This window comes from Rhodnius prolixus, unplaced genomic scaffold (assembly GCF_049639745.1).
Source record: "Rhodnius prolixus isolate KJV_2025 unplaced genomic scaffold, Rpr scaffold_10, whole genome shotgun sequence".
NCBI classification, from domain to species: Eukaryota; Metazoa; Arthropoda; class Insecta; order Hemiptera; family Reduviidae; genus Rhodnius; species Rhodnius prolixus.
This window is the reverse complement of record NW_027411615.1, coordinates 2934072-3753185: the sequence shown is the minus strand read 5'-3', so window position 1 is coordinate 3753185 and position 819114 is coordinate 2934072. Positions and strand designations below refer to the sequence as shown.

The window sequence follows — 819114 nt, the reverse complement described above, 5'->3', positions numbered from 1 at the left end:
TAGATTGTACATGTAGAGTCGATCTATTTTCAAAAGTAAGAAGTAAAAACCCATGCTAAAGTGGAATTTGTTCCCTAATTTCACAGAAGTGATGCTGTTTCTGCATTTGATAGTTAATATTAAGGGCAATGCTAGATTGAACATGTTAGGTCGATCTATTTTGAAAAGTAAGAAGTAAAAACCGATGGAAAAAATGGAATTTGTTCCCTAATTTCACAGGAGTGATGCTGTTTCTGCATTTGATAGTTAATATTAAGGTCAATGCTAGATTGAACATGTTAGGTCGATCTATTTTGAAAAGTAAGAAGTAAAAACCGATCGAAAAAGTGGAATTTGTTCCCTAATTTCACAGGAATGATGCTGTTTCTGCATTTGATCGTTAATATTAAGGGCAATGCTAGATTGTACATGTAGAGTCGATCTATTTTCAAAAGTATGAAGTAAAAACCCATGCTAAAGTGGAATTTGTTCCCTAATTTCACAGGAGTGATGCTGTTTCTGCATTTGGTTGTTAATATTAAGGGCAATGCTAGATTGAACATGTTAGGTCGATCTATTTTGAAAAGTAAGAAGTAAAAACCGATGGAAAAAGTGGAATTTGTTTCCTAACTTCACAGGAGTGATGCTGTTTCTGCATTTGATAGTTAATATTAAGGTCAATGCTAGATTGTACATGTAGAGTCGATCTATTTTCAAAAGTATGAAGTAAAAACCCATGCTAAAGTGGAATTTGTTCCCTAATTTCACAGGAATACTACTGTTTCTGCAACTTGATAATTAATATTAAGGTCAATGCTAGATTGAACATGTTAGGTCGATCTATTTTGAAAAGTAAGAAGTAAAAACCGATGGAAAATGTGGAATTTGTTCCCTAATTTCACAGGAATGATGCTGTTTCTGCATTTGATCGTTAATATTAAGGGCAATGCTAGATTGTACATGTAGAGTCGATCTATTTTCAAAAGTATGAAGTAAAAACCCATGCTAAAGAGGAATTTGTTCCATAATTTCACAGGAGTGATGCTGTTTCTGCATTTGATCGTTAATATTAAGGGCAATGCTAGATTGTATATGTAGAGTCGATCTATTTTCAAAAGTATGAAGTAAAAACCCATGCTAAAGTGGAATTTGTTCCCTAATTTCACAGGTATGATGCTGTTTCTGCATTTGATCGTTAATATTAAGGGCAATGCTAGATTGTACATGTAGAGTCGATCTATTTTCAAAAGTAAGAAGTAAAAACCCATGCTAAAGTGGAATTTGTTCCCTAATTTCACAGAAGTGATGCTGTTTCTGCATTTGATAGTTAATATTAAGGGCAATGCTAGATTGAACATGTTAGGTCGATCTATTTTGAAAAGTAAGAAGTAAAAACCGATGGAAAAAATGGAATTTGTTCCCTAATTTCACAGGAGTGATGCTGTTTCTGCATTTGATAGTTAATATTAAGGTCAATGCTAGATTGAACATGTTAGGTCGATCTATTTTGAAAAGTAAGAAGTAAAAACCGATCGAAAAAGTGGAATTTGTTCCCTAATTTCACAGGAATGATGCTGTTTCTGCATTTGATCGTTAATATTAAGGGCAATGCGAGATTGTACATGTAGAGTCGATCTATTTTCAAAAGTATGAAGTAAAAACCCATGCTAAAGTGGAATTTGTTCCCTAATTTCACAGGAGTGATGCTGTTTCTGCATTTGGTTGTTAATATTAAGGGCAATGCTAGATTGAACATGTTAGGTCGATCTATTTTGAAAAGTAAGAAGTAAAAACCGATGGAAAAAGTGGAATTTGTTTCCTAACTTCACAGGAGTGATGCTGTTTCTGCATTTGATAGTTAATATTAAGGTCAATGCTAGATTGTACATGTAGAGTCGATCTATTTTCAAAAGTATGAAGTAAAAACCCATGCTAAAGTGGAATTTGTTCCCTAATTTCACAGGAATACTACTGTTTCTGCAACTTGATAATTAATATTAAGGTCAATGCTAGATTGAACATGTTAGGTCGATCTATTTTGAAAAGTAAGAAGTAAAAACCGATGGAAAATGTGGAATTTGTTCCCTAATTTCACAGGAATGATGCTGTTTCTGCATTTGATCGTTAATATTAAGGGCAATGCTAGATTGTACATGTAGAGTCGATCTATTTTCAAAAGTATGAAGTAAAAACCCATGCTAAAGAGGAATTTGTTCCATAATTTCACAGGAGTGATGCTGTTTCTGCATTTGATCGTTAATATTAAGGGCAATGCTAGATTGTATATGTAGGGTCGATCTATTTTCAAAAGTATGAAGTAAAAACCCATGCTAAAATGGAATTTGTTCCCTAATTTCACAGGTATGATGCTGTTTCTGCATTTGATCGTTAATATTAAGGGCAATGCTAGATTGTACATGTAGAGTCGATCTATTTTCAAAAGTAAGAAGTAAAAACCCATGCTAAAGTGGAATTTGTTCCCTAATTTCACAGGAGTGATGCTGTTTCTGCATTTGATAGTTAATATTAAGGGCAATGCTAGATTGAACATGTTAGGTCGATCTATTTTGAAAAGTAAGAAGTAAAAACCGATGGAAAAAATGGAATTTGTTCCCTAATTTCACAGGAGTGATGCTGTTTCTGCATTTGATAGTTAATATTAAGGTCAATGCTAGATTGAACATGTTAGGTCGATCTATTTTGAAAAGTAAGAAGTAAAAACCGATGGAAAAAGTGGAATTTGTTCCCTAATTTCACAGGAATGATGCTGTTTCTGCATTTGATCGTTAATATTAAGGGCAATGCTAGATTGTACATGTAGAGTCGATCTATTTTCAAAAGTATGAAGTAAAAACCCATGCTAAAGTGGAATTTGTTCCCTAATTTCACAGGAGTGATGCTGTTTCTGCATTTGATCGTTAATATTAAGGGCAATGCTAGATTGAACATGTTAGGTCGATCTATTTTGAAAAGTAAGAAGTAAAAACCGATGGAAAAAGTGGAATTTGTTTCGTAACTTCACAGGAGTGATGCTGTTTCTGCATTTGATAGTTAATATTAAGGGCAATGCTAGATTGTACATGTAGAGTCGATCTATTTTCAAAAGTAAGAAGTAAAAACCCATGCTAAAGTGGAATTTGTTCCCTAATTTCACAGGAGTGATGCTGTTTCTGCATTTGATAGTTAATATTAAGGGCAATGCTAGATTGAACATGTTAGGTCGATCTATTTTGAAAAGTAAGAAGTAAAAACCGATGGAAAAAATGGAATTTGTTCCCTAATTTCACAGGAGTGATGCTGTTTCTGCATTTGATAGTTAATATTAAGGTCAATGCTAGATTGAACATGTTAGGTCGATCTATTTTGAAAAGTAAGAAGTAAAAACCGATGGAAAAAGTGGAATTTGTTCCCTAATTTCACAGGAATGATGCTGTTTCTGCATTTGATCGTTAATATTAAGGGCAATGCTAGATTGTACATGTAGAGTCGATCTATTTTTCAAAAGTATGAAGTAAAAACCCATGCTAAAGTGGAATTTGTTCCCTAATTTCACAGGAGTGATGCTGTTTCTGCATTTGGTTGTTAATATTAAGGGCAATGCTAGATTGAACATGTTAGGTCGATCTATTTTCAAAAGTAAGAAGTAAAAACCGATGGAAAAAGTGGAATTTGTTCCCTAATTTCACAGGAATACTGCTGTTTCTGCATGTCATAGTTCATATTAAGGGCAATGCTAGATTGTACACGTTAGGTCTATCTATATTGAAAAGTAAGAAGTAAAAACCAATGGAAAAAGTGGAAATAGGCCCCTAATTTTCCTGCAATAAACGTTTTTCTATATTCGAAAAAGTGCAAATAGTCTCCTAATTTCACTGGAAAGCTGCTGTTGCTGTATTTGATAATTAATATTATTAACGCCAATGCTAGATTGTACACGTAGGGTCGATCTATTTTGAAAAGTAAGAAGTAAAAACCGATGGAAAAAGTGGAATTTGTTCCCTAATTTCACAGGAATACTGCTGTTTCTGCATGTCATAGTTCATATTAAGGGCAATGCTAGATTGCACACGTTAGGTCTATCTATATTGAAAAGTAAGAAGTAAAAACCAATGGAAAAAGTGGAAATAGGCCCCTAATTTTCCTGCAATAAACGTTTTTCTATATTCGAAAAAGTGCAAATAGTCTCCTAATTTCACTGGAAAGCTGCTGTTGCTGTATTTGATAATTAATATTATTAACGCCAATGCTAGATTGTACATGTAGGGTCGATCTATTTTGAAAAGTAAGAAGTAAAAACCGATGGAAACAGTGGAATTTGTTCCCTAATTTCACAGGAATGATGCTGTTTCTGCATGTCATAGTTCATATTAAGGGCAATGCTAGATTGTACACGTTAGGTCTATCTATTTTGAAATGTAAGAAGTAAAAACATTGGAAAAAGTGGAAATAGTCCCCTAATTTTCCTGCAATAAACGTTTTTCTATATTTGAAAAAGTGCAAATAGTCTCCTAATTTCACTGGAAAGCTGCTGTTGCTGTATTTGATAATTAATATTATTAACGCCAATGCTAGATTGTACATGTAGGGTCGATCTATTTTAAAAAGTAAGAAGTAAAAACCGATAGAAAAAGTGGAATTTGTTCCCTAATTTCACAGGAATGATGCTGTTTCTGTATTTGATAGTTAATATTAATGGCAATGCTAGATTGAACATGTTAGGTCGATCTATTTTGAAAAGTAAGAAGTAAAAACTGATAGAAAAAGTGGAATTTGTTCCCTAATTTCACAGGAATGATGCTGTTTCTGCATGTCATAGTTCATATTAAGGGCAATGCTAGATTGTACACGTTAGGTCTATCTATTTTGAAATGTAAGAAGTAAAAACATTGGAAAAAGTGGAAATAGTCCCCTAATTTTCCTGCAATAAACGTTTTTCTATATTTGAAAAAGTGCAAATAGTCTCCTAATTTCACTGGAAAGCTGCTGTTGCTGTATTTGATAATTAATATTATTAACGCCAATGCTAGATTGTACATGTAGGGTCGATCTATTTTAAAAAGTAAGAAGTAAAAACCGATTGAAACAGTGGAATTTGTTCCCTAATTTCACAGGAATGATGCTGTTTCTGTATTTGATAGTTAATATTAATGGCAATGCTAGATTGAACATGTTAGGTCGATCTATTTTGAAAAGTAAGAAGTAAAAACCGATGGAAAAAGTGGAATTTGTTCCCTAATTTCACAGGAATACTACTGTTTCTGCAACTTGATAATTAATATTAAGGTCAATGCTAGATTGTACATGTAGGGTCGATCTATTTTGAAAAGTTAAAATTAAAAACTCTTGCAAAAAGTAGAATTTGTTCCCTAATTTCACAGGAATGATGCTGTTTCTGCATTTGATAGTTAATATTAAGGGCAATGCTAGATTGAACATGTTAGGTCGATTTATTTTGAAAAGTAAGAAGTAAAAACCGATGGAAAAAGTGGAATTTGTTCCCTAATTTCACAGGAGTGATGCTGTTTCTGCATTGATAGTTAATATTAAGGTCAATGCTAGATAGGTACATGTTAGGTCGATCTATTTTGAAAAGTAAGAAGTAAAAACCGATGGAAAAAGTGGAATTTGTTCCCTAATTTCACAGGAGTGATGCTGTTTCTGCATTTGATAGTTATTATTAAGGGCAATGCTAGATTGAACATGTTAGGTCGATCTATTTTGAAAAGTAAGAAGTAAAAACCGATGGAAAAAGTGGAATTTGTTCCCTAATTTCACAGGAGTGATGCTGTTTCTGCATTGATAGTTAATATTAAGGTCAATGCTAGATTGAACATGTTAGGTCGATCTATTTTGAAAAGTAAGAAGTAAAAACCGATGGAAAAAGTGGAATTTGTTCCCTAATTTCACAGGAATGATGCTGTTTCTGCATTTGATCGTTAATATTAAGGGCAATGCTAGATTGTACATGTAGAGTCGATCTATTTTCAAAAGTATGAAGTAAAAACCCATGCTAAAGTGGAATTTGTTCCCTAATTTCACAGGAGTGATGCTGTTTCTGCATTTGGTTGTTAATATTAAGGGCAATGCTAGATTGAACATGTTAGGTCGATCTATTTTGAAAAGTAAGAAGTAAAAACCGATGGAAAAGTGGAATTTGTTTCCTAATTTCACAGGAGTGATGCTGTTTCTGCATTTGATAGTTAATATTAAGGTCAATGCTAGATTGTACATGTAGAGTCGATCTATTTTCAAAAGTAAGAAGTAAAAACCCATGCTAAAGTGGAATTTGTTCCCTAATTTCACAGGAATACTACTGTTTCTGCAACTTGATAATTAATATTAAGGTCAATGCTAGATTGTACATGTAGGGTCGATCTATTTTGAAAAGTGAAAAGTAAAAACTCTTGCAAAAAGTGGAATTTGTTCCATAATTTCATAGGAATGATGCTGTTTCTGCACTTGATAGTTAATATTAAGGGCAATGCTAGATTGAACATGTTAGGTCGATCTATTTTGGAAAGTAAGAAGTAAAAACCGATGGAAAAAGTCGAATTTGTTCCCTAATTTCACAGGAGTGATGCTGTTTCTGCATTTGATAGTTAATATTAAGGGCAATGCTAGATTGAACATGTTAGGTCGATCTATTTTGAAAAGTAAGAAGTAAAAACCGATGGAAAAAGTGGAATTTGTTCCCTAATTTCACAGGTATGATGCAGTTTCTGCATTTGATCGTTAATATTAAGCGCAATGCTAGATTGTACATGTAGAGTCGATCTATTTTCAAAAGTAAGAAGTAAAAACCGATGGAAAAAGTGGAATTAGTTCCCTAATTTCACAGGAATGATGCTGTTTCTGCATGTCATAGTTCATATTAAGGGCAATGCTAGATTGTACACGTTAGGTCTATCTATTTTGAAATGTAAGAAGTAAAAACATTGGAAAAAGTGGAAATAGTCCCCTAATTTTCCTGCAATAAACGTTTTTCTATATTTGAAAAAGTGCAAATAGTCTCCTAATTTCACTGGAAAGCTGCTGTTGCTGTATTTGATAATTAATATTATTAACGCCAATGCTAGATTGTACATGTAGGGTCGATCTATTTTAAAAAGTAAGAAGTAAAAACCGATGGAAACAGTGGAATTTGTTCCCTAATTTCACAGGAATACTGCTGTTTCTGCATTTGATAGTTAATATTAATGGCAATGCTAGATTGTACAAGTTAGGTCCATCTCTTTTGAAAAGTAAGTAGTAAAAACCCATTCAAAAAGTGGAATTTGTTCCCTAATTTCACAGGAATACTACTGTTTCTGCAACTTGATAATTAATATTAAGGTCAATGCTGGATTGTACATGTAGGGTCGATCTATTTTGAAAAGTTAAAAGTAAAAACTCTTGCAAAAAGTGGAATTTGTTCCCTAATTTCACAGGAATGATGCTGTTTCTGCACTTGATTGTTAATATTAAGGTCAATGTTAGATTGTACACGTTAAGTCTATCTATTTTGAAAAGTAAGTGGTAAAAACCGATGGAAAATTGGAATTTGTTCCCTAATTTCACAGGAGTGATGCTGTTTCTGCATTTGATAGTTAATATTAAGAGCAATGCTAGATTGTACATGTAGGTTCGATCTATTTTGAAAAGTAAGAAGTAAAAACCGATGGAAACAGTGGAATTTGTTCTCTAATTTCACAGGAATGATGCTTTTTCTGCATTTGATAGTTAATATTAAGAGCAATGCTAGATTGTACATGTAGGTTCGATCTATTTTCAAAAGTATGAAGTAATAACCCATGCTAAAAGTGGAATTTGTTCCCTAATTTCACAGGAATACTGCTGTTTCTGCATGTCATAGTTCATATTAAGGGCAATGCTAGATTGTACACGTTAGGTCTATCTATATTGAAAAGTAAGAAGTAAAAACCAATGGAAAAAGTGGAAATAGGCCCCTAATTTTCCTGCAATAAACGTTTTTCTATATTCGAAAAAGTGCAAATAGTCTCCTAATTTCACTGGAAAGCTGCTGTTGCTGTATTTGATAATTAATATTATTAACGCCAATGCTAGACTGTACTTGTAGGGTCGATCTATTTTGAAAAGTAAGAAGTAAAAACCGATGGAAACAGTGGAATTTGTTCCCTAATTTCACAGGAATACTGCTGTTTCTGCATTTGATAGTTAATATTAATGGCAATGCTAGATTGTACAAGTTAGGTCCATCTCTTTTGAAAAGTAAGAAGTAAAAACCCATTCAAAAAGTGGAATTTGTTCCCTAATTTCACAGGAATACTACTGTTTCTGCAACTTGATAATTAATATTAAGGTCAATGCTAGATTGTACATGTAGGGTCGATCTATTTTGAAAAGTTAAAAGTAAAAACTCTTGCAAAAAGTGGAATTTGTTCCCTAATTTCACAGGAATGATGCTGTTTCTGCACTTGATTGTTAATATTAAGGTCAATGTTAGATTGTACACGTTAAGTCTATCTATTTTGAAAAGTAAGTGGTAAAAACCGATGGAAAAAGTGGAATTTGTTCCCTAATTTCACAGGAGTGATGCTGTTTCTGCATTTGATAGTTAATATTAAGAGCAATGCTAGATTGTACATGTAGGTTCGATCTATTTTGAAAAGTAAGAAGTAAAAACCGATGGAAACAGTGGAATTTGTTCTCTAATTTCACAGAAATGATGCTTTTTCTGCATTTGATAGTTAATATTAAGAGCAATGCTAGATTGTACATGTAGGTTCGATCTATTTTCAAAAGTATGAAGTAATAACCCATGCTAAAAGTGGAATTTGTTCCCTAATTTCACAGGAATACTGCTGTTTCTGCATGTCATAGTTCATATTAAGGGCAATGCTAGATTGTACACGTTAGGTCTATCTATATTGAAAAGTAAGAAGTAAAAACCAATGGAAAAAGTGGAAATAGGCCCCTAATTTTCCTGCAATAAACGTTTTTCTATATTCGAAAAAGTGCAAATAGTCTCCTAATTTCACTGGAAAGCTGCTGTTGCTGTATTTGATAATTAATATTATTAACGCCAATGCTAGATTGTACATGTAGGGTCGATCTATTTTGAAAAGTAAGAAGTAAAAACCGATGGAAACAGTGGAATTTGTTCCCTAATTTCACAGGAATACTACTGTTTCTGCAACTTGATAATTAATATTAAGGTCAATGCCAGATTGAACATGATAGGTCGATCTATTTTGAAAAGTAAGTAGTAAAAATCCATGCAAAAAGTGGAATTTGTTCCCTAATTTCACAGGAATACTGCTGTCTCTGCATTTGATAGTTAATATTAATGGCAATGCTAGATTGTACAAGTTAGGTCCATCTCTTTTGAAAAGTAAGAAGTAAAAACCCATGCAAAAAGTGGAATTTGTTCCCTAATTTCACAGGAATACTGCTATCTCTGCATTTGATAGTTAATATTAATGGCAATGCTAGATTGTACAAGTTAGGTCCATCTCTTTTGAAAAGTAAGAAGTAAAAACCGATGGAAAAAGTCGAATTTGTTCCCTAATTTCACAGGAGTGATGCTGTTTCTGCATTTGATAGTTAATATTAAGGGCAATGCTAGATTGAACATGTTAGGTCGATCTATTTTGGAAAGTAAGAAGTAAAAACCGATGGAAAAAGTCGAATTTGTTCCCTAATTTCACAGGAGTGATGCTGTTTCTGCATTTGATAGTTAATATTAAGGGCAATGCTAGATTGAACATGTTAGGTCGATCTATTTTGGAAAGTAAGAAGTAAAAACCGATGGAAAAAGTCGAATTTGTTCCCTAATTTCATAGCAGTGATGCTGTTTCTGCATTTGATAGTTAATATTAAGGGCAATGCTAGATTGAACATGTTAGGTCGATCTATTTTGAAATGTAAGAAGTAAAAACATTGGAAAAAGTGGAAATAGTCCCCTAATTTTCCTGCAATAAACGTTTTTCTATATTCGAAAAAGTGCAAATAGTCTCCTAATTTCACTGGAAAGCTGCTGTTGCTGTATTTGATAATTAATATTATTAACGCCAATGCTTGATTGTACATGTAGGGTCGATCTATTTTGAAAAGTAAGAAGTAAAAACCGATGGAAAAAGTGGAATTTGTTCCCTAATTTCTCAGGAATGATGCTGTTTCTGCATTTGATCGTTAATATTAAGGGCAATGCTAGATTTTACATGTAGGGTCGCTCTATTTTGAAAAGTAAGAAGTAAAAACGATGGAAACAGTGGAATTTGTTCCCTAATTTCACAGGAATACTACTGTTTCTGCAACTTGATAATTAATATTAAGGTCAATGCTAGATTGTACATGTAGGGTCGATCTATTTTGAAAAGTTAAAATTAAAAACTCTTGCAAAAAGTAGAATTTGTTCCCTAATTTCACAGGAATGATGCTGTTTCTGCACTTGATTGTTAATATTAAGGTCAATGTTAGATTGTACACGTTAAGTCTATCTATTTTGGAAAGTAAGAAGTAAAAACCGATGGAAAAAGTCGAATTTGTTTCCTAATTTCACAGGAGTGATGCTGTTTCTGCATTTGATAGTTAATATTAAGGGCAATGCTAGATTGAACATGTTAGGTCGATCTATTTTGAAAAGTAAGAAGTAAAAACCGATGGAAAAAGTGGAATTTGTTTCCTAACTTCACAGGAGTGATGCTGTTTCTGCATTTGATAGTTAATATTAAGGTCAATGCTAGATTGTACATGTAGAGTCGATCTATTTTCAAAAGTATGAAGTAAAAACCCATGCTAAAGTGGAATTTGTTCCCTAATTTCACAGGAATACTACTGTTTCTGCAACTTGATAATTAATATTAAGGTCAATGCTAGATTGTACATGTAGGGTCGATCTATTTTGAAAAGTGAAAAGTAAAAACTCTTGCAAAAAGTGGAATTTGTTCCCTAATTTCATAGGAATGATGCTGTTTCTGCACTTGATAGTTAATATTAAGGGCAATGCTAGATTGAACATGTTAGGTCGATCTTTTTTGAAAAGTAAGAAGTAAAAACCGATGGAAAAAGTGGAATTTGTTCCCTAATTTCACAGGAATGATGCTGTTTCTGCATTTGATCGTTAATATTAAGGGCAATGCTAGATTGTACATGTAGAGTCGATCTATTTTCAAAAGTATGAAGTAAAAACCCATGCTAAAGTGGAATTTGTTCCCTATTTTCACAGGAATGATGCTGTTTCTGCATGTCATAGTTCATATTAAGGGCAATGCTAGATTGTACACGTTAGGTCTATCTATATTGAAAAGTAAGAAGTAAAAACCAATGGAAAAAGTGGAAATAGGCCCCTAATTTTCCTGCAATAAACGTTTTTCTATATTCGAAAAAGTGTAAATAGTCTCCTAATTTCACTGGAAAGCTGCTGTTGCTGTATTTGATAATTAATATTATTAACGCCAATGCTAGATTGTACATGTAGGGTCGATCTATTTTGAAAAGTAAGAAGTAAAAACCGATGGAAACAGTGGAATTTGTTCCCTAATTTCACAGGAATGATGGTGTTTCTGCAGTTGATAGTTAATATGAAGGTCAATGCTAGATTGTACATGTAGGGTCGATCTATTTTCAAAAGTATGAAGTAAAAACCCATGCTAAAAGTGGAATTTGTTCCCTAATTTCACAGGAATGATGCTGTTTCTGCATTTGATCGTTAATATTAAGGGCAATGCTAGATTGAACATGTTAGGTCGATCTATTTTGAAAAGTAAGAAGTAAAAACCATTGGAAAAAGTGGAAATAGTCCCCTAATTTTCCTGCAATAAACGTTTTTCTATATTCGAAAAAGTGCAAATAGTCTCCTAATTTCACTGGAAAGCTGCTGTTGCTGTATTTGATAATTAATATTATTAACGCCAATGCTTGATTGTACATGTAGGGTCGATCTATTTTGAAAAGTAAGAAGTAAAAACCGATGGAAAAAGTGGAATTTGTTCCCTAATTTCTCAGGAATGATGCTGTTTCTGCATTTGATCGTTAATATTAAGGGCAATGCTAGATTTTACATGTAGGGTCGCTCTATTTTGAAAAGTAAGAAGTAAAAACCGATGGAAACAGTGGAATTTGATCCCTAATTTCACAGGAATGATGCTGTTTCTGCATTTGATCGTTAATATTAAGGGCAATGCTAGATTGTACATGTAGAGTCGATCTATTTTCAAAAGTATGAAGTAAAAACCCATGCTAAAGTGGAATTTGTTCCCTATTTTCACAGGAATGATGCTGTTTCTGCATGTCATAGTTCATATTAAGGGCAATGCTAGATTGTACACGTTAGGTCTATCTATATTGAAAAGTAAGAAGTAAAAACCAATGGAAAAAGTGGAAATAGGCCCCTAATTTTCCTGCAATAAACGTTTTTCTATATTCGAAAAAGTGCAAATAGTCTCCTAATTTCACTGGAAAGCTGCTGTTGCTGTATTTGATAATTAATATTATTAACGCCAATGCTAGATTGTACATGTAGGGTCGATCTATTTTGAAAAGTAAGAAGTAAAAACCGATGGAAACAGTGGAATTTGTTCCCTAATTTCACAGGAATGATGGTGTTTCTGCAGTTGATAGTTAATATGAAGGTCAATGCTAGATTGTACATGTAGGGTCGATCTATTTTCAAAAGTATGAAGTAAAAACCCATGCTAAAAGTGGAATTTGTTCCCTAATTTCACAGGAATGATGCTGTTTCTGCATTTGATCGTTAATATTAAGGGCAATGCTAGATTGAACATGTTAGGTCGATCTATTTTGAAAAGTAAGAAGTAAAAACCGATGGAAAAAGTGGAATTTGTTCCCTAATTTCTCAGGAATGATGCTGTTTCTGCATTTGATCGTTAATATTAAGGGCAATGCAAGATTTTACATGTAGGGTCGATCTATTTTCAAAAGTATGAAGTAAAAACCCATGCTAAAGTGGAATTTGTTCCCTAATTTCACAGGAATGATGCTGTTTCTGCATGTCATAGTCTATATTAAGGGCAATGCTAGATTGTACACGTTAGGTCTATCTATTTTGAAAAGTAAGAAGTAAAAACCATTGGAAAAAGTGGAAATAGGCCCCTAATTTTCCTGCAATAAACGTTTTTCTATATTCGAAAAAGTGCAAATAGTCTCCTAATTTCACTGGAAAGCTGCTGTTGCTGTATTTGATAATTAATATTATTAACGCCAATGCTTGATTGTACATGTAGGGTCGATCTATTTTGAAAAGTAAGAAGTAAAAACCGATGGAAAAAGTGGAATTTGTTCCCTAATTTCTCAGGAATGATGCTGTTTCTGCATTTGATCGTTAATATTAAGGGCAATGCTAGATTTTACATGTAGGGTCGCTCTATTTTGAAAAGTAAGAAGTAAAAACCGATGGAAACAGTGGAATTTGTTCCCTAATTTCACAGGAATACTACTGTTTCTGCAACTTGATAATTAATATTAAGGTCAATGCTAGATTGTACATGGTTGGTCGATCTATTTGAAAAACAAGAAGTAAAAACCATTGGAAAAAGTAGAAATTGTCTAATTTTTCAAGAATACATCTTTTTCTTTTTCTGCATTTGATTGTTAATATTAAGGGAACGCTAGATAAAGGGAGTTTCCGGTAAGGAGAGGAACTATTATATACAACAACTGGGATTGACATTATTCATTTAAAACGTTGGGAAAAATTAGAAACTAGCATCTGATTGGAGCGGAAAAGGAGGTCGTTCGACAACGATCACAGCTGTTTAGGTCAAAATTCAATTTGGCTGAAGGGGCGGAACCTAATTGCAGTTGTTTATTTATTTGGCCGAAATTTGAGTGTGTAGCGAAGGAAAGCAAACGTTTAAACCAGAAAAAAGCTTTTTGTCTTTTTATAATGACCTGAGTGGCTACTTGTGCCATCTTCAACTACTACAACCAAAGAAGGCTCTTTTCATTTCACACATTCCGGAAATTGTAAGGAACGAAGGAATTATCAGGAAGTATAAAGAGAAAAAGACAACCTTTATGTAAACCAGTAGTATATTTTAGAACAGTTCACCTTTTACGAAAAACTAGGAAATATTAGGGAAAATCCGCTAGTTTTAACATGAAATAGTGTGCTTTGTGGCAGAAACAACACCTATTTAGGGCAACACTAAATATTGCAACATGGGTTGTCCTTTTTCGTTTCATTCATTGCGAAAAACGAAGGAATTTAAATCAAGCACGTTTCACATATATTTAACATCTAAGCATTTATTAATTGAATCATAAATTTTCTTTTACCGTTAGAATAAGCACGATAAGTCTTAAATATACTCTTAAGTTGTTTTCATTTAAACATTCAGATTTCTTAACATTAGTTAATATTAACACCGATCTATGCGTAATAACATTTTTGTCGAATTTAAAGAAACGCCAAAGAAAAAGCTAGCTCATGAAAATCATTTACGAAAATTTGCTGTTTTTCGCGATATATCTTTGATATTACTTGCAATAAAAGAAAGATATAAATGAGTTTAAGGATTTTATGGGAATTTCCAAGGATGGGGTCTACAATCTGGCTACATTCAGTCGAATGATAGTCGAAGGAGAAGATCTGCTCTTGTTTAATTAGTTGACGACATGATCTCTATAACACCTTGACAAACCTTTGGACTAGTATCAGATCCAAAGGCTGCAATAACACTTAGAAAATCTGAGAAGATTTAGAAACTGGCTCTGTTAGCCTGCTCAGAGGAGCAGTTTCCCGGGGGGCACCACGTGGAGGTAGAGCTCAGAATTTGGCCCCCCAAAATAATACCATTCTTGCCTTTTATAAAACCGTATTCCAGCCAGTTTTGACCCCCCTATAAAGCAGGCTTATTAGCAAATGCCAATATTATTATTGGCATCCATCACCTGCGAAGGTATGAGGGTGAAAACCAGTGATTTTGGAATACGGTTAGCCGCGGAAAAAATTTTGCATGAATGGCGGAAAATAGATTATTCGCGTTTTGGGGGAAACAAAAGAAGAAGAACAAGAAAAACCAACAAAACAACCAAAAACAACAACAAACAACTGAAAATCGAAAAACGAGAGGAATGAAACAACAAAACAATTGAAACAAAACCAACCAACAAAATACAATATAAAAACCTGAAAATACATAGTAAAAATACATAATTTATATAAATACACAATATATAAATAATATAAATATCAATAAATATTTAAAATAATCATGTAGAGAAAGAAAGCATGCTTAGTAACAAAAGAAACAAACCTTTGCTGCTCTACTTGGACTTGAAGTTCCGAAGAAGGATATTAGTAGTGGCCATATAAATGAATAATTATGATTCCATTTATTTATAAAATGACTAGTGTTATTTTGTCATGCACTAATAGTATATCATGCACGAAAGGTTGGCTGGTTGATGTGTAGCTGAAATCCCTAACTAAAAAGCAAAGTCTAAACTTTAATTTTGTAATTATTTAATCTAACTAATATATTGTATTGGTCCACCTGAAAACCCTAACTAAAAAGCAAATCCTAAACTTTAATTTTGTAATTACTTTAACTATCTAATCTGTTGTTCCTTTCCAAAGTAGGTAGCTGGTTGATGTGTAGCTGAAAACCTTAACTAAAAAGCAAACTCTTAACTGTAATTTTGAAATTACTTTAACTATCTAATATATTGTATTGGTCCACCTGAAAACCTTAACTAAAAAGTAAATTCTAAACTTTAATTTTGAAATTGCTTTAACTATCTAATGTGTTATGTCATCCTTCTTCTTGAAGTTCCTAACATGCCCTAATAAATGGAATCATAATTATAAATAAATCCGAAGTATTTATCGTTGACGGAAAAGATGGTTCGCAAATAAAATTTGGCCAAGTATAATAAAAAATAAAATTTTGATAAGCAGATTATAGAGTGCCACTGGCTGCAGGCGAGCCTAGAGCGAGTGACACGCTACTAATCGCGCCCGAACGTCATCGATATAACCACTATAATTCCCCAGTCTACCTTTTTTTGCTGTAGGTTGGGATATGTAACAATATCTTGCAGTTACATATCCATCGATGTTGCTTCTTCTTCTTCTGCACCGCATCAGAGTAACGCAAAAATATAACGCCAAACATTATAGCGCATTACATGGCGGAATTTAGAAAAACATGACAAAACAAAATAAAATAATAAGGAAAAAAAAGGAAGAATTTAATAAAGATGAAAGCAATTTCCGGTAAAAACACTCCCGGAATTTTAACACTCCCGGAATTTTAACACTCCCGGAACTTTAACACTCCCGAGCTGAAACAGAGAAAACAAAAAAAAAACTGCCTCTCTTTGGAGGAGGCAAGTGGTTTGTGTCATGTCTGCAAGTGTTATATTACTTTTGTTATAAAGAGTGCATGGTATTTTGAGCTGGGGTAACCGTGGGGTCGCTACTCCCCAGGTAGCTGCATGCATCAGCTACCCCTTGCGGCATTTATTGGCAATGTTACCGGAACCACCAATAAACTGCCGGAAGGTGCTAATAGTCAATCCTAATTTCTGGATAAAAGAAAAACTAGTCGCAAATGAAGAATAAAGGTTATTTTTAATCTACTATTTTACCGAAGAACAAATAGTAATCTTTTGCAACGAATATTAAAGGAAGTCTATTCTACTATTTCCGGTCTGCAATAGTTGGTTTAAAACAGAATAGTGGACAATATGGACCTGGAAAGCTGGAGTGAAGTATATCCTTTATCTATTCACAGCTCTTCTGTTGGCAGTCCAGGTTGAAATTCCCGGAGCAGGACTTCAGGACTGTACCGGGTTTAAAAAAATATAGACCAGTCCATTAACCCATCTCACCAAAACCACCTAATTCAGATCATCTACCCATTTAGTAATGTAAATCTATTTATGATCTTACAACAGAACTCTTCGCTTTGAAAATCACAAAATACTAACAATGAAATTCCCAACAAGTTAAGTATCAATGAAATAATAATAGAATATTTTTTTTTAATTTGAAAAGTAATTAAAATTACTAATGTAATTTTTTGTTTATAACACCTTCTAAATTATACATTTACTTTTAACTGCAAATTTAGGGTACCGGCCGAACAATAATGGGTTCAACCACCACATGTTTAATCTTAGTTTGAATTGTGAAAATTCTAAAAGCCGTTTGATACCAAAACATGTCTTTAAAGAATGAAATAAAATATTGACTTGATAGAATTGGATAGAATTCAGCTTCGTCTAGAGTAAGTTCAAAAGAATAAAAGAGACATCAATTACAAAATAAATAGATGTACCATTTTTGTACTGCTACAAACAAAACGATACTCTGAACGATTATTCCTACCCAATCTAATCCAGTTCCTATATCCCATCAAATCCAGTTCATATATCCCATCAAATCCAGTTCATATATCCCATCTAATCCAGCTCATTTATCCCGTTTAATCCAGTTCATCTACATATACCATCTAATCCAGCTTCTCTCTCCCATCTAATCCAGTACATCTAAACCATCTAAACCAGCTCATCTATCCCATCTAATCCAGCTTCTCTATTCCATCTAATCCAGTACATCTATCCCCTCTAATCCAGTACAATTATCCCATCTAATCCAGTTCATCTATCCCATCTAACCCACTTCATATATCCCACTTAATTCTTCACCTATCCTACAAATCGGATACATCTATGCGATCTAACCCAATACTTCTATCCCATCTAATCCAGTTTATCTATATCTACATAATCTCCAATCTCTAGTCATTGTATACTTCAAAATAAAATTTACCAGACGTGAAAAATGATTATTCCAAATTACTTGCTTCTTAAATTTAATATTTAACCTATTAGGATGCAAATCTTCAGCCTTAAATGTGTGCACTAATCAAGCTTTCTTTGTACAAGGCAAGCATGATTAGGTTAAGCACAATTAGGCCAAGCTTTTCAAAAATAATGAAGGTAAAATTAAATGAACTCAAATTCCAAACTAGAAAGCAATTTCGTAAATTATATGACTATCAGAAAACCAAAAATAGTATATTTATTTTTACCATATTTGTAGTTATATATCCTATAGTTATAGTATATTTCTGGTACTGTTTGTCTGTGTGTTACACAGTTTTCTGTTTGAATGTGAAAAAATTAATAACGTCTGAATTTGAAGGACAATTTTTGCATAAATATTGGACGTGATCTTTTATTTCATATTTAAACCAAAATTTATTATTGCTACCAGATTGAAACTTGTATTTATTCTTTTAAATAAAAAACTTTATAGAATTTTCCTAATATGCCTTCTTATTAGGCCGGGTCTATAAGAACAAGAACTATCGCGATCAATTCAGTAGGGGACGGAAGAAAGCAGAACGGCGTATAACGGTAGCATGCTACCCTAGAAGAATTACGAAATCAATAAAGCGACTAGATACGTGTAAATCGACCGGCCCCTCTTCACGAGCGACGCGTTTTTGTCCGACGAGCTAAAAGCCGAAGCGATTTAAATTCGTCGTTCTTTTAAAAGTATCGCCGCGCGCAACAAATCACAAAGTACGCGCCGTATCTCGTCGAACGATAGACCCAGCTTTAAGTTTACAGAGATTTCTCAATTTCATTATCTTTGAATTCGATCTCAGCAAATAAGATTCTCAGAGTCATATTAGAACTTACAGAACGGTTAAATCAGATTATATGTGAAGTTTTAAGACATAGTTTTTCTAATAGTTATTATTGCTGTTCTTGCTTAGTGATTTCCACCCACTTTTGTGAAAAACCTGTAGTAAAAAGTGCGTAAAGGGTTCATCAATTCAGGACCACATTTTTAAAGGAACGCAGCTTATGAACAAGATGATACAAAGCACAATTTTATCTCTTAACCATTTTCCCACTTAGAGCTTAAAAAAATTATCCATTTATTTTTACTCGCAACAGGAGTAACAAACAGCTAGCGAGGAAATCAGTTTCTGGAGAAAAGTTAATTAATTTTCCGAATAGAAAAACCTTTTTGAGCGAACTTTCAGCCCAAGAAGTAAAGCTGATTGAAAATTACCATAGATACGGTTGCTACACTATTGTAGTTAATAACTATTATTCTCTAAATTATTCCTTCCTATACTCGATTCAAGACAGGAATAAGATTAAATTCACCAAGATTCTAATAATAATAATAGCTTTTCGAAGAACGGCAATTCTTGTAGATTGACTTTAAGATTACAATAAAATGATCTTGAATTTATTGAAAAGTAAAATAATATTCAATAAAAAGTAATAAGAAAAATGAAATTTAGCATCATTGCAAGAAGAATTTGCTTATAAGCAAATTAAGATAATATAATAAAGCATTTTGAGATAAAAATCGAACTTAAATTCAGTCAAGTTTCACGACATATAAAACAGAAAAGTAAATGACAGTAATTAGCATTAAATGAATTTTAATAAAATAAATTGAGCTCATTTCATTGACATAAAACTTAAAATACAAGATTAAATCAATAATTGCATTTTATCAAGACGAGCTTTGTTAGCAGTAAGTGGTCATAGCTTAATCATAGCAAATAATGGATGGATTTTACAAAAAGTGAAGGTGCAAGCATGAGCGATATTATTCCGGTAGAATGTTAAATGTCTGGCTCTTTGTTGTGTATTATTTTAGATCCAGTCGAGTAAATTCTGCTGAATATGTCCCAATGACTTGTTTAGTTTTTTTGTTAAGTATTTACTATTTGGATAAATTGTTAACCATTGTTTTATTGCGTAGTCTTGAGTTCATTCAGGTTATTTTAAATCACAAATTTTGTGTTTGAATATTCTAATTTTTAAATGTTGTTACATCTTACCAACGTATACTGTGAACAATTATCAGAACCTTTTATTCAACAATCCTGATCAACTCAATCGCACTGCTTTGATTTCATGTTACTAAAGTCAAATATAATAAATATTCCTTATTTCTAAGCTCCTAACAACAAACATCACCACAATCTGTCTTTTAGCTAACAATATCCATAATTCACTTTCTTTTTTTTTAACAAAACATCTTGAACCTCGTATCTGAGATGACTCAGGACTGGCTGCAGTCCAGCTTCTGCAGTTACCTCGATACAGGTCTTTTGTTTTGTTACCAGTTGAAAAAAGTGTTATTATATTTTTATAGCCTAGACTATAATTTGTGATGCTTGCTGTTTAAGTTAAGTTAAAGAAATTTCTTATTAAGTAACATGAAATAAAGAAGTCCAATAGAGTGATGAAGTTAAAATTCTATGTCCTGATTGTTCTAGAATATACAAAGGTTACAAATAATATCTAGTATTTAAAAATAGAATATGTAGTCACAAAAATTGTCTTATAAATAAATAAACCTTCTGTGAAAGCCACAACTTACTTTTCCTTAAATCACTACCTTAATGAACTCAAAACTAGGATATAGATAATAAAGCAATGGTGAACAATAATTAAACAGAAACACATACAAAACAAGACAAAGACAATCATCTTAGCAGAATGTTTTCATCGACTAATTCCCATTTAAATAATACAAAACATACACCCACACATTCCAATTTATATAATCTCTCGTTGCTTGCACTTCCTTTTTTCAAAACCCCGAAATACTCCAGTATTAATTTTGCTCAAGTGAAGATTAAGCAAAAACCTTTAGCAGTTCTCTTTAAAATGTAATTTTTGTAATTTTAATTTAGTATTTATAGTTTCTACCCAATTTAAATAACCTCTTCTTTTCTTCAATTTTATTTTATAAAAATTTAACTATGTTGTTGCGTCATTTACTTCAATGTAGTTTTGTAATTTAACTATTTTATCTCAAAACATTTTTACATATTTTATCTTAATTTCTCTCAGCATATTTTTCTTTCATGCTAAATACATTAGTTTATTGAATGTAAATAAATATCTACTTGACATAAATATAAGATCATCTAATTTAAATCTACTACCAACGCAGAAGAATTGACAATCTGTATTTAGAAGTCTATAGCTGTGTAGTTCGCAGCAATAATCTGAAGTAATAAACTTTTACGTTTAAAAAAAGTTGTGTTTAAGTTAACAACGTTGATTTCAAAATAAATAGTTCAAAAAATTTATCATTGCCTCAGCATTCACTGTACCGCCGAATAAAGCACTAAATAATGTAGGAAGTAATATAACGGAAACTAAACATTAGTGAAAATAATCAAAGACTTGTTCTATATCAATCAAGTATAGGATAGGAATAGAATAACGCTAGAAAACTAATAGTAATACCGCAGTGTATCAGCTGAAAACTATGCTATATTTTATAATCAGTATTATTTGAAAATTTCTGGCAAGCTTAACTATGGAAACCAAATTCTAATCATTTGGGCAAAAATAGGAATTGAAAGTGCCGCTTTTTGTTCAAGAAATACTATTTTGTATCAATAAAACTAGTGAATATAAAGCTGTTTGTTACGTTTAGAACCAAACTAAATACAAAGTTCTAAATGTGAAATGTTGAGAGACGAAATTATTCATCTCACTTCACTGAGCTGGTTTCAAAATTGTTAGACCTCTGATAGGGCCTCTATGTCATAGAAATGGGTTTATGAATTGAGGAAATCGATTATACACTTTAAATACCGTAGAAATGGAAACTACTAAACTAAGATCAGAAATAAATTTAATCTTTAAGTCTGGATGAAAAACCCCCCCCAAATAATCTGATTTACCGTTCTGTTAGTTCACGTAAGTCTGTGAACCTTTCTACGATTAAAAATATAGTGAAATTAAGATTTCTTCCTGCAACTTAAGAAGACAAATAGAAATTCTGTAAAGTTTATTATTTACAACTGAAGTTTCAGTCTCTAAACGATTTTAAAGTTTGGTTTATTGCTGAAAAAGATCACATACTAAATATGCAGTAAGGCCTACTCACAACTTAGAAATTTTAACACATAAAAATAGAACATCTCATGCAAAACCAGACCAGCTGATTTAGATAGTAGTAACGGAACTCTAACTGACAAGTTGAACCAGTTGTTTGTTACAGTACATTTTTACTTAGTTTGTAAGAACAGAAGCGCAAGGTTTGAAATTTTAGTCAGTGTTCAACTTTTTTTTATTCCTGTGAAGCCATTTAGTTATTTATTAAGTAAGTTTGTTAAAAGTTCTATTCAAAGGAAATAATATTGTTCAAATCAGAGAATGAAGGTTGCATTCCTAATTGGTTAAATATAAATTTAAAACTTACCCCAGATTTGGAATAGTCCTTTAAAATTTACCAATTTGCCACTCGTACTAAAGAAAACTTCACTTGAAACTTGTTGATTCGGGGGTCCCAAAATGGCATTGAAATTGATTGAAGAAGTTGGGTTAAGGAAGAATGGATCTTCTAGGGATGTTGTTAATGATAGAGGCAAGTTGTGGTACAGCCATTTGGATCTTGCTTTCTTGATCACTTCAAAATTGGTAAGGAAGATTATGGCCCCGACATTAATCCTCCCTGATTGAAGAAGTAGGCTTGAAGATAGTTGGATCGTGAAATGGATGTTATTAATGAACTGAGAAAGGTTGCAGTACAGTCATTTGAGTATTGCTTTCTTGAATTCTTCAAAATTTAGGAAAGATTACTGCTAAAAAATGAAAGTTCTCTGACAGAGGAAATAAGCTTCAGAAAAGATGAATCTTGACGGGATGACCTTAATTTGTTGAGTGGGGTGCGGATAAATAATAGAATAAAATTGCATGAAAAAAGTGTTTCTCAGAAATCTGTTTTAAAAAGTGTCGAACAATTGGAAAGAATTCAGTTCCGACAAGAGCTGAGCTCAAAAGAAAGCAAAGATATCAACTCGAAATGGAGTAAAAGTACCTTTTTGTACTACGTCGAACAAATGTTAGTCTAAACGATTATTACCATCCCATCTAATCTACTACATCTATCCCATTTAATCCAGTACCTGTATCCCATCTTATCCAGAACACCTATCCCATCTAATACAGAACAGCTATCCCACCTAATCCAGTTTATCTCTTCTATCTTACCCAACTCATCTATCCCTTCTTGCCCAATCCATCTATCCTTTCTACATCACTTCGTCTACCCCATCTACTCCAGTTCATCTATCCCATCAATCCAGTATAACTATTCCCGTCTTATCCAATTCAGCTAGCCCATCTTGTCCAATTCATCTGTCCCTTGTACTTCTGATCGTCTGTCCCATCTTATCCAATTCATCTATCCCATCTTATCCAATTTAGCTATCCCAACTTATCCAATTCATCTATCCCATCTTATCTAATTTAGCTATCCTATCTTGTCCAATTCATCTATTCCTTGTACTTCTGTTCTCTGTCCCATCTTATCCAATTCATCTATCCCATCTTGTCCAATTTAGCTATCCCATCTTGCCCAATTCATCTATCCCTTGTACTCCTGTTCTTCTTTCCCATCTTATCCGATTCAGTTATCTCATCTAGTCCGATTCATCTATCCTTTCTACATCACTTCGCCTACCACATCTGCTCCAGTTCATCTATCCCATCAATCCTGTATAACTATCCCTGACTTATCCAATTCATCTACCCCTAGTACTCCTGTTTGTCTTTACCATCTTATCCAATTCATCTATCCCTTGTACTCCTGGCCGTCTCTCCCATCTTGTCCAATTCATCTAACCCTTGTACTCCTGTTCGTCTTTCCCATCTTGTCCAATTCATCTATCTCTTGTACTCTAGTTCTTCTTTCCCATCTTATCCAATTCATCTATCCCATCTTATTCAATTCAGCTATCCCATCTTGTCCAATTCATCTGTCCCTTGTACTCCTGTTCGTCTCACCCATCTTGTCCAATTCATCTATCCCTTGTACTCCTGTTCGTCTTTCCCATCTTGTACAATTCATCTATCTCTTGCTCTCTTGTTCTTCATTCCCATCTTATCCAATTCATCTATCCCATCTTATTCAATTCAGCTATCCCATCTTGTCCAATTCATCTGTCCTTTATACATCAGTTCGTCTACCCCATCTTATCCAGAACATCTATCCTATTTAATCCAGTACATCTATCCTACTTAATCCAGTACATCTATCCCATCTTATCCAGAACATCTATCCCATCTAATCCAGAACATCTATCCCATCTTACCCAACTCATCTATCTCATATTATCCAAATCAGCTATCCCATCTTGTCCAATTCATCTATTCCATCTTGTCCAATTCATCTATCCCTTGTACTCCTGTTCGTCTTTCCCATCTTGTACAATTCATCTATCTCTTGCTCTCTTGTTCTTCATTCCCATCTTATCCAATTCATCTATCCCATCTTATTCAATTCAGCTATCCCATCTTGTCCAATTTATCTGTCCTTTATACATCAGTTCGTCTACCCCATCTTATCCAGAACATCTATCCTATTTAATCCAGTACATCTATCCTACTTAATCCAGTACATCTATCCCATCTTATCCAGAACATCTATCCCATCTAATCCAGAACATCTATCCCATCTTACCCAACTCATCTATCTCATATTATCCAAATCAGCTATCCCATCTTGTCCAATTCATCTATTCCATCTTGTCCAATTCATCTATCCCTTGTACTCCTGTTCGTCTTTCCCATCTTGTACAATTCATCTATCTTTTGCTCTCTTGTTCTTCATTCCCATCTTATCCAATTCATCTATCCCATCTTATTCAATTCAGCTATCTCATATTATCCAAATCAGCTATCCCATCTTGTCCAATTCATCTATCCCATTTTGTCCAATTCATCTGTCCTTTATACATCAGTTCGTCTACCCCATCTAGTCTAGTTCATCTATTCCATACAATCCAGTACATCTATCCTATCAGTCCAGTATAACTACCCCATCTTATCCAATTCATCTATCCCTTTTATTCCTGTTCGTCTATCCCATCTTATCCTGTTCATATATCCCATTCTAATCCAGTTCATCTAACCCATCTTATCCAATTCATCCTTCTCAAGTAATCCTATTCATCAATACCCACTAACCTAACATCTAAACATTATATACTATAAAAGAGGATTTACCATTTAAATAAGATACAATTATTCATAACTACTCGCAGTTATATGTAATTTTTAGCCTACTTGGATGTAAATCAAAGAGTGCATTAACAAAGCTCCTTTGTACAAAAGAAAACATGAACTTTAGCAACTGATTCTCGCTGCATAATAATAATAAAGATAGAATTCAAAGAACTCAAATTCCAAACTAGAACTCATATTCTTGTATCATGTGAAGTTCAGAGAAACCTAAGTACTAATTACATTGCTACAGTTAGTCTGGGGTGTTTGGGGCATTTTTGTTCGAATGTCTAAAATTTTCTACTGACTGAAAATGTAGGGCAATGTTCACATAAATATTGGACGTGATCTTCATATTTAAACCAAAGTTTATGATTGGTACTAGACTGAAACTTCTTAAGTAAAAACATTATAGAATTTTTCTAATATGCCTACTTATTAGGCTGGGCCTATAAGAACTCGAACTAACGCGATCAGTTGAGAACAGAACGGACGATCGCAGAACAGCGTATAACGGTAGCATGCTACCTTAGAAGAATTACGAGACGAGCAAAGCGACTGGTACGTGAAAATCTACCGCCCCCTTTACCACGAGCGACGCGGTTTACTTTGATATAATAAAAGCCGACGCGAATTGAATTCGTCGTTGTTTTAAAGGTATCGCCGCCCGCCGCAAATCACAAAACACCCGCCGTATATCGTCGAACGATAGACCCAGCCATAAGTTTACAGAGATCTCATAATTTCATTATCTTTCCACTCAATCTCAGAAAACAATATTCTCTGAGTCTAATGAGAACATATAGAACGGTTAAATCAGATCATATGTGAAGATCTAAGTCTTGGTTTTTCTAAATTTATAACTTTGTTCATGATTCAGTGATGTCCAGCCCACCTTTAAGAGAAACCTAGCTGAATAATACCTTTCTCAATTCAAAGCATTTTCAAAGTAACATAGTTTAGGATCAACATGATGAAAGCACAACTTTGTCTCTCATCGATTTTCCCATTTAGAGCTTGAAAAAATTATTCATTTATCATTTCTCGCAACCTGGAGTAACAAACAGCTCGCGAGTAAATACAAATCTGTTTCTGGAGAAAACTGAATTGATTTCTCGGATAGAAAACTCTTTACTGACATTAAGACAATAAAGTGTTCTTGTATCTATTTAAAAGCAGTATACTAATGAATGCAAATTGATAAAAAAAATGAAATTTAACATCAATGAAAGACAAATTTCTTATAAACAAATAAAGATAATATATTAATATTTTGAGATAAAAATTAAGCTGAAATTAATAAAGTATAACAACAAAAACGCAGAACTATAAGACTGGACTTAATGGCGACGGCACTAACAATAAATAAATTTTAGTAAAATAAACTGAGTTCATTCCATTGACATAAAATTTAGTAAATAATTGCATTTTATCAAGGCGAGCTTTGCTTGAAATGATTATAGGTCATCAATCTTTACTGAGGAATGGATATCAGTTAGAAAAAGCGAAGGTGCAAGCCTGGAGCGATCTTGTGCAGGTAAATTTAAATGTTTGGCTTTCTGTTGTGTATTATTTTTTATTAAGTTGAGTAAATTCTGCTGAATAAGTCCATTGACTTGATTTCTGTTAAGTATCTTCTATTTGGGTTAAATGTTGGCCATTGTTCTATTGCACAGTCTTGAATTCATTGAGAATTGTTGATTTATCGGAAGTAAAATTGCGTGCCCAAAAAGTTATTTTAAATCTCAAATTTCGTGTTTAAATATTCTAATTTTTAAATGTTATTACATCTGACCAACGTATACTGTGAATAATAATCAGAACATGTATTCAAGAATCATTCTCAGCTCAGTGGTACTGTTTAGATTTCATGTTACTAAAGAACAAAGTAATACACATTTCTTTCTTCAAACTCCTGACAAACATCATCACAATCTGTCTTTTAGCTAGCAATAACCATAATCCACTTTCTTTCTAACAACTTTAGCACCTCGTATCTGAGGTGACTCAGGGCTGGCTGCAGTCCAGCTTCTGCAGTTACCTCGATACAGGTCTGTAGATTTGTTAGTTGATGTAAAAAGCGAGATTAGATTTTTGCAGCGAAGACTATGATTGTGATGCTTGTTGTTTAGTTTAGTTGAAGAAATTAAACGTTAGGTAACATGAAATAATAAAGTCCAAATGAGTGAGAAAGTTAAGATATTAAGTTCTGATTGTTCTTCTAAAATATACAGCGGTCACACATAGTGTTTAAACATAGAATATGTAATCACAAAATTTGATGTTAAAATAAATAAACCTTTTGTGAAAACCACAATTTTACTTTCCCCTGGTAATGAACTCAAAACTACACGCGAAATACAGAACAAAGCAATGCTGAACAATAACCAAACAGAAACACAAGACGAAACAAAGTCACTTGATCATCTCAGCAGATTTTCCCTTCAACGATTTCGCATTTAAATAATACATAACATACATCCACACATTTACATTTATATAATCTCTTGTTACTTGCACATTCCTTTTTCAAATACCCAAAATACCCATTTTTAATTCTGCTCTTGTAAAGAAAGATTAAACCAAAACCTTTACCTCAAACACAGTTCTCCTCTCTAAAATGTAATTTGTAATTTTAATATTGTACCTACAGCTTTTACCTAACTAAATAAACTCTATTTTTTCCAATTTTATACTGTTCAAATTTATTTTTGTTATTGCGGCCTTCAGTTCACTGGTTAGAGTTTAATATGATTTTGTAATTTAACTACATTATTTTATCTCAAAAATTTTTTATATATTATCTTAATCTTTCTCAGCAGTAACTTTAAAATTAGTATTGCGATGGGAACCTAGAAATAATTCAAACAAATTTTCTAAAAACAAATTACACGGGAGCTGTTTGTTACATTTGGAAGCGATTAGAGTAAAGCTCTAAATGTGCAATGTTGAAAGGTGAAACTGGTCACCTGACTCCATTGACCTATTTTCAAATTGTTATGCCTCCGTTAGGGCCCATTTCTAAGACTTAGAAGTGGGTTTATGAATTGAAAAAGACTATTATACAATTAAGTTTCTCCCTAACACCTTGCAGGTGGAAACGACTAAACTAAGAACAGTAATAAATTTAAACCGTAAGCCTTTATAAAAAACAAAGAATTAAACTTCACATATTTATACGATTTACGTTCTCTTAGTTCACATAGATCATTGAACCATTTTACGAATGAAAGTATAATGAACTTAAGATTTCTTCCTCCAACTTAAGACGACAAATAGAAATTCTGTAAAGTTTATTATTTACAACCGAGTTTCAGTCTCTAAACAATTTTAAAGTTTGATTTATCACTAAAAAAGATCACATACTATATATGCAATAAGGCCTACTCAGAACTTGGAAATTTAAACAGAAAATTCAAAAAGAACATCCAATGGAAAACAAGACCAGCTGACTCAGACATAGCAATGGAAGTTAACTGAGAAGTTAACAGATCTGTTTTTTTATAAATTGTTCACAAAGTTGTAAGTCTATGAGAACAAGATTTGGAATTTTGGACAATATAAGTTCCTACGTAGCCATTTGGTCATTTGAGTAAGTTCGTTAAATGTTTCCCTGGGTAAAGTTTGTCTTCCTGTCTACAATATTTAGCCCACTCCGGAGTTTTGGATTACTCATTTATAATTTAACAGTTTACTACCAACACACAGGAAACTTGATTCGAAATTTGTTGATTGGATGTAAAAAAAATTGAAATTGAAACTGATTGAAGAAGTAGTCTTGAGAAAAGTTGGATCTGGTACGGATGTTGGTTATGGGCTGAGGCAAGCTGTGGTACGGTCATTCGATTGTTGCTTTATTGATCTCTTCAAAGTTTGTATCGAAGATTGTTGAGTAGAAATGACTCCTCCCTGATTAAAGAAGTAGGCTTCAGATAAGTTGGATCTGGTACGGATGTTGGTTATGAGTTGAGGCGAGCTGTGGTTGGGTTATTCGATTAATGCTTTATTGATCTCTTCAAAGTTTGTATCGAAGGTTGTTGAGTTGAACTGAATCCTCCCTGATTGAAGAAGTAGGCTTCAGATAAGTTGGATCTGGTACGGATGTTGGTTATGAGTTGAGGCGAGCTATGGTTGGTTGTTCGATTGTTGCTTTCTTGACCTTTTCAAAGTTTGTATCGAAGGTTGTTGAGTTGAACTGAATCCTCCCTGATTGAAGAAGTAGGCTTCAGATAAGTTGGATCTGGTACGGATGGGTTATGAGTTGAGGCGAGCTGTGGTTGGTTGTTCGATTGTTGCTTTCTTGACCTTTTCAAAGTTTGTATCGAAGGTTATTGAGTTGAAATGAATCCTCCCTGATTGAAGAAGTAGACTTGAGAAAGGTTGGATCTGGTACGGATGCTGGTTATGAGTTGAAGCGAGCTCTAGTAGGGTTATTCGATTGTTACTTTATTGATCTCTTCAAAGTTTGTGTCGAAGGTTATTGAGTTGAAATGAATCCTCCCTGATTGAAGAAGTAGACTTGAGAAAGGTTGGATCTGGTACGGATGTTGGTTATGAGTTGAGGCGAGCTGTGGTTGGGTTATTCGATTGTTGCTATATTGATCTCTTCAAAGTTTGTATCGAAGGTTGTTGAGTTGAAATGAATCCTCCCTGATTGAAGAAGTAGGCTTCAGATAAGTTGGATCTGGTACGGTTGCTGGTTATGAGTTGAGGCGAGCTGTGGTTGAGTTATTCGATTGTTGCTTTCTTGACCTTTTCAAAGTTTGTATCGAAGGTTATTGAGTTGAAATGAATCCTCCCTGAAGAAGTAGACTTGAGAAAGGTTGGATCTGGTACGGTTGCTGGTTATGAGTTGAGGCGAGCTGTGGTTGAGTTATTCGATTGTTGCTTTCTTGACCTTTTCAAAGTTTGTATCGAAGGTTATTGAGTTGAAATGAATCCTCCCTGATTGAAGAAGTAGACTTGAGAAAGGTTGGATCTGGTACGGATGCTGGTTATGAGTTGAGGCGAGCTGTGGTTGGGTTATTCGATTGTTGCTATATTGATCTCTTCAAAGTTTGTATCGAAGGTTGTTGAGTTGAAATGAATCCTCCCTGATTGAAGAAGTAGACTTGAGAAAGGTTGGATCTGGTACGGATGCTGGTTATGAGTTGAGGCGAGCTGTGGTTGGGTTATTCGATTGTTGCTTTATTGATCTCTTCAAAGTTTGTATCGAAGGTTGTTGAGTTGAAATGAATCCTCCGTGATTGAAGAAGTAAACTTGAGAAATGTGGGATCTGTTACGGATGTTGGTTATGAGTTGAGGCGAGCTGTGGTTGAGTTATTCGATTGTTGCTATATTGATCTCTTCAAAGTTTGTATCGAAGATTATTGCGTACACATTAATCCTGCTTGATTGAAGACGTGGACTTCAGAAAAGTTGGATCTTGTTAATTTGGTGAAAGCGGGGCAGATAATTTTTGCGATTTAATATATGTATATAACAAGATTTAGGGAATAGAAAGACTAAGAATATAGCGGAAATCCGCTGCAGTATGGCTTGATGAAGCGTCATTGGCGATGTAAGTGATTTTTATGAAGAAGCAAGAAAACCATTGTTGGTTTACGAAGTGTGCGCCATGTATTGGTATTTGAGAGCAGGAATTGAACTAACATCCTTGGATCTCAAAATAGCTAATCCATAACTACTCCATAGATTAATGAGAAACACTTGTTGAAAATATTACTTTATCACAACTTTATGATGGCAAGATTCATTATTATCTAAGTCTTTAGACCAATTTCAAACCATGAGTAAACAACGAACACCTAAAACCTATTTGATTTCGATTTGTGGCCTAAATTTGCCAGAATTTAATCTACAATTTATAAAGCATTAATTAATAAATAAAAATACGCACAAATAACTTTCCTTCCTTTTTATTTTTAAATATTCCATTTTGAATGTAGTGATGTTAACAAATGTTACTAATTTCAATGTATGAGTATGCAGCAAAGAAATGTTACATCTGTTCACAAGTTACAAAGAATTCTCCTGAACTTCTCAAAAAAGAATTTGCGTTTCCTTGCTTTGAATTGCAACGTCGTTCTCCGATTAAGAATCAGCTGATTGGATATAAAAGAAACCATCTTTCAATACAGTGTGAAGAATTCGACATTCATCCCCGAACTAAACTGATGAGTATGTAAAATGAATCTTTCAACGTCGACTAGTTCTTCTGAAAACTAGGGTCCTGCGTTTGCTTTGCATATTGTGGATAACATCTTGCTTTGGCAGTGCAATAATTCATCGAGAACATCATCCTATCGGATTTCAGAACTGGCATAGAATTTGTTCACCTCCTAATACTTACAAAAAGTATTTCGTCTCAAACCAACTTTACAACGATTTAGAAAAAACTAGTCTTAACACAAAGAAACTAATAAAATCGCGAATGCTAAATTAATCACAATTTTATGATTTTCGTCTCTTCGCTTTACCAAACTACATGGTACATAATACTATTTCATGTATTATAAATATAGGCAGTTTTATAAACAATGCGCAACTAAAAAATGGTTACAGCCAAGAATCGAACTAAACTAAAGAATGAATCGATTGAATAGGTTCCGTGAATTAAATTTTACACAGATTTCTAGTTATCAACAAATAGTAAAAGCTAAAAATTATAGCCGGACTGTCAACTTCTGGATTTCTTCAGATATTCACAGTTTCTTCATTGGAGTGTTGTTTTGTGTGATGTTGTAATACTGTGTGCCTGTTGATATGGTGTCAGTGTATAAGTGTAGTTTGTGTAAAACACCAAAAGCCTTAGTACCTGAAAACCCTAACTAAAAAACAAATTCAAAACTTTAATGTTGAAATCACTTTAAATGTCTAACTAATATTTTCTATTGGTCCATCTGAAAACCCTAATTAAAAAGAAAATTGTAAATCTTAATTTTGAAATTACTTTAAATATCTAACTAATATATTGTCAATATCCAAAGTAGATGGTTGATGTGTAGCTGAAAACCCTAACTAAAAAGCAAGCACTAAACTTAAATTTTGAAATTACTTTAATTATCTAACTAATATATTGTCTTGGTCCACCTGAAAACCCTAACTAAAAAGCAAATTCTTAACTATAATTTTGAAATTATTTTAAATGTCTAACTAATATGTTGTTCATATCCACCTGAAAACCCTAACTAAAAAGCAAAATCTAAACTTTAATTTTGATAAAAAGCAAACTCTAAACTTAAATTTTGAAATGACTTTAAAAATCTAACTAATATATAAAAAATATATATCCTGCAAATATAAAAATAATCATGCAGAGAAAGTAAACATGCTTAGTAACATGCAGAATGGACTTACCCCTCTGCTCTACTTGGACTTGAAGTTCCGAAGAAGGATATTAGTAGTGGCCATATAAATGAATAATTATGATTCCATTTATTTATAAAATGACTAGTGTCATTTTGTCATGCACTAAATATGTATCATGCACGAAAGGTTGGGTGGTTGATGTGTAGCTGAAAACCCTAACTAAAAAGCAAAGTCTAAACTTTAATTTTGATATTACTTTAATTATCTAACTATATATGGTCCACCTGAAAACCCTAACTAAAAAGCAAATCCTAAACTTTAATTTTGTAATTACTTTAACTATCTAATGTGTTGTTCCTTTCCAAAGTAGCTGGTTGATGTGTAGCTGAAAACCTTAACCAAAAAGCAAACTCTAAACTTTAATTTTGAAATTACTTTAACTATCTAATATATTGTATTGGTCCACCTGAAAACCCTAACTAAAAAGCAAATTCTAAACTTTAATTTTAAAATTACTTTAACTATCTAATGTGTTATGTCATCCTTCTTCTTGAAGTTCCTAACATGCCCTAATAAATGGAATCATAATTATTATAAATCCGAAGTATTTATCGTTGACGGAAAAGATAGTTCGCAAAGAAGAGTAATTACTTAGTAAAATTTGGCCAAATATAAAAAAATAAATTTTGTATAAGGAGATTTTAGCGTGTCACTCGCTCTAGAGCGAGTGACACGCTACTAATCGCGCCCGAACGTCATCAATATAACCACTATAATTCCCCAGTCTACCTTTTTTTGCTGTAGGTTGGGATATGTTACAATATCTTGCAGTTACATATCCATCGATGTAGTCCTTTCCGTCTTCGTCTTGGCGGAGGGGGAGGAGCCAGAGGCCTCATCAATTGGCACTGGACACTTGACACTAATTAAAAATATATCATAAACAAATACTTCGCAGGCTTTACTTTAGCGGAATTTGGAAAAACCCGAAGCAATTACTTGTTTAATACGCACTGGTTAAATATAAATGATATTTAGTAAAGGGTAAAACAAGTTCCGAAACAAACACTCCCGGTGATTTTAACATACCCGAGCTCGGTTCCTGTAACAATAGAAAAACAAAGATTAGTGAAACATAGAGTTCATAAAATAAGATAAATGAAGTTTCATAATAACTATCTAATGTACTAAAGAAAGTAACAGGAGTCCAGAGGTTAACATGCATTGCAAGAGTTTAACTAAGAAAGGTAACAAGAGTCAAGAGGTTAACATGCATTGCAAGAGTTTAACTAAGAAAGGTAACAAGAGTCAAGAGGTTAACATGCATTGCAAAACACATATTTTGTACGAAAATTTGGTCAAAATTTTCTTAAGTTTTAATTTATAGGTTTTTAAATTATTTGATCCTGCAGCTAAAAAGGACAAATATGTCCAAAATTAATGTATAGAAGGTAAATTCATCCTTATTACAAAGTTACTCTTCTAGATGACTTAAAAAAGACATAAATATTGTATTACATTCATAAATGAATTTAACACTTATTTGAGTATCTTAATTTTACATCGTAGTAAAAAAAAAAGAATAGTCTAGATTCATTCTTACTAATTGGAATAACATAAGTCATTCAAGAATAATATTAATTCAACTGAAGCGATCTTATTCTAAATTTAATAATGATAAAAATTTAAAAAAAAGAAGAAGTAATTTTCAGTAAGTACCTACGTACAACCTAACTTAGTATTTCAAAGGAAAAAAAATCACTCAACTTTTTTTAAATTTACTCAACTTCATTGAAGATAGTTTTATTCAACAAAATCTTCTTTTACCATGCATTCAATTGAATTCAAGAAATTTTATGGCCATTCATGATTTAATTAAATCCGTAGAGTTAAATTTAAGGTAACTTGTATCAATTAAACACGTAAGTAGTAACTTTTTCCACATGCATTGCAACAAATAAATAAGTGAAATAAAGTTTGTGAGAAAAGCACTTATTAAAAAGATTCCATCAAATTCTTATTACTAAGACTAAGTTATCTTTAAAAAAAAGTGATCAGTAGATTTAAAATATTAAAAATTAAAAAACTATATGAGTATAAATCCCTAAAAGTAAGACTTTATGTCTGTTGAGACAAGTCTACATACATTAGTGTCAATTCTATTGATCCTTAATTTTGTTAAATAAATTGATGTAAAACTATAACTTTTTAATGTATTCTTCTTTCTTTCTAATTCTCTATGAATAATTATAAAAATTTGATGGAATATTTTCAATTTAAATTAAGAAAATGTACTTACTGCGCAGAAGTGATGTTACCTCTACCAGAACACGAGCTGGACTGCTCGTGAGAACAGCTGAGAGAAGGTAATAATGGCCGCTACTGACCGTTGCCTACTGCATAGTAGATACATACACTGGGCCAAAAAAGTCTGTGAACACTAACCTAAATTTTATTACTTTTATTATTATCTTATTAGAAACTTCTTTTATTTTCAAATGAAATATACTATTCGATAGAGAGAAACCAGAGTTTTTCATTTTATATTCAATCTTTTATTTTTGTTCAGCAGGAATATCACAATTAAATGTTTAACAAAACAACACCCCAAACGAATGCAAAAAAAGTCTGTGAACACTTCGCAGAAATAAATCATTCTTACACATTGTACGTGAATTATAAATTTTAAAAACTTGTAGGACCTCCTATGTTCCTAATCACTTCCAACAAACGAGCTTTCATCGATCCTAATAATTTTGTGGTCGTCAATGTTGGAATTTTATCCCACTCTTCTAAAATAGCGTTTTTTAGTTGTTCACGGTTTCTTATTCCTCGTTTATTTATTTCGCGGCTGATTTCATCCCACAAATGTTCTATTGGGTTAAGGTCTGGCAATTGTGGAGGGGTGTTTAGGCGCCAGAGTGTATTATTTAAAAGCCATTCCCGAGTTTTTAGTGCGGTATGTTTCGGGTCATTGTCTTGTTGGAAGACAAACGTTCCCTCCAACCCTAATTTTTTTGAATTTTCTTTTAAATTGCGTCTTAATATATCCACATACACATATTGGTCCATCATACCATTAATTAGATCTAACTTGCCCACTCCTTTAGCACTCATGCACCCCACACCAGAATGTTGCCTCCCCCATGCTTAAAAGTAGGCTTCATATTTTTCATTTTCATAGCTTCATTTCTTTTTCGCCACACTTTTTGTCGTCAATCAGACCCACATACATTGAATTTCGACTCATCTGAAAAGATTACGGTTTCCCAGAAACTAGAAAGCTTAGAAACATATTCTTTCGCGAAATCCAATCGGCGGTTACTATTTATTTTATTGATTAAAGGTTTTTTCCTCGGGACTCGACCGCAATAATCGTATTCATGTAATTTATTTCTAATTGTCTGTGGTGTTACGCTTACACATAACCACTTGATAATTCTTGACTGATTTTTTGAGCGCTTGTCCTGGGTTCTTCTCGAACAGACTTCAGAATTTGCAGTTTATGAAAGGAATTAAGTTTTGGTGGCCGTCCACTGCGTGGCCTACTAATCACATTTCCGTACTTTTTAATTATATTATGCACCGTTGAAGGGTTTTTTTGAACTATCTTCCCTATTTCTCGAATACTTTTTCTTTCATTTCGCAACGTCACAATAAGTTCTCGAATTGGTCTGGGAACTTCCATATTAGTGGTTAAATATGTACTAATTAGATTATTTATTCACAAAACTGACTGTAGTGGTTTCTACAATACAATAGAGAACTTTGAAACTTTATTCAATCGTTTTTCTGTTTGTTATCTTAATGTTTTTACATATTTATACAGCTGTTCACAGACTTTTTTTGCATTCGTTTGGGGTGTTGTTTTGTTAAACATTTAATTGTGATATTCCTGCTGAACAAAAATAAAAGATTGAATATAAAATGAAAAACTCTGGTTTCTCTCTATCGAATAGTATATTTCATTTGAAAATAAAAGAAGTTTCTAATAAGATAATAATAAAAGTAATAAAATTTAGGTTAGTGTTCACAGACTTTTTTGGCCCAGTGTATGTTATTTTTAATTATTATTATTAAATGTAGATTGATTTTGTTTTTTAAATTCTTGTAAATTTTAACTTAGTTTTCAATGCTTGAAATATTGTTTAAATAATTTTAACGACCACTCTATTTGGGACTACTTTATGACGTCACACAAGGATGGTTACAATTCTATATTTTTAGAATAAAGTTTTTCCAATTTATTTTTTAATAATTTAATAGAATTTTGTTCTTCTTTAAATAAAAGATTATTTTTTAGATTAATGTTTTTTTAAAAGAAATCCATCAGCTGATTTTCTCGATTTTCTTTTTTACATTTTGTAAAATTCTGCTCGATAGGATTCCTTTAAAATTAGATTTTTTTAAAAAATAATTAACAATCTTTAATATTTTATGATTAGTTTAACTGTAATTTAAGTTTAAGGGCCTGCAGGGAGGAAAGTTCGAGAGATAGAACGTCCCACAAAAACCCTTGTGAAATTAGATCACAACATTTTCATTAAAAATTATAGAATTTTTATTTAGAAACTTAGGATACAAATTTTGAAGTAAATTGTAGCAGCACTTTTTGATAAATCCATAAATAAATTAACAAATAATCCAGGTTATCACGTGAGTCGAAATTTGAGTAGGTATTTAATAATATATCATTCAAATGTTCGTTATATATTCATATTTACGAAGTTTAAACTGAAATAAACAAAAAGTATCATAGAAAATCGGTAATCAATCAATTCACCTTCAATAATCAATGTTCAGGCAATTCAATCGATATCGCTTTCCATTAAATCAAAATCAATTTGATCAAAGTTAAGCATTCTGTACTAATTAAAAAATATGTACTTATTAAACGAACTATATATTCTCTTTTTGTATAGTTACTATTTATCAGTCCTTCCAGAAGTTTTATCTCATTGGTCTATGTGCTAAAACCCATCAATTAATGATATTTATTTGTAAGTTTGTAAGTAGAATCTAGGTTTTATATTGATAAAGAATTTGAATCTGTACTTACAGTAGATGAGTGTATATGGGCGCCAAACCTCAATTTGTATTTGTTTATATTTTTGTGTACATAGTTATACAAAGTATTGTAAATGTATGTATTATCCATTCATTATAGATTCTCAGCTACAAGTATAACAGAATGGGAGAGTTCTTACACTGTTTTTAAACTGTATTAGTAAGGAATCATACTTGGGCTCCTCCTGACTTGGACCCCGACATTACTACTGATGAGTTATTTATTGATTTCTATATCCAAGTGTAAAAGTAAAAAAAGCTTCCGATTGTGATTTGATTCCAAAAGGATGTCTAAAGAATCTTATACCAGAATGGACTGATTACATTGTCAACATGTAAACTGAATGTGTACCTTCTTCCTGGGGCAAAATAAACTAAACTTTTAGGACAGATGATCCCTGAGATACAGAGGTAATTTAATTATAGAGATATAAACAAAGCAACAAAGAATCTGTATGAAAATCATTATTTAATAAAAGTTCTAGTTTCATGGTGGTAAAATCTTGTAAAATAAAAGTACTTTACAATGCATGAAATAGTGTGAGTGCAAAGTTTAAAGAAAGTCCTTTAGAACATTTTTAGTAAATATCCCAGGAACAAAGAAAGATGAAAAATAAATGAATTAAAAACAATTACTTCCGGTCTACCGAATGTTTCTTTCAAATTGAAAACACAATGCTTTTAATTGCTCTTAAATACTATCTACATGGTGAAAACTGTTCCATGAGGCGACCTTATGTGTATAACATACGCCTAGCATGAAAATACAATGTTAGAAACAGAAATTAAGGAAATTCCAGCAAAACTAAGAAAGATTTTGTATTTTTCCCTTTTTTCTGAATCTATACTTCCAAACTAGCCGACCTAATTTGTACAATATACGCCTGGCACTGAAGTACAATGTCTGAGACAAAAATTAAGGAAATTCCAGCAAAACTAAGAAAGATTTTGTATTTTTCCCTTTATTCTAATGCTCTACAAACAAAACTAGGCGACCTAATGTGTACAATGTATGCCTGGCATGAAAATACAATGTTAGATTATTTTTTTTTTATTTAACATTTACATCGAAAACTGGCCTGCTAAGGTTTGTAACGGTCCTCAGGAATAAAACTAAATTTTAATGATGAATTTTCTAAAACTAGTGAAGATTTTCTTTACATAGGGTCAGGAGAGTGGGTAGGCCTAAATTAAGATGGAATGATGGGGTAGGCGTGGATGCCAGAGACCTGCTAGGAGTTGAGGAATTGGAAGGTTGCTGCAAGGGATAGGGAGGACTGGTGGAAGCGGATTGAGAAGGCGAAGGCCCAGTAATGGGCTGTAGCGCCAATAGTCGATTTTCTAGTTTTCCCATTTTGGGTTCCACTGTACCCAAAACAAGCCGACAAGACCTTGCCAGTGATATAGAACATTATGTATGAAATAAAAGTTATTTAAGTGAAAACTTAATAAGTTTTTTACCATTTTTTCCTTTCCAAACATTGGGCCAACTATTTATGAATTTGTAGGTACAAAAAAAATGGAAAATCTTCAATATGTTTACAGAGAATTCTGCTGGGAAATTGAAAATTAAGTGATTCTGGTCAAATTTCCTTAACAATAACTTCCTGTTTTAAAAGTTAAGCATAAGAATTGGTTAAACCACAAAAACGTTCACAATTACCCAAACGAAATGTTAATTAATACTTCATTGATATCATTTAAGTAATTTCTTGTTACTCCAAATCAGTTGAGCTTTATTTTCCAATAGTTTTTGCCTTTCCACTTCCCTATTCGGCCAGCCTTCATTGTACTATTGAACTCTAGCTTAAATTATTTATTTATTTACAAGCATTTAGGCTACAAAGTGCTATTGCTGGGAGCTCGGCTTCAGTACCATCAGTTCCTTTATGAACACTGTTCATAACAAAATAATAGACACTATTTAGTTAGTCAATATTATCTTTGTCTAGAATAGAGACAACTTGGTTATTTCTACCACTCTCATCTACATATTTATTTATATACTTATTTTGGTCGTTAGATCCTTAGTTTTATTTTTATTTATTGTAAGATGGTTTTCCAGACAATATTTGAGAAGGAAATTGAACTGAAACTGAGTTTGTTGCCATATCAAAGCCAACATGGCCACAGCTTACATTAACATGCTGATATCGTTATTGTCAATATTAACTCCAACTGAACCATTAGAAACTGTATTAGAAACATCTAACAAAAATAAAAATGGGCTTAGAACTTTCCCTTTTGGGCTACACTCTCTGCTTCGAGCTATTTCTGAGGAGTTTAGGTTGCCCTGAATTATCATGAAAGAAGATAATTCTTAAAGATTCTTTACTAATGAAACTGTTCACTAATGCCTAGATCGTAAAGTTTTTGCCACAGCTGATCATGATTAATAGAATCGAATGCACTCTTCACATCAATCAATGCAACATTTAATCTTAATTCTAGATTAATAGAGGTTAAGGCAAATATACTATCCCTGCAACCCATACCTGGCCTAAATCCAAATTGCTCTCTAGGAAATAAATTGCCAAATTCCACCTAGTAATGATATCTGCAAACAACTTTGTTGTGGTGCTAACTAGAGGAATACCTCTGTATTACCTCTGGATCTCAGGGATCACCTGTCCTAAAAGTTTAGTTTATTTTGCCCCGTGAAGATGGTACTCATTCAGTTTACATGTTGACAAGGTAACCAGTCCGTTCTGGAGTAAGATTCTTTAGACATCCGTTTGGAATTGAACCACAGTCGGAAGCTTTTTTACTTTTACACTTGGATATAGAAATCAATAACTCATCAGTACTAATGTCAGGGTCCAAGTCAGGAGGAGCCCAAGTATGATTCCTTACTAATACAGTTTAAAAACAGTGAAAGAACTCTCCCATTCTTGGAGATGAGAATCTAGAATGAATGGATAATACATTTATTTACAATACTTTGTGTAAATATGTACACAAAAATAAATACAAATTGAGGTTTCAAGTTTGGCGCCCATATACACTCATCTACTGTAAGTACAGATTCAAATTCTTTATCAATATAAATCCTAGATTCTACATACAAACTTACAAATAAATATCATTAATTGATGGGTTTCAGCAGATAGACCAATGAGATACTTCTGGAAGAACTGATAAATACTAATTATACAAAAAGAAATTGAATATATAGTTCATTTAATAAGTTCATTTCTTTAATTTGTTGCTGAATATTTAACTTTGATGAAATTGAGTAGATCTAATGGACAGAGATATTGATTGAATTGCATGATCATTGATTATTGAAGGTGAATTGATTGATTCTGATTTTCTATGATACTTTTTGTTTATTTCAGTTTAAACTTCCTTAGCATACATCCATACCATTTTAAATTAAATACCAACACAAATTTGGGCTCTGGTGGCTCTGGAAAACGGGTGCAACAATTTACTTCAAACTTTATATCTTAATTTTCTAAATAATATTCTATCATTTTTTATGAAAATCCTGTGACCCTGATTTCGCAAGGGTTTTGGGGGGGGGCGCTCTATCCCTCGACCTTTCCTCTCAGTAGGCCCTTAAACTAAAACTACTGTTAAACTAATTATAATATATTAAAGATAGTTTATTATTATTATTTTAAAGGAAAGTTATCGAGCAGAATTAACAAAAAGTAAGTAAAAGTCGAGAGAATCAGCTGTTGATTTTTTTTTTTTAAATTCTAAACAATTTAAACAATAATTTTGTATTTAAAGAAGAAGAAAATACTTCGAAATTACTTAAAAATTATGGGGAACATTTTCATTCTCAAAATATCGAATTGTAACCTTCCTCGAATGGGGTCAGAAAGTAGTCCCAAATAGAGTGGCCATTAAAATTATTTAAACAATATTTTGGGCATAGAAAACTAAGTTAAAATTTACAAGAAATTAAAAAAATCAATCTTCATTTAATAAAAAAAAGTACCATATGTACTATGCAGTAGGCAATGGTCAGTAACAGCCATTATAACCTTTTCGCAGCTGATATCAGTCCAGCTCGTGTTCTGGTAGAGGTAACAATACTTCTGCGCAGTAAGTACATTTTCTTAATTTAAAATGAAATATTCCATCAGATTTTTATAATTATTAATAGAGAATTAGAAAGAAAGAAGACATGTCTCAACAGGGATGAATTTATATGTGTATAGGTTTTTAATTTTTAATCTACTGATGACTTTTTTTATAGATAGTCTTTAGTAATAAGAATTTGATGGAATCTTTTGCAATAAGTGCTTTTCTCACAAACTTTAAATCATTTATTTGTTGCAATGCATGTCGTAAAAGTTACTTCTACTTACTTCATTGATTGATACAAATTACCTTAAATGTAACTCTACCGATTTAATTAAACCATGAATGGTCATAAAATTTCTTGAATTCAATTGAATGCATGGTAAAAGAAGATTTTGTTGAATAAAAACTATCTTCTATAAGGTTGAGTAAATTTAAAAAAGTTGAGTGATTTTTATTCTTTGAAATTCTAAGAAAATAAATGTACTTTAGGGCATTAAGTACTTAATAAATTTATTGTAGTTTTTACTGAGACTTACTCTTGTTTTTTACATATTTTTATCATCATTAAATTTAGGATAAGTTTCGTTAGGTAGTTAAATTGGTAGCTTACATTCTTTCCAATCACTAAGAATGAATTTAGACTAAGTCCTTATTTTTCATCATGATTTACACTGCACAGATAATTGTTAAATTCATTTATGAAATGAACAGAATATAAATATATTTCTGATGCCCACTAGAACTAGCCTTTTGATGAGGTTTAATTATTAAACTTCTCTAAACTAATTTTGGACATATTTGTCTCTTTAGCTGAAGGAATGAATTATTTCAAATGCCTATAAACCAATTTTAAAAGTATTTTGTGAATTTACGAACAAAAATATATTAGAAGATAAATTATTAATCAAGTTAAGCTCCCAAAAGAGGGCACACTAAATTTATTGAATTTAGGTTCGGTAAGAATTTATTTTAAGTGCATTAAAATGACCTCTTCACCTAGTTTGAATGAAATTTAACTTTACTAAATTGACTTTGGAAACATAGTTCATCTAGCTGAATGATACAAAATATGATAAGAGCTTCTTTAAGTTTACTCTAGAACAAATATAAATATTTGATTATTTATTGTACTTTGGTAAAAAGAAATAGATAAATCTGTTTCAAATCTTCTATCGTTAGGCATTTATGACGCAATGGAACAAATTGTTTAGAATGGATAATTTGAAGTATGGAACTATTTTGAGTTAGTTGGAAAACATCTCAAACAATTCTTGAGTTAAAATTAAGTTCTACAAGTTTATTTTGGAGAATCAGTCCATTTAGTCCTATATTTCAGATCGATTTACTCGTACGAAAATCAGAAAGAACCATACTTTTGGTACTACACTTTTACAGCAATGCATGTTGAACTCTAGACTCCTGTTACCTTCTTTAGTTAAACTCTTGCAATGCATGTTATCCTCTGGACTCCTGTTATTTTCTTTAGTTTATTAGATAGTTATTATGTAATTTCATTTATTTTATTTTATGAACTCTATGTTTCATTAATCTTTGTTTTTCTATTGTTACAGGAACCGAGCTCGGGTATGTTAAAATCACCAGGAGTGCTTGTTTCGGGACTTTTTCTTACCCTTTATTAAATATCATTTATGTATATTTAACCAGTGAGTATTAAAAAAGTAATAGCATCGGGTTCTTCCAAATTCCGATAAAGTAAAGCCTGCGAAGTATTTGTGTGCGATATATTTTTAAATAGTGTCAAGTGTCCAGTGCCAATTGATGAGGCCTCTGGCTCCTGCTCCTCCGCCAAGACGAAGTCGCAGCGGACTATACCAATGGAAATGTAAGTGCAAGATATTGTTACATATCCCAACCTACAGCAAAACAGGTAGGAATTATAGTGGTTATTTTAATGACGTTCGTTAATGACGTTCGTGTGTATCCTTATACAAAATTTTAAAATTTGTATATTTGGCCAAATTTTTCTTATTCTTTGTTAACTATCTTTACCGTCAACGATTTATTTATAATTATGATTCCATTTATAAGGGCATGTTAGGGATTTCAGGAGGAAGGACATGAACAACTTATTAGTTAGCTAAAGTAATTTCAGAATTTAAGTTTAGAATTTGTTTTTTAGTTACACATTAACCAGTCAATCTTTAGTGCATGATATACTATTAGTGCATGACAAAAATGACCTAAGCATGTTTACTTTCTCTGCATGATTATTTACTCAAATTATTTATATATTATGTATTACGAATGTATTTTATATATTTCAAATTTTTATATTGAACATACCTTTGTTGTTGACGTCGTTGTTTGCTCTTTTTGTTGTCTTTCCAGTATATTAAACATTTTCTATTAGTTTTTCCTTTTGCACTTTCAAATACTGACATTCCTAGTTGTGTTATTTAGCCCAGACTGAGATAATAGTATTCATTTCATTCTTGTCATTGAGTTTTGAAGTGTTTTATTATCCACTATTTCTCGCGTACGATGTTACAAATTCGGTCGCTTCAAGTTGTATTATTTGCTGGAATTTCCTTAATTTCTGTTTCTAACGTTCTATTTTCACGCCAAGCGTATATTATACACATGAGGTCGGCTAGTTTTGGTTGTAGAGCGTTAGAGAAAAGGGAAAAATACAAAATCTTTCTTAGTTTTGCTCGAATTTCCTTACTTTCTGTTTCTAACATTCTATTTTCACGCCAAGCGTATATTATACACATGAGGTCGGCTAGTTTTGGTTGTAGAGCGTTAGAGAAAAGGGAAAAATACAAAATCTTTCTTAGTTTTGCTGGAATTTCCTTAATTTCTGTTTCTAACATTCTATTTTCACGCCAAGCGTATATTATACACATGAGGTCGGCTAGTTTTGGTTGTAGAGCGTTAGAGAAAAGGGAAAAATACAAAATCTTTCTTAGTTTTGCTCGAATTTCCTTAATTTCTGTTTCTAACATTCTATTTTCACGCCAAGCGTATATTATACACATGAGGTCGGCTAGTTTTGGTTGTAGAGCGTTAGAGAAAAGGGAAAAATACAAAATCTTTCTTAGTTTTGCTGGAATTTCCTTAATTTCTGTTTCTAACATTCTATTTTCACGCCAAGCGTATATTATACGCATGAGGTCGGCTAGTTTTGGTTGTAGAGCGTTAGAGAAAAGGGAAAAATACAAAATCTTTCTTAGTTTTGCTGGAATTTCCTTAATTTCTGTTTCTAACATTCTATTTTCACGCCAAGCGTATATTATACACATGAGGTCGGCTAGTTTTGGTTGTAGAGCGTTAGAGAAAAGGGAAAAATACAAAATCTTTCTTAGTTTTGCTCGAATTTCCTTAATTTCTGTTTCTAACATTCTATTTTCACGCCAAGCGTATATTATACACATGAGGTCGACTAGTTTTGGTTGTAGAGCGTTAGAAGCAATGGAAAAATACAAAATCTTTCTTAGTTTTGCTGGAATTTCCTTAATTTCTGTTTCTAACATTCTATTTTCACGCCAAGCGTATATTATACACATGAGGTCGGCTAGTTTTGGTTGTAGAGCGTTAGAGAAAAGGGAAAAATACAAAATCTTTCTTAGTTTTGCTCGAATTTCCTTAATTTCTGTTTCTAACATTCTATTTTCACGCCAAGCGTATATTATACACATGAGGTCGGCTAGTTTTGGTTGTAGAGCGTTAGAGAAAAAGGAAAAATACAAAATCTTTCTTAGTTTTGCTCGAATTTCCTTAATTTCTGTTTCTAACATTCTACTTTCATGCCAAGCGTATATTATACACATGAGGTCGGCTAGTTTTGGTTGTAGAGCCTTAGAGTAAAGGGAAAAATACAATATCTTTCTTAGTTTTGCTCGAATTTCCTTAATTTCTGTTTCTAACATTCTATTTTCACGCCAAGCGTATATTTTACACATGAGGTCGGCTAGTTTTGGTTGTAGAGCGTTAGAGAAAAGGGAAAAATACAAAATCTTTCTTAGTTTTGCTCGAATTTCCTTAATTTCTGTTTCTAACATTGTATTTTAATTCCAAGCGGACTGATTAAGTGGGCTAATTTTAGATCTACAGATTCAGCAAAAAGGAAGAAATTTAAAATCTTCATTAGCTTGCGTGGTATTTCCGGTTATTCGGTCAAGTGTATACATACTCTATTTCCTGATAGTCCATTCTAATTTTCTTTGTTTTTTACCTGTTCTTGCGTCTTCATTTTTATTGCGATTTCATTCGCCAATTTTGTCACCTCTTGTAGTTAATTCTCGCTTAAATAATAGTTTTCATTTCCAAAATATACTCTTTCTAGTATTTCCTGTCTAAATAGGTTTATTTTCCACTAGTTTATACACTTTCCATTTTCCAATTCGCTCTCCGCTAGTTGCAGTACTTACAGTTGGACAAAATTCTAAATATTGTAGGAATCATTTTGAGGGAAAATTTAGAGTAATAAAAAGTTGACCTGTTTTTCCTTGTTTTTCTTTTGTTTAAATTTTATTTTTTTGTAAAACAATTATTACAATAAAAAGGTATTTAAACTCCATTAAGATCTTTATATTTTCTTAACATCTAATGCAAAATATTATCTTACTAAATTCAATTTTCTGTTTATCTTTTATTAAATTTATTCTACATGTTTTCCTCGGTAGTAATTTGAAAATAGAGATGAATTTCAAATTCATTAGAAATAATATGGACACTATATTTACAAATAAAGCATAATGTTGCAAAAACATTAATTATTTAGCATATTCATAAACGGAACCTAAATTTAATATAAATAATACTGTAAAATATGTAACCCACAATATGTACAGTTTATTTTTATGTATTTATTTATTTTATTTTTTTGTATTTGTTCGTAAGTATTCTTCTTAAGTTAATTATTGAGAGATCATATTATTATAAATATTGATTTTTATTCCAGGCATTTTTTTTAAAGAATTTCGTGATTCTCAGAACATTACACTGTGGTAAACTGAGTAGATCTAAAAATCTCTTGATGTAGGATTATTGGTTCTGTGTGATAAAGTGGAAATCAAGAATGGGAATTGAATGTTTAACTGGGGAACCGTTTGGCTCCCTAAATTACAGAATTAGATGGGCTAATTAAGATTAATTGTAAGAAATTATAAGAGATTCACATCTTTACGATTGACTGAACTTTATTTAAGGTACGTAAACGTCAGAGGGTTATTGGAGCCCGCAGTATTAATTCAGCTGTACTACCGGCTTTCGGGCAGTGCTATCTCGTTATAGATAACCCTAGTTTTGGGTTAACTGTAACAAGGTTCTTGGAAAAAAACAAAAAACTAACTAAAGATCCGGTAGCTGGCTTTAAAACCAGGAATTTCCGCGTCCGGTATCCTGTATACGTTAACTACTGATGGTCAGCTGATCTTTTTGCTCGACATAATATACGAAGCTACCATTTTATTTAAAACAATAATGGATATTATTCGCACCTATTCGAATAAAAAGGAACAAAGAAGTTTGATGTCCTACGATGGTAAAAATTATTAAACCGTTTTAAGGCAATTAATAACCAAAACATAAAAGCTTTTCAAACCATGAAACCAAGAGGAAAAAGCAACTTATCTGAACGCCCAAAAATGTCTACTTGCCACGGTTTTTACTCTGGCGAGCTCCTGTCCTCCTGGTAACTTTATTAAGAATCCTGTTCTTTGTGCATATTTTATTCAATATAGATTCGAATTATCTATCCCATTACTGGATTTACAAACTATTTTCTTGATTCTTAAGACTATAAACTATTTAAAGAAATCAATTTTACTGGAAAAAAAATAACATTTTAATAACAAATTTCAATAATCTTTTTACATTAAATTTGATAGCGTTTTTCCGCTAAGCATTTTCGACTTTCTAAATCACAATTTGAGATAGGACCATATAAAAGTAATTTTATCAAAATCCACAGGATTCAATTTTTTGTTCTATATAAAAGGATAGGAAGGATAGGTCCTCGGCAAAGATCTTATCAACGTCTCTAATCTTTGCATTCTAGCAACGGCTGCATAATTCAATTTCTTGAGATCAGTCAGTTCTTGTGTTAACTGGAATTGTAGCCTAGCCGAACGATCCATAAAGGCGGCCATTTCACATTGTAATCCTACTAATTGTTTCTCTAGGACTACTTCCCTAGAATCGCCTGGTCTTGGAATGTCCACCCATGGACATGGTGATTTAAAAGGTTTCTGCGGTGGTAGAGGCGGCGGAGGTTGTGGAGTGGTGATTTCCTCTTTTTTCATATCTTTAGGTGGTTTTGGAGGCTGTGGTTTTCTATCCTTGCCGCAAGGTTGTCGTTTTTCCAGAGGTGGTGGTACAAACTCGGATACAAGTTCTGGAAATAATACGTGAATAATAAGTGAAAAAAAGAGAAAATGAAGGATAAATTTTAAAGGCTAAAACAATCAAAATTAATGAAACTAACAAAGAAACCAGCGTAAAATAAGGAATTAAAAATATAGTAAAACAGGAAGTTAAACTAGCAGCATATTCCATAATAAGAATGCAATAAATAATGCAATAACACGTTGAACGCTGCAATACTATTCAAGGCGGTAACAGTAAAAAAAAAAAAAAATAAAGAAAAAAGTTTCGACCTTTTATAAAATCTTACCACGAGGAAGTCTTGAATTATGTTAAATTTTTGAAAAATGTTTTTTGTGACGGAGAAATATATATTTTTCGAAAAATATATATTTCTTTATTGTTCTTCATTATTTTTGGTGACTGATTCATAGTTTCAAAAGGAAGAGAAAATAATTGCCATTTCAGTCGTGATACATTTATTCTGCCGAGCTTTCGACCTAGGTACTAGATCATCTTCAGGGCTAGTTTACATAGTAATATTTAGTGCTGCACGAGACCGAGACGAGGCGAGACTTTATGCAGTCTCGATCTAGGTCTCGGTCTCGGTCGCTCAAGTCTCGGTCTCGGTCTCGGTCTCGTCGAGATATCTCGGTCTCGGTCTCGGTTTTTTGAATTTTTGTTTAAGTATTAAAAGCGGTTTGCTATTAATAATCTTTTCAAAACATGTTATTATTTTCTAATAATTATTTTAATTTATATATTGGTAATGAAAATGTGTGTAAAAGAAGACAACTACTTACACTTCAATGCATCATATATTACTATTACTGTTATATATCTTTAAATAATTTCAAAAAGATGTTAAAAACGCGCCAAATGAAAGACCCAAATAACATATCTGCCTGCTATAACAAGTCGATTCGTGAAATAAAAAATACACCTCCCAACAAACTTCCCGCTCCATTAGTTATGGCTGTTGGTGAAGATAAAGAATCTGATGATTCACCTTTTGACGACGACGACGACTGCATCAATATTTTTGTACCATTTGCTCAAAAATCAGCAAATATCACCGAAGAATGGAAGACAGAAATAATTAATTACACCAAATTAGACCAAGCACCAGTAGACGTTGACATTTTAGAATGGTGGAAAACACTTGAGAATTCCTTCAAAAATTAGTCTAGAATGGCGAAAGATATTTTTAGTATCTGTACAACTTCAGTGCCATCGGAAAGATTATTTTCGCAAGCTGCGATGATAATGACCAATAGAAGATCTTCTCTAACTTCTGACTCAGTAAAAGCTCTTTTATGTATCAATGCTTGGGCAAAGTGTATCTTAAAAACGAAAATTTGTGGCAATATTTTTTAGGTGCATAGATAGTCTTTTTTTTCAAATTCATTAATTCTAAAATATAATTTAAATAATATCTAAGTTCAAAGTATTAGATTATTAATAGTGAAATTTATGAAATTGAATGAATGATATGAATAGTGAAATTTAGTGAATTTATGTAAAAATTAGGTAATTCGAAGGGGGCTGTCACGGTAGCCGAGCGGTGCGAGACCTGCGAAGCTAATGTGTATTGTGGTACTGGGTTCGATTCCCGGTCTTAGGCCTTGGATTTTATTTAATGGTTAATATGAGAAATTTACAGTAAAGTATGTTTGCTAGTCGCCTCCGTCCGCGACACCTAATTGGTAGTTGGACGTAAAGCCCCGCCTGAAAAAATAGTCGATTACTTTACTTTGCTTACTTTACTTATGTAATTCGAAGTCAAATAGATGTAGTAATATTGAACATATATAATAAAATCGTATCTTTTAATAATTAATTCAATACTCGTAATGATTATTTATTAATAAAGAACACAATTTTATAATTTTGTAGCTAAAAATTAATATTTGAAAAACCGAGATTTCTCGACGAGATATATATCATGTCTCGATCTCGGTCTCGGTCTCGGTTGCTCAAGTCTCGTCTCGGTCTCGGTCTCGGTCTCGGTACCGAGACCGAGACCGAGATTTGTCTCGTTTCTCGTGCAGCACTAGTAATATTTTTACATTACAGGGTTGATGTGTCTTCTGTCTTGTCTGTTCATGGACTGAATGTCAGTGCCACACTCAGTCCATGAACAGACAAGACAGAAGACACACCAACCCTTTAATGATGTAAAATATTACTTTGTAAACTAGCCCTGAAGATGACCTAGTCCCTAGGTCGAAAGCTCCGGCAGAATAAATGTATCACGACTGAAATGGCAATTATTTTTTCATCCTATATTTTATTAATTGAAATTTTCTAGGTTGAAATTATTGCAATAGTTCTATTGACAATCTCATTGAAACTATTTATTGTGGTGTTTTAAATCGATTATTTATTTATTTATTTTTTATAGATCGAGCTTTCTCATTAATCGAAGTTGTAGGTTTTTTTGAGGGGGAGAAGAGAGTAAACATTATCTTTTATTTCTTTTGTAAATTTTTAATTAGAAAACTGCTTTAATGTTCCATTCGTAGGTCTTAAACAAAAATTGGTTTTTGGTTCGTCCACCATTGATGGGATCCATCAATATTACTTTTGAATCTTGATGTTATCAACAACTTTTAGTCATCTTTTGGGTTGTCTCATTTTTGTTTTTATAAATCAGTAGCTCGGCGGTACACAACACTATGTCACATTCTTAATTTTTTTTACAGAAGAGCAAATGAAAGAGGTTTTTCGCGTTTTTTTCCTTACTTATAAGACTACGGGAGTTATTTTGCTTAAATCTTTGGTGGATAATACGTGACATAGATGCACCATAATGGTGATGGTTGGGTAATAAAAAAGAAATAATAATTTGGTAATTTTATGCCGGGCTTGGTTGATGTAAAACAACGTCAACAACAACGTCTTTCGGTTTTGGGAGGCTTTGTAGGGGCAGGATTATGGGGGGGGGGGGGTCTGAATTAAAGTAGTAATATTTCTGTAAATATAATTTATTTATTGTTCCACGATTCATGAATTCAATGCTTGACGTATTGTGGAAATAGGTGTGTTTTTGCTTGACGTATTGTGGAAATAGGTGTGTTTTTTGGTATTTGTATCCTCTTGTTTTCGTTCTTTTGTCTTCCTTCATCAGACATATATTTACCAGGATTGGTCTTATATTTCAGTAAAACAAAGTTACAAGAACTTGCTGTGGTAGTTGTATAATATTTAAGGCGTGGTCTATTTTTCACCCAGTGAGTTGTTTGCCAAGTTGTCACGTGTACCTATCTGTAGATTGTGCGCTATTTTCCTAGAAAGAACTACGATATAGCAGGCGAGTAAGATTTGACATAACCACCTTCTCTAGATACCAGTTTGAAGTTCATGGACATAAGTTCTAGTTGCAACTGGTCAGATCTACTTCAACTAGCCCGGTATTGTGCCGATAACAGCCGGGACCTACGTCTATTCGGTTCTAACATTATGGAAACGTTTGGGATGGTCTAGTTTCTCCTAAAGGGTTTTTTTTTAGGCGTTATCAGATAAATAATTGGCTCAAATTTTGAATTTATCCCTTCTGAGGTTTGAATTGGGGCCTGGAGACTTATCCTTCAATTTATCCACTTCCTGATTTCTATTATTTTGTGTCCTTGCATAATAATCTTTAACGGAACTGTGTGCTTTTCCTTATTGCTTTTGCCTTCCAATATATTTCTTTTGATTACAAAAATAAGTCAATAATAAAAATCACATAACTTCATTTAACGATAACGAATATCATTTAACGATAGTTAACATGAGTGAAACTGCCAGATAAAGATTGAATTTTAAACATTCTCGCTAAATAATGTTTTAATTTTAAATCGTAATGCTTTCTATCAGTTCCAATCCTGTCGTACAGCCTCTCGCCTTCTCTTTCATTCCTGGCAATCCTCCACTCTGACTGAATCGCCTGAAACTCCCTTGAGATCTGGAGATCATCGACATAATCGATTTCCTGTAGAGAGTGTTACCGCTGGGTAGTTTCTATCTCTCCTGTTCTTCACGCCCCATTTATATCTTCACCAATCATATTTTCTTAATGTATAATATATTTATATACTAATTGCACTCTACTAATATAATTAAAATAAGAAATAGTCCTAATTTACTCTCTTTTCCCATCAAATACGAAACTGAAGCCACACAATCTTATTTTACGGGCAGGTCAGATGTTACACTGTATAGTTTCCCTTACTTTTTCCATTTGACCTCCAAGGGTTAGCTATAAAAAAAAAAAAATAGTACAAGGGCATATCAGTGCGCCAAATAAAACTATAATATATCCCGAACATCATGGAATCGTTGGAGCACCCTAGCAACTGTTACAGGATCTGGGAAAATCTATTTTATTTCCAAGGAACTCCTATCTTTTAGCTTTACTTTCATTCAAAGGAAGATTCTTCAATTTTTTCAGTAAAACTTGTTGTTTATATAATGGGGAAAATTTTTAGCGAGCTACATTCCTGTAGTTCGTTTTTGTTTTTCTTTTTTTCATGTATTAGTTTTTTTTTCCTCTTCTTAATTAAGATAATGCGCTGTAGAGCCTGCTTCAAAGAAGAATTAGTTTTCACGACTTCATTTGATTTTCGTTTTCAAATACAACACTTTCTTGTTAAGATTACTAAAATACAAAATTTTATTTGGCCGTTTCACAGTAATCGAACTATGTACTGACATTACATTAAATTTTATATAAACTTTAATTTCCACTTATATTCAAACTAGTAAGAGAACTTCCGGTGATTTTGTTGATTTTCGATTCAAAATTTACACCGGAAATGACCATTTTGATGTTTGTTTGGAGCAGTGAAACTAAAAAAAAAACAAAAAACGAATAACCGCGGTTTGAATTTGAAATTCAGATCGGTTGCCATTTTGAGCCCCGAATGATAAGTATTTAATGCGATAAGCTTTTAGATAAGATCTATTTGCACTCATGTAGCATTATAAATCATACTTGGAAGCATTTTTCCCCAGAAAATGCTTTTTAAGGGGGTAATAGGAGGGAGAGGGTGGGAGAGATTAAGTGAAAGGATCATTTTACTAAATAAATTTAGTATTTTAGAGGTTTTCGTAGCCTAGATAATTGAAGTACATTTACTAGGTCGATGAGAACTTTATTACAGTTAGTGGTGAAAGAAAAACCACCCAAGAAAAGGGCGCTCTAAAAAAAGAAGAAGTTCAAGAACCTTAAAGGGCTGAAAAAAGCCAAAGAAAGAAGAAGTCACGTGTAAACTTATTTTTCTGGGGAAAATTTATTATTTTTTTAAATTATTCAGAAGTTGAACGTGGAGAGAAATGAACGATTATCAACTTTGATGACCAACGTTTGCCCACTAAGAGAGGGACTTGAATGAACAAGTAACCATGGAAACTTAGACTGAAAAAACATGATCGGAAGTAAAATATAAAAAAACGTCTAATTTTCATTCATCACTATCTCTTTCTCATTTTAGAACGATTTAAATTACATATCCTTAAATAAAACAAGTTTTACTTGAATGCCATAAAAAAAACACAGGTAAAAAACAATAATAATTACCTTTAAAGTATAAAACAAGTATAAAAATCAGTAGTCTCGGATAACTAGGAAAAGATAGAATCATACATTCAAATAAATAACCAGTGCAGTTCACTTGAAGGTCGACAAGAATGTAGACAAGGCTGAAATGGTACGGCAACGACTGTATAATTATTTAGCTAAAGTTATTTATAGCGTTCATTTGTACGATTTCTTTAGAAACGTTCCACGTTTCATGTTCACGTTTCTCTTAACCGGAAAATGAAAATTGTAAGGAGGGGGGATCCAAAAATCTGAAGGTTGCTTTAATTTTAGTTTTTATCACGAAGTTAGCAACAATATTCATTGATTAGATTTGCTAAAATTCAGAAGTTCAGATGAAAATTTGTGACGAAAACTGGTGAAGGAATAAAATACTAAGACTCTGATGTGACTTCTGCCTTGTCTGTTCAAGGACTGAAGACAAGACAGAAGACACATCAACCCTTTAATGATGTAAAATATTACTTTGTAAAACTAGCCCTGAAGATGACCTAGTCCCTAGGTCGAAAGCTCGGCAGAATAAATGTATCACGACTGAAATGGCAATTATTTTTTCATCCAATTGAAACTATGAATCAGTTACCAAAAATAATGAACAACAATTCATTAATTTTTGCTAGATTCGTCCAATTTTTTTAAAAAAGTTTGTTTTTAGCGAATCTTTTCTTTAGCGAATTCTTTCCAGTGAACCGAATACTCTTTTTACAGTCTCTCAATTCAATCTGGAATCTTAATTCTCTTAGCCAGCAAATGGTGCACTATCCTAGCAACCAGAATACATACATGCCGTCTCCCTTAAACGAGAATGAGGTCCAAAGAATCATCAAAAATTTTAGTATATTTTAGTAGTAGAATTGTGACGTTGTGAACATGTATAATCTCAAAATTCACTATTTTTTCCAAGAACGAATTTTAAATATTCGGTAAGAAAGAAAAAAAAAAAGTCTATGGGCGTTCCACAATAGATTTATTGTCTGACAATCATTTAAAGCGCCCCTGAGAGAAAAGAGAAACTGCTTGAGCGTAAAAAGCTTTCTTTACTTCCGTCTTTTTTGCTCGTGTCTAACAATGCACAATAGATGCCATGCAATGCACGTACCTTCCCACCTACGAAGGCTTTCAGGAAGTAAAAGCTTGCACCACCCACCACCCGACTTTACCCCATCCAACACAGACAGCGTGGGTGGAGGGAAAATGGAATCGTGAGAATGGATTCACATACACAGGAATTGTTATGTTTACTCACGTTACTTTTTATTTTAGGTACTTCCGGCTAGTGAATAGACGGGCTGCATCTTTAGTTACGAGATTAAATATAATCATCTAGGTAACCAATTATTGTGTGTAGTTGATGATGTTCTTAAAACTTTGGATGTATTTTCTAAACGTTTAACTTGGTCACAGCACTAAAATAATTACTGTATTTTGATTCTCCAATTTGACTTTTCATTAGAAATATCCATTTGAAGATCCCTGAGTCAGAAAAAGAAATTTCTACTAATAGAAAATAGCAGAAATTTCAAATTTAACGTTTAGCTCATCCAATCACATTTTGGATATTCTTAACCTTGGACATTATTTCTATGCAGCATCCTATCGGCCATATAAAAGATTTGTGTACCTGCAATTTTACATGTTTGCACAGCCATCTGAATCGAAACAACTTTTCTGAACAACATAATATTATGTTAAGTAGCATCAATTACAGCGATCATTTCCGATATTATCAAAGCCAGCTTCATTAATTGCAGCTAAATATTCAAATAAATTTATCTTCACTTCTCTGTCTGGGTACTTAAGGTTTCCATTTAAATAGGTTTCAAATTTCTGCAATCAGCACAAACTCTTTGAAACATCATTTCGTCTACGTAAGTCTTACACTCTCAGCGAGATGATTCCCATATGTTGCCTCATGGATTCAAGCATGTCACTATTTTGTGCTAATTCAAGCCAAATATTAAACTAAATTACGCTACTCATAACTTGATCCAACCTTATTCGTTACTAATAATTATTTTTTTCCAAACAGCTTTAATGATCTGCCATTATTTACTATTAAATTATTACAGCTAAACATTTGAATATGTCAAGGTTACTGTCTTTTGGGAGAGGTCTCATTTAAAGCACTTGATCTAGTTATCTTCGCTAAATCTCGTTCTCAGTATAAATACATTTATATTTTAACCTCCTAAGACTTGTTTAAAAGATTAGCGTCATATTTTGTCCGTATTTTAGTTATAGTGGTTCCTATTTCAGCACCACAACTAAAATTCTGTTCTAAAACCAATTTTCTTGACAAATTTCTCATCGTAAAGAAGGGATTAGCTGATTGGTTAGCGTATTCTGGATTCCAGCGCGTAGATCTCGGGTTCGAATGCTGCAGCTGACTCTTAGATTTTTCCTCTTCCTAGAAGCTTCTTACAGCTCACTTCTTACTGTCCGGTGATAGGCAATGTTGCCTGCAATCAAAGAACACTGTCCAAAAGCCGGTAGTGCTCTTTAAAAAAAAAGAACTCTGGTTGCCAATGATTTGAGTTGTTGACGTGCTTTAAATAAATTAATAAAAACCATCAGATCTTTGTCATCAGCTGTTTGATAAAATTACATGTGACTCAGGACAATAACAGTTCTCTTGTCAAAATTACGTGAAATTTTCTGAAAAACTAAAAGAAAACATAAAAAAAATCCATCTACCTGGCACGATCCATTCTGTCAACGGATGTCTGTACATCCTTCCCAGGTGTCTGATACTGGCTCGATACTTTAGCTTGTCACCGGATGTAAGCGATAACTCAGGCGATTCATAAATCCAGTGATTTCCTTCCGGTTTAGTGACATTTCCGCCAATCCATTCAGCGTCCTCTGTATCGTTAACACTGGTTTCAAATTCGAAATTTTCTACACCACAAGAATCTGTAAGAAAAATAAGAAAGAAAAAATTAATAATTGTTTGGGTATCCATATTAAAGAGAAAATTTGGGTACTATATGACAGTCTTCTTGAGAAAAGATACATTAAGTTGACTTACAGGTTCTTTCTTCTTTCTCTTACTAAAGGTATGGAACTGTGGCGGTAATGGTCAAATTTTTATTAGAGTTTTCATCGTGAAAATCCGTTTTGAGAACCATAGTGAGCAAGAAAACTGATTTTGGAAAATAGTAATGTATGTCTCTGTGTGAACCAGATGACTAGATAATTGTCCATTAGTGAGGGCACTGATCGGCTGAAGGCCAAAAGTACACACTGACATGACGATGGACATCCAACGATAACAGAAATATGCCATTATAGCAGGTGGTTCACGACTGCCACACTAGACAGTCGACGTTACGAACGCTGTTGGTCGTGGGACAACCGACGCTTCAAACGTCGTGGAGGATTTGTTGGGAGAATGGAGATTGAAAGGGCTTGGACTAAAGGATTCATGTGAGGGGATAGTTAGGAATGGAATTTTAGGTAACAGGATTCGGCCATGACAGTGTCGAAGGGAATTTTAAGGTCATTGAGGACTGTGTGGTTAGAGACTTAGGGTACGTTCACAACGGAGCTGTGAGCATAGATGATAGCGGAGATGATAGCAGTGATGCATCAGCGCTTATAGAATAACCTAGTACATTCTTATGTGAGCGTGCACAACGAAGCTTCGACTAGTGACACATACTCGCTGGTATAAACGAGCATAGATGATAGAATTGAATTTTTCATTTTTCTGCTAGCTGAACTCCAGTATCGGAGCTTCAAAATGGAGGTAGAAAAATTAATTAGTGCTGTCTTTACTCATTATTTTTGGTTATTATTTTATTATTTACTTTTAAACAATATTTTGTTTTTTAAATCGTGCTTACATTTATTTTCATGTGTATTTATTTGTTTTTCCTCAATATAACCTTACCTCAGAGTTATCACTAGTTTTTCTTCTATGGTTATAGGATTTCCATGACAATTTTTCCTACGTTTTCTTAATTTTGACCTTATTTTTTCTAAAATATAGTCGAATGTGGGTGGACCCATCCTCACATATTCAAAAAAACGATCCGGATAATTTCTAAGTTCCTTATATAAATAGTGAAATTCGCCCAAAGTACTTCGTTTTTTTATTTATGGTATGTACATGATATTTTCTACATCTTTTTTTTTTTAAATATACCATTTCGTTGCTGGTGAACATAAAAACTCTTCTTCACTACTCGACATGTTGCATGTATCACAGCTCCGTTGTGCACACTAATCAGCGATTATATTTTACTCTATCAGTTATCATCTCTGCTATCATCTATACTCACAGCTCCGTTGTAAACGTAACCTTAGAAGGGCTTTGAATTGAAGGGATTGGATACGATAAAGGTTCGAGTGTTTGGCTATCCCGTACAGTTCTATTCCGTATGCCCATATAGTGACTGGCAGTGAGTAGTACAGCTGTCTTTTATTACGTAACGTCAGTTTCGAACGTTTGTCTAGTAGTTTTTTCCATCTATTATTGAACTCACTTCGTTCTAGTTAAGTATGTGGATTCCAGGTTAATCGTTTGACGAGGTAAAGTCCAAGGTTACGAACTTTTGTAACGGTTGGGAGAAAAAATATCAAAAGAGAAAGCTACAGGAAGCTGAAACGCTGTACTTAGATTTGGTCTCACCAGGAGAACCGGACTTAGTGATTAAGATTCCTAAACCGGATTTAACACTTTACTAAATAGAGTTTCCCTTTTTTCTTCTAGAGGTTATTTCTCTCTAAAGCACCTTTTCAGTATACTGTACGGCTTTATGTCTAGTATTAACTGTGTTTCAGAAAACCTAAGTTAGAAAATAATTTAACAAACGGAAGTAGTACTTCACTGAAAAGATTTTTACTGTACCACATATGTACATTTAGATCTAAAACTTGTATCTAAATAATTAATCAAGGAAATTCGTATAAGGAGAGAATTAAAAATATTTTTTTGTAATTCGAAATTGTAGAGTAGACAATATTTCTAAAAATTGTCCTTGAGCCAGGACCAGTTACTAGGTCCAGTCGCCTATTTAGTAACACACGATGACGATGGATAATATATGAAAGTAGATTATACAATAAATGATAAATTTAACTTTTTAGCGATACGGCACTATTTATTTATTTTTTTTTAACGAACGATTGTGAAATTAAGGTGAAACGAAGTTAGCAATGCTTCTTACGGAGACCTTGACATGGGATTGCAAATTGCCATGAATTAAATTAACCTATTGCTCTACCTGGGAGTAGCCGTAGCTCTATAGAAGTAAGCTAATATATGTCGGGAATTAAATCTATGTAACAAATTAAACTAACAAACCTGTTTTCAAGTAAACTAAACACAGTCTGTAAACTATAACCTATAACTTGACTTCCAATTATAAGCCAGCTTTTACACATTTGACATTCTTTATGGAAATTGCTTAGTAATAGTATAACTATACCTAAATGTTACTTCTGTATTTAAGTAAATGTTAACACTCACTTTAGTATGACTTTCTATATACATATAAATCTATATAAATATATATAAAGTAAATTAATCGCCTACTTTATATGTTAGGCTGAGCTTAACATCGAACTACCCAATAGATATCTTAGACGGGGACGTAAGTTTACTCTTTACTATTAACAAGTTTTATTTTTAAACAAAAAGTAGCTACACACGACATTCTCCAATTATTATATCAGTGAATCTACAAATAGCGGATACATCAAAGCAACTCTATTTTGTTCAATTTCCTGGCAGAAATGGAAAACTGCTTTTGGACATATGAACGTTGCAATCGAGCGGTTGCGCTTTGAAATCTTTGGACTCTTTGAGACCAAAGGAGATGGTAGCGCAAAAAAGAACTCGTAGGGAAAGTCTCTCAACCTCTTTAGTAGCGGAGGTTTCGTCTACTAGATCCAAAAAAGGATCTAGATCCAAAGCTGGTACAATAAGTCTCTTGTGGCTACGTGGACGTATGTCATAGGTCCCGTCCGTCCCGCTTTTTCTATCCTATTCTTGGACAATTACAGCAAGCTTCTTCCTGAAGGAAATATTAAATATACGATTTTTTTTTTGTTTTCTTTAAATTTTCTCTGTGAAGGAGGGAGACTTTACTTAAATTATCTGTTAATTTTTCTTTTTCAACTTAATTTTTCACGAATTTTCCTTTGCACACACACATATCCATTTGGTAATGAGATTTTTTCGCGCAAATTCGTATAATTACACAACCACATCCATTTGTTCCGATTCCCTTTTCAAACACATATGAGTTTAGGAAGTTGAACTTTATGTGGACTCCTCATTGAGAACTTGACCCAATTAGCTCTTGAAAGCATTAAGAGTTTAGTGAAATTTGTAAAACATAAATTCAGGTGTAACTCTTTAGTGGTTACATTTTGAGGTAGCCTTTTAAAATAAATTAAATTGCACTTCTTTATTAGCGAACACTTTCATTTGGGCATTTCTCTCTAAAATGTCAGTGGATCACCTTCAACTTTCAAACGATAATGTTTCAATTTTACTTAGTTTTGTATTTATTTTATTTATTTATTTATTTTTTTGCACAAAATATTTTTATTTAATTTTTTTAAGCAGCATTATCAAATACAGTTTTAGAGGCCATTTATAAACAGATGTCCGATCAAGGTCCTCCATATGAAATATAGAGCAATTATATTCCGAATAACTGTAACATTGCTCATTACTTTAGTTTTTGTTTTAATTTTATCTAAATTGAATTTCATTTTATAAGATATTCTTATAAATTGCAAAAGCAGCACTACAAAAATGGCAGACAGATTACAATAATGGTGATAAATGTAGATTCTATAAAACTATGGCAGATCAGTTACCTAGACAACCATGGTTTAAGGGAACTGTCACTAATAAATGGGTTGTTACGACAATAAGCAGAATTGAGAGCGAACCACGCGGTGTGCGGATCGTATCTACACAGGATCAACAAAAGGCCCTCCTCCTCTTTGCGTAGATTGCAATGAGGAGGAGGATTTCAAACATGTAATAATGATATGTCCACGTTATGTGGTAGAAAGGAAACGAATGTTTGACGATATATACAGGTATTTAGATGCACCATTTCGCTACGAAGACATTATATTCTCCACCAACATTTATGTGCTTAAGTCGATAGCAGAGCTAGCAATGAAATATGAATGTATTTAAAAGCTATAGCCGAATTAGAATGAATGGAAGAAAATGCTTAGAGAAGGATTACGTGATTTTTAATTTTGGTTAAGCTATAAGGATGGCAGGAGCACAGAGTGCTGCTCCATCCATTAGTTGTAAGGATTATGTTGTAAATAGCAGTATATAGTAGAATGATGAATGTGTGAAGCGAATGTATTTGTAGGTAAGAATGGAGAGTGAGTGATATTCTAGTGATAAGCACCTAGACGATGCTGGCTGTATGGCGGAAGTCGATGCCAAAAAAAGAAAACAAAAGAAGATATTTTTGTCAAAATTTATAATTTTTCATTCGGTTTTCTTGGAAAAAGGAAGTATTGGGATCATATCGATTATCTTCAAATTATGTTTTCGACTGAAATGAGCCTTTTGTAGTCCTCTGAATACGGTATGTGCACGCCTATTGGTTTTAATGATATATAATAATGTACTGCGAGACATTTAAGATAATTTTGATGCTGGACAAAATCCATAAATATCGCCCTCAAATCCTCGATATCTAACTCAAAATATGAGAGGATTTTAGGGCAGATAACTTCTCAGTGTTCCTTCTAACATATAAACTGCTTCTTTGGAGGAAAATCTAGTAACTGCTCAGGTTTAAATATATATTTTTTTTTTTAAATTTGAATAAACGTTTTTCTAAATATTATTTATTATAAAGTTGCGATTTAAAAGCTCTCATTAAAACCGTCTCATTTAAAATGTAAGTTTGAACTCAGAAACAGGATAAGACTCATATACCACACTACGTATAATTAAATTAAAGTTATGATTTTGATTGTGATTTTTAAGATGTGGTAAAGTTACAAAATTTTAGGTGGACGCTAGAAAATAATTTGATTCTCAAAATGGGGCGGTAGACGAAATAAGTTTGGAGAACCTCTGGAATAGAGGTTGCCGACTGAGTCAGTGAAATTGACAGTATCAATTGCTGACTTGAACTTACATTTCTTGAATTTCACGTTTAAAGTTAACAGCCTTTAATGTTAACGAATTTAAAGTGTATATACCTAAGCTTCTATTTTTTTTTTTAAATTAATTTAAAGCATTCTTCTAAAATGAGTGTTTCTGAGTTTTGAAAAACTAACAATAATTACAAAAATTGTGCGAATGCTCTCAACGGACTTTTCTCTTTTAGCGTTTGTTTCTTCAGTTTCGACACATTTACGTCAGTCCAGTAATAATAGAAAGTGAACAATAGAAAGCATTTTAAAAAAAGAACAATTCCCCCCGATTAGAAAGAAACAGAGTACATACATCTAAACACCTCTTGATAAACACACCAAATTATATACAATCTATTCTGACAAGACTGAAATTTTGGCAAAATCACGAGCGAGTAAAGTACTGACGAGATCAGTACACACGCGATCTACTTTCACTGGACGAAGTAAAATTATATATTTAGTAGTTTAATTCAATTACATTTCAACGATCTATTCAAAAGCGTTCGCTTTCTAGCAGCAAAATCTTGTTGGATTTGACTTTTTTTGCTTTCTTCTATGTCTAAGTGGGTGGCTCTTAACTTAAGTTAAAGAAAAAACCGCAGGAGCTTTTCTAAGAGTTTGGATGTTTGCAGGAAACTCTGCTGGATCGTTCTTAGTAATCAAAATACGTCAGCCGGAAGTAGCAATGGATTTTTCACTTTTTAAAAAAACATTTCCGTCGAAAATGGATCACCCAATTTTTCTTTAAACTTTCCATATCCGTTGGTACTTATGTTCAACTACAATTTTCCAGAAAAGTTCGATCAAGGACTCAAAGAAGCGGAGAGGTAAGTTAAAAGTGCCATTTCTATGTAATGTGCAGTTTTTTAATCTGGTTTATGCAGGTTTTGAAGTTTGTACTTCTAGTCAACTTTTGCTAGGAGATCATCTTAACAGAGTTCAAAGCAAACTTTTTTAATACTTCAGTTAGCGTCAATAATTTAGAAGAATAGAATAGAATAAGTATTTATTATAATAAATATATACATAAAATAAGTACAGAAGTGTAGATGTATAATACATTTTAACCTTCTTATCTAGTGAGGAAAGAGAAAAGTTAGTTGAGGAGGATAGGAATGCAGGGAAAAAAGGAGAGGAAAAACCTGCAGCTAGTGTAGAGAGTTAGAGTAGGATATGTTTTAGTCTTCTGTGTCCTGTATGTTATAGAAGGATCTGTAGGGGAGGCTATGTCACGGCAGAGTGGATTAGGATGACAGTCTAGGATGGAAAGGAGTTTGAGCAGACGATTTTGGATATAGGAGTGTACCAGAGGATAATGGATGCAGTCTCTGTGGAGTGAGTCAATTCTAGTGCGTCGAGGAGAGTCTGTTGCGAGTCTGAGAAATTTGTTCTGGGTTATCTGAAGTTTCTTGATGTTGCTACTACAAGCCTAGGCTCCACAGAGACTACTTTGTAAAGGAGTAGTTTGTTAGTCACAGTCATTTTGGAGTCACGTGAGAGTAGAGAGGAAATAGCAGTCGTACAGCCAGTTTGCTTGCGTTTACTTTGTCCTAAACGTGTGTAGTGAAAGTTAGTTTGTTTTCCAATGTTAGGCCTAGGGTACTTAACGTGGGTAGACCACGGAATGAGAGTGTTATTATGTCTGATTTGTCGCTTAAAGGAGGGTCTACGTTTGGTGAAGAGTATAGCGTTAGTCTTATCGTGGTTTATTTTAATTCTCCCCCTTAGTGCAGAATTTGGTTAGTCTGTCTATTGCAAGTCTATTGGTGATGGTGTCCATTTTAGAAGTTTTTCTTGGCCAATTTGGTTGAATTTTATAGTATTAATATTGATTAATTATTTTAAAAAATATTCCATTTGAAATACCTCTCTTAATTGTTTTACATATGGCTTGATTATTACATTGTTTTATCCATTAAAATTGGCACAGCATCCTCAATACATAAATAACTACGGTTCAATCATTCAATCGAATGATTAATTAATATTTCAATTGAACTATTTTTAATTATTAAATAATCTTTACGCCTGACAGGAAATTCAAATCGTAGTTTCTGGTGCGTATTATCAAGTTATATGATTTTCAGTCTCGAATAATTTACAGAAGTCATTTAAAACGAACTTTTTGACCATAAGTGAGAGATTTTGTGAGAGATCATGAGGTTATATCATGCTCATCTTGACATTGAATGGCTGGAAGGTAATTGCAGGTACAACGATGGTATTTCTACCGGAAATGCTTGATTTTCAGTAAGAAAATACTATGGTTGGTTTCAATTTTTTTTTTTTAGGCGGAGCTTAACGTCCAACTACCAATTAGGTGTCATAGACGGGAAGCGGAAGCTCATACTTTACTACAAACAATTTTTTTCTAATAAAAAGTAGCGATACGCGTGATTCGAACTGGGGATCTCCTACTTACGAAATTGGGTTTTGTGTTTTCTATAAGAACTGAAAACTGATTACTAAGACACTACCTGGGGATGCAAAAAGAGGTTTTATTAAAATAGGAGGGCTAATTTACTGAACAAATTTTAAATTTTTATGTTCTGAGGAGGAGGCTTTGCCAAAAATGCTCCCAATTATTTTGTCTAATCTTTGATCATTCGAAATTTCTTATCCAGGAAATTAAGCTACATTTTATAGGGGATTTAAGTTAAACCCTTTTTTTTTAAGGGCTATTTCTGTAAATGCTTTTTTAAATTTTTTCTGAAATTTTTAGTTAGTTGCGAAAGGTGAGATTTAAATTTGGAATTTGTTGGGCCTATCTCTTTTAAATATTTATATTTTTTTTATATCATTATAATTTCAAAAAGAATGCAGTTGTCTGTTAGTTTAAAAATAATTTAGAGTCGGGGCCGTCCTGCAATTAGACCTTAAGTCTAACGGGCACTCAATATGGAAAATAGCCAGCAACAAAAGCCTTGTAACATTCAGATAGAAGCGATGCCTAAGGACTTCGACTTCCTCCCAGTGCTGCTCCAGAAATAGTTAAAAAGAGAAAGTAAAAATAATTTTACTTTACTTTACGATTGAAAGAGAAAGCGAGACAATAATAATTTGGAAAGGGGTTAGCTCAGCGTTTAGCTGGATGCTGACGAATTTTCCCGATTTCGAAACCATGGTTTCTGGCCCTTAGATTTTTCTCTTCTTAACAGCTTCTTACATCTCAGTGTCGGGCGAGGGACAACTGCCTGCAAGAACACTGTCCGGAGTCAATACTCTTTAGAAAGCTATCTGCGCCAATAACCTCAGTTGTTGAAGCGCCTTAAAATTATAAAAACTTATTTAGCAACATTTTATAAGAGAGCAATAATTCCTCTAATAGTCTATATTTAAACGAAGTTAAATAATTTAATCAGGTGGTAAAGTAAATATTTACCATAATGAGAGCAACTATGATCAAGTAATTACTCAGGCGATTTGGCTCATTGTAAGGTAAATTATCCAATTATTATACCTTGATTAATTAGTACTCAGTTTAAGGTAGTTTATTAATAGTTGCATTGTTTGCCCATTATAAATAGCATTAAGCCTGCAGCAATCTAATAATGTAATCAAACATAATGTAATCATCCACCTCCTGGTATGAGTTGGTCGTAAATAGGCAGTTCTTCATATTGTTAGACTACACTATGAAGATACCCTTGGCTATCAAATCCCTTTAAGAACATTATCTGGTTGCTGCCCTGAGAAAAAAACATCCAATGGTTCAAGAACTTGATGACTTTGGTGCACCTAAAATCACCAGCGGATCAGTTTAAAGACTCTGCACCTAATTTCCTCATAGTTCAAACAATCCATCATCATTATTTCATTTATCCTCTGCTTGACAGAGCCTACAAAAAACAAAAATCCGGCTGAAGCTGAATTTCACTTTAGGACACAGTGTTTAGTCCAGCGTTCAGGTGCCTTGAAAGACGCAGAAATAACTTACTATTAGAAGTCTGTTCGTACTTATCAGTGATTTTTTTTTTTTAGACTTGCAGCTCATTCAAAACAAAGTCGACATACATGCCTTCAGTTTGATCATGGGACCACAACGAGGCACCTTGCCCAAATCTAACTAGCTTCTCATTACATAGTGTCCTCCTCAAAATGTTCTGATATCCGGCCATGAATAACTTCGTAGAAGACGTTATGGACCCTATTTTAAGAAAATTTGTTTTGATATTAATGCAAAGAACTGTGTCTATTTCAATAGCTATCTTGTAAATGTGATTTTTCTACAAATGAAGATCAAGAAACTTTGCTATCTTTGTTGAGTTTGTTCTAAATTAATTTTAAGTTGTTGGCCTTTTGAGGGATTCTCATGATTTGTCTTAGTACACGCTGATTGATTCCATTTATATTAATTTAATTTACTCAAACCAATTAAATACCTCGATTTAAACCTCTTTATAAATTTCTTTAAATTATTATTTATTTAATAAAAAAGTAAAAAACAAAAATAGCTAAAGTGATCGCGACAGTGTACGACCATCAATCCACTAAAAAACAATCTCTTGGGTTTACATCATTTTTCACTGCATCATCAATCTTGAATCAAATATCATGGTAGCCGTGGCTGGGATTTTTTTTTTGGTTGAATAAAAAATTGAACCAATTCTTTTACTTCCTGTTATCTACCACCTGCCAATTAAATTTAGCCTTCGTCTTTTAAGTAGGCTGGAGAAATATTAAAAAAGTTAAGTTATTAATTTCGAATTAAGTTTTTTAATGAAATATAATTATATCGTTTCAATTTCATTTTTGATATTTAACAATCGTGATACGTATTATAGCTATGTATTGGTTCCTTATAACGGTCTCTGTGAAGAGCCTAGTTTAATACAAGTTCAGCTAGAAAAAAAAAAAAAATGATTGGCTCTGATAATATTAAAGTTGTGAAATTGAAATCGAAAACAAAAGAAAAAATAACTAAAATAAGTTATAGTTGCAACAATTACTTAAGAAAAATGCAACAAAGATTATCGAAATTCCAAAATAAAATTTGTAAATTTTTGTTAAGTAAATAAGTTATGTTTCTTCTCGAATCAAAGCGATTTGCTTCAATTTTAAATTGGCTCTTAAAACTATTCCCCCAATCCTACCCTTGGACTTAATATTAGTTCTTAAAGACAGAAGTAGTTGCTTTTTGGTCAAACTGGAAGCCAATTCTCTCTTTTTCCACTAAATTTTGCTTTCTGTTTCCCAAATTTAGGCAACCCTAGATGCTACATCTAGCACTGGCCTTAATATTAGTTCCTAAAGACAGAAGTAGTCGCTTTTTGGTCAAACTGGAAGCCAATTCTCTCTTTTTCCACTAAATTTTGCTTTCTGTTTCCCAAATTTAGGCAACCCTAGATGCTACATCTAGCACTGGCCTTAATATTAGTTCCTAAAGACAGAAGTAGTCGCTTTTTGGTCAAACTGGAAGCCAATTCTCTCTTTTTCCACTAAATTTTGCTTTCTGTTTCCCAAATTTAGGCAACCCTAGATGCTACATCTAGCACTGGCCTTAATATTAGTTCCTAAAGACAGAACTAGTAGCTTTTTGGTCAAACTGGAAGCCAATTCTCTCTTTTTCCACTAAATTTTGCTTTCTGTTTCCCAAATTTAGGCAACCCTAGATGTTACATCTAGCACTGGCCTTAATATTAGTTCTTAAAGACAGAAGTAGTTGCTTTTTGGTCAAACTGGAAGCCAATTCTCTCTTTTTCCACCAATTTTTGCTTTCTGCTTCCCAAATTTAGGCGACCCTAGATGTTACATCTAGCCTTGGTCTTAATATTAGTTCCTAAAGACAGAAGTAGTTGCTCTTTGGTCAAACTGGAAGCCAATTCTCTCTTTTTCTACCAATTTTTACTTTCTGCTTCCCAAATTTAGGCGACCCTAGATGTTACATCCAGCCTTGGCCTTAATATTAGTTCTTAAAGACAAAAATAGTTGCGTTTTGGTCAAACTGGAAGCCAATTCTCTCTTTTTCTACTAATTTATACTTTGACTAGAGTAGAACGCCATATTTATCAAGAACAACTTCGCAATTACCATCTGGAGGAACAAAAGAAACGGATAAATTAAGTTTATCAATTGAAAATGCTAATTAGATTGATCTTGTCTCAATGAAGCTTTTCCGACTCAAAGAAAAAACCGACCCTTGGAAAGCCTTCTATTTTTAACAACCAGTTAATTTTAGTGCGAACCAATTAGATCCTGTATCCAGTCTAATTACATAATAAGGAGTACATCTACTCAATTTTGTGGTTGCTCTTGATGAGTCCACATTGTATAATATCTAGGTCATCATAATGTCAAAGACTCCATAATGGAGCACAATATTTTGGGTCATTTTTATTAGGGATTTGAATAGGTTCATTTTTTTGTATCCCTAAGATTTCATTTTATATTTGCAAAACATATTAACAACCCAATAACAGAGATGGCCTTTTCAATTGGTTAGTTTTCAGCTTCTCTTAAAAATAGTGACGTCTAAATAATTAAAAATTTTAGACAATCTCCAATTTGGAAGATTAAAAGAAACAGTTCATAATCATATTTACAGCGTTTCCGTGGTAACAGCGTTAACTTAAATTGTATCTACGTAAGCATAAAAATCAAAATAGTTTTTTTAAATCAACTAAACGCGATCTAAACGAAACAAATACTTGACAACCTCTAAGGGATTGATCGTAAGGTGATCTACTTGCGACCTCTACTTTCACTTCTCTTCAAGTCAAAATCGCAATAAAACTGCAATTATTCATGTCGTTAAATAATTTATTGGTGTTTTTATATACTGTTGTTGATAATTGTTTTTCGAATATATACTTCCTCAGTAATTAGAGTTTTTATTACTTCTGATTGGTTGGAAGTTATGAGTTAGTTATAAACTTTATTATTACAAACTTTAGGGAGAGGCACAGTGTTGGAGTTATCGATTACCTCCACTTTATAATTTATTAATTTTTAAAGGATTCTATATCGAAAAATATTCTACCCACTTTCCAGTATTCCATCTAATGGGTATTCTGAACTGGGGAAACATTATTTAGTTGTACCATAAGTGGGACAAGACAAATCTTTGAGCAGATAGTGTCCTTACTTTCTTCCTTGAGAAAAGTCTGACCACTTCTTCAAAGAAAGGATTTCTAGCTCCTTTATTCCTATTTCTTATTATCTTAAGGACTTCCAAAAGTTCAATCTAAAATTTTTTTAGAATAGAATAGAATAAATATTTATTATAATAAATATATACATAAAATAAGTATAGAAATATAAATGTATAAAAACATTTCAACCTTCTTAACTGAGTGAAGAAAGAGAAAAGTTAGGTGAGGAGGAGTGGAATGCAGGGAAAAAAGGAGAGGAAAAACCTGCAGCTAGTGTAGAGAGTTAGAGTAGGATATGTAGGGAATAGAAGGATCTGTAGGAGGCTATGTCGCGGCAGAGTGGATTGGGATGACAGTCTAAGATGGAAAGGAGTTTGAGCAGACGATTTTTGGATATAGGAGTGTACCGGGGGATAATGGACGCAGTCTCCGTGGAGTGAGTCAATTCTAATACGTCGTTGAGAGTCTCAGAAATTTGTTGTTTTTTTTCTGTTATCTGAAGTTTTTTGATGTTGCTACTACAAGTCCAGGCTCCAATCTAAAATCTTGTTAATCGTCAGGGTTGTTTGTATTTATTTTTTTTCTTTTGAATCAACTCACGTTTTATACCATCTTTGCCCGAATTTGAGCAAAAATATGGTGAGTTTGATGCTCCTCTCTTATAAATTGGTGGTACATTTTCCTCATCACGTTTTCAAATGTTTTAGTCGGATACCTTCAGGGTGTTTCCTGGTTTCCCAATTATTTCTTGGATTGGGTCGGCTGTGATGCCAATACACCCTCAATAAAATAAATTCCTCCCGCACACTTACACACGTTCACGTAAAATTAAGAAAAGCATGTAAATTGCATCGATTACTAATTAACCATAAACAAATTTAAAAACGCCAAAAAAAAGTGGTGCATTCTATAATAGTTGTGAAACATGTTGAAACCTGTTTACCGTTCAGTCAACTTAACCTATTTAAAAGAAAGAAAAACAAAAATTTAAATTTTTCTAAACACTTTGAATTAATTTCATTTAGTATTGTGCAATTAGGTAATTTAAAATTGGCCCATCACCTGTCATGTCCCTGTAATTAGAAACGAGAGTTCAATGAACATGCAAAAGTTAAAATAAATTAGATATAGTTGTTTATTTTAATTTCATTTTAAGGTAAGACTTATTCTTCCCCAGTGAAGATAATGATCAAGGTTGTAAGTTTTAATGTATTGAACCAATCGATAATGAAATCGAGTTAATTGAACTGGTCAAGGCTATCGGAATTACGATTTCTAATCAAGATTGGTAAATACTCGATATTCGATCTGTAAAAAAGAAGAAACAAGATTCTCAAGGAAATCTAGAAAGGAAGGCTTAGAAACGGAGAGGAACAAGATGATTCAGAATTCAGAACATGTCAAAGGTTTGCTTTTTTAAGTTGCATCATTGTCCTCCATTAACCTTGGTTTTGCCACACGATTCTGACTCATAAGTTTAAACTTTATTCTTAAAGAACTCTAAATATAATGAATTATTTATTTTTAGATTAAGATTTCAGAACAAGAAATAAACAATTCTCAATGAAACGGTTCCGTTGGCGTTAAGGTATGTATATTAGACGGCGAAGTAGAGCCAATATTTGGCTCCAAAAAAGTTATTCTTGGTTCCGTAGTGGTGAGATAGAAGGGACTAAATTTTTAAAGATAAGTTTCTAGTCTGGGATGCTTGCTACTTACATTTAGGCCGATGGTTTGGTGGATAGTTAAGGATATCGTTAACTTTTAATCCAATTGCCGTATATTTAAGGTTGTGCAAATGCGGCTCTGTCAAAAGCGGTGCGTGCCGCCTTGGCGTACGAGTATGATAGCCTTTTCTAGTTAATGTGGTCCTCCCCGGGAAATCTTCGTGAATATAGGGGGTAGTGGGGGGTGTGTACAATACGAGGAAAGGTCATTCCAATCTGCTGGGTCTTCCAGCATAAAAGAGCCTTGCAAATATAATGTATGGAATAATAAGCCTTATTATTCAAGAAGATTTAGTTTGCTCACCCTGTAAGGGGTAGCCACTTCTTCAGGGATCTTGGCATCCCTGCAGGTATCCCCAGTCTAACAACACTGACAACCAAAAGATTCACACATTACACATAGAACCTGCAGAGTTAGTTGGAGACAGTTTCAAAGAGCTTGGAGGATATTTCGTGGTCTTGTACTCGTAGAAGAAGGGAATTGTGATAGTAGATATCTTAATCTGCTTACTTCCTGATATTGTGCTTCCAGGTATCTCCCTACAGAGCTTAGGGTTACCAAGTGGTTAGGGAGCTTAGGTGGTTACCAAGTAGGAGGGTTGTATATCTTCAAGAGAACGCTCCCGAAATTTTATTTTTAGGGCCAATATTAGAATATCTAGAAGGGTTTGGCTGGGAGGAGTTCCTAGCAGGGGTATGAAGGGTTTGAGGGCCTCACTTGGCACACTTAGGGACACAATAATACAATAATCTTGTAATAATTCACAGTGCAAATACCTACTCACCCAAAAAAAAATGACCTACTTTTGAGATAAATAACCCAAAATCACTTTCTTGGACCGCAGAATCCTGTAAACTTATATTTCTGGAGAAAACAAAGTTTCAAAATCCTCTCGATCGCAAAATACTGCCTCTTACTACGAATTAAAGAAATTGTTAAGCTTCGAGAATCAGAGATATCTTGTTCAATTTGCAGCAAATACTATAGAATTAGCTATTGTTGCGCTGACATCAATTCTAGGCTGACTGCTCGCTACAGCCTGATTCCTCTTTCACTTTCTTTATTATATTTATTTGTACTAGAAGTGTTCACAATGTATATAGTATATATACGTAATACATAATGCACAGCCTCTTATATAATAAAAAAAAAAAAAATAACGTAAATTTTAAAATAGCCAATAAATGTTGCATTCAATCTGGTTTTGTTTAACCTTGGCGATATATTTTGAAAACCGGAAGTAGGTAACGGTCACGGCCGGTGGTACAGTTCAAGGGACCGTCAAAAACTACTCTGCTGAATGAACAGCCGTCTTCGTCATTAATAAGTAATTGATACATTCAGTAATCTTAAACATATAATGTTATAATATCTATTTATATATTTAATGTATTTATACATACATATATTTAATCTAAAATTAAACCTTTCATAGATTATTTTACATTTGCAGAATTTAAACAATTTCACCATTAGTTGTGCTTGAATAAGGTAGGGTTAGTTTTACTTTTCTTCTAGTGGTAAATTTGGAAGTTGGGCGATTATTTTCTGGATATAACTAGTTTCGATCTCCCTTGATTTAGCAAGAAATGGTACAATGATTTACCAAATATGATAATTAAGTAGTACATAAAAGAAATCTCGCATTTTAGGAATCTCCCTTAATATAAGAAAATGATTTACGTAAAATCTATCAGCCGGAATAGGTCGGCTTACTAAGTGATTAATGATTTGCTTTTTGTCTCGATTTCATTGCATCCGGTATGAATAAGTTTGAGTAAATACGTTAGGAAGTGAAGGCTTGAGCCTTGAGACAGGATAAATTATAGTGTTAAGGAAGCTTGAATTTATCTAATCATGAATTCAAGGAATATTGAGATATTTATTGTGGGCATTATCAGAACTGAAGGTAGCAGAATATAAAAGATTCGTCTCCAGGATTTTGGATTGGAAAGACCATATTTTCTTGGCTATTTGAGGATTAAACAGATCTCCGCTGTTCTGCTCCTAGCTGTAAAACTGAATTAAAAAAAAAAGTTTTGTCGGTCTGTTCACTGTTAAGTCTAGTCAATAAAATCGTCTTAAATGGATGTTGTTACAGTGGGTATAACCTTATCCTAAATAGACGTCTACATCAAGTGTCTCTTCAAGATCTGTATGCTATTTTGGGGATGTTACCATAATTGTTTTTCCGTATTATTACGCTGGGATTTGCGCAGGATACCAAGATACGAGGAGAAATAGCACTGTGGAGAAGATGGTGCACAACTTCTTCTTTTGATCCTGGTTATATGGGATATGACTTTGGGAGGGGGCAGGGAAATAAAAAAAATAAATAACAGGATAACTGTGTGTTATTGAGAAATATATATCCACTTAAGGAAATCCCATAGTTGGAAAAAGTGGCTGTGAAGGGCTTACAGGGCTAAAACATCAGGTAGGGCTCAGAACAACAGAAGCTGCTCAAAGTAATCACAGTATTTAAGGACACTAAACCATCGCTCAGGACACTCAATCGCATCCAGACATTGCATTCACTCCCTGAGGATTCATTCTTACACTCACTTCAAGACCTTACTCTACTCGTCATTCAGTTTAGGCCAATTCTTTTAGAAATAGTTTATATTTAGTTTATCCCAGTTAGTTATTGTAATTTACACTCGTTCCTAAGTTAGAGTTATTGCTAGCCATTCTACTCTTGGCCAGTAATATTATCTTTTATTCTATTTCAACCCTTCAGCCTTCCTAATCAAACCCCAATATTCCGCTCGAGCCTATAAATTAATAGCTACTTTAATCTCCTTTTCGTGGCTGTACTCATCGACATCAACCTCATCTACAGCTAACAACAGACCCATACACAGACCAATTTTTAAAAATTACTTTTTCGTACTCTGCGGAGTTTAAAACGGGTATTTCCAGCGAATCCCTGCAGCTTTTTTCACTGTGACAATAAGAGAAAGCGGAAATTTCTGGCTTATATTATAAAATATAATTTAAAGAAAAAAAAAAAATTATTAAAACGCTACCTGGCAGATAAGCTCTGAATCCTCCTCCAATTCTAGCCTGCAGAAACGGATCCGGCACTAGATATAACTGCCCGGATACATAACCTCCTAAACAGAACAATGAAATTAACACCACCAACTGACCAGATCTAAGTTCCATGACTGTTCACGCCGTGTTGGTTAGATTATGTGTTATGTTTTAACCGATTGTAACAGTATAGTGTAAAGACTGTAGAAGACAACTCTCCCTTCCAATTACCACAGTGTATTTCTACAGTTTTTTTACAAGACAAGGTCGTCTACTAACCCTTGGTAAATCTAGAGAGGGGTTCCTCTATTTTACATATTTTATACCCTGACCTTGTTATGTTAGTTATTTTTATTTTATTTTATCTTTTTTGCCTATTTAAGATCAGATTCTGTGCAATTTCTTCAACTATTATCCCCCTATTTAAGCACAATTGAAAGGAAATTATAAATAATAACTCGCGGTAATGATCTTCTCCATCTAATAATGATGGATAATGATGGGAAATCCACAAGAAAAACCACCAGATTAAAGCTTTTGTACGAAATTATTATCATAAAAAGCTACAATAATTACCCGGATGTTCGTAATTTTATCTTAATTAGACAGATTTCTGTATGTCTAATTTTTGAATGCGCGTTCAAACCATCAATTCACGATTTGTGAGTTCGTTTCTTTTTAATAACTTTTTTTTACTTATTAATTTTTTAAATATTTTTTTCCTACGTTTTAGCAAATCATTCGGCAAAAACTTAAAACCCTTACAAGAAGTTTATTTATTTATTTTTATGAAAAGATTATATCCTGTAAACAATGGTACATACTTATTATTTCCGTTTTTTAGATAATTATTCTCTTGTAAAGTCAGAAATGTTAGTCACGGCTTGAAGAGTTAGATTTACTTATTACTTTAAATTAGCGTAATTTTAGTTCTGAGATCATGATTATGTAAGCATAAAAAATAAATGAATAAAGAAGCTGAAAATAAGAATAACGTATGCGCAAGAATTTTAGAATAAACAAAAGCCTATACAAACAGACATCTTTTGCGACATACTGGTAATTATTTAATTAAAATATTTTCTTTGTGTCGAATTTTTTTTTTTTTTAAATCTTTTATTGAAATTTGTGGCTGCAACGGTTGTTGCAACAAGCAAATGTGATAAAATATAACAATGTCGTGAATGAAGATAGGAGAAGGCACCCAGTGGCGACACTCCATTAACGTGAATAGATGCACCATACTGCTCTTATGAGGAGAGTAGATCGCGGGGGCCATCTTCTCTTCAATCTCCTTAGAGGATTACCTGGTAATGTGGAAGAAGATAAATGTTCAATTAAAGGATTAGGATGAGCTGCTGTAAAGGAGTGAAATTTTAAAAAATGAGTTTTAGTAAGGTCGTTAATGAAAGGGATTTTGAGGTCATTATGAATAGTGAGGTTAGAAATGTAGAATGGAGCGTTAAAGTAGTTTTCATAGTATTTTTGATTGTAAAGTCTGGGATGCGTAAAGAATTGAAACGTTTAGTCGATCCCCCTTACTTCGATGCCGTATGACCAAATAGGTTGCAGTAACAACAGGTATAAGTGTCCGTTTGTCTAGGTGCAGTCCAAGGTTAGCGTAATCTGTTCACAGTTGGTATAGGAGTTTGGTTCAAGATGATGGGAGGTAGGATTTTTCGTCTTAGAGTAAATACTATATATTTTGATTTCATAACGTTAAATTTGATAAGCCAGCCTGTAAGTGGTTGATGTGTGTTTGAAGAGTTCGTGTAGCGATAAGAGGATCGGAATGAGGAGATAAGATAGCAGTATCGTCAGCTTTTTCTAGGCCTCCGCACAGTGTTCTCTCGTTTCAGGCAACACTGTGTGAGGACAGTAAGCTGTAGAAAACTTCTAGGAAGAAAAAAAAAATTTTTTAGGTCCAGCAGCTGTATTTGAACCAGTGATCTTCACGTTGGAATCCCAGTATTGATTTGCTAATCACTTCCATAAATCTTGGGCCTACTGTTGTAGCAAGTAAAGTGACAGAATATTAGGATGTTGGATTACATTGGATTGGGTATTTCAAGAGTTCTGGCCACTACGTCATCCTCCACCTCAAGAGGCCACCCATCCGTACAAACGTAAGAACAGACATCCCGTTCTAGAAACCCCTAATACTAAAACCTGCTAAGTATTAGTGACAACACCACACAATAACAGAAAGAAAACTTAGATGTAGAAAGAAGTGATTTCTTGCTGATAATATGCGTCTAAATTTAACTCTATATTTAACAGAAAATCTGAATTACTAGAGTATAACCCCCCCCCTCGTTGCCATCATCCATAAAAAGACGTGAAATTTTGATTGACGTGAATACCACGAATTTATCTTAAATAAAATACAACTCTAGACTCCTGACTGCAGCATACTAACCAACACTAGCACACATCTCTTCTCAAAACTTCATTAATAGCCTCATCTTGAGCTGTGAATAATTCATGTACAACTTGTTTGAAGCTATTTTGTAATTTACATCAATTATTCATCAAGTTCTGATGTGTGAAGAAAGAAAAGGAGAAGTAAACTAACTTGTTGAAGCCGTTTTCTTACTTTTGCCAAGTATGTTTAACTTAAGTAACTTATATTTATGTTTTGTTTTAAGCCTAATAATTATCAACATTTGGTTAATTTAATTTATTAGTAGAATTTAAACAGATTTAAATGGCATGTTTTTTGTTCTAAGGAAGTCCAATAACATGATTGGTAAGTAAAAAATATATTATTAATAATATATTTTTATATATAATGTTTTATATATTATTATGTATAATAATAATGGCTATTTTTTCTGACGTGCTTTACTTCAAAGTACCAAATTAAGAGACGTGAACGAAGGCGATTAAAAGCATAGGTACTTACCCATTAAATGTCTCATATAAACTATTAAATAAGTCCAAGGACTATACCGGGCGTTGAACCCTCAATTGACCACTAGACTCCGTAGGAAATTCTTTTGATAAATTTTGACGTTAAAGAGCGTTCCTGAGAGGACAAGATTCCCTCTCAAAAGTCCTGTAACAAGTAAATCTAGTTATTACATTAAATTCCATTGGGTTGGCCAGGTAGCCTACGCCTCTGCGACCTAGAGGATCTATAAGTAAAAGTTGGCCTACCTCTTCCAGAACTAATTACAAAAAAAGTAATTGGAGAGTGGATTAGCTGAGTGGTTAGCTAATATTGGGATTCCCAAGCGGTGGTCCAGGATTCCTTTAGATTTTCTCTTCCTAGGAGCTTCTTACAGTTCACAGTATAGTTTTTAACGAGAAAACACTGTCAAGAGGCAGGCAGTACAGATGTTGACGCGTCTTAAATTTAAAAAAAAATAAAATAAATAACATCATTATTAATAAATAAATAAATAATGAACAAGATTATATTTTTACTTGAAGGCGGAATAAGAACCAACCAGGTGCTGTTACCTGGTGGAGAATTTTGTAACTAGACCTGGTTACTAGGAGGTTACTAGTTTTAGGCAGGTGCTGTTTCCTTGTGACACGGTGATAACTAACGTTTTCTTTATTTTTAATTAATTAATTTTTTTTTCAATTTCAGTGAATTGAAAAACTAAAGTAGGTAAATAATTTTTATATATACTTTTTGTTTTACCTTTTGTAAGAGTCATAAAATCTAAATGAGCTAAATCAAGCTGGGAAATTATAACTATAATCAGAAACACATACATATTTCTTGCAGACTAGTGTAAAAGGAGCCTGTGTACCCAGGCTTCTTTTTCAATTCACAACTTATAGGAAATTTTATCACAATAATTTTTCTAACTTCTGGTAAAATAATAAATAAAAATATACATTTAGGGATGCCAACTGCCCTTTTTTTTTTTTTGGAAAAGACAGCCCTTTTGTAACACCTGCCTTTTTTCCTTTTTTCAGATATTATTCACATAAATCTAATTTATTTTATTGTATTTTTTATTAAGTTCTGAGACTTCTTCATTTGGCGTGTTGTTTTTCTGTCCTAACTGAACTGAATAGGTCAACAGGTTATTGATGTATCGATGAACAAAACGCAAAACAAAATGGTACTGGATTTGATGGATTCTGATCAATTATATTCTTTTGGTAGGTGAATTCCTTTCAAAATGCTGATGCTTCTGAGGCCTATTTTTTTTTTGCAATTAATCACAGATTTCTGCATCAATTTTTTAAAATAACCACTATTCATGGTATATCTTTCGAAAGGTGATTGATTGTATGTAGATGTTTTTCATGAATAGTGCACGTTTTAAACTTATATAATATTTTTTAGAAAAATGAAGTTTTTTGGAAAAAAATTAAAAACTCGCTATTTCTTATGTTTGGGCCACAAAGTGAAATACTTGATATTATTATTTTGAAATATAAATTAGCTTATTTAAAAGGAAATTTAACCTTCTTTCTAATGAGCTGATTGATATTGCTGTAGCTTTAATAGTTTGAGAAATATAGGCAACTGTTTGCTAAAAAGTAGTAATACCTTGAAAAAACATAAAATCTATAAAACGGAGCAGAATCGGGCCATAGTTTATATAGAATTTTTTGTTGCAAATGATGCCCAGAATCGTCTCCCGACGTAACGCTGGCTTTAATGCTGAACACCCTGTGTATTCCCGGGACCCAAAATCCGGGTCGACGGCCCTGAATGTACCTAAATTTTTTTAGGGTGTCCTTTTTTGGAACTTTATATAGTTGGTAACCCTATGTACATTTTTAAAAAAATAAATAAAATTACTCGTGATGAATAATCTGCCCCGTAGGGGGAAGTGGACTAGCCATTTCTTCAGGGATCTAGACGTCCCTGTGGGTATCCCTAGTCTAACAAAACGAACAACATTCACAATCACATCATAGACCACATACTCGTACACTAAAGGCCTGCAGAGATTGTTGATGTGCGCCACTATTTTGGGTTTAGCGAACCCACCAGCTCATTATCACACAAACCCAGCCTCATTTTTTCACATTCGTATACTTTAACATGCGTACCGTAAGCCGGGTTTACTTTGGACCAGTTTTCCATTTTAAATAATTTTAAAACCGAAAAATTGTTAGTGTAAAAACAAACGGCTAACAACATGAGTTTTAAATTATTTTTAAACTTTATGTGACCATTTTTGAAAACTATGATTTTGTAAAATTTTGAACATTTTGTGCAGCCTCCTCTGGTTTTACACTTTTAATAATTTTAATTACACTTTAACTAAAAACCAAAATGTAAGAAATATTTTATTCCAAAATAATTGGTTTTCCCGATAAAATTTTGTTAAAAGAACTTAAATTAGAACTCAAAATTGAACCACTTTTGAACGCTGAAGCCTCTTATTTTGTTCCGCAATTTTGGAGAGATTATTTTACTTTTACTATCTGCCCAATCATATTCTAACTGATCATGAAACGAGCCCATAACTTCTTGAATTTGGTCTTGCTGTCCACTTTGGGAACTGACCTGTATAAGTCTCAGTCTCATATTACTAATTGGCATTTACTAGTAATAAGTTGCAATACTTTTTTTTGCATACATAAATATGCATATATTTATAAGTGTTTAGTACTTAATATATAGTGTTTTTTCTCAGAAGGTTGAAAAATATTTATTATTTCTTTTAAAACCAAACAATAGTTTGCCTAAGATGCTTTAAAGCTGTTTAAAGTTTTGCCCTCTATTATTGTTTTGGAGCAAAATTTCCAAATTATATTTTACAGACACACTTACATAAAATAGAATCCTGGGCCAAGAAGTGGCTGATTAAAATGAACCCACAGAAATGCCAGCATGCCACGTTTACTCTCGGCGGGGCTCCTGTCCACCTGCCCTCTTCAACTGCAATCCTCTTCCTTGTACAGATCTGGTGCGCTACCTTGGGCTCTACATAGACAAACGACTCACGTGGAACCCACACACTAGACTTAAAAGACAAGCAATGACGAAACGTGCGAAACTGCTTTACAGGCTACTTGGACGACGCTCCAAATTGCCCATTGAACTCAAACGTTTAATGTACAACACTATTCTCAAACCTATGTGGTCTTACGGACTAGAGCTGTGGGGTTCAGCCAAACCAACAAACCTACGGACTGTACAGGACATTTCAATCAAAACTCCTCCAACAGATAGGTGACGCTCCTTTCTACAGTGACTAACCTCACCCTTCACACCGATCTCAACATTCCCTTCGTAGACCAACTCGCCAAGACTAAATACTAGAAATTCCATACTGCTCTCTCTACTAGCTCTAATCCTCTTGTACAGTCTCTCGCCTCTTCTGACATCCCTAATAATCCTCGCCGACTGAATCGCCACTGGCCCCGCGACTTCCTTGTAGTCTGAAGGCCTAAATTATTACTCTCCGATCTCTCCTCTCTTCTCCTCATATTCTCCTCTCTCCTATAGAGAGTGCTACCGCTGGGTAGCTTCTCTCCTCATGCTCTTCCCGCTCCAGCTCATCTCATTCACCTCCTATTTACTTATTGTATATATTTATACAGTTTGTAAATTACAAAAAAAAAAAAAAATTTGGATGCTTATATAAAATATATTTTTTTCTGGCGTTGAACCAAAATAGACCTGTTTTAAGGAGCCACAATTAGCCTTTTAAGGTTGTCTATCCTTTTAAAAATCTGTAGTCTAATAAATGCTTCGTTTTCCTAGTTCTTAATGGATGTTTAATTCATCAACGATGCTATCTAACTAAGCAGTACCATTCTTCATCGGTGTGAATTCTCTATCTTTATTATAAAATAAGACTTCTTTTTTCCGACTTCAGAAGGAACTGAGAGATTCAGCAGTCTGTTAGAGAAATTCAATTATATTAAATAGAAGCCTTGTCAAAAGCAGGTATTCTATGAAGTGATACGATAGTGAGGCAGGAAAATATGAAAATTAATTTCATTAACATCAAAGAAATGGTTGGATTCCCTTTTTTTTTATATTTTTTTAATTTATTTTCTGTGTTACTGCACAAATAATTGTGGTCTACTTAAGAGGTACTAGTTAAAGAGAAATAAGGTAGGGGAGGAAATGAAGAAGGAATAGTCTTCCAAGCTTGAAGACTCTTCTAGTTTATTAGGGATGTAAAGGAAGCATGAGGTTTCCTGTACACACCCTTCTCTGGAAACAGCAGCTCGCTATTTTGTGTGCGCGCGTACGCGAGAATGAGGTCTGTGCTAAGTGGTTTGTGATGTCACCATAATGATGTGCTCTCATTTAAATGAGCACACCACGGACTTGCCATTCTCGTTGCACCACTTCTCGGCGAAGATAGACTGGGCAAACTGAGGAGATGAAGTGGCTGGTAATTGTGCCGCCAGCAGATTTCCCTCGGCTTTCCCAATCATTCCTTTTCTTTCTACTTGAATTATTCAATGTTTCTGGCAGTAGTTATTACTAATATAACCTTTAGTTTTAAACCTCCCACTGAGGAGAGAATACCTTCCTTTGTAACTATGTTTATTCTACGTTTTTCTTGCATTTTAGAGGAGGATCTATCAAAACAGTAATGTATCATTTCTCTATTCATAAATCTGAGAAGATTAATATCGGAAACGCTTTCGACAATTGTCCCAAAAATATTTGTGTTCAATTGAATAAGTCATTGTTTTTTTTTTAATGATTTCCGTATTATTTTCTGTCTAAAAACAGACACCCCTACGTAAATTGCTGCTAAACTTGAAGGGTTTACCCTTTTAAGGAAATAGGTATTATCTATGCACATGTTACTCCTTTTATTTACGGGACTGTGTTGGCGTCATGAAGAGGCAGCGGGGACTAGTGTTTAGGGTTATGTTTCTAGCTTGGGACGGCTCTTCCTTTTTAATGTACAATCTGCGAAGTAAATATGAGTGGTGATGATGTAAATGGTACGTGAAGAGCAGGAGGAGAGAAACTACCGAGTGGTAGCGCTCTCTTCAGGAAATCGATGATGTCTATGATCTGTAGTCCTCAAGAAAGTCTTGGGGCTGAAGTTTTCTGCCTCGTTCTGACATCGGCTCGTCGAAATCGGCCATTGAAGATTCAGCGAGAAAGATTTAGAAATCGGCGAGGCAAAAGAGATTTTATAAATGATTAGAGCAATTAGAGTGTGCCCAAATAGGACTTGTGATAGTTCCTTTTGGCTAATTCGTTGTACGTATGGGATGAGGAACTTCGTTGTTGGAGGGTAAGGTTTGTCAGGAAGAAAGGGATAAAAAGATCACACCCAAATCGGCCTAAATTTCTGTAGAAGGCACAAACATACGGATTGCACAGACATTTTTATCAAAACTACTCCGACAGATAGTTGACAGATTGTGGTACTGGGTTCGATTCCCGGTCTTAGGCCTTGGATTTTATTTAATGGTTAATAAAAGAAATTTCCAGTAAAGTATGTTTGCTAGACGCCTCCGTCCACGACACCTAATTTGGTAGTTGGACGTTAAGCGCCGCCTGAAAAAATAGGCGATTACTTTACTTTACTTTTTACTTATTTGACACTCCAAACCTTTCTCTTCGACAGAGACCTCAGCATCCCATTCGTACAACTAACCCACCAAGTTCCATACTGCTCTCACTTCTTGCTCAAGAGCCTCCTCTGACATTCCTGACAACCCAGCACGCCAACTGAATAGTCAGTGATCCCCGGAGAATTCCTTAAAGTAGTTTGAAGTTCCTCATTATCATCATCAATATCTTGGTAGAGAGTGCTACCGCTGAGTATTTTCTCTCCTCCTGCTCTTCACGCACCAGTTACATCATCACCATCATATTTCTTTATTGTAAATATTTATTATAAAGTTTGTTAAATTGTTAAATAAATAAAAAAAACTAAAAATATCTTAAATCTACAAATTATACATTACTTTGAATCACAGTAAAGTTTTCATGTCGTCAAGAAGTATAAAGTATAATTTTATTGTAAAATACACTTTCTATTATTACCAAGAGGTTTACTACATGTTCCTATGTTTAATTGGTTTAAATGTCTTTGTTGTTGTGAGATCGCTTCTCAGATATTCTCAGTCGATTACTTATTCTCGTGTTTACCTAGTATTTCATTGTTTATTTCTTATCCATTTGATTTTTATTTTGCCTTTGAGTCGAGCTAAATATAGGTTAACCCTAAAACTACGAGTAAAAATAATTAAACAATCTCACAGTAGCATAATTCACTATAGTTAACCATAGTTTCAAACTTTTTGATCTTGAGATCTGTTTTCATTTAAAATGTTCATACAAGATTGTTTTTTTTAGTTACTCGTACTGATAACACAAATCTGCTGGTGTTTTGCTGGAGCGAGTGTTATTATTATAATTGTAGAGGGGAGAAAGAATGTATGTTTGGCTTTTGTAAATGATCAAAGTTAGGGTTTTACTCATTAATAATTTCTAAAAATATTCTCTATTTGCAGCATAAACTCTAAACATTATGTGTTACATAGCTACTCGTAAAATATCTTTTTGTTTTGAATTCATTTACAATTTGTTAAAGGTTAATGGTTTATGTTTTCAAACTAGTAGAGTGGAGTTTTGCTGGTATATAATATATTACGATGGTTCGTACTAAATAATAAAGTTCTTAAATATACTAACTGTAAGGTAACCATTGGAATTCTACTGTTTACATTAGAAATGGAATGTAAACATGGGTCTCTCTCTATATGAGAAGGAGTTACAGTGCTACTAGAACTAACTGTTCTAACAAGTGGGTGCGCTGCTGCGCAGACTGCTTTACAACTTTACCCGAGTACTAACAACTTATTGCTAAATTTTACAACATCATGTTGTAGAATCTATTGTAAACCTAAATTAGGGCGGCCATATTGCCTTTTTTTTTCTGCAACATTCAATGTACGTAGTTATTTTCTAAAATTAATCATGATCTCATAAGAAAATAAATAAAGTTAATTCCAAAAAATGTATTTCTGTACCATGTTAATAATATATTTTCTTTCTAAAGCTTTTTAAATATATAAATAAATAAAATCCGGGAATAGTGTTTTACTTTTTTAATCATCAGACCATTAGCAACAAATTGTTGGTTATCCTTTAATAACAACATTGAAAGAATTCGTTTTTAGCAACCAATGGAAATCAATCAAACATTAAATTTTCAAAAAAACCAGCAGATGATTTGAACATGTTTAAATTTAAACCAACCAACCAATTCTCACTGATTTATTTTATTATTTTTAATTCATAGAGCTCTTAGAGGAGAACGCGTACTGAAATTAAGATAAAAATATTGTTCTAAATTGAAATTAAGTGGGAATATGGTCTAGACTTCTCCATGAATTATAAGCGCTTTTAATAGTTTTTGAATTTTTTAGCCTCATAATTTTTTTATAATGTTTTCTTTTCAATCTGTAATTAATAGTTTGATTATTATAGATTAATAGATATTACAGTCAATCTACAGTGCTACTTGAACAAATATTTTGTAGATAAAAATGGCCAGCATAAGGGTCTGTGACATCTAATAAATTCTAAAAAATGTGAAGGAAAAGTTAATGCAGCAAAATTACTTAAATTATATGAACTAAGCATGAATGAAATGTTGGATACTAGCTGATTTGTGTACCTTTTGGCGTTTAATCAACCCTTATACTTAACATTTTAAACTGTAAGTTTTTGTTAAGGAGATTAACCATAAGAGTTGAATAAGGACGTAATAGGGTTGGCGACATGAAAACTTTACTGTGATTCAAAGTAATGTATAATTTGTAGATTTAAGATATTTTTAGTTTTTTTTATTTATTTAACAATTTAACAAACTTTATAATAAATATTTACAATAAAGAAATATGATGGTGATGATGTAACTGGTGCGTGAAGAGCAGGAGGAGAGAAAATACTCAGCGGTAGCACTCTCTACCAAGATATTGATGATGATAATGAGGAACTTCAAACTACTTTAAGACAATTATGTTCTGAATCACGCGGCCTATATAATAAAAATGGAAAAAATCGATCTCTTACGAAAGTAAGAGAATCATGATAAAGTATGGTAAAGTAACACCTAATTTTTCCAGGCGTGCTTTACGTCTGATTACCTAGTCTGAGTTGTCACGGTTCGGCCGTGATTCCGTACATCGCAATGAAAGGAAACCTGTAGATATCTCTTTCCCTTTAGAAGAACCGAGAGAGAGAATAACTTATTCAAAATTAATAAATTTATTCAAAATGATTTTTTTAACCTATTAAAAATTTCATTCATATAAAAAAAAAATTTATTCACATTACTAAAGTTATAATTAAAACTTATGCTATGGCTAAATGAGGAAAAAATGTTTATTTACATTTTATAATGACAAAATACACTTGTATTACCAGAAAAAGTACAATACGTACGCCCATATTTTGTCATGTTAATTATCTAAAAACAAATTTTATTTGAACGATCCTCACTATTTTGGAGAGAATAACTCTCGCTGGAGTTTCTTACACTATTGAAGCTGGTCACGAGGCCAACAGCGTGTTTCAATCGTCGTGGAGGACGATCTGGAATCGTTGTGGAGGCAAGAGGATTTGTACAGAATGGAAGAGAGTCAAAGAATTTTCTATGTTTAGATTTAGATTCGTTAGTTACCTATGAGATTTTGTGGTCGTTACGGAGGATGGAGTTAGAGACATAAAATGGAGAATTCGTAATATGACGGAGTATTTTGGATTGGAAGGACTGGATCTTTTGTGAAGTTTTCGAGAAAGAAATTCGAGTCCGTAAGTCCAGATCGGTTTAAGTACGCTATTGTATATTAGTCTTTCATGTTCCAGTGGTAGTTTTGATTGTCTGCCAATTAGTCGTACCAGTAATTTGTTTCGTCGGTTGAGTTCAAGTCTTTTCAGTTTAGTGTGCGGATTCCACGTTAGTCTTTTGTCGATGTACATCCCAAGGTAGCGAACTAAATTAGCAGAAGGAAGGGATTGAATTGAAACTTATAGGGGAATACTTTAATAAAACTAAATGTTTTCTATTCGCAAAACGGTATTTAAAAAAAACAACAAAATACTGTAAGTTCGGTGCCATTTTTTAATGAGTAGAATATCGGACTCAATTTATCGATGCAGCAAATAATTTAACCCACAAATTTAGCTAGGACATAATGTTAGTTGATGGGGGGTCCACTATAGGCTCAAAACATAGTAATTTCGAAACGGAAACACTGTCCAAAAGCTTGTTTCCATAAATTACGCTGGTCACAACTGTGAAATAGATGTTGGTTTTCAAAATGAACTTATAGGCGATATTGCTAGAGATTTGTAAGCAATACTATGCCCTTTCGCTCTAATCTATGCATTGCAATTATAATCCTGCTTTAATTATAATTTACTGGTGAGGTGAAGCGTTAACGGGTGGAACGGAAGAGAGAGATAGAGAGAGGGAGAGTAAGGATGTGGATTATTACGCATTTGGAATAATATAGCACTCCAGCCAGGAACATCAGCGGAGAAGGTCCGGTGGGTGGGTCTCACAGGAAACGGGAAGCTTATTAGAAACAAGGCGAGGAGTCGGCTGGTGTCAATGTTTATGTATGCCGCAGTACCAAAGGGTAGGTCCTGATAATTGTCACCAGGCTCTCTCCTGGTAATATGCAATATCTATGCTCAAAGAGGTAACCTGGGAGGTGACCATCCTCACGAACAGCCGGAGTGCGGGGGTGTTGTATACTGGCCGATGGGTTTCTCTCTGGGTCCAGCTAACCCCAGCCATCCATGTTCCAGCAGGTTTCTGTCTGTGGTTTTCCACTACCAACACACAGCAGTGTTAGTATCGCCTCAGTCGCACACAAACTGGGACCCCCCCCCGTACATAGAGCCACGTTTGCCATGATGTAATTAAACTAATGACACATTAAAATTCAAGTATACGGTAATTAGGGAACAAGGGAGATTTTCGTTCACTCTTGCGTGGACCAAAAGCGCCTAACAAAACCCCTACGAGTTTGTGTTCCCCGCCTGAGCCACACATTCTGTTCATACGCTACGCTACAAGCGTACAAACAAAACAACGTGTGTTTGTGGCCGTACATACAACATTAAGCGCTTCCCTTTTTTGCTTTAAAAAAAAAACAAAAAAAACTGCATTATATGAGTAATAAATGTGTTTTTTGGGGGAAACTGCTGGTGACGACAGCCGGAGACCGAGCGAAACTTCATTCAAAATTAATCTAAGCTGGGAAAAATTAAGGGAACTGTCACTAGTAAATGGGTTGTTACGACAATAAGAAGACTGAGAGCGAACCACGCGGTGTGTGTGGATCGTATCTTTACAGGATCAACAAAAAGGTCCTCTCTTCTTTGCGTAGATTGCGGTGAAGAGGAGGATTTCAAACATATAATAATGATATGTCCACGTTATGTAGTAGAAAGCGTCTTATGCAGGTATTTAGATGCACCATTTCGCTTCGTAGACATAATATTCTCCAACAACACCTATGTGCTTAAGTCTATAGCAGAGCTAGCAATGAAATATGAATGTATTTAAAAGTTATAGCCGATTAGAATGATTGGAAGAAAATAATTAGAGAAGGATTACGGTGATTTTAATTTAGTTTAAGCTATAAGGATGGCAGGAGCACAGAGTGCTGCTCCATCCATTAGTTGTAAGTTTGTATGTAAATAGTTGTATATAGGGTGCGTCCCACTTGGCGACCACAACGACCAAAACATACTTTCAGGCGTTCCACTTGGCGACCGCGGTCGTTGTGGTCGTGGCGAAAACGTCACTAATGACGTCACTATTTTCGCCCACACAACGACCACAACGCCCCACCTTAAAAGCTGGGTCGAAGTGGGCGTTCAGAGTTGGCGCAATTTTTAAAACAAAATATGGCGACCGAAAAAATTATCTCATGTAAATGAAAGTATTATTTCATGTAAATAATAGAATGTGTTTCTCGAAAGTCTACAATAAATAAATAAATAAATAATTACTTATCCCTTTACATACTAAATCACTGAATAACAAAATCATTTACCTGAAATAACTTTTAAATTCTTCATCTGAATAAAGATCAATTACTCTGATAGCTAATAATACGTGGCCTAAGTTTTCGCTTTTTATCATTGCGATTTTGTAAAATTTCATTCCACTCTAATCGGAACTAGATAAAGAACTTTCTAAAGCATTATTAATAAATATCAAACTGTTGCCCCAAAAGACATTTTAATTTTATTTAAACGTAAATTTTATAAATACTCCACTAAAATGTAATATAAAAAATTGAATTATATATATTCTTTTAATATAAGTCAACTTTACCAATAATTAATAAAGTTTATTATAACTGCTTATAAATGGGGTTTAAATTAATAAATAACCTCTTCAAGCTTCTAACTTATTTTCGAAGCCGCCATATGTAATGTTTACATGAACGGTTAAAACGCCCACAGTCCGTTCCACTTGGGTTTTCGATCGCAACGCCCACAAGCAAGTGGAACGGCCAAAATCGCGGTCGTGGTCGTTGTGGTCGCCAAGTGGAACGCACCCATAGTAGAGGGATGAATGTGTAAAGCGAAAGTATTTATAAGTAAGAATGGAGAGTGAGTGATATTCTAGTGATAAGTATCTAGACGATGCTGGCTGTATGGCGGAAGTCAATGCCAAAAAAACAGCCCCCAAAAAAAATCTAATTTTACTGAAAATGGCCAAGTAATAATGTTTGAAAATTTTATAAAAATCAAAGGTGCATCCAAACCGCTTTAATCTTGAACGCAACACTTGTCCCCCCTGTATTTGTGAATTTTTGAATCTCACTTCTGCAATGCTAATCATTGCATCTGCGTGTCCTGGAGAAGGCAAACGTTAGCCTGGGTTCCGATTTTTTTTGGGAAAGAACTGCGAGAAAGAAAATTTTGTAAGTTCTAACCGAAAAGAACGCTCATTCTAATCTCTTGAAACCAAGTCTTGTGAAATGTTTTCAGTCCATAAATCATCGCCCAACTTGATTACAAAATTTCCCGTCTAAATACAGAAGTATAAAAGCTGGGTGCATGCGCTTAAATGCTACACAAGTTTAACCATGCCTGTAAATAATGATCCAAGATCTGGGCTCAAAATGTGTGGGATCTGTCACTAACTGGCCTCCTCTCTCTCTCTCGTTAAAAACACTTATAATTAACTTCAGCACCACACTGGGGGCCTGTTTACTTCAGGAAACTTTACCTAGAGCCCACATCTTAACCAGGCGTTTTAGATTTCTTATCAAAAACCCCACCATACTAACCTCACCACATCGTAAATGGGCCCACATGCTTGTTAGCTAAATCCCCCCCATTCGTAACAACTGCTCTGGGCACCAAGTTAAAGGTGTTTGGTGTTAAATAATGTTTTCAGCATTTTGCTTGTACTATGTTAGTAATGGGGTTAAAAAAAAAAGAAGCAAATTAGAGCTACTTCAATGACTTTACACAAAATGCTAACAATAATCACTTTCGCTATCAAGATTAACTAATTCTTTTACTCTAATTGTGCATATTTTAAATTTTGAGTTCCCTGAAACAGAAAAAGAGGGTTTTAAAACATTTATTGTGACTGTCAGTCCGAATCCACTGTAATTCTTAAACAAAATAAATAACGTTAAATTTTAAATTCCTCACCAAGTACGATATCTCGGACTACATCTTTGCAAGCGACTAACATGGAACCCTCACTCGAAACTCAAACGAACTGACCTCAATCTGAGGTATAAAATGTTGAAAAGACTACTCGACAAACGATCAAAACTGACCCTGACGAACAAACGAACACTATATACCGCTCTACTTGCCTCAATATGGACGTACGGAATACAACTCTACGGAAGCGCTAAAAAAATCGAACATCAACCGACTTCAGACCTTACAATCAAAAATTCTAAGAACAATAGTTAACGCTCCCTTCTACGTCTCCACTCTGATCTAAATATTCCTCTCGTCTCTGGAAATAGCCCCAATCCTCGATACACAAAACTCCACTCAAATCTACACAGTCATTACAACCCTCTGATCCACAACACTTCCTTCTAATCCTCAACGCAGACTAAAGCGGCGGTGGCCACGCGACCATCTCAACACAACGCCGACCTCCTAGGATGGTTGCTGTGTAAGCTTGCCAATCTGGGCGAACTAACGGCTTCCATCACTGGATGGTCGTCGTTCACTCCTATCACGCCCTTGGCGCACATGCCAAGTATTTGCAAATAGTGTATTTGTGCCATCCCTCTTTTGCCTATTGTACTGCATCCAGTTGCAAAATAAATAAACTAATAGAAATAAAATTTTAAATTGGTTGTTTCGCTTAGATGCTAATAGAGGGCTCCACAATGTATTCTTTTTGTTTACAATATTGGTCTACCCTAAATATATTTTTTTTTTTATCTTTTATTGAAATGAACGGTTGTTGCAACAAGCGAATCTGATGTAATGTAGCGTCTTGACTGAAGATTGGAGAAGGCACCCAGTGGCGACATTCCATTTACGTGATCAGATCACTATACTGCTCTTATGAGGAGAGTAGATCGCGCGGGGTCATCTTCTCTTCAATCTCCTTGGAGGATTACCTGGTATTGTGGAAGAAGATATAAGTGTTCAATTAAAGGATTAGGATGAGCTGCTTTAAAGGAATGAAATTTTAAGAAACGAGTTTTAGTAAGGTCGTTAATGAAAGGGATTTTGAAGTTTCATTATGAATGGTGAGCTTAGAAATGTAGAATGGAGCGTTAAGTAGTTTTTCGTAGTATTTTTGATTGTAAAGTCTGGGATGCGTAAAGAATTGGAACGTTTAGTCGATCCCCACATACTTCTGTGCCGTATGACCAAATAGGGTTGCAGTAATAACAGATATAGGAGTCTTTTGTTTTATAAGTTGAGCTTAGATCGTTTGTCAAGTAGTCTGGCGAGAAATTTTGTAGCGTTGGTTAGATTCTTGTCTTTTCCTGTCTAGTATGGGGGATTCCATAAATTAAATTAATTAAATAAATTAAAGTAGTAATTTTGGTTGTCCGATTTAGACCCAAAACTTTATTGTAGTATCCTCTAGTGATGCGAAAATTTGAATCTTTAGCGATGTTTTTAATTTTGAGTTGACGGTGGACAGGTCTCCATTGATTTACCCAGACACGGGAACTCTAAATTGGACTATTCCGGCGAAAAAACAAAATCGACATTCCGCAGGATTACAATATCGATTCTTACTATGGGAAAGGAAAAGAAAACGCGACAAAAAGAAGCATGATGAGATTATCTCTTCTCTGTTTCTCTCTAACCCAATCCTTTCATATTCCATTTCATTCACAGCCATTACTACAAACAATGTTTATTTTAGACAATAATTAGCATAGATCCATCCATAATTTATCACTCATAGATTATTCAAGCATGGATTTATTTCGTAATAAATAGCCTCATATCATCATCATGTCCGCCATTATGTTTGTTTAATTAAATGATGAGATTGATTTGGAAAATGAAATTTATATTTTCTAAAATTTCCCTCGGTAAAATGGTGGCCGAACAAAGAACAACAGAATTTCCCTCGGTAAAATGGTGGCCGAACAAAGAACAACAGAATCAGTCTGTGACATTGTTACCATATTGGGATAACAATGGAATTTTGAAATGAATAATCTTCATTTACGGGATAATTATCAAATTAATGAGAGGTGATCATTATAATAAAATTGATTAATTATTTTTAAAAATAAGGGAAGGGATTAGCTATGAGGTTAGCATACTGGACTCCCACGCGGAGGTCCGGGTTCGAATCCAGCAGCTGACCCTTAGATTTTCTCTTCCTAGGAACTTCTTACAGCTCCCTGTCCGGTGATGGACAGTGTTGTCTGTAACGAGAGAACACTGTCCGGAGGCCGGCAGTGCACTGGAAAAAGCTCCGGGCGCTAATAACCTCAGATGTTGATGCGCCAAAAAAAAAAAAAAAAAACTATTTTTAAAAATATAATATATACTCGTTAGTCTGATAATATGAATTTCGCTTACGCAATTTACTTAAAACAAAAAATAATAATAAAATATTTATTCAATTTTAGTCAAAAAAAGGTCCCTAAAAATCCAGGAAATTTTTAATTAATTATGTAAATTACAATCTGTATACAGTATACAATAAGTAAATATGGAGAGAGTGTTGAACTGATGCGGGAGGAGAGCAGGAGGAGAGAAACTACCCAGCGGTAGCACTCTCTATAGGAAAGAGGAGAGAGGAGAGATAGGAGAATAATGACGTTTAGGCCTTCAGACTGTAAGGAAGGAGCCACTGGCGATTCAGTCGGCGAGGAGTATTGTTAGGGATGTTAGAGGAGGCAAGAGACTGTACAAGAGGATTAGAGCTAGTCGAGAGAGTAGTATGGAATTTTTGGTATTTAGTCTTGTATTTACTATTTATTTACTCTTTATTAGTAGTACATATTTACTCTTCACACCGAAATATTTTTTAAATAACAAAATATGTATAGCCTTTATTCCAAGTACATATAAAAATATTGTATAACTTTAGATAATACAGATAAATGTTGCATAATAGCAGCGCCACAGTAGCCGAACGGGTAAAGGCGAGGCCACCTTAAGATAAAGCAGTAGTGATGGTACTTGGGGTTCGATTCCCGATCTAGGCCGTTGCATTGTAATTATTCTTTAATTTAGATAACTTTTTGCCTTCTTCTGCAGCATCCAAAAAATTAGCATAATTTGGACGTCTTATTTTTAAAATTTTCATTATTAAATAGAACAGAAATATTGTCTCTTAAATTAAACTTAGTTTTGGGCACAACAGGCCTCCTCCAATTCTTCTTGCCTATTGTTCGTCCAGAATACTTTGGGAATACTTCTTATCCCAGGTATAGACTTCTAAACAAATGACTAGACCAGTGATTCTGGTGTGCTGCGCGGTACTTTTACGCGCCGCGAAAGTTTTGAAGTGTGCCGCCAAAATTTTTAGAAATGCATACAATAAAAATTATACATATATTAAATGTAGAAGACGATATGAGAGTATTATCAATTTATACGACCAAATATAAACGAAATTATCAAGAAAAACTGTGGCTGTGTCATGGACCCGGCCGCGTGTTGTACGTGAATACGTTTACGTAATGGGTTATATTTTTTATATAAAATATTTTTATTTATGTATTTAGGATGAAATCAAGGAAACAAATCGACGATCGAGCACAATCTATGCCTATACAGTCCGCGGTCGATGTAGAAGCGATTTCATCATCCATTTGCATAATTTCAACCGCCCCAGCAGCAGATGATCCGCTCGGCCGCGTTCATTCTTTTACGTTCCCGGCACAGCTTGACTCGGTCATATGGTGTTTTATTATTACCATTCGACTGTTCTTGAGGAAGCCCTTTCCAACCGTATACGATCTCTGTATTTGGTTTTGGCTTTTCGACGCGTATAGGCCGACATTATATATTTTTGATATTTTTTTATACTAACACCTTATTATATTCACTGTTACTATTTTACACTAATGTTTTTTATACAATCGATAGATTGTGACGACAGCTAACGATTAAAACTTGAACGAACATCGAAGCTTCTCCGAGTCAAAAGTTATACTAATTGCAAATCTCGATACGCAGCAAAATGATCTCAAAATGGCGGCGCTTCCCCCTCCACCGCGCGCGATGCGTTACAGACCTCGCTTATCGTAATGAATTCTTTGATCCTTCAGCTATCCAATGGTCTAATTTAATTTTGGATGTAGACGATAGATTCGAAACTATAATGCCAAACTGTATCCCCCGATTTTGTTATGATTAGGTTTTTTGGATTGCCTCCATATGATAGCAAATTTAAAGACGTATTCACGTCAAAAAAAACATCAAGCTCAAATTTCTCATTAAAAGTATTCTTATTATTAACTTTGTAATTAATCCCTTACTAAACATATACTGTTCGTTTTTTTGCAGTACAATATTATTTTTATTTTATATTGAAAATAAACATAAACTATTTTACACAGTGTATTATGGGGATAAGTGAAATACTTTTAAACTTATCTTATTGTTAGTGTACCACTCCAAATTTTGAAATTGTCAAAAGTGTGCCGCCGCCGACAAAAATAGAAAAAAGATTGAGAATCACTGGCCTAGACCAGGGGTCGGCAACCCGCGGCTCGCGAGCCGCATGCGGCTCTTTTATCCAAATTGTGTGGCTCTTCAGCCTGTCCAAAATAAATTGTCTATTTCAATTTTATTCAAACAAATTAAAATTTCATTTATTAAAGTAAAGATTTTTTTTCAAAAAGAATTTTAAATATGATAGGTTTGAAATTGAATAGAATTATATTAAAATAAAGCATGTAATTATAAAAGACTGCCGCCATTTTCATTCAAACACAGGTTCAGTTATTATTTATTTGCTTATTTACTTTGCAATATGTGAAAATAAATGTATAAAATAGTCAAAATTGGGTGTTTTTCAACGTTACGCTTTTTCGTGCAGTTTTTGACGATCAACCCTTTTACCACTGTCTTACCGGACAGTTTTAAAGCATTTTAATGTTATTAAATATCATAAAATAATAATTTGTGAATACAAATGATCTACAGAGATTTTTACACTATCATCCTTGCGGCTCTTGGTAAGATTTATTAAAATTATTTAAGGAGTAATGGCTCTCTACTTAAAATAGGTTGCCGACCCCTGGCCTAGACTGTTACGGGACGTGATAGACCTTAACAGTTACCATATTGATAAATAACACTTAACTGACAGAATGTCTTTGTAGTGATGTTAATTTAGATGATTTAGAGTTCATTTATTTTGCCCTAGTTATATCTAACGTAAAACATTTTTTTGACTTATTTTTTTTTTATCACTGGACCGTATTTTTTTTTTATAATGTTTATGATTAATTAAAATGAGAATAGCTAAAACCCTAATAATTCGCAAAAAACATTATTCTTCTCCACCTGTTTACTTGACCTTCCCTGGATTATACTCGTATTATATAAAAAAACTTTGCTCATAAAAACATAATTTTCTTTTAGTGAGTGTGTGTGTTTATTCGTGCAATGTGGCATCTTCAGTGGTAGACATTTTAATTATTATAAAAAATACTTCCACTTCTATCTTCCCTTATTAGTATATAAAATTTATAATCATATGGAAAAAAAAGCACCATCTGCATGTTGTAATAGGGCTTGAACTGGAGCCATAGTTAGTCTAGCCGCTGCTGGAATATTTAGATTAATTTAAAAGTTGTGCGTCCGAAAGAGTTTGTGGGTTGGGGGGGGGAATGTCTGCTATGGATTTCGAAAGTTATGACGACGCACTAAACCTACCAGTAAGGTTATATTGTTTATATGAGTTAAAATTTTATTATCTTGTGAGAATAGTTAAGAAAAAGTTTAATTAAGTTAAGTAAGCTTGTAATTAGAAGGCCGTCTGTTGAACCATTCTTTGGCTGAACCATTTTCTTAATCTTTTTATTGGAGAAAATGTTAAAATATTAAAGGGTTACGATATAAAGAGGATGAGGTGACACAGTACCAAACGGAGACAGAATCCAGCTGCTGGCCTTTAGATTTCCTCTATCTAGGAGCTTCTTTCATCCCATTGTCCGGTGTTGGACACCAAAATAGTTCCGGGTACCAATGAGGAGATTTAACGGTAGACGAACTAAGAATTGTGAACCGATTGACTGCTAGAGTAATGCTTGGAACAGCAATGAATTTTGACCACCAAGGTAACGCTAGACTTAAGAAATGCAATAAATATTGTTCAGCGTAGTCCGGGGTTCTTGTAAGGTGATCTGGACATGAACATGGTGAATTCCATCAACAACTTCGGGAGTATCCTGGCAAGTTTCATGCCTATTTCAACATACTAACCATTGTTGAAGGCATGTTAATCAAGAAAAGGACAAATTTCAATGTTAACCCCATTAATCCTGTCCCATTCCTTATCCAGCACAAATCGGTTATGACGCAGAGGATCCTTTTGGTCCCACAGAGGTTTATTTAAACCCCATTAATCCTGTCCCATTTCTTATCCAACACAAATCGGTTGTGATGTAGAAGATCCTTTTGGTCCCACAGAGGTTTATTTAAACCCCATTAATCCTGTCCCATTTCTTATCCAGCACAAATCGGTTATGATGTAGAAGATCCTTTTGGTCTCACAGAGGTTTATTTAAACCCCATTAATCCTGTCCCATTTCTTATCCAGCACAAATCGGTTATGATGTAGAAGATCCTTTTGGTCCCACAGGAGGTTTATTTAAAAAAAACTACACCAATAAATGCAGCAATATCCATTTTAAGCTTTGAAAATTGAGCACGATGAGAGCGAAGAAATCGAAACATGTCACAACGCATTGCTCTACTCTCTCTCTTGGTAGCGTTGCTCTATCTTCGCATTGCTCCCCACTATGCGTGGTCCCATTCGGTTAACTTGTGTTGGTTTTCGCCGCTTTGCTCTTCGCTATCATCGCCGCTTTGCTCGCCGCTCCACTATGTTTCCAGCCTTAGTTTTTTTTAAATTTTTTAAATAATTTAAGGCTCTTCACAACATCAAAGGTTATTGGCGCTTGGAGCTTTTTCCAGTGCATTGTTGGCCTAGAGGGTGGTGTTCTCTCGTTGCAGACAACTGGCAATCAAGGACAGTGAGCTGTAAGAAGCTTACAGCTTCGGTGTTGGAATCCAGTTAGCGCTAATCTGTTTTCTTTTTGGTTTAGGTTTAGTATTTCTATTTTCAGAATTCGCAATTTGATTTTGTCTAAATAAATAAAGGCAAAGGAATAACCATTTTCTAAAAAAAAAATTAAAAGAATATTTGTTCAGTAAGAAAGTGACAGCCATTAATTAAAAAATAAATTACTATTTGAGTTGGAAGCTGCATCTGGAAGCTACTGGAATGAATTTTTCTAATAACCCTCTTGTTCTTGGCAAAAATATTTGTATTTTGTTTTAGTTTAACATCATCCTTGGGTATTCATTCATTAATGCTCAGTTCAGAAATTCATCATCAGAAATTAGCTGAAAATGTACGGCTTACAGAAGCGATTATTTAGGACTTATAAGCCACTTCTACCTCAGGTTTTTTTTTTAGAAATGAGTCTGCTTTGTTGTTTTTCCGATGCCTGTTTCGTGTATGTTAACACCGTAACTTAAAACACATTGCCGATCGCACGAGTTGCAACTGAATGTATTGCAACTGAAGGGAACTATAATATTGGAGTTGATTATAGTCATCGAAGTGCGAGAAACTCTCTCTTGCAAAGTGAGCTTACAATGCTTAGGGTATTCTCTTGATTTAATGCTCTGATTTTGATCCTTTTATAATTGTAAATAGTTAAGAGCTAAAGGTGTAAACAGTTACTCCAGACGGAAAAAAAAATGGGTATTTGTACAGATATTTGAATATGTGATGTGATAACAGAAGAAAAAAATATAATTTTTAATTATAAAAATTATAACTAGTGGTGCCAGTCAGACGCTAGTGCCGCGGTCAGTGCACGGGCAAAAAGGGACCGCCCGCCAAAGACACACCGCTTTCAAAAGGGTCATTATACGGTCAGTATACAGTGACTACCTGGCTACAGCCCTTTGACAACATCCAACACCTTTCACCGGCCTATTCAAGACTAGGCAAGAGATGTTTGTGTGTGACCCGTAATTACAAGACTTGTCAATGTGTGGTGAGGGCTATATATGGTCTCTCTACAGGAAGTGGGGGATCAGTCGATGATTATTCTTCAGATTTTTACCACCGTAACCTCAAGATTCTACCAGCAAGTTACACCGCAAGCGCGTCCCTATCTAAGTGTTTAAACATATATCTATTCAACTTCGTTATAGTTGTGCATTCTAGTTAAAATTTAAATCATTCTAAATTATTGTTAAAATATATATATTTATTTTCCGAATATCAACTCTTTATCTATCTATCAAATCTCTAACTAATTCCCGCATCCTCTTCAAGACATCAGGAACCCATTACAAATAGAATGTACTATTCAAATATAATTTGGTAGATCATTTGCACATTTACATTTGCTAGTATCTTGCGAAGACCTAAAATGACGAAGAAAAAAAATAATAAAAAATATAACCACTGTTATAGTGCAGCAACATTTGTGCTGCAACTCTAGCTACATTTCTTGACGACAAATCGTCATGAATTGTTATTCATGTTCATACAACTTAGTCGGCGACAGCTGGAACTATATTTTCTCATTAGTTTGAATAAATGCCGCTAAATATCATAGGCCTGCATGTACTTAAAACTATCAGTAAAGTATTTTTGGTAGTCGCCTCTGACCACGATACCTAATTGGTAGTTGGACGTTAAGGTCCCCCTGAAAAAAATAGGCGATTATAGGATGAAAAAATAATTTTCAGACCTGATACATTTATTCTGCCGAGCTTTCGACCTAGGGACTAGGTCATCTTTAGGGCTGTGGAACATGTAGAAATGATATACATATCTAAGACAGAAAACAGTTTTAATTTCAAAACATACACCACAAAATACTTGACAATTGGCAACACTGACTTCCACACAACCTAACACAGACCGATCACACTCAGTCCATGAACAGACAAGATAGAAGACACACCAACCCTGTATTGTAAAATATTACTTTCTAAACTAGGTAAATAATTTTTGTAACATATTCATTTTAATAGAATCATTGTTAACAAACTGTAAATATGTTCAACAGCCCTGAAGATAGCCTAGTCCCTAGGTCGAAAGCTCGGCAGAATAAATGTATCAGGTCTGAAATGGCAATTATATTTTTCATCCTATTGAAACTATGAATCAGTCACTAAAAATAATGAACAACAATAGGCAATTACTTTACTTTTACTTAAAACCATCTATTCAGTACTCAATTGCACTGCATTATCAAACGGGGAGATTTTCCCGAGTGGTCGGCAATGTGTTAAACACGGAAAAACAAATCTTTAATACGATATGCAGTTTAGGTGCTACGTGGCTGGTTAAATCGATAAGGATGGGATAAACAGTACGCTAGATTTTATCTAGGATTGTAGATATAATCGTAATCCTCATCTCCTACGTCTAAAGAGACGCTTAGATTTTAGAGCTTAGATAATGGCATCAAGAGAGGATGATAAGTGCTCCATACTTATTGTGCAACCAAATATCAAACTTACAACACTTCGCTTTCCCTAATTCAAATCCATTGTTAAAAAATCATAGTCAATTTTTAACAATAAACCCAAAATGAAAGCTTGTCTAGTTCCACTACTCCAAGGAAATCGTTTGACCTATAAAAGTGAATGAAGGACTTTTTTTCTTCTCCCCCTTCATTTTCCATTTTCCAAGGCAACGCTAACGATGTAAACATTAAGGTCAACAGAACATTTTCCCAATCATCTGTGGTATAATCATCATTAGACCCTTTAATACGTTCGTTTTTAGAAAAGATACAACTACTATAAAGAAAAAAAGAAAATGGCTCGAGGAAAATCTATTTTCCGCTTTAATAAATATTCCTCCATTTTCTAACTTTATTTATTTCCTTTATTATTAGATTAACTTATATAGTTTTATGTGCAGTCAATGGGTAAATAGTTATTTATTAACTTGAATGTTTTTGTCTAAAAATCTAATCGCTCGAATATATTATTTTCAATTGTATTTAAATTAATTCATCCTCATTTTAATTTAATTTAATATATTATCTATCCAAAGCTCGTCCTTGACACCTGTTTGTTGGATCCTAGGCTTCCCAATGAATGCGAAAACATTCGATTGAAGCTGCGTCCTGGTAGATAAGGTAAATTAGTAAATATTTTGCATCATTGAATTCTCTTGGTCCTTTCAAAAACCTTTTATATAAAAAAGTCTTTTGTGGCTCCCTCTAATCCAAGAATAACCTTCTACTTGTCGACTCTTAATTAGTTGTATTTTGCCTCCCAACTAGTGCCAGCTGGCGGGAATGTACATCTCTTCTAGGAAGCTGGTGAAGGAGAAGTGGGATTACGCAGTTAAAGGAATCTGCTCCCTGGAGCCGACTACACTCATGCCATGTCCTCCTTTGTTCCCCTGACGTTCTAAATATGGCTTCCCTCCCGTTACCAAGTTCTCCAGGAATGTTCTAGGAGGAAAAAGGGAGCTAGCAGTCAGGGTTTTATCTCTCCTGCGAAATCCTTTTCATTTCAAAACTGGTCCTAAATTATTCTACACTCCGCTTCAATTTCTGCTAACTCCAGACTCTTTATGGAAACCCCTATGATCTGTGGAGCTAGCAGATTGGGACAACCTATTCTTAAAGCCTTTTCCCTTTCTTCTACTCCAAGTGTATGCTCCTCCAACACTCGACATTTACGAAAGCTTTCTGTAAAGGTCAAATGTCATTCCAAGCCTGGAGTTAACTAAGAAAGGACACTTACCCTGAGAGAGGCCGTACCTTGGAGACTCCGTTGTCGGCACAGTCACCATTTCCATTCATCTTTTCGCACGAGTCGTAAGTCGTCTCTCAGTGTGGAATGTGCTGGAAAGAAGTTGAAGCGCAGTCTGGGATATCCTTCTTCATATCCCTTCTTTTTTCTTCAAACATTTTTTACCCCAGATGTCCTGAGTATGACTCCCTTTTTTCACTACCTGTAAGATGGAAAGAAGGTGTGAGATTTAGATTGACATTGATCCTGAATACGGGACAGGTCTTCTTCATACCCTGCTCCTAGAAGCAGAGAGACTACACGAAATAAAAAGTTAGGTTTTCGTTTTCAAAACTCTGCTGATATTGCTACTATTTTTCATTGAAAAGAAAGCTGAATAGGCTCTCACAGGAACTTTAGATGGCGTAGGACTTAGATCTCTCCAACAGATAGATAACATTGTCTATTGTTTTTCCAACCAAAACCGTAAGCACATCCAAATTTGTGTTAAGTTCGTTCTCCCTATCGCCAAGTCCCTCCTAATTGAACATAAGATCCATTGATTTGACCCAGGAAGGCTCATTCGAGACTCTCATGTATCCTGAATGAATTCTGCTGTGCTCGCACTTCCAATATCCAAGAACTTCTTTTCTTGCCCTTTCCATAAACGTGGGTTTAGCTTCTATATTAGACTCTTAATTTTCTAAGAGGTTCTCACCTCCTTCTGTTTATAATCCTTACATACCCATAAGACTTTCGAATGGTAGCTTCTCTCTCAGCAGAATTCCACCAATCCTGCACCTTACTTTTTAGTTTTAAATCAATGTGGAAGACTGCAAGTGAAGCGTATGACTTAAGCTGTGTTAGTGGAAGGCAATTTCTTTATACACTGACGAATAAACCTCTGATGATGTATAGACGCACGAAGACGGTCTGAAAAACAAACAAAACGAATAAACTCTTAAAGATTTACAGTTAAGTTTATGATTAGTGCCAACAATCTTTTGTAAGTCATTTGCAAGAAATATCTTAAATATTCTATCGCCAACTTTTATTTTTTCACAAAAACAAAATCAATCAATTCGGATCAATTTCCTATTTTCTTTTACTTCGTTGTCGGCAAAAGGAAACAAGCATATATCATCAATGATAGCTCTGCTAGATAGCGTTGACTGTACAGGAAATTGTCTACGATATGTCTAGCTGGTAAGTTTACTAAAGCTTATGGATACAGCGTCTATATATACTCGTACTATGTTCTCGTATAAGTCATGGAAGTTGTAGCATCATCTCGTAAGGATCAACCTTGAGATTATGATGATTAAGAGACCAAAGTTTGACAGTCCACCACTCCACTCTGGAAGGTAAAGTAATCTCTGTCTCACTCATATCCTCCGATCTTCTGCTTTTGCTGTTTATGATTTATGTAGTAACAGTTCTTATCTCCATCTAATTTATCAATCTGGGATACTTCCTCTGACGTCTTTTTTTACTGCTCCGACATTATAGTAGCTGCACAGTTTATTTCTTAATACTTTAGATTGTCGTCGTCAGTATTTTCTACAGTTCACTTTCTCCTTTAAAAAAAACAAAAAAAAAAAAACACTAGAGGTCTATGGACGAACTTTCTAGCAGTAAAATGCAGAAAACTCAAGACTTTAAACTCCGTTTGAGTACCTTCAACAGAACCTGAAGCTTGTTTAGCGAAAAAAATTCCTCAAAGATAAGAAAAAACGAAATGACTTCTACAGAATAAACATTTTTCTTTGCTCTTTTTTATTTTTGACATTTTCCGGAAAACTCTCCGATAGATTTTCTTAAAAACGTAGCACACTCTTTGCACCACATGCAGATTTACAAATTTTGTTTTAAACATTTTTTTTTGTAAACAAACCCCATTTTATTGTTACGTCTAAATTAAAGAGTCTTTTCTTTCTGATTCCTTATTAATTGCTAAGGGATTCTTGACCTTCGTAATCAAATATCTAAATAAATAAATAACTGAACGTATCGCAACAAAATGTATTTTGTAATAGGAAGAAAAAATCTTGAAAGATCAGAAGCTGGATTCGAATCCGGAATCTCGGCATGGGAATCTATCTACTGCTCGCTAACTGATATTACATTGTATAAAGTGTAAAGTAATACATTTAGTGATAATAAAAATGTAGTTTTCTAAGTGCCAATTCAATTTAGAAAAAAATATGACTTTTTTGAGGGGGTAATATAACTTATTTCCGTTAAAGAAGGTTTGCTCTGATTGTAGATCAACTTTTAGAAACAATGAATAAACTTAACTGGGGAAATATTCAAGTAAAAATGGGGTAATACAGATGTGGTGCAAGATTTATATGCACAAGGATAATAGTGATGCATTAGAATCAAGGAGAAGAGAATGTTTCCTTGCAACAGGATGTAGATTATTCAAAAGAAAGGTCAGAGGGTAAAACGATGCATGAAGAAGAAGAAGAAGAAGAGAGACGTTTTACTGTAGGAAGTGATGGGAAGCTGTATTGTGTTCTGAGAGAATGTTGTCAGAACCGAAGAAGTCTGGAAATGCTGCTGCTGCCATGCTATCTGTACACAATGGACCGATTTAGAAGTAAGGCAGCCATTAGCGAAACGTCTAAGTGCACCATTTTCAGCAGCTAGTTCGGAGCCAAGAAGGGCGAGGGGGTCTTACTTCACCGCCTATCTTTGTACTACCAGGTCTTTATCACCTTTTTTTCGTGCTTTTGTCTCATTCTTCCTGTGTTCAACTTCAATTCTTCCTATTTATTAGACACCAGAATGTATACAAAAGGGCATCTTTTTTTCCCTTTTATCCAAATAAAGTAATTAAATCAACTTGTACCACAAATAATTTCATTAAAATGTCAACCATTATTATTTCGTCTTATTCTTTTTAGTGAAAGAAGTTATTTCAATCATCACAAATTTTCAAAACGGAGTTTCCATTGGGAAATCAATTGTTACAGTTTTCTGAAAATTCACTCGCTCGATTTTCCTTCCGTTCAGTCCATTTTCGAGTACAGGAAATCGGTCATGTCACTTGGCTGATCGTTTACGTACAATTCTCAAAAAAGAAGATTCCTGTATGGGAAATACACCAGTCACTTTTTCAGGGAACTTAGCGTCCCTAGGGATATCCCAGTTTTATAAACCAATACCCTATGTGCAACTATTTGGGTTCAGCAAACTTTATTTTTAGAGAAACTACAGCTCTACAGTTACAAAAACCTTTATTCATTAGGTAGCCATCATAGAGATTTTAGGTGGCACTGGATTTCACTGGGTAATCTACAATCTCCCATCTTTAACACATCGTCAGATAGTTCGAGAACAGTCTAGGACTTCCTTCTTAGTGGTCACTTTGAGAACTTGTTCTTCCCTCAAAAAAAAAAACTGGCACCATTTGAAGTACTTTATTCCCTCCTGGTAAAGTACCAAGTAGCTCCAAATCTTCTTTGAATGAATCAAATAAAGTGGTATATCCAAGTGACTCACAAATGCTATCCATCAAAGCAGTTGTTTAGCGTTTTTAGACTGGACTTAGCATAGTTCAGGGATTAAGTAATCTCAGGATGAAGAACTACAAATACCCGAACTGTCAACTACGTATATTCCTCTCTTATATTCCCCCATTTCGACTATGGTTGCTTAGTGTAAGGCGGTCTTTCTGCTGATATTGAAGCTAAGCTCAAGCGTCTCATGAACTGCTTCATAAGATTTATTTTCACCATTTCCACCAGAGACTCTCGCATTTCGCACTGCTACGATGAGTTGAAGTGGCTTTTTCCTGCCTATCGCCGCCAATATCTTTTGGCTTGTTTCCTTTTTCAAGTCATCCAGTCTCAAAGGCCTCCCGATATTTTTCAACTCCTTAAGTTTAAATCCTCCATTCCTCATTCCCGTAACACTAGATCTCGCTCTTCTGATCTCTATATTCCCTCACACTGTACTTCATTCCTTCGACAAATCCTTCCTAATACGTGCTACCTCTCTCTGGAACTCCTTGCCATCATCTGTCCGCCATGCTCCTACCCTATCCATCTTTAAATCCCTTCTATTCAGTTATCTCCTTTCTATTCAGCTTCCTCCGAAATTCTAATTGTTTTAATTTATTTCCTTAATTTCTGCTGTTATTTTTATTTTCACTTTTTGTAAATACTTATTTATTTATTTTCTGTTTAATCACAGGCCAAACTGTTAAGGCCTCTATTTGTACCTGTGTTTATTCTTAGGGGACAATTGTCCCAGAATAATAAATTTATTTTCTATTCTATTCTATTCTATTTGGGCACTCATCAATTCCAATTTTTGGAAACCCTCAAAGAAGTGAATGCAAAATTTAAATAATCCGAAGAAACGATACCTGATCAGCGTCTCACAATAAAAATCGCTACCTGGCAAACTTTAGCACTCTTTTCTTTTCTTTTTTTGAATTCAGAAGTAAAAAAACCATTTACATTTTAAATTTAGAAGCCGTTCAATTGCGAACAAATCTTAGCAATTATTGCAGTATAATAAAAAATTTAAATAATGCAAATTAAAGCTGTTAAAGAATCCTTCATTAAATATTCATTAAATACTACACTCAATAAGTTATTCAATAAAAAATTATTCATAACGGGCAACGTTTAATTCCCCAGTATTACTTACAACTTCAGTTCTCCTTCATAGTACTTTTTTATATTTCCATTTCTTTACTATCTATGTACTGAAGGGTATTCAAAAGTCCAGTTTACGTAATAATTCATTCTGCGGGAAAAAAAGAGGATTCTATACAACAGACTCTTTCAGTATTTTTGAAAAATTCAATTTAAGGTCGTGTAAAAAAAGGGGGTCTTTAGAGTATTTATTTGTATGTAAGTTAAGAGCTGGAAAAACGGAAGCAAGGAGGGTTTTTTGGCTAGGGGTTTATTCCCTGAAGAACTCGAACAAAGAATCAAGAATACTTAAAGAGAATTCATTTTTAAATTATAAAGACGTTATGTAAGAATATCGTAATGTTGTATTTTAGGGGATAACCTACAGCTATATTAAAATAATAAAATAATTAATTTAATATAACATATATAAATTTAATATTTAATTTAAGTGTAGTTTACCGGAAGAGAGAGGCCTCAAGGCCTGGTGAGCTTTACCCAGGAGCCACTCTCCAGCATTAAGAATATGATTAAAAGAACAGGTCTGGAGGGTGAGCTTTAAAGTGAGGGGAGCCACAATAGATCCCTAAAGGGGTCGCATTGGCATAGGCCTTGAGGCAGCCCTAGTTTAATCTATCTATCTTACCGGAAGAGCAAATGGGACCATCCGCTCTCTCTCTGGAAACCTAAACTTCTGAACCAAAAACGAGGTCCTCGTAATCGACTTTTGTGGTTTCTTAACAACTTCTTAGGTTAGCAAGACCTTATTAAGTGCGGAATATCAAGGAAAGGCACAGTTGCTTTCAAAGCGCTTAATTTCTGTGTGTTATTAGCTCGAAGATGGACCGGTGAATGCCTTAGCAAACACAACGTACCTGCGTAGCAATAATACAATACGATTGAGGGTGCTAAGACATGTTAGCTTGATGGGAAATGAGATAGCCGACATCCTGGGCAAGGCTAGCACCATAAACTTCTTTTATCCGAACTCTTCTATGGGTTTAAAAAGCGACGAGTAGGGTGGGGTGCTACAGAGCTAGGCTCTGGTTCAACCACGCTGGCCTGACGTAGACGAAGGTCTGGGTAACTGTATAACCTGAACGGATAAGAGGCGTGCCTCGACTGAGTAAACTTAAATTCCTTAAGAATATATCGACTTACGAGGACACTTGGAGTAACTGGGTCTAAAAACGCGATGCTCCAAGCCAGATCTTGTGGGAGAGATGGATCATGGATCATCAGAGAGATGTGGGAAAGAAAATGCCATCATCCAAGGAAGATTTAAGCTTCTGCAAGGTAACTAGTTAATCTCCCTGGAGTACCTTTTAAGATCCTATGTTTTCTTGGATATCTTAGACTGCTTACTTTAAACATTCGACATCTATGGCCAGGTTACAGCAGGTCTTAGAGTGGTCTCTGAGAAAATACTTGTATCATATCCTGGAAGCAATAGTGAAACACCTAACCAGAGGACCCGCTCGATTGGTAAACTAATTCGAAGACATATTTATAAGCAAATAAAAATATAATTATAAGTAAACTAAAGTATTGTCAATTTTTTCAGGCGGGCTTTTCGTCCCTAACTACTGATTTAGGTGCCATGGTCGGAATAATTAAAAAAAAATAATTCTCATAAAATTCAATTTATATTAATTACCATCAATTAGTAGTAATAAATCGCCCGTAGGATATAAAGGAAGGCTTTATCTTCAAGAAGTACAGGAGGCGCTTCTGCTTTTTCCATCCAATTTCCTTTCTCTCCGAATCCTGAAAGGTAAGAACTGAAATTAATCCTTGGCAAAATAAGGATCAGTTTAAATATTCACTGTTTAATCTCTGGCAACGAATCTACAGGAAAAAGGCGCAGTATTTCGTTACAACGTATTATTTTTGGCCCCCTTTTAGCATTTCCGTTGAAATATAAATCAGTTTAAAGAATACACTTTGCTACCTCCTGAGATCCAGAGTGTTGTTGTTTTCCTATTTATTTTAAGAGCAGATCAAATAAAGGCAGGCCCAGCCAAGTGTTTCTCTTTAGTCGAACTCTTTAGAGACTTGTTTTAGTTAAATGAATGTTAAGTTCTCTTATTTTACATTTCGAAACCCAATAGCTTAATTTGAAAACAACATTTTTTAAACATGAAATTTAACAACTTAGAAAGAATAGTGGGGAAAGAGTGTTTTTAAGAACATTTTAAAGATTTGGAATTTTCAATCAAGGAATCATATGTTTCGCCAAAACTGTCGTTGTCGTTTCCAAAACTTAAGCTTCAACGGAAACCTAGAAGTTATGATTTTACCTAAACGATTTTTCATTTTTTCTTTAGCGTTTTTCTCGAACAATTGTCTTATCGTTTAAATAATATTATTGAGAATCAATTGAGTTGATAAGATTCAGAGTTTGAAAGAAAATAACTTCAAAGTCTTTTTGAGTTTTGTTTCGTTTGTTTCTTCAGTTTAAGAACTTATTTATCCGCTTTTCTTTGTACCTTTTCCATAAAAAATTGAATTTAACAGGGTTTCCGGGTAAGGCGTATTTTTAACATTCCTCTAAAGTACTATTTCAGGTCAAGGTACGATTCCGTTTTGTATAAAAGGATGGTGTAATAAATTTCTACAATTAATAGTTCGAAGAAAACCCTCAACTGATCGTAAATAGTTTTCACTTTTTTTTCTCCCTCCATTTTCTTGCAAATAACTGCGAAAAAATTTTCTTCAAAACTTTGTACTCACGTTGGATAAGTTTTCATTTTTTCAGTTTATTTTTCTGAAAAGTTCGATTATGGATAATTATAGAGAACTGTTAGTTTTTAGGGTTCTTTTTTAAAAAAAATAAACTCTTATGCCTCATATACATCATGAATAAGGCACAAAAATATAGCCAAAATTCCAAAATTGAAGAAAATTTCACAACTATTACCACTTTACTGCAAGAATTTTCCACATTTCCCCCCCCCCCCAAAAAAAAGATACTCCATCTACTTAAAGATTTCCACTAATCTTTGTTTGGAGATTACCCGCACATAGATAGGAATATACATTTAATTTAAATAAAGGAAAATTCCTTTGAAGTCTAATGTAGGGAATGAGTGGGAGTTTTCCTCTGTTTCTTTGTATCATTCAGTTTTTCACTCTGTACAATGGTAATAATTTTTCAAAAATTTGCAGTTTGAAAAAAATGTATAACTTAGGCCTTCGAAAAAAAAATTGTTAGTATAATACAGTTCACAGCAGAAATTTTATATTATTTTAACTAACTTCAATGTGAAACCATATTGTCGAATCTAAATTCGTTATTTCACCATAACATTAATGCATGTATATTTTAATATGGGTTTCGGCATAATATCCGCCCTTACAAATATTAATATTAGAAGCCATATTAAACCACAAGTAAATACACAAACAAACACTCATATATACATTACATGGTAATAAATATGGGAATAGTTTTGGGAAGCTTCAGTTATACTACGTCATTATTAGGAGTATATTTATAATAATATATTTGTTTTCTTGGTTGATTTATGTTGTAGAGGAAATATGCGTAAACTTAACAAGAAACCCACATTATGAAGGCTCTGGTTAGCTAGCAGATACTTGTGTATACCCAGAGATCTTGTAAGTGGTATGTTGAAATTTATGTACAAATGTATTTCACATAAGAGATTTTACTAGCACAATATTATGTCTAAAGGTATATTCATTGTATTTGTAGGGGGTGTACCATAATGAACGGTCCTATCTTCCTGAGCTAAATTAGTTACAATTTCAGATTTTATGTTATTAATATCCGATATGCCATTCAGAATACGATATATCTTGTTGTCGCAGAAATGGATGTCCTGTTGATTCCAGAGAATCAGCAGAACAACCCTTTACATTGGTACCTCCAGCTTTTATTTTAATGCCCATAGGAGCTGCAGAGATGGATATAATTGGTACAACTTGGGTTTAACTAATCCACAGACAAACTCTTAGCTAACTCATAATCTCAAATACCAACAATACCAACTCTTTTGATTCTACTAAATAACAGTAATATTAGGACAACTAACGGATCCAGTGGAATACAGAGTGACATTAGTCCAGAGAACAATAAGAATCATAACAGCCTAAAGCAGAATACCACAATAAGTTATATTTGCAGCCATATTTATCTGCCATATGGAGCAGGAAATCTTGATCCAATACCTATTATTACAGAAATGTTGTATCATGAACAGCCCACATGCAGTTCTACTACCCAGAAGGTTTAGTGGTCATCAGGGTCTCCTTTAAGATGAGAGTAGTAGTGTCCCCTGAACTCTTCTTTTTTTTCTGTGGTCTGGTAGCTACCGGGTCAGTTTCCACATCTCTTTTTTTTCTCTTCACAATGACATTTATAAGAACATATCTCCCGTTTGGGTACCGGTGTAGAATAGTCCCAAGGTATCCCCTGTCTGTAGTAAGGGTTAATTGTTAAGAGGAGGTGTAAAAGAACCATCTTATCCTGTAATGGTGTGGTAAGTCTCAGTTTACATCATTGAAAGAAGAAATCATGTTTGCATAGGTTGGCCTGTAACCATTCTACAGTGGACCTGATCTCACTCCGCAATGGTATTCAGGATGTTATTCTAACAAAGATATAATTGTGACCTTCCTGGTAAGATATTTACCTTACAGCACTTCCTACAAATTAAGACATCTGAGAATCCTGATGTAATTAAGTTCAAGGGAGAGTTAACCTATTCCAAAACCAATTTAACAACCTAGGCAATCTGAACATCCCTTGAACAACCACATTGCAATCCATACAAACGCTGTACTGGAGTATTCTCCATCTCTCACAGTAATATCATGTTCCAGAATCCTAGCTTCTTCATGTGTCCCACCTATCTAATCCACATTGCCCGAGTGAATTCTTGTCCACTATACGCACCCCATTACTGTTAGGTTAGTGGTTGCCCAAACAGAGAGATCTTCACCTATCATAATTTCATAATCCTTGAAATTTGTTCCAGAGTATAGCTCTGCGACAATCCTTTGTTCAGAACTCATTTCCAGCTACTTGTCTCTCAAAATAAGTTTACCCATTTTCTTTACCCAGATCATTAAGTTAGGCAAAACATTCCCATACCGTTTTTAGCGGATAAAATGTTTTGTTTTTTTTAGCGTTTTAAAGACATCCTGGCTAACGGAAAGGACTACCTAATCTCTTGATTTCGATATTTCTTTTCAAGGTTATAAATTTCCTTTGATACGAAGTTTTTTTATTAAGCTTTGCTTTAATTTTACGCTCATAGAGATGATTCCATTTCCAATGATGATAGACAGAAACCATCATTACTTTATACAAAATTTAAAGTTGTTTTAAATGTTGCAATTGAATTTAGTACAGCTGTTTTATTTATTTGGGAATCAGATCTGTTATGGAAAATCTTGAATCATTTAAAATTATAAAATGACCGTTTTCTCGAAAAATTGGTTATATTTTGAGTATAGTTTACAAACGTTTTTGTTTTGGTCAAAATTGAGCTGTAAAATCACTTCCTTTCTTACCGACATTTAAATTTTGTAACCCTTTTAAGGAGTAAAATTAAATCGCGAAATTTCAGTCATGAATTCCGTGAAACGTAGTTTACTCTTTATAATTAACTTTAGTAGAGATGGTTTTTGAGAGTGACGTCAAAGAGAAAATCATGTTAGAGCTTGTCCGGCTGAAAGAGGGAGGGGAGAGAGATAGAAACTAAGAGAGATTATTACGGCTTGACAAAGAAAATAGAATTGACCAAATGGTATATCGTGGAACAACAAAGATCCATGTACAACCGGAGACAATAGAAGGGTCCCCGGGTAACTGAGATTGTACTCGTGTTAGAAACAGTGCCTTGAGTTGTAGGACAAATGGAGAAAGGAAAGCAATCAGCCAAAAGCTGTATAGAGTCTTGCCGCCTTGTACGCAAGGACCAAAAGCTCTAATTACTGACTGGAAGGAATGTGCCACGCCCCAAACTAAGGATCAAAAGCTTCCTTTGAAGTGATTCTAGAATTATTATCTGGAATGAAATATACTTATATTTTATACATCAGATTTTCTTATATTTCATCCAGTATCCGCTCGGGCCGAAAAATTTTGTATTTTCTTTTGAAAGAACATTGAATTTTGTAACAATTACCTCGTGTCATATTTATTTGTATCCGGCGCTTTGTTATTCCTCTTTGTAATTATTTCACTGCTGGATCTCTCTTTTCAGAAAAGACCAAAGTAATTGCTATAATTACAAAGAAAAAGGTAATTGTGGTAATCATACGAGAAATCCGTTGTAGAGGACTCGTTGACTACAAGGATCGTAATGCCGTGGGGATCAGAAAAAGATAAAGCTCGAAAAATAGAAAATAAATCATCAAACGGACTATTTAACGAGATCATATACCTAACTAAGATCATGATTAAATCCGTAAGTCTAGTTTCCAATTTCATGCTGACACTGATGATTGAATTATATAAAATAAGTAACTTCGGCATGGTCTTCTCTAGCTCTCTGTTTTGAGTTGTTACCTTATATTAATTTATCTATAATTTGGTATGTTTGTAGCATTATATGTACGTTGTGGTTTATAAATTGAATATGTTGGGTTATGCGCAGCTATGTTTCTCTATAGAGAACTGGTTTTACGTTAATAATTCTGTTCATCTACCTGCAAGTATAATAACAGCTTGCTAAATATGTTATTATATTACACATGGATAATTTATATGAAAGTAATCTTGAAATCCATTAAAACTTGACGTAATATTTACTTAGTAAATGCGGTACCAAAATGCTAACAAACATGTTTATAAATAAATAGATAGATAATTCATTCATATTTTTTAGAATTTATTAGATGTCACAGACCCTTATGCTGGCCACTTCATTTATAATATTTTTTTGTTATAATTTTGATAAAATGTATAATATATCTTCGTTATTAAATAGGTACTTTATTTTAACTCTATTCCAAATTATTCTTCTGATTTATCTTTAATATGCCCTTTATTTTGAGTAGTCACTTATACGAGTCACACGTACATGCATGGTTATGTAGAAAAAGGCTAAGAGTCGGATACTGTTTAAATTTGAATCAATATTTTTGGATTTAAAACAATATTTCAGTCTTGAATTCGTCTTACCGAAATATTCGTGAGCACAAATAACACACAGTTAATAACAAGTAGATTATTCAACAACAATTATTCATTTCTCAATTGTAATTTAATTTAATCCCCCTAATTTTACTTATAGTAAAATACTGGAATAATTAGCTGTCCTAAAAATATACGTATCTTATTTATTTTATATTACACATGCACAACATTGAGGGAAGAACACCTAGATTTAGATAGATAATAAATAAAATTACTTAACATTTCATTTTATTTTGGTATTAAACAAATTTAAAAAAGAAATGGTCTGAAATACTCACAACTTTCGCTTAAAGAAAATCTCAAAGTTCAAACTTATAAAGTAATTGCCTACGTTTTCAGGCCGGCTTTACGTCCAACTACCAAATTAGGTGTCGTGGACGAAGGCGACTAGCAAACATACTTTACTGTAAATTTCTTTTATTAACTATTAAATAAAATCCAAAGCCTAAGACCGGGAATCGAACCCAGTACCACAATACATATTAGCTTTACTGATCTCGCCTCTATCCGCTCGGCTACCGTGGCGCCTTATGGGTCGTTTGAAAAGTCCGTGCAAAAATAAAAACTACTTAATTTTTGGGGGTAAACCTTTTTTATTTTTCAACATAGTCTCCTTTTAGGCTTATACACTTCGTCCAACGCTGCTCTAGTTTCTTGATCCCTTCCGAATAATAGGATTTGTCCAAGTCTGAAAAATAGCCATTCGTTTCTGCAATCACCTCCTCGTTTGAATAAAATCTTTTTCCCGCCAGCCATTTCTTCATATTGGGGAACAAATAGTGGTCCGAGGGAGCCAAGTCTGGAGAATAGGGGGGATGTGAAACGAGTTGGAACCTTATTTCCATTAATTTTGCGACCACAACTGCTGAGGTGTGAGCTGGTGCGTTGTCGTGATGGAAAAGGACTTTTTTGTGGGCCAATCGTGGGCGTTTTTCTTGCAGCTCGGTTTTCAAACGGTCCAATAACGATGAATAATATAACGTTCAGCGTCACTTGTGCTCATATGGCCACTCCGAAAATTTTGAAACCACTTATAAACTGTTCTAATCGAAGGTGCAGAGTCACCATAATGTTTATCAAGCTTCTCTTTAGTCTCCTGAGGCGTTTTGCCTTTCATAAAGTAGTGTTTAATCAACACACGAAATTCTTTTTCGTCCATTTTTTGAAAATCACTCGACTTCCTCGATTCAAACGAATGCCAAACACAAAGAAATAGACCGATCTGGCTGAAACTTGGTGTGTGTTCTTCCAAGAGATGCTACTAACTAAACATAACCTCGATACGCGCCAGTAGTGCTATCTCTCTGACTTTGCACGGACTTTTCAAACGACCCTCGTATTTATCAATATTGATAATAATTTGTTAACAAATTATTGAACAAAGAAATTAGTCTACAATAAATTTTAATTTTTTTAATAGCTGAACTATTTAAATTTGGCACTCTTAAGTTAAAGCAGCCTGAACTAGATGGACGTCGATCTAGTGACCCATGAACAGAAAGGGGACCAAATTTCCGCCCTACTAATTATAAAAGAGAAATCAAATCTTCCGCTTGAATCGAATCTGGCCCAGTAGGGGCAGTGTGACTAAATTATGGTTAATCTGTTTTAATTTCCTTCCCCGTTTTAGATAGATTAGTTGGCAATAGTGTTAAGTGTGATCTGCAGGGTAGACAAGATTTGTACGGTACTAGATACTGTTCTGTACTTTATAGAAGTACCACATACATTAGCCCTGAAGAGGAGCCACAAAAAATCTTTACGGCCGCCCGTAGGTTATCAACTTTATGGCTATTTCAAGCGGTTTATGTTTCAAAATGTGGGTTAGCAAAATGCTTGAAAATAACTTTGATTTTTTTCCGTCGTTATTGTATCCCTGACTGGTTTTGAACTTAATCCTTAATCCTTAAACAACCTTAATCAGCGGTAGACTGTTCAGTTTATGGCAGACTTCGTTTATGTTTCCATTTTGCACTACCTTCGCTGGCTGCAGGGATGGCGAAGTCGAAAGTTCTGCGCTCAAACTAATCTACCACCAATGTGACAGATGAACGTCCGAAATCGGTCAGCGATTCACTAAATATGCGTCCTACGACGGACGTAATTACAGAACTTAATGTTTCATTCTGGTTCAATGTGAGCTTCACTCAGATCTTCTATGCACAACTGCAGCTTGGGCCATTGTTAATTTAGTGTTAGATTAATGTCTAGTTTCCGTTACCTTCTCAGTTTTATTCATTAACCTTTTAAAACTCATAATTTTACCTCATTTCCGTTCACTTCATTAATAGTCTCGCATACTACGTTCTTGAGTTGCCTTCTTATGAGTTTTGCACGGGGATTCCATCGTCTTGAAAGTTTGATGATTCAATGACCAAACTATTGAACTGTACCTGCGCAAAAAAAGGGCAGTCTGATAAAAATCAACACCATATTTTTGAACATTAAGTTTCATGTTTTACTAACATAAATTTAAGCTTTATAATATAAAATATTTTATTACATTAACATTTATAGAATGAAGAAATTACTTTAAATGAATTATTAAGCCCAACGGGGGGTGCATACACATGTACGAGTATATATTAGACTCTACTATCTGAATTTTATCAAGAGGAAAGAAAATATATTAACAGGGTAATATATATCATATTGTTAATCTTTAGAATGAATAGTATATGCTCTTTATTTAGTTAATTATATGTATATAGTGTATATTTGTGCGAGTGTGTATGACTAAATACTGCAAAGTTAGTTTATAGGAGGATTAAATGAAAGTAAATTCTGTTATATGACCTGTTTTGTGTGGGTGAATTTGTGTTAGTGTTAGGCTAAAAGGTACAACATCATATTAAAGTGTTGGTCGGAAGGGTGTTCACTGAGGTAGGGCAAGGGTTTTTGTCCATGGTTGAACATATTCTAGGCTAAACCCCTTCCCCATTGCCACAACCTCAAGGCAAGCCCTTGGTAATCCCGCCTATGTCTGGGGGGCGTTTATTAATTTCCTTGTAACATGGGTAATAATAACAGTGTTGGTGGTGAAGTGGTTCTCTGCTCATGGGTTTGGGTTTTTAGTGGCTGGGATCAGCCAGGGGGAGAGAAGCTGATGATGAGGTAAACGGGATGAGGCGGGATTCTCCTTTGTTACTACACTGAAGAGGCCACAACTTGAGGAAGAGGAAGTGACTTAACAGTGGTCACAGAAAAAAGAAAGGAAGGTCAAAATAGCCCAACCTCTTACTAATGAAGAAGGTTGGATATCCAGCTACTCACCCATCAATAGCCAGAGATCTAGACGGTCTGATGGTAACGACATACTCGCCAGGCAGAACTTAAGAAGGGAGAAGTTGTCATCACCATCCATCTTCGGAAGTCTTGACGTCATACTCAGATCTAAACATAGAACTATATCAATATTGCTTGACATAATTTAATAAATGGTTGGAAAAGAAAAATAATGCCATTTTTAGCGAAGAAGTAATGTTATTTATAAAAACTAGAACAGCCTCCACCAGTAACTGAATGACGGCGGATATACTCCCATGATTTCCTGTTCTCGATGTTCACTTCTTCTTACACCAAATATTTGCAAAATATTTAGTTCTTCGTGTAATTCCGCCATATTTTATTCTTTCTCTAGTTTATTTGGGCTACAATCAGCGAATTGGTAGTATAAGTAACAATGATTTTCAGTGAACAGTGGAGAAGTTACCTATAATCGCACCTTACATACGGTCTCCTAATTTTACTGTAATGCTGCTGTTTCTGTATTTCATATTTCATATTAAGGGCAATGCTAGATTGTACACGTTAGGTCCATCAATTTCGAAAAGTAAGAAGTAAAAACCGATGGAAAAAGTGGAATTTGTTCCCTAATTTCACTGGAATGCTGACGTTTCTGTGTTTGAAGTTAACATTAAGGCTAATGCTAGATTGTACACGTTAGGTCCATCTATTTCGAAAAGTAAGAAGTAAAAACCGATGGAAAAAGTGGAATTTGTTCCCTAATTTCACTGGAATGCTGACGTTTCTGTGTTTGAAGTTAACATTAAGGCTAATGCTAGATTGTACATGTAGGGTCGATCTATTTTGAAAAGTTAGAAGTAAAAACCCATGCAAAAAGTGGAATTTGTTCCCTAATTTCACAGGAATGATGCTGTTTCTGCATTTCATATTTCATATTAAGGCCAATGCTAGATTGTACACGTTAGGTCCATCTATTTCGAAAAGTAAGAAGTAAAAACCGATGGAAAAAGTGGAATTTGTTCCCTAATTTCACTGGAACGCTGCTGTTTCTGTGTTTGAAGTTAATATTAAGGCCATGATAGATTGTACATGTAGGGTCGATCTATTTTGAAAAGTTAGAAGTAAAAACCCATGCAAAAAGTGGAATTTGTTCCCTAATTTCACAGGAATGATGCTGTTTCTGCACTTGATTGTTAATATTAAGGTCAATGCTAGATTGTACAAGGTAGGTCCATCTATTTCGAAAAGTAAGAAGTAAAAACCGATGGAAAAAGTGGAATTTGTTCCCTAATTTCACTGGAACGCTGCTGTTTCTGTGTTTGAAGTTAATATTAAGGCCATGATAGATTGTACATGTAGGGTCGATCTATTTTGAAAAGTTAGAAGTAAAAACCCATGCAAAAAGTGGAATTTGTTCCCTAATTTCACAGGAATGATGCTGTTTCTGCATTTCATATTTCATATTAAGGGCAATGCTAGATTGTACACGTTAGGTCCATCTATTTCGAAAAGTAAGAAGTAAAAACCGATGGAAAAAGTGGAATTTGTTCCCTAATTTCACTGGAACGCTGCTGTAAGGGTAGTGAAACCCCACCACTCATCCACTCTAGCGTAGGGGTAGTGAAACCCCACCACTCACCCACTCTAGCCAGAGAGAGAGAGACAGCCCCCTCGGCACACAGTGAAGGGAGGCTCGGCGAATGTATATAAAAACGAGAGGAAAGTCAAAAAGAAAATTCTGTTCAAAGTCTTGCACTTTAATTGTACACATCGTTTTAGCCACGTCAGTCAGTCTGTTCTGTTCTTGTAGTGTAAAGTATACAGTCCTTGGCAGTCAGTCAAATACATATATAATATCTCATACCAATACAAGGTGTTATTTATCCATCAACATCTACAACCAACATCTCAAACACCATTACACTGCTGTTTCTGTGTTTGAAGTTAATATTAAGGCCAATGCTAGATTGTACATGTAGGGTCGATCTATTTTGAAAAGTAAGAAGTAAAAACCGATGGAAAAAGTGGAATTTGTTCCCTAATTTCACTGGAATGCTGCTGTTTCTGTAATTGTCAGTTAAAATTAAGGCCATGCTAGATTGTACATCTTGGGTCTGTTATAAAATCTATAAAATCTTTTTAAGAGGTGCGAATTAATTTAAACTGTGGTGATAATTGCTTCTGTGGTACTTAAATATGATCTTTTAAAGGATCTTTACGTTCTAATATAAAATTCAAAATGTAAATTAATTTGGGGCATTAATTTGATTAAAGTTCAAAACTCATTTTTAGGGAAAATTCAAAGCTTGACAGAAAAATTGTTTATTTTAAACTCGTAATAAGTTCAGTGAAAAACAGATGTGAGTATATTTCACATCTGTTTTATCGCGTATAGTTCGCATATCGTTTGCTTCCTTCCGCTTTCTGCTCTGGACTGGACTCTTTGCAGATGAAAATAAAAAATTGAATAAAAACAAAATTTAGCATCTCGTTAAAAAAGAAAGTTTCTTTCATTTATAAGCTGAGAGCTTTTTGCGGCGCTTTCTCCCTCCCTTCCCTGCCTCTATCTCCCTCATTCCCACCCAACTTATTAAATATTTGCTAATTACCCAAATTAAAAAGTGTGGGATTAAAGTTAGCCAGCATAAAATAGTCATTAAACTGCTTTTTAATCTCTGAGCTTGCGTATTATTCTTTTTTTTTGCCAGAGAAATCTTTTTCTTTTTAATTTTGCGACTGTCTTATTAAACACAGGAAGTACTATTTACCTTTTTCCGCTTAACACAATTCGCAAAAGAAGAATTAAAACCGCTCATCGCGAACTAATTAAAAATTAATAAAAAAGAACAATTCCATTTTTTGTAAAAAGTAAAACAAAATTAAACAATTAAGAAATTAACCAAACAACAAATCGTTCTTTATTTCAACGAATCTTTCATTTTTATAATCAAGTAGTTATCCATAAACTCCATTTTCATACTTAGCATAAAAGTTTAGTGCTAAGAAAAGGGATAAAAACGAGAAAAGACGCTACTGACAATTAGTAATACTTTTTCCTGGTTTAATTCCTTTTAATCATACTTCTAAGGATCTTGAAATGGGATTCAAGGTTTCGATGTGGCTGTGAGGAGAAAGAGAGCTGTAGTTTCGTTCAGGAGATGTGAGAAGATTAGGAAGGGTGCGCTGGGCACACTGTATATATATAGGCAGGGACGCAAGGTTACCTCTTGCTCGGGACACCGAGCTTCGTTCAAGAAGGATTTTAGGATAAGATATTAGGTGAACGAAGGGATACACTTGTGTTTCTAAAGCATTTTCTGGGTGCTATATTCCATCGAAGGCTTGCTTCACATCCAGGAAGATATCCGAGCCACGCAAGTTCTCTAGGGAGAACGATATGTCTTCTACAATGTAATAGTAGTGCTGCCTCCGTTTAAGCGTTTAAGTTGAAGTTACTAAGCTTCATCTTGGGTGAAAGAAAGTAACGGCGAGTGAGTACTTCGCTTGTAGTGGAGGCAGTATTTACGGTCCCCGAAGTTACCCTGCCGACAGCCCCCTCTGCTTATACAGGGTGAACCAGTAAGTATTGTCCATAGGCCTACTGAGTGTAGTACACCAAAAGAGGAGTTCAATGATGTATTGGCCAACTTCATATTTATTTAAAAAAATCGATTACTTTTATTTTTTTCCAGCATCCGGAGGAAGATTGAGGCGGTTTGGAGAATAACTTATGCTTCGAAATGGTATCAATGTTTAGAAAATTTATCTGTCTTTCTAACCGTTTCATCAGAATCAAATTCGGACTAAAACTTTCTGAGTAATAACATTTTTATTGGAAAAAAGTAATGATTTTAGAAAAAAAAATTAAAGTGACGTCACTCAAGAACAGTGGAAAATATGAAGTTGGCCAATACGTCATTGAACTCCACTTTAGATGTACTACACACAGTAGGCCTATGGACAATACTTACTGCTTCACCCTGTATTTTGAATTAAATTTATCAAATTCGTTAAACATTGAAATTAAATTTAAATTCGAATATCATAAAATTAAATCCTGACCATAAAATTAAGGAAGAAATTTACTTGTAAACCTAATGTTTGTTAAGAGAGTAATAATTCCATATTTTCATTTTATTATCTAGGTTAGCTATAAATAATTTAATGATGACGGTCATAAAAAGTTAACCTTTATTACTTATTAGCGATTTTGAACTTTCTTTAGATTTCCCATCGCTTCACTCTCATATTTATAGCTTTCCGCCTGCGGGAGCTTGGAAGGTATTATGTGGGTGGTAAAATTGGCTAAGCTCATATCCAAGTTCTTACTTGGCACAGAGTGAGAGAGAGTGAGATAGATGTAGGCCGGTTAATTGTACCCCTAGAATAACCTATGTATCCTTGGAAATATATTGGTGAAACCTTAATGTACCCATGGGTGCAATAAAAAGGGTGTTCAAGGGGTTTTGAGAGGACAACCCATAAATTGTTCGACCAAACTATTCATTAAATATTTACAAATTGATGCTAGTTGAGCTCTAGATCATGAAGCTGCATTGCGCTAGTTCACGCTTAACTACTACCACAGGGTAACTTAATTAGCTAACTGTTGGAGCCTGAGGTTATTAATAATTAACAATAATCTGGTGCGAACTACTTTCTCCAATTCTCAAGGTTCGAGTTTTTTAATGTTACTTTGCTTGAAAACACCCAAATTATGCTTATAATCATGGTTCTATTGTAAAATTTATTCAAAAAGAATAAACAATCATGCGTTCTCAAGTTTCCAAAAGAAATTATTTAAAATCACGTTTTTTATTCTAACTAGTTGAAAACTGGATCAATTATTACGTTGTAATCAGAGCCGGATTTAGATGAAAAGAGGCCCTAGGCTATTCCACTTATGAGGCCCTTTCACCTCCCATTTTTAAGTTTGAAAAATTACATGGGAGATAATAAAATACATCACTACTATGATATACAGGGTGATCCATTTAAAACGCACCAATCGCTAATAACTTTTTAGGAAAGCGGAATTCCGAAAAAACCCACGATGTAAACTATATGTTTTTTTTTTTTTGGTCTAGGTTTCACAAGGACCACTGGTTTTAACAATGATTATAAAAACTACATAAAAAAACTGAAAAATGACGTTAATCCTGTTTCGATATCCCCAATATTAGTCGAGATATTTAAGATCAAAGTTACAATTTTATCTATTCGTGATCGGTTTTCAATATTAATTTTCCACCAGAAATACACGTTTTGGGAGGTCCTCCGACTGCAAAAAATGGTTATTTGTGACGCTAAGAACAATAATAATAATAATAATTGAAGATTTTAAAAAATGTTTTGTCATGTAATAGTTGTGGATGAATCAGGATGAACTTGTTTTATCATCAAATAAAAGCAATCATCAAATCATTTTAATGACCCACCCCGTATGCAAGACTTCTTGACCAATGATTACGGTAAGAATATCTTACCAAGGAGGGGCGGGTGTTGGTCTAGTGGTCAAGAGTGTGGCTTTGTAAGTGGGAGATCCCCAGTTCGAATCCCGCGTATGACTACACTTTATTAAAACAAAGTATTATGATTTTCTAAGTAATAAAAATGACTGCAAATAAAAATAAATTTCAATAATTATAAAAATTTATTGTATTTTATTTTTATATTACTGATTTTCTGTGTTACTGATTCTCTAAATTGTTTGTATTTGTGTATTTGTAATATCCAGGCCCTGAAGAGGACAATATATTTGTCAAAACCTATGCAAAAAGACGAGTTGTTTTTTATTTGGACCGATTCCTCGCACAATCTTGAATCCTTAGTTCAATAATTTACGGTCACGAAACCTAGATATTCATATATTACCTATTACAGTAAGAGATTGAGGTTTAAGTGAGTGTATTGCATATATTTTTACTTCTTACACCTGGATAGAAAATTATTGAGATATATTTCGTAAAATCCGGAAAATGAAACTTTTTGAGAGCTGTTTTACTTCTGAAAATTGATTATATACAATTGAGTACAGCCATTTTCAAAAATAACCCCCCCTTTTCTCCTATCACATCAGGTTTTTGTACAAATCGAGAATGAAAAATTCAATGTTAATTGCAAAAAATACACATTTCTTGTCAAATGTTGATACAGTTTTGATTAAAATGCTGGTTGTATTACTTGGAAATGCGCAATGTTGATTCACGAGAATGTTATTTGATCAATAATAACGTTTTCGTTTGCCTTCCAGTGATCTTTTCTTATGACCTGCTGCAGTCTTCTCTTTGAAGCGTCCAGCAGTAATCCGCTATCATTGATATACTCCATCGGCCTTGGTACCGTCGTTCCATCTCCCGGATGTCCTGATGGAAGCGTTCGCCTTGTTACTCGCTCACCGCCCCCAGATTCTCAGGAAATACATCCAAATGCGAAAATAGAAAGTGCACCTTAAGACTCATGTTGCATCCGAGAATTCTGAATTTCTCAAGCATGGTGGCTACTAATGTTGCGTAGTTAGGATCTTTGGTGTTTCCTAAAAACTTCTTGGTTACATCTATAAAGGCTTGCCAGGCTCCTCAGGTCAACTTCGTTACAATATTAAAAATAAAAGATAGTGTGAAGTATGCAATAACGCTACTAAGACTAAAAAATTAAGACTATGACTAAAAAAAAAATGGTGTGTGATACAAGTAAACGGGTATCATACTTGGTATCAGGACATGCATAATACTTCAAAATGACTCAAAAACTCAAAACAGGCAAAATCACTGTAGACCTGTGTTATTAATACAAAGAAGAATTTTAACTTCACGCATAGAGTTATTGTAAACCCTCAGTTACTTAGTCAGCGAATGTAGTGCGGTAGACGGTAATGTAACTGAAGCTAAAATCTCTATACACAAAACTGATCTTAGTGACATCTCTGATTATGGTTGGAAGTCCAAAATCGGTCAGGGATACAAGAAATATTTGATAAAATCAATGAAGTGTACTTAAACAATATTTATACCCCATAACCCATGGCAACAAAATATCTTATTTTAAAAAATATTGAATTCGTATAAATACGATAATTAGTGGAGAAAAGGAGAGGAAAAACCTGCAGCTAGTTGTAGAGGGTTAGTGTAGAATGTTTTAGTCTTCTATGTCTGTATGTTGTAGAAGGATCTGTAGGAGGCTATGTCGCGGCAGAGTGGATTGGGATGGCAGTCTAGGATGGAAAGGAGTTTGAGCAGACGATTTTGGATATAGGAGTGTACCAGGGATAATGGACGCAGTCTCCGTGGAGTGAGTCAGTTCTAGTACGTCGTGGAGAGTCTGGTGCGAGTCTGAGAAAATTTGTTTTGGGTTATCTGAAGTTGCTTGATGTTGCTACTACAAGTGAGGCTCCAGGCGGAGCAGGCAACATCGGCCTAATGACTACTTTGTAAAGGAGTAGTTTGTTAGTTACAGTCATTTTGGAGTCACGTGAGAGTAGAGGAAATAGCAGTCGTATAGCCAGTTTGCCTGCGTTTACTTTGTCCTGTACGTGCGTAGTGAAAGTCAGTTTGTTGTCTAAAGTTAGCCCTAAGTACTTCACGTGGGTAGGACCACGGAATGAGAGTGTTATTACATCTGATTTGTCGGTTAAGAGTGTGTCTGCGTTTGGTGAAGAGTATAGCGTTTGTCTTGTCGTGGTTAATTTTAATTTTGCTGCAGAATTTTGTAAGTCTGTCTATTGCAAGAGTAAGTCTGTTGGTGATGGTGTCCATGGGAGAAAAGGACGTTGTTCAGGTAATTCCAAATTTCTTTACTGCGTGAAAAGTCAAATTTAATCACATCCAAAACGATTCTTGTCCACGAGCAGATGAGATAATTAGAGCGGTAGCTACTTTACTTTCTTACATTTTGGATATCAACCAGTTAACTTAATTCATTAAAGGTTTTTTGATCTAAATAACGTCGCATAGTTCTAAAAGGAAAAGAAGAAGTATTGAATGGAAACGCCTGCGCATTGTGGCATTGCCGTTTCAAAAATGGAAAACCATTGTCAATAAGAATGAAATTGGCACTATTTTTCACTTCCTTGGATATGAAAGTCATCAGAAAAGATGCAGTTTACTCTAAGTCTAAATTTGCAATATTTATTTGGGCTAAAAATAAATAACGTTATAAATGAAGTAATTTGCGCCAGTAAATTACTTTTTTATTTTTTTTGAAAAGTTAGCTAAATTGGGTCGGAGTATAGTATTAATGAAAATTTGTACCGCAGCGCTCCATTTGGTTTTTAATTAAGCATCTCTCGTCCGCGGGTTGTCATATTGACGAATGGGATAGTATTGGGCTGTGGCCAACACAAAATGATATTGGACTGCAAGGTTTTTCCCCTACTACAGAGGTTTTCTCCGGGAGAGAGCGTCCACCACCCTGGTGGCCTCGGGTGCCCCAATAACAATCCTTCCAGTTTTCGCACACGCCCGAGATCTCTCTGTTCCTGTGGGTAGTGCGCTTGTGTTAGAAATATTGGGTCTATGGTTTGTGTTTATTTATTTTTTTAGTATTCTCCCCCCTCGCTCTCTCTGACCCCTCCTCTTCGGTCATCAATGTTGGCCACACTGTTCGATTATTAAACAATTTCCGCTGTTAAATTAATAACGAAATATAAAACCACAAAAGCGGATCGTATTTATTCTTGCTGAATGAAAAAAAAAAAAATGAGAGGAGGTTTAAAGGTTGTCAGGTATTCATTTGATCATTTCTGTTATATTTGTGACGTCATTCTCATTAAATAAATATAAAATTGTTAATTACTCTTTTGAAAGCTAAATATTAAAAGTGTCCAATTAAAATGCCCAAATTTACCTTCTCTTTTCGCTCTAAAAATAGAATATTTTTTAAAAAAGCAATTTACTTTTCACCAGAACGAACACCACATCACATGACTTCGGATAAATGGTTTTTCGCTAATTACACTATGACTATGTTTAAGTGGAAAGTGGAAAACTGAAAACTTAACGGTTCCAGTAACTCTGTTTTTTAACGTTGGAATTGTGATAGCTGTAGATGAGGTTGATGTTGTTGAGTACAGGCCACGAAAAGGAGATATAAGTAGCTATTAATTTATAGGCATGAGCGGAATATTGGGATTAGATTAGGAAGGCTGAAGGGCTGAATAGAATAAAAGATAATATTACTGGCTAAGAGTAGAATGGCTAGCATTAACACAAACTTAGGAACTAGGGTAAATTGCAATAACTAACGGGGTGAACTAAATATGAACTATTTCTTAAAGTACTGGCTAAACTGAATGACGAGTAGAGTAAGGTCGTGAAGAGAGTGTAAGAATGAATCCTCAGCGAGTGAATGCAATGTCTGGATGCAATTGACTTAGGAACGAGCGTAAATTGCAATAACTAACTGGGGTAAACTAAATATAAACTATTTCTAAACGAATTGGCCTAAACTGAATGACGAGTAGAGTAAGGTCGTGAAGAGAGTGTAAGAATGAATCCTCAGCGAGTGAATGCAATGTCTGGATGCAATTGACTTAGGAACGAGCGTAAATTGCAATAACTAACTGGGGTAAACTAAATATAAACTATTTCTAAACGAATTGGCCTAAACTGAATGACGAGTAGAGTAAGGTCGTGAAGAGAGTGTAAGAATGAATCCTCAGTGAGTGAATGCAATGTCTGGATGCGATTGTCTTAGGAACGAGCGTAAATTGCAATAACTAACTGGGGTAAACTAAATATAAACTATTTCTAAACGAATTGGCCTAAACTGAATGACGAGTAGTGTAAGGTCGTGAAGAGAGTGTAAGAATGAATCCTCAGTGAGTGAATGCAATGTCTGGATGCGATTGGGTGTCCCGAGCGACCTTATACTCGTATCCTCTGATCCTTGGGCAGCTTCCATTGTTCTGAGCCTACCTGAAGCTTTAACCTTCTAAAAGAATTGGCTAAACTGAATGACGAATAGAGTAAGGTCGTGAAGAGAGTGTAAGAATGAATCCTCAGTGAGTGAATGTGATTGAGTATCCCGAGCGATGGTCTAGCGTCCTAATATACTGTGAAGCTTGGGCACCTTTTCCTGTTCTGAGCTCTACCTGAAGCTTTAACCCATTAAACCCTTCTCAGCCACTTTTTCCCAACTTTTTAGCTTACTACTTCTGCAACACTACATACGTGCACAAACTGAATCTTCTAGGAGATCGTAGATCACCTCCTAGACCAGCCGCCGAGTCTTGAACACCAGTTCTGTTAGAGTATCCCTCACGAGATCACCCTTCCTCTCCACGAAGGAGGTGATATATCCCAGACTATCTATTTTCAAAAAGGAAAAACTCAGTATTTGTTTGAACTTTTTATTTTTTTTTTATCAGGGAAAAAAAGATTTATAGAATGAATCAAATTTCACAGGCGGTTTCCTTTGTTCACGTAGAATATAATGTTCTTTGTTATTTTTTCCCATGTCCTTTTTTTATTTTTATTTTTGCTTTATCTTTCAATCGTATCGTTATTTCCGGAAGAGTAATCGTTAAAAAAGAGTTTAACACCACCATTTCCTTCAGTTCTTCTGATCATTATCGATTTATGTGGCAGTTTGTTCAGTAGGGAAAATTAACGCTGTTGGACAGTAAAGAAAATCAATTTTTCTTTTTTTCTATTGCCAAAAAAAAGAAGGGAAAAGCTTGTGTGGAAATATTGGTGAATTTATGAGTGTTGGAGGGGGGGGAAGAGAGGAAGGAAGCCACATTTTTAAGGGTCGGACTTCGACTCTCTCGCTAATAACCGTTATACACTTGTCAAGCGACAACTCTATTCCTAACGATACTTTAATAACGTGTAACTGTCAATCTAAAGTTTACTACAAACGCCTCTCACGCTGTCTTTCTCTCTCTCTCTCTCTCTCACAGCCATTTTCACTATCGAGTTATCTCTCTCTTTTACACATACACACTCTTACAAACATCCTGTACGCTAAAGTTTAACGATAGAAAACCATCTCAATGTGTACTGTGCTAGTTTTTAATAACATTTCAATTTTTCTTTACTTATTTTTCAAACTTATTTTAATTTTTATGGATTTATTGAAACAGTTACTGCTCAAAATCCAGTCACCAGCAGTCCCAGTAGGTTGCTGGATTTTGTCAAATACTGTCGTCGTTGTTTCCGATTTCGTCGGGAAATACTAATTCTTTTTTCCTGATTTATTTTTCCGTTTACGCAATTTTTAAGCGAAAAAAACCAATCAGCTGATCTGTTTAAACTTGATAGCCAATTATTATTAAGTTCTATGTCACGAAGAGCCAGCAAGGATCATTATTCAGAGCTGAGATACTTCTAGTGTGCGCTGTTTGCTGCCTAAACTTTGGGAGATCTAGCATTGGGCAAAGAATATGCACCCCCGAGAACCTGGCGACTTTTCTGACGGATGAAACCCCATGAATGAATGAATGAATAATCTTTATTTAACATTTAAGTATATACATATGTACATAAGGAGTTCCAGTATAATACTATAACCTCCAAAATATCTATTGTTACAAAATAAAGTACAAAATAAAACTACAAGTAAATAATGAGGGGAAAAACGATGAAAAACCCTCAGCCTCCAAGGAAAGTTTTACTTTAGGGAGTCCCTAACTCTTCTGTGCCTGTGCACCGTGTCCAAACTATAGTCCGCTATAAGTCTGCATAGGTGTTTGTGACTTAATACGCACTTACTGAAGTAACCAGCAGCGAGGTACTTGATGTAGTGTTCTACATAGTCCATGTTGTTGGTGTTAGAGTGTAAGTCTATAATACGCGTGTAGCGGGGGGGGGGGAGTTGTCACAAGCCTGAGAAATTTATTTTGTATGATCTGCAGCGAGGCGATATTGGATCGACATGTCAAACTCCAAGAGGGACAGGCATAAAGTAACATGGGCCTGACCACTACCTTGTACAGCAGGAGTTTATTCTCTGGGGACAGTTTAGAGTCCCTGCAGAACAGCGGGAATAGTACTCGAATGGCTGATGAAACCGGATCTATTCGCTGCCCTTGTGAACTTTTTTAACAGGTGAGATAGCCACTTAGGGATAGCTTGGGTTTTTTTCTTCAAGTTCATTGCATTAGGTCAAGGCAAAACAGTACTACCGTTTTCTAGTGTCTAGCTGGTAAGTTGGACTTTAGGACTTAACACGGATTAGATCCTAATGTCCTAACCGACTTTATCTGGCCTTATACTTCTTATAATGCACCAAAGGACAGAAAACTCACCATTGGGCTTCTGCCTCTGAGGAGATTTTATTCGAAACCGGTCCAGGATGCAACAAACATGCGTACTAATACGAATAAAAAAAACGATATTTTCAACAATCCAGATTCTGTTTGTTCTTGATATCTACTTCTACTTCCCTGAAATACTGCTCTGCCATAGTTTAAATCGTGCTTTATTCTTTACAGTGAATGGCCAGGATTCACGCTGAAACGTGAGGATACTTCCATATAGTCGGTTTTATACAACGTTTGAGGGAGAAGTGTCTTGTCTAAGAAGGTTTGTCTCCAAACGCTTGTGTTTACGCTTTTAATGGCTGCCCGACGATCTAGAAACAAACGTCATCCTGGATGAATCTATTTCAAAGAAACTGTATAAATCATCGATGGCACAGTTTTAAAAATTGCTAAAGATATTCTTGTCTTTTTCATAGTAGCGTTGCTTTTTCTTCCCCTTTTTCTTTTTAAGCAAACAAAATTGCCAATTTGTGTGGATTGTTACAAAATTCTGTTTGCCAAAGTAATGAGGCGTTCTAGTGAAGTTATGAAGAGTTAGTTGATAAAATGAATGGTCCAGATGATATATGATGCAGGTCATTTTTCAAAATAAAACTTCTTTTTGAAACCGTTCTCCCTGTAAAGAGGAGCCTTTGAGTCATTTGACTTCATTACGTTCTCCCTTCTTTATCTTTTTTTTTTCAGTCTTTGTCTTTGTTTGTTCTTCGTCGCTATTCCTCGTTCCCTTTGTCCATGGTTAGCGCCCAGCTCTTACAGATGAGCACCCAGCAGTGCTCTAAGGGCAAAAAAAGAACTACCTCCTCTAGTTTTTATAAGATCTATTTATAAATAAGCACACTCTAGTCTATTTTAATCCCAATTTCAGCATGATTTTCGTTTTTTTTACCACACCTTATTTATTTATTGTTTTAATAAGTATTTCGATTTCAAGTTTTTACTTGAAAATATCCATTTTGACGTGCCTTTAGTCCGAAAAAGTGATTTTTAGACAATAATGAAGAAACTATTTAAAAAAAAAATGCAGATGCAACATCATTTTTCAATAAAAATGGACCCGTCCTTAAATTACCTAACTAAACTTCTGAACCGCAACCACTTTTTGTACTTTTTGAGTGTTTACACCGAAATTGGCTATTTACTTTTTAAAATGATGATTTTAGAATGTCAAGAATTTTAGTACAAAAAGCAGTCTTACGAGTAGAAAAAGTAAGGTAAAGTAAATGCCTGCTATTTTGTGGATAGGCTTTACCATCGATCGAACTACCACAAGTTTTGGGCCGTAGACGGAGTCGACTAGCAAACATACTTTACTGTAAATTTCTTTTATTAACCATTAAATAAAATCCAAGGCCTACAGACCGGGTATCAACCTCAGAACCAGAATATATCTTAGCTTTGCGGGTCTCTCCTTCTTAACCATTCGGCTATCTTGGTGCCTCTGTTGTATGAGTTTTAACAAAAGATTTCGTTTCCCGAACATAATTAGGGTAATCTATTACAGCCTCTTGCATAATTTGGGCAAAGAGTGGTTAAGACAACTGCCTGTCAAGCAGGAAGGAAAAAAAAAAGATACTGGTTGGATTAATAAATAATCCAGAACGTTTTACTGAAACGGAATTGTGTTCTATTATGAAAGAGCCAATAATAATGTTTTATAAATAAAAATAGTGCAAAAGACGAGAGATTTTAAAAATGTATTTCTTGTTTAGCTGGAATAGACTGACAGTCCATAGAATTTGTGTCAAATTTCTACTAGATATTCTCAACTAGGGATGAAATGGAAAAAAACCTCTTAGTGTTCCTCCAGTGAACGTATTGTTCTTGAGGGAACAGTACCAAAGCAGCCAATGTGATGCTATTTTTATAAAGAAATAACTACATATGACATTTCCAATGGTATGGAGGAAGGGAAACTGAGCAAAACACTTTCCCAAGTAGGAAAAGTCAAGTATCCATAGCAGTTTTCCTCCCCTCCTTCGTCAAGAGACCATCTCTACCACTTTATATCTGACGCAATATTTTCACCAATTTATTATTAACGTTATTACTTATGTTTGGTATACCGTTTTACGCATGCGTTGGAGATGCTGTGCTTGTACTTGTGTTCAGCAGGGACACCTTTTACTTGGTTCGGCCTACTCTTCTTTTTTTCTTTTTTTCTTTAGGATCCCTGAATTAATTATTTACTAAGGGATAAAGGTATGCCCTTGGGAAATGTCTAAGTTTGAATCTTATTTACAATTCTTTCTTTTACTTATTTTAAAAAGTAAGTTAGAATAATTAATTAGATATTTTTCATGTATATTACAATATATTTAATTATTAAAATAAGTTCTCTCTCTTAAGCCCACGGGTATACTAGACTTATCCCTACAATTGTATACTTTATGTGGCAGTTATTTCAAAAGTTGTAATTATAGGAAACGGCAATAAAGTTTTGGTAACATTTGTTAGCAGCTAAAGAACAATCAGCAATGTTTTGGCGAACTCAGTCACAAAGGGAGGAAAAAATATGCCAAAACTGTTTTTGGTGCCAGGTCAAAATAGACCTTCTTAGGAAATAAGATGGATAAAGGCTCTTACAAGACGCTTCATCCTCTTTCCTAGCACGTGAATGCCTTTGTCATGTTCAGCGATAGGCTTCTTCTTAAGGTATAGGAAGCAAGCGAAGTTAAGCCCTGGAGAAACCTCTTAGGACTTAAAGTAGACTAAGATCTACCTGGTTCAACATAACCGGGGAAAGGATCTGTGAGTCATGCCTCGGTATAAGTAAAAAAATAGGTTGGACATCTTTAAGGATTGCCTCATAAGGCATGGTTCGATTCGATGGGCCTCTAACATGATACCCCATCTGCAGTTTCTATGGGAATACGAAGATTCCAATAATGTTCAGAGAACATTCAGTTTCCTGGATAATTAACAGGTGTTGAAGGAGATTCTGGCCTTTACAGATGTCTTAGCTTGGAAGGAATGCTATTGCGAGCTAAACTCGTCAGCACTGTAACGGGCACAATAAATCTATGCAGGTTGCAGTTCACTACATCCTTGGTAAAGCTTGGTTAAGCCTTGCAGTGCACTGAAATTGCATTTTATATAGAAGCTTAGCCACTATTTTTTTTCCATCAGGGCTACAAAATAGTTGCAAATACAAATTAACAGAATTACTTGGGGGTGCATTATTATAAGGATTCATTCACATCTAGACGCTAAAGCAGCCTAACCGGTTAGAGGCAAGGCCTGCAAAACTAAGAAGTATTCTGGATTCGATTCCTGATTCTGGCCTTGGATTTTAATTAATGGTTAATATGAGAATTGGTTAATAGTAAAATTGGTTTTACTAGACTATCCTCCGTTCACAGTCACCTAATTGGGTAGTTGTACGTAAAGCCCGTCTGGAAAAAAAATAACCATTATTTTACTAATTACAATTTTTAATATAAACTTAAATTAATCTTGACAAAGTTTATGTTTAAAAACAAAATATGTTTATAACTTTGTATTTTGGGGGGCAAAATCCGATCTCTACCTCCACGTGGTGCCCCCTGGTCAACTGCTCTAAAGAGCAGGCCAACAGAGACGGTATTGAGGGTCCATTATCCTCAATCTTACTGTTACAGAAAGGTGAGCAGCAAAGGGAGTCTTCCCCAGGAAATCTGAGTAAGAGCTTTGTGGAGTGCCAAAAGTATGTTTACTAGACGGCTCCGTCTACCACATCAAATTTGGTAGTTTGACGTAAAGAGCGCCTGAAAAAAAATAGGCATTCTTCTACTCCTTTTTATTAACATCTAAGCGGAATAACTCATTTTGATTTTTGGGTTTCTTTTAGTAAGTTACGGAAAAAATATGTGTAACGATTCGATACATACTATATCAAAGCTCACTTCATTTAAAGCTCTTTCTTGTGAGTTACGAATATAAATGTATTAATAAGTTAAAAACGTTATAATTTTGCATTGAATATTGCAAATTCAATCCACGTTTTTATTAAAACTGTCCGGTATTCCTTAAATAAGTTTTTCGTTGTAAAATGAATAATAAATGTTATTCTTGGCATTTTAAATGCAAACTAAATTAAATCAATTTTACTGATGGACCAATCGTACAAATATCGTATTATTGATAAAAACTTAACAAAAAATAAGTAAAATAAAGTAAACCAAAAGTTGAAAACAAACGTTTTTTTCCTCCCGTTTATAAATTGAAATTTCCACACAATAAGCGTGTGCATTCAGTTTGGCTAAACGTTTGTTACAATAAATTTGTGGTGATGAAAGAGATGATGGGGTTTTTCCATCACCATTGGTAGCTAGGAGCGAGGAGGAAATTGAGAGCTTTGAATTTCGAAATGCTTTGTTAATAAAATTGTTCTCATTGATGTGATGCGCTTCAATCAAATTACAATTCTATAAAGCGCTTTTCGTGAGAAAATAATTTTTTTTTTTCTTTTTCTTTCTGTTAATTTTCCATTTTCTTTTTTCATTTTTTATTTTACTTTTTAATTTAGTTAGAAATTTGGTTCTTTGATGAGCCTTGGTTCGTTCTTCGTGATTCCCATCACCTACAAGTGATGAAGAAAGTAGTCTCACCATTGGCACTGTATTGTGCAAGAGAAATTAAAACTTGTAGTTTGAAGAGTTTTAAAATAAACGCTGCGAGAAATTATTTTGATGATATCCATATATTATCCTGTTGAGACGGGTATTTAGACTGACGGCCGGATATAAGCTACTGTATCTTTAGAAAAGCATTTAAACAATAGGCACCCAAGGGTTATACAACAATAGTGGATAAGACAACTCTTCTACATCGTTTACCCATCTCATAGCTGCGAAGGTGGAAGGGCTACAGGGGAACTTGCCCTACCACTTAATCTAGGAGTACTGTGTTTACTCCTACACACACACACGACGATAGCCTGTTAAACATCTCCCATAATAAGCATCTGTTAGTGAAATTGGGTATCTCAAACTGGGGTTTGTTCAGTCCCTATTTTCCATGATTGGTACATATGTCTGTTAATGTCTTATTTAATGAAATGACATTATTTCTTATTTAATGACCATTTCTCACTACTGTTGATTGACGTTCTTGACAAGGGAACATAGTATCCTTATCTTAGAAGCCCTCTTTAACTCAAAAATGAGGAGACGAGGCCTTGCTTTAGGTCAGGGATTCCCCTAGCCTTTCTTGTTTCAAAGACTCCTTAGACAGTTCAGTACGTTGTCTTGGATCCTCTTTGCAGAACAGTAATCTTTAACGAATAAAACGAAAAGTTCTGCATCCATTATTTTACTTTATCATTCCAGAAACTTATTACTCTAAGCGAAATGTTAAATTTGAATTATTGGCAATTTTTACTTCTTTAAAGTTTTGCTACAGTAGTTACTAATTCTTCGCTCCAATCTTCGTCACCAATCAAACCATACACACAGACTTAAACATTTCTTTCGTCACTCAGGTTACAGGAAATTCCATCTTAACTTACAATCTCATCTCAATCCTCTGGTACATCATCTTTCTTCCAGGACGTTTCCAGACAACACTTCTAGACAGTCTTTAAAGACAGAGTTCTCGCCATCTCCTCTCTGATGACGAAAGCCCATTGATAGCGAAATACCATAGGTTAACTTCTCCACTCTATGTTACGCCCATTGTTTATTAGCCTTGTTGCCTATGTGATTCACAATAAATGATCAGGCTATTCGACAATCGTTCTCATAACAAGAATTTCTGGTTAAATTATTAAAAATCTGTACAATTGCAACACTTACTTTTTAAACGAAATTGACAATTAAAATTGGAAGTTTTTTTAATGACAATATTTATTGATCAGTTTCTAAAGATGGTAATTAAAGATATATTTGATTGTTGTTTATTATTAATTGACAATTTGCAAATTGTCTGCATTGTCTACAGCAGGATTGTTAAGGAGTGGTAGAATTTGAGTTGCAATTTGCTCCCCGGCCACTTCCTGTTTCTGCCGCTGTTAATGGGCTTTAGAGAGACGCCATTTCCGCTGGCAGACCACTTAATCGCAGTTCTCATTCCCAGTACTATTTCCCATTGGTAGTGTGGTCGTGTTGCCGAGGTAGACAATGTCCTCTCTAACCATTTTCTTCTTCCAGCTTTGTCTATCCTGGTCTGTCCGTCCTGTCCAGATATCTCTCTCTCTTTTCATTATCCCATCCATGTCCCAAGCATTGTCCCATTTCATCGACCTGATCCAAACCTAATGTTATCAGGTCTACATTTCCTCTTCAGTATTAAGGGGGCTTTCATTAACTATTGCGCTAAACTCTAATATTACTGATTTTCAGATTCAACAAAGATTAAAGATAGTTTTTAAGTAGTTGGATTTTCTGTTTCCTGGTTGTTTGTTTTAAGGATTCCACAAGAGCTTCCTCTTTTTTAAAAAAAGAATAGTTGTCAGCACAATACACGATACATTTATTAGAGAAAATGTTTTTGAATTTAAGATCTTCAATTAATCACTTTTTGTTTAGGATATTAACAACCATAAGTCGTGACTTTATCAAGAGAGAATTTCATTCTCCAAGAGCTAAGACCAGGAAACCTACTAACCCATTCTTTATTTTAATTGGCGTTTAGTAAAGATATCGAACTGGCGATGGTGAACGTTAACTGCGGTAAAAACGAAATCGTGGGAGCGATTGCTAAAAAGGCATTCATAGTTTTTTCACTAGGCTAATTCCTGAGCTAAAGATCGCGTTCATATGTTAAAAATCTGGATATAACTAACTTTTGATTACTAATTAAATTTTTTGCGACTCCTTCTGGAAAAATGTGGATTAATATTATCCTTAAGTAACCTGAATACTATTAAACTTGATGTCACCACTCTAGATGAGCGGTTCCCAAACTTTTTTCATTAGTGTACCCCTTTACCTGATTGTTTCCTTAGTGTGTACCCCTAACACACATATATACAATATATATAATATATATAAATAAAAAAAATAAATAATCGTATTCTTGATTTTACGTATTTTAATTTTAAATTAACAGCAAAACAATCTGAATATAATGTGTCTTGTAAAGACCATATAAATATGATATGTTCCTATTAAAAAAAATCATCTATGAAAAGGTAAACATTTCCAACCAATAACTATTGCAGGGGTCGTAAATTGAAACAGCAAAGCGTTAATAAAGGAGAAGTAAATTATATGCGGGCCATGTGTAATATTAGTCAAAACTAAAGCAACAGTTTTTTCGAATTTTTACATTTTCAAGAAATCATTTTAATAATTTTTGATATACAAATATATTTACTTTTTAAAAAAATACTGCAGTATCGAATGAGTACTTAATTCTTGTCAATTTATATGTTATTCAGTTTTATTATAATAATTTTGTAATTAAGTTGTAGGAATCATTTATTATATAATTTTTTTCTCATTAATAATATATCTGTATAATTTTTATATCTTCCGCCATAATAACTTTTTTTGCGTACCCCTAAACAATCTTTCGCGTACCCCAGGTTAAGAACCGCTGCTCTAGATGATGTCATTACTGTAGAGCTACGTCACACATCATGAGCAAGCTTTTAGTATGGCCTAGTAAGTTTTTTTTTGTTAACGAGAAACATGTCACCCTTTTTTATGTTAATGTAATTTGGAAGATTCAATTAGCATTTTACGTTATAATTTTAAATGGAGGGCAAAAAGTCGTAACTTTTTAAAAATCTTGATAAAATGAGAAAAATGTTCATTAACTTCTAAGTTTTTTCCCTTCAATTGAGTGCAATGCCTTTTTACTTGTAATTGATTAACTAAGGATGAACAAGGATGAAAATCCCAGCGGGCATTCTATGGTCCTAACAATAAAAAGGATAGTTAACTTGTTCATCCTGCTTAAGATGGACATGCAGAGGTAGCTGAAATGAATCTTTGAATACAGCGTATCCACAGGCGGACTCTAGCTTACCTACATTCAATCCCACTTAAGTCTTTTCAGCTGGGATAATCAACTCATCCCAGACTACTGCTCCATCCGTACCGAATGGAAACAGAGCGATTAAACCGCTCCCACTCGCAGTAACCTTTCCTAGCGAACGCGGACAAGGGGAATGGCATGTGTCCTTTCTAATCATTCCTTAATAAAAAGTTGAGGAGAAAGATATACCCACTTTTCGGAAAAAGAGTGTTAATATATCAGGGAATGGTCATCCGAATATGCCAGCTTCTCTTTCTTCTTGAGGATACTCCACAGAGTTTGGGTATTCACTAGTTGTTAAAACTGCATATGTCCTTTCTAAAATAAATTGAAGTTGCAGTCTGGCGACAGGGTTATTTCAATCTACCGACTTTCTTGCTACTGGAATCTCTCTTTAGACAAGTCCTGCAAGATTTGCTGGGATGGAGAGATGTTTTCCTCCCTTAGAACACTTCTAACGTTAATGAGGAGCCAATTTTGGATTACGGGGGGGGGCTTACACCTCAATATCCCTCCCCTATTTTAATGAGATTTCTAGTATAAATAATATTGATTCTATTGTCGCATTTATACGGGACAAATTGATTGCCTAACAATCGATATTTGCATAAAGATAAATTTGGAAATTTTAAATAAGTACTTCCCATTTGAACAAATTGTTTAAAAGAGAGCCTGGAATATATGCTGGACAATGTCCTCCATATATCCCGGCAATAACTTCAAACTGGATACTAAATCATTCCCAATTATAAAATAGAAAGTATTGAACGCCCTTAAAATCATTTATAAATTTGGTGATGTAACAAACTCTCTACAAAATTCAACATTTTAGGGATTTTGTTATAATGAATTTGTAGCTAAACTTTCTCTTTGATTGGTTTCCGGTTCGTTGCTTGTAGTTGTAAGTATGTATAACACTCTCTGTTATTACTACGCATGTATCAGATGTACATATTTCCGTTATGACCGCCAAAATAACTAATAAAAGATTAATTTTATTAATCACAATTAATGTTATTATGTAGATGGCAAATAAATCCAAGATTCTCTCTATAATATTCGGAAATTTTACTGTTAATCTATTCTGTGGAAATTTTAGATTGAATATTTAAATCCCATGTACATTTGTTTTTAGTTAACTTTAATTATTTTCATAAATCTGTGACACAGTCAGGGCCGGATTTAGATGAAAAGAGGCCCTAGGCTATTCCACTTATGAGGCCCTTTCACCTCACATTTTTATGTTTGTAAATTACATGAGAGATAATAAAATACATCACTACTGTGATATACAGGGTAACCATGGTTACATGCTCCACCCACTTTTTTTTTAGCGGCGGGAAATTTCGAAAAAATAAAAAACACGTATTTAATCATTTTTAGTCTAGTGTATTTTCAGTGATTGACCCATTTTTTTAAACCTCTGTATCTCGAGATACAGCATCCAACTTTGTTTTTTTCAAATGGAACGTTATATTTTTTGTTGCATATTTTTATAGTATTTGAGCGCCTAAAAAAAAACACAAAAAAATTTTGAAATCGGTTAGGTTTTTCAAAAGTTATGGTAACTTAAAATATGAAAAACAAATTTCAGTTTATTGTCAAAATTACGTTATTTTTCTTAAAGAATCTGTTCAAACTGGGCACAATCAACGGATAGGCAAGCCAAAACTCTGGATCCAAAAAAAAAAAGCCAAAAGCCTGCCTAGATCTTGACTTCGCCACCATAAGTGCTGCTACAAGCAAAGACTGGGAGTCCAGAGTTTTGGCTTGCCTACCAGTTGATTGTGCCCAGTTTAAACAGATTCTTTAAGAAAAATAACGTAATTTTGAAAATAAACTGAGTATATAACTTTGGTCACCCTGTATATCAATATGTTATATGAAACATGTTATTGGTACTGTTTTTAGAATATTGTAATTTTAATTTTGCTAACAAGAACAACTGTTGTTCTTGAGGCCCTAGGCTGAATCCTTAGTTAGCCTGAAGGAAAATCCGGCCCTAGACACAGTGAAACTGATGCAACATGATACTTGAGTAGCACGAGTGGAGAATATTAAACGGTGATAAAAACACCCAAAGATGCGTTCACGTGTCTAAGTTAGGAATGCACTAAGATAGGAAATTAGTAGGATCTTGGAGCTTCAGAAATGTAGGAAACAAGAAGATCTCGGTACAAGGTATAGTTTGATCTTTAACAAAAACTTACAGTTTAAAATGTTAAGTATAAGGGTTGATTAAACGCCAAAAGGTACACAAATCAGCAAGCACCCAACATTTCATTAATTCTTCATTAATATTTAAGTAATTTTACTGCATTAATATTCATTAATATTTTTTAGAATTTATTAGATGTCACAGACCCTTATGCTGGCCATTTTCGTCTACAAAATATTTGTTCAAGTAGCACTGTAGATTGACTGTAATATCTAGTTATTTATAATAATCAAACTATTAAATACAGGTTAAAAAGAAAAACGTTATAAAAAATAAAAAAAAATTATGAGGCTAAAAAATTCAAAACTTTTTTTTATAAAAAAAAATGTAATATGTAATATAAAGTAAATAAGATATGTATATTTTTAGGACAGCTAATTATTCCAGCATTTTACTATAAGTAAAATTAGGGGAACTAAATTAAATTACAATTGAGAAATTAATAATTGTTGTTGAATAATCTACTTGTTATTAACTGTGTGTTATTTGTGCTCACGAATATTTCGGTAAGACGAATTCAAGACAGTAGCCTATTCTAACTTTGTCTTTTTCTACTTTAACATGCATGTACATATGTGTGATTTATCATAATTATAACAAAAAAATATTATAAATGAAGTGGCCAGCATAAGGGTCTGTGACATCTAATAAATTCTAAAAAATATTAATGAATATTAATGCAGTAAAATTACTTAAATATTAATGAAGAATTAATGAAATGTTGGGTGCTTGCTGATTTGTGTACCTTTTGGCGTTTAATCAACCCTTATACTTAACATTTTAAACTGTAAGTTTTTGTTAAAGAGATTTTTGTACCTTTTGGATAGATTTTCCTTTTTGTCTATTTTACAAAGTTACATATCTGCTTTACAGATTTTTTTAAATTTGGAATAAGCTATTCTATCATTATAACCTGATAAGATGGTAAGTCGGAACCGTAACTACCACTAGAGAGATCTTTTTAAAGAATGATTATCGTTAAGGTCCCCCAAACCATCCTCAGTAACAACTTTTTTGAAAAAGCGTTTTGAATAACATAGGAAGGTATTTGTGCGTAAATAGCAAAATTAAACTGCGATTTCATTACTTCCTTTTAAGAGGAGTAAGAAAAATAAACTGCGATTGCAGTACTTCTAGGCAAAGAGGCAAAGATTTTTTAATCGAACGACAATTCATTGATTTAAATCGGTTCACTCATTGATAATTTAAACGATTGCAGTACTTCCTCTTAGTAGGTGCAAGAGCATCAGCAATGTAGAGGAGCTTTAACCACTTATACGAGCTGAAGTTTATCAAAATCGGACAAAGCGTTATAGAAATATTGGTAATAATAGTTTTAGAAAGGGCCTTTTTTGGGTTGGGCAAACTCCCCTCCTTATGAGGCAAGGCGTCGAGACTTTTAAAGTGCAAATCTGTACAAAATTTCGATTCGAATGACACTTCATTCATGAAAATCGGTTCACGTGTCGATAATTTGAAACGATTCCTATACTTCCCCTTAACAAGTGTAAGAGCTGATCGCCGCTTTAATGTTACGTAGGGGAGCCCTAACCCTATCATCCTACCAAATTTTATCAAAATCGGGCCAAGATTTACAGAGTAATTAGTAATAATAATTTTGGAGGGGGCCTTACATAAAGGGGGCTAACTCCTCTCCCATTCGATGTACAGGGTCGAGACCCCCAAAAGGCACATCTACATAAAATTCCGAATCGAATGACACCTCATTCATGAAAATCGGTTCGCGCGTTTAGGCTGTACGTTGTTTACAAAAAAGGTAACAAGAACAACAACAACAACAACAACAACAACAACAACAAGAAGAAGAACAAGAACAAGAACATTTTTTGAAAAAGCCGTTTTTGCTCATTTTCGGCAACTTTTTTCTCGAAACCTATTAGATCTGAGTTGTTGCAAAAAAATTACAGATATAAAGGAGGGTTTGCCCTTTAATTTAAAGAAAATTTGGGAATTTTATCTTTTGTAGAAAAAGAGAAAAAAATTGTCAAAGTTGGGTGTTTTTCAACGTTACGCTTTTTCGTGCACTTTTTGACGATCAACCCTTATACAACTGTCCTACCGGACAGTTTTAATACAAAGTAAGTAGTCTTAGCGATTCTACCGGAGTGTTTTTGGCTGGAAGGATTGGATTTTATAGATATTGGAAGCTTTGGCTTAGCCCTAAAGTTCCATTCCATAAGTCCAGGCAGGTTTGCGTATCATTGCGTAGAGACGATTCTCAAATACTTGAAAAATTCTTCTAAAATGAATCCTGATTTGGTTTTTGCTTGAGTGCCCCAGAAAATCACGGAAATTTCAGTTTTGATTAACTAGTTTACGTATTCAGCTCAAGACTGGCAATAAGTTCAATAAAATAAGGCCAATTGCTTTTATGAGCAGCTCTCGGGCATCATAATCCACTCTTTCCTCCTGGACCTCTATTTCCTTTCTTTCCTGCGTCTCTAAATCTTAGATTTTCTTAGTTGTACTTCCGTTTTTCACTATTTTAATATCTCCATTTAATCTGAATTTATTTCTTCACCTTCTGCAACTAATTATTTGATTTTTTTTTCTATCTTTTATATCTTTATTTCTTTCCTTTTGATGCTGTACTGCAGTAAATTTATCACGGTAGAAGTCCTTTATCTTAAAACTTTATTCATGTTCTAAGTTGCGGCGGTATTTGAAACCCCAAAAGTGCAGACGATCCATTTTTTTTTTTGGTACTTTGTAAAATTTTGATGCATTTGTAACAGAAATTGCGTTATTTGAGTTTATAATCCTTTTTAGGACGTTTTTAGGCTGCTTGGATGATTTGTATAACCGGCTATTTTATCTCCGCAGCTTCTTACTCAGCTGATCTGTTTAGATATACCTTCTATAAAACCTTTTTTTTTCTTTCCTACGAGGAGTGGCTATTAAATAACCAGACTGATGCTGTAAAACATTTTATTTTAAATTTATACATAATTAGTTATTATTACCTTCAATATGCACCCCTCCTATATCCCTAAAACGCTCCATGCGAATTTACCATTGTTCTGAAACAGTGCTGGAAGTCTTTTTCTGTAGGAGCTCCTGCATGACGCGTGCCGCTTTTTCTTTCACAGCTTCAACGGACTGGCAAATCGTGTTCCTTTTAATGCAGATTTGACTTTGGGGGGAACAGATAAAAGTCACATGGGGCCAAGGTCAGGGCGAATAAGGCGGATGGCAGATTGCGTCAGACAATGCAGTGTGAGCCGGCGCGTTGTCTTGATGGAGAGAACCCCGTGACTTGTTCTTCCACAAATCGGGGGACGTGTTTTTTCCTTACTCATTCACCAGAGTTGAGCAAAACACCTCACCGGTAGTAATGTTGATCAATTATAATCGATATTTTCATCCGTTTTGGACGTGGAAGGGCGACCCGGGGCGGTCATCATCTCCGACGTCTTCTCGGCCATCTTGGAAACGCTTGAACCACTCAAAAACTCGCGCACGTGATACAACATTCATCGCCATAACTTCTTTTAATAAAAGATAAGTTTCAGTAGCGGTTTTACCAAGTATCATGTGAAATTTCACGACAATTCGTTGCTCTACTACATGTGTAGTATCATGTTTTCGGCAAAACGAAACTAACACCTCTTACGTACACAAACGACGGTTCCGGTCAGACAGATTTCTGTACAAAACACGTGGAAGAGAAGGCTTTACTCTGCACATCTGTCGGTCGTTAGGATTTGGCGCATGCATAGTTCTTCTGTAGCAGCATCAGTCTCGTTATTTAATAGCCACACCTCGTACAATCCACTATGATTTAGTAAAAACTAATTTTTATAAAAAAAGAAAATCCAAAAACTTGACCAGATTGCAAATACTTTCTCTTAAAGAGTCGAAAAGTGTTAGTAAATATAATTGTCGTTAATCATGTGGATTCTTGGCTAAGATAATTTGCATATAAATAGCTCATGAATGAAACCTCAGCTATACTAACTTCATTGAATAAAATTGATGGTAAATACATTATTACAACAAGACCGTGAACTTTGACGGCTACCATTTGTATCATTCATACAATGATGAATTATGTATTTCATACTTAGTGTCGAATACCATTTTGTAGTCAATAGTCACTTAATTTTGAATTTCGTTTAACAAAACTCTAATTAGTGAACAAACAGCAATCACTATTTTTTCTTCAGATAATTGTTAACACTAAAGTGTTTAAATTGAATTTTATTATTTCTTTTTTTTGTATCCTTATTCACCTAGCGAGAGATCTTTTATTCTAGAAGTGGAAGTCCTTGCGGAAGTAATCAAAGTGAGAATCGCTGCCACAGACAAATAAGTTTCAGGAAGAGGTTTTACTCTTTCGCTTTTATTACGTTGGATTAAATAAACAAATGTTTTTGCACAGGAGTTTGTTTTTATTCTTTGCTCTCATTGGCAATTTTGTGGATTACTATGTATTGCTGCAGTTGTAGGGATATATCCATGTTGAAATGTTTGGTACCTTGCCGACTGACTAGTTGCTATCAAGTCCTACAATCCAAAAAAAAAGAAATGGTCTACAATAAGGGGAAAAGTTTTTGTAATTAAATTAGAAGAAATTAGAAAATTAAAAGTCCGCTAAGATGGACAAGAATTAGGAGAAGACGTGCAGTCCATCGACCCTAGAAATGAGAAAGAAATGTCTTTTTATGGAAAACAGCCTCTTTAGAACTAGAAACCATTTTTCTCTGCTTCAAGTTTGGACATCCTGTAAGAGGTGGAAGTGGACTAGCCACTTCTTCAGAGATCTTCAGAGAGGCGTCCCTGCGGGGTATCCTCCAGTCTAACAACACAAACAACACCTACATTGACAGCGTTAACACACACACACACATACTTACACATAGTGCTAGCCAAGATAGCTGATGAGTACAAGTGTTTGGGTTTAAGCGAAGCTACAAAAGGCGAATCCTAACTTCATGCACTTGGAAAAACCATGTTTCCCAAATCTCTCGTCGTTCCATCATCCATATCCTTAAGCAGTTTAATAGTTCCCGTCACCTTTTTCCAATTAAGACCCGCCAATTCCTAGTTTCCTCTCTTATATTCCCCCATTTCGACTATTAGGTTGCTTAGCGTATGACCGGTCTTTCTGGTGATATTGAAGCTAAGCTCAAGAGCCACATGAACTGCTTCATAAGATTTATTTTCAGCATTCCTAGAGACTCTCTCGTATTTCGCACTGCTACGATGAGTTGAAGTGGCTTTTTCCTGTCTATCGCCGCCAATATTTTTTGGTTTCTTTCCTTTTTCAAAGGCCTTCCTATATTTTTCAACTCCTTAAGTTTAAATCCTCCAACCATTCCTGTAATACCAGATCTCGCTCATTTGATCTCTATATTACCGTCGTACCGTACCTCATCCTTTGACAAATCCTTCCTTATACGTGCTACCTCTCTCTGGAACTCCTTGCCTTCATCTGTCCGCCATGCTCCTACCCTATCCATCTTTAAATCCCGTCTATTCAGTTATCTCCTTTCTATTCAGCTTCCTCCGAAATTCTAATTGTTTTAATTTATTTCCTTAATTTCTGCTGTTATTTTTATTTTCACTTTTTGTAAATACTTATTTATTTAATTTCTGTATAATCACAGGCCAAACTGTTAAGGCCTCTATTTGTTCCTGTATTTATTCTTAGGGGACAATTGTCCCAGAATAATAAATTTCTTTTCTATTTCTATTTTCTACCTCCAATAAGCTTCCTGTGGAATCAGAATTTCGAGATAGCATAGTTCGCAAACTTATAGAACGATCCAACGTGAAAACATTCAGTAAACTTCAATATTTTCTAACTTAATGCATCTATAAACAAAAAGGAAAATGCATCAAACATGTAAAATTGTCAACAGTGAATTAAATTCCATTACCAGAATTTGACACCTGGGAAGATAATCGTTTGATTAGTATAGTCGAACGAACTAGACTGTAATCAATAATTTCCAGATGAATGCGGTTAGTCTGATTGTGCAATTTAGTCACTACGGATGACTAGAAGTTACTATCTGTTGCCAATAACATTTCCACGTAATGTTGTCTACCATTGAAATGACAAACTTTACTTTTTATATTTACACACTAACTACAAAGTTCTGTAGCTACTTAAATAGTTAATTTTTAAATGCATCCTCCTTTATGTTGAATTTCTTTTATGAATTCTTCATAGATTTCTACACAAAGTACTCCGTTTGTAGGTTGTGACTCATAAATTTAAAATAATTAGTTGAAAGGATTCGTTTTCTTTTGCAAAAGCTACGCAGTCATTATTTACTCTTCGATTTGATTTAAGCTCCAATTACATTATTAAGCAATTACCTTCCTTAAAAAAATAACACACAAGATAAAACATATGTAATTTTATCGATCTTATAGTTAAATAATCAATGGCTTTTTGATTGATAACTCTAATTTTCTTATTGGTAGTTTAGCTGGGTTTGTATTGCAGCGAAAAAGTGGTCTTTGATGATGTGATAAAAAGCGAACTATCAACTAGACAAGTTTGGCAGCATGTAGCTACGAGTATATCTTTTAACAATTATTTTTAGCAATAATTTGCTTCCTTCAAAACCCCCAAAAAACACTTCAATCGGAAGAAAGATTCAGAAACTAAATTCGTCATCTCGAAGTCCTATCTTTAAGTTACAATTGGAACAACTATTCAGCTAGTTATAGAGCTGAAGCGGGCTCTTCTCAAGGAAGGAATACTAGGATCTATCCTATAAGGAATATTCACAGCAGACATATCCATAGCATCCAGTTTCTTTCCTTCTAACCAGATGACACAATGAACTTCTCACCTTGATTCAGTAATTGCACACAGAATCCACAAAAAAAAAAAATCTCTTTTCATGTATTGTTCCCAATTAATGAAACCAAATCTCAAAATATGTATTACTTTCACTCTCCGTCGCTTCACTCTACCATAGAGCTCTTCTCTTCCTAGGAGCTTCTCTCAACTCACTGTCTGTAAAGAAAGAAGACTATCCGGAGGCCAGACTGGAGTTAACAGGCGCTTCTGACTAATTGAAAAGCTACTAGACGAGCGACCTCTACTCTCTAATTAACGATTGATATTTCCTACTTCACTTCTATACTACAACCTTTCTTGGACGTACTTTATTTTGGGTTCAACAAAACGCTTCCAATCTTTTTTTTTTTTTTTTTTAATTTGTTTATTTATTTTGCAACTATAATAGATATAACAAGCGAAAGGGATGAGAGTAAGGAAATGGCGCAAATACACGGGCACGCACATACGCATCGTATATGCATTTACATACACCTGCGCGCACATGCATGTGCGCCAAGGGTGTGATTGGAGTGAACGACGACCATCCAGTGATGGAAGCCGTTAGTTCGCCAGATTGGCAAGCTTACACAGCAACCATCCTAGGAGGTCGGCGTTGTGTTGAGATGGTCGCGTGGCCACCGCCGCTTTAGTCTGCGCTGTGGATTTAAAGGAAGTGTTGTTGTAGACATGTTGTGGATCAGAGGGTTGTAATGACTGTGTAGATTTGAGTGGAGTTTTGTGTAGCGAGATTGTGCTATTTCAGAAACGAGAGGAATATTGAGATCAGACTGTATAGTATGATTGGAGACGTAGAAGGGAGCGTTAACTATTGTTCTTAGAATTTTTGATTGTAAGGTCTGAAGTCGGTTGATGTTAGATTTTTTGGCGCTTCTGCAGAGACCCCAATATTTAACAAATTCAATCACATCAGTAGAAAATTCTTCGCAACATAGGTAATCCTATACTTTAACGCACTAAATCTAATCCATTCCTACGGAAATCCATTTTGTAAGCTAGATATAGCTAGAACTCGCCATAAAAACTTAACAGTCTCATTCCAATCCTCTTGTCCGCCATCTATCAACTCGTCACATTCCAAGATCATGCTCTTCGGCGATTAAAGCACCAGTGGCCAAGGCGATTTTCTCTTTTCCGAAAACAGCTGTTAATCCCAAAGATTTGTACTAAAGGTTCGCCTAGCTCTCTAGGTTATGACTTTCAAAATAAATTTTAAAAAGCACAAAGTAGTTGGTAGCGTAGTAGTAAGCTTTTTGATTGTATTACGACTTTCAGTTTTATTATATCCCTTCCCCTTTTCTAGAAAGATCTCTTGCTTTCTTTCGCTAAATATTTGTTTTTTGTCTTTCCTTCCTTCTTTTATTTTTTAAGAAAGCAGACTTTCTTTTTTAAAGTTTTCAATATTGAATTAAGAAAATTTTATTTTAGCACCCTACCACGTAGTTAAGTATCGGTTGTACATTTCGACTATAAAAGTTAGCCAATCCCTCTGGAAGCATTTTTATGTTGAGCTCGTAAAGTAAGGTACTTGTTCTTTAGCAGAATTTAAATACATATTTAAATTTGCTTATAAAAAAAAAAGTGTAATAAAAATAAAAAAGATATTGAATAATTTAAATTCACTACATTTTTATAAGAAATTGACATTGGTGCATTATTTTATAACTGCGAATCTTGCCACATCTTGTGAATTGATAAAAATCAATTAAGGGAAGGGATTAGCTATGCGGTTAGCGTACTGGACTTCCACGCGGAGATCCCAGCTACCAGCTGTAAGCCTAGCTTTTCTCTTCCTAGGAGCTTCTCTCAACTCACTGTCTGTAAAGAAAGAAGACTATCCGGAGCCCGAAAGTACACTTAACAAAGCTCCAGGCGCTAACAGCCTTAGATGTTATCGCGCCTTAAATTAATGTTTAAAAAAATAAAGCGTAAAACAGACTTACTCGATTATCTCTTACCAAATATGTTTAAGTATACTTCAATGTTACACAAATTCAATTTAACAGAAATGATACTGTTGAAGGAAACATTGACTTTTTCTATTATCAAATATTATCTGAAAGTGCCAAGGTAGACGAACGGTTAGAGGCGAGGCCCGCAAAGCCAAGATATATTGTTGGTTTAGTGGGTTCGATTCCCCAGTCTAGGCCTTACCTTTTTTTTTTAATAGTTTAATATGAGAAATTTATAGTAAAGTAATATATTTGCTAGCTGCCTGCATCCATACTTTGGACGTTGGACTAAAGCCCATCTGAGAAAACAAGCCGATTACTTTACTTTTTCTACCAGGTCCTCAGAAAAGACGCAAAGGCCAGTAATTGACAGGAAAAACTTCTCGTTTTTCACAGTAAAAAATTAATTAATAAATTTTTATAGCTTTATAGTTCCATTATCATCCATTAGTTTTAAAAAGGTAGGACAGTTGTATAAGGGTTGATCGTCAAAAAGTGCACAAAAAAGCGTAACGTTGAAAAAACACCCAACTTTGACAATTTTTTTCTCTTTTTCTATAAAAGAGAAAATTCCCAAATTTTCTTTAAAATATAAGGAAAATCCTCTTTTATATATCTGCTGTATCTAGAAACAAACTCGACACATCTCTTCATCTACACGCTCAGACTGCACTTAAATTACATAATTAAAATTACACAACTTCCTGCATTAGCAGGAATTAGGGTATCTATTAAGATACCCTCTCTTAATGACAAAAGAATTATTAGCAAAAAAACTATTTTGGTATTCTGATTTAGAAAAACTCATAAATAAATTTAATATAACTGCGGATATTTCTTTTGAGAATATGAGCAATTGGAAATCTGAATTTGATAAAATACGTAACCGTTTGGAAAAAATATTTCTTGCAGAATTCATTGAAAGGGCACAGAGATCAATTTCAAACATGATGTACAGAGAGCTGAACTTTGAGCATAAGTGTATTAGCTATGTGTACGACAATAACATGAGCGATAGTGTTTGGATCATGAAGGCCAGAAGTGGCCTGTTGAATTTAAACTTTAAAATCTATCAACATAGCGAACACAGCTATGTAACTGTGTAACTTATGTAATTTGTCTCAAACGGAAGACTCTTGCCACTTCATAGCTGTCTGTCCCAGATTAAAAGAAATAAGATTAAAATGTTTAAAGCAGGAGATATTGCAGAAAGATGTGCTAATAAAATGCTTAAATGGAGAGTGCGGCTGGAATTCAATTGTCAATTTCTGTAAGATTGCCTCAAGATTACGTCAAAATGTAAACTCTACGTATAATTTGAGATGATTATTTATTTTGCATTACTATTATTTATTTTAGTTATTTATTTATTTTTATTTCTTTTCTTTTTTCTCATTTATCTTTTATTAATTAATTAAATAATTTTTTGCTTTATTTTGCTTTTAGTTTTTGCATAAGCATACAAGTTTTCAATTTATTTTGCTTTTGCTTATTTGGAGAAGTTTTTCTTTTATTTTCCCCTTTTTTATTAATTTTCTGTGTAAATTTTCCATCTCATTTTTTTTTGTATTTTGTACTTTTTATTTGGTTTTTGTATTTTACCAGTAATGTACCAAATGTATTTCATTTAATGTATGAGATGACCGACTCCCCCGATGGTCGATGGCCAGGAGGCAGTCTTGAATAAAGACTATTATTATTAATCCTCCTTTATAACTGGTTTAATTATGTTGAATTCCCCCATTAAAATTATAATTGAGATAGAATACTCTGTATTTCTGTAAAAGGAATTCGAATTTATCTTGTAAGTAATTTTATCTCTTAAATTCCAGTTGACTTGGCTCAGCATGTTCACCAATCTAAGTGCATGAATGCTGCTGGTACCTGCTGAATAAAATTGGGGAACTGAATATCCGGGATTTCACTATAAATAACGTGTCTTATCTCACATTAATAAGTCTATTTTGCTTCCTTTTTTGCTTGTCCAGTGGCTGTGTGTGGCTTTGTTTTGTACGGCCGACAGTGTAGGGTCAGCCTGGAATATAGTTTGTATCAAATAAATGTTGAAGTAACTCTAAAATGTAAGAAACGATTGGCTATTTTTGTTTTTTTTTATTCTTTAAAATATTTCTGGTTTTTACTGTTTTTATAAAGTAAGTGTTTTACTACGAATTCATTTGTGTCAGCACAGTTTCAGGTGTGAGGTTAATTAAAGCTGGTGATCCCCCAAGGCTCAGTCCTGGGGCCTACACTTTTCAACATTTTTATTAATGACGTCACCAAGCTGAAACTCAAATCCAGTTGCTCCCTGTTTGCTGATGATACTGCCTTCTTTATTTCTTCATTCAGAGTTGACACAATAGCCAAACAATTATCGATCGCCCTTGACAAAAAGTTTCAAATATTTCACAAAATGGAAAATAAGGCCAAACCATGGCAAGACACAAATTATTTTGTTTACACGCCGCAGACCGGTGGTGAATAGATTTGTTCAAATTAACGGCGACTCCCTTCCATGGAGTAAGCAAGTTAAATACCTCGGGTTGGTGTTAGACTCCAAATTAACTTTCACCAAACACATAAACTCAGTGGGCGATAAAGCGGTAGGAATTATGTGCTGTCTCTTTCCTCTTTTGAACCGCAAGTCTAACTTAGATTTTCTTAATAAAAAACTTATTTACTATCTCTATATCCGCTCCGTACTCCTATATGCAGCCCCTGTGTGGTCCAATACTTGTTGCACCAATTGCGGGAAGTTACAAAGAGTCCAAAACAAATGCTTAAGACTAGTTGGGTCATATCCCCGGTGGACACCCGTAGATTACACGCATGCAGCATTTGATGTTGCCAGCGTGTCCACATTTATCTACAATGCTACGGAAGACTTTGTAACTTCCTGTACACATAGTCCCTACCCGCATATAAAAAGTATTATGGACTATGACTTAAGTTCTCTTAATTATAGAAAATACAAGCACAAAAGGCTAAAGCATATCTTGCTTTAATTAATCTTATGTAGTAAGCTTTTTTTTAAATTTTTTGCCTTAGCATTAAGTTCGACTTGTATCCAATGTAAATGTTGATATGTTGTGGAGAGGATATAGGCATGCAGCCTGAATCCTCCTTTTAAATATATTTGTATAAAAAATTTTAAATTGTAAATAAACATTTTCAAATTCAAATTCAATTTGTGTCAGCAGGTTAAAAAGTCTGGTCTTTTCATGGGTATTCTCTCAATAAATTTTAGTAAGAACACTTTCTCACTAAGTCTTGGACAAAAATTCAGAGTGATTGATGTAATGATCTTTACCGTAGATCTAATAACAAACAGAGAACTAAAATATACTAGTTGACAGCTAGCCACTAACCTGATAATGGACTTGTTTACAAGATATGTCACATTAATTTCAAGGCTTCTAAGGAATGTTCAGTTTGTAGCAGACATGTTGATGTCAGTTTTGCAAGATAATATGGAAATTGTAACAAACTTGTTTACTAGGACAGGTTAACTTTTCACAATTCTAAGATAGGTTCTGTCTAGTTTATGTTACAACTGAACGCTTAATCTTTTATCGCTTTTTATAGAAACTTAAACACCGTATAAAAAGGATATGTTTGAGTAACAGGTTCTACAATAATATGTATTGTTTTATTATTCAGAAGGGCTTTACGTCTAACTACCAACTTAGGTGTAGTGGATGAAGGCGACTAACGAACATGCTTTACTTATACGTATAGTAAAGTAGTAAAGTAAAGTAATCGCCTATTTTTTCAGGCGGGGCTTAACGTCCAACTACCAATTAGGTGACGTGGACGGAGGCAACTAGCAAACATACTTTACTGTAAATTTCTTTTATTAACCATTAAATAAAATCCAAGGCCTATGACCGGGGAATCGAACCCAGTTACCACAATACGTATTAGTTTTGCAGGTCTTGCTTTACTTATATTATATATTAAATATAATCTAAGGGATAATCTGGAAATCGAACAGCGTACGACAACACATCTTAGCTTCGCAGGTTTAACCGCTCGGCTATCGTGGTACCTCACACTAATAATTCTACTACAGAAAGAGGCTATATGAAACCAAAACTCTTAATTTGAAGAAAAATTTGACTGGAAATACATTATACAGAATTAATTTTGATAGATACAGCCATTAGTCGCGATTTCGTGTAAAAAAAGAAAAGTTGTCTTTGTGTGCCCACTTGTGAACAGGATATCCCTCAAAAAATTAAACACCACAGAATCTCAAAGTAGCACGTTACAAGTTTTTTACTTTTCTCTTTATTTGCCATATTTACAACTACAACAAATGTTGTATCAAAAGTAAATTTGATGAAACTGGGTTAAGTTCACATGAAAGTCGTGATAAGAGCAACCACCCATTGGTGGAAATCTTTCTCAGTGGATTTCACTGATATCAGTAGGCCCTTAGACCACCTCCGCTTCAAGTGACGAGGAGGATTGTCTGGAAGGTGAGGAGAGTTTTGCACAAGAGGATTAGGATGGAGAGAGCTAGGAGGCTGTGAAAGTTGCGGTAGCGAGACTTTATTAGATCAGGGACACAAAGGGATGTGAAGGTCAGTGTGTTAGAAATGTGAAGGTTAGAATGTAGGAGCATCCAGGATTTTCCTGTAGGATTTTAGACTGTATAGTGTCTGCAGGCGTTTTGGAGTTAGAGGGTTTGGTTGAGCCCCACACTTCTGCTCCGTATGTCCATATCGGTCTTAACAGTGTCTTGTAAATTGTCAGTTTGTGATTCAAGTCGTGTTTAGATCTGCGTTCAAGTAGTCCAGGAAGTAGCTTGTAGTTACGTTAAAAGTGAAAATTATTTTTTGTTTGCCTTAATTCAGAACTATTAAAATAATCTGGGATATTTATTGTAATAAAAGGGATAAAACTTGATATTTACTTTACTACAGCTAATGTCGAGAGTAATGCTAATAAAGGGGACTTAAATTTGTGAGTGCTTTATTTCATCACTCTTAGAATGCTGCTTTATTACCAGCAATAATAGTGTATTAGCGTACACCGGTTACTTTATAGCCTCTCAAGTATATTACATTAACTTTACCAATGCAATTATTATTGTTTAAAATTTAATTATCACGCGCAATAGGTGATTATTTAATCAATAATCGTTTTATTTAAGTATCACATCAAAATTGTATCGATAACGTTGTTGTTTAGGTAATTAAATGTTTCAAATATTTCGTAGTTCATTAACTTCGTGCATTGCAGTCAAGAGAACGTCAAGTATCGCTATTTTTTGGATAAAAGTTAAGAGTTCCATTTAGAATCCTATCTTAGAAGGGTGAAAAATTGTATGTCTGTTGCAGATTCGAGAAGTATTTGAAGAAATTTTTGATGAATAACAGTTACATTTTCTTTTTCTTTTTTCTGCTTTTCTTAAAAAATAAAGAAAAAGGATAATCCGTCACTTTATGTTCCGACCGTTCGATAAAGTAATTAACGCGAAAGGTAATCAGAATATACATTTTTTAATTTAAAAAAAGGGTAAAGAGGAAAAAAAAACATATTTTTTAATGAGATCTCTATTTTAATCATTTTTTCTTGTAGTTGTTAATTATTTATAAATATTGACTGTTCTCTCTAGTGTCACTCGTGTTGGGTTCATTATTTTTTTTGTTTTTTTTTAGTCTCTCAATTATCTTCAATATTGATGGAGTGTTAATATTGATGATGTTTTGTTAATATTATGGGCTTAGCATACCTAGAATGGGGAAGAAAAATACTGTGAAATATTATTGTAAAGGATCAAATAGGTACAGTCGACTCTCGATAATTCGAAACTCGATAATTCGAATTTTTCGATAATTCGAACTCTACAGCTGCTAACTTCGGTAAATCGAAAAAATGCAGTGTATCTAGATACGCTCGATAATTCGAAATCCTTTTCTTAACAACAGGGGGAGAGAAGGCTCTACAATTCGAACGAGGCCCCTCTTTATAATTCGAATTTTCCCTAGTTAATGTTTACTTCTCATTTTCCGCTTATTGTTCATTTCGTGCGTGATGTTTCCCTCCTGTTTAACTTTCCAATTCTCTTTCTTAGTTTGTCACGATGGGAAGTACGTCTCCCTTACTGTGTCCGACAAAAAGAAAACAGTATCGCGGCCGTGGAAAGTGGTTCGAAAAAAAGAAGATATCGCCTAAACTTTCAATATTCCTCCATCAACGCTTTCTACAATTCTAAGTCACTGACTAAGTCAAGCCACATTGTAACAAAAACTGTTCTTCATTTTTTTAATTAGGTTACATATGTATATTATTATTTATTGAAATGTTAATACATATGTAATTTTTTTGTTCTTTTTTGTCGTTTTCATTATTTTTACTATTTTACTTGAGGCTATATATGTCTAAAACTTAGGTAAGCTCATACGTATTTTCAATATACGTATCTACATACATATATACATAATAAAAACTCTTAATAATTCGATTTTTTCCCCCCTTCTTGATAATTCAAACTTCTTGATAATTCGAACTCCCGATAATTCGAATTTTTCTTGTAGTCCCTTGGATTTCGATTTATCGAGAATCGACTGTAATTCTCTGTCTTTAAACTAGAGTAAGTTTTTAAAAATTCAATGATGGTCATCGGAATCAAGGACGTCAAAATAAAATGAGGTTTGACTGACAAATTAAGGATAAAACTGGAAGAAGCAGGCTGGACTATCGCTTTTCAATCCGAATTCCCAAGTCAATGCTCCCTTTTATATCTCATTCCCTTAGTTTCCGCCAAAGATAAAAATTCCATAGCCCTGAAATTCCATTCCAAACAATCCTCTAGTTCAAGACCACTTATCCACAAAACCACTTAACTCTCAACTCTTGCCACAAGGGGTCTGAGGCTGTCGCTGTGGCCTACCAAAAACTGAATGCCTGAAATCGTCGGCTGCCCAAAGAGGCAGTTCGCACATCCTAATATTTGACTTTAAACTCAACGTACCTACTTTTTTGCGCATTTTGCCTATTTTACTTGTACCAAAGTTGTACATTTATGGAATTCTCAAATAAAACAAATGGGCGCCACGGTAGCCGAGCGGTTAAGAGGCGAGACCTGCAAAGCTAATATGCATTGTGGTAATGGGTTCGATTCCCGGTCTCTAGGCCTTGGATTTTATTTAATGGTTAATAAAAGAACTTTACAGTAAAGTATGTTTGCTAGTCGCCTCCGTCCACGACACCTAATTTGGTAGTTGGAGGTAAAGCCCGCCTGAAAAATAAATAAAACAAATAATAAATAATTAAAATAAATACTTTGCTGTAAGTTAACACCTCAAGACTTTGCTAAGACAACGTCGTGTATTCACTTTTGTTTATGCTTAAAAAATGTTGTTTTCAAAAAAAATAAAAATAAAATAAATTAAAGAAAGGATAATAAAAAATAAATTGAATGGAAGCCAGTAGTAGACATGGATGTGGTGTTCGCAGTTTAAAAGAGGTTTATAGGTAAACCGCAACTCCAGAAATACAGCCGTATCCAGTATATTCTGTGCATGAGAATCTGAGCGGCTCTCCTAATTCTAATAGGAGTTATTCAGCGCGGTAGGAGGTAGTTCTCGGAGGACGGTGCGGAGAGTTTGTTAGAGGTTGAAGTAAATTTAATTGAAGTGGCTTCACTCATGCAAATGGCCTCGCCGCCTCCACTTAGCCACCCCCCAATCACAGAAGAGTACGACGTTAAGCCGATTACTAAATATCAATTTTGATGCGAGACTTACACACCCCCTTTATCATTTTCCACACCCGCCTTCTAATATTACCACATCCTTACCACAACCAATAAATAGCAAGTTATGGCGGGAAATGGGGGGGAGGGGAAACGTTTGCTGAAACTCTACCGTCAAATGTACGACGTTAATGCGAACGTTGGTAAAATAAGGGGGTTTTTGCTTAGTTGGCAAATTAAACGTCAAAATCTCTAATAAGCTTTCGATATTTTTCTTATTATTAGATGTAAGTCAATGCTAACTAACTTTGGTACCAAATAAATATTCTTCAAACTTACAGTTACAGTTTTTTTGAAACATCTAATGAGATTGTCCGGCTAGTCTTCAAGACAGCATCCATCAATACTCCTTACACACCATATGCTGGCCTAAAAATAATAAAAAAATTCAAGTTAGTGAATCTTCATGCCATAAAATTTGGTTAAAAAAGTCTTCATCGTCCAGAGAAAGAATTTTTCAGAGGATATAATGTTACTAAAACAATCATTGGCTTATTCAGAATCAATTAAATAAAACAGAGTCAAGAACTTATAAACGTACTTAAATAGTACAATAAAAATTGTGTTTAATTTTTATTAAGTTACTTTCTTAGATAAGATTCTTGATTCACATTATTTCATATCTACCTCCATTCTCCTTCTGTTCTTTTGTACTTTATTTTTTGTGAAATTGATTCAGTATAATGGACTTTCAAGTTTAGATCAGCTGGTGGCAAAATTGTATTCTCTCACGCTATGGAACATAACTATTTGGCACTGGGGTTTTAGAATCACGCAAATTTTATTTTTCAAAACAATAATTAAATAAAATTACTTGCTATAGAAATCATTTAACATTATATGTTTGTTAAATCTTAAATCAAGATTTTTTTTTGCTAAATTCTTTATTTTATCAGAAAAATAAGGAAGGTGATGTGATTTAATAACTACTTGGATCATTTACTCAGTTCTTAGGAGAGATAGCTCTAACTAATACGTACAAGTTAGAAGAAGTTAACTAATACAAGTTTTAGAAGAAAGAAATTGAAATTAAGAAAAACCAATGAAAAAAATATTTATATTTCTGGCTATCTCTCTGTTTTCGGACCTGCAGAATTACCAAACACAAACATGCTATGCACAAAAAGTTATCTTCTTAAGATAGCCCCCAAGCAGATCTATTAGGTCGTAGTTGATTTAGTTTATACGAGGGTCGTTTGAAAAGTCCGTGCAAAGTCAGAGAGATAGCACCACTGGCGCGTATCGAGGTTATGTTTAGTTAGTAGCATCTCTTGGAAGAACACACACCAAGTTTCAGCCAGATCGGTCTATTTCTTTGTGTTTGGCATTCGTTTGAATCGAGGAAGTCGAGTGATTTTCAAAAAATGGACGAAAAAGAATTTCGTGTGTTGATTAAACACTACTTTTTTGAAAGGCAAAACGCCTCAGGAGACTAAAGAGAAGCTTGATAAACATTATGGTGACTCTGCACCTTCGATTAGAACAGTTTTATAAGTGGTTTCAAAATTTTCGGAGTGACCATATGGGCACAAGTGACGCCGAACGTTCTGGACGCCCTGTTGAGGTTACTACTCCAGAAATCATTGATAAAATCCATGATATGGTCATGGATGACAGAAGAGTGAAGGTGCGTGAGATTGCTAGTGCTGTGGGCATCTCGAATGAACGGGTACATAATATTTTGCATCAACATTTGGACATGACAAAGCTATTCGCAAAGCAGACACTATCACTTTACAATCTACAATCTATCTCAAATAATATTCGCTATTGATTTTATATTTTATTGATTTTAATATTCTATTTCTTCTAGTGTGCTCTTTAATAAAAACATTAAATTGATGAATTGATTTACTTACTGATCAATAAAATTGGAAATAATGATCTCACTTTTCACAAAGACCTTAGCATTCCATTTGCCAAGACGAAATATCACAAGTTTCATACTGCTCCCTCTAATTGCTCTAATCCTCTTTTGTAGTCTCTCGCCTCCTCTGACATCCTCTAACAATCCTCCTCGCCGACTGAATCGCCTGTGGCCCCGCAACTTCCTTGCAGTCTGAAAACCTAAACATAACATATAATTAATATCCTGTAGAGAGTACTACTGCCAGGTAGTTTCTCTCCTCCTGCCTTGCACGCCTTCATTTATCCCTTATATTCCTATTTAATTATTGTATACACGAGTTTCAAGACAAGTTTCAAAGACACTTTTACCGAGAGGTTCTTGAAAAACTTCGAAAAAGGGTCCATTCGTGTGAGACCAAACATTAAGAATAAGCGGGTGTTGCATCACGATAATGCTCCTTGTCACACAGCAATTTCAATAAACCAGAGTTTTTGGCCAGTAAAAACATTCCCTGTGGCTCCTTAGCCTCCTTATTCGCCTGATTTGAGTCCTTGTAACTTTTTTTCTCTTCCCGAAGTTGAAAAATCACCTCAAGGGAACTCATTTTGGGACAGTGGAAAACATTCAAACGGCTGTAACCGACCAGCTGAAGGCAATTCCAGTATCGGAGTTCGAGCACTGCTATGAGAAGTGGAAGAAACGTCTCCAGCGCTGTGTGGCTTCAGAAGGAAGTTATTTTGAAGGTGACAATATAGAATTGTAATTCTTTTTGAATAAAAAAAAATTAAAAAAATCAGTCTCATTACTTAATTTACAGACCTCGTTTGTATTATACAGATTGTAAATAACAAAATTAATTTAAAAAATTAAAATAATAATGAAGAAATTCATTAATTTATATATATTATGTTGCAAGGAAATGAAAGTATTAGACCATATCGATTTATCGACTCCGAATTCTCACCGTAAATACTCTTTTTGAGTTCTCCTGATTCCGAAATAGTGTTTTTTAGAAAATTAGAATGGGATTATCCCCTTTTTTTTCTTTTTGTAAATTTTCTTGACAGTGGCCCTGACTTTTTTTTTCAAAACTTCCTTCTGAAGAATGAAATTAGGTTTAAAATGAGTAAGAAACGTCGATAATTGTATCAAGGAAAAGGCGTGTAAGGACCCCCAGCAGATTTTTGCCAAGGAAATAAAACAAATATTGACAGAAGACTAAAATGGAACCCTCATACTCGACTTAAGAGAACAGAACTAAACAGACGCTTCCGACAACTGAAAAGACTACTCGACAACAGATCAAAAACTCACTCTGGACAACAAAAGACTTATACGATATATGTAAGTATACTAAAGCCAGTCTGGGCTTATGGCATCGAACTGTGGAGGTTCAACCAAACGCTCAAATCTGCGAAAGGATCCAGTCCTTGCAGACTAAAATTCTTCGCTCTTCAGTTAAACGCTCCTTTCTACGTCACCAATCAAAGCATTCACACAGATTTGAACATTCCTTTCGTCACACAAGTTGCTGAAAACACGATACAGTAAATTCCATCTTAACATACAATCTCATCACAATCCCACTTGTACAACATCTATCTTCCAGGAACATTTCCAGACAACACTTCTAGGACGGTCTTAAAAGACAGTGTGGCCTCGCGATCTCCTCTCTGATGAAGAGAGTCAGTAGAATTTAGAATGCTATTGGAGTGTTACCGCTGGGTAACTTCTCTACTCTGATATGTGTGTATGCTATTTATTGTTATCATTGTTGCTTATAACGCAAAATGCGTTGATTGTAACTAAATAAATGATTAATATATATATATATATATATATATATATATATATATTTGTTTACGGTTTGAAGTTAAATATTTTTGGAATGTGGAGACTCCAATGACAAAAAAAAATGATTTTTGTGAAAAAAAAATGGGAATATTTTAACTTTTAGTGTAAAATGATAATTAACAATTTGTTTTCTATTGTAAAGGATTGTAAAACGGCAGGACTGTTCCTCTTTTACAAGTGATAGTGCCAGGAGGTAGTAAGGTGGAAAGAACGGCAGGGTAGCAATAGTAAACCAGAGGGAACCATGTCGTATACTACAGTTTGGAAACAAGAATAGACCTTCTTCTTCTCTCTTTGGTTCTCTATTTTACTTAAAGAAGGTACTAAATTACAGTAGGGTATCTTACCTTGGGTAGGAAGAAGTGGTGGAGGTGGATATCGTTTGGGGGCGACGGTACTTTGGTAACGTTTATCTATGGCTTTAGATCTTCAGAAGAAAGAATAGTAAAGAGAGGGAGTGAACTCGCTGGATAAGGGTTGTAAATACTTGGATAATTGTTACTGTCCTGAAAGTAGGAAGGTAAGACGTTGCTATGAGGTTGTAGTCACGCGAAAAAGTATCTGGAAAACTGATGGGAGAGAAAGATGGCTTTAATATTTACGGGATAACTAGAAGGCGGCGGGACATGGTGGCGTCTATATTTCTATGGTGGTGGTCCTTGGGCTTAGGAGAATGGTGGGTAATATTTGTTAAAAGAAGGATCGTACGACTTATTTTTGCAGGAATGGTTGTGGTGGTAGAAGGTGGCTATTAGAAGTTCATTACAGTTATTAGTAAAGTAGGGGAGACCGATTACTACCACACCACCCGCACCTAGTAGCTAGCCCTAACAAGGGAGCAGACCCTCCTCCCAGAAACGAAGGTAAGATAAGGACTTCAATTGGAGCGAATTGGACTCTCGGTGACGGAGTACGGGGGGGGGCTCTCTCCCAGTAATGTGGTCAGCAGGATCCAGAGCACGCTACCGCCCCTTAAACCAGCATGTTCTCAAATTGTAGCTGACACGAACACTAATCTAGCTGATCATTGGATTTCCAGTTCTTGCTTCAGGATCTTTGGCCTTTTACAGATATTCACTTCTCTTTACTGGGCGTTTCTAACCCTAAAAGAAAACCTCCTTTTAACATGCATGCATAAATACTGTTCCTTTGTTACTCAATCTTCATATTCTAGATGCCAATTTTATTTATTTATTTTTTTTAAAAAAAAGGCATAAAATAGAACTGTTAGGCTTTTAATGAATAACTCTACAAACAAGAAACGCCTATTTGTAGAGTCAGCAGTTAGGTTTACACTCTTTCACAAGATTAAAAGAATTAAATCAGGAGTTCGACTAACAAGAAATGAAAATAGCAGATTTTCCTTGGATTCAATACTCGCATGAACATCTTACCGCATGTTATAGAATTTTCTTTACACGATTTGCGGTTTTAAAAAACCATTATAAACCAAATTTATTCAATTTAGTGACCACCCACTCAACCAATTTCCTTCAAATTTTGACTTTATCTTACAGATAGATATAATTCTTATCAGTGTTATGAATGCAATGAAGCCCAGCGTTACTCTGAAATGTCAGCGTAAGAGAGGAACTTAACCGTACCTCACTTTCGGAACTGCCTTAGAAGAAGCTTACAAATTGAAGATATAGTTCTAATTTTGGTTAATGAAATGTGCAGTTGAATTGAAAATTAAATTGTGTAGAACTCGCTTTACGATTGATTGAATGAATGAATATGCTAGGCCAGTTATTGGCAAACTTTCTGAGATGTGGGAGCTAGAAACTGAAAGGAAAGCTTTTTGTCAGGCCATAATAATTTTTTTGATTTAAAAAAATACAGTAAGCGAGTAAGCCATTTTTAAAATATCAAAATTAAACTAATGATTACATTAGTATGAAGCTGAGACAGTTTTGATAAACAGTTGAAAGAAAGAAAATAAATTCATTATCCTGGGACTATTGTCTTCTTAGAATAAAAACATGTACAGTTTGGAGGCCCTATAAGTTTGGCCTGTATTTTAGATATTTATATACAAAAAAAAAAAAAAAAAAAATAGGCAAGTATTTACAAAAATAGGAATTAAAATTAAGGAAATAATTGTATTCGATTATTATTTCGGAGGAAGCTAAGTGGAAAGGAGATAATTGATCAGAAGGGATTTAAAGATGGAAAGGGTAGGAGCATGGCGGACAGATGAAGTCAAGGAGTTCCAGAAAGAGGTAGCGCGAATTAAGGAAGGATTTGTCGAAGGATGAAGTACGGTGTGAGGGAATATAGAGATCAGATGAGCGAGATCTGGTATTACGGGAATGGATCGAGGCTTTGAACTTGAAGAGTTGGAAAATATAAGATGGCCTTTGAGAGTGGAAAACTTGGAAAAGAAATGAAGTACGGTATGAGGGAATATAGAGATCAGAAGAACGAGATCTAGTACTGCGAGAATGGATCGAGGATTTGAACTTGAAGAGTAAGAAAATATAAGATGGTCCTTGGATAACTTGGAAAAGGAATGAAGCCCAAAAAATACTGGCGATGATAGACAGAAGAAAAGCCACGTCAACTCATCGTAGTAGTGCGAAATGCGGGAGTCTCTGGGGAATGCTGAAAATAAAACGTATGAAGCAGTTCATGAGATGCTTGAAATCACCAGAAAGACCGCCATAGTTCGTCATAATTTGGTCCAAATTGGGGGGCGTAGTTATTCTCGAAAAGTGAACTGAGGTGGTTCATTCGTCAATCTATTTCTGACACAGCTTTTTCTGAGTTTCAAAATTCGAAAAAAAAAAAAGCTGCTCACAAATATATGAAGATGCAAACATTGCAACAAATTCTCTGAGCATGAGATATTAAATTTGAAAAACTCCAATTTTTGACAAGCCCTTGTAGAGCTATAATTTTGGAACATTTAGAAGCAATTGTTTGAGATGATTATTAGATTGGAGTTCAACTAATTCAAGCCGCTAGTAAGGTTTCACTGCTTCACTGTTTAAATTCGGAATATCACCCCAATTTTTCAACTCATATTCAAAACTTGAATTATTACATTGCAACAGTAATTGTTAATTTTAATTATTATTATAAAATATGTGACGGTCCGGATTGAACCTTTCACTGGGCCGTAATTTGCCCATCACTGGGCTAGCACATCTCATAAAAGATTCGTCTTGGACTGTGCTGTTCAGAGATTTGAAGTCTCTATATCAGAATAAGGATTTATAAAAGGTTTTTCCTAAGCTGTATATTTGAGGAACTGTGGTTTAGGCTTGAAGTTATTCAAGTGAGAATTAATGATTGCATAATGTAAGAAAAATGAATTCTAAAATAGTTTTTCCACTGGTTATGTGTGACCGAATTAGATGTTATAGAGTAAACTCTCATAAATTTTTCCTCACTATTAACCGCTTTTCTTTTACACTTCTATTCTCCGACTATTTCTCTCTTTCACTGGCTTAACTCTATCTCTCTCCCTCCCATGTAACGCTTTTCCACTGACACCAGATCTCGTGACGGAAACTAATCTATCTGTTGTCACTTCCTTCAATATACTAATCACTGCATCAATGAATTTTATTGTCAGTTATCAGCCAACGTTTTCCTTAAATATATATTTACTGTTAAAAGTCCCGGTACCCTACTTCTCTAACTATTCCTTATTTTCCTTTTCACTAATTCCTTCTTTGTTTTTGTTGCCAGATTGAATTACCTGGAGTACACACTGGTGAAATTGACTCAAGTTTCGTTCATCAGTGAGCCACGGACTTAGCTCAACTAAAATATCACGTTTCAACTATTCTTGTCCAATTTACTTCTTCTTGATTCCAGATAAAATAATAACACAGTATCAGATAAATACGGCCAAATTAGCTTTCATTAGCTTTCTTTCATTAATTCGATTTGGTCAGCAGTGGAGAAGCCAGGTGTCTGGGTAAATATTTATCTAAGAACTCTTTAATTTCTGACGTCAGTAGAAATAATGGAACTTGCTATTCCAAGCATTTTCTAGTTACTTTTTGTTTTTAGTTCTATTTATTGTTTTTTTAGAATTGCTTATTGAATTTTTGCCTCTATCCTTTAAAATTACTTTTTTTAATGAAAAAATTATTCAAAATAATGAATAATACTTGTATTTGAGCAGTTTCATTTTAAGTTGAACTGAAGATAATGAACAGATTTTCATGTAAAAACTTTCCACGGCATTCCATGTGTAAGCGCGCGAAGGCGCCTTCACCCAGATGCGGAAGAAGTAAGATTTTTAAAGAGGGTTGTTAGTCTCTAGTGTCCTTAGCTCGCAAGCCGTACCACCTTACAAGCTGGCGGTTGTTACTCCTTCTTCTTGCCGATGAACGAGGTGTACTGTAGGCTGGAAGGAACTGAAATGGAAAACACAGCAATGGTTATAGAATGCGAGGCTACAGAAGTTTGGCGGGAACCAGTGGCGCGGGACAAGGCGATGGCGGAAATGATAAAAGAACCGCCAAGAGAAAGCTGTGTTACGACTGGAACTCCGTGTTTTCCAAATTGGTCTTTTGCTTGGTTTAGATTGTCCAGCAATTTCACCAACTGATGTGCCAGTTTCTGCCATAAATACATGCCCAAATCTTTCTCGACCTTCACCGACGACAACTATTCGTTGGCTGTCTGGAGTCCAGGAAATATCCTTAATTGGACCACCAATCGGTTGAAATTCATTTTTCAAAAGATGTTCTTTATTTACAGTATCCCAAATCCTAACCCTTCCCGATTGATCTCCTGATGCTATATAAAATCCACTTGGAGAATACTTAGCTACATTTACTGGTACAGAATGTTCTGTGTATGTATCCGACATTGCAGGATTATCGATGTTTCTAATAATAACGCTATTTCCATTGGTAAAAAGGAAATCAAATTGGTCTTATGTTTATAAACATAATATTAAATGTAACAAGACTCAGTGGAGTCTTACTGTGCTTATTATTATTAAGCCTTCTACAATCAGTGAGTCCAATCGTTAAGACTTAAAACATGGAATATTGTTTATCTTTTTCTGGTTAATGATTCATTAATTCAAAAAGAAGAAAATTATTACCAATTTCAGCCATTTTTTATTATTATTATTTTACCAAGCTTTCAGCCTAGGGACTAGGTTCATCTTCAGGGCTTAAGAATTTATTTTACATTGTTAATCATTAAATATTAACATAAAAGTTTACTCCTGTAAAAGCTGAAGTAGTAGAAGAACTTGCTGGAGCAACAAAAAGGTGAAAAGTAAAGAAGCAAAATCCCTTCTTACCGAAAAGTTGCGCTCACTTGATTACCACATAAACCGGATTTGAGAACCTGAATGGGCACAGAGCTCAAGTCCTATATATAGAAGGCTGGTGGACTTGGACGATGATTAGAGGCAATTGCTCTTCATAGATGGAGAAGAGTGGGTCACTGAGTGGCCTGAGGGCTTAGGACTTAAGGGCTTTCATAGGCTGTGATAGAAAGTAAGGTACTTGTAAGAGTATAGAAATTTCAGCAGTAAAAATCAATGCCATAAATTCATTAATAATTCGAGTATTAATTATTTTTTTTAAGTATTACATCAATTAGGTTCCCATCCCTGTTGATTTAATGGCTCTTCTAATTCCTTTTACTCGAAATAATAAATTGCTCTATTAATACAAAAATTAAAAAAGGGAATCTTCTTTGTAAGTAATTAAATTTTTAAATAATTATCTTTTTAATTAGGAAACAATGTTAAGAAAAATATGGGCTTCGTGCCTGCAAATGCTTTTATAACCTTAAATATTAAGGAAAATTCCTTCCATTCTATTACAGTGGAAAGTTCTACATTATTGGCAATAAATATTGCTAATAAAAATATTTCTTAAAGTATTAAAAAGACTCAAGGCAATCAGAAGTTTTATTAAGTTCAGAAAACAAATTATATTTTGAAATTTACCCTCTCCAAGTATGGGCCTTACAAAATAGTTGGTTGAATTGTGTGAGCCATTGCTCTGTTTAGGGAGGATGCGGCGGTCCCATTCTTGGGAGAAATGTTTGTAGGTTGCTCAGGGAGGTTACTGTGAGCTGGGAGTTTCAGCCTTTCAGCGCAAACACGTACTGAAATCTTGGAACACGTTGTGGATACAAGCGCCCACGGTAGCGTTAGTGGCCGCCCAGCAAAACTAATATGTTTTATGGCACCAAATTCCCTTTCTAAGCCTTGGATTTTATTAAAAGGAACTCCCATCTTTTCGTCAAATTGGAATCCGTGTTGGACGGAGGTGACTAGCACACATGCATTACCATATTAAACATTAAATAAAATTACCTAGGCCAAGACTTGGAATCGAACGTTTTCAACTCCTTCAACGGCCGGAGATTTATTGTTTTCTGCTTTTTGCTATCATATCGGCTATCTAGAGCTCCGACTCACTGTGGTTTTGAATATAATTGAAAAACCACCTTTCCATTTTTCTAGATTCTTCCTTAACTCTTTGCCTCCTTATACTGCATTACTTTCAGTGGATATGGCTGTACACTTATCGCTGAAATGGTTATTCTCTCTGAAAATAGTTTACTAAGGGACAATAATAGACCTTCCTAGGCAATTTGGGAGAGCAACACAAAATAAAATGGTAGACTTACAGGTTTTCTGACTTTGAAATTAGACTTATTGTAACACTCACAAATTGACTTAACACAAGAAAATACAAAAGAAAACGAAAATACATCGTTCAACTGGGCGGCTAAGGAGTGGTCCAGTTCCTGGCGAAAACAGTTCCAGCTAGAACGACGCTCAAAACCTGACAATGGCGGACGCAAAGACCCAATCAGATATTTACCCCCTACTCTCTTGTGAAGCCCAAGGACAAAGTGGCCACAAAACTCTTTCCACACACACTGCGGTCCCCTCTCCTTCCACATTCGCAGTTTAGCCAACTGGGAAATGATGCGCTGTTAGACAAATTCTAAGCAGGGGGAGGGGCCGAACATCCTTTCGAGGATCGAACACTAAACGGAACTCCGGTATATTTACACTAACGTTTTGGTCATCCCAAAGTATAGGTCCCCAGGATCTCAAAGATCTACTTTGTAGTTTTCTGTGAAATGACTCTCGTCATTCCATCCATATCCTTAAACAGTTTAATAGTTCCCGTCACCTTTTTCCAATTAAGACCCGGCAACTCCTAGTTTCCTCTCTTATATTCCCCCATTTCGACTATGGTTGTTTAGTGTATGGCGGTCTTTCTGGTGATATTGAAGCTAAGCTTAAGCGCCTCATGAACTGCTTCATAAGATTTATTTTCAGCGTTTCCAGAGACTCTCGCATTTCGCACTGCTACGATGAGTTGAAGTGGCTTTTTCCTGTCTATCGCCGCCAATATTTTTTGGCTTCTTTCCTTTTTCAAGTCATCCAGTCTCAAAGGCCTTCCTATATTTTTCAACTCCTTAAGTTTAAATCCTCCATCCATTCCCGTAACACTAGATCTCGCTCATCTGATCTCTATATTCCCTCTCACCGTACCTCATCCTTTGACAAGTCCTTCCTCATACGTGCTACCTCTCTCTGGAACTCCTTGCCTTCATCTGTCCGCCATGCTCCTACCCTATCCATCTTTAAATCCCGTCTATTCAGTTATCTCCTTTCTATTCAGCTTCCTCCGAAATTCTAATTATTTTAATTTATTTCCTTAATTTCTGCTGTTTTATTATTTTATTTTTACTTTCATTTTCACTTATTATATTTTCACTTTTGTATTTATTTATTTATTTATTTAATTTCTGTTTAATCACAGGCCAAACTATTAAGGCCTCTATTTGTACCTGTGTTTATTCTTAGGGGACAATTGTCCCAGAATAATAAATTTCTTTTCTATTCTATTCTATTCTATTCTAAACGGAACTCCGGTATATTTACACTAACGTTTTGGTCATCCCAAAGTATAGGTCCCCAGGATCTCAAAGATCTACTTTGTAGTTTTCTGTGAAATGACTTTCCCATCCACCACAAGCCCCTCCTGTTGTTGATGGAAAGATTGGACTACATAAATTGATTCGAGTCTGTAAAAAGAAAACTGACCAATGAGAATGATTTATCAATAAATCCAACTAAATTAAAAGGAGACAATAAACACTAAACAAGTGAAATGAACCATGGAAAAAATATTTTTCCCTGTTTTCCTGAAATTCTTGTGAAAACTCTCAAGTTTATTTTTCCATTAACAATGATGGTTAATAATTGTTAACAATGATTGTTAGCTAAAATGTTTTTCACTCTCGAATTATTACCTCTTAGTGTTTACTATAGTTATGCTGCAGCTATAATTGTAGCTGCTTTCATGAAATAATATAACTTTTATGTTTACACAGAGAGAGAGAGAGACATCTGGTGGCAAACCATTCAAGGAGAATGAGTTAATTAACTCACAGAAGTCCATACTTTCTCTGCTTTTCTTATAATCCTTTTTCTTCCTACATTCTCTATAACTTTATCTTGCTTCATTCATTCTATTTGATTGCTCTTAGGAGCTCTTATTAACCTCTTTAGTGAAGTCATCCTGATATCTTAAAATACTTTCATTATCTCTGTTTCGCAGGAAATTATTGCTATTTTTTTTTCTCCTAATACAAGTTTTTCTTATCTCCAAAAATGAATCCAATGTCTTTTAGACATCCATTTATAAAGATGTAGCAAACTCCTCGGGAATGTTGTAATTTCAGTAAGATGATGAAAAATCCCAAAATAATTGGTTGACATTGTGATTACATGATTACATTGTTTTTCTAGTTTTTCCGTTATGTGCTTGTTTTAGCTAATTAGTCTAGAAATCAACATAATTGCGGCTACATCTCGCCTGAGTATCTGTTATGTATTTGTTTGAGTAATTAGTACAAATATCAACATAATTGGAGCTACATCTTGCCTGAGTAACCCGTTATGTGTTGGTTTCACTAATTAGTTCAGAAATCAACATTATATGCGCTTTGAGACAGTTTCGGCTTCCGTATCAATGATCCGCCTATTGTCTCAATTAAGAAAACCCTGAAAGGATCTTTCATCATCTTCTAAGACTCCCGATATTCCTGTTTATCCTTTTTGGGTTTTCTACAGGACCCATCACTGCTACATACTCCTCCACCATTGTAGACACTTCAGACTAAAGCTTATCTCATTTATCAAAAGTTCTTAGTTCTCTCAATACTTATCCTCCAAAAAGTTTCATCTCTTATAAAACATAGTATCCTCCAAACTGACAAAAATGTCCCATTTTAGGCCACCATTCAATAACTGAGCCGTTTATTTTGAAAGTGTGGAAAAAATGAAGATAATGGTAATTATAGATAAAACTTAGTATGATCTTTTTATCTGTAATAAACAACTTATAGTAAAAAAAAATCGGAATCCTAATATTTGGGAGAGGGAAGTTTTAGCTCTTAACAATATTGTAAATATGTTTAATTTGAAAATGGTGCAAGTCCATCTTAGGTTGAAATTATTTAACCGTACAGCGAAATTTAACTCCGGTTGTTGTATGGTGAAGCAAATGTGATGGTTTAACATCATGTCAGAAATGTAGGATGTTTTTATCTATCTTTCCTTGATATTGGTAATTTGTGATTGTACAATATTTCATAAAATTTATTATTATTTAATAATAATAAGTACCTACATCTTAATTTTGTGTTTCGATAATAACACCAACATTGGGAAATTTTAGTAATATTAGCTCTGAAAAACTGTAAATTGTATAACATTCGATTTATATTATCAGCTATCAAGTAAGTTGTGTTGTTTTGTGCTCGGTGTACGAAAAAAAGTTTCATTATTTGAAAATTAATTACGGATTGTGGTTTATTTTATAAAAAGAAAAAATGGCTAAAACGGTAATTCTAACTGATGCATCTAAAAGTGAATTTGGTAGGTAACAAAAATAAAATAAAAATACTTTTCTGGGTAATAACGCCATTTCAATAAAATCCTCATTTGCCAGTAATTTTATTAAAATGTAGAAATAAGACCCATGACAATCGGTAATAAAAGAAGAATCTTGGTATCAGAATCTGAATACGAAGGCAATTCGGACCAAAATGATTCAAAAAGAAGAAGAAGAATAGTTGAACTATTGATTAGTATTTTGTTTTTATAGTTAAAAAAAGACTGATACGACTGAAATATCAATTTAAATCAACGATTACAATAATTCATTAATTTTGAAAGTGAGGCAAGTCTATTTAGTTATAATAAAACCTTTATTTTTCTTAGCCAACACTATAAACACTATTGGATTATAATCTTACATTATCTAACACCACAAAATACAAAAAATATGTTTATTAATATTTACCAATATTTTTAAATTTTACCTTAAATATCTCGAAATAACAAAAGATGGACTTGCCCCACTTTCAAAATAAACGGCACAACTATTCAACAATTGACTATACAGCATTGCCATTTCATAACAATGAAATTTTACTTAATAATTTAGGTAGGATAATGTTACCTTTTTGGTAGTTTCCTCAGGTTTCATGAGGTATGTGCCACAGAATACTGGTTTCTTATAATTACAATTTTATCCAGTCATAAGAAAACTAATAGGTACTGATTTGTTTTTCTTTAACACCTTCAAAGAATGTGATATTCCTCGACATTCACCAAAAAATAACCTTCAAAGAAGTTATTGTCTTATCTTAGCACGTCCAATCACTCAATCCTAGGTTCAAAATTTTAAAAAAATAAAAAAAGGAGAAAAAATTGGCCAAAGATCCAAATTCATTAAACTCTTAAAAAAAAAAAATAAAATAATAAATGTACAAACCAAAAATATAAAAAATTACACAAACTTAATATAGAAGGCAGCAACAAGAAGGCCGCCATTACGGTCACCTGATTATAACCACAACAGAGTTTATCTCCAAGTAGTTCTCCATTCCACATCGTAGTGCATCTTTTTAAGTTAGAGAACACAACCATGCAGAAACATTTGGCATTTTGAGGAGGATGAGTTTTCCACAGTCTGTACTCAACAAAAAGCACTAAACGTAATCTTCAGGTAAAATATTGTTAATTATTTTTTGCATGCTGTAATTTATGCATGCTTGTTACTTTTACTGAATCAGCACTATGTCAGTACTAGAAACATTATTTAAAATTGTTGTTAAAGTGTTTAACTACATCCCCGTAAGATTCGTCTTTCCCTTGGGAAGATTTTATTGCTAATCTTAATATTAAATGATAGTGTAATCTCTTCGTAAGAATTCGTAGGATTCTAGTTGTAGGGTAATTGGTAATGTTACCTAATTACTGTAGATAGTGGAATGTTTCCTTTATGATAGATTTTGGTTTCCTTAGATTTCATGAGGTACATATGTGCCACTGAATATTAGTTTACAATTTTCAGTATTGATTAGTTTTTCTTTAATAAATTCTGTATGATTCTGAGGCTAACAAAGCTGCTGTTATAAGATGATTTCTTGTAGGATAATTCCTTTTTACAGATTTTGAATTGTGGTTAGTAAGGTTGCCTTCAATACATCAATTAGGTTTGACTGTTACATTGCTGTTATTGTTTAATGTTTAGTTATTACATTATTGCTGGCTGTTTTAAATACATATTTCTATTCAAGGACAATGGTAACATTTTGTGTTTCAATTTTTGTAGGAATTTAATAATATTTGAACAATTCATATTTAACTTTAGTTCTAATAGGATTTACTAGGCTGTAAACAGTATTATTAAAGTGGATTCCACAATTCACTTTTATTGATTATTCATAAACCAAAATATTTTCAAATGGAACCTTTAAAGACATTTGTGTTGTTACTATGCTTGGATATAGAATTCTAATTTTACAGTTACTGAATTCTCTATGTTTTGTGAATTATTTAGAATTAAATTATAATTTACTGATGTTTTAAGTGTACCTTTGACTGAATTGATTTCTATTCTAAAGTGAATTTGTCTACTAAGTTGCTATTTTCTATTCTCTAATTTCTGGCCATTGAATTTTGTTATTTACAAAGTTATCAATTATATTTTTATTAATTGAATATTGCCTATATTATTGTCTCTTCTGTGGGGTAGAAGGTACTGCAAAATTTTCAGCATTTTCTTTTAACTTTTTAGGCCTTAGTACTGCTACATTATATAAAATATTTTTTTCCTCTTGTATTATGATTTTTTAGTATTTATCTCAGCCGCTTTTTGGGGTTTTATTCAGTGATTTTATTTGTTAGTTATTAGAATTATTAGATTTAAACTGTCCGGTCGAAAGAACAATAACAATTACCCAACTTTTACCATTTCACATAAAAGTAAGCAGCCCCAAATTTTCTTTAAAATAAAGAACATATCCTCGTTTATTTCTGTAAGAACACAGATTAATTAGTTTTTGAGAAGAATGATGCCTAAATTTGTTCTTAAACTTGCACTGTCTTGGTTGTGTTTTCCACAAAAACCTTTGCCTGGCAAATCGGGGACATCTTCCCTATTTTGTTTGGCTTTATTGTGTTATTTTTTTTCTTTTTTGGTTAGTTAATTCGGGATTTTCTTTATTAAGATTATTAGTTTCATTTTGGTTGAACTGTTTATTGTGGTTGTTGTTGACTAAAAGCTCGAGTTCAATTTGGTTTCTGGTTTAGTCCTTCCTATAATCTTCTTGACTAAACAGAATCTTTATCTATACGTCCTAGTATTGTTTAACAGTCTTTTTCTTTGCGACTATTAGATACCGAGTGTAGTGAGAGCTGATAATATTAATTTTTAATTCTGTTTTAAGTTAAAAGTTCTTTAATTAAGGAATGATTAAATTCTGTGCCATTTCGTATACTAATTTGTTTTGGAATACTATGGTGCAAGAAGCATTGTATCAGTTTATTTTCTATTTTGATGGCTTTTCCTGATTTCAATTTATAATCTTGTGCATACTTAGAAAAAATGAATCGATTGCCATTAATCGATTTTTTTAGCATGTCCATTGGGTATTTTTCGAACGGTTCACTGTAGGTTAAGCATAAAATTGAGCTTTCGTTTCTCGTATCTTGTTGGTCAAATTCCACTATCCGCAAGTTTTTTATGAATATTAATTCCCTTAAGTTAGCCAGCAATATAATCTTGTAATTCATTCTTGCGTTCCCTCAATACCATGAAGATTATTAGTTTCATCAATATGATAGTCTCATCAATGATGTTTAATGTTTCCTTTTTGTCTATGATATCTATTAACTGGTCGATATTTTTTATAAAAATTTATTTGAAAATATCTAAAATATTGTAACTACATTAGAACCAAATTTCTTATTTATATCGTCATCAAAATATATTGATATCGGGTTTTAAATGGGGACAATTTATGCTTTTACAAAATTTACAATACCTAATTCAAAATTATTTTAAGGAATTTTGTGGCAATATTCTTTTTTTTGTTTCTCGTTAGTGTTTATTATTTTTGGTTTGGACTGTACTGTTACCTACGAGGGTCGTTTGAAAAGTCCGTGCAAAGTCAGAGAGATAGTACTACTGGCGCGTATCGAGGTTATGTTTAGTTAGTAGCATCTCTTGGAAGAACACACACCAAGTTTCAGCCAGATCGGTCTATTTCTTTGTGTTTGGCATTCGTTTGAATCGAGAAAGTCGAGTGATTTTCAAAAAAATGGACGAAAAAGAATTTCGTGTGTTGATTAAACACTACTTTATGAAAGGCAAAACGCCTCAGGAGACTAAAGAGAAGCTTGATAAACATTATGGTGACTCTGCACCTTCGATTAGAACAGTTTATAAGTGGTTTTAAAATTTTCGGAGTGGCCATATGGGCACAAGTGACGCTGAACGTTCTGGACGCCCTGTTGAGGTTACTACTCCAGAAATCATTGATAAAATCCATGGTATGGTGATGGATGACAGAAGATTTGTTCTTTTTAAAAGATAATCTTTACCATTTTATTTTTCAATGTTCAAAATTTTCATTGAACAGAGATAAATATTTATTGCACATCTTAAATTACAATGCCAATAGTGACAATTTAGTTAACTTGTTAAATATTGAAAATGAAACCAAACTGAGCAATATTTTCTTATATACCAACAAATGTTTAAATAAAAGAAAATTATGTTATGAGTTAATGTATCATTACTGCAAGGAAGCTCCTATTTGGTTTATCTTCCGAGATGTTATCTCAACAAGGTGAATAGCTGGTACTCTTCCCATTCTTTGTTTGTTTCTTCTTATGTTTTGATGGTTTATTTAATAAGAAATTTAATATTTATTTAGTTTTTCATTTTATGAGATAATTTGAGTATTGTACATATTTTCATTTTTCTTTAAAACACAACTCCTTGCTTATAAGACATAATGTTCTTCAAAGCAATAAATAAAATGATAATGCTAGATTTACAATTGCTGACTTCACTTCTTGCTCATTTCGTTAGTTCTCAGTTGTGATATTAATTGAATTCTCGCTTTAGACATTGTGATTTTCAATCGTTTTGTACACTTCAATATCTGTTTCTAACATTTCTAATTATGGATTTGGAAGGAACAGGGTTTGTATATTCCTCCCGAATTATTTATTGAACATAGGACCTTCCTGATTCTTTTTTAAGACAAAGAAATCCTTCCTGTATTTCTATATTATTAAAATTTCATTTTAAAGGATTATTCCTTGACAGTTTCTTAAATTGGTTTGTGTACAATTTGTTCCAAGTTTTCTTTTAGAATATTTATTATTTTTCATTGGTATTCAGGTAGTTTTATGAATTCTCAGATGTTGGGATTGTTGTTTTATCTTCCATTATGGTTTATTCCTAGTAAATGTCCTTTTTTTTCTTGTTAAATATGAAAATTTAAGGTAGAAAGTTTTTTACCTGATCAAATTTTTTAGCAATTAAATCGCTTTTTGCCTTCTTCATGAGCTGCTGAAATTACGAACGGATCTAGTTGTATGGAATGTCTAAAAAATGTATCAGCTGTTTCCGGATTTATGAACGTTTCAGTACTGTTGTTTAAATTAGTATCTTTAAATGGTTTGGATAGTCGATAGAAGGATGTATAGAACTATCATCTTCTACCTTCATTATGTGTGGTATTTTGGAACTGAGTAGGATGTTAAGTTGTCTTAACTTGTTGTGGGATTCTGCAGTCTTCTTCTCGACGGATTTTCATCTTAGTCTAGTTAGGTTACTTTTCTTTGCTTTCAGTATTACTTATTTCTTCGATTATGTAATTATTATGGTTAATTGAGACATTGTTTGTCGTGTGTAAGTTTCTGGAATTAATATGCTAACTTCTGAGTTGAGATGCTCATGAGAGATTGATTAAATGTGCTTAGTGAGTAAATATTCATTAGTGAGTTGGATTATATGTAGCTAAGTTGTTGAATACGTGGTCTTTGTGTTGAAAGTTAATGAGACCCTGTGAGGACATAACTTCTTCCTGGTAATCTTAAGAGTGCTTACATACGTCTTATTGTGTTAGTCTTATTCTATGATGATCGTTATTGGCAGGTTTTCTTTAAGGTAGTCAATATTAGGATTTGTTAAAGTAGTTAATTAGTAAGCTGTCCAATCCCATGAGTGTTTTGGGATTATTTGTTGCAAGATTATTTCTTTAAGGATTCTCATAAAGAAATTATGGTATTTAAAATTTAGGAGTTCATATATTATTTTTCAGAGTTATTTTCTGTTTTAATTTGGAATTTTTCTATTATTTCATTTTAATAAAATTTAGAAGCATTCTTATTGCGCTATTTGTACACTATATCCAGTAAGGTGTGCTATTATCTGTCGATTTATTTGAAAATCTAGATAGCTCTAGTACACGACAATTAGGGGGACACTACATTGACTGTGAATACTACACTTGAATCAATTTTATTTCGAATCCAAGAAATGATTGCATTACTACCTTGTAGTACAGTAAGCGAGAAAGCATTTTCTCCTGCCTGAACTGTTACAGAATCAGCTCATAAGTTGCAACTAGAAACTTATTACGTAAAAATTAATGTTAATGCGTAACATACAGTTAATGTCAGTCATATTCATACACCAGGTTTTTGTTCCTTTATCTGTTTTTGTTTTATTTTTGGTGAGTCAAGGAGAACAAATAACACTCACATATTAAGTAAAATTTTATTTTTCACAATATAACACCTTTTTTAATTCATAAACTGTAAAAATTTAGCCAAAATAGGTAATTGTTTCGAAATAACTCCGTCACGAACGAGACTTTCATATTCATACATTTGCAACAATAAACATTTCTTGATCATAAAAAAAAAACTCAATATTTCGTTGGGTAGTCTTTTCTCTTAATTACTTCAGATAGCCTCCTAGGCATCGACTCAACAAGTTTCTTGGTGGTTTCCAGAGTAATGCTGTACCATTCCTCAATTGCTTTCTCCTTCAGCTGACTTGCATTTTGGATCTGATGATTTTTCAATTTTTTTTATACTCTGCCCACAAATGCTCGATTGGATTTAGATCTGGTGACTGTGGGGGTGTTGCCATCACTTTGGGACAATTATATAATAGCCATTCTCTGGTTTTAAGGGCCTTGTGGTTGGGATCATTATCCTGTCTTTCCATTTTTCATGTCTTCACATTTTTCAATGCGATGGAAACTGTAAAGTTTGGTGGAAAGACATGAAAGCCTTTCTGTAAAAAATCTTCAACAGACAGTACAGTTTGCAGGTGGATCTGTGATGATTTGGAGATGCTTCTCAGCATCTGGGGTAGGGAAAATTCAATTTATCAACGTTTTTATGAATACTGAGAAGTTCGTAGATATTTTAAGAAAAAATTTGAAAGAATCGGTCAAAAATTTGGGAATTGAAAGGAATTTTATTTTGTATCAGGATAATGATCCCAACCACAAGGCCGTTAAAACCAGAGAATGGCTATTATATAATTGTCCCAAAGTGATGGCAACACCCCCACAGTCACCAGATCTAAATCCAATCGAGCATTTGTGGGTAGAGTATAAAAAAAATTGAAAAATCATCAGATCCAAAATGCAAGTCAGCTGAAGGAGAAAGCAATTGAAGAATGGTATAGCATTACTCCGGAAACCACCAAGAAACTTGTTGAGTCGATGCCTAGGAGGCTATCTGAAGTAATTAAGAGAAAAGACTACCCAACGAAATATTGAGTTTTTTTTTTATGATCAAGAAATGTTTATTGTTGCAAATGTATGAATATGAAAGTCTCGTTGGTGACGGAGTTTTTTCGAAACAATTACCTATTTTGGCTAAATTTTTACAGTTTATAATTGAAAAAAGTGTTATATTGTGAAAAATAAAATTTTACTTAATATGTGAGTGTTATTTGTTCACCTTGACTCACCAAAAATAAAATAAAAACAGATAAAGAAACAAAAACTTAGTGTATGAATATGACTGACATTAACTGTATATACGAGCTTTTATTTAAATACTCCTTTTAGGGTTTCGAACCAGTTGATATATTGAGCAGTATACAAACCAATTTACAATAATTGACTGTTTTTTTTAGCTTTGATGCTCCAAGAATGCAAGTTTGTCTTTCTTATTAGGAATTCAATTAGAAAATTATTACAATTCGTTACATAGTATAGATGGTATATTGGATCAATCAAAAGAAGGGAATTATTCGACGGCCACGCCCACATAAATTAGACTACGCCCCTTTTTTTTTGTTTAGAAAAATATGATTGATTGTTCAGTTTGTGTTAAATTTCATTTCTTTGCTTGTACTTCACTTTCCATGTTCTAGGGATCATGAAACATCATTTTTCAGTTTAAATTCTGTTTTGAAAAGTTTGACATGATTCAAAATAGAAAATAGAATGAAATAAGATTGGGAAAGCTCGTGTACATTTTTTTATTGTGTGTGTATATAGATTTAGAAACGGAAATACACAGGTATTGTCATCTAAAACATATTTCTACCACAATTCTAAATGTTTCAACATTTACGCGCTTAAAATTCACCATGGTTAGTTTGAAACAAATGAACGAGTTTTGTAGGATTCTCGGAAATTTCATCCAGAATGGCCTGGATAGAGAGTTTTGGATAGAATAGGGTAGAGAGATCATCCCCCCCCACGGTTTTTTAGAGGATGAACCATGTTCTATTAAACTGTACATATTGTTTAGTCAATGTTAACGTTATTTTGTTGTTCGTTGTTGTTAAATTTTGTTAATATAGACGTTTATTTTAGTAGTACTAGGATTTGTTAAACGATAATTGAATGCATGTGTATAACGTTTACCAGTGTGCTTATTTACATCTCAAACTGTGTGCTTTAGTTGCCCGACTACTGTTTTGTGTCGAAACCATTTCTCTTTCTATTCAAATGTTCGGAGGGGAAGGGAGCCCTCTCTTTTTATTGTACATTTGATTATATGTCCTGAAATCGATTTTCATGTGGTTTCATTCCATGAATGTAGATGTGGGACGCCCAAGAATAACAACAAGAGATCTCAGCTGCAATTATTATTATTATTATTATTAAAATAAATATGTAACGATTCAATGAGAAAATTTCATTTGAAGCTTTAATTTAGACAGCGCATTCTATCTCTAATTAATATTAAAACAGAGATGTTAGTATTTCAAAACGTGATTATAATTCAGGGCTTTTCAAAATTTAGTGAAAATTATTCGACAATTGAAATCCCTATTACGGATTTACACATTACTAATTTCAGGATTATCTAGTAATAGTTGAACAATATCTTTTTGTGTATATTTTTTCACTAACACTTGTTGCCCAATATCCGCATTGCACTACTCTGAGCTTTGGTTTTGAGGTTATTCCGTTTTATGGGACTGTATTTATGAGCATGAATTTGTATCAAGGAAGGTTTGTGTCCTGCTTATTATTTAACATTATTTGATGGAAAAATGTTTATATTTTTAAAGTATTGTATCTGAGAAAAAAAAAGATGCAGTAAGCTAAAAAGTTTGTATTTCGCTGTAAATATGCGTCTGAAACATTTAGCGATTAAAATCACTCTAACCGGATGTATAGCTTTACCAAATGGATTTATCGCTTTGTACTTCCTGTAACTAGCTCTCCTACGAATTTCTTTGGATCTACGTCAAATACAAATCTTTGGATTTTTATCTGTCGTATTGTATTCCCTGACCAAGTTTTCGGATCTTCATTCATCCTCAGAGATAGATCAATCCAGTTTGGTGTAGAGATTTTTCGACTTCACTCATGTTTCCATCTTGCACTACACTTACTGACTCTCTTGATAATATCTCTGCGGTCCTAATCACATTTTCAACATGTCTAGTCATGCACTCCTATTAGTCTTAAACTTCCAATTTGAAACATTGGTCTAGCAAAGTTCTGTTTTTTTTTTAGGGTTCTATTAGTTCTGCGAAAAGGAGATGGGTGTAGAGTTCCCCATTAAAATTACAATTTTTCAGTTAAAAGTTTTGGTTCTTTCATATACAGGGTGTATGCGGAGGAGTGGTCGAAACATCGGGAGGTGATTCAGCAGCTCAAATGCAACAAAAAATATTCTCTTCACTTTGGCCCGATTCTCAATAGTGTCCAAGATATTTGCATTTTTAACTTTTCTGTTGATATTCGCGTTTTCCACCATAACCATCCTTTATCCTACAACAAATCTGCTTATTCCAAACGAAAGAGCATTAAATTTTACTTCCGTTTTATTAAATAATAATTGTTAAAAACTAAAATGGTTACTTTTCTTTTTGTTCCTTCTCCAAAAATTGACATTTGAGTAAATTAGTAGTGAAAAGTCGGTTACGCAAAATCCCAGTCTTTCTGCACTTACACCCCTCTGTTCGGGGTAGGGTTTTATTAAAAACCAAAAACATTCATATGGGCTGGATCTCAATAAATGCACAACTTATCCTGTAATTGGGTGACTCCTTGAAAATTTTAGCTAAAATCATCGAGAACGAATTTTTTAGGCATTAAAGTAAAAATTTCATCGTTTATAAGAAACGTTTTGAGGCTCTGTATTGAGCAAATTTATAGGAAATTTAATGCATTACAGGGTTGGTGTGTCTTTCAGTCCATGAACAGACAAGACAGAAGACACACCAACCTTGTAATGTAAAATATTACTTTCTAAACTAGGTAAATAATTTTTGTAAATTTCGTTTTTTTTTACATATTCATTTTAATAGAATCATTGTTAACAATCTGTAAATATGTTCCACAGCCCTGAAGATGTGACCTAGGTCGAAAGCTCGGCAGAATAAATGTATCTCGACTGAAATGGCAATTATTTTTTCATCCTATTGACTTAGGAGGAATTTATTATGTTTTCCAATTCGCCGTTTTGGGAGTAAAAACAAAAAATATTGTAAGTTGGAACCTAGAGAATATTAAGGAAAAATGTTTTAAGTAAACAGTGGCCCTTAATTATTTTAAATAATTGTAGACGTCATACTTTTATCACAATAACTGAATAAAAGTAGCTAGTCATCACTTTTAAACAACAATAACTGCGTCATCACTTAAGATAAAATTCAGTTAATTTTCTTACTCGCTTAAAGTTGTTCCACATTCAGGCCTTCTTTATCTCTATCTCTCTCGCACATAATAATCCTCGAATAAGCACATAAGTTGCAGTTAAATGTGCAAACAGAGATTCCATATCGTGGAAATTAACTGAAGCGAGTTATCTTTCCCCTCCAAAAAATGAGGAAGTGAGTATTTCAATATTAACGTCATTGTATTACACTCTAAAGTTCTTTAAGGGTTCAAAAATTTATCTATTTTCCTCAAAAAAATCATTTTGTGAAACCAGTAATTTTTAATTTAAATTCCGGAAATGTTTTAATGACAGCTGTTGTGATCGATCAATCTACAATTCCCATGCTTCTCTAAAACTAGAATTTTGATTCGAACCTCAAAATTTTAAAACATTATTAATGTTATTTAACATTAAACTGATTATAAAAGTGCACAATGCACTTGTTAATGAAATTTGAGCCACCAGTTTTTCCCCCAAAAAGACCCAAAACAGAATTTCGTTATAAATATCATTCAAATAAAAGTTTATTTTGGGTAAAGTAGGGTGAGATGGCCACCATTTTATTTGGAGGGTGCCTACAAAATTTTGGTTAGGACTAGGCTTACTTTATTATTACTTTTTGGAAACCTCATACGCTCACAAACATAAGATAAGGAACAAAATTTCAGAAAAAATGCTAAGGGAAACATTTTTTTATTCTTACAAAAAAAAAAGAAATAGCAGTTGGCCCTCTATCCCCACTGGGTTGGGTGAGTTGGCCAATCTAACTTGGGAGAGATGGCCACATATTGTAAATGAAATTGCACTAGTAAAACGTAAAAATAACAGAAAACCATAAATGGTTACTTAATATTTACTTTTTTTTTTTTTTTTTTTTTTTTTTTTTTTGGCGCATCAACAGCTGAGGTCATTAGCACCCGGAGCTTTTTCCAGTGCACTGCCGGCCTCCGGACAGTGTTCTCTCGTTACAGACAACACTGTCCATCACCGGACAGTGAGCTGTAAGAAGCTCCTAGGAAGAGAAAATCTAAGGGTCAGCTGCTGGATTCGAACCCGGGACCTCCGCGTGGGAGTCCAGTATGCTAACCTCATAGCTAATCCCTTCCCTGATATTTACTTATTATTCTTCTTTTTAAATGCGCTTTTACTACAATTTTGGCAAGCGTATGCAAAAGAAGAGCAATTTTCGTGGAACCACTTCCGGCATATTATGCATTCCAACCAATCTTTTTTTCTGGTCTTGTTGTAGCTTTCCCCATATCCTGTACATTCAGTTTCATCGATTTCTGAAATGGCATCACTTTCCTCTTCAAAATCGATCCCTGTTTCGTCCTCTTCATCGGAACTTGGGGAAGGTGAGCATTTTCTTTTTCGGACAATCCTTTCTTTCAGAATTGTCTCTTTGGGGATGAGAATATTTCTTGTAGGTTTGGATTTCTTTGCAACTCTGTTTTGCACAACAGCAATGTGCTCGAGAGAAGTTAATAAAGTGACAACAGACTTGGCTCGTTTTCTTGCAGAGACGACAGTTTGGGTGTGGGGTTAATACGATCTCAAATTTTCTTCAGTATAATTTCCGCGGTTAGTGTTCAGTCTTTTATGCTGAGTTGGCATTTTTCTGCAGTAAATTGGAAACTGAGCCAAACTATAACAGAAAAAAAGTAAAAATAATTGGCCATCTATCCCTACTGTTTGATGGCCATCTGTCCCGAATGCTAGAGAGAGATGGCCAACATGATAAACAAAACTCAACGTGTACTTTTTGACAGTTTTAGAAGTTAGGATTCATTAATGTATACTCGGCTATTGGCCATCTCGGTAAATGTAAAGAATAGTTACCCGGGGGTGTGGCCTAATTCGAAGTGATTCTGATTCGCTGTTACTATAGAACCCGCCATATTCAAATATAAATATAAAACTATTTCTTTATTTTATATTTACATTTAAATCTGGCGGGTTATATGGTAACAGCGAATCAGAATCACTTCGTATTATTTATTTAAGATTGATAATTTTATTTAAACCCCCCTTTATATGGGGGCTTTGCCCCCACACCCCCTGATTTATTTATTTCTTAATGGGGGGCTTTGCCCCCCACACCCCCTCCTAACCTACCTAATCACCCTCAATTTGAGTCACAAGATTCATTACAATAATTACAAAGAACAACACAAAAGAAACTTACCTCATTCTGTGGAGTCCTTTTCCTGAGGAGGGTATACTTGGCGGGGTCGAATAGCCTCGGCACCTCCAACCATACTTATCAATCGCACTATTTTTTTTTGTTATTTTCCTATCACATCCACACTTCGGACATACATATCTCCTACTGATCAAACCAACATCCATACAAAATTTTATAACATTCATTACTCCATCCTCACTCACACTACAATCATGCTTTAATTTTTAAAAAAAACTGCAAATTTAAAACGCTCATGCTCATAAAGTTACAAAAAAAAGGCACCTCAAATCACAAACAGGGCACTCGCGGGAACTAATAATACATTAAAAAGGAAGCAGTTACTATGCAGTAAGTGTACTGCGCATGCGCGCGAAACATAAGAGTTACGAAATTCGCACAATCCGAAACAGTTCATTGGCGGGAAGTAGTTTAAAAACTCAACGGTAAGTGCGCTGTACTGCGCATGCCCTAAAAATAAACAGGCCACACCATCGGGTAACTATTCTTTACATTAGCCGCCATCTCTCCCGATTGGCCATCTCACCCTACTTTACCCTTCACAATGTATATGTTACCGTGGAAGAACGAAAGTGGAGAATGTCTCAAGATTCACTTGGTGAATATATTGCTTAATGTCCGAAAATATTTGCTAAATCTCCTTATTTCTGACTTACACCGGCAAATGTTGACGTTAACCACACACACTGATTGCGAGTGTTGAATAAAAATATTCCTTTTTTTTAACGTTTTAAAATCATACTTTAGTCAAAATAGGAGAAAGCTTAAGCGACAAAATATGTAAATAAACTGTTGAAACTTAAAACGAACAATACATTCTAAACGGGAAAAGGAAATATTACCAATAATAAACTTAATTAAGTGATTAAAGCTAGACAATCTTATTTATAGCAACAACTTAAACATTCCGGTCTTTCACAATCGTATTTCGTGGAACTCTATTGCATTGTTTTGTTTTTGAATCCAAATGACAAATAGAAATCCTTTAAAACCATAACTGAACAGGAAATAAGTACGTGCACCTCCACAAACGGATGTTTCTATTTCTGTTCTTATTAATTGTAAATACAATAAAGTACTAAGTAATGGAAGGAAAACAACAGTCTCTCCCTATTTTCCTGTTGGTTTCAATTTAGAGAAAATTGAATTAGGAAACTGTTAGTTATTGCTTTTCTAAGTATTTCGTTTAAATAAATATCCAGTGTGTTACACCCAGACAAGTTATTTTGTTCAGTTTTACTATACTTATTTCATTTGTGAGTGATAGAAGTTTGGTACAGTTTTAAAAATAATCTTTATTGTGATTAAACTAAATAATTAAAAACATTAATACTATTGCCTGTAAAGAGTAAAACATTTGAATCTGTTCTAATGTGTACATTAAAGTTGTCTTCCATTGATGTTCCAAAGCTAGCTGGAGTAAACATGGACGATAATTTCAAATTTACTCTGCTATTGGGTCAGAGATTTTTTTTAGACACCAATTTAGGTCCTAGAAGTAGGATTGTCCTTTTTTCGTTTCTTGTTGCATTTAAACGACTGATCTGCTTTAGATTTCTGCAACATCTTTCTATACTTAATTCCTTATTAAACAAATTAATCTAAGGTCTTTATTCCAGACTATTCTGCACTTTATTTAGAATTATTGTCTTCCACTAGCTTCCGAGATTCTGAAGTTTCTGAGATTATCAGGTGCAATCTTCTCCCTCGTATTCCAATGTCAACTATCCTCAGATTTTTAAAAAATATGGCCCCCTCCAAAGTAGTGATAGTTTTCTGCGTTCTAAACCAATCATTCTAGGTTTTTCTAGCCTTAAATTTTGGAGTCTGCAGTTCAGCATTGGAGTGAGATATCTCTACCAATTTTGGCAAGGAAGGCGCAAATTGCTCCTCAAAATTTTAGAATAACCATCCAGGAACCTCCAGATTAAAATAGAGAGTCGGTAAATCTCCAAAAGGTTAAATCCGTATCTTTGTGTGGTTTCTTTTTTTATATTTCTCTAAATCGCCGAAATCGTCCGTATTCTCTTTCCAGTACTGTTTGTACCATTTCAGATGGCTCTCCATAGAGTAACTTGTTGTTCTATGGATCGTAGTATTATGTTCTATAACTCATGATTGTGCGATTCTGGTCTATGCGATTATTGCCTTTTTTTTTTTTATGATTTAAGGCGCGTCAACATCTAAGGTTATTGGCGCCCGGAGCTTTTTCCAGTGCACTGCCGGCCTCCGGACAGTGTTCTCTCGTTACAGACAACACTGTGAGCTGTAAGAAACTCCTAGGAAGAGAAAATCTAAGGGTCAGCAGCTGGATTCGAACCCGGGACCTCCGCGTGGGAGTCCAGTATGCTAACCTCATAGCTAATCTCTTCCCTCGGAATTGCGTCTTAATATTTAATTTTGCAGGGTATTTTTTTTTAAACTAAAGTTTTATTTAAATACTTATTCAGTCCATTTAATTGTGGATTATCTGCTGATGAAACAAATTACTTGAATGTTCATTTACTTTTAAATATTCTTTCAATTCACTTTTAATTTATTTTTCGATTGAAATTGGTGCTTCTAGTTTTATAAAATCACCTGCAATTTGTGCAGTCGATGGTAAAATCCATGATTTTTAATTTTGTCCACCAATTATTTGTTTATTTTGGTTCTGATCAATTTCCACCATTTCCTCGCAAGTTTATCAATTGACATTATTTCAAATGGACATGTTGCTGAATGTAATTTTGATAATAACATCAGTTTAATTTGCATCTGTACCCATGCTTCTGAAATGATAAAATAGATCTTATTTTTTTCAGCTAATGACTTAAATAAAAACCAAATTTTCTGAACACATTTCATTCTTTGTCTGTTATTCGATATTTTAAAAACAGTATTAGCTACCATCTGTTTTAATTTGAGTTTTTAATTTCTTGTTTATTGGATTTCGGGTCACAAATAATTTCGGTAATTGTGGACATTACAACTGCACGATTCTTTAATCTATGAATTGGAATCAGTATAGATTGGATTTGAATTTCATGGGAGTTGGTTGGTGGAGTCCTATTCCAGGGGTCGGCATCCCGCAGCTCGCGAGCCGCATGCGGCTCTTTCATCCAAATTTTGTGGCTCTTCAGCCTGTCCAAAATATATTGTATATTTCAATTTTATTGAAACCAATGAAAATTTCATTTATTAAAGATATTTTTTCAAAAATAATTTTAAATTTTATAGGTACGAAATTGAATAGAATTATACAATATGTATTAAAATAAAGTACATTAGGGGTCGGCAACCTTTTTCTATAAAGGGCCACATAGGGGTATTGGTTTATTACCGAGGGCCGCAAAAGGTAATTGGTTTATTACCGAGGGCCGCAGTATATATATTTCTTTTTATATTTATTTCGGGTTCTTATTTATTAATTGTTTTTATCTATTTATAATACAGATTATTAATTAAAATGAAATTTATTAACAAATCAACAAAGAAACGGCATTAGTTACTTCCATGAAATTGCTTCATCATTTTTTCTATTAAAAGCCAGACGAAATAAAAATAGTGCGATTGCATTCCATTTATATATCACCATAAAATAAATAACTAGAGAAGAAGCGAAAATCCGTAGCTTCGACGGCGACAACACGCTTTGTGTCGGTGTAAAAATGGCGTACTAAAAGTCGAGTGATCATACAAAGAATGAGCGCGGATTACTAATATAAGATTTGAACGCTGAGACAATAATTGTACTAGCGAAAATTACCAAACTTTATTAACATTAAATTTGAAATATTTTATGATTTAAATTTTTATTATTTGTCGTTTTGTGCCGCGAGCCGCAGGAAAATGTTAAAAGGGCCGCACGTTGCCGACCCCTGAAGTACATGATTATCTATTGTAAGACTGCCACCTTTTCATTCGTTAAGTTATTATTTATTTGTTTATTTACTTTGCAATATGTGAAAATAAATATATAAAACATTTAAATGTTATTGGATATCATAAAATAATAATTTGTGAATACAAATGATCTACAGAGTTTGTTTACTCTATCATCCTTGCGGCTCTTGGTAAGATTTATTAAAATTATTTAAAGAGAAATGGCTCTCTACTTAAAATAGGTTGCCGACCACTGGTCTATTCGAACTGATTCCAGGAATTTATTGTGGTACTGTTAACATATGTAATCACTCTCCAATCCTGTCTCTTTAATTGGACGTAAGACTTGTGGAGAAAAAGACTTCTGGGGGTGATGCCGAACTCTACGCCTAACACGCCTTCCACATTGACTGGCAATGTCTAGGGCCGTTTCCTTTTCTTTCTGTTATAATATATGACCTGGACCTTGCTGTGCTTTACTCAGTCGGCTGTAGCCCTTCAAAAGGCCTCCTGACCTTATTGGAGTAACACCTTATTGAATTTAGGCTAATCTGGTCAATTTTTTTTTGCTTCTGGCCTGAAGATTTCATCCAACAGTTGATGTGACTGTTTTTTTGTCTTTCCAACGCTTTGTATGCTGACGCATTACTAAGGCATTTCCCTTCTTAGACCTTTTGAGATTCTTTAAGGGTTTTATGACCTAGCTAACTACCGTCTCCATGGCCCAGTCAATATGTCCCAATACTCATTAGTAGGTCCTGTATGATAGACTCATTTCTCCTTGAATTAATTTCTTAGGACTTGATGGCTGCTGAAAACCGCCTGGGTGTCTGAAAGAAAGTTGTCTCTTTTTAAGTAAGATTGTGTTGGTTCCTAAATGAAAAAAAAAATTCTCGATCCTTGCAGCCTAACCCATGGACGTGAAAGCCCATATATTTTTATTATCTACTAAAAACAGATGGTTTAAACAAACTGCAAACATTGGGAATTTTATTTATTTTTTCAAAGTACCAAAATATAATTTAATTTTACTGAATTTAATTAGATGAAAAGAAAAACAATAATATATATATCGTGCAATAACATTAACCAATAACTTTAGAACCACTATGGTTGGTTGTTTTTCTGGGTTTGGTTATTTTACTAATTAGTTGATCGTATTGTTTATTTTGTTGTTATTTCCATTGAAAGGTGATGTTATTGTTATTTTTGTTTCAAAACATTCTAGTAAAATTCAATTCTGTATTATTTTGGCTATCAGAGGTAATTTACAATTTACAGTAACCAAATTTTGTATTGTTATTCTTCTGTTATTGGTTTTAGACTATCCTAACTTGTGGGGGGGGGGGGTGTGAAGCACTTGTAATAATTATATTTTAATTAAAAGGAACAATATAAATTACAATTATCCTTTTCGAAGTGAAGGGGGAACAACCCTTTAGGTTATGTAAGAATCGGAAATGTTGAGAATTTCGATGAATCGGTAATTAGAAGGATTGTCCTCCCTAACCCATAGCGGGGAAAGTGGACTAGCCACTAACCGGGGGATCTTCAGGGATCTTCGCGTCCCTGCTGCCCGGCCTAATTACAAGAACTACACTTACACTGTCGCTCATAACACTTTTACATTGCACTTAATGTAATTTGGCAGAATATGGTTAATGCATATGCTACTATCTGAATTTTTATGGTACTAATAGTCAAAAATGTAGCTTATCGTCTCATACAGTACTCCAAACACATTTTTGGTGCACATACACTTTTGTGTGTACAATTTAAAGAGGCCCACATCATTATTTAAACCGGAAATGGGCACTTTTTGGAGTTTATTTTACAGTTATTTTAGGATTTGGATTTTTATTTATTTCCGTTTATTGTTTTACTATCTTTTATTTGAAGCATTTTTGTAGAAAAACTGATCTACGGCGCATTTCTCACAGAAATGTTGCAAAGTGTGAGGAAGTGGGGCTAATGAATGTTTCCGGTTTGGGAAAAATTCGAACCAATAACTGAAGTAACACTGCTGAGGATGTGATTACTTAAAATCTAAGAGTCGGAAAAATTTCTTTTGCGCAAAAAGTATTTCTCGGCACTACGAGGAAATATCTCAGTAATTTTTTTTTTTTGCGCATCAACAGCTGAGGTTATTAGCGCCCGGAGCTTTTTCCAGTGCACTGCCGGCCTCCGGACAGTGTTCTCTCGTTACAGACAACACTGCCCATCACCGGACAGTGAGCTGTAAGAAGCTCCTAGGAGGAGAAAATCTAAGGGTCAGCTGCTAGATTCGAACCCGGGACCTCCGCGTGGGAGTCCAGTATGCTAACCGCATAGCTAATCCCTTCCCTATCTCAGTAATTGTTTAATTTATGCTAGACCTTAATATCAACCAAAACCTCTTCCATGTTCGGCTCGGGCAACGAGCAAGACTGACACTGCTGATATGCATATCATCTTTACAGTGCTTAGTTATTTGTCCCATTTTAGTATTGCAATCGCATATTATGTTAACAGCTGCAGCGGTGTAAACGCCAATCAAATCTGTTTTTAGCTCTTCTCTCGCTTTTAGGAGAGCCACTTCGAGAAAATTCCTACTAAATCACTCTTGATCACCTCTTGATCTTCTAGCTTGCAGAATCTCAAGATATTTGTGGGATTTATTCGATTGTCTCATTGGGTTTTTGTTCTGATGTTTGAAATCCATGAATGGCTAGCTTTCATTTCTTGTGTAAAATGTCCTTTATTATAAGATGAAAAAATAATTGCCATTTCAGTCGAGTAAAATTTATTTTGCCGAGCTTTCGACCTAGGGACTAGGTCATCTTCAGGGCTGTGGAACATGTTTACAGATTGTTAACTATAATTCTATTAAAATAAATATGTATAATGTAACGAAATTTTACAAAAATTATTTACCTAGTTTACAAAATAATATTTTTACATTACAGGGTTGGTGGGTATTCTGTCTTGTCTGTTCATGGACTGAGTGTGATCGGTCTATGTGTGATATGTGTTAGGTTGTGTGGAAGTCAGTGTTGCCAATTGTCAAGTATTTTGTAGTAAGTTTGCGTATATGTTGTTTAAATTGTTCGTGACTGTTTTGAAATTTCAACTGTTTTCTGTCTTAGATATGTATATCATTTCATCCTATTGAAACTATGAACAACGTCCTTTATTATCTTTTTTATTGCCTATTTATTAAGGAAGGCTTTATGTCCAACTACCGAATTAGGTGTCGCGGACGGAGGCGAACTTACTTCGCTGCTATATTCTCATATTAACCATTAAATAAAATCCAAGGCCTAAGACCGGGAATCGAACCCACTAAACCAACAATACATCTTAGCTTTGCGGGTCAAGTCTCTTAACCGCCTAACATATTTTACTATAAATTTCTCATATTAACCATTAAATAAAATCCAAGGCTTAAGACCGGGAATCGAACCCACTAAACCAACAATACATCTTAGTTTTGCGGGTCAAGTCTCTTAACCGCCTAACATATTTTACTATAAATTTCTCATATTAACCATTAAATAAAATCCAAGGCCTAAGACCGGGAATCGAACCCACTAAACCAACAATACATCTTAGCTTTGCGGGTCAAGTCTCTTAACCGTCTAACATATTTTACTATAAATTTCTCATATTAACCATTAAATAAAATCCAAGGCTTAAGACCGGGAATCGAACCCACTAAACCAACAATACATCTTAGCTTTGCGGGTCAAGTCTCTTAACCGCCTAACATACTTTACTATAAATTTCTCATATTAACCATTAAATGAAATCCAAGGCCTAAGACCGGGAATCGAACCCACTAAACCAACAATACATCTTAGTTTTGCGGGTCAAGTCTCTTAACCGCCTAACATATTTTACTATAAATTTCTCATATTAACCATTAAATAAAATCCAAGGCCTAAGACCGGGAATCGAACCCACTAAACCAACAATACATCTTAGCTTTGCGGGTCAAGTCTCTTAACCGCCTAACATATTTTACTATAAATTTCTCATATTAACCATTAAATAAAATCCAAGGCTTAAGACCGGGAATCGAACCCACTAAACCAACAATACATCTTAGTTTTGCGGGTCAAGTCTCTTAACCGCCTAACATATTTTACTATAAATTTCTCATATTAACCATTAAATAAAATCCAAGGCCTAAGACCGGGAATCGAACCCACTAAACCAACAATACATCTTAGCTTTGCGGGTCTAGTCTCTTAACCGCCTAACATACTTTACTGTTTTCTTTTTATTAACCATTAAATAAAATCCAAGGCTTAAGACCGGGAATCGAACCCACTAAACCAACAATACATCTTAGTTTTGCGGGTCAAGTCTCTTAACCGCCTAACATATTTTACTATAAATTTCTCATATTAACCATTAAATAAAATCCAAGGCCTAAGACCGGGAATCGAACCCACTAAACCAACAATACATCTTAGTTTTGCGGGTCTAGTCTCTTAACCGCTCGGCTACAGTGGCGCCTATCTCCTTTATTATTATTGTTTTAAAAGAGAAAATTGTTGATACAAAGAGGATAAAGAAAAGTAAATCTCTTGGACATTACTTCTCTCACTCACACCCCCATTCTGTCAGTGTGCGCGTGTATTAGAACTATTTATCGAGTGGTATGGATTATATACCGAAGTTTGTGGTCCTTTCAGAAGCATACTATTGGAAAAAAGGGTTTAAACCAAGGTATCTCTTTTCTTAGAAGACCATGTGTATACCACTCCATGAATATCGGGCTGGCTTTGTGAGATAGGGCGGAGTGTAGCCTGGCTGTTGTTGACATTTATTGCACATTATTTCCAAGTTCTTAGTATGGTCGGTCAGGGCGTTTTTTTAACATTTCTTTTTTTTCTAATTTTCCGTGTAATCTGATAGCTAGCCGCATTATCTGGATCTTTGTGTAGATGTTATTGTAAATTTATTGAGGGTAAGTTAAACCTTGTTATATTTAATCACTAATATTGATAATCTATCACCTTCCCTTACTGTGGTACTATTGGCCCTTTTTTTTAAAGGAAAACTGAAACCATAAGGTATACCATGGTTTATCAATAAAGTAACTGGAGAACATTCTCGGCCCCTCATTCAGGATACTTCCCGACAGTCTGCAAGAATGGTTGACTTAAAATAATTGGTTATTTCCAAACAAGTCCAACTTTTTAATTGATCTGTTCATAGTTTTCTCCTAACTTTTGTAATTATAACTTTAATTGTAACTATACATATAAGTTATAAGTCAACGTGTGAGTTTTTTTTGGGGGGCGCAGGAAGCTTTTTTCAGCGCACTTCCGGTCTCCATATACGTAGTTTTCTCTCGACGCAGACAACACCGTCCATTACCGGCTAGTAAGCTGTAAGAAGCTCCTAGGAAGAGAAAAATCTAAAAGCCAGCTGCCTGGATTCGAACCCATGATCTCCGTGTTGGAATCCAGTATTCCGCTAACCACTTAGCTAGTCCCCTATCCTTCGAAATATTATTATTAAACAAGTTATGAACTTACAATTTGGATAAAGTGTTACTTTAGAAGAAGAATTTTTAGAAGAAAATCTAGTTGAAAAACTTTCAAGTTGAAAGAATAGAGAAAGAAAATCTAATCATGTCATTCCCCCCCGCTATTCCTTCGTAATAGATGACTTTTATAGGTAACGATGTTTAATGGCGGATGAAAAGTGAGTGGTCTAATGGTGAAGACGCGACCTCTCGATGGAAGAAGAGTGAACTAGTAGACAAACGGTAAGACTGTTTAAGGAGGGAGAGGCGAAGTTTTTTGTTTTTTAATTGTCTTATAAAGAGAAGAGTTGTCTCATAAAGTATAACAGGAGGTGACTTAGGTTAGATAGAGAACTTTCTCCTTGGAGACTTCGTAGATGAACTTTTTTTTGTGAGACAAAGAGAATTTGTGAGGGAAAAATATTTGAAAAATAAAGAAGTGTGCTTACGTGCAAGCAGGAACAAGAAGAAGTAGAAGGACTCAAAGTAGTTATAAGTAATGACAAGGTAATAAGTAGAACAGAAAGTAAAGTTTTCGCTAAAAGAAGTTACGGAGCAGGGAAGGACTTGATTTCCATTTACTAGCTGAGGAGAGTGCCTGAGACTCCAGCTTCTTTCATGGTTTTTACACGTCTCTAACGTTGATCATGCTTAGCTTTGGCCAGAATGTAATTATTACAATCTGCATTCCTCAGTAATATTTTACCTAATTAATGGCGACTTCATGAACTGGATAAGAAACAAGAAAATTGCTCCTATTTATAATTAACATAATTTTTGCAGAGCATGCAAATTTCATTTCGTAAGCCTAAAGACTATCTTTGGATGACGTGGAAGAGGCGATATGATTGGTAGGATCTAAGAATAAGTTAGTAGTTGCTGAGAAGGATAGATTTGAGATTTAAGCCAAAAGGCGTTAATGCCAAAGTTTGTCGAATGGCTAGGAGATATCCAGAAAAAACTCCTAGGCAATATTGCTACCAGCTCAAGAGGAGTAACCACCACATGGTGTAAAAAAATTCAGCAGAAAGAAGAGGATTTAAAGCACCGTTTTGCTCTTACACCTTTAGATTAGATTAGGGAGGCCTCAAGGCCTGCGCCACTGCGATCCCTTTGGATCTATTGTGGCTCCCCTCACTCTAAAGCTCGCCCACCACACCTGTCCGTTTATTCAAACTCTTAATTCTGGAGAGCGGGCTCCCTGGGTAAAGCTTCTCATGCCTTGGTTATTCACTCCCCGAGGAGTAACATCCTTAGCCACACAACACGTGCAGTGCCATTTCCTCCTCTTCCTGACAGAACCTACAGAGGCTATCATCTGCCAGGCCCATGCGATGCACGTGTTTCCTGAGCCTACAGTGGCCCAGTTAATAGGCCCTAAAATTATCCTTATAACCCCACGGAACACCTTACTAAAAGGAATTTTGCAATCATTTCAAATTATCGACAAGTGGATCGATTTTCATGAATGAAATAACATTCGATTCGACATTTTTTAATTTTATTTTTGTAGAAATGACTCATCACGCTTACCATTGAGAAGAAAAATAGAATAATACGGCCCACACACACAGATAAATTCGTAAAAAAAAAATTTCATACTCATCGGGTCTCAAAATTTGGGTATTCCCGGTAAAATATCTCAAATTTGAAATTCTGCACAAATATCTCAAATTATATTCAAACAATTTGGTACTAATAGGAAGAGAATATTTAAGTAAAATTAAAAATTTGCAAAAAAAGTCAACCGAACGGAAATGCCTCTTTCTGGAAGTACATTTTGTGGCTTTAAAGGAAAATTTGGGAGTTAAATTGAACTCCTAGCTGCTGTTGTGCTCGAAACATTATGCTCTTTCCTCTTTTACTGCATTTAAACGAAAATTTGAGAATTAAATTGAACTCCTAGCTGCTGTTGTGCTCGAAACATTGTGCTCTTTCCTCTTTTACTGCATTTAAACGAAAATTTGATAGTTTGTAAAAGCAAGGGAGAGAAAAATAATAATTGATAATTTAAACACAAACTTTAAAAAAAAAAGTCTTAAGCGCAGCATCCAATTTTTTAAGAAATCTTTAGTAAGAGAGAGAGAGAGAAGTGCATCAGGCAGCTTTATACTCAATCTCTAAGCCGAGGCATACAATCTCTTCCAGCCTCCCATCCCATTCTCGGCCGCTACTTGAATAAAGTACCAACTTATTTTTCTCTTTTATTTTATATCATTTTTTTGCGAACGTTCTTTCCACGGCGCCGGTATAATACGGTGATTATAAGCATACTTCGTTGAAACTTTATTGGAACTTAAAATTACTTGTTATTTATTCTTATTTTTTGTAAGAAGTGATTTCCATCTAAGTCCTAAATACTTTGGTAGAGCGGATAATTCATTTAAATAATAGATTTTTAATAGCTAAAGGCATTGGATCTAGTCTAGACTTTAAGAACAATTTGGAATAACTAACTTTATGGCTAGAATAATATGAGTAACTTGAAAATATAAAATCTAAGACTAGTTAACAATTGAGCCATTCAGCGCACAACTCGATTGACTCCATAAAACAAAGAAGCGGGGAAATACGATGAAATAATGTTAATTGTTTTTTTAAAATTCCACTTAATAATATAAATTCAAATAAATTTACCGCTATCATTCAGCGCCTGCTACTTGAATTTGAGTTGAATTATTGTAACGATTTATATTACAGCAAGGAGTTAATCAAAATGGCTTCTGAAATAAATTAATTATATAATGGCTACAAAATTTGTTGCCCTTTAATGGTGTTTAATCTTTATTATTTGGGGAAATTTATTATAAATATAAAAAACTATGACTGGAACCAAGTGCTTTGATACTAAAATTTAAAGTAAAAGTAAAGTAATGTAACTGCCTATTTTTTCAGGCAGGCTTTACGTCCAACTACCCAATAAGGTGTCGTGGACGGAGGCGACTAGCAAACAGACTTTACTGTAAATTTCTTATATTAACCATTAAATAAAATCCAAGGGCTGGAGACAGAGAATCGAACCCACTAAACCAACAATACACCTTTGCTTTGCGGGTCTAGCCTATAAACGCTAACATACTTCGCTGTAAATTTCTTTTATTAACCATTAAATAAAATACAAGGCCTAAGACCGGGAATCGAACCCACTAAACCAACAATACATCTTAGCATTGCGGGTCTAGTCTCTTAACCGCTCGGCTACTGTGGCGCCTGATAGTAAAATTTAAGTTTATTTCAAAACGTGGAGTACAACAATTTGTGCAGTGAACAGGCTCAATTATAAACGTCTAGACAAGTTGGCATCGTAACGGTTAAATTAGACTAAATTATAGTAGATTAAATTAGACTATCTGCTGGCAATTTTTTTTTTTTTTTGTATTTTATAAGACGGTCTTCTTGGGTGGTTTAGCTTAAAAGATTGTGAAGATGAGCTATTTTTTTTTTTGTCTGCATGAAACTCAGTCTATCTTTTTTTTATATATTATTTTCAATTTCTGATTTCGTATTTTAAATTCTTGGCTTTTCTCCTGATTTCGCTTCTTTTGATTACAATTTCCAACACGTTTACTTTTTTTAAAAAAAGAGAAAATATAATGGCGAATAAATGTCAATAATATTTCTGCAATCAAAAAATTTATAATGAAAACTTGATGTAATAAAATAATATAAAATTTTCGGTCTGTTCATTGCTACCTTAATAAAATGCCAACCAATGATCACAAGGGGTGGTGGGAGGGGTTGAGTGTAGGCGAAGGCGGCGAGGTATATACGAACAAGAATATGGCCGGACAAATATGTACGTTTGTGTATGTATATGTATATGTATTCATGAATATGTTGCTTGTATTAAATACTACCGCAATAAAGGGAGGGTTATGACGTTAATTGTAGGGCTGAGTAAACAAGCAAGTTTTAGCTCTCTCTCTCTCTCTCCACGGCACTTGTGCGTGTGTATGAGGAAGCGAGAGTCAGTGGTAGAAAATGAGAGCCTGCAGAATCCTGCCGAGTATTAGCCTGATGTAATATTTACCAAGTTCACAATGGAACTAATAATCTTTCTTGTCAAATTTCTCTCTCACTTTATCGAGCTCATGTTCAAGTTACGTGTTTAATTTTCCTAAATAAATATCAAGCATTTTTAATTAAAACTTTAATTTTCATAACTTTTGGTATTCCAAACATTCCATGGGTTGGCTTTTTCATTGTATATGTACCGAATTTATATTGATGTAGAGTATACTGTGTATATCCGATGAAGGGATGAATATATACACAGTTACGAGGGTCGTTTGAAAAGTCAGAGAGATAGCACTACTGGCGCGTATCGAGGTTATGTTTAGTTAGTAGCATCTCTTGGAAGAACACACACTAAGTTTCGGCCAGATCGGTCTTTTTCTTTGTGTTTGGCATTCGTTTGAATCGAGGAAGTCGAGTGATTTTCTCACGCTTGACCAAAAACGAAATCGTGTGAAGTGTTGCAAGGACGGTTTGCAGCTGTTCCAGAAGAATCCGCATGACTTTAAGCGTCGTTTCGTCACTGTGGATGAAACATGGATACATCACTACACTCCTGAGACCAAAGAACAATCTAAACAATGGGTTACCAAGGGGGAATCTGCGCCAAAAAAGGCGAAGACCGTTCCTTCGGCCGGAAAGATTATGGCGACTGTCTTTTGGGATTCGCAAGAAATAATCCTCATCGACTATCTGGAAAAGGGTAAAACTATTACAGGTGCATATTATTCATCGTTATTGGACCGTTTGAAAACCGAGCTGCAAGAAAAACGCCCACGATTGGCCCACAAAAAAGTCCTTTTCCATCACGACAACGCACCAGCTCACACCTCAGCAGTTGTGGTCGCAAAATTTATGGAAATAGGGTTCCAACTCGTTTCACATCCCCCCTATTCTCCAGACTTGGCTCCCTCGGACTACTATTTGTTCCCCAATATGAAGAAATGGCTGGCGGGAAAAAGATTTTATTCAAACGAGGAGGTGATTGCAGAAACGAATGGCTATTTTTCAGACTTGGACAAATCCTATTATTCGGAAGGGATCAACAAACTAGAGCAGCGTTGGACGAAGTGTATAAGACTAAAAGGAGACTATGTTGAAAAATAAAAAAGGTTTACCCCAAAAAATTAAGTAGTTTTTATTTTTGCACGGACTTTTCAAACGACCCTCGTATGAGTGGAGCTAGCAAGGTATCTTATTACGATAGACTACCGCCTTTAACAAAAGGCAACAAACGTTTGAATGATTGAATGAAAATTTATTCTGGGACTGTTGTCTCCTTAGAATAAATACATGTACAGTTTGGAGGCCCTATTAGTTGCCCTGTATTTTAGATATTTATGTACAAAAAAATAGGCAAGTATTTACCACAAATAGGAATTAAAATTAAGGAAACAAATGCATTCAATTATTATTACGGAGGAAGCTGAATAGAAAGGAGATAATTGAACAGAAGGGATTTAAAGATGGAAAGGGTAGGAACATGGCGGACAGATGAAGGTAAGGAGTTTCAGAAAGAGGTAGGAAGGATTCGTCAAAGGATGAAGCACGGTGTGAGGGAATATAGAGATCAAAGGGACGAGATCTACTATTACGAGAATGGATCAAGGATTTGAACTTGAAGAGTTGGAAAATATAAGATGGTCCTTGTGATTGGATAACTTGGAAAAGGAATGAAGTACGGTGTGAGGGAATATAGAGATCAGATGAACGAGATCTAGTACTGCGAGAATGGATCGAGGATTTGAACTTGAAGAGTTGGAAAGTATAAGGTGGCCTTTGAGATTGGATAACTTGGAAAAGGAATGAAGTGGCGATAGGCAGGAAAAAGCCACTTCAACTCATCGTAGAAGAGCGAAATGCTAGTATCTCTAGAAATGCTGAAAATAAATCTTATGAAGCAGTTCATGAGGCGCTTGAGAGCTTAGCTTCGAAACCACCAGAAAGACCGCCATAGTTCGTCATAATTTGGTCCAAATTGGGAACGTAATTATTCTTAAGAGTGAACTGAGGTGGTTCATTCGTCAATCTATTTCTGACACAGCTTTTTCTAAGTTTCATTATTAAAAAAAAAAAAGCTGCTCTCAAATATATGAAGATGCAAACATTGCACACATTCTCTGAGCATGAGATATTAATTTTGGTACATTTAGAAGGAATTGTTTGAGATGATTATTAAATTGGAGTTCAATTAATACAATACGTGGTACCGCGTATTAGGAAGGGTTTGACGGTGTGAGGAAATATATAGATCAGAGGAACGAGATCTAGTATTGCGATATAATGGATCGAGGATTTGAACTTGAAGAGAGTTGGAAAATATAAGATGGTCTTTGAGTTTGGATAACTTGGAAAAGGTATGAAGCCAAAAAATACTGACGGCAGTAGACAGGGCAAAAGCCTAACTGGGAGATCCACAGTTCGAATCTCGCGTGTAGTTACTTTTTATTTGTTAGAAAAAAATGGTTACAGCAAAGTATGAGCTTCCGTTTCTGTCCATGATTGTTAATTGGGGAAGTTAAGCTCCGTTTGAAAAAAACTAGCGATTATTTTGTGATTATTGGTGGATTTATTATTGATTTAATTGATTGATTGATTTATGTACTGACGCATAGATACATATATAATAATTTATTCGCCTCTTTAATTGGATAATTTCCGTAGGTCATAATGTCCCTGGCAATATGGCAGTTTTAATTAACCCACTTTGCGCCCCCGCCTAAAAAATTCTTTAATTCAATTTTACAGTATTGCAAACACAATTAAAGTACAAATAGAGTTTCCCTAAATTGTTGCTATTCAAAAATGCTACTCTGTAAATGTTAAATAAAGCAAAAAAAAAAAATATCAGAAATCCCTTTAGATATCAATAAATTTTAGTTAGCAAAACTTTATGGTCTTTTAGTCCCAATTTATTTATAAATTGTAACTATTTCCTCCTACATATGCACTACATTTGTAAACACACAAATCATATGTTTACCAAAGTTTTATATGATCAATATTCTGTTTTGCTATTGGATGTTTTGCGGACTCCCAATACTCATTCAGTAAATAGGACTACTAAAAAACCAACTAAACTAGACATCCTATCGTAACTATATAATAACAAACACAAATCACCAATGAGAGAGCGAACAGAGCATATTACATCCAATGGAGATGGCCCGACATTGTGGGGGCCTCGTTTAAAGTGGGAGAAAGGAAATAGGGCCAGTTTAACTGTAAAAGCAATGTTTCATCGTTAAAAGAGAAAATCAACGCCTAATACCTTTTCCGCTTGACTAGTTTGGGTAGGGGTAGGAGCCGTCGTTAAATTATTGATGGACTCCAGTTTGCTGGAGTCTGTGGAAGCTAATGTGCAGCACAGCCAATCGAGGAGGTAATTTTCTCATTAAAAAAAAAGAAAAAAAAAGGAAGAGAAAGTAATCTCTCTTTTGTTTCATTCTTTCTGGAACCTTTTTATCATTCCAGATTCATTCTCAGTCGATTCTCTCACGGCCTATACAAGCTTTTAAAGGGATACACAACATCGCGTCAATCGTTATCAAGAGAGGGAACTTAAATTGCACGAACTCATTACTGGGTATCGATTACTCTGGGGACTTTCCAGTCTAACTACTTCTTTTTTTTTCTATATTCTTTTATTTGATTAGATAATTTTTTCAGTTTTCTCTGGTAATGTCCTTTTTAAGGTCCGCTAAATCCGAAATTGTGATTTTTTTTTTAATTTTTATTTTTAAATGAAGATACGCAGGAAGCTAAAACTTTATAATTCGTTTGGATCATGCCCCAGGGAGAACTGGGATTATAACTTTAGCGTTCAAAATCTCTTAGCCAAGACAGAAGTACCACTTTACTAGGGGAATGGTATTTTTCACGTTTTTGAAATTGCCTGGAAACTTAGCGTTTGCCTTATTGTACTCATTGTCGTCTACTAAGTTGTAACATTCTCTCTGGGAAATTGAATTAAGTGCACTTCTGGAAAATATAAAGTTCCATTTCATGTAATTTATGGTTCTTTGTCTTGAAAATTATAAATGAGAGTGTAAAATGAGTTACTAATTATTTTGTTTTGGCCTTCTGAACATCTAGATTACCAATTTTTGCGTGGGTTAGAGGATAGATTTAGTAAAACTGCCAATTTACAATTTATTTATATGAGGATTTAACGCCAAGGTTCGCCACAGTAGCCGAGCGGGTTAAGAGGCGAGACCTGCAAAGCTAATATGCATTATGGTATTAGGTTTGATTCCCGGTCTTACGCCTTGGATTTTATTTAATGGTTAAATGAGAAATAGTAAAGTACGTTTGCTATTCGCCTCCGTCAATGACACCTAGTAAATGGTAGTTGGACGTTAAGCCCCGCCTGAAAAAATAGGCGATTACTTTACTTTTATATGAGAATTTGGTTAGTTTGAATAAGTTTGTATACAGGGTGTACACGGAGGTGAGGTCGAAACTTCGGGAGGTGATTCAGCAGCACAAATGCAGCAAAAAAATGTTCTATTCACTTTGTCCCGATTCTCAATAGTGTCCAAGATATTTGCATTTTTTTTATCTTTTTCGTCGATATTCGCGTTTTTCACCATAAAAACGGGCCGTAACTTTTCTATCCTTTATTCTGCAACAAATCTGGTTATTCCAAACGAAAGAGCATTAACCCTCTGTCCACAAAGTAAATCATCGTTCACTTTTTCACAAGGTGGGGTCGGATCCGACCCTGTACATTTTTTTATTTCACTTTCTTCTCATTTTGCTTCTTTTTTTTTTTTAAAGTAACTATCAACTAATGTTAGATTGTGTATAGAGTTTGTGGTTCCTATATCCACTATTTAGTCTTCTATTTTTCACATATCATTTCTATTTCTTTATTTGCACAACAAACAAAGGTGCCAATCATTTTGTCTGTTGTTGTGAACAACGAGAATAATTTCCCTCCTTCAAAAAGCTCTCTGGCTTCACCCTTTGGCCCTGGGAGATGTGTAACAATGTTTCTTTTAGGAGTTTTGGAGAATTTTGATTTAAGAGGTTTGTCAGACCATGTTATTTCCAAATTCTTTCCTAAAATAAAATTTCTTTCCTCTCTATCTTCGTCGTCACAACTGTAACTTACGTCCTCACCTCCGGGCATCGAAAGCATCTTCCTGGTTATCATCATTTGATAAAAGACCATCCTCTTCCACAGAACATGTGTCTTCCACAGATTCGCCATCAGATTCAGTCTTATTTCCTAAAAAGTCCGCCCTTACTTCATCCTCCGTGATAAAAATATTTTTTTTTTTACTCATTTTGATGGACTAAAAAACAATTTAGTTGTCTTGGGAAACTTGTATTTAAAAAAAAGTTCGCACTTTATGAACAAGATGGGGTTTTATCCGACCCCAAGAGACAAAATTTTGTAAAAATGATATTAGAACTCAGTTAAAAGAATACTAAAATCATAACCTACCCACTGAATTGTGTATATCAATATTGGGAAAAGGGATACCTGACCACATTTAGGTGCCAAAACGGTATCACGTGCGTAGTTCACAGAAATGTAAGAGCTGGGACGTATCCGACCCCAGCCTTGTGGCAGAGGGTTAAATTTCCTATAAAATTATATATTAATAATAAAATAGTAAAATGTGGATTGAAAAAAATAGTTATTTAAAATTTGTAGTTCAAAGTTTTTCTTCATAATTGTAATGGCTGCATCTAATTTACATAAATTAAATTCACTTAATTATTGTAATTAATTTAAATGTACTTACTGATATTTGAAATTGAGGAAGTGACGTCATGTGAACGGAGTAGGAGAAAGGTCAGTGCAGCATAATTAGCTGATTACTGGGCAACCATGTTTAAATTATTAATTACTCTAATTTAAAATTACTTTCAATAATTAATAATAAAAGTATTTTATTTTGTGTTTTATTTTCTTAGAGCTATCAGATTCGTCTGAGAAGTTTTAGCTAAAAGACAACGTAAAAATATACAACATAAGTTTGGCATAGTTTGTTAGGAATTAATTCTGTTTGGCTACAATTCCGGATTATGACCGGAAGTATATAAATCTCTGGACCCCGGATGTGCGAATCTCTTTGTAAGATTTCCTGTCCATCGTATTTGTTGAAAATTATGATTAGATCCTTTGTGTTGTGTAATTTATTGCTGATTCTATTCGTTGTTTGTACGCAATTTATTTATATTATCCCTGATTGGTTTAGAACTTTCAGCCATCTTCAGAGGTGTTAATTCATCAGTTTGGTTTAGAGAATTCAACTTTAATTATGTTTCCCCTTTTCACTATTGCACTTGCTGACTACGCGATAGGGAAAAGGAAAACGAAAGAACATGCAACTTAAGAAAATTTTTTTTTACGTTGATTAACATTTTAAATGACTCGTTCTTCAATCAGTGTGCAAGTGTATTGCAAGACGGAAATAGAGTTCAAGTTGAAATCACTACTCCAAACTCATTAATCCATCTCTGATGATGTATTTAAATCTTAAACCAATCAGGAATGCAGTAAACATGAATGCAACGACGGTTTACAATCAAGCAGCATTTTTCATGCTCTTGAAAATCTTTTCATTAATGTGAAACCAAGTTAAAGCTAACGAAAATTAAGTACGCCCTAAAAATATTAGTAAATAATACAAAATGAATTTTGAATATGAAATCCACTTTGATTCTGGATTCCTCCCGGAATGATCATATGTTTCCCGCAGCAAACAACAAATCAATAATTTGACGCCGAATATACGTACATTGATTATGAACACCACAATCAATTATACATTAAAATGAAACACTCAGCAGATTTTACTGAACAAACACCTCATAAATTAATACATACGATAAATGTTAGTATATTGGTGCTAGCTGGACACTGTTAGCTGTCATAATAACAGCTGGATGGGTTAATTCTGGATTGTGGACCCCCACCTTTATTTAGTGACACATCGTAAACAAATGAAAATCTGTCAGCTGTATTCATTGGCCGAATTTTGGATAAATAATTAATATCTGAAATTAGATTTACGATTAGTTTCACCGTAACAAGGGGAAAAAACAGAAATTTAGGATGTACATTTTGAAAAGTCTTATCTCTCCGACCGTTTCTTCCAAGTTAAACAAGGTTCTTCTTCTTCTCTTATCCTTCCAATACTCGCTGGAGTTCCTCAAGGAAGCATTCTAGCCCCCTTACTTTATGTTCTCTATACTGCCGACTTACCAACTCACCCGACTACAATTACTTTCACATTCGCCGACGACACTGCAATTCTTTCTCCTCATCTAGATCCTGTAACAGCATGCCGTGCACTCCAATCACACCTAATTCTTCTCGAGCCTTGGCTGCAAAAGTGGAGAATCAAAGTGAATGAATTGAAATCTAAATAAGAAAACTCTCCCTCCATAATACTTCTATACCAATTACTAACCAAGTACGATATCTCGGACTACATCTTGACAAACGTCTAACATGGAACCCTACACACGAGACTCAAACGAATTGATCTCAATCTGAGGTATAAAATGTAGAAAAAACTACTCGACAAACGATCAAAACTTACTCTGACGCACAAAAGAAAACTATACACCGCCCCGCCCTATTTGCCCCAATATGGACGTGCGGAATACAGCTCAATGGAAGCGCCAAAAAATCAATCAACCGACTTCAAACCTTACAATCTAAAATTCTAAGAACAATAGTTAACGCTCCCTTCTACGTCTCCAATCATACTACCACACTCTGATCTAAATATTCCTCTCGTTCCTGAAAATAGACCCAATCTCGATACACAAAACTCCACTCAAATCTTCACAGTCATTACAACCCTCTTATCCACAACATGTCTACCACAACACTTCTTTCAAATCCACTTTGCAGACTAAAGCACGCGATCATCTCAACATATAACGCCGACCTCCTAGGATGTGATTGCTGTGTACGCTTGTCAACGTGGCGAACTAACGGCTTCCATCACTGGATGGTCGTCGTTCACTCCACTCACGCCTCTTGGCGCACATGTATGTATGTATATATATGTATATACGTGCAAGTGTATTTGTGCTATCCTTATCTCTCATCTCTTTTGCTTGTTGTATCGGTTGCAAAAATAATAAACAAATTTAAAAAAAAAAACATTTAATTTCACCGTAACAAGGGATAAAACAGAAATTTAGGATGTAAATTTTAAAAATCGATTGTAGAATCTTTTATGTCCCCTGAGTTAGAAATTGTGGTTTTTGAAAAATTCAAATAGGGGCAGGAAGCTATGAAAATAGAAAACCTCTTCTTCCACCACTTTTGCTCGTTGCATATAATTGCATAATTGGCTGATTGGACATATGTTTATTAAAAATACATCCCTCGCACCAATTATGGTTAACCAGTAGGTGACCATATGGAAATTTACTGCCTGCTTTAGGACAATAGAAGGTCGTGTTTGGATTTTTTTATTTTACAGAATGGGGCATTTTAAGGGGTTCAAATATTTTAAGATTTTTTAACTCTGTTATGTACTATGTTACATTGTTAAGCAGAATTTGGGAGGAGAACAATGCTCTTTTGTCGGTCCAAGAACCTACTTTGTGACAATTAGAAGGAACGAAGTTTTAGTCAAGTAGCGAAGAGGTTGTTTTGTTGCAGAAAAGTTGAAGTAGCGCTATTTTTGGCCTACAAGAGTTGACAGAAAAAAAAAAGCTACTCTAGTTCAGAAGTATGCGGTTCTTAAGAATTACTCGGCCCTCAAGGGAAATGACAGTACTGCATTCGCCTTTAAAACAGGAAGCCCCATCACCTTCCAACTGAAGAACCTAACAGAGCCCACCGAATAATGTTAACAGCAAAGAAGTATGAAAGAACAGCATCCTCAGGGAGATAACAGAGTGAGAGGAGATGGTGAAGAGATACGAGTATCGTCCGGTCTCCAGCTTGAGAAACAGCGTCTAGTAAATTGAAAAATTCTTGTAGTGCGACCAAGTATGACAAAGCATGCCTTACCACCCTTAGCAGTAGAGTGCGCCTGGAATGTTTGTGATTATGTAACCTAGGAAACAAGGGATGAAAACCAGCTCTTCCCATGGGAAGGGGACTGACTATCCTGCAGCATTATTATATAGCACCATCTATTAATATTCCTTCGAAGTATTAGTTATTAACTGTGTATATTGCTAGAAATTCTAGCACGTATTTTCTCACCCTAAATTTTATATGAAAACTATGTTAGTAATAAATGAAATTCTCATCTATCCCTAGTGTATAATTAATAGAAGTGTATGACGCTTGAACGAGCCAGAATTTCAGCAAGGTCATCCTGGAATTATTGTGAATACCTTTCAGTATTATTATTGACCAATGAATGCGCATGAGTTTTGTTTAATAACTTTAAAAATAGTGGTTGTGGAACACGCCCAACTATTTATTACAACAATTCAAGTAATTAAATTTCCTTTATTTATTGCATTTGTTAAAGTTTGTTAACTTTAATTTATTATGCATGTTTAATGAAATAAAATATTACTGATGAAGTAAAGGTGACAACACATGTTCCACAGTCGGTATTCTCTGAGGAAAACGGCACTGCACGGGTTGTGCTAGCGCGAGGGGCTTGTCTGGTTAAGGATGTCACTCTTCGGGGAGGAAATACCAAGACCTTAAGAGCTTTACCCAGGAGGCGCTCTCTAGAATTAAGAATCTGATTAAACGGACGGGTCTAAAGGGCGAGCTCTAGAGTAGTGGGAGCCACAATAGATCCATATGGGTTGCGGTGGCGTAGATCTTTAAAGGCCGCCCTACAGGAATCTAATCTAGGGAATCTGTGGTTACGGACAGGTCTAAAGGGCGAACTCTAGAGTAGTGGGAACCACAATAGAAGTAGAATAGAAAATAAATTTATTATTCTGGGACAATTGTCCCCTAAGAATAAGTACAGGTACAAATAGAGGCCTTAACAGTTTGGCCTGTGATTAAACAGAAAATAAATAAATAAGTATTTACAAAAAGTGAAAATAAAAATAACAGCAGAAATTAAGGAAATAAATTAAAATAATTAGAATTTCGGAGGAAGCTGAATAGAAAGGAGATAACTGAATAGACGGGATTTAAAGATAGATAAGGTAGGAGCATGGCGGACAGATGATGGCAAGGAGTTCCAGAGAGAGGTAGCACGTATAAGGAAGGATTTGTTAAAGGATGAGGTGCGGTGTGAGAGAATATAGAGATCAGATGATCAAGATCTAGTATTGCGAGAATGAATCGAGGATTTAAGCTTAAAGAGTTGAAAAATTAATAGATCCATTGATTGGGGTCGCGTAGGCGTAGTCCCTTAGAGGTTGCCCTACTGTAATCTTATCTGATTCTTTGAGGAACAGGATTCAAACCAAACTCCATAGGTAGGTCCTTAGACACGTGTTATCTACGTGTTCAGATGAACCTTTTTTGGCAACTGCTTAGAAAAATTGTATTTTATCCGTCCGTTAAACCAGTCTCTTAATTCTAGAGAGCGCCTCCTGGGTAAAGCTCCTCAGGCCTTGGTTTTTCCTCCCCGAGGAGTGTCATCCTTAGCCGGACAAGTCCATGGCACAGCCTTTCTGCACTGCCGGTATTTCCACAATTATTGTTCCTATTCGGACTTTCGGTTAGACATTTCTTAATGAATTATTTTGTTTTTTTGGTGTTACAACCGAATAATATCTAAAATGAGATAGTTTATAATATCCAAATGTTAATTGAAATAATGTCCAAAAATTTGACCATAAGATACTTGCTGAATCTAATTGTTCTTTAGGCAGTTAAGATTGATTCTCTGGTATCATTTAGAAAAGGTTTAATTGTTCATTATGGTTTTGTGGGTTACTTAAATCTGGCTGGGTTTTTAATTTCAATTAGTGGTAAGTAAGGAGAGTAATTTGGTCCTAATAGACTCTTGTTTTCGATTCCATTCTTTTGTTTGATATCTTTAGTGAAATGCTTTTGAAATAAATTCTACTCCATAAATGGGGTAAATAATTAGGATATTCAAAAGAGAGAATTGGAGGAAATACAATTTTTAGAAAATAATTAAGTTACGGCGGAGACTGACTTAGTAGTTGAAGAGAGGTAAAGTTAGGGGAAGGCGAAAAAAGTTTTGCATGAAGCTTCACTGGTATGAATATAACGTCAAAGACTTAATTTACTGACATAACTGGAGCAATAAATTAGAATTTCCTTCCTAAGAACTTTCTTTCGTTCGATCTTAATATCTGGGGGTAGTTTGGTAATGGAGTTTAGGGCACACAAGGGTTGACTTGGGTAGTGGGGCGAGAAAAGGAATGGATATTAGAGAGGTCTTCAGGTAACTGGAGAGGAAATGATAGTCGAAAGGGCATTTCATTACTACAGTCATTCACCACCTCCGTCTTCCTTTCTTAAATATTTCAATAAGACTGGGGAAGACCCAAGGAGGAAGTGAAGGGCTTCCTCACACGGCACTTGGCCCTTTTTAATCTCTTATCAACATTTCTTCACCTAACCCACCTTATTTTTTGTTCATTCTTTTTCCAAACTCTCTTTTGCCGTTCGTATTTGCTCGGTAGGAGGACAACGCCAATGAAGTGGGTATCTGGCCTGTTCCGGTTTCAGTCCTCTAGACTTCCACTTCCTGTCAGTGGAAATAACTCTGCTTCTAGTTCTTCTTCTTCTTCTTCCTCCCTCGGCTAGAAATATGATCGCTACCACCCTCACTTCTTTCTCCTCAAGCTACAACTTCGCAGGTCTTCCTTTAATCAAGGCTGACAGTGTTTTCTCGTTATAAGATAACATAATTTCCTCCACTCAAGTTCCCCGCCGGGGTTGTGGAATCAGTGTGGAAGCGAGAAGTAAAACTAGTTAGTAATGTTGTAGAGTCACAGTCACACCTCATGTTCCCCCCCCCCGTTTTCTAGGCTTCCGCTCTGCAAAAGTGTCCGTTGATACCCAGGCGGGGAGCAAAAGGAGACTTGTTCTAATTTTGTGCCTGAAGGGCTCACTTTTCAGCACCCTTGCCATATCTTTCCATTTCTCTTTTCCCAGATTTATTACAAACACTTTCATCTCCGGCTTCCAGACACACATATATATATATTCTACGTACTTCCATAATGAATAGTATAACCTTATTTAAAAGGGCGTCCAGACGACTGCCAACATAATTATTATGTTTCTAATGTAATTTACTACTTCGCCAACGCTGTCTCGGCAACTTCTTTGCCTCTCTCCTTAACAATATAATTTCTTTTCTTCCATTCGTCTGGTTTCCTTCCCTTTTGACATGCCTTCCACCTCCTGGGAACACGTACCATCTACTTCTCATACTTTCTCCTTATAATTAACTTACATAATCTAATTTGACTATCCTCACAACCCTGTTTTTTTTTCTTTCTTTTTTATCATATTTTATTATATCTTACCACCCGGAAGTGAAGCGTACAATTTTTTTCTTAGAAAAAATGCATGTTCTTCTTCCGGAATTAGATTTCCACTTCTTTTTTTTTTTTTAACAAAAATAAAACTAATTTAGTAAATATATTTTCAACAAAATGTTTTACTAAATTTGTTTACACAACTATATATTATGTAGTAATGGCCCAAGATTGATTTGGTTGACTATGTATTGATTTTTAAAAAAACATCTTGACTCCATCATTCAACATCTCTTGCATTTACAGCCATTTTCCAAGTTTTAACTTTATTTTCTTCGTCTCTGTTTAAAGGAATGCATTGCTATTGTGTTCATGTCCGTAATTTTGGACCATTCACTAAAGAATTCTATTTTTTGGTTCCTCTAGTGCGTAGAATTTATTTTTTTTGTAGTAATAATTAGTATAGAATAGTCTTTGTTATACATTCGTATTTGATTGAAGGGAATGAGTGAATTTTCTTTAATGTACACCATTTTTGTGTAATGCCCTGATCCAATCTCTTGTTTCGAAAATGGAAACCATTAAAATGAATATAGAACTAGAAATAGAAAAGAAATTTATTATTCTGGGACAATTGTCCCCTAAGAATAAATACAGGAACAAATAGAGGCCTTAACAGTTTGGCCTGTGATTATACAGAAATTAAATAAATAAATATTTACAAAAGTGAAAATATAATAAGTGAAAATGAAAGGAAAAATAAAATAATAAAACAGCAGAAATTAAGGAAATAAATTAAAACAATTAGAATTTCGGAGGAAGCTGAATAGAAAGTAGATAACTGAATAGACGGGATTTAAAGATGGATAGGGTAGGAGCATGGCGGACAGATGAAGGCAAGGCGTTCCAGAGAGAGGTAGCACGTATTAGGAAGGACTTGTCAAAGGATGAGGTACGGTGAGAGGGAATATAGAGATCAGATGAGCGAGATCTAGTGTTACGGGAATGGATGGAGGATTTAAACTTAAGGAGTTGAAAAATATAGGAAGGCCTTTGAGACTGGATGACTTGGAAAAGGAAAGAAGCCAAAAAATATTGGCGGCGATAGACAGGAAAAAGCCACTTCAACTCATCGTAGCAGTTGAGTAACATCGTAACAATATACAGGGTGAGCCAGTAACTAATGTCAATAGGCCTACTGTGTGTAGCACATCTAAAGTGGTGTTCAATGACGTATTGGTCAAGTTCATTTTTTCCACTGTTCTTGAGTGACGTCACTTGACATTTTTTTTTTTTCTAAAATCATTACTTTTTTGCAATAAAAATGTCATTACTCAGCAAGTTTTAGACCGAATTTGTTTCTAATGGCACGGTTAGAAAGACAGATAAATTTTCTAAAAATTGATACCATTTCGAAGCATAAGTTATTATCCAAACAGCCTCAATCATCCTCCTGGATACTGGAAAATTAAAAGTAATAGAAATTTCTAAGAAAACTCATTCAGCCCTTATGTGATCATTATCAGACCTAGGTGCTGGCACTTTTTATAAAGGTTTACTTGTTTAATGGGCTTTCAAACGGTATATCATTTTCCAGGATTTCTTTTATCTTCGTATGAGAAATTACGTTTGTTTTACAAGAAAACGTGTTCACGAGCACTCAAAAGTGTTAGTTATCAAGTTGTTTAATTCATTAAAAACTCTTATAGATTGAGCAGTAGTCAATTTTTAAAGTAGCTTGTCTTAAAATAAGGAAGTCAAAGGTTACTTAAGTTAAGTGAAATTGCACTTAGAAAAAAAAAATTCTGAACCCTCTGAAATATTTGAGAAAATGTTAGGAAATCTTTTAAACAAGTACTATTTTTATAAACAAAAATTCAAATGTACTTACTCCAAATTACAATTTCACACAACTACCTGTTGGAAAAGATAAGAATGTGAATAAACCTTAAACTTTCTTTTTTCTTTTTTTTCTAGGTGCAATTTGTAACCTTTGACTTCCTTATTTTAAGACAATCTAGTTTAAAAATTGACTACTGGTCCCATCTAAAAGAGTTTTCAATGAATTAAACAACTTGATAATCTAACACTGTTGTGTGCTCGTGTACACGTTTTTTTGCAAAATAAACGTAATTTCTCATACGAAGATAAAAGGAATCCTGGAAAATGATATGCCGTTTGAAAGCCCATTAAATAAGGAAACTTTTATAAAAAGTGCCAGAGCACCTAGGTCAGATAATGATAACGTAAGGGCCTAATGAGTTTTCTTAAAAATTTCGATTACTTTTATTTTTTCCAGTATTCAGAAGGAAGATTGAGGCTGTTTGAATAATAACATATGCTTTGAAATGGATTCAATTTTTAGAAAATTTATCAGTCTTTCTAATCGTGTCATCCAGAATCGAATTCGGACTAAAACTTTCTGAGTAATAACATTTTTATTGGAAAAAAAGTAATGATTTTAGAACAAAAAATTAAAGTGACGTCACTCAAGTACAGTGGAAAATATGAAGTTGGCCAATACGTCATTGAACTCCACTTTAGATGTACTACACGCAGTAGGCCTATGGACAATACTTACTGGTTCACCCTGTATATATATATATATATATTAAAAATATTTAAATCAATTGATTTTTAGAAGGAAACTACAGTTTGATTAAGACGTATGGGTGCTCACAACAGTCTTTTATTATTTAAAATTTGATATTCAAATGTTTGATACCTATTGTGTTTTTAATGAAAAACAAAAACAAAGGGAAATGAAATGTGTAAGGGCTTCCAATGTCCTATTAATGGATACTTGATGAAGTTGAAGCTAATTATAAGAGTTCTGGTGAAAATTCACCAAACAACTAGAGAGGAAAGGGCCGACAGAGAAGGGTTGACTGAGTGGTTTGAAAAACTTGGAAGAATAATGAAAAATAAACCTACCCCAAGCTTGGAGTTTGTGTACTAGCCATTAAGCAAAGTATAGGACACGGAAAATGGAAAAAGCGGGGGAGTACTGTCGAGGGAAGTGAAAACAAATTGAAGCTTTTCTTTTTTCTTTTGCGAGGAAAATATGAGGCGTTAATTAGCGAGATTGCTCAGGAAAATGATAATGATAAGGAAGAGAAGCCTAAAAAAGGGGCTTGATAATTACCATTATGATAGCTGCAAGTATTGGTGAACAATAGGCAGTCAAGAGGCACGAGGCAATGAAATGCTGTATAGCCTAGAACCGAGTAAAAAGCTTTTTGATATAGCATTATGGAGGAGCTAACATTTACCTTTTTTGTTTTGGCGACACCTGAATATTTCCGCCATTCTCATCCGCTTTTTGGTATGAACCAGCTCTCTCTTTCTCCACGGTTAGTCCTGGTTTGGAGAGTTTTGGATACACTTGCAAAAGGTAGATCCGAGACCAAGAGGAGCGTGGAGGAGGTTTCCACTAGAATGTGAATAATTGAAGTTCGCTACAACGAGAACAAGGAGCTGGGGGTGTGGAGAGATGACTAATACAAGCGCTGAGTCTGTATTTATGAGTGTTTGTTAGATCTTCATCCTGGTTGTTGAGAAGTGTTGGTAAAGTGTAGTAAAGGTAGATGGGACTTGCCAAAAGCCTGGTGTACACTGGAGGCTAACCTCCTGTTGGAATGGAAAGCAAATGCTTTATGAGTGTACGAAGCGTGTACATTACCCATTAAATAGGGGAATGACTGGGAATTTTAGATCAAAGTGTGTGCAGAGGGCTCCAAGTGCGGACTCCTTGTTCATCAGTCAAAGATCATCTTCGTCTCCCTTACTGCCGATCTGCCTCTCTTGTCCTAATTATAATTCAAACTTCATTACTAGTATAAAGTTACCTCTAAACTTTCCAGTCCTTTAAGTCTAGTATATTTCACCTCCTTTCAAAAACTAATTCTACATTCTAATCTACATATTGTATTACAAAGATTCAACAAGAAATTGCGATTAACAAGAAGATTACGCTTTCGCTGCATCATCATCATCTCTCGCCCTCTTTCAAGTAATCTGCTAGATGATATTTCCTTAAAAATAACTTTCCATTCTCTAACTTTAAAGATGTTTTATGCTATTGTAATCGTGGTTCAATTTTGGTTTTGATATTTCACCGGAGACCTGAGAGATCCTGAAATGGGTTTTACAAATTAGTCTGTAGGAATGTACAGCGCCTTGAATCCTTGAAGTGCCATTTTTGTTTATTATATAGTACTATCTTGCAATCTGAAAAATAATTAAAAGATTGACGGAACTCAATGAGGTGCCGCAGACGGAGACGACTAGCAAACATACCTTACTATAAATTACTTTTATTAACAATTAAATAAAATCCAAGGCCTAGAGACCGGGAATCGAACCCACTAAACCAACAATACATCTTAGCTTTGCGGGTCTAGCCTATAACCGCCTCGCATACTTTACTATAAATTTCTTTTATTAACCAATAAATAAAATCCAAGGCCTCTAGACTGGGAATCGAACCCACTAGACTAAACCAACAATACATCTTAGCTATGCGGTTCTAGTATCTTAACCGCTGGGCTATTGTGGCGTCTTGTGTCTTGTGTAAACGTCTTAGGGTACGTTTACAGAGATGATAGCAGAGATGATAACTGATAGAGTAAATTATAATCGCTGATTAGTGCGCAACAGAGCTGTGATACATGCAACATGTCCGAGAAGTGAAGAAGAGTTTTTATGTTCAGCAGCAACAAAAAGGTATATTTTAAAGAAAAAACGCTTTAGAAAATATCATGTACATCCCATAAATAAAAAACGAAGTACTTTGGGTGAATTTCACTATTTATATAAGGAACTTAGAAATTATCCGGATCGTTTTTTTGAATATGTGAGGGTGGGTCCACCCACATTCGACTATATTTTAGAAAAAATAAGGTCAAAATTAAGAAATCTTTGGAAAAATTGTCATGGAAATCCTATAACTATAGAAGAAAAGCTAGTGATTACTCTTAGGTAAGTAATGATTTTATTGAAAAAAAAAACAAATAAATACACATGAAAATAAATGTAAGCACGATTTAAAAAACAAAATATTGTTTAAAAGTAAATAATAAAATAATAACCAAAAATAATGAGTAAAGACAGCACTAAATAATTTTTCGACGTCCATTTTGAAGCTCCGATACTGGAGTTCAGCTAGCAGAAAAATGAAAAATTCAATTCTATCATCTATGCTCGTTTATACCAGCGAGTATGAGTCACTAGTCGAAGCTTCGTTGTGCACGCTCACATAAGAATGTACTAGAGCAGGGGTGAGCAACCTTTTTAATCAATGGGCCAATTTAAATTTAAATTTTTTTTGCGGGCCGCACATAGATTAACTCTTACTAATAATTTACGAAACGTCCGTATTGCATGTTTGAACAAGTCACCGACAAGTGTGTATCTCGTCACAAAAAAATCGCGCAGACGCGGCGCGTTCGTATTGCATGTTTAAATACGTCGTCGACAAGTAACTCGCCATAAAAAAATATTTCGGTTTAGTATGTGCTACCATTTTATTATTATTAATTTTATAACAATATATTGATGGGAGAAAGTCGATAAAATAAATTCAATTTTAGAAATGCTTGGCGGGCCGCGTGTTGCTCATCCCTGTACTAGGTTATTCTACTCGTATAAGCGCTGATGCATCACTGCTATCATCTCCGCTATCATCTATGCTCACAGCTCCGTTGTGAACGTACCCTTAGATACACCCAACTCTTTTTTTTTACACGCAATTTTTTTTTTTTTGTTCTAGCACGAATCCCTTCCAAAAAAGTTATTCATTGAATTATTTCGAATATACGAGGGTCGTTTGAAAAGTCCGTGCAAAGTCAGAGAGATAGCACCACTGGCGCGTATCGAGGTTATGTTTAGTTAGTAGCATCTCTTGGAAGAACACACACCAAGTTTCAGCCAGATCGGTCTATTTCTTTGTGTTTAGCATTCGTTTGAACCGAGGAAGTCGAGTGATTTTCAAAAAATGGACGAAAAAGAATTTCGTGTGTTGATTAAACACTACTTTATGAAAGGCAAAACGCCTCAGGAGACTAAAGAGAAGCTTGATAAACATTATGGTGACTCTGCAACTTCGATTAGAACAGTTTATAAGTGGTTTCAAAATTTTCAGAGTGGCCATATGGGCACAAGTGACGTTGAACGTTCTGGACGCCCTGTTGAGGTTACTACTCCAGAAATCATTGATAAATCCATGATATGGTGATGGATGACAGAAGAGTGAAGGTGCGTGAGATTGCTAGTGCTGTGGGCATCACGAATGAACGGGTACATAATATTTTGCATGAACATTTTGACATGACAAAGCTATCCGCAAGATGGGTGCCGCGATTGCTCACGCTTGACCAAAAACGAAATCGTGTGAAGTGTTGCAAGGACGGTTTGCAGCTGTTCCAGAAGAATCCGCACGACTTTAAGCGTCGTTTCGTCACTGTGGATGAAACATGGATACATCACTACACTCCTGAGACCAAAGAACAATCTAAACAATGGGTTACCAAGGGGGAATCTGCGCCAAAAAAGGCGAAGACCGTTCCTTCGGCCGGAAAGATTATGGCGACTGTCTTTTGGGATTCGCAAGGAATAATCCTCATCGACTATCTGGAAAAGGGTAAAACTATTACAGGTGCATATTATTCATCGTTATTGGACCGTTTGAAAACCAAGCTGCAAGAAAAACGCCCACGATTGGCCCACAAAAAAGTCCTTTTCCATCACGACAACGCACCAGCCCACACCTCAGCAGTTGTGGTCGCAAAATTGATGGAAATATGGGTTCCAACTCGTTTCACATCCCCCCTATTCTCCAGACTTGGCTCCCTCGGACTACTATTTGTTCCCCAATATGAAGAAATGGCTGGCGGGAAAAAGATTTTATTCAAACGAGGAGGTGATTGCAGAAACGAATGGCTATTTTTCAGACTTGGACAAATCCTATTATTCGGAAGGGATCAACAAACTAGGGCAGCGTTGGACGAAGTGTATAAGCCTAAAAGGAGACTATGTTGAAAAATAAAAAAGGTTTACCCCAAAAAATTAAGTAGTTTTTATTTTTGCACGCACTTTTCAAACGACCCTCGTAAACATTATGCGTAGGTTTATAACTTTTTTTTTTTTTCTTTTATTATTTCTCCACGAAAATGTCTTTTTTATGGAGTTTTTGGAGATAATAGAAGAGGAAGTCGCATTTGTCTGTGTGTGGACACCAGATTTTTTTCTATTTAAGAAAAATTCTTGCCGTCGTGTAGTTGGAAATTTAGGAAAATTCCATGTTACCATTTCTATAAATAACTGATAGTTTATCTTAAATTAAACTGTCCTTGTAACTGCTACAGACTTTAGAAAATATTTTTCTAAATTTTTAAAGATTTTCGGAGAAAAAAATATGTAATTCATAAATAAAAAAGGAAATAGACGTAGGAAATGGAAAAGAAAATAGAGAGTGAAATAACACAGAACAGGAAATAGTATAGATGATATAGAAAAACAAAAATGGAAAAAAAAACAAACAAAAAATAATGTGTAAGTGAATATGGTAGAGGGAGAGGAGATAAGAGGGACATTTGACCGGAAATAAAAGGAATAGGCGGGACCGTTCAGGAAGTTAATCATAAAGAAAATACTTCCACTGCTTTACCTCCGCCGACCGTCCGTGTCTGTTCCTCTAGGAGGTTGGTGGACCCAGGATCTCTGCAGTTTGGCCTGTACTGATCTTCTTCAAGCTATCCTAGACGTTATCTCCTTTTTTTTTTCTTTCTCTTCTCTGTGTTGCTTTACTTTGTCTCCCATCTTTTCTATTCTCTTTTAAGATAGGTATCGGAAATAGCAACCAAGGTGGTTTTATTAGACTAAGTATTATGTTGACGTATTTCTTAGTAATATAAATCCGGAGAGTTTAGCTTTCGCGTTTTTCTCTCTGTAGGGTGCAGATGCTTGGTTCCCCTTTTGGGTCCTCCGGGCAGAGGAATGGGTTAGTTTTCTTTGTTTGTGCGGACATTTTGCCGTACTTGTCACGAACTCCTTATATTTTTCATTTTTGATGTCTGTTGCATCATTTAAGATATTCATTTGTCTTCGTTTTATTTCTCTCATCCACTTATGTCTGCCCTATTTTATTATTTTATTTTTTTTTGTTGCAGAAGACATACTCAGTGCAGCTGAAATGACCATTACTTCTCTAGGAAACTGCACAGATTGAAGGAAATGGAGGTGGAAGAGATTGTTGCTAATGACTGGAATGGATCAAATAATGAAAGTTATTTAGAAGAACAATTAGACCGCAAGGAAACGGGATTGGAAAAAGGAATTGGATACTGGTACAAATAAAATGAAAATCATCTCTTTCTTATCATCTTATTCTTCATCGAAAACTCTTTTGATGCTTGAAAATCCTTCTTCTTCCTTTAGTTAGTGTAAACTTTGCAGGGGCTTGGTCACTCTTTTACCCTTTGAACGCCCGTCTTCATCAAATTTCTTGCAACAGGATGTTTTCCTCTTTTGTTCTGCAAAACATAAATGAGAAGCTAGAATGACAGAGCCGTGCGTTTAACATTTTTATTAGTAAGAGAAAGATTTGCGATTCCATTTCAAAAAAAAAACTTCTATTTCTTACTAGCCAAGAAATCTTGATTAAGAGCGATGAAGACGGTAACGTTAGGTCGAAGTCGAAATCTCTATTCTAAATTGATTTATCTACCTCTGATAATGAATGAAGGTCCGAAACCGGTCAGGGATATAATCAACATGCTTGTTACGATGGATAGAATTAAAGATGTTTTTAATAAAAAAACCCTTACCAGATTTATTTTTTTCATTAATTTAAGGCGCGTGAACATCTCAGGTTATTGGCGCCCTGAGCTTTTTTTTCAGTGCACTGCCAGTCTTCGGAGAGTGTTCTCTCGTCACAGACAACTCAGTCCAATCATCGAACAGAAAGCTGTAAGAAACAAAAATTTTAACGGCCAGCTGTGCGTTATCACTGAGCTAATTCGTTCCCTAATTTTATTTTCTAGTCCTTTTCACTAAGTATTGACCCATTATTATTTGGCTGCCTGAGTATTGAAGGCTTAGCGAAGGGTGGAAAAAAAAATATCTAAAATTATTTAAAAAAAAAGATTTAATGAAGTGAAATGAATGAAATTCATGATTAATTTGCGAATGATAAACGACTTTATTTTATGATTAATTAAAGGGATAATATGATTAATGAATGAGTGACGCTCTAGCCTTAGTTTCCCCACACCCCTTGCCAGTCTCCTTCAATTGATTAATCAAATTAGAGTCTATCTTTACTAGCCAGCCACTTGTTTCTCTTTTTTTAAATAAATTCAGATGTTATACATATTGAAATCGATAAATATGTTGCCTTTTCTTATCGATTCTTTATATCTCCCTATCGTTTATGCATAATTTTTGTATGTCAACATATATTTTATTTTCGGGATTTTCTAGGATCGTACATATTTTGACTTTTTCCACCTAGGTGAAAAGTTTTGATGTGTGGAAAATGGTTTTTCACAAACTGACCAGTGTGCCACACAATAACATTAATCTTTTCTTTATTTTGAAATTTACTATCTGTATATATACAGTGGTCAAAAAAAGTATTCATACACTAAGTTTTTTTACTTTATCTACTGAACTTTTGTTTCTAGGATGACTATTTCTTCAGCACTGAAATCGAAGAAGTAACAATGAATTTAATGCTCTCATTTTCTTTTATAAACATAAAGAATTGATTAAAAAGCAGAAAAATAATTTATTGTGTGCAAAATAAGTATTCCTACACTCAGTCTGAATGTTATAATTAACGCAAAACTAAAGACCTAATATTTTGTAAGCAATCCCTTTGCATTTGTTATTGCCTGTTGGCGTTTTTAGCAGAACTTGTGAAAAAAATGAATACAGATTTTTTGCCTTTGTTTTATGTGTAAAAAACGTTTTCCAAAGAGAAATAAAATATTATCAAATAATACCAGAGAAGATAATTCGAAGTAATAAACAAAGGAATGATGAAAAAGAAAAATGGCTGAACTACATCAAAACAACAATAAAAATTGATGAAAAAAGAACCCGGGAGGAAAAGCAAAAAAGAAAACTCTTGTATTTTCCCCATTTCAAATTAAACATTTCTTACTTTTTTTTATAAATTAAAGAGAAAAAAAGAAAATCAAGACAGTCGAATGCCCCGAAGAGATAAGCTTCGTGAAAAAAGATTTTCCTTTTATATTTTAAATATTTTTATGGCAAAATGTCTGATATAAAAATTAAACCTTTTTTGAGATTAATTTTGTTTTAAATATTTTTTTAATTTTTACTTTTCCATTTAATTTAGTGTTTCAAAAGAAATGAAATGAAAATAAATCTCTAGAGATTTTTGACTCAATCAAAAAGATTTTGAATAAGCTGCCCATTAAATCTAGAAAGCGTTAAAAATCTATATTCTAAATAAGATATTTATTTTGTAAACTTTAAAAACTATTGTTATTTGTCAGCAGGAGAGAGAACCATACGCTGGCTTTTCCGTAAAGCTCCCCCCTTCCAGGAGAAAAATCGAGCTAGGATAAGAATCCAATCTTAGGTCTTAGCCACCTATGATTACGGTGACCATAATTTTTGTATCAAAAAAACAGGAAAAAATATTAATACGTTTATTAACACGAGATCGGTTATTACTTATTCCAAAACAATGGTCATATAATAGTATAGGTTAGTTTAGTTATTAGGTTTTACATGACGTTTAGCGATCGATGTTTACACTAGTCGACTCTATCGGTAAAACTGTGTTTTACGCTAAAGGTTCGTCCAAAGTTAATGTACACAGAAAAATTTTTTTCTTAACGATTATTTGCGAACTTAATTATTATACATTTAAAAAAGGACAGCGTCTCCAAAAACAGTCCGTATGGTCACCGCGTACCTATGATCCTAAAGGAGCAAAAACTTGGGAGTCTAAACTCCTCCAGCGGCCGCCAAACCTATTCGACCAAAGATCCTAAAAACCCTAAACAATTCGTCATAAGATGGATGGGTGTTTCCCTCCTTCATCTAACAACAGTACAGAAAGAAATAGAGCATGAACCCTATCCTGTAGAGGTATACTCCAAAAACAACCAAGCCAAGTAAAACCCAACCAGTTGCTGTAGAAGATGTCTGTAATCTTGCTGATAATTGTGCACATCTTATGGAATCAACACTATGCAGGGCTCATTTTATACGAGGGATAATTACTGTGAGGATGTCCATGCTTGTGGAAAACCCAGACATGTAAGTGTCGAATTGACAGGCTAACTGCTTCGGGAACCGGGTGTGAAAGGTTTTAATTTGGACAGCCTAATCATTGGTATTAATCAATTCTAATAAACAAATATTTCCATTCGAATGGATGAAAATATTGGCCAAGAATTTATGAGTGATCTTAGAAGATATAAGAATATAAGCTGGTCTTTGAGATTGGATAACTTGGAAAAGGAATGAAGTACGGTGTGAGGAAATATATAGAGATCAGAGGAACGAGATCTAGCACTGCGAGAATGGATCGAGGATTTGAACTTGAAGAGTAGGTAAAAATACTACTAGCTTTAAGGAAAGCGTTGAAAGATTACGGTATAGAACATAATCGTTTCGTGACTGACCAGATTGCTGATTGTGTCTTGGAAAAACAAGTTGAAAAATAGGAAATCCCCCCTGGAAAACTCCCTAGCAGTTTTTTCTACGATAAAGGTGTAGGTTATAAATTTGCAGAGCAAAAAATGTCTTAAAATTAAAGATTAAAATTAAGCAAACAGAAACTAAGTATTAAATTATGTTTAACTAAAATTAATCATCGCGATAATAATTACTTTTATGAAATTACATATTTAATTTAGATAAGAGTTTAATTAATTCAGCAATTTATCAGCGAAGATGAATGAATTACTTAGTTGTAGTAAATGGTGAAATTGTTTGCAGCGATTTTACCAGAGTCATATGGAAAGTTAAAAGTATTTCCGTAAAATAAGGAGACACACACAGAAACACATTAACGGTGATAGTGTGTGTGCGTGTTAGCTATAGCGGTTTTCTTGGTCCTCCCCTAGGGTGGTGGGAGATCGTAGAAGAGCGGTTTTTCTCTCTATACTGTCCGCTGATAACATCTTCAAGATGTTATCCAAAACTAATTACAGTTATTTTACTCTGTCAAGAACCATGACTAGAACAGAAGAAATATTACCTACAAAACTCCATTTGTTTCTAGTAGAATAGATAACAAAAATTGAGTTGCTATCACCTACCTACTTATATAGATTCTCCCAACCCCCAATTGGTCGCTCCTAGTCTACGAATAGGGCTACAACAAAGCCATCTATATCTAGTTGTCGGCCTGTCTACATCATTATATCTTGTTTCAAGATAGTTTAACAAGATAAATATATATATATACAGGGTGACCAAAGTTATATGCTCCACCCACTTTTTTTTTAAACGGCGGGAAATTTCGAAAAAATAAAAAACGTATTTAATCATTTTTAGTCTAGTTTATTTTCAGTGATTTATTTCAGTGAAAAACCTAACCGATTTCAAAAATTTTTTTTTTGTTTTTTTTAGGAGCTCAAATACTATCAAAATATGCACAAAAAAATATAACGTTCCATTTGAAAAAACAAAGTTGGATGCTGTATCTCGAGATACAGGGGTTTAATAAAATGAGGCAATCACTGAAAATAAACTAGACTAAAAATGATTAAATACGTGTTTTTTATTTTACATGGGGATTTCCTGATTCAAATTATTCGTTTTTGAGTTGTGACGTCCATATATGTATACACACTTTACAGACACAAATTACGTGCTCGCATACAGATCAAAGGTTTTTAAAATAACCATTTTATTTATTTTATTTTATTTTTTCTTTTAACGTGAATACGTCTTTAAATTTGCTATCATATGGAGGCAATCCAAAAAATCTAATGATAACAAAATCGGGGGATACAGTTTGGCATTATAGTTTCGAATCTATCGTCTACATCCAAAATTAAATTAGACCACTGGATAGCTAAAGGATCAAAGAATTCATTACGATAAGCGAGGACGCATTACGCATCGCGCGCGGCGGAGGGGGAAGCGTCGCCATTTTGAGATAATTTTGCTGCGTATCGAGATTTGCAATTAGTAGAACTTTTGACTCGGAGAAGCTACGATGTTCGTTTAAGTTTTAATCGTTAGCTGTCGTCTCAATCTATCGATTGTGTATAAAACATTAGTGTAAAATAGTGACAGTTAATATAATAAGGTGTTAGAATAAAAAAATATTATCAAAAATATATAATGTCGGCCTATACGCGTCGAAAAGCCAAAACCAAATACAGAGATCGTATACGGTTGGAAAGAGCTTCTCAATCGAATGGTAAAAGTCGCAAAGCCGGTGGAGTCGCCATATATCGCAACATCAAATAGCTTCACTGATTGTAATAGAGTTAACATTCTCATTTCGGAAATTTATTTGGAAATGAAAGACGCAAAAGCTGGTGATGTCTGTCTAGTAAAAGTAACGGCCAATGGCATCTTCAAATTTGTACTCGCGTGTGTGTATATCCATCTACACCAGAATCCAGAAATTAAACTCTTTATGCTACGATCGTTGTTAAAATATTCCAAAAACATCTCTAAAATTATACCCGATTAAGAGCCTGATCTTACTACACCAATTATGATAGTTGGAGACTAATGTTTGATGTCTCGCAAAACCGCTCATTGGCCGACTTTATGCACAGCGAGTTCAATTTGTCTTATATATTGAAACTTCCAAAAACGTTAGGTAATACCTATATTGATTTAACGTTTACCAGAAATCTCAATGTATCTTGTATGCCATTTGTGTCGTACTATTCGTATATTTAATTAATAAAGTTATATTGTAACACAGTAATTATGTGTTTCCTTGATTTCATCTTAAATACATAAATACAAATATTTTATATAAAAAATATAACCCGTTACGTAAACGTATTCACGTACAACACACGGCCGTGTCCATGACGCAGCCACAGTTTAATTTTTTCTAGTCTGAGGGGGGCCTCAGAAAGTTATCTTGTAAAAGCACGAAATCGTGCCATCACAATAGCTTCTCTTATCCAAGAAGTGGAAGTGAAAATTTACACGATTCAATACTTCCGCCTTTTTGAATAAATGAAATTATTTGAAGAAAAATAATTAAAAACACAGAATTTATATTTTTTTTTCCTTTTAATTCGAAGTTTGATAATTATTAATAATTAAAAGCAAAGCAAATAATTATTTTATAATTAGAAATGCTGTAAGAAATTAATGAAATCAGTTACAACTGACGCACTAACATAATGGAAAGGGACATCAATTAAAACGAAATTTAGTTTCGTCCCACGATATCATATTGTAATTTACCATTTAAATTATGAATAAGCTATGGTAAGCCATTAATAATTATTTTTACCCTTTACATTGCTAAAGATACGAGTCGATTTAAAAATGAAAATATTGAGAAAAATGAATCTGTATTACATCCAGAATCCTTTGATAATTTCCACATTTCTTGTAAAACCTCCTTTTAGGACAAGAACTTCCGCAATACCACTTAATTCAAGTTGATGACGCAAAAAAAAAAAACTCCGGAAAGCAACAGTAAATAAACTGTCTGTGACAGCGCCTTTACAATCTAAAATAGAGGACTATTAATTGGCTAATTTGGTTTAACTAGTGCTGCACGAGACCGAGACGAGGCGAGACTTTATGCAGTCTCGATCTCGGTCTCGTCGAGATATCTCGGTCTCAGTTTTTTTGAATTTTTGTTTAAGTATTAAAAGTGGTTTGCTATTAATAATCTTTTCAAAAAATGTTATTATTTTCTAATAATTATTTTAATTTATATATTGGTAATGAAAATGTGTGTAAAAGAAGACAACTACTTACACTTCAATGCATCATATATTACTATTACTGTTATATATCTTTATATAATTTCAAAAAGATGTTAAAAACGCGCCAAATGAAAGACCCAAATAACATATCTGCCTGCTATAACAAGTCGATTCGTGAAATAAAAAATACACCTCCCAACAAACTTCCCGCTCCATTAGTTACGGCTGTGGGTCAAGATAAAGAATCTGATGATTCACCTTTTGACGACGACGACGACGACTGCATCAATATTTTTGCACCATTTGCTCAAAAATCAGCAAGTATCACCGAAGCATGGAAGACAGAAATAATTAATTACACCAAATTAGACCAAGCACCAGTAGACGTTGACATTTTAGAATGGTGGAAAACACTTGAGAATTCCTTCAAAAATTTGTCTAGAATGGCAAAAGATATTTTTAGTATCTGTGCAACTTCAGTGCCATCGGAAAGATTATTTTCGCGAGCTGCGATGATAATGACCAATAGAAGATCTTCTCTAACTTCTGACTCAGTAAAAGCTCTTTTATGTATCAATGCTTGGGCAAAGTGTATCTTAAAAACGAAAATTTGTGGCAATATTTTTTAGGTGCATAGATAGTCTTTTTTTTCAAATTCACTAATTCCAAAATTCTAAAATATAATTCAAATAATATCAAAGTTCAAAGTATTAGATTATTAATAGTGAAATTTATGAAATTGAATGAATGAATGATATGAATAGTGAAATTTAGCGAATTTATGTAAAAATTATGTAATTCTAAGGGGGCGCTACGGTAGCCGAGCGATGCGAGACCTGCGAAGCTAATGTGTATTGTGGTACTGGGTTCGATTCCCGGTCCTAGGCCTTGGATTTTATTTAATGGTTAATATGAGAAATTTACAGTAAAGTATGTTTGCTAGTCGCTTCCGTCCGCGACACCTAATTGGTAGTTGGACGTAAAGCCCCGCCTGAAAAAATAGTCGATTACTTTACTTTGCTTACTTTACTTATGTAATTCGAAGTCAATTAGATATAGTAATATTGAACATATATAATAAAATCGTAACTTTTAATAATTAATTCAATACCCGTAATGATTATTTATTAATAAAGAACACAATTTTATAATTTTGTAGCTAAAAATTAATATTTGAAAAACCGAGACGAGACCGAGATTTCTCGACGACATATATATCATGTCTCGATCTCGGTCACGGTCTCGGTTGCTCAAGTCTCGTCTCGGTCTCGGTCTCGGTACCGAGACCGAGATTTGTCTCGTTTCTCGTGCAGCACTAGGTTTAACTGAAATGTGCTAAATTAACCCGCCACAACTTTCCCGTAGGGAGGAAGTGGACTAGCCACTTCTTCAGGGATCTTGACGTCCCTGCGGGTATCCCTAGTCTAACAACGTTTACACAGATATTTGGAACATTCACTTATTCAATGCACATAGAATAGATTTGTGTAATTCTTTCAGTTTTAAACGCACCTTCAGCCTAACTTGAACACTATACTCGTAATTACACATTTAACACTTTAAAATTTATGGTGCCACTACAGAACATTCAGATTACTGTAGATTTGGCTTGTAGTCACTTCCTTTATTATCTAAAATTCCAATAACTGCTCAGCCAAGTGTTCTGGACAAACTTCGCAACATTTAGAGAAAGAATGTAATAACTGGAGAGAAATATGAATAACTCTTGGTACTTCCTTAGTTTTCTGTCATTACAGACAACAATATCACCGTACGTGAGCTGTAAGAAGCTCCTAAGAAGAGGAAATCTGAAGATGGGCAGCTAGATTCGAACCCAGGATCTCTGCGTGGGAATCCAGTTTGCGCTTATCCTTTTTCCTATTTATTATTGTTTTTCTCACAATCCTCATTATTGTTTCCTTATGTCTAATTCATGAAATAAATCTTAGAGAGAAAAAGCGGTAATTATTTTTATTAGAAGGAAGTTTGGAGCATTGACCCTCCTTGGTGGTCGAAGACTTAAGAAAAGCAAGAGAAACTCCGTGCGGTCGTTGGATAGTAGAATTTTCTTTCTTAATTTCCCCACTCTATGGGAATAGATTTCTGTAAGTTGAAGGTTAGAAAGGGAGTAAATTATTTTTGGGATAAATGATTTGTTAACTGTCTGGGTTAACTGCCCTCAGGCGCTAAATTATTAGAACTAGGACTTTAGACTAGGGGCGTTAGTACACAATGCAAAATGAACCAGGCGGGGAGGTAAAGTATTTGAGAAAGTTCTAGTAAGTTCTCCTCAGTTAAGTTTGGAATAACTTTCCTTAATGCTTGCATGTTAGAGAGGGAAAAGTGAAGTTACGATTCCCCTGTAGAGAAGCAGAGTGTGTAAACTAATTCAACTCTGTTCTTCCATTTAGGTAGGTAGGGAAGTAAGATGGAAGAACTGTTAGTGTGTGCCTGTGGAGGTGGCAAAGAAAGACGACAATGGGGCGACTTTGCGTATTGATAGGGGGGGGGGACGCGTCGCGATGGAGGCGGTTCTGTGTAAGCGCAGAAATGGGTGTGAGTTGTGGCACGGCTGTGGGTCAAACGATGGACCCCCTAAACTCTGTTGCCGCAGAAAACACAACGACAAAGTATCCAAAGAGGCTGAAACGACTTCAGTAGTAAACGAGGCATTACAAGAGAAAAGGGATTCAATGCAATAACTTTTAGCATCTAAACCGGGGTTTGGGGGCATTTCTTCTTCTAGCTAGAGGTTAGCTAGCGAAGCTAGCAAACATCTCATTTCTATGAAGGTAGAAAAGTATGAGCACCCTGCTTACCCATTTCCGCTCCACTGAAGTCCTTCGCCTCACCTATCTTCTCTTTCTTACTTTTTTTTATGGCATTCGCAACTCTCCTTCTCTATCGCTGCCAGCCACTTCTTCATCTCTTAGGGTAATAAGAAAATAGATGTTCTAGAGCAGCCAACACTCCCCTCCAGTCACCAACAAACTAGGGTGCCAATATTAAACTTACGATATGATAAAAGCATGTCTGCACAGAACCGCAGATACTTTCTGGAACCTTCTAAAGGAGATTTCCTGTTGATTGGGGTATATTGCCTGGGTTCACCCTATTTCCAATTCTCTATCTCCTTTTACCCATAGATGATGATAACACATGCACCGTCTACAAATACTTATATATATATGTTTCACATTCAGGCCATATTTTTAGCGTTACTCTATTTACCCATTACCATATAAAATGAACATTTCTCTTACTTTATCTTGAGTAAGCAAATTTTTTTATGTACTTTTCACTTCCGTTTATAACGGGGTAAGGAATTTATTGTGATGTTGCTCAGTTTTCGAAATTGAGTTCTGACCAGTAATATCCATTTTGAGGTGCGCTGATTTTTGGAATAAAATAATCGGCGCCTTTTTAAAAATTAACTCTAAAAAAGCAAAACTTGCAGGAGTCTCAAAATTCCAAAGATTTCAAATTTGGTTCCTGTAGGGAACTCAATTTTTACCGATCAATGTCCGTCAACTAGAATTATAAATTTGCAAAAAAAAAAAAGAAAAAAAAAGAAGATTTTTCATACAGATTCTCTCTAAAAAAAAAAGAAGAATATTTTCCGTAACGAGAGAACACTGTCCGCAGGCTGGCCAACGCACTGAAAAAAAAAAAAAAACAGCTACGGGGACCCGTAACCTAAGATAACAGACAATAGATTTATTTAATTGCTTGTAGGGAGTTAGTTTACAATGCATTCAGGGCCGGATTTAGATGAAAAGAGGCCCTAGGCTATTCCACTTATGAGGCCCTTTCACCTCCCATTTTTAAGTTTGTAAATTACATGAGAGATAATAAAATACATCACCACTATGATACATATATACCAATATGTTAAATGTTAATTTATAATATATTTTGTTTTTAGAATAGTGTAATTTTAAGTTTGCTAACAATTTGAATCTCTTGATCCTAAAGGCCCTAGACTGAAGCCTAGTTAGCCTATAGGAAAATCCGGCCCGGAATAGATTAACATAATCTTTCATTATTTTGGATATTTATTAATATATACTTAAACATGTATTTACTTGCATCTAATTTTAAAAATAATTTAAGATAAAATAATCTCCAACTGATGTTGCTCGTGTTTTTTTAATGCTTCAATGATGAAGTAGCAGAGATCATCTAACTTAACTTTATCTCAAAATTGCAGTAAATTGTTGGGACTTTCTACTTCAATTTTCACTGAATTGATATGCTTCAAAATATATGTATCTATTTCTACTTTTTTGCAGCTTATAATTTGGTTTTTACTTTATTTATTTTCGCAACTGCAGAATAAATTCTGCAACAAGTGAAGCTGATACAGGATGATACATAGAATAAATAAATGAAATACATGAGGGGAGAGAATTCAAAAGGTAAATACCTATTGGTGAAACTCCCAAAGTGGTACAGTTCCACTATTTTACACTGGCACTTACTTCATTTAGAAGATCACGTGGTCCCACCTGCGCTTCAACCGCCTGGGAGGATATCCCCCAGGTGGTAGAGTAGTAAGTTGGGATACTAGTGGATTAGGATGTAAGGTGATTGATGTGTGGAATTTAATGTAACGGGATCTTATAGCTTCTGAAGCAAAGGGAACAAGGAAATCTCGGTGCAAGGTAGAGTTTGATACATAGTAAGGAGCAATTAGCGAATTCGACGGAGAGTTTTTGACTGGAAGGATTGGATTCTGTAGATATTGGAAGCTTTAGTCGAGCCCCAAAGTTCCATTCCAGGAAATCCAGGCAGGTTTTCAGTATCATTGTGTAGATAAGTGCTTATAATTAGGGCGTTCAATCAGAAAGTGACTTAAACTGTTCCTGGTCACGCGTGTACTTCAAAACTGGGTATTCAATTTCGCTTTGAAATTTCGCTTTGAAAAATTAAATTCTGCCCGTCGTAAACGATTCTAAAGTAGAGAGAGAGGCTGACTCATCAGTTACTGGCTAAATCAATTCTGAGCTTTCATGTAAATATTGCTCTCCTTCAATCGCGAAACTGTCGATACTTTTAAAGTTTAGAATTGAAGTGAGAATTTATGACTGGACTGAATATCTTGGGATAGTATTCCTCAATTTAAAATTCAACTTTAAATTAACGTTTATCACTTAACTTGCAACATACGATCAGCCCCAAAAAGTCATAATAAAATCTATGCTCTAATTGAGAAAACCAATTGAATAAACGAGGGTCGTTTGAAAAGTCCGTGCAAAAAGAAAAACTACTTAATTTTTTGGGGTAAACCTTTTTTATTTTTCAACATAGTCTCCTTTTAGGCTTATACACTTCGTCCAACGCTGCTCTAGTTTGTTGATCCCCTCCGGATAATAGGATCTGTCCAAGTCTGAAAAATAGCCATTCGTTTCTGCAATCACCTCCTCGTTTGAATAAAATCTTTTTCCCGCCAGCCATTTCTTCATATTGGGGAACAAATAGTAGTCCGAGGGAGCCAAGTCTGGAGAATAGGGGGGGATGTGAAACGAGTTGGAACCCTATTTCCATTAATTTTGCGACCACAACTGCTGAGTTGTGAGCTGGTGCGTTGTCGTGATGGAAAAGGACTTTTTTGTGGGCCAATCGTGGGCGTTTTTCTTGCAGCACGGTTTTCAAACGGTCCAATAACGATGAATAACAATGAAATAAATAAATATGATTGCAAATAAGCTTATTATTTATTCATATTAATATTTATTAGTTAATTAATAGCTATTATAACTTGTTATTATTAATTTATTTTGGAGAATAAAAGCTGGTATTTAAGCAATTTTGACAAATAATAATTAACATTAATATTCCAGAAAAATATATATATTGTTACTGATTATTTGGGATTTATTGGGAACTTTATATTAACCAATATTGCAGACTCTATGGCATTGGCAGCCCGTTTATTCTGTCCCAGATACAGCTTGCTAACTATGGCATGCTCATGCAATGTCCAGGATATCTACCAGACTGAGCTAGTGGCTTCTATACTATTGTAACGAAGTTGACCTGGGCAGAAAAGGTTGAGCGACCAAAGTCGGTAACATGCCGCCACTGTGTGAACAAAAGGCCGGTCTCTATCTGAACTAGAAAGGAAAGGGCTAGATAGTTCAAGGAGTTAGTGACCGTAGCCTGTAACGGACCTGTGTAAAAGCCAGCTAAGAGAAAGGCTCCAGTTGGGGTGGTGGCAGTATGTGTTTTCCTCAGACAGTGACCAGCCGGTGGGCGTGACACAGTCGCAGTTAAAAGGAGGCAGACACAGCTGGAGAAGTGAGTTATTAGAGTTTTTAGTCAAGTCTTTGAGTGAGTTTTGAGAAGTTAGTCTTTGAGTTAGTTTTGGAGAGACACTTTGGAAGTGATAGTTTTTGAGAGAGTCAGTGTTGCGGAGTGCTTCAAAGTTAGCCAGTTAGGCGGTTAGTCAGTTAATGAGTAGAGCTGTGTTAGTGCAGCTGAGACTAGCGCAATTCGGTGCAGTGCGGACCAGTGGTCAGTCGTGGAACAGTTTTGTGGCGTTACATAGTGAGTAAGTAACAGTAAACTGTTGTAACTGTTGTAAATGGTGACTGTAATGAATAGCGTTAGTTGCTAGTAAATGTTAATGTGAGTAATGTTAAAGTGTTAATAAATCAGGTTATTACTTACAACTTTAGCGAGTTTTATTATTTAATTAAACCCACATATTAAAATAACTAGTGGCAGGCACTAGTTGTAGTTGTGAAGTTTTTAGTAAAAGATAGAAAAACTTTACACTAAATACAGACAGTTTCTGGTAAATAGAAGTGTCCAGCAACACAGATGTTTATTCAGCCACGGGGTGTACACAACCCTTTTTTAAACTCTTAAGGGCCAGAATTTTGGTACACAAGTGTTGTTGAAGAGTTACATTCTACTACATTCTTCTCGATAAGATTAATTCTTAATTTTTTTGGAGGTAATTTTATCTTCCAAAACCTATGTCCCCCCGATCTAGAAAGAATCTTCCAGAAATTTGGTTGCATTAACCTCTGGATGTCGCTGTACGTTATGTAGCCACCAATTTGATGAGGACTAATAGCAAAATCTGTAGTAAAAGTAAAGTAATCACCTATTTTTTCAGGCGGGGCTTTACGTCCAACTACCAATTAGGTGTCGCGGACGGAGGCGACTAGCAAACATACTTTACTGTAAATTTCTTATATTAACTATTAAATAAAAATCCAAGGCCTAAAGACCGGGAATCGAACCCAGTACCACAATACATATTAGCTTCGCAGGTCACGCCTCTAACCGCTCGGCTACCGTGGCGCCCGCAAAATCTGCAGTATTCACCAGTATAATGTTCCAAATTTCAGATTCAAAGGTTTTTTGTCTTTTTTTGACGGGATTATAATAAAATTGTATTATTCCTAATATTTTATTCAAAAATAGAAATAATTATATTTTATTTTTAGCTTATTAACATAATATTTTGTTCCCGTAAATATTTTTTACTGTATTAATTTTTATCGGACCATAGAAAAATCGTCTTTATTATTAAAAAATAATCTTAAAAGTTCCTAAAAGTTAAAGTTTTTTTTTTAAAAAAAAGATTCAAAACAAAACGCACAAATATATTTCATTGTGATTGCAATAACTCCTTGTATTGAGATGAATTGGGTAATGTTTATGTCGAAGACCGGTTAATTTCCCAAATAACTAAATGAAAATATGAAAAACTAAAAAGAGCAGAGAAAAATAACAAAGAAAAAGGGACAGGAAAAGAGAACTTCATCTTGAATTATAAGAATTTCAGATTGGAAGTCCTCCAATAAAAAATAATTTAGGGAGTGTTTTGGACTATGATTGCTAAAAATTTAGTATTGGGACCGCAGCTGAAAAACAATTTGTCATCCCCAAAATTTCCTTGTTGCCCTAAACTCTCTGTTTACAATCACTGCCGTAATTAAGTACAAAACTCATACTAAAACATTGATGATCGTTAGTGGAAGTGATTGTAAATAGTGAGTTTAAACAAGACTTTAAAAAATGGTCGGCAGTATTGTGACTGAAGTTAGTAACTTCCAGCCTTCAGACAGTGTTCTCTCGTTACAGATATCATTCTCCATCACCAGAGCAGTAAGAAGCTCCCTAGGAAGAGAGAGAAAAAAAAACTTAGGGCCAGCAGCTGGTTTCGAACCTGGGATCTCCGCGTTTGGAATCCCAGTTTACGCTAACAACTCAACTGAATTCTTCCCTCAAGTTTGTTCAAAACTTCATCCCCTCCCATTTAATCGAGATTATTCTTATTATGCTGAGTGGCCATTTTGGGCGGCTTTTAAACCTTCTCATGTTCTCTATGATTAAGCTACAGACTTATACGAAGAACTGGATGTAAAGAACAAGGAAGGTTTTAAGTGACAGAACTTCTTTTCGAAAATTTAGCTCTTCGAAGAAGGTAGACTTAAGCGTACAATCTTTAGCCTCATGTCTCTGTTTAGACTGACAGTTTAGACCACAGTGGTGTTGGCTAATGCACAAAACATCCACAACAAAACGTTCCTCTTTAGCTTCTGACCAAGCCTTTTACCAACTCCAAAAACGTATTCACATTCTTTTAATCGTACAGCGATGTTAAGACCCTTTTTCACACCAACATTCCTCGTCGTGTACACCTCTCTTCTTCTGCAGTACCATCATACTATGAACACTATGCTGGAGTTCCAGCTCACCCAAATACCTAGGACTACGCTACTGGACCCTTTAGGCAAGTCCTCACATAACTTCTTCACTTTGTCTTCTCTCCATCATTCTTAGTACAGCACGTTCCAGGCTATCTCTGCTGTCAACGTATCTATGCTGTACGCTCATTTAAAAGTTCCTTTGATGTGCACATTCCTAACTTTTTCCCCTTATTTTTCCTCTTGTTTTATTTTTTCATGAACCTTCAAGGACTCACTGGAATATGAAAGCTCTGGAGCGGTCGTAGGAATTTTCCCTACAGATATTTTTATTTCCTTTATTATTTATTTAGAAACCGATATAAACCTATCCTAACCTTAAATAACCAAAATGAAATCTATCGTATAATCACTCACTTGTAAGAGATTCTGTAATTTTTCCCCTCAGTTTTATGAAATCGACGCCATTTTTTTTCATTTTAATTTCTTAAAACAACAGAATGTACAAAAGAATTACAAAATAAGATGAAGAAGTAAAAAAGAAAAGCAGAGCTTTTCCAGAACTAGTTGTTTGGTTATTTTTGTGTGCGCCAGTTTTCTGCTACTGGGAAAAGAAAAGCTAGGAAATAATAAATAGCAGAGTGCACATCGAACTACGGAGAATTTGATAATAAATGACGGTGATTTGTTTGTATTTGAATGTAGAGAGTATTTTCCTTCCACTATTTGTGGAGAAGCGGAAGTTACATTCTGTCAAAGTTGATTGCTCTAGATTGAGCTTAGAGGCCCACCCAGTTAGTGGAGTGCAATTTTGTGTTCTTTGTATATATGTTCCGTGTATATATATATAAAAGCAACATAGCCCAACGTGGCCTCCAACTGCCGCCTCCTTGCCTTTATTATATAAATAAATAAATACACGAGCTTTCTAGAAAAAAAAGAAAGAGTTATTAAATGTACCAAAATTAATGGAAGAGAATAGTTATTTATTACATACGTGCGTAAAGAGCTATATTTTTATTCTAGCTCGTATAGCATTAAGAATGAAGCGAGTGAAAAATAATTTATTCAGAAGTAATGTATTAGATTTTTCAGATACCGGTTCCTAAACTTAGAATGTATTTTAAAGTACGGATTCAAGTAAAGTACTTCGTATTTCAGATGGATAATTTGAAAGTAAAAAAGCATGTTTAAACAGGCAAATTTTTGTATTCTATAAAATTGATTACAATTGATTTTTGATTTTCTGTACGTTGAAATCCTATGAGTTTTTTCTAATATTCAGTTTAAATTGTAAGGGATTGTTGAAGAAAATTATCTATGTTTGATTGAAAAATTTTCTCACGGATTATATGGATGCAGGAAATTTTATTTATTAGATCAAAGTATAATTTCTGTCGTATTTTTGTTTTATAACACTCCAAATTTTACCAATTGTTTCATATTTATTCATAAGAGAATTGGTAGCCAACAAAATAAGAGTTATTCTCTTCAGGGTGCCCGGCCATTCGGGATATAGAGGCAACGAAGCGGCGGATCGTTTGGTCTGCTAGGTGGGTTTCTGCGGAGTTTTTTTTTTTTTTTTTTTCTACAGGGAACCTGCAACTCTAAAAGTGGCATTTGCACAATGCTTTGCTAGTGCAGTCATCAAGAGAATAGGAGCGGAAGTGTTGGGAGTGACGTCTGGTCAAAAAAGCTGGCGAAAAAGTTATCTGCCCGAACTTTCTGCGGCATTACTATGGACAAGTCTGTGCAGTTTATCGCCGATGATGAAGACCCCCCCCCCCCTTTTAAAGGGCCACTGTGGATTAAAGACACCCATCGCACAGACCTGGCAGAGGAAAGCCATATTGGTTTTGTCTAGAGGAAGAGGAAATGGCGTTGCACGGACTGTCCAGTAGGAAGGGTTTTGGAACAGCTCAAGTTTCACCTCATAGGAGAAGAAAAACACACCCTTCTTACTTTGCCCAGTAAGTAAAGTAATCACCAATTTTTTCAGGCGGGGCTTGAACGTCCAACTACCAATTAGGTGTCGTGGACGTAGTCCCAATACCTCGTTTTCAGAATCCTAAAATCTCCTTAAGATCTGCTTTATGATTTAGCATCAAACGTTAAATGTTAACAATGAGTGATTTCTTTAAAACTTCTTGGCAGAAAACTGAAAAAGTTGGTTAAAAGTTTTGTTCGGCAATTTCAAACAGGATGTGCTTTGTGTAAGGTAATCCATAATTGGATTTAATTACAAATTTAGGAAAAGGACTTTATGGACCTTTATGAACTTATTGAAAGCAAAACTATTCTTCATGCTTCTTCCAAGTCAAATGTAAAGAAAGTAAAGGGCTCTTTTTTCGACCACTTGATAGCAAAGAGGATATCTTTTGGTGGTAACCAAGAACGCTCAAGATTTCCAAAATAAATAACTACACCCTTAATTCACTAAAATTATGAGCAATACATGACGATCGTCAGAAGTTACCATCATCCTTCAAATGAGACAAATTTCCTGTACAGTGCGGCCAAAAACTGTCGCAAATTGGGAATCAATTCACAAGACTCTTGGTATATCAAAGCCATCATTTGTCCAACTTAAAAAACATAGAAATTGACAGAAATAGATAATATTGATTACTGACATTTAAGACGAACTAGACAAATATTTAAGCTGGATATTTTTAAAATGTCTCGTCAATTAGATGGCGAAAAATATTAAAATAATAGACAGTACACCAATAAAATTAACTAAATAGATATTTTTTTTAAAAAAATAGGTACTTAAACTTAAACGAGCAAATTGATACGTCAGCAACGATTCTTTAATATTAAGTTTTTCAGAAAACAAAAAATATATATTATTCCAATTTCTGCCCAAATTTAGGAAATGAAAGCGATCAACTCCTTACTTTAGATTCACAATTGTTTCCAGTATACTAAAACTTTTCATTTTTTTCAAATTTACGGGAAATATTTCGTAATTTTTCATTTTACTTTTTGTTTTTACGTATTTTTATCTTAATTTATAGAATTATTAAAAATCTATAACATAATTACACAATTTTTTAAGTTATTTTATACAGTCTTTGATGCACACATATTTTTCTTTATTTTACTTAACTATAAGATTTTTGTTTTTTGTTTTTTTAATAAAGGAAAAAGATAACAATTTTTTTTGAATGATTATAAGATTGTTAAAAAGTATAATTATTTTGATTACACCTTTATTTTAATGCAGCATTTTTGGTCTAAAATAATTATTTTATTATACATATATATTTATTAATAAATTTTGCCTTCACCTAATCTCAACAAAATTTAAATTTATGCTTTGTAGAATTTAATTTTTTTTTTAAATTTCAATTTTTGATCAGGCCATAATCATAATACTGATTCGTTGTTTCTGATTGGATTACTAGCCACAAATCAAAATAATTTATAGATTTCAGCTAGTAATAATAATGATTTAATGAAGTCCTCAAAATTCTCGAATTTGCTAACAACCAATGAAAACAGCCCGCAAAGAAATTTTCTAATTTTCTTTTTTTATTCAATCTAAGATACTTTTCTTCTAAAAAAATGATTGTCATCATAACTGGATGATTTTTCTCTTCTATCACCCCCCCTTAAATCTAACCCATTTTTTTTGCTGAAAGGCTGGCGTAAATGGCGTGAAGCGATGCTTTGTTGTCTACACGCCAGTTTTCAACTATTTTGCTAATAATTTTTTAAAAATGAAAGCCATTTTGACTGGTGGTTTCTGATTTTTAAATAAGCTTACCAATTCTAAAAATTAGTTCAATTTGATAAGAGAGATAGTATCTCATTAATCTCGCTAAGCCTTCTTATTATTAAACAAAATAGAAAATATATTAGCATAACAAGCTTTCTTAGCGCAACATTCTACTTGATACGATTCAGCGAACAGCTTTCCTTTGATTCGTTTGATTTCCTCGAATAATAATGGAGTTACTTGAAAAAAAATATTCGATTCAAATAGTCACTAACTTATTAGTGTCCTTAAATCGATTTCATAGACATCTTGAACATATATTAAAAGTAGTGTACTAAAGCTACACATTCAGTCTCAAATTCTTTTTCGGCTAGATATTTCAGACCTCTTTCCAGAGATTTTTGAATAATTTCTTGTATTAAAAGAAAATCTAAAGTTAAATATACATAAAAATAGATTTGAGACTGAAATTGTGGCTTTAATAGCCTTATGAATCAGACAATAGTATAATTAGATCATTCTCATCAGCAAGAATCAAATACACAGAGACTTGGAAATACTAATGAATTCATAGACAAGACAGCATGACTACGACAATAAGCAGGCTGAGAGCGAACCACGCGGTGTGCGGATCGTATCTACACAGGATCAACAAAAGGTCCTCTCCTCTTTGCGTAGATTGCAATGAGGAGGAAGATTTCAAACATGTAATAATGATATGTCCACGTTATGTGGTAGAAAGGAAACGAATGTTTGACGATATATACAGGTATTTAGATGCACCATTTCGCTACGAAGACATTATATTCTCCACCAACATCTATGTGCTTAAGTCGATAGCAGAGCTAGCAATGAAATATGAATGTATTTAGAAGCTATAGCCGAATTAGAATGAATGGAACAAAATGCTTAGAGAAGGATTACGTGATTTTAATTTTGGTTAAGCGAGAAGGATGGCAGGAGCACAGAGTGCGGCTCCATCCATTAGCAGTAGTTTATGTAAATAGCGGTATATAGTAGAATGATGAATGTGTGAAGCGAATGTATTTGTAGGTAAGAATGGAGAGTGAGTGATATTCTAGTGATAAGCACCTAGACGATGCTGGCTGTATGGCGGAAGCCAATGCCAAAAAAAGAAAACAAAAAAAAAAAAAGACAGCATGACCTTCAAAAAGCTGGACAAGCAAAACCAAATTGGACTCAAAAACTGCCCGGCGACGGCTAAAATCTAAACTGCCACATGATTGTACTTCATGGACAATAATGGACTTATAGTATAAGTACAATGTTTTGTTTTGCAGGACGGGAATGTTGTCGAAGAAAATCAAGAGGTAGCTTTTCTTCATCTGATCGAGAAAACTTCCTAAGTTGATCTTTCTACAACTGCTGCGAATTCGATGTAGCTGTATGGATTGCTGTTATATTATAAGGTAAGTGGAGGGAAGATGCCACACTTAACACTTATTTCCGTTTTGTAGGAAACTGGGTTATCGAAAAACAACACCAAATGTATCAACGTCCAGGTTGTTTTTTCTTCTTTAATTACATATATATATTAGTATATTTAATTAAATGCAAAACCGATAAAAACGCATTTGAATGAAATTTGGCAAAACTGGCATCTTCCCCCATCATATGCCAGTTGATGCGGGGGAAGATGCAACAATATCTTAAGATATAAATTGAGAAAGAAAAAATTACAAATTTAACAGCAAAATATTCTCATTAAACGAACAAAAAAGAAGCATCTGAATACGCGATATCATGATAACATTCCAGAACAAGATAATGATGATGTTGATTATTATGATTGAAAAATCTGTAGATCCAAAGAGGTAATGTCGTTATTCTATAGACTTTTTTTTGTTATTTATATAATGCGTGAATAAAACGGAAACAGTATAGTAAGCTGGGAAATTGGCGATTTATATTGGGCGAATTCTTGGTTTTTGAGTATTTCGTGTCTAAGAAAGTGGAGGGAGACAATGACGAAGTATCTATTAGGTGTACGTCAACAATAATGACGTCCTATAAGAGTTTTGCTATGGTCACAAAAGACGAGGGGGACTTGTCCAGATTTATAGGGACGGGGGGGGGGCTTAAATTTGTTACTATGTCCAGCATAAAATGAACTTAACCCTTAATAAAAGGCTATAGAATACAGGCAACCTGGAGTAAGATCATTTGGAGGTTGTAGTTGTAGCAGGTCTTACGGCTCATGATAAATTAAAATAAGTTGTTGGGTGAATCGACACCCAAAGTTTCGTTCAGGGTGAAGAACTACCACCCACTCTTTCAACCCAGACGATGTCACAATATAGGCGGCGATGGAGAATTATTACTGGGAAGCTGTCGAAGTAATACTCCTTCTTCATCATGCTCTTCTTCATCTTTACTTCTTGGGAGATTTTCTCTCTCTTGCCATTCCCTCATTCTTGGACTCTTCATGCACTCGTTACATTTACAACTTCAGAGAAGATGATGAAGCGAAAGAGAGAAATCTAATAATAATAGCAAAAATAGAGACTAGAAGAAGAAGACAGATTGAGTTGAAGTATTGGATTTGATGGTAGGCAACATCGGAGTAAAAGAGACCAAGAAAATAATTCGACTATAAGAAGAAAAATTCCAGCTAGGAAAAATGTTTCAAGAAGAGGTAATTTCATTCTATTTTTACCAAGCGTATGCACAATTTTAAAAGAAAATATGTTCCATCAATCTAAATAATTTTCTTTTGTCTGTCCTCATTTTTATCTTGGCTGGAAAAAAAATTAAATTTTCAAAAAAAAATCAAATCGTGGTAAAAAGAACCTTTTACAAAAATAATTTTTTTTTAAAAAAAAAAAAGCAGTTTTCCTGACTGAAATTTATGTTTTGGGTTTTCCGATTTCGTTATTTTTTTATTTTACTAGGAAAAATTGAACTTCAGTCTTATTGTTTTTCCTCTTACTGCGAAGTTAAGGGTAAAGGGTGGCACTTAAATCAAAACTTTTAGAATATAAGGCTCTTCAAAATAGTGCTATTTTACTTAAAAACTAGGAATACATTTTTATTCATCATTTATTCACTTTAAATACATTTTTCCAGTAGTCAACATAGTCCGCTACCTTGACAGAAGACTTACATGGGAACCCTCATACTCTGGACTTATAAGAGAACAGAACTCAACAGACGTTTCCGGCAACTGAAAAGACTACTCGACAACAGATCAAAACTCATTCTAGACAACAAAAGACTTATGTATGTAAGTATACAGGGTGGAACCGGATAAGTGACGAAAAATTTTTTTTGTTAAACTACATTCAAAATGTAGTACAACGCCGCCTGAACGAGTGTCCTATCTCTATCTATTAGAGAGTTATGATTTTTTCAGGTTTTTTTCGACTAAACCCGACCTTACGTCATAAAAACACTATTTCTCATCTTGTGCCTCACTTATTTACATTTTTCACCTCATTTTCGGATTCAGCATTAAATTTCCTATAATAATAGATCATTTTCGTAGTTATTTAACTTTAATCAGATTCATTTATTACAATAAGAAAGTTAATTTTTTTAGGAATTTAGAATTTTCATGAATTTTCATGACAAAATTGGTCTTAGAGGCTGTCAAATTTCTCAAAAACTGCTCCTTTTAATACTCTTTCCAATGGTATAATAATCAGTTATGTTTCAATAATAGCTGTTTTCTTTGGTCTATTACTGAGAAAGTGCTGAAAAACACGGTGTTAGCGAAGGAAGCAAAGGGGACTGGATGAAGCGTACTCGCATATCAATATTATTATTTATTAACAAAATCATTTCTTTAAGCATGTAAAATACATAATTACTTAGTAATTATTGATGTATCATGTTCTCAAAATGCCGACCTCGATTCCTGACGCATAACCGAGCGCGTTTTCGCATTGCTCCCAGTGTTGTTTAACAGAAAAAATTTTTCGTCACTTATCCGGTTCCACCCTGTATTAAAGCCAGTCTGGGCATTGAACTGTAGGGGTTCAACCAAACGCTCAAATCTGCGAAAGGATCCATTCCTTGCAATCTAAAATTCTTCGCTCTATAGTAAACGTCACCAATCAAAACCATTCACACAGACTTGGAACATTCTTTTCGTGCAACACAAGTTGCTGAAAACACGATACAGAAAATTCTATCTTAACATTCAAACACATCAAAATCCTACTTGTACAACATCTATCTTCCAGGAACATTTCCAGACAACACTTCTAGGACAGTCTTAAAAGACAGTGTGGCCTCGCGACAGGGGCGGCTCTAGCTCGTGTAGCGCCCGTGTGCAATGAAACCCTGGCGCCCCCTAGGCCTGACCCCCCCCCCTCCCCGTGGCTATAACTATTAACTAAGTTATCGCGTTTGATAACTGCCGCCACCGCGCTGGCTGGCCGCTTCTGTCATATCATTGTTGTACCATGATGGTCCAAGACGATGCTCTTAGCTGTCTCAGGAAGCGCCGCGGCGCCCCCTGAGACGGCGGCACCCGTGTGCATTGCACACGCTGCACTATAGGTTAAGCCGCCCCTGCTTCGCGATCTCCTCTCTGATAAAGAGAGTCAGTAGAATTTAGAATGTTTTTTTGAAGTGTTACCGCTGGGTAACTTCTCCACTCTGATATTTGTGAACGCTATTTATTGTTATCATTGTTGCCTTATAACGCAAAATGCGTTGATTGTAACAACTAAATAAATGATTAAAAAAAATAAATAAATACATTTTTACCAATTATTCCCTTGATTTTCACCCTTTATTCTCCTGACAATTGTTTTTCATAACCATAGCACGTTTCACGTTTCTTCACTTCTGAAAATGCCAATTAATCATTTTGAACGATCTACGACTTTTTTGTTTTCGATTTTTCTCACAATTACTTCTTCCGGTCCAATTCATTTTGAACAAATTGAATCATTTTTTAGAGATTAATGTGGGAGATTAGAGCTACAGATTATTCAACACTTTTAAATAATGTATTTATTTATTCTGTATAATATTTAAATTTTGTGAAATCAGAGAAGGCAAAGTTTTAACCATTGCAACTGATTTTATTGTAAGCTTGGGTTTTTCTTATATTCTTTTTTTTTTAGACAGTTATTTTATTTTGTCCACGTTTCGTATTAATGTTACAAATAATTTAGTTTATTTTTTCATATCCTAAAAACAAAAATAAGGTAAAAAAATAATTAAAAATCAGGATAAGTAAATAAAAATCAGGATAAGTAAATAAAAATCAGGATAAGTAAATAAAAAAATTGTAAAAGTTTTATACTAACAATAGCTATTTCCTTTTATAATAACTTTTATTTGATAACAAGAGAAAAGTAATTTTCACATACATATATTCATAATATTTAAAAGAAAATCTGTATTTAGGGGGTAGGGGAAAGTGGGATTTTCTGGTGGGATAAAAGGATAGTTCTATCCATATACACTGTACAATGGTTTTTTATTTATTCATTTTTTATATATTTTTTTAAATTTAGTATTGTCTTTTGATCTGCCCCGCATTTACATCGCGCCGTTCCAAAAATAACTTTTTGTTTATATACTTTACCATTTATTTATTTTTTGACCTATTTATTTTTTTAACAAAAATCTCCAATCGCCATCTTTAATACTGGTAATAAGAATTTTCTTATTTTTCTTCTTCTTCTTCTTCTTCACAATTTCTTAGTTTAATTTAGGGGAAAAGCTTTTTTTTCTTTTTTTTTTCTTTTCTTTTAAGTTTATTTTCTCCCTGGGTTATGTACAAGGATTTAGGATAGACGTTGAAATGGAAGCGGCCATATTAGAACACGGTCAGAGACGAGTTCCGTGTAAAGCGTGCAGTTTCCTAAGATTGGCCATAGTGGTTCTATCTTCTGGATCCAATCTTAGTGCTTCTCGATAGGATCTGGCCGCTTCACTAGCTTTTCCATTTAAATGTAACATAGCTCCTAAATTACTATGACTGCTTCCTTCCTGTAAACAGTAAACAAAATACAATTTTCATTTTAAATTATGTTATTTATAAATAATTTATTTATTAAACGCTCTATCCATATATTTTGTTGGGAGTTCAACCAATTTTTTTTTTATCTTAGTTTTCCATCTAATTCAAAACAGAGGGGCTTTTCCTTATCTATCTTACGCAATATTAGTCAATAGGAGCTGATCTTTGATGGAAAATGTCTCATCAAAGCTTTCCATTGAACCTGCAAGAAAGCTTTTATTTCGTTAAGCATCTAACCACTTGATGAAAAACAGCACCAAATTTCCTATCAAGGCAAAAATAAAATTACTTGTGAATTTCGATTTTTAGTTTTTCTTGGAAATATTTGTATTTATAAGGCGCCACGGTAGCCGAGCGGTTAGAGGCGAAACCTGCGAACCTAATATGTATTGCGGTGCTGGGTTCGATTCCCAGTTTATTCTTTTAGTGACTCATAAATCCAAACTTTGAATCAAAATTTGGACTCTCTAAGAATTTCCATTTACGAAATATTAGCACATTTTCCTTTGAGCATTTCTTGAGAAACCTTCGAAATGGAATATAAGCACGATCACAGTACTTCCAACAGTAATAGGAGTAATTGACCTTAAGGATTAATTAATCCTCAAAATAAAATTGTTTTAATTTAATTTTGAATATTGCAAACTTGATTGATAATAAAGAAACCAGTAATTTGGTTTCAGTTAGCCAAATGCTTGACATGGAAAACTAGCATAGTCATATAAGGTCCTGTGTTCTTGAATATAAAAACGACTATCACACGACCAAACAAAAGATAATGAAATAACAGGATACCTAAACCTTTTTAGTAGTACTTCTAAGCTGGACTTTACCTGAAACTCCCAATAATTAAATTATGTTTAAGTACCAGAGGATAACAGAAACACTTTTGTGATGGTACTATAAAAAAAAGTTAAAACCTTTGACGAAGGAATGTCGCCATTTAAAAGAAAATATTTTCAAATAAATAGTAAATTAGCTTTGAAGTTGATGCGGTGGGACCTTTTATACGAACAAATTAAGAAAATCCGACAGGAGAGGATGGAAAAAATTTAAACAATGCGAAAATGTTGAAGCTGTAGAACTTTCTTCGGTTGGCAATATTATTAATAATAAAATATGTATTATATAGTAAAGTAATTGCCTATTTTTTCAGGCGGGCTTTACGTCCAACTAGAAAATTAGGTGTCGTGGATGGAGGCGACTAGCAAACATACTTTACTGTAAATTTCTCATATTAAACATTAAATAAAATCCAAGGCCTAAGACCGGGAATCGAACCCACTAAACCAACAATACATCTTAGCTTTGCGGGTCTAGCCTATAACCGCCTAACATACTTTACTGTAAATTTCTCATATTAACCATTAAATAAAATCCAAGGCCTAAGACCGGGAATCGAACCCACTAAACCAACAATACATCTTAGCTTTGCGGGTCTAGCCTATAACCGCCTAACATACTTTACTATAAATTTCTTTTATTAACCATTAAATAAAATCCAAGGCCTAAGACCGGGAATCGAACCCACTAAACCAACAATACATCTTAGCTTTGCGGGTCTAGCCTATAACCGCCTAACATACTTTACTATAAATTTCTTTTATTAACCATTAAATAAAATCCAAGGCCTAAGACCGGGAATCGAACCCACTAAACCAACAATACATCTTAGCTTTGCGGGTCTAGCCTATAACCGCCTAACATACTTTACTATAAATTTCTTTTATTAACCATTAAATAAAATCCAAGGCCTAAGACCGGGAATCGAACCCACTAAACCAACAATACATCTTAGCTTTGCGGGTCTAGCCTATAACCGCCTAACATACTTTACTGTAAATTTCTCATATTAACCATTAAATAAAATCCAAGGCCTAAGACCGGGAATCGAACCCACTAAACCAACAATACATCTTAGCTTTGCGGGTCTAGCCTATAACCGCCTAACATACTTTACTATAAATTTCTTTTATTAACCATTAAATAAAATCCAAGGCCTAAGACCGGGAATCGAACCCACTAAACCAACAATACATCTTAGCTTTGCGGGTCTAGCCTATAACCGCCTAACATACTTTACTATAAATTTCTTTTATTAACCATTAAATAAAATCCAAGGCCTAAGACCGGGAATCGAACCCACTAAACCAACAATACATCGTAGCTTTGCGGGTCTAGCCTATAACCGCCTAACATACTTTACTGTAAATTTCTCATATTAACCATTAAATAAAATCCAAGGCCTAAGACCGGGAATCGAACCCACTAAACCAATAATACATCTTAGCTTTGCGGGTCTAGTATCTTAACCGCTCGGCTACCGATAATAATAATAATTTAAGGCGCATCTACAACTAAGATCATTAGCGCCCAGAGCCTTTTTTCAGTGCACTGCCGGCCTCCGGAGAGTGTTCTTTCGTTGCAGATAACACTGTCCATCACCGGATATTGGAGCTGTAGTAAAAACCACCAAGGAAGAGTAAATCTAAGGGCCAGCAGCTGGATTCAGAACCTGGGATCTCCGCGTTGGAATCCATTATTGGAATCCAGGCGCCTATAATAATATAAATTCTATTTAGAACGTACACACTGATTTCTTGTATCCCGCCCCACCAATTTAAGCAACTAAATGTTCATGAACAATAATTATGTAGTCGTCTACAATGTTGGTTGGTGTACGTCGTTGCAATAAAATGGTAGAACTGAAAACAGTATCAGTTCGTTTAGAACTTTATTAATGGATCCCACTTGGAAACAACCTAACATCCCACAATTTCCTGTTTTCTTTAATTAATTACGATGAACGCGGACATTCAGATAAGCACACAACATCCGTGGCAGAATTTATAAACACCATTTTTCGGATTCAAGGCACCACCTAAAAACAGATATTTCCGGAAGTAACACAAAATCAAGAGACTGCTTTGATCATAATACTTTCTCTTTCTACTTCGCTAAGAAACAGGAAGTAAGTTAAATCAGTAAATTAACAATAACAACAACCAAAAAAAACAAGTAAAGAATGTGGCAAAGATAACTTTAGAATAACAGATATTCCAGAATAATATTGAATAAATAAGTATAACATCCAAAAGAGCGTTATTATAACTAAACTGTGCTATTTTAAAAGTTTAATACTCAGTATGAGAGAAAGAGAAAACACTATACGCATTGTATGCGTGTGGAACTGAAAGAGAAAGTAATTGAGAAAGTGTGTCCCAGGAACACATGTTAAAAGCAAGTTTGTGGGTCTGTAATAGCTTTTGTAACTTTTAAAGAAGATTCCATTCTCTATTTTACATAAATATTAAGTTTATTCCATGTATATATATTCTTTATTCTGCTTCTCTCTCTTCAAACAGAATAAAATTAGGCTCCATTATAAAAACATACGTATAAATATTGTGAGAGATTGGGTAAATCTGTTCTTATCCTACAGAATCTTATCTCCTGTTCATATCTTAAAGGTGAATTATATATTTATTATTATATTATTTAAAAAGTGAAAGGTTAGTACATGACTTTTTTCAGTTTATCTATTTTTTACTTCATTATTTACGGTCAAAACAAGGTATTATAAGCAGCCAACGAAGCAGCGTTGCAATGATAAGCAATTCTTCAGTTTACAAATTAGTAATATTCGGGGTGTGGCTATTAAATAACAAGACTATTGCTGTAAAACATTTTATTTCAAATTTATACATATTTAGTTATTATCACCTTCAATATACACCCCTCCCCTATCTCTACAACGCTCCATGCGAATTTACCATTGTTCCGAAACAGTGCTGGAAGTCTTCTTCTGTGGGCTTCTGCATGACGCGTGCTGCTTTTTCTTTCGCAGCTTCAATAGACTGAAATCGTGTTCCTTTTAATGCAGATTTGATTTTGGGGGGAACAGATAAAAGTCATATGAGGCCAGGTCAGGCGAATAAGGCGGATGGCCTAAAACTGGGATGTTGTGCTTGGCTAGAGAAACGTCTTGACAGACAATGCAGTGGAAGCCGGCGCCGGTTGTCTTTATACGAGAGAGAGAGAACCCCGTGACTTGTTCTTCCACAAATCGGGTCGTTTTTTACCTTACTCTTTCACCAGAGTTGAGCAAGCACCTGACGGTAGTAATGTTGATCAATTATAATCGATATTTTCATTCGTTTTGGACGTGGAAGGGCGACCGGGGCGGTCATCATCTCCGACGTCTTCTCGGCCATCTTGGAAACGCTTGAACCACTCAAAATCTCGCGCACGTGATTAACATTCATCGCCATAAACTTCTCTTTTAGTAAAAGATAAGGTTCAGTAGCAGTTTTACCAAGTTTTGATGTGAAATTTCACGACAATTCGTTGCTCTACTACATGTGTAGTATCATGTTTTCGGCAAAACGGAACTAACACCTCTAGTACACAAACGACGGTTCCGGTCAGACAGATTTCTCTACAAACACGTGAGACGCTGCAATCGGAAGAGAAGGCTTTACGCTGCACAGCTGACAGGTCGTTAGGATTTGGCGCATGCATAGTTCTTCTGTAGCAGCATCAGTCTCGTTATTTAACAGCCACACCTAGTATTTATCACGATATTGTGGCGAATATTGTCAAAGCAAGGACATATAAGCTGCAGAAGAAGAGTCCATCGGCAGCTCAGATAACTCGATATGAAAAAGTGAGATGGACATGAAAATCATATGGCTCGTTCTGTCTTCTGTAGGGTTTAGGGTTTAATTCACAAAGTGTAGTCTAGGTGCCCAAAAAAAGGGGCTTACTGTAGAGTTGCTTTAAGAGCAAAAGAAAATCAGAGCTATTAAAAGTACTTCTAGCACTATCTAGCTGAGATTTATGCCTCTTAAAATATTTTATATCTTTTTTTATTTCTGACTCTCTTTCTAAAAATCTGTAGCCCTTCTTTGGCTCTGATCACAGTGATAATAAAAATATGTAATCACAGTTCCATGGACTAACCTTAACCAATCATAAATAGAAAGACTAAAAAAAAAAAAAAAGAAAGAAAAAGTTATTTAAAGTTTGATTACATTTGGTCTAAGGAGTACTGCTTTCCTATAAAAGAGTTCGGCCTCATGAAAGCGACCAGCGTGCCTAAGAGCTGTGGCCGCCCCCACAACTGACTCGTATTGGTCTGGTGCAAGTTCGGCCGCCTTCAGATACAGGCTGGCTGCTTCGCCGTGTCTTTCCAATTTGGCCAGAAATTGACCTGAAAAAGAATAAAAGTCCCAGGATTAAATTAAGTTATACAGGGAGTTTTAAAAGGATAGAGAGGGGAGAAAAACAATATGAAGGGCTCTGGGCTGAAATAAAACATTTATTAACATAGAAAATCGGTTAATACCTAAAAAACTCGTCAACGTGTCGAGGATTGCTGAAAAATTACAGCACTTTAAAAACACCAAGTCATAAATATGTCTAAAACTAACATAATAACCATCAACAGACAATAACATCAAAATCCTTGAAAAAGAACTTAAGTTAAGAGCGTAGTAAATTCTGTAAAAACTTCAGTTTAAAGTTGAGAATCTTATTTATCTTTAACCTCGCAGGCTTTATCTGAAGTAATCTGGTTATTCTAAATTTATTTTACCATTAGAATAGGGGCGAATGTTGGTGTGGCTTTGCAAGTGACAGAGATCACCAGTTCGAATCCCGTGTATTTATTACTTTTTATTAGTGAGAAAAATGGTTATAGTAAAGTTATAGTATGTGCGTCTGCCCCAATCCACGACACCTAATTGGTAGTTGGACATTAAACTCCCCGTCTGAGAAGGCGATTGGCGATTACATTTTTTTTTTAAAGTACAATAATAGTACATACAAATAGGCTTATCGCAGTAGTTGGATTTTTCGCAATTGTTTCAGGAATTGTTGGTTTGAGATGATGAGGTTAGCTGTGCAAAATTAAGAAAATGGTTGCAATTGAATAGGGAATATTAAGATCGTATTAAAGGATTCATTTACCCCTTGGTCCTGGGGTTAGAAATGAAAAAAAGGTAAAGTAATTGCCTGTTTTTTCAGGCGGACTTTACGTCCAACTACCCAATTAGGTGTAGTGGACTGAGGCGACTAGCAAACATACTTTACTGTAAATTTATTTTATTAACTATTAAATAAAATCCAGGGCTTAGACACCAGGAATCGAACCCATTAAACCAACAATACATATTAGCTTTGCAGGTCTCGCCCCTTTACCGCTAGACTACCGTGGCACCTCCTGGGATTAGAATAGGTCCACAGTACTTACCGCTTGTCGCAAGAGGCGACTAAAGGGACAGCTGTCCGCTGACCTTTCACCCTATTCTTCCTTATGTTTATCTCCCTCCTCCCTGTTTTACTTTAATCATTTCCTTACTATATCCTCCATGGGTTAAAGCGTTGTTGAACGGTAAGGGGTTTAACCCCTACAGAAAATCGTGGTCCTCCTGGGACTTATGACCCCTCCATGCGGAAAAAAAAAACTATTGTAACGGAACAGCCAAATAAAGAAGTAAGCCGGAGAGGGTCTTGAATAGCGGTTTTGTGAAGACAAAGACACTTTAAAGGACTTATATCCGAGGCTCAGGGCCCTTCTTGGGCTGTGATGGTCAAAGAGTAAGAATATAGGGTTCTTTGTTGACGTAAAAAAAAAGAGGAGCATTCATTATTCAAAGGAGGATTTTTGGATTAGAAAAGTTCGGTGCGTTTTATTTTGGTACTATTTACTCGAGCCAGAAGTCTAGTTTGGTAGATTTAGGTCCCTGAAAGCGACTTAGACTGGACGGATTGTGTTTTCAGTCCAGTTTATGGAATACAGGTCAATTAGCTGTCCAGATAAGAAGGTCAAAGTAGTGCATTAGCTTGAGGTTGGATATGGGAATTGAATCGCAGTTTCAAAGGGATTTGTTAAGTTCATACTCATGATTCCAATGATCCTCTAAGTCTGAAAATGCCCTTTAGGGATTATGTCTACATTAGGAGCCTTTATTGGTTCAGAATGATGACGTAAACTTAACTTTTTCACACTTCTTCAATCGTCTTTTTCTGATATAACACTCGCAGGATGGCATATTTTTTGGTGTAAAGACGCATTAAGCGATTTCTTAATTGTGTCTGAACAGCCAGTATATTTTCAAAAAAACTGCATGAAATATAACAATGGCTAAGAGAAAACAATTACGTAAAACTATAATTTAAAAAAAAAAAATCTATTTCAACTAAATTGAATGACGGATATAATCAACAAGTTTAAGTTTAAAAATTGATAAAAACAAGTGTGAAAGGAAGGGAATACAAAAAGGAAGAGGGAGAATAGAATGGGAATCGTCTAAAAGGTCCTGGGGAAGAGTATTTGTGGTCAAGAATCTAATTAGCTGTACAGGTGGGATCCCAACCATCATCCCAGAATGCGATCCCACGCAATATTACACAGCCGCTTATATATTTTATTTTGCTTTTTCCTCCCTGCTTTGCATCCCTGTCCAGTTCACCATATTTCCACCCTGGGTTCTTCCTTCTAAACGGCAGAAAAAAAGAGGTTCCAATTACATTGTACAATTTCCATCCACGTAATTCTTTTCATTTAATTTTTTACTGGCCCAATTTCTTTCTTAGCCCTATTTTTGTTTATTAGTTCCAATATTTTTTACTATTTATTAAAATATGCTAGTTACTGTTATCCATTCTCTTTATCACTCTATCTTTAAAAGTTAAATTTCACTTAAGGATAAAAGAATTATGGGAAGAAATTAGCACGCTGAAATTAAAAGTTTGTGGGTTCGAGCCTACTTGCACTATTTTTTCAGTAAGATGAAAAATTGCGTACATGACTATCAAAAAAGGGTTTTTTAAATTTCCTCCTCACAATAAGAGCAGTCCAGTTTATAAGCCACTTAACCCTTCACAAAACCCTTTGTACTATGTAAAGTCTTGACCACCACTTCATGAACTATTTACTCTAAACCATCCTCAGCAAGAAATTTCATTTGATGACATCTAAAACTCCCCTACTACTCTACAACACAGCAGATAAGTGATAGAAGTAAACCAGTCCCGTACGGGGGAAGTGGACTAGCCATTTCTTCAGGGATCTTGGCGTCCCTGCGGGTATATCCCTAGTCTAACAACACGAACAACACTACCCTAGCAGTCTGAATTACTCACAAATGAAACTGCAGACTTAATTATATGCACAATCTCGTGGGTTTAGCTAAACCGACAGGCAAACTCTAGCCCATCATTATATTTTAATAAAATATCTCACAAATAAATCTGCATGAAATTCCGAATCAAATGACACCTCATTCGTGAAAATCGGTTCGCGCGTTTAGGCGCTACGTTGTTTACAAAAAAGGTAACAAGAAGAAGAACAACAAGAAGAACAAGAACATTTTTTGAAAAAGCGGTTTTTGCTCATTTTCGGCAACTTTTTTCTCGAAACCTATTAGATCTGGGTTGTTGCAACAAAATTACAGTCATAAAGGAGGGTTTGCCCTATATTTTAAAGAAAATTTGGGAATTTTATCTTTTATAGAAAAAGAGAAAAAAATTGTCAAAGTTGTGTGTTTTTCAACGTTACGCTTTTTCGTGCAGTTTTTGACGATCAACCCTTATACAACTGTCCTACCGGACAGTTTTAATAGCAATACAATAAATAAATTGAACTAACTGAAAAGAAGCCAGAAAGAAATTTGTAGAAATAAGGTAAACCAAAGCTTTCTATTGGTTTTGCAAAAAGGCGTTGAAATTTAAAACTCCAGTTGTGTAGAAATACAAGTCGTTTAAATGCACCCATATTTTTTAGTATTAGAGTTTCTTCAATATTTGTCACTGAAAAAGTATTTTTAAGAAAAGGTGGAATAAGTGAGCTTAAGTTTCCCAAATTTTCTGTTAGTCAAGAATAAAATTATTTGACTTTTCGAATTTATAGGTCACAACATTTCATTTGTTTAAATTTTTTATTATTCAAGATTCTTAGCTGGTTAAAAAATCTTATTTTTTTGTTTTTTAATAGTTAATTCAAATAGGATGTCCTCAAACCTATTGATTTTCAGATAGTAGTAATTATAAATACATATTTGGACTTTAATACCGCTTCCGCATAAAAAGTTGTTAATGAACTTCCCTATTATTACAAATCTAATTGTTTACCCATCAATTTTACCACCCATACAGAGCGGAAATAGGAAATTGTCAATATCCTGACGAATCGTCAAAGTTTACTTCACTAAAATCTGAACATAACTATTTCCGATATTTCCTTACAGACCAAACTAATCTAATAAGCCATTTAAGTAATCTATTCCGGTTCCCATCCAGACACTTGAAACAGCAACAGCCTGATATGACCATGTTAGATTCCGAGAGTTTTTTTTTGTCCCAGCTGTGCTTCTTATCATGTATCTTGCGGATGAGTTGTTAGCAACATTTCTATAAATGTACATAAGGCCCTTATTTGTAACATTTACACATTTATTTGCACAAATTTTTAAAAGAAAGAAGACTATTGTACGGATTCCATTTCTTAAACCCTCAGGAACAAAATTTACCTCCTTAGAGCAAACCTCTCTGTTTAATAACAAGTAGAGGACTTTTAAAAATCTGTCCTTATCATCAAACTGTTCATTAAGTTAAGAGGCACTTTAAAAACATCCTATTATACCAAACCTTGGATGTTCTCGATGATAACAAGTGAATTATATTGGTAATATCAGGTAATTGTTAATTAGGTCATTAGATATTAAAGAAAAACTGAATTCAGGAAAAACTGTTAACCGTAAATTGTTAGTACCTTTTCTTTTTAGGGATGATGATACCCAGTGTAAATGCAGAGAAAATGCATAAAGGGTTTTTCTTTTTCTGTTATTCAATTTTTTTTTTCATGTTTTCCTTTTGGAAACTGGGTGCTTAAGTTGTTTAGTTGGTGGAGGTGTTAAAGTACCTGATAAGAGATAAACAGGCTGAATAGGCAAAAAAAAAGAAGAACATTTAGTAAAAGGGGTTGTAATGTGGCATGGAAAAGCGGGGGAGGAAAACTACCTCCTCACCATAAATAGGGAATGCGGGTGAAATGTCTACTGATAAGAAAATGGAAAATGTTTATAGCGGGAATTATTTCTTCCCTGCTGGGAAGGCGGTTCCTTGTTTAGATCTAAGGAACATTCCTTCTACAAAATACTTCAGTTTATTTATTTATTTAACTTTCCATTTTCACCTTTATCTTCTGATGTTTTCCAAAATTTTCTTCTGAGATAGGAAAATGAGATAGGAAATTTAAATTAAATCTTTCATAAACAAATTTAATTCAGGCAATTCTTTCCTGAATGTATGAATATATTACGTGGTGTGGCTATTAAATAAGAAACTGATGCTATAAAACATTTTATTTTAAATTTATAAATATTTAGTTATTATCACCTTCAATATACACCCCTCTCCTATCCCTAAAACGCTCCATGCGAATTTACCATTGTTCGAAACAGTGCTGGAAGTCTTTTTCTGTGAGCTCCTGCATGACGCATGCCACTTTTTCTTTCACAGCTTCAATAGACTGAAATCGTGTTCCTTTTAATGCAGATTTGACTTTGGAGAACAGACAAAAGTCACATGGGGGTCAGGTCAGGCGAATAAGGGGGATGGCCTAAAAATGGGATGTTTTACTTGGCTAGAAACGTCTTGCGACAGACAATGCAGTGTGAGCCGGCGCGTTGTCTTGATGGAGAACCTGTGTGACTTGTTCTTCCACAAATCGGGTCGTTTTTTTCCTTACTCTTTCACCAGAGTTGAGCAAGCACCTCACGGTAGTAATGTTGATCAATTATAATCGATATTTTCATTCGTTTTGGACGTGGAAGGGCGGCGACCTCGTATTGCTTTTAAAATTACAATATTTACAATGGTTACAGTGTTCTTTATTTTCTAAATCTGTCAATTTTAATTTAGACTCTAAAGATATTATGTAAGAATAATCAAAGACAAATATGAAAATTCTACTTTTTTTGAAATTGAAATTTATTGAAAGGTGTCTTAGCGTAATCTAGGCGAGAAACAGGAACTCTTCATGCCCAACTTTCTCCTTTTTTTTATCCCCGAAATAGGGTTGGTGTTGCGTGGAGTTATCAAGAGACTTGTTTTTTTTGGATGAATAAGTTTTAAGTCTAAGAAAAGGTCCTAAATTTGAGGGACGCTGAAGAGCAGAGCATTAGGGAATGATTATCCCTTATTGCAGACTCCTCGTAGTTCTCTGTACTTTTCTAGAAAGCTTGGGTAAATACTAGGAATCCAGAGGAGGATATAATGACCAGTGGATCTTATCTGAAGGAAGGTTACTGCACCAGTAAGTAGTGTTACCTGGAAACGTTCGGTTTCCAGTTCTTCCTTGATGCTAGGAGTTAGGGCCTGAATGACGGCTCCTTAATCTCTACAGAACTTTGCTCCCATATCTCCCTCGGGCCGGGATGACCGGGAACTCTAGAAATGGGTTATTCTAACATTTAGAAGTGGGTTACTCCATTATTCTCGGCTCAGCCGCCCTTTCTGGAGCCTGAAATGTATCTTCCATTACTTTTTTGACTGAAGATGGACACTAGTGCCTTACTTAAACTGTTGTTTCTGTGTTTTCACATTGTATGAATGAGTGTGAATAGAGTAGTTTTTTTTAAAAAGGATTAGATTATTTTAAGAGTATAGGAGTACTCCAGATCCCTCAATTTTAGGATTAGAACAGATTGCAGAAGAAGCAGTACCATTAGAATCTCTGCACCAATTTCTGCATATAGCCTCCAAATAATCAATGAAAATGATACCAAGCTCTACCTTACAACCACATCTTGGTTAAACAGGTAGAATTACAATAAGACGGCTCCACCAAGAGTAATTCCTGTCATCAGGAGCGATGGCCTAAGACAGGAAATATAAAACCAATACCATCACCTGGCGGCGCTCCACCTAGCTGGACAAGATATAGTATCCGAAGCCTAACACGTGGAAGATCATAGAGCCATCCTATAGTTGGTGAGGACCCTGTTCTAGGATTAGGAAAACCGATGACCACACTTGTCAATGCGCCACCCCAAATAAATTCAAATTATTATTAATTCTTTCTGTTTGCTGTTTCTTCAGTCTTTTTAAATCTTTAAGTCGTAAATATACTTTTATTGTGCACACCATTTTCTGAGAAGTATCAGCGCTCTCTACTGCCATAAAAATTTTCATCTTTTTTCATTTTTCCTAAGAATTTTCCACCCATATAAACTGTCTAAAACAAAGTTTCCATACGTGAAAGTTGTTTTGAGGTGTAAAATAACTTTCTACAGAGCTTTAACTACTTACATCTTTGAAGACCTACAAACAACTCGCTAATATCAAAGTTTTCATGTCTTAAGGCAGTCTATTCCTAGTTATAGGCACTGTAATATGTCTTTTTAAATTTTTTTTCCCCCTGAAGGAATCTAAAAACATTTTTTTATTAATATTTTATTAAATAAAATATTCCATTTTCTCTTTAAGGAAGCGTAAAGTAATAAACAGTTTTATGGACTTCAAATAAAGAAAACACCGTTTACCGTTGTAAAACTTGAACAAAAAATTGGCATAACAGATCGATAGTTTTAAATTTAAATAAATAGAAAAATAAGACCTTTAAAACTACAGTTAACAAAGCGAGGAAACAGTCTAGTGCTAATTTTAAACAAGCAAAATAGTTCACATTATAGTAACTTTTCTGAAAGTTGAAAAATGTGGCTAAGTTCATAGTTTTGGGTAGTATCTTACGATTTTATCCTGTCGTAGCAGGCATGTTTATCGCATCTCTGATCGGTATCTGATTTTCTTTCACCGTCAGAGGTAAGTTAATCAGTTTGATGTAGAGATTTTGGGCTTCACATATTTCGTTTCCATTTCGCACTAAACTTGTTGACTCTAGTCAACAACTGACTCTAGTGTAATGCTAGATGGGAATACAAGAAAAAGTCGAACCGGACAGCAAGCTGTAAGAAGTTCACAGAGAAGAGAAAATCTAAGAGACAGCTGGACTCGAATCCGGGATCTCCGTGCAGGAATCCAGTACTCGCTAATCACGTAGCTAATTCCTCCTCTTATAGATTGTTATCGTAAAAGATTTTTACGTTTAGTTAATCAATTTAAATGTCTAGTAAGGTTTAACCCTTGTTATAAGATTTATTGTTTCTGTGAGCAATTATTTCATATTTCAATTTATTGCATGAAAATTATGGGTGCCAGTATAGTGTGGGATATCCCCGTAGGGAGAAGTGGATTAGCCACTTCTTCAGGGTACTTGGCGTCCCTGCGGGTATACCAGCCTAACAACATGAGCATGAGCAACATATACTGTTACACCTTAATAATTTACACAATACATATTAGGGCATAGTCATCTGTACAAGGTATTAGCTCGGAAAACCGTTGTGCAGATTGTGTCAGAATGAGGAGGAAGACGGCCTCTCACTGGCTGGAGTGACAGCGCTATGAAACCTCTGGGAACTTTGGGACCAAAGGAGATGGTAGCGCAAAAAGAACTAGTCGGGAAGGTCCTCCACCTCTTTAGTAGGGGAGGTTTCGTCTACTAGATCCAAAGGGGAAATAAGCCTGTTTTGGCTGCGGGGCCTTGGGGCATAGGTCCCATCCCGAGAATCTAATCTAATCTAGGTAGGATACCCGCTGGGATGGTAAGATTGTAGAAGTGGCTAGTCCAGTTCTCTTGTTAGAGATTATTATATTTACTACAATACCACTAAAAGTGGAAGCACAGCGATCGCTTCAAGTTTCCCTGTTTAGACTTTTCACCGAAAATTTTCCATTTTGAGGTACCCTGGGACGAACAAAGAAAACAAGAAAATGATTTTCGGGCGAACACTAGCTCAAAACTAAAGTTTAAAGTAGGCGCAGGATTTTTCATTCCGATTGAAAAACCCTTCTTCATTTTAATGTGCAATATACTGTTATACTAAAGAAATCAAGGTAGCCGAGCGGTTAGTGGCGAGACCCGCAAAGCTAATATGTATTGTGGTACTGGGTTCGGTTCTCGGGGTCTAGGCCTTGGATTTTATTTAATGGTTAATAAAAGGAATTTGTAGTAAAGTATGTTTGCTAGTCGCCTCCGTCCATGGCACCTAATTCGGTAGTTGGATGTAAAGCATGCCTGTAACAATAGGCAATTTCTTTACTGTACTGTTATACTAACAGTAACTTCATTTTAGTAAGAATAAGTTTTTCAGACATACAATTTTCGAAGACAATGTACGAAATAGATGGTTAACCTTGAATAATGTAGTTAACCAAAGTCATGCGAGTGTGCAGCTAGTGATTATCATTGTCTAAATGATATTTATTGTGCGAGAGAGACAGAAAGAGAGAGGCGGTGAAATAGTTTGTGGAAGTACCAGTGGTTTCCGTGTATAAACAGAGGAACTGATTATGGATTAGCGTGTAGAGGGGAGTGCAGGTTAGAGGAAGCTCGCCTGAGTGGCCATTTACCACACCCCCAGGCAGTTCCGGTGGCCCACTTCACAGTTAGTGTTTATCTCGTATTCACGGTTGGCGACCTAAATTGTGGCTCACTGATAAGATTATCACCTCCTGAAACCAGGTTTCCTCCCTCATCAACAACCACCCCTGGAATAGTTTTGGCGCTGCCAGGGGAAGGCGGATGTATACACTGAGTCCCCTATAGATTACCACCTCGTAGTTTTCATTATTTCCGCTTTGTCAGTTGTACCAACCAAATTTTAATGATAAATAAATAAATGCTCTGCCATTTTCCTAACTTTCTGTTTGCTTTATGATAATGTCCAGTTGGTACCCCCTTATTTAAGTTTCAGCCGGTTTGCCTTCTCCCAGAAAGCTTTCCTTCACCACCCCTCTCTATCGCTCCTATTTACTCTCTCTCTCTTTGACCCAGGCTTCCTAACAGGACTAAATTAATGGCGGCTCTTTAATTTGTTTCTCCCCTTAATCAGCACTCTTTGAAGCGGTGTGTTTTAATATTATAAAAGTGGCGTGTATTTCTGGTGAAGAACTCTTTGTACAGTCTGTAAAAAAATACAAACTTTGTTAATATGAGCGGTGAAGATGTAAATGGTACGTGAAGAGCAGGAGGAGAGAAACTACCCAGCGGTAACACTCTCTACAGGATATTGATGAAGGCGATGTTCTTCCGTTTAGAATAAGGTTACTAGACGTCCCCATTTCCCGGGGGGACAGTCCCCGAATTCGTACTTCTGTCCCCGATTGAAAAGTGTCTCCAGAATGTCCCCATCACTAACTTTCCTATGTCGTCCATGAATTTGCTACAAAACTTAGTTCAAGGGATGACATATGACAAAAAATACATTCATCAAAAAAATACTTGTTACTTTAATTGTGTCAGAACAAGAATATTATGTTTTATCAAGTATTAATAATTATATTTATAGTGTATAATAATAGTAGTATTGAATTTACTATTGAGAAACTTGACTCTTCTCAGTGGACGACAACAGTAACGATACAATCATCTGTATACATGGAACTGCCAGGTGTCCCCTGGATTTCATGAAAAAAATCTGGTAACCTTACTTTAGAATGGCAGTTAACGAGATGCCCAGAAAGGTAATGAAGTAAAATGTGCAGCGCACAAGAAGAGTAGGTCGCCCTCTAGGTTACGGTGGGGGGCTGATGTTGTTATCGAGGACTCCAAGAACATGCTGAACACACGCAATTGGAAAGCTGCTGCATTAAATAGAGAGGACTGGCGGAAGCGGATCGAGGAGGCCAAGGTCCATTGATTGGCTGTCTAGCCGAGCAAGAAGAAGAAGATGAGCTTCAGACCTCAAGGAAGTCTTGAGGCCACTGGTGATTCAGTCGATTCAGCGAGAGACTCAACGAAAGGATAGCAGTATGGATCTTGCGAATATTTCGTCTTGACAGGTTGTTGTACGAATGGGATGCTGAGGTCTTTGTAAGAGTACAGTTCCAATTTAGGTGGGTACAGCTAAACCCCACAGCTCTAGTACTTCTTAAGTCCACGTAGATTGGAAGATAGTATTGTATATTATGCGTTTGAGTTCTACAGAGCGTTCTAGCATTCAGCTAGCTTAAGGATTCAGGCAAATTAGTTGAGTGAACTGGACTGGCTGCTAAGCCAACAAATCACACGGCTGAAATGTCATAATTAGCTTAAAGGGCGAGTAAGACATCATGCCGAACCGAATCTCTACGTAGTTAAGACAGGCCAGAACCTCTTTCCAAAGCACCAGAGGCGAAGTTGCTATTATATAAACCAGCTTCGATTAATAATCTGCCGAAATCAACATATTTGAATTAAGTCCTAAGTCTTAAGAAATCATTAAGTTACCACCATCAACTCCTAGCGCTCCCAACTTAAGACGCCATTAGAAGAAGTTTAAGTACCTTGTTACATGCTACCTTACAGTAGTTCAAATCGCGCTCGACGTTTATCTTAGCCAAGTAATTTGTTTAAAACACAGTATTGTGTGTTTAAAGACGAAGCAATGTTCTTATTTGGAAAAACACCACAAAAATTATAGCTGCACAACCACAACTGCGATTCTCCGGGATCACAGACAACAGTTTTATAAAAATACTTTTTCTCACTCAAGAGATATCAAAACGTGCACTTTCTGATGAAAATTTAAATTCAAAAATCTGCACAAATGTAATTTATCTTCTTTATAGAGATTAGATAAAGTAAAAAGCAAGGAACAATGTAATGTAGTTTTATGCATTAAGGCTAGAAATCTATATAGATCTGTATGATGACAAAGAATGTACTAGACTAGGCAAAACACATGTCAATAAATAGGGAAATATGACACCCAAGTGTCAGTAATTATACTTGAGTAACAACGCGTAAATTTCACCCAATACAGATTTAGTTTTGCGTATCCAATGACGTAGATAGCCGCGTAGTTTAAACTACTGTTTTTAGCTTGGTGTCTGGCGCCTGTATATGATGATGGTAGCAAACCCATGATGGGTACGCGATATTATACCCACTCTGTTCAATAGTAGACAGACACACGTGCGAAAACGTCCAACTGCTGTTGATCACTTGGTCCATTCTTGCACACATAGTTAAACCTCGGGTTTCGTTGTTTGAATATCCAACAAATTCAATGGATATTGGGTAGAGATTCCCTATTATTGGGCTCCATTCAATGCCTACACCATCTACATCCTGATGGCGAGAGGAAGAGAAGTACAAATTTAATTATTGATGACTTGTCGATGGCTTGGGTACCCAGAGCCAAACAATGGCTCCCTCTAGCCCCGACTAACTCTTACAATGAAAACACCGTGTAATTATTACTTAAAATGTTAGTAGTTTTTGTTTTTTTACTTTTATCTCTCCTTTTATCTCTCCTTTTGTCTCATCCTTTTGTCTCATCCTTTTACAAAATAACTTATTTAATTAAAACTTTTACTTTTTTAAAATATTTTATTTTATTTTATTTTATTTTTTTTTTTTAACCGCTTCATTTTTTATTTCCCTTTTTTTGTGGAGGTGGTGGATGGAAATATATTTTATTTTTTAGACAACAATCCAGTCTTATTCACCAGAAAAGTGAAAACTCTTTTGTGAAAAACAATTTTGTACTTTAAAATTTTCCAACAGGGAAGAAAGTTTATTGCCTACTTCAGTAATAATGTTTTCCTTATTTGCTTGCCAAGGTTTCGGACTTAGGGACTAAGCCACCTTCAAGGCTTATGCTTATTAACAATAATAATTTTTTGTTTTTTCATAATGAACATAGAATATTATGAAAGAACATCTTAAAACCGAACGCGAGTTATATCGCTGATATTGCTGATAAGACCACTACCCACACATTTCCTGATCATAACTTATATAAATCCCAAGCTCCCCACTTTAGTAGTTAGTTGCTACCCTGACATTGTCCTGTATACGAGGGTCGTTTGAAAAGTCCGTGCAAAAATAAAAACTACTTAATTTTTTGGGGTAAACCTTTTTTATTTTTCAACATCTTCTCCTTTTAGGCTTATACACTTCGTCCAACGCTGCTCTAGTTTGTTGATCCCTTCCGAATAATAGGATTTGTCCAAGTCTGAAAAATAGCCATTCGTTTCTGTAATCACCTCCTCGTTTGAATAAAATCTTTTTCCCGCCAGCCATTTCTTCATATTGGGGAACAAATAGTAGTCCGAGGGAGCCAAGTCTGGCGTATAGGGGGGATGTGAAACGAGTTGGAACCCTATTTCCATTAATTTTGCGACCACAACTGCTGAGGAGTGAGCTGGTGCGTTGTCGTGATGGAAAAGGACTTTTTTGTGGGCCAATCGTGGGCGTTTTTCTTGCAGCTCGGTTTTCAAACGGTCCAATAACGATGAATAATATGCATCTGTAATAGTTTTACCCTTTTCCAGATAGTCGATGAGGATTATTCCTTGCGAATCCCAAAAGACAGTCGCCATAATCTTTCCGGCCGAAGGAACGGTCTTCGCCCTTTTTTTGGCGCAGATTCCCCCCTTGGTAACCCATTGTTTAGATTGTTCTTTGGTCTCAGGAGTGTAGTGATGTATCCATGTTTCATCCACAGTGACGAAATGACGTTTAAAGTCCTGCGGATTCTTCTGGAACAGCTGCAAACCGTTCTTGCAACACTTCACACGATTTCGTTTTTGGTCAAGCGTGAGCAATCGCGGCACCCATCTTGCGGATAGCTTTGTCATGTCCAAATGTTGATGCAAAATATTATGTACCGATTCATTCGAGATGCCCACAGCACTAGCAATCTCACGCACCTTCACTCTTCTGTCATCCATAACCATATCATGGATTTTATCAATGATTTCTGGAATAGTAACCTCAACAGGGCGTCCAGAACGTTCAGCGTCACTTGTGCCCATATGGCCACTCCGAAAATTTTGAAACCACTAATAAACTGTTCTAATCGAAGGTGCAGAGTCACCATAATGTTTATCAAGCTTCTCTTTAGTCTCCTGAGGCGTTTTGCCTTTCATAAAGTAGTGTTTAATCAACACACGAAATTCTTTTTCGTCCATTTTTTGAAAATCACTCGACTTCCTCGATTCAAACGAATGCCAAACACAAAGAAATAGACCGATCTGGCTGAAACTTGGTGTGTGTTCTTCCAAGAGATGCTACTAACTAAACATAACCTCGATACGCGCCAGTGGTGCTATCTCTCTGACTTTGCACGGACTTTTCAAAAGACCCTAGTACAATTATTATAACTGTAAGCCAGTCTTTTCAGTGAAGTTCAAGTGATGTGTAATATTGTACTCTCATTATTATAATACATGCTTGTAAGTTGAGAATAAAGAAATGTATTTTTAAAAATTCAATTCCCGCTTACAAACATATAACTCGCGCTTAGTGTTTAGCTCAGTTAGGTCGCAGAAGACATGCCAGCTTTTGATGTTAACTACAATAACTGACACTACTACATTGTTCACTGAGAGGAGAAGTTAACCTAGAGTTAACACACCTTAACTACTCTCTACAGAAGAGAGAAAATCGCGAGGCCACCACTGGTGTGCTTTAATCGCTAAGGGAGGATGATCTTGATGATAGATGGCGGACAAGATGATTGGAATGAGACTGTTAAATTCTAATCCAAGTTTTTGTAGCGAGTTCGAGCAACATGATTTAACTAAAGAAATTGCTAACTCTTAAGTGTATGGTTGAATTTTTAACTCATAAAATGAAGCTGTTAACGATAGTGCGGAGAAATTTCGACTAAAGAGATTGAAGTTTTTGAAGAATGGAACTCCACAGTTCAAACTAGGTGGGTTTTAGCATAGAAATGTACAACAGGCGTTTGTTATTTATTTAGTGAAAGAATAGATTGTTGACCTAGAAGTCTTTTAAGTGGTCGATAAACTCCTGGTAACTTCAATTCGTTTAAGTCGCATGTGCGCGGGTTCCAAGTCAAACTGATTGTAAAAAAAAAAATACTATAATTGTTATTAAGCGTAAGCCCTGAAGTTGACCTAGTCCCTAGGGCCGAAAGCTTGGCGAACAAATAAATAAAACAATATTAATGAAATAGGTAAAACAATCTTTCTTCTTTTTAGATTAATGAATGAATGAAAAAACTATAAAAAATAATATACAGGGTGAACCAGTAAGTATTGTCCATAGGCCTACTGTGTGAAGTACATCTACGTAAAGTGGAGTTCAATGACGTATTGGCCAACTTCATATTTTCCACTATTCTTGGGTGACGTCACTTTAAAGTTTTTTTCTAAAATCATTACTTTTTTCCAATAAAAATGTTATAAGTTTTAGTCCGAATTCGATTCTGATGACACGGTTAGAAAGACAGATAAATTTTCTAAAAATTGACACCATTTCAAAGCATAAGTTATTCTCCAAACAGCCTCAATCTCTCTCCGAATCCTGGAAAAATAAAAGTAATCGAAATTTTTAAGAAAACTCATTAGGCCCTCACGTGATCATTATCAGACCTAGGTGCTGGCACTTTTTATGTAAAAGTTTCCTTGTTTAATGGGCTTTCAAACGGTATATCATTTTCCAGGATTCTTTTTATCTTCGTATGAGAAATTACGTTTGTTTTGCAAGAAAACGTGTTCACGAGCACTCAACAATGTTATGGTAGAATAGAAAATTTTGAAACCAAGTCTAACAGATAAGGGAAGTTTATTTGTAAGGCACCTAGTTGTATTGGTTAATACCTAATTCAGATTATAAAGATTATCTGTTAGAGGGTTCAAAGGGTTGTTAAGGCTTATTCATATTTTTTTCTTTTTAACAGTGCAGTTAGGTGTGAAATTGTAATTTGGAGTAAATACAAACTATATGAATTTTTTTTTTTTATAAAAATAGTACTTGTTTAAAATATTTCCTAACATTTTCTCAAATATTTCAGAGTTAAGATTTTTTTTTTTAGTGCAATTTGTAACCTTTGACTTCCTTATTTAAAGACATCCCACTTTAAAATTGACTACTGGTCCCATCTAAAAGAGTTTTCAATGAATTAAACAACTTGATAAACTAACGCTGATGAGTGCCCGTGAACACATTTTCTTGCAAAATAAACGTAATTTCTCATACGAAGATAAAAGGAATCCTGGAAAATGATATACCGCCTTAGAAAGCCCATTAAACAAGGAAACTTTTATAAAAAGTGACAGCACCTAGGTCTGATAATGATCACGTGAGGGCCTAATGAGTTTTCTTAAAAATTTCGATTACTTTTATTTTTCCAGGATTCGGAGAGAGATTGAGGCTGTTTGGAGAATAACCTATGCTTCGAAATAGTATCAATTTTTAGAAAATTTATCTGTCTTTCTAACCGTGTCATCAGAATCGAATTCGGACTAAAACTTTCTGAGTAATAACATTTTTATTGGAAAAAAGTAATGATTTTAGAACAAAAAATTAAAGTGACATCACTCAAGAACAGAGGAAAATATGAAGTTGGCCAATATGTCATTGAACTCCACTTTAGATGTACTACACACAGTAGGCCTATGGACAATACTTACTGGTTCACCCTGTATAATTCATAATTTTCAATCAAACTGACAGATTTTGGCCATGCTTTTTAACATGGTTATAAATCATGCTCTCTAGGTTAGGCAAGATAAACCAAAGCGTACTTAATAAAACAGATTCAACAAAGTTACAAAGATTACAAAGATTTAGGTCCTAATCCGTCGGAGTATAAATTATGAAAGAAGAGTTTTCGTCAAAGGCCCGATAATCTTTTTGTATAAATAGTATTTACTTTCTCTTACTCAAGTAAGAGAATTTTATAACAGTAGAAGTTTTAACGAATCAGAGGACATTTTGAAAAACAGATATTTCCGGTAAAAATCCGAGTATCAAAAGTATGACGTCATGGCCAATACTTTTCTCATGCATTATATGGTGAGGGAAAATAGAAAATTATAAATCACTAAATTGTCAAGGAGGGAGCGCCCCTACTAGCTGTCATGGCTTGTAATAAATAATTGTATTTTAATTTTATTAATATAGTGACAAATTATTTTTACTAACAGCTGAGAGGTAAATGACGATGGGAAGGTACATTATTCGAGAGTAAGATAAATTATGATTGATGATAATAAATAATACATGTACTACCTTTTTTAAAAACATGCTATTTATGCGACAGTGTTGTCAATGTTAACAAATTAAATAGGTATAAAATTATCGTACTTTTACTTAGAATACGTTCGCTAATTTCTTCCTTAATATATACTTCAAACCTACATCAAAATTTTGTAATAACAAATTAATTTCAATTTTCCAAGCAGTCACACTTTACATAATTAAAATTTTCAGTGTAAAAAAAATATATATATATATATTACAGTTTAATGGAAAGGATGACGTTATAGCTTTCCCAAAATCACTCTATGTAATTCTGAGAAAAGTCCACCCGTAGGAGGGAAGTGGACAAGCCACTTCTTCAGGGATCTTTGGCGTCCCTGCGGGGTAACCCCAGCCTAACACTGACACTCCAAATGTACACGCAATGTACATAAAACCCAGCAGAGATAGACTTTACGTACAACTTTAGTGTTTGGGTTTAAAAACCTCTTAAGCAAAACTTATGCTCATTTTCAAATTCATATAAGTATATTTATTACTTCACAGACGCCTTTATCTTATGCATGTTTGCTAAACTTTATGGAGCCAAAATCTAATTTTTAGATGGATTATAATCGCTTCTTTTACAATCTAATCTTCTCTACCAACAGACAGAAAGATGGCCACACATGCGCTCTCAGTGAGGGCTAGAGAGGGACATACAGAAAGGGAGAATTATTCAGTCTTTTACTCAGTAAGTCAAAGTTTAACAAATCATTTAGCGCCTGCAATAACATCCCAGAAAATTGAGTAAAGATAGGGGATCCCAACAAACAGGCTAACTCAGTGTACAAGATTATCTGCTCCAAATAGAGCACCAGATACACTGGACAGAAACACTTGGATAATATAGAATGAAATATTAGAAGAGAGAATGCAGCTTTAGCATTCCAATATACAGAACTCAATATCAATCATTCGTTCAAATATATATAAGTTAGTAATCCTGTAAATATATTTTCACATTGTCAAAGAACCTGTCTCAATTAATTAAAGAACTGATAAAAATAACAAATCAAATACATAAGAAAATAATGAAACCACTCTGTATGGAAGGCAGTGGCAACATGGCGAGATTACAGTCAGCTGACTGTAACCACAACAGTGTATAACCTAACCACGGAACAATGTAAAGATGTTGAGGAAACTGGGCTGTATTTATTGTGGAACTGGACAAGAATGAGACTGATGGACCAAAATGCTGACAGACTGGGATATCTAGCTCTCACCTAGTCAAGAAGTTACGGGACCATGCATCATGAGATAAAGAGACGAACTCTTGGTATTCTGTAAGTTTTCAATTTTTACATAGAATTTTTTGATATATTTAGCTTTATTTTGTGGTTTAAATAGTTAACTAGAACAAAGTTCTATTTATTTTATATTATTTCATTTGTTATTTTTTCCTTTCTCTACAGTAATCTAATTAAAATAAAGTAAACGCCTATTATTTTAAGGCGGAGCTTAACGTCCAACTACCAATCAGTAATCTAATTAAAATAAAGTAAACGCCTATTATTTTAAGGCGGAGCTTAACGTCCAACTACCAATCAGTAATCTAATTAAAATAAAGTAAACGCCTATTATTTTAAGGCGGAGCTTAACGTCCAACTACCAATCAGTAATCTAATTAAAGTAAAGTAAACGCCTATTATTTTAAGGCGGGGTTTAACGTCCAACTACCAATTCAGTTATCTAATTAAGGGACATTTATTATTTATCTGCACGCATCGTAATATTTTAACGCATGTAACTGAATTATATTTGCAATCGTATTTTTAAATAAACTCCTTAACAAAAACTTACAGTTTTAAAGTTTATAAGGTTTGATTAAACGCCAAAAGGTACACAAATCAGCAAGTAAATTTCATTCATACTTCTAGTATCATATTTTTTAGAATGCATTAGATGTCACAGACCCTTGTGCTGGCCTTTTATCACCCATAAATATTTTTCTGTTAGAATAATGAAAGATGTATCTCATCATCATAGTTCAAAGAGGCACTTCATTTTAATCTATTCCAAATTATTCTTGTGATTTATCTTTATTCTGGAATAATCATCACATTCACTCGCATATTAAGGAAGAAAAAGAGAAATTTAGAGTTGCTCTATTACTGTCGTTCTTTGAATTACTGAGTTAAAACGAAATTTCAGTCTTTAATTCGTCTTACGTGAGCACAAATTACATAGTTAATAACAAATAAATAATACTTGTAATTATAATTCATTCATACCCCAGGGTATATGCTGCGTACAGAGTGTAATGTATTGAAACTAAGTGCTAGTGTACTTAAGAGAGCTATCGACTGGTGGTGTACTTTGTTATCAATGCCTAATTATAGAATAGAAAAGCAGTGTTATAGCAGATTGGTGGAGTTGGACTCATCTGTTAATAACGATGTAAATTATAATTGGGTCAGCCAAATTAAGCATATTCTTGGTGATTTGGGCTGTGAGTGGTTGTGGATGGAACAGTGCCCACAAACAGTTAAACAATTCAGGCAGCAATTAATAGAAAAGTTTAATGAAACAATCAGGCAAGATGATCGGGATAGGATTAAAACTTCCTCCTATAATGGAACATTTAAAAATATTAAATTAAACATTAATAGGCCCAGTGACTATTTGCTTTTCAACGGTGTACCATTTGTAAAAATTTCACTAATTTGTCAATTAAGAATGATTAACGAAAAAAGAATTAGTTTATATTATAACCATAATAGACACTGTTGGATCGCAGACGATATTTGTACAATGTGTAATACACTGGAGGAAGAGAGTTTAGGACACTTTCTGTTCAATTGTCCGCTTTATAGCGCTCTAAGGGTACGTTCACAACGGAGCTGTGAGCATAGATGATAGCGGAGATGATAACTGATAGAGTAAAATATAATCGCTGATTAGTGTGCACAACAGAGCTGTGATACATGCAACATGCCGAGTAGTGAAGAAGAGTTTTTATGTTCAGCAGCAACAAAAAGGTATATTTTAAAGAAAAAACGCTTTAGAAAATATCATGTACATACCATAAATAAAAAACGAAGTACTTTGGGTGAATTTCACTATTTATATAAGGAACTTAGAAATTATCCGGATCGTTTTTTTGAATATGTGAGGATGGGTCCACCCACATTCGACTATATTTTAGAAAAAATAAGGTCAAAATTAAGAAAACGTAGGAAAAATTGTCATGGAAATCCTATAACTATAGAAGAAAAACTAGTGATAACTCTGAGGTAAGGTTATATTGAGGAAAAACAAATAAATACACATAAAAATAAATGTAAGCACGATTTAAAAAACAAAATATTGTTTAAAAGTAAATAATAAAATAATAACCAAAAATAATGAGTAAAGACAGCACTAATTAATTTTTCTACCTCCATTTTGAAGCTCCGATACTGGAGTTCAGCTAGCAGAAAAATGAAAAATTCAATTCTATCATCTATGCTCGTTTATACCAGCGAGTATCAGTCACTAGTCGAAGCTTCGTTGTGCACGCTCACATAAGAATGTACTAGGTTATTCTATAAGCGCTGATGCATCACTGCTATCATCTCCGCTATCATCTATGCTCACAGCTCCGTTGTGAACGTACCCTAAGAAAGCTGTATGTTGACAAATATACACAGAATGGCGATAAAAGTGTTCAACTTACACACCTACTCACAATTAAAAATGCCCAACAGGTAAACGACATTTTCAGTTACTGTTCAGCTGCACTTAAGTTAAGAGCTTTTATTTTCAACGAGTAATATTACGAATTATTATCAAAAAAATAAAAAATTTGGTTTGTTTATTTCAACATAGTTTTATTTTTATACCCAATAAAAAGAAGAGATTGTTTTCATTTTTATTCTTTATATTTTTTTGTAGACTTATTATGTCTTGTTTATTCAGATTAATCAAGTGTAATTGTACGTGCAACTCCCACTGTATACCGAATGGTTGTAACAGTTGTATAAAAATAAATAAATAAAAAATATAATTCATTCATTTTCAAACTTTAATGTAATGTAGCCCTTTAATTGAGTACTTGTAAAGAAGTTTTATAACCAACTACAAATATGCATATCTATTTTATATTACATATAGTCGTATTTAACATCTTGGGGAGAACACCTAGATTAACAATGTAATTGAAGAAAACTACATTAATATTTAATGTTAACAAACTAGATTAATTATTAATTACATAATATTATTAATGCTGAACTAGTTTAATTGAAAAATGAACTTAAACTGATGATGTTTACTTCCTTTTACTGCACTGAACTTGCACTTAAATCAGATGTCAAAAACAAAATAAAATTGGTATGTACGTTGGAGAATGCATTTTTAATTTTTAACGACAAATCAATTCTATTTTTCATCTACATTTTGTCTTGTTTAAACCTGTGCATGACTACTTTAATACCTCCTATAACAATCTAAATTTAGTGGGTGCTACTCATTATTGAACCAATATTTTATGCATGAAAATGGCTAGCATAAGGGTCTGTGACATCTAATAATAAATTCTAAAAACTTGGAATACTAGAAGTGTGAATGATTTTTAAATAATAATTAATGGAAATGAAATAATATCATTTATATCAAAATAGTGGCCAAATAATCTAAAGATTCTTGTTAAAAATAATATTACAAAGGAAATATGAAAATAAACTTTAATTACATTATTTCTTGACTTTATCAAATCTAATAAAAATCTGAGGCTACAAACTCTTATTCTGTCACAGGTCAATTCTTTCCTCTGCAAGAATTATCTTACTAATCAGTTAACTGCTTTAAATCTGTCCAACAAGATGCTTGGTAAAATGATGGATATCCTACAAGGAAATGATATCTCTAGGATAAGTACAGTGATTGAATGATGTGGAATCTGTGCAGATACTTTTTTTTCTGTGGTTGGTCGGGTGGAATGTCAAGATTGTGGTTGAGGGTTACTAATTATTGGAATTTGTGGTTTTATTATTCTTTGTGGCGCTGTTAAAATGATTTATTTTCTTTAGGGTATTTAAAATACTCTGGATCCAGTCCTTAATGTTTAGATGCTTCCTTTGTCAGCTTCTTCGTTTCTTTGGAATCTTGTTTAAACTTTTACTCTATCTACGTAGAATGCTATCCTGATGCTTTACTCTTTGATTCTTGTAATTATGTTTCTTATCTGTTCAGGAAGGTATACATGTTTATCGTGGTTTTTAACAGCATCCAGCTCACCGCGGATTTCCATCAAAATCATTACCGTACTTCATTTTCATTTATCCATCGTAGTAACCTTTAACATAGCTAAAAAGCTCGGCCTGATTATTGGAGCAGAACTTGTGAACCATAAATTTAGCTTCGTATTTCTGCATGTTTAACACCACAAATGTACAGCCAGCATTTTCTTGGCATTTACTACCATCAGCATAAACTGTAATATAATTCTCCAGTAATATTATTCCATTAAGGTTTTCTACTTCTATCACTTCCCCTGTATGCTCCTAGTTCTGAATGAAGACAAATTGATCAAATTCCACTATTCTGGAGGAATACTTATCTTCTAGAAACTGAAACAATCTTTCAGAAACACGTAACTTATGGTTTAACTTTTCTTTTTTTTGGAACCAAAACTTTATTGGTCCCGTTTCCTGGTGATACCTAAACTAAAAATAAAATTTAAACATTATGAATTTAATTTTAAGCTTTAGTTTTGAATTAAACGCATACTGTGGCAAACCAAAAATCTTAAATAATACTTTTTATGTACTCTGAGAAAGTAAAAAATAGTATTTTCCGTGAAATCTGAATATTGCAAAGAAAATAAAATAAAGGAGCGCGACTCATATTTCTGCGGAAATAAGAGAATGTAATAAACAGACTGTCGTATCGAAATATCAAATCTAGATGTTGGTAACCAGGGCGACATTGATGTCAGCAAATAGAAATCATTATAACTATGGTAGCTTCCCTCCCGGCAACGATCGGTGTTCCTGGAGCTACACAAAGGCTCCATCAAGACTTCAAATATACTCCTTATACATATTTAATTTATCAAAAAGAAAACCTCTCAAGGGCTGCAGTAATTACAGAAAAAGGGTTGTACCCTAAACATTCTTGCTGCATTGCTGGTACTTTATACACTCCAGAACTGGGAAGAACTGGTTTCGGAGCTCATGACTTCCTTACTTCCACTTCTCTTCTTCCCGTCGACCCTGGGGGGTCCAAACATAGTTTCCATCTTGTTGTCGGCAGCTACAGCAAACCTCTTTGCCTCTCTGCTATGAATGTATGTAATATAGCTAACACAACTCCCAGCTAACTTTGACGTTATGAATTCGAAGGGGGATTGTGTTTAGTTTTAATGTAACGCTACACTCTTTAATTAAATATCTTCCCTTGACACGGCCGGCGCTCTCTTTATAATCTTCTACTATTAAACTGCCACGTTGAAACGCAACTTTCACGTTCTCTGTGCGTCAGCCAACTTTTCCTTTAACTAATTCATCTTTAAGTACAAGCCCTTTTATTACGTTACACTGTTAATATTAGCCTTCCTGTGTAAATCAAAATATTCCTCTGCTACATTTTTGTTTTTTAAGTTATTGCATAATACTGTTGAACTTTTGCAAACTGTCGTTTTGAATCGATTAACATCAAAATTAATCCTATAGATCAGGGGTCGCCCAACGTTTTTTGATCATGTATCCCTATATAATTTTTTGAAATCTTCATCGACCCTCCCCATAAAAGTAATTTTCAGTTAATTAAAATAAAACTATCTATTAGGTACTTGTGTTTGTACATTTATTTTATGATTTTAATCATTTATTAAAGTAATTTTACATTGTGTAACAAATAGTTTTATGAAAAATATCTTTCTTTTTTTTCACTTTATTTGTATATTTACAACTGCAACAAATGTTGCATCAAGTAAATTTGATGAAACTAGTTAAGTTCTCATGAATGTCATGTAAGAGCCACCACCCATTGATGGAACTCTTTCTAGTGGATTGCACTCACAATAGTAGGTCCCTTGGCCACCTCCGCTTCAAAACGACGAGGAGGATTGTCGGGAAGGTGAGGAGAGGAGAATTGTTGTACAAGAGGATTAGTGTGGAGAGCTAGGAGGCTGTGAAATTTGCGGTAGCCAGACTTTATTAGGTCAGTGACAAAAGGGATGTGAAGGTCAGTGTGAATGGTAAGGTTAGAAATGTGGTATGGAGCATTCAGGATTTTCCTTGGGATTTTAGATTGTAATGTCTGTAGGCGTTTGGAGTTAGAGGGTTTGATTGAGCTCCGTATGTCCATATGGGTATTAACAGGGTCTTGTAAATAGTCAGTTTGTGATTCACGTCGAGTTTGGATCTGCGGTCAAGTAGTCTATTAGGTAGCTTGTAGCGTCTGTTCACGTCTTGTCGTTTCAGTCGAGTATGTGGGTTCCAGGTGAGTCTCTTGTCAATGTACAGTCGTAAGTATCGTACCTATCTTAATGTTGAAATTTAAATACCTTAATGTTTCATTACTGTAGTAAAGTAACTACAGTATTGTTTCTTAATTAATGAGATGGGTGTGCAATGGTGTTTCTTTGCAAGGTTCGCTATTTTGAGTTAGAAATTGTTTTTCCTTCGACCCCCTGGCTTAGATCGACCCCCTACTTTTGTTAAATAGACCCCTGGGAGTCTATATAGACCACTTTGGCGATCTCTGACCTAGACCTATTTTTTTTTTTTTTTTTTAAGGAATCTCCACATTAGACTTGAAAAGAACAGAACTAAACAGAGGCTATCGACTACTTAAAAGACTCTTAGACGATAGATCAAAACTTTCTCTAGACAGCAGAAAACTGATTTATACAACTACTTTTGAGTTAAGTTCTCATGAATGTCATGTAAGAGCCACCACCCATTGATGGAACTCTTTCTAGTGGATTGCACTCACAATAGTAGGTCCCTTGGCCACCTCCGCCAAGAGACATCAGAGTGTATGGAATAGAGCCATTGGGTTCAACCAATCTCAGCATCAATCTCCAAAGAATCTAATCTCTACAATCAAAAATACTTCGATTCATAAGGAAACGCTCCTTTTTACGTCTCCAACCTAGACTATACACACAGATTGAACTATACACATGATTCAGGATACAGGAAACTCCACTTCAATCTCAAATCACACGCAAATCCTCTAGCCCAAAATCTTTTTTCAAGAACTCTTTTTGACAACCCGGACAAGACGCCTCAAAAGACAGTGGCCTCCTGATCTCCTCTCAAGTGAAGAGAGTGACTAATACTTACCACTGGGTAACTTCTACCCTCGTTTGTATCTACCATTCACTTCTTTCATTGTTACTTATATCGCCAACGCGTTGATTGTAGCATAAAATTGAACGGGCCGAGAAAAAAAAGATTCATTTTTAGGTAGTATTAAAATAATTGAACAATACAAAGATTCCCATTTCTTTCATATCTTTTAACTTTACTGCTTTAAATAAAAGGAAAAATTTTCTATTCACTTTTCCCTCTATAAGAGAAGGCTACCAAGTTTTCAGTCCCTTATTTTAACCATTTGTATTTTTGCCCTTACAATAAGAGAAAGGGTGAATTGTTTTAAAAGTGAAAGAGAAGGAAAGTTAATACTAAATCGACATGACTAAGTGAATGTCAAGTGTCCCGGAATTCCGTTCAAACCATGAAAAGCGTGTCACACTGCTCGAATAAGAGACGACTATTGTTCAAATGTTATTTTTAACTTTTCCAACGGTTGGAAAACACTGGGTTAAAACTCACTCAAAGTTGATATACTGAAAACTTTTCTAGAGAGAGTGGTGATACAGAACTTGAAATTTTTCTGTTTAACAAAAGACCAATCCATTTTTTTTGTCGAGTTATTTATTTATTTATTTAAAGATTGCATTGTTTAAAAAACCCAGCGGACCAAAATTGTTTTTATGAAAATAGAATTTCATTCTGCCGAGTTTGGACACTTTATGTGTTACATTTACAATTTTATGTCCAGCGCAAAAAAGGAAACTCCAACTATAACATACACAGTACACACACATACCCAAAACTATACCAAGAGACATTATCAATCTAGGTCGGACCAACGGAAAAGGAAGCAAAATGGCCCTTTGTAACAGCGCAGTTATAGTTTAATGTATGATTATGATTGTGACGTGTTTGGTCTGCATGATGGCTTATCAATTTATTGCCTGGAATTTCCCCATTTTCCTCCAGAGATAATTGCTAGTACAGGGCTCATCCTCTCTTCAGGCTAAATTTTTTTTAGGATAAAGCCCTTATTCTATGGCAATAATACGATTATAAGCAAAGTTTTGTGGTGCGGGGGGGGGATTTATAGCCTCCATCTTAGCCTTCAATTTTATTTCTTTGTAATCCACTTACTAGTAATCGCCTATTTTTTTTTTTGTAGGCGTGGCTTAACGTCCAACTACCAATTAGGTGTCGTGGACGAGGGGCGTAAGCTCATACTTTACTGTAAACAAATTTTTTTCAAACAAATAAAAAGTAGTCCTACGCGGGATTCGATCCGGCGATCTCGTGCCCCAATTTTTTCTTTTTAATTTTTTTTTGTGTATTTTAATCACACTAACAAATAAACCCAATTATTTTCTTTATTTAGAAACAGGTGCAAGCCCATTATATCTTTTTACCTTCTCAATATTTTTGAGATACATTAAAAAGATTTTAGATTTAGATGATAATCGTTTAATTAAACAATTGGCACTTGGAAATAATTAGAAAACAAATTTTGTGGTCTAAAGATTTAGCCAATTGGCTTCAAAAGTTGGTTTTGTGAAGTTAGTTTAGATTTCCAGTCTCCTGACAGGTTTGGTGCTGAAATTAACAAGATTATAAATGCTTTGAATCGCTACTATATTAACTTTAACATTTCTAAAGTTCTTAATAATACGTACCATAAGATATACGAGGGTCGTTTGAAAAGTCCGTGCAAAAATAAAAACTACTTAATTTTTGGGGGTAAACCTTTTTTATTTTTCAACATAGTCTCCTTTTAGGCTTATACACTTCGTTCAACGCTGCTCTAGTTTGTTGATCCCTTCCGAATAATAGGATTTGTCCAAGTCTGAAAAATAGCCATTCGTTTCTGCAATCACCTCCTCGTTTGAATAAAATCTTTTTCCCGCCAGCCATTTCTTCATATTGGGGAACAAATAGTAGTCCGAGGGAGCCAAGTCTGGAGAATAGGGGGGATGTGAAACGAGTTGGAACCCTATTTCCATTAATTTTGCGACCACAACTGCTGAGGTGTGAGCTGGTGCGTTGTCGTGATGGAAAAGGACTTTTTTGTGGGCCAATCGTGGGCGTTTTTCTTTCAGCTCAGTTTTCAAACGGTCCAATAACGATGAATAATATGCACCTGTAATAGTTTTACCCTTTTCCAGATAGTCGATGAGGATTATTCCTTGCGAATCCCAAAAGACAGTCGCCATAATCTTTCCGGCCGAAGGAACGGTCTTCGCCTTTTCTGGCGCAGATTCCCCCTTGGTAACCCATTGTTTAGATTGTTCTTTGGTCTCAGGAGTGTAGTGATGTATCCATGTTTCATCCACAGTGACGAAACGACGCTTAAAGACCTGCGGATTCTTCTGGAACAGCTGCAAACCGTCCTTGCAACACTTCACACGATTTCGTTTTTGGTCAAGCGTGAGCAATCGCGGCACCCATCTTGCGGATAGCTTTGTCATGTCCAAATGTTCTTGCAAAATATTATGTACCCGTTCATTCGAGATGCCCACAGCACTAGCAATCTCACGCACCTTCACTCTTCTGTCATCCATCACCATATCATGGATTTTATCAATGATTTCTGGAGTAGTAACCTCAACAGGGCGTACAGAACGTTCAGCGTCACTTGTGCCCATATGGCCACTCCGAAAATTTTGAAACCACTTATAAACTGTTCTAATCAAAGGTGCAGAGTCACCATAATGTTTATCAAGCTTCTCTTTAGTCTCCTGAGGCGTTTTGCCTTTCATAAAGTAGTGTTTAATCAACACACGAAATTCTTTTTCGTCCATTTTTTGAAAATCACTCGACTTCCTCGATTCAAACGAATGCCAAACACAAAGAAATAGACCGATCTGGCTGAAACTTGGTGTGTGTTCTTCCAAGAGATGCTACTAACTAAACATAACCTCGATACGCGCCAGTGGTGCTATCTCTCTGACTTTGCACGGACTTTTCAAGCGATTCTCGTACAGGGTGAACCAGTAAGTATTGTCCATAGGCCTACTGTGTGTAGTACATCTAAAGTGGAGTTCAATGACGTATTGGCCAACTTCATATTTTAGTTAGTTATCAAGTTATTTAATTCATTGAAAACTCTTTTAGGTGGACCAGTAGTCAACTTTTAAAGTAGGCTTTCTTAAAATAAGCAAGTCTCTCAAGATCTCTTTGAAATTTTTGAGAAAATACGAGAAAAACGAAAATTCGTATTAGGAAATATTTTAAACGAAAATTCATATGTACTCACTCCAAATTACAATTTCACACACAACTACACTGTTGAAAAAGATAAGAATGTGAATAAACCTTTCTTAATCTTTCTTTTTAGTGCAATTTGTAACCTTTGATTTCCTTATTTTAAGACTGCCTACTTTAAAATTGACTACTGGTCCATCTAAAAGAGTTTTCACTGAATTAAACCACTTGATAAACTAACACTGTTGAGTGCTTGTGAACACGTTTTCTTGTAAAACAAACGTAATTTCTCATACGAAGATAAAAGGAATCCTGGAAAATGATATACCGTTTGAAAGCCCATTAGACAAGGAAACTTTTATAAAAAGTGCCAGCACCTAGGTCTGATAATGATAACGTAAGGGCCTAATGAGTTTTCTTAAAAATTTCGATTACTTTTATTTTTCCAGTATCCAGATGGAAGATTGAGGCTGTTTGGAGAATAACTTATGCTTCGAAATGGTATCAATTTTTAGAAAATTTATCTGTCTTTCTAACCGTGCCATTAGAATCGAATTCGGACTAAAACTTTCTGAGAAATAACATTTTTATTGGAAAAAAGTAATGATTTTAGAAAAAAAATTAAAGTGACGTCACTCAAGAACAGAGGAAAATATGAAGTTGGCCAATGCGTCATTGAACTCCAATTTAGATGTACTACACACAGTAGGCCGATGGACAATACTTACTGGTTCACCCTGTATAGTACTTTTAAGTTGTCTTTTAAAGTAAATTCTACTTATATTGGTTTGGATGCTTACAGCGTGGGTCTAATTATGAAGATTAGAGGGGGAGCCTACTTGACCTAAACTATAAGCCATATATTCAAGGAAGAAACTACAAGGTATAGTATGTGCAATATTGGGCGTCAATGAAGATGTATTTCACTTTCTTGGTCATTGTAGAATATTGTGGATTTTATAAGAAAGAAATTCTTTGACAAGGTGACCTTAAAGGAAGGTGAAATGATTCTCTGCTGTTGTATGGCTCTAATTGGCTGCCATTAATTGCCTATATTAAAGAATTAAGAAGAAAGAAAGAAGAAAGGATGGCGTATAGAATGTTTCTGGTGGCAAATTTCATTTATTAAACATTATTACCAGCCCAGGTCTCGGATGTAGTTTTGATTATTATTATTATTATTATTAACTAGTTCTTCCCTTTAGAGCCCGATTCCAATTCCTTCAATTGAAAAGATTTCTATTTGTATATAGTATTCTAAGCTTTGAAAATGTTTTTCCTTTAAAATATTAGCCACAATTTCCTGACAGACGGATTGTATTCATGTCAGTATTCACTCAATTCAAATGTTTATTTTTTTGTAAATATGATAATAAAGTGTATTATCTATCTATCTGTCTGTCTATCTATCTAATGGATCTAGAAAAAAGAAGAGTTTGTAACATTCTGGCACATACCACGTCCATTCAAAATGGTAATATTTCCAGTTCAAGGTACATATATTTAAGAATGGTGCTACATTTCCAGCAGAACTTTTAAGAATTATGGATTAAGTCTGTAGTGTTGCATATCGTCGTAGTACAGCATGTTTATTGTATCCTGGACTTTTATTTGGATTTCCATCCAATATCAGAGAGGTAGATCTAGTCATTTTGGTGGAGAGATTTCAGCTTCATTTATGTTTCTGTCTCGCACTACACTTGTTGATCAGTAAACCGGTTAGGAACGTACAATAAACATGCTTGCTACGACGGACGAAATCCATGAACTTGGATTTACTGTGTTGGATTGAAACAGGATACAAGTGGTCCAAAAATATGAATGCCAGTTCTGTTTATTACCTTTCTAAATGATTTAACTGTAAAAGGAAATGTACTGTTGTTCCTAGTTTGCTGACGTCACGGCACTTTATACGCCATCATGTTACTATTACGAATTACTAATACACCAACAGGTGGGATATTAAAATAAATATGGAGCAAAAGGAAGCAATGCTGTTCATACTAAAGAAGACCCAATACAAGCCATTAAATAGCCATTATTAACAATACTGTCGAATAGACAAATAGATTACCCACAGTTAATACCTAGGAGTCACTCTGGACAGAACTCTTACATCCACGAAAGAGTACAAAAGGGGTTAAAGGCCCAATAGTTCTGCTTGTATACACTCCTAAATAGTTACTCTTCACAGAGTGTTGTCAACAAGGTCCTGGTTAGACTTGCACACTAACTTATGCAAGACTAACTTAAAAAGGGATAGCAAAGGGAAGTAAAACAACTTCTTGAGATTGGCCATTTAATGCACTAAGATAAACACACACTAATTGCTGACTTGAATTTAATTACAGGTGTACAACATGTGAAAGACTTATTGAAGAAGGTAGATCTACTCTCAAGTGTCATCGGAGTAAAAAATGTACAGTATTGTGTCTTATTATAAAAAAAAGGTTATAAATGTGTTAAATCAAGATTACTTTTTGGTAAAACATTGTCTACTTTGTTTTCCTATCGATCAATAACGTTTGTTTGGAACATTGTTCTACGAAAATTCGATTAAAGGCGCTTCTACTTGATGGAGTGAGATTCTAAACTTTATTAAGTAGTTGCCCCAGAGTGCCAACATCTTACAGACGGTTATTTCGGTCCTTTACGAATCTATATATCTATTAAATTGAAGTACTGTTCTCTGGCCTGAATGGAAACAAACGTAGAAGTCGAATGACAACCTTAAAGTCTGTAGTATAAGTCTACTTTAGACCGAGTATAACTATTGTAGTGCTTCATTTATGAAACAACCAAGTCGACAAGAAATACAAAAATGAACCTCTTGAATGTTCGGATGAAATAATGTCTTGAGGATAAGACAACATCATCTGCGTATCCTAAAATACTGACCGCTAAAAGACTTTCTGAATTGTAAGGATCATTATTTGGTCTTGTAATTGTATAGTTTTAAGATCTGTCACTCTTGTTAGTTGGTTTTAATGTACTCGGTTCTTGATATCTTGAATTAAGACAGGAATTATAGGGCAACAGAAAATGAAGAAGGAATGAATAAAATTGTTACTGGTGCCCTCAGAAGCAAAGGGCAGAACTAAAAAATGAATGAATAACCTTAGTGTGCTAACGTCATACTTCTATAAATAAAATAACCAATCTCCTCCCCCTTATATTAAGAGTTGATTCTAATTTGTGGATACCAATCTGAAGGAAATCTCAACAACGAAGTTTAGCTTCCACCTTAGAAGCAATCTAGGCGTGAGATATTGTCTGCCATTAGGCTGGATGAACGTTGAGGGAAACCAGGCTATTTTGTGTAATTCAACGAGAGAATAAACAGAGCCTAGTCCATGAAAATAGTCTAGTCCATCACCAAGGCAAATTACCTAGTTTTGTCTTAAATGGAACACCGTATGGATTAACTGTATCCTAGAACCCTATTCTTACTAAGTACTTGACCTAATTCCTAGGATTAGTGCCAGGTTAATGTTAGAATTATCTGGATCAATGGAATATAATAATTTCTCCTATTATGCCTTAATTTATATATTCATTTTTTATTGTTTTCAGATAATTTGGCAATTGTTGTTAGGCGAAATTCGTAAGATTGAATCCAAATTTTTACTTTTATTTGCTATTTTACAGAAAAATAACTAACATTAATCTTAGAAAAGTATACTTAACGATTAAACGCTATAAATTAAGTCACTGTGCCCACAATTAAATCTTTATCTTTTATTGCTTGAAGAAGGTAAGAAACAGTTTCGAAAAGGAAGTAAACGTAAAACAAATTCAATGTATTTACGATTGAATTTCTTTGATACCAACAAAACTATGGAGATTAGATTTATTCGAAGATTAACTCCAACCTAAATGAAAGAAATTGAAGTGGTTAATACTAATAAGAACTGAGAAACTGATGTTTATTTTAGCTGCGAAATTTACCGCTTTTTGGTAACTAAATTGTTATATGTACAATTAATGTCACAGAAAATAGATTTAAGTTTTTTAAGCTTAACGGAGTTCCGTTTCTGATATTTCTACTTCTACATCGAAGTCTTCTTTAAAGAGAAGTAGAAGTTTTCCAGTGTCTGTGAACAACCAGGGAAAAGATCTAGTGTGGAAAAACCTGAGACAGTGATCAGCAGTATGGCGACTAGTGACGAACTACTCAGTGCTATAAGATCAATTGATGCCAAAATAGTTGTGCTTCTAACAAAAGAAGATTTCCTCTGCATTACGCGAGGATATTAAGGGAATAAAATGACAGAATTAATCTTTTAAACTGCTAATGAAAACTCTTAAGGAAAATGAACAATGACTCGAAAAACGGCTAGAGAAAAATGGAGAACGCTTCGTTTCGAAATAATATAATAGTGAGGGGGCCTACTCCTACTAATATTGGAGTGAATAATCGATTAAATGTTTCTGTTTAATTGTTAATGGTAATGTTAAACAAATGTCTGCACAAACGACACTTTCCTGGTTAATTAATATCTGAAGATGCTAGGAGAATAGTACTCAGTTTGTGTAAGGTTATGTAGTTATTTAGTTTACGGTATACAAAATAGCTAGCTGATTTTGTCTGGGCCAAAATCAGCAATTGAAAAGGTTGAGGAGAGCTTATGCTGAAACAACACAATGATAATATAGTTTGTTTTGTTGCAGTGAAAACAGAAGGTTATAACTCCATCTTTTGTGATCTTTTTTTGTCGCCTAAACATTGCATTTACGCAAGCGTTATCAGTTAGAGAAAAAGGGCTTACATTTCTAAAAATAATTAATTTGCCTTTCAAATTTCAAACCATTTATTGAGGTAATTAGCCGAGGTACAAAGGTTTTACTAAGGGCAAGGGCCTTTTTTAATTAGAAGTTTGAACAAAAAAAAATAACAATGGTTGTTATCGTACTCTTTTTTATCTTTTCCAGTATTCAATTCCAGAATGGATTCAATTCAGAAATGGATTTTCAACCTAAATCCCTGCAACTTTGCGACCTTTTCTCTTAAACCACTTACTAACTGGAAGTTGAATGAAGAAATGGATTTAAAAAAAAAGAAGGAAAATCACGAGGTACAGTTGGAGGAGCTTCATTCGACTTATCAGGACAATCTGAACAAAGTTTTAAGTGCTTAAAATGGAGCTTCTTTTTTTTTTTCTTCTTCTTTTGATGTATCCCCTTGAATGGCACCTGCACTCCACGTATATAAAGAACTTCTTTTGCAATTCTTCATCTATACGAGGTATGTTCAAAAAAAAAGGTGAATTTTCAAATTTCGCGGGCTACGTACATTCGAATTTCGATTGTCTTTTTTTTTTATGTTGGTACACTTGTCTCGAACATATTTTCAAAGTTGTAGCTATATAGCATGTTTAGTTTGTATGTTAGAGGCATAAATAAGACAAGTGTTTTGCGAGTTCGGCGATTTTCTTCTGTCGAAAAAATGGATCAACGAATTTGAATCAAATTTTGTGTAAAAAATGGAATTAAGTGCTCAAAAACACTAGAAATGTTGAGAGTGGCGTACGGTGAGAGTACTCTGTGTCAAAAAAATGTTTACAAGTGGTACAAGCTTTTCACAGAAGGTCGAGATGTGAATAAAGACGCTCGCCCTGGACGCCCCAGCACATCAACAACCGATGAAAATGTTGAGAAGAATCGTCGAATCACAATTAGAGAAGTTGCTGAGGTTGTCGGCATATCGGTTGGCACATGTCCTGCAATTTTTTTCGGAAATTTTGGGCATGAAGCGTGTAGTAGCGAAGTTCGTTCCAAAATTGCTGAATTTTGATCAAAAAAACCGTCGCATGAGCATCGCTCAGGAATTGTTGAATGACATTATCATGTCTCAGTCACCGTATTCACCAGATTTGGCGCCCTGCGACTTTTTCCTGTTCCCATGATTGAAGAGACCCATGAAAGGACGGAGATTTGCGACGATTGAGGAGATAAAAACCGAATCGCTGAGAGAGCTCAAGGACATACCAAAAAGTGCACATCAGAACTGTTCCGAGGATTGGAAAAAACGCTGGCACTTATGTATTATATCTGAGGGGGACTACTTTGAAGGAGACAAAATAAAAATCGATGAATAAATAAATATTTTTTAAGAAAAATGAAAATTCACCTTATTTTTTGAACACACCTCGTATATGTTGGCGTTAGTCTTCTATTTTATTAATAACAGTGCGGGAAGGATTTTAATCAGAACCAACAAGGGGAAATCAACTAAGTAATCCTACAAGAGAGTTTCTTAGTAATTTAGAATAGAAATAGTTCATCAATGTTGATGGATTCAAAGTATTGATCAATAAAATCACTTTGTAGGTGTATATAGTGTCCCAAAATTGGGGAAAAACCATGGGCCAATCTCAAAAATTGATCAAGAGACTCTCCTTCGAAAATAGCCTAGTCATTAGTCATTACATTAGTCTTAAATCTGGAGATTCCTCCACCTAAGTTGGAGTGAGTCAAATAAATACTTTAGGGACTTAAATTACTCTGAGAATCAATTAGAACAATAACACAGCATCCCCAAACTCTGGCACCAAAAAAAAAAGCCTAGCCATCCTTTGATTAGTTCTGCTGTGCCAAAGATATTCGCTCGGCCATTAATAGCGAAGTAAAAAAAAGGCTTTATAAACTGTTTTCAAACTTCGGGCGCTTTCACGCGCATTAATTTATGATTAGCAATAAAATAAATAATATAATTAACTCACCAAAATGTACATAGACTGTCGGATCTGAAGGTGCTAGTTTCTTTGCTTTGATGAACCATTGTTCTGCTTCAGATATCCTCGTCTTCTGCAAATAAATATTTATTTATTTTTATTGTTTTTAATTTATAACTACCAAATCAGCAACATAACTAACTATAGTTACATGTATTACATAAACAAAATAATTGAATGAGAGCCCATCATCTAACGAAGACCGTCTTGAGTCGGCTAACTTCGGAGACTGATGAACTAACTTCAACGGATACCCTTTAATATATATCAGGTGATGCCAAGCCATCGACCGCTGCAGTATTCAGGGACGAATCAAAAGAAGGGGATAGATTAAGTGTAGGAGACAGTTTGGAATGAAATCTGGTGTAACAGGATTTGGCTAGTTTAAGAAAAGAAGGAATCTTTTAGGTCAGTGTGGATATTCTGACTGCTGACGTATAAAGGTTCATTACAGGGATTGGATTCAAATTGGCTTATTTGTACCGTACATTTCAAATCCTAAAGTCCACATTCTGAATGGAGGTCATGTTGACAGATTATTGAGTTACAAAATATAAAAGAGCTAACAGAAGATCTACATCTTCAAGGTAGATCAGTTAACACGTCAAATCAAATCTCTATTACGGTGCGTTCGACGTGTATACTCGTTGTGGAAAAATATAAAATTGCCATTGACTATAAAAACTCGAAATTTTAATAAAATACAATAAGAATATTATTTGGTGGGATGTTTCCTTTATCTTACCAATAGAAGTGCGGTGGGAGCCAGCCAAATGATAAGTGGTTGGTACATGTTTGGTCTCCGCAGTAGAGATTGGGGAATTACTCAAACAAATAGAAGCTCTCAGCTCTAGTGCAATGCTGTTTTTACCTTAGATAGAGATTCAGACCTCCAGTACGAGCATGATTTCATTTTGCACAGAATTCAAAAAGCTCTTTTCTTCCTTGTAAAAGCTCTTGTGCGTCCCTAGTTAGCTAGAGCAATGCATACGTGGAAGCGGTGCAAGATTTTGGAATGAGCACAGAATGCTCTGGTAATCTCAAGTCCCAGAGGATTGCAGAAAAAGTGCTTGCACTTAAACTTTTGGTTGTTTTGTCCTTCGTTCAGCACGTGTATACACGTCATTGTCTTGATTTTAATTCCGCACACTGTGTGCGTTTTTTTTTTTAAATTAAATTCCACGCTTAACTGGTTAAAAGTTGATTGGCTTTACAAACTCCAACCATTCAGCGTTTTGGAGGACGAAAATCATTGGGCTGTTAAGTTAGGCACGAAATTTTGGATAGGTTGAATCTTCCCAAAAGGTACAACATTGTACTGTGACTACGTGACTTCCTGCTTTAGAACTGAAGCAGAAGTAAGCAGCTTATTACCTCTACTCTTCACCTTTCAGCTATCATAATCATTCTACGCACTAGTTAGGGTGCTGTCAGTTGGTAGCACTCTTTTAGCTGTTTGCAAATAATTGAACAGCAGCCGTCGAAATTTGTGAGGAGGATAACCGGATCACAATAAATATGATTCGAAGAAGAGAGAGATTAGTAACACACACACACACTCACACAATTTATTAAAGAATAAAAGGAGAAAACTCTAGCCTACGATCAATGGACTAGGAAGTCCCACAATAGACACAAAGAGATAAAGAATCGTTATCGTGCCATCGGTGACCTGAGGAGCCCAACCCACCCAACATCTTTATTATCTCTCGCGTGTGAATCACTAATTTTTTGCCTATCCAGTTTTTCTTATATTTTCATTCCATTTTTCTTTGCACTCTTTCTTTACTTGATTTCGCGCTTATCTTTCTAATTACCTTTATGACGATTTCTTGATTCAAAAAAGAAAAATCTCCCCATTATTATTTATCCCATATTGGACTTATGGCTAAAATTATCAACTTTTTCAAGATCAGTTAATCTCCTAATTTTGTTTATTCCATTTATTTTACTTTCAACAAAAATTTTCTTTAAGAAAATTAAATAAAAAACAAAGTTTTGGCACCAACCCAACTTTGACTTTGACCTAGACAACCATGGTTTAAGGGAACTGTCACTAATAAATGGGTTGTTACGACAATAAGCAGGCTGAGCCACGCGGTGTGAGGATCGTATCTTCACAGGATCAACAAAAAGGTCCTCTCTCCTCTGCGTAGATTGCAATGAGGAGGAGGATTTCAAGACAATATAATAATGATATGTCCACGTTATGTGGTAGAAAGGAAACGAATGTTTGACGACATATACAGGTATTTAGATGCACCATTTCGCTACGAAGACATAATATTCTCCACCAACATCTATGTGCTTAAGTCTATTAGGAGAGCTAGCTAAGAAATATGAGTGTATTTAAAAGTTATAGCCGATTAGAATGAATGGAAGAAAATGATTAGAGAAGGATTACGGTGATTTTAATTTCGGTTAAGCTATAAGGATGGCAGGAATACAGAGTACTGATCCATCCATTAGTTGTAAGTTTGTATGTAAATAGTTGGATACAGTAGAGGGATGAATGTGTGAAGCGAATGTATTTACAAGTAAGAATGGAGAGTGAGTGATATTCTAGTGATAAGCACCTAGACGATGCTGGCTGTTTGGTGGAAGCCAATGGGCAAAAAAAAGGCAAAAAAAACATTGACTTCAAGTTCCAGGTTATTTTCTTCAAGACATGTCTCCAACTAAATTCTTAAATCCTAAGATGTAACTAACAGCTGATACTGATCAATACCAGATTTCCTGTGACTCAAATTTACCTCACTACAATCTTTCATAGCCTAAAAGAGGAAGTAAAGCAATCATAGTTTTTAGAATTGTAGTTATCACCGGAACTCTGCAAGCTTAATGATTTCCTGATCAATAGTAAAAGAGTAACGTTTTTTGGCTAATTTCTGTTTGTAACTATATACGATATATTTGAAGTCACGAACCACAAATGCCAGGAAGTTTATTGATGCAAGTTCCGTAATTTATAATACATGTATATCTAAAACTACTTAAGGTTATAAATTATTGGCAATTAAAAATAATAATAATAATAATAACAAGAGTGCCCGGGTTCGAATCCAGCTGCTGACCCTTAGAGTTTCTCTTCCTAGGAGCTTCTTACAGCTTACTGTCCGTGATGGACAGTGTTGTCTGTAACGAAAGAACACTGTCCGGAGACCGAACAGTGCACTGAAAAAAGCTCCGGGCGCCAATGTTGACGCGCCTTAAATAATTAAATAATAATAATAAGACTCATTGGTCAGCGCAAATTGGATTCCCACACCTTTTGTTCGAATCCAGCTGTCAGTTCTTAGATTTTTTCTTTTTCAAGGCGCTTCTTTCCGGTTTCCATCCGGAATTGTGATTTTCTAATAAATCGTGTTCTTCTTCTACTAAATGCCTATCACGAGTATTTGAAACTTATTCCCAGAGTTTACCAAAAGGGTTCCTGGGACAATCTCTATCCTCAGATGAAGCTTCTTCAGAACAACTATTTATTATTACGATTTATTTATAACATCGATATTCATTTATGATACATCGATAGAATTGCAAACATTTTCTCAAAAATAATCCAAGAAAGAGATACTTAAAAAAAAAAAAAGCAAAATGATTTTAAAGAAAATTTTACAGACACCATTATTAGCTTTAAGGGCATTCTTCCCTTTATCAAGTGAGACTTTCATTAAATATATTGAAAAGGAAAATTCAAGGTAAAAATAAAAGGAGATAGAAAAAAGAAAACTATTTGGAGAAGCAGCTGTCGGAAGAAGAGCGGTAGGAGAGTAAACAGACCGGTGAGAGCCTTCAAGGAGTGGATTTAAGAATGAAGATGACTGAGGGAACGGAGGGTTATAAAGTAGGGAATATGGGTGGAAGTAGAGGACCTAGTGCAGGGTGCGAACTGGGAATTACAGTGAGACTGACAGACGAAAACCTACTTACGCACCATCAAACTCACACACATCGTATATAATAAGGAAACTTCGTATCTTCCTAGGACGATGTACCAAGACGAAACTTCTCCCTAACCAGGACTATGTTACAAACCAAGAGCTTCTTTGTAATACTTCACATAAACTTATATACTATTCGTCCAAATATATATGGAGGGGATAAGAGGATGTATGTTTAGTACACATTTAAGTTTGTAAAGCTAAAAAGAGGAGCATCATTTGCAACTTCAAGTACAACTTCGCCCTTTTCAAGTAGGTAGGTTTGCTTTGATCATTCTCGTAATTAATTAAAAATATATTATTTATTTCTTTTGAATATATATCTATATTTTTTACTTCTATCATCAAAGGGGTTCCCCCTAATCAGAGTTATTTGCACCAAGTATCAATATTTCTCCATTCTGGGCATCTTTTTCGCGCTATCATGGCTTCAGATATGAAGAGAGATATTAGATATAATGGTTTGAAATTTGAACGAATTCGAAAACCACACAAATTTAACCCTCTATATCTCATCACCTTTGATCAGTAAAACTTTGCGATTTATACCAGTTATGGAGGGGACATTTCTTTAGAATTGGGTAAAGAAATAATTGAATTCTGATAAATAGGAAGAGAGATAAAAAGGTTTGAAATTTGAACGAAATTCTAACCCTCAAAACTTTAACCTTCTATATCTCGTCAACTATTATCACTAAAACATTGTGATTTATACCAGATATAGAACAAACTTTTCCCTACAATTCGGTAAAGAATTCATTGAAATCTGAACAATATGAAGAGAGAGATAGGGTATCGAAATTTGAACGATTTTTTTTTTTGGATTGTCATCAAATTCATGCAAAAAGACAAGTGTGTACTTTAAGCATCTAACGATCTCTTATTGAGAAGTTCTATCAAGGTCTGCTTTTATAATAAATCTCCTCCTAAAAACTCATTTCCGTTGCATTTAATGCATTCTGAATTTAGTTCGTTCCAAAGAAACAGGCTCTCAATCACAACCAATGAGATTAAGACTTTTATGCTTTTTAGAGATGCTTTAAATCATGGTTCCATGCTCCTGAATAGCATATCTACCCTTTGCTATTTATTCTTTTGTTACCTTAAAATATGTGCCCATCTTAATAAATACTGACGTGTTCTTATCACTCGCCCTCAAGTTAGTACTGTCCCGTCCTTAGTACTGACATGTCCTCATCAGTACTGATCCCCTCTTCACTTAATATATTTGTAAACGGTTTTTTGTATCAGATTTTATTATTCTGTAAAGAATCATTAAATTACTAGTTATATTTCACCGTCGTTAAACACTATAAAAACACTCTATGTAACGTAAACACTCCAAAGTGACGCTAAACCTTCCCAGGCTGTAACCTAACATTCAGGTTGTGTGGCGTTGTAGTCAGCACACTCTGTTGGCAATTTTACATATTTTTTAAGGACAGGTCCAACATCCAACTAATTACTGTTTAGTACATTTACTATAGTGTGCATTAAGATTTCCCGGTCAACAGTTATTGTGTTATCAACATAAATTTGAAGTAAATTATGAAACAGGCGTAAATAACTTAAACCTCATTTAAAACCATATAAATAAAACTCGAATCAGTATTTTCCAAAATGTTTGGAAAATAAAGGAAAGTTGATTTAAAAAAAAAACAATAAACCAGAGCTCAAAACTTAAAACAAAAATGAAAAATAACTCAACAAGTTAGGAAAAATATCTCTTTTACGGAACTACATTTTTCAAAAAATTATCTTCATTATCATAATTTCTTTTGAGTTAAGAAAAAACGTAAATAAATATAAAGGAGACAACGTAAACAAAAAAGAAAGTGAATGTAAAGAAAATGCGATTTTAAAGATAAGAAACATCAATATAAATATGTATATAGGATAAAATTTTCTTCCTTGAGGAGGGATAACGGTGAAAAAGAAAAGAGAAGAGGGATGTGGTTTCAGCCGAGTTAGGGAGAAAAAAATTTAAATCCTGTTTTATTTAACTTAAAAAGGCCGTTCAGCTTTTTCATCCTGCTACAGAAATATCTAAATCTAATTTATATTTACAATATTTCTGTAATTTAAGTAGATTTCGTTTATTTATTTTTTTTTGAAAGAAAAGCAGATAGTTTTTCATTTTACACTTTCTTCTAGGTGCAGCCTCTTGGTGTGATGGAATCAAAATCTAAAGTTTCTGCTTTCTAAGACATTTCGTTTTCGAGAGCTTTCGAAGTCCAGGAAGCCAAAAAGAAGAAGAAGAAGAAGCAGAAAAACAAACTCACAAACGCGAACCATTTTCTAAAACCCCAATTTTTCCAACTCAAGTGGCCTTCAAACGAATATTTTCTAATAAGAACTCAAAACCAAAAAAAAGAAAAAGTACTTACATTTTTAGCAAGTAATTTGCCATAAGTAAGATGAGCGGGTACATGATCTGGCTTCGCACTTAACGCAGCCTTAAACCAACGTTCCGCTTCTTCATGTCTTTCCAGCCTTGTCAGGGATTCACCCAGTAGGTTGTACAGAACCTGAAATGGAAATGGTAAGATGGAAATTAATATTTTACTTGGAAAATACAAAAAAAAAGAAAAGATATTTTAAAAGAACAAGAACAAAAACTACTCAAAGATAGTACAACAACAATTTAAATTATACAAATTTTATAGTTGAAGCATCAATCCAGATAAATATAAATTAATTTTTAAGGCGCCACGGTAGCCGAGCGGTTATATGCTAGACCCGCAAAGCTAAGATGTATTGTTGGTTTAATGGGTTCGATTCCGGGTCTTAGGCCTTGTATTTTATTTAATGGTTAATAAAAGAAATTTATAGTAAAGTATGTTTAGGCGGTTATAGACTAGACCCGCAAAGCTAAGATGTTTTGTTGGTTTAGTGGGTTCGATTCTGGGTCTTAGGCCTTGTATTTTATTTAATGGTTAATAAAAGAAATTTGTAGTAAAGTATGTTTAGGCGGTTATAGGCAGCAGCATTTCCACAGCTTTCCGGGTCTGCTGAACTTGCCCCTTCACTTCCTTATCGAATGCTCTGAGCAGTGACCTCCCAGATATTTAAATGATTTTACTTTCCTTCATTTTCTTTCAAGCATAGATCATCTTCTTCATTTCTGACTTGCTGTAGTTAATTTCCATTTCCCAGGCTGGGTAAATTTCTTATAAAAAGCAAAAACATCTACACGAGAGATGTTACAAAAAAAACTTCAGACTATAAAATACCAAGATGAAAAAAAATTTTTTTGTTTGCTTTTGTTTTGAAATTAAAGAATAATAATTATATCTAGACTAATTTGACTTTCATAACTAAAAACTAATTCCAGTTTTAACAATTTAGACTCCCGCTCCCCCACAAACAAAATAGCCGAGGAGGAGGTTCTTTGGTAGAGCGTAATGGTAAAACTGATCCTTAGTGGAACACAAAACCCACGGGGTGTCTGCCAGAGAAAGCGCCAGCGCCATTATGAGTTTATAAGTTATTATACTACTAAAAGCTCCCTGTGCTTACAACGCCCACGCGCTTGCTGCTCTCTATCTCACCATGGTGAATACCTTTCTTCTTTGTCGGCTGTACTAGTGCCTAAACACCGCTAACTTTCCTCTTCAGTTCGCAAAGCCTCCTAGCACGGGGAACTTGTTAGCTTGCTTTGAAGTGAAACTTCTAACTTCCCAAAGTAAAACAGTTTGTTTTTAATTTGAGAGATCGTCTCATACTCCGCCTCCAAGCGCCACTAACTATCTGTCTTTCTCATATACTACACACAGTAGGCAAGATTTTTGGCGAGAAATTTTTGTAAACCAAATAGCCTTGTTCAGCTTAAAACCTGACGTTACCAGCTGACCTTTTTTTCCTATTTCAAAGTTGCTGAATATTCTGTTTTATTCTGTTTTAATGCTAGCCGTCTTTCCTCAAGTATAAGCACAATATTGAAATAGTTTTTCCAACGGAAATAAATCTGCTGAGCGAAAAATAGTCACTAATTAAATTAACCAAGAGTAACAACACTTTCACAACACTGCAGTTGGCATGTAACTTGTAACCTACAAGTAGTTGTTGACACGATACGATATTATTCATGTTCACCCCAAAAACTATAAAACTGAATTCAGCGAAACTGAATACTTCCGATCTGCCAATTTGCTTAAAATGTTTAATCATTATTAATACTTTAGGCGCCACGGTCTGTAACGTCCAGCCCTGCTCTAGTAAATGGTTAACTAAGAATAAGAAGCACTTTTTTCGATGAACCTACGCCAGAATTCCGACTTTTTTCACTGTTTTTTGAACTCATATTGTGAACTAAAGACGACACGGTCTGTAACATCCAGCCCTGCTCTAGTAAATGGTTAACTAAGAATAAGAAGCACTTTTTCCGATGAACCTAGGCCAGAATTCCGACTTTTTCCACTGTTTTTTGAACACATATTGTGAACTAAGGACGACACGGTCTGTAACATCCAGCCCTGCTCTAGTAAATGGTTAACTAAGAATAAGAAGCACTTTTTGCGATGAACCTAGGCCAGAATTCCGACTTTTTCCACTGTTTTTTGAACACATATTGTGAACTAAGGACGACACAGTCTGTAACATCCAGCCCTGCTCTAGTAAATGGTTAACTAAGAATAAGAAGCACTTTTTTCGATGAACCTACGCCAGAATTCCGACTTTTTTCACTGTTTTTTGAACTCATATTGTGAACTAAAGACGACACGGTCTGTAACATCCAGCCCTGCTCTAGTAAATGGTTAACTAAGAATAAGAAGCACTTTTTCCGATGAACCTAGGCCAGAATTCCGACTTTTTCCACTGTTTTTTGAACACATATTGTGAACTAAGGACGACACAGTCTGTAACATCTAGCCCTGCTCTAGTAAATGGTTAACTTAGAATAAGAAGCACTTTTTTCGATGAACCTAGGCCAGAATTCAGACTTTTTCCACTGTTTTTTGAACACATATTGTGAACTAAAGACGACACGGTCTGTAACATCCAGCCCTGCTCTAGTAAATGGTTAACTAAGAATAAGAAGCACTTTTTCCGATGAACCTAGGCCAGAATTCCGACTTTTTCCACTGTTTTTTGAACACATATTGTGAACTAAGGACGACACAGTCTGTAACATCTAGCCCTGCTCTAGTAAATGGTTAACTTAGAATAAGAAGCACTTTTTTCGATGAACCTAGGCCAGAATTCAGACTTTTTCCACTGTTTTTTGAACATATATTGAGAACTAAGGACGACACGGTCTGTAACATCCAGCCTGCTCTAGTAAATGGTTAACTTAGAATAAGAAGCACTTTTTTCGATGAACCTAGGCCAGAATTCCGACTTTTTCCACTGTTTTTTGAACACATATTGTGAACTAAGGACGACACGGTGTGTAGCATCCAGCCCTGCTCTAGTAAATGGTTAACTAAGAATAAGAAGCATTTTTTTCGATGAACCTAGGCCAGAATTTCGACTTTTTCCACTGTTTTTTGAACATATATTGTGAACTAAGGACGACACGGTCTGTAACATCTAGCCCAGCTCTAGTGAATGGTTAACTAAGAATAAGAAGCACTTTTTCCGATGAACCTAAGCCGGAATTCCGACTTTTACCACTGTTTTTTGAACATATATTGTGAACTAAGGACGACACGGTCTGTAACATCCAGCTCTGCTCTATTAAATGGTTAACTAAGAATAAGAAGCACTTTTTTCGATGAACCGAGGCCAGAATTCCGATTTTTTTCACTGTTTTTTGAACTTAGATGATAAGTCACGTACAATACACTTTTAAAAAGCTCAACCATCCCCTAGCCCCCCCAAAAGCCCCTTTAATCGGCATTTTCACGATAAAAGTTGCGGAACTATGTGCAACCAATATTGGTGCCAAATTTATTGGGAAATGGACCCATTTCCATGAAAATGTATTAAAACTGGGAAATCGATTCAGGTAAAGTGGCATCTCAGGTTAGCCTGTCTTAATCTAAAATTGTCTTTTCCCATGGTGGCACTTAATGGACATGTCAGACGCGCTGATATCAAATGTTCCTACGAGTCACTAAAAGACTAAAAGAATCTAATAATTGAAATGGCATTTTCGGTCAGACAGTTTCCTTAAAATTTGGTATTCTAGTTACATTACTTATTCTTATTAACAGCAATTAAGTAATAAGTATTGTGTTAAGGTCCTAGTACTTTTCATGGACATGCCTGACCTGGAATCCGCTTGACTTAAACGGAAAAAACTAAACAGACGATTCAAACTTCTCTACAGACTTCTTAACAAACAATCTAAACTCTCACTACAGAATAAACGACTTATCTGCACTATGATACTCAAATCTGCCTGGACTTGCGGATCGGCACTTTGAGGCTCAGCCAAAGCTTCCAATATCTACAGAATTCTATCTTTCCCATCAAAAACTACTTACTTACTACTTACTTTGTGTTAAACTCTACCTTACACCGAGATCTCCTTGTTCCCCTATGTTTCTGAAGCTGCACTAAGTTCCACGCCTCAATTTCCTTACCCCCTCAATTTCCTAACTTACTAGCAATGTCAGGAAATCCTCCAAGACGCGGTTGAAGTGTCGGGAGTCCATGTGATCTTCTTAATGGAGTAAAGTGAAATGGCTCTTGGAAGTTTTACCGTTGGGTCATGCTACTCATGTAGTTGTATGTATAATGTAGTATAAGCGTCACTTGTTGCAGAAATATACTGCAAGGGGAGAATCCCTGCAAAGGGAGAAACCCTGCAAGGGTTGAAAAACAAAAAAATATTAAATCATTAGCGTTGAATTTAATAAAATGTTGCCTAGGCTAAACGATAGTGCTGCTAGAAAGTGAGGAAAATGAGTTTCCCAAGGGCATGAACAGTAAAAAACTAAAAATAATGAGATTGCTAGGAGCTATACGCACGGAAGATAGGAGCTATAAGTACACGATAGCCACTTCTTGCTCCCAGGCCGTAACCGGTTAGCTCTCATTCCGGTATAAATAATTTCGCAATGAGAGTGTGCAGATGCATTTCACCAACCTCTCTATACGTAGCCGTTTCCTTTATTTGTTAACTATTTCCGAAGTGAGTGGAGAGCGGAAGGCGCTCCTCTATTTTATGATTCCCCTAGGGGTCATTTTCTTTCAGTGAAAAGCTGTTAACACTTTTCCTCTATTAATAGAAATGGTGCATATTTTATTCGCATATACATCCGATAAGGTTATATTAATTATTTTTGTTCAAACTAAATTTTCTCTACTTCATTTCTTTGTTTTAACTTAAATTTATTTTTAATTTATACATTTCTTTGTTTTTTTGTCTACATAAATTTATTTTTCTTTCAGTCAACCTATAGGTAAGTGAAATTGTAGTCGTGCGGAGTTTTCGTAGGAAATATTCGTTTTTTAAGTCACCTGAATCAGAACTGGATTTTACTAATTGAGATGTGTGTTCTGTCTGTGCCTGTGGTGGTAATCTGACTTTAAAAAAACGCCACAAACAAACAAATAACGTATAATTCTTTTTTTTTGTTTGACGCGAGAATCCTAGAAAGCAATGCTTCCGGCCAATTTCTAACGATAACAATACTTTCTTTGATAGTAGATAATTAAAAGGAAGTAAGACAAAACAAAACGAAGTACAGAAAACTTGTAGATAACAAAAGAAACAAAACAAATCAAATAAACAATGTTGATTCTATATCAATTTTAATTTAATAACATTATCTTTCGATGTTAAACATAACAAATGAACACTAACATTTAAACTATCGATCAATCTTTGTAATTGAATATTTGTTTCAGGAATTAGAAATAATAAAAGTTTAATGTGATGTATAGAAAGGGGGAATTCGATTAGTTGGAATTTTATTACTTAATTATTAAATACAGAGTAAGAAGGAAAGAACTAGTTTATTATCTATAATTATCGATTATTTTATAGTTACTTTATTCCTTTATTATATTGTTTATGGCATTATAACAATAAATACTAATTATTAATATTAAAGATGTAATTATCGAAGTACACCTGAAACAGTTGGTAGTTACTTTAATCGTAAAATTAGTACAGCTTTTGGAAACTGGATTAAATAATATTTAAATGTAGTAATAAATTTGATGAACTAGATGAATTTCTGATGATAACTAAAGAACACCAAACAATGGGCGAGTGTTGGTCTAGTGGTCAAGAGCGTGGCTTTGTGAGTGAAAGGTCCCTAGTTCGAATCCCGCGTTTGGCTACTTTTTTATTTGTTAGAAAAAATAGTTTATTACGCACCCGTCTACGACATCTAATTGGTAGCTGGACAAAGTGAATGGTTTTAATTATTGGAACTTTTTGGAAAAGATAGCATTACTATATTTTAGTCATCATTGGAGAGTGATGCATTGATATGAAACCAAATACGCGATTCCGGGGGACAAAAAGGAGGCGAAAAGGTAAGGAGCATTCTTAGTCCAAGAAGTGGATTAACCATTTCTTCAGAGATCTTGATGTTCTTATTACATAAAAAGCTGTTTGTTACATCCCAAGAAGTACTTTGCTATGAGCCGGAAAGAGAGAGGAGAGTTAGAGTGAGAAAGAGAGAACAAATTTCCGGTACTAACTCATTTAGGATATCAAACACGATCACAACACTTCCGCTCGCCAACACTGAGATAAAATTAAATTAATAAAAATAAATCACTATTTTGAAGATAAACATTTTAAAGTAAAATATGAATCCTACCTGAGGCTGATAATGGGCCGGCCTGATATGAACCGCTTGGGTATATACGCCCACCGCTTTATCATATTCCCCCTTATCAGCGTACATCCGGCCAAGATGTATTAACGCTGATACTCTCGTTGAATGATGCGTTCTGGGATCTTTTACCCCATTACCATCAAGCTGGGAACATCTCACTAGCACAGCTTCCGCTTCTTCAGCTTTACCTCTGGAGGCTAACAATGTACCCAGATTGAGGTGTGCCACTGTAACAGAAAAGAAACAAGAAAAAATGATAATAAAATTTTAAAAATTGGATCATAAAAAGTATTGAAAGAATTGATAAACAAATGAACAAATTTAAAGGTTGACAACTTTTCGATATGTTAGAGGCATGATCATGATTCGTTTTCCTTTATAACTTGGACAAAAATGCAAAGAATCGATTAAGGACATTAAACAGATCGAGACGCGTCAACATCTGAGATCATTAGAGCTTTTTACAGTGCAACTCTAGTCTCCGGACGGTATTCGTTTGTTACAGACTGAATAGAGGATTGAAAAGAAGCTCCCAGAAAGAGGAAAGCTGAGAGATGGTAGCTGGATTCGAATCCGCATGAAAATCCACTTAGCTTATCTCTTCCTTATATCTATATTAATATCTTAACATCCCATCTTTTCAGGAAATACTATCAAGAACCCCTTAGAACCCAGCTTAAGAAACCCGTATCCCTTAAAACCTCAATGCTACCCAAATTTAAAAATTCTCTAAGCGTGCAAATACTTCTCCTTAAGTTCATAAATACTCTACGCGCCACGGTAGCCGAGCGGTTAGAGGCGAGACCTGCATAGCTAATATGTATTGTGGTACTGGGTTCGATTCCCGGTCTTAGGCCTTGGATTTTATTTAATGGTTAATAAAAGAAATTTATAGTAAAGTATGTTTGCTAGTCGCCTCCGTCCACGACACCTAGTAAATGGTAGTTGGACGTTAAGCTCCGCCTGAAAAAATAGACGATTACTTTACTTTACTTACTCCAAATTCTTAAGCGCAATTAAAATATATCTCTTAGTTTGATAAAAAAGCTTACAACAGATATAAGTTTAATTACCTAGGTAATATGGGCCCTTTAACAGACAATATCTGTAGGGGTTAGGAGTTCCTTTAAAGGCTAGACAAACCTAAAGGTCAAGTTTGATTGAATCCTGTTACACCTCATTTGCACAAATCCAATTAAGTCTCACCATTTAAGGGGTAAATAATCAACACTTCACTATTCTAGATTCATTGTGAATAAAATTACTGTAAACATATATATTTAAACTATAAATTACTATAAACAGTTGTTAACTATACTTATACTTAATGGGTGTATACTTTAGAGGAAAGCATAACTTCATCCTACTTTAAGAATCCGGCTAGTAGAAACTCCCGGAAAACTCAGTTTCCCCTCAAATAAGTAGAAGCAAAAGAAAATGATAGCTTTTCCTGATAATTGTGGCAATAAGGTTTCGAAGAGACATTCAAAACTTATAACCAGTTGATGTTGATCACGAAATTGTTCTATTTTGTGAATATCAATTTCTGAACTTTTGTGATAACCCTAGATCTCAAATCCTTTTTCGATCTGAAAATGGGCTCGAATACTACAAGGAGAAAGTAAAAGATTAATCACTTATAAATGCAGTTAAAAAAAGTCATGTGAGTTATCACAGCCGTTTTATTTTATTATTTTATTTTAATTTGATACCCATTGAATAATTATTCTAAATTAAAAATATATCTACATTAGAGTAAAGAGAACGCATGCGACTCATTTGCGATTTGTTTCATATGATTTTTGGAAATAGCAGTTATTCGCTGCTAAATATCTTATTAGTTTATGTTAATACAAGCCAAGACGAGGGTCAGTGAATTCATCCTGTTACGACAGATAGAAGATCCCCAGCGTTCATGGATCTTCTAAAAATCTTTCCAAAGATATAATAACCAAGTGTATGGTGCAAAAAAGTTAAACAATCACACTAGAGGTGATAAGCATAATCACGATCTACGTAATAAAGATGATATATGCATACCTTACAAACGACTAGTAGTGATGTCCAATCAACTTTGCAGTGTCATGTCGGCGAGAGTATTTAATAAAATTCCCTTAAGTGTTAGACGGTTAAGTGAGAATCATTTCAAACGAACCATCACCCGTTTTTTGATGAGGAACTGCTTTTATGATATAAAAGAATGGAGTGATGAACATTTCAAACAAGACTGAAAGTTTTAATATACGAGGTGTGTTCAAAAAATAAGGTGAATTTTCATTTTTCTCAAAAAATATTTATTTATTCATCGATTTTTATTTGGTCTCCTTCAAAGTAGTCCCTCTCAGATATAATAGATTTGTGCCAGCGTTTTTTCCAATCCTCGAAACAGTTCTGATATGCACTTTTTGGTATGTCCTTGAGCTCTCTCAGCGATTCGGTTTTTATCTCCTCAATCGTCGCAAAACGCCGTCCTTTCATGGGTCTCTTCAATCTTGGGAACAGGAAAAAGTCACAGGGCGCCAAATCTGGTGAATACGGTGGCTGAGGCATGATAATGTCATTCAACAATTCCTGAGCGATGCTCGTGCGACGGTTTTTTTTTTTTTATCAAAATTCAGCAATTTTGGAACGAACTTTGCTGCCACACGCTTCATGCCCAAAATTTCAGAAAAAATTGCATGACATGTGCCAACCGATATGCCGACATCCTCAGCAACTTCTCTAATTGTGATTCGACGAGTCTTCATAACAATTTTCTTTACTTTCTTAACATTTTCATCGGTTGTTGATGTACTGGGGCGTCCAGGGCGAGCGTCGTCATTCGCATCTTCTCGACCTTCTGTGAAAAGCTTGTAACACTTGTAAACCTTTTTTTGACCCAGAGTACTCTCACCGTACGCCACTGTCAACATTTCAAGTGTTTTTGAGCACTTAATTCCATTTTTTACACAAAATTTGTTGCAAATTCGTTGATCCATTTTTGTCGACAGAAGAAAATCGCCGAATTCGCAAAACACTTGCCTTATTTATGCCTCTCACAAACAAACTAAACATGCTATATAGCTACAACTTTGAAAATATGTTCGAGACAAGTGTACCAACATAAAAAAAAAAACATTCGTAATTCGAATGTACGTAGCCCGCGAAATTTGAAAATTAACCTTATTTATTGAACACACCTCGTATAATATAAAGTTAGTTTTAATACACAGTGTGAAGTCCGTTATTCTAGATTAGTGGCATATAGTTGTTATTGTTCTTCTTATGTTTGACGTGCCTTTTATATTGTATTTATGTACACAGGCAAAAAATAAATAAATAAATAAAATAAATATGTTACAACATTTCACATAACTACAATCTAGGATAAAATCACTTTATCAGTATTCACGCTCATGGTGGGGGACAGTTTTTAGCTTACAAGGAAATCTATGTAGATTTTAGAATTTAAGCACTATCAAAGTTTCCTTTGAGCAGAACATGAAACAAAGTTTCACAAAGAAACGAAGTGTCTTTCTTAATAGACATCAAAAGGTTCTATAAACCTAAACCTCCAAACCTAGTACACATAGCCTTCATATGTACACAACATGCAAAAAACAAAAACGCTCAACTAGGTAGTTGGGACCGTTATTAATATCTGGATAAGATTACTTGTGCAAAACTTGTTCTATATGAATGTGTTTAAATTTCCAAATTCTTAGTGGGCCTTTTCAATACATTGACTATTAGTTGTGATCTTTTTCAACATTAAGCCAAACTTGTAATTGCTTTTAGAATAGAAAGTTCTATCTATTGTTTTAAATATAAAAAGGTACAGCATTTTTTGTTTTTCTATTTGTTAGAGGAGGAACTCTTACATTTCAGTTTTCAATTTAATTTCAATTTCAATTTAAACAATGGTTAAGGAGGGAAGAAATTCTGGAAGACTTTTAAACTGCCAAAAACCAATCAGAAAGGTTAGTACAATCATCCTCTTTGGGGAACTTGAATCCCCAGCGTGTTTACTTAAAATTACACCCCGAAAGAAGTAGCTGATGAACGCAGGCTACTGGGGATGTTGGGATCACCCCGGGCGATTCCTGAGCACAATACCACCGTACACATTCATTGCAACAGTACACCCACATTGTTCTGTTAGAAGTGAAGAACACACTTTCAATACATTTACTAGGATGACTTAACACTAGAAAGGTAGCGCAAATCACTTATTGGACTTCTGGACAACGAAGAAATCCAGAAATAAGGACGCTGTCTGGGGATCGCCAGGGCATGCTGTCTGGGATCGCTGTCTGGATTCATTTACTACAAATCATCAGTCATCAATCGTAATAAACGCTGAAGTAACATGATTGCTTCTAATAGAAGATTAAAGCAATCCAAACAAGAACAAAAAAAAACGTGTTTATACATAAAATTCAGACGGGGCTGTGATTGTAAGGTGCATGTGCAGTTAGAGTTAGATATTCCTTCATAGTTTCAAACCTATTCCTAGTTACCAAAAATAAACTTTAAAATTGATTTGTGAACAAACAAAGCAATCAGAAATCTAAACCATGAACTAACAGTTTGGGAAGAAGATTATCTCAATGTTTAGTGTACTGTATTCTAAGATTTTGGGTTCGAATCTCGTTGATGGTCCTTAGATTTCCTCTTCTTAAGAAGCTTATTACAGCTCACTCGTTGTCCGTAACAAGAGCACCGGCTGGAGGTCGGCTATGCACTAAATAAGCTACGGGCGCAAATGACAGATGTTGACGTAGTTAGGGAATGCGCAGTTGGCCGCTCCATTTGTATTTTTTTTCCACCAAAATTGCTGGAAGGTTACAAATTTTTGGAGCATGTGCATCTACTGGAACTAAAATTAAAAATCAAACTCAAAACAGTATTAAATCGCACATGCGCACTAAATAATCACCAAACCCAATTTACTAATCGATCACAAATTGCCCGATGATACCCACAAATCTAAAAATGAATACTTCTTCTACTTTGGATATCCAGTAAAACGGATTGTCTGCGTAGAAGAAAACCGGAAGAGAGAATGGCAACAGGTTTTTTCTCGTTGACATAGACTCCGTTACGCTAAAATCCAGTCAGCACACAACAGCACTAATCTGATGGTAATTTTACAATTGGTGACACTGGAGGAAACGGTGATTGTAACGTTTAATTTAAATGTTTAACTGAATCGATTTGCCACCTTCATTCATCGCTTTAATAAGATCTCTTTGCTGCTTAAGTTCATTGTTGCCATTAATTACATATCGATTGAGTGGCTTAATGGAAAAATGTCGATTCTCAATTCCTGGGTTTTTGACATTCTGAAGTTAAAAAAACAGTTGATAACTTCCAAAATTCATTCTGTAATGTAACACTTCCGCTCTTCGATTTATTTAAAATTGGAAATTTGAAATTACCATTAATAGAGCAACAAATGGAGCGGAGTTAGCGTACTAGATTTCCATGAGAAGATCCTGGGTTCGAATCCAGCTGACGCCCTTTAGATTTCCTCTTCCTAAGAGCTTCTTACAGCTCAGTGATAGCCAGTGTTAGCTGTAACGATAGAATACGGTCGTCCGGAGACTGGCCTTGCATTGAAAGGAGCTCAAGGCGCAAATGTCCTCAGATATTGACGCACCTTAAATTTGCACAGTAATAAGCGCTGCTTATTACAACCTTAACGGAACTGAGAAGTGAATTACATAGGCTTCGTGACCGTAAATTATTGAACTAAGGAATCAAGATTGGCGAGGAATCGGTCCAAATAAAAAACAACTCGTCTTTTTGCCAACGTTTCGACAAATATATTGTCTTCATTCAGGGCCTGGATATGCGGGTTGTTTGAGTTACAGAAACTAAGGGTACGTTCACAACGAAACTGTGAGTGTAGATGATAGCAGAGATGATAACTGATAGAGTAAAATATAATCGCTGATTAGTGTGCACATCGGAGTTGTGAAACATGCAACATGTCGACTAGTGAAGGAGCAACAAAATGGTATATTTTAAAGAAAAAACGCTTTAGAAAATATCATGTACATACCATAAATAAAAAACGAAGTACTTTGGGTGAATTTCACCATTTATCTAAGGAACTTAGAAATTATCCGGATCGAATATGTGAGGATGGGTCCACCCACATTCGACTATATTTTAGAAAAAATAAGGTCAAAATTGACGCTTAGGTAAGTAATGATTTGATTGAAAAAAAACAAATAACACATGAAAATAAATGTAAGCACGATTTAAAAAACAAAATCTTGTTTAAAAGTAAATAATAAAAAATAATGAGTAAAGACAGCACTAAATAATTTTTCGACGTCCATTTTGAAGCTCCGATACTGGAGTTCAGCTAGCAGAAAAATGAAAAATTCAATTCTATCATCTATGCTCGTTTATAGCAGCGCGTATGAGTCACTAGTCGAAGCTTCGTTGTGAACGCTCACTTTCGAATGTATTATGTTTTTCTTTAAGCGCTGATGCATCACTCCTATCATCTATGCTCACAGCTCCGTTGTGAACGTACCCTGAGCCAGAACTAGAGTACAGCTCGTAAGAAGACAATACATATATTTGTCGAAACGTTGGCAAAAAGACGAGTTGTTGTTTTTATTTGACCGATTCCTCGCTATATCCTTAGGAACCTGAGAAGTTTAACTCCCTCTACTTCCGCTAGAAGGGAAGGTATAAATAAAATTGCATGCAAAGTGCGTCTCTTCAATGAAAATAAGTTAAATGAAAATCGTTGACATGAAATCTATGAAATGCTTTCAAAATTAATGACACTTCCGGTTTTTGCTAATTTTGCGTAAAAGCGGTGCCAATTCGAACCTGGGAGATCACTTTTCACAACGGAAAAATAACTTTTTCCGGTCACAATGGCCTTTAAAACGAAAATTTGCTATTAAAACTCAATTTTAAAAATCTGCACGATGTTTATTCGTTCTCTTGACTAGTGTAGTTAGAGAAAATAATAACTAAAATCAGCAATGAAATAAGTAACATAAAACTTACGTACAAAATTGATGGAATTTATAAAACAGAAACACTCTCTGATAATGATTCGTTCTAATTTTCTTTTTCTTTTTGCTTTTTCCTTGATTTAACTTGATTCCCTTTAATACGTGTATGCACGAGGCACACCTAGTTAAGATGGCCGAAGAAATAAAAGGGAACGACAGGTGTGTTTATGGCCGCTAAGCACGCAATACCTGTTCAAACTCTATTATTCCCTAATTCAGCCGGCTTTCCTTTTCAGGTATCGAATTTTTCTTCTTCTTTTTTATGATTGGCTACAATTTTTCTCATTAAACATTACATTGCAGCATATTGTTCATCAGTTTTTTGGTCACTAATTCCTAAATCTGAAAAGAAGGAAGATTATTGCCAATTTCAGATCATATTAAATTTATTTATAAGTTTTATTCTCAAGCTTTATTCCAGTCATTCTCAAAATGGGCGATAACGCCCCCTTTGTGAAGGCTGGTGCCCCACAGGAGGGCGGTAAAGGGCTCAGAGAAAATTGGGGGGCGTGTAGAAGCGGTTTAGGGCGGAGCGATGGCTGATTTATCTTTTTCTAATATTTTAAACTAAAATCAAAACCTGCCTCACTATACACTACATCGATTATTTCGGTGTTTCGTTAATCTTGGGCTTCAAAAGCCAATCCCGCAATTTTATCCTGGATTGTGGTCGATGGTTCAACCATTTTTTGATAGCATCGTCGTATTTGTGGTGAACGTGGATTTAGAGCTGTGGCAACGCTGCTCAACTAGAAAGAGAAATCGTTTTCTAAAAATCTGTCTTCTAGAACTCTTCCAGACAACCCAGACAAGAGGTCTTAAAAGACAGTGGCCTCGTGATCTCCTTTCAAGTGAAGAGAGTGACTAACCATCTAATGATTTGGAGTGTTACCACTGGGTAACTTCTCCACTCGTTTCCTTACCATTTACTTACTCTATTGTATCATTGTTACTTATAGCGCTAACGCGCTGATTGTAGCGCAATAAACGTAAAAAAAAAAATGTTTGCTTTAATTTGAATAAAAGTTTTTCTAAATATTATTTATAAAGTTGCGATTTAAAAGCTCTCATTAGAACAGTCTCATTTAAAATGTTAAGTTTGGACTCTGAAACAGGAAAAAACTCATATACCACGCTATAATTAAACTAAAGTAATGATTGCGATTGTAACTTTTTAAGATGACATTGTGGTAAAGTTACAAAATTTTAGGGAGCGCTAGAAAATAATTTGTTTCTCAAAGTGGGGCGGCAGACAAGTTTGGAGAAGCTCTGCTTTAGAGCCTAGGAACTATATCACATTTTAGGGCTTGTACTTATTAACAATTATAATTAGTTTAACACTGTTAACCTTAAACGGTGACTTGAGATAGCCTAGGGGTTTCTCCAGCTTCCAGATTCATTCCATTGCCATCTCATCTATATCGGGTCGGGTTATATCCATTTACTCATTAGTAAAAAGCTATGAAAGGAACAAAGTACCTACAGCGACTATTTGTTCAAGATTATGGATTTTATTGTTCTAGAAGCTTCTTATATCGCAATTTTCGGTGGCAATAAATGTTATTAAAGCATCGAAAAAGGACTCTTACCGCTGCTAGTTCATATCCTGTTCATTATAAATATTTTTACAGTACACAGAAGAATGGCGAATCTCCGACAATACCTCACGTCATTCTAGGTCGCCATTAATTCACAAAGAAAATTCTGAGTTCGACGGAAATCCCACACCCGTAAAGAAAACTTTCATGAATGGAATTTCCATTTTACTGTTTTTGTTTTGTTTAGAAAATACTACGATTTTCTCAATTCTTTGCTTACATTAATGAATAAATTTTCTCGTATACATTTGCATTAGGGGATTCTGAAGGGATTCCCTTAAATATATCTTTCCAGAAATGAGCAATCTACAATCTGGTGAGAAGTTTGATCTATTCTTTTAACTGTAAATGTTAAAAGTTTTAAGATATTTCCTTTCCGGAACAAAATTGCACTTCAGTTTAAAAAAGAGTTTTATATTTTCCATAAACTGCTGAAATAAATGGATGCCAAAGAGTACGGAAGGCCAATCTGAACTAATATCCTCGTATAATTTACTCCAGGATAATCTCCTTCCTAACTGAAGACTTCCTTCCTACCCACCTCCACCTTCTCCACATCAGGATTTTATCTCATGCAATCTAGTCACTTCCAACAATCTGCTAGTGGCTGACAATAGTTAAACATTATAGTTATGTCCCCTGGGTAATAGTGGTACAGCTGACGCCTCTCTTCCAACGGGCTAATGGCCACACAATTGGGCGTAAATGTTCTAGGCTAGCATTTAGAAATAATGGATTATTCATTGCACCCGTTTCCCTATCCGCTCTTCAGTGCCAAGTTGGCCATTATCATCCTTCCTTGCCAATCTCCTCAGCTCTTCTCTTAACAGGCAGACAGACCCTCATACATATTTCAACATCAATTCTATTGGATAGAAATTTTTCTATAAATAAAAAGGATTTCTTTAATATTATTACTTTTTTAAATAATAATTTACAATCTGTCCATAGCTAAAAATTTAGATCGTCCAGAAACCGATCACCGTCAAGAAACAGCATTTTAAGTGCCATTTTGATGTAAGGTGCCTTGCTACCTGCATATAGAATTTACTTAAAAAGCTCAGAGAAGCTGTAGTTTTTTTTTTTTTTTTTTTTTTTTCACTTTATTTTTATATTTACACCTGCAACAATTGTTGCACCAAGTAAATCTGATCTTATTGGTTCAGTTCTCTTGTAATGTCATGGTTGGAGCAATCACCCACTGGCGAAACTCCTTCACAATGATTTAATCACAACAGATCTCTAGGCCATTTTCGCTTCAGTCGACGAGGAGGATTGTCTGGAAGGTTTAGAGAGGAGAGTTGTTGGACAAGAGGATTAGGATGGAGAGCTAGGAGGCTGTGAAATTTACGGTAGCGAGACTTTATTAGGTCAGTGACGAAAGGGATGTGAAGGTCGGTGTGTATTGTAAGGTTAGAAATGTAGTAAGGAGCATTCAGGATTTTCCGTAGGATTTTTGACTGTAGTGTCTGCAGGCGTTTGGAGTTAGAAGGTTTGGTTGAGCCCCACACTTCAGCTCCGTATGTCCATATGGGTCTTAACAGTGTTTTGTAAATTGTCAGTTTGTGGTTCAAGTCGAGTTTGGATCTGCGGTCAAGTAGTCTAGTAAGTAGCTTGTAGCGTCTGTTCACGTCTTGTCGTTTCAGTCGAGTATGTGGGTTCCAGGTGAGTCTCTTGTCAATGTACAGTCCTAAGTATCGTACTACGTCAGCTGGAGGAATCGTTACACCGTTCAGTAGAACTGGTGGACTTGCAGATTTTCGTAATGTAAAAGTAATGTGCACTGATTTTTGTTCATTAATTTTTATTTTCCATTTTCGGAACCAGGTTTCAAGAAGATTTAAATGGATTTGACTGTTCTGACTGGCTTGTATCGGATCGGAGTGGGAAGAAAGTATGGCAGTATCGTCAGCGAATGTTGAAACTATTGTATTTTGAGATAGAGGTAAGTCAGCAGTGTATATTAGAAAAAGAAAAGGGCCTAGAACGCTTCCTTGAGGGACTCCAGCTTTTATGGGTATAAAGGATGAGAGGGCCTGCCCTTGACGAACGCGGCAGTAGCGATCGGTTAAATAAGATTTCAGGATCAAGTAGTAGGTGAAAGGAAGATGATTTTTAAGTTTGTGCAGTAAGCCCGAGTGCCAGACTCGATCAAAGGCCTGAGCCACATCGAGAAAGACACCCGAACAGTACTGTTTACGCTCCAAGAAGCTGTAGTTAAACTTTAAATTAAGTGTTATCAGACTTTTTAAAAAAAAACAAATTTGACTTTAATAGTATTTAAAATGGCAAATAACTTATAACGAGTAGACAATTTGTATTTTTTTAACGAGCAAAAAATTGTTTGTATAGAGGAAGTTAATAATTTCTTTCTTCTATGCAACTTTCCACTTCGACCACTTCCTTTCTTTTTTTTTCTAAAAGAGTTTCAAAATTACTTGAAATTCAATATCCGGTTTGGCAGGAAGCGGGGAATGATAATACCCTTTTATAAGCTTTCTTTCTCTTCAGTACTTCCTTTATTTTATTTCTAAGAATGTCGGGATTTCTTTATTGTCTTACTATTTCCTTTCATTGCAAATGTCAAAATAAGCTGAACAAAAAACTGCCGGAAATCACTTTGTTATATACGTATATATTTATTTACGGCCAATCTTGTCTCCTTACATTAATTAAAAAAAATATGATTTGTTCTATTTGAGCTTCTGTTAGGCAATTTCTACAAACAGTGGTCAAAAAAAGTATTCAAACACTAAGTTTTCTTACTTTATCTACTGAACTATTGTTTCTAGGTTGACTACTTGTTCAGCACTGAAATCGAAGATAGTAACAATGAATTTAATGCACTCATTTTCTTTTGTAAACATAAATAATTGATTAAAAAGCAGAAAAATAAAACCCTATTGAAAATTCATGTCCTTGTTTGGAGCGAAAAATTCGAAAATTGAAATGTTCTTCCAGAAAAGAGCTCATAACCAATTTAAAGAAATCATGGACAGAAATCACATCTCAAGGGTCACTAAAACCTGGTGGAATCTATGCCAAGGAGGCTTCAGGTAATAACAAATGCAAAGGGATTGCTTACAAAATATTATGTCTTTAGTTTTGCGTTAATTATAACATTCAAACTGAGTGCATGAATACTTATTTTGCATACAATAAATTATTACTCACCCAGTCATCCTAGAAACATAAGTTCATTAGATAAAGTAAGAGAACTTAGTGTATGAATACTTTTTTTGACCACTGTATGTTTTGCTCATTAGTTAGTATAATGGATTGCAAGCGAAGATCCTGGGTTCGAGTCCAGTCAGAAGAAGATCCGGACACAATTAACCTAACATATTGACGCACCTTGAATTAAGTAAAACCACTTTTTCGGACTCAACGGAGCTCGAGACGGGATATTTCCTGTTGGAACTCAAAATCGGTGAAGTTATCCGGTGAATTCCCTCACACAAAATAAATTAGCGACATAATAAATAGTCGTTAAGACTCTCGTGTTACTTCTAATAGTACAGGCCGTATAACGATCCACCAAGAAGTGGAAGAAGAAAGAAGTTCACACACACAGAGAGAGAGAAGAGGATAGAAAGAAAGTAAATTGTGATCATAAATAGTGCCAGGTGACTCCTCTAGTAAGAAAGGATCTCCTATCTGGGGTGAAGAATTGTAAAAAGGTAAGAAGAAGAACGAAAGTGCGGATGGGGTATAGAGAATAGTTTGTACGACCCAGTTCACAATGGGTATGTGGCACCCTAGGGAGTCACACCCGCTGACCGAGCCAGACTTCCTGACTATTACTAGCTCGTGCATAGTGTGTATGTGTGAGCCGGTTAGAGTACTACCAAAGGATAAATAGGATTGCCATTGTGGGTTCTAAAACTCCCTCCAAATCCTTTGTGCTTACCACAGAACTACAATTACGTCACTTCCTATCTTCTATGTTTTATAATGGTTAACGAAACTAATTCAAGATTTTTAATTTTGAAAATTTAATAAAAATTCAATTAATTTTCTATTTTTCCCCCCAGATTGCACTGGTAATGGGTTAGAAGTCATGAGCGTGTCTTTGTAAGTGAGAGATCCCCAATAACGAATCCCTAGCTAGTTTTTATTTGTTAGACAAAAATTTGTTTACAGTAAAGTATAAGTTTCCGCCTCCCGTCCACCGACACCTAATTGGTAGCTGAACGTCAAGCCCCGCCTGAAAAAACAGCCTATTACATTCCTTTTACTTTTTACAGCTCCATCTGTAAATTTCTCTCCCAGAAAACTTACGCAGGCGGGAAGCCTTCGAAAATAAAACACCTTAATGCTAAAGATGTTTAAGAACAAAATTGAACTTCTCGGGATAACGCATTAAGAAGTTGATAGAGCTGTAAGATCCCTCCAAGCATGTTCAACTTTATCCCCGATAAGTCAACCTAGAATTAAAGCTAAGTGCTTTAATCAGATCAAATAATATGGGAAGGCTTCGGTAAGTTCTTTTTTTTGAGTTATAATTAAATTGTCCTGTTTAAGTGCCAGGATTACTTGATATTGAGCTAAGACCTCGGTCGGGAACGTGACCAGGCCTTGCAAGAAGTACTCAGCAATGAAGAGGTGGCTTAGAGTCCCTCTTGGGACTGAATTATGGGGCTTTAATTTCATTTATTAGTTTTATATCTATTTTTGAAGGTAAAAACTTCTGTTAAGCCAATCAGATATTTTGTTTCTTAAATGAAATAGATCGTAAAAGGTGATTAGTCAAATTAGTAACTGAAGTATCATCGTAAATAAAAGTTGTTTGAACTATAATACTATTAACAAATTAAAGTCAATCGAGAAGGCAGCGACAACAGCCGGCATTACTCAGTCACAAGATTATAACCAGTGTATAACCTCATCCCCACCATGGAGCACAGCTGCGTATCTTAAGAGCTTTTGAGAAGGCCTACATCGAAAAAATTGTGAGTAAAAGTTTATTTATTTTTATTTTTTTAAAATTATTACGCATGCTTCATGAATGCAATGATGAAATAATGCACGTGTTATTTCCATTTTGTAGTTATATTCTTATACTTGTTACAATTATATTCGCAAAGATGGAATTTGAACAATATTCTTCTATTCCTTTAAGCAACTTCATGTTATAACTTAACTCACTACTTAAACTATCATTAAATATTTCCACCAAACTTGATCTTTTCTACACTTAAGGCCTACTTCAACTTCTTGCAGCTTCAAGTCCCCCCAAAAAAATAACAGCAAGTCGAATTAAAACTTTCTTGGTCATTGCTGATTGACTTTTAGGTTTTAAGCACAGTAATACTTTTTTTAAAAAAACTGAAACTTATCTAGAGATAGTAGTGAATTTATGCTCAATAGTTGAGATAAACTTAAGTAGTTTCTTTGTGCTCCATCATCAGATTGTAATGATCCTGTATTTTTGTCCAGGGAAGGAAGACAGTAAGGTTCTTCCCGTCGCCGAACAGTTTCAATTTTAAACTGTATGAACGCATCTTTTATTAACTTTATTATGTTTCTTAAGTTTTTGGTTCTCCCTTTTGAACATTTTAATCTAGTTCAAAAATTCAACCACAGTTATAGTTTAAAATTCAAGAACGGGAAATTATATTTTTGTACTAGTTCACCTCAATTTTCTTAAAATAGAAGTTTCCTTAAGTTGTCATACTAAATTCTAATTTAAGTAAACAATCACTTCTATGTGCAAGACCTTATCCGGCACAATCAAAATAACCATCAATGGTTATTTTTTATTACCAGTTTTTAATAAAATTCAATTGCCCTACAAAGTGTCTCAAGAATTTATAGGCAATTTCCTTTTTACAACATACAGTGTTAAATTTAAATAACCAATTTATATGATAATTAGTTAATTTTATTGTTTTTCAATGCAATAAATTTTAAAGTATTTTAATTTGACAATTTACTTCAATCTCAGAGAGGTTTTTCTTCTCTTTGGCAATTTTACTATTAAGTTTCTGGCACTTCACTGGAACAATTAATGATGTGTAACACATTTTCATGCTATAAATCCATGATTAAAGTCAATATAACTTAAAAATAAGAGATAAAGAAAAAAAGGTTTCACTATTTCTCTTTGTTTTCAATAGATTCTTGTAGGTTTTCGATCTATCATAGAAACAGTGCCTATTAAACAATTAATAATATAAAGTACGTATTAGTTTAGGAGATATTGAATGTTCAAACTGAAATGGTTCTCATGACAAACAAGCTTTCACTATATCCCTTGGTTATCAATAGATTCTTGTAGATTTTAGATCTATCATAGACCATCAGAAACAGTTCCTATTAAACAATTAATAACGTAAAGTACGTATTAGTTTGGAAGATATTGTATGTTCAAACTGAAATGGTTCTCATGAGAAACAAGCTTTCACTATTTCCCTTGGTTATCAATAGATTCTTGTAGGTTTTAGATCTATCATAGACCATCAGAAACAGTTTCTATTAAACAATTAATAATATAAAGTACGTATTAGTTTAGGAGATATTGAATGTTCAAACTGAAATGGTTCTCATGACAAACAAGGTTTCACTATTTCGCTTGGTTATCAATAGATTCTTGTAGGTTTTAGATCTATCATAGACCATCAGAAACAGTTCCTATTAAACAATTAATAACATAAAGTACGTATTAGTTTAGGAGATATTGAATGTACAAACTGAAATGGTTCTCATGACAAACAAGGTTTCACTATTTCGCTTGGTTATCAATAGATTCTTGTAGGTTTTAGATCTATCATAGACCATCAGAAACAGTTCCTATTAAACAATTAATAATATAAAGTACGTATTAGTTTAGGAGATATTGAATGTTCAAACTGAAATGGTTCTCATGACAAACAAGGTTTCACTATTTCGCTTGGTTATCAATAGATTCTTGTAGGTTTTAGATCTATCATAGACCATCAGAAACAGTTCCTATTAAACAATTAATAACGTAAAGTACATATTAGTTTAGGAGATATTGAATGTTCAAATTGAAATGGTTCTCATGACAAACAAGGTTTCACTATTTCCCTTGGTTATCATTAGATTCTTGTAGGTTTTAGATCTATCATAGACCATCAGAAACAGTTCCTATTAAACAATTAATAACATAAAGTACGTATTAGTTTAGGAGATATTGAATGTACAAACTGAAATGGTTCTCATGAGAAACAAGGTTTCACTATTTCCCTTGGTTATCAATAGATTCTTGTAGGTTTTAGATCTATCATGGACCATCAGAAACAGTTCCTATTAAACAATCAATAACGTAAAGTACGTATTACTTTAGGAGATATTGAATGTTCAAACTGAAATGTCTTAATTTTCGCCTAATTTTTACTTATTGATGCATTTATTTAAAATTAATTGATTGCTGATTATTTTTTAGCTTTTACGAGTCTTAACATTGAAGTGTTTTTATTTCGCTTCCGAAATGACCTAGTCTTTTTTAGATTTTTGGCTAATGATGAATTTGTAGTTTTACAAGTCTGAGTGGCATAGGAAATTCTGTAATTTCGGGTAATACTGATTGTTGGAATTTTCATTGATCACTTGTTTCTTAATTGTAAATTGGGTGTTAATTGTTGTAAGACTTACCTTTAATATTTTGAGTTTTTTAATGTTTTTTCTGTTTATATTTCTGTACATATCTGAGATTTGTAATTAGTTTAGGGGTTATGATGTTGATTGTTAAATATTGTATTGAGATCATTGCACAATAAGCCTCAATATCTGATTTTGAAATCATTAAATGGTTTTTTCTTTTTCTTTGTGCTATAACCCCATAAATTGGTACAATATTTACAATATATGAGTTAAAAGTTATTGATTGTTAAATATTACAAAACTCAAATTTCTCTCAAAACCTAATAACCTCAATAACTCGCTTTGACGTTTTATTCATTGAAAGTCTTTTTTTATAGACAATGTCTAACCGTGTAAATTGGACCAACAATAACAATAATGGATGGCCACTGTTCATAGAACCGACAGACTGTTGTAATTTTCATAGCAGCACAAATGGTGCCAAATATTTTTGGTCGTGTTATCTTGTTTCATGATGACAGATCTGTATGAATATATTTTCTTTCTTTTTTTTGACACTATTCCCAAATTGGACCAATATAATCCTTGAAGATGTATTACTTTAGGAGTTATTGATTGATGAAAGTTTAATCTCGATTATTGGAGAAATTTTGACCTTGGACATGCATTCATTGGTTCAATCGATTATAGAGTTCAATGTCATTTGTACTGTTCGTTGATATTGGTTTAAAATTCTAGGTTGTGTGATATTCTAGACTTAATAAAAAATTCTATACTTGGGGGAAAAAATAAATAGGTAAATAAGTAAACTTTAGGTTCCGTGCTGTTCAAAGAATTTGTCATAGTAATTTCTATTGTTAGGGAATGTGTTCAATAATAAATAATGATAATAATAAACAATTAAAGGAGAAATTGTTTAATTCAAGTCCACCACAGGTGGCGCAAGTCAAAGTAGGTTTTCCTAACATAAATGTGTGAAAGCTTGGGCAGGTAGTTTGTACCTTTGTGAGCTTTATTTGTGATAAGATGTAGGCAACCTTCTTTTTGCTCTCTCCGGTTCCTCCCACGTGTGAAGTTGCCCGTCTGTCGGGTTGTAGACTGTTTACAGGATGCCCAGTACCTACTGTTTCTTGTACACATAACCATTCTCGGTAGACATATGTGTATATACATATATATAAAACAGGCATTGTGGGAGTTATTGGACCACGTGACCACTACAAGATTGGCTAGTTAGACCATCCTTCTTTCCTTTTGTTTATGGTATACACCTCTCCCCATACACATCTTATCTCTAACCTCTCACACTTCCCACCTTCAGTTGGGTAAACTTACCACCGGAGTGTACCAACTAAAGATTTGGTACCCTACAACAACACATATCTTTTATTACGTCTGGATTCACTCGCATTTACCCAACTTCTATTCAGTTACTTCTTTAAATATTTTGTTTTCTTCCTCACGCATTTTTTTCCAGCTTCCCGTCCCAAAAGAAGCTTTGTTCGTTGTTCTTTTACCTTCTTTCATTATTTTCTTTTGATCCTTTCGTCATATCTGCCTTTCCTGTTTTACCTCTATTTTTATATTAATTTAACGATGAAATAATAAGTTAAATAGCTCCGCTGAAGACCTAAATCTTTTTTTTTTTTTTTTTTTTTTTTTTTTGTGGCCTTCTGTACTAAGGCAGATAGCCATTATTAACCTAAATCATTATTATCTTATCTCTCTTCTCTCCTCCTCACATTCTCCTCTCTCCTACAGAGAGTGCTACCCCTGGATAGTTTCTCTCCTCCCGCACCAGTTCATCATCACTGGATGAAAAGAAAGAGCTCCGTATTGGTATGTATATATTAATTAATCTCTAAATACATTATCTCTGGAGAGCGAAATCTTCGTTCACCTTAGTCCGTCCTTAGAATGATGCTGGGTTGACATGAGCTGTTTTCTACCGCGTGGGAGGGGGGGACAATGGGTCAAGTTGTTGCCATAGAGCTCATTTTTACTTCTGTAAAGATTCGAAGCAATTCAAAAAAACAACTGTTTCTGTATTGGCATCAAATCCATTATTTTTTTAACGGTAAAATTATAGGCAAATGGCAGCTCTGAAGTTCTGAAGCATTAGTCTCCCAGAATTAGAATTACAAAGTAGATTAATCTTAGAGATTAGGTGGTGACAATCCGGGTGCCTCGGTTAGAGGGCCTCAAACCTAAGATTTGTTGTGGTACTGGGTTCGATTCCAGGTCTTAGGCCTTGGATTTTATTTAATGTTTAATATGAGAAATTTATAGTTAAGTATGTTTGCTAGTCGCCTCCATCCACGGCACCTAATTTGGTAGTTGGACGTAAAGCCCCACCTGAAAAAATAGGCCATTACTTTACTTTTAACTGAAGACCCTCTTTTCAATCATTTCATAAAAAAGCTGACATATTCTTGAGCTGCCCACCCTAGAATAGGACTTAATGTTGCTAATGGTATCAGCACTCTGTAATGTGTCTAGAAATGACACGTTATTGTTGAAAAGGGTGTAGCACTTTCTTTTAACAAGAAGATAAACTAATTCGAAATCCCTGTCTGCTCTAATACATATGAACGACGTAATTAGATATTGTTCAATCGTATAATAAGATCTAGCCCCTGAGTTCATCCATTCATATCGGCAACCTAATAAATACCATACAATCCCACCTCCCAATTCACAAGATGCGATGTAATTCAAATTGCTTTCGGCTAAACTTAGTTCTAAAAAAAAACCTTAATTCCTGTTCTGTTTACACTGTTATTGAGTTATCTGTAGGGGTGCAGATGAAAGCTTTATAAAGCCCTTCTTGCCTAAGGCCATCCTTAAAAAAAAAAAAATTAAGGAGAGAAATCTTTCTTTTAGAGATATGAGCCCTCGGCTCCTGAAGGAGATTTAACTGAATACAGTGCCTTAATCCCGGTACCGGAGGCTCAGCGTTATGGATTGATCAACAGCTACTAAGTTCTATACCGGATGTGAAAGTAATGAAGCGAAAGATCTTCTATTTTTTACGTGGCGTATCAAATTTCGTGCATCTTAAATGATACTAAGGACTTTTAACAAAACTAAGCAGACATGATTTCAATATGCAATGAACTCTTTTGGTATTTGAACGTGTAGTAGTTGGTAGGTTTGTCGGTTTGTCTGAACTTCACAGCTCTAGTCCGTACGTCTTCATAGCTTAATTAATCGTCTTAGTATAATTAGTCTTTTAATTGCAATTAGTCATTTGGTTCATTGTCTTTGCTGTATAGTAATTGTTTGTTTTTTTATCCATTAGTAATTTAGTTCATTGTCTTTGATGAATAGTAATTGTTTGTCTTTTTATCCATTAGTAATTTGGTTCATTGTCTTTGATGAATAGTAGTTGTTTGTCTTTTTATCCATTTGTAATTTGGTTCATTGTCTTTGATGAATAGTAATTGTTTGTCTTTTTATCCATTAGTAATTTGGTTCATTGTCTTTGCTGTATAGTAATTGTTTGTTTTTATCCATCAGTAATTTGGTTCATTGTCTTTGCCGTATAGTAGTAATTGTTTGTCTTTTTATCCATTAGTAATTTGGTTCATTGTCTTTGCCGTATAGTAATTGTTTGTCTTTTTATCCATTAGTAATTTGGTTCATTGTCTTTGCTGTATAGTAATTGTTTGTTTTTATCCATCAGTAATTTGGTTCATTGTCTTTGCCGTATAGTAGTAATTGTTTGTCTTTTTATCCATTAGTAATTTGGTTCATTGTCTTTGCTGTATAGTAATTGTTTGTTTTTTTATCCATTAGTAATTTAGTTCATTGTCTTTGATGAATAGTAATTGTTTGTCTTTTTATCCATTAGTAATTTGGTTCATTGTCTTTGATGAATAGTAGTTGTTTGTCTTTTTATCCATTTGTAATTTGGTTCATTGTCTTTGATGAATAGTAATTGTTTGTCTTTTTATCCATTAGTAATTTGGTTCATTGTCTTTGCTGTATAGTAATTGTTTGTTTTTTTATCCATTAGTAATTTGGTTCATTGTCTTTGCTGTATAGTAATTGTTTGTTTTTTTATCCATTAGTAATTTAGTTCATTGTCTTTGATGAATAGTAATTGTTTGTCTTTTTATCCATTAGTAATTTGGTTCATTGTCTTTGCTGTATAGTAATTGTTTGTTTTTTTATCCATTAGTAATTTAGTTCATTGTCTTTGATGAATAGTAATTGTTTGTCTTTTTATCCATTAGTAATTTGGTTCATTGTCTTTGCTGTATAGTAATTGTTTGTTTTTTTATCCATTAGTAATTTAGTTCATTGTCTTTGATGAATAGTAATTGTTTGTCTTTTTATCCATTAGTAATTTGGTTCATTGTCTTTGCTGTATAGTAATTGTTTGTTTTTTTATCCATTAGTAATTTAGTTCATTGTCTTTGATGAATAGTAATTGTTTGTCTTTTTATCCATTAGTAATTTGGTTCATTGTCTTTGCTGTATAGTAATTGTTTGTTTTTTTATCCATTAGTAATTTAGTTCATTGTCTTTGATGAATAGTAATTGTTTGTCTTTTTATCCATTAGTAATTTAGTTCATTGTCTTTGCTGTATAGTAATTGTTTGTTTTTTTATCCATTAGTAATTTAGTTCATTGTCTTTGATGAATAGTAATTGTTTGTCTTTTTATCCATTAGTAATTTGGTTCATTGTCTTTGCTGTATAGTAATTGTTTGTTTTTTTATCCATTAGTAATTTAGTTCATTGTCTTTGATGAATAGTAATTGTTTGTCTTTTTATCCATTAGTAATTTGGTTCATTGTCTTTGCTGTATAGTAATTGTTTGTTTTTTTATCCATTAGTAATTTAGTTCATTGTCTTTGATGAATAGTAATTGTTTGTCTTTTTATCCATTAGTAATTTGGTTCATTGTCTTTGCTGTATAGTAATTGTTTGTTTTTTTATCCATTAGTAATTTAGTTCATTGTCTTTGATGAATAGTAATTGTTTGTCTTTTTATCCATTAGTAATTTAGTTCATTGTCTTTGATGAATAGTAATTGTTTGTCTTTTTATCCATTAGTAATTTGGTTCATTGTCTTTGCTGTATAGTAATTGTTTGTTTTTTTATCCATTAGTAATTTAGTTCATTGTCTTTGATGAATAGTAATTGTTTGTCTTTTTATCCATTAGTAATTTGGTTCATTGTCTTTGCTGTATAGTAATTGTTTGTTTTTTTATCCATTAGTAATTTAGTTCATTGTCTTTGATGAATAGTAATTGTTTGTCTTTTTATCCATTAGTAATTTGGTTCATTGTCTTTGATGAATAGTAGTTGTTTGTCTTTTTATCCATTTGTAATTTGGTTCATTGTCTTTGATGAATAGTAATTGTTTGTCTTTTTATCCATTAGTAATTTGGTTCATTGTCTTTGCTGTATAGTAATTGTTTGTTTTTATCCATCAGTAATTTGGTTCATTGTCTTTGCCGTATAGTAGTAATTGTTTGTCTTTTTATCCATTAGTAATTTGGTTCATTGTCTTTGCCGTATAGTAATTGTTTGTCTTTTTATCCATTAGTAATTTGGTTCATTGTCTTTGCTGTATAGTAATTGTTTGTTTTTATCCATCAGTAATTTGGTTCATTGTCTTTGCCGTATAGTAGTAATTGTTTGTCTTTTTATCCATTAGTAATTTGGTTCATTGTCTTTGCTGTATAGTAATTGTTTGTTTTTTTATCCATTAGTAATTTAGTTCATTGTCTTTGATGAATAGTAATTGTTTGTCTTTTTATCCATTAGTAATTTGGTTCATTGTCTTTGATGAATAGTAGTTGTTTGTCTTTTTATCCATTTGTAATTTGGTTCATTGTCTTTGATGAATAGTAATTGTTTGTCTTTTTATCCATTAGTAATTTGGTTCATTGTCTTTGCTGTATAGTAATTGTTTGTTTTTATCCATCAGTAATTTGGTTCATTGTCTTTGCCGTATAGTAGTAATTGTTTGTCTTTTTATCCATTAGTAATTTGGTTCATTGTCTTTGCCGTATAGTAATTGTTTGTCTTTTTATCCATTAGTAATTTGGTTCATTGTCTTTGCTGTATAGTAATTGTTTGTCTTTTTATCCATTAGTAATTTGGTTCATTGTCTTTGATGAATAGTAATTGTTTGTCTTTTTATCCATTAGTAATTTGGTTCATTGTCTTTGCTGTATAGTAATTGTTTGTTTTTTATCCATCAGTAATTTGGTTCATTGTCTTTGCCGTATAGTAATTGTTTGTGTTTTTATCCATTAGTAATTTGGTTCATTGTCTTTGCCGTATAGTAATTGTTTGTCTTTTTATCCATTAGTAATTTGGTTCATTGTCTTTGCTGTATAGTAATTGTTTGTCTTTTTATCCATTAGTAATTTGGTTCATTGTCTTTGCTGTATAGTCATTGTTTGTCTTTTTATCCATTAGTAATTGTGTTAAATAATAATTAAGATTGTGTTAAAATAATAAAATGATTGACTACCGTAAAAAGGCTAAAAAATAAATCAATCAATTGATTCATCAGTGATAAAGAACCAAAACAGATTTTTAATTACGTGTACTTTAAAGAGGTTCTTTTCGGCGGGAAATTCTCAATAATAATGATAATTAAAATCGGTCTGATTTGCATTAACCAATAATCATTGGATTACCCAAATTTGGAAGTAGATTTAAATACATAAATTGCTGAATGGTCATTCTAGATTGTTCCGAACTGTGTCAAAGTATGAATTACTTAATAATCTAATAAAAATTAAGTAATTAATGTAAAACCATTAAATAAGTGCTTCCATTATACAAAAAAAAAGTCTAATACAAAAAAAAACTGTCTACAAAAAAATACCCCGCTGAGAATGCATTAATATTTACAAGGCAGTGTATACATATGTATGTTGGGATTTTTTTTGTTTCGGTTCAGGGACAATAGCAATTTGCCTTTTATGTCTTTTGGAGTGCATGAGGTAGAAAGTAGTGTTTGCGTGTGTTAGTGGGAGAGGAAGCCCTTGTTTCAAAGGGTACAAAAGTCCGCAGATGTGTTTCCGTCCGCGGATACTTAGGGTGCTGAGGAGAAAAGGGGGCGTGTCTGCATATGATACTTAGGGGGCTTCAGTAACAAATGTCTTTCGCACCCCCACAACACACAAGGGCTGTGTACTTTGTGTGCCCTAACTATCTAGCTCAATGTTCTTCTTTTTTTTTGTCCGTGTGTGTGTGTGTGTGTGTGTGTGTGAATATTTAGTATACAGACATATCCTGCCTAGTACTTTGTGTGCTGGTACTACTTTGTACGGTTGCCCAAACCACACACATGTGGTAACCAGCCCTTCCTTCGTCAAGATAAGATAATTCTCTCCCTTCGCGTAGAAGCCCACCTTCTTTATTATATCTCCTTTGCAGATTGTGATGTCAGCCAAAACGATGAACTATATCACTTCCCCCCTCCATCTGCCTTACACAAGCTCTTACAACTTTTTTTTTTTTTTTTTTATTTCCGCCTCTTAAAGGAAGAGTTTCTTGCAAGAAGACATCGTTCTCTTGTTAAATGAAAAAAAAAACAAAAAAAAAAACGAAACTTGTTGGCTTTGTTAATAGAATAAGCTGAAAATGACAGAATATCAGATTTTGTATCGTGTGTTTTTTTTTACTAATGCTAACCGGCGATAGACTGGTAAGAGATGATGGCCTAGCTGAAGTATTGTGATGTTTGAACTAGTCCAGTATTTAGGCGCCACGATAGCCGAGCGGTTAAGATACTAGACCCGCAAAGCTAATATGTATTGCTGGTTTAGTGGGTTCGATTCCCTGATCTAGACCTTGGATTTTATTTAATGTTTAATAAATGAAATTTACAGTAAAGTATGTTTGCTAGTCGCCTCCATCCACGACACCTAATTTGGTAGTTGGACGTACTTTCTTACTTTCTAGTCCAGCATTGTGTGGAACTGACTGCTTTATCGTATCACCTATTTGATTAGGCCTTACTCTGTTTCCCATTCGGGCAACCCGTGATCAGCAGACTTTGTAAAGTGCTGTTCCGCTTATGGTAGAATCATGCTTACGCTTATGCAGAATCTAGGTTCTCTCCACTCGAATGTAGTATCTTATAATTATCCAGCTTCTCCTGGTCGGATAGATTCCACCTAACACTCTGGATCCCATCCTTTAACGTTGACGGGTGACTCGAGAAACTACAGACAATATTACCCTACGCGTCTAGCCTTATAAGTGCAGTCCGTATGCATAATCTATCAACCTAATGCTGATATTAACTATTAGTTAATAGTTATATATAAACTAATTAGTTCATCCATTACTGTGGGAGTTATAAGGGCCCCATTTCACAGCAAAACCATGACCCGAAAACATTTCAACTCTCAATATCTTCTCAACTTATGGATCTGTACCCAAGGAAACTACAGCATATAACTTATAACTCAGTAAAGTGTAGTATATAAGTGAACAAAATTTCATGCCAATAATGTGTTGTTAACTGCGTGAGGTAGTTGTAGGTCAAGGAATATCAATTAGTAAAGCTGCTAAAAAGCACCCAGTCGTTCGAGTTACCCTACTGTACAATGTGAAAGGTAAATCTACAGTCACCAGACGAATGGAGCCATGTACAGTACTCTCCTCTGCGAAAGAGGATTTTTTTTAGTTTTGTGGATCACGTCCGTTGCCAGAGCTGGGTTTCCCATCACTAAAAGCCTTCTACTGATGCGTGTGTGGCAACTTATTAAAAAACTAGATATACCGAACCCTTTCAATAATAACCTACCAGGTAAATCTTGGTAGAAAGCATTCCGGAACCGTCATCCTATCATTGCAAGAAGGATAATCGAACTGTTTCTTTAGCCAAAGTAACCAATACTGGTTTGAACGTTTTGTATAATGAAGTTTCGCGATAATTGAATGACGCAGATGCCCTAGAAGGTTTGAACGAAATTAAAACTCTCCGGTAGGATAGTTGTATAAGGGTTGATCGTCAATAACTGCATGAAAAAGCGTAATGTTGAAAAATATTTCATTATTTAGGTAGGCCAATTTAAAAACCGATTGTTATTAATTATGAATAAGACTGATTTTTTTGTTAAAAATCTAAGTGGAACAGTGATTTAGGTATTTTGAATTTTTTAGGTCGTTTCAGGAATATACTTGTTGTCAATCACTGGTCCCACCCCATGTCAAACACTGGTACCACCGAAAATTCGGTATGCCAATCACCGGGTCATTGAAATACTTTAAAAAAAGTAATAATTTTTGGTTGACATAAAAATAGAATTTACTGAATACATAATACAATCTAATGGAGCGGCACAATTGTACCAACCAACACTTGGAGCCAAAATAACGGAAGATATTCTAAACGAAACTCGAATTTTTTCTTAAGCTCTAAATTACCAGTCCCTTCGCCCTATTTGTTTTGTGTGAGTGCTTTTTTAAACTCATTTTTCGAAAAAAATAAGCATACGCTTAAATAAACCCTTTAGTTTGTTGTTTATTTTAAACTTCTCTGTCATACTCGTAAACCTATTTATTTCAAACATTATTCTGAACAAAATTATTATTTAACAGTTCTGAGATCTGAGTATATCTATACCGATTTAAATCTTTTAAATCTTTAGATCTTTTAGAACTATTCCTCTTTTCTTTTTTTTTGTGATGGTGCGGATTTCAGCCTCTTCAAATTCGATGATAGGTGGGGGTAGTATGGTGCTGATGGGTATGGCTTACAGCTTCGTTGAACTCGATGATTACCCGGTCAGATTTGGAGGTGTTTGGATCTGGCACAATTTAGGTGCGCCAGAACCACCATTTTCCCTCTACTACCGTCACATCCTTCTTGCATTACTTGTCATGCCTAAAATTTGATTTATTTTCATTTTCATATAATTTTTTTTTTATCAGAAATGTCCATTTTGAGGTGCCAAAATCCGGAAAAAAGAAAATGTTCAAAGAAGTGGAAGTAGCCCTAAACTGAAGAGTTGTATTCCAACCTAGAGGGCCATTTGTGGCTTTAAGTATAGGACCTAATGTTAGAACTAGAATTTAAAACTGCCCAGTAGTTGTATAAGGGTTAATCGTCAAATTCTAAATGAAAATTTTCAATATGTTTGGCTTTAAAGCGTGACAACACCGACTTCGGTGCCCGGAGCTTTTTTCAGTACACAGCCAGCCTCCGGACAGTGTTCTCTCGTCACAGACTACACTGTCGATCACCGCACAGTGAACTGTAAGAAGCTCCCAAGAAGAATCAATTTCAAGCTGGATTTGAACAATAGGTATTAAATTTCAAAATTTAGTATTGTGTTTTTTTTTAATTTAAAATTCTATATTTTATTTTGTTTTGTTTTCAAAATATGCCCAATTTAGCTGATATTGATTTTTTTAAAAGAATAATTAAAGAAAATTAGGTCGTGTTTGGTTAGCGAGCATGTGTATATAATTGACTTTGGCTATCACGTGATGTTACAGTATTTGTTGAACAATAGAAATACCTACACACGCTAGTATTAATTTAAATATATACATTATTATTGCAATAACAGATTATTCTTTCTAAATTTCTTTCTAAGTCTTGTGAGTATTGAAACCACATTTATTTTAGAAATAATGAATTAGTTCTACTGATTATCTTATCTAATCTGTGAGGAGATGCTGGTGTTAATTTCCAGAATGAGCTGTTAATACTTTGCAGAGAAGTCTCTTGATTCTGAAATTATACATAGTTAATGAAAGATTAACATTTAAAGATAAACTAAAGAAAGACAAGTTTCTTTGGTGCAATAACCAGCAAATAATTGCGTGCTTTTGAAGGCTAATTGTAGATTGAATTGATTGAATGACTGGGTCAAGAAATTATATTATATAATAAATAGTTTGCAAGAGTGAATCAATTTCAATTTAAATTTTATCAAAGATGGGATTTAAATTTTAGTAAAGAGCAAGTTTTAGTGGCAAAGAGAAACTAAATTCCTATGGAAACAGATTGTTAAAATATAGTCGATTCTGGAACCATAAATATGTATATATATATACAGTGCGAACACCCCGTTTCTTGAGCGCCAACCAATTTACATCTACAATAAAGTATCGTTGACAATCGACGTGCAAAAGCCAACCGGTGAACGGGGGGGAGTGGTTATGTGTCTCGGTTGTTCTTTAACGCTCATAAATCGTAGCTAGTCGATTTTCACTTTACATGCTCTTGTAGATGGGAACGGTTCCCATGGGAGACCAGTTACCCCAATAGTACCGCTTAGAGGTTGGCAAGAAGTGAGAGAGAGGACTATCTGGGTTTTTTCGCATAACTCTTTTTTTTTTTTACTGCTTTACCCTTTATAACTCATTCCAACTTTTATCAAGTTATACCTCGTGACAGCGCTTGGATGTTTTCTCACATGGTGATTGTTTTGTTAAGTTAAAGAAAATATCTATTTGACTGAGCTAAGGATTTTCCTAGATCCTTACATCTATAAAAGAAGCGTCTTAAGACTTTCTGAATCCAAAGAACTTTCATGCTGCGGTTACGACTTTTTTCACTGCTTTTTGGACTTATATTTTCAACTAAGGACAACGCACGCAGTCTGTAACATCCAGCCCTGCTCTAGTAAATGGTTAACTTAGAATAAAAATTGTTGTTCATTATTTGGCTCAATTAGCAACACTGACTTCCACATATCACATACAGACCGATCACACTCAGTCCATGAACAGATAAGACAGAAGACACACCAACCCTGTATTGTAAAAATATTACTTTGTGAACTAGGTAAATAATTTTTGTAAATTTCGTTACATTATACATATTCATTTTAATAGAATTATTATTAACAATCTGTAAATATGTTCCACAGCCCTGAAGATGACCTAGTCCCTAGGTCGAAAGCTCGGCAGAATAAATATATCACGACTGAAATGACAATTATTTTTTCATCCTATTAGAATAAAAAGCACTTTTTCGATGAACCTATGCCGAAATTCCGACTTTTTCCACTGTTTTTTGAACATATATTGTGAAGTTAGGACGACACAGTCTGCAACATGCAGCCCTGCTCTAGTAAATGGTTAATTGAGATTAAACGTCGCATTCAAAATCCATTCAAAAAATATTATTCATAAATATATTGGTCATAGGTTCGATTCCCCCGGTCTTAGGCCTTGGATTTTATTTAATGGATAATAAAAGAAATTTATAGTAAAGTATGTTTGCTAGTCGCCTCCGTCCATGACACCTAATTGGTAGATGGAAGTTTAAGGCCTACCTTAAAAAATAGGCAATTACTTTACTTTACTTTCTTTTGACTCACTTTGAATTAATAGAAAACAAAGAAGAAGCTTTATGTGCACAAAACTGCAGCTCTTAATTGAAGAAATGAATCAGTTAAAGCAAAAAGAGTTATTTCTTTTTTTATATCCAAAATTTCTCTTTAAGGATAGAAAAACAGGATTATGTTATCACTGAATGCCAGAATTCGGATGCTCTCCTTGTAATAATGCTCTTTCAAAAAATGTTTTGGCTGGGGGCTTTGAATTTACGTATATCCGACCATAATTTAAAGAAGAAAAAAAGAAAAGTAATATTATTTAACTTAAGGTTTGGAATTTATTTTTTGGTTTGCAGCATAAAAGTTCATATATTTGTTCTCTTTTATGGATGGAAAATTATGTTTACCCTCCAGGTTGAAAAGCATGAGGAACCTGACTATGGGGGTGTCCTTCAGCGAGAGGTGGTGCGGTAAAAACACTGACGTCATAAATATGCAAAGAGAGTATGCTATAGGTAAGGAAGTAAAATCACATTTCTGTCCTGTTTTTCCCGCCGTACACACACCGAGAGCAGACATCTCAAATGTAACTTGTACGAGCATAGGGCGGGCAATAGGGTTGCCATATGGGCGCCCAAATAAGAGAGAATGAGACTAGCAAGTTTGCTTTCTTGTCTTTACCTCTACGTGCAAAGGGAGAATTCCAATGGAGCAAAAGATTCGATCATAATCATAAACTATCACGGTGTAACACACTCAATTTTCTATAAATGTTAGTATAATATAGTTATTTAGTCAAATATGCATGAATAGATCGTAGTTTGTGCGATAGTTTTGATTTTATTCGACGTAGACACCTTTTTTGACTAGTCAGGGATGCAATAAACGTACGAGGGTCGTTTGAAAAGTCTGTGCAAAAATAAAAACTACTTAATTTTTGGGGGTAAACCTTTTTTATTTTTCAACATAGTCTCCTTTTAGGCTTATACATCTCGTCCAACGCCGCTCTAGTTTGTTGATCCCTTCCGAATAATAGGATTTGTCCAAGTCTGAAAAATAGCCATTCGTTTCTGCAATCACCTCCTCGTTTGAATAAAATCTTTTTCCCACCAGCCATTTCTTCATATTGGGGAACAAATAGTAGTCCGAGGGAGCCAAGTCTGGAGAATAGGGGGGATGTGAAACGAGTTGGAACCCTATTGCCATTAATTTTGCGACCACAACTGCTGAGGTGTGAGCTGGTGCGTTGTCGTGATGGAAAAGGACTTTTTTGTGGGCCAATCGTGGGCGTTTTTCTTGCAGCTCGGTTTTCAAACGGTCCAATAACGATGAATAATATGCACCTGTAATAGTTTTACCCTTTTCCAGATAGTCGATGAGGATTATTCCTTGCGAATCCCAAAAGACAGTCGCCATAATCTTTCCGGCCGAAGGAACGGTCTTCGCCTTTTTTGGCGCAGATTCCCCCTTGGTAACCCATTGTTTAGATTGTTCTTTGGTCTCAGGAGTGTAGTGATGTATCCATGTTTCATCCACAGTGACGAAACGACGCTTAAAGTCCTGCGGATTCTTCTGGAACAGCTGCAAACCGTCCTTGCAACACTTCACACGATTTCGTTTTTGGTCAAGCGTAAGCAATCGCGGCACACCCATCTTGCGGATAGCTTTGTCATGTCCAAATGTTGATGCAAAATATTATGTACCCGTTCATTCGAGATGCCCACAGCACTAGCAATCTCACGCACCTTCACTCTTCTGTCATCCATCACCATATCATGGATTTTATCAATGATTTCTGGAGTAGTAACCTCAACAGGGCGTCCAGAACGTTCAGCGTCACTTGTGCCCATATGGCCACTCCGAAAATTTTGAAACCACTTATAAACTGTTCTAATCGAAGGTGCAGAGTCACCATAATGTTTATCAAGCTTCTCTTTAGTCTCCTGAGGCGTTTTGCCTTTCATAAAGTAGTGTTTAATCAACACACGAAATTCTTTTTCGTCCATTTTTTGAAAATCACTCGACTTCCTCGTTTCAAACGAATGCCAAACACAAAGAAATTGACCGATCTGGCTGAAACTTGGTGTGTGTTCTTCCAAGAGATGCTACTAACTAAACATAACCTCGATACGCGCCAGTAGTGCTATCTCTCTGACTTTGCACGGACTTTTCAAACGACCCTCGTATGTTGTAACGTATCTATTCATCAAGGACTTCTATTTCATTCTCATCTCGCGCTCTTTCTCTCTGGCCATCCTAATCCGTTGATACGTCAACTCTCATCACATTCAAGCGAACGGGCACGGGCGAACTGCATAATTATCTAGTTTCCGACCAAAATTTACTTGTCCACCTAGTTATAGACGCCACGGTAAGCCGAGCGGTTAGTGGCCAAGGCCAACCGCAAAGTTAAGAAGTAAAGTAAAGTAAAGTAATCGCCTATTTTTTTCAGGCGGTTACCAATTAGGTGTCGTGGACGGAGGCGAATAGCAAACGTACTTTACTATTACTCATTTAAACATTAAATAAAATCCAAGGCCAAGACCGGGAATCGAACCCAGTACCACAATGCATATTGGTTTTGCAGGTCTCGCCTCTTAACCCGCTCGGCCTAAGTTAAGAAGTATTGTTAATATATTTGGTGGGTACAATTTCCGGTCTAGGGGGAGGGGGGCTTGGGTTTGATTTAATTAATAAGAGAAATTTATAGTGAAGTATGTTTTTGCTAGTTGCCTTCCTCCTAAGCGCCAAACTAGGTAAGTTTAAACTTAAAGCTAGAGACTTTACTTTCCATTTTGCAACCATCTATAGCTTGGGCTGCCTCTTTTTCATCAATAAAAGTGCTGAATTCTTCTTCCTTTGAATTTCTAAAACCTCTTTCGAGCTATTTAAAAAAGTCCATCAACATCTTTGTTCTACTTAAGAATAATTCTCCAACTTAAAGACGAGAACCTAACTTCAGTTTAGCTTCTTGCTTTTATTTTAGACCAGTTTTGCTGCATTAATTTGCACGATTCGGCAAAATGGTGTTTTTATTTATTTATTGTTTTAAATAAAAAAGTTACGATATCGTATTTAATAAAAGCCGAGACATTGGCGATTTGCACAACTCCTCAGTGTCAATCTACTTGTACCGTCGATTACATTTAATGTACATCGATTCTTACAAAGAGTGTCACATTATGTGCTGTAATATTGTAAGGAATTACTACCAAAATGTTTTATTACAATTTAATCATTTTAAAAAAATAAATATTACGATTATTTTAATAAAGTGAACATACAATTAAGATTAAATATATTTTTCTTAAGTAATCACTTTATTATTTTTACTTTAATAGTCTACTAAAATCGTAACCATAATATATAAAAGTATATAAAGTTATATACATATATATAGAGCTTTAGACAAGACGAACAGCGAATTCCTTAAGATTTGTCTTTCATTCCCACGCCTGGGCTTCAGCTTATTTACAAGGGAACACAGTAATCCTGCGGAGGACTTTGCTTGAATAAGTAATGCCTTGTAACGGTGACTGGTATAAATTAGAAGAAAAGCTTGGTGTTGGTAGTGGAAGAGGAGATGTAGTAACATCGTCGTACCCAGACTCACAAACACCAGTGGAGAAGTATCCTCCAGGAGGTCTGTTCTGTGGGTAACGGGGGTGATGGGGGAGGGGCCAGGGTGAGAATGAGCAAGAAGGGATACCTTAGTAGTGTAGCTGGCAATAGCACCCTAGCCCGTCAGTGGAGGGTACGAGGCCCGGACGAAGAAATACTCTACGGCCTACCTTAAACATTAAATTTATGACCCTAGGGAGGAGGCACACCATTGGGACCCCAGCTCCTGACATTCCCCTCACACCATTACACCACTACCGCTGCTACATGCTTACTTATATTTGCATTAGTGGTAGTAGATTCCGCTTCTGTAGCGTAACTTAGGACGTAAAATTTATTATTTCATTCTAAGTTGCACGCTTCTTCGCCTCCCTTCCACTGAAACCAATTTACCATTCAATACAATGTGATTACTCGAATAACACGTTAACTACATTCCTTATTTTTAGTTTTAATCTAACAGAGATTTAGCATTAAGAGGCCATTATGTCTCGAGTATAACACCAGAAGACTTCTTTTCTCAGCATTCCGAACAAGTCGGCCAATATCTTTAATGGAAAACCAGGGCTATAGACTCACCAGAACCAAATCTCTTTTGGAAATGGATGTTTCCTAGTACATCACACAAATTCTATATAATGGATCTGGTATGGAAGCCACTCTAACTTAAAAGATGACTCTTAAAAACCACTGTGCGGGTGAAAGAAAGAAGAAACGCCAAACCGCGTCCGGGTCAGGTCTTTGGAAAATGCACCATCATCTTGTGATCAACTTTTGTATTCCTGCCCTATATTATAACAATATTGGCAAGGTAGAAGAGCGGTAAAGAGACTAGACCCGCAAAGCTAAGATGTATTGTTGGTTAGTGGGTTAGATTTCCCAGGTCTAGACCAACAATACATCTTAGCTTTGCGGGTCTAGTATCTTTACCGCTCGGAACCCGTGGTCCCTTATACTTCTATTTACTAATTACAATAAGAGTATTAAAAAAATAAAAATCAATAAATGAATCGATTAAAAGCATTTAACCTTCAATTACAATTTTATGCATTTAAATTAATTTAAACAACTACAAATCGGGAAATATGCCAATCTAAAATGAGATGGAAATGAATTTAGAATAGCCTGCTTTGGTGACGCTGTTTTTGCTATTAATTACTAACAGTGATTGAAACATCCAAATAGAAAATCCCATTGGACCAAATTCAAATGGTATCTATGTGCATCACTATTGGCTACTTATTATGCACACCGTGTACTTTGTTTTGGATTAAACTCCATTAATTACATATCTGGTATTCATTTGCTTATAATCAAATTAGTTCCCTCATTATAGTTGATTTTATGGAAATCAAATTCTATATTCTTTTTATTGATTATAAAAATTTATTTCTTAAATTTTTCTTTATTGTTTTTTTTCAAAACAATCAACATCTGAGGTATTGGCGCCCAGAGTTTTTTTTATGATTTGAGGCGCTTCAACATGTGTGGTATTGGCGCCCGGAGTTTTTTTTGTTTTTACATCTGAGGTATTGGCGCCCGGAGTTTTTTTTATGATTTAAGGCGCTTCAACATCTGAGGTTATTGGCACCCGGAGTTTTTTTTATGATTTGAGGCGCTTCAACATCTGAGGTATTGGCGCCCGGAGTTTTTTTTGTTTGTTTTTTTATGATTTGAGGCGCTTCAACATCTGAGGTTATTGGCGCCCGGAGTTTTTTTTTTTGTTTTTTTTATGATTTGAGGCGCTTCAACATCTGAGGTTATTGGCGCCCGGAGTTTTTTTTTTTTTTTTTTTTTTCAGTAAGAAGCTCCAAGAAAGAGAAAATCTAAGGGTCCAGCAGCTGGATTCGAACCCAGGTCCTCCGCGTGAGAAGCCAATACGCTAACCGCATAGCAAATTCCTTCCCTTTTATTTCTTAAAGATATTAATTTTAATAAATGTAAAGCTAATAATTGTGGTACTGAGTTCGATTCCCGGTCTCTAGGCCTTGGATTTTATTTAATGGTTAATATAAGAAATTTACAGTAAAGTATGTTTGCTAGTCGCCTCCGTCCACGACACCTAATTTGGTAGTTGGACGTAAAGCACTGCCTGAACAAAATTTTAATAAAAGGCTTCACAATTCTACATCATGTTGTCGTGATTTGTTTTTTTCTCTGCAATAAAAATCAGGTATTGGAGATTTTCTCGCTAACAAATCCTAGTGATTTTTCACAAACATGGCACTTTTATGACGCAAAAATAGTTTTTAAAACGTTTATTTCAAAAATTTTCCCGAGAAAGATAGATTATGGGCAGGGACTATAAATTGAGCTATTCACTAAAAATGTGCGATTTCATAGTTAGTTTTACTGAGTAGATTTTTAGCTCATAATTTCTCTTTAATTATTTAATAAAAAGTACCACATTTTTCCTCCTTAAATTGTTTTTATTTTAGAAAATAAATAAATATTGACGAAAAAGAAGTTTTCAAATCCATCAATATTAATGAAAAAATGAAGTGATATCCAGCTAATCCATTAGTCTGTAATATAAGCATTTCTTCCTGTCTGTTTATTTATTAAAGTAAATAAATAATACGATAAATAGTATATTTATTTAGTTTCTAATCAAAAAAGCGGGAAAAAAGGTAAATTGATTTGTTTTTGCTCCCCTTCAATCAGTTTGAGAAGTTTATCAAAGCTACATTGGGTTCACGTACTACTTCCGGCTAATGGAAACCTTTAATAAATTATCAATACACGAGCTTTAGGATCTGCTTTGAAACACTAACTAGGATTGGTCTCCCATTTTTGTTAATTACTAAAGAATCTTCTATTCTCTGACTCTTCTTTTTACAGAATCATTAATTATAATTGTAGGTTGCGCTAATAACCTCAGCTGTTGATGCGCCAAAAAAAAAAAAAAATAATAATAATAATAAATATAATTGTAGGCGCTTGGAGCAGCTTTTATTATTTTTTTGTTTCAGTACACTGCCGGCTTCCAGGTACTGTTCTCTCATTACAGGCAACACTATCAACGGTCAGTGAGCTGTAAGAAGCTCTTAGTAAGAGAAAATCTAAGGGCCTGCAGCTGGATACGAACCCAGGAACTCAGTTTGGGTATCCAGGTACGTTTAACCACCTAGTTAATCTCTTCTCTAAGGAACGATATTATTTTTACATGTTTACATAATTATGAATGAAAGCTATAATGATTAAAGTAATGAAATAGTAATTGTATAAGGCGCAACGGTAGCCAAGCGGTTACCGCGGTTAGGATACTAGACCCGCAAAGCTAAGATGTATTGTTGGTTTAGAGGGTTCGATTCCTGGTCTCTAGGTCTTGGATTTTATTTAATGGTTAATATGAGAAATTTATATTAAAGTATGTTAGGCGGCTATAGGCTAGACCCGCAAAGCTAAGATGTATTGTTGGTTTAGAGGGTTCGATTCCTGGTCTCTAGGTCTTGGATTTTATTTAATGGTTAATATGAGAAATTTATATTAAAGTATGTTAGGCGGCTATAGGCTAGACCCGCAAAGCTAAGATGTATTGTTGGTTTAGAGGGTTCGATTCCTGGTCTCTAGGTCTTGGATTTTATTTAATGGTTAATATGAGAAATTTATAGTAAAGTATGTTAGGCGGCTATAGGCTAGACCCGCAAAGCTAAGATGTATTGTTGGTTTAGAGGGTTCGATTCCTGGTCTCTAGGTCTTGGATTTTATTTAATGGTTAATATGAGAAATTTATAGTAAAGTATGTTAGGCGGCTGTAGGCTAGACCCGCAATGCTAAGATGTATTGTTGGTTTAGAGGGTTCGATTCCTGGTCTCTAGGTCTTGGATTTTATTTAATGGTTAATATGAGTAATTTATAGTAAAGTATGTTAGGCGGCTATAGGCTAGACCCGCAAAGCTAAGATGTATTGTTGGTTTAGAGGGTTCGATTCCTGGCCTCTAGGTCTTGGATTTTATTTAATGGTTAATATGAGAAATTTATAGTAAAGTATGTTAGGCGGCTATAGGCTAGACCCGCAATGCTAAGGTGTATTGTTGGTTTAGAGGGTTCGATTCCCGGTTTAAAATCAACGAAACAACTTTAGTAACTCTCTCTCTTTCTCTCAGATAAAATTCAACGATATTAGCGAACAGTGTCGTTCACAATGATGTACTCACCTCGAATAAAAACAATTTAAATTTTCTCAAATTAATTCAATGAATAATTTTTATGATTGTAAATGAAAAAAAAAAACTAAACTAAACCCATGCGGTTTTAATTAAATTTTATCCAATTTTATTTCGCAAACTTCATTGACCCCATTACAACTAAACAAGACAGATAATTAAAACAACGCGTATTTTAATGATTTAATACATTGGGTCCTACTATTTTTGATTAAAATCGCTTCAAATTAACTTTATTAAATTTTATGTACTTTTTTCTTAATTGTAACCGAGTTTAATTAGTTTTGCTACAATTAAACTGAGCAATTAAATATTTTCAAATTAAAACATCCTCTCAAATGAACAATTATTTATTGTTATTTATTTTTTAATTTGAACTTTGAACAATAATAAATGTTCGTTAGAAATCAGGGGGAAAAATAGGCGATTGCTTTATTTAATCGATATTGCATTACTCGAAAGAAAAGGGGCAGGAGCTCTTCAACTCTGGAAATCGATAGCCATCGTACCTGTACTCTGTTCGCCAATGATGAAGGTAGTTAATGAGACTTGTGTAGTTACTTGACTGCATTGTTTCTTTGATAGTAATAGCTAGTTCACGCGGAGGTCCCGGGTTCGAATCCAGCTGCTGACCCTTAGATTTTCTCTTCCTAGGAGCTTCTTAGAGCTCACTGTCCGGGGATGGACAATGTTGTCTGTAACGAGAGAACACTGTCCGGAGGCCGGCAGTGCATTGAAAAAAGCTCCGGGCGCCAATAACCTTAGATGTTGACGCGCCTTAAATCATTAAAAAAAAAAAAACCTAGTTTATCGTTCATAAGTCTTAATGAGTAAGAAGGCTGCGGTGTAAAGGCGAAGAACTGATCGGAGAGTTGTCGCCAGAAGACCGGATCTTGGATGTAGTAGCCAATTTATGGAAAAAAATACTTGAATATTCGGGAAATATTATTGGAAATGTCCAATGGTAACTAACGGAAGTAAATTCTAATCAGTGTGGAGGCGTTGATTCCCTTTGAAGGTAACTTCCGTTTTCGGTTAACGGAAATGTCCGTTCTACGTATCTGTCGAAAAAAAAAAGATTGTTTTTACAAATGTGGTATGTGCTTCAGTCTGTCTACGATTTGTTTAACTCAAAAAGGACGAAAAATTCACAGAAATTTACAATTCTACGGCTCTTATCGTATCGTACGACCACCTTTTGCATGCTATTCTCATGGAAGTCTGCCATCTGATTTGATAAACACTGCATCGTGGTCGCTTTGAACTTATCATTGCGTCATCGTGGAACTAACCATCAAGATGCATCTTGAACTATGTGGTAGTCCACTGGGCGCTAGATCGGAGGACTGTACAGAGTGGTGATCTAAGTTGTTCCATCTTCAATCATCATTTCCGGAACCCAGCGTGAATGTAGCTGTTTTATTTCAACGTCCGGTCAAAATTTCACAAGAAAACTCATTTGATAACGATGAAATCGTAAAACGTCTGTTCTCTTTCACTTTTTTTCGTCCAAACTTCCTGGACCAATTCTTCAGTACTGACTGTAAAAAAAAACGCCCAATCACATGATCAACATTCGTGCGGCCATCTTTAAAAGCTCTAACCCATTTCCGTATCATTCCACAGCTCAATAATGTTTTCTCCATCGCACGATGAATTTCAGCCGCACTTTCACACTTTTAGCACTAAAAAAAAACGAATCACAGCGCTTATTTCACAGTCGGCGGTAATCTTTATTGGTGGAGCCATTTTGAATACTCAGAAACAAACGTAATAGCGTCCGGTTTCTTTTTTGACAAATGTAGGTAGGCAGCGCGCACGCGCCAAATGCTGACCGCAGCACTTCAGCGGACGAATTTCAAAACGGTACTTACTTTAAAAATAACACGCCTCCTATATCTGATCTTAGGTTCCACAATCGGATGCGACTATAAGCTTTTTTTGGATTCAATCAACCAACAAGTAATGCCACTTTATTTAATCGATTGTTTTCTTCCCCCCTTTTTCGAAAACGGGTCCAACGATATTTCCTGAAACTTAAATTTTCCCATTGCTCATACGAGGGGGTACCCAAAAATAACCGGAATTGCGTTGCCGCGCATGGAGCTTATGTAGTACGCATTTCTGCCGCTAGACGTGTATAGCGCAATTCCTTGCCAGTTCAGTCCTGCCTGTGTTGTCTGCCTGGCTTGTTCTGTTCATCTGCAGTGATTGTTTTTACCAGCGCTGTTTTGTTCTTTTTTCGTTTTTTATGATGGCAAGTTTAAGTGAACAACGTGCAGCTCTGAAATTTTGTTTTCTACTCGGCAAAAATGCTGCTGAAAGTGTTTTAATGTTGAAAACAGCTTACAAAGATGACGCTATGGGAAAAACTCAAGTATACGAGTGGTTTACTCGGTTTAAAAATGGCGACATGTCGATTGATGACAAACCTCGTTCTGGACGTCCATCAACTGCCCGAATCGACGAAAATGTTGAAAAAATTCGAGAGCTGGTGTTCACAGACCGTCGACAGACAATTGATCAACTGTCAGAGAGTAGTGGGTTATCTTGGAGCTCGGTTCAGCGAATTTTAACGGAAGATTTGGGGATGAAAAGGGTTGCTGCCAAGTTTGTTCCTCGAGTTCTGACTGACAATCAAAAAGAACATCGAGTTGAAACATGTCGTGCTTTGAAACAACAGCTTGAAACTGATCCAGACTTTCTGTCAAAGGTCATTACTGGTGATGAGTCATGGTGCTATGGTTATGAACCAGAAACAAAGCAACAGTCGAGCCAATGGAAGACGTCATCTTCACCCCGACCAAAAAAATGTCGTCAAGTCAAGTCAATCATCAAAACAATGCTGATTTGCTTTTTTGATGCCAAAGGCGTAGTCCATTCAGAGTTTGTCCCCCCCAGGTCAGACCGTCAATCAAACCTTGTATTTGGAAGTTTTGAAAAGATTGCGCAATAGTGTTCGCCAAAAAAGACCCGATTTGTGGCAAACAGGAGACTGGTTCTTCCACCACGACAATGCACCTGCACACACAGCCATCTCTGTTACACAGTTTTTGGCTAAAAATGACATGGTTCCGCTGCCCCACGCACCTTACTCGCCTGACCTGGCTCCGTGCGACTTTTTCTTATTTCCACGCATGAAAAAGGGCATGAAAGGTCACCGATTTGACAACATTGAAGAGGTCAAGAAAAAAACGAAGAAGGAGCTGTCAGCCATTTCTAAAGATGACTACAAAAAACGTTTCGAACAGTGGAAGCACCGGTGGGACAAATGTATTAGTTGTAATGGAGAGTATTTTGAAGGGGATAAGGTTGTTCTGTAAAAAATTTGTAAATAAATAGCTTTTAAAAAATAATTCCGGTTTTTTTTGGGTACCCCCTCGTAAATATTTCTACAATTGTCTGTAATATTCATCTCGGAAAGATCGAAACAATGGTGCTTTCGGATGAAGCACTGGTTTTGGCGTGCCTCTAATGTGTCAGTTCAGAGTAATTTATGGGCAGAAAACTTTCTATTGGTAATTTTAAAGCCTGTAAATCCTTTCTAGTTTTTATGAATGCAAATGGAAGTTATTTTTAGTAATTTAATTCAACATTTTCTGTAGGAAAATAAAAAAAAATACTTTTTTCTGAATGAAAATTTGACATTTTGGGCAATTGTTTACTCGGAAAAGGCTTTTCTTGATTGTCACGTAACCATCATTTCATTAGTCTTTTCCTCTCAGGACAAAAATCAGGTATTTCCTCTTAAAATAAAACAAAGATAAAGATATTGAGTGTTGGAGATAAAAGCTGGGCTAAAATATGGATATAGTTTTTTTTGTTTTCATTGTAGGAAAAAAATCCATTTATTCATTTTATTTTTATTTTTATTTTTTGGTTAAAATATAATAGAGTCCAGATAACATTTGGGCAGCCATGGATCAGAACAAAAAACGCCGTTGAGTGGCGTGGACAGTCGAAAACACCGCTATATGATATGTCATCACCAGAAATGCTGGCGATGTTTTCGTCATCATCGTCTCCACCCATATTAGTAGAGTGGAGGTGGTTTTGGAGGTGTTTCTCATTTTGGCTACTCTCAGTATGTAGGAGAAAACAGAACTGTAAAAAAAAACACAATGGGAATATGGTGTTCATAGTGGTAATATCGCGTAGGTACGGTGATGTTTGCATGAAGGTCCGTGTGTTTGTCGTTTGTATGTTCAATGGAAGCAGAGATACAGAGAGAAATGCGAAATCTGCGCTGCCGATTTACTAATTTATTTGTGTTGTTCTTTTGAGTTGAATATTAATAATAACAAAAAAAAAATGGCGTGAACGGCTATGACTTTTCGCTGTCTACGGCAAAGTAAAGTAATGCCTATTTTTTGAGGCAAGCTTTTAATGTCGTGGACGGAGGCGTACTAGCAAACATACTTTACTGTAAATTTCTCATATTAAACATTTAATAAAATCCAAGACCTAGACCAGGGGAATCGAACCCACTAAACCAACAATACATCTTAGCTTTGCGGGTCTAGCCTATGACCGCCTAACATGCTTTACTATAAAGTTCCCATATTAACCATTAAATAAAACCCAAAGCCTAGAGACAGGGGAATCGAATCCACTAAACCAACAATACATCTTAGCTTTGCGGGTCTAGCCTATAACCGCCTAACATACTTTACTGTAAATTTCTCATATTAAACATTAAATAAAATCCAAGACCTAGACCAGGGGAATCGAACCCACTAAACCAACAATACATCTTAGCTTTGCGGGTCTAGCCTATGACCGCCTTACATGCTTTACTATAAATTTCTCATATTAACCATTAAATAAAATCCAAAGCCTAGAGACAGGGGAATCGAACCCACTAAACCAACAATACATCTTAGCTTTGCGGGTCTAGCCTATGACCGCCTAACATGCTTTACTATAAATTTCTCATATTATCCATTAAATAAAATCCAAAGCCTAGAGACAGGGGAATCGAACCCACTAAACCAACAATACATCTTAGCTTTGCGGGTCTACTCTCTTAGGGTACGTTTACAACGGAGCTGTGAGCATAGATGATAGCAGAGATGATAGGAGTGATGCATCAGCGCTTAAAGAAAAACATAATACATTCAAATGTGAGCGTGCACAACGAAGCTGCGACTAGTGACTCATACGCGCTGCTATAAACGAGCATAGATGATAGAATTAAATTTTTCATTTTTCTGCTAGCTGAACTCCAGTATCGGAGCTTCAAAATGGAGGTAGAAAAATTAATTAGTGCTGTCTTTACTCATTATTTTTGGTTATTATTTTATTATTTACTTTTAAACAATATTTTGTTTTTTAAATCGTGCTTACATTTATTTTCATGTGTATTTATTTGTTTTTTCTCAATAAAACCATTACTTACCTAATCACTAGTTTTTCTTCTATGGTTATAGGATTTCCATGACAATTTTTCCAACGTTTTCTTTATTGTGACTTTATTTTTTCTAAAATATAGTCGAATGTGGGTGGACCCATCCTCACACATTCAAAAAAAACGATCCGGATAATTAAACATTTAATAAAATCCAAGACCTAGACCAGGGGAATCGAACCCACTAAACCAACAATACAACTTAGCTTTACCGGTCTAGTCTAGAGACCAGTAAACATGTACAGTTCCTTATATAAATAGTGAAATTCACCCAAAGTACTTCGTTTTTTATTTATGGTATGTACATGATATTTTCTAAAGCGTTTTTTCTTTAAAATATACCTTTTTGTTGCTGCTGAACATAAAAACTCTTCTTCACTACTCGACATGTTGCATGTATCTCAACTCCGTTGTGCGCACTAATCAGCGATTATATTTTACTCTATCAGTTATCATCTCCGCTAAAATCTATACCCACAGTTCCGTTGTAAACGTACCCTTAACCGCTCGGCTATAGTGGCGCCTCAAAAACTGGAGTATTCATTGTTATAGAAAGTGATACAAGTATTCTGAAAGATTATTTTTGTCCTCCTCTCTCTCTCTCTCTCTCTCTCCAGGAAATTCATAGATTATGGATGGATAAAAAGAAGCTGATAAGGAATTCCAGCAAAACACTGCAGTTTGGTAATTTCCTTGTAAGAAGAGAAAATGGGAACACCATGCAATGTTGGTTCGAAATGGGATAAGAAAAGCGCCACAATCATGGACTAAATATAAATGAATTTATTGCGTGCATAACTATAAATATGATTCCTGGGAACAACATAAAAGAAATACTGAAGAACAAGAAAGAACAAAGTTTTAGGTCAATCATTATATTATAGCAAATTATTAGCGAACCGTATTAAGAGTGCTTAAAAGAAAATTATACACTCAATACGAATCAGAAAGGAAAAACTCCGTGCAATATTTATTTTTTTTAGGTTTCTTTTATTTATTTTTTTAATAACATTACTGTGGGAAAAACTCCTGGAAAAAAATTAGGGGGTAAAACATTTGCGAGGGAGACAATTGGTTGATATCACGAACAAGGTGTGCACCATGATATGGCAGTAAATTACAGATTTTGAGAAAAATTCGCGCGTGTTTGGTCTTTTCTTGTAATACCTTAAGTAGATAGTGTCTAATGGTGTACGAGCACCATAGTTGTGAAGCACCATAATGCGGAGCCATTCCACTGGATCTACCAGGTGAGGACCCATTTAGAGTAAGGAATACTAGCCACTTCTTCAGGAATCTAGACCTTCCTGCGGGTATCCCAGCCAAACAATACAAAAAAAAAATACTTCTATCTGGTGAAGTAACTGTAAGGGAAAAGAGGACTTGCCCATTTCTTCAGGGATGCTCCCAGTGAGTACCCATCTAACAACACGAAAAAAATACTCAATACTGATACCACTATCTTAAAAATTAGTGATTTCCCCAAAGCCCTGCAGAAAAGGCTGCATAAAGCACCAAGAAGAGGGATTTATCTTTGTCTATTCGACTATCTCTCTCTCTTTCTATTTCTAGAACTTCCATGACTGGTATGGTTTATCTTAAATTTGGCGGAGTTATCCTCGGAATAACTGGGGAGTATTGAGGAAGAGGAACGGCATGAGTTGCAGCCAGCATTTGGTAAAGTCTAGTATCTGTTGATTTCTCGGCTCTAGCCTGGGTCCTCCAGTAATTTGATCCTCTGTCATTATTGGAGGGGAAGCTTTCATCTGAATCAGATAAGCTGGGAAGTTGTCTGTCACAGTCGACTTCACGGCTTAAGTTGCAATTTTATTTAAAAAATATTAGTCAAACGGTTGTATGACTTACAACTGAACAAGCTAGTTCTAATAAGTTCTTTCTCGAAATCTATTTAATCTATGTTATTGCCGAAAAAAATATACATATATACACTTATAAACGAGGATACGCTCTACTTATTAAAGAAAATTTAGGAACTATATCTTTTATAATTTTTCTTAGAGAAATATTATTCTTTATTAACAATAAACCACGCGTTTTGTTGTTAAACAGCTCCAACAATACGTATTTATTTATGGAATAAAAATACAAACAACTTTGAAAATATAATTATCTTGAAATCAGTTGCCATGGTTCAAAGACGTTTCCGGCTTTATTAATAGCGTCACTTCTTGCAAAAAAAAAGTGGAACTATACAAGCAAGTATAACGCAAAAGTTATTTGAATAATTTATGTCAGATCTCAGAACAAAAAGGTAAATTAACAAACAGTAAAATTAATTGTTTTGCTACTAAATTTTGTCAGATAAGTTGCCCAACATTACTAAGTATTGCGTATACCTATTAAATTTTCATGTAAAGAAAAATTTAGTAAATAAATGAAACGGAAATAGCCAGCAGACGTCACCTTGATTTTTAACTATATATATTTCTTAAAGCCGAAGAAAAGTATTTGTTATTTCAAAAGATGTGTTCATTTTTAATTAGTAAGCATGGATAGTTGGAACACACGATATACTAATTGCTCTCCACTAATTACAGTTTCCGCTCCCAAATACGTAGTTTTAATTCTTTATTAGCAGAACACTTCCTCTTTGTTCAGCCCTCTCCGCACTCATTTCATTGAGACAGCGATACTTTTATTTTAATTATTATTGCTGTCTAGAGACATTCGATATATTTTTTTTTCTTAGAAACAAGATCGATTTTTTTTATTTTTTCAACTGATAGATAACAGGTGTAGAAGTTAGAAATGACAGGTTACGATACGTATCTGTATTTTAAATTTTTAACTAACAGATAGGTTAAACAGTGTTTATACAATAAGACAAGAATAATAACTACAAAAGTTAGTTGTTTTTTTTAAATTATTTATTTTACTTTTCTTTACTTATCTTTCAACCGAAGTACATGGGCCCTTGGTTTAGTTCTACTTCAATATTATCTCTAAAAAATTCAGTAAACCTAAGATTAGGCCCCCCCTAAAAAGGTCAATTTATTTATTTGTTATAGGGGTAGACCCCCATTCAAAGGAGCGTAGAAAGAAGGGTGATGGCGTAACAGATTAATATGTTAGCGTAGAATTATAAGGAAACCAAAGATTAATAATTACAAACACAGATTAAATAAATGAATTATCTTATGCAGACCAAAGTAATAATATATAAGTTTTTCCATTCATACTTACATTAAAAGAAAATGTCTTAATTTCAAAATGTGAGCTGTTATTTTTGAAAGTGGTATAAGTCCATTTTTCCATGTATCGAGATATTTAAGGTTTTGCATTTGAATTAATTTAAAAATATTCGTGAACCTTAATCTATTCGAGTGATGTTATTAACACTATACACCTTTTAAATTTTATTATGAAATAATAATTATTACAATTCTTAAATAAATAAACGATTTTTTTAGCTCCAAATGGACTTGTACCACTTTCAAAAATAACATACAAGAAATAAAAGCAAGTGTCAATTTAAGTCCATATTTTTATAGACATTAGCTTTACTGAAATGGGTTTTCATGTAAAAAGTAATAATTACACTGTAATCTATTAGTATAAGAACCAATCGGTAGGACTTGCGAAGGAGGACTAAACAAAATCAGTGTTAACTTCTCATCATTTCATCAGAACAATAACACCGTCATCTTGTTAACGATGTTGTTTTTAATACGCTAACACTAGATAAGTACGAGATCTGCTAACGAGCAGCGTACACTGAAGTAGCAATAATCAAAAATAATTGCAACAAGAAAGTTGTTTTACTATTATAATTATTAGAAATGGACTTAGTCCACTTTCAAAATTTTGTGATAACATTTTATAGTCAAAATTCTTTTGTTGACTTATAAAAAAAATCGTACTCCATTGAATGTATGATTATAAATATGGAAATATGTGTCTATATCTTACTGAAATTACCATTAACTTATTTTTTTTAAAAAATTGGACTTATACCACTTTCAAAAATAACAGCTCATGTATGTTACATATTTATACAGAACATGAGCTGAATTGATAGTGTCTGGGTTCAACAATTTTTTTCAATATGTTCCCCTACATTATCAGAATGGTAATACTCACTAACATGGTTTGTAAAATGGGCATTCAACAAGAATATGGTACCAGGTCCTCTTTCTTTTATAACCGACATAACCCACAATCCAACTGAGGATCTAAAAAAAAAGTCTCATCAACTTGAAATTTCAAAGCGAATGATAACTGATATGCTGTATGATAATCAGTTTACGCGTTTAGGCGTTTACGTTGTTTACAAAAAAAAAAAAAAAAAAAAAAAAGGTAACAAGAACAAAAAGAACACTTTCTGAAAACGCCATTTTTGCCCATTTTCGGGCAAACTACTTTCTAGAAATCTATTTAATCTATGTTGTTGCCGAAAAAAGTAAACATATGTAAACGAGGATATTGGCCACTGCAGGCTCAGAGAAAACACATGCATCGCATGGGCCTGGCAGATGATAGCCTTTTGTAGGTTCTGTCAGGAAGAGGAGGAGAAAACGGCACTGCACGTGTTGTGTCAGTGTGAGAGGCTTGTCCGGGCTAAGGATGTTACTCCTCGGGGAGTGAAAAACCAAGGCCTGAGGAGCTTTACCCAATAGTCGCTCTCCAGCATTAAGAGTCTGATTAAAAGGACAGGTCTGGATGGTGAGCTTTAAAGTGAGGGGAGCCACAATAGATTCCTAAAGGGGTCGCAATGGCGTAGGCCTTGAGGCCACCCTAGTCTAATCTAATCTAATCTATAAACGAGGATACGCTCTATTTATTAAAGAAAATTTAGGAACTATATCTTTTATAATTTATCTTAGAGAAATATTATTCTTTATTAACAATAAACCACGCGTGAGCTAATGCTAACAATAGAATTACGAAAGTGATTAGCTCACAAATTAGAGTACTGGATTTTTAAACAGAGCTCCCGGGTTCGTACCCTTAGATTTTTTTTCCCCCCTAGAAGCTTCTAACTTCTCACTGTCGTGTTGGACAGAAATAAGAGAGCACTGAAAAAAGCTCAGATGAACTCGGAGATAGGATTGTCGATGCTCCTTAAATTAAAAATCAAATCAAATCATGCACATCGATATATCTTGAAAAGTTGTCAATAATTTCGTCAAAAATAAAAAAAATTAAATACTATGCTAAAATTAAATGAACGGGACTTACATGCTAAAGACGGCCGGAAATGAACGGCAAGTTTGTAACTCTTGATGGCGTCATCATATTGTTCCTTTCCATGGAACAAAATGCCGCTGAAACAGAGACAAAATGAGGTCATTAATGTTTTTTTTTTAAAAAAAAACAAGAAATAATGGAATTTCCTTATTTTATTAAACTGTTAATTCACTTTCATCTAAATTTGTAATACAGTAAACTCATTTGTGAATTACTTCGTGAATATTTAAAAGCTCGTCAACGATAAGTATTTAGCATTTATAGTAGGTAAACTAAATCCTAAGTTTTACTAGCACTTAAAAAGTGCTTGAGCTTGAGAAGGTAAACCAACAAGAACAATTTAAGCCACCCCAATTAGAATTAAGCCCCAAGCACAATTCACTTGTTGATTGAACAATCAATTAAACCAATCCACGTTTAATCATTCTCATAACTCTGGAAATTAACTTCTTTTTTTTAAACATTTTACAACTAATTATAAGTGTTTAAAAACAAATTCATTCCCTCCTTACGGAAATAGTCAAATCAAAAATATCAATTAAAACGTATTTTTTACAATCAGCATATTAACTGAAAAAGCCAAAATTGTGCAAATGCTGAGTTTTATTTTTTGTTTTTTTTGTAACCCTGACAGGCTTCAGACTTTCATCCATTATCAGAGGTACAGAATTCGACTTCAACTATGTTTTTCGTCAAACATGAGTCAGCTTTTCCAGTCGATTCCCATTAAATTTGGTTTTATTAACATATTTAGTTTCAATTAGTTTTATACAGGCAATGAAGACGCTAAAGTCTTAAAATGAGACTTTAGAGGGATTACTTAACACCCCCTCTTCATCAGCCTGTAGCTTTTTTTCCCTTGCACTGCCGGACTTTCGGACAGCATTCTCTCGTTTCAGCTAACACTGTCTATCACGGGACAGTATTGGCTGTACGAGGGTCGTTTGAAAAGTCCGTGCAAAGTCAGAAAGATAGCACCACTGGCTACTATTTGTTCCCTAATATGAAGAAATGGCTGGCGGGAAAAAGATTTTATTCAAACGAGGTGATTGCAGAAACGAATGGCTATTTTTCAGACTTGGACAAATCATATTATTCGGAAGGGATCAACAAACTAGAGCAGCGTTGGACGAAGTGTATAAGCCTAAAAGGAGACTATGTTGAAAAATAAAAAAGGTTTACCCCAAAAAATTAAGTAGTTTTTATTTTTGCACGGACTTTTCAAACGACCCTCGTAACATAAGAAGCTCGCAGAAAGAGTAAATCTAAGAGCCAGCTGCTGGATTCGAACCTGGGATCTCCGCGTTGGAATCTAGTATACGCTAACCACTGATCTTAATCCAATTCCTTTACTATTTCATATTTTCCATTTGCCTATATTAAAATTGAAAATGAAAATGTGCATAAAAATGAACAGCATAGAAAAAGAAGCAGTGAGATAATATTCAATTGATTAAAATATTTTCTGGTTAAGTTTAAACAGTTCCCATATTGATTTTTTTTTAATACACCAAAACAGTTTCAATGAAATTTTAATAAAGTTCATTTTTATTCCACCCAGCTTGTCGTTACACCGCATCTGGTGCAACATTTTGTAGATTTTGTTGATTTCATTTTCGTCCGTAGCAAGTGCATCTTAATTGCATCCTATACCGGTTAGGAAATGTCATCCAAAATCAGAAATAAATTAATCAATCTCTTAATTTCTGAGATATTTATTATTGTTATAATTTTTAACGGGAACACGATCTATGTGATAATAAAAATGTAAATGTTCGTTTGATCGAAAGTCTCAAAATAGCCGAAAATTCTGTTCCAATTGCTTTGAAAGTTTGACACAACGTTACATCCGAATACGTGCGTGTTTTTATATAGCTATTAGATTATACAGATGTCACACCTGTGACAGGTAAAACCGTGTTAAAAAAAAAAATCAAATCAGCACCATCTGTTGGACGTTAAAGCAACACACGCTATACTAAATATTTTACGATTCCATTTCAATGTTTCCGACTGTATTGTTAAATTGAATGTTCATAGAATCTGTAACTAAAAGCCATGAATGTGCAGGCTACAACGTTAACTGCTTTCTTAACGTTATGAAAAAAAAAATGACGCGTTTCAGCGAAAACACTGCAGAATTACCCGGAAGTGCCAACGTATTGCACATGGAATGCGAATAGCAAATCATTTGAACGAGAAACAATCGAGAAGAGCATTCGGACAACCTGGCATATTTAAAGAATCTACGACTAGACAGACTGTACATCGTGCACATCCCATTCAAGATGTATGTTTCGCATGCTGTTGGTAATTGTGCTCCGATCCAACGTGTTTTCTGCGGCTTGGTACAGCTGGTGCACAAAAATAAATATATAAAAATATTTTTTGAGATTCAATAAAGTTAATTGTATTTTCTCAATAAGTAACAGTTTAACTCGGTCTTAAATTTCTGTCTTTAAGTACAACTTTAGTCTCTTTTCTTTTGACTGAATAACTGTTAAATTACCCGTATTACAGGATTTGAGAAAGAATAATTTGACTAAGAATCTAGATATAAGTACACAAATTATTTACATCGAGTTTTTTTTAAATCATTTATTTAGTTACAATCAACGCATTGCGTTATAAGGCAACAATGATAACAATAAATAACATTCACTCATATCAGAGTGGAGAAGTTACCCAGCGGTAACACTCCAAAAAACATTCTTAAATTCTACTGACTCTCTTCATTAGAGAGGAGATCGCGAGGCCACACTGTCTTTTAAGATTGTCCTAGAAGTGTTGTCTGGAAATGTTCCTGGAAGATAGATGTTGTACAAGTGGGATTGTGATGAGATTGAATGTTAAGATGGAATTTTCTGAATCGTGTTTTCAGCAACTTGTGTTGCACGAAAGGAATGTCTGTGTGAATGGTTTGATTGGTGACATAGAAAGGAGCGTTTATTTTAGATTGCAGGGACTGGATCCTTTGCAGATTTGAGCGTTTGGTTGAACCTCCACAGTTCGATGCCATAAGCCCAGACTGGCTTTAATATACTAACATAATATAAGTCTACTGTTGTTCAGAGTGAGTTTTGATCTGTTGTCGAGTAGTCTTTTCTCAGTTGTCGGAAGCGTCTGTTGAGTTCTGTTCTCTTAAGTCGTGTATGAGGGTTCACATGTAAGTCTTCTGTCAAGGTAAAGCCCAAGGTTGCGGACTACTGGTAAAGGAATTAAATTAGGTTCTGCGCTACCGAGATTAAAGGGCGAGGAGTTATTAATTCCAAGGTCGTAATTTTCTCGGATAGTCAGGCTGCTCTACGGGCAATTAGTTCCTACCAGGTCAACTCAAGGCTGGTTTGGGACTGTCTGGGTACCCTGAAGGAAATTAGTGACCAAAATAAGGTCTTTCTGGTTTGGGTACCTGGTCATTCAGGACATAAGGGAAACGAAGCGGCAGATTTATTGGCCCGGGAAGGCTCTGCGGGACACTTCGTTGGCCCGGAGCCCTGTTTTGGGGTTCCGAAGTGCGTTAAGACTGCGACCATTAACTTATGGGTGCAGGGTAGGTCTCAGGAGTGGTGACTTGCTACCGCTGGGCAGAGACAGGCGAAGGAGTTTATTAAAGGTTATTCGCCGAGGCTGACTGCAGAATTAATCCGTCAAGGCCGTGGGGCTATAAGGATCATTGTAGGCCTATTAACTGGCCATTGCTGGCTCAGGAACCACATGCATCGCATGGGCCTGGCAGATGATAGCCTTTGTAGGTTCTGTCAGGAAGAGGAGGAAACGGCACTGCACGTGTTGTGTCAGTGTGAGGGGCTCGTGTGGCTAAGGATGTTACTTCTCGGGGAGGAAAAACCAAGGCCTGAGAAGCTTTACCCAAGAGTCGCTCTCCAGCATTAAGAGTCTGATTAAAAGGACAGGTCTGGAGGGTGAGCTTTAAAGTGAGGGGAGCCACAATAGATCCAAAGGGGTCGCAGTGGCATAGGCCTTGAGGCCGCCCTAGTTTAATCTAATCTAAAAGACAGGAGGAAGAGTGATGCGTCGAAGAGTGAAAGTAATATTTTGAGATTTTGTCTCGTTCAGTTTGATGGCCCATTTACATCCAGTTAAAAAGAATTAATAATCAAGTTTAAATAAGTTACTACATCAGTTTTTCGCCGATATGATAGGTCAACATTTTGCACAGATTCTAAAAAGTTAATTTGAATCTATTTTTGAAGTAAAAGAGTAACAGTAAGGATGTAATATTCCATTTATTTGGACGTAAACTTAATTTTTTCCCCACCCGAAGACCCGCCAGGGTGAGTGTTTGATGGGGTAAAGCTCCCTTCTCTCCCGATATCTGCGCTAGAACCCACCAAACCTCACCCAGTATAGGCTCTCCTCGCTGTATACCCAAATGATCAATACAGGTCCTGACAGGTCCAGAATTATTTTTTATTTTTACTAAAAATGAGAGAGAAGATCTATCTTTCTCCAATTCAAATGCTCTTGCATTCTAGTTTTTAATACACTGAAGCTGGTGGTGAAAATACAATCAATTTTAAAAAAAATTAATATTAACGAATAATTACAATTATAATTTCATTATTCTTTCAATTATCTTCTGCATGGCCTTCAGGTTTTTGCACAGTTATCGCTTAATTACATATATGACTTTTTTTTTTTATTTAAAAAAATAAAATTATTATTTTAAAAAGATACAAAAACAAATCTGCTTTCTGACAACTCTCACGAATTCCGCTTTCAACATATTTGGCAAGGTTTTTATAATTATTAAAGCTATTTTCAGACTTTTGCGCTAAACTTGTTTCAGATATTGTTATCGATTGTGAACTTTTCCCGTAGTTTCTAGACACGAAATGGCATTTCGTCGTAGTCAAACCAATATCTGCTAAGTGCAAAAAAGTATAACTTTCGAGATATTCAATAAAAACGTACTCCTGTTTTACTACTAATTTTATATTAAGCAGATTTTTTGAAAACTAATTTAAATTACAGTTATACGTTTTATACGTTATTTTATTTGATTTTTTAGGTATTGATTTTGAGGCCTTTTGACGGACATAGACATAAATATTCTACCTGATGACTACTCTTAAATAATGTTAGAGCGTAATAAATGTGTTAAAATTTGCCAAATTAGTTGAATAGACAGGACTATTTCTGCCCTGAAGGCAAGTTACAAAATTATTCAAATTAATTTAAAATACGTTATGTCAATACGTTAATTTATTAATATCTAATATTATTGATAGAAACATTATTAGACAATATTGTCATGCAATCTGACAAATATTGAAACCAATATTATCAACGTCTATCAAAATTAATTTCATTTACGCCATGCACTTCTAACCGCATTTCTGAAAATAAGGGCAATAATTTAATTATGCAGTCGTGAACATTTACGCTTCAATAGTTAATATTGTGGTCGAATACGATTCCCAGGTATTGGCAGCTCAATACTAGAAATATTGGACAGGATGTAATACGAAAAGTTGAGTCAAAAATGATCCCGTCATTGCTGCTGTTAACGATTTATTATAGACATGCTTCGGTGACATTAACAACAAGAGTTGACCAGTAGCTTAGAGACCATAGGAAGCCTAATGCGTATCAGGAGCGCAGGTTTAAGGAACCCTGTTTTTGCTACATCCTCGGCAAGACCAGAGAACGGTATTTATTTCTTTTCCAGCTGAAGAAAACCTACAATGACCATCATCGAAATGACCAAACATGCTCTTTCGCAGTGCCCAAATAATAGTAGATACACCGTAATTCACTTAGCCTAGACTCTGCCGTTTTGGCGAGTGATCAACAGATAAGTTACTGTTCATTATTTTTGGTGACTGAATCATAGATTCAATAGGATGAAAAATTAATGCCAGTTTTCAGTCTTGATAAACTTTATTATGCCAAGCTTTCGACCTAGGGACTAGGTCATCTTCAGGGCTAACGTACAATATACTGTTTTTACATCATTAGAGAGTTGGTGTGTCTTCTGTCTTGTATGTTCATGGACAAGACAAGACAAGACAGAAGACATACCAACCCTCTAATGATGTAAAAACAGTATATTATACATTAGCCCTGAAGATGACCTAGTCCCTAGGTCGAAAGTGCGGTATAATAAAGTTTATCAAGACTGAAAACTGGCATTAGTCTTTCATTAGTTTTTGACCAGTGACATTCAGCGCTTCTAGGCTTCAGATTGGTTTTGATGCAGACCTAGGATTTAAAGACTGATGCGTTAACAGAAGACTTCTAGGATACATGAAAGTTTTTTTTTGTGTAAACTAATAGAGCGAATCCATCTGCGTTTTTCTTGCTGCCCAAATGAACTGCATACCCTGAGTTCTACTCCAAGAATAAGGCAAGACTGAATGCAGTCACTTGCCATACTTAAATTGACTTAGTAGCTCTAATGGACTAGACAGGGACAATCTTCACAACAATGGTGAGTATAATACATGGAATTACATGGAATTGATCCAGCCACTTTCTGGAATATTGAAGCTGGAAAAGCCACTACTTTCCAGTTTTTCTTGTGATTCTCTCCAAAGCTTTTCTCCATAACTGTGTGCTTATTATGTTTCACTTATAGTTTTACAACCTTTATTTGAAACATTATCGTCGAGTGATCCTAGAGACAAGGCACATATTGGAAAGCGGCACTAAAATTAGCCTACGGGCTGGAATCCAGCTACCAGCTCTTAAGATTTATCTCTTTGCATGACTTCTTATAGCTGCCTTCATGGTCCGGTGAGAAATAGTGTTTTCTGTAGAGAGAGAGAACATCTACCCGGAGGCCAGCAGTTTACTAAAAAAGAAAAGCTACGTGTGCCTATTACCTAAAATGTTCGACGCGTTTTAAATTAAAAAAATAATATATAGAAAATGTTGTTACATTTTTTATGGATTTGAACATTTTTTGTTATAGTTTCTTGGAACAAATTAGTTTCTAGAAAATTTTATTACCTAAATTGCGGAAAAACAAATTCATATAAGTACGTATTTCAAAACAGGCGACTAATTTCATTTTTCTATTTCTTTTTCTATTTTTAATGGAAAGTTTTCAAGAAATATGAAAGCCCTGCAAGACTTTACAGCCGCAGAAAAACTACGATAATCCTAAACATTGAAAATAAAAATAAAAGAGGAAGTTGAAATCCATTTTGAACTTCATGAACATAAAAATGTGAGAGTTGGCATCTAAAAAATTTTTAATATTACAACTACAGGAAATAAAATAACAAAAGTATCTACGCATTTTATAGAAGTAACTTTATTTCACTTCCTGTTTATTCTTAGATAAAATATCGGAATACAAACAAATTGTGGTGGGGATAATATTTAAAATATGAAGTAAAAAAAAAGAAAAAAAATCGTATCTCTGAGAATATTGGTTCAAGATACATATATGTATATATACATTAAAGAGCTTGAGATATAACTACTGGCGGCTGTAATATCAACAAGTGGTGAATTGCAAATTGGGTATTTTCTACTTTAATAACTGTTGTCTTTTTTATTATCGTCTCCTTCTTCCTCCATTTTTTGCTACATTTTAACCATTCATCAATTTTATGGTTTCCTGCATTCAGGTTTGTTTTTTTTGTCTTTCCTTTTTGTGGCGGAGTTCTGAAATTATTTACAATTAAAAAAATTGAGCAGTTATTCTCGAAAAAAGTTGATGATGCTTTAGGGTCTAAGCTTCAAGATATTTCAAGTTCATTTTTATTACGATGTTTTGTAGCTCTTTTTCAAGTTTAAAACTCGTGGATATTTAGCCCCTCATAGAATGGTTTCCTTACAGCAATAAGATTTACTGGACAAAGGATGTGTAGCTCCTTGAGTTGTGGAACATAACACATAATATGCCTAAGGCTGGAAACATATTGGAGCGGCGAGCTAAACGGCGATGATAGTTGCTTCAACTCTAAGGGGCCGACAAGCAGCGAGCAAAGAGTCGCATGCACATAGTGACGAGTTTAGTCGCGTTCTCCTTTCGACAAGACATGATGGAGGAATTATTTCTCCATACGGAAATTCTTCCTTGAAAATTTGGTATTTACAGCAGCTTAGTAGAAGGAGGCTGCAGTGTTCATGGTATAAACAGGGCTAGACATGAACTTGGTGAATTCCATCACTTGTACCAACAACTTCGGGGAGCATCCTGGCAAGTTTCATGCCTATTTTACATACCAGACTGTGTTGAAGGCATGTTAATCAAGAATAGGACGAATTTCAACGTTAACCCCATTAATCCTGTCCCATTTCTTATCCAACACAAATCGGTTATGATGTAGAAGATCCTTTTGGTCCCACAGGAGGTTTATTTAAAAAAAACTGCACCAATAAATGCAGCAATATCCATTTTAAGCTTTGAAAATTGAGCGCTATGAGAGCGAAGAAATAGAAACACGTCATAACGCTTTGTCTACTCTCTATAGATAGCGTTGCTCTATCTTCGCTTTGCTCTCCACTATGTGCGGTCCCACATGCTAACTTGTGTTTGATTTCGCCGCTTTGCTCTTCGCTATCATCGCCGCTTTGCTCGCCGCTCCACTATGTTTCCAGCCTTAACTTGGGTTTGTTTTCGCCGCTTTGCTCTTCGCTATCATCGCCGCTTTGCTCGCCGCTCCACTATGTTTCCAGCCTTAGTGTTTTTAGAATGAAACGGTGATCAATAAGTCGGGAGTAGCCAAAAAAAAGAAAACTTTATTTTCTTTAAAAGCAAATTTTATTGTTCGTGGGTGCGAAATATTCGTGGTTTTGGCGGTTAACGAGGAAAATAAAAATAAAAAATCAATAATTCACTACTGATCCAAGATCAAACGAGCCCTACTTATCAACATTGGCTATAAATTTAAAAACATCTCTAAGTTCGTTCTTCTTGTGACAGCCGGAAAAAAAAACTGTCTCCTAAGGAATAGGTAGGCGGTTGATTTCAGCTAGGCGTGAACAAGCTAAAATATTGACAAGAGCCACCAAACTATGCTGTTCGAGATCTTAATTAGATCTGTCTTGTTAGCTTAGACTAAAAGCACGCTAAGTTGGGCAAGGAGAGTTTTGTTACCCACTGGAAGTCTCTGGATGCTGTAAAAAAAATAACCATGAAGTCTCATCACTTGTAAGGTTTCTTCCTGGAGAATATCCTGTGAGACGTTTGCTGCCAGTTTGAGCAAAAGTTTTTTTTTTTTTGGCAGCAAAAGCAATAATATTCTTGTAAGTTATCCAGGACGAAAATAAAAATAGATTAATGTAAAAAAAAAAAGTTAGGTTTTTAGTTGAAGGGCTAGGGCTGTTCAGTTGAACAGGGTGAAGGAAGTTTTTAAAATGTTTAGCCGGAGTTCTTCCCTAATAATTATTAAAAGGGCCTAAAAAAAGAAGCTTCAATTCTGGACGCAGAAGAAAGGATGGAGTGAATAGGAGCAAAGAAATGGAGAACAGTTGGAAAGGAGAGTATGAAATGTTGGCGTCACGAATTGGAGAGGAAGAAGTCACCGAAAGAGAGAGCGAAGACATCCCTCCTCCTAGACTCTCTCTTTCTTCCTCTTGCGCTCTCCAACAACCTCCCCTTTGCCGCTCTTTCTCACCAGCAACAACAACTTTTATCGTTCTCATTTAAATTTAATCAACCTCTTCAACTCTTGTAAGTTTCCATTTTCAAAGATGAAGAAGCTGGTGTCAACTTCTCACTTAGATAAAATATAATACTGTTTTTGTTTGGCAGTAGGAAAAGAGTGCCACACCTTGGGACCACCTATACTCCTCTATCTGGTATAACTTTTCTCGGAGCTTTTCCAAATTTAATATTATGTTTCTAATATCTTTTGTTATTAATTTTATAATATTAATATTATTTTCCCCCAATGTTATCTTGATCATGTTGCTGATCTACGAACAATTATTCTTATTCATTTTTGGGTTCCAAAGCTTAACTAACTTCCAACTATAACATCTTTCTGATCAAATTGAGCACAAGACGTTACTTCCCAAAACATAATTCTTCCAAATAGAATCACTGGCTGCAATGTTACATACCGCTAAATCATTTTCCCGGACAGGCAGACTCATGGCCTTGTCTATGAACTGTTGTAAAGTCCCAGGTCAACTATTCATGAGAAAGCTCAATCTTGAGACACGATGAAGTGCCACTGTAGCCGAACGATTTAGAGGCGAGACGTGTAAAGCTAATAAGAAACACGCCAGCTCACACTGCATTGTCTTTCAAGACATTTCTAGCCAAGTAAAATATCCCAGTTTTAGGCCACATCCGCCTTATTCGCCAGACCTGGGGCCCCCCCCATGTAATTTTTATCTGTTCCCCAAATTCAAATCTGCATTAAAAGGAACACGAGTTTCAATCCTTTGAAGCTGTGAAAGAAAAAGAAGGCACGCGTCATGCCTGGGGCTGATAGAAAAAGACTTCCAGCACTGTTTCGAACAATGGTAAATTCGCATGGAGCGTTTTAGGGATAGGGGAGGGGAGTATATTGAAGGTGATAGTAACTAAATATGTATAAATTTAAAATCAAATGTTTTACAGCAATAGTCTCGTTATTTAATAGCCATATGCTCGTATGTATCCCGGTCTTAGGCCTTGGATTTCCTTTAATGGTTAATCAAAAGAAATTAACAGTAAAGTATGTTTGCTATATTTGGTCACCTATTTTGGTAGTTGGACGTAAAGCCTACCTGAAAAAATAGGCAATTACTTTACTTTACTTTTGATACACGCTGAGCTCAGGTCCTGCGGGTAGGTCGCCTATATAATAGGACTAGGATTCTAATTACAGTAACAGAAGAGATATGTACAGCTTCTTGATTAGATCGGCCAACTTTTGAAGTTTTATTATACTCAAGCTTGTAGTAAATTTAGTCTTTAATAGCTGGTCTTCGAGTTCTGCATAGTGTCCAGATTCTTCTTCTTCTTTTTCTTACATAAGAACGTGTCACTTAAAAACTTTTGGCGATCTGAGAAATACTGGAAATAATGTATTTGGAAAACACTGGCCACGTAACGAACACTATATTCTTCATTTAGTATATGCTGCGGTAATATTTTTTAGACATAGTTTCTTTCAATAGTAAAGTGTCTAAAAATTTAATTTTTGGCGACAGATTCATTAATAATAATGCAAATTCTAGTAACTATTTATTTTATTTTTGCCAATCTTTCGACTTCGGCACTAGATCATCTTCAAGGCTTATTGACAATTAAATTAGGTTTTATATATTATCAATAAGCCCTGAAGAAGACCTAGTCCCTAGGCAGAAAGCTCGCCAAAATAATGACTGAAATTGGCAATAATCTTTCTTCCTTTCGGTTTACCTTTACTGTAGGTTTAAGTAATTGATGCTAATATCGCTAAATGTAAATAAATAAATGAACCTTTTTTCATGTAATTTAGCGAGCAATTCGACGACACATGTAACGTGTCACATAGATCGTGCAAACCATCCATTGGACTCCACCTTAAATTGCTAACATTTCTCCATTTATAAAGTTCAATGACACAATAAATTCACCAAGATGAAAAACAAAACAGACGCCTCGTCGTCAACTGCAGTCCGGCATGTCTACCCAGGTGGAATGGGCAATTCTTAGAGTAGAACCTCCATTGGACTGTAAGTAATTCAATCAAGGAGCATCCCCCACACACGGGATGTTTAGAACAGAACTCTACATGCAATCAAGTTTTATCTCTCTCTCTCTCGGAGCGTTTCTATCCGTGAATAGAAGAACTTCAGAGTTAAAACGATGTGCTTGTGGGTAACTAGAGGAGCGATCTTAATTTACTTTATATTTTCTTTCAAAATACAGTTTCGGATCCCGAAGTTATAGAAATACTCCTCAACTGCAAGCTAAATGCATCTAAATTTATTTCGACAGCAAAAATAAAACTGATTTTCGGATAAAGAGACGATAAATTTTCTGGCGCACCTCTAATGAAGTCCCAGCTGATTCCTGTGGTCGGGATAAGTGCATCCCGATAAATAATGCCTACTTGCAGGAATTGTGGAAACCGGACATTCACTGGCAGATACTTCCTTAAATCTTTACATTAGGTAGTTGAATCGTTGTATGCAACCATTCAGTTATTATCTATGAATCTCCCTTGTCCAAAACTGAATGAATGAATTTAAAGATCCAAATGTTTCAAAACCGGGATTTTTACTTTTTCCTAAATTCCTTGTAACAGGACAGAGAGTTTTCTCTGTTAGACAGTATAAAGAGAAAATCTTAGGGTTATCAGCTGGATTCGAACCCGAGAGCTCAACCAGTGAAGCCAGCACGCTAACCATTGAGTTTCCCTAAGATACGATATATATTACATTTATTACTTTAAATGAATGAAGCAAGGATAGACTTAATATATTTTATTTTTATTTCCATCTTCCCTCGCTCTAGCCCCCATTACAGTTAAAAACTAAATTCTATGTGTGCATCAGAGTAGTGTAACATGTGGACATGCAACGTTCCCTTCTCTCCAGAACACCACATGGCAGAATTTATTGTTAAACTTCTCACAGTATCCCCTTATATGTCCCTTTTTTTCCCCGACTACCGCTGACTCTTTATAGCTATTTCGTATTTTAACTTCGTAGTTTTATAGGTCCTTACAAGAGGATATATATACGACCCAACGAGAGAAAGAAAAAGAAAACTATATTTTAAGTTCTGTCAAGTATAGTGTGTATTTTGAGCTTTCAAAGTGATTTAATAGAACTTTCAGACATAAAAATCATAACTTCTTGTATTATGTATCGTCTTTTTTTATATTTACTTTACTTTTATTAATAATAATTTAACTTTTAAAATATTTTAGTTTTATTAATAAATTTGCAATATTTAATAGCATATCTTTTTCAAATCCGTAATTAATCCGCATTTTTCACCATTTATGCTTACAGTTTAATCCGTCAGTGCAGTCTACTATGACACACTGCTGATCACTTGGCGTCTTCATCAAGTTAAGCATCCTGTAATAGCAATTTTAATCGATATGGGATACAAATATTAGGAAGAGGTTTTTCTAAAAAAAATACTGTCCAAATAGGAAAGTCAACCCAAATTGTGCAACTATGAGCACCAAACACAGAAAGAGATCTGCATTCAGGAGAAATTATGGGTGCATTTTGCTGGGGAAAAAAGAATCTGAGATTAGTGGTCTTTTAAGTAAAAACTCAGGCAAACTGGACTACACTGTAATATATATTATATATTCTGATGGAAACCTTAATGTTTAGCGTGCTGTCTTCTCTGGTTGAGCTCTCGGGTTCGAATCCAGCTGATAGTCCTTAGATTTTCTCTTTCTAAGAGCTTATACTGTCTACCAGAGAAAACTCTCTGTCCTCTTACGAGGAATTTAGGAAAAAGTAAAAATACCTGGTTTTGAAACATTTGGTTCTTTAAATTCATTCATTCAGTTTGGACAAGGGAGATTCATAGATAACTGAATGGTTGCATACAACGATTCAACTACCTAATGTAAAGATTTAAGGAAGTATCTGCCAGTGAATGTCCGGATTCCAGTATTCCTGCAATCAAGTAGGCATTATTTATCGGGATGCACTTATCATGCATCTTGACGTGCGACTATTATTTCCTCTTCACTCGCGTAACTCGAAAATGACTATGACCAACAAACTCCTCCTTTACAAAGTGGACATTAGGCCGATGTTGCTCTACGCCTGCTCCGCCTGGAGCCTGGACTTGTAGTAGCAACATCAAGAAACTTCAGGATAACATGGAACAAGTTTCTCAGACTCTCTACGACGCACTAGAATTGACTCAATCCACGGAGGCTGCATCCACTATCCTTTGGAACACTCCTATATCCAAAATCGTCTGCTCAAACTCCTTTCCATCCTAGAATGCCATCCTAACCCACTCTGCCGTGACATAGCCTCCTACAGATCCTTCTACCCCCCTACAGGCACAAAAGAATCAAACACATCCTTCTCTAACTTTCTACACAAGCTGAAGGTTTTTCTTTCCTTTTTCCCTGCATTCTTATCCTACACCTTAACCTTTCTTGTTATCTCCTCACTTTTTATGAAGGTTACAATGTTTTGTACATTGATACTTCGTATATTTATTTTTTTTGTACATATTTATTTGATAATAAAGATTTATTCTATTCTAAGAGTGGTCTTTGGTTTGAGTTGATGAGGGCACTAATTCCAAGGATGACTTTTGGATTTCTTCTGGAAGGTGGCTGTTGACTGGAAGAACTTGGTCAGTACTGTGAAGGCTATAATTATGGACTTATTGGGGATAATTAGCCACCAACCACCATATATTCGGCCAATTATAGCTCTCTAGTTGCTACAACATTTTCAGCTACATTAACAACTATAATGAGGCAACTCACTTGTGATATTGGGTTCTCAATTCCCGGTCTAAAGTCCCAATGATTATGTGAAATTCATCTTTCTTGGAATAGTTCTGATCCATGCTGGAAACACACTGTGATCATTCCAACATTTAAGACCAGCATTACAATATATTTAAATATTTTTTAAAATATTTTATTAGTAATTTTTTATTTTTTAGTAGCGCGTTTATTTATTCAAGCTATTAAAACAAATTTGAATAAAGTTTATTAAAATTTATGTATTTAGCAGAAAACGGAACATAAAAGTCTTTTAAAATAAACGGCATTAGTGAAACTTTGGTGTAATTAGTCAAGAAGTAATAGAAGTAATCGAGGAGGTAGAGAGTTGGCTGAGGAAGTTTAAGGAAGATCCTTCCTGGATGCCTTCAGGGTGTGGAGTTGGTAGCAAGCAAGCGATGTACGACGGAAGAGGAGGGTATGAAAGACGCAAGGAAGTATGGGGCTGGGTATTGCGGGCGTCTAATGGGTGGGGATTAGCAGTACAGGAGCCTTATCAAGGCGGCAAGTTACAGCTTCATTGTTCTCATCCTGAACTCCTCGTCCTGCTCAAGGAGGAGGCAGCTAAGTCGTCTGCTATCGGCGAGGTGGGTCCTACTTGCCAACAGCCATCAGCTAAACACAGTTCCAGGTCCTTATATCCCAAGGATTAGTACATATCTCTAGTCTCACACTCGTTCGCTCTTCTTTACCTTGACTACCACTTCCTTTTTAGGAAGGATCAACTAATGCATTAGCCAAATGTATCATTGAAAAAATTGGTATATTTTGTTTTTAAATTTTGATTAAGTGGATCACACCATCAACTTTAATGCAAATAATTTGTATTATCAATACCTCTAATCGCCATGTTCAGTATTAAACCCAAAATATTTACATTACGAGAAATTTATCGGAGATTTTTCTTGGTATTAAGTGGAGTGATTTCTCTATTGAATACCTGAAGTCCAAGCCCTGGGATCTAGGAACCATCACTAGAGATTTGTTCAGTTCGTCCATAAATCTGGACCCTTTCTGTTGCCGTTTTTTTTACTGCAAAAAGGAAACTGAAATGGCTTGGCTCTTGGCAAGAATTTAGGATTTGTGAAAAATCCCTCGTAATCAATAATAAATTGTAGAAAAAGTTTGTTTTGATCTTCAGCTCTGGAACTTTGATTCTTTCTGTCGTCTTAATTGTATAGCTGACTAGTTCTGGACTCTCATCCATCAGCAGAGGTAGCTGAAAGGAAGGAATTGAAGGTCAAGATCAGTTTGATCAAACATCAAGATGGTAATGGGTTCAAAGAGTTTAAAGTCTCAATATCTGAGATCATTGGGGCCTGGTGCCCGTCTGATGCACTGCCCCGTCTCCAGACAAACTCTGTCCATCACAAAGACCTTTGCGACCTTTGTTGTTGTTAGAGCAAAAATCTAAGGGCTGGATTCGTATCTGGGGATCTTCCCGTGGGAATCTAGCTTACAAAACCACTGAGCATTTGTTATCATATTAGTGATTTGTCCCATTTTGGTCTGAGAGAAAACGTTATATCCCTTAGGAATTCTTATGGGAGAACCACTCTTAACTAAGCACAGTACATTCCCTACTGATCCATGAGCATTCTGCTTATTATATGGTATTAATAAGCAGATATTCAGTTAACAAAATTAACCCAACTACAAGGCTAGTCCATCGCTATGTTTGTCTCTATGGTAGTTTTAGTCCCAGATACACACATATATATTTAGGTATGATGAATTATTCAAAGGGGTTGAACTTCAGAGAGAGATAGAAGAATATTTAAGAGAGAGATAGAGCTAAGAGAAAACCAGTACATCTACTCACAACTAGTTGGTTATTTCCCGTAACTTCTTGGTTCTGCGATGTTTGTTTAGCATTGTTATTCATAATAGTTTGCCTCTCTCAACTTCGACGTAAATACCTACATACATACGGACCTACACATATTATATATATTTATATGAGCTAAAACAATCTATATGAATGTAGATAATAAATATTTATCTACATATTTAAATTTATGAATGAAATATTCAAGCTTTGCAACATTAAATATAAACAATGAAGTAAGATTATCTTGATGTCAATATATTGAGTATTGTTTCCAGCAGTGTAAGTTAAATAATTTATTTGATGTCATATATTATTTATTTTATTTGCTACAGAATAAATATTGATTTATAAAATAACTTCACTAATAGCTTGTTTTATTCACTTGTGGGTGCTTGGTTTTCCATCGGGTTGCTTGAAGATTGATTTTTGTAATATCAGAGATGTCATACGAAAAGTTGTGAATTCAAAATTTGATAAAAACTCCTCTTTTAATTTTATTTAGTTTAAATGATGTTGACTTTAGGAATTTTTATTCTTGAAAAATGTTGATTTTAGAAAAATCACATAATCGATACAACCAGTTATATTTTAGGACCGACCATAATTTGGTACCCGAAATTACAGCTCCAACATATATACATATTTAATGAAGACATTCTTTCTGGTCATTGCCGAATATCGATATGCTTAAATATTGAGTCGTTCACAACTCGATTAACTCCATAAAACAAAAAAAGTGGAGAAATGCGATGAAATAATTGACATTGTTTTTTATAATTCCGTTTATAATTTAAATTCAAATCAATTTACCGTTATCATTCAGCGCCAGCTACTTGAATTTGAGTTGAATTATTACAACGATTTACATTACTGAGTTAATCAAAATGGCTTTTGAAATAAATTATCTATTATTCAATGGCCAAAAATGGTGTGTAATCTTTATTATTTGGGGAAATTTATTATAAATATAAAAAGCTATGACTGAACAACCAAGATTTAAGATATTTCAAAAAGTGGAATTAATCGATTTGTGCAATGAACGGGCTCAATTATTAGTTGTTTTTTTAATTTCATTATTAATCAATTAAGCTTAAAATACTGTAAAGAATGGTTTAGCTAAATGGTTACCGTGCTCGACTTTCATACGGAGATCCCGGGTTCGAATCCAGCTTTCTGGGCTTTAGATTTTTTTTTTCTCTTCTTAGAAATTTCTTACTGATCATCTACCGGTGAGGTTCATTGTTGTCTGTAGCGAGAGAATACTGTCCTGAGGACGACTGTCGACTGAGAAAAAGTTTCATCTGATGTTCTTCTTCTTCTTGTTTGGCACAGCCGTCCAAGGAAGGACCTTGACCGCCACAATAATCTTGTGCCATTCACCTCGCTTTTGGGCCGCTCTTCTCCATATTCTTAAGCCCAATTCTTGTAGATCTTGCTCCACAGTGTCGAGCCATCTCACCCGAGGCCTCCTCTCTCCTTCTAGCCCCTCTTGGATGTCCAAGAAATAGTTTTTTAATGTTTGATAAGGCCAACTAGGTCCTGATCAGCATAAAGATCTCTGACTTCCTTGTTCGTCCTTATCCTCCATCGGTCTCCTTCCAGAATGGGGCCATATTTTCTTCTTAAAATCTTCCGCTCCCAGCGACTAAGAAGGCCTCCCACGTTCATCCTCCCACGTTTCGCTCCCGTACATCACAATATTAGGTCGCAAAATCGTTTTTATAAGCACGCAATTTGGCTTCTCTCGATAGAGTTCTAAAGCGCAGCACCTTCTGCAAGGACCAGAAGCACCTATTACCAGCCATTATTCTCGCTTGATGTTGCCATTTCTAAATTTTAACAATTTAAAAAATGTTGTAATGAGAATTTAATTAAAAAAAGTGTAAAATGACGCTTTTAATGTATAGAATAAAAGTGCCAATTCAGTTTACAAGCTGGGCTTTGCTAAGTTTTGAAATTTGGAATTTTGAAAATTAAAATCTATAGTTCAGCAGCCCTTAAATTAAAGTTAAAGTAGTTAAAGTATATAACACCTTCTTTTAATACTTTTGATGAGTTATTTTCCAATGATAACAAAAATCGATCGCTGAAATAGTATAAATATGGTGTATATCATATGTTTTGTTTCCTCTCAAGACGTCGATATAAACTTGTGAACGTTAAAGGGGGGTGACGCCCTAGAAAATCGAGTAGTGAGTAACAGTAAGAGCAAGGAAGGGTTGTATCAGGCGTTGCCATTTGCTCGCCCGCAGGGGACTCACAAGCTATTGCAAACATGTAATATTTATGAACGTTGGTCGGACGGGTCTTTTTAGCTTGAATGCATTACCATGATAAAGGTGAAGTGGTGAGAGAGAGCTAGAGAGAGCAGTATGGCCATGGAGGAAGTTAGGGAGGCGAACTCTAGACCCGCCGCCGTTGGTGTTCTAGAATTCTGTTGGTAAGAAATGCGGAAGTAACTGTGAATAATAAAATATTGCCAGCATATCGGTGGGGATATGGAAACGCCACTGGCTACTCCCCATCCATCGCCTCAATTTTATCCATTCTATTTATTTATTTATTTCTGGACTTGCAAAAAAAGGGGAATACTTTATGCAAAGTCAAAAAACTTACATTGAAATTTTAGCTATATATTTATAACCATTACGGTGTATAAATATTGTTTTAAAATATCCGGTAGGCTGAACAATATTTCCGGTTGGGTTCATTTATATTATTGATTGGATTTTGGAGGGGGGGCTGATAAGAGCGTACTTAAGCTGCGCCATGATCCCAAAACTGAGCGTACCTCTCCAAAATTGGAAAAAGAAAATATTGCTTTTCATTAAATCTTGTATATCTCCTCCAAATTCAACTTACAATAGCAGCACTGATAGAAACCATCATTCTGAATTAAGTGCTCTACAAATAAATGAAGCCTGAATGTACCAAAATTGTATTATAATAAAAGTAGGCGCTTTCATAGCCTTCTGCATTTGCGCAGTTGTCCAATATACGAGTTAATTCAGTTATGAATACTTCTTTATAAGTTATAGTAACCGAGGTTCTGAAGGCTGCCCTTCACACTATTTGCGCGGGTTAACGAGAGAAAAGAGGCGCTCAATCACATTTATCATTTTGAATTAAAAAAAAAAAATTATTAAATATAAATATCGTTCGTCAATACCGGCAAAGATTCTCAGATTTTCTTGCTGCATTGATTGAAGGTTTTACGAGCAAAAGTGAAACTTTGTTCTTGCTGAATTATTATCATTATATAAGGTAAAGAAAGCATGGTCTTTCTTTGTTCAAAAATACTGACAGATCTACTAGGAGTCTCCTTCAAGAAAGTACTACGTAAAATTTACAAGCTATCGCCAAAAAATGTTTCAAATAAACAAATAATTATTTAAATAATAATGAACTTATTCAGAATAAAATTACATTGTACATAATTAAACGTACGTATAACTGTGGCGTTTACCAGCATGGATAAAAAGCCGTCTGCCGAGTTGTTAACAAATAATTATTATTTGTAATTACAAACGAAATTCGTACTCTTCAAAATTAATAGAAATTAACAAGATACAAGAAATAAATAAAATAAAAACCAATTTAATTCTTCTGTCAAGAAATGGAAAAACTTTTATTTATATTCTTGGCTAAATTAAAAGAATACAGTAAATGTGAGGCAAATGCGCCACGATAGCTGAGCAGTTAAGATACTATACCCGCAAAGCTAATATGTATTGTTGGTTTAGTGGGTTCGATTCCCGGTCTCTAGGCCTTGGATTTTATTTAATGCGGTTAATACGAGAAATTTTACAGTTTGCTAATCGCCTCCGTCCACGACACTTAATTTGGTAATTGAACGCCAAACCCTGCCTAAAAAAAAAAAATCGGCAGTTAGAGTGAAGCATTTACCAAAATTTCTCACGAGATCAGCCAGTCATACGTACAACCCAAAACAATTACACAATATATACCCATAGCTTTTGACAATAATGTGGGGTAACTGGATTTTGGGTTTAGCAAACCCAACAGGCAAAAATCTAGAGCTCATAGCATATACCATTGCACTCAATGAGAAAAGTACATTTTATAATTTACAATCTCTGAATAAACTTGTAACAATTTAGGGGGAAGCCACAATTGATCTTTTAGCTAGATCTTGTTTTGATTTGAGGGTTTTTTTTTAGGTATTAGGGGTAACTATCCTGATCCTTTCTTCTGGGTATATTCATAGACAAGCCTGCGTGGTTATCAGCTTCCGCAAACTAATGAATAGCACTGTATCTCCATAAGTCTTAAGATACAACCGTACTTTATCAATGTCAATACAGTTATTTTTAACTATTTCATTCCTGACATATTGGATAATTAAATTCTGTTTTATTATTTATTTATTTATTTTTGATAAAATAAAATTTATTTAATTGTAAATAATATAAAAACCAACTCACAATTGACAAAAGGATAATAAGGCTAAATAAAATAATGAGAATATTGCCTTCTAAAGTTTATTACAAAACCAGAAGTCTGGAATATAATGGCGATAAAGCCATAAAATGAGGAAAGAAAAGGACGGAAAGAGATAATAAAATTTAATGTGTTTAGAGATAAAGTTGCAGCTGACAAGGTCATATAACTGCTCTATATCGTATATATATATAACAAACAAAAAAAACGGAAACACATTATGCAGGGTGCATGTTTCTGTCAGTTTGTGAGTTGTTTTTGCGAATGTTTGCGTTTCTTTTGTGTCAGTTTTCTTTTTTCATTTTAATCTTCATCCCAGCTAACATTTTTCTTTACGACGTCAGATATTAAATTATTTTCCTCCTTAAGTCTATTCAATATTTATATGTTAATATTTATTGTTTTTTTAAATAAAAAAATCATACTTTAATATTATTAAACCTTGATATTATATATTTTTTGTTTTTGTTCTTGTCATTTTGTGGAGAAATTCTTTGAAAACAAAATTTAAGAAAATAATAAGAGTTTATTAATTTTCTCATTCAGATTATTGCTAAATAAATTTTGCTGACTTTCGAATATAAATATAAATAAGTTTCGAATTTGAAATTTATTTTAATTTAAAGTGTATCAACATTTTGCGCTTAAAACGCTCAAAACTACCAGTGCCCACATCATCACTGGTGTTTTCTCTTCCAACATCATCTCACATCTGAAAAAAAATCTTAGAATTTGGTAAGATTCCAGGCGAGAGTATAAGTATGTATTTATGTGCTTAAATCTGTAGCAGAGCTAGCAAAGAAATATGAGTTTATTTAAAAGTTATAGCCGATTAGAATGAATGGAAGAAAATGATTAGAGAAAGATTACGGTGATTTTAATTTAGGTTAAGCTATAAGGATGGCAGGAATATACGAGGGTCGTTTGAAAAGTCCGTGCAAAGTCAGAAGAGATAACACTACTGGCGCGTATCGAGGTTATGTTTAGTTAGTAGCATCTCTTGGAAGAACACACACCAAGTTTCAGCCAGATCGGTCTATTTCTTTGTGTTTGGCATTCGTTTGAATCGAGGAAGTCGAGTGATTTTCAAAAAATGGACGAAAAAGAATTTCGTGTGTTGATTAAACACTATTTTATGAAAGGCAAAACGCCTCAGGAGACTAAAGAGAAGCTTGATAAACATTATGGTGACTCTGCACCTTCGATTAGAACAGTTTATAAGTGGTTTCAAAATTTTCGGAGTGGCCATATGGGCACAAGTGACGCTGAACGTTCTGGACGCCCTGTTGAGGTTTACTACTCCAGAAATCATTGATAAAATCCATGATATGGTGATGGATGACAGAAGAGTGAAGGTGCGTGAGATTGCTAGTGCTGTGGGCATCTCGAATGAACGGGTACATAATATTTTGCATGAACATTTGGACATTACAAAGCTATCCGCAAGATGGGTGCCGCGATTGCTCACGCTTGACCAAAAACGAAATCGTGTGAAGTGTTGCAAGGACGGTTTGCAGCTGTTCCAGAAGAATCCGCAGGACTTTAAGCGTCGTTTCGTCACTGTGGATGAAACATGGATACATCACTACACTCCTGAAACCAAAGAACAATCTAAACAATGGGTTACCAAGGGAGAATCTGCGCCAAAAAAGGCGAAGACCGTTCCTTCGGCCGGAAAGATTATGGCGACTGTCTTTTGGGATTCGCAAGGAATAATCCTCATTGACTATCTGGAAAAGGGTAAAACTATTACAGGTGCATATTATTCATCGTTATTGGACCGTTTGAAAACCGAGCTGCAAGAAAAACGCCCACGATTGGCCCACAAAAAAGTCCTTTTCCATCACGACAACGCACCAGCTCACACCTCAGCAGTTGTGGTCGCAAAATTAATGGAAATAGGGTTCCATCTCGTTTCACATCCCCCCTATTCTCCAGACTTGGCTCCCTCGGACTACTATTTGTTCCCCAATATGAAGAAATGGCTGGCGGGAAAAAGATTTTATTCAAACGAGGAGGTGATTGCAGAAACGAATGGCTATTTTTCAGACTTGGACAAATCCTATTATTCGGAAGGGATCAACAAACTAGAGCAGCGTTGGACGAAGTGTATAAGCCTAAAAGGAGACTATGTTGAAAAATAAAAAAGGTTTACCCCAAAAAATTAAGTCGTTTTTATTTTTGCACGGACTTTTCAAACGACTCTCGTAGAGTACTGATCCATCCATTAGTTGTAAGTTTGTATGTAAATAGTTGTATATAGTAGAGGGATGAATGTGTGAAGCGAATGTATTTGTAGGTAAGAATGGAGAGTGAGTGATATTCTAGTGATAAGCACCTAGACGATGCTGGCTGTACGGCGAAAGCCAATGCCAAAAAAAAGCCCCCCAAAAAATATATTTATTTAATTCCAGGCTCCCTCTGGAACTGACAATTAAGCTTGATAATCATTCCCTAATACTAAAGCTCTCCCCCTTACTAAACGTCATTCCTAAGATGATTTCTACAAATTTAAGAGAATAACCCTTCCAGAGGAATTTTTTAGGGACATGGTCAGGAATAACAATTTATGCCAACGTTTCTCTTCTTTCTATTGCCATCTTTATAAATTCTGAGGCCAGTTGTTGACCAGGTCACAGACACACAATAACAATTTAAAAACTGACCCCAATCAGTACCAAAAAAACAGCCAGGACAAGAACCTCTGACGTTAACAATGTCAAAACAGCTTAAAATTACCAATAAGCGTAACGTAAACTATTTTTCCTATCTCTCCAAATTGTAAATCTATTTATGTAAAATATTTTCTACATCCCTGATGATGGCCTAGTCCTAAGATTGATTGTAAGCTTGACTTTAATACAAATAAACAAAATTATGGCACAGAAATTGGCCAAAAATCTTTCTTGTTTATGAATCAAAATAGTCCGCAGATTCTTTTGTTTTATTATGCGAACATTTTTGGGAATCAGTTGTTCCCCCTTTTCAGCACAAATTTTCACTTTGTAAAGGAAAAACATTTATAATACTATAGAATACAATAATAAATACCTTTTTTTTCACAAAGATAGAATATCTCTCAATTCAATATTCTACAGGAAGATTTAGTTTTTAGATTTAGCGAATAATAATGTGTTCCTTTGATCCAAATATACAGGATCCTAACATAAAAAGGTACAAAAATAAAAAGAGAAAACCTGTTACTTTTTCATTCATAAAAACCGGTTACCTTGTTATTTGAAAATTGTAAGCACCAGAGGCTTTTGGTCTACTATTACTAAAGTGCTACGGGAATTATAAAAAATAAAGTAGAGAATAAAAGTAGACTAGTCCCTTTGATGTAGTCGGACAGTAGTTTTTTAGTTAAGGCTGGGAAGATAGTTAAATTGAAAAAAAATAATAATAAATATTTCCTATTTTTACAAGTACTTTGCTATCTCTTGGCCATCAAATATTAAAGGAACCTAACTCATATTTCAAAGTATCGGAAGATCATTTTAAATTTCTATGGCTCTTGAAAATGAATAAGTTATTATGAAGAGAGTGTTCCAAAGGGACGGAAAGAGAGTGAGTCTGATGTAACTTAGACCCAAATATGGCCTCTGAGAATAATAATAATAATCATCATAAATAATAAAGTGCCTTTATTTAAATTTTTACAAAATTACATATTTGTTTGTTTAATTACATAGTAACAGACAAATACTCATGGTCCAAGAACTGTCTGAGGGTTGTCTCTATTTATCTTCACCATTTTACTTGATAAGAGATTACAACGAACAGTTGTAATAAAACAACAACAAAGAAAAAGAAAACGACAAAAGAAGCGTAGTCTCATTACAGACAAAAGCAAAAAAAATGAAGTACATTAAACAAAATATTCTTAACTGTAGTGAACATAATTATATAATAAATCATATTTAATACCACTTAATATTTAACTTATTTACGGAATAGAGATACCTATAGGTACATTTAGGTGATACAGATACAGTTAACAATAGATAAATCAGTGAAATAATTAAATTCCTTCACCAATTCTTATCAATATGCCCATGACGCTTTATAATAGTTCACCAAACTTTTCCAACATTTGCCATTTAAATAGTCCTAAATCTTCAGAACAATCTTTCTTAAAATATACAAATCTAAATTCTCTTAATATTAGGCTGACCGCTATAAAGTGAAATACACTTTCTCCTCTGTATTCTAAATTACACAGAGAACATAACTTCACAACCTTGTTAAATAAGCATTTATTAAGATATAGCGATTCACCGGCTTCTGAGAATATAATTTTTTTAAAAAATTGGCGAATCACAATATAGTCGTCGAATTAGAGTAAATATTAGAGGAATCACCAGAATTGAGTTGAAAAAAAAAGTATGTTCGGGAGGTTCACAGGAGTATGCTCTGGGAAGTCTTAAGATATTGGAGGAGCAATGATTGAGGACCTAAACACGTCATTAGAGATATTGGCTTCCAAAAGACTGTATATGATACCAAGACTTCTACATATGTTGGTTCTTATAGACACTAAATTTATCGGATGTATGGTACAATTGACGAATATAAAAACATTGGAACGCATCTTTTGTATTCTAGTTGACTTGATTGCAGGACTCAAGGGCCACATATCCAAGGGAATAGGGCCCAGTATGAGACTAAAAATGTAGGATAAACCATACACACTAGAAACCCACACTCTACATTGAAGTACCACAAACTGAGAACATTTTAATAATATTTTGCCATCAAAGTATACACGCACAAATATAAAAAACATAAAATTCCCTTTGTTGTTCACCGCTATCCACAGTAATCTATTTTACATGTAAAAAAATGTTTTCAAGATTTTTCTTTTTTATAAAAGGCGAGGCGATTTACTTTTCCAACTCTACAGCACTTACCATTAAAGAAGTACATATTTACAATTCATTACCCCTTTCAGCATGTCACCAATTTAAACCCTTCTACATTCACTCGAATTCAACGTTGTGGGTTTTGTATAAAAGAAGCCGTCGGCTGGTGAAACAGAAGATAAAGGTTAATAATAAAACCAGCCGTTCCAGACCACCACCCGTTTTCCTAGACCAGGCAAAGTGTGGGGGTAATTTTAACTAAAAGGCAAAGTCTCCTGCCTCCCGTTACTGCCCCGCAATAATGGCTATCGATTTCAGTACCAACTTTATTTATAGATATACATTATTTAAAACTTCATCACCTAAAGCCCAACAATAGAAACTAAGCTAAGGCATAAAGTTTATAGAAAATCTACTGTAATATGCAATTTTCATTTTCCTTTTTTTTTTAACTAATGTTTACATCAAATTTTCAAGAAAATTTGGTGTAAACATTATCATGGCTTCCTTTATTCGTTATTTTTGTTTTTAAATCTTTTATTGAAATTCACAACTGCAACAACTGTTGCAACAAGCAAATGCGATATAACGTAACAATGGCATGAATATGGATCGGAGACACTCCATGAACGAGAATGGATGCACTATACTGTTCTTATGAGGAGAGTAGATCGCGGGGCCATCTCTTCAATCTCCTTGGAGGTTTACCTGGTAATGTGGAAGAATATTATTGATCATTAGGCATCTTTGTTGCTCAGGTAAAACATTTTGCACTGTATTCCTTTTAAATGTTTTATTTTCCTCTTTTTAACATTTCGCTGCCGTTTATCCTTTAATAAAAATAATACAAATCTACTAGAATTTTGAACTGATTAATTTGATAATTTCAAATTCTAAGCTAATCAATTTAAATTCAATGATTCCTAGTAATCAGTAATAATATACAGTTGCCATAGTAACGGTAGTTCATTCATCAGCTGATACTAATGTCAGGTTATCCTTGCCAATATGGAAGGACCATTATCAGCTGTTGTGCTGTAACTTACCGTGTGGTCAGAGTTATTTGGGGTGTTCAGTTCGGTGGAGCTCTAAGGTCTTCATTGCAACTTAATAGTGGAGTAACAAGTGCAGGCAGGACAAGAAGTGATTGTATTTCAATGAAAAAGTAAGTCAGCTAAAAGATTTCTTATAAATATGTTTTATTTTTTGTAATAACTTGAGATACCTCGGTGGCATTTAGTGTTTAATCTTATTTTTTGGTTAGCATAAGAAGCTTCTTGCTAAAACATTAACCTTTACAATTAAAGTACATAAGAACATTAAAATTAAAATCTTCAATTCGCATGTTTTACAATTTTTGTATGGTTAACGCTTACTGAATGTTACAAATTCTCTCTTATTCCTAAAACCGCCTTTAAGTCTTCAATACTTTACTAAAGAAAGGATTATTAAACTATTTCTTAACTTTCTAACAAAATATCAACAACAATAAAATGCTTTAAATATGTTCTTTGAAATACATTCAACATTTTCAAACGTCTCTTGCTTTTATGTTCCCTAAGTATGTGTAGTTTCGTATATGTTCTTTTCAAAAGCCTGTCAGTTAACAAAATATAAAAAAGCTATGAGATCAATATCTAAAATATACCAATTATAGGTTTTTTTAAGTAATAATAATAACAGCCCTTATCAGAAATTATAAAGTGTACACCAAAAGAAAAATTAATTCAAATATTAAGTTGCTAACCAACCAAGTACTAAACGAACAGAATTAGCTTAACGTAAATAAATAAATAATTCTTTAAGTGATTTCTTGGACACTAAAAGAAAACAAAAGCCCCTCAAACTGTATTTAGATCATCTTTAGTGTATGTAGATTTAAGCCCAGTTTAGATCGTTTGTCAAGTAGTTTGGCTAGATGTTTTGTAGCGTTGTTTAGTTTCTTGTCTTTTCGAGTCTAGTATGGGGAATTCCATGTCAACCGTTTGTCCTAGGTACAGTTCAAGGAAGCGTAATTAAAAAAAATTAATTTTTTCCCATTATTTAAATCATTATTTAAGAAGAATACAATATTAACATTACCGTCGTTATTTATTTATGTGAATATAATGCGCATAAAAAACTACCAGAAAAATGTTTTAAGAAGTGATGAACATTCGTACAGTTTAAGAAGCAAAAATGACTTACATTTGCCTAGAAGGAGATAGTGTAGGTCTGACAAGGCGCCGGGCATGATGGCAGCCAGGATGTTCAACAAAATTCCTCAATCAATAAGAAATACGTAAAAGAAGGCATTTCAGAAAATTATTAAAGACTTTTTATTGAATAATACATTTTATAAAATAGAAGACTTCTTGAATAATAAGTGGAATGTTACTCACTTCAAAGTTGAGCGAACTGACATTGTTTGACGGATCAGTCAAAAGTTTATTATGATTATTATGACCAGCCTATTGTATGTGAAACATATGTACAGCCAAAATATAATATATTCTATTCTATGTTCGAATTCAATCCTTTAGGGACTGCTGGAAAAATTATTGTAATATCCTAAAGAGCTGTTGCTTCAGTCACATTTTTGGTTACCTGTACACTTTTTCTCATATTTAAACATCTCAGGTGATTTTTTTTTCTTTTTTTTAAAGCACTCGACAGTGAAATCTCGTTACAGATAGCACAATCCATCACTGGACAGTTAAGTGTAGATCGATAAGTGAAAATTAGTGTAAAAAACCCTGGGAAAACTTAATTTTTTTTTTTTCAATTTATTTGCTATTCACAATCTACAAAGAATAGAATTCGTAATAAGTGAATACGATAAATGAAGTCTTCCTGACTGGATCAACTTGAGGAGAGAAGCTGCCCACCGGCAACACTCTCGCTGGCGTTTCTTACATTACTGGAGATTGTCACGAGGCCAACAGCTTTTCAGTCGTTGTGGAGGACGATCTGGAATCGTTGTGGAGGCGAGATTTAGAACAAGAGGATTGGTACAGAATGGAAGAGAGTCAAAGAATTTTCTATACTTAGATTTAGATTCGTCAGTTATGTATGAGATTTTGAGATCGTTATGGAGAGTAGAGTTAGACACATAAAATGGAGAATTTGTAATCTGTCGGAGAATTTTTGATTGGAAGGACTGTATTCTTTGTGAATTGGAATGTTTGGTTGAACCCCACAGCTCAAGTCCGTAAGTCCAGATCGGTTTAAGTACACTGTTATATATTAGTCGTTTATGTTCCAGTGGTAGTTTGGATTGTCTGCCAATTAGTCGTAACAGTAATTTGTTTCGTCGGTTGAGTTCTAGTCTTTTCAGTTTAGTGTGCGGATTCCACGTTAATCTTTTGTCGATGTACATCCCAAGGTAGCGAACTAAATTAGCAGAACGAAGAGGAATTGAGTTAAAATTTAAAGTGGGACAAGAATTACGACACAGAGTAAAAGTTATCTGTTCGCACTTTTGAGTATTGAATTTGACTCTACACTTTTTGGCCCAGGGTTCAAGTTTGTTTAGATGATATTGTAGATGAGAGGAGGCTGAAAAAAAATTAAGACCACTTTATTCAGTTTTAAAGGGACATTTTCTGTTGACGGATTTATTCGAAAAGCTTATTGTAAAATCCTATGTGCTACATAATACATTTTTTTTTTAATTCTGTATTTTGATGTTGACCAAAAATCTGACACTTCCAACATTTGTGCTGGATATCACGTGTCTTTCTCGACACTTCACGATGAAGACCATTGGATCACACTGTGTGAGTTCAATTCTTAGTCTTATTAATTATAATCGATTCAAATGCTATTTTTTAAATCGATAAAAAGTAATTTGATTAAAACTAAATGAATTTTAAATAAAATGGAATTAAATTCAATTTAAATTTACTAATTAAATGTAAATTTAATTTAGCACTGTTACCATAATAATCAATAATTAACGTTAATTAAAGTTGTACAATTAGTAGTGTAAAGCATTAATTTAACCCATTCGCTTTTATTGTATTGAACAAAATGCGAATCATTGGATGACAGTAGAACTGTTTTAATGTTTTTTATTGAAGTTTCTCAATTAAAGATTTGATTGGCCGTAGGCAGAGCCACCGTGCCCTGGGCAACATCATCGTGAAATGAAGTCATCTCCTGTATCTTGTCTCTCAATTCTAAGATTAAGATTAGAAAACGGGACGGGACCTATGCACCACGGCACCGCAACCAAAAGAGGCTTATTGTGCCCTCAGTATCTGGAACTAGTAGGCGAAACCTCTCCCTTCTAAAGAGGTTGAGGACTTTCCCTGCTAGTTCTTTTTGCGCTACTATTCGCTTTGGTCTCAACGTTCCTATAGGTTTCATAGCGCAACCGCTTGCTCTTGCCTCTCAATTCTATAACATCATTGCTTAAAATATAGACGATCATTTCGTTACAATCCACCCCTTCATCATATCCCTCAAGTTCTGCAAAACATTTTTATGTCCTACCCAAAAAAAAAACTCGCTTAAATTTCATCATACAAAAATTGTACGAAACAAAATAGGATCCTGTTCCATGACACAGTTAACCCGATAGAGGGACATAAAATTCGCAATTCGCTAGGAGTGAGAGAGAAAGTGAGTAGGATTTGTTTTATTTTATAACCTAAAAGTATTTTCCTTTCTAGTACGTGTACAGGCAGGATGATTGGTCCCTATATCAGGTTAACCACCACAATATGTCAATCAAAATGACAGATGTCTTGAATATGAACTGAAATTGATCAGACATTTGGGGTATACGTACTTTCCTTTTTATCCAATCTACAACATCCTCATTCTAGTCCATTCCTATTTTGTGATCTTAAATAATTAATAATAAAAAGAAGTAAGATTAAAATTCCTAATTCTTTTTAAAAAACTTTTTTTGGGTTTAGCAAATTTACGGGCAAACTCAAGCTTACTTTACTCTAGACTTTATGGTTACCTAAATCAATCGTAGTCATTTAAGGGAGGTACAGTAGATCATTTTAGTGGCGTTAAACTCACTCCAAAATAAGAATTGTAAGACTCGTTTATTCCTCTTACCAAATGCTACACCCCAACTCGACTGCTTTAATAATAATAATAATAATAATAAAAGTATTATTAAAGCTATTTGACCTTTTAAGGTAACTATTGATTATATTATCGCATGTCACGAACATAACAAAAAACAAAACTCCATTGAAATCAATACTAATATCCGTTCAGTCCCCGAAGAGAGTTTTCAATTTGAAATTTGTTCGCGCCATCTTGCCTGTAGGTCATCTCCGCTGCAACAGGTAGCAGAACTATACAAAAAGAAGGAGAGAGAGCTCCTACCCCAAGCGTCGAACGTGTAAGTTAGTCCGAGATTATAGCCAAGTCAAGAGAATCAAGTTGAACGAATAACTGAACATACCGTGCATAAAGTAGAAAACAGTAAGTACACAGCAGCTATATTTCTTGATTTAGCTGATATATCTGACAAGTTGGACTGCTGTACAAAATTAGGTACACTTACACCATTAATTACAAATATTCTAATCATACGGTTTTTTTTAAAAAAACCTAAATTTTGTTGGTAAGATTACTAAATTTTAATTTAATAATTATATTTTATTTTCTAGATTATGTATGAAAATAAATAAATAAAAAAAACAGCTGGAATCAGCTGTTCAGATAACCTTCACTTATCAGCTGATCAGCCTGGCCAGTTACCGTCGGCCATCTTTAACTCGTTCGTGGTGTCTCTTCATTAACGCGATGTTTTAAGTGAATATTAGTGCTTGTTAAAGTGAAGTTCGGTTTTATAAACTGAGTTTAAGTTATACTTAGTGCGTGATATACAGTTTTAGGGTAAATAATGTGGTGAAATATTTTAAAAAGTGTCAAGTGCTATTGGACTGGTGATCTACTGAGATGCTGATGTTCTTGGATATTCCTTAAACAAGGTAAGACTTTATTATCAATTATTTAATAATATTTTGATTATTCTTGCATGAAAACAGCATGTTATCATTTACTTGTTACTTACAAATAAATATTGCTTCGTCTTGACTATGCTCAGTGTTGGCTAATTCTTTAATTTTAATCACTACAAAAAGTATTTAAATTGATCTCTAAACCTTTTTGATGAATTCTTTGATCTTTTCTTCTTAATCGACTATGAGTTCAAAATTAGTATTCTTGGTTTACACTGGGTCAAAAAAGTCTGTGAACACTTCCCTAAATTTTATTACTATTATCTTAGTAGAAACTTCTTTTTTCTCAAATGAAATTATACTATTCGGTAGAGAGAAACCTGGGTTGTCTATTTTATATAAAATCGTTAAACAAAACAACACCACACACGAAGGCAAAAAGTGTCTGTGAACACTATGAACATAATATTCTTACACATTGTACATGTATTATAAATTTTAAAAACTTGTCGGACCTTCTTTGTTTCTAATCACTTCCATCAAGCGAGCTTTCATCGATCCTACTAATTTTGTAGACGTCAATGTTAGAATTTTATCCCATTCTTCTAAAATAGCGTTCTTGAATTGTTCAGGTTTCTTATTTCTCTTTTATTTATTTGGCGACTGATTTCATCCGACAAGTGTTCGAGGAGTGTTTAAGCACCGGGTTGTATTATGTTGTTGTATTCTTAAGTTTTTAGTGCGGTATGTTCTTTTCCTACCTATGCTAACGACATCAACTATTTTTTAATAGTTTCTATCTTATGTAAATGTATCTCATCCCTATTTCACGCATACTTTTTCTTTCATTTCGCAACTACACAGTAAGTTCAACATCGGTCTAGGATCTTCCATATTAGTGGTTAAATAATACTAATTAGATTATTATTCTCTATACTGACTGTTATGATTTCTACAAGTCAATAGGGTTCTTTGGAACTATATTCAACTGTTTTTCAGTTTGTTACCTAAGTAAAAATTTCGATTTGTTCACATTTATACGGTTGTTCACAGATTCCTTTTGCATTCGTGTGTGGTGTTGTTTTGTTTAACGTTTCATTATGATATTCCTGTTGAAAAAAAAAATAAAAGATTTTATATAAAATAGACAATCCTGTGTTCTCTCTACCGAATAGTATAATTTCATTTGAGAAAAAAAAAGTTTCTACTAAGATAAAAGTAATAAAATTTAGGTAAGTGTTCACAGACTTGTTTGGCCCAGTGTACCTTTTTGGTACCAGGAATTGATTTCTAAAGATTCCTTTTCTCACGTGTCTTGATTTTAATTAGTTCCTTTTATAGGACTCTAAGTAGAATATTTAAATCCAAACTCAGAAACTCCACATCATAACTCGCCCCTTATTAATTAGATCCTTGGGGTAGATTCAGTAATAAATAATTGATACCTACTTTAACATTCGTTAAGAACGAATGAATTCCCCTTCCGGTTAATGGTCAGACGGTTTTTCTATTTGGTAAGAAAATTCATTTGCTTTAAGAAAATGAATTCGTTTATGAAATGTTCCTACTCCCAATGCTAAAAAATTTTGTTTTAAATGTTTTATTAGCCATTTATTCCATTATATAAGGAAACGAACTTGAAAAGGAAATAAATTAGAGTTGACGAGGATAAGATAATTTGAATGTAATGTGTACCTGAAATATAAATAAATAATTACATGCATAACGTGCAAATATTACTTCATTTAAAAACAAAAAAAATGCCAGCTCATGCTTAAAACATCAAGTTTACCAAGAAAAATGTATTAGTGAAAGGACGGGAGCAATTTATAGAAATGCTCAAGATTTCAGTTTACTCAATATTTTTTTTCAATGAAGTAACTTAATCAGTAGGTGTAGGGAAATAACCAGTAAGAACGAAGTATTAGTTCATTATAGCTTTTATTATAACTTTTTTTAACTACAATAATTATAATTAATTATAATACGTTCTACAGTTTAAGAAGTTAACAAAATTTAAGAATAATCATTTGTAATTTGAATTACATAAGTAAATATATTATTTCAGGCTGCTGGTTTTAGAGGTGCTCGTGTTGATAGCAACTATCTCTTTCATTGCAACACTTTGCACAGCATTGATTTCTGGATGGGAATTAACTCTACTTCTGTTGATGGCAATACCTGTAAAGATAATTGGACAAAGGTTAGTGAAATTTTATTTTTAAAATCAGTTTTTAAAAAAAATTCTCTTAAACGTTTGTAATCTCCTTTTCAAATTTGCACAGTGAGATAAAAATCAAGCATGATCAGGTCTCTTTACATTTGTTTTCTTTATTTTTCCATTTTATTTATATTTTCCATATATCTTAGTAAGAACAGATCAATTGAAAATGCATCACTTATTAGGAAATGCTTCATTTTCCAAAAAATAAAATAAAATAACGAAAACAAGAAGAAACAGAGACTGAAAAAGAAATAGAAATTATTACAAACATTAGATAAAGTAAAAAGCTGAACATTTTATTATACTTATATAATTTATTCAAATATTTCATATAACAGTGCAACAAAATTTTTGGTTTAGGTATCAAGAGGACTAGTGTTAATTTGAGATGTACAGGTGAACAAGAACGGATCCTCCTCAAGACGTTGCACTGAATATTTACTTCCACCTTTCACGTAAGTCCTTTAAAATTATTTTGCATGTTGCATGTAATCAGCTAAACTGGCTACGTGGCTAACTGGTTGAGCTGATTATCTAGTTAACCGGTTAAACTGGCTGACTGGTTAAAATGGTTAATTGGTTGAACTGGGTAACTGGTTGAGCTGATTAACTAGGTAACCGGTTAAACTGGCTGACTGGTTAAACTGGTTAATTGGTTGAACTGGGTAACTGGTTGAGCTGATTAACTAGGTAACCGGTTAAACTGGCAGACCGGTGTAACTGGTTAACTAGTTGATCGGTTGAATTGGGTAACTGGTTGAGCTGATTAACTAGGTAACCGGTTAAACTGGCTGACTGGTTAAACTGGTTAATTGGTTGAACTGGGTAACTGGTTGAGCTGATTAACTAGGTAACCGGTTAAACTGGCTGACTGGTTAAACTGGTTAACTAGTTAATCGGTTGAACTGGGTAACTGGTTGAGCTGATTATCTAGTTAACCGGTTAAACTGGCTGACTGGTTAACTAGTTAATTGGTTGAACTGGGTAACTGGTTGAGCTGATTATCTAGTTAACCGGTTAAAATGGCTGACTGGTTAAACTGGTTAACTGGTTAATCGGTTGAACTGGGTAAACTGGTTGAGCTGATAAACTAGTTAACCGGTTAAACTGGCTCACTGGTTAACTAGTTAATCGGTTGAACTGGATAACTGATTGAGCTGATTAACTAGGTAACCGGTTAAACTGGATGACTGGTTTAACAGGTTAACTAGTTAATCGGCTGAACTGCGTAACCGGTTTAGCTGATTAATAGTAAGTCGGTGTGGTTAAGTTAGGTTAGGTTAACCTAGCCTAAGTTAACCAAAGTATAAGGGGGGATTAGGTTAAGTTACCTTAGATGAACTTAACATAACCTAACCTACCCTAGCTTAATTAATCTAGACTTAACTTAACCTAACCTACCCTAGCCTAATTAATCTAGTCTAACTTAAACCTAACCTACCCTAGCCTAACCTATCCAGTTATAAACTGGTTAACAAAGCAGCCGGCCAGTTTTGCCGATTAACTAATGGACCAGTTAAACTAGCCAGCCAGTAAAACAAATTACCTAGTTAACCAATTTAAATAATGGAACCAGTTTGCCAGGTTAACCGATAAACTAGTTAACCAGTTTAACCGATTAACTAGTTAACCAGTATAATCTATCAACTAGTTAACTGGTTTAATCGGCTAATGGGTTTAACTAGTCGACCTGATTAACTAGTTAATCGATTAAACTAGTTGAACTAGCTTACTGGTTTAACTAGTTAATCGGTTAAATAGGCTAACTGGTTAAGGATATAAATGGGTAGGAAATTAATCGGTTAAACTTGTTAACTGTTCATCGGTCAAACTAGCCAACTGGTTAACTGGCTAAACTTGGTAAACTAATTCAAATGGTTACCTTTGTCATTTCGTTTCACCTTACAACTTATTTTCTTCATTTGTCCAGTTATTCTCTTACCAATCCACTTACCTCTCTAACATAGAAGGATAAGCGGAGGATCAAGAAGTGGACAGTTAAAAGAATCAATCAATTGATAGGTGAAAAAAATTAATTGATAAATATCAAAGGTAACCAGTGGAACTAGTTTAACCAGTTTAGCCAGTTAACCAGTTGCTAGTATGACCGATAACAGTTCACAAGTTTAACCGATTAACTAGTTATACCTTAACCAGTTAGCCAGTTTAACCGATAAACTTGTTCATGCAGTTAGCTAGTTAAACTAGTTTAACCGGTTACTAGTTAACCAGGTTGACTGTTAACCCATTAGATTAATTAAATCTGATAACTGCGCTAAACAAGTTATACTGTTTAAATAGTTAATTGGGTAAACTGTATCAGTTTATAGGTTAACCTTGCTAACAGGTTCAGTTAATTAAATTGGTTAGCTAGGTAATCTCTTTTACTGGTAACAGACTAGTTTATCTAGTCAACTAGTTAATCGGCTAGTTACTTTGTTAACCAGTTTAACTGTTTAAGTACTTAATCGGTTGAACGGTTTAACATGCTAACTAGTTTAGTTATTTTGTTAAACTGGTTAATCTGGTCCAACTGGCTACCTTTGCCATTTATCCAATTATTTCTCTTCACCTATCATTTATTTTCTTCATCTCTCAACTTATTGCATTTATCTATCCACTTAGCGATCTACCTACCAGCCTATATAAGTAATATAAGTGGATAGGCAAAACAATAAGTGGATAAATGAAGAAAATAAGTTATATGGAGAAGAAAATAAGTTGATAGGCGAAGCGAAGTGACAATGGTAACCAATTAAACTAGATTAACCAGTTCAACCGATTAACTAGTAACAAGTTTAAGTGATTAACCAGTCAACCAGTAAAACCAGTTTAACCGATTAATCAGTGCCAACCGTTAAAACCGATTAAGTAGTTAGTTTAACCAGTTCACCGAGCATAACTGTTTTAACTGGTTACACTGGTGTAACTGTTTTAACTAGTTAACTAGTAAAAGCAGTCAGCCAATGTAACCGATTAGATTCTTTAATCAGTGTACCAGTACAGTGTACAAACAAGTACAACCAGTTTAACTTGTGTAACAGTTAGCTAGCTTAACTGGTTAAATGATAAACCAATTATATTACTTTAGATACTTTATCATACCTGTAACAGTGCATAATAGGCCAATTGTGCTCTTCTGTTTCAAGGCATTAGTTGGATCCAGTTCTACATCAGTATCGGACCCTGATCCATGCTCGGTGTCTTGTCTTCAGGAACATTGGGAATAATCAAACAACATTAAATTAGTTTGAATTGTATTAACTATTATATAAGAAAAATGATAATCTAAAACTAATTGTAATTTATTGTAGTTGAAAAAGTGATAATAAAAGCCATAATGAACTAATACTTCGTTCTTACTGTTTGTTTCCCTACACCTACTGATCAAGTTACTTCATTGAAAAAATAATAAAATATTGAGTAAACTGAAATCTTGAGCAATTCTATAAATTGCTCCCATCCTTTCACTAATACATTTTTCTTGGCAAACTTGATGTTTCAAGCATGAGCTGGAATTTTTTTTTTTAAATGAAGTAATATTTGCACGTTATGCATGTAATTATTTATTTATATTTCAGGTACTCATTACATTCAAATTATTTTTTCTGTGACAACTCAAGCTTTAGTGCTAGTAATATTTTTACCGAACAGAAAAACCGTCTGATATTCACCGAAAGGGGAAGAAGACCTTCGTTTGTTCTTAACGAAAGTTGAAGTAGGTATCAATTATTTATTTCTGAATCTACCCCAAGGATCTAATTAATAAGGGGCGAGTTATGATGTGGAGTTTCGGAGTTTGGACTTAAATATTCTACTTAGAGTCCTACAAAAGGACCTAATTAAAATCAAGACACGAGAAAAGGATTTCTTTAGAAATCAATTCCAAAAAACAACAGGTACACTGGGCCAAAAAAGTCTGTGAACACTTACCTAAATTTTATTACTTTTATCTTATATTAGAAACTTCTTTTTTTCTCTCAAATGAAATTATACTATTCGATAGAGAGAACACAGGATTGTCTATTTTATATAAAATCTTTTATTTTTTTTTTCTACAGGAATATCATAATGAAACGTTAAACAAAACAACACCACACACGAATGCAAAAGGAGTCTGTGAACAACCGTATAAATGTGAACAAATCGAAATTTTTACTTAGATAACAAACAGAAAAACAGTTGAATATAGTTCCAAAGAACCTTATTGAATTGTAGAAATCATAACAGTCAGTATAGAGAATAATAATCTAATTAGTATTACTTAACCACTAATGTGGAAGATCCTAGACCGATTGTTGAATTTATTGTGTAGTTGCGAAATGAAAGAAAAAGTATGCGCGAAATAGGGAAGATAGTTAAAGAAAAACCCCCCACGGAGCATAATATAATTAATAAGTTCAAAAAATACGGAAGTGTGACTAGTAGGCCATGCAGTGCACAGCCACCAAAACTTAATTCCTTTAATAAACGGTAAATTCTGAAGACTATTCGAGAAGAACCGAAGTCAAGTGCTCAAAAGAATATTAAGATACAATTTACAAGTGAAAGTTCAATGAAATTGGGTTTAGAAGGAACGTTTGTCTTCCAACAAGAAAACGACCCGAAATATACCGCACTAATAACTTGGGAATGGCTTTTATATAATACAACCGGGCGCCTAAACACATTAGTTTCTTAAAGTTTGTTAACTTCTTAAATTGTAGATCGTATTATAATAATTTAATCTTAAATAAAAATATAAATTTTCAAAGAATGTAATTAACTCTGTTTACTTCTTTTTCCCCTAAATTTACAGTAACCTAACTTACGATACCCCAAGGTATCCCAAAATTGTGTATGTTTTTATGTCAGCTGATTCTCAGTTATCGATGGTAAATAAATAAATGCATTTACCATATTAAATCTATAATAATTGAATCCATATCAGCTAAATTAAAAACATTCAAGCATATTGGACATAGATAAAGAGTTACGAATACAATTAACAGGATGCTGGGAGACTACATAGTACACCATTAATAAAATCTAGTTAGGATAACCTGACGAGTTATACCTTTATTTAAGATAGAAACTACTAAAAAAATTGATGTCGTTAGCATAGGTAAGAAAAGAACATATCGCACTAAAAACTTAAGAATACAACAACATAATACAACCCGGCGCTTAAACACTCCTCGAACACTTGTCGGATGAAATCAGTCGCCAAATAAATAAAAGAGAAATAAGAAACCTGAACAATTCAAGAACGCTATTTTAGAAGAATGGGATAAAATTCCAACGTTGAAGACTACAAAATTAGTAGGATCGATGAAAGCTCGCTTGTTGGAAGTGATTAGAAACAAAGAAGGTTCGACAAGATTTTAAAATTTATAATACATGTACAATGTGTAAGAATAATTTATTATGTTCATATTGTTCACAGACTCTTTTTGCATTCGTGTGTGGTGTTGTTTGGTTTAACGTTTCATTAAGAAATTCCAGTTGAAGAAAATTAAAGATTAAATAGAAAATAGACAACCCTGGTTTCTCTCTACCGAATAGTATAATTTCATTTGAGAAAAAAAGAAGTTTCTACTAAGATAAAAGTAATAAAATTTAGGTAAGTGTTCAGAGACTTTTTTTTGGCCCAGTGTAAACCAAGAATACTAATTTAGAACTACTGGCGATTAAAAAGAAAAGATCAAAGAATTGATCAAAAAGGTTTAGAGATCAATTTAAATACTTTTTGTAGTGATCAAAATTAAAGAATTAACATAGTCAAGACGAAGTAATAATATTTATATTTAAGTAATAATTAAATGATAACATGCTGTTTTCATGCATGAATAATAAAAATATAATTTAATAATTGATAATAAAGTCTTACCTTGTTTAAAGAATATCCAAGAACATCAGCATCTCTATAGATCACCAGTCCAATAGCACTTGACACTTTTTAAAATAATTCACAACACTATTTACACTAAAACTGTATATCACGCACTAAGTATAACTTAAACTCAATTTGTAAACCCGAACTTCACTTTAACACGCACTAATATTCACTTAAAAAATCACGTTAATGAAGAGACACCACGAACGAGTCAAAGATGGCCGACGGTAACTGGCCAGGCTGGTCAGCTGATAAGTGAAGGTTATCTGAACAGCTGATTCCAGCTGGTTTTTTTATTTATTTATTTTCATACATAATCTAGAAAATAAAAAATAATTAATAAATTAAAATTTTAATAATCTTACCAACAAAAGTTAGGTTTTTTAAAAAAAGACCGTATAATTAGAATATTTGTAATTAATGGTGTAAGTGTACCTAATTTTGTACAGCAGTCCAACGTGTCAAAATTGTTAGGTATATCAGCTAAATAAAAAAAAAAATATAGCTGCTGTGTACTTACTGTTTTCTACTTTATTCATGATATGTTCAGTCATTCGTTCAACTTGATGTTATTGATAAATACTTTGACCTGAACCCAAAGTAGTGAGGTGGTATTTTGTGAGTCGGTTATGCAATAGTTGTTAGCAGAAAAATTAGTTCGACCGTAATCATTTAAATTAATAAATAAGTTAGTAAATCCGATCTAATATTGGTGTAGATGTCCATATTATATTCTGACATGAAAAGATGAAGGTCCACTCTTGGTATTAACAGAAGAAACTGCAATAGGATGAAAAAATAATTGCCATTTCAGCCGTGATACATTTATTCCGCCGAGCTTTCGACCTAGGGACTAGGTCGTCTTCAGGGCTAGTTTAGAAAGTAATACTTTTACATTTCAGGGTTAGTGTGTCTTCTGTCTTGTCTGTTCATGGACTGAGTGAACAGACAAGTCAGAAGACACACTAACCCTGTAATGTAAAATATTACTTTGTAAACTAGCCCTGAAGACGATCTAGTCCCTAGGTCGAAAGCTCGGCGGAATAAATAAATGTATCACGGCTGAAATGGCAATTATTTTTTTCATCCTATTGAAACTATGAATCAGTCACTAAAAATAATGAACAGCAAAAGAAACAATTTTTCTCTTTCTTAATGAACTAGTACGATTTCATAGAGTTCTATTCTTAGACGCTTTCAGCAAACTTAAGAAAAAACAAACAGTAAGTTCCTGAAATTTTTGAAAATGTTCCAAGTTTCTGACGCTATTTACGAAACCACGAACAAGCCTCAAACTGGATCTGTATAAATGATAAGGAAAGAAAAAGTACAGCGCCAGTAAATTAATAATTAGATTATTTAGCTAATAGCTCGATGTTAGCTATTTGAAAACAGTATAACAATTTCAGAAAAATAATAAAATTCAAATCTTTTTAAGATCTTACAGTTTTGGGATCACTTCTACAGCCTCTTTAGTACATAATATTATGATTCAAGAAAACTGATTTAAAACAGTCAATTGGATATGCTACTATTAAGTTGTTTATGGTAATTGAAAATGAACACATTTCTCAATGAAAGAAAAGAGAACATACCCGAAATCATACAAAATTAAAAAATAAAATAAATTTATAATTACAATTAACAAAAACACGGAATTAATGCCTGGAATATGGAAATAAGAACACTAGTACTGGATAGCTTATGGTATTTCAAGTAAAGAAATAGTATTTCAACTAACTTGAGCTGGTTTACTAACTCTTATCTCCAAACGTACGAAATACCAGTCACAGCAAATATTGCAGCTACAACTATCAACATAAAATTCATCTACGTCTCTAGCACAGCAAAGATAGATAGATAGATAGATAGATAGATAAAGTCTTTTATTTAAATATGTACATAAATTTCAAAATTAACAGATCAACTTATTCAATAATTATCAAATAAAGGACATACGCTTGGTACAAAACCATCAGCGGGGGTGCTAGCTAGCAAATACAAAATAAATGTTCTTTAATAATATACAATTCCCAATAAAGGACAAATAATAAATAAATAATATATAAATATACATAATATATCAATAATAAATCATATATATAAATAAATATTCTTAACTAAATAAGTATGGAAAACATTGTATACGAGTAAATAATATGTATTTTAGTAAATCGATAATAAACTAAAAGAAATACTTTTTATATTAAATAAAATAAATTCTTTATTTTACACTAATCGATTAATTATGTATCTTTTCATATCGTAAGATCCAAGCACGCTTGGTGTAATTCAATAAAGAAATCCAATCACCATTTAGATACTGTATTAATTCTTGTTGGGACAATATAATCTTATTTAAAAACTTCAATCGGAGATCCCTATAAGCAGGGCAAATACAAATGAAGTGAATGATATTTTCTATTTCTTCCCTACTGCATAGCGAACAGACTTGTGATTCATTACTATTGTATCTTTTATAATTTAGATTCAATAGTTCTCCTCTTATTTTAATTATCCAACTAATATTGTCAGTTGTATATTTATCGCAGAAATAGAATGATTCATCACCGAAACTGAAATTTAGATATTTATAAATTATACTAAACTGAGAATTTTGTGCTCTAATTATGCATGCTTCTATATGATTTCTGTGAATTTGTTCTCTTAATAAATTTAACTCCTTTTTACAATCATCTACATTATCAAAATTGATTTTTATTATTGAGCCATTTTCAGAATTTACATTACAAAGATCCTTATACCAATAAATTTGTCTTTTAATTGTCTCTAATGCTACTATCTTAGGGTACCTATAATTTGGCATACTTAGTACTTTTATAATGTAATTATGATGTAACTGCAATGTATGGATGTACAATGGAGGCATATTTGTTTCCAAGGTGATAATGTAATTTGGGGTGTTCCTAGGCAATCTTAATAACTTTTTAATAAAGTACGTGAATAACTGTTCTCCTTGCCTATAAGACTTTCCACCCCAAACTTGCGCGCCATAGCACATGATTGCACGAGAAACAGCGTTGAACATTTCTAACTTGGCCGAAACAGGAATTTTGCTATTTGCTATAAATGATTTCCAAACGGAATTTAGACCTATTTTTGCCTTTAATAATTTATCATTTAAATGTTTATTTAAATTTAACTGAGGAGTTATGCGCAATCCAAGATATTTGTAACAATTAACTATTTCTATATTTTCATTACCTAAAGACCAACGCTCTTTATTAGACGGTCTTCCGCCGTTTCGACATACCATTACTTTTGATTTATTTGTGTTAATCTTTAGGTTCCATTTGAGGCAATACTTTTCTAAAACATGAATATTATATTGTAACTCAACAGGATCCAATGCAATCACCGCTATGTCGTCAGCAAAGGCTAACAATTTAATTTTATTTCGGTTAATATTAATTCCTCCTATAAGATCATCTTCAATATCATTAATAAAGAGGGTAAACAATAAAGGGCTCAACAATGCCCCCTGTTTTACACCCATTGTTGTCTCAAATTTATCAGAATATTCATTTCTATACCATACCATTGCTTCTGTATTCTCGAAAAGTTCCTTTATAATACGCACTATTTTTGTAGAAATTCCGATTTCTTGTAATTTATAGATTAGAGCGTGACGATCCACTCGATCAAAAGCCGCAGAGAGGTCTACGAAAAATATATAAACTTTCTGTCTTTTTTCCGCCAACTTAATATTTATAATATTTGATAAGGTAAATAGATTATCGACAGTGGAATACCCTGGTCTAAAACCTGCTTGAAATTCACTCAGAATGTCATTATCCTGCACCCACTGCGTCAATCTTCGCAATAATAAACCTGAAAAAATTTTCCCAATGGTATTTTCAAATGAACAGACAAGTCAGAAGACACACTAACCCTGTAATGTAAAATATTACTTTGTAAACTAGCCCTGAAGACGATCTAGTCCCTAGGTCGAAAGCTCGGCGGAATAAATAAATGTATCACGGCTGAAATGGCAATTATTTTTTTCATCCTATTGAAACTATGAATCAGTCACTAAAAATAATGAACAGCAAAAGAAACAATTTTTCTCTTTCTTAATGAACTAGTACGATTTCATAGAGTTCTATTCTTAGACGCTTTCAGCAAACTTAAGAAAAAACAAACAGTAAGTTCCTGAAATTTTTGAAAATGTTCCAAGTTTCTGACGCTATTTACGAAACCACGAACAAGCCTCAAACTGGATCTGTATAAATGATAAGGAAAGAAAAAGTACAGCGCCAGTAAATTAATAATTAGATTATTTAGCTAATAGCTCGATGTTAGCTATTTGAAAACAGTATAACAATTTCAGAAAAATAATAAAATTCAAATCTTTTTAAGATCTTACAGTTTTGGGATCACTTCTACAGCCTCTTTAGTACATAATATTATGATTCAAGAAAACTGATTTAAAACAGTCAATTGGATATGCTACTATTAAGTTGTTTATGGTAATTGAAAATGAACACATTTCTCAATGAAAGAAAAGAGAACATACCCGAAATCATACAAAATTAAAAAATAAAATAAATTTATAATTACAATTAACAAAAACACGGAATTAATGCCTGGAATATGGAAATAAGAACACTAGTACTGGATAGCTTATGGTATTTCAAGTAAAGAAATAGTATTTCAACTAACTTGAGCTGGTTTACTAACTCTTATCTCCAAACGTACGAAATACCAGTCACAGCAAATATTGCAGCTACAACTATCAACATAAAATTCATCTACGTCTCTAGCACAGCAAAGACAAGTCACTGTTAAGCATATGTTGTATAACCTAAGAGAACCTTAAAAGCATTAGTACTTATCCCTGGCGATGAATTACTTACTGCTAATTTTGTTGCTGAGGATAAGAATGGACCGATACAGAAAATGAAAAATAATCTCCTGAGTTTAGATATTGATAGAGCTGCGAACTCTGGTTATTTCTCAACATACAGAAATATTTGTTACTTCGCTTAGTTAGAACCTCAATATTACTTCACATTAATTGTTAATATTAATGTATTACAGATGACTAGCCAATTAAGAATAGCAAATAATAATGTAGTCAGATTATTAATAAATGGTGATAAATATTACTTTTATAAGGAAGAGGTCTGTAAATTGTGCAAACATTTAATATTAAATTGTGTGGAAGATCTCTTATTGGAATGCTCTATTTATTCCAGCTTTACATCTATATTTTTAAAACAATATATTGCATCTGACGGAGAGCACATCAATCCTCGTTTATATTTAATTTTTCGGTAGTGTTGATAAAAGTAAATGTTTATTTTTACCTATTAGAGATCTGTAGACTGTCTACAGAATTAAGATGAAAAATAACATTGTCAATGTTAATAATTAATTATTAACTTCTGTCTCCATTCCTTAGTAGTTTTCTTTTCTTTTTTGGGAAATATGTGAAATTTGGAGAGTTAAGTTTCAAATTATTTTTCTTACATGCTCTTTATTATTTCGTAACTATATAATTATTTTGCAAAGGTTATTACTTTAAACTGTAAAACTGAGAATGTCAACTCTATGCTTATAGATGAATTTCATATAGCAATAAATAAATAAATAATACCTGAGAAATAGTATTCCAACTTACGTATCTAGGTTTACTAACTCATCTCCAAACGTACGAAATACCAGTTACAGCAAATATTGCAGCCATAACAACTCCTATCATCGTCAAATTCATCTACATCTCTCGCACAGCAAAGACAAGTCACTGATAAGCATATGTTGTATAACCTAAGAGAACCTTCCTTGTTCCACAAGCACCATAATCAGGTAACAGGTGTAACTAAATATATTTGAATTCGAATTAAAAATGCTACAACAAATGAATAATTTAATTATTTTCAAAAGGAGATATATATATATATATATTTATTTTGAGAAAATAAAATCTTTCATTTTGAAGTTATTTAAATCTAGTTATTGAATAATAGAATAAACTTTATAAAAATAGAAGTTTTCAATTTCTAGACTGTTATTGCTAACAATCTAGCTAGACCACTATTGAAATAATCTTTTTTAGATAGCAGGATTCGAGATAAAATGAAAGATATTAGGAAAACGAATCTTCAGTAAGCAAGAGATTATTCTTGTACACTGCTATTACTAATGCTAAGAAGTGGCCATAACTCATGTATTTAAAATGAATTTTACCTGAGACGAGAAAAGAAGAACTATCGTTACTAACCTGTTTGATTCTTTGCTTAGAGATACGAGGTCTTTAGCATGTAGAGAGATCAGAATAGATATAAGAGGAAACAACTTAAAGGGAAATTCTAGACCTTTAAAAGAAAAGGTTGACCTACAAGGTGATGACACAGTCAAGACTTTTGTTAGCAGCGACAAGCTGATTAAAACTGTCCGGTAGGACAGTTGTATAAGGGTTGACCATCAAAAACTGCACGAAAAAGCGTAACGTTGAAAAACACCCAACTTTGACAATTTTTTTCTCTTTTTCTATAAAAGATAAAATTCCCAAATTTTCTTTAAATCTTACTCCAAACCCTCCTTCATAACTGTAATTTTTTTGCAACCACCCAGATCTAATAGGTTTCGAGAAAAAAGTTGCCGAAAATGAGCAAAAACCGCTTTTTCAAAAAATGTTGTTGTTCTTGTTCTTGTTCTTGTTGTTACCTTTTTTGTAAACAACGTAGCGCCTAAACGCGTGAACCGATTTTCATGAATGAGGTGTCATTCGATTCGGAATTTTATGTAGATGTGCCTTTTGGGGGTACATCGTATGGGAGAGGAGTTAGCCCCCTTTATGTAAGGCCCCCTCCAAAATTATTATTACTAATTACTCTGTAAATCTTGGCCCGATTTTGATAAAATTTGGTAGGATGATAGGGTTAGGGCTCCCCTACGTAACATTAAAGCGGCGATCAGCTCTTACACTTGTTAAGGGGAAGTATAGGAATCGTTTCAAATTATCGACACGTGAACCGATTTTCATGAATTAAATGTCATTCGAATCGAAATTTTGTACAGATTTGCACTTTAAAAGTCTCGACGCCGTGCCTCATAAGGAGGGGAGTTTGCCCCACCCAAATAAGGCCCTTTCTAAAACTATTATTACCAATATTTCTATAACGCTTAGTCCGATTTTGATAAAATTCAGCTCGAATAAGTGGTTAAAGCTCCTCTACATTGCTGATGCTCTTGCACCTACTAAGAGGAAGTACTGCAATCGTTTAAATTATCAATGAGTGAACCGATTTAAATCAATGAATTGTCGTTCGATTAAAAAATCTTTGCCTCTTTGCCTAGAAGTTCTGCAATCGCAGTTTATTTTTCTTACTCCTCTTAAAAGGAAGTAATGAAATCGCAGTTTAATTTTGCTATTCACGCACAAATACCTTCCTATGTTATTCAAAACGCTTTTTCAAGAAAAGTTGTTACTGAGGATGGTTTGGGGGACCTTAACGATAATCATTCTTTAAAAAGATCTCTCTAGTGGTAGTTACGGTTCCGACTTACCATCTTATCAGGTTATAATGATAGAATTGCTTATTCCAAATTTAAAAAAATCTGTAAAGCAGATATGTAACTTTGTAAAATAGACAAAAAGGAAAATCTATCCAAAAGGTACAAAAATCTCTTTAACAAAAACTTACAGTTTAAAATGTTAAGTATAAGGGTTGATTAAACGCCAAAAGGTACACAAATCAGCAAGCACCCAAAATTTCATTAATTCTTCATTAATATTTAAGTAATTTTACTGCATTAATATTCATTAATATTTTTTAGAATTTATTAGATGTCACAGACCCTTATGCTGGCCACTTCATTTATAATATTTTTTTGTTATAATTATGATAAATCACACATATGTACATGCATGTTAAAGTAGAAAAAGACAAAGTTAGAGTAGGCTACTGTCTTGAATTCGTCTTAGCGAAATATTCGAGAGCACAAATAACACACAGTTATAACAAGTAGATTATTCAACAACAATTATTGATTTCTCTATTTTAATTTAATTTTACTTATAGTAAAATACTGGAATAATTAGCTGTCCTAAAAATATACATATCTTATTTACTTTATTTTACATATTACATTTTTTTTTATAAAAAAAAGTTTTGAATTTTTTAGCCTCATAATTTTTTTTTATTTTTTATAACGTTTTTCTTTTTAACCTGTATTTAATAGTTTGATTATTATAAATAACTAGATATTACAGTCAATCTACAGTGCTACTTGAACAAATATTTTGTAGACGAAAATGGCCAGCATAAGGGTCTGTGACATCTAATAAATTCTAAAAAATATTAATGAATATTAATGCAGTAAAATTACTTAAATATTAATGAAGAATTAATGAAATTTTGGGTGCTTGCTGATTTGTGTACCTTTTGGCGTTTAATCAACCCTTATACTTAACATTTTAAACTGTAATACATAATCTTATCTAACATGCCATAAAATGAAGCTTGAATTTAAAAGATCATTACTTCCGAATTAGATTTACTTAACGTAATATTTACAAAAAGAGAAACTAGAGGGTTATTTAAAGAAATAGAACCATGAATAATGAACACATTTCTCAAAGAAAGGAAACAGAATGGACCGGATATCCTTCAAAATTAAATAATAAAATAATTTTAAAATAATAATTAACAAAAACACAGAATTAATGCCTGGAATATAGAAATTATATCTGGGTTGTTGCAAAAAAAAAATACAGTTATAAATGAGGATTTGACTTATATTTTAAAGAAAATTTGGGAATTTTATGTTTTATAGAAATAGAGAAAAAAAATTGTCAAAGAATTTGGGTGTTTTTCAACGTTATGCGTTTTCGTACACTTTTTAAGGATAATTTTAATTTCGAATTGCTCTATTTCCTGTCTTATTGGTGTAAACCGGAGGTGCCGCATGTGGCCAATCTTGAATAAATTTAAGGCTCGCGATATTCATCATCAAATGGAACTGAGATTGACTTACAATTTAATAATAAACTAAATTACATTTTTGAAACATCAGAATCAAAAAATAGATTTTTATAACTCGAAACGACAAAAATCTTCCTTAAATTTGAGAAATCTGGTTCTAAAAGTTGAGTGCGCTTTTGGTACTATTTTCATCTGCGAATAGTTTTTTTTTAGAAAATGAAATTTACTAAACATAATTCATGCTCGAACTTAACGGACAGGAGAAAACCTGCAACATCAATGACGTAGTGGGAATACGTACTTTGAGATCGACTTGCTTGAGAGTTGAGTTGAAAATAGCTCACTATTAAATGTAATAAATTAAATATTATTCGATCGTCTCATAATTGACTAGATATAGTTTTATCGTATATAGGCGAGGACACGTTCTTCTGTATTGCATTTGATTAGAGTTAGCGTTGGCAATGATGATGTCAGAATTAGGAGGGGCAAGTTAGTGTGTAGAATAGAGCTGGAAATGGTGCCGGTGAGTCCGGTCCAGTTAGGTAAAACTAGCTACAGTCATTGGTGCTCACAGTACGTACAGATTATCGCAAGATACGGTTCTAGCTTCTTAGTCCTTCCTCACCATTACTCTACAAACTGACACAACATACCAGTAATAATTTGCTGTAGTCGGCTAATAGTTACTAGGCTGAACACAAGTGCCAACTCAGCTAGGTTATTCCATCGTTAATTTCATCTAAATTAAAGCAAGCTCCTTTCCCACTGTTGGCAGAGGTATTGGTGATTGTGTTTGTGCATTTTGAACATCCTAGAACTCTAACATTCTCCTTCTCTAACAGATTATCCTAACTTTTCAAACGTATGGTTACAATCTCTTTGAGCGTGCGTATGTCTGCAGCAAGACCAAGAATTTTAAGGTTGTAGGTTTGTGTATTTGTGTGAAGCTGTACTAAAAAGCTGATCTGTGCTTTAATTACCTTACATGGGTCGATTCTCTGCCACCCCCACAATCAGTCTAGTGAGAGATTGTGAAACTCACTACTGTTAGGACAGACGTGTGTTCCTGGAGGCGGTTTATTTCCTGAGGGCAGTCCGTGATCTATGTTAGCAACTAAAGGATGCCATTAGTTAACCCACTAAGTCCCGGGTCTCTTTCACCCAATACCACAGTACACTCTCTGCCTTTCAGTCGGACCTTTCAGTCGTCTCCACCTTATATAACACACGCACTCACATATTTATTATATACGAGTATCTTACCACTTTTATAGCTGGCCCACATATTTGTGCTGCCATCTTGACCAATTCCTTCCTGTCTAAGACAATTTTTCTTTTGCCCCATAAAAATGATTAACATCGCATATTTTCAGTGACTTCACTTAGTTTTCTTTCTCTTACATTTCCAGGGAAAGAAGTCAAGTATTATCCGTACAGATTTTCAATTTCCCATGTTCATCGGATATCCGTTTTGAAGTCCTCTTACAAATAAAAAGAAGTGTTTTTTAACAAATTGATATGCGTTTGTGTATGTATGTATCTATACATCGTAACTTAAAATGGCTTAGAACCGAACAGTGGAGCAAAATCAGACAACTGAAAACAACCATTGTTAATCTTTTTTTTTACAAACACAAAGTCCCAAGACCGATTTGTTAAAAGTAAAGTAAAACAATGCCTATTTTTTTCAGACGGGCTTTACGTCCAACTACCAAATTAGGTGTCGTGGACGGAGGCGACTAGCAAACATACTTTACTGTAAATTTCTCACATTAATCATTAAATAAAATGCAAAGCCTAGAACGGGTATCTAACCCAGTACCACAATGCATCTTAGCTTTGCAGGTCTTGCCTCTAACCGCTCGGCTACCGTGGCGCCTTTCTTACCATTTGTAAAAAAAACATTTTTTTCGAATTCAGGGAACCCCAGTACAAATGTTTGGGGTGAGAACTCATAATCGAACTTTTGATCCTTTTGTATTACATCTTTACTTTTATCCAAATTCTTCTAATCTAGAGACAATGGCTCCATAAGGAAGTAAGGTGCACTCTTAGGCCGCATTGTGCTCCACCTACCGCTTAGAAAACAACTCCAACCAGCCCTGTATCATTAAAGATCGCCAGGGATAAGGTCAAGCGAATACGTTGACCCTCAATTCAGCTCCGGATTACTAGCGTCAAATATTAGGGAACCGTTTGCAGATATTATGCGCGCCTTCTCCAAGGAGGTGAAAGGAAGTTTTATCCCTTGACCACACATCCTTCGCAGCGGTTTTGCTGACTGCCCCTTCCTATGTAAATGCTCCCGCGTCTTCCAGGTCCTTCCAGAGAAATCTTAGCGTGCCTCTTTCCCATTTACAGTAAGGAGTATTTCTTACCATTTAAGAAGAACTAAACATAAACGTATTGTCTCCAATGCTCCCGTATCCAATCTTGAGGCTATCTTTTATTCTTTGAATCATTTATACTCCAAGCGGGTGTTTAGCCCAGCGTTATCTTGGGACAACTGGTTTATTTCCTGGTCAGGAACATTTACCTGACTAGGTGAAACCTTAGGGACGGTAGCCCTAAGGTGTGTACTGTAGGTGACCTTGTCTGTAGGGAACGTGTTGTAGTATTAGTGTACAGTGTCCTGTTAAGATGAGGGTGCATGGTGTGATGAGCTGTGGTAACCCGTGGGGTAGCTACTCCCCAAGTGTCTGCGTGCATCAGACACCCCTTGCGGGACCGTAGACCAAGAGGCAGACCAAGATTGGGCTATTTGGATTACATCGGGCGATTAGCACAAAAGCGAGATCAGACTAGGTCTTCTATCCAAAAATTGGCGAACAACAGGGAAAGAGTACATCCGTTGGTTAAGGGCCTAAAATATCTAAAGCTCGACGCTGGAAGACATAAGAGCATTAGACAAAGAAGAAGAAGTATCCAATCTTTCCAATCAAACGTCCTCCGCCGTTAATGCTCCCTATTAAGTCACCCTTTTGTCACTGAAACGATCCTCTCACGATTCCTCAATTTCCACAGAAGCTTATCCTGCCATCCCGATTCACAACAACTCGGAAACTCTTTCCTCAATAACCCATCCTTTTTTTGCAGTTTTTGCATAATGTATTTTACTTATTGTATTTACACTTTGCCTGATATAATATGTATTTTTATACAGGTAGCAAAGAAAATAAATAAATAGAAATTCTTTTAAAATGTATACAGTATTCTATTGAAAGCTGTTTTCATTTTATATAATCCATGAATGCTGCTAGAAGAGAGGATTATAGAAGATAATTCCACTTAACCGATACAGTAGCTGCATGTCCCACAGGAGAATGTTTGAGATCAGCTTGCTCGACCTGACGAGGTACAAGAGCCTGGAACGGTCTACCCGTTTATATACTCAATCAATGTCAATACCACTCCTCGCGTTATTCACCCAGTCGTCTATAATTAATGCCTTTAAGGTCAATCCATATCATGTTCTAATGTCTAACAATATTATTCAATATTGTCTTGTTCTTGAGTTTATACTTGAATACAACACTTTTAATACTTGGGAGAGTAATAAATAAAGTTTGCAATGGAATATGGTATGCAATTTTTTTTTTAATTGTGATAGTGCCGTCTATTGTGGAAATAGAATTTCCATAAAACTATTTCAATCAAATTGTGTGACACTAAAAGTGTAAAGTTTTAGTAAATTCTGAAGACACTTACGGAGTTGAAATTCAAGTAGTGGCAAACTCTAGAATATTACCAACCTCCTATACTGCAATCTCCATTACCAAATCATTTAAAATTATTTAAACTGAAAATGGTCTCAATCTATTATTAAATTACAAATATTTCCTTTTCAAAAGGGGAAAATTTTCAACTTAGTTTGCAGAAGTCGATGTTAAAGTTTAGAGGGGTAAAAAACGAAATGCGCTGAGATCAATTTATTGGATATTGTTCATCCGTTTTTTGGTGATTGATTCTGTCCTGACTGTTCAGGAGGTGCATTCTGTCCAGACTGTTCAGGAGAGGCATTCTGTCCTGACTGTTTAGGTGCTAGTGAATGTACGAGAATGTTCTATATTTGTAAAGTTTGAGTCATATTATATTACACGGAAGGCACGTTAATTTACGCAAGGAAACCCTGAAGTAAGTAAAGTAATCGCCTATTTTTTCAGGCGGGGCTTAACTCCAACTACCATTTACTAGGTGTCGTGGACGGAGGCGACTAGCAAACATACTTTACTGTAAATTTCTTTTATTAACCATTAAATAAAATCCAAGGCCTAAGACCAGGAATCGAACCCACTAACCAACAATACATCTTAGCTTTGCGGGTCTAGTCTATAACCTCCTAACATACTTTACAATAAATTACTTTTATTAACCATTAAATAAAATCCAAGGCCTAAGACCGGGGGAATCGAACCCACTAAACCAACAATACATCTTAGCTTTGCAGGTCTTGCCTCTTAACCGCTCGGCTACCGTGGCGCCTAACAAAACCCTGAATTATAACTTAGTTAATCTGTAATGAGAGATAATTACAGTTAAATGAAATATTGATGAATAAGTGATTCTAATCACTTAACAAATAATGCGTAAAGTAAGTGCAAACATAAACAAGATGCATTGGACTGGACAGAGACGGAAGTAGATTCTTTACTATCATTATTTTTTTCTTACAAATAAAATGTAGCGACAAACGGGATTCGAACCAGCGATCACCTCCATTCAAAACCAACTTCATAACCATTAGACCAACATCTGCCCAGCAATTTCAGAGAATAGAAATTAGCATAAACCTTAATTTGTTTATTTAAAGTAGTTGTACTTCAGATTCTAATTATGGTGGCAGCTTTGTTGACTAAGCAATGTGAGATTTTTGTAGAAGTAGGAGCAATTAATGAATGAAGGGGGTTTTCATTCATTGATTAATTTAATTACTGTTTGGTGGGTTTGTTTGAATGAATTAAGTATTATTAGCCGAGTATACAAATTGTTTGAAGATGTGGAACGTGTAAACAGGTAAAACAGGAGCAAACAAAATAAAAAAAAATTGTGAATGATATTTCTAGGCCATTAACTTCTTAATTTCACCCCCACTTCTTGCCTTTGTTATTGTAGGGGTATCTATATATATATATATATATATATATACACAAGGAGGGGCAAGTTATCTTGGGCGGCTCCTTCATTCCACCAGATTCTTATCTACACTCCAATTCCCGAGTTAACCTTTTCAAGTTGCTTTCATCCTCACTTAGCCTCCTGCTTTTTCCCCCTTATCCTGTATACATAGCCCAACACTACAACCACTTCATAGTCCTGGAGTACGAGTTAATTGTTTTATTTCTTGTCTTCATTAGCTTTTGCAGCTTTAACTCACTTACTTATAGTCAGTGGAAGGTGGGTATTTTGCTGGGCTGGTTTCACGAGGATGATGATGACTGAGTGAAGGGGAGAGGCCAATCAAAGAGGAAGCGCCGTTGTTAGACGAAGAAGAAGTAAGAAAATAGTTGGCTACGCTGCTATTTCCAGCACTTGCTATTACTTCCGTGTTAGCCTCCTGCAAGGAGACAGAGTGAACCCTTCTTTCTCATTTCCGCCCAAAATCCCTCCAAACCACTCTCAGCGTCTCTCTCTCTCTTCCCAATTTCCCCACTTCTTAGTCACTGTTGCTGATCCTCTTACTTCCGTTTCATTCTGCCTCTTTTTCCTTCGTCACCGTCTCCAATCTCTTCCTTCAAAACATATCTCTCCTACCAGTACTCCATTTCATCGCCTACCACACTCTATTCTATTTCCAACAGTCTTAAAGCGGCTTCTCCATTCAGTCTCATTAAACAGAAATAACATTGTGTCAAAAAGAGAGAGTACATCTGGCTGGTCATCCACATTCCAATGCTTACATTGTTAAGTACCGAAAACACCTTCTTCTATTTACTTCTAGCCACTTAAGGTTACTCTTCTTAGTCATAAACCTTTTAATTAACAACCTCATACTATCAACACCTTACTATTTACTGAACACTTCCATCAGGGTGTGTTGTTTTCCCAATGAAGATCCTCTTTTTTCATTGTTTTTATCTTTTCGGGTATCAGCTGAAGTTAAGACAGAACTCAGATAACCTGAATCAAATCTCGGTTTTATTTATAAAGACCAAGTTATTTTTGTAACATATCTGTTTATAAAAATAATATGATTTCTAGGCAGTAACCTAAGACTCTGACATATTAAGTTTTAAACCACAGAGATTGAGTTCTGTTTGCATTTTTTTTTTTAAATAGACGGCATTTATAGATTTAGCTCAGTAGAATGAATATCTCGAGCTCTGAGATTAAAACATGGACTATTTTTTAAAGCGCATCAGCATTTTATGGTCTTTGGTGCCCTCAATTCTTTACCTTTTTCTTAAGCTCTCCCTAAAATAACAAGGGCCTTTTTTAAATAACCATACACCATAAAAATTAAGTAAAATCCACAAAGCTGTTTTTTTTTTCTATCATCTCAGAAGACTGGAGCTTTTTTTTGAGTGCATTGTCGGCCTCCAAACTGAGCTCCTTTCCTTCGAATCCCTTATACGCTAACCACTAAGCAAATATCTTCCCTGACAACCTTAATATTGTAAGTATATACAGTCAGATTTGTCAAAAGTTCTTAAATTTTAATACGTAATTTTCGAATTTCGTAATTTACTAAAATAGTATTAGAGCTTACTTTGTGATTTTAATAAATCCATTCCGTTTTGTGATAAAAAAATAAAATTTTAACATATTTTTTTGGCTTAGTGTTATTTATTACAGACTTTTTCTTAGATAAGTAACAATATTAACAAAAATAACTTTTATTTATTACTTTTGTAACTTTTGAAGAGAAATATTAAAACTAACTAAACATGTGCGTGACATTTTCAAAATGAATAGATTGTATGTTAAAGTGTATGAAAAATAATTAGAAAAATGTAATAATGAAAGTAATGTAGTAATAAAAACAAAAATTTATCTGACCATCAGCTGGTTACACAAATAGATAATGTAAGCTAACAAGATATATGTTAATTTCGCGTGTATGTCACCCATATTACATTTTGATAATGTTTAACCTTTTTATGTTCAAAAGATATAATGTATTTTTTATGTTATTTATCTTTGTTTACTATTACAGTTATTATGTTCTATTACTTTTATAGGTAGTTTTATAGTATTTTATTTTTCCGAATTAACAGCGCTTCAACTTTTGTGGTCGGTTCATCTGCGAACAGAGTTACTACATTTAGTTACTGGTTACTACATCTAAATGTGTTCTCACGTTACAGGGAACACTATTCTTCAACGTATCCATAAACTTTATAGTTTCCAATGAAGGAGTAACATAAGGAGCAAGTTGCACTCATACATAGGTCCTGTATGGACTACCACTGGGCTAATCCTAATCCCTTCACAGTTACACTTATAAGTTATAGCCCTTAAGAAATTATTCTTTAAAGTTCGTGATCGTTCTACGCCGGCACACGGAACATCTTTGCATTTAGAACTGCATAGATGAGTGACTGTGCATATCCATTTCCAGTCTGTAGTGTTGTATCTACGATGGTTTTGTGTAGATACACTTTACACACAAAAACAGGTACTCATACACACGCAAAGGCTACATTCTACGAACAAAACTGAAATCCTAACAGTGCACAATTTTGTCTGTGCTCATCGTTTATTGAATTTCCTAATCTATCTGTCGATAATTAATTATTTATATGAGGATTTGGTTAGTTTGGATATGTTTGAATATTGCCTGGAGTGATTCTGGATTAACTTTTGTCAGTATCAGCTGTGAATTTGCGGGTAGTTCCAAATTGTTTTCTATTATTGCTTTCCAAAGTTTATTTACACTCCTCTGGGAGCATACTGGTTTGAATCCGCTTCTAATTCCTCCCCACTTGTGCACTGTATGTCGGGAGTGAACCCCAATGCGGAATACATGACTTGGAGTTCGGTTATAGTACAATCGTGAACAGACTATAGCTGTTTAGAATGATCTATCTGTATTTTAACGTGGCATTTACCCAAGGTTTGACTGGAATAGAGAGCTAAATCACTAAGTAAAAAGGTGCTTTTACAGAGTTTGGTTCTGTTTACATTTTTCTTGCCACAGAGACATTTTATGTCTATGGCAATGTCTATGGCCAAAGTATCAACCTCTTCATTCCCTGTAGTACCGGTATAACCCTTAATCCAGATGATTCTGATTTTACTATGAAGAACATCCGAAAGGAGCATCTTTTGGATCTCTTAACATGATGGTCGAGTGACTCTTAGTAGGATGACGCAGCATTGTTACCACCGACATATTGTAGGTAAATATCAATATATCTTTACCAATAGCAGCGCATGTCCTCGCATATTTGACAGCTTCTTTGACCGCTATAAGTTCCGCACTGTAAATGGAAGCAAATACTTCAAGGCGAAACTGAAAAAGATTTGTGGTCCATTTGGTCTTATATAGCACAACCTGCACCCATTGTATTAATTTTCCTAATGTAGTTATTTTTAGTTGAGAAATTTTTACCACTTCAATTTATATGAATTTTCAAATCAATGCTTATTTTTTTTGGCAAACCGAAAACTCTTAAAGGCAGGTGTTACTGAATGATATAGAAGTTTAGATGCAGCAGATATAACAGAAATGAAGAAACGATTTCCGTGTAGCGCTGATAGTATTTTAGCCATAATGAATCCTGATGCGCTACGAAGCATTTAAAAATTCATTAGAGGGAATAAAATAAAAATATAGGATGCTGAGAGAAGCCACAGTTTCTACCTTAGTCCTTATTTACTCACACAAACACTATCATAACTACACAACTATACAGGGTGAACCAGTAAGTATTGTCCATAGGCCTACTGTGTGTAGTACATCTAAAATGGAGTTCAATGAAGTATTGACAATCACTTTAAAATTGACTACTAGTCCAACTAAAAGAGTTTTCAATGAATTAAACAATTTGATAAACTAACACTGTTGGTGTGTTCGTGAGCACGTTTTCTTGTAAAACAAACGTAATTTCTCATACGAAGATAGAAGGAATCCTGGAAAATGATATACCGTTTGAAAGCCCATTAGACAAGGAAACTTTTATAAAAAGTGCCAGCACCTAGGTCGGATAATGATCACGTAAGGGCCTAATGAGTTTTCTTAAAAATATTTCGATTACTTTTATTTTTCCAGCATTCGGAGGAAGATTGAGGCTGTTTGGAGAAAAACTTATGCTTCGAAATGGTATAAATTTTTAGGAAATTTATCTGTCTTTCTATCCGTGTTATCAGAATCGAATTCGGACTAAAACTTTCTGAGTAATAACATTTTTATTGGAAAAAAAGTAATGATTTTAGAAAAAAAATTAAAGTGACGTCACTCAAGAACAGTGGAAAATATGAAGTTGGCCAATACGTCATTGAACTCCACTTTAGATGTACTACACACAGTAGGCCTATGGACAATACTTACTGATTCACCCTGTATATACCATTGTAAGTGCACAACAAATAACGAAGACACATTCAGATACCATTGTGTTGTTTCTAGGAAGGAATAAGGCCAGTACGCGGCGCTCAAGATATCTCTTATCTCATGGAAGCCACGAAGCAGAATGTAGTAGAAGAATGGCAGTCATGATGAAGAAAGAAGTGAAAGAGGCTGCGCTATTCCTCAAATTGTATATTGGGAAAAGATAGGGCTGGTTTTTTTCCACCAACATATTGGTAAATTGAGGCATTAGGAGCCAACTGTAGCTGTGCATACCAATATATAGGTTTTTTCTAGCCCTCATAAAAAAAGTTAATGTGCAAAACAAGACCACAAAAAACAGTAAATAATTAAAAAAAATGATATAGAAGAGTTTGATTCGTGCAAAGGAATGAATGCGCGAATGATATGAGTAAAAATACAAGCGGAAATGTTCGGAAAAACAATATGAAAGAGGAATTTGAAAAGTCTTTTCTTTGGTAACAAACCGGTGTTCCAAACTAAACAGGAAATGAAAAGGTCCAACAAGTGAGCAACACATGCTTTTTAAACTTCCTAGCTTGAAAGTGTACGTCCAAGGTCAGTGTGGAAATTCACTTCTGCTAGAAGTTGTATGACCTGAAGAGTAAATAAATGAACTCTAGTAAACAGTTCCTTGATTTCATCAAAAATATACTCTTCTTTTTTTTTTGTCAAATTTTCGCTTTGTCTTCAAAATAGATTTTTAAAGGGAATGAAAAGTGGAAAGGAAATGGGAATATAGTGTGAGTGAATTAAAGGAGAGTGGCTGAAAGTTTTAAGCAAACACTATAGGGCAGCCGAGACTTACCAAGCAGATAGCTAGCATACATTGTTGCTACAGCAGAACAGGAAAAGGGGACCCAACCGTGTGAAAATGATAAACAGGTCCCGGAAGAGGTGGAATGAAAAATTACGGCACATTTTCCTCATATATATACCTACTTTCACTCCTTTTACTAGGAGTTTCCCTCTCCTGAAAGCAGCTTTCTATTTTTAAACTAATAAATTCAAATTTTAATAGATTCAAAAATTAATTTTCACTTTTATTTTTTTTTTTTTTCATACTGTAAACTCTTACTGTCGTGTAGCGATCGAATTTAATTTAAACGGGAAATTTGTAATTCGCTGGTGTAAAGGGCGACCACTTCGGATGCCAGATTTCAAATTACGTTAAAATCAGCACGAGGGAACATTTTTTTTTTTTTAATTTATTTTGTAATTTACAATCTGTATAAATATATACAAGTAAATAGGAGGTGAATGAGATGAGCTGAACTGGAGCGGGAAGAGCAAGAGGAGAGAAGCTACCCAGTGGTAGCACTCTCTATATGAGAGAGGGGAATGTGAAGAGGAGAATATGAGCAGGAGAGAGGAGAGATAGGAGAATAATGGCGTTTAGGCCTTCAGACTACAAGGAAGTTGCGGGGCCACTGGCGATTCAGTCGGCGAGTAGGATTGTTAGGGATGTCAGAGGAGGCAAGAGACACTATAAGAGGATTTGAGCAAGTAGAGAGAGTAGTATGAAATTTTTGATATTTAGTCTTGGCGAGTTGGTCTATGAAGGGAATGTTGAGGTCGGTGTGAAGAGTGAGGATAGTCCACCGTAGAAAGGTGCGTTAGCTATCTGTTGGAGGAGTTATGACTACTATGTCCTGTACAGTCCGTATGTTTGTAGGTTTGGGCTGAACCCCACAGCTCTAGTCCGTAAGTCCACCGTAGGTTTGAGGATAGTACTGTACAGTAATCGTTTGAGTTCAATGGGCAATTTAGAGCGTCATCCAAGTAGTCTGTAAAGCAGTTTCGCACATTTCGTCATTGCTTGTCTTTTAAGTCTAGTGTGTGGGTTCCACGTGAGTCTTTTGTCTATGTAGAGCCCAAGATAGCACACCAGATCAGTACAAGAAAGAGGATTCCTGTTGAAGAGGACAGGTGGACAGGAGCCACGCCGGAGAGTAAAGGTGGCGTGCTGGCATTTTTTTTAAAAAAAAAGATGATTCAAATAACCCGCTAAAAGAAAAAAGGAAATCCTACCTTCAAATCGATTTCCCACTGCCAAAAATATACTCCATTTCTAAAGAGAAAATTCAAACTCTTAGTCATTCACTTTCACTTAAAGTTAGAATTTAAGGAACTCATTTAAGTCTTTAAATTGATACGTATTTTGCGACCAGACGGTAACATTCCAAATGGCACCAACCAACCTTACTTAATAAAAGACCGCCCTATTTCAATCTACTCAACCTAATACATCTGCTACAGCAACTTCTGTAAATTGAATTTAGCGATAGATATAATTATCTGACATTTCCAGGCATTACTACATAAACCGCAAATGTATCTGCCACTCATTTTAACAGACAAAGTCATTTTGACATTGAGCTATGTCAGAGCAAATAAAGACGGACTGCTACATATGGAACGAATATACGAATATACCAGTCTCGTTCATCAATGCTGTATCACTAACAATACTCGTATCACTGTCAATAATTTGCTCTTTACCAGCTGTAAAAACGTTTGCATGGATACCTATTGTCAACTGCAGTTCTTGGAGGTTTTAAGCGGAAGCGGTTGTTACTAGGGGGTTAGCACGCTACAAACGAGTTCTTCCCAAATAGCCTCTGCTGATTCAGGTGAATGACGCAGAACTGAAACCTGGATGAATACTCTTGATAAGAGGCAAAATTGACTTCGTGGCAAATGATTGTGTAAAGTTGTGTACGATTAAAGAAGGCACTAACTAGATCAAAGAAGAGAACTTTATAAGGGAAGACACTGCATGGATTGAATTAACTTCAGTGACAAAAATTAACCGAACTAAGATTTATAAAATGTACTCTGTAGATTAAATTGTAAAGGGAGTGGTCAGCAGTAAAGTCCATTTCTATTCGACTCAAAGGACCTATTTCTGTTCTCTAAAGTAAGTTTGCGGGCCGTGGACAAAAAAAAAGGCCTGGATCTTACAATGTCTTTAAATGCGCAGACAAATAATAAACTCTTCACGATTTACTCAATAATCATCAAAGAGTTTTTGAATCTCGATCATCGTATAATCGTGAGAACACATTCTATCATAGAGTGCCGCACTATTTAAAATGAATTGCTTAGCTTCTTCATGCATTTGCTTTAATAAAACCGAATCCACTTGCAGAAGATAAACCTAAAAGATCCATTGTGGTTTCCTTAAGTAATTGTGTTCGTTCACAGATCATAAGCGTCTGTAGCGTCTTACGTTCGTAATGATGCAAGCTACAGTTGGCCTAAACTTACGAAGTTGTGCCCATAGTTACTCCGCAGATCCTGTGCGTGAATGTAGTACAGTTCACGGATGGCAAGTTCCCTGAAGAAATGGCTAGTCCACTTCCTCCTACTGACTTGTACTAGCATCATCAAAAAAACTCCAGCAGAACACAGAACAAATTTCTCAGACCTGCGACAGACTCTACTTTGACGCACTAAAATTGACTCACTCCACGGAGACTGCATCCATTATCCTCTGGTACACTCCTATGTCCAAAATCGTCTGCTCAAACTCCTTTCCATCCTAGATTGTCATCTTAATCCACTCTGCCACGACATAGCCTTCTACAGATCCTTCTATTCCCTACAGATACTCCTCTACACTCTCCACACTAGCTGCAGGTTTTTCCTCTCCTTTTTCCCTGCATTCTTATCCTACACCTTAAACTTTCTTGTTATCTCCTCACTTTTTATGAAGGTTACAATGTTTTGTACATTGATACTTCGTATATTTATTTTTTTGTACATATTTATTGTAATATTTATTCTATTCTATTCTTTACGTGGATATGAACTAGTAACTTAAAATATAATGCTAGAGCAAAAGCTGGAGTTTCGACGCCATGAGACAACATATTCATTAATCATTTGGTGTTAAAATATGTAGAATCTAGATTATTGATAGAATTTGATAAGAAACTTGTGGTACTTCTAAAACTTAATTATATGCCACTTCCCTAGACACTCTCGAGACCAGGGTTCAACTTTACCCTTTTACTGGCTGGAAAGCAAAGCACTAGCCTTAGTTCCGCTTCCTGTAGCAAGCAAGGCTTCCGCTTTCCATTTAAGTTTCTTAACAGAACACAATAATGTCTCATAAAAAGCTTAACAGTGCTTCAGAATTTAGGAAAAATTTACCCCTCAGCCACTGTGGAGATTGGGACAAACGTATCCTATCTGATTGCGTCAGCACCAATCACAGAAGAAAATGTTTTAAAATTCAGGAGGACAAGAAAATTGTAGAAAAAGGAAAGGAGATTTTCTTCTATTCACCCGTCTACTTTCAAAGACTTCGATAAGATAGAATTCTGTATTCCAGTTCACATCGCCAAAGTTATATATTCATTGTCAATTTAAAATTCCATGGATGGGGGTGACATTTCTCTTCATATGGTAAAGTAAAGTTAATTTTGTTAGTACGATTTTGAATGGAGATAAGTTTGATACATGTTGTTAAAGCTCAAGTTCGTTTTAAATTCTCATTATGTCGACAAGCATTGTAAACATGGGGCGAACTGTTGGGTATATTCAACGATTCAAAAGGAAAGAAAAGAAAAGCTAATGCATACCAATCGTGGTGCAGTAGTCAGCGCCTAACTTTGGGCACCATTACACCTTCAAGGGTGACTGTAACTCAGTGATCCAGCGGCTTTCCAGGTGTATAATACCTTTGGGCATTGATTGCTTTCACTCAGTCATCTTTCTTTTTTCTTCTTCATACGATGATCTTTACTGGAACTAAAAAGAGAGAGCTAGAGAGTGGGAGAACTATTCAAGCTTTATCTACGATGAACGTAGTGTTCTACATTGAAAGTGTCTGCGTGTGTAAATGTTTTTGAAAAGAACTCCCAATGTGACGTGTGACGTGAATTCTCAAACAACCTTCTGATAGAAGATGTTGTTGGCACCAGTTGTTAAGGAAGTCCAATCGTTTGTACCTAAAACTTCTTGACTTTTCTACAACCCTCGTCTGGTCTATCTTCACCTTTACTGCGCGGCAACATTATTACTTAGTTAGGTACTGATTTTTTTTTTTTTTTTTACTTGACAAGTTAGATAAAGCAAAGTGTGAAGGGCCAAGTATTGGCCCTGTGAACGTACAATTCAATTTCAAAATCGTTCTAAGAAAGTGAACGGATGTAGAAAGTGGCAGGAGTATAGATTCAGGATGGAGTTTTGCCAAGTATGTTACCATAGAAGATCTTCTCTTAGTAGTAGGATGAGAGGAAGAAGTTGTTAGCCAAAATGTTCTCGAGTTGTTGGTGGATGCTGCAGCCAGAGAGTATGGTAGGATGTTAGAAGTTAAAGTGTTCTCGATGAAAAGAGTACACGCAACTTATATAAGACACGTCCTTAGCAAAATGACATTGCCCTGCTCTGCTTCCTTCAACTTCGAAAGGCCTGTTAGTAGTACCCTAGCAGAATCTCTTACTTTATTACTCTTCCATCTTCAGCTCTTCATAATAACAACCACAAAACCATCCAAAACTCAGTAAACTCTCTCTTCCCCCATTCTGTCACATCCTGGAAAGTTAGTGGCACGATGTGTTGTTGGTCGGCCTGAGAGCCTTCTGTTGTCTCCGTTCAATCTATTCCATCCTATCTAACTCATCCATCCATAGTTTTAGCCCCTACTGGCGAAGAACAATTTAAACTTTTCACCGGCAAACTCACTTGGTAAGAAGGTTTTAGCTCTATCGACTCACCCTCTCACCCAAATCTTATAAATTATCACTTTTTTGTAAGAACTTTCTTTATCTTTTATATTTTCACTTATGTTCCAAAGGCTTAAATCTCTTTATATTAGTTTATAAATTATATATTTAACTCTTTTTTTTTTCTTTTATAACATTTTCTGAACACTCTGCAACGTTTAATTTTGGATTTCAAAGGGAAATTGACTTTTTCAGGTCAACAAAGCACCGAAAATTTGGTTTCTATCAATTGAACATTTCTTCAGACAAAGAAAATTGAATGTTTTTTTAGATATTTATTTTGAGAATACTCCTATCTAAAGAGAATTTGCTCTTCTACAGATTTAGGTCCTTTGGTTTTAAGAAAGACCATTCCAATAGCTACGAAAAAGGGGAAAAACCAGGTTACTAGTTTCATTTGTCTACAATTCTTTTTATTATTTATCATTTCTTATTACTACTGGAAGTGGTGGTAATATGGAACCCTTCTTTGTTTTTGACTTACCTAGGCTAGACATTTCAAAAAATTAGTATTGCTTTCTCTGGTAATTATTAGCTTTATACATTAGTCTTGCACTATTGTCTTCAAATTCACTCTCCTCCAACCACCAGATGAGCAACCTTCAATTTTATGGAAAAAGTGGAAAGTGGTACCTCTGACTTGAGGGTGCAGGCAATATGGAACACCTTTGTATTGTTATTGCAAGTCGCCGTAGAGTGGGTTTAGGTACAATGAATATTTTTGCAGCTTCTTTTTTTTTTTAGCCCCATTTTGAAAGTCTCTTATTGTATCTTTCATCTTAGTCTCATCCAACTTCTTTCTCTTTGCTTGTTGGTCTTCCACTCATTGACGATCTTGGCATCTGTTAAAATACGTAAATGACTTTTTGTGAATAATTGATCCTTCATTTTCTTTTTTCCCTGCTTGTAATGCTTGCAATATGGAACCCTATGAAATATTTCTACTACGAGTATAGAACAGGGTTCCATAATACTACCACTTCCTCTACAGTAAGTGAAATCTTCAATAGTAACTTTTTATTCTCTTTATTTTCACTACACTCGTAACATTTCGGTATAAACGGAAAAGGAAATAGCTTAAGCATTTCCACTATTAACTTTTTCCGGCTAAAGACCCTAATCTACACATATCCCTAACAAATCGTTAAAAGATGTACTTTTCTACTTCTCAAAATGGATATATTTCCGGTGACATTTTAAATTTTTATTCCTCCTTTTAAGCCATGATCGCGTAGTAAAAAATGAGTAAATTCCAATTTTAATAAATTCAGCAAGAAAAAAAAGTCGTGTTAATGTTATTTGTAAGCTAAAAAAATGGATAGAACTTGAAGTAGTAGTAAATTTCGGATTCCCAACATGTAAGGTCCCCGACTATAGGATAAATCCAAACGGTAGAATATATATTTCGTGGATAACACGTTTGACTACGAATGAATCTACTTTACAGAATGTAAGTTGGTTACCATGGAAATGTTCTATTGTAACATAACCACCGCCTGGTTGTTGCGGAAATAAAGTAGATAGAGAGAGATGAGTAGATCTGGGATGAAGAAGACAGACAAGGACTTAGCCCACCAGGACAATACAGCATGTGTTGCCACCCATACAGGAAGAAGAATCATGCAGAAAAGCGTCCTGGTTATCTGGGTCAAGTGTTTTCGTGGGTATACCTGTTTCGACCTGTTTTCCAATATAAACACCAATATGCACAACACTAGAACATCAGCAGACATGTGTTTCTACTCTACTTTTCTCTGTTTTTTTTTCCTTTTTTATATTAAAACTTTAAATATTGTTCCTTCTATTTTATCTATTATTTGAACGAAATAGTTTTGATTTTCAGTTTATTGTGTGCTATTTACTTTTTTGTTTCCAACTATAAAAGAAGCAACACTTGTCTGCTTTGACACCCAATAACTATGCATACACCTTAATGGGCTGTGTGACATTTATTTAAAACCATTTTTGGAGTATCTAACCAGCATTGACACAAGATACACGAACTTTAAGATTAACAACAGCAATGCAAATTATCCTTGTTAATAAGTGTAAGTCTTGAAGAGATGGCCTTGCCCCTAGGTTGAAAGATTCGCAATAATCTTTCTCTACTTAGGTTTAATGGGTCACCAAAAAAGATGACAGTTCTTTGCAATATTTAGAATATAGTTTTGAGGGTTATATTTGATCTTAACTTCATGATCATCACAGCATTCGATAACGTGGCGCTCGTTGTTTTTCTATTATGTAAAATATATTGTTGAGTTTAGGCTACAGGACAACAGCTAACTTATTTACTTACTACCTTGGCCATCACAGCCTATGAAGGACCTGAGCCTCAGCCACCACAGTTTTCCAACCTTCACGGTCCCTTGCAGCAGTTCTCCAACCGTGCAGGGCCGACCGCCTCCACATCCCTCGGCCATCTCAGCCGTGGTCTGCCTCGGGGCCTTCTACCACCCCGGATGCCCATACAATGCTCTCTTTGGAGACCCTTATATCCTCCATCCGGTGTAAGCGTCCCAACCATCGCACTCTTCCTACTTTTATACAAGGCACAATATCACAGACTCCCCAAACAGTTTAGCCCACTTCTTGGTTCGTCCTTTGGTTCTAAAACCTTTCTCTGTCCCCACAAAGGTCCAAAAATATTCTCCTTAATATTTTCCTTTCCCACCCACCTGCGTAACCTTTGCTCTTAATCTGTTCTGTGGGTCAAAACCCACCTTTCTGAGCCATAGGTGACAAACGGCCTCATCACTGTCTTAAGAAGCCTTATTTTTTGCAGCTCTTGACGCATTTTTGTTTCTAAACACCGCTTGAAGAGCCCATAAGCAACTATTTCCAGCAGTCATTCGTCCAGCAATATCTTCTGTTAAATCGTTTTAGAGGTTAAAACTGCACCCAAACTTGATTAATGAATAAAAAGAGATCCCATTTTATTTTTTTTTAATTAAATATGAAATTAAATTATTTTAATTTTCATACAGTTAATTGGATTTTGGGCTGTAGGCTATGCAAAAGAAAATTAAACAAAAAAAAAATATAGAAAAAGCTATTTCACGAAAATGAAAACACCCTTACAAGGAACGTTCTCCTCGTACAGAGTCCTCGTTGGTTAGAGAAAATGATATAGTACACTAGTTGGATTGTGACATCCTTCAGGCGCACACAGGAGTGAGAGAGAGGAGTTCAGTGTTCTGGAGTGGCGCTTTCCAAGGATAAAGGATTATGGTTTCACATACAGCTGAGACTTTCTGGCTGCCATCAACTTAACCATTACCTCTCCACCATCCCACCAACCAGGACCACCAAAACACTGCCACCAACAACGTCACAGGCTTTCCCCCCCTCCGTTCTCAACCCTTTCCGCTTTCATTCTCTCATACTTCCGCAACACAAACAGATAAACAAAATATTACCCCATGGTGGATATAAAACCTTGTTTTATTATGTAAGAAATAATTTAAATTTATCACACTTTAAGAAGAAAGAAAAATTTTTTACTTAACCATATTTTAGAATTTCCTTTTATACGTCTTTTGTGAAAAGTATCAAAGAATTATTATTATTATTGTAAAGTTCTTGAATAAGATAAATAATAATTTCCCTTGACTTTTATTAATTTTTCCTATACTATACAGGCCAGCACTTGATCTTACAACTAGGGTCGATCTTTTTCTATTTAAACACTGCTAAAAACGAAAATATAAGGAAATGGGAGCTAGTTGGGCTGGAAGTAAGGTGTACATAGGCCAGCACTTGATCTTACAACTAGGGTCGAAGTTTTTCTATTTAAACACAGCTAAAAACGAAGGAAATATAAGGAAATGTGAGCTAGTTGTGCCGGAAGTAAGGTGTTTTCTGTGTGTACTCACTTTTATTAATTGTTTATAACTTAAGTACACGCCCTTCTCTCATTACATATTACAAAATTTGGCACGATCGCAATACTTCTCCTTAGTGAAAAAAAGAAGGAACCTTTACGTGCTATCAGAGAAGGTGAGAAGAATTAATTGGATATATATTACCTGTAATCCAACGTTTAAAAACATGTACCAAGTTTTGTGGTAATTTACTTTTTACTCACGCAATTCGCTATATGCTATTTGAAAGTTAGTTTACTAATTCCACTAGAGACCATTGCTCTTCATTCATGTTAAAATACTTATTGAAAAACTACTTTTAACTTTTGAGTACCTGCTAAATTTGTGTACACGCAACTTCTAATAATTTAAATTAATCCAAGTAAATTAATCTAAACACGACCAATGAGGGTTTATTTAGGTACATGATTAATTAGGTATATAGTCCATTCAGAAGTCACAACAACCTTTGATGTTAACTAAGTGAAAAAATGTTGTAATTGCTAATAAGGATAAGCCCTGAGGATGACCTAGTCGGCAGGTGGGAAGGTTGGGATAAAATTAAATAAAAACCAAATAGTTAAAAAGGATTTCAATCGAAATTTTGTCGAATGAAATTAAGTCACAACTTGATGTAGCAAAAGCCCTGCCCTGGATCCCACAAACAACCAGTTACCCCTCTAGACCAACCATTCTATAACGTTTGAAACATTTCTATGTCAAGCAGTCCATCAGTCTATCATCCAACTTGGCCTATAATTTACACAGGCACAGCCTTATATGCCCTGCTATTCATTCAGTTAATATAAAAAGACATCACACAGTAAAAGGTTCAATTAACTGTGGTATTGTTCTGGGGAAGCGGGGCTAAAAGGATGACGCAGCAAACAGGCTATGTTGGTCAGTTTCAAATGGAGGTGGTAGTCAAGGTATATAAAGGCTAAGGGTGTTCGCCGAGGCAGGGCGAAAACCAATACGCTAGCATCAGTTGGATGCGATCCAATCAAGTTGTAACTTGAAGAACAATGTACAAAGGGTTATATTGTGTGATAAGTTTACTGTAGGGGTCAAGTTAGCCCTAACTAAGGAAGACATTATCCTCTCACACAGCTGTCAGACGCCTGAACATAACAGCAGCAACAGTACCAAAAAAATATATAGTATTTTTTAAAAAAATGGCTAGATCCGCATTGCGATAATATCGTTCTAAAGCTGATGTCAAACACACATACAAATTTCTTTTAATCCAATTTCCTACTAATTGGAATTTTTGGATTGATTCGATTCTGAGAAGGTTTCCGGTGCGCGTGTAATCACATCTGAACAAGAGAACCGCACTTCTCCCTTAGTAAGCCTGACAATAAAATATTCTAAGTATAAGGCTAAATTGTCTGTTCTAGGTAATACCGCGAGGTGAACAGTTTTAACCGTATAACTATTGGATTAAATTAGCACACAAACCTATCACAATGCTACTGAACCACTTGAAACAGTTAGTGCAAAAATATGAGATGGAAAGTGCCCTAAATAGATGTTTGGGTTGGTTAAAATCGTTTAACTCGGATTTTGGTCTGAATAACTGTTCCGCTCACTATTGGTAAACTGTTCCTTAGACCATGATCGGGTAGGATAGAAATGTGTCCTTCCTAATTCAGTGTCAAATACGAATAGACCAAAAGATCAGTTTTGAGTTTTTCCATTTCATTAAAAGTACAATAACTTTGTTTTAAATAATTATAATTTGAATAGTCTTCAATTGGTTCAGTGGGAACATTTCTAAAAACCAAAACTTCCAACTTAAAGACATTAAATCGTAGATTTGAGAATAAATATTGAGAATTGAGAGGAGAATTCCGGTAATGAGAACAACTATACAGGCCAGTACTAGATCTTACAACTAGGGTCTATCTTTTTTTATTAAAACACAGCTAAAAACGAAGGAAACATAAGGAAATGTGAGCTAGTTAAGCAAAAAGTAAGGTGTTTTCTAGTAATGAGAACGACTATAAAGGTCAGTACTAGATCTTACAACCTGGGTCGATCTTTTTCTATTCACTCACGGCTAAAAACGAAGGAAATATAAGGAAATGTGAGCTAGTTAAGCAAAAAGTAAGGAGTTTTCTAATAATGAGAACAACTATACAGGCCAGTACTAGATCTTACAACTAGGGTCGATCTTTTTTTATTAAAACACTGCTAAAAACGAAGGAAATATAAAGAAATGTGAGCTAGTTTGGCCAGAAGTAAGGTGTTTTGCGGAAAATCGCACTGTCGTAGTTTATAAGGAGAAGAAACAAACAGAAATCCGGGTTAAACAACAACCATGACTTTCTCAAACAGGAATTTTCGTTTTGTTATCTTGAAATATGGAATTTTTACTTAAAAAAAAAAGATAACCTCACAGTACTTATTCACTTTAATGGAACTACTTACGAAATAATAGCTTAAAAATAGATTTTACTCTTTATTTTTTAGGAGCTTCTTACAGACAACACTGTCCTTTGATGGACAATGTTGCCTGTAATGAGAGAACACAGAGTTCAACAGTGCACTGGAAGAAAACTCCGGGCGCTAATGACTTCCAGATGGTGACGCGCCTTAAATCTTAAGAAACAAAATAACAAAAAGAATTGAAAGTTGTGGTTGTTGTTTGTTTTTTCTGATAACAAAATAAAGAAATTTAAAGATGATAAAAGTTTAAAGAAAGTGAAAAGCATTTAAGCTTTTGATAGATTAATTCTTCCCCAGAACAGATCTTCTTGAACAATTTAAATTCACTGGACCGAGAAGCTGGATCACTAGTTACATTAGAATGGTAGATAAATCTCTCTTTCTAACTGCTCTGCAGCTGTGGGCACAAGTATAATGATGGAATTTACCACAATAATCAGTCAGATAGTTGTTTTGTGGTAAATTCAATCATCAACCATGTGTGTGACACGCCACAGATCACTTTTGTCACTTTTAGCATCATCATATAGATATCATAATCTCTGGGAGTTCTGCTTTATGGATAATATTGTATCTTATCCCAGAGTTTAACATTAGCTAACTAAAGTCTATCCTTGTTTGATATCAAAACCATTCACCATGGTGAATCATTTTGGATGAATTCCTACATCAATTCTATTTCACTTCATCTTTAGTTACAGTGAATTCATCATGATGTTCAAAGGTCTTGATTGTTTATTAAGTTTGATTTAATGCTACTGTAATATCTTCTGTACAAGTTTAATTGTCTTTTAATGTATTCTTTGACATTTAATGTAGAAATAATGAAGTTAGATAACTTATGCTTTGAATAAACTCATTGTATGTCCATTTTGCAGTCTTCAATAAGACCTTTTTATTGTGATATTTCCAAAAGCACCTGAAAACCTTCATTAAATCTAATAAATTTAATTTTGTTTAAAAATAGAAGCAACTGCACCCCCCCAATTATGATTATTTCAAATAAATGAGAAAAAGAAATAATTTAGGGGCGAGACTTTGGTTTTTACGATATTTTTAGCAAATATATTCCAAAAAACACATATATTTATATTTGGGGGTATTTACTCTGTTCCTGGTATCTCGACCGTCCCGTAAAGGAGAAGTGGACTAGCCACTTCATCCTGGTGCCCCTACGGGTATCCCAGTCTAACAACACGAACAGCACTCACGCTAACAGCCCAAACTCTCACAAAATAAACATAGGTCCAACCCCTGTAGTTGATATATGCGAACTCTAGCTTCAACATTACTAACTTCCTCTGGTTATATAAAAGTTCATAGTTCATACACACTACGAAAATACCTCACATATTCGAAGTATCGATGTACAAAACATTGTATCCTTCATAACAAGCGGGGATAACAAGAAAGGTTATGTGAGCAGGATAGGAATGCAGGGAAAAAAAAGGAGAGAAAAAACCTGCAGATAGTGTAGAGAGTTAGAGAAGTATCTGTTTTATTCTTTTGTGTCTGTAGGGAACAGTAGGATCTGTAGGAGGCTATGTCGCGACAGAGTGGATTAGTATGGAAAGGAGTTTGAGCAGACGATTTTGGATATAGAAGTGTACCAGAGGATAATGGATGCAGTCTCCGTAGAGTCTCGAGAAGAGTCTGAGAAATTTGTTCTGGGTTACCTGAAGTTTCTTGATGTTGCTACAACAAGTCCAGGCTCCAGGCGGAGCTTGCATAGAGCAACATCGGCCTAATGACCATTTTGTAAAGAAAAAGTTTGTTGGGCACAGTCATTTTGGAGTCACGTGAGAGTAGAGAGGAAATAAGAGTCTTACTAGTCCAGTTTGCCTGAGTTAATCGCTCATACCTAGATGCAACATTACACCGAGATAGTAAAGCTATAGCTATTATAGTAAGTAACTGACTATTCATCTTACAGCATCCTAAATGATGAAACCAGGTTGACTAGGTTTTCCAGGGATAGTCCAGGAAGAGCGGCGGATAAAGAAAATACCCAAGGATATTGCCTAGAACAGGCGATTTAGCCTAGAACACTTATTGTCAGGCTTACTAAGTGGGGAGTGCGGTCCTATTTAGATGTGATAACACGCGCACCGGAAACCTCGTAATTGAATGAATCCCAGTTACACCATAGATTTGAAGATACAGTTAAACTTAACAGAAAACGTTTCACATCAGCTTTAGAACTCAGATTACCACAGAACATATATTTCTCTGACAAATAATCAATAATCGGAGAACACCGATTCTTGAATATAACTTCCGCCTACAAAGTGATGAGTTGGTTGTTAAATTTAGTGAAAATTTGTTTGTATTTTTCGTCCAATCAAGCGATTCATAGCGTTGCGGTTTACATCATGGTCGACTGAACGAGCAGTTCCAGCCACCATTTCCTCTCTCTCTTTACCACCAACTTGCTAGCGAGGGGGTAGACGGGAAAGTGGAGGATTCAACCAACTCCACATTACATTTCTAGCCAAGCGATTTTACTCTCTGTGGAACTGTATAACTAGAACACGGCTTTGCTATACGCTCACTTGATTCTGAGGTTAGCATATATTGATGAGAGCTATTGATGGTGGCACATGCTAATGGTAGCGTTCAACATCACTGATACTGCAATCATTTAATCTTTTACTATAACAGCTTCTTTGTTCTCTCCAATACAAAATTCGATGCAACAATTTATTTAAAATTCTTTTAACTCTCCGACTTAAGAGGCTCTCAGCTGGATTCGAAACTGGAACCTCCGGATCGTAATTAAATACCCTAACCACAAAGCTAATCCCTTCCCCGTTCTTAAACCTTATTATTGCATTCCTTGTTGGTATATAAGCGAAATGCTAAATCTTAAATGTTAGGATGAACACAGAAATACACTAGCTCGAGGCGAATTACTAAAAACCACTTTTTTTGTGTTCGTGGTCAGCGCCCTTCAAAACGGAAAAGCGTCAAAGCTTTGCTAAAAACTTGGCCAGCAAATTGTTTGAACATCATTAGTAGGAGACAGACTGTTGTGGTTACATATACAGGGTGTCCCAAGCTATATGGATAACGACTTTTTCTCGGAAACTAAGAAAAGTACTATTTTATTATAAATTTTACTCCTCATTAATATTACAGATCATGCATGCAAATGGCCTCCACCATTAAAGATGCATAGACATGCTCTTTCCTGCCAATTGTCCCTTACTGCCAAAGAAATAGATTCGAATTTAACCGAGTTACAGGCATCTATTATTCTCTGCTTTAGTTCATCCACAGATGCACTTCCGGCTTGATTCTGATGCACCTAGATTTAGAAATGCTTTTAGGTAAGCAGAAATAAGGAAAGAAAGAAAAAAGTTATGAATAATCACCTTGTTTTTCGAGTATCCCCAAAAGAAATAGTCCATAGGTGTCAAATCCGGTGAACGAGGTGACCATCGATTCGCCCCCGAGTCGATATAACACGCCCATCAAATTGCCTATCGAGAGATATCTCGATAAAGAGATTTCTTTACATGCCTGATGATGTAATGTATATCATCGACATCGAGGGGCAATTCTGCTATACTAAAAAATACTATTTAAATTTTTTTTACTAATTTTTCCCCCATTGGTATTTGATAAACTATCAAATAATGCAATAAAAATTGATATTGTAAAAATATCCAAAATAAACATGTTTTGAAAATTATATTTCCTGTTTCATACTTCTAGTGTAATGCAGAATCTAAAAAGCTAATGAAATATTTTCCTAAAGTAAAAGAAAGTAAAATCTAGATCATTGAATGAAAGTGAAAGAGCACCATTTTATGTACTGGATAGCTGTGCTTTTATTGGTGAGGGAGTGGCTTACGGTGTCATACGTCATCAGCCACAGCCCGCCTGCTTTACACATCCCGTTCGCCAATGAGATTAGCCAATCGTTTTTGGTAATTATTTCTAGGAAAAATACTATTTAAATTTTTTTTACTAATTTTTCCCCCATAGGTATTTGATAAACTATCAAATAATGCAATAAAAATTGATATTGTAAAAATATCTAAAATAAACATGTTTTGAAAATTATATTTCCGGTTTCATACTTCTAGTGTAATGCAGAATCTAAAAAGCTAATGAAATATTTTCCTAAAGTAAAAGAAAGTAAAATCTAGATCATTGAATGAAAGTGAAAGAGCACCATTTTATGTATTGGATAACTGTGCTTTTATTGGTGAGGGAGTGGCTTACGGTGTCATACGTCATCAGCTACAGCCCGCCTACTTTACACATCCCGTTTGCCAATGAGATTAGCCAATCGTTTTTGGTAATTATTTCTAGGAAAAATACTATTTAAATTTTTTTTACTAATTTTTCCCCCATAGGTATTTGATAAACTATCAAAAAATGCAATAAAAATTGATATTGTAAAAATATCCAAAATAAACATGTTTTGAAAATTATATTTCCTGTTTCATACTTCTAGTGTAATGCAGAATCTAAAAAGCTAATGAAATATTTTCCTAAAGTAAAAGAAAGTAAAATCTAGATCATTGAATGAAAGTGAAAGAGCACCATTTTATGTACTGGATAGCTGTGCTTTTATTGGTGAGGGAGTGGCTTACGGTGTCATACGTCATCAGCTACAGCCCGCCTACTTTACACATCCCGTTTGCCAATGAGATTAGCCAATCGTTTTTGGTAATTATTTCTAGGAAAAATACTATTTAAATTTTTTTTACTAATTTTTCCCCCATAGGTATTTGATAAACTATCAAATAATGCAATAAAAATTGATATTGTAAAAATATCCAAAATAAACATGTTTTGAAAATTATATTTCCTGTTTCATACTTCTAGTGTAATGCAGAATCTAAAAAGCTAATGAAATATTTTCCTAAAGTAAAAGAAAGTAAAATCTAGATCATTGAATGAAAGTGAAAGAGCACCATTTTATGTATTGGATAACTGTGCTTTTATTGGTGAGGGAGTGGCTTACGGTGTCATACGTCATCAGCTACAGCCCGCCTACTTTACACATCCCGTTTGCCAATGAGATTAGCAAATCGTTTTTAGTAATTATTTCTAGGAAAAATACTATTTAATTTTTTTTTACTAATTTTTCCCCCATAGGTATTTGATAAATTATCGAATAATGTAATAAAAATTGATATTGTAAAAATATCCAAAATAAACACGTTTTTTAAAGCAATACATATGTGTGTGGCAAAAGTATAAAGTTAATGTTACTCAAAGCGGAAGTATTGAGTTCTTCAATTACAAATAATAGAGTAAATATCAAGGCCTATCTAATAATGGATAATCTCCTTCATTAATTTAATCCCTGCACATTATTTTTTGCAACGTAAACCGAGGATTCAATTGTTATCCTCGCACAACATTCTATAAGACTGGACTGTGATAAAACCTGACCCATATCCAGTCGAATACTTGAAATAGAATTCTCAGCAAAGCAAAAATAAAATATTTACTGATAAAAAGTACGTTAGGCACAACAGCTTCATACAAGATTGTTCTGAGTTAGTTAGATCGTTATAATCAGCAAATTGTGCAGCAATTGGCTTTAAACTAAATACTAGGCTTTGATTGACAGTAGATTCAAGTCTAGCTAAGATCAATACAATTAGAATCAATTATTCAAGACTACTTTGGTAGCTGTATTATGCTAGTAACATTAGGTTATATAATTTACATTCAGTAACAACGCACTATAATGTAGTTTGACTATGAAAATGTTAAACAAAATTTACATAATTTACTAAACAAGAAACTCAATAGTTACATTTTTAACTAATTAAATTTTTTTTAAAGTAATTTGAAAAAAATTAGATTTTTGGTGTGAAAATTTACGTAAAATGATTGGTGCAAGTAACCCGCAAAAAATATAATATGAAAAAGCACTTCTAAGCAACCGACTTCCGATTTTGGCGTATTAGAAATTTAAATATTATGAACAAATATTGTTATATTATATTTTGTCATTGTGATAATGACATTGTGCATTGCTTTAAAACAATTGTTTTAAGGCACAATGGATTTTAAAAACAGTTACTTCCACTGAAGTATCTGAAGGAGTCTCTTAAATTTTTCAATAACAGATTTTATTTTTTAAAAAATTATTTTAAAACTTTTTGCATACAGGGTAACCATGGTTACATGCTCCACCCACTTTTTTTTAACGGCGGGAAATTTCGAAAAAATAAAAAACACGTATTTAATCATTTTTAGTCTAGTTTATTTCCAGTGATTGACCCATTTTTTTAAACCCTTGTATCTCGAGATACAGCATCCAACTTTTTTTTTTCAAATGGAACGTTATATTTTTCGTTGCATATTTTTATAGTATTTGAGCTCCTAAAAAAAAAACAAAAAAAATTTTTTTGAAATCGTTTAGGTTTTTCAAAAGTTATGGTAATTTAAAATATGAAAAATAAATTTCAGTTTATTGTCAAAATTAAGTTATTTTTTTTAAAGAATCTGTCCAAACTGGGCACTATTAACGGATAGGCAAGCCAAAACTCTGGGACTCCCACGCTTTGCTTGTAGCAGCACTTATGGTGGCGAAGTCAAGATCTAGGCAGGCTAGAGTTATTCGACGTTTCAGATCATCGACTGAAGCCACGGGATTAAGGTTACTGTACACTTTATTTTTTTAGATATCCCCACAAAAAAATAGTCCATTGGGGTTAAGTCCAGAGATCGAGGTGGCTATTGGATGGGACAATGAGTTCCCAAGCACTTTTCATGGAAACTTCTGTCCAGGTAACGTCGAACAACTCTCGCATTATGTGCCGGACAACCATCTTGCTGAAAATACATAACTAGCCGGTGTTGTAGAGAAACATCTTCTAGCAGAACTGGCAAAATCTCTCTTAAAAAAAAAAGTTAGATACCTTGCACCAGTTAAGTTCTCTCTGTAGAAGTGTGGGCCGATTAGTTGATTTCCTAAAACTCTACACCAAACGTTTGTAGAAAAAAACAATCTGAACGTCGAATAACTCTAGCCTGCCTAGATCTTGACTTTGCTACCATAACTACTGCTACAAGCAAAACGTGGGAGTCCAGAGTTTTGGCTTGCCTATCCGTTGATTGTGCCCAGTTTGAACAGATTCTTTAAAAAAAATAACGTAATTTTAACAAAAAACTGAAATTTGTTTTTCATATTTTAAATTACCATAACTTTTGAAAAACTTAACCGATTTCAAAAAATTTTTTTTTGTTGTTTTTAGGAGCTCAAATACTATAAAAATATGCAAAAAAAATATAACGTTCCATTTGAAAAACAAAAGTTGGATGCTGTATCTCGAGATACAGGGGTTTAAAAAAATGGGTCAATCACTGAAAATAAACTAGACTAAAAATGATTAAATACGTGTTTTTTATTTTTTCGAAATTTCCCGCCGCTAAAAAAAAAGTGGGTGGGGCATGTAACCATGGTTACCCTGTATATAATATAATCTTAACTATTTACAATGAATACAGAGGTGAAGGAGAAAGAAAATTCTGTGAAACATTTTCCCAGCCTTTATTAAATAAGGTTGGAAAAAAATCTCTTAGCGAGAAAATTCCACTTGTTGTTGGTAGCAAGCATGCTCATCATCCAGAGTAGAGGAGAAAACCCCATGAAAAAGGCAGCATTTTTAGAAACAAAATGGAAAAAGCAGAAAAGAACTTCCACCGCCAGTATTGACACAACAAACAAGAGCCACTTTGCCAGTATATTTACCAAACTATATTCAATTACATTCTGTAATGTATTATTATTTTAATAGTAACTTATCTACAAATATTTCATTTTGGGTGGGGGCACATTTGTATTGTTCATGTGATAATTGGGGTGGGGGAAATAATTGTTTCAGCAGTAGGTAGCATTTGTGGGTCGGCTTTTGTGGGATACAGATATTTTTTCGTCTAATAATGAATTTAATGCTTCATACTACTGTCAAAGTATTCCTTAAGTCCGTCATACTATTAAATTTCCAAGTTATGGCATTTTCAAACACTTCACGCCAAAATGTTTGCAAATTGTCTATTATTTTGATAAAAAGTGAAGGTAAAGTAATTTTCCAATCTTTTGAAGCGAGCTTTAAGTCCAAACTACCAAATTAGGTGACGTGAACGGAGGCGACTAGCAAACATACTTTACTGTAAATTTCTCATATTAACCATTAAATAAAATCCAAGACTTAGAGACCGGGGAATCGAACCCATTAAACCAACAATACATCTTAGCATTGCGGGTCTAGCCTATAACCGCCTAACATACTTTACTATAAATTTCTCATATTAACTATTAAATAAAATACAAGGCCTAAGACCGGGAATCGAACCCACTAAACCAACAATACATCTTAGCATTGCGGGTTTAGCCTATAACCGTCTAACTTACTTTACTATAAATTTCTCATATTAACTATTAAATAAAATACAAGGCCTAAGACCGGGAATCGAACTCAATAAACCAACAATACATCTTAGCTTTGCGGGTCTAGCCTATAACCGCCTAACATACTTTACTATAAATTTCTCATATTAACCACTAAATAAAATCCAAGGCCTCTAGACCAGGAAGCGAACCCACTAAACCAACAATACATCTTAGCTTTGCGGGTCTAGCCTATAACCGCCTAACATACTTTACTATAAATTTCTCATATTAACCATTAAATAAAATCCAAGGCCTCTAGACCAGGAAGCGAACCCACTAAACCAACAATACATCTTAGCTTTGTGGGTCTAGCCTATAACCGCTCGGCTACCGTTATTATTGTAACTGGGCACTAGAACTAGTTGCTATGCTTATGATTACAGAAGTGTATTTTATTTGAAAAAAAAGGATTTTATTTATTTTTTATTCATTCTGAGTTGGGACTTGCTGGAAGTAAGACAAGGATAAAACTGTTTGGAAAAACTTGTGTTACCTCTTGTTAACCTGCGAGTCTTCTCGTCTACGGCCTTGCCGTAATTGATGTTATTAAATAATTTATTAAAGAATTTATCCTGTGAAACAATTCTGATTAATGGTAAGATTGGCTATCGTTACTTTAGCTTATGTCAAATAGTTTATGGGTCATATCTCTCTGTGAGTGTATGTGCGTGAGTGTGTGTGTGTGTGTGTGTGTGTGTGTGCGTATAGAATCATTGCTCGAGTAAGCGAGAATTGGGAAGAGTCAGCGGCTGGCCTACATTATTATTATTTTTTTTTTTCATAATATTCCTTGGACATGTGGTTAGAATGACGGACGAGCACATCCCAAAAAAAGGTGACGGATGAGCACCTCCATGGAGTTAGGAGAGTTGGGAGGCCGAAGATGCGATGGACGGACGGTGTTGCTGGTGATGCGAGGATGGTATTGAACATCGCCAACTGGAGAGCGGAAGCACAGCACAGGACTGACTGGCCGGAAACTGGTTGAGGAGGCCAAGACTCAGCAATGAGTTGTGATGATGTTGATGATGATATTTCTAGTATTTTTCATATAAAGTCTAAACAATTACCCTTTTTAAGTTTAATTTTAAACAAATAAAAGATATAGTAACAAACATTGTAGGCCAGTAACGTATAATATCTTTTAAGTAAAACAGATATCTTTTTGTATGTAAGAATATTAAATAAAAGAATCATTTTATTATCTTATTTTTACGTACAAGATAAATCACAGTTTAATAATGAATTACGGTGTCACCTATTTTGTAGCCAATCATGTAAATTTTATGTAAATTAATTTAACTCCCTCATCTTGAATATATTTTAACCAAAAGGCACTTCTTCTCTCGCTGATTTCTCCCACCATATTTCTTTTTCTTTTTTCTTATTACAGAGGATGGTGGAAAATCGACCAAGATAGGCGGACGGGCGGGCGGACATATTCGTCCATTACAGGATCTCTAGTAAGAAAATATCTTCTACCAACCTATTATAATATCGACTTTAGAGGTGGAAGAAAAAAATAAAATAAGAAAAATGCTAAAGATAGTGAAGGAAAAATCTAGACTCTAATATGGAATGCAAATTTTCACTAAAAAAGGAAAAATTGTATAAATAAATTTTCTAAAAATTTATGAAAGATAGATGTGATGTTAGCAAATTGAATAGGTTATCTTTAGATTTTAGAGCAAGAACTAAGAATGTTCTTTCGATCCACCAATCATTCGTTTAGATTACTGATGTGAACTCGCGTGATTGTTTGTACACTGATGAATGGTATAGAGAAAGGGTCGGCAACCTGCGGCTCGAGAGCCGCATGCGGCTCTTTTATCCAAATTGTGTGGTTCTTCAGCCTGTCCAAAATAAATTGTATATTTCAATTTTATTGAAACGAATGAAAATTCCATTTATTAGAGGTATTTTTTCAAAAATAATTTTAAATGTGATAGGTTCGAAATTGAATAGAATTATACAATATCAAAATAAAGTACTTGATTTATATTGTAAGACTGCCGCCTTTTCATTCGTTATTATTTATTTGTTATTTACTTTGCAATATGTGAAACAATTAAATGTTATTGAGTATCATAAAATAATAATTTGCAAATACAAATGATCTACAGAGTTGTTTACACACTATCATCCTTGCGGCTCCTGGTAAGATTTATTAAAGGAAATATGGCTCTCTACTTGAAATAGGTTGCCGACCCCTGGTATAGTGTATAGAGCAGTGATTCTCAACCACTGTGCCGCGAAAGTCTTTGAAGTGTGCCGCCAAATTTTAGAAATGCTTACAATAAAAATTATATATAAAATGTAGAAGACGTTATGAGAGTAGCATTATCATTTACGATATAGAATAGAATAGAAAAGAAATTTATTATTCTGGGACAATTGTCCCCTAAGAATAAACACAGGTACAAATAGAGGCCTTAACAGTTTGGCCTGTGATTAAACAGAAAATAAATAAATAAATAAGTATTTACAAAAGTGAAAATAAAAATAACAGCAGAAATTAAGGTAATAAATTAAAACAATTAGAATTTCGGAGGAAGCTGAATAGAAAGAAGATAACTGAATATACGGGATTTAAAGATGGATAGGGTAGGAGCATGGCGGACAGATGATGGTAAGGAGTTCCAGAGAGAGGTAGCACGTATTAGGAAGGACTTGTCAAAGGATGAGGCACGGTGAGAGGGAATATAGAGATCGGAGGAACGAGATCTAGTATTGCGAAAATGGATCGAGTATTAGAACTTGAAGAGTTGGAAAATATAGGAAGGCCTTTGAGACTGGATGACTTGAAAAAAGGAAGAAGCCAAAAGATATTGGTGTCGATACGACAGGAAAAAGCCACTTCAACTCATCGTAGCAGTGCGAAATGCGAGAGTCTCTGGAAATGCTGAATACGACCAAATATACATGAAATGATCAAAAAACATCAAGCTCAAATTTCTCATTAATAGTATTCTTATTATTAACTTGTAATTAATACCTTAATAAACATATACTGTTGTTTTTTGCAGCACAATATTATTTTATTTTATATTGAAAATAAACATAAACTATTTAATACTCAGTGTATTATGGGGATAAGTAAAATACTTTTAAACTTATCTTATTGTTAGTGTACCGCCCCAAATTGTGAAATTGTTAAAAGGGTGCCGCCACGACAAACAAAAAGGTTGAGAATCACTGGTATAGACTAAGAATTTAGAATATTGTTTTCATTTTTGTTCAAAGTTGATCGCAGAATTTTGTAGAAAGAGGAAGAAAAATCTGTTTTATACTGGTAGAACCAGGAATGTGAGATAATACCCCTTGGAAAGATAATGTTAGCAAAGGGACGTACAGGATTTGTGCGGAAGGGATGGCGGTAGGTAGAGGAACGGGCCAAGCTCTCTCACATTGCTAATATAAAATGAAGATGTATTCATGAAGAGAGAATTCTAGGCTTGTCAGGCTCTCCGGTTGCCTGAACAACGTAAGCAAGGCCAGCCCACTCCCCTTAGACTCTCTTACTGGTGTAGAGAAGCTAATGAGCCTAGGCGTAACCTTCTGTTTAAGCTCTCCTTCTTCTATTATAAGCCTCACACTCTTTACTGCGCGCTCATGCTAAGGCTAGCTATCATGGTGGTAGAGGTCTCCTCTTGGCTTGAGGATGATGGTATGATCCCCTTAGAGTGGAGTGTAAAAGCAGTAGTTCTTGGAGTTGCACTATCTTTCCTAGTTGGCCCATTCTCCTCTAGTCTCTTCTGAAGAGTAATATCATTTACGTACTCTCCAAAATCTTAGTCCAAGAGTTAAGGTCTAAGTCCCGGGAGATATCCTACATGTGTTCAAAACTATCTAGGAGTTAGTTACCCATCTCTTCAATCTAGTTTCTCTTCTCCTATTTCCCGTCTATAAGGAAAATATTGCGATCGTGTGAAGTTTTCTTTCTTTTTTTAATTTCCACCAGTTATTTTTTAATTTCATAAATAACTTTTCGGAGAGGGGAAAAGCAATTAACTGGAACTGAGCAGCTGGATTCGAACCCGGGTTCTTCTTCGTGGGAAACCACGTGAATCAATGGGGCATCCAGTCCCCTAAACACTGGGCTAATTCGTTCCCTAATAGATCTATTTTTTTTTTTTTTTTGCTTATTACTTTTTTAATTATAACAAGAATATCGATTACGATTTAAGTTTAAACTTGACGCGATATTTGTCTATAGCAGAAAGGGCGCAGGTTTACCTGTAATGTATCATTTCTAGGAGATATATACGGATTTATGCCAGAGTAATATAAATCAAAATTCTTAAATTTGGACAAAAAACTGACCTTCTTTCTTAGGTTCAGTAAAAATGTGAACTCCAGTAATCTGTGTACAAGACTTACAATTCCCTTTGTTTTCAGAAGACTAGAAGATGCGTGTACAAGACAAAGTACTCCACCTGGAGCCTGGACCTGTACTAGTAACATGATGAAACTCCCAGACATCACAGAATGAAATTTCTCTCAGACTTGCGATAGACTCCCCTGGCTACGCACCAATTTTCGACTTACTCCACGAGACTGCATGCGTTATCCTTGTACATTTCTTTATCCTGCTGAAAATACTCTCCACTCTATAACTTATTCTCCCAATCTTCCCCTAAATAGCCTTCTACAACAATCAGTTCAGTTTTGCCTTCTTATAGCCGTAAACATTACTGACACAGCTGTAAAAAAATATTTATTCTCTACCACTAAAACAAGGTTTACTAAATAATTATTATTTTTAAAGTTTTTTCTACAGAACCTTTGTATAAGCGGGTATAGTTGGGAATGCGGATTTTCCAATTTTCCTTTTAAAGGAGTTCCGGTAGAGCTGTGACGTCACTCTTTTTTCCAAATTATAGTGAACTTGTGTAATACTAAAATCCATTTTATGTTTTTTTTTTTTTTTTTAAATACTAATTTACGAGAGAATTTGATTACGTAAATAGTGGCAGGAGAAAGTCGTGCAGGCGTTTTCCTTTTTCCTTTTTTTAATAAAGAAATAATTCCAACATCCTTTCAAGAAGAAGACGACAACGAAGAAGATGTGGTACACTTAAGTAAGAGTGGGGATAATGTAGCACAGGAAGTAGTAGCTACCTCACTCTGGTGCATTTCCTCACACCATTCTTGTCCCAGACTCCTCGTATTCATTCTACCCTTTGGTTATATCATCTCCTTAAGTATTCTCTATGTCCTTACAGTCCGAGGGTAAAGAGTGACATCATCCACTTTGCAAAGGTACGCCTGGCTATAGCACTCAGCCCCCTCCGCACACTTAAACATACACCAGTACAGACAAATACATCTACATCAGCTTGGCAAACTGAAGTCATGTCACTCAACAGGCCTCTTCCACTTCCAGCCTTTATATATCAACATCTTGACTCTACATCTTGCAACATAATATTCCTTTCCCATCTCATCACAGTTTCAATCACTCATTCTTGTTCTTGTGCGGGTATGCTCATTTTGAAAACACATCTCCTCCTTAAACACTTCACCTATTAAAGCATTTAACTTTTATTCCTTCCGGTTTCCGTTTTCGTCTTTCAAATTAACACAAAGGGTAGGCGCTAATTACCTCGGGAGTCGATGCGCCATTAAAACAAAATGATTATAATTATAATTAACACAAAATTAACAGAAATTTTTTCTTTCGTGAAAAGTATTTAAAAACACAACAGCGGGAAAAATCGAAACCTGTTTAGGCCTGTTTTTGGAAGTACCATTGTTAACTTAAAAATAAGTTTTACGAAAAGTCCAGGGTTAATACAGGGGAGTAATGTTACAATTTCAAAACTGATTAACTCGTTTTTAAATTGAATTGTTGAATTATAAGCCATCTTTTCCTTCTTATCTTCACCAGACTGTGAACCAACTGTTGAGGAAGAAACTCTAAGATCAAGGAACAAAAAAGTGATCGTCTGAAGGTGTCTTACTACTGGGCAAGACGAGTGAGAATTTCAAAGTATTAATTTAAGATTGATTAAGACGTTCGACGTACAGCATGGCGTTGCTTTTTTAAAAATATTAATTGCAGGAAAAGTCTTTTCAGATTAACAAAAGGGTGATATTGGACATTTGGAATATAACATCTGAGGTTTATTGGCGCCCGGAGCTTTTTTCAGTACACTGCCAGGCACTCAGGACAGTTTGCTCTCGTTTCAGACAACACTGTCCATCACCGGACAGTCAGCTGTAAGAAGCTCCTTAGGAAGAGAAAATCTAAGGGCCAGCAGCTGGCTTCAAACCTACGGGACCTCCGTGTGGGAATCCAACACGCTAACCGCATAACTAATCCCTTCCTTATCATGTAACTTTGACACGATTTAATTAATTTCAAAGAATACCACTTTGATTTAATTTAGAATTCATAAATACTGATTCTCAATCTAGTAAAATTATTCTAGACTGAAGAGGCGGGAATTATTATAGTGGGTTAGTAAGCAGGAGATCCCTAGATCGAATCCATCCAGCTTATAACAATTTTTTTAATTGCCAGAAAAAGAAAAAAAATGTTAGAAAAGTATGAGCTTCCGCTTCCGTCCACGACATCTAGTTGGACGTTAAGCCTCGCCTGAAAAAAAAGGCAATTACTTTACTTTTCTTTCTGGTCTTGTGGTGAACAAAACTATCTAGACAGTTTTAATTTCCCTTTTCAGATAGTAGATTACTTTTTCCTTTGGTGATAGGAGACCCACGTAAATGTAGGATCTACAGTAACAGTCGGGGAAATTTAGTACCAACAACGATGCTGCCATAGATAATGAGATTTTAGACATTATTATCCACAAAATGTGGATCATTGTGTATTAGAAAGGTAAAGACAGATTTAGGAATTGTATAGCTTGGACGGTGAGCGCATGCGTGTTTTAGATGTGCAAAATGAGATGTGGTTTATGTATATTATAACGGATAGGTACTCTGGACCACATACAGGATGTCGTGGTACAATAGATTTAGTGTGGTCGCAGATAGTAGGTGGATTGAGTGAACAGTTCGGACAGTAGTGTCAGGAATGGTATATACGGAGCCATTGTATATTGGTAAGGCTTCCCAATGATGCTGCCCACCCCATTGTTTGTCGGTGATCATCCGTACGTACAGAATCCTCATCCGTACTCAGACAAACCTCTCTCAGTAAGTAGGAACAGGTACCAGACTAAACCAATCCTATACCGTTTCCATCTCACACAAGTGTTTGGCCAATAGAAATTCAACTATTAATTCCCATGCACCAAACAATGCTCAGGACCTTCTCCCTTTCATAAGGTTCATTCTTTTGTTTACCTAAATGTATAGGGTACCATTTAAATGATCATACCTTGGAACCCTTTCCAATACTGTGTAGCGTTCATTTTATAGATCATTTATTCAAATATTTTTACAGCTTTTTGGAACGCAAACTCTTAAAACTTTCATCGGTCTAACTAAGAAACGAGTCTAACTTAAGAATCTGCCTCAAAAACCTCGAAACCCAGCCTAAGATGGCTAAAATTCTTACATTTACACCTACTATCACTAACACAATATATACACCAACTAGTGAACCCACAGGCGAACTATTTTGTCTGGTTGTCTCTGTGTTAATATATTTACAATTTTTCAACAGCCCACTTTTACATAGGATGTACGTATCCCTTGAAATCGGGTGCTCGGTGAGGGGTCCGTGAACCCTAGTTTAAGAACCTTTGAACCTAAGTTACTAAGAAAACTCAGGCAAGAAAACGGTATCATTAGTTTAAAGCGATTTTACAGACCCACTGTACCTTATTCATGCTTCTGTTAACCCTCGGTGTATCCAAACATAAGAAACATGAACACATAATGGCTGAAACCTTCAACAATCTTTTGCTACTTACTAAGATATAATCTCTACTTTTTCATATGGTTCTTTAAATCCAACTACCCAATTGAAGAGCTTGGTGCAAAAAGGAGTTATCTACATTTTTTTTCAGAAAATGTGTTTAGTGGCGCCCCCTATTGTATGTTCAATTCTACATCTTTTGGTGCATAAACGAGTCTTTATGCAGACTCGTTTATTATTACTTATTCTCTAACCTAGGTTAGATTTGGAGCAAAAATGAGTTTTCTACTGCAGATAACTTTCTTTTGCTCCAAACAGAAAAGATGACGCCATCAATCGAACAAAAATTTTTTTATTAGGTTTGACAGGCATAATAATAAATCTAACATTCGCTTCGACAAGACACAAAATGCCACTTAAAAGCTCAAAAACAAGAAATCTGTTGACTAAAGTACTTAATATGTACTCAAGTTTTACTGAAAATTATGATTTTGGTGCAAAAAAGAATTAGCTGCAAAATAACTTTTGCTTATAGCAAGCTTAAAAAATGCCCTAGAAAGTTCAAATTGAGCCCCAAATGACCCTATCACATTATATTAACTAATCCTTACAGCAGACACAACATAAGGAATACATCTTAAAGCATATTTAGTTTTTTGTACCTACTAAAAATTTTAAAAAACTGTAGATAACTCCTTTTTGCACCAAGCTCTTCAATTAGGTATCTTTGAAACACTTACTACACCAATAATAATTTGTCTATCAAATAAAAAGTAGCTACAAGTGGGATTCAAACTGAGGATTTCCCACTTACAAGTCCACCTTCATAACCCTACACTAAAAACTGCCTCTATTACTATACATATACATAAAATAATTTTAATTTAAGGAGGGTAAATGCCTGAGGAGTTCAGATATGGTTCCAACGCTAGGGCAGTTAGAGACCATACGGGCCAATTCAGAAAGCCCTAACTGCACATTCCACACAGTGCCGTACAACTTTTATACGTTCAAGTTATAATATAACATAGTGAAACCATACTTAATATAGTATTATACAAGTTATAAAGTCAACTACTGATGAAAGTATACAATGCTTGCCAAAACGTTCGCCAAAATTAGGTTATATGCAATTTTTCTTTGTAAATAGTTTCTATTTACTAAAAAAACTAACAAAGCCGTAAGCCTAAATATTAAGCCTCATTTACATGATGCCATTTTCTTGTACATACAAGAGCAATAATTGTTTGCAATAATTTAAGAGCAATCTTTCAACTTAAAAGAATTGTATGCAACTGTTTACACGCGGATATTAATTTAAAATTGAATGCAATTGTTGACAAGAAATAATTGCAAAACTGACTTTTGTTTACATCTGTGCAATTGTGTTTAGGAGATTATTGCTTTCAAGTGATCTAAACTTGTCTAAACACAGAATTGTACATGTCTGTACTCATATTTAATGACACGTTGTTTCCAGTATTGCACGTATTTGCGTTGGTAAATTTATCAATTCCAGTGTTGAACGTTTTAGTAAAAAGAGGTGTTTATTAAATATGAGTCAAAACGTGTTAAAATTCTGATTTAATATAGTTCATTGAGATTTAACGCAATCATGAATGTTTTTGAGACACTGAAAATGTAAATTACCTTGAATCGTGATGCACGTAATTTAAACAATGCATTTAAACAAGAATTTGGAGTTCCAGATTTCGGATCAAAGGAAACCATAAATAAAATAAAAAATGTTCAATGGGTATCAGTTTAAGTCCACTCTAAATAATTGTAACAGTATACCTAAAGAATCTCCAGTCGCCAAATATTTTAATGCTATTTCTAGTTTGGTTCGAGCAGGAATAGCATTTCGTATTGCAATATTTTGCCTTTGTATAGAAGAACCCACTTTATGTAACTAATAATAAAACTGGGTTCGAAACATGTTCTTAAAGTCATCCTCATATTTTCTGTTTGTAACTTCACATAAAGACTACTAGATGCTTCGAGAACTACTCTTCTTCTTTATCCATTTTTTGACTCCAACACCTTTGTTTATGATGTTTTCTTAATATTTCTTGTCTCAGAAGTACAGAAACGATGAACACACCCTCACTCATTGCACTCATGATTGCAAATGAAACAGTGAATCCAATTGAATACAAAAACTGCATAATTAACCACCTTCATTTAGGATACCCCGGAAATGTCAACAAAATTAGGAGAACATTTTTTCGAAACTTCGTCCTACAAATTAAATCAAATTTCTGAAAAATTTAAATAAACAAAATTTACTCACAGATTATAGTGAACCTCGGCCATATTAGGTCTTAATTTGAGCGCCATTTTAAAAGCTTGTTCTGCCTCTTCGACGCGACCCTGTGAACTCAAAACTGATCCCAAATTTCCGTAGGCTGTAACAAGAAAAACAAAAATTAATAAAGACTAATATAATTAATTCAATTTCTCTAAATATATTCAAGATTATTGCTTAAAGAAAAAGAAAAACGTAAATATAATAACTTCTTGGCTTACGAGATACGTAAAAAATATACTATGTTTTAAATTTACCCTTATAATTGACGAAATTTAATTGATTATAGCAGTTTTTTTACGGCACTAAAAAATAATAAATTGAAGCTTCTTGTTCTTAGTTTACGATGGAGAAAAGTACCAAGAAACATAATTTAAAATGATCAAAATACAGCTCAATGTCTTCCTAAAAAAATTTATTGTGAGGCATGGTTCATTTTTTTGGTGTCTTGTCCATTAAATCCGAAAATGAGAAAGTTTATTGGCCAATTTCAGTCAGAATTTTTTGCTAAGCTAAAACGATCTATGGGGCCAAGGACTTCTTCAAAGCTTAAACTTATTATTATTAATAAAGGTAACAACAAGACCAATTTTTGAAAATGCCGTTTTCGCTCATTTTCAGCAACTTTTTCCTCGAAATGTAGAAGATCTATGTTGTTGCAAAAAAAAAAAAAGAAATTACAGTTTTAAAGGAGGAGTTTCACTATATATTTTAAAGAAAATTTTGGAATTTTATCTCTTATAGAAAAGGAGAAAAAAATTGTCAAAGTTGGGTGTTTTTCAACGATACGCTTTTTCGTGAAGTTTTTGACGATCAACCCTTATACAAGTGTCCTACCGGGCAGTTTTAATTATAATTTGATTAACATTTTCAACATTAAAGGTAAATATACCATACTGACTGTTTTTGCCTTTTTTTTGGGCATTGGCTTTCGCCATACAGCCAGCATCGTCTAGGTGCTTATCACTAGAATATCACTCACTCTCCATTCTTACTTATAAATACATTCGCTTCACACATTCATCCCTCTACTATATACAACTATTTACATACAAACTAATGGATGGATCAGTACTCTATATTCCTGCTATCCTTATAGCTTAACCTAAATTAAAATCACCGTAATCCTTCTCTAATCATTTTCTTCCATTCATTCCAATCGGCTATAACTTTTAAATACATTCCTATTTTACTGTTTAAGTACTCCTAAAAAGTTTGGCAATAAAAACAAAAATTAATAAAAATAAATATTGCTTAAATTAGCAACAATCATTCATCCATTTGGATTTAATGAGTCACCAAAAATAAAGAACTATACTTTACGACATACGAGGGTCGTTTGAAAAGTCCGTGCAAAATCAGAGAGATAGCACCACTGGCGCGTATCGAGGTTATATTTAGTTAGTAGCATCTCTTGGAAGAACACACACCAAGTTTCAGCCAGATCGGTCAATTTCTTTGTGTTTGGCATTCGTTTGAATCGAGGAAGTCGAGTGATTTTCAAAATATGGACGAAAAAGAATTTCGTGTGTTGATTAAACACTACTTTATAAAGGGCAAAACGCCTCAAGAGACTAAATAGAAGCTTGATAAACATTATGGTGACTCTGCACCTTTGATTAGAACAGTTTATAAGTGGTTTCAAAATTTTCGGAGTGGCCATATGGGCACAAGTGACGCTGAACGTTCTGGACGGCTTGACCAAAAACGAAATCGTATGAAGTGTTGCAAGGACGGTTTGCAGCTGTTCCAGAAGAATCCCCAGGACTTTAAGCGTCGTTTCGTCACTGTGGATGAAACATGGATACATCACTACACTACTGAGACCAAAGAACAATCTAAACAATCGGTTACCAAGGGGGAATCTGCGCTAAAAAAGGCGAAGACCGTTCCTTCGGCCGGAAAGATTATGGCGACTGTCTTTTGGGATTCGCAAGGAATAATTCTCATCGACTAGCTGGAAAAGGGTAAAACTATTACAGGTGTATATTATTCATCGTTATTGGACCGTTTAAAAACCGAGCTGCATGAAAAACGCCCACGATTGGCCCACAAAAAAGTCCTTTTCCATCACGACAACGCACCAGCTCACACCTCAGCAGTTGTGATCGCAAAATTAATGGAAATAGGGTTCCAACTCGTTTCACATCCCCCCCTATTCACCAGACTTGGCTCCCTCGGACTACTATTTGTTCCCCAATATGAAGAAATGGCTGGCGGGAAAAAGATTTTATTCAAACGAGGAGGTGATTGCAGAAACGAATGGCTATTTTTCAGACTTGGACAAATCCTATTATTCGGAAGGGATCAACAAACTAGAGCAGCGTTGGACGAAGTGTATAAGCCTAAAAGGAGACTATGTTAAAAATAAAAAAGGTTTACCCCAAAAAATTAAGTAGTTTTTATTTCTGCACGGACTTTTCAAACGACCCTCGTAGTTTAATTAAAGTGTATCTGAACTGTCTCGATAGAAGACCACCAACCTATAAGGTTAACAATGCAAAACAAATTATAATTGATAATAAGCATAAGCTCTGAATATGACGTAGTCCCCAAATCGAAAGCTTGACCAAAAATGAATCAGTACCACGGAGGTATACACTATTTTAAATTTTTTACTGGAGAGCAAATGAAAGAGTTTTTTCGTGGTTTTTTCCTTACTTATAAGCCCATAAGGGAGTTATTTTGCTTAAATCTTTGGTGGATAATAAGTAACATAGAAGCACGTTAACAGACGTTTAATAAAAATAATAATTTTGTATTAGAAACATTGAAAAAAGTAATTTGGAAAAAATGGATTTAGTATTGTACTCCTTCAAGGTACTAAAATAATCACGACTGAAATTGGCAAAATTCTTTCTTTCCTAAAAAAAATATGTAAAAATTAGATAGTAATCAATAATAAATGATTACTTACTTAATTTTTGATGGTTTAAACAAAGTTTATTGTAAGACGCCAAAGATGTAAGGTGAAAAGAAGCTGTTACATTATATTTTTTGCATAGCTAAAATTAAGTCATAAATCCAAACCCTATTTTGGGTCCTGGAAGACCATTGAGTGCTAAGCCGAGACTTGGCGCTCAATGTGGTATCTGAAGACAAAATGTTTGGTTGGTGACAACCCCAATATCATCATCCACCTCTTGTTCATAATTGAGTAATATTAGTGCATGAACGTCATTTTTAGATCATTTAATGGGTACAAGATGTTTCGCACAGGCAGACCAAAGTTCACATTATGGAGATTCAACAAAGAAAAACACAAATACATACTCAAAATGGAAAGCAAAACAACAAAAACTGAATTAGCAAAAGGTCCATTAAATGGTAATGCATTGTGGGCGGAGAAATGAGATATGTATACATGTATATGTAAAGAGTTTTTAATAGAGTTGAGTTTAAAGTCCATGAGATGAAACGGATGCTGCACAGCTACATTTCAGCACAAGCTTTGTGGTAGGGGGGGAAACTTAATTTTCATACTGACTAGTATAGCTCCCCAAAGCTCTACCACTACGGACCCCGCCAGTTTTAGAGCTTTATAGCTTACTAACACCAACACTATGATATTACTCATAGAATGTTATTTACTACTACTAACTTGTATTACAAACTACTACTGAAACAAACACTATGGTGGGGGTGGAGGGGGCAGGAATTTAAGATATTAAATTAGGCTGGGATGAATTAGTTTCTGAATTTTCAAATTATAGTACACAGCCATGGAATAATTAGCCCGTAGGCCATGGACTTTGTGCTTAATTGTTTATTAAAATATGCAAACGATGGTTTTCTCTGGCTGAAGATCTTTCTTTAAGGTTTGTTTCTTAAAGACAAAAAAGTAAGAAAACTGTTCGTTAATAGTTATTCTTGATGAGAAATTATTTAGCACAAATTACTACAAAAGTGCTTAAATTGTAAACTTCTACTCCTTTAAATGTGATGTCTTTTATCGTACGAAAGAGAACAATATTTTATGAAAGTATAGCTAGCTCTTAGGAGCAAATGGTTGTACAAATAATTATGAGCAAGTAAGAGATATACTTAACTGTTTACAATCTTACTGGACAAATTACAATGCTAGAAAAAAATTTGGTATCGTTTTTCAGCTAGCTGAAAGTAGTTTGATTAGAACTGATTGTAAAGCCAAAAATTAATGACATCTGAAGCATCTATTTTGGTTCCCATAACATCTCAGTGTTTGTACACAGTTAGAATTGGCTGTGGGTTCACTAAACCCAAGCAGTTTAACTAACTATGAAGGACCTGTGTGCATTGGGTAAATGTTAAGGGTATCACTGTAAATGTTAGCGTGGTAAGCTAGAATTGGCTGTGGGTTCACTAAACCCATGCAGTTATACACAGTAACTACCTATAAAGGACCTGTGTGCATTGGGTAAATGTTAAAGGTATCACTGTAAATGTTAACGAGGTAAGTTAAAATTTGCTGAGGGTTCACTAAACCCAAGGACTGTAGACATTAACTACTCGTACCAATGAAGACTCTTGAGTATTTCCTTTCTTTCCTTGATCGTAGTACTGAACCTTTCAAAGTCTAATCCTCACGACGAAATACAGTAAACACTTATGCACTCCAATAAGTCAAACATTACACTCTGTAGAGCCAACAAATCAATGTATCATTCAACGACAATCGAGATGACAAGAAATCTCCGAGACACCACAGCCTAGAGAGACAGAGAAAAGCCTAGCGTAGTTACGAGATGTTGAAGAAAGATCTCCCTTCCCCCGAAAAAGAGCTTTGGGGGATGACATGCTTTCCACTAAGGGAGTGGTTATCCTAAATGCTAGCTTCCGCCACTACCTGGGCTTCCTAAAAAAGCCCAGAGTTAGAGAAATCTTAGCTCAATTCCACCTCTTAACGAAAAAAAACAAAACCAAATATGGAATCGATATAGTCTTTTGAAACATCGCAGAACCTGGTTGCTAGGCCATAATAGAACAGGCAACAAAGTAGCTTAATAAAAATCGATAAGAACTTTGATTGAGTTTACTGATAAGTGTAATTTAGTACCTGCATCAATAATACATGAAAAACAAAAAGAAAAAATTGAAAATAATCGAAAATTGTTTAACTGATACCAGTATACTGTTTTTCTTTTTTTGTTTGATGAACAGTTATCAAAATACTGATTGTACATCTCCTAATATCATCAATTTTTAGATAATATTTTTGTTTCGTTATTGCTATACAAAATATACGATAAATACTTAATATTGCCGGGTAACCACAGCAAAGAGAAGGAAGTTATAAACAGGAGGTGATTAATATTCAAAATAGCAGAAATTGCTGTTAGGGGTTCCGTTTCAGAAAGCCCATGTAATATTCATGGACGGATTACTGGTGGCAAAGAATTATAAATATTTAATACATGTTTTCACTACTTTATAATTGGGAATATCGATTCGCAAAAAAGTTATTTTATTTCCTTTTGAACACTTTATTTATTTTATGTTTTAAAAAATTTAAATAAATATACGAGTACATATATAACTAGAATTTGGTTATTCCGTGACTGTTACATTCAGATTGAAACATCAACCCCAACTAAAAGCAAAAATAACAATTTTAATGCCACTCCATTTTACAATCTTCCCCCATTGGACGATCATACCAAAGATTTAACCCAGTAAAACCCACCTAGGTATTTATCTCTGCAAAAGATTCACATGGAATCCATAAGAAATAACTGACCTGCTCACTGAATGAAAAGGTTCAGACTTTTTAGCAAAAAGAAGTAATGAAAAATTTTTGTTAAGTCCCCAGTGATAGATAATATATCTTTGATTTTATCCTAACGTAGCGAGCATATTTATTGTAACTCGACCAGTGAAGTTGCGAGACGGAAACATAAGTAAAATGGAGATCTCAACACCAAACTGACTATTCTACCTCTGATAATGGATGAAAGTCTGAACTCAGTCAGGGATACCAACAAACATTCGTGCTACGACCGATAAAATCAAAGATAACAAATTTTATTTTTTATTGCGCTACAATCAGCGCGTTAGCGCTATAAGTAACAATGATAACAATAGAGTAATAAACGAGTGGAGAAGTTACTCCAGTGGTAACACTCCAAAACATTATATGGTTAGTCTCCTCTCTTCACTTGAGAGGAGATCACGAGGCCACTGTCTTTTAAGACGTCTTGTCCGGGTTGTCAGGAAGTTCTAGAAGAAAGATATTGAGCTAGAGGATTTATATGAGATGGCAGGCTGAAAGTGGAGTTTTCTGTATCGTGTTTTAGCAACTTGGGTGACAAAAGGAATGTTAAGGTCAGTGTGTATAGTCCAGGTTGGAGACATAAAATGGAGCTTTTACAATAGTTCGAAGTATTTTAGATTGGAGGGATTGAATCCTTTGGAGATTGGAGCGTTTGGTTGAACCGCACAGCTCGATTCCACACGCCCAGATTGGTTTCAAAATAGTAGTACAAAATCAGTCTTTTGTTGTCCAGAGAGAGTTTTGATCTAGCGTCTAAGAGTCTTTTAAGTAGTCGATAGCGTCTGTTTAGTTCTGTTCTGTTTAGCGTGGGTGTTCCAAGAAAGTCTTCGGTCTAAGTAAAGCCCAAGGTAGCGAGCAACGTTCACTACTTGGTAGAGGTGTTAGGTTATAGATGACTGGAGGAAGAGTAATGCGACGAAGAGTGAAGGTGATGTTTTGCGACTTAGTTTCATTAAGTTTAGTAGCCCATCTCTTAAACCACTGTTCTAATATAAAAAAATATATATTTATTTTTTAGAAACTGATTCCAAATGGGCAAACAGATTCATTTTGAGTTTCGCTAACTGCCCCCCTATAGATAAGATGTCAAAGAAATTATGCAGGCGTAAACTTTATATCCAAATACTGGTTACTTGTTTTACCACCTCCAAATGCTGGGATCCCAGAAACAATGTTCGCTTTCACTGATTTTTTCCCTGTTAGTTGTGGGGTCACAAGTAAAAAAGATGGGTTACCCTATTTCTTGATGGGGCAAATCTTACGATAACTATTTAGAGTTAGTAATCATTAATTGTAACGATATAGAGGATCTAAGGCGTGCAGGACAATGTCGTAGGTAAATACCAACATCTTAAAACTTCAAATTTGTGTTTATGGTGGTCCATAAACCGGTGCCTGCATTAATCTAAGCTGCTCGACACATGACGAATCATCGAAAGCGGGTGAAGACTAAAGCAAGATGCCATGAGAACATTGAGGTTGTCTTATAAACCATTTTAAAGTGATACGATGGAAATGAAAGAAGAGAAACACCCAAAATCATGACAGACAGAATAAGGGTGCCAAATCCCTACAAGTTCTACAGTGCCAAACATGGACAGAATTCAATATTGATCACTGTCGGAGATGAACAGCCATAAAAAGAATAAACCCGAAGGAACAAAATGTATTCTGTAATATTGGTACAGTGACTGAATAATCAGAATTGATGGCCAGAACAGTAAGTACTGGGAAAGAAATGAGACAGATTCAGCTGCTCATTCAGCAAACAGCGCACAAAAACCAATTCATTCGTTCTGCCCCTTTTTCCAAAAAGGCTATTTATAGCTCTAATATAGTGTGCATCTTCATATAGCTATGTACTATATAGAGCTAGGCTATACATGTACTCACTGTTACCAGCAGTGAACGTTCGCCGAGAGAGAAAAAATAGTGGATATTTGATTATAATCTTCCAATTCAGCGAAATGCCAAGCCCTACTAGAATTATTACCTTGCTAGCCCTTATTCTGGATACTACCACAGATACGTGGACACCCTTTCCCTTAACTTGACCCTTTTTTTTCCACCATAAAAAAACATAAAAAATAAAATAAAAATGCACGTATTTATACAATACTACATAGTATTGTACATACACATATATATATAATTTAAAAACAAAACAAACATATATACTCAGAAATAAATCATTCAACTTTATCAAAGCCCTACCATTGAGCCGCACGCCTTTCACAAAGGTTTTGTGATAACTCGTTTTTATATTATATTTTAAAAAAAAGAAAAAAGAAAACCTCCAGAACAAGCAAAGAAAATACTGCAGGAGATTTCCCTTTTGTTCAAGCACATTGTATTCTCAGAAATTGTTTCCTCAATATTTTCTTTTAATTTATTCGTTTCTTTTTCTTTTGGTTTATTTTTTTATCTATTTTATTTGAATGCCCGCTGGAGAAGCTGTCCGTTAAATTATTTTTTATGATTAAAAATCACCGTAATATTTTACCCTTTTTTTAAAAATAAAATAAGTACCTCACGTGATATCACTGTTACCATTAAAAATAAAATTTAGAATTCCAAAATCCCAAAAAAGTTTTAAAAAAAATACAAAAACTAGTTCTAAATAACACGAAAAATTCAATGAAGATTCCAAAATATAGATTTGTGTTCAATGGACACTCAAGAACACCAGGTGTTTAACAATTAAATGAGTTAATTTTTTTGTCACAGTTCCATGAAACTAGCAAAAACACTAAAAATTAGTTGACCCCCCCCATATCATAAATGATCAATTTACCCAAAAATAGTTAAAAAACTACAAAAAATAATTCAGCGAAACGCACTAGCGACCAGACAACTGAACATTTAAAATTTAGTCACAAATTTCAACTATAATCATAATAAGCAAGAAACCCCTCGACTGGGAACCCCCATGCAAAGAAATAACGAACTGAAAAACCCCGAAATCATCAAAAAGTACCTTTTCAACTTTGAACATTTGGAAATAAAACTTAATGTGTAGAAAGTAACCTTTTATATCTCGCTTTGTATTGTTCGGAACTCAACGGAATTTTATTAGAATATAGGCAATATCAATCACTACTACAGAAACAAAATATAACCTTCCACTACCAATAGAAACATAGATATAAGCTATTGAGTTTATTAGAATCTTAAAATGTACTCAAAACTTTAGACCTATATCTCATTTTCTAATGATCAAAACCATCTATAATTTAGTATAAACTTACACAATGCCTAGCTCTAAAATTAGGGAAAATGTCAATGGTTTCGCTACAATAGTGTTAGATATATAGAGAGTTGTATTTTGTAAGGGATATGGAAGAGAAGAAAACCTAAGCAAAAAGAAACCTTCTGTATTTCTCTTTGTATTATTCGGAATTCAATGGAATTTTATTAGAATATAGGCAATATCAATCACTACTATAGAAACAAAATATAACCTGCCACCACAAATAGGAATATAGATATAAGCAATTGAGTTTATTAGAATCTTAAAATGTACACAAAATTGTAGACCTATACCTCAGTTTCTAATGATCAAAACCATCTATAGTTTAGTATAAACTTACACAATGGCTAGCTCTACTATTAGGGAAAATGTCAATGTTTTTGCTACAATAGTTTTAGAAATATAGAGAGTTGTATTTTGTAAGGGATATGGAAGAGAAGAAAACCTAAGCAAAAAGAAACCTTCTGTATTTCTCTTTGTATTATTCGGAATTCAATGGAATTTTATTAGAATATAGGCAATATCAATCACTACTACAGAAACAAACTATAACCTTCCACAACCAATAGAAACATAGATTTAAGCAATTGAGTCTATTAGAATCTTATAATTTACACAAAATTGTAGACCTATATCTCAGTTTCTAATGATCCATCTATAGTTTAGTATAGACTTACACAATGGCTAGCTCTACTATTAGGGAAAATGTCAATGTTTTTGCTCCAATAGTTTTAGAAATATAGAGAGTTGTATTTTGTAAGGGATATGGAAGAGAAGAAAACCTAAGCAAAAAGAAACCTTCTGTATTTCTCTTTGTATTGTTCGGAATTCAATGGAATTTTATTAGAATATAGGCACTATCAATCACTACTATAGAAACAAAATATAACCTGCCACCACAAATAGGAATATAGATATAAGCAATTGAGTTTATTAGAATCTTAAAATGTACACAAAATTGTAGACCTATATCTCAGTTTCTAATGATCAAAACCATCTATAGTTTAGTATAGACTTACACAATGGCTAGCTCTACAATTACGGAAAATGTCAATGTTCACGCTGCAATAGTTATAGATATATATAGAGTTGTATTTTGTAAGGGATATGGAAGAGAAGAAAACCTAAGCAAAAAGAAACCTTCTGTATTTCTCTTTGTATTATTCGGAATTCAATGGACTATTACTAGAATATAGGCACTATCAATCACTACTATAGAAACAAAATATAACCTGCCACCACAAATAGGAATATAGATATAAGCAATTGAGTTTATTAGAATCTTAAAATGTACATAAAATTGTAGACCTATATCTCAGTTTCTAATGATCAAAACCATCTATAGTTTAGTATAGACTTACACAATGGCTAGCTCTACTATTAGGGAAAATGTCAATGTTTTTGCTACAATAGTTTTAGAAATATAGAGAGTTGTATTTTGTAAGGGATATGGAAGAGAAGAAAACCTAGACAAAAAGAAACCTTCTGTATTTCTCTTTGTATTATTCGGAATTCAATGGAATTTTATTAGAATATAGGCAATATCAATCACTACTACAGAAACAAACTATAACCTTCCACAACCAATAGAAACATAGATTTAAGCAATTGAGTCTATTAGAATCTTATAATTTACACAAAATTGTAGACCTATATCTCAGTTTCTAATGATCCATCTATAGTTTAGTATAGACTTACACAATGGCTAGCTCTACTATTAGGGAAAATGTCAATGTTTTTGCTCCAATAGTTTTAGAAATATAGAGAGTTGTATTTTGTAAGGGATATGGAAGAGAAGAAAACCTAAGCAAAAAGAAACCTTCTGTATTTCTCTTTGTATTGTTCGGAATTCAATGGAATTTTATTAGAATATAGGCAATATCAATCACTACTATAGAAACAAAATATAACCTGCCACCACAAATAGGAATATAGATATAAGCAATTGAGTTTATTAGAATCTTAAAATGTACACAAAATTGTAGACCTATATCTCAGTTTCTAATGATCAAAACCATCTATAGTTTAGTATAGACTTACACAATGGCTAGCTCTACAATTACGGAAAATGTCAATGTTCACGCTGCAATAGTTATAGATATATATAGAGTTGTATTTTGTAAGGGATATGGAAGAGAAGAAAACCTAAGCAAAAAGAAACCTTCTGTATTTCTCTTTGTATTATTCGGAATTCAATGGACTATTACTAGAATATAGGCACTATCAATCACTACTATAGAAACAAAATATAACCTGCCACCACAAATAGGAATATAGATATAAGCAATTGAGTTTATTAGAATCTTAAAATGTACATAAAATTGTAGACCTATATCTCAGTTTCTAATGATCAAAACCATCTATAGTTTAGTATAGACTTACACAATGGCTAGCTCTACTATTAGGGAAAATGTCAATGTTTTTGCTACAATAGTTTTAGAAATATAGAGAGTTGTATTTTGTAAGGGATATGGAAGAGAAGAAAACCTAGACAAAAAGAAACCTTCTGTATTTCTCTTTGTACTATTCGGAATTCAATGGAATTTTATTAGAATATAGGCAATATCAATCACTACTATAGAAACAAAATATAACCTGCCACCACAAATAGGAATATAGATATAAGCTATCGAGTTTTTTAGAATCTTATTTTAATGGAATTCCACTCTAATGAAGTCATTATTTAATATTATTTCTACTTATGGAAAAAAGAACCATTTTGGACCAGATAGAAAGGGTAATATACGCAATTAAGATTTGCTGATTCTTTTGTAATAGACAAAATTAGATTCTTAGAAATTAGAAATTCAAAATTAGAAGTGTTTAAGTAGAGAGCTATATTTGCGTACTGAGTGGACCAACAATAACATTTTTATTTTTACATGCACCTCAGTTATAATTTTGTATTATGTTGCATGCAATTATAATGCATAATAATAACAATATTTGAAATAGTACTTACATTATCTGATCTGATTTCAAAACAAATGACAGGTCGTCTAACTGATATGATTGGAGGTGTTGGAGGTTACACTGTGTTAAGGTTACACAGGTGAATGTAAAGGCAGCTGATGCCGCTGCCTTCTTGATTCCAGTTCAGTTTATGTAATGTGTATTTGGTTTTAATTTCTTTGTGTATGTTCTGTAATTTAAGGTGTTTTTTTTTTTTTTTTTAGTTTCTCTAGTGTCATTTCATTCTTTTCACCAAATATTGTTAAGTGTACGTATAAGTAGCTATGTGATGACCAAAAAATTATTATGTATTTTTTTTAAAATTCCAAATTAGCATGACAATTGTAGCCGATAGTCCAGCACTTTTATTGGGTATAATTGGCCAGAAATGGTGATTTTAGAATTAGAAAAAGAGAATTTGGAACGCTGCAAAATTTCAGATGTATAAGTAAAATTGAATTGTGCGAGTGTTGACACCAGATTCTCCAATTATCGCTGAGAAAAACCACTCCAGTCACCACTTCTAATTTTCCAAACGGACATTTTACCAGAAATCATTAAGCTACCTTGGGTACTCAATCAATAAAAGTAGTTTCCACAACTTTTACTGCACTCTTTGTTCCCCAAAATTCTATTAAGGATACTTCTGAGAGTTGGTTAGATAGATTCCTATTCATGTGTTAAGAATTGTATGTCCCACAAACGTTCGGAGCACTGATTCTAGTATTGTATTTGAGCTGTTAGCTACGAGGGTCGTTCGTGTGAAGTGTTGCAAGGACGGTTTGCAGCTGTTCCAGAAGAATCCGCAGGACTTTAAGCGTCGTTTCGTCACTGTGGATGAAACATGGATACATCACTACACTCCTGAGACCAAAGAACAATCTAAACTATGGGTTACCAAGGGGGAATCTGCGCCAAAAAAGGCGAAGACCGTTCCTTCGGCCGGAAAGATTATGGCGACTGTCTTTTGGGATTCGCAAGGAATAATCCTCATCGACTATCTGGAAAAGGGTAAAACTATTACAGGTGCATATTATTCATCGTTATTGGACCGTTTGAAAACCGAGCTGCAAGAAAAACGCCCACGATTGGCCCACAAAAAAGTCCTTTTCCATCACGACAACGCACCAGCTCACACCTCAGCAGTTGTGGTCGCAAAATTAATGGAAATAGGGTTCCAACTCGTTTCACATCCCCCCTATTCTCCAGACTTGGCTCCCTCGGACTACTATTTGTTCCCCAATATGAAGAAATGGCTGGCGGGAAAAAGATTTCTTCTGAGAGTTGGTTAGATAAATTCCTATTCATGTGTTAAGAATTGTATGTACCACAAACGTTCGGAGCACTGATTCTAGTATTGTATTTGAGCTGTTAGCTATTAAGTATTAAAGTTAGCATACCCGCAGAAAGCTAAGAATATCTTTGAAGATATTCTTCGAGAAATAAGAATTATTTATATTAAATTCTGGATTAATAAAACGTGCTGATATAAATTAATAATCCTTTTTTTTTATAATGAAATTATAATAATCGATGGAATGTATATCGATTAAATTAAATATTGCGATCGTTCTTTAATAAATTTATTTTACTGAATCACTGTACTTTGAAAAGCAATTTAATATCAATAACTTTGTTTATTCCAGACTAAATTTCTGGAATACTCGTTCTTTATTTTAAACAATTTAAAGGATTCCATTCTTGTTTATTTCTTCCTTTTTCACAGCAAGATAAAAATATCCCAAAGTGAAGAAAAGGTTTTCCGCAAAGCTTTGTTATAAGCTCCCTGTTGGAACTACCTGGTCCTCGGGGCTTATACAGGAAAATTTGGTTATCCATATATTTACAGTTTACAAAATTTTCAAAACATGAAAAAAAGGTAACATATAAATGTGTATCCAGGCATATGATATATTTGGAAGAGAAGTACAAAAAAAAAAAAAAAATAAACGGAGCGGGGGTGTGGTTGTGAGCGGCAGGGTTGGAGAGAGAGAGAGAGAGAGAGAGAAGAGATGGAAAAGAGAGAGGAAGGTAGACCAGAATATCAAATTTATGAAACTGGAGATCTCTATGACTATATATAGACTGGCAATGACAGCGTACATTACTTGTTCGCTACATCAAACATGACGAGAGATAATCCTTGATGAATACATCCAACACGGTCGTTGGAGGATGTGTCACGAAGGGAAAAAGAAAATAAATTACAAAAAAAAGCAGGCCGCAAAATAAAAATAAAAAAAATTGAAGCTTAGATAAAAATGGCTCGTATCCAACATCCACTCTCCACAATTCTGTTATCATAACTAAAAATAATATCCACAAAAAACTGACAGACTTCATGAATATATTATAATTAAAATAATTATTTTTAAAATTAAATAAAAAGTGTCCTTTTATTATACTATATATTTATTTCATTTTCCAAAATACACAATAAAAAAAAAATTATTTTAAAATTTTAATAAGCTCCGTGCGCTTATTTTAGGAATTCATATTCGCAAGCCACTCAGACAGTAGTCAATCTTTGGTTATCAGTTAAGGGATTTGTCCAGTCACTTTGCCAGAAATCCTCCATAATGGTAATGGTAATAAAGGGGAGATTTCTATAAAACTATGGCAGATCAGTTACCTAGACAACCATGGTTTTTAAGGGAACTGTCACCTAATAAATGGGTTGTTTACGACAATAAGCAGGCTCAGAGAGAACCACGCGGTGCGTGTGGATCGTATCTTCACAGGATAAGGTCCACTCTCTCCTCTTTGCGTAGATTGCTGATGAGGAGAAGGATTTCAAGACAATATAATAATGATATGTCCCACGTTATGTGGTAGAAAGGAAACGAATGTTTGACGACATATACTGGTATTTAGATGCACCATTTCGCTACGAAGTCATCTATGTGATTAAATCTATAGCAGAGCTAGCACAGAAATATGAATGTATTTAAAAGTTATAGCCGATTAGAATGAATGGAAGAAAATGATTAGAGAAGGATTTTGGTGATTTTAACCCTATAGTGCATCGTGTTGCATATCTGCTACATAATCTTTAGCTTTGTGCCGGAGAACTCTCTTGGATTTCATTTGAATTAAAATATGATGAATATATGCCGCAACATGTCTAGTGTCAGTTTATATAAGGTTTATGTCGGTTCTAGAAGGTAATGAGCTAATATAAAGCCAAAAGTGAAAAAAAGTCAACACGACCGTAGACTGTGGTAAAGACCGCGGAGAAATTACCGTTCTTGTGCCTATTTTATAGAAAATTAACATTTTTAAAAATTTTACTGTGCTTGGGAAAGTTAGTATTTATCTATTATTACTTTATAAATTTGATAACAATTTTTACTTAGACCAAAAATTGAAAATAATTTGTGTTGCATATATGCAACATCATGTTATGAGATAATATGTCTTCTAACTTTGTACACTGATGTCTGATAATATCAATTCCGTAATTTTGCTTGAAGTTAGTACTATATTAGTACATCTTCTGTCCACAATTTATAGCATAGAACCGAAAGATAAAATTAGACGATTTGACAGGCTAAGCAAGGAAGTTAATTGCCCGAACGCAATGTATGTCGCAAAAAGAGTACCGAAAGGAACTTGGTGAGACCTTGTGTAAAATAGGCAGATCCATGGCGCCTAAAAGAGGAAGGCCATCTCCTTCACTGCACACTTTGAGGAGAAAAAAATCTGCATCAGCGAGACCACCAGCTAGCGTCAGAAAAGATGGATTAGATCATTGGCCCTTATGGGATTTGAAACGAAATATATGTAAATTAATTGGTTGCACGGGTTATTTTTATGCAAAGTGGAATTTAAATTTTTGTTTCAACAAAGACAAAAACTGTTTTTATAATTATCATAACCAATAAACTTTTTTTCCCATAAATTTTACATTTGATAATCCCATCCTCATTTTACAACAAAATCAATTTTTTAACATGATGTTGCATATATGATACATAACATAAATTTCACTTTCCTGAAAATTACAAGCGACTAATATTTTTTAAAATATTTTTTCGTTGTTTTATATCAAAATATAATATTAAAAAAAATAAATTTGAAAGAAATAAAAAAATCATGCATTAGAGGGTTAATTTCGGTTAAGCTATAAGGATGGCAGGAATATAGAGTACTGATCCATCCATTAGTTGGTAAGTTTGTATGTAAATAGTTGTATATAGTAGAGGGATGAATGTGTGAAGGGAATGTATTTATAAGTATGAATGGAGAGTGAGTGATATTCTAGTGATAAGCACCTAGACGAAGCTGGCTGTATGGCGGAAGCCAATGCCAAAAAAAAAGCAAAAAAAAAAATCCTCCATTAGAAGTGACTGCTTAGGTTATTTTAAAAACGATTCATTTGATTTTCAGCATTATACTGATTGTAAAAAAATGGTTGTGGTAGATAATACTGAAATGTAACCTTTCAAAGGTGTGTACCTATTAGAAATTTTTTTTTATCCATAAAAATGATTAAAAACAGGTTATAAAACAATGTGGATACAATAAAATACAGAAAGTGTTTATTTAAATGCGAAGGAGCCAATTTAGAGGCATTGAGGCAGTGAACGAATCTGTTGAGTAAAAATGAAGTGAGTCTCGTTAGAAGAACCGTTCTTCAGAGTCAAATTTTAGCAATACATTCTTCAAGAATAGCCAGGAGATGGGGCCCGTATATTACAGTAAAATGACCCTTAAATGGGGGAATCCTTCCCAGAAGTACTTTTAATGGAGTTTTAAATTAAAAAAACATAATGTAATGAGTAAAAAAGTTCAAGATCTGTGTGTTCACAATTAATGCACCAAATTTGAGGAATCGTTCTCTAATCGTAATTATTAGAATCGATATTTCTACACAATCAAATTTCTTCAAATTCGGGAAATTTAGCTCCAATACGAGGGTCGTTTGAAAAGTCCGTGCAAAGTCAGAGAGACAGCACCACTGGCGCGTATCGAGGTTATGTTTAGTTAGTAGCATCTCTTGGAAGAACACACACCAAGTTTCAGCCAGATCGGTCTATTTCTTTGTGTTTGGCATTCGTTTGAATCGAGGAAGTCGAGTGATTTTCAAAAAATGGACGAAAAAGAATTTCGTGTGTTGATTAAACACTACTTTATGAAAGGCAAAACGCCTCAGGAGACTAAAGAGAAGCTTGATAAACATTATGGTGACTCTGCACCTTCGATTAGAACAGTTTATAAGTGGTTTTAAAATTTTCGGAGTGGCCATATGGGCACAAGTGACGCTGAACGTTCTGGACGCCCCGTTGAGGTTACTACTCCAGAAATCATTGATAAAATCCATGATATGGTGATGAATGACAGAAGAGTGAAGGTGCGTGAGATTGCTAGTGCTGTGGGCATCTCGAATAAACGGGTACATAACATTTTGCATCACCATTTGGAGATGACAAAGCTATCCGCAAGATGGGTGCCGCGATTGCTCACGCTTAACCAAAAACGAAATCGTGTGAAGTGTTACAAGGACGGTTTGCAGCTGTTCTAGAAGAATCCGCAGGACTTTAAGCGTCGTTTCGTCACTGTGGATGAAACATGGATACATCACTACACTCCTGAGACCAAAGAACAATCTAAACAATGGGTTACCAAGGGGGAATCTGCGCCAAAAAAGGCGAAGACCGTTCCTTCGGCCGGAAAGATTATGGCGACTGTCTTTTGGGATTCGCAAGGAATAATCCACATCGACTATCTGGAAATGGGTAAAACTATTACAGGTGCATATTAATCATCGTTATTGGACCGTTTGAAAACCGAGCTGCAAGAAAAACGCCCACGATTGGCCCACAAAAAAGTCCTTTTCCATCACGACAACGCACCAGCTCACACCTCAGCAGTTGTGGTCCCAAAATTAATGGAAATAGGGTTCCAACTCGATTCACATCCCCCCTATTCTCCAGACTTAGCTCCCTCGGACTACTATTTGTTCCCCAATATGAAGAAATGGCTGGTGGGGAAAAGATTTTATTCAAACGAGGAGGTGATTGCAGAAACGAATGGCTATTTTTCAGACTTGGACAAATCCTATTATTCGGAAGGGATCAACAAACTAGAGCAGCTTCGGACAAAGTGTATAAGCCTAAAAGGAGACTATGTTGAAAAATAAAAAAGGTTTACCCCAAAAAATTAAGTAGTTTTTATTTTTGCACGGACTTTTCAAACGACCCTCGTATGTGGAAAGACTGTAAAATTGCTGTGGCATCCTTTATTGGCAGCTATGCTACATATCGATCACACTTTTTGTGATTTTTTTTCTGTGGATAAACCCCACGTGACTACCAATTTATGTAGACTCGGTAAAACTTCCAAATCGAAAAACTTTACAATTACAATTCTATCTTGCATTGTAGAGGAAATTTGGGTTTTTATATCTGTATATTTGCTACAATACAACAAAATTTGACTAACTCAGTGTATAAAAAAAGTTACAAAACAAAATCAACTATGATTTCCAGCAAGAATAGCAGACCAACATTTTACCAAAGATCGCATTTCACATAACCAGGAGTGAGTAGCGTATCTACTTCTTTTTCCCTCCCAAATTGCTTAGACTTTTAGACGTGTATTTGAGATGCTGTATAAAGCGTGCCCACCACTTTATCATCTCTCTCCTATCTAACCACATTTAGCCACCTCTCCTCAAACCCATGAAGTCCTTTTTATCCAATCCATGTTATGACCACACACTTTTCACATCCTGTTCCAGTTGATTTGAGATTCTGCTTTTTCCTTTCATTCTACTTCTTGGATCTTTTGTTCGGGCTATCTCTCTCTCTCTCTCTCTCTCTATTTCTGCCTCTCTGATCCATTGTCCCGCGGTATATGGACCCCTATCGTTCCCTTATGTTTACTCAGCACGCTAGTATCTTTCGGTTGTCCTGCTTTATCTTATTTGCTTCCTTTTTTTATCCTATTCGGCTTTTCTGCTGACTTTTTTTTCCCCACAATTTACCAGGTAAAAAACCTGACTAGTTTTGCTTAGTCCTGGTTCACACCTTTTGCTAACATAAAATAGTGAAAAGAATGAAAAAGGAACAACACTCACTATTTCTCTCTTTCAAATCCTGTTCCTTTATAAATGTTCTCATTTTTAGAAAGCTGTCGATTTCTTTTTTAGCACTAGGGCTATCGTTTGCTTTTATTCCAGTTTGGTACAGAGTGGCTTTCAAGATTACTGGCTTGCTTGGTTCTTATCCGCAAAGTTTACTTTGTAACGTAGCTCGGACAAATCGCTAAATCCATGTGAAATGGATAATCCACAGATTGGATTCCTCTGGTTTTGTCCAGAAAGCCTACGATCCAAGAAGCCACAAGTTTATTGTAGTATCTTCAGAGCAACACCTCTAGTCCTATCTGTTTAATTAGGAGTCTAGGCGAAGTATGAAGAGGTTAAGTAAGCAGAAGACCTTAGCAAGCAACACGTGAAGTGTCGTTTTTTTTCTACTTCTAGGACAAAAGCTAAACAAGCTGCCTGGTCCTTGCAAAGACATAATGTGGATTTCGTCTTAGCTACTTGGATCTGCGGTCGGGCGGTTTTAATAGATTAGATTACATGAGGAATTGGTCAGGAAGTCTGTGTCACTGCGACCCAGAGAATCTACTGCAGCATTTACTATGTTAACCCAGTCTGTTTACTTACAATCTGGTGCAGATCTTCTGACAAACTAAGAAGGTAAACTTCTTTTCTCTCTCTTTCTGTAAGGAGCCGCACATAAAAACCCTACAAGCCCTTAAGCAGTGAGAAAAACACCAGCCGTTTCCTTTTTAATGCAAGCAGATCCTGTACAGACCTAAGATGGTCTGCACAGATCTTCATGCTAGCAGAAACTGACAGGTCGAAGCGATGGTATTCCTAGGCCAGTGATGGCGAACCTAATACCCGCGCAAGCTTTTTCATTGACCCACAATAGCTAGGCAACTATTTGTTTGTTTACGCGGGTTGATTTAGACTTTCTAATTGTGTGGATAATTTATATTCTATCTGTATTTTTTTTCAATCACGCATTGACACAAAAGCAATTTAAATGCTATCTATAACCTTTAGTTTGATCATTACAGTTCTAAAACGCAAATGACGACAAATGCTTTTGTAGTATTTGAAATAAAGCAAAAGTGTTTACAAAATATAAAATAAAATAACCATATTTAGATTTTTTCTTCAGATAAAACACACTTTTCTAAGGTTTTGTTAAGTTATGTTTGTAAAAAGAGACTTCCATTGCACAAAGTTTCGTCCCCGTTTTACCCGTTAAGCCAACTGAATTTTAAAGATGTTTAGTTTTGAAAATATTCAGTTTTGATGAACAAAATTTGACCCACGTCTCAAAAAGGTTCGCCATCCCTGTCCTAGGCTGTTGAGAAGCCTGCGATTATCCACATTAACGTCTGCCCGGCAGGAATAATAGCGATTTCACATCGCAATAACAGTAAAAGCAGAAGTAACAATCAGTGATCTCATCAATCACAAGTCATATTTTTTTCTCTGACGTAATTTTGACCAAATCTGGATTTTCACCCCTCCAGAAAATGAATCATCAGGTTTGTGAAGAGAAATTTGGTTGACGTTGATGAAGCGTCCTGTCACTTTTGCACCAATCTATCTGACTACAGTGTGGCACATGGTTTGGCCACAGAAGTTGTACGAGTGTAAGCCGAACTTCTCAGCGTAAATTAGAATAAATTTTAATATAACTATAGAGCCTAAAGATTGAATGACAGTCTTTAATTAAAGCAAATTACAATTTGGTAATGAGGGTACCACTAGAATTAGCGTAACAAGTAAACTTGCGTGTGTTTGTATGCGTGGGGGAGGAAAGTAAATTGGGGGGACCGGAAATGATGATGTGGCCTGTAGTTCGCACACGGCTCAGAATTCAGCAGATTTGATGATTAAAGGAGAAAGAGCCACCACCTCCGACCTGAGTGTACACACAGACACAGACAGACAAAACTGTACTCGTCTCCAGCTAGATGCACTAATTAGTGCTCTTTGTGCATCCGCTACACCCTTCGCCCTTTCATCCTGAGTAAACACTCTACCTCTAAACAAGAAAATGTGGCCCTACACAACGGAAATACAAGCCCACATCATATTCAGAAACGCCTACGTCAGAATTCTCATCGTAATTACTGCAATCAACTTCATGCCGCGGATGCTTAGAATTTGCTTTTTTTAAATATTTACTTTGTTTTTTTTTGTTTTATTGTTGGAAGTAATTAACAAATAATTACTTATTCTCTTATAATTAATACTATAATTAATCTCTGGCAGACGTGCTTTCCTATTGGTCGTTAACAGGCACGCTGCTGAATAGGACCTTAACGAGTCATCATGTAAATTAGTAATCATAGACATTAGAATCGAAGCATTGTTTTTTTGGTAATCATAACGATGATTGATGTACAACTAAAGGGCCTTTGTTTGAGGCTTTTCTTTTTGGGAAGGGAAAAGGGAGAAATCGGGAAAAAAGCAGATAAATTCTGTTTCAAATCTTTGTGAAAAGATTCCGTATCAGCTGAGCTAGACAGCTTGATTGGTAAAAGTGGGACTACAAAATAAATACTGCCAAGACCAAATATTTAAGAGCGGAAGAATCTGCAGATCATCCTGCGCACGTAACACTTGGTAATTATATGATTGAACAAGTTGATTCATTCAATGGAACCTTAATCTCTAGGGACAACGATGTATCCCTAGAAATAAAAAGAAAGGATTATTTTGGCCAATAGGTGCTATTATGGCTTGAATAAGCATATGAGAAGCAACCTAATATCAAAAAATACAAAAAGTGCTTCTCTATAAGACCCTGATCCGTCCTGTATTAACTTATGGTTCCGAAGCTTGGGTAATTTCAAAAAAAAAAAAAAGATGAAAGGATGCTGCAAGTGTTCAAGTGAAAAGTTCTTCGACGAATTTTTGGCCCTATTAAAGAGGGCGCGATTTGGAGAAGAAGAAAGAATCCTGGAACTACAGCATCTATTCCAGGAAGTAGACATCGTAAAAGTAATTAGGGCCTTGGCAGGCTCAGATGGGCAGAGGCCATGTGGCAAGGAAGTTGGAAACACCTATACGGCTTCTGCAAGAAGATGTACACAGAGATAGGAGAGTGGGCAGACCTAAATTAAAATGGAAAGATGGGGTAGGCGTGGATGCCAGGAACTTGCCAGGAGTTGAGGAATTGGAAGGATGCTGCAAGGGATAGGGAGGACTGGGAGAAGCGGATTGAGGAGCCCAAGGCCCAGTAATGGGCTGTAGCGCCAATAGTAATAGTAGTAGTGAGCTAGACAGACTGGCACTTAGACCAAAAAATTCTTGTGTCTTCACCTTGAAATCGTAGTTGATATGTTCCCAACAGACTGGTGAAAAGAACATTCTACTGAACTAGGTACCAGGACAATGAGCAGGTGAGTATGTAGGCCGAAATTGGACGGAAAAACCTACTGGTGGCACATGTCCTTACGACACATGTGTCTAACTTCCAGGAAATGGAAATGGACTTTACAGAATTCATCCTTATGGATGATGAGCTCAACATGGATTGTCTGCAAGGTCATCTTACGAAATTACAGAGTGGAATCTCTCGGTGAGGATTGTGATTTAAGGGGATACTTTTGCAAAGAAATGGGTTCACATCAAACTGTTTTTTTACTCCTTAAAGAGAAGAAACGTCCAAAACGTCCAAATTTGAGACCCCAAAAACTCAATTTTAAACCACATGACACGATCGCGCGATACTTTTCCCGAGTAAATCTTAGTTTTAAAAAGACTCTGAATTAACGATTTTAAAGGGAAATAGTAAGTGGTCCATTTAGTAAATTAATGCCAGAAAGGAAATGGACCAAACAGAGCAGTCTGGTGAGCAAAACAGCAGTTTCTAACAAGTTTTTGTTACTTCCATTTTTTCATCCGCTTCCGCTTTAACACGTAGTCTGGTAGTTCACTTCAGAGTAACTTTTTGTTTCCATCCTCACTTAAGTACCGCCTCCCAATTCATTTAATGGCGACTTCAGAGTTCTAACATCGCTACAACTCTAAATAACGGATTGTTGTCAATTCCTATTTAATCAAACTACGTGATATCAGAAATAATAATTATAATTAGGTTATATTCAATTATTCGAAGCAAAAACTTAGTAGTTTCATTGTATACTTAGAGCCAGATTTCTCTTACTAAAGAAGCTTCATGGATTCCATTTTACTTTTGATGTTTCAAAGATGTTTACGTTAATATTTAGACTAAGCAGAATGTTTCTCATCATTTTACGCCTTGAAATGGCCTTTAAATTGTGAGATCTTAACAGTAAACCATGATTATATACGATCTATTTGTAAGAGCTATCCGTTACTATTTTTTTTTCTTTTAATTTATTTATTGTAGCTACCATATTTACAAACTGTATAATACATACAATGTGTAAATGGGATGTACATAAGATGAATAGATGCGTGAAAAGCAGTTGGAGAAAAACTACCCAGCGGTAGCTCTCTCAAGGGATATTAATGATGTTTAGGTCTTCCAGCTGCAAGGAAGTCGCGGGGCCACTGGGATGTCAGAGGAGGCGAGAGACTGTACGAGAGGATTAGAGCAAGTAGTGAGAGCAGTGTGGAGCTTTTGGGTTAGTTGTAGTAGAAAGGAGCGTCAACTATCTGTCGGAGTAGTTTTGACTGAAATGTCATACTGTCCGTATGTTTGTAGGTTTGGCTGAACCCCACAGCTGTAGTACTCCACATGGGTTTGAGAGAATAGTGTAGTATATCAATTGTTTGAGTTCAATGGGCAATTTTGGGCGTTTTCCAAGTAGTCTGTAAAGCATTTTTGGACGTTTTGTCATCGCTTAAGTACCATAAGTAGATATGAAGGTTGCAATGGTGTTCCGTTCTGTAGCTATGGTTCAATCTACATAAATTATACCACGTAGAATCATGCACAATATTGGCGGAGTGTACTGAACAAAGTAATGAGTAATAACCTATCGCTCACAATTTTACGGAGTAGATCATTTACTAGAACTGCTGCTCTTGTTCATGTTAAATAGTATTATACATTATACACTTTCAATACATCATTCTTATCATATAAATATATTTTTATATGTAATACATTTTTTATGTTTATTTCAGAAAATAATTATGATAAATAAGTAGCGCTAGCCACTGGGTGGTCGCGTGTTTCATGATAATGCAAATAAAATAAAATATGTTTTACAATGGCGATATATATCTTAAAATATAGATTTCATTGTAGCCATTGTAGAATTGAATTTTCTACTACAGAAGAGAGAGACCCGGTGATCATGAGATTGCATCCACCGGGTTCGAAAAGCGGTTTTTCATTTTCTTTTTTGGAAAAGTGTGTGCATAACCCGAAAATTAAATGTAACGTTAATGAAGAGATTACTTCTAATGTGTTAAGAATTATATGTAACTCAAAAGTTGGGAGTTTCAAAGAAAATGTTTGAGTAAGAAGTTTGAAATTAGTAAGAAATGGTCATGTGAGTCTTCATACCACAGATTTTTTAATGTTAAAATGGTTGCCGAGCCTCAATATCAGACATGGTGGAATGATTTGTAATATAAATGGCCTTAGTAATTATATAAATTCTATGTTTCAACATTTTGATGAAACTAACGTATGTATGCATGATGATATGAATAATATTCCAAGTTGAACATGAATAGGTAATATTGCAGGGGTGTGTAGCATTGGAAAGGTATGTAGGGCATCAGCGAATGCAGCCAATCAGATGACAAAAATTTCTGTTTAAGGCCTCCCCCTCACCGTCTCTTCTTCAGATACGAACATTTGTATCAGTAGTTCATGAAATCTGGGCCCGGCTGGTGAAATTACTAGAAAGGCAAAGGAGTTTAGTAGTGTAGAGGTTACAGACATGTATAGGAGGCTAGGGTCGGTGGAGCAATATCCTAAGGGGCTGTAATATTAGGGGGAATAGGGGCTGAGGAGTGCGGGGGGTGGTTAATAGTAGAGGCTGGAGAAGATAGGAGATAGAGGGGTTCAACTCTCTGGGCCCCCTCTTTCCCTGGACTGGGGGGATATCTCCCTAACAAAGCTTGCCATCCTCTCAAAGCACATGCTTTCTGTCTGTCCTTCTATCAGTCCGTCTGGTGATTGTCTCATGCTACACATATCCTTTTAATGACATGTGGTACAATTCTATTGTGTATTTGTGAGCCAGACGATTGTAGATACCATCCATTCATATCTGCTATAAACCAGCTCTTCCATTTCACACTAATTCGTCCCCCTAGCCCCTATTATACAAGATCATTTAAAAAGGGAATGTCCGAACAAAAGATTCATTTTAGGACCTGAACTCAATATGACATTATATATATAAAATGGCAATTACACAGAATTGATTTTTAGTCAATTGTTTTATGAGGATTCGTGACAACAATTGGCTTTATTAATAAAAGATAAATCCCTGTTCCATAATAATAAAGCAATAAGAACTCTAATAAAAATCAAGAATGGAAATTCCTAAAACGTTCTCTCGATTCTATTCACAAAACTCAAACTCAATAATTTTCTTCTCACACGCCGAACATTTCAGCCATCTTTAAATCTTATCAACATCATAGGTTTGTAAGATAGCAGTAGTTCTTGGACCAGTCTTGGATAAGATATCGTTTCTGTGGGAACTTTTAATAGTACTTTTATAGTTACTTTTTATAGTTATTTATAATTACTTTATATAAATACATATAGTAATATTACTATACAAATAAAGTGATGCGAAACTTCACTCGCTTGTTAATAACGAGATACGATCTTGCCAATGAAACAAGACAATATATTTAGCAGTTATTACAATAACAGCAGTTATAACTCTGTTTGTAACATTTATACATAAGTTTCGAGTTAAAAGCGAACGTAAGAGGATTGCGGTTTATAAGAGACAAACAGCAGAGAAAGCGCTAAACAGTGTGCAGAATATTTGAATGTAAAGCACTTTGACGAACAATTAATGGAAAATACGACATCATGTATTTAATATCCATATTTGTAACATTTAATTAACAGTATACCAGATTATATAAAGTCTGTCAAATTGGAGTATATATTTGATAGATTTTGAACAGCAAGTTCTGGTTGTAAGCATACCAAAATGTTTTAATGTCTGAAAACAGTTTCATAGTAAATGTATCCTATATCAGGTTGTGAGTATGTAGAGAGCCGCAAGTTTAATGTTCCTTAAGAGAACTCCAAATAATCTCTCTGCAGGTATCCTTACCTCTCTATCTCTCCTTTATAATCCTCCTCTCTCTCACTCTCACATTAAACTTTAGCAAAGGATTAATCCAAAGTAAATTCACAGTTTTATTCATCTTGTGTTGATGAAATTTTGTACTTTGTTAAAAACATAATTTAATAATAAATTACTCGTGATAACTCCCTTGATGGGAACAGTCTGTTTTCAGGAACAAGGATATAAATACTTATCAAGAATCTTATCCAGCACTGAAAAGCTGAAATTATTTTTTTTTCACTTCACATATTAGCATTGCGATTGGGACAAAGTTTCAAAGTTGGGTTTTTCACTGAAACTACTTTAGAGATACTCTGAAAACAGGGAAAAAGAAAATTTTCAGCGCGTTCTGTGTATATGAGCATGTAGGTGTAGAGTTTTATGTTTTGGTGCACTAGAACTGGATTGGAGTTCCAATTTAGCGTCTCAATTTGATTCAATGGTCACTTCTGTAAAATAGACTCCATTGTCCGTACCATTTTTACCACCTAGTATCAAACCAAGATCTTGAGTACACCTTGAAAGCGGACACCATCGCTCATCAATGCTCGCTACCTTCATCATTCACCTAATCTGGCAGATCCGAAGTTCAAAAAGTCAAATCAAGTTCTTGCGTGTAGCTATACATTATATTTGTTCAACAGGCGTTTATTTTACTTTAAATACTTAAAACATTGGCATTACGGCCACTATAAGGGTCGAGTAGGTTTGAAAACTGGTATAAGTAAAGTAATGCCTACTTTTCCAGGCTAGTTTTACATCCAACTGCCAAATTAGGTAGCCATGGACGGAGGCGACTTGTAAACATAACAAATTCCTCATATTAACCATTAAATAAAATCTAAGGCCTAAGACAGAGGGAATCGAACCCGCTAACCCAACAATACACCTAAGCATTACGGGTCTAGAATCATAACCGCTCGGCTACTGTGGTGCCTGAAAATCTGTTGACTTATGAGGCGATTGCACCTAACTGATTTAAAGGAGAATTTCAATGCAGAAATTGCAGAAGGCAGCAATGTAATATGATTACCACGCTAACATACCCAAACTGTACTAAAAAATTATAATTTGTATTGTTGAACTAAATCGGTTCACTGTAAAAACACTGCATACCTAAATTAGAGTAAATTAAAAAAAAAAAATGTCTTACCTTTGGGTGGATTGATGTTGATACCCGACTTGTACAAGGCTTCTTCATCCTTCCAATCGTAATTCCTAATATAAGTTCTTGCCGAATATGTTAACACTAACAGGGCAAGCGCGGCACGCGGTAATAGAAGTTTAGAACGGGCTAATTTGGCATAGCCTAGCCCAAGTAGAAGACAGTAGCCGACGGATGGGAGATATAGTACACGTTCTGCTACCACGAATCCAACATAGAAGAACAGATTAGTGGCCGGTACGAATGGTATCACTAGGATGGACAATGACAGTAAGAGTGCCTCTGAAGTTCTAGATACTCTGGGCGGAGTTGCACATTGGCATGAGCTTGGGTAGTTGTTATTGTTGGTCAACTGGAACAAAAAAGAAGACAGACAATAATTTGTTGGTAGTTTTGGCTAAGGAGATTTTAGTAAAACGGAAGGAAATTAGTAGTTAAATCTTACTTTGCAAACTCTGGTATGATATCCACATCCTTGTCCACAACTTCGGCACTTCTTCGGTCTTTTCTTCAGTATTTCCTGCCTTCTAAGCTCCCGAAGACATTTCGACATAGCTAAATACAGTAAGCCGTAGAATAATATAGTAAAGAGATTTCTTGAATCGAATATTGTAGTTATTCTTGGTATAGCGTCCATGGTCCAATCAAAACTGAGCCATCTTGGAAATAAGAGCAATAGGCCGTTGAAGGCTGGTAGATAGGTGAAGGTTAAGAGACGGGCGATGAAAGATGGCGATCTAGCGGTAGGATTGTCGCTTGTGGCAAAACTTGGCGTGGTCAGGCCCATCACTTGCAGTCTGCAGGCCAGCAGCACAATCAATCCTGCACCTAACCAGCACATGCTCTTCACTGCACCACAGCCCTGCACATCAATAAAAAAAGAAATAACATTAATTCCAGTAATTTTAAAAACACAAAAACAATTGTTTTTAAAAACCTTTAAATTAAACAAGAAATAAATAATGGAACAAGATGGAAACTTCCCTACTTCGGACGCCATATGAGTGCATTACGTCCGTCACATCAAAACAATTTGACATTTCTTCAGAGTTTGGTTGGGATTGACGTCTAACTGTTTTTTTGTTAAGCAATGAACCTTTCGGTTATTATGCTCTCTATCCCACTACTCTCTTCATCCCTTCACGGACCACTCAAGGTGTAGATCTACCTTCCAAGCTCTATTTCATCAAACAGCCTGATTTACTTCAAAAACCCGATCAGGGTTTATCTGAGCTGGATCATTCCCTAGGGTCTCCGCAATGTCGTTTTGAATATTATTACTCCGTCGAGCCTGTTCATCGTCTAACTGTTGCACAGAAGTAAAAAGTAAAATAATGTCTGTACTTTTTAAGTCATACTTTACATCCAACAACCGATTAGGCGACATAGATGGAGGTAACTTAGCAAACCTACTTTACTATGAATGTCTCATATTAACCATTAAATAAAACCCAAGATCTAAGCCCAGGAATCGAACCCAGTACAGATCACAAAAGCGGGACGGGACCTATGCCCTACGCAGCCACAAGAGACTTATTGTGCCTTCCCCTTTGGGTCTAATAGACGAAACTTCCCCTACTAAAGAGACTGAGGACTTTCCCTACTAGTTCTTTTTGCGCTACTATCTCCTTTGGTCTCAAAGAGTCCAAAGATTTCATAGCGCAACCACTCGATAGCAATGGAACAACAGGTGAGAGGCCGTCTCCTCCTCTTCCTGACACAATCTGCTCAACAGTTCCGAATTAATAAGCCCCACCTTGTACAGATACTGAACCTATCATGCCCCGTGAATAGGCCTGTGAATCAGAGCAATCTGTTTTCTGTCCAAGCACGAGTCACTTTGGTTCTTAGTTTTTACAGCTAAGGCATCATATTTTAACCGTGTTTGACCACCAGGTCACATCGCCCAATTCTTTTCAAGCTCTCTCTCTCTCCAGATCCAATCTCTGAGAGCCACACGAACATTCACCCTTGGTGAATCCCCAGGACAGCTTCCGGGCCAATGAAAGGAGTGTTAACTCCATTCTTGGCCAGTTGATCGGCTGTTTCATTCCCTTTGATCCCTCCATCGAACCCGGTAACTACAAAATACATCTTAGCTCGCCTTTTAACGCTCGGCTTTAGTATAGGTAGACACCTATATTACTTTTATTTGCAATATTTTGCAGGAAAAATGTTTTTAAGGCATGCGCAGGGAACGCAAACATCTTCACTGGTTTGTATAGAAAGAGAAATGAAAAACAATTAAGCATTTCGTTTTAATTTTAATATAAAATGAAAAAGAGGAGAAACAAAAAATGACTCATGTTATGTCCATTTAATATTAAAATTTAATAAATAACGATCAAAAAACTGGAGGGGATGAGAGATGGAAAAAGTAAGTAGGGGAAGGATGGCATTTACTGGGAATTGCGGCCATCACTAGTCGGAAAATAAGTGAAAAGCGTATTTTTTCCTTCTCCCTGCTGTTCATTCCTTCGCCTTTAGGGACAACTCATAGCGCTTCCCCTTAATGTTAAAAAACTTTACTCACTGTCAGACTTCCGGCCCATCCATGCCCACCTTGTTCCCGATCTTGATTTCATTAAAAGTTAAAAAAAGCTACGGGATGTTATTAAATTTTCAGCTGTAAAGAAGAACGTAGAGAGAGAAAGTAAGATACTCCATTTTCTCTCTCACTTTTATTATTATTAATTTTTAATTTTGTGTCCCAAATCCTGGCCAATCTACTTATCGGGAACTAGATTGGCTGGAAAACAAAATTTTCAAAACGGGAGTGCTGTAGGGGGAGTGTGGAAAATGCGAAAAAAAATGAGGAGTTAAAGTAGTCAGCCGGATATAGTTGCTCGGAAGATTGGGCTGGTTGGGTCATGCCTCAGAATACGCGCTCTAAAAAGCCAGCAAGATTCAGAAGATACGAGGTTACCGTTGGCTTAGGTGACTGGGACGATGTAGAGGAAGACTTGCGTCGGACTTGAGTAAGAATAAGGAGCACATCAAAGCCAAAGATTGACAAGAGTGGGATAAAATTATTGAGGAGGTCCAGATACGTACTCTAAGAACTATCGCGTTGATTGGTAAGTAAATAACAGCTACAAGGAGGCGCCCTAAATCCTGGAACTTTACAAGAATAGAAAGGATAGAAAGTGTAGAAAGCGCCACGGTAGTCGAGCGGTTAGAGGCGAGACCTGTGAAGCTAATATGTATTGTGGTACTGGGTTCGATTCCCGGTCTTAGGCCTTGGATTTATATTAATGGTTAATAAAAGAAATTTACAGTAAAGTATGTTTGCTAGTCGCCTCCGTCCACGACAGCTAGTTTGGTAGTTGGACGTTAAGCCCCGCCTGAAAAAATAGGCATTACTTTACCTTTTACTTTTTACTTTAGAAAGGATACCTACCGATTTAATGCTATACCTCTTTGGCCACACCGACGATATTGTTAGTGCAGAAAAGAAGCTAAAAGTGTAATGAAGAATGCTTGAGCACCATGAATGGAATCAACTTCCATCAACAAGAAGGAAAGCCATCAATACATTGCAAAAAAGATTACGGTTATTAATTGAGCTTACAATCAACTTATCTTTTTTCCCAAGAAAAATCCAGCTCAATGCCAAAGATTTGGAAGCGTTGAGAATTTTCAAAACAAAACAAAAATTAACCGAAGAGTTTATGACCCATTCTTGAGTAATTCTATTGGTGCAGGAGGATCAGGCAAGAAGTAATCTAATCTTGAACTGGAGTCGCCCTTTTTTGGAATCATTTACGCCACAGTTTGAGTGTACTGTGTCTTTTTTCGGTAGAAAACTACTCACTTAAGTCTTTTCAGGACTAATTAGAAGCAAAACCAGAAGAGAGATTAGGAATCGTTAGCACAAAGTACAGATTCCCTTATTGGAAATGAAACGGAGTTATGCACGAGATGTTTAAAGGATTTAGGAGGTGGTTTTCTTACTGCATTGCTCTTTTATCAGTATTTCTCCCGCAGTGAGAGTATAGGTAGTCCTAAGGAAAACATGAATTGACAGGTGAAAAAAAAAAAATGGAACAGCTCACAAACTTAGGACCTCAAAATTTTGAAAAAAAGTACCTCTTTGAAAGGCTAAACTGGGTCAACAATCAACTGAGTTCAAAGAATGGCTAACATGGAGAGATGCTAGAAATTTAGTTTCCAAGGAGTCAAAGCATGCGCAGACTAGCCAGGTTGATTAAGTTTCCAATATTTCCTGGAAATACAATAATTAATCAGTTTAGGGTCCTTGATTCTGGAAAAGAAGGTTTGGGAAGTAGTTTTTCTCTCTCCTGAATACCAATTTATAATTTATTTTTTTTTTTTGCCTCCCGTTTCTCATTTATTTTTCTTTCTCCTTCCTTTTTTTTAAAAAAGGGAGAAAATCTCTTTTTACAGAAGGTATCCACAGAGTTTTTACATCTTCTTAACTTCCTTTCATTAATAATCCAACTTAATGGAGGTAAAAATGCATTAAAAACGGTTGAATAGGAGGTTGAAGAAGAGCAAATAAATATAAGACAATCGTGCGGAAGTTTTCAGTAAAATTAAAGGGAAAACTTCTCTTTTCACGACTAAATTAGTAGTGGGAGAGAATAATGGAGGGGAAAAAATTGTTGATAAAATATTTTTTAAAGTAGTAAAATTTTTTTTATCTTAGAAATAAACTTCAAATAAGTATGAAAACTTTTTTTTTAATCGCGTTTAAGTTCAAAAAAAAAAACTTCCGTGAGATTGTAGTTTGAAACTTAGGCCTAATGATTTGCCACACAAGAAATATTCCAGCTAAGCTTGTACTTAAAGGGGGATTTGAATTTAGAAGTATTGATTTTTTAAGAGAATCTAATTTAGAGGCATCCTTAAAGGGCTGGGAATGGTTTTATTCTTAAGTAGTTGACACTGATGAAATTAATTATTGGGATATTAAAAATAGTAAAAGGTTTATCTAATAATATTAATGAGGGAAGAGATAAGCCTAGAGTGGTTTGCGAAATGGATTCCCATGCGGGGAATTTCGGGTTCAGATTCTAGGAAAAGGCTTCTTACACTTTCCAGTGATAGACAATGATGTTCTGCAACATGAGAGAACCCTGTAAAAAACCTCCGGGCGTCAATGATTTCAGATGTTGTCGCATTTAAATTTTAAAAAACAAGCAAACAAAAATGCTATTAAGTATGTTAGGCGGTTATAGACTAGACCCGCAATGCTAAGATGTATTGTTGGTTTAGTGGGTTCGATTCCCTGGTCTTAGGCCTTGGATTTTATTTAATGTTTAGTATGAGAAATTTATTGTGAAGTATGTTAGGCGGTTATAGACTAGACCCGCAATGCTAAGATGTATTGTTGGTTTAGTGGGTTCGATTCCCTGGTCTTAGGCCTTGGATTTTATTTAATGTTTAGTATGAGAAATTTATTGTGAAGTATGTTAGGCGGTTATAGACTAGACCCGCAATGCTAAGATGTATTGTTGGTTTAGTGGGTTCGATTCCCCGGTCTTAGGCCTTGGATTTTATTTAATGTTTAGTATGAGAAATTTATTGTGAAGTATGTTAGGCGGTTATAGACTAGACCCGCAATGCTAAGATGTATTGTTGGTTTAGTGGGTTCGATTCCCCGGTCTTAGGCCTTGGATTTTATTTAATGTTTTAATAAGAGAAATTTACAGTAAAGTATGTTTGCTAGTCGCCTCCGTCCACGACAGCTAGTTTGGTAGTTGGACGTTAAGTCCCGCCTGAAAAAATAAGCAATTACTTTACTTTTTACTTTTTATAACTGAAATTCTTTGTAGCATTTTAATTCAATAAAAACATCTAATAATAATTTTACCAGAACTGTCAGCTACTTACTTATCACGAAAGATTCTATTTTCAATTTTCAAAACAAAACACTGATAAGCAAGTGTCAAACTTTGGCCAACCTACTGTGATCATAAATCGATAAATGTGTAACTGATGAATGTTAAATGAGAATTAACGAAGCTACAGTTAATGGAAATTTACTCTTATCAGTTTTTGTTCGATGTGTCAACTCGAATGGAAAATTTGTAAATGAATGGCTTTTTGGTAAATACTAAATTTTGAAAATATAAATCAAAATGGTAATCAAAATTTTAATAATTATTAATGTGCGAGTAAATATCTGTGATTTAAAATTCTACATAAAAATAAAAATATTACTATTGAGAACACCGAATAGAAAAACTAATAGTACGAGGGTCGTTTGAAAAGTCCGTGCAAAGTCAGAGAGATAGCACCACTGGCGCGTATCGAAGTTATGTTTAGTTAGTAGCATCTCTTGGAAGAACACACACCAAGTTTCAGCCAGATCGGTCTATTTCTTTGTGTTTCGCATTCGTTTGAATCGAGGAAGTCGAGTGATTTTCAAAAAATGGACGAAAAAGAATTTCGTGTGTTGATTAAACACTACTTTATGAAAGGCAAAACGCCTCAGGAGACTAAAGAGAAGCTTGATAAACATTATGGTGACTCTGCACCTTCGATTAGAACAGTTTATAAGTGGTTTCAAAATTTTCGGAGTGGCCATATGGGCACAAGTGACGCTGAACGTTCTGGACGCCCTGTTGAGGTTACTACTCCAGAAATCATTGATAAAATCCATGATATGGTGATGGATGACAGAAGAGTGAAGGTGCGTGAGATTGCTAGTGCTGTGGGCATCTCGAATGAACGGGTACATAATATTTTGTATGAACATTTGGACATGACAAAGCTATCCGCAAGATGGGTGCCGCGATTGCTCACGCTTGACCAAAAACGAAATCGTGTGAAGTGTTGCAAGGACGGTTTGCAGCTGTTCCAGAAGAATCCGCAGGAGTTTAAGCGTCGTTTCGTCACTGTGGATGAAACATGGATACATCACTACACTCCTGAGACCAAAGAACAATCTAAACAATGGGTTACCAAGGGGGAATCTGCGCCAAAAAAGGCGAAGACCGTTCCTTCGGCCGGAAAGATTATGGCGACTGTCGTTTGGGATTCGCAAGGAATAATCCTCATCGACTATCTGGAAAAGGGTAAAACTATTACAGGTGCATATTATTCATCGTTATTGGACCGTTTGAAAACCGAGCTGCAAGAAAAACGCCCACGATTGGCCCACAAAAAAGTCCTTCTCCATCACGACAACGCAGCAGCTCACACCTCAGCAGTTGTGGTCGCAAAATTAATGGAAATAGGGTTCCAACTCGTTTCACATCCTCCCTATTCTCCAGACTTGGCTCCCTCGGACTACTATTTGTTCCCCAATATGAAGAAATGGCTGGCGGGAAAAAGATTTTATTCAAACGAGGAGGTGATTGCAGAAACGAATGGCTATTTTTCAGACTTGGACAAATCCTATTATTCGGAAGGGATCAACAAACTAGAGCAGCGTTGGACGAAGTGTATAAGCCTAAAAGGAGACTATGTTGAAAAATAAAAAAGGTTTACCCCAAAAAATTAAGTAGTTTTTATTTTTGCACGGACTTTTCAAACGACCCTCGTACATGGAACTATCGATTCTATGAGAAGGGAAGAGAATTAACCTAATAAGTGTGTTTGACGAGTACAGACGTCAAACCACATCTCTATTACAGTGCGTTCGACGTGTATACTCGTTGTGAAAAATATAAAATAGCCATAAAAACTCGAAATTTTAATAAAATACAATAAGAATATTATTTGGTATGGGATGTTTCCTTTATCTTACCAATAGAACTGCCAAGTATTTTATACGGAGGGAGATTTCCGTTTCCCTTAAAGACGCTTAGACCTCTACCATATCCGCTTTCCTGGCATTCGCTCATATACCTCTAGCACTGCACTTCAGGAGCTCCACTTCCGGTAGCAAGGGTAAGTGTTACTCATTCCTACCAATGCTCTACTCTCTCTATAAATATTTGCATGTATTTAATTGTGAACTATTTACGATTACTAGAACCTGCTACGCCACTTCCGGTTTTATCCGCTGGCGCATAGCGCCCCGCCTAACGCTTCGCTTCGTGGTATCAACGTTCACTCGCTGACAAAATGGGTTTTAGAATTAGCGGAAGTGAAAGATGTTTGAGATGTTTTGTCTCCCCAGATTTTCGTCTTCTTCCACTACTTCTTCTTCTTCTGTTTCTTTTAAAGAAAAAGTAGCTGAACAAAACAGTAACTCCTAATAAAAGGTAAAAATATTGCTGATAAATATTTCAGAGCTTAGCAAACTTTGCCGAAATTAGGAATGAGACAAGAGGCTTTACTAAAACCCACTTCAACAACCACAAAACTGTGGTCAGAACTGTACACTGGACTCAGTCCATCTGTCTACTTGAAACTTCCGCCAATCCACTTTAACTTTGTTTATTTGAATTTGTTTTTTTTTTACTCGTCATTAGTTTGTTAGCTACGTTCTTCTTCTTCTTTACGTCGGCCATTAACTTCGCCATTAGGGAGCGAGAGACACTCAAACTGAAGAGAAATTCTCTAGAAGTAACACCATTTTATAAAAACTGATTCAAAATTTTAAACAAATCACATCTTTTAAAAGAAAAGAATTTTGCATATTATGAGAATAAAATTAATAATATAAAAATGATTTAATATATGTTTTATTTAATTAAATTTTGGCCTTCAACTGTAAAAATAAAAAAGACAAATTAAAACTGTCCGGTAGGACAGTTGTATAAGGATTGATCGTCAAAAAGTGCACGAAAAAGCGTAACGTTAAAAAACACCCAACTTTGACAATTTTTTTCTCTTTTTCTATAAAAGATAAAATTCCCAAATTTTCTTTAAAATATAGGGCAAACCCTCCTTTATAACTGTAATTTTTTTGCAACCCCCAGACCTAATAGATTTTGAGAAAAAAGTTGCCGAAAATGAGCAAAAACGGTATTTTCAGAAATTGTTGTTGTTCTTCTTCTTCTTCTTCTTGTTGTTGTTGTTACCTTTTTTGTAAACTACGTAGCGCCTAAACGCGAGAACCGATTTTCATGAATGAGGTGACATTCGATTCGGAATTTTATGTAGATGTGCCTTTTGGGGGTCTCGACGCTGTACACCGAATTAGAGAGGAGTTAGCCCCCTTTATGTAAGGCCCCCTTCAAAATTATTATTACTAATTACTCTGTAAATCTTAGCCCGATTTTAATAAAATTTGGTAGGATGATAGAGTTAGGGCTCCCCTACGTAACATTAAAGCGGCGATCTGCTCTTACACTAGTTAAGGGGAAGTATAGCAATCGTTTCAAATTATCGACAAGTGAACTGATTTTCATGAATGAAGTGTCATTCGAATCGAAATTTTGTACAGATTTGCACTTTAAAAGTCTCGTCGCTACGCCTCATATGGAGGGGAGTTTGCCCCACCCAAGTAAGGCCGTTTCTAAAACTATTATTACCAATATTTCTATAACGCTTTGTCCGATTTTGATAAAATTTAGCACGAAGAAGTGATTAAAGCTCCTCTACGTGGCTGTGAAGTGCCATCATGCTCTTACACCTACTAAGAGGAAGTACTGAAATCGTTAAAATTATCAATGGGTGAACCTATTTACATTAATGAATTGTCGTTCGATTCAAAATCTTTGCCTCTTTGCCTTTTAGGGAGAAGTACTGTAATCGCCCGTTTATTTTTCTTACTCCTCTTAAAAGGAAGGTCTGAAATCGCAGTTTAAATTTGCTTTTTACGTACAAATACCTTCCTATTTTATATAAAAAGGCTTTCTCAAAAAAATTGTTATTGAGGATGGTTTGGGGACCGCAACTATAATCATTCTTTAAAAAGATCTCTCCAGTGGTAGTTACGGTTCCTACTTAACACCTTATCAGGTTATAATGTTAGAATTGCTTATTCCAAATTTAAAAAAAACAGTAAAGCAGATATGTAACTTAGCAAAATAGACAAAAATGAAAATCTATCCAAAAGGTACAAAAATCTCCTTAACAAAAACTTACAGTTTAAAAAGTTAAGTATAAGGGTTGATTAAACGCCAAAAGGTACACAAATCAGCAAGTACCCAACATTTCATTCAAGCTTAGTTGATATAATTTAAGTAATTTTGCTGCATTAACTTTTCCTTCACATTTTTTAGAATTTATTAGATGTCACAGAACCTTATGCTGGCCATTTTCATCTACAAAAAATTTGTTCAAGTAGCACTGTAGATTGACTGTAATATCTATTAATCTATAATAATCAAACTATTAATTACAGGTTAAAAAGAAAACGTTATAAAAAATAAAAAAAATTACGAGGCTACAAAATTTAAAAACTTTTTTAAAAAAATGCTTACACCAACATACATCAATGATTTCGATTATTTTATTTTTAATAAAAATCGTCTGTTTAAGTTCATTCTTCGATTAAAGTAATTGTTACTTTATGTAGTAGTCAAACGTTTATAATAATAGGTAATAATTATCTGCCTTTATAGAAAATAATATAGTTTTCTTCAATCACACTCTCAATGTAGCTGTTCTTCTCACAATGTTATATATATGTTATGTAATATAAAATAAATAAGTATTGCATACTTTTAGGACAGATAATTATTCCAGTATTTTACTGTAAGTAAAATTAAATTACAATTGAGAAATGAATAATTGTTGAATAATCTACTTGTTATTAACTGTGTGTTATTTGTGCTCACGAATATTTCGGTAAGACGAATTCAAGTCTGAAATATTGTTTTAAATCCTCCGTGATTCAAATTTAAACAGTAGCCGACTCTAACTTTGTCTTTTTCTACTTTAACATGCATGTATAAGATGTGACAACTTCAGAATAAAGGGCATATTAAAGATAAATCAGAAGAATAATAATTATTTGGATATTATGAACGAACTGGCCAGCATAAGGGTCTGTGACATCTAATAAATTCTAAAAAATGTGAAGGAAAAGTTAATGCAGCAAAATTACTTAAATTATATCAACTAAGCTTGAATGAAATGTTGGGTACTTGCTGATTTGTGTACCTTTTGGCGTTTAATCAACCCTTATACTTAACTTTTTAAACTGTAAGTTTTTGTTAAGGAGATAGGATATAATAACATGAAAATGAAGCCAACGACCAAAATGTATGAAAGGAGGTTCTTTGACCACATGAAAAACACATTATTCATATTACAAAAAGGAATCGCGACAGTTATTGGTTCCCATAATTGTGTCAAATTAATGGAATACAATCATCATTTCCCCAACCCCCCGTCGGCAAGGCTGGTGATTGGTTGGGGAAGTTGTCTGCAGTGCTAAACATCAAATGATAAATCGTATAATACTTTATGGCTAAAAATGGTAATTAAATCCTTTAGCCAATCATTTAGCAGAAAGTCTGTGGGCTACAAGTGGTTTTCCATGTTTTCAATGTGGTGGTGGAAGGGGGGGGAAAATTAAAAAAATGGAAAAAGCAACTCAGTCAAATTATTTTTTAGTAAATTAAATCTCTTTCACAAAAATACATTTTGATTAACTTTTCCCAACTTTTTACCTGTCTAAAAGCTACTATTATAAAGATTTGACTAATTGTTTGTTGCAGCCAGTTTAATTTAAATTTCCTTTATGAGAAAATAGTTTTTCCGAAACTTAGAAACACCAAGAAGCAAGGTATAAATGTAGATAAAGGCTTTACGTGAGATGGAACACGTAAAAAGTACAGTAATGCCAATAATTGTTTTCAGGCAAGCTTTACGTCCAACTACCAAGTTGGGTGTAATGTAAGGAGGCGACTAGCAAACATACTTTACTATAAATTTCTCTTATTAAATATGAAATAAAATCTAAGGCCTAGACCTGGAAATCGAACCCACTAAACCAACAATACATCTTAGCTTTGCGGGTCTAGCCTATAACTGCCTAACATACTTTACTGTAAATTTCTTTTATTAACCATTAAATAAAATCCAAGGCCTCTAAGACCGGGAATCGAACCCACTAACCAACAATACATCTTAGCTTTGCGGGTCTAGTATCTTAACCGTTCGGCTACCGTGGCCCTTTATGAAAACCCCAATTTTGATGTAAATTCCTTTTCTGTGTAAACAGTTTCTTTCCAACAAGAAGTTAAGGTGTAAATGTTGATAAAGGGCTGAACTAGAGAATATAGAATGAGCAAGGCTAGCAGAGAGGTAAAATATCCGAAGTAAGGGAGTGCAGTAAGGGCTTAATCAGGGCGAATTCTCATTGTAGAGCTTGTGTATGTGTCTGTTTGTGTGTGTGTGTGTGGTGAAGAAGGGCGGTGGTTGTACGCATGAGGCCAGAACTCGGCCGACCCAAAGCTCATTAGGGCAAGTTTATTAGGGCTGTATTTAACTTGACGCCGTGGGGGAAGTGAACCCGGCACAAGGGAGAGCATTGCTCTCACTATATCTCTCCTCTAGCGGTAGTAGTATTAGTGATAGTGTTCAAGGCCTGAAGTTATAGCATGCTAGTTTGTGTGCGCAAGCTCTATAGCATTATTGCACACTGGGAAAGCAAAGGAGCGTTTTTGGTAAAAAGGTAGGGGGAAATCAAAGGCGCTAAAAATTTGGCCACTTGCCAAAATGTTTTGGCTTCAAACGGCCACGGAAGCAACTCTCTGAGCTTTCTTACACACACACTGACACAGCCACATCCGTAAATATATAACCACACTTAGTGATGTGATAGTGAAATTGTGCACGTTTTAAATCTACAAGTTTTACTACAAAAGCAATATCGTCTGTCTAACTTGCTATCTAAAGAGGCTAGAAAGAGGGACGGCCAACAGTACACGTCAGAAAACATGGCGGCGAGTGGTTTTTAAAAAATGGGGGAAGGGGAGAAGTAACATGTTTACAGAAGTTTCTGTGTTAGCTTTGCTAGGCCACTAATGTTGCAAAAGCGCTTCTTATTTTCTGCCCATTTTCATAAAATAGAAAAGCGCTAAGTAATGGTTACGAGTTATTCAAGTAAATTTGGCAAAGCACACTTTTTCATCTCTCTCTAAGAGGGGATGGATGAAAAAATCTAATAACTTTTTTGTGTTTTTTTTAACCAGAAAAAGATCGTAAAATTAAACTTATTTAATGAAAAAAATGCTAAAAAGTTAGAACTTTAAAGTTAAAGTACCATCTCTTTGTAGCCATTATTTTTCTTTGAAAATTTTTAAGAAAATCATAATTTCCGGAAACCATCAATTAAAAATACCAATCGTGATCACTCTCAGGACTTCCTTTTACTCTCAAGATCCTAACACATTAATAATAGCAGCACGCATATTTATCGTATCCCTGACCGGTTTTGGACTTACGTTCAACATCAGATGTAGATTACGATCAGTTTGGTGGTAGAGATTTCGATTTCAGTTACGTTACCGTCTCGCACTACACTTGCTGAAATGATTCTGAAACCGGTCAGGGATACAATAAACACCCGTGTTTGGAAATACGGAAAGGATGCCCTGAACATTGTGAATTAGAAGTTAGTTTTTCCTGGAGGAACTATGGTGATGAGGTAAACTGATGTAGCAAAGGATGGATGATGTTCAAAGGGATGACAACATGACCGGAAGTAAGCAAATTGATAGGAAGAGCCATGAAGGTTTGTGATTGGTCAGATAAAGGTCCTATTTGAAGGCTTTTTATGTCCCTGGGAAGATTGATAGGTAGCAGAAATGATGTAAACAAAAAAAAAAACACTGAGTCCTGAAGGGACCATTGTGGCTCACTACAATGAAATGTAGGACATCTATTAAGATTTAAATACGTAATGTGCAATGATGTGTCGAAGAGTTTATCTAAGTGTACTTTGTGTGAATGTATCGAGTGTTAAGAGTTGTTAGTCTTGTCAGGCTGGGGATACCCGCAGGGACGCCAAGATCCCTGTAGAAGTGGCTAGTCCACTTCCTCCCTACGGTATGAGGTTTAACCTAAGTTATGGTTAGTTAGGGCGTCATATATATATGTAAAAACATTGTAACTTTCTAAACTTTCCTACAAGTTGATTATTTTCTGAGACTAGCGACTGACTCTCCACGACGCACTAGAATTGACTCACTCCACGGAGAGTGCATCCATTATCCTATATCCTATATCAAACACTCCTATATTCAAAATCGTCTACCTCAATCTCCTTTCCATTCTAGACAGCCATCCTAATCCACTCTACCGCGACATAGCCTCCTACAGATCCTTCCATAACATACAGACACAGAAGAATAGAACAGATACTCCTTTAACTCTCTACAATCCCCCGGTACACTCCTATATCCAAAATCGTCTGCCTCAAACTCCTTTCCATTCTAGACTGCCATCCTAATCCACTCTGCCACGACATAGCCTCCTACAGATCCTTCTATACCCTACAGATACTCCTCTAACTCTCCACACTAGCTGCAGGTTTTTCCTTTCCATTTTTCCCTGCATTCTTATACAGCTCATCTTAATCTTCCTAATTAGCACTGTTATGAAGGTTACAATGTTTAGTACATTTATTTTTTTGTACATAATTTTATTTAAATAAAGACTTATTCTATCATTCTATAGTTGATTAAATTTATAATATAAATATATTATTGTGTTCCAAAAACGTTTTCACTATTCTAAAGTTATTTATTTATTCATTTTTCCCCAATAAATAATTTTCTACTTCTGCAAAGCAATTATAAACATCGTTAGACCGGAAATGCCCGCTTCAAAGGTTAAAGAACTGAGGTTAAGGAGCCAATTCCCAATTACAAGGACAGAAACTAATTATTTTCATTTGTAAAATTTTCCCAATTTAATTGAATTTTCAAAGTATTCTTGTAAAACTACACCGTTGCTTTTTCTCTTTTTAAAAACACCATTTTTTTTAATTTTTACGCTGTTCAATACTAATTCAAAGCAGTGTTGTATAAATAGTAAATAGAATAGAAATGCATTTAATTGCAGTAAGAGATTGTGAGACAGAAATCGTTCGAATTGTTTTACATCCGGTTTTTATAGAAAAAAAGAAGAAATAGTCCCAAAATTTGATTAATTGCCATTAAAGATCTAATCTTGAAAGGTTAATAAAAAAAAAAAGAATAGCGAAGTATGAAAAGATCAACTTCCTTTAAAAAGAAAACTCTTTTTAAAAGTAAAAAAGAAGAAAAGCCAACATTAAAAAGACATTTTGAGAAGTAACTAACTTATATCAAAAAGTTTTCTCTTACTCACTTTTCTGTTTTTTCCTTTAATACCCCTAGAATTGAGTTTATAAAATCCGAGATAATATTGAAGGGAAAACCAACATTCATAACTGTTTATTCAAATATAATGAAATGTATTCTGATTATATATTTTATTGTTATTTGCCATTTAATAGGTCAATTTAATCCTTCAGTTTTTCTCCTTGTGGCTTTTATTAGGAACAAAGATTTTCACCTTAAATAGGGAAAATGTATACCGCCTGTTTTCCCTCTGTCTCTCATTAGCCCGGAATCGTAACGTTTAATAAGGTTTAAGAGCAGGGGCGCTGGTTAAAAAAAAGGGGTGATGAAGAGGGGTAGGATACATTCTCCAGGAGGGGCTCCTTCTCTTTATCCTGCTCCTTCTCCATTAATCCTAATGGATAATTAGTTATGAATTAAGTCTGTTGCCGACAAAATGCTGTGTTCCTTTCTGTTGCTATGGTATTCCTTTTTCCACCGCACTTATCCTCTATCCTTCTTCTTTTCTCTTTCTCGTCTTTAATGTTTTTCTTCCTTTTTTGGGGGGGGGGGAACTTTCTTATACTCTATAAAACAGGAGCTCTGTTAAAAAAGATTAATCCCTCGATCGTTCACCATTGCCATTTATAGGGAGATGCTATTTAATGGGCACTGTGGAGCCACCATTTTGCTTTTAATGTTTTTTATTTTATTTTTATTTTATAATGAACTCTGGTTTTTATTAGAGGAGCTCTCCCTTTTTTTTTGGCATTAAGTATATTTCTATTTTATTTCTTCATTAGGTTAATGGAAGATTTATCCTTTTTAATTCCATGGAGTTTCCCTAGCTTTGGATTAAAATTAAAACTTGGGGCTCCCTGACTCTGCGAATGGGGGGGGGCAAAGTTTCATTATGACCTACGTAAATGCCCCCCCAAAAAAAAACACTCTACAAAATTTCCCGGAAGAGAAGAAAAAGTACACGCTTGAATTGACCAATGAACTGCTGTGGAGATTGTGAACTACTTTTTTACTGGCTCCAAGGCAGTCTTGGTCTGTCCAAAGGTGGGTTGTAGCCAGGTACTGGAAAAGAAAGTGTTCTGCAGTCTATCTTCTTCTTCTTCTTCTTTTACTTTTAGAGAGAGCTTATTTTCTTGTGACTTTATCATGTATCGGCCACGGTAGCCGAGCGGTTAAGAGGCTAGAACTGCAAAGCTAATATGTATTGTAGTACTGGGTTCAATTTTATGTAATGTTTAATATGAGAACATTGTATCGTTCCAATTTTAGTATATGTACCGCCGAAGCGTATTACTTTTGTATAAATTTTGTATATTTGTATTTTCCTATAACATTGTCGTTACACCAAACTCTTTTGTATAGGGCTAGACCCCGATTGCATATAAATAAATAAATAATACATGTGAATAAATAAAATAAATATGAGAACTTTGTATTAGTAAAGTAGGTTTGCTAATCGTCTCTATCCACATCACCTAATTTGGTAGTTAGACGTAAAGTTCGCCTGAAAAAAAATAGGCATTATCTAACTAATCATGTATCTACGTTTATAGCTAGATATTTACACAAATCAAGCGTTCCCCAGATACCCTTTTTTTCTGGCCAAAACAGCGAGACGATTCCTAATTATTCCTTTGTTTTTTGTTCGGACATTGATCAATCAGAGTTTTAATCAGTTTGGTGAGAGATTTCGACTTCACTTATGTTTTCGTCAAGCATTAAACTGCTGACTTGGTGATAGCAAAAGTTTAATGCGAAATGGAAACATAAGTAGCGTTGAAATATCTTCACCAAACTGTTTAATCTACCTCTGACGATGGATGGTCAAGGATACAATAAACATGCATGCTGCGACAGGATAAAATCAAAGAAATGATCCTGCGGAGCACACCCCACATTCAATGTTTTTTTTTGGGGGGGGGGCGCATCGACTGCTGAGGTCATTAGCGCCACACATTCAATGTTATTAATATCTCAATTATTATTTTCGTCGGACTAATTTAGTTTATGTCCTTCGTTTGTTGTTCAACATCATTACCGTTATTAATTCCTTTTTTTGTAAGCAAGAGCCAGAATATGAAGTTAACATTCATTTTTAAGTGTAACTGCTATTTTTATATTAACCTAACTGATTTTGTTTATAGAACTTGAAAAATGCTACGATAGCCGAGCGGTTAAGATGTATTGTTGGTTAAGAGGGTTCGATTCCCCGGTCTTAGAGGCCTTGGATTTTATTTAATGGATAATAAAAGGAATTTATAGTAAATTATGTTTGTTAGTCGTATTCCGTGATACCAAATTTGGTGAAGTAAAGTAATTGCCTATTTTTTCAGGCGGGCTTTACATCCAACTACCAATTAGGTGGCATGTACCTGGCGACTACTAAACAAACATACTTTACTATAAATCTCATATGAACCATTAAATAAAATCCAAGGTCTAAGACCGGGAATCGAACCCACTAAACCAACAATATATCTTAGCTTTGCGGTTCTAGCCTGTAACTGCCTAACATACTTTACTATAAACTCATATAAACCATTAAATAAAATCCAAGGTCTAGATGAGGAATCGAACCCACTAAACCAACAATACATCTTAGCGTTGCGGGCTTTGCCTATCACCGCTCGGCTACCGTGGCGCCTTAAAGATATTAATGTCTTAATGGAAGGAAACTGAAACTCCGGTACTCATTTGTACTTCTATTGAAGCTACCTAATTTGGTAGTAGACATAAATCCCGCCTTACACTACTTTTACGGGATAATTCAAAACAGATATTTTAACAGAGATCTGCTCGATCGAATAGTCGCTCTAGTGAGAGTTAAGAGAGATAATAATAATAAAAAAATGGGGTATTAAGGGTAATTTTGTTTATACTTAAACAAGAATAACGTCGGCATTTGTATGGAACATTTGTAAGCAAGTTGGCGTGTTATGGAAGTAAAATATAGCTAGGCGTGACCTTAGCAAACAGAGAGACTCTGAGAATGAGCGTGTTTACTACATGCCGCCCTGGAGTATTTCTAGACAGTGCCCTTAGTACTGCTACAGGGCGTGAAACAACCCCACACACCCACACCCTGCAAAACCCTCGAGCTTTGCCCGCAATGGGATGGGGTAAACATCATTTGCATTGCCTTGGGTCGTCAATTAGTCCCTGTTGGCCGTTAATAACACCGTCTCTCTAAAAGCAAATGAGAAACCAACTTCGCACCTTCAAAGTTTGTTTCATTTCCTCGTCTATTAATATCCCAGAAACTAGATTATCTTTATTTAATTTACACTGTTTTTAACCACCCTCTATTCCTGAAGAAGTGATACGATATTAAAGACTTTTTTATTTTCAGTTCTCAACTATATAAATTTCTTGAAAACATCTAAGTAGCAAAGAAGTTGTTTTTAAAAATTGGTTTAAAGGTTCTGCTGATCTTGAAACCATATGCAAGTGTTTGGATTCAAAACAGAACTGTGGTATCGAGCACAGCTTCCTGGAGTTGTACAGAATAAGGAAACTGCTTCAAGGCGCTGTAGCGAATCCAGAACCATGGAACTAAGCCAATTCTCAGAATGACAAGCGGTTTGCGCCACAAGGACTTCTTAAACTCTTATAAAAGAAATAACCATATATATTTTTTTCAGGCGAGGCTTACAGCTACCAAATTTTGGTGGCCGTTAGCAGCATACGGAAGCACTTAAATTCTTTACTAATATTTTTGCTAGAAATAAGATGTGGAGAGATCTCTCACTATTCAATAAACTATTAAGCAAGATTAGATTGGCTAAAATGACCAAGTTTTAGAGGAGTTCCGTAGTATGAATGAAAAATATAGGTTAGAAGTTAGGGGAATTTCAGTGAGAGATTGTCAAATGAGTTCTACACTCGCCTATAGGAAAAGATCACTGGCACCTTGCGCCTTTTCAGAGCAATTGCCAGCCTCTGAGCAACTTTCTCTTCACAGACAACACTCTCCATCGCAGTGACAGAGAGAGCTTTAAAGAGTCTGCAAAAAATCTAAGAACAAGCTGGACAAGAATTTAAAATTTTGTTGTTATAATTTGTTCTTTTTTGCGTTAATTTAAGGCGCTTCAACAAACCAGGTTATTTGCGCCCAAGGCTTTAAGACTCTACCGGCTTCCGGACAACATTGTAAGAAGGTTCTTGGAAGAGGAAAATCTCCACATGGATATCCAGCTCCTAACCTTTTAGCTGATCCCTACCCTATGTTATTTGGCCCACAATCTAGTGTTTATTGTTTTTTAAAAGCTCATATTTTAACTGATAACTATGAGGAGCTGGAAGCCGATCCTATTTTGGGCCTGCCTTCGGATTATATGACTCCCAAATATAACTTCGACAAGCCGTTCAAAGTCTTTATTGGAGACAGGGAGGCTTGGAGACGTAGATCCCCAGTGGTGGGAGATTCAATGTGGTACACTGATGGCTCCAAGAAGGAGGAAGGTGTGGGAGCGGGAGTGTACGGGGTGAAGCCGAAATGTAGCTTTTCGGTTAGCCTAGGGAAACTAGCTACAGTTTTTCAGGCTGAGCTAGCTGCAATTAGGTTCTATGCTACCGAGATTAATGGGCGAGGAATTATTAACAACAAGGTCGTAATTTTCTCGGATAGTCAGGCTGCTCTACGAGCTATTAGTTGGTTTGGGACTGTCTGGGTGCCCTGAAGGAAATTAGTGACCAAAATAAGGTCTTTCTAGTGTGGGTGTCTGGTCATTCAGGACACAAGGGAAACGAAGCGGCAGATTTATTGGCCCGAGAACGCTCTGCGGGACACTTCGTTGGCCCGGAGCCCTGTTTTGGGGTTCAGAAGTGTGTTAAGACTGCGACCTATGGGTGCAGAGTAGGTCTCAGGAATGGTGGCTTGTCACCACTGGGCCAGAAACAGGCGAAGGAGTTTATTAAAGGCTATTCGCCGAGGCTGACTGCAGAATTAATCCAAGACCGGGTGGGGCTATAAGGATGATTGTAGGCCTATTAACTGGCCACTGCAGGCACAGAAAACACATGCATCCCTCGGACCTGGCAGATGATAGCCTCTGTCAAGAAGAGGAGGAAACGGCACTACACGTGTTGTCAGTGTGAGGGGCTTGTCTGGGGCTAAGGATGTTACTTCTCGGGGAGGAAAAACCAAGGCCTGAGGAGCTTTACCCAAGAGTCGCTCTCCAGCATTAAGAGTCTGATTAAAAGGACAGGTCTGGAGGGTGAGTTTTAAAGTGAGGGAAGCCACAATAGATCCAAAGGGGTTGCAGTGGCGTAGGCCTTGAGGCCGCCCTAGTCTAATCTAATCTAACGGATTGTACAATATATAACATTTTACGTAATATATTAATTATATCAACTATTTCTTTCCAATAAATACCTCAATTGATAAGTGCTTAAATGGATTCCAAATATAACCTAGTCCATACTATGTAACGCAAAATTCAATACATCATTTTAATTAGCATGTAACCTCTAGGTCTCGCAAGTATATATATATTAAACTAAACATTAACTCTGTATAATATAATCAAGCAAGCTTATAAAATGTATTATTGTTACATCCGAGCATAAATGTCATAAAGATGAGTTCAATATATGGTGTACTCCCTCGGGCGGACAGATTATCAACTCTACTTTATTGTTTAATAACATGGAAGCATTTATATTTATTACAAACAATCTGTCACAAGTGGCCAATAAGCTAATACAATAAGCTCGTATAACCTAAATTAATAACATATTGAAATATAAGTATTAAATTTTTATAAAATAATAACAACTGAAACTAAAAATTTAACCAAAACCTGTATTATACGTCACACGTAGACATGCCATTTGTCTTACAATGATGGCCCAGACTCTCGTTACACAAAAATTCCACTCAAAAATAATCTATCATTCTAGGTGCCTGTGATTGGTGATAAATCTGCCAGTAGGATGTCCCACCATCTCTCATCGTAGGATGATGGGGCTACTAGGATCATCCCATCATCCTAACGATTAATTGCTACTGGGGGAGAGAGAAAAAAAAGAACTATATTGCTCAGTAACAGAGTCTCTCCTTAAATTTTTGTCCCCAAAAGTGCTTGGTAATTATATTTGCCGTTGATTAAATTTTTCGATAAAAATGTTGCGGATAAAAGTAATAGATTTACACAACCATTATTCCAAGTGTTAAGAACCTCCGGAAGTGGTAGCTAGCTAAAGTTCGAGCTCCACTAGAACACTTCCTTTAGTTTCGAGAAGTGGAATATACTGATAAATGAGAACTCCAGGTGTTTGTTAGGTGTATCTCGACCTAAATTCTAATTAGTGAATCGGTAATTGCGATTTTTAACGCTTCTGGACTGGGCAGTCCTTACGTACTGAAGGACATCCCCTTGTTTGTAAAGTGGGTGATGAGCAAAACACTCAGTTCAGTTCCCTACCAATATAGGTGATTTCAATAAGCACACTCTATTCTGGGTACCATGGCAGAAGAGGGGACCCGAGAAGATTCTAGCAAATCTCTTATAGACACAAGAAACCTTCAGCTGCTAAAGAAATCAGTCATCAAGTCGTGGTCATAGTCAGACAAAAGGAGTTAATAGCAGGTATTTCGCAAAAATTAACGGTTGATCTGCTAGAACAAAGCCGAAGGGCACTAACAGTTTTAGCGGGTCTCCCACCACTGGACATTGCAGGCTCAGGAGGCACTAGAAACATCTCACCTCGTTCTTTGCCTTTGTAAAGGTGAATTAGGCTGGAAACATAGTGGAGCGGCGAGCAAAGCGGCGAAATCAAACACAAGTTAACATATGGGATCGCGCATGTGGGGAGCAAAGCGAAGATAGAGCAACGCTATCTATGAGTGTTTGTTTTCGCCGCTTTGCTCTTCGCTATCATCGCCGCTTTGCTCGCCGCTCCACTATGTTTCCAGCCTTACTGGACGCTGAAACGCTCTCTTTGTTGAGCTGGAGGCGTTTAGATAGCTTTGCTCTTTAAATATTCTGCTTCATAGTCACTTTACTAGACGTACCCTTTGATTGTCTGTTAATTCATTTGCTCACTGTAGATCTTTAATGCAAATCCATGCAAACTTTCTGCTTAAGACGTAAACAAAATGAAAAGAAAAACTAAATCACAGATTTGTGGCCGGATACTATGTCGAGATTTAAGAAGTGCAGATTGAGAAGGATGAACAGTAAATTGTGGTGTTTTAATAATTGAGCGAGCTAAAGTAGAAAGGTTGAGAGAGAGTGCTTCTAACTTGGAACATCTGAAGACGTAGTCTGAGGGAATTTCTGATGGAAGGAAATCAGTTTGAAGAGGAGGCATTCATCTAGTAGTTAAGTGGTGGAGGCAGGTAGAGCAAGAAAGGTAATTGGTATGGGGTTCCTGAGGGGTGAGAGGAGGAGCTACAAGGTTTTTGGTTAAAATGGAGGCCCATGGTGAAACTATCTGAGTAGTGCCTCTAACGTTATAAACAGTACACCTGGTAGCTGGGAGCACTTGTTAGCTTCTACCCCTCTGTTACAGAGAGAGAGAGACCCTTCTACATTATTACTGATGGTCTCAGCATCCAGTGCTCTTAAAATATCCCTTCTCAGTTTAGCTGCCATAACTTCCAAACCCGATTTCTTATTTATTTCCTTCACCCAGACGAGATAATTCACCTTTTCCAGAAAATAACCGGGATCCCAAAGTAGACCTTCGAACTATCATGACGGTACTTTCCGCCTCTACTCAACAGATCCATACCTTCATCAATAGCGTGCTTTATCACTCCTTACTCTTCCTTTCTCTTTCAGGCTTCTCCACTGGAGAGGAAACCAGTTTCTTTCTCACTCTTTATATCTATATATACATAAAAAATGAGAATTGGTCCTAACTGCTGTTGAAAACTTCAGCAACCTCTTTACTTCTTGCAATCTTTACCCCATTACACAGTCTCTCCTTCTAACCATACATACACGACTCTAGGCTAGACCAAAATGCCACCCTCCAGGTACTTTAACTAAACTGAGCCCATTCGTTGCTTGCTCTAAATCTATTCTCTTCTCAGATTTACATGCCATAAAATCTAACTATTATGCCTTCTTTATATATACATATATTCTTTTATATCTACAATTTACCTTTCTTTAACTTAAAATATTGGCCTAGCATCTTTCTTCCTTCCTCTTTCTCTTGCCCTCTCCCGAATTTCCATTCAGTTTTTACTTTCTCTTACTCTAGTAAGTAAGAGAAGAAGGTACTGCAATTGTTTTCGCTCTTCGATCTTCAAGTATCCGTCTTGAAGTCTCCTGAATAGAAGATTTTCACAAATTTGTCTGTGAGCGAGCCCTAGCCATTCTACTCTTAGTCAGTAATATTATCTTTTATTCCATTTCAGCTCTTCAGCCTCCCTAATCTAATCCTAATATTCCGCTCGTGTCTATAAATTATTATTATTTTAAATCTCATTGACATTGAGCATTAATACTGCTGGCCCTTAGATTTTCTCTTCCTAGGAACTTCTTACAGCTCACTGTCCGGTGATGGAAGGGCTCAGAACAATGGAAGCTCCCCAAGATTCTGACCAGATCAGGACACTCAATATCATTCAGGACATTGCATTCACTCACTGAGAATTCATTCTTACACTCTCTTCACGACCTTACTCTACTCGTCATTCAGTTTAGCCAGCACTTTTAGAAATAGTTCATATTTAGATTACCCCAGTTAGTTATTATATTATTATTAGTTATCTTTTATCAGTTAGTTAGTTATTATTTAGCCTAGTTCCTAAGTTAGTGTTAATGCTAGCCAGTCTACTCTTAGTCAGTAATATTATCTTTTATTCTATTTCAGCCCTTCAGCCTTCCTAAACTAATCCCAATATTCCGCTCGTTCCTGAGCTAGTGTTAATGCTAGCCAGTCTACTCTTAGCCAGTAATATTATCTTTTATTCTATTTCAGCCCTTCAGCCTCCCTAATCTAATCCTAATATTCCGCTAGTGTCTATAAATTAATATTATTTTAAATCTCATTGACGAGCATTAATACTGCTGGCCCTTAGATTTTCTCTTCCTAGGAACTTCTTACAGCTCCGGTGATGGAGAGTGTTGTCTGTAACGAGAGAACACTGTCCGCAGGCCGGCAGTGCACTGAAAAAAACTCCAGGCGCCAATAACCTTAGATGTTGACGCGCCTTAAATCATTAAAAAAAAAAAAATTAAGTACTAAATGGATAACTGATATTTGGTAGGAATCTCTAGTAAATTGCCGGCTAAAAATAAGTAAAATCAGGCGCACCACGGATTTACCTTATACAAATATATAAAGGCGCCATGGTAGCCGAGCGGTTAGAGGCGAGACCTGCGAGGCTAATATGTATTGTGGTACTGGGTTCGATTCCCCCAGTCATAGGCCTTGGATTTTATTTAATGGTTAATCAAAGAAATTTACAATAAAGTATATTTGCTAGTCGCCTCCGTCCACGACGATCAATCCGTATTTTGGACGTTAAGCCCCGCCTGAAAAATATACAAATATATGTTTGTAAATACGTTTCTAAATTTAGAAATTTACATAACCTTCACAAATAAATATATATATATTTTTTTGCAGCAGAGCAAATTTATTTACTTTTTGTGAATGTAACCGATTTTATAAATGAAAACAGCAAAAATAATTCTGCCATGATGACCAAACAAAAGCACGTTGAATTTGCAATATTTTAATGCAAATCTTGGTAAAATTACAGAAACAAAACTGATTAGTAGCATTCAAATTCATTTGAAATTTAAATCCAAATGACATTTCAGGTATATTCCTGGCTGAAAATATTTTCTAAAACTGAATTATTTATTCACTTATTTGTGAATAAATTTTTTATGTTTGTCAAAATGACGTTTAAAACGAAAAATAGTGTTATATTATATATATTTATATATTATATGATATAAGAACCAGCTTATATTTATTATTTATTTAACGCTTACCTACTACTGCGTAGAAATAAAGACCAGCAACAAGTAGATCAGCCTAGTGGTAAAGGAGGGGATTCATCCCCCCGGAAGTCACCCCTAAAACAATTTCTTAATGACTACCATCAGGATTAGGATGACCTTGTACGGTTAGTAGTCATTTTGTTTGAGACGAGATGATGTAGAAAACGAAATTTTAAGATCATTTTGTGGAGTGTGCGATTGGAGGTGTAATATGGGTGAGTTTAGAGTGAGCAATGTTAGTTATTCGGCAAAACCTTTTGAACTGCAATGATTGGAGGTGGTAGATATTGGTAGATATACTTGGTTCAGCCTCATATCACGGGGTCAGTAAATCGAAATCGGTATCTCAGTATCGATGGGTTGCATTTTTATTTAAGTGGCCGAGTTAGCCAGTAGTAGCGTTTGATTTAAAAAGTAAAGTAATCGCCTATTTTTTTGTAGGCGGGGCTTACCGTCCAACTACCAATTAGGTGTCGGTAGATGGGGGCGGAAGCTCCACACTTTACTATAAACAATTTTTTTCTAGCCAATATAAAGTTGTCATAAGCGAGATTCGAAGTGGGGATATTCTACTTATAAAGCCACGCTCTATTAGACCAACAACCGCCCCAAGTAGCGTTTATTAGTTCATCGTTTGTGCTTTCTGTGCGTTTTCCAAGTCAAATCGATCCAATTAGTTGCACATAATACTAAATTGAATTAATGGAACTAAATTAAACAATACGATGATTCATTTTTAAATTAAAAGCAAATAGAAAGCCTGCACTATAAACTGGCCACTCCTTATTCAATTAGGCCTACGCCCCTACCAATAAAACTTGTCCTTTTCTAGAAGGGCCCCTTCCTGGGGAAGGGGGGAAGGCAGCCCTAAGTTGTGTACTATTTGTACACAGAGTTGTGTGTGTGTACTGTCCTGGTGAGGGTTTACTACGCTGTCTGTGGTAACCCGTGGGGTCGCAACTCCCCCAAGTGGCTGCATGCAACAGGGCACCCTGGTTGCGGGGATTAAACATATTACTTTAACTTTTAGCCTTATTTTAGTGGCTGCTGAGTTTAGACAAACACCGCTGACTTGACATCGACTATATGAACTGCATAAACAAAATTATACCATAACAAGATTTGTACGCTATCATAAATATAAAATATTTAACACCGTATAGATTAGGCTGACGAAGAGATTCGCTTAGTAGATGCAGCAGGAATATATTGCTTGACAATGGAAGTGATTCATAACATGAACAGCCTTGCGTTACAGAATTCCAAAATTGATTACTTGAAGCTTTTGTACTAAGAGCTCAAGCTAAGAGCGTTTATACTGCAACAACCACCATGATCCAAAATAACCAGCCTGCCTGCCAGCCAGCTCGCTGCAGTAACAATGCTTTTCCTTCAGGGCTTATTAAGCCCACCTCCAGAATCATGTGTGACAATGGAAACACCCGAGTGTGCAGGGGTTAAAGTATAGAAGAACCAACATCCAACCTCCTGTTGTTCTCGTGTAAACCCTGTACTCCACCCAGAGCGTGTATACACTGCCAGTACGTGAGACAACTTCGCCGCTGGTGCGCACGTTAGTATGCGATATTTCACGTACACTCCTCTAGTATACTTGGCACGTCACACTCCTCCATCCCTATCCCTATCCTCTCCCAACAGTTTATATTTCATACTTAGCCAAGCTAGGGTTCAGCAACTGGAAATCCTCAAGGTTCTTCCATTTGCTGTATTTCACACAATAAAGTATCCAAATTTAATGAAAAAAAAAGCAAAATCTGGAATAAAATGAAAAATAAAAGGCATTAGACGAAATATCTGCTAATCCTTTCGCAGACTAGGGATATATCCTTTCCCTTTATGTTATATAGCCCCTTTATTTGATAGAGCCCTAACCTCACCTAAATCGTTAAATTGCACGAGAAAAATTGTGTGGGTAACGCCCGCGTAAGTGCCATTTTTTAAAGTGTCATTAATATCTTTCAATATTACCCATAGTAGCACGCATGTTGATTGTATTCCTAACCGATTTTTGGACTTTCCTCCATCGTCAGAGGTGATCAGGTATTTTAACACAAAACCTACCACCACCGAGGTCAATTGACCCTTTTTTTAAATTTACTTTAAATTTTCTAAGTACAACGTTCTAAGTACATGCCGCCATTAAACTTCGCGACTTTTCCTAAAATATGTATACAATTGTTTTTTTAATATTCACTTCTTTTCCTAATACAGTAAGACCCCGCTTAAAGCTGTTTCGTTTAGCGCTGTTTCGGTTTAGCGCTCTTTTATTTCAACCCGGGGATTCCCAGAAATTGCTCGCAGCACTACGGGGATTCACCGAAATTGTGCGTTTGATATGGATGAAATAGTGGAATTAGCGAAACAAACCGGTTTAGATGAGGTAAATGTGGAAGACGTCGTAGAAATAGTTCATGTTATATAGTTAGTAGAAACATGTTAAGATAGCCTCGTTTAGCGCTGTTTAGCGCTCTACTTTGATGGAACGTATCCTCCGCGTTAAACGGGGTCTTACTGCATTTGATTTTTGAGAAAAATATATAGTCCGTCTTAACTATCGCCACTGGTCATTTGAACGGCTGAATATTTTCATTTTATTTACTTATTTTAATATTTTATTAATACAAGTAATATTTATTTTATTATGCATAACCTATAATTATAAAAAATAATGCAATAAAAAATAAAATCTAAGAGATTTATTTTAAAACAAAAGAAACTCGCTTTTTCATTGTTAAATAATTATTATCTTCATTCTATAATAAGAAATTTAAGTAATTTTAAAGTCCGGTCATTTGACCGGATACGTTTAGGAATAGTTTTGCATAAATATCGGTAGGTTTAGTGTTAAATCTATTATATTCACTGCAAAAGTTACTTATTTAGCAAGTCTGTTTCAATTTCATAATTAAGACCCCCCAAAAGGTACATCTACATAAAATTTCGAATCGAATGACATCTCATTCATGAAAATCGGTTCGCGCGTTTAGTCGCTACGCAGTTTACAAAAAAAAAAAAAAAGGTAACAAGAAGAACAAGAACAATTTTTTGAAATAGCCGTTTTTGCTCATTTTCGGCCACTTTTTTTTCTCGAAATCAATTTATATCTGGGTTGTTGCGAGGATTTGCCCTATATTTTAAAGAAAATTTGGGAATTTTATCTTTTATAGAAAAAGAGAAAAAAAATTGTCAAAGTCGGGTGTTTTTCAACGTTACGCTTTTTTGGGCACTTTTTGACGATCAACCCTTATACAATTCTCCTACCGGACAGTTTTAAATATATAATTTTAATATTCCATTAAGAGAAATATGCCTATTTCTCACCAGATTCAGAGAACTGTGATGAACTGATCCCCATTTATGAAACCCATTGAATTAAAAAAGATATTTCTCCTAATCTTTTATAATTTTTTTTTTTTTCATTTTTTAAAAATGAAAGTCTTTGATAAATTATTAAAAAGCTCATTTTCACGTCAGACCAGCTTAAAGAAAATAAATAAATAACTTTTGTCCTATTTAAAAATTAGAATTCCCTGAGAAATTATTGCCAGATGGTTTATTAAAAAAGAAAAACAACATTAAGATGAAACGAAAAGCAAATATAAAGAGACAGGGAGAATATATTGGACTATTAGAAATGGAGATAAAATCGTTTATTATAATCGCAATGAAAATCGATTGGTAGGTATACAAGAGCTCTCTTTGGTTTCACCAATAGTTGAATGGCGCGATTTGATATTATATTATGTATATATAATTCCAATCTGTTTGTATATGTGTTGCTGATGGTGCATATAAACATCAAAAAAAGTTTTTATCGCTTCCAAGTGGAAATCGAAGCAGTAAGGATTATATTTGCTGTAGTATAGTGGACTTCCTTTCCACAATAAATATAAGCTATAAAATATAAAGCTTAAGGTTAAGCTAATAGCATTTCACCAGTTCTATTTTATGTGCCGACATTGTTGGGCATTAGTTTCTCTTTTCTCCATAATAAATGTAAAAAAATTACGATTAGGAAGTAAAATCTCCAGCGACATTTTGAGGCTATTAGCTTTTTATTTTAGTTGTGTATTTATTTCTGAAAGTTATTATTATAACTTCCTGTTCCTGTTGTCAAAGGTGATATATCGGATCATGGTTGCGATACAGGGTAATCGTGAAAAACAGTGCCATGATCAGAATGGTTTCACCAAGTTAGAACTACGATAGATCGACTGGGATAAGAATGTTTTGTGTTCAGAATAGAATAACACTAATTCATTTTTTGTAAAGCTTCCAAATTCATACAACAAGAACTAGTAAAAGCTGTGAAAAGCTTTTTGATCAGAAAAGAACAATTTCCCATACTTTTATATTGCCCTTCCATGGTTTAAGGGGAACTGTCACTAAATAAATGGGCATGTTACGACAATAAACAGGCTGAGAGAGCGAACCACGCTGTGTGCGGATCGTATCTTCACAGGATCAACAAAAAGGTCCTCTCTCTCCTCTTTGCGTAGATTGCTGATGAGGAGGAGGATTTCAGGACAATGTAATAATAGTAAAGGAAACGAATGTTTGACGACATATACAGGTATTTTAGATATAATATTCTCCACCAACATCTATGTGCTTAAATCTATAGCAGAGCTAGCAATGAAATATGAATGTATTTAAAAGTTATAGAATGAATGCAAGAAAATGATTAGAGAAGGATTACGTGATTTTAAGCTATAAGGATGGCAGGAATATAGAGTACTGATCCATCCATTAGTTTGTATGTAAATAGTTGTATATAGTAGAGGGATGAACGTGTGAAGAGACTGTATTTATAAGTAAGAATGGAGAGTGAGTGATAAGCACCTAGACGATGCTGGCTGTATACATAGACGATGCTGGCTGTATACATAGACGATGCTGGCTGTATACATAGACGATGCTGGCTGTATACATAGACGATGCTGGCTGTATGGCGAAAGCCAATGCCAAAAAAAAGAAAACAACAAAAATATATTGCCCTTAGAGATTCTGAGAAGTTATAATGGGGGTTATAAAGCGTGCATTTTGTAAGCGAGAGATCCCCAGTTCGAGTGCCGCGTTTAGCTACTTTTTTATTGGTTAGGGGGGGAAAAAAAATGTTTATAGAAAAGTGTGAGCTTCCGCCCTCGACACCTAAATTGGTCATTATGTTAAGTCTCGCCTGAATAGCGGTGGGTGCAGAGGGGATATTTCCCTGAGGAAATGGAGTGGGAAAACTAATATTTCACCCCCATTTCGAAAATGACTAAAACATAAAAATGGGCGAAGAAAAAACGGAGACTTGAGTTTTCTTTCTTTTCTTTTTTTTTTTGGGGGGCCAAATAATGACAGCGAAGAAGTAAGAGAGAGAGAGAGGAAGTGAATGAATAAAACCCAATACAGATGTGCCAGTATTTCCTTAAATTGTACTTCTGATTGAAAGTCGTTCTTTCAAAGCCGAGGAGACAAATTGGATATAACAAGGGTAAGATTAGAATGGGTGAGGAGAGATAACAAATAACGGATGCACCACACCAGCTTGGTCCAATCATTCTCTACGCTTCCTGCAGCCTCTTTGATCTTCTACATCTTCCTTTGGTACTGCATCTCACTTCTCTATACACACACACTCATGATAAAATTTCAATGAAATAAAAATATATTAAAGCGTGAATGTTACGGGAAAAAGCAATGAAACAAACTTGACTATTTTTATGGATTATTTCAATTTATTAAAAATCCTATTTCTATAATGAACTAATAATAAGTAGTTGACTTCAGTATTAAGTTCAATTTAAAAATAAGTAACTATTCACGCGCCTTACGTGGATTCCCCGTACCCGATTCAAGCGACAGGATCTTTACTTACGTTGCCGAAAGGCCAAAAGACACCTCGACAAACGCTCCAAATTGTCTCTTACCAACAAAAAGCAACTCTACTCAGCTCAACTAGCCCCAATCTGGACATACGGACTTGAACTGTACGGTACTGCAAAGCGTTCAAATCTCAACCGCATCCACAATCCCTTCAATCGTAAGCAATCACACTATCCATACTGACGTAAAAATCCCATTTATCCTTGAACTAGCCAAATTCATTCATTCGAAACTTTCCCAACACTTTCAATCCTCTCATATCACAACCTGTGTTCCAGTCTACTCTTCCCTCGAATCCTCCCCGAAAACTGATGCGTTGATGGCCTCACGAGAAAACCTGATCGCATGATAGAAAAAGGGCATCCTTCAAATTTACTTCAACGATATCCTGTGTTAGTCAACTCATGACGGTTATCGTTGGATGGCCCTCATTCAAATCTTTCCAGCCATTTTTATTGATATACCTATTGTAATCCGATTTACTTCTTGCCAATAGGCAGTTGTAAATTAAATTAAAAGTGTTAATTTAAAAAAATTAACAATTCCGACAAAAAAGCTCTAAAAACCACAAAAATCTAATCAAATATTTGTACAAAATCCAATCAATGGCAGATAATGATGTATAACGGAAGCCGAGCGGTTAGAGGCGAGACCCGCAAAGCTAATATGCATTGTGGTACTGGGTTCGATTCCTGGTCTTAGGCCTTGGATTTTATTTAATGCTTAATATGAGAAATTTACAGTAAAGTATGTTTGCTAGTCGCCTCCGTCCACGACACCTAATTGGTAGTTGGACGTTAAGCCCCTCCTGAAAAAATAGGCGATTACTTTACTTTACTTACTTTTTTACTTTAATGATGTATAACATCTTTTCTTATGAAAGAGGTACGATTTAAACGCAATATGGGTGGTGTGATGCTAAACTGAGAACTCATCATCTCCATCAATTTCATCATCAGACTGATTATTTCTCCAAATCTTGGAGATAAATAAATCAAAAGAATAAAGGTGAGCTTTGTTAAGCAATCAAAAATTGCCAACTCATCTACATAAAATACATAGAAATTAAAATGCGATATTAAATGTTATTTTACGCATCAAGTTAACAACTACGACCGTAGCTATTTTAAATATAATATTATCCTGCATTTAGAAGCAGAGGATTGGTGAATTATATTATAGCACGTATTAAAATAATTTGCAGTAATGGCAGGAGTAGATTATATTCAGGTAAATGAGCTAAATGTAAATTTGATGTAAAAATAAAAAAATAAAGAAGAGCTAGAAAAAAAAATGAAAAATAAAGTACCAAATGAGGACGTGATGTGAATACAAATTAAGGTAACTAGGATTAAGTAGGATGTTTTATTTTGTTTTTCATTTGTTTATTTCTGAAGTGATGAAAATGATAAATGGAAATTAGAAATGATGGAAAAGCTCCTCTGAAAGAACATCAATTTTCTAAAACCATAATGTGCCAACAGGAGGGACAAAAAAATGTAATAAAGATCTTAATTGTTGGGAGTTAAGTGCTAGAATTGGAAAGAAGAGCAAGATAATTGGAAAGAAGTGCAAGATAATAGGAGAGAAGAGCAAGATCATTGGAAAGAAGAGCAAGATAATTGGAGAGAAGAGCAAGATCATTGGAAAGAAGAGTAAGAAAACTGGAAAGAAGAGCAAGATAATTGGAAAGAAGTGCAAGATAATTGGAGAGAAGAGCAAGATAATTGGAGAGAAAAGCAAGATCATTGGAAAGACGAGCAAGATAATTGGAAGGAAGAGCAAGAGGATCGGAAAGAAGAGCAAGATTATTGAAAATAAGAGCAAGATTATTGAAGATAAGAGCAAGATCATTGGAAAGAAGAGCAAGATCATTGGAAGAGCAAGATAATTGGAAAGAAGAGCAAGATAATGATAAAGTGTTTTCCACTTCTCTCAAATTTCCGTCTCGTACTAGATTCCTAGATCGCAAGCTCGAAACCGATAAGAAAACATGACGAATAAAATCAAAGATTTAAACAATAAAGTTACTATTATTACTATTTTTTTTACGAAAGATACAAACATAGAATTTAAAATTTACTCCAGAACTATAAAATGCACTGGAGAATGCAGTTGCCCAGTTTGTGCATTTATCCCTTCTACTTTAATAATTTGAAAATCTTATACAATAAATTTAATTATAATTTAACAAGAAATAAAAAATGCAAATTGCCTTTACAGAAAATGGTAGAAGGGATATATTTATTATTAATTTAAATTATGCATTTATATATTTATTTCTTTTTAAAATAAGGTAATCAATAGGGGGCCAGAGAAAAAGTGTATTTTGAATTAAGTGAAAAATGATAAGTGAAAAATTCTGTAAGAAACCGTAATTACAAATATAAAATTGAATAGATACGTGTTATGAATACAAATTAAACGATAGAATGGTGTTTACTGTAAGTGCGGAAAGAAAGAGGGAGTCTTGGAAAAGCGGTGGAAATCTGCAACAGAATGGAGGTGGGGATAATTAAAGTGAAAATACAAGAGGCTTTGGGCTTTTTGAGCGAATGAAAAGAGAAAGGGAAAGATTGGTAAATTTATTAGAAGCAATAGAAAACCCACACTAAAACCCAGCGTTTCCTGCTACGAGAGGTACTTGTGTACATCGTTTTGGGTGAGGATTGAGTGGGAGGAAAAAAGAGGGACAAAAAAATCAGGATCAGGGAGTAGCAATAGATTTCAGGGGAACGTACCCACCAGGCTGGTTAAGACGGGAGGTGAAAAAAAAACCGTCTAAATGATTAAGTAGACTTTACCAGGAGAGTAAAAGACTAAACTCTGGCTAACAAAGAATATAAGGATGGTTTCTGGTAGCTGGAGAGAGGAGCAAAAGGGTGTGGTTGGTTACTCGAGTGGGTTTTACAAAGGAAACATGGGATGGTCATTCACCAGTGGCAAAGGTTTTTAACAAGGAGTGAGCGTGTGTGTGGGTCACTGGGTTTTGTGGGAGAGTAAACCCTGCCCGAGTTTATTGGTCTTTTTGTACCCAACAAGAAGACCATGGGTTTTCTCCTCCCTACCTGAACAGTGGGAGAGGTTACCTAATGCCTTCTTTTTCTATTTCTGTGGCTCCTTTCTCCCTATTTTCTTCTAGTTGTAAGTTCAGTTCAGTTAAATCAGGCTCCATGGAAAAACGCAGGATGTGTGGGTAGTACGAGCCTGCAGGGTCTTGCAACTGCTCCCACCATTTTTAAGACTTGACTTCTAACCAGGATACCTCTACTTCTTCTTTTGTGTGTGTGTGTGTGTGTGTGTGTGTTATTCCTTCTTTACACATCCCTAACCCATACAGTCTAGGAGAGGGTCTTCTCTCTCATTTCATCAATACCCATAGATAGTCCACCACCAACCACCCGCTTATACGATCAAAGGCTAGAGTATTTTCTATGTGATTTGTATTGGGCGTACGATCTGGGTGGTACTGGTAAGCCCGTGTTCTTTGTATGACCCTTTTTGTATACGATTCTCTACTGTACACACTGGAACTTCCCGGCTCCGGAGGTTTTCAATATCTAGCACACTCTTTACTGTTTTGTATGTGTCCTCACCACCGTTATACAGAATACCCCCAGCTTCCAAGCTCCTCTAATATCTTTTATACTCCTAACCAAGAGAGTAAGGAGGATAAAAAAAAAAAGAAGAGCACATTCACTCCTCCTCTTTCATGGACCACATTCCATTGTTCTTTTTACGACCCGCGTATCCTCACACTGTCTCCCTTTTCTTCCATCTCCTGCAGGACCTTTTCCTTCTTTTCCTCCTTTTTTTTATATATTTTATTTTTTAAATGTCGGACTGAGCATTGTTTAAATGGAATGTACACCATTGTGTGTTTTTTTTTTGGGAGAAATAATATATATACCCCGGATACTTCCACAATTCCAGCAAACTCTGCGGGGGAGGTGAATGCCATGCGAGCTGCTGGAAAATATTATCCTTCGGCTCGCTTTATTAAAGTACCGAGCGCTGCCCTTCCCTTTTTTTTTAGATAAAATAAAAAAAATAAATACAACAATTCAAAGGAATTTACTCATAAAATACATAAAATAATCAAAGGCAATTTTGGGAACCGTCCCGAGTCAGGCTGAATCCCCACTCATTTCGCTTTAGTTGATTAATCAGAATAGACCACTGACTTCTTTTTTACTTTTTTTAAAAAGGATTGTCTAGTAATCTGATCTATCTATTTTATAACGTTGAGTACAAGTATAATATGGGCGTGGCTGCCTGTTGAACTATAGGGCAACAAAAAAAACTTCCTAGCCCACTTCTCCTACAGCCATAGCCCCAATGTTACCCCCAATAACACCTCACAGAATTTAGTAAAATAAATTATGGCATTAACGTTTCAAATTTTTTTTTTTTTTTTATAATAATATCAAGAAGAAGTAACAGAATGATGTTCACTCGTTAGAGTGAGATTTTTTTTAAAATAGATTTTAAAGTGTAGTAGGACGGTTATTATGTCTTAGCGCTTCCCTCAAAGAAGCCTCATTGGCTAAGCTGACTAATATCCAGTAAAAAGTAAAGTAATCGCCTATTTTTTTTCAGGCGGGGCTTAACGTCCGTCCAACTACCAATTAGGTGTCGTGGACGGAGGCTACTAGCAAACATACTTTACTGAAAATTTCTTTCATTAACCTCTAAATAAAATCCAAGGCCTAAGACCGGGGAATCGAACCCAGTACCACAGTACATATTAGTTTCGCAGGTCTCGCCTCTAACCGCTCGGCTACCGTGGCGGCCCAAATATCCAGAAATAATTCCAATTTTAAATACTAGAAACAAACAAAACTAAAGTTAGAACTTTAAGAAAATAAAGTTCACGTACTCGCTCCAAATTAAAGATATTAAAAAACAAACAATCTGTAATACCGGAGTAAGAAATTAGATAGACTGCTCAGCATCCAAGTTTATTACCGATCTAAGTAAGGATAATTAGATATAATTAAAACTTACAAATTTTATGATACCTAATTGTAAAATTTAATTATTATACATTCGAACGATATAATCAAATAGAATTAATTACAAATAAACAGGTAGGCGTTTAATTAAATAAAGTAATTGGTTATATATTGAACTAGAATATATAATTACTCGTATCTCGCATTATTCTAGTTACTTATACTCGTATCTTAGAATACGCTAAGCATATAGAATGTGTTAGTAATAATAATTATTTATTCATTAAGCACGTCCGTTAGTTATAACTGAGATGAAAATTTTGTTAGAAGATCTAATTGTTTGCATTTAGATCCAATAAGAATTGAGTTTATTTTGGGACTCATTTAGATAATTCATAATATTTAGGATTTTTGTTTTTCTCTTTCTATCTCTCTTTTACAAGCAATTATGCAGATCCATGGTTTAGAGAAGGGGGTGTGAAACTGGCGGCCCTCGAGGTAATTGCCTGTGACCCTATTTTATGGGAAAATAGAAAAAATTGTTATGAAGGGTGTAGCGCTTAGGAGAGATCGAGGCAATACTGAATACACGTGGGCCATACACGTGAAGGCCTGCGGGCGTGTTTAAATAAGCTGACTCAGTTCCTGGCGATGTTTGCAAGCGAAATATCTGCCAATCTCAATGAAATTCCAGTATGATTCGGTTAAGAAAAAAAAAAAAAAAATAATAATAATAAGACGAAGCAGGAATACCCAAGAAATATTCTTATTTAGGTGAGAAATATCCAAAAATGTTTGGTTTTTATGAAGGAAATAGCGCTTAGGGGAGATCGATGCAACAATACCTCGTAACCTTTAAACTACTGAAGACGAGTAAAAGTAAAGTAAAGTAATCGCCTATTTTTTCAGGCGGGGCTTAACGTCCAACTACCAATTAGGTGTCGTGGACGGAGGCGACTAGCAAACGTACTTTACTGTAAATTTCTTTTATTAACCATTAAATAAGGCCAAGAGTCAGGGAATCCAACCCACTAAACCAACAATACATATTAGCATTGCGGATCTAGCCTATAACCGCTCGGCTACCGTGGCACCCATAAGGGGGATGAAAGGGGATATTACATGAATTTAATGAAAATGAGTTGCCTAGTCTCTGCCCCGGTTATACTTCCTCTCTCTTCTGTGTGTAAACTAGGCTAAAGGATTGCACAACTTACCGGAAGTCCAGAGAGTTAACCAGCTTCCTGCATGCATAACAGATGAATGTGTTTGTTCGGGTAAGTTTGCGTTAAAAAAGAGGAAGGCGTTCAAGAAAGCAACGGGAAGGGGTAAGGAAAGGAATGAATAAATAACAATAGGATTGCAACGCGATAGGATCGACCTTTAAATAGTTTTGCCCTAAAATAGGTTGTGCGTGAGAAGGTTTGTTAAAATGGGGGGGGGGGGAAATAGGAAAGAGAGACTGCGTACAGGAAAAGTTTAACGGAAACGGAAAGAAAGTGCGGAATCAGTAGAATGAGAGCAGCAGTGGTTCTCTAAATGAAGGAAAGCTTCTCGTGCTCGATACCAAACGGCTAGATACCTGATACCCGTAGCTATTACTACAGGCGCGATACCTATACAGTGGGTGAGAGAGAGGTGGAGGTACCTTCTAACAACAAATCCAATCGATAAAGTTCTGTGAGTATGAGGCTGTCGTTGGTTGGGCGCTGGTCGGATTATACAATGTAGTATAGAGGTCCCAAAAGGAGGATGGTGGCCCCCCTCACAGCTAAGGTACCTCCCCTAACTGCGGTTTACCAAATGGTGCCCCTGAAGACGAGTATAAACGTGGCCAGGGCCTTTCCTGGGGGAGCGCTGTGGGCTTGTATAAACACACAGACTCAGTTCCGGCGACATTTGGAAGCGGCATGTCAGCCACTCTCAGTGGAATTCCAGAATGATTCAGTTTTTTTTTTAAAGACGAAGTAGGAATTCCCAAAAATATATTCTTATTTTGGTGAGAAATATCCAAAAATGTTTGCTGTACAATTTTTTTGTGTTATTTTTGGATAGTGCTGCACGAGACCGAGACGAGGCGAGACTTTATGCAGTCTCGATCTCGGTCTCGGTCTCAGTTGCTCAAGTCTCGTCTCGGTTTCGGTCTCGGTCGCTCAAATCTCGGTCTCGGTCTCGGTCTCCTCGAGATATCTCTGTCTCGGTTTTTTGAATTTTTGTTTAAGTATTATAAATGGTTTGCTATTAATAATCTTTTCAAAAAATGTTATTATTTTCTAATAATTATTTTAATTTATATATTGGTAATGAAAATGTGTGTAAAAGAAGACAACTACTTACACTTCAATGCATCATATGTTATTATTACAGTTATATATCTTTATATAATTTCAAACGCGCCAAATGAAAGATCCATATAACATATCTGCTTCCTATATCAAGTCGATTCGTGAAATAAAAAATACACCTCCCAACAAACTTCCCGCTCCATTAGTTATGGCTGTTGGTGAAGATAAAGAATCTGATGATTCACCTTTTGACGACGACGACGACTGCATCAATATTTTTGCGCCATTTGCTCAAAAATCAGCAACTATCACCGAAGCATGGAAGACAGAAATAATTAATTCTATACCAAATTAGACCAAGCACCAGTAGACGTTGACATTTTAGAATGGTGGAAAACACTTGAGAATTCCTTCAAAAATTTGTCTAGAATGGCAAAAGATATTTTTAATATCTGTGCAACTTCAGTGCCATCGGAAAGATTATTTTCGCAAGCTGCGTTAATAATGACCAATAAAAGATCGGTTAGAGGCGAGACCTGCGAAGCTAATATGTATTGTGGTACTGGGTTCGATTCCCGGTCTTAGGCCTTGGATTTTATTTAATGGTTAATAGAAGAAATTAACAGTAAAGTATGTTTGCTAGTCGCCTCCGTCCGCGACACCTAATTGGTAGTTGGACGTAAAGCCCGCCTGAAAAAATAGGCAATTACTTTACTTTACTTATGTAATTCGAAGTCAAATAGATGTAGTAATATTGAACATATAAAATAAAATCGTATCTTTTAATAATTAATTCAATACCCGTAATGATTATTTATTAATAAAGAGCACAATTTTATAATTTTGTAGCTAAAAATTAATATTTGAAATACCGAGACGAGACCGAGATTTCTCGACGAGATATATATAATGTCTCGGTCTCGGTCTCGGTTGCTCAAGTCTCGTCTCGATTCTCGTGCAGCACTATTTTTGGAGTACGCTTTTTGTGTGAGCAACTATTTCCCGTCTATGAAATTAAATGAAACGGCATACAGATCAAGATTTACTGGACAAACATCTATCTGCCTCAATGAAGATTTGTCTGTTGTTCTCAGTCTCTGATTCCAGATATTTTGGAAAACTAGAGGAAATTTTTGTAAATATGTGTGTGGCCCACGTGTGAATCTTGCCTGTTGTGGCCCGTGTTTTAATTGAGTTTAACACCCCTGCCTTAGAGGCTACAATACAGCCGCCCACACTAAAAATTATTTTTAAAAAAACCCTGAAAGAATAATTGGATAAAGGAGGATGAAGCGCTGGCGACTTCAAAATAGGTCCCAGGAAATTTGCAAGAAAATGTAGGGACCAATTTACTCAAGTTTTACCGGAAATTCAGTCCTTTTTTTAGAAAAAAAGTTATAACAAGCAAAACATCTGAGAATTCAGAAAATAAATTCCAACTTTAGTAAAAAATAAAAATAAATTATTTTTAAATAAATACTTACGCCCATTTTTTGATAAAAAAAAAAAAAAAAATTGTTTTAAATAAATACTGACTCGTAAACGTAAATTGTTAATGAAAATGTGGTAAACTTTGACCTCAAATTAATTAAACAAATCTAATTAAACACAATTTTTTACTTTCTCTAATTTCTTTTATTTTACATTACATTTAAACTTTCTGATAATTAAACAAGAGATATAATAATAAAAGCCAAAAAAAGGAAAGTAATTTTAATTAAAGTTAATTAGCAGGTTAAGAAGGTTAACTAGCAATTAATATCCAGAGGACATTGGCAGATAAATGTTCACATTATGAGTCTCTGTAACAGTGCGGGCTTTAATTTATGGATTTAATTTGAAACATTGCGGTTAATCACAGATTGGCTTAGCTTGTCTAAAACATACTTTACAAACCACCCAGTGACGGAAATATTTATTATTGTTATTATATTAATGAACGTAAAAAAGATTAATGCTTTTATTTCGATATAAACAAATTTATGAGCTTGCCAAATGAGCTTTTCAAAACAATAAGATAAAATAGTTGACATTTTAAATGGGAACTTAATCGTTGTAAATTGTGAGAGATATACGATGTTTAGATATCGATTTTTAAACAACGATGTAATGGTTATTTCAACACATGTTGGGGAATGGAACCAAGTCTCTCGTACTGGTTCTGTCCGGGTTCCATTTCGATACCTAAACGATTTATACAGATCAATATTTTGAGCTAATAGCCCAGATCATTTTTTCTCCCCCTGTTTAAATCGATTTTTTCCGACTAAAATCGCTCATTTCCACGGAGAACTCGGTATTGAAACTTTAGACACAATTGTTGGCTTCTGTAAACGCACTACTTTCTAAAAACGACCAAGGTTTAAAAGGACCACAAACTTCTCAAAAAAAAAGTAAGTTAAGTAAAGTAATTGCCTATTTTTTTTCAGGCGGGGCTTAACAAGCATATATAAGCTTTGCAGGTCTCGCCTCTTAACCGCTCGGCTACCGTGGCGCCTTACAAACTTCTCACAAGCTTCTGTAAGTTTAAAGATCATCTCAATAAAAAAAAAGAAAGAAATATTTCTAGATTTGTAAGCTTCAGTATGACGATTATTTTTTGAATGAAGTTTCTCAATTCTGAAGTTTACCTCAATCGAATATTCTTGTTCATTTTCATCTTGCAACTGAATCTAAATCGGATATCCTCTTCTCTCAAACCGTGGAGGCTTTCTCGGATGCCATCTATCCGCTTTTTCTCGGATCTGCCCTCTCTTCTTCTTCTCCTTCTTTCGGCTCCCCAGTCTAGGCTCTCTTTAGCCATCTTTTTTCTTTTCCTCCACCTTCTGCAGCAAGATTTCTTTCTTATTTCTTCGTTTCTAACTCTTTCTAGCCTTGATATTTCGTGCTGCCCTTCTCCAGTAATCTATCTCGGTGATTAGCAGATTTTTCGTTAGTCTTATTCAAGGTTTAAGTCTTAGAGGCATATAGTATACTCTGTACTAGGCTGCGGTATATTGTCCTTTTGGTACTATTCAGACTAAGGCCGCTCCATAATATGGAGTTCACGATACCTGCAAAGCTAATATGCATTGTGGTACTGGGTTCGATTCCCCCGGTCTTAGGCCTTGGATTTTATTTAATGTTTAATATGAGAAATTTACAGTAAAGTATCTTTGCTAATCGCCTCCGTCCGCGACGCCTAATTTGTGGCAGTTAGACGTAAAACCTGCCTAAAAAAAAAGGCAATTACTTTCCTTTACTTTTTAATATGGAATTCAGCAAGGTTATTGCTCTTTTTGCGCTTAAATTTCTTTGCAGTACATAATTTTAACTTAAAGTTCAGTATTATTTTTAAATATTAAAAAAAATTAGAAAACTTCAATGTTTAAAAGAAAACGGTGTCAATATTAATGCACAATAATTGTGTCTCCATAACGCCCAACAGTATTTAATAACAGATTTGCCAAACTACAGTTGAAAAAAGGTATAAAATCTGGAATAATTAAAGAATAACTGTAATTTTGCTAACTCAGTTGGATACTCTATTAAAAAAGGGTTAATGGTGTAAAGTATAAAATGGTGAAAATCGACGAAAAGCAAAATTAGAAGTCATAAAAGGAAGTAAGAAGTGAAATAAAAGTAATAAAACTGCACGGGTTAATAACTGACTAAATTAATGGTTAATTATAGCTTTCATTTTAAGTATAATGGCAAAAAAGGAGAGCACTTAACTCTCCGAATTAGGGACTACAATTATAATTTATTCAATGATTTTTCTCTGAGTTAGTCTGTAATAAATATACTTGGGAACATTAAATGATACCTATTTTCATAAAGTAAAAAAACATATATTTAATAACATAATAAGCTCCAAAAAATGTTTTACGAAAAAATACTTAAAATTAATCACTTTTTTAATTCGTATTTAAATATTTTTAATAAAAAATTAGACTTTTGATTAAACTCTTAGCAAGTAATATTATCTTTTATTCTATTTATCTCTTCAGCATTCCTAATCAAATTCCAAAATTCCGTTCGTATCTACAAATTAACAGCTAAATCTCCTCTACGTGGCTCTACCTCACCGACATCAACCTCATCTATAGCTCTAACAACACAGATGTCAAAGTGTGTCTATAAAACGTTTCTGAAATACCAACTAAGGGTACAGTACGTACGCATTTGTTTAATAGAATATAAGAATTTGTTTTAGAATGGTAAAGAGTAAAATAACTAGATAATGTCTCATCTATCTACTGAATTGATTGAAGGGTGAACTGTTAGATAGACATAATTGGCTATAAGTTTGAAATTTTATAGAGTGGAGGAAATCCAACAGTTGGAAAAAGTGGCTGTGAAGAGAATTAAAGGGTTAAAGCTTCAGGTAAAGCTCAGAACAGTAGAAGCTCCCCAAGATTCTGACTACAGATAAGGACACTCAATAGCATTCAGGACATTGCATTCACTCGCTAAGGATTCATTCTTACACTCTCTCACAAAGTCACTCTACTCGTCATTAAGTTTAGGCCAGTTCTTTTAGAAATAGTTTATATTTAGTTTACCTCAGTTAGTTATTGTGATTTATACTCGTTCCTAAGTTAGTGTTAGTGCTAGCCATTCTACTCTTAGCCAGCAATATTATCTTTTATTCTATTTCAGCCCTTCAGCCTTCCTAATCTAATCCCAATATTCCACTCGTTCCTAAGTTAGTGTTAATGCTAGCCATTCTACTCTTAGCTAGTAATATTATCTTTTATTCTATTTCAGCCCTTCAGCCTTCCTAATCTAATCCCAATATTCCGCTCGTGCCTATTGATTAATAGCTACTTAAATTTTCTTTTCGTTGCTGTGCTCAACAACCCCAATCACATCTACAGCTAACAACAGACTTGAGTGAATGTGAAAGCAATGGTTTGGCGTCTAAAATACACATATTTACTTTAGTTTTACCGCTGCTCAAGAAATGTTCACGTGAGCGAGTCTGTAATTGACATGCTTACGCTTGGTTACCCCAGATGAAATACATAAGCTCGCCACCATATAAAGTAGTAGGGAATTTACGAGCAAATGAATGCTTAAAATGCAAGCACTTTAATTAATGGTAGAAATACGCTGCACTAATTTAGATAACACTAATTATAGTTCTTTAATATGATGTGTATGCGTTCTGTATGTCTGAAAATAGATAGATAGTTATTTATAGTGTATTGGTAGTTTAAATGGAAAACCTTGTTGGCTATACAGACGCTGTAATGGTGTATCATGTCTATGGCCAATGCATCAACAGCGGCGTGGCAAGTATAACGATATGTAATGTGAACCAAATGGCAAACTGGGCCTCAACGCCCTAACCAGCCCATATACAACATTCTATTTATACTCGTATATAAGTTATACATACATCTCTACGCTCTAAGAGCTTAATTTGGCACATACATCACCGGAGCAATTCAATTATTGATCACAATATAAATATATTATATTACTGGCAGATTATGTAATTTTACGTTTCTCTAATACCTAATTATTTTATAAAATTAAGCAAATTACCAAAACATGCGATTTACTATAATGAACATAAAGAGGCTTATTATTTAGAGACCAAAGCCTGGATGCTTTGAAGAGTGCCTGGGTAAAGAATCGTCGATTGGTGAAACTCTGCCCCCCAAAATCTACGTTAGCTACCGGTGACTTCCAGAAAAATCAATTCTTTTCATCCCTTCAGATGACAAACTGAGGTCAGATCAACAATGTACCAAATAATTTCGTTATTATTTACTTATTGTGGTCATTAAATCTTAAAAACTAACAGAATTCCATTTAAAAAAACAAAAAGAAAACCAACCCAAGATTAAAATGCTTGATTTAATGATGTACTTTTGGATTAATAGCCATTCTTCGAATACAATGGAAACTAGAGTTACGATTGGCAGGAGAAAGAAAAACTTCTATCTTCCAAGTTTGAACTGTTTTTTTTTCACTAAGTATATTTTATTGCTTGTTATTCTACTGAATAAGTCTATACAATAACGATGGCGAACAATATAAGGGGAAACAAAAGAGATAAAAATTATTTGTTCCTCGACGCTTTTTAATGGTAGAAGTAAGTCCATCAGACTTTGTTCTAGTCCTACAGCTGTGGAAGTATTATTATTGTTTTATGCCCATAACAAGGAGACATGAAGCCCGGGCTGTTGATGGCTATAGAGGATTTCATTTAATAGAAATAAAATTTGGCATTAAAATTTCACTAACTAATGCCTGAAAATGCCTAAAATAGATTTTCCCAGCAAAACTGAGGAAATAAAAACTTTTGATTTATATACAAGTATACCACGGCGTCACTGTAGCCGAACGGTTAATAGGCTAGACCCGCAATGCTGAGATGTATTGTTGGTTTAGTAGGTTCGATTCCCCGGTCTCTAGGCCTTGGATTTTATTTAATGGTTAATATGGGAAATTTACAGTAAAGTATGTTAGGCGGGTTATAGACTAGACCCGCAATGCTAAGATGTATTGTTGGTTTAGTAGGTTCGATTCCCCGGTCTCTAGGCCTTGGATTTTATTTAATGGTTAATATGAGAAATTTATAGTAAAGTATGTTTGGCGGTTATAGGCTAGACCCGCAATGCTGAGATGTATTGTTGGTTTAGTGGGTTCGATTGCCGGTCTTAGGCCTTGGATTTTATTTAATGGTTAATAAAAGAAATTTACATTAAAGTATGTTTGCTAGTCGCCTCCGTCTACGACACCTAATTGGTAGTTGACGTAAATAACTAGGCATTACTTTAATTTTGACTTTTACTCTTTCTAATATAGAACTTTAGAGCGAATTAACTATTCTCTCTCCCGTAACTCCACTTAACCGAATTTTCCAGCTTAAAATTTATCAAATAAAAGTCGTAGAGGAAATGAACTAAGTTTAAAGAAAATTGTTAGTACCAGGATTGAGAAAAACCATATATTATACTCAAACGATCCTTCAGAGGTAAAGCCAAAAAAGTATGGTTTATCATAACTTTTACAATATTTACAGCATACTTATTCCAAATTTTCTATGCTGACGATCTAGTCGTTTTTGGAGATGGTCACTGTGATTTAAGGAAGAAATTAAAACTGTTGGAACTGTCTTGTCTAGAAAATTGTTTAGAGGTAAATCTTGAAAAAACCAATATTGTTAAGTTTTATAAGGAAAGGCCCAGAAAAGAAAAGACACTCTTCTTATATAATCTTATATAATGGCCGTCCTCTAGATGTTAAAACCAGAATATAATTATTTGAGGGTAAGATTTTCTTCTTTTGGGACTTTCCATTAACCATTAAATAAAATCCAAGGCCTTAGACCGGGAATCGAACCCAGTACCACAATAAATATTAGCTTTACAGGTATCGCCTCTAACCGCTCCTCAGCTATCGTAGCGCCTATACAGAGTCTGAATTAAAGTAAACCTTTCAAAAGGACTTTCTACAGTGATGCTGAAAGTTCGATACAGTCACAGCAATGCTGCAGAGGAATTTTTCATCATTACCAGCAGCAGTTTAATAACCATGAAATAATTCAACTAGTGAACATTTAACATACAGTAGTGTAATTTGATAGATACCAGGGGGGGTTATCTAATAAAATTTTTCAAATAACCACACAGCCGACATGTCAAGAATAAGTGGTAAGTGCGCTAGCTGAGTATCAAGGGGTGGGTAAAGTGGCAGCTGGTACACGTGTGCGCCCGGCTCTGACTAATCTCAGAACATTTCTGCGCTCGTTTATCAAAAGACAGCATCATTCTTCGGCTAATACGCTAGATTACATTTCTTCTCCCCGTTCCTGCGTTCACATACACAGGCGTAGGATTATAATGTGTTTATGGTGCTGTGAGTGTGTATGATGAATAAGATGGCAGTTCTAGGGATGATAATACGGGTGGAGGAGGAGAAGAGAGAGACCCTAGGTACATTCAAGATAAGCGAGTTAATAGCCAGAAGTGGGGTAGAAATGATAAGAAATATCAACTAGCAAAGCCCCAGCCAGCACGGTTACTTACCCCTGCAAGTCAGAGTAATCACTGGTGACGTAACGCTTTCCATCTTCATTTTAGAAACACAAAGAGAATGGCCACTTTTATCACTATTAGAGTGCATCTGCTGTTTAGCCATAAATCTAAGAAATTAATTTAATTTACTGCTTTGGATTATGGATTTGTCTTAATCTTAAGTATGGATCATTACATATCGGCTAGGTAGATAACTAAGAGTCTACCTTATTGTGTAAAACTTTTGAATGACTTTTAAAACTTTTTTTTAAATTATTTTGTGCGTGAGTACTTTTTTTTGGAACGTTTATCTCAATATTCTTAACATTTCAGTGGGCCCAAATTTAAAGCCCAAAAAAGAAGAATTATTTCACGCTGAATTCAAATAAATATTTATTTTTCAGAAGAACACTCGGAAAATTGCATATCTATTCGCAAGACTTTCCTTGCAATCTTAAATAATAAGTGCAATTAGTTGTATACTAGTAAAAAGTCGAAACGAATGTGTAATACATCTGACAAAGTTTTAAGTCACAAGAACAGAACTAATACAAAGTTATTAGAAAACCTTACAAAAGATTTATGAACCTATTAAACACCACAAAAAAAAAGTACGAAGGGAAAGATGAAAACCCGGATGCTGTAAAACGACTGAGACAGAAAGAAATAGAAGGATGTACGTAGTAAATTAAAAAGCATGTATTGAAACGTCTTTAACTATTGGTTTATGGCGGGGCTACTTGGGACCGTCCAATAATATATAGGTATTGAAACAAAGTATTAGCTACACGTTCCAGGATGAGGGGTTTCATATTATATATATATATATTCAATGATTTGTGTGTTAGTGTGCATCAGGGAGAGAGAGCAGTAAGTCCAGGAGAAGTGCGCATGATGATATATGTGCAGCAAAGTTGGCTTGGTCATCTCTCCTCTCTCCTCTCTTTGCGGATGATTTATGAAGGATGATGGGGAAAAGCCTCGGTCCAGCAACAGTTCCACAGCCCTGCTACAGTCTAATATTGCTACTTATTAATATTTATACTCGGTAATTTATCTGTTTTTACTTTCTCTTAACAGTTAGCGATATTATTTGTAAACTTGTCCTATTTTTGGTTATCGAGTTATTCAAACCCAAGATATTCATTTCGAAGGTCTCCTGAGATCCAAAAATGTGCGCGTTTTTAGGGAGTCTCGTATGTGTGTAGCAAAAAATTTGCTAAAAGATAAAAACTTCTACGGTTGGCTGGGGCCCCCCCAAATAAATAAATAAATAAATAAATACAAATAAATTTATTTTCTCAAATGTTCGACGTTTCAGACACCTCTAGTATCCTTCTTCAGGAACTGGGTAGTGGAGTTAGAAAAGATGAATGATTCCAAAACGTCGAACATGTGAGAAAATAAGGCATTTTTTGACCCCAGCCAATCACTGAAATTTATATTGCAACTTATTCATCAGCGGAACAACCTTCTATCTTCCCTGCCAATAAAGAACCAGTACCTGGAGAAGGACACACAGCTCGGCATAACGTAGAACATTTGAGGAAATATTCTTTTTTTTTGCCCTCAGCTAACCGTTAGGACCTTGTTCTGTAACAAAGCCTTCGTATATCGTTTTTCTGTAGGTTAGTGTTGTTTGAAAGAAATCCAAACCACAATTTGCAACGATTATTGGTAACATTTTATTCAGTAACCGTTGATTAAAGGAGCAAATGCAAGAGCAGGATGTGCAGGCTTCCAAAAAAACATTGGTTACTCTTGACTGCCAATTTTCTTTAGATGACTCCTTGGACGACGCTCAAAATTGCCCATAGAACTCAAACAATTGATAATATACTATACTATCCTCTCAAACCTATGTGGACTGATGGACTAGTGCATGTAGGTTCAGCCACACCTACATACATACGGACAGTACTAGACATTCCAATCAAAAACTCCTCCGACAGATAGTTGACGCTTCAAATCTTACTATTCACAACGACCTCAACATCATCATTCGTACAACAACTTGTCAAGACGTAATATCACAAGTTCCATACTCTAATCCTTGCGTAAGTGTCAATCGCCACCTTTGACATTCCTGACAATCCAAGACTGAATTGCCAGTGACCCAGAGATTTCCTTGAGGTCTTAAGATCATCGTTATCATCAATATCTTGTAGAAAGTACTACCGCTGGCTATTTTCTCTCTTCCTTCTCTTCACGCTCCATTTACATCTTCACCTCTCATATTTACTTTGTGTATATCTTTATATGCAGTTTGTAAATTACTAAATAAATAAAAAATAACTATGCCCCAATAAAATTAAATGATGAAATAAATATTTGATGGTTAACAGCTTCCCCGCTAGCAAAGAATATGTTAACATGATCTGAGGCCAACAATGACCTGAAGCCCAAAGAGAAAATGTTTTATGATGATAGAAATCTAAATTAACAAAAAAAAAAATCTTTAATATATATTTGATGGGCGCAATAAATTTACCAAAGATTTATCATTACAATAATAGCAGCAAGAATAACAGCAACATCAAGATCTAGTTCATTAGGCAGTTGGCAATTTCTACGGTAATATAATTGACCTTGCAGTTTACCTTACTCATTTATTCCAAACCAAACCTGTTCTGACTTGCAAGATTTATGTTTGTACCCGCCTTGTTCGTTCTCTTATTTATCCGCCTCATACCACTGGGCCACTTTAATTCCTCTTCCCCCTCCAAGCAGTATTCCATTTACTAGATCCAGAGCCAAGTTGGCTTTTAAAATAGCTCTCGGGATCTCTTATAGCCCGTACGTTTTTTTTCCTCTCCCTATTCTGCAACCTCGCTCCCTGGTCTAGCAACGGGAGGAGTAGCATTCACTAACCAGACCGAACAAAACGTTTAGAACTTAATTCTGATTTTACTTTCTCTTTTTATTACTCTAAATGAATAACAAAGTTATTTTCACACTTAGGTAAACTTAATTTAACTAACTGCAGCAGGAAAATTGCTAAAATATTTCTTTAAACATTTATGTTAAGTTTTAAACCTTAATTTGAGACGTAACTGCAGGCAGACATTAACAGAACTGTTCTAAACCAAATATATGTCGCGTATTGTTATTTACAATATAGTCTGGTGAGTGTAGAAGCTCTGTATATGCCAAGCATTTTGGTAGCTGATGATATGGAGGTAAATACGAGAATGTACTTGGGCCATTAACCAAATAACCAATCCATTGCTATTTAAAAGATCCATTTTCCCTAATCAGTGTTTGTGGAATCAATTTTGGCGTCGATGAACTATAAAGAATGGTAAGACTCTTTGGGATGTGTTCAAAATTGCCAATGGGTCCGCTAAAACCAAATATAGTCATAACTCGGCCGACCCTAAGTATATTGTGTGATTATTGACATGTCAGTGTAAGTGTTGTTTGTGTTGTTTAGACTGGGGTTACCCGCAGGGACGCCAAGATCCTTGAAGAAGTGGCTAGGTCCACTTCTCCTCTACGGGGAATGTTGCCAGCTATCTTTTCTCAAGTGATCATGGAGGGGAATTTAAAGCCTTTAAGATTTGCGTTCATGGGAGGCAGGAATTCGTTTAGTACGATTTACAGCTTGCAAAATGACAGGTTAATAATTCTCTTCCATAACTTTTTGCAGAACAGTATCAAAACTTTAATAACCACTTAACGTACAAAAGTATTTACCCACTTCGTTATTGTTGTGTCTGAGAATTAGGAAATTTTAAAGATGCAGAAAAGTGGCTGTGAAAGGTTTAAAGGGCTCAGAACAATAGAAGCTGCCCAAAGCCATCAGTGTATTTAAGGTCGCCAGACCATCGCTCGGGACACCCAATCGCATTCAGACATTGCATTCACTCGCTGAAGATTCATTCTTACACTCACTTCAAGACCTTACTCTACTCGTCATTCAGTTTAGCCAATTCGTTTAGAAATAGTTTATATTTAGTTTACCCCAGTTAGTTATTGCAATTTACGCTCGTTCTTAAGTTAGTGTTAATGCTAGCCATTCTATTCTTAGTCAGTAATATTATCTTTTATCCTATTTCAGCCTTCCTAATCTAATCCCAATATTCCACTCGTTCCTAAGTTAGAGTTAATGCTAGCCATTCTACTCTTAGTCAGTACTATTATCTTTTATTCTATTTCAGCCCTTCAGCCTTCCTAATCTAATCCCAATATTCCGCTTGTTCCTAAGTTAGTGTTAATGCTAGCCATTCTACTCTTAGCCAGTAATATTATCTTTTATTCTATTTCAGCCCTTCAGCCTTCCTAATCTAATCCCAATATTCCGCTTGTTCCTAAGTTAGAGTTAATGCTAGCCATTCTACTCTTAGCCATTAATGTAATCTTCTATTTTATTTAGCCCTCCAGCATTCCTAATCTAATCCAATATTCCGCTGGTGTTTATAAATTAATATCTACTTAAATCTCCTTTTCGAGGCTGCACTCTTTAATATTAATTCCATGCACAGCTAACAATACCGTATAAAGTACACAGGCACCTGTAATTCTGAAAACACATCTACACAGAGCGTTTTTCAACCCGTAACCACTACGTGGACATTGGAAGAAGGCGCCCATGAGAAAACGGCTTTTCATATTCTGTTTGAATGTGTAGCTATAGCAACGGAGACCCCGAGCTCTTATTTCAACAAAGTTTTTTGTGGAGGAGAAGTTTTCTATTGGTTTGTTCTTGTGGGTATGAATGTCTTACGACTTATTTGTCTAATCAAATCGTTTGGCAAAGCTTCAGAGTGAAAGGAAAATCTTGGTAAATAAATGCAGTCCTCGAGAGTTGTGGAGGAATGATAAGAGGCTATGGACATACTTAGTGCGCTTGCGTCTTCCCCCAGGACCTAGACATTACAGCTAAAAATCTACGACTAGCATGTCACCGGCAAGTCTGAAGTTAGACTGAATCAACACCACAATATCCTCTTCCATCTAATCACTGCGCAGAGATATTCTTTACTAGAAAGAAGACACAACAAGAGTGTAAAGCAATGGTAAACTTCCAAAATCCTATTCTCTCTTTTCTTCCCAATAAAAACCCAGTTTCCAACTGTGTGTGTGGGCGTGTTGATGATATTGCGAATTTGTCAGCTTCCTGTCTGTCTTTACATCCTGTGCTTATCAAACTGTGGGATACTTTAAGTACTTAGCCCAGTTTTTTTGGTGTCCTTTTTATTTCAAAAAGTCTCATCATGCTTCTCTCTGGTTCTCAATTTTCAGCACTTTTACCATTTCCCACCAAATATTATTTATTTATCTCTTCCCAGTAAACTTTTCCTATTGTATTATTTGTTGGTGATGTTGAAGCAGAGAGAAAGAGAAAGACAGATAATGGTTTTCCCTTACAGCTCGCTCTCTCTCAATAGATTTTCGCACAACTTCAACCCCCACTTCTACACTCTCTGCTTCATTCTCTTTTCACCAAACTATTTCCTAACAATCAAGAGATATCATACTTTCTCTTCAAATAGAAAATCTCTAAGTATTGGATGATCACACTTCATATTATATTATATCGCGTATCGCAATTTCATTTCAAGCTTCTAACGGAAGAAAAATAAATACGACTATCCCCTCTATTGCTCTTATATGTAAGAAAAGGAGATATAAGAAGAGAAAATGGTTAAAAGCAAGTGAAAAACTCTATTCTATTTGGATTGTGAGTAATATAAGATCTTATATCTCTAAATATAATAACTATTTGAAGATATATATATATACGATGATAAGATTTTTACCAATATAATAAACCCAAATTTGCCGCGAGCATTGTTATCAAGAGTTTGTTGATAATAGGAAAAATGTTCACTATTTTTTTTTTTTTTATAGAGTTATTTAATTTGTGCCTGTGGTTACAAAAAAAATAATTTATCAATTTCGAATTCTTATTAAATAATACTAAAATAACGATACAAATATTATTATAATAAATGCCTTTTTGGAAAATAATTTGTTACATTTCTTTGTTTTTATACATTTGCGCCTTGATCGAATGATCGTCAGGCGAGTTCCATCCTTTTCTTTTATAAGATAATTCGATAATAACATTATGTAGTCTTGTACAATCCACAAAACTAATCAACAAAACTACCAGCGTATACGTAAACTAACAACTACATCAATAAATAAAGATGTTCGTAAACAAATAATTCCAAGGGCAATTCCTCCAAAAGTAACTACTTTTACAATTATATATGTATGCAAACAACCGCTGGAGTATTGTGGATATTCTGGAAGAAGTTCCATTGAAAAGTTAAGAGAAATGAAGGAATAAATGGACTAAGAAATAGTAAAAAGAAACAGTAAAAATGTTGAACATAATAAAAGTAAAATCATCGTGTTGAAATAAGAATAGAACAAACGAAAGAAACTGAAAAGATTTACATAAATCATCAAAAAGAAAAAGATGAAATTAATGATAGCAAAGAAACTGGAGATGTTTGCACAGACTATGATCAAGAGAGGGGAGTATATGAAACAGTAAACAGAGAGAAAGAATAAAATTGGGAAAAATGGATAAGCTGTGATGAAGAGATGCTCAGGTGAAAACGAAACTTTAGAGCTTTTTCGCACACACAGAGTTGTAACTTTAAGATTATTGTGGCAAGTTATTAGGGTTTCATAGAAAAAAAAAAAAAGTAAAAGATTGGAACCCTCCGGTATGTCACAGCCGTAGCCGACAGAGAGAGAGAATTGGTTTGCAAACACGGTGAGGGAGGCAAAAGTTATATGTAAATAGAAGGGAGTGCAAACGGGAGGCGTGATGATATATTGACTCAATGTGAGGGAAATGCTTGAAGAGAGAGAGACAGAGAGTGAGAGAGGGTTTTCCCTTCTTAGTGCTCAATTTTCACCACCGAAGAGAGTCGTCTCTAAAAGGCTGGAAAAACATTGGAAAGAAGGTGTGGGATTTTTTCCACTTACTTGTGCACGCGGCGAGGAAAATCACCTCCACATCCTAGGAAAAGGAGCTTTATGCTGGGCACGCCTTTAGCTGGGGACAGTCCCCAAGTAAGGATGGTTTACACAAGAACACTGTTGAGTGGAGAAAAAGTGAAAAAAAAAAGAGAATTTTTTTTTTATTTTCCCTGAGACAAAGACAATTTTAGCCAAGGAGAACTATTGCTTAAGTATACAAAGAAGAGGGATACAAAAGAGCTGAAGAGAAGAAGTTCTTAAATATAAAAAAGAAATGAAAACAAACGGTGCCATCAAGAGAGAGCCAGCGTTCTATCACTTGCTCGCTACCCACAGCAGAAGTCACCCGCGCCTTCCTCAAACCCATTTGCACAAAAAGGCTTAACTCGTTACAGTTTGAACTTGTCCTACTGCCTCATACCACACAACATCTTCTGTTGCGCGAGTGACTCCTTCGTCCTTATCCATGGCAAAAATAAAGAAAAGCAAACCCCCAGAGGAGGGTCTTCTTCGCTCGAACTAAAAGAAAAATTGCCTCATTTGTTAGAGGTCTTTTTTTTTTAACAATATATACTACTATCTTATTGGGTAACATCATTCACACTGAGAAAACTTGGTCTTTATTTAAATTAGGAAACAAGACTCATAGAACGCGCTGAAGACAATAACTTCCTGTTCCTCTCCAAGTTCTTCACGCCACACCAAGAAGCGCCAACGCCCCACCCACAAAACTCGCTTTGAAATTTAATCACTCTAGACCCATATTTCACAACAACAAATTATACTCTCTCTCTCTCTCACACACACAGAATAGACCTTCTTCTTCAGTGTATATATCACTTCTCCATATTCTAAGATATGTATATATTATTGTTTACGGCATTGTAATAGTTTAAATATTAGCAACAATGCGAGTTTTAATAATTTATGACATTATTACGCTTATTAAGCGTTATGAAATTCCTGAGTATTAGGTACAGTGGAGTCTCGGTTATCCGTCACGTTTTTAAAATTAGTTTAAAAAAAAAAAAATACTAGATGAACCTTCGAAACTGATATTACGGCTTGAAATAGAAGTAAATGTTCAAAAAGTATGGAAAATACAAGAATGTTAACTTAGATTGCAGGGAAATAACTTTGTTTTCTTCAAAACAATCTGCAAACGAAGACAGCTTCATTTGGTACATCTAGGGTCGTCTTAATTTAGAAGTAGAATTTAAAAAAGACAAGAAAATGCACAGATCTTCTCTTAGATTGCTGTTAAAATAATGCTGTTTCCTTCAAAGCAAACTGCAAACTAAGACAGGAGCAGCATGTAGTACAGTTAGGGTCGTCTTAATGTGGAAGATGAACTTAAAATAATTATGGAAATTACAGGATTCTTTGCTTAGATTGACCAGAAATAACTGTTTCCTTCAAAGCAAACTGCAAACATAGACGGTTGCATTTATTACAGTTAGGGTCGTCTTAATGTAGAAGTTGAACTTAAAAAATTCTGGAAAAGACATGATCCTTCACTTAGTTTGACCGGAGATAACTTTGTTGATTCAAAGCCAACTGCAAATCAAGAGAGGAGCATTTAGTACAGTTAGGGACGTTCTAAAATAGAAATAAAAGTTCAAAGAGAATGGAAAATACAGAAATCTTCACTTAGATTGACCAGAAATATTGCTGTTTCTCTCAAAAATATTTCAAAAATTGTTAAACTAAACTGGTTGTTGTAAATGATGGATATCCATCATGATATTCTGTTCAAAATTATGGTGGAGATTGATATTGATGGTGATGCCTGCGGGATAGCCTGCAATTATGATTATATTCCGGGGATGACCACAGCAAGAGTTACACTGCTGGCAGTTGGGCGTTACCGTCAATTGTTAGCACGCCATTAAATGAGTACATTTGAATGATGCTGTTATAGATATTTTTATGAATAAAACAGAAATTTAGGACAGATTATTCTTTTATACAACATGAGTAAGCTTAAGTAAACTTTAGTTTATAGCCAGTTCTATTACACCATCCAGTTAAGACGGATGTACTTACAGTAAAAAACAGTTTTTAAGAAACAGCTTATAAGCTTAAACTTCTGAGGTTAATGGAGCTTTTTTCAGTACAATGCCACCATCATCGTTAAGCAGTTCTCTTGTTACAGAAAACCAATCAAAATGCGACAATTCTAAACATAGAGAAACGAATGAGTAATCTAGCGGATGTTAATTAGTTTTAAATTGTATTTCCGTTTGTACACAGGTAGCTCTTTGTACTGCGTGCAAATTTATTATTTAGTTAATATTACAACGAGATTTTGTTATATCAACAATAATACATCGTGATTGTAATTTTAATAAACTCATTAATCTTTCTATAATATAATAATTCTAATTAAAACAGAACTCTCTATGACTTTTTGTTTATTTTATGTAACATATTTACGTTTATTACGTAAAACAACACTCCACAATAAAATATTTTTAATCAACATACTAGACCGTAAATGTATGTTCTTGATTTTTGATTTACGAAATAATGATGTAAAATTTTGAAATATTTGGGTTAGTAAACAATTTTGCCAATATTTATACGTATTTACTGTACTCTACAATTAAAATTCAACAGCACGTTATACAACGAGAAAACTTGAAGTTAATTGAAACAGTAAGAATCCCAACCATAAAATATGCAATTGAAATTGGTTTAGAAATTAGGTAACAGAATCTATTGCAATTTCTAAATTTAAAATTAGATCGGAAGAGGTTTTGAGAGTATAATTAAAAATACATATTTTATGCAGAAAAATACTTGACTGCAAATCATGCATGATCGGGTGCATAAAAAAGGAAAATCTTGCATAAATCACTACCATTACTTTTCCCTTGCTGCAATTTACGTCACAAAATTTTCCTGCAAACTTTATTATTATTTTTTTTTTGGAAAAACTTACTAAATATAAGAAAAAGTTTTTAACTGAAATGATTATAATCTTTCTTCTCCATTAAAACTATTCTCAGTATCGAAGTATTGATTTTGAACTTATTTGTCACTGTACAGAATTGGGCATACAAGAATCACCCACGGATACCTGCTAGTGAACGGAAGAAAGCCGAAATGCCCACTATGTAGAGAGAGTCTGACCGTGATCCACATGTTAGAAGAGTATCAGGCCCTTAAAGGAAAGAGACAAAGAACAGGGCTACCATGTAACTTGCGGGCAATTTTAAAAGAGGGTTCCCCTTATATAAAAAAACTGTTTGACTTTTTGAAGAGTAGTAACTTGTATAGTAAAATTTAGATCAGTTAGGTTAGGCTAGGTTAGGATATCTTAAGCGAGGAGTGGAATATCGAGTACACTCCTCCAGAGTGAATGTAGAAAGCGTGTATGTAATTAGTAAGAATGTATTTATTGGTATGAATGTACTTGCTGGTATAAATGTATTTATTAGTAAGAATGTATTTATTGGTATGAATGTACTTGCTGGTATACCAATAAATACATTCTTACTAATAAATACATTTGTATTTATTAGTAAGAATGTATTTATTGGTATGAATGTACTTGCTGGTATAAATGTATTTATTGGAATGAATGTACTTGCTGGTATAAATGTATTTATTAGTAAGAATGTATTTATTGGTATGAATGTACTTGCTGGTATAAATGTATTTATTAGTAAGAATGTATTTAATGGTATGAATGTACTTGCTGGTATAAATGTATTTATTAGTAAGAATGTATTTATTGGTATGAATGTACTTGCTGGTATAAATGTATTTATTAGTAAAATGTATTTATTGGTATGAATGTACTTGCTGGTATAAATGTATTTATTAGTAAGAATGTATTTATTGGTATGAATGTACTTGCTGGTATAAATGTATTTATTAGTAAGAATGTATTTATTGGTATGAATGTAACTACTTGCTGGAATAAATGTTTTTATTAGTAAGAATGTATTTATTGGTATGAATGTACTTGCTGGTATAAATGTATTTATTAGTAAGAATGTATTTATTGGTATGAATGTACTTGCTGGTATAAATGTATTTATTAGTAAGAATGTATTTATTGATATGAGTGTATTTTCTAGTATGAATGTATCTTCTGGTAAGAATGTATTTATTGGTATGAATGTACTTGCTGGTATAAATGTATTTATTAGTAAAATGTATTTATTGGTATGAATGTAACTACTTGCTGGAATAAATGTTTTTATTAGTAAGAATGTATTTATTGGTATGAATGTACTTGCTGGTATAAATGTATTTATTAGTAAAATGTATTTATTGGTATGAATGTAACTACTTGCTGGAATAAATGTTTTTATTAGTAAGAATGTATTTATTGGTATGAATGTACTTGCTGGTATAAATGTATTTATTAGTAAGAATGTATTTATTGGTATGAATGTACTTGCTGGTATAAATGTATTTATTAGTAAGAATGTATTTATTGATATGAGTGTATTTTCTAGTATGAATGTATCTTCTGGTATGAATGTATTTATTTAGTTAGTGCTTAGGTAGTGATTTCGTTAGCAATCCCCTGATACTAGTTAGAGAATGGCGCGAAACGTTGGGCTGACTTCTCCCCGTCGTCGGATGCGATGGTAAAGAGAGTAAGTCAAGACCATAATACCATACTTCCTTAGCTCCCTCCGCCTTTGACCATTCAAAGGCGTTGTTTCGGATGCTGGGTATTTTGGGCAAGCGCCATTCTAGCTCGAGTGGAAAATGAAAGAGTGTGAGGCGCTAATAACCTCGCAGTTGATGCGCCGGACAAAAAAAAAAAAAAAAAAAAAAAAAATTGTCACTGTACTTTGAACCATAAACAGGTAGTTTGAAACAATTTCAGTAACTTAAAAAAAAATAGTCAAATTTATATCTACGTAAAATACGAATTTGAACTATAAATTTGTTTGAATTCTATTTCAGCAATGATTTAGGTTTTTACCTGATAATTTGGACAAAAAGAAAGATACCTGACAATAGATATACAAAAAAAAAGATGAGAATACAAAAAAAAAGAAATATTGTATATAAAATTAGAGAGGAGCCCCAATTGAAGTTTGTTTGAGCAAACAAAGTGGAAACAGATCGCAGCAATGGGTCACATAAAAACTATCAGGGAGTCACGTGTTCTGCACAAACACCCACTTCATAGGTAATACAATAGTAGAAAACATAGCCTGTACAAATATAACCGGAAAGAGAAGCGACAGAAATATCAATAAGAATGAGAGCTCGATGGCAGCGGTAGGGCGGAAGGGCGGAGGAAGAACCTGTCCGTGCAGCTTCCGCAAACCATCTCTACCAATAAAATAGAGGTAAAGAAAGATCTGCGGAGACTGTGAGGAAGTATAATGTATAGGTAGACAATGGGTGGATCCCTTCCACCTTGGCTACAGGAATGTCTCGCTCCCCTTCAACGCTGCGAGGAAGCCGTCGGGCCAAGGGGGAGCCAGCCGTTCCGGGTTGAATACAAATAACCTTTTTTCTTCTCTCTTTTTTTTTACTTCACCGCTTCCTTGTTCTTCATCTTTATCATCCAAACTAGGTAAAGTGTATTTTACTTTTTTTTATTCTGTACCTAGGTTCAATATTTTCGCTAATTGATTAGTTGACAATCTGAAACGAGAGAATACCCGGCTACAAAAGATCGTTTCTCTTGTTACATATTTTGGTTGTCTTTGTAAGAAAATTGAGACCAAATTTGATCAGGAATTCCCCCATCTTAAGGGACCATAATCCGAGGCAATACATTTCATTTGAGTACCACCATAAGACACGAATCATAACCACTGAACTGCTTAACTGAAGAGTTTTATTCTAACCTAAAGAGCCGTTTGTGGCTTTAAGTATGACGTTAGAACTAGTATTAAAACTGTCCAGGGGTTGTCAAGGGGTTGATCATCTAAAACTGCGCGAAATTGCGTAATTGCGTTGAAAAAAGCACCCAACTTTAACAATTTGTTCCTCATTTTCTATAAAACAAATAATTTCCCAAATTTTCTTAAAAATATTGGCCATATTTTGAGAAAAACTGATGGACAAAAATGGATTTTCCAGAAAAGGATTCTTGTTAACTTTTTAAGCGTGTGAACCGATTTTTCATGAATGGTGGCGTCGATTACAAATTTGGAAATTCATTTAGATGTGCCTTTTGTGGGTCTCGATGCTGTCCATTTAATGGAAGAGGAGTGGTAGCCTCAAATTTTTGAGGCTCCCTCTTAAACTACAAGAATTTAACTACAGAGAGTAAAAAAATTAATAAGATGGAAACAAGTTAACTTCTATGAGAAGAAACAGATAGACTATGATCTAACGTTCCATTTCAGTGCTGTGTACCAGGAAAAGCACAAATTCCAAGTTTACAGAAAATTTCTCGAATTACCACTTTACTTATTGGGCTTTTCTTGAGTTTTCCTCGCAAGTGTTACCCACGGATTCACATTGTTTGGCGTTAAACGGGCATGAACGGTTTTGCGAACTATATAATACGATTAACGGAGTTTTGTATTAGCACTGACACGAGTAAGATCGGCTCTGTATTTTTCGAAGTGTAACTTTGTTTCTACGAGGAGTTAAGTTGTGATTTTTGATAAGTACGTTCAATTAAACTCATCCGTTATTGTGGTAAAATTTCAAGTATTTTTGTTGAACAGTTTTTGAGATATAAGTGATTGAAATATTTAATTAAAGGTAACTTATTACATATAGCAGTGATTAGTGAGTTGGAGGGGATAGAAACGAACCGATATCGTGACTGTGGAAGGGGTATTTGTTCAGAAGTTAACGAAGATTGTAAATAAACAATTTCTATTTGAACCCAACTTCGCACTTTAATATTTCTAAAGTAAACATAAAATTTTTTGCTTTTCTTATTTTTTATTATATTTCAACAAATTTACTAACTTTTGAAAGTTCTGATATTAAATTTATTTTAATTCAATTGAAATTTTTTTTAATAAACTGAATATGGCTGAAAAAATTACATTAGAAGAAATAGCGAATTTAATTAAAGGCCTATAGGTTGAAATTCGTCAAGGGAATGAACAATTTCAAATTTATAGAGAACAACTTGAAAACACTAAACAGCGAGTTTCAGATTTGGAGGGCGTACAAATCGATATAATAAGAGTTTTAGATGAAACACAAAGTGAAGTAAAATATTTAAGAGAATCTCAAAGAAGAAATAATTTAATGCTATTTAACATAAAAGAAGAACAAGGAGAAACTACAACGGACCTTCTGAAGTTAGTGAGAGATATATTTCTAACTAAATTGGAAATTTCATTGATGTCAACTGATATCAGTAATATTTATAGAGTGGGCAAAATTAAAGGTGAACGGCCGATTCTTATTAAACTACATTGTCTTTGGCAAAAGTTTGAAATTCTCAAGGCAGCAAAAAAATTAAGGGGCAGTAATATTTCTATTTCAGAGGATTTTTCTCCGGAAGTGAGAGAAGATAGAAATCAATTAGTGCCATATCTGCTTAAGGCTCGTGAAGAAAATCAGCTGGCTTATATCAGGAGAAATAAACTCGTCGTTAATGGATCCCAATACTCTGTTGAGAATTGTAAAAAGCTATTTAAACTAACCGGCGAGGTCCAATGCAGTTCGGTATCGCTAAATTCTGAAAGTATTTCTCAGGTGGATAAAGTTATTTCAAGCGAAGAAGTTGTGTTACCTCATACTAGCTCTACGGAGAAAGATAGCCCCCGACCTGTATAGAAAGGAAACCGGGGAACCCCAAGATCCTCGAAGCGGAAGGCGAAATCAAAGACCTCTCCTCCGTTAAGAAAATTCAATTCAATAGAGAGCTTCATTAAGAGATATGAACAGAAAACTGAGATGGGAGTCAAAGAAGTGAATGCAGTGAAAGATAAGGCTAAATAGCAAAGAATAGGTTCGTTTAATGTCTATGAACAATCAGAGGTAGCAAGCTTATTGATGTAATGGAGTCTAGAGGAATGTTTGTGTCTAATGGTAGAAGTGTTTCGGATACCCCAGCCAATTTTACATACGTCAGTAGTACTGGTTGCAGTATTATTGACCAAGTTTGGGCTGATTTGGCATCATTAAACATAATTAATTAAATGAGAATACCAAGTATAATTTTCTTCATTTTCATTTTACAAAAGTTCATTTTAGTTTTGTTTACCTATAGTTTGTTTAATAGTACAATAGTTTATACTTTTTGTTTTGGTTTTTTATAAATATGGTCTGTTCTTTAATTTCTGTCTTTAAAAAAAAAAATAATAATAATAATAGTACAGAACCCCTGTAATGTTTTTGTATAAAAAAACATAAATACAGTATTTTTCTGTCTATCTATCTATCTATCTATCTAATACGATTAACAATTATATGCATACACTTAGGAATTCTGAGCTCGCAGCTAAGTAAGTTAGAAAATTGAACAATTGTAAATGTTTACAAGTGTTCATAGTGAGTAGGGGTTAAGCTACCCTCTAAATTTCAGTGTTCTGTAAGGTCCTAACTCCTGTACAACATTTATGAGCATGAAATGTCTAACTAAAAGTTACGGGTGGGAGAATAATGGTGCACCAGAAATGCAATTGCATAGGAAAAGTTTTTCTTATTTTAATTTTCGGTCAGTTCACTAGAAGGTCCATTTGAACTTTAACATGACTTATGTTAGGGATATCTATCACTTTGGTTAAAAAAACAACTTTTTTGTTTGAAAAAAGTGTTGATTTTAGTTGACTTTGCTGAAGCTGAGACATCATTCTGTTGATGTAGCAAACATGCACATTTTAAGAAGTATCTAAATTAAGTACAAAATCAAACCGGAGATTCCAGGTACGAATCCCAGCTACTATCTATCAATACATGGCGCAACAGTCCTAAAGGACCCCAGGCCTCGTCCACAAGTTTCTGCCAAACACCCTTTTGTCTTTGGCCTTCATTCTCCAACGCCTAACACCAATTGAGGTGAGGTCATCCTGGAGATCATCCAGCCAGCGCAAGCGAGGTCTTCTTCCTCTCCGGCCGAGCTCCACCGGGTAGACCATAGAGGAACCTTTTAGGCAGTCTTTCCTCCTCCATTCTCTCTCTATATGGCCTAGAAAGCGGAGACGACCTTTCTTTATAAAGGTCACGATATCTTCTTCTTTGTACATCTGGTACAATTCTTCGTTTTTTCCTAATCCTCCACTGGCCGTTCACAAAGCGAATCCCAGCTACTGGCTCTTAGATCTCCCCGGTGATGGCCAATGTTGTCTGTAACGAGAGAACAAAAACTCTCCAATGATCTCGCGACTTTAAAAAAAAAAAAGGGTACAAAATCTATGTTTCAAAAAAATTTAAGTTCTAAACTAAAGAATCGTGGGAATCATTCTTTTTTTGATTCTGAAAGCAAGGAATTAAGATAAGGGGGATGGAAAAAAAAGAGTAAAGTAATCGCCTATTTTTTCAGGCGGGGCTTAACGTCCAACTACCAATTAGGTGTCGTGGACGGAGGCGACTAGCAAACGTACTTTACTGTAAATTTCTTTTATTAACCATTAAATAAAATCCAAGGCTAAGAGTCAGGGAATCGAACCCACTAAACCAACAATACATATTAGCATTGCGGATCTAGCCTATAACCGCTCGGCTACCGTGGCACCCTTAAGGGGGATGAAAGGGGATATTACATGAATTTAATGAAAATGAGTTGCCTTGTCTCTGCCCCGGTTATACTTCCTCTCTCTTCTGTGTGTAAACTAGGCTAAAGGATTGCACAACTTACCGGAAGTCCAGAGAGTTAACCAGCTTCCTGCATGCATAACAGATGAATGTGTTTGTTCGGGTAAGTTTGCGTTAAAAAAGGGGAAGGCGTTCAAGAAAGCAACGGGAAGGGGTAAGGAAAGGAATGAATAAATAACAATAGGATTGCAACGCGATAGGATCGACCTTTAAATAGTTTTGCCCTAAAATAGGTTGTGCGTGAGAAGGTTTGTTAAAATGGGGGGGGGGGGAAATAGGAAAGAGAGACTGCGTACAGGAAAAGTTTAACGGAAACGGAAAGAAAGTGCGGAATCAGTAGAATGAGAGCAGCAGTGGTTCTCTAAATGAAGGAAAGCTTCTCGTGCTCGATACCAAACGGCTAGATACCTGATACCCGTAGCTACTACTACAGGCGCGATACCTATACAGTGGGTGAGAGAGAGGTGGAGGTACCTTCTAACAACAAATCCAATCGATAAAGTTCTGTGAGTATGAGGCTGTCGTTGGTTGGGCGCTGGTCGGATTATACAATGTAGTATAGAGGTCCCAAAAGGAGGATGGTGGCCCCCTCTCATAGCTAAGGTACCTCCTCTAACTGCGGTTTACCAAATACGCTCGCATATATCACAGCGTAATAATCACAGCATTTACATTAGTTTGACATTAATAACCTAAAGCCTCTTTGTCATAATAAAAATTCATTAGGTGTTTTTCAACGTACCGCTTTTTCGTGCAGTTTACAGCAGTTACCTGTATCAATCCCAAAAAAATAGTGCTGGAAAGATCATTTGCAAGATGAAACCTTGAAGATTTTTTTTTTTTAAAAAAAGGAAATTTATGAGTGTTCCTAGCCAGATTCTTCTAAAAGCAGGCTCCATAAATAGCCCTTCATTAGCCGGAGCTATGATAGAAGTTAAGCCAGCGCAAAGCTAGTAACCGCTAGATTGAATAAAAGCGAAAAATGCCGTGACTACGAAGGGTTTGCCGTAATAATATATAAAAGGTTATGAGTTTTATTATTAAAAACTGTAAAAATAATAATGAAATGTAAGCAGCAGCTGTAACCCTCTTGTAAAAATATCTTCTGGTAGAAGGAAATATCTCCAAGAGGGGAGAGCAGCATCCCAAACCGGTAGGGTATTTACAGAAGAAACATGCCAGTTCCAGCTGTACATGCGGTATTATTTTAAAGGAAAACCTTATTTATCCAGCTCGGAAAACTTGGTGTTATTTTTCCCTTCGATGGTTACACCCTACTCACTGAACTCTATCTATTCCACATCTTCATCTAACATACGCTCTGCTTTTGTTTTTTATCCCCTTATTTTTTTTCTCTGCATCAGTCTGTCTGTCTGTCTGTTTTACATTATCGATCTTTATTTATCTTCCCTTTATCATGGAGTACTTACTTTTAAATTACAATCTAGCATAATGTTTCTTCAATTTGATTTCTATTTACTATTACCTCGTCCAAGAGGGATTATTGCTTTCGTATAGATCAGGGGGTCCCCAAAGTACGGCCCGCGGGCCACATGCGGCCCCCTTTATTTAACCATTTAACCGGCCCAGAAGAGGCACCTTTTTCATTGGTGGTCAGTGAGAGAAGCACATCCGCATCCTGTGCTCCTGGAGTACTGTAATACTTCCGGTGACGCGGGACGCACACGTCAAGGCTCCGGAAACAGTGTGATATAACAGCAGAAGTAGGAAGAAAGGCAAAGCACTATAACTAAACCGGGGACATTGACCATCTCATTAGCCGATAGCAGGTCCATAATTCCCGCAGAAATACAGAGCAGTCTGTAGATTTAAATTTACTTGTTCTTCATTTTAAATATTGTATTTGTTCCCATTTTGTTATTTTACTTTAAAATAAGATATGTGCAGTGTACATAGGGATTAGTTCATAGTTTTTTTTTTATAGTCCGGCCCTCCAACGGTCTGAGGAACAGTGAACTGGCCACCCTAAAAAGTTTAGAGACCCGGTAGAGATTTTTCTGTGTTGAATTTTCAATCAAAAGTAGATTTTTACAAGTCCATCTGAGTCGGAATGTGCGTTAGTTTGCTTACGTCAGTTTGTTTACAACACAAAACTTCAAAAGCCCCCCAAAGCGGGTGCTATTTCCTCTAGATGCTTAGACAATCAGGTTATAAAACCTCAATAATTATGAGGGTCGTTTGAAAAGTCCGTGCAAAGTCAGAGAGATAGCACTACTGGCGCGTATCGAGGTTATGTTTAGTTAGTAGCATCTCTTGGAAGTACACACACCAAGTTTCAGCTAGATCGGTCTATTTCTTTGTGTTTGGCATTCGTTTGAATCGAGGAAGTCGAGTGATTTTCAAATCGTGTGAAGTGTTGCAAGGACGGTTTGCAGCTGTTCCAGAAGAATCCGCAGGACTTTAAGCGTCGTTTCGTCACTGTGGATGAAACATGGATACATCACTACACTCCTGAGACAAAAGAACAATCTAAACAATGGGTTACCAAGGGGGAATCTGCGCCAAAAAAGGCGAAGACCGTTCCTTCGGCCGGAAAGATTATGGCGACTGTCTTTTGGGATTCGCAAGGAATAATCCTCATCGACTATCTGGAAAAGGGTAAAACTATTACAGGTGCATATTATTCATCGTTATTGGACCGTTTGAAAACCGAGTTGCAAGAAAAACGCCCACGATTGGCCCACAAAAAAGTCCTTTTCCATCACGACAACGCACCAGCTCACACCTCAGCAGTTGTGGTCGCAAAATTAATGGAAATAGGGTTCCAACTCGTTTCACATCCCCCCTATTCTCCAGACTTGGCTCCCTCGGACTACTATTTGTTCCCCAATATGAAGAAGATTTTATTCAAACGAGGAGGTGATTGCAGGAACGAATGGCTATTTTTCAGACATGGACAAATCCTATTATTCGGAAGGGATCAACAAACTAGAGCAGCGTTGGACGAAGTGTATAAGCCTAAAAGGAGACTATGTTGAAAAATAAAAAAGTTTACCCCAAAAAATTAAGTAGTTTTTATTTTTGCACGGACTTTTCAAACGACCCTCGTACAGTAAAAAACAGTTTTTAAGAAACAGCTTATAAGCTTAAACTTCTGAGGTTAATGGAGCTTTTTTCAGTACAATGCCACCATCATCGTTAAGCAGTTCTCTTGTTACAGAAAACCAATCAAAATGCGACAATTCTATACATAGAGAAATATTATATGTACATTTTTTGTAAAAACCTAAAACAAAGATTGGTTGTTTGATTGACAAAATATCACGAGAATGATTTAATTAAATTATTAAATATTTTATCGTAAACAAATTATTGAGGCACGATCAATAAATATTAGAAAACAAATCATTAAATATTTTAACTTACAGTAACAAAGGATCAGCTGTGGCTTGTGACTCGGAAAGTATAGGCGAATTTCGCTCTTGAAATCTGTGTTGTTTTCAAAGGAAAAAGTGTACTGTTTAATGTGTGGAGATTCTCCTCTCATATAGCTTAACTTTTAGTGCATGTTAAAACTCTAAGTTGTGATGTAGGTACCAAAATATTTTATTTAGTCCTACAAATATAAACTGAACTTTTAAGGTTAGTTGGTAAGTTATTTGAACATTTTGTTTTATATATTATATATATTTTATTAAATTTAATTTAATTAAGTGTCCATATGGAGCGTAACCATGCAACAACCAGCTGTGATCAAGATGACATGAGCATCACTGATACAGTTATAAATAAATGTTCAAAGAGAACAAATACATCTTCCAATACTCAACAAAAAAATAAAAAAAATAAAGGAAAATCCCGAAAGAACTCCTCTACTGAGGACGACGAGATCTTCGAAGATAATACAAGTATCCACCAATCATTAGAATCTCTCCGAGAAAATCCTCCGTCAGCAAATGAGACTGATCATTCTCCGGTAAAAGCAAGCAATTGTGAATCCAAATTTTACACTCCTAATCCATTTGCACCACTGAGTATAGAAGATGAACCAACACATGAAGAAAGTCAACCTGCTAAAAACATCAAACCACCTCCAATATTCATCAAAAATGTGTCCAATTATGTAGAATTCTGCAAAGTACTAACTCAGATTATTGGTCCAGACTCGTTCGAATGTAAATCCAGTGTAGACAGTCTACGGCTGTCCACAAAGACAGTGGAAGCATATAGATTGACAATACACTATCTTCAAGCCAATAAAGCAGAATACCACACCTACCAAATTAAAACAGAAAAAGCATTCCGCATTGTAATTCGGCACCTTCACCATTCCACCCCAACTGAAATAATTAAAGAGGACCTGGAACGCCATAATTTCAAAGTTAGAAGCGTAACCAATGTCAGACATCCAAAATCAAAATTACCGCTTCCATTATTTTTCGTTGATCTTGAGCCCCAACTAAACAATAAAGATATTTTCAAATTAAAAACGATTACATACAAGAATTAACATAGAAGAACCACACAAAACAATAGAAATTCTACAATGTAAAAGATGCCAACAATATGGCCATACAAGGTCATACTGCAATCATAATCCTAGATGCGTAAGATGTGCAGGTATGCATCCATCTTCAGAATGTAAAAAACCAATAGAAACTCCTCCAACATGTGCACTTTGTCTTGAAGCTCACTCAGCCAATTACAAAGGTTGCACTGTTCACAAAGAACTTCAGCGCCTCAGGAGAAGAAATATATATGCCAAAAATGGAATCTGGCCAGATCAACATCAAAATGGTTCATCACAGCAAACTGCTCTTCCTCCAAAAAGCTCCGAATTTCCTGTGCTTCCTGCTAAACAATCTACTCGTGAACAACCTCTACCAACCACCACCAGCAACAGACCTACATATGCAGAAGTTGCGGGGCCTTCAGCGATTCGTCCAGCTCTTACTCAACCATCCCCTATCTCTCACGATCTCACCTCTCTCCTTAACACATTCTTCTCCGAATTTAAGTCTCTTATCACTCCACTCATCACACTACTCACTTCTCTGGTAACAGAAATCATTCCTAAACTCTCACGTTGAACTCTAATCTGCAGCAATCACTCGCAATTCTCCTTTGGAATGCAAATGGTTTGAACTCTCACAGAGACGAACTGGAGATATTTCTAAATGACAAACGAATTGACGTTGCACTTATTACTGAGACTCACTTTACTGGACGATCCAACTTTTACATAACCGGATACAAAACGTACAGGACTGATCACCCAGACGACACATCTCATGGTGGCGCAGCTATTTTAGTCAGAAGCACTCTAAATCATCATCAAATTCCTTCCTACCAGAGAGAATTCATTCAATCCACGGCCATTTCTCTAGACTGCCAACCTCTAGGGTTCAATCTAGCAGCAGTTTACTGCCCTCCTAATAAAGCTATTTCAGCAATGGACTTTCAATCTTTCTTCCACTCTCTAGGGCCTAAATTTCTTGCTGGAGGAGATTATAACGCCAAGCATCCTCAGTGGGGATGTCGTACATCCAATCCACGGGGACGCACACTGCTGGATGTTCTTTCACTGAAACAGTGCAATGTTCTATCACCAGACCGACCGACATACTGGCCTACTGCACAGTCCAAACTACCTGACATTCTGGACATCTTCATCTCTTTTAATACGACGTCCATTTACAAAGACATCTATACACTTACTGACTTATCTTCTGACCACAGCCCTGTACTCCTTACACTCAGTGTAGTACCCAAACCCACTCCTTCACCTCCTACACTTATCACTGGGCCTGTAGACTGGACTCTCTTCCAAACTACCTTAGCAAACAAACTGAACCTGTTAACATCATTAAAAACCCCAAATGAAATAGATAACGCAGTACAGACACTTACTATTTCCATTCAAACTTCTATTTCCGAATCCACCAGATGCACTTCACTAAAGAATAATTTTCGACCACACAATGTACCTATTGCCATAAGAATGCTAATAAGAGAGAAACGAAGAGCCCGTGCTGTGTGGCAACACACTCGCTACCCGAGTGACAAGCTGACCTTCAACCGACTGACGAGACAGCTGAAACGAGAGCTTCAAAAACACAGATCCCTGAAGTATGACGAGTACGTGACCTCTCTGGTATCTGACCGCAAATCTCTTTGGACAGCCACCAAACGTCTTCTCAGATATAAATTTGTCTCCTCTCCTCTCAAACGTGACGACGGATCTTGGACAATTACCGACAATGAAACAGCGACAGAATTTAAGAACTACTTAACTAACGTATTCACTCCTCACCCAGATATTCAAGACGAGTCACACAGCACTGACGTCATAGCAGACCTAGACATCCCTCTCCCACTCTCGTTACCACCAAAACCATTCACTCCGTCTGACGTTAAACATCTAATCAAATCCCTACCGTACAAAAAATCTCCAGGATACGACTTGATAACAGCACAAATTCTTCGCAATCTTCCAAAAAAAGCAATCGTTTTCTTAACATACATTTACAACTCAGTTCTCAGGACAACATACTTTCCCTTAACTTGGAAATTCTCTGTAATAAAAATGATACCGAAACCTAATAAACCTTTACACCTTCCAACCTCTTACCGACCTATTAGTTTGCTACCGATTATGGGAAAAATATTAGAAAAACTTCTACTTAAACGCATCTACCCTATTCTGGAATCTGCGACTGTAATTCCAACACATCAGTTTGGCTTTCGACAACAGCACAGCACTATTCAACAGTGTCACAGAGTAGTAGACGCCATTGCTTCCTCTCTGGAGCGGAAACAATATTGCTGTGGGGCCTTTCTCGACGTGGCTCAGGCCTTTGATCGAGTCTGGCACCCAGGACTATTGTGGAAGTTAAAGAGTGCTCTTCCATCAACTTATTACTTGATTATACTATCATTTCTTACCGACCGCTTCTTTAAGATAAGTTATGGATCTGCCTCTTCCGACTACTCTCTGGCACGGGCTGGTGTACCTCAAGGAAGTATTCTCGGACCGCTTCTCTATACTGTGTACACATCTGACCTACCAACTGACTCAAACACACTGCTCTGCACTTACGCTGACGATACTGCTATTCTCTCTTCTAACTCAGACGCCACTACAGCCTCCTCTCATCTACAATATCATCTAAACAAACTTGAACCCTGGGCCAAAAAGTGGAGAGTCAAATTCAATACTCAAAAGTGCGAACAGATAACTTTTACTCTGCGTCGTAATTCTTGTCCCACTTTAAATTTTAACTCAATTCCTCTTCCTTCTGCTAATTTAGTTCGCTACCTTGGGATGTACATCGACAAAAGACTAACGTGGAATCCGCACACTAAACTGAAAAGACTAGAACTCAACCGACGAAACAAATTACTGTTACGACTAATTGGCAGACAATCCAAACTACCACTGGAACATAAACGACTAATATACAACAGTGTACTTAAACCGATCTGGACTTACGGACTTGAGCTGTGGGGTTCAACCAAACATTCCAATTCACAAAGAATACAGTCCTTCCAATCAAAAATTCTCCGACAGATTACAAATTCTCCATTTTATGTGTCTAACTCTACTCTCCATAACGATCTCAAAATCTCATACATAACTGACGAATCTAAATCTAAATATAGAAAATTCTTTGACTCTCTTCTATTCTGTACCAATCCTCTTGTTCTAAATCTCGCCTCCACAACGATTCCAGATCGTCCTCCACGACGACTGAAACGCTGTTGGCCTCGTGACAATCTCCAGTAATGTAAGAAACTCCAGCGAGAGTGTTGCCGGTGGGCAGCTTCTCTCCTCATGTTGATCCAGTCAGGAAGACTTCTTTTATCGTATTCACTTATTACGAATTCAATTGTTTGTAGATTGTGAATATCAAATAAATTAAAAAAAAAAAAAACTTACAGTAACAAGTTTGAGGGAAATTGGTTGCCCCGGTTACTGGTTGGTTACGTCCAACTACCAGAGAAAATTCATTGTTCGGTAGGGGATGTGTAAGGCTTCGTCTTTTCCCAATAACATATTGAAAAAAAAGTAAAGTTATCGCCTATTTTTTCAGGCGGAACTTAACGTCCAACTGCCAAATTAGGTGTCATGGACGGAGGCGACTAGTAAACATACTTTACTGTAAACTTTTATTAACCATTAAATAAAATCCAAGACCTAGTGACCGGGAATTGAACCCACCAAACCAACAATACATCTTAGCTTTGCGGGTCTAGTATCTTAACCGCTCGGCTACCTTGGCGCCTCAATAAGACATTGATTTTAACCCAAAGAAAGTCGCGTGTTTGCACTAGATTTTTAACCATAAAACCATATTTTGGGTTCTGTTTGTGAGATAAATAAAAATAAAAAAAGACAGTTCGCGTGTACAAAAAAGGTAAAGTTAAAACTAAATCCAAGCACACCAATACAGGGATTGGATGGACAAAGACTTGTGGTGGTGAGAAAGAGCATAGCCTTTTGAATTAAATGGGCGACCATTTGGGTTTTCTTAGTTAAAGTGGATCTCATCCAAAAAGTAGTTGAACCAGGTTGTTGTCTGGACCAAAAGTAACAGCGGAAGAGAGAAATAAAAGAAGTTGGAAAAATAAGGTGGAAAAAAAAGGAGGAAGAATACAGCTGAGGCAAGTTGATTAGGAGAAATCGGCTGGCGTTCCTCAAGAGCAAAAGATCCAGTTCTTCTTCTCCATCTCTCCAGGGCGGCACACCTACGCTCACGTCCTGTGTAGACACACCCACACATCAGCCCAACCCAGCTTCATCTTGCTCCCTCTCAGTCGTAACTCCAAGATCCTTCCATTCGCCTCCTATTCTCTCTTAAATCTTGTAGGAGTCTAGAGCCCAACCGTGTCATTGATCCGTCTATTCCTTTTTCCTTTTTCTTTTTCATCCTTTTTGTCCTTTTTTTTCTCTCTCTCTCCACCCACACATTTATCTGTCCCTTTCACTCATTAAGGAAAATGCAATTATCTAACCGACCATCCCGACGACACTCCCCTTGAACCCCGTCTCCGTCCGTATACACCCGGACCGTCCCTTCTAGAAGCACAAGTGTTAATCTGTAAAAAGCTTCTACTATTATACCTCCACACACACACACACACACACACACACACACACACACACACACACACACACACACACACCAACCACTAGCAGGGTTTGCGGGGTTTGGGGATGTTTGCCGTCTCGGTGAGCCCCGAGCGAGACTCCTAGCACACTAAGCAAACTCTTGGTTGGCTGGTTTATTGTCCAATTGGCTAATGGAGAGAACCCAACATCTGCTACGTCATAATCAACTCATTTCCATTATAATCAAGCCGTTTTGTATTAGCCGAAGGCAAGAAATGGTTTTTAAGCTGCTTTGGGGGGGGGCCCAAACCAACTCACCCTTAATTCCGGGCGCTGAAAAAAATACAGCCTTTAGGTCCCATTGCTCACTAAGTATAGATAAATATAATATGGTTTTATTAATCCCAGACTGGTTAGGGAGAGAAAAACAGCAGTGTTCCCAATTTTTTTTTTTTTTCACTGAAAACGCTTTTCATATTTTTACTTTAGAAAATCCTAAATTATAGATCATATTAATACTTTAAGCTTTTCTTTTATAAAGGATTAGAATCCTTTTTATATTTGGAGATTAAATGAACGGAAAAGTTTAATAAGATTATCGATGATTTTCCTGGTAGTCCTTAACGTTGGAGAGAGTTTTCTTTGAATAAACCAGCTGTCTATTAGAGCTGCTTCAAAATAAGATTATTTTCCCGCTCTTATTAAAAATTTTATAATAAATTTAGAAATGGAACACTCGAGAGGTTGGGATTAAGTAAAATCAAATGAATATGAAAGTTAAGACGATGGTTCAAGGAAAATGAGACGCGAGACAAGTCCTATAAATATCTCGCTTCTGGCTCCACCAGAAGAGACTTAATGATTTGATAATTACTTGTAAGAGACTTCCGTGTAACTGTTACACAGAATAGTTGTTTTTTTAGTTTCAAAATGGCAGCTATATTAAACTTATTGTTACGCAAAAAAGAAAAAAGGAAATGATAATGCGGAAATAACGAGAATATAATATTACGTTGGCAATCCTGCTATATTTTTTTCAAACACGCATAAACAGGCTCACACCTACAAAAGCGAAATTATTATACACACACACACTATATATTCAACGACTACATTATTATTTGTTCGCACGGAGAGTGTGTGAATTGTTACAAGTGTTGCGCTTGAATGTTTCAAGCGATTGGAAACACAGTTCAGCTACATTAACAGAGTGAGACAGAGTGATAAAAGAGGGGCGGGCAACAAAAAGAAAAAAGAGATAACATGATAGCTTTATGATATGTAACTTATAAAGTCACTTGTCAAGTGACACACGCACCTACGTATTGATTGTCGCTAAACAAGATAGCGCCACAAAGAGACGAATGATATGTCAGTGAAAAGGCTATATTTTCTTTCCTATATTAGACTTTCCTGGTTCTTTTTCACCTCCTTCTTCAATCAATTTTTCTTCTTTTCCTCTCCCCCGTTCGTTTCCCTATTCCCAACACTTGCCGAAGAGAAGGAATGATATTCCTTTCACAAAGCTCCTCCTACAGCATCAAATTATCATCATTTATTTAGACAGAACTTGGATGGGGGACAAGATATCATTTTACTTAGACTACCTAATACTTGGGTTTTATTTTACATAAAATTTATTATATACTTCAAGTATATATTTCAATTATTAGGGCACCAAACAGAGAGTACTTAATAATAAGAAATACCTGGTTTTCTAATAAATAATAAAATTAAGTAAAATTATTACTTCTCAAAATAAAGCAGATTCGAAACAACTGTTAATATTTTAAGAGTTGAAAAAACAAACAAAAAGATTTAGAAAAAGCAATTTATATCCATATTTTTTTAAATAAAACTGTGCTCAAAACCTTACATAAAGGGCTCCTAATAACTCCTCTCCCATTCGATTTGCATCCTCGAGACCCCCAAAAGGCACATCTACATAAAATTCCGAATCGAATGATACCTCATTCATGAAAATCGGTTCACGCGTTTAGGCGCTACGCAGTTTACAAAAAAAGGTAACAACAACAAGAACAATTTCTGAAAATGCCGTTTTTGCTCATTTTCGTCAACTTTTTTCTCAAAATCAATTATATCTGGGTTGACTCTCCTATATCCTGAGTAATTCGTACTCTTTGGCGTTTTTTTCTCCTATCAAATATTCCATTATCTACCAGCTTTCCACAAAAAAAAAAAAAAAAAAAAAAATTACAGTTATAAAGGAGGGTTTGCCCTATATTTTGAAGAAAATTTGGGAATTTTATCTTTAATAGAAAAAGAGAAAAAAATTGTCAAAGTTGGGCGTTTTTCAACGTAACGCTTTTTCGGGCAGTTTTTGACGATCAACCCTTATACAACTGTCCTGCCGGACAGTTTTAATAAGGCAAACTCGAAACAACTGTTAATATTTTAAGAGTTCATTATTAATTATTTCATTAATTATATTAATGGTGAAAAAAACAAACAATTAATGAACAAGATTTAGAAAAAGCAATTTTTGTCCTGTGCTTAGCCCCAATGAGAAAAAGAAAATTGAGCGAAAAATGGCATCTTCCTTTTTCTTTTTTTTTTTTTGGAGGGGATGAACATAAATTTAAGACTTCATTTAGAAAACATTAGGACATGTCGCATAAGTTCATCTTGTTAGAAGTAAAATGGTAGGTAATTAGAAGGAAGCGATGATAGTGCTAGATCTCTGGAACAGGTGTTGATAGAAGTTGTTTCGTTTCCACCGAAATGTTTGGTAATAAACCATGGTACGAACATGTGTAGCATGTTATACACCATGGTTTATAGTTTATTCAGCAGCCACCATTACTCAGCAGCAGCGCTGACCGCCAAACTGGGTCCAGTGGACTGCTCGCAGTCCAACTCTCCTATATCCTGAGTAATTCGTACTCTTTGGCGTTTTTTTCTCCTATCAAATATTCCATTACCAACCAGTTTTCCACACCACCCGAAAAGCACCATCCTTGGCCATCCAAGTTCCGCCAATGTGGAAGTCCTAACATTAATACCCAATGACCATGCTTTATTACATCATTTCCACACCTAACGTTTTCTCCACTAAACTTCTTAAATTGAGTGTTGACTCCTATCTTCAATCTTCTGTGAAAATTACGCTTTTCCACATAATTTATTGGTCTTTTTTTTTTCTTCTACTTTCTCTTTCTCCTCGTAACTGTAAGTATTGCAATCGCATAATTTTAGTTTACATGGGAAATACACGTTTTGAGATACATATTTAAGAAACAAATATTACAAACGTTATAAGTGTTCTTAAGTTTATAAACGAACACTGTCTGTTATAACGAAAATTTGGAAGAAGCTCAAAGTGCATATTAAAGTTTGGGAAACTCTATAGCAACTGAAATTCTCTTAGCAATGAAGTAGCTCAGCCGGAAGTAAACTATACTAAAGGTTTTTTGTTTTTTAAACAATTTTTGGTTAGACAATTCAAGAAAAATTATTCTGCAGTTAAAGACATTCTAGAAAATTGCCCTATTCGTTCCTGAGGACCTTGCCCCAATTTCTACTTCTAGCCTCCAAACCAATGTGATAGTCCTATATATAAAAGAAGTTAAGCCTAAATTTTCAGGCCACTTTTACGTCCAACTACCAAATTAGGTGTCATAGTTAAAAGAGACTAGCAAACATACATTACTGTAAATTTCTCATATTAACCATTAAATAAAATCCAAGGCCTAGACCAGGTGAATCGAACCCACTAAACCAACAATACATCTTAGCGTTGCGGGTCTAGCCTATAACCGCCTAACATACTCGTACTTTACTCTAAATATCTCATATTAACCATTAAATACAATCCAAGGCCCTAGACTAGTACAGCAATACATCTTAGCAATGTGGGTTTAGTATCCATAACCGCTCGACTATCGGAGCACCTACTAAATCTTCTTAAAATATTCGACGGCATAAATCGCGTTTTTATGGTGATTCTATAAATATCTTTCTAAACTGAAAACTCTAGCTACAAGCTACAAACTGAAAATTGATTGCATACCAAATAATACTTAAAAAAACAAAAAACCACTTGATCACAAGGGTGCGTGCTACAAAATTTAAAAAAAATATATATATATAAAAATTTAAGAAGAGGGCCGAGCTCATCCATAAAAGAAATGGATGCTTTAAAACCGTCCCAATCGTGGTACTCAAAGAGACATTAAATAGTCCTAAATTGATATTGGTAATTAGCATTTGACTTTATAGCCAATCCACCTCCGTACATAAGTACGGCTAGAATATGTAAAAGTTTCGGCCGCGAGGACTTTTTTTTTCTAAGCAAAAAATTAAATATTATCTCAATTTAAAATTAGAATAACTTTTTGGAGAGAACAAAGACTCAAGAAATGTGTCAAAAATAAAGTTTGAATTGAATATTTGTTTTCCAAATGACATTAGTAATGGATGAAAGAAAAGCAGGGTGGAAAAATAAGAGAAAAGAAACGGGAACAGAAGAAAAAGAAATTGAATCAATAGGATAAAAATAAATGGGATGAGTAATTCTGGAATACTTGAGTGAAATGAGTTGTCAAAGTTGTTGGGAGGAAAAATGAGAGATCCGAAGAAGAAGAAGAAGAAGGCTTTAGAGGAAGTGGCGGATGGGTAGTACTGAAGAAGAAGTAGAAAGAGAGGGAGAGAGAACTTGAGGAATTATTAAGATGAACTTCTTGCTCTGTGCACACGGACCCAAAACTTGAATCCGAAAATAGAAGTTGAAAATGAAACTACGTTACCGCTCTACTCTATTCTGTTTTCAGTTTGAGTTGGTAGTCGGCGAGTCAGTAACAAGTGAGTTTGTGAATTGTGAAGGAGAACAAAGTTGAGCGACGAACAAAAAAAAAAAAAAGAACAAGAAGAGAGAGAAAGGACGACAAAGAGAGAGAGACAAGAAATATAGACGAGGTTGGCAAAGTTTTCTTGAAATAAGAGCAGAGAATTGTCGTCGGCCAGCGGAGCCTTAGAAGGAGAAAATAAAAGAACTGAACACGACATTACCCCCACCACACTGTACAAATAAATAATACGCCTCGTTAATTTCTTAACGCTTTCCCAATGATTTATTATCACAGGTAATTATCATTTTCTCCGTTTCGTAAATATATTTACCCATTTTATATGTTTGTTCGTAAAAAAATAATTTCTAAAAATCTTGGTGTCCCCACCATGCAACTTTTCACTCGCTTTCAACTTAGTCTAACTTTTTACTGAAAAACCTCCCGGAAAAAACCATTTTCTCGCGGAAAATGTGCCTAAATGGTATACTAAGTTTTAGGAGTCATTTTCCACAGCATTCAGTACAAGCTCACTTCTAGCGGACGAATTTTCCACGGCCTGAACTCCTGCAAAAGCCAAAAAATGGATTCCCAAATTACTGCATTCTGCAATTTTTAGTTTTGTTGACCTGTTAAAAACAAAGACACACGCACACAAGCAAACGTTCACTGATTAAAATCATGACTGATTGATTTTTAAGCGGCGTAGTATTAATCCTAAACAGTTTCACATCTTCATCTATCTATAAAGATAGAGCAATCAGTTTAGTTTACAGAATTTGACTTCGCTTATGCTGATTCATGTAGGGTGAGACTCTAAACCAAACTGACTGATCTCTGATAATGGATGAAAGTACAAAAAAAAAACGGTCAAGATACTACAAACTGCGACAGTTACATATTTTTTCAATATCCTTTCAGTGAGAGCTAGAACCGACACAATTCAGTACCATAAGACTTAATTTTTGCTTATCATCTGCATGATTAGTACGAGATGTAGCAGAGCAACTGTGGTTGCTTGTTGATTTCTTAGAGTCAATGCTGTCAATTTAAGCATGCGCAGCCCATTATCGCTCAGACCGAATCTCATGACTGAGAACAGTCCTGATCAGTCAAGCTAGAACTAAGCTCTCTGCTTTCTGAGCTTCTGCTGTGGAAGTCGCTCGCTAGTCCCATCAAAGAGGAAATGCAAGAAATACCTTGATGAGATATCTTCATTTCCTATCTTGCCAATATGTCTTACCCTAACCCAGTTCGATTAATTTAAAAAAGCAATACAAATTGATAATTGAGTTGATAATATGAAGAACTCAGCGTGGACACCTAGCTTGCCTAGTAACAACTACATCTATAATAGTTTTTTCAATTAAAGTAATGCCTATTTTTTCAGGCAGGCTTTATGTCCAACTTCCTAATTAGGTGTAGTGGACCGAGGCGACTAGCAAACATACTTTACTATAAATTCCTCATATTAACCGCATTAAATAAAACCCAAGGCCTCTAGACCAGGAATCGAACCCACTAAACCAACAATACGAGGGTCGTTTGAAAAGTCCGTGCAAAGTCAGAGACATAGCACTACTGGCGCGTATCGAGGTTACGTTTAGTTAGTAGCATCTCTTGGAAGAACACACACCAAGTTTCAGCCAGATCGGTCTATTTCTTTGTGTTTGGCATTCGTTTGAATCGAGGAAGTCGAGTGATTTTCAAAAAATGGACGAAAAAGAATTTCGTGTGTTGATTAAACACTACTTTATGAAAGGCAAAACGCCTCAGGAGACTAAAGAGAAGCTTGATAAACATTATGGTGACTCTGCACCTTCGATTAGAACAGTTTATGTGGTTTCAAAATTTTCGGAGTGGCCATATGGGCACAAGTGACGCTGAACGTTCTGGACGCCCTGTTGAGGTTACTACTCCAGAAATCATTGATAAAATCCATGATATGGTGATGGATGACAGAAGAGTGAAGGTGCGTGAGATTGCTAGTGCCATGGGCATCTCGAATGAACGGGTACATAGTATTTTGCATCAACATTTGGACTTGACAAAGCTATCCGCAAGATGGGTGCCGCGATTGCTCACGCTTGACCAAAAACAAAATCGTGTGAAGTGTTGCAAGGACGGTTTGCAGCTGTTCCAGAAGAATCCGCAGGACTTTAAGCGTCGTTTCGTAACTGTGGATGAAACATGGATACATCACTACACTCCTGAGACCAAAGAACAATCTAAACAATGGGTTACCTAGGGGGAATCTGCGCCAAAAAAGGCGAAGACCGTTCCTTCGGCCGGAAAGATTATGGCGACTGTCTTTTGGGATTCGCAAGGAATAATCCTCATCGACTATCTGGAAAAGGGTAAAACTATTACAGGTGCATATTATTCATCGTTATTGGACCGTTTGAAAACCGAGCTGCAAGAAAAACGGCCCACGATTGGCCCACAAAAAAGTCCTTTTCCATCACGAAAACGCACCAGCTCACACCTCAGCAGTTGTGGTCGCAAAATTAATGGAAATAGGGTTCCAACTCGTTTCACATCCCCCCTATTCTCCAGACTTGGCTCCCTCGGACTACTATTTGTTCCCCAATATGAAGAAATGGCTGGCGGGAAAAAGATTTTATTCAAACGAGGAGGTGATTGCAGAAACGAATGGTTATTTTTCAGACTTGGACAAATCCTATTATTCGGAAGGGATCAACAAACTAGAGCAGCGTTGGACGAAGTGTATAAGCCTAAAAGGAGACTATGTTGAAAAATAAAAAAGGTTTACCCCAAAAAATTAAGTAGTTTTTATTTTTGCACGGACTTTTCAAACGACCCTCGTACATCTTAGCATTGCGGGTCTGGTATCTTAACCGCTCGCCTACCGTGGCGTTTTTAGTTTTTTTCAATTGAATTATTGTAAAAGAATAAGTTAAAAAACTGAGAAATGATTTTTCGGTAAACGCAACATTCGATTTTCTCTAATAGTTGTAGCCATCAACTTTGATATCTGAGCACTACGAGATTTCTTACTGGCAGGAAACTATCTCTTGATATTTCCTATTGATATTAAACTGATCTCAATCAAATCGTACTTCTTGTGTTTACAAGATGGTTGGAAATTCATCCATATGTTCTGGGTCTCTGACTCATAGATCAGTTTAGAACACTTTAGCCCTCGCTAAGGGAACCTGCTATTGCATGTTTCTAAAGAAAAATTAGTCATTTAAAATAATATAAATCAAAATAACAAAAAAAATGGTGTTCACGTGAGATGTTTAGCCGTTGTTTGTAAAATTTTAAAATAATAAAAGCTAAATTAAAAGTCTCCACAGTAAGTTTTTATCACGCTGGCGGAAGCTTAGTAAAAGTCGTAACTTTGATTACTAGTTTTACAAACCAAGATTATTAAAAGGTGGGGGGTTAATAAAACATTATACTTTCGGCTGACCTTTTATGAGCGGTAAAATTTTACTTTAATTAGGGTTGCGGTGTGTCCTAAAGGGTGGTTTAAAACAACAATACCTGTCAACTACATAGCCGCAATCAATGAACCCTAAAAATAGCCTCTCAACAAAATGAGAAAACTAATAAAAGGTAAAAGTTATACATATATATACATATTTTTTAATTATATATACATATTTTTCCCCTTTTTTTGGTTTAAAAATTTAAAATGAAGACTTTCAAGTTCATTTTTCTTTGATTTTAAATAAATAAATTGAGACAAACCAAAATGGCCCATCATTTTGGGCACTTCCCCCCCCCCCAAAAAAACGTAAGTTTTACCCAGAGTTCAGTGGGGGGGAAGGTCGAAAGATTTTCCTCAATATTTTTATTTGTTTTGAAATAATAGATAATAGGATCTCTGAGGGCCGCAGAGCCTTAGGGTTGCTTTATCCTCTACTACAGAGCAATAACATACTACCATCAGTTAAAAGGCTGATGTATACGTATAGTTCCATAGTCGAAAGCATTATACTGTACGGTAGTGAAACATGGACTTTAGGAAGTCAAGAGAGAGGGAAATTGCTGGCAACCGAGATGGATTTTTTGGAGAAGGCCCGCTCAGAAAATCCCGTTTAGAAATTCAGAGATAAGAAAGACTATGAAAGTAGATGAAGGACATCCTCCCTTAGAATTACGGAGAAAATGGTTGGAGTGGCTCAGATATATTTCAAGGGATGGAAGAGCAAAGTATTCCTAGACGGATCATGGAATGGGACCCAGTCAGAGAAGAGAAGGAGAAGAGGCAGGCCGAGGCTGTCATGGCTGAAGATGGCTAAGGAGGATATGGCTGGATATGGCCTTTCAATAGAAGATGCAATTAAATAGAGAGATTAAAAATCTCCCCTGGCTCGCAAGACAGGTTAGCCAGGAGGTTATCAACTGCTCACTGTATCTGAGGAGGCACCTTTGAAGACACAGTACATGCTTCACAAGTTGAGTAAAGTGCATTATTTGATAAATCAAGGAATAAGTTTGATCCTTTACATGAAAGATATTCATGACTTAAATATGTGGCAGGAAGTTTCCAATTTTTTTTTTGGTAACTAAACGCAACTATCCCAAAATTACCAAATAATTATTAAACCTTCTTGTTTGTAACAGATGTAAAATTAATTTTTAGCCATTTTGTGTACTGCTTGAGAACATCTAAAGCTCTTGATATTTGATTTTTCTTAGAAAAATCACCCGGAAAACGACTTATTTCCCGATATTAAGAAAAAATACTAGCTTTACTGCCTTGGCAATATTTTTAGTAGAAAGGGGTTGAAAAAATACATAAAAATGACCTATCGCGTGCTTTCATTTCTCTTTGATAACAAGTTAAAAAATTGAAATATGATTAATAAATACCAGATTTTGAAATGGCCTAGCACCTTTAATTTTGAAGATATCGAATTGCGGTTTCCGGTTTTTTTCATAACTTTTTATACTCTTTAAAACTGTGTATATGAAAATGGGGGTCGAACCCTCACATTTGGTCGCACGTTAGCCGCGTATGCGGGCAGGAATCTAAAATCAAGTCACATATTCTGAAACTAGAGGTGACGGGCAACAAATTTTTCACCTACCATTTTTTGCTCAGATTAACCGTTTAAGCAAAAAAAGGCATTTGGACCGTCTTAACATGAACACCCTGTATACATCCTTAACAAAAACTTACAGTTTAAAATGTTAAGTATAAGGGTTGACTAAACGGCAAAAGGTACACAAATCAGCAAGTACCCAACATTTCATTAATACTTCATTAATATTTAAGTAATTCTACTGCATTAATTTTCATTAATAAGTTATTTTTTAGAATTTATTAGATGTCACAGACCCTCATGCTGGCCATTTTCGTCTACAAAATATTTGTTCAATTAGCACTGAAGATTGACTGTAATATCTAGTTATTTATAATAATCAAACTATTAATTACAGGTTAAAAAGAAAACGTTATAAAAAATTTAAAAATATTATGAGGCTAAAAAATTCAAAACCTTTTTTTAAAAAAAACTTACACCAATGATTTTGTTTATTTTATTTATTTATTTTTATTTTTAAATAAAAATCGTCGGTTTAAGTTCATTCTTCGATTAAAGTAATTGTTATTTTATGAAGTAGTCAAACGTTTATAATAATAGGTAATAATTATCTGGCTTTATCGCAAATAATATAGAGTATTATTAATATTCTTCAATTACACTCTCAATGTAGCTGTTCTTCTCACAATGTTATATATATGTAATATAAAGTAAATAAGATATGCATATATTTAGGACAGCTAATTATTCCAGTATTTTACCATAAGTAAAATTAGGGGGACTAAATTAAATTACAATTGAGAAATCAATAATTGTTGAATAATCTACTTGTTATTAACTGTGTGTTATTTGTGCTCACGAATATTTCGGTAAGACGAATTCAAGACAGTAGCCTACTCTAACTTTGTCTTTTTTTACTTTAACATGCATGTACATATATATGTGATTTATCATAATTATAACAAAAATATATTATAAATGAAGTGGCCAGCATAAGGGTCTGTGACATCTAATAAATTCTAAAAAAATAACTTATTAATGAAAAAATTAATGCAGTAAAATTACTTAAATATTAATGAAGTATTAATGAAATGTTGGGTACTTGCTGATTTGTGTACCTTTTGCCGTTTAGTCAACCCTTATACTTAACATTTTAAACTGTAAGTTTTTGTTAAGGAGATTTTTGTACCTTTTGGATACATTTTCCTTTTTGTCTATTTCACAAAGTTACATATCTGCTTTACAGATTTTTTTAAAATTTGGAATAAGCAATTCTATCATTATAACCTGATAAGGTGTTAAGTCGGAACCGTAACTACCACTGGAGAGATCTTTTTAAAGAATGATTATAGTTGCGGTCCTCAAAACCATCCTCAATAACAATTTTTCTGAAAAAGCGTTTTGAATAACATAGGAAGGTATTTGTACGTAAATAGCAAAATTAAACTGCGATTTCAGTACTTCCTTTTAAGAGGAGTAAGAAAAATAAACTACGATTGCAGTACTTCTCCCTAAAAGGCAAAGAGGCAAAGATTTTTTAATCGAACGAAAATTCATTGATTTAAATCGGTTCACTCATTGAAAATTTAAACGATTGCAGTACTTCCTCTTAGTAGGAGCAAGAGAATCGGCAAGGTAGAGGAGCTTTAACCACTTATTCGAGCTGAATTTTATCAAAATCGGACTAAGCGTTATAGAAATATTGGTAATAGTTTTAGAAAGGGCCTTATTTGGGGGTGGGGCGAACTCCCCTCCTTATGAGGCACGGCGTCGAGACTTTTAAAGTGCAAATCTGTACAAAATTTCAATTCGAATGTCACTTCATTCATGAAAATCGGTTCACGTGTCGATAATTTGAAACGATTGCTATACATCCCCTTAACAAGTGTAAGAGCTGATCGCCGCTTTAATGTTACGTAGGGGAGCCCTAACCCTATCATCCTACCAAATTTTATCAAAATCAGGCCAAGATTTACAGAGTAATTAGTAATAATAATTTTGGAGGAGGCCTTACATAAAGGGGGCTAACTCCTCTCTCCCATTTGATGTACAGGATCGAGACCCCCCAAAAGGCACATCTACATAAAATTCCGAATCGAATGACACCTCATTCATGAAAATCGGTTCGCGCGTTTAGGCGCTACGTTGTTTACAAAAAAGGTAACAAGAAGAAGAACAAGAACATTTTTTGAAAAAGCGGTTTTTGCTCATTTTCGGCAACTTTTTTCTCGAAACCTATTAGATCTGGGTGGTTGCAAAAAAATTACAGCAATAAAGGAGGATTTGCCCTTTATTTTAAAGAAAATTTGGGAATTTTATCTTTTATAGAAAAAGAGAAAAAAATTGTCAAAGTTGGGTGCTTTTCAACGTTACGCTTTTTCGTGCAGTTTTTGACGATCAACCCTTATACAACTGTCCTGCAGGACAGTTTTAATGAATAAACATACGCTCATATTTTAGCCAATATAATGTATAATATTATATTATATTATATTAAATAAATAAATTTAAATTCTATTTTTGTTTCTATTTCGGCAGGAAGAAATAAGCCGATTTTTTAATTATTAATTTTCATAAAATATCTAAATCTAAATATAAAAACGTCATCAGGAGTTAAATGAGAAAATAACCTGTATTTTCCATTATCGTAACCAGCTAATTTTCTTTACGACCGTCAGAAAAGTATTTTAATTCTTCTGAGATACTGAGCTACTGAAAAGTTGAGTATCTAAAGATACTAAAAGTACCAAAATGAAAATACAAATACAAAAAAAATTGTAGGTAAAATAAATTAAAATTAATTGTGTTTACGTCTAGTAAATAATAAGAGTTACTTTATAATTCCATTTTACGAGAGTAAATAAGAGGGCCTTAAAAAATAAATGGTTGCAAGAGCGAATCTACATTAATATAATAGTCCCAATATGGTGGGCGCGTACTGGGAAACGAGCTGAGAGAGCGCTTGGAAAAGATATCTTGGGGGAAAAAGCGAGTCCTTGAACAGAGCCAACATTACTCCTTTGAAATAGAGAAGAAAAAGGAGAGAGAAAAGAATAAAGAGGTATGAAAATAATATAAAAAATAAGGCTTCTCGTGCGTTTGTATGTGTGTGTTGAGTGCGATCCACCAGGACTCAATGTTGGTGGCGCCTTTCTAAGGCTTTCTTCGGAAAATATAAGGCGGAAAATACGTTGGGGAAAAATTCTACATATAAATATGGGAGAGTAAGAGGGAGAGAGAGAAAGAGAATCGAAGAAAACGAATAAGAAAAGCGGGCCAGATTTTTCACATCTATTCTCTATAAAGGGGGTGGAAAAAATAAGGTCTTATGTGTTGCGATGTAAATATCATTTTCTTATTTTTCCCCCCAACAGGCCCTAATTTTATTTTTCATATTTTCCTTTATTTTTAATAAGTGTAAACAGGAAATGAAAATATTTTTATAATATTTTTTTTTTTTTGTAATAATTCTGAAATTAGGAAACAAAAATTTATGTATAGAATATAAATTTTAGACTAAATCTACTTAATAAGAGAAAATACTGTAATCGAGCAGATTTTGACTTCACCGGAAGTATTCGTTTTGTGAAGGGAGACAAAATGGAGGACGCCATAATACGCGGTTTTGATAATGATCGATGAACTGAGAAAACCACTCAGTCAATTTTTGACGTGAATACGTATTTAAATTTGCTATCACATGGAGGCAATCCAAAAAACCTAATGATAACAAAATCGGGGGATACAGTTTGGCATTATAGTTTCGAATCTATCGTCTACATCCAAAATTAAATTAGACCACTGGATAGCCAAAGGATCAAAGAATTCATTACGATAAGCGAGGACAGTGATGCATCGCGCGCGGAGGAGGGGGAAGCGCCTCCACTTTGAGATCATTTTGCTGCGTATCGAGATTTGCAATTAGTGTAACTTTTGACTCGGAGAAGCTACGATTTTCGTTTAAGTTTTAATCGTCAGCTGTCCTCACAATCTATCGATTTTATATAAAACATTAGTGTAAAATAGTGACAGTGAATATAATAAGGTGTTAGAATAAAAAAAATATTATCAAAAATATATAATGTCGGCCTATACGCGTCGAAAAGCCAAAACCAAATACAGAGATCGTATACGGTTGGAAAGGGATTCTCAAGAACAATCGAATGGTAATAATAAAACACCAATTTTTTATAAATATAAAAACTATATCCCGTTACGTAAACATATTCACGTACAACACACGGCCGGGTCCATGACGCAGCCTCAGTACTTTTTTTTGTTTATTTTTTTTAAAGATTTTTCTCAATGAAACGATCTTTGTTCTTTTTTTGGGAGATCTGTGACTTTTGTCAGTCTTTTTTGTTGGTCTAGTGGTCAAGAGCGTAGCTTTGTGATTTGGAGATCCCCAGTTCGAATCCCGCGTATGGGCTACTTTTTGTTACAAAAAAAATTGTTTACAGTAAAGTATGAGCTTCCGCCCCTCCATCCACCGACACCTAATTGGTAGTTGGACGTTAAGCCACGCCTGATAAAATAGGCGATTACTTTTTCTATATAGCCATCCATGCAATTTTATTAAAAATCACAATTGGGGCTAAGTTTCTAAATCTGAAACCTGGAAGTACCCCAATTTATGGAAAAAAGTTTTTTATCATTTTTTTTCGGGATAATCCGATTAAGGGTACTTCCAAGATAGGATGCTGTACCCACCACCATTAGATTCCCTATTTAGATTCTATCTCTTGTGTACTGCGTTAAGGGTTTAGTTTAATGTTTTGTTAAAATCGAGTTTTTAAGATAATTCTTCCACCGGATGTACCCCTTTATTCGATCGACAGCTCACATTCTCGACAATAGCTTCTAGGCTATTGTGTAAACTTGGTACTAGATAAGGTAGACTCAGTGTACTGTAAGGCACATTCAGTGTTATGTACAGTTTTAGAAACTATAATGCTGGTATAAAATACTGTAGGTCAAATGTGCCGAGTTAGGAGAATATAAATGAGTTATATCCTAGAGAATAACAGTAAGGCAAAGAGTCATAACAGCTGATTTTTCAAGGTTGAAAACAGCTGAAGATGATGTTTAGGGACAGCGAAAGGAAATTAGCAAAAGCGCCACTCTCTACCCAGCATTTCTCCGGTCAAATCAAAGGCGTCATGCGATTGGTGTTATAGCATTGTATCGAAAAAAAAGAAGGGCTTCCGAGGTGACGATATCAGGAAATAGACGCGTTTTACCACTCCGGGATGCTTTCGTAAATATCGGGTAGTGGAGGAGGATAAACACCATACCTTAGGCGTGAGGATTGTAAAGAGTTTAGGGAGTAATCACCCTAAACTCTGCCGGCTCTTTGATTACTAGGATATTCTTAGAGATGCCCAGTGAAAGCAGTGATTACCCACTTACACCCTAATTTGGGATCAGTTTTTATGGAATATCTGAGGAGGGCTTGGGAAAAAGGAAGGCTCCCTTATCTTTCTAAAACTTTCCTGAAGAACTTAGTTGATATTTTGATTTGGCGGAGATCCATCATTTAAGCTCCTTAACGGGCACAAAGCGAATGAGTTATTAGAGTTGCGACACATCAAGATTGGATGGATAAACGGCAGAGTTCGTTGTATGTAGAACGGACTCGGATGACGCCCTGCACACTTTTTTTGAATGTACACATTGGGTACACGAAAGAAGAAGATTGCAGGAGGTTACCGGTCCGATAACTCCGAACAGCATCGTCGGACGGATGCTGGAAGATGAGGAAGCTTGGGCGAGGGTCTCTTCCATGGTAAGGAGGATCCTAATAAGAAAAAGAAAGGACCTGGAATAATTGCAGGTGTAATTGAAGAGCAATAAAAAGAAGGAAAGCCAAGTTTACGAGGCGCCATCCCGAAGTATTGCTGTTTGGCGGTTCCGGGATGGACATTTTATGCTTGAAGGGGAGGGGGGTTTTTAGTGGGTCGAGCCCCACACATCCGACAGATCGTTGGAAGGTGCCTTTGGCATTTTTCCCCCTCGCAAAAAAAAAAAAAATCATTTAAGCTCATCTGCAGTTCGAGAGAGCTTGGATAGTTGCACATGTCAGAAAGATGTATGCCCTACCTGGGGAATCCTCTTAGAGGAGCATTCTGTTATAGAGAGAAACTATGGGGAGGATTGAGTTGGCGCCAGGGGAGTTGTTTCTTCAGGGAGCAGATCGAGAGAAAATTTTACCAGTTCCTTAGTAAGGGACCTAGTAGTTTAAAAAAAAAATAATAAGAAATACATCATCCTAAAATAAGTCAGAAAACACTTTAAGTTAAATTTTACTAAAGAAATATGATAATAATTTTAGAAGTAGATTAACAATAGAATGTTGTAACGTATGTAGATTTGACTAGAACGTCACCACCATAATTCCTATCTAGCAGGTAAGTATGTAGAGGTTGTGACAAGCATGTGACTCACATTGGGAAGGTTTAATTGTTAGTGCAGGAATTTAATTATAGAACGAATTAGTTTAGATGGTGTGCCCCGGGTTTCTGGAGGCCCAAACCAGGGATGGCGTATAGTTGAAGGCGGGACACAGGAGACAAGTTTTACTCACTGTTCGGAGGTAACAATGTGTAAGTATTCAATTTTCTACAATAATATATTACATTCAACTTGTATGTATAAGTTGAATACATTAACTACATTTTGTATAAGAACATGTCATAAACAAGAAATCATTTACTTAGAATTTTCGCCATAATTTATTCTATAGGACTAAAAACTTTTTTATGTATATCTAAATCCAAGTTTTAAGGGATAAACTAGCAAATAGTTTAGGACAAAAGGGTTTCTCCAAAATAATGGGAAAATACCAAGCGAACAATATACCATTAAGGCAGTGGAAAACTAAAAAAAATCAAAATATTTTTGTTAAAATAACTGAATTCAATAACAGGTACTTGCTTATCACAGGAACCCGTCAGACAGTGGGTGCTTGAATCAATCTAAGTCTAGGGTACTTAGAAAACAAAGGCGATTATTAAGAACTAATTTGACTTACTGAAAAAAAAAAGATACAGCTTATTTAGTAGACAAAGAGCGGGAGGAGAGATACTACCCAGCGGTATCACTCTCTATAGGAGAATAATGGCGTTTAGGTCTTCAGACTGCAAGGAAGTCGCGAGGCCACTGGCGATTCAGTCGGCGAGTAGGATTGTTAGGAATGTTAGAGGAGGCGAGAGTCTGTATGAGAGGATTAGAGCACTAAGAGAGAGCAGTATGGAACTTTCGGTAATTCGTCTTGACGAGTTGATGTACGAATGGGATGCTGAGGTCGTTGTGAAGAGTAAGGTTAGTCAAGAAAGGAGCTTTTTGAATGAATAAATTTGTTGAAAGTGTTATTTTTGTTTCTGCAACAAAGCTACTTCTGTATCAACAAAATTTTGGGGCGAAGAGATGTCAGCCAATCAAAATTTAATAAAAGATGATGCTCTCCATTTACGCTTCAATCTAAGAGTTTTTTTTTTTTTAAGAAAAATGATAATGTCTGGAGACATGTTTAATATTTTTTCGGAGTTACAATTTAGTAAGGCTTTTAAAACTGCGACAAGAATCAACAACGAATGAGAAATTTACGTTTAAACATCCGAGTCTCAACATTTGTGGCTACACTAGGGCTGAACTTATCCTGAATTAAGGGACTATAGTACAAAAGTTATTAAAAGTTTTCCCTTTTAACTTGTTTAGATGAGCGTAGATTTAAATGAGTCAAAAGTTCATTAATTAGATAGATTCTAAAAGGGTTGGCCCAGAAAGCGTACGTCACTGTGACCAAGAGGGGTTCTATTGTGGCGGCCCACTAATTAGAGCACCTCCTGCACAGTGCTGTCTGTTTGTCTAGGAGTGTGGTGAGAGGTTCCGAGGGCCAGGAGTATGGTGGTGTGGATTTTTTTCTTCTCCGAAAGAGCTGAACTCTGAGCCATTCTAGGTCCTTCACAGTACAGTGCTGTTTCATCTTCTTCCTGGCAGAACCTACACAGACTTTCTTCTGCCAGGTCCATGCGATCTAAGGGTTTATCCAATCGATAATTGGGGCCCTTGAAAAGGCTTACGATCATCCTAATGACACGCCCAACTTTGCGGGAGTAATGCTGCAGTAAGTTTTAGAAGAGCGGCTGGCTGTTAATAAACATTTTCGTCCGTCCCTAGTCAGGAGTTTCCCCCACCACTGTTTCACAGCTGCATCATCAAAAAAAAAAGAAGCAGATTGCAAACAGTTGAAAGCGGAGACTTACTGTTATTGATGATCAAACAGAGCAGGAACATTAGCAGAATAATAATATCACAGATGCACTAAGTCCATCCATCCCTCGAAACTTCCATTGACTGTCGTTATGTGCAATGAACAGACTAAGCAGCTATCCAGCGACATATCCCTGGGGTTAAACCAAGAAGACAATACAATTTGTCAAACATTCGGAGGTTACGAAAGGGATTCGTACTATAAAGTGATGATAAACCATCCATTTCAGCTAAATGGGATTACCACAATATTAATACTATTATTATAATCCCTAACATCATTAAATAATGACGTCGCAACTATTTGCTACTTATAGCAAATTCTAAAGTTTCAGAAAGACCACCAAATTGCACATAATTTTTTAAGACTCAATGGGTCTTACAATTGCAATTCTTATTTCCTAAGAATAGAGGGGGCACTTAAAACTTCATTAAACAACGTTCAACGTCTCATGAAGATCTGGTTAAAAATCTTAGAAGTCAAAAACCATGCTCCCCCCTTGAGATTTGAGGTCAAATTTGACTCCTAAACAATTTAATACAAATAATGAGACGGTAAAGAATACTCAAATAAAACTTTAGAGGAATGTTGACCCCACTTCTTCACCTAGAAGTGCCTTAGATACCCTCTTTGAGGGGGGGAAAAAAAAGGTTTTCACAAATAAGTAATAGATCTAAAACCACTTTGATGGAAATTGTTATAACCGTTTTTTAGGAAAATTGAATAAAAAAACGGTAACCCAGTGGTTTAAAAAGCCACTTTTTAAAGTGGTTTAAGAAAAATTAAAAAATTAATTATAATCATTCTGAGGGAAGGAATCACAGTAACTCATGGGATTCTGGATTCCAACGCGGAGATCCCGAGATCGAATCCAGGCTGCTGGCCCTTAGATTTTTCTCTTTCTAGGAGCTTCTTTACAGCTCACAGTTGTCTGTGACGAGTGAATACTTTAAGGAGGCCGGCAGTGTACTGAAATAAAGCGCCGGGCGCCATGGCCACAGATGTTGACACGTCTTAAAGGAGGGATAGAAAAGAAACAAAAATAATAATAATTCTGAACATGATTTATGGTTTTAAAAAGCTTTAGCGGCGTGGTCCACCTATTTCTTAGTTAGTGTACTCTTTACTGAAATCTTCCATGTAGAAGATGCTGGGAGGTGTTCGCGTGAGAAAATGTACACGGAAAATTCACTAACACAAATAAAATGCACTTAGAAGAAAAATCGTTCACTCCCTGTTAACACCTACTAAATGATTAAAGATTCAACACCTGAATACTCCTATTTTTTTTTTTTTTGTACCAAGTGTTCGATAGATTTGTCTGTGTGTATGTGTGTTCCAATACTCTAACTCTGGAGTAGGTACAAGAGTGGTGGAGAGAGAGCAATGGGTTCTGTGGGAAAGCAACCTCCATAGATTTACCATTCAATGCTTATTTATAGCGGACAACATAAATCAACCGGTTTAACTGAAATGGGAGAAAGGTTTTTACTATTGGACGATTCAGTCTAGCCGGTTGCAGCCCATTGGTTGGTGTGTAGGTGCCAGAATATTGGTGAAAATTGAGAACCTCTAGTAACAAAATGTTTACTGGGTTTTATAAATCTATTATAAAACATGGAAATAATATACACTTATCTGGCTCAAAAAAAAACAATATTGCAGGGTTCAAGTTTGCTACGAGGGTCGTTTGAAAAGTCCGTGCAAAAATAAAAACTACTTAATTTTTTGGGGTAAACCTTTTTTATTTTTCAACATAGTCTCCTTTTAGGCTTATACACTTCGTCCAACGCTGCTCTAGTTTGTTCATCCCTTCCGAATAATAGGATTTGTCCAAGTCTGAAAAATAGCCATTCGTTTCTGCAATCACCTCCTCGTTTGAATAAAATCTTTTTCCCGCCAGCCATTTCTTCATATTGGGGAACAAATAGTAGTCCGAGGGAGCCAAGTCTGGAGTATAGGGGGGATGTGAAACGAGTTGAAACCCTATTTCTATTAATTTTGCGACCACAACTGCTGAGGTGTGAGCTGGTGCGTTGTCGTGATGGAAAAGGACTTTTTTGTGGGCCAATCGTGGGCGTTTTTCTTGCAGCTCGGTTTTCAAACAATGAATAACAATGAATAATATGCACCTGTAATAGTTTTACCCTTTTCCAGATAGTCGATGAGAATTATTCCTTGCGAATCCCAAAAGACAGTTGCCATAATCTTTCCGGCCGAAGGAACGGTCTTCGCCTTTTTTGGCGCAGATTCCCCTTTGGTAACCCATTGTTTAGATTGTTCATTGGTCTCAGGAGTGTAGTGATGTATCCATGTTTCATCCACAGTGACGAAACGACGCTTAAAGTCCTGCGGATTCTTCTGGAACAGCTGCAAACCGTCCTTGCCAACACTTCACACGATTTCGTTTTTGGTAAAGCGTGAGCAATCGCGGCACCCATCTTGCTGATAGCTTTGTCATGTCCAAATGTTGATGCAAAATATTATGTACCCGTTCATTCGAGATGCCCACAGCACTAGCAATCTCACGCACCTTCACTCTTCTGTCATCCATCACCATATCATGGATTTTATCAATGATTTCTGGAGTAGTAACCTCAACAGGGCGTCCAGAACGTTCAGCGTCACTTGTGCCCATATGGGCACTCCGAAAATTTTGAAACCACTTATAAACTGTTCTAATCGAAGGTGCAGAGTCACCATAATGTTTATCAAGCTTCTCTTTAGTCTCCTGAGGCGTTTTGCCTTTCATAAAGTAGTGTTTAATCAACACACGAAATTCTTTTTCGTCCATTTTTTGAAAATCACTCGACTTCCTCGATTCAAACGAATGCCAAACACAAAGAAATAGACCGATCTGGCTGAAACTTGGTGTGTGTTCTTCCAAGAGATGCTACTAACTAAACATAACCTCGATACGCGCCAGTAGTGCTATCTCTCTGACTTTGCACGGACTTTTCAAACGACCCTCGTATTTAGGTATTCCACAAAAACAACCAAAATCGATTGCCAGAATCGATTTTTATTTTTGTGGATGAGGGGGTCAACAAAAACGATTCTCATCGTTGACTAGTTGCAAATCTAAGGCGCCACGGTAGCCGAGCGGTTAGAGGCCGAGACCTGTAAAGCTAATATGTATTGTTGTTCCTGGGTTCGATTCCCCGGTCTTAGGCCTTGGATTTTATTTAATGGTAAACAAAAGAAATTTAGAGTAAAGTATGTTTGCTAGTCGCTTCCGTCCACGGCACCTAATTTGTGGTAGTTGGACGTAAAGCCGGCCTGAAAAAATAGGCAATTACTTTACTTTTAGTTACAAATCTAAAACTTTTATTTAAAAGGGGAATCCAGGTAAAGCCAAAGGTAGCAGACTACATTAACTATATTGATTATTCCATCACCAAATGATCGATCCTCTCCATCACGAATCCACGAAATCCAAGCTCTCTTACTATCCCCAATTCCATATTAAACCACCCTGACCAGCTGAAGCGTCAGTATTCTTGCGACCAACTGGCTTATACAGTGTCGCCTGACTAAGGGTACGTTTACAACGGAGCTGTGAGTGTAGATGATAGCAGAGATGATAACTGATAGAGTAAAATATAATCACTGATTAGTGTGCACAACAGAGCTGTGATACATGCAACATGTCCGAGTAATGAAGAAGAGTTTTTATGTTCAGCAGCAACAAAAAGGTATATTTTAAAGAAAAAACGCTTTAGAAAATATCATGTACATACCATAAATAAAAAACGAAGTACTTTGGGCGAAATTCACCATTTATATAAGGAACTTAGAAATTATCCGGATCGTTTTTTTGAATATGTGAGGATGGGTCCACCCACATTCGACTATATTTTAGAAAAAATAAGGTCAAAATTAAGAAAACTTTGGAAAAATTTGTCATGGAAATCCTATAACCATAGAAGAAAAACTAGTGATTACTCTTAGGTTAGTAATGATTTTACTGAAAAAAAAAAACAAATAAATACGCATGAAAATAAATGTAAGCACGATTTAAAAAACAAAATATTGTTTAAAAGTAAATAATAAAAAATAATGAGTAGAGACAGCACTAAATAATTTTTCGACGTCCATTTTGAAGCTCCGATACTGGAGTTCAGCTAGCAGAAAAATGAAAAATTCAATTCTATCATCTATGCTCGTTTATAGCAGCGCGTATGAGTCACTAGTCGAAGCTTCGTTGTGCACGCTCACATAAGAATGTACTAGGTTATTCTATAAGCGCTGATGCATCACTGCTATCATCTCCGCTATCATCTATGCTCACAGCTCCGTTTTGAACGTACCCTAAGGTGTCTGAAGGAGAGAAGCGACGATATGTAAACGTTATAAGTTAAGATTTTACCTCGTGTTTTAATATAAACGTATTTAATAGTATTGTTTTTATTAATATGCATTAATTGTGCAATTAGGTAATAAAATTGTTACATGTTTTTTGGGGGAAACCAAAATTAGGGCAAAATAATATTAGGTTTTAGATATTAGAGGCTGATTTTTACTCTTTATTTTAAGGAATGTTTAAAATTATTTCTTTAGTTGTATGATGAAGAGATGTCCCTTGAACCCGAGGAAAATACCATACAATTCGTAGAGTGTTTTTTTTAAGCAAATATTTCGAAAGAGAAAATGGAAAAATTATTAAAAACGACCAGCCACGTCTACAAACAGACCTTTCATCCTGCTTCTCTTTAAACATTATAAAATTCTAGCGATAAGAGTTTTTATGTAAATATAATAAAAATATTTTTAATTAAATAAAAAAACCGTAAAAAAAATAAATAAAAGTAAATAATAAATGAAACTATACAGAAAGTGAAAAAAGTAAAATATTAGGGGTGGTTCGCCTTGGACTAAATTTAATCAATACCCTGCTTACTCAGCGCCCGCTTCGTCGTCCCATACATCGGAGCTGCTTATTTTTCTCTTCATTTTCAAAGCCATTTATTTATTCACTTATACTTTTGTAATAAATACTTGAATAGAAGGAATAATAAAACAATATAGAGATGTTTGGCCGTACAGCTTCCTTGATCACGCCTGGTAAAGCCCCCTTCAACCTTAACCCCCCTGTGATAATCCCAATAAAGTAAGGATTAGCTCAGCGGTTAGCACGCAGGATTCCCACGCGGGGATTATATCCGAGTTTGAATCCAGCTGCCATCACTTTATACTTCTCTTTCTAGAACATTGTGTGCAGTGTTCTCTGTTACAGTACAATGGGCAATGCTCTAAAAAGGCTCCAAATAAGGAGTGGTAGAATTCAGGGAAATATTGTCCACTTGTATCTTATTTTCTATTTAAAATCACTCTGTTCCGCGTTGGGTGCATTCTAGACGCTCCGTTCTGAACACCATCCTGAGATACACCAACATCCTCAGACTACTCTTCTCACCTAAGCTGATGATACTACAGTCTTAACTATTCTTTGACGCCAGTACACTTTCTAATTCCTCTTCCAGTAGTCAAAGTAGTACCACTATCTTGAGCTTAAGACTTACTTGGAACCCTCATACTCAGACTTAAGAGGACAGAACTCAAGAACTCAACAGACGCTTCCGACAACTGAAAAGACTACTAGAAAACAGATCAAAACTCACTCTGGACAACAATAGACTTATTTAACACGTTCGCGGACGGCTTGAATTTAGCTAGGGTACTGATATGAGCACCCTCCGTAAATGCAATTTCCAGGTTTGTTAGATGAAATTAGTCAAGAGGTTTTTCATACATCTTACTATATAGTACCAAACATATATAAATAAAGAAAAAAAAAAATAACTCCATTAGCAGAACTGTTTCATATTGCTCAATTTTGCAATCGAAAGAGTCAGCTACTGCAATTGCAGTTAAAGAAAACGAATGCACTGCAAATGCAGTGGCGACCCACTAGAACAAAACGAAAGTACTGCATGTGCAGTAGCCGTCCGCGAACATGTTAAGTAAGTGTATTAAAGCCAATCTGGGCTTATGGCATCGAAATGTAGGGTTCAACCAATACGCTTAAAGCTCCTAAAGTTTTTGTGGTCCAAAATTCTTCGCTCTTTAGAGCAGACGCTCCTTTCTACGTCACCAAACAAACCATTCACATAGATCTAGACATTCCTTTCGTCACACAACTTGCTGGAAATTCCATCTCAACTTACAATCTCAACAAAATCCTCTGGTACAACTTCTTAATTCTTGGCCGTTTCCAGACAACACTTCTAGACAGTCTTAAAAGACAGTAACCTTGCGATCTCCTCTCTGATAATGAGAATCAGTAGATAGCGAAATGTTGTAGGAGTGTTACCACTGGGTAACTTCTCCACTCTTTCTGTGTTGTATATTATCCTTGTTGCTGATAACGCAATAAACGGCGTTGATTGTTGATTTAATAAACGATTAAAAAGTAAATCAGTATCTCCGAGCCCGGCCTTTCGAGGCTAAGGGTAGAGGGTTTAAAACTCAACACGTTGTTCATTACTAAAATCTGGAGAAAGGGAAAGAAACACCCTTACGACTATGTTAATAACAACATGTCGTGCACTATAACAATCAAATTACCCACGTAATGTAAACTATAATATGTCGTGGCGGATATTTCTTGATTGGGGTTAATGAACTTGTCTATATGTACAACAACAACAACAACAACTACAACTACAGCAAAAACATGAATAAAAAACTACACCTAGTTATATAAAAATAAAAAAATTATTAAAATCATTTTATATTGTATTTGGCAAAGTTGCATTACAATGATTTGTAACAAGAGTTCACGATCATCAATTGTGCAAAGATTTTGTGTTAGGGTTGTTAAAATTTTATTTTATTTATTTAAAAAAGTTAGTGCGAGGGAACCACTCATTATATTAGCAGTGAAAAAAAGGGGTAAAAAGATAGAACGTCGTACAGAAGGAAAGACCTAAAGTTACATCACAATTTGATTTAAATCAACTAAACTAGGTACATCTACGTATGTAGTATGTCGCGTCATGCCAAGGCGATGTTTTGATGTCTGAATGTGCCCTGGAAGTTAATAATTGTTTAAATAATTATTTAATTTTATAAATTATAAGAAAAAAATTTCGTTTATGATGTTTAAATTTATTTCTGTAAAACAATTTGAATTTTTGGAATTTCATGGCTTCTTCTTTAGATAGAATTCCATTGCTCGAAAGAATATAATAAAAAGGTCTGATTTTTCTAAGGGAAAGGAAGTTAAAACTGTTGTAGAAGGGCCGTGAGTTTAATACGAACAACCATTCAAATCCAGAATTTGCAGCAGCCAATAAAGTGCCTCCTTCATACTGTTGAAGTTTTTAGGAGTTCATTACTAGACGGCCAAGGCTAATAACTACCACGAAATACAAGAAAAGACAACAATAAAAGCTGTAGTTGGGAATACGCTAGCGAGACATTGGTTCTGTCTAAGCAAATGTGGAAAGGTCCAGAAAATATAATTGGTTAAAGAACAATGACCAGCTGAACCAACTCTGCCAAACGGCAAGCAAGACATTCCACACTCTTGTAAGGAAAAAAAAAAGTCCGTCGCATGTGGCTAGTAAATATACAAGGAATGGACGAAGAAGAGAGATCGTATTGCCAGGGTCATTCCTTACGCACGTTCTAATAAAATTAGCTCTCGACAAAGAAGGAGATCGGAACTGAAGAAGGAATAATGTTCTCCAGGATAGCCTATCACTTTTAGGGGAGTTCGACAATAGTGAGCAAATAATTTGTCCTCATGCTAGCGACCTAATATTCTGGCTCTACAAGAGATGTCGCTGGTGAAAGCCAAAACAAAAAACACTATTTTTTAAGGGTATTCTAGTTATTTTTTCACATTTTTTTTTTTTCTTCGTTTTTGAAGTTATTTCCCAAATTTGAAGTGACCTCATATGTTTATTATGGGAGTGCAAAGATGTCGGTGAAGTGAGGCAAAACTCACTAGTTACTTGATCAATCTAGATCAATACCTTAATTTGTAAGTTCTGTTTCCAAATTAAGGCGCCTGTCATTGTTTCTTAATAACTTGCAACCGGTAAAGTGAAAAAGAGAGACAGAGATGTGTCTCACAGAAGAAAAAAAAAAAGACACAAAAAAAAGAGTTAAGTTTAGCAAAACGAAGATGTTGAAGTAAAAGACGGGTATAGAAGCGGATGAAGATCTAATGGAGTTACAGACAGAGTAAACTGGGTGAGCTGTTGTCAACCCAGCTGCTGCTGACGACGCTGGAGGCAGAGTTTGGATAAAATATTTAAGCCTAGCACCCAGACAAGGCTAAAACAACTACACCTAAGGGCACCTTCTTCAAGTTACCAAGATTTCTGAATTTAGGGAAAAAATCTGGAGTAGAAGATCCACACCACTTTTACTGTTATTCCCAAGGATCTAACCCATTATCATGGAAAATGTTTGACCCATATAATTCTCAGGTAAATTGTAGTTTGAAAAAAAACGCACATTACATAGAAATATAACCTTAACAGACAAGACTACCTCTACCCAAATAGAAGTTAATAGAATAAACTATAAGAGCCATTCCCGAGAAAGTGGTGGAAACTGCTTTCCCCAGAGGGACCTCATTTCCCGGAGAAAAATCAAAATTGAAAATCTTACCGATTACAATACAAAGTAAAAAAAAAAACCCGGAGTTTAAAATGAACTTCAATTATTCAGTCTGCAAAACTGTTCAATCATTAAAATGGAATTTCAGAGGAATACCTAAACCCAATATTCATCCAAAATGGACCTGGAAAAACAATTAGGAATTTAGAGATTACAAATCTTTACGAATGCATATTTTACTTTATATGGTTTCAACAATAAATGCTTCCAATCAGAGACTCGAGTTTAGATTATGTATTATAAGTATGGATCATATATAAGTTACATATGAGCATGTATGTGCCAGACAGAAGGTTGATATGCTAATAACTAAACCGACCTCGCTAAGCTTCATTAAATATTCAATGTTCCAACCACCTTGCCAGGGCGACAAGTACCAAAGTGAGAAATTTATCAGCTCTAAAGCGATTCCATGACTAATGCACTGGCTTACCAGTCAATTGTCTTTAATAAATTTAAACTATAATTAAGCTGAAATTAATAATCTAATGAATTTAATTTTATATAATAATAATAATAATAAAATCTATATGGATACAGGAATTTCATTGGCTAATCTACTGGAAAACAAATTATATTACCAATTGCCAATAATGGTTTGCAACATCCTTAATTTGGAAATGGCCCGAGTAAATGCTAACTTTAGGTAGTATTAATTATCATTAAATTATGATTGGAATGTCGTATAATTGTATAACATCATCTCTACATAATAATAAAAGGGGGCTAACTCCTCTCCCATTCGATGTACAGCGTCGAGACCCCCAATAGGCACATCTACATAAAATTCCGAATCGAATGACACCTCATTCATGAAAATCGGTTTGCGCTTTTAGGCGCTACGTTGTTTACAAAAAAGGTATCAACAAGAAACATTTTTGAAAAAGCCGTTTTTGCTCATTTTCAGCAACTTTTTTCTCAAAACCTATTCGATCTGGGTTGTTTTCAAAAAAATTACAGTTATAAAGGAGGATTTGCCCTATATTTTAAAGAGAATTTGAGTATTTTATCTTTTATAGAAAAAGAGAAAAAAAATTATCAATGTTGGGTGTTCTTCAACGTTACGCTTTTTCGTGCACTTTTTGACGATCAACCCTTATACAACTGTCCTACCGGACAGTTTTTAATAGACAGGTGAAGGTACAAATAGTTGGAGAGTTTTTTAGCCTAATTTTGGAATCGTATAAATTTAAGCATCGTATAAATGGCCACCATTGAAAATCTGTTAAAAACTTTTAATTTGAACTTCTAGAATAATGGTTTTTCTTAAGAATAATTTGTACAAAATTACTAAGTGTATAGTAAACTTAATGTAATAATTATTAATGCTTCTATTACTGCAACCTATTTGGTCATACGGCATCGAAGTATTGGGATCTAAACGTTCCAATTCTCTTCGTATCCAAACTTTACAGTCAAAAATACTTAATACGAAAACTACTTAACGCTCCATTCTATATTTCTAACCTCACCATCCATAATGATCTTAAAATCCCTTTCGTTAAAGATCACGTTTAAACTAGTTTTCTCAAATTTCATTCCTCTACTAGCAGCTAATCCTAACCCTCTCATAGAACACCTATCTTCTTCCACATTACCAGGTAATCCTCCAAGGAGATTGAAGAGAAGATGGCCTCGCGATCTACTCTCAACATAAGAGCAGTATTATATAAAATTCACGATAATGGAGTACCACCACTGGGTGCCTTCTCCACTCAAATATCCTGATATTGTTATCTTATATCGCATTTACTTGTTTTAGCAGTTGTTGTACTTGTGAATTTCAATAAAAGATTAAAAAAAATAAAACAAATAATTATTATTAATGTGACAAGAGCGTAAAATGGTTCTTTAAATCAAAGGAATGACTGAAAGTAAGTAACTTTATTCTAGGACATAGATCCCCTAAGAAATCCTAATAATGATGGGCTAATCTGGATGAATAAATAAGACAATAAAACTTATTTCTAGTCAATAAATAAGTAAAAATACAAAAACAAAAAATCAGATTAACGTAAATTCGAAATTTCATCACAAAACGGAAGATACAACCTCAGATAAGGATTAAGGTTCGAAAATGGATCAGGATAACAAAAACTTGGGTGATACGGAAATGGCAAGCTGCAGAGATGATGATGGGAGTTGAGTTTTAAATACACAGAGTGTCCAGAAGTGATGAACAGAGGAAAGGAATCCAAAAGGAAATTGCACGGATTAGAAATGATTTTTATGGGCTTCCTGTGACGTCACACTTAGAAATCCGGGCTTTATAAACACCAACTTTTGCCCCGCAACATGCTCGAACATTCATGCGGAACCTAACCAAACTTTCAATAAAAATTAGTGATTTTGAGTATCTATTTCTACAAAACTGAACGGTAGTATCGTTCATTTCTTTTATTAGAAAGTGATGCTTATATCTAAAATTGAATATTTATTGGGGTACTCACCAGTCTGAGGCTGAGAGATTGCCGATGCAGCAGAACATCGTAGAGAGCGGAAAGAGCCAGCACGGTGATGCCCGTCTCTTTGCACAACATCGCACAAGCGGCCAGTCCAAGCGATGCCCACAGATACACCCATTCAACTAATAGATCGTGTTTAGCCGGAGTCACAACCCCACGTTTGCCACTCTCTTTGATTTCTTGCCTAGCCTCGCGAGCACTAACATGTCTTGAGTAGGTCAGAAAGGATAATAGATAGAAAATTGTGGAGAGAATATCCGCACGTCCGACAATACCGGCCACAGCTTCCGTATGTATTGGATGTACGGCGAACAACAAAGCGGTCGGCCCTGGTGCCGGCGATGCAAACACTCTGGCCGTTCTGTAGACCAGTGCCGTGGCTAGACTGTGCAACAGCAGATTCACCAGATGGTATCCCCAGGGACGATGTCCACAGGCCCAGTAGTTCAGCCGAAATGAGAGTACACACAGCGGTCTGTAGGAACCATGGCTGCCGCTGTTCGACAATGATGTGCCCCAGAAATCGTTCTTCCACATTTCCGTGATGGGTGTGCTCGGTAGTACATCTGGATTGCTCAGGATGGCTCGGCTGGAACAATAAGAAAAAATAATAACTAATCATCGAGTTAATAAAAATAGTTTTTGTGCTCTTAATTAGATCTTTTCAGTTGCACAAATTATTAAAAGTTATTAAATTATATACTTTAGAGAAGAATTGATGATTCATTGATGATTTAAAAAGTAATGATGTATGACGAAATATTGTTATGACAATCAATAAAAATGTCTCAACCTGTTCTACGTCAACACTTAGAGTTGAAAGCGTTCCTTTATTTGTAAACATTTATAGATTTTTCTTTTCGTACAGTAAAAAATTGCTTCTTTTAACTGCTGAAACTTCGCATTGTTTATGGTTAAGCGATGTTAACTTCTCCCATCTGGCCACACACTCTAAAATAGGCAAAACATTCTCTCCACAATTTTTCAATCATATCTCAAGTTATGGCGCCACAATAGCCGAGCGGTTAAGATACTAGACCCGCAAAGCTAAGATGTATTGTTGGTTTAGTGGGTTCGATTCTCGGGTCTAGGCCTTGTGCATTTTATTTAATGGTTAATATGAGAAATTTACAGTAAAGTATGTTAGGCGGTTATAGGCTAGACCCGCAAAGCTAAGATGTATTGTTGGTTTAGTGGGTTCGGTTCCCGGTCTAGAGGCCACGGATTTTATTTAATGGTTAATATGAGAAATTTACAGTAAAGTATGTTAGGCGGTAAGAGACTAGACCCGCAATGCTAAGATGTATTGTTGGTTTAGTGGGTTCGATTCCCCTGTCTTAGGCCTTGGATTTTATTTAACGGTTATAATGAGAAATTTACAGTAAAGTATGTTAGGCGGTAAGAGACTAGACCCGCAATGCTAAGATGTATTGTTGGTTTAGTGGGTTCGATTCTCGATCTCTAGGTCTTGGATTTTATTTAATTCAAGTTACATGGTTTGTTTTTTCTTTTAACATTAATTTTTACATTATTTTTTTTTTTTTAACACATGCAACTTTGCACCTTGCCTCAATACTGTTAAAATGAATACCTGCCAGTAGCCCTAAACTTGATTGTATAAATAATCAAAACGTGGGCAAATGAAAACAGAATTGGGCCGACAGAACCAAAAAAAGAAATACACTATTGTGGAGGTTGAGAAGAATGCTGTTTTGTTCCAAAATAATAATTGCTTCCATCATCAGTGTATTTACTACCGCATCAAGTATTTCCGCTGAAAAGTCAAAATAGAAAATCTGAACGATTACTATACTTCTCTTTTATTGGAGTAAGAGAAAGTAAAAGCTAAAAAATGGTTAAAGATTTTTAAAATTATCTATTTACAATTGAAACGTCGCTAAAAAATATATTTTTCGACAAGAGAATTTATAAATAAATTAGTGGAAAAAAAAATACTAAAATATAGTTCGATTTTCCGGAAAAGGAATTGAATATTAAGAGTGTAATAAGGAAACAGGAAAAATCCTTATCTTGCATATTTTCTCTTTTGTTTTAAGAAGAAAACAATAAGGAAATACAAGCCAAAATGGTTAGAGAGAGCGGAAGTAGTGAAGAAGAAAAACAACTCCCAAAGTTTGTAGACAACGTGCATGTCTGTGTTATGGTGTTAGACAGGATATGAAGAGAGGGTCGAAAGGGTTATATTAGGGAATTATCGTAAAGTAGCCCCAAGGTACCCCCGCAATCTACTCACCAGGTATAAAAACTCTAGAAGACTTAAGGGTTGGAAAGGTTATATTAGTCCTGGGCTCATAGTTTTGCAAAAAGTGTCTACGCTATGGAGGAGGAGTGGTTGGCATTGAGTAGGTTATGTGGAAGGCTAGTATACTCTAGCTCTAGAGCTACAAAAACTCATATAAATTCGTGTAGGTAAGATAGCTGAGTCAGATATAGAAGTTCTACTTAAAACCAGAGGTCAATTCGGGTTTGTTTATGAGCTAAATAACCCCAAAACAAAATTAGGCAAACGTTGTTTTGGCGAGACAAAGTTTTTTTTTTTTTTTTTTTTAACCCTGGGTTTTTTCCCAGATGCATTTTCTTTTGTAAGCTATCACATCATAGTACATCCCGTAAAATAAGAGTATCCACCGAATCCCCTGGAAAAAAGCCTCATAATTTTATGTTAATGAACCCAAGTGGCAACATGCTTGCTACGAGGGATTAACTATGGTCTCAAACCCAACCACATACAGAAAAAAACAATTGTACATACAGTCGAGCCTCCCATAAAGGACACTCTCACTAGCGACCACCTCCATTTGCGGACAGTTTTTGGATTTCCCCGTTTTACCCCTATATCACTTTCTATATAAAAGAACCTCCGTGTATTTATTAAGGCTTATTTTAACTGTATTGTACTTATCAATTATCTGGTGAGAAACCAGCCCCACAATCTAGAAGTGGGGAGAAAACCATTTGACGTCATCACCACCATCAATAGAAAAAAAAAAGTCAATACGAAATCCAATTCAACGACTCAAGCTCACTAAATCAACTTCCACAAGCAACTTCCGCATCGAACAATGTCATAGCTGAGGCAGCCATTCTCGTCCTAGAAGCCTGCACCACTCATTGACTGGAGATGGACAGGGTACAGTCGAGCCTCCCAGAAAGGATACTCTCACTAGCGACCACCTCCATTTACGGACAGTTTTTTGGATTTCCCCGTTTTACCCCTATACATTTTCTATATAAAAGAACCTCCGTCTAGCGGGCACTCTACATAGCGACCGCAAACATTGATTTTGGGGAACGGATTAAATGTTTCACCTCCCACCAACGACCACCTTATTATTAAAAGTTCGTTTGACGCGGTAATAAAAAGTAATTTATCCCCTCTCAAGTTTTTGTTTTTTTTTTCTGGTTTTTCCTAAAGTTTCCTATATAAGCTCTATACATTTTGTACCATTTTAATCATTTTTTCAATATTACTTTGGACGAACAATATTATTTTTTCCGGGTACGTCTCCCAAAACGAAAGTGGTTAACTCTAGAAAGAGAAAATAAATGTGTTGGAAGATTTTGCAAAAAATCAAATCGAGCCATCGTCAACTTGCCGAAAGGTTTTGTTCTATTTTTCTAATAATAGATGATAATATGATGATAATTTCACCATAAATTATTATTGTTATGAATAAATGTGATGATTATTATAAAAATTATTAATTAACTCAATAATATGAAGTTTTTTTGATAAATTTTTTGGATAATTAAGAAAAATTTGATGCATATCATGTAGCTGCAATAATTATGCAATTTATGTACGTTTTTACATCTATTAATAAATTAATTAATTAATAAACAATTTTTAAATAGATGTTTGGAAAAAAAAAACATATTTTTTCATAATGAAACTTGGTTACCTCCTTCTAACGGCCACCTCCAAACAGCGGCCTCTTTGCTTTCCCCTTTGCTTTATAAATATAAATATTGAGAGGCTCGACTCTCAATATTTATATTTATAAAGAAAGAGTTTTTCTATTTTCAAAAAAAGGAGAACGGAGGAAAATCTGGACAAAGGACACACAGAGGAGATACCGGAAGAGGTTTTCCGGCGAGGTGATTAAAACGAGAAAAAAGAATAAAATAAAACAATGTTGAGAAATGACAAGTTTGGTAACGGAAAAAGCAATAATAAGTACAACCTGAAGGACTCTCAAATAGGGAATAAAGGAGAGAAATAAACGGAAGTAGATATTCTAGGCAAATTGGATTACAGCTTGAGAACTCACCTCGGAAAATTAAAAAAGTAAGGTTAAAAAAACCTTCCTTGAATTCAAAATAAAATATAAATTGCATTTTCCTTATAATAATTATAATTTCCTAGAATTTTCTTTTTGTATTTGCTTCCCTGAATTCAATACGGAAAAATTATATGAAGGTTCTAATATTGGAAAAATAACAATTGGCTTCCATTTTCATAATACCTTTTTTCTTAAAAAAAAACTTTAATTTAAAAATTAATGTTCAATGTTAAAAAAACAAAAGTAGATTAATTTTATAAAACTGGGGATACTAATTAGCAACGAATATTGATCGACAGTAAAATTAAATAGGGTGAATAGTGTTGCATCATTCCTTTATTTTGGAATAACAATGATAATTGCTGTTCATTATTTTTAGAGACTGATTCATAGTTTCAATAGGATGAAAAAATAATTGCCATTTCAGTCATGATACATTTATTCTGCCGAGCTTTCGACCTGAGGGACTAGGTCATCTTCAGGGCTAGTTTACATTCAATCCAATTCGGTCTGTCCAATCACATTCAGTCCATGAACAGACAGGACAGAAGACACACCAACCCTGTAATGTAAAATATTACTTTGTAAACTAGCCCTGAAGATGGACCCTAGTCCGTAGGTCGAAAGCTCGGCAGAATAAATGTATCACGACTGAAATGGCAATTACTTTTTTCATCCTAATGAAACAATGATAATAATTTTTGCCAATTTATAGAAGAGTCAAAAACCAAATAACGCACGGATGTTCTAATCTGGAGTTCCGTTTTGTAATTTTTATTGTCAATTTCGATATAAAAGTTATACAAAACGGAAGTGTTATTATTTTTATTAATGAATTTATTTTTCGTCGAGTATTTGTGCTATTCATCAAGAGTCAGGGGCGGCTTAACCTATAGTGCAGGGTGTGCAATGCACACGGGCGCCGCGGCGCCCCCTGAGGCAGCTAAGAGCATCGTATTGGACCATCATGGTACAACAATGATATGACAGAAGCGGCCAGCCAGCGCGGTGGCGGCAGTTATCAAACGCGATAACTTAGTTAATAGTTATAGCTGCGGGGGGGGGGTCAGGCCTAGGGGCGCCAGGGTTTCATTGCACACGAGCGCTACACGAGCTAGAGCCGCCCCTGTCAAGAGTATTTGATTAAACGATTTTTTTTTTTAACTAAATACAAAATTTTTGGAGGGATACCTTGCAAAACACAAAGTTTACCCAAATTTTCAGTAACGTTGCTTCCCTATCTTTGTTTATATTAAATTGTAGTGGCCCCCCTGCAATTTTTTTTTCATTTCGTCGATAAATTAATTGATCAATATATTCTCGATATTTAGAAAAGCTAAGCGGCCCCACAGTAGCTGAACGATAACGAGGTGTTGTTCGCAAAGCTAATTTGGTGGTACTGGGTTCGATTCCCGATCGTCAACGCTTTGGATTTTATTTAATGGTTAGTAAAAGCAAATTTTATTAGGGTACACGTTTGCTAGTCGTCTCCGTTCACGACACCTAAGTTGGGTAGTTAGATGTTAAGTCTTAACTAGAATATACGGTGTAGGCGCGCTGACTACTTTTGATTGTATGCGTTATATCACGCACTTTTATTGTATCTCTGAGCTGTTTCTCACTTTTACCCATCATCAGAAGTAATTACTCATTTTGGTGTAGAGATTTAGACTACACTTATGTTAACGTCTCGCTACAACACTAGCTGAAATCAGCCAATTCATTTAAAGTGGCCAGCAAGGGCCGAAAGCAAGCGTAGGGTGAGACGGTAACGTAAGTGAAATCAAATCCATAAACCAAACTGATTACACTACCCCTGATGATGCACTAAAGTCTGAAATAGCTCTACGATACAATAAATATGCGTCTATATTCTGAACAGTCTTTTTTTTGACATTAGCAAGACGAGAAAGTAAAACTTAATTTTTACAAAAACGTGCTCTAGAACAAGGGGAACTGTAAGCCTGTTTTGGTAAGCATGGATGGTTAGACAAGAACAAATGTTTAAGCAAGGAGAAAAACACGTTTCGAAACACTTCAAAACTACATGGGGTCTAAATGTTTCTCAGACTAAGCAGTCTAAGCGGTGCTAACTAATTCCCAGCGTTAGAAGTATGAGTATATTTGTCTCTCTACAGGAAATTGGTGTTCTCTTACATACGCGCGCCACTATACTGACAAAACTCGTAATAGATGTGTGTCTATGTGTTTTTGTGTGTGTTTTTACCATGAAAACCCGAAATAAAGGCTCCTTGAAGAACTCTCTATTTAGGCTGGCGTAGAAGTTTTCTTCGCCTGACAATTGGACCATAAAAGTGGTAGGACAACTAGGTGGGAAAGACTACACGATGGGCACTCTGTCTATCATTATAGCAGTCGCATTACTAGGCAATGTGTGTTATACAATAACTTGGGAGCAGGAGGTGAAGATATATAATCTCGAAAACTCGTTGTTAGCCTATATCCGCCACCCAGTCTGATTCACTTCCTCTACAATCTTAAGCATATCTCCCCAAACTGCCAGTAATATTGTTCCACCCATTTCTTATATTGTTCTCCTTCTGTTATATTCTTTTTATTGCATTTAAGAAATAATTCTATTATTTGCCAGGCCAAAACAATTCTAAATTTCAGCGTCATCGTTTTGTATGTTTTTCCCCAATTAAATAAATCGCTTCTCATATTTAAAAAACAGTAATAATATTAAATAATAATATTAATAATTGAAAATTTGCTGTTAACGCTACGATGTTCTCTGACCAAAGTTTACTTTAAAATAACTTTAGCTAGTTAAAAGTTACAATAAACGCATTTTATTGCGTTATAAGAAACAATGATAACAATAAACAACATATCACACTCAAAGTGGAGAAGTTACTCAGCGGGGTAACACTCCAAGAACATTTTACTTTCTATTGATTCACAAATGTTAGAGAGAAGATAGCGAGGCTACTGTCTTTTAAGACTATTAGGAGTGTTGTCTGGCAATACTTTGGTAGAAAGGTGTTGTACCAGTGGATTGTGGTAAGATTGTAAGTTAAGAAGGAATTTCCAGCAACTTGTGTGACGTAAGGAATGTTTAAGTCTGTGTGAATGGATTGATTGGTGACGTAGAAAGGAGCGTTCCAAGTATTGAGCGAAGAATTTTGGACCACAAAAACTTTGGGAGCTTTAAGCGTATTGGTTGAACCCTACAGTTCGATGCCATAGGCCCAAACGAGCTTTAATATACTTAAATAAGTCTATTGTTGTCCAGAGTGAGTTTTGATCTGTTGTTTAACAGTCTTTTCAGTTGTCGGAAGCGTCTGTTGAGTTCTTGAGTTCTGTCCTCTTAAGTCTGAGTATGAGGGTTCCAAGTAAGTCTTTAGCTCAAGATAGTGAGACCACTTTGACTGCTGGTAGAGGAATTAGAAAGAGTACTGGTGTCGAAGAATAGTTAAGGCTGTAGTATCATCAGCTTAGATGAGAAGAGTAGTCTCAGGATGTTGGTGTATCTCAGGATGTTGTTCAGAACGGAGCGTCTAGAATGCACCCAATGCGGAACAGAGTGATTTTAAATAGAAAATAAGTTACAATTGGACAATATTTCCCTGAATTCTACCACTCCTTACTTTTATATCAGAAATCTTACATGTCCAGAGCCTTTTTAGAGCATTGCCCATTGCACTGTAACAGAGAACACTGTAACAATATTCTAGAAAGAGAAGTATACAGTGATGGCAGCTGGATTCAAACTCGGGGATAATCCCTGCGTGGGAATCCAGCGTGCTAACCACTGAGTTAATCCTTACTTTATTGGGATTATCACAGGGGTGTCAACCTTAGTGTTGTGAAGGGGCTTTACCAGGCGTGATCAAGGAAGCCTCACGACCAGAGGATTGTGGTGAGATTGTAAGTTAAGATGGAATTTCCTGTAACTCGTGTGACGAAAGGAATGTTTAATTCTGTGTGAATGGTTTGATTGGTGACGTAGAAAGGAGTGTCCCAAGTATACAGCGAAGAATTTTGGACCACAAGGACTTTGAGAGCTTTAAGCGTGTTGGTTGAACCCTAAAGTTCGAAATAGTTTGCCCAAACAGGGCTTTAGTATAAGTCTTTTGTTGTCCAGAGTGAGTTTTGATCTGTTGTCTAAAATAGTATGTTGAGTTCTGTTCTCTTAAGTCAAGAGTATGAGGATTCCAAGTAAGTCTTCTGTCAGAGGTAAAGCCCAAAGTTAAAAGTTAAATTTTAAATTGAAGGTTTTTTTTTAAGTACAGTTTGTATTAGAATGTGTGGTTTGTTGGTAAGTTAGGAGAATTTTACGAAGTAGCGATTTCAAAAAAATAAGCTTATCTAACGAACTCAGAATTCTTTAATCGTTTATTTTGCTTTGAGTGTGTGTTTATATATATGAATGAATGTGCTTAAATGCAAGATTAGAGCGACAAAAATTGTGGAACAGTCCATGACACCAGAGAACGCTATAGCCGAACAAGATTCATACTCCTTACATGGCGAATTTATTTTATTATCAAAAAAAAAAAGGAAGTAGCTAAATTGCGCCTAAGTTTGATTTTGGGGGGAAAACGGAAGTCGAATATAATCGCACACAAACACTTGGTGCACATAGTTTTTCCGTGATCAAAATGGTCTTAAAAACCTGTGAAAATCAACATTTAATAGCTTTTGTGATAATTTAAAGTAACACAAAATGTGAGAAATTGTTCAGACAATTTAACAACACTACTTTGTGCAAGTGTAGAGTATTATAACGTGAAACACTAACACGGTCTAGTCTACTATATACTATACTACTCTGCCGTGATGGATTTTCAGTTGAAGTGAAAGTTTCAGTAAAAGTTTAAGTTGTTGAGCAATTTCTACAGCTAAACGTGTACCTCTAGCCCTCTTTTCTCTCATTCCATCTCACTTGCACACACAACTAATCAAAAACCTTTTTAACACACTATCTACCATCCATTAATTTAATAGACTCTTTGTATCTTACCTTTTAGTTGAAGTACCCATTTCAGAAACTTCGTAATAAAAAAAAAAGAAGTGAGAATAAAGGCAAGACCTATAATTAATTTTATTAATTGTTATTGACATTCGTTCGCCAAAAGTCCCCGGCAGCAAATTTACTATAAGGCAGGCATTGATTCAATCAGGAATACCAGCGCCTCTTCTGCCAAGAATACACCTTAAGTCTGGTTTCTAGATCATACTGGTATTTTAGAAAATGAGGCGGTAGAGATCAGAATAGAGTGTGTCAAAACAGGGGGCAACGGCCAAATGCTGACAAGCCCCAGGAAGGGGAGACTACTTTCCCGTCCTATATCAAGGATTAGTTTGAGGATTTGAGGAGACTGGGTTAAAAGTTTGGCGACAGGATTAGTAACAGGGCAGCAATGGAAAATAGCATAATTCTTGATAAGTTGTATGAGTCAGATACAAGTTGGCGTTTGAAATTATACCCTAAGTTCTGTTAAGTTGCTGTTGATATTTATTGTTGATGGCTAAGTAGAGGGGTATTAGTATTAGTAACTGATCCATAACTGAGAACATCTGTAAGCTGAATCCACAGAGACATACGATATACATGACTTATGGCTTCCTAAAATATGAAGGATAGTGCGATTATAAAGTCAAAGGAGTCAGCCAGTACAAGTGTTGATCGTGTTGTTAGACTGGTGATACCCGCAGGGATGCTAAAATCCCTGAAGAAGTTAGGCTAGTCCACTTTACCTTCTACGGCACAATAAACAGTAAGAGTAACCTCTGAAAATGTCTGGAATTATTTCTTTATTTAAGTCGCAACATCTGAAAGGTCATTGGTGTTCATGGAAACGTTTATTTTAGTGAACTGGAGGCTTCCAGACAGTGTTCTCTCTCGTTGCAGACAACACCGTCCATTCGCGGGCAAAATGGGCTGTAGGGAAATTGTTGAGAATAGAAAAATCTAAAAGCCAGCAGCTGGACCTTTGTGTGGGAATCCAGTGCGCTGAACACTTAGCCGAAACAGGTTTTATTTTAATACTCGTAGTACGATATTTCTCAATGTACTCTGTACAGAATAACACAGTAAATTATTCAAGTTACCACCTATATTGGTTACTAAATGGTAATAGAATAGAATAGAAAAGAAATTTATTATTCTGGGACAATTGTCCCCTAAGAATAAACACAGGTACAATTAGAGGCCTTAATAGTTTGGCCTGTGATTAAACAGAAATTATCCATAAGTATTTACAAAAAGTGAAAATAAAAATAACAATAGAAATTAAGGAAATAAATTAGAACAATTAAAATTCCGGAGGAAGCTGGATAGAAAGGAGATAACTGAATAGACGGGATTTAAAGATAGATAGGGTAGGAGCAAGGAGTTCCAGAGAGAGGTAGCACGTATTAGGAAGGATTTGTCAAAGGATGAGATACGGTGTGAAGGGAATATAGAGATCAGATGAGCGAGATCTAGTTTTACGGGAATGGATCGAGGATTTGAACTTAAAGAGTTGAAAAATATAGGAAGGCCTTTGAGACTGGATGACTTGAAAAAGGAAAGAAGCCAAAAAGTACTGGCGGCGATAGACAGGAAAAAGCCACTTCAACTCATCGCAGTAGTGCGAAATGCGGGAGTCTCTGGAAATGCTGAAAATAAATCTTATGAAGCAGTTCATGGAGGCGCTTCTTGAGCTTAGCTTCGAGATAACCTGACCGGCCATACCATAGTCCGAAATGGGGGGAAAATAAGAGAGGAAACTAGGAGTTACCGGGTCTTAATTGGGAGAAAGGTGTCAGGGAACTATTAAACTACTTTAAGATATGGATGGAACGACGAGAGATTTGGAAAACATGGTTTTTCCAAGATAGGTTTTGGTCAAAAGTGATACCGAGGTTCTTCTTCACAGAGGAACAATATTTTATTTGGGATATTATAGAGGAAAAGATTAGGAAGAGGAGCCAATGATTTAAGGAGTGAGTTGGAGCCAATAACAATAGCTGAGAATATTATTTTTTTGCATCCCTGCTTGTTCCAGTTACTGGCTCCCATTGCAGTGAACGACTCTATATTATGACAATGTACTTCACAATTGTAAGTAATCCTTATAAGCAAAAGTTTCATAGGTCGAAATTGTAGGCTCGAGAAACTACTTTACACGCGTCCAATCATTTTTAATGTACCATCCGACTTCTAATCTTTTATTTGAGAGTAAAAGAACGATTATCTTCTATTTTATTTACTGTACCAAGTTTTACAATAAAATTAACTGTTATTGAGATTCGTTTCCCAAATTCTCCGGCAGCAAATGACTATAAATAAATGCAACAATGCAGACGTTGATTCAATCCGTCAAAGGCGCTTCCGTCAAACAAAAGGAAACAAAGTGACGCCAAAACGCTAATAACCGTACAAGATTCATGCTTTTACAAGGCGAAATTATTTTATTATCAAAAACGGAAGTAGCTAAATTTTATATCAATTTTTTAAAGATCGCAATACTTCCGTTATTTTGCAAGAGAAAGTAAAAAATAATGACGTGTCTTTAGGAGAATTCAGTTTAAGTGTTATATAATTCACTTTTCGAAGAAGTAGTAGTAGAAGAAAAGGGGTCTTGAAACGAAGAGTTGATTGTTTCTGTAAGCAAAGTGCGAAAGGATGATGTCACTTAAAAGAGAGAAGAAGTCTTATCGGTTTGGTTGGTAGAGCCGCAGGCAATCGTGCACTCTCATTTCTACTGATGACGTTAACATTGTCGCGCACTCACATGCTCGTTCAAGAGAATGGGCTGACAGAAGGGGGGACGTGAAGTTTGTGAAAAAGAGTCAAAAGCCGGGAGGAGTGTAAGGACGAGAGGGAAGTATAAGATAGTGGAGATTAGAAGGTGAAGTCGGAGAAGTTTCGTACCGACGAGCGCTGCGCGCAAGTTAGACTGCCGGGTGGCGTTTGCTTAAGTGGAGGAGAAGTCAGAATGTTAGGGGGGAGAGGTGTTGCTCTAAGAAGGAAATAGAGAGAGAGAGAGAGAGAAAATAAAAAGAAGAGCAATAGTGTACTCTGGGACTGGTTGATTCCGATAAAAGGTTTTCCCCGTCCTGTCCGGACGTAGCGCTATCACAATGTCGCACACAGAGCTACCACTGAATCCATCCCAGAGTCACAGGTAGTCTGAAGGGAAGATTCACTCTCAATATCGCCACAAACCATTTCCAAATTAAATCCCTATCAATGCAATATCTAGTTTTAGAAATGAAATTTTTTCATAAATTGTATTAGACCACCAAAAACTTCACTAATATTTTTATTAAATTCCTTTACTAAGTGAGCATCCTTTTTTATAATCCTGTTAAAAAGTGTTATTTTTATTTTTAAATGACGCTGGAGTTCCACAGGGCAGCATCCTGGGTCCTATTCTCTTCTCCTCTCAAATAATCCCGATGTTTTGTTATCATGTACCAAATTTAATCAAAAAAACAAAACTTAGCGATCAAAAACACGATTTTACATGGATCTCGACCTCATGGTGCACTAAAACGTTTATTTGAAGTAGTGTTCTATTAGATTAGATTAGATTAGACTAGGGCAGCCACAAGGCCAACGCCACTGCGACCCCTTTTGGATCTATTGTGGCTCCCCTCACTCTAAAGCTCACCCTCCACACCTGTCCTTTTAATCAGACTCTTAATTCTGGAGAGCGACTCCTGAGTAAAGCTCTCAGGCCTTGGTTTTTCCTCCCCGAGAAGTAACATCCTTAGCCACACGAGCCCCTCACACTGACACAACACGTGCAGTACCGTTTCCTCCTCCTCTTCCTACAAAAGGCTATCATCTGCCAGGCCCATGCGAAGCATGTGTTTCCTGAGCCTGCAGTGGCCCAGTTAATAGGCCCTACAATTATCCTTATAGCCCCACACGGTCTTGACGGATTAATTCTGTAGTCAGCCTCGGCGAATAGCCTTTAATGAACTCCTTCGTCTGTCTCTGCCCTGTTGGTGGCAAGCCACCACTCCTGAGACCTACTGTGCACCCATAAGTTAGTGGTCGCAGACTTAACACACTTCGAAACCCCAAAACAGGGCTCCGGACTAACGAAGTGTCCCGCAGAGCCTTCCCTGGCCAATAAATCTGCCGCTTCGTTTCCCTTATGTCCTGAATGACCAGGTACCCAAACCAGAAAGACCTTATTTTGGTCACTAATTCCTTCAGGGCACCTAGACAGTTCCAAACCAGTCTTTAGTTTTCTATTAGAAGTCGATTAGTTTTAATCAAAAAAATTCTAAATCTAGATCGATTCTAACACAAAGCAGGCTTTCCATTAAATTACTATTTCAAACAGTTCAATTCTATTGATATTTATCACTTATTAATGGATGTAAATTTTGTTGAATGAGTTGCGATTATAACGAACTTGCGGGAAAATTCTATTTTCTCTTTTTACCTTTTCTTCTTAAAGAAAAACCTATTTCCCAGGCGGACTTTTCCTTTAACTACATATATTGCCCATCTGGGATTAAAAAATAATTTAAGATCACGTTATAGTGCACACGAAATGAAGCTAAATTATGATTATTTTGAAGTGAAGAGCAGCTTTTCCGGCCATAAGTTTTTCTCAACCTCTCCTCACAATGAATAGAAAAAAAAGAAAAAAAGAAAACTTTAGAGGCATGCCAACAACATTGTGCGGTCCAATGTGCAACAATTTCCCTGAGTTAGTTACAAATTCAACAAGCTACAATACCTTTGTTCCAACAGTATAATAACAATGGCACTGTATTGAACTTCCTGAGCAACGTTTAACTAACTGAACAAAGGCAACCTTCCCATGCGTGCAATTAAAAATAAATGCACTTTTAGAAAGGGAAAATGGTATAACAAAGGAAAATTGTGCAAGGGGAAAAACTGATTAAATTTGTTTGCACTTGCAGATAACATTATAAATTTAACACGACTTTCTCCTTAATACAATTTTGGAAGGTTTAAAATTTTCTAAAGTGGTTAAACTGCACGTTTTACTGAAATGACACGTTAAAGGAAACCTAGGAGTAGTTTATCCTCAGAGTACTCTAAAAATAATTTACCTACGAAAACAATTCAATGAAAAAAAAGTTCTAGATTTCATGTACATAATGTCTGTACACAGTTTAAAAAGGATGGTTAGAGGCATTTTCCGGAAAAACTTGAAAAAGTGAAAAACCCATACAGAGTAAAGATGGTAAGGTGCTGATGAGCATTCCAATTTATTTATTTTTTTTGAAGCTTTTTGTTGAGGCAGTCTATTAATAGGCTTCTCTGAGAAGCTTGCACTATTCACAGTCTGATAACAAGAGATTAAGTGTTCCAGAGACTGACAGTGCATTGAGAAGACTTCTGAGCACCTAAGGAGCTCAGAAGCGTTAACCCGTAAAATGATCCAAGTAATTATCTTTTCCGTTCAAATTCAAAATTTTACGAAATCTGAATTAACATAAGCGTGAGTATTTATTAAAACCTATTTTAACTGTATTGTACTTATCATTTAACTGATAAGTACCACAATCTAGAAGTGGGGGGAAAAAAAGAGAAAACAATTTGACGTCATCACCACCATCAATGAAAAAAAGAACTCAAAATAACGAACTCCACTTCAACGACTCAAGCTCACTAACTCAACCAAATCACTTCGTGGGCAACTTCCGCATCGAACAATACCTCAGCTGAGGCAACCATTTTCGTACTATAAGCCTGCACCACTCAATGACTGGAGGAGATGGTCAGTGTACGAGTAGTTCGTAACGAGAGACTACTGGACAGTGCATTGCGGATGCACCTACGGCCCCTAGAACCGCTAACGCGCTGCTAAATATGCTACTTTTACCTCCAGCATAATAATCATTAATTCATGCTCAAACACACACTTACTAATAATTATGGAATAAATTAAATTTAGTTCGGCATTTTTACTTATTCATTATAAATTTTAATTACGTTTTTCCTTTCATATCCCTCAACTTATCAAATTTCTCATATTATCGATCTCTTTCATTTAATATACCATCTATCGATATCGTAAATGTGTAGGCTCGAATTCCAAGTTTACAGGGAATCCAAATAATGTTTGTATCCATGACAACAATGGATATTGATGAGAGAAAAATTCTGGTGAATTTTCCAGATCGGATTTTCTGTTTGATATATTTCAAAAATTATACGAGGTGTGTTCAAAAAATAAGGTGAATTTTCATTTTTCTTAAAAAATATTTATTTATTCATCGATTTTTATTTTGTCTCCTTCAAAGTAGTCCCCCTCAGATATAATACATATGTGCCAGCGTTTTTTCCAATCCTCGGAACAGTTCTGATATGCACTTTTTGGTATGTCCTTGAGCTCTCTCAGCGATTCGGTTTTTATCTCCTCAATCGTCGCAAATCTCCGTCCTTTCATGGGTCTCTTCAATCATGGGAACAGGAAAAAGTCGCAGGGCGCCAAATCTGGTGAATACGGTGGCTGAGAGATGATAATGTCATTCAACAATTCCTGAGCGATGCTCATGCGACGGTTTTTTTTAATCAAAATTCAGCAATTTTGGAACGAACTTCGCTACTACACGCTTCATGCCCAAAATTTCCGAAAAAAATTGCAGGACATGTGCCAACCGATATGCCGACAACCTCAGCAACTTCTCTAATTGGGATTCGACGATTCTTCTCAACATTTTCATCGGTTGTTGATGTGCTGGGGCGTCCAGGGCGAGCGTCGTCATTCACATCTTCTCGACCTTCTGTGAAAAGCTTGTACCACTTGTAAACATTTTTTTTGACACAGAGTACTCTCACCGTACGCCACTCTCAACATTTCAAGTGTTTTTGAGCACTTAATTCCATTTTTTACACAAAATTTGATTCAAATTCGTTGATCCATTTTTTTCGACAGAAGAAAATCGCCGAACTCGCAAAACACTTGTCTTATTTATGTCTCTAACATACAAACTAAACATGCTATATAGCTACAACTTTGAAAATATGTTCGAGACAAGTGTACCAACATAAAAAAAAAAGACAATCGAAATTCGAATGTACGTAGCCCGCGAAATTTGAAAATTCACCTTATTTTTTGAACATACCTCGTATATAATAAAGAAAAATAAATGTATAAACAAAATCACGCGCACATTATTCTTTTACAGATGAAAACAAAAAGAAATAGAAAAACTTTTGCTACATATACGTGAGGATGGAACTCACAAAGTGGACACGTTGCTTATTACGTCATGTTTTGGGAGAAAATTAGCCAACATGAATTCCAGTAGGACCTTTGTAGGACCTACACTAATAATTAACCGAGTTGATTATATTTTACCAAACCGGGAACGAGAGATAGAGTGAGAAGAAGGACTTCTGAGGAAAAAGCGTTGTTACAAATGAAAGTTACCAACTAATTTACCGGGAAAACTTTGAGTTTTCCACATTAAAGACAGGGGGAGAGGGTGCCTTTGAGTGAGGAAGGAAGAGAAAGAGGACTCTGTTAAACTCTTGTTCCTAAATTTGAGTTAGAAAAAAAATTAATTGAAGTACGGAAGGAAAACATCCTTCAGGAGCACAAAGTCTGATCAACTGGAGGACCTACACAGAAAATTTAAAAAAATCCCAGAAAAAGTGCGCAAATACATAATTAATTTTTATACTACAAAAAATGGAAAAAAATAAAAAGTGCCTCAAGAGGAACAATTGGGAAAAAAATTTAGGGTTGATTTAAAGGGACTCTACAAGGATGCTAACAGTTTATTAACTCGATCATCGACGCTTCATCCTTTGGGAAGGATTCGAGGGAAGAGTAGACTGTGGCAGGTTGTGTATGAGCGGATTAAAGTGTTGGGTAAGTTTTGGAATGAAATCTGGGCGCGAAAAGGGGATTTGGCCAGGTCAGGGGTCGGCAACCCGCGGCTCGCGAACCGCTTGCGGCTCTTTTATACAAATTGTGTGGCTCTTCAGCCTGCCCAAAATATATTGTGTATTTCAATTGTATTGAAACCAATGAAAATTTCATTTATTAAAGTATTTTAAATGTGATAGGTTTGAAATTGAATAGAATTATATTAAAATACAGTACGTAATATATAGGAGCCGCCATTTTCATTCAAATACAGGTTTAGTTATTATTTATTTGTTTATTTACTTTGCAATATGTGAAAATAAATATATAAAACATTTAAATGTTATCTGAATATCATAAAATAATAATTTGTGAATACAAATGATCTACTAAATTAAAATTATTTAAGGAGAAATGGCTCTCTACTTAAAATAGGTTGCCGACCCCTGGGCTAGGCCAAGAACAAAAGAGATTTTTAGGTATATGCAGTATGAATAGTGTAGAAAGGTGCGTACGGTTTTCGATTAGAGGGATTGGGATACGGTTAACATTAATACCATAGTCCATAAGTCCAGACTGGGGCTAGTAGGGCTGTGTACAGTTCCTTTTTTTGTTCGTTGGATCGTTTGTCGAATAGTGTTTAGACCAAGCGAGACGTTTGTCAACGTAGAATCCCAAATACTGCATGGTATCCGCCGCAAGGATAGCAATGTGGTTTTTAGACAGATTGGATGCAGTAATTTAATGATTATAGTTAAAGGGTTATGTAGCGTGATTTGGTCTCGTTGAGTTTTATTCACCGTTGGCGAAACCAGCGTTCGAGAGTAGGAAGATAAGACTGGATCAGATTGCATTAACGGCTAGCAAGACTAATTTTACCTTCTTTAGTTAATTTAAGTGAATCTTTGTTAAATTAAGACTGGAATACGGTTTAACTGGAATAAGTGCCGCTGTAAACGGAAGTAAGCTGTCGGTGTGACGTATCAAGAAAAGTTTTAATGTAGTTTTAGTCATTAAATATATTAATTTATGAATAAAAATAATAATTAAAAAATGAAGAATTCATTCACAGAGAATCAGAATAAATAATAAAATAAAATCCAATCAAAATATTAATTAAATATAACAAACCGTCCCCTTAATTAAATTTGTTAATAATTAAACAACAGGTCATAAAATTTAGAAGAAGAAAAACCTAGCATAAAAGATATAAAAAATTTCATTAAATAATTGAACTGGAAAATAAAAATGGCGTAATTAACTTAGTTTGCTGCTATGAAAACTTGAAAAAATAGAAAAAATGGGTAATACCTTGAATAAATAGATAAATAAAAATAAATATTATAGTTGTAAAGAGAACATAAAAATCTAATTTTAAGTTTAAACTTGCTATTAATTGATAAATCTAATAAAAATATGTCAAACTTTAGGGCCTCTAGTTTTGCATAGCATATACGAGTATTTTTCAAACTCCGAAATTGTATTTAATATTGAAAAGCTGACCAACCCTGCTCAGAATGACTGGAATTTCACTCGAGAAAAATGATTCAAATAAAAGTTCAAGACTGATATCGCAAACAATTTTGTGGGTCACATAAATTTGAGTTATTATTTCGCGAGCAACATGTGGATAAAATATATTGAAAGCGCAAGTGACAACACATAAGAGGGGGGGAAATACCCTAAAACTGGTCCATGAACAAAAAAAAGAGTGCGAAAAAATATGTCGATCTCCAAAAATATTGGAGCGAGAGATTGTGGGTTCAAACAAGTAACCACTGTTTCTAGGGTTTAGGATAGATTCTATTTGGAGGATAACCAACGCCATCGAGTAGTTAGAGCAACACTTCCGGTGTTGTGTGTTTAATTAGACAAAGACTTCCTTTAAAAGACAAAGTATATATAGAAAGGCATTTATTCACCAGCTCTTCGACGTTTTAGAAAACCAGGCCTAAACGCTTTTCTTTTGTTCTTTACCTGTAATTACATAAAAAAGGAGGTCTAGGATCATCCAGATGCCTCTAATCTAGGGTGATCCCCACCAACTACTGTCTTCTTCTTCTTGGATGATTTTATAGAAAGAACTTTCTTTTTTTTAAATCCCACAAAAAGTGAGCGTATTCCTTGAAAAACTGCCTGCAGGACCACGTAACCTACCGCTTCATTGCCGCTATATTCCCAAAGACTGGGCACTCAAATGAGAATGATCTCTCCCTTCGGCCTACCAATTACATATTTAGTCTTGGACAGACTTCATAGGACCTGAAAACCGCCTGGCTGTCAGAGAAGATGACATCACCAAACACCTTTTAATTAATCGAATCTCATAAACTCGTACAGCACTAAGCTAAATTGCATTTCAGCTCCCGTTGAAAGACTAGACCATCCTAGCTAAGCAAAATTTCAAACCCATAGTTTAACCCCATAGTACGACCGGTTCAAAACTATAGAGAGAGCCCCAACTATTGTGAACTATGAACTAATTCAACTACTCTAATTTATCATCAAGTCTTGGATCTTCAATGATCATAACATCATAGAAGAGTTGAAACATTTGAATACCAAATTTATAATGTCCAAACAAAACCATTAACTTCACTAAAGTTACAAACAACATTTCATTAAACACAAAATACCGTAGTTGGTTGTGTAATCAAGAGAGAATCGCTCCTATTATAGTTTCTGGAAGTTTATTTGTATGTGAATTGATTGGAGACAATCGATACTTTGAACACAAACTAAATCTTAATGGACTATTCTAAACGGGACGATCGATAAGTTAAGGTTGTGAAACAATGCGATTCGATGCTTGTTTAAATAAAGAGCAAGGACAATAGTTTGGTTAATAACCATATTAAACAATTCGAAAATATTATTCGTACAAAAAAAAAATTATGCTAAACTATAGAGAATCATAAAACACTAATAACAATAGCAATAAAAAATAATAACGACTAATAACAATAACAATAGTAATACTGTATGAAGCCAAACTATAATATTAACCAAAGGGGGATTGTATCAGATAACAATATCCCTAACAGTCAGCACAGGAGTCATTGAAGTCTGACAAATTCTAACCACAGGTTATTATTTAATAAAACCAAAAAGCAAACTCGATCCAATAATAATCCAATTTACGTAATAGCAAATCTATAATAGTTATTGCTTAGCCAGAAGTTGAAACTATCAAAATAGTATTCAACATTTTCCCAATTAAAAATATTAATTTATAAATTTTATTTGGGCAAAATAATTTGCCCATTTTATTTTGGTAAAGTGTAAATAAATGTAATTGGTAAACCGTGCCATATTTTTTTACCGGAAATTCATGATTCGAAGTGCTCTGAACACGAATGCGGTTTACGAAATCTGGAGAGAACACTGAAAAGAACTGGGTGATGCTTCCTGGGGTCAAACAAGGGCAAGAGGGTCATGCCCTTAGCTGTGTAAACGAAGAGCCAAAGAGACTCTGGGCTTAGGCCAGAAATCAGATTTCTCTGGTTACAGGCCTATTCACAGGGGGGGCGGCAGGTTCAGAAAGCACCTCTACAAGGTGGGGGCTTATCAGCTCGGAACCGTTGTGTGCAGATTGTGTCAGGAAGAGTACGAAACAAGGGCCTCTCACTTGTTGTTATTCGATTACGTTGCAATCGAGCTGCTGCGCTACAGATATCTTTGGAACTTTGAGGCTAAAGGAGATTGTAGCGCAAAAGGAACTGGTAGTGAAAGTCCCCAACCACTTTATTAGAGAAGGTTTCATCTATTAGACTTAAAGGGGAAGGCACAATAAGCCTCTTGTGGCTGCCGTGCCGTGGGGCATGGGTACCGTCCCGCCTTTCCAAATCTAATCTAAAAATCTAAATCTAATCTACGAAATCTCTACACCAAACTGATCACTCTACCACTGATGGTGGATGTAAGCCCGAAACCGGTCAGTGATGCGATAAACATGCGCGCTACTACGGATAAAATTAAAGATATAATAGTTAATCTCTGCCAAAAAAGGTTAATGATGTAATTAACAAGAAAAAAAAATCATGTTTTTTCCACGCTTCAAGTTTAAACATGATTGATCTACCAGTTCAAGCTTGCACGACCAAATATTTGACGTAAACAAGTTTGAGACTGCCAACTCTTCCACACAAAGGTTTTTTCCACCCTTTCACTCTATCTCACTCGGGTTTAATACAACTTGGTCTCATATCCTAATTCTCTATCCAGTCATTTAATCACTTCAATAATTTTCATTAAAGTCCCTCTTGCTTCTTCTTCCCTCTCAGACCATCTATCCAATTACTTTTAGCTCTTCTCTTGCTTGATCCAGCAGCATGTTTGGCCATCTGCCATTATCTATCCATTCAAGACAGCAGGAGCAGCATTTCATCTATTTTTCTTTTATACTCTCATGCAGAAATTCTAGCCTAACGGTTAGCGCTCCGTTTTCTTAGTTCGTAGAGAAATGTTTTCAGTTTAACTTGAAATCTCATATAAAAGATAAATTTCTTTTTCTTTAGAAATATGTTCAAAATAAGATTGAACTTGGGAAGTCAGTTAAAAACCGGAGGTTGGTAAAGAATTATTGTCCCAAACCTAACTTTCTCTACAATATTTTTTGATAAAATGATTCCTAAATCATTTTAAAAATAAATAACAGATTTCAGCGATTAGTCTTTGATGCTGGCCATTGATTTCAGAGAAAGGTAGACACACTCACACACTGACAATCAGTGAAAATCCCATTATTTGACTCGAAAAAAAATTATCAAATATTTACTGTTAATCGTATGTTTCTCACCTTGGGCTTTATTTGACAGAAGACTTACATGGAACCCTCATACTCGACTTAAGAGAACAGAACTAAACAGACGCTTCCGACTAGTGAAAAGACTACTCGACTAGAGATCAAAACTCACTCTGGAAAACAAAAGACTTATATATGTAAGTAAAGAAAAGCCAGTCTGGGCTTATGGCATCGAACTGTGGAGGTTCAACCAAACGCTCAAATCTGCGAAAGGATCCAGTCCCTGCAATCTAAAATTCTTCACTCTACAGTTAAACGCTCCTTTCTACGTGTCACCAATCAAAACCATTCACACAGACTTGCACATTCCTTTCGTGCAACACAAGTTGCTGAAACACGATACAGAAAATTTCATCTTAACATTCAATCTCATCACAATCCTACTTGTAAAACATCTATCTTCCAGAACATTTCCAGACAACACTCCTAATAGTCTTAAAAGACAGTGTGGCCTCGCGATCTCCTCTCTGATGAAGAGAGTCAGTAGAATTTAAGAATGCTATTGGAGTGTTACCGCTGGGTAACTTCTCCACTTTGATATGTGTGAATGTTGCTTATTGTTACCCTTGTTGCTTATAACGCAAGGCGTTGATTGTAGCAAAATAAATGATTAAAACACGTTTCTCGAATTGAGTCGAAGGAAGTGACGCTGCCTAATACTGATTAATCTACCAATGACGACAGATGTAAGTCCAAAACCGGATACCAGTACAATAAACATGCGTGTTATGACAAAATGACAAACGACATGCGTGCTAGATAAAATAAATATACCAAAAAAATGCTCCATTCCAATACTTTCTTTTCATATCGCTAACGTCATCGTAACATTTAATAATTAATCACTTCCGCTAGCTCATTCATGGGTAATTAAGTTAGGATATTGTCTAACGCTAATTAATAAATGTTTTCATTCATAAATACTGTTACTAACATTCATCTATAATCATTAGATGTTCTCTACGCCCTTGATACACTCAAATCCCGAATTTGAAAAAAATACAAAACCTTAAAAATTATTAATAAAATTTAACAAAGATAACTAAAATAAAAGATTAATGATGGGTAATAATAAAAAATAAATATTTAATAATTTTCAGTAAGAAAAAATGAAATATAAATTATTTTAGCGAACAAACAGGAGCGCCTACATATTGAATTGATTATTAATAATTCTTTATTGACAGGTCATGTAAAGAAAAGTTAGAAATGTCAAAACATGACATTTATTTTAGAAAATCACGTCATTCACTTTTATTTAATTCAAAATATTTTCATACTTAATAATAGAAAACCTGATTTCCCTAGTTATATTACGCAATATTTACCCAAATTATTACAATTTTTTTAGGACAAGCAGTAAAATTTGGACTCGGCTTCTAAAATATTCAGCTTCTACTGGCGCATGGAAATACTTGTATTACCAAATTTGTTCTTTCAGTACAACGAAGTAAAATCATATCGACCTAAGCATTAATTTATGAAGATTTAAGGGGTTAACCTTTTTTATTTTTTTTTGTAATCTTACACATTACCTAAACTTTCATTCCAAATATCTCGATTTCTACTGTACGGAATTCTGTGTGTATCGGTACAATCGTAGACTACAACTATCTCTACAATCGAGAGAAATACCAACCTTGCAGATGAAATACTGAAGGAGATATAGCAAATTAAAATTTAAGAATTTTTCTGATTACCTAATCTTCATACTTGACTTATCTTTACCAAGCACAAAACTTTTTTTTACTAACACTGAACATCACGTTCTAACAATAACATAATTACCATAATTCAACTTAAATACTAATTAAAATTCATAAATATTCAAACCAAGTAAGAGGTAAACAGCGAGTAAAAGATGGTAGGTAGCTGATAACTGGAGATAACAGCAAGGCGATGATGATAGTGAAATAGAATGACCGGAAGGATCTTTGTAAAACAATAGATAATCTGATAAATTAGAGATTTAAACTATTACCAAAGAGTTATGTCCTAGAATACACAATTTGAGTCAAATATATTTAATTTAAATTTAACAGAGTCTTGCCTTGTTTAAACAACGCTAATGATCGTCTGGTACTGAATAGAACTGTAACTAATCACTGAACTTGTTGCACTAATTTAACACTAGCACATCACTAAACTAACACTGAATATCACCTCACTAAGAGTAACGTAATACTAAGAACCAAATTTCGATTTAAATCTAAGATTTTAAAAAAATCAAAGTTATGTCAAGAAGTTACCAGCTACTGAAAGATGGTAGCCGATATGTATTCATATTAGCCAAGAAGTAAACCGTATTTAAACAAAATACAACATGAGAATGGTTGAACCAAAGCAAAACCAAAAATAATTTGTAAGCTGAATGGAAATAGTAAAGATCATTCAAGAATTATTTCAACATTAAGTGATACATTCATATTTGTATAAATGACAGAATAACCAGAGAATGAACTGAAATGTAAAGCAATTGGAGAACTTTAAAGTAAAGAAGAAGCTGAATGTATCAGAAATTTATCTTTGAACTAACTTTTCTAACTAAAGCAGCACCAACAAGTTGCAAGTAATATTTAAATGACCAATGCCGTTCAAGAAATATTCAAATATAAATGGTGTATATTTTAAATTAAGTTTTAATAAAGTCTAGGACATGTTTTAAGAATGTTAAAAACCATCTGGTACTGAACAGATCTTCAGGCACTGAAAGAACTTAACTTCATAAGTCTTAACACTACCACAACCATTATTAGCACTAAGAATAATGTAAATACAATTAAAATACCAAAATTTTACTTAAAATCTGGTTTGAAATTGAGAAACAATCAAGCTAATATTGAGAGATAACTAGCGAAAGATGGTATCCAGTAGCTTGCCAGTTCAGCAAGAAAAGAAAGCATATAAAGAAAGAAAGAAGGTAGAATAACCAGAGAATGTATTAAAATGGAAACCAATTGAAGAGCTTGGTGCAAAAAGGAGTTATCTACAGTTTTTTAAAATTTTTAGTAGGTACAAAAAAGCTAAATATGCTTTAAGATATATTCCTTATGTTGTGTCTGCTGCAAGGATTAGTTAATATAATGTGATAGGGTCATTTGGGGCTCAATTTGAACTTTCTAGGGCATTTTTTAAGCTTGCTATAAGCAAAAGTTATTTTGTAGCTAACTCTTTTTGTGCACCAAAATCATAATTTTCAGTAAAAAACTTGAGGACATATTAAGTACTTTAGTCGAACAGATTTCTTGTTTTTGAGCTTTTAAGTTGGCATTTTGTGTCTTGTCAAAGCGAATGTTAGATATATTATTATGCCTGTCAAAAAGAAAAATAATAATATCTACCTAATATAAACATTAAATAAACCTAATATAAAAATTTTATCGTGTAGGAAAGTTATCTGCAGTAGGAAACTCATTTTTGCTCAAAATCTAACCTAGATTAGAGAATAAGTAATAATAAACGAGTCTGCATAAAGACTCGTTTATGCACCAAAAGATGTAGAATTGAACATACAATAGGGGGGCGCCACTAAACACATTTTCTGAAAAAAATGTAGATAACTCCTTTTTGCACCAAGCTCTTCAATTGAAGAGCTTTAAAGTAAAGCAGAAATTAAAACTATCAATAATTAAACTTAGAATGAAGCTAAACAACTTTACTGTTCAAAGCAGCACTAACAAAAAGTTGTAATATTTAAATGTTAAGCGATTAATGTCTATGAAGAATCATTTAAATTCAATTCAAATAATATATTTAAACAAATGTTTCAATAAGTCCTATCTTGTGTAAAGAATGTTAAAGATTGTAAGGTACTTAACAGTTCTCAAGTCAAAGAAAGAGCACTTCACCACTTACAACACTAACATAACATTACTAAGAACAACGTAAATACAATTTCAGTACCAATATTTACTGTAAGACTGATTAAAATTTAGAAAAAATTAAACTACTCTCCAAAAAAAAGCTAGCGACTTAAAGATGATAGCCGATATCTGTACATCATATCAGCCAGTAAGCAAATTGTATTTAATCAAAATAAACAGAAGAATGATGGAAACCATAGCAGCACCAAAAATAATTTGTAAGTTAAATTGAAATAATATTGTTCAAGAACTTTTAAAAAATTAAATGTAATGTACATAATATTAATTTAGGTTAAGTAAAGTTTTGTCATGTTGAAAGAATGTTAAAGATTGTCTTCACTTAGCACTTCACAAGCCAAAAACAGAGCACCTAACTTCTTACACTAATGTACATTACAACAGCATTACTTGCACTAAACCTGATCATCATACTCTAACCATAAAGTCAATACAATCTATATTAAATATATATTAAATTAAGGTTTAATAAAGCCTAGTCATGTTGTAAGAATGTTAAAAACCATCTGGTACTCTGAACAGATCTCCAACTAGTGAAAGAACTTAACTTTAACTTGCACTAAACTAACACAACCACAACATTATTTGTACTAATCCTGAATAACACACATTAACAATAAGAAAGTACACTTATAAAACAAAAAAAATTGACTTAAAATGTACTTGGAATTCAGAAACAATCAAACTAATATCAGAGATGACTAGCTAGTAAAAGATTAGACCCAGCAACTTGCCAAATCAACAGGAAATAAACTATTATATTTAAACAAAATATCAGCATCAATCGAAGATCTTTTTCAAAGTAGAAATTAAAACTATTAATGTTTAATCTCTGATCGTAGCTGAGCGACTTTTATAATCACAGCATTTTGTAAGTAATATAGATGTCATAAAATTATGTCATGCATATAAATATGTATATAAAATGAATATCATGCAAGAATTATTCAAATTTATTTGAATCTTATCATTTAATATAAGTTTTATAAGACTTACCTAGTTCAAAGAATATCCAAGTTCATCAGCATCTCAATAGATCACCAGTCCAATAGCACTTGACACTATTTAAAATAATTCACAACACTATTCGCACTAAAACTATATGTCCCGCAATAAGTATAACTTAAACACAATTTATAAAATAGAATTTCACTTTAACACGCACTAATATTCACTTAAAAAATCAGTTAATAAAGAGACAACATGAACGAGTTAAAGATGGCCGCCGGTGACTGGCCAGAGTGATTGATAACTGGCCAGATCAGCTGATAAATCGAACATATTAAAGTAGAGCGCCAAATTTTAAATTGTATTATATTTAAAAATGAATATTGATAACTAATATAAGTAAAACTTTTTAACAGATCTCCTTTGTCTTATTATTTCAATAGAGAACAAATTTCAATTGATTATTGCTTGATAAAGTATTAATCTTTTAGTTCTGTTTTAATTTATTACAATCGAAAAGATGTCCAAAGATGGTTTAATTTAAAGCATTCCAGCAACTCTAATAAATAAAAAAGTCTGGAGTCAACACCTAAAACGGATTAATAATGTTGCAAATTCCAAATGGAGAATATGTGTGCTTCAAATACCATCGATTTACAGTTAAAGTAAAAGAAATTGTAAGGTTGAAATCAATAAAGTTAATAAGATTATTATACGAACATGAATCCTGTTCTGGGTAATTTTCACTCACCTGAAACAGAACAGAAATTGGGTATTTAGTAAAAATAACCATAAATGCATTTGTAAATAAGTAATTACGTATTTTTAAAAGTTAAGTAAATCCGTTTTTTTACGAAACTACATAAAGCTAAGTTCTTAGTGGTTCAACCAACTTAACGAATGCCATATCTTACATAGAGGACTATTCGGCCTTGATACCTTACACCATTCATCCCCGTCCACACCTCTAGATTCCCGATAACATCTCTAAAATATATAAAAATTGGAAAAAAAAGATAACTGTACAGTTGATGATTTTGGGACCGACAACGGTCGGAAAAACCTAAACTGTACAGTCTTTTTTCGCAATTTTTTTTTAGATTATGTGCTTTTATAAATATATATCCTTTTTTCTTGTAGATCGCTGAAATCTTTGGCAAGTCTTAAATAAATAAAAAACTTATTAAACAGAGGACCTATGGTACATCTATATCTTCACTTACTGGATATCAGGAGAGAGCTACAATACTCGTACACCTCTACGAAGGAAGAGCCTCGGGTAGCAACTCCTGATCCATCTTGTAATCTGATCTCCTTAATCTGGTCAACTATTACTACTGTTGTAAATAGTTTTTGGAATTCAATTCCGAGGAATTGAATTAAATTCTACTGGAAAAACTACTGGGACCATTTACTGGACTACTGGCCACTATTAACACAACATTGAGGATATCTGATGCAACAGACTGACAAAGCGGACATGATTGGCCACCAAAAAGTAGATTGCTTATTGATTCTAAAATTTAAAGTGATAAGTATTAACGACTATTTTGAATCAATTCTTTTTCATCAGAGTTACTGTTGAAAGGGAGCGGTGTACCTTAAACACGGACTATTTCTTTAAAATCACTTTTTCAAACTCAAGACACATATTACTCAACATCGTAAATCCGTATGACTCCAGTAACTTCTCTGCACAAGCGCCCATGCTGGAAATTAGGTACTAAAAAGTGGACAATGTTTTTGTAGACGTTTTAAAATAAGAGAATGGTTTGAAGAGGAAATAAAATAAATGAGTGGTTTTTAAAAACAATGAAAGAAGTGGAAGAAAGTACAGGTTGCCCTAAGGCAAAGGATTATGTACCTTTTACGGAGTACTACATGGAGGTTTTAGTTTTTGAAATGGTATTCTCTCTCTCTTGTTGATGGTGGCCTTGTTATAGGGCCAGACAGGATGGTACTTTTGAAAAGTTTGTAATCAATTCTTCTATTATCTCTACAGAAGGGCCTCTATATGGTAAGGGTAGTTCCAGAAAATTAACACAAGACTCCCATCCCTTAAGACATTGTTGTTTCACTTTAAGTACAACAACTACTGGAGTGTATGCTGAAGACTCTAGTCTCCTACAGTTTACGTGTTTCTATGTCAGAGACCTAGGTATTTCCCTTTAAAAAGGGCTTGCTGAGGAAGGAGAGAGATACACTCAGGGCTAGAGTACCTCTTCCTTACCTTTTAAACACCTTACTTATACCAAGATTGTGTACACAAAGTGAACACCACTTGAAACACTGTTTACTCATAGTGTTACTACTATAAAGGCAGAGCCAAGATAGTGTATTGTTTAACCATAGTAAACCCTACTTTAGTACTACACTTAGAAAGGGGTAAATCAGCCCACTTTCCTAAACCCAAACACACACACTCCTCTTCCTCTTGTGCCACTCATTCCCTTGCTCCCTAGTTTAATCAGGAAAATCCAACAAGTAAACAGCTAGTAAAACTCTCTTCGCTGAATATTAATGAAATGTGCAATTTTCCGGGCTTTTTAAATGGAAAATAAGCAACCAAGGATGTTTATGCTGTAATAGATAAGGGAAATCCTAAAGGGAGATTTAATTTTTTATAGGGGAGACCAACCACTTCTGCAAGGATACCGGCGTTCTGTAGAACTATCTTAAGATAACAAGTAAAAGGAACCAATTGTACACAAAGATGTCGCAACTCACTGTCATTCTTATTTCTAGACATTTAAGTGTTCACTACTTAAAAGAAGTTATACTTAATGGTACCTGTTTTATCCACGGATAAACGGGGATTACGATACAATCTTTGAGACCAGATGAGATAATTCTCTTAATCTTATTAGAAAAACTGAGTTGTTTTTCTACAAGAATTACCAGGGTTCAGTTTTTTAATAAGCAGCTTCTTTATAGCGGGTTGATCAACTTAAACCCGCTGAATCAGGAACGAACTGGTAAGAGATCTCTGGTTAGTTGAAACAGGAGAAGATTACATCTCAAAGACGGCAAGTCGGTTAAAACTGTGACCTTGTAAAGAGGGAATGCTGTACCTTCAAGACAAGGGCAGCCTCATCAGCTGCTATACCTTGGGTACCAATAAAGATCACTAGATATTATTTCTAGACCACAAAAATTTAAAGAAAAAAACAAATCTATTAAAAGGAAATGAGAGAGGAAATCTAATAGATTTCTAAGTTTTTTTGACCATCCATTTTGAAATAAAATATAAAACTATAAAACTCCAGGAAACAAGTTTATCGTTTGGAAAACGGTAGTACATAAACAGGACTTTAATTAAGTAGGTTGTTCAGTGACGAGGGCGCTTGTAACTACACGTTCAGAAGATTTATGTACTAGCCAGGGAATATAGGGAAGGTTTGTCTGTCGAACCTTAAGCTGGAGAAGATGCAACTACACGACTCTTCAGGGAATAGACCTCCTGATATGGGATAGATTCACTATTCCAACTATTTTATCGTGCTTATCCCTCCACTTAGTCCCAGAGTGTGCCAGAATTTTTGCAATGTTTAGTTAGTTTTATCCAACTGAACCTTGAATTAAAAGCAAATTGTCATTATGTTATAAACATATAGATGTAGAGGTCCTTTGTTTAATAATTTTATTGGAGTGATATGCATGGAAATATGTTTATCGTGAAAAAAATATGAAAAGATAACGCCAAAAACGATATGAACTCAAAAAACGCTACCACCAATTTCAAGACTTCTTAACATACAATCGCTCAAAAATTGGCATTTTATCACTCAGTACTTATAGTACCGCGTACTTACAGTAGTATCCTATTGTATGCCGCAGAAACATGGGTGTTGAACAGAAGACAGCGCGAGAGACTCCTAGCAGTAGAAATGGATTTTTGGAGGAGATCTGCAGGATGTTCGAGGCGCGACAAAGTGAGGAATGTTGATATCAGGGAAAAGGATGGGAGTGGAGAGAAACGTCCTGGAGATTAGAGAGGCTAAGGCACTCACTTGGTATGGACATGTAAGGAGGATGGGTCCAGAGAGATTGCCCTAATGGTGGTGATGGGCAGCGAGATGGATGGCCGGAGGAAAAGAGGAAGACCCCAGAAGTGGGTGGAGGGACCTGGTGAAGGAGATGATGGCGGGGATATGGCCTGACAGAGGAACTGGCAGAGGATCGTGTCGCTTGGAAGAAGGCATTCACTCGCGATGGCTGAAAGGAACCACGAGTTCTGGAGAACTCTTTGGAATATATATATACATATCACTCAGACTTATTGAGGAACTACTGAACTTCGTTTTGAGCTTTAGGCTTCGAACTTTTGGGATTCAGCCCAAACATTCCAATATTTACTGATTCAAAATACTACATTCACAAATTCTACGTCGTATAACAAGTGATAGTACTATTTACAAAGGCCTAAACATACCTTTTATTCAAAAGTTAATACTTCACGATATTCTGCTCATTCCAAACGACTCATTGATCAGCTCCGTTCGTTAAGTATCCCACGACAATCCCAATCATATACTGAGGTGGCTATGGCGACGCGTTTCACTTTGCGATGGAGGCAATGAGTCGTAGTAATTAAACCTTAAAAGGCAAATTTCAATAAAGTTAAAAACGAAAAATCCGTTCTTCCATTCATTTGAGGTAACTTGATCCATACACAAAGAAGGGCTTCACAATTTGCAGGGCTTTTACGCTTAAAACCTAAAATTGAAAATATAATTGGACTTTAACATGGAGCAGATATAAGCTAAATCCATTGCGACCTGAATGCGTAATTTGATTCTGCGAAGGGAGTTACTATACAGGGCAGAAAGAGGAAATTTGAAAGATTTTAAACGGACAGACAATTGCCGAATGACGAAACCATGTTTACCAACTTATAAAATGAAAAAAAGAAAAAGAATAGATAGAAATTAGTGACTACAAATGGGACAACTAGATTCAATCTATGTTGACCTTTGTCAGGAAATATAATAAAGGGAAAAAGCAATTCCATTCTTTCGCTACTCCCTCTAGTCACCTGAAGGCAACGTTATCCTTGTTCTCAACGATCCCTTGTTAAACCTCGTCATCCATATTTTAGCCTGCAACCAAATGCCAATCTCCAAACACAATGATTTGTGGGAGTCCATTGATCTTTGAATTAATAATAAAGATTTTTTTTACAAAATCTATCCCACAAGGGTTCTTTTTAAGGATAATGAAAAATGAAGGAAAACACCATCATGGTGAGTGCTGAATCGGCGAGAAGGGCTTTACTAGTGAAGTTAGAACTGCAATGGACGGAAATTCATTTCCATGAATTGGGTGAATTCAGAAGAAACTGTGTGATTACAGCTTGTCTGGGAAATGCCTACTTCCTAATTTTGGAGAGCCTGTTGTTCGGCATCCTATTCAGAACTTGACAGTCTTTAACAGGGACCTTCTGGAGAGGGAAGGGCATTTTTAGGTCCTTGGCTTATTAAGCTAAAGAGAAAGAAGTTTAGACTAGCATTCACTGCATTCCATTAGCTTCTATCGTCGAGGTAAACGGAAGTAACGCCGGTAACTGGCTGCTAGTCTTTATCCGAACCAAGAACGAGTGCCCTTACTGCCTTTAAATGGACTTACGCCTTCTTTTACGGGCCACACTAGCGCAGAAGACATCTATCGTCACTCCATACTGTGCCATTGTTTGTTCTTAAAATGTGGTCGTCTTTCGAGAATTGAATGTACATGTGTAGTTTGTGGGCAAAATGAGATAAGTTTGCGCTAATAGTTGCACAACTAAAGTTTCTCTGTGCAGGTCCTACGTGAATTGTGCGGGTATTTTGATGATCAAGGTAAGTGTTGTTACCTGTTGTCAGGCTGGGATTCCCGTAAGGGACGCCAAACTCCCTGATGACGAGGCTAGGCCACTTCCCTCTACGAGAGAAACTCAGGAGAAGTCTTCTGTTATACACAAGCTAAAAGGTTTTGAATCCTCAGTATAGTTTCATTGCCTTGGGAACTAATTCAATCCAAATCTATTCTAGAATTTGAAGTGGTAGACTTCAACTCATCTAGCAGTATTATCAAAATAAAAAAATCCAAAGTGGTAAAAAAAAACTTGCAAGACATGGCTTAAAACCCAAGGCTTATTTTAAACCCTGCGCGGATCAATTACTTGACAAAGTAATAATAATAATAATAATAATAAGCTTTATTAAAAATATACAATTCCATATTACATAATTGAATTAACGTAAATTAAAGCGGTACTCTTGGTCGATAGACCATCAGAGGTGTTGACCTTGATTAAAACAAATACAACATAAATTACAAACTTTTATAAGGTATAAAATTAAATTTCAAATCAGAAGTAAACCATTACAAAACCTGAATAATTAATACAACATATAAATACTTACAAAATATAGAACTTAATTATTTTATTATTTTTTGTTTTTGTAGAAAAAATAGAACTATTAAACATACAAAATTATACTGACATTACTTTTAATTAGATTACTTTTGCGTATAAAATTCCTTAACTAATAATTGAATTCTCCTATCATAAACCGTCTGTAGCCACCCGCGATAATTATAAATTTATTCAACGCCTGCCAATTTTTCCCGTTTAAATACAAAATAAATTCTTGATAATTTAAACTTTTCCTTTTGAAACACCTGTATCTAAATTCATTTAGCACGGGACAAACACCAACAAAATGATAGGTATTTTCTATTTGTCTGAGGTTACATAAAGAACAAAGCCATCGATCTTCACTTCTGTTTACTGCATAGTTCAGATTTAACATTTCCGATCTTGCCTTTATAATGGTACTCATCATATTTATATTCTTACTATTCAATGTAATATACGCATTCTTATCTAGATTCAAATTCACATCTTTATACACTAAATGAAAATTGGACTTCTCCACTCTATTAAACAATTCATTACTAAATTCTAACTTAAAATAATTGATAACTTTTTTTAATTCACATTTTATATCGGTTTCTTTTAACCAATTTATATTAATTAGTCCTTGTTTACTACTTAATTCTACAAGTTTCGGATACCAGAAAATATTTTCTTTAATTATTTGTTCGGCAACAATTAATGGTAAACGGTGTTCAGGCATATGAAATACTTTATTCAAATAGTGCAAGTGCAATTTCAATGTATACAAATATAAAGGGTCTCTTTTAGTCTCTATGTATAATACATAATCAGGCGTATTCTTTGGGAGAGCAAACAACTTCTTAATAAAAAATTTTTGTACATCCTCCACCTCCTTTATGTTATCAAATCCCCAAACCTGGGCTCCATATCTAATAATTGATCTGCTTACAGCCTCAAAAACTTTATACTTTGCTGCTAAATTAATATTCTTATTACCAATAAAAGTGCGCCATGTGGAATGCATCCCAAATTTTGCTATGGTCAATCTATCTTTGAAGTGTTTCTTCAAGGATAATTGTGGGGTGAGACCAACTCCAAGGTACTTATAGTAGTTGACGATTTCAATGTCTCTGCCTTGGTACGTCCATTTTTCTTTCCTAGAAAGTCTTCCTCCTTTGCGAAATACCATTACTTTAGTTTTACTTAAATTGATCTCCAAATTCCATAATAAGCAATATTCACTTAATCTTTTTATCAATCTTTGTAATCCATGAGGTTCAGTTGCCATCAAGACAATGTCATCTGCAAACATCAAACAATTTACTTTTCTATTTCCAATGTTAACACCGCCTTCGAGGAACTCCGGAAGATCATTAATGAAGTATGTAAATAAATTCGGTGATAATATACATCCTTGCCTGAGACCTACTTTAGAAACAAACATGTTCGTCAGCCCGTCTCTTGACAAAGTACAGATGTAGGGAAAGCCTAGAAGAGGTCCTTAGAGGATGCAAGACGCAGTAAATGAAAAATGGAGAAGTAAGTAAAGAATAAAGAAATGAAAGTACCAATACAAAATAATTTAGTTACAACCTTAAGAAGCGAGAATAGAATTCGTTGAAGTTAAGAGCCGGCACGATTCAGTTAAAAAGTAGCCATTAAAATAATTTAGCTGAACAGTATTAAAATAAAATAATAAACTAATTAGAAATGTAAAATTTCCAATTTGAAAAATTTCAGTGAAGCGGTACCCAATAGATGGAACCTTTTTTGACTTCCTACTCTCGTCAGAATCTCCAAGAACAGTTCTAACTCCCAATTACGTGTCGTGGACGGAGACGACTAGCAAACATACTTTACTATAAATTTCTCATATTAACCATTAAATAAAATCCAAGGCCTAGACCCCAAGAATCGAACCTACTAAACCGACAATACATCTTAGCATAGCGGGTCTAGCCTATAACCCGCCTAACATACTTTACTATAAATTTCTCATATTAACCATTAAATAAAATCCAAGGCCTAAGACCAGAAGTAGAACCCACTAAACCAACAATACATCTTAGCTTTGCGGGTCTAGCCTATACCCGCCTAACATACTTTACTATAAATTTCTCATATTAACCATTAAATAAAATCCAAGGCCTAAGACCAGGAGTAGAACCCACTAAACCAACAATACATCTTAGCATAGCGGGTCTAGCCTATAACTGCCTAACATACTTTACTATAAATTTCTCATATTAACCATTAAACAAAATCCAAGGCCTAGACCCCAAGAATCGAACCTACTAAACCAACAATACATCTTAGCTTTGCGGGTCTAGTCTATAACCCGCCTAACATACTTTACTATAAATTTCTCATATTAACCATTAAATAAAATCCAAGGCCTAAGACCAGGAGTAGAACCCACTAAACCAACAATACATCTTAGCTTTGCGGGTCTAGTCTATAACCCGCCTAACATACTTTACTATAAATTTCTCATATTAACCATTAAATAAAATCCAAGGCCTAAGACCAGGAGTAGAACCCACTAAACCAACAATACATCTTAGCTTTGCGGGTCTAGCCTATACCCGCCTAACATACTTTACTATAAATTTCTCATATTAACCATTAAATAAAATCCAAGGCCTAAGACCAGGAGTAGAACCCACTAAACCAACAATACATGTTAGCATAGCGGGTCTAGCCTATAACTGCATAACATACTTTACTATAAATTTCTCATATTAACCATTAAATAAAATCCAAGGCCTAGACCCCAAGAATCGAACCTACTAAACCAACAATACATCTTAGCTTTGCGGGTCTAGTCTATAACCCGCCTAACATACTTTACTATAAATTTCTCATATTAACCATTAAATAAAATCCAAGGCCTAAGACCAGGTGTAGAACCCACTAAACCAACAATACACCTTAGCTTTGCGGGTCTAGCCTATACCCGCCTAACATACTTTACTGTAAATTTCTTTTATTAACCATTAAATAAAATCTAACGCCTAGAGACCGGGATTCGGTCCCAGTACCACAATACATCTTAGCTTTGTAGGTCTCACCACTAATCGCTCTGCTACCGTGGCGCCTAACTACTACATTAATTAACACAGCTTACTTAATTTTTACTTAATTTTTCTCACGAAAGTTACTGACCAGGCATCTAATTTTTATTAATATTTAAAAAGATTAAATTAAAAATTAAAAATCTTTTCCATAAAAGATGAAATAAATAACTTTAAAAAAAGTTGGTACAGACAACTTTAATAAGTAATACTTAGCGCATTCTCTGCTTTTTCAAACTTTTTGTACGTTTACAAAGTTAGTAAACATTTTTAACTAATACGAAACAATGTATACATAGCTTTATTTTATTCTTTATTATTATTCGCTTTTTTTTAAAAAAGGTAAACTTTGTAAAATAAGGTTAAGGTAAAATGAAAAGCTTTACTTTTCTTACACACACATAAAAAAAAAAATTGTAAAGAAAAGGAAAATGAATGAAAGGAAAATAGGGAGGAAAATAAACTTTAATATAATAGAAAATTTTCTTTGGTGTCCATATATATATATATATATATATATATATATATATATATATATATATTACTTTACTAACCATAACCAGCGAGGTTATAAATGTGAGCATGCGCTTTAGAGAAGTTTTTCCATTGTATTTTCCTCCCCACACCTGAATAAACGAAAAACACAATGAAGTCTCGTGTCTGTGAGGAAAAACTTTTACTTCAAATAGACTATGGCTATTATTCTAATACTTAGATAGGACATTCCGGACCTTTAAGTTAAGCGATCAATTATTTTTTCCATTTTTCATATCACCGTTCATTGATGGTAAAAATTTTCAATTCCTTTAATGGCACAATGCTATAGGAAAATTTATATAAATTTTCTATCTTAATTGAGGCTATTAGTTGTTCATTCAAAAAAAAAAAAAAAAAGAGTATGAATGGATATTCATTCATTATTCAAAGTTCTTTCATAGTATTGATAGTGATGGGAAACCATTGATAAGAATAATGGAGGAACCTCAATGTAAATCATTCACACATTGTAAATCACGCAGTGGCTCTTTGTTGCAATAATAAAGGAGTGCATTTAGACGAATTGCTAATAGTTCACGTGGGGTTCTTTTGGCTTTCATCAACCATCAACTCTGTTTTGATATACACCTTAATTCTTTGATCAATGCAAACAAAAAAAGATCCAATGTACTTCTAACGGTGACAGCTGAGATCACAGCACTGATATATACTAATCATGCACTAATAAAGTACTAGAAAGAGCACTTTGAACCGCAATTTTGGGGTAACCAGTTCATTGGTGTCAATTCCCTTCTTTATTCCAAAGTCATTCCTAAATATTCTGCCGAAAGTTTTCCTTAAATTAAAAACTGAGGAGGTTGGAGGGAGCATATATATTTCTTGTCCAACTTGGTGAATGTCTAGGTTCTTCAGGAAATGTCGGAGGTGTTGGAACGAGAAGGATTAGTATAATCATTCTTTGACCAAACTCAAATGTAACAACAAGTGTGTTGTTAGCTGTAGATGAGGTTGATGTCGATGAGTACAGGCCACGAAAAAGAGATTTAAGTGGCTATTAATTTATAGACACGAGCGGAATATTGGAATAGATTAGGAAGGATGAAGGGCTAAATAGAATAAAAGATAATATTATTGACTAAGAGTAGAATGGCTAGCATTAACACTAACTTAGGAACGAGCCGAATATTGGGATTAGATTAGGAAGGATGAAGGGCTAAATAGAATAAAAGATAATATTACTGGCTAAGAGTAGAATGGCTAGCATTAACACTAACTTAGGAACGAGCGGAATATTGGGATTAGATTAGGAAGGATGAAGGGCTAAATAGAATAAAATATAATATTATTGACTAAGAGTAGAATGGCTAGCATTAACACTAACTTAGGAACGAGCCGAATATTGGGATTAAATTAGGAAGGCTGAAGAGCTAAATAGAACAAAAGATAATATTACTGGCTAAGAGTAGAATGGCTAGCATTAACACTAACTTAGGAACGAGCGGAATATTGGGATTAGATTAGGAAGGATGAAGGGCTAAATAGAATAAAAGATAATATTATTGACTAAGAGTAGAATGGCTAGCATTAACACTAACTTAGGAACGAGCGGAATATTGGGATTAGATTAGGAAGGATGAAGGGCTAAATAGAATAAAAGATAATATTATTGACTAAGAGTAGAATGGCTAGCATTAACACTAACTTAGGAACGAGCGGAATATTGGGATTAGATTAGGAAGGATGAAGGGCTAAATAGAATAAAAGATAATATTATTGACTAAGAGTAGAATGGCTAGCATTAACACTAACTTAGGAACGAGCCGAATATTGGGATTAGATTAGGAAGGCTGAAGAGCTAAATAGAATAAAAGATAATATTATTGACTAAGAGTAGAATGGCTAGCATTAACACTAACTTAGGAACGAGCGTAATTTGCAATAACTAACTAGAGCAAACCAAATATAAACGATTTCTAGGAGAGATGGGCTAAACTGAATGATGAGTAGAGTAAGGTAGTGAAGAGAGTGTAAGAATGAATCCTCAGTGAGTGAATGCAATGCCTGAATGTGATTGAGTGCCACGAGCGGTGGTGTCCTTATATCCTCTGATGCACTTTCCTATTTATGAATATCCTAATACTGTACTGTTTAAGTTGTTAGACTGGGCTACCCGCAGAGGCGCCAGCACATAGCTAAAAGATAGATAGATAGCAGAGGACGCTGTCACCTCTACGGTAAAACTGAGCTTATTTTGATTTCGCAATGAGGGTTCGAAAATAATACAAGTAAATACCCTTACGGGCTAAGCACTAATGGCCCTACTTCCTAAATGTTCATGTACCCAATAGATGGAACCTTTTTTGACTTCCTACTCTCGTCAGAATCTCCAAGAACAGTTCTAACTACCCAATTACGTGTCGTGGACGGAGACGACTAGCAAACATACTTTACTATAAATTTCTCTTATTAACCATTAAATAAAATCCAAAGCCTAGTGACAGGGAATCGAACCCACTTAACCAACAATACATCTTAGCTTTGCGGGTCTAGCCTATACCCGCCTAACATACTTTACTGTAAATTTCTCTTATTAACCATTAAATAAAATCCAAAGCCTAGTGACAGGGAATCGAACCCACTTAACCAACAATACATCTTAGCTTTGCGGGTCTAGCCTATACCCGCCTAACATACTTTACTGTAAATTTCTCATATTAACCATTAAATAAAATCCAAAGCCTAGTGACAGGGAATCGAACCCACTAAACCAACAATACATCTTAGCTTTGTAGGTCTCACCACTAATCGCTCTGCTACCGTGGCGCCTAACTACTACATTAATTAACACAGCTTATTAACAACTTTACGTCATTGACGGCCAATTATAGGCGCAAAACTGCATCGCAATCCGGTGCTATTTGCTAATTGTTTCAATTCTTCCTTTCTGCCTCATTTTCAATAGTTCACTTCACTTTCATTTAAATAATATTAGGAAAATATCAATGACCAGTCCGTCCGCTTGGTAAACAAAAATTTTTTTTTATATGTTCTTTTCAATTGTAAAATGATTTTCCAAGTGGATGAGACAGTACGAAAAGAATTCAGGGAAAACAAAAAACGGAAATATCATTGTGTATCTAACAGTCTGCTAAAATGACAGTACACAATAGGCAGGCCGACTCTCCTAAACAGTTGACAGCTCTTTTTAGAACTGATGAATCTGACAGCAATGGAAAATGACACGGAAGTAACAATACACCCACCAGTAAAGTTGTTGCCAAAATGATTCTCACTTTTTCCTCAACAAATAAATTATTTTGCATTCAATGTTGATGTTACAAATTTTGTTCTATAATTTTATAAGAAGTTGCCAATATCATCAATAATTATTATTATTATTTTCTTTCTCCTGCATTATTTGCTGCTTCTTTCTTTCACGCCTCTTAAGAGGTGAGGAGGAAGGCAGATTCCTCAGGAAACAGTGTAAATTGAAATCAGGATATTTATTACATTCACTTAGACTGTGCAAAAATTGAGAAGCGCGAGTCTGAACATGAGGGCCATGACTCGAATTTGAACCACACAGTTCGTGTGGCGATCCACATATTGAGGTACAGTTTTATCACGCGAAAACCCATCACTTTGAACCAGAGTTTTCCAACCTTTGAGTCGCGATGACCAGAAAGAAAAAAAAGTGTGAACAGAAATTCTATCGAATAATGATTGTTGCAGTGCTAGAGAATATATTTTATTTTAACCGTAGCAGCACGCTTATTTTTGGTATCCCAGACCGGTTTCGGATTTTTATACATCATCGGAGGTATAATAATTAGTTTGATGAAGAGATTTATATAGACACTAAGTCAACAAGATTGACCAGTCAAGGTTCGTGCGGCTCTCAGAGAGATTGTATCTGGAGAGAGAGCATGGAAAGAACTGGGTGATGTATCCTGTGTGAGGTTAAACACAGCAGGACTATTATGACTATTATGTATAGACAAAGAGCCAAAGAGACCCTGAACTTGGGTAGAAATCAGATTACTCTGATTCACAGGCCTATTCAAGGGACATTGTAGGTTCAGAAAGCATCTGCGCAAGTTATTAGCTAGGAACCGTTGTGCAGGTTTGTTTCAGGAAGAGGTGGAGACGGCCTCTCACTTGTTGTTCGATTGCACTATAAAACCTTTGGCTGTTTAACAGCAAAGGAGATAAGTAGCGCAAAAAGAACTAGTAGGGAAAGTCCTCAAACTCTTTAGTAGGGGAGAGTTCGTCTACTAAATCCAAAAAAGAGGATTGACACAATAAGCCTCTTGTGGCTGTGGTCATCGTGGGGCATAGGTCTCGTCCCAACTCTAATTCTCTTCTATTCTAAGTCAACAACCGTCGTGCGAAACGGAAACAATGTGAAGTCGATATCTCCATTTAGAAAATAATAATAACTTTTAAAAAAGGCACATCCGGTAGGCTGCTATTATCCGAAAAATTTATAATAGCACCTTTAACTTGATGTCAAATTTGAACTGTGCAAGTTTCCGTTTATGATGACTGCAGCCAGGCAGAGGATACAGCACACATAGCAGAGAAGAAGATTACGTCCAACTGAATAGTACTTACGTCAGATCAGACGGTGCTTATGGTTGAAGACGATGAAGATGATCTATTGATCGATACCGAAGTTTGGATGCGCCTTTTTAGCCTGTAACTAGAATTGTATCATTGCTGATCTGCTTTATCCTCTAATAAGGCTGGAAACATAGTGGAGCGGCGAGCAAAGCGGCGAAAACAAACACTCTCTACAGATAGCGTTGCTCTATCTTCGCTTTGCTCTCCACTATGCGCGTTCCCATATGTTAACTTGTGTTTGATTTCGCCGCTTTGCTCTTCGCTATCATCGCCATTTTGCTCGCCGCTCCACTATGTTTCCAGCCTAAATAAAGTGTTCCACCAATAACCAGAACAGTCAGCAATTTTGGAAGCACCAAAGTGGCTAATGTGCGGGGAAATATGAAGCGATTTGAGGGCAGCGATGAGTGTTATTATTAAAACTGTAGGAGAAGAAGCAGAACTAATAGCAGAAATGGTCAAAGAGAAAGAAGAGACCTTATGGGAGCTCGAAACAGATATTTTTGTGGTTTTAAAACTCAATTTTGAAAATTTAAAACTAAATGAGAAAGTGGCTCCCTTACCGATTCATCAGTGACCACAATTTCGTCTGATCGAAGGTGGGGTATAGCATGAAATACTTGATAATCATTTTGTACAAATTAAATGACAGGAAACAGCAAATAATGGGCAGCACAGGTTACGTAAACATGAACGCAACATGATAGCTTGGTTATGTCAGTAGAATGTCGCGGTTGCCCCAGCGATGATTAGATAGAGGTTTGGCGGGTGTACAATGTGAATGAGATATGCGCATGGGGAGGGTGATGATGTGGCTAGCACTGTATCGTCAGAACTGGTTTGATGTACGCTCCGGCCTAAGTACGCAACGATATGAGTTCCCACCCCTATAACATCACATACCGCAGAGATGCAAAGGCGTAACGGGAATGTTTGACCAGAGTGTGGAAATTTGGTATGATGATGGCGTAGGATTTCCACCAGAGCACGTTTAACCAAACTATATAGTAACCATCACCAACTGTCCGGGGCTACATATCCGTAACATTGGTTTTCCTTTATGTGCTATACACGTAGAACAAACATAATCAATTGCCCTTTGTGTATCGCATAAGTTAATATTTAGTTACATAACTACAAAGCAATGTGCATCAGTATTGCACACAACAAACTAAAAATTATTAGCCTATGCACTATTCCATCGGGGGAATTGGCTATTCAGCCTACGCCAAGCCTATGCACTATAATTAAATAGTTCTGCTAAAGAAAGATGAGGTCAGAGGTCTCTTAAAAATAATGTTCTACGAGAAATAGACTCAGTCCAAAGTGACAGATCTAACTCGTTTTTCATCTAATTTAACACCTTTTGTTAAATGCCTAGAAAAATTGAAGAAAACGCGAAAAAAATACTGTTATTCTTCTTACACTGGAATTTTGGTTAAGCATTTTAAAATCAAATATTCTGCACGGTAGTAAAAACGTACAATACATCAAATAGCACCTTAGAGGGGAGCCCTACTCCTTCTAAAGATCCTGCACCAATAGAGTAGCCGAAAAAAAAAACATTTAAAGCAATTATCCAAATAAATATTGTAAACAAATTTCTTTTTTCACACCGACGTTTCGTTGAAATATGTTACCTTCTTCAGGATATTATAAAATTTGTGAACTTTAATGTTGAGCTCAATTATCATAACTGCTGTGATGAAATAGCTCAACACTAAACTTTAAAAAGTGGCTAAGGATGTTACTTCTAGGGGAAGGAAAAACCAAGGCCTGTGAGCTTTACCCAAGAGTCGCTCTCCTGCATTAAGAGTCTGATTAAAAGGACGGATCTGGAGGGTGAGCTTTAAAGTGAGGGGAGCCACAATAGATTCAAAGGGGTCGCAGTGGCGTAGGCCTTGAGGCCGCCCTAGTCTAATCTAATCTAAACTTTAAAAATTTTATAATACCCTGAAGTTGGTAATATATTTTACCGAAACTTCGGTGTGGAAAATAGAATTTGTTTACAATATTTATGGACCGCACCTCAATAATTTCCCTACGATAATCTAATAACAACGGCCGAAAACCCGAAAGCATTATTTAAGACAATGTAGTAAGTCCTGCTTGTAAAGAAGTAAGGTAAGGTCTGTATTTTCAGGCCGTCTTTTCGTCAAACTACCAATAAGTTGTTGTCGACTTTACTATAAATATCTCATACTGCTATTAAATAAAATCCAAGGCCTACTAAAACAAATTAGCTTTGCGAATCTCGCCTCCTAATCCGATTGGCTGTAATGGGGCCTCAATTTATTCTTATATTAAAAGTAAATCTATAACTTCAGAAAATAAATCAGTTTGAATCTCGAGATATTTATAAAGGGGAAAGACGTGTGAGTTTTAAACACGCATTTAAATAAATTAAACTTCGTGACATAAAGAGCTCGAGGTTCATAATATTTGATTAGCGTTAAATCAGTTGGGTAACATCCCTAAGCAGATGTAGAGAGGGATGATCAATGTTCGAAAAGGGGTGATGAGGATAGAATGATTGACGAGTAAGTGAGCTAGAATGAGTGCGGCTGAGGTGGTGAGTGAATGAGTGAGAGTTGTTGTGTGAGAGAGGTGGGGGTAAACAGGTTGAAACAAGCGCACAAACACACGCTCCTGGGAACCTTCCTGATATATGTGTGTGCCTGATATACGGTGATCCGGCTTACTGTAGGATCGTGACCCGAAAACGCTATTGGTACTGTATAGAAAGAGGAGAAGGAAAGCAACCGTGTGCTGTACTACCAAACTACTCTCCGCCGCCAGTCCCGCCCTTCGGAGGCGGTCGTCCTCAAACTATACTACAGCCGGTACCACCAGCTCGTCAACAACAAATCATGGTACACAAGGCAATTACAGCTATAGCATGTGAGGGGGGGGCCTTGCCCATCCAGTCGCCCCCTCGAACTCACCCTTTCATCCCTCCTCCACCGCCTCCGCTGCCCCCCACAAAGAGCATACAACTAAACTCTCCACATTATAGCAACAACCATACTGGCAAACATACATTCGACAGGACACGTACTTCTACACACCGCGTCTCCATATATATCGGGAACAGCCGCTATTCTATCCGCTAACACCCCTCCGCTGTTCCACCAAAGATACAGCTTGAATTGGTCCACAGCTTTTATTGCTCATCCATCAGATTTATTATCATCGTCTTCAATTATATACGAGTATATATATATCTAATACCCACACCTCTTTCATTCTTTGCAAAATTAAATTAAAATCACCAAGAAGGCAATTGTTTTAGGGATCTAGATTTTTAGGAGTTTCAAGAGATCCAGTTTGGCTAGTAGGTAATCCATTGTGTAGTTGAGGAAAAATGGTGAAGGATTGACCTTGAAAAGTGATTAATCTACTACCTCTGATGCTGGATGCAAACTTGAAACCAATCAGAGATGCGCGGCTACGAAGGCTAAAATCAAAGATATTATCGAGCACTGCGCATCTAACCAAAAATATACAGAACTGTATTTGGAAATAAGGTGTAAATTTCCCATCAAGCTATTTTAAAGGGAGCTTTTGAGTAGTTTTAAGAATACATTTTTTACTTATCATCAAAAAAGCAAAAGATAAAGCTTTCTATGAACTAATTAATACAATTTCTAAAAAGACGAATAACAAAGCAAAGATTTTTCAATGCAAAAAAGACATTGTACTTAAACTCGAAAGCCCAGGATTCAAGGAGATAGATGAAAAGCTAACCACTCAAGAATCTCAATTAATAAACTCAATTAGAGTGAAGAATGCGCAAGTGCAAGAGGCTGTGACAAAACACCAGTCTTTGACATAATTCTTGAAGGAACAAGCTTCTTTTATTTGTAAGACATTTAATGGAGGATGATTTATTTCAAAAATATGCATTTTTGATGGCTTAAAAAACAATGGTAGTAACTATTAATAAAAGCAAAGTCTTTATTTGAGCCATAGTTCCGAACATAAAGTTAGGTCACTGAGTTTGCCCAACTTTTTGAGTTGTAATTTGAGCAATAACTTTATTTTAACAAGTTAAGCGCGTTCGACGTGTATACACGTAAAACCAAATCTCTGTTACGGTACGTTCGACGTGTATACTCGTTGTGAAAAATATAAAATTGCCATTAACAATAAAAACTCGAAATTTTAATAAAATATAATAAGGATATTGTTTGGTGGATGTTTCCTTTATCTTACCAATAGAACTGCGGTGGGAGTCAGCCAAATGATAAGTGGTTGGTACATGTTTGATCTCCGCATTAGAGATTGGGGAATTCTCATCAACCCTTGTGCAATGCCCGTTTTTACCTCTTAGATAGAGATTCAGACCTCACAGTACGAGCATGATTTCATTTTGCACAGAATTCAAAAGAAGCTCTTTTCTTCCTTGTAAAAGCTCTTGCGTCCCTAGTTAACTAAAGCAATGCATACGTGAAGCGGTGCAAGATTTTGAATGAGCCCAGAATGCTCCTCGTAATCTCAAGCCCCTGAGAGATTGCAGAAAAAGTCGCTTGCAGTATCTTATTACGACTTTGTAAACTTTTGGTTGTTTTGCCCTGCGTTCTGCCACGTGTATACACGTCATTGTCTGATTTTAATTCCGCACTCTGTGGGTTTTTTTTAAAAAAACTAAATTCCAAGCTTAACTGGTTAAGAATCAACTGTAATCCCATCGAGTAAATTTGACGTTAATTTGTAAAAAAGGATGTCTTGAAATAACAAAGTCATTTATTTATTTTTTCCCCAAGTTAATGAGAAACGGAAATAAAGTTCATGATGGGAAGGGGAAAAAATGAAATGACATGACGCGCTGATAAAGTTTCCGCTCTCTTAATTAATGAAAAAAAAAATGTGTACAAGTTAAAATAATAAAAAGTTTAGTTAATTATAAACATTAATGAAATCAAAATGCTGTGTTGCTAGGCAACAAGAAAATACCATCAGCACACTCTGCAACAGGGTAAAGATGGTTTAGAGAAACTTTACATTATCAGATTAACTAGAAAGGTAGCGCTCAGCACTGAGTAGATCCTCGGGCATAAGCTTAAAGAGAGTTAAGACAGTTGCTTCGGCTGGTGGCAGAGTTTCGATACAGTTAATGGATTTCCAACGTTCAGTGTAAACACTATCACTAACACTAAAACTAACTAGAGAAGGCGGAGGAGAATGGTTGGATATAGTGTGTTATTTAGTTGGTGAAATTAGTGAGGAAGCGAGTTTACAATTTTTATTAAAAAGTAAAAACAAAGAGAGAGATAACTTTAAAGAAACAGTAATAATTCCGAGTTTAAAATTAAAATCAGATGTCCAGAATGAAACAACGTCATCAACTTCTTTTACATGAATTAATTAAATTAAATTTTGTGGCTCCATTAAACTATTTGGAGCAAAATTATTTGATAAAATCTTTGATTAGAAGAGAAAAGTAAAAATAATGCCAACTTATTCTCGCAGACTCTACGTCTAACTAACAAAAAATAGATATCGTAGGCGGCGACGACATACCTTGGCTCTTAAAGTCTCACATTAAGCTTTTTGTCCAACGAGAATTTGTTTCGCTATTACTCTAAATCGAAAATAATTAATTATATTCATTAATAAGAGCACCTGAACAAGGTAGGACTTATCAGCTCGGAACTGTTGTACAGATTATGTCAGGAAGAGGAAGAAACAGCCTCTCACTTGTTGTTGTTCGATTGCGTTGCAATCGAGCGGCTTCTCTGCGATATCTTTGGAACTTTGAGCCCAAAGGAGATTGTAGCGCAGAAAGAACTGGTAGGGAAAGTCCTCAACCTTTTTTAGAAGGGAAGGTTTCGTCTACTAGATCCAAAAAGTGGACTGGCACAATAAGCCCCTTGTGGCTGCGGTGCCGTGGGGCTTTGGGTCCCATTCCGATTTCTAAACTTAATCTTAATCTTCATTAATAATTAAAAGAAACAATAATGCATATTATGCACTTTCTGTTTGCATTAAAATGGCAGAATAAGTAAAGTTATTTGAGAGTTTTCAAAGCAGAGATCAGACAAATAATTCGGTAAGAATTATATGAAGTTAAAATATACCTGCTTAGCTGGAGGAACAGTGTAAGGAATGAAGGACACAAAAAAAAAGATAATTAGAAAATGAGGGAAACAATACGATACGCAACTAAGATGGTCCACCAGGAGTAATAATATGAGTTTTCTATGTTAATCTAAGATTTAGTTTAAGAAAATAAGGAAATTTTGGGAAAAAACAGTTCTGGATTTACATAATACCGTACTCTCGGTGCCAATAATCTGGAATAATCTCACAACAGCAGCTGACAAGTTGGAAAAATTTCGAAGATGAAAATAGACCAGTAAATCATTCCAGTCTGGAAATGACACTAGCTTTATTAATATAACGGAGCAAAGTAACTAAATCATGGCAAAATAATTGCCATTTCAATCGAGTAAAATTTATTTTGCCGAGCTTTCGACCTAGGGACTAGGTCATCTTCTGGGCTAGTTTAGAAAGTAATACTTTTACATTTCAGGGTTGGTGTGTCTTCTGTCTTGTCAGTCCATGAACAGACCTGAAGATGACCTAGTCCCTAGGTCGAAAGCTCGGCAAAATAAATTTTACTCGACTGAAATGGCAATTATTTTTTCATCCTATTAAAACTATAAATCAGTCACCAAAAAGAATGAACAACAATAAATCATGGCAAATTTAATAAAATTTCAATTGATATAATTTGAGGAGCTACAGCTCAAAAACTCTGATGAGGAATGAGTAAAAAACATTATGAAATATTGGAGAAAAAAAATGACCTCTTTCTCGAAAACGGTTGAGAATCGAACCATGGTTTTCTTTTGTCCCAAATAAGATAAACAACATTCTCAATCAGTACATAAACCGTTTGCGATTACGTAGAGTCCGCTTTTAAATTGCAAGAAGATCATCTAAACTTCTTTGATTGGGTCGCCATTTTCTCTTATGAGTAAAGCAAAAAAGAAAAATACTATTACTTAACTCACTAGTGAAATAAAGGAACTATTCCATACTGAAAACTCAATTTGAGAATGAATACTTCTTTCTTCTGTTAGTAATCTTAGTAAAAGTAAGATCATTGATCTTATCTGTCGTTGCACGCATGTTTATTGTATCCCTGACCGGATTCGGACCTTTATGTATCATCAGAGGTAGATTAATCAGTTTGCTGTAGAGATTTCGAGTTCATTTACCGTTTCCATCTCGGGTAAAGTCCATGACAATAAACATGTGGAAAATTTACATCCAGAACTCAGGGAGGGTCCTAACCATATTTGGAAAATAAAGTGGTAAATTTAGGGATGTTCATGATATTAATTAATAATATAAAATTACATCTTCATTAGTAAAACATATTGCGAACTGGTTTTGAATAAAGGTAGAATTTGCCCAGGGAGCAGACAAGGGAGAGAGGGCAAATCATTGCCTTTGGTTTTCATCCAATTACTTCAGCCAGCAACAAGTTGGCCCTTTTGCTAGCTCTCTGCAAGGGAGAGATCTGGAGCAATAGAGAAAGTACGATAAAGTGGGCAGAATGTGTAGTAATAACACTGCCGACGGCTTCCAGTTTCGGCAACTTGGGCCACCTCCACTTCAGCGGCTACAACATCCAGTCGGTCCAGTTATAAGAGAGAGAGAGAGACTCCCCTCCGCGTACTCATATACTGGCGTGCACAAACGGTGTAATAACCTTTTCCATTTGGGGAGGAGACCAATAACTGGAGCTTTCCCCCAAGGTTTTACCCAATCTCTCGACCACCCATGGGTTCAAACATGATTTTCATCGCTAGGCTAGCTAGCCCACACAGTTGGTCAGCCAAACCCGCAACCACAAATCTTATCTTTGGACCACCCACAGTTCTAGCCAGGTTCTAATTTTACACTTTATCCGCCTTTCCTTGAGTGTTAAGTTGAAGTACTGGATCTCCTACAAAACAAGGCATGAACTCCTTGCACAGTCTGAGAAGGCAATACTTAATAGACTTCTTCAATTTAGAAAAGAATTTTTTAAATCATCAAAAATGCAATATCTTTTTGATTTTTTCTTTTTTACTTGTTTCAATTATTTTGCTCCAAAAATATTTCTCAAATCCTGTAATAGACCAATTTTTCACTGAGTCGAGTGAAGAATGATTAGAATAGGTTACATTTTCAAAGTTTTACTCTCTCTAATTTCTTGTCAATTTCCTACTTTTAGCCTATTAAGACAAATAATACCCACACACTAGAATTAAAAGACAAGCAATGACAAAAGGTGGGAAACTTCTTTATTAGAATACTTGGACGAAGCTCCACATTGCCCATAGAACTCAAACGCTTAATATACAAAACTAACCTCAAACCTATGTGGACTAACGGACTAGAGCTGTGGGGTTCAGCCAAACCAACCAACATACGGACAGTATAGACATATTAGTCAAAACTCCTCCGACAGACGACGCTCTTTTCTACGGTGACTGACCTCATTCTATAATGGTTAGCCTACTAGCTCAAATCCTCTCGTACTATCTCTCACCTCCTCTGACATTCCTAACAATACTCCTCCACCACTGAATCGCCAATGGACCCGCGACTTCCTTGTATTCTGAAGACCTAACATCATTCATATCCTGTAGAGAGTGCTACCGCTGGGTAGCATCAATCCATCATACTTACCTCCTATTTACTTATTTTATATATTTACACAGATTGTAAATTACTGAATAAATAAAATAATATTCAAAATGTCTATTAAATTTATAATATTCCATTATTTTGTTTGAATGGTTCATTTAAAAATGAAAACTTACTAATTGAAATTGATAGGCTCTGTCAGGAAGAGGAGGAAACGGCACTGCACGTGTTGTGTTAGTGTGAGGGGCTCGTGTGGCTAAGGATGTTACTTTTCGGGGGAGTGAAAAACCAAGGCCTCAGGAGCTTTACCCAGGAGCTGCTCTCCAGAATTAAGAGTCTGATTAAAAGGACAGGTCTGGAGGGTGAGCTTTAAAGTGAGGGGAGCCATAATAGATCCAAAGAGGTCGCAGTGGCGTAGGCCTTGAGGCCGCCCTAGTCTAATCTAATCTATTCTAATTGAAATTGACTGAAAAATGAATAAATAATTAATGTTTGAAACGTAAAATCATCAACTAAATTTAGAATAATGATGAATTATTTAGCAATTCCGGAAAAAAGAAGAAGTTTGTCTGTATGTCACCTAAACTGTATAGAATGAAGAAGATGAAGACGTAGAGAAAATGCGAGAGAAATTTGGAGAGGGAAAAAGATAAATGCGTGATAAAATATTTTGGTGGAAGTATGTTAGTTCTTTTTGTCCATTTTCATCCTTTTAATATATTTTTTTTTCCTTTATCAAATGTCTATCGGGAAAAATGTCGTTGGCCGAAGTGGCCGTTGTGTGATTTCCCTAGGGGTTTATCTTCTTACTCAAGAGATTGTAAGAAGTAGGATTGACTGTGAGCACCGCTACTCCCCCACTGGTTGAACTATTCTGGAGTAAGTAGAAGGTAGTTCTGGTCTGCTGAACAACAGTCCAGTGAGAGTGGAACTACCGATTCAACAACATATCGGCAACACTTCTGCACTAATACACTGATTGTAATACTATATCTCACCCTAGAGTAGGGTTTGAAGGCCGCTCGCTTTTCACCGGGCTTTGGCAAATATTTAGAGAGATACTTCAACACTTGGGTTTGGAAAACCAAACTATCTCTTACTGCCGCCAGTAACTTTCTCAACACCACAAACCTTTTCTTTTTTTCTTTTTTCTCACACTTTCTCCAGTAAAATCTTGGTAAATCTCAGTAAATGTTCATGTGTGTTCGTGGGTGTTGGTAACAGAAGAGAGAGAGACCAGAAATGGAGGAGTATTGAAGTGAGAATGTTAAAGAAACAAGCGAGTGGTGGGTTTATAAAAGATGAAACAGGCATACCAACATGCCAGGCGCACCAATACGCTAGCGTAACGCCCAACACGCCAAGCATTATATATGTATAAGCTGGGAAAAAAAGGAAAGCGAACGAGGCGCCAAGAGCAAGCCAAATGCTCTCCTGATTAGATGCATCTCATGTTCTACGCTAGCTAGTGCCTTGCTTCTAAAATCCACAAAGCTTCCAATATCCATAGCGTGCTTATCCACCTCCACACCAGCAGAGACTTTCTGGTCACATCTCTATACTTGCATATACATGAACCAAGCTCACGTAATCACAAACATTATAGTACACAGTATTTTTACTGTTTTCAAAAAATACGAACAGACATCCAGTTTTTTCCAAATGTTTCCGTTTTTAGGACTCCTGAATTCGAAAAAAAAAAATGTTTTTGCTTGCCTCAATCAGTTTATGAATATTCAGTTTTCCATTTTTGGCAACTTTAAACTAGATATATGTACTTATTGCGCCTAAGCAGATCTACAACTTTGTTGTAATAAAGACACTTCTATTCCATTAATATGCATTTTAGTTCACACTACGAGTGTGCAAGGCTGGTTAGGTTGTAGAAATGAGAACGAGAGAACATCTTTGAAGGTCCTACGCATGTTGTGCGAGTGTTTGGGGGCTAATACTGGATAAGTATTGTTTGTATTGTTTAGACTGGGGATACCCGTAGGGACGCCAAGATTCCTGAAGAAATGGCTGGTCCACTTCCTCCCCTACGGGATGAAAAAGAGTAAATAACAGTTTATTGCAACATTCACGTTCATCTGCTAGGTTTTCCGGCTAAGTTCTCTTCATGATCAGAGAGAAATCGTCATCACTGCCCCAATGGGGAGGGGGTACCTTAAGGTTCCCCTCTATTCGCATAGAATTTTTGAAACAGTTTAAGGAAACTTACAATAATTCCTATTATTATCTAAAACCCTTACATATTACCAAAACACTTGCAGTTTAAAAAGTTGAATATAAGGGAGTATAAGGGTTGATATAACGATAAAAGGTGCACAAATCAGTAGGTACCCTAACAATTCATACATCAGATCGTAATTTCATCTATTTAAAAATCATTCGAAACAGCTGAAGTGTTTTATTCAAATTTTATACCAATAATATCATTTAAGTAATTTCACTGCATTAACATTTCATCAATACCTATTTAGTTTTTTGTTATAATTATGATAAAATGTATTTTATATCTTCTTAAATAGACCTTAACTCTATTCCAAATTATTCTTGTGATTTATCTTTATTCTGGAATAATCATCACATTCACTCGCACATTAAGGAAGAAAAAGGGAAAGTTAGACTTGGTCTTTTGCTGTTGCAATTTGAATTACAGAGTTAAACGAAATTTCAGTCTTCAGTTCGTATTACAACAGAATACGAGAGCACAAAGTACACACAGTTAATAACAAATAAATATTATTGTAGTCCCTTTAAGTATTTGTATTAAAGTACTTAACTCGATTAAGGACACGGGAGAATATTAGGTGGTCAGATTTCCCACTTCTGTGTCTTGAGTAGCCTTACCGCGAATATATGTGTAGTAAAAGTAGGCGCCACGGTAGCCGAGCGGTTAGAGGCGAGACCTGCGAAGCTAATATGCATGTGGTATTGGATTCGATTCACCGTCTTAGGCCTTGAATTTTATTTAATGGTTAATAAAAGAAGTTTACAGTAAAGTATGTTTGCTAATCCGTCCACGACACCTAATTGGGTAGTTGGACGTAAAGCCCGCCAGAAAAAATAGGCAATTACCTTTACTTACTAGCTTACTTACTTTGCATTAAAGAACTGACGTAATAAAGGAAAGTAAAGCAAAGGAAAATTATTTTAATTCGTGAAAACCTATTGCTATAATGCGTAGCACTTGAATGGAAGTTTTTGGGAGCCACAACAGAACTTTTAGAACACTTTTAAATTTTGCTTCCTGCTATTCCCTTTATAATCAAGTTTCTAAAAATCCCTGAAGCTTAAGCTCAACCAAAAACCAAAGAAAACAAACTTTTTAATATTGGGTGCATAGTACTTTTACTTTTCTTGTTACAGAGATAAAAGGAACATTATTTCGATTGGTTAGGGAGAGTTTTCCAGTAGCAGAAAGGAGGCATCGACCAAGCTGGCAAAGCTTGGAAACGAAATGCCCCTTTTCCCCTCTTTGTTACTTAGAAAACTTGCACCAATCACTTAGCCTTTCTTTTACTGTACAACTAAAAGAGAAAGCCAGTTGGAAAAAGCCTGGCAAAGAAGAAAAGTCTAGTTACTAGTGCTTCTTTTTGCCAGCTGTTTGATTCTCTTTGGACTTCGTTTCTTACTTCTTCTTGAGTAAGGAAATCCATTCTACAGGATACAAAACATCATTTATACCTCTTCTTGTGAAAAAAGGTGGCAGGAGGGAAAACTAACACACAATTGAGTAAATTTTAGAGGTAGTTTTTTTTTCGCAGAATCATGGCTTTTCGTTAATTAAAAACACTAATCAATTTTTAGGTAGCATTTGATCCTCGTAACAAAATTAATTTTACTTTTAAAAATTTAGTTCCCTATAAAGGTACTTAGATGTTTATTGGAGCTTACATTATTTAAATAAGATTACTTTAAGCTTTATTAATATTTGAAATTTACAACTGCAGGACAGCAAAGCTCCAATAGCAAGTGAATAAGCTAATGATAGAAACTTGAGAGAAGTCAGCGCCCAGCGTCACTTCCGCGCCAAGGAAAACGGGAAGGCCAAAATGTTAGCCGAGGGTTGTCAGAAAGAGATAAGAAATGATGGATAGTGAGATGGAATGACCAGAAAAAATGATTTGTACCGAGATGTAATTGTTGGTCTTTTGATGAGTGGAATCTTAAAACAAGTTGTAAATTGATTTCTAAGAGAAATAATGTGGAGGATTGATTGTTCGGCGAAGTATTTCGAAATCTAATGATTGAAAATGATAGATAGTCGATTGCTTGGCTGACCCACAAAACGATTAAATATGGTCTTCCCCATATATATCCATGCCTTAAAGTCTGTTTGGTCTAAACTGTGAAGAAGTAAAATATGACTTCAATGTTTCTTTAGAAGTTATGCCCTTCATACGACCTTCTTGTCAGACTCCTCATTTTGCCTTCATTTACCTAAATTCCCAGGCGACCAAATGAATATGACTGAAAAATTAGAATTTATATTTTGCGTCATCATTTAATAGTACTTTCTAGTCTTTACCGAAATTCCCCATGTAAGTCTCGTTATATTTGGATATATTATAGACACCTGTTCTCTAAAAGTAAAGTAAAGTTATTGCCTATTTTTTCAGGCGGGACTTAACGTCCAACTACCAATTAGGTGACGTGGACGGAGGCGACTAGCAATCATAGTACTTTACTGTAAATTTCTTTTATTAACCATTAAATAAAATCCAAGGCCTAGACCGGGGAATCGGACCCACTAAACCAACAATACATCTTAGCTTTGCGGGTCTAGTCTATAACCTCCTAACATACTTTACTGTAAATTTCTTTTATTAACCATTAAATAAAATCCAAGGCCTAGACCGGGGAATCGGACCCACTAAACCAACAATACATCTTAGCTTTGCGGGTCTAGCTTATAACCGCTCGGCTAACGTGGCGCCTGATACGAGATTAGCTGAAAAGTAACGCACATATGCTTGCCGAGCGCGAACGAAGAGCTTCAAAAAGCGTGCGAGGTGGCATTTGGAAATCACATTTCCCCTTATTACGTAATCGCAGTTTGAACTCGCTGCGTACAGCCAGTGTATTTTTAGACGCCGAAGTATGGGCACGTGTACTGGTACTACGTCACTGCGAGATAAACAGCGTGCTATTATCGGACTTTCTTTTGAACACTGTGACAGGGGACGAATCATGGTTCCATCATTACGACACCCAGAAGAGAAAAGGCAGAACACTGAATATCGACATGCGTCTTCACCTCGGCCGAAAAAATTCAAAAACACAATCGACCGCAAAAAGAAATTCTTCTGACTGTGTTTTGGGATGCTCACCAAGTTTATGTGACCGATTTTCTGGAGTAACGGTAAATTCTTCTCGGTACGTACAGACTCTAAGAAACCTCCAACGTTGAGATTATCGTGTTAGAGGCAGCTTGGCACCAATAAAATCTTGTAACATGACAACGCTGGTCCTCACAACTCGCGCGGCGAAACTGCAGAGGCTCTGGAAAAACTGTAGTTTGAACCAATTCCACACCCTCCTTATTGCCCTCTGCGACTTTTATTTGTTTTCTCTATTCAAGAGAGAGACCTTAACGGTAATCACTACTCCTCAGACGATATGGTGAAGGCAGCTGTCAAGTCCTGCATTCAAGGAAAGTCAAAAGAATTTTCAGTGACGGAATGAAAAAACTTGTTTCACGTTGGGAGAAATGTATTAGCGTTAATGGTGACTATATTGAAAAGTAATACATAATTGTGGAGCTTAAGAATTGCACTTTAATATACTTTCTGTCCCAACTTGATAACACTTTTCTTTCCCCCTCTCCTAGCATGTGTGCATTACTTTTCAGCCAATCCTTGTACCTGTTCTCTATTATTCGTATTTTTTTTCCGTAATTCACAAAACAGCGTAAGTTCTAACGATTGTTATCGAAGTATCTTTTCTAATAGCTTTTTATTAGGATGTTACGTATTTTTGATCCCATATTTCAATAGTCTAATTGTTGTGTTATGTATTTGCAATAACCAGGCCTCTGAGGAAGACGAAGTCGAAACGTTGGCCGTAAAGACGGAGTTGCTGTTTTTTTATCCGAATCCTCGCAAGTTTCAATCCTAAATACGAAATATTAGCCGCGAGAGATTGTTCACAGCATAAGTTATTATTAATTTTGTAAAACAGATATATTTCTTCCGGTTTTAGCCATATTACAAACAGACGTTGCGAAGCGTAAAGGATATTTAGCAAAATTAATAAACAAAAAATTCTCCCTTTGAAGTAATAAAATATAATTATACTCTTTTCATTAAGGATAATAATAATTTTAGTTAAAGGTTTTTTTTAAATTCAAACGTTAAAAAATTTGCCTCTTTTACTGCAGTATTTCGTTGAGCAATTAACGATTCGACGGTTTAATTAAAATCGTTAAAGCTGTACCACTCACTGATGCATTATCCGTACATCAATATTTTTTTTTTTTTTTTAAGTTTTCAAAGTGATTTTATTACGCGTTCATTTAATTTATTAACTGTTAACCTGCTGAGAATAACTCGATGTTTTATTACATGAAGTTAACTCTACTTCCATAACCAAAAAGCACCGGCTACATATACAATAAAATGAGGCTTAAACATTTAAAACTGTAATTAATTATTCTGTCAATCAATTTAATTAGGTTTAATGTATAGTTTTTAATTACACGCGTAAATATTTTCATTTTCTCAAAATAAGTGCAGTGATTTATGGTTGCTCAATTTTGAACCTGTCAGATCAGAAGCAGCTAACCACCATGTATGAAGAATTTTAGCCAACATAGGGTTTGAAATTTAGATTGACACAGCATTTAGCCTACGCGGATGATGTAATCGCAGCAAGGAGTAAAGCGGCGTTAGCAGAATCTTCTCAGGAATTTGAAACAGCAGCTAAAAAAACTGGGACTTCGAATTAATTTCGAAAAAACTTTGTACATGAAGTCGTCTAGATCCCCATTAAATAGGGAGAATATCCAACTGGGAGATTATTCCTTTAGAGCAGCAACTCAGTTCAAATATTTGGGGACCATTTTTGACTGAAAAAAATGAAATAGAACAAGATATAAAGACTAGGATTGCTGCAGGAAAACCATCTTGTCCAATATGATGTCACGAAGAGCTAAATTGCTAGTTTACAAGATCCGACCGGTAGTTACCTATGGCTGTCAAGCATGGGAATTGGACCAAGGATAATGAGCGTCTTCTAAATATTTGGGAAAGAAAGATTTTAAGAAGGATTTTTTTTTGTCCCGTAAAAAGGTAAATAATATTTGGAAGATCAGGACTAACAATGAGCTTCGTGACGTATATGGCAAACCATAATCTGGTTTGTTTCATTAAATGGCCGCCAGATTAAGATGGTTAGGGCACGAAGAAAGGTATGCCCGAAACAAGAATGCCCAAAAAATTGTACGTCCTCGCTTAAGATGGCTGGACGATGTCGAAACCGACATCAGAAGGCTGGGAGTCAAAAGATGGAGACTCCGTGCTTTGGACTGGGATGGATGGAATGCTGTGCTGAAGGAGGCCAAGGTTCTTACAGGACCTTAGCGCCCTGTAGTAAGTAAGTAAGGGTTTGAAATTATTAAGCTAAAAAGTACTAAAGGGATTGCTTAACGGACTGAAACGTTACTGAGTTTAAATTACACCATTTTACCAAGTATACCTAACGTTATGGTCAGTTTTCATGTAGCTTTCATTTTGGCAAGTACGATTGAAAGAGAATGAATGAGGTGGTAGAAAGAGATGTGTTTTTTTTTTTTTTTTGTTGTGGCGGGAGATAAAAGAGGGATAGAATTGCCCTGTAGGGAAAGGCAAAGGTAAAAACTGGGGATCCCCAGTAGTACAATGAATGAACAAAAGGGTTCTATTTAGTGGCGTCAGGTAATGGAAGGTTTTTATTAGAGGTTGAAGAGGAAAATTGTAATTGTGGTAGTTGAAGGGCGGAAGTAGCTTTGTGTGTGTTGGATGGGGTAGGGTAAGGGCGCTTGATGATGTTGATAGTTTGATATAACTGCCAATAGAAAGGTTGTGAAAATGGGCTTTTCCGTGTTCACCATTGCTGCACTAATGTTCCGAAACCCTGAGGCGATGTTTACTGCTGAAATACCATTCCAGTCTGAACGATGTTTGCCTTTTATCGTACACCCACACCCCCCAAAAACAAGCCTTCGCCTAGAAGCCGCCCTTCCGTCTCAGCAATAGTGGTAAGGAATGAGCCAGTCAGCCTGAAAGCGGGTACGATTGCGCCACTTGGAAAGTACGATGAAACGCCTTTCTTGGCTAGCCGGAAATGGGTTCTCAGCAGTGACGATTCACAATAAATGTTACCACAGCCTAATGTATTAAAAAGAGGTCTCCTTACAGTAGAAGTGGAAGTAAGAAAGCCCTAACCACCTCAACCGGATCCAAACACATATCCGCCAAGTTACATCCGGTTCAAATTGTACACACATAAACGCCTACCCATATAAGCTCATTCTAAGATATTGCTATCAAAGCACCGAAGAGTTGGTTGAACTCTGTAGCTTTTATCTGTAAGTCTTTCTATCTCGGAATGTTCCAAACCTATTAGGGGAGCAATGTTCTCACAATAGATGTGTTACTCCCTATTATTCAATTCCCTATCCCATTTAGTCTTTATTTTCCTTCTAACTCTCTTTTATTTCGAATAAAATATTAATTTTTAAATATTATATATTGTATTCAGGGCCGGATTTTCCTATAGGCTAACTAGGCTTCAGCCTAGGGCCTCAAGGTCAAGAGGGGCCTACATTCAAATTGTTAGCAAAATTAAAATTACACTATTCTAAAAGCAGTACCAATAACAACATGTTTCATTAACATAATTGATATACGAGGTGTGTTCAAAAAGTAACGGGAATTTTCGTTTTTTGAAAAAAATATTTATTTATTCATCTACATTAATATTGTCGCCTTCAAAGTAGTCCCCTTCGCATACAATACACTTGTGCCAGCGCTTTTTCCAATCCTCGAAACACTTCTGAAACTCGATCTTTGTGATAGCTTTCAGCTCTTTCAGCGATTCGCTTTTAATGTCATCTATGCTTGTAAAACGACGGCCTTTTAATGTTCTCTTTATGTTTGGAAATAGAAAAAAGTCACATGGAGCCATGTCTGGCGAATATGGAGGCTGGGGCATCGTTAAAGTTTTGTTTTTGGCCAAAAATTCACGTACAAGCAATGAAGTGTGAGCAGGTGCATTATCGTGGTGCAAAATCCATGAATTGTTTTGCCACAAATCCGGGCGTTTTTTTCGGATTGCTTCACGCAAACGGCGTTGAACTTGTAGGTAGTACTCCTTATTGATTGTTTGACCTTGTGGCAAGAATTCATGATGCACTATGCCATTAAAATCGAAGAACACAGTGAGCATAACCTTCACATTCGACCGCACTTGTCGAGCCTTTTTCGGTCTTGGCGATCCAGAATGCCTCCACTGGGACGATTGAGCCTTAGTTTCGACATCATATCCGTAAACCCATGTTTCGTCACCTGTTATAACACGTTTCAGTAGATCCGCATCGTTGTCGACTTCATTGAGTGACTCTTGAGCAACTTCCATTCTCCGCTGTTTTTGTTCGAAATTCAACAATTTTGGAACAAATTTTGCTGCCACACGTTTCATACCCAAAACATCCGAAAAAATTTCATGGCATGAGCCAATTGATATGGCAACATCATCAGCGACTTCTCTGATTGTGATTCGGCGATCGTTCATAACCATTTCTTTCACTTTTTTCACGTTTTCATCGGTTGTTGATGTGCTTGGACGTCCAGGTCGTTCGTCATCTTCAACGTTTTCGCGGCCATCTTGGAAACGCTTATACCACTCGCAAATCCTTGTTTTACTCATAGCAGACTCACCATATGCCTTTATTAACATTTCACACACTTTATTACACTTTATTTCATTTTTTACGCAAAATTTAATACAAATTCTTTGATCCATTTTTTTTAACAAACAAAAATCGCCAAGCTCGAAAAACACGTCTAACCTTAACGGCTGCCACTTAAGAAGTAAACAATGAATATTACTGAAAATTTTATCGTACTTCAGGGGCATGTGCACCAACATAATAATAAAAAAAAATTTACAATCAGACTCTCCAAACCCGCGAAATTTAAAAATTCCCGTTACTTTTTGAACACACCTCGTATATCATAGGAGTGATGTATTTTATTATCTCTCATGTAATTTACAAACTTAAAAATGGGAGGTGAAAGGGCCTCCATAAGTGGAATAGCCTAGGACCTCTTTTCATCGAAATGTGGCCTTGGGTGTATTAAACAGTATATAGAATATTATACAGTGTACGCAATGTATTAGCGGAAAATTGTGGCCGCCATTTAGCGAGCAACTTGAATAAAATTAAAAATAGAGAAAAGAAAAAAATTAAAATTGATTTAGTGCATTCCAGGTCAGGGATTCTGTTCACCGCTCTACTGTCGGATAATCGGGAGGTGATCCGAACATCTTCCTTCATTTCTGAGTTAGTACTGGTGAAGAAGCAGCAGGAACAGGACAATGAGCTGTAATTAGCTTCTAGGAAGAGAAAAATATAACGGGCAGCGGCTGGATTTGAATCCGGGATCTCCTCAGGGAACCAGTACGCTAAACACAGAGCAAATGCCTTTCCTTAGTTAGTATTAGTTTCAGTTAATTTATTTTACTTTCTGACATATTTTAATAACAATTAGTATATACTTGCAATCGATGGGTTCCGATAAAAGATATGCGACATAATGGAAACAAGACGACCAGGGACATAATGAATAGGTTTCCTTAAGAAACTATAAGAGATAATCGCAGTAAGTCTTCTTGGGATACAGTGCCTGAAACCTAATCTAATCTTTTACACGGCGGGAGTAACTGGAGCTTAATGTACTATCTTGATGTAGGATTCGAAATAATTATATCTGGGATACCCAGTTTCGAAAAATGGAATGATTTCCTCTTTGTTGGTAGTAAAGAGAGGAAATGTTTTTATTTTTCCAAAATTAATTAAGAAACCCCAATCTAGATCAAATATTAACTCAAAAGTTCGGTTGAAATTAAAGTCGAACTTGAGGAATACTATTTCATTGGACACATTGTTTACCATTTAAAGTTTGCCGCCTATTGTGGTGACATAGTGGTAGGAGGAATTAGACGGCAACAAACTGAATAGAATGATTTGTTCGACAGTATTTACTTGAATGTTAAGGGCCAAGATGTCACACCACCAAGTTGTCTGGGGGTCAAAGATGGACCTCCAGTCTCTCAGAACTCTGTGAAATTATTGGACTGTTACTCACTTCTGTTTTGTAACTAAACTGAACAATTCAACAGTTCTAACCCAACAAAGGGTTTTGGGAGGGGGGCGGTGGATGGTTTTTAGTTTGATGCGGGATTGGTTGATAGGGTGGCATGGGGGGAGAACAGTGTGGTACTCTGTGGCCATAGAAACCCTTTGTGGTCACTGTGGAAGCCGCTGCAGAAGGTCCACTTTGTCTGTCCAACTGAAACTCACACTGCCTGTCTGTCTCTCTCTCCCTCTCGCTCCCAGCAATAGCTTGACCCGCAGAAAGGAGGAAGTGCGACCGAGTTGGTATCCAATGGTATTACTCCACACAAGCTGTTACCGCTCCCCGCTGAGATGAGGAAACTTGGCCCTAATATCTCTCAGGACATCCTGACCGCAATGTTCCAAGAGTTTTCAGATCTACCTACCCTTTATAACTACAACGCAGCACAACTCACTGACCTTCACATCTTCATCTACACAAAGCATACGCCAATTCTAGTCCCCCTTTTGTCTTCCTTTGAAATCTGTACGGTGAATGGTTGAGCAAAACTATGGAACTAGTAGAAAGCGAGCACAGTATTATCACCGGTTTTAATTCATGATCAAGAGCACTTGTACTCCTCTGACTTACCATCTACCCTAACAACCTTCTTCCTCCAGATCATTCAAGATACTTGCCGTCCCTCTTTTGTTCTTGTATACGCTCATAATTTATCATTCGATTCTTATCATTGGTGAAATGTACAAGCAATTCAGCGGAGATCGATTAGTAGCTTTAGCGAAGGATTCCTTTACGCCGAGGAAATCGAAAAAGAGCAGAAATAGATTACTGCGAAGAACTCTAAGGAATCACAGATTAGATAAAATGAAGAATGAATACATAAAAGGGTCTTATCATAGATAAGATATTGTGTAGACAAATTTACGCAGAGTATAAATTAAGACCACAGTCTTATTGAGTGTTGTTAAGCTGGGTTAATGGAATGCCAAAATACTTGGTACCCATAACCCTGCGGAAAACTTTTGCGATATTTACGCAGTTATCACAGCAATAAAATCGCAGAATGATTGGGTGGAAATCTAAGAAAAGATGCTGCCAAAAAAAAAAAGGTCATTACTAGCTTAGTCTTCTAAGTTCACTTCGGAACTATTCCAACTTATAAAGAGAGGTGGCCATTCGGATGATCATAGACTTTTAGACAGTGGACAATAGCCTGACTATGTCTGGTTAGGTTTTAATAAGAAGGAAAGGTTATAGCAGTGATGGCGAACCCATGACACGCGTGTGTTGTCAGTGCTGACACGCGAGCTCATTTTTGGTGACACGCATCTTCAAAGATGAAAAATTTTATAATTCAAATATTTGTCTCTGATACGGCCAGAGTTGGTTATTAATAATAATATAATTACTTACGTTAATAATAATTAATAATTTAATTCTGAATTGTTCAATTTTATATACAGGGTGATCCATTTAAAACGCACCAATCGCTAATAACTTTTAAGGGAAGCGGAATTTCGAAAAAACCCACGAAATAAACTATATGTTTTCTTGTCTAGTTTTCAAATTTTCTACCCCCGATGATGTACCTTCATTTTTGGCTGAGTTACTGCCGAAAACCTGATTGGGGTTTCATAAGGACCACTGGTTTTGACAAGGATTATGAAATCTACATAAAGAACTGTGAAAAATGACGTTAACCTCGTTTCGATATCCTTAATATTAGTCGAGATATTTTAGATCAAAGTTACAATTTTATCTTATTCGTGAACGGTTTTCGATATTAATTTTCCATCAGAAATACTCCCAGTTTTGGGAGGTCCTCTGACTGCAAAAAATGTTATTGGTGACGCAAAGTAAAAAAATAATAATAATTGAAGATTTTAAAACATGTAGTATAGTGTAATGGTTGTGGGTGAATCAGGATAAAGTTTTATCATCAAATAAAAGCAATCATCACTTCATTTTAATGTACCCAGTATGCAAGACTTCTTGATCTAACATTACGGTAAGAATCTCTTGCCAGGGTGTTGGTTTGTTGGTCAAGAGCGTGGCTTTGTAAGCGGGAGATCCCCAGTTCGAATCCCGCCTATGACTACATTTTTTTTTTTTTTTTTTTGCGCATCAACAGCTGAGGTTATTAGCGCCCGGAGCTTTTTCCAGTGCACTGCCGGCCTCCGGACAGTGTTCTCTCGTTACAGACAACACTGTCCATCACCGGACAGTGAGCTGTAAGAAGCTCCTAGGAAGAGAAAATCTAAGGGTCAGCTGCTGGATTCGAACCCGGGACCTCCGCGTGGGAGTCGGGTATGTTAACCGCATAGCTAATCCCTTCCCTTTGAAAAAGTATTATTATTTTTTAAGTAATAAAAATGACTACATACGCGGGATTCAAACTGGGGATCTCCCATTTACAAAGCCACGCTCTTGACCACTAGACCAACACCTGCCCCTCCCTGGCAGATTATTCTTACCGTAATGTTAGGTCACCCTGTATATTACTTGATTTTCTAGGTTAAGTGTCAATGAAATATGTAAAACAAGTCCTCTAAATGTAAATCATTGGTTCCATAATTTTGGTTTTTGTATTTTAAATGGCATTAAACAAATAATTAATTTAAAATAATTATAAATATTTCTATTTTTTCAAGTTTTTACTTTTGTAATGTGGGGACACGCCACGAAAATTATTTTTCTATTTTTCAAATGGTTCGCTGTCACTGGGTTATAGCGTTGCAGTTATTGTATTATTTCTATGAACATGAGGTCGGTTTTCCCGGAGAAGGAAAACTTTATGCTTTTTGCGTAGGAGCCCTAATCAATCAAAGAAGATACGCAGAGCTTCTCTAAACAGAGGGATCCGAATCTAATTTAATATTGAAATCTACGTAAACCAAGAGAAGGGAAAAATAATGATTGATAAACCTTTATACAGTTCACATAGCACCATAAATTTATGAAATGCTTAATAGAACAAAACAGAACAAAATCAATATGCCTCCATATTCTAACAGAAGCACAAACTAATTCCAACATGTAGTACAAGACAGTTTATTTTCAGAGGAATATAAAACGAACAAGAGTTTGGGGGTCAGTTATAACGGCGGCTGGCGAATAAATCAAGAGAGGTTCATTTCTAAACAAGACAGGACACGGAAATAAATCTTCCAAAATGTTTTTGCTAGCATAAAAAGGAGTGTGCCTGGAATTGGAGAAAAATTGCCACCAGCACAACGATCACAGGGGTAAAAAAGGAGAATTTTATTTTATTATCTTGATTGTATTTTATTACTTATATTAATAATATAAAATAGCCTAAACCTTACTAGAATAAAGTAGCCTCAAAATATTTGTTTTCTAATTTTTTTTTTTTTGTGATTTAAGGCGCGTCAACATCTAAGGTTATTGGCGCCCGGAGCTTTTTCCAGTGCACTGCCAGCCTCCGGACAGTGTTCTCTCGTTACAGACAACACTGTCCATCACCGGACAGTGAGCTGTAAGAAGCTCCTAGGAAGAGAAAATCTAAGAGTCAGCAGCTGGATTCGAACCCGGTTTTTCTAATTTATTTCTGGTTTATATTTTATTATTAAATAATAAATATTTATTATTAGTTAAAAAAAGAGCCTAGTCACAATTTTATGGCAATATAAATACTTCTCCTAATTGAAGACGCTAACATGATAAATTTTATTTCAGTGTCAATCTCCAGATAGTGTTCTCTCGTTACCGGTCCATCACCGGACAGAAAGCTCCTAGGAAGAGAAAAAAATCTAAGGGATCCCCAGGTTGGAATCCAGTTCACGCTAACACCACTGAACTAATTTTATTCTTAACCCGTTAAGCATGGTATTTAGTTTAAAAAAAAAAAAAACCCACAGTGTGCGGAATTAAAATCAAGACAATGACCGTGTACACACGACGTCGAACGCAGGGCAAAAACAACCAAAAGTTTACAATAGCCGTAATAAGTCACTGCAAACGACTTTTTCTGCAATCTCTCTGGGGCTTGAGATTACGAGGAACATTCTATGCTCATTCAAAATCTTGCACCGCTTCTACACGGTATGCATTGCTCTAGTTAACTAGGGACGTATAAGAGCTTTTACAAGAAAGAAAAGAGCTTTTTGGATTCTGTGCAAAATGAAATCATGTGTGAGGTCTGAACCTCTATCTAAAGTAAAAAACGGCATTGCACAAGTGTTTGAGAGCTTCTATTTGATAGCGTAATTTCCCATCTCTAATGCGGAGACCAAAAATGTACCAACTACTTTTATTTTATTAAAATTCCGAATTTTTATAGTTAATGGCAATTTTATATTTTTTCACTACGAGTATACACGTCGAACGCCCGTAATAGAGATTTGGTTTGACGTGTATACGAGGGTCGTTTGAAAAGTCCGTGCAAAAATAAAAACTACTTAATTTTTTGGGGTAAACCTTTTTTATTTTTCAACATAGTCTCCTTTTAGGTTTATACACTTCGTCCAACGCTGCTCTAGTTTGTTGATCCCTTCCGAATAATAGGATTTGTCCAAGTCTGAAAAATAGCCATTCGTTTCTGCAATCACCTCCTCGTTTGAATAAAATCTTTTTCCCGCCAGCCATTTCTTCATATTGGGGAACAAATAGTAGTCCGAGGGAGCCAAGTCTGGAGAATAGGGGGGGATGTGAAACGAGTTGGAACCCTATTTCCATTAATTTTGCGACTACAACTGCTGAGAGGTGTGAGCTGGTGCGTTGTCGCGATAGAAAAGGACTTTTTTGTGGGCCAATCGTGGGCGTTTTTCTTGCAGCTCGGTTTTCAAACGGTCCAATAACGATGAATAATATGCACCTGTAATAGTTTTACCCTTTTCCAGATAATCGATGAGGATTATTCCTTGCGAATCCCAAAAGACAGTCGCCATAATCTTTCCGGCCGAAGGAACGGTCTTCGCCTTTTTTGGCGCAGATTCCCCCTTGGTAACCCATTCTTTAGATTGTTCTTTGGTCTCAGGAGTGTAGTGATGTATCCATGTTTCATCCACAGTGACGAAACGACGCTTAAAGTCCTGCGGATTCTTCTGGAACAGCTGCATACCGTCCTTGCAACACTTCACACGATTTCGTTTTTGGTCAAGCGTGAGCAATCGCGGCACCCATCTTGCGGATAGCTTTGTCATGTCCAAATGTAGATGCAAAATTTTATGTACCCGTTCATTCGAGATGCCCACAGCACTAGCAATCTCACGCACCTTCACTCTTCTGTCATCCATCACCATATCATGGATTTTATCAATGATTTCTGGAGTAGTAACGTCAACAGGGCGTCCAGAACGTTCAGCATCACTTGTGCCCATATGGCCACTCCGAAAATCTTGAAACCACTTATAAACTGTTCTAATCGAAGGTGCAGAGTCACCATAATGTTTATCAAGCTTCTCTTTAGTCTCCTGAGGCGTTTTGCCTTTCATAAAGTAGTGTTTAATCAACACACGAAATTCTTTTTCGTCCATTTTTTGAAAATCACTCCACTTCCTCGATTCAAACGAATGCCAAACACAAAGAAATAGACCGATCTGGCTGAAACATGGTGTGTGTTCTTCCAAGAGATGCTACTAACTAAACATAACCTCGATACGCGCCAGTAGTGCTATCTCTCTGACTTTGCACGGACTTTTCAAACGACCCTCGTACAAGTCAAACACGCTTAACTGGTTAAATATTATTTTAACTATCCTAAACCTCACACCTCCTCCTACCACAGATTCTGTTAAGTACCTAGGACTCTTCATGGACAGACGCCTAATCTGGAATCCACTAGACTTAAACGGGAAAGAACTAAATAGGAGATTCAAACTTCTCTCTAGGCTTATCGACAAACGATGGAAACTTTCACTTAAACAACAAACGACTTATCAACAAAATGACACTAATACCTATCCTGGACTTAAGGAATGAAACTTTGAGGCTAAGCCAAAGCTTCCAATATCTACAAGAATCCAATCCTTCCAGTCAAAAACACCCCGTCGAATCCGCTAATGCTTCTTACAATGTTTCTAAACTCTACCTTGCACCGAGATTTCCTTGTTCCTTATCTTTCAGAAGCTGCAAGATCCCGTTACATTAAATTCCACACATCAATCACCGCACATCCTAATCCACTAGTATCCCAACTTACTGCACATTGCCTGGAAATACTCCCAAGACGGCTGAAGCGCAGGTGGCCACGCGATCTTTTTCTCAATGAAGTAAGTGCCAGTGCACGATAGTGAACTGTTTTTCTTTAGGAGTTCCACCAATGGGTGAATTCATCCCTCACGTTACTCATGTTTATACTAAGTATTATGTTGTATCAGTTTCACTTATTGCAGAAATATACTGCAGTTGGGAAAATAAAGTATAACCAAAAAAAAGGTTATTTTAATCAGTATTTTTACGCGTTTACGTTAGTTTTCTTTTTCTTTTCTTTTGGCACTAAGTAAATCATATTTGTTACCATTTTAAAGTTATCAGTAAAAAAAAATTATGTCTAAATTTTCTAAAAAACAATTCCAACAAACTTTTCCTACAATCCCTATTTCTTTTAAAGAGACAGGTAACGTTTATTTCACAATAAATCGTTCGGAAAAACTATTCCATCCAGATGTCAGAAAACAATACCTTTTAGAAATACATAGTTTGCAGTGTGTGTGTTGTCATGACCGCAATACATTTCTAACAGTGGGAAAAACACAAATACCACAGAGATCTGGGAGAAATGGTCACCAGTATTTTTCCAGTAAGGTGGATTTTTCCTCTAAATATCCCGTATAGCTAAACAAAAAAGAAAAAGAAAACCCTTTTCCTTCTGCCCCGCTGAACGGGTACCTTTAAGTATATGATGTATGTACACGGCGAAGAGGAGATACCGTCCCTTTATAAGAAACCTGGTAACTGAGTCTAAAAAAAGAAGTATATACGAGGGTCGTTTGAAAAGTCCGTGCAAAGTCAGAGAGATAGCACTACTGGCGCGTATCGAGCTTATGTTTAGTTAGTAGCATCTCTTGGAAGAACACACACCAAGTTTCAGCCAGATCGGTCTATTTCTTTGTGTTTGGCATTCGTTTGAATCGAGGAAGTCGAGTGATTTTCAAAATATGGACGAAAAAGAATTTCGTATGTTGATTAAACACTACTTTATGAAAGGCAAAACGCCTCAGGAGACTAAAGAGAAGCTTGATAAACATTATGGTGACTCTGCACCTTCGATTAGAACAGTTTATAAGTGGTTTCAAAATTTTCGGAGTGGCCATATGGGCACAAGTGACGCTGAACGTTCTGGACGCCCTGTTGAGGTTACTACTCCAGAAATCATTGATAAAATCCATGATATGGTGATGGATGACAGAAGAGTGAAGGTGCGTGAGATTGCTAGTGCTGTGGGCATCTCGAATGAACGGGTACATAATATTTTGCATCAACATTTGGACATGACAAAGCTATCCGCAAGATGGGTGCCGCGATTGCTCACGCTTGACCAAAAACGAAATCGTGTGAAGTGTTGCAAGGACGGTTCGCAGCTGTTCCAGAAGAATCCGCAGGACTTTAAGCGTCGTTTTGTCACTGTGGATGAAACATGGATACATCGGCCGGAAAGATTATGGCGACTGTCTTTTGGGATTCGCAAGGAATAATCCTCATCGACTATCTGGAAAAGGGTAAAACTATTACAGGTGCATATTATTCATCGTCATTGGACCGTTTGAAAACCGAGCTGCAAGAAAAACGCCCACGATTGGCCCACAAAAAAGTCCTTTTCTATCGCGACAACGCACCAGCTCACACCTCTCAGCAGTTGTGGTCGCAAAATTAATGGAAATAGGGTTCCAACTCGTTTCACATCCCCCCCTATTCTCCAGACTTGGCTCCCTCGGACTACTATTTGTTCCCCAATATGAAGAAATGGCTGGCGGGAAAAAGATTTTATTCAAACGAGGAGGTGATTGCAGAAACGAATGGCTATTTTTCAGACTTGGACAAATCCTATTATTTGGAAGGGATCAACAAACTAGAGCAGCGTTGGGCGATGTGTATAAGCCTAAAAGGAGACTATGTTGAAAAATAAAAAAGGTTTACCCCAAAAAATTAAGTAGTTTTTATTTTTGCACGGACTTTTCAAACGACCCTCGTATATATATTGGGTGTTTGCGTGTGTTCATATATAAAATATTTATATACAAACCAACAAGAAATGATTCGCCAAATAAATGAAAAACCACAATATATCATTTTTTTAACAGTAACTTTAACACCATCAATTTCTCTTTTTTGTAAAGAGAGCAATTTCTTTTTTAAGGAAAACTAAGTAGTACTGTAAAGTAATTGCCTATTTTTTCAAGCGGACGTGTAAGTCCAACAGCCAAATTAAGGGTCGTGGATGGAAGCGACTAACGAACATACTTTACTGTAAATTTCTTTTATTAACCATTAAATAAAATCCAAGGCCTAGAGACCGAAATTATTAAATTATGCTAGTTATAGAGGAAAGCGAATTGCACAATAAAGCCGTGCGATTGGTAACCATTTCATTCATCAACAGGTAAACATCAATTTTTTTAATACACGTTCTTAAGCTTTATTAATTACATCTTTCTTAATACTGATGCACCTTCAGTGGTTCTAGAACAAAACGGTTAATTACTACAGTAGCTAATATCATAAAGCTTTCCAGTTTAATGGTGTTCCTGGACCAGGTTAAAGATATAATCAAATTTAATGTAATTTATTATGTTTCAAGTAAGCACCAACCATTTTAACCTGTAAGCACACTAAGTACGACGATCTTCTTAGGTCTTCTAAGAATGCTGTGAATAATCTAGGAAAATTAGTGACAAACCGTGTAGATTAATATTGTATACTGTAATAAATTTCTTAGTGAAAACCCACCGCAAACCCATGGGGCTAGAACATTACTCTCTAGAACGCCTTCAAGAAACTGAGAATCTTCTGTTGTTGGGTAGAATTTAATTTAACTCGGTTTAATTTTAACAGAGTAATGTTGTAAAAACAGATTTATCATTAGATTAAAGCAGGCTAAGATATTTTATTACCTCTTTAGCTGACAGAATATTGTAAATTATGTCATCTAGCTGTGATTGTGGTGAAGAAGAGGCATTTTTTTTTACCAAGTCATTAGCTGGTGAGTATTTATACTTGGATTACCAAAAGAATAGATGAATAGTTGGGATGAGATTATGCTAATGGAGGCGAAAAAAAAACACCTAGAATATAGATTCAAAAGAAATAATTCTCCAGGATGTCTTTGAATCCTATGGCAGACCTTCTAGTTACTGAAGACAAATCTTAATTTATTATAGTCCTACTTAAAAATCAAACCCTACGCTTCCGAAACCCCTAATTAGTCTCAGGAATATTGAATCTTACACATTAAGAGATTATACGTCGTGATACAGAAGACGACACCATACCATACATCGTAACAACCATGGTTTAGACACCGATTAAGGGTGCCGAACAAAGAAACGCTAATTTAGTGGTTATAAATGAACAACAAGCGATAGATAATACAAGTGCATACAATCAGAAGTGGAATATCCAGCTGGAACTTTGGGGATATAAAAAGCTAGGGAGGGAAGAGTAGTTGAGGGGCTTTTGCAATAACATAATAGACGCACCAAAGCAGAATCTGGCATTAGGACGATTTGAGAGATTCATCCAGGCTGTACTACGAGAAAATCTAGAACAATACATTGGAGAAAAAAGTCAACACTGCTTGACATGCAGTTCTAAAAACACTAATATGTGGCACAGGAAATGATGGTTAGATTATTCATGGATAATCAGGGATTAAAGTTAATTAAAAAAACAAAAGATAAACAAAAAGGAGAAAGAAGGGATTAGTTAAGGAGTTAACGGAACTGGATTCTCATCCATCAGGGTACGAATCAAGTTGCTGGTTGGTCCCTTAGCTTCGTGCTGCTCCCTGTCCAATGATGGATAGTGTTGTCTACAACGGGAGAACACAGTCAGAGACAAGCAGTGCAATGAAAAAAAACTCCGGGAGCCAATAACATTAAGTGGAAGCATACAACCTTGTTATTTTGAGACCCAAACCTTTCTTGGCCATCTCAAGGCGTCTTAGTGATAAAAATGATCAAGAAGTGAATCTCAGGAAAATAAAGATACTCTGAAACAGAGCTAAGAGAGATTGTCATTAGGCCTAGACTTTTGTGGCAGGAATTAATCCGCACAATACGATGGAAAAATAGCAGATTAAAAATGTTTACTGTAGTCCGACTTGGATGCGACGAAAGTAATTGAAATCGCTAGCTATTACTGCAATTCTCACCAATTTACATAGCTGTGTTTTTATTAAAATCAATAGTTATACTGGGGGAATGCTTCTGTGGCTAGGTCATCTGATTGAAGACCAACATCGTCGGCTTGCATGCTGGTGAGATACAGAGACCTTGTAGCATTACCTAGCGCAGTGTTCTCGTTCTCTAAAGGCCAAGTAAAGAATACTTGGTACTAGATTAGATAAGATTAAACTAGGGCGGCTTCAAGGCCTACGCCACTGCGTAGACCCCTTTGGATCTATTGTGGCGCCCCTTAATCTAAAGCTCGCTCTCCAGACCCGTCCTTTTGTTCGGACTCTTAATTCTGGAGAGCGACTCTTGTGTAAAGCTCACAGGCCTTGGTTTTTGCCTCCCCGAGAAGTAACATCCTTAACCAGACAAGCCCCTCACACTGACACAACTTGGTACTAACTAGACAGTAAGGGAGGCTCTAGACTCAGAAAAAAGGCTATATTCTTAAACCGGGATACTGTCTAGTGAACGATGGGGTGATTTAATCTTCTTAGGATTGGGATAAGAGCTCCTGGAGTTTCAAATTCCCTGTATTAGGCAACCTTGATAATCTAAGTGTATAATATCCTCATATCATATTGTCTACTTGAATGATTGCAGATAAATGAAGACAGATCGATCGTATGACTAATCGATGAATGGGTTCATGAAGCAACTGTTGCAAATGAATTTGTTGAGGAAAATAAACCCGAAGAAAATGAAAATAAAAAGGAAGAGTGGAAAAAAATAAAATAAAAACAGGAAGAAGATGTAAAATGGTGATGCAGGATAGTTAATCTCTTTTACCTTAATCCCAAATAGCTGACACTTTAGAAGATTACTTAACGGGGATGGAGAGAGGGCTTTACTACTGATGGAGGTGGCAAAGCTCGGGCAGAAATATTTTCTTTTACCGGAGGTTACTAATCCTACAGGTACTAGTCCTGGACTAATGGTCGTACTTTACTTCTTTCTTTTTTTGGGGACCGTAACAGTAACCTGTTCCAGCAAGAAATTAACCTGAGAAGATTCTGGATAATATAATGTTTAAATGTACAAGATCATTTAAAGTAAGAATAGCAGAGTAATGGCTATTTTTTGGGCTACTAAATTAGATATCGTGGACGGAGGCGACTTGCAAACGCACCCATGAATACCATTTATTTACCATTAAATAAAATCCAAGGCCTAGAGACCGGGAATCGAACCAATATCACACAAATATATCTCCTTTTAATGGATGCATGATTTTTTTTTTTATTACGTATATTGTAAAACAGAAAATGCTATAATTATCACTTAATATTTTAATAACCTCGTTGTTAAGTGGAGTTGAAACATGCAACTCTCTGCTACAAAACTCTTATAAAACTATTACTAAAACTAATTCATTAAATACTACAACTAACTTTTACTTAGTTATTACTTTTCCTTTTGTTTTTAACGTAGTAGTGAAATTACTCAGGTTCTCCACAGTTGTAAACTGCTTTTTTAACACCCTCTAAATGAAGTATTACTTCGTTATTCGAGCTGGATAAGAGTGAGTGAGGGGGCCGGAGGAAAAATAGCAGATTAAAAATGTTTACTGTAGTCCGACTTGGATGCGACGAAAGTAATTGAAATCGCTAGCTATTACTGCAATTCTCACCAATTTACGTAGCTGTGTTTTTATTAAAATCAATGGTTATACTTAATAGTGAGCAAAGATTGGGTTAAAAAAAATAATAATTAAAAATATACAGGGTGTATGTGGAGGAGTGGTCGAAACAACGGGAGGTGATTCAGCAGCTCAAATGCAACAAAAAATATTCTCTTCACTTTGGCCCGATTCTCAATAGTGTCCAAGATATTTGCATTTTTAACTTTCCCGGTCGATATTCACGTTTTCCACCATAAAAATGGCCATAACTTTTCTATCCTTTATCCTACAACAGATCTGCTTATTCCAAACGAAAGAGCATTAAATTTCCTATAAATTTGCTCAATATAGAGTTACAAAACGATTCTTATAACAATGAAATTTTTACTTTAATGTCTAAAAAATTCGTTCTCGATGATTTTTGTTAAAATTTTCACAACTACATTTTTTCAATGATTCAAGGAGTCAAGGAGTCACATAATTTCAGAAAAAGTTGTGCATTTATTGAACTTCAAGACCATATGGATTTTATTAAATAAAAATTGTTAAAAACTAAAATGGTTACTTTTCTATTTGTTCTTTCTCCAAAAATTGACATTTGAGTAAATTAGTAGTGAAAAGTCGGTTACGCAAAATCCCAGTTTTCTGCATTTGCACCCCTCTGTTCGGGATAGGATTTTATTAAAAACAAAAAAAAATCCATATGGTCTTGAAGCTCAATAAATGCGCAACTTTTTCTGAAATTATGTGACTCCTTGATTCATTAATCACTGAATAAATACAGTTGAAAATTTTAACAAAAATCATCGAGAATGAATTTTTTAGACATTAAAGTACAAATTTCATTGCTATAAGAAACGTTTTGAGGCTTTGGGTTAAGCAGGTTTATAGGAAATTTAATGCACTTTCGTTTGGAATTAAGCAGATTTGTTGTAGGATAAAGGATAGAAAAGTTACAGCCGTTTTTATAGTGAAAAACGCGAATATCGACGGAAAAGTTAAAAATGCAAATATCTTGGACACTATTGAGAATCGGGCCAAAATGAATAGAATATTTTTTTGTTGCATTTAAGCTGCTGAATCACCTCCCGAAGTTTCGACCTCTCCTCCGTGTTCACCCTGTATAACATTAATGATAATGTGTTAATTTAAATGAATTGTTTACGAATCACAGATTTTTAATAACTTCCTAAATACTTAAGCGTGGACTTTGTTCATCAGCTAGAGTTGTGTTGGAATATTGTTTGTATTCAATCACAATAAATTGCGATATAAAAAACAGAAACAAAACAGAGGAGTCTTACTTAAAACCAGTTTGTGAACAGAAATAATCGACTTGAAATATCGATTACTGAAACAAGTAAACAAAGAAACTTCTGATGTAAAATATTCTTCTACCTGCACACTCATACATACCTACAAATATACCACACAATGCACAAATGTGTATACTATACATACAAATATTTTCTTTCTCTAGGCTGAGTCTTCCTGAGTGACTTATCATCCAACCGTCTACTCGGGTTAACTGACACCCAACAAGTATCTTGTATCCCGAAACTTCCGGACGGGTCAGGTACTATTTAGTCTAATAGTCGATAGAGAGAGTGCATAGGATCGCCAAGAGCGAACTTACTAGATAGATTGCAACGGTTAAGTGAACTTCATTTTGTTTAAAATATATAGCAGTAGTCTTCGAGTGCTCCATTGTTCTATTTACTGTTTGCCGGCGACGGAAGTGCCGGTTTATGCAGGAGTTGATAGCATTGGTGTGAGGGTCGCCCATTAATTCTACCCTGTTCAATGTGCTCAACAATTCTGTTCCATTCTCTAGCATTCACCCATTACCCCACTACACGTATACCCTGTTAGTGGCTGTGGCCACCCGCTAGGAGGGAGAGCTCTAATGCTGGATATGACGTCACCTTTCTTCTATTTCATATAAAATATTAATTTATTGCTTTTAATGGACTCTTTAATTATCCAACGTTTCATTCTTAATTTTAAGATTAAAAAAAAAAATCTGTTAACACTGTCAAGACTTCAACTTAATCCAATTCTTAAGGTTACTGGGTTACCAGTAATTTATACGTTGTATAAAGTTAGTAACCGCACCACTGCAACGTTGCATTAAAAAAAGAAAGCCTATCTCATTCATTCTGGACTAAGGCTGCAGATTGCACTGCAGAGGTCCCTTGTCGAGTTTCCTTAGAATTTGAACCCCATTGAGTTCTGTCTAGTGCATGGATCCGCAACAAGTCGCAGTAGTTGTGCGAGAGGAATCTGAGGATCAGAAGCAGGCAAAAGATGAAGTTCATCAATTAACTTTTCGTCCAACTTAATGCATCACTATTTTTATAACTAGTAACGCTTAGGAACGGGATCATTGACAATTAAAGGAACTCATGCATAGCTAGGAAATGGCACAGGATATCCTGGTGCTGGTTTCTGTCAGAAAGCGTAGGAGGCTGCGGGAAGTGCTGGGTATTAATTTTTACACAGACCCAACTATACGCTTTTGTAAACAGATTAAAAATACATAAATCTGATCGTAGGACCAAATATTACAATAAAAAGATACTTTAGAGGTATGACAAATTAACTCCTCTCTCCCAAAAGTGACTTTTATAGTTTTATTAATGAAAGTCTTAGATCAAAGTAGAACTAAAAGTATTCAAACATGATTTCGAACATACTAACACCAAATTATAATACAATTTTAAAATACACCCACAGGTGGAATATTGAAATAAATATGGAGGAAAAGGAAGCAATACTGTTCATACTAAAGAAGACCCAATACAAGCCATTAAACAGGCCATTATTAACAATACTGTCGAATAGACGAATAGATTCCCCACGGTCAATACCTGGGAGTCAACATGGACAGAACTCTTACATCTACGAAATAGTACAAAAGGGGTTAAAGGCCCAATAGTTCTACTTGTATCCACTCCTAAATAGTTACTCTTCACAGAGTGTTGCCAACAAGGGCCTGGTTAGACTTGCACTAACTTATGCAACTCCATAACTTGCGAGACTAACTTAAAAAAGGGTTTGCAAAGGGGAGCAAAACAACTTCTTAAGGTTTACCATTTAATGCTCTAAGATATATACATCTATTACTAATTACTGGCGTCAATACGGGGAAATACTTAATGACTGTAATTTGACTCATTTTCTCTCAAAATACCATAAAAGCATGAAACCGATAATAAATAATGTTGCTAATTATGACATACCAATTTAGTACAACTAGAGGCTGGGTCTTTGGTCTTTCTTGCCAGCAGCATAACCAGAACTTCCAAGATAAATACAATTAAGAGCCAACTGAGGAGGAACAGATGAAATAATCTGCAATATTTATACGTAAAATTAATTTTAAATAAATATAATTTTATTTTATTGGACTTTAGGCATGATTATTTATTTATTTTTTATTTAAGGCGCGTCAACATCTAAGGTTATTGGCGCCCGGAGCTTTTTTCAGTGCACTGCCGGCCTACGGACAGTGTTCTCTTGTTACAGACAACACTGTCCATCACCGGACAGTGAGCTGTAAGAAGTTCCTAGGAAGAGAAAATCTAAGGGTCAGCAGCTGGATTTCAAACCCGGGACCTCCGCGAGGGAGTCCAGTATGCTAACCATAATTTTAGCATAGCTAAAATTATTATTAAGGCATTATTATTGTTAAAACGGATTTCGCCATACTTCCTTTTTACCCCGAGTAAGAGAAGGTAAAACCGGAAATAAGATAAACAAATTTTCTCTTTTCTATCCAGCAAATTTTCTTTTTTTTTAAACAAAGATTAAATCTATATTAGCATTAACTTAAATGTAGAGTGAGCAGCAGGAGTTTACAGCTTGGCTCTGTATTTACCCAGAGAATAATGATGCTAATTAAGGCACTTAACTGTTAAGCTAGGGCTTAAGGTCAAGTTAATTTCTTAAATGGAAGAAGCTGCTAGCACACTGATCTTTTAGATAAACCACTTACATATTTAGGGTCTATGGTTCTACTAGGGTCGCGCTCGGCTTCCACTCTCAGTCATTCGTAACACTCCCCCCAGAGTAAACCTATCTCTGTCTATCTCTCTCACACAGGTCTTATATATCTTCCCATTAGAACATTCTGAAGTGGAGATCTTGAGGGTAAGTCTTTGTTTGCCATTATAGCTAGAACGCTAAATCTTGCTCGCCAAAACCTCGTTTCAAAATCCTTTACTTTACCTGTGCTATTATTGTAATCCTTTACTTCATCTGTGCAATTATTGTAGTAATCCTTGATACGTTGGATATGTACATTGTGCAACGATTTAGAAGGGAATCCAACAGTCAACAGATTAACTCGTTCTGGTTTTGTTTTTATGAAACTTCTCAAGAAAATGATGGAAAACTTGTTTTTACTTGTGGGTCTTTTCCATTTTCTCCAAGGGAAAAACTAAGTAATAATGTTAACACTCTCCTAACTCACACTTAGAAGTTACAATTACCGCAATTTACGGAGACGCCTTGGTAGAAACAAGACCCGCAAAGCTAGGTTCGATTCCAAGTCTAGTCCTTGGATTTTATTAATGGTTATTATGAGAAATTTATAATAAAGTACCTCCCAGCGACACCTAATCAGGCAAAGTAGCTGTAAAAAAAGCCACCTGAAAAACTAGGTAGTACTTGGTTGTAACAGAAAAAGATTGATGTATAAACAATAAATCCTACTGAACCCAAGTAGTTTGGGCTTACCAAAAGATTGTTGCAACCAGATGATTCCTAACTAAATTCCAGGTTATACTGGCCCACAGAAGTAGTTCCACCAATAAATCTAGAAACCACTGGTAAATAATGAAGCAAAAGAAAAGTAATGCCAATTTTTTTTTTCAGGCGAGGCTTTATGTCCAACTACCATAAATTAGGTGTAGTGGACGAAGGCGACTAGCAAACATACTCTACTGTAAATTTCTCATATTAAACATTAAATAAAATCCAAGGCCTAGACCTGGGGAATCGTCTAGGTCAATCCACTTAACCAACAATATAACTTAGCATTGCGGGTCTAGCCTATAACCGCTCGGCTATCGTGCCAAATTTAGATACATTATGGTTGATTTTTAATCAAAACTTTATGTCCAATACTCAAGGCACCAAACAAAAATAAAAACTTATAAATTTAACTTCCAAATATCGAATATCATTTTGAAAATTTGAATAACAAATTTGAGCTTTCTGCGAATTTGCATTTTTGAATTAAAGAGTGATTTGTTAAAACTGTTTTTACAGAACTCAGAGGACATCTGAACGAATACTACTAAGAGGAAACGCAATTCTGCACCTATTTACATGGGGGAAAACAATAGCATGTGAGGACAAGAATAATTTTTCGCGTCCATTAGGAATTAAAGCACGAAAAAGGATAGACTGATGTAATTTATACAAAGCATTACATTCATATCAGAATTGTGCAAGAAGCAGACTTGTAGAATAATACGTAAGATGTACGGAGAGAAGCATAGAAGCTTGCGGTATTAAAGTAAGGATCGTCTGAAGCGGAATCGACCTTTTCTTTAAAACCACAATAATGCTCTTTCATTCTCTCTCCTTCAAATACTATATCACTCTTTCACTCTGATCCTCTTATGGCGGAAATTTAAACGGCCGAACGTCTGAAGGAATACAAAACCAAATATAAACTTATTCAAGTCATGCATCGGTCTTACCCATGCCGTCTTTTCTTTTAAAGAATTTTCTTTCAGTAGCTAGCTGCACCGTCACTCTTTCTGCTGCTGCAGAATAACAGAACAAAAAAAAAAAAGAAAAAGAAAGATCAGAGGGGGGTTGATTTTCTTTTTGGTCTTGAATTAAAGTTGAAGGTTTCCAAGAAAGGAAGGTAATTAAGGAGGAAATGATATGCATCCTGAATGAGCAATATCATGGAGGGTTTTGTGGGATACAAGGAGAGAGGTCTAACCAACAGGAGGGAGGAATAAAGGAATTAGAAGCAATGGACTCCAAACATCGGAAAAGCGGCCGATGCTGGATTGCAGGGTGGGATGCTGGAAGAGTATAATACCGGTGATCATTTGAATTCTGGACTCGCAGATACCACCGGGATAATGTTCCATATCCCCCCCCCGTAACACCCTCTATCTCTCACGCTCCTTCACTAGATCGGAATTCTATGGGAATTTTCTATTGTTCCATTTACTTGTGCTCCTTGCGTGATACCTCGCCCAGAACGGCCTTAACCAATTCAACCTCAATTCCCAATTTTCCTTTTTATCGAATAAGTAACGAATTTATATTCTTCCCTACAATTCCAAAATCTCCAATTAATGGAAAAATCTTACGTTAACACTTCGATTTTCTCCAATTTAATTACCTCTCAATAGAATCCAATCCTTCCAGTCAAAAACACTCCGTTGAGTATACACGTCGAACGCACCGTAATAGAGATTTGGTTTGACGTGTATACACGACCAACACGCTTAACTGGTTAAATGTTATTTTAACTAGTCCTAAACCTCACACCTCCTCCTACCACAGATTCTGTTAAGTACCTAGGACTCTTCACGGACAGACGCCTAATCTGGAATCCACTAGACTTAAGCGGAAAGAACTGAACAGACGATTCAAACTTCTCTCCAGGCTTCTTGACAAAAGGCCTAAACTTTCACTAAACAATAAACGACTTATCTACACCATGATACTGAAACCTGCCTGGGACTTCCCGGAATGGAACTTTGGGGCTCAGCCAGAGCCACCAATATCTATAAAATCCATTCACTCCAGTCAAACAACACTCCGTCGAATCGCTAATGCTCCTTACTTTGTACCTTGCACCGAGATTTCCTTGTTCCTTATGAAGCTGTAAGATCCCGTTACATTAAATTCCACACATCAATCACCACACATCCCAACCCTCTAGTATCTTACTACTCTACCAGGAAATCTTCTCAGGCGGTTGAAGCGTAGGTGGCCACGCGATCTTCTAAATGAAGTAAGTGCCAGTCGACAATAGTGGAACTGCACCACTTTGGGAGTTTCACCAATGGGTGAATTCTCCCCTCATGCTATTCATGTATTTATTCTATGTATCATGTTGTATCAGCTTCACTTATTGCAAAAATATACTGCAGTTATGAAAATAAATAAAGTAAAAAAAAAAAAATACCTCGTTATTAAAGATAATTGACTCAAAAATAGAAATGTTGAATCAGTGCCATCCGTCAATAAGCTAACGGAGAATATTAAATAAACAGAATGGCCTCTTTACTAAAAACCCTGGAATAAGTTTCAATGCCTATTTTTTCAGGCGAGCCTTACGTCCGAACTACCAACTTAGGTGTCGCGGACGGAGGCAACTAACAAACATACCTTACTATACAAAATTCCTATTATTAACCATTAAATAAAAAATCCAAGGCCTAGAAACCGGGGAATCGAACCCACTAAACCAACAATACATCTTAGCAATGCGGGACTAATATCTTAACCGCTCGGCTACCGTGGTATAATAAATTTTTTGCAAAAATCCTAGTTCTGTATTAAAGGTAAGTTTAAGCTAACCTCAAAAGTGTCATTGTTGGGTAATGTACGGCCCGATTTACTTTAGGAATATAATATTAAAGTCAAATTTTAAAATTTGCAGAAATGCGGTCAAGTGGAAGCTAAATTTAGCCAAATATTGTGGTTTTTAGCGATTTATTTCAAGAAAAATTGATTAACTAATTCAAATAATTAGTTTAATTTATGAAAATTGCGATAAGTCTATTTGTGTCACTTAAGACTTTGTTTTTGTTTATATTTATATTTTAAGACAAACTTCCCCCCCCCCCCATCAAGTAGATAATGGAGGCACAATGTTGAGTTAATATAATTCGAGAATCAGTGCGTGCTTTAGTCAGGGATCACGCATCACGAACCGGTAGTCTCGATCGATGCACCTGTAATGTCTTACAGTTACTGCTCACCTCCAGCTGTACCTTTACTTCTTACATTCTTCTCATTATTTAAAGTTCTTTCTGTTTATTGTTTTTCACAATAAACATAATTTCTTTTATAGAAACAGGAATGAATCACATTATCGCAGAGATTGTAGAAACTATTGCCATTTTTAAAGAGAAGGGAGTCTGCATTAATTTTTTGTGGGTAAGGGGTCATTGTGTTATAAAAGAGAATGAAATTGTTGATACACTTGCAAAGGAAGCCACCCATAGTGGGGAAATGGCTAATTATAAATTACCACACACCGATATCAAGGGTATAATTGCAAAAGCAGCACTACAAAAATGGCAGACAGATTACAATAATGGTGATAAAGAAAGAAAGAAAGAAAGATACGTTTATTATGCCCTGGGACTCATGTCCCTTAAGGGCAACAAAAATAAATAAAATTTATATGATAAACAGAAAAAAACTCTCGGTTAAAATAATAAATATAAAATAAAATCCAAACAGCTGTTCGCAAAAAATTATTTACAATAAATATAAACTAATAAGAAAAAATTATAACTTTCACAACTAGAATAAATAATAAATAATAAAAATAAATAAATAAACTATTTCCTTTTAAATTCCTGTAATAAGTAGTCATAAAATAAAAATCTGAAATTAAAAATTGTTTTCCTGTTCGTAAGGTCCGTTGGTAGGTCGTTCCACAGTCTACAGGCAGTAACGAAAAAAGAATTCTGATAGGTAGCAGTCCTGTAAGTTGGTATGTACAGTCTGGTGTGGATAGTCCTTGTAGTCCGTAAGTCCAGTACACCCTTAGCAGTAAACATGTCAAACAGATATCGTGGAGTCTGCGTCCTAAACAACTGGTATAGAAAATTGCCCTTAAAATATTTCCTGCGGAACTCAACATTAAGCCACCCCAACTCATGGTAATGTGCTGTTATATGTTCGTCTTTTCGCACATTTAATATAAAACGGACACATGAGTTTAGTGATCGTTTTAGCTTTAAGTTGAGTTCCGCAGTCAAATCAGCGTACACTAGGCAGCAATAATCCAAATAAGGGAATATCAGTGTACTGACCAGCTGTCTACGGAGCGGTACAGGTAGCAAGTCTTTGTGGAGTCTTAGCTGGTACAGTGACTTGTAAATACTATTTGAAATATCACTGACATGATTATTCCAGGACAGTGTATTCGAAATAGTCACTCCCAAACATCTAGCAGACTCTACATAAGGTATTGCAATGCTATCATTTACAATAATTTTCGGTACTATATCCAGCTTAATAGAACTTATATATCTGTTACTGCCAATTATCATTGCTTTAGATTTAGAAATATTAAATGAAATAAAATTACACTTTGTCCAGTTATAGATAGCTTCTACATCCGCCTTGACTTTTTCTATTCCATCTTCTAATTCTGACGGTAGACAGTGTAAATATATTTGCAAATCATCTGCATAAAGCGCATGTTTACAATTTTTCATTACATTCCATAGATCATTAACATATAAACAGAACAGAAGAGGACCCAAAACAGAACCCTGAGGCACTCCGGAATTGACTGACTCCCACGAAGATCTTTCTCCATTACCACCAATCACTAACTGTTTTCGGCTACAGAGATATGACTCAAACCACGACAAAGCAGAATGCGAAAAATTTAAAAGTTTTAATTTGTGAAGCAATAAGGAATGATTGACTGATTCAAGGGCCTTTGAAAAGTCAAAAAGCACGAGAATAGTAACCATTCTTTTGTCTATAGCCAAACGAATGTCATCTGTTATCTTCAATAGCAGACTCTGTGTACTATGTCCTTTCTGGTAGCCAGACTGGAATGGATCTAATAAATTATTAGTTTTTAAATATTCTTTCATCTGGTTACATACAATTCTTTCCAAGGGCTTGGAAACTGCTGGAAGTAAAGATATAGGACGTAGTTCATTTAGAGAGGAAGGAAGCTTAATTTTTGGAAGAGGACGAATGAGAGATTGTTTCCATATTGATGGGTATTTTGAATATGTTAGAGAAAAATTATAAATTTCTAGTAAAGGAGATATAATGGACGGCATTGATTTTTTTATAAAGTCTATAGGAATTTCATCTGCACCCTTTGCATTAGACTTACTGTGAAAAAGGTTCGACATAAGTACATCAAGGGTTATGTGTTTGAAATAAAATTGTTCTTGACTGACACTGGCCACCGGATACACTACATTGGAGAGATCACAGATATTAGTGTCATTAACAAAGCTGGCAAAGTATTTATTAATTTCATCACAGCTGAACGGTATATTAGTCTGTTGTGACTGAGATTAAAGGTAGATTCTATAAGACTATGGCAGATCAGTTACCTAGACAACCATGGTTTAAGGGAACTGTCACTAATAAATGGGTTGTTACGACAATAAGCAGGCTGAGAGCGAACCACGCGGTGTGCGGATCGTATCTACACAGGATCAACAAAAGGTCCTCTCCTCTTTGCGTAGATTGCAATGAGGAGGAGGATTTCAAACATGTAATAATGATATGTCCACGTTATGTGGTAGAAAGGAAACGAATGTTTGACGACATATACAGGTATTTAGATGCACCATTTCGCTACGAAGACATTATATTCTCCACCAACATTTATGTGCTTAAGTCGATAGCAGAGCTAGCAATGAAATATGAATGTATTTAAAAGTTATAGCCGAATTAGAATGAATGGAAGAAAATGCTTAGAGAAGGATTACGTGATTTTAATTTTGGTTAAGCTATAAGGATGGCAGGAATATAGAGTACTGATCCATCCATTAGCAGTAGTTTATGTAAGTAGCAGTATATAGTAGAATGATGAATGTGTGAAGCGAATGTATTTGTAGATAAGAATGGAGAGTGAGTGCTATTCTAGTGATAAGCACCTAGACGATGCTGGCTGCATGGCGGAAGCCAATGCCAAAAAAAAAAAAAAAAAAAAACTACTAATTTTTTGTAACAAAGTTAATTCTTAAAACTTTTTTGAAAATGTGGGCCAAGTCCCTCAGTGCTGGGATAATATCTTTGATTTGATCCTTCTTAACATGAATTTGTATTCTATCATCTGATTCTCAATACAAAAACATCTTACGTAATAATGTTTTAATATTCTTAATACTATTAAATTTTTTGTAGAACATTAAAAATAACCAAAATTCTTTAAATAAAATACTTCTAGCATAGAAATGGCTACTCCAATTAACTGCTCGTAAACATTATCCAATTAAATAACACTCATGCAATAATTTAGTTTTGAGAAAGGGTAATTTTGTACATACAGAGTATATTATTAACGCGTGCTTAAATGCCATTAGATGCACCTACATGCAATCTTATAATTATCATTGAAACAATATCCTCTTAACGAAACTTATTTTCGTTTTGATAAGTATCGTAAAACATATTGTTTTATTTAAATTCAAATTTTTTATGTAATTGGTTTAAAATTATATTTTTTATATAGTTATATTCTTTTACTAATTCTAGTTTTTTCGCTAAAGGAAATTACGACGATAAACGGGGCTAGAGTATGAGTACAACGTCTCGGTGGATGTTTTTCGTAAAATAAATGTAAAAGATATTTTTTCTTTTATCCGGTCGTAGCACGCATGTTTAGTGTATCTCTGACCGGTTTCGAATCCGTATGAGGTAGATTGGTCAGTTGGGAAAATCGTTGAACGAGAGAAGAGGTTCAAAGAAATAGAAAGTTAGGTTAATTCAAATAGTTCAAACAGACAAACTATCTTAACATAATTTACAAAATAAATTGCCATGATTGTGACAGTTGTTATATAGGCCAGACAAGTCAGTATCTCAAGGCATCAGTATGATTGTAAGACAAAAAAAAGACGACAATTCCACCGCGCTACTCAGACACCACATTGACAACAAACACCACTTTGACTTTCAGAATGTGACAGTACTCGATAGGGAAAAAAACAGTATAAGCGAAATTTTCTTGAAATGTGCCACATAGTAAAACAGAACAACACAGATAACTTTAGGACAGACACGTCGAATTTGGCCGACTGCTACAATTTTGTCATTAAAAAATAAATAGATATCCAAATTTTGTACATAATTATTGCTGGGTTTTTTTAAATTTACTTCAAATCTTTTGGTTATTTGTTATTTGGTGCCTAAGGGTTATTTGGTTTCTCCTGGGTTTTGTGTTTAACGGTTTTTGTTGTTTAAAGAAATTTCCCAATATTTATTGTATTTACTCTTTTGTTGTAATTAGTCTATTGTATCTGTTCAATTGTAATTACCAAAATTCCCGTGTAAGTCCCGCTATATCTGTATATATATATACCTGCTTCTCCATTTCTGGCTCTTAGTTTCTGTAACTAAACCAACCCGCATAGCCACGTAAGTTTCAATAATTATAAAAAATTTATTGTATTTTACTGTTTATTTTTGTATTACTGACTCTGTAAATTGTTTTGTATTTATAATATCCAGGCCCTGAAGAGGACAATATATTTGTCGAAACGTTGGCAAAAAGACGAGTTGTTTTATTTGACCGGTTCCTCGCAAATCTTCCATCCTAAGTTAATTCAAATAGTATTTCCGGTAGATCGAATTAGACGTGTTTTCTCCTAGCGAAAGAGAAATTATTACACTCTAGGTAGACTACAAAATTCAAAACAAAACAAAGCAAAAAAAATCACAACACTCACTTCCGATAAGCTGAAGAACCAGCAGAAATCGAATATCCGAAATAAACGTAATACGAGTATATCCTGCAAAGCAGAAACCAGTTAAGGATATATACATGGGCTACCAGTAACTTCCCTTTCTATTACAATCAGGAAATTAAGAGTTATACTAAACCAGCTACACCTGTCTGTCTTCCAGTAAGTCTCTGATGTAGTCAAAAACTTGTTCACCCACCTACCAATGGGGAGCAAATTTTATCATATTAATTTACGATTCTCAATGTTAGCTAACACAATCTTCGAGTTTTTGTAAAAAAACTGTAAATTAAGCGGAAATGACGCTTTTGTTTGCTCCATTTTTTAGGCCGGAAACTACCTTTCAAGTAAAACTAATTCATTAAAAATAAAAGCAATAAAGAGCTAGGTAATGAACATTTCGAAGTCCTAAGAAAATCTTTGAAACCACATTTTGGGAAATCTTACCAAATGAAAATCTATTGGGGAGTTTAATACCTGGTAGTGGAAATTTATTTTAATTTAGAATTTAAATGGACACATTTAACTGTCCATTTATATGCAACAAAGAAAACTCCAAGAAGAGCCAGAAATAAAATTTTTCAGAAAAAGTGTTTTAAATGAAAATGATGAGAAACAAAACGTGATAAGGATAGCTCACAAACATTCTTAAAAGATTTTGAAAAAAAACAAGGTGATGTAGCTAACAAGACGTTTAGTTTCATTGGATGGTAACCATCCAATGATGATGAATACAATTGGGCAGTTATTAAATGACGAGGACATCGAACCCCCTGTTTCATACCTTCTGGAAGAATCTGAGATAAGATTGTCACCAAGAAAGGGTTAGAGCAAACTAAGAAAATGGAATTAAACACTGTAGAAACAGGAGGTGGCAAGTGTGAAAAGGAAGGGCATGTTAAGCTGGAAAATGAATGGACATAGCAGAAGAGTTTTAGGTCGGAAGATTTGAATTTGGTTCAGGTTGGAACGTTTTCCTGTATAGTTCTATTCCGTGTGACTGTAGAGCCTTTTAGCTAATTCTTGTATTAGTAAAGGACAATTTGGGAAGACTACCGAGTTAGTCTTGTACAGAAGAACAAAATGAATTTCGAGTTAAAGTGTTTTGATTTGTGGATGAGGATTTCATATGAGTCTTATGGGCTTTTATTACAAAGAAAAATGCTTATCAGTTACTTATTTTACAAGTGAGGAAACAGTAAAAGTAACAACGAACCAGGTCAAGTAATGCCCATCTTAAACGTGGGCGTCAAATCGTTTAACCCACTCAAATGTTCAAGTATCAATTTTTTCGTTCTGCAATTGGTTGTAGTAATTTAGACAAACTCTAAACTTATAAGGAAAGGCTATCCGCACAAGGTTAGGTAGGTTATTTAAAACCAGAATATAACTTAAGCTTTAAAAGTGTTTAAAATTAGATTTGCTAAGTTGCACTTAATTACATTTTAATTCCATTCTTCAACAAATTATTTTCTTTATATTGATGCTAAATTGTACTTACAATTGTTTCCATAGAATTGATACAAAATGATCCAAAGATGGAGCCTGCTGTTGATTAGTTGCTAGTATTGATTACTAAGTAAGTTAACAATCAGTTTTCTGTAACTGATTTTAATTTAATCAAAATACTATTCATTACTGTAGAGTGAAATTAGACGCAGTATCGTTGCAACAAGAAGTAAGAAGGTAACTGTTAGGTTACCGAACAGCTGAGCCTAAAAGTTTCTATAATATTTTAAAGGCATTGCTATACTTATAATTTTATTTTAAAATTGCACTTATTATTGTCTTAAATCATTTAAAAAAAACATAAATGTCTTAAATTAATAATGATTTTTGGGAATATTGAGATGTGGTCAATAAATTCACATACCAATTTTGATTCTTCACACCAACGTTTCAGTTATGATGATGTAGCTTAACATTAAACTCCACAAATTTTACAATACCATGAAGAAGGTAATATATATTTACCGAAACGTTGGTATGAAGGAAGAAATTGGTTTGTGAATTGATTGACCACACCTCAATATTCCCCCAAAATCATCAATTAACAAATGGTCAATAACCAAAACTATCATTTCAATTTATAATATTAATTATCTTATTTGTGTGATTAATGTCAAAATAAGAGCTTACTTTTATTAAGCAGATATAGCATTTTTTTTTTTGCGTTTATTTATGCTACAATCAGCGCGTTAGCTATAAGTAACAGTGATAACCGAGTAACAAATGATAAGTAACGAGTGGAGAAGTTACCCCAGTGGTAACACTCCCAAATATTAGATGGTTAGTCACTCTCTTCACTGGAGAGGAGATCACAAGGCCACTGTCTTTTAAGGGTACGTTTACAACGGAGCTGTGAGTATAGATGATAGCAGAGATGATAACTGATAGAGTAAAATATAATCGCTGATTAGTGTGCACAACAGAGCTGTGATACATGCAACATGTCCGAGTAATGAAGAAGAGTTTTTATGTTCAGCAGCAACAAAAAGGTATATTTTAAAGAAAAAACGCTTTAGAAAATATCATGTACATACCATAAATAAAAAACGAAGTACTTTGGGCGAATTTCACCATTTATATAAGGAACTTAGAAATTATCCGGATCGTTTTTTTGAATATGTGAGGATGGGTCCACCCACATTCGACTATATTTTAGAAAAAATAAGGTCAAAATTAAGAAAACTTTGGAAAAATTGTCATGGAAATCCTATAGCCATAGAAGAAAAACTAGTGATTACTCTTAGGTAAGTAATGATTTTATTGAAAAAAAAAAACAAATAAATACGCATGAAAATAAATGTAAGCACGATTTAAAAAACAAAATATTGTTTAAAAGTAAATAATAAAATAATAACCAAAAATAATGAGTAAAGACAGCACTAAATAATTTTTCGACGTCCATTTTGAAGCTCCGATACTGGAGTTCAGCTAGCAGAAAAATGAAAAATTCAATTCTATCATCTATGCTCGTTTATAGCAGCGTGTATGAGTCACTAGTCGAAGCTTCGTTGTGCACGCTCACATAAGAATGTACTAGGTTATTCTATAAGCGCTGATGCATCACTACTATCATCTCCGCTATCATCTATGCTCACAGCTCCGTTGGGAACGTACCCTTAGTCGTCTTGTCGGGTTGTCAGGAACAGTTCTAGAAGAAAGATTTTTTTAGCTAGAGGATTTATATGAGATTGCAGGTTGAAGTGGAATTTTTCTGTATCTTGTTTTAGCAACTTCTGTTACAAAAGGAATGTTAAGGTTACAGTGTGTATAGTCAGGTTGGACACATAAAAAGGAGCGTGTACAATAGTTCGAAGTATTTCAGATTGTAGAGATTGAATCCTTTGCAGATTGGAGCGTTTAGTTGAATCCCACAGCTCTATTCCATAAGCCCAGATGGGTTTCAAAATAGAAGTATAAATTAGTCATTTGTTGTCCAGAGAGAGTTTTGATCTGTCGTCTAAGAGTCTTTTAAGTAGTCGATAGCGTCTGTTCAGTTCTGTTCTTTTAAGTCAAGTGCGGGGGATGTAGCAATTGAAAAAGAAATGTTTTACTTTACTAAACTGGGTATAATAATTAGCAGAATATAATAATTTAGGGAAGGGATTAGCTATGAGGTTAGCATACTGGACTCCCACGCGGAGGTCCCGGGTTCTAATCCAGCTGCTGACCCTTAGATTTTCTCTTCCTAGGAGCTTCTTACAGCTCACTGTCCGGTGATGGACAGTGTTGTCTGTAATGAGAGAACACTGTCCGGAGGCCGGCAGTGCACTGGAAAAAGCTCCGGGCGCCAATAACCTTAGATGTTGACGCGCCTTAAATCATAAAAATAATAATAATAATAATAATTAGCACATTATTAAAGCGATTGCCAAAAAAGTAAGATAATATAAATAAAAAGTGAGGTAGAGTTAAGAAATAAGTGAATGCTGTAAGGAATCATTGCAATTACGTTCACTAGAGCGGAGGATAACAGAAATATTTGGGGGGGGGGGAAACGTCAAAAAGTAAAGAAAAGTGCTGTTATTTATTTTTTAGTCTAGCAAGATAGGAATCGCTGTATCTGATAATATGTTCTGTTCATAAAAAACCTCATAGCGTTTGGAAAGCTACCATATTGTACGAGCATGTATGGGTGTGTGTATGTTCAAAGGTTTGGGATGTGAAAATGAAAGAATTCCTTCCCATACCCACGCCACTAAGGACGACGAAGTGAACGCGTCGAAACACAATACAGCCCAAAAAAAAAGAAGATGAAGGGACGTTATAACAGTTAGGACTTGTGGAAGATAGAAAAGGGTGCGACTTGGTGCAGAAAGAGGATGTTCTTCTAGTTTGAAAAATGAACCCAGCATGTCGCCTCAGTCATACCAGAACACTCTCCTCATGGACTATAAATATCCTGTACAGAGAAGCTACGAACGCATGTGCGCGACCCACGGGGGTAGACAATATTGAGGGAACGGTCTTGCCAGTGGCTTCTAGCTATTTCCCATTCAATAAATACAATCATCTCGCCAGCAGCATCTAGGGACACCAACTCTCTCTCTGTCTCTGTCTAGGCCATCATCACCCACAGCAACAGTTCTGGACGGCGCGGCGGTGTCAACTTCCTTACACTTGACTTTATCAATTGTTGGACGGCAGCATAATACAATTCACACCCCCATACTCGGCCGAATCTAAAACGTTATGTGTTCTATTGAGAGGAATTGAACTGTTCAAACAGTACGTAGTGTGTTCCGGTTTAAATGATGTGAAACTAATTCACAAGAGCTGAACACTCCTCCAACATTATTCAACTTATTCACTATTTTAGCCACATTTAAACATGGCGTTCAACTGTGGAAATTATGTCAGCTGGTACATTGAGGACCAGGAATATTATCCTACTAAATAGAAATTACTATCTAAAAAAAGAAGAAGGATTTGGGTTTTCAAAGGAAACGCCTATTTTTGAGATTTCTACTCCCTACAATAAATAAGAGAAACTAAAAATTTATACTAAAATTCACTCAACGTTTCTTTCCTCAAATTTACGATGTAATCGTTAATCCTTAACCGGATTAACAGGATTTCCGTTTTAAGGGGCTCCAAAAAAAAAAAGCATCTTCATAATTGGTCTGAATGAGTATGAGACGACGTCTATTGTTGTGTAGGACACCAAAACTTAGAAAGTGAAATAGTTGTGTTCAAATTTGAAGAGGGAAATGAGTTAATTTGGGTAAAAATTCATTGCGAACTCATTGTATAAGATCTATTGCGGCTTCCTTAAGTGTTTGGGTTTATACAATAGGATGTAAGCGTTCGTATAATGTGATTGGGTGTGTTGTGTGTGTAATCAGATGAGCTCGAGTTCGCCTGTGGGTACGCTAAACCCAAATAGTTGCACACAACAACTACCTCTGCAGGCCGTGTTAAGTGTTAGCAGTGTCTTAATGAACGTTATTTGTGTTTTTTAAGCTGGGATACCCAGAGAGACGCTAAGATCTCCGAAGAAGTGGCTAGTCCACTTCCCCACAAAGGAGGTTTGGACGAACTGTAGGACTCATCGGCCAACCGGATTGTGTCACTTACCTGATGTTTTTTTATCCCTTAATTTCCGGAATTTTCTCGTGAGTGTGACGGAAACATAAAGCTCGAAACCAGCCAGGGATAAAATGAGCATGCGTGCTACGACCGGATAAAATCAGCGTTTTATAGAACTGTTTGTATTTTTGTAAGTAATGTTAATTGTGAATTTTCTATTGCTTCTTATAACAATGAATTTATCTTTGCTTTTTTCTACATAATTATGTACACAGCTATCTCACAATTTTATTTAAGGCGGCTTCAACACCTGCTGTCTTTGGGAGTCATTCAGTGCACTGCCGGCCTCCAGAGAGTGTTCTCTCGTCCATCAATGGCTGTAAGAAGCTCCTAGATAGAGGATAATCTAAGGGCCAACAGCTGGAATCGAACTCCATTTATTATTATAATAAAGGACTTGCGTTTATTCTAAAAAGCATAAGCCATTCTAACAATCTAGGGCATAATGAGACAAAGAATTCCAATTCAGGTTAACTAGCAGCAAAATATGTCCATTACAACGTTACTTCCGGCAGGAAAATGTGTTTTAATACATTCCATGGAAATTTACTGAATTGTTAAGGTCACGCATGAATGAAATCAACAGTTAACTAACTAATTAGCTAAAAACATTCCAGCGGTATTATCACCATTCAGTGGAGTACAAGGTGTTTGTTTATTTGTTCACTGATTTGGCTAAATTTACAGATACGATTGGGTCTTGAACCGAACGGAAATAGAAACAATACACTGTTTCGTGACAAACAGTTACCCTCTCTACTTTCCAAGATCGTACTTTACCGGAAATCATTTTAATAATTAAATGCCTGGCGTTAGATTTAAACAGATTTAGGCGCTTTTACCGGATGTACAAGTTTTGAATGCTGCTGAAAATCTAAACAAGGTTTTAAGAAGTTTTTATGTTTGTCTCAGACAATCTGCAGTTGGCTAATCTGTAACAATATAAATCAGTGACTAGGAGCCCACATTTCACGAATTAGAGGTAAGATTAACTATCCGCCTCTTCCAGAAATCTGCTTCAGCAATAGGATGAGAAAATAACTGCCAGTTTCAGTCATGATATATTTTTACTATGCCGAGCTTTCGACCTAGGGACTAGGGTCATCTTCAGGGCTGTGGAACATAGAATAGAATAAATTAAGCGACCCCTTTGGGATCTATTGTGGCTCCCACCACTCTAGGAGCTCGCCCTCCAGACCTCGTCCGTTTAATCAGGCTCTTAATTCTGGAGAGCGGTTCCTGGGTAAAGCTCCTCAGGCCTTGGTTTTTCACTCCCCGAGAAGTAACATCCTCAGCCACACGAGCCCCTCACACTGACACAACACGTGCAGTGCCGTTTTCTCCTCCTCCTGACAGAACCTGCAAAGGCTATCATCTGCCAGGCCCATGCGATGCAGATCCAAATTGGACTCGATCACTGTACTACTACTGACGTGGGGTAAGAAGGGATTATAACTCAATAGTTAGCGCTCTGGAATTCCACTAGGATTAACTAGGATTAAATTTTTAAAAAAATAAATTTGAAAAGTTCCTGTTAAACAGGGGAATATCTCCTAAATTTTGCTAATCTTATTAAGTTATTAATTTAACATTTCATGTCGAACTAAATTATATTAACAGAGAAACAGGAATAAACAGCATCCTAAATTATTGAAATCAACCTTTGAAGCTAAAAGAGGCTTCACAGAAAAGCAATTAATTAATCTAAGCAGATAAGATTTGTATCTGAATGAACTGAAAACGTTTGTGAACTTTAAACTACAGCATAACCATAGTTATCTCCTAATTTCCCCTCCCCCCAACCTTTAAACAGAGATTCAGTGTGATGTTTGTGAGATAAACAATAAGATTAAATGTCAAAGGCAGATTTGGATACCAAAGTTTCGGCTTGTTGGTGGAAATCATTTGAGAAAATTCAATTTCGGTAACTAAATACTGTTGTTGCCATTGGTAACTATAGAACATTGCCATTGGTAACTATAGAACATAATCTATGATTTGCATTCGCTTGTTTCATGATTGTTATATTTATTTTGATTTTAATATCAGGGAACTGGAAGTGCGATTTGGCAGAATCGATATTTCAGTTGTTTTAATTTTCTCAAAAGTGCCTACATCGATTATATTGAAACTTGGTGTTCCTTATTGCATACGTGGTCCCCCGAAGCTTTATTTGTATATTTTTTTGGGCCGAAAAATTCGATTAACATTGCATTGCCAATGCTCAAACTTAGTCAGTTATTGCCAATGTGGTGTCATATTGACTCCATAATTTGTTTTTATCTATTTTTTTTACATTGATTTCAATTTTAATTAAAGGATGAGAAAGAATAGGAATTAAGGACGAAAAAACAAATTTTGTCCACAAATCGGCCTTTAACATTTCACGCAGAAGGAATTAACTTCAACTTAGGATCGCAGTAATTTCAGTATTTTCTAGAATCCTGATTGGCTGCCTTCTGTTCAGGGATTTTTTTCTTTTTTTCAATTACTGTGCGCTGTTGACACGGATCCGAAATTACCCAATTCGCTGCAAAGTTTTGGCTGCAATTCGGACAGAAAATCAATTCTAGAAAGAAGCTTTTTGTTTTGTGCCTTGATACTTTCTATGAGAATTATGTAAATTTATCAAATAAACATTTAGGCATTAATCTGGAGTCAAGTTAATGACAGAAAATTTACTTATATAGCCAATCAGGAATTGAAATGATATATTTACGTGTAGTCAAAATGACTCCTATGATTCAAGTAAACCAATCTGCAAAACGAAACTAAGAATTCCACTGTTTTCAGCTAGTGAATATCAAATGGTGAGAGGTGCGGGGTGATAGCATATCTAAGAGCATTCTGGGATAGCTATGAGATGTGGGGAAACAGAGACCATTTCTAATTTTTTTTTGGAGTCAAATTGACTCCAGATTGACAATGCAGTGTTAAAATCTCTTTTTAAGCGAGCAATGCGAGGTTGAGACTTTTCTCCAAAGTACCAACTTGAGAGAAAATTGACGCGAATGAATAAAATGAAGCGAAACGAAAAAGCCAATGGTGTCTCTTCATGGCATTGGAATTGGTGAAGATGATCATGAAGCCACTGGCGCTTCAGACGTCTTAGGTAAGATTAAGCTTGAAGCTGTTGTACAAGAGAATTTTCACGATAGGGATGTGGAGTTGTGTCCACGTAGAAAAACCCCAAATTTCACTAAATAGATTTTCCAACGATGAAAACAGAAAAGAAACGCCTTTTTATTTTAGTAAAAATTGTATGTTTTAGAAAAATTTAAATAAGTTAACGAAGCGTGTTCATATCAGATTCATTTCCTGCGAATGTTTTACATAATTTGTCGTTTCGGGTCCCACTGTCGTTTATTTTTCTTCGACCATTATTTCATTTTGAAGCAATCTACACCAATTCTTAGTTTTTCAAAGCTCCGTGGAATGCAAGGCAAGTGGCGTCAAACTAATACGTATACCAACCTAACAGACAGATCTACACTTTTAGACCAATTTTCACAGCTATCACTAATTCGCACTGCAAAAATTTCCCTCTTTCTAGAGGGATAATTTAAACTAATGATTTCCAAAAGTAGCACTGAATTTAGTAATTTTTAATCGTAGTTTTGGTTTTTCGACCATTTTCCACAGTTATGATGATCTAGCTTAACATTAAACTCCACAAATTTTATAATTCCCTGAAGAAGGTAATATATTTACCGAAACGTTGGTATGAAGAGACAAAAATTTGTGTTTAAATTTAATGACCGCACCTCAATATTCCCCAAAATCAGTAATTTTTAATTATAATTCAAATGAGGGAATTTTTAGTTATTTTATTTAAAACGGAAATAAAGGTTTATTACGAGCCTAGTTAATTGTGTTGAAAGGAAAGAGAGGGAGAACAGGAAATGAAGTTTATTTCTTTCCCTTGAAACTGTTAAACAGGAAGTATTGTATAAAATAACAAAGATTAAAAATTAAAAGGAAATGAATAGAAATTAGATTTATTGTGTGTTTCCGTTTGAAGAAATAATAGTAACCTGAACGGATATATATATAAAGAAAGCTTGCTAGTATTTGTAGATGAGAAGTAAAAGGAAGTATTTAGGATTTGTGTTTAGTAATTTTCAAATCAGTTTCAGAACTAACTTAACCGTGTAATACATTCCAATGAAGGTACTTTACTTCTACCTATTGTTTAGGTCAACTCAGTTTAAATCAAGTTTTAGACACAATAGCCGATTACTGCTATCACAATAACTGTACAAACACAACTACACTTTCTCCTCTCTCTCACATACACATAAACACACACACAGAGCCAAAAAGCAAAGAGAACGAGAGAAAGACAACTCTCTTTGGAACAAATTAAACTTTATTGAGTGTTAACTTTGACAATAGCATCTCCGAAACCTGACCTCACTTCTCCTATACTTTATCGCTCTTATTGTTTCTACCATCTTTTGATGTCTAATTTTCTATGTTTAATAATCTAATTTCAAATATTTCTCTTACATTTAATTAACAAAGAGAAAGGCACTTTTGTAAAGGTTGACATTTTTTTTATTTAATAAACTAACAGACGATTGCACCAGCTATCAAGAAGACTAATCAACAAAACGATCTAAACTTACATTACAAAATAAACTTAAGTATATTGTGCAAAACTTTGCTGCGAATTTAAATCCTAATCCGAACCTTGCAATCTAAAGTCCTTCGAAGAATCACCAATACTCCTTTATTAAAGTAATTGCCTATTTTTTCAGGCGGGCTTTACGTCTAACTACCAATTAGGTGCCGTGGACGGAGTGGACTAGCAAACATACTTTACTGTTTTCTCATATTAAACATTAAATAAAATCCAACGCCTAGAGACCGGGAATCGAACCCACTAAACCAACAATACATCTTAGCATTCCGGGTCTAGCCTATTACCGCCTAACATACTTTACTGTTTTCTCATATTAAACATTAAATAAAATCCAACGCCTAGAGACCGGGAATCGAACCCAATAAACCAACAATACATCTTAGCATTCCGGGTCTAGCCTATTACCGCCTAACATACTTTACTGTTTTCTCATATTAAACATTAAATAAAATCCAACGCCTAGAGACCGGGAATCGAACCCAATAAACCAACAATACATCTTAGCTTTGCGGGTCTAGCCTATAACCGCCTAACATACTTTACTGTTTTCTCATATTAAACATTAAATAAAATCCAACGCCTAGAGACCGGGAATCGAACCCAATAAACCAACAATACATCTTAGCATTCCGGGTCTAGCCTATTACCGCCTAACATACTTTACTGTAAATTACTCATTCTCATTATTAACCATTAAATAAAATACAAGCCCTGACCCCGGGAATCGAACCCACTAAACCAAAAATAATCACAGCTTTGCGGGTCTAGCCTATAACCTCCTAACATACTTTACTGTAAATTTCTCTATTAACCATTAAATAAAATCCAAAGCCTAGAGACAGGGGAATCGAACCCACTAAACCAACAATACATCTTCGCATTCCGGGTCTAGTCTCTTAACCGCCTAACATACTTTACTGTAAATTACTCATTCTCATTATTAACCATTAAATAAAGTACAAGCCCTGACCCCGGGAATCGAACCCACTAAACCAACAAGACATCACAGCTTTGCGGGTCTAGCCTATAACCTCCTAACATACGTCACAATAAATTTCTCATATTAAGCATTAAATAAAATTCAATACCTGACCCCGGGAATCGAACAAACTAAACCAACAATACATCTTAGCTACGCGGGTCTCGCCTTTAAACTGCTCGACTACCGTGGCACCTAATACTCCTTATTATATCTCCTACATAACGGTCTATCCCCATTCCTTTCGTGTTCGAACTGGTCTAATTTCGCTAACTCCACAACTCCATATCCCTATCATGACAATCCTCTTGTACAACAGCTTTCAAGCTTAATCTCACCTAATACTCCCTTTAGACGTCTGAAACGCCAGTGGCTTCATGATCATCATGAAGAGACACCATTGGCTATTTTGTTTCGCTTCATTTTATTGCAGTTTCCTTCAGTGATTGAATGACACGGCCCGCTTGAAAAAGTAAGTATTACTTCCCTTTATACATGTACAAGACATAGAACTGTAGATTCTACTGAAACGGTACTTTAGAGAGAAGTGGCCTTAATAGAATTTATCTGGAAGAATGTTTAAAATATAAGTTTCAGATATTTGAACATTAATCATTCATCAGTACAACAAGAACTCCATATTTAAAAAAGAAATCATTGAGCCATTTTTGAGATCACGAATCTCAGAGATTCTCTGGACAGCAATGTACTCGGACTGTTCTCGATTCAAAGATGTCGCTGCACTTAGCCAAAGAGTTTACCGCACTAGCCGAGCATAATGCGGTAATTATTTTTTTCGTATCTCTCATAAAGGTGTGTGTTGCGATCGTTTACGAGTTCACCGGATTTCCGTTTATTTTGGGGGATCCTTTAAAAATAAATAAAAAATAAAGGACTAATTTGAGAGCATGAATAAAGATTCATGATTACTCTAAAAGAAAATACTATTTCAGAATAACTTGTGATATTTTCTTTGATATTAATATTATAAATTCAGTAGTGTTCAATGTTTGTTAGACTTCTGAATTTGAATAATATTCGTATATTCCTAGAAGCACATCTAGGCCCACAGTGTTAAATTTTTGTTTTATTTTTTATGATTTAAGGGACCTCAGCATCTAAGGTTATTGGCGCCCGTAGCTTTTTACAGGCCCCTGCTGGCCTCCGGACAGTTTTCTCTCGTTACAGACAACACTGTCCATCACCGGACATTGAGCTATAAAGAAGCTCCTAGAAAGAGAAAAATCTAAGTGTCAGCAGCTGGGTTTCAAACCCGATGACCTCCAATAAGCTAACCGCATAGCTAATCCCCTCCCTCGCAGTGTTAAAAAAAGTGAAAAATGAAAAACTTTTACAATTATCATTTTCTTTTCTTTCTGTTTTTTTGTTAAAGCTACTTAATATTTGTAGTTATTTGTCATTTTAATTTCTTTTTATGTAAATATTCTTGCGTATACAGTTGGCGCAGGTTATTTTAGTCAAATTAATAAAATACTTTGTATCTTTTCTTTTTTGTTAAGCCTAAAACGGTATTGTAAAGGACTCATTAAAAACAGTACAGGACCTATGGCAGCTAAAAGGGACGAAGGGTTTGTAATTACAATTGTAAGGAATTCAATTTTAAAATGGCCATACAGGCTGGGAGTACATTTCTAACTTCTTTTGCACATTTTTCTCTCTATTTTTTTTTTTTGTATTTTTATTTCATTCTTTTTCTGTTCTTCAACCAACTCCTAGACTCTACTTCTTTTTTTCCCCATTTTTGTCCTTTTTCCTCATTTTCTACAAAATTGGGAAACCCTAATATACCTGAAGGAGAAAGCTCGGACCAGAGTGGAGAAAATGTAATTTAGCTTTAGAAGTGGGCGACCCTCGCCTTACCCCTGTGCCCAGTCAGTTTCAGCCAGCGTCTCTCTGTACTTCTCCTCTCATACTCCAGGATGTAAGACGAGTCCTCTCGGCTGTATTACTAAGAAGTGGTTCTTCTCTTCTAGGATTAGATTACCTATAGTTCACCAATTCTGTAAGAAAGTACCCTCCTAGTAGATAGAGCTTTTTTTTAACTCTCCTTTTTTTTTAAAAAAAAAAAAAAAAATCAGAGCTTGGAATAGTATACTTCACAATTTTCCTTTTTCCTTTAAGTTCTAAAGGTTCAAAAAACTTTATTAATTACTAGCACTGACTTGATTTTAGTGCAATTTACAAAAAATTGTTTAAGAGAACGAATTTAAGATGCAGTTCTTAGTTACATCCAGCGACAGTATATTTGGGATAGCAGAGTATAAATCGTATAATAAACATGCTCTGAAACTTTTATTTCAAACTCGATATACCAAGTTTTGAAATTCATTTTGTCTGATTTGCCTGCATTTTCAGCAGTTTAGAGAGATATATTTTTTATTCATAGGTTTCGTTACCGTAAATTGTTGAACTTAGGATTCAAGATTGGCAAGGGAATCGGTCAAATAAAAACAACAAATCGTCTTTTTGCCAACGTTTCGACAAATATATTGTCCTCTTCAGGGCGTGGCTGTGCGGGTTGGTTGAGTTACAAAAATTGTAACTTTTGTAACTGTAGTTTTTGTAACTCAACCAACCCGCATAGCCACGCTCTGAAGAGGACAATATATTTGTCGAAACGTTGGCAAAAAGACGATTTGTTGTTTTTATTTGACCGATTCCCCGCCAATCTTGAATCCTAAGTTTCCTCATAAATCTAATTACTTTTCGTTGTTCGAAATTATTATTTGGTTTAGGTAAAGTAGAGGGGTTTCACTCTTGCTTCGGAATCCAAGTAATCTACTTTTTTTGCTGTTGTTTTAATTGACTAGGGGTACAGTAAGACGATCAGAATCGACTAATTTTGAGCGACTAATTTTCATTACTACAAAGTACTTCAATTGATTTCAAAACATTTTTTATGCTATTTTTCCCCCCCTTTGTTATTGGCCTCTTGAGCTAGCAAATCAGCCATTTACATTTTTCTTTCGAAGCTTCTTTAGTATATATTGAATATTTACAAAGCTATCTTGTTGTTTGCAATGAACTCAAAAAGCTCTGGGTAAATGCTGCCATCATCAGCTGCCGGAAATAGAATTTAAATTGGCAGGTAACGGACATCCAGTTGCTATCACTGCCCTCCACAATCTTTCTCTTCCTTTAGTATTTTGTTAGCACATTCCAGGATTAGATGGTTGTGGCGTCTGCTATTACTCCAGAAGTACAGGAACACTGGTAAGATGTTTCCACACCAATCCTGGGCTAGATGGTGCGGCGAATAATTGTGATTAAACCTCATTCTAATGACTGTGGCTAACAAACTTCCTATTGTAGTTTTTTTGTATCTGTAAAAACCATGGTCTTTTGGGGATACTCGATTGTATGGCTGTGTAAAAATTGGCCTTTTCTCGCCTTTGACAATTCGTATATCCGCTGCCATTCTTTATTATATTCTTTTTGATCGACTATAGTCCTAAATTAGCCTATTTGTTTTTTTCCAAATGTTTTTTTGGAATGGACTGTTATTTCTTTTTAATGTATTCTTTATTATTTCTTTTTTATTCGACTTAAAGTTCAAAATTGTCATTCATTGCATTAATTTCTAAACTTTATTAATATATTCTTTAATATATTTTTTTTAATCGACTATAAGTTCTAGTATATCGTTCTTGTTTCCCCAAATTGTATTTCAGAATTAATTTCTAAACCTTTTTTGAAGAATTCATTAATCTTTTATATTTGATCGACTCTTTTCCATAGGTGCTTTAGATTTCATGCAGGGAGATCCCGTTATTCTTAAATCCCAAATTAAAAACTTAGAAAAACAACTTTGGAATGACTGTTTAAGTAGGGATATCACCTATGTACGTAATTTACTGATGTAAATATAATATTTTGTACCGTCACATAAGTAGTCTGGGCAGCAATGAACAGCATCTATCTTCGCTTATTTCCATCGAAAAAATTCGCTTAATAATAATAATAATAATAATAATAATAAGACACTTTATTGAAAATAATTACAAACTTTAGAATTGAAAACAAAACAAAACAAAAGCGTATACGGCTTGGTAATCCGTCAGCCGGAAAATTCGCTTAATATCCCAGCTTAGATTAGCAAACCTCAATAAAACAAAAATCTATTTCAACTCCGTTACTTATGTCTTTGATAGCTCCAATAGATGCACTCTATGTAAAAATAACCTTTCCGACTCCTTGCTCCACTTCCTTTTCTCCTGCCAGGTCTTTCAGTCTTTCCGATCACTTACGAGGTGTGTTCAAAAAGTAACGGGAATTTTCGTTTTTTGAAAAAAAATATTTATTTATTCATCTACATTAATATTGTCGCCTTCAAAGTAGTCCCCTTCGCATACAATACACTTGTGCCAGCACTTTTTCCAATCCTCGAAACACTTCTGAAACTCGATCTTTGTGATAGCTTTCAGCTCTTTCAGCGATTCGCTTTTAATGTCATCTATGCTTGTAAAACGACGGCCTTTTAATGTTCTCTTTATGTTTGGAAATAGAAAAAAGTCACATGGAGCCATGTCTGGCGAATATGGAGGCTGGGGCATCGTTAAAGTTTTGTTTTTGGCCAAAAATTCACGAACAAGCAATGAAGTGTGAGCAGGTGCATTATCGTGGTGCAAAATCCATGAATTGTTTTGCCACAAATCCGGGCGTTTTTTTCGGATTGCTTCACGCAAACGGCGTTGAACTTGTAGGTAGTACTCCTTATTGATTGTTTGACCTTGTGGCAAGAATTCATGATGCACTATGCCATTAAAATCGAAGAACACAGTGAGCATAACCTTCACATTCGACCGCACTTGTCGAGCCTTTTTCGGTCTTGGCGATCCAGAATGCCTCCACTGGGACGATTGAGCCTCATATCCGTAAACCCATGTTTCGTCACCTGTTATAACACGTTTCAGTAGATCCGCATCGTTGTCGACTTCATTGAGTGACTCTTGAGCAACTTCCATTCTCCGCTGTTTTTGTTCGAAATTCAACAATTTTGGAACAAATTTTGCTGCCACACGTTTCATACCCAAAACATCCGAAAAAATTTCATGGCATGAGCCAATTGATACGGCAACATCATCAGCGACTTCTCTGATTGTGATTCGGCGATCGTTCATAACCATTTCTTTCACTTTTTTCACGTTTTCATCGGTTGTTGATGTGCTTGGACGTCCAGGTCGTTCGTCATCTTCAACGTTTTCGCGGCCATCTTGGAAACGCTTATACCACTCGTAAATCCTTGTTTTACTCATAGCAGACTCACCATATGCCTTTATTAACATTTCACACACTTTATTTCATTTTTTACGCAAAATTTAATACAAATTCTTTGATCCATTTTTTTTAACAAACAAAAATCGCCAAGCTCGAAAAACACGTCTAACCTTAACGGCTGCCACTTAAGAAGTAAACAATGAATATTACTGAAAATTTTATTGTACTTCAGGGGCATGTGTACCAACATAATAAAAAAAAAATTTTTACAATCAGACTCTCTAGACCCGCGAAATTTAAAAATTCCCGTTACTTTTTGAACACACCTCGTAAATTAAACAACTATATTGCAACAGCTTTACCTGACCCAGAAAACTATGTAAACCTAATTTCTATTAATTCTGTACATCAAATCAATGCTGTATTTGATTATGTCAAATTATCTTTAAAAATAAGAAGTTTTTTACTCAATGAGTGGTAATTTTTTAAAAAGCTAATGAAAGCTAAGATCTGATGTAAGACAGAAAGGAAAGAAAAGCTCTTGGGAAGTTCATATAATTTGGTTTTCATGAATTTAAATTTATTATTTTACGTATTCTTATATAGCATTTATGTATTAATTATTTGTCAAATCACGTCAAACTCCATGCAAAAGGGGATTTGCCCCAAAAGCACTATGTAATAAATAAATAAAATAAATATTTGATCGACTCTTGGTGCAAAATTAGCATTCTTTGTTTTCCTAAAGTATTTTCTTAATTTTTTTTTTTTGGTGGAATATAATATTTGTTCCCCATTCTGTTCTTTGGATAGGATTTTGAATAATTTTTTTTCTTTAATAATCATAAGAGCAACGGATGACAGCACTCCGGAAGTCCAGGATTACCACTCATGATGCCAACAACTCCCTCAGTATATCCTCCAAGAAACACGCTAACCAATACCCGGATAACCGGTTTTCTCGCACCCAGGGTAACAAGGAAAAACAAACAAACATCCGTCGAAATAAACACACAAAACAGCTAAAATCAGCACGTCATACTTCCGCTTTACTACAAAAGTGAACATTCAAGAAGTGTACACATAATTTGATCAATAAGTGGGAATAAAAAAAAAAAAATGGCCGCTGCTTCCTGCTATCCTAGGGCTACATAAAAAAAAATTCACATCTTTCCGCCATTTCACAGAGCAATAAATAATAATAATAATACAAAAAAATATTAATAACAGATTATTTTCCCAATTGCCACGTCTAAATATTAAAAAAGGCACTTCCGTCCAATATTTTGCTTCAATAGAATCAAACTGGTTGTTATCCCATTCAACGGGGTTTAAATTTTTGCAATAAAAAAAAAAAACAAAAAAAAAAGGGAAAACCTAACTAAAACCTCACTCCGCCAGGTTGAAACTGGGACATGCGCAATAAAAACAAAGCAATAAACTGTAGAGAAATTTCAGAAAGCCCTTAATCTACAATTCAATAGTGGGGAGAATAAAAAAAAAAAGCAAAGAGAAAATGGCGAGGGAGGCGGGGAGAGAGAGAGGAAAAAACTGGAATAAAACCAACCAATCCCTCATCGAAATACATGAATAAAACGTAATTCACAAGATAGGAAATAAAATGCTTTCCCAGTACAAACATACACACAGTATTTGAGAGGAATTTTCATCAAAACACTCAAGGGAAAACACAAATTATGGCGGAAACGTTCTTTTAGGCACTCAATAATGTGGGTGAAAGAATTGTAAAGTGATAGCAATGAAATGCGAACGTTCAGAATTTTGTTTACAAGAGCAAGTTGCGAAAATATGACAATATTGGCAGCAAATTTCAAAGCAGCCCATAGTAATTGTCCTAGAGAGATTCCTGGTGCTTAGTTCGCCTTGGAAAAATAGCAGATTGGTGCTCGGTTAGCGAGGCTGCTTTAGAAGAAACTCGGCAGGGATTAGAGTGATCATCAACAATTGGTAAGAGAATTGAAGGAATTGAAAGGACACAAAGAGATCCTGGGTATTGAAAGAGCTGAGATGCTCTTCTTAACCCTTCCCGGGGCCCAGAACCAATGCTACCTATATCTGGAAGATACTGGGCTATCAGATACCAAATAGTGGGGGATTAAAGTAATGAGATGGCGCCAACTAAACTCTTGCTGCGAATGAAAAGAGATTAATTCTGATATAGTTAAGCTTAAGGATTGATTAAAGATTATTTAATAGAGTAAGAATGATTTAAAGCACCTTTCCGGCTCCAAATACCGTATATGCAACTATGACATGACGCTTCTTCAACACAATGGTAATCAAGCTAGAACAGGAGGTCGGTGAACCGCGGCTCGCCAGTCACATGCGGCTCTTTGACTCCTTAAATATGACTCTGCCGCAAAATACCTTACAATTTAATTGTCTATCAATAAATAATATTGTTATTATTAAAACTGTCCGGCAGGACAGTTGTATAAGGGTTGATCGTCAAAAACTGCACGAAAGAGCGTAACATTGAAAAACACCCAACTTTGACAATTTTTTTCTCTTTTTCTATAAAAGATAAAATTCCCAAATTTTCTTTATAATATAGGGCAAACCCTCCTTTATCACTGTAATTTTTTTTTCGCAACAACATAGATTATAAAGATTTCGAGAAATACTTTGCTGAAAATTGTCAAAAACGGCATTTTCAGAAAATGTTCTTGTTGTTCTTCTTCTTCTTGTTACCTTTTTTGTAAACAACGTAGCCCTTAAACGAGTGAACCGATTTTCATACCATATCCGGTTTTATTCAACGTACCTACAGTTTAACTTTAAGTAAAGTTTATTAAATTAATTTTAGAGAGCGTTGTGAAGTGAAAGAAGATGTCGAAGATTGAGAGAGGTAAGTATGTTGAGATGCTTTGGACATATAAAGAGGATTGAACGAAAGGAGATAGACGAACCAAGTATACAAGAAGAGTTTGGATGGAAGAGATGGCAGAGAGTCGATCTCAGCGAACCTCAGTCAGTTTGAGTAAGATCTTAGCAAAGCCCATTGCATAAGTTTCCAAAAATTTGGCCCTCAAAAATCGATTTCAATCGTTGTACTGTTGATATTTGGCTCTGTTGACTGGTGAGTTTAAACATCGTTAACAATATAACATTAAGAAGTCCATAGATTCTGTGGCACATTACTTCCGGCGATATAATGACCATGCTTTTTTTTTTTCCTGTTCTGTAAGCCTGTGTTATGGTGCCATTTAGGCCCAGCGTCACTTCAATGGAGAAGGGGGTGGGTCGAGATGAAGAAGAAAACAATAAAATAAAATGCAATAAGTAAAGGAGAGAAAATAAAAAAGAATAAAAGAAGAATGTATTTAGGGCGCCACGCTGTTTTAAGTTAGTCCCGCAGGAAACAGCGAAACCTACGGGAACATAATAATAGTTTTTATTTAGCCTGCAACTAAAAATAAAATAAGGTGGAGGGAGGGAGTTCAAAAAAAAGAAAAAGAAGAAGGCAATTTGGAGGAAAAAATTATATATTGAAAAAGAAGTTTGAAAAAAAAATCAAAAAGATTATTGGGTGGCAAATGTATATCTTCTGATACAATATTCTTTACACTTACGGTACTTAGCACAAGTATACGATATATTAAATCAGGTGATTGATGTATTTACAGAAGGAACAAAAATAAAAAAAAAAACCCTTGTTTAGGGGAAAAAAAGACGAAGGCGGAAGCTTCCTTATCACTGTACTATTCCTTATACTAAACCAATAAAATTATCCTCATAGGGTTACAAAAAAAATAAAAAATTACACTTGAAAACCTTAATACTATAAAATATAATTAGAAACAAAAAAAACCCGTGAAAACTATATACATAACTATATACAAAAGAAATACTCCACTTACCCCAGGCCTGGGTCTTACTTTGGTTTTTTGCGTGGGTGAAATTGTATTTTCGCTTTTCCGGCGCTTGTTCCGTAGTCCACTGCAGCACTCTCTACTTCCTTTTCTGTAGTAAATTACGTGGAGGGCAATCCCCACACTGGGAAATGTTACAGAAAAATAATGTTCACCAACACTGGTAACTTCAACCCCTCACACGAACTTTCCAATTTCTGTATGAAAATTGTAGGTGCATCCGGCCAAGCCGAAGAAAAGGAAGTCACCTTATAACAGAGCTATCCGTCACTTACTGCTCACAGTCGAGCTCTGGCTCCTCGCATACGCGCCGCTCTGTTTATCCCCTTTTGTTCGCTTCTTCATAAACAGGCCGAAGTACAATTTCTCTTGCTTATCTTACCAAAGACGTATTTCTTTGTATTCATATTCTATTTTTATGTATACATTTGTCCCCAATTGAATTATTTAAATTAAAATTAATTAAGAATTCTTGTTACCAGATTTTCCATCTGTAACAATTCCCCCTCTGCCTCCGGAGAGAAACGTCGGGATTCAGAAAGGAAATAAACGGAACAGGATTAGGAAGAGGAATGGGTAGGAATTTGCGGACGGGGATGTTTTAGGGATTGGGCAGCGGGTCGGCTTTTAGTTCTTTTATGTGCCAGGTGCCCATACTCTTTCCTTCGAAGTCTTCCAACTCCGCAATGATATTTGAGAGCATCTTCTTGATTCGGCATTTGATGTATTTCGGTGCCAACTTCCCGGAGTAGTACTGGCTGGCGTCGGAACGGATGTGACTTTTCCTCCACACGATATCTCCAGTACGATACTTCACTGGTCTTCTCCTCAAATTATAAATTTTAGCCGAGCGTTCATAGGCCCTTGACAGACGATCCTGGATCTCTTCATAGAACAAAGGCATCTTGGATAACTGATCCAAACGAGATTCCCTATCAATCTCTGGTACAACCTCTGCGTTCTCTCGATCAGGATAATCAAGGCCAGATCTTCTTAACTCTCTGCCAAAGTTCAAGTAGGCCGGTGTCACACCTGTCACTTCATGCACTGCGGTTTGCAACGCAAATCCGAGTTTCGGCAATTCTTTGTCCCAGTTCCGGTGGTTATCTCTGGCATAAGAAGACAACATCGTCTTTAAAACCTTGTTGACTCTTTCCGTAGGGTTAGCCTGGGGATGGTAGGACGCCGTAAACCAAATTTTGCTCCCGTATTCTTGCATTTTCGTCTTGAATTCTTGACTGGCAAACTGCGTTCCGTTATCACAGATAATTGTCTGCGGAGCTCCGAACTTCAAGATAACGTTTTCTTCCATAAGCTTGGTGACCCCTTTTGCGGTGGCTTGTCTCATGGGCATCAAGACACTATATTTTGAAAAATAATCGGCTACGACAAACAAGTATCTATTTTGTTTAGTAGATAAAGGCAATGGACCCATTAAATCTGCCGATATTACTTGCCATGGTTCCGTAATTGCTTTCTGCTTGCCCATCAAGCCCGCAGGTGCTTTCTGTAGCGGCTTATTCTCCAAGCATATTGAGCATCTGGCTACGTATCTAGCAATGTCGGCTGCCATTCCTGGCCAGTAGTAGGTTTCCTTGATGCGGTGTAGCGTCTTATATCCTCCAAGATGGCCTGACAACGGACTGTCATGGTATTCCTGCAATACATCTATTCTCTGGCGTTTCGGAACAACAACTTTCCATGAATAGGGCTCGCTCAAGATCTTATTTTGCGCCTCTTTTACTTTCTTTAAAAGCTTCTTATGGTCCTCCACTCTCCAATTGGGATAGTTCGCCGGCTCTTTCTTTATTTTGCGGATCATCGCAGCATACCAATCTTCTACCTCTTCAAATGTCACGTTCACTGCTTCCACCATGTCCTCATTGACTCGGGATAGTGCGTCAGCCGCCGCATGTTGCTTACCAGGTCTGTGTTTGATGGTGAACGCATACTGCTGAAGCTTTAAGGCCCACCGGGCTAGCCTCCCATGGGGATCTTTTAAGTTCAGCAGCCAGACGAGAGAATGGTGATCAGTTATAACGTTGAATTCCATTCCTTCCAGGTATGGTCGAAATTTCTCGATGGCCCACAGAACTGCTAAGCATTCCTGCTCGGTTACCGAGAAATTCTTTTCATTCCTGGTCAAGCTCCGACTGGCGTATGCTATGGGCTTTTCTCCATCTTCGAACACCTGGGAAAGGATGGCTCCTAGCCCTGTCGATGAAGCATCGGTTTGAAGCAAGAAGGGCCTACTGAAATCTGGACACGTCAGTACTGGTGCGGAGACAAGGGAATTTTTCAGCTCTCTAAAAGCCTTGTCCTGCTCCGTACCCCAACACCACTTCTTGCTCTTCTTTGTCAATTCCGATAATGGCGCGCTAACAGATGCGAAGTGTGGTACGAACCGCCTATACCACGATGCAAGACCTAGGAATCTTCTAATTTGTCTAACTGTCCGTGGTTGTGGGAAATTCAGTATGGCTGCTACTTTCTCTGGATCAACGTGTAACCCTTCCTGATCCACCACATAGCCTAGATACTTAAGCTCTGCTCGGCAAACTTGCGCTTTTTCCCAATTAACTGTTAATCCTGCGTCCTGAAGTTTCGTCAGCACCAATTCCAGCGTGTCTAAATGGTCTCCGAAACTTTGGGTAGCAACGATAATATCGTCGAGGTAGACAAAAACTTTGGGTTCCAGCTCTGGCCCTAGGATGGTATCTATTAAACGTTGCCAGGTTGCAGGTGCGTTGTGCAGGCCAAAAGGCATCCTAACGAATTGATAGAGACCTCTCCCCGGTACGGTGAAAGCTGTTTTCTCCCTATCCTCTTCTTTGACCTTTACTTGCCAATACGCCGATTTTAGATCTAGAGAGGATAAATATCTCGCATCCCGTAGCCTGTCCAATATATGCGATACGTAGGGTAGCGGATAGGCATCCTTCTTCGTGACTGCATTCAACTTCCTAAAATCGACGCAGAACCGATATTGGCCATTTGGTTTCTTAACCAAAACTACAGGGGAGGACCAAGGACTAGTGGAACGTTCTACAATGCCCTCTTCTATCATTTTGTCCAATTCCTGGTTAACGATGGTCTGCATTGCCGGAGAGACAGGGTAGTATCTCTGTTTTATTGGCTTATTATCTCCGGTGTCGATGGAGTGTTGGACAAGATCAGTACCTTCCGAGTTTATGGGAAGTGACCGCCAATTTTGTAGGAAGGCGCTCAATTCTTGTTCTTGTTCTGTGGTGAGTGCGGATCTTTCCACTAAAGCTGCGGACACCTGAACTTCTTCATTGTCCCCTTCACTGAACGTACACCTTTTGTTCTTTACATCAGGGACGATGCTCATAGACTCCCAGAAGTCTATTCCTAAAATGATGGGATTAATTAGGGATGGCACAACCAAGAACTCTATTATCTTAACCTTTCCCGCTAACTCCACTGGAATCTGAACGGAGCCAAGAACATCTACTCGGGTACCATTGGCAGTGGTAACCTTTACTGAGTCTTCTGTTTGTAAGGGAAGGTTCAGTTTCTCTATTCTCCGCCATCCAGCTCCACCTATCAGCGACTTGGAAGCACCTGAGTCTAAAAGGGCGGTAAAAGTCATTCCAAACAAAGATATCTTCAAATGTGGTCTTCCATCCTGTTTGCGTGCCATTTGAAGTAGGGGTATAGACCGTTCTCCTTGCATGAAGTTTGTCACAACGGAAATCCATTCCAGCCATTCCGGATCAGATGTGGACATTTTCGAGGGGCGGCTCGAGGTCTGTCCACTTAAGCTCGACCGCCATCGAAGTTTTCCTTCTTCTGACAATTTGGACAACTCGCATTAGGTTTGAGGCTGCTGGTCGAAGGCTGACTACTGTTAGGTGACCTATTTCTTTTTGGACAGAATCTGTAGGTGTGGCCTACTTGGTGGCAGTGCCAGCACTTAATGATAGGTCGGGTACCCTTCGATGCTTCTGATGATGTGGAAGGTAATGGAGAAGTGCTTACCGGGCAAGCTTTAGTTGTCTTCCCTCGAGGTCCTCTGTAAGCCAGGTCAGGCTCCAAAGTGCCTTTTGTCGGTGGCTCTTCATAGCGCGAGGCCATAGTAGCACCGATTTCCAGGTTCTGCAAAACTGTTTCCAGCTCCTCAATATTGTGGAAGGAAGTCAGAGGGAGAAGGGCTCGGTATTCTTTTTTGACGTTACGCTTAATGATGGCTAGCTTTTGCTCTTCCGAGATGGGCTCACTAAGACGAGAAAACAGGGCCTGCATTCTCGCTATGTAAATCGCAATACTCTCTTGAGGACCTTGCGTGCGTCTGCGTATTTCCTCCATCAGTTGGTGGTCGTAGTCAGGATCCAAAAATGTTTTGCGAAGCCCTGCCACGAGTTCTTCCCAGCTTTTTATTACATTCCGCTTGGACCGATACCACACCAGTGCAGTGCCTCCTAAAATTTCGCTCACTGATTGGAAAAGGTCGTCTTTAGAAATCCTTCTGGACATTGCTCTATCTTCTACCTGTGCCAGAAAAGAGCAGAGGGGTTGATCTTGGTCATCACCCGTGAATTTGAGACCCCATTTGTAGAGCATTAAGTCTCTGTTCCTGATTATCTCGTGAAAATTTTGGCACTGTGTGGATTGGCCAGTCAAAGCTGCTGGCATATCTAGAAAAGTCCTTAGAGTAGTTTCTCCAGTAGGGTTAGACTCCACCACATTAACTTTAGTTCCTTTACTTCCTGATGGTGGTGGTGGAAGTTCTCGGATCTCTGTTTTCTCTTCAATTTGCTTTATGAAACCCCAGAGATCTTTTACATCATTTTTAAAACTCTCTAATACCTTCTCTTTGTCCTTCTCAACCTTCATGATTCGGTTAAGCCGCTCTTCTACATGGAGAAGTCGAGTTTTCAGGCGTTTGATTTCATTCGCATCACTTTCTTCGACTATCTCAGCTTGCTGTTTGAGTTCGTTTAGCTTTTTGCCACAAAAAGTCAATTCCTCTTTGGGCGATAAAGCCGAAAAAATGCGTTCAACCGGCAAAACGTTGGATCCCAGGGCATTCGCTAATCGTTTTCTTAACTCAGCGACTGTACCCTCTCCTTGAAGACCCCTAATAAACAATTCGTAACTCAGTTCATCCTTAAGTAGTCGATAAACATCCATGGTGAAGAAAATGGAAAACGAAGAAAATTTAAAATGCTCTCAAGATGCAGGAAAAAGTACGTAGGGAAAGGAATATTGAAACGGAAATGGGTAGAGAAAGGAACAATGAAAATAATGAAGAAAATATCAACCTAAATAATAGGAAAAAATGTAAAAGAATATCTCAGAATAAAGAAATAAAATCATTGAAAGGCAAGAAATAATGAAGACAATAATATAAACAAATAAATTAAATACCCTGTAAATGTTTACTAAAGACGAAAAGAAATCTGAAAATTAAGTCTATTTTAATGCTTTATTTATTATTACTAAACTATTTTATTTTTATTTATTTTTTTTTTATTTTTTATTTTTTATTTATTTTTTTTTTTATTTGTTTCCCTTTCTATTAAACTAAAATTTATTATGAACTTCAAGGCAGTTTGGATTCACTATAATTAGCCCGATCAACAAATACGGAAACCAACTAATAATTACAAGTGAAGCACAGAATGTATTCCGCAGTATCAATTTCAGAAAATGTGTAACTAGACGTAAATAAAATAATACACAAATTGATAACTTATTCAAAAATAATTATGAGATGAAATTACAGCTCCACTACAGATTACAGACAGATAACAGTGTAATGTAAACGACGCTTACCGGAAATGCCCGATTATCAAGGGCCCCACGTTGGGCGCCAGAAAAATGTTACGGTGCCATTTAGGCCCAGCGTCACTTCAATGGAGAAGGGGGTGGGTCGAGATGAAGAAGAAAACAATAAAATAAAATGCAATAAGTAAAGGAGAGAAAATAAAAAAGAATAAAAGAAGAATGTATTTAGGGCGCCACGCTGTTTTAAGTTAGTCCCGCAGGAAACAGCGAAACCTACGGGAACATAATAATAGTTTTTATTTAGCCTGCAACTAAAAATAAAATAAGGTGGAGGGAGGGAGTTCAAAAAAAAGAAAAAGAAGAAGGCAATTTGGAGGAAAAAATTATATATTGAAAAAGAAGTTTGAAAAAAAAATCAAAAAGATTATTGGGTGGCAAATGTATATCTTCTGATACAATATTCTTTACACTTACGGTACTTAGCACAAGTATACGATATATTAAATCAGGTGATTGATGTATTTACAGAAGGAACAAAAATAAAAAAAAAAACCCTTGTTTAGGGAAAAAAAAGACGAAGGCGGAAGCTTCCTTATCACTGTACTATTCCTTATACTAAACCAATAAAATTATCCTCATAGGGTTACAAAAAAAATAAAAAATTACACTTGAAAACCTTAATACTATAAAATATAATTAGAAACAAAAAAAACCCGTGAAAACTATATACATAACTATATACAAAAGAAATACTCCACTTACCCCAGGCCTGGGTCTTACTTTGGTTTTTTGCGTGGGTGAAATTGTATTTTCGCTTTTCCGGCGCTTGTTCCGTAGTCCACTGCAGCACTCTCTACTTCCTTTTCTGTAGTAAATTACGTGGAGGGCAATCCCCACACTGGGAAATGTTACAGAAAAATAATGTTCACCAACACTGGTAACTTCAACCCCTCACACGAACTTTCCAATTTCTGTATGAAAATTGTAGGTGCATCCGGCCAAGCCGAAGAAAAGGAAGTCACCTTATAACAGAGCTATCCGTCACTTACTGCTCACAGTCGAGCTCTGGCTCCTCGCATACGCGCCGCTCTGTTTATCCCCTTTTGTTCGCTTCTTCATAAACAGGCCGAAGTACAATTTCTCTTGCTTATCTTACCAAAGACGTATTTCTTTGTATTCATATTCTATTTTTATGTATACATTTGTCCCCAATTGAATTATTTAAATTAAAATTAATTAAGAATTCTTGTTACCAGATTTTCCATCTGTAACACCTGAGGGATCTTAGCAGTTGATGTAAATCGTAAAGACGACTTTAATAAACCTCTCTTCAGCGGTTACTGGAAGGAGAATGGTAAGTTCAAAAAAAAAGAAAAAAAAAGGGTAACCAGAGTGGATATTGCGTTACCAGAGTTGGTTAGAAGTTAGGAGTTCCTCAAAGCAATCGCTTCCACAAAATGAATATATCTCTTGGTTTGACTTCACTTTTGGATATAGTTCTAGCCGTTCAACAGCCACATATTTTGGCCAGCTAGAGGAAAATTTACCACGCTTTCAGTCTCTACAAGATGCAGCTGGGCCTGGAACTTTTATTTATTGTCAATCCAATCGTCGGAGAAATTTTCCGGAACTTGACAGTGTCAAAGTTAGGCAACCATCCCTTTACTTGGCTGATTCGGCGACTAAAGGGCAAGCCCAATCGATTCAGATAACTAAATACGCCCGCTAAGATGCATTGTAAGAAACAGCAATAATTTGGAAGATGGAAATGGTATTGCGATAAATGAAAAAAGAGTAAGTTGGGTGAGCACCCATCCAACAATGTTTACTACAATTTTTGTTCGGTGGGATGGAATAAAGTGTTCTGATTCAATAGAACAACCACTAATTGCACATTGTGCACTAAAAAAAGAACAGAAAAAAGAAAACCTAAATGCAGACAAAATTAAATGCAACATAAATATAGAGCATAGAAACAAAATAAAACAAAAAAAGAATAATCCGATATTATGGTAACATTATACTGCGCTCTAATAACGTAACATTCTACCAATTCGTGGTAACAATGGTAACAATACGTATATCTTGGCCGAACATCTGTTGTGTTTGTTGGTTAGGACTGGTTGACCAATGTACGCATTGCTTTGTTTGCTACATCAAGCGTATATTTGCTATATCAAGCATATGGCAGCGTATGCTGTTGTTAACCTTGCTTGGCATTTGGACGGTACATTTTTTTTGTCTTCCCCAAGGTCGTATTATTTATTAAAACTTTTACTTTTTAGGTAATTTTTAATTTTATTTTATTTTATTTTTTTTTTTTTGCAAGGTATGTATGTCTGTCTGTGTCCAGATGTTAGATAGCTTAAAACAACTCCCTTCCCAAAAAACCAGGAAATGGGCAAAAATTTTAAATTCAATGTTTGATTTAACACCTAATTTTGGTCATAAATGGTTTTAGATAACATCGGTCCACCGGAAGTGACAGTTTATTTGAAGATGACGTAGTCACTAAAAAAGGGAAATGACTCAGAGACGGTTAAAAAATTCAAAAGATTAAAATTTTGTTTAGAGTAAAGTCATTAATCAAAATGAAGGAGCTTTGAATTATTATTATAATCCTGATCATTGTTAATACTTCACAATAGATCTAACAACTGAGCCTTGCACAGTTTTGTTGCTTGTATCAAACTCTTTTGTGACATCAAAAGAGATTCAAAATGTGAAAAGAGAGGACGGAAGAGATTAGCTCAGAACGCAGGAGATCTTGGGATTCGAATCCAGGTTGCTGGCCCTTAGATTTTCTCTTCTTGCAGTCTGTAATGAGAGAGCAGTATCTAGAACAGAGGTCGCCAAACGTTTTTGATCATGGACCCCAATTTTTCGAAATCTCTATCGACTCCCCGAGAAAAGTAATTTTCAGTTAATTGAAAATAAAACTATCTATTCGAAATTAGGTACTGTGTTTGTATATTTGTCTGAGTACTGTTCAGCAAATTTTCTCCAAGTTAATACAGAGAAGACCAAGGTGGTGGTATTTCGTCCCCCGAAAAAGTTAAAAAAGTTCCCCATATTGAAATTTGGTGAAAGAGATATACAATACGTGTCTAATTATATCTACCTTGGAATCCCTTTCAGTTCTTCGGGTAATTTCAGACTATGCTCAGATCAAATGGCAAATAAAGGCTCAAAAGCGTTAGGAAAGGTTAAAGATATCTTAATTAGAGGGCGGTCTAACACCTGGGAAACCAAAATTAGATTATTTGAATCTATCGGTGTTTCTGTATTCCTCCGAAATCTGGGTCCTTGGTCATCTCGAGGATCTGGAAAGGGTCCAAACTAATTTTTTCAAACAACTGTACCACTTGCCTGTGAATACTCCTAACCACTTCATAAGATCTGAAATAGGTTACAAACATCTCAGAATTGTGGCGCTTGAAAGGGTATTAAAATGGTGGGCCAAAGTCCTTAACATGACGTCAGACGATTTGCCCAGACAATGTTATGACGCTTTGTTTAATTATCTGAAAAAATCACAGTTTAATTGTAAAACAAAAAATTGGTTGTCGTATTTAAATGAAATCTTAACGCGTGTGGGATGTCCCTCAATTTTAGATACGACTTACGATTGTAAAACTATTGCCGATAACTGTGATGACATTCTAAGCAAATGGGCTAATCACTTACAAAGTAAAGACATAGAAAGGATCCTTAATTCGAGATATAATAACAGTTACAGATTGATGGCTTCATTTATTGGTGGCGAACAATACCTTAAATACAATTGCAATCTCAAATATATTAGAATTGTCGCCCAATTAAGATTGTCAAATAAAACCCTTGTAAGATTGTATATTGATGGGGAGTCTCACATAATTAATGCGGAGGAAAAATGTGAAATGTGTAATTGTAATGAATATGAGTCCCTTTCACATGTACTTTTTAGATGCCCGTATTATAAATTATCTAGAGACCAATTCCTACAAACATACATTGATAAAATATCAGCGAGGAAGAAAATTCAGTAAATTTATTAATGATTAATGATTTGAACAAACTGAAATCTATAGCGTTCTTTATGCTGGCTGTTATTAAAAGAAGGGATTTTGCGTTGAATTTATTTTAAGTTATTTTGTTTAACTTTATTTATGTTTCCTTAAAATGTTTAGTTTAATTTTTATGGAGCTACTTATTTATTTACTCTCTTATTTTTAAATATTTTGTTTTCAAAAGGAGTTTATTATTTAACTAATTATTCTCTATTTCATTTATTTCTTTTATTTGTAATGATGTACGAAGCTGACTCCCTGTAATATGTAATATGCATAAATACAGTATTATTATTATTATTATTATATTTATTTTATTATTTTAAATATTTATTTATTTATTAATCTTTTATTGTAATTTACCACTGCAACAGTTGTTGCAACAAGCAAATATGGTGAAAGAGAAAAGAAATAAATGAAAATCATGATTGGAGAAGGCAACCAGTGGTGCCACTCCAGTACCGTGCTTTGCTCTCACGATAATAGAAGATCACGAGGGGCTATCTTCTCTTCAATCTCCTTAGAGGATTACCTGGTAATGTGGAGGAAGATAGGTGTTCTATGAGAGGGTTAGGATGAGCTGTTGAAGAGGAATGAAATTTGAAGAAACGAGTGCGTAGCAAGATCTGTAATGAAAGGGATTTTGAGGTCATTATGGATGGTGAGGTTAGATAACATAGAACGGAGCGTTAAGAAGTTTTCGAAGTATTTTTTGGACTGTAATGTCTGGGAGGCGTAGTGAGTTGGAACGCTTAGTCGATCCCCATACTTCGATGCCGTATGACCAAATGGGTCGCAGTAACAGTAGATATAAGAGTCTTTTGTTATTTAGGTTAAGTTTCGAACGTTTGTCATTGGTTAGTTTTCAGTCTAGTATGGGGATTCCATGTCAACAGTTTGTCTAGGTGCAGTCCAAGGTAGCGTTAAAACATTTATTAAAGTAATTTTACATTGTGTAACAAATAGTTTTATAAGAAAAATATCTTAATGTTGATATTTAAATACCTTAATATTTATTAAATAATAAGTAATTATAAATAAAACCCCCAATCGACCCCCTGGCTCAGATCGACCCCTACTTTTGTTAAATAGACCCCTGGGGGGTCTATACAGACCACTTTGGCGACCTCTATTCTAGAGGCTGTAGGGCACTGCTAAAAAAAAGGGCTACGGGAGGCCAATAAATAAATAAACTACCAAATATCAGACAGAAAGGGCTGCAGTTGTTCCCTCAACTAATCTTGCTTAGCAAAAACTTCCACATTAATAAGTGGAGACATTAATGGCCATTTCTCTTTCACCAGTAAGAGAAAGTGAATTGTTCATTTATAACCGTGAGAAAATATTTTTAAAATATTTAGTCTCTTGAAGAGAAAATTGTCTTTTCTCCTGATACCAAAATATACAACAGCAAAAAAACCGGACACAATATTTTTTATATTAAAAGCTGATTATCAGTGATGTGTTTGTTTTTGTGGGTAATCTGGTTTTTACAGAGAAGGAAGGGTCTCAGTCCATTGAACTAATCCCTTCAGGATCAGTAGGGCATGAGATAAGACTCAGATGTGGCTTATTTGTCTTGGGGCTGCTTTACCTGACGGAACTCTTCTAAACTGTAAGTAGGTTTTCGCACCTTTAGAGATCTTTAATTTATTAACCGCGCCTTCCTGTCATTAATAGACGTGATTTTTTTTTATTTTGGTTCAGAATAATGGTTCTTTCGAATGTAGACGAAGCCCGAGCTGATGCCTTGGCAAGAGAAGGCCGGAGCGTCCGATCTATCGCAGAAACCCTTGGAGTAGCGAAGTCCGCTAATGTTGCACTCCGGCGTTTCCGGGAGACTGGCAGTTATGAACGGAGGGCTGGCAGTGGCCGACCAAGGGCCACAACTGAAGTTGACGATCGATTTATCACGCTCTCAGTATTGAGAGACCGCCATTTAACTGCTCCTGAAGTTCGGGACAGGCTTCAAGTGGCGCGAAATACGCGTGTTAGCTCGGACACAGTACGGCGGAGACTGAGGGAGCGTGGACTTGAAGCAAGGCGCCCCGCGACAGGGCCCCAACACCAGGAAAGGCGTCGTAGAGAAAGGCGATTATTTGCCGACCAGCATTTTCATTGGACTGTAGAGCAATGGGAACAGTTTTATTCACAGATGAGTCTCGCTTTGGTCTATACCACTCAGACGATCGAGACAGAGTATGGAGACTATCAGGGGAGCGATTTGCTCAATGTACTCTTCGCGAGTCACTGCCTTTCGAAAGGAGATCAGTTATGGTTTGGGGTGGAATCAATTTCCACGCCCGTACTGATCTGATTTTCATTGATAATGGGGGCTCTGACTGCTCGGAGGTACATTGAGGAAGTGCTCCTAGAGGCTGTGACCCGTTGGCTCCATTTATTGGTGACCAATTCATTTTGATGCAGGATAATGCTCGCCCACATACCGCCAGAATTGTTACCGAATACTTGGAGCAAGTGGGAATCACAGTTCTGGACTGGCCTGCACGAACTCCCGATATGAATCCCATAGAACATTTATGGGATAATTTAGGAAGGCGTGTTAGACATCGTCATCCTCCTCCTAGTGACTTAAATCAGCTCCAAATTGCTCTTCGTGAAGAATGGGATGCTCTGCCGGTGGATTACGTCCAAAATTTAATTTCTTCTATGCCTGACAGGATTAGGGCCATTCGCCGTAGAAGAGGGAGAAATACCCGCTATTAGAAAAACATCCCTTGTCAGAAAACCTGATAAGAATGAAGAATAAAGTTTAAAAAAAAATGTGTTAATTTCTTATTTTTTTCTTTATTTTATAATTTTGTGTTAATAATTAATAAAAATTAGTCATTTGTGGCAGATTTTGTGTAAATAACTTATAAATAAACCAATTCTTACCATAAATTAAAAAGATTAGCGTATTTAACAAAATTATAAGACCAAATCTAAACTGTGTCCGGTTTTTTCTGCTGTTGAGTGTAGCTTATTTATAGAAGGCAATTTATAGTTTATATACTGTTATACAGTAGACACACGTGTATGTACTTAGTAGTACATACTGTAAGGCAGAAAACCGAGGTACACCAGTACCACATTAGTCTCGCACATACTTAATGATCGACCTTCTGTTGGTGACAGCCAAACCTAACGGACGTTCTTCTTTTCACCAACAGCCCGGAAATCCATCATTGTTAATTACTATTACAGTGTACCAACTTTTACAAAAAAGAAAAAATTAACTACCAACTTTAGAAAACTTCTCCTTTTTTTTCTCTCTTTCACTCTGGTCTGGACAAACTGTTTTCCCTATTTATTTAATTTAAAGGACTTTTTTTAAATTTAATTTACAGGATGGCAACTGTTTTTTGTATTTTTGACCATTCAAACAAAAGCGGAATGATTTATTTTAATTTTGTTCCTGTTTTTTTGGAGCTTGAACAGGATATTAAATAATTTCAACCGTAAGTTTCCCTCTAAAATAGTGCAAATAAAATTCTAGTTTAAAAAAAAGGGGAACGTACCCTTAACTCCTAAATACTTAACCAATAATATGAACTAAATTTAACAAAACCAGAAGGAACACCCACACGATTTACTATTCTTACAAATCTAGAGATTCTGCAAGCTAAGGCTGGAAACATAGTGGAACGGTGAGCAAAGCAGCGATGATAGTTGCTTCAGATCAAAGAGAGCGACGAGCAGCGAGCAAAGAGTCGCATGCGCACATAGTGACGAGTTTAGGCGCGTTTCTCCTTTCGACGAGTCAAGATGGAGGAATTATTTCTATATGAAAATTTGGTATTTACAACAGCTGCAGTGTATAAACATATTTAGACATGAACTTGGTGAATTCCATCACTTGTACCAACAACTTCGGGAACATCCTGGCAAGATTCATTCGTATTTTAGAATATCTATTTCAATATTTGATTACATACTAGCCCAGTGTAACCCCATTAATCCTAGCAGTTTTACTTTAAGGTAACAAAATAGAAATATATGCAGATAAAAAGAAATTAGTCAATTAAAAAAAACAATAATTTTATTAAATCACTACACCATGATTCTTCGTAAATTAATGTTGTTCATCTGAAAAACTGGAGTAGTACGACGCTACAAAAGAAGGATTGGAGAATTCGTTCTGATCAGAAGTAGTAGGACGTGAAAATGTAATTTAATTTTGCCTAGTATTTAGATGAAAGTTAGCATTAAGGGATTGAGAACCAAATTAAATGTAGCAAAAATTACCTGAATTCTCCATTAACTACTAATTGTTAATTAATTTTAACTATTAATTATTAAAAACTATTGTAGCTTCGCAAATATGGTCCCACAGAGGTTTCTTTAAACAAACTAAACCAATAAATGTATCAATATCCATAACCTATGAGCTATAACCTTTAAAAATTGAGCGCGATGAGAGCGAAGAAATCAAACATGTTGCTCTACTCTCTATAGATAGCGTTGCTCTATCATCGCTTTGCTCTTCGCTATCATCGCCGCTTTGCTCGCCGCTCCACTATGTTTCCAGCCTAATGGAGCATTGATCTGCCAAGAAGACGCTCTGTCGAAGTGCTCAAATCCAGTGCTTGCTTAGTAACGTCTAAAACAATTTCCAGCTATTAACAAGCGATTTCCACAAATTCCTTTGATGCCCAGACTAGCGAGGATTTACTGGGTACTAAATATAAGGGACAAAGCGGTGCAAATAATTAGTAAGTTTAGGGGCAACATTTTGTTTTCAGAAATTTACGCAAAACTGGAAAACACTTTAATGAATTTAGAACTTCCGGTTACGTCATCAAACATTTAAAAAAATTTGATCAAACATCTAAATTCTCTCAGCTCATTTAATATATTTTACTAAAAAAAATAAGAGTAACTAATTCGAAATTTTTCTAGCTCGTTTCTCCTACAGGAAAGAGTAACCCTTCTTCTCTATTTTCTTTCGAGGAAACAGGATACAAGGTCAAAAATTGTTGCTAAAAAAAAGTTAGTGCATGAGAAGGATAGAATATTTACTAGATACTGGTAGAAGAACTTTTCACTTCCATAGTTTGTCATATTCAATAAAAGTTTTCTAATATATACTGCAAAGTTATGTTTTGCTGTAAAATGGGAGGAAAAAAGTGTGTATGTATGTGTGTGTAAGAGATAGTCTGTGTGTGTGTGTGTGTGTGTGTGTAAACGAGATGGAGTGGTGGGGGGAGCCAGAGCCATCTTAAGAAATAAAGCTAGTACCAGTTTATACTTTACAGTTGGCTGCATTAGTAATAAGCGTAGCAGAAGAAATAAAGATGGCGAAGGAATAAAAGGGTGAGAAAACGAAGATGACTAAAGGAATGTTTAGTTTATTTTGGTTTTAAAGAAAAGGTCCTTGCAATACAGCCTCCCTCATTTGGGTATTGATTGGTCACTGTATCTTCAAAAAATTCTCATTTTGAAATCATTAAGAACTAAATTAATTTAATGAAGAGCTGAGAATCTGGAGACTAGAACTAAATTTCGCCAAAACGGTCTAAAATGCGGTGGAGAAGTTGGTTCTGGTAAAGAGAGTGGTCTTCACTTTTCAGATCAAAGAGAGAACCGGAGGACAACAAATATATTTAGGCTTGATATTCCTCAAGGAAGGCTATTTGGACAAGGATGTAGAGATCCTTGGTGGATCATTTGCATGCATAATCCTATATTATGGAATCCCTCAGCATTCTAATTACCCACATTTTATTACTGTTCATCATTTTTTGGGGACTGATCCTTTATTTTTAATAGGTTGAAGAAATAAATGCCAATTTCAGTCATGATATTTATTGCGCCGAGCTTTCAACTTAGGGGCTAGGTCATCTTCAGGGCTTATGAAGGTATGAATGTATTTAAAAGTCAAAGAATGAAAGCAAGAAAATGATTTCAGAAGGATGACGTGATTTTAATTTCGGTCAAGCTGTAGGGATGGCAGGAATATAGAGTACTGATCCATCCATTAGTTGTAAGTTTGTATGTAAATAGTTGTATTAATTAAAACTGTCCGGTAGGACAGTTGTATAAGGGTTGATGGTCAAAAACTGCACGAAAAAGCGTAACGTTGAAAAACACCCAACTTTGACAATTTTTTTCTCTTTTTCTATAAAAGATAAAATTCCCAAATTTTCTTTAAAATAAAGGGCAAATCCTCCTTTATGACTGTAATTTTTTGCAACAACCCAGATCTAATAGGTTTTGAGAAAAAAGTTGCTGAAAATGAGCAAAAACGGCTTTTTCAAAAATTGTTGTTGTTCTTGTTCTTGTTGTTCTTCTTCTTCTTCTTGTTGTTGTTACCTTTTTTGTAAACAACGTAGCGCCTAAACGCGTGAACCGATTTTCATGAATGAGGTGTCATTCGATTCGGAATTTTATGTAGATGTGCCTTTTGGGGGTCTCGGCCCTGTACATTGAATGGGAGAGGAGTTAGCCCCCTTTATGTAAGGCCCCCTCCAAAATTATTATTACTAATTACTCTGTAAATCTTGGCCCGATTTTGATAAAATTTGGTAGGATGATAGGGTTAGGGCTCCCCTACCTAACAATAAAGCGACGATCTGCTCTTACACTTGTTAAGGGGAAGTATAGCAATCGTTTCAAATTATCGACACGTGAACCGATTTTCATGAATGAAGTGTCATTCGAATCGAAATTTTGTACAGATTTGTACTTTAAAAGTCTCGACGCTATGCCTCATAAGGAGGGGAGTTCGCCCCACCCAAATAAGGCCCTTTCTGAAACTATTATTACCAATATTTCTACAAAGCTTAGTCCGATTTTGATAAAATTTAGCACGAAGAAGTGATTAAAGCTCCTCTATGTGGCTGTGAAGTGCCATCATGCTCTTACACCTACTAAGAGGAAGTACTGCAATCGTTAAAATTATCAATGAGTGAACCGATTTACATCAATGAATTGTCGTTCGATTCAAAATCTTTGCCTTTTAGGGAGAAGTACTGTAATCGCAGTTTATTTTTCTTGCTCCTCTTAAAAGGAAGTACTGAAATCGCAGTTTAATTTTGCTATTTACGTACAAATACCTTCCTATTTTATTCAAAACGCTTTCTCAAAAAAATGGTTATTGAGGATGGTTTGGGGACCGTAACTATAATCATTCTTTAAAAAGATCTCTCCAGTGGTAGTTACGGTTCCGATTTAACACCTTATCAGGTTATAATGATAGAATACCTTATTCCAAATTTTAAAAAATCTGTAAAGCAGACGTAACTTTGCAAATAGACAAAAAGGAAAATCTATCCAAAAGGTACAAAAATCTCCTTAACAAAAACTTACAGTTTTAAAAGTTAAGTATAAGGGTTGATTAAACGCCAAAAGGTACACAAATCAGCAGTTCCCAACATTTCATTAATACTTCATTGATATAATTTAAGTAATTTTACTGCATTAACTTTTCCTTCACATTTTTTAGAATTTATTAGATGTCACAGACCCTTATGCTGGCCAGTTCATTCATAATATTTTTTTATTATAATTATGATAAAATGAGTGATGAATTATTCTGAGTAGTCACATATACATGCATGTTAAAGTAGAAAAAAACAAAGTTAGAGTCGGCCACTTTTTAAATTTCAATCACGGAGGATTCAAAACAATATTTCAGTCTTAAATTCGTCTTACCGAAATATTCGTGAGCACAAATAACATACATTTAATAACAAGTAGATTATTCAACAATATTTACTCATTTCTCAATTGTAATTTAATTTAGTCCCCCTAATTTTACTTATGGTAAAATACTGGAATAATTAGCTGTCCTAAAAATATGCATATCTTTATTTTCTTTATTTTATATTACATATATATAACATTGTGGGAAGAACACCTAGATTGAGAATGTAATTGAAGAAAACTATATTATTTGCGATAAAGCCAGATTATTTATTACTTATTATTACAAACGTTTGACTACAACATAAAATAACAATTACTTTAATCGAAGAATGAACTTAAACCAATGATTTTTATTTAAAAATAAAAATAAATGCATAAAATTATTGATGTAAAAAAAGTTTATGAATTTTTTAGCCTCTTATTTTTTTTATATTTTTTATAACGTTTTCTTTTTCACCTGTGATTAATAGTTTGATTATTATAGATAAATAGATATTACAGTCAATCTAAGTTAAATGGTGTGCTACTTGAGTAAATATTTTGTAGACGAAAATGGCCAGCATAAGGGTCTGTGACATCTAATAAATTCTAAAAAATGTGAAGGAAAAGTTAATGCAGTAAAATTACTTAAATTATATCAATGAAGTATTAATGAAATGTTGGGAACTGCTGATTTGTGTACCTTTTGGCGTTTAATCAACCCTTATACTTAACTTTTAAAACTGTAAGTTTTTGTTAAGGAGATATAGTAGAGGGATGAATGTGTGAAGCGAAGGTATTTATAAGTAAGAATGGAGAGTGAGTGATATTCTAGCGATAAGCACCTGGACGATGCTGGCTGTATGGCGAAAGCCACTGCCAAAAAAAAAATCTTCAGGGCTTATTGTATATAAAATATTTTTACGTGGTTATTGTTAAGTTTGTGTATCCTCAGCCTGGAATTAAATTTCGCCAAAACGGTCTAAAATGCGGTGGAGAAGTTGGTTAAGGTAAAGAGAGCAGTCTTTACTTTTCAGATGTGAACGTAATTAAGAGAGGACTCAAAATAAAAGAACTCTCATAAACAGAACTCAGTTTATAAGCAGACAAGACAGAAGGTACACCATGTAAAAATATTATATATACAATAAGTCATGAAGATGACCTGGTCCCTAGGTAGAAAGCTCGGCACAATAAAGTTTATAATGACTGAAATTGGCATTTATTTGTTCATCCTACCCAACTTTTAATTATCAGCTTTCCCCAAAACTACTAAAGTTACCATTACAATCAAAACAGCTTCTCTCCGTTTCCTGCAATCCTGCCTATGGCTGTCCTACAGCCAATGAAAGGCCGGCTTTCACGTGTCCAACTACCATAAATTAGGTTTCGCAGTCGGAGGTGACTAGCAAACATTTTTTTTTTTTTTTTTTGGCATTGGCTTCCGCCATGCAGCCAGCATCGTCTAGGTGCTTATCACTAGAATATCACTCACTCTCCATTCTTACCTACAAATACATTCGCTTCACACATTCATCATTCTACTGTATACTGCTATTTACATAAACTACTGCTAATGGATGGAGCAGCACTCTGTGCTCCTGCCATCCTTATAGCTTAACCAAAATTAAAATCACGTAATCCTTCTCTAAGCATTTTCTTCCATTCATTCTAATCGGCTATAACCTTTAAATACATTCATATTTCATTGCTAGCTCTGCTACAGATTTAAGCACATAGATGTTGGTGGAGAATATAATGTCTTCGTAGCGAAATGGTGCATCTAAATACCTGTATATATCGTCAAACATTCGTTTCCTTTCTACCACATAACGTGGACATATCATTATTACATGTTTGAAATCCTCCTCCTCATTGCAATCTACGCAAAGAGGAGAGGACCTTTTGTTGATCCTGTGTAGATACGATCCGCACACCGCGTGGTTCGCTCTCAGCCTGCTTATTGTCGTAACAACCCATTTATTAGTGACAGTTCCCTTAAACCATGGTTGTCTAGGTAACTGATCTGCCATAGTTTTATAGAATCTACCTTTATCACCATTATTGTAATCTGTCTGCCATTTTTGTAGTGCTGTTTTTGCAATTATACCCTTGATATCGGTGTGTGGTAACTAGCAAACATACTTCACATATTAACCATGAAATAATAGAGATCGCCTACATTTTTGGGGCGGAGCTTAACGTCCATCTACTAATTAGGTGTCGTGGACGGGGGCGGAAGCTCATACTTTACTATAAACAATTTTTTCTAACCAATAAAAAGTAGTCATACGCGGGATTCGAACTGGGGATCTTCCACATATGAAGCCACGCTCTTGACCACTAGACCAACACCCGTCTCACCATGAAATAAACTCTAAAGTCTTAGAACAGGGAGTAGAACCCAGTACCACAATACATCCTAGCTCTACGGGCCTCACCTCTAACTACTCGGCTACAGTGGGTGGCTCCCCATGATTTCTTTTAATAAACTAAACTTTTATTTATATATTTTCTCATAAACTAGAAGAGAAAAAAAGTGTAGATTGAAAGATCAACTCCAGCTCAGGGGAAAGACCCAATCATTTTTTTTTCCTTTTCCAAGAGCGGAAGTGGCGGCTAAATCATTGGCAGCTTGCCAGCCATTTTAAGACATCGTTAATCCGTCTCAGCAGCTCTATTCACCTCTTTCAGCTACCCTCGGCTTACTGATTTCCGTTTAGCCTATGGCTCCATTACCCTAGGCTGAACTCTTACCACCCTTATTATTACTAAACCATGGTTTCTCTGTAGTAGGAGAGAGAGCATCGATCTAGGGTACTTGTGAATTTCCTTTCCAGTTACTAAGTACCTACCGCCCACTAAATCCTACATCAAGTAGTGCCAGGATACCGTAATTATCCTGATTCCTGTTCCTTCATTAGCTCTAGAACCACTCGAATTTAATTGGTCTCTGATGGGTATGAATATGTTAAGGTTTTCATCGCATTTTCATTACATCCAGTTTTATTTATTTTGCAATGTATTTAAGTTAATTATTAAATGATGTAGTATGAAAGTGGTTTGTAGTGGGAGTGGCCTGTAATTTAAACCTAATTGAGCTTAGCAATGCCAATACATTTTTCAAAATTTTCCCGAATGCTCTGTGTAGGGGGAAGAACTCTTAGAGTTAAAACATACAAGGTGTGGCTATTAAATAACGAGACTGTTGCTGTAAAACATTTGATTTTAAATTTATACATATTTAGTTATTATCACCTTCAATATACATACTCCCCTATCCCTACAACGGCTCCATGCGAATTTACCATTGCTCGAAACAGTGCTGGAAGCCTTTTTCTGTGCATGACGCGTGCCGCTTATTCTTTCACAGCTTCAAAGGACTGAAATCGTGTTCCTTTTAATGCAGATTCGGCTTTGGGAAACAGATAAAAGTCACATGGAGGCCAGGTCAGGCGAATAAGGCGGATAGCCTAAAACTGGGATGTTGTTCTTGGTTAGAAAAGTCATCTTGACGGACAATGCAGTGTGAGATGGAGAACCCATGACTTGTTCTTCCACAAAGCGGGTCGTGTTTTTTTTTTTTACTCTTTCACGGAGTTGAGCAAGCACCTCACGGTAGTAATGTTGATTCAATTATAATCGATATTTACATCCGTTTTGGACGTGGAAGGGCGACCATGGTGGTCATCATCTCCGACGTCTTCTCGGCCATTTTGGAAACGCTTGAACCACTCAAAAACTCGTGCACGTGATACAACATTCATCGCCATTAACTTCTTTTAATAAAAGATAAGTTTCAGTAGCGGTTTTAACAAGTTTTGATGTGAAATTTCACGGCAATTCGTTGCTTCTACTACATGTGTAGGTATCATGTTTTCGGCAAAACGAAACTAACACCTTTCACACAAACGACGGGTTCCGGTCAGACAGATTTCTCTACAAACACGTGTGAGACGCTGCGGTTCGAAAGAGAAGGCATTACGCTGCACAGCTGTAAGTCGATAAGATATGGCGCATGCACAGTTTTTCTGTAGCAGCATTAGTCTCGTTATTTAATAGCCACACCTCGTATGTTCGCTCGCTTGGAGTTTAAAGCACCTTAAAGATACGCTTAGGCTAAGAGCATAGTATAAGAACTGTGTTTAGTATTCGTTTCATTGTTCCAAGAACGTTCTTTCAGCTAATGCTCTTCGAACAAACCCCGCCAAGACTCTGAATTTAAAAATGATTGGTAAGTCTGTAGGTTAAGTAGTAAAAGAAAGACGTGAGAAAATAAAAAATTCTCCTTTTTTTCAATTAATTTAATTTAAACAAAAAGAAAATTTAATTGAAATTGATTTAATAAGACTTTAATTTAATATGAGGGTCATAAATTTATTGAGAAAATTGTCTTAAGACTACAGTGAGTTGGTTTGGAGTTTCAGCAGTTTTGGTGGGGGGGGGGGGAGAACGGAGAGTAATAAGACTATAGAACGATATGATCAAGTTACTTGGCAAACATTAGACGCCAAAGCTAATTGGAAGGCGATAATAACCATTATTATGAAAGGAGTAGGAGGAGGAGAAGTGGGGGTTATAGGGTATAATGAAGGGCTTTTGGGGGTTGGCCGCTTCCTCAGGGAGCCAAGCAACCATTACCTCTCTGGAGGAAACCCTCCTCCTTTCTAGCAAGCACTAGTAATTAATTGTGTTACATGCCGGATTAACCTTCCAGTAACACGGGGTAAATTGTACCTACTAATCTACCAACATGCAGGTATTATATTATAAATCAGTTTCGAAACGATTCTGTACCTATATAATAAAGGAACATCAGATACGTGTGTGTTGCCTAGTATATACTCCCTACTAAATTACAAATATATAACCTGAATTATACACAAGGTAATTTCCAGATGTTTAGTATTTATAGAGTAATGTTCATTAACCTGGAGAATAGGATATTTTGTCTAGTTAGACATAGAAACCATTGAGGAATTAGCAACTTCAGTGGAGAAAATTTTGACTTCAATTTACGTCAGACACAAAAAAAAAGAAAAAAAGAAAAATTAAGTATTTGAGCTTTCCCTGCCCCCAAAAATAATGGGAGGTCCAATTATTATGGGAATCCTTTAAACTCCCATAAAGAAATATTTAGTTTTCTGTTTAAATCCACTTTTATTCTGACTCAAAATGGCCTGTATTTTTACACCGCCCGGGTCTCCCTTCCACGTCCAAAACGGATGTAAAATATCGATTATAATTGAATCAACATTACTACCGGTGAGGTGCTTGCTCAACTCCGTGAAAGAGTAAGGAAAAAACACGACCCGATTTGTGGAAGAACAAGTCACGGGGTTTTCTCCATCAAGACAACGCTCACACTGCATTGTCTGTCAAGACTTGTTTCTAGCCAAGTACAACATCCCAGTTTTAGAATATCCGCCTTATTCGCCTGACCTGGGGGCCCCATGTGACTTTAGATCTGTTCCCCAAAGTCAAATCTGCATTAAAAGGAACACGATTTCAGTCCGTTGAGACTTCCAGCACTGTTTCCGAACAATGGTAAATTCGCATGGAGCCTTGTAGGAGTTTATATTGAAGGTGATAATAACTAAATATTGTATAAATTTAAAATAAATTTTTTTACAGCAATAGTCTAGTTATTTAACACTAATCCTACCGACATTTATGCATAACTATTCCTACCATGACCGGTCAAATGACCGGACTTTAAAATCACTTAAATTTCTTATTTTAGAATGAAGATAATAATTATTTAACTACGAAAAAGCATAGTTTCTTTTGATTAAAAATAAATCTCGTAGATTTTACTCTTTTATGCATCATTTTTTATAATTATAGGCTTCTCAATTGCAAATTTCCCGCATACGTACTTACTTTTTACATTTTAGACAGCATTTTTTAGTCTTATTGCCTTTGCAGTATCTTATTTGGCTATTTTCCGACCATTTGTTCGTGTACTAATATTTGTCATGCTTTTGCAATGGTAACACAAATTTTGCCTTGAAATTTCACTTCCGGTAGTTTTTTATACAAAGTCCATGGATTTACCCCGGGCCTAAGTCTAGGATATTGAAAACTATTTGTTGAGGCCATCTCCGAGATTTTCTACGGTTGTATTTCTTCCACGAGCTGTATACATTTCTGCTAATTTCCGAGCGACAAACTCCCCTAAGCGGAACTATAGGTTCTCTGCTTTCACGTTTTCCCAAAAATGGAAAGCCTTTTATTGCATCGAACGCTAGCCAAGATTTGATACCAAATTTGTCCGGTTTATTTGGCAAGTACCGAGTAAATCTGCATCTTGACTTTGTTGTGAACAAATATCCTTGGAAGAGATATATGCTCTTGGTTAGAACAGTTTTGACTGTTCTCTACGAATTTGTTCCAAAATTTAGAAATCAAAGCAAATTTATGGGTTTGTAAACGATTATTTCTTTGATCCACTCGAATAAACCTCAAAACTTCCGTCTATACATTTCTGCTCACAGTGTTTGAGAAGAATGCTCGTCCCTACTTTTGTTCCATAGAAAAGGGCAATATCGTACATTTTTCGCCTCATATGCACCACATGCAAACAATAATCCGATAAATGCATTATCAAATTGAGTTTTCGAGAGAATTCTGTTACAAAAATAAATAAATAAATAAAATAAAATATTAAAAATAAGTAAATAAAATGAAAATATTCAGCCGGTCAAATGACCGGTCGCGGTAGTTAAGACGGACTACAAATTTTTCTCAAAAATCAAATATTAGGAAAAGAAGTGAATATTAAAAAACCATTGTATACATTTTTTAGGAAAAGTCGTGAAGTTTAATGGCGGTATGTACTTAGAACGTTGTACTTAGTGCTGCACGAGGCGAGACTTTATGCAGTCTCGATCTCGGTCTCGGTCGCTCAAATCTCGGTCTCGGTCTCAGTTTTGTGAATTTTTGTTTAAGTATTAAAAGTCGTTTGCTATTAATAATCTTTTCAAAAAATGTTATTATTTTCTAATAATTATTTTAATTTATATATTGGTAATGAAAATGTGTGTAAAAGAAGACAACTACTTACACTTCAATGTATCATATATTACTATTACTGTTATATATCTTTATATAATTTCAAAAAGATGTTAAAAAAGCGCCAAATGAAAGACCCAAATAACATATCTGTCTACTATAACAAGTTGATTCGTGAAATAAAAAATACACCTCCCAACAAACTTCCCGCTCTATTAGTTATGGCTGTTGGTGAAGATAAAGAATCTGATGATTCACCTTTTGACGACGACGACGACTGCATCAATATTTTTGCACCATTTGCTCAAAAATCAGCAAATATCACCGAAACATGGAAGACAGAAATAATTAATACTATTCCAAATTAGACCAAGCACCAGTAGACGTTGACATTTTAGAATGGTGGAAAACACTTGAGAATTCCTTCAAAAATTTGTCTAGAATGGCAAAAGATATTTTTAGTATCTGTGCAACTTCAGTGCCATCGGAAAGACTATTTTCGCAAGCTGCGATGATAATGACCAATAGAAGATCTTCTTTAACTTCTGACTCAGTAAAAGCTCTTTTATGTATCAATGCTTAGGCAAAGAGTATCTTAAAAACGAAAATAGTGCGAGACCTTCGAAGCTAATGAGTATTGTGGTACTGGGTTCGATTCCCGGTCTTAGGCCTTGGATTTTATTTAATGGTTAATAAACGAAATTTACATTAAAGTATGTTTGCTAGTCGCCTCCGTCCGCGACACCTAAATTGGTAGTTGGACGTAAAGCCCGCCTGAAAAATAGGCGATTACTTTACTTTGCTTACTTTACTTATGTAATTCGAAGTCAGATAGATGTAGTAATATTGAACATATATAATAAAATCGTATCTTTTAATAATTAATTCAATACCCGTAATGATTATTTATTAATAAAGAAACCAATTTTATAATTTTGAAGCTAAAAATTAATTTGAAAAACCGAGACGAGACCGAGATTTCTCGACGAGATATACATCATGTCTCGATCTCGGTCTCAGTCTCGGTTGCTCAAGTCTCGTCTCGGTACCGAGACCGAGACCGAGATTTGTCTCGTTTCTCGTACAGCACTAGTTGTACTTAGAAAATTTAAAGTAAATTTAAAAAACGGTCAATTGACCGGTCGTGGTAGGTTTAGTGTTAATAGCCACACCTCGTATGTTTTCACTCTAAAGAGTTCTTCCCCCTACACTGAGCATTCGGGAAAATTTTGAAAAATGTATTGGCATTGCTAAGCTCGATTAGGTTTAAATTACAGGCCACTCCCACAACAAACCACTTTCATACTACCATATTGAATTTTTAGGCACGATCGCAACAAAATCTTTAGCAACAGATATTAAACATATAATATTTGAAATTTTTGCAACTTTTTTTTGTTTCCTATTTTTAATGCTCGTAAAAGTTTGTTGTAAATAAAAATAAGTTATAATCTTGTTTAACAATGGACAAATAAGGTCGCTTATCTTTGAAACAAACATTGATCAATTTATGAACTTTGTCACGCGACTGTTTTTTTTCTCTTTTTTTTTATAACAGAATAATTTAACGTATAAAATGCGAACCAGCTGTAAGTAGTGTGAGTTCATAAAAGTTCTTATAATTTGAAATCGTTAATCACAAAATAAATTTGTGAACATTACTTTTTTTTTGTTCATCTTAATTTTTGGAAGGAGTGCAGCACTTAAGAGAGGGGATATTACCAATTGCAATTAGTTCTAGGTCAGTTTGTTACTGACAGAAGGGTCAATTGATAACGGCAGGAGGAAAGCTCATAATCTACTCATGATTACATAGAGATGTTTCATTTTCGAAATAACCAGTACTTTTCCATTGATCTTTGGACACGAAAAAGCAAATCTAAGGATAGCCATAAGAAGATAAATAAAAAGTGAGGTAAGCTCACCTGAAGTTCTACTTCGCACAATACACATTATACCAGAATAAAAATAAAAAACGCAAGAATGAATAACTAATAAAAAGTTATGGTGAAGAAAAGAGAATATAATAATACATAACAAGTTGCAAAAGAAGAAAGGGCCAAATCCCAGGGCAGGTTCTTCGTTGCAGGATTTGTAGGGATGATATAGTGGGGAGATGAACTCCTACGTCTGCAGTAGCCCCGGAGCTGACCAGAAGTTTTGGAGTTTGCATAGCTCGAGCTCTATTTTTTTTTTTTTATCTCCAACCATACCAGCCCCTTATCTGGGGGGATCGTATTATGTTTGTGAAATCAACTGCACCAATATTAAATGCTTTTTTGTTTCTGCAACCATGCAGGAATGTTCTCATTACTCAATTAAAATCAGCTGTGTAATGCCCAACTTTACCTCACTAGTGGGGAAAAATTCCCATTAGTGTCATTTTCCTCACTAGCGAGTGGAAAAACTTTATTGTGCTTTCTTGATATAAGAAGTTTTGTTATTAACATAAATATTTTCTGTAAAACTTTAATAAGCTTATTTAAATTTATTTTATTTAAATAATTAAAAAACGAATATTAAAAAATAAAATAAAAATTGAAAGGAATATAGAAATAAAAATAATACTTTAATAAATAATTAGATATTTTTAATTATAACAGTTAAAAAGGTTATAGTGTAACCTTATAGAAATTTAAAATGGATTCTAGTGATTCCTGTTTAGAAAACACTTCTCCATCAATAAAAGAAACAGCAGAAAATTTAATAAGTAATGTAAATACGTAAGTAATGTAAATAATTGTAATATAACAATAAATGTTTATAATAAATAAATTACTTTTTGTAGACTGTAAAAATGAAATTTTGAATTTTTAACTCTAGTGTAAAGTATTTTCCACACTTGTTAAAGAAATAACTATTTTTTGGTTTGTTATCTCTTTGGCTCAGTTAGGGTACGTTCACAACGGAGCTGTGAGCATAGATGATAGCGGAGATGATAGCAGTGATGCATCAGCGCTTATAGAATAACCTAGTACATTCTTATGTGAGCGTGCACAACGAAGCTTCGACTAGTGACTGATACGCGCTGCTATAAACGAGCATAGATGATAGAATTGAATTTTTCATTTTTCTGCTAGCTGAACTCCAGTATCGGAGCTTCAAAATGGACGTCGAAAAATTAATTAGTGCTGTCTTTACTCATTATTTTTGGTTATTATTTTATTATTTACTTTTAAACAATATTTTGTTTTTTAAATCGTGCTTACATTTATTTTTATGTGTATTTATTTGTTTTTCCTCAATATAACCTTACCTCAGAGTTATCACTAGTTTTTCTTCTATAGTTATAGGATTTCCATGACAATTTTTTCTACGTTTTCTTAATTTTGACCTTATTTTTTCTAAAATATAGTCGAATGTGGGTGGACCCATCCTCACATATTCAAAAAAACGATCCGGATAATTTCGAAGTTCCTTATATAAATGGTGAAATTCGCCCAAAGTACTTCGTTTTTTTATTTATGGGATGTACATGATATTTTCTAAAGCGTTTTTTCTTTAAAATATACCATTTCGTTGCTGGTGAACATAAAAACTCTTCTTCACTTCTCGGACATGTTGCATGTATCACAGCTCCGTTGTGCACACTAATCAGCGATTATATTTTACTCTATCAGTTATCATCTCTGCTATCATCTATACTCACAGCTCCGTTGTAAACGTACCCTTAGTGGTTTACATGTGTGTGAGTTAGGAGCTATTAAGAGCCAAAGAGCTACCATTCCTGCAACCGCAGGGCTCCCTCATCTACATTGCGGTACCAATCTTTATAGACAAACCATTCCCATATTTACAGGAAGTGAAAGAAACTAAATAATTCCCTTTATTCCCTAACCTCTCTCTCTCTCCAATAAAGTCCCCACTCTCCCAATCTTATCCTATTTACCACCAATTTTTTACTTAACATGGCGCTTGAAACTAGCCAGGATACTTTAAAATGGATATTACCAATGAAGAATTCTAAAATTGAAAAGTCTACAAGACATATCTTCACTTCATTTACTGGAACAGAAACGGAAAAAAACGCAAAATATTGTCAGAATGTTCAAACCTGTTTCATTAACTAGGAGGGCATGTAACAGTAAGGACTTGGGATAAAATTGGCCAAGGGGAACTTGTTCGTGTTTTTCTCCTAGTCCAAAAACAACAAAAATAACTCTCCCTCCCAAAATATTGCAAAAACATCAGCCTGTACATTTTGTTTTTTGGGATGAGAATTTTGTAAGTCGTGTAAAAGGTTTTTTATTATAAATAAAGTAAAATAAAGAATTTATGAACTGATATTGTTGAAAAACAAGACATAATGAACCAAACAACAAAGTAAGAAAATAAAAAAAGGTACAATGTTGATAGCTTGTAAAAAATGTTTTTTTAAAAAAAAAAAATATGAGATATTTCGTTGTAAGGGTGGAAATTCTACGAATTCTTTTCTTGTCCAGTGTAAAATGTAATATACAAGAAATAATAAACAGGAAGTTAGGCGAGAGGCAAGTTAAGGGTGAGAAACATGGATAAGAAAAAGAGATAGCTGGGGAAGACAAAGAGGTTGTGGGTGAATAATGAAAGAACTGGATAAGAGTCAAAGAAGATAGGAAGAGGATTCCTGAAGAAAAATACCAACTTTATGGTGTAATTAAATGTGTTACTTTGTCCCCCAACCCGTCATCGGGGTGTCCAACAGAAAGGAAGAATGACAGAACTGGGCATGAAGGGGAAGAACAAGAAAGAAAAAAATACATCTAGGATGAAGTAGTGAAGCAAATACAAAGGGATATCCCCTGTCGGTGTGTAATGGCAACGGAGATTGCGAATAAAAAAGGAAAAAGAGAAAACACAAAAGCGAAAGGATAATAAAGAGTTGAGATAGGACAACCTTCCCCACATCCTTACAAGGATACTCATTTTCTCCCAACTGGGAGAAGTGGGAGGAAAAAAAAAGAAGCCACCCATACCTGTTGTCCAGGAGTAACATGTCCTGGAACAGTATATTACTCTCCATCTTGTCCTTTCTGTCCCGGAGTCTCTCGTTATCCTACTAATTAGCGATGTGATTAGGATGTGCAAAATAGGGAAAAAGAACAGCCAAGACCCTCCAGACAGTGTATACATCAAATGATACTAGAAGTAGAAGGCTCCCTCCTACTTTGCCATCTCTATCATCTTCTTCAAATTAGAACAACGGAAGATTTTTCTTTTGAAAAATAGCGCAACCCCCTTACACTGGTCTGAAGCTTAAATTTCATAGTAATTTTTTGCTTTTTTGTTGTAATATTATTATTATTATTACGCTTTTTCTATTCAAAAAATTTTTCATTAAATCTTAGACAAAGTGTTTGTGTAGTACTAATTATAATTAACAAGGGAAAAAAAGTGTCGTCTGTAAATGTAGGGAAATTTTCTATATTAATTTAGGTTTTCAACCCTGGCGGTGTTATAATGTCAAGAAGAATTCTGTTACAAAAAAAAAACAAAAACCAAAAAAAGCCGGATATGAACGCTCTTAGTACTTCTACCTACCGCATCAATGTTGGTTGGTAAACTTGCTTGAAATTGTAATTTCCGGAAAATATCTTCCCAATAATAAACTATCTTAATTAATATGTGCTGGGCAGAAATAAAGCCTTACGTAATCCAAAGTTTTCTTCTATTTTACGAACAGTTTTTCTACTTCTTTTTTTCCAATTTTCCCCACTTACAACCATTATTTTTCAAAAATTTCCACTGAGAAGTCAAAATTTTGGAAAAACACAAACAGTATGAAACAACTACGATACAAAGAAATTTTTGCCCGGAGGAGTTTTTTTTTTTTTGCAAACAGCAACCGTCTCCGCACAGTTAACTGTAGTAAGTGGGTTTTTGGGGGCTGTGAGTTGTAAGTGTTCGTGTTGTTAGGCTTGGGTACCCACAAGGACGCCAATTGCCCTTAAAATAGTGGCTAGAAGTCCACTTTCTCCCTACGGAATGAAGTTACTTTACCTTCAAAAGTTAAAATAGTTGACTATATAATATTTACATGTTAACTATAATAAAATATTACTGTTCATTATTTTTTGGTGACTGATTCATAGTTTCAGTAGGATGAAAAAAATTAATACCTGTTTCAGTCATTATAAACTTTATTCTGCCGAGCTTTCGACCTAAGGACTAGGTCACCTTTCAGGGTTAATTTACAATGTAATATTTTACATCATTAAAGGGTTGGTGTGTCTTCTGTTTTATCTTCAGTCCATGAGCAGACAAGACAGAAGACACACCAACACTTTAATGATGTAAAATATATCATGACTGAAACTGGCAGTTATTGTTTCATCCTATAATAATAAAATAGTATTATTGAAGCAAGCGTGACGTCACAGCTCCCTATGAACCCCCATGAAAACGATTATTTCCTGTAAAATAGTTACAACTAGATAATATATCTTTCGACTTTTTTATCCGACTGTACCCTCCAGACCGGTTTCGGACTTTCCATTTTACTATCAAAGGTCGATGGATCAGTTTGGGTGTATAGTTTTGGACACCAAGTGTAGTACGAGAAGACGGAATTGTAACTGATGCCGAAATCTTTACAACAAACTGTTTAATCTAAATCTAATGATGGATGAGATGAAAGCTCGTAACTAGTCAGGAAGACTTCATTAAACATATCGCGCGTTATGAACGATAAAAATCGAACGATTAATAGACAAACTTACAAAGTAACATAATAAGGCTGCTTTGAATGTTACTTTAAATTTGTGATTTTTTTCAATAAAAGTTTCGTTTCATTCGACTCCTAATCGTTATCCCTTACAGGAATATTACATCGACCACTTTGGCCAACCCTGCTATAAATTTTGTTTTATTTCAAAGAATATACATTCAGCATGTAAATTAGTAACAAATGAAGTGGGTTTTAAAGAATTCAGAGAAATAAATTTTGGAAGCGAGAGAGAGAGATAAGATGACTCGTATAAATAAGCGCACGCTTGCTTAATTTATACATTTGTGATGAAGGCGCCACGGTAGCCGAGCGGTTAGAAACGAGACCTGTAAAGCTTCCCTCTTGTACTTAGGGCCTCCCACGCCAATGATTGAAAGAAATGAAATTGTTTTAGAAGGAACATGAGTTAAATATTTCTAAAATATTGTAAAAATCACATTGTTAAGCTTAATTGAACCGATTTTAACTAAATATTAAGGATTAAAAGTTACAAGGAAAACACAACTTACGACTAAATAACGCGATACATAACTGCATTCACAAAGTGGATAAAAATGAAAAAACAATGTTAAGAAAAGATTACCTGAAAACTGTTAGTGATAGACGTCAGAAAAATCAGATTCACTCACCTGGAAAATATAAATATTCTAACGTTAAAATCGGAAAATTTTATGAGGCAAAAGAAACAAACATTAAATATGTATTATCTGGAGTAAAACCTTCAATTAAATATCTTTTACTTCAGATAATGTAATTCCGCAATAAGTAATATTAGTTCAAATAATAGTAGTTTATTTGAACGCAGTCAGAAAAGTTTTGGAACTATTCGTGTCCATTTGCAACCAACAAAACAAAAAAGTTAGAAGTATGGGGTTTGTGATTTAGACGCTGTGTTAAAAAGAAAAAAAAAAGTGCATTTAATGTTAATCCATAGTGATAGTAACTGCAGGCAGAAAAAGTGGGGTTATGAATGATTAAAAAAGGTACAGCCAGCCTCTGATGCAGACATCATTAAAACTACCAGAAAGTACGTTCTCAACTTTAACATTCGTAGGCGCCACGGTAGTCGAGCGGTTAGAGGCGAGACCTGTAAAGCTAATATATGTTGTGGTACTGGGTTCAATTCCCGGTCTTAAGGCTTGGATTTTGTTCAATGTTTAATCAAAGAAATTTGTAGTAAAGTACGTTTGCTAGTCGCCTTCATCCACGACACCTAATTTGGTAGCTGGACGTAAAGACGGTCTGAAAAAATAGGCAATTACTTTTACGAGGGTCGTTTGAAAAGTCCGTGCAAAGTCAGAGAGATAGAACTACTGGCGCGTATCGAGCTTATGTTTAGTTAGTAGCATCTCTTGGAAGAGCACGCACCAAGTTTCAGCCAGATCGGTCTATTTCTTTGTGTTTGGCATTCGTTTGAATCGAGGAAGTCGAGTGATTTTCCAAAAAATGGACGAAAAAGAATTTCGTGTGTTGATTAAACACTACTTTATGAAAGGCAAAACGCCTCAGGAGACTAAAGAGAAGCTTGATAAACATTATGGTGACTCTGCACCTACGATTAGAACAGTTTATAAGTGGTTTCAAAATTTTCGGAGTGGCCATATGGGCACAAGTGACGCTGAACGTTTTGGACGCCCTGTTGAGGTTACTACTCCAGAAATCATTGATAAAATCCATGATATGGTTATAGATGACAGAATAGTGAAGGTGCGTGAGATTGCTAGTGCTGTGGGCATCTCGAATGAACGGGTACATAATATTTTGCATCAACATTTGGACATGACAAAGCTATCCGCAAGATGGGTGCCGCGATTGCTCACGCTTGACCAAAAACGAAATCGTGTGAAGTGTTGCTAGGACGGTTTGCAGCTGTTCCAGAAGAATCCGCAGGACTTTAAATGACTGTGGATGAAACATGGATACATCACTACACTCCTGAGACCAAAGAACAATCTAAACAATGGGTTACCAAGGGGGAATCTGCGCCAAAAAAGACGAAGACCGTTCCTTCGGCTGGAAAGATTATGGTGACTGTCTTTTGGGATTCGCAAGGAATAATCCTCATCGACTATCTGGAAAAGGGTAAAACTATTACAGGTGCATATTATTCATCGTTATTGGACCGTTTGAAAACCGAGCTGCAAGAAAAACGACCACGATTGGCCCACAAAAAAGTCCTTTTCCATCACGACAACGCATTAGCTCACACCTCAGCAGTTGTGGTCGCAAAATTAATGGGAATAGGGTTCCAACTCGTTTCACATCCCCCCCTAAAAGGAGACTATGTTGAAAAATAAAAAAAGGTTACCCCCAAAAATTAAGTAGTTTTTATTTTTGCACGGACTTTTCAAACGACCCTCGTACATTTGTGATGGTGACATTGAAAGAGCGAATATACTTACAGGAAGCCCTACGTGAAACCATGTAAATAAACTACGAGATAAACTAAATTTGACGTGGAAACTGTACCTCCCATAAGAGGAGTTTCTGTGTTGTTATCACGATTACTCGTTCGCGCGAACGAAATAGATAAACCAAAACGAGGAATAGAAAATATGAAAACACATATCAATAAATCTGGAGTGTAGACTCACATGACTTCCTGCTACTGCTATACTGAAGGTCATTAATATTATTCAAACTCGCAAAATATGAGTAATATTTAATTATTACCAACATTATGCAGTTTTTAATGCCGTACGTTATACTGAAATGCAATCTTAGAGAGAAGCCAACTCAAAACCACTCCCCGAGTACTGTCTTATTACGATTATCGATTTAAATAATAACGATAAACCCAGAAAGATAGAAACCCAGGAAAACTAAAAAAATTACTGCGTAAGATGATACTCTCTGTACATCTTTATCGACCAAAAGCTAACTGTGGTATCCTCTATTGGCACGTAACAAGATTTTGAAATTTTAACATTCTGCTAATTTTCTTTTTGAGGTTTTCAGACTATTAGGACCTCGAAACGGGTATTTCCGGAAAGGGAAAATATAAAAAAAATTATTAAAAATTAGATTGTTTATAAAAAGTAACCGCCAATAATAAATTTAAAATGGAAAAAAAGAAAGAAGTGATGTTAAAAGCACAATTTGCAGTTGTCAATCAAAAGCTGACGTGAAAGTAGAACAATATTATGTAATTGCCAATATTTTCTCTTATTTTTTTTATTTATTTTAACCATAAAACTCATATTTCTCTCGTTATTAAAAAAAAAAAAAAAAATGGCAGGGAAATGAAGGGCTTTAAAAATTAAAAATACAAACATTTCGGTATGATTATTTACTAAAATACGAGCTTCATACAATTTTAAGTTTATACTTAAATTATTAGCAACAAGTACAGGCTGCTGTTAACTTCGTTCGGCATTTTATCTTACAACTTGCGTACATATTTAATTCGCATCAATATTACACAGGAAACGAGACAGTTGATTGACACTTTAAATAGAAACTTCTTTGGCTAACCATTCTGTTTTCTACAACTTCCGACTGACGAATTTCCGTGCCGTGCATTAATTGGGTTTTTCTAATGTATTTATTGTTACTGTAAATAACTTATTGTTATTAAGAGTAAAGTAAAGTAATTGCCTATTTTTTCAGGCGAGCTTTACGACCAACTACGAAATTAGGTGTCGTAGACGGAGGCGACTAGCAAACATACTTTACTATAAATTTCTCATATTAACCATTAAATAAAATCCCAGACCTAGGCACCGGGAATTGAACCCACTAAACCAACAATACATCTTAGCTTTGCGGGTCTAGCCTATAACCGCCTAACTTACTTTACTATAAATTTCTAATATTAACCATTAAATAAAATCCCAGACCTAGACACCGGGAATCGAGCCCACTAAACCAACAATACATTTTAGCTTTGCGGGTCTAATATCTTAACCGTTCGGACACCGTCGTGCCATTACGAGGGTCGTTTGAAAAGTCCGTGCAAAAATAAAAACTACTTAATTTTTTGGGGTAAACCTTTTTTATTTTTCAACATAGTCTCCTTTTAGGCTTATACACTTCGTCCAACGCTGCTCTAGTTTGTTGATCCCTTCCGAATAATAGGATTTGTCCAAGTCTGAAAAATAGCCATTCGTTTCTGCAATCACCTCCTCGTTTGAATAAAATCTTTTTCCCGTCAGCCATTTCTTCATATTGGGGAACAAATAGTAGCCCGAGGGAGCCAAGTCTGGAGAATAGGGGGGGATGTGAAACGAGTTGGAACCCTATTTCCATTAATTTTGCGACCACATCTGCTGAGGTGTGAGCTGGTGCGTTGTCGTGATGGAAAAGGACTTTTTTGTGGGCCAATCGAGGGCGTTTTTCTTGCAGCTCGGTTTTCAAACGGTCCAATAACGATGAATAATATGCACCTGTAATAGTTTTACCCTTTTCCAGATAGTCGATAAGGATTATTCCTTGCGAATCCCAAAAGACAGTCGCCATAATCTTTCCGGCCGAAGGAACGGTCTTTGCCTTTTTTGGCGCAGATTCCCCCTTGGTAATCCATTGTTTAGATTGTTCTTTTGTCTAAGGAGTGTAGTGATGTATCCATGTTTCAACCACAGTGACGAAACGACGCTTAAAGTCCTGCGGATTCTTCTGGAACAGCTGCAAACCGTCCTAGCAACACTTCACACGATTTCGTTTTTGGTCAAGCGTGAGCAATCGCGGCACCCATCTTTCGGATAGCTTTGTCATGTCCAAATGTTGATGCAAAATATGATGTATCCGTTCATTCGAGATGCCCACAGCACTAGCAATCTCACGCACCTTCACTCTTCTCTCATCCATCACCATATCATGGATTTTATCAATGATTTCTGGAGTAGTAACCTCAACAGGGCGTCCAGAACGTTCAGCGTCACTTGTGCCCATATGGCCACTCCGAAAATTTTGAAACCACTTATAAACTGTTCTAATCGAAGGTGCAGAGTCACCATAATGTTTATCAAGCTTCTCTTTAGTCTCCTGAGGCGTTTTGCCTTTCATAAAGTAGTGTTTAATCAACACACGAAATTCTTTTTCGTCCATTTTTTGAAAATCACTCGACTTCCTCGATTCAAACGAATGCCAAACACAAAGAAATAGACCGATCTGGCTGAAACTTGGTGTGTGTTCTTCCAAGAGATGCTACTAACTAAACATAACCTCGATACGCGCCAGTGGTGCTATCTCTCTGACTTTGCACGGACTTTTCAAACGACCCTCGTATTATTACTATTATTTTAATTTAAGACGCATCAACATCTGAGGTCATTGGGCGCCCGTAGCTATTTTTCAGGGCACTGCCGATTTTCGGAAAGAGTTTTCTCCTTTCAGCCAACACTGTGCATCACCGGAGAAAGCAAATCTAAGGGCAGCTGCTGGATTCGAACCTGGGGGGATCTCCGCTAGGGGAATCCAGTAAACGCTAACCACTGGAGCTAATCTCTTCCCTGCTTTATTATTATTATTATTTAACCAATCATGGGAAAATATGTTTTAAAGCTACATGTTTATTGTAAGCGCTCAAAGATTACAAGATGAAATCATTTAAGGCTGTTTTTACGTGGCAACAATTCCTGACAATTGAAAACTCATTTTCAGGAAAAATTGGTAATATCCGGTTCAAAAAAAATGTAATTAAAACTTAAAGAGTCATCTTGACGGTACCGATTCGGGATGAAAAATTTGTCTCTTCCCCAATTTTCCGTTTTTGTGTCATGCTGCTCATATTACTGAACTAATCCTAACTTTTTCCTTACTGGAAGGAAATCTAAACGAATATATCTGGTGAAAACCGGATTACAGTAATTTCTCCTTATCATGTGTAAAGTAAAAAATAAATTGGTAAAGTCATGGCATTATAAATTGCGACAGTGCAATAAGTATGCAAAATAAGTAATTCTGCATGTATGCAAGGAATTTTCCTTCTATTTTTTCCCCCTTTTTTCAGGGAAGGAATATTTTGCGCATTATGATAGTTAGATATGTGTTATATAGCCATAGAGATGCATTATATGAGGGAAAACCTGGTAAGTTTTGAAATAAACATGAACATAACGACGCCTAATAGGCTTTATGCAATTGACCCAAAACGTGCAAGGATTACATTAGTGGCGAGGAGGTATGGAGATGGTAGTAAAACGGGAGCAGCGTTGCGTGGAACCTGGAGCACCCAGTGAGGTACCACTAGTGTGTTAGTAGTGTAGAGAGAGAGAGAGAGAGAGAGGAACAGGGTCTACACGTTGGGGTCGGCCAGCATGAGGGGCTAGTTATCCCCCTCCACACACACCTCGCGAACCCTTCCAATGGCCCTTTCCCACCACCACCTCATCTAACTTGGACAGTCATCAGAAACACATTTCACGCAGGATTTGCTCCTGAGCTTTGCAATCGGGCACCCTGGTATATACTATCCCAGAACCAAAACCAAACCCCAACTACCCACTTTGGCCAAACCGCCCCTACTTACTGAAGTATTTTCGGTTTAAAGTTGGCTTCAACAATTTTTGGTACACCCTATTCTCTACTAAAAAAAAACAACTAATTATTTGCTTGGTAATTTTAACCCTACCTGGAGATTGTATTCCATTTAGCTGGAATTTAGTTAATAAAAGGGAAAGATTACCCTTTTTTTTTTGTAAATAGTCTTATAATAATATCAAATATAACGAGTTTCTTACGGGGTAGATTATGTCCGTAACAGGACATTTTCTGAGGCACAACTTCTCATGCAGGCCAGATCTGAATCGCTGTAACTACAGGCCTTTTAGTACAGAGCCTGGGCAAGATTGTACCCTGTGCAATTTGTCTGAGATTGAAGACATTTTCCACTTTATTGGGATATGCCCCATCCTGGCTCCTTACAGATTGTAATATCTGGGAAGGAAAAAGTTAACACAGGAAGACGTCATTCTTTTTCTTAATGGGAAAAATTGGGACCACTTAGCTAAATATTTAAAGGCAGCTTTACTATATAGAAGACTGATTATGGAGGAATTCCAATGAATTGTTAATAAAGTTTTTGGTTATGTTTATAAATTATTTATAAATAATTACTTTACTGTAACATACTACCGAGGATGAATTATTTTGTAGTATTTCGTTGTAGCAACTCGGCAGACGGATTTTTATCCATGCTGAAAAGTATTATTTCTTTTTATTTTTTTCACTTTTATTTAAATCTTTGTACCATTTGAAGTAAATAAAACAATATTATTATTATTAACGAGTTTCTTTAGTCGGTAACTTTTTTCTTTAATCATTTTCACAAAATCCAAGAATTGCAAATCGATGATATACCTATACATTCTTAATAATAATTAATGGACATAAGCAGAGATGGTATCCTAAATTTTTTAAGAACCGGTTCCATAAAATCAAGTGATATCTAGGAGAACCTATTCTTTACTAGTAGTAGTTATCGCCTATTTTTTCAGGCGAGGCTTAACGTCCAACTACCAATTAGGTGTCGTGGACGGTGGTGACCAGCAAACATACTTTACTATTTCTCATTTAACCATTAAATAAAATCCAAGGCCAAGACCGGGAATCGAACCCAGTACCACAATGCTTATTAGCTTTAAGTAAAGTTAATTTTCGAGTAAAAAAGAATAATTTTCGTTTTATAAATACTATTAGGTACATGGTGTTTTAATTATTCTATCCATATTCTAGAATCCTCACTTCAGAATATAAATTTAACAAGATTTGTAAATGTGATGGCCCGTGTTTAAATTGAGTGTGACATTTCTGTGTTAAGGATTAAAAGGTTGCCAGAAATAAGGTCTTATTTGTAAAATAATATTTATAACTAATTTCACCCAATAACACCATCCAATGAAGTACGTAAAACTTGATCGCCATCGCTTTGGAAAACATGGTCGCTGTAGAGAGAAAAATATATAAACTTCTAGGACAATGAATGTCCGTCCAAATGAGAACATTTTTAGTTCAGTAGTATTGTCAATATCTTTAGAGCACGCTCGGATAGTTTCTATTGACAGCACGAACACCTACACATTGCTCGCTGTCAGCTCCTTAGAGCAGAAATCTGCCCTGAGTCTTTTAAAACTTTATATATATCTATATTCCGGAAAGTTTTCTATTTTTACGCTTGGTTTGATTTTTAAACGTCACAAATAAGTAATTAATAATATGAGGGGTGTAGGTTCAAATTTTCAGTGTAATCTCGTAGTTTTACAACGTGGATAGCGTTAGTAAAAAACAAATCACTAGTTATTCAGTGTTTGAAAACATTTCTGACTTAAAATTTCGTAGATTGTAGTGAAAACTAGTTATGCGAAAAAACTAGCTTTTTGTTTCACATCGTAAGTGTACATAATATTGAATAATTAACTTTTAAATTTTAGCCAAATTTTGTAGTCCGCTATCTTGGGTTTTATCTCGACAGAAGACTTACTTGAAATCGCTCATACACTCGACTTAAAAGAACAAAACTGAACAGACGCTTCAGACAACTGAAAAAGACTATTTTAGACAACAGATCAAAACTCAATCTGGACAAGAAAGGACTTATGTGCTAGTGTATTAAAGCCCATCTATGGCATCGAACTATGTCCTTTTGGGGTTCCAAAAGATGCACTCCAAAATTCTTCGCTCAATACTTGAGACGCTCCTTTCTACGTCACCAATCAAACCATTCACACAGACTAATTGCTGGATATTCCATCTCAACTTGCGATCTCATCACAATCCACTAGTGCAACACCTTTCTTTCAGGTCGTTTCCAAAAATAACACTCCTAGACATCTTAAAAGACAGTGTGGCCTTGCGATCTCCTCTCTGATGACGAGAGCCCATTGACAACTAAATGTTGTAGGCATTGTTATCATAGGGTAACTTCTGCACTTTAAATTTGTTGTGGACATTGCATTTTATTACCATTGTTGCTTATAACGCAATAAATGCGTTGATTTTAACTTAATAAAATATTTAAAATATATATATATATATATATATATATATGTATTGACCAATACAATCAAAATTGCTTAATGAATTGATTACATCTTGGCAGCAAAGATTCTACTCTCCTTTCATTTCAACCGATCAAATCATGTGGGGATTCCAGGTGAGTTGACGGTCTAAATATTATCCCACGTACGGGTTTGGAATTTGGTTGAAGATAGACGGAGGCAGTTACGCCTCTTCTTAAAGTGAAAGAGATGAAGTTGCTTTGTTTTCATTTAAGTTTATATTCTATTTCTTCAAGGAAATGTTGCAGGCACTTCTAACGGCAACCCGATCAAGGTTACGCGAGACAGGATCGTTGTATCATCAGCAAAGAAGGCTAGAATTGGCTGACCAGAAGTGTCTCTTTCTTGAATGCTTTTTTAATAATATCTTATAAAAGAACATGAGTAATTTTGAATCATCAACTATAATTTCGGTAAAAATTCTTAGTTTCAAAAAAAAAAATTAATTACATAAACCGTGGTGAAGAAAAAGTCGTAAGAGTCTAACTAGATTGTTTTACATATTAATAATAAACAATAAGCTCAAACTATTTAGATGAAACATTAAAACTATTCATTTACAAATATATATATTAAGAAAGAGCTTTAATGGAACTAATCATGAAGCTGAGGTTAACGATAAACGAGCTAGATCAACAGGTGCTCCGCTGTTGTCTTTGTTAGTCGACTGTAAAAAGATAGAATTTGAAGGTAGATAATGAAGTCTGGGCTGTTGCTTCAGCCATATTTGGAGCAAGAAATTTAATTCAATGAAAGAATAAAAAGGACAAAACAGAAATATCTTTTTTTCCTTTTTCGTTTTAATATTGTGTATAACGTAGAAAGGAGAATAAATAACAGAGATGTTTAGTTCGGAAAATAAAAACGGCAATTTTCACGTAACAAATTGGGAAAGCTACTTTATTCCTTCCGCTAATCGTCTGTAGTTAGTAAATATTTGCTAGAAACTAACTGAGAAAGATCTAGCAGTGCTTTGGATTGTTTAAACCATTGGGAGCTCTGTTTTCCGCAGGTCTGATCTTACCATAGGGCCGGAAGAACGGCAGCGGCTGAGACGTAGGGTTAGAGTTTGCCAAGGAAATAGGTGTTCGGATGTTGGTTGGGTAGTTTTAACACACACCTCGCTTACATCTGGGGAAGCATTACCCCCCCGTTTCTCTACACTGAATGCTCTTCCTTTACTGTTTTGGGGATGTCGTCAGTGATGCGCTCCAGTTTCTTGGTTTTTCCCAACGTACGTTTCCCAACCGAACGTAATCCTTTTTTCCTTTTTACATATTCCTCATTCTTTCATAGCGGTTAAAATTTTTCTAAATTCATTTCCATTCAAACGGAAATAAAATCCCGAAGGCATCTTTACTCTTACCCTAAGTTAGTAAAAAGTATTGTAATCGTGCTTATTTTGGATTATAGGTTTTAACCGGAAGTGTCCTTTTCGAAAAAGAGATTTTGTTTATGTTGGTACCAGTCGTAATTCAAAAAACAAAACATTCACAGCAAGTTCGAAAACTAAAAACTAAAACTCTGTAAGGAAAAACTACGCTGACCTCTCACTTAAATTGCCATTTCACTGGAATCTTAAATTGGATTTCAATTGAACGCTCCGATTCCACTACAGAAGAAACTGCTCTAAAAGCTAAAGAACTCCTCTCTTACAACAATCTAAGGACTTGGCAGAGAGATTTAAAGCGTTTAAACGATCCAAACTCTCCTAAAATAAAAATCCAGTGCTAGGCAAACTCTGCTGATATCAATGACGATAAAAGAAAACCCAAAAAAGGTTTTCTTTGTGTGCAACAAAATAAAGGAAAAAGAAAAAATTTAAAAAGAAAATAATAGTTTGTCAATTGTTTCAAATCAATCACCAAAGAGTTTTACCTAACTTTTCCGACGGAATCCTTACCTCTCAGATTAGAATAAGGGGTTTTCCCAATCAATCGCTGAATTTGAAAACATATAATACAACTAGTCGGCCCTGATATTTATTCAATAAAATATCCAAATATCTTTGGATGAAGGTTTTCATTAAGTTGAATAAAACATTTTTTTGGTCTTTATTTAAAAGAATTTTGCAACTGTACGTACAGTAAGTACAAGTAAAAAAGATGAACGTACAATAAGTAAGTGCGTTGACTTAGCGACAACGTCCGTACACTGACTTGGACTTCTTGAACGGCGGCTATCCAGTGATGGCAGCCGTAATAGGCCCTTAAGGCGTAAGAGAGTACTGACTCTCTGGATAGCTGACGTCACAGGCATTCAGGTGGTCGCGCGGCCAGAGGCGCCTCAAACGTCTAGGAGGGTTTGTGGGAAGGTTGAGAGAGGGCTTTGGATAAGTGGATTTGAATGAGGAGATAGTTTGGAATGAGATTTTAGGAAACCGGAATTTGGCTGTAGCGGTAAAGAAGGGAATTTCCAAGTCGGTATGGATGGTGAGGCAATGTAAAACGGAGCATTGAATAGGATTTTGGATTGTAAGGATTGACTGAGTTCAAGTCCGTAAGTCTCATACGGGAGCTAGCAGAGTGTTGTATAGTTATCGTTTGTTTTTGTGCAGTTGAGTTTGGAGCGTTTGACTAGGTAGTTTCTTCAGCATTCTGTCCCTGTGTTAATAAAAATTTAAATTCACTTTGTTGAATGTATTTCAACGCAATTCAGGAATGGGTGGGATTTTAATAAAAACAAAGCGTCAAATACTATCAAACTGGTTGTTCTCCATCAACCCAATTCCGTGATGAATAATCCAAGTTTTACTGGAATTGCAAATTATAAATCTAACTAAAAATGGTAAAACAATTTTTCTATGAAACTAAAATATTTTCAAGATATATTTTTCCATTATACTGAATGTTTCGTAATATAATCCGAAATTATGGTGTTCTAAAATAAAATTTTAAAAAAAATCATGGATTCCAATTGTGTTTTTCCCACCATTTGTAATACAAAATGGCTAATTATAAATTACCACACACCGATATCAAGTGCATAATTGCAAAAGCAGCACTACAAAAATGGCAGACAGATCACAGTAATGGTAATAAAGGGAGATTCTATAAAACTATGGCAGATCAGTTACCTAGACAACTATGGTTTAAGGGAACTGTCACCAATAAAAATGGGTTATTACGACAATAAGCAGGCTGAGCCACGCGGTGTGTGGATCATATCTTCACAGGATCAACAAAAAGGTCCTCTCTCTCCTCTTTGCGTAGATTGCAATGAGAAGGAGGATTTCAAGGCAATATAATAATGATATGTCCACGTTATGTGGTAGAAAGGAAACGAATGTTTGAGGACATATACAGGTATTTAGATCCACCATTTCACTACGTAGACATAGTATTCTCCACCAACATCTATGTGCTTAAATCTATAGCAGAGCTAGCAAAGAAATATGAATGTATTTAAAAGTTATAGCCGATTAGAATGAATGCAAGAAAATGATTAGAGAAGGATTACGGTTATTTTAATTTCGGTTAAGCTATAAGGATGGCAGGAATATAGAGTACTGATCCATCCATTAGTTGTAAGGTTTATGTAAATAGTTGTGTATGTAGTAGAGAGATGAATGTGTGAAGCGAATGTATTTATAAGTAAGAATGGAGAGTGAGTGATATTCTAGTGATAAGCACCTAGACGATGCTCTGGCTGTATGGCGGAAGCTAATGCCCAAAAAAGGCAAAAAAAAAAATAATACAAAATTTTCTTTACGAAAGGAAAAGCTTTATATTTTCACCACAATTTTGAAAGATTAGAACTAAATGATTTTTTTAAAGAACATTTCAATGGTTATATAGTGACTAATATCTTGAATAAAGATAAGATTTGATCTCATTGTACCTCAGGAATTGAACTTATATACTTCCTCATTTCTATATTGAACGAATTTTTTCAAACTTGATATTTCCGTGCGTAAATCATATACCGGAAAACCAGCGTAATTTTATTAACTTTCTGTCCACTTACCGTAAGAGAAAATTGAAAAAACAAAAAGAAAAACAAAATTGGAATTGTCAAACGAGCAATAACATAAATGAAATTCAAAAAGAACGTAAATTACCCTGATTGTAACACGAGGCTTGGACAATTCAATTTGTTCATTCTAGAGGAAAATTAGATTTTCATTATGGTTTTCATATTTGATTTTCACACCTAAACTCTTGTTTTCCATAATAGTATTGTACATTCAATCAGTTTATTAATTTCTGGATTTAATGCAGCACATAGTATATATACCTAATCATGGGCCTATTATGGATTAATTTCCCTCTAGGCTAGTTTTCCAATAAATCCACTAATTGCCGACTAATGTACACACGAAAATAGGTGTATCAATGTGGGGGTTTTAATGAGGTAATATCCTACAATATCAAAACAAGATTTGGCAAAATTTAGCTAACGTATGTATTTGCGTAACCTAAACCATTTTCATAATTACTGGTTTACTGAATACAAGAAGATTGGATTCGCAAAACTGGATAATATCTCGACAATGTGTCTATAATGTAATGGATTAAATGATTATGGATTCAGTATTTATTTACAGGAATCTGTAAATCCATCCTTCGAGTAAAAACTTCTTTTTTAACAACCCGAAGAATATAACTCCCAAACGTTACAAATATTATAATTATTATCGCTAATTTTATCCATCACAGGTAGCACGATTATTGATTGATTTCAGATTGATTGATTGACTGTAGACTTTCATCCACCATCAGAGGTTGATTAATCAATTTGCCGGAAAAGAATTCGACTTAACATACATGATTCTGTCTTGCACTACACTAACTTGACAGAGTGAGAGAAGTTATTGTATTATTCAAAAAATGTTAATGAGTTGTAAAATATATGTTTATAAAAATAATGAAATAGAATGAATGAAACCTCGTACGCGTTTCAGGGATCTTGAAGGTTTTACGCATAGTTGCATTTTATAGGAATTCTCCGGCCCCCCACGTGACTCCAACTTTACGATTCTAAAGCACTATCTTTGTACAAAAAAATTTACAAACCCTTTAAACACGTAGTAGGTTATATGAATATTATTTCACTAAAGTAATTGCCTATTTTTTTCAGGCGGGCTTTATGTCCAAATACCAATTAGGTGTCGTGGACTAGCCAACATACTTTACTTCTTTCTCATATTAACCATTAAATAAAATCCAAAGCTTAAACACCAGGAATCGAACCTACTAAACCAACAATACATCTTAGCTTTGCAGGTCTAGCCTATAACCGCCTAATATACTTTACTATAAATTTCTAATATTAACCATTAAATAAAATCCAAGGCCTAGACGGGGAATCGCACCCACTAACCAGCAGTACATCTTTGCTTTGCGGGCCTTGCCTACCGTAGCGCCTTTCATTACTTCACTATTTTTGCTAAAATATTTTTACTGTTCATTAATATTTTGAATAATACATATGCGAGGGTCGTTTGAAAAGTCCGTGCAAAAATAAAAACTACTTAATTTTTTGGGGTAAACCTTTTTTATTTTTCAACATAGTCTCCTTTTAGGCTTATACACTTCGTCCAACGCTGCTCTAGTTTGTAGATCCCTTCCGAATAATAGGATTTCTCCAAGTCTGAAAAATAGCCATTCGTTTCTGCAATCACCTCCTCGTTTGAATAAAATCTTTTTCCCGCCAGCCATTTCTTCATATTGGGGAACAAATAGTAGTCCGAGGGAGCAAAGTCTGGAGAATAGGGGGGATGTGAAACGAGTTGGAACCCTATTTCCATTAATTTTGCGACCACAACTGCTGAGGTGTGAGCTGGTGCGTTGTCGTGATGGAAAAGGACTTTTGTGTGGGCCAATCGTGGGCGTTTTTCTTGCAGCTCGGTTTTCAAACGGTCCAATAACGATGAATAATATGCACCTGTAATAGTTTTACCCTTTTCCAGATAGTCGATGAGGATTATTCCTTGCGAATCCCAAAAGACAGTCGCCATAATCTTTCCGGCCGAAGGAACGGTCTTCGCCCTTTTTTGGCGCAGATTCCCCCTTGGTAACCCATTGTTTAGATTGTTCTTTGGTCTCAGGAGTGTAGTGATGTATCCATGTCAAAACGACGCTTAAAGTCCTGCGGATTCTTCTGGAACAGCTGCAAACCGTCCTTGCAACACTTCACACGATTTCGTTTTTGGCCAAGCGTGAGCAATCGCGGCACCCATCTTGCGGATAGCTTTGTCATGTCCAAATGTTGATGCAAAATATTATGTACCCGTTCATTCGAGATGCCCACAGCACTAGCAATCTCATGCACCTTCCACTCTTCTGTCATCCATCACCATATCATGGATTTTATCAATGATTTCTGGAGTAAGTAACCTCAACAGGGCGTCCAGAACGTTCAGCGTCACTTGTGCCCATATGGCCACTACGAAAATTTTGAAACCACTTATAAACTGTTCTAATCGAAGGTGCAGAGTCACCATAATGTTTATCAAGCTTCTCTTTAGTCTCCTGAGGCGTTTTGTCTTTCATAAAGTAGTGTTTAATCAACACACGAAATTCTTTTTCGTCCATTTTTTTGAAAATCACTCGACTTCCTCGATTCAAACGAATGCCAAACACAAAGAAATAGACCGATCTGGCTGAAACTTGGTGTGTGTTCTTCCAAGAGATGCTACTAACTAAACATAACCTCGATACGCGCCAGTAGTTGCTATCTCTCTGACATTGCAAGGACTTTTCAAACGACCCTCGTACACATCACTGAACACAGGAAGTTCAGATGCACTGACTTCCTCTGAATAGGCATTGATGGACTTTTCATGCTTAAAAATGTTAAAACTGTGTTGAAACGTCATTTTTAGAAGACTGATCATTTCTTCATCCCGCCATGTGAATTCCGCTTCTGGGTAGTTATTTATTTTTTTTAATTAAATTGTTTCAAATTGAATTAAAAATCTACTTTCATTTATGTGGTTTTGCACCTAAAAAGATTCTAGCACGCTGCCAATGTTCCTCCGCTTGATTATGCCCCTTAAAAGACTCGACTTTAAAAGTCCTAGGGAATTAGTTCTCTATTTACAGGTCGCAGAACCGTACAATATACTGACACACACACAAACACAGCTATATACAACCCACACTAATACCCGTACGTAGAGAAAGAACCATAAAACCCCACAAAAAATCTTTAACGGCAAAGAAAGTTAAACATTTTTAGAATGTACATAAATGTAACCAGAGATATGGGCATTTATTTGAATATAAAATATATTCTGCTCTGCGTAAAAGATTTTTGATTTGCAGAAATGAATGAATACTTTTTAAAAAAAAAAAAAAAAAAAATTACAAAAATAAAAGATGTAAATTAATTAGTGAGCCACTGTAACAAAAGGTCAGAAGAGCTACAAAAGGCATAATAAAAGAAAAAAAAAGTTAATAAATAAAAAGAAAAAGTAAAATTGATCTAAAGCCTTTGTTCTGTGAGCTTGAAATTAATTAAATCATTAAAAATTAAAATTAAAAAATAATTAAAAAGCTTTATTTTTAGCTTCAAAGGATTCCTCTCTTTTTTAAGCTGAATTTCTAAATTGTTTTGTTCAGAATTACCACCGATTGCCGCTCGTAAAAAAAAAGAAGTATTGCAATCTTGTAAGATCCAGCCATTCAGGTTATTATCACGTTCAGGAACTAAGACGAGTCCAGAACACGAGAGAAAACCAATTCTGGACTTGACCCCACCTAAGGAAGGGAATCTAAGAAGCTGTCCGAACAAATGATAGAAATAATCTCAAGAGGAAACAACTTAAGCTCTTCCAGGTTAAGCTCTCGAGGTCCTGGATTTAATGTCCGCGCACCCGCAAATAATCGGTCATCTTAAAATTTTACTAACATCCCTGTTAGAACTCGTAAATCAGAGTTTTAGACAGCCGACAATCTTTGGAGCTAGGCTAGTCACATCGTGTTCTATAGACGCGCCTAATTTCACCATTTAGTCAAGCTCCTCACTAGAGAGCCTGTATCCTTTACTGGTAAAAGTTGTTCTTAAACAGTCCAGAGTCCAGCATCAATATCTAAGTGGAGAAACAAGAATTTACGGCTTTTAGCAAAGCCTGGCAATTGTAGAAGTCACAAAGCCATTCAGAAGCAGGGTTATTGTACGATATAAGTACATCCGAAATACAACAAAGAATAGCGCAGAGTATTCAACCTACGAGGGTCGTTTGAAAAGTCCGTGCAAAGTCAGAGAGATAACACCACTGGCGCGTATCGAGGTTATGTTTAGTTAGTAGCATCTCTTGGAAGAACACACACCAAGTTTCAGCCAGATCGGTCTATTTCTTTGTGTTTGGCATTCGTTTGAATCGAGGAAGTCGAGTGATTTTCAAAAAAATGGACGAAAAAGAATTTCGTGTGTTGATTAAACACTACTTTATGAAAGGCAAAACGCCTCAGGAGACTAAAGAGAAACTTGATAAACATTATGGTGACTCTGCACCTTCGATTAGAACAGTTTATAAGTGGTTTCAAAATTTTCGAAGTGGCCATATGGGCACAAGTGACGCTGAACGTTCTGGACGCCCTGTTGAGGTTACTACTCCAGAAATCATTGATAAAATCCATGATATGGTGATGGATGAGAGAAGAGTGAAGGTGCGTGAGATTGCTAGTGCTGTGGGCATCTCGAATGAACGGATACATCATATTTTGCATCAACATTTGGACATGACAAAGCTATCCGCAAGATGGGTGCCGCGATTGCTCACGCTTGACCAAAAACGAAATCGTGTGAAGTGTTGCTAGGACGGTTTGCAGCTGTTCCAGAAGAATCCGCAGGACTTTAAGCGTCGTTTCGTCACTGTGGTTGAAACATGGATACATCACTACACTCCTGAGACCAAAGAACAATCTAAACAATGGGTTACCAAGGGGGAATCTGCGCCAAAAAAAGGCGAAGACCGTTCCTTCGGCCGGAAAGATTATGGCGACTGCCTTTTGGGATTCGCAAGTAATAATCCTCATCGACTATCTGGAAAAGGGTAAAACTATTACAGGTGCATATTATTCATCGTTATTGGACCGTTTGAAAACTGAGCTGCAAGAAAAACGCCCACAATTGGCCCACAAAAAAGCCCTTTTCCATCACGACAACGCACCAGCTCACACCTCAGCAGTTGTAGTCGCAAAATTAATGGAAATAGGGTTCCAACTTGTTTCACATCCCCCCTATTCTCCAGACTTGGCTCCCTCGGACTACTATTTGTTCCCCAATATGAAGAAATGGCTGGCGGGAAAAAGATTTTTATTCAAAAGATTCCAGGATGGAGAACGTTTTCAATGGCTGGGCATGGATGAAAAGCTGAGCGACTGGATGATGCAAGAAGCTATTCAAGGCAAGACAACCATCTAGACTCCCCCAACAATGAAAACAAGTGACAAGAACAGAAATTACGTTGAAGACATCAATGCCACTTTCTCACTTTAATAGAAACTGCTCTAAAAGCTAAAAACCTCATCTCTAAACAAAATCTAAGGACTTGGCAGAGAGATTTAAAGCGTTTAAACGATCCAAACTCTCCTAAAATAAAAATCCAGTGCTAGGCAAACTCTGCTGATATAAAAGTCGATAAAAGAAAAGCCCAAAAAAGGTTTTCTTTGTGTGCAACAAAATAAAGGAAAAAGAAAAAAGTTAAAAAAGAAAAACAATAGTTTGGCAGTTGTATCAAATCAATCATCAAAGAGTTTCACCAAACTTTTCCGATAATTTAAAACAAACTTTATATTATATCATCTTTTTATTATTGCCCCTACTCCATGATGATGCCATCATTTTATGAATGAAATCTACGCATTGATTTATTAAAACAACTACGTGGTAGAGAAGTTATTTAAACTTTGCCTTATTGTTATCACATCAACGTCAGTCATTTCGTTTTGTTCTTTATCAATAAAGTAAAGTAATTGCCTATTTTTTCAGACGGGGCTTAACGTCCAACTACCAATTAGGTGTCTAGGAAACATACTGTTCTGTAAATTTCTTTTATTAACCATTAAATAAAATCCAAGGCCTAAGACCGGGAATCGAACCCACTAAACCAACAATACATATTAGCTGTGCAGGTCTCGCCTCATAATCGCTCGGCTACCGTGGCTCCTGTTTTATCAATTCCACTCTCTAAGATTAAAAGAAAAAACAAATACCTACTTTATTTGGATTACCTTCATTCTGAAACTGGTTACCGAGAAAAGTACTTTGGAGATTCAAACAGCAATAAGTCCTTAGAAAACCTTTCATTGAATGAAATCAAGCATCTCGGGTTGAAATCAAATCAACCAGATTCAGGTGCTCCATCAAAAAAGAAAAGCAGGAATCAGAAAAGCAAAAACGTATGGAGGAAATGGTTAAAAATCAAAGACTCCTAAAAAGCTCTTAAACAGCAAGCTTAGGGTGGCTGGAAAAAATGGATGGACGACGTGGAGGCCAACCTTAAACAAAGGACTGCATAAAGGGACGAGAAGAATGCTGCAATAGAGGAGACTTTAATGGACCTCTTGAGTATTCATTTAGCAAGGGAGATTTCTCAACGATACAAAACGAACAATGCTCTCCACCGATTGACAATACCTATGATATCAAATTTAGCGATAATGTTCTGGTTTCAAGTTCATCTTCGACAAATTAATGGAGGAAAAGTAATTCCTATCATTTTTTAGACGGGTTTTACATCCAACTTGACCAGTGGTCAAGAGCCGAGGCTATGTTAAGTGGGAAATCCCCAAATCGGATCCCCCGTATAACTACTTTTTATTTTTGTTAGAAAAAATTGTTTCTAGTAAAGTATGAGCATCAGCCTCCGTCCACGACACCTAATTGGTAGTTGGACGTTAAACCATGCCTGAAAAAAATAGATGATTACTTTACATTACTTACATCCAACTACTAAATTAGGTATAATGGATAAAAGCGATTAGCAAACATATTGGACTATAAATTTCTTACATTAACCATTAAGTAAAATCCAGAGGCCTAGGCCGAGATTCGAACCCAGTAACCGCAATCATGTCAAAATGGTAATACAATCAGTAGCGGGCGCCACCAGTAGCCGAGCGGTTAGGAGGCGAGACCTGCGAAGCTAATGTGTATTGTGGTACAGGGTTCAATTCCCGGTCTCAGGCCTTGGATTTTATTTAATGGTTAATATAAGAAGTTTACAGTAAAGTATGTTTGCTAGTCGCCTCCGTCCACTACACCTAATTGGTAGTTGGACGTTAAGCCCCGCCTGAAAAAGTAGGCGATTACTTTACTTACTTTACTTAATACAATTAGTAGCCCTACTGACCAGCACTCGATTTTCAGCATAAAAAACGCGTACTGATTTCAAAATTTTTTGTTGGTTAACAATTTAGACTTAACTCTTTGATTTTTTTATTTTAAAAAGCAATTACTTTACTGGGTTATATTATGTGAGGTATTATTGTAATAAACTTCTATCACTTTGAAGCTTCAAAGAAAAAATTTCTAAGTTTGCCGTTTGAGAATTGCGGTAGAATAAAGAGTCGTTTTAAAAAAGTACAGGCTAGATTCTTCTTCTTTTTTTTTAATCAAGGCATGATTTTTTTAAGTTTATTTCTATGTTAGAAGAGTAACTTTACTGAGTTTCTCTCCAGCGTTGTAAATAATTTAACCTCATTCCCGTAGTGGGTATTAAATTTTTAATAAGATGAGGTTTTCTCTTTTATTAATGTTTAATGTCGTGTTAATTACAGTTTGTTTGTTTTTTAATGTTTATTTAGTTAAAATTCCAAAAAACGAAATCTGAAAACTTATTTTAATTTTGGTTTATAATGATAAATAAATATTTCGTTTCACCCGCAATTAGTGAATTTTTTTAAAACTTTATTTTAGTAAAAAGTGTCATTTTAAATTCTCAGCGGCTAAAAATACATATGGTAGTTAGTTTGCTACTTCTCTCGCAACCGGAAAGAAGAAGCAAGCATAAAGATACGAAATTTTCGTAATTGTGCTTACACAGGAAATAAATGTTTTAAAATAATCATAGTTCTGTTGTACAGTGAATTTGACGAAGACGTAACAAACCTTTAAGGCTAAGGTCTACTAGACGTCCCCGAAATTCGTACTTCTATCCCCGATTGAAAAGTGCCCCCGGCAACTTTCCTATGACTTGTCCAAGAATTTGCTCAAGAGATGACATATTACAAAAAGTATAAATTCATCACCAAAAATACTAGTTACTTTAATTATTTCAGAACAAGAATATTTTGTTCTATTAAGTACCTATTAATAACCATATTTATAGTGTAAAGTAAAGTAATCGCCTAATTTTTCAGGCAGACTTTACGTCCAACTACCAATTTAGGTGTCGCGGACGGAGGCGACTAGCAAACATACTTTACTGTAAATTTCTTTTATTAACCATTAAATAAAATCCAAGGCCTAAGACCGGGAATCGAACCCAGTACCACAGCTTTGCAGGTCTTATATTTATAGTGTATAATGATAGTAGTATTGAATTTATTATTGAGAAACTTGACTCTTATCAGTGGACGACAACAGTAACGATACGATCATCTGTATACATGGAGCTGCCAGGTGTCCCCGGATTTCAGGTAAAAAATCTGGTAACCTTAGTTTAAGTCACAGATCTCATTTATGCAGAGGGAGATAAGCGGACCTCGTAAAACAGCTCACAAATAAATAAATAAAATATTGAAGTGAACAAGACTGATCTGCAAAACCTCTGACTGTGGAAAATTCGGATAAGAGAGTCATCTTTGACCAGGAATAGCGGAATCTATAAATCATCTCACAAGCTAACTAGAGGCGTGGCTGTAATTGAAAGAGATAAGTGGGAAATAAGTAAGATGAAACAATTGAGATACCAAAAAAACGTTTTAAGCGAAGTCTTGATTGGATCTTTCAAGTAGTTAGAGCAGGAAGATGTGTGTTGAAGGGAACGAAAACTTGGGCTTCCTTAAGGAAGTAAATACACGCTTAAACCACAAATGCGGGGGCCCACAGTGCCCAACCCATTTCGACGAAAACAATTCACATCAGTACTGTGAATTCATCCCAAGACCAGCGAGGTTTTTTTGGGGGGGTTTTCGATTCCAGATCGCCCGGGCCAAACCTTAGCAGAGCATAATGCATGCATTAACCCAAAAACAGATTGAACGGAATTCCCTGCATCAGGCCACCCACATTGGATGAAATGGTTTAAAATTATCTCTCCAAAAGGAATAAATCGCACAACGAGATAGAATAAATTTAGAATGATGGAATAAAAGAAGCATTCTTTAGATGATACTTAGTATTCTATGGATTCATGCAGAAACTAGAAATGCTCATTACTAACTCCAGTTAGTAATGAAACTGAAACTTATATTTTAAACATTCTTCCAGATAAATTCTATTGAGGCCACTTCTCTCTAAAGTACCGTTTCAGTAGAATGTACAGTTCTATGTCTTGTACATGTATAAAGGAAAGTAATACTTATTTATTCAAGCGGGCTTTGTCCTTCAATCACTGAAGGAAACTGCAATAAAATGAAGCGAAACAAATTAGCCAATGGTGTCTCTTCATGATGAACATGAAGCCGCTGGCGTTTCAGACGTCTAAAGGGAGTATTAGGTGAGATTAAGCTTGAAAGCTGTTGTACAAGAGGATTGTCATGATAGAGATAAGGAATTGTGTCTTCTTTGATAGTGGAATTTGACCAGATCGAACACGAAAGGAATGGGGATAGACCGTTATGTAGGAGATATAATAAGGAGTATTAGGTGCCACGGTAGCTGAGCAGTTTAAAGGCGAGACCCGCATAGCTAAGATGTATTGTTGGTTTAGTGGGTTCGATTCCCGGGGTCAGGTATTGAATTTTATTTAATGCTAATTTTGAGAAATTTATTGTGACGTATGTTAGGAGGTTATAGGCAAAGCTGTGATGTATTGTTGGTTTAGTGGGTTCGATTCCCGGGGTCAGAGCTTGTATTTTATTTAATGGTGAATAATGAGAATGAGTAATTTACAGTAAAGTATGTTAGGCGGTAATAGGCTAGACCCGGAATGCTATTCTTTAGATGATACTTAGTATTCTATGGATTCATGCAGAAACTAGAAATGCTCATTACTAACTCCAGCTTCTTCAGATATCTCCCGAAATTATAACGCCCATTTTCAGCAGACATTTTTTTTAATAAACTTGTTATTTGTAACAGTTTTAAAAATTTAATAATGAGCATACTATCCAAATTTGGTAACGTGCATGGTAGCGATGGTTGCTAGAGATTCAGCACAAAATGCTGCTTTTACAAACTGAGGTGCCGCGGTAGCCGAGCGGTTAGAGGCGGGACCTGCGAAGCTTATATGTATAGTGGTCTAATATGTATTCCGGTCTTAGGCATTAGATTTTATTTAATGGTTAAATGAGAAATGAGTACGTTAGGAGGTTATGGGCTAGACCTGCAAAACCAAGATGTATTGTTGGTTTAGTGGGTTCGATTCCCTGGTCTCTAGGCCTTGGATTTTATTTAATGGTTAATAAAAGAAATTTACAGTAAAGTATGTTTGCTAGTCGCCTCCGTCCACGACACCTAATTAGGTAGTTGGACGTTAAGCCCCGCCTGAAAAAATAGGCGATTACTTTACTTTTTTTTTACTTTTTTAATGATTAGACTTGGTCGTAAGATAGAAGAACTAGAGGCCAACGTCTTCTTGGTGGATTATCAGGGATGGGGTTTGCAGGGAAAGAGTTTTCCGATGAGAGGAAAATCAATTTATAAGAACAGTGATTACCTTTTCATGTTTTCCGGGAACTTGAAAGCGAGTTTTTTCAGTAAAAAAAAAATTATAATTAACAATTTCTACTTCACTGCGATCCTTTGTATTTAGAAGATATGTAAGCGGAGAATGTATCGTGGATATTGTGATTCTCAAAATGTATTGTACATTTACGTTTATGGGAACAATTGAACTAAGTCTGCTAAATGGTTATAATATTATACTCCGAACATAGGGGAATACTTACATAACCCAAAAACAAGTGGTGGGGGCATAAATGTTTGCCCTTGTGTGTGTGTGTGTGTGTGTATGTGTGAAGCTTGTGCGACACAATTTTAGAGGGATGTATAATTAGAATTTTGGTTACGGGCAGTGCGGTAAATTGAGGCGAAGCGGGCTAGAGGAGCATGTTTGAATATGGTTCTAATATTACATATATATCCACAGACAAGCCGCAAGAGCTCTCTATGGTATTCCCACTTCCTCTACGGCGTACAAAACCACTACCAACATCATCGCCCCCTATTTTATTCCTTCAGGACTATAATAATATTCTATTCTCTCTCTATACCTCTTTAGGCAAACCCTTTTGTAAGAGGAAATCAGAGGCTATTCAATATTCATTTAATATTCTGACCATATTATCATCATCTCTTCAATTACATTGTATTACAAAAGATTCCCTCGTATTAATATTAATATCCTTAATGAAGCGTTTTAGTCGGAAAACTGGAAATCCAAAAGCTGAAAACTGAAACAACTGATTTCTTGTGCTTCCTATTAGGGGAAAAATAGTTCTTCCAGTATGGAAAAACAACAACAATAAATGCTGGTTGCTTGGATGAGATAATCCGCATTCAATAGCTGGCTTTAAAACCAAGAAATGAGCAGAATCTATAACAGCCACGTAGTGTTGTTTGCGCCAGAAGAACCGAGGTGATAAAAGCAACTTTGGGAGGAACCAGGACGGCTTTTTTTGCAAAGAACGAGATGTTCCTAAAACATACGTTCGGTGGTACATCTCCAGGGACAAGATGTTTTTTCTCAAAAAAAAGAACAAGAAGAAAAAACAAAAAAAGGGAAAATGAAGAAGTGGGAGAGGATGTGACGCTGTAGAAGAACTTGTAGAATAGAAAAGGAGGGAAGAAGAAAGAGCAGGAGAATAGAAAAGCAAAGAGCTCAGGAAAAGGGAGACTGAGGCGTAAGGAATGGAAAGCCCTGAGGACAAAAGGACCAAAAGCATTCGGCTTTGTACAATAGAAGGGCAGGGAGAAGATTTTAGCTTTGTATTCAAGACTGTCCAAAGCCCTTAACTCCTATTTCTACAGTACATCACTAGACCTTTCTCCACTCTTTGCCACGTCTTCTTCGTCCACTGCAAGACTGTGTCCTGTAATATTATAGAAACTCCACACACACAGACACACAAACACGCACAAAACCTTTCTACATTCTTCCGCACCCCCTTCTGGAAAAATCCAACTCACTTAAATAGGTTACCCACTTTTCTTTACCGAAATACCGAAATTGTGGTGAGAAATTTTAGTCTCGATTGAAATGAAGTTTTAAAAATAATAAATTAATTAATACACAAAGGAAAAAGAAAAGGAAAAATTCAATATTTTAATAAGTCAAAAAATTCTCAAAGTTTTCCTCCAAATTCAAACTGAAAAGAAAAATTCTCAAGTTCACTTAAGATTCACCAAAGTAGGACGGTCTTTTGAGCTTTTACACCCAGTAAAACCGCTCCTTAAACCCTTATCTGAAAATCTTGTGTTCCTCTTCCGGAAAATAAACAAAAGAAGATACGTATAAGCATTCCACAGCCAGAGTTTTGAGATGGTCCTCAATCATAAGTCTCTTCATATTGGGTAAATTGAGTCACTGAAGAAGGATGTTTGGGAGAAGGAGATGCGGCATCAAAGAGTGAGATTCTCTGACTGTATTGCTTCTCTATTATTTCCATCATTTCCTAAGCCCAATCCAAGATGTCATGCGATCTGTGACGAAGGTTGGATGGACCCCCATGGGGTGACCGTGTTGAATATGGAGCCTCAGTGATGCTGGGAGCCCTTTTGGAGTAAGGAGTCTTTACTCCTTTACGATGACCTTGCAGGGACTTTGTCTTTGTCTTGGCTTCCCTCTTGTTCTTAAGGCCTCCCATGCCAATGATTGGAAGAAATGAAATTGTTTTAGAAGGAACATGAGTTTAATATTATTAAAATATTGTAAAAATCACATTGTTAAGCTTCATTGAGCCGATTTTAACTAAACTTTTAAGGATTAAAAGTTACAACAGAAAACACAACTTACGACTAAACTACGCGATACATAATTGCATTCACAAAGTGGATGAAAATGAAAAAAGTAATGTTAAGAAAAGATTACCTGAAAACTGTTAGTGATAGACGTCAGAAAAATCAGATTCACTCACCTGGAAAATATAAATATTCTAACGTTAAAATCGGAAAATTTTGTGAGGCAAAAGAAACAAACATTAAATATGGATTATCTGGAGTAAAACCTTCAATTAAATGTATTTTGCTTCAGATAATGTAATTGCACAAAACTCTAAGATTTCCTGTCCAATAATATAAGTAGTTTAAAATAATAGTAGTTTATTTGAACGCAGTCAGAAAAGTTTTGGAACTATTCGTGTCCATTTGCAACCAACAAAACAAAAAAGTTACAAGTACTGAGTTTGTGATCTAGACGCTGTGTTTAAGAGAAAAAAAAATGCATTTAATGTTAATCCATAGTGATAGGAACTGCAGGCAGAAAAAGTGGGGTTATGAATGATTAAAAAAGTTACAGCCAGCCTCTAAGATGCAGACATCATTAAAACTACCCGAAAGTTCGTTCTCAACTTTAACATTCGTGTGCGACACGGTAGTCGAGCGGTTAGAGGCTAGACCCGCAAAGCGAAGATGTATTGTTGGTTTAGTGGGTTCGATTTCCCCTGTCTTAGGCCTTGGATTTTATTCAATGGTTAATATGAGAAATTTAATAGTAAAGTATGTTTGCTAATCGCCTCCGCCCACGGCACCTAATTTGATAGTTGGACGTTAAGCCCCGCCTGAAAAAATGGGCGATTACTTTACTTTAACATTCGTTTCCCTTTTTTTTTATATAATAGATAAAATTCCCAAATGGCAGGCCTTTCTGGAAGACATATTTATTCAAATCTTAACACATGAAGCCGTACTTATACTGATTTATATACTGATTTAATATATTATATAAAACAAAGTGTTGTGTAGTTTAAGAGAATCAAAACTATGCAGCCCAAAGCTGTAAGCCAGTTGAAACCACTTAATAGTTGTGCAGTTTGTTAAGGAGAAGTCGCTCAATGTAAAACTCATATGTAAGTTCATAAAACAAAAAATGTATGTAATCATGTATTTCTTTAATATTTCAATGTTCTTTTTGTATTGTTTAACTTATTTTTCTTTTTATTATATTTATTGTTATATCGTAGGCACTCCATGCTGTGAAGAAATGTATTCTTTAAAAAGCATTAATAAATAATAATAATCATTGATTTTTGGGGAATGTCGAGGTGCGGTCTTAAATAAAAACAAATTTTTTGCTTTATACCAACGTTTCGGTAATCTTTACTACCTTCTTCAGGGTATTATAAAAAAAGTTTGTGAAGTTTAATGTAGAGCTACGAGTATATCATCATAACTGTTGTATAACATCAACAGTTATGATGATATAAAGACAAACTTTTTTTATAATACCCTGAAGAAGGTAGTAAAGATTACCGAAACGTTGGTATAAAGCAAAGAAGTTGTTTTTATTTAAGACCGCACCTCGATATTCACCAAAAATCATCTATAAACAACGGGTCGAAAAAACCAAAATAATAATAATAATATTCTAGGAGGGAAGGGATTAGCTATGAGGTTAGCATACTGGACTCCCACGCGGAGGTCCCGGGTTCGAATCCAGCAGCTGACCCTTAGATTTTCTCTTCCTAGGAGCTTTTTACAGCTCACTGTCCGGTGATGGACAGTGTTGTCTGTAACGAGAGAACACTGTCCGGAGGCCGGCAGTGCACTGGAAAAAGCTCCGGGCGCTAATGACCTCAGCTGTTGATGCGCAAAAAAAAAAAAAAAAATAATACAAAAAAAAATGGAGAAATAAGATGAAATAATGCACATTGTTTTTTATAATTCCTGTTTATAATATAAATTCAAATAAATTTACTGGTATTCAGCGCCTGCTACTTGAATTTGAGTTGAATTATTGCAACGATTTACATTAGAGCACTGAGTTAATCAAAATGGCTTTTGAAATTATTTATTATTCAATGGCCAAAAATAGTGTTAATCTTTAATATTTGGGGAAATTTGTTATAAATATAAAAAAAAAGCTATGGACTGAAGAGTTTTCGACACTTAAATTTTTATATATTTCAAAAAAATAAATAAATAAAAAATGGAGTTAATCGATTTGTGCAGTGAACGGCTCAATTATTAACAGCTCTATGTAATTTCACAGCTGAAAAAGCAGCAAGTTTTTTTATCCTACTTGATGAGTCTACTTTTGATGATAGGTCACCTCTTCTGGAAGATGAAGTCAGATAATTTGAAATTAAAATATTTTTGTTTGATAAAATATCGTGAAGTTTTAGAACAAAATTTAACACAATTCCAGAGTTACAGGCGGACTACACGCTTTTTTTTAACATTTATTTAAAGTAAATACAACACATTTTTCAACTTTTAAGACAATCGCAAATAATTTCTGCCGCTAGGACTAACAAATACGTAATTAAACGAACATGACGTAACGAAAGAGGGACAAATACGAAGGGAAAAAATCAAAATTTCATTGGGAACACCTCCTTTTTTTAATTACAGAGTCGAACCCCACATATCGATCAGCAAGTATTGAAATTATTCACCCTCAATTTGAAGCATGAAAAGGAAGGAAGAAGGGTGGTGCACCATTGTAGAGGGCTTTAGAAATGTTGAGCGATTCACTACTAGAGTGAGACAGGTTTTGTCATAATGTCCGTCCCCTTTTACAGGATATGGACAACAAACACCTCACATTACAAACCCCCCCCCTAACCACCCCTGGGGGTTACCGGAAAACAAACACCAATGAAACGATGGCTGCCCCAAAATACACATCAGCTGGCTGCCCCAAACAAGTACATATCTAAAAACATCTCCTTTATATATCTCGTACACTGTACACATGAATGTATATATATAGTACATAAATATATATATATTTATACAGAATATTCGGGTTCAGGATTTTCGAGGAGGTGGGAGGTCTGGCATCTATTTTGCATAATCACAATGATTTGCATTACCATCAGATTAGTACGGGTCGATCTCTTCCTCACAGCCTCCCCATTTATACGTAGCTCCATGGTTCACACTAAAACCCAACGACAAAGCGCCCCCGCCCATCTAACTCACTAGAAAACCTTTCTACATACCCTGGTTTAACCATTAGATGGAACCTTTATATCTCTAGAGTATCCTTAGGATTCTAATATTCATTATGTAATACAGGATATCCTTGATCCTAATTTTATCCATTATCCCATTAAGAAATATTGCTTAAATATTCTTATCTTTTTCTTAATGGGAAAAATTGGGACTACTTTTTTGTAAATATTTAAAGGCTGCCTCACTGTATAGAAGATTTATTATGGAGGATTTTCAATGAATTATTAATTAATTTACTTATTTTTTGGTTATATTTAAAAATTATCTAGGTATAATTAATTATTTTGCTGTAACATACTACCGATGACGTATTATTTTATTGTGTTTTGATGTAGCAACTCGGCAGACGGATTTTTATCCAAGCTGAAAGGTGATTATCTTTGTATCATTTGATGTAAATAAAGCACTATTATTACTATTATTATTAATTTTGACCATGGAATAACTTAATCCATTATTATAAAACATAAAGTTGTGCTTTACGTGATTCTAATTTACCTTTCACGTAGTTATAATACTTTAAGAACGCTTCACTCAAATTCATTGAAGATTAAATACAGTTTAAATAGATATTGGCTCAATTATTTTAGCCTGCAATAGTTAGTAAGTTTTCCTTTGTTTCATCCGGTATCAAAGTTATCATCAGAAGTAGGACCCTTCAATGCAAGCTGCAAAAAGCTTGAGGTCTAAATCAAGGCTAGTCAAATTTAAGAAGGCAGTCAGTCCAGTCGCGAATTTTAGTTGAAAATCGATTAACTCCACTTTCTGAATTTTATTAAATTTTAATCTCTGAACACTTTATTGACTCCCAACTGTATAATAATCAAAACCAATATCGACTGATAATAAGTACTAACACTACTAAATGACAACAATTTTTTGTAGCCATTGAATAATGAATAATTTATTTCAGAAGCCAATCTGATTAACAACTCCATACCCTAAATGTAAATTTGTAATAAAAATTAAGTTAAATCACTTTATAAAACGCAATTGGCGACTTCTTAAACATCTGTTAAACATGATTATTATAAAAATTTAAGGACAAATCGACGTGACGGGAGCTCCAATACACCTAACGAAGAAGACATCATTTATTTTGCTGAAGAATCAATTTAAACTAAGTAATAATACTTTTAGTATTGGGTAACAGAACAGTTATTACTCATTTTTGCTGAAATATTTAATACAAAATTGTATATAATGGAGGTTTTCCAGTAATAGAAATATAAATTTAAAACTGAATTTGAATTAATCATTTTCTTTAGTGCTGCACGAGACCGAGACGAGGCGAGACTTTATGCAGTCTCGATCTCGGTCGCTCAAGTCTCGGTCTCGTCGAGATATCTCGGTCTCGGTCTCGGTTTTTTGAATTTTTGTTTAAGTATTAAAAGCGGTTTGCTATTAATAATCTTTTCAAAAAATGTTATTATTTTCTAATAATTATTTTAATTTATATATTGGTAATGAAAATGTGTGTAAAAGAAGACAACTACTTACACTTCAATGCATCATATGTTACTATTACTGTTATATATCTTTATATAATTTCAAAAAGATGTTAAAAACGCGCCAAATGAAAGACCCAAATAACATATCTGCCTGCTATAACAAGTCGATTCGTGAAATAAAAAATACACCTCCCAACAAACTTCCCGCTCCATTAGTTACGGCTGTTGGTGAAGATAAAGAATCTGATGATTCACCTTTTGACGACGACGACGACTGCATCAATATTTTTGCACCATTTGCTCAAAAATCAGCAAATATCACCGAAGAATGGAAGACAGAAATAATTAATTACACCAAATTAGACCAAGCACCAGTAGACGTTGACATTTTAGAATGGTGGAAAACACTTGAGAATTCCTTCAAAAATTTGTCTAGAATGGCGAAAGATATTTTTAGTATCTGTGCAACTTCAGTGCCATCGGAAAGATTATTTTCGCAAGCTGCGATGATAATGACCAATAGAAGATCTTCTCTAACTTCTGACTCAGTAAAAGCTCTTTTATGTATCAATGCTTGGGCAAAGTGTATCTTAAAAACGAAAATTTGTGGCAATATTTTTTAGGTGCATAGATAGTCTTTTTTTTCAAATTCACTAATTCCTAAATTCTAAAATATAATTCAAATAATATCAAAGTTCAAAGTATTAGATTATTAATAGTGAAATGTATGAAATTGAATGAATGAATGATATGAATAGTGAAATTTAGTGAATTTATGTAAAAATTATGTAATTCGAAGGGGGCCGCCACGGTAGCCGAGCGGTGCGAGACCTGCGAAGCTAATGTGTATTGTGGTACTGGGTTCGATTCCCGGTCTTAGGCCTTGGATTTTATTTAATGGTTAATATGAGAAATTTACAGCAAAGTATGTTTGCTAGTCGCCTCCGTCCGCGACACCTAATTGGTAGTTGGACGTAAAGCCTCGCCTGAAAAAATAGTCGATTACTTTACTTTGCTTACTTTACTTATGTAATTCGAAGTCAAATAGATGTAGTAATATTCAACATATATAATAAAATCGTATCTTTTAATAATTAATTCAATACCCGTAATGATTATTTATTAATAAAGAACACAATTTTATAATTTTGTAGCTAAAAATTAATATTTGAAAAACCGAGACGAGACCGAGATTTCTCGACGAGATATATATCATGTCTCGATCTCGGTCTCGGTCTCGGTTGCTCAAGTCTCGTCTCGGTCTCGGTCTCGGTACCGAGACCGAGATTTGTTTCGTTTCTCGTGCAGCACTAATTTTCTTTCACTTGCCGAATCGATTAACTTCCTTAATTGTTGTAATAATATCGATATATTTCATCTTATACTTTTAATATAGTCGTTAGATAAAAGGTACATCTGCAGCAATACAGTCTACATCGTTTATTTGAATCTATTGTTTAAGAGGAATTTTTAAAAATCAATATATACTAGTTCCTCATTTTTGCTCAACTTTTTGTTTTATGGAGTTAATCGATTTGGCAAATGGAGCATTCGTATAGCCATAAGTAAGAAGGAACAGATTGTAAATTAGCTGCCGACTTAAAAGATGTACATAGAACTGAGGTTGGTGTTGAAAGAATTTATTTAAAACCAATAAAGATTTAAGAAAATCACAATTATCTTTATAAACAAAAAAGATAAATACAAAAAAGATAAATAATTTCATACATTTTTAGAGTCAGAATATAAATCAATTCCGAGCATGTTATAAAGATGGTAAAAAAATGTATGACAGCTATAAAATAATAAATCGCTCTGTCCCCCCCGAACACTGTCACTACTGGAACCATCTTATCTATTCACAACACATATACACTTGTTGGTCCAAACTCGAAAGGTGGGAACCCAAACAAAAAAATTGTGGGACAAATAAATATATTATTTTCACACACATTTTATATATATAAATCATTTTGAGTTACAGAACTTTTTGTTTTTCTGTTAATTGAAATTTATTTTGCTTATTCTAGAAATTTTTGTCAAGTTTTTACCTTTACTAATAACTGTAAAGGTGTGGTTAATCAATGAGGATGAACAAGGACCAAAACTGGTTATGGAACTCAAAATGGGGTGCGCTGATTTTCAGTTTTGGACTTTTATTCGTTATTAGAGGCTGTTCTTTTTCATTATTAATATTGGGTACTAATATACAAAACTTTTCTGCAGCAATTACCAAGTAATCTGATAAAAAGAAATAAAATAAAATAGAGATTATTATCATCTCTTTCTTCAATGGAACAGAAAGAGAAAAAGCATCCAATGTTATTAAATTGGACTTAGCTCCGAAAGAAATGTCAAACATCACGAATGGATGAAGACAATATCTTTTATTTCCGGCCAATTAGGAAGCAGAATGTGGCCCTAAAACGGGCATTTATTCAGAGACATAAAATTAAATCCAAAAGACGCGAGTTTTTAAAAGCGACTAAATGGATTAAAAAGCTATTTGAGCTACAAAAAATTTGAAATAATTAGAAATAATAAATAACCCTTATCAGAATTCAATGTATGTTAGGACAACTTCGGGAATACTAGATTAGATTAGGGCGGCCTCAAGGCCTACGCCACTGCGACCCCTTTGGATCTATTGTGGCTCCTCTCACTATAAAGCTCACCCTCCAGACCTGTCTTTTTATACAGACTCTTGATGCTGGAGAGCGGCTCTTGGGTAAAGCTCCAGAGGCTTTGGTTTTTCCTCCCTGAGGAGTAACATTCTTAGCCATACGAACCATTCGCACTGACACAACACGTTCGGGAATACTAAGAAAATTTTAATGATATTGGGAAAATAGCCCTTGTTGGCTAATCCGGGAACCAGTTGGCTAACATCAAGAAGATATTGAGACAGCACCATTATGTACCAAATTTTGCCCAATTAACATTGATCAATCTATTTTTGATATTGGAGAATTGGATTTTAATTATATTTCCATAGATCAGCGACATTACTCAGCACTGTGGACCTAAACAGATTTAAAACAGGAAACAGAATCTTGTTTGTACACTACAACGACTTAAACTCACCCAAAATTGACGTAACTCAAGAACTTGGAACTTTTCACTCAAATTTTAATTCATATCAATGTTAGTTCACAATTAATACTACATCAAAATAAAATCAGTTCTCAGCCCAAGCCCAGAAATGACGTATGACACATAGAAAAGAAAATCTTCGTACCAACAATTTTCTTTACATAAATTTCCTTGACAGGAGCCAAAAAAAAACAAAAACAAATACGATCTGATTTTATATTACATATTTACACGAAATGTCACATTATACAGGGGAAGTCAATTCGCAAAATTCATGTTTATATTTTTTGGTAGGAAAAGCTTATGATTTCCCTTTTTTTCCTGTACAATATCTAAGAATAATATTTGATAAATGTAAATATGTTTTCCCGGGAAAACAAAAATGGCTTTCGTTTGTTCTGAGGCACCAAAAAAAAAATCTGGCTAAAAAACTCTTTTATCTCACAATTCTTAGGAATGTTTACTAAAAGTTGGCTTCCGTATTGACAACTTCCTTCGCTACCGGAAATCTAATTGTTAATGAGATTTATATTTCCGGTCAACGTTGTGCTTCTTTGAATTTTAATTAACTTCTTTTATTGCACGAACATTAGAAGGACAATAACCCTCATTGAAATTATATAAGTGGCAGGGCTATCCAAGATATCATATAGTAAAACGCTTGCGGAGGTGCCATCACTAAAGGACTGGTACTTCAAGTATAAGTACATTAGTTGCGGATCTCTTTTGGAATGCCGGAAACGACTGCTCCAGATTATTCTGCCAAGTATATAAAGTGGGGAGAACATTCCCCTCCTCCCACATTGAATGAGTATTGATCAAGTTGATGGTGTAAAGTTCTAAGTGAGTCTAAGTGATTAGATAGAACTGTTATTTGTTAAGTTTAATTGTAGCTTCCGCTTGTAATTTATAATTTAGTGCAATAAACTATGTAAATGAAGTTCTAGTGAATGTTTTATCAAAATCGAATGCAATTATATGAAGAAGATGCAATTACTAATTCAGAAATTACAATATTAAAATTGTATATTAGTGAGAGAATACTAGATAAAGACGTAGATCGTAAATGGAGTGAAGCTAAGTCTACAGAGTAAGGAATGGGCTCTAAAGTGTATGAGCTTGCCCACAGAATGTTGGGCTTCCGCAAAGCGTTAACTATAAACACCTAGTGCAGGGGCCCCCAAATTACGGCCCGCGGGCCACATGAGGCTCCCTGAGGACATTTATCCGGCCCCCGCCGCACTTCCGGAAGGGTCATCTCTTCCATTGGTGGTCAGTGAGAGGAGGAGCACTATATGTGGCGGTGCCCGCAAAGCGCTGTGTTGCTCATGTACAGTACTACTTCCGATGACGCGGCTTCGAAAACAGTGTAAAAATAACAGTCAGAAGTAGGAAGAAAGGCAAAACACTATAACTAAACCGGGGACATTGGACCATCTCATTAGCCAAAAGCAGGTCCATAGTTCCCACAGAAATACTGGGCAGTTTGGTGATTTAAATTTACTTGTTCTTTATTTGAAATATTCTATTTGTTCCCGTTTTTTTTTTTTTTACCTTAAAATAGTTTGTTTTATAGTCCGACCCTCCAACGGTCTGAGGGACAGTGAACTGGCCCCCTGTGTAAAAAGTTTGGGGATCCCTGGCCTAGTGAATGATTGTGCAATGAAGTTGCCTTAAGCCTAAATCTATCTAAAGCCTAAAAAAAAACACATACATAGCTTAACACATCTCTTTATATGATGTGAGTGTTGGGAGATAAGTGTTGTTCGAGCTAAGCTGAGATATCCGCAGGGATTATAAGTTTTCTGAAGAAGTATCTAGTCCACTTCCTTTATGGGTTAGAGAGGTATCGTAATAATTATCCTCAAATTATCCTAAAATTCCTTTACAGAAAATTTTTAAACTAGACACCCACAAATCGATAGCATTCCCGGCGAAAGATTCTACGTAGAAAACTCAACCTAACCACAATAACTTCCTTTTATCGAAGATTAACTTAAAGTAAACATATTGGGGAGTGGTTTGGCCAAAGATTTAGTAAATCTTAAAATAAAAAAAAACCTAAGCTAGGCGTTACGAAGCCTAGACTCTGCAGTGAGTTAAGTTAGAGATAAGAAGGCGCCTTGAGAAAGAAAGGTGTGAATTAGGTATGACTTCTTAAAGGTAAAAAAAAAGAGAGAGAAAAAGAAAAGGAAGCCTTAGAAGGAGATGAAGAGGTGAAGGGATATGGAGGAGAGGTTCTTTTTGCCAAGACGATGGCTGTGATCTGGAAATGCGATGAATAATTCAAAGAAAAGTCCACAATGGACTCTCAAACTCCTACTTCCTGTCGCTGGATGTGACCTACCCGCGCCACTTCAGGTTTCCGTTGTTTGCTGGAAACTCAGAGAAGCCTCGCTTTAAGCGAAATTTTCTATTAGATTTCCTATTTCTAAACTAAAATAAAAAAAAAAATTATATGTATGTTATTTCAACCCTCCAGTACATATTTACAAATAGTAAAGTATTTTTTTAAAAAACTTCATCAAGCGCAAAGTGCGAGCTTCCGCTAACCTCTCACTCATCACTCTCCAACAGAAAGAGATAGAGGGAGAGTGAGGCACGGAGATAGATCGAGAGTGAGGCACGGAGATAGATCGAGAGTGACGCACGGAGATAGATCGAGAGTGACGCACGGAGATAGATCGAGAGTGACGCACGGAGATAGAGCGAGAGTGACGCACGAGTTTATTTTAATTCCAGAAATTGCGTTATTCCAGAAAAGTGTTAAAAAGTAACATTTCTATCTTTCCCCCCAAAAAATATCGCTGATAATTAAGTCAAAACCCTCAAAGTTGTATCGCATTAACAATATAATCCTTTAAATGATTCAACTAAAAAATAGCATTACAGATGACAGTTTATGGTAAAGGAGGAATACAATAGAATAGAAAAAATATGTACAAAAAATAAATACATGAAGTGTCAATGTACAAAACATTGTAACCTTCATTACAAGGGCTAGTAGAAAGATGAAGGATACAGAGTGCAGCGAAAAAGGAAGGGAAAAACCTGCAGCTAGCGTAGAAAATTGGAGTAGGATGTGTTTTAGTCTTTTGCGCTTGTGGGGAATAGAAGGATCTGTAGGAGGCTAAGTCGCGGCAGAGTAGATTAGGATGACAGTCTAGGATGGAAAGGAGTTTGAGCAGACGATTTTGGATATAGGAGTGTTCCACGAGTGAATGGATGCAGTCTCCGTGGAGTAAGAGTCTGTCGCGAGTCTGTGAAATTTGTTCTGTGTTGTCCTGGCGTTTCATGATGTTGCTACAAGTCCAGGCTCCAGGTGGAGCAGGCATAGAGCAACATTGGCCTAATGACTACTGTGTAGGAGTTTGTTGGTCACAGTCATTTTGGAGTCACGTGAGAGTAGAGGTTATCAATAATAGTCGTGTAGTCCAGTTTGCCTCTGAGTTTACTTTGTCCTGAACGTGTGTAGTGAAGGTCAGTTTGTTGTCCAAAGTTAGGCCTACAGGTACTTAACGTGGGTAGACCCGGGATCGGAGAATTGTTGGGTGTAATTTGAAGGTCTTACCGTGATTTATTTTAATTCTCCCCCTTAGTGCAGAATTTAGTTAGTCTGTCGGTAGCAAGGAGTAAGTCTGTTGGTGATGGAGTCCATTCTCCAAGATGTCGTGAATAAAGCCACAAGATGAAAAAGAATTAACGATAACATCAAGCGTTGTTAAGCATTATGACAAAACATAACAGCATTTATGACGTAAGCGTATCACCCGGAAGTGGGTGGTCAAGAGACGAATTTAGACTAATAATAGCTAGACAACAAGGATGTTTCCAATTACTGGCTGTTAAGCAAATTGTCGTATTGACATTTTCAACTCACAATTACAGTCTAAGGTTTTAAATACGTCTTTGTTCTACACTAAGTCAATTTAGATTTTTATTTTTTAGACTGCCATTAATTTCCTAATCTAAACTTCACCATTTCTCTCTTGTATTTTAAAAAACAAAACTTATTTGGAAAGGATTTTAACAATGAATGAATCTAGTAATTGTAAGCAATTAGATAACTAATTATAGGTAAGGAAAGAACTAGGTCGATGTTAAAATTTCGAAAATGCTAGTTAAAAAGAAAGTAAATAAAACTGTAATTTGAATTTAAATTGAATTGAATGAGAGAAGAGAGTCGAATGATTTTTAGACTCAGACTGACATTCTCGCTGTTCCTTGCAGGTGTGCCACACCTGAAGAGCTAAATTTAATCAAGCTTACCATTTCATTTGATTATATGAATTACATCTTCCGCTGTAATTACTACTATTTTGGTCATCACATCTGTCAAATTACAAAACGCAATATTAAATCTGAAAGCTAATGGTGATAACTGCATTGTATTCACACAATTAATGCATAAATTTAGATTTCTATATACTCGTATATATATTTAATGCAGAATTTGCATTGGGTGGGATTTATAGTAGAGTTGCAAAACGGGTAACCATCCTGCTAATGCACATCGCATTGAAACCAATTAGAGTGATGAAGCTGTGATCGTGGTACATGTATTTCCAATCTCGTAAGTCTAAATCCATATCTTCGCCCTGGCCAATCATCATCCCTTCTTAACATTTCATCATCCCCTTATCACATTGGGATTTATCACATCTATCTCTCCCCGACATTCACAGCATTTCCAAGATTAACCGCATTCTAGAGAATTATCCATTTACACCAAAAATGAACAAACATTAGTACAATTTTGGCTTCAGTTTTTTTGGCTCTAATTCGTATTGTAAACCTAGATTTAGGCAATTAATTTTGATGGTAATTTGTTTCAGTGGGTTTTAAGACGAGCTGTGTGACGTCATAATTACTAGCTCATTATTTTTATTTATTTATTTTCAAATTTAAGGCACGCCTACATCCTGAGGTCATTGAGACTTTTTTTTGTATTTCCAAAAGCACTGCCGGCTTCCCGAACAGTGTTCTCTCATTACAAGCAACACTGTCCATCTCAGGGACAGGGAGCTGAAAGAAGCTTCGTGGAAGAGGAAAAATGTAGCCCAGAAACTCATCCAGTTCGCTTCCCATTAAGCTACTAGATCCTTTCAATAATTTTTTTATTATTGTTAACATTTATACTTTTTTGTGTTATATTTCTAAATTTTTGGAAAATTTAATTACGAAAAGAATGATTTTTGGAAGTACCGTCTTCAAATAATCATTTGATGCTGTCAAAAAATAAAAAATAAAACGTACACACAGGAAAAAACCTTATTTACGAGGGTCGTTTGAAAAGTCCGTGCAAAAATAAAAACTACTTAATTTTTTGGGGTAAACCTTTTTTATTTTTCAACATAGACTCCTTTTAGGCTTATACACTTCGTCCAACGCTGCTCTAGTTTGTTGATCCCTTCCGAATAATAGGATTTGTCCAAGTCTGAAAAATAGCCATTCGTTTCTGCAATCACCTCCTCGTTTGAATAAAATCTTTTTCCCGCCAGCCATTTCTTCATATTGGGGAACAAATAGTAGTCCGAGGGAGCCAAGTCTGGAGAATAGGGGGGATGTGAAACGAGTTGGAACCCTTTTTCCATTAATTTTGCGACCACAACTGCTGAGGTGTGAGCTGGTGCGTTGTCGTGATGGAAAAGGACATTTTTGTGGGCCAATCGTGGGCGTTTTTCTTGCAGCTCAGTTTTCAAACGGTCCAATATCGATGGATAATATGCACCTGTAATAGTTTTACCCTTTTCACAGATAGTCGATGAGGATTATTCCTTGCGAATCCCAAAAGACAGTCACCATAATCTTTCCGTCCGAAGGAACGGTCTTCGCCCATATGGCCACTCCGAAAATTTTGAAACCACTTATAAACTGTTCTAATCGAAGGTGCAGAGTCACCATAATGTTTATCAAGCTTCTCTTTAGTCTCCTGAGGCGTTTTGCCTTTCATAAAGTAGTGTTTAATCAACACACGAAATTCTTTTTCGTCCATTTTTTGAAAATCACTCGACTTCCTCGATTCAAACGAATGCCAAACACAAAGAAATAGACCGATCTGGCTGAAACGTGGTGTGTGTTCTTCCAAGAGATGCTACTAACTAAACATAACCTCGATACGTGCCAGTAGTGCCATCTCTCGGACTTTGCACGGACTTTTCAAAAGACCCTCGTATTAGCTCAATGGTTTATCTTAAACTGGATTCCAACTCGGAGATGGCAAGTTCGAATCCAGTTGTTTGGCCCTTAGATTTTTCTCTTCCTAAGAGCTTCTTACAGCCCATTGATGGACAGTGTTGTCTGTAACGAGAGAACACTGCCCGAAGGCCAACAGTGTATTTGAAAAAAAGCTCTAGGTACCACCAATGAACTCCCAGATGTTGACAAAACTTCTACTTATAAATTGAAAACAAAATTTAATTCTTTCATCCAAACGCAGTTTAATTTTCAGCCTGATTTTTTGTTTTTTAAACCTATTAAAACTTTTATTTATTGGAACTGAACTTATCCCTTTCTACTTGCATTCCAATGAGTTTTAGGCCCTATAACCCTTCTACAGATACTACGTATGTACAGATTCACCTAACTTGGAGGAAATAGAGAAAAGGTAGCAGAACTGTTCTCAATTATGGCTGTTCCACTTGACAGAACGTTAATCAAATTATAGGGAGGAATTCTACCTTCGATCTCTAAATACCACCAGATGCATGATTTTTTTTTGTTTTTTATATTTTTTATAATTATTTTGCTGAGAACGCAAGAAAAATGTCAACGTCGAATGCAGACAAAATGTATATAAATTCTTTTTTAAGGCAGACAGATACAACCACGCACTTTAAACCTAATTTTATTTTAAGTTAAACTGCGTCAACATTTTAGGCGTCTGACGTCATTTGAATGAACAGTTTTTTTTTTTTCTCGTTACCGACAGTTAATCTGATTATCCAGTTCCACGAGAAAAAGGTTGCTATTTTTTTATTTTTTTTTTATTTAAACAAAAATATAAGCCGCCTAAGATATTTCAATATTCATTTTATTAAATGACTCGGCTCTCGTGGTGCCTTACTACTTATAAGAAAATTCTAAAAGAAATGGAAAATTAATTTTTAGATAGATAAATAAATCTTGATTAAAAATATGTACAATAAATACAGACATGAAGTGCAATGCATAAAACATTATTTACTTCATAACAATGGTATGTGGAAAGCTTAAGACGTGAAGGATACAAAGTGCAGGGAAAAAGGAGAGGAAAAACCTGCAGCTAGTGTAGAGTGTTAGAGAAGGAAGTGTTTCAGTCCTTTGGGCCTGTAGGGAACAGAAGGATCTGTATGAGGCTATGTCGCGGCAGAGTGGATTAGGATGACAGTCTAGGATGGAAAGGAGATTGAGCAGACGATTTTGGATATAGGAGTGTACCAGGAGTGAATTGGATGCACTCTCCGTGGAGTGAGTTAGTTTTAGTGCGTCGTGAAGAGTCCGAGAAATTTGTTCTGTGTTGTACTGGAGTTTCTTGATGTTGCTACTACCTGGCGAAGTCCAGGCTCCAGACAGAGCATCATCGGCCTAATGACTACTTTATCAAGGTGAAGTTTGTTGGTCACAGCCATTTTTCGAGTCACGTGAGAGTAGAGGAAATAGCAGTCGTGTAGTCCAGTTTGCTTCTGAGTTTACTTTGTCCTGAACGTGTGTAGTGAAAGTCAGTTTGTTGTCCAAAGTTAGGCCTAGGTACTTAACGTGGGTAGAGCACGGGATCAGAGAATTATTGTGTCTAATTTGTCAATTAAAAGAGGGTCTGCGTTTGGAGAAGAGTATAGGTTAGTCTTATCATGATTTATTTTACGTCTCCCCTTAGTGCAGTATTTGGTTAGTCTGTCGGTAGCAAGGAGTAAGTTTGTTGGTGATGGAGTCAATTCTCCAAGATGAAGTGTATAAAGCCATGTCATCAGCGTACAAGGCAAAGGTTGACATGAGGAGGTTTTGGGGAGAGGATTTATGTAGGTGATGAACAGGATAGGACAAGGTTTCTGTGTCAATCTTTTGTCAAGGTCAGGAGAGATTGACTCAGTTTGCCTGCGTTTATATTGTCCTGAACGTGTGCAGTGAAAGTAATTAATTTAGTAAAATGATGCTTCCGGCAGATGGATTTGAAACGGAACCTTTGACATCACCGTCAGTTGGTATTTAACCTGAAATATAAACTGTGAAAATGTTTTTGAGTCACATTGGACTCAAGAGCTATGGGTGAAACACCAAATTGTAAAAAAAAAGCACTTCTTTGGACTCAGGAGACCTTAAAACGGATTTTTTTTGGGGGAACTCTAAATAGAATATACATATATGCAAGAATACAATTTCTTATTTAGTTCAGTGAGAGAAAGAAAATAAAAAGAAGAGAGAAGTGTGGATGAAGCTGTAGAAGAAGAGATATCCGAGGAATGTAATATAACCTGGTCTCTGGATAGCGTCAATCTAATACGCCAACAGCCTCCTAATGGAGATCTCGAATACCCAGGTTATTGGAGAATAGGAACGCCACATCAAATGTGTTTAAAGGGCAAGAGGTTATATGTATATATACGTACATATATGTACGAGTATATATATATATACTTTTTTATCTAGGCAGCGAAAAGCGAAGGGCATAAACCTTCTAGATAGAGTGAGGGAGGCTACGGAGCTCATTAGGTTGCAAAGGACGATCATTCCCCTACGTCTACAACATCATCCAAGGCGTTCAGACGCACAACATCAGCGCCTTCAAAATATACACACGATCGTACGCACGCGCACAAAATACTACCATCCGGTCCTCACTTATATTCAGGGGGTTGGAATCAGTGTCAGCTTATCACAGATTTGCCCTAGGATTACGTCACACACACACACACACACACACAGAGAGAGAGAGAGAGAAAGAGTGAATGGGTAAGCAAGAGGACTGTGCATGGAAAAAGGGCGATTGTGTGTGTGTGTGTGTGTGCGTGCGTGTATGTGTGAGAGAAAGAGACACACTCACACACAGAGGGAGATGAAGAGAGACAAAGGTAGTCACTGATGTAGAGCGCCGTTTTCCTTAGAGATAGGTTTCCGGTTTATCCAATACAGCTTTCAAATATGATCCTCCTTCGTATGGTTTTCATTTCAGCATAATGTCGTTCTACTTTACGCTTCAATATATCGAAATAATTTTGAAAAAAGAAAAAAAAATCGATAGAATTATAAAAAAAAAAAAAGTTCAGTCATTTCCATTTTCCGTCAACTTAAGTAAGAGGAAGTAAGTATAGGATAATGCCGATTTTTATATTCTGAGTTCCTCCCGGAAGAACACGTCACAAGGTACACTCAGAGTAGGGGAAAAAGTGATTTTTAATACTTCTGGGTGTGTAACCCCGATCCTGAGAGAGGTAGTACCCTAGGAAATAACTATGGAACTGGCAGGTGTTCACTCAGAATTTTCTAGGTTAGGGTAGGCTGTTTTTGAAGCTCCTAGGGAAACCAGAGTTTTCGTCAAAGTAGTTTTGGAGAATGTAGAAAGGAGACAATGAATTTGGAGCAGAAGAAAGCATCTCTGGGGTTTCAAAGGCATCAATGAATCTTGGAATCTTCTATTTTCTATTCTTTTACTATCGCTGTACCATCTAAGCTTTTTCTTTTCCTCCGCCTTCTGCAACACGTGTATTTTCTTTATTTCTTCATTTCTTACTTCTTCAAGTCTTGGATATTCGTGCTGCCCTTCTCCAGTAATCCATCCCGATGGCTACCAAGCTTTTTCCTTAAAGCCTTATTCAAGGTCAAAGTCTCAGCGGCATATACTATGTATACTTTGTTCCAAGCTAATATACGAGTATATAGTCTTTTTAGTACTGTAAAGACTATTGCCGCTCCATAATACGAAGTTCATTCTGCCGATTGCTCTTTATGCGCTTACATTTCTTTGCTTGTACATCATTTTTACTTAAAGCATCTATTTATTAAACTCTTGGGATTTTTACGCCGTCTATAGTAAGATCTTCTCCGCTTTTTGACGACATAAACTCAGTTATTGATAAGTTTATCGTAATACCTTAGTTTTTATATGCCTCTATTACTCTACGCATCATATATTCCAGGTAATCTTAATCTTGGACTATTATCACAAATAGCAGGCTATGGAGATGCAGTTTATTCTTAATTGTAAGGCCCATGAATGGCCAATATTTTGAATAGAGTTGGAGACACTCTGGAAGCAGAGTTGTCCTTAACCGTAGCCATTGTCGTAAACTTTTAGTATGTCCAGCTCTTTCTTTTCTTTTTGATTTCGTAGAAATAGCAATAGATGGTCTGAGGGCTGGATATATCCAGTAATTGATGAAGGATGCATCAATTCCCTACTAGGGAGAGCCTGGATTTTCTGTTATAGGTTTACTTCCTTAGATGGGCTGCCTTAAACGCGGCTCTTCTTCTTCCCAGAGTGCAGGTTTCTTATCATACCCGGGATAAACAGTGAAATAAGGTTAGAAGGGAAAAAAGGCAAAGGATGGGCCCATGAATAGTGTGACATTCGGGAGTACCCAATTAGTCGCCTCTTACGACGAGCAGAGTGTACTTGTGGATGTATTCTTAGTCCCCATCCACAGGGATAGGGTTACTATTACTATTATTCGAGAATGGAGCCTTAAGGCGTAGGATCTGAGCCACATGTGGGTCGCTAAGGTTAGGGCCAGCAAGTTAGCAACTCCGTCGACTGGATTCGACTGGCTAAAGGGCAGAAGCGATTTTTTTGCTTCAATATCCCTAAGGTCCATACTATTTCCCCAGTTGAAGCCATAATAGACGAAGCGAGGCAAGAGCGAACAGGTATCCATCCCAGTTCGAGAGGTTTAAATGTCAAGATGGCTGTAATAGCCAAGTATTCGATGTAAAAAAAAAATAAATAATAAAAAATACTGATATAACAAATGAATAAACTTGGTGAAATTGTAGGATTACTGATCCTTTGTATAATCCATATAATCCATGGACTATTTCCCTTTAAGTACCCACTTATGTGCTCTTGGATTTGACTAAATCAGATTTACAGAAATACATATTTCATGCCCAATAAGCACTACCACTCTTTTAACAAACTCTGCCTCGGCCTCTTTATTAAAAATCTATTTCCGTGCATAAAGCAGTTTAAAAGTGGGCTCCAAATCATTTTATTGATGGATTTCATTCCAAAATATTGATTCGTCAAAATAATAGAAAACTAATTTAACAAAAACAAACCAAATACCAATTTATGAAGTTCATAAATAAATAAATGAGAATTTCAAAACATTCTACCATGATAAAATTTCATGGTTTATTTTCTAAAAACAAATTAAACTTCAAGAAAATTTTAATAGTTTTAGCAAAATTGTTGCAGAGCATGCAATGATGAACTTAAAATATTAATTAGACACTCTGGGCTCTAACAATTTTGAAATTATCAACAAAAAACCAAATAAAGGCTATCCAATTAACCAAAAAATAAAGTTATGTTTGTTTTCAAACTCAAACAGATATATCAACACAAACAGTCTTTTGTTCATTAATTGAAATCAACCCAATTTGTTAAAATTTTGAATATTAAAGTTGACTTTTCTGTGTTTTTTTAAATTTTTTTAACAATCTATACATTTATACTGGAGCCTCATTTATTCCAGACTTTTAAAACCTTCGCTTCATTGTATAAAAAAAAACAAATAGCAATAAGCGAATAGAACAATATTAAAGTTGCCAATTTACGATTTATTTTCCCCTGATCGATTGCTGAGAATTAAAGTGATGTTTTTCAAGAGAAATTAATTAAAATATATGTTTCTCAATGGCTAACTAGGATGACTTTGTTCCAAATAAAATTTATGAATTCAATATTGGTACAGAAATTAGTGTACGAGGGTCGTTTGAAAAGTCCGTGCAAAGTCAGAGAGATAGCACTACTGGCGCGTATCGAGGTTATGTTTAGTTAGTAGCATCTCTTGGAAGAACACACACCAAGTTTCAGCCAGATCGGTCTATTTCTTTGTGTTTGGCATTCGTTTGAATCGAGGAAGTCGAGTGATTTTCAAAAAATGGACGAAAAAGAATTTCGTGTGTTGATTAAACACTACTTTATGAAAGGCAAAACGCCTCAGGAGACTAAAGAGAAGCTTGATAAACATTATGGTGACTCTGCACCTTCGATTAGAACAGTTTATAAGTGGTTTCAAAATTTTCGGAGTGGCCATATGGGCGCACAAGTGACGCTGAACGTTCTGGACGTTCCCTGTTGAGGTTACTACTCCAGAAATCATTGATAAAATCCATGATATGGTGATGGATGACAGAAGAGTGGAAGGTGCGTGAGATTGCTAGTGCTGTGGGCATCTCGAATGAACGTGTACATAATATTTTGCATCAACATTTGGACCATGACAAAGCTATCCGCAAGATGGGTGCCGCGATTGCTCACGCTTGACCAAAAACGAAATCGTATGAAGTGTTGCAAGGACGGTTTGCAGCTGTTCCAGAAGAATCCGCAGGAATTTAAGCGTCGTTTCGTCACTGTGGATGAAACATGGATACATTACTACACTCCTGAGACCAAAGAACAATCTAAACAATGGGTTACCAAGGGGGAATCTGCGCCAAAAAAAGGAGAAGACCGTTCCTTCGGCCGGAAAGATTATGGCGACTGTCTTTTGGGATTCGCAAGGAATAATCCTCATCGACTATCTGGAAAAGGGTAAAACTATTACAGGTGCATATTATTCATCGTTATTGGACCGTTTGAAAACCGAGCTGCAAGAAAAACGCCCACGATTGGCCCACAAAAAAGTCCTTTTCCATCACGACAACGCACCAGCTCACACCTCAGCAGTTGTGGTCGCAAAATTAATGGAAATAGGGTTCCAACTCGTTTCACATCCCCCCTATTCTCCAGACTTGGCTCCCTCGGACTACTATTTGTTCCCCAATATGAAGAAATGGCTGGCGGGAAAAAGATTTTATTCAAACGAGGAGGTGATTGCAGAAACGAATGGCTATTTTTCAGACTTGGACAACTCCTATTATTCGGAAGGGATCAACAAACTAGAGCAGCGTTGGACGAAGTGTATAAGCCTAAAAGGAGACTATGATGAAAAATAAAAAAGGTTTACCCCAAAAAATTAAGTAGTTTTTATTTTTGCACGGACTTTTCAAACGACCCTTGTATATAAAGGAGAAAAAGTTTTGTTCGAAAATGTTTTTATAAAATTTAAAAAAATAAATAAATAAAAAGAAAACAGTGCAAAAAATAAATGAAATAGAACAATAAAATTTTCAATTTAAAGAACAAAAAGTTGTTCTGTTTTACGTAATTTTATTTATCTTTCTTGATTCGTTTGTTATTAATTCAATTGTTCTTATGTATGAATAAAAATTATTATACATTCTTTGGTTTATTTGAATAAGAGAATATTTAAATATTGTAATTTTTTCTTAAATTGAGAATTTGAAAAAATAAAATAATTTAAAATGAAACAACATCCGGTGTGAAAATTCACTCGACTTTCCCGCTCAATTTGTGCGGCAAATTTTGTTATAAATTTGGATTTTACTATAGTTCAGCTGGACATAACTGATTAGATTATGGACATAAATTTACTGCACCTAATATGGAATGTTACTGATTTTCTGGTCATCCAGAAATAATGCCACCACCATCAGTGACGGAAAATATGGTTTCAATTTTCACAACACTAAAAACAAAAAAAATGAAGATTTCTTTTTTTGGCGCGTAGTCCGCTAAATCAAATGAGTTCCCTTATTAATATTATTTTTAAGGCCACATCACAATGCTGAGGTGCCTGGAGCTATTTTTCAATGCACTGTCGGCTTCCGGATAGTGTTCTCACGTTACAGGCACTACTGATCATCACCGGAAGTGGGCTGTGAAAGTAAAGCTTTTAGGAAGAGAAAAATCTATGGGCGAGCAGCTGTATTCGAACCTGTATATAAAGATGTCTAAACTGAAAGCCACTAGTCTGATTAACATAAGTAAGTAAATTTCAGCTAAATCAAGAGAGCTTTAAAATGATATTGAATGACTGAATCCTATATCTTTCAATAAATGAATCCCCAAATCCTCTCTTAAGTGCATTAAAGTTGGTAACCCTCAGCAGTAACAAAACGTCAGCATTGTCTATGCTTTATAGATACTTGTACAGTTGGCAAAAACCAGTAGACAGTTCGCTGAAGACGACCATCAATCTATAGGATTGCACTCAGCAGCCTTGCATTCTGATAAATATGTTCATCTTAAATTGAAGTGTACCAGTTTCAAAATGCAGCTGAAAATACCAGGAGTAGAATGTGACAAGGCCAAAATATACTTATTTTATTTTAAAGGGATTTCTGCTTTACTAGTTAACTGGAGTAAAGTAAAATAATTGCCTATTTTTTCAGGCGGGGCTTTACGTCCAACTACCAAATTAGGTGCCATGAACAGAGGCGACTAGCTAACATACTTTACTATAAATTTCTTTTATTAACCATTAAATAAAATGCAAGGCCTAGACCATGGGAATCGAACCGACTAAACCAACAATATATTTTAGCTTTGCGGGTCTAGTCTCTTAACCGCTCGGCTACCTTGGGCCTACCACCAGTAAACTGGCTAAAACTTGGATCAGATGCAGAAGAGAAAAACTTAAAATGATGATTCATGAAAATTCCTAACAACCGATTCATATTTTCCTAACAAAATTAAGTAATACTAGAAATACTAAATTTAAAGAGCATTAAAATGCTGCTGTCCTCGCAAAAACTTTTCCAGAACTAGGAAATAGGATATCTAGTTTTTAAATCTTTCCCTTTCCCTTAGCTTAAACCAAAGGCTGAACCTTTCTGAAGTGGGAAAATGTTTTCATACTGACTAACTAACTAACTCCATGGCACTACAGGTCTGTCCGAAACTTGGCCTGCCGAATTAAGTCTCTCCATCTATCTCTATCCTGCGCCTCTCGCTTCCAATTCCTTATTCCCAACTTCCTGGCGTCCCTATCGATTTCATCCTTCCATCTGCCTCTGGGTCTTCCTCTTCTTCTTTTCCCGCATAACTCCATTTCCAGTACCCTACTTTGCATTCTTTCCCTTTCCATTCGTGCCACATGACCAGCCCATCTCAATCTACTTGTTTTTACAAAATTAATAATTGTTTCTTTTTTTAATAGGGCATCAACTTCTTCATCTGTTTTGCACTTCCATCGGCCATTCACAAACGTCGCACCACAGATTCTTCTTCTTACTACTTTTCTTTCAAATACAGCCAACTTGCGGCAGTCGTTCTGTGATAAATACCATGTTTCTGCGCCGATAAATAACTACTGGGTGTATGATATTAAATAAGCAACTTTAATGAAAATGGTGGAAATTATTTTTATAGAAAAAGATGACGAAATACTGAAAATTCTAAACTAGCAATTTGGCACGTTCGGTTTTGCCCAAGAGTTGATTGATTACAAGAAGTGAACGTAACAAAGTAGACATTTACTGGCTCAATTTGAATTTATTTGTATGCTAACAATTTATTAATATTTTATCCTTAAGTTTCCGCCTAAAACTTATGTTATTTAAACAATGGTTGATATTAGATCATAATTAAGATAATGGAACCCAACTGTTGTGGTCACGGAAGTACAATTACTTTGTGTAAATATTGAAGTTAGATGAAGCTTCGCCTGGCCAATACACACACACACACACAGACACACAACTTGTTGTTGATTAGATCTCTAATATGAAGTTCCTCCCGCCACCTCTACTTTGTTTATAAGTATAATACTGTTGTTATCAACAATGTCGTGCTGTAGCGTGACTCTACAGTATCAAGTACATTCAATTAAAAATGGCTTCCAATTTTGAAATGTTTAGAAAAGGAGGGCCACAGCTGACTGTCATTATGTAGGTAATATTGGTAAACCATTACTATTAAAACTATCAACTATGCTTAAAAACTAAAACCAAAAACAAACAGTGTATCGTATCTGATGATTTAAGGATGGAACCTTTGGTCCTGTTGCTACTATTAGAATATATTTGCTCAACATTTATTCTTCTTCTTCATGGACCTCACAACCCTGAGGACCTCCGACTCCTCAACTATAACCTCCTTCTCACACCTCTGCTTCTTCCTTCACCACCGACTCAACCCTCATGAGCCAGTTCATCATTATCCAGTAATAATTTTCCCAATTAAGAATCCCGGCAACTCCTAGTTCCCTCTCTTATTTCTCCCCCCATTTCCACTATGGTTGTTTAGTGTATGGCCGGTCTTGCTGGTGATCTCGAAGCTAAGCTCAAGCGCCTCTCATGAACTGCTTCATAAGATTTATTTTCAGCATTCCCAGAGACTCTCGCATTTCACACTACTACGATGAGTTGAAGTGGCTTTTCCCCTGGCTATCGCCGCCAGTATTTTTTGGGCTTCTTTCCTTTTTCAAGTCATCCAGTCTCAAAGGCCTTCCTATATTTTTCAACTCTTCAAGTTCCAAATCCTCGATCCATTCTCGCAATACTAGATCTCGTTCCTCTGATCTCTATATTTCCTCACACCGTACTTCATTCCTTTCCCAAGTTATCCAATCTCAAAGGCCATTTTATATTTTCCAACTCTTCAAGTTCCAAATCCTCGATCCATTCTCGCAGTATTAGATCTCGTTCCTCTGATCTCTATATTTCCTCACACCGTACTTCATTCCTTTTCCAAGTTATCCAATCTCAAAGCCAATCTTATGTTTTCCAACTCTTCAAGTTCAAATCCTCGATCCATTCTCGCAGTACTAGAGCTCCCTCTGATCTCTATATTCTCTCACACCGTACTTTATCCTTTGACGAATCCTTCCTAATTCGCGCTACATCATTCTCGAACTTCTTATCTTCATCTGTCCGCCATACTCCTACCCTTTCCATCGTTAAATCCATTCTGTTCAATTATCTCCTTTCTACTCAGCTTCCTTCAGAATAATAATTGAATGCATTTGTTTCCTTAATTTTAATTCTTATTTTTGGTAAATACGAGTACTTGCCTATTTTTTGTACCTAAAATACAGGCCAAACCAATAGGGCCTCCAACTGCACATGTATTTATTATTAGGGGACAATAGTCCCAGGATAATAAATTTATTTTCTTCTTCTACTTCTTAATAGCAATCGGAGGTCTGCCTCTTTTTTATTTCTCTTCTGCCTGGGTACATCTTCTACTGCATTCTCTCCTCCAGCATCCTCTCTGGGTAACCTAACTATCTCAGCCATACCTCTACTAAATCCTTGTATAGTTGGTATAATTCCCGGCTCCTACTGTTGTTTTCTAACTCCTGACCAAGTTCTTTTTTTCTAAATTTCCCTTTTCACATATACCCAACAAATATTTGCTCCCCCTTTTTCTTTTTGTGGATAGCATCCACGGGTTTTACTCAGCAACATCCAGGTATGTGATAACCAACTCGGCTTCCCAGAAAAAAAAACCTTTTTCTTCTTTCTCAATAGGTCCCCTATTCAGGATTCCTTGCACCACCAAGTGATCCTTATTATGGGCGCGTCAATCGTACGTCAAAGCTCGTGCAGCCATAATTTTCTAAAACCTGCGCAATCCAACTATCTCCAGGTCTTCCTCTTCACTCCATTCCAGGGGGGTCGCCAGTTAACAGCTTTCTTTAGGAGCTGTTCTTCATTCTTGCGGTAGGATATGTCCATACCACAATAATTTTGGTTCTTTTATTCGGTCTGCTGTGGTACACATCGCATCAACGGTCTCTCTCTCTTAGGACTGCATTGAGAACTCTATCGAGGATTGTCTTACGTACACATCTCCACCGAAAAACCCATTTCCATCGCATTCAATGCATTTTGCACCCTAGCTGTAACTATCCTTGCCTCGGATCAGTACAAAAAAAGAGGAAAAATCCAATTTGAAGTGCCAAAACGGCCTGCAAAGTTCGTTTGTCTAAGCTTTTAAGTCCATATAAACTTAAAATAACATTCAGTTGCAAGAAAAAAAAACCCTACAATCCCATTTCTAACCCTAACTTTAAAAAAAACTAAGGGAAAAAGATTAGCAAAACCAGGAAATTAGGGAAGAGACTAATTTGACCAGAGGGTTAGTGCGAATATCCCTTGGAATTCCAGCTGTTAGCTCTTAGATATTTTCTCTGTAGAACCTTATAATAGCTCTCTAACCGTAGACCAATAGTTTCGGCTACAATCAGCGAACCTAGGCCATCAGTGCTCTGGAAAAGGCTCCAGGTGCCAATGACTTTATTTTTAAACAATTTACACGTTTTACTGGAAAACATTTTGCCCAGAAATTCGATTAAGAGGATATGGGCACATTTCTTTCTAAATATGATAAGAATTTAATGACTCTAACGTTCGAAATCTGAAGAAAATGTTTTTAATTACAATGTTAAGAACAGTAATAGAGAAATCTCGAGTAACTGTTCAAGCCAAATTCTTAAATTTAAGTTATTCATTTAATCTCTAAATAGTTATTGTACATTTTTCTTTTTAATTTTAAGTTTTCGTCACGAGTTTACAGAAAACTGAGACTGAAAAAATAATTTTTTTTACTTCCTTTGATTCCTAATTAGTCAAACACTGAATTTATTTACTAAAGTCAGACATAGGAGTAAACAGTAATGTCTCACAAACTGCTTAGTATGTAACTAATTACACGGAATGTATAATTAATATGGATCAACTAGATTAGTAACTCTAAGAGATAGTAAATTATGACGCACTGTAATGAGAGGACTTAATAAATCCATATTTTAAGCAGTAAATTTTTGTTTATGGTATTAATTATTTCCTCTCCTACCTTGTAAAAGGAAAATAGTTGCTGTAAGGGCAATTTTCAGATTTCGAAATTTGAATCCGGAAATATTGAGTGACGTAAAAGAAGTTTTTACAAATTGACCTATCTGTTTGTGGTTACGAGAGAGTGAATCTGTATTTCAATTTATGGATATGTATTATAATGTATGTAAGAACTGTAACTGCAAAAATTCGCACAAAATACATATTAAAACTGTCCGGTACGACAGTTGTATTAGGGTTTATCGTCAAAAACTGCACGAAAAAGCGTAACGTTAAAAAACACCCAACTTTGACCATTTTTTTGTTTTTTAATCTTTTATTGGAATTTACCACTGCAACGGATGTTGCAACAAGCAAATGTGGTACCTGATTAAAAAAATAGGTGAAAATCAAGAGTGGAGAAGATACCCAGTGGTGTCACTCCAGCAACGTGCTTTGCTCTCACGATAAGAGTAGATCACGAGGACATCTTCTCTTCAATCTCTTTAGAGGATTACCTGGTTATGTGGAGGAAGATAGGTGTTCTGTAGCGGAATGAAATTTGATAAAACGAGTGTTAGCAAGATCTGTAATGAAAGTGATTTTGAGGTCATTATGGATAGTGAGGTTAGATACATATAACGGAGCGTTAAGAAGTTTTGCAAAGTATTTTTGACTGTAATGTCTGTCTCCATTAACGCTTAGTCGATCCCCATACTTCGATGCCGTACGACCAAATAGGTCGCAGTAACAGTAGATACAAGAGTCTTTTACCATGTAGGTTAAGTTTCGATCGTTTGTCAAGTAGTCTGGCCGAGAAGTTTTGTAGCGTTGGTTAGTTTCTTGTCTTTTCAGTCTAGTATGGGGGATTCCATGTCAACCGTTTGTCTAGGTGCAGTCGAAGGTAGCGTACTTTGTCCACAGTTGGTATAGGAGTTCGGTTCAAAATGATGGGAGGTAGCATTTTCCGTATGAGGGTAAATACTATAAATTTGGATTTCGTAACGTTTTGATTCTCCATTTAAAAAGCCAGTCCTGTAAGTGGTATAAAAGATCAAATTCCCAAATTTTCTTTAAAATATAGGGCAAATCCTCCTTCATAGATTTTGGTATTGGCTTTATATACCGGCTAGAAGGCTTTCGGACAAATTCAGCCCACCGGAAATGGCTCTAATGAGTGCCCATTACATACCAAATAGAATAGTTAGTATTGATTCGAAACGTTTTATCGATGAAACTTTCTTTTCTCTTGTAAAGTTAAATCATAAGTGAAGTCGAATTCTCGACTCCAAACTAGTAAATTATTCTGGTGATGAAAGTGAGACAATCAACATGCACGTGCTGAGTCGAATAAAATCAAAGATATTATCCCAGCATTGTGACCCTAAACATATTCTCAAAAATCTATTAATTTAATTCATTTCGGTGTACTAGAAAAATCTTGCGGGTTCATAGAATATTGAATAAACACTTCCGGTAGCCACAAAGTTAATTTTTATCGTCCAATCACTTTGCTGTACAATAAAATTAAATTAAATAAAAATAAAAAAAGTGTAAAGTAATCGCCTATTTTTTCAGGCAGGCCTTAAACTTCCATCTACCAATTAGGTGTCGTGGACGGAGGCGACTAGCAAACATACTTTACTATAAATTTCTCACATTAACCGCATTAAATAAAATCCAAGGCCTAGAGCCAGGGGAATCGAACACCACTAAACCAACAATACATCTAAGCTTTGCGGGTCTAGTATCATAACCGCTCAGCTGCGGTGGTGTCTTTAGGTTTAAAGGAAAAAGAGGTTAAATAAATAAAAAAAAATCAACAGGTTATATTATAAATTAAAGCTATGAATAGCCCTAATTTGCTTGGTTATTCGTTATTAAATTAGATAGACTTCCTTTATTGATGGACTACGCTAAAACTTCTAAAACTAAAAAAATCAAAGTGTGTACATATTCACACTATTTCCGCTTAAAATTGTTTACATAACCTAATTTATTTATTTATTTTTTAAACTAAATTTAATAATTTAAATAAAAAATTTTATTAGTTGCCTTCAATGTTATAAACGTTTACTTGAAGGTGTACTATTTTCTAAGAAATTTACTAAAATTTAAACAATATCATTTATGGATGTGCCAGGTTTCTCCAAATCCAGAATCATAGTTACATATTTTAATCCTTATTAATTAGGAATTATCCATAAAAACCACTCCAAAATTACACAGATAAATGCCAAACGACCTACAAAAATCCAGACGTGCCAAAAAAATGGATGATATACACATCTAAGTGTAGAAATTAATATGAAAAATTTAAAGAAAATTTTTAGAAGTAATTTTTTGAGAAAAGAAAAGATTTAGAAAAACTGGAAGAAAAAAATAAATCGATTCCGACAAAAAATGGCACCACTGATCAGCTGATTCTGTCTAAAAACTAAAAATTATTGGATCCGATTATGGTTATCTAAGCTAGTTTTTGGATATTTAAATGTTTGCAATTTTTTTTATTTTTGAGTTATGTTGGATACAAAGCACAGACAAAGTTTGGAGGGGAGAAAAATAATAACACTTATATATCCGGTTAAAAGATTATTTTTGAAAATTTAACACGATCTCTGTACTTCCGGTTTCATACCTATTATAAAAATAGAGGAAGTAAAATTACGCTCTACTGCGTTCTTTTAAAAAGTTTCTTCTTAAGGAAAATTAAAAGAAAAGGAAAAATAATAATAAAAAAGATAAAAATGTTTAATACAAAATATAATACACTAATAATTTCGTTGAAAATAAATGGTTGAATAAATGATTAATTTATTCCTAATATTCATCGCTTATTTATTTGTATTTATTTATTTATTTTATTTTTAAGGAAAAAAAATTAATTATGTTAGATTTAAGAAAGGAGAAAACTTTTGTAAAAGAAAATGGGGTTAAACAAAAAAATTCTCACAGAAAAATCTAGAACTTTTCCAACAATTTTTCTGTAAGAAAAGTTATTTGTAAAGTAAAAGTAAAGTAAAGTAAAAGTAAGGTAAAGTAAAAGTAAAGTAAAGTAAAAGTAAAGTAAAGTAAAAGTAAAGTAAAGTAAAAGTAAAGTAAAGTAAAAGTAAAGTAAAGTAAAAGTAAAGTAAAGTAAAAGTAAAGTAAAGTAAAAGTAAAGTAAAGTAAAAGTAAAGTAAAGTAAAAGTAAAGTAATCGCCTATTTTTTCAGGCGTGGCTTAACGTCCAACTACCAATTAGGTGTCGTGGACGGAGGCGTCTAGCAAACATACTTTACTATTTCTCGTTTTTAAACATTAAATAAAATCCAAGGCCTATGACCGGGAATCGAACCCAGTACCACAATACATATTAGCTTCGCAGGTCTCGCCTCTAACCGCTCGGCTACTTATTTAAAACAAGGATATGATTGAAATTATATATTGAAGCAAACATTAATTAGAAAAGTTATTTGTAATCGTGTAGATTTACAAATCTGGAGTTATCACCAGGATGTATTCGTTTTGGGAAAGGGTCCTCTGAATTCGAAACAGTTATTTTTTTTTTTAATGTTACTTTGATTTTTAGGTGCCCAACAGAGGATCCCGGAAGTTGTTTTAGATCCAAAATTAGGTAACCGTAAGTAATTGAACGCTGGTTCAATTTTTAATTTTTCAGGATTTTATTTATTGATTTAGGATCGTTTTTTTAAAATTCTTTTTTTTTTTTTTACGATTAACGAGTACTTTTTGGAGTAAAAATAAGATGGGTGCAGATTCCTTTTTAATGTGCTCATAATTGATTATAACTCAAACCTTTGGGAGTTTCAAGAGAATTTGTGGAGAAAAAAAATCTTTGAGGAAAGCAGTCGTACGAGACTACACTCGTTATTTTTTGCGTTCGCTTTACTTTTTTTGCGAAACTATTGAGAAATCAAAGATTATTTTATTTACCTGTCATCATAAACAAATCCAGCGTCTAAAGTGTTATAGTAGATTAAAATTGATATAACGACAGCCAATAGTCCAATGCCTCCCATGTCTTGTTGATAGTTCAACCTAAACACCAGGAAAAAAAAAAAAACGCGTATCTTTATTTTAGCACGATTAAAAGAGGTTTTTAAATTTTATTTTTTAATTTTTATCCTTAAAAAACACCCTCTTTACCCCATTTTTGCCCTTAAACACCTGTTGAAGAGTTAATTTTGTTAGGTTTTATTTAAATTTTTAATTATTTCGTATTTACAAGAGGCATTAAATGTATTTTTTTTAATTTATTTTATTTTATTTATTTATTTATTTATTGCTAAAGGGATAGAGAGGGTGTGCAGGAACCAAAAACCAAAAAAAACGCATTACTGATAAATGCGGTAAAGTAACTAGTAAAAAGTAATGACGAAAAATGAAATTTTTTTAATTCCCTATTTTTTTGATTTTTTTTAAAGGAACAATTAACTCACCTGTCGGTAAGTGGTAGTCTAATTAACGAAATGGGAAACAGTTTTGTTAGCTGGCCAATATTATCCTTTTCATTATCATTATCTTTATTATCACTATGGGAAAAACGTTTTCTTTGTTGCCCAATGATTGTTCGTTGATTATGTATACGACAGGCATGATATGATGATAAATATTCTGTCGTTGATTTTCTAGAATATTCACAACAACAACTAGAACAACAACTGGACTCGGATCTTGGATGGTTGTTTATGTTCTTTTGTCGCTGGTTTTGGGATAATTGATTTTGGTAAAATCTTTTATTGGACACTTTTTTATTGGTGGTAGTGGTGGCAGTTGAAGATGTTATTGTTGCTATTTTCTTGCAACTGTATGGATGGCCCAAAATGGGCCTATTTTGTCGGCTACGTGTCAATCTGAATGATTAAAAATTAAAACTTATGGTTCAAAAGTAATATGATGAAATATCAAAGGGTAATGTTGTAATCACGATTAAGCCCCCTCACAAAAACGAAATTAGTCAACCTACTTTTAGGTATTCGCTTTAAATTTTTCAATTATTTTTATTTTATTAAATAAAAGCTAAACATAAAAATTTTTGAATGATTATTTTAAAAAAACTACAAAACTTAAAATTAAAAAAAAACTAAAATAATATAAAACTTAAACCGAATTTAATTTTTTTTTAAATTTTATTTTTTTTATTTATTAGTATTATATTTTAGTTTATTGTACAAAATAAAAAAAAAAAACCCGGATACAAGATTATTCGCCGGCAATCGCGGAGGCACTGGGGGGCTATAGTGAGAATCTGCCCCCTATATACCAAGAACTGTATATCGATCGTTAAGTGCGCAGGCGTGTATGTGTACAATCGCGCCGATCGCCTGGGCTAACTTCACTAATCATCTGTTGCCGCAGTCTCTGTTCAGTCGAGGAACCATGGTACATGGTTCTTGGGGCTCTTCCATTTTTTTTTTTTTTGAAATTTAAATTGGTTTCAAGGTCTTGCATCCATTTTTTTGATCTTTATTTTTTTTTACGATAATTTTTCCTAAATAAAGTTATATTATTAAAAATGTATCTATTAATTTTTCACCAATTTCCCCATTAACTAAGAAAAATAGTTCTTTGAAGTGTAATTAATAACATTTTTATAAAAAAATCAGCGACTAAGATAGCTTTAGTGAAAATAGTGAGATGACTGGATTAAAACTAAAATTTAGTCGATAGACTATTGTTTTAAAGAAAATTAAACTATTCCTTTTTCTTTAGGTAAGTCTTAATAAATAAAGATTTCTAGCGTTTTTGGTTTTTATAATAGATATTTAATTTTTTTTGTTTTTCTTTTTTTTTATTTTCTCAAGTTTATTATCATTTTTTTTAGGATGTTTTATACACCTAACAGCTGTTAGTTATTTTTTTTACATGCACGAAAAGAAAAATTTAAATAACTAAAACATCTGTTCAAATTCGGAAAAAAGTTAAATACATAATTATGAATATAAGTAATACATAAAGATAATTAAGTCCAAAAAAAGATAAATTATTCGTAATCTTTTAATTATTAGTTATAATTTACGGCTAATGAGTAAATATCTAGAAATTGCGCCCAATTTTATCCCTAAATTATTAAAACATTCCTACAAAACAGAAAAAGAAGTTAAGAAATTATAGTTTCTCAAAGAGTCGTATTTCTTGAAAATTTCAATGAGTTTAATTGGTAGCTGAGGAACTAAAAGTTAAAACAACCTTTCTTATTTAAAGATCCTTCCCACAGGACGAATTTCTAGCCACATTTCCGGGACTATGGTTATGTCAGGAATAGTTTAGCAGGGACTAGTTTTTTAGAGTTGTTACGGGGGATTCTAATATGATCGGATTCAACTAATGGTCGTTAGGAATTCAGCACCAATGGACGAAGTCTTTGACTTTCAGTCGGTAGAGAATAATCGATTGTGTGTCGATAGAGCTTCAGTCAGTAATTTATATCTGAATTTCGTAGAACTCCAGGAAAGATACTGGAGTGCCCATTCTCGATAGTGTTTAAAAAGCATTGGTGGCTCCACAGATTGGATATCCTTAACTGCCAACATTCCATTTCTACCTGGGGCATCCAGGAGCTCTACATGATGAAAAGGAATATTTCCTACCTAAAAAATAGTCTTCAGGGAGCGTTCTTCAGAATATTTAGGGGCAACAATGGAGAAGAGAGTGAACTGCCTCCATGATTACTCTTAACTTTGTCACTTCACCCTACAACTCTTCTAGAGAACCAGGATGAGTTATTCCATCACCTGGGAGTGCTGCATTTCTCAGACAACTGTTTGGAGAGGACCTTGGAACTCTAAAAATGGGTCAAGGGCGAAGGCGAGACCCGCAATGCTAAGGTGTATTGTTGGTTTAGTGGGTTCGATTACCCGGTCTTAGGCCTTGGATTTTATTTAATGGTTAATAAAAGAAATTTACAGTAATGTATGTTAGGCGGTAATAGGCTAGATCCGCAAAGCTGAGATGTATTGTTGGTTTAGTGGTTTCGATTCTCGGGGTCTAGGCCTTGGATTTTATTTAATGGTTAATAAAAGAAATTTACAGTAATGTATGTTAGGCGGTAATAGGCTAGATCCGCAAAGCTGAGATGTGTTGTTGGTTTAGTGGTTTCGATTCTCGGGGTCTAGGCCTTGGATTTTATTTAATGGTTAATAAAAGAAATTTACAGTAATGTATGTTAGGCGGTAATAGGCTAGATCCGCAAAGCTGAGATGTGTTGTTGGTTTAGTGGTTTCGATTCTCGGGGTCTAGGCCTTGGATTTTATTTAATGGTTAATAAAAGAAATTTACAGTAATGTATGTTAGGCGGTAATAGGCTAGATCCGCAAAGCTGAGATGTGTTGTTGGTTTAGTGGTTTCGATTCTCGGGGTCTAGGCCTTGGATTTTATTTAATGGTTAATAAAAGAAATTTACAGTAAAGTATGTTAGGCGGTAATAGGCTAGATCCGCAAAGCTGAGATGTGTTGTTGGTTTAGTGGTTTCGATTCTCGGGGTCTAGGCCTTGGATTTTATTTAATGGTTAATAAAAGAAATTTACAGTAATGTATGTTAGGCGGTTATAGGCTAGATCCGCAAAGCTGAGATGTGTTGTTGGTTTAGTGATTTCGATTCTCGGGGTCTAGGCCTTGGATTTTATTTAATGGTTAATAAAAGAAATTTACAGTAAAGTACGTTTGCTAGTCGCCTTCGTCCACGACACCAAATTTGTGGTAGTTAAGCGACATAAATCCTACCTCAAAAAATAGGCGATTACTTAACTTTACTTTACGAAGGCGACTAATAAACGTACATATTAACCATTGAATAAATTCAAAGGCCCAAACCAAGAATGGGACCTAGTACCACAATACATCATAGCTTAGAGGGCCTCGCGTCTAACCGCTCGGCTGTAGTGGCGCCTCTCAATAATAAATAAAAACTTATAGTTTGCGAAGTTTGTCCCCCACATAGTTCTTTTCTAGATCCGCCTATGTAAAGAGAAACTTTGCTATAAAATGAAGAAACAATTTGGTTTGATAAAACTATAAATTTTTTGAAGATAAAAATAAGTATCAGAGTCTGCACTGTAAAGAGGACTGACTGAGTTACTTTATATTCTTGATAAATCGCCCAATAGAATGATGGAAATGTAACAAAAATTGAATTTGCTTTTAATAAGATTACTGAGGGCATGCATAATGGGCATAATGTCGATATCAGGGCCAGTCGCATTTGCAGTATAACATACGAGGAATATAAAGTAGCATTGTTCTCCCACTCTGCAGTTATACTCTTGCAAATCTCTTTCTTTTTTTTTTGTCTTGTACATGATGTCAAAAATGGATTAAAGTTCTTATTTCATTTAAATAATCAAATAAAAGTGGGTATAATTTCGGATTAAAGGATTTTCATCTGTTCCTTGAACAGATCAATACAAGAGATTCAGTAAAGCAACCGAAAGGCACTGTTCTCTTCGCGAAGATATCCTAGAATTTGGGTGATTTAAGAAGTGTATCCGGAGTCATCGATTATCCGCAATAGTCGTTGATTTTAATTAACTCACTTAAAGTTCATTAAATTTTATTTAATTTTATTTAACATCAAGTGAAGCTGATACAATACCCGATGGGAAAACTCCCCAAAGATGAGCATTTCATTGCTGTGCACTGGCATTTACTTCATGAAGAAGATTAGGTGGCCAACAACGCTTCAAGCAACCTTGATGGATTTCCTGGCAAGGCAAGAAGTTAGGGAATTAGAGGAATTCGCTTCCTGATGACATTTCTAATTAATGCATGATTAATCGCCATTTCCTATACCCAACTAATCGCCAGGTAATCACAATATCGACTGGAATTACTATCTGCGAACTGCATAGGAAACAAGTCGCGTTTGAAGGAAGATCTGTTAGTTTTGAAAATATTCCTTTTAAACATACAGAGCTCCTGGAAGCCCAACGTAGACTGGAATGTCCGGCAGTTAGGGATATCCAATCTGTGGTGCTAATAATGCTTTTCAAACACTATCGTGGATGGGCACTCCAGTATCTTTCCTGGAGTTCCACGTAATTTGGGTATAATTACTGACTGGAGCTCTACCGACAAAACCAATAATTATTTAGGACGAAAGGAAATTCAAGCGTAGAATTTAACATAGCTGGGATCTTGCAACTTCAGAAAGCTGGGAAACAAGGAAATCTCGGTACAAGATAGAGTTAGAGGCAAAGCAAGAAGTATTAGCGGATTCGACGAAGTGTTTTTTGGTTGGAAGGATTGGATTTTGTCAATATTGGAAGCTTTAGCTGAGCCACAAAGTTCCGATCCGTAAGTCCAGACAGGTTTCAGTATCATGGCGTAGATAAGTCGTTTGTTGTTTAACTGAAAGTTTCAATTGACTTCAAAATAGGGGAAAACTTTGGAAATAGATAACTTAAAGAAAACAACAAAAATTCTAGGCAGAATCAGAGGAGGGGAAACAAAATTACGGAAAATCAGTTTTCTGACCGATTCCACATTATTAATACGGAAATTCTGTGCACCAAAACTCTACAACATAATGCATGATTAATCGCCATTTCCTATACACAACTAATCGCCAGGTAAAATCACAATATCGACTGGAATTACTACAACCTGCGAACTGCAAAGGAAACAAGTAGCGTTTGAAGGAAGAGCTGTTAGTTTTGAAAAGTATAACTCCCAGGTTGCGTTGGATTCACCCAATAACTATAGTTAAATATAGTTTAATTAGATTTTTGGTATGTTTTATTCGACTATTCGATTCGTTTGTATTTATTTATTTCTACTATATTATTATTTTTATTTATTTATTATTTGGCGCATCGACTGCTTGGCCATTAGCGCCCACTAATAATATTCTTTCCACTTTCTAATACTACTCGAGCTGGGATGGGACACGTGCAGACCCATAGCTTCCAATCACTTCACCTTGCTCAACAAGGTAGGGTGAAGCCTGGGTCCGTAAGAGTGTCTCCACACATCCCCCTTTTATTTCATAGAACTTATCGACGAGAGGAAGTGTGGAATATCAGCGTATTTAAGGGAACCCTATAATACGCTAACTTTTTATATTATTATTGTAATAATATTTTGTTTTAAATAGCAATCCTGTGGGATGTAGATAAATAAATGATCTCGTGGTAGGGTTGCTCTCTCGTAAAGGGAGAGAGCGAGCTAGAGGGGAGAAGAGAAAAAAGCAGGGTTGTAATTATTTTATATATTAACGCTGGGTATAATGAGCAATGGTACCTGATACACATTCACTGTTGGCTTCAACTTACACAAGATATATATCTCTCTCTCACACGAATATTATTTTACAAAGGAAAGTTTCCTGTGATGACGTTACCACCATCATCATCAGCAGCAGCACCTAATTCCGAAACTATAATATGACAGCATTAGACTTCCTGTGTGTCAAACTTCTCCCGCCTTCCCAATTTGAAATCCAACACATACAATATTAACTTGTATTAAGTTTACCAGTAATTTGGCATAATTAAAGGGGGTATTTCGTTACCTTGGTTAATTGTGAAGTCTTTTGAATATAGGAATAGGGTTGCTGGTAGTTTGTGCGTGAGTCTGTGGTTAACCATAGCTTTCTGTACAATTAGACCGGAATACTAAACTACAACTAAACGATATTTAACAAAACTAAATCAGAATTATATCTATATTTTTTATTAGCTGTTAGCTTTAGCTAGGGTTATCACGTAATCATAGCTATTTGGGAAACGATTAGCTAATTGGTTAGCGTATGCTGGATTCCAACGCGGAGATCGAATTCCAGCTAGAGGTTTTCTCTTCCTAGGAGCTTCTTAAACAGTACACTATCCGGTGTCGGGCAGAGTCATCACAAACCAGAGAACTTTTGATGTTGAGAAAAGCACTGCACACCCCAAAACCTCAAATATTGACGAGATTATAGTCGTCAGACTATTTGTTTTTAATTTAGTATGTAATATTTAGTAATGTTCGATTGATTCTTATTAATATCATACAGGTGGCCAGATAGTGCAATTAACAATAATAATTAATCACTTCGTTACAGATCATTTTCTAAAAACCAAATTTTTGTAAGCAGGATATTTTTGAAAAATGGACACCTCTGTGAAAATTCGATATAAGAAAAAGTTTACTTGAAAGCAATATTTTTCTCTTACTTAGGCAAAGAGTAACGAAAATAGTTAAGTAAAGAGAACGCCTATTTTTTTCAGGTAGGCTTTACGTCCATCTACCAAATTAGGAGTAGCGGACGGAGGTGACTAGCAAACATACTTTACTATAAATTTCTCTTATTAACCATTAAATAAAATCTAAGGCCTACAGACAGGGGAATCGAACCCACTAAACCAACAATACATCTTAGCTGTGAGGGTCTAGTATCATAACCGCCTAATATACTTTACTATAAATTTCTCATATTAACCATTAAATAAAATCCCAGACCTAGACACCGGGAATTGAACCCACCAAACCAACAATACATCTTAGCTTTGCGGGTCTACTATCATAACCGCCTAACATACTTTACTATAAATTTCTCATATTAACCATTAAATAAAATCCCAGACCTAGACACCGGGAATTGAACCCACCAAACCAACAATACATCTTAGCTTTGCGGGTCTAGTATCATAACCGCCTAACATACTTTACTATAAATTTCTCATATTAACCATTAAATAAAATCCCAGACCTAGACACCGGGAATTGAACCCACCAAACCAACAATACATCTTAGCTGTGAGGGTCTAGTATCATAACCGCCTAACATACTTTACTATAAATTTCTCATATTAACCATTAAATAAAATCCCAGACCTAGACACCGGGAATTGAACCCACCAAACCAACAATACATCTTAGCTTTGCGGGTCTACTATCATAACCGCCTAACATACTTTACTATAAATTTCTCATATTAACCATTAAATAAAATCCCAGACCTAGACACCGGGAATTGAACCCACCAAACCAACAATACATCTTAGCTTTGCGGGTCTAGTATCATAACCGCCTAACATACTTTACTATAAATTTCTCATATTAACCATTAAATAAAATCCCAGACCTAGACACCGGGAATTGAACCCACCAAACCAACAATACATCTTAGCTGTGAGGGTCTAGTATCATAACCGCCTAACATACTTTACTATAAATTTCTCATATTAACCATTAAATAAAATCCCAGACCTAGACACCGGGAATTGAACCCACCAAACCAACAATACATCTTAGCTTTGCGGGTCTAGTATCATAACCGCCTAACAAACTTTACTATAAATTTCTCATATTAACCATTAAATAAAATCCCAGACCTAGACACCGGGAATTGAACCCACCAAACCAACAATACATCTTAGCTGTGAGGGTCTAGTATCATAACCGCCTAACATACTTTACTATAAATTTCTCATATTAACCATTAAATAAAATCCCAGACCTAGACACCGGGAATTGAACCCACCAAACCAACAATACATCTTAGCTTTGCGGGTCTAGCCTATAACCGCCTAACTTACTTTACTATAAATTTCTCATATTAACCATTAAATAAAATCCCAGACCTAGACACCGGGAATTGAACCCACCAAACCAACAATACATCTTAGCTGTGAGGGTCTAGTATCATAACCGCCTAACATACTTTACTATAAATTTCTCATATTAACCATTAAATAAAATCCCAGACCTAGACACCGGGACTTGAACCCACCAAACCAACAATACATCTTAGCTGTGAGGGTCTAGTATCATAACCGCCTAACATACTTTACTATAAATTTCTCATATTAACCATTAAATAAAATCCCAGACCTAGACACCGGGAATTGAACCCACCAAACCAACAATACATCTTAGCTTTGCGGGTCTAGCCTATAACCGCCTAACATACTTTACTATAAATTTCTCATATTAACCATTAAATAAAATCCCAGACCTAGACACCGGGAATTGAACCCACCAAACCAACAATACATCTTAGCTTTGCGGGTCTAGCCTATAACCGCCTAACTTACTTTACTATAAATTTCTCATATTAACCATTAAATAAAATCCCAGACCTAGACACCGGGAACTGAACCCACTAAACCAACAATACATATTAGCTATGCATCTTAACCGTTCGGCTATCGTAGTGCCATTATTATTACTAATTTTAATTTAAGACGCATCAACATCTGAGGTCATTGGGCGCCCGTAGCTATTTTTCAGGGCACTGCCGATTTTCGGAAAGAGTTTTCCCCTTTCAGCCAACACTGTGCATCACCGGGCAAAGCAAATCTAAGGGCCAGCTGCTGGATTCGAACCTGGGGGGGATCTCCGCTAGGGGAATCCAGTAAACGCTAACCACTGGAGCTAATCTCTTCCCTGCTTTATTATTATTATTTAACCAATCATGGGAAAATATGTTTAAAGCTACATGTTTATTGTAAGCGCTCAAAGATTACAAGATGAAATCATTTAAGGCTGTTTTTGCGTGGCAACAATTCCTGACAATTGAAAACTCATTTTCAGGAAAAATTGGTAATATCCGGTTCAAAAAAAATGTAACCAAAACTTAAAGAGTCATCTTGACGGTACCGATTCGGGATAACCGCCTAACATACTTTACTATAAATTTCTCATATTACCCATTAAATAAAATCTAAGGTCTAGACACCGGGAATTGAACCCACCAAACCAACAATACATCTTAGCTGTGAGGGTCTAGTATCATAACCGCTCGGCCATCGTTTAATTTCAATTAAACTTCTCCCACACTTAAAAATCCATTTTCTTTAATGAAATTCAGAGTAATTTTAACCTAATTTTGGAATGATATTCCTAATCCTCACTGAAAAGGAATAAATTGAATAGAATGAAGAACAATAAAAAACAATAAAAACCAACAATGGAGTTAACATTATGTACTAGGGTCGTGTGCCATAGTAAAGGGGCGTACATACCACTGACAGACTACAATGGAGTAGTGGGTGAGAGTGACATACATTAGAATAGCAAAGTATTTGGGAATATGGTAGTGTTGGTGTTGTTGTTGTTGTGGACGCGTATATATGTAGTTAACTGTATTCGAGAACCCAGCCGAATACATACTATCTACATACATATATGTGCCAGGATAAGGTATGTTCCTATGGATAACAAAGCATGCTGTCACTTCAAACATGTTTGAACGTCAAGTTGATAGCGGTCTAACTTATACTATTTTCCTGGGGTACTGCCTGTCTCACCCAAACACATACTCCCAGCCAACAACACTAGGCTACAACAACAACAACAACAACAACAACGTAGGCGGCAAGAGAAACTGTGTTCGTGCCTCATTCCTCTGCAGAGATGTGTAGAGTATCTGAGGAATGTGTGGAGTTAACGGCATGACTATGCCAGCAATAAAGGATTCTAATACTGTTACAACAACTTTTAGCATTGTTTTAACTATAAAAGGGTTCTCTAATAAAAAGGTCTTCAAATTGTTATCTGAGTAGAAACATACAGTTAATAGTTAACAGTTGTTTTTACTATTATTATTAATTAATAATTAAATTTAATTACTTTCTCCATTATTGACATTACTACAGGAGAGCTTTCTCTCTTTTACAGCCGCACGAGGACCCAATAAAACCTTGGCCCAGAAAAAAAATGTCTAATCAAATTTAGACTCAAAGAAATGCCAACGAAAAAGTTTCACACAGCAACCCATTTCTTGGGTTCCAGTCAGACTAGATTCAAATCCTGTTCCCTGCTAAATTGGCTCCCTAACTTGGGTAAAATCTAAATACCAAAATCAGACGACTTGAACTTAACAATTAAAGACAATGCATTTAATAAGAAAACGATCAATGTTACAACAGAAACTAAAAAACAAAAAAAGACTTCAACACAAAGCATTCTCAAATCTATCCCAATGAACTTTGGGTTCTTGAACTATGTGCTTCAACTAAATATACAAATTCAAAGAAATTCCAGTCTTTTTGAATAAAAAAAAAAATCTTCATCAAAATTCAAAAAGGATTCCAATTTTTATGACTCAAATTCTACTCTTCACAATGATCTCAAAATTCCATATTAACTGAAACAGTACCCTACTAAATATCGAAGATTATTTAACTCAGATTTTTTTTGGCAACTCTCCCAAAATTACCAAATAATTATTAAATCTTCTTGTTTGTAACAGATGTAAAATTAATTTTTAGCCATTTTGTGTATGCTTGAGAACATCTAAAGCTCTTAACATTTGATTTTTCTTAGGAAAATCACTCGGAAAACGACTTATTTCCCGATATTAAGAAAAATACTAGCTTTACAGCCTTGGCAATATTTTTAGTAGAAAGAGGATGAAAAAATACATAAAAATGACCTATCACGTGCTCTTCTTTCTCTTTGATAACAAGTTAAAAAATTGAAATATGATTAATAAATACCAGATTTTAAAATGGCCTAGCACCTTTAATTTTGAAGATATCGAATTACGGTTTCTGATTTCTCTTATAACTTTTTATATTCTTTAAAAGTGTGTATATGAAAATGGGGTTCAACTGCGAACCCTAACTTTTGGTCGTGCGTCAGTCGCGTATGCGGGCAGGAATCTAAAATCAAGTCCCATATTTTGAAACTAGAGGTGACGGGCAACAAATTTTTCCTCTACCATTTTTTGCTCAGATCAAACCGTTTAAGCATGAAATGCATTTGAGCCGTCTTAAAATGAACACCCTGTATATACAAAAAGTAATTATGATGGTAATGATGTAATAGGTACGTGAAGAGCATGAGGACAGAAACTACGAAGCCATAGCACTCTGTACAGGATATCGATGACGGCGATGATCTTAAGACCTTACAACGAAGTCGAGGGGACCATTGACGATACAGCCGGCATGGTGAATTATCAGTAATGTCAGAGGAGGCGAGAGACTGTACAAATGGATCAGAGCAAGTAGAGAGAGCAGTAAGGATTTTATGGGTTAGTCACCATAGAAAGGAGCGTCAGCTATCTATCGGCAGTAGTTTTTGATTGAAATGTCCTGTACAGTCCGTATGTATGTAGGTTTGGCTGAACCCCACAGCTCTAGTCTGTAAGTCCACATAGGTTTGAGGATAGTGTTGTATAACAATCGTTCGAGTTCTATGGGCAATTTGGAGCGTCTTCCAAGTATTCTGTAAAGCAGTTTCGCACGTTTCGTCATTGCTTGTCTTTTAAGTCTATTATGTGGGTTCCACTTTAGTCATTTGTCTATGTAGAGCCCAAAGTACAAAGAAGAGGATTGCTGTTAAAGAAGACAGGAGCACTACAGGAGTCCTGAGGGATAATAAACATGGCATGCCAATATAATAAGTAAATAAAATTAAAAAAAAAAATTAAAACGATTCTTTTATAATTTCAACTGAAAACAAAAATCAAACTTCCAGCAGCTGAAATGCTATGGCTTTATTATACCATACGCAGAATACTTTTTATAGATTACAATCCATATTATACGGAAATTAGCACTGAATATGTTTCAGCAGCGACACCAGATAAAGAAAACAAACGAACTGATTTATAGAGATATCATCATGGCAGAGGGGGAGTGAATAGGAGTGCGCTCAATTTACTGAAGAACTAAATTATACAAAAGAGATATGTGAACAAAAAAATGTTATCTCTCTGTAATATTTACAAAAGAAAAGAAAAAAAAACAAAAAATCAGAAGGCTTTGGTTTTATTATATAAAATACATGGTTCAAAGTGAGAGCAGCAGATGTTGCGCTAAACAATATAAAAAGAATTGTATAAAAGCTATATACAGTCCCCAGTGGATTTAGAATATATACACTATTATTTCAGTTGGCAGGCCTGACTTATGGGTGGGAGTGAGATCGTTTGGTATCCGGTTTACCGCCCCCCGCCCCCGGGGATTCTCAAACACATGCTATAATATTCTTAGCCGACGTTACAATATAACGGAGCCGGTGAATCATCAATTTGTATATATAATTAATACTTATTGTTAAAACGTTAGAGGGGGAAGAGTTAGGGTGGACACTAGGGCGGTATCCTCTGGGATGATTATACTAGGGGTAATGAATATCTGTCTAAATAAGAGGGATGACACACTCAGCAAACAAAACCTTTTTTTTGCCACTGGTGGCATAGCAACGTCAGCTGAGTATTTTATGTAAAAAAAGAAATGCTATTTATTTTACTTCCAATGGTTTACTATCCTCTATATGACCCTCGTTCATCGTCATCTTCCAGAGATGTCCAAAATCCTTGAAAAGCACCATTTTAAAACTTTAATTCCTATCGCTGAAGCTTCGAAAAAGCTTCCTGAAAATCAGTTTAGAGTCAGATAAACCGTACTCCACTTTCAACAACAGTTTAACAACTTTATCGCGTCGCCGATGCTGTACTAGAGTTTTCCTCGATGTTTCTCAAAGATTTGTAAAGGTGCGGCATTCCGGGAATTAAAGACATCCTAAAACCATATCTACCTCCTCAACCTCAAGTCATATCTTTAAAAGACCAGTTTTGCCAAGTCTCTCAAGGAAATTCCCATTTCTCCCTAATTTCCTGCAAAAGCAGGAGTTCTACAGGGAAATATTTTGAGACCTATTTTGTCTACAATTTACACTCATGATCATCCATTACATCCTAAAACCTTAGCTTCGTTTATTGCTAATGATTCTGCTATTCTTTTTTCTCATCCCGAATCTATCTCAGCCTCCTAGACACCTCCAGAACTTTATTAAAAATATGTACAATAAATACAGACATGAAGTGCTACAATGGTTATATTATAACCTTCATAACAATGGTATGCGGAAAGCTTAAGACGTAAAGGATACAGAGTGCAGGGAAAAAGGAGAGGAAAAACCTGCAGCTAGTGTAGAAAGTTATAGGAGTATCTGTTTTAGTCCTTTGAGTGTCCTGTAGGGTATAGGAGGATCTGTAGCGGCAGATTGGATTAGGATGGCAGTCTAGGATGGAAAGGAGTTTGAGCAGACGATTTTGGTTAAAGGAGTGTACCAGAGGATAATGGGCGCAGTCTCTGTGGAGTGAGTCAATTCTAGTGCGTCGTGGTGAGTCTGTTGCGAGTCTCCAGAAATTTGTTCTGGGTTACACTGGAGTTACTAGATGTTGCTACTACAAGTCAGGGGCTCCAGGCGGAGCAGGCATAGAGTAACATCGACCTAATGACCACTTTGTAGAGGAGCAGTTTGTTGGTCCACAGTCATTTTGGAGTCACATGAGAGTAGAGGAAATAGCAGTCGTGTAGTCCAGTTTGCCTCTGAGTTTACTTTGTCATGAACGTGTGCAGTGAAAGTCAGTTTGTTCTCTAAAGTTAGCCCTAATTACTTAACGTGGGTAGACCATGGAATGAGAGTGTTATTATGTCTGAGTCGCACGATTACAATACCCTCTCAAATTAGCAGAGTAGGCGAAAGCAAAAAAAAAAGTTCTCTCAGAAAGATTTAATCAGTTGAGTATTTCAAAATGATCGGCCGAAGATCAAAATGTTATTTTACTTTCACAAATAAATACATGGAAGATTTTTGGAACAACAGAACAAGTTTTTAAAAAACACAAATGCATACCAATTATTCAGCCAATTTTTTTTAAGTCTTAGTACCAAAAGCCTAAAGTAAATTTATCAGAGGGGAGTATTAAAAATGGCGACACTAACTGAAGAACGAACAGATAGATAAAAGTTAACCATAAACCATTTTATTACAGTGTAATAAAGGCCCAACTCAGTTTAAATGGTTAACATTTTGTTATTTAGAACTTCTGAGGAGTAATTTTAATCTTTCTTACTTTCTAACTTTACCTATAAAGGTGTGGTACATTGAATTTTATGTTAATAGTAATGACGGAGGATATGACGGGAAGTTAGAGTGAGATAGTCGAAGGAGGAATCGTTTTATCTTCATTCAGAGTAAGAAATGTAATAGACTCTCTCTAGTGATCCTTTGAATTACTACCGGACAGAACTGTAAAATCCTTCTTAATTTTCTAAACAGGAAAAAAGAAAAAAAGAAAAGAAAAGCGGAAGTGAATACAAAACCCCAAAGTTCTGTCACTCTGCCGACGACGAAACCCATCTCTTTATATAACACAAATTATTCTAAGCATGAGCAATAGTAAAACTAGAGAATGGTTACGAAAGTGACATCAAGATGAAAATGAAGGGCAAAGACTTTGCTGAAGTTGAAAGAAGAAGAAGAAGCAGTAGTTGGTTGGTTGAGGAGGTAGGATATTGTGAAAATTATTCTTTGTATCCTGTATAAAACATTCCACCCCAAACCCCTGTTTCATCAACTTCCATCCGCTAGTATACCACCCATCCGGGAAAGACTTCCCGGCTGCTGGTTACTGTTGCTGCTACACAGCTGGAAAAGTCACAAATGAAGGACGATGCAATGAATAGTAAATTTCCCTGAGGAACTTGAGAAAGTATGAACAAGAAGAAGTAAGAAGTATGAGGGTGAAGCAGTGAGAGCGAAGTTACAGGCGAAGAGGAACTGCCTGACAGGTAAGTCTGTCATATTCAAATGAGCCTTCCCCCCCCCCCAGAATGGACGATGACTTGTCGACGTCATACCTGCGAGAGAACGCTCCCAATCTAACAGGCTTTAACTAAAAATTTACAGTTGAAAATTATTTTACCTCTACCAAAAAATAGAACACTGAATCTTCACATGAGCACTCATAACTTTAACTTTCAATTAACTCAAGATAACTGGGATCCAAAAACGGTTAAATTCAATCTGAAATATCACTGTTGAAATGGGCGTCATCTAGATTAGATTCTAGCAGGGAGGCCTTAAAGGTCTAAGCTACCGCGACCCCCATGGATCTATTGTGGCTCCCACTACTCTACAGCTCGCCTTACAGGCCCCCGTCCGTTTAATCAGACTCTCAATTCTGGAGAGCGGCTCCCTGGGTAAAGCTCCTAAGGCCTTTGTTTTTCCTTGCCGAGGAGTAACATCCTAAGCTCCTCGCACTGACACAACACGTGCAGTACCGTTTCCTCCTCCTCCTTCTTCCTGACAGAACCTACAGAGGCTACCATCCGCCAGGACCATACAATGCATGTGCTTTCGGGGGCCTGCAGTGGCTAGTTAATAGGCCCTACAATTATCCTAATAACCACCACGGCTTTGGCGAGTAGCCCCTAAAAAACTTCTTCGACTACCTCTGCCCAGTAGTGGCCCAACCACCACTGTTGAGAACTACTGATCACCCGCAATCTAATGGAAGCACTCTTAAAGCACTTGGATACCCCAAAATAGGGCTCCAGGCCAACGAAGTCTCACGGGCCAGCGAATCTGCTACCTCGTTTCCTTTATAAGTAAAGTAATCGCCTATTTTTGCAGGCGTGGCTTAACGTCCAACTACCAATTAGGTGTCGTGTGGACGAAGGCTACTAGCAAACATAGTGTACTGTAAATTTCTTTCATTAACCATTAAATAAAATCCAAGCACTAAGACCGGGAATCGAACCCAGTATACCACAATACATATTAGCTTAACATGTCTCGCCTCTAACCACTCGGCTACCGTGGCGCCCTCGTTTCCTTTATATCCTGAAAGAATCGCGTCAACTAAGTGACGTTTGACTTGCTCTCCTATAATCATTTATTCTACTTTACAGTCTCTTGTAGTGAATACAAAATACCATAAATTTATGAACAATCTTTAACACAACAGAGAAGCGCCCTCATAGGCCAACAAATCTGCTGCTTCGTTTCCCTTTTATAACCTGAATGTCCGGGTACCCATACCAGAAAAACTCTTACTTTTGGTCACAGATTTCTAGTACAACCAATAAAATTCAATAATGGTAACAAAATTATTAGATTGTAAGTTACAATTAAAATTACCGCAGTAAATGCTGAAAATGTTCACATCAAATTTTTGCAAACTTGTAATTAAACTATTGTAAACTATATAATCATCATCATCATCATCATCTACAGTGTGTGATTGGGGCAAAGAGAAGCGCATCTATATCTGTCTCAGTTGTGAGTTACATTCCCAATATCACACTACACCATCGGTTACAGTGGACGCAATAAACACTAACTGCTACAATCAATCGACCATTGTGTTTGTTACACTGTTGGTGATTGCAATAGTTACATCTACGCAGAAAAAACAAAGTTGGTGATAGTAACAAATTGTAATGGCGACACACATTATTTATCTCATGCGTTGCTTTTTTTACTTTTTTTTTTTTTTCACGATCAAGTGTTGACATTTTTAGATTACAGTGTTAAATTCTAGTTAAGGTCTTTTGTTTTTCCGAGTTTTTTTCTCGAGTTTTAACCGACAATTTTTTTACTCTGTTCTAAGTTTATTCTTCAGAATATATTTGAGTAATTAAAGTAAAGTAATCTCTCCCAATTTTTTCAGGACAAACTTGACGTCCAACTTCCAATTAGGGGGCCCTAGACGAGGGCAGAAGCTCAATATTGTGCTATTAATTATTTGTTTTTAGGAACAAATAAAAAGTTGCTAACCCCGGGATTTGGAAACGAAGTGGCAGATTTATTGGCCCGGAAAGGCTCTGCGGGACACTTCGTTGGCCCTGAGCCCTGTTTTGGGGTTTCCAAGTGTGTTAAGACTGTGGCCATTAATTTGTGGGTGCAGAGTAGGTCACAGGAGTGGTGGCTTGCCACCATTCTGGGCAGAGACAGGCGAACGAGTTCATTAGGGGCTATTCGCCGAGGCTAACGACGACTACAGAATTAATCCGTCAAGGCCGCGTGGGGCTACAAAGATAATTGTAGGGCCTATTAACAGGCTCAGTATTGTGTCAGTGTGGAAGAAAAACCAAGGCCCGAGAGCTTTACCCAGGAGCCACTCTCCAGAATTAAGAGTCTGATTAAACAGACGGGTCTGGAGGGCGAGCTCTAAAGTCGGGGAGCCACAATAGATCCAAAGGAGTCGCAGTGGCGTAGGCCTTGAGGCCGCCCTAATCTAATCTATTCTATCTATTCTAACCCCAGGATTCGAACTGGAGATCTATTCACTAGTCTACGCTTCAAATTCGATTTAATAAAAATCTATTTTTATAAACACTGATAAATTATTTAACGGATAGAACAATTTAAAATAGCACAAGAATTCGAAAGTAAAGTATTTTTAAGTGATTTATTTTTTCTGTGAGTAATTTCACTTAAAAAAAAGTTGGAAGAATGAGAAAAAGAAATTGTTCTGCAGAACAAGATATTCAAATAATCGACATCCGTTTCGAGTTACGACTATCGATATTGGGGATTCTTTAAAAGGTTTTTTTTTTTTGCGAGGAGGATAAAAAAAAAGACAAATTATTTCCAATTCCTTTTATTAGGAGAAGGATAGAGAGATTAAGAGTAAAGGGTGAATGCGGACGGACGGAGAACATTTTGCTAGTTGCTCATTAGTAACGATTTTTGCTTCCTTTTACTCCCTCTGTTCGGCATGGAAGCCTCCCCCCTACAGTGTATTCACTTTCCTTTATCTGCCCATTTATCTCTCACTTAGTGGTAAGGGGTGACAAAGCGAACTGACTAGATAGAGAGAAGGAAGTGGTGAACTCCGACTTGTTCTATATTAGTTTAATTGTCCATTTAAAAAAATAGAATGAAGTAACAATCCCATTGGAACTGGGTCTACACAGGATCATCTCTCACTCGTAACACGGCCACAGGAAACTGTTGGCCTACTCTCAAGTTTATTAATTCAATGCCATCACAATCACGTCGAAAAATACGTGAAATTGGTCTAACTTCCACAAAAGAAGTTTACTTAATAATTATTAATAAACTAAACGTTTGTGAGCACTGACAAGAGTTTGTCCTGACTATTCTGCAGGTTATAATCTGTAAATATTCATCAAAACTAGAGCCAACTCTCGCAAAGCTAAGATGTATTCTTAGTTAGTAGGTTTGATTCCCAGATCTCTAGGCCTTGCATTTTATATAATGGTTAATCAGAAGGCCGAGTATTTAAATATTAGGTTTAATTAACCAATTAAGCGTGGAATTTAGTTTTTAAAAAACCCCACAAATGAATGACAAAACTAGAAAACAAAAGATTGTTTCACGAAATTTACTTTATCCCTGTATGGGAGCTAAGGAACTGTGAGTTGCACCAAGTGTTCGAACCTTGTTTAAGAATCCTTAAAAATCGGAAATCCTCCTCACAACATTTTTACTGTGCTCTCTTCTGCGTAACCAACCGAACCATCCTATAATGAACTCATTATTCCTTCCCCTATCTGACGTAATCACAATCCGCTATAAAAATTTCCATAACACCTTATCCGCACATTATAATCCTTTAGTCTGTTGCCTCCTTTTCTGGAAAATTCCTGCCATCTTCTTCTAGACATCTTAACAAGTTAAGCGTGTAATTTAGTTTTAAAGAAAAAACTCACAGTGTGCGGAATTAAAATCAGACAATGACGAGTACACACGTGTCGAACGCAGGGCAAAACAACCAAAAGTTTACAACGTCATAATAGTCACTGCAAGCAACTTTTTTTCTCTCTCTCTCTCTCTCTCTCTCTGGGGCTTGAGATTACCAGAACATTCTGTGCTCATTTAAAATCTTGCACCGCTTCTTCACGTAAGCATTGCTCTAGTTAACTAGGGATGCACAAGAGTTTTTACAAGGAAGAAAAAAGCTTTGAATTCCGTGTAAAATGAAATTATGCCCTTATTGAGGTTTGAACCTCTTATCTAAGAGGTAAAAACGGCATTGTTGAGAGCATCTATTTGTGTGCGTAATTCCCCAATCTCTAATGTGGAGACCAAACATGTACCAACCACTTATCATTTGGCTGACTCCCACCGCAGTTCTGTTGGTAAGATAAAGGAAACATCCCACCAAATAATATTCTTATTGTATTTTAATAAAATTTCGAGTTTTTACCGTTAATGGCAATTTTATATTTTCCCACAACGAGTATACACGTCGAACGCACCGTAATAGAGATTTGGTTTGACGTCGAACGCGCTTAACTGGTTAAGTAGTTCAAATTTGAATGGAACCACTTTTTATGATAAATATTAAAATACTACAAAAACTTGTGGCATTCTAGAGCTATCTCTCTCTCTCTTTCTAATAGCCATAAAGAAAACCAATAGGGGCCATGCTAGCCGAGCGGTTACGATACTAGACCCGCAATGCTAAGATGTATTGTTGGTTTAGTGGGTTCGATTCCCAGGTCTCTAGGCCTTGAATTTTATTTAATTGTTAATATGAGAAATTTATAGTAAAGTATGTTAGGCGGTTATAGACTAGCAATGCTAATATGTATTGTTCGTTAGTGGGTTCGATTCCCGGTCTTAGGCCTTGGATTTTATTTAATGGTTAAGATGAGTTTATAGTAAAGTATGTTAGGCGGTTATAGGCTAGACCCGCAATGCTAAGATGTATCGTTGGTTTAGTGGGTTCGATTCCCCTGTCTCTCGGCCTTAGATTTTATTTAATGGTTTATATGAGAAATTTCGCAGTAAAGTATGTTAGGCGTTTATAGACTAGACCCGCAATGCTAAGATGTATTGTTGGTTTAGTGGGTTCGATTCCCCTGTCTCTCGGCCTTAGATTTTATTTAATGGTTAATATGAGAAATTTCGCAGTAAAGTCGCCTACCTAAACCTAATTTGGTAGAAATAAAAAAGAAAAGCCATTACTTTACTTTTTTTTCTTTTTTTTTTTTTGTACAAACACGAAACAATTTTTAGCCATATTTATCATTCATCAACCATTGTACAATTTGTAAGGCTGTGCGTTACACAGAAAACCTAAACCAATCACTCACTAAGGACTAGAATATTTTTTTAAAAAAATACTCAATATTTCAAGAAAATATTAGGACCAAAATTTTGAGTATGAAATAAAGAAAGATGATAAGACTTCTACAGCAATTTTATTTTTATTTTGTTTAAACGAAATAATTAAAATAATCTAAACGAGTAAAAATAAAAGCTAAACACCGAGAAGATAAATAAACACGAATCCCTCCCCAAGTACATAAATAGAGACAACAATGTCCTATCTAATTCTTTCCGACTGACCAAACTGTGGTTTTAATTGGAAATTGGATACGGTGTTTTACGATGTGAAATTAAATTGAGTTTTACTCTAGAATGGTTTTCACTGTTCTTTTTTTCTCTGTGTTAAATATACAGATAATTAGTGTTAATTATTTTTTTTATTAATCAATAAAATGAATGCATTAATTAATAAATAGAAACAATAAAATAATAGATTAAAAAAAATAATGCACAATAAAATAATCGGACAATGTTTTCCTAAATATGGCATTAATTAATGATTTTAAACAATAAATTGTAAAGGAAAGAAGTTGAGAGTAACCGCTCTAAAACCTTAGTAAATTTAATTATGTTGATTTCCAGTTAGTATATTATTAGAATATAGTTTGTTTTTGGGTCATAACTTTTAAGAAAACATTTGTAATTCAAATGATATTAAGTTACAACACAATTCTTTCTTATCTATTGTTATATATGTATATGTGTGTAAGTGAAGTTTTGCTGCCTTAGAATATTTAATAAATACTTCCTTTGTATTTAAGTATAATAATAAGTGCAAGTAAATAAGATAAATGCTTTCTGCTAAAATTATTCTTCGTGGAAAGGATGTTGTTTTTGATTAAGACCTGCTTTAATTTCTATAGAACATATTAGTTAGATGTTCTTATCTAATTTATGTACATTCATTGGAATAACGTGTTGGTCAGATTTGTTATTATTATGGGCCTTTATGATAAAATGTTGCAGTTCTCATTTGTTTGTTTTTGCTATTTGATCCTGTCAGACGTTCAGGATTTTTGCCTTAAGCCGGATGTCCAACTAACCACATAAAAAAAAGACTCATCTCAGACTGGAGATCTAACTGTAAATTACTAAGTTCCTGTTATCTTTTCGTGACTCTCAGTCTTGGAAATGACACGAGAGACTTAGGTTGAGGATACTGTAGCTAGTTTGTGTCGAGGTGTATTTCCGTTTTTTTTTTCCAGGTAGAATTGACGAAATTGAAAAGACAAACACAGAACTCCTTTTGAGCGGAATTTACTGTCACTGATATAAGGGTCTTCAGAGATAATCAGGCACCAATCAAAGTACTGAAGTTTTCTAATTACAATCAATAATTAAGTCAATACTTTGAGATCAATGAATACCTTATCTATTTCCAGGTTCCCTGAGCACAGTTTGGGATTCTAGGGAAAGAGTAAGACGAAGAGACAACGCGAGAGAAGGCTTTGTTAGTTAAAATGACTACTCAAAACCGTTAACCCTGAATATTATCCTACCGACGTTGCAAAAACGGAGGTGAAACAGTGGCTTTTTACAAGAAGTTTCAAAAGAGGCGGAAGTCTCACGCGATTATTCACAGGACAGAAACAGGACTTTTGAGTCTATCTAAAAAAAAATGGTCCTGCTTAATACTAGCAGATCTTGGTGCCGCAAGCAAGCCCAGGTAAAGAGTAGGCATGATGTTCTAGCGTATCACGTTACAGCGTTACCCAGTCACCAATCTTGGTTACCCGCGGACAGTAGTCTAATGAAACTGTGCGTACACTTTGTACTGGATTGTTGGGCTTAAGGTAGAACCTGGTTCCCTGTCATCGGGATGGTAAACAATTTAATTCCTTTAGATTTTCTCGTCAGTTAAATTAAACACTCTTAAGTTTTTTTGAATACTGAATACTGAACCGCCATGTCTCCCGATTTACTTGCTCTTTAAGTTCACTAGTATACCCCGCATTCTATCCAGCTATCCTGAATTGGATGAACATCTGCACACGTACATTTTCTTATGGGTGCCATCCCGTATATGCAACCAATATCTTCAACCCAGATGACACCAAAACGAAATATCAAATTAAAACTTCCCGCAAATTACACAAACACACCAAAACCCGCTCAAAAAAAAACCAATTATTCGTCATCACGCTGCCAAAAAAACCCTACTTCCGGTTTTAAATATACGCCCCTACATCTTACCCCCCCCAAAAAAATAGGATTAAAAATTTACAGATAAATTTATTTAATTGTAATAAAAACAATGGCATTTACGTTTCCAATGATTGCGTTCTTAATAAACATTGTTATTATGTTACTGTTGGTAAGTTTATTTTAAACTATTGTATATTCATGTAACAAATTCGCAACATAACTTCTCCATAACTGTTTGCATATATATGAAGTGATTAATTTTATATCCTGTTTTGTCGGCATTTATAGTCGTCATATTTATTAGTTAGCTTTTACAGGAAAAATCTCGTCTATATGCAAATTATCTTTTAATTGAATTATTTAATATTTGTTTCTAGATGTAATTAAAATGGTACACTTTATTTTACGGATAACCATTAATGTAATAAATAATGTCAGATATAAATAAACTGTAATAAAGTAAATAAAGAATACACATATGTGTTATAATTATTATTCAAATAATAAATAATTAAAATTTTTCTCTTATCATGACAGTTTAACAAATCGTAACTTTATAAAATTACAGTTTAAAACAGTTTAAGTTGTAGTCAAATGTGTTACTTTAATACTATTAATGGTTTATAACAGTTAGAAGGAAGTTGGAAGCAAATCTAAGAGTTAGAACATCCAAAACTTGTAGCAGGAGAAAATCGTGTGAATTTTCACATTGTGTGTGTGTGTGTGTGTGTGTTTTTGTGTGTAACTTCCTCCCCCCACAAACACACCGCCACAAAAATACGTCACAAAAAAAAAATGGCCCCAGAAATAAAGGCAATAAAGTTGAGAACACTAATAACTTCAAAACTATTTATTAGAAAATATTAGAAGTTTTTCGTAGTGTTCATGATCTACGTGGGTGGGCTATTCGTGAACGGAAAAACCGGGAACAAAGTATTAAGAAAAGTATTATTGGGCTGGAAAAAAAAATAATAATTTGTTATAAAGTTTTGGAGGAACTAAATTTCTGATTGGTTTTTTTTTGGGGGGGCTTGACCAGTTCTGTTATATTTCCTGTAAGAAATATCTTTCGTGAACGGAAGTAATGGACAATAAGTTTTTTAACTTTTAAGTAAAGTAGTAAAGTAAAGTAATCGCCTATTTTTTCAGAAGGGCTTTATAGTAAATTAAGTTTGCCGCCAAAGTAGCCGAGCAGTTATGATACTAGACCCGCAAAGCTAAGATGTATTGTTGGTTTAGTGGGTTCGATTCCCCGGTTTAGGCCTTGGATTTTATTTAATGGTTAATATGAGAAGTTTACAGTAAAGTATGTTTGCTAGTCGCCTCCGTCCACCACACTTAATTGGACGTCCGGCTGGAAAAAATAGGTGATTTCTTTACTTTACTTTTTTTATAGACGATCTTATATAAGAGACGGTTGAAACTTATTTGCCAAGATGGCTGGAAATACTACGTGTACTTAATTAGTAATGGTATGCATATTTAGTTAGTAATTATCTATTTAATGAAAAATGTAACAAAGAATTACCACAGAGTCCATTACTAATGGAGTAACAGAGGAGGATTATATGAATTTAAGATGAATTGCAAATTGTGAGTAAGTGACTAAAACAGACCCAAGCGGGCTATTTATAGTCTATTCTCTCGGGAATCTTTTGAAAGATAACTCGCTATGGGAATTGACACCTAGCATTGTCAGCAATTTTTAACAAATGTTACACTCGAAGAACTTTTTCCTTTTTTATTTCACTTACTTTACGAGGGAAAAAGAATGAGAAGATATTGAAAAGAAGATGAAGAATGTATGGCTCAGCAAAAATGTAATAACACTATAAGATGAAAAGAAAATAATGTTGTGCAAAGTAAAGAAATATAAATGAATTATTTGCAATAGAACAAAATCAAGGTATTTACAATATATTATAAATATATACAATGCAATGCCACTTTGATTAAATTTATAGATAAGATAAATTGAATCGGTTTAATATAAAATTATAACTTTAGGAACAGATATAAATAGTAACTAAAATGGACATATATAGATGGTATGATAGTAATGTAGTGGTAGAAATTAAACTTCATTATTATAGAAGCATTTTGTAGTAGTGGTAGTTTAAAGCATAAAAGAGACAAAGCTGTAAAGTTACTACAGTTAGCTATATTACATTACATTCATACACCAAGTCCACTTTGTCTGTCTGTCCTTGTGTAACACATGTTTGTAGTACGAATGTAGTAACAAAAAGGGAAATAAGTTTTCATTAATGAAATTAATTTGTTACACAAAGTTTTGTTTCAGTAATTTAGTATATACAATCCATCAGATAGCCCTTAAAGGGATGGAAAGGGATAGCCAATGGTGGAAACAGTAAAAGGACAGAGTTGGTGGTAGAGAAACAGCCGTCAGAAATGTAATGTCTTAGTCGTTTCCGGTTTCTCTTTTTTTTGGGTGGAGGAGATGACCACCAACAACATGACGCCCTTTCCGGTTTGGGTGGTAACATCTGTAAGCATAGTATGGCGACATGCTCATTTCATCAACCCCCCCCCCCACAGATTTCACCAAAAACAGCGCGCTGTCATATTACATCACTGTGGGGGATGATGTTGATGCTGTATTGATGTTGATGTTGCCACCAGCTGTGACAGTTGCTGCCTTACTAATCTCACTTTACAAAAAAATCTTAAATTATCAGCAAGTTTTTACTCTCAGATAACTTTGATGACTGATTCGCAGAAACATGTGCAAATGATAGTTTTTATTCTCTAAAACTCTAAACGAAGAAATATAAAAAAAATTGATGCATAAAACGAGTTTTTTACTAGCCGAAAATCAGATTTAGTGATTCTCGTTTTGAGATTTTTTCCTCCTAAAATGTTTGTCTGTCTGAGGAGAGTGTGTAGTTTCAACAGAACTCAATAACTGAAAATCGCTTCAAGTTCATACTCAATACTGCACTTAAATTGGGTCCAGGCAATCAAAATTTTGGACAGACAAAAGTGTCAATTAAGGACGTGAATTTTAATTTACCAACTGACTCTGCACACACTGCTCTGCACTTCCGCAGATGATACTACCATTCTATCTTCTATCTCTGACACCACTACAGCTTCCAGACATCTGCAAACTCACTCAAACTAGAACCCTGGGCCAAAAAAGTGGAGAGTCAAATACATGTTCTTAAAAGTGCCAACAGGAAACAAACATTTTCTCTAATGCCTTGACTCAACTCCTCTACCTTCTGCTAACTTAGTTCGCTACCTTGGAATGTACATTAAAAAAACGACTAACGTGGAACCTGTACACTAAACTAAGAAGACTTGAACTCAATCAAACGGGAAGAAATTACTGTTGCGACTAATTGACAGACAATCAAAGCTACCACTGAAACTTAAACGATTAATATACAACAGCGTACTCTAACCGATCTAGACTTTTTTTTGTTGCCTTCTTTTTGGCATTGGCTTTCGCCACACAGCCAGCCTCGTCTAGGTACTTATCACTAGAATATCACTCACTCTCCATTCTTACTTATAAATACATTCGCTTCACACAAGAATGAATCATATTATCGCAGAGATTGTAGAAATTATTGCCATTTTCAAAGAGAAGAGGGTCTGCATTAATTTTTTGTGGGTAAAGGGTCATTGTGGTATTAAAGAAAAGGAAATTGTGGATAAACTTGCAAAGGAAGCCCACCAATAGTGGGGGAATGGCTAATTATAGATTACCACACACCGATATCAAGGGTACAATTTGCCAAAAACAGCACTACCAAAATGGCCAGACAGATTACAGTAATGGTAATAAAGGGAGGATTCTATAAAACTATGGCTGATCAGTTACCTAGACAACCACGGTTTAAGGGAACTGTCACTAATAAAAATGGGTTGTTACGACAATAAGCAGGCTGAGAGCGAACCACGCGGTGTGTTTGGATCGTATCTTCACAGGATCAACAAAAAGGTCCTCTCTCCTCTTTGCGTAGATTGCAATGAGGAGGAGGATTTCAAGACAATATAATAATGATATGTCCACGTTATGTGGTAGAAAGAAAACGAATGTTTGACGATATATACAGGTATTTAGATGCACCATTTCGCTACGAAGACATAATATTCTCTAACAATAACTATGTGCTTAAATCTGTAGCAGAGCTAGCAAAGAAATATGAATATATTTAAAGGTTATAGCCGATTAGAATGAATGGAAGAAAATGATTAGAGAAGGTTTACGTTGTTAAAATGCGACTTTTTTTTTTTAACTTCACGCTTTTCCAGGCAGTTCAATGAACCCCACCAGACAGTTTTAATTTTACTACGTCTGAGATGAATTTTGTAATAACCAAAATAATAAATAAAATACCTCGTAAATTAGTAATTCCATTTTAAAATTTATACGCGGCTAAGAAACTATCAAAGAAATAGTTAATAACTGAATAACTTTCACTTGAAAATGTAGTCAATATTTACAAATCAAATTACAACGTAGCAGCAGTAAGTTCTACATTAAACTTAAAAGTCTATGAACTAAGCAAAGAGTGGAAAATGCCTATGGAAAGCTAAAACTTCTTGTAATAAAATTTTCATTCGTAAAAGTAACTTTTCCACTTTTAGCCGACTTTCGGTATTATCCTCTAGTTTGCATTATTCTATGGAAATATAATATTTCTTCTGACAGGGAAGTTTGTAATTCAAGAAGTTAAGTTTAACTAAAAAGTTGAAATTTAAGTTTTGTTTTGTTTTTTTTAAAGGAATTTTTAAATTTTTCTCCAATAAAAGAAATATGCTCAGTTTCCGTTTTCAGTAGTACAGCTGGAATATACAATTAAAGTTAGAATTACATAAAGTAGGAGAACAGCTTCTGGAATTTCGGCAACCCAACAAGAATCCCGAACAGAACCTTAGTTCCTCTTGAGAAGTCTGAGGAGTCTACTATTTACTAGAATACAGGATATCCTGGATCCTAACTTAACTACTATTTCATTGAGAATTTTAACTTAAACATTCTTAGCGAAATATAGTCATTAAATTAGTTATAACATGCGACAATGATTTGACTGTTGTTAACAACTAAATTACTTTGCCAGTAACCAACGGAGCAAACTTTTCTGATCTATTGGATAATCTCAAGGGAAAGCTTAAATTCCAGTTCTTCTGGATTTAAGGTTAAACTGTGGGGCCACCTTATCTCAATTTTTTGTATATCTTTGATTCAGGACAGCCAGCTTCGGCTCATCAACAGAAAGCAAGTCATCCTTTTTATCCTCAATTCTAGAAAGATGTTCATAAACCCAGAAAAGCTTCTTCACTTCTTCAAATTTGTCCTCACATTACTTAAAGACTTTTTTTTTTACTACATTCCTTTGCTCTATTTCTATTTCTTAATATCGTTAAGAATTTAAAAAATTCAGAGATTGGAGAAAAATGTATGAATATAAAAAGCTTAGAAGTTTCAGCAACAGTAAGTCATGTAGGCGCCACGGTAGTCGAGCGGTTAAGGTACTAGACCCGCAAAGCTAAGATGTATTGTTGGTTTAGTGGGTTCGATTCCCGGTCTCTAGGCGTTGTATTTTATTTAATGGTTAATATGAGAAATTTACAGTAAAGTATGTTTGCTAGTCGCCTCCGTCCGTGACATTAATTTGATAGTTTGACGTAAAGCCCGCCTGAAAAAAATAGGCAATTACTTTGCTTTACTTTTACTACAGTAAGCCATGTGAGTGATGTTTCATTTTATTTACTGAATTAGGTGAGTAAAGCAATATTGGGAGGAAAATCAAAGCGATCTGAACTGCGAATTGGTAGATAAGTTTGTGGAAGTGGGCAAGCAGATTATCCCCTTCACTCCTGTGGCCGACTCTGAGCAAGAGGAAGGACCCTAGTATTGGTAGAAATATAATACGCCTTTCCTATAAACCCTTTACAGAATAGTACTCCTGCCCTACCCGGTTAGTAGGGCGGAGTATACTGATACGTTCCTGGTTACAGTTATTTTTAGTATGGGAATGGGGTTTTTTGTGCCGGGAGGAAGTATAGTATATATTCTGGTGTTTGAGTTGTACATGTGGGGTACCTTGTATGTACGGAGACCAGATGGGTATATATTTTAGACCCGCAGTCTTCTCGACCAATAAATCCAACCTATCGCCGATATCATATCAAATCAAATATCCCTTTCTTCTGCCGCCCTCTGAACATCTCCCAGTCTGCCTCTCGTTCCTCACGCTATCTCACTCTTCCAGACATAACCACTTCCCTTTCTGTCTCAAGAGAGCCATTATGTTGAACCAACCTTTTATCTACTCGACCATCCCCCGCTCGGATCGTTTCCCGCCGTAATCGAAACAAAAACAAAAGATATGACGACTCACAAATGGTCCTTTTCACATTTCTAAAACCTACAGGAAGTCTATTTCCTTTCTTCCCTCTACATTCTTATTCTCTCTCTTTCTCTAATACCTAACTAATTTCCTCTTTTCAAAAAGGATCATCTTAGACAGTAAGACTTAGATCTTTAACTACCAAAATCCACAAAAAAGTGATTTCTTTCTATTATTTGCCGCAAATTTTATTTCAAAACAAATAGATTTTTCAGATTTACAGGTGATTGTATGTTAGGTTTGGCTGTTTAATTAAAAATACAGATATCTTGGAGAAATTATCTTAAATAACGTATGTTTTTCTTTGTTGCTAAGGCAACATAAAACATTATGGTGTAATTTGCTCAGAAAAATGACTCTAACGATCCTTTATAAAAATTGGCATACTCATAGCACAGTCTATAGGTAACAAAATTGGCAAACTCATAGCAGAATCTATAGGTAACAAAATTGGCATACTCATAGCAGAATCTATAGGTAACAAAATTGGCATACTCATAGCAGAATCTATAGGTAACAAAATTGGCATACTCATAGCACAGTCTATAGGTAACAAAATTGGCAAACTCATAGCAGAATCTATAGGTAACAAAATTGGCATACTCATAGCAGAATCTATAGGAACAAAATTGGCATACTCATAGCAGAATCTATAGATAACAAAATTAGCATACTCATAGCACAATCTATAGGTAACAAAATTGGCATACTCATAGCAGAATCTATAGATAACAAAATTGGCATACTCATAGCACAATCTACAAGGTAACAAAATTGGCATAATCATAGCACAATCTATAGAAAACAAAATTGGCATCCTCATAGCACAATCTACAAGGTAACAAAATTGGCATAATCATAGCACAATCTATAGATAACAAAATTGGCATACTCATAGCACAAAATTGGTTCAAAACATGTTTTTGTTTTACATGAAAATCTGATTAACTGCTACTCATATAAATGCATGAATGGAAAAACAACGCACAAAACAGGCAATACCTCCTCCTCATAGATTTAAAGTAAATTCCTCTTAAACGCAATACCTTGACTTGACGAATACTTAAGAAGTATAAATTACGACATTTGTTTTTCAAGGAACAATTTTAACATTATTGCTATGGACTATAAAAATCTGTAATAAAATATTTTTCATTTTAACCACCAAGCGGTTATACTATTTCTAATTTGCGGCAGCTGTTGCAGAGGAGATGATGATGATGATGATGATGAAGTGTGAAAAATATGACGTCGAGGGGGGGAAAAAATTAAGATAAATTTCACACCTGAGTCTTAAAGTTAATTTCAAATCCAAGAGAAAAATTTCTTGCAGCCAACCATGAAGAAGCTTTCTGTTTGCGTACATCTTTCTTTTTTATGATTGGCCAACATAATAAAAACAAGTGAAGAAAAACTCTCTTTAAAAAAAATAAAAAAATGAAAACTTAAAAAACAAAAAAGAAAAGATATAATTTCTAATTATATGACATTCGCTAAAACTGGTACCATTCTAGCCGACAAGCTTCCCTCTCTCTTCCAACAAAAAAAAGAGAAAAAAGTTATTTCTCTCTTCCCCAAAACTCTGCGCACAGTAAATGCTATTTCTATCTCTTTTTAATCGTCACTCCTCTCCTTTTTCCATTTATATCCACTCTCTTAGAGATCTCTTTCTCTAACATCGCGCACTCCTGAAGGAGGAGAGAGAGAATAAGAGATGGCGAAGAAGAACGGACAGGTCATGCTTTTCTGAATGATACTAATTACATTGCCTTCATTAATATTAATTTGGGTTATAACCCCACGCCCTCCGCCCATCCACTCATGGTGCGGCCATTCTCTATTCTTTGCACCAACCAGCAAGCCGGAAGCTACTCCTTTCATTTCTTCATTCATCCTTTCAGGTTTACCAACTCTCGAATTTACCATTTATTTATTTTATTTCTTATCCAGTCTCTTTTGTTAACATTATAAATAAATATAGTTAATTTGAATTTAAAAAAAAAAAAAAACTTCTGTAGTTAATTAATCAGTTAAAATTTAGCGTGAATACTCATACGACAATTTTCCACGTTTCTACTCAAAATTTCCTTCAATTTCAAAGCAAATTCGTCAATAATTAAAAGGAAAAAGAAGAAAGTAAAGATAAGGTTATAAATCTGATTAATTATCAGTAACTATTATCACTAAAACACTACGATTTATACCAGTTATAGAGCAAACTTGTCTCTACAATTCGGTAAGGAAATCATTGAATTCTGAACAATACAAAGAGAAATATAATGAATTGAAATTTGGACGAATTTGCAAACCTCTAAAATTAAACCTTCTATATCTCATAAACTATTATCACTAAAACACTACGATTTATACCAGTTATAGAGCAAACTTGTCTCTACAATTCGGTAAGGAAATCATTGAATTCTGAACAATACAAAGAGAAATATAATGAATTGAAATTTGGACGAATTTGCAAACTTCTAAAATTAAACCTTCTATATCTCATAAACTATTATCACTAAAACACTACGATTTATACCAGTTATAGAGCAAACTTGTCTCTACAATTCGGTAAGGAAATCATTGAATTCTGAACAATACAAAGAGAAATATAAAGAATTGAAATTTGGACGAATTTGCAAACCTCTAAAATTAAACCTTCTATATCTCATAAACACTCATGCATATAAATACATTCATCCAAATAAATACAATCACACACATTAAATCTAATCGCGATTTGTGATGGAGTACTTGATATTCCTCGCATCACATTCATAACCTAATCTAAGATAAAAACATATTTACATACTTTCATAATTAGAGACTAGCATAGTGTCATATGAGACTATATAAATCTATATCTGTAAGGTATTGCAAGGCTTTCCTTGCATTGTCTTCATTATCGTCCAGGATCTCTTTCGTGCTATTACCCATGTTTAACTTACGCCTAGCCCATGTATATCTGGAACATTCTACGAAAATAGGATGGACGGATAGTATTACATTGCAGGTTCCACATATGGGTTGCTGCTCACCTCTAAAGATATAGCCATGGGTTAGCATCGTATGGCCTATTCTTAGTTTGCAAGTATGACTTCTTCGTGGCGGGACTGTCTATTTGAAGTCATCCATTTCAGTGGTGTGGATTTATTATTTCTCAGCTTATTCATTAATGGAAGTGTTTCCCATTCCCGTTCCCATAGCAATAAGGCTTGGGTGCGCAGATAAGCCCTCCAATCCAACGGCAGAACATTTTCCTTTGGGTTACTTATTTCATTGAATTTAATCCCTGAATGTCCGGGAGTCTAAAGGTTGGAAATTTGAACTAAACTTGGCGATTTTCTTAAAACTCTAATAAAGAGTACATTACATACCAAGTAGGATAAGTTCTATTTCAAAAGTTTATTCTAAGAAGCTTTATTTCCCTTATAAGAGAAGTGGAAATCTCTATACCAAACTGATTAATCTCCTGCTGATGCTGGACGAATTTCCAAAAACTGATCAGTGATACAATAAAAATGTATCTATGCTATAACGAATAAAATCAAAGATATTATCCCAGCATCGCAGGCTTAATCACATTTTCAACAGTAAATTATAAGTAGTTTACAAACAAAAAAAAGCCTAGAAGCCAAAAAAAGACCAAAATCGATTGATTAATGAGATATCTCGATTGTCAAATTTTCAATGAACACGATTTTAGCAAAACATTTAATTTTTTACACAAGTTTAGGTACCGTTTATTGCAAAAATGGTACCTCAAGAGGAAAATCCACCCAACTCTTTTCACATAAGCACTTTTAATAGAATTTCCCGGGAAAAATAAAATGTTATAGACCCTAATGGTGATGGGGGAAAGATTATTGCATAAGTCAGCCATAATTCGAGGTCTTGAACAGTCAGAACGGAAGAGAGAGACACAGCTACCAACCTTTAAGGCATAATGTGAAGCAGTAAAATTGTTAATAAGTTTAAACCCTGAAGATGACCTAGTCCCTAGATTGACAGTTTGGCAGGCAAATAAATAAAAAAGATTATGCCTGGAATTGGTAACAATCTTCCGAAAGGACTAATGAATCAGTTACCAAAAAATGATATTGTAGCCCTACATTCAAGCAATTAAGTAAAAGACTAAGATTAAAAAGACTATTAAGTAAATCGTAGCAGCCTTTTTCAAGAAAAAAAAAATCACAAAATTAAGGGTCAATATATCTTGCTCACTCTCAGTCCCACTCTCAGTCCCATTAAAATTTCAGGAACTTTAAGAGAAAGTAAAAAGTATAAGGGATATAGGCAGAACTTAAGATAATAGGTAAGTAAAGAGTTATTAATCTTCATGAACAGGAGAATAAAGAAAGGTATTGGAATTGAAACGCAATAATTTAAGGAGTAAAATGAGGGAGCTTCCGATCAAAAACTAAGTAGAGAGATGAAACAGGAAATAGTCTAAATATGCGCTAAGTTGAAAGAAGAAACAGCAAGATGTTTTTTGTTAAGCCTATATGATTTTAGAGAGAGAAAGACAATGCTACCTCAACAACATCCTTCGACCAAGTCAAGAAGGAAGTGAGTGACCGAGTGGTTGCATTTGGACAAAGTTTACTCGCCTATGTGTGCGAGTAAATAGGTAGCGAGTTAACTACAACTAAGTTGTACAGTCTACTGATAAATGAGAGTTGCTTTGGACAACACTTGAAAGTACTCAAACAGCGGCGGATGTGTTCCGAAAAGTTTTCTTCTAAGTCAACGAATTGCTTGCTACGTGCCTTACTGACTTGACTGGCTGGGCTAGACAATCTTGCTAACCATCACTTCCCCGTAGTACACACAATAGTGCGTAGTAGTCCCCCATTTAATCCACTTACAAACTTTTCCATTTTGTAAACATTTGCTGTTAACGTTTTCAAGAAGGAGAACTACAAGTAGTTGATTTTTGTTTAAAAATTGTTTTATCGTAAAGAATCCGAACTATTATTTCCTTTTATAGCAGCAAAAAGAAGTATAAGTAGTACAAAACACACAAAAAAGACAGGAAAAAGAGAGGCAAACCATCAATGCAAGAAATAGAAGCTGCACATAAGAGGCATAAATAACTATAAAAGAATAATTAGAACAGTGAAAAAATGCTGATAATATACAAAAACATTGGTTAATTAGGAAAAATGAAAAACTAGACAGAGCAGAAGCTGTACAAAAGTTCAAGCAAAAATAGAAAAAAAACCTATAAACATGGATTTAAAAAGAAAACCCATTTAGCCGAAAAGGAAATTTAGGAAAATAAAGAAAGAAAAACCTATACGGGCAGTGATCAGAAGTTTAAAGTAAAACCGACGGTTAAAAAAACGACTACAACATTCTAGAAAATAAAAAAAAGAAAATTACAGATATTATAGAAAAATTATGAGAAAACATGCTGACAAAGAAAAATATGGGAATAAAGAATAACCTAACTAAGTAACCCAGGGATGAGCCAAATTTTTAAACAAAGGATAAGTTAAGGATAGGATAAGATTTACTATAGAAGGTTCTAGCTAGCAAATTTTTAAACATTGGATAAGATTAACTACAGAATATTCTAGCTAGCAAATTTTTAAACATTGGATAAGATTAACTACAGAATATTCTAGCTAGCAAATTTTTAAACATAGGATAAGTTTTACAATAGAAGGTTCTAGAATAAATATAACATACAGTAAGTACAGTTTTCATAGGACTGTAAGAAAATTAGCCGAACATAGAAATTAAAGCAATAAAGAATGACAAACTAACCCAGGAATGTGCTAAATTTGAGAACAAAGGATTAGAAGTATTACAAAAGGTCCTAGAACAAATATAACATACAGTAAGTACAGTTTTCAAAGGACTGTAAGAAAATTAGCCGAACATAGAAATTAAAGCAATAAAGAATGACAAGCTAACCCAGGAATGTGCTAAATTTGAGAACAAAGGATTAGAAGTATTACAAAAGGTCCTAGAACAAATATAACATACAGTAAGTACAGTTTTCATAGGACTGTAAGAAAATTAGCCGAACATAGAAATTAAAGCAATAAAGAATGACAAGCTAACCCAGGAATGTGCTAAATTTGAGAACAAAGGATTAGAAGTATTACAAAAGGACCTAGAACAAATATAACATACAGTAAGTACAGTTTTCATAGGACTGTAAGAAAATTAGCCGAACATAGAAATTAAAGCAATAAAGAATGACAAACTAACCCAGGAATGTGCTAAATTTGAGAACAAAGGATTAGAAGTATTACAAAAGGTCCTAGAACAAATATAACATTCAGTAAGTACAGTTTTCATAGGACTGTAAGAAAATTAGCCGAATATAGAAATTAAAGCAATAAAGAATGACAAACTAACCCAGGAATGTGCTAAATTTGAGAACAAAGGATTAGAAGTATTACAAAAGGTCCTAGAACAAATATAACATTCAGTAAGTACAGTTTTCATAGGACTGTAAGAAAATTAGCCGAACATAGAAATTAAAGCAATAAAGAATGACAAACTAACCCAGGAATGTGCTAAATTTGAGAACAAAGGATTAGAAGTATTACAAAAGGTCCTAGAACAAATATAACATACAGTAAGTACAGTTTTCATAGGACTGTAAGAAAATTAGCCGAACATAGAAATTAAAGCAATAAAGAATGACAAACTAACCCAGGAATGTGCTAAATTTGAGAACAAAGGATTAGAAGTATTACAAAAGGTCCTAGAACAAATATAACATTCAGTAAGTACAGTTTTCATAGGACTGTAAGAAAATTAGCCGAACATAGAAATTAAAGCAATAAAGAATGACAAACTAACCCAGGAATGTGCTAAATTTGAGAACAAAGGATTAGAAGTATTACAAAAGGTCCTAGAACAAATATAACATTCAGTAAGTACAGTTTTCATAGGACTGTAAGAAAATTAGCCGAACATAGAAATTAAAGCAATAAAGAATGACAAACTAACCCAGGAATGTGCTAAATTTGAGAACAAAGGATTAGAAGTATTACAAAAGGTCCTAGAACAAATATAACATACAGTAAGTACAGTTTTCATAGGACTGTAAGAAAATTAGCCGAACATAGAAATTAAAGCAATAAAGAATGACAAACTAACCCAGGAATGTGCTAAATTTGAGAACAAAGGATTAGAAGTATTACAAAAGGTCCTAGAACAAATATAACATTCAGTAAGTACAGTTTTCATAGGACTGTAAGAAAATTAGCCGAACATAGAAATTAAAGCAATAAAGAATGACAAACTAACCCAGGAATGTGCTAAATTTGAGAACAAAGGATTAGAAGTATTACAAAAGGTCCTAGAACAAATATAACATACAGTAAGTACAGTTTTCATAGGACTGTAAGAAAATTAGCCGAACATAGAAATTAAAGCAATAAAGAATGACAAACTAACCCAGGAATGTGCTAAATTTGAGAACAAAGGATTAGAAGTATTACAAAAGGTCCTAGAACAAATATAACATTCAGTAAGTACAGTTTTCATAGGACTGTAAGAAAATTAGCCGAACATAGAAATTAAAGCAATAAAGAATGACAAACTAACCCAGGAATGTGCTAAATTTGAGAACAAAGGATTAGAAGTATTACAAAAGGTCCTAGAACAAATATAACATACAGTAAGTACAGTTTTCATAGGACTGTAAGAAAATTAGCCGAACATAGAAATTAAAGCAATAAAGAATGACAAACTAACCCAGGAATGTGCTAAATTTGAGAACAAAGGATTAGAAGTATTACAAAAGGTCCTAGAATAAATATAACATTCAGTAAGTACAGTTTTCATAGGACTGTAAGAAAATTAGCCGAACATAGAAATTAAAGCAATAAAGAATGACAAACTAACCCAGGAATGTGCTAAATTTGAGAACAAAGGATTAGAATTATTACAAAAGCTCCTAGAACAAATATAACATTCAGTAAGTACAGCTACCATAGAAGAAAATGAGCCGAATATAGAAATTAAAACTAAAATATTTGGAAAGAAATGTACCCAAAGTAAAGAGTGACACAACTGCCTATTTTTGGTCTCAATATAGTAAAAAAGATTTTGTAATTTTGATTTAACAACATTGTAAGAAACGCTATATTTTATTTCATGTACTTCTTTTGAAAATAAGATAAAAGAATAATGCCCTAAATTGCGTGTGTGTGGTTCCAGATTTATATTGGAACATATATATAAACTATAACTATTGTCTTGAAAAAAAATTTAGCTTCTTGGGAACTGAATAACTTAAAAACTAGCAGTTAAAGATGATCTACGTAGCGAGAAGCCAAAGAACAAAGATGATGAAAAGAAAATCAGATCAAGATTGACTTCAAACAATAATATTTCAACAAATAGTACAGGTTAAAGGGAACCATTAAGTAGTTAAAGAATTTTTTACTTTTTTAACCTCAATAACAGAAAGATATAGTCTTTTGCTTACACTAAAATTATATTTTAAGCATTAACTTTTCCGGATTCAAGAAAATGAGTGCTTTATAAAGCTTTAACTAAAAATTAATTGGAACCAGAGTTTTTCTTTTCTTTAAGCTTTGAATAAAATATCTTTTAGCCTAAATGGCATTAACTGTGTAAAAAAAATTTGAAGCATAATTGAAACAAATACAACTGGAAATATCTTTCCAGAAAACTCATTCTGTTTTTTCGAGTAAAAGTGTTATAAGTTGCAAGTGTTAACTTGAATTTTAATTCATGCCATCATCAAAATATTTCATGCATAATCATAATAAAAATTCTACTCACCAAAGTGTCTTCTATGCCCCAAAAGTGTCCTCAATACCAAAGAATCCCAAGCACTATATTTAAGGCACTTTTAAACACATTTTCACATTTAAAAATCGAAGAATAACGTTTTTTACACTATAAAATTCAAACACAAATCTCGACATAACACGAACTAAAAAAAAACATGGCGTCAACTAACATTTTACTGACCACTCATCTGATTGGCTATCATTGACATTCCACAGCTGATGAAATAATATTTAAAAATAATAAATAATAATAATAATATATTATTTATTATTTTCAATTTAATTGAATTTAAAGTGAAATAAATGTATTTATTTTTACCATATTTTTTATTTTCCATTCGTCATGGGCGCTCTGAGCTTTTATCAGAGTTCTGCCAGCCTCAGAATAGTGTTCTTTCGCTACAGACACCTCCACTGAGTTAATCCTCTCCCTCATTTATTTTACTTTTTTAAAAAACTTATTTAAAATATCATTAATAATAATAAATCTAATGCTAAAACACTCAGTCAATTAAAATCAGTTAATTCTCATATAAAACCTATTTGGTCACACGTTATTGTTAAGAAACACTTCAAAGGGAGGTTATCGTTTGGGATTTACTGTTTATTGTTTTGCATAATTTTTTTTGTGTGTGGATTAGGGATAAAGATACAGAGTGAGAAAATAACTAATAAGTTTTAGGAAGATGGAAACAATGTTAATGGAAAGATGCAGAAATAACTGGTAAGTAATATTTGAACTTTGCATTCCCAGTATAACCATATTTAATTCTTTTATTCTTGGTTGAAATTAATTAAGTGATAAATTGCAGTATAAATTCACACTTATAATAAAATAAGTAGTTTAGAGAAAAACGGAAAGCGAGAAAATCCCTTAAATAGAAGGACCCTAATGGTTTCTTGAAAAAAATTGTCAAATAAGAATATACCAAATGACAATCTCAATAAAGAAACTGAAAAATTGATTCAGAGACAGGACATATTCGGGCGATTGATTTGAGATGCCACAATCAATCAGACTGACAAGAATGTGTAGCCAAACATTTTTATTTTCGCAGCACAAAACGGTGAAAACTCAAAATAGAAAAAAATCTAGAAAATGGGTAAAAGGGATAAAATAATTTAACCAGATATAATTTCTACAATCACGACCCTTTTTTGTTATCTGTAGAATGTAGCACAGGTAATTTTTGACAAAATAAATTATTTGCTCTTAGAAAGCATAAAAAGTATTTCCAAATCTTGGATAACACTATTAGATTTCAAGCTAATGGGAGACAAGAGAAATAACTTAAATACAAAATATTCTAGTACCAAAAGCGAACATAATTCAATTACCAAAATACAAATGTAAACTTTGTCCTTACTCTACACACTACAATAGTCTTTCTAGAAATTTGTCCTTTTGTAATCTCTTTCAGTGTTACAGTGAATAGTATTAAGAGTACAACAGAAAATGTTAAATTTTATAGAATTAAGTGTACAAATAGTATTTAGCTCTGATTAAAGCACTTTTAATCTAATTTAATTTATTTTACCTAACAAAGTTGCTAACAGAGTGCAGTGTGTATTTTTAATTAAGCTGTATTCTTTTTTTTAGGAACTAATTGAGATATCGATTCTATGTACTTGTTTTTTAAACTTTATAGTTTTGTAATTAAATAGTTGGTTGGGAAAAACGGGAGTAATCACCGCCAGGGGGGGGCCACCCAGATTTCTTCTTTTGTAATTTGAGAAATAAATCATTTATTTTTTACTTAGAATTCGATACAATCACTTTTTTAATGTGATTGTTTTTAAGTATACTTTGCAATTTTTACAAACTGCATGAAAGTCAGTTGTGAAAATCTTAAAAGGTACTGAAAGCAATTCAATTCAGTAAAATTAGTCCTTCTACTTGACTGATATGAATCTTTTTTTTTTTTTTTGCTACCTGTATCAAAATAAACATACACCAGGCAAATTGTTAATAGTAGAAGTGCAGTATAGGATGCGAAAACTGCCCGGCATAGCCGACGCACACCGCAACCGTAAGGACGCAGGAAGAGAGAAATCAGCCAGTGCTGACACTCTCGGGAATTCTAGTTGTGGAAAGGTCTAGGTTAGGAGATCACGAGGCCAACGTCGTTTCAGACGTCGTGGGGGATTATCAAGATGGGATGATGAGGAAAGAGATTGAGCTGTTGGATTGGGATGACAGGATAGGCTTTTGTGGAAATTGAGGAATCGTGAATGGATTGTTTCAGTGACAAAAAAAAATATTTAGGTCTTTGTGAAGGATGATGTTAGTGACATAATAGGGAGCATTTACAATTCGGCGGAGGACTTTTGATTGGAAGGATTGGATGCGGGAGATATTGGAAGGTTTAGTTGAGCCCCACAGCTCTGATCCGTAAGTCCAGATGGGTTTAAGTAACGTCTTGTAGAGAGTTAGTTTATTAGGTGTGGTTAGTTTAGATTTAGGTGCCATCATGCGTCTTAGTTGTCCTCCGTACCTTTGGTTTAGTTGTAGTCGAATAAAAGTTGTAGTCGAGTAAAAACCCTAACTGTGATGTCCCTCAGACGAACTATCATTTACAAGTGAATACAGGTAGTCCTCGGGTTACGACGGTTTCGAGTTACGACGTTTCGTGGTTACGGACTCCCATTTACAGTACCAGTACTGTACAGTATGTACTATGAAAAGCCCGCGAACTACTGTTCGTGTTTTGGTGTGCAGTACTGTACAGTAGTATGAAATTTTTATTACAGTACATTACTGTTTTTAATTACTGTTTCATTTCATTATTAAACGTACTGTACAGTATTTTATATGTGTTTTTTGATAATTAGGTAGGGTACTGTGTTAGGATAGGCTAAGTGCTTACAGTACTGTACTGTTATTATTGTAATACAGTACTGCACTCAGGGCGGCCGGATTCAGATGAAAAGAGGCTCTAGGCTATTCCACTTATGAGGCCCTTTCACCGCCCATTTTTAAGTTTTTTAAATTACATGAGAGATAATAAGATACATCACTACATTGATAGTTCATTACTAAAACAGTGTTTTAGTGTTCACTGTTTCTAGAATAGTGTAATTTTAATTTTACTAACAATTTGAATGTAGGCCCCTCTTGATCTTGAGGCCTCTAGGCTAAAGCCTAGTTAGCCTATAGGAAAATCCGGCCCAGACTGTACTGTATATGGTACAGTTTACGTACGTTCCGACTTACGTCGAAAAAAAACGGTTTACGACGCCGCTTAGGAACGGATCAGCGTCGTAAGTCGAGGACTACCTGTATTTGATTTTTAATAGCTGTAATGGATTCGGACCCCAAATTTAATTTCCCTTTTTTTCCAGTCTCAGGAGGCTTCCAAAACAAATATTCAGTGTTGACCCAAAATCCGAAATCTGCCAGGTACATTATTAGAATAACAGGAAGTAAAAAAAAAATTAAAAATAAATAAACTGGGAGAAAAATTATGCATTTTCTTTCTTTTCTGGTTTTGTTTTCATAGCAAACTTGGAGGTATCATTATATTGCTAGAGGAAGACTTTTTTTTTTTCATAGCAAACGTGGAGGTATCATTATATTGCTAGAGGAAGACTTTTTTTTTTTCATAGCAAACGTGGAGGTATCATTATATTGCTAGAGGAAGACTTTTTTTTTTTCATAGCAAACGTTAAGACTGGGCACTACCATCGTTTAGCCCCTTCACATCCTGTAACGTAGCAACAGTCATCACTTGAAACATTCGCTCTTTTACAAGATGATTATTTCCTTTCCTGTTTCCTCTCTTCCTTTTTAGTTCGCCACTCACTTATTTTCCCTTTCTTAATACTTCTTTTTTCTTGTACTTTTTTAATTGCAAAGTCCGAGAGACCATTTTAATTACGTTTTCCTCTTCGTCCTTTCTTCTTAGCCTCTACTGAGAATATCATCAAAATAGGATTAAGTTCTGTGCTACATTTCCTTTTAAAACTTTATTTGGTTTATATATATATGTATATATTATATTTTTTTTCTCCGCTAAATATTTTATTAAAACTTTTAAACAAACATTTATATTCTTTTATTAGTAGAACCTTTTTTTTTGGAGTAGGGAGCAGTATCTCGAGGTTTCCGGCAATTCAAGTCCAATGAGCGGAACTAAATTTAAGCTGTGATCCTATAAAAGAGGAAGTACATAAAAGAGGAATTTAAGGCTTGGATCTCTTTGTCAAATTCAGCTCAACATCTTGTACGTATAAAATTATTAAACGTGTCCTTTTTATTTTTACACAGAAATATACCTTTTTTTTTAATTAAAAAATTTGGGATTCACAATTTCATCTGTTAGTATAATGTGTGGCCTGCTGTAAGTTCAATTCTGATATCTACTTTATTTCTCACCATTGCACAATAAGCTTTTGAACAAAACCAGCCAATCATAAGTGCCTCTCATACTTCATTGTATAGATTTCCCACTTTATTATAGATTTTCTCAAAAACAGTTTTATACAGATTTCCCTCAAACTCGGCCTACTTATTGAGCACAAAAATTTCCACAACTTTTTGCAGGGTAAACTTGATTAAAGGCTTTTCTGTGGTGTACTTTCCCTCAAAGACCTACTCGTATTTCAAGGGTAATTTATAATTTAAAATTAGAACAATAAGAGCTAAATACATACAGAGAGAACACTATCAATTCACTAAGGCTTTCTTCCCTAAATGTTAAAAACATTAAAATAATCCAACGAAGTGTTAGGAATTGTCCCCCCCAATGGGACTGTCAAGAGCAAACCAATCTTTTAAAGTGATAGACAGACATAGTTTGAGAAACTAACCTAGATGTTAAATGGGTAACCCCGTACAAATCCATTTATCTATTTGAGTGACACCATACATTTTACATTGTATTATTATTAACCATTAATATAATTTTTATAAAACAACAACCATTTTACTCTTAGTTTTAATGACTGAGTTGTTTACAAAACGCAATCTTCTATTTTGTGACATTTTGGAATAAAATACAGGGTGAACCAGTAAGTAATGCCCTACTTTTGTGTAGTACATCTGAAGTGGACTTCAAAGACGTATTGGCCAACTTCATATTTTCCACTGTTCTTGAGTGACGTCACTTTAATTTTTTTTTCTAAAATCATTACTTTTTTTCTCCAATAAAAATGTTATTACTCAGAAAGTTTTAGTCCGAATTCGATTCTGATGACACGGTTAGAAAGACAGATAAATTTTCTAAAAATTGAAACCATATCGAAGCATAAGTTATTCTCCAAACAGCCTCAATCTTCCTCCGGATACTGAAATCGAAATTTTTAAGAAAACTCATTCAGCCCTTATGTGATCATTATCAGACCTAGGTGCTGGCACTTTTTATAAAAGTTTCCTTGTTTAATGGGCTTTTTAAGGCGGTATATCATTTTCCAGGACTCCTTTTATCTTCGTACGAGAAATTGTTTGTTTTTACAAGAAAACGTGTTCACGAGCACTCAACAGTGTTAGTTTATCAAGTTGTTTAATTCATTGAAAACCCTTTTAGATGGACCAGTAGTTAATTTTTAAAGTAGATTGTCTTAAAATAAGGAAGTCAAAGTTTACAAATTGCCTTTTAAACATTTACCAAGTTGTAGATATCATCGCTTCCTCTATTGAGCAGAAACAGAACTGCCGGGCGACTTCCTTGACTAAAGTGTTTGCCCAGGTGTAACACCCGTAGTCGCTGCGAATACTCAAAGGCATCCTTCCATCTCCCCCTAATACCTTATCCTTGAATTATTTCTTACTGATTGCCGTTTTCTAGTTGTCCAAGTCACTTCCTGTATGTCTCGTTCTTGCAGGTGTCGCTCGAGGAAGCAAACACAATATACACGCATATCTGCCACTTACATCCCATGAGAGAATAAAGATCAATCAATCAAAATCTAAGCTCATTGTTTTTCATCTTAAATCGTGAAATCCTTGTACTTCAATCAGAACTTCGCTCCCAGCACTTACTCAATTCCGTTATCTAGGACTCTAACCTTGACAAAAGATTGACATAGAAACCTTGCCCTATCCTGTTCATCACCTGCATAAGTCCTCTCCCCAAGCCTCCTCATGTCTACCTTGCCTTTTATGCTGATGACGTGGCTTTATACGTCATCTTGGAGAATTGACTTCATCACCAACAGACTTACTCCTTGCTACTGACAGGCTAACCAAATTCTTCACTAAGTGGAGAATTAAAATAAATTACGATAAGACTAACGCTATACTCTTCACCAAACGCAGACTGACAAATGAGACATAATACTAATTCTCTGATCCCATGGTCTACCCACGTTAAGTACCTAGGCCTAACTTTGGACAACAAACTGACTTTCACTGCACACGTTCAGGACAAAGTAAACTCAGAGGCAAACTGGACTACACGACTGCTACTTCCTCTACTCTCACGTGACTCCAAAATGACTGTGACCAACAAACTCCTCCTTTACAAAGTGGCCATTAGGACGATGTTGCTCTACGCCTGCTCCGCCTGGAGCCTGGACTTGTAGTAGCAACATCAAGAAACGCCAGGACAACACAGAACAAATTTCTCAGACTCTCCACGACGCACTAAAACTGACTCACTCCTCCAGACTGAGTCCATTATCCTCTGGTACACTGCTATATCCAAAATCGTCTGCTGAAACTCCTTTCCATCCTAGACTGCCATTCTAATCCACTCTGCCACGACATAGCCTCCTACAGATCCTTCTATTCCCTCTAGACACAAAAGAATCAAATACAATAGATCCTTCTCTAACTTTCTACACTAGCTGCAGGTTTTTCCCTGCATTCTTATCCTAGACCTTAACCTTTCTTGTTATCCTCACTGGTTATGAAGGTTTCAATGTTTTGTACATTGGTACTTCGTATATTTAATTATTTCTTTTTTGAACATATTTATTGTAATAAAGATTTGTACTATTTTATTCAATTCTATTCTACATAGAAACCTCACACTTGACTGAAACCAATTGAACTACATTTCAGATACAGAATGTTAAAGAAAGACAAACGCTCTGAACTGCGTTTGCACAACAAACGACTGCTGAACAACACCCTAATAGTTCCAATATGGGCTTTATGTACTATACAGTACTGCCTAACGCATAAACCTCAATCGCATCAAATTCTTACAAAAGCAAAATCTTACCATAGACAATGCTTTCTTTTGCATCGCAAACCTCACTATCCACAACGACTTAAAAATTCCCTTCGTTTCCGCCCATAGCCACATTCCGTTTACCTTAAATTCCATTCCTAACTAGCCTTCCATTAAAATCAACTCACTCCACAAGCTCTTCTAACCTCAACACTATCCACGAAACTTCCAAGACGTTTAAAGCGCGGCCGTTGTGACGTCGGCTATTCAGATGGGCAGTCGCCTAATGCCTTGTGGGTTTGCCTATTACGGCTGCCTTCACTGGACTGCCGACGTTCACGAGCCCAAGAAATGCGGGTGCGCTGCCTCATTTTTTACTTATTGTAGCTGAACAGTTGTAAAGTTGTGAAATAAATAAAAGAAAAAGTGATGAATGCTTATTTAGACAACTTAAATGAGTATTTGATGACTGATTTTTGATCCTAATGCTTCACCTCTTGAAGTCCAGTAATCATGTTCAAGAGAATAAGTTAGAGGAGAAAAGTTGAAGAATTTAGTGATGGGTGAGAAAGTTTTCTGACTTAGTCTAAAGTAGTTAGTAGTTAGCAGGAACATCTGGAGAAGTCCCAGGCACTCTCTCAGGGTAGGCTTTACGAGAAACTGGAGCAAAGGTTTCTGTCTTTTTCTCCTTCCCTCAGGAATTGTACTTCCTTTCTCTTACTTTGAATTTTGAAATTTACTGATTCATCTTTGGTACCTTTTATCATGGTTGTCTTTCAATTAAAAGGATTTCAGTAGTGAACATGTTTTCACGGAGATCTTCTATGTCATAGAATAAACCAAAAATCAGCCCACCGTATGTCCTTTATTTCACTGTTCTGTCCTCTACCTCCATTTATTTTCTAAAATAGGCATTTTGTCTTTTATTTTGTAAAGTCGATGTAAAGTTAAAAGAAGTCTAATATTTTCATTGGTGAAACCAATGGCCTGGATCCCTTTGTCACTTAATGTTTTGTACATTTACACTTCATTCATTTATTTATTTTATTTTGTTTGTATATATTTTAAAGTTTTTGTCCTTTTACTAAAAACTTTAACTACAACTAGTGCCTGCCACTAGTTAATTTAATAAGTGTGGGTTCGATAAATAATAAAACTCGCTAAACTTATAAGTAGTCTGATTTATTAACACATTAACATTACTCACATTAACATTTACTAGCAACTAACGCTATTCATTACAGTTACCATTTACAACAGTCCCAACAGTTTACTGACACTTACTCACTACGTAAATACACTACAAAAACTGTTCCCCGACTGACTACTGGTCCGCACTGCACTGAATTGCGCTAGACTCAATTGCACTAACAAAACTCTATTCACTAACTGACTAACCGCCTAACTGGCTAACTCCACTCACTGGCTAACTGCCCAACTGGCTAACTCTGCAGAATTCCGATTTAACTCTTGACTCTCTCCAACTGTGACTGACTCCAACTGCCTTTCACTCCAACTATCACTACTCACTCCCACCTGCGACTGTCTTACCCCCACTCGCACTGGGGCCGCTCCCTTAGCTTTTACACAGTGGTGGACCGTTATAGACTTCGGTCACTAAACTCCCAGAACAATCTAGGCCTTTCTTCTCTGGCTGAGGTCAACTTCGTTACAATATTTTCTATTCTATTCCAAAGATCAGGGGTCAAAAATTTTAAGCTCAATTTTATTACTAAAAAGCTTTAAGTTTAATCTATAATTTTGGTTTGAAGTTTTTTTTTTTATTATAAAGTGTAGCTTTTAAGTTGAGAAAAAGTTATTTGAAAACTTATATGTAAAGAACTTCAACCGTTAAAGTCTAATACAAATTTTTGTTTTGTTTTTTGAACTTAAGTGATATCAAAATTGATACTTCAGGTAAAAAAAAAACAACACCTCTCATAGTTACAGAAAATGATAAATAGAAATTTTATTAAGCCTTGTTATAAAATAGATTTTGTAAACAGTCAAATTACGTTAAAACCTTTTTTTGTAAATAATGGCTACTCATAATATATTATTCAGTTAAAAAAGTAACAAATTTCCAGAATTTACTAAGAGAATAGAAAGCGCACCTGTAAAATCCTTAGAAGTTTAGCTTGAACAGCGGGCGGATTATAAACTATAAAAAAGGGTAGGATGAAAGAACGAAGTACCGCCAAGGGGATAAGGGGATAATCCTTAAGTTTTTTTTTATCTGCACTTTATCTCCTGCCATCTTTATTTTATTTATTTATATATTTTCATAAAAAAACATAAAATAAAGACGGAGATTAGTATGGAAACGTTATTTAATTATAAATTAAAACATGGTTGATAATATAAAAAAAATTAAGCCTAATTAAGCTTATTTTTGGCAATTTTCTTGTTTTTCAATTTCACAATTCTACGAGGTGGCAAAAAAATTATTCTTGTAAAGAAGGATTTTCCCTATATTTTACTGAAAATTTTGGGAATTTTATCTTTTAATAGAAAAAGAGAATAAAATTGTCAAACTAGGGCCACCCTAGTTAAAAGCTCCTTTCTAAGTCTCTAGCCACACAGTTCTCAATGATCTTAAATTTTCCCCTTGCTCTCTGGTCCTCGCCAAAATCCCGTTACCTATAATTCCATTCCTAACTATTCTCTGACATGATTCCTTTAGTCCAAGCCCTTTTAATCTCCATTCTCGCTTACAAATCCACCACGACGTTTTGAAGCGTTGACTGACTCTAGAATGACAGTCGTGAACCTCCTGCTATAATGGCATATATAACTGTTATCGTTGGATGTCCATCGTTTACGCCAGTCACGCTAGTGTGTGTGGTTGTTGGCGCAGCCAAGGGGTCGGCAACCCGCGGCTCTTTTATCCAAATTTTGTGGCTCTTCAGTCTGTCCAAAACATATTGTACATATATTTCAATTTTATTGAAACAAATGAAAATTTCATTTATTAAAGTAAAGATATTTTTTCAAAAAGAATTTTAAATTGAGATTTGGTTTGAAATTGAATAGAATTATATTAAAATACAGTACGTAATATATAGGACTGCAGCCATTTTCATTCAAATACAGGTTTAGTTACTATTTATTTGTTTATTTACTTTGCAATATGTGAAAATAAATATATAGGGTGAACCAGTAAGTATTGTCCATAGGCCTACTGTGTGTAGTACATCTAAAGTGGAGTTCAATGACGTATTGGCCAACTTCATATTTTCCTCTGTTCTTGAGTGACGTCACTTTAAAGTTTTTTTCTAAAATCATTACTTTTTTCCAATAAAAATGTTATTACTCAGAAAGTTTTAGTCCGAATTCGATTCTGATGACACGGTTAGAAAAGACAGATAAATTTTCTAAAAATTGATAACATTTCGAAGCATAAGTTTTTCTCCAAACAGCCTCAATCTTCCTCCGATTGCTGTAAAAATAATAGTAATCGAAATTTTCAAGAAAACTCATTCGGCCCTTACGTGATCATTATCCGACCAAGGTGCTGGCACTTTTTATAAAAGTTTCCTTGTCTAATGGTCTTTCTAACGGTATATCATTTTACAGGATTCCTTTTATCTTCGTATGAGAAATTACGTTTGTTTTGCAAGAAAACGTGTTCACGAGCACTCAACAGTGTTAGATATCAAGTTGTTTAATTCATTGAAAACTCTTTTAGATGGACCAATAGTCAATTTTTACAGTAGATTGTCTTAAAATAAGGAAGTCAAAGGTTACAAATTGCACTAAAAAAAAAAAAATCTAAACTCTGAAATATTTGAGAAAATGTTAGGAAATATTTTAAACAAGTACCTACTCTTTTTATAAACGAAAATTCATATAGTTTGTATATACTCCAAATTACAATTTCACACACAATACACTGTTGAAAAAGAAAAAATGTAAATAAGCCTTAACCACCCTTTGAACCCCCTTTGAACCCTCTAACTAATAATCGTTGTATCTGAATTAGGTATTAACCAGTACAACTAGGCGCCTTACAAATAAACTTCACTTATCTGTTAGACTTGGTTTCAAAATTTTCTATTGTACCATAACATTGTTGAGTGCTCGTGAACACGTTTTCTGGTAATACAAACGTAATTTATCATACGAAGATAAAAGGAATCATGGAAAATAATACATTGTTTGAAAGCCCATTAAACAAGGAAACTTTTATAAAAAGTGCCAGCACCTAGGTGTGATAATGATCACGTAAGGGCCTAATGAGTTTTCTTAAAAATTTCGATTACTATTATTTTTACAGCAATCGGAGGAAGATTGAGGCTGTTTGGAGAATAATTTATGCTTCGAAATGGTATCAATTTTTAGGAAATTTATCTGTCTCTCTAACCGTGTCATCAGAATCGAATTCGGACTAAAACTTTCTGAGTAATAACATTTTTATTGGAAAAAAGTAATGATTTTAGAAAAAAACTTTAAAGTGACGACACTCAAGAACAGAGGAAAATATGAAGTTGGCCAATACGTCATTGAACTCCACTTTAGATGTACTACACACAGTAGGCCTATGGACAATACTTACTGGTTCACCCTGTATATAAAACATTTAAATGTTATTGAATATCATAAAATAATAATTTATGAATTCAAATGAACTGCAGAGTTTGTTTACACTCTATCATCCTTGCGGCTCTTGGTAAGATTTATTAAAATTATTTAAGGAGAAATGGTTCTCTACTTGAAATAGGTTGCCGACCCCTGGCCGTAGCCTATCAGCACACTCCATTATCGACCATCTGTTTTACTTATTGCATTGATTTCTGGGCAGTGACAAAAATCTGAATGAAAGTTGAAAAAAATAGGTGTTTTTAAACGTTACGCTTTTTCGTGCAGTTTTCGACGATCAGCCCGATCCTACCGGATAGTTTTAAGAATCTTAGACAGCCTAGAAATGTTTATTTTTTCAATTTTGATTTCAAATTCGAAAATTCACACATTTTCAGTTCCTCTTGGTACTGAAAACTGGTTTTTAAAAGAAAATTTGTCAGTCCTTAGTAGTATGTGTCTATTTTTTCAGTCCTCTACTGAGGCGTACTACTCTTATGTCTAAAATAGTGACCAAATTTGATATTTAGGTGCCACAATTTGGTCTGCTAATCAACTTTTTCGGGGGAAAAATCTGCAAACAGACAGAGTCAATTTTCTCAAAGAATTTTTCATTTTCGTTCACGGTAATTCTCTTGTTACTGGCAACACTGTCCATTTCCGGAAAGTGGAGCTGTAAGGAAGAGAGCAAATCTAAGTCAGCTGGATTCGAACCCAGGATCTCCGCGTTGGAATCCAGCCTGCGCTTAGCATTGAGCCAATTCATTTCCTGAATTCTGTTATAATTATAGTTATAATTCAATTTTTATTATTCTTTGAGAAAAAGTATTGTGATTCACGAGCTTTTTTAAATTAATTTTTGATGAGATAACTAATTTTAGCCAGTAATACTAAAATCAATACTTTTGTTTTGAGTAAGCGGATCAAGCATTTGAAGTTATTGAGTGCAATGGTCCACTGTGAGTGTTCCTGTGTGAATGAGAGTAGGGGTAAATAAACTGTAGAGGATCAAATAGATCCCGGTTATTGGTGTATTGGGCTACCACTCCATGTTTGCTGTGAAAACGTTGGCAGATTCTGATGTGTACTTTAGGAGTACACTGTCTGGCAGGCTGCTACTCCAACCTCTCTAATTGGTGCCGCTGACATCAATTCATTTGGCACAGCCAATCCCCGTCCCTGTCCTAAAGCCTCTCAAATAGCCTCTCTCTCTCTCTCTCTCTCTCTCTCTCTCTCTTTTCATCTATAGATAGATCGGACTGTTCATTTCCTATTGGTGGCTGGTAGCTGTTGTACGTATCCCGTACACGCAAGCGATTTCTATGTCCACTCCTCGGCCGTGCTGCCTGTGGACATGCTTTGCCACACTCTCTGTGACAAACCACATGGTTACTGCTGACTGCTAGCACCCAAGTGTGCCTAAATAAATGGAAACGCTTGATTGGATTACGTGATCTACTGCAACATTCTGCACAACATTCTTAAGTCTGGTCCATTGCTGTAAAGCGAATTCGTAGGGCGGGGCCTTACTAAGAGTATTGCGAATACGTTCGACTTTGACCCAAAAAAAGAAAATCCCAATTTTTTCATATCCTTTGTCAGCAACTCAGCACAATTATAAGACTTTTTCTCTCAGGTGATGTAAGAGAAAATAAATAATCTAGAGCAGTGATGGCGAACCTATGACCCACGGGTCAGACCCTGACCCGCGCAAGCTTTTTCACTGACCCACAATTACTAGGCAACCATTTGTTTGTTTACGGGGGATGATTTAGATTTTCTAATTGTGGTGGATAATTTATATTCTATCTGTATTTGTTTTTCAATCACGCATTGACACAAAAGCAATTTAAATGCTATCTATAACCTTTAGTTTGATCATTACAGTTCTAAAACGCAAATGGCGACAAATGCTTTTGTTGTATTTGAAATAAAGCAAAAGTGTTTACAAAATATAAAATAAAATGTATAATTTTACTCAGATTTTGTTTGTTAAGAAAATCGACAACCCAAAGCAAATAACCATATTTAGATTTTTCTTCAGATAAAGCACACTTTTGTAAGGTTTTGTTCAGTTATTTTTGTAAAAAGAGACTTCCATAGCACTTGTTTCGTCCCGTTTAACCCGTTAAGCCAACTGAATTTTAAAGATGTTTAGTTTTGAATATATTCAGTTTAAAATTTTTAAACTTAACTCTTGTGCAAATTAGTGACCCAAGAGCTAGTACTAAAAAAAAAAATGAACAAAATTAGACCCACGTCTCAAAAAGGTTCACCATCCCTGAACTAGTGAGAACACTCACAAGACGTTCTCTTGCCCAAAATTGAGAAATTAATTTTCTAAAACTTGGAATTCGTACTAAAAAGCAACGTTTTCGAAAACAAACGCTAAAACAAAACTTCAAACTGTTCACTTAAGTACACAACCGTTCATTTACCAAAGTTTCAAATCTAGAATTTTATTTTATTTACTTGATGAAGGAGTCCAAACATTAAACTGGAATTGGCACTTTAGAGGAATCTTCCGTACTCCAGTTTCCCAAAAAGTTTTTTGATTGCGGTTATTTTTTAGCTCCAGTAAAAATAATTTGAAATAGAAAATTTAGCACAATCTTAATGAAAATTAGAAGTTCAAAAATAGAAAAATAAAATAACTAACCACCAGTTCTAAAGAGATTTAATAAAGTTATGAATTGAGTTAAAAGTGTTTCATGAAACAAAGCTGAGTACTTCTAGTTTCATATAGAGAAGGTTCTTGGTATATAGAATTTCAAGAACTATTTTATACGAAGCAAAAACCCCCTGCAGTGCAATAAATCGTCTTCATTTGTAAATTGCACTTTAATAAAGATAAACTACCAGTGCCTTCGTTAACAGGTGCTTTTAATGGAATAAAAAGAAACAGGTAGAGCTCCCAAAATAAATTTTGGGTTTATTTTTTTCCATACATTGAGCGTAAATTAACTCCAAAAACAAATTTATAATTCTAATTTATAATAAAAACAAATAACCAAATCTATCTGAAACACTGCTACAACTCGCAATTATTTAGCTGTACTGGTTAAACTTAGCATTTTTAATCTTCAGTCACCCCCACACTAGACTAAAACAGAACAGAACTAAACAGATGCTATCGACTATTTAAAAGAATTTTCAGACGAAAGATCAAAACCAACAAAAGACTACTTAATACGACTTTTTTGAAACCCATCTGGGCGTATGGAATAGAGCTGTTGGGTTCAACCAAACGCTCCAATCTCCAAAGGATTCAATCGCTACAATCTAAAATACTTCGAACTATTGTAAACGCTCCAACCTGGACTATACACACTGACCTTAACATTCCTTTTATCACCCAAGTCACTAAAACACGATACAGAAAACTCCACTTCAGCCTGCAATCCTCTAGCTCAAAATCTTTCTTCTAGAACTCTTCCTGATAACTCGGACAAGACACCTTAAGAGACAGTGGCCTCGTGATCTCCTCTCAAGTGAAGAGAGCGACTAACAGCCTGTTTTGGAATGTTACCACTGGGTAACTTCTCCACTCGTTCACTTCATTTGTTACTCTGTAATCATTGTTACTTATAGCACCAACGCGCTGTTGTAGCACAAATAAACGCAAAAAAAAAAAATCTTCAGTCCTGATTGTTTCAAGTACAATAAACAGAATTTGAGTTTAGAGTACCTAAATAGCCTGGACAGAAAACACACCTTAGACCTTAGATGGAACAAAGCAAAAAATATTACAATTGTGAACAGGCATAAACTCTGAAAATGACCTAGTTCCTTGGTCGAAAGCTTGGTAAAAAATAAGAAAAATTATTATTTAAATTGGCCATATTATTTCTTTTTAATAATAATAATAATAAACAACAATAATAATAATTTTACTTAATTCCCATTAGCCAAAGCTTCCAATATGTATAAAATCCAATCCTTCCAGTCTAAAACACTCCGTCGAATCGCTGATGCTCCTTACTTTGTATCAAACTCTACCTTGCACCGAGATTTCCTCGTTCCCTATGTTTCAGAAGCTGTAAGATCCCGTTACATTAAATTCCACACATCAATCACCTCACATCCTAATCCACTAGTATCCCAACTTACTACTCTACCACGGATATCCTCCCAGGCGGTTGAAGCGCAGGTGGGGCCACGCGATCTCCTAAATGAAGTAAGTGCCAGTGTACAATAGGGGAACTGTACCTCTTTAGGAGTTTCACCAATGGGTATATTCACCCCTCATGCTATTCATGTATTTATTCTATGCATCATGTTGCATCAGCTTCACTTATTGGAGTTGTGAAAATTAATAAAGTTCAAAAAAAAAAAGCCGTAAGACCGTACTTTACCCTGAAATAGCACTTCAGAAGGACCTTTAATGCTACCTTTTCCCCAGAACTGCCTTAAAAAGGATTCGACTGAATTTACATGAAATAAAACTTATTTGATCTATAATTACTGCAAGCATAATGTATGGGTGGTATTGGGTTCGATTCCCGGTCTTAGGCCTTGGATTTTATTTAATGGTTAATATGAGAAATTTATAGTAAAGTATGTTAGGCGGTTATAGGCTAGACCCGCAAAGCTAAGGTGTATTGTTGGTTTTGTGGGTTCGATTTCCCGGTCTCTAGGTCTTGGATTTTATTTAATGGTTAATATGAGAAATTTATAGTAAAGTATGTTAGGCGGTTATGATACTAGACCCTCACAGCTAAGATGTATTGTTCGTTAGTGGGTTCGATTCCCCTGGTCTAGGCCTTGGATTTTATTTAATGGTTAATATGAGAAATTTATAGTAAAGTATGTTAGGCGGTTATGATACTAGACCCTCACAGCTAAGATGTATTGTTGGTTTAGTGGGTTCGATTCCCCGGTCTTAGGCCTTGGATTTTATGTAATGGTTAATATGAGAAATTTATAGTAAAGAATGTTAGGCGGTTATAGGCTAGACCCGCAAAGCTAATATGTATTGTGGTACTGGGTTCGATTCCCGGTCTCTAGGCCTTGGATTTTAATTAATGGTTAATAAAAGAAATATATTGTGAAGTATGTTAGGGAGTTATAGGCTAGACCCGCAAAGCTTAGATGTATTGTTGGTTTAGTGGGTTCGATTCCCCTGTCTCTAGGCCTTAGATTTTATTTAATGGTTAATATGAGAAATTTATAGTAAAGTATGTTAGGCGGTTATGATACTAGACCCTCACAGCTAAGATGTATTGTTCGTTAGTGGGTTCGATTCCCCTGGTCTAGGCCTTGGATTTTATTTAATGGTTAATATGAGAAATTTATAGTAAAGTATGTTAGGCGGTTATAGGCTAGACCCGCAAAGCTAATATGTATTGTGGTACTGGGTTCGATTCCCGGTCTCTAGGCCTTGGATTTTAATTAATGGTTAATAAAAGAAATATATTGTGAAGTATGTTAGGGAGTTATAGGCTAGACCCGCAAAGCTTAGATGTATTGTTGGTTTAGTGGGTTCGATTCCCCTGTCTCTAGGCCTTAGATTTTATTTAATGGTTAATATGAGAAATTTATAGTAAAGTATGTTTGCTAGTCGCCTCCGTATACGACACCTAATTGGTAGTTGGACGTAAAGTCCGCCTGAGAAAATAGGCAGTTATTACTACTACTACTGCAAGCCTAGTAAAAGCTTAAAAAAGGAAAAATTTTTGGAAGCAGTTTTTCAAGAAATTTTTTCCATAATAATTGAAAATATGAATTCATTAAATTGATCTTCCGTTAGAATGAGTCTGCCCAAAAGTACATTTAGTTGCGTCTGCTATTGGCATCGTTTTTGAAATATAAAATTTGAAAGATCGGTTGCAAAAAAGAACCTTTTCTTTAGTTAGGTGTTCTAAAAATGGATATTTCCTGCAAAAATTTAAATTTTCTGCCCGATTATAGCTCACACTTCTTAAGAGGAGTAATAAATACACAAGAACACACACACACACACACAAACTATATGAAAATGAAAATCTTTTAATTTTTTAGCCCCTCAATTTCCTTTTTCCTTTTTTGTCCATAAAATCACTAAAAGTTTGATTTTTAAAAAGATTTGAAGGTTGAAAATGTAACATACATAACTGTAGACAGTTGGTAAGTCTGTCCGTTCACGGAAAAGCTTACTGTTAGAACTCCCTAATGGAGCTTTTCCCCTGAAGCTCTAATGCATTAGCGCTTCACCATTTCCAGATATTATCATTCTCTGACGGGTGTTCTGCTGTATATATATGCTCTCCGTAAAGAAAAATCCACCTTCTAAAATATGTTGTAAATATTTATTTTTGGTTAACATGATTTTTTTCTTAGTTTTATATTTGATTTTTCAAAACTATAAAATAAAAATAAGCTAAATTAAATTAAGCTCCTTCGTCTTTCGTAATGAAACTATGGCTGTTACTCTTTGCCCTAGAATAACTAATATCCGGTAATTTTTCGATTATTCCAGATTTTAACTTGACGCTTTAGCCCTTAGAGATGAAACGCGGACGGCAAACAATAAAACAGGTTTTAGCCGAATTATTTCTTATTTAGAGCCGTCCTTATGTGCGATCTAATATTAACGCAAGTAGAAAGGAAATTGAAATCGTGCGGATTTTAAATTTTTGTGTTTTTAAAACACGTAGAACGTTCAGCGTCACTTGTGCCCATATGGCCACTCCGAAAATTTTGAAACCACTTATAAACTGTTCTAATCGGAGGTGCAGAGTCACCATAATGTTTAATCAAGCTTCTCTTTAGTCTCCTGAGGCGTTTTGCCTTTCATAAAGTAGTGTTTAATCAACATACGAAATTCTTTTTCGTCCATATTTTGAAAATCACTCGACTTCCTCGATTCAAACGAATGCCAAACACAAAGAAATAGACCGATCTGGCTGAAACTTGGTGTGTGTTCTTCCAAGAGATGCTACTAACTAAACATAACCTCGATTCGCGCCAGTGGTGCTATCTCTCTGACTTTGCACGGACTTTTCAAACGACCCTCGTAATTCTGCAGAATAAAAAAGCTATTTACTTTATAATAAAGTATTTGGGAATTAAATATGATGCTAATATTTGAAGTTTGTAAAAAATTTTGTCGAAAATTGCAAAAATTTGAATAAAAAGTAATCGTGTCAAATTTCACTCCAGAACTGTTGTTAGCTTATTAACAATCTGGAAATTCAACACCTAATTAAGAGACGAAATTGTTAGACAAATTTTATTAAGTAACAAATTTGTATCACAATAGACCATGCATCGTTATGATAATGATGCTGTTGACAACAACAAAACTATGGGGATACTATATAATATTGTGTAGGCGACCCACAACTCTTCCTGGATATATGTATGGATCATCTTCGGGTTCACTTGAACCATGTGAAACAATCACAAACACACGCACAAACTGTCCCCCATTACTGGACGTACACAATGGTTTAGGTTAGGCAATGGTGGGTTTGTTTGTGTTTGTGTAGAGTCTAGTCGCCGTTGGTTTATACTTGTACATGTTCATTGGGCGTAGTAAATTCAATATTATGAACATACGAGGAGATCATAATTAACCTTGGGTACATGTCACCGTGTACTACAATCACCAACACTTGATTACCCCCGGTACCCTGGACATATGATTGATAAATTGGTATTTGATGGCAGCCCAATTAATATAACTGAGTACTAGTATATTATACACAACATCACATCCGGCTCCTAACCAAATACAGACCTAATAATAATGATAATATAATTATTTGAATTTATTGCATCTATTAAATATTCATACAGCTTATATAATAAATTTAACCAAATTATGAAAATAAATCATTGCAATGATTTAATTACAAATAATTGCAACAATCACCCAGTCACATATTAGAGGAGACTCGATAAAGAAGGCTCTTATTTGAAACCAGCTACACCCCCGCCCACGCGTTGCTGTGGCTCATTCTGCAACGAAAAAGCAGCAGATCGATTCAGTGATGGCACTCCCCGATTGATTGAGAACTTTGTTCGCAATTTCTCAGCACAAATCTTCAATCATTGACAACGCTTTGTTGTAGATTTCTGCTGTGAAATCCATGTTCATATTTTTGTTGAATTCTCCTAGTGTATTCGACGGAAAATATCTTCCAACCTTGTGCGATATTTACATTTCTCCCGATATTTTGTCGGAGATGACGGAGAGCTGGTGGTCAATATGATTGCAAAGAATGCACGAATTTAAACTTGAATGTGACGTTGAAGCACGTGTAATTAATACATACATCCCAGTGTGGGTTGTTCTCTAATAAATTCAAAGCTTGACATGTTGCACTACGATAAGTGGGATATGTAAACGCCGTTCACTATTCTCAATTGCTGGAAGACGTTGGATAGGGCTTATTTAAGGAAGAAGCATTCATGTTAATTGGGATGTGCACGGTGTACAGTCTACCTATCGTAGTTACTTTTAATATGCCAGGTTGTCCGTCGACTCGCTCTCCTTGTTTGCTTCGTTCAAATGATTTCCTATTCACATTCCATGTGTAACACGTAGGCACTTCCGAATACAGCACCAGTTTCGCAAACGCTCCATTTTGATTCAATCGAAAAACGGAAACATTGAAATGGAATCGTAAACTACACACATAGAACAGCGTGTTTACGTCCAACAGATAGCGCTGTTTTTTTTTGTTTTTTTAAAAAAAAGCGGGTTTTTACTTGTCATAAGGGTAGCATCTATATAATAGGTGATAAAAACGCGCGTATTCGAAGCAACGTTGTGTCAAAATTTCAAAGCAATCGGTGAAGAACTTACGGATATTTAAGATTTTGAACAAACGAATACTTATATTATTATTTATATAGATTAACCTTTTTTTTTGGCGTTTATTTATGCTACAATCAGTGCAATAGCGCTATAAGTAACAATGATAACAGAGTAACAAATGAAGCAAACGAATGGAGAAGTTACCCAATGGTAACACTCCAAAACATTAGGCTGTTAGTCACCCTCTTCACTTGAGAGGAGATCACGAGGCCACTGTCTCTTAAGGCGTCTTGTCGGGTTGTCAGGAAGAGTTCTTGAAGAAAGATTTTGAGCTAGAGGATTTATATGAGATTGCAGGCTGAAGTGCAGTTTCCTGTATCCTGAATCATAAAGGGAATGTTAAGGTCAGTGTGTATAGTCCAGGTTGGAGACGTAAAAAGGAGTGTGTACAATAGTTTGAAGTATTTTTGGTTGTCGAGATTGAATCCTTTGGAGATTGGTGCGTTTGGTTGAACCTCACACCTCTATTCCATGCGCCCAGATGGGTTTTAAAGTAGAAGCATAAATTAGTCTTTTGTTGTCTACAGAGAGAGAGGTGATAAAGCTTGCGATATTATTTTTAAAGATTAATTATAATCTTTAATAATAATTATTTACAGTTTACAAAGAAACTTTAATAACAATTTGGGTGGAAGAGTTAAGCAATAAAATTTTGCTTCTTTAATTAAATTTACAAATTAAAGAAACCACTTTAACGATATTTAGCCTTTTATTTGCAAAAAAAAAAAAAAATCAGGTCGACTGTTTTAAAGATCTATAAAGGAAATACCTTATGGTGTACTTGAGAGAGAGCATCCTAGCTCTCGAGAGAGTATCGAAGCTCGAGAGAAAGAAAGAGAAAGATAGAAGAGTATTGTGATTGAGTAAGCTAGAACGAGAGAGCATAAGTTAGCGAATGGCTTTGTCGCTCTCTTTTTAGCAGCTGTAATTAAGCTTTCAGGTCAACAGTGCAAATCACAAAACCTTCCAACAGGAATACCTTTTAAGGTTTATGTCCTTTTTAATTAATTAGCTAAGAGTCTTCTTAGGGAATGTTCAGAATTCAGTTTCAAGTGCCGCGGCTTAAAATAGAACTTCTCGCGTTGGACTTTATTCTGAGGTGTGCTTTATTCTGATAAAACTTTTATCTAAAATTTTTCTTTATGACTTTTCCCAGTTTGTCTAAGGAATAATAAGTTTTTTTTTTTTTTCTAAATGACCAGGACACTCAAGGAAAACACGGTGATATAAATGATACATGCTTCTCCAGGAATGGCCAGTATATGACGCAATATTCTTAGACGTCACACATAAGCCGAGTGAATTGAGGCGAGCCCTGCAATACTATGACGTATAAAAAAAGGGGGGAAAGATTATTGCCAATTTCAATAATAAATTTTTAATTAATTTTATGCCGAGCTTTTCGACCAAGACTTTAACAGTCAGAACGGAAGACTCCACCTACCTTTTTGATATTAAAAATGCAACAAAAATGTTATAATTGTCAACAAAGAAGCCCTAGTCCCTGTATTGGAACCTTAGATCAGAAAAAGGAAATCAAAAATTATCTTTCTTCCTTTTGGATTAATGATTCAGTCACCAAAAACGAAGAACAACATCCTGCAATCCAAAAAGTCTTGAGGTAGTGGGTTCAATTTCCGGTCTAGGCTTTGCATTTTATTTACTGTTTAATTTGCGAAATTTATAGTTATTACTTATTATATTGTACACACCTGATTTTAAGGTATAAAAGTAAGTAAAATAAAGTAATTGCCTATTTTTTCAGGCAGGCTTTACGTCCAACTACCCAACTAGGTGTCGTGGACGGAGACGACTAGCAAACATACTTTACTGTAAATTTCTCATATTAAACACTAAATAAAATCCAACGCCTAGACGAGGGGATCGAAACACTAAACCCACAATACATCTTAGCTTTGCAGGTCTAGCCTATAACCGCCTAACGTACTTTACTGTAAAATTCTCATATTAACCATTAAATAAAGTCCAAGGCCTAGACCAGGAGATCGAAACCACTAAACCAACAATACATCTTAGCAATGCGGGTCTAGCCTATAACCGCCTAACATACTTTACTGTAAATTTCTTTTATTAACCATTAAATAAAATCCAAGGCCTAGACGAGGGGATCGAAACCACTAAACCAACAATACATCTTAGCTTTGCGGGGTCTAGTCTTTTAACCGTTCGGTTACCGATTTTAAGGTATAAATTTTTGACGTTAAATCAATTCCGAAACTTTGAAACGATTGCTTCAATTCTTCTTACTAAGAATTAAGTTAATGTAAAAAGACAAAAAAAAAAAAAAATGAAGTTTTTAAAACACTTAATTACACTAAAAGAAAAAAGAAACTTCTGAAGTGTAAATACTTTGGCCAATAAGTTAATTGCACCAAACTATAGCGCACAAAAATTTGTGTAAAACTTGGAGAGGGGGGAAATCTGCAGTAATTTAATGTTTTAGAATAATTTTCATCTGCAACCGGTTTCATTAATTTCTTATTTAGTGGTTTTTGGATGAATACAAGTTGAGGAGCGAATGTTGGCTACTGATATGTCTCTGAAGATGATTGTATGAATGCAGAGAACTTTTTAGCAGCTGGAGCAGGAGGAGGTTAGGTGTGAAGTAGGGGAATGGAGGATGAAATAGGACGAGAGATTGCGGGCAAAGACGGAGGAAGAAGTAAAGAGGCACTGAGGTTCTGAATGCCAGCTATACTGGATACCAGAGCCGGCAATCAAGGGTATATTCTATCCGTACAGGGTTCAAGCACAGGTTGAGAGATGCCCTGTAGCCATCACTACCACTCTCCTCAAACCTCCCTTGGCACAACTCTAGACGCCACTCCCCTGGTTCTGCTCCATTAAAAAAAAAAAAATTTTAACCAAGAGATCTTGTACACAAACTAACCTAACCTACTCGTTCGCTGACCTTAATTAATGACACAGGAATGAATATTAAGTGAAGCAGTTTTGGCTGTGAAACCACTTCCATGCGTCTATCCCAGAAAACCCCACTAACCTGTCTGGCTCCCATCCTACACCCAAACTCACCCTTCCCCTAAAACTGTTCTTTATATTTTAACGCCATTCCCCTAGGGTTATATTAATAAAATTTAATAACTAACTTTGTGTTCACCACAGACCTGCTCACCCATACGCGAATACATTTTATGCTTAAAATATATTTTTATTAAGCATAATTAGTGCATAATAAAGTAAGGATTTAATTTCCACGTTATTAAAATTTATGCTGAATTCTTGATTTTTTTTCCTTCTATTTTCACGATAAACTAGAGAAAATGCCAGATTTTTCTATTATAATCTTGCTAATCTAATGAATATTTACTCCCTCTTAAAATTTTTCTGGGAAAAAATACCGTGATGTGAAAAAAAATTGGTCTCAGTCCAAAGAAGAGATTTCTAGAAACTGATCTATGGGTGTTTCTGCTCAAAAAAAGGATTTTGAGTACTAACTGTTCAGGAACATGATGGGACTGAACTGACATTTTAAGTTTAAGCTTCTACAGTAATCCAGCTCTTTTAAAAAATCAAGTATCAATCACAAAATACTACGTCAAATAAATAGATTCTCCGTTTTATCTCTCTTCAAGTTCCTCAAGATCTCCTCTACGTCAAATAAATGGATTCTCCGTTTTATGTCTCTTCAAGATCCTCAAGATCTCCTCTACGTCAAATAAATGGATTCTCCGTTTTATGTCCCTTCAAGATCCTCAAGATCTCCTCTACGTCAAATAAATGGATTCTCCGTTTTATGTCTCTTCAAGATCCTCAAGATCTCCTCTTATTAAAAATCAAAATCTAAATATAGAAAAAAAATCTTGCCTTCACAAAAATATTCCAGATCATCTAATCACGTAGATTAAAAACGCTGATGGCCTTATGTGATCATCACGGACAGTAATGTCAGGAAACTCCAGCTGCCAGTGGACAGCTTCTCTTTCCTCCAGCTGATCCAGTCTTGGAAGACTTCTTACTTCAGGATTCCTAATTGGTAGTTGGACGTTAAGCCCCGCCTGAAAAAATAGGCGATTACTTTACTTTACTTACTTTACTACTTCAGGATTCACTGATAACATTTTTCTGTGCTTAACAAATACCAAAGAATCTTTCTTTTTTTTTGAGAGAGATATTTACGTTTATGCCCGTACACTATGAACATTTTTCGTATTTTTTAAACTGCTTTACAGATTACTTGGACGACGCTCTAAATTGCCGATTGAACTCAAACGTTTAATATACAGTACTATTCCCAAACCTATGGGGACCTACGGACTAGAGCTGTGGGGTTCAGCCAACCTACAAAGAGATGGACAGTTCAGAGACATTTCAGTCAAAACTACTCCGACAGAAAGCTGACGCTCCTTTCTACGATGACTAACCTCACTCTTCACACCGACCTCAACATTCCCTTCATAGACCACCTAGCCAAGACTAAATACCAAAAATTCCATACTGCTCTCTCGACTAGCTCTAATCCTCTTGTACAGTCTCTCGCCTCCTCTGACATCCCTAATACTCCTCGACGACTGAATCGCCAGTGGCCCTGCGACCTCTGGGTAGCTCCTCTCCTCCTGCTCTTCCCGCATCAGTTCATCTTATTCACCTCCTATTTACTTATTGTATATATTTATACAGATTGTAAATTATAAAGTAAATTAAAAAAAAATAAGTTAACACAGTTTTTTTTGTATTTCTTATTTTAGAAAAATAAATAAATAAATTTATTTCAAATTATATAAAGGGAAGTCAATAAATGTGGGACAACAATCTACTTCTATCTAGCACGAATCCACTGCTTCTTTATTCTTCTGTACTCATTATTTACCATATTCTAGTACTTCTTAGACGTACATATTTACATACATACAGAGAGGATATTAGATATATATAGGAATATATTATATACTAAATGCAGACAAATATGTAGGGAAAGAGAAAGAGAAACTGGAACTACAAGAAAAATAAAAATAAAGGGAAAATTCAGAGAAGGGAAAATTCACAAAGATTTTCTTTCCTTTTTCCTTTTTTCTTTTTTTTTTTTATAAATAAAAAATGAAGTAAGAATCTCTCTTATAGAGAATTCAGCTGGAGGGTATAGTTAGAGGGGGTGGGAAGCGGTTAAGGAGGTATGTGTGCATAATATGAGAGACTATACGAGTGTTCAGAGTACTGTAAGCCAACAGTAAGTAGTAAATGCAGGAACAGTCCAAGGAGAAAAGTATTGGAAGTAGGAAAAAGGGGTGAACTGTGACAACGTGGGGAGGGGTGGCAAGGGTGGCCGACCAAGAGGGCGGTAGACAGAGAGGAGGGGATGTGGAGGCGGTAGAGGGAGCGTGGAGGCGGCAGTGAAGGAGCGAAAGAGAGAGAGAGAGAGAATTATATGTTGAATATTACCATACTTGGGTTTCAACTACATCTTAGGGAATTTGTTATACTCCCTTAGGGAAGGCAAAAAGGGAATCTAGGCGGTTCTGGTTATTGTCTCCGGTAGACTATAAGAAATTTATATTAATAACTCCAGACCATTTTTCTGTTTTTTTTCAGCCGCTTGCGGTTTGTCCTTTATTTTTTGGTACGTATGATAAAATTTTATATATATAATAATAATATATAACTTAAGAAAACGAGGAAGTTAGTATCTCATTATATTTCTGTCCAATCCCATCTTCCGGTATGTAATAACCCAATGGGAAATCTTTCCCACTCCCACAGGAAATAGGGGAGCCTGAATAATAAGCCTAGGCTATCTTTCCTCCCCCATTTCTTTTTGCATACTTCGTGTAGAACTTCCTTCTGCATGGGCTGTATCCAGGGGGACGGCCGGCCACCCCTTCGCTTTACTAATGATTACCGGATGTTTGTGTTTACGCCGAATTTATTCCTTTTATACCATTCTCCCTATTTTTTTTACTTAAAGGGACAACAAGTTTATTAAATTTGAAAAAGAAAAAAGGGTCTGATTTTAGTTCTAAACACGAATAAAGGTGGCAGTGTATAAAGTATTTTTATGCTATACTTTAATAAAAATGTTTAAAGATAAATTTAGAATGCTGGTGTGAACATTGACGTGATTTCCTTTCACAAAATTCACAAGGCAGTAACTTATAAAATGTTTTTAAAATTCAGATAGCTCCCCCGACAAAAATTTACGTTAAAAATTAGTCAAGAAAAAGTTATTGATCGACATTTTGAATAGAATAGAATAGAAAAGAAATTTATTATTCTGGGACAATTGTCCCCTAAGAATAAACACAGGTACAAATAGAGGCCTTAATAGTTTGGCCTGTGATTAAACAGAAAATAAATAAATAAATAAGTATTTACAAAAAGTGAAAATAAAAATAACAGCAGAAATTAAGGAAATAAATTAAAACAATTAGAATTTCGGAGGAAGCTGGATATAAAGGAGATAACTGAATAGACGGGATTTAAAGATAGGAAGGGTAGGAGCATGGCGGACAGATGAAGGCAAGGAGTTCCAGAGAGAGGTAGCACGTATAAGGAAGGATTTGTCAAAGGATGAGGTACAGTGTGAGGGAATATAGAGATCGGATGAGCGAGATCTGGTATTACGGGAATGTATCGAGGATTTAAACTTAAGGAGTTGAAAAATATAGGCAGGCCTTTGAGACTGGATGACTTGAAAAAAGAATGAAGCCAAAAAATATTTAAGGCGGCGATAGACAGGAAAAATCCACTTCAACTCATCGTAGCAGTGCGAAATGCGAGAGTCTCTGGAAATGCTGAAAATAAATCTTATGAAGCAGTTCATGAGACGCTTGAGCTTTGCTTCAATATCACCAGAAAGAACGCCACACACTAAACAACCATAGTCGAAATGGGGGAATATAAGAGAGGAAACTAGGAGTTGCCGGGTCTTAATTGGAAAATGGTGACGGGAACTATTAAACTGCTTAAGGATATGGATGGAACGACGAGAGATTTGGGAAACATGGTTTTTCCAAGATACGTTTTGGTCCAAAAGTGATACCAAGGTTTTTCACAGAGGAACAATATTTTATTGGGATATTGTAAAGGAAAAGATTAGGAAGAGGAGCCAATGATTTAAGGAGTGGGTTGGAGCCAATAACAATAGCTTTGGTCTTTTCTACATTTTATGTGATCTACATTAATAAAAATCGATTCACGCATTTAGGCGCTACAATTTACTAAACAAAAAATTAACTAAAAGGCTCCTCTCCCCGATTTAAGTATCCAGGAATAGCTACTAACCTTAAAAATAAGTATGATGCTCAGTTTTACGATCCAGTGTTGGCTTAATACGTAAATATAAGTTTAAGTATATAATAAGGGCTTATACTTATTAACAATTATCCTACATCCGGACTGTTTAGTTACTCTAAACTGAAACCTCAGTCTTGGTACCTGAACAGTTTGATGTTAAAAATATTATAATAGTTAATAGGTAAAAGCCCTGAGGATGACCTAGTTCTTACGCTGAAAGCTTGGCAAAAATACAAAAACAATGACTGAAATTGGCCATATTCTTTCTACCTTTTTGTAACGCTTATGCCAAACTATAATTTTTATGAACACACATTTTTTTAAAAAGGCTCAGCTGGGCAACAACCGATATCTAATTGATTTCGAGAGAAAAAGTTGCTGAAAATGGGTAAAAACGGCATTTTCAGAAAATGTTGTTGTTCTTGTTACCTCTTTTTTGTAAACAGCCTAGCGCCTAAACGTGTGAACTTATTTTCATGAATGAGGTGTCTTTAGATTCAAAATTTAATGTAAATGTGCCTTTTGGGGGTCTCGACGCAGTACATTTAATGGGAGAAGAGTTAGCCCCATGTCTGTGTAAGACTATTAACTTATTAATACTAATAACTCTGTAAATACGAGTATTAGCCTGATTTTGATAAAGTCAGTCAGGATGATAGCGGTTTGGGCTCCCCTTTGATCTCCGGTTGGAGATCCCGAGCTGACTGCCGTCAGGCTAAGGAAATTCATGGCTGTCGAAAATGGCTATTGTTGGCTTTAGCAGGTGACCCGGATCCGCCAGTTGGTTCAGGTTGGTTGAGTGGACATGCGAATTTAGCGTACCATCTTTTCAAATGCGGCCTTATCCAGTCGCCAATCTGCGCTGGCTGTGGTGAGTCCAATGAGACTGTGCGGGCACTTTGTAGAGGTGTGTCCAGTTTATTCTAAAACTAGGATTTCTCGCGCTTCGGTAGGGTAAATGTCTCCCTTCCCGGAGATTGTGGTATCTGGTTATCTTTACCAGAACTTACTAGGTTTATTCAGTGGGCGATTGAGTCGCCATGCTCTCTAGTGTCCTGTTACTACTTTATTGGTTTATTGTATTGACATTTGACAATCTTTAGTTGTATTTGTTGTTTTAAAGCCCCGGTATCTCTCATGAGGTGAAGGGTGGGCGGGGAACAATGGGCATTTTGGATTGCCTGCGTTCCTTTCCCTTTTTTTGGTGGATCCGCCCTTCTAACACAATCTACAATCTTGGGCTCCCCTACGTAATATTTAAGGGCCGTCCTGCTCCTCCTATTAACAGGAAGAATTGAAATCCTTTCAAATTATTGACGCGTGAACCGATTTTCATGAATGAAATAACATTTGGAACAAAAAAGGTTTTCGTAGATTTGCATTTTATTGGTTCTTGACGCTGCACATTATTAAGAGCAGAGTTTCCTCTTGCAAGTGAACGCCTCTTACTAAAACTACTAATACTAATAACTCGGTAATCTTGGCCCGATTTTGATAAATTTTGGCACGCGATATTAAAGTGTCATCCAGTGGTTTCGTGGCTTTTTTTAGGGGGTTGTTTGTCACCAGTTATCCTCATCAAAATAGAATAATTAGCTGCAAACCATCACGATTCTTTTTAAGCTTAGAGGACCAAACTAAGCAGACTTTGCCAAGAACTCATCAGACCGTAGCACGAGGCGCACTTTCTTTTAGGCTAGTATTAAATATAATCAAACAGAATCTGATGTGCCCAGTTGGAACATTATAAATTCCTTTCTGAAATAATCCAAAAATAATTTAATGGCAATTCCGCAGCAACATTTGGTTTAGTTTTTAAATAATTAAGTAGGCAGACCATTTTCTGGTTTCAACTAACCAGTAAATGTAAAGGAGAAAGTTAATTTATTTGGGAAAATTTATTTCCTCTTGTAAACCCCGCAAGATATAACCCACATGTGAAAGGGAAACAGAACACAACCCAATCCCCCCTCGCTTTTCTTCTTTTTGCGTTCAGACCACTTAATTGCGTCTACGAACTGGTACTCGGGTGGGTACACAAGACTGGTCTCGTTCACTGTTCCCTTCCCATACCACATGATCCGATTAAACGAATGGACGTCTACCAGCTCAAGAAGACAATCCAATTTGCCAACGGAAAACATAAAATGGAAAAATTTTCTGTGGTCTCTTTTCCCTTTTTTTTTTACTAAATTACTTGAGAAAACTCCAGTGATATGTCTGAGGGAAAACTATTTGTCTCTTTGCTCTAAATCCCAAGCGCTAAATTTATTATTTATTTATTTATTTTTTAAATTGTACCCACACGTTCAGTTAAATTAATTTATTTTATTTTATTGAGTGAGTGTTTATTAAATTTTCATTTAAATCAATCCTATTACACTGTAGTAACTAGAAAGAGTATATTTTGTAAATGAAAACTATTATTTAAACCACAGCGAAATAATACAAATAATGGCAACCAAATTGTGAATTGGAAACGCAAAAACTATTTGAAAATAAAGCTCATTAGTCTGGAGTGACAAGAAAATGCGCAAATTTTGGGAATCATAACAATTATTAAAGCCAGAATTAAGAAGAACAACTAATGGCGATTGAATTAGAAAGAAGAAACGCAAAATAAAACCCATCAGACTAGAGTGACAAGAAGAAGAGCATATTTCGGAAATGAAAGCTACTATTTAAGCCAGAAGTAGATTAGATTAGATTAGATAGTAGATGGGACGGGACCTACGCCCCACGGCACCGCAGCCACAGAAGACTTATTGTGCCAGCCCCTTCTTAGTTCTAGTAAGCGAACCCTGCCCTCCTAAAGAGGTTGAGGACTTTCCATACTAGTTCTTTTTGCGCTACTATCTCCTTCCACCTCAGCATTCCAAAGGTTTCATAGC

General features: G+C 35.2%; 2 protein-coding genes and 4 long non-coding RNA genes across 7 annotated transcripts; 2 read left to right on the top strand and 4 right to left on the bottom strand.

Moving 5' to 3' along the window:
- Nucleotides 1-46802: 46802 nt before the first annotated feature.
- LOC141456630 (uncharacterized) lies at nucleotides 46803-73522 on the bottom strand. Its single transcript, XM_074132746.1, has 3 exons — nucleotides 73288-73522; nucleotides 55998-56216; nucleotides 46803-47750 (listed from the first exon to the last, which is right to left on the bottom strand). The coding sequence occupies exons 1-3, from the start codon at nucleotides 73424-73426 to the stop codon at nucleotides 47344-47346; spliced, it is 765 nt and encodes a 254-aa protein (XP_073988847.1). The 5' UTR covers nucleotides 73427-73522; the 3' UTR covers nucleotides 46803-47343.
- A 55585-nt stretch (nucleotides 73523-129107) lies between these two features.
- On the bottom strand, nucleotides 129108-168193 carry LOC141456632 (uncharacterized). The gene is made up of 4 exons (XR_012459896.1): nucleotides 167913-168193; nucleotides 155588-155795; nucleotides 154008-154097; nucleotides 129108-130385 (listed from the first exon to the last, which is right to left on the bottom strand). It is a non-coding gene; the product is annotated as an uncharacterized lncRNA (long non-coding RNA).
- Nucleotides 168194-168200: 7 nt separating this feature from the next.
- LOC141456631 (uncharacterized) lies at nucleotides 168201-216236 on the top strand. Its single transcript, XR_012459895.1, has 3 exons — nucleotides 168201-168461; nucleotides 214047-214223; nucleotides 215562-216236. It is a non-coding gene; the product is annotated as an uncharacterized lncRNA (long non-coding RNA).
- A 22574-nt stretch (nucleotides 216237-238810) lies between these two features.
- Nucleotides 238811-788590, bottom strand: Tmtc2 (Transmembrane O-mannosyltransferase targeting cadherins 2). 2 transcript variants are annotated; one of them, XM_074133412.1, is made up of 12 exons: nucleotides 750774-751577; nucleotides 750268-750372; nucleotides 556267-556870; nucleotides 455546-455962; nucleotides 455089-455452; nucleotides 427666-427780; nucleotides 339009-339094; nucleotides 292129-292373; nucleotides 285790-285930; nucleotides 279450-279534; nucleotides 244206-244384; nucleotides 238811-239141 (listed from the first exon to the last, which is right to left on the bottom strand). In XM_074133412.1, the coding sequence occupies exons 2-12, from the start codon at nucleotides 750351-750353 to the stop codon at nucleotides 238980-238982; spliced, it is 2484 nt and encodes an 827-aa protein (XP_073989513.1). In that variant the 5' UTR covers nucleotides 750354-750372; nucleotides 750774-751577; the 3' UTR covers nucleotides 238811-238979. The 2 variants fall into 2 exon arrangements, with proteins under 2 accessions (XP_073989513.1, XP_073989514.1); XM_074133413.1 differs by lacking the exons at nucleotides 750268-750372; nucleotides 750774-751577 and adding an exon at nucleotides 788448-788590.
- LOC141456973 (uncharacterized) lies at nucleotides 369928-376035 on the top strand. Its single transcript, XR_012460140.1, has 4 exons — nucleotides 369928-370512; nucleotides 372551-372685; nucleotides 373067-373161; nucleotides 375856-376035. It is a non-coding gene; the product is annotated as an uncharacterized lncRNA (long non-coding RNA).
- On the bottom strand, nucleotides 372528-384446 carry LOC141456971 (uncharacterized). The gene is made up of 4 exons (XR_012460137.1): nucleotides 384226-384446; nucleotides 378576-378899; nucleotides 375812-375915; nucleotides 372528-372663 (listed from the first exon to the last, which is right to left on the bottom strand). It is a non-coding gene; the product is annotated as an uncharacterized lncRNA (long non-coding RNA).
- Nucleotides 788591-819114: the final 30524 nt, after the last annotated feature.

Excerpts from the sequence above, each read along its gene's own strand:
- LOC141456630 (XM_074132746.1), bottom strand. The coding sequence starts at position 73,426 with ATGGAACTTAGATCTGGTCAGTTGGTGGTGTTAATTTCATTGTTCTGT. Across the intron at positions 56,217-73,287 it reads ATTCAGAGCTTATCTGCCAG|ATTCTTGTGGTGTAGAAAAT; the intron begins GTAGCGTTTTAA and ends TTTTTCTTACAG. Across the intron at positions 47,751-55,997 it reads GACAGAATGGATCGTGCCAG|AACTTGTATCCGAGTTTGTA; the intron begins GTAGATGGATTT and ends TATTATTTCCAG.
- Tmtc2 (XM_074133412.1), bottom strand. The coding sequence starts at position 750,353 with ATGGGAGGCATTGGACTATTGGCTGTCGTTATATCAATTTTAATCTAC. Across the intron at positions 455,453-455,545 it reads ATCATACCAGAGTTTGCAAA|TTGACCAACAATAACAACTA; the intron begins GTAAGATTTAAC and ends TTTTTGTTCCAG. Across the intron at positions 244,385-279,449 it reads GACAGTCTATGTACATTTTG|GTCAATTTCTGGCCAAATTG; the intron begins GTGAGTTAATTA and ends ATTCTTTTTCAG.